The 1,153,433-nt window shown below is 42.8% G+C and overlaps 5 protein-coding genes across 6 annotated transcripts; 4 read left to right on the top strand and 1 right to left on the bottom strand.

The window, feature by feature from the left end:
- The first annotated feature begins 212,307 nt into the window (after window positions 1–212,307).
- LPCAT1 (lysophosphatidylcholine acyltransferase 1) lies at window positions 212,308–356,269 on the top strand. Its single transcript, XM_063451852.1, has 14 exons — window positions 212,308–213,189; window positions 284,469–284,611; window positions 309,738–309,952; window positions 316,134–316,246; window positions 321,085–321,145; window positions 326,100–326,158; window positions 330,111–330,145; window positions 332,563–332,617; window positions 333,382–333,464; window positions 342,580–342,705; window positions 344,307–344,460; window positions 350,448–350,546; window positions 352,847–352,988; window positions 355,103–356,269. The coding sequence occupies exons 1-14, from the start codon at window positions 213,058–213,060 to the stop codon at window positions 355,288–355,290; spliced, it is 1,605 nt and encodes a 534-aa protein (XP_063307922.1). The 5' UTR covers window positions 212,308–213,057; the 3' UTR covers window positions 355,291–356,269.
- A 7,003-nt stretch (window positions 356,270–363,272) lies between these two features.
- On the top strand, window positions 363,273–757,505 carry OTULINL (OTU deubiquitinase with linear linkage specificity like). 2 transcript variants are annotated; one of them, XM_063451850.1, is made up of 9 exons: window positions 363,273–363,286; window positions 695,966–696,209; window positions 748,194–748,335; window positions 748,427–748,464; window positions 748,556–748,644; window positions 749,706–749,855; window positions 749,938–750,066; window positions 753,981–754,250; window positions 756,882–757,505. In XM_063451850.1, the coding sequence occupies exons 2-9, from the start codon at window positions 696,107–696,109 to the stop codon at window positions 757,059–757,061; spliced, it is 1,101 nt and encodes a 366-aa protein (XP_063307920.1). In that variant the 5' UTR covers window positions 363,273–363,286; window positions 695,966–696,106; the 3' UTR covers window positions 757,062–757,505. The 2 variants fall into 2 exon arrangements, with proteins under 2 accessions (XP_063307920.1, XP_063307921.1); XM_063451851.1 differs by lacking the exons at window positions 363,273–363,286; window positions 695,966–696,209 and adding an exon at window positions 744,234–744,318.
- Window positions 431,005–593,544, top strand: SLC6A3 (solute carrier family 6 member 3). The gene is made up of 15 exons (XM_063450566.1): window positions 431,005–431,209; window positions 459,822–460,168; window positions 474,569–474,700; window positions 509,379–509,616; window positions 536,962–537,100; window positions 537,940–538,074; window positions 540,715–540,818; window positions 560,709–560,833; window positions 563,443–563,555; window positions 565,775–565,903; window positions 568,307–568,406; window positions 573,239–573,339; window positions 578,601–578,768; window positions 579,429–579,500; window positions 592,780–593,544. Exons 2-15 carry the CDS (start codon window positions 459,883–459,885, stop codon window positions 592,801–592,803), a joined length of 1,866 nt encoding a protein of 621 aa, XP_063306636.1. The 5' UTR covers window positions 431,005–431,209; window positions 459,822–459,882; the 3' UTR covers window positions 592,804–593,544.
- Window positions 757,506–842,139: 84,634 nt separating the features above from the next.
- On the top strand, window positions 842,140–915,503 carry OTULIN (OTU deubiquitinase with linear linkage specificity). The gene is made up of 9 exons (XM_063450565.1): window positions 842,140–842,228; window positions 848,626–848,802; window positions 855,774–856,049; window positions 879,775–879,860; window positions 885,717–885,814; window positions 889,189–889,332; window positions 911,603–911,722; window positions 913,514–913,783; window positions 915,248–915,503. Exons 1-9 carry the CDS (start codon window positions 842,185–842,187, stop codon window positions 915,437–915,439), a joined length of 1,407 nt encoding a protein of 468 aa, XP_063306635.1. The 5' UTR covers window positions 842,140–842,184; the 3' UTR covers window positions 915,440–915,503.
- A 58,920-nt stretch (window positions 915,504–974,423) lies between these two features.
- ANKH (ANKH inorganic pyrophosphate transport regulator) lies at window positions 974,424–1,128,732 on the bottom strand. The gene is made up of 12 exons (XM_063451849.1): window positions 1,128,241–1,128,732; window positions 1,054,857–1,055,073; window positions 1,046,970–1,047,088; window positions 1,033,583–1,033,666; window positions 1,024,490–1,024,660; window positions 1,018,334–1,018,468; window positions 1,012,263–1,012,355; window positions 1,006,293–1,006,388; window positions 984,128–984,257; window positions 982,819–982,942; window positions 978,410–978,509; window positions 974,424–975,421 (listed from the first exon to the last, which is right to left on the bottom strand). Exons 1-12 carry the CDS (start codon window positions 1,128,334–1,128,336, stop codon window positions 975,308–975,310), a joined length of 1,479 nt encoding a protein of 492 aa, XP_063307919.1. The 5' UTR covers window positions 1,128,337–1,128,732; the 3' UTR covers window positions 974,424–975,307.
- Between the last annotated feature and the right edge of the window lie 24,701 nt (window positions 1,128,733–1,153,433).

Here is a 1,153,433-nt window from a genome sequence, read left to right as displayed (position 1 = left end):
CTGCACTTCTGTCACTGATGATGCTGAGGGCTGAAGGAGGAGGAGCATGTCTACCATGCTCCCTCGCGGTTCCCACAATCCCCAGCACAGTATACTGTATCAGTATGCTGTGCTGGGGATTGTGGGAACCGCAAGGGAGCATGGTAGACAGTGACAGAAGTGCCGCTGGACCGGCAAAGCTGCCACACGGCCCGGCGGCTCCAGTCTGGAACGCGGCCGGCCCCCCAGACTTCTCTAGGTAAATGGGGGGGGGGGGGAGAATAAAACAGAAAGGGGAATAGATACAGGGGAAGGAGGGAGAAAGAGGAGGAATAGAGAGATGGTGGAGGGAGGAGAAAGAGACAGAGGGGAAGAGAGATGTGGAGGAGGAAGAGACACAGGGAAGGGGGGAGAAAGAGACAGAGGGGAAAAGAGATTTTGAGGAGGGAGAGACACAGGGAAAGGGGGGAGAAAGATACAGAGGGGAAAAGAGATTTGGAGGAGGGAGAGACACAGGGAAAGGGGGGAGAAAGAGACAGAGAGGAAGAGAGATGTGGAGGAGGGAGAGACACAGGGCAAGGGGGGAGAAAGAGACAGAGGGGAAGAGAGAGACAAAGAGGGAGAAATGAGAGAGACACACAAGGGGAGGGGGAGAAAGAGGTAGAGGGGGAAGAGAGAGAATGAGAAGGAGAAGGGAGACATTGACACAGAGGAGCAGTGAGGGGGAGAAAGAAACATTCAGAGGGGCTGGAGATAAAAAAAGAGACACACATAGGGGCTGTATATATCACTGGTGGATAGGGGGGGGGCAACGGGACAATTCCCCCCAACCACGAAGCTTTCCCCTGCCAGCCGATCTCCCTCCACGTTCCGCAGGCACCGTGCGGGCAGCCGACAGGGGAGGGAGGAACAGAGGACCCGGGAGCTCAACCTGCAGCTCCCCTGGGTCCTTCTCGCGCAAGCACAGAGCGTTGCCGCAGTTACCACGGCAATGCTCCGGCTCTCACGAGGGTGAACTCTAGACCTGGAGCTACGGGCTAAAGTTCACTCTCACCACTGCGACCACCAGGGATTCCTGGTGGTCGCAGTAGTGAGAGTGAACTCTAGCCCCATACACACACTGCCCCCACACACACACCATACACATTCACACACTGCCCCCCCATACACACATTGCCCCACACACGCTACACATTCACACACTACACCCCCCCACACCCACACACTGAACCTCTCACACACATTGCACACCTCACACATTGCACCACTGCTCCTATACCCTACTACAGCCCCATATCCCAGCAGACTCCAGGTAAGTTGTCAAACTGTACTTAAACGGTTTGACTACTTACTCTGGGAGGGGGTCCCGGCACTCCTGGCACCATAACCACTACACAGAGGAGTAGTGGTTATTGTGCATGGAATATTTCTTTAAATAATCTACAATTGTCCCTCCCGGGATCAGGCTCTGGATCCGCCACTGGTATATGACATGTATATTAATGTGTGTATATATATAATTATGCCTATTATATTTACACATATATTAATGTACATTTATATAAGCATAATACACAGAGAAATGTCATTAATATGTACCATATGTAATGAGCAGATATTGTCCCAGTCTTGTTGCTAGGTGCATACTCCAGCACAATAACATATTTAAAATGAAGAGCGCACCCACAGGACTTCAAAATATTTTTTTTTTACAGTTGTGCCCTACATACATTCACCATTTCAGTCCCATTACCAAGCTTTCCTTAATATGTCAAGGTAGTTGGACTGACACATTGATTACATGCAAAGGCACGTCTGCTTAAAATAAATCTGCACTTTTGTTTTATTTTGAAGCCTATGAGTGCGCTTTTTACGTTGGAGCAATTTTAAATTTTAAGTTATCTGTTCTAACTGTGTATCTGCACACTATGCTGGCGCAACGCATTATGGGGCTGGTAAATATTTTTTTTCCAGGGCTGCTTTTAATTCCCAGTCCGGCCGTGCATGGGAGTTGTAGTTCAGCAACATCTGGAGGGCCGGAGTTTGGGAAAGCATGTCTTAAAACAACCCTGGATATTTAAATATGCATAGAGATTTGGGAGAGTGCGTCTGTAACTCTTTTCTTTCTTTTTTTTTGTATGTATTGGGGCTGATCTGTGCTATGGTCGTTGCTGCCACCCAGGAGTAGTGGGAGTCTGAGCGCGGGACTTATTTTTGTGTATTTGTATATCTTAAAATAGTTTGTTAAAGATACAGTTCTTATGAACTGAAGCCTTTGCAAAACCTTCCCTTTCTTTACCAGAAGACTTCTGGGAAATAGCCAATCAAAAGGGCTCACTATGTGCAGGGGAGCTAACAGAAGCAGGATCCTCCCCCCATGGCTGTTTGATTGACAGCTAGGGGATGTTTTATTAATTACTTCACAAAGATAAATTATGTATTCAATATAAAATATAGACATTTACTCACTTGTTCACCATTCCAGCGCCGCCGTCATCTGCGCTCCTCCCTCTCTTCTTTGATTTGTCCTGCTTGGAACGCATCCTCAAGCAGGGAACAACTTGTTAGTGACATTGGCATTCGGGCTTCATTGCCAGTGTGATAGCCTCGGAACAGAGTCACGTCACTCCGTTCCTATATTCCCTAACCAGCACAAGAAGCACAATATGTCCTCACTCCTGTGCTTTCCTATGTCGATCAATGCCTTGGCACACTAGGAGAAAAAATAGGGTTTTCTTCTTATCTATACGTTTGCTAGCAGTATTGCAAGCACAATATATATAGCCTCTTCTGCTCCATCTAACGAGCATACGGCGGGTAGGGCATGACAGATGCCCTTTTTATGTAGCAGTCTTAATGCCTAGATGCTGTCCTTATAGGCTGACACATGCAACCAATATGCTATTCGTGTCTCACAACTCCAAACACCACTGCGTCTCCTCATATAGAAGTATAATAATGTTTCTCTATCAGGAGAATCCTGTTGGAGCAGAGCAGAGCAGTGATTGCTGTGCATGTGGCTGAGCAGCAGGCACAGTAAAACTATTTAAGGATGTAATTTTTAATAAGTGGGGTAATAACCTATTGATTCAAGGAGATATCTGACTGCCATTCTGGGGTCAGGATGGAATTTTTTTCTAGTTTTTTGCAAAATTGGAAACACTTTAAACTGAGTTGTTTTGCCTTCTTTTGAATCAACAGCAAAAACATATGTGAGAATGGAAAGATGGATATATGTGGGCTACACTGGATGTAAGCTCCCTATATGTTATGGACAACACCTTGGGCGGGCATAGAAGCTGTGAAAAATAATTTAATTTAATTAGAGGTAAGGACCTCACTTAAAATGTGTGTGATTTTTTTTAATACAATCTATCAATTTTATTCTGACTCACAATTTTTTTTTGTTTTTAACTGAGAATGTTTTCTTTAGGTCAAGGGCACCGCCATGGGCACCAAGTTATGCAAATATTTTTATTGATTATTGGGAACGTATGCACATTTGAATTGACTTTTATTATATATACACATATGTAAATTAACTATATAACTGTTATTGCAGCACTGGGTGTATTGCATATTTTATAAGTAAGATTTATTGGTCACATTCCCTCATTCCTGACATTTTCTTTATTATTTGCATATATATATTATGGGACTTATGAAGTGGATTACCAATAGGTATTCCAGGCCATATACTGTATTTCTTGCACATTTCAGCAGGTGGAGATTTGTTTAAGAGCTGTTGGAACGCATGTGCGTTCCAGGAACATCAATTGAACTGGGATCCAGGAAATGATGATGGGGCATGTGCGTTTCTGTTCCAAGATGACGGTGGATAGGCGTAATGAAGGTGGTGCATACGTGCATTCCAAAGAGAACACAGATCTGGAACTCCTAATAAGGAAAAGATTTCTGTCACTTGACGTCAGAACTTAATTACAGATGATACCATCACAGTGGATTGGCTGAAGGTGATCCACCAACGGAACAAGAGACCTATAAAGGGCATATGTGAAAATTTGATTTGCAATATTGGGACAGTAAACATTGATATTTAACTTTCCCCTGAGGAAGTCTTGTCTCCAAGACGATCGCGTATGGCCATTACTCTGTCACAGTGCCTCATCGGCACCTCAGTAAGACCGCACCAGATCGGTGCGTTCACACTATTGCAGTGCCTGATTGGCACCATGATGTGACCGCATCTGATCGGTGCTGTCATACTAAAGGAGGAAGAGGTTACCTTGCCTCCAGAGCCTCTCCCTCCGTGCAGTTTGTAACTCAGTGGCCGGGTCCAGCATTGGGAAGGACGCAGGTCACTGCAAGGCAGCATTATATAATAAGCCGCCCACAATGACGTCAATAGTGACGTGAACGTGCTTGCGGCGTCTTGTTTTCACCATGCACGCACGTTCTGGGGTCATGGGACCCAAATCAGCCAATAGCAGGGTTTACTGGGTTATTTAAACCCAAACCTGCAGCTCTTCAGTGCCCATGAATATATCAGTAACCAGGTTTTTTTTAACCCTTTCAGTGCCGCGCGAGGGACATCTTTCAAAGGGCACCTTAGAAACCTATACTGCCAGGAAAACGGCTTTGTTTTCCTGGCTCTATAGAATCCCTTTAATATCCGGACTGCAAGGAAGCGATTACTGTTGTCTGAACCTGAAGTAGATGCAGACCGCGTGCTTCTTGCTGTGACCATGTCTTACCTATAGCAGCCCTGCGGCTAAAAGCCCCCCAAAAATTAGTGGAAGGGACAGATTTCTGGCTGCAGTGATTTTACAAACCACGTGAGTTATTACCCACAGTGTGCAGGTACACAGTAACAGCTTGCTATTGTGTTTAGATTGTCTCTTTAAAAGGTATTCTTTTAATTTAATTTTATTTTTGCGTGCATGGAGGATAACAAACAGCTTACCTCGCCACAACAGCGTTTGGAAGCCGAAACATGACACAGTTATTATACAGTTATGGCTTTGAAACAGTGCACAATTTTTTAAAGGAAAACAAGCTTATACATTGTGAGGCAATATAGGAACAGTATAATAGTAAAGACATGTAAGTTGCCGATTTTTTATGCTAAAAGTATGTAAAAGTAAACATGCTGAGCCTATGCTAGTCTTAGTCTAATGTTGGTACCGATCCCGCTGGGTATGGAGTCGAGATAGGGTAAGCTAAAATAAAGGGACAACACAGGTAGCCTACAGCTCTGCCCATATCACAGGAACTTTAAATGGTAAAAGGCAAAAACAGGTGCCGAGTGGTTTCCATGCAGAGAGAAAGCAGACTGTAATATAAGTATGGTAGATCTAGTGCTAGCTTATGCCCACGCATTGAATACAAAAGATTTGCTGGTATCACATTATGCCAGAGCTGTAAAAAAATTGAAAGCTTAATAAAACATGAACATTTTAGTGGGGCACATCATTACATCAGTAGTTTGCATTTTGTAGGTTAGATGAAAGCACAGAGCCCCTGAGGTGCACTTAGATGATACCAGGTAGATTGATGCACGATTATAGTAAACTATGGGCTAGACATTGCTTTTCATGCTAAACACGCTAAACATGGGCGGCTTGGGGTAGAGCCTAACATTTCTTAGGGTGAGGCTAGAAATGGCGGTATGCCGTGTAACATTCTGCCTTTTTATGGTAGTTGAACCGACATATAGTAAACAGCTGAATCAAGGCAGTTAAGGCGTGTGTTATAAAAATCAGAGACCTACCAGGCTTGTTATTGCCCTTTCAACCGCTAGAAAAACAAAAAATAAGAACAAAAGAAAAACAGATGAGTTCTATTCTAAACATGAAGTCCCAGGTGCCATGTGGGTCATAATGTATAATAAGTGTGGGACACCTGTAGTCTGTCCGCCGCAGGCCCTCAGCCCACGCCAGTTCTCGAGGCCCGCCGTCCAGCAGCAAGAAATTGCTCGGCAGTGTGTCGTGACCAGTAGTTCTGGAAGAGCAATAAGTTCAGTTGTAAGGGTCTCAGCGGTAGGGCTTCTCGTCCATCAGGATATGCTCTCTTCCCTCTGAGCCGAGAGAGGGACCTCCGTCTGCTTCTCCCGCGTGTGGTAGCGCCGTGCTTGGTAAAGGTATTTAAAGCCGCTGAGGGAGATGCCGTACGTGCTTGTCGGTAAGTCCCATTCTGATTCTGTCGGGTGTGAGTATTGGCGCCTATTAACTGTGGCGTTATCACCCTCCATGTGAGTCTCCGCTTTATGTTCCGCCTAAGGGCTGTTTTGGGGGTGCGAGGGAGAGTCCGGCCTATTTGACGCCGGGTTGCTGGGCGGATCCATGCCGCCACTTCTTTAATCGCCACCTTGAAAGCTTGTCTTCGGGCATAAAGTCGAGTCCACAGGTTGGCATAGAGCTTGTCATAAAGCTCCTCCGTGTTCTCGGGCGGAAGGTGGAGCGTGCGGTTCATCACAGGCCGTGTCTTTCCCTCTTGTCTGAGTGGCAGGGCTGAGGTGTGCTCATCCGCCATTTTGGAGGCCCCTACCCCCTTGCTGCTGGTGAGGGCCGCAGGCTTGTTCGGAGAGTGCCGGGTGCTGGGTTCTCCGACTGGCGGGGACCGGGATGTCCCCCACCGGTCCAAAGGGGGGGGGAGGTATCGTTTCCAGCTTACTCATGTATGAGTGCGTCTGGCGGGAAAGCGGCCGCCTTTCTCCGCCTCCTCCTTCAGTAGGCCTCAATCCGCTGATGCGGTATCCGATTGTCCCTGACATCGTATTCAGCGTCTCCGGGTTCGGGTCAGCTGCCCCGGTCCAGTGAGCCCACTTACAGGAGGGTGAGCGCACTGTATCTCGATTTTTTTATGCTTTTCAAGCTGATTTTCCAGGAGCTGTTGCAGAGCACGTCTGCTCTGCTCGCTGGTGAAGCTCCGCCCCCTTATTTTTGCATATTTTTAATTCTTTATCTAAATAGCCCATTACAACAGGGTAACTTTCAGCTTGAAGTGTCCCTTTAATGACATTAGAGGAGTTTATGATTACAGAACAAAACAATACTCCACAATAACTACCTGGAAGGAAGCTTGAAAGGCTTAATCCATTATTTCAGCTGTTTTTTGAAGCCGAACTCTTTGCAGACGTATTATTTAGGTAAGTCACTGACATTTCCAGAAATATTTATTTAGAGCAGAGAAGCTGATATATAATGAGCTAGGGTTTGGATGTTTGCCAATTAAACTTACAATGAATTGCAATTAACTTCTGTCTGGCGTCTTATAGCCAGTCCTGGTGCAATTCTCAGAGAAAAAGAATGGATGAGTAATATATTGAAGACAAACTGTGGAATTTTTTTTTTTTTTTTTTACCAAATCCCTTGATACTAATTTTCAGAAGGGATGATGTTCAGCAAAATTTCAGATAAGCAGTGAGTCACCTAACAATCTGCACTGTGCATGCTCTGCAATATCCTGTATGTCACTCGTATGGGTTGTTGAATGGGTACTCTAAGCACCATAACAGCTGCCTTTTATTATAGTGGTTATGGTACCATAGTGCCCTCAGTGGTTCTCTGTGGAGAAGCACTTGACTGGATGATCTCATATAAAAGAGGAGTGGTAATACCAGGACACGGCTGGACAAAAGGTGAGTATAAATAAGTATTAAACCCCTTAAGGACACATGACATGTGTGACATGTCATGATTCCCTTTTATTCCAGAAGTTTGGTCCTTAAGGGGTTAAAGGAACACTCTAAGCACCAAAACAACTTTGGCTTAATGAAGTGTTGTTGGCATATATATCATGACCCTGCAGTCTCTCTGCTCAATTATCTTCTATTTGGGAGTTAAAGCACTTTGTTTATGCATGTCAAAACGGACCTGACGCTAACTCCTTAGAAGTGCTAGACTGATATAAGTCAGGATATCTGCAAGAAGGGACTGAATAAACATAAAGAGGCCGAGGTGAAGGATAGCAGAAGTACACAGAAATTAGGAACAAGCCTTGCTCAGGATAATGTAGTGCAAGAATAGTCAGGCAAGCCAAAGTCAATCAACAAGTTAAGTATTGACATAAACACACTCGGGTAAACAGAAACCATGACAGGGCAAGGAAACAAGAAGTTCCAGGAAGTATCTATACCCTATACTGGGTTGTGATTGATTACAGAGGGCCATGATGTCACAAGTGTGTACGCATCAGCAAAAGCACCACATGCAAGTCTGACTGTAAGTATCTTTAATTAATACTTTATCTCCTCCTTTGTTTGAGCCTATAGCAGCCTTATGTGTGTGATTTACCTTAGACGTTATCGCCTGCTTTGTTGAACTTTAACTGTGTAACACTGTGCAATACAAATAAAAGCTTATTTTTCATGAAGGCTATGTGAGTCACAGATAGGGGAGCTGTGGCAAAAAGTGAGACTGCAGGTGTATGATCTATACATCTTAACTGCTTCATGAACTAACCTTGTTTTGGCTCTTTGATTTAGATTTAGACATTTCGCTTTCTATGAGAAACCTGAATCTAAAAGGCACTGGGAACACGCTAATGTTTTAAATACCTACCCAAGATTTAAAGTTTAAAGTCCTGAGTTTTCACTTGCCAGTGGCTATGATCAATTGTAAAATTAAGTGAAAGGTAGAGCCTTGCATATATGTATTTATAATATTAGTGTTTCTTTAATAGAGGTGCTGCTGGAGTCTGAAAATACTGACATTTATATATAATAAAAGTATGGTTCAGCCCACATACAAAGAAAAGTTTAAGTATGTTTAAACAATATTTCAAGGCTATTGATTCATCAACACAATACTGGGATTTAGTCGTATGGCCACATTGTATAGCCCACCACTACTTACTAAGTACGTAATTACACTACTTACAAATGTGTCATCTATGACATTCAATCGTATAAGTATTTCTTAGTAGCAAACACAGAGAAACAAATTGGTTCTATATCTGAAAATGTCAAATATTTGAGCAATGGTCCTGTGAAGAACCTCTTGTATTAAAATATGTGAATAGATCTTTTGGAGTGTCCGGACTCAAGGGCAGCAACCTGGGAGCAGAAGAACAAATGTGACACACTCAAGACTATTTATTTCACAATCTATCTTACAATATTTGTCTCATTCTTTAAAGAGTCATGCAATTTGATGGGTTTTTTTCAGGGGTTCTGTGCACCTTAGAGTAGATGTACAGGGCTGCTTTGTATAAGTGCATACCATCCTCTGCAGTGTGTGGTTTGTGTTTGATTATTCAGATACATTGCTGATTCTGCATAGGCAGGTACTTGTGTTACATCCTTTTTTTAATTCATCAGTCATTTTTTATTTTCTGTCCGATTGTTTTTGTAGTTTAAGAAACATCTAGGGGGTGCTGGTGTTAATAATATTTCACAATCTACTCTACACATCTTATTGATGTTTCTCTACGGGCTTTGAGAGGCCATGATAGTGTGACTATTATCAATACTGCTCTCCACAAAACTCCTTTTTAAATAATTTAATCTGTAGACTTCTTAAAATGTGGACATTACGTAATTCATTCAGAGATACATAATACATTTCCATGAAGGAGACCTGTGTATCTCTGCTTCAATGGTGTCTACCATTTTTTTTGTCTTGTGTGATAAAAGTGAGTACAATTAACAACCTTTAAACACATTGACTAAAGAGGGAAGAATGAATAATCTATTTACAATCATGTACAATAACAATATTGCCATTTACGATGTTGGTTGGTAATGGTATACTTCATAGGTTTGGGTAGGGTTGTTTTTGTTTACTGCCAATAATACCTCGATTCAGTAAGCTTTCCAAATGAGTCAGTGCTATTCGACAAACTTACCAAAAATTTCCATAGATGTTGGTGACTTCTGTGGATAGCTTATTTGGAAAATGTAACCAAAATCATTCAGAATTCTTTAAGGTAATTTGGAAGCTTCAGTTCAGATGTAAAATGGCATTTTTTTCTTTATTTCTTAATTTTCATCTTTCAGCTATTTAGTAGAATATATATATATATATATATATATATATATGATAGCTAGTCACTGCTGCGCACCAACCACATGTGATGGTGCTGCAGCTGTGGCTAACTACCCAAAGTACTAGGAAGAGACTCCAGGGATCTCAAGGGTCCTAACCCCAGGGTTTATATAGAGAAGAACAAAATGTGCTTGTCACAAAAGCTAAAACATTTGTGACTCGCTGTGTTTCCTGGAAATATTAAGTAGTCTAATAACGATGAATATTAACTATATAAATACTGAAATATCCCTATAAGGTGAGGGTTAAAAAAATAAAATAAATACCAAATTGCTCCAATATGCCTGAATAGTATATAGATATTATGGAAATAGTGTTAGATATCCACTCTGAGCTTTATTGTGTCTGGCTCATTAGATATCCACAACACTGACCAAATTAATTCTAATATACTAACAAAAAACGAAAATAAAATAATATTAATTGCTATTCCTGATATTACAAAAGACACTCCATATTGAAATGCCTATCCAAACTTATCAAATTGTCAAAAAGATCCTCTATTTGAGAGGTCTATAAATTTGCTACATGTAATCACAATTAGTTGTGGATAGTTTAATTATCTTTCATCCAGTAAATCACCTCAGAGAAAAATGAAAAAAATAATCAATAAAGATACAAACTATATATAATATAGTTGTCCCTCTAGAGATGCAACTGGAATCGATTAAAAAATATTCCTCATAGAAACCATGATGCTTAGAGTGCTCAATGGTATATCTATGGACAGATTATTAGAGTATAGAGCTGTCAGAGAGTTAAGATGAAGGAAAATAGAGGGTATAGTTAGAGGCGTATACTTCATATAAATCTTGCAGTGAAAATAATTATCAATACATCCCTTCCTATGTCCATCTAGACAGTAATGGAGCAAACTAAATAGAATATTATAAATAACTAAAAAAAAATCCCATGTGAGACAGGTCTAATACCATGCCGTGCCAAGTATTAAGTGCCCATCAAATAAAAGAAGGAACGCCTGACGCGCGTTTGGTGCTGTAAGAAAAGCACCTTTTGACGAAGGTGCTTTTCTTACATAAGACCTGCCTCACAAGTTTTTTTTTTTTGTTATTTATAATATTCTATTTAGTTTGCTCCATTACACGGACAGAGTGCAGGGGTCTGAAAAAGACATTATGAGATTGCAAGAACAAAAGATTGAGCTACAAGAAACCTTACAGCAAGTATGGTCTCAGCAAAGGGCTATGACTGCACAATTAACAGCTCTAGAGGAAAGGCAAAGGCGCACCAACATAAAAATACGGGGCATCCCTGTAGAAACCTCGCAAGCCGAACTCCCACACTATGCCATGCGTCTGATAGCCACAATCGTACCTCCAGCCACAGCAAACAAACTAGCCACAATAGAGATATACCGCCTACCAACATCAGCAAGAGCCCCACCAAATACCGCCCGGGATTTAATACTCAAATGTCCAATGCTCCAGGACAAAATACCGATCATGTCAGCCCTTAAAGGTAAAACACCACTGGAGTTCAAGGGCGCCACCCTGAATTTCTTCCAGGACCTCACAAAAGCCACACTCACCTGGCGCAAAGCTTTCCTCCCACTCGCCAGTGACCTGAGATCAGCGGGCATCACTTACAGATGGGGGTCTAACAGTTCCTTGATATTAAACCAAAACGGAACCCAACACATACTCACCACGATAGAGGATGCACCCAAGCTACTGGAGGCCCTGGGCCTGGTGACCCTGGCTATTCCAAACCCACCCCAGAGCCCTATCACGGACAACTGGAACCAGAACATGGACGGAAGGCAGCCTCTGGGGACCAATCCGCCGCAAGACACCTGAACCCTCCGGCAGCCACAAGCCACGGATGCAGGCACAACCCCTCAAAGACCCAGAACTGCTAAAATTTCTTGCTAACATAGTATATCGTTTGGCTTACTTGATGCCTCTTTCTAAATATTAGTTTTCTTTTATTTTACTCTTTTTTCTCCTTTTCTTTCACGTTTTTTTCTCACTAGAACGCATAAATGCCTAAGCCCACACGCCACTACCTATATAGCAAAACCCACCCCGGCACACGCCACACACACAGGGAACAGCAAGTCCACTTAAAACTACACATGGCTAAGTACACACTCTCCTATTCCCCCCCCCCCCCCCCCCAACCCCCTCGCAACTCCCATGGTTAGGAGATAACATGCTTAAGGTAAAGGGTACACTCAACATCACCACATATCTTGACTCCATAACCGATCAGCTTCTCATCTCCTCCTCAACACCCTAGCTAATAGAGAAACACCCTTAATGTAACACAACTCATGCAACTCAGGCAGAGATGCTCAGCATGCTAGATAGCCTATGGAAAGCCCTCACTGACACTTACATACCTGCTAATCACCATGTCTTTAACACCAAGCTTGAGACTCACATCACAAATCCACACATAAGGCACATAAACACCGCTTGTATCCAACCAGCTTAAAAACCTATAAAAAAGTGATTTTCTTTTTAAAAATGCCATGCAACCAATCGACTAAATATGTCTCTCATCTTATCAGTGTGCAAGCATAATCTTGTTACCTCATGCATGCATAAAATAAAGAATTAAAAAAAAATGTAGCTGTACGGATTTAATGTGTTGTGGAATAATGAATGAATCTTTTGCAATTGAGACAGGTAGGAAAAAAACCCAAAGAAAATAGTTACTTGTGCAAATCCAAAATCCCTATGCATATTTAAATAACTGGAGGTTTTTAGTATCACTCCGGTGGACATTTAAGTGTCACCTGCCACGTCAATGAAAACCTCTTAAGTGAGTCCAACTCTAACAATTCACTTTGCTTCTTTGAGCTTCTGCTAAACAATCTCCAAAGAGACAGAAAGGGGTATTTTTCTAAACCCCTACATACTTTTTAACCTGTAACAATTAAGGTTAAACTATCACTTAAAATAAAGAAAATATCCCTATACAAAATTTGGAATGGTTTGCTATTCAGTAGGTTTCATGTACCACTTCCTTCTGTGTTTTACAGAGGTTTTAACAATAGATTTGTTTCCCATGACTCACTAAATTTTATCAGCTCTTTCAGTTTCATGGAAAAAAAAAACATAACTAAACATAACATAACATAACATAACTTCCTTTTAGAATTGGTTTTTATTTGTTTATTTTAATGCATTAATCATACAGAGTTAATAAAATAAAATTTATTTGCACTATTTTTTCTGACACAGTTAACCTTTTCAATGCAAGTCCTTAGTGCATCTCTTACCAATACTAATCAACCCTTTCCCTCATAGTCAGTGGAGGCTTGGCTACATTTAGCCTTGAGGAGCAAATACAGACAAATAGTCAAATTCGGGCTGCAAAAATGTCTCCTCACATTTCATTCTCTTTCTTAATTTTTCATCAAATAGTAGGCATGTGCATGGAAAATTTTTTCGTTTCGGTTCGGCATTCCGAAATTCGGGACTTCAGCAACTTCAGGACTTCGGAACGTCTCTTCCCACGGTATTAGGGAGATATCTACCAAAAGGCTGAAAGACCTAAATTGGTCTTTCAGCCAAATTTACTAATACTAAGTAAAAAATTTGTAAATTAGTCAATTGTGCCCCAACTCGCTATACCGCGAGTAGGGGCATGTCTATTAAACAGTGAGCTGCCAGTGGCTGCTCACTGTTAAAAAAAAAAAAAATTAAATTAAAAACTGAGTCCCCCCTCCCGAGCCCCCACCTTTTAAACTAAAGGGGAGACTATTGCCCCCCCGGACCCCAACCCTGAGCGGCGGGTGGGGGCGCTAAAGCAAAATAATGGGGGGGGGCTATTCTCCTCCCCCCCCAGCCCCCACCCCTGAGCGGTGGGTGGGGGCCCTAAATTAGAAAGGGGAGGACCTAATGTCCTCGCCCCTGGCCCCCACCCCTGAGCAGTGGATGAGGGCCCTAAAATACTAATTGGGGGGGACCTAATGTCCTCCGCCCTGGCCCCCACTCCTGAGCGGTGGGTGGGGGCCCTAAATTAGAATGAGGGGGGAGGACCTAATGTCCTCCCCCCTGGCCCCCACCCATGAGTGGTGGGTGGGGGCCCTAAAATACTAATTGGGGGGACCTAATGTCCTCCCCCCTGAGCGGTGGGTGGGGGCCCCAAATTACTAATGTCCTCCCCCCTGGCCCCCACCCCTGAGCGGTGGGTGGGGGCCCCTAAAATACTAATTAGGGGGGGACCTTATGTCCTCCCCCTGGCCCCCACCCCTGAGGTGGGTGCCCTAAAATACTAATTAGGGGGGACCTAATGTCCTCCCCCCTGGCCCCCACCCCTGAGTGGTGGGTGGGGGCCCCTAAAATACTAATTAGGGGGGACCTTATGACCTCCCCCTGGCCCCCACCCCTGAGGTGGGTGCCCTAAAATACTAATTAGGGGAGACCTAATGTCCTCCCCCCTGGCTCCCACCCCTGAGCAGTGGGTGGGGGCCCTAAAATACTAATTATGGGGGGGACCTAATGTCCTCCCCCCTGGCCCCCACCCCTGAGCGGTGGGTGGGGGCCCTAAATAAAAAAAATAACCCCCCTTCCCCCAGGTGACTAGGGGTCCCCAAACCCCTAGTCACCCCCCTCCCCAAAAAAATTAACCCCTACCTACCCCCTTCACCCTAAAAATAATGAGGGGGCACAATTTAACTAAGTACCTGAAAAAAAACCAACAAAAAACTTACCATTTGATGTTTTCTTTCTTCTAAAATCTTCTTTTTTCACACCCAAAAAAGGCCAAATAAAAAGCCATAATAACCGACGCACTTAAAAAAATAAAAATAAACGAGCGCAAAAAAAGCCAATCCTTCTTCACCCGGCGAGGGCTCCACGCAGACTGAGCTCTGCAGGGCGGGGGAAGGCTTATAAAGCCTTGCCCCGCCCTGCAATTAGACTCAGAGCACTCTGATTGGTGTGTTTAATCCATCCAATCAGAGTGCTCTGACAGGTAAATGAAGAGACTGACAGGTAAGTCTCTACATTTACCTGTCACAGCACTCTGATTGGTTGGTTTGAAATCCACCAATCAGTGTGCTCTGTGTCATTTTACACAGCGTGGGAAAGTTCTTTGGAATTTTCCCACGCTGTGTAATTTGACTCATAACTCTCTGATTGGTTACTTAATTTCAAACCAACCAGACAGGTAAATGTAGGAACTTACCTGTCAGTCTATTTATTTACCTGTCAGAGCACTCTGATTGGAATGCTTAAACCCACCAATCAGAGTGCTCTGAGCCTAATTGCAGGGCGGGGGAAGGCTTTATAAGCCTTCCCCTGCCCTGCAGAGCTCAGTCTGCGCGGACCCCTCGCCGGGTGAAGAAGTATTTTTTTTTTTTTTTTTTTTTTGTGCGTCGGTTATTATGGCTTTTTATTTGGCCTTTTTTGGGGCTGAAAAAAGAAGATTTTAGAAGAAAGAAAACATCAAATGGTAGGTTTTATTTATTTTATTTCAGGTACTTAGTTAAATGATCCCCCCTCATTATTTGTAGGGTGAGGGGGGTAGTCAGGGGTGGGGGCCAGGACGGTGGACATTAGGTGTCCCCCCTAATTAGTATTTTAGGGCCCCCACCCACCGCTCAGGGGTGGGTGCCAGGAGGGAGGACTTTAGGTCCTCTCCCCTCATTCTAATTTAGGGCCCCCACCCACCGCTCAGGGGTGGGGGCCAGGGGGAGGACATTAGGTCCCCCCAATTAGTATTTTAGTTCCCCCTCCCACCGCTCAGGGTTGGGGGCTAGGGGGGAGAACATTAGGTCCCCCCAATTAGTATTTAGGGCCCCCACCCACCGCTCAGGGGGGTGGACATTAGGTCCCCCCCAATTAGTATTGAGGGCCCCCACCCACCGCTCAGAGGTGGGGGCCAGGGGGAGGACATTAGGTCCCCCCGTTACTTTACTTTAGGGCCCCCACCCACCGTTCAGGGGTGGGGGCGGAGTGGGGGGCAATAGGTCCCCCCTTCAGGTTAGGAGGGGTAGGGGGGACTTTTTTTTACAGTGAGCAGCCACAGGCTGCTCACTGTTTAATAGACATGCCCCTACTCGCGGTATAGCGAGTAGGGGCATAATTTACTAATAGTAAGTAATCTTTAATTAGTATTAGTAAATTTGGCTGAAAGACTAATTCAGGTCTTTCAGCCTTTTAGTAGATAGCTCCCTAATACCGTGGGAATTAGGAAGTTATATACTTATTCATTCCTGTCATTACACTGACTGGCCAAGCAACTTAATTTTATGTGAATGTATGTTACTTGATTGTTGTAAGTGTTGCAAATGCTTACAGCTGAATTCTGGCTATGTTTGTATACTTTTTATTTAAAATAGTATACAGTGTAACATTCTTCTTCTTCCACTGGGTAAGTATATTAGTAGTATTTAGGCAATACTGTGCTTCGGAACTTCGGCACTTCGGAACTCCGACAACATCGGAACTTCGGCACTTCGACACTTCGGAAATTCGGTAATTTCGGAACTTCGGGACCTCGGTAATTTGGCACTTCGGCTATTCGGTAGTACCCGAATGTCCGAATTGCCCGAAATTCGTCTGAATTCATATTCGGCCCGAAACTAATTGCAGATGTCTATCAAATAGTTTGTTCTCTTTTAAACTACCAAACTTGACCGACCGCTACCACTTTATCCCTGGAACTATTTTGGGCGGGAGCCTTGTGTGCGGTCGGTCAAACTATGACTTCCATGAAAATCCCAAACTCCTGAACCAATCTGGGTGATTTTTGGATATGTTGGTCACCCAGACTGGGGCTATCAGGGCATATCTTTTGTGGGGGGTTCATGTAGTTTAACCCCTTAAGGACCAAACTTCTGGAATAAAAGGGAATCATGACATGTCACACATGTCATGTGTCCTTCAGGGGTTAAAGGTACTTTGGAGTGTCTGTGAAATATGTGTTTTTTGTGCCTGGAGATAATTGAGTTTTGTACAGTTCCTGACTTAATTATTTCCCAGGCATAGGGGAGGGATTATCCTGTTTAGCGTGGAGTGTCATGGGCGTGCATGTCTGTGTTCAGAAATGTATAAAAGCAGGCCATCTGGCCATATTAAAACATTCCAACTTGTACTTCCAGAACTATGTGTCGTCTGGTTACTGGGCGGGGAAAGGGCTAATCTCTAATCACTGTTCCAGTGTGGAGGATTAAACAGGGAAACTCCTTGTAAGGAGTAGAGCTCCCAGGACTAAGTGTAATCCAGTGCCTCTGAGTGGATAAAGCGAGTTCCCCATTCGGCTCCAGGAGGGAGCGGTTCCAGGACCCCATTCAAGCCAGGGCGACTGTGGGCAGAAGTGCTGCGATTTGTCCCCTGTTCAAGCCTGGAAGCGATCCTTGGCAGGGGTACAGGGAGGTCCGTTACAAACAGTGTTTGTATCTGTCTTTGTATATGCACGTGTGTCAGTGTTTGTGTCTGTGTTTCAGTGTATCAAGATGTGTATTAGTGCTTGCTTCTGTGTGTCTGTGTATCTGCATGTGTCAGTATTTGCTTAGGTCTGTTTGTGTATCTGCATGTGTGTCAGTGTTTGCATCTGTGTGTTTGTATATCAGCATGTGTGTTAGTGTTTGTATCTGCGTGTCTGTTAATCTACAGCAGTGTTTGTATGTGTGTCTGTGTATCTGCATGTGTATCAGTGTGTGTATCTTTGTATCTATATGTGTGTCATTGTTTGGTTCTGTGTATCTGCCTGTGTGTCAGTGCTTGTATCTGTATGTGTCAGTGTTAGTATCTGTGCACCATTATGTGTGTTTTTGTCTGTCTAAAAGCAAGAGATGCAGTGGAAGGTAGATATACTTGCCTGAAGTTGTCCACCATGGGTTCCAGCATCTCCTTTCTTCAGCTCCTCCTGCTTTATAGACCTCAAGATGCATCAGTGCTCAAGTCTTGATGGATGTGTACATTGACAAAACTTGGCGACAGAAGCAAAGCAGAATGAACCATAAGATGCCCTTAGGTTAAATAGAGGCCCCAGAACCACGAGTTTGTTTAGCCATCAATGCAGAGCATGAAGAGTGTGCAACTGTTAGGCTGCCCATGGCCCTGTGGGATCTTAGTCTTTCTCTGTTTGGAAACTCCAAATGTTGTTGTTTTGCCAACTTGAGGTATTATCGGAAGATATATCTTTTGATATCTTTTTACTGTGTAAAGGTTTCTATGAAATTCCACTACAGTCAATGTGAGTATTGCACAAGGATTTTATCTTTAAAAATATTCAAATGTATGCTTTGGTAACAAAGCCTCCTTAACACTGACTTAGAATCTTTCAATTTGTAAAGCTGGGGATCTATCTTTTGTTCACTCCTGTTGTCAGGCAGAGATCATATATTGTTTCATTCTTCCAGCTAGAGGAGTCACGTATACTAGTGAAGTGAAAGTTTGCAAGCTCTCTTGGCCTATGCTTGTTTGTCCCTCATTTTGTTTCTGGAAGAAAACTAAAGCAAATAATAAATAAAGAAAGAAAACAGTGCAGCTCTGCAATCTAAGAGTTGAGGTGGTTTTATGTTTTCTTTCTAATAAATGTACAATATCAGGGTTTGGCCAATACCTGAAACATACAGACGTTTGTTGTATGTAACAAGATAACTAGATATTATATTTAAATATTGTACATTGTGTCTACATATATTCAGCCACTATAAATAATCTTCTGTACTGGTAGCTTTGTAGTATGGAACCAGTAATCTAAAACAGCCTTGAAGAATGAAGGCAGGAAAAACAAGTGGATAATGTTACCTTGTTTTTAAAATGCATGACATTGCTGAAATAGGGGATCTTGCAGAATGTACAGTATCTACTTACAATAGTTACAACACACACCAATGTGAACTTTCTGTCCTGCATTTACACACCTGATGGCTTTTTCCCAATGCTCCGACAGTCTAAATTCTAGGATGTTAGGTTTCTTAAATTCAGATAAATTCACTGTATATAATACGCAGGATTTAACAATTCTATGACTATCACAAAACTGAATAAATAAATAAAAAGTCAAGAATTAAAATAAATAGTTAATAAAGACGTGGAGATCCTGAGTATCCTTGAGAGTATAAGCAAAATGGAGCCATCGGTGGCCATCTTCCCTTTCCTTATTTTACATGCACAGTACTTAATCAAATGTTTAAAACACTCTTCTCCACTCAAAGCATGACTGGTGGGGTTTTGCCCCCATGTTACCATAAACATCACTGTAGCCAGTCTACATTGCCAGACTTCGTTTTTTCATGGTCATTTGCAAAGGTGTTGCCTATGAAGGAAAAAAATGTATTATTCAGTAGTTTATTAAAGGAACAATTTAGCATTAGGAATATAAAACAGTATTCCTAACCTTATAGTGTACCTTTTCCTATGTCTTTAGGTCCTTTCCACCATCCATAATTGAAGGATTAAAAACCCTTTTTACACGTAACTGTTTCCAGTGGCAAGGTCCCTCACTGTTGGATCGGTCTACTCCTCCCAGCGACATCATGCCAATCAATGCATACCAATAGGGATTTTGAAAATGTTGGACATCCTCAAGCAAAGTGTGAGGTCATCCAACTTCGTATCATGGAGTTAAACTCTAGAAGACAACCAGTAGAGATTGTCTTAACCCTGCAATATAAACATTACAGTTGGTCTGAAACCGCAATATTTTACATTGCAGGTGTAAGCGGACAGAGGCACTCCACCCAGATGTTTCACTTAAATGAAGTGGTCTTGTTGTCTATATTGTCCCTTTTAAATGTATAATTTATTTCCAGGAGAAAATCCTGCCCGAAATGTGATGTTAAATTTAATTAAATCTGAATTTTAGACATATAGATTTTTTGGATTTGTGCCAACTAGCGCAACAAAAGGGAGTAGTTGGCAAGGAATAGGTACATTTAGCATTCTCAAGTTTCTCTGGACATTTCTATAAGTTTTCATTATTTTGGTTTTGTAAGGATTTGAGTATTTGTTTTGACAATAAAATGTGTTCTGATTCTTAAAGACTCACTATTAGGTTGATCTTAGAGGCTCTCAGATGGATCTGGAAGTAATCTACTAATTACTGTTCTTTAAGCATTTGTTATGCAAGAGTAAATATAATAGTAGTTGCCCCTGTGCAGATAACAGGCAGATAACAATCCTACAACCTGTGTAAACCAGACAGACAATCTTATCTGCGGCTCAGTTTTGCTGAAAGCTTATTCTGCAATCTGACACACCATTCCTCTTTCATTATTAACTTACCTCTCAAGCAGTACGCTGAGAAATGAGAATCATTCTAAAGAATAAATATTTTTTAATCCATATAATATGAATATATACACACATATATATTTTTTAAATTAATTTTTTCATGAAAAAAACCCCCAAAACATATACACTCTATGAATTCTTTGTTTTTACATATCAGGACAATCATCTGTTCTTTAGCAGGTCTTAAAATTAGGTAAATACAACCTCAGATGAACAACAACACATGACATATTAAATCATACATGCAGGAGTGTACCTAGAGCATCTGGCACTCAGGTCGGTTTCCTATTTTTGGCACCTTCCCCTCCTTCTCACCAACTTAAAATTTTAAAAATACCCACAATTTTTAAAATGTATTTAGCACTGAGCAGTGTTTGTGTGTTTGAATGTAAGCATGTTTTTGTATGGAGTATCAGGGTTGTCACTAGTGGGGGACAGAGGGGGCCATTGCCCCCCCTCCCGCCCCCTAAATCATGCAGTGCCCCCCCCTTATGCCCCCCAATTGAAATTAAAGCTGGGAGCACAGAGTCTCCCTACACAAACTGCAGCAGCAGTGCACAGAGGTGGGTGGTCCGTATGGGTCCCTACCTCCATTTTTGTTTGCAGAATTCCCATTTGCAGCCAAAGAGGGCACTGTGCTGGGAGGAACTTCCTCCTGAGTCACAGATAGCAGTGCAGTGGAGAGACAGGAAGAGGAAGCTCAGCTCTGCACAGCGTGAGGGGGAATGAGGCATCCAGGCAGCTGCTGGTAAGTGTGAGTCTGTGTGTGTGGGGGGGGGGAGAGGGGGTCAGTCTGTGTGTGTGTGGATCAGTCTGTGTGTGTGTGTGTGGATCAGTCTGTGTATGTGTGGTTAGTCTGTGTATGTGTGGCGGGGTCAGTCTGTGTATGTGGGGATCAGTCTGTGTGTGGGGGTGGGAGTTTCAAGATGTTTGTGGGTCAGTCTGTGTTGGGGGGTGAGTCTGTGTGGGGGGGTCAGCCTGTGTGTGTGTATGGGTTATTTTGTGTGTAGGGGGTCAGTCTATGTATGTGTATGGGTCAGTCTGTGTGTGGGGAGAGGGCTCGTCTCATGACCTCCCCTGTACCCAATGGATAGGCAGCCTTCACAATCAATAAGTTTAAACAAAAAAGTGGGTGAGGTATAAAATCCCAACCACAAACAATGCCGCAACACCAAGTTTTGTAGTATCGTTGGTATCAGGTAGATTCTTAGTGCATAGATAGGAATCCTGAGATCATATGATTAATGGGGTTTAGATCCTGGTGCTGGACTTTTCCCAATCATAGAAAATATCTCACAATATAAATACAATAGTTCGAATATAGGGTTGAGCCCCTATAGTCCATAGAAACAATTAAATGGAAAGGATGAAAAAAGTGCACATTTATTGGTATAAAAAAAAAAAAGACATAAACAAAAGGCATTAGATTGTCATGGCAGCCCTCATAGGTACTCGAGGGTTCAAGCAGGCATAATATATTATACAGATGATATGTTGTCTCCAAAAATAGCATAGATATCCAAGCAAAAGAAACAAGCTTTGCAAAAATAGGACAGATAAATGAGAGGAATAGCAAATTGTCGCAATACCTGCTACTGCCAGACAAGAGAGACTGATACCAGAGAAACAGACGGAAGCCAAGCACAGAGAAGTGGACACAGGTTTCTTCAGGAAGGAAGAGATTCTTTATTCGATTCACCGACCGGGGCTCAGAGGGACTAATGTCACCAAAAAACAGCAAAGTCTGAGCCCAGAACTGACTGGGTAAATGCATGATATAGACATATAGCTCCTCCTATAGTTAACTCTACCCACATATACTCTTTACCCAATCAGCTGAACAAAGCCTAACTTCCCTTACCTGTTAAACCACATGGCTCACCCAGAACAATGGAGGAGGGGAAGTGTTTTCAGTTTCTGCATTCCTGCACTTGCTCAGTACACTGTTGATTGTATCTTAGCTACGTGTAACTGACTAACTGATACACCAACATACACATATGCCACGTGGAAATCTCGGCCTACTAAATTTAATTTCTACCAAGCTTCCACCACAAGACCACCCACACTACTACCCGAAAAACAAGTAATGCAAGTACCCTGGATGCATTTCACACCTCCTTGGTGCTTTCTCAACACACCACTGATTGTGACAAAACCACCATGGATCTGATTGTGCCACCCCCACCCTGCAAGGTAAGATCAAGGAAAGGGTAATTTTTTTTTTGTTGTTAAACTCCTATTAAAATACCCCCCTGAACACAGAACACCCTCACAGACAGTGAACCCCCCACATACTATACACTCCCACCCACACAGAGTACACTTTTGCATACACACACAGTGCACCCCTCACACACTTCATCCCACACATCATCTCTTCCGTCACAATCGCCCCCACACATACTTCACCCCATTACACAGCGAATCTTTTATATATATATATATATATATATATATATATATATATATATATGTATATAAAAAAATTCTTGCACTCCAACTCAATGTTAAAGACCCGGTGCTCAGATAAAATATCAAAATAGAAAATCCAAAAAATACCATCACTCTGGGAGTTTTCAAGTCTTCAGTTTAATGTTACATCCATGTCAACGTTTCAGCTCCTCTCCGGAGTTTTCTTTCATCAAGACAGGTACATTATACATTGGCCAAATTAAGCTTTATATAGGACAATAAATGAGAGAACTCACTGGATCAGCTGCTTCCGATCTTGCTGATGGATCGGCGTGTGTCAGACTCTCGTGCACATGCGCAGAGCCACAAGGTCAGAGGGCAGGTTCAGAGCCAATCATAGTGCTCCGGTTTCATCACATAACCATAGACACCAATAGCGCCCTTCAGTCAATGGCTAGTACTCCGTGTACGGAAGCCGTTGGGAGAATATCTAAGAAAGGAACCACCTGTCAGGAATAACTAATGCCCAACACGCAGAACTTAAGTAAAAATTAAGGAAAACCCAAAGACGTATTACCAGGTCTTAAAATGGCCGGATTTAACGTAAAAAAGGAAAAACCACAAGTCAGGCTGCGGACAAGAACACAGAAATCATGGAAACAATGAACAAGCCAAGGGTTGAGGAATATAGAGGTCAGGAGCCAAGCCAAAGGTCAAGGAGTACAGAGATCAGATAGTCAGAAGGAAAGCCAAGGTCAAAATACACAAGAATCAATACCAGAAACGCGCTCTCAGATAACCAGAATGGAAATCACGACAGGGCACAGAGAAATGGATAAAAAAGGTATATATAGCCTAAGGTGCTCCCTGATTGGCTACAGAGAAGCATGTGATAGTGAACATTCCAAATGGAATGGCACTCTAAGGGTTAATCACAAACCCTTAAAAGGATCTAATCTGCAGCGCCAGGCGTCTCTAATGATTGCAGACAGGGGCCGCTGTGTGAGTTCTTGTCAGAGGCTTGAGGTGAGTGATGGGCAGAATCCCGATACCACGTGGGAATGCTGCCAAAACGAGATGCGCCTGCCAGGTCCCAGTCCATTCCCGGGCATGAGCGGACCCGGCGGGCGATGTGACACCACCCACCTCATAACGTAGGCTCTGCTGCGTCTCCATAGCGACCGGGATGCGCTGGTCAGTCCACAACTTGCTGGGACAGCTGATCAGTAAAGCAACAAAGTAAATGCAAAGACATTTAATCTCTGAAAGTGGAAAAGTTGCTATACACTACATATACACCCCCAACATATTCATATAATGATAAAGTGAACCCAAAAATGGTATACAAATAAAAGTAAAGTGATAAAGTGATAAGTGCTATTCATTTAAAATACAAATTGAGAAAGAAAAATATATCATCTAAATGTCAAGAACGTTCGGGGATCCTACACGCAGAATGCAAATACTAGTAATGTATACCGGACCTTAGGATGACCGGACTAACACTACACACACAAAGAATAGTCAAATAGCGAGTCGAGGTCAGGAGTACCAAAAAGCAAGATCAACTATAATGCAATAGCTGAGGTCAAAGGAACACAGGATGAGGAATAGTCAAAAGTCAGAATACAAGAATACCAATACGAAATATCAAAAAGGATATGTGGAAAACATTGGGGATGCGAAAGGAGTGAGGGTTGACCCGTCTAAACACCTTATATGGACCAATGAATCTCGGTGCAAATTTCATAGACGGGACTTTAAGGCGAATATGTTTAATACTCAACCAGACCTTATCACCCAGGTAATATACAGGGGCATCAAGTCTACGTCTATCTGAATGCTTTTTATCAAGAGATGATTTATGAGTCAGCAATTGTTGAACTTGCTCTCAGACTTTCTTTAGGTCCTCAACATGTTGATCCACCATCGGCAATCTCCGTGAAGGAAATGCCGATGGAAGGACCACAGAGTGAAAACCATAATTTAAGAAGAAGGGGCTTTGTTGAGTAGCATCAGAAATCGCATTATTTAGAGCAAACTCAGCCAAAGGAAGCAAGCCAACCCAATCATCTTGGTGAGCAGAGACAAAACAACGTAAATATTGTCCTACTCTCTGATTAGACCTTTCTGCTGCCCTGTTAGTTTGAGGATGATAAGTGGACGAGAATCTGTCCACTACTGTTAGAATTACTGTCATTCTCTCATAGGCAATTCAACTATGAAATCCATGGCAATGCTTGCCCAAGGTTTATTGGGTATGTTGATAGGTTGCAGTAACCCACAAGGGAGAGTATGAGACAGTTTGGTTCTGTTACATATGCAGCAAGCGTAAACATAATCCATGAAGTCTTTACACATAGTCGACCACCAGTATTCCTTCTAAATCAAATTGAAGGTTTTGCGTTTACCTAAGTGACCTGTGATTTTACGATCATGGAAACAAAACAATAACTCTTTCTGGTGTTTAGGAGGAACGTATATCTTCCCCTCAGGAATATTCTTAGGAGCTAGGTTTTGTTTGGAATAAATGTCCGAAGCCAATGGAGACTGTATATATATTTTAGTATTAGCAATAATACTTTGCTGAGGGCATGCAAGAGGCTCGAACTGTCTGGACAATGAATCAGCCTTGGAGTTTTTTGACCCAGGTCTATATGTCAGCATATAGTTGAACATGGTCAAGAAAAGAGACCAACGAGCTTGTCTGGAAGACAGATGTTTGGCCTCTCCAATATAGGAGAGGTTCTTGTGTTCTGTAAGTATAGTTATTGGAGTTGGAGCACCTTCTAAAAGATGGCGCCATTCCTTCAATGCCAAAATAATAGCAAGGCGTTCCCTATCTTCAATTTCATACCTCCTTTCAGTGTCAGATAGTTTTTTGGAAAAAAATGCCCAGGGATGGAAAGGCTGGTCAGGTTCTTTACGCTGAGGCAACACTGCTCCTATACCAGTCTCTGATGCATCAACTTCTAACAGAAATGGAATACTAAGATCAGGGTGGACTTGTATTGGGGCGGAAAAATCTGACCTTTTGAGATCTTCAAATGCCTGAAGAGCTTCATCAAACATTTTTTGGGATTTTTACCTTTTCTAGTCAGATTCGTTATAGGTGCTACTATGGACAAAAACCCCTTGATGAATCGTCGATAGTAGTTCGAGAAACCAATAAATCTTTGAACTGCTTTAAGACCATTAGGTTGTGGCGATTTGAGTGTGGAGTCCAACTTACTGGGGTCCACAGCAAATCCTGTCTCCGAGATTACATAACCTAGAAAACTAATTTCAGTTTGGTCAAAAAGACATATCTCTGACAAAAAAAATTGATTATGTTGTAAAAGTCGAATAGGGGATTCGAGTGGCTTGAAAGATGCCATGGAAAAACGTATTGATTCTTCCTTAAAGAAACTGTTTGTCTCCTCAGCATCTCAATCCACTGCATGTACTTCAGTGGCAAAGCCACAGAAATATTGGCTGGAAGAATTAGAAAAGATTTATGCGGGTGAATCCAAGGAAGATCCAGTCAAGTTATTACAAAATATCAAAATGGCATCTGACTTCCTAGTTGATTCCTCTTCAGAAAGTCTGAAGATCTTGGCTAAGACTATGGGGTTTATATACGGGGGCAAGAAGAGCAGTATGGTTAAGAAGCTGGTCAACTGATTCAGCATCCAAAAATTCTCTATGTGACATTCCATTTGAACCAGGCAGACATTTTGGTTCTAAACTAGATGATCTTTTGAAACAAATAAAGGATGGTAAGAAGGCTTTACCTGAAGATAACAGGAAGCAGCATTGGAACAAAACAGAGTGTTCAAAAAGATTCTGGTAATTGTTTCAGCAGATTTAAGGGGAAAAGGTGTCAATGTCATCCCTTATTTAGACGACTGGCTTTTAATTGCAGACTCACAAAAAAATCATGATTGGTTGATAAATTTTGTAAAGTCGGAATTAGTCTGTCACAGTTCTCACCGCAACCAGGGCCGGCCTTAGGGGTGTGCGAGCTGTGCGGCCGCACAGGGCGCCATGGAGCAGGGGGCGCCGTGCGGCCGCACAGCCGATTTAAAAAAAAAATATTTTTTTTTTTTAAATTTGCAGCGGGGGCGGAGCTTACCGTGCGGCGGGGGCGGAGCTAAAAGCGCCGGAAAACTGCTGCAGGGGAAGCAGGAAGGAGTCCCTGCTTCCCCACCAAACAGTCACCAGGAGCTGCACTGCCTCCACAATTAACTCCACAGGTAACTGTGTGATTGTCAGGTGAGTGTGACTCTCTGCCTATGTGTATGACTGTCTGCCTGTGTGTGTGTGTGTTACTGTCTGTGTGTGTGTGTATGACTGTCTGCCTCTGTGTGTCTGTGTGTATGACTGTCTGCCTCTGTGTGTTTGACTGTCTGCCTCTGTGTGTATGACTATCTGCCTGTGTGTGTCTGTGTGTGTGTGTATGACTGTCTGCGTGTGTGTATGTATAACTGTCTGCCTCTGTGTGTATTACTGTCTGCCTCTGTGTGTTTGTCTGTGTGTATTACTGTCTGCCTCTGTGTGTGTGACTGTATATGACTGCCTCTGTGTGTATGACTGCCTCTGTGTGTATGACTGTCTGCCTCTGTGTGTATGACTGTCTGCCTCTGTGTGTATGACTGTCTGCCTGTGTGTGTCTGTGTGTGTCTGTGTGTATGACTGTCTGCCTCTGTGTGTATGACTGTGTGTGTGTCTGTGTGTATTACTGTCTGCCTCTGTGTGTGTCTGTGTGTATTACTGTCTGTGTGTATGACTGACTGTCTGCCTGTGTGTGTCTGTGTGTGTCTGTGTGTATGACTGTCTGCCTTTGTGTGTCTGTGTGTGTGTGTGTATATGACTGTCTGCCTGTGTGTGTGTGTATGACTGTCTGCTTGTGTGTGTGTGGATGTCTTCCTGTGTGTGTATGGCCGTCTGACTCTGTGTGTGTGTGTGTGTGTGTGTCACATACAACCAATACACGCATATCACACACTGTTGATATACTCATTACAAATATCACACATAGCATACATATCACACACAGTCATCACACGTACTATTACATACACAGACAACACAAACATAACAGCATACATGGATGACGGGGGGGGGGGCGCTGTGAAGATTTTTCGCACAGGGCGTCTAAATGCCTAAGGCCGGCCCTGACCGCAACATCCAGACTGCTAGACGAGGTGGCCCCAGAAGTGCCCAATAAAGGATTTTGCGGTCCTGGGTCTGCTTTTTCTCCTCTGAGCCACCATACAGCTCAAGTAATAGCCTGAAGTTTGGATCTTGCCTTGTATCCAGCACTGGGGGTTGGAATTTACCTGAGACTGCTCCTGTCACTCATGGTTCACCTGTGGCTGATCACTGATTAGACAGGTATGAGACACTGCCTCTCCCTGAGGGCAGTGTCAGTTCATTGACTCTGGTTCTCGTATTGCTGTTTTGTGTTCCAGTGTTCTCCTGTTGATTCCTGACCATGGCTTGTTATTTTGTGTATCCTGACCTCTGGCATCCTCTGACCTCGGCTCTCTACTCGTTTATCCTGATTTCTGGCAGCCACTGACCTTTGGCTTACCCACGACGATTCTCCTGTTTATGTCCATATCTGTACTGCTGTCAGGATCGGGACAGGGATCCAACACGCAGAGTACAAACAGGTACAGGATACGTATACCGGACCTTAGAATGGCCGGACTAACGTACGGAGAATATAGAGAATGGTCAGAGACAAGCCGAGGTCGAGGGAACGAGAGGACAGGTAAGCGAGGAACAAGCCGGGTCAAGGATAACAGAGGTAAACAGAGTAAGTCAAACAAGCCGGGTCGGAACCAAAGGGATAACTGAAAATACCAGAGCACTGTGTGACTAGGCAGGCTAGAACCACGACAGGGCAATGAGCAAATGAGAGAAGCACTGTTAAATACCCTGGCTCAGAAGGGTAGACACGCCTCCGACGAGTCCTGATTAGTCTCCAAACAATTGAGTGACAGGTCGTTCCGGGTTGGCGTCATGACGTCGACTTCCGGACGTCATGCTACAAAAGGAAGTGACTCCCTCGCGGCCGGCGTTTATGTGACCGGGTGGACCGCGAGGAACATGGGAAACAGACCGTCCGGATGGATAGACGTCTAAGTCTCTACCTCTCCCAGAGGTAGAGACTTCAGGTACCCTGACAGTACCCCCCCTCTCAGATACGCCCACCGGGCGGAATGAACCGGGACGAGATGGGAAGCGGAAGTGAAACGCCCTGCGGAGACGAGGAGCATGAACATCCTCTTGAGGCACCCAACTCCTCTCCTCAGGACCATATCCCTTCCAATCGACCAGATATTGTACTCTCCCCCGGGAGATTCGAGAATCGATGATAGCGTTAACCTTATACTCCTCCTGACCCTCCACCTGAACAGGGCGAGGGGAGGAGACCGTGGAGGAAAATCTGTTACAGACTAGTGGTTTCAGCAATGAAACATGAAATGAGTTAGGGATGCGGAAGGCAGATGGAAGAGCTGGACGATACGCAACTGGGTTAATTCGAGTCAGCACCCTGTAAGGTCCAATATAACGAGGAGCGAACTTCATGGAAGGCACTTTTAAACGAATGTTTCTTGTACTCAACATACTCTATCACCTGGAACAAACACCGGAGCCGCCCTTCTACGTTTATCAGCGTGTTTCTTAACCAGCATAGAATTGTGCAGAAGAATTTGTCGAGTCTGATCCTACAACTTCCTCAAATTGGCAACATGAACATCAACCGACGGTAACCCTTGGGAAGGAGAAGCCGAGGGAAGAATAGATGGATGAAAGCCATAATTCATGAAGAAGGGGCTTGAATGAGTAGAATCACAAACGAGATTGTTGTGTGCAAACTCCCCCCAAGGAATAAAACCAACCCAATCGTCCTGGTGTTCAGAAACAAAACAACGTAAATATTGTTCAATCTTTTGGTTGGTGCGTTCAGCAGCTCCGTTAGACTGAGGATGATAGGCAGAAGAGAAATTCAATTTGATACCCAGTTGAGAGCAGAAGGACCTCCAAAAACGGGAAACAAATTGGGAACCTCTGTCAGACACAATTTGGGAGGGTATCCCATGTAAACGAAAAATCTCCCTTGCGAATATCTCTGCCAATTCGGGGGAAGACGGGAGTTTAGGCAGAGGAACGAAGTGAGCCATCTTGGTGACTCTGTCAACCACGGTGAGGATAACAGTCTGTTTTTTAGAGATAGGTAAATCGACAATGAAGTCCATAGCTAAACAGGAGCATGGCTTCTCTGGAACCTCTAAGGGATGCAGAAATCCACATGGGAGCGTATGAGGTTGCTTAGTCTTAGTACAGACCTCACACGTACCGATGAAATCCTTAACATCCTTACGTAAAGCAGGCCACCAGAAATCTTTGGAGATTAAAGCATACGTCTTGCGATTGCCAGGATGCCCAGCTACCTTGCTGTTGTGGAAACACCGTAACACTTCCAGTTGGAGAGCAGGAGGAACGAAGTGTCTATCCCCAGGAGTCTGTTTAGGAGCTAGATGTTGTAACTTCATGATCTCAGCAAGCAACGGAGAATGAATCCTGAGATTCGTGTTAGCGATGATATTACATTTAGGAACTATCGAGGAAAGAACTGGCTCAGCTATAGTGGACGGTTCATATTGGCGAGATAAAGCATCGGCTTTAGAGTTCTTAGAACCAGGTCTATAAGTAAGCACATAATTGAAGTGAGTCAGGAATAAGGACCAACGAGCTTGCCTGGCGGCTAGGCGCTTAGCCTCCCCAATATAGGACAAGTTCTTGCGTCCGTTAGAATCGTAACAGGATGTAAGGTCCCTTCTAATAAATGTCTCCACTCCTTTAGAGCCATAATGACCGCTAACAGTTCCCTGTCACCGATGTCATATCTGCTTTCTGGGCCAGATAGTTTCTTAGAGAAAAAAACACAACGGTTTGTCCACCCCTAACCTTTGTGACAGAACAGCACCTACTCCCGTCTCAGAGGCATCGACCTCGAGTAGGAACGGCAGAGTCGTATCAGGATGGACTAAAATTGGGGCAGAAGCAAAAAGTTCCTTGAGAGTCTTGAAAGCAACAAGGGCCTCAGTAGACCAGGTCTTAGTATCAGCCCCTTGTTTGGTCATATTGGTAATAGGCGCAATAATAGAAGAGTATCCCTTAATAAAGCGCCTATAATAATTAGAGAAACCAATAAACCTCTGAATCGCCTTGAGTCCCTTAGGCAATGGCCAATCTAAAATAGACTGGAGTTTGTCGGGATCCATCTTAAAGCCTTCCCCAGAAATCACGTAACCAAGAAAGTCTATCTGAGACTGGTCAAAACTGCATTTCTCCAATTTACAGTATAAGCCATGTTGCAGAAGTTTGTGCAATACCTTTCTGACTTGTCTGTGGTGGGTCTCAATCTCCCTAGAGTGTATAAGTATGTCATCCAGGTATACAATAACACAATCATGTTGAAAATCCCTAAGAACTTCATTAATCAAATCCTGAAATACTGCCGGAGCATTACAAAGACCAAATGGCATAACCGTGTATTCATAGTGACCATAACGGGTATTGAACGCTGTCATCCACTCGTGTCCATGCTGGATTCTCACCAAGTTATACGCCCCTCTGAGATCTAACTTGGTGAAAATTTTAGAGCCCTTTAAACTATCAAACAGCTCGGTAATCAAAGGAATCGGATAGGCATTTCTGATGGTTATCTTATTCAAACCTCGGTAATCAATACAAGGTCTCAGAGTACCATCCTTCTTTTTAACGAAAAAAAAAACAGCCCCGGCGGGAGAAGAGGATCTCCTAATGAATCCTTTTTCTAGATTCTCACGAATATATTCCTCTAGAACTGAGTTCTCTTGAGTGGATAGAGGATATACATTGCCCCTCGGAGGCATAGTACCAGGTAGAAGCTTAATTTTACAATCAAATGACCTGTGTGGAGGTAAGGTATCAGCATTCTTCTTGTCGAATACTGCTTTTAAGTCCTGGTAGAGAGACGGTATCTGTGGAGTGGATGAGTGGAAGTACCTGGTGTGTTTATTACAGCCAATGGAGAAACCCTGCGTAAACACCTCTCCTGGCAGCCCTGACCCCATGAGAGTATCTCCCCTAACTCCTAATCGATAATAGGGTTATGTCTTTTTAACCAAGGGTACCCCAGGACTATGGGGACAGAAGGAGACAAAATGAGCATAAGTGATAACTTTTCCTCGTGTAAGATACCAACAGTTAAGTTAACGGGTATGGTCTCACGGAAGATAACAGGCTCAAGTAAAGGTCTACCATCTATGGCCTCAACGGCCAAGGGTGTCTCCCTTAACTGGGATGGGATAGTGTGTTTAGTAGCAAAGGTTTGGTCGATAAAATTCTCAGCAGCTCCGGAATCTATCAAAGCCATAGTCTTTAGTACTCCCTTCTCCCAAGTTAAAGAAACTGGTAGCAGAAGCCTGTGATCTTTATAATTATGAGTAGAGGACAAAATAGAAACACCCAAGGCCTGTCCTCTAGAGAAACTTGGGTGCGAGCGTTTCCCGAGCGATTAGGACAATTCAGGCGTAAGTGACCTCTGACTCCACAATACATGCATAATCCCTCTCTTTTCCTGTACTGTCTCTCTTCTTCTGAGAGGCGAGTATTGCCTATCTGCATAGGTTCAGGAAACAGTGAGGTAGTGGAATCAGGACTTTGAAATGCGGGAGCTAATTTAAAGGAAGGTCTAAGGTTCCTCTCTCGAGTGTTTTGTCTCTCTCTTAAACGCTCATCAATACGAGAAATGAACGAAATTAAATCCTCCAAATTTTCAGGGAGTTCTCTAGTAGCAACCTCATCAAGGATTACGTCTGATAGCCCGTTCAAAAATACATCTATATAAGCCTGCTCATTCCACTTAACTTCTGACGCCAGAGACCTGAACTCTAGTGCATAATCCACAAGTGTTAGGTTCTCCTGTCTCAGGCGCAACAGTAATCTGGCTGCATTGACCTTTCTACCAGGGGGGTCAAAAGTTCTTCTAAAGGCAGCTAAAAAGGCATTATAATTATATACTAACGGGTTATCGTTCTCCCATAGTGGGTTGGCCCATCTCAGAGCTTTCTCAATGAGTAAGGTGATAATAAATCCAACCTTTGCCCTATCTGTAGGATAGGAACGAGGTTGCAATTCAAAGTGGATACTAATCTGGTTTAAAAAACCACGACACTTCTCAGGTGAACCACCATAACGTACTGGTGGGGTAATGCGGGAGGAGGCACCTACAGTGGCTACCTCTAGGCCAGAACTTACAGGGGAGATAGAAGTAGTACGTGTCTCCTCTGGTGGATTATTGGCACGAGATAATAACGCCTGTAGCGCTAGGGCCATTTGATCCATTCTGTGTTCCATGGCTTCGAGCCTAGGATCAGAGGGGCCAAGCTGACTGTTTGTACTTGCAGGATCCATTGACCCTGTCGTAATGTCAGGATCGGGACAGGGATCCAACACGCAGAGTACAAACAGGTACAGGATACGTATACCGGACCTTAGAATGGCGGACTAACGTACGGAGAATATAGAGAATGGTCAGAGACAAGCCGAGGTCGAGGGAACGAGAGGACAGGTAAGCGAGGAACAAGCCGGGTCAAGGATAACAGAGGTAAACAGAGTAAGTCAAACAAGCCGGGTCGGAACCAAAGGGATAACTGAAAATACCAGAGCACTGTGTGACTAGGCAGGCTAGAACCACGACAGGGCAATGAGCAAATGAGAGAAGCACTGTTAAATACCCTGGCTCAGAAGGGTAGACACGCCTCCGACGAGTCCTGATTAGTCTCCAAACAATTGAGTGACAGGTCGTTCCGGATTGGCGTCATGACGTCGACTTCCGGACGTCATGCTACAAAAGGAAGTGACTCCCTCGCGGCCGGCGTTTATGTGACCGGGTGGACCGCGAGGAACATGGGAAACAGACCGTCCGGATGGATAGACGTCTAAGTCTCTACCTCTCCCAGAGGTAGAGACTTCAGGTACCCTGACAACTGCGACTTGGAGCATCATCCTGCACAGACTCACAGGCCAGGTGAGTTCTTACCTGTTTACCTTGGCCTGTGTTTAATTGCAAGGGTGAGTATATATCTGCGCTACAGACTCCCAACTAAGGTAAGCCGTGACACAATGAACTGACCATCATGGAGTCCGCAAAGATGTGCACACTACTTTCCCAGCAAGTGTCCAGCCTGACCCAGACTGTTTCAGAGCTGCAGCGAGAAGTTCTATTTCTTAAAGGCACACTACGCCCAGCCCCGGAACCTGCTTTTCCAGAACCCTATGTCATAATGCCTGACAGGTTCGATGGTTCCCGTTCCTCTTTCTAGATGTTCAAGATGGATTGTGAGCTCCTGTTTGCCTTAAAACCTAAAACCTACGCCACCGACTTTGTCACGGTCCATTCTGCTATTAATTTACTTTCTGGACGGATTAAGGAGAGGGCATACCAGAAGCTGCAGGAGAAAAGCACTGTCTTGGACAGCTGGGAGTCGTTCATGACTGCAATGGCCTCTCAGTGCGTTACCTCCAGGAAAGCTACTCCCAAGCCTGCTCCATGTACCCGCAGATCTCTGTTAGAAAAAAGGACTGTTGCTGACTGTTGCAGCGTGAACCCACCTTTAGGGACCTGCCTTGTCACTCTCATGGTACTCAAGCAAGCCGTGAAACTCCAGTGGACGGGGAGGAACCCATGGAGTTCGGATTTACCCGAACTAGGCTGTTGTCTAAGGAGAGAGACCGTAGGAAAGGGTGTGGCCTATGTTTCTACTGTGGAGAAAGAGGGCACTTTATCTCCCTCTGCCCTACTCGCCCACCTCTGCCTAAAACTGTTCAAGTAGGTACTGTCTGTACCCGTCCTGTCATCCAGGCAACACAGACTGGAATCTGCCACGGTTGCTGTCTAGCCTGTCCTCGTTCTGTGACACAAAAGGGAAACCAGAGCACGGTAATCAACACAGCCAGTACTCCTGAGAAAGTCCCTCCTCCAGCTCCAGAAACGTCTATACCTTTACCCAAAGAAACACCTGTTCAAGCAAGCACCATCACCACTTCCTGCCTTGCCAAAGAAGTTCTTTCACCTGACTGCACATATGCTTCTAATCAGTGGCGTACACATGACCCATGGGGCCCCGGTGCGAAAATTCATCCGTGGGCCCCCCCCCCCTCGCGCTTACTCTGCGCGGGCCGGGACAGCAACACAAGGCGGCGGGCACCTGGTCGCAGGGGTTGCGACCGCGGTATGTACGCCACTGCATGCAGATGCACACACACTTAAAGGACCACTACAGACACCCAGATCACATCAGCTCAATTAAGTGGTCTGGGTGTCAGGTCCCTCTAGTTTTAACCCTGCAGCTGAAAGCATTGCAGTTTCAGAGAAACTGTTATGTTTCACTGAGGGTTAATCCAGCCTCTAGTGGCTGTCTCACTGTCAGCCGCTAGAGGCGCTTCCGCCATTTTAAGACACTGAACGTCCATAGGAAAGCATTGAGTAATGCTTTCCTATGGGCGGTTTGAATGCGTGCGCGGCTCTTGCCGTGCATGCGCATTCGGAGCTGAGAGGCGGAGGGATCCCCAGCGCCATGGGAGTCCGGCGCTGGTGAAAGGTAAGTGCTGAAGACACACACACACACACTCTCACGAACAAATGCATACACACTAGCTAACAGACACACACATTTACTGACAAAGACACACTCAGCGGCAGACATACATACACACTCACTTACAAAACATACACTCTCACTGACAAACACACACTCACTAACAGACATCAAACAGACTCACTAACACACACACACAAACACACTCAGTAACAGACACACACAGTAACACACTCACTGACACTCACTAGCACATACTCTAACACAAACACTCACACTAACACACACACACACACACTAACGCTCACACACTAACACACACACACACTAACACACACACACACTAACACACTAACACTTACTCACTCACTCACTCACACACACACTAACACTCACTCACACACACACTAACACTCTAACACTCACACACACACTAACACTCACACACACTTACACTTACACATGTTTTTTTTTTTTTTTTAATCCCCCCAGCCTCCTTACCTTTGGAGTGCTGAGGGGATTCCCTGGGGTCCAGTGGTGCTGCTGGGCTCCTGGGGGGGGCGGTCACCCGGTGGGCAGGCAGGCTGGCGGGCGCGCGAGGGAGCACTCTCCCCTGAGTGCTTCCTCTTCAGCTCCCTCGCGCGCCGCGTACTGATACCGGCGCCGGAAGATGACGTCATCTTCCGGCTCCGGTATCAGTGCGGTGCGCGAGGGAGCTGAAGAGGAAGCACTCAGGGGAGAGTGCTCCCTCGCGCACCAGCCGGCCGCCGGGTGTAAGCAGGGCCAGCCTCGGGGGGCCCGGAGGTGGCCGGCTCCTGGGCCCCCCAGGAGAAGAGGCTGGCGGAGAGCGTACATACCGGGTCGCAGGGGCGGCCGGGCCCCCTGGTGGGCCGGGCCCGGTCGCAGCCGCGACCCCTGCGACCCTGGTATGTACGCCACTGCTTCTAATAGCACTGTTGTATGTAAACAGGATCTTGAGGTGTTCGAGAAAGCATTGCAAGCTGTGAATGCCTCCCCCGTGAGATCTACTAAAGCAATGGCTACTGTGTGTGCTGTGTTTCCCAAAAATCTGGAAGAAGGCCGTACATATGGCATGGATGCCTATGGGAGAACGTACCTCCTACCAGAGAATGTTTGTTTGTTTTTGACCTTTCACAGGAAGAGGGTGAATCAAACCTCTTCAAAGAACCTGTTCATGCCCAGAGGTTGTTCTTGAAGGGGGGGTACTGTCACGGTTCTCACCGCAACATCCAGACTGCGTTGCCCCAGAAGTGCCCAATAAGGGATTTGAAACCTGGGTACTTTGCGGTCCTGGGCCTGCTGTTTCTCCTCTGAGCCACCATACAGCTCAAGTAATAGCATGAAGTTTGGATCTTGCTTTGTATCCAGCACTGGGGGTTGGAATTTACCTGAGACTGCTCCTGTCACTCATGGTTAACCTGTGGCTGATCACTGATTAGACAGGTATGAGACACTGCCTCTCCCTGAGGGCAGTGTCAGTTCATTGACTCTGGTTCTCGTATTGCTGTTTTGTGTTCCAGTGTTCTCCTGTTGATTCCTGACCTTTGCTTGTTATTTCATGTATCCTGACCTCTGGCATCCTTTGACCTTGGCTCTCTACTCGTTTATCCTGATTTCTGGCACCCACTGACCTTTGGATTACCCACGACGATTCTCCTGTTTATGTCCATATCTGTACTGTGACTTGGAGCATCATCCTGCACAGCCCCGTGCACAGACTCACAGGCCAGGTGAGTTCTTACCTGATCACCTTGGCCTGTGTTTAATTGCAAGGGTGAGCATATATCTGCGCTACAGACTCCCAACTAAGGTAAGCCGTGACATAGTCCAGTCCAAAGAATTCAGTTCCCTGGTCTGATTATAGACAGTCTGTATGAAGATCTTTCTTCCAGATAGCTATGGCTATTCAAAACCTCAGAGAAGCAATGAGTTTGCTGGGTCTTTTCACAGCCTCTATCCCAGCAGTCAATTGGGAAAAGGCCAGAATGAGACCTCTTCAAATAAACATTTTAAGCTTCTGGAACAGGCAAACGTACAGCTTGGACATGCCTATGAAACTCAACAGTCAGGCACTGAAGAGTTTTTTTTCCTCTGGTGGACCTCATCCCATTTCCTGCAATAAGGCCTTTCTTTCCAAATGAAGTCGTTAAATTTTAATGACAGACGTCTCAGGTCTCAGCTGGGGGGGCTCATTTGGGAGAAAAGAAGAAACAAGGAATTTGGTGAGTGAAAGATTTAAGAAGTTCATCGAACTACAAAGAACTGAAGGCTGTCTGGTTGGCTCTCGTTGCCTTTCAGAACCAGATCCAGAATCAGCATCTCCAGATCAGGTCACACAGTTCTGCAACAGTAGGGTATATAAACAAACAAGGAGGAACAAGGTCAACTGGTTTGGAAAATCTTTGTTCCAGAATCATGCTGTGGTCAGTTTCACCTTCTGTCAATTCCAGTGGTTCACATAAAAGGAGAATTCAACGTTCTGGCAGATGCTCTAAGTCAGGGGTCCTCAAACTACGGCTCGCGCGCCGGATCCGTCCCACCAGGGTCCTGAACCTGGCCCAAGCACTCAGGGCCACCCGATGGGCCCTATATCTTCAGGGGCCCGGTCAGCGCTGTGGCTGTGCAATTGGGTGACCGGGATCCTTTAAAAAAATAAATAAATAAATAAATTGCAGCCGCAAAGTAGTGACTGGCCATCACTTCCTCCCAGCACTACGTTGCGGCTGCAATTTTAAAAAAACATTTTTTTTTAAAGCTTCCCAGCTTCCTCCGCGCGGGAAGGAAGAGAGACAGGCCGCGGGAGCCACTCCGACTTCCATTAGCCACAGCCACTCTCCTGCAAAAAAAAGTAAGCAAAATTAGCTATGTGTGTATGTATGTATGTCACTATGTGTCTGTATGTCTGTGTGTATATATGTGTGTATGTATTTCAGAATGTATGTGTGTGTGTGTGTGTGTGTGTGTGTGTGTGTGTATATATATGTATGTATGTATGTATGTAAAGATGAAGTGCACACTCAGTATTGGAAATTAATAATAAAAACCACCACTGGTGTGCATGTGGAGCGCTTACAAATTTGTTGACTCACCCATATGGATTAACATACATATGTATGGAAAACGTGACTCATAGCGATATATCTGAAACAAATGTAAATGCAAGAAATAGTGCAGATAACGTTTTCTTTTTTTTTTTTTTTTAATTCTTTATTTTTGAGTGCATGGTTAGACAAGACAGCTCGCTCTGCCACAATAGCGTTAGTGAGCATAGATATTTCACATTGATGTTACATTTATGGCATTTGAACAGTGCACAATTTTTTTTTTGAAAAGCATGAACAGAGCATAGTTTACTATCGGTTACGCAGTACAGTTACATTTACTCGCTTAATCGTGCTTGTTGTGAAGAGTATGCATGCTAAATAAATAAAATCAGAGCTTGCAAAATAACATCTTAAAACATAAACTGAGAGCGCTGATTTTACAAGTACAAAAAATGTTCCACCCAGTTACGCTGGCATCTTAGCTTAATATGCAGACCTCAATTTATTAACCATGTGTAAACATATCGATAGGCGTCTGACATTGCATTTAAGGATTGACATGTATAGTATGGTGCGATTAGTGCTTAATCCAGTGGGTTACAGGATGCCAGGCACGGCGGCCATCTTAACAGCTAGGTGCACATCTTTAACAGGGTGGTGTGGTGTATGTGTGACCCAGGGGCAAGCTAAACCTCGTGGTCAGGGAGGCAGATGTGTATGTGCCTTTAAGAAGGTCCCCCTATCATATATTGCCCGTAAACTGTGAGCTAAGCTAAGCAAAGACATGGTACAAAATACAGCTAGTTAGGTTACTCTGGTATAACAAATAGCGTCCGTGGCAATGATCTGCTTGTTGCTGCAGTAGCCAAGTTGAAGCAGGTATGGGAGTGTGTTATCCTGTGGTGTCCAGCTTCATGGAGCTCTGTGCTGGCTGTTATCCCACCCTGATTTAATAGCATTGTCCATCGCTTCCATGTGTTCCTCTGGTGAGGTGACGGTAGGGTAGTGTAGCCGGACTGATGCTTGTTTCTCCGCTGTGCTGATGCCCTCTAAGGGTGTTGTGCGGTCCTGCTGTAAACCGGCTGTCTCTGTGCTTTGCGGCTTTTTCTGTGCTGGTGAGAGAGTGGTGTTCGGCTCTTCGTAGGGGAGACCTGCTTGTGCAGATAACGTTTTCAATAAGTGCATTGAGGGAAAATTCTATATGGTCTCACTCACATGTAGCAGAGCCCTATAGGATAGGCTCAGATCTCAATGGCCTGCGTGTGCTTATGGTGACACAGTACCCAATCGGTCCTCTAGGCGTCTGGAGATCCTTATGCATACATGAGAGAGAGAGAGAAAACAAGGGGAAGAGGAGAACCCCTAGTGCGGTCAATCCCAATGTACAATGTCAAATAGTGCAGAAAAAGTGGCTTCTCACCTGATGTGGAGCCCTATACCTGGCTCCTGGTGTGCAGGTGTCTGTGCCTTTAAGGGGGCAACTACCCTTCTTTAAGCAGCAACAATGGAAGATGGATTCCAAATATAATACAAAATTTATTAAATAAAGTAGTAAAAACTTACAAATAAAGTATGAACAAAATTGTGAGAAATTATAAAATGTGGAATCTTCAATCATCCAGCCGAAACATGTTTCACTGTACCCAGACAGCTTTTTCAATCGGTAATAGAGTTGCTGCTGTTGCTTGTTTAAATACTTTGTACTTCCTCCTGTGTGGTCCTTCAAACTTCTGGTGAATAGGAGTGTGCTCTTTAAGGAGAAATGCTGATTATTATTGAGTAGATCTCTATTGTATCAGCAGCTTATGTTCAATGATGATGTCAATATTAAAATATATATATATAAAAATATATAAATATATAGTAGGTTCCTAGTTGGTCTCCCATACAAGTACTAACCAGGCCTGAGCCTGGATGGCTTCTGAAATCTGACAAGATCAGGCATTTTCAGACTGGTATGGCCATTGAATAAATTTTTAAAATGTATGAAACATACTAATAAAAAATAATTTAAGTTAAAAAATGACATAACTCAAAATCATCATTGAGACCATTAGGCTGCATGGTATTCAGGTTAAAAATCCATTGCATCTCCCTTTGGCCTAATTTTTTTATAAAATCTATATTGAAAAAGCAGCTTAAATGCACAGGATGTGCAATTTTTGCAGCAGAGTTTTTTCACAGAAGGCTTACAAGCTGATGGCTCAGAGTCAGAGAAGTCAGGTTCTTCCTCTCCAGCAGAGCTCAATGTTTCATCATCACTATCAAACAGTCCTCTGGAGAGATTTCTGTAACTTGATGCAAATGAAATCAATTCTTCACGAAGAACAGGGCCATCAATTTCAGGAACAGCTGTAGAAATGACATCAAACTTTATTTTTTCAGGAGAAGACAGTATTTCCTCAAACCGGTTTGGGTCAAAACATGCAATCTGCATGTAAAGTTTGCCATGAGTGGCAAACCTGGTTCTCATACTTTCCAAAATTGTATCACAGATGACATTGTAGCATGAAACTTCAAAGCTGTGTTGTGGATTTGCAGGAACTACACATCTTGTTGATCGATGTTCTGTGAAAGATTTACTGATGGCAATGTCCTCTGCAGCTAGTTTTTCATTCAGGTGATCAATGAAAGTTGTTGCAGATCCACAGACTCCTGAAAAGTCTCTTGAAATTTTTGATAAACGGTTTGTAGCATCCTCAACCATTCGCCATGCCTGCATAATGTCAAGGGCTGGTGACTGCAAGTAATCTGACACGGGAGTAGTAATGTCAAAAATCCTTATAAATGTAAAAGCGTCCAGGATGGTTTCAAATTTACATAGGTTTTCATTTAGTTTTAGAGCCTCATGACGAACAGAATTTCTAAAATCAGATGAACTACTGACATGCTTCAGAACAAGGATGAGGTCAGAATATAATTCCTCAGAGTGGTTTTCATATGTTCCGCAAAGTTTTCGAAGGGCTCTGGCTTTGCTTGACCACCTGGTAGTACCAATTTTGTCAAGTCTTTTCAGTTTTGCACTTCCAGTCTTGGCTTTCAGCTGGTCTTCCCAAATTTGTATCCTTTTGTAGGACTCCGAGAAAAAGGTGGACAAGTTACCAAGAAGTCCAAACAAACTCACTGCTGGAACACATACACTGCTTGCATCACATATAACAAGATTTAGGACATGAGCATAGCACCAAGTATGAATGTGACTAGGACGCACTTCTGTCATCAATGCTTGCAATCCTGTATATGTGCCACTCATGTTAGCAGCTCCATCAAATGAATCACCAATACACTGCTCCAAATTCAGTCCAATGTCAGACAAAGAATCTCTTAGCAAATCATGTAAGCCCTTGCTGCTTGAGTCCTCAACATTCAGAAGGCGGACCAATCGCTCTTTAGCTTTATCTTCCACAACATATCGCACAACAATGGCACATTGTTCATGTGCAGAGACATCTTGAGTAGAATCCATTTGTACCGAAAACATCCCCGCATTGTTAACTTCCTTAACAATGTCTTCTTTTATCATATCTCCAATGATTGTGAATAATTTAGTTATAGAGGACTTGCTCAGAAAAGTTACAAATTTTCCTCGCCCTTTTTGAGATGGGTCACGGTTTTTGGCCACTTTCGTTACTTTTACCAAATGGTCTTTTAGGACTGGGCTATATTCCGCAAGGAGTTTCACCGCCTCCAAAAAATGTCCTCGATTTTCAAGACGGTCATCATCAAAGACATCAGCTACAGACTCTGAATGGCTGCTTCTGTATGGCAATGCTTGGATTCCAATAAAAAAAACAACATCAATGATGTTGCTTAGAACAGTACGGCGCTGAAGCACCTGGTTGTGCCTCATAGAAAGCTGGTCAACTGAAAGTTTGTGCTTGATCGATTTGCCTTTAATATTGATCATATAGGCTTCGCTAGCAAGTTTATGGCACTGGGACTGCTCATGTTCGGTGAGTCTTGTTGTAATATGTCTCCAGTCATTACAACCCTGAATCCAATGAGTATGATGATATTTTTCTGCACAATACATAAGGCAAATTGAACAGTGCAGGGTCTTCTTTTTGCCATTGTAAGTAACCCATTTTCTATTAATATTTGATCCTTGTATACCTTTTCTGAAGTAAACAAGGTTTTCATTGAATGGGATGTCCTGAGTAGGTTGTTTAGGATGAAATTCCCAGAACATTTCCATGGAGATTCCAACCTTTCTCAAATCATGGGAATGAAGAAAGAAATCTTCTGGGGACGGTGATTTTTCCAATAGAGGAGACAATGCAGTCTCCTTCCTGGGCATTTTTATAGGAGGTTCTCTCTCTTTGGTCTCTTCAGCTAAAACACATACATTAGATGTTTCAGAAACAGAAGTTTCAGTCTCCACTGGCATTCCACTTGCTACATCCTGCTCTGGATCCGTTTTCTTTTGAAAAAAATTGTGGATTTTGCTGGTTGAGGCTTCAATTTTCTTCTGTTCCTCTTTCTTTTCCTTTCTCTTCATTGCACCACTTTTGTGTTTATAACCTTCCGATGAAGACATTGTAGTGCTGAAAATGATGACAACCTGCGTATGTAATGTATCATAGGGATTAGACATGAGTCTCATCAATCATTTGTTGGTGAAAATGAATTGCCAAACACATTTTAAAAGAAATGTTTAACCCCTTAAGGACACATGACATGTGTGACATGTCATGATTCCCTTTTATTCCAGAAGTTTGGTCCTTAAGGGGATAATGGTTGAACTCAATGACACATTTGTGGGTTTTTTAAACCTTGATTACAATAATGTATTCATTGGTGCATGAACAGTTTCCAAACACACCTGGACAATGTAAAAGCAGAGTACACTGTACCTACCACTCATCACTGAGAAAAGGTCTTGTGAGAAAAGGTCTCATTCCTGGTGAAGAGAGCTTACAAGACCCATCACATAAGTACACTATGTGTAGCAAGAGCAGAAATGTTAGTTTCATTCAAATTTAACCAAATATGATTATGCAAAAATGTACCAATACCACAAACAGAGGGCCAGGCTACATGCACCAGTAGGTGTCAAATCTCAGTGCAGCGAGTCTTCCTTTAAAAAAAAAAAAAGAAGTAGCACTAGATAATAAACTTCAATCCTGACAAAGCCAATGCACATTCACACAAAGTGGACTGACAGATAAAATGGATAGAGCCAATATTAGAACACTGATTGACAGGATGCCAAGATGGAGGTGCTCAGTCAGTACCATCGTAGAGGATAAAATAAATAGGAAATACACAATTCTGTACTGTGCTTGAACTTTTAAGGACACCGTACATGCACGAGTCCCTTTTGCATTAATTTCCATCCCATATGGGGTAAAACTGAATTTAGCCCAATCTTAAGAGGCCATACAATGTTAATGAAAACCAACACTATATGAAAAATGTACGCTATTATGGGAAATATGTCCACCATACCCCAAATATAGCACTGCACATTTTGCATCAGAAACCTACTCCAAGCCATCAACCATGTGCAAAGCAAAGTGCCATTTTAAGTTTTAATGCTCTGGATATTATCCCATTAAAGGACCACTCTAGGCACCCAGACCACTTCAGCTTAATGAAGTGGTCTGGGTGCCAGGTCCTTCTAGGGTTAACCCATTTTTTCATAAACATAGCAGTTTCAGAGAAACTGCTATGTTTGTGAATGGGTTAAGCCTTCCCCTATTTCCTCTAGTGGCTGTCTCATTGACAGCTGCTAGAGGCGCTTGCGTGATTCTCACTGTGAAAATCACAGTGAGAGCCCGCAAGCGTCCATAGGAAAGCATTATGAATGCTTTCCTATGTGACCGGCTGAATGCGCGCGCAGCTCTTGCCGCGCATGCGCATTCAGCCGATGGGGAGGAGAAGAGGAGGATCGGAGGAGGAGAGCTCTCCGTCCACCGCTGGAAAAAGTTAAGTTTTTACCCTCAGGGCACTCTAGTGCCAGGAAAACGAGTATGTTTTCCTGGCACTAGAGTGGTCCTTTAAATAAAACACTGACAGAATGATTTACTAAAGTAAGATTTCAAAGTTAAATGGACACAAAAGGCACCCAGGCCACTTCAGCTCATTGAAGTGGTGTGGGTACAGTGTCCCTTTTGCACATTGAGCTGCAACGTTCTAGAGAAACTGCAATGTTTACGTTCCAGCAATAAGTCAGCCTCTAGTGGCTGGCAGCCACCTGAGGGCTTCCTGGATTAAAACAGACCTTTGGTCCGGTATCTGATGCTGGACGTCCTCACGCTCTGCATGATGACCACCAGGGTCCGATTTTTCCCGATAGGAAAGCATTGTGATCCAATGCATGCGCGGCATTTCCAACGCATTAGCGCCTGCTTGTTGTGGGACGTCGAAGGGGGCAAAGCATCAACCCACTGCAGAGGGATATTGGCGCAGGGATCAGTTAAAGGATCACTATACTGTCAGGAAAATAAACTCGTCAGCTCCCAAGTGGGGCAGAATGCGCAGCAAGAGCACGATTTTCACATCCAGTGTCGCAGAAGCGTCTCTAGCAGCTGTCAGGAAGACAGCCACTAGAGGCTGGATTAACCCTGCAATGTAAACATAGCAGTTTCTCTGAAACTGCTATGTTTACATTTGATGGCTTAAACCCTGGGGGATCTGGCACCCAGACCACTTCATTGAGCTGAAGTGGTCTGGGTGATTATAGTGTCCCTTTAAGTAAATAAAGGGTTTATTTTGTATGCATTGATGCAGACTAGCATCCGGCCGAATAGAATATAGGTTTACTGGAGTTCAGACGAATGAGTTATAAAAATATATATATTTAATATATTCAAAAAATAATAATTTTTAGAACATACATACACACATACACACATTATATATATATATATATATATATATATACATACATACACACACACACACATTATTTAAAAAAGGGTGCCCAAAAGGTAGATACCGAGATGTTTTTAAACTACAGCTTCTACAATGCTTTGCCATTCAAGGCATGCAAAGCATCATGGGAGTTGTAGTTCTACAACATCTGGGTATCTACCTTTTGGGCACCCCTGCTATAAACTATACAAAATCCAGTACACTCACCCAGAAGCTTAAAAATTTTTAAAAATATAATTGTTTTTTAAAAAACAAAAGAATGAAGCAAAAATAGAGGTACTCTAGCTACAGTATACGATCATCTGCATCAGCTTGTCACAAAGTCAATGTGTCCCATAATGTAAGCTCATTTAAGAGACTGCAGATTCCAGGTTTCATATATATGTGCTCCGTGAATGTTATAGGTGATTTTATATTTTTTTTATTTTATATTTTTCTAACAAAAGTTACTGTAATGCATGGCTTGATAAATTTGTTTGGAATCTAGGAGTCAACTAAAAAGTTAGGAGCCAGTCTTTTTTAAACGAAGAAAGCTTCATTTTGAACATGAAAAACACAATTCTTAAGGGGACGCTATAGTCATCAGAACCACTGGAGCATGTCCTTGCAGGATTTTTAATGTAAAGACTACCTTTTCAGAGAAAAGACCGTGTTTACATTGCTGTCTTGGGACACCTCTTGTGGCAGTCACTCACGCTTAGTTTCAGCCTCTGCATGGAGGCGCTGAATGTTCCCAATAGAGATGCATTGATGCTGATTGGCGCAGAACAGCCTTTTCTGCACATGCGCAATATCCTCCTAAAGCCTATGGGAAAGCATTGACTTAAAGATTGATTATATCCGCCATAGAGGAAGGACCAGCCATAGGGTCGGGACCAGCTGCGGCAAAACAGGTAAAGCGTAGGAAAAAAGGTGAGTAAAAACACATTTCCCATGTGATCGGAGCGGGCAGGTACCTAAACAGACACAGAGACAGACAGGCACACACACACACACAGACACACAGTTTGAGAAACTCACATATGAACATTTACATTTTCTTTTATGTCCACCCAGCCTCCATATCTTTGGGAGAGCTGAGTGGATCTTTCACTGTGGTCCAGAGGGGCTGCTGTCTAATCTTCCTTCCTTTCCTCTGAGCTCCCTTGCACGATCTCTGTAGTGATGCCGGGGCTAGAATGATGTCATATTCCAGCTCCTGGAATCACTAAACAGTGCAAGGGAGCAGTGAGGAACTGCAGGAGGATTACTGCTCCCTCGCGCATTGCCTCCCACGCAACCCCAGGCAAGCGGCCGGCCCCCTCTCATGCTACCCCATGCGGGTGGACGGTTCCCGCGGGCTAGCAGCCTTCACTAAAGGGCTGCCAGGATAAGATTTCTAGTCGCCATGGCGACCTGGGATTTGTCGAGCCCTGCTCTAATAGATAAATACATTAAGTGTATAAATGCACTGAAGCACAGAGAAGCTCCCCTAAGGAGATTCTTATCCCTGAAATTCCTCGATCCCACAACAATGGACAAACAGCAGGAAGTGAAGTAGACTGATCTACAGGGACCTGGAGAGGGGTATATCTAACAGAGACCCTCTCAGTGTCCTTTAGAGAGTGTGTTAGAAAGAATCTTCTCCAGGCCCCATTAGAGACTACAATGGAGTCTAATGGAGCCTGGAGGGGGGTCTCTCCAACACTCTGGTTCCTATTCACAATATAGCAACACAACATAGCTCGCTGATACCTAGGCCAAGTTGGCTCCTCTTACCTCAATTACGGTTGCTGGTTGGCAGTCTGTGGGCTTGCTGGCTCCGGCTGGCAGGCTGTGGGCTTGCTGGCTCCGGCTGGCAGGCTGTGGGCTTGCTGGCTCCGGCTGGCAGGCTGTGGGCTTGCTGGCTTTGGCTGGCAGGCTGTGGGCTTGCTGGCTTTGGCTGGCAGGCTGTGGGCTTGCTGGCTGTAGGCCTGTGGCTTGCTGGCAGGCTGTGGGCTTGCTATAGGCCTGTGGTCGGCTGTGGGCCGGCTGGCTGGCGGCCTGTAGTTTCCGGCTGCTGGGCTGTGGGTGCCTGTGGCTGGCTGCTGGCCTGTGGCCAGCTGCTGGCCTGTGGGCGGCTGCTGGCCTGTGGGCGGCTGCTGGCCTGTGGGCTGGCTGTGGCCGGGCTGCTGACCTATGGGCGGCTGCTGGCCTGTGGGTCGGCTGGCTGGCCTGTGGGTCGGCTGGCTGGCCTGTGGGCCGGCTGGCTGGCCTGTGGGCCGGCTGGCTTGTGGTGGCCGGCTGGCGGCCTGTGGGTGCCTGTGGCCGGCTGCTGGGTTGTGGCTGGCTGCTGGCCTGTGGGCGGCTGTGGCCGACCTGTAGCCGGCTGCTGGCCTGTGGGCCGGTGGCCTGTGGTGGCTGGCTGCTGGCCTGTGGGCTGACCTGTGGCCGACTACTGGCCTGGCCTGTGGCTGAGTCCTGGGGCTGGCTGGCCTGTGGCTGGGTCCTGGGGCTGGCTGGCCTGTGGCTGGGGCTGGCTGGCCTGGGGCCTGTGGCTGGCTGGCCTGGGGCCTGTGGCTGGCTGGCCTGCCTGTGGGCGGCTGCTGGCCTGTGGCCGGCTAGCCTAGGGCTGGCTGGCCTGGGGCCGGCTGGCTGGCTAGTTGGCCTGGGGCCTGTGGCTGGCTGGCTAGTTGGCCTGGGGCCTGTGGCTGGCTGGCCGGCTAGTTGGCCTGGGGTCTGGGGCTGGCTGGCTAGTTGGCTTGGGGCCTGTGGCCAGCTAGCCTGGGGCCGCTGGCTGGCTTGGGGCCTGTGGCCGGCTAGCCTGGGGCCGCTGGCTGGCCTGGGGCCTGTGGCTGGCTGGCCTGGGGCTTGCTGGCTGGCCTGGGGCTTGCTGGCTGGCCTGGGGGTCTGTGGCTGGCCTGGGGGGGTCTGTGGCTGGCCTGGGGGTCTGTGGCTGGCCTGGGGCCTGGGGGTCTGTGGCTGGCCACGGGCCCTGTGGCTGGCCTGGGGCCCTGTGGCTGGCCTGGGGGCCTGTGGCTGGCCTGGGGGTCTGTGGCTGGCCTGGGGGTCTGTGGCTGGCCTGGGGCCTGGGGCCATGTGGCTTGCCTGGCCTGGGGGTCTGTGGCTGGCCTGGGGCCCTGTGGCTGGCCTGGGGCCCTGTGGCTGGCCTGGCCTGGGGGTCTGTGGCTGGCCTGGGGCCCTGTGGCTGGCCTGGGGCCCTGTGGCTGGCCTGGGGCCTGGGGGTATGTGGCTGGCCTGGGGCCCTGTGGGTATGTGGCTGGCCTGGGGCCCTGTGGCTGGCCTGGGGGTCTGTGGCTGGCCTGGGGCCCTGTGGCTGGCCTGGGGGTCTGTGGCTGGCCTGGGGGCCTGGGGCTGGCCTGGGGCCTGGGGCCCTGTGGCTGGCCTGGGGGTCTGTGGCTGGCCTGGGGCCCTGTGGCTGGCCTGGGGCCCTGTGGCTGGCCTGGCCTGGGGGTCTGTGGCTGGCCTGGGGCCCTGTGGCTGGCCTGGGGCCCTGTGGTTGGCCTGGGGCCCTGTGTCTGGCCTGGGGCCTGGGGGTATGTGGCTGGCCTGGGGCCCTGTGGGTATGTGGCTGGCCTGGGGCCCTGTGGCTGGCCTGGGGCCCTGTGGCTGGCCTGGGGGTCTGTGACTGGCCTGGGGCCTGGGGGTCTGTGGCTGGCCTGGGGCCTGGGGGTCTGTGGCTGGCCTGGGGCCTGGGGCCCTGTGGCTGGCCTGGGGCCCTGTGGCTGGCCTGGTAGTCTGTGGCTGGCCTGGGGCCCTGTGGCTGGCCTGGGGCCTGGGGGTATGTGGCTGGCCTGGGGCCCTGTGGGTATGTGGCTGGCCTGGGGCCCTGTGGGTATGTGGCTGGCCTGGGGGTATGTGACTGGCCTGGGGCCCTGTGGCTGGCCTGGGGGTCTGTGGCTGGCCTGGGGCCTGGGGGTCTGTGGCTGGCCTGGGGCCTGGGGGTCTGTGGCTGGCCTGGGGCCTGGGGGTCTGTGGCTGGCCTGGGGCCCTGTGGCTGGCCTGGGGCCTGGGGGTCTGTGGCTGGCCTGGGGCCCTGTGGCTGGCCTGGTGGTCTGTGGCTGGCCTGGGGCCCTGTGGCTGGCCTGGGGCCTGGGGGTATGTGGCTGGCCTGGGGCCCTGTGGGTATGTGGCTGGCCTGGGGGTATGTGACTGGCCTGGGGCCCTGTGGCTGGCCTGGGGCCCTGTGGCTGGCCTGGGGCCCTGTGGCTGGCCTGGGGCCTGGGGGTCTGTGGCTGGCCTGGGGCCCTGTGGCTGGCCTGGGGCCCTGTGGCTGGCCTGGGGCCCTGTGGCTGGCCTGGGGCCTGGGGGTATGTGGCTGGCTTGGGGCCCTGTGGGTATGTGGCTGGCCTGGGGCCCTGTGGCTGGCCTGGGGCCTGGGAGTATGTGACTGGCTTGGGGCCTGGGGGTATGTGGCTGACCTGGCTTTATTTTGCTGGTTGCTGGGGCCGACCCCAGTTTTTTTCTTCCTTTTATGTAGTGCGCGGAAGGATACCGCACACTTAAAATCCTTCCGCACACTTATGGATTCCGGTCCCGTGCAGGCGGCGCCCGTCGACGTCATCGCGTCACGTAGTGACGTCGACGCGCCTCCGCGCACAGGACCGGGCCCCTCCTCCTCCTCCTCCTCCTCCTAATGCAGATAAGTTATTACTGCGCCGGGCCCGGGCCCCGATCTCCCCGATCTCCACACTGAATAAGTTTGTAGCCGTGCACATTATGTGCACGGCTGCGGCGGGCCCCCCTCCCGACCGGGCCCTCGGACCACGTCCGAAGTGCCCGACCGGTCAGTCCGCCCCTGATTCCTAATGTGTTCCTGTACTCTAGTATGCAACTTTCTTTTAGTGCGTCCTACATATACAAGTCCACATGGGTGTCAGGATCGGGACAGGGATCCAACACGCAGAGTACAGACAGTAGAAAGGTACGTATACCGGACCTTAGAATGGCCGGACTAACGTACGGAGATAGAGAGAATGGTCAAAGGCAAGCCGAGGTCGAGGGAACGAGAAGACGGGTAAGCGAGGAGCAAGCCGAGTCAAAGGGTAACAGAGATAAGCAGAGTAATACAAACAAGCCGGGTCGGAACCAAAAGGATAACTGGAATACAAGAGCACTGAGTGACTAGACAGGCTAGAACCACGAAAGGGCAATGAGCAAATGGAAGAAGCACTGTTAAATACCCTGGCTCAGGAGAGTAGACACGCCTCCGACGAGTCCTGATTAGTTTCCAGACAATTGAGTGACAGGTCGGTCCGGGTTGGCGTCATGACGTCGACTGCTGGGCGTCATGTTACAAAAGGAAGTGGATCCCTAGCGGCCGGCGTGTAAATGACCGGAAGGACCGCGAGGGACGGAGGAAACAGCCCTTCTGGACGGATAAACTTCTAAGTCTCTACCTCTCTCAAAGGTAGAGACTTCAGGTACCCTGACAGTACCCCCCCTCTCAGATGCGCCCACCGGGCGGAAGGAACCGGGACGAGATGGGAAGCGGAGGCGAGGGGCATGAACATCCTCTTGAGGTACCCAACTCCTCTCTTCAGGACCATATCCTTTCCAGTCGACCAGATATTGTACTCTCCCCCGGGAGATTCGAGAATCGATGATAGAGTTGACCTCATACTCCTCCTGAACCTCCACCTGAACAGAGCGAGGAGAGGATACCGTGGAGGAAAATCTGTTGCAGACTAGCGGTTTCAGCAATGAAACATGAAAGGAGTTAGGGATGCGTAAGGCAGATGGGAGAGCTAGACGATACGCAACTGGGTTAATTCGAGTCAGAACCCTGTAAGGTCCAATATAACGAGGAGCGAACTTCATGGAAGGCACTTTTAAACGAATGTTTCTAGTACTCAACCATACTCTATCGCCTGGAACAAAAACCGGAGCCGACCTTCTACGTTTATCAGCGTGTTTCTTAACCAGCATAGAATTGTGCAGAAGAATTTGTCGAGTCTGATCCTACAACTTCCTCAAATTGGCAACATGAACATCAACCGACGGTACCCCTTGGGAAGGAGAAACCGAGGGAAGAATGGATGGATGAAAGCCATAATTCATGAAGAAGGGGCTTGAATGAGTAGAATCACAAACGAGATTGTTGTGCGCGAACTCCGCCCAAGGAATCAAACCGACCCAATCGTCCTGGTGTTCGGAAACAAAACAATATTGTTCAATCTTTTGGTTGGTGCGTTCAGCAGCTCCGTTAGACTGAGGATGATAGGCGGAAGAGAAATTCAATTTGATACCCAGTTGAGAACAGAAGGATCTCCAAAAACGAGAAACAAATTGGGAACCTCTGTCAGATACAATTTGGGAGGGTATCCCATGTAAACGAAAAATCTCCCTTGCGAATATCTCTGCCAACTCGGGAGAAGACGGAAGTTTAGGCAGAGGAACGAAGTGAGCCATCTTAGTGAATCTGTCAACCACGGTGAGGATAACAGTCTGTTTTTTAGATATAGGTAAATCGACAATAAAGTCCATAGCCAAACAGGACCATGGCTTTTCTGGAACCTCTAAGGGATGCAGAAATCCACATGGAAGCGTATGAGGTTGCTTGGTCTTAGTACAAACCTCACACGCACTGATGAAATCTTTAATATCCCTACGTAAAGCAGGCCACCAGAAGTCTTTAGAGATCAAAGCGCACGTCTTGCGAATGCCAGGATGTCCAGCCACCTTGCTGTTGTGGAAACATTGTAACAGTTCCAGTTGAAGAGCAGGGGGAACGAAATGTCGACCCCCGGGAGTCTGTTTAGGGGCTAGATGTTGCAGCTTTAAGATCTCAGCAAGTAACGGAGAGTGAATCCTGAGATTCGTGTTAGCGATAATATTGCATTTCGGAACTATAGAGGAAAGAACAGGTTCAGATACAGTAGAAGGTTCATATTGGCGAGACAAAGCATCGGCTTTAGAGTTCTTAGAACCAGGTCTATAAGTAAGCACATAATTGAAGTGGGTCAGGAACAAGGACCAACGAGCTTGTCTGGCGGACAGTCGCTTAGCCTCCCCAATAGTTCTTGTGATCCGTTAAAATGGTAACAGGATGTAAGGTCCCCTCCAATAAATGTCTCCACTCTTTTAAAGCCATAATGACCGCTAATAATTCCCTGTCACCGATGTCATATCTGCTCTCAGGCCCAGACAGTTTCTTGGAAAAAAAACCACAAGGGTGTAGTGGTTTGTCCACCCCTAACCTTTGTGACAGAATAGCACCTACGCCTGTCTCAGAGGCATCGACCTCGAGTAGGAACGGCAGAGTCGTATCAGGATGGACTAAAATTGGAGCAGAAGCAAAAAGTTCCTTGAGAGTCTTGAAAGCAACGAGAGCTTCAGTAGACCAAGTCTTAGTGTCAGCCCCCTGTCTGGTCATATTGGTAATAGGCGCGATAATAGAAGAGTATCCCTTAATGAAGCGCCTATAATAATTGGAGAAACCAATAAACCTCTGAATAGCCTTGAGTCCCTTAGGCAATGGCCAATCTAAAATAGACTGGAGTTTGTCGGGATCCATCTTAAAGCCTTCCCCAGAAATCACGTAACCAAGAAAGTCTATCTGAGACTGGTCAAAACTAAATTTCTCCAATTTGCAGTATAACCCATGTTGAAGAAGTTTGTGTAATACCTTTCTGACTTGTCTGTGGTGGGTCTCAATCTCTCTAGAGTGTATAAGTATGTCGTCCAGGTACACAATAACACAATCATGTTGAAATTCCCTAAGAACTTCATTAATCAAATCCTGAAATACTGCCGGTGCGTTACAAAGACCAAAAGGCATGACCGTGTATTCATAATGCCCATAACGGGTATTGAACGCTGTCATCCACTCGTGTCCTTGCTGGATTCTCACCAAGTTATATGCCCCTCTGAGATCCAACTTGGTGAAAATTTTAGAGCCCTTTAGGCGATCAAACAGCTCGGTAATCAAGGGGATCGGATAGGCATTTCTGATGGTTATTTTATTCAAACCTCGGTAATCAATGCAAGGTCTTAGGGAACCATCCTTCTTTTTAACAAAAAAAAAAACAGCCCCGGCAGGAGAAGAAGATCTCCTAATGAATCCTTTGTCTAGATTCTCCCGAATATATTCCTCTAGAACTGAATTCTCTTTGGTGGATAGAGGATATGCATTGCCCCTCGGAGGCATGGTACCAGGTAGTAGATTAATTTTACAATCAAAAGTCCTGTGTGGAGGTAGAGTATCAGCATTCCTTTTGTCGAATACTGCTTTTAAATCCAGGTACAGAGGCGGTATCCGTATATCTGTAGACTGGGTAGAACTACCTGGTGTGTTAATTACACCCAATGGAGAAACCCTCCGTAAACACTTCTCCTGGCAACCGTGGCCCCATGAGAGTATCTCCCCTAACACCCAATCAATAATAGGGTTATGTCTCTTTAACCATGGGTAACCCAGGACTATGGGAACAGAAGGGGACGAAATAAGCATAAGCGATAAGTTTTCCTCGTGTAAGATACCAACAGTTAAGTTAACGGGTATGGTTTCACGAAAGATAACAGGCTCAAGTAAAGGTCTACCATCTATGGCCTCAACGGCCAAGGGTGTATCCCTTAACTGGGATGGGATAGTGTGTTTAGTAGCAGAGGCCTGGTCGATAAAATTCTCAGCAGCTCCGGAATCTATCAAAGCCATGGTCTTTAGTACTCCCTTCTCCCAAGTTAAAGAAACTGGTAGCAGAAGCCTGTGATCTTTATAATTATGAGTAGAGGACAAAATAGAAACACCCAAGGCCTGTCCTCTAAAGAAACTTAGGTGCGGGCGTTTCCCGAGCGATTAGGACAATTCAGGCGTAAGTGACCTCTGACTCCACAATACATACGCAATCCCTCCCTTCTCCTGTACTGTCTTTCCTCTTCTGAGAGGCGAGTATTGCCTATCTGCATAGGTTCAGGAAACAGTGAGGTAGTGGAATCAGGACTTTGAAATGCGGGAGCTAATTTAAAGGAAGGTCTAAAGTTCCTCTCTCGAGTGTTCTGTCTCTCTCTTAAACGCTCATCAATACGAGAAATGAACGAAATTAAATCCTCCAAATTTTCAGGGAGCTCTCTAGTAGCAACCTCGTCAAGGATTACATCTGATAGCCCGTTCAAAAATACATCTATATAAGCCTGCTCATTCCACTTAACTTCTGCCGCCAAAGACCTGAACTCTAGTGCATAATCCACAAGTGTTCGGTTCTCTTGTCTCAGGCGCAAAAGTAATCTAGCTGCATTGGCCTTTCTACCAGGAGGGTCGAAAGTTCTTCTAAAGGCAGCTACAAAGGCATTATAATTATATACTAACGGGTTATCATTCTCCCATAATGGGTTGGCCCATCTCAGAGCCCTCTCAATGAGTAAGGTGATAATAAATCCAACCTTCGCCCTATCTGTAGGATAGGAGCGAGGTTGTAATTCAAAGTGGATACTGATCTGGTTTAAAAAACCACGACACTTCTCAGGTGAACCACCATAACGTACTGGTGGGGTAATACGGGAAGAGGCACCTACAGTGACTACCTCTAGGCCTGAACTCACAGGGGAAATAGAAGTAGTACGCGTCTCCTCTGGTGGGTTATTAGCACGAGATAATAACGCCTGTAGTGCTAGGGCCATCTGATCCATTCTGTGTTCCATGGCTTCAAACCTAGGATCGGAAGGACCAAGCTGACTGTTTGTACTTGCAGGATCCATTGGCCCTGTCGTAATGTCAGGATCGGGACAGGGATCCAACACGCAGAGTACAGACAGTAGAAAGGTACGTATACCGGACCTTAGAATGTCCGGACTAATGTACGGAGATAGAGAGAATGGTCAAAGGCAAGCCGAGGTCGAGGGAACGAGAAGACAGGTAAGCGAGGAACAAGCCGAGTCAAAGGGTAACAGAGATAAGCAGAGTAATACAAACAAGCCGGGTCGGAACCAAAAGGATAACTGGAATACAAGAGCACTGAGTGACTAGACAGGCTAGAACCACGACAGGGCAATGAGCAAATGGAAGAAGCACTGTTAAATACCCTGGCTCAGGAGAGTAGACACGCCTCCGACGAGTCCTGATTAGTTTCCAGACAATTGAGTGACAGGTCGGTCCGGGTTGGCGTCATGACGTCGACTGCTGGGCGTCGTGTTACAAAAGGAAGTGGATCCCTCGCGGCCGGCGTGTAAATGACCGGAAGGACCGCGAGGGACGGAGGAAACAGCCCTTCTGGACGGATAAACTTCTAAGTCTCTACCTCTCTCAAAGGTAGAGACTTCAGGTACCCTGACAATGGGCATATCAAGAGATAAATAACTCTCGTGGACTGACAAGTAATTAGCTCGTTGATCTTAAACATAACTTTTTTATTTTGAGGGTGTGAGAATTATTTTACTAGTCTTTTCTTACTTTTTGAGTTCTTGCACGCGCCACAGTATCCACAACCATAAAACCCTTTTGTTTCGTTGAAGAAGGCCCTATTACTTCTTTTTGGGGGTATATGGTTAGATGTTAAGGTGTTTCTTAAATTCTTTACTCCTCTATATACAATCTTAGGCTTCTCCGGAAGAATACTATTAAGGAGGGGGTCATTTCTTAAAATTGGCCAATATTTAGAGACTATTTATCTAAATTCTTTACTTTTACAGTTAAAGTCACATATAAGTCCTATTGTTTGTGGTTCTCTTTATTTTTAGTGTTGTATTTAATTAGATATTTTCTGTCCTTTATTTTGACTTCTTCAAGGGCTTTCCCCAACAATGTCTCGTTATATCCCTTCTCTCTAAAATCTTTCATAATTTTGTGGGATTGTTCCTGGAATTTGCATTCCTCCATGCAATTCCTCCTTATCCTGAGCAATTGCGCTTTGGGTGCATTCAGCAACCATGGGGAGAAATGACAGCTATTCTCCCCAATGTAGCTGTTAACATCCACCGGTTTGAATAAAGTACATGTCTTGAAACCGGCATCCTCAACATAGATTTGTAGGTCCAGAAATTCCACTAGAATCTTGCTATAATTCGAGACTAATTTAATTCCCCAATCGTTGTTATTCAGATGGTCCAAAAAAGATATCAGGGATGTCTCATCCCCTTGCCAAATGAAAAATATGTTGTCTATGTAACGGCGATAGGCAACGAGGTTCGCGCTCCAACTACCATCTTGGTAAATGAATTCTTGTTCCCACAAAGCCATGAATAAATTCGCATAGCTTGGCGCAAACCTTGTGCCCATCGCCGTTCCACATATCTGTACGTAGAAAAGATCGTTAAACCAAAAATAATTATTATTCAGTATCCATCTGATATTTTTAACTAAAAAATCAATTTGTCCACTTGGAAATGTTCCTGACTGCTGTAAAAAATATTCTGTCGCTTGACACCCTTTACCGTGAGAAATAATGGTGTACAGCGAACTAACGTCAGCTGTCACCAAAAAACTATTTTCCTTCCACTTGTGATCTGTTAAAACTTGGAGGATATTGGAGGTATCCTTCAGGTAACTAGGACATTTGGTAACCACTGGTTGGAGACACCTATCTACGTACTGGGATAGTCTGCTGGAAATTGACCCAATCCCAGATACAATAGGTCTCCCTGGAGGTTTTATCCTATCTTTGTGGATTTGGGGAGGTGGTAAAAGACCGGTATTATAGGTTGTGTCATGTTTAGAAATGCATACTCTTTCTCATTTAGAATGTTCCGTTATTTTTCCCTCCTCTATGAGAGTGGCATATGTTGTTTTTATATCGCTAGTTGGATCTTTCGTCAAGATTCTATATGTCTTGTCTTCTCCTAAGAGTCTAAGGGCTTCTTTTACATAGTCTTCGCTGTCCAAAACTATAGACTATACACCCACCCTTATCTGCTGGTTTAATTACCAATGAATCGTCCTGCCTTAATTCCTTCAATGCCTGTCTTTCCCCATAATTAAGGTTTAATTGTTTTTGATTTGGTTTTTTAATCTTTTCTATATCCTTCATCACCATCTTTTCAAAGGTTGACATCTCTTCTGAGATACAAAACCTAGGGTAGAATGAAGATTTTGCTTTAAGTTCAGTGTGCACAGCCTCCGACCTTTCTATGGGTTCTTCTGGCCTAGTGATTGGATTTTTTAGGAAGATTTTTTTCAAACACATTTTCCTTTTGAATCTGTTCAGATCTACATAGATACTGAACTTGTCATGTGCTTTAGTGGGCGCAAATTTAAGTCCCTTCTCAAGTAGATTTATTTGGGGATTAGTAAGCGTTTTTGATGATAAATTAAAAATCCCTTTTCCCTTTATTCTCTGACTTTTTTTGTAAAAGAATTCCTCCTAGTTCCCCGTCCTCTATACTCCGTCCTCTTTTTTCTGGGGTTCCCCAGCCTAGTCTGCTGTCCTTGTACCTGCCTTTCATGTGATCTCCACAAAAATCCTCCTCTTTGTGTTGAGTGTTGAGGGCATTAAATCTGTTGTAAGTAGGGATTTTTTTCCTTTCATCCCAATCAATTCTACTATTTATCCCCCTTGGTATTCTTTCTACCGGATGCTGATCGCTCCTACTAGTCTGTATTTTCCTCCTTACCACTGGTTCTGGTGATCTTGTAATCTCCCTAGAGTGCCTGTCTGGTGTCCCTTTTGTATCCCTAGATACATTTCCATACCTCGTGGGGATCTGTTCTCTACGTGTGGGTATTCCCACTGGTTTTGGTGATCTTTTTTTTTTTTTTGTGATGCGGCACGTGACGCTTTGGGTCACGAGACTTGCCCCGAGACTGGAGCATTCTCATTACTAGCACAGTACAGCTGTTCATGAAAAAGGACGCCAGCGGATTGAAGGGAGGGAAGTTTGAAGGACCACACAGGAGGAAGTACAAAGTATTTAAACAAGCAACAGCAGCAACTCTATTACCGATTGAAAAAGCTGTCTGGGTACAGTGTGTCACCATAAGCACACGCAGGCCATTGAGATCTGAGCCTATCCTATAGGGCTCTGCTACATGTGAGTGAGACCATATAGAATATTCCCTCAATGCACTTATTGAAAACGTTATCTGCACTATTTCTTGCATTTACATTTGTTTCAGATATATCGCTATGAGTCACGTTTTCCATACATATGTATGTTAACCCATATGGGTGAGTCAACAAATTTGTAAGCGCTCCACATGCACACCACTGGTGGTTTTTATTTTTAATTTCCAATACTGAGTGTGCACTTCATCTTTTTTTCACTAATCTATAGGGTAGAGAGTCCCTATTTGTGTGGTAGCTGCTATCATTCTATTCAATTATTAACAGAAAGCGCCTTGAAAACACACAAATTCTTATTTATATGTATGTTTGTGTCTGTCTGTGTATGTATGTCAGTGTGTGTGTGTGTGTGTGTGTGTGTGTATTTATGTCCTTATGCGTGTGTGTGCAGTGTGCATAGGAATTTGTTCATATTTTTTTTATAGTCCGGCCCCCAACAGTGTCTGAGGGACCGTGAACTGGCCCCCTGTTTAAAAAGTTTGAGGACCCCTGCTCTAAGTAGTCAACATTTAAAACAAGCAGATTGGTCCCTTTCTTCCCAGATCTTCAGTCAAATAAAGAAATTTGGTTATCCAGAAATAGACCTTAGGTCATAGACTACCTTTCTATTCCATGGAAGTTCAGCCTAGCCTATGTGTTTCCTTCTATTTCACTTATTCCCAGGTGTCACGGCGAGGGTGCATAATTTATTATTACACTATGAAATATTATCCTTTAATGTAATTTGTGTAGTAAATGGACACAAATTACAGAGATGGTATTGTTGAGGTCAAAAGGGGTTACATCTTTTGAAGCCGGGACCCCCACAGATGACAGAAGGGGTAATGTGAATGGCATAGCAATGTGAAAAGGATTCAATGTGAAGTAATCAAGGCTCTGCAAGGTGTGAGGTTCTACACTTGGAAAAAGTCTGAATGTCTCTTCATCCATGTACCTTGTAAAGGATAGTTCAATCATCTGATATGGTAATGGGATTAGTTTCATGAAGATCCTTTTGTTCCAGTATTTTATCCAAGAGAAACATTAATACTTACCCACAGTTTAATAATTAAGCCTAATTTTTATTATATTTGGAATGGGACAATCCCAATCTCTTAATTAAGCCTAAACATGAGTTGCACAACTTAAACCGTGTGGCAGGAATTGTGATGTCTGTCCTATTGGATCGTGGGTGGGGCGTGCAACACGTCTATGGAATGGGAAAATAATAACAAATTCATAGAGGCAATTATTATTTCTGTGGCAAGTACAGTAGAGGAGATAAAACCAAAAGTTTACATTTGGCTTGTCGTTTTCTGGAACAAAGGAGGTAGTCACTTAGTATCTATTACCAAGACTATTACCAAGACTTGGTAATTCACAGGGTAGATCTCTAATGATCCTGAAGGGTGCTAGTGTACTTGCTTGGGGCCAAGATCTAATTTTGAGTGAGTCACCATCTTTCCTTGCCAGAGACACACTGGACAGAATTTATAATTTGAAAACCTAAGTGAGTAATTAGGACATCTGTATTTTATCCTTTTTGTTTTTATCTGTTGTTGGTATAAATAATTTGTTTATCATATATTGTTATATGCACTGTGACTATTTTTTGCTCATAATAAACATTAATTTATTAAGTTCTGCCTTTGTCTGGTTAAGAATCACGTTACCTGAAGAGACTAACTAGTATTTTTGCAATTCTTTAAATATTGTGCTAAGTAATATTTGGTGGGTTTTGTTATTGATTTACCTGGGGGGCCAAGGCACCCCATTTATGAATTGTCTTGTTGGTGGCAGCGTTAAAATAGTAATAGTTATATTATTATGTTTAAGTGTGGGTGGTGTTAAAAGGGGGATTTTGTCATTATTTACGGTCTAGTGCAGACAAATAGTGAACTTTAACCCTTTCACCACCACAATTACGTCACGCACACTCTTGGAGTAGGGTGCGTTCGTGACACCAGGATTCTACAGAAGATCAGGATAGAAAGGGTAAGAATGATCATAATCCTCCCTTGGTGGCCGAGAAGAAGTTGGTTCTCAGTTGTCCTAAATATACCCGGATCAACCTTTTGGAAACTTCCCCTGTCAGTAGACATACTGGAACACTCCATGGTATCACTTCCGACTCTGAAGAAATTCAAATTGACGGCCTGGTTTCTGAATACCAGATATTAAAGAGAACTGGTTTGTCTCCTGAACTTATTAAGATTTTGATGGCTGCTTAAAAAGAATCTACTTCCAAGATTTATTCCAGAATATGGAGGAAGTTTTGTTGGTTGTGCATTAAGGTCAAAGTAAATCCTGTAACCACTCCCATTCCAAACTTCCTTAGTTTCCTTCAGATGGGCTTTGCGAAAGGATTGAAACCAGCCACGCTCAAGGTCCAACTTTCAGCTATCAGTTTCTTTTCGTTCAGATGTTTGGCTTCGATATTCTTTTTTTTTCAAGGTGCTGTCTCGATTGGTTCCTACCATCAGGGAAACTTTTCCTCCATGGGATCTTAATTTGGGTTTATCAGCTCTCTGCGAACCTCAATTTGAACCTCTAGAAAAGTCTTTTCTGAAGGTTTTATTGTTCAAGACTTTGCTTTTGGTGGCTATTGCCTCAGCTAAAAGATTGGGAGAACTTCAAGCTCTTAATTCAAATTTTCATTTTTTTAGTTTTCTATCAGGACAAAGTGGTGTTAAAGCTGGATCCTTCTTTTATTCCCAAGGTTTGTTCTTCCTCTACCATCCATCAAGAAATAATTTTACCTACTTTTTGCCAACAGTCTTCTAATGCATTAGAAGTCAAATTCCACTGCCTGGACGTTAAGAGATCTCTGCTGCAGTACCTGGGAAGTAAAAGTCCTTTAGGTAACCTAACAGACTTTTTGTCTTGTTTCATGGTCCTAGAAAAGGTTTGATGGCTTCAAAAGGCTCTCTGGTCAGATGGTTAAAAGAGTGCATTTGTTTGGCTTATTCCACATCCAACGTTTCTGCGCCTATCTCCATTAAAGCTCATTCTACCAGAGCTATGTGCACATCTTGGGCCCTGCGGGCTTCAGCTATGCCTTCTCAAATTTGTTCTGAAGCCACGTGGTCATCTCTTCACACGTTTGCTAAACATTACAAATTAGACATACTGGTCTCGGAAGACACAACTTTTGGGCGCAAGGTGTTACAAGCAGTTATGAAATTAGTCCCCAAAAATGTGAACGGTGAGAGCACTCAATTACACTTTACCCTTATAACACACGTAAAAAGCTCTCTTGCAGACCTATAGACAAGAATAAAAGATATATAGGGTAATAACGTAGCAGCTCAATAATTATAAAATCAGCTGATGGAAAAACTCACATGGTCATGAGCCACTTTTAGAAGCTGGCTCAGACTAACAGCTTATCAACCCAGCATTAGTTCTCTCTGGCTCCAAGCTTGTCCCCTTATGTGGTCCTTTATCGTCTCAGTTATTCCAGGATGCAATGAATGGTGAAACAAATAGATTTATTAACACACTAAGGGTAGCTTGACATAAATGGATTAAAAATACACAAATATTAAAAAGTCCTCTGGACATTAACTCAACGCGTTTCGGGACATAGCCTTTCTCAAGAGTTCGGTTATCTTCTTCACTGTTCATTTAAATGCCGTCTTTTGGCGCTCTTTTTTTTCCGTCCGTCTTCAGTTACTTCCTGGTTCCGGTTTCCGGTCGCATCACACCGTGTCCCCGGCATATGACGTCACGATGTTCTCTTCACGTCCACGTCGTGACGTAGATCCTAGGGGCGGGACCTACTGTCACTCGGGCTTCAGCCCAAATTCAAAATGGATTTTCAAGAGTCCAAAATAGGGCAAGATAGTACCATGTAAATACAGTGCATAATATATGGCAAAATAGAGCAAAAATAATACCATAAAAAGGCAGCGTATAATATTGTCATCCTAAAAGCGAAAACCTTTTTGTATATTAAACACTCTATTACACCATATAAAAGCTAAGTTTAAAATACAGAAATCAAACATATTTGCTGAGGAGAGAAATGAAACATCAATTAGTGTTCATTTTAAACATTTAGAGCCAATTTACATCAAATACAATAAAATAGATTTGAGATCAACCCAGAAATCTAAAATATGAATGTATGTAAAATACATATAGAAAAAAATATATATATTAAAATCTAAAAAAATATATATCTATTAATTGATATTAATTATATAATATTTAAATATATAAAAAATGTACATAAAACTAATATAAAAAATGAATATAATTGTTTTATATATATATAAGAAAGGGAAAGAACATTTATATTGGTATATACTTTAATAAATAACTAGGAATTATAGATATGGGGTAATCTCAAAATCTACGTTCAAACACTGTGGCACTAAAGTGTCCATATTAAAAATCCACATCATCTCGGTTCTATTGAGTACATTTTCCTTATCTCCCCCTCTCCAATGTATGTCGACCTTCTCTATTGCTACAAAATCTAAATCCCTAGGATCACTATTATGATGCTCTAAAAAATGTTTGGAAACACTGTGGTTTATAAATTGACGATTAATGTTATAAATGTGCTCCCACATGGGCAAGTTAACATATAAATGACATTCTGGCTATTACATGTTATAAGGGAATTAATGTCATATTCTTTCTTAGTGGTGTTAGATTTAAATCGGGAAATCTTTTTACTCTTGCCTTTTCTCAATTTACAGCCTTTACACTCCCCGCAATAGTAAAAGCCTTTTTGTTGTTTAAAAAAAAATGTTTCCTCTTTCTTATCAACATCTAAAAAACTTTTTGTTAAAACTTGCTTTAGATTCCTAGCCCCCCTAAAAATATTTTCGTTTTTTCTTTAATAAAATCAGTCAATTTATCATCTGTTTTTAAAATATGCCAGTTTCTATTAATAATTTTCCTCAAATTCTTATTATGAGTGCTAAAATCAAAGATCAGGGGTACTTCTTCATCCTTATTCTGAATCAAATTTTTATTTTTGTATTGTTAAAGTGATTTCCTATCAATCTTTTCAACCTCCTTAAATGTTTTCTCTAGGGAAGTTCTCTTATAACCCTTTTCTTCAAATTGTTTCATTAGACTTTCCGCCTGCTGTACGAACTCTTTATTTTCATTACAGTTCCTTCTAACTCTCAGCATCTGTGCCTTTGGAATATTTTGCAGCCACGGCTTAAAAAGGCAACTTTCACAATCAATGAAACTATTGACATCAACAGCTTTGAAGTATGTCTTGCTTTTAACTTTCTGATCCTCTATGTAAATTGTTAAGTCAAGAAAAACATTTTTTCGGCTGCTGATGTCATGTGTGAGGGTAATGTTCCACTCATTTTTATTCAGATTGCTAAAAAGTGTTTTAAGGGATTCCTCACTGCCTTTCCATATTAAGAACACATCATCAATATAGCGTCTATAGAGGACCAGATTTGCCCCAATCTCTCCATCCCCATAAATGAAAGACTCCTCCCAATAGGACATAAATAGATTGGCGTAATTTAGGGCAAATCTGGTCCCCATAGCCGTACCCTTGATCTGTAAATAGAATCTATTCTCGAACCCAAAAAAATTATTGGTGAGTATTATATTGATCCCTTCAATAATAAATTCTATTTGGGTATTGGACAAATCACTAAAACGCTTAAGGAAATATGTGGCAGCTTCACAGCCTTTACCATGATCTATATTAGTATAAAGGCTACTAACATCTGCAGTAGCCATTATATAATTTTCTTCCCATGGTAAATCTTCCAAGATATTTAAAAGACTTATGGTATCTTTGAGGTATGCTTTGCATTTTTTAACTGGATCTTGTAAAAACTCGTCTATATACTTGGAAAGTGGAGCTAAAAGGGACCCTATCCCCGAGACTATGGGTCTTCCTGGTGGTTTCTCTACATCCTTGTGAACTTTTGGGAATACATAAAATACAGGGATTTTTGGAAATTTCACATTCAAGAACTCTTTTGTATTTAGAATCCTGTCCTCCAACCCTTTATTTAAAAAGGCCTGGTATAACTCTGTAATATCTTTAAGGGGATTCTTTTTCAGCTCTTGATAAGTGCTTGGATCTTTCAATTGTCTATACATTTCTTCTATATAACTCTCTTTTTCCCAAATAATTACACCACCTCCCTTATCCGCGGGTTTGACCACTATACTTTTATCTTTCTGTAAATCTTTGAGGGCCTCCCTTTCCTCTTTGTAAGATTATTTTGATATCTATTTAAGGGTTTAATTCTTTTAATTTCCTTTAAACACGATCTTTCAAACATTTTGATAGAATCAGTTTTAAAATTAAACGGATAAAAAGATGATTTGTTTTTTAAAAAGGTATGTTTAAAATCATCTTCCACTTTATCAATATTTTTCAGGGGCATGGTACTAAAAAAGTTTTTAAGACATAATTTTCTCGTAAATCTATTAAGATCAATAAAAGTTCCAAATGTGTCAGCCGCACAACTTGGTGCTAACTTAAACCCTTTATTTAAAATCCGGGTATGTGAATGAGTTAAAACTTTCTTAGATAGATTAAAAATTCTAAAACCCCCTTCTTTCTCTTTGTGCTCCATCTTCTCCAACTCTTCTCTTCCCTCTTTCTTTTCTCCTCCTTGGTGTTGTCTAGTTCCCCCTCTTCTAATTCTCTGCTTCTCTTCACGGGGGGTATACAGTCTCCCTTTTCTCTCCATCTGTCTTTGTATACCTTGGCCTAAAAAAGACTCACCATTATCCAAATTCCTCAATCTATTGAACCTGTTCGAGAGGTGGACTTTCGGGGTTCTAAATTCATAATCCTCATTTTTCCTATCCTTCCTATACCCCTTCTTATATTTTACTTCTGTCCATTCTCTTTCCTCTGGTTTGCTCATTCTCTCTCGATTTCTATATTGAAATTGGTAGCTTGGTCTAATTTCTTCATATTTTTTTCTTTTTTCTTTTATAAAGGGCTCTTTTCTCTTATTATCCTCCTTCCTCTTTTTACATTTAAATCTCTTTCAGTTTGTCTTATCGGATTTCTCGTTTTGGGAGGTCTAATATTCCCTGTTTTATAATCCTCCTGATCTCTTTTAAGCTTTCTTTTTTTGATTTTGATTACTGATATTTCAATATCATTAATTTTCTTAATCATGATTTTAGTAATATTCTCAAATTCATCTAAACCAAAAAAAAGGTTCTAGTTGATCCTGGATTTTTTTAATTTTTTCATCCAGTTCGCGTAGGTTCAAAGTCCTACGGTCAATAATAATCCTCATCATATGAAATGAAAAGGAATCAAGGGCCCCATCCCAGATTCCCATAACAATCTCATTATCAAACGTGGGTAATTTCTCAAATCTTAAACCTCTAGGGGTAATTTGAAGAGAAATATATTTCTCTAAAGTAAAAATTTCCCACTTCATCTTCATTTCCTTAATCATAAGTTTTTCCAATTCTTTACATATTGTATCTAAATCATTATTAATGAGGATATTCTCATTAACTTTGTCTTCATTTTCCATATCAAATTTCAATTCCAAATTATTGTGCCATTTGCTCCTAATTTGGAAGATAGACATGATACCTCTAAACTAATAACCTTAAAAAGTGACAGAAATAACAGAAGTGAATATAAAAAGATTAAGGTTAAAAAGTTTAAAACTGGGGGGCGTGTCCAGCTTCCGGTGCATCTAGTCGCATGGCTTAGGAGCTCCGACGGTAACTCGACCTGATAAGCTACAATCAAGCAATATTTCATACAAGTTTAAGAGGAAACTTGTGTCTATACTGTACCTAAGTTTAAGAGGAAACCTAGCCTATACATCTCAGACAAAAAAGAGCTGCGAAATGTCACCTTCCAAGCAACTAAAACTACAGGACTCGATAAAATCGAAAAAGAAAGACCGCCGCAAAACAAACCAAGATGGCGACGATGACTTAGACAATATATCAGACGGCCTCTCCGATCAAGACTCTCCTGTCACGGAAAGAAGCCTCCATAAGAAGCTACAGGACCTAAGAGCCACGATAAAAGCTGACTTTCAGCACATAGATGGCGATCTAAGGAGAGAAATAGCAAGTGTGGGCGAACGAACCAGTCATCTCGAAAACAAGGCGGCAGAACTATGCACTGCCCATAATGAAGTGGTGGACAAACTTCAGAACCTAGCAGAAGAAAATAGTACCTTAAAACTCAAATTGGCTGATTTGGAGGACAGATCGAGGAGGCAAAACATCCGTTTCAGGGGGATCCCAGAGGATGTCTCTCAAGATGTTCTTCCAACCTACATTTTGTCCATATGCAGATCTTTAGTCCCTGGCCTGCCCGACTCTGCTTGGGCCTATGACAGGATGCACAGACTCCCAAGACCGGCCCGGCTGACTAGCGACACCCCCAGGGACGTGATTGTTAAATTCCACTATTATTCCCACAAAGAGTCCTTGCTGTCAGCTGCTAGGAAAACCCCAGCACTTCCAGATCCGCACACTAAAATCGCTCTGTTCGCAGATCTATCAGCGACCACCATGTTAAGGCGTAAAGAATTTATCACCATTACTAAAACCCTGCGAAATAACAACGTGTCCTACAAATGGGGCTATCCGACCAAACTGATCGTATGGCGTCAAGGCACGACACGAGTAATAGCTGAGCCTGCAGAAGGTATGAAATAGTTGTCCGAATGGGGTCTTTGGCATAACACCAGTGATCAGCAAGAAGTCTCTACTGATGCCTCCCCGAGGAAAATCCCAGCAGAGTGGCAAATGGCTGGTACGCAGAATAAGAAGAAATAGACTTTCACAAGCATTCCTTGTCTTAACCGAGTTGGCGGTATGGGTATGAACTCTTGCAGCTGCTCTGCGATATGTGTCTTAGTTTTCATGCAAACCTGTGACCAGGGTCTAGGGCAAGCTTTTCTTATGCTATCAGTACAGTCAGGTCTAATCCCTCTTACGGCATATACACTGTATGTTGTGACCGGGGATTCTTCCCGACACTTTTACACCGATGGTTTATATTTTTGCCTATAAGAGTTTGGTCCTAGCGGTCATTATTAGTCCAGGTGATCGGCGGGTTCACCTTCAAGGTATACAGCCACATATAAGTACACCGTATATTATAGCTCATGAGATAGTTATATCTACATTGAGTACCTGCATAGAAATGTTTTTTACATTCTTACCTGTAATGGCCGCAATTATGGTACCACGTGAAGTTAGGTCATAGGGCATACGCATCATTCCTTAGTCAATAGTAACGACTGTTTAACAAATGGCCCCCTTTTAGATTGACAGATCCCCCATATGATAGTGATAAGCAAAAATCAGATGCCACGCTGATATATCCCAGCTCATAACATCACAGATAATGCGGCACAACCACATAGTGGGTCGCTGTCTTTACTTAATTTGCCTTTTCATCACTTATCAACTAGTAGGCATCAAGTAAGCGTTACTTTAATTTAATTTATTTACAATTTTCTACTACATGTCGCCATGGAGCCAGGACACAGCTGACTAAACAGATTAAAGGCTAAATCTAAGGCCACTCTCCTAAAATGTCAATGGTGGTTAGATTACTCACTGGTCTTTGAATAGGAAACAGTTTACATTCCTATGTTTTTGCTCTTCTAATTTTGATATATTGTTTTTCTCTTTATATGCATCCTTACAATTATCTGTACTTATGTTAACAAACGTCAGGACGATAGGAGTTTCCTTCTCCCCCCCTATATCAGGTCACCTCTAGAGATCACTACCGAGGGGGTCTTTAAATGACCGCTTTTCGTCTCCTCAAAGAAGGAGATAGATGTATATACTTACGTTTTTTGTTTTCCCCTACTTCCTCCCCTTTCTCCATAGATTTCTATCTGATTCTGTTTACTGTACTCAACCACACGGTAATGAAAAATGTCATTCAAGATAGATTACTTCTAACAATCCTAAACTTCACTGGTATAGGGGACAAAATCCTTGCGCAGGGCTGTAGACAACCAATATGGTTATATCAGAGGTCACTCTCTTGTTTGACCTTGCAAAGCCACTTTACAAGCTTCACGACACATTGTATCCATGACTCATTATGCAATGAAAATGTTTTCCCTTAATGTCAAAGGTAAATAGCCCTTACAAGAGGCAACAAATATTGAAAGATATGCACGCATCTAACGCGGCAATAGTTTGCCTACAAGAGACCCATTTTTCCAAAATAAATCCACCCACACTACGATCATCAAGATACCTAATAGGGTACCATGCATATGCACCTAATAAAACTAAAGGAGTCGCCATATTTTTCCACTCAGACTGGATATTTACTTTGCACAACAAATATGTAGACCAAACTGGCAGGTTGATGATCCTTGTAGGCGAATTAAATGGCATACTGATAACAGTTGCCTCCCTATATGCGCCAAATGCAGCCCAATTTTCTTTTTTGAATAAAGCTATTAAAACAATACTACGAATACGACAAGGCCATGTGATAATATGTGGAGATTATAACTGCACCTTAGATCCATTATTGGACGTGCAACGCTTACACAATAAACCACCAAATAAAATCTCCATGCATACAAGCAAACTTTTTTCCCAACTCATACATTCGCATGACCTATATGACTCTTGGAGAATTCTATATCCCACAGCAAAGGACTTTACCTACTTTTCACAAGTCCACACAACATTCACACGTATAGACCTCTGTTTAATGGATAAATCTACATTACTACATTTAATTAGTCAAACCATAGAACAAAGAACATGGTCTGACCATGTCCCAATTGTGACCATCATTGCAGTTCCGTATCCTACGAAAGGCCGGGGAAAATGGAGATTAAATGAATCCATTCTAGACTGCCCTAAGAACCACAAGAAAATAGCTTTAGCTCTAAACGAATATTTTATTCTCAACTCGACTGAGGACACTTCAATTGAAACGCAGTGGATCGCCCATAAGGCGGTTATAAGAGGGGATTTTATTAAATTAGGTTCAACCATTAAAAAACAATTTAGCAAGACACATACTACACTAACTCAAAAATTAGCGACATTAGAAATATTAAATAAATCATCCCCTTCTAAGTCTCTATCCAAACAAATAGCAGATGCCCAAGAAGCCCTTCAGCAATTAAACACGCAAGAATTTACCAAAAATGTACAAAAGCTTCATCAACGATATTACCATATGGGCAATAAAGCAGGCAAATTACTAGCAAACAAATTAAAATCTAAATACATCCAGACAAAAATCCCTTACCTAACTTCCAAATCTTACACAAAAATCTACAACCCTAACGACATAGTAGACGAACTATCTTATTACTATGAGGATTTATGCAATCTAAAAACACACGGGGACACACATACTCCCACTCAGGTAGAAGTGGGGAACTATCTATCAAATATCGATCTTCCATAAGTTACGACACAACAAAATGATCACTTAAATGCTCCGTTTACAGAAGATGAAGTTACAGAAACAATCCAAGCTCTTCCCAGGCACAAAGCTCCAGGCCCAGACTGGCTATCAAATTATTATTATATCAAAATGGTGGCAGTCCTTAACCCCTTCAGGACGGAATCAATAGTGCACGTTCTGATCAAAACAAAACGTAAACAAAAACTGGAATTTGCGCTATATGTCTGTTCAACCGTAATTCACCGCTGTCACATTAAGTGCACCCACACTTATTATATATCATTTTGTTCAGGAGAAACAGGGCTTTAATTTATCAATAACTATTCATATATGGAACATAATTTATTATGAATAAAATTTACAAAAATGTGAGAAAATAAGATTTATTTTTTTTTAAATTTGTATTTCCGTCTGCCATTTTAGCTCTGAATGTCATAATACTGTTAGGTTGTACTGCACAAAAATGCACATATTTGTAATCAGGGATGTCTCACGAGTACAACAGTAGCCCCCATTAACAGGTTTTATGGTGTTTTGGAAAGTTACAGGGTCAAATATAGAACGTTCCATTTTTAAATTGAAATTTGACAGATTAGTAATGTTACCTTTGAGACGGTGTGGTAGCCCAGGAATGAGAATTACCCCCATAATGGCACACCATTTGAAAATGTAGACAAGCCAAGGGATTGAAAGTGGGGTATATTTAGTCTTTTTTTGTAGCCACTTAGTCACAAACACTGGCCGAAGTTAGCGTTCATATTTGTTTTTGTGTGAAAAAAGCAAAAAACGAATATTTGTCCAGTGTTTGTGACTAAGTGGCTACTAAGAAAGACTGGACATACCCCACTTGCAATACCTCGGGTTGTCTACTTTTGCCAATGGTATGCCATCATGGGGGTAATTCTCATTCCTGGGATACCATACGCTCTCAAAGGCAACATAACTAATCTGGCAAATTTCAATGTGAAAAAAATGAAATGCAAGCCTTATATGTGACTCTCTAACTTTCCAAAACACCATAAAACCTGTACATGGGGGGTACTGTTATTCTCGGGAGACTTCACTGAACACAAATATTAGTGTTTTAAAACAGTAAAACATATTACAACAATAATATAGTCCATAAAAGTGCCGTTCGTTTGTAAAAAAAAATGCAAAAAACGTCACTTTTACTTAAAATATCACCGTTGTAATACAATTTACCAGTTTGAAACACTAATATTTGAGTTTAGCGAAGTCTCCCGAGTAAAACAGTACCCCCTATGTACAGGTTTTATGGTGTCTTGGAGAGTTACAGGGTCAAATATAGTGCTTGCAAATTAAATTATCTGCACTTTCTCCCTGTGTTGTCAGGCATGTCAATCAAATTTTAATTAATCAAATCACATAATTATGTTAAAAGATTACTTAAATATACATGTAGAATTTTAATATATATACATATATATGTATTTAAATTCTACGTGTATACTAATGTAATCTTTTATGTAATTATATGTATTTATCTATATATATATTTGCGGTTATTTGTTTTTTATATATAGATAGATAGATATAGAATGTCATTCTAAGTGTACAAAAAAGAAGAAAGGAAGCTTATTGCAAGCACTCAATGGTCAGGGGATAACCCTCAAGGGACTACCAAGGTAGTAAGGAACAAAACAGAAAGAAATGAGTGCCCTAAATCATTAATACATAACTTTTAATAGTATGTTAAAAGGTGGTAAGCCCACCAACGTAAATAAATGCTAATCAAAACTTGTTATAGTTCTGGTAGGAGACTTTGTCCAGAATGATAGAGTGTCCTAAATGTAGTGGTCTCAACAGAAACATTTATAACAACAATTTCAGCGTGAGGGGGGGTAAAGAAACCCAGACCTGTAGACCCCCACCACGTCAGAAATACAAACTGCTTTTAAATAAAGTAAAAAGAGAGGACCTGTACCGAGGTAAATAATGTCTATGGAGTATGCGGTAGTTGTACCGATAATTAGATATGAGTGAGCTCCCCCATATCTGCAGGCATACCCATATGTAAGAAAAATCACGGTGTATAGATCACAAGGACCATAGTTGGTAATGAAATGGTGCACAGAGTCAATAACCCTCAATCAATGCATAAATTCAATAACACCTGAGTCTGTACAAAAAATCGATGGAACCTAAGTCTTATAGAGAGGTCCTGTTCTAAAGTTTTCAGTGTCCTCTCATAAATCGCTATGTGCAAAAAAAGCAGTGATTTTGCACGTAAAATGTGAAAACCGGACGTCTCATGAATATGAGGTGTCGGGTGTTTCACTTCACCATATAGTTAACGCCTATATAGGTAATGAGCAATCTACATACTTAATGGGTGTAAGTACATGGGCACTACCGGGGGTGGGGGATCTCATGAATAAAGATCACTAAAATACCCACAATATAATTTAGCCCTACTACGTAGTGTAACATAGATACTGATAAAGTATACATCCATATGTCTCATAGAAATCCTATATAGCCTTAAACATATATGCACAGGTACCGCAATCACATATGTACCCCAGATCCATACTGCTATAATAAGCCAGTGGAGGGCTTCATACTTAGCAGGGAGGAACACACTGAAAAATATATATAAAGATAGAAATGCGAGGCGGCCAACATATAGTATAAGAGAACGGTGTATACTGCTGGAACATAGCAGTGAGACCGGAGCCGCTCGTCCTGGTTCCTCCTAGTGAAAGTTGAAGTCCACTCGAGATCCACTATGCTACTGATGCCATGATGGGAGAGATGTGGTAATGTAGCTGGATCAGCGAGAGACCCCTGACGCGCGCGTTTCGCCCGCAGCTCATCAGAGGGGAGCCGATGTGCGGGAACTGAGCCGGTATTTGAAGGTAAGTGATGCCTTTTCATTGGAGGAAAGACTGGAGGCGTGTCGGCCGTAACCGGCCTATCCTCATTATGTAAGGGTATGATGTCACGGCATACCGGTGTCAGGTGAGTTAACCCCTTGAGGGGTCCGAATAGAGAGCTTCAACGTGGATATAGAGCACTTCTATCCTCACATAGGGAGGATTATTATCGTGGCCGTAGAACAGTGTAACTAATGTAGCAGATATAAGCTACTGGATATGTACAAGAGAGTGAGTTAACCCCAAAAGGGAGTCCGAATGGAAAACTTCAATGTGGGTATAGATCACTTATGTCCTCATACGGGGAGGATTATAACCGTGGCCGTAGAAGAGTGTAACTAATGTAGCAGATATATGCTACTAGATATTTTACAAGTGAATAAGTTGGAAAGCAAATGGAAAGCTTCAACGTGGATATAGAGCACTTACATCCACTCTCAGGGAGGATTATTGCCATGGCCGTAGAATAATGTAACTAGTGTAGCAGATATGCAATATTGGATACGAACAAGTAAATGATAGGTTATATTTCATACAGGGCAGGCTGGTAATGATATCTAACCACCGATGGGGAAACGGCACCTTCACGTATGGGCTATAAACAAAGGGGGGACAATCACCATCATGATCCATTGGGGCACTATCCACAACTAATGATAGTGGTGCGATGGATATCACTCAGGTAAAGTGAAATATGCCATGTTCCACACAGGTATAGATAGTGGATACCGGGGTGGGTCACCCAAAGCTTGTTTTGGATGATACATGGAAGTCAAATAATAATAGTAATTAGTTTCTAGGGTGCCACACTCATAATTGAGAACAGATTACACTTAATGGTGAGGATTGATGGAAAATATTGATGTACTTGGTTCATGATACTCAAATATCAATAACAGAAGATAGCTGCTCAAAAATTAGAACGAATAATATGCTAGAGAATGATGATGATTATAAACATGGAACATACATAATAATAAGGATTCTAAGTGTATTTTGTTACCAATATATATATATATATATATTAATAACAAAATACAGTTAGAATGAAATTACATATGAATATATCATTTATATAAAATTGTTTCAATATTTTATTTATTTATTTTATTATTTTATTTATTTATTGTTTTAATTATACGTATATATATATATTATATATATGTAGATCTATTATATATATAATATATATACATATTATATATATGTAACGTCATTCTAAGTGTATTTTAATACTAATATATACTTATATTAATATTAAAATACACTTTGTATGACGTTACATATATATATATATAATATGTATATATTATATATATATATAATATATATACATAGTATATATATATAAAAATACTTTTAATTTATTTTTACACATGTTTAATTTTATTTTTTTAATCTTCCTACCAGCAGGGGGACTGTCTGATATTTCAGACAGCCCCCCTGCTTGCAGATCCACAGCCAGCTATAGAGGGCCATGTGATCGCTCTTTGAGAGCGATCACATGGCCCCCGGGGGCCTCATTTGCCGTGGGAGGCTGTCAGGCAGCCCTCCAGAAGAGGATTGTGGCGGAGGTGAGTACCTCCTGGCTCCTGGGGCAGAAAGCCGTTACGGCGTTCCATGCCGCCGCAACGGCTTTAAAGCCCATTTAAAGCGCGACGGCATGGAACGCCGTAACGGCGTTAAGGGGTTAAGTACAAGCATTAAGAGTTCAATAGAAAGTTTCAATCAACAAATTCTGAGATGAGCCCGAGGGCATAGCCAATAAATCAAGAATTGGCCAACTTGCAACAAATTAATGCATATTAAATTCAGGACACAGGTAACACAACTAACCATATTAAGGGTAATATAAGATCTGTTCTAGGGCAAAGTTCTAAAGTGAAACAATTAGAAGGAACATAACACTGGTTACTACGGCAACTGCTAAAGTGTAGAACTTTGGTTCTTTTCTTTTTTTAAACACAAACCCCTGATCATTTAATATGTTTTGTACTGTTGTCATTTATTTTTAGTGCAAATAGACTCATGCCTAGCCCAAAGGAATTACCCCCACTGTACAGTATTTGTGTATATGTGAGGTGGACTTCAAACAGTATAAATTATTTATTTTTGATTGTATAAGGTAAATGACATCTAATTGAAAGTGGAACCAGTTATTTTTTTTTTCATGCAGGCTGTGTCAATCATAGCCAGGGGAGGTGTGACAAGGGCTGCATAAACACAAACAAAGTGATTTAACTCCTAAATGGCAGTGAATCAAGCAGTGAAACCTGAGAGACATGATCTATACACTAAAACTGCTTCATTAAGCTAAAGTTGTTTAGGAGACTATAGTGTTCCTTTAACAAATAAAATAATGATCAGGAAATAGCAGGACATTTAAGAGCCCTGTAATTCAATTTATCTAGGCCTATGAGCCATATTTCTGAAGAATTCAGAGAGTTTGTTTTAAGAAACATTATATTGTTTCATTGTTAAGTGCTTTAATTTTAGCTGTTTATTCTAATTGGTAAGACTTGATGAACTGATATGGTATTGGACAACATGGTTGATTATTTTCATGACTTACAAGAAGTAGTGCAGTTCACTCATTTTAAGGGTAAATTTGTGTGCACCTTGATATTCATTCTTTCAAAGATGTTAAGATGTAAAATGTTCAAAATGCATTTGCAGCTAAATTTATTCTCAATTAAAATATAAACATCTTGGTATTAAATAAGTTACTTTCAGGGAAATGTTTCTGCCTCGGGGTGCATATGATTACAGCACAGCCCTCCCCCTGCAAGTCACAACATGTAGCAGGGCAGAGCTGACTGCAGTAGAGGATCTTCTGTATCACTGGGAGCAACAAACAGCTTCCTGTTAGACCGGTTAGAGGATACAGAATATCCTCTACTGAGGGCCACTCTACCATACTGCATGGAGGGAGGTGAGCACGCACAGAAGGGGGGGAGGGGGAAAGAGACCAAAAAGGGACCAGAAGAGGGGAGAGACACACAAAAGAGGCTGTGGGGAGACAAAGAGACACACGGAGTGGAATGAGAGAAAGAGATACAAAGGGGCTGGGAGGAGGATAGAGACAAACAGAGGGGAGAAAGAGGCAAAGGAGCTGAGGGGGAGTTACACAGAGGAGCTGGGGAATGGGAAAAAGAGACAAACACAATAAACGGTTGTAAGATACACACAAAAGGGTCTGGGGAGAAAAAGACACACATAAAGGGCTAAGGGGATAAAGAGATACACGGGGAAGGGGAGCAGAGACACACAGTGGGTCTGGGGAGGAGAAAAAGACACACACATGGGCTAGGGATGGGAGAAGGAGACACACTAAGGGGTTTATTGTTATTGCATCTTTCACAACCTGGAGTTATTTGTAAAAATGCCATGCTCATATCCATTCCTGAGGCAACATGGTACATGCACTGCAAACCACTCTAATACATATGCATTCTTTCCAAACACAGTGTAGAAATAAGAGATGTTGGTGCATCTCTTAAGAGCCCATTGTGTCAGGTGCTGACAATTATGATGGGCCTCATTACAGAATCGTATTGACAAAAACAACTAAAACAGTTATACCTGTTATAAGTGTCATGTATCTGGTGGAAGTGGTGCTGGAGGGCAGGGCCGCCATCAGGGGGTGACAACCATGACGATTGTCACGGGCCCGGCAGTCCCGGGCCCCACTTTCCCTCCCTGCACACATAGATAGCGATATGCAGCCGCGGCCCCCCGGCTCCCTGTTACCACAGAGGGGGCCCAGGCAGCACACAGCCTCTTCTCGTCTCTGCTAATAACTCTTGCGAGACCCGGTTGCCATGGCAACGCTCCGCGGGTCTCGCGAGAGTTATTGGAGGAGAGAAAAGAAGAGGCTGTGTGCTGCCTGGGCCCCCTCTGCAGTAACAGGGAAGCCAGGGGGCCCCACCATGCCACCGGACCACCAGGGATGGAATCTCCCCCCTCCCTAGACACAGGTAAGCAGGGAGGGGGGGAGAAACAATTTAATTAAATTTAATTTAAAAATAAATAAATATATATGTTAAAATGCCCCCCTCACCCTCACCCCAGATTGCACATTTACACACACACACTGCATACACTGACACAACACACACACACACACTACATACACTGACACAACACACACACTGCATACACTGACACAACACACACACTGCATACACTGACACAACACACACACACACACTATATACACTAACACAACACACACACACTACATACACTAACACAACACACACACACTACATACACTGACACAACACACACACACACTACATACACTGACACAACACACACACACTACATACACTGACACAACACACACACTGCACACACTGACACAACACACACACACACACTACATACACTGACACAACACACACACTGCATACACTGACACAACACACACACACACACTACATACACTGACACAACACACACACTGCATATACTGACACAACACACACACACACTATATACACTAACACAACACACACACACTACATACACTAACACACACACACACTGCATACACTGGCACAACACACACACACACTACATACACTTACACAACACACACACACTACATACACTAACACAACACACATACTATATACACTGACACAACACACACACACACTACATACACTTACACAACACACACACACACTACATACACTAACACAACACACATACTATATACACTGACACAACACACACACACACTACATACACTAACACAACACACACACTACATACACTGACACAACACACACTACATACACTGACACAACACACACTCTGCATACACTAACACAACACACACTCTGCATACACTGACACAACACACACCCTGCATACACTGACACAACACACACTCTGCATACACTAACACAACACACACTCTGCATACACTGACACAACACACACTGCATACACTAACACAGCACACACACTGCATACACTAACACACCACACACTCTACATACACTGACACAACACATACACTCTGCATACACCGACACAACACACACTGCATACACTAACACAACACACACTCTGCATACACTGACACAACACACACTGCATACACTAATACAACACACACTGCATACACTAACACACACGCTGCATACATTAACACAACATACATACTGCATACACTAACACAACACACACACTGCATACACTAATACAACACACACACACTGCATACACTAACACACACAGTGCATACACTAATACACTAATACAATACACAGACTGCATTCACTAATATAACATGCACTCTGCATACACTACACACTAACACACTCACTGCATCCGCTATACTGACATACACTTTGCATTCACTACACATTAACACACTTTGCATTCACTACACTAACACACACTCTGCATCCGCTACACACTAACACACTCTCTGCATTCACTACACATTAGCACTCTGCATTCACTACACTAACACACACTCTGCATCCGCTACACACTAACACACACTCTGCATACACTGACACAACACACACTGCATACACTAACACAGCACACACACTGCATACACTAACACACCACACACTCTACATACACTGACACAACACATACACTCTGCATACACCGACACAACACACACTGCATGCACTAACACAACACACACTCTGCATACACTGACACAACACACACTGCATACACTAATACAACACACACTGCATACACTAACACACACGCTGCATACATTAACACAACATACATACTGCATACACTAACACAACACACACACTGCATACACTAATACAACACACACACACTGCATACACTAACACACACAGTGCATACACTAATACACTAATACAATACACAGACTGCATTCACTAATATAACATGCACTCTGCATACACTACACACTAACACACTCACTGCATCCGCTATACTGACACACACTTTGCATTCACTACACATTAACACACTTTGCATTCACTACACTAACACACACTCTGCATCCGCTACACACTAACACACTCTCTGCATTCACTACACATTAGCACTCTGCATTCACTACACTAATACACACTCTGCATCCGCTACACACTAACACACTCTCTGCATTCACTACACATTAACACTCTGCATTCACTACACTAACACACTTTCTGCATTCACTACACATTAACACACTCTCTGCATTCACTACACATTAACACACACTCTGCATTCACTACAAATTTACACACACACTACATTCATTACACTGACACACTCTGCATTCACTACACCCTAACACACACTCTGCATTTATTACACACTAACACACATTCTGCATTCACTAAACTATGCACACACTCTGCATTCACTACACTAACATACACTCTGCATCAACTGTACACACAGCATCCACTACACAAACATCCTGTATTCAAAGTACACACACTACATCCACCACAAATTGAAACACTCTGCATTCACTATACACAGACACTGCATCTAATACACACACTACATCCACTACAGATACTGCATCCACTAAACACATTTCATCTAGTACATACAAACACTACATCCACTACCCAAACACACACTACATCACTGTACACACACTACATCCACTACTCAAACACTCTCTGCATTCACTACACATTAACACTCTGCATTCACTATACACAGACACTGTGTCTAATACACACACTACATCCACTACAGACACTGCATCCACTAAACACATTTCATCTAGTACATACAAACACTACATCCACTACACAAACATACACTACATCACTGTACACACACTACATCCACTACTCAAACACACTCTGCGTTCACTATACACACTGCATCCGCTACACAAACACACACTCTGCATTCACTGCACAAACAGTATCTAATACAAACAAACACTACATCCATTACACACATTCTAATTCACTTCCACTATACACACCACATTCAGTCCCGCATCATTGTCAGCGGACTAGGTAGGGCGTGGGCGGGCCCAGGAGGGAGGGGGGGTGCCCAGACCTTGTGCTTTGTCAGGGGCCCCAAAATTTCTGATGGCAGCCCTGCTGGAGGGAAACTCACAGAATATAGCACATACCCTATGCATGGGCGTCCACAGGAATTTTTCGAGGGGCAGGGCATAATTGTAATGACATCCCTGCTTGGCCCCTTTTTGACAGTGTCATGAAGGGGAGGGGCATAGTCATTATCACATAAAGCAAGGGTGACCAGATTTTGGAAATAAAAAACCAGGACACCCATTGGGGTGGGGCAGGATACCTAAATAGCGTTTTCACAACTATGGTCTCAGGAATACATGTTTGTATTCCTGAAACTATAGTGTTCCTTTAGCAAATGAAAGAAACATTCTGGTTACCATAACAACTTAATCTAAATGAAAATGCTATGATGCCAGGAGTCACCTGGGAGCTCTCTTTCCTTTAAGGGGTTAAACCACTCTCACATGGTTTAAACCCAAAGGCTTCCTCCTGCTACAGATCTCCAGGTTGCTCAGTGGTATTCAGCTTCTGAAACGGAGTGTCAGAAAGTGCCGATTGACGTCAGTCATGGGTGCAGCTGATTGGCTAGAGTGGTCAGCTGATGCTCTAAGCCAATCGCTAGTTCCCGGTTCATAAAAATGTTTTACTTTTTTATGAATGGGGACAGGGACGTATTAGCCGTGAGGCAAACAAGGCATTTGCCTTGGGCGGCATTTTCCAGGGGGCGGCAAAAAAAGCCGCCCCAAACGCCCAGGGCAAATGTCTTGTTAGCCTTGCGGCTAACTGACATGCCGGATGGGCTGGCTGCTAGGCGCGGGCGGGCGGCGCTGGCAAGGAAGCACTTTCCCCTGAGCTCTCTACTCAGCTCCCTCGCGCGCCGCCCGCAGAGTGAGGCTGGGAGCCGGAATATGACATCATATTCTGGCTCCGCCTCCCAGCCTCACTCTGCAGGCGGCGTGCGAGGGAGCTGAGCAGAGAGCTCAGGGGAAAGTGCTCCCTCGCCAGTGCCGCCCGCCCGTGCCTAGCAGCCAGCCCAGCAGCCCGACCGGCAGCCCCAGAGAGAGGGAGAGGAGGCTGGGTGGGGTTAAATAAATAAAATAAAAAAGTGAGTGTTAATGTGAGTGAGTGTGTTTGTCTGCTAGTGTGTGTGTGTCTGTCTGTCAGTGTGTGCCTGTCTGTTAGTGTGTGCGTCTGTTAGTGAGTGTGAATGTGTTTGCCTGTTAGTGAGTGAGTGTCTGTTAGTGAGTATGTGTTTCTGTCAGTGAATGTGTGTGTGTATTTAGGATGCTGGGCAGGGGGGGGCGCCTGAGTTTTGTCCTGCCTAGGGCAGAACAAAACCAGGATACACAACTGAATGGGGATCTAGTGATTGGCTTAGAGTGTCAGCTGACCAATCTACGGCACCGTACCAGCGGCACTCTGTGCTTCCTGACACTTAGTAAATAAAAGTGAACACATTAACACTGATATTTTTTTTTACCCAGGATGTGGTGTCCAGAATGAAGTGAACGGATCACTTCACTTGTCCTTCCTGCTCCAATCTTCTTTTCTTCTCCTTCATTTGGCACAGTCTTCTTTTTATTCTGACACTGTCTTCTCTTCTTCTTGGCTCCTTCTGTTCCTTTACCTTTCAGCTTCTTTTGCGCCCTTCTGCTCCTTTCTCTTTCTGATCCCTTTCTGCTACTTTTGCTCCCTTCTGCTCCTTATGACCCTTCCTGTTCCTTGCTGACCCTTCATGCTACTTGCAGACCCTTCCTGCTCATTTCTGATCCTTTCTGTTCCTTCTCGTACTTTACCTTTGTGCTCCTTCTGCACCTTCCAGCTCCTTGCTGACCCTTTCTGCTCCTTGCTGCCCTTTCCAGCTCCTTGCTGACCCTTTCTGCACCCTCTCCTACTTTACCTTTGTGCTCCTTCTGCACCTTCCAGCTCCTTGCTGACCCTTTCTGCTCCTTGCTGCCCTTTCCAGCTCCTTGCTGACCCTTTCTGCACCTTCTCCTACTTTACCTTTGTGCTCCTTCTGTCCCTTTCTGCTCCTTGCTGCCCCTTCCTGCTCCTTGCTGCCCCTTTCTGCTCCTTCTCCTACTTTACCTTTGTGCAACTTCTGATCCTTCTCCTACTTTACTTTTGTGCAACTTCTGATTCCTTTCTCCTAGAGAAAAGGCAGTGTTTACATTGCCCCCAGGGAAACCTCCAAGTGGCCACTCCTCATATGGCCGCAGGCAGCAGTGCCGTTTAGTATCTTCATGCTCTGCATGGAGACGCTGAATTTTCCTCATAGAGATGCATTGAGTAAAATGCGGGGCCAGCGCCAGCAGACCCACACGGCGCTGGAAATAAGGTAAGTTTTATTAACTTTTAAGGGGGCTAAGGGCGGGGCAAGCCACCTAAATGATGGGTTTTGCACTATAGGGTCAGGAATACATGTTTGTGTTCCTGACCCTATAATGTTCCTTTAATGTCCCTTTCTGCTCATTTCTGCTCCTTCTCCTTTCTGCTCCTTCTTCTACTTACTTTCCTGCTCCTTTCTGACCCTGCCCTAAGCTGCTTCCAATGCCTCACTTACCTGATCTGTAGGCTGCCCCCATCCCTCACTTATCTGATCTGTAGTCTGCCCCATCCCTCACTTACCTGATCTGTAAGCTGCTCTCCCATGCCTCACTTACCTGATCTATAGGCTGCCCCCCCATGCCTTACTTAGCTGATCTGTAGGCTGCCCCCCATCCCTCACTTACCTGATCTGTAGTCTGCCCCACACCCTCACTTACCTGATCTGTATGCTGCCCCCACCCCATCCCTCACTTACCCGATCTGTAGGCTGTCTCCCCCCATACCTTACTTACCTGATCTGTAGGCTGCTCCCCCATCCCTCACTTACCTGATCTATAGGCTGTCTCTGCAGTCTGGGAGTTGCTGGCTGCACCCTGTGCTGCTCCCTTGTGGATTCAGTCAGGAGAGAGAAACAGGGATAAGATGTAGCTTCCTATCCCTGTCTCTCCACACACAGCGTCACCTACTGGCCGGCGCGGTATTGCAGTGTATTATCAATCTAAAAATAAAAATATCGGCACAAGCTGAAATATCCAAGGGGGCCAAGTGCCCCCACTTGCCACCCCCTGCGGATGCCCATGGCCCTATGCTAATCTCTCGCTTTGATCTTTCAAGTTAATCCATACCCCTAACAGCAGTGTCCAGTGCATCAGGATTTCGATGGGCAGGGTAAAAGGGTGAGCCATTGATGTGAATCACGTAACCAGAATCGCCCAAAGGGACAAACATGCCCAAAAGGGGGCGTGTCTGCATAAAGAATTAGAAGGTCAGCCTGACATGAATGCATGTTAGGCTCCCTGACAATCATGCTGGATGACCAACCAGGGGCATACTGTGCAGATGTGCTAGCTCTACGCTAGCATGATGTGCTAGCTCTACGCTTTCTAAGGACTGTCCCCTAGCACTTGCCACTCCTCTCCTAGCCTTCTTACTAGCAGGCAGAAACCCATGTTATACAGTCTGGGACAGATACAAAGTGTATGTAGTGAGTATAGAAGAAAGGGAACATGCCACAGTGTTAGAGAGACTGAAGCAGCAAGAGCATTTGCATAGTACGCAGTCAGCTTTACCTTAACTAATTTCATTGTCAGCCAGTCCACACCAGTTTTGTTCCCCTACATCTCTCTTACGTTTCTATAATTTTTTAATTTTTTTTTTAAATCAATGGGCCTATTTCATAGGCATGGGCCTGGAGCTGCATCTCTATCAATCCCCATGTTAATCCGGCCCTCACTAAAACCCTATTATAACCTTCACCGACTACAGACACTATTAACCGCTATATTCACTACAGCCTCTTATACCCCCTGCAATCACTTCAGTCCCATTACCGCCTGCACCCACTACAGCCTCTATTACCCCCTATAGGCCCTATCTCCCATTTCCCCCTCTAGAGCCTATATTACTCTCTATCTCCCCTGCTCCCACTACAGCACCTATTACCTCCTATAGCCCCTATTTCCCCTTCACTCACTACAAGCCTTATTACCCTCTATCTCCCCTACCCCCATTTGAGCCTATATTACCTTATACCTACCCTATTACCCCCTATAACCTCTATCTTCCTTGTACCCACTATAGTGCTTATTGCCCATGTATCACTCAACAGTTTATATTTCCCCCTATAGCCCCTATCTCGCCTGCACCTACCAGAGTCCCCATTATCCCCTGCAAGCATTACAGCTCCTATTACCCCATGCATCCACTACAGCCCCGATTACCCAATGAACCTACGGCAGCCCTTTGTCCCCTATGCTCACTACAGCCCCCTGCTACCACTACAGACCTGCTACCACTACTACTGTGATTTGGTGGTGGAAATTATTAGAGCCCCCATATGTATTGTTACTAGGGTCACATCTGGAACCTCAGCTTGCAGATAGAAAATACAGATTGAGTACAGGTAGAAAGCCTTAGCACACACAATGTACTGATTTGGATTGTAAACCAGAATGTGAAATCAGCAGGCAGTGTAGCCTAACTATCTCGTAAGCAGCTTTCTCAAATAGCTTTGCGGATGAGAACCAATTCAGTTGATGTCATAAGTAACTTAAAGAGCTTCTTATCACAGCCACTCATACCACTGATAATATGCTCTTGGGTGTAAGTGATCTTGCTAGAGAGCAAACAGAAATGTTTAGCTGCTATCAGCAGTTCAGTTTACTTTGGCTGCTATCATATGATAAAACAAAAGTGTCTGATAACTAGTGCTGCTGTGGATAAAAGATTTGAGTGTCATTTCTTATATGTGACTTTCCTATGTTGACAAATAGCCATTGCTTTGACTGATCTTTTAGTCCGTTGCAAACAGTTACTCATATTCAGAATGCGTCAAATATTAAAGTTTGAAGCTTTAATAAATGTTTTGAAGTGAAAGGTCTTGTTTTGTAATTTTACAGAGGTGAGCTGAGCAATGCACTTACAAGCATTGAAGAGCAGAGAATTCTAAATTGAATTGCAACATTTGGGCTAAATTTGCCAAATTGCACTATAGTTGATTAGAAGAGTTTTTAGTTGTTTTTTTCCTCATCTGAGCTTTCAAATATTTGTTCTGTGTGTATGAACATGACTGCTGTCTAGATGACTGTACCACCCACCCGGTGCCCCCCTTTCCCAATGCCAGCCAACACCTCTGCTAACGAGCCTGCACCATGTGCAGCCCGGTAAGCCTGCAACAGGGCCACCAACGATTCCTGGGAAACATCCATCACTCTCAAAAATTCAGGAACAGGTAAGTAGAAAATTCTGAAGAATAATATCTCTCTTTTTTTTTTTTTTTTTTTTTTTTTTAAGGGGTCAGCAAAGAAAGGCAGATGAAAGTCTGAAAGTCTGAAAGTCAGGATCCCTGCACTTCCAAGAGCTGACTGGTAAGTCCCCTCCCCTAACTGTCCTTATAACTGTCTTCCATCTTAGCAACTATGTATCCATATATCCCCCTCCCATCTCCTCTTCCTTTAAGACTCCTTATCCTAGCCGCAGTCATGTCCCCCCTTCCTTGTCAGTCCAGGGAGGTGTCTTTCCTTTGACTCCAAACTTTCTTGTGAGGTTCCCTGCTGATGCATGATCCATGGCAGCACACAGGTGTGTCTTGGGTTTCAGACTAAAACCAGTAATAGGTATTTTTATTATTATTATTATTATTATTATTATTGGTATTTATATAGGGCCAGCATATTCCGCTTTACGATATTATCAGAGGCGGAGATTTAACAATAAATGAGCCATTTATAAAAACTTACAGGAACAATAGGTTAAAGAGGACCCTGCTCAAACGTGCTTACAGTCTAGAGGAGGTGGTTTATAAAACACAATAGGACAGGATATTGTAATCAAACAAGGTAGGAGTGAAGCAGAACTGGAGGAGGGAGTGGAGTTCTGCACTTTAGGAAAGAGCAAGGGACAGGTATGTAAGGTAGAGGTTACTCTGGGAGGCCATCAGCTTTCCGAAGAGGTGGGGATTGAGGTACTTCTTAAACAATTGAAGGTTAGAGAAGAGTCTGATGGTGGTAGCCAGGCTTTTCCTAAGGAAATGAGCCACTTGCAAGGAGTTCTGCAAGCGCGGGTTGGCCATATGTGTGCAGAGCAGAGAGACTGAGAAGGGGCATACTTATATATCAATGAAAAGATATAGGAGGAGCTAGAGTTGTTCGGTGCTTTATAGGTGTGGATTAGTACTTTGGAATGACTCCTATAGGATACAGGAAGCCAATGTAAGGACTGACAGATGGGAGACGTGTGAGAGGAGCGGCAGGAGAGGAAAATCAGTCAGACTGTAGCGGGGCTGGGAAGACCAATTGGGAGACAGTTGCAATAGTACATGCGAGAGATTACTAGAGCTTGGACAAGCTCCATAGTAGCATCCTGGGTAAGAAAGAGGCGTATGTTTTTAAGGTGGAATCGGCAGGATTTGACAACAGACTGACTCAAACAAGAGGAGAGAGATCTGATAAGGTGAGACTGGACAGGATCAAGCGGGCAATTGGTGGGGCGAGAGGAAAAGAGAAGCGCAGCCACCTTATGTTCAGTAGTCTTGGAGAAGGTCTGAAGGGTAGCAAAGGCATGATTCAGGTGTGGTTGAGAAAGATAGGGGCAAGGTGAAGACAGAGAATTCTTTCCTTAGCTGTTCAATGTTGTCGGTAAAGTAGCATGCAAAGCTATCAACTGTAAGTTTAGTTTGGGGGGTTGCCACAGCAGGTCAAAGAAGAGAGTTAAAGGTATCAAAGAGATGCCTGGGATTGCAAGAGCATGAGCTAATGAGAGATGAAAAGTATGACTGTTTGGCAAGGCAATGGACTGCGTTGTATGAACGCAAGATTAATTTGTAGTAGAAGAAGTCTGACTGGGTGCGAGACTTCCTTCAGCAACATTCAGCATCTCTGCAGGTAGCATGTTGATTTAATATGCCATGGTTGGGGCGTATCCTCCTCGATGTCCATTATCCTCCTCGATGTCCATGTTCAGAGCGGGGCTGCAGCATCCAGGGCAGAGGTGAGGTTAGTGTTATATGAAGAGATGACCAGTGAGGGACAGGAGAAAGTAGGGATGGATAATAGTTGGGAATCAATATCGGCTGACAGCTGCTGGAAGTCAATAGAATTAAGGTATTTGAATACAATCTAAATAAATCCCTTCTCTGGATTGCTTTTTTTTTTCTCTATAAGTCTGTGTTTCTGGCAGTGGTGTCACTAGGAGGGGGCAGAGGGGGCCATGGCCCCCCTACATTATGCAGTGTCCCCCCTTGTGCCCCCCCCCCCCCCCAATTCAAGTTAAAGTCGGGAGCTCTGCGTCTCCCTTCTCACGCTGCAGCAGCACTGTAACTGGTGGACTTTTCCTGCCTGCGACCAGAGGGGGCGCTGTGTGCTGGGAGGACTTCCTCCAGGATCACAGAGAGCAGCGCAGGGGAGAGACAGGGAGAGGAAGATCAGCTCTGCACAGAGGCATCCAGGCAGCGGCTGGTAAGTGTTACTCAGTCTGTGGGGGGAGGGGGGGAGTGGGTCAGTCTGTGTGTGTATGGATCAGTCTGTGTGTAGGGGGTGGTCAGTCTGTGTGTATGGATCAGTCTGTGTATGTATGGATCAGTCTGTGTGTGTATGGATCAGTCTTGTGTGTAGGGGGGGGGCAGTCTGTGTGTATATGGGTCAGTCTGTGTGTATGGATCAGTCTGTGTGTAGGGGGGTCAGTCTGTGTGTGTATGGGTCAGTCTGTGTATGGATCAGTCTGTGTGTAGGGGGGGGCGTCAGTCTGTGTGTGTATGGATCAGTCTGTGTATGTATGGGTCAGTCTGTGTGTAGGGGGTGGTCAGTCTGTGTGTATGGATCAGTCTGTGTATGTATGGATGAGTCTGTGTGTGTATGGATCAGTCTGTGTGTAGGGGGGGTCAGTCTGTGTGTGTATGGATCAGTCTGTGTATGTATGGGTCAGTCTGTGTATGTATGGGTCAGTATGTGTGTGTATGGATCAGTCTGTGTGTGTATGGATCAGTCTGTGTGTGTATTGTCAGGACCCCGCGGGCGGCTGCAAGGGGAGGCTGCAGTCCGCTCGCGGCACTCACCCTCCAGCCGTCCACGGTCCCCTTCCTGCCAGGTGTTCGGCGGGCGGCATCCTCCCAGCCACGGGTGCCGTCCGCGTCTTCTTCCGGGTCCCCCAGTGGCAGCATGCATGACGCTGCACGCTGGGAGACCGGCCAATTTGTTACACGCCGGGGTCAGTCACCTGACCCGGCGTTAAAGGCACAGTGCCTCAATCACAGTGGGAGGTTTAGATATCTCCCACGTGTGATTGTTAATTCTGATTGGAAATTAGCCAATCAGAATTAACCTTCTGGTTTATATACTTACCTTTCCTGTTCCTCCCTGCCCTGTTGTGGTCTTTGCTTTATAGTATTGATGCTGAACGTGTGATTTCTGGTTACGTACTCTCTGGCTTGTTATACTGACTTTGTGACTTTCTCCTACCCTTTGACCTCGGCTTGTTTCTCGTTATTCTGTTTTCTGGTTCCCCTTACTCGGCTTGTCTCCTGACTATTCTGTGTGTGCTTAGCCCGGCCACTCTAAGGACCGGTACTGCACACTTTCTGTGTGAGTGTCTGTGTGTATGTTAGCGTGTTGGGTTCCCCGAATCGTGACATTACAACAGGGCCATAATGGAACCTGCTGACATACCACAGCTCCTAGTTAATCAGGAGGCTAGAATGGATGGCTTGGACCACCGTATGGATCAGTTTGCTCAAGCTTTGCAAACCATACTGGCTCGCACTGCACACTTGCAGCCTGCCGTTCAGGAGGTTGCTGCTGCTGTGTCCGAGCCCATTCCCACTCCGGCACCCGTTCCTGCCCATGTAGTGCATATGACGCCGCCACAGCGCTACAGCGGTGACCCGGCATTGTGTCGTGGTTTCCTCAACCAAATTGACATCCATTTGGTGATGAATCCACGTTCCTATCCCACTGACAGATCTAAAATAGCCTTTTTGATAAACCACTTGTCAGGGAGAGCTTTAGCATGGGCTAATCCCATGTGGGAGAATGCTTCCCCAATGTCCTTTGCAGACTTTTTGACCGCTTTCAAACGCACATTTGATCAACCCGGCAGGGTTGCTTCTGCTGGCAAAGCTCTGCTTAGGGTCCGACAGGTTAACAGATCTGTAGCGGATTACACTATCGAATTCCGCACTCTAGCAGCTGAGGTGGTTTGGAATAATGATGCCCTCGTTACAGCCTTTCAGGAGGGTTTGGCCGCTTACATCCTGGACGAAATAGCCTCCAGGGAATTGCCTGTCCTTCTGGATGATCTTATAGATTATATCATCCGTATTGATAATCGTATTAGAGAGAGACGTAGTCAGAGGCGTATGTATACTCAGATGTTACCTGCTTTACCCAGTACTGCGTTACTGGCATTACCCCCTTCTAGCCAACCTCCCCCTGAAACCTTGCAATTGGGTGTTACTGGGTTAATTGAGGTAGAAAAATCATACCGAAGAAGGGAAGGGTTATGCCTTTACTGTGGGAAAAGGGGACATCTTCTAAGAACCTGCCCTGAATTGCGGGGAAAACTGCAGCACCCAAGGCCTATAGAGGGGTCGGCCTCGGGTGTTATGTCGTTTACCCCTCACGTCCCCATTACTAGACCGTTTATTACGGTTACCCTTTTTGTTGGTAATACTACCGTGATTACCAAAGCCTTGATAGATTCAGGGGCTGCTGACAATCTTATGGATGAGAGTTTTGCTAAAACCGCATCTTTGACTCTGATCCAAAAGGTCACTCCCTTGGCTGTGGAGGCCATAGATGGTAGACCACTGGAGAAACCTCTGGTGACCCATGAGACCAAAGAACTGGTTATGTCTGTGGGTGCCTTGCACAAGGAAAGATTGTCCTTTCAAATAATCAACTCCCCTACAGCCTCTGTCGTTTTGGGCTTCCCCTGGTTGGTTAAACACAATCCGATGATTGATTGGGGTTGTTTGGAGATTCTCTCCTGGGGGAAATCTTGTCAAAGGGAATGTATGACTCGTGTTTGTCCTGTTGGCTTGCTTAATGTACCCACAGCCAAACCACTTTCTGTTAATGTTCCTCCTGTGTATGCGGACCTAGCTATGGTGTTTGAAAAAAGGGAGGCAGATAAACTACCCCCGCACCGTGAATATGATTGTGCCATAAACCTCTTACCTGGTACTATGCCACCTAGGGGTAAGGTATACCCTCTTTCTGAAAAAGAGAACCAGGTAATGGAGGAGTACATAAAGGAAGCCTTAAGTAAAGGTTTTATCAGAAGGTCCTCCTCTCCTGCTGGGGCTGGTTTCTTTTTTGTTGCCAAAAAGGAGGGTGACCTACGGCCTTGTATAGACTACAGGGGCCTGAACAATATAACGATTAAAAATGCCTACCCTATTCCCCTCATCACGGAGTTATTTGACCGGGTCAAAGGTTCTAAATACTTCACTAAATTAGACCTCAGGGGGGCTTATAACCTTGTTCGTATAAAGGAGAATGATGAGTGGAAAACAGCATTCAATACACGTAGCGGACATTACGAGTATCTAGTCATGCCTTTTGGACTGTGTAATGCTCCCGCTGTGTTTCAGGACCTCATAAACGATGTCCTCAGGGATCTATTGCATGTCTGTGCCGTGGTGTACCTTGACGACATCCTTGTATATTCCCCTGATTTGCAGACACATCATAATCATGTTAGGATGGTGCTGAAAAGGTTATTACAGAACGGACTTTATTGTAAATTAGAAAAATGTTTGTTCGATCAGACCTCGGTGCAATTTCTAGGATATATAATTTCCGAACAGGGTTTCAGTATGGATCCTGCTAAGTTAGAAGCCATACTATCCTGGCCGCTTCCCCAAGGTCTTAAGGCTATCCAGCGTTTTATAGGATTTGCCAACTATTACAGGAAATTTATAAGAAACTTTTCACCACTTATCTCCCCTATAACGAAGCTGACTAAGAAAGGTCTACACCCTAGGGTATGGACTCCTGAAGCCCTTAAGGCCTTCGAAACTCTCAAGAAGGCATTTGCCTCTGCTCCAGTACTACGCCACCCTGATCCTTCCCTTCCCTTTGTTATGGAAGTGGACGCTTCTGAATCAGGCGTGGGAGCAGTACTGTCACAGAGATCATCGTATGACGAACCCCTCCATCCCTGTTGCTACTTTTCAAAAAGGTTATCTGATCCAGAAAAGAATTACGATGTTGGGAACAGGGAACTATTAGCTATTGTGTTAGCTTTTAAGGAATGGAGGTACTTATTAGAGGGTTCTAGACTCAAAGTTATGGTTATAACAGATCATAAGAACCTCTCCTATATAGCTGATGCTAGAAGGTTGTCCGCCCGGCAGGCTAGATGGTCTCTATTTCTTTCACGCTTCCAATACGTGATTACCTATAGACCTGGTTGCCGTAATGCCAAAGCTGACGCTATCTCTCGACAGTATGAACCTCTAGAATCTGTTAACTCGACCCCTGAACCTATTGTACCTGCGTCTCAGATAATAGCTGCTACCCGTTTGGTTGTTTCGTCTCTTGTTCTTGATAATATTAAGACATACCAAACTCAAGCACCCCCTGAGACGCCTGTTGGCAGACTATACGTTAAAGTGAATGACAGAAAGAAGTTATTAACTTTATTTCACACCGCCAAAACTGCTGGTCATCCAGGGGTTACCAAGACTTATAAGGGCCTCCTTCAACAGTTCTGGTGGCCTTCACTCAAGCGAGACGTGGTGGATTTTGTGCAGGCTTGTCGGGTCTGTACGCAGTGTAAGTCCCCTAATGTGAGACCCCAGGGTCTCCTGATGCCTCTATCGATACCCAATAAACCATGGACCCACTTATCCATGGATTTTATTGTAGACCTTCCTCCTTCCGATGGTCAGACAGTGATATTAACTGTGACGGATAGGTTCTCTAAAATGGCGCACTTTATTCCGCTTAAGAAACTGCCTTCTGCGATTCAGCTTGCTCAGGTGTTTGCCAAGGAAGTGTTCCGCTTGCATGGGGTACCTGAGAATATTGTATCTGACAGGGGTCCTCAATTTGTCTCTCGGTTTTGGAGGGGTTTTTGTGCCGAGATGGGGGTCTCCTTGTCGTTTACTTCCTCCTATCACCCGCAATCTAATGGTGCAGCCGAACGTGCTAATCAGTCTGTGGAATTGTATTTGCGCTGCTTCACTAATGCGCACCAGGATGACTGGTCTCGCCTCCTTCCGTGGGCTGAATTTGCCAGGAATACGGTGTCTCATTCGTCTACTGGCTTAAGTCCTTTTGAGGTTGCTTATGGGTTTCGGCCTTCCGTCCTTCCCGGTGCGTTCTCCGACAAGGGAATGCCCGCTTTGGACCAGCACCTCGCCTCTTTGCGGAAGATGTGGGATCAGGTCCATGTTGCGCTGTCCCGTTCAGCGGCTGCTCAGAAGAAGTTTGCTGATCGCCATAGGGGTGCGGCCCCTTCCTATGTTCCGGGTGATAGGGTATGGTTGTCCTCTAGGAACCTCCGCCTCAAGGTTCCCTCGATGAAGTTCGCTCCCAGGTTCCTTGGTCCCTACAAGGTGTTACGTAGGGTTAACCCCGTTTCCTACTCCCTGGACTTGCCCTCTTCCATGCGCATTCCGAACACGTTTCACGTTTCGCTTTTGAAGCCCTTGCTTTGCAACCGGTTCTCTCGTCCCCTCGGGCGGCCTGTTTCCCCTCGCGCTGTCCCCAGTGATGTGTACGAAGTGGCTGCCCTTCTCGACTCTCGTGTTTCTAGGGGTCGGCTGCAATATCTGGTGGATTGGAAGGGGTACGGCCCTGAGGTCCGATCTTGGGTTTCGTGCTCTGATCTGCACGCTCCCTCTTTGATCCGCTCCTTTCATGCCCGGTTTCCTTTGAAGCCTTCTGCTTCCCGCCCTCTGGGCGGTCTTCGAGGGGGGGGTAATGTCAGGACCCCGCGGGCGGCTGCAAGGGGAGGCTGCAGTCCGCTCGCGGCACTCACCCTCCAGCCGTCCACGGTCCCCTTCCTGCCAGGTGTTCGGCGGGCGGCATCCTCCCAGCCACGGGTGCCGTCCGCGTCTTCTTCCGGGTCCCCCAGTGGCAGCATGCATGACGCTGCACGCTGGGAGACCGGCCAATTTGTTACACGCCGGGGTCAGTCACCTGACCCGGCGTTAAAGGCACAGTGCCTCAATCACAGTGGGAGGTTTAGATATCTCCCACGTGTGATTGTTAATTCTGATTGGAAATTAGCCAATCAGAATTAACCTTCTGGTTTATATACTTACCTTTCCTGTTCCTCCCTGCCCTGTTGTGGTCTTTGCTTTATAGTATTGATGCTGAACGTGTGATTTCTGGTTACGTACTCTCTGGCTTGTTATACTGACTTTGTGACTTTCTCCTACCCTTTGACCTCGGCTTGTTTCTCGTTATTCTGTTTTCTGGTTCCCCTTACTCGGCTTGTCTCCTGACTATTCTGTGTGTGCTTAGCCCGGCCACTCTAAGGACCGGTACTGCACACTTTCTGTGTGAGTGTCTGTGTGTATGTTAGCGTGTTGGGTTCCCCGAATCGTGACATGTATGGATCAGTCTGTGTGTGTATGGATCAGTCTGTGTATGTATGGATCAGTCTGTGTATGTATGGATCAGTCTGTGTATGTATGGGTCAGTCTGTGTGTGGGGGGGTCAGTCTGTGTGTGTGGGGGGCAGTCTGTGAGTGTATGGGTCAGCCAGTGAGTGTATGGGTGTGGGAGGGGGGGCAGTCTGTGTATGTATGGGTCAGTCTGTGATTGTATAGGTCAGTCTGTGTATGGGTGTGGGGCGTCAGTCTGTGTATGTATGGGTTAGTCTGTGTAAGTGAGCAGTCTGTGTGTGCGGGGCAGAGTGTGTGTGTATGGGTCTACCTGTGTATGGGTATGTCTGTGTATGTGTATGGGGATGTCTGTGTATGTGTATGGGTATGTCTGTGGGTTTGTATGGGTCAGTCTATGTAAGTGCTTGAGCTCCAAGAGACAGAACTCTCATCTTGTGAACCCCCTGTATCCGATGGATAGGCAGCCTTCTCAACCACCATGGATCTGATTGTGACACCCTCTCCCTGCAAGGTAAGATGAGGGAAAGGGGAATACAGTATTCTTTTTTTTTTTGTAAACAATTATTAAAGTAAAAATTGTAAAGCTGTTCAATATCCCACTCGCTACACCCCCTGAACACAGTACACCCTCACAGACAGTGAAACCCCCCACATACAGTACACTCCCACCAACACAGAGTACACCTTTGCATACACACACAGTGCACACATCATCTCTTCACGCACATACCTTTACCCCCACAAACACATGCATACATACATACATGCTTTACCCCATTACACACCATTTCTCAAATATATATATTAATTAAAGGACCACTATAGGCACCCAGACAACTTCACCACTTCATCTCAATGAAGTGGTCTGGGTGCCAGGTCACTCTAGTGTTAACCCTGCAACTGTAAACATAGCAGTTTCAGAGAAACTGCTATGTTTACACTAGGGTTAATCCAGCCTCTAGTGGCTGTCTTACAGAAGACGCTGACGTCCATAGAAAAGCATTGAGAAATGCTTTCCTATGGGCGGACATGGACATGCGCATTTGGCGCTGAAATGGGCAGAAGGAGGAGAGTTCCCAGCGCCGAGGGAGCCCGGCGCTGGAGAAAGGTAAGTGTTCCCCTTCAGCCCAGCGGGAGTGGGACCCTGAGGGTGGGGGGGACCTAAACACCCTATATTGCCAGGAAAACTACAACTCCTTAATAAGCACACAGTGCAACCCCAATACACATATACTCACAGTGCAGCCCCTAAATGCACATGCACACACTTTACAGGCCCTTCCAGCACACACACACACATATTTTCTCATACAATCACAATTTTATATTTTTGTTTCAATTTAAATCCACCCAGCCTTTGGGAGAGCTGAGTGGATCTTTCCCTGGCGTCCAGTGTGTCTACTCCCAGTCTTCCTGCAGTTTCTCTCTGCTCCTCTGCGCGCTCTCTGAAGTGATGCTGGGGGCGGAGGGACGTCATGTTACTAAACAGCGCACAAGGGAGCAGAGAGGAACTTCAGGAAGGTTACTGCTCCCTCACGCACCATCTCCATGCTCCCTGCGGCAGCCGGCTCTAATGTTTCCTGCGCGGCTTAGCAAAGGGCTGACAAATGCCAGGCGCCAGGGTGAAATGTCTAGTCGTCATGGCGACCTGGCGCCTGGAATTTGTCAAGCCCTCTGTGTGTGTATGCATGTGCCCCCCTTATTTTGTCCCTGGCCCCTTATGTGCCCCCCCTAAGTATGAATCCTGGAGACGCCACTGGTTTCTGGCTATAATACACTCACAGGATTATTCACTAAAGTGAGATTTGTCCAGGGAATTTCAAATTTAAGGTCAAAATGTCTGAAGCTATGCTTCTAGTTCAGCAATTTAGGGTTTAAATTTGAAATTCACTTTTAATTCCTGACAATTCTTATTTAATTGAATATCCCTGGTAGAGGAAACATCAAGAATATCTTTGTATATGTCAACTGATCCAGGTATCTGTTATATCATAATCACATAGCCTGCACAACAGCTGGGAGTCAATATAATGGCATTTAAATGAGTACGTGTAGTATTCTTTTTTTAAATTCTTTATTTTTGTAGTGCAGATAAGAAAAGAACATACAGCTTGTCATGCCACGTGTAGTATTTAATACTAAAGTTGAATAATTACTATATAATTAAGTAATCTAGTGTGCTCTGTATATTATGAATCATAAATCCTGGAATACAGGCACACCTCTTAAATGGAAATGGTGATCTCTCAAGGAACAGGTTTTGTTACAACTCTTCAAAAGAGTACAGGACATTGTTAAAGATTTCACTATTATATCATTAATCATTATAAAATTATTGGACATTTTGGGTCACTTTCTTAAACATTTATCTAGTAAACAATATATGTAATTATTTTGTGTATTTTTGAATTAGATTTTTTATCATCCCGGACCGGCACCTGGCTACTGAGGCGAATTTTGCCGATAAAGCAGGCAAACAAGAGCGTACAAAAGCGGTCAATCACACCCAAAACCGACTAGTAGCCGGGTACTGACCCTAAAGCCAAGGTGAAACATGGGAGGCGGCAGAAAATTGAAGCACAACGCGGCGGTGGCCCCAGTCTTCCGCGGCTGTGGTGAGTGTGACTAGCCACATGGCGATGGCGTCCCAGACTCCGATTCTGAATCTGAGACCAGCGATCACAGTCGCTTTCAAGACCAAGCACTGCTTACTCAAAGGGACCTACAGAGCCTACTCAAGGAAATTAAAACGAACATGGCCACAGAATTTACCAAACACCTGGCCCCAATAAGGGAAGGAATTGCCAACCTGAATAAGAGGACCTCTGAAATGGAGGCCAAGATGGTGCAGATTACATCAGCCACCTCCTCTCAAGTGCAAGCAATACCTTAAGGACCTTAAGGACCAGGTCAGAGCACTTGAAGATGCACAGGAGGACCTCAACAACCACTCCAGAAGAAATAATATCAGAATCAGGGGGCTCCCTGAATATGTGACCATAGAGGCCCTAACCCCCACATTCCCAGAAACACTCTGTGGTTTACTCCAAGAAGCACCACCGGCAAAATTGCTTATGGACCCTACCGTAAACACCACCATGCCCAGATATGTCATAGTGCAGATGCATTATTTCCACGTCAAGGAGGCAATAATGAGGGCGGCAAGGGACACACCGCTACAAATTGACGGCCACCAGATCCAGTTCTTCCAGGACCAGGCCCCAAGTTGGACACCCAGACAGAGGGTGCCTGCCGCACATTCCCGGGCCCCCTCCCCTCTAGGCGGGGTCTGGGGATGTGGGACGGGGCGTTGCGCCGACTCCTGGGCTCCCCGACCTTACCGCAGAGTTTGACATCACAACCGGACATGCTTGCACGCGAGACTCTGACAGACTGTCAGTTACCGTTATTTACCCCTTTCACCCCACCAGAACCTAAGAGAGGAGCTGCCAGGCAGACATCCCCAATTCCTACTGGCCCAACGGATAAGCCCAATAGTCCACTTACTCCTACCTCCACCGCATCAGCCAGAACCCCCGGGGCCCCCCGCGTCCCAGCCCTAGAACCTCCACTACCGCCACAGCAACTACCCATTTGGTCCACATATAGGGGGCCTCACAATGACCCCCACCACCCAAAATGCCCCTTACCCTTAAATGCGTGTTGATTAACGCCAGGAGACTCAATTCCCCTACCAAAAGGCACACCCTACTGAGATGGGCCCACAAATGCAACACGGACATTATCCTAGTACAAGAGACCCATTTTACAGCTAATAGAGCGTTCCCCCTCACAAACAGGTACTACAACCGCAGTTTCCTGGCCAACTCACCGGACACAAAAACAAAAGGAGTAGCCGTTCTATTACAAACATCTTGCCCCCTGACAGAGATAACATGCACCACAGACAGGGCCGGACTGGGGATACAAAGCAGCCCTGAAAAAAATCTATGCCAGCCCCATAAGTCACTGCGCCATGTATTGTCACATGTAATACGTACGGCTATGTGTTGCCACCCTAGATGATTGAGTAATATATAAACACATTATATATATATATATATATATATATATATATATATATATATGTTATAGATTACTCAGTCATCTGGGGTGGCAAGACATGCATACATATACGCCTTACATATTATTGATATATATTTATTTTTCTAATATGGTGGGTAGGGGGACTGTAAGGTGTTTAGGAGTTCTGTATAGTGGATAGTGTAGCTGTAGGGGGACTGTGAGTGGGAAGGGGAGCTGTAAGGTGGGTAGGGGGACTGTGAGTAGGTAGGAGTTCTGTATGATGGGTAGGGGTTCTGTAAGGTGGGTAGGGGGACTGTAAGGTGGGCTGTGAGGTTGGTAGGGAGCTGTGAGGTGGGTAGGGGGCCTGTAAGGTGGGTAGGGGGCTTGTGGGGTGGGTAAGGGGGCCTGTGAGGTGGGTAAGGGGGCCTGTGAGGTGGGTAGAGGGCCTGTGGCTTGTGGGGTGGGTAAGGAGGCCTGTGAGGTGGGTAAGGGGGCTTAAAGGGGGTTGTGAGGTGAGTAGGGGGGCTGTAAGGTGGGTAGGGGGACTGTGAGTAGGTAGGAGTTCTGTATGATGGGTAGGGGTTCTGTAAGGTGGGTAGGGGGACTGTAAGGTGGGCTGTGAGGTTGGTAGGGGGCTGTGAGGTGGGTAGGGGGTCTGTAAGGTGGGTAGGGGGCTTGTGGGGTGGGTAAGGGGGCCTGTGAGGTGGGTAAGGGGGCTGTGAGGTGGGTAGGGGCCTGTGAGGTGGGTAGGGGGGCTCTAAGGGGGCCTGTGAGGTGGGTAAGGGGGCTTGTGGGGTGGATAAGGGGGCCTTTGAGGTGGGTAAGGGGGCCTGTAAGGTGGGTAGGGGGCCTGTGGCTTGTGGGGTGGGTAAGGAGGCCTGTGAGGTGGGTAAGGGGGCTTAAAGGGGGTTGTGAGGTGAGTAGGGGGGCTGTAAGGTGGGTAGGGGGACTGTGAGTAGGTAGGAGTTCTGTATGATGGGTAGGGGTTCTGTAAGGTGGGTAGGGGGACTGTAAGGTGGGCTGTGAGGTGGGTAGGGGGTCTGTAAGGTGGGTAGGGGGCTTGTGGGGTGGGTAAGGGGGCCTGTGAGGTGGGTAAGGGGGCTGTGAGGTGGGTAGGGGCCTGTGAGGTGGGTAGGGGGCTCTAAGGGGCCTGTGAGGTGGGTAAGGGGGCCTGTGAGGTCGGTAAGGGGGCTGTGAGGTTGTTAAGGGGCCTGTGAGGTGGGTAAGGGGGCTGTGAGGTGGGTAGGGGGCCTGTGAGGTGGGTAGGGGCCTGTGAGGTGGGTAGGGGGGCTCTAAGGGGGCCTGTGAGGTGGGTAAGGGGGCTGTGAGGTTGGTAGGGGGCCTGTGAGGTGGGTAAGGGGGCTGTAAGGTGGGTAGAAGGCCTGTAAGGAGGGTAAGGGGGCTGTAAGGTGGGTAAGGGGGCTGTAAGGTGGGTAAGGGGGCTGTGAGGTGGGTAAGGGGGCCTGTAAGGTGGGTAAGGGGGCTGTGAGGTGGGTAGGGGCCTGTGAGGTGGGTAGGGGCCTGTGAGGTGGGTAGGGAGGCTCTAAGGGGGCCTGTGAGGTGGGTAAGGGGGCTGTGAGGTGGGTAAGGGGCCTGTGAGGTGGGTAAGGAGCCTGTGAGGTGGGTAGGGGGGCTCTAAGGGGGCCTGTGAGGTGGGTAAGGGGGCCTGTGAGGTGGGTAGGGGGGCTCTAAGGGGGCCTGTGAGGTGGGTAAGGGGGCTGTGAGGTGGGTAAGGGGCCTGTGAGGTGGGTAAGGAGCCTGTGAGGTGGGTAGGGGGGCTCTAAGGGGGCCTGTGAGGTGGGTAAGGGGGCCTGTGAGATGGGTAAGGGGGCTGTAAGGTGGGTAGGGGGCCTGTAAGGTGGGTAGGGGGCCTGTGAGGTGGGTAGGGGGCCTGTGAGGTGGGTAGGGGCCTGTGAGGTGGGTAAGGGGCCTGTGAGGTGGCCTGTGAGGTGGGTAGGGGCCTGTGAGGTGGCCTGTGAGGTGGGTAAGGGGCCTGTGAGGTGGCATGTGAGGTGGGTAAGGGGCCTGTGAGGTGGGTAAGGGGCAGTAAGGGGGTTGTGAGGTGGCTAGGGGAAGCTGTTAAAAGGTAAATATAGATTACTTTCCTGCTGGTCCGGTGAGCAGCTTTCCAGCATCATCAATGTGCGTGGGGGCGGGGCTTTCGTGCGGGGGCGGAGCTTTCGGGCAGGGGGCGTGGCTTTTGGGGGCAGGGCATGCCTGCAAAATTGATTTTCCCTGTGCAGGGAGACTGACAGGTCTCTCTGCAGTCTGCCCGGCCCCAGCTTGCTGCGGCCCACCGGGAAATTTCCCGGTATCCGGTGGGCCAGTCCGGCCCTGACCACAGATCCGCAGGGCCTTTTCATTACGGTGACCGGAAATATAGGCGCAACCCAATATGCATTTAGCTCATTATATGCACCAACCTCACCGGAACCCGACTTCTGGCTCCAATACACGACACACTTACAGTCGTATGCAAACATACCAATCATTATTGGTGAGATTGCAATGCTGTACAAACCCCAGCAATAGATAGACAAACCAGACAACAAAACCGCACCCAGCCCACTAGAAACTACACCCTATTCGCTCGCTTCTTAAAAACCCCAAATCTATTAGATGTCTGGAGAGCCCAACATCCCTCCACAAGAGACTTTACATTTTACTCCCACAAACACGCATCATACTCACGCATAGATCACTTCCTGATCTCCCCGAGATTACTCCCTCAAATAGCCAACACAAACATTGGCACGATCTCCTGGTCGGACAACGCCGACATCACCATGAGCATACCCCATCTCAGGCGACATTGGACGGGGAAACTCAATCCACTACTCCTATACGACAACTAATAACGGCCAAAATAGCCAAAAACTACTCAAAGACTACTTTGACTTGAACAATAACTCTGAGAGTTCCCCGCTATCCATATGGGCGGCCCACAAGGCAGTCATTAGGGGCCACCTGATTAGCCTGGTGATGGCAAAAAAGCACCAACGACAACAGCAGCTCACAAACGCCCTAACGGAACTCCATCGCCTAGAAACAAAACACAAACGACACCCACAACATTCCACTCTGACCCGACTAAATGCCATCAGAGGACAGGTAAAACAACTTACACAGGCTGACACAGCGAAAGCCCTGATGTGGCTCAAACAAAAATGCTATGAGAAAGGCAACAAGGCGGACTCGATGCTGGCACGCCGCCTCAAACATAGAATAGACTCTAAAAGAATACACAAAACACATCAGGACAACTTAGCAACGTCCCTAACAGAATAGGGGAAACATTCCAAAGCTATTTCACAGCCATGTATAACATTCCAAAGCTATTCCCCCCCTCAATAACGGAGGACCACTCGCGTCGAGCAGCCATTGATGACTTCCTAAACAAACTGAATCTCCCCACCATACCCCATGCAACCAAACCTGCCATAGCGGCGGAGGTAACAACAGAAGAAATGGTAGAGGCCCTCAAAACCTTCAAGCCTAACAAGAGCCCCGGCCTAGACGGGTACACGGCCATATACTATAAAGAATTTAGTCAACTGCTACTGCCACACCTCACACAAGTCTTTAATGCCTTGAGACATAAAATTGTGATAATGTATATTTGTGATATAAGTAGGAATTACATTTTGAGATGTTAGATATAAATTAATAAAATAAAGAACGAGAGTCAGGGATAGCGTCTGTCTCCACGGGCACAAGTCTGGTGTGGGAGATGTGGTGGGCTAGCCACTGCGGGACACCCGCGGAGTGAAACGTTCGAGGCTTGTGGAGACAAGATGAGCATGTTAGCCTTTTATTATTTTTCTCTAGGGAAAGCATAGGGCCAGTTAATAGTTGTTGTACATGGGCTATTTGCAGCCTCCATTGCATTTCTACCTAGTCTTGATTTCTGATGTATCCTCCATTGCTACATCACCTGTCTGCTCCCTTACCTGCCCACCCCCGCTTACTCCTTCCACCGATCCCTCCCCTTCATCTACAGTCCTCTACTTTCTCCTACTACTCCTCCCTCTACTCCACCTTCTCCTCTCTCCTCCTACTTCTCCTCTTCTCCTCCTCCTACTCCTCCCTCTACTCCACCTTCTCCTTCCTCTACTCCACCTTCTCCTCCTCCTATTCCTTCTTCCTGCTCTTACTCCTCCCTCCTCTTCCTACTCCTCCCTCTACTCCACTTTCTCCTACTACTCCTCCCTCTACTCCACCTTCTCCTCTCTCCTCCTACTTCTCCTCTTCTCCTCCTCCTACTCCTCCCTCTACTCCACCTTCTCCTCCTCCTACTCCTTCTTCCTGCTCTTACTCCTCCCTCCTCTTCCTACTCCTCCCTCTACTCCACTTTCTTCTCCTAGTCCTCCCTCTACTCCACCTTCTCCTCTCTCCTCCTACTTCTCCTCTACTCCGCCTCCTACTCCTCCCTCTACTCCACCTTCTCCTCTTTCCTCCTACTTCTCCTCTACTCCTCCTACTCCTTCCTCCTGCTCTTACTCCTCCCTCCTCTTCCTACTCCTCCCTCTATTTCTCCTCTCTCCTCCTACTCCTCCCTCTACTCCACCTTCTCCTCCTCCTACTCCACCTTTTTCCCCTCTCACTCTATCCACTACTCATTCTTCCATCTCCCCACTACCATATCTATATCCTTTATATGCTTCCTCCCTTCTTATTCCTTACCAATTTCCTCCGCTCATAGACAACTCTGCCTCTACCTGACAACATTATATTTTGAAGAAAAGTTGCTCTGGCCACTCTTCCGCCACTTCCCAGGGGGGAATACCACACTAATGAAGAATTGATTATTCTAACAAAAAATTATTCAGACTGGTGGAGGTGCACTTCATCATGAAAGAACTGTTTTGGGCACTCTCAAGGAAATAGTGCGGTCCTGACCCAGATCAGGACCGCACTATTTCCTTGAGAGTGCCCAAAACAGTTCTTTCATGATGAAGTGCACCTCCACCAGTCTGAATAATTTTTTGTTAGAATAAGTAAGACACCTGTAAGGGAGGTGGCTGTCCCTCATGTTTTTTTTCTTCACTAAGTCCCCAGAAATCTCATGAAAGGAACCTAACTCATTAGAACAAAACATGAACAATCAATTCACAACTCTCTACAGAGGGGGGTCAGCAAGAGAACTGTAAATAGAAAGACAAATACCCCCCCAATCTCACACAGAAATAGGTGAGGAAACCTCTTCTACTGCTCCTCATGGTTGTTTTGAACAGATGAAAGAAGAAACAAGACACCTTTCAACAGAGCATGCAGTAGCTTTACCAGATCCTGACTCCACTCTGTTTGCGGATAAAGAGGAAAGGTACCATACTGGATTTGCTGTTGCTACAGAAGATCAGGTACGTCAAGCATCTTCACTTTCCTCACCCACATCTGCTCGAGACGCTGAATTGACAGCCTTCTCAGTGGCATACAAAATGCCTGAAGGAAGACATGCCAATACCTACACTGACTCAAGATATGCCCTGGGTGCAGCACATTATTTTGGATCAATCTGGAAGATAAGAAGCACCACTCAGCTGACTAAAAGCTGCCAACCAAGCCACAAGTGCACCAAGGGAAGTGGACAGAATGGTGTCCGCTAAAGAAACTTCTATACTCACCATGTAGATCCTACCTACAGATCTCAAGCTTCTGAAAGAATGACAAGCAGCTGCTGACCCTGAAGAAATACAAAGCTGGAAAAACAGAAAGGGGCAACCCTTGAAGACGGGCTGTACTCCAACACTCTCAAGCTCTGTTTACCCAAAAACATGTACTGGGCAGTGAGTCCATGGAACTTTATACCTATCCAAGACCCTCATGAACTCTTTGATCTCTAAATACTCTAAAGCACCTAGAATTACTCCTCTAATCATCAGTCACTGCCGATCCTGTGTTATTTGTGCCAAGGACAGCTCAGGCAGAAGAGGAGGAGAATCCTAAGCACCTAGCTAACTCTCACTATCCCTTTCAAGAATCCAGGTGACAAAGAGCTACTGGGTCAAATATACACTAGTTATAATAGACATTTTGTCAAGATGGCCAGAAGCCTAGCCGGTCATCAATGTGGCAACCAAGACCATATACCCAATGGTGCATTGTGAAAGTTGCAGAGATCACTCAGTGGATTCATTGTTCCAGATTCAAGACTCTCTCTCTCTGCAACATGAGAAGTAACATTTGTTGATTTTGACATACTTTTGACTCTAAAGAAAAAATGACTTGTTAAAAAAATAAAAAGATACCAACAAGTAGGTGTTTGATGGCCATAATAATGCCTGACCACCTGCCATCGATGGAAAGCCGAGGACCCCAAAAGGAGACCTCGTGAAGCTAAAGAAATCCAAACGCCAAGCTTCCTCAGGATTATTTGCCCATCCTGAGTTTGTGGTGATATTAATATTGACTAAATGATCCGAGTCCACCTACGCTGATGTAGCGTGGGACAGGTTTAATACTACAATGCATAAGCAAATGTGCCCTAGCCAAGGTTATTATGTCCATACACATAATACATGACAAGGTACTCTTGACACACCACATTCATGCTTCAGAACACAAAGAGGAGCACCCCTCTAAAGGGGAAGTTTGACACATATATATATTGATGCCATAGGTGTGCCAAGGGGGGTACCAGATGATTTTGCAGTAAAAGGAAAGTTTGAGTCCATTTTTCCCAACCGTCACTGCTAATAATAATATTTTGATTCGCATTTATTATATCTATTGCAACCAATAACGTTTACCTGTCACCATGACTTGTTGTGCCTATACTCCAGATAACACAGGTCCATATGGTAATGTAAGCTTGTCTATTTATGATGTCCCTCTGAAGAACTAAGAAGACTTTAAGAACCATTACTTCATAGGGTTTTGTGCCTTTGGGCTAACCTGTCTTCTGAAACTAACCAATAAAGTTTATCTTTTAGAATTTAACATTTCATAGGGGGGACTGATGTAGAATTATTAAAAATCTTTATTGAACTTGTATTGAATTATTGTACTAACTCCATTTTGTCCTCATTACCTGACAGATCCTCCATCTTAAACTACATTACATGACAGAATTTCCCAGCAACAATTAATACAATGAACAGAGACTGTATTTTCTATAAAGACATAGCTGACTCCGGAATTATTGAATCTCCTGTAACATGCAACAAAGTATAACCAAGGCCAGAGCCAAGGCCATGAGAACACTGTACTAATGAAATGTTCTATTCATAAAAGAACCTTGCACCTGATCATGAGACTGACATCACTAACTACGTAAAATGACGCCCAAGCCCCCCTTTCCACCGAGTAAACCTCATGCTGGGAAAGATGGCGCCTGAGCCTTCTGTCCACACCCGTGTCCAGAACAATACCACCTCCCGGTGGGAGGACACCTAGCTAGTCACTCAAATCCCTGAGCCAATTAATAATATTGATGGGTGGACACTGATATAGTCACATAACATTTAATCCAATTAATGATGTTTATTTGTTATTATCTGATATTCAATGATGATGTCATTTTGCCTTTAAAAAGGTCTGCATAACCGTTTTCCAGGGAGATGCCATTAAATTTTCTGAAGTGCTTTTAACCTGAACTCCATGTGTCAGTGTGAACTTACTTCTGCGTATACGCAATTTAATCATCTCAGATTTGGACAGGAACAGATAGACATTTAAACGTATTTGTTTATTTCTAAATTAATCTACATCACTATAAAGAATTTAGTCAACTGCTACTGCCACACCTCACACAAGTCTTTAATGCCTTGCTCAAAGGAGACACACTGCCGACAGACATGGTCACCGCACACATCTGAAACCAAACAAGGACCACTCGCAACCCGAACATTACAGACCTATACCCCTCCTCAATGTGGACCTTAAATTACTCACCAAAATAATGTCCAATAGATTAAACCCACACCTAGAACGGATAATCCACCCAGACCAGGTAGGCTTTATCCCCAACAGACAAGCCTCAGATAATACCCGCCGAAGTATAGACCTGATATGGGTAGCACAATATAGACGAATCCAAATGGCGGTAATTTCGCTTGATGCCGAAAAGGCGTTTGACTTCCTACTATGGCCATTTCTCTACCACACCCCAGCACGATATGGAATTCCCGAGGGCCTTCATATCCTTCCTACAGGCCATTTATCAGAACTCACAAGGGGCACTCCTTCTCACCAACATAACTCCATCACGCTTCCCAATCGCCAACGGCACGCGGCAGGATGTCCCTTCTCGCCCCTACTATTTGCGGTTTCACTCGAACCACTGCTGCAAGCGATGCGCGATAGCCCAGAGATAGAGGGAATACAAATACGAGGAGAAACCTTCAAAGTCACAGCATATGCAGACGACATTCTGCTAACACTCACAAACCCCGAAACGTCCATAGAAGCCACGCTAACTTTAATACAGAACTACTCCATACTGAGCGCATATAAGCTAAACATAACAAAGTCGGAACTCCTACCCGTTAACATAGACAGACCACGGCTGGAACACCTACAAAACCTATTCCCATTCCGCACCTGCCCCACATCCATCACATACCTAGGCATCCTCTGCCTAATTTTTTGAAAGTATTTAGAAAATTGGGCAGACTAGATGGGCCGAATGATTCTTATCTGCCGTCACATTCTATGTTTCTATGTATGGTTCTCCTACAAAAAGCACACAAGGACCTAATGCAGTGGCACTCACTGGGGATATCATGGCTGGGTAGAGTCACGTCAATTAAAATGAATCTCTTACCCAGATATCTCTACATATTTCAGACCCTACCCATACCACTCCTCAAAGCTCTTTAAGGGGCAGTGGACTCCATTGTCTGGAAAGGACACAAACCCAGAGTGCAGAAGGCCACACTCTATGTCCCCAAACAAGCTGGAGGTCTAGGTCTCCCTAACTTCATACACTATCTCACAGCGACACACCTTGCCGAAATACAGCAATGGCATCTACCACCCAACTGGGACACCTGTACTCTAACCACACAATCATAGCCTACAATGACATACCAGACAGCAATACCCTCACTACATTCGATCACTTCAGATACATACAACTCAGAAGCTTTGCATCAAGCAGGCAGGCACAGCCCCACTAACACAATTCGAACTAGACTGTATGGAACACCCAATACGAAGGAGACAAATCTCGGACCTGTTCTCCACCTTGGCGACTCACCCAACACAAGTTACACTCCCATATATAAAGGCTTGGGAAAAAGACCTGGGCCCTCCCGACGACCCCACTGACTGGTCGGAAATCTGGGAAGCAACAGCCTCCATATCTATTTGCCTGACACAAAAAGAACAGGCCTACAAAATGCTATTTTGGTGATACTTAACGCCCCAACGACTGGCCACTATGCAAATAGCCGCAACCAATCTTTGTTAGAAAGGATGCCCCAAACTACAGCCCTTATGGCACAGCATCACAGCACTAATTGCTAGATTGCTCAATAAGCCATGCCCTATGGATCCATGGATGCTACTGCTGTCCAAACCCCTAGACTCCTTCACCAGAGCAGAGAACAAGTTAATTGCAAGGATAGCACTGGCAACACGCAGGGCAATTACGGAGTTATGGACCACACTGCACATTCCCTCACACACCATCATCGCACATAAGATACAGGACTGCACTAACATGGACAGCCTCACAGCCCAGATACATGAAACTGCCAAACACTTCCATAAGACTTGGGACCCATGGCTCAACGGAGATACCACACTGTCTTGGTAGATGGCATCCGCCATAAAGCCGCTTAAGAAGACTCAACCCTAGAACCCTTCATCAATATAGCACGGACCGGAATGATGTTACTCGGGCAAAACACACCCACTCTCACCACTTAACCATCACCCCTCACCCCTCTACAAACGAATCTCCCCTTGAGCCCCTCAGTTAACTCCTCCCCCACCCCATGCAGATCTCACATGCACCCGACGACAGACCCAAAACCCAACGCGTGCCACCCGCAGCTTGACAATCGAGAAACGGAATAAGTAAGGCCTAAGCTACTATAGTTCCTGGACACCACACAACCCCCAACAAGGACAATCAATTGGCAGTGCAGACACAGCATAGTCTCTTGGACTTCCAAGGATGAGGTCTACAGCCCCATTCGAACACCCACGCGAAAAGGGGCAATCACATCCCAACAACACCAATAACTCAGGTTAGCATGCACCCAACACTACCTCTGCCAACAACTGCCCGGGCAGTCCTGACCTACACAAAGCAAACAATTCATAGAGAGGGACGACGTAGCTGGCCCTACTATAAACTTAGAAGCCGGGTCTCAATACTCAGGGAGCAAATGTACAAGTTGGAATAGTCGTGTTCGACTGCAATGCTGATGATGTGACTCTGCATTACCCCTTACATAACCTTCTTTATTGAGAAATTGTAATGAAACTGACAGCTGTCTATTGTCTACTACTGAACGCTGATCGGATTAAAATAACGAATACTAAAAAAGATTGCAAACAAGGTGATGTAATGTGTATGTTGAATAGATGAAGCCAATGATTTGTTGTGGGAATATCCATAAAAGTATATTGTTTTTTCTTGTTTATTACAAAATGATGTGATACAAATCCTGTTTCCCTCCCAGACAGCACTTTTCTTTTTCTGTACCCCATTTTGTACTTGAAAAACTTTCAATAAAATCTGAATTGCAAAAAAATAAAAAAATTATTATTCACTGCTGAAAGGCTCTCTTCATCATCCTAGTACCATCTGTGCAGCACACGCATGTCTAATGATTTTTTCCTGCTCTGCTGCCCAGGGACAGTTCTGTAGTGTCCCCAGATGCAGGACTCCAGGAAACTAACAGGGTTATTCACTAAAGTGAGAATGTATATTCAATGTGAATTTTAAATTAAAGGTCAAAATGCTGAACTGAAAACATTTACATTTTTTAAATAATCAATGCTTTCACTTCAGCTACTCTGTCCTTAAAATTAGAATTCACTTAGAATTCTCACTTTAGTAAATAACCCTGAGTATCAGGATGGTGGGACAGGACCCCTACCCCTAAATCGTGACTTTTCCTCCAGAAGCAGGACATTTGAGCCATATTTATCAAAAAAACTTTATCAAAAAAACTGAAAGTTTGTTTTAGGAAACATTCTATTGTTTCATTGTTATTTTCTTTAATTTTAGCTGTCTATTCTAATAGGTAAGAATTGATGAATTTACATGGTATTGGACAACATAGTTATGGTGTTTCTTCATGACTTACATGAAGTAGTGCAGCTCACTCAATTCAAGGGCAAATATGCGTGCACCTTGACATCCATTCTTTCAAATAATGTTTGAGATTCATAGATGGTTATTCATTAAAGGGAGAATTCAAAATGGATTTAAAGTTTAAAGAATTACTCCAACCTCCATGACCACTTCTGCTTTTAGTTGGTTGCAGGAATCTGTAAGTGCAGCATTTCTGCTTTAAAACACTACACATACAGAGATATTTTCAGTTTTCCTGTACAGATGACGTAGGCAGCTCTATTCCTGGCTGCCTTATGTTAATTATGTGCAAATATTACATATGTCATCAGGGCAAACTGTGTAATGAGCTTCTACCCTTGCAAAGAAAGCACACACCTTGATATCCCATTTCTCTCTTATGTGTAAAACTAGAAGCCTCTAAATTGGTGCAGACCACGCACACCATTTTGTTTTGATTGACAGTCAGGGGATGTTCCTTAAAGGGACACTATAGTCACCTGAACAACTTTAGCTTAATGAAGCAGTTTTGGTGTATAGAACATGCCCCTGCAGCCTCACTGCTCAATCCTCTGCCATTTAGGAGTTAAATCCCTTTGTTTATGAACCCTAGTCACACCTCCCTGCATGTGACTTGCACAGCCTTCCATAAACACTTCCTGTAAAGAGAGCCCTATTTAGGCTTTCTTTATTGCAAGTTCTGTTTAATTAAGATTTTCTTATCCCCTGCTATGTTAATAGCTTGCTAGACCCTGCAAGAGCCTCCTGTATGTGATTAAAGTTCAATTTAGAGATTGAGATACAATTATTTAAGGTAAATTACATCTGTTTGAAAGTGAAACCAGTTTTTTTTTTCATGCAGGTTCTGTCAATCATAGCCATGGGAGGTGTGGCTAGGGCTGCATAAACAGAAACAACGTGATTTAACTCCTAAATGACAGTGAATTGAGTAGTGAAATTGCAGAGGAATGATATATACACTAAAACTGCTTTATTTAGCTAAAGTAATTTAGGTGACTATAGTGTTCCTTTAATTTATTTATAAAAGTTTACATTTCTCATTGAAATTGGCACTTTTATTAACCAGTCTTCAAGTAGGATACTCCTCATCCACAAAGCACCTCAGCGAGCTTAATTGCTTTTGGGGTGCTTTAAGGACATTGCGTTTTTTGCCAGTTCAGTTACACTAAAATTACATTATGAGGTTTATTCACTAAAAGTAAGAATGTAAAGATAATTTAAAATTTTGCAAATATTTTTTTATTCTGCCATAGTTACTCCTTTTCTGTTAATTTGCATATATACATATTATATATAATTTTTAAAAGAAGAAATATGGATTTCTTTTGATACCCATTGATAACACAATATTGAATAGGAATAAAACATTGAAAAATAAAAGCACACATTTTTCTCAGTTTTACATTGAATCATTTCTACACACTAAGAGCTAATAATCAAAACTAACTCAAAATAGATTCACTAATGAGTCCTGATAAAATGCCTAATATGTCAAGGATTTTAAAACATTTTTAGAAGTTATAAAACAAATAGCGCAAGAAGTTATTTATGGTTTTAAAGCTAAAACTTTGCAAAATTTTGCATGCTGAGATTACAACTTTTATAGTCTCAAAATCCCAAACCACTGCCTACCACTGCCCAACCCATTCAACAATACTGGAATCAAAACTTTTTGTCTAACTGATCCTGGTTTTAGTTTCCTTCTCTCATTTATGTATCTAAAAAAAAAAGATTTGTCCCCATTTTTACTGACTGGGCTATTTTCTCATCTGTGTGTGCTTTGGAAGCCCTTATAACTTGCTTAGCCTCTTTCTGCCTAATCTTATAGATATGTCTATTTTCCTCACTCTGTTTTTTTATTTTTATTTTTTATAATTACTAAATGCTAACGTTTAGTTTTTTTACTATTTTGGGCACTTCTGCAGAGTACCGCAGTTGTTTCTACATTTTTCTGCTCTTACTAACAAGCCTAATGGAATTAGTGCAACTTTTAAATAATCCCATTTCTCTTCGACTCAATTTAAACTGCTCCAGTCTGGTAATGACTCTTTTACACATGTTCTAATTTTATAAAATGCTGCTTTTATAAAATGCTGCTTCCAAAAATATTGCGCACATCCGACCCTATTTAACACCTGATATGGCAAAGGTGCTTGTCCATGCTGCTGTCCTCTCTTGACTACTGTAATCCACTTCTAGTGGTCTTACATGTTCCCAACTTGCCCCGTTACAGTGTATAATGAATGCGTCAGCGAGGCTCATTTTCCTGTCCGCCCGCACCTCCCACGCCTCCCCCATTGTCAGTCCTTATATTGGCTTCCAGTAAGATACAGGACTCAATTTGAGAACCTGAAACTTGCCTATAAATCTCTACACAATGCTGCTCTGACCTACTTATCCTCACTAAGTCCCATCTAGGCCCCTGAGCCTATGTTCGTACTCCTACCTCTGATGCTCACCTTAAAGACTTCTCTAGGGCTGCACCATTCCGATGGAACGCCCTTCCCCTCTCTGTTAGACTTTCACCCAATCTCCACTCCTTAAAAAAATCTTTTAAAACTTACTTCTTTAGGAAAGCATACCAATTAAACTGTGAACAAGTTTCCCTCCCCGCACCCTGTGTGTTCAACTCTGGTTACAAATACTTGTCTGTTAGTCCACCCTTGTTGGAACTTGTTGGCTCTTTATAAATAATAATAATAATGATAAAAGTCTGTTTTTCTAAAATCTAAAACTTTTGTTTTTGTGTGGTGTGACTCAGTCACTGTTCTTATTTTAAACCACACTGACTGATGATCACTGGATCCTAAACATTCACCTACCTTAATATCTGATACCAAATTTACATTTGTTAACACTAAATGTAGTATGGCCTCCTTACGGGTTGGCTCCTCAACGACTTGTTTTAGGTATAAACCCAGTAGGGAGTTTAGTATATGTTGACTCCTGGCACAAGCAGCTATTTTGATTTTACAGTTCACATCAGGAAGATTAAAGTCACCCATGATGATAACTTCCCCCTTTAATGACATTTTAGCTATTTCTTCAACAAGTAGATTATCTAATTTTTCTATTTGTCCAGGGGGCCTGTAAATCGCCCCTACACGTGTTAATGCAATATTACCAAATTCTAGCGTAACCCAAACTGACTCTTTGCTCACTAACTTGTATTAGGTTAGATTGTATACTATCCTTCACATACATAAGTGTTAAGGGAACACTCTAAGCAACAATCCACTACCGCATGCTGCCCATATATTAACGCTTTTAGAATAGAAACAGGTTTATCTGTAAACATAAAAACTGTAGTGAAGTGTAGCATTCAGAGGAATGACTTTTCCTGTGTACGTTAAGCAATATCTAATAGTGTCAGGGTACCTGTAGTCTCTACCTCTGATAAGAGGAGAGACTTAGACGTTTTTCCTTCCAGAAGGGCTGTTTCCCCCGTTCCTCGCGGTTCCCTCGGTCGTTTACACGCCGGCCGCGAGGGATCCACGTCCTTTTATGACGCGACGCTCAGTAGCCGACGTCATGACGCCAATCCAGCTCGACCTGTCAGTCAAGTCCTGAACACTAATCAGGACTCGTCGGGGGTGTGATTACCTCCTAGAACCGGGGTATTTAATAGAGCTTCCCGCATTTGCTCATTGCCCTGTCGTGGTTCTAGCCTGTCTAGTCACTCAGTGCTCTTGTATTCGATTTGTCTCTTTGGTTCTGACCCGGCTTGTTTGTATTACCCTGCTTATTTCTGTTATCCTTTGACCCGGCTTGTCTCTCGCTTACCTGTCTTCTCGTTCCCTCGACCTCGGCTTGTCTCTGACCATTCTCTACTTAGTCCTTACATTAGTCCGGCCATTCTAAGGTCCGGTATACGTACCTACTACTCTTTGTACTCTGCGTGTTGGATCCCTGTCCCGATCCTGACATTACGACAGGGCCAATGGATCCTGCAGGTACAAACAGTCAGCTTGGTCCTTCCGATCCTAGGTTTGACGCCATGGAACACAGAATGGACCAGATGACCCTAGCGCTACAGGCGTTATTATCTCGTCCTAATAATCCACCAGAGGAGATGCGTAATACTTCTATCTCTCCTGTGAGTTCAGGTCTAGAGGTAGCCACTGTAGGTGCCTCTTCCCGTATTACCCCACCTGTACGTTATGGTGGTTCTCCTGAGAAGTGTCGAGGTTTTTTAAACCAAATCAGTATCCACTTCGAATTACAACCCCGCTCCTATCCTACAGATAGGGCGAAGGTTGGATTTATTATCACCTTACTCGTTGAGAAGGCTCTGAGATGGGCCAATCCGTTGTGGGAAAATGATAATCCGTTAGTATATAATTATAATGCCTTTGTAGCTGCTTTTAGAAGAACTTTTGACCCTCCTGGTAGAAAGGTCAATGCAGCTAGATTACTGTTGCGCCTTAGACAAGATAACCGAACACTTGTGGATTATGCACTAGAGTTCAGGTCCTTGGCGGCAGAAGTTAAGTGGAAGGAACAGGCTTATATAGACGTATTTTTAAACGGATTATCAGATGTAATACTTGATGAGGTTGCTACTAGAGAGCTTCCTGAGAATTTGGAGGATTTAATTTCTTTTATTTCTCGCATTGATGAACGCTTAAGAGAGAGGCAGAACACTCGAGATAGAACCTGTAGACCTTCCTTTAAACTAGCCCCCTCATTTCAAAGTCCTGAAACCAAAACATCACCTTTTCCAGAACCTATGCAGATAGGCAATACTCGCCTCTCAGAAGAGGAGAGACAGTACAGGAGAAGGGAGGGGTTGTGTATGTACTGTGGAGTCAGAGGTCACTTACGCCTAAATTGTCCTAATCGCTCGGGAAACGCTCGCACCTAAGTTTCTCTAGAGGACAGGCCTTGGGTGTTTCTATTTTGTCCTCTACTCATAATTATAAAGATCACAGGCTTCTGCTACCCGTTTCTTTAACTTGGGAGAGGGGAGTGCTTAAAACTGTGGCATTGATAGATTCCGGAGCTGCTGAGAGCTTTATCGACCAAGTTTTTGTTACTAAACACACTATTCCATCTCAGTTAAGGGAGACGCCCTTGGCCGTTGAGGCCATAGATGGTAGACCTTTAGCTGAGCCTGTTATTTTTCGTGAAACCATACCCGTTAACTTAACTGTTGGTATCTTACACGAGGAAGACATATCTCTATTACTCATTTCATCTCCTTCTGTTCCCATAGTCCTGGGGTATTCTTGGTTAAAGAGACATAACCCTATTATTGATTGGGAATTAGGGGAAATAGTCTCATGGGGTCAGAGTTGTCAGGAGAGGTGTTTACGGAAAGTGTCACCGCTTTGCATAGTTAACACACCAACTAATTCTACCGACTCTACAGATGTACAAATACCGCCACTGTACCTGGATTTAAAGGCGGTATTTGACAAAAAGAAGGCCGATACTTTACCTCCACACAGGCCCTTTGATTGTAAGATTAATCTACTTCCTGGTACTATGCCTCCCAGGGGCAATGTATACCCTTTGTCTACTAAAGAGAACTTAGTCCTAGAGGAGTATATTCGAGAAAACCTAGACAAAAGATTCATTAGGAGATCATCCTCCCCTGCCAGGGCTGGGTTTTTTTTTGTTAAAAAGAAGGATGGCACGCTGAGACCTTGCATTGACTACCGAGGTTTGAACAAAATAACCATTAGAAATGCCTACCCGATTCCTTTGATTACCGAGCTCTTTGATCGTTTAAAGGGTTCCAAGATTTTCACCAAGTTAGATCTCAGAGGGGCATATAACTTGGTGAGAATTCAGCAGGGCCACGAGTGGATGACGGCGTTCAACACTCGATATGGGCACTATGAATATACAGTAATGCCTTTTGGTCTCTGCAATGCACCGGCAGTATTTCAGGACTTGATCAATGAAGTTCTTAGGGAATTTCAACATGACTGTGTTATTGTATACCTGGATGATATACTTATACATTCTAGGGAGATTGAGACTCACCACAGACAAGTCAGAAGGGTTTTGCGCAAACTCCTTCAACATGGCTTGTACTGCAAATTGGAGAAATGTAGCTTTGATCAATCCCAGACAAACTTTCTTGGTTATGTGATTTCTGGGGAAGGGTTTAAGATGGATCCGGATAAACTCCAGTCCATTTTAGATTGGCCCTTACCTAAGGGTCTCAAGGCCATTCAGAGGTTTATTGGATTCTCCAATTATTATAGGCGCTTCATTAAGGGATACTCTTCAATTATTGCGCCTATCACCAATATGACCAGACAGGGGGCTGACACTAAGAATTGGTCTACTGAAGCGCTTCTTGCTTTCAAAACTCTCAAGGAACTTTTTGCTTCTGCACCAATTTTAGTTCACCCTGATACTACTCTGCCTTTCCTACTCGAAGTAGACGCCTCAGAGACGGGTATAGGTGCTATCCTGTCCCAAAGGTTAGGTGTGGATAAACCATTACATCCATGTGTTTTTTTTTCCAAAAAACTATCAGGTCCGGAGAGCAGATATGACATTGGTGACAGGGAACTACTAGCGGTTATCATGGCTTTAAAGGAATGGAGACATTTATTGGAAGGGACCTTACATCCTGTTACTATTTTGACGGACCACAAGAACTTGTCCTATATTGGGGAGGCCAAGCGATTGTCCTCCAGGCAAGCTCGTTGGTCTTTATTCCTCACTCATTTCAATTATGTACTCACTTATAGACCTGGTTCTAAGAATTCTAAAGCCGATGCTTTGTCTCGCCAATATGAACCTTCTACTGTATCTGAGCCGGTTTTGTCTTCTATAGTACCCAAGTGCAATATTATCGCCAACATAAGTCTCAAAATTCATTCTCCGCTGCTTGCCCAGATCATGAAGTTGCAACATCTGGCACCTAGACAGACTCCTGTGGCAAGACACTTCGTTCCTCCTGAACTCCAACTGGAGCTCTTACAGTGTTTTCACGAAAGTTAAGTGGCTGGGCATCCTGGCATTAGCAAGACATATTCCTTGATCTCTAAAGATTTCTGGTGGCCTTCTTTACGGAAGGATATTAAGGATTTCATCGGAGCGTGTGAGGTCTGTACTAAGACTAAGCAACCTCATACTCTTCCATGTGGTCTGTTACATCCCTTGGGCATTCCAGAGAGACCATGGTCCTGTTTAGCTATGGACTTTATTGTGGATTTGCCTATTTCTAAAAGACAGACTGTTATTCTCACGGTGGTTGATAGGTTTACTAAGATGGCTCATTTCGTGCCTTTACCTAAACTTCCGACTTCTCCTGAATTGGCGGAAATATTCGCGAGAGAAATTTTTCGCTTACATGGGATACCTTCCGAAATTATTTCTGATAGAGGTTCCCAATTTGTTTCACGTTTCTGGAGATCCTTCTGTTCTCAACTAGGCATCAAATTGAATTTTTCTTCTGCCTATCACCCTCAGTCTAATGGAGCTGCTGAACGTACCAATCAAAAGATTGAACAATATTTGCGTTGTTTTGTTTCCGAACATCAGGACGATTGGGTCGGTTTGATTCCTTGGGCAGAGTTCGCACACAATAATCTTGTTTGTGATTCTACTCGTTCTAGCCCCTTTTTCATGAATTATGGCTTTCATCCTTCCATTCTTCCTTCGGTCTCTCCTTCCCAAGGGGTACCGTCGGTTGATGTTCATGTTGCCAATCTGAGGAAGTTGTGGGATCAGACTCGACAAATTCTCCTACATAATTCCATGTTGTTCAAGAAACACGCTGATAAGCGCAGAAGGGCGGCTCCAGTTTTTGTTCCTGGTGATAGGGTATGGTTGAGTACAAAAAACATTTGTTTAAAGGTTCCTTCTATGAAATTCGCTCCTCGTTACATTGGTCCTTACAGGATCCTGACTCGTATTAACCCGGTTGCGTATCGCCTAGCACTTCCATCTGCCTTACGCATCCCTAACTCCTTTCATGTTTCCTTGCTGAAACCGCTAATTTGCAACAGATTTTCCTCTACTGTTTCCTCTCCTCGCCCTGTTCAGGTTGAGGGTCAGGAGGAATACGAGATCAACTCCATCATCGATTCTCGAGTCTCTCGGGGGAGGCTACAGTATCTTGTCGACTGGAAGGGATATGGTCCTGAAGAGAGGACTTGGGTACCTCAGGAGGATGTACATGCTCCTCGTCACCGCAGGGCTTTTCACTCCCGCTTTCCATCTCGTCCCGGTTACTTCCGCCCGGTGGGCGTTTCTGAGAGGGGGGGTACTGTCAGGGTACCTGTAGTCTCTACCTCTGATAAGAGGAGAGACTTAGACGTTTTTCCTTCCAGAAGGGCTGTTTCCCCCGTTCCTCGCGGTTCCCTCGGTCGTTTACACGCCGGCCGCGAGGGATCCACATCCTTTTATGACGCGACGCTCAGTAGCCGACGTCATGACGCCAATCCAGCTCGACCTGTCAGTCAAGTCCTGAACACTAATCAGGACTCGTCGGGGGTGTGATTACCTCCTAGAACCGGGGTATTTAATAGAGCTTCCCGCATTTGCTCATTGCCCTGTCGTGGTTCTAGCCTGTCTAGTCACTCAGTGCTCTTGTATTCGATTTGTCTCTTTGGTTCTGACCCGGCTTGTTTGTATTACCCTGCTTATTTCTGTTATCCTTTGACCCGGCTTGTCTCTCGCTTACCTGTCTTCTAGTTCCCTCGACCTCGGCTTGTCTCTGACCATTCTCTACTTAGTCCTTACGTTAGTCCGGCCATTCTAAGGTCCGGTATACGTACCTACTACTCTTTGTACTCTGCGTGTTGGATCCCTGTCCCGATCCTGACAAATAGGTAACTAAGAATTAATTTTGATTGGTCATCCTTCAAAGTGTCACATCTCAGTAATTCGAACAGGGGATGGTACAGATATGCAGTGAAGCTAACATATTGGCCATCGTTTGCACAAGACGTCCCACAACTGAAAGAAAGAGATTGTGTTGAAACAGTTCAGAAGCATTAGTATGGAAATTAGAGCCAACAAACACCTTATAAATAAATAATTCCATTAATGCGTCCACTTAGCTTAGAATACAAGATCCACAGTTGTATTAATCATGCTGAAGGCGATCTCCATTCTATATCTTCCCTGATATAGAGTTTTACTGTAACAGCAATATTTCTCTATGACTGTAAGAGATTAAACCATTAATCAAAGTGAATGACTCAGATGTGCTATAAATCTGTACCCTAAAGGTGGCAGATGCTTAAGACCAGTTACTTATTATTTCACAATCAAAATCAGCATGATATTTTAACCCCTTAGTGACCAGACCATAAAATTTTCTTACCGTTAAGGACCAAGGCTCTTTTTACATTTATGCGGTGTGTGTGCTTAGCTGTAATTTGCCTCTTACTCATTTACTGTACCCACACATATTATATACCGTTTTTCTCGCCATTAAATGGTCTTTCTAAAGATACCATTATTTTCATCAAATCATATAATTTACTATAAAATGTATTTTAAATTGGATGAAAAAATGTAAAAAAAAAACACCAGTTTTTCGAACTATGACCCCCAAAATCTGTTACGCATCTACAATTGCCCAAAACACCCGTGCTAAATTATTTCTAAATTTTGTCCTGAGTTTAGAAATACCCAATGTTAACATGGTCTTAGCTTTTTTTGTAAAGTTATAGGGCTATAAGTACAAGTAGCTATTTCCAAACCAATTTTTTTACAAAATTAACGCAAGGTACATTGTAACACTGACATTTTCCTCACTCTGTTTTTTTATTTTTTTTTATTCATAATTACTAAATGCTAACTTTTAGTTTTTTACTATTTTGGGCACTTCTGCAGAGTACCCCAGTGGTTTCTTAATTTTTCTGCTTTTACTGACAAAACGGAATTAGTGCAACTTTTAAATAATCCCATTTCTCTTCGACTCCATTTAAACTGCTCCAGTCTGGTAATGACTCCTTTACGCATGTTCTAATTTTATAAAATGCCACTTCCATCTCACTTTGGAAGTCACTTTTAGGAATCCCTGAATAATACTTCACATGTATATATATTTTTTTTAAAGAAGACAACCTAGGGTGGTGCTAGTGAGAACTTTAAGGGTTACTGCCAAAGAACACCCCAATATGTGTTCAGCAATATCTCCTGAGTACAGTAATCGGTGTGTCAAGTTCTCTGGGGGCTAAAATACCTTATTTGGAGGGTGCACATTCCAGCTTTCCAACTTGGAATTTTCTCAGCTGGTCATCATGCACCCATGTCCTATTTGGGACATTTTTGAAGCCGGACAATATAATTTACCCCCATCAAATCATATATTTCTGAAAAGTAGACACCCTAGGGTATTTCAAATGATGGTATTTTAACACTTTCCATGCACTAATTCTACCACCAGTCTCTGTCAAACTTTTGGGTAGTAATTTTTCTGTGTTATTTTTCTCTCACATTGTACTTTAGGCATGGATTTTTAGCTCCTGTTATGTGTTACTGACAAAGAAACCCCCATATGTGTTCAGCAACATCTCCTGAGTACAGTGATATCACCTATGCATAGGTTTGTTGGGTTGTTTGGGGGGTGCAATGCCAAATGTCTGACATAGGTTTTTTAAATTTGACATATCTTCTTTGCCTATCTTCTTTTGGGGGGGGGGGCTTTTTAGATATTTTTATTATTATTATTATTTTATTATTTATATAGCGCCAACAAATTCCGTAGCGCTGAACAATGGGTGGGCTTGTAGTCGCGCATCTTCCGATCACGCTCCAGTGAGGGAATTAAGGACGGCATGTTGTCCTTGTAACAGGGATCCAGCAGGGTGGCCACCCAGTAATCAGCACAAGTTAGAATGTGGGCAACTCAGCAGTCATTGCGCAGGCACTGCAGCATGTAGTTGCTCATGTGTGCCAGGCTGCCCAGAGCGCAAGGACAAGCTGTCCTCTGTGGGAGGTGTATCGTCTGTGTCCTGTGTATCCCCCCAGCCATGCTCCAGTGATGCCCATGAGCTGCGTTGGGTGCCACCCTGCTGTGAACACGTTCCTCATCCTCATCATCCTCCTCCTCATCTTCCAGAACTGTGCCCTGGCTGGACAATTGTGTACCTGGCTTATGCTGGTGCAGAAACCCACCCTCCAAACCACTTGTGAATGACTGGCCTGATAACCATGGAAATTAACCCTCTTCCTCCTCCTCTTCCTCCTGTGCTACATCCTCTTCCATCATCGCCCGAAGCGTTTTTTCAAGGAGACATAGAAGCGGGATAGTAAGGCTGAGAACGGCGTCATCGGCACCTGCAAAATGGCACACAGGTCTCGCATGGAGACCCACTCATTGGTGGTGAAGTGGTGCTGTTCCGCAGAGCGACTGATCGGTGCGTGCAGCATCTGAAACTCCACTATCGCCTGCTGCTGCTCGCACAGTCTCTCTAGCATGTGCAAGGTGGAGTTCCACCTTGTGGGCACGTCGCACATGAGGCGGTGAGCGGGTAGGCCGAAGTTACGCTGCAGCACAGACAGGCGAGCAGCAGCAGGGTGAGAACGCCGAAAGCGCGCACAGACGGCCCTCACTTTCTGCAGCAGCTCTGATATATCTGGGTAGTTTTTCAGGAATTTCTGCACCACCAAATTCAGCACATGCGCCAGGCAAGGGATGTGCATCAAACCGGCTAGGCCCAGAGCTGCTACGAGATTTCGCCCATTATCGCACACCACCAGGCCAGGCTTGAGGCTCAGTGGCAATAACCACTCATCGGTCTGTTGTTCCATGCCCGTCCACAGCTCCTGTGCGGTGTGGGGTTTTCCCCCCAAACATATGAGTTTTAAAACAGCCTGCTGTCGTTTCCCCCTGGCTGTGCTGAAGTTTGTGGTGAAGGTGTTACGCTGCCTGGATGAGGTGGTAGTAGAGGAGGAGGAAGCGGAGTAGGAGGAGGAGGCAACAGGAGGCAAAGAGAAATGCCCTGCAATACTCGGTGGCGGAAGGACATGCGCCAAACTGCTATCCGCCTCAGGCCCAACTGCCACAACATTTGCCCAATGTGCAGTTAGGGAGATATAGCGTCCCTGCCCGTGCTTACTGGTCCACGTATCTGTGGTTATGTGGACCTTGCCACAGATGGAGTTGCACAGTGCACACCTGATTCTGTCCGCCAATTGGTTGTGCAGGGAAGGGATGGCTCGCCTGGAAAAGTAGTGGCGGCTGGGAACCACGTACTGTGGGACAGCCACCGCCATCAGGTTTTTAAAACTGTCCATCTCCACCAGACGGAATGACAGCATTTCAAAGGCCAGGAATTTTGAAATGCCAGGGATCGCGGGTGGCTAAGGGGATACTTCCTCTTTCTCTCCAGTGTTTGGGAGATGGACAGCTGAACGCTTCCATGGGACAGTGTGGAGATGCTTGGGGACGGTGGCGGACGTGGTGACGTTGCTGCCACATCCTCTGTTTGCAGTGTGGCAGGTGCCACTGTGACTCCAGAGGTGGAGGAAGAGGCCGAGACAGCAGCAGAAGAGGAAGCAGGAATAGCCTGAGACCTTTCTTGGTTTTTGAGGTGCTTACTCCACTGCAGCTCGTGCTTTGCATGTAGATGCCTGGTCATGCAGGTTGTGCTCAGGTTTAGCACGTTTATGCCTCGCATCAGGCTCTGATTGCACAGCGTGCAAACCACTCGTGTCTTGTCGTCAGCACATCTTGTCGCCAGGGAACTCCTTGGAGCTGGCTTTGGTGTGCTCGGTCCCTTGGTGCAGTGGGCAGTAGCAGGCATACCATCTAGGGGACGGCCACTCCGCTTTTGCACCCTGCTCCCTCTTATGCTGTGCTGGTGCCTCTGTGCGACCACCACCTCTTCCTCCAAACTGCACACGTCACTCGCATGACCTTTATTCCATCTAGGACCTCATCATCCTCCACATCATCTTCCACCCATTCCTCAACCCTGCCCTCCTTGCTGGTCTGCACACTGCAAAAAGCCACAGTAGTTGGCACCTGTGTTTCGTCATCATCAGAGATGTGCTGCGGTGGTCCTTGCATGTCCACATCCTGACACATAAGTGGTTGTGCATCAGTGCACTCAATCTCTTCCACTTCTGAGGCAGGGCTAGGTGGATGGCCCATGGAAACCCCGCCAGCAGAGTCAGCAAAAAACATAAGAGACTGCTGCATGACATGTGGCTCAGACTGCTTGGCTGATTTGCAAGGGGGTGAGGTGAAAGACAGATGGTCATGGGCTGCAGGTACCAACTCTGAGCTTTCAGCAGGGGACCGGGTGGGAGACAATGTGCAGGAACTGAAGGCTCTGTCAGCCATCCAATCTACTATCGTCTGTGCTTGTTCTGGCCTCACCATTCGTAGAGCGGCATTCGGGCCTACCAAATAACGCTGAAGGTTCTGTTGCGTACTCGCACATGAGGAAGGTGTTTCACTTGTGCGTGTAGCTGGCACAGATCGACCACGTCCTCTCCTTGCAACATGAGCTTAGTTATGTCGTGAACACAAAATTTTCGGTTCGCGAACGGCGGACGCGAACTTCCGCAAACATTCGCGAACCGGCGAACCGGGCAAACCGCCATTGACTTCAATGGGCAGGCGAATTTTAAAACCCACAGGGACTCTTTCTGGCCACAAAAGTGATGGAAAAGTTGTTTCAAGGGGACTAACACCTGAACTGTGGCATGCCGGAGGGGGATCCATGGCAAAACTCCCATGGAAAATTGCACAGTTGATGCAGAGTCTGGTTTTAATCCATAAAGGGCATAAATCCTAACATTCCTAAATCACAATGGATATGGATTGACACCTGACATATGACATATTGACACCTTGACATATGGATTCACACCTGTCCTCAGAGACCCTGATACACACTGACACAGAGCAGAATAGGGACTGTTCCCCCTACATAGGGTAACTTGGCAGATATGGATTGACACCTGTCCTCAGAGACCATGATACACACTGACACAGAGCAGAATAGAGACTGTTCCCCCTACATAGGGTCACTTGGCAGATATGGATTGACACCTGTCCTCAGAGCCCCTGATACACACTGACACAGAGCAGAATAGGGACTGTTCCCCCTACATAGGGTCACTTGGCAGATATGGATTGACACCTGTCCTCAGAGATCATGATACACACTGACACAGAGCAGAATAGAGACTGTTCCCCCTACAAAGGGTCACTTGGCAGATATGGATTGACACCTGTCCTCAGAGCCCAGGGCCGGCGCCACCTGTAAGGCGACCTAGGCAGCCGCCTAGGGCGTAACTTATCAGGGGCGCCGGATCCCTGTCCCCGGTGCGCCTCCTCATGCTGCGCCGCCTGAGCGCTTTAACAAGCCCCAGGCGGCGCAGCACTGCTGCATGGAGGGCGGCCGGGTTTCAGTGACCGGCAGGAGGGAAGCGCAGAGCGCTCCCTCCTGCCGGTCTCTCCATGTAGCGTGGCCGGGCGGCGCGGAACCAGGGACAGGAACCTTTGTTTCCTGTACCCGGCCGCCGGCGGACTGAAGGGAAGCGCTCACTGAGTGAGCACTTCCTGTCAGTCCGCCGGCGGCCGGGTACAGGAAACAGAGGTTCCTGTCCCTGGTTCCGCGCCGCCCGGCCACACTACATGGGCAGGAGGGGAGGGTAAGGACCATTATGGGAGGGGGGGTGGGGGGGAATAACGGACCACTATGGGAGGGGGGGAATAACGGACCACTATGGGAGGGGGGGGGTGGGGGGGAATAACGGACCACTATGGGAAGGGGGAATAACGGACCACTAGGGGAGTGGAGGGGGGGGAATAACGGACCACTAGGGGAGGGAGGGAGAGGGGGGGGATAAGGACCACTGGGGGTGGGTAAGGACGGGGGGGGGGAATAAGGACCATGAGGGGGGGAAAGGACCACTAGGGGAGGGGAGGGAGGTAAGGACCACTGGGGGTGGGTAAGGACCAGGGGGGGGGCTAAGGACCAGGGGGCAGGGGGGTAAGGTCCACTGGGGGGGTAAGGACCATGAGGGGGGGAAAGGACCACTAGGGGAGGGGAGGGAGGATAAGGACCACTAGGGGAGGGAGGGAGAGGGGGGATAAGGACCACTGGGGGTGGGTAAGGACCGGGGGGGGTAAGGACCAGGGGAGGGGATAAGGACCATGAGGGGGGGAAAGGACCACTAGGGGAGGGGAGGGAGGTAAGGACCACTGGGGGTGGGTAAGGACCAGGGGGGGGGGCTAAGGACCAGGGGGGTAAGGACCACTGGGGGGAGGGGGGGTAAGGACCATGAGGGGGGAAAGGACCACTAGGGGAGGGGAGGGAGGATAAGGGCCACTAGGGGAGGGAGGGAGAGGGGGGATAAGGACCAGGGGGGGTAAGGACCACTGGGGGGTAAGGATCATGAGGGGGGGTAAGGACCACTAGGGGAGGGGAGGGAGGATAAGGACCACTAGGGGAGGGAGGGAGAGGGGGGATAAGGACCACTAGGGGAGGGAGGGGGTGGATAAGGACCATTGGGGTGGGTAAGGACCACTGGGGGGGGTAAGGACCATGAGGGGGCGGTAAGGACCACTAGCGGAGGGGAGGGAGGATAAGGACCACTAGGGGAGGGAGGGAGAGGGGGGGATAAGGACCACTAGGGGAGGGAGGGGGGTGGATAAGGACCCCTGGGGGTGGGTAAGGACCAGGGGGGTAAGAACCACTGGGGGGGGTAAGGACCACTAGGGGAGGGGAGAGTAAGGACCACTAGAGGAGGGGGAGGAAGGACCACTAGGGGAGGGGAGGGAGGGTAAGGACTACTACGGGAGGAGAGGAGGGAGGAAGGACCACTAGGGGAGGGGAGGGTAAGGACCACTAGGGGAGGGGTGAGTCAGGACCACTGGGGGAGGGGGGTGAAGGAACACAGGGGGAACGGGGGTGGGAAGGTAAGGACCACTGAGGGAGGAGGAGGGGAGGTCCACTAGGTGTTTGGGAGAGGGAGGACCACTAAGGGGGGGAAGGACCACCAAAGGGGGGTAAGGAGGGAGGACTACTAAGGAGAGGGAAGGAGGGTAAGGACCACTAAGGGGGGGGGATTACCACTAAGGGGGTGGTGGGAGTAGGGGAAGGGGTTTGAGAGAGGGAGGACCACTAAGGGGTTTGGGAGAGGGAGGACCACTAAGGGGGGGAGAGGGGAGTGAGAAGACCACCAAGGGGGGACTGCAGAGGGACAGGGGGCCAAGGGAGAGCACTAAGTGACACACACACACACACAGAAACATACAATGCATTCCTACTCACACACAATACATCCCTTACGTTCTCTTACATAATTAATGCACCCCTTACAGACACACACTGCATTCAATTACATACACAGAAACAAACCTTGCACCCCTTACAGAGCAGAATAGGGACTGCTCCCCCTACATAGGGTCACTTGGCAGATATGGATTGAGAAGACCACCAAGGGGGGACTGCAGAGGGACAGGGGGCCAAGGGAGAGCACTAAGTGACACACACACACACACAGAAACATACAATGCATTCCTACTCACACACAATACATCCCTTACGTTCTCTTACATAATTAATGCACCCCTTACAGACACACACTGCATTCAATTACATACACAGAAACAAACCTTGCACCCCTTACACACACACACAGAAACATACAATACATTCCTTACACGCAAACACACACTACATCCCATATAAACACACTACATCCCTTACACAAATTGCACACATAAAAAATCCCCAACTCATGGATGGGCCATATAGGTGGATTTATGGGTGGGCATTGTAGGCGTATGCCCCCTGGGGGCCCAGACCTTGAGCTGTGTAAGGGGCCCTAAAAAATGGAGCTTCTTCCTGTTCGTTAATTGTTGTGAGCACTGTTAAAAACAGTCTCCAGAGAGCCTCTTCTACACCAGACCTGTGGAGCCAGACTGAGCCCATCATCAGCCTCTTGTCCTCATCTGGTGGTAAGTAGGCAATCCAATATATTATTAGTGGCACTAATCTCTAATTTACCTCACATTAAATGGATACTATAGTCACCAGAAGCACTACAGCATAATGTAGTGGTTCTGGTGTCTATAGCCTGTGCCTGTAGGCTTTTTAATGTAAACACACTGTCCTTTCAGATAAAAGACACTTTGTGAAGACTGGCGTTGGCCCATATGGCAGAGCATATGGGCGGGGCATTGTGATGTCACATGGTGGGCAGGACATATGGGGGGGCGGCAAAATTGTTTTTGCCTAGGGCGGCAAAAATCCTTGCACCGGCCCTGTCAGAGCCCCTGATACACACTGACACAAAGCAGAATAGGGACTGTTCCCCCTACATAGGGTCACTTGGCAGATATGGATTGACACCTGTCCTCAGAGCCCCTGATACACACTGACACAGAGCAGAATAGGGACTGTTCCCCCTACATAGGGTCACTTGGCAGGTATGGATTGACACCTATCCTAAGGATCCCTGATACACACTGACACAGAGCAGAATAGGGACTGTTCCCCCTACATAGGGTCACTTGGCAGATATGGATTGACACCTGTCCTCAGAGACCATGATACACACTGACACAGAACAGAATAGAGACTGTTCCCCCTACATAGGGTCACTTGACAGATATGGATTGACACCTGTCCTCAGAGACCATGATACACACTGACACAGAGCAGAATAGAGACTGTTCCCCTACATAGGGTCACTTGGCAGATATGGATTGACACCTGTCCTCAGAGATCATGATACCCACTGACACAGCAGAATAGAGACTGTTCCCCTACATAGGGTCACTTGGCAGATATGGATTGACACCTGTCCTCAGAGCCCCTGATACACACTGACACAGAGCAGAATAGGGCTGTTCCCCCTACATAGGGTCACTTGGCAGGTATGGATTGACACCTATCCTAAGGATCCCTGATACACACTGACACAGAGCAGAATAGGGACTGCTCCCCCTACATAGGGTCACTTGGCAGATATGGATTGACACCTGTCCTCAGAGACCTAATTGTGTAATAATGGTAATACTATTACCTAATACCTATTATATAATATTGGCAGGGGCAAGGAAATTCCCTCTAAATAGATGGGTATAGGCAGAGAGTATGGAGACCGGAGTGATAAAGTGTCAATAAGGTGATATAAAGTTAAATGTATCACAGACACACAGCCACCCTTTCTCTTAGCTAGTTTCCAGAAATGCTGGATAGGTAGAAGGGCCATAAAGACTCAGAGAGGTCTATGAAGAATCCTCTAAACTAGCCCTAATCTCCTTAAACACCTTCAAGGGTGTTCTAAGCTAAAGCTCAATCTAAACGTTTAGATGACTGCCTGATTTCCCATCACAGATGCTGGCTAGGAATAACAGTGTGCAAGACAAAGAGTGGGTCTAAGTGCCCATAGTGCAGTAAAGTGTCCCTAGTGAAGTGAAAAAGAGAATAACGAGCTGGCGCCCAAGAGAATAACGAGCTGGCACGCCCTATCAGGGGACGTGTATATGGCATCGATTTTAGGAACCGGGAGATGGAAAAAGATGCTTGGTCGGTCCTCCTACTTCAAATTTGGGGCACTGCGCGTGCAATCTAATGTGCCACCAGATAGGAGTGGTGTGTTAAGTAGTACTATTCCTATCAGTTTTTGGTTTTTTTTGTATTCTTTATTTTTGTTGTGCAGAGTTTAAACATGTGGGTTTGCACTGCCACAACAGCTGGTGCAACCAGGTTTGTATTCACATTTAATCACATGGCATTATAGAAAAACATTGCACTGTTTTTTGTTTTTTAAACAGGAAAATGAACAGGATAATATCTTAAGTTTCATAGAAAGCAAAGAGAAACAATAGCTTGGCTCACAGATGGGCTCCACCTAGTAGTCACAATGATAGTAACTGTCAGGCTAGGACTATACATTACAGAGTTGGGCTAATCATTCCTATCCCCGAATCTGACTACACAAGGTTATGTCAGGAGTATAGTTGTAGATGTGCTACGGTAGGTGAAAGCAAGATAACTGAAAATTAATATAACAGGCTAGTTCCACATGTCTAGGCAGGAAATCACGTTTACTATGAATTAAAGAGGCTAGCTAGGCATGTGGGTAAAGTCTCAGTAAAGTGTCGCTATACGCAGTAGTGTTGCATGAGTGAGGAGTCACAGATCTGGGTCACTGTCATAGGTCTGCAGTACGAAGGAGAGTAACTAAATGCTAAACACATAAATGAAGGAAAAGTAAAATCACGTCATACATCAGTTAACTAATCGTGTATAGGAAGAAACACAGCAAGTTTTCAGTGCCACACCAGTGAGGGACAGCCTTTTTCAACTTTAGCTATAGCATAGAGAGCATATTATTAGGTTTGCCTCAGTAACAATTGCAAGCATAGGATAACGTTCTATGGCTTCAGTTCAGTTATACCTGGTTAGGTAGACAAGTTGGGCCCAGCATCTATCCTTTCTGTGTAGAATTAAGACTGGGTAGTCAGCATTTAACATTACTAGAGTAGCTATGGAGTACCGGCCCATTTAGATCTGGTGAACTGCCCGTCCCGCCGTTAAGTGCTAGTTTGCAGTTTGGGGAAGACATTAGAAAACATAGATGTGGTTCTGGTTGACTTAGGTTACATGCTAAGGAAATAAACATTCTAGGAATACGTGGGTTAACCATGTCTGTGACACTATAAGTATATATAGCAGGCCGAGCAGAGAGAAGAATAATGCATAAATAAATGGTATGATAGAAAAACAGAAAGAAAAATCAAGGCTCAATCGGGTCTGCTGCCCATAAGCGGATCTGAGGGCTCGCTTATACAGTAGATTAAGTTCATTTTTGACACATTCATAGCTGTTAGGTACAATTGTCGCATTATGACTTAAGCTGGTCTGGTAGCACTACAGGTACCGAGGGTATACTATGCTAGGTATTTAAACAGGCTAATGTGGTTAGGATCTGTAATATTAGAGCGTAAGTAAGGTACATAAGCCTCTGTCTAACACATGTGATACTCTCACACGGCAGAGATATGCCGAGTTGACCACAAGCTGAGCCAAGAAATACTGTGTGCGCTGCGGTAGGATTAGGGCGCAAAACAAAAGTAAAGCTAGAAAGCATACATGAGAGCAATGGTTAATAAACCTAGCTGGTTGTCTAAGCATACATATAACGAGGACATTGGTCTACCACAATGATGCCCACCGGCAGAACCCTCGTTACGCTGCATAGTCTTGTTAAGTCCTGCTCCCCCCTTCAGCGAACACAGCAGGAAAGGTCGGTTGCCAAGAAAATTATAGAATATAGAGGTTTTAGCGGCATTTTTTACATTTATGGCTGGCAGATTGATCAGTCCCGCAATCAGCGTAAACCTGTCACTCCATGCTCGGGTATATTCCAACTGGAACTTGAGGCAAGTTCTTAATCAAATGTTCTATGGGGTGCGGGTGTGTGTCCGCTGTCGCCTCCTGAGCTGACCCCAGGGCACAGGAGTAGTTTCAGCATCATCCAATAACCGTGGTTGGCAGCTGTGATGCAGTCGCTTGGTCATCCTGTAGTCCGCTCAGGCTCGAGGAAAGTTGTAGCTGTGTGCTCCGGTCGGAGAGGTGCCCAGAGGCACCTGCGGCTCTGCTGAAGGTGGCGGTGTTGCGTGGCCCGTGGCGGACCCCACTCAAGCCCCAGGCCTTTTGGTAGATCCGCATCTGTGTGCCACAGACTCAGGTATGCAGTGCAGCCGGGTCTTCCCCTTTATGGGCGCTGCGGAGGGCTCCGATGGTTAAACGCCGCCAGCAGCGCGTGGTCCTCTGGCGTCGTGGGCGATGCTGTGGGGGTATACCCCATTTGGCCTTCGGCCCAGGTAGGCAGGGAGCCTGGGTGGCGTGCGCTCCAGGTTGGAGTCTGCCCGAGCGGGGCCCGCTCGGCCCTTTCTCCTCGGCCTCCCACACCTCCCGCACATACCCTGGCAACTGCAGTGCCATGCGCTGCTCCAGTCTCTCCCAGAAGTGCTGGAAGGCCTCATCTATGCGTCGGAGAGAGCGCTCAATCATATCTTCACCAGGGTCTGCATGTGTAGGCGCCATTTGTGGTGTGGCCTGTGTGCGAGGCCCGTCTTGCGTCGAGTCCGATTCTTCACGCAAACTGAAAGTGTAGGCGAGAACTCGTTGCTTGTCGGTGGGGACCGGGATAACCCCCGCCGGTCCACAGGGGACGGGACGGGTATCCCTGCTGGAAAGCTTATCTCTTTGCCGCGGCGGGAGAGCGGCCGTCTCCCCAACCCCGGCCATGCTTGTAGGCCGCAGAGGTCGCTTGGGTGATTTCGGCTCGAGGGTATCAGTAAGAAGGGCTTGCTTTTCCCCTGCCTCCAGCAGATGGCATCAGATCAGTAGTAGCTTGGTGTGAGTTTTAAATCGATAAATGCCGCCGCCAGGAGCAGGAGCTCTGGTATCGTGCGGCTGCTCTGCTTCAAGGTCAGGCCCCGCCCCCCTATTCCTATCAGTTTAATCCCTGTTATGTGCCTTTTTTTTGGTTTGGTTTTTGAAGCCACAGTGCAACACCAGAGGGCCGAAAAATTAGGCATATACACATGCCTGAAAAACTAGGTATTGTTGCAGCCGCTGCTGTAGCAGCGGCCATAAAAATTGATGTTTGTTTCCCAGGCAGAAAGTGCCCTAAAACATTGCGGCTTGAACCCTAGTTGGTGGCGGATAAGTCACGCAAGTCAACCGGCATTCAGAGCTAAAATACAGCAGCGTGTGGACTATTTTTAGCCCAAAGCAGCTCATCTCACCAGGCCTTTTTTAGTCGAATATATCGCCCACTGTCAGTCCCTTCGGGATCCATCCCTCATTCATCTTAATAAAGGTGAGGTAATCTAGACTTTTTTGACCTAGGCGACTTCTCTTCTCAGTGACAATACCTCCTGCTGCACTGAAGGTCCTTTCTGACAGGACACTTGAAGCGGGGCAGGCCAGAAGTTCTATCGCAAATTGGGATAGCTCAGGCCACAGGTCAAGCCTGCACACCCAGTAGTCAAGGGGTTCATCGCTCCTCAGAGTGTCGATATCTGCAGTTAAGGCGAGGTAGTCTGCTACCTGTCGGTCGAGTCGTTCTCTGAGGGTGGATCCCGAAGGGCTGTGGCGATGCGTAGGACTTAAAAAGCTCCGCATGTCCTCCATCAACAACACGTCTTTCAAGCGTCCTGTCCTTGCCGGCGTGGTCGTGGGAGGAGGAGGATGACTTTTACCTCTTCCCCTGTTAGATTCCCGTTGTGCTGTAACATCACCCTTATACGCTGTGTAAAGCATACTTTTTAATTTATTTTGCAAATGCTGCATCCTTTCCGACTTGTTGTAATTTGGTAACGTTTCCGCCACTTTCTGCTTATACCGGGGGTCTAGTAGCGTGGACACCCAGTACAGGTCGTTCTCTTTCAGCCTTTTTATACGAGGGTCCCTCAACAGGCACGACAGCATGAAAGACCCCATTTGCACAAGGTTGGATGCCGAGCTACTCATTTCCCTTTCCTCCTCCTCAGTGATCTCAATGAAGGTATGTTCTTCCACCCAGTCATGTACAACACCACGGGTACCAGATAGGTGACAACGAGCACCCTGGGATGCCTGTTGTGGTTGGTCTTCCTCCTCCTCCTGAAAGCCACATTCCTCCTCTGACTCCTCTTCCTCACAATCCTCTTCCAGCGTTGCCGCAGGTCCAGCAAGCAATGCTGATAAGGCTGTTTCTGGTGGTGATGGTGACCACAACTCTTCCTCTTCACGCTCATCTACGGCCTGATCCAGCACTCTTCGCAGGGCACGCTCCAGGAAGAAAACAAATGGTATGATGTCGCTGATGGTGCCTTCGGTTCGACTGACTAGGTTTGTCACCTCCTCAAAAGGACGCATGAGCCTACAGGCATTGCGCATGAGCGTCCAGTAACGTGGCAAAAAAATTCCCAGCTCCCCCGAGGCTGTCCTAGCACCCCGGTCATACAAATATTCATTAACGGCTTTTTCTTGTTGGAGCAGGCAGTCGAACATTAGGAGTGTTGAATTCCAACGTGTCGGGCTGTCGCAAATCAAGCGCCTCACTGGCATGTTGTTTCGCCGCTGGATATCTGCAAAGTGTGCCATGGCCGTGTAGGAACGCCTGAAATGGCCACACACCTTCCTGGCCTGCTTCAGGACGTCCTGTAAGCCTGTGTACTTATGCACAAAGCGTTGTACGATCAGATTACACACATGTGCCTTGCACGGCACATGTGTCAACTTGCCCAACTTCAATGCCGCCAACAAATTTGTTCCGTTGTCACAAACCACTTTGCCGATATCCAGTTGCTGCGGAGTCAGCCCCCTATCCACCTGTGCGTTCAGGGCGGACAGGAGTGCTTGTCCGGTGTGACTCTCTGCTTTCAAGCAAGTCAAACCCAAGAAGGCGTGATACTGCCGTATCCGGGATGTGGAATAGTACCTGGGGAGCTGGGGGTGTGCCGTTGATGTGGAGCAAGACGCAGCAGCAGAAGAGGACTCAGCCGAGGAGGTTATGGAAGAGGATGGAGTAGGAGGAGTAGAGGAGGTGGCAGCAGGCCTGCCTGCAAGTCGTGGCGGTGTCACCAACTCCTCTGCAGAGCCACGCATTCCATGCTTGGCAGCCGTCAGCAGGTTTACCCAATGCGCAGTGTAGGTGATATACCTGCCCAGACCATGCTTTGCAGACCAGGTATCAGTGGTCAGATGGACCCTTGCCCCAACACTGTGTGCCAGACATGCCATTACTTCCTTTTGCACAATCGAGTACAGGTTGGGGATTGCCTTTTGTGAAAAGAAATTTCGTCCGGGTACCTTCCACTGCGGTGTCCCAATAGCCACAAATTTTTTGAACGCCTCAGACTCCACCAGCTTGTATGGTAAAAGCTGGCGGGCTAATAGTTCAGACAAGCCAGCTGTCAGACGCTGGGCAAGGGGGTGACTTTCTGACATTGGCTTCTTACGCTCAAACATGTCCTTGACAGACACCTGACTGTGGGCAGATGAGCAGGAACTGCTCAAGGTGAGAGACGGAGTGGCGGATGGTTGAGAGGGGGCAAGGAGGACAGCAGTGGTTGACGTGGCTGAAGATGCTGGACCAGGAGGAGGATGGCGGCTTTGAGTTTGTGTGCTGCTAGTACTCATGTGTTGATCCCATAGGCGTTTGTGATGTGCGATCATGTGCCTACGCAAAGCAGTTGTACCTAGGTGGGTGTTGGACTTCCCACGACTCAGTTTCTTTTGGCACAGGTTGCAAATGGCATCGCTGTTGTCAGAGGCAGACACACAAAAAAAATGCCACACTGCTGAGCTCTGCAATGACGGCATTCTGGTGGTGGACACAGCATGCGTTGATTGGCGTGCTGTCGGGCTGACCCCGGTTGCCGATGCATGCTGTCTGACTGTGCCACTAGCTCCTTGCGATGACCTCCCCCTGCTTCCAACTCGTCTCCTCCTCCTCCTCTCTGTCTCCCCATCTGAACTTTCGCCCTGTTCTTCTTCTTGCCGAGCGGGCACCCAGGTGACATCCATGGACGCATCGTCATCATCAACCGCTTCACTTGTATTTGACAACTCAGCAAAGGAAGCAGCAGCGGGTACAACATCATCATCACACCATACGTCCATGTGTGTAATGCTGCCTGCCTGAGATATATCCCTGTTATCTACATCCTCTGGCAATAATGGTTGCGCATCACTCATTTCTTCAAACGTATGTGTAAATAACTCCTCTGACATACCAAGTGAAGCGGCTGTGGTGCTAGTGTTGGTGGTGGCGGCAGGCGGGTGAGTGGTATCTTGAGAGGTGCCCGAAGCTAAGCTGGAGGAGGATGGTGCGTCAAGGTTCCGAGCGGAAGCTGTAGAAGATTGGGTGTCCTGTGTTAGCCAGTCAACTATGTCCTCAGAACTTTTCAAGTTCAGGGTACGTGGCCTCTGAAAACTGGCCATTATTCTAGGGCAAAAGGGAATCACAGCACCACGACCACGATGGCCCCTGCGGGGTGGCCTGCCTCTGCCCGTCATTTTTTTTTGGATTAGTGGTACTATGCGTGCAAGCTACTGTGCGACCAGATATGAGTGGCACTGTGCAGTGGCAGAAGTTGGCAGAGTACACGCTGTAGGCCTGACACACCCGCTTGAAGACAACTAACTGCTATTCAATCTATAACAGTGAAAAACATTTTTTGTTTTTAAATCAACGCTATTGTGACACCAGATATGAGTGGCAATGTGCACTTGCAGAGGTTGGCAGAGTACACGCTGAAGTACACGCTTTAACAGCTGAGCTCTAAGTTAGCTCTGGGCCATGTGAGTGTGGATTACTTACCACTACTTATCCACCCACTATACTCGACATACTACACTATTATTGTTTTTATGTTTTATGCTTTCTTTGAGGTCAATTGGTCAATTGGTTATCAACTTGTTCCTTGGTGGGGACCATACCACCTATGCCATTAAGACAAGAGCAAGTTCTGCTCTAGCAAATGTGAGTACGATATTTTATTATTTATTCACATATTTTACCCATACGCACTACACTATTTGGAGTTCTCTTATCTTTTCATATATCACCCATCTGAGATTGTGAACACACCTACATATCCTTAGACGGGGATTGTTCCGTCCAGGCGTGTTAACAGCTGAGCTCTAAGTTAGCTCTGGGCCATGTGAGTGTGGATTACTTACCACTACTTATCCACCCACCATACTCGACATACTACACTATTATTGTTTTTATGTTTTATGTTTTCTTTGAGGTCAATTGTATAAGAAGACTATTTACTACTACCTTTGTGTACGTATATTTACATATATTTTTACGTATTTATATATTGAGGGCGCGGTTTCCTTCCCTTTCTTTCTCACATTTATTCACTACAAGGTTGGGGTTCCTTGTATTGGTTACTGCTGCCATGTCATCCTACAATATATAGTGAGCGCCTAATCCACCAAAGCCTACACGCTGAAGGCCTGACACCCAGACGCTTGCAGACAACTAACTGCTATTAGCTTACAGTGAAAAACGTTTTTTTATTTTTAAAGGCACGCTATAGTGACACCAGATATGAGTGGCAAAGTACACTCTCAGAGGTTGGCAGAGTACATGCTGAAGGCCTGACACCCAGACGCTTGCAGACAACTAACTGCTATTCAATCTAATACAGTGAAAAAAAATGTTTTTGTTTTTAAATGCAAGCTTAAGCTATTGTGACACCAGATATGAGTGGTGGCAATGGGCAAGTGGGCACAGTATCCACTGTGAGCCTGACACAGCAGCTGGCAGGCAGGCAACTGCAATTACATTACACAGAAAAAAAAAAGGCAGACTGATGTTCTAGCCCTAAAAAGGGCTTTTTGGGGTGCTGTCCTTACAGCAGAGATCAGATGAGTCCTTTAGGACTGTAGTGGACACTGAATAGCCTAGCCTAGCTATCAATTTCCCTATCAAATGAGCAGCAGCTACACTTTCCCTCCTCTATCTAAGAATGCAGCTTCAGAATGAATCTAAAATGGATGCTGTACAGGAGGTGGGAGGGTCTGGAAGGGAGGGTCTGCTGCTAATTTGCTGGAATGTGTCTGCTGACCGTGAGGCACAGGGTCAAAGTTTACTCAATGATGACGAATAGGGGGAATAGGACGCTTCTATTTGACTCTCAGATATGAAGCGCAGGCCCCAAATTTACTATTTAGCAGTTTAGCACCAAAACAATTAAAATTTTTACAACTGCGCTGTAAGTGCAGTATTTGACACTTATATTTGACTCACAGATATGAAGAGCACGCCCCAAATTTACTATTTAGCAGATTAGCACCCAGAAAATAAGAATGTTTACAATTGCGCTGTAACCGCACTATTTGACGCTTCTATTTGACTCTCAGATATAAAGTGCAGGGCCCAAATTTACTATTTAGCAGATTAGCACCCAGAAAATAAGAATGTTTACAACTGCGCTGTAACCGCACAATTTGACGCTTCTATTTGACTCTCAGATATGAAGTGCAGGCCCCAAATTTACTATTTAGCAGATTAGCACCCAGAAAATAAGGATGTTTCAAACTGCGCTGTAAGCACAATATTTGCCGCTTCTATTTGACTCTCAGATATGAAGAGCATGCACCCAGAAAATAAGAATGTTTACAATTGCGCTGTAATCGCAGTATTTGACGCTTCTATTCGACTCTCAGATATGAAGAGCACGCCCCAAATTTACTATTTAGCAGATTAGCACCCAGAAAATTAGAATGTTTCAAACTGCGCTGTAAGCACAGTATTTGACACTTCTATTTAACTCTCAGATATGAAGAGCACGCCCCAAACTTACTATTTAGCAGATTAGCATCCAGAAAATAAGAATGTTTACTATTGCACTGTAACCGCACAATTTGACGCTTCTTTTTGACTCTCAGATATGAAGAGCATGCCCCAAATTTACAATTTAGCAGTTTAGCACCCAGAAAATAAGAATGTTTCAAACTGCGCTGTAAGCGCAGTATTTGACGCTTCTATTTGACTCTCAGATATGAAGTGCACACCCCAAATGTACTATTTAGCACCAAAACAAATTGACTTTTTAAAACTCCGATGTAACCACAGTATTTGACGCTTCTATTTGACTCTCAGATATGAAGTGCACCCCACTAATGTACTAGTTTGAATTCTTTCCTAATCTGTACCTGAAAGCGGCAACATCCTCTCCCTACACTAATAAGAGCTCATGTGACGTGCGGCGCTACGTGACTCCAGCTTATATATAGAGGCTGGGTCACATGCTGCACTGGCCAATCACAGCCATGCCATTAGTAGGCATGGCTGTGATGGCTTCTAAGGGCACATGAGTCAAACGCTTGTTGATTGGCTGCCCTGCAGCCTTTCAAAACGTGCCATTAAATTGCCGAACACCGAACTCCAACCCGAACATACAGTGATATGTCCTGGTTCGGGTCCGGAATCCAAAAAACGTAATGTTCGGTACCAACCCGAACTTTACAGTCCGGGTTCGCTCAACTCTAATTAAAGGTAATCCACAATACTTTAGCATTGGAATGCGTAGGTATAGTCTAATATAGTATTTAACCATACTTGATTCTGCACATTTACTTTTATTGGGACGTTATTTCACTTTAATATGGTTTAGCTCTATTCATAAGTGTCACTCCAAATTCTTTGGTTCCCAAAGGAAACATTTGCTTTATTGGTTCATATACAGGGTTAGGCCGTTAATTTGGAGGACATATTTAGAAGGACCTTACTCTATTTAATTTTTTTGCCTCCATGATATAAGTATATCACACTGTGTGGTGGTGTTTTTCATTGCGCACCTTGTACTTTGTACCTATTTTCCACAAAACCACAATCATTGAGCATAAATCATTTCTTCAATATTTTATGATACAAAATACTTGTTATCTAAAAAGTAACAACATTGGACATATGCCAGTAGTTCCTATGTGAATCCACCAATATTGTGGCTATTAACTCTTATGACTGAAATTTATGCTCAATGATTGGGGTTTTGTGTTGTAGGAAGCATGTCTATTAGGGTTTTTTTTTTACCATTGACATATGTGTATACACCCTGTTCCAAATTATTATTCAAATGATATTTTTCTCATTTACCTAAATAATTGATGTAAATAACAGTCAGCATAGTTCTCATGTTACTAACTATTAAGAGTACAATTCAAATTTTATTGAACAAACCTCCTAATGATAACAGTATTTTTTTTAAACATAAAAAACTTTCAATGCACTGTTCCAAATTATTACGCACAGTAAGTTTCAAAACACTTTATAGGTTGTAAAGAACTGAAAATTGTCATTTTTTGTGTTTGCAGCATATGAAAGCAAAAGCTATTTCAATCAGACTTATAACAACATTTTAACTTTTTAAACATTTTAACAGGTCACGTTACATTTTAACATAGGACCCCTTATTTGATAGCAGCTTCACAAGTCTTGCATCCATTGAACTTGTGAGTTTTTGGACAGTTTATGCTTAAATTTGTTTGCAAGATGTCATAATAGCCTCCCAGAGCTGCTGTTTGGATGTAAACTGCCTCCCACCCTCATAGATCTTTTGCTTGAGGATGCTCCAAAGGTTCTCAATAGGATTGAGGTCAGGGGAGGATGGAGGCCACACTATGACTTTATCTCCTTTTATCCCCATAGCAGCCATTGATGCAGAGGTATTCTTTGCAGCATGAGATGGTTGTCATGCATGAAGATGATTTTATTATGGAAAGCATAGTTCATCCTTCTGTACCAGGGAATAAAGTGGTCAATCAGAAACACCACATACTTTGCAGAGGTCATCTTTACACCTTCGGGGACCCTAAAGGGGCCGACCAGCTCTCTTCCCATGATTCCGGCCCAAAACATGACTCCACCACCGCCTTGCTGACATCGCAGCCTTGTTGGAATAAGGTGGCCGTCCACCAACCATCCACTATGCCATCCATCTGGACCATCCAGGGTTGCACGGCACTCATCAGTGAACAGGACTGTTTGAAAATTAGTCTTCATGTATTTTTCTGCCGTTTCTGCTTGTGAGCATTGGTTAGTGGTGGCCGAATAGAAGGTTTATGCACAGTTGCAAGATTCTGGAGGACTCTACACCTTGATGTCTGTGTGATTCCAGAAGCACCAGCAGCTTCAAATATCTGTTTGCTGCTATTTGATGGTATTTTAGCAGCTGCTCTCGATCCGATGCATGGATCTGGCAGAAATCTTCCTCAATGTGCCTTTATCTGCACAAACCTGTCTGTGCTCTGAATCAGCCACAAATCTCTTTATAGTGCGATGATCACGCTTATGTTTTCGTGAAATATCTAATGTTTTCATACCTCGTCCAAGGCATTGAACTATTTCACTCTTTTCGGCAGCAGAGAGATCCTTTTTCTTCCCCATATTGCATGAAAATGGTGCTCTGCTTAATAATGTGGAATACCCTCCTTTAGTAGTTTTTCCTTAAATTGGGCTCACCTGGCAATCTAATTATCACAGGTGTCTGAGATTGTTTTCAGTGATCAAAAGAGCCCTGAGACACAATGCTATCCATGAGTTAACCCTTTCAGGACCGCGGACGGTTCAGGACCGTCAGCGGTAAAACGTGCGTTTGGACCGCTGACGGTCCTGAACCGTCATAGCGGAAAACGGGCTGCAGGAAGCGATCAAAGATCGCTCTTGCCAGTACAATGCTGTAACTATCTGCCAGACATCCCAGGCAGATAGTAACAGCCAATTACGGTGTGTGAGCGATCCGCGATCGCTCACAATTGGCTGCTGTCAAAGTGGGTGTTACAAACACTCACTTTGACAGTGATCTCTGCCCCTCTCTCCTCTGTAGCGTTTTGTGAGGCGAGAGAGACAGAGATCGTGATAGTTTGTTGCAGCAGAGTGTTCCAGAGAGTTGTAAAAAGTATCAGCAGTGAATTAAAAATCCATTTTAACCCCTTCCCTGCCAGATCTGTTTCAGCAGTGCATTTGTACTGTCTGTCTTTTTTTTTTGCCCTTACAGGGTTAAATTTGTTTTAAAAATATTTGTCTTAGTCTGTCTTAGTCTGTCTTAGTCTGTTTTAGTCTGTCTTAGTCTGTCTTAGTCTGTCGTAGTCTGTCGTAGTCTGTCTTAGTCTGTCGTAGTCTGTCTTAGTCTGTCGTAGTCAGTCAGTTTCCTTCCCCCAAATCTCCATTAGATTTTTGTGACAGGAGTTAGTTTAGGGATTGCTGTTTAGTCTGTTTTAGTAAAAAAAAAAAAAAAAAAAGTTTAAAAAAAAATTTGTGTGTTTGTAATTTGTTTTAGTCGTGTGTAAAACATGCAGCGTATGTATAACTTGCAGGAGGCATATGCCTTCTTGGCGTCAGACTCTGACGCCACTGACACTGCGTCAGATTTTGACCCAGGTCAGTTTTCTGACATGTCTAGTCAAGACGACATGTCATCTGTGTGTGAGCCGGCTGAAGAAAGAAGCTGTGCTTCCTCTGCTATGCCAAATGTGGAGGAGGACTGGGTACCTCCACAGTTAGCCGAGCCCAACGTCCCCCCTTTTAGTGCCAACGCAGGCATTAATGTTAATGTGGATGGCTTCTCCCCAATGCAGTATGTAGAACTATTTTTAGGGGATACCATCTGGGAGGAGATTGCTTCCCAGACTAACTTGTATGCTACCCAATTTATTGACAACAATCCAGGTAGCTATACAGCCAGGGAGCATGACTGGCATCCCACAGATGTCCCAGAGCTTAAAAAATTCTGGGCTCTTACAATGCTCATGGGGATTATAAAAAAGCCATCGATTCGCTCATACTGGAGCACCAACCCAATAATGTCGAGTCCAGTATTCTCCCAAACCATGCCTAGAGCCAGATACGAGTTACTGCTGAGATTTTTACATTTCAGTGACAATACCCTCTGTCACCCTAGAGATCACCCCCAATACGATAGGCTTTATAAAATACGCCCACTGCTAGACCATTTTCAGGACAAATTTTCTGATGTTTATACCCCCCAACAAAATTTATCCATAGATGAATCTCTAATGAAATACAAAGGGAGATTAGGGTTCAGACAATACATCCCCTCAAAGCGCTCTAGGTATGGCATTAAACTGTACAAACTGTGTGAGAGCGAAAGCGGATACACATTTGCCTTTCGTGTATATGAGGGGAAAGATGGTCAACTGGACCCTCCTGACTGTCCTGACTCCCTGGGGACAAGTGGGAAACTTGTATGGGACCTACTAAACCCCTTGTTTAATAAAGGTTACCACCTTTATGTGGATAATTTTTATAGTAGTGTCCGTCTATTTAAAACACTTTATGCTTTACAGACACTGGCCTGCGGCACTGCCAGAAAAAATTCCAAAGACTTTCCACGATCTCTCATAGATGCAAAATTAAAAAAAGGCGAATGTAAAGCACTTCGGAAAGCTGAGGTGCTTGCACTAAAATTTAGGGACAGGAAGGATGTCCACATGCTCACCACCATCCATGACGAACGCATGTCCGACGTCTCTGTCCGGGGCAGAGTAGAGTCCAAACCGGTTTGCATCAGGGCGTATAATAAGTACATGGGTGGTGTTGATTTGGCTGATCAGCTGATGCAGCCGTATCTTATTTTATGAAAAACCAAAGCATGGTATAAAAAGGTGGCTATCTATCTGATGCAAATAGCAACCCACAACTCATTTTTACTTTTTAAAAAAAATAATCCAGGGAAAATCACCTTTCTCCAATTTCAATTGAAAATAATTTCTTTAACAATTTATGGAGATGGACAAGTTCCAACAACGGTGCAAGCTGAGTCCAGACATTTTATTTTTAAGTTACCGCCAACTGCTAGAAAAAAAAAAACCCAGAAACGTTGCCGGGTCTGTTTTAAAAACGGGAAAAGGACAGACACCCCTTTTCACTGTCCTGATTGTCCTTCGAAACCAGGACTCTGTGTAGGAACATGTTTCAAGCTGTACCACACAGAACAGTTGTAAGAAGTGTTCCTGAATTTTTATTTTATTTTCTGTTTCTTTGGAAAGCAGCCATTTTTTTGTTAGTCAGTTTCCTTCCCCCAAATCTCCATTTAGATTCTATTTGCAGGAGTCAGTTTAAAGATTGCTGCTAAATGTACATTTGCTACCTGCACATTTGGCCTAACAAGTTTTCTGGCAGTAACACATAACCAGCTGTCCAAAACCAGATGACGTGTGCATAAAAACCAGAATAAAGAAAATACCACTACACTTTCTTTGGGGGGCAAAATGGTTGGGGGAAAGAAGTCAAAACACCCCATCCTCTATAACATTTGATGTCTACTTTATAAAAATATATACTATACATATTGGCATGATGGTAACATTAACTGGGGGGTACAAAAATATGTCAAACTGAAGATAGACCAAGCATACCTATATATCAAGTTGAAAAACTGACATGTACAAGTTCTGATTGTTGCCTTTTGGCCCCCAAACAACCCGGCAACCATATACATGGGGGGTATCATTGTACTCAAGAGATGTTGCTGAACATATTGGGCAGTGTTTGGCAGTGACACATAACAGGATCTGTTAATTCATGCCTAAAGTACAATGTGTGTGACAAAGAAACAAAAAAAGATTACTATCCAAAAGTTTGACAAAGGCTGGTGGTAGAATTCAGTGCATGAAAAGTGTTAAAATACCACAATTTAAAATGCCCTGGGTTGTCTACTTTTCAAAAATATATGGTTTGATGGGGGTAAAATACATTGGCTCAAATGGGACATGGGCGCAGGTTGATTACATGTCAAAATTCCAAGTTGGGAAACTGATAAGCGCACCTGCCAAACGTGGCCTTTTAGCCCCCAAAGAACCCGACAAGCCTATGCATGGGTGGTATCACTGTATTCAGGAGATCTTGCTGAACACATATTGGGGTGTTGTTTGGCAGTGACACATAACAGGATCTGATAATTCATGCCTAAAGTACAAGGTGTGTGAAAAAAACTGAAAAAAATTTACTAACTCAATGTTTGACAAAGCCTGCTGGTAGAATTAGTGCATGGAAAGTGTAAAAATTCCACCATGTGAAATACCCTAGGGTGTCTACTTTTCAAAAATATATGGTTTGATGGGGGTAAAATACATTGGCCGGCTTCAAAAATGTCCCAAATAGGACATGCATGCAGGTTGACTACATGTCAAAATTCCGAGCTGGGAAACTGATATGCGCACCTGCAAAATGTGGCCTTTTAGCCCCCAAACAACCCAAAACAACTATACATGGGGGGTATCCCTGTACTCGGGAGATGTTACTGAACACATATTGGGGTGTTGTTTGGCAGTGACACATAACAGAATCTGTTAATTCATGCCTAAAGTACAATGTGTGTGAAAAAAACTGAAAAAAAATTACTAACTCAATGTTTGACAAAGCCTGGTGGTAGAATTAGTGCATGGGAAGTGTAAAAATTCCACCATGTGAAATACCCTAGGGTGTCTACTTTTCAAAAATATATGGTTTGATGGGGGTAAAATACATTGGCCGGCTTCAAAAATGTCCCAAATAGGACATGCATGCAGGTTGACTACATGTCAAAATTCCGAGCTGGGAAACTGATATGCGCACCTGCAAAATGTGGCCTTTTAGCCCCCAAACAACCCAAAACACCTATACATGGGGGGTATCCCTGTACTCGGGAGATGTTACTGAACACATATTGGGGTGTTGTTTGGCAGTGACACATAACAGGATCTGTTAATTCATGCCTAAAGTACAATGTGTGTGAAAAAAACAGAAAGAAAATTACTAACTCAATGTTTGACAAAGCCTGGTGGTAGAATTAGTGCATGGAAAGTGTAAAAATTCCACCATGTGAAATACCCTAGGGTGTCTACTTTTCAAAAATATATGGGTTGATGGGGGTAAAATACATTGGCCGGCTTCAAAAATGTCCCAAATAGGACATGCATGCAGGTTGACTACATGTCAAAATTCCGAGCTGGGAAACTGATATGCACACCTGCAAAATGTGGCCTTTTAGCCCCCAAACAACCCAAAACACCTATACATGGGGGGTATCCCTGTACTCGGGAGATGTTGCTGAACACATATTGGGGTGTTGTTTGGCAGTGACACATAACAGGATCTGTTAATTCATGCCTAAAGTACAATGTGTGTGAAAAAAAACAGAAAAAAAAATACTAACTCAATGTTTGACAAAGCCTGGTGGTAGAATTAGTGCATGGAAAGTGTAAAAATTCCACCATGTGAAATACCCTAGGGTGTCTACTTTTCAAAAATATATGGTTTGATGGGGGTAAAATACATTGGCCGGCTTCAAAAATGTCCCAAATAGGACATGCATGCAGGTTGACTACATGTCAAAATTCCGAGCTGGGAAACTGATTTGCGCACCTGCAAAATGTGGCCTTTTAGCCCCCAAACAACCCAAAACACCTATACATGGGGGGTATCCCTGTACTCGGGAGATGTTGCTGAACACATATTGGGGTGTTGTTTGGCAGTGACACATAACAGGATCTGTTAATTCATGCCTAAAGTACAATGTGTGTGAAAAAAACAGAAAAAAAATTACTAACTCAATGTTTGACAAAGCCTGGTGGTAGAATTAGTGCATGGAAAGTGTAAAAATTCCACCATGTGAAATACCCTAGGGTGTCTACTTTTCAAAAATATATGGTTTGATGGGGGTAAAATACATTGGCCGGCTTCAAAAATGTCCCAAATAGGACATGCATGCAGGTTGACTACATGTCAAAATTCCGAGCTGGGAAACTGATTTGCGCACCTGCAAAATGTGGCCTTTTAGCCCCCAAACAACCCAAAACACCTATACATGGGGGGTATCCCTGTACTCGGGAGATGTTGCTGAACACATATTGGGGTGTTGTTTGGCAGTGACACATAACAGGATCTGTTAATTCATGCCTAAAGTACAATGTGTGTGAAAAAAACAGAAAAATAAATTACTAACTCAATGTTTGACAAAGCCTGGCGGTAGAATTAGTGCATGGAAAGTGTAAAAATTCCACCATGTGAAATACCCTAGGGTGTCTACTTTTCAAAAATATATGGTTTGATGGGGGTAAAATACATTGGCCGGCTTCAAAAATGTCCCAAATAGGACATGCATGCAGGTTGACTACATGTCAAAATTCCAAGCTGGGAAACTGATAAGCGCACCTGCAAAATGTGGCCTTTTAGCCCCCAAGCAACCCAAAAGACCTATACATGGGGGGTATCCCTGTACTCGGGAGATGTTGTTGAACACATATTGGGGTGTTGTTTGGTAGTGACACCTAACAAAATCTGTGAATTTATACCTGAATTGCAATTTATGTGAAAAAAATAAAAAAAATAAACTACCTATGCAAAGTTTGACAAAGGTTTATGGTAAAATGGCTGCATAGAAAGTATCAAAATATTCTTAGATGAATACCCTGGGTTATCTAGTTTAAGAAAAATATATACATGTGGGGTGTTTTTTGGAGATTTATGACATAACAGTGTTACAATGTCACTATTGATACATTTGAAAAATGTAAATTTTGAAACCGCAATTTCCTACTTGTACTTATAGCCCTATAACTTGCAAATAAAAGCAAAAAAACACGTAAACATTGGGTGTTTTTAAACTAAGGACAAAATGTTTAATCTATTTAGCAGTTTGTTTCATTCGATTTTGTAGATCAGTAAAATATTTTTTAAGTAGAAGTCAAAAAACACGTTTTTTTGGTTTTTTTTCACCATATTTTACTATTTTTTTAAAAGTAAATGATATGAAATGATACAAATAATGGTATGTAAAGAAAGCCCTTCTTGTCCTGAAAAAAACAATATATAACTTGTATGGGAACAGTAAATGAGAGAGCGGAAAATTACAGCTAAACACAAACACCACAAAAGTGTTAAAATAGCTCTGGTCCTTAACGTACAAACATCGCAAAAACAGTCCGGTCCTGAAGGGGTTAAACTGAAAAACAAAATATTTAATCTTTGTGACACTTAAATAGAATTTGCATAACAATTTGGAACAGGGTGTATGTACTTGCATGCTATAACTGACTTTTTGTTTGTGTGTGTTCTATGTATATGTGTTATATCCCAATTACAAAGTATACTAGAATATAATTTACCCTTGCTAATTTGCAGATTTTGGTTATTCAGATATTAAATACTTGTTAACATTTTACAATGTTTGGTATATATTGGAGGCAATTTTTTTTTTAGGGCGACCTCGATACCAGTACCATTAGAGACAGGAGAGTGCCAACGCGTGCACACGCACACACACACACAAACAGATTTAAAATAGACTTAAACCGCAAAAGTTGAGAAATTATTTTTTATTATTTTATTATATTACCTCTATTTTGTTACTATAATCTCTCTACGTGTATTTTATTGTGTTAATATAGCAGGTACTTATAAGTAAAATATACAAATGTAGAGTGTGCTATCCATGAACTTGTAGTCAAGCATTCGTAACACTTTCATAAAAAGTACTAAGAAAGATATACCATGAGCTAATAAACTAAATGAGAATGTGATGACTGAGACAAAATGACTGAGACAAAATTAAATTAAAATTGAAAATGAAATTGATGGCATCACAGAGAATATGTGGGGTGTATGTGAGGAATTTCGGAAATAAGATGGCAGTGGCGTACACACACTCCATGGGGCCCCGGTGCGAAACTGATCCGTGGGCCCCCCCCCCCTACCGTGAACCTCTACCCCTGACTGTGGGCCCCTCCCCCCGACACATACATACAGACACAAACACATACACACACCCCCAACAAACACATACATACATACACACATGCAGACACATACAGAGACACACACGCAGACACATACATACAGAGACACACACAGACACATACAGAGACACAGACACACACATACATACACACAGACAGAGACACAGACACACATACATACACAGACATACAGATACACACATACAGAAACAGACACACACACAGAGACACAGACACACAATCATACACACATACAGAGACAAAGACACAAACATACATACACAGACATACATACAGATACACACACATACAGAGACAAAGACACAGACATACTGATCCGTGGGCCCCCCCCCTACCGTGAACCTCTCCCCCCTGACTGTGGGCCCCTCCCCCCCGACACATACATACAGACACAAACACATACACACACCCCCGACAAACACATACATACATACACACATGCAGACACATACAGAGACACACACGCAGACACATACATACAGAGACACACACAGACACATACAGAGACACAGACACACACATACATACACACAGACAGAGACACAGACACACATACATACACAGACATACATACAGATACACACACATACAGAGACAAAGACACAGGCATACACACAGAGACACAGACACACACATACATACACACACACAGAGAGACACAGACATACATATGGATACACACACACACACACACAGAGAGACACAGACATACATACAGATACACACACACATACACAGACATACACACCGATACAGACACAGACATACACACATACAGAGACACAGACACAGACATACATACACACAGACACAGACATACATACACACAGACACAGACATACATACACACACACATACAGAGACACAGACATACACACATACAGAGACACATACATACATACACACATACAGAGACACAGACATACTGTAGCAGTACTTACCCTCTCCAGGGGGCGGCCGGGGTCCTCTCTTCTCGCCGCGTGCGGTCCTGCTCCTGCACGAGCCGTGCGCGGCTCATCCAACGACGAGATCAGTCGGGCGGGCAGTGACTGCGAGAAGCGGTCACGTGTCCCGCCTGACACTAAGAGCGTGTCGCGCGTCTCGGGCGCGCTCTTAAAGGGACAGTGGGAGACAAAATTAGAATCAGTCTCCCATTGGCCCCTGTCATGCCACGTTCCCCATAAACTCACGTTTTGGGGGCGTGGATATGACAGGGGCCAATCAAAGTGAACATTAGGGTATTTATACTCACCTGTTTCCTTTGCACCTTGCCCTATCGTGGTTTCTGTCCAGTTCCCTTTAGTGCTTGTATCGTTCAGTTGGTTTTTTGGTGCTTGACCTTGGCTTTGTTCCTGACTCCGCTCTCTCTTTATCCTTGCTTGTTTATCCGCTGGTTTGTCTTCTGTGTACCAGTCCTCGGCTTGTTCTACTTTACGCTGTCTCTCCGTTCCCTTGACCTCGGCTTGTTCTGGACTCTGTCTTTTCTTGTACTCGTCTAGTCCGGCCATTCTAAGGTCCGGTAAGACGAATCCTGGTTTCTTGTCTCTTGACTGTCTGGACTATTCCTGCGTGTTGGGGTATATTACCGTGACATTACAATAGGGCCATGGACCCCGCAGGTTTAGGACAACAGATGGCCACTCATGAGGCTAGATTCGCAGAACAGGATCACCGTATGGATCAAATGGCTCAAGCCATCCAGACACTGTTATCCAGATCAGCTCCGGTACCTGTACCTGCGCCTCCTGTAACCCCTGTACCAGACACAGCTAATATGCCTAATGCTTCAGCACATCTAACCCCGCCACCTAGGTATGGAGGGGACGCTAAGACATGTAGGGGATTCCTTAATCAAGTGGAATTCCACTTTGAAATGTACCCACGTTCATTTCCCACTGATAGATCTAAGGTGGGTTTTCTTATGCACCAGCTTACGGATAAGGCACTTGAATGGGCAAATCCTATTTGGGAGGCTAATGGACCTATGGTACACGATTTCAATAGCTTCCTCACAGCGTTTCGTAGAACATTTGACACGACTAAAAGGTCAAAAAATGCCGCCAGGGCGTTAATGAGAATTAAGCAAGGATCTAAATCTGTAGCCGATTATGCTATTCAGTTCCGTACCCTTGCCTCACAGGTAGATTGGACTAACAATGGGCTTACTACTGCGTTTATGGAAGGTCTGTCTGAAACTATGTTGGATGAGGTAGCAGCTAAGGACCTCCCTGTACCCCTAGAGGACCTTATTGACTATCTCATCGATATAGATAACAGGATCCGTGACAGGTTATATACCAGGTCCAGAAATAGACGCTTTGTCCCCGTTAACTCACCTAGAGCTGAGACTCCCGAGGGATCTAAAGGGTCAGAGGAGGAACCTATGCAGTTAGGGGTTGCCAAACTTTATAGGAGAAAGGAGGGACTTTGTCTTTATTGTGGTAGGAGGGGCCATATGAGACAAGAATGTCCCGTGCGTCCGTGAAACTATCGCACCTAAGACCGTATAGAGGACTGGCCTTGGGTGTGACATCAGAGTCCTCACATTTGCCTCTTAATAAATTGCTTCTCCCTGTTTCCCTGCACCTTGGTAGTAACTACATAGCAGGGAATATACTAGCCCTGGTTGATTCCGGAGCGGCCGAAAACTTTATAGATTCCAGTTTTGTCAAGGAGAATAACATACCCACTAGAGAGAAGGAGACACCCTTGGCCGTTGAGGCCATAGATGGTAGACCATTATGCTCTCCAGTTATCACACATGAAACTGTACCACTACATATGTCTACAGGGGTGTTACACTCTGAAACCATTCGGTTTCAGATCATTACTTCTCCTTCCTCTCACCTCGTGTTAGGGTATCCTTGGTTGCGTACTCATAATCCCACTATTGATTGGGAGTCAGGACAAATAGTTTCTTGGAGTGATGCTTGCCAAGAGTCTTGTATTGTTAAAATCACCCCTTTGAATTCTACTAATATTTCTCCCGTGCCTACGGTCATACCCCCTCAGTACTTGTCTCTTAAATCTGTTTTTGATAAAAGGGAGGCTGAAAAGTTGCCACCTCACAGGCCTTACGACTGTGCTATTAATTTACTACCTGGTACTATGCCTCCCAAAGGGAGAATATATCCTTTATCTCCTCAGGAGAATCTGGTTATGGAGGAATATATTAAGGAATCTTTAGAAAAGGGATTTATAAGAAGATCCTCTTCCCCGGCAGGGGCTGGGTTCTTCTTTGTATCTAAGAAAGATGGCGAATTAAGGCCTTGTATTGACTATAGGGGCCTAAATAAAATCACCGTCAAAAATGCGTACCCCATACCTTTGATCACGGAACTATTTGATAGGCTTAAACATGCCACGGTTTTTACTAAATTGGACCTTAGGGGTGCTTACAATCTCATACGTATCAAAAAGGATCACGAATGGAAGACCGCATTCAATACCAGGAGTGGTCACTACGAATATACTGTGATGCCTTTTGGCCTTTGTAACGCCCCAGCAGTTTTTCAAGAATTTATTAATGATGTCCTACGTCAATATATACATACATTCGTAATAGTATACTTGGACGACATATTAATTTATTCTACTGATTTACAGACTCATCACATGCATGTTAAATTAGTGTTGAGAACTCTTCTTGTTAACGGTCTCTATTGCAAACTCAAAAAATGTTCATTTGATCAATCAGAAGTCCAATTCTTGGGTTATATAATCTCTGCCAAGGGGTTTCGTATGGATCCCAAGAAACTTTCTGCCATTATGAAATGGCCTCTACCTCAGGGTTTGAAAGCCATTCAGCGTTTTCTGGGGTTCTCAAATTATTATAGGCGTTTTATTAAAGGGTTTTCTGCCATTGTAGCACCTATAACCAGAATGACCAAGAAGGATGGTAATACTCATGTCTGGAAACCAGAAGCACTTGAGGCCTTTGAATTCCTGAAGGCTTCATTTGCATCTGACCCTATTTTACAGCATCCTGTCCCTTCACTACCCTTTATTCTTGAAGTTGATGCTTCTGAGATTGGGGTAGGTGCTATCTTGTCTCAAAGAGATTCACCTGAAAAGCCGTTACACCCTTGTGGCTTCTTTTCCAGACAGATGTCCAAAGCAGAGAAGAATTATGATGTAGGCAATCGTGAACTCCTTGCTATCATTTTGGCGCTCAAGGAATGGAGACATCTACTAGAAGGTACTAGGGATCCCATCCTCATTTTAACGGATCACAAAAACCTCTCCTACCTTAGTGAAGCAAAAAGATTGTCTTCTAGGCAGGCCAGGTGGTCTCTGTTTTTGTCTCGTTTTAATTACATAATCACATACAGACCAGGTGATCGTAATACTAAAGCCGACGCTCTGTCCAGACAATTCGAGACTACTGACAAACTAGAAATTGATGTTACCCCTGTCATTCCTCCCGACAGAATAATAGCTACTACTGTTCTTTCTATTTCTTCTTCCCTCTTACAAGCTATACAGGCTAAACAAAACATGGCTCCTGGGGAGAGGCCTGCTGATAAACTGTTCGTTGATATACCCGAGAGACGAGACATTATGTCATTATATCATGACACTAGAACTGCTGGACACCCTGGTATTTCTAAAACGTTCTCAGCAGTTTCTAGATATTTCTGGTGGGCTTCCTTACGCAAGGACGTCACCGATTACGTTAATGCCTGTACTACTTGTGCCAGTATGAAGTCCTCCCACAGAGTTCCTTGTGGGTTGTTGCATCCATTGCCCATACCCGAGAGGCCGTGGTCAATCTATCCATGGATTTTATTGTTGAATTACCTCCTTCGAATGGTAAAACTGTCATCCTGATGATTGTGGATCGTTTTTCTAAGATGGCTCATTTTGTGTCTCTTGTCAAATTGCCATCATCCAAGGAACTTGCCTCTATCTTTGCCAGGGAGGTGTTTCGGTTGCATGGTATTCCCACTTCGATCGTGTCCGATAGGGGTAGCCAGTTTATCTCCAGATTCTGGAAAACGTTTTGTTCAGAGATGGGTATCTCCCTCTCGTTTTCTTCCGCTTACCACCGCCAGTCTAATGGAGCTGCTGAACGTGCCAACCAATCTCTAGAGCAGTATCTTCGTTGTTTCGTGTCCCACCATCAGAACAATTGGGCTGACCTTCTTCCTTGGGCTGAGTTTGCTCGTAATAATGCTGCTCATGAATCCTCCGGTAACAGCCCTTTTTACGTTGTTTATGGCCGGCATCCCGTGGTTCTTCCAGCTGCATTCTCCTTACAGGGCATGCCAGCTCTGGATGAACATTTGGCTGGTTTACGTAATACTTGGGAGCAGGTTCAGTGTTCTTTGGTGGCTTCCGCTGCTCGCCAGAAGGTTCAGGCAGACAAGCATCGCAGGGCGCCTCCATCCTATGCTGTGGGGGACCGGGTTTGGCTTTCTACTCGCAATATTCGTCTTCATGTGCCTTCTATGAAGTTGGCTCCTCGTTTTATTGGTCCTTTTCGTATCTTGCATGTGGTTAATCCTGTCTCGTATGCCTTGGATCTTCCTAGGAATCTACGCATTCCTAACGTGTTTCATACCTCCTTGTTAAAACCCCTCCTGTGCAACCGTTATACTCGGCATGTCCCTCCTCCCCCTCCGGTTTCTGTGGAGGGCCATGAGGAATTTGAAGTGGCTGCTATACTTGACTCTCGTTTTCTTCGGGGTCGCCTCCAATATCTGGTACATTGGAAGGGCTATGGGCAGGGGCGGGCTGGGCCGGGGGGCAGGGAGGCAATTGCCCCCCAGGCCGCCCGAAATTATTTTAGGACCGGCCGCGGCGGGCCGGCCCTTTAAATGCTGCAGCCGCCGAGCGCTCTGTAAAGAGCGCTCGGCGGCTGCAGCTGCTTTTCCCTCCCTCCCCTCCCCTGTAGGTGGCCGAGCTGCACTCCGGTCCGCGGTCCCGGCCGGAGTGATGGGAAGGTGCACACTGAGTGTGCACTTCCTGTCAGTCCGGCCGGGTACAGGAAACAGAAACTCCTGTTCCGCGCGGAACAGGAGTTTCTGTTTCCTGTACCCGGCCGGACTGACAGGAAGGTGCACACTGAGCACCTTCCTATCACTCCAGCCGGGACCGCGGACCGGAGTGCAGCTCGGCCACCTACAGGGGAGGGGGTAAAAAGAACGGGGGAGGGGGGAGAGTAAAAAGAGGGGAGGGGGGAGAGTAAGAAGAGGGGAGGGGGGGAGAGTAAGAAGAGGGGAGGGGGGGAGAGTAAGAAGAGGGGAGGGGGGGAGAGTAAGAAGAGGGGAGGGGGGGAGAGTAAGAAGAGGGGAGGGGGGGGAGAGTAAGAAGAGGGGAGGGGGGGAGAGTAAGAAGAGGGGAGGGAGGGGGGGAGAGTAAGAGGGGAGGGAGGGGGGGAGTAAGAAGAGGGGAGGGGAAGAGTAAGAAGAGGGGAGGGGGGGAGAGTAAAAAGAGGGGGGGAGAGTAAAAAGAGGGGGGGAGAGTAAGAAGAGGGGAGGGGGGAGAGTAAGAAGAGGGGAGGGGGGAGAGTAAAAAGAGGGGAGGGGGGAGAAAAAAAAGAGGGGAGGGGGGAGAGTAAAAAGAGGGGGGGGGAGAGTAAAAAGAGGGGAGGGGGAGAGTAAAAAGAGGGGAGGTGGGGAGAGTAAGAAGAGGGGCGGGGGGGGAGAGTAAGAAGAGGGGAGGGGGGAGAGTAAGAAGAAGGGGAGGGGGGAGAGTAAGAAGAAGGGGGAAGTAAGAAGGAGGGGAGATAAGAAAAAGAGGGGGGTAAGAAGAAGAAGGGGGGAGTAAGAACAAGAGTGGGGAGTAATTAGAAGAAGGGGGTAAGAAGAAGAGGGGGGTAAGAAGAAGAAGGGGGAGTAAGAAGAAGAAGGGGGAGTAAGAAGAAGAGGGGGGAGTAAGAAGAAGAGGGAGGGGTAAGAAGAAGGGGGTAAGAAGAAGAATGGGGTAAGAAGAAGAAGGAGGGGGTAAGAAGAAGAAGAGGGGGTAAGAAGAAGTAGGAGGGTTAAGAAGAAGGGGGGAGTAATACGAAGAAGGGTTAAGAAGAACAAGGGGGGAAGTAATACGAAGAAGGGTTAAGAAGAACAAGGGGGGGAGTAAGAAGAACACAGGGAGGAGGGGGGTAAGAAGAACACAGGGAGGAGGGGGTAAGAAGAACACAGGGGGGTGAGAACACACAGAGGGAGGAGTGAGAAGAACACAGGGAGGGTGGAGGGGGGATGAGAAGAGCACATGGAGGGTGGGTGAGTGTGAGAAGAGACCGCTAGGGGAGGGTGGGGGAGAGGAGAGACCACTAAGGGGCAGGGGAGAGCTCTAAGGGACAGAAGGGATAGCTCTATAGGACAGGGGGCAAGACAGGGAGCTCTTTAACACTACGCGCACACACACACACACACACAATGCATCCCTATACATACACAGAAACACACAATGCACCCCTATACATACACAGAAACACACAATGCATCCCTATACATACACAGAAACAGAACATGCTTCACTTACACACAGAGAAACACACAATGCATCCATTACACACACACACACACAATGCAAACCTTACACACAAAGACAATGCATCATTTGCACACATACACAGAAACATACAATGCAAACCCTTACACACACATGCAAACACACACACTGTTTTTCTTACATACACACAGAAACACAATGCATCTCTTACACTCAATGCACACACATACAGACACACACCTTGCATCCCTTATTCATACAAACACAGATTCACACAATGCATCCCTTATACACAAATACACACTGCTTCCACTACACACAAACACACTGCATCACCTGCACAAACTGGTATCCCTATACACTACATACCATAAGCACACATATTAGATAACACATAACACATCCCCTACACACTCCACTCCCCGTGAGCGAGCTCATGGGTGGGTGGAACATATAAGTGGACTTATGAGTGGGCCTTATGGGCATACTCACCGTCAGGCACTGGGGCCCAGACCTTGAGCTGTGTAAGAGGCCCCCAAAAAATGGAGCTGCTTCCAATTCTCCCAGAACGTTGAATTTTGTGACCACAGTTGCAAACAGCCTCCAGAGGTCCTGTTCTACACCAGACCAGTGGAGCCAAACTGCAGCCCATCATCATCCTCATCTAATTGTAAGTAGGCAATCTAGTATATTATTAGTGACACTAATCTATAATTTACCTCACATTAAAGGGACACTATAGCTTAATGAAGTGGTTCTGGTGTCTATAGCTGGTCCCTGCAGGCTTTTTAATGTAAACACACACTGTGTGCAGCACTGGCGTTAGTTCATATGGCAGATCATATGGGTGGGGCATTGTGATGTCACATGGGGGGGGCGGCAAATTTATATTTTGTCTAGGGTGGCAAAAATCCTTGCACCGGCTCTGATCCTGGGCAGGTGCACCAGTCTACTGGTGACCCACAGGAGGGGAGTGCACTGATTGCACTGCACTCTCCTCCTGCCCAGACCCGTCTTGACCGCAGTGCAAGTGCCCTCTGCCCCTAATTTACAGTGGCTCACACTCACAACAAGCAGTGCCTAGAGCCCTTTGCGGAGACGGAAACAAAGAGGTTCTGCGGCAGCTGGCTGTCCTGCAAGCATTACATTAAACAGCTGTTCCCCATGCAGCCACAGGTGGCATTGTGCTGGGAGACTGTGATTACTCTTCACTTCCTCCCAGCCTACAGAGCAGCGCATGGGGGAGAGAGGAGGAGGCATGATTTAATCTTGAATAAATCCTCTAAGCAAACCTTTATAAATTTGGGGGGATCAGCTCTGTTTCCACAGTTTATTGGTGTTTACTCTCATCTCTGTATTAATATTGAGGGATGTCTAAGTAGTAACATCAGTGTGTGTCAGCAGGGCCAGCCGTTAGGGTGGGCAAGCTGTGCGGTCACGCAGGGTGCCATGACAACAGAGGCGCCCGGCGGCCAACACAGCTCACAAGTTGGGTACACCAGCATATTTAATTTAAACGATTCGCTGGTGGTCCACTGGTGCGCACCAGCAGTAGGTGCAGTCAGATCAAATCCTCTCCCTCATGGTTCCGGCGCTCAGTTAGTGAGTCAGAGCACAGGCTCAGAGATTCTCAGCCTGTGCTCTGACAACATTGAAAGTCAGATCCGTGAAGGAGCGGGTATGGCAAAGAGCTACTGATTAGCATAACATCAATATCCGTTATAAAACCAGAAAAAGGTGGGCATGGATGGTGAACTGATTTGGTGGCGCAATGGGCCACTTGACTGGTTTTGCCCCCCAGGCCTAAGGCTGCCAGCCCTCCCCTGGCTATGGGTCTGAGGAACGCAGTTGGATTTCCGCTGGCGCTGTTCACGCTCCTCGCCTTGTGCGTTCTTTCCACGCTCGCTTTCCTGCCAGGCCTGCTCCTCCCCGCCCGGTGGACGTGTCTTCAGGGGGGGGTACTGTAGCAGTACTTACCCTCTCCAGGGGCCGGCCGGGGTCCTCTCTTCTCGCCGCGCGCGGTCCTGCTCCTGCACGAGCCGCGCGCGGCTCATCCAATGACGAGATCAGTCGGGCGGGCAGTGACCGCGAGAAGCGGTCACGTGTCCCGCCTGATACTAAGAGCGCGCCGCGCGTCTCGGGCGCGCTCTTAAAGGGACAGTGGGAGACAAAATTAGAATCAGTCTCCCATTGGCCCCTGTCATGCCACGTTCCCCATACACTCACGTTTTGGGGGCGTGGATATGACAGGGGCCAATCAAAGTGAACATTAGGGTATTTATACTCACCTGTTTCCTTTGCACCTTGCCCTATCGTGGTTTCTGTCCAGTTCCCTTTAGTGCTTGTATCGTTCAGTTGGTTTTTTGGTGCTTGACCTTGGCTTTGTTCCTGACTCCGCTCTCTCTTTATCCTTGCTTGTTTATCCGCTGGTTTGTCTTCTGTGTACCAGTCCTCGGCTTGTTCTACTTTACGCTGTCTCTCCGTTCCCTTGACCTCGGCTTGTTCTGGACTCTGTCTTTTCTTGTACTCGTCTAGTCCGGCCATTCTAAGGTCCGGTAAGACGAATCCTGGTTTCTTGTCTCTTGACTGTCTGGACTATTCCTGCGTGTTGGGGTATATTACCGTGACACATACACACATACAGAGACACAGACATACATACACACATACAGAGACACAGACATACATACAGAGACACAAATACACTAAATGTTTCCTACCATGTGTGGGTCCAGTGGTGGCTCAGTCTGATGGGAGTCAGAGTTCCCACTCTGACTCCCTCCTCCTTTCTGTTTCCTCCGCGCAGGCTCTCAGTATGCTGGGAGGAGTGACGTGCGGTCACTTCCTCCCAGCGTGTGATGATCTCATCACAGGGGGCCCGGTTGAGCACTTAAAGCGCTCAGCGCAGACCGGGCCCCCTTAAAATCCATGTCCATCGGGTGGCCCTGACAGCATGGGCCACCCGATGGACCCCTTGACATGCGGCCCCGGCGGTTTGCCGCACGGGCCGGGGCCGCAAAGTGTGGCAGCTGCTACCCGGTCGCGGGGGAGTGCCGGGCCCGGTCGCAGCTGCGACCCCTGCGACCGCGGTACGTACGCCACTATAAGATGGTTAGGAGGTGATTAGAAATGGCAATGCTTTGTGCACTTACATCTGATAAATAAGGCATCTGAGAACTCACAAGTACAGCCAAAACCAAACATGACAGAAAATGAACAAAAAAACTCAAAATTCTGAGTTGAGCAATTTGGTACTTGCGTTTACGTAATGACTGTATTGGCAGCTCCCAGTATTTATAACATACGCAGTTTCAAAGACAAGAAGATGATAATTCATCATTAACATGAATATATTTAGTTAACATTATCATTACTAAATTATCATTACATGTTAGGAATGACTTACATAGTCACGTAGAATTTAATATGATGAGTTGACAAAATGGGTTTTAGTTATAGAAATTACCTTTATCCAGTCATTTGTTACAACAAAATGGCATATCCTTATGTATGTCGACAGACAGGAAAATGGACATATATTCTGATAGATTGATGTGATAGTAAAATAATAAATTAATGCATAAACAAATAAACTTTAGACAAATAATATTCTGTAATACAAGCAATACGTCTATGAGGTTACTGACCCTACTGGTAGGTTACTGACCCTACTAATTGACGTGGTTATGGTGTAAAATCCTTGAGGGGTGTGACGAACCGCTGACACTCCGACCAAGTACCTCCGCCAATTGATGCTCCTAGTGCTTGCCGAGGACTTCAAGCCCTCCACGAGACACCATAAGCACTGCAGACTCCACTTCCAGCAATGCAGCTGCGCCGGGGTCTCGCCGTCCTCCACCCACCCTGCACCTAAGGGTAGACCTCTCCTATTCCAGAGAGCTTAGCAGGAACAAGCTCTTACAAGAGCTTATACTCAGTGGAGTATTGTGATTATAGCAATCCCCAAGAGTGTAGTTATCCCATCCATCAAACATGAGCCAAGGCTTCAAGAAGGGGCAGGGCTGCCATCAGGGGTTGAAAACCATGACGGTTGTCACAGGCCCGGCCGCCCGAAGGGGCCCGGCCGCCCGGGCCCCACGTGTAGCAGCGGAAGGGGCCCGCACGCTGTTGGGGTCTATAGGGTGGCCCACATACTTAGGGCCACCTGATGGGCCCTATAGCTTCAGGGCCCCGGTCAGCGCTGCGGCCGTGCAATAGCGCGACCGGGCCACTTTGAAAAAAATTGCAGCCGCAAGTACTGCTGGGAAGAAGTGGCCGTCACTTCCTCCCAGCTCCCTCCACGCCGCGCGGGAGGGAAGAAAATCAGGCCACGGGAGCCACGCCGACTCCCATCAGCCACAGCCTTCCACCTGCAAAAAAAAGGTAAGCAAAATTAGCTGTATTTGTGTATGTTAGTATGTATCTATGTATGTATGTCAGTATGTCTGTATGTATGTCAGTATGTATGTGTGTGTATGTATATGTGTGTATGTATGTGTGTATGTCAGTATGTATCTATTCATGTGTGTCAGTATGTCAATATGTATGTATGTATGTGTGTCAGTATGTATGTGTGTCAGTATGTATGTATTTCAGTATGCATGTACGTATGTATGTGTGCATGTATGTCAGTATGTATGCAATTATGAATGTATGTCTGTGTATGTATGTATGTGTGTATGGATGTCAGTGTCTGTATGTCTGTCTGTATGAATGTATGTCTGTCAGTATGTCTGTATGTATATATATGTATGTATGCCAGTATGAATGAATGTGTGTCTGTGTATGTCCTCATGCATGTGTGTCTGTATGTATGTTAGTATGTGTCTACCTGTGTGTCTGTATATGTGTGTATGTCTCAGTATGTGTGTGTCAGTATGTATGCCTATATGCGTGTATGCCTGTTTCAGTATGTGTGTCTGTTAGTATGTATCTGTGTGTGTGTGTGTGTATGTGTGTGTGTGTGTGTGTAGCTGTGTCCTTTTGTATCAGTGTGTGTTTTTGTGTCTGTGTGTGTATTCCTGTGGGCGGGATTTGGAGACGGACCCTGTGGGTGGGATTGGAGGGGCCCAGACCCTGAGCTGAGTTAGGGGCCCCAAAATTTCTGGTGGCGGCCCTGAGAAGGGGTCAACAGTTCTGTTTATTGGAAGCCAGCACTCACAATTTATACAATTCCTCAGGCCAGAGGCACACCCCTTGGGCCTGATGGAACACAGGCACACAAACCAATCAGAACAATACTACAATGTCCGACACTCCCACATACAGCACACAAGCCCTCCCCTCTGCCTGTGATACAATTAACTAAGACAATGGGCTAACTCAATTAACTCTAAACAGAAAAAACATAAATGTTTACAAACCCCAAAAAGTACCCCAAAATACAACACATCACCTGATAGCCCTGATCTGGGTGAACAAAAAATCCAAAAATCACCCAGATTGGTTCAGAGGTTCAGGAATTTCCTGGAAGTCTTATTATTGCCCCACCATGCACATGGTCCCATGCCAAAAACAGTTCCATACACTCAACGGCAAAACACTGCTGGACAATTTAAGATGGCCGCCGCCACATGTTGAATCTGTTCCAGTTGAAAGTCCAAGGGGCAGAAACAGTGCCTTTAAAATCCAATATGCCCAAATAGTGTTTGTTTTTTTTAATTCTTTATTTTTGTTGTGCTTTGTATGGTGCACAACTCACCATAAGACATGTCATCAACAGTGCAATCATGGTCAAGGCATCTTAACAAAACATATCCATTATACAGCACATTTTATAATATAAGTGATAATCACACTTGATCAGTCCAGAAGGGGTAATTAGCCGTCTTCAAAGGGTGCTTAAAACTAAGGGTCCTCTGAGTTATTGGGGAGAGGAGGGGTGGCGCTGGTGGCGGCTATGACATATCTGTTAAGATACTATCTGCTTACTCGTTCCCAGTCCGCTGTCATTAACAATTATTTGTTTTAAGGTTAAAATTAAAAGTGGTCGCTAGCAGCCTGTGTCACGCAGTGTTAGCCAATTGGAGGAGTTGCACGCCGTGTTAAGCTCAGTAGATGGGTGGGTGTGTGGGGGGAGGGGGTATACCGCTTGTCGAAACTAGTGTAGCTACAGCTGACGGAGCCATTACTAAATAAAATTGTGAGAACCATGAAACAATAAAACAATATGAAACAGTAAAACAATATTTAGTGTCCATGTTAACACTCAGAGAGAGTGAGGTAGGCTCGTGTGGAGCCTGTATGTTGGGATGGACACGTTGCTGCGTATGTCCTCTTCACGGTGGTGGGTCGCGGGATCCACTTGCGGTCACTCCCGGGACAAACGGAGTAATCCGGTCGACTGACCAAGTGGGTCGCTGCGTCGGAGGAAAGGCGCTCTCGGGCAGTCCCAGTTCCCGTGGGAAACGATTAGACTCAGTGTTTTTAAAGGGCAATATATCCCATGGGCTTTTGTCACAAGGGGCTTCTCTCTTATCTGTCAAACTCTTTTTTAGTGGTTTTATAACCTCTGGGGCAATCCTTCTGCCCCCAAAAAAGTTTGCCCCCCTCCCCAGCTGAAGCTCAGAGGATGCAAAAATTAACTACTGTCTTACTTAAAATGATACTGCAGCTTTGAAAGGTCCAAAGCCTCATCCATCCCTCCAACAAGAAGGCCATTTATTTTACTCAGCTCTACCCACCCCTCCTCCCGCCCACTCTGGTTCCTAACTATATAGCAGGCACCGCCAGCTGTTTGGAACCACAGCCAATCACCTCCTCATTCCCTTTACATGCTATCAGCTGCTGCAGTGATACCTATAACTCTCTATGCCATCACATACAAATTCCTCTGCTACCTCTTGTCTCATCTCCCCATTTTAACCTTTAGATTGTAAACTCACGGGCAGGGTCCTCTACCTGTTGTATTGGTCTGTTCTTATTGTGTTTGTCTTTATCCCAATTGTACAGTGTTGCAGAATTTGTTGGCGCTTTATAAATGCCAGTAATAAATAAATAAATAAATAGGATGGAAGAGTCATCACCTATCAGGCTATGGCATGGGAAAGAATAGCGAACTATGAAAGAGATATTCCTAACAGCAAAAGGGTGAGGAGTTAAACATCAGGTGGGTTGACTGTAGGTTAGGGCACAAAGCTAAAGGGGAATAGGGGTGCTAAAAGGTCCCCCCATAATTTTTACCTATGTGTATTGGGTGAGGGGTTGAAATTTCGAACTGGTGGGCATCATCCTCCCAACTTGATAACCTAAGCTATGGGATAAGGACAATTGGGTAAGAGACCTCCACCATACTATAGTCCAGGAGGTTGGGTTGGAAGGGGGTGAGGGAGAGTAGCTGCTCCCTTACTGCAACTTTAAGCTTCTCATCAATCTACTAAGAGGCAGAGGGAGACCACTTGACTGGTATATATCTGGCACCAGGACAGGGGCAGGTCATTCATCTTGAAACTTGTTTTTTTAAATCTAAAAAAAATTTGATCTAGAAAAATGCATTTGTCCAAATGCTCAGGCTTATCTGCTACAGCTTAAAATAAGATCTATTATAGTGTCAAACATTTTCACTTAATTATAATACCAAAATAATTCTGCTGTATATATTATTCTTTACCAGGCATAAGTCTGTGTGCTCCAACATGTATTTCTATAATAATCGAGTTTTCATTTGTCACAGTAGGAATGAAAATGGAAAGATTGTATTTAACATAGATCAAATTTGAAACTGCACATTTCAATAGTTTCTCACGTATAATAATGCAATTAGTTCAGTCTCACCATACATAATGTTCACCCAGAATAAATCCTGTGGAATCAGCAGTTCTTGAGAGGTAACTTCAGTTTAAATAAATTTACTGCAGCAGAAATCTTGCAATGCTACCTCGCAAGGAATGTGCAACAGTTGACACAGAAATAAATGAATGGTTGGATGGATGCATGGGGAAGCATTAGGGGCCTACTGCGCATGCTTGAGAATCACCAGGCTGCACCAATCAGTATCTCCTAACAGAGATGCATTATCCAAAATTATCTTTCTGGGGGACGTTTGAGGATGCCGAATGTTGGTTCTTGAAAGATTCCAGGACCATAATAGTTAGCACCTTTAGTGCCTGTCTGAGATGTATTGGCTTCATAAACACTGTGTGCTGTAGTGGTTATGGTGCTTAGACTGCCTCATTTAAGTGCCTCGTTTAAGTACCGCATTTAAATTTCAGTAAGGTTCTTGAGCCCATAATTCAAAATTCTCATTTATGTATTATTTCAAAAGTAGCCTAGAGGTAAAGAATTGGTAAATTTAATCCTCATAGGGTTAAGATTACACTGAACCCCAAAGTTTCTGGTGGCTGCTCTGGATAGGCCTGTTTTACTATAGTGCAATATAAGATTATAACTGGTGATATCAGCAGTAGAAAAAATAATATTGTCAATACAATCAGTAAATCTACTTCACTATTTGTTGTATGTTTGCATTTGCTGTTTTGAATATCAAATGCAATAAAATAACAAAACTAGTCCCTCAAGCACAAGTAACATTTGGAAATGTAATTATTTATTGAAATGCAATCAGTTAGCAATGGCTGCTAAAGAATCAGATTTAATAATTCTTATGTTCTAAAAAATGACTGTAGAAGAAACACTTAATTGATACAGTCAGAGACAAATGCATTTCTAAAATTGGATATTTTATGTGTCATTTAAATACAATTTGTAAAAGCTTGTGGGTTATCATATCAGGCTGGAATAATCACTGTAGTATTAGTGATTATAATGAAAAGTTCCTACATCGAAATATGTAATCAAATTTGTATAGAATGGACATATTTTGATCTCGTTAACAATTCATCTGTTAAAGGACCACTCTAGGCACCCAGGCCACTTCAGCTTAAAGGGACACTATAGTCACCTGAACAACTTTAGCTTAATGAAGCAGTTTTGGTGTATAGAACATGCCCCTGCAGCCTCACTGCTCAATCCTCTGCCATTTAGGAGTTAAATCCCTTTGTTTATGAACCCTAGTCACACCTCCCTGCATGTGACTTGCACAGCCTTCCATAAACACTTCCTGTAAAGAGAGCCCTATTTAGGCTTTCTGTATTAATTAAGATTTTCTTATCCCCTGCTATGTTAGTAGCTTGCTAGACCCTGCAAGAGCCTCCTGTATGTGATTAAAGTTCAATTTAGAAATAGAGATACAATTATTTAAGGTAAATTACATCTGTTTGAAAGTGAAACCAGTTTTTTTTTTCATGCAGGCTCTGTCAATCATAGCCAAGGGAGGTGTGGCTAGGGCTGCATAAACATGTGATTTAAATCCTAAATGATAGTGAATTGGGCAGTGAAATTGCAGGGAAATGATCTATACACTAAAACTGCTTATTTAGCTAAAGTAATTTAGGTGACTATAGTGTTCCTTTAATATGCACAACATACTGGGGTTTGTTTGTTTAAAGGGAAACTATAGTGCCAGGGAAACAAAGTTGTTTTTATGCCACTATAGTTCCATTTAGTGCACGCTTATCTGGTGGCCCCCACCCGCTGTTGCAAGGAATTCATTCATTTGTGTAGTCCGAAGTTTGTTGGTAGAGCATACATGCGTAAAACATTCCTGGTCAACTGCCCCCTTTTTATAAGTGGATTTTATACAGCAATGCTGTATGGAATTGTTAGCTATGACTAATAAGTGTCACCCTCATCGTTGGATTTAACTCATCTCTTCCATCAAGTATACACCCCAAAAAATTAATTAAAATTAATTAAATAAAATTAAAAACAAAAAGGAAAATATGTTGCAGAAATACCCTTTATTACTGTTTAATGTTTCTAATAATGCCATGTTGGGCACTAGTTCATAGGTCCCCCACCCTTTACTTTAAAGGAAAACATTTTAAAATAAAGATTACAATTCCTTTGAAACCAGCACTGGGCAAGGTTTTTCCACACCCCCTACCACCAGGGCTGCCATCAGAAATTTTGGGGCCCCTGACAAAGTTCAAGGTCTGGGCCCCCAGAGCCCACTCACAAGTCCGCCCACAGGGCCGTCCTTGAATCTGCCCACAAGGATGCTGTATGTGTGTAGAGTGAATGCAGAGTCTCTGTGTGTGTGTAGTCAATGCACAGTGTGTGTTTAGTGGATGCAGTGTGTGTAAAGTGGCCAAATGTAGTTCTGAATCTGTTGTAAGTCCCAGAATGCATTGCTAGCTGGAGATCTACAATTTGCAGGGCTGTGTTTAGCACTCAGCAGTGTATGTGTGTTTGAATATAAACATGGTATTGAATGGAGCATGTGTGTATTTGAATGTTGGTGTTTGAATGCAAGCGTGCATTTGTCTGTAGTGTATACAGACACACACACATACAGATACACACCCTGACATACATGCAAATACACAGACACACAGTTACACATATTGGCACATAGTTACACACACATATACACTCAGGTTCACACTGACACAGATACATAGACATACACACATATACACAGACACATTCAGGTGCAAACTGACACAGACACATACACACACTGATATACATACATGCACACACATAGGAGATACAGGCACATGCATTGACATACATGAAAATATACAGACACGGTTACACACACACACACACAGATACAGACACACAGATACACGCACACAGAGATACACACTCAGGTGCAATCTGGCACCCATATATACACAGATACACACATACACACACTAACACTCTGATACATACACACACACACTGACATACATGTAAATATACAGACACACTGAAAGATACAGACACACACACTCAGGTGCACATTGACACAGATACATACAGACACACAAACAGATACAAGTAAAAACTAAATATAAATAAAATATATGTGTAAAAATGTAGAGAAACAATAATAAAGTAATCAATTCTATGGGCAGATTAACACCAAATAAACACAGCTTTAGTTTAGAATCTCAGAAAACAAAGAAAGCGTGAGCGCTCCAGCTATATATAATAAATATGTATATATATATATATATATATATATATATATATAAATTATGTATTGCACTAATTAACACACTTTAAAAAATAAATGCAAACGACCGAAAATGGGCCATGTACATAATAAAATATAAGACAGGCTATGCAAGATAAAAACGTACACAACATGGACAGGCAGCGCCAAATAGAAAAGATATACATTACAACAAAGTTACCAAAACAAATTAATAATCTGTTTAACCCCTTAAGGACTGAGCCAAATGTACACGTTGTGATCAAAACAAAACGTAAACAAAAAAATTTAATTTGCGCTATATGTCTGTTCACACCTATTATATATAATTTTATTCAGGGGAAACGGGGCTTTCATTTAACATCAAATATTTAGGTATAAAACACAATTTAATATTAATAAAATATTGAAAAATTGGGAAAAAATAAGATTTGTTTTTTAAATGTTTAGTTCTACGTGACATTCTAACTGTGACTGTCATAAAACTGTTTGCTTATACAGCAATAAAATACACATATTTGTGTTCAGCGATGTCTCACGTGTAAAACAGTACCCCCTATATAGGTTTTATGGTGTTTTGGAAAGTTACAGGGTCAAATATAGCATGTTACACTTTTCAGTTTTTTCACATTGAAATTTGCCAGATTGGTTACATTGCCTTTGAGACTGTATGGTAGCCCAGAATGAGAATTACCCCATGATGGCATACCATTTGCAATAGTAGACAACCCAAGGTATTGCAAATGGGGTATGTCCAGTCTTTTTTAGTAGCCACTTGGTCACAAACACTAACCAAAGTTAACGTTAATATTTCTTTGTGTGTGAAAAATGCAAAGAACTAATTTGAATGCCAATTTTGGCCAGTGTTTGTGACTAAGTGGCTACTAAAAAAGACTGAACATACTCCATTTGCAATACCTTGGGTTGTCTACTTTTGCAAATGGTATGCCATCATGGGGGTAATTCTTGTTCCTGGGCTACCATACGGTCTCAAAGGCAACATAACCAATCTGGCGAATTTCAATGTGAAAAAACTGAAACACAAGCCTTATATTTGACTCTAACTTTTGAAAACACCATAAAACCTGTACATGAGGGGTACTGTTATACTCAGGAGACTTTGCTGAACATAAATATTTGTGTTTCAAAACAGTAAAAAGTATTCGAGCAATAATATCGTCAGTGTAAGTGCCGTTTATGTGTGAAAAATTCAAAAAACGTCAATTTTACTGACGATATACGGTTTTAAAACACAAATATGTGTGTTCAGCGATGTCTCCCGAGTAAAACAGTACCACTCATGTACAGGTTTTATGGTGTCATGGAAAGTTATAGGATTAAATATAGTGCTAGAAAATTTAATTCCCTATACTTTCGGCCTCGGTTGTCAGGCAGGTCCCGCAAATTGTAATTAATAAAATGACCTAATTATGGTAAATTATTATATAAATATATATGTAAAATTATTATATAAATATATATGTAAAATTATATAAATATATATATATATATACATATATATATATATAATTTTTTTAATTATTTTTATTTATATATAGGTATACATATAGTAATATATATATATATATATATATATATATATATACACACATACTTATGTATATAGATATATATATTATTTCGTTCTACGTGTATTTTGATATCAATATATATATCAAAATACAGTTAGAACGAAATTACACATTTATATATTTTAATTATTTATTTTTATTATTTTTATTTTTTAACGTATTTACATATTTTTTATTATATATAAATATATATATATAATTATATATATATATATATATATATATATTTAATCAATATCCTTCTACATGTATTTTGATATTAATATATATACCGTATATACTCGAGTATAAGCCGAGTTTTTCAGCCCATTTTTTGGGCTGAAAAACCCCAACTCGGCTTATACTCGAGTCAAGGTCTGTATTATGGCAATTTGCATTGCCATAATACAGACTGGGGGAGAGGGGGGCTGGCAGAGCTGTAACTTACCTGTTCTGCAGCTCCTGTCAGCTCTCTCCTCCTCTGCGCCGTCCGTTCAGCACCTCGGTCAGCTCCCAGTGTAAATCTCGCGAGAGCCGCGGCTCTCGCGAGACTTACAGTGTAAGCTGACAGAAGAGCAGAACGGACGGCGCAGAGGAGGAGAGAGCTGACAGGAGCTGTAGGACAGGTAAGTTACAGCTCTGCCAGCCCCCCTCTCCCCCCCACTGAACTGCCACTGGACCACCAGGGAAGGAGAGCCCCCCTCCCTGCCATATATCAAGCAGGGAGGGGGGACGAAAAAAAAAAAATATAAATAAAATAAGAAATAATAATAAAAAAATAATAATAATAAAAAAAAAATTAATAATAACAAAAAAGGGGTATAAGGACCACTATGGGAGGGGGGGTATAAGGACCACTATGGGAGGGAGGGGGTGGGTTAAGGACCACTATGGGAGGGAGGGGGGTATAAGGACCGCTATGGGAGGGAGGGGGGTATAAGGACCACTATGGGAGGGAGGGGGGGGGATAAGGACCACTATGGGAGGGAGGGGGGTATAAGGACCACTATGGGAGGGGGGGTATAAGGACCACTATGGGAGGGAGGGGGTGGGTTAAGGACCACTATGGGAGGGAGGGGGGTATAAGGACCGCTATGGGAGGGAGGGGGGGTATAAGGACCACTATGGGAGGGGGGGGGATAAGGACCACTATGGGAGGGAGGGGGGGATAAGGACCACTATGGGAGGGAGGGGGGTATAAGGACCACTATGGGAGGGAGGGGGGGGATAAGGACCACTATAGGAGGGAGGGGGGGGGATAAGGACCACTATGGGAGGGAGGGGGGGATAAGGACCACTATTGGAGGGAGGGGGGGATAAGGACCACTATGGGAGGGGTGGGGGAAGTAAGGACCACTAGGGGAGGGGTGAGTCAGGACCACTGGGGGGGGGTGAAGGAACACGGGGGTGGGGAGGTAAGGACCACTGAGGGAGGAGGAGGGGAAGTCAGGACATATGGGGGGGGGAGGGGGCGGCAAAAAATTTTTTGCCTACGGCGGCAAATATCCTTGCACCGGCCCTGCACACACTGCATTCACACACTGCATTCATACACACACACACTGCATTCATGCACACACACACTGCACGCATACACACACTGCACTCATACACACACACATATGCACACACTGCATTCATTATACACACACTGTAAATAAATATTCAATTAATATATTTTTTTTAGGATCTAATTTTATTTAGAAATTTACCAGTAGCTGCTGCATTTCCCACCCTAGTCTTATACTCGAGTCAATAAGTTTTCCCAGTTTTTTGGGATAAAATTAGGGGCCTCGGCTTATATTCGGGTCGGCTTATACTCGAGTATATACGGTATATATATATATATATATATATATATATATATATTTATATATATATTAATATATAAATACACTTTGTGTATGTGTAAAGTTGTGTGTGTGTGTATATATATATATATATATATATATATATATATATACTTAGATCGTATATATAATATATATGATCTAAGTATATTTTATTTGTAACTGTAATTTTTTTTTTTTAACTAATATTTTTTTTTTTTTATTACAGGAGAGGGGGCAGAGACAGTGTCAGCCAGTGATTTCACATGATCTGTGCACTCATGAGTATGTTTTCCTGGCACTATAGTGGTCCTTTAAGCTACAGGAAAGGCTAACGTGCTATAAAACACATGTAATAATAATCCAGTACACCTTAATTTCAAATTAGCAATCTTTTTTAGCGTTACCTCAAGTAGCATGACCTTTTGGTGCATCTTCTGACCACTTGACCACTTCAGCTGCACATACAGTGTTAAGCAGTTTGCTACCAGAGTTGTAACTCCACATTTGGAAGAATCATTAGCATCATTAGACAGCATCCTGGTTGCCTAATGTTAAATAAGTGCATATTTAACATCTGTTGTTAGAACGCACAGCATGCTGGGGACAGACAACCAATGGTTGCAGCAACCCCATGATGTCGCTCAAGTCCTCCCCTCAGCCCGTCGTCCCGGACGCCCCTTGCCCAGTTATGATGAGAAGTGACATCAATAGATGTATATCAAACTGCTAGAAAGACTTTGCCTTGTCATGGGACCTCCTGTAAGTTTATTCTTTATTTCTATTTGTTTTCTTAATTACACTTTAAGTTTGGCATAAGCATGACACTTCAACCATGTTTTGGTCTTTATGCCAGTACTGGGTTTAAACATCGTCATCTTTATGGGCATCTAAAGAAAGGATCACTATTTCAATCTGAGAGAGCATCAAACCAATTATTAATTTTTATAATCCATATTGCAGGTCTGAGGTGATATCTACTACTATATACAATTAATCACTGTAAATTTAAACATGCAGCATTATTTATATGTTATGTAGAATGGTGCTGAAAAGGTTTTAAAAATGTATTCCCATTTTATTATTATTCCCGCTTATTCCCGTGGTATAAGCATGGGCATCCACAGGGAGGGGGCACGGGGGGGGGGGGGGGGCATTTTTCAACTTGTTCTGCTAATTTTCGTGTGAGATTGAAAATACAGTGCAATACCGGCGCCGGCCAGTAGGTGTATATGGAGAGAGACAGGGATAGGAAGCTACAGCTTAAGCCCTGCTTCTCTCTGACTGAATCCGCAAGGGAGCAACACATGCAGCCAGAAGAGAGCATTCAGATCAGGTAAGTGAGGCATATGGGGGGGGGGGGGGGCAGAGATAGCCTAGAGATCAGGGAAGTGAGGCATATGGGGGAGGGGGCGGAGATAGCCTAGAGATCAGTGAAGTGAGGCATATGGGAGTGGGGGGCAGAGATAGCCTAGAGATCAGTGAAGTGAGGCATATGGGAGTGGGGGGCAGAGATAGCCTAGAGATCAGTGAAGTGAGGCATATGGGGGGGGGCAGAGATAGCCTAGAGATCAGTGAAGTGAGGCATATGGGGGGGGGGCAGAGATAGCCTAGAGATCAGTGAAGTGAGGCATATGGGGGGGCAGAGATAACCTAGAGATCAGTGAAGTGAGACATATGGGGGATGGGGAGTGGGGGGGGCAGAGATAGCCTACAGATCAGTGAAGTGAGGCATATGCGGGGAGGCAGAGATGTGATCACTTGTGCCATTACAAAGAGAACCTATACCTATACCATTTCTTATCAGACTAATCCCACCCATAAGGGCAGTCTAAAACCGAAATGCCAGTAACTACTCTTTGCATCAAAAGGTACAGCAACCAGTTGATTTGTTTCTGCTCTTCCTATGTGAAAAGGGCATCCAGACATTGACCCCTTGCTTGAGGAATATCGACTATACCTCACTGAACCTTCCTGCTAGCTTGATTTTGACCATTCCAATATGTGTATACATAAACTAGGTCTGCTAATAGGTATGAGATGTACAGGCAAATTAGTCACAACTCTACATTACCTAAAAACTATTTTTCGCACTGTTTGTGTCTGTTTCTTGTTTGTGTCAGGTGCCTATCTGAAGACACAAACAATGGACTTAATTTTTATATAATCATGGAGGATGTGCTCTCATCAGTGTTTATTTTGGATAATATTTTGAGAGCCTGTAGTATCTGGTTACAAGCTTTGGAGGGAGCCATTTTAATCCCCAATTCCACATAGAATCTGTGAGGGAAGGAAATGTGGAATTTTGAAAGTAACTGATGGTATGATCATTTTATGTTATAGATGGCGGATGTAAATGTCTACGTGACAAGTAAAAAATATTTAAAGGGACACTATAGTCACCAGTGCAACTACATGTATTCCTGACCCTATAGTGTTAACACAACCATCTAGCCCCCCATGGCCCCTCATGCCTCCATAAATATAGTAAAAATCTTACTGTATTCAAGCCAGAAGCTGTAAATCTGCATGCTGTTAGACTCAGGAAAAACAAGCAGTCTGCTGACATGTGATAGCCTCATCCAATCACAGTGCTTCCCCATAAGATTGGCTGAGACTGACAAGGAGGCAGATCAGGGGCAGAGCCAGCATGATTCAAACCCAGCCCTGGCCAATCAGCAACTCCTTATAGAGATGAATTGAATCAATGAATCTCTATGAGGAAAGTTCAGTGTCTGTATGCAGTGGGAGGAGATACTGAATCACAGGATGCTCGTGCACAGCAGATCTGAGTGGATGGAGGCATATTATCAACTCTGAGTGACTGCAACTGGAGGTGTTCCTAGCTTTCAATGTAAACACTGTGTTTTCTCAGAAAATACAGTGTTTACATGAGAAAGGCTGCAGGGAGCTATAGTTCTCACCTGAACAACCTCATTAAGCTGAAGTTGTTCAGGTGACTATAGTGTCCCTTTAAGAGAGAATATGAGCTCTTACAGGGGAGTAATAAGATGTAGTTGTGGCCTGCAAGAACAATCCAGTAACAGGAAGTAGGTAGGCAGACAGGCAAGAGAAAAACAAGAGAATATTATATACTATATACTATCTCCTTATTCATGGAACCATGTCGGATTCTCACCATATGTGTGTATTGTATCAGCAAAAAGCAAACTTACTAGATGTTAAACATTATTATAGTCTGTTAAAGAAAGAAAAAAGTTATATGTTGACATTTAGTTTTAGGTAAACATTAACTTGGAGAAACACCTGAAAGTTATAAAGCCATATGTACTTTTTAAAGGAAACTAACTATTTTTAAAAACATATGCTTTAACATGATCTGCATGCACTTGACCTCAAAAAGTATTGAATACAAAGCTCAACGGCTCTTTCTAACGAAAAATCACACATGAAGATTCACTTACAATACCGCACTCAAACCTCTTTAGCTCGCCACTTCATAACTATAGTGTTCCTTTAATATTTTTGAATATTTTATAAGATGGGTTCAGTATAGATAGGAAAAAGGGGAGGGGTACATATATTATTATTTATAAGAATAAACAGTAACATACAGTATCTTTCACTTTTTATTCCAAATATGTTTACTTCTGACAAACACTGACATGGATCACTTCATACATGACCAAAATTGGTATATATTATGGAACAGTGCATTCTGTTTCTTGTGTTTTTTATAGCAATTTTTCATCACTGTACTGCAAAATGTATTGCGGTTTGTCATTCTGTGTCATGACTGATGCTTTCTCTCAGCATGCTTTTATATTGCTCCATGTACATGCTGCCACAAATTACCTTCATCCCGTCGTTGCTCCAGTGGCAATCTTGAGTCGCGGCCGCCCAAGAGATGGGCCACTATTTTCAAACTTAGATTGCGTCACGTCTCCTAGGCAATGGTAGACGCTTGGGAGATGTGTGCGATCGTTCCGTGCCGCAGGACTCACTTGCAGACGCGGCTGAAACCTATGAAGTACAACTAATACATTCTATAGCAACACCGGTAACAGACAGCACCATACACCAATAGGGTGTTATTGAGACTAATCAAAATGGTGTGTTCACTTCAGATATCTTCAACTCAGGAGCTTTGCCTCCACACCAATCATCAAACAAGCGGGCATAGCCCCATTTACACGATTTGAACGCGACTGTATGGAACATCCAACGAGAAAGGGACAAATCTCAGACCTATACGTTACCATAGCAACACACCCTACACAAATGACGCTCCTCTACATTAAGGCATGGGAAAATGACTTGGGCCCACTGGACGACCCCACAGACTGGTCCGGCATCTGGGAGGCAACGGCCACCGCATCTATATGCATCACCCATAAGGAACAAGCATATAAGATGCTGTTCCAATGGTACCTGACACCCCAAAGACTAGCCATAATGCGCACAACCTCATCCAACCTATGTTGGAAGGGATGCGGAGACCTAGGCACCTTCCTCCATTGCTGGTGGACAAGCTCCAAAACTAAAACGCCTATGGCACAGCATCACAGCATTGATCACCAGACTGCTAGACAAACCATGCCTGATGGACCCATGGCTTCTATTACTGTCCAAACCCCTAGACACCTACACCAGACAAGAGAACAAACTAATCGCAAGGATAACACTCACCACACGCAGAGCAATTGCCGAAAAATGGGCAACGCCACACATCCCCTCACAAACCATCATTACACAGAAGATACAGAATTGCGCAAACATGGACAGCCTCATGGCCCAAATACATGAAACATGTAAAACCTGGGACCCATGGCTTACTGGAGACACCTCCCTACCCTGGTAGAGCGCACTCACCACGCAAACCACCTCAGTGGCCTTATTTCCTAAAATAGTGCCCCAATAGGCATAAACCATACATTCACAATGTGACAAACCCACAGCAACCTTTTCCTACTCGGTCCCAGCCCGCTACCCAGCGTCGGGGGGGGGGGGGGGGGGCCGGGGGAACGGCCGGTGCACGCTTATCCTACCTACATCCCAAACAAAACCATGGCCACTACTGTTACAACAGATATGAGTTGCACTGGTGTGACACTGTGCCATGGCAGGCCCTGAAACGCACACGTGTGAAGGAAACTGACTGCTATTATTTCACAGTCAAATTTCTATTTTTTTTTATTAATGTACACTACTGTTACACCAGATATGAGTTGCATTGGTGTGACACTGTGCCCTGGCAGGCCCTGAAACGCACACGTGTGAAGGAAACTGACTGCTATTATATCACAGTCAAAAAAGTTTTTGTTTTTTTTAAATGCAAGCTATTGTGACACCAGATATGAGTGGTGGCACTGGGCAAGTGGGCACAGTATACGCTGTGAGCCTGACACACACACTGGCAGGCAGGCAACTGCAATTAGATTACACAGGGAAAAAAAAGCAGACTGATGTTCTAGCCCTAAAAAGGGCTTTTTGGGGTGCTGTCCTTACAGCAGAGATCAGATGAGTCCTTCAGAACTGTAGTGGACACTGCATACACTAGCCTAGCTATTGATTTCCCTATTAAATCAGCAGCAGCTACACTGTCCCTCCTCTCACTAAGAATGCAGCTTCGTGTGAGCTCCCTCAATATCTCACTTTACGCAGCTATCAACAAGCGAATTTCACCCCAGAAGGGGATGACCCAGCAATGTTGCTCCTACCTGACCGACTCAACATGCTTAATAGCGGTCAGCAACTCGACAGAGTCTTACTTACCTCCGCATGGCAAGTGTGCGCACCTCCTGGTGCTCACCGGGCGGGAGAGGCGGCCGATCTCCCGATCCTGGGATGCCCAGGAGCAGCTACTTCCCAGCAGGAGCTTTCTTATCCCCCCCCTCGGACCAGTGGGGGTTATCCTGGTCCACACCTGAGAGGATGTCTGGAGCTATTGGACGCACAGAGCACAGCCGCCCAGGCTGACATACTCATCTGTGACTCTCCCAATATGGCAGCAGCCGCGTGTCCTCCTGGTACCAGAAAAGCATGGCAGGATATTGAGTCTAAGCTGGACAGACTCTTTAATCAATTTTGGAAGCAAATAACAAGCAGGAAGCCCCAACAAGCTCCACCACAGCCCCAACAAGCTCCACCACAGCTAAGCGAAGCAGTCCCCATTAAAATCCACCAACGCAAAAGGCGTCGAAGACGGGACCAGATGCACAAACAGAAATGCAGAGCCTGCCCCACGTCAAGCACTCGCCTCCACCTTAAGCCACCACAATCACGCACCGAACGTGAAGCACCACCGGGACAGATCCGACCACCCAACAAAACAAGCTTCCACCACCTCAAGCTGCGAACCCGGCACTCAGCTAGAGACTTGCCTTTGTTGTTCCAGGTATCAGGGACTCCGAGGGTCTGCACCTGGCGCCCAGAAGGGATCGGATGAGCACAAGCAGTAAACAGCAGTCTGCCAAGCATGTCCCACTATAGTCGATCCTCCACACTATGCCTTTGATCACATGAACTGCTCTCTGCACATTAACTAATCGTAAAGTAGGAAGCGTTTAAACATGTCATTATTTCACATCTTAAAGAGTTTATTGTCGTAGTTCCTTACATGCCTTTACCTTAACCGTTCATGTATTATGTTATTCAATAGTCTCATCTAATGGGGCGACTCACACTTGATTTGTAACTAGTGGTGGAGCTGCTGATATAAATACACAGTTGATAACGTGCAAGCTACACCCTAAACATGACAGCCATCTTTCACAACAATGTACTGCTATATACTCATACCCTCAGTGCAACTAGCCATGATATACGCACGTTCAACCTTGCATGCTCAAATATAACACACTTCTGTTTAAAAAAAAAAAAAAAAAAAAAAAGAATGCAGCTTCAGAATTAATCTAAATTGTATGCTGTCTAGGAGGTGGGAGGGTCTGGGAGGGATGGTCTGCTGCTGATTGGCTGGAAAGTGTCTGCAGACTGTGAGGTACAGGGTCAAAGTTTACTCAATGATGACGAATAGGGGGCGGACCAACATCGCATTCCGTGGCGAACGCGAGCAAGCTATGTTCGCCAGCGAACTGTTCGGGACATCTCTATTAATTTACTATAAAAGAAAAATGTATAAAATATGATGAAACATTTTTAAATAACACACTTTTTCCAACTTTGACCCCCAAAATCTGTTACATATCTAGAACCGCCAAAAAACACCCATGCTAAATAGTTTCTAAATTTTGTCCTCAGTTTAGAAATACGCAATGTTAACATGTTCTTGGATTTTTTGGGGAAAGTTATAGGGCTATAAGTACAAGTGGGACATTGCTGTTTCAAAATATATATTTTTAAAATATACCAATAGTGACATTGTAACACTGTTATCTGTCATAAATCTCTGAATCACACCTTACATGTACATATATATATTTTTTTTTTTTATAAATTCTTTATTGTGAAAGATTTTGTTGTTTGGGGTTGGGGTATAGAAAAGAAAACTTGGGGATGCATAATTAGTACATGTTTCACAGAGCAGGTATGTTTTAACATGACAATTTATCAAGCTTAACAGTTTTACATGTCTGTAACAGTTTGTTTCATACATTATTTGCAGTGGTTGTTCTTGTTGTTCAAAATACAATACAATTGTTTATAGAGTTAGTTTTTGGGCATTTGTTCATTGGCCCAGTGTTACAGATGTGTTTCGTATCGTCTTTTCCTTGTCTAATGGTTGGGGTGGGGTACAAAAAGAAAAGAAGGGGGGGGGATTGGATATCCTAATATTTTGTCCTTTTGTCTTTGCTCTGATGTCGTATCCTCTTACTGATTTGTGGGTCAGGTTTGTCTGGCATCTGGTGTGTGTGTGAGTTTGTGGGGGATTAGCTTAGGCAATTAGGTTGTAGCACTTCTCTGTAGTGTCTGTGGGTTTTGGAGGGATTGGGTTGGGGGGTGTGAGTCTGATGTTTGCTTATCGTTGCGTCTGTGGTGGGTTTTTGTAGCCTTTTGGAAGGTTGTGCGTGTAGTCGTATGTGGTGACGGTTGATCGTGTGTGTTGGTTCTTGTTGGAGTTTCGTTTCGAGGTGTTTTGAGGTGTCATTGTGTGTCCTGTGGGATGGGTCTTTTTGTGTTGATCTTCCCTGGTTAGTGGGAGGGTGTTTGTTGTGTAGTGGTCCTCCTCGTGAGTCCACTTTCTCTTCCTTTCTTATGTGTGGGCTCGGTGTGAGTGCGCCCTTGGTTAATGTCTTTGCGGTTTCGGGTGTAGGTCTTTATCAATTAAGCGCTCTCCGTAGAGGGGTTTTGTGGGTTTTGTGAGTGGTGGGTTAGGTTGTGTTTTGAAGGTGGTGGTGGGTGTGTGTTTATCGCCAGCGGGTGGGGATTGTTCCCTTCTTATTTCTTATGGCAGGGTTGGGAATTCATAGAACCAGGGGTCCCAGATCTTGTTGTGGTGTTTTGTAGTGTCATGGATTAAAGCGGACATTTCGTCCATTTTTATAGTGTCTTTGATTTTCCGCTTAATTGTGTCCATTGTTGGGGTATCTGGGCTACCCCATTTTTCTGCGATTGCTCTTCTGGTGGCCAGAGCTATTTTGGCGATGAGTTTGTTTTGGGCCCGTGGTGTGTCTGCCAGGGGTTTGGACAGGAGCCATATCCATGGGTCCAGCGGGATGTTAGTGTGCAAGATCTGTGAAACCATAGTAGCAATTTGGTGCCATAGTTGCGCTGTGTGGGGGCATTCCCACCACATGTGAAGGTATGTTCCCTTCTGTCCGCAGCCCTTCCAGCATGAGTCGTTGTCTGACCTGCCCATCTGCTTGAGTCTTAAGGGGGTGAGGTACCATCTCATGAGGGTCTTGTAAGCCTGCTCTTTATGGTTAACGCAAATTGAGATGGTAGCTATAGCTTCCCAAATGTCGGCCCAGTCTGATGGGTCTTCTGCCGGGCCTAAGTCCCTCTCCCAAGCCGACACGTACGTGAGTGCTCCGTCTTTGGTGTGTTGTATTATGTGTGAGTATATCTCTGAGATTTGGCCTTTACGTGCTGGGGTTTGTAGGCATTGTTTTTCAAAGAGTGTCTGCTTTCTGGTCCCTCCCTGAGTTATTGTCGGGGTTTCTAGAAAGCTTTTTATTTGTATGTGGCGAAACATGTCGAAGGTGCGAAAAGGAGTGTTTTGTGGAAGTTCTGCGAATGGAATCGGGCGGCCGTCTTTGTAAAAGTGTTGTAGTCTCGTGAGGTCATTATCTTCGAAGCGGGTAAAGTCTTTGGGCGTCATGCCCGGTGGGAATTGAGTGTTCCGGAGTATGGGGGTTAGCGGGGAAATTTGGGTTGTCAGGCCATGTTTGTGTACGATTTTATCCCATACCTTAATAGTGTTTAGGATTGCGGGTGATGTTTGAGGGAGGGGGGGTCTCGCTGGTTTGGGCAGCCATATATACATTGAGGGGAAATCATTGCCAAAAATATTGTGTTCCAGGTCGACCCATCTCTTTGCCCCTGGTGGAACGTGCCAGTTCTGTGCTTGTGCCAGCTGTGCAGCCTGATAATAATGAGTGAGGTGCGGGAGGCCCAGACCTCCTTGTTTGTTGGGTACATATAGGGTCTGTCTTTTTATTCTAGCGCGTCTGTTGGCCCATATAAATTTATCGATCTTTGACTGCAGCTGTTTGAAGTCTGTGGGGCGTATTGGGATCGGAAGAGTTTGGAATAGGTATAAAAGTCGCGGTAGGGCGTTCATCTTGACAGACGCCAACCGTCCTAGCCAGGATATCGGCATGTCTTGCCATCTATCTATGTCGCGGGTGATGTTTTGAATTGTAGGTGTGTAGTTCAGGTCATAGCAAAGGGAAAGGTCTGCCGGGATGGTTATACCCAGGTATTTAATGTGATTGAGAGTAAGGTCGAATGGATATATGTTGTGTATAGCTGTTTTAGTGGTGGGGTCTATGTGTATTGGTAGTACCTCCATTTTGTTAATGTTGAGTTTATATCCCGAGACCTTGGCGTAGGCATGCAGGGCGTCTAAGAGTGGTGGTAGGGATGTGACTCGTTCTGTAATTGTTAGGAGCAGGTCGTCTGCGTACGCCGCCGTTTTGTATTCTTCCCCTCGTATCGTCATTCCTTTTATGTCCCTATGAAGTCTGAGGATTTGTAGGAGTGGTTCTAGGGACAGAGCGAAAAGTACTGGGGAAAGTGGGCATCCCTGGCGAGTACCGTTATGGATTGTGAAGGTTGGAGGGCGTGTGAGTGGGAGGAGGAGGTGTGCTTGTGGTGAGGCATAAAGCACGTGCAGGGCATTCATGAATTTTTGTGGGAGTCCAAATTTTTCTAGTGTGGCGAATAGGAAGGGCCATAGGAGCCTATCAAATGCCTTTTCGGCGTCTAGTGATAGGAGGAGGGCTGGGGTGTGTGTCTTGTGGGCTGACCAGATGAGGTTGTATGTTCGTCTCGTGTTGTCACTTGCCTGTCGTGTCGGTATGAAGCCCACTTGATCTGGGTTTATTAGTGTGGTTAGGTTGGGGCTTAGGCGGTCTGCTAGGATTTTGGTGAATATCTTAATATCCACATTTAGGAGTGAGATTGGTCGGTAATGTCCAGGGTCGAGATTAGTTTTGTTGGGTTTAGGTAGGAGGCATATATTCGCCTGTAGCATTTCATTCGGTAGATGGTCTCCCTGTAGTATGGTGTTATATAATGTGCACAGGTGTGGTATCAGATTGGGTGCGAATGTCTTGTAATATAGCCCAGTGAACCCATCTGGACCTGGGCTTTTGTTGGGCTTTAGCTCTTTTATCGTTCTTGCGAGTTCTTCTGGTGTTATGGGGTTGGCTAGGGTCTGTGCCGCTTCTGTTGTTAGGGAGGGTAGTGGTATTTGGGCTAGGTATTGGTCTATTAGTGTTTTGGTCAGCGTTGGGTGATGTCGTGTTTCAGGGGTGTGGTCATATAGGGTTCTGAAGTATTCTTGAAAGACTCTGGCGATTCTGTCTGGGTCCTCTGTGGTGTCCCCATTTGAAGTTGTTATTTTATGTATTTGTTTGTGTTCGTTTCTTTTTTTGAGTCTGCGGGCGAGTAGTGTGTCGGCTTTGTTAGCTTTGTCGTAGTATAATTGTTTTGTCCAGAGTGTCGCTTTGGCCGAGTCTTTCGCCATGTGTTCTTTTATCTCTGTCTGGCATTTTTTAATTTGTTCGTTGAGTTCTTGTGTTGGGTCTATTTTGTGTTTGGCCTCCAGGGTTCGTAGGGTCTGTAATGTTTGTTCGAGATGGGCTACCTGCTTTTTTTTGTGTATTGTTGCTTGGTTAATTAAGGCTCCTCTGATTACGGCTTTGTGTGCCGCCCATAGATTACCTTCGGAGCTTGCTGTGCCTTTGTTGATTTGGAAGTATTCCGTTATGGCTTTGTCAATAGTTTGTCTGATTTGTGGATTGTGTAGGAGGAGTGGGTTTAGGCGCCACGTCCAGGGTCTCGCCGTTCCGGGTAGGTTGAGCGTTAGTGTTATGTCTGCATGATCAGACCATGTGATGGGGCCTATTGCTGTGTTTTTGATCATGGGTGCTAGTGATGGTGATGCGAGAAAGAGGTCTATGCGGGAGTGTGATTGGTGTGGGTGCGAAAAAAAGGTGTAGTCTAGAGCTGTGGGGTGTTGAGCTCTCCATGTGTCTATGAGGCGTGTGCGTGAAATGAATGCTGAGAGTAGTTTATCTGCGTTCGCTGTTGGTGGTCTATTTTGTCTGCAGGTTTGTGAGCGGCGTCGGTCTACCATTGGTGATGGGGTGGCGTTGAAGTCGCCACCGATTATGGAGTGGTGAGAGGGAAAGAGGGCTAGGTGAGCCTGTATTGTGTGCCAGAATGCGTTGGTTGGGGCGTTTGGCGCGTATAGGGTGGTGAACGCATAGGATTGTGTGCCTATCTTCCCTGCAACTGTGAGGTATCGGCCTTGAGGGTCCGCTACAGTCTTCTGTATACAGAGGGGGCAGGATTTTCTTAGCACTATGGCTACCCCGTTATGTTTCTCTTGCGGAGAGCTGGCAAAGTGGTTAACTTTGTAGTGTCGGCTCAGGAGGGGGAACTGTTTGGCTCGAGTGTAGTGCGTTTCCTGCAGTAGGAGTACGTCGGCTTTGGTTCTATTTGCCCATCTCATAAGTTGGTGTCTCTTAGAGGGGTTGTTTAGACCTTTGCAGTTGATTGATAGGCAGGTCAGAGTGGCTGGCATGCTGGTTGGTGCTGCAATAGACCTTAGCGTGTGGGTTATCTGTCCGCGGGGGGTTGTTTTGGGTTGTGGTGTGTGGGTTGTGGATGGGGGGGGTTAGGGTGGGGTGTGGGTGAGAAGCGCTGTTTTGGGGGAGTGTTTGTGTGGGGTTAGGAAGGTTGAACCAATGGGGTGGGTGGGGGAAGGCGTTGGGTGGGGCCTGGTCTTACCAGTCAGTTGCCAGGCGTCGAGTGGGCGGTGTGGGTCGGTGTTGTTGGTGTTTGAGTTTTGTGTATGTGGATTTGTTGTTGCCTGTATGTTTTGGTGTGTGTCAAGTGTAGATAGTTGTGTTTGGTTGTTAGAGTTTGTGGGGAGGAAGGTAGTGTGACCGTGTGTCTCCTTCCCCTCTTCCCCGGGCACGAGGTGTCATCTCCACGGGTACGGTGTGTTTGTGGCGGGTTGTATGATTATGTGCTGTGTTGGTGCCGGGTAGTCTTCCGGGTTGTTTGTATGGTAGGGTTCTGGAGTTATGCTTTTTGTGTGTGTGTTTTTGTCCTGTCTGGGGTGGGGTCTTTGTTGAGTCGGCGTATAAGTTCTGGGATTTACGTTTATGGTGGTTATAAACGTTTGTTGCTATCCTCATGGTGGTGGAACTCTCGTGTGGGTGGTCGTGCTATGGCTGTCGGGTGTGTGTGCAGTCGGGTGCGATTTGGTGTGTTCGTAGTTATGGCCTGTAGGCTTTGCTGACTAACCTGTCTGTGACTATTTTTCATTGTAAGTCCCAGTTTGCATGCTGGTGTGCTGTCTTCAGGGTGTCAGGTTTTCATGAAGCAATGGTGTAGCATTGGTAACATAACTTTAACGAGAGTAAACATAAACATAAACAACATGTCATCGAAACTTTTAAACATCACATATATAGTAGGTTCTTAGCATCCTAGCATCATGTGTTCAGGGTGGGTGTTTAGGTCCTGTGTAGGCTGTGGCGGGGTGGACAGTCCCTACTGCCCGGTTCCCGGGTTCCCCTTTTTTTGTGGGGGTCATCAACCTGTTACAGTTTGGGTGTTTGTCGTGCAGCTGCACTTTAGAAATGCCTGTTACCCCTTAGAAATCTAGCAAGTGGGTGCTTCGTGTCAGGTGTCGGGGGTTAACCCCCTGTTGGTTCGTGGGGTTTGTATGCTGCCCTGCGTTTCTCCGGGGTGGTGCCCTTCTCCCCCCGGCACCCCCTTGCTATAGAGCTCCCTGTAGTGTCTTACGTATTGGTTTGAGTGTGATCATTATGAGCAGTAATATAGACCTTTGTGTATAGTGGTCCCACATTGGGGTATGACAGTATTTCTCTGGTGTGTTGTCCTGCGTTTTGCCGGGGTGGTGTCCACCCTTTTTCGGCACCCCTTGCCTTAAGTGTACCTGGTAGTGGCAACTGTATGGGTTTGATTGCGTCAGTCGCAATTATTAACCTGAGCATTGATAAATATTAGCCCGGTATTGGGGTATAGCTGTATATTAACTGGTAAGCCATCTAGTGTGTTGTCTGGGTGTTGCCCGCCTCCCTCCGGCATCCATTGCCTTGAGTATACCCTGTGGTGGCAACCGTATTGATTCATTGGTGTCAGTTGGAGTTCTTAGTATAAACCTTGTTGAACAGTATGCCAGGGTTGGTGTATAGCAATATTGTACCGGCATGTTACCCCTCATTTAGTTGGGGTGGTACCATCTTCTCCCCGTTACCCCCCCTGCCTTAAGTATACCCTGTGGTGGCAATCTTACTGGCTCGGTTGTGTCAGAAGTGGGCCTGAGCATAAACATAACTATATGTGAACATTAAACCTTAACCCCATATTGGGGTATAACAGCATGTTATAACAGTGATACTACCGATCTTGGAGTTATTAATGGAGTCCTTGTGCCCGGTCCTTGGCGTGGGTGCCTGGGCTCAGGTAGGATAAAATGATGGAGTCCTATGCGCACCAAGCGCTGTTGTTCAGGTGTCCTTTTGTGGATGATCTTGCGAGGCCGATGAGGCGTTCTTCTTTGACTGTGTGCGCGCCATGTTTACGCGGGAATCAGTTCGTCGGTTTCGGCTTTCGTTTGCGGTAATTCGGGTGTCTGTCGTCGGGTATCGTAGTTGTAATCCCAGATGTGTCGCGAAGTCCCGCATGTCGGAGACTTGGTGGAGGGAGTAAGTTTGATCCCCTTTTTTTACCGTGATTCGAAAGGGGTGCCCCCACGTGTATCGCCAGCCGGCTTCCAGTAGGGCCGTAGTGAGGGGCTTAAGATCCCGGCGTTTTCTTAGTGTTGAAGGGGCCAAGTCCTGGTAAAATTGGAGCTGTTGTCCCTGGTAAGTTGGTGGGTGATCTCTCGCTGCTTTCATAAGCTGTTCCTTCACCGGGAAATGTAGCAATTTGACGATGATGTCCCTTGGTGTGTTTGAGTTAGGGAGTGGGGGCCTCAATGCCCTGTGGGCTCTTTCGATGTAGATGTCTGGCCCTGGGGTGTCCGGTAGTAAGGACTGGAATATTGCTGTGATGGTGGGGAGTATGGCCTCCGGCAGGACAGATTCCGCCAGGCCTCTGATGCGTATATTTTGCCTGCGAGATCTGTTATTTAGATCCTCCATTCCGTCTTCTAGAAAAAGGATTCTGTCTTTCAGCATCCCTATGTCTTTGCTGTGATCTAGCACCTGGGTTTGTGTTTCTTTAAGCGCTCTTTCTGTGTCGCCGGTGCGTGAGGCCAGTGCCTCTATGTCGCCTTTGAGGCCTGCAATTTGTTTTTCGAGAGCTGCTGTGGTGTAGGCTTTGATGTCTGCCGACGTTTCTTTCAGCATTAGCCGCAGGTCCTCTTTGGTGAGGGGTGTCGAGTGGGTGCTCTCGTGTTCGCTCTCTTCAGAGTCTGAACCGGAGTTTCCCTGGCTCTGGGCCCAAGATGGCTGCCTGTCTTCCTTTGCCCGGAACATCGTGGCCACGGATGGTGTCGAATCCTTTTTCTTTTTTGCTCCCCCCATGAGGGTAAGTGTTATCTTTGGTTGTGGGTAGTTTGGCACCTGTTTAGCACTTTTGTGGAGGCTGATGGATGCGGATTTCGTGCCCGGGGTGAGAGAGCTGAGGGAACACACGTCCTACTCCATTGACAGTTAGGCTCCGCCCCCCCGTACATATTTTTTTTTAACGTAAACAACCCAGGTTATTTAATATGGCGTATGCTTTTTTAGTAGCCGCTTAGTCACAAACACTGGCCAAAATTAGCATTTATATTTGTTTGTGTGTTAAAAATGCAAAAACTATTATGAATGCAAAATTTGGCCTGTGCTTGTGACTAAGTGGCTATTAAAAAAGACCGAACATGAGGGCGGAGCCTGATCACCGAGCTGTATGGACGTGGTTGAGGCGAGCTCCGGTTCGACGGGCAGAAAAAACTGTGAAATCGGCGGATAAATAGCCCTAAAACACACCGGGGTACACCACCCATGCCGGGGGTGCCCAGGTGAATCGAGGGACACCTCTCTGGAGCCCGTCGGAGCCAGGGGCGCAAAACGCCAAGTGCGGCCTACTGGAGTTGGAGCCGGGGAGAGGCGGCCGCTCTCCCCGACACAAGACCCCTCAAGCGACCTCATTGATCTCCTACCCCCCCCCCCCTTTGGACCGGCAGGGGTAATCCCGGTCCCCACTGGCTACACGGACCAGGACTGCTGGTGGGCCTCACAATTACACAGCCCGCAGGAGCACAAGACCATCAAGGCATAACCAAAATGGCCTCCAAGCAAGGGACAAAATCGAAAAACACGAGCACCCAGTCACCTACACATCCCCTGATGGCTCTGGACTGGCTTTGTAAGAGCTTCTGGGCGACGCTATGTGAGCGAGGAATGACCTACCACCAGGTGGTGAAAGCGGTAGTCTCCTGGATCAGACCCGTTACCCGACGCCGCCCCTATGTGCACCCACCTCGGGCATCCAGGACGGCCGTCCGGCGATGCAGACGCCAATGATCGACAAGGTGGGAAACGGCACCATGCCAGTTGAACGCGTGCACTCGCTCCCACCTACAAAGGAGCATGTGCACCAAGCCAAGCCTACCTGCTAGCAACTCATCAGACACAAGAACCTCTGACCAGAGCGGCACGAAGCAACCTCTCAGGGATCACGCTGCACAACCGCAAGAGGCCGCACAGGAGAAAGCCTCGCTGAATGCCACTAGAGCGGGAATCAAGCCCAAGGACTCCATAGACGGGGCCAGCTGTGCCGGCAATCGAGACATTCCCACACTGGGCATAGGCTGAAGTGCCTTTCACCCTGCCCCACAGCTCACACACCTCGAACTGATCCATGTGGGCGCATCCCCCAGCTGCTACAAGATAAAGCCAGGACACCCTGATATCTAGTCGGGTTTGTAGCCCAAGTATCACTGAACTTTATCTATGGCTGGGGGTGACTTTTTGCCAATGTTATGGTTTACTATGCAGTTGACTTTAAACACTTCTCACACACTAGCGCAAGAGTTAGACATAAAAGCAGACACTAAGCTAACCTAAGCAACTAGCTTACAGTATCACAGCAGTTCCTTTCCATTGATTATAATATTATCTTTTAGTTCATAATCGTTGCCAGTGGTTTCACAATCTGTTGTATCTTGCTCTCTTTAACAATATAAAACGTGCACTCTTTCATGTCACACTATGGACACACATTTAGCATACATTGCACTGCACAGCCTTCTTTATATTAGGATTGTACATTTCAGGTTTTCCTTCTTTGTCACTCCTCTGAATACTCCTACCTGACGTGTGCATCTTGTTAAATCATTTAAACTAAACGAGAACCTAAGCTGTCGAAATATTGATCTCATTAATCTAAAAATGTGCCTGACTAACGAATGCCACAACTTGTACTGCACATGTCTACCAATTTGTCCTGATGTCGCTGTTGTGGCGCACCAAGGCTTTTTGTTACTTTTGTGCACATTTGCAATACCTTGGGTTGTCTTCTTTTGCAAATGGTATGCCATCATGGGGGTAATTCTCTTTCCTGGGCTACCATACGCTTTCAAAGACAACATAACCAATCAGGCAAATTTCAATGTGAAAAAACTGAAAATCAAGCCTTTAGCCTTATATTTGACCCCGTAACTTTCAAAAACACTATAAAAAACACTATAAAACCTGTACATGGGGGGTACTGTTATACTCGGGAGACGTCACTGAACACAAATAATAGTGTTTCAAAACAGTAAAACGTATCACAACAATGATATCATTAGTGAAAGTGCTGTTTGTGTGAGAAAAATGCAAACAACTTTCACTGACAATATCATCGCTGTGATAGGTTTAATTGTTTTGAAAAACTCATATATGTGTTCAGCAAAGTCTCCTGACTATAACAATACCCCCCATGTACACGTTTTATGGTGTTTTGGAAAGTTACAGGGTCAAGATAGGGCTTGCCCATTTCAGTTTGCCAGATTGGTTTGCTGGGTTTATGTTGCCTTTTGAGACCATATGGTAGCCCAGGAGTGTGAATTAACCCCATTAAGGCATACTATTTGCAAATGTAGACAACCCAGGGTATTCAAAATGAAGTATGTCCAGTCTTTTGTAGTAGCCACTTAGTCACGAACGCTGGCCAAAGTTAGCGTTTTTATTACTTTTTTTGCATTTTTTTAAAAACAAAAACTGCACTTTTACTGGTGATATCATCATCATGATAAGTGTTACTGTTTTGAAAAACTCGTATTTGTGTTCAGTGAAGTCTCCTGAGTATAACAATACCCCCCATGTAAAGGTTTTATGGTGTTTTGGAAAGTTACAGGGTTAAATATAGGGCTTGCCAATTAAATTCGCTGGACTGTCTGCCTGGGTTGTCAGGCAGGTCCCTCAAATGATAATTAATAAAATCAAATAATTATGTAAAACTAATAGTTAAATATATATGTAGAATGTGTGTGTGTATGTGTGTATATATATATATATATATATATATATATATTTAGATATATATTTATATAAATAACTTTTTTATATTATATATGTATATATATATATATATATATATATATATTAAAATATATATATATATATATACACGCACACACTTTTATTTCCTATATATGTATAATGTATGTATGTATGTATGTGTATTTATCTCAAAGTACACTTATAATGCAATCATATATATGCATTATATATTAAAAAATGCTTTAATTATTTTATAATTTATTATACATATATAATATATGTATAATATATTTTATTTTATTATTATTATTTTTACACATTTTAGCTGCCTGGGGGACTGCCTGACAGCTCAGACAGTCCCCCTGCTGGCAGCTCCATAGACTCCTATTGCAGCTATGTGATCATGGTGATCACATGGCCCTGGAGTGCCGAAGAGGTTGGAGCTGCTGCAGGTGGACTGCTGGAGTCTCGGACAGTCCTCCCTGACCGGGATCGCTGTGGATCGCTGGTCCAGGTAAGTCCAGGACTACTATTTGCCTGGTACGTTTGAGGTCAGGAAGTAGTTAAAATAGGCAGTGAAAGCCATGTTTTGTGTGTGATGACACAAACTGTGTAAAGTAGTGAAGGATTTAGATAGATTGTGGGGACGGAGCAGTCAATTGGCAGATGAACTTTAATGTAGAGAAATGCCTTGGGGTAAAGAATGCACAAGCAACTTACACCCTAAATGGTAGTGAATTATGGATAACAATACATGAGAAGGATTTGGAATTGTTATAGACAACAAACTAGGCAACAATATGCAATGACAATCGGCAGTTGCTAAGGCCGGTAAGATATTCTGTATAAATTCCTTCTAGAGATGAAAATATAATTTTGCCTTTTTAAAGATCGCACCTTGAATATCCTGTGTAATTTTGGGCACCTCTTCTAAAGAAGGATATTATGGCACTAGAAAAAGTGCAGAGTCGGGCTACAAAATTAATAAAATGAATGGAGCATTTTAGTTATGAAGAAAGGTTAAATAATTTAAATCTCTTTAGTTTGGAAAAACAACACCTCAGAGGTAATATGATAGCATTATACAAATATATTTAGGGCCAACACAAACCATTGTCTGAACATCAATTCATAAATAGGACTATACATTGGACACCTGGACACGCAATTAGACTGGAAGAAAGGAGATGCAGTCTAAGGCAAATGGCAAATCCATAAGAATATGGATTTCTCTGCCTGAATAGATAGTTTTATCAGAGTTTGTATAGATGGTTAAACAGCAATTGGATAAATACTTGCAAAAATTTAATATTCATGGATATAATGTTTAATTAGTGGGGTAGTAGCTTCATGATCGCAGGTGATATCTGATTGCCATTCTGGGGTCAAGAAGGGTTCTTTTCCTAGTTTGTTGCAAAATTGGAAGTACATCAAACTGTTTTTTTTTTTTTTTGCCTTCTTTCGGGTCGACAGCAAGGACAGATATGAGAAGGCTGAACTTAATAGATGCAAGTCTCTTTTCAGTTATGTAACAATGTAACATATTGCCAGACACACTGAACAACTAGATGGCTCTATTTTCTCATTCTTAGAGAGCTAAGAGGATTTGACACAACATTGCATCCTCAAATGTGATGCAAGTCCAAAAGGAGCCATAAAGTGCCGCTTTCTTACAGCACTTTAAAAGCATTACAATTAGAAGAGATATCTTTATCTCTCCAACCATATAGTTGCATAGAGTTGTAGTGGCTAGAAAGGTCAATTAGGAAAGTTTTATGGACCCCTGGCTGAAGGGAAGTCAGCAGCTCTCCTGCTTATCTGAGCCCCTATCAGGTGTATGGCCTGGACCCACTAATGGTGGCCCTGCATTTGTATTTCGACAACATTAGTGGCTACATGCCTTAGCTGACATGTTGAGAAAATTAACTTCATCCTTATATGATAGAGTGAAGGCCGAGACACTGAGGCCTTGGAAACTCCCTGTTTTTGTTCATGTATTAATTATCGTGGCCCTGCTGAAACAAACTTTACAGTTCATTAAGTAGCCACAGTTTACAATATCCTGTTGTTTTGAATAAATATCACATAACCAGCACAGCACTATAAGCAATCAATGAATACATCTAACTTACATAGTTTTGTTGTATCATATGTTGTATAGATCACAGGAAATCTGAAAGACAATCATTTCTGTGTTAAAGAAATTCATGTTCAGCATTTGTTTTCCTTGAAAAATGTTACTGTTAATTACACTATAAACAGGTGATTGTTTTACACGTATGCTGATTACAATGAAAAGACATACCTTTAGATTGCGCAATTATTTTTGGTTTGTTATCAAGCATGGTCAGAGTTCCTACATCCAGTTGAATCACCCTCCAGTGTATTTACATCCATTCACTATAGCCATGTGTTGGGTTGTGCTCGGGTCGAAAAACACCCGGGTTGTGAGCCCTAAGCAAAAATTTGGTGACCCCTTTCAAAACACATTCACAGTAACTTGCAGCCATATACAGATACATACACAAACATAGACTGGCAGACACACACAAACATGCACAAGCGCACACAGGCACTGACACATATACAGAGACTGATACAGACAAATGCACACAGACAGACACACACAGATAGGTACACATATGCACAAACAGACAGAGAGAGGTTAACACAAGCGCACTAAGAGAAAGACATACATGTTAATACATCCACACACAGCCAGGCATAAACAAGCACATACACACAGGCATACAGCACACCATATTAATACCACTGTACCTTAGAGATTGTGTAAATATAGTGGATGGGGAAGACAAGCTGCCACACAATGTTTTAGAACCAGCGGCTGCAAACCTCCTGTAGGAACAGCAGGATGCAAGCCACTGTTTTGTTGCCACACTCCAGTCACCTTTCGTTACTGCTGCCCATGGTCAGGATGCTCTTGCTCTATTTTTCTTGACTGCACCCGGTCTCCTAAGTAAGTTTCAGCTGTGAGCAGCTCAGTGATTGAGGTACATCGGGAATATGACACTTTACCATGTTCCCTGTTCATCTCAATCACTGTGCTGCTTCCACTCTTGGGTGAATCCTAGACTCACCAAGGAGACTGTGAGTGGACAGGAAAAGCAGATATAGTAAAGGACACAAAGAACTGGGGCTACAGGTCCCCATATTTGGGACTCAAGCCCTCCTAGTGATAACCCTGGCTCCATTTGACACCTGCTTTTTCGTCATACCTCCTAATCACACGTTAGGCTGATTGTTTCTCCGAGTGTAGGTACTGCTACAGGAAAGTGCTGCATGTGGCAGGATTACCGGTATATATGCTAAAATTGGATCCATTTAAGCCCATATTTGCTTTCCTGCTGTTCAGTCTGTCACGCTGTTGTACTGTCAGGGTTGCTTTGCTGTTTTAACCCCTTAAGGACTGAGCCAAATGTACACGTTGTGAACAAAACAAAACGTAAACAAAACCTGGCATTTGCGCTATATGTCGGTCCAACCATAATTCACCTCTTTCATATTAAATGCACCTACCCTTATTATATATAATTTTATTCAGGGGAAACAGGGCTTTCATTTAATATCAAATATTTAGCTATGAAACATCATTTAATATGAAAAAAATGGGAGAAAATAAGAATTTTTTTAATTTTTTTTGTTCTACATGACATTTTAACTGTCAATGTCATAATACTGTTTGCTTTTACTGCAATAAAATACACATATTTGTATTCAGCAAAGTCTTACGTGTAAAACAGTACCCCCTATGTACAGGTTTTATGGTGTTTTGGGAAGTTACAGGGTCAAATATAGCACGTTACATTTGAAATTGAAATTTGCCAGATTGGTTACGTTGCCTTTGAGACTGTATAGTAGCCCAGGAATAAAATTTACACCCATAATGGCATACCATTTGCAATAGTAGACAACCCAAGGTATTGCAAATGGGGTATGTCCAGTCTTTTTTAGCAGCCATTTGGTCACAAACACTGGCCAAAGTTAGCATTAGTATTTGTTTGTGTGTGAAAAATGCAAAAAAACGGCAATTTTGGCCAGTGTTTGTGACTAAGTGGCTACTAAAAAGGACTGGACATACCCCATTTGCAATACCTTGGGTTATCTATTATTGCAAATGGTATGCCATCATAGGGTTAATTTCATTCTTGGGCTACCATAGGGTCTCAAAGGTAACGTAACCAATCTGGCGAATTTTAATGTGAAAAAAATGAAACACAAGCTTTATATTTGACGCCAGGCCCGGACTGGCCATCGGGCACACCGGGCAAATGCCCGGTGGGCCGCGATAGCTGTGGGGCCGAGGCCGGCAGAGGAGATCACAGGATCTCCCCTGCCAGCCCCTGCAGGGCCAGCGCTACCCGAGCGCCAGCCCTGCTGTCTGCCTCCATGGGCCAGTGGGGAGATCAAAGATCTCCCTCACCGGCCCACAGGCACTCAGATGCGGCCGCTTGGAGAGGGAGGGAGGGAGGAGAAGACCCGGCGAGCTCTATCCAGCAGCTCCGCCGGGTCCTCTCGCGGGAGCGCTCAGATCTGCAGGCTAGAGTTCACTCTCACCACTGGACCACCAGGGAAGGAAGCACCCTCAATGGCAGCATGCCCCTCCTCATGGTAGAACGGACTCCCCCTTCCCTGGATAAAGGTAAGAAGGGGGGGGGGTTGTTTAACTTTTTATTTTATTTTATTAATAAAAAAATATATTTTAATTTAAATAAAAAAATACACTCACACAAACAGCATCCAGACACACACAGCACCCAGACACACACACAGCACCCAGACACACACACAGCACCCCCAGACACACACAGCACCCCCAGACACACACACAGCACCCCCAGACACACACACAGCATCCCCAGACACACACACAGCGCATCCAGACACACAGCGCATCCAGACACACAGCGCATCCAGACACACAGCGCATCCCCAGACACACAGCGCACCCAAACACACACAGCGCACCCCCAGACACACAGCACAGCACCCAAACACACACAGCACACCATCACTCACACACCACACCCTCACTCACACAGCACCCTCAGACAGACAGCACCCTCAGACAGACAGCACCCTCAGACAGACAGCACCCTCGCTCACACACACACAGCACACACACACACATATATATATATATATATATATATATATATATGAAACATGGGGGATGGTTGCACTCACCTGAACATGCTTAAATGGGGTGCTGCTGGGGGCCATATTATACAATAAACAATACACAAGATCCAGCGCACTCTCCTATCTACTAAACAGCAACTTCAATGCTGACAGATTTTATTAGTTTTTAAAAAAGTTTTTTTTAAAACACCTAATCTAGGCAAAAAATAATAATGGGGATTTAGTTACATTATATGATCATACATTGCAAACGTCAATGTACCCCTGCCAAAGATGGGGTACATTGACGTTGTGGCAGGCTTATGCAATGTATGATCATATAATGTAACTAAATCCCCATTATTATTTTTTCCTAGATTAAACTTTTTTAAAAACTAATAAAATCTGTCAACATTGAAGTTGCTGTTTAGTAGATAGGAGAGTGCGCTGGATCTTGTGTATTGTTTAATATATATATATATATATATATATATATATATATATATATATAAACTAAAATAATCTTGCACTCCTCCTATGGAAATGTTAAGTGCCCGGTGCTTGTCAGCCCAAATGTAGAAAATATATCCAAGATAGCACTCCTATCTTGGATATATTTTCCAAGAGTGCTATCTTGGATATATTTTCTATATATATAAAATAACCCTCATTGAGTTAACAGACAAAGAAAATTAGAAACCTAGAATGTGACGGCAGATAAAAACACCCTCACACACAGCACCCCTTTTACATACACACACACTGTGCCCCTCAAACATACAATACGTCCAAATATAATATACACACTACAGCACCCCTCACACTGCACCACTACACACATTACGCTCCAGATACACGCTAGATCCCTTACCCTATATGCACTCTTAATCCCCTACACACACACACACACACAATCTCCTATACACACTCTAGGTCCTTTACGCAGTAGATCTCCTACACACACACACATTGCACCACCTACACACACACTACATTCCTTGTCAGCAAACACATACAACATTCTCTAAACACACCCTCTCTACAACCCCTACACACACTACGTCACCTATACACACACACACTACAGCCCGTATGCACACACTCGCTACATCCCCTATAACACTATGCCCCCTATACACACACTCTCTACAGCCCCTAGCCACACATTACACCACAAACACAAATTAAATTGGTCTATTTACACAATACCACACCACACTCTACACACACGCAATCCCACAAGCAGGCTCCAAACATATGCACCATGCACTTTCCTGGCCCTTTTGTCCTCTGGTATCCCACTTGTGGAGACACCAGAGCCAATTTAAAAGCAAACACAGCACAAGCATGTTATTAAATTTGCTTGCGCTGCACAGAACAAATTCAGGGCCTTTTTCTAATGCCAGAGCTCTTCAGTGGGGCTCTGCGCATTGAACCAACATGCTCACTTTGAGAGGGGGCGTGCTTGTCATTAGTGATGACAAAACACACCCTCTCTGGCCCCGCCCCCTTCTTAGGGGGCCGCTCTGATTGAAAAATGCCCGGGCCTAATTTTTTTCCCAGTCCGGCCCTGTTTGACGCTGTAACTTTTGAAAACACCATAAAACCTGTACATGAGGGGTACTGTTGTACTCGGGAGACTTCGCTGAACACAAATATTTGTGTTTCAAAACAGTAAAAAGTATCACAGCAATAATATCGTCCGTGTAAGTGGTGTTTGTGCGTGAAAAATGCAAAAAACTTCACTTTTACTGGCGATATCATCGTTGTTATACATTTTACTGTTTTAAAACACTAATATTTGGGGGCGGAGCTTGAACGCTGAAGTGAACGGACGCATACTAAGAGAGCTCCGAGCTGAAACAGGGGAAAACGCTTGAAATTCCCCCCCCCTTACCACCCCAACTATCAGGCAATCACCCCAAAATCCTTATGGGGAGAAAGGGGAAGAAAACGATACCGCACAAGCCCATATCAGGACTAACGATAGGAGACTTATGGAGGCAGACACGTGGAGCCTCCGAAGCAAACATGGCGGCTCAGCACGGTGGGTGCTCGGACTTTTCCGAGGATATGTCCGACGAGGAGGAGAGGGGACAACCCCCCAATCCACCACAAAAGGCACAACAATGCGGTAGAGGGACAGATACAGAGCCGATCACCATAGCGATCATGAAGGCACTAATGGCGGACCTGAAACGCAGCTTCCACGAGGAGGTCGCGGCGCTCCGCGCTGACCTGAAAGGCCTGACAGGCCGCATCTCCAAACTGGAGAGCTCCTCACAATCACAGGCACAGAGTGTCGCTACTATACAACACTCTGTACAAGCCCTGGAACTGCAGACCCGGCAATATGAACACCGCCTCGCGGCGCTTGAGGACGCTAGGCGGGCCTCCAACATTAAAATCAGGGGAGTCCGAGAGGATATCACTGAGGCCGAACTGCCTAAATTAACGGAGCGCATGATACAAGAAATATTACCGCGAAGTCAGAACTCAACAATCACCCCAGAAAGGGTCTTCAGAGTCCCTAAATCCACAAACGCTCCAACCGCGGCCTCGAGAGATGTCATTGTGACCCTCCGAAATGGCGGACACAAGGCGGCGATCCTGACTGCCCTCCGAGGCAGGACCCCCTTCCGCTTCGAAAACATGGTCCTCTCTCTATTCCCAGACCTGTCCAGTGGCACCCTCGCCTGGCTTAAATCGCTGCGGCCACTTACCTTAATCCTGTGTGCCCGCAAGATCGACTACTGATGGCGAGCCCCCAGGACACTGGTGGTCCAAAGGGGATCAAACCTGCACAGCATTCAGGACATCCGGGACGCCCCGGCCTTCCTCCGGCTCCTGGACCTACCACAAGACCTGCTGTCCCCAGCTAGTGAGGCCACCAAGGACAGCAACAGCTCCCCTAACCGCACCCACACCTGGGACCCAGATCGGACCACCCCATTCATCCCCCAAAGCTCCACGCCGGATGCCTATTCAGCAATCACGACATAAAGGCAGAGAGACACTCACCTGTCGGAGGCACGGCACAGCCACCTGGTTTCGGTAGGGACACAGCACATAACCTGCGACCCAGTGTCACCCGGAAAACTGCAGGAGTGCCCTGCAATAGGACCGACATGACTGGCCACCGGCCACATGATAGCATACACCGAGGACCCCCCGACACCAACAAAGACCCTATCACTCCCAGGCAACCCTGTGTCCCTGCCCCAGCTGTGCCAAGGGATCAAACTCAAGACGGATACACTGAGACTATTTTTCTTTCTTTTTATTATTCTTATTATTTTCTATTTTTTCAATTTTTCTGCTTGGCATCCAGAGACTCACCTGATAAGGCTTATATGTCTGGAACGTTTGTATGCGCAGCAAGACGTAGACCTTACATACCTTCTCTCTCTAGTTGTTTTACCTACCAAGCATATATTGCCTCATAACGAACGAAGGCATACCGGCAGCTATAATAATTTCCTCAGTACAAATTTAAACTAATCTATAGATGTTATTAAGTTTTAATGTTCTCCAGACAAAACCGTGATGTTTAACCTCTCACTTTAAAATTATTTTAAAATGTTCTTAACTCTTTAAACGCAACAGTACTAACCGTAAGCCTGTCTAGCTCAGTTAACCCAAAACAAACAAATGACAATATGCGGCTAGATCCTTCCATGTTTTAGCCTCTTCTAACATGTGTGCTTAAACCTGCCAACCACTTCAGTTACTTCTCTTTCATTTTAAAAATTGTGCATAGTCTCTCACAACATGCAACTGTAGTTCTATGTGTCTAACATTTAGTAACCGCTGCTGTGGCACTACTAAACTATATGTTATCTATGCTATTATCATAACCTGTTCCCGTGAAGCCTGTTTCTTATTCTAGTTATGATCAGTATGGACATAACTCTATGTCAAGCGTTCATAACCCAAAAAATGTGCAAAGTTTTTCCACTGCCTAATTAATGCAAATCTATGTTTGACTTCGCAAGCCCCAGCTGTTGTGGCAGGGCATGCTATATGTTTTCTTCCATGCACAAATAAAATAAAGAATTTAAAAAAAAAATTAAAAAAAACACTAATATTTGTGTTCAGCGAAGTCTCCCGAGTAAAACAGTACCCCACATGTACAGGTTTTATGATGTCTTGGAAAGTTATAGGGTTAAATATGGTGCTAGCAAATTAAATTCCCTATACTTTCGGCATGGGTTGTCAGGCAGGTCCCGCTAATTGTAATTAATTAAGATACCTAATTATGTAAAAATATTACATAAATATATATGTAGAATTAATATATGTATATATATACACGTATGTGTATATATATATGTATATATATATATATTTTTTTTTGAATATTTTTATTTATATATAGGTATATATATAGTGATATATACGTATATAATTATGTATATAGATATATATATTATTTCGTTCTACGTGTATTTTGATATAAATATATATATTAATATCACAATACAGTTAGAACGAAATAACACACATCTATATATTTTTAATTAGTTATTTTTAATTATTCTTTTTATTTATTCTTTAACGTATTTACATTTTTTTTATATATTATATATAAATATATATATAACAATAATTTTATATATATATATATATATATATATATATATTTTAATCAGTATCAGTCTACATGTAATTTGATATTAATATATATAATTATATATATATTAATAGTAAAATGCACCTAGACAGTGTATATGTGTATATAAATACTTAGAGAACATATATATAATATATATATATGCTCTAAGTATATTATTTTTTTTTACACTTATTTTAACATTATTTGATTTGATTTTTTCAGCCAGCAGGGGGACTACCTGTCATTACAGGCAGTCCCCCTGCTGGCAATGCAGCAGCCAGCTAACCCGGCCATGTGATTGTGAGGTCCTCGCAAGGACCTCACTCTCACATGGCCGGGGGGCTGCAGGAGGCAGGATCTTCCGCGGGGGACTCCCTGGGAGTCCCCCCAATCGCGATCGCCGGCGTGGGATTGCTGGCGACCGGGTAAGTAAAAAAAACGGAGGGCGTACTATTATGCCCTGCGGCGTTTAGAGCCGCTTAGAATAGGTCGTAATAGTACGCCCTCCGGTTTTAAGGGGTTAAACAGCAAAACTTCCTTTTTCTGTGTATGAGTTTTCAGCTGATTTTTTTTCAATTTGACAATTTTTATTGTGTCTTTAACCACATCCAACAGGGTACAGAAGAGAAAGGGACTTCATTCAAGGACATGGTATACACATCTGTGATCTTACAATAAGTAATTGTTTTTGTGTTTTGTGGGGGGGGGGGGGGGGATAGGGGAGGTTGCATCACAATAAGACAGTCAAACAAACATATCGACATTGAACAGCTCAACACAAGTCAACACTATACCCATATAGCTGCGATTACAGATCGACCCATCAACACACTGGTGTACTTCAATACAACTAGGCCTCGTACATTGCTTGTTTAAGAACCTTCATGAAGGGGGGGGGGGAGACACATCTTTATAGGACCGTTAGGTAGGTACAGCATTTGTTGCATTACCAGATCTCCATTTGTGCCAGAGCTCCCAAGTTCTCCGGTAGTTTTCAGCTGATTTTAACGATCAACTCCTTCATTAATGTTGCCACGGTTACTCACCTAATTGTTAGTAACCAGCCCTGGTGCTAATCAGTGCAGCCTAATTAAGCAGCAATTCCCAGTACCTCCTTGCTCTTGCGTGGTTTCCTGTTTCCCAGAATACTCCCTGTTTCCTGTGAATTCCTGGTTACTGACTTCTGGCCTTGTTCCTGACTTCGCTGCTCTCCGTTGTCCTGATTCCGGCTCATCTGACTACCCGTTTTGGTGCCTGACCCCTGCTTGCCTCCTGGACTTTGCTTTTGGTTTATTTCATTTTTGCTATTTATTAATAAAGGTGTTTTGCATCTACGTTCTGTCTCTGTCTAGTTCCTGGTCCTTAACATTTTGCAAGGGCCGTGAATACAGATGGTACAAGCAATCCACCTATACCTAACCTATTTACTCGGTGGGACCAGCAGAACCACCGTTTGGACCAGTGTGCACATGCACTGCAGGCCCTACTGATTCGTACTGCACATCTGGATCCAGCATCCGGCCAGTAATCCAGATAGCACTCTCAGGTCTTTGTAAAAATAAAACTTCGCTTTTAGTTGGCTTGCTATAAAAAATCAACATTTTAGTTTGTACACACAATCTTTGATCAGTTGAAAAAAAGAATAAAAAATAGGATGAATGAAGTAAAAGGGTGCTTTTTAAATAAATAAAAAATTACTTTTTTTGGTGCAAAAAACAGTCACTTTTCACGCTTAAAAACGTGATACAATGGGGCGGGGCCTGGCAGCCAAGATGGCTGGACGCGTTTGCTCTTAGCTCCGGCGACAGCGGGCATAATCTCTGACCCACCCGGGTCTACCTACGCTGGAAACGAGCAGCCTGACACCGGGTGTTGCCTGGCACTCGACAAGACGCCGAACGATACCTGAATCATCCCGATCGCCCAGCGGGAACCGGAGCCCGGCGACGTGATCTGGTCTGCAGCATGGCAAGTGGAATGACCGGGGGAGGGAGGGCCGCTCTCTCTCGGTCGCAACACGCTCACACTCTGGCAAGGGCTCCTGCAACTCCCCCCCCCTTTGGACTGGTGGGGGTTATCCCGGTCCCCACCAGCCCCCAACCCACAGCTCAGCAGGCTGACGGACCTCTCCATAAACGAAACGACACGGCCGGATGGCCTCACAAAATGGCGCCCGAGCGACAGCAATCAGCATGCCCACAGACCCTACTCCAGGGCACTAACCCTGTGGACCACCTTATGGCACGGCTTGACAGGCTCTTCCAGAGGTTCTGGGAACGCCTGGAAAGCCGCAACAGGCACAAGCAGACCCAACACGGGACAATGGCACAAGAAGTCAGTAGGGGAAAGGAGGGGGGGCCACCACGTGGTAAGCCGCACAGAACAGTCTACACAGACCGTGCCAAAAACCTTCCCAGGCCGAAGGCCACAAGGAGTAAGCCTCCAAGGTACCTACCGCATCGCCGGAAGCTTGACCGCCGCTGGCGGCGACGTAACACCCAGGCTTCACGCAGCGCCCGACGAAGGGGAGACCCGGCCTCACTGAGACACCGAGTCTGCGGACCGCAGGTACAGGCCTTCACTCCGACCTGGGGCTGGATGGCGGCCCACACAAGCCCGCACCACTCTACTCCCCAACGGACTACCCCAGCCCACGCAGCAGCCTTCCCCAGCAGAGGGATCGGCTAATCGAGATCCCGCTGCCCCAAAGCCACACTGCAGGCTGAGAATCTCTGGGGACAAGACCGGAATGGCCCATGACTATGCAACACGAACCCCCCCTATCTGGCATAAGCGTCCCACTGGACTTACTGCATAGCTATCTGCACGATAATGAACCCTGATACCGCTGGACTCGCTGCTGTGACTCTTTAATGGACATGCCTTGTTTCGTAAGGGTTTGAATCGCTCACACTGTTCATACTAGAATGCCTAATATATGTTAAGCTTGGCAAACGCTCCAATCACTGACCCTCACATTCCTGGAGTGCGCTCAGTGTGTTAAACAATGATAAAAATGTGTTTTTTTTTTTTTGCTTAGCCTAGCAATAAGGTTAAGCTGTCGCTAAAGAATGTTAGCTACACTACTACATGACTTGCCAGTTACTTATGTTTTGATCCCACATGGACCGTCCGTGGTTCTCACTGCACATTAAACCCCTTGTTTAGCCAACTTCAGTCTGGTCCTGTCGGCCTAGCATCTCTTTAGCCTGTTACTACTTGATAGGGTCGCTGCGAGCTGCCCGGGCGTGGGAACACAACACGGGCTGGTTGGATGACTATGTACCTCATCCATGCACTGTTAACATATAGTCTAGAAGAACGGGGCTGACTAACTACCTAACACACTAATTCCACACTAACTGTGAGGTCATGAGAATAGCATACTCTAAGCCCTGATGTACCCACACTACAGTTAAACATGCATCCCAAGTTAACACGAGACATCACTATACTAGAAAGGTACTGCTTTAACACTATCGCTGTATTATTCCCTTGATATAGACTCGCAACAAAAATTTAAAAAATGAGGCATCACTATCCTGGAAATGTAATATAATTTTGCCACATGATGTATCAATCCTATGCTGTTAAATACTCGTACATTTCCCTTGCTTTTCTTCTGTACCCCACCTTATATGCCTTTAATAAAGAAAGATTGACAAAAAAAAACAAAAAACGTGATACAATAAAATTAAACAAGGTGAATTGCGCACACAAATAACTCTGGTTCACCTTGCACATATAATCTCTTTGGTAACCAGTATAGTGGAATTCCTTTATCCTATATCAGATAAATAAAAAGCAAATACACATATTGTAATCTGTATATAATATGTATGAATTTATGGAAATAGTCTGTAAACTCACACTTTTCAGAGCCAATTAAAAGTAGGATCAGAACTTATAGCACATTTCATCTCATCAAGGAGATATTAGATAGAACTTTCAGCGGTCACACTCCTCAGGAACTCAGGAACTTAGTACTGCTATCAAGAACTCCAGAGTCAAAAGTGAACGTATTTTAAAAAGTAAATATTTATTAACAATATGTTAAAAAACAACAAATGTAGCACTAGCACAACGCGTTTCAACCTATACTAGGTATTCCTCAGGTGCAGGTAACATTTAAAATGAGCAAACATAGCTTTATATATCATATAGATAATTATTAAACATTAACACATGTATGTAATAAGCTTGGTAAACCCAACCACTTCCAAATATGGTCCGGACCGGATATCAACCGCCATCCCCAATATGGCGGTGTATCCAGTCTTGGGCATCATTCTTATCCCAACCCAATATGTCCATTCGGCTTTCCTTTCACGCATGTGCTGAAACGTCATATCCGGTGATGTACTTCCAGTATTCGCGTCTCACTCTCTCTGATGGTGCGTCACTTCCTGTGACGTCTTTCTGGAAGTTTGTATGTCATATGGCTGGGCTGGTGAAGATATTTGTCAGTCTGTTGCACCATTTTGAAAAGAGCACCAAAGCCCATAGTTCGTATTAAATAAACAATTTGAAATGCAATGAAAAATAAAAAGCAAATAATAAACGGCAGTGACGTTTCTTTCATACATTCAGGTGTAGAGATAAAAAAAGATACATTGGATTTGATAAGAGGCATAAACATATTTATAACAATATATACATTAAAAAATATATTTTTTTAAAATACTTAAATATATATTTAAGAAGACAATATTTAAAGTGGAGGTGAATTCATCAAAGAGGAGGATAAAAATAATATCATCAAAAATAAAATATAAAAAATATTTTTAAAATATATTAATTAAAAAAAAATTAAAACGATCTTATAAGATGCCATTGATTTCAAAATCTATATTGAGACGCATGGGGGTTAGGGTTCATATCTCAAAAATCCACCTTGCTTCCTGGGTACTCAATTTTGTTGCAAAATCTCCTCCCCTCCAATGTAAATTCACCAAACATTTAAGTGTTTTGGGATCTGATCCACGATTTTCTAAAAAATGTTTCAACACACTGTGGCAATGAACCCTTTTCTAATGTTTCTGATATGCTCGCTAATCCTGATTTTAATAGGTCTTGAAGTTTTGCCTATCTGGTCTCGGGCATCATTCTTATCCCACCCCAATATGTCCGTTCGGCTTTCCTTTCACGCATGTGCCGATACGTCATATCCGGTGATGTACTTCCAGTATTCGCGTCTGATGGTGCGTCACTTCCTGTGACGTCTTTCCGGAAGTTCGTATGTCATACGGCTGGGCTGGTGAAGATATTTGTCAGTCTGTTGCTCCATTTTGGAAAAGGGCACCAAAGCCCATAGTTCGTATTAAATAAACAATTTGAAATGCAATGAAAAATAAAAAGCAAATAATAAACGGTAGTACTCAATTTAGCAAAATCTCCTCCCCTCCAATGTAAATTCACCAAAAATTCAAGTGTTTTGGGATCTGATCCATGATTTTCTAAAAAAAATGTTTCAACACACTGTGGTAATGAACTCTTTTCTAATGTTTCTGATATGCTCGCTAATCCTGATTTTAATAGGTCTTGAAGTTTTGCATATATATTGGTAGCTGCATATACATTTTAATAAATAAATTACATTGCTTGAATGACAAGTAATAAGGGATTCTATTTTATATTCTTTTTTTGTCGCAAATTAACTGAATTTAGTTACGTTTTTACAAACACAGAAAATAGGTGAAATGGCGCTATACAAATATGTACATAAAATCCCAGTGCGTCAAACAAACCAACCCGTGTTTTTGTCACCAAAAAACACTTACATGTACAGAATTGGATAAAAAGAAAGGAGGTTTTGCGCACACAATGGACGTATAGTGAATTCTGAAAGATAAACAACTTTCATAGGGCAATATATAAAATCCCAATAATAATAAAAAGAGTAATATGAAGCACTCACACTTTAGAGAGCCATATAAGTCGGCTCTCTACTTTGAAGACCCATAAAGTATTTCCAGTAAAGTGCTCTTGTACAGATTGGTCCCACCATCAGATTTCGTCTGGATATAATCAGGAACCAGGATAAGGTGAAAGTAAAATACTTTATTCACAATAAAAGATAAAAAAAAAACAAAAAAAACAACTAGCACAGAATTATTTTGTTTCAGATCCTTAATGGCTTGTCTTTCTTTAAAGGTTAAATTCTGTTTATATTTATTAAGAGGTTTTATCTTGTACAAATCTTCCAAACATGCTTTTTCAAACACCCTCATGCTTTGTGTTTTTAAAAACTGAGGATAAAAAGTGATTTTTTTCTTAAAATTAGTGTGTTGTATTGTAGTGTCCTCCTCATTATGATCTTCCACTACTTCCTGTTTCTCTTTAAAAAAAAATGTAAGACATAATTTCCTGGTAAAACGGTTAATATCAATAAAAGCTTTGAAAGTGTGAGTGCTTCATATTACTCTTTGTTACATTTTTGTTAGATATATTTGTATTTTTACATGCGTTACACATACCACAGTGCAAGAAACCATTTTGCTTTTGTGTCCAACTTGTTAGAAAATTATTAGGGATCTCTCCGTCTAAAAATCTTTTTGTTTAAAATCTTTTTCGCCCAAAAACTCTTTGATTTCATCTTCTCGTTTCAAAATGTGCCAATTTTTGTTTACAATCTTCTTAATAATACAATCATTGCTTGAATAATTAAAAATGAGTGGGATTTGGTTTTGTGCCTTTTCTGTCTTTCTTTTCGTATATTGTAAGAGGGGAGATCTGTCTAAAAGTGCAATTTCATTGATATTTTGATCAAGGACTTTATTATCATATTCCCTGTCTGTAAATTGTTCTTTTAAAGTGTCTGATTGTCAGAGAAAGTCATGTTGATTAGAGCAGTTTGCTCTAATCAATTAATGCATTAATGCTTGTGTTACTCACACTCTGGGTTAGACGAATCCCCCAATCATTTGTATTTAAAAAGTTTAAACATTTTTTTTTATAAAAGACTAGATCCCTTCCAAATAATAAAAATGTCATCATTATATCTTCTGTATAGGTATATAAGTTGTGTCCTTGATAGATAAAATTATTTTCCCAATACGCCATAAAAAGATTGGCATAACTTAGTGGGAACCTGGTTCCCTTTGCTGTTCCTCTGATTTGCATAAAAAAATCTCCCTCAAACCAAATTCCACCAAAGCCGTGCTCTATGTGTGTACACCACCTAACAAAGTGAATCACGATGTGAAAACTACTATTAGATCTTTGTTGGCAAAGACCTAATGCGCAAGTGCTCTGTGCTGCTATTAGATTTGTGTGATCACTGCATATCTGATCACTGAATGTAAAAAGAATGTAACAGACATAATAATCAAGTGTGTTCATGTTTATAGGTGTGCCACCACCAAAATGTCATGATTTATATATATATACATTAAAAGATGTATAATCCAAATTTACATTATATATCGATGTGCACTATGGAAATTATGACTCTTATAGGTGTCTTTTAAAGGCAGCTAGTTAAAGTGACAGTGCTTCAATGTACGAGGTAATGTGTTAAAGTGACAGTGCACAGAAAAAAGATAAACCAAAAATGTTCAGATAGTGCAAAAAAGTGCATAAGCTACAAACCAAAATAGTGCAAAAGTAGGTCAATATATTGTTGACCAAAAACAGGCCAACAGTATATATTTTACAGTACACTGATGCATTTTCCCACCATTTGATTCATAGATCAACTGACAAAGTGTAACCAATAGAGGCAAAAAAAGGAAGAGCTGTAAAAAAAATCTACAATTAATATTATGGATTAATTCTGGTGTATTCTGGTAATTCTGGTGTATTCTGGTTTTGTGCTGCCCTAGGCCTGACTAAACTCGGACATCCCCCACCCCCTTAATCACATACAGGAGGCTCTTGCAAGGTCTTGCAAGCTATTAACATAGCAGGGGATACGGAAATCTTAATTAAACAGAACTTGCAATAAAGAAAGCCTAAATAGGGCTCTCTTTACAGGAAGTGTTTATGGAAGGCTGTGCAAGTCACATGCAGGGAGGTGTGACTAGGGTTAATAAACAAAGGGATGTAACTCCTAAATGGCAGAAGATTGAGCAGTGAAGCTGCAGGGGCATGTTATATACACCAAAACTGCTTCATTAAGCTAAAGTTGTTCAGGTGACTATAGGGTCCCTTTAATTACAATTTGTGGGACCTGCCTGACAACCCAGGCCGAAAGTCCAGGGAATTTAATTTGCTAGCACTATATTTAACCCTGTAACAAGATACCATAAAACCTGTACATGGGGGGTACTGTTTTACTCGGAAGACTTCGCTGAACATAAATATTAGTGTTTTAAAACAGTAAAATGTATAAATGTATTAGAACGATGATATTGTCAGTGAAAGAGACATTTTTTGCATTTTTCACACACAAATGGCACTTACACGGACGATATAATTGTTGTGATACGTTTTACTGTTTTGAAACACTAATATTTGTGTTCACTGAAGTTTCCTGAGTATAACAGTACCCCTCATGTGCAGGTTTTATGGTGTTTTCAAAAGTTACAGAGTCAAATATAAGGCTTGCGTTTCAGTTTTTTCACATTGATATTCGCCAGATTGGCTACGTTGCCGTTGAGACCGTACGGTCAGGGCCGGCCTTAGGGGTGTGCGAGCTGTGCGGTCGCACAGGGCGCCATGGCAACAGGGGCGCCCTGGCAGCCGACACAATTCAATGTCTGCAGCTTTCATGGGCTGGCTGGGGAGATCAGATCTCCCCAGCCAGCCCACAGAATTTAACTAAGCAGTACTTACTGCATGGTAAGCAGGCAGGCAGCAGGGACCCACACTCACTCATTCAATGCTGACCGAGCAGCACTTCCACTCCCTGTACTCAGTGTGACACCTTAGCCCCGCCCCCTCCTCACACAGAACAAGCAGTGTGGGAAGCAGGGAGAAGTCTGCTGTGAAGGCAGGGACAGACAGCAGGCACAGCATGGTAAGACCAAAGGGACAGGAGGTGGAGTAAGAGAAAAATGGACAAGTGGGGTTAGAAGGATAAACCTTTCTAGGAGTGTGGGAGAGAAAAAAAAGAGGTTTGTTAGAGGGAGAGAGGTGAAGTTTATGGAAGAGGGAGAAGCCTAATATGGGGTAGTTTGTGCAATATTCTTGTATGTGAAGGACTCAAGTCAATGTGCATCAGAGAGTGTGCATACTGTCAGTGAATGTCCAGGTTAATGTAGTGTGTGTGTATTTTTTTTTTTTTTTTTTAATGGGCAGATGCTCAATGCACATGTCTGCTTTTACAAAAGAACTACATATTGCAAGTCTAAGGTGTTTTGAACAAGAACTTACAAACTAGCACCAGCACCTACATTGCCCTGCTTTGGGAAGTGTCCCAAAGCAGGGTAAATCAATCTAGATCTGCAGCTATTGCAAACAGATTTCACACATCCACAAAGAAAACATGCACAAAGAATTGCATGCACATATTTTCCTTTGGGGGTACATCTACTAAATTGTTAGAAACAATAAACGGCCAGTTCCTTTAATGGGACACTATAGTCAGCAGAACAACTACAGCTTTAATGTAGTTGTTCTGGTGAGTATAATCATTTACTTCAGGCATTTTCATGCAAACACTGCCATTTACATTGCCCCCTAGGGACACCTCCAAGTGGCCACTGGAGGTGCTTCCTGGGGCAGTGCTGCACTGTAGGCAGCACTGCCGTTTAGTGACGCTGACATTTTCTAATAGAGATGCATTGAGTCAATGCATCTCTATGAGGAGGTACAGATTGGCCAAAACTGCGTTTGGCCCCACCTCTTTGCCAACTTTAGCCAATCCAGTGCTTTCCCTGGGAAAGTTGCAAATTTGCACTATTCTAAAAACTTTTTATGACCAGGAAGGGGCGCGGTGAAGTTTTTTCGCACAGGGCGCCTAAAGCCCTAAGGCCGGCACTGCGTACGGTAGCCCAAGAATGAAAATTACCCCCACGATGGCATACCATTTGCAATAGAAGACAACCCAAGGTATTGCAAATGGGGTATGTCCAGTCTTTTTTAGTAGCCACTTGGTCACAAACACTGGCCAAAATTGGCGTTCAAATTTGTTTTTTGCATTTTTCACACACAAACAAATATTAACACTAACTTTGGCCAGTGTTTGTGACCAAGTGGCTACTAAAAAAGACTTGACATTCCCCATTTGCAATATGGGGGTTACAAATGGTATGCCATCATGGGGGTAATTCACATTCCTGGGCTACCATACGGTCTCAATCGCAACGTAACCAATCTGGCGAATTTCAATGTGAAAAAATTGAAAAATTTAACATGCTATATATTTGACCCTGTAACTTCCCAAAACATCATAAAACCTGTACATAGGGGGTACTGTTTTACACGTGAGACATCGCTGAATACAAATATGTGTATTTTATTGCAGTAAAAGCAAACAGTATTATGACATATACAGTTTGAATATCACGTAGAACTAAAAAAATAATTAAATTCTTATTTTCTCCCATTTTTTTTTATATTTTATTCATATTAACCCCTTCAGGACGGAGTCAATAGTGCACGTTCTGATCAATACAAAACGTAAACAAAAACGATATGTCTGTTCACCCGTAGTTCCCCTCTTTCATATTATATGCACCCACACTTATTATATATCATTATGTTCAGGGGAAACAGGGCTTTAATTTATCATTAACTATTCATATATGGAACATAATAGGTTATGAATAAAATTAAAAAAAATGTGAGAAAATAAGATTTTAGCTGTGAATGTCATAATACTGTTTGACATTGTTTGACATTGCCAATGTCATAATACTGTTTGACAATAATGTGGTTTTACTGCACAAAAATGCACATATTTGTAATCAGCGTTGTCTCACGAGTACAAAAGTACCCCCCATGAACAGGTTTTATGGTGTTTTGGAAAGTTACAGGGTCAAATATAGAACGTTCCATTTTCAAATAGAAATTTGCCAGATTGGTAATGTTACCTTTGAGACGGTATGGTAGCCCAGCAATGAGAATTACCCCCATAATGGCATACCGTTTGAAAAAGTAGACAACCAAAGGTATTGAAAGTGGGGTATGTTTAGTCTTTTTTAGTAGCCACTTAGTCACAAACACTGGCCAAAGTTAGCGTTCATATTTGTTTTTGTGTTAAAAAAGCAAAAAACGAATATTTGGCCAGTGTTTGTGACTAAATGGCTACTAAGAAAGACTGGACATACCGCACTTGCAATACCTTGGGTTGTCTACTTTTGCAAATGCTATGCCATCATGGGGGTAATTCTCATTCCTGGGCTACCATACGCTCTCAAAGGCAACATAACCAATCTGGCAAATTTCAATGTCAAAAAAATGAAATGCAAGCCTTATATGTGACTCTCTAACTTTCCAAAACACCATGAAACCTGTACATGGGGGGTACTGTTATTCTCGGGAGACTTCACTAAACATAAATATTAGTGTTTTAAAACAGTAAAACATATTACAACAATAATATAGTCCATAAAAGTGCAGTTCGTTTGTAAAAAATGCAAAAAACTTCACTTTTACTTAAAATATCATCGTTGTAATACAATTTACCAGTTTGAAACACTAATATTTGAGTTCAGCGAAGTCTCCCGAGTAAAACAGTACCCCCCATGTACAAGTTTTATGGTGTCTTGGAGAGTTACAGGGTCAAATATAGTGCTTGCGAATTAAATTCTCTGCACTTTCTCCCTGTGTTGTCAGGTATGTCAATCAAATGTTAATTAATCAAATCACCTAATTATGTTAAAAGATTACTTAAATATACACATAGAATTTTAAAATATATGCATTTATAGGTATTTAAATTCTACGTGTATACTAATGTAATCTTTTATGTAATTATATGTATTTATCTATATATATATATTTGCGGTTATTTGCATTTTATATATAGATAGATAGATATATATAGAATGTCATTCTAAGTGTATTTTGTTACCAATATATATATATTAATAACAAAATACAGTTAGAATTAAATTACATATGTATATATAATTTATATTGAATTTTGTTTCAATATTTTATTTATTAATTTTATTATTTTATTTATTATTGTAATTATACGCAGGGGCGGACTGACCGGTCGGGCACTTCGGACATGGTCCGAGGGCCCGGCCGGGAGGGGGACACGCCATCAGGGGGCCCGGCTGCCCCTTTAAATGCTGCAGCCGCCTGAGCGCTCTCTTAAGAGCGCTCAGGCGGCTGCAGCTTCTCACCTCACCTCCCCTCCCCTGTAGCGTGGCCGAGCTGCACTCCGGTCCGCGGTGCCCGGCCGGAGTGATAGGAAGGTGCACACTGAGTGTGCACCTTCCTGTCAGTCCGGCCGGGTACAGGAAACAGAAACTCCTGTTCCGCGCGGAACAGAAGTTTCTGTTTCCTGTACCCGACCGGACTGACAGGAAGGTGCACAGTGTGCACCTTCCTATGACTCCGGCCGGGCACCGCGGACCGGAGTGCAGCTCGGCCACGCTACAGGGGAGGGGGTAAAAAGAGAGGGGGGGGTTAAAAGAGAGAGAGGGGGGTTAAAAGAGAGAGGGGGGTTAAAAGAGAGAGGGGGGGTTAAAAGAGAGAGGGAGGGGGGTTAAAAGAGAGAGGGAGGGAGAGTTAAAAGAGAGGGGGGGTTAAAAGAGGGGGGTTAAAAGAGAGAGGGAGGGGGGTTAAAAGAGAGAGGGGGGGTTAAAAGAGAGGGGGTAAAAGAGAGAGGGGGTTAAAAGAGAGGGGGGTTAAAAGAGGGGGGTTAAAAGAGGGGGGTTAAAAGAGAGGGGGGTTAAAAGAGATAGGGGGTAAAAAGAGAGGGGGGTAAAAAGAGAGAGGGAGGGGGGTAAGAGGAGGGGGGGGAAGAAGAGAGGGGGGTAAGAAGAGAGAGGGAGGGGGGTAAGAGAAGGGAGGGGGGTAAGAAGAGAGAGAGGGGGGTAAGAAGAGAGGGGGGGGAGGGGGGGGAGTAAGAAGAGGGGGAGGGGGGAGTAAAAGAGGAAGGGGGGAGAAAGAAGAGGGGGAGGGGGGAGTAAGAAGGGGGGGAGGGAAGAGTAAGAAGAGGGAAGAGGGGGTAGTAAGAAGAGAGGGAGGGGGGAGTAAGAAGAGAGGGAGGGGGAGTAAGAAGAGGGGGAGGGGGGAGTAAGAAGAGGGGGAGAGTAAGAAGGGGGGTAAGAAGAGAGTGGGAGTAAGAAGAGGGGGAGGGGGGTAAGAAGAGGGTGAGGGGGGGTAAGAAGAGGGGGAGAGGGGAGTAAGAGGAGGGCAATTGCCCCCTTCCCTGTCCGCAGGCACCGTGCGGGCAGCCGGCAGGGGAGGGAGGAAGAGAGGACCCGGGAGCTCAGCCTGCAGCTCCTCTGGGTCCTTCTTGCGCGAGCACAGATTCTTGCCGCGGTTACCACGGCAACGTTACGGCTCTTGCGAGAGTAAACTCTAGCCCTGGAGCTACGGGCTAGAGTTCACTCTCAACACTGTGACCACCAGGTATTCCTGGTGGTCGCAGTGGTGAGAGTGAACTCTAGCCCAATAAACACACTGCCCCCACACACCATACACATTCACACACTGCCCCCCATACACACACACTGCCCCCACACAGACCATACACATTTACACACATTGCCTCACACACACACACATACACTGCCCACCCATACACACACAGCCCCCCATACTAACATTGCACCACTGCTCCTATACCCTACTACAGCCTCATATCCCAGCAGACCCCAGGTAAGTTGTCAAACTGTTCTTAAATGGTTTGACTACTTACTCTAGGAGGGGGGCCCGGCCCTCCTGGCACCATAACGACTACATAGAGCAGTAGTGGTTATTGTGCATGGATTATTTCTTTAAATAATCTACGAGTGCCCCAGTAGCCAGCAAGCCAGCCAGCCCACAGGCCGGCCAGCCAGCCAGCCAGCCCACAGGCCGGCCAGCCAGCCAGCCCACAGGCTGGCCAGCCAGCCCACAGGCTGGCCAGTAGCCAGCCAGCCAGCCCACAGGCCACCAGTTAGGCTTAAAGCCAGCAAACCCACAGCCTGCCAACCGCAGCCAGCAAACCACAGCCTGCCAGCCAGCAAGCCACAGCCAGCAAGCCACAGACTGCCAGCCGCAGCCAGCAAGCCAACAGCCTGCCAGCCGCAGCCAGCAAGCCCACAGCCTGCCGGCAGTAGCCAGCAAGCCCACAGCCTGCCAGCAAGCCCACAGCCTGCCAGCCGCAGCCAGTAAGCCCACAGCCTTCCAGCAAGCCCACAGACTGCCAGCCAGCAACAGTAATTAAGGTAAGAGGAGCCAACTTGGCCTAGGTATCACCGAGCTATGTTGTGTTGCTATATTGTGAATAGGAACCAGAGTGTTGGAGAGACCCCCCTCCAGGCCCCATTAGACTCCATTGTAGTCTCTAATGGGACCTGGAGGAAATTCTTTCTAACACACTCTCTAAAGGACACTGAGATAGCCTCTGCTAGAATGCTCCCACCCTCCATGGCCCATTAGCCCTCAATTGTAGTCTCTACTGTGGCCTGGAGGCGACTGTTTCCAGCAGGGACACTGAGATGGCCTCTGTTAGAAAGACCCCCTTCCAAGCCTATTAGACTCCATTGTAGTCTCTAATAGGGCCTGGAGGGTATTCTTTCTAACACACTCTCTAAAGGACACTGAGATAGCCTCTGCTAGAAAGACCCCCCTCCATGGCCCATTAGCCCTCAATTGTAGTCTCTACTGGGGCTTTGAAGGGATTATTGCACTTTTGTTCCTTGTGTCTAAAGATTGTGTAGGGTGTGGCTGGAGGCGGTGCATGGAGGCGGGACATGGGTGGCGCTTGCTGCGGAGTATGGGTGGGGCCTGTAAGGGGGCCCTTGATTTATTTTGCCCGGGGGCCCTAAGGGTTCTCAGTCCGCCCCTGATTATACGTATATATATATATATAAAATATATATATATATGTAGATCTATTATATATATAATATATATACATATTATATATATGTAACGTCATTCTAAGTGTATTTTAATACTGATATATGTACTTATATTAGTATTAAAATACACTATGTATGACGTTAAATATATATTATATATATATATTATATACGTATATATATGTATATATATTATACATATATTATATATATATATATAAATATATTTATTTTATTTTATAACCTGTCTAATATTTTTTTTTACACTACCTACCAGCAGGGGGACTGTCTAATATTTTAGACAGTCCCCCTGCTGGCAGATCCATAGCCAGCTATAGGGGGCCATGTGATCGCTCTTTGAGAGCGATCACATGGCCCCCGTGGGTCTGATTTGCCGTGGGGGGGCTGCCTGGGCTGTCAGGCAGTCCTCCCGAAGCGGAGCGCCAGGTAGGTGAGTATCCCGGGCGCTCCAGGGCTCAAAGCCGTTACGGCGTTCCATGCCGCCGCAACGGCTTTAAAGCCCACTAAATGCGGGACGGCATGGGACGCCGTAACGGCGTTAACGGGTTAAATTATATTTCATACCTAAATATTTGATGCTAAATGAAAGCCCTGTTTCCCCTGAATAAAATGATATATAATAAGTGTGGGTGCACATAATATGAACGATGCGAATTACGCCTGAACAGACATAGCGCAAATTCAAGTTTTTGTTTACGTTTTGTTTTGATCACAACGTGTACATTTGGCTCAGTCCTTAAGGGGTTAAACTTCCAGGTGGGGGAATTGGGGTGGACTATGTCCCCCCCCCCCCCTTATTTCTCAGGAGCCAACCCATGGGATGTGGCCTTTTCTAGAGACTGGTCAGCAATGTGTTCAGTTGATATGTTCCCACCTTCCTAGTGGCAGATTGTGGCATATGGAACTAAAATAATCCATTATAGTAATATGGGTTCTTATTATAGGATTATTATAGGATTTTTTTTTTTATTATATATTTTTAAAACTTTTTTAATGTAGTTGGCTGGCCAGCTATCACATAATTAACTCTTGTGCTGCCGAGGGTTTTTAAAGGGACACTCCACTGCTGGTCCCCTCTCCCTCCCACCCCCCATCCCATGTTGCTGAAGAGGTTACAAACCCTTCAGTGACTCACCTGTCTCCAGTGCCGATGTCCCTCGGCGCTGGGTCAAGGTCCACCCACACTCCTCTCCTGCCGAAGTCATCTGGCAGGGGAGACCTATTGAGCATGCGCGGCCGGCGGCAGACCTAATGCGCAGGCCCGGCAATGCCGCGCTCTAGACCTCCCCATAGGAAAGCATTGAATAATGCTTTCCTATGGGGATTTTAGCGACACTGGAGGTCCTCACATAGCGTGAGGACGTCCAGCGACGTTATAACACACTTTTATAACGTAGACAGCCACTAGAAGTGGTCTTAACCCTTCAAGGTAAATATTGCAGTTTATGAAAACTGCAATATTTACAGTTGCAGGGTTAAGGGTAGTGGGAGTTGGCATCCAGACCACTCCAATGGGCAGAAGTGGTCTGGGTGCCTGGAGTGTCCCTTTAAGTATTTGTCTAATGGCTACTAGTGCTACCTGCAGGCAAATAGTTTGGCTCTTTTTAAATCTGAATTTTCCAAGCCTTGATTTTCTGCATATGGCCCGGATGATTTTAGCCATCTGGTGACTATTGAAGCAACTGAAATCCAGCCCTGTTTGGGTCCTGAATTACAACGTCTGGCCATTGGTTAATTCCATCAACAATGTCCACAATTTGCTGGTCGAATGGCCCCGTATGCAGTGGGATGGTTTTTCCCCATTCGGACTTTAATGAATAGCCCTGTATATAAATATTGCAATATTGTGTTTGTTAATAGTGAGTGACTGCATTTAGAGTAAAATACTACATTGATCAGATACTCCTTTTTGTAAAGCCTTTTTCCTTAGGAGCATGGGTTTGTTTGTTTTTTTGCTCATTTTTCCATTTCAGGTCTCCAGATTTTCCACTGGACTCTTAGATTCTGGAAACCGGTTTTTGTCTTTTGCCTCCACCCCCAACATGCGTCTCCGCCCTCCCTTTCTCTCTCTTACTAGCAGCTACCGGAGGAAGCGAGCATAGGGGAGAAGTGAGAGAGGGAAAAAAGGGGGAGGGCTATCTGTGATGGTAAGAGCATCATCTAACAGTTTCCTCCTGGTCAACCCTTTGAGCACCGACACCAGCTGAGTTGAGCAGACGGTGCGGAGACAGGCAGGACATCCCCAGACATTGCCTCCTCCTCCTGCATTCTGGAACCTCTAGAGACGTGTCCTGTGCTGCTGAGAGCTTCAGATCCCCTGAGATACCCAGATCCTCCTCCTGCTTCCCCCCCCCCACCTCCGTATGTGTGTTACTCCTTCCCTAGAGCAGATCTCATTTTTCTAATCGCTACTAAGTATTCACTCCCCTCTACCCTATAGCTACATCTCCAGTCTGGATTATTGTTTCTCTCTGCAGCCCCCCCCCCCTCAACCAAGGAGGAACACGAAGAAAGGGGGGCATCTTCATTGCCTCCAGAAAGCCTTAGGATTTTTACAGCTTCATCATCATTTCCACCACCCCTCCCTTCCAAATAGCCTAACATCCACATCCCCTTTTCGGGCTATTTGGTGAACTTCTGTAACCCCAGTCGCTGCCTATTTGTCTCCTAATTTGCAAACACTGCTTGGGTTTTACTTGGATTTTGGATTTTTTTCCCCCTCTCCCTTCATTGATTGACTGCTGCATTTTTTTTTAACTCCCCCTCCCCCTTAGCCCTTGTTGTCCACCTCTCTCTGCCTTGCACCTACATTGAGTACCATGAGGCTGATGAACAGGCGCTTTGGCCCCCCGGATTTGGGAGCGGGAACTGGCCAGGAGCAGGAGCTAGCACGGCCGGTCAGGAACCCCTTTGTGCATGACCTGCGCTTCACCCCACTGCAGAAAGCCAAAGTAGGTCCTCTGTGTGTGTCTGTGTGCCTGCAAAACCAACATGGAGCTCTAGCTCTCCTGGAACTGTCTGCTGCTCATCAGCACATCACAACTGCATGGGCAAAGTAGTCTGTGCTGACACTTGACAAGTAGCACTCATTAGCTGCTAGCCATACTCTGTGCAGACTGACTTCACTCATCCCCAGCCCTCATATCTCCCTGCTTTCATTCTTTTATTCTGGGGCCTCCTGGGTCTATATCTCTTCCATGTTTACATCTGAGAGAGGGAACTAGATGGACCTTACTTGCTCCCCATATCCGGTTATTGGTTTGTCTTACTACCTCCATGTATTGATAGAACTGTGTATTGAAGTGACATAACATTGATCTCTACAAAAGCATGTGGAACTGAGATGGCTTCAGCTGCTGTAGAACCTCATTGGACATGTCAGCAATGTTGGGTATGATGTGAAGAAGGATGCTTTGTCCCCATTCACGAGAAGGCATTGAGCAATGTTTTCCATGCATTCATTCACGCACATCTTTGGCACACAAAAAGCCTTTTCCTGGTGGCCCAAATAATTTGCACATCACACAAGCTAGGGAAAAGCACAGCTATAGCAGCCAATTAATTTCACAGCTTCATGCGCTAAAATGACCCTTTCAGTAACTCCTTTATGATAAGCGTTAGAAAAAACCCCACATATTCGTCCAAGGCCTGACATCTTGTTAACCCAGAAGGGGTTAAGAACCAATTACTTCACAGCATTAAACAGGAAACATGCTTTTCAAAGTCTTATATAATCTTACGGCAACAGTTTGACTAGAATGTCATTCACCTTTTTTCCTTCCCTCTGTAGATTCATGTTCAGAGCCTAGGGTAGAACACGGGTCTCACTGTAACATAATTTTATTTGTCTCATTAAAACATGTGACACTCCAGCTGGTGGGCCCCAGCATCTGTTGCTGTCCTCTCAGCAGACATCCTCTCTAATTGCTGAGCTATGTTCCCCCTGAATCATCCCTCCTTTCTGTGTAGTCACCACCATTCATTACATAGAATAGCAGGGTTACACATTAAAGATAGGATTGTTGTGAATTTCACATTTTAGGCCACAATAGATGAACTGAAACCACAGCTGACTTGGAGGGGTTTTACAATTTGGCTTTTGAGGCCTAAAATGTTAAAGCCACTTTGAACTTATGAGATTTCACACTGGGGGGTTTCCTATTTGTGTGCCTACCATCCCCCACATCTGTAGCCCAAATTCCAGCTAGTCTCTCAGATGTGACATTTAACTACCATGCACCTCAGATGTCTCTCATGATGCCTTAAGAGTGACTGAGCTTTGTGGGAGATGCTGTTCAAAATAGCTTGAGGTGTTGGAAGTTATTGATCTCTGGCCCAGATAACTAAAGGAAACACCACCTTAAAACTATTCATCAAGAAGTGAAAGGATTTTTTTTTTAATGAAGTATATGTAAAAGAATGAGGAAAAACTGGTCCCTGCCGCAGGGAAGAGCATAGTTTGTCAGTTTTCAAACACTATCAGACCCTAGATGCCTGTATATGGCTGTAGGATCCGGTCCTATACTAATGTTTGCACACGTGATTTAATAAGTGTCTACACAATGTTATGAGAACTTACAGCATTGCATTAATATCTGAACACAAGCATATAATAGTAAAATAATTTTAACAATATTTCTCGCAGCATAATACATTAAAGGATTACTCCTAGCACCATGACCACTTCAGTGATTTGAAGTGGCCATGGTTTTTGTATGTGTAGCATTTTGCTTTAAAATGCTGCACATACAGAGATTACCCCCTTTGCTGCCAGAGTTGTAGTCTCACCTCATGCGGCATCATGGAACTATCGGTCAAATGATGCTTTCTGCCAAGGAATGGCTGGCTGGATCGACTTATGGTTTCTGCAGTTCAGCAGAAGCGGAAGTCTTCACTGACCACATGAGGACCATTGTCGCCTGTCGGGGACATAGGTGAAACCATTTATCCTCCTTTTTATGTAAGGTTTGACGAGTTCCTTTCACTTTAAAGGATCACTATAGTGTCAGGGAAAACAAAGCTGGTTTCCTGACACTAAAGTGCTCTGAGTGTACCCCCACCCTCAGGGTCCCCCTCCCGTGGTGCTGAAGGGGTTAAAACCCCTTCAGCAGCTTACCTTATTCCAGCGCCGGGCTCCCTCGGCGCTGGTGACCTCTCCTTCCCGTCCGACGTCAGCGGAGCCGAATGCGCATTCGCGGCAAGTGCCACGCGCGCATTCAAAGTGTCCATAGGAAAGCATTTCTCAATGCTTTCCTATGGACGCTCTGCGCGATGGAGGCATAATAGGCCTCCAGCGTCGCAGATGCGCCTCTAGTGGCTGTCCGGAAGACAGCCACTAGAGGCTGGATTAACCCCAAATGTAAACATAGCAGTTTCTCTGAAACTGCTATGTTTGCATCTGAAGGGTTAAAACCTGAGGGACCTGGCACCCAGACCACTTCATTAAGCTGAAGTGGTCTGGTTGACTATAGTGTCCCTTTAATTGTCTTTTATACTCTCTGTGCAGTAAAATACCATACAATATTCTAGGATACAATACTTGCCTTCAATCACTTGTTGCAGAACAAACTGGTATTACTAATATGAAATCTACAAAATTGTGAATGCGTTGAAGTGCACTGGTATTCCTGCACACTGTGAATGATATATTTCAATATTCAATGGATATGAGTTACATTAAAACCATTAATGTGTCGATAGGAACTGTTTGCACGTTATGGATCTCTTGCTTCAGGGGACTAATCTGTTAAATTAGATTTTGGTAAACACACAGACTTAATCAGTTAAGATTTATAAATGCCTCCATTCAAACAAAGTTTCAATGGATTTGGGTTTCATTCATTAAACTGTTAGTTGATTATAGTTGACTACCAATGTATGAAATGTAGCCACCAATAGCAGAGTTTAAATCAAACGTGGTTTAGCTTGATTATTTTGGTCTGTATTTTGCAATTTAGTTGTCACCTCTAACTGTTTAGTTATTAGGCCCAGGTTTGTAGGATACCATTGTTATATATTATGTAACTATAAGGGAAGAGATATTGGCACAGCTGGTAGTGTTCAGTTATGTAATGTTATTATTTATATGTAATGCAGCCATGCAAGGCAGCAGGCTTCAATTATTGTGGCTTATTGTGATGAGTAAAAAATAAAATACAATTAACACAAAAGTATTCCGACCAGACACTGAAACAGATGTAAATGCTTAGTGTGAATGTGCATTAAGAGTTTTTAAGAAGATTCGGGACTATGAAATGCGGTAGAATGATGGATGATCAAAATAAAGCTGCTGTAAAACTTGAATGAAGTGTTGTCAACCTTTAGGCTGCCAAAGCATCATGGGACTTGTAGTTTTACAACTGATGTGTTGTGTAAGCAATCCCTGTCTCAGGAATTATAATAACCTCATCAAAACCCATTTCTTTTATATGGTCATTTTATTAATTTAAAAGGTGTGGGTGTGTGTGTATATATACTCACACACACTTCTTTTTAGTTTTGTATCATTTTACAGAGCATAAAGGTGTGCGCACCCTAAGTACCAGGATTTAGGTACCAAATTGTGCCCTGCTATTCTCCTGAGTTTTTTTTTAACCTAGGCAGTGGAATGTTTTGTGAGTATTTCTGTGAAAAGTGTTGGAAATTCCAAGATGAAGATCCCAGCAGAGAAGGCTTATAAACACAAATAATGATTAGAGAATTACAACAAGGCTTAGATTTATGGCTGTCTCTACAGCCATAAAGCTTCAGATTAAATAGACTACACACTTCTCTTCTAATTCTGTGTTCCCAGTTAACATGTGAGGTTACTGTACTATCGATGGCCGCAATCAAGACTTCACATAGACAGGCGTCACTGGACATATCCTGGAGGAGGCTTTGCTGTAGTGTTTTAACTAGTTTAGGGCAGTTAAATGTTGGACATTTACATTACTAAAACTTGGAAGAACTGGTCCATTTACTTAATGCCACCAAGCCTTGGTGAAATTTGAGGTCTTGTTGGACTGTCTTAACTGTAAGCAGAGTGTTCTTTTCAGTGTATGCTTAATTATTTTTCCTCAAGATATACCGCTGATCCATCGGGCCTAAAATATCCAGTTTTTTGTTTCATTGCTCTGTAGGACAGAATCACAAAACGTCTGTAGCTTATTTATATTATATTAAGCATATTCTGCTTTCGGGTCAGTAGTGGTGTACATTCTTTTGCTGGCATGGAAACCTTCTGCATTTAGTACACGCCTACTGTGCTCAGTGCCTGTTGCCACCAAGTCTTGCTGCAGGGCACGAGTGTTTTTCACAACCTGCCAGCTCAGAAATCTGGTTGCAGCCACTGACAGCTTCCTTTTTCTGCCCCATGCAGGTAATGTAATCACTGTTCCTTCAACTTTGACTTGCGAACTATGCTTCCAACGGTGTCTCTAGAAACATTCAAAGCCTTCGCTATCTTTTTGTATCCTGTTCCAGGTTTGTGAAGGGCGATCTCTTTTCTTACAGGAACGCTATGGTCATGTACACAAACATGTATTCCTGACCCTACAGTGTTACCAACATCATCTAGCCAAACCGCAATATAGTACAATTTTACCTTTGTTCCAGTCTGCTGGACCCAACACTATAGTGTCCCTTTAATTAAACTTTTACTTTCTCTAAGGAGCTGAAGCATGATTCCAATTTTTTTTTTGTAATTTTTTTTTTTTTTAATTGCTTTTAAAAGGAACTTGCACAGCTTGGGAGCATGGCATCTCTTGATGAGGCTACATTATATGCAGCATTCGCTGTCCATTACAATGTTTCAATTGTTTAGACCAGTGGTTCCCAAACTTCTTAGGTTGAAGGCACCTGTAATATTTCAGTATTTTTCCAAGGCACCCCAAGTGAAAATTTCAAAGTTGTATATCTGTACAGCGCTGCGGCATTTATTGGCGCTACAGTGTAATGTACAGTGTTGGTGTTTGAAGAGGTGCTTGTATATAGTTACTGTGTGTTTTAATGCAGGGGTGTGTCTGAATGTTCACTTTTAAATGCAGATGTACATTTGTGTTTTGTTTGAAGGGGTGTGTTTGTATGTAATATTTGTGTTTGATTGCAGAAGTGTGCTTGTATGTTGTGTTGGTGTTTGACTGCTTGGATGTATGCACATACACACATATTCATGCACAGAAATACACCGACACATACACACAAATTAATATAGACTCCCACACGTACACACACAAACATTGATACATGCCCACACCATAACACACATCCACAGATTTGCGCAGACAGAGAAGCACACGGACATATATTATACAAACACACATGGAGAAAGGTAAGATATTTTTTTTTTTGACAATCTTTATTTATTGGATTTTTCAAAAGATAATGTAACATTAGTCAGTCAGGTAAAGTATATTTAGTCTGAATGAACAACATTGCGCAAACAAGTTTATGCTCCTGCCACTACATAGACCCGTCTGTAGGTTCTTTCTGTTGGACCCTCTAACTGTTGAGGCTAGAGCCTGCGGTTACATAGCGCTCTTACAAAACTAGGTCGGAATCCCGGGTCTTTGCGGCGATAGCCGCCTCGGACTCTAACTGATTTAGACTGCGATTCTAGCTGTCCGTGTTTGGTACGCTGTCACTGGGATGCTCTTCTAGCTTCTTTTGTAGCCTTAGAGGGTTACCCCTTAGGTGCACTGTGCTATTTGGAGTGCTGTATTTACGGTTGGACCCGATTTATTTGACTCCCAGTTTGGATCTATCGTCCTAAGGTGTACCTTCCCCACTGCGGTGCTAAGTGACGTGCTGGTCGTATGGGAGGTTGCCTGTGCATCTCAGATTCGTGCAACTGCAGGTGCGGTGTTCGGGGTTATTTGCATGAGCTTTGGGGTCTTACTATTTACCGGGTGTCGAGTGAGCCTGTGTCTCAAACCTGTCTCTGTGCTACCAGCTGATAAAGGTAAGATTTTAACCCCTTCCTCCCCCTAGAGCCCGGCGGGAGGGGGTCCATGAGGGTGGGGGGGGACACCTATTAACACTATTGTGCCAGGAAAACGAGTTTGTTTTACTGGCAGTATAGTGGTCCTTTAAGTGCCAGTAGGGTGGCTTGGAGTCCTGCTGCTGGTGGGAGAGAGGGGTCTGGAGCTCCTTTCCCTTTACGCTGTAGCTGTCTCCTCCCGCGCTGCCTTCCTGCTGGATGCTGGGAGGGAGTGACAGGCTTTAACTTCCTCCCAGCCAACCGACATCACAGACAGCTTAAAGGACTGCAGCACCCTGTTCAGTAGTAATGTAGCCACGGGGAAACATTGCGCGGCACACAGTTTGTGAACCGCTGGTTTAGACGACTACTGCCTTACATTTTAATTAGAATTGGTCTAACCCTTTTGTAAAACTGTAACTCAAGGCCATGTTTGAAACTGTTACGGGGCACTATCTTGAGAACCATAAGGTAGGTTGGCGGTTCTTAAATATATTTTGTTTTCCTCTTTTTGGTAAATATTTCTACCTTTTATAATGGGCACCTTCATTTTAACCTTTGCTAATGGAAGTTGAGGTCCTGCTGCAAGCAAACAAACAAACTATCTTTTATTGTTGATCCTAGAATAGTTAAAATGTGCCAGGGGCTCTAAAATGGGAATCCCTAAAAGGGTCTATATGGGGGATAATCTCCCTTCCCCAGCTCCCCCCTTACCATTTTGTGTATGTGTGAGTGTGGTGTTCTTATTTTAATGGACAATTGCTCTATTCATTTTTTTTTTTTAATGTAATAACCATTTTGTCTGTTTATATCGGCTGTGCTGCTTGTCTGTCATTTCCTCTTTTGACCATAGTTCGCTTTAGTTTGGTATCTGAGATCCAATCAGTGAGAGGTAATGTATTTTTTGGAGAAGCTGGTGATGTCATTGGCTCTGTGCAATTTACTAGCATCTAGAAGCTCCTGCCTGCACTCCTCTATGGCAGATTCATGGCCCCTCCTTTTTAATAAAGTGGAGGTGGAGGCTTAACTTCGGTACTGAGTTCTCCTCTGCTAATCTCCACCTCAAGTAGAAATAACGTCCAGAATTCGTTATGTAATCAATGCCATTTACAGTACAATTAGCAAATTGGAATGCTGGACATAATTATGACTGAGATAAGTATTATCCGCATAATGCTGGTCAGATAAGCGTATGTTGTGTTGGTGCAAATAGTGCCTCTTTTAATCTAATGACCCAGTACACAAGGCAAGGAATTGAGGTAAAACGTAAGTGAAAACCAACAAAACATAAGATTGACTTTTAATATGAAATGGACAAGCTGTGTACTGTAAAACAAAATTTGTATCCATTTGACCCTCATATAGCCATAATGGCTGCTCAAGTTATGTAGTGTTTTTTTTTTAATTCAATCTTAGAGCTTGAATAATGGGACATTGTGTTGTTTGGTCTACTTGTGGTTGTACATAGAAGTTTCTATAACTTTAGTTTTAAAACTGATATGTTAAGAATATATGTAAAAAAATTAAAGCACAAATCACAGAACATCTTTGAAGCTTTTAAGCAAGCAAAGATTAATTTTGACAGTGGCTTCTTAGTTTTCACATGCTCACCACCTATCTTCAGTTAGAGGCAGTTATACTTACTATCTACTTTGCGCTGTGTGTGTGTATATAAAATATATATATTTAATATCATTTTTTTAACTATGTGAAATAAATTGTATTGACTTATTCCTACATCTTTGCATCATAATTACCCTTGCAACACTTATTATGATTATTATTATTATTATTATTATTAGACAAGTATGTTTTTTTTTTTTTTTAAATTCTTTATTTTTGTTGTGCATAGCGTAAACAATCCTGTTTGCACTGCCACAGTAGCTGGTGCAAGCAAGTAGGTAAACATACATTAACATAGGAATGGCATTGAAATACATAGCACAGTTTTTTGTTTTTATAATCAAGATAGGAAACATGTTAACGATAGACATATAGGCTTGAAATGCCATGACAGCTGTGGCAGTCATAGTATGAACATACATCAATATACTTTGTCATGTCATATGATGAAATCGCTCATTTTATAGGTATGAGAAAGCAAGCTTAACTGTGGGCTTGAGCGTTAGATCTGAGTGATTACGAGTGTAACGAAGAGTAACGTATTGCTTGAAGCATGGTATATGCTAGGTAGGAGCTAAGCATTGTTAAGAGAAAAATAGTATAACAAGCTCGGATTAACACTGGATATATTATGCCAATGGCCTTCGGCAGCAGCTATACATGCTTGACCAAATGGGGCTCCCTGCGTTACAACTGTAGCTGGCTGTGGTGTAGAAAAATTACTCAAGTCACGTGGGTAAGAAATTAAAGCAAAGTAGGATAATGGAGCGTAAAAAATTGCTCTGTGTGCCAGCTTGGCCAGCTGTGGTAAGTATCAGGCTAGGCTGGCTAATTATAATGCTGTTATGTGCGGCCTAGCATGGAGGGAGGCCTATGGCCGAGACAGACTCTGTTGTCTATTAACCAATGCCCATTTGTGGCTGTACCTAGTCCTGGCCTGTAGAGTGCTGCGAACTCCCATGGATCTTAAAAACATGCATGTACTTCTACAATCATGTACTTTTTTCGCGTGTACCATTTTACTCTATTTTTATATGTGCCAATGTATTAATATTACTACTCTGTAGGGTTACTTTATTATTGGAACAATTGGAATACTTTGTTTTATCCATAGTATGTCAAATCATGCTTACATTATTTTAATTGATACTCTGAATTGTAATATCATTATCTCTGACTTCAATTGATGTTTGTTAATTTGTACCATGAATACCACGCAAAAAAGAAAAGAAAAAAAAAAATATACTCATATTCATCCGTACCACAAGGAGTTAATACACAACCGCAGAGATTTGGCTGGCTATTTAAACACAGAGACTCCGTACAGATGTCAGCCTCTGATGAAGTGAGTCTGACCTCACGAAACTAGTAAGGACCTATTCGGCATCTGCCGACAAAATTACCGAGTTGTAGTGGCAATATTTATAGAGCTGCGCAGCTACGCAGCTCAGGGTCAGTCAGCCGTGGGTTAATAGCCTCTCCCCCTACAGTGTTGCCTATGGCTAATTCTGTGTTTTTGGACAGCGCCTTAGATAAACAATATCAATATCGTGTGCCATGTGTTCTGCCCAGAGAGAAATGTGGGGGATTGGTAAGTGGGATCTGCGGGTAGGAACGGCTCTGCGTCCTGGACTACCCCGTTAATACTAAAACATTCAAACAAGAAAATAATAAAGTGACGTAACCAAAAAGTCAATGCACTTCGGTCTGACAGTGTCCACTATCTTGCGGTAAGTGTGCAATTGCAATGCCCTTTGTGAGTGAGGGGGTCACCGTGCAGGGGTAGTAGTCCCATAGAGTCTCGTTATGTGCATCTAGCAGTCAGCGTTCCGAGTGATCATCTCTCCGGTCCGTGGCATGCAGGTCAGGTCTTCCCGCCATAGTGCACAGCGGTCGGCCAGTAGGCGGAAGGGGCGAGATGGAAGTCTTGTATAGTCCTGCGGGTCGGTATACCTGAATATGGTGAGCGGGTAATTGTATAGTGACCAACTCGTCCCGCCCATATAGAAGTGCGAACTATAACGGCAAAACTGGAGAACGGTAGTAAAACAGCGTTATGTCTTGCAGGTGCACCCTACAAGAGAGCTCAGGCAGGGGCCACTGTCTGTGTAGCGCGAACCGTGTCTCTGGGGACAAAGGTCTCTGCGGTAGCCGGGTTCCACTCGTGAGATCTGGGCGCAGTGCGGGGTTGCTGTAGCGAGTCCTGTGGGAGGCCCAATGCGACTAGATGAGACTTCGCCTCCTGTAGGTCTGCAATGAGGTAGGTATGTGCACCCTGGGTCACCTGAAGCTTATGCGTAGAGCGCCATTGGTATTTTACTGTATGTGCGCGGAGCAAGGCGGTGAAAGGCCTTAAAGTTGCGCGCCAGGCCGCAGTCCCTCTGGAGAGATCAGCAAAGAGCGAGAGAGACATGTCTTCGAAGGCTAGCTGCGTGTGACCTCTGGCAGCGGCCATTACCGCCATCTTGTCCTGTCGTTTTTGAAATTTTACTATTAAGTCCCTGGGTGCCGCCTGAGGTGCCGTGGGTGGCTTTGGGATCCTGAACACCCCGTCCAGTACAACCCCCTTGGCCTGCTTCGGCGGGAGTAGATTGTTAATCAGACGCCGCAGAAAGTGGGGGAGTTCGGACTCAGGGACTGTCTCCGCTACCCCTCTGACCTTTATGTTTTGGGCTCGGCGCGAGTCTTCCAGCGTCGCCAGATTCCATTCCAGCCTCAGGTGCGTTAGGTGTAGCGTTTTCACCTCCTGTTGGAGCGTGGATACATGTCTCGATTGGGTGCGACAGTCCTGTTCCACGGCACTCATGCGGTGAGTTAGGCCCTGAATGTCTCTTTTCATTTCGGCCATATCCACCTGAATGTTTCTGCGGAGCTCCGCCAACAGCTCCCTCATTTCAGCTTTAGTGACCGGGGTATCGTCTGGTTTCACCTGAGGTTGTGTCGGGCCAAGCAATGCAGGCGGGCATGCCTCCTCAGGCTCTGAGAGTCCTTCGTCAGAGTCGGCGAAGTCGTCCATGTAGGCATCCAAATCGGGCCGTGGCGTGCCACGTGCTCGCTGCCACAGATCCCCTATGCTGGTGCCCGGCCGGGGCAAGTCGGTTTTCGGTTTTTTGTTTTTCCTGCCCATTGGTGGGTCTTCTACTACGGCAGGTCAACGTTTGTAGCTGTTTTGTGGGGTAAATTAGTCGAGTTTTGCTCAATTTGCTGTCTTGTATCTCGGAGCTCTCCTGAGATGCGACCAGTCAGTTCGGCTGTTGGCTCCGCCCCCCAGACAAGTATATGTTTTGAGGTGTAACAGGATTACACTATTTGTATTTTTTTCTTTTTACATGTTCATAGGATCTTCATGACAAGTATCTGAGTCATCTACATAAGTATTGTGATTTGTATTGCGCTCCACTTTTTACATTTATTTTGACTATTTTGGGTTGTGCTGGAGCTTTTGTTCCCTTGGGTGTAGGTACTAAAATGTGTAGCAGCATATCTATATTTTCTGTACTTTTTTGTTTTGAAAAATATTACCATTTTCATTCAAGTGTTTTTTCCCATTTTTAAAAATATATTTTTGAATGCCTTTTTAGTGCTTTTATTACCTTTGGAAATGTTAGTGAAACTGATACATAATGTACTTTTTGCATTGTTTTAAAGAGCTACTTTAAGCACCAAAACAATGTTGGCTTAATGAAGCAGTTGTATGTGTAGATCATGCCCCTGTAGTCTCATTACTCTTGGTCATATTACCTGCCATTCAGGAGTTAAATCACTTTGTATATGCACCCTTAGTCATACCTCTCCTGGCTGTCACTCACACAGCCTACATGAAAATACATTTAATTTTCAACGAGATGTGACATACACATATGAGGCTTATGCTATAACAAGCTATTAACAGAGCAGGATGTAAAACATTTTAAATTAAACGGCATGTGCAATAAAGGAAGCTTAAATATTAGATCTCTGTTTACAGGAAATGTGTAGGTCACATGCAGAGAAGGTGTGACTAGAGCTTTATAAGTAAAGTGATTTAACTCCTAAATGGCAGAGAATTGGACAGGAAGACTGCACGTAAATTATCTATACACCAAAACCATTCCATTAACCCCTTAAGGACACATGACATGTGTGACATGTCATGATTCCCTTTTATTCCAGAAGTTTGGTCCTTAAGGGGTTAAGATTAAAGTTGTTTTGGTGCTTGTAGTGTCAGAATATTAGTTTAATGCTGTAGTAAATCACTCTACTCAATCACTTCTGCATCAACCGTAAAAATTATTTTGATATTGCTTCTAAAATAAATGATCATAGACATAGTTTTAATAGTCACTGTTAGAAACGCCCCCCTCCCCCTCCCTTTTTATATTTAGTTTATTTTTCATAGAAATGTTATAACTTTTTGATATTCAATGTGTCTACCATTTTCCTGAATGGAACATGAAATAGAAACCAAAAGCTAAGGATTTATATTTGCCTCTTTTTTAGATAAGATCCCACAGTAGTTCTCTCCAAGAACATGGGTTCATGAAGTGTAAATCATTTGGCGCATCTGGTTGCCATAGCAATCTTATTATATACTGTAATTGAGGTATAAAAATACTCCTATAAATAAACACAAGTTCGTGAATGTGTTCTCTAAGAATGGCTGAATTAGATTAGCAACTGGTGAAATAAAAATCTGCTTATTTCCCTGCTTTGAGGTTTCAAAACAATCTTTACTAAGAGTATGAATAACCATTCAATATTCAATAAGGTAATTTACGTCGTGTTTTTTTTTTTTGTTTTTTTTTCCAACAGTATTTGATTCCAAACTTAAAGATTGTAGTTTATAGATGAGCCTTGTATGTGCAACATGTCCAAAAGGTTGAGATGGCCGAAAATGACATGTCACCATGTTCTAAATGTAAAATTGTTTTAAAGTACAAGTTCATACCCAAAAGCACTTCAGCTTGCTTAAGTGCTTTATGGGTGAGCAGTATCCTAGTTTAACCACAATTTATATGGTTTTTCTATGAGAAAGCAGCACTTTTTTATAAATTAACTTAAATGGACACTATAGTCAGCTCAATGAAGTGGTCTGGGAGCCAGGTCCATTTGGGTTAACCCAGAGAAACTGCTATGTTTACAATTGGGGTTAAGCCAGCCTCTAGTGGCTGTCTTCCGGACAGCCACTAGAGGCGCATCTGCGACACTGGAGGCATATTATGCATCCATCACACAGAGCGTCCATAGGAAAGCATTGAGAAATGCTTTCCTATGGACACGTTGAATGAGCGCGCGGCACTGCCGGGCATGCGCATCACTGCCGTGCATGCGCATTCTGCTCCGCTGATGTCAGACGGGGAGGAGAGGTAAGGGAGCCCGGCTGTGGAATAGAGGGAGTAACTGAAGAGGGTTTTAACCCCTTTAGCACCACGGGAGTGGGACCCTGAGGGTGGGGGCACCCTCAGGGTACTATAGTGTCAGGAAAACCGATTTTGTTTTCCTGACACTATAGTGATCCTTTAAGAACACCTCCCTGGCTGTCAAACAGCCCAGGAGCAGGAGGCTGTAGCCTCCTTCTGTTAGCTCCCCCTGAGCTAAAGGAAGTGGCAGGCACTCTCTACTTCTCTCTACTTGAGCATGCCTGTTTCTTCCCACACAGACCTCAGACCAGCTCCTCCAGACGCCAGACATGTGCACGTAGACCCCAATTCTGTGTGTGTGCGTGTGTGTGTAATTTTTATTTTATTTTGCTCATTTGGGCAGTGGAGTGTTTATTTTTTTTAAAGGGTTACTCCAACCATCATGACCACTTCTGCTTATTGAAGTAGTCATTGTAGTATAAGTATGGATGTGCCGTATTTTTTATTTATTTTTTCTCCTCCCTCTCTCCTTCCCATTCCCTCCTCCCTGTACGTGCTCCAAGCTTGCACATGTGCTCTGTGCCAGTTAATTCCTCACATTAACCCCTTAAGGACCAAACTTCTGGAATAAAAGGGAATCATGACATGTCACACATGTCATGTGTCCTTAAGGGGTTAAAGGCATCTCATAAATAAACCTTTGATTGGACCTCCTTCATGGCGTCAGATGGGATCCGCCAAGCAGTGCTGGGATGTTTGCCTGGCATGGGATTGCGGTGAGTTAAAACCTAATTGGGGGACCCTACATAATAATGCCAGTAGGGTTGGAGAAACAGTTTAAATCATGACTTGGGGCACTCTGCTTAGCTTCTGTTATGTGTATGCAGTACATTATACTTAAAGGATCACTATAGGCACCCAGACCACTTCAGCTCAACTTCTAGCCCCTCTTATATCTCCTCACAGATCCATAGGTATGTCCCTTCTCGGTCTCTCCGCTCTGCCCGTGACCACCTCCTGTCCGTTGTCCGCACTCGTACGGCCAACTCGCGCTTGCAGGACTTCTCACGGGCGGCTCCCTTCCTATGGAATAGCCTGCCTACCGCCATCAGACTCTCCCCTAGTCTTTCATCTTTTAAGAAGTGCCTTAAAACTTTAGGAAAGCTTATGGCCTCCAAGACTAACCCTTACCTCACATACCTGTCTCTTGCCCTCTCCTAAAGGGCAGCCCACCTTATTTGATTGTAAATTCCTGTCCTAATGTGTTTTACACCCCACCTCCTATAGAATGTAAGCTCGTTTGAGCAGTGTCCTCTTCAACCTATTGTTCCTGTAAGTTTATTTGTAATTGTCCTATTTATAGTTAAATTCCCCTCTCATAATATTGTAAAGCGCTACGGAATCTGTTGGCGCTATATAAATGGCAATAATAAATAAATAAATAAATAAATAAGTGGTCTGTGTGCCAGGTCCCCCTAGTTTTTACTCTGCGGCTGAAAACATAGCAGTATCAGAGAAACTGTTTACACTACAGCGTTAATCCAGCCTCTAGTGGCTGTCTACCTAGTAGCCACTAGAGGCCGCTTCCGCGATTCTGTCTGAAAATCGCATTGAACTTGCGCAGCGTGAGTTCAGATCCCCATAGGAAAGCATTGAGTAATGGTTTCCTAAGGGCGGTTTCAATGCACACAACGCTCTGGCCGCACATGCGCATTCGGAGCGGACGTCGGCAGGGGGAGGAGAGGTCACCAGCGCCGAAGGAGCCCAACACTGGATTAAGGCAAGTGGCTGGAGGGGTTGTAACCCCTTCAGCCCAGCGGGAGGGGGACCACAAGGGAGGGGGCGGGGACACACACCTAATAACAGTATGGTGCCAGGAAAACGAGTTCCCTCTCCTGGCACTCCTTTAATAGAAACTGAAACGTTAAAAAAAAAATTAAGTATAATATTTGGTTGAACTCATGATGAGTGTCATATCTCAAAGGTGTTGAATTGTAAAAAGTAAAAAAAAAAAAAAAAAAAAAACCTTGTCCAGGGACTAAATAGTTTGCCTAATCTAATTTTCCGTTGTGCTAATACAATTTTTTAAATTGTTTTTTTTTTTTTTTTTTTTTATATCAAAACCATATTTAAAGAAGGTCTTTATTGATAGTAATTTAGGATACTGAGGCAAGCTCATGAGGTCATTTATATCCATTGACCTGCTTGGTTACAGAAAAGGCAGTCTTACTGTAGTGCCTAGAGCGCCCCTTTTAAAAAGCGCTTTAATAAATATTTTTTTTGTTTTTAAATTTTTTATTTTTGTTGCGCATAGAGTGAACAGGTTAAGCTTGTATCGCCACAACAGCGAGGCAAACAGTGCAGTTTCATACATGAGGTAACAGTGATATGGCTGTGAAGGTACATGCACAAATGTTGTATTTTACGTGTACTTCAAGTTATACAGTTAAAGGACCACTCTAGTGCCAGGAAAGCATACTCGTTTTCCTGGCACTAGAGTGCCCTGAGGGTGCACCCACCCTCAGGGACCCCCTCCCGCCCGGCTCTGGAAAGGGGTAAAAACTTACCTTTTTCCAGCGCTGGGCGGAGAGATCTCCTCCTACTCTCCTCCTCCGATCCTCCTCTTCTCCTCCCCGTCGGCTGAATGCGCACGCGCGGCAAGAGCTGCGCGCGCATTCAGCCGGTCACATAGGAAAGCATTCACAATGCTTTCCTATGGACGCTGGCGTGCTCTCACTGTGAAAATCACAGTGAGAAGCACGCAAGCGCCTCTAGCGGCTGTCAATGAGACAGCCACTAGAGGACATAGGGGGAAGGCTTAACCCATTCATAAACATAGCAGTTTCTCTGAAACTGCTATGTTTATGAAAAAATGGGTTAACCCTAGAAGGACCTGGCACCCAGACCACCTCATTAAGCTGAAGTGGTCTGGGTGCCTAGAGTGGTCCTTTAAGTCTAGACTAGACAACAAGTTGCGTGAAACAATACTAGAGCGCCATACGTTTAAAAGTAGACAGTTGTTATAGAGATAGTTACGCTAGTTGTTAGATGCAAGATATGAGTTACGGTCAGGTTATACATTTTAGCGTTAAAGTTAGTCATGTCGGCAGGTTCGTCATATGATGAGCATAAGAGTATTGACCCCCTCTGATCCCCATTGTTTGGGTCTTTAATACATAGTTATGCAATGTGTGTAAGGAACATAGTGTGAGGTGGGGTAAGGATGTAGTTTGTGTGTATGGAATATAGTGAGGTGTGGGAAAGGGATGTAGTGTGTGTGCGTAGGTTATGTAGTGTGCGTTGGGAACATGGTGTGGTGCAGGATAGGGATGTAGTGTGTAGGGAACACAGTGTGGTGTGAGAGAGGGATGTAGTGTGTAGGGAACACGGTGTGGTGTGGGATAGGGATGTAGCGTGTAGGTTATGTAAGGAACATGATGTGGTGTGGGATAGGGATGTAGTGTGTGTGTGAAAAAACATGGTGTTGTGTAGAGTGTGTAGGGAACATTGTGTAGTGTGGGATGAGTGTGTGTAGGGAACATGGTGTGGGATAGGGATATAGTGTGTAGATTATGCAGTGTCTATGGAACGTGGTGTGGGATAAGGATATAGTGTGTAGGTTATGCAGTGTCTAGGGAACGTGGTGTGGGATAGGGATATTGTGTGTAGGGAACGTGGTGTGGGATAGGGAAATAGTGTGTAGATTATGCAGTGTGTGTGTGTGTGTGTGTAGGGAACGTGGTGTGGGATAGGGATATAGTTTGTAGATTATGCAGTGTGTGTAGGGAACGTGGTGCGGGATAGGGATATAGTATGTAGATTATGAAGTGTGTGTGTGTGTGTAGGGAACGTGGGATAGGGATATAGTGTGTAGATTATGCAGGGTGTGTGTAGGGAACATGGTGTGGGATAGGGATATAGTATGTAGATTATGCAGTGTGTGTAGGGAACGTGGTGCAGGATAGGGATATAGTGTGTAGAGTATGCAGTGTGTGTGTGTGTAGTGAACTTGGTTTGGGATAGGGATGTAGTGTGTAGATTATGCAGTGTGGGATAGGGATGTAGTGTGTAGATAATGCAGTGTGTGTAGGGAACGTGGTGTGGGATAGGGATATAGTGTGTGTGTGTGTGTAGGGAACGTGGTGTGGGATAGGGATATAGTGTGTAGATTATGCTGTGTGTGTGTGTGTAGGGAACGTGGTGCGGGATAGGGATTTAGTGTGTAGATTATGCTGTGTGTGTGTAGGGAACGTGGGCTAGGGATATAGTGTGTAGATTATGCAGGGTGTGTGTGTGTGTGTAGGGAACATGGTGCGGGATAGGGATATAGTGTGTAGGGAACGTGGTGCGGGATAGGGATATAGTGTGTAGAGTATGCAGTGTGTGTGTGTGTAGTGAACTTGGTTTGGGATAGGGAAATAGTGTGTAGATTATGCAGTGTGTGTGTGTGTGTAGGGAACGTGGTGTGGGATAGGGATATAGTTTGTAGATTATGCAGTGTGTGTAGGGAACGTGGTGCGGGATAGGGATATATTATGTAGATTATGCAGTGTGTGTGTGTAGGGAACGTGCTGCGGGATAGGAATATATTATGTAGATTATGCAGTGTGTGTGTAGGGAACGTGGTGCGGGATAGGGATATAGTGTGTAGATTATGCAGAGTGTGTGTGTAGGGAACGTGGGATAGGGATATAGTGTGTAGATTATGCAGGGTGTGTGTGTGTGTAGGGAACATGGTGTGGGATAGGGATATAGTATGTAGATTATGCAGTGTGAGTAGGGAACGTGGTGCGGCATAGGGATATAGTGTGTAGAGTATGCAGTGTGTGTGTGTGTGTAGTGAACTTGGTTTGGGATAGGGATGTAGTGTGTAGATTATGCAGTGTGTGTGTGTAGGGAACTTTGTGTGGGACAGGGATGTAGTGTGTAGATAATGCAGTGTGTGTAGGGAACGTGGTGTGGGATAGGGATATAGTGTGTGTGTGTGTGTGTGTGTGGAACGTGGTGTGGGATAGGGATATAGTGTGTAGATTATGCAGTGTGTGTGTGTGTAGGGAACGTGGTGCGGGATAGGGATTTAGTGTGTAGATTATGCTGTGTGTGTGTGTGTGTGTAGGGAACGTGGGATAGGGATATAGTGTGTAGATTATGCAGGGTGTGTGTGGGATAGGGATATAGTGTGTAGGGAACGTGGTGCGGGATAGGGATATAGTATGTAGATTATGCAGTGTGTGTAGCGAACGTGGTGCGGGATAGGGATATAGTGTGTAGAGTATGCAGTGTGTGTAGTGAACTTGGTTTGGGATAGGGATGTAGTGTGTAGATTATGCAGTGTGTAAGGAACGTGGTGCGGGATAGGGATATAGTGTGTAGATTATGCTGTGTGTGTGTGTGTGTAGGGAACTTCGTGTGGGATAGGGATGTAGTGTGTAGATAATGCAGTGTGGGATAGGGATATAGTGTGTAGATTATGCAGTGTGTGTTTGTAACGTGGTGTGGGATAGGGATATAGTGTGTAGATTATGCAGTGTGTGTGTGTAGGGAACGTGGTGCGGGATAGGGATTTAGTGTGTAGATTATGCTGTGTGTGTGTGTGTGTGTGTGTAGGGAACGTGGGCTAGGGATATAGTGTGTAGATTATGCAGTGTGTGTGTGTGTAGGGAACATGGTGTGGGATAGGGATATAGTGTGTAGGGAACGTGGTGCGGGATAGGGATATAGTATGTAGATTATGCAGTGTGTGTAGGGAACGTGGTGCGGGATAGGGATATAGTATGTAGATTATGCAGTGTGTGTGTGTAAGGAACGTGGTGCGGGATATTTTTTTTATATAACTTGAATCAGTGGGGGGGAAAACAATGCCATAAATAGATACATATTTCTGAGGCAAGAGAGAGTTTTCCATGTATTAACCTTTTGGGTGGGGGATACCTTTGTTCATTAGTTTCCCTCACTGGTCAAAGGGAATAGCCTAGCAGGCCCATTCTGCATAGAACCCTGCACAATTTTTATAGCTGCCAAACTCTGTGAAATGTTTGTTTTGTTGTTAGTAGCTATGCTGCACACTCTACAATTCATTTTTATAGCTGCAGCTCTATGATACAATTGTTCTTTTTAGGGTTGAGGTAAAATGCAAGGAGAAGGGTGTGATGGGGTGTGGTTAGGTGTAGCAACTGGTTGTGAGTAACGTTTAAGGCCTGGCTTGTTATCATGCAATTGAGTATGTTTAGCAGCCATCATTTACACATTTATTTATTTAACTGCTTGTGGTATTGTTTGTATGCAAACACAACTGATTATCAGCAAAAAGTAAACTACACACTTTTTTTTTAGTTTTTATGTATAAGTTCTGACCATCTTCTTAACCCCTTCCCGCCACTAGACGAAAATGCTTGTCCTAGTGTTAAGGACACATGACGAAAAATATCCGTCGTTTACTAAAGTTAACCCCAGATGGTGGCTGGGGTTAACGCTCGTCTGGTCTGCCTCGGTATCCTAGGCAGACCGGGTGCATCTGATCGCGCTGTCCCTGCAGCTGTAATCGCTCTGACAGGCTGGTCCGCCTCCCTGCTCGTCCGCTTTCAGTGTGAGAGGTCAGTGCTTATGATATTCTCCCTGTGAAACGTTCCAAAAAGTAATAGCAATCCGATCGGGAACAATCTGCACGTTTTGGTATATTTTTGTCTATGTAGTGTAAAAACTGTGGGAGGAGTTAGGGTGGCAAATTTGGCTATAATAATATATATGTGAGATAACAGTAAGTGGTCTTGCTATGCAAGAACACTTAATAATAATATATATGTGAGATAACATTAAGTGGTCTTGCTATGCAAGAACACTTAATAATAATATATATGTGAGATAACATTAAGTGGTCTTGCTATGCAAGAACACTTAATTAAGGTTAGTATTCCCAGGATAAGCACCTCAGCCCTGGGTTGTGAACAGGTCCTAGTATAAGATCCTAGATTTTGTAGCATCCTGTGATAGCAATGTGAGTTTAAATGTTACTTGTAGAGGGTATGCTGAGCAAATGTAACTTGACGATGCTTTATGTACAGGTGTGGGTATGCTTTAACACTGACAAAATGCAGGCTGAACATGTCATATCTAAATAAACTATTTGCTGCGAATTACATTGCTGAATCAAGAGAATTGCATGAGCGAGTAGTACATTGTATATAGTAAAGGTGTAAAACTGAGCCAGTTAAAGCACACTGCCTGCTACATTTTTCCTGAATGATCGAAGAAATTACAATACTGTAAAATAAGAGGCTTCTCAAAACATATTACAACTTTAAGTTTTTTGAATCTCATTTTTTTTTTTAAACACGCTTAGAGTTCGATAATGGGTGGTCTGCTGGGGATATGCCCCAGAGAGAGCGAACAAATTGGAGTCATGTAAAATGAGGGTAATACCGCTGGGTGATAGTGGGTTGATATGCACAGATGGCTCTAGTCCTCGGGACTGACAGTTTGTGAGTTATTCTTTATTCGGCCCACGCCAGTCAAGTAAAGTCCCGGCGCCCCTAGATAATCAGATAATGTTCATTTTGTTTGGGCCTGGACAGTCCCATGTTGTCTTGGTTTTTGTGCGTTTGGCTTCCGCCATTATGCCCTGCTTTGGTGCTGCAGGCTTGCTGCGTGGGTTCGTCGCTTGTCTCCTGGGTAGCTGGGCTTTCTCCCAGGGTTGGATCGTGATAACCCCCACTGATCCGGGGGGGGGGGGGGAGGGAGGGAGTGCCATGCATCCCGGGCTGCTTGCGAGAGGACGGGGAAGGCGGCCGTCTCTCCCCGGTTCCCGCGCCCACAGGTTGCGTTCATGCATCTTTGGACTCCGTGCACCGTTTTTCTCGAGTGAGGTATCCGGGTGTTCGGTGGGGCACACGGAGTCCAGGTAGGATAGTCTCGTGTGGGTGAGCGCTGTTTTCCCCGATTATTTAGTGGTTTTTCAGTTTTAGTTGCAGGAGCTCTGCAACCATGCGTGAAGCCAGGGAGCTGGTCAGGCTCAGCCCCCTACTTTTTTATTTATTTTTTTTAATCCTCAGGGGTTACATGTATTTCATTTAAATATATTAAAATTATATTTTAGCTAGTTGGGGTGAGTGGAAGTTAGTGGGGAATTTGGTGTTAGGCTAGCTAGGTGTTAACGTAAAAAAAAAGCTTTAAAAAGTAAAAAAAACACCCCATTTACCCAGTCCTAATAAAAATTAACCCCTTCCCTGCCAGTTGATCACTTACAGTGATCAAAATACATACCACATTATTACACGTGATCTGATTTAAAAAAAAAAATACAAATTATGTAACCCCTGAGGGTAAACTTCTATTTTATTTTTTTAACCCTCGGGTTCAATTTATTTAATTGGTTTAAGTATTTTAAATTGAAATTTTCTAGCTGGGGGGGAATTAACTGTTAGTGCTAGTTAGGGGTTAACAGTAAAAGCATAAGTGTAAAAAAAAAAAAAAATACATAAAAAAATGCTCATTACCAATATACCTGGAACAAACTAGCGAAAAAATTATCCCACGCTAAGGTTCAAAATATACCTTTTGAAATACCCCAGGGTGTATTCTTTCAAAAATGGTATGCGTTTGTGGGGTAGTTTGAATAACAAACCAGCTAAACTACTCCAAAATGGAACATGGATACAACATGAACCTTCAAAGTTAGAAAAAAGCTGAATGGCTGCCTCTCAAATGTGCCCCTTCAATATCCACATATACCTGAAGGCATTGCTGAGCATCATATGAAGTGTAATAATGCCATAGCACACACAAGGTTTGCAAAAGGTGTCTACTTTATCAAATGGAAGCCCTTTGGTTATTTAACAGTCAAACTGCTATACTACCCCAAAATGCGACATCAGTCCATCAAATCCATCTACGAAAATTCTAACTATAGAAACTGAAATAGCCTTGTCTCTTATTTGGCATACAATGGGGGGGTATTGTTATACTCAGCAGATGAAGCTGAACACAATATGGGGTTCAGTGCAGGAATAGCCCACACCAGCTTTACGAAATACACATTACAAAAACCTTGTTCTAGGTGTATATGCCAAAATAGAGAAAAAACACAATTTTACTCCAATATTTAGCAGAGATTGGCGATGAAATGGCTACGTAAAAAGTGTCAATATAAAGTGTCAAGGAGAAAAAAAAAAAATTTTTATATATATATATATATTTTTGTTTTTTTTTACTTAAAAAGAGGAAAAGAGAACTTTGTACACAACCCCCAAGCTCTCGCCCTCTACTCCCCCCCCCCCCCCCCCACCTACCCCACATCCTTCTTACCTCTGGCATGGAAGGAGAGGACGTATCACTGCAATCCCTGGTGGTCTAGTGGTTTCGTGTGCTATTTAGCCTGCAGCTTCTCTTGCTACAGGGTGACTTAACGATTTTCTGCCTGCGAGCACAGCGCTGTGAGGGTTGCCATGGTAACGCACAGCAACGCTCTGACCTGCATGCTTGCGGGCTGGTATGATTTTTCGGCCTTATACGGCCCATGGGCCAGACGTTCCCCACCCTTGCCTCAAGGGTTTAATTATATATATCATCTATAATAAAGTGATATTGCTTAAAGTCATGTTACGGAGTACAGCAAGACAATATTTATCATTTTATAAAAAGCAGTATTTGTTTAATTCTGCTACCTAGCCTTGGTCCTAAGTTTACACATTATTTTTGGGGTCGCCCTGTCTGGTGAATATAGGCCTAAACCGATGTAACGCCTCTACATTTTATGGGGCTCGACTTTACAACAGCATATACGGTACATTTAGATGGAGGCAGCCCAAAGCAAGGTCATGTTGTCATGCAGTTGCATATTGCCAACAACAAAAAAAAGGTTACCCCAGTTTAACCTCCCTAGAAATTAGGACAACGGAAAAGATCTTTCATTGGGTGGTAACACTACAATCACAGTTATTGGCAAACATATATTCACATTGTTAATTAATACTACTCTTTATGCCACTGGCCTCAACTTTTATTTTTTGTTAGTGAGTTGGTAATGTGGGTTAAACAAACCTGCAGGGCTGATGCCGTGCAGGAAATATTGATTGCTTGTTACATCCTCCACATGCCTTTTTAAGTGGAGGATAATAAACCGGAATTTAGTTTTTTGTTGTAGATTTATTCTCTTCCTGTTTTAGGATAGGAGGAAATATTGCATACTTACTTATTGTTTTTTGTGTGTGTATTTGTCCTCCCCCAACCCACCTCAGGATGCTAAGACACAAAAAAAGTTTAGAAATCTAATTGGTAGGTCTATGTGTTCAACTAACTCACACAGGGGCTAAAGCAGCATTTATTGCCAAACATTACTGACCTAGGATAAAGGGAAACTCCCAGTGCCAGGAAAACCATACGTTTTGATTGTGTTGTATGATAGTTTGAGTTTGAGGTGGCAAAAAGAAGCAAAGCCCAACAAGGATGTCATGATGAAAGGTTGTAAGATGTTGTGTTCCGACAGGAATCTTTTAAATAAAATGAAGGCCCTGTCGTAAGTTTTCCGGGTATTGGTAGACAGTGCTAATTGGGACAATGTCCTGCTATGTTGCATGATAGCATCTAGTCCATTACTAGATGGTGGAATAGTGGAGTGGTCGTGGCTGTGTATTTGGACACATAGTTTTAGCATGTGCCCTGAAACATTTTGAACATATATGCAATAACGGACATCCACTGTAATTACATGCTCCGACATTGAAATTATTACATATCTTGGACTTGCCCAGAAACTTGATAGGCCGTCCCAGTTTGTCTTTGGGTAGGTTCGTTCGCAGTGGTTGGACAGAAATTAGCCGTATGAGCCATGGAGGAGCAGTATGCACAAGCTGGCGTTCTTAGACCTGCAAAGTGCCTGCAGAAAATGACCGTATCAATCTTGCTCCAGTTGGACATTGTTCCGTACTGGGAGAAAGCGACAGACACTTTGGCAGAAAAGGATCTATGGTAATCATAGAAAGCTGACCCACCATATTTGTTGCCCAGGTCCACCAGCTTGTGCATATACAAGTCAAACTCCTCACGTCTGTTGGGATATACAGCACAGATAACATCACGATAAATGCCAAATGCCAACACAAATTCAGGGATAGTCAGTTTTCTATTTAATCGGGCATCCCTAGATTTGACCACCACAGAAATATCGTCATAAGCGTATGTCTTATGTTCCACAACATCCTGGGAGGCAATCAGCAGTGAAGCCAAGTTGATATCTTTACCTTCCAAGATATCTTTTTTGAGGTGCTCAGGTATCATATGGGCAGGGTAAACCTCTTGATCATCCGAGGTGATGGCTGGAGAAACTGATTGCAACTCGACCAGTACTGCAGGGGTTGCAGCGGCCGATCCAGCCATGGTAAGGGCTGTAGTGACCGATTCAAGTTTCTCCAGCCTAGACTTGACCTTGCTCATGGATGCCATGTATATCTCCTGGGTTAGACTGGCTAGTCCCTTCCCCAACGTCTATGTTATCGGTTGAGGCTTTCCTTGCTGTTGCAGGAAATGGGATTTGACGTCTCCTGAGTTCGTTGGTTATGCGAGGGATTGTCCATGACCTGAAAGATGCTGAACTAGCCACCTCTCCTCTCCTCCCTGTGATGGGGTGTTTGCTCTAGCCGGAGTGCCCGGTAGGGAGAAATCCTCTACCCCTTCTTGAGACATACTAAATGACAAAATATTTGGTTAGTGTATGAAAACCCAGGGGTGATACTGGCAGGCTAACTAGGCCTTAAAGGCGAATAATTAATCTAGTTTTGTGACAGGTGAGGCCCTGCTAGTTGCCAAGTGGCTATGAGAGGCTCTGTCTAGGAGTTGGTGCGAGGGGTTATTGAGGCCACCCATCGTAGTGGCAGGAATCGTAGGCCTCTCGGTGATAGTAAAAGAAAACAGGGGGAGGGAGTGACAGGTGAGGCCCTCTCTATAATATGCGAGGCGGCTAACTCACGTGTGGCCCGATGGCGTTTGCCTCAGAAACATTGAGGCGGGGTGTTGGCCTCGCTGACCACTAAACGATAGGCAGAGATGCCAAAAAGGGAGGTACCTATTTGGGCTTATACCCCTAACTTGCCAGTACTCTATGGCCTAGGAGAATGAAACGTATGTGAACTACAACGTGAGCAGGCTTACGTACCTGGTAGTATGTATAAAGTTTTGAGATTCGACAGGTATGAAAACCTGGATAAACCTAAAAGGGTAGAAAACAAAATGTGATAGAGTGAGAATGGATCATGTGAGACCTGTGTAATCTGTATAGGCTGGGATTAGGGCTTCTACCAGTATGTGTGGGAGGTGTAAAAGTCTATGAGTATGATAGTGACATGACTGCCCATGCTTGGTGACAAGCGTTACGCTGAGTCTGATACCTAGCAGCAGGGGATTTGGCTGTGTAATGTGTGTGTATATATGGAAGGTGATCAGATGATATGCATGTCACTAAACTGATCTGGGAAATGCAAGGGACTTTTAATGTGAAATGACAATATGCAGAAAATGTTGCTGTAACGTGACGTATGAATGGTTGAACCAAAACGTGTGATTCAAACCCGAAAGTCTTGTGAGACATATATGACCATGTTCTTGAATACTCGTGTTACGTTGTCTGAGTATGTCAAGAAAAGGCCTGAGTTTGTAAATGCCATCTAAAAACGTGATGTACATGGTTGTAAGTAAAAGCATGATTACCAACCTTAGAAATAAGCCATAATCGTAGGCTAACCATTACATGAAATCTATAATTTATTAAATTAAAATCACTATGATCTAAACCAATACATGGGAGACAATTTTAACCAGATAGGAACTTAGTATCATATGCATAAGTATGGCAAGTATATCTGATTTATACGAATTAATGACAGTACCTAAAATAGGTAAAACCGAATTTGCTTAAATATACAACAGAAACAGAGTTTGCCCTATAACAGATGTGAAATGAATGTGTGCATAACTGAGCAAACTGACGAACGCATACTTAGAATGAATAGAAAGAAAACCAGTGAAATCGTCAAAATTTGACCGACCTAGATGAGAGGTATGTAACAGCCGAAACGGAAGGCAGCATGAATGAGAGCTTCGGTACAATGAAGCGACAATGAAATGAGACGAAATGGTGTTTAGAAACATACCGAAAGGATTATGGCACGGACAAGTGATACCGAAATGAGAAATTAACATATGCAATTGCGGCCTGGCCGTAAAGCCGTAAAGTGAGGACCTGTTTGAGAACGGAATGCCGTGGGACTAAACCAGGCATCGGACTTACGATTTTGAAGTCCCTGGGATGTTATCTACGATGAAGACCGGAGCCACGACGGGCGGAAAACCTTGAAGAGGATTCCTGGACACAGCTACACGTGGAGATATCGTGGGTTTCTGAAAAACCAAGATGGCACCGTACGAGAACCGGAAGTGGATCCTCATGCAGCGCTGACCTCGAACGGTATGGAGCCAGGTAAGGGGTGTCCCTTAAGTAGGGAAGAGATGTGTCATACGCCCCTCCCACAATTACAGGCCAAAAGGCCTTAATACATATACATGTATATATACATACGTGTGTTTCTGTGTATATAAATTCTACATTTATATAATTTACATTATTAGGTAATTTTATGAATTACAATTTGCAGGACCTGCCTGACAACCCTTTTGCAGCAATTACTGCCTCAATGTGGCTTGGCATGGAATTTATCAGCCTATGGCACTGCTGAGGTATTATGGAAGACCAGGATGCTTCAATAGCTGCCTTCAGCTCTTCTGCATTGTTTGGTCTCATGTCTCTCATCTTTCTCTTGGCAATGCCCCATGGATTCTCTATGGGGTTCAGGTCAGGTGAGTATGCTGGCCAATCAAGCACAGTAATCCCACGGTCATTGAACCAGGCTTTGGTGCTTTTGGCAGTGTGGGCAGGTGTCAAGTCCTGCTGGAAAATGAAGTCTGCATCCCCATAAAGCTTGTCTGCAGAAGGAAGCATTAAGTGCTCCAAAATCTCCTGGTATACGACTGCGTTGACCTTGGATTAAATGAAGCACAGTGGACCAACACCAGCAGATGACGTGGCTCCCCAAATCAACACAGACTGTGGAAACTTCACACTGGACTTCAAGCATCTGCAAGTGTGTGCCTCTCCATTCTTCCTCCAGACTCTGGGTCCTTGGCTTCCAAATAAGATGCAAAAGTTGCTCTCATCAGAAATGAGGACTTTGGACCACTGAGCAACAGACCAGGTCTGTTTTTCTTTAGCCCAGGTAAGACGCTTCTGACGTTGTTTGTTGTTCAGGAGCGGCTTGACAAAAGGAATACGACATCTGAAGCCCATGTCCAGGATCCGTCTGTGTGTGGTGGCTCTTGATGCACTGACTCCAACCTCAGTCCACTCCTTGTGAAAGTCCCCAACACATTTGAATGGCCTTTTCCTGACAATCCTCTCCAGGCTGCGGTCATCCCTCCTGCTTGTGCACCTTTTTCTTCCACACTTTTCCCTTCCACATAACTTTCTATTAATGTGCTTTGATACAGCACTTTGGGAACATCCAACTTCCTTCACAATTACCTTTTGAGGCTTTCCCTCTTTATGGAGGGTGTCAATGATGGTTTTCTGCACAACTCTGGTCAGCAGTCTTCCCCATGATTGTGATTCCTACTGAACCAGACTGAGAGGCCATTTAAAGGCTCAGAAACCCTTTGCAGGTGTTATGGCTTACTTAGCTGATTAGAGTGGGACACTGTGAGCCTAGAATATTGTACCTTTTCACAATATTCAAATTTATTGAGATTGTGGATTTGGGGTTTTCATGAGCTGTAAGCCAAAATCATCGCACTTACGACAAATCACGGCTAGAACTATCTTGCTTTGCATGTAATGCGTCTATCTCATATATTTCCCCTTTTACGATACATTGCTGAAATAAATGAACTTTTGCATGATATTCTAATTTTGCGAGTATCACCTGTAATGTATTCAGCGAAGTCTCCCGAGTAGAACTGTACCCCTCATGTACAGGTTTTATGGGGGTTTCAAAAGTTATAGTCAAATATAAGACTTGTGGTTGTTTTTTTCACATTGAAATTCACCAGATTGGTTACCTTTGATACCGTATTGTAGCCCAGGAATGAAAATTACGGCATACCATTTGCAAAAGTAGACAACCTAAGGTATTGCAAATGGGGTATGTCCAGTTGTTCACAACGTGTACATTTGGCTCAGGCCTTAAGGGGTTAACAAATGGTTTCTGCATTGATACACAGTTAGTGCTTATAGTCTTTCTTGATATTCTGATATTGACCTTGACCTGTATTTGACTTCATTTATTTCTGGAATCCTGACCTGGCTTGTTATTTAGTTTATCCGTATTTCTATAATCCTGACCTATTACTGACTTTGTCTTTATCTTTCTTACGTTAAGTCTGGCAACTCTAAGGCCAGGTAATATGTGTATTTAATATTTTCATTTTGTTTCGTTCATCAAGGTTTTGATCAGATAGTGAGAAGTACTACATACAGTTCTACATTAACAGAATTGTAGTCGAACATTGCAGTTAGGTATACGTGTTGCGTTCGTAGTGGATATGATTGATTGTACTTCTATATTGTAAATTAACAGTTTTTCTCTATACTGTTATTTACTGTTTCATGGTCAACATCAATCATGCATAGCATGGGTAGGTTTGTTCTAATAACATTTGTATCCCATCTGGGATTGTACAGGGGGGAATGAAGAGAGGGGTACCATACATGTTTATGAAGAAACAATAATAATAATATTATAATATCTAATGACAAGTCAGAACTAGCTGATGCATTGAGTCATAGCCATGTACTGGAAAGGGTAGGTAATCTTGTCTCTAATGTACCAGCTTGACACGGTGCGGGGGAGGGGGTGCGAAGGTAGAGAGGCGGTATTTGGTATTTCTCTTTTAATGCTTTAGGAATTGTGCCCAGGGTTTCCATGTTGCTGTTTAAAGGGTGTATTTGTTGGAGCGGCAGTCTTCCAGCTCCTCCATGAACCTGATCGAGTCTGCTTTCTGGAATAAGTCCCTGATGGAAGGGCTGCTTGTTTTTTTCCAATTAATTGGGACAAGGGCATTGGCTGCTGTTATTAGGTGATTAATTAGGATCCATTAAGGCTTCGGGATGGGGCTAGGATGTAGTAGGAAAAATAGCATAGTGGGGGTGTAAGAAATCTGCATACCTGTAACTGAGCGTATCAAAGTTACTATGCTTTTCCAGTACGCTTGTATTGCTGAACATGACCACCAAATATAGCTACGGGTGCTCCCCTGTTGATTACACCTCCAGCATATATCTGGTGTGGACGGAAAGAAAGCATTTAGTTTGGCTGGAGAGTAATGCCATCTGGAAATGCTTTTGAACGTGCTTTCTCTGACATTTGTGCTGATGGAGGAACACCAGTCGTGTGATGATATAGTGATGCTCAATTCCTGTTGCCATGTAGTTTTTATGTGGGTGTAACGAATTCATCTGCTTATGGTAATGTGTTTAATGGTATTTACCGTCCTGACAGGAATAGTTGTGCCCATCTACAGCCTTGCGCCCGGATGCCTGATAAACCTAGCATGTCTATGCCGCTGCGGATCTATGCCACTTTATAGCCCCATGACCGCCCACATTGAGGATGACGTCGGCCTATGCGTGACATTACATGCACATGCATTTTGGGGTCAAAGGCTGATTACAGCCAATCCGAATAACAGGAGGGTTATTTAAATATATTTTTACATTCTCTCATTGCCCTGTCGTGGTTTCATCCTGATGGTAATCAGAGAGTGTGTTCCTGATCTTGATTGTTTTGGTATTTGACTTTGGCTTTGTCTCATTGTTGTGTTTGATTCTCTATCACTGACCTTGGCAAGTATTCTGACTATTCTTGGATACATTAAGTCCGGCCATTCTAATTTCCGGTTAGACGTTCTCCTTAGTCCTAGGTGTGATACAATTCTGTGTGCGGGATCAATTTGTAATCCTGTCAGTGGGCAGCTGATTGTTGTAGGTGCTAAGCAGGAGTTTGTAGAAAGTGAAGAGGTGTTTAGCTTTGAGTGATTGGGAGGTACAGTATGATTCATAGGGGTTAGTGGACGTATTGGTTGGTGGTTCGAAAGTGGGAGAGTTGAGTGTAGTGAAATTATTGTATGTTCGTGGGGTGGTCTGTTTGGGTAATGTTGGATAGGGAGATGGGTCTCTCATTCTCTAGTACAGAGCGTAACATAAGGTAGTTGGTTTCTCATAGTGGAGGGAATGATTGGATAAAGCGCTTTCCCGACCCTGGTGGGAATTGAGTGTTGTGCAATAGTGGATATAAGGGTGATGGGTGTGGGGAGATTTTCATTGCTCGTCTGATTCGCGTCCAAACGCGTAGTGTAGGAAGTGGATTGCAGGTAAGAGAGCAGGTCCTGATTGTAGCCATGGGATAAAGTGGAGAGGGTCATGGAACATTGTGCTTTCTACATATGTCCATTGTTTGGTCTGTGGTGTGGCTGTCTAGTTGTAGATTCTGGCTAAAATGATTGCTTTGTAGTAGAGATGTCCCGAACAGTTCGCTGGCGAATAGTTCCTGGCGAACATTGCTTGTTCGCCACGGCGGGCGAACATACGCGATGTTCGGTCCGCCCCCTATTCCATATCATTGAGTAAACTTTGACAACCCCACCCGCTGCTCGGGAGTGGGGGCGGGGGGAGGGTTGTCAAAGTTTACTCAATGATTTGGGGGGGACCTACTGTCCTCCCCCCGGCCCCCACCCCTGAGCGGTGGGTGGGGGCCCTAAAAAAAACAATAGGGGGGAACTTCTGGCCCCCAACCCTGAGCGGCAGGTGGGGGCCCTAAATACTAATAAGGGTCCCCCCCCCTGGCCCCCACTCCTGAGCGGCGGGTGGTGGCCTTAAATACTAAGGGGGGGGCATAAGTCCTCCCCCTGGCCCCCACCCCTGAGCGGCGGGTGGTGGCCTTAAATACTAAGGGGGGGGCATAATGTCCTCCCCCCTGGCCCCCACCCCTGAGCGGCGGGTGGGGGCCCTATATATTAAAAAGGGGGGGAACCTAAGGTCCTCCCCCCTGGCCCCCACCCCTGAGCGGCGGGTGGGGGCCCTAAAAAAAAAATGTGTCCCCCCCCCCCCCCAAAAAAAAAATTAACCCCCTACCTACCCCCCTCACCCTAAAAATAATGAGGGGGGGGACCTTTAACTAAGTACCTGTAAAAAAAAAACAAAAAAACGTAACATTCGATGTTTTCTTTCTTTTAAATCTTCTTTTTTCAGCTCCAAAAAAGGCCAAATAAAAAACCATAACGACGCAATTTAAAAAAAAAAATAAACGAGCGCCAAAAAAATAATCCATGTTCACCCGGCGAGGGGTCCTTGCAGACGAAGCTTATAAAGCCTTGCCCCGCCCTGCAATTAGGCTCAGAGCACTCTGATTGGTGGGTTTAAGCCATCCAATCAGAGTGCTCTGTGTAATTTTACACAGCATGGGAAAGTTCTTTGGAATTTTCCCACGCTGTGTAATTTGACTCCTAACTCTGATTAGTTACTTAATCCACCAATCAGAGAGTTATGAGTCAAATTACACAGCGTGGGAAAATTCCAAAGAACTTTCCCACGCTGTGTAAAATGACACAGAGCACTCTGGTGGATTTCAAACCAACCAATCAGAATGTTGTGACAGGTAAATGTAGAGACTTACCTGTCAGTCTCTTCATTTACCTGTCAGAGCACTCTGATTGGATGGCTTAAACCCACCAATCAGAGTGCTCTGAGCCTAATTGCAGGGCGGGGCAAGGATTTATAAGCCCTTCCCCCACCCTGCAGAGCTCAGTCTGCGCGGAGCCCTCGCCGGGTGAACATGGATTATTTTTTTGCCCCCCCCCCCCCCCCCCTTTTTTTAATTGCGTCGGTTATTATGTTTTTTTTTATTTGCCCTTTTTTGTGGCTGAAAAATGATTTAGATGAAAATCTTTTTTTTTTTTTATTTATTTTTTTTTTTTTTTACAGGTACTTAGTTAAAAGTCCCCCCTCATTATTTTTAGGGTGAGGTAGGTAGGGGGTTAATTTTTTTTTTGGGGGGGGGGGGGGGGTTGACTAGGGGTTTGGGGACCCCTAGTCACCTGGGGGGAACATTTTTTTTTGGGCCCCCACCCGCAGCTCAGGGGTGGGGGCCAGGAGGGAGGACCTTAGGTCTCCCCCCCTTTTTAGTATTTAGGGCCCCCACCTGCCGCTCAGGGGTGGGGGCCTAGGGGGAGGACAGTAGGTCCCCCCTCTCATTATTTTTATGGCCCCCACGCACCGCGCAGGGGTGGGGGTGGGGGGGAGGACAGTAGGTCCCCCCCCTCATTATCTTTATGGCCCCCACCCGCCGCCCAGGGGTGGGGGCCGGACAGTAGGTCCTCCCCCCCCATTGTAATTTATGGCCCCCACCCGCCGCCCAGGGGTAGGGGCCCGGACAGTAGGTCCTCCCCCCCCATTGTCATTTATGGCCCCACCCGCCGCCCAGGGTTTGAGGCCGGGGGGGGAGGACAGTAGGTCCTCCCCTCATTATCTTTATGGCCCCCACCCACCGCTTAAGGGTGTGGGCCGGGGGGAGGGCAGTAGGTCCCCTCCCCCATTGTAATTTATGGCCCCCACCCGTCGCACAGGGGTGGGAGCCAATAGGTTTTTTTTGTGTGTTTTTTTTTTTTTTTTACAGTGAGCAGCCACTGGCTGCTCACTGCTTACTAGACATGCCCCTACTCACGGTATAGCGAGTAAGGGCAGAATTTACTAATACTAAGTAATCTTTACTTCGTATTAGTAAATGTGGCTGAAAGACCAATTTAGGAGTTTTGCATGCCACAGTCCAGGTGTTAGTCCCCTTGAAACAACTTGTGGGTTTTAAAATTCGCCTGCCTATTGAAGTCTATGGCGGTTCGCGGCTTCGCGAACATTTGCCGAAATTCGCGTTAGCCGTTCGCAGACCGAAAATTGTATATTCGCGACATCACTACTTTGTAGTGCATTTCAATATGTGGGAGGCCTAAACCACCTAGATTCCTCTGTTTGGTTAGGGTTGAATGGGAGATTCTAGGATGTGTATTAGCCCATATAAAATTGTTAAAGTTGTTTTAATTTAGAGAAAAATTAGGGGGGTATTTTGATTGGAAGGGCTTGTAGCTTATAAAGCAGTTTTGGGAGCGTTTTCATTTTGAGTATGTTAATCCTACAGAGCCAACTGAAGTGGGGAACGCAGGGATTTTAAATTCTTGGTTTCGGACATTAAAACCATGGATGTAAGGGTGATCTCTAATACCCTGTAGGAAGGGTTCTATGATCCGTATAAAAAGTAGGAGGGATAGGGAACAACAACCCTGTCACGTGCCGTTCCTGATGTCTACTAATGTGGATAATTGCCCTTTTATCTTGAGTTTGGTAGTTGGGTTAGAGTAGATTGCCCTAATCCAATTGGGGCCAATCCCCAGAGCTCCGAGGGTGGCGAATAGCAGAGTCCAGTCTACTCTGTCGAGCGCCTTCTCTGCGTTGACCGAGAGCAGCAGGCTCAGCTTGGAACCGTGTTGGGAGAGGTACATGAAGTTCAACAGTTTGGTCATTTTAAACATGACCTCTTGGCCTGGGATGAAACCAGACTGGTTGGCATGTATTAGGGTGGTGAGTAATGGTTGTAGGCGGTTGGCTAGGATTTTGGTAAAGATTTATTTGGTCTAGATTAATTAACGAAACCGGGCGGTAGTTACCGCAGTTGGTCGCGTCTTTCCCTGGTTTGGGTAATAAAGTGATCTGGGCTTCTAGAAAAGCTTGTGACATTTTTTGATATGAATGTGTTTTGTCTGGAGTGTTTCGGAGGATAGCAATCTGCCACATTTTGCTTCCCGTGAGTAATAGGAGTGTCTAGTCAGTAGTAGTTTCTTTTTAGTTTGGGTAGTGAGCAGTTGTTGCAGTTCTGTCCTCTTCTCAATGAGCTGTTTGTATGTGTGCAAAGACCCATCTTGGCTATGCGTGTTTTCTAGGTCACTGATTTCCTGCGTGAGTGAGCCTACTCGTTGTTTTCTCCCCTCTTTAAGTGTGGATGTCTTAGCAATGAGTTCCCCTCTCACGACACATTTGTGTTCTTCCCATGTGATGGTCGGGGATGTGGTAGGTGAGGGGTTTTCCCTGAAATAGTTTTGGTGGGTAGTGTGGACATGTGTCATGACGTTGGTGTTGTTTAGTAGGAGGTCATTGAGTTTCTATTGAAACGATCTTAGTGGGAGGGAAGGAATTTGAACGGCAAGAGACAGGGGCGCGTGATCTGACCAGGTAATTGGTCCATAGGAGCAGTCACTAAATGCAAAAGGTTATGAGGGAGGAAACACATGTCTAATCTAGAGTACGTTTGGGAGGTCATGGAGAAGAAAGAATAATCCATAGATTGAGGGTTTAAAGTTCTCCAAAAGTCAAATAACCTTGACTGGTCCAACAGTCGAGTGACCTGTCTGCGTGAGGTTGTTTGGTATTGTGTGGAGTGTGACATGGGCAGCATCTAGTGATATGTTGAGGTCCCCCCCCTAGTATCAGAATGCCTTCTATGAATGATTCAATCGTGTGAAGGCATTTCTTAAGGGTTTTACCTTGGTGTCTGTTTGGGAGATATAGGTTGGCAAATGTAACCATGTGTTGGCCAGGTTGTACGTTGACCAATTAGTCTGCCACCATTATCTGAATTGTGTTCTTTGTATGTGAAGGGGGTATGTGATGAAATTAGTTTGGCTACTCCACGATCTTTAGCTCAATCGTAGTTGCTAAAAAAAACTATGGGGTATTTACGGTTCTTGAGGGTGGGAGTGATACCTTTTTTTGAAAAGTGGGGTTTCTTGTAGGAAAGCCACATCTGTTTTAAGCTTGTGAAGTTCCCGTAAAATTAAAGGGATCCTATAGTGCAAGGAAAACAAACCTGTTTTCCTTGCGCTATAGGCTCCTGGGGTGCCCCCCTACCTCGAAGTCGTCCTCCTGCGGTGCTCAAGGTGTTAAAAACCCCTTCAGCCACTTACCTGAATCCAACGCCGGTCAGCCTCTGCCTACGCTCCTCTGACGTTGGCAGGGGGGGGCCTAACGCGCATGCACGGGAATGGTCGCGCGCACATTAGACCTCCCCATAGGAAAGCATTGTTCAGTGCTTTTCTGTGGTGAAAATCTGATGCAGGGTAGGAGAAAAATGGCCTCCAGCAAGTAACTCTGTGGCATCTGTCTTGGAAGGGCCAAAATGTAGATGGCCTGGTATCTTATATCATGGTGTCACATTAGTTAATATTTGCAGATACATCAGATAATCCCTGAGGGGGATGGTGGCAGGGGGCAGGGGGCAAGTATGGGGGGGAAGGAAGGAGGGTGGGATGAGGGATATAACCTTGATATAGGTTGGGTGAACCTTAAGACAGATAGGTCTGCAGGTCACCGTCCGTAATGAGCAGCTGCCATGAGGTGTCTGTTAGCTGTCATCCATTTTTTACACTCAGTCCCGCTTGAGGAAATTCCGCAGTGACATAGCAGTGGGTGTTCTTAAGGCCTGTTCTTCATCTGTGTTGTTAGAAATGGGCAAAAACTGTGGAGTAGCATTTGTAGATCTACAAAAAGGAGCATTAGTTCTGAGCAGGGTCTTATGATGGTGATCTCTGATTCTTAGGTGTCTGCTAGGCCATCTAGGCCTCTGTGGTAGTTGCACTGTGAAGGGTGTGTGCATAGGGCCGAACCAATCAGGTACATTCGTTTCTGAGAGATTCCGGGTCCGCAGGAATGGGAGTACATCTGCATGTGATTGTATGGAATGCACAGTACTTGTTGTATGAGACCTTTAAACCCTTAAGGACCAAACTTCTGGAATAAAAGGGAATCATGACATGTCACACATGTCATGTGTCCTTAAGGGGTTAATGCCAGTGGGAATCTCCACCTGTTCTTCAGGTTCCATGCGCGGATTTGGTCTATGACTGGCCTTAAGATTCGTCGCTCCTGCAACGTTAGCCAGGAGAGGTCCGGGTATATGTTGATAGGAGCTGCACGATACGGAAGAAGATGCGCTGAATGCTTAAGGGCCTCTAGAATCTCCTCTTTGCAGGTAAAATAGTGTAGTTTGCATATGATGTCTCTGGCCCCGTCATCACGTGAGCTCCTCGGTTTTAATTCTCTGTGGGCTCTATCAAAGAGAATAGGAGTGTCAGTCGGTTCGCCCCTTACCAGGTGGAAGAGTTATTGTAGGACGAGGTAAAGGTTTTCTTGTTCTGACTCAGGGAGGTAGGGTATTTGTAAGTTGTTTTGAAGGCCTCTGTTGTCATTGTCGTCGAGGGATCTTTGTCTTGCTGAGAGGAATGTATTATGATCTTCCACTGAGTCCTGTAGGAAGTGCATTTGAGTGTGCAGTGTGTCTGTCATCTTCAAGCGCTGTTACCCTGTCGCTCACCTGGTGTATGTCAGAACTAATGGCGTCCATTTTAGTTTAGAAGGATGCTTCCAATTTACCAAGTTTGTTGGCAAGTCCTGCTTTGATGGCTGGTTGCGGAGGATAGCTCTCAGCTCAGTTTCTGCCGGCGGGTTGGAGCCCCCTGGACTGGATGGTGGGGAGCTGGAATGAGGCGAGTCAGGCGCCATGTTGGTGCCTACCTTGGCATGCTGGTGTTCTGTTGAGTCACAGAAATATTTAGTTAGGGCGCCTGGTTTCCCCGCTTGAGGTCTTGCCCGATGTTTGTTGAGCGGCTGTGGATATTTTGGGGTGACCCATTGTAGCTTTTTAGCCCGATGTGGATGGATTTGTGTCTTGGTCAGCGGGAACTAGATTAGAACATGTCCATTCAGCTCTGTGGTTGGCTCTGCCCTCCCCCGTAATATGTGTATTTAATACCTCTATTTGTTGGATTCTCCATGTCCTGTAAGTTGGGGTATGACCCCATGAAACACCTTTAGCAGGAATAACTTGAAGTAATCATTTTCTGTATGACTTAATCAGTCCCTCACATCGTTATTGAGGACTTTTGGACCACTCTTCTTTACAAAGTTGCTTTAGTTCTGGCCTATTGCAACACATTGATTTTCTTTTTCAGCCATTCTGTTTTAGTGTAGCTGTTGTGCTTGGGATCACTGCCCTGCTGCATGACCCAATTTCGATCAAGCTGTATCTGTCAGACAGATGGCCTGATTTGTCTCTAGAATACTTTGGTATACAACAGAGTCGACTCTGACTACAAGGTTTCCAGGTCCCTTGGCTGTAAGACAAACCCAAATCAACCCTCCACCACCGTCCTTGACAGTTATTATGAGTTGTTTGACCAAAACACTGTCTTGTCTGTCCAAAGGGCATTGTTACAGAAGTCTTGTGATTTGACGATATGCAACTGTTCCTAACAAACCATACTTATTCAGAACTTTAGCATGCTAACTGAGACCTGTAGTCTGAGATGTAAAAACACAGAATTCAAAGAGGGTATAACTTTTTTCTTTTTTTCCTCTCCCCAGGACTGTCTGTCTTTTGAGATATATCAGAAAAAATGGTTTAAATTGCTTATACTGTACCCTCACATATGAGCAAGTCACCTGAAGAAGCAGAGTGTTAACTTATCCTGTATCAGTCTGGCAGCTGGACTAGTAGCATTTTTGTCTTATCACAAGGCCTTTGTCAAGTTTCACAAAAGCCTTGTGATAATGCTGAACGTTGCTTCTTATAGGACCTCAGTTTGTGCTTTCACATACCATGGTCAGCATGACCATCAACTTTTAATTAATTGAGGGACCCCTTCTAAAACCATTTTGCAGTCCCCCGGCACACATGCACATAGACACAATCTCCGACACATACACACAGGGGGATACACTCCTGATACAACCAGCCATAGATGCATCTCACAGATACATTCTCCATGACACATACGCACTCCCAAACAGAGATTTGCAGACAGCTGCACACAAAGATCCACACACAGATATACACTTCTAATCACCCATCCCTAGACATTCACGCACCAAAATCATTGTAAATCTTTTCAGCTAACCTTCTATTACCATACATGTTGCGTACTGGATAGCGGCTTTGCTGGGTTCTTTTGGGAGTGGGCTGCTTTGTGTGGCAGGAGAAAGTGACATGTATTGGCATCCTCCCACTCTTGCCACGTGAGGTAGCAGCCTTGACCAAGCTGATCCAGTCTATGGGAAGATATTTCTATCTGAAAGCAACTTAAATAGCTGGAGGTAGCGACACATGGTCTAAATGAATGCATAGCAATAAAAACGTAAAGGAAAATTAGACCTTATTATTATGTAACTGCATGGCTGGTACATGCAGGGGGAAAACACTGACATATTTTGTACCTTTACATGCACTTCTAGCTCCATTGCTCTCTATGAGTACACTGAACAGAGCTTGAATTTTAATACTGTGACTGCAATAAACCGTTTATAAAAAAAAAAAAAAAAACTGCATTGTGTGTGTGTGTGTGTGTATATTTTTTTTTCTTCTTCCCATCCTTGGTTCAGAGCTTGCCTTTCTAAATCAAACACACAAAAAGGAAATGTATTCCAAGTAAAGCCTTGATTGTGATTTGTAAGTGCTTACTATCCATAACAATGTAAATATATAATCTGCTCACCATAACATTGAAAGGAAATTCCAAGTTACATTCCTTTATAAAAGGAAACCATTGAAATGATCAAGTTTACTTAAAGGAGCACTATAGTGCCAGGAAAACAAACTCATCTTCCTGGCACTAGAGGGTCATTAGGTCCCCACCACCCTCAGGACCCCCCTCCCGCTGGGCTGAAGGGGTTAAGAGCCCACGCATTCAAACCGCCCATAGGAAAGCATTACTTTCCTATGGACGTTCAGCATCTTCTCACTGTGATTTTCACAGTGAGAATCACGGAAGCGCCACTAGAGGCTGAATTAACCCTCAGTGAAACATAGCAGTTTCTCTGAAACTGTTATGTTTTCAGCTGCAGGGTTAAAACTAGAGGGACCTGGCACCCAGACTACTTCATTTAGCTGAAGTGGCCTGGGTGCCTATAGTGGTCCTTTAAAGACTGAGGCGATTGTCCATCTTCTGAACTACTCTTGAGTTTGTGCTGTGTGTAATGTAGCTGTTTCTCTTTAAGTGTATCAATTCATAGTATATGCTGTTTAAAGGACAGAAAGAACATTCTTTTAATGACGTGTATACCTAACCGCATTAAGTGTTAATAAAATTAGACAAAGGATAACGTCTATTATATTTTTTTCATTTTTGCATATAATTTACACATCAAGAGCTGTAGGTGTAGTGTACATTTTGTCTTGTTGTTCGTACGTGTCCCATTCGTATGATACATTAATCTTTTGCGCTGACTGAGGGCTACTATTTAGGATGTAGCAATATTTTTTGGCAACAACACTCTTAAAGGATAGGACAAAGGAAAAAATGTGAAAACTTAGGTAGAGGAGAGACGGAGCTGGAGAGTGGAGGGAACATCTGGGCTGGGGATTAAGGGTTGTATGTAGCGCTTGTCACAGCAAGGGTGCATAATTTATTATTACACTATGGAATATTATCATTTTAATGTAATTTGTATAGTAAATGGCACAAATTACAGAGATCGTATTGTTGAGGTCAAAAGGGGTTACATATTTGGAAGCTGGGACCCCCACAGAGGTCCGATGACAGAACGGGTAGTATGAATGGCATAGCAATGTTTTACTTGTCTTTTCTCCCTCACAGTGCTGGTCTCCTCCATGAAGCTCCACCACTTTGGCTGAGATCATCCTATTGATAATCTCAGTCAATCCAGTGCTTTACCATAGGAAAGTATTAAAAGGCTAGTGCGCATGTGTGGCAAAATAATGACTCCGCAAATCAGTCTATCTCTGAGTTTTACGGTTTGCCATTCTACAGAATATGACAGCCACTGAAATGGCAGTGTTTTCAACTGCAGGATTAAAACAGGTGGGGCATGGCACCCAGACCACTTCATTGAGCTGAAGTGACCTGCGTGCCCATGTGCTCTTTTAAGGGATTAAAATAAGACATATGCTTTGTTACTGCAATCTTTTATTTATTTTGCCTTGTCTGTGTTTATTTTTGGCGTGGTAAATGAATAATATAAATACTTATATGCAAAAATAGTAATAACACCACATTTAAAAAAAAAACTGGTACCATTAATTAAAAGATTAACTGATTTAGCAATACACATTTAGCATTACTTCAGATACTGGCAGCTAAACAATATGTTTGCAAGATGAAAGGGTAATCTAGTGAGTAGGGGGTGGGGGAGACATCAGTATGGATTCAGTCCCAGAGTTCCTTTGCCCTCTTTTCTGCTGATGCCATAATGAGGGGATTGGTGCTTACCATGCTACAGCAGATCAGTAAGCTAGATTGTACTCTTTTGAGATCGGTTAAACTCTGTAAACGTAAATGTAACTTGACCGTATTAGGTATCATTGAAATAAGCAAAGTGGACACCACAAACGTTGGGGCTTTATCTGGAGTCTGGCATATAGTTCTGTTCTCGACTATTGCAGTTGTCATGTTATCAGATCCCAATATGGCTTCTGTTTTTTTTCCAGCACCCTGTTCCCCGCCTGGAGGACAATCAATTAAATGTCCTCTTCAAACACACCCATTGCAGAAATAATCTGAGATCATCTCTGCCAAAATACTGCAAGCAACTGGTCTAGATTTTCTAGCATAGAGAGTTTGGATGGTGTAGCTGCAGGAATCCAGTGGTCCTCCATTTTTCACCTTTACGTCCTATGGTAATCCTTGTAGATGCTTCTCCTGCTAAGGGCAATATTGCAAAGCTTAATGGGACCAGGGTAACCAACACTGGTAGGAGTAAGGGGGCGGCAGAATGTACCAAAGCAAACACATGTGAAGAACACCTTATTGGAATATAGTCTCACTATCCATCACAGTCTATCTGCTGGATCACAACTCTTAAGCGTAACAACATCAGCATACTGCATCAGATGTGGGGATGTTCCTCACAGGGATTTTTCACGAGGGATGTTCCTCACGGGGATTTTTCACGAGGGATGTTCCTCACGGGGATTTTTCACGAGGGATGTTCCTCACAGGGATTTTTCACGAGGGATGTTCCTCACGGGGATTTTTCACGAGGGATGTTCCTCACGGGGATTTTTCACGAGGGATGTTCCTCACAGGGATTTTTCACGAGGGATGTTCCTCACGGGGATTTTTCACGAGGGATGTTCCTCACGGGGATTTTTCACGAGGGATGTTCCTCACGGGGATTTTTCACGAGGGATGTTCCTCACGGGGATTTTTCACGAGGGATGTTCCTCACGGGGATTTTTCACGAGGGATGTTCCTCACTGGGATTTTTCACGAGGGATGTTCCTCACGGGGATTTTTCACGAGGGATGTTGCTCACGGGGATTTTTCACGAGGGATGTTGCTCACGGGGATTTTTCACGAGGGATGTTCCTCACGGGGATTTTTCACGAGGGATGTTCCTCACGGGGATTTTTCACGAGGGATGTTCCTCACGGGGATTTTTCACGAGGGATGTTCCTCACGGGGATTTTTCACGAGGGATGTTCCTCACGGGGATTTTTCACGAGGGATGTTCCTCACGGGGATTTTTCACGAGGGATGTTCCTCACGGGGATTTTTCACGAGGGATGTTCCTCACGGGGATTTTTCACGAGGGATGTTCCTCACGGGGATTTTTCACGAGGGATGTTCCTCACGGGGATGTTTCACGAGGGATGTTCCTCACGGGGATGTTTCACGAGGGATGTTCCTCATGGGGATGTTTCACGAGGGATGTTCCTCATGGGGATGTTTCACGAGGGATGTTCCTCATGGGGATGTTTCACGAGGGATGTTCCTCATGGGGATTTTTCACGAGGGATGTTCCTCATGGGGATTTTTCACGAGGGATGTTCCTCACGGGGATTTTTCACGAGGGATGTTCCTCACGGGGATTTTTCACGAGGGATGTTCCTCACAGGAATATTTTGTTAAATATTTAATGTTCTTGTTTTTTTACAACATGCTTGCTAGTGCCATTGCCTTTTGATTACTTTTCATTTAAATTTGCTGTAAAGGATTTTATTGGACACGTAAAAATGAAGAAACTTACCATTATGCCATAATGTTCTTCGTTGGTTTTCTATATTGATTCCTTATGAAAATGTGCTTCTGCAGAGAGATGGAGAGACGTATTTGAAAAGTACAGACCCAGTATAAATACCTTAGCAGGCAATCTTCAGTCAAAGGAAGCTCTATCTCTTTAAAAATATAATGTTTGAGGATATAGCACATTTTCAAACAAGGCTTATGGACTCTCTACATCAAAACTTTAATTCTTTTATTTACAAGAAATTACACGGATGTGTATTTAACCCGTTCACGCCGTTACGGCGGGCTATGCCGTCCCGGCGTTAATGGGCTTAAACGCCTTCACGGCATTTAAGCCCATCCACTTGTCCCCGATCCCTCCCAAACTGCAGATCACGGTGGGGGGACCTGCCTGGCAACCCAGGCAGGTCCCCTATGGCCAATCCGTGGTGATCTGCAGTTTGTCATCGCAGTGAGAGACAGTCACTGCGATCACTGTTACAATGTGTCAGCCAATGATTTTAAATCACTGGCTGACACATTCCCTGCCCCTCACCTCACTTCGATCTGAGAGAGTGAGGCAGAGAGATGGTTGCTGGAGAGCCCTGTAGGAAAGAGAATTGTAAAAAAATAAAGAAAAAGTGTGTAAAAAAAAAAAAATGTAACCCTTCCAGTGCTGGTCACAGCATTTAACACTGTGAATCAGCCTGTTTAGGGATTTTAGTACATTTGTACTATTAATTTTTTACATTTTTTTTTTTGGGGGGGGGGGAGGGGTCGAAAAAATTTGTTAACTTTCTTTTGACAGCCGCAGCAATCCAAATCTCCCTTAACCCTTTCCCCACTGCTGTGATCACTGTACTGTACAGTTTTTTTGATTAATTATTGAGTAGTCCCCCCCCCCCCCCTAGAATGGCACGTCGCTACTCGACCGAGGAGGCGTACGCCATTCTGGCAGGCAGTGATAGTGACAATCTGCAAGATAGTGACACTATCACTTCCTCTGACATTGAGGCTATGACTGACTCCTGTAGTGATGGTGCCCCACCACCACCAACAAGACGACGCTCAGCAAGCCCAATGCCAGATGGAGACTTGGTGCCCCCAAACCTGACGGCCCCAGATATTCACCCATTTACGGCGACCCCTGGCATCACTGTTATGGTTGATGCTTGGGAGCCCTTAAAATATTTTGATTTGTTCATGTCAGAGGAAGTATTTCAGTTATTGGTTGAGCAAACCTATTTATTTTCCAACCAATATCTGACTGCGAATCCGGGGTCACATTACAATTGGCGTAATATGTGGCACCCCACGGATCTCGCAGAAATGCGCAAATTTTGGGCCCTAACTCTAGTTATGGGCATTGTTAAAAAGCCGAGTATCAGGTCCTACTGGTACAAGCACCCCATCCTGGCGACCCCTCTTTTCCCTGGGGTTATGAAGAGGGATTGCTATGAGCAGCTGCTGCGTTTCCTCTACTTCAACAACACATTGTGCCCTCCAAGAAACGACCCATTGTTTGACAGGCTTTACAAAATTCGGCCCCTAATTGAACTCCTGTCAGACAAATTCTCCCAAAATTATGTCCCTGAAGAAAATATTTGTTTAGATGAGTCCTTAATGAAATTTAAGGGTAGATTACTTTTTAAACCGTATATCCCTTCTAAACGATCCCGATACGGTGTAAAATTTTATAAACTGTGTGAATCAAAATCTGGATATACATGGGCGTTTCTTATTTATCAGGGGAAGGATAGCCATCTTGACCCACCAGGATGCCCTGATTCTGTGGGTACATGTGGAAAGATCGTTTGGGACCTAATCCTTCCCTTGTTAAATAAGGGATACAGGCTATAGTTGACAACTATTACACAAGCATAGAGATATTTAAAAGACCGTAGCCTGTGGCACAGTGCGTAAGAATTGTAGAGGTTTCCCCCAAACCCTGGCAAGAGGTAGAGGCTCCCTTTCAGCGCTCCGCCAGGATGAGTTGCTTGCCCTTCGCTTCACCGATAGGAAAGATATGTACATGTTGTCTACAATGCACAACGAAACTTCAGTGCCAGTGTCTGTGAGAGGTGGAACTGAGCAGCTGGAGAAGCCGAAGTGCATTGTAGACTACCGCAAGTTTATGGGGGGAGTAGACTTGGCTGATCAGTGCACACAGCCCTATCTGGTGAACCGGAAGAGTAGGACCTGGTACAAGAAAATTGCAATCTACATAACCCAGATTGCAATTTTCAATGCCTATGTGCTTTATTAAAAGGAAGCCATAGGTAGACCATGCCCATTTCTAAAGTTTATGGTCCAAATTTTGTCTCAAATTATATTTGCCCAGACCCCAAATCCTAACCCTCCTTTGGAATCAGAAGATGTCCGACTTTTCAGCAAACATTTCCCTTCCCGAATGCCCCCCACACCCTGTAAAAGGTCACCCCAACGAAAATGCTGTGTTTGCTGGAAAAGAGGAGTCGGAAAGGACTCCAGTTATTATTGCCCCTCCTGTCCATACTGCAGTGGTTCAGTATACGCACTCTCTAGATACTTCATAAATCTAACTGCAAACATTCAGTGACATGCCATAGGTGTCGGTTGCATGAGCAGATGCCTGATTCCATCAGCTGATGGTAGAGCTGAAGGAAAAACAAGCGCAAGATGAACTACGCTCCACCTTTTGTTTTATTTTGCATAAATATATGCATGCATTTTAATAGTCCTGCAGGACGGAATCCATTTTATAGTAGTGAATATTTCAAGTTTTCAGGTATGACCCAATCCAGTAATTCACTTCACCTGTTATTAAAGAATTGGATTGTCTTAGTCAGTATTTCTGAATCTCCTAGACACTCCTTGTATCTTTGTGTGTAAAAGAAAATGAAATGTATGTAGCAAAGTCATGTGTTTTGTACCGTTTTTCCACTTCACAGTATTTACAATCCGTATCTACTTTGCACAAGACAAAAGCTCTTATCTGTCTTAATGCACTGTGCTGAACATTAGTAGTGAATGATAAACTCCATTTTTTCCTTGGATCTCGGTCTCATGTTGACATGCTCTAAAGTTTTTTTTTTTTTTTTTTTTATATAGGATGGTTGCCATGCATATGGCTTTGTATTCTGTTGCTGTAATGTGCTTTTGGATAGTAATCCATCAAACAATGAATTTCAGTTAACTGAAAGAAACATAATGTTTCTGTAGGCCCTACTGTTTGGAATGCATTTAGAACTCCAAATTTATTTTAGTTGTTTGTGCTTTTTGCATTTTTTTTTATAGCAGTTGAGCAGTTCCACAGCCTTTCTTTAGGACGGTTAATCTCAAAAATCTATCAATGTGTTATTTTGTTAATGATTCACTATAATAGGAGGTATATAACTTTAAATATGCTGATGTATGTTGCATTTAGTGTCATTTTACTAGTTACTGAATAACTTAAGGATGTCCATTGCTGGAACTGGGATCTATGCCCAAATCAGGTTTTGGGAATAAGGCGTGTCATGCCTTAACCTAAATAGTAAATCCATTTTCCTGGTTCTTACACAGTTTAGAGCGGAAATTGAGAAAATATTAGAATGTTTAATCTGTGACATGATATAGAGTGTTTGCTATACAGCCATCCTGGAATCGCCTATAGTTTTTAGGACAATCTCGGGTACTCGGCTGCATGGGGATATAAATAGAGCAATGTCTTTACCTTCTAGTCATCACTAGTTGATATTTAATCCAACCAACTGGCACACCACCTTCTCAAAGCCTTGCTTAATCATACATGTCCCATTTGGACTGATCTCCTCTTGACATGAAAATATTTCTAGGAGTACAGTACTTGCATAGAGTCAGATGTTTACAACAATTGAGTCATCACATGGACTAGAGCCATTCATTCTGGAACTCACTAGGTATGTTTATATATAAAGGCTTTTCTGCAGCATTCAACACTAACCTCTTTTAACAATCCCCCTTTTATAATGTTACTTCAGCGTCTGCATTCAACTAAGATCATTGAAAGTGAACCTTCAAAGTAAAACATAAAAGAACTTCACCATAAAAAAACAAAACATAAACTATTTAAGCTTTGATTAAAAAAAAAAAAAAAAAAAAAAAAAAGGCTGAAGTGAAAACATTTATGGAAAATACATTAACTCCATTATAGTTGTCAGACATGAAAAGGGGGTTGGCATTGTAGCTTCATGAACGTGGTTTTCTTTACTATTTACTTGTGCTTATATTCCTTTAGCCCCTTAAGGACTGAGCCAAATGTACATGTTGTAATCCAAACAAAAAGTAAATAAAATCTGGAATTTAACTAGGTCTGTTGTTATTATTGCCATTTTATATAGTGCCAACAGATTCAGTAGCGCTTTACAATATTATGAGAGGGGTGATGTAACTATAAATAGGACAATTACAAGAAAACTTAGAGGAACAATAGGTTGAAGAGGACCCTGCTCAAACAAGCTTACAGTCTATAGGAGGTGGGGTATAAAACACATTAGGACAGGAAATCACAATCAAATATGGTGGGAGTGTAGCAGAGCTGGAGGAGAGAGTAAACTGCTGTCCTATAGGAGAGAGCAAGCGACAGGTGTGTAAGGTAGTGGTTACTCTGGGAGGCCATAAGCTTTCCTAAAGAGATGGGTTTTAAGGCTTTTTTTTAAAGGATTGAAGACTAGGGGAGAGGGTTAGGCAGGCTATTCCATAGGAAGGGAGCCGCCAGCAAGAAGTCCTGCAAGTGCAAGTTTGCTGTACGGGTGTGAGCAGTGGTCCGGAGGTGGTAATGGGCAGAGCGGAGGGAACGAGGAGGGGCATACTTATGGATCTGTGAAGAGATATGAGGGGCTATAATTGTTCAGTGCTTTATATGTATGGGTTATCACTTTGAATTGACTCCAATAGGATACAGGAAGCCAATATAAGGACTGACAGAGGGGTGAAGTGTGCGAGCACTGACTAGAGAGAAATATCAGTCTGGCGGCAGCATTCATTACAGACTTGCGGGGTGATTCGGCTTTTGTGAAGACCAATCGGGAGAGCATGGTAGCATCTTTTGTAGGAAAGGGGCGGATGTGAGCTATGTTTTCAAGTTGGAATCTACAGGATTTAGAAACCTTGTGGATGTGAGGCTCAAAGGTGAGGCCAGAGTCAAGTATGATGCCAAGACAGCGTGCTTGCAAGCATGGACTTATGTGGATACCACTGACTTGAAGGGAGAGAGAGAGAGGAGGATCAGTATTAGGAGGAGGAAAGACAAGGAGCTCGGTTTTGGAGAGATTGAGTTTCAGAAAGCAGGAGGACATCCAGTCACAGATGGAAGAAAGGCAAGCAGTGACACGTTGCAGGGCGGCAGGGGAGAGGTCTAGGGAGGAGAGATATAGCTGGGTGTCATCAGCGTACAGGTGGTAGTGGAATCCAAAAGAGGCAATACGTTTGCCAAGAGAGGCAGTATAAAGCGAAAATAGAAGGGGACCAAGGACAGGGCCTTGGGGAACTCCAACCGAGGGAAGGAGGTATCCTTGGAAAAGGAGACCCTGAATGAGCGTTGGGAGAGATAAGAGGAAAACAATGAGAGGACAGAGACAGAGCGATTGAAGAGTTTGAAGGAGGAGAGCGTGATCAACAGTGTCAAAGGCAGCAGAGAAGTCGAGGAGAATTAATTTGGAGTAGTGGCCTTTGGATTTAGCTGCGATTAGGTCATTAGTAACTTTGATAAGAGCAGTCTCAGAGTGGAGAGGGCAGAAGCCAGACTGAAGAGGGTCAAGGAGAGAGTTGGAATTGAGGATGTGAGAAACATGGATAAAGATCAGTCTTTCCAGAAGCTTTGAGGAAAAAGTGAGCCAGGGATATGGGATAATGGTTAGAAAGGGAGGATGGGTCAAGAGATTTTTTTTTTTTTTTTTTTATATTTTTTCCAGGATAGGTACTACAGTGGCATGTTTAAGGTCAGCAGGGACAACACCAGAAGAGAGAGCAGTTGAAGATGTGTTAGGGAAGGCACAAGACAAGGAGAAAGAGATCTGATGAGGTGAGATGGGACAGGATCGAGCAGGCAAGTGGTGGGGCGAGAGGAAAGGAGAAGCACAGCCACCTCTTGTTCAGTAGCTGGGGAGAAAGTCTGAAGGGTAGGAAAGTCATGATCTACGTGTGGTTGAGAGAGAGAGAGAACGCCAGGGTGAGGAGAATTCTTTCCTTAACTGTTCAATTAAAGGTGTCAAAGAGATGCCTGGGATTGCGGGGGCATGAACTAATGAGAGAGGAAAAGTATGACTGTTTGGTGAGGGCAAGGGCTGCGCTGTATGAAGACAATATGAATCTATAATGGAGAGTCTGCCTAGGTGCGGGACTTCCTCCAGGAGCATTCAGCACAACGGGAGCAACTCTGCAGATAGCGTGTTGATTTAGTATGCCAAGGTTGGGGACATTTCCTCCTTGAGGTGCATGTTTGGATCGGGGCTGCAGCATTCAAGGCAGAGGTGAGGGTAGTGTTATATGTGAAGATGGCCAGTGAGGGACAGGAGAAGGAAGGGATGGATTTCCGTTGTGAATAAATTTCAGCTGACAGCTGCTGGAGGTCAATAGAATTAAGGTTCATCCTGAGTTGAGGGGGGATAGGCTAAAGGATGTTGGGTGAGGGGGTAATCGAGAGCAAGCTGTTCAACCGTAATTCGACTCTTTCATATTAAGTGCACCACACATTATATATATATATATATATATATATATATATATATATATATATATATATATATATATATATATATATATTTAATTTTTTTTTTTTTCTATTCAGGGGAACCAGGGCTTTCATTTAACATCAAATATTTAGGTATGAAACATAATTTAATATGAATAAAATATAAAAAAAAAATGGGACAGAATAAGGATTATTATTTTTTTACTTCTACATGACACTTCAGGGTGGGGAGAGATCAGAGGGGGTTGGTCTGGCAGTCTATTGCCCACTCTATGAAATTCCTTGTGTCCAGCTCTGGTGATGGCTATCTAGATGTTTTATGGTCTAGGCCTGGTGCAAGATGACAATAAATGTCATCCCAAGGTTTAAAAAAAAAAAAAAAAAAAACTTAACATAGATAAACACACATCAAACAAGAACTCATGCTTTTGGCATGACATAACCCATTCAGCCCAGTGGGAGGGGGGCCCTGAGGGTGGGGGCACCCTTATGGCACTATAGTGTCAGGAAAACCGCTGTTTTCCTGACACTATAGTGATCCTTTAACTGTGAATGTCATAATACTGTTTGCTTTTACTGCAATAAAATACACACATTTGTATTCATTGATGTCTCACGTGTAAAACAGTACCCCCTATGTACAGTTTTTATGGTATTTTGGGAAGTTACAGGGTCAAATATAGCATGTTACATTTTTCTTTTTTTTTTTCACATTGAATTTCGCGAGATTGGTTACGTTGCCTTTGAGACCGTATGGTAGCCCAGGAATGAGAATTACCCCCATGATGGCATACCATTTGCAATAGTAGACAATCCAAGTTATTGCAAATTGGGTATGTCCAGTCTTTTTTAGTAGCCTCTTGGTGACAAACACTGGCCAAAGTTAGTATTAATATTTGTTTGTGTATGCAAAAAACTAATTTGAACGCCAATTTGAGCCAGTGTTTGTGACTAAGTGGCTACTAAAAAAGATTGGGCATACCCCATTTGCAATACCTTTGAAACTGAAGTATTTTTCAAGAGGTCTTCATATTATTCTCGCATTGTGTCTCCACAAATTAATACATAATGCAGAAAATTGATGCCATGTAAATTGTGGTATTTTCTGTTTCAGTAAATTGCATTTTCTTACATCAGATACAGCACTATTGAAAGCACGATACTTTGATTAAGATCATAATAAACAAATTGTATACAAAGTGTAACTCCACTTTAGACAGAACTGTATTATTACAGGCTTTTTTTAATGCTAATTAATGTGACCTGGCCTTTTCTGCCGAACAAAAGTAGTGCTTTCACGAATATGTGGATATGTTGCAAATAAAGCACGTCACCAGCACCACTGTAAGTTTGTTTGATTTTAAAACTTCAGTTTAACTTGCTATATTACATGAATAAAGTTAATTAACCATCCATACATATACCTTGTATAATGTTTTGAGATTGTTACAGTATGTACAGCTACCGGCACAGTGATAGATTTGTGTTTGCAAAAGACAGTGATAGATTTGTGTTTGCTTATTTGCCTTTTGTAAGCTTTGACTTTCTGGCAAGTAGCTATTCATAGAATGCACCAGCATAAACCAGTGAAAATCCCTGCTCAGTACTAATGTGCTAAAAAACATTGACACAGATTGTATGGGATGTAATGTTTCTTCCAAATTCCTCCCTGTTCTGTACTCTACTTTAAATGTTTGTATAAAGGGTCACGCTAATCACCATAACTACTGCAGCTCATTGTACACTCTGTTCCTCTGGACAATACAAAGTTGATTTTGAGCAGTTTGACAAAACCATGCAACATCTTATGTCTAAAGCCAACCTCACTACTGCACCTAAAGAGTAGTAGTCCACCCCAGTACTCTCAGCCAATAATTTTTGAACAAAGTCAATTTGATATTTGTTAGGGGCGTACAGGTTAACAATTGTGATGGGGATAGGGTTGAGCAATCCGACATCCACCAATAATCTTCCATCTGTGGAGCTGTACTGTTTTTCACATTGGAAGATCCAATCTTATTCTCCCAAGGCGCCAGGCCCTGACGTGTTCACCAACCTCTATTACACAAGATTTGCCCCCTCACCTGACCGCAATGTTCAATAACTTTATGGAATCTGGTACAATGCCCCTGAAATGCTTGAAGCAAATATATTCACAATCCCCAAGCTCGTTAAAACATCCACGGCCTGTGCAAATTTCAGACAGATTTCTCTGTTGAATGCAGATGCTAAACTATTCGCCAAGGTCAACCAAATCAAACCCTTGCTCCCCATGTTGGTTTAGAGAGAGCAAACTGGTTTTGTCCTGGGGCTCCTAGACATTATGAAACAGAATGGGTTATCAGGTCTTCTCCTTGCTTTTGACCGTCTTCATTGGGGAGATATGTCTGCAGTTCTCCAAAAATATGGTTTCCCCTCAGGCCTTATTAGAGCCATCCTCGCCCTCTATACGGCCCCCTCTGCCAAATTACTGAACTGCTTCCTTTCAAAGAAACTTTACCTTACTAATGGCACACGTCAGGGGTGCCCCCTGTGGCAAACTCCCATTTTTACCAGAGTGTGCCACAAGCTCCTGGAGAAGCCTGTTTGCCAGCCTCCTGCCCAGAGACTATGGGCACTGCAGGGAAACTGGTCTCACTCCCCAGCGGCAGTGTATCTTACAGGGATTGGAGACAATCGGTCTCACTCCCCAGCAGAGTGTGTTACAGGGAGGGGAGACAACCGGTCTCACTCCCCAGCGGCAGTATGCATCACAGGGAGAGGAGCGTATCGTCCTTCCTCACCAGCGGAAGAGTTTACTATTGGGAGAGGAGACGGTCGGTCTCTCTCCCCAGCGGCAGTGTGTGTTACAGGGAGTGGAGACAACTGGTCTCACTCCCCAGCAGCAGTGTATTCTACAGGGAGTGGAGACAACTGGTCTCACTCCCCAGCAGCAGTGTATTCTACAGGGAGTGGAGACAACTGGTCTCACTCCCCAGCAGCAGTGTATTCTACAGGGAGTGGAGACAACTGGTCTCACTCCCCAGCAGCAGTGTATTCTACAGGGAGTGGAGACAACTGGTCTCACTCCCCAGCAGCAGTGTATTCTACAGGGAGTGGAGACAACTGGTCTCACTCCCCAGCAGCAGTGTATCCTACAGGGAGTGGAGACAACTGGTCTCACTCCCCAGCAGCAGTGTATCCTACAGGGAGTGGAGACAACTGGTCTCACTTCCTAGCGGCAGTGTATATTCCAGGGAGAGAAGGGTGTCATCATTCCTCCTCCATGGCAGAGTGTATTATTGGGAGTGGAGACGGTCGGTGTCTCTCCCCAGCGGCATAGTGTGTTACAGGGAGTGGAGACAACTGGTTTCACTCCCCAGCAGCAGTGTATTCTACAGGGAGTGGAGACAACTGGTCTCACTCCCTAGCGGCAGTGTATATTCCAGGTAGAGAAGGGTGTCATCATTCCTCCTCCATGGCAGAGTGTATTATTGGGAGTGGAGACGGTCGGTGTCTCTCCCCAGCGGCATAGTGTGTTACAGGGAGTGGAGACAACTGGTTTCACTCCCCAGCAGCAGTGTATTCTACAGGGAGTGGAGACAACTGGTCTCACTCCCTAGCGGCAGTGTATATTCCAGGTAGAGAAGGGTGTCATCATTCCTCCTCCATGGCAGAGTGTATTATTGGGAGTGGAGACGGTCGGTGTCTCTCCCCAGCGGCATAGTGTGTTACAGGGAGTGGAGACAACTGGTCTCACTCCCCAGCGGCAGTGTATCCTATAGGGAGTGGAGAAAATTGGTCCCACTCACCAACAGCAGTGTGCAGTACAGGAAGCGGAGTGTGTTGTCACTCCTCAGTGGCCAAGTGTATTATTGAGAGAGGAGATGGGCAGACCCTCTCCCCTGTGAAGGTGTGTGTTACAGGGAGTGAAGACAGTCTCCCTCCCCAGCAGCCGCCAGAGATACCTTTGGAGGAGACGGCTGGTTCCCCTCCCCAGCAGCTGGGGCTCTCATCCAGGGACAAGCCCCCTAGCATGGATGTTGGTGAGGTCAGCCTACCCAGATCCCTAACTGCCCATTCCCAATCATGGTGCAGGAGAAGGAACTACGGCCTCTACTGACCTTCCAGCAGCAGAGCTGGCATCAGGGCAGAGCACAGCTGGCTTCTGCCCTACCTACCCATTTGTTCTGGGGCCTGACGACCCACCAACCAACCCAGCTGAACCGCTGGCTACGTGACAGGGCGCCGCTGGCCTCTGCCTAACCGGCACAGATGATGGAAACTGCCCCCGCCATCGTCAGCGACAACTTTTTTCAACCAGGAGGGAGTGCATCCAGGTTGTTTCCCCCCAGGACACTGGATCTACAAATGGGCACTTGTGGCTGGAGGCTGTCTGGACAACTAGGCCTTTTGGGAAAGGCCACCAGACTATTACTGACCCAGACCCATTGGAGGTCTGGATAGTCTCCCTGGGAGGGGGAAGATATGTGGCAAACTACTACTGCTAGATCTATCCACTCCAGAACGCAAGTGGGTGGCCTAGGAGTCCCCGACATGGAAATACTACATAGTGACACTGTGGCTCTCTCTGGAGAACTCCCGCATATCACCTGGCTCACTATTGAAGCTGATTTGGGTAGACCCCACTAACAGACCAAACCTCTCTGAACGTTTACCTATGACAAAATTCTCCTTAGATTTTTTTTGGTATTCCAGGGCATCCAGACTACTTGACACTAGCCATCATTTCTTATTGGCTCCTATACAAGTGTTCTAATTCTACACTCCTGACTTCCCACTATATATATGGATATCGCTGGGCATTAAATCCATTGCACACCTGTTTAACGATTCTGGTCTCCAAGAGTTCCCAGAATTACAAACAAATGACCAACTCCCAGGTGGGGAATTGTTTCATAACCTAAGAGTCAAATATCTAGTTCAAAATGTGGGAGTGCGGCCTCCAACTGTCACCAAGCTATCCGGCTTTGGCAGAATGTGTGGGGGTAAGGGGACCCCCTTGAAACCTCTGGCTACAGGATGATCCAAGACCTCACAGCATCTATCAAACTCTTACATGGTAAAATGGGAGGAGGAGCTCCAACAACAGTTCACACTGACCCAATGGCATAGAGCCATCACGCATACTCAACTGGCCACACCCTGCATAGACCATTTGAAAACGACATACAAGATGTGGATGAGAGCGTACCTCACAAACTTACCACGAAATGTCTCAAAAACTTTGGAGATGCGGTGTCCAGACTGGCACTTTATGCCACATGTTCTGGTTTTGTAAAGAGTTAAAACACCCTTTGGAAACTAATTAGAGTAATGATCCTCTCTACAGCCGATATACAACTTCCCCTACAACCTGAAATCTACCTCATACCTTTCCGCATAGCAAAACACGCTGTTATAATCCAAATACTGATCGCAGCCAAAGGCACAATTGAACAATACTGGACAAACCGGTACACTCCTCCGCTGCAGGTTGTGATAGACAAGCTAGGCAAAACCAGGACCTGTGAAGAAATGACCCACAAAATGAGAGACACCAACCATATTTATAACTTGGTGTGGAGCTAAACTACAGCCCAGCTGTTACTTCACTGTACAGCGGGTGGGCCGCCTCGGTCCATGACCGATTTGCCCGAGTGCTCAGTCCGCCCCGAAGCCTATAATCCATTCGTTGCCTGTTTTTGTCATTGAACTTACCCTGCTTAATTGTATCTTTTTCCTTGTCAGTCTTTTTAGTTACTTTTTCTCTACCTCTCCTTTCTCTGTGTTACTTTATGTTAATGGAAAAACATATGATTTGCACTTCGCCCAGCGATGTCATGTGCAGGTCTTTATATTTCCTGGTGAACTTCAACAATGATGCATTTACCTGTGTGAAATGTTTATCAATACTGTCTTTTAGGTAAACGTTTGCACCCTATTACTATTGTTCACCCAATTACTGAGACATGTATGTTACTGCAAATGAAGCAAATCAACAAAAAATATTCAATGGGAAAAAAAAAAGTTTGTCATGAAATGAAAATGTCAGTGTGAATATATGTGTGTTTGTGTATATTTGTGTGGGAAACCTTGTGTGTGTGCCTGTCTACAAATGCATTCCTCTGTTTATTTGGTTATCTAAGAATGTGCATCTGTTTGGTTGTGTCTGGGAGAGTGCATCCATGTGTGCGTCTAGGAGTTTGTATCTGGGTGCGTGTCTAATGTGTTCTGGAGCCCTGTAAAATGGTGTTTTGTACCTTCAGTTTACAAATAAAAATAATGATCCATAGTTAGTGCCCATGCATTTCTCCTTTAAAAAAAAAAAAAAAAAAAAATTTAAAAAACCCCCAACAAACTAGCATTGAACTCTCCCTTTAGCCAATGTTTGTGTAACAAACAAAACTGACACCGCCCCCCCCCTTTTTTTTTCTTTTTTTTCCCTTCTCAGTTTTGTCATTTGTCTGTAACACTTTCGCCAAGCCTAGTGACTTCTCTAATTTTTAGACCAGGTTTCTGTGTGGGAAAGCTTGTGAAGAGGCAGTAAGAGGAAGATAAGGTGTACAATATTGCTACTTGAAAAAGAAAGTTTCAGGGCTGCACGCTGTTGGTCTTAGCTATATACTTTTTGACAAGTTGGTTGTGTTTTCGATTTATGGGAAACATTTTCTTTTTAGCTTGTTTGTTAAGAAGGTAATTTTTCTAATATTGATCATTTAGGGGAGCAATACCTTACTTTCACACTTCATCAAATTTTTATAGACTTTATTTTGCAAGGATCCCCCTTAAGACAGGCTCTGTTTGATCAAATTGAGACTTTCTTTAATTTGTTTGATACTCATCCTTTTACCGAACCCTGATAAATATATTTTTTGTTACGTAGTTATTTTAAATAATGTGAAATACAATTGTGTGGGCCTACTTAAATACATTTTTATTAAGACCTTTCTTGTGGTACATTTAAAGGACCACTCTAGGCACCCAGACCACTTCAGCTTAATGAAGTGGTCTGGGTGCCAGATCCATCTAGGGTTAACCCTGCCTGCTGTAAACATAGCTGTTTCAGAGAAACTGCTATGTTTACATATGGGTTAATCCAGCCTCTAGTGGCTGCCTCATTGATAGCTGCTAGAGGTGCTTCTCAATGTGAAAATCACAGTGAGAAGACGCTGCCATCCATAGGAAAGCATTGAGAATGCTTTCCTATGGACTGACTGAATGTGTAGCCGATGACGTCCGAAGGAGTAGGAGATCCCCAGCGCTGGAGAAAGGTAAGAGTTTAACCCCTTCCTCCCCCTTCAGCCCAGCGGGAGGGGGGCAATGAGGGTGGGGGGGACCTAGTAACACTATAGTACCAGGAAAACGAGTTGGTTTTCCTGGCACTATAGTGGTCCTTTAAAGGTCAATAGACCTAAGACCAAAGGGCCGCATTTGAATATCTCTGTCCACAAATAGGTGCACACCCACAATGAACGTGGAGCCCAGCATCCAAAAAGGGTGGATTTACCTACTAACACTTTCCAAAAGGCTACTCAAAAAGTTTAAAGGGACACTATAGTCACCAGAACAACTACAGTTTATTGAATTTGTTCTGGTGAGTAGAATCATTACCGTCAGGCTTTTTGCTGTAAACACGGTCTTTTCAAAGAAAATGCAGTGTTTACATTACAGCCTAGTGATAACTTCACTGGCCACTCCTCAGATGGCTGTTAGAGATCCTTCCTGGGTCATAGCTGCCTAAAGTGCATCCAAACATGCAGTATCTCCTCCCTCTGCATGCAGACACTGAACTTTCCTCATAGAGATTTATTGATTCAATTCATAGAAACATAGAATGTGACGGCAGATAAGAACCATTCGGCCCATCTAGTCTGCCCAATTTTTAAAAATACTTTCATTATCTTATAGTTAGGATAGCCTTATGCATATCCCATGCATGCTTAAACTCCTTTACTGTGTTAATCTCTACCACTTCAGCTGGAAGACTATTCCATGCATCCACTACCCTCTCGGTAAAGTAATATTATTTTGAAACCTTTGTCCCTCTAATTTGACTGTCCTATTTTTGTGGTAGTTTTTCTTCTTTTAAATATAGTCTCCTCCTTTACTGTGTTGATTCCCTTTATGTATTTAAATGTTTCTATCATATCCCCCCGTCTCGTCTTTCCTACAAGCTATACATGTTAAGATCCTTTAACCTTTCCTTGTAAGTTGTATCCTGCAATCCATGAACCAGTTTAAGTAGCCCTTCTCTGAACTCTCTCTAAAGTATCAATATCCTTCTGGAGATATGGTCTCCAGTACTGCGTACAATACTCCAAGTGAGGTCTCACCAGTGTTCTGTGCAATAGCATGAGCACTTCCCTCTTTTTACTGCTAATACCTCTCCCTATACAACCAAGCATTCTGCTAGCATTTCCTGCTGCTCTATTACATTGTCTGCCTACCTTTAATTCATCTCTATGAGGAGATGCTGATTGGCCAGGGCTGTGTTTGAATCATGCTGGCTCTGCCCCTGATCTGCCTTTTTGTCAGTGTCAGCCAGCACTGTGTTGGTGTGTTGTTTTTTTTTTTTTAGGCAAACCGCATGCATATCTACAGCTTCAGGATTCAACACAGTAAGATGTTGCTATATTTATGGAGGCATGAGGGGCCCAGGGGGGCTAGATGGTGGTTTTAACACTATAGGGTCAGGAATACATGTTTGTGTTCCTGACCCTATAGTGATCCTTTAAGTACAAAATGTATCTTTTATTGCATATGATTTTTTTTTTTTTTTTAATGGGAATACTTGGCATATACTCTGAGTGCAAACATGATCAAAATGTCCCCCAAAGATCAGCTGTGCCTAACCTGTCTTGCTGCATGTGACCGTGTGTTTTTTTTTTTTTTTTTTTTTTTTTTAATGCTTAACCATTAATTTCACTCTAGGCACAACAAAGCCACACATAGAAAATCAGGTAGAGAAATAATATAAATGTTTTAAATTTTGTATTCTTCCATGTATGCTTTCTTGAAGTTCTACATTTTTATTTTTAATTTTTTTTTTTTTTTACACACCTCACAAATGTTTGATAAATGTCGAGAAAAACAAATCTTAATTTCCTTGTAGAAGGTAAAAAAAAAAAATGTTCCAGTGGTTATGGTGCTTAGAGTAACACTTTAGACTGGCTTAAAATTTGAAGTTCTAAGCTGCTAGCCAGGCTTTAAAAGTTACCCGCCACTAAAAACCATAACTCGCTAGGGATAAATATTCTCTTGCCAATGGCTAGTGGAGAGTGAACATTTTAAGCCCTGCTTTCGAGTGTTCCTTTTAACTCTATGGTGAAAGACGCATATATTGGTTAAGTAGCCCCAACTTTAGTTAAATAACAAGCTTTTTTCTTTTCTTTTCTTTTTTTTTTATTATGCGGTCAGTCATTTGCCAGTTCTTGTTTTGCGGCTACTGCGAACCTTGCAAGCAGAGGCGTAACTAGAAACCACAGGGCACCGGTGCGAAAATTTCCCTGGAGTCCCCACCTATAATTCTACCCCCCCCCCCACACACACACATCCCGGCCCTCCCACACATCCCGGCCCCCCCACACATGCACACAGAGGCATGCATACATACACACACACACACACACACACACACACACACACACACACACACATTAGTCACCCTCTTGTTTCCTACCTTTTAGGTGCAGGAAGGGGGCCTTTCCTGGGGTCCTGTGGCTGAGGCTGATGGGAGTTAGAGTTCCCACTCTGACTCCCTCCTCTCTTCAACAATGATGCATTTACCTGTGTGAAATAATGTTTATCAGTGCTGTCTTTTAGGTAACTGTGCCAAAGTTTGCACCACATTACTATTGTTCACCCAATTATTGAGACATGTATGTTACTGCAAATATAGCAAATCAACAAAAAATATTCAATGGGAATAATTGTTGGCAGGAAGTGACCGGGGCAGTCACTTCCTCCCTGCTCAGTTTGACACTATCACAGGCGCCCCGGTCGCGCTGTTAAAGCACCGCAGCGCTAACCAGGTCCCCTGGAAATTAATTTCCATTGGGTGGCACTTACAGCATGGGCCACCCGATGGGCCCTTTAACACGCGGCCCCGGCGGTTCTACCGCGTGGCCGTCCGCAACACATGATGGTGGTCACCCGGTTGCAAGGGTCCACAGGGCGGCTGGGCCTCCTGGAGTGGTGGGACCATCGCAGCTGCGACCCCTGCGACCACTGTGACCACGGTAGTTCCGCCACTGCTTGCAAGTAACTTGAAATTGAGATTCTACCAATCTCTGAATTTGTGCTTTTAGACCAAATATAACATAGTACAGATTAACTGGAGAATAGGCTGTTTATATTGAATGGATACTTGTTACAAGTTTCTTCTTGGCAAATAGCCTTTTTTTCAGTACTTTAAATATGTATGTTTGAATACTAAAGATAAAGTAAGTTACTTTAAAATGTATTTATGTGTGTGATTTGTTTTCTTTGTTTTTGGTTTAATGAACCAACATATTAAGATTCTTCTGTATTCCAATAGCTAAGGATTGACTGGAAAGGTCCCAAATATTCTGGGTGATTTGCATGAACATAATGGGTAAATAAATCTGTGATTTTATGCCAACAACACTGCCTTCTGTTAGTTACCCAAGAAGCGACAAAAAGACTCATTAGGACTTGTTTAATCATTTTGTTCAGCTCATGCATTACATTTAATTTTGTGGTTGACAATTTTATTATTTTTACATTTTAATATAAAAAACAAAAGGCATTGTAAGCACTATAGATGGCTAGCAATAATAAACAGTGAGTGCTGGGCTAAGGTGTCCTATCACAGCTGCGTTCAGCTGAATCAGCAATTCCATTCATCTGATCTGATGAATAAAATTCCTGCTGAGCAACACGTCCCTTAATTGGGTGAAAGTATCAGCTTACTGCTTGCAAACAATGACCATGCCCATTGCTGGTATGACTTTATTTCGCTAGATAGAAGTGTGTAATCTCTGCTTCAGCCAATCAGCGGTGCCTCTACCCGGCAGCACTACACGCTTCCTGATACCGAAATTTCAGAAACCCGGAGGAGGAGTGAACATAGCTTCTGGAGGCAACTTTGGGGTTAAACTGTTATTAAATGATTCAACCCCTTGAAGTAAGGGTACCTCCAGGGGCCTCCTGGCAAAATCACCGCTTCATTTAGATGAGGTTGGTTTGGTGACCTGAGGGTTACTTGAAGTAATTTGCTCAAAAGTTGTTTAAGAACACTCCAAACATCTAAAGCACTAAATTGTTTCCTCTTTTTCTCATTTTACAAAAAGTAAATTTTCCAATAGAAATTTGCACTTTTATAAATTATAATTGCATTCTTTCTTTTTGTTTTAATGCATTACCTTGGATCACCCCAAGTTAAAAGGGTAATCCAGACGTGGAGCCTGTGCTCACTGTGTATCCGCTACACCTCACTGACGAGGCCCAAAGAAGGCCGTAACGATCATCTGGGGTTGCTGTATCTCTCGTGCAGACGGAGCTTGCTAGCATTTTGGTTAAGATATGTTCTCTCTGTAATGGCACACGTGAGCAAAATTATTTTGAGACCTGAGCGGGGATTTACCAAAGGGCAAGCTTTTGAGTCTTTCAAATAGCTCACTCTGTCCGTTCTGAGAGTTCTTTCTTTCTTCATTCTTTCTTTTTACTTTTATAAATTGACCTTGTTACATCTGCTGGTTGTCAGACAACCAGTCCTGTTGCTTCCCTGTAGTATCGCTCCATGGAGCTAAACTTAAGAGGCAGGAAATTGCCCTGAGCACCTGCATTGTAAATCTTCTTGTCAATGAACTGCAGTGGGAAGTCTTTTGATTCGACAGCCATAGAAAGTCTGGTCTGGGTAAGAAGGGGAGGGTTTGCAAACACTGCAGATCTGCATGTTTTGCAAGATGCATATCAAAATCAAATTTTATCAAGCTGAGTGAAATTGCATAAGATCTTTCAATTAAATTCTTACACATTCTTTCAAAAAGATTTTATCTTTGACAGATCTGCTTTAACAGTGAATGGAGAGATGGCTCCAGGAGACGTTGGAGCACTATAACCAATTTGATGAGATGAAATGGTTATGGATAGTACTTACATTGTCTCTTTTAATATTTGTATATGTATTTAAAGCTTATTTAATCCACATGTTTTATGGGAGACAATGAAATTATTGTCATTGTTGTGTACGTGCTATTACTGTGTTGGTAACAAGCTTTTGAAATGAAGACTGCTGATGTAATACATAAAATGCTGTTCTTTGACTTTGAACTTTTAGCGGAAACCCATCATCACGCCAAGCTTAAGTGATTTTAAGAGATACAGTTTTAAGAAACATTGTGTCTAGAGTATTACCTTTTCACTTACCTGCAGTAAACCAAATTATTTTAATCAAACCAAGCTAAAGAAGGATTAATTGTAATTGATGTTCTGATAGACACTACAGACCAGATTGTGCAGCCGCATCCTACAGACAGCCCCTCTAAGTTCTGTGGCTTCAAATTCTTTGAGAAGACAGAGATTTTCTTTTTCTCTCCATTATTAAATGCATTTTAAAGTAATGCATTAAAATATATAAAATGTCAAGTTGGCACTGTTTTTTTTTTTTTTTTCGTGTTTAAGTGTTATAAATATTGCATTGTTGTTTTATCTCCTGTGCTCCTTTTCCATTCAGCATCTGTAAATAAAAAAGGATAAAGTACCTCTGCATCCAAATCAGAATGGAAGGTGAAACTGAGCTGTGATGAGGGATTGTCTCACCAGTGGATTAGAGTGCAATTGTAGCTTCTCTATAAGAAGCATAGGATTCACGAAGAGTACCCGCGGAGTGCAATTTTGTCCGTTTGCAGAAGTGCTGAGTTGTATTAAAATATTAAGTGACAGGGAGGTGACACTGTGAACCCCTAAAGCACTTTAGCAAGCTGGAGTGCTTTAGGGGTTTGTAGTGTTAATTTAATAGTCAGGATTTTTATTCCATTGATATATAGGTCAAAAATCCAGATCACTGTCTTAATTAGTGAATTTAGTTATTGCTATAAAGACTTATTGCTTAAAGGGACACTATAGTCACCCCTTACATTTAATCTCATTGAAGTTGTTTGGGTGCAGTGTCCCTGTCTCATTTAGTTCTGTAATGTAAATCATTGCAGTTTTTGAGAAACTTGAATTATTACCTTGCAGGACTAAGACTGCCTCCATTAGCTGTCAGTCAGACAGCCGCTAGAGGCACTTCTTGGATGTTAGCGGACTCTAGGTACCCCAAATAATGCTGGACGTTCTCTGCATAAGGACATCCAGCGTCCGTGAAATCCCCAGAGAAAAGCATTGAAGCAGTGCTTTTGTTAAGAGGAGGCCTAATACACTTGTGTTGCTCACCCTTCTTGCGCATTAGATCCCCCCCCGTCGGATGGCAAAGCACCTACCCAGCACCAAGGGACATTGGTGCTGGAAACAGGTAAGTGACTAAAGGGTTTTATTAACCCTTTAGCTGCTGGGGGGGGGGGGGGAGGGAGGGGAGGGAGGGGAGAAGACCGAGGGAAGGGAAGACCAGAGGGCACTATAGTGTTATGAATACAGATTTGTATTCTAACACTATTGTATTCCTGTAAAGTTGAAGTTCAATATGTTACGTTTTGTGTTTTTGTCATTTGTTTTATCTCAACCTTAAGGTGTGTGTGTGTGTGTGTGTAATAAACTCTCACTCCAGCAGACTCATTCACTTACTAAATGGCAGTGGGATACATTGACGTTGTGGCACACTTATGTAATGTATGATCATATACTGTCACTAAACACCCCATTTTTTCCCCCTAGGTTAGTTTTTTTTTTTTTAAATGTTACATTCTGTGAAATAGCTTTTTAGGGAATGAGTGTGCTGGATCTTGTATGTTGTATGAAGTGACCCTAGCAGCACCCTATAATGTATTAATGTTCAGGAGAGTGCAGCCTCTTGATTTTATATTCAAGTATTCTGCTGTAATAATTCTGCTGTGCAGTTTTTCTATATGTAGATACAAAGATAAAATATATTGTGTTGTGTGAATTACTCAGTCTTGCATTCTCAGTGCATCATAGAGAAAATGGCATGTGGAAAAGGGAAAAAAATAGCTGAAACTTTAGAATGAAAATCAGATTTGGGAATAATGAGGCTGCGTGTGCCAGCTGTTCTTCAAAGGGATATTTTTGTTTCCAATAACTACAGCTCTGACAAGTGTTCACATTTGATTATGTGTATTCACATTATTCATCAAAGGCTGGCAATTACTCTCTTGCTGTTCTATAAAAAAAAAAAAAAAAAAAAAAATCTGCCTGTGCGACTTTGGTGTGTGTATATATTATATATTTTTTGTGTTTACATTTCCTGTAAAGTGTAATCCAATTGGAGAACATTATAAATCAGAATTTTGCAACATTGTCTTTACATCTGTACGGCACATATGACTTCCATGATGCTTTGCCTTTCTAAAGGCTGACAACATTTTGAGAGGGATCTTCCCAACGCAACCCTAATCATATGGCTTTCCTGTGTGTAAAACTGTGCTAAATGAAATACTGGCTATGTAGAATTTCAACAATGGCTACATAATGTCTCAAAATTGAATAATAACATCATTTAATGGTTGCAGAGATATATAAAGCTGCCAGTGCAAAATAAGCAGGGTATCCTATACTAGCAAAGGGTCTTTAACCCCTTAAGGACACACGACATGTGTGACATGTCATAATTCCCTTTTATTCCAGAAGTTTGGTCCTTAAGGGGTTAAAGGGATCCTATAGTGCCAGGAAAACAAAAATTTTCCTGGCACTATAGGCTCTTGGAGTGCCCTCCTCCCGCGGCGCTGAAGGGGTTAAAACTTGCCTTAATCCAGCGACCGGGCTCTCTCAGTGCTGGTGACCTCTCCTCCCCCACTTACGTCAGCTCCCGAGTGGAGGCGAAAGCGCATGTGCGGCCATTACTCAATGCTTTCCTATGGGGATCTTTTTTGACGCTGGAGGTCCGTGAAGATGTCCAGCCTCAAAATGCGATTTACTCAGTGTAAATCGTGCAAACGTTTCTAGTTTCTCAGGGAGACAGCCACTAGAGGCTGTATTAACCCTGCAATGTAAACATGTTTTCAGCTGCAGGGTTAAAACTAGGGGGACCTGGCACCCAAACCACTTCATTAAGCTGAAGTGGTTTGAGTGCCTATAGTGGTCCTTTAAGACTGTTATTCTTAATTGTGAATGTGACTCTTGAGTTAATCAAACAATCCTGAGTCTGCTGACCATTGATTTATTTGAATATATCTAGATAGATATTTGTTCTCGAGACTGCCAAATCATGACGGTAATGAAGTATTTATGGCAATGGTCCAAACCAGTAGAGAATTTCTCCAAAGCCAGAGGACTAACTTACAATGTCACAACTATTTTTGTCATATATACAAGATCAACTGAAAACAATTCTGATCAGCAAATATATTTTATAGTTGCAGGTTCTTCTGTGTTTTTGTAGGACTGTCCCCCTCCCACACCCACATTAATATGTCAGACAGGTAGAACACTGGAGAAATGTCTTTATAGATTAAAATGTTGTCTTTTTTCCTCCCATTTAGTTTAACTGATGGACTGGAAAAACAAGTTTGACATTTGTGACAATTTTAAACCTTTAATGTTCCTCCCTATTCTATGTTTTAAAAAGGTAAAATATTTACAAAGCTATAGAATGGTTCTTCATAGAGTTCATTTTGCTTTGTATGTTGCTACTCACTATAATGACCAAGATTGGATTTTACCTGTGATTGTTTTGGTTTAAGTAGTTTTTTCTCATAGTCCCCCTGGACTGACATATGATGTTTAAGGACATTGTTGCTTGTTTTATTGTGCTCTGCCATTGTCCCTTTTTTCCCATTATTTGTAATATATTCTTTTTGCATACATTGTTTACTGCAGGGGTCCTCAAACTTTTTAAACAGGGGGCCAGTTCACTGTCCCTCAGACACGGTTGGGGGCTGGACTATAGTTTGGAGAAAAAAAAATTGAATGAATTCCTATACATACTGAACCAGACACAGACCTATACAGACACACACACATATTAACATACATACAGACACAAACACGCATAAGGACATACATACAGACACCGACCTACTGACACACACACACACACACACACACAGCTAATTTTATTTATTTTTTGCAGGGCTGTGGCTGATGGGAGTCAGCGTGGCTCTTCCGTCCTCACGGCCTGTCTTTCTTCCCTCCTGCGCGGAGGAAGTGACTGTCTGTCACTTCCTCCAAGCACTACTTTGTGGCTTTAATTTTTTAAAGGGTCCAGTTGCGCTATTGCACGGTCGCAGCGCTGACCAGGCCCCTGAAGATATTGGGCCCATTGGGTGGCCCTAAATGCTTGGGCCAAGTTCAGGACCCTGGCAGACCGGATCCGGCCCATGGGCTATAGTTTGAGGACCCCTGGTTTAATGCTGTTTTTAACTTGGAAACGGTTTAAATAGATGGAAAGATGGCACCTGGAGACTCCATAACCACTTCAACAAAATAAAGCATTTATATTGCCTTCAGTGTCCCTTTAAAGGGATTCTACATGGCGATACGTCTTTGTTGTATTGTTGAAGGCTTACACAGTTCGAGATCAATAACTTGTGATGTATTCAAATGTGAATACATGTAAAGATAAATAAGTGCAATAGACACCACACTACCTACTGTTATGTGTGTGTGTGTGTGTGTGTGTATATGTATATATATTTAATAACTGCTTATTGCAATATATTTAAAAGTTAACCCATAAGAGTCCACTCTTTATCTTAGTGAATTTTGACTATAAATTTTTTAGTGTGCCACTTTATACTAATTCTCTGTTTAAGTGTAATTATTGTATTCCTAGTTATCGTAATGTCTGCAGCAACCAAGAATTGATTGAAATATTTAATTATTTAGTCTGATCTTCTATTCAGATTGACATCACATGCACTTTTACCCACTCACATGTTTTTCGCACAGCCACAAGCAATCACTCTCACTTAAACTAAAGCTTGTCTAGCAGTCTTGTGCTTGTACTAGCAGTCTTGTGCATCATTTTAAAACGTATTTTTGTGTGTGTGTGTCGCCAAATAAAGATGTTATTCCCATTATTTTCGGTGGTAGCTGAGCAATATTTCAACTTGAAATAATTGAACCAGGAAATGAATGTGTACTTGTAGCAGACAACTGGAGATGGATGAACAGGGAAATACCAATGCAAGGAGGACAAAATAATGTTTAGAGTGTCCTTGCCCAGCAGACTTTAACACTATGTATAGTGCTGCCATTCTAAACATAGTTTTTGTTAAAAAAATAAAATAAAATGTAATGGCTTAAACAAAATGTCTCATGCATCCAATTAAGAAAGACTTAAACAAAGGGAGTTATGGATGAAGGGATGTTATGGATTGAGCTTGCCATGCTAGAGTATTCTTGGTATTCTAAACTATGAGGTTTTCAGCAGATTGTCTAACATGAGATGCACTAAAGCATGTGCAATATACAGATATACACAAAGTTAGAGAATGTAAGTGCAAGGCTATAGCCATAGGCATCTCAGAATGCTGACCCAGCTATGTGTTGACAGTGAGCATTGCATTTACAGAGTGTGCTTTGATGTATTTTGAAATGTATGCTTTGAAATGTGGGCTAATGTTTCTTGTAAGTTTGCTAGGTAACACTTTTTGGGGGATTATTAACAGACATTTTTTAAATGTTTGTAAAAGCCACTTAACTTTCACATTTTCAATTAGCTGTGCTTTATCTCGCATGCTAATCACAATTCATATGCTTGGTTTAACTGTGTTGGACTGCAAGTTAATTATTTATGTTTGGTCTAATATTGAGCATTTAAGTTTCAGTCCATTCAGCAAAACCGCCTATGTTCCTTGCAGGAGTTATGGAGTAAAGAGGGTTCAGCCCTTGCCTCCCTTAAAAGCTGTGCTCTTACACTTTTATACATTAACGTTGTTACACACAGTTCTGATACTTCCTGGTTTGGTTAGCTCAGTGTAGCTAAACTCAAGAGGCAGTAATCAAGAGAACTATAATGTTTGCAAGCTCTTTTTTGACCCCCACCCATGAAAAAACACACAAATTAAGATTTATTTTCATCGAGGGTATAGGCTTGTTTAATGGTTTATTATTGGGTATATATCTACTTAACAGTTTTTCTTTTATTTGAGCAGTAGAGTGTCCTTTTAACAAGGGAATTGTGCTAAAATGTTTTGACTACCACGAGATGCACTTGTAGTTATGGTGTGTAATGGATCCTATTAGCTCTGTAGTACCGATCCTTGCAGCGTCTCCTGAATTCCCAGCAGAATAATAACGAAGTAGTGATTACAGCTCCCAATTCCCCCAGACATGAGTCGAGACTTCATGAAGGGGTAAAACTATCTGGTTTATTGATGGCCAAACTCAGCCCTTTTATGATGGTCTCCCAGCAAGGGAACTCCCCCTGGTGGACCTTGTGGAAAACTGTGATAAATTATACAGAACCAATCTGTTTACAGTACAATTATTAAACACACCCACAGTAACAGTGCAACCCCTCCTCTCTATCCTGGAGATAATTAACTTAAGTGGTTGGATAGAGAAAAAAAAAGAGAAAAAAATTTCCTTTTTACATTTTAACAAAACTATTAAAATCCATAACTTATATTTCGCCGAACGTAGTCTCCATGTTCCACATACCCCCAGATAGCTTGGATCTGAGCGCACAATATAGACTAATAGCGCTCAGATCCCACAAACACAGTTCTCAATATCGTCGAGTAAAGTTTTTAGTTCACCGGTTGTTTGGGAAATTGAATCCGAAAAGAGTTCCATAACTGCAGCTACGTGGGGTCGGTCTATCTCATATAGTAGGAAAGTCCCGAATGGTAAATTGTTCGGGAGTTATTAACCGAATGAACGGGAACTTGGTACGCGTCAGTGGTTTGCGGCTGAATAAGTGTCCGAAAACAGTTCCAGAGGATCGACGACCATCTACCGCTGAGCGTTTGACGACTTTAAAATGGGGACTGCCACGTGTTCGGCAAACGAACGCGGACCCACCAAGCTTTTCATCAATTACCTTGCGGTAATGAGCTGCACACGACCTCGGTGGGAGGTCGGGTGGTTCGGTAGTTTGTTCGGTTCTTTTAAAACTACACGAAATAGCCAGACACACGAATAATTAGACAAAATGCTGTTTCACTGAGTCTGTTCAAACAGGGATTTCGTTACATGGTGCTTGGAGAGTGCAATTTAATAAATTAACCAATTTATATTTAACATTAAATACCTCTCTGTGGTTGTGATATGCCACAGAGACTTTCTGTGGTAATCTTGCATTCTGCCTTTTGAACGATCTATGATCTGAAATATTCAGCCAATTTGAGATTATAGCTATCTTTGTGACAGACAACCTAGTTCTACAGGTGTCACTTAACTAACTTTACAAACCCTAAGTGGGTGAAAACATGTTTACTTTAATGAAATCAGGGTTTAGCATGTTTGTATGACAACTAGCCAAGTTAAATATAGTTGAATTGATCATGATTTAACCAGATTTATTTATTTAATTAATTTTTTTTAAGTATTTGTGTCCAAATATGTTCTAAAATACTTATGAAACACTTATAAAAATAAAAAAAATTAATGTTCTTGCGTATTATTTTATACTAAAGATACACAAATGTGATCAAGATCAGAGCTGTGTGAGCAAAGAAAAATAAACACAATGCCAGACCAATTCACTGCCCCAATAAAACCCTCCATATAGTAAATGGGATGTGTGTGCCAAACAGTGAATAAGGTGTGCGTAAAAAGTCCACAACTGCTATTAGTTTACAGTACAGTTCACCTACTCCCGTGTGAATGTAACTGTGAATGGGGGACAGACAATTTATCTGTTCTTTCTCCACTGAACATATGTTACTGCTGTAAGATCAAACCCCATAGACCAGCATGACAGCCTTCTATACTGGTACTTGTCAGGCAGAGGTCTGTCTGGCTGTAGACACACACTTTGTTAGTTGTACAGCTATATAGCTTTGAAAATCACATCTTTTATTTATTTTGTTTCCTTTTAACAAAGGAGTTCTATAATACAATTTCAGAAGGTTACACTTTAGAAGTGCATGCACATGGGGCTGATGTTACCCCCCTTTCATATGGGACATGCCCTCAGTGCTCACTACGTCACTCGTAATAAGAATAGAGTTCTCATTGTCCGATCTCCCAAATTCCAAACTCCAAGTTTTGGAATAAATGCATAGAGTGAGTTGATCTATGCTAAACACCAGACAACTATATGGATAATTCATTCACAGTAAGAACTCCAGTACAGCACAGATAAACATTGGATTCACATTATAAAAAAATTCACAAACCATGTTTTGCAGCACAAGTTTGATTACCTTTTGCCCATGGGAAATGTATTAAAGTAAAAAAATAAATAAAATAATTGTACGTTCAGACTCTATTAGTTATGCAGCTTGAATACATCTTAAGAGCATTCCTTAGTGTGGAAAGCCCTAGAGGACAAAAACACATCTCCTTAACCCCTTCACTTCAAAGCACCTCAAATACATTCTAGTTTTAGGTCATTGAAAGTAATTGTGTAACATTTTAAAGGAACAGTATAAGTACCTTAACCATTAGAGCACGCTGTAGTGGTTATGGTGTCAGGTGTGCCCTGATTCCCTGCCCCCTTTGTGATTCTTACCTAGGGGTCCTCCAAGCACTGTTATGCACCTCCTCTCTGCAGGAATATGCCTTTGAGGTAAGGCCAGCAGTGCAGGGCTGGACTCACTGGTTGAGAGCAATCAGTAGATGCTTTCGGCCAGTGAGCTAGCTTTGCACTGCCGGCTTTAGCTCCGGAGAGCAAACAAAAGCTCCTAAGCCTATTAAATAGGTCTCTGCAGTTAACTTGATTTTTTTTACCAGACAAAGGACTGAACGTAATAAAGGAATATGTATTAGGAACAAAAAGTCACGTTGGATACATAAAAATGGTTAACAAATTATTTACACGAATAGTTGAAATTAAAAGGAAAAGAACAGAAAACATTTACGTACTTTTCTTGGTACAGTAATTGTATCTTTTGTTCCCGGTGGAGTTCCAGTAGGGAAAATTTCAATTCCACTCTAAATTGGGTTTTGACTCCCACTAAGCATATGGTTCATTTACATTTCATGGACCATTTCATGGCCCTTAAGGATGTAAAAGGCAGAGGGTTGCCGTGACTGTAGGAATTCTATGTTAATGGCACCATAACAATTACAGTGCATTGTAATGGTTATGGTGCTTGGAGTGTGTGTTTTTTTGTTTTGTTTGTTTGTTTCTTTAAGGCCATTACAACATTAATAAAAGTTCTTGATGGTATTCTAATCATCCAGTTTGCTCACTGTGTGACTGATGGTAAAAATTGTTTGACTGTGCTTGGTTAAATCCCTATGAATTTTTCTTCTCTGTGGAGATAGTACACAAAGATTATAAAAGATAAAGGACGTTTTCACCTAATGACATTCATCTTATACAGAATAGAAAGTGGTAAGAAAATCACTGGCACCCATTGCAAAGCAGAAACATAACCCTTTCTGTAGAACATCACATTAGATATTCTTTAAAATAAAGTCTCTCTAATGAGTCCTAGAAGAATGAAACAGCACACACTGGTGAAGTTTCATGCCTCCGCGCTGTCATCCAGTCTGTGATTTAAAAGTGGTTTTATCCTTTCAACAATGTAATGTAAATAGTAGCAAAAGATGAAACATGTTCATATATTCCCTTTGCTTGCTCCTGCACTGTATGAGCGCATCAGATAAGCACTTTGAGCCAATGAGTGCGGTCATGTACTGGTTTTGCTTTGCTGAACAGTCTTCTGGCTTCTCTTCCAGTAGAAGACTGGATAGTGCCTGCTGTAGTAGTTATGGTGCCATAATGCCTTGATGCACTCAGTATAATACTTCAAACCGTTTAATAACTTGCCAGTGACTCCCTGGATCAAGCTCCACATCCGGTCTACTGGAAGTGAAGCTGGATGTCTTTGGTCAGCTATTTTCTGAGATTGCTCCGCTAATGAGCACTGTCCGTTTTTTTTAGCTTCACAAAGCCAACTGGTTTCTCCTAACAGAAGACTGGACGCATGGTATGCAGCCATGGGCACCCGGTGGTAACTTGTCAAACAGTGCTAAAACTGTTTGACTTATTACATATGTTGGCACCAGGGCACTCCTGGCACCATAACAACTACAGCATACTGTTGTTGTGCTTGGAGCGTTATTTTAAGACTTATAGATGACCTATTGAAAAGGGTATTTTCTAGTTCTGTGAGAAATTAGGGTTCATAATTTCCATTTTACAAATGTTGTCTAATATTCGCTTTGAATGGGGAAATATCAAGCAGAACTTCTCCTGTTATTACTTCAGTCCATGATGATACGTTACACAAGTGGTCAATCTGAACAATCCTGATTCATTTGTTTTGTTTTATTTTTCCTTTATAGATTGCTATCATGACACTGACTCTTTTCCCCATCCGCCTCTTCTTTGCCGCCTTCATGATGCTTCTGGCCTGGCCTTTCGCCTTTGTTGCTGTAATGGGTCGTACAGAGAAAGACCTTGAAATGCCGATGACCTGGTGGAACAGGTGAGGAACGGGTGGGGGTTTTGTTATGTTATTCAAGACAGGAAATTAAAACACATGCATTCCAGAAAAAACTGTTTTGTTGGTAAAGAGAAATTGGAGGAGTGGGGTGGGGCCACATGCACTCCTTCAGTAACCAGTTTGACTTGACTGGCGTTGGCATTTCATTATTGAACTTAAAGGGTTACTCAAAGCACCATGAACATTACAATGTGTTGAAGTAGTCATGGTGCCTGGAGTCTGTATGTGCAATGTCTTGCTATGAAGTGCTGCTCATACAGAGTTACTCCAGAGGTGTAACTCCAGCAGTAGATCAAACTGGGAAGGTGGTGATTGCATGCACACAGTGGTTAAAAAGCCTCACAGAATTTGCTCCCTGGTCTAGAGCCAACTTTTAACTGGCTCTTTTTAATTGTGAGTGTTCTAAGTTAGCTCACCATTCTCATTTGTGTTTACATACTATACCATGATATTTTTAGCTTTCATATTCTATAAATTTCAATTACCATTACCACCTGTAAAGGTTTTTTTTTTTTTCTCCCAACCACTGTGTGCAATCACCTTGTTTCCTGTTTGATCGATCTATGTAGGTATTAAGTGACATTTAACTCGGGGGATTTTATTGGCTGCACTGGGTTTTCATTACAGCGCCATCGATCCTTAAAAGTTGGATCATCATTATGTAGCTTAGAAGAAAATGGCTTATTTGGCTTATTAATGTCAATTCTGAGCATATTTCTGGTTACAGAAACACATTCATTGGCTGAGGGTGTTAAGCTGACCCTCATCCAATGGATGAGTGGTAGGTTTGGCATCCAACTTCAGAATCTGCTGCAGTGTTGGCCAGGCTGGGACTCGCGAGCCATTGTAAAGAGCACAAGTGTACTCCTAATAACATAACCACTACAAAAGTTATTTCCACTGTACTACTGTATTGGTTAAGATGAGGAGTAACCAGGGTGGATTTGATTTAAATCAAACTGATTTAAATCACTAGTCAGTAAGGCTTGATTTAAATCATAGTTTTCTACATAAAGATTAAGTCTTGCTGGTATAACTTTAATTTGCAAGTAGATGAAGATTTTTAGAAAAACAACTTTTCATATTAGTTTTTTTTATCCCCAGTTTAATAGGTTAATCATTCATATTTGGACAACTTTTCTGTTGTACTTAGGAAGGAGAAAAATAATCATTACCTTAATAATAAATAGATTTATTCAACTGCAACAACAACATTACAGCATATGTTATTTGCTTAAACAAACAGCCATGTTTGTTAACTAATTTGGCTAAACAAAATATATATATTTTAAGAAACTTAGACTGTCAACCCAGCCTACACATGAAAAACTTAAATACTGCCCTCTGTAGATCATTCGTCATATTCATCTTCTTCTTTGTTCATAATCTGGATAAGAAAAAACCGGCTTTCCTGCTATATCGGATCCCAAACGATTTCTCAATTTAGAATGAATGAGTCCAAAGGAAGAGAATATTCTTTCAACGCCTGCAGAAGAAGCTAATGCTGTTAAAAGTGAAATCATTACTTGAACAGTCTCTAAATCCAAGTGCTTAAGTGACGTCCACCAGTTCACTGGTGTGACTTTCTTTAAAATATCTTCAGCAAACCTATATTTCTTGAATGGTTCCTCCTTAGCTTTGAAGTTTATTCTAGTTGGCATTACAGATGGATGATTGCTGGATACCCATGTCATAGCTAACTCCTCTTCCTCAGCACTTAAGTTTTGACCCTGGTACTGGATATTGACAATATTTGCAAAAAAATGAGCTGGAGACAGTACTTGTCCCATTTGTTTTTTTTTTTTTAATGCTTGTAATTTAATTCGGTCCATGTGTAGTTCTGTTTTTAAGTGTTCACTCAGTTCCTTCCAAATTTCAACAGCATCAGCAATAAAACAGCTATTTTTTTGAATTTTGCTTAACCCATTAAGGCCACATGACGTGTGACATGTCATGATTCCCTTTTGTTCCAGAAGTTTGGGCCTTAAGGGGTTAAAGCGTCAGAGATGGGTTTCAGGATGCTCACCATATGTTCAACATTTCTCTTGAGCCCAATGTTGAGGATTTTGGCCGTGACAGTGCCACCTATTTTATCTCGATTTTGTTCACAATCTGTCATCAAAATAGGCCAGTTCTTGATATACTGCTCAAAACAGCCCACCACAGAGTTCCATCTAACATCTTGTGGGAGCGTTAGCTTGGTTCCACCCATCCTTTTCAGAGCTGCTGCAGCAAAATGATTGTTACGGAAGTATTTAGCAATTTCAACAACATTAGTCTTTATTTCTGGAACACTTTAGTCTTTGGCTAAGAGGTGCAGCAACGCATGTACGTTCTGTTACGTTTATATGCACTACAAAAATAAAGAATTAAAAAAAAAAAATGCCACGCAGAACTAAAATATATATATATATTTTTTTTTTTTAAATATTAATTTCTCACACTTTTTTTTTTTAGATTTTATTCATAATGAATTATGTTTCATATATGAAAAGTTCATGTGAAATGAAAGCTTAATTTCTCCTGAACAAAATTATATATAATAAGTGTGGGTGCACTTAATATGAAAAAGGTGAATTACAGTTGAACAGACATATAGCGCAAATTCCGTTTTTTGTTTAAGTTTTGTTTTAAACACAACATGTACAACTGGCTCAGTCCTTAAGGGGTTAACCTTAAGGGCGTACTAATATGCCCTTTTCTAAGCGGCTTTAAACGCTGCAGGGTGCAATAGTACGCCCTCCGGTTTTTCTTACTTACCCAGTCGCCGGCGATTGCGGTTGGGGAGACTCACCTGGGATCCCAGGGAGTCCCCCGCGGCGGATCCTGCCTCCTCCCCCCCCCCCCCCCTGGCCCTGTGAGAGTGAGGTCCTTGAGGTCCTTGCTGCAATGCCAGTAAATTACTGCCTGTAATGAGTTAGTCCCCCTGCTGGTTGGAAATATATATATATATAAACAGCACTTACACGGACGATATTATTGGTGTGATACTTTTTACTATTTTGAAACCCAAATATTTGTGTTCAGCGAAGTATCCCGAGTACAACCGTACCCCTCATGTACAGGTTTTATGGTGTTTTCAAAAGTTACAGCGTCAAATATAAGTCTTGCGTTTCATTTTTTTTCACATTAAAATTCGCCAGATTGGTTACGTTGCCTTTGAGACCCTATGGTAGCCCAAGAAGTAAAATTACCCCTATGATTGCATACCATTTGAAATGGTAGACAACCCAAGGTATTGCAAATGGGGTATGTCCAGTCTTTTTTAGTAGCCACTTAGTCACAAACACTGGCCAAAATTGGCATTTTTTGCATTTTTCACACACAAACAAATACTAACGCTAACTTTGGCCAGTGTTTGTGACCAAGTGGCTACTAAAAAAGACTGGACATACCCCATTTGCAATACTTTGGGTTGTCTACTATTGCAAATGGTATGCCATTATGGGTGTAAATTTCATCCCTGGGCTTCTACACAGTCTCAAAGGCAACGTAACCAATCTGTCGAATTTCAAATGTAACGTGCTATATTTGACCCTGTATCACTGAGCTCCATTGGGAAGTCTGTGATTGAACAGCCACCGAAAGTCTTGGCTGGGGAAGACTAGGCTAGGACTGCTTAAAGAGTCAGCAGACAAGAGATCTTCAACTTTTGCACGTTTTTGTTTTAGATATTTGCACAATGAAAAATATCTAATTTAATGAATATTTAAATGCATGCATGTTATCATAGTGTTTATATCTATGAAACAGTGATTTTATTTGTTCTACTTTTGGGTAGTGGACATGAACATGGACACACAACCTCAAATAAATCATACAAAATATCTTTATAATGATCCCCAAACACTGTGAACTGTTTTTATGGTTTTCTTTCTTTCCCCCATTTTCATGCTTCATAATTTCATCTTTCCTCTCTGCTCACTTGATTTGTTTTCAGTACCATTTTTGTTCCTCTCAATCACTTTAGTAACTATTGCCCTTTCTGCAATTGTTCTCATTGAGTTTTCAAATCAAGGAGGTCAACTAATTAAGACGTACAAAGAGAGGGAGCAACAAGAGCATTGGATACACACTTGCATAAGATAAAACTACTTGTAATTCCTTGCAAGGATTATGGCAGAAAATCCACAAATCTCTCCAGCTAGCAAATGAATGCCCATTGTACCCCCAAAGCTGGTGCACCAATAACACACCAACTGCAGATCAGATCTTCATCTGGACTAATTGCAGGATCTCCCCCGGGTGTTTCTTAATTTATATCCAATATTGCTAAGTCACACTAACAAAGAGCCATTCACTCATGAAATATGTAATTTTTCTGTCCGCCTTTGAGACAGAATAAAGATGGGCATTGTTCCATAAACACAGACTCCAGCTGGTTTCACCTGCTTTCCTCTCTGCCAGCTGTGTTGCTAATGAAAGAGCACTGTGCACAGGTTACTGTAATGATACCAGGCTTTCAAGCACGGACACAACATTATTTTGTGTGCAGTATCTACTAAATCAAAATGTGGTGGCTGCGTGAGACCAGGTAACTTGACAACTGTTGGTCTAATTCCTCAGGGGCCAAAGATGGCAGCCAAGAACATGTCAATGTCAAAAAGAAATCAAGTTATAGCCTTTCTTCTGGTTGTACTTTATATTGCAGTGCTTTTAAATGTCCATTTATAACTCTCAATATTTTATATTTTCACAGTTGTTTTTGGCAAGTCTGGTGTCCAAAGAGAAATGTCTATTCTAAAATGTATATATAATGGACAGTCTGCTTGGTTAAACAAGCACACACTAGTCTCGCTATCGTAGATGTACTCTTAAAATGGCTGGTTTTTGTTTTTGTTTTTGTTTTTGAACTGGCTACATATTTATTTGTCCCCCATGCTATATATTTATTTGTCCCCCTGGCTATATATTTATTTTGTAAAAATAATAAAGTAGGGCTAATTTATAGTCATTAAGTTAATAAACTTGACCAAGGGTGGAGATTCTGCTGAGTTCCACTTATTTTGTCAAGTCTGCATGCAAAAGTACATAGATGTGAAGAAGGTAGTATCAAAACAGGCAAATACAGCTTAGTGTCCAGTGAATCCAAAATAGGACCTCATGGAAGGACAATAAATACAGACCCAGGGAGAGAGAAAATAAAATAAAGATAGATGGATATATATATTTAATTTTTTGTTAATAAGATTGGGGAAAGATGTACATATTGGGGGTTAATAAAGATTTGTATTTTTTTTAAATGGGGATACAACTGACAGAGCTGCTTTAACGCCTTAACCCCTTAAGACCGCAGCTAAATGTACAAGTTGTGATCCAAAAAAAATGTAAACAAACCACAGAATTTGACTATATGACTGTTCAACAATAATTTACCTCTTTCATATTAAATGCACCCACACTTATTGTATATAATTTTATTCAGGGGAAACAGGGCTTTCATTTAACATCAAATATTTAGGCATGGAACATAACTTAATATGAATAAAATATAAAAAAAAAATGAGAGAAAATAAGATTTTTTTTTTTTAAATTTTCTTAGTTCTATGTGACATTCTAACTGTGAATGTCATAATACTGTTTGCTTTTACTGCAATAAAATACACATATTTGTATTCACCGATGTCTCACGTGTAAAACAGTACCCCCTACGTACAGGTTTTATGGTGTTTTGGGAAGTTACAGGGTCAAACATAACATGTTACACTTTTCAGTTTTTTCACATTGAAATTCGCCAGATTGGTTACGTTGCCTTTGAGACTGTATGGTAGCCCAGGAATGAGAATTACCCCCATGATGGCATACCATTTGCAAAAATAGACAACCCAAGGTATTGCAAATGGTTTCACTATCTGAGCGCCGGCCCTGCTGTTTTCAATGAGGGGCCGGTGAGGAGATCAAAGATCTCCCTCAGGGCCGGTGAGGAGATCAAAGATCTCCCTCACCGGCCCACTTGGAGAGACATGCGGCTGGGGAAGTAGGGAGAGGACCCGGCGGAGCTCTAACTTGCAGCTCAGCCGGGTTCCTCTCGCGAGATTCGGCGCGTTGCCATGGCAACAGCAGGATCTCGTGAGAGTGAACTCTAGCCACGCTGGCAAGAGTTCACTCACCGCTGGACCACCAGGGATAGTGCCTGAACCCCCCTATCAGATACACCATGCCGGATCTCCCCCCCTCCTAGGCTAAAGGTAAGAAGGTAGGGGGGGGGGGACATAATGCCTACTTTTTTTATTTTACCCCCAAACACTCAATCCCTTCTAAAATTCACACATAGCACTCTCACACCCATCACCCTCAGCACTCTCACACACACATCATCCACCGCACTATCACCCTCAGCACTATCACACTCAGCACTATCACAAAACACATCATACACAGCACTCTTACACATCATCCACAGTACTATCACACTCGGCACTCACACACATCACCCTCAGTACTCTCACATACATCGCACTCACACACACCTCACACTCACCACTATCACAAAACACATCATACACAGCACTCTCACACACATCATACACAGCACCCTCACACACGTCACACACAGCATCCATCATACACACATACTGCACCCCTCACATACACACACGACCTCCCCAACACACTGCACCACACACATACACAATACTTCCAAACATGTGTGTGTGTATGTGTGTATGTATGTATGTATATATATATATATATATATATATATATATACACACACACACACTACATTCCTGACATACACACTAGATTCATTGTAAGCAAACACATACTACACCCCTAAACACACACTCTCTACAAACACTACATCACCTATACACACACACACACACTATAGCCTGTATGCACACACTTGCTACATCCCCTATACACACATTCTCTACAGCCCCATGCCACATATGCATTACATTACACCACAAACACATGACTAAAACCGACCTTATTACACAATACCACACCACAATCAGCTCACTCTATACACACACACAATCCCACAAGCAGGATCCAAACACATGCACAATACTCTTTCCTGGCATTTTTGTCTCCTGGTATCCTATTATAGAGACACCAGAGACAAGTTGCAAGGAAACACAGTGCAAGCGTTATTAAATTTGCTTGCGCTGTGCAGAACAAGTAGAGGGCTTTTTTCTCATGCTAGAGCTCTTTAGCAGAGCTCTGCGCATGGTCTGCCCTGGCCTGCACTTTGAGAGGGGGCGTGTTTGTCGTTGGTGATGACAAAACACACCTTCTCTGCCCCGCCCCCTTCTTAGTGGGCCGCTGTGATAAAAAAATGCCCGGGCCGAATTTTTATCCCAGTCCGGCCCTGGGCCCCAATATAAATATGCTGCAAGTAAACCGCCTACAGCCACCTCACACCTAATCTAAAATCACTGTATTAAAGTGACAGTGGTCTTGGTGCATGGTTGCAGTCCCTTTATTCCAACAATGCAAAACATGTGATTGGTACACATTTGCTGTGTCCTCAGTGCTCATATGAGAAGCATATGATTGAAAAATCAACATGGTTGGTTGCTGTAGAGGACACTGCCCCAGTGCTGCATTACATGTAAGTTTTAATATCTACTTTAAAGGTTTTTGTTTGTATCTTTTTATTTAATACTGGACAAACCCCATTTTGAATACCATTTTACAAATGGTATGCCATGATGGGGTTAATTTTCATTCCAGGGCTACTATACGGTCTTAAAGGCAACATAGGCCCAGCAAACCAATCTGGCAAATTTTAATGTGCAAACATGGAAAAGGGGAAAGCCCTACATTTGACCCCTGTAAGTTTGCAAAAACCCATAAAACCTGTACATTGGGGGCACTGTTGTACTCAGGAGATGTTGCTGAACACATATTGGGGTGTTCCTGGTCAGTAGCACATAACAGGAACCGAGAATCCATGCCTAAAGTACAATGTGAGAGAAAAATAACACAAATAAATGACTACCCACAAGTTTGAAAAAGACTGGTGAGATAATTAGTGCATGGAAAGTGTTAAAATACCACCATTTAATATACCCTAGGGTGTCTACTTTTCAAAAATATGGTTTGATGGGGGTAGATTACATTGGCCGGCTTCAAAAATGTCCCAAATAGGACATGGGTGCATGATGACCAGATGTGAAAATTCCAAGTTGGAAAACTGGAAAGCGCACCCTCCAAATAAGGTCTTTTAGCCCCCAGAGAACCCGACACACCTATACATGGGGGGTATCACTGTACTCAGGAGATGTTGCTGAACACATATCGAGGTGTTCTTTGGCAGTAACTCTTAAAGTTCTCTGTACATGTATTCTTAAATTGCTTTGTGTGTCAAAGAAAACTCAAATTATTATTTTTTTTAATTTGGCATAGATTGGTGGTAAAATGGTTGCATGAAACAATTCAAAATACCCCAGGTATAAGGTTGTCTTCTTTTAAAAAATATATACATGTGAAGGGTTATTCAGGGATTCCTGACAGATATCAGTGTTACAATGTAACTTGCGCTAATTTTGAAAACAAAAATGGTTTGGAAATAGCGAAGTGCTACTTGTACTTATAGCCCTAAAACTTTCCAAAAAAAACTAAGAACATGTTAACATTGGGCATTTCTAAACGAAGGACAACATTTAGAAACTATTTTTTTTTCAAATTATGCAATTTATCCAATCCAGAGTCTTACATCACCATGGTAGTGGGAACCACAACGCTGTGATAGTCAGAAACCTCCATATAGAGAGACTTGCTCTCTGTATACGGCTTCCTCATGCTACTGCTGGACTTTGGATGGAGAAGGGGAGAGAGGGCTGTTGCAGCTTCATGTCTTTAAATCTGCATTCACTAAAAATGTTGAAAGGATGTGACATGGCATCACATCCTCCTGCGCTCTCAGAGAGTTCATTATGGGATCCTGTGGGAGCTGCAAGGAAAACCTGAGGAACAGCCACCCTCCCTCCCAGAGTGGAAGCAAAACAAAGGGTGGCTGACAGGAAAATGTACTGATGGATGCCAGCTTCCCTCCCAGAGAAGAAGGTAACTGGAGTGTGGTCGACAGTTGGATGGGGAGAGGAGGGAGTGTGCTGAGAGCTTGGCAGCAGCCTTCAGACAGTCTCTCAGTATACTGATTTCTAAGCGCCATCACCATGCAAAGCTGCACTTCACATTGTAAAGTAATGGAGCAGGAAAGCAGCATGTGCCAAGAGACACTGTGGCTGATGGCTGCAGCAGCTCTCCCAGCGATCATTACTATACCACCAACATAAGTGTGTGTGTGTGTGTGTGTGTGTATTGGAGTGTTTATTTTGGTGCATGCATCAGTGTTCATATGTTTGTGCTGCAATTATTATTATAGTTATATAGCACCAACAAATTCCATAGCGCTCTGCAATGGGCAATGAGAGGGATATGGTGTGGGCAACATCATGGCAATGTGACAACATACATTATACTATTATTTATTTATGTTGTCACATTGCCATGATGTTGCCCACACCATATCCCTCTCATTGCCCATTTACAGCACTGTTTCCTTATCCATTATTTTTATTTTTGAATTAATTATTTATCAAGTCATGATCAAGTACTGTATATACTAGAGCAGGGGTAGGCAACCTACGGCACTAGTGCCACGCACGGCACTCGAGGTGTCTTTGCACGGCACTCAAGGCTGCTAGAGCCAAACAGGCTCTTTCCTATCAGGAGTCCCAGTAAAACTTAAGATATCTGCTAATACGAAAAGGTGGTGAAGGACAATCCTCAATTTATGCATTGCGGCACGTAGAGGAAGTGATCTCAGATCACTTCCTCCCAGCACTTGTGAATAGGAATCCACACTGTAGCAGAGCAGCCTGCAGCTGCTGTTGCAGCTCCTATACTTGAGCTATACCTGGCCGGCCCGGTCCCCACTGGAACCTAGTGAAGCCACCCACACTACTAGATATACACAGAAATGCAGAATAACCCTCCCCTCAAACAAATAATACGAACAGCCCACACACAAACATACACACAATCTGCACAAACTCAACACCACTGACAAGCCACATACATGCACACAACCCCACATGCAGCCTATCAACATGCAATACTCCAAACAGCCCCTCACAGACAAACACAATGTGACATATCCATCCACACACAATTCCACAAGCAACCCCACGTACATAGCCCACATTCATATGTATCATACACGATACCATAAACTACTCCTGAACATATACAATATAATAGCTCATATACGCACAAATACAACGATACAAAGCAACTACAGTAAAAATAACACAAGCAGAATACGGTAGCATACACACCTCAATTTTAAAAAATAGGATCGGCATGCTACGGGACATCACAATCCTATATCAGCACAGTGCTGCTAAAAGGTTGCCTACCCCTGTACTAGAGTATAAAATGGGTTTTTCGGCACATTTACTCGTCTTATACTCGAGTCAATGTCTGTATTATGGCAACTTACATTGCCATAATACAGACCAGGACCGCAGGGCTCATTACAAGCCCGGCGGGCCTATTGGGGTCTGGCCGCGAGCTCTTACTTAACTTTACATACTTTCAAACGTGTATATATACTACAGAAACCCTCACATACACACACTGCAACCTTAAACACATTACATTCTAGACACACACTAAATCCCTTACCTAACTCTGGATCATGTACACACATACACACACTAGCTCCTTATATACACTCTAAATCCTCTATACACACACTCACTAGATCTCCTATACACACACACACACACACACACCATCCCTGAAATACACACTCTGGATTCCCTATGCGCACACACTCTCCCTACAACCCCTACACACACTAAATCACCTATGCACAAACTCACTACTGCACCTAGACACACATACATTACATTACACAACAAACACGACAGAAACCAACCTATTTACACAATACCACACCACAACCAGCTCACTCTATAGACCTGCAATCCTTCAAGCAGGCTCCAAATACACGCACAATACTCTTAACTGGTATTTTTGTCTCCTGGTATAGCATTTATGAAAACAGAGACCGGTTTGAAGCAAACACAGCACAAGCATGTTATTAAATTTGCTTGCACTGTGCAGAACAAATACAGGTCCTTTTTCTCATGCTAGAGCTCTTCAGCAGAGCTCTGCGCATGGTTTGCCCTAGAAGAGCATTGAACCAACTTTCTCACTTTGAGAGGGGACGATGTCAAAACACACCAAGTTTTTTTCCCAGTCCGGCCCTGCTTGCCAGTGTACTCTGGTACACTTCCGATGACACAAAAAAGTGACCTCAGCCATCCCAAACATGTCACTGTAGACTAGAGGAACACACATTTATACATACATAGATATATATTCCTAACGTTAAAGAGTTCCATTAACAGGCCAGCATCTCAGCCATTCCTTGCAAATATATACAAGCACAGCATTTGCCAAGATGTTGAATATTTTTCTATATAGTCTCATTTTAATGCTGGTGAACAGGCTTCACTAGATATATTTGCAATTACCGCTCTTCTCGTTGTCACCATTTAGTAAATGAAGCTCAGTAGCTTATTCCTCCGACAGATTACGCAAACATACTGTTCATCAGTTGCCCATGAGAATTTTTTTTTTGAAAATTTTCAAATAGCAAAGCAATTTTAAAGTTTCCGCCTGACTGCTTTTTGTGATTTCTAAAAACCATGCAGTCTGCTCAGCAAGATTCCTGCATGTTGATTAATGACTGAAAGTAAACAAAGCTTTCACCTTGGCAGGTCAGTGGGATTTTCTGAGAATCTCAACAGTATGTTTACTGTGGCAGAGAAACTGCCCAAAGTGTGGGGAAACCATTAATATTTCACCTGCTGCTTATGGTCGGGCCTGGTTAGACGGTTTAGTTTGTCCCTCTGTTACATATTAGAGCCCCCTCTTGCCGCTCATGAGTGGGAGTTGGAGTTGGGGGGACAAAGGCATGTATATGTATATTTCGGAGCCCACTCTGGCTGCCCATTAATGGAATGTGGGGAGCACAGGGGTCTCACATGCTGATTGTGAGTGGGAGGAGGGCAGTCCCCTAATCCTGAGATCGAGCCCCCACCCAATGACCATGGAAAGCAACACTGACAGGTCCAATAGTATTTTACAGCATCTCCATGGTATGTGGACTTTGTTTCAGTTATAGTAAGCAGCCACTGGTGGGGACATAAAGGATGTTTTTAAACCAATGGTAGAGTACTTCTATGTCTGTGAGTGAGACGGACTGGCTGAAGATGTGGATAAAAGAGAGTTGGGGGAAAGCTACTCTAACACCTTTGTTAGTTGTATGTTATGTTCAATTTAAACTGAGAGGTTTTTTTTATTGGAGCATTTACATTAAGCCATTGCAAGCCTAGAGGGTCCATGTTACACTTGACAAAAGGTGAATTTCTTCTCACCAGGTCTAAACTACAGGTCTACTAATGAAATTTTGAGCACAGAGTTATATATTAAAACTGTCAAATAAAACATTACTTCTAGACTGGTGCAGCTCTAGACTTTGTGAGGCCTTAGGTGGAACTCAAACATGAGGCCCCCACTAACAGTCAAAGTGAAAAAAATAGGGGTTGGATTGTGTGTGTATAAGGAGCTGTAGTTATATTGAAGAGCGGGCTTGCACCGCTGAATACAGAGAGCTAGTTATGGCATAATTTGCAAACAAAATTAATTTGCAATAAGCAAATATAATGTGCAATTATGCTAATCGTTTATACACGATTGTGGGGTATGGATGCATATCCTGGCAGTTGTGCATACATAAGTGTCGTTGTGAATGGATTATTGGGGAAAAAGCTTTTAAAAAATAATTCACCAAATAATAGTTACAGATAAGAAAACCGTCTCATAGACTTTTTCCCCACATATTCTATAATCCCTTATATGTATTGTTTCACTTTAACTTTGGATTGCCCATACCACTCTTACATTGCAGCCATAGACACAGAGCTACTAATACATGCACTCTCTGTTATTGTGTGTGTGTGTGTGTGTGTGTGTGTGTGTGTATATATGTATATATAGAAGGCGTATGCCTGAAATTGTGGGAGGGATTTTATGGCTATTTAAACCCAGCAAATCCCCTTACTCACCTGTCTGCGACGATTTCGGAAATTCCCTCCTACCACACCCTCTTCATATATCATTATACCTGGGTGGGCCCTCTTTTGCAGGCCTAACCTCACGTCGGTTTCGGCACACCTCAACCGACTCTCATATATTAAAATTACACACCGTTTAATGTGCGCCCCTTCCATAATCCCGTACACAAATATATATATGTGTGTGTGTGTGTATATAATTAATATATATATATATGTGTGTATGTGTATATAATTAATATATATATATGTGTGTGTGTATATAATTAATATATATATATATATATATATATATATATATATATATATATATATATATATATATATAGTGTGTGTATGTGTATATAATTAATATATATATGTGTATATAATTAATAAATATATATATATATATATATATATATATATATATATATATATATATATATATATATAGTGTGTGTACGTGCTCGGAATTTAATAGGTTATAATTGTATAAGAAGATACATAGTTGGTTGAGGTGTGCCGAAACCAACAAACAAGTAGGCCTGTAATAAAAGAGGGCAAAAGAAACACACTTTATTGCTGGTTGTTGTAGTTCTTTTTCCGGTCGTGGTATATAAGTATTGTAAATTGAGGATTTCCAGCGGCCCAGTCTCTTGATGATGTGGACTGGTGTGTTTGAGCTAGATGCTGATGATGCAGCGCCTATACGGAAGGAGTGACCGGAGAAGGAAGTCGGGTTGTAGCCTAACCTTGACAGCAGAGTTCTGACATGAGGCGTGAACTTGGCTGTGGTGAGCGGGTGCCCTTGGAGTAATAAAAGTGGGGTGTGTGGTGAGATTCTAGGAAAGTGTTGAGCACTTTGACTGGGCACCAGGCATGCCCGGTAGGGAAGAGAGGAATAGTAGTGGGATGATTGGTGTGGTTTGTCTTAGTAAAAAGTAATGAAAGGACATAGTGGTCATCTACTTTTTTTTAAGTGAGACCGCTTTAGACTTGAAGTGGTATCTACCTGGCGTACAACAGTAAACTCCCTAGGTCTTATAAAGCCATAGAAAATGATAAAAGTGGCGGCCTTGATAACAGAGTTTGTATGATCGAAAGGGGATTTGTCTAGTAGGTCGCTGAGTAGTCTAAAGATAGGTCCATCGATGGGCAGTCTGCCAGTTGCGGGGGGACTGTTACTTTATGAATACCTTTAAGAATGTTCTTAATTGAGTATGATGCTAGGAAAGTTGGTGAGAACGTGGTGTTGTACCCCTGCGAAGTAAAGCTTAACGGTGTTGTAAGATAAGGTGTAGGTGACAGAAGGAGGCAAAAGCCACCATGGTTTTTATAGAGAAATCTCCTTGTAAGTGAAACTCAGCAGCGAACTTGTTGAAAATGGTCAGTGCCCTAGCGTAAGCGGTAGTGGTGTTGGGTGAGAGTGCGTAGTGCTTGAGTGTGGCATAGTAGCTCGGTCAGTCCATTAGTAACTTGTGAAAAGGTGGTATCCTGGATGGTAGGTGGTGGGCAGTAGGGAGTGCCTGGAAGAACACCTGAAATGGAGAGTGGGGAAGAGAGTCAGCAGCTGTGTTACGAATACCAGGAATTTGTTCGCAGACAAGGTGAAACTGAGCGGTTGCTGCTAGCCAAGTCAGTTTGCGTACCAACCTCCTGTTGGTTACAGAGGAGGCCCCCTTTGTTTATAATTTCGCAGGCTGTTGAATTGTCAGAGCAGCATTTGACTGCCTTGTCGGTCCAAAGATGACCCCATGTATGAGCAGCCACCACGGTGGGGTAAATCTCTAACAAGGAGGAAATTTCTCTAAAGGCCGGCAAGGCATTCATTTCAGTGGGCCAATTATCCCTAAACCAGTGGTTGCCAAAAATAGCCGCAAACCAGTGTGTGCTGCTGCGTCTGTGTAAATTGTAGGGGAAAGCTCTGATAGCGGGGTTATGAACAGGGAATCTGGGCAGGCGTCTGGCACCCCATGGAGTAGACACTGTAGCCTAGAGACTAATGATCTGCCCTGTGGAATGATCCGCATCGCAAAGTTAAGGGACCCCAATAAGGACTGGAGTCCCTTTCTGGTGCACGTATCACTTCGCAGGAACAAACTGATTTAGTCTCTAATGCGAGTCAATTTCTCTTGTGGTAACTGGCTTGAAATGACTGTGTCAAAATGATGCCGAAAAAGACTAGCTTTGTGGAGGGCCTGAGTGTTTTGCTTGGTGACAGGGGCACCCCTAGGGAAGTGAAGAGGGCTGTAGTGCTGTAAATGCGTCTAGGTGAGTGGGAGCCGGGTTCTACCAACAAAAAAAATCATATAAATAGTGAATCACAGACGGACACCTGACTATGTTGAGGAGCAGCCAGCAGAGTGTTTCCGCGACTATGTCAAAAAGCTTAGGGCTACTCCTAGACCCAAAAGTGAGCCGGGTAGAAAAATAGTACATATCCCGCCATTTAACACTGTGCAAGTGCCATAGTGAGGGGTGAATGGGTAAAAGCTTGAAGGCATTAGCCATGCCTTGCTGCCTGCTAAGATGATGGCTTGCATAGCGTCGTCAATTTTGGCGTTTTCTAATGAAAACTCCTGGGCGGGTTTGAAAGAGTTTATGCTGGGGATGTGCGAAGAATGAGGTGACGAGAGGTCAATTATCAATATTTATCTATCAGAGTATTTGTGCACAGCTACCCTGATGGGGTTTGTACACCAGGATGAGAAAGGGAATACTGCGAATGGGCCAACTCGGCAGGTTAGGTATTACCAGGGGAGGACCTGAAGGGCCTGGTAGGTCACCTGGGGTGGCAATGGCTGATTCCACCTTTAACCGTCTATTATTCAGTGTCTGGAGGTTGGTCAGTATGACTGTCAAGGTTTCCTGCGTAGCTTCGGAGGTGCAGGTAGAGGGCCCTTGTGAGCTAGAGCCAGGCCTAGGGTCGCTGGCCTGGGCTGTCAATAGTCTATACAGCTCTGCCTTTCTGGCAATGGCTGGAAAGGGATGCCCCTGAATCTTAGCTCTGCTGCAATTTTTGGGATAGTCCATGATCTCAGGGACGAGGGGGTAAGGGATACTTCTGGGGACCCAGGCCTGGCTGGCATGCTGGGTACTTCATCCAATGGTAGGTCATCGATGGGAATAGATTCTTGTGACATTTTGCAAAAAGGAATAATGAATTAATATGGTAGGGGGTGGGAAGGAAGAACAAGACCTTTGCAGAACTGGCTTGCTGACTGATTAACTACCCTACTGTGATAAAGTGAAGGCAGAGAGGCCTATAACATTTAACCCCAGGGGGAGTATGTGTTGTAGGCAACACAAACCAAAGTTTAGTTACGGCCCCTGGGATGGAGCATTTGGAGAGCAGGGTGGGCCAATGCTCCACTCCTCAGTTTGCATACAACTGGGAGAAATAAGGCCCAGGCCAGAGTTTTGAACGGTCTCCAACCCACTGCTCAGCTGCAGATAATCAGCTACAGCAGTGGGAAAAAAACCCTTCCTGCTAGGCAGGAAAAGGGGATTGCTGTCTTCCTCCCTGAAAGCAGGTAGAAGAGACTCTGTTCTCTCCTGTGAGAGAGACAAGAGTCAAGGCTGGCTTGGAGCACTGGGAGTGCCAAATGAAAGCAGTTAAAGGGACACTCCAGGCACCCAGACCACTTCTGCTCATTGGAGTGATCTGGGTGCCAACTCCCACTACTCCTAACCCTGCAAGTGTAATTATTGCAGTTTTTTATAAACTGCAATAATTACCTTGCAGGGTTAACTCCACCTCTAGTGGCTGTCTATTAGACAGCCACTAGAGGGAACTTCCTGCTCTATAGCACAGGAAACCTGTGCTAGTGCGTCGCTGGACGTCCTCACGCTGTGTGAGGACCTCCAGCGTCGCTCATTTCCCCATAGGAAAGCATTGAAATTATTTTTCAATGCTTTCCTATGGGGAGACGTAATGCACATGCGCGGCATTGCCGCGCATGCGCATTAGGTCTCCTCGGCCGATGGGCTGTATCAGTCTCGCCCACCGGCCGACTGAAGAACAGGGAGAAGCGTCGCGGAGGAGGAGACAGTGGCGAGGGACATCGCCGCTGCCTCAGGTAAGTGACTGAAGGGGTTTTCACCCCTTCAGTAACCGGGGATTGGTGGGTGGGAGGGATAGGGACCCTCCAGCGCCAGGAAAACGGATAGTTTTCCTGGCACTGGAGTTTCCCTTTAAGGATGGCTTGGAGCACTGGGAGTGCAGGAAGAGAGCAGTCAAGGTGACTGAGCGCTGGAGTGCAGAGTGTTGTATCTAATAAGGTTGGTGAAACCTATGGTACGTTATTGTTTAACCCTTGATAGAGAGGGACAACTGAAAGTCAGTCGGCGCTCAGACGAGCTAGGTTTTTGTTTAAAGGGAAACCGGTTACATTATTATTTCTTTAGTTGTGTTGCCGTGGATTTATCAATACAATGCCTGAATTTAAGTTATTTTAAATGACTGTGCATGTTTGTAACAAAGAGGGCCGTGCTAACTACAAACAAGGATCACCATACATACATATATACACACACACACACATTCTGCATGCAGAGTGTGTATATGTGTGCATGTATTAGTATGTTTGTGTCTATGGCTGCAATGTGAGGGTGGTATGGGCAATGCCAAGGTAAAGTGACACCGAATAAGGGAGGGTGAGTGTGACATGGTTGGAGGAGAATATGACAGGGCTAATGGAGGCGTTAATGTGACATTGTGAACGTGGCATTGTTGAGGGTTGTATCACAGGGTTGGGGTGAAAGTGGCATGGTTGATGGAGGGAGTGTGACAGAACAAGGGGAGGTAAGTAACAGAATTAACCCCTTTAGGACACATGACGGAAATATTTCGTCATGATTCCCTTTTTTTTCTGAAGTTGTGTCCTTAAGGGGTTAAAGGGACAGGATGAGTGTGGCATGATAGGGGAGGTAAGTATCATAGGGTTGGGGTGAGTGTGACATGGTTGGAGGAGGGAGAGTGACGGGGCAGTGAGCGACAGGATTAAGGGGGGGGTTAATGTGACAGGGTGAGTGACAGGATTGGGGATGAGTGTGGCAAGATTGGAGGGGTTAATGTGGTTTAGAGTGGCAGGGTAATATATGATAAGTCTGATAATTCGAAAGAAGGTGAGTGTAACAGGATTTAGGGGGGTTAAATGTGATGGGATGAGTGTGGCAGAGCGAGTTTTGGTGTGGTTGAAGGGTGCCAGAGGGGGTGACGGGGAGGGAGTGATGTGGTGGGAAGGAGGGGGGGGGGGTGTCGTGGTGTGGGGAGGCTGTTCCTTCAAATTCCCTTTATTTTTAAAATAATTTCCTTGGTGGCCCGCCGGGTGCAGAGATGCAGACCACGTGGTAAGTCTTGCGAGATCTCGCCCGGTGGAGCTTCAGACTGGCAGCAATGGGCTCTCCTGGCGCAGACTTTATAGAGGACAAGCCGCCGGGCCCCCTCCCAGTGTCGGGCCCTCGGTCATGCCCGAAGGTGATAAAGGTGGCTGCCTAAATCGCCTAATCAGAGAGCCGCCACTGCTTCTAGATAAATACCCGGACATACATTTGCGGTAGTGAAGTAGCATACAACCACAGATTGGGCACCCTCCTAGAGCTGGTTGGAGAAGGTAGGAACTTAAATGGCGTGCAAGATATACAACATCCTCATTTATTTGTAAAGGTGAAAGTATAGCTTCCTATTTTAATATCTATATGAAGGGTAGCAGGATAATAACTGCAAAACCCTGCATTTATAAACTGCATGAAATGCGACATGGACCTCCTTGCATTATAACCTATGCAACAAGCATAACTTATAATTGGAGTGTCCTTTTAAAAGTGTACACAATTTGGTAAATCAATGGAGACAGACCTACTACTTAGAATAATTAGAGATACTATATAATCTCCAATATGTCTAGTACTTTCAAAAGAATGAAAGAGTAAATGTAAAAAAAAAAATCAACAACAAAAAAAATCATTGTTTTGCAATGGAACGGTCACTTCTCTCAAAACAATACTTCTATGTTCCCTATTAAACATTTACTGTCCAGAGTGCTGTGGAGGTAACTATGCATATGAAAGAAAAATCTGTGGCTCTGCAGCACTATTCTTTTTAGGGATGGGCATTTGTACAAAAATGCTGTTCAGCCACATGCACATACCTATGAGTCTATTCATCACTGGGGGTTGATGGTATACTCTGACTATGCATTAAATATATTGAATATTCTATCATTAATTTCACACCTTTACAGTCAGACATGAGTGCAGCAGACAAGTTATTGCATGTAGAACAAGCAAATCTCTCCTTCCTGTATGCTGCTCACACATTATAGCAGTCTATACAAAAAACATTTGGAAATGATTAATACAACACTGTCATGCCGTACTTTTTCCCCAATCACTTTCTCTTCTCTTTCTTTCCTCATGCCGTTTTTTTTTTCTTTTTTATAACCTATTTCTAGCTAAAAACATAAGACAAAGTAGGGACTTTTCTTAGACCCTGAGCGACAGCTGTCACCAGGGACTGCTACATGAAATTGACTCTGTTATCGTCCATAGACCTCAATGATGTACTCTTGTGCATGCGCGAGAGTACAGCAGTGATGTCTGCTCCTGGCACTGAAGCAGATCTGCCGAAGGAGGATGGCGGAGTCCATAAGGGACAGGTTCAGGTAAGTAAAACTCCCCGTTCAGTGCCACCTCCCTCTTAATGCCACCAGACCCCCAGCGGCGATGTCACCATCGGGGTTCTTTGCAAATTATGCAGAGTCCTCAGACTGTGACTGTGACAGTGACACTTTAATCCTATGTATACATTGTATGAACTGAGAAGAAAGCAATATAATTGACTGTTTTGAGGACTAGATGCCGGAATCCTACTTAAAGGGAAACCATACTCTCCAAAACAACTGTAGCTTAAAGGAACACTATAGGGCCAGGAACACAAACCTGTATTCCTGTCCCTATAGTGTTAAAGCCACCATTTATGTTGCTTGCCCCCCTTAGAAACGATTAAAACATGCTGCAAAAACAGAATATGAGAACTCCGAGAACAGACAAAAGCTTAGAGAAAGTCAGTAGCTTGCCCTTCAGTAAATCCCCGCTCAGGTCTCTAAATATCCTCCCCCATGTAACCCCTTCACTCCCTGCCCTCCCCACACTGGAACCCCTTAACTCCCTGCCCTCCCCACACTGTAACCCCTTCACTCCCTGCCCTCCCCACACTGTAACCCCTTCACTCCCTGCCCCCTCCCCATACTGTAACCCCTTCACTCCCTGCCCTCCCCAATGTAGCCCCTGCCCTCCCCGCCCATGTAACCCCTTCACTCCCGGCCCCCCTCCCCACACTGTAGCCTTTTCTCCCCCTGGCCCCCACACTGTAGCCTTTTCTCCCCTGGCCCCCACACTGTAGCCTTTTCTCCCCCTGGCCCCCACACTGTAGCCTTTTCTCCCCCTGGCCCCCACACTGTAGCCTTTTCTCCCCCTGCCCCCCACACTGTAGCCTTTTCTCCCCCTGCCCCCCACACTGTAGCCTTTTCTCCCCCTGCCCCCCACACTGTAGCCTTTTCTCCCCCTGCCCCCCACACTGTAGCCTTTTCTCCCCCTGCCCCCCACACTGTAGCCTTTTCTCCCCTGCCCCCCACACTGTAGCCTTTTCTCCCCTTGCCCCCACCACTGTAGCCTTTTCTCCCCCTGCCCCCCACACTGTAGCCTTTTCTCCCCCTGCCCCCCCACACTGTAACCCTTTCCCCCCCCCCGCCCACCCCTTCTCCCCCAGCCCGCCAACTGTAACCCTTTCTCCTGCCGCCCACTGTAACCCTTTCTCACTTTGCCCTCACACTGTTACCAGCACACACTCCCTCCCACACTGTCACCCTCACCTCTCCCACACACTCACACTCACCTCCTGTCTCTGCGTCTATGTGTATCTGTGTGTCCTTTTGAGTCAGTGTGTGTATTTGTCTGTCAGTGTGTATCTGTGTACATGAGTGTCTGTTTATGTGTGTGTATATGTGTATACACTTCACACATACTCCATACAAAAAACATGCTTACATTCAAACACACACACACACACACACACACACTGCATCCACTACACACGTACTGCAAACGCAAACATTACATACAAACACAGCCCGGCATTAAGACACTAAAACTATCTACAAACACCCCTTCATTCAAACACCAACACTCAAAAAGCACACCTGCATTTCAAGTCCGACACTACATACAAACACCCATGCATTCAGACGCACACATTACAAACAAGTACACCACTACATTCCAATGGCAACAGTACATACAAATACACCCATACATGCACACATATACTTAATACAAAAACATGCTTACATTCAAAAGCTCAACCACTGCTCACAAATATAACCCTTCAATGATAAGAATATGGTAGATCCCCATCTGGTATAGCATTGTTGAAGTTCTCCGACATATGGAGATCTACCTTTTGGCCACACTTGCACTAGAGGGGGGCCCAGAAAACATATTTGCACCAGAGCACTCTCTACTTTAGTTCCACCACCGGGATAATCAATGTGAGGTGCCTGGATGAAAGAGCAGGACACAGCACTTCTGATTCTGAGAGTAAGCAGTTGTATGTCTCTAAAACTGATTGTCATGATTTGCAAAGTTTCTGCCTCTAAAACTGCCATGATATCCCAGAATTATGCCTCTAAAACTGCCATGTTATGCCAATTGTATGCATCTAAAACTGATTGCTATAGTGTGCCAATTTTATGCATCTAAAGCTGACATAATGTTCCAATTGTATGCCTGTAAAGCTGATTGCCACGGTGTGCCAATTGAATGCATCTAAAGCGGATAGTGTGCCAATTGTATGCCTCTAAAGTGGTTTGCCATGGTGTGCCAGTTTTATACCTCTGAAAGTAATTGTCATGGTGTGCCAATTATGTGCATCTAAAGCGGATTGCTATGGTGTGCCATTTGTATGCCTCTAAAGCTGATTGTCATGGTGTTCACTTTTTAAGATATGCATTAAAAGCAAGTGGGTCTCGAAAAATTACCATTTTGAAAAGTGGGTCTCTGCCCATAAAAGTTTGGGAAGCCCTGATCTAGAGTGTTCCTGGGGTAACTTTTTTGGGAAAATGTATTTAATAACATTTGAGATTGTGATTCAAAGTCCTGAGTAAGAGAGCAGTTCCTTCGAAGACAGAGGAACTGACTTTTGGGTATGCCATGAAGCCAAGGTTTATAGTGGCAACTGAACATGTCAATCATGTGTTCAGGTCTTTGTGTTTATTGTATTGTTCTGAATAAAAATATCTAAATCTAAAAAAATAATGAGAGAATGACTGTATTCCCAGGTTAAAATAATACCACTGTTGTTCCGATTTAAATATTGTAAAAACTGGTTAAGAGAATATTCAGTACCATCCCAAATAAAAAACAAATCTATGTATCTAAAATATGTGACCAGGTTTGCCTGCCAATCATGCCCACCCAGAATGGCTTGAGACGCCCATTCTGCCATAAAGAGGTTGGCACACCAGCCTCCACTGAAAGTACGGTATGTCAAAAGCAGAGATTTTACTCTTACTTAGTAACACCAAATCATGCCAGCAATGAGTGGCTGCGATAGCCTGAAATAGTAATGGACACTGTCAATGACATCCATCACTATTGTGGAAACACAGAGGGGGATACGGTGCGGTGGCTGAAGATCCTTATTAAATGTTAAAATCTTTGCAGCATTTACCGTTGAATGGAATGATGATGCCAGCGGCTCCAGGTAGTTATGGGTTATGCATCAATTCAAATAAGGTAGTGTGTCAGGTGATTTAAAGAATGATTGGGTAGTAACTCCTAGTAGGGATCGACCGATATTGATTTTTTTTAGAGCCGGTACCGATAATCGGGGGGGGGGGGGGGGGGGAAGGAAGGAGGAAAAGTGTACAGACACCCCAATTTAAAAGAAGCAACCCATTAATCCTAAAAATCATGAACCTTTGTTTAGTTATTTATTACACTAGGGCAGCGTTTCCCAATTGGTGTGTTCTGCGGAATCCTAATTGGGGCTCCACCAATATTTTTCAAAATAAAATGCCCGTGGGCGGCGAGTGAGCAGTGATCTCCCTGCTCAGCTACCTCACGCGCTCAGCAGTGATGCTGGAGCTGGAATATGATGTCACTTCGACATCACTAAGAGGCATGAGAGGGAGCTGAGCAGGGAGATTACTGGTCCCTCGCCGCCAGCCACTCAGCAGCCTCCCTGAACACCAGGGACTCCATACCAGCCACCCAGCATCCCCACTGAACCCCAGGGACCGCTCGCCAGCAGCCCCACTGGACCCCAGGGACTCCATGTCAGCACTCCTAAAGGTAGGCGGGCTGGGTGGTGTAAAATGTAAAAATAAAAAAATTGTACGTGTGTCTGTTAGGGAGTTTGTGTGTCTGTCAAAGAGTATATGTGTGTTTGTCAGTGAGAGTGAATGTGTGAGTGTATGTATGTGTTTGTATGTGTGTCTGTAAAAGAATGTGTGTGTCCGTGAGTGTATGTGTGTCTGTCAAAGAGTATATGTGTGTATGTACCAGTGTGTATCTGTGGTGTAAGTGTGTTTATATGTCACTGTGTGTATCTGAGTGTGTGTGTATTTGTGAGTCAAGAGGTGTGTGTATCTGTGTGTCAGTGTTTGTGTGCCACTATGTGCCTGTGTGTGTGTGTGTATCTGTGTGTCAGATACATATTTGCACACACACACAGATACACACACCGGCGCATACAACACACAGATATACACACCTTGACACACAGATACAGATACACACTGTGTGTCAATGTGTGTCTGTGTGCCATGATCTCCCAGTGTATGTGTATCTGTGTGTCAGATTCATACACACTGGCACATACAAACACAGATGCATACATACACACACATACACACTGTGTGTCAGATTATATTTATATATATATATATATATATATATATATATATATATATATATATATATATAAATTAATTGGGAACCCCTGCACTAGGGGCATTAGGGTGAATTAACTATCTCCTCCTCATTCTTAGACTAATGTCTGGATAAATGTTGCATTTGTGCTGTTAGGGATACAGTTCCACTTATTACAGGTGTCTATAACTTTGTGACAACTGTTACAATTTCTCTTGTGTGGCAGAAATTGACAGCTAGATCCTACAGGTTCCATATACTTTTTGGGTTATGTTGATTTAGATGAGTTATGCATCAAACTTTGCTTCGTTGAGATAAACTTGATTTAATAATTATTCATCAGCCAATGATCATGCTGAAATTCACCTTTAGGTAAGTAGTTTATAGGTTACACTGGCCAAAATCACTACCAAGTAGGTTTAACGTAGGTATGCCTGAAAATTGTTTTCCTCCACTTGTAACAAGGACAAATATTGAAGCTGCTTACCCCCAAATGACATGCTACACCGATGCAGACTTAAGTTATGGGTTATAGCACCCTTTAACTCCTTTACTTGTATACTACTTTTTAATTTGCGTACTGGCGGTAAATAGTTTTTTTTTCTCAACTATAGTTGCTAGCAATATGTCAGGAACAGAACAGCAGCAAATAGCTGTGAAATAGTTATATACTGGCTACAAAACAAAAGCCGAAATATTGGTAAATACAGCTAACACCATTCACTCTGAATAATGTGTGTGCACAAGTGGTGTGGAGAGATGCATACTGCAAAACCTTGTAGGTCACTGTTTTTGATTTTTAAGATCCATAAAGGTATTGTATTTTTGTTTCTTCAATTCATGTGCCATTTATACATGTTGACAACACAAAAAGCTATTCTATTGGTGTAGGGATTTATTTTTAAATTTTATTTGTAGTGATATGGCTAAACAACTAACTAGTTGTGTAACTGATGGGGCCCACCTCAATGCTTAAAGTCTTTATGGATTTCTTTTTTTATTATTATTCTTTATTTATGGTTCATTTTATGCAGTTCGGTAGTATGGATTTCTTTAATTTAATAATTGCTATTTTTTTTTTTTTATTTTAGGTTTCTGGACATAGCTTTAAAAGTAATCATGAGGACGATGTGGTTTGCTGGGGGCTTTCATTGGGTGACAGTGAAAGGCCAGCAGGCTTTGCCAGCAGAAGCTCCAATACTGACCCTGGCTCCACACTCTTCGTATTTTGATGCCATTCCAGTAACCATGACAATGGCTTCTATTGTAATGAAGGCTGAAAGCAAGGACATTCCTGTGTGGGGAAGTAAGTAAAGATCCTAAACTTAATTTGTATGAAACCTTTACCTTCTGTGTGTGTGTGTGTGTGTGTGTGTGTGTGTGTGTGTGTGTGTGTGTGTGTGTGTGTGTGTGTGTGTGTGTGTGTATATATATATATATTAGTATTATACACTGCTCAAAATAAAGGGACCACAAAAATAACATCCTAGATCTGAATGAATGAAATATTCTTCTGAAATACTTTGTTCTTTACATAGTTGAATGTGCTGACAACAAAATCACACAAAAATTAAAAAATGGAAATCAAATTTTTCAACCCACGGAGGTCTGTATTTAAAGTCACACTCAAAATTAAAGTGGAAAAACACACTACAGGCTAATCCAACTTTGATGTAATGTCCTTAAAACAAGTCAAAATGAGGCTCAGTAGTGTTTGTGGCCTCCACGTACCTGTATGACCTCCCTACAACGCCTGTGCATGCTCCTGATGAGGTGGCGGATGGTCTCCTGAGGGATCTCCTCCCAGACCCGGACTAAAGCATCTGCTAACTCCTGGACAGTCTGTGGTGCAACGTGACATTGGTGGATGGAGCGAGACATGATGTGCTCAATTGGATTCAGGTCTGGGGAACGGGCGGGCCAGTCCATAGCATCAATGCCTTCGTCTTGCAGGAACTGCTAACACACTCCCACATGATGTCTAGCATTGTCTTGCATTAGGAGGAACCCAGGGCCAACTGCACCAGCATATGGTCTCACAAGGGGTCTGAGGATCTCATCTCTGTACCTAATGGCAGTCAGGCTACCTCTGGCGAGCACATGGAGGGCTGTGCGGGCCCCCAAAGAAATGCCACCCCACACCATTACTGACCCACTGCCAAACCGGTCATGCTGGAGGATGTTGTAGGCAGCAGAACGTTCTCCACTGCGTCTCCAGACTCTGCCACGTCTGTCACATGTGCTCAGTGTGAATCTGCTTTCATCTGTGAAGAGCACAGGGCGTCAGTGGCGAATTTACCAATCTTGGTGTTTTTGGCAAATGCCAAACGTCCTGCACAGTGTTGGGCTGTAAGCACAACCCCCACCTGTGGATGTCGGGCCCTCATACCACCCTCATGGAGTCTGTTTCTGACCGTTTGAGCAGATACATGCACATTTGTGGCCTGCTGGAGGTCATTTTGCAGGGTTCTGGCAGTGCTCCTCCTGTTCCTCCTTGCACAAAGGCGGAGGTAGCGGTCATGCTGCTGGGTCGTTGCCCTCCTACAGCCTTCTTCACATCTCCTTATGTACTGGACTCTCTCCTGATAGCACCTCCATGCTCTGGACACTACGCTGACAGACACAGCAAACCTTCTTGCCACAGCTCGCATTGATGTGCCATCCTGGATGAGCTGCACTACCTGAGCCACTTGTGTGGGTTGTAGACTCCGTCTCATGCTACCACTAGAGTGAAAGCACCGCCAGCATTCAAAAGTGACCAAAACATCAGCCAGGCAGCATAGGAACTGAGAAGTGGTCTGTGGTCACCACCTGCAGAACCACTCCTTTATTGGGGGTGTCTTGCTAATTGCCTATAATTTCCACCTGTTGTCTATCCTATTTGCACAACAGCATGTGGAATTGATTGTCACTCAGTGTTGCTTCCTAAGTGGACAGTTTGATTTCACAGAAGTGTGATTGACTTGGAGTTACATTGTGTTGTTTAAGTGTTCCCTTTAGTTTTTTTGAGCAGTGTATATAGTAAGTATTGTTAGTAGCACTCACGGTCTTTTATAAAATCCGGTCTTTATTGGATAATATAAGAATCAACGTTTCAGTCCTATACAAGGACTTTCATCAGGATCAATATAAATGAAATAATGCAATATAACCATATATATACACACATACAAATAAAGGGAAATTGGACTCACCCCAGATGCAGTGCATAATCACAGTGTGTGTGTCTATATGTATATATGTGTGTGTGTATATACATACACATACACACAAACAATTTGTGTATAGTTAATACGTTGCTAAACAGAAATACACACACCAGTGAAGCCATAAGACTTGCTTTTCCCTCAGAAATCTCACTTTAACAGTGCTCTCCTTACTGCAAGGGATTCTGGGTATGAGTATGCATCAACAAAGAACCATTTTTTTAATATATAATTCTTTGCAGCATGAGATGGTTGTCATGCATGAAGATGATTTTATTACGGAAAGCATAGTTCTTCCTTCTGTACCAGGGAAGAAAGTGGTCAGTCAGGAACTCCACATACTTTGCAGAGGTCATCTTTACACCTTCGGGGACCCTAAAGGGGCCGACCAGCTCTCTTCACATGATTCCGGCCCAAAACATGACTCCACCACCGCCTTGCCGACGTTGCAGCCTTGTTGGAACAGGGTTGCCGTCCACCAACCATCCACTACTCCATCCATCTGGACCATCCAGAGTTGCACGGCACTCATCAGTGAACAGGACTGTTTGAAAATTAGTCTTCATGTATTTTTCTGCCCAATGCAGCTGTTTCTGCTTGTGAGCATTGGTTAGTGGTGGCCAAATAGAAGGTTTATATACAGTTGCAAGACTCTGGAGGACTATACACCTTGATGTCCGTGGGACTCCAGAGGCACCAGCAGCTTCAAATATCTGTATGCTGCTATGTAATGGTATTTTAGCAGCTGCTCTCTTGATCCGATGCGTGGATCTGGCAGAAATCCTCCTCAATATGCCTTTATCTGCACAAACCCGTCTGTGCTCTGAATCAGCCACACATCTCTTAATAGTGTGATGATCACGCTTAAGTTTTTGTGAAATATCTAATGTTTTCATACCTCGTCCAAGGCATTGAACTATTTCACTCTTTTTGGCAGCAGAGAGATCCTTTTTCTTCCCCATATTGCATGAAAATGGTGCTCTGCTTAATAATGTGGAACACCCTCCTTTAGTAGTTTTTCTTTAAATTGGGCTCACCTGGCAATCTAATTATCACAGGTGTCCGAGATTGTTTTCAGTGATCAAAAAAGCCCTAAAACACAATGCCATCCATGAGTTAAACTGAAAAACAAAATCTTTAATCTTTGTGACACTTAAATAGAATATGCATAATAATTTGAAACAGGGTGTATATGCCATATTAAGAGCTGGGGCAGGTGCGTGGCTAGGCAAAACGGACATCTCAAACGCCTTCAAGCTCTTACCTATACACCCATCCCTATGGCACGGGCACGGCAATAAGTGGGGGGGGGGGGGGGGAATACTACTTTGCCACATGACTGACATTCGGATCAAAAAGCAGTCCGACACTGTTTGACGTATTTGCAGACACACTAGGTTGGCTCCCTCTCAACATATGCGATTGTCCATCCGTGATCCACTATCTGGACGACTTTCTCACAATAGAAGCCCCACACACAACACCCACCAGCAGTAACAAAACAAGGGCACTTTTTGCTACACTAGTGGTACCACTCTCTCAGGAGAAGACAGTAGGGCTTACCACCAATTTGGTTTTCCTAGGAATCCAGCTAGATTCTGTAGCGCTACATGCTAGCTTCCCGCGGGAGAAAGTCGTCAGGATCACACAATCGGTGGATTCTTTTCTTTTTTTTCTTTTTTTTTTTTTTTAAGGGAAACAAGTGTGCAAAAACTGAACTGCAGTCTTTACTAGGTACACTAAACTTTGCAATTAGGATAATACCTCAAGGCAGAGCATTCATATCAAGGCTCTTGAGTCTTCTCCCCCAACTGACAAATGACATCCGCACCATAACATTAGATGAACACGCCATAGCCGATCTCCGCATGTGGCTAAGGTTTCTGTCCCACTGGAACGGTGAAGCGATGTTCATACTCCCGCTATCTGGACAGACACCGCAGCACATACCAGGTTTGCCGCTATTTACAACAATGCCTGGTCTAGAGACAAGTGGCCACTGGAGACTTCAAATCTGCCCTCATTTCATATGACTTCAGCTTTGTTTGAAATATACCCCATAGTTGCGGCCGCCAGAGTCTGGGGGCACCTATGGGAAGGTAAAGCAGTAAAATGCTTTACAGATAAAGCTGCAAGCGACATTCTAAACAAAGGCAGATCCTCCTCCCTAGTAATAATTAGGCTAGTCAGATGTCTCACCTGGCTCGCAGCCACTTTACACTTACATGTCACATGCTTCCACATACCAGGACACACTAACATTGCAGCTGACGCCCTGTCTCGCTCTCAATTCCAGAGATTCTTCGAGGCCAACAAAACGCCAGTGCCAACCCCCTCATTCTAAGACCTAATCCTGGACTGACCCGCTTAATGGCGCACAGCAGGTTCCTGGCTAACGCTGCCCTTTCAGTCAACACCTCCAAATCATACAATAGAGCCTTTGCAGTCTATAACAAATTTACCTCGGAATATCAAGTTGCAGATGTTCATTCTCTGGATACTATAGTAGCATTTATATCCTTTTGCCACCTTCACTTAAAACTCTCCTTAAACACCATAAAACTCTACATCACTGGTATACACCATATATTAAGTGCCTATCCCAGCACCAAACCATTCATGTCCTCCTACCCAGTGAGGAATATACTCCGAGGCATACAGCGTCTAGACAAGCCCACTACAACTAAAAGACAACCTATAGACGGTCCCAAATTCCAGGCACTATCCGACCGATTAGACACCAATCCTTTCGAACCAAATACCAATCAAAACTGCAGTTTACCTGGCATTTTATGGGTTCTTACGACCCAACGAATTTACCACTGACATCAGATCCTCAAAAAAATGATCTGAAAGTATCAGACCTTAACAAACGTTCAGACCATTACGTTCTCACCATCAGTCACACTAAAACCAACCAATCAGGACCACCTACAGAAATAAATTACTATCCCACGGCCAACAAATGGTGCCCAGTGGTAATAATAGACCAGTATGTAGCATCACTCTTTGATACAAATCCTAACAAGGCCCTATTCACAATATAGGGCAAACTACTTACCATAGCCAAGTTCATTTCATACATCAGAACTCTCTTAACTAGGCTGGGTCTTAACCCCAATGCCTTTACAGGACACTCGTTCAGAATAGGGGCAGCCTCCGCAGCCTCAAGACAAAGCATTCCAGCTCACATCATTAAAAGATTAGGATGATGGAAATCCTCAGTGTATTCCACATACATACCACAACCAGAGCTAGAACTAAGACAAGCATTTAAGAATCTTGCCATGTAAAGATGTATAATAAAGTGAATTTCACGCAAACGTTTTGCCCTCTTTCATTACAGGCCTACCCGATACATCTGTTTCGGCACACCACAACCGACTTCCTCAAATGTCTAAACTGTTATAACTATGGCCTTTTGTCCCCGACTACAAATTGGAAGGCGGAGCCTAAAGTTATGGGAGGGGTTACCCGGCTATATAAGCACAGGCCCCCTACTCGATGCCTCCGGGTTCATCCCTCCCACCACTCCCCTAAATATTTATATACATACCATTACATTACATACCATTACCAGGTAATGGCACACCACAACCGACTTGCTCAAATGTCTAACCTGTTATAAGTACAGCTTTTTGTCCCTGACTACAAATATATATATATATATATATATATATATATATATATATATATATATATATATATATATATATTTATATATATTTATATATATTTCCAATGTATCACAGCACTTACCCTTAAGTTTTTTTGCCTTGGTGCTACCAGCGTATAAAATAAATAAATAATGAATAGAAAGGTGCACTCACAGGTCTTCTTCCAAGTGTGAAGTTTATTCTGTTATTTCAAGATTGTCCCAACGTTTCGACCCTTAAGGGTCTTTTTCAAGGTCCTCCCGTGGGACCTTGAAAAAGAGCCGTAGGGGTCGAAATGTTGGGACAATCTTGAAATAACAGAATAAACTTCACACTTGGAAGAAGACCTGTGAGTGCACCTTTCTATTCATTATAGATATAGATATATATATATCTCTATATCCAACAAATTCCACAGCACTGTACAATAGGTGGGCTAACAGACAAGTATTTGCACAAAGACAAGTTGGACACTCAGGAACAGAGAGGGTGTTGAGAGCCTTGTTCAAACAAGCTTACATTCAAAATGATAAATTCAAATTCTTTCTGGAAGGACACTAGTTAACATTCTTTTCCAAGTGTTTCCCACCCTTCCTGATATTGTTTGTGCTTTTTTTTTCTTTAGCATTAATCAACTTCATCCGACCAGTGTTTGTATCCCGCTCAGACCAGGATTCTCGAAAGAAAACTGTAGAAGAGATCAGAAGACGGGCTCATTCCAATGGTAAATGGCCTCAGGTAACCAACACAACATCCAAATCAAAACTTTTGATTTTATTTTCCCTTTTGTGAATTCTACAGAAATAGTTATTGCATCTATGAATTTGTTAAATTTTTCCAGTTCCATACCTATGTCACACCTATTTTGACCTTCTAAACGGCTTCCAAACTTCTCCTAAATGACTTAAAGGACCACTCTAGTGCCAGGAAAACATACTCGTTTTCCTGGCACTAGAGTGCCCTGAGGGTGCCCCCACCCTCAGGGACCCACTCCCGCCGGGCTCTGGGGGGAGGAAGGGGTTAAACTTACCTCTTTCTCCAGCGCCGGTCGGGGAGCTCTACTCCTCCTCCTCTTCTTCCTCGCGACGTCATCGGCTGAATGCGCATGCGCGGCAGGAGCCGTGCTCGCATTCAGCCGGTCGCATAGGAAAGCATTCATAATGCTTTCCTATGGACGCTTGCGTGCTCTCACTGTGATTTTCACAGTGAGAAGCACGCAAGCGCCTCTAGCGGCTGTCAGTGAGACAGCCACTAGAGGCTCTGGAGGCTGGCTTAACCCTCAGAATAAACATAGCAGTTTCTCTGAAACTGCTATGTTTATAAAAAAAAAAGGGTAAAAGCTAGCTGGACCTGGCACCCAGACCACTTCATTAAGCTGAAGTGGTCTGGGTGCCTAGAGTGGTCCTTTAAGCTGAGCAAGCTATATTCATATTCGACTTGCTGAGTGTGCTTTCCCGTTCTGAATATGCACAAAATGAGGCATGATTATTTATTTGTGGGTTATTAATGTTTCACTGGAAGACAGTGGTTTTCTGACTGTTAAGGGTCCCTTAGGATATCAAAAGAATCCACTATCTATAAGGTGATACACGCATACGGTAGATTAGCCAGTTGGCTTACATTGAAGCTAGACAAACATTTCACATCTTGCAGAGGTGCTCTGGTTGAAAAAAAATTCATGTTGTAAACCTTATGACAACTATCACAATCACATTCCTATACAATCAAGTTAAACCCTCTCATGCTAAAACTAGCCATGCCACCTCTACCAGGTAGCCACTGCATTTATGCACTATACAAATCACATTTAGACTGTAATAGGTACTTCATGTAGCTATGACAAAGTTTCAGCCACTCAATAGAATCATTGTCAAGTGTTTGTGTGCCCGGACTCCTTACTTTCTGGAGACTCAACACACCACTGCTATACACTCAGCACGAGTGTATAGCAGCAGTAAAGCAATTTGACATAAGAGCAATCCCATATTTCTGTGAATTGAATTGGCACAAATAAAAGCATCTGGAAGTCTGGTTGTGTGTTACATATGTAAATATGCATAAAGAATATCTATCCTGAAAGTCTTGATTGAGCACCCTTTATTTGGTAAATGATAATCCAAGAATTGCTACGGAGAACTATATAATATGGAATTATGTGCTCAGGTACTTTGTGTTTTTGGTAATCTTAAAAAAAAAAAAAAAAAAAAAATCATAGTAAATAATCACATAGGTTTAGCCTTAAAGGAACACTATAGTCACCTAAACAACTTTAATGAAGCCGTTTTAGTGTATAGATCATGCCTCTCAGATTGTACTGCTCAATTCACTTCCATTTAGGAGTTAAATCACTTTGTGTTTATGCAGCCCTTGCCACACCTCCCCTTGCTATGATTGACAGAGCCTGCATGAAAAAAAAACGGTTTTCACTTTCAATTCAGATGTAATTTACCTTAAACAATGTTATCTCTTGCTCTGTAAATTTAAGTTTAATCACATACAGGAGGCTCTTGAAGGGTCTAGCTAGCTATAAACATAGAAGGGGATAAGAAAATCTAAATTAAACAGAACTTGCAATAAAGAAAGGATAAACTTTAGATGACTCTTTACAGGAAGTGTTTAGGAAGTCACATGCAGGGAGGTGTGACTAGGGTCAATAAACAAAGTGATTTGACTCCTAAATGGCAGATAATTTAGCATGGAGACTGCAGGGGCATGATCTATACACCAAAACTGTTTCATTAAGCTAAAGTTGTTTTGGTGACTATCGTGTCCTTTTAATTCAATGTAATAGAATTGTTCGAATACATGACCTCAATAAAACTAAAAATGGCACTTGTCATGCCCCAAACAACTTATGCTCATTAGATTGAGCATGAGATTTCATCTATACATTGTGCTAGCAGAATTCTGTATTGGCACAAGTGAGCTAAAGCCTGTATGAGATGTAAGTCGGGACGCGCTGAAGGGCTAGTTGAACTGGGGTTCATTCTCACTTTTTTCATAAACTGTGTTTTTTTGGGGGGGGATGGGGGGGTTCTACATTTATTGTGGATGTGTAGATGCCGTACCTGCAGGAATCGGGAAGTGTTTGAAATAGTTGAGTCCGTTATAGGTCTGCAATTGTGATTTTTCAAAACTGTTTTGAGCTTTGAGTTGTTCTCCTGCCCACAAAGTCGCATGTGCTAATGCTTATTGATTTCATAGAGGGAAAATCACCAGTGCATCATTTATGCACTATTTAACTAGGAGCAAAAGTGGGTGTATTTTGGGTGTGTTACTATAGAAAATTTATTAAAAGATGTAATTTTATTTATATAATGTGCATGTTAGCTAGAAATAACCCATTTAATATTTTAAAATACACGTGTTAATATTCATAGTTTCCAACAGTTTGAAACTTACCTAGGTCACTGGGGTTCCACTGTTTCTACATTTGCATTGGTTTAATTTATTTTGGTATTGTTCAGAAATGAACCACTCAGGCACTTTTGTCTCTTTAATAACAGTCCTTTGTTTTGCAGATTTTAAAGGATCACTATAGGGTCAGGGACACAAACATGTATTGCTGACCTTATAGTGTTAAAATCACCATCTAGCCCCCCTGGGCCCCTCATGCCTCCATAAATATAGGAAATATAGCAATATCTTACTGTATTCAAGCCTGAAGCTATAACTCTGCATGCTGTATGTCTCAGAAAAACGAGCTGTCTGCTGACATCATCAGAAGTGGTAGCCTGATCCAATCACAGTGCTTCCCCATAGGATTGGCTGAGACTGGCAAACAGGCAGATCAGGGGCAGAGCCAGCATGATTCAAACACATCCCTGGCCAATCAGCATCTCCTCATAGAGATGAATTGAATCAATGAATCTCTGAGGAAACTTCAGTGTCTGAATGCAGAGGGAGGAGATACTGAATGTTTGGATGCATTTTAGGCAGCTATGACCCAGGAAGAATCGCTTACAGCCATCTGAGGAGTGGCCAGTAAAGTTATCACTAGGCTGTAATGTAAACACTGCATTTTCTCTGAAAAGACCGTGTTTACAGCAAAAAGCCTGAAGGTAATGATTCTACTCACCAGAACAAATTTAATAAGCTGTAGTTCTTCTGGTGATTATAGTGTCCCTTTAAAGTCTCTAATATTTTTATAGTTGATAGAATCGTAATGCTGTACGAAACTATACTTTCTGAAGCTTAATTAGCAGTATATTTTCCTTGGTTGCTAACACAATCTACTGCAAACATCCATCTAATGACATGTTGGTTACAGATAATAGTTGGAATTTCTCTTGGGTATTCTTCTAAGTCAAGTACTGTTTCATATTTTAAACAGAATAGCTCTTATAAGTAATCCAGTGTATAATCAACACAGCTAAAAGCCTTGTGTTGTCAACTGAAACGTTCAGTTTCTTGTTTAACAGTTCTGTTCATGGGTCAGCGTTGATCATGCAACAGTGTTTACAGTTCCTGCTTCCTATTATTGCATGCACTATGTATTTGAGCTTTTCTTTGTCCGTATTTATCAAATAAGCAGTGCTTTATTATAGTGATACGATTTCTATATACAAGTGGTACATCGGTTTACAAATTTAATGCGTTCTCCAGTACTTTTCTTATTGCAAAAAATTTGTAAACCGAAATGTGGTCTCCCATAGGAATGCATTGAAAACCAATAAATCCGTTCCGGAGGTCAGAAAAAAGTCAGAATGAGCTGGCATGGAAACCAACCCACAATGCAGAACACACAGTAAAAGGCATGCAAATGACAAAGCTCAGCTCCCTACCTTTCCACTGCTTGAGAAATGCACCAGGAATGTGCCAAAACCGCTGCAAAAAGATTCCAGTATGGCTTCAAAACTCGATGCAGAAATCGCTCCAACAGCTCCACACTCGACGCCACGTGCTAGCCACAGACCCCAGCATGCACGGGGCCGGCGCTGTAAGCTCTGCATGAGGACCTACAGCATCAGATTTTCCCCATAGGGTTGGAGGGGGCAGAGCTTTGACCCAGCGCCGAGGGACATGTAGTGTATAAATAGCATCATTAATTCTCAGGATAAGATTATAATTATGCTTCTTTTTAAATCGCTGGTAAGACCACACTTTGAAAATGCTGTGCAATTTTGGGCACCTGTTCTAAAGAAGAATACTATGGTTTTAGAATAAGTGCAGAGGCAGGCTACAAAATGAATAAAAATAATGTAGCATTTTAGTTATCATCCTGCATCCTGCAATACCTCTCCTGATGGATGGGCCCCCGAGTGATCGCTCCCCAGAAGCAATCCCTTCCAGGTTGCTCCACATGGTGCCCAACAGTGTAGCAAAGCATCGGAAGTCATGAGTGCTGAGTGCCTCTAGGGGTCGAGTGGAAACCTGTACATATAGTAAAAACTGAATATAATGTGTGGTTACAGTAAATGAGTAAGAGGAAAATTACAGCTAAACACAAACACTGCAGAAATGTAAAAACAGCCCTGGTCATTAAGGGGTTAAACATAACTTTATCTTTCACGCTACGTTCATGCTGTCTCAAAACACAGACTTTAACTAAGCAAAACCTATTTATTTTATTTTAGGTGATGATTTTCCCAGAAGGAACATGTACCAACCGATCCTGTCTTATTACCTTCAAACCTGGTAGGATCATAAATAAATGGCATGTAACGTTTGTGGCTAGATGTGATGTGTGACTGGTGTCCGTTTCTTTTGCAGATCTTCCTAACCGAGGGCACAAAAGCACTGTTTAACTTGTGCCAATAATTACATCTGTTGTTATTGTGTACTCTGCAATCCAAAACTGTCTCTAAGTGTTTCTGGTATTTACAGTACATTATAACATGGTTTACTCAATGTATGAACTGTATGAAGAGTCCATTAAAGCTCTTGTTTGCACATATGGATGCCCTTTGAGAGGGTTTTTAGATTTTACTTCTTTCCTTTTGTACTGAATTTCTATAGTAAACAATTGAAGCTGACATACTAGACCTGACCGCACTTGGCCTGTTTACCTGGAGGTGATCCCATTTATTATGTTCGCCAGGGTATTTATGGGTTATATATAAATCTATTTATCTATCGAGATATAAATATAGGTATCCGACATACCAGAGATAAAGTAAGGTGACTGCTTTTTCTTTTGTAACTCTTCGATTATGATAAACTATAAAATAGAAAATGTAGAACTTTAATAGGCACGCCTTTTGTCATACTTTGTTAAAGGATGTCTACTCTACTTCCTGCTCTGGTTGGTGACTTTTTGAAATTATAATATTTTCCACATTTTGTGGATATACCTGCCCCTCTATTGCTATAGATTTAGATGTAAAATGATTATTATACATGCAAAATATTAGGCTAGGCCCACCCTTTTCCTTTGTCAATCACTGCTTTTATGAATCTGGTGATAAAAATAAACTAGGATTTTACTGTTAATCATGTTTTGTATTACATGATTTATTTATTTTTAATTTAATTTATTATTTTTTAAACTCAAAGTTAGGATTCTACAATAATTTCTTGGGACTGTTTAAACCACTTTGCATTTTACTGAAACCGTATTTGCATACTTGCTAATTCTTTAACTGGTTTCACAGCAAATTGAAAAAAAAATAGCAAAATTCAGGCTAAAGTAGCCAAGCTTTGCCTATTGCTTAATGAAGATTTTGTTTTTCCAAATTGGCTGTTGTGACCTAATTGTTTTTCAATAAGATGTTTTGGTTCACTGTTTAGTTAATAAACCATGTCTCTTTTAAAAAAAAAACAAAAAAAAAACATAAGTAACGTAGGTGGTTTAAGATTCCTTTTCCTTATTTAGGATGATAGAGGTAAAATGTAACTCTGGTGGCTCTAAAGATACATTTTACAGTAAAATGTTAAAACTGGCTATATCTGCTAAGGTGCTACACTGATCCTTTATAGAAAATAACCTAACCAAAGTCCATAACTTAAAGGGTTACTCCAACCCTTATAGGAGAATGGTGTAAAATGCACTATTGGGCCCTATGGAGAAGGTCTCCCCCTCCAAACCTTTAAAATACGTTTTACTTCCTTTTAATCCAGTGCCATGTGAAGCTTCCGGTGCTGACTTCTGTGCCCTCTCGATGTCACAGGGGCCGCTTGCAGACCAATCATAGGTTTAGAAGAAATTACTAATATCCCCTGTATGAGAAATATTCCTAACAGAGGTGGTCAGTATGAGTGGGCATGAACTCTAGAAACATGACTCAGATAAATTCCTCTTGGGTACTAATAAGTAGATAGGTTGATAAAAGGTGAGTGCAACATATAACACTTAACGAGGAAGTGAACACTTGATAGTGGAGGATAGGTGTATAAATTATCCAATTGGTAAACCAGCAGGCTTTTTGTGTTTCCTAAAATGTATTGCCCATAAATGATCCTATCCATGTAATATTAAAATAGTGGTAGTATTTTGGTCGGTAGCTTAGAGTCTCTCAATTGTCCAGTGTAAAGGAGTACATTGGTTTGAAAAAATTGATTCCCAAGTAACTTATGGTCTAATAAGTCCTAGAGATAATAGTCTAATTTCAAACTGTGGTGCCTTAGGGTTCATAGGGGAGAGTACAACTAAGCTGTTGACTGGCCAAAATCCACATCAGGGGGTGTGCTGTTAGAATCCTGAAAAATTGAATCAGCGGTTGAAAATGGAGCAGCATATAACTCCAAATACTTTGGGCAAACAAATGATAAAGTATATCCACATACATTCGACTAAATACAGCAGTGGTATAGGATAAATCAACTTATCCAGATCCCCCAAAAAAGCAATTCTGATTAGGATGTCTAAAGAGCTATTGTTCTCATAAGGTAACTGGGTTTGTAACCTCCTCCAGTGAGCTGTGCATACATACTGCTTTCCCCATGTATGCGTCTAAATATCGGCAGCTTAGTGGTAATCTCCCAAATTAACCCTAGAACACCATGGTTTGAAATTAGACTATTATCTCTAGGATTTATTAGACCATAAGTTACTTGGGAATCTATTTTTTCAAACCAATGTACTCCTTTACACTGGACAATTGAGAGACTCTAAGCTACCGACTGAAATACAACCACTATTTTAATATTAAATGGATAGGATTATTTATGGGCAATACATTTTAGGCAACACAAATAAAGCCTGCTGGTTTACCAATTGGATAATTTATACACCTATCCTCCACTATCAAGTGTTGACTTCCTCGTTAAAGGAACACTATAGCATTATGAATACAAATATGTATTCCTAACGTTATAGAGCCCTAGTCACAGTTTTCTGCTGCGAATAAATGGTTAACCATTTATTTGCTTACCTTAATCCATCGATGTCAGCTTCCGAGTGGAGCAGAATGCGCATGCGCGGCCAAGGCCGCACGCTTTCAAACCCACCCATAGGAAAGCATTACTTAATGCTTTCCTAGGGGGATCTTTTTTGACGCTGGACTCAGACCGCCACTAGAGCCGGTATTAACCCTGCTATGTTTTCAGCTGCAGGGTTAAAACTAGGGGGACCTGGCACCCAAACCACTTCACTGAGCTAAAGTGGTCTGGGTGTCTATAGTGGTCCTTTAAGTGTATATGTTGCACTCACCTTTTATCAGCCTATCTACTTATTAGTACCCAAGAGGAATTTCTCTGAGGAGAAAATTCCTTATTTTCTTTACTCAATCATAGGTTTCTCATAGAGAAGAATGTATGATTAGTCTGTTTCACTGGCCTAGAGCACAGGCTGGGAGGGGAGGGAAAGCTCACTTTAAAAATAAAAATAAAAAAAATTGCTAAGGCAATGGAGGAAGCCAGGCAGGAGCACAATGTAGGTGGAAAGGAGGGAGGGGATTGCAGTCTTCTCCTTTTAGGCATTTTGCCTGCAAGAGGAAAATTTTCACTTGTCAGAAGCGTGCAGTGTGCGCTGATGACAAATTCATTTTATGCACAGAATTTACATGTGGTAAATGATGCAACTAGCCCCATCACACAACTACAAATATCTCCGTATGTGCAATGTTTTAAGTTGACTCCTACCTACCACCACTGAAGTGGTCATAGTGGTTATTATTTATTATTATTATTATTGCCATTTATATTGCGCCAACAGATTCCGTAGCGCTTTACAATATTTTGAGAGGGGGGGATGTAACAATAAATAAGACAATTACAAGAAAACTTACAGGAATAATAGGTTGAAGAGGACCCTGCTCAAATGAGCTTACAGTCTATAGGAGGTGGGCTATTAGAAACATTAGGATAGGAAATATCAAGTAGGAGTGAAGCAGAGCTGGAGGAGAGAGCAAAGCACTATCCCATAGGAGAGCAAGAGACAGGTATGTAAGGGAGAGATTACTCTGGGAGGCCATACGCTTTCCTGAAGAGATGGGATTTAAGGCCCTTCTTAAATGATTGAAGACTAGGGGAGAGTCTGATGGCAGTAGGCAAGTTATTCCATAGGAGAGGAGCCGCCCGTGAGAGGTCCTGCAAGCGTGAGTTGGCCGTACGGGTGCGAGCAGCGGTTGAATCACGTGGTTGAATCACGTCCACATATAATGTCCAAATCAAGTTAAAATTTTGACTATAAATATACATAGACATCTAGCAAGAGGTTACCAATACTGTATCATTATAAAAAGCAACTCTGTAGATGCTGTAACAAACATGCTGCACATCCTAGAACTGTTTAAAAATAAACAAGAAAATTCATATCTCTTCTATTTGGAATATATATGCCAATGAGTCAGACAAAGGAAATCGTATATTCTCATCTGTCAGGATGAATCCTAGATTATATTATCCAAGTCCTTTCCTCTATGCTTGGAACTCCTTGATCGCTGGCACCATGGCAAGAGACAGGTGTTTGCAGCAACAAATTCATTATGGTACACTTCCTTGTACATTCCAAAGGGCTGACAGGTAAGTATCTGTGTAGCACCTTAGCAGATATACCCTGCTTTAACATTTATTTTAGCATTCCTTCTTCATTATTTTTTCTTTTATTTTCTGTATGTTTTATATATTTTGTAGTATTCTTTGCAAATAAAGGTACACTAAAGGCACCAAGGTAACTTCCTCTGAGTAAAGTGGTCTCGGTGCAGTGCCCATGACCATTTAGCAATCTGAAACATTTGCTTTTAGTAGATAAAGCAATGTTTTGATAGCAGGGATAAACACACCAGTCTGACAGCCACGAGAGCGTGCTTCCGAGGCAACTCTATTATGTTATGTTCAACGTCGAACGTCATCAAATATTGATCATATGGAAGTATTGGTTTTAAATTTTTCCTTATCAGAAGCAATCGACTAAGCACACTGTTAATCCAATCCAATGCTTCTCATTAAGAAGCGCTTGTGTGGCAAGAAGCCAAGGTAGCAATGCCTACAGGGAGGAGGAGAATACTATATTGTAAGGAATACATGTTTGTATTCTTAATGCTATAGGGTTCCTTTAATAAAGGTTGCCTTGATTGATGAGACATTTCTGTTGTTCTGTGTTTGAAATACTTGTTTCAGATCACAGAAATTCTACTGTGTTACTATAAAATTCTTGATATTGGTTATCCTAAAGAAAGTACACAATTTAAAATGAATCCTTTCTTTTCAGGAGCTTTTATTCCTGGTGTGCCAGTTCAGCCGGTTGTCTTGAGATATCCCAACAAAATGGTATGAAATCTTTCTTTCCTAACTATTTTATCCACCCACATGTGTTGCAGAGCGGTTTGCTGCTCCAGATTGTATTACTGATATTCCAGAAACATGTTTTGGAAACTCCCAAATAGTCCAGGAGATGAAGTGCTTTCTTTTGTATATTTCCATAATGTGTTATACCTCCTTTTCTGTCTTTAAGGGACACTCCACTGCCTAAATGCAAAATAAATAAAAACACAGTTTAGTATATATACCCCAATTTATAACATGCATGCTTTTACTTGTGCATTTTTTCGTTAGGGTTATGTCTGAAAGCCTCTTGTAAAACCTGCATTTTTCTTGTCAGCTGCCTTTGCAAGCCCTCCTCATCTAACCCTGTCCAAACTTTCTAAGGCTGTCCAAACACAGACTTCCCAATGCATCTCAGTGACAAGTCTTTGCAAGGCAGGTACTCTGGGCAATTGCTACCTGTTGAGTTTAGCTCCACTGAGCTAACCAAACCAGAAAGGAATTTATAACCATGTAATTTTCTATTGAAATCTGCACTTTTTGCAAAATGAAAAAGAGGACACTCATCACACACAAAGCTTTTCAGCAAGCTAAAGTGCTTTAGGAGTTTGGAGTGTCATTTGAAAACATGACCCTGTTAGAGGAACTTTGGAAGAATATTTTTTGCCTATAAAAATGTTTCTGGTAGTACCTTTAATAACCTTTATGCGTGTAGATCTGTTACGAAGAATGCTGCTTTCCACTTGATTAATATGTATATTCAGTTTGTGTTTACGATGTCTTTTTATTTTTTATTTTTTCCTTTGCTGGGAATCTGTAAAGAGATGGTCTGAAATAAAATTCCCTATCCTGATGTAATACTCTAGCATTTTATATAGCGCCAACATATTATCCACAGTACTTTACCATTATATAAAGAGTATATTTGAGAGGTGAAGAAGGCCTAAAGCAGCTTACATTATTAGAATTGAGGCAGGCAGACAAATATCATTAGGTGTCTTGTTAGGTTGTTATGTCTCTCATAGCCTCTGCTGGTTATTCGTTATTGGATGTACATTTTTGGGGAAGATATAAAACTATAAACTTTAATATTACAATTTGAAATATGTCTGATAGGTCAATTATTAAGCACCTGGATTAGGGTAAAAAAAAATAATTTTTAATTTTATGTTAACTAAGAAATTAATCAATGCATGGTATACTGTGTACGTATGTTGTATAAAAATTGTAAGGCACACACATCACATGCATATTGTTCTGTATAGATGTGTTTGGATTTATGAATGTGCCATCTGGGTGGGTTGCTGTCCATCAAATCCCATCTGTCTCAGAGTTGCTATTTGGGATAACATTAAAAAAAAAGAAGAAGAATTTGCTGTGGGAAAAGCATGAAATCCCCTGACTGTAATGTGTCTTGTTTACTAAAGCAATAGCTGTAAAGAGCAAACTAGGGCCTATCCCTGGAGCCGTGCACACACAGTTTACCAAGGCAGCGATACAATAGCTGCCAGACTGTGGGTTGTTAACTCATTGATTTCTAGTCTGTTGATAGCAATCTTGATCTATATTACTTTCACATAGCTTCAGTGCAACCACCTTATATTAAATAGGATGCATGTTTAAGTGGTTTAAGTAATGAACCTTGAATACAAATTCAATAAATCATGAAAAGGATGCTAAATCCATCTCAAACCCAACACCTGTCCAACATCAAAGACACACACTCCAGGTAGCAACACAACTTTTGAGCATTTATGTTTTTGACTTAAATCATTTACTTTATATTTTTTTTTACCTGCATGCTCAACTCTAGTTACTTTTTTATAAAGGCCTTCGTAGAAAGGTGATAACTAAACTCCTGCATTGAGAAAATCTCTTAGACTGTACCCACAAAGATTTAGAATCTGCTAGGCACTCTTTCACTTTCCCACCTCCCCCCACCCCCCAAAAAAATATCTGCCGTTATTTTAGTTTTAATAACTCCTACTGCACATACCCACAATTTAAATGCTTTAAATGATCAGTCACTACAGCTGTGACCTGAGCCACTCCTGTTGTAGCTAGTTAAAAAGTTGTGAAGCTTCAAACTGCAGGACTGGGGCTGTGACTCTGAAGACTGATCTGATTCTGATTTTAAATCTGTTTTCATTCTGTTTCAATCTTTAATAATTGTTGCTTATGTTAACCATGTCAGCTTCTTCTTGGCTCCATATCACCACTATATATAAACAAAATAAATTGTCAGCGCTATACTTGAAAACCTAATTTAGGTGATCAGGAATAAGGAATCTCTCAGTATTCTGATGCTTTAACCCTGTGTACACTGCCATCACATCCTGCCTGGAGTGCCTGTTTAAAAGATAACTATTGTTAAATTCATATTTGGGTGGAGGGGGGGAGGGTGGGGGTTGGATATTTAATTTTAAAATATTCTGCAAGGCAAAGTTTTAAAGGTCATACAAATGTTTTATTTCTTCTGAATAAATGACCAAAAATTTAAGAAATGCACATCATTTAAGCTCTCTAAATATCCAGTTTATTTCAAAAAGCATTGTTAATGGGGGATGAAAGCCATGCAGCAACCTAATGTGTTCTGTCTACAGACAACCTTACTCATATGCATGAGTTGTATTCCTTCCTCCTTCCTTTAGTAGTGACATCACCGGAAATAAGTTACAGTGAAACTAGGTTAGGCAGTATGCTGCTACCTGTTTAATTTACTTACATCCTTACATACACTGGTTATGTATGCTCTGATTGTAAGATATCAATGTGAGCATTTTATCAGTTATTCCCAATATAACTTTAGATTTCTTTGTGCAAATGGCATCTCTTTTAGCGTATTAGTGTGTATTTCACTGCATTACATTGAGCAAGTTATAAGAATCCTTTGTTTTCACAGAGTTTAAAACGTGCACACACATCCTGTTCTTTACTACATTTGGTTCCAGGATATAATGCATTGCTGCATTCTGCTACAATGTTTAAACAGGCTTCCAATCTCACCAGGCGTTCTCTTCTTAATTATAGAATTCACAACGTGATTTTCTTATTGCCCTTTGCAATGTCTAAACTAAAATGTCATTGTGGAGGGATTTTAGTATTTGGTATGTTTGTCTTGCACGTTTAATAGCCGTCACAGAAAACAAAATTGACCCACATATTATATATATATATATATATATATATATATATATATATATATATATATATACACACACACACACACACATTATAAGCTATTTACCTAAAGGTATTTTCCCCCCTATTATGTATCCATTTAACTGACAGTCTCTGCTAAATAGTAGTAGTCAAATGCAGTGGGGGTTTTCAGAATTTTAGCATACACACATATAACGTTTTATTTTTATTTATATATATATATATAAATATAAACCTGATGTGTGCTTCTATTGTACAAAACCTCATATTGTGTTGAGCTGCATCTTCCAAGTTAAACGATTCCCCCAGTGTATAACTTTGCCACTATCTATTGAAGCTATAGCGCCATTTAAGAGATATCTCTTGATTTCAGTGAAACTCCCAACACAGTCAAAATGAGTATTTCTTAAAGGCCAAAGTAAAACTATGTATGTAATACGCACAAAACTATATATTGTCTTCCTTTGGCCTTTTATAGGATATTAAGGAGGGCTTTAAATTGTTGGCATTGTAGTTGCCCTGGCAAGTTGGGAATGAGTGCAGCTTCTGAACATAAGTAAATATGTAGCTGTACTTTTTGAGTTAAATGCCAATTCTGTTTTGAAATGCCAAGAACAGGTGTCATAGTAGTAATTTCTTCTACCCCTTGAAACTACCTTAAAACCTCATAACTTAAGACATTGTGAATCAATCTTAAACATGTTTGAAGATTCTTTAATGGAACACAGCTGTATTTGTTTGCTTCAAAATAATGACCATAATGCAAAATAACCCTATTTATTTCTATTGTTCCCAGGACACAATAACTTGGACATGGCAGGGCCCTGGAGCGTAAGTTTACATACTGTATAATCTTGTTAACAAGATTCTACAAAACTAGATCGTTCCTCTGTATGTTATTGTTGTGAGTGGTAAATTGAGGTGCACATGGGACACACTTCAGTAGACTTTATTTATTGATTTACGAATCATACGTTTTGTTTTTTTTCTCTTCTCACTATTGGAAAACTTTTCCAAGAGAACATGACATAGAATCTTTTTTTTTTTTTTTTTTTTTTTTTTTTTTTTTACCAACAGACGCCAATAGATGCGTCATTTCCAGTATTAGAATGGTTAGAATACAAATCTGTTTTGCTTTGGTTTTTTTCTTAACCCCTTAAGGACACATGACATGTGTGACATGTCATGATTCCCTTTTATTCCATTAGTTTGGTCCTTAAGGGGTTAAACATTTGTTTTTCTACTATAAACTCTAGCGAGCAGCACTGAACTGTCCCAAGTTTACTACAGTAATAGGGAAATCTGTAGGTACAGTAACAATACAACTATTTTCACACCATAAATCTAGATTCAACCTAGGACACTTAAAGACTGTAACCTGATACACCCAGATTCCGTAGACACCATAGACTTTGATCCAGCGCCATCTGTTGGTTAGAGCTGGTTTGTTTACAGTGACTCTGATTTGCATATGTTGTGAAGTTCAGGCAGAATGCTCTGGGATATGGTTTTTATGTTTCCCTGACTCTTCTCTGTGTGACCGTTATATATTTTATTACCTTTTGCTGTTGACTGTTTGTTTTCTGCAATTTCTTGAGTTATTCTCAATAAGTTACATGTAGCCTTGTTAAAGGGTAGTCTCAGTGTAATAATAAAAAAATAAGTTATTTTGTTTTAAGTGTGTTCCTTACCAGGAGCTCAGTGGCTGACGAAGGTCCTGTTTTCTGGCTGCACTGCTTCCTGGTATTTGGGATCAGCTACAGAGCCCTATAGGCAAAGATTTATAGGGAAATTGTCTTGGCCTACCTCCACTCCCCTGCTGTAATCTCAAAGAGGTGGGTGTTATACTTCTGTAACACCAACCTTAAGTCTGCTCCTACTCTGCTCTCTGTTAATTTGCCCGGCTTGGGGACATTGCTCAAGCAGGGAAAACCTCATCCAGGATACCAACACGCTGGCTTTGTTGCCGGCGTCTGGACGAATTGATGTCACTCTGTTCCTATACTCCCTAGCCAGTGCTATCATTGCCTGTCCAATATGTTCCCATAGGAAATCCAATCCGCATCTAGTCATACTATTCAGTGAATCAATGCATCTCTATAGGGCAGAGCATGGATATTCTGAACGGAGGTTCTGCACACTGTGCAGCACTGAGATAGGAAGCATCTCTAGTGGCGGTCTGAGTCATGAACCTACAGGTGTTACTAGGCAACGTTTCTCTAAAAAGGCAGAGTTTACAGTGCTTAGCCTACAGTGACAAGCTATAGACACCGGAACCACTACATTGAAATGCAGTGGTTCTGGTGACTATAGTGACCCTTTAAGCCAAGCATGTCAAACTCGTGACCAAGCGAGCCGCGAGTACATGCTTGGTGTTAAAGCAGAGTAGGCAACTGCTTTCCCCACATTGCAGGTGCCTACTCTGCTAAACCTTACCCGGCTGGGGAGGAGGTCCAGCGAAGGAGCTCAGTGGTCCTGCTCCTCACTGCTCCCTCGCGCGCACCGTCTGTAGTGAAGCCGAGCGCCAGAATATGACGTCCTATTCTGGCACCACTAAACAATGTGAGGGAGCAGATAAAAGATCCCTACTGGACCCCAGGGAGAGGCCCCACATCAGCTCCAAAAGGTAGGGAGCAATAAAGAAAGTGTGTGTGTTTGTGTTTCTCTGAAACTGCTATGTTTACATCTGAAGGGTTAAAACCTGGGGGACCTGGCACCCAGACCACTTCATTGAGCTGAAGTGGTCTTGGTGACTATAGTGGTCCTTTAGCATGCTTCTGCTTATTCTGTGTGTACATTATTACTTAAGCAACTACAGCAGGATTGTCTTACTAGTCATCTGTTTTATGAAATCACAGGCTGCATTGTAAGGGTCCTTAAGGAAAAAAACAAAACCATAAATATACTTGTAAATAATATTCTACACACAGATGGCTAAGTTACCCTGAGAGAATAGTAGGATGATTGGAAAGTAGAGCAATTACCATAGAAACCAATGAAATGGTCCTACTGGTTCACTTTGTTTCCTTGGTGATTGTTTCACTTTTAGAACTTTGTCCTACTTTTCCTTCAGTGGTGCGTCTATAATTCTCGACCACTAATGTTCTGTTTAGTTCTAGTCGATTATTGCAAGAATAAGAAAAATAAGTTTGTTTCTGCAGTTCAGTTGCCATTTAAGAATGCTAAAGTGCAATGTTGTGATTTATGCATTTACTTTTAAAATGTGATCTATTTATTTTTTTCTTTAGGCTGGAAATACTTTGGCTCTCTTTATGCCAGTTTCACAACTTTGTGGAAATTGAGGTAAGATTTATTTTCTCTTTATTTCTTTCCCATAAATATAGCCAAATTATGCTTAAAGGAGCACTATAAGGTTAGGAACATAAACGTGTATTCTTGACTGTATAGTGTTAAAATAACTATGTAGCCTCCCTGCCTACCGTAAAGCTAGTAAGTAAAAGAAAAAATAAATTATTTAAAGTGCCATGCAGGTACACTGGTGCTGGCTTCGCCCCATGTCCACCTTCTTGGCTGACATAAATTGATCTCTGCAATCACAATGCTTTCCCATAGGAAATTGTGCAGTACTGACCCAGGATTCTAGTGGCTCTCTGAGTGGTCACTGGTGATATCCCTAGGCTGTAATGCAAACCCTGCCTTTTCTCTGAAAAAGCCTGCAGGGACAGGCTATACACTCCAGAAAAACTACATTAAGCTGTAGTTGTTCTGGTGACTATAGTGTCCCTATAAACGAAGAGCAATGCACATATTTAAATCCTTTTTTTTTTTTCTTGTTTCCTTTGCACTGCAATAGGTACATATGTTTGAGAACCACAGTTTCAGCCATGATCTGCACCTGAATTAGGCGGTTTCAGCTGGCTTTTTACCAGATCGAACTATTTAGTAAATAGGCCTCAACGGATAGTTATTATATTCAACTGTAATATTCCTTCATGCAACAATTGGTGTCCTTATAGTTCTGCCTTGATAGCCATCCCATTATGTTCCTGCAATAACATTATCGATGCTCTTCTGTCACATGTTTGAAAATTGTGTTCTTGTTGCAGTTTCTTCCAATCTATACTCCATCTGAAGAAGAAAAGCGAAACCCAGCATTGTATGCAAACAACGTAAGACGTGTAATGGCCAAGTATGTATTGAGAACATTTTAGCTACCTTAAGCTCATTTATTCTCTACTTTTTCAGTACAGTGGGATCTAGGCATGTAATATATAAATATAATCTGTTTGGTTTACAAAAAGTTGTTGTTCTCATGTAAGATGTTTGGAGTAACAGACTTTTTTCTCTAAACCTCTCAGAGAGCTAGAAAAAATCTTTATAATCGCCACAATAGATTGATTATAAATCATACTCCCATCTTAGTACAAAATATAGGTTATACTTTACATAGAAGAGAATGTACATTTAAATAGTGTGGCTGAGCAATCGTGCTCAGCCGTGCTGATTGACCCTGTCCCAGGGATGATGGAGACCCCCACAGTCAGGTCTCCTCGCATTCTACTGTGCCCATCTGCTCAGCACCAATCACAGTGTATAGGAGCTACAGAATGAGAGGGAATATTAATATGGAGTGTTTTGTACTAGTGGGACATGTGTGATTTGTGAATATCCCCAAAATATATATATATATATTTTTTTTTTTAAACTCACAAACACATTTTATATTTTGGCCAAGGTTTGTGTTAAAATGGTTTAATGAAAACTGTAAAAATGCTTTTCGGGGGATCTGAGAGATGTATTTTCTAAATATATATACTTTTATGTAGCAGTTTTGGATTGTATAACTACTATAAAAGTAAATTAAGCATGCCACATTTTGCAGAGTTATAGCTTCAAAACCGTAATTTATTCCTTGCAGTATATGTTTTATGACTTCTTCATATTAATTGAAATTCTAGACCAGTGATGGCAAACCTTTTTAAGCCCGAGTGCCCAAACCGCAATACATGCCAACTTTTTTTTTTCCCTCAAAGTGCTAACACGACAATTAAACCTGAATACTGATGTTGAGGTTTAGAAAAAAACAACTTGTACAGTTGTCCGAACTAATTAACATCTTATGTTTTAAAAGAAGAACACAACAGAGAGTTCAATGATACAAATTTTAAATAATGATATAAATAAATAAAATTAAGCTTATATTTATTAGTATCTCCAACAAATGCAATACATACACACAGACTGCTGAACACATTCACACACCGACACACACACACACACACACACAGTCTGCTGGATACACACGCGCGCGCGCACACACACAGTGCATTAAGGGGTGCAGGGTATGTGTTTGTGTGTGAGGGGTGTGGAGTGCTGTGTGTGTGAGGGGTGTGGAGTGCTGTGGGTGTGGAGTGCTGTGGGTGTGGAGTGCTGTGGGTGTGGAGTGCTGTGGGTGTGGAGTGCTGTGGGTGTGGAGTGCTGTGGGTGTGGAGTGCTGTGGGTGTGGAGTGCTGTGGGTGTGGAGTGCTGTGGGTGTGGAGTGCTGTGGGTGTGGAGTGCTGTGGGTGTGGAGTGCTGTGGGTGTGGAGTGCTGTGGGTGTGAGGGGTGTGGGTGTGAGGGGTGTGGAGTGCTGTGTGTGTGAGGGGTGTGGAGTGCTGTGTGTGTGTGAGGGGTGTGGAGTGCTGTGTGTGTGTGAGGGGTGTGGAGTGCTGTGTGTGTGTGTGTGTGAGGGGTGTGGAGTGCTGTGTGTGTGTGTGTGTGAGGGGTGTGGAGTGCTGTGTGTGTGTGTGTGAGGGGTGTGGAGTGCTGTGTGTGTGTGTGTGAGGGGTGTGGAGTGCTGTGTGTGTGTGTGAGGGGTGTGTGTGAGGGGTGTGGAGTGCTGTGTGTGTGTGTGAGGGGTGTGGAGTGCTGTGTGTGTGTGTGTGAGGGGTGTGGAGTGCTGTGTGTGTGTGTGTGAGGGGTGTGGAGTGCTGTGTGTGTGTGTGTGAGGGGTGTGGAGTGCTGTGTGTGTGTGTGTGAGGGGTGTGGAGTGCTGTGTGTGTGAGGGGTGTGGAGTGCTGTGTGTGTGTGTGTGAGGGGTGTGGAGTGCTGTGTGTGTGTGTGTGAGGGGTGTGGAGTGCTGTGTGTGTGTGTGTGAGGGGTGTGGAGTGCTGTGTGTGTGTGTGTGAGGGGTGTGGAGTGCTGTGTGTGTGTGTGTGAGGGGTGTGGAGTGCTGTGTGTGTGTGTGTGAGGGGTGTGGAGTGCTGTGTGTGTGTGTGTGAGGGGTGTGGAGTGCTGTGTGTGTGTGTGAGGGGTGTGTGTGAGGGGTGTGGAGTGCTGTGTGTGTGTGTGAGGGGTGTGGAGTGCTGTGTGTGTGTGTGTGTGAGGGGTGTGGAGTGCTGTGTGTGTGTGTGTGAGGGGTGTGGAGTGCTGTGTGTGTGTGTGTGAGGGGTGTGGAGTGCTGTGTGTGTGTGTGTGTGAGGGGTGTGGAGTGCTGTGTGTGTGTGTGTGTGAGGGGTGTGGAGTGCTGTGTGTGTGTGTGTGAGGGGTGTGGAGTGCTGTGTGTGTGTGTGTGAGGGGTGTGGAGTGCTGTGTGTGTGTGTGTGAGGGGTGTGGAGTGCTGTGTGTGTGTGTGTGAGGGGTGTGGAGTGCTGTGTGTGTGTGTGTGAGGGGTGTGGAGTGCTGTGTGTGTGTGTGTGTGAGGGGTGTGGAGTGCTGTGTGTGTGTGTGTGTGAGGGGTGTGGAGTGCTGTGTGTGTGTGTGTGTGAGGGGTGTGGAGTGCTGTGTGTGTGTGTGAGGGGTGTGGAGTGCTGTGTGTGTGTGTGAGGGGTGTGGAGTGCTGTGTGTGTGTGTGAGGGGTGTGGAGTGCTGTGTGTGTGTGTGAGGGGTGTGGAGTGCTGTGTGTGTGTGTGTGAGGGGTGTGGAGTGCTGTGTGTGTGTGTGTGAGGGGTGTGGAGTGCTGTGTGTGTGTGTGTGAGGGGTGTGGAGTGCTGTGTGTGTGTGTGTGAGGGGTGTGGAGTGCTGTGTGTGTGTGTGTGTGAGGGGTGTGGAGTGCTGTGTGTGTGTGTGTGTGTGTGAGGGGTGTGGAGTGCTGTGTGTGTGTGTGTGTGAGGGGTGTGGAGTGCTGTGTGTGTGTGTGTGTGAGGGGTGTGGAGTGCTGTGTGTGTGTGTGTGTGAGGGGTGTGGAGTGCTGTGTGTGTGTGTGTGTGAGGGGTGTGGAGTGCTGTGTGTGTGTGTGTGTGAGGGGTGTGGAGTGCTGTGTGTGTGTGTGTGTGAGGGGTGTGGAGTGCTGTGTGTGTGTGTGTGTGAGGGGTGTGGAGTGCTGTGTGTGTGTGTGTGTGAGGGGTGTGGAGTGCTGTGTGTGTGTGTGTGTGAGGGGTGTGGAGTGCTGTGTGTGTGTGTGAGGGGTGTGGAGTGCTGTGTGTGTGTGTGAGGGGTGTGGAGTGCTGTGTGTGTGTGTGAGGGGTGTGGAGTGCTGTGTGTGTGTGAGAGGGGTGTGGAGTGCTGTGTGTGTGTAGGGGTGTGGAGTGTGGAGTGCTGTGTGTGTGTAGGGGTGTGGAGTGCTGTGTGTGTGTGTGTGTGTGAGGGGTGTGGAGTGCTGTGTGTGTGTGTGTGAGGGGTGTGGAGTGCTGTGTGTGTGTGGGGTGTGGAGTGCTGTGTGTGTGTGTGAGGGGTGTGGAGTGCTGTGTGTGTGAGGGGTGTGGAGTGCTGTGTGTGTGAGGGGTGTGGAGTGCTGTGTGTGTGAGGGGTGTGGAGTGCTGTGTGTGTGTGTGTGTGTGTGGGGTGTGGAGTGCTGTGTGTGTGTGTGTGTGTGTGTGTGTGGGGTGTGGAGTGCTGTGTGTGTGTGTGTGTGTGAGGGGTGTGGAGTGCTGTGTGTGTGTGTGTGTGTGTGTGAGGGGTGTGGAGTACTGTGTGTGTGTGTGTGGGGTGTGGAGTGCTGTGTGTGTGTGTGTGAGGGGTGTGGAGTGCTGTGTGTGTGTGTGTGTGTGTGTGAGGGGTGTGGAGTGCTGTGTGAGGGGTGTGGAGTGCTGTGTGTGTGAGGGGTGTGGAGTGCTGTGTGTGTGTGAGGGGTGTGGAGTGCTGTGTGTGTGTGTGAGGGGTGTGGAGTGCTGTGTGTGTGTGAGGGGTGTGGAGTGCTGTGTGTGTGTGTGAGGGGTGCGGAGTGCTGTGTGTGTGTGTGAGGGGTGCGGAGTGCTGTGTGTGTGTGTGTGTGTGTGAGGGGTGTGGAGTGCTGTGTGTGTGTGTGTGTGAGGGGTGTGGAGTGCTGTGTGTGTGTGTGAGGGGTGTGGAGTGCTGTGTGTGTGTAGGGGTGTGGAGTGTGGAGTGCTGTGTGTGTGAGGGGTGTGGAGTGCTGTGTGTGTGTGAGGGGTGTGGAGTGCTGTGTGTGTGTGTGTGAGGGGTGTGGAGTGCTGTGTGTGTGTGGGGTGTGGAGTGCTGTGTGTGTGTGTGAGGGGTGTGGAGTGCTGTGTGTGTGAGGGGTGTGGAGTGCTGTGTGTGTGAGGGGTGTGGAGTGCTGTGTGTGTGAGGGGTGTGGAGTGCTGTGTGTGTGTGTGTGAGGGGTGTGGAGTGCTGTGTGTGTGTGTGTGTGTGTGTGTGTGTGTGGGGTGTGGAGTGCTGTGTGTGTGTGTGTGTGAGGGGTGTGGAGTGCTGTGTGTGTGTGTGTGTGTGTGTGTGTGAGGGGTGTGGAGTACTGTGTGTGTGAGGGGTGTGGAGTGCTGTGTGTGTGTGTGTGTGTGTGTGAGGGGTGTGGAGTGCTGTGTGAGGGGTGTGGAGTGCTGTGTGAGGGGTGTGGAGTGCTGTGTGTGTGAGGGGTGTGGAGTGCTGTGTGTGTGTGAGGGGTGTGGAGTGCTGTGTGTGTGTGTGAGGGGTGTGGAGTGCTGTGTGTGTGTGAGGGGTGTGGAGTGCTGTGTGAGGGGTGTGGAGTGCTGTGTGTGTGAGGGGTGTGGAGTGCTGTGTGTGTGTGAGGGGTGTGGAGTGCTGTGTGTGTGTGTGAGGGGTGTGGAGTGCTGTGTGTGTGTGAGGGGTGTGGAGTGCTGTGTGTGTGTGAGGGGTGCGGAGTGCTGTGTGTGTGTGTGAGGGGTGTGGAGTGCTGTGTGTGTGTGTGAGGGGTGCGGAGTGCTGTGTGTGTGTGTGTGAGGGGTGTGGAGTGCTGTGTGTGTGTGTGGGGTGTGGAGTGCTGTGTGTGTGTGAGGGGTGTGGAGTGCTGTGTGTGTGTGAGGGGTGTGGAGTGCTGTGTGTGTGAGGGGTGTGGAGTGCTGTGTGTGTGTGTGTGTGTGTGAGGGGTGTGGAGTGCTGTGTGTGTGAGGGGTGTGGAGTGCTGTGTGTGTGTGTGAGGGGTGTGGAGTGCTGTGTGTGTGTGAGGGGTGTGGAGTGCTGTGTGTGTGTGTGTGTGTGTGTGTGTGTGAGGGGTGTGGAGTGCTGTGTGTGTGTGTGTGTGTGTGTGTGTGAGGGGTGTGGAGTGCTGTGTGTGTGTGTGTGTGAGGGGTGTGGAGTGCTGTGTGTGTGTGTGTGTGTGTGTGTGTGTGAGGGGTGTGGAGTGCTGTGTGTGTGTGTGTGTGTGTGAGGGGTGTGGAGTGCTGTGTGTGTGTGTGTGAGGGGTGTGGAGTGGTGTGGAGTGCTGTGTGTGTGTGAGGGGTGTGGAGTGCTGTGTGTGTGTGTGTGAGAGGGGTGTGGAGTGCTGTGTGTGTGTGTGTGTGAGAGGGGTGTGGAGTGCTGTGTGTGTGTGTGTGTGTGAGGGGTGTGGAGTGCTGTGTGTGTGTGTGTGGGGTGTGGAGTGCTGTGTGTGTGTGTGAGGGGTGTGGAGTGCTGTGTGTGTGTGAGGGGTGTGGAGTGCTGTGTGTGTGTGAGGGGTGTGGAGTGCTGTGTGTGTGTGTGGGGTGTGGAGTGCTGTGTGGGGTGTGGAGTGCTGTGTGTGTGTGTGGGGTGTGGAGTGCTGTGTGTGTGTGTGTGTGTGAGGGGTGTGGAGTGCTGTGTGTGTGTGTGTGTGTGAGGGGTGTGGAGTGCTGTGTGTGTGTGTGTGTGAGGGGTGTGGAGTGCTGTGTGTGTGTGTGTGTGTGAGGGGTGTGGAGTGCTGTGTGTGTGTGTGGGGTGTGGAGTGCTGTGTGTGTGTGTGGGGTGTGGAGTGCTGTGTGTGTGTGTGTGTGAGGGGTGTGGAGTGCTGTGTGTGTGTGAGGGGTGTGGAGTGCTGTGTGTGTGTGTGGGGTGTGGAGTGCTGTGTGTGTGTGTGTGGGGTGTGGAGTGCTGTGTGTGTGGGGTGTGGAGTGCTGTGTGTGTGTGTGTGTGTGGGGTGTGGAGTGCTGTGTGTGTGTGTGGGGTGTGGAGTGCTGTGTGTGTGTGTGTGTGTGGGGTGTGGAGTGCTGTGTGTGTGTGTGGGGTGTGGAGTGCTGTGTGTGTGTGGGGTGTGGAGTGCTGTGTGTGTGTGTGTGTGAGGGGTGTGGAGTGCTGTGTGTGTGTGTGTGTGAGGGGTGTGGAGTGCTGTGTGTGTGAGGGGTGTGGAGTGCTGTGTGTGTGTGTGTGAGGGGTGTGGAGTGCTGTGTGTGTGTGTGTGTGTGAGGGGTGTGGAGTGCTGTGTGTGTGTGTGTGTGTGAGGGGTGTGGAGTAGTGTGTGTGTGTGTGTGTGTGTGGGGTGTGGAGTGCTGTGTGTGTGTGTGTGTGTGTGAGGGGTGTGGAGTGCTGTGTGTGTGTGAGGGGTGTGGAGTGCTGTGTGTGTGTGAGGGGTGTGGAGTGCTGTGTGTGTGTGAGGGGTGTGGAGTGCTGTGTGTGTGTGAGGGGTGTGGAGTGCTGTGTGTGTGTGAGGGGTGTGGAGTGCTGTGTGTGTGTGAGGGGTGTGGAGTGCTGTGTGTGTGTGAGGGGTGCGGAGTGCTGTGTGTGTGTGTGAGGGGTGCGGAGTGCTGTGTGTGTGTGTGTGAGGGGTGCGGAGTGCTGTGTGTGTGTGTGTGAGGGGTGCGGAGTGCTGTGTGTGTGTGTGTGGGGTGTGGAGTGCTGTGTGTGTGTGTGAGGGGTGTGGAGTGCTGTGTGTGTGTGTGAGGGGTGTGGAGTGCTGTGTGAGGGGTGGGGAGTGGAGTGCTGTGTGAGGGGTGGGGAGTGCTGTGTGAGGGGTGGGGAGTGCTGTGTGAGGGGTGGGGAGTGCTGTGTGAGGGGTGTGGAGTGCTGTGAGGGGTGTGGAGTGCTGTGTGTGTGTGTGTGTGTGAGGGGTGTGGAGTGCTGTGTGTGTGTGTGGGGTGTGGAGTGCTGTGTGTGTGTGTGTGTGAGGGGTGTGGAGTGCTGTGTGTGTGTGTGAGGGGTGTGGAGTGCTGTGTGTGAGGGGTGTGGAGTGCTGTGTGTGTGTGAGGGGCGTGGAGTGCTGTGTGTGTGTGTGAGGGGCGTGGAGTGCTGTGTGTGTGTGAGGGGCGTGGAGTGCTGTGTGTGTGTGTGAGGGGTGTGGAGTGCTGTGTGTGTGTGTGAGGGGTGTGGAGTGCTGTGTGTGTGTGTGAGGGGCGTGGAGTGCTGTGTGTGTGTGAGGGGCGTGGAGTGCTGTGTGTGTGAGGGGCGTGGACTGCTGTGTGTGTGTGTGTGTGTGTGTGTGTGTGTGTGAGGGGCGTGGAGTGCTGTGTGTGTGTGTGTGTGAGGGGCGTGGAGTGCTGTGTGTGTGTGTGGGGCGTGAAGTGCTGTGTGTGTGTGTGTGTGTGAGGGGCGTGGAGTTGTGTGTGTGTGTGTTTGTGAGGGGCGTGGAGTGCTGTGTGTGTGTGTGCGCGTGAGGGGCGTGGAGTGCTGTGTGTGTGCGCGCGTGAGGGGCGTGGAGTGCTGTGTGTGCGCGTGAGGGGCGTGGAGTGCTGTGTGTGCGCGTGAGGGGCGTGGAGTGCTGTGTGTGAGGGGTGCGGGGAGCGCTGTGTGTGAGGGGTGTGTAGGCGGGGGTATTTAATCTGTATCCCCCCCTCCCTTCTTCTTACTTTTGGTAAAGGGGGGGGCGGGGGGAGACACAGCCATCCCTGGTGGTCCGGTGCTGGTAAGTATCTGGGAAGCAGCGATGCTGTGTGGAGTGTTGCCATGGTAATGCGCAGCATTACTCTAGGGAGGACAGGAGAGCTGCTTCCTAGATCCCTCCCCCTGCTTCTGGGTCCTCTCAACAGAAAGGAGCGTAGGCACATGCCATTTTGGGCAGGCAGGTGCCTACTCTGCATTGCTGCAGACAGACAGCAACCCCTCTCTAATCTGTATAAATCTCTGTATTTCCTCATGATTTGGAATGCAGATTGTAAATCACCCTAGAATTTCAGGTCGTTAAAGTACAAAGAACCTATAATTCTAAACGAAAGGTGAATTCAGTAGTCGAGGGTTAAGAAAATCAAAGTTTTCGGAGTACAAATTTTAGAAACTTATTGTAAATGTACAATGTGTTATTTCTCTTTCAGTATTACCGTTTGTAATATAGAGGGATAGATAACTTTTTTTTTATTTTATTTTTTTATTATAACAATGGTTTGCAATACGTACTTAAACCAGCAGGTGGAGCCCAAAGATCATCCATATTTACAATAAAACAACTACAGGTCATATCCACTTGGCCAGTTTTACTTGACTATAGTTTGTCTAAATGGGACTCATACACTTTCAAAAACAGAAATCCATAGGCTTTCACGGTGTGGTGCCAATATTTATGAGGGATCATATACTTCTAAAAACAATCAAAATTGCATCTTTTTATTTTTCCACCCAGTTTATTTTTTTTAAATCTAATATTGCACCTTTTTTTTTTTTTTTTTAAGTATGCATAACAGCGTGTGTGTGTATATATTTAAAGTATGCATAACAGCGTGTGTATATATATATGTGTGTGTGTATATATATAATTAGAATGACCGCACTCCAACGACTTGATAATAGTAAAAATAAAATATAACTTTTATTCTATATCATTTCAAAATATTGACGTTTCAGCACCAATACATGGGCTTTCATTAGGATGGCAAGCAGATTGCTATCCTGACGAAAGCCCATGTATTGGGGCTGAAACGTCGATATTTTTTAATGATATAGAATAAGTTAGATTTTATTTTTACTATTATAAAGTCCTTGGAGTACGGTCATTCTCATTTGTTTCTGTATTTTGTGCCTGACCAGCACCGGGCAATTACTTTCTAATCCAGTAGTGCAAGCATCACGGTTTTTGTGTGTAGGTGGATATGTGTGTGTGTGTGTGTGTGTGTGTATGTATGTATGTATATTGTGCAATTTTACTATTCACTATTTTATCTTAGAAATGTGCTTATCATGTGTTCTATCATGATACTTTTAAAATCGGATATACACAGTGAACACTACTGTAATTTGTATTTTGTTCTTAAAGGGCCCTAGGTGTATCTGTCACAGACTATACTTTCGAAGACTGCCAGCTTGCCTTGGCTGAAGGTCAACTTCGCCTCCCTTCAGATACTTCCTTGCTGGAATTTGCACGCCTTGTACGGAGTCTTGGGTAAGTAAAGATTTATCTAGATGACTTTTGCAAAATACAAAGTTGCTCAGTTTATTTCTCATTTTATGGGGCATTCCATTTTCATGTGTACTGGTTACCTTATTCATTATGCTAGCAACTACACAGAAATGTTGATGTTCCAAATGTTGCCTTTGGTACCTGGGGCGCGTCCTATTTATTTTTTCCTGGCACTACAGTGGTCCTTTAACTATGGCAAGAGTTTGGCAAAAGAATTTATTTTTGCAAAATAAATAAGTGTTTTTGTGTGTGTTTTTTTTTTTTTTTTTTTTTACAGTGCAGTTTGATTTAATGACATTAGGGGAAAAATACTAAACTATTTATAGAAAATTGAGTCATTTTAAAATTCCAGAATATCTAGACATCAAGGTATCCACAACTCTTTCTTTGTTATGAGGTTAAGTATAACCTTACTAGGAGTGGGGGTTCCCTTGTGGCTCCTTACTCTTGTCAGGGGAAATAGTAGGGAACCATGATTATGACTCTATAGTGTTTAATTTTGGCCTCTAACAACCAGCATGTTGTAGTCATCTGTGTGTCTGCTGACTAAGTATATCTATGGTTTAATGCAGGGTACGAAGTAAAGCATTGTATAGCGGGCCCAATATATTTCCAATCCCCAATGAATCGAAGTCCACAGTACTTGATGCTCACGGTAGAATAAGAAAAGTTAGAATAACACTTAATTGATGCTAATTAAAAATAAATATAAATGCATATTATATATTAGATTTTCTTATTGTAAAATAGGCTTACTTAAAGGACCACTATAGTGCCAGGAAAACAAACTAGTTTTCCTGGTTCTATAGGGTCTTTGGGTCCCCCTCCCACTGGGCTCTAGGTTGAGGAAGGGGTTAAATTCTTACCTTTCTCCAGCTCCGCGCTGGGGACTCTCCTTCCTCTTCTGACGTCATCTGCCGAATGCGCATGCGAGGCAAGAGCCGCGCGCGCATTCAATCCGTCCATAGGAAAGCATTTCTCAATGATTTCCTATGGACGCTGGCATCTTTTCACTGTGAAAATCACAGTGAGAAACGCACAAGCACCTCTAGCGGCTGTCAATGAGACAGCCACCAGAGGGTCAGGCTGAGACGCCCTGCCCTTGATGCTCTGTGCCTCCCATTACATACATAATACATTCTTTATATGCAACCACAAAATGGGTGGGTAAGTGTACATTCTCATTACAGTGTCACTACTACTGATATAGTATTCTTGTTGACCGTTCTAATCTGAATACGTCATTCCTATATTTTGTGCACACTAGAAAATAGAACAAAGCTAGTAAGAGTATTATCATCTATTCATGTCACTCAATATCACCCATGCCAAGTGTGAAATGCTTCCCAAACATAACATATTCTACAGCCATACCAGTAAAACATGTGCATGATTTAGAAGCAGTCAATATACCAAGAGTGTGTTTGCCTTGGAAACATCTGTCATTGAAATGTGCTTTGATTTGGTACAGGTTGGCAACCATGTATCTATAACATATGTGCGTGAATTTACCTAAGTAGCTGTTTTAACATTTTATGTTTTGATATAGTTTGAGATTCTCAAATTATTTGTCCTCTTTACAGTCCAAAACCAAAAAAACTGGAAAAAGAGCTTGACAAATTCTCAGAAAGTGCCAAGCAAAGAAAAGGCGAAAAAATCAACCTGAATGAGTTTGCTGCGTACCTAAATGTTCCAGTTACAGATAAATTAGAAGATCTCTTTGCCTTATTTGATGAAGTAGGTATTATTTAATATAAGACCTCATTTTGATCATTCAAAAACTGTTTGATCATGTTGGGTTTACTTTTGCAAGGGGCCATTAAATAAGTGTGATTTCAACGCTAATACTATTCAGTGTTAAAGAATGTGTTTGTCTATAAATAAACTACTCCGAAGTCCGAATTTAACAATAAGCTGCTGTGTTAAGATGTATGATCGCCCAACATAGAATGTGATGGCAGATAAGAACCATTCGGCCCATCTAGTCTGCCCAATTTTCTAAATACTTTCATTAGTACTAAATACTTTTATTAGTTAACAAAGTGATGAATTAAAAAATGCTGTCATAAAGTACAGAATAGAAGAAAATATTAACCCCTTCAGGGCTGCCGACCGGTGACGGTCCTGAACCGTACTAACTGTCCAATTTACTTACCCGATCGGTGTTGCTCCCGTTGTGGGGAGACTGCCTGCAGCCCAGACAGTCTCCCCGCGGTGGATTAGGACCCCTGCGGCCATGTGATTGCTCAATAGAGCGATCACATGGTCACAATAGGTGTCCATGTGTCTGCCTGCAGGGGGGATGTCTGTGCTGACAGGCAGTCTCCCTGCAACTGTAAATCATAAAAAAAAAAATTAAAGTTAATGTTAATAAAAAAAAAAAATTATGTGTGTGTATGTATGTGTGTATATATAATGTCATACGAAGTATTTTTATATTAATATGTACATATATTAATATAAAAATACACTTTAAATTACACACGTGTCTATATATATATATATAATACATATAATAACTATATATTGTATATAAATATTATAAAATACAAATAATTAATTTAAATTAAATAAAAACGTAAAAATAATAAAAATTTAAAAACAATATCTATTTGAAGTTTTATTCGAACTGTATTTTGATAGTAATATATATATATTTATATCAAAATACACTTAGAATGAAATTGCATATATCTCTATGTATATATAAATAACTAAAATAATACGAAGTATACATATGTCCATATACAAAATTACATAAATAATTATATAAATATACACATAGACTTCAAATATATAAATATGCATATGTATTAAAATTCTACGTGCGTATTTATGTAATATTTTTACATAATTAAGTAATTTTATTGATTGCAATTTGAGAGACCTGCCTGCCAACCCAGGCTGAAAGTCCAGAGAATTTAATTTGCTAGCACTATATTTTACCCTGTAACTTTCTATGACACACTAAAACCTGTACATGAGGGGTACTTTTATATCCGGGAGACTTCGCTGAACACAAATATTAGTGTTTCAAAACAGTAAAACCTATCACAGCGATGATATTGTCAGTGAAAGTGACTTTTTTTTTGCATTTTTTTACACACAAACAGCACTTTAACTGATGATTGTTGTGATACGTTTTCCTGTTTTGAAACACTAATAATTGTGTTCAGCAAAGTCTCCCGAGTATAACCGTAGCCCCCATGTACAGGTTTTATAGCGTTTTTGAAAGTTACAGGGTCAAATATATGGGTCAAATATGTTTACATTGAAAAAGGCCAGGTTGGTTATGTTGCCTTTGAGAGCTTATGGTAACCCAGGAATGAGAATTACCCGCATGATGGCATACCATTTGCAAAAGAAGACAACCCAAAGTATTGCAAATGGGGTATGTCCAGTCTTTTTTAGTAGCCAACTTAGTCACAAACACTGGCCAAAATTAGTGTTCAATTTAGTTTTTTAGTTTTTTCACACACAAACAAATATGAATGCTAACTTTGGCCAGTGTTTTCGACTAAGTGGCTACTAAAAAAGACTGGACATACCCCATATTGAATACCCTGGGTTGTCTACTTTAAAAAAAATATGTACATGTGTGGTGTTATTCAGAGATTTATGACAGATAATAGTGTTACAATGTCACTATTGATAAATTTAAAAAATGTATGTTTTGAAACCGCAATATCCTACTTGTACCTATAGCCCTATAACATGCAAAATAAAAGCATGTAAAAACTGGGTATTTTTAAACTCAGGGCAAAATTTTGAATCTATTTAGCAGTTTTTTTCATTTGCTTTTGTAGATTAAAAGATTGTAGAGTAAAAGATTTTTCAAGTAAAAGTAAAAAAAACATGTATTTTTTTAAATTTTTCAGCATATTTTTTTTTTATTTTTATTAAATTACATGAGATTATATAACTAATTGTATGTAAAGAAAGCCCCTTTTGTCCTGAAAAAAACAATATATAATTTGTATGGGAACAGTAAATGAGAGAGTGGAAAATTACAGCTAAACACAAGCACCACAAAAGTGTAAAAAGAGGCCTGGTCGCAAATGTACAACATCGCAAAAACAGTACAGTCCTTAAGGGGTTAAATGTCATTAATATGGAAACAAAAAATAAAATGTAACAAACAACTGTGTCTTTAGCAGTTTTGTTAATTAATACTAGCTGACAGATTTAATTTTGCTGTGAAAAAGTATTGGCCTCTCCCTCTATATATAGAGATCCATGTGAGTGTGAATCTGTTTGTGACCGTAGAATTTCCACAAACCCTTAGTAATAGTCCACTTTCAAAAATAAAATGTGCTCTCTGGTGAAACTGAATTAAGCTGTAAATGGTTTCAAATTTCTCTATTTAGCTATGTGTACACTTGAGAAGGAACAAGGTAATTTACAAGGATGGTCTAAAAGCTATGAAAAGTTATTCAACATGTTAAGGACCATCTGTTATAGTATAATCGCAATCATTGAACGTTTTGATATGCTGTGAACATAGTATCGAACATGGTATCCCATGATGTATGTTACTGACAACAATGTCAGGGAGCTAGCAGAAATGTAACCTAAACCTAAGCTTTCTCACTTTCCTTTTCTGTTTTTATACATTTTTGTGCAGTTTCCCCAGTTAATAATTGTAAGTTTAAGTTGGAATTAAATGTAATACTAGTGTCTTTAAAAGTGGATCCTATATTCTAAGTCTCTTAGTATCGGGGGAAAAAATGCTTTACATTTTCCTCCAATTGTAGATTTCACAATTATGTTTCTCTAAGGTTGGTATAGGAAACTCTACCTAAGAAACGTCTATCCTAGGGCAGATAAACCTTAGCCATGTTAATTTCTGATGCAGAGGGAGCCATCCAACATTTCCTACCTGGACCACCTGTTTGAGTGGGATCCATATGATATAAAAATGATTTAGGTTCTCTCTGTAATGGTACCATGCCCCAGTTAGTTCAGAAATAATGCCTCCACCAATAAAACTCATCTCTGCTCTGATTTAGTCAGCATGAACCTTAACCTATGAATATATAGGTCTAGGCCTCATTGAATAATCTGGAAGGAGGAATTGCTCTTCCGGGTTTCTTGAGATCTGGACATCCCAAAGCCCTGGATTTACCAGATACAGTTCATAGAACAAGTTGGGTATCCTAAAGTGGACCTGCAGACAACTTACAAGATTCCCCTAATAGGAGACTTGGTGACCCTTGTAGTCCCTTAATATTCCTGGGGCGTAATTGGGAATCGGCCATATGTTGCCCTGGACTTGTGACAACTGCCAATTTATTGGGAAACCTGATGATTTGAGGAAATACCTCTCCCGTCCTTGGGAAGCCTGATGATTTGGGGAAAGACCCCTCCCATCTTTCTTTTTTCATCTGTAGCTGAATAACATTATTATTTTTTTGTATTGTTCCTCAATGAAATACTACCTTATGTGAACACACACGTTTTCTTTCTTTAATGTATGGCCCAGTCATGGTTGGTAATACCCATGCATGCACTGCTCTCCTGTATTGGCAATTACTAAGCATCTGGTCTGTTGCAGAAAGTTATTGTGGAATGAAATGTAGAATCCTTTATGATAAATTTATTTAATATATACCTACCGATATTTTTAGTAATCTCATTTAAAGGGATATGCATCACTTTGAGACAACAGTCCCATTCAAAATGCGTATACACCAGTACCCTTTAAACTCTAAACCTATTGTCTTTTGTCTCGAGCAAAATACCGTATATACTCGAGTATAAGCCGAGTTTTTCAGCCCATTTTTTGGGCTGAAAAACCCCAACTCGGCTTATACTCGAGTCACTGTCTGTATTATGGCAATTTGCATTGCCATAATACAGACCGGGGGAGAGGGGTGCTGGCAGAGCTGTAACTTACCTGTTCTGCAGCTCCTGTCAGCTCTCTCCTCCTCCGCGCCGTCCGTTCAGCACCTCGGTCAGCTCCCAGTGTAAGTCTCGCGAGAGCCGCGGCTCTCGCGAGACTTACAGTGTGAGCTGATAGAAGGAGCTGCACGGACGGCGCGGAGGAGGAGAGAGCTGACAGGAGCTGCAGAACAGGTAAGTTACAGCTCTGCCAGCACCCCTCTCCCCCCCACTGAACTGCCACTGGACCACCAGGGAAGGAGCCCCCCTCCCTGCCATATATCAAGCAGGGAGGGGGGACGAAAAAAAATAAATATATAAATAAAATTAAAAAAAATAATAATAAAAAAAAAAATTAATAACAAAAAAAAGGGGGATAAGGACCACTATGGGAGGGAGGGGGGGTATAAGGACCACTATGGGAGGGGGTGGGATAAGGACCACTATGGGAGGGGGTGGGATAAGGACCACTATGGGAGGGGGGTATAAGGACCACTATGGGAGGGAGGGGGGTATAAGGACCACTATGGGAGGGAGGGGGGGGGGTATATGGACCACTATGGGAGGGATGGGGGGGGATAAGGAACATTATGGGAGGGAGAAGGGGGATAAGGGCCACTATGAGAGGGAGGGGGTGGGATAAGGACCACTATGGGAGGGGAGGGGGAAGTAAGGACCACTAGGGGAGGGGAGGGTAAGGACCACTAGGGGAGGGGAGGGTAAGGACCACTAGGGGAGGGGTGAGTCAGGACCACTGGGGGGGGGGGTGAAGGAACACGGGGGTGGGGAGGTAAGGACCACTGAGGGAGGAGGAGGGGAAGTCAGGACATATGGGGGGGGAGGGGGCGGCAAAAATTTTTTTGCCTACGGCGGCAAATATCCTTGCACCGGCCCTGCACACACTGCATTCACACACTGCATTCATACACACACACTGCATTCATGCACACACACGCTGCACTCATACACACGCTGCACTCATACACACGCTGCACTCATACACACGCTGCACTCATACACACGCTGCACTCATACACACACGCTGCACTCATACACACACGCTGCACTCATACACACACGCTGCATTCATTATACACACACTGTAAATAAATATTCAATTAATATATTTTTTTTAGGATCTAATTTTATTTAGAAATTTACCAGTAGCTGCTGCATTTCCCACCCTAGTCTTATACTCGAGTCAATAAGTTTTCCCAGTTTTTTTGGATAAAATTAGGGGCCTCGGCTTATATTCGGGTCGGCTTATACTAGAGTATATACGGTAGTTCAAGTTGGATGAGACAGTTGCCTTAATCTGCAGGCTGGAAAAAGCAGATAAATAGGTTTTTTTTATGTTTACTTTTTCTTTCTTATGCTTTCCACACCCACTTCAGGAAGTACACTAATCTAACCAATCCGTGTCCTATCCCTAGGAATGCTGAAAAGGGGAATTGAGCATGCCTGGCAGATTTAAACTTGTGCAGTTGGAAGATCTTTTCAGCTTGCAACATCCTGACCGGGAGAGTAGAGAGAGAGTCTGATCAGTGTGATTCATGCAGATCAGGCTCCGGTGTCAGGTTTCTCTTCATCTTTCTATCACATCATTTCCCATTTGCTGATTTAAAAAAAATATCTTGTGCAAGGTATTTAATATAGTTGCTCATAGTTTTTAACATAAAATTCAAGCATTGTGTATTCATATATCTCGCAAAACAGTTGTTAATGAGATGAGATAAATATTGCTTTCGGTCTTTACAAGTCATTTTATAATTATTATTTTTTTTTTTTATTCGGAATGTCCTTGCTGATGACCATTTTTTTCAGTTGTCTGTCTTGTGTTACAGAATGAAGAAGGTGCCATTGACTTACGGGAATATGTTGTTGCCCTGTCTGTTGTGTGCAGACCTTCCAAGACATTAGACACCATTCAGCTGGCTTTCAAGGTAAGCACAATCTAAGTTTTATAGATATACATTTTATTGGTTACCGAATTAGTTTGCTCTTTAGAGTGTGTGAAAGTGTTCTGCAGAATAACCACAATTTGTATTAATTTTTATATATAAATATAGTTATTTTTTTCCACCTAAATAACAAAAGCTACTTTTACAAATAAATGTGTAACGATACTGGGGTGGATTTTAGTTTTAAGGAATACTCTGTATATAGCAAGAAAAAGAAAAGACCTGTCCCTGAAAAAAAAAAAAAGAAAAAAAAATATATATATATATATATAAATATATATATATATATATATATATATATATATAATAGTTAAAAATATATACTTTATTGAACAAAAAAGACTCACATATACTTTGCAAAGCAATCCCTAACAGTAGCTACCTAACTCAATATAGCGAGTTAATAATAGCAGTAAAGCTTAATATATCACACACTACTGCTATCTACTGCTACTATCAGCACTCAAGCTCGAAATAGGAGCTAACCAGGCTGCCTGATAGTGATAGGATTAATAATACGTGCAGATAAAAGATCAAAAAACTGCAAGCTAGCTACTCTTATTCACTTAAATGACAGGAAGTGAAGTTTGTCAATACCAGTAACCCATATATATAATAAATAGCAGTAAAGCTACTAATCCTGGAGAAAGAGAATAAGGTAGATAGAATAGCGCCTTCGTGGGCCCATGTTATAGCAAACCTAAACCTCCTTTCCACACTTCTTTGCTATAACAGGTGCCCACGAAGGCACTATTCTATCTACCTTATTCTCTTTCTCCAGGATTAGTAGCTTTACTGCTATTTATTATATATATGGGTTACTGGTATTGACAAACTTCAGTTCCCGTCATTTAAGTGAATAAGAGTAGCTAGCTTGCAGTTTTTTATCTTTTATCTGCACGTATTATTAATCCTATCACTATCAGGCAGCCTGGTAAGCTCCTATTTCTAGCTTGAGTGCTGATAGTAGCAGTAGATAGCCGTAGTGTGTGTGATATTAAGTTTCCTGGCAATTAGTAGGTGATTCCTAGAGATGAATCTTGTGGCTGATTACCTTTAGGTAAACTGTTTGAGCATAGTATCGGATACATTTCTGATACACTGTTGCATCGATATTTATTTTGCAAAGTAGTTACTTTTTAAGGTGGTATATCGATACTTTGTGCCATTTATTCTCTCTTTATATACCTGATAATTATATACTGCGTTCCAGCTGATCTTATGATTAAAGCTATTTAGCTAGATATTGATGTACATATCTAAGTAAGCCAGCTCAGTTTATTCAATTTATTTGTTCACTTTTGTGTGTCATATCTCACTTCCCTTTACCTTTATTTGTGTTCCTTACGTAGACTACTGTTATTGACTCGCTATATTGAGTTAGGTAGCTACTGTTAGGGTTTGCAAAGTATATGTGAGTCTTTTTTGTTCAATAAAGTATATATTTTTAACTGTTATTTCCTTTATATATATATATATATATATATATATATATATATATATATATATATATATATATATATATATATATAATTAATTTCAGGGACAGATCTTCTTTTTCTTTTTCTTGCTATCAATTCTATTAGGGTTACCCCCTGTTCTGTTCCCTTGGACTTTTTTGGCCAACTATTCTTTATTTATCTAATACTCTGTATATCTTCAAAATTTTGCGAAAAAAAGTATGTTTTTCAATCCTTTTGGGGATGGAGAGCTACCGATGGGCTGAGAGAATAATCTGACACTCTCCGCACGTCAGGAGCTTCCAGTCCAAGGTTTCCTGATTCATGCCTTGGACAGTAAAGGAAATAGCTTGGCAGAGTGATTGGGTGCCTGGATCAAGACTTTGGGATTAAACCATTAACAGTGTTACGCTTGGAGCCTCCTCACACAGGGCCAGATTTTCCTATAGGATAACTATGCTTCAGCCTAGGGCCTCAAGATCAAGAGGGGCCTACATTCAAATTGTTAGCAAAATTAAAATTACACTATTCTAAAAACAGTGAACACTAAAACACTGAACTGAACATAAGGAGAAATTCTACGCATATGATATGACCAGTGGCGTACTGCGGGGGGGGGGGGGGGGTTTAATAAGTCAATCACTTGTATTTGGATTTATAACAGCTTAAATGAATGTGTACATAGATTTACAGAATAACAAGTTTTTTAACTTTGTATATTTAGTTTATAACATATTTTCTGTTAAAAAATACATGTTATATTTGCAGACACAAGTGCAAATAATCTGGAATAAAATGCTTTGTTTGTTTGTTTTGTTACAGATGTACCAGTCAGAAAACAGTAAGACCATAGTAGAAGAGGACTTGGCTGTAATATTGAAGACAGCACTGGGAGTTTCAGAACTTAATGTGACAGATCTTTTTAGAGCAATAGACGAGGAAGAGAAGGGTAAAATCACATATGGTAAGTATAAACAACATTCACTTTAATAGTATTTTTTTTTTCTTGCAAAATTATATCTAATCTTACATCATTGTTGCTGCATAGATTGATTTATAGTGCACTTTATAAAATGGATACATTTTGCCACCCTCATTATGTATATTTTCATTCTATGGGCATAAAGAAGGGCCCCTCACACACATTAGACATAATTCCAGAGGGGGGAAGAGAAATGTGCAGTTTAAAATATTTACTACTATCTGATGTGTGGTGTCTCATTAGTGCGTCTCACAAGGAAGTGGAACATCTGTTCCAACTTCTAATCACCTCACATTCAAATGGACACAGCCTTCCATTATCACCTTAGTTCTAAGAAGGTAGGAGAGAAAGCATTTGTGTACGTGACTGGGAGTGGAAGAATGTGATATGAGCATAATTAGCAAAAGAAAAAAGCTTGGATAGACATGACTGGGCAGAAAGAGGATTTTGGAAGGAGCTAGGTGCAATAAGATTGGCATGGGATTAACAAGCATTGATGCTTATCATCAGTGGTGTACACACAATACATGGGGCCCTGGTGCGAAACTGATCCGTGCCCTCCCCCCCCTCTCCGCCCGACACATACTTACAGACATACATAGAGGCATACAGACACACACAGAAAGATACACACAGACACATACAGTCTGTGTGTGTGTGTGTGCGCGTTCTGTATGCATGTCTTTTGGGTATGTGTCTGTGTATGTATGTGTCTGTATGATACAGACACAGATGCATACAAAATGTTTAAGTCGCACTCCTGTTTCCTACCTTTTGCAGGAGGGTGACTTCCCTGGGGTCCAGTGTGGGCTCAGCCTCCTCCTTCCTCCCGGGCGGCTCTCTGATAGCTGGGAGGAGTGACGTGCAGTCACTTCCTCCCAGCTATGTCTGACATCATCACAGGGGTCCCGGTGCTGACTGTGCCCCCTGACAATCCATCTCCATCGGGTGGCCCTGACAGCATGGGCCACCCGACGGACCACTTGGACGGCGGCAAACCGCGCGAACTGGGGCCGCAAAAGATGGTGGTGGGTACCCGGTCACAGGGGTCCGCAGTGCGGCCGAGCCCCCTGGAGTGACGGGCCAGGTCGCAGCTGCGACCGCGGTATGTACGCCAGTGCTTATCATGAACAGGGAAGGTAGAAAAGAGCGGTAGGTGCATGATTAGAAAGGGGAGAAACACCATGGGCATGAGTAGAGGGATATGGGTTTTGGCACATGAACTTTGAGAAGAATGATTGTGGGGAGTTATGTATAGGCATGAGTTAGCCGGTAATCTGGAGAGAAATATGTATGGTAGTGATTTGTGGGGACTTTGTTGCTTGTGCATTGATACTTTCCTTTCACTTCTCTGTAGATTTTATGTCAGAGTAAGTAAGATATAAATTGGGGGTGAAGTCAGTGCAAAGTGTGCTTTGTGTGGTTGTGGCTTTACTAGGTGGCCATTTTTGGATGGAGCTAGGATAGCACCATTTGCACTATGTCTTGGCCCTGCCCTGGTTACAACAACATGTTATCCTAGAATATAAAATGTTTACCAACATAAATTATACGAGTTTTCCTTAACGTCGCTTACATTTTACTCTTGCTGGTGTCCAACTGCATTTTAAATACTTTTTGCAAACTGTGATCTCGTTTTCGACAACAACTAAGTTATTATCTGGTCAGCCAGTTACTATCTGTCTGAACGTATGTATGCGCAAATAAAGTAGAAATATTTCATTAATTTTAAATCGTACTCTTGATTTTGTACATATTACAATAATAGAACTTGCACTTCAAGTTCACTTCACTTCAAGAAATATCACAAAACTGTTTGTATTTAATGGATGGGTGGGATTCCCTTTCTGGCCTAGTCTTTGACATGAGCATACCTGGATTGTGCTAACGAGTTGATTGATTAATTATGGTGTTAAAAATAATTGTAAAATATTCTTTTTAAAGTTTTCTCTTTTCTTCTGGTTTCTATGCTTGCTTGTTCAGCAGCAGAATATAAGTGTATATGCCTGTGTGTATGTTTATTGGTGTGTCAAAATGTTTAAACTTGCCAAAAGGTTAAATAAAATATATATACTTTTTTTTTTCTTTTTTTTAAGATGACTTTGATAGGTTTGCAGAAGGGAATCCACACTTTGCTGAAGACTACCTCTACCTGGATCAGACAGATTTAGAAACCTGTCTGGATAGTCCTTCTGCTACAGCTTCTAATGGATTTTGTACAGATTTCACACCAGAGGACATGGAGGAATTACAGACCCATCCTGCAGAAAAGAAACTGAACTAATCCGAAATCTACATCTTCCTCTCCTGGCGAGGGGTGGGTGTCCTTAGTATCTCCTTATGAGGTTTGAACATAGCTGTAACCACCTACACATAACTGTTTATGTATATAACTTTGTGAAGATTTACAGGTTTCTTTCCGCTTTCATGTATTCTTTTGTATAATTTTAAGGTGTTTGGAAAGCAAAGATAACAAGTGTTCTTTACCTGTTGTATGCTGTGAAATAAACAACTGGCATAAAAAAAAAAAACAACACAAAACAACTTTGCAATATTGACTGATTTTATGGCGAGTGCATAACCTTCTCTTCCCGGGCTCTGTCATTATCAACTGAAGGTCACAAGATCAGCCAAAACCTCAGTATACTGCAAATGACACCTTCAGATAGTCCGTGAAATACAGAAAACCAAGTTTATGATTTAGAAAAGGTATTTTGTAAGTTTATTTTTTCTACTTATGCCTATTTGAGAGATCTTATCTGATTTGCAGGTATTTGATTACTGTATGGCACCTTTTGGCTTTTGTTGTTGATGTACAGAACCTAAATTTGTGGTTTTCAAAAAATATGTACTCCATTATCTCTGTATTTTTTTCCTTTCTGTTATGTGCTGTACAGAGTGTGCATGTAACAGCTGCTGTACCCAATTAGTTGTGTTTTAGTGCACTTTGGTGAATTTAGTTTTAGAGAGCAGGTTTTATTTTTTTGTGTTTATTAATTTGCAAAATAACTATTTTTAGGGGACATGTTTGTCAAACATGTTTAGTTTTCCTTTAAATGATGACCTAACTAATGTAGTATTACAGACAGGGCAACCCTTGTCAAGAAGTGATATTTTTTTTTCTTTTGTACATGGTTTTAAATGATTTTGATATACGTATTGAAAGATGAATTAGTTTTGTTTGGTAACTGGTTTGCTGGTCTCCCATTACCACAAAGCATTTCTGGTTGATTGTTTTGTTTTTTTTCCCATAAATGTTTTGCTTCCTTTCTTGTGTATGTATGTATGTATGTATGTATGTGTGTGTGTATATATATATATATATGTATAAAATATATATATATATATATATATATATATATATATATATATATAAAAATTTCCTCATCTACTTTGTATCACCACCTGTACTGAATAACAAAACTGTCATTGAATTTTAAACCTGTCACATTTATGAAAGATGTCTGTAATTATCGCATGACCAAAAATTCAAGCTTGCATCATAACTATTGGCTACAGGTTTTACCTTTTTTTATTTTATTTTATTACTTTTTTTTTTTCTCCCTTTTTTATGTTCAAAATATATAAATTTAATTGTTTTAAATTGTATTTTCATCCAACGGAAAATGGCAGAAATGCAACTTTTTTTTCTTTCATTTTGTTCACGAGCTGCACTTTTTTCTTTAGTATGATAAGGCAAAAATAATGTTCTCCTGTATCATAACTGGCATAATCTAGTAAATGATGTACTGATATCTGTATTTGATTTGCTAAATACTACTTTCTGGATGTCTTTACATCAAGATGTTAATGAAGAAATGTTTGAACAAATTCTCAGGTCGATCACATGTACAGATAAAATAGTGTGTCCGTGTGTAAATTCACTTCCCCATTAACAATGTTTATTTGTAAATTTAACAACATAATGCCCCTGTTCCCTCCTTCATTAACACTTAGTAATGCTTGACATCTCCCTTTATGATGCATTAATAAAATACCTAATAAGGGAAACTGTCTACAAAGAAATAAAATTGTTTTATTAGAGGCCTCAATGCATCTAAGGGATTGAACACAATTTTAAATGTTTTAGATAGAATCTGTACCAAAACAAGAGTTCTGTCAGCTGTTTGACTCATTCCAGGGGAAACCTTTTGGTAAAGACTCTAATTTATTTTCAACCTGGGACCACATTTGTCACAAAGAACTGGTTGTTTGGTTTTGTATACACACAAAAAAATAACGTTGCCTCTGTTTGATGGGTCTTTTGATGTCTCTTTGACCCCTAACAAATAGAACATTCATTAGTTATGGCATATTTAAGCCCAGTTTAGAGGCTCAAAACTATTGTAACTGTTCCTGTTTGTTTTTGGATGAGTGACTGAGGACCTGGATTGGGGGCAACAGTATAAAATATATAATAAAAAAAAAAATCTACAAGAAGGTAAAGGCATCCTACTATATTTCTAATATCTTTCTAATTTTAGCTTCTTGTATGTACCAGCATTGCATTCAGAGAGAGATTGTGTGTGTGTGTGTGTACACATATGTGCGTGTGTATGTATAAACAGTACCTTCTACAAAAGCACAAAGCATTGTAGAAGAGTATCTTGACCCTCTTCACCTATTTAAGGAAAGTACAGATTCTTATTGGTCACCAATTCCAGCACTGACACATTTATTTACATACCCATGTAAAAATATTTGATAGGATGTATAATATACACACGCATATATACGACTTGGATAATTGCATTGTCTGTTACATTGTTTTGTTAGAGGTCTCCCAAACTTTTTGGTATTAAAAGTTAGTGTGTTATTTGGGTACTATGAATTTATTAGAATTAATTTACACACTGTAGTTCAATCTTAATGGAAAAATAAAATGACTATACTATTTACAATACCTGTGTCTCCTTTTATTCCACTGTGTAATAATCTGTTATATTCAGAGTTTTTGCCAAAATGATGAGATCATGTCTTAGTGACTCAAACAAATGATAAAATGTTCTAAAGGGAATTGCCTGTGCAGTCATGCCTGGGTCTTAAAACAAGCCAAACTGGGTGCTACTAAGCCTACTAACCGCAGCGAACCGGGTGTTACACCAACGGTTTACCGACTATACACCCCCACAACACAATGGGGAAACAGGCCAAGAAGAACAAAGCCGCTTCAGGTTCCCGAAATATCGGTGAATATATGCAGGGAGGCTTCCAACGCATGGCGCCCAAGATGGCGGACCAACAAACAGGGATCTCGTCGTCCGATGAGGAACCCTCTCTGGATGCACTAGATAAGATCACCCCAGCCGGGGGCCTGCACAACGAATCCTCCAATGAGGAGAACAACATCCCAGCTACAAAGGGAGATATAAAAACACTGCTCAGGGACATCCGCAAGATGTTCCAGGCAGATTTAGCAATACTGTGAGAAGACATACTCACGCTCACTGGGCGTATTAAAGCCACAGAGGAGACATCCACACACCTTAAGGCTGAGCAGGCCTCACTTGCTGCAGAACAGAACAAACTAACAGACTCCCAAGCCACCATGACACAAAAACTGTCTGAATGTGAAGATCGCAGTCGCAGCAAAAATATTAAGATCAGAGGCATCCCTACCACGGTGGAGAGGACAGAACTGCCACAATTCATGAGACACTTACTGCAGCATATACTTCCCCACAAGCAAGCTAGAAGCATCCTGGTGGACAACATATACAGAACCAGCAGGCAGGGCAGACTGCCCCAGCAAACACACAGCGACATCATAGTACAACTCGTCATACAGCTGGATAAAGTGGCAATCATGTCGGCAGTCAGGGAAACACCCTCCCTGTCCTTCGAACAACATACTCTGACATTCTATAACGATCTCTCCAGGACTACCATGCTATGGAGACAAACAATGCGCCAGGTCACCAGCGTCCTACAACAGAAGATCCGTACCGCTGGGGCACACCACGCTCCCTACAGGTCACCTTAGAGGGAACAGTCCACAAGCTACACTCGCCAGCAGAGGGCCAACGGTTCCTAACCCAGCGGGGCATTGCTACACAGGCGGCACCAGGGAGAGGCAGCCCATGGAGACAACAATGGAATGTGGACAACATCACCCCTTCCAACGCGAAAAGGTAAACCACAGAGACTGTCATTACTAAGCCTCTTTGAGGCACTGGACACTCTACCAAGTTGTGCACCCTCCCTAGCCAGGGCCAGACTGAACACAACACAGGCTAGCCTTCCTTGAGCTACTCCCCTTCCCTTAAACTTGTACTAGCGCATAGATAATGTCACCAACCAAGAATAACCATGTGCCAGACAGTAACCCTGCTGGCAGCGATACCTGAGCGCCCACCTCACGAGAACGCAGGCCACTTTAAGCCCCACCACACGCCACATACACCTTGGAGTCTTGTTACCAGGGCTCGAGTCCTGCAGGAACGTGTGGGAACGGCGTTCCTGCAGTTTTTTTACAGCAGGAACACCGTTCCCATTGCTCCTGCAGGAACAGGAACCCTCGTGTTCCCCCTGTTATGGGGTCCAGTGGGGCTAAAGCCCGGCGGGCGGCTGTAGTGCCTGATACACGCGGTGAGGGAGCTGCTGGTCTGTCTCCTCTGCTCCCTCGTGCGCTGTCTGCGGAAGCCAGAATATGACATCATATTCCGGCTCCCGGCATTAATAGACAGCCCGCGAGGGAGCAGAGGAGACAGACCAGCAGCTCCCTCGCCGTGTGTATCAGGCACCACAGCCGCCCGCTGGGCTTTAGCCCCACTGGACCCCAGGGACAAGTCCACGCCAGCAGTCCAGGTAGGGTGGCTGGGTGGACATTTGTTAAGCATTTTGTAAAAATTTATGTTTGTGAGTGTGAGTCTGAGAGTGTGTGTCTGTGAGTGTGTTTGTGTGTGTGTGTGTGTCTTTGTCTGTGATTATGTATCTTTGTTTGTGAGAGTGTGTGTGTCTGTGATTGTGAGCTTATGTGTGTTTGTCTGTGAGTGTGTGTGTGGCTGGAAGTGTGTGTGTTTGTCTGTGAGTGTGAGCTTATGTGTGTGTGGCTGTTAGTGTGTTTGTCTGTGAGTGTGTATGTCTGGAAGTGTGTGTATGTGTCTTTGTCTATGAGTGTTTGTTTTTCTGTGAGTGTATTTGTCTGTGTGTCTGTCTGTGAGTGAGTATTTGTGTGTGAGCCTGTCAGAGTGTGTGCGCATGAATGTCATCACTATGTGTGTGTGCCTGCGCGCGTGCGTGCGTCTATGCATACAAGTGTATCTTTGGGGGGGGGGGGACTTTGGGTGAGTTCCCACACTTTTCCCCCCAGGACTTGACCCCTGCTTGTAACCGACCTCCTTACACACTAACCCAAAGCACCAGTAAACACCAGCACCCACCCCAACAAGCCCTATATGTTGAATGCTTGCTTTGTGCAGCCACTAGACAACCTCCCGAGGCACTCACCACAGTCCCGGAGAGACAGGCACTAACACGACACAGTACATATGAAAAACCCAGCCCACATACAATTCAGTAAATATGTTATCTGTGTTGATATATAGCTATCTATGTATGTTATGCTTACTTATTTACCTTAAAACAAAAAGTGGATGAAATGTATACCGTACCTCATATGATATGAGCAAATCCACAAACAAAATAAAGAATAAAAAAAATAAAAAAAGCCAAACTGAATTTATTAATGGTATGTAAAGTTCAGTAAAATTACAAAACAGGTGTTATTCTGGGGCAAAATGCTTAATAAGTTGCAAACACCATGGAAACAAACCGCATGCCTCCCAACATTTAGCACACCCACAATACCACCTGTTTAACTTGGATAAATCTTTCAATACATTTAATACTCAAAAAACTGTTTTATGTTGTAGCATATGTTCAGTAAATAAAAAGGAACTTCATACAATATCCTAAACTATTTCGACTCTGTTTTAAAACTGCTAAAACAAGGTTCTTATCCATTTTAAATATGATGAATAAAATAAGTTTTACTTATAATTATAAGTGCAAATATTGCATAACCTACAAAAGTACCAGCGACACCAATCTTAAAATCTCTGCTTTTAAATTAAAACACTACTCTAAAAAAATACAATATTAATATTACATGTAGTACAAAAACATGTAATATACATTTTAGAATGTCCATGCGGACTGCAAGATGTCTGTATGACCACTAGGCTTAAGGTCAGGATTGCAGAAACATTGCAAAATGTTTTTTAAATCACTGTTTCCAAGCACTTTTTAATTCGCAATAAGAACCCAAGTTTCCAAAAAATGTATGGTATAGAAAAACGTATCCGCCCTTGGCGAGGTGGCAACATTTCCAAATATTCTAGGTAAAAAAAGAAATGGGCTGGATTTTTAAATTGAACACTTGAATACCTGAAACGTGGATGCAGATTTTGATCTGTGCAATTTTTTACAAAAATTTAATTTTTTTTAAAAAAGATGTATTTCTTGTTTTTATCTTTTTGTCATACATTTTTAAATGTAATTTATCTTTATATGCAGTACAATGTATATATCAACTTTTCCATTTTTCTCTCCCCTCCTTTTACTACATTTCCCATCAGTCTTTTCTGTGTATCTTCCTACTATGCTCTCTTTATATGGAATTTCCCCCCTTCAAGCTAAATCTCCCTGCATGCCCCTTTAATCTCCTCCATCTTGGAGAGATTGATACTCATTTTAAAGGGACCTATACCATATTATTTACTCTATATTTTATAATTAAAATAACTTTTGTTTTCATACTTTTTACGTAGTACCTGTATGTTTAACCATGGATTAACTGTTTCTGTATGTTTTTATCCTAATTTGGTCTTTTAGCCAGTTACCGGATATACTCGAGTATAAGACGAGTTTTTCAGCACATTTTTTGTGCTGAAAACCCACCACTTGTCTTATACTCGAGTGAGTGTCTGTATTATGGCAACTTGCATTGCCATAATACAGACCAGGACCGCCTGGCTCATTACAAGCCCGGCGGTCCTGTTGGGGGCTGGCAGAGAGCTGTAACTTACCTTTCCTGCAGCTCCTGTCAGCTCCCTTCTCTCTCCTCCGGTCCGGTCAGCTCCACTGTAAGTCTTGCGAGAGCCGCGAGAGACTGTGAGACTTACAGTGGGAGCTGACCGGACCGGAGGTGAGAGACGGGAGCTGACAGGAGCTGCAGGAAAAGTAAGTAAGAGCTCTCTGCCAGCCCCTCACCCCCCCCCCCCCCACTGCACAGCCCATCCACTGGACCACCAGGGAATGAGAGCCCTGGGAGGGGGGACGAAAAAATCTAAATAAATAAAAATGTAAATAATAATAAAATTCAAATAAAATAATATAAAAAATATATAATATTAAAATAATATAAAAAATAATAAAAAAAAATGCCCACCCCCCACCAAGGCTCTGCATCACACACACACACTGCATTATATACACACACTGCCTTCATACTTGTACACACACACACACTTCATTCATTATATACACACACTGTAAATAAATATTCAATTAATATAATTTTTGGGGGATATCATTTTATTTAGAAATTTACCAGTAGCTGCTGCATTTCCCACCCTAGTCTTATACTCGAGTCAATAAGTTTTCCCAGTTTTTTGGGGGGTAAATTTAGGGGTCTCGACTAATTTCGGGTTGACTTATAATCGAGTATATACGGTAATTCATTTTACTGGTCACATGACTCTGACATCACACAACCATTTTTTTTTGTTTGAAATGCTATATAACCAGAATAGTCCTTGTGTCTTTAAAAAACTTTTTTGAGAAAGCATGTGATTTTATTTTTTTTATAACGTATTCTTTATTGTTTTCAAATAGTATGGGGATACAGAAGGGGAGGGGGGTCAAAAAGGTTTTGTTCAATATGGTACACTTAACATCATTGCATTGCATAGTTTACATACGTAGGGTTTCGACCTATTACACATATCTTGTAGTGTGTTTTAACTGTTCGTGTCGAACGAGGGTGCGTATGGCAAGTTACTCTTAGGGGGATGATGTCGAACTAGTATTTGCTCCCATTATGTGTTAGTGTGCTGTTTGCCCGTCGACTAGGTCTCATTGATAGAGGTATGTCAGATCCATTTATACGGTGATTTCACTTGTTTCAAGTTCAGTGGAATTCGTGTTGTTCCATGTCTAAATGATCTGGTTCCTGGAAGATACCTGTATGTGGTATCTCTCTCGCAACTTATACGTATGTTGTTGTGTAGGGGTCAAGTGCGTGGTATCATGTCCCTTTTCAAGGCTCGTAGTTGAGGGTTGAGGGAAGGGGAAGGGAGAATAAGGGTAGAGAACCTGGTGAGGATATTGGTCGTGGCTCTGGTGGAGTCTGTCTTTGTCGGGGTCGTCTGAGGGTTGGGATTTTTGTCTAGGGTCAGTTGTAAGCGTGGGGTGTGATGGTGTAACGTATGAGTGGTGAGCAGGCTCTCCTGCTCTTAGTGGCAGAGGTTGCGTGAGTTCTGACTTATGTTAGCCTCTCTTCGCATTAGGCTAAGTGGGTTGTGGAGTGGCTCCTGTTTGCTAAGTAGGTGCGCCTCATCTCGTCAATGGTTGGGCTCAGTTTCCCAATTTTCAGTTGGTTCCACATGTGGAGTTCATAGTCCACTGTTGTTGACATCAAAGTTGTAATTTCCTGGATTGAGGGAAGAGAGGTCTTCCAGTTTCTAGCTATTAGAGTGGAGACTGTGCTTAATATGAGATATATCATTTTTTTTGCTGGTTTGGGGATGGTATCAGGGAGTGATCATAAGAGGATTGTTTTTGGGTCGTGAGGCAGGGTACATTCTGTAGTTTTTTGGATCATACTTTCCGTTGTTTTCCAGTTCGTTTACAGTGTTGCAGGTCCACCACACATGTAACATTGTGCCTCTATGCGCGTTGCTTGTTTCGGGGTATATGACGTGTAAACGGGAGGGTACCATGTACCACCTGTATAGCAGTTTGCGTGCTGTTTCGAGGTGGGCCGCGCAGGAGGACTGACCCTCGTGCGCCGTGAAGATTTTCTTCCATTCTCGTGGGGAAATTATTTCTTGGAGGTCTTCCTGCCAGTCGTTCATGAATTTCCATGTGTCTTCTGTTTTGGGGTTTGCTAGGCTGTAATAGTAGGTGGATAGCACTTTATAGAGGTGATATATATGTGTGATGCCTCTTCCTTCCCATTTTTGGTGCGGGAATGTGCCATTACAGTGATGCAGAGTTTTGATTGGGGCCGCTAGTGCCCATGGGTGAGCTGAGCATAACTTTTCCCTGCAGTTGTCCCATGTGGATAGTAAGAGTTTGGTGGAGGGCAACATATCCATGGATCTTAGTCTTGCGTGTTTGGGAGTCCACAGGGTGGAAGATAGGTCTTTGTTGGTGCAGAACTGGTTTTCCATTTCTACCCATTGTGGAGGTTGTTTCGTTGTGTGTGCGTTAATGACACTTGTGAGCAGGGGTGCGTAGTAGTATAATTTTAGGTTAGGAAATCCCATTCCACCTTGTTTTATGTGTCTGAAGAGCAGGGCTTTAGGGACTCTGGGGTGTTTTCCACTCCAGCAGAAATGTAGGAGGATTGCTTGCAGACTCATCAAGTAGCTCTGCGGGATCTTGATTTGCAGGGACCGGAAAAGATACAGTATTTTGGGAAGTATTGTCATTTTGATGGCAGCTATCTTTCCGATCCATGATAGGAATAAGTTTTTCCAATTATGTAGTTGTTTTTCAATTTCCCTTAGCAGTTTTGTATAGTTCGCTGTGAAGAGGTCAGTGGGTTTGTTGGTTATTCTGATGCCTAAGAACGTTAGATGATCAACTCTCCAGTCATATGCGTGGGCCGATTTCAGGACGTTTTCAGTGGCTCTGGGTACATTGATGCACATCGCTTGTGTCTTGGTGATGTTAAGTTTGTAGTAGGATTGTTCACTGTATGTGTGTAATTCTTTGTGTAATGATGGGAGAGAAATGAGTGGTTGGGTGAGTGAGTAGTATGTCGTCCGCGAATAGATTGAGTTTGTACTCCTGTTGGCCAAATGGTACTCCATGTATGTTGTTATTTTTGCGGACGGCTATTGCCAGGGGTTCTAGAGCTAGGACGTATAGGAGGGGAGACAGAGGGCATCCTTGGCTGGTGCCGTTGGTTATCGGGAAGGGTTGAGAGCAGAACCCTGAAGTCAGAACTGTCGCTGTGGGGTTGCTGTATAGGGCATGTATGACAGACAGAAAGGGTGGTGGAAAGCCGTAGAGGGTCAGGGCTTCGTGCAGGAAGTGCCAGCATGATGCTCTCTAGTTTAGTCCGTTTTAGGAGGTGTTGTATATCAAGGACCTTTCTGGTGTTTTCTGGGCCCTGTCTGCCTGCCACAAAACCTACTTGGTCTGTATGGATAAGGGAGGGTAGTTTTGTTTTAAGATGGTCGGCATGAATTTTTGCGTAAAGCTTAGCATCTGCATTAAGCAGTGAGATTGGCCTGTAGTTTTGGCATATAGTTGGGGGCTTTCCTGGTTTGGGTATTGTGATTACATGAGCTGACAAAAATTCAGTGGGGAAAGAGCTCTGTTTAGTTGCTTCATTAAAAAATTGGGTGAGAGGAGGGGCTAGTTCATGTTTGAATGCTTTGTAATATGTGTTGGTGTACCCATCTGGGCCTGGTGCTTTACCTCTGGGCATTGCATCTATATGGCGAAGCACTTCTTCTGCGGTAATTGGGGCAATGAGTTGTGCTGCTTGGTGTGCATTAATAGTGGGGAGTGCGAGTTCGTTGAGGTAATTCCTTATGGATGTCGGTGTAGGTCGGGGCGAGTTTGGGTCGTCTTTCAGGTTGTATAGAGAGCTGTAGTAGCGGGCAAATTCATTACATATCTGTGCGGTCTGCATTACTTTGTGTCCGGAGTGTGTGTTTAGGAATTGTGTTCTTGTTTGTCCCTAAGTCTTAGCGCTAATAGTTTCGTAGCCTTGTTGCCCATCGAGTAGGATGAGGCCTCAAGTTTTTTTTAACGCTGCAGTTGCCTTGCGGAGATGTATGTCGTTGATTTCATTTTGTGTGCTTTGTATTTGCTGTTGGAGTGTCTTTGTGGGGTTTGCCTGATTCGTTCTATGTAGGTCTTGAACCCTTTTGAGGAGTGTGAGCAATGTGGTATTGGTAATTTTTTTAATTTATGCCGCTCTGCCTATCAGGATACCTCGGATGACTGCCTTGTGGGCTAGCCACAGAGTGGTGGGAGTTGGGCCAGTAAGGCTATTGGTTGTGGAGTACGAGTCATTTCGCTCTTCACTTTTTCTAGGAAGGAGGGTTCGTTGAGGAGGTGTTCGTTCAGTCTCCAAGGGCTACGGTTTTTGAATTGGTATGAATCTGCGAGTACTAATGACACTGGGTTATGGTCCGATATCGTGGATGTTTCTATGTCGCATGTCCTTATCTGCTGCAGATGCACGTTGCGTAGTAGAAACCCGTCTATTCGGGAGTAGGTATTGTGAACTTGGGAGTAATGGGTATATTCGTTATCGTTAGGGTGTAGGGTTCTCCAGACATCATAGAGTCCGTGTGCTGACTAAAGCTTGTTTATGGAATTGCAGTATTTGTGTAGTGTTTTTCTGCGTTTTGCTGAGTGTCGGGCTGTAGAGTCCGCATTAGGGTCTAGGATGTGGTTAAAATCACCGCAGATGACCGTGGTGCCCGTTTGGAGCTTCTCTACCTTGTCTAGTAGGTAGGCCAAGTAGGTCCTCTGGTTGTCGTTCGGGGAGTAAGAGTTAACTATCGTATATGTGGAGTTGTTCAAGGTGCATATTAAAATGATACATATACCCTTCGGGTCTGAGTCGATGGAGATTAGGTCAAAGGCTAGAGTGTGGTTCAGCAGAATCGTCACTCCTTTGCTTTTGTTCGGAGCGGTAGCGTGATACTGGTGTGGGAAGTTTTTAAATCCTAGAATGGGGTTAGAGTCCTGTTTAAAGTGGGTCTCTTGCAAGCAGACAATTTCTGCGTGCGTGTTGTTGAGTTCTTTGAGGAGGGTATGTCGCTTGGTGGGCGAATTCAGTCCCCGGACGTTGTGGGTAATTATCTTCATTTTTCGTGGGTGTTGTATGTTGTGTATGTGTCTACTATCTGTCGGTTGTATGGTGTGGATGCTTGTCGTAGTGGTAGGGGGGGTGGCGGTTTAGTCCTGTTGGGTAGGGGGGCCTGTCTGTGTGTCTGGTGCGGATGTCTGTGTGGGTCAGTCAGAGGGTATCTGTGGTGTGGCGGGTGGTGATTGCAACCAGGTGTACAATATAACTTTCAGAACACAATAAAACAAATTAAGAAAATTAAAAAATCAAGCAATAATCAAAGAAAGAATATTACAATGGTGATTTTAGAGGTATGTGCCTTAACTATGGCACTTCCTAAGTGGGGGTGTTGTGGTCGGGTCGGGGCGAGCAGAGGTCGCTGCCGGCCCAACATGAATCGGGTGCACCCCGCCCATATATATTGATAACATACTGTGGTTGGATCGATCAGCATCTTTATGGGCAGTAGAGAGCCTGTTTTGTAGCGGCAGAGGCCGTGACCTTAGGGGTCGGTAGCCGGTGGTAAGTGCTCTGTGTAAGTAGGGAATGGTTTTAGGCAAGGCCCTATGAGTTTCCGCACTTAATGCCACTCCCGTCCCAAGAGGAGGATTTCAGGGGCACATTATAAGGGTACTAGTAAGCATATATCAGAGCATTATCATCATATTATAACCTAATGTATAACAGGTAAGTAACAGAGTGAACATGTTTAGAACTTATTGTACCTCGCTGCACGTGCTCATTCGTCTCTTGGAGATGTGCGTCTCGTCTTCTGAGGGCGCCATTCTTCGGGTAGAGGTTTACCGGGGTTCTTGGGGTTCGGCTGCATATTCCGGGTCATGCCCCATTGTTGCAGGAGGTCCATTCCTTCTGCTGGTGTAGTTGCCGAGATGAGTTTTCCTCCTTTCGAAATGAGCAGCTTGGTTGGGTAACCCCAGCGGTAAGGTACATGATGGTGTCTCAGCGTGTCTGCTATGGCCTTAAAGGACCGCCTGCGGCGTAGTGTCTCCGCTGATAAGTCCATGAACATGAGGATATCCTTGAATTGAGTGGGTAAGTCTCTTTTGGTACGGTGTGCCCGTAGTATTTGATCTTTGACGTGATAGTAGTGGAGTCTCATGAGGACGTCTCTCGGAGTGGTAGGAGGCAGGTGTTGTGGCTTGGGAAGTCTATGGATGCGATCCAGTAGGAACATTTCTGCGGGGATATCCGGAAGTAAAGCTTGGAAGAACTCCACGGCGTAGGATTTTGCGGCGCAATATCTTCAGGTACTCCCCTCAACCGTGCATTATTGCAGCATGACCTGTCTTCTGCGTCAGCAAGTTTGGTCTCTTGTCTATAAAGCTGTTCCTCAATTTTGCTAAGGCGTATGTCAGTATCGTTTTGTGCTCCTGTGAGGCTTTCCACATTACCCTCCAGGTGGGAGGCCCATGCTTCCAGATCCCTGAGGCCTTTCCTCATGTCATTTAGGGCTTCTGTGACAGTAGTTTGCATTTTGGTAACTGCTGCATCAAGCATGGATTGTAAGAGACTCTGGGTCAGGGGACTATCATCTTGTCTACTCACTGTATAGTCGCGCTCAGTATCGTAGTCCTGGTCGGCGCCATCTTGGGCCTGTGGATCGGCGGCTTTATGCTCTGGCGTTCTGGCCGCAAAGAAGGCTGATTTTTCTTTTGCCTCTGTTTTTTTGTCCGGTGTTGGGACATCGCTCCAGCGTTTTGGGTCGATGATTTCACCTGGAAAAACGTGTTTTAGCCGCGTTGTGGAGCCCGTGATAGTGGAACTCTCTTAATGTGCGTCCATCTTGCTCGATGTCCGGCCACGCCCCCAGAGAAAGCATGTGATTTTAAAGTGTATTTTATGTAATAAAGAGTATACTTTTTATCTTCTTTGGACCCTCCTAACTGCTTTTAGAAGATTTTTTCCAAGAGGACTCCAGAAATATCCTTGGTGGGGATTACACCACCTATACTGTTTGGACTGAGCTAAAACATTTTTGCTCTCCTTTTGAGAGTACCACTTTTTTTTTTTTTTTAATATATATATTAGTGAGCACTATTGTTTGTTTTTATATTCCTTTCATACTACATCTGCATTGTTGAGCTATTGTTATTAAAACTGAAATAGTTGTGTGTGTGTGTGAGTATGAATTCTATAAGCTGGGCATTAATTGCACAAATCATATTTGTGTGTTTTCTGGGACAAGAGAAATTTAATGCAGGCCTCAATCCCATCCTTATGTGGGATTAAAACACCACGGGAAAGGCTTCTACCATGCAAAGAAAAGGAAAACAAAACAAGAATCCCTCTGATACTTACATACAAACCAACCCTAGAAGGAGTGTGTAAAATTATTAAAGGACCACTATAGTCACCCAGACCACTTCAGCTCAATGAAGTGGTCTGGGTGCCAGGTCCCCCAGGTTTTAACCCTGCAGCTATAAACAGCAGTTTCATAGCATACCTGGGGTATGGGTCGGAATCTCTATGAATGCTTGTTTGCGCATTAATTCTTGAATTTCCTTAGATACAAGGGAGAGTATCTTGATAGGAAAAAACAATCTCTCTGGGAGGGGAGATTTGGACCGGGTGTGACACAACATTTTTTGCAATAACCTGTCACAGCTTGAAGGATCCAAGCATCTGATGTCAGGTGAGAGAAATGTATGAGTCTGCCCCCCACAACCCAAAGGGAAGAAAGGGGAGAATAGACACTTACCATAAGGTCGTCGTCCAGAAGGAGCTCCTTGAATGCCTCTAGTGACCCAGGGTCTGCCTCTTTGTGAGAAGACTGCTGGTGCTTTTCTTTACTCCTGAAAGCCAGCTCGTCCCGAATAGAAACCTCGGTTCTGTCTGTATGAACCTCTTTATACGGCTGGACAGATTGCTCCTTCCTATTCTGGCCCCAGCAAAAAAAAAAAATTGTTTAAAAATGTTGAGCATGTTGCTTTGAGCTTTATTCAAAGCCGCGAAGGTATGCACAAAAGACCTCAATTCCTTCACAGAGGAGTCACCAAATAAGATCCCTTAAGCCTGGGCACCTGGCTCATTAATAGCTAGAATAACTAGCTTTGGCTCAATTTTTAGCAAGATCGACTTGCGGCACTCTGTAGCAAGCACTGTGTTTACGTTGCCCACTAGGCAAATAAATATTTGGATCCAACCACAAATGGTATCCAGATCCCGGTCATCTTCGACTGCATCAAAGATTTTCGCCACAGGGCCCAAAATGTCCAAGAACTTGTCCTGACAGTTAGTTGGAGAAAAATCTAGACCCTTTCTAGGATTCCACCCAGCTTTCCTTAGTAATTGGGCAATTTTAGGGTCACCAATAGGCGTTCTACACGCATCATCTGGGACAGTGGGGCGAGGGCATTCTGCCCGTAATTTATTCCGTGTAGCCTTAGGGCTTACAGACTCTGGAGGCGATGTATTTCGCCACAGGTTCAGAAGGGCACCATTCCGCTGAAAGCAGGTGTCTCGGCTCGTCTGGATCAAATAGGGGCAAGCCCCAAGGATCCAAGATTCTGGAATAGTCACCAGACCCCTACACACTTTTACCTGGCCCCCGGACATTGTAGCGGGGATAGTGCTGGGAGAGGAGGCGGATGCCTCTCTTATCGCACCTTCAGAGTCTGGTTCGGACTGATCGTCCGAGGCGTCCATTAGACTCGTCAATTTCCTCTTCAATGTCGCTGAGATCTGACTCAGACAAATCAAGCTTGGCTCTTGCCCGCTTTCATAATTTGGCCGATTTTTGCCTGGCTAGTGGCTCTTTTGCACGGTGGTAGTTTTGCGACATCTGTGACAGCAGGTAGACTGTCAGTCAATTTAGTTTTGAGGGAATGTTTGGTCTTGGCCGTAGCTTTATGGCCTTGAGACACTGGAGTAAATGCAGTCGAAATAAGTCTGCAGCGCTGACTGATGGGCCTGGGTAATAGTATGCAACAGAGAAGCCGACAGCGCCCATGGCAGAAACCATAGCCAGCGTAATGGATACGAAGCAAGCATGTTCGACATGCGGCCCAGGGCAGGAGTGGCCTACCGGGAAATTTCACAGTAGGCCACCAGCCCTGGGGCCGCTTCGTGCTGTAGATCTCCCGCAGGCCGCGGCCAATTGAGTGCTGCATCGTATGGAGTCCTATCCGGTGGCTGCACAGCGGCTCTATAGTGTACAGAGTGGCTGGCTGCATGCCGCGGTCCTTGCGAGCCGTCCATGTCAATGCCAGCAGGGGGAGTGCCTGTAATGACAGGTACTCCCCCTGCTGCCTGGAAATAAAATAAGATAAGTTAAAACAGTGTAAAAATATGATTATATATACTTAAATCATATATATATATTTATTATATATATGATCTAAGTATATGTATATACACATAAATATACATACACTGCCTACGTGTATTTTAATATTAATATCAAAATACACGTACAATGATATTGATTAAATATATATAATTTTCATTATATATATATTTATATATAATAAAAAATAAATAGATAAAAAATATATAAACATGCGTCATTTCGTTCTAACTGTATTTTAAAATTAATATATATATATAGATATCAAAATACATGTAGAACGAAATAATATATATATATATCTATATACATAAGTATATACGTATATATCACTATATATATATATATATATAATAATTCTACGTATATATTTATGTAATAATTTTACATAATTAGGTCATTTTATTAATTACAATTTGCAGGACCTGCCTGACAACCCAGGCCAAAAGTTCAGGGAATTAAATTTTCTAGCACTATATTTAACCCTGTAACTTTCCAAGACACCATAAAACCTGTACATGGGGGGTACTGTTTTACTCGGAAGACTTCGCTGAACACAAATATTAGTGTTTCAAAACAGTAAAATATATCACAACGACGATATCGTCAGTGACAGTGACATTTTTTGCATTTTTCACACACAAATGGCACTTACACTGATGATATAATTGTTGATACGTTTTACTGTTTTGAAACACTAATATTTGTGTTCAGCGAAGTCTCCTGAGTATAACAGTACCCCTCATGTACAGGTTTTATGGTGTTTTCAAAAGTTACAGAGTCAATAATTTTTTCACATTAAAATTCGCCAGGTTGCCTTTGAGACCGTATGGTAGCCCAGGAATGAAAATTAGCCCCATGATGGCATACCATTTGCTATAGTAGACAACCCAGGGTATTGCAAATAGGGTATGTTCAGTTTTTTTTAGTAGCCACTTAGTCACAAACACTGGCCAAAATTTGCGTTCAAATTAGTTTTTTGCATTTTCAAATATTAACACTAACTTTGGCCAGTGTTTGTGACCAAGTGGCTACTAAAAAGACTAGACATACTCCATTTGCAATACCTTGGGTTGTCTACTTTTGCAAATGGTATACCATCATGGGGGTAATTCTTATTCCTGGGCTACCATATGGTCTCAAAGGCAACGTAACCAATCTGGCGAATTTCAATGTGAAAAAACTGAAATATGTAACACGCTATATTTGACCCTGTAACTTCCCAAAACACCATAAAACCTGTACATAGGGGGTACTGTTTTACACGTGAGACATCGCTGAATACTGTGTATTGTGTATTGTATTGCAGTAAAAGCAAACCGTATTTTGACATTTACGTTGCCTTGGTTACGTTGCCTTTGCCTATGGTAGCCCAGGAATGGGAATTAACCCCATGATGGCATACCATTTGCAAAAGTAGACAACCCAAGGTATTGCAAATGGGTTATGTCCAGTCTTTTTTAGTAGCCACTTGGTCACAAACACTGGCCAGAGTTAGTGTTAATATTTGTGTGTGAAAAAATGCAAAAAACTAATTTGAATGCCAATTTTGGCCACTGTAATGTGGCTACTAAAAAATACTGGACATACCCCATTTGCAATACCTTGGGTTGTCTACTATTGCAAATGGTATGCCATCATGGGGGTAATTTTCATTCCTGGGCTACCATACGGTCTCAAAGGCAACGTAACCAATCTGGCGAATTTCAATGTGAAAAAAACTGAAACGCAAGCCTTATATTTGACTCTGTAACTTTTGAAAGCACCATAAAACCTGTACATGAGGGGTACTGTCAGTGGTGTATCCTGGATTTGTGCTGCCCTAGACAGGACAAAACTCAGGTGCCCCCCCGCGCCACCCTCACCCAACCCTTCCCCCCGCCCCGCCTTTTAAATACACACACACACACATTCACTGACAGATACGCATACACTAGCTAACAAAAACACACACTCACAGGCAAACACACTCACACTTACAGACACAAACTCACTCACTAGCAGACACACACACTCACTAACAGACACTCACACTAACAGGCAAACACACACTGACACACACTAAAAGAGACACTCACTAGCAGACACACACTCACACTAACAGGCAAACACACACACTAACACACTCACTAACAGACACACACACTCACACTAACATTAACACATTTTTTTTTTATTTAACCTCCCCCCCAGCCTCCTTACCTTTGGGAATGCTGGGGGGGTGGGGGTGTTCTCTATCTCCCTGGGGTCTAGTGGGGCTGCTGGGCTGGTTGCTGGGCGGGCAGCTGGCGAGGGAGCACTTCCTCTGAGCTGTCTGCTCAGCTCCCTCGCGCGCCGCACAGTGAGGCTGGGAGACGGAAGATGACGTCATATTCCGGCTCCTAGCCTCACCCTGCGGCGCGCGAGGGAACTGAGCAGACAGCTCAGAGGAAGTGCTCCCTCGCCACCTGCCAGCCCAGCATGTCTGTTTGCCGCAAGGCTAACAAGGCATTTACCCTGGGCATTTGGGGGCGCGTTTTTTGCCGCCCCCTGGAAAATGCCGCCCAAGGCAAATGCCTTGTTTGCCTCGCGGCTAAAACGTCCCTGGGTACTGTTATACTCGGGAGACTTTGCTGAACACAAATATTAGTGTTTCAAAACAGTAAAACGTATCATATCAATTATATTTTTTGTGTAAGTGCCATTTGTGCGTGAAAAATGCATAAAATGTCACTTTCACTGACGATATCATCGTACATTTACATACATTTACTGTTTTGAAACACTAATATTTGTGTTCAGTGGAGTCTTCTGAGTAAAACAGTACACACACCCCCATGTAAAGGTTTTATGGTGTCTTGGAAAGTTACAGGGTTAAATATAGTGCTAGCAAATTAAATTCCCTGAACTTTTGGCCTGGGTTGTCAGGCAGGTGCCTCAAATTGTAATTAATAAAATGACCTAATTATGTAAAATTATTACATAAATATATACGTAGAATTATTTTACATAGATATATATATATATAAATATATGTATAATGTTTGTGTGTGTATATATATATATGTAATTTTTTTCAATTATTTTAATTGATATATAGGTATATATATATAAAGTGATATATACTTATGTATATAGATATATTATTTTGTTCTACATGTATTTTTAATCTATATATATATATATATATATATATAATATATATAGATTTTAAAATTCAGTTAGAATGAATTTACACGTATATATATTTATTTTTTATTATTTTTGTAATTTTATTTTGTAACATATTTACATATTTATTTTATTTTATATTATATATATATATATATATATATATATATATATATATATATATAATGATATTTATATATATATATATATATATATATATATAAAATGATATTTATATATATATATATAAGCAATATCATTCTACGTGTATTTTGATATTAATATATATCACTCCCCCTGCTGGCACTGCCTTGGACGGCTATGCTGTCCATGTGATCGTGACGTCCTCACAAGGACCTCGCGATTACATGGCCCAGGGGAGCCGAAGAAGAAGGAGGGGGGGCTCACTGGGCTGCCAGATGAGTCCCCACACCGCGATTGCCGGCGTGGGATCGCCAGCGACCGGGTAAGTACATAGGATGGCGGAGATGTGCTATGCTGCCCCCCGGCATTTAGAGGCGGGCCCCCCAAGGACGGCATAGCATGCCCGCCGTCCTTAAGGGGTTAAACTTTATGAGATTAATCAGTATTGCTTCAGACCTGAGGAAGAGTGGGAAACTCGTGAAAGCTTGTCTTTTTAAATATTGTTAGTCCAATTAAAAAAAAAGTATCATTAAATACTGCAATACACAGGTATTTTGGCACGCGCTCAAAAGATTGCATACCCTTGGAGAATTGGTAATAAATATATGTACCATTTTTAAAGAAAATATGAGTGAGCAGGCAAAAAACATCTTTTATTTCTAATGGGATTCATATTAAACTGTAAGTTATAACAGAATAACACAATCATAAAACAAAACATGGCAACAAAGAAAAAAAATTAAATGTTCAAAAGTCTGCATACCCTTAGTTCTTAATACTGTTTATTACCCTCTTTAGCATTAATGACAGCGTGCAGTATTTTGTAATAATTGTCTATGAGACCCCTAATTCTTGCAGGTGGTATAGCTGCCCATTTGCCTTGGCAAAATGCCTCCAGGTCATGCAAAGTCTTTGGTCATCTTGCATGAACCGCACGTTTGAGATCTCTGCAGAGTGGCTCGATGATATTAAGGGCAGGAGACTGCTATGGCTATTCCAAAACCTTAACCTTTTTCTGCTGTAACCATTGGAGAGTCAACTTGGCCTTGTGCTTAGGGTCATTGTCATGGTGGAAAGTCCAAGAACGTCCCATGCGCAGCCTTCATGCTGAAGAATGCAAATTGTCTGATAGTATTTTCTGATAACATGCTGCATTCATCTGGCTATAAATTTTCACAAGATTCCCCGTGCCTTTAGAGCTCACTTCCCCCCCCCCTGCCCCGCCCCCCACTCCAAAACACCAGTGACCTACCACCATGTTGCACAATGGGGGATGGTATTCTTTTCACTATAGGTCTTGTTGACCCATGTCAAAACATAGCACTCATGGTTGTGATCATAAAGCTATATTTTGGTCTTGCCACTCCAAATTACAGTGTGCCAGAAGCTGTGAGGCGTGTTAAGGTGTTGTCGGGCATTTTGTAAACTGGCCTTTTTTGTGGCATTGGCACAGTAAAGTGTTTTGTTTTTTTTAAAGTATCTTTTTCTTTGTGTCCTGAACAATTCTTCTGGCATATGTGGCTGAAATCCTTCCTGGTCTACCTTGCCATGGCTTGGTATCAAGAGATCCCCACATTTTCCACTTCTTAATAAGTGACTGAACAGTACTGACTGGCATTTTCAAGGCTTTGAATATATTTTTATATCCTTTTCCATCTTTATAAAGTTACATTACCTTGTTACGCAGGTCTTTTGACAGTTATTTTCTGCTCCACATGGCTCAGTATATAGCCCGCTCAGTGCATCCACATGAGAGCTAAGAAACTCATTAACTTTTTATACATAGACACTAATTGCAATTTTAAAAAGCCACAGGTGTGGGAAATTAACCTTTAATTGCCATTTTAACCCGTGTGTGTCTGTAACAAGGCCAAACATTCAAGGGTATGTAAACTTTTGATCAGGGCCAATTGGGTATTTTCTTTTTTTATGATTTAATAAGGAGCCAAACAACTATGTGATAATAAATGGCGTCATATGATCACTATCCTTCACTAAAACTCCTTCACTAAAAGACTTATTTTTTTTTTTTGCATGATCAGTCATATATGCCAGGGTATACAAACTTTTGAGCACAACTGTGTGTATGTATATGTATATGTATATGTGTGTGTATATATATATATATATATATATACACACACACACATACACACACAGTTGTGCTCAAAAGTTTGTATACCCTGGCATATATGACTGATCATGCAAAAAAAAAGTCTTTTAGTGAAGGATAGTGAAGGAGTTTTAGTGAAGGATAGTGATCATATGACGCCATTTATTATCACATAGTTGTTTGGCTCCTTTTTAAATAAATATATATATATATATATATATAGTAAGGGGGCAAAGTGTTTTTTGATCCCCTGCTGATTTTGAATGTTTGCCAACTGTCGAAGAAATTATCAGTCTATAATTTTAATGGTAGGTGTATTTTAACAGTAGGAGACAGAACTAGAAAAGCTACAATTCCTGGGGAAATTGTGTGAAGTGTTCTTGCCTCCACCAGTAGTCTACAATTGGAGTAGGCGGAGTAACTGTTATTATTTATTTATATAGCACATTTAATTGCAACGTTGTTGCCCAAAGTGCTTCACAGTTACATTAAAACATACATTTATGACAATAATACAGGGGGGGACCAGAAAGCAGACGCACTTTAAAAAACAATGCCTACAAGCCCCAGCACGCAAAGGCCAAATCTCAGAGATATACTCACACATAATACAACACACTAAAGACGGAGCACTCACATACGTGTCGGCTTGGGAGAGGGACATAGGCCCGGCAGAAGACCCATCAGACTGGGCCGATATTTGGGAAGCTATAGCTACCATCTCAATTTGCGTTAACCATAAAGAACAAGCTTATAAGACGCTCATGAGGTGGTACCTTACCCCCTTAAAACTCAAGCAGATGGGCAGGTCAGACAACGACTCATGCTGGAAGGGCTGCGGACAGAAGGGAACGTACCTTCACATGTGGTGGGAATACCCCCACACAGCACAACTATGGCACCAAATTGCTACTATGGTTTCACAGGTCTTACACACTAACATCCCGCTGGACCCATGGATATGGCTCCTGTCCAAACCTTTAGCAGACACTCCACGGGCCCAAAATAAACTCATCGCCAAAATAGCTCTGGCCACTAGAAGAGCAATTGCAGAAAAATGGGGAAGCCCGGATATCCCAGTAATGGACACAATTAAGCGGAAAATCAAAGACACTATAAAAATGGACGAAATGTCCGCTCTAATCCACGACACAACAAAACAGTTCAACAAGATCTGGGATCCCTGGTTCTATGAATTCCCAACCCTGCCATAAGAAACAAGATGGGGACAAACCCCACACGCTGGCACAACATACACACCGCCAGACAAGGGCCACCCCATAACACAACCCTCAAAACACAACCTAACCCACCACTCACAAAGCTCACAAACCCCCCCTACGGAGAGTGACTAATTGATAAAGACCTACACCCGAAACCACAAAAACAATAACCAGGGGCGCACTCACCCCGAGTCCACACACACAAAAGGAAGAGAAGGTGAACTCACGAAGAGGACCACTCAGTGCACACAACAAACACCCACCCACTAACCAGGGGAGATCAGGACAAAAAGGCTCATCCCAAAGGACACACAACGATACCACAAAACACCCTGAATCGAAACTCCAACAAGCGCCAACACCCACACACACGACCAACCGTTACCATAGACGATTACACACACAACCTTCCAAAAGGCTACACAAATCCACCACCGACGCAGAGACAAACAAACAAACATCAGACACACACCCCCCAACCCAAACCCTCTCAAACCCACGGACACTAAAGAGAAGTGCTACAACCTAACAACCTAAACTAATCCCCCACAAATTCACACACAACAGATACCAGACAAACCTGACCTACAAGCCAGTAAGAGGATACGACATCAGAGCAAAGACAAAAGGGCAAAATATCAGGATATCCTATCCCCTCCCCCTTTTTTCTTTCTGTACCCCACCCCAACCAATAGACAAAGAAAAGACGATACGGAACACAATTGTAACACTGGGCAAACGAACACATAAAACAAACGCCCAAAAAGAACTCTGTAACCAGCTGTATTGTATTTCGAACAACAAGAACAACCAATGCAAATGTTGTGTGAAACAAACCGTAATTGTCTACCTCCTCTTTTTTTCTCTTCTGTACCCCTATCCCCAAAAACTGAACTTTCTATAAATAAAGAATTTATAAAAAAAAAAAACATACATTTATAAAAACATTAGCAGGTGTACAAAAGGCTCTGTCTATGACATCACTTGCTGCTCCAGCCTGGCGGTTGCCATCTTCAAACGGTCGTATTTTAAAAACTATAAATCCTACAGCGAAGAGCTTTATATTGTGAGAATCACAAGACCCAGCCCTACATTATGATGTACATAGTATGTCTCTGAAATATTAAAAATGAAGGCACAGTCTCAGTTTAGAAATTGCCCTTCAAATTTGAGCTGGCTACAGTGGAGTTTCAATGAATGTCAATGGATGGCGTGAGTTGCAAACAAATGATCATATTGTGAAAACTATCAGGACTATGGCTTAGCCGTGGACATTTTTAGTGGCAGCAGGGATAGCTGAACATTTTGATATAAGATTTGTGTAGGTGGGCTTGAAAATGAGGGAGTGGTGGCAGTTTAGAAATCATGTCCTGATTTTTCAGCTTTTGCCAGCTCCCACTGTAGTTTTGAACATTTTGCCATTCATTCCTATGGGACCGTTTTCGCCACAAGAACGACGATATTCCGTGAACCATTCGGCGAAACGTTCCACAAAGTAACAGCAACCCAATCAGGAACAATCCGCACGTTTCGGTATATTTCTATGTAGTGTAAAAACTGTGGGAGGAGTTAGGGTGGCAGATTTAGCTATAATAAGAATAATAATAATATATATGTGAGATAACATCAGGTGGTCTTGCTATGCAAGAACACTTAATAACAAAAAAATAAAAATCCAGAAAAAAAGCATGTCAAAAAAGTTATAAATTAATTTGCATGTCAATGAGTGAAATAAGTATTTGAACCCTTCGACTTAGTACTTGGTGGCAAAACCCTTGTTGGCAATCACAGAGGTCAGACGTTTCTTTGGCCACCAGGTTTTCACACATCTCTCCAAGTCATTAAGGTTTTGAGGCTGACATTTGGCAACTCGAACCTTCAGCTCCCTCCACAGATTTTCTACGGGATTAAGGTCTGGAGACTGGCTAGGCCTCTCTAGGACCTTAATGTGCTTCCTCTTGAGCCACTCCATTGTTGGCTTTGGATGTGTGTTTTGGGTCATTGTCATGCTGGAATACACATACACGGCCCATTTTCAATGCCCTGGCTGAGGGAAGGAGGTTCTCACCCAAGATTTGACGGTACATGGCCCTGTCCAACGTCCCTTTGATACGGTGCAGTTGTCTTGTCCCCTTAGCAGAAAAACACCCCCAAAGCATAATGTTTCCACATCCATGTTTGACGGTGGGGATGGTGTTCTTGGGGTCATAGCCAGCATTCCTCCTCCTCCAAACACAGCGCGTTGAGTTGATACCAAAGAGCTTGATTTTGGTCTCATCTGACCACAACACTTTCACCCACTTCTGCTCTGAATCATTCAGATGTTCATTGGCAAACTTCAGACAGACCTGTACATGTGCTTTCTTGAGCAGGGGCCTGCAGGATTTCAGTCCTTCACGGCGTACTATTTTACCAATTGTTTTCTTGGTGACTATGGTCCCAGCTGTCTTGAGATCATTAACAAGATCCTCCCATGTAGTTCTGGGATGATTCCTCACCATTCTCATGATCATTGAAACTCCATGAGGTGAGATCTTGCACGGAGCACCAGACCGAGGGATACTGACCGTTATTTTCTGTTTCTTTCATTTGCAAAAATCGCACCAACTGTTGTCACCTTCTCACCAAGCTGCTTGGTGATGGTCTTGTAACCCATTCCGGTCTTGTGTAGGTCTACAAACTTGTCCCTGACATCCTTGGACAGCTCTTTGGTCTTGGTGGAGAGTTTGGAATCTGACTGATTGATTGGTTGCTTCTGTGGACAGGTGTCTTTTATACAGGTAACGCGCTGAGATTAGGAGCACTCCCTTTAAGAGAGTGCTCCTAATCTCAGCTCGTTACCCATATAAAAAATACCTGGGAGCCAGAAATCTTGCTGATTGTATAGGGGATCAAATATCTATTTCACTCATTGACATGCAAATCAATTGATTTTTTTGTTTTGTTATTCTGTCTCTCACTGTTAAAATACACCTACCATTAAAATTATAGACTGATCATTTCTTTGTCAGTGGACAAGCGTTCAAAATCAGCAGGGGATCAAATACTTTTTTTCAATCTCTGTATATATAAAATATATATATATATAAATAAATATAGAAAAAATACCGGCACTCTGGGCTTTCCAAAAATCGTTCTTTTATTTTCTGTCAATCCAGACAGGGTATATTTTTTGACAGTTGGAGTGCAGGAGTTCTAATTTTCAATATATAAATATATATATATATATATATATATATATATATTTGGTGTTGGAGATATATTAGGGCACTTTACAGTAAACTCAGCAGTAGCAGGTAAAATGTGTAACTTTATAAATCCCTGTACCATTCAACCACCGCGAATATGCTTGGGAAAAAAACAGCAGTGGATATAATAAATGGTAACCAAGATGACCACTATATTGATAGGAATGTAAGCAGATTCCTAATGCTACAGTGTTCTACTTCTTATTTAGATTCAGGGCCCCCAAAAATCTAATTTAAAAAAAGTTTTACCTGTCCTTATTCCTGCGCCGAGCCCAACCTCACCTCTGACATAAACCTGCAGATTGTCTCATCTTAGCCTTCTCTTCCAATACAATGCTTCTCATAGCAAAGCATTGTAAACAAGAAGTGCATGCATGGTGAGCACATGACTTAGCCAATCAAATGCTTCTCAGAGGGAGGCAATTAATCCAGCTTTTGATGACAATTGACATTGAACATCACATAACAAGTAGAATGTATGGCAATTTTTACTTTAGTGAATAACCTTGTAAAAATTACAGGTTTTCAGTTGCCCATGAAGGTAGCCATGCAATGGTGGACATTTGCCAAAGTTGTGAGGGGAAGTGGAGATATTTCCTTCAATTTATTAAAGTGTCACTTTTCTTCTTTGTATATTGCTACTGTGTTTTTATGTTTCAATGTGTATTTCCCACAATGTAAGAATCCTGTGTGAATATTCAGCATATTTTCTGCCTTGCTTTATAAGCTAAAATAAGTTTTATAAAAGAAACTCCGAAAAGATTTTAAAGCTCAAAAGAAATAATAAAATCAGGAAGTCACATAAGAAATAAATACTGCAAAAGATCACCAGAAATTCACTCTAGAAAACAAAAAAGAATCCCAGAAATGGAAAAAATTGATCACCAATAAGTTTTATTTGGAGATTTGACTTAGATTATTGCTTGGTCTGTGGAAATGGTCAATCTTGCTAAAAAAATATGTTCACACGTTTGTGAATGCTTTAGACTGCCTTGATAAAAGAAACCGCCTAGGAACCATTTTTATGGAAGTCCGTTAGTGTCAATGTCTGTATGTAACAGTGCCAAATGTGGATATATCCTTCAAGTATTTAATTAAATGCCATCCTCCACACATCTTCCATCACATATAAGAAATGCTTAACAATTTTATAAAGTTCTGAATAACTTTTTTTATGTTTTAAACTGCTGCTCTTTATGGTCTACAAAAAGAGAAAAGGACAAAATGGAGTCCCATATGGCAGGCCAATTATCAAGCTGGCACCACCAAAACTTTTTTCCTAAATATCTAAATAAGGCAAGGGGAAGCACTGAATATAACAAAAGTTGCTAAATAGAAATTTGGCCTTCTGTGTATGACCTTCCAGACGGGCCCTCTCAAAACATATCTGTTTACATAAATAAACTTTGTGCATACAGGGAGGATGCAAGAATATGTAAATTGTGAAAATCCAAACATTTGACCAAAAATGGTCAAAGGTTCTAAAATTGGGCAAATCTTATTCTAATAAAGATGCATATATAGATAACCCTGTTTTCAAAGTGGTTAAGTCTTAGGGCCACACACCTGGGGCAAGCTCTGTTACAGAGGTGTTTAAGAGAAAAGGGATAAGTAACAGCTGGAAGAAGTATTGCATAGTATAAGGCAGGGGTCCTCAAACTCCGGCCCCCCAGATTTGCTGAACTACAACTCTCATAATTCTTTGAATTACATAGATAGCTAGAGAATCATCGGAGTTGTAGTTCAGCAACATCTGGGGGGCCGGAGTTTGAGGACCCTTGGTATAAGGTATTACACCATATGTACACATTTGGAAATTTATAAAATCCTATATTACTATTTCACATATTGTGTATTATAAGATACAATAATTTACACATTTGTTTTAAGACATTTGGAAAATCTGCACGAGAAATATAATGTGCCATATTCACTTGGTTTTTTTTTATGGAAAGAATGTACAGTATATGCCAGTTTTCAACACCAACTTGAGCAGTTCAAAAACACAGTGTGAAATTACAAAAGCTAGAGCACATAAACAGGACATCCTGTCCTGTGCTGTTTCTATATAAAATCATACATTTTTTCATGCATTTTGTTAGTTGAATTATTTTGGCTTTAATCCTATTATTAACCCAGCACAATAAAGGTTTACTGGTTATTGCATATCCCTGGTTTAGGAGACCCTGAATATAGTAAAAAATAAACGGTTTTACTTCTTAATTGGAATCCACCCATTCACTACCTCCCTGAACAATTGTGAAGCTCCTGTTTGTTTGGATCTTCTGTTGGCTGAGCTAAATCCTGCGGTGCATGGCCAACTGATTAGTTTACGTTTAGTCAATGAGCTAAACTCTGCATAACCTGCCAGAATCCAGATGAGTGCAAACTCCTAGAAAACTGTTCAACTACTTACCTTGAAGTTGGTGTGTGTGGCACTCCTGGCACCATAACCACTACATAAGTGCTGTAGTGGTTATGGTGCTTGGAGTGTTTCTCTAGATTTGCAAGTTAAAACCCTGCACCCAAAACATTACCCTCACACTATGCTATTTAAATAAATATACAGTGCATTAAAGTGTCACTGTTGCAAATTATGTAAATTATTTCCCTCTTAACAGTTCAGGAAACTTGGTGCTTTTAAGAAAAGGTGCAAAAACAGATCTGATTTTTTTTTCAGGACACCACGTGTGTCTCCAACCTAGGTCAGTGCTGCCCCTAGCAATGTACCTTGATTAAGCAAACATATACAAACTGTTAATTTACATGTCAGCTTAGTGCCCCAGCTCCACCCTGTGATGGGTAGGCATGTTGGGTGCACTGTTGAATGTTCATTATGTTTTCATGGGTGCTAGTTATTGCCAATAACCATTCAAATATCAACATTCTGGAATGCTTCTAAATTGTTCAGTTTATAATACCATGTTTAAAAAAATAATATATATATTTTTGTCTTTGTTGTAATTTTTGTGAACCCAGAGCTAAACATGAGTTGTATTTATATAAAATAATACACTGCTTCTATATATATATATATATATTTTTTTTTGTCAATCTTTCTTTTATTGAAGACATTGAAAATGGGGTATAAAAGAGAAATCGAGGGAAACGTGCGCATGGGTTACAATATAGGATTCAAACAGACAACACCATGAGTAGGTTATACTTCCAAGATAACTGTGCCTCCTGTTTTTTTTTGTTTTTTTTTTAAATTATACACGGTAAAATAAGTTTTGCCATTAGGCTGCTGTTGTAAATACCGATTATGGATCTGGGAATCAGATTAGAAACATATAGAATCGTTCAGGCATAAAGTTAAATGAGGAACAGGATGAGAAAGGGGAACAACAAAGTTCTCTACATAACAGATAAGATACTAAGCACCATATGACATCTCTGAGTAATTATGAGTCTCTTTTTATCTCGAGATGAGTAAATCCAATGAATATGTCGCAGTAGTAATGTAGGGGGTAATATTTAAGGGAGGTAGCCAGCAGTGTAGGTACCATAAGGTAAGTTAATCAAATAGTTACAATTTAACCTTAGCTATCGGAGATAGTTAAGTAGCCGGAGATAACATGGGGTCGGGGTGAGAGAAAATGGAAAGAAAAGGGGCACTCACTCCTGCGCCCTACAATCGAGTAATGAAGGTTGTCTAGACACTCAAAGAATGTGCGCTAAAACTATACCTTGTGTTAAGTTATAGGTTAGTTTGGGGTGCCCCTGTAGGCCTCAACAGTTTTAGGAAGAGCTAGAGAGAAGGGTTGAGCATCTATGGCGGTACAGCTGTAGGTCTGAGTTGCGAGTGTGGGTGTGCACCGCATTCGTCCGAGTACACGTGCAATTTGCGTGTATTCAGCCTATACCATGTGGGGGCTTATATGTAACTCGTCTGGGTGGCTCTTCTATGGTGTCGTTATTTATCGAGAGCTATCGATCTGGGGGAGCCATAGGTCTAAGTGTCACGAGTCTTGCAGTGGTCACGGGTATTCCAGGGTCCTCTCGTTACAGTCCTCTTCGGTCTTTCGTGGGTGTGCTGCTTCCCTGTTATGTGTTGTGCGAGGGCCTCGATCATGTTTGTGTCGCTGTCTTTGGGATACGTCGTTAGGGTTAGGGGGTTTCTGTATCTTCATGTTCCCCGTGCGCTGTCCATCTACCCTCAAACCCATGGTTGGACTAAACTGGACTATACTGGTTTCCCTGGTAATATGTAGGGAGAAGTACAGGGTGTCACTGGTGCTGGGTACTCGGGTGGCCTGGCAGCAACCCACATCGCCCAAGCCGTTTACAGCGAGCGCTAGGCTTCGTCAGTGCGGTAGGTCTGGAGGAGTGAAAGCAAGTAGAGTGGGACGAGCGGGGGTTCAGGGAGAAAAAGAGAAAAGGGGCGGGGGGTGGAGTAGGAGTGCCAAGGGGCATGAGTGAGGGGTGGTCGAGAACAACATGGACATCTCGGGGCATCCCCATCCTAGGTGCAAGTCCTCTCTGCGCCCCTCCATACTGCCTTTCCATGGGGCGCCCAAAGTCTTCCGAAGCCCTCAAATGACCTAGTCAGCCCCCTCTCCCATAGTGAGTGCGGTATCGGGCGTTGGTTGTGTGTTGGCAGTGCGGCTTTCAGTGATGAACATGAGCCATGGGGTCCAGGTCTGAAGGTACCGTTCTGTGGTGTTCCGAAGGGAGGCCGTGAGTTGTTCCATGCCATGGATCTCCTCCACTTTGTCCATCCATTGAACAAGGGTGGGTACCCGGGTGGACCGCCATCGTACCGGGATAAGGAGTTTGGCCGCATTTAGGAGGTGTCTTGTCAGTGATTTTTTATAACGTGAAAGGGATAGGGGTGTGTGGTGAAGGAGCATCTGTAGCGGTTGAAAGGGGAGCTCTACATCCAGGATGTCCCTAATCTTCGCATGGACTTGCCGCCAGTACGCGGTTATCTTCTCGCACGACCACCAAATATGCAAGTCAGTGCCTGCCGCCTTGCCGCATCTCCAGCAGACCTCGGAGACTTCGGGCATCATACTGTGTAGCCGTACCGGAGTCCTATACCAGCCGGTCAGTAGTTTATAATTAAGCTCTTGATGTTTTGAGCTCAAGGCGCTTTGGTGGGACAGAATGTGGATTTTCGTCCACTGGGGCTCCGAGAGTGTGACGCCCGTGGCCTCTTCCCAGCGTGTCATGTGTTTCATGGGTTCCCCGATGGATATCTCCAAATTCCTTAAGGTATCCCACCGGGAAACCATCTGGGCCCGGGGCTTTGTTCGTTTTGGCACCCTTCAACGCTGATTGGAGTTCTTCCAGTGTTATGGGGGTATCCAGTTCCTCTGCCAGCTTGCTGCTTAAAGAATTCGTAACGTGTTGCTGGAGGTATGCCTCTATCCCAGCGTCCCTGCGGCGGGTGGCGTCTGTGGAACGGTCTATGGGCAGGTTATAGAGCTCGTCGTAGAATCCGCGAAATGCGCCAATTATTTTGTCTGGGAGCTGTGAGGTCGTCTGATCTCTCGTCTTGATCTTCGTGATTTGGCACATTCGGCGCCTCTTTTGAAGCATCCGGGCGAGGAGGCGGCCACATTTGTTGGAATACTCGTAGAAGAAACGGTGGGATTTACGGATGGTGTACTGTAGCTTCCCGTGTAGGATATCTCGTAAGGACTTCCTGGCATCCAGAAGGGTTCTATAGGCATCGTCCGTCTGGGTGGTCTTGTGGTCATTTTCCAGTTGTGTGATCTGTGCAGTCAGGTCCTTTATATGCTGTTTCTGTGTCCTGTTCCGGTGTGTGCATATTTTAATGAGCAGTCCCCGTATAACGCACTTATGCGTTTCCCAGATCGAGAGTGCCGGGATGTCCAGGGTTTCATTATCTTCGAAGAAATTGGTGATCGCCGTACGGATGTCCGCAACAGTAGGCACGTCGGAGAGGATGGATTCATTCATGCGCCACTGGCGGTCCGTCGGGCGGTACAGGGGGGATCGGATTCGTACTGACACCGGTGAGTGGTCAGACCATCCCATGGGGTGTATGTCCGCCGAGAGAAGCATGGGCAGAAGCTCACGGGCCAAGAACACGTAGTCCAGTCTGCTGTATCGTTTGTGGACTGTGGAGTAGTAGGTAAAATCTGCGTCGCAGGGGTGAAGCGCCCTCCAGGCATCCACAAGGCCAGCGTCCCGCAGCCCATCTCTGATGAGTCGCAGTCCTTGTGGTGAGTACGAACTCGCGCCTCTGGATGTGTCTGATCTTGGTTCCAGGGCGACATTCAAGTCCCCGGCCATGATTAGAAAGCCCTCACGGAACCTCTCCAGCTTGGTCAGCGTCCGTCTGAGGAATTTGTGTTGTCGTTGGTTTGGCGCATAAACGCAGGCAAAGGTGTATGTGCATTCCGCTATAGTGCCTTTGATGAAGAGGAAGTGTCCCATTGGATCCGGCATAGTCTCCATGCAGACGAACGGGACTGTGCGGGCCATCAAGATCGCCACTCCCGCTCTTTTCGCCATTGGATGATTCGCAAAGTAGCCCAGTGGGAATCGTGAGTCACATAACGACGGGCTCCTATCCCCCAGGAAATGGGTCTCCTGAATGAACGCTATTGACACCTTCTCGCAAGAGATGCGACCTCCGCTCCGGTGTATTGAGGCCCCTGGCGTTATTTGACCAGATGTGGAGGGGCGCAGGAGCAAATCCCGTTCCCATGGTCTCGAGGGGGAGAGAGGTGGGAGGGGGAGGGAGGGGGAGGGAGGGGGTTGTGGGGGAGATAGCGGGTAAGAAAGCAGGAGAGAAGAAAATAACCTAGTGAGGACCCTTCTGGGGTCCCCAGTGACTCGACACTGAGGTGGGTGAATCTCGCGGTCCACTCCTAGGGAGCGGACCACCGTCCCCTTCCAATTATGGGTGTGGTGTCTATCACGGGGCGCTAGTCCAAGCGAGCACCAGCACAGTGTCTAGCCTGGGTGACTGGGGCACGATGTAGCACGCGTGCCAAGCACTACGATTCTTGTATGAGGGAGAGCGGGTTTGTCAACTCGCGTCAGTCAAAACCCTCTGAGGGCGTTGGTTGGGTGTGTGAGACAAAAAACCCTATCTGTCGTCTGCCCCCCTGGCCGGGGGCGTAAAGTTAGGTCGGTGGGCGAAATGGGTGTCGAGCTCAGTCAGTCAGTTCGGGAACCGTCCGCGGCCACTCATGTCTGGCTGGGGGGGGGAGCAGTCCTCCCCACCTGGGGTCACTAATGTATAAGGGGAATATACCCGTCTGCCTGGGGTCAGGGTGCGATTATGGTCTCAGCAACATTTGGCCCTCCCTAGGTGCCTGGTGAGTAGAGGGGGGCTTGTCATGGTCGGTTACAGGTGTATTGCGTTCACTTCTCTGTGGGCCTACGGTAGCTCAGCTCAGTATGGGCAGGGTCGGGGCAACTGCCCTGGGTGTGGAACCCTAGCCGGGCGTGAAGTATGATACCTGTCAGAGCTTTTAGGCCCTCCCACTCTCGGGTAGTCGGGTCCGAATCCCCCGTTCCTCCCTCACCCGGAATGTAGGAGTGCATGTTAGCCAGGCCAGTGTCCCTCCCCCCGGGTACTATCTGTGGACATATTCAGACCCAGGCTCTCAGATCCCTGCCCCAAGTCCCCACCGTCACCCTCCCGAATCACCCCCACTGAGCCCCTGTCAGAGCAGATCACCGACTACGACATATTATGCATACAGATAGGCAAATCATTAGGGAAGGTACCGGGAGACATCACACACTGAAATACAAGGCGTAAGTGCCGGAGAGAAGTCCCAATATAGTAGCCCCCTTCTGAGGTAAAGAGACCCACAAGCCCTGCCAGGACCCCCCTCCCCACCTAAGTGTCCAGCATAGATCAATGATGTGACGTGATCCAGTGTATGGTCCCACCCTGAGTGAAGGCCTTAGTCTCTGGTTATGCAGCTCTCCAGGGTATCGTTAAGTCACTTGGGGGCCGCCGTTCTCGTGCGCCCGCCACATATCCGTTGGCTAAGCCAAGTATCCCTCGGCCCATGATCCCCCCTCCCCAAGTGTCTCAGGTATTTACCCCAGGACCCCATTCACCAGTCTGAAAATGTGGACCCCAGTAAAGTCAGACAACTCACCAGTCCCCAGCCGACTAGAGCAGCATCGTCCTATTCTTCCGGGCCGTCCGGCCCGCCTCTCCTGCGTGGCGCGACTGGCCTACCAGGAGCCGCTTCGGCAGTCTGCGGCGGCAGTAGTGGATCTCTTCGTGAGGCAACAGCTTCATCTAGAATCCAGTTGCATATTCGCGTTGGTGCTAGTCCCAGCGTCCTCTGGAACCTTGGGAGGTCTTCAGGCCAGCGGGCTGAGATCAAGGCGTTCCCATGCTTCGCCTGCAGGCTGAATGGAAAACCCCAGCGGTATGGGATTCCCTTGTCTCTCAGGGCACTGGTGACCGGCCTCAGGGCCCGCCTCGCATCTAGGGTCAATCCAGACAGATCTTGGTACAGCGATACAGCCGCTCCTCGGAACTGTATGGAGGGTAGGCCACGGGCCGCAGCCATGATCCTGTCTCTGAGGCCTGGGGCGGTTATGCAGCAGATCACGTCCCTGGGGCTGCCGTCCTGCCTCATCGGCCCCAGGGCCCTGTGGGCGCATTCTATGGAGATCGTAGCAGGTGATTCAGCCCCGAGGAGCTGAATCACCTGCTACGGGAGTGGGCCGTCCTCCAGTTCAGGCAGGCCGCGGACGTGAATATTATTGCGCCTCCTTCTGTTCTCCAAATCCTCTACTTGTCTCCTTAGGGTGAGAAGCATATTACCCTGTCTGGTGACTGCCACTTCTGTCGCTCTGTGTTGGTCGTCACAGCCTCTCGCCACCGTCTCAATTTCATCCACTCTCTGCTCCAGAGTGGACAGATCTGTGCGCAGGCCTGCCAGCTCTTCTCTCAGTGCTGCCCTGAGTTCCTGTACTATGGGGCCTGTGTCATCATAAGTGAGCATCCTCGAGGAGATCCGAGAGAGCTCCGCTTTAATTTGTGCCATGTCTCCTGTCTGATTGGATTCCGACTGTGAGTCCCCGGTCATCTCTGAGTCCGGGGACCCGGGCGCCATCTTGTCCACATGGCGGGTGCGCGGAGGTCTTACGAGGTGGCGACAAAGTCGTCCATCGGGCCGGTATAACGGTGTGGGGAACTAGCCGCCGCAGTTCCCGAAGGTAGGGGCTTCTTTGTCCGCACCATCGTGTCTCGTTGCTGTGCGATGATAGCTAATTTAATCGGCCAGGGGTGCAGAGCTCTCGTCCTAAGCGTCCTGCACCATGCTCGTCCAGGCCACGCCCCCCCATACTGCTTCAATATATTGACATAACATTAGAGCATTAGCAGCTAGAACAGCTGTTTTTAAATCTCAACAAAATAATCTTCTTTCCCAGGCATGTTATTTTTTTTTCCATTCTATGAAGTTACTTCCATTTTTAAAATAATTCTTTAGATAAATGAACTGCAGTATACCTAAGGGGACTCAATTATTTTTTATAGTGTGGATTGTAAGCATTGTAGCAGATTCATAGCAGTATGCTATAAACTAAGCTATATTTCCCATGGTGCGGGTACAATTCCTGAGGATAATCATTAGGGTATAATAGAATAAGACCTGCACAACTGAATCATTAGGTAAAGATAGAATAGGACTTGCAAAACTGTGGTACATACAGGGCCGGCACGACCACTAGGCAGCCACCTAGGGTGCGCCGCCCCCAGGGGAGCAGTATACGGGTGAATGGCAGGAGGGAAGCGCTGTTGCATGTAGCATGCTCCAGCCACGAACTGCGGTAGCGGAGCCTATGTATCACCTACCTCTTCTAACAGGAAGTGCTCGCATGGAGCGCCGAACAGCTTTCTTCCAGACCTGGCAAAGGTTACAGGAGCTCCTCTACCATGGTCTGCAGCTCTGCCTCACTACACAGGAAGGAGGTGAGCTGGCAGGCGGAGTAGGAAAAAACATAAAGGGATTGGACGGTAGAAGAGATCATAACACATTGTCAGGATCGGGACAGGGATCCAACACGCAGAGTACAAACAGTAGCCAGATACGTATACCGGACCTTAGAATGGCCGGACTAACGTAAGTAGTACAGTATAGAATGGTCAAAGACAAGCCGAGGTCGAGGGTAACAGAAGACAGGTAAGCGAGAGACAAGCCGAATCAAGGGTAACAGAGATAAGCAGAGTAAGGTAAACAAGCCGGGTCAAAACCAAAAGGGATAATAGAATACACAAGCACTGAGTGACTAGAACAAGCTAGAACCACGACAGGGCAATAAGCTAATAAAAGAAGCTCTGTTAAATACCCTGTTCAGAGCAGTAACCACGCCTCCGAGGCGTCCTGATTGGTCCTGCAGCAATTGACTGACAGGTCGTTCCGGGGGAGTGTCCTGATGACTACTTCCTGCCTAGATGCTGTAAAAGGCAGTCACTCCCTCGCGGCCGGCCTAGCATGACCGGATAGATCGCGGGGAAGGGAGCCATCAGACCGTCTGGATGGAGGAACAGCTAAGTCTCTACCTCTTTCGGAGGTAGAGACCACAGGTACCCTGACAGTACCCCCCTCTCAGATACGCCCACCGGGCGGAATGAACCGGGACGAGATGGGAAGCGAGAGTGATACGCCCTGCAGAGACGGGGAGCATGAACATCCTCCTGAGGTACCCAACTCCTCTCCTCAGGACCATATCCCTTCCAATCAACCAGATATTGTACTCTCCCCCGGGAGATTCGAGAATCAATAATAGAGTTAACCTCATACTCCTCCTGACCCTCCACCTGAACGGAGCGAGGAGGGGCTATTGTGGAGGAAAATCTGTTACATATGAGTGGTTTCAGCAATGAAACGTGAAACGAGTTCGGGATGCGTAAGGTATTAGGAAGAGCTAAACGATACGCAACTGGATTGATACGGGTCAGCACCCTGTAGGGTCCAATATAACGAGGAGCGAACTTCATGGAGGGCACTTTTAAACGGATGTTCCTCGTGCTCAGCCATACCCTATCACCAGGAACAAAGACCGGAGCCGCCCTTCTACGTTTATCAGCGTGTTTCTTGACCAACCTAGAGTTGTGCACAAGGATTTGTCGAGTTTGATCCCACAACTTCCTCAAATTGGCAACATGAACATCAACCGACGGTACCCCCTGGGAAGGAGAATCCGAAGGAAGAATAGACGGATGAAAACCATAATTCATGAAGAATGGGCTTGAATGAGTAGAATCGCAAACGAGATTGTTGTGTGCAAACTCCGCCCAAGGAATCAAACCGACCCAATCATCCTGGTGTTCAGAAACAAAGCATCGTAAATATTGTTCAATTTTCTGGTTGGTACGTTCAGCAGCTCCGTTAGACTGAGGATGATAGGCAGAAGAAAAGTTTAATTTAATACCAAGTTGAGAGCAGAAGGACCTCCAAAAGCGGGAAACAAATTGTGAGCCTCTGTCCGATACAATTTGAGAGGGTATCCCATGTAGGCAAAAAATCTCCTTAGCGAATATCTCTGCCAATTCGGGAGAAGACGGGAGTTTAGGCAGGGGAATGAAGTGTGCCATCTTAGTAAACCTGTCAACCACGGTGAGGATAACAGTCTGTCTTTTAGAGATAGGTAGATCGACAATAAAGTCCATGGCCAAACAGGACCATGGTTTTTCTGGAACCTCCAAGGGTTGCAGGAATCCACATGGAAGCGTATGGGGTTGTTTGGTTTTAGTACAAACTTCACATGCAGCGATGAACTCCTCAATATCCCTCCGTAAAGCAGGCCACCAGAAGTCCTTAGAGATCAACGCGTAAGTTTTGCGAATACCAGGATGTCCCGCCATCTTGCTATTATGTAAACACTGCAAAAGTTCCAGTTGAAGAGCAGGAGGAACGAAATGACGGCCCGCAGGAGTCTGTTTAGGTGCTAGATGTTGCAACTTAATGATCTCGGCCAATAATGGAGAATGAATCCTGAGATTCGTATTAGCAATGATATTGCATTTCGGAACTATAGAAGAAAGAACTGGTTCAGGTACAGTAGAAGGTTCATATTGGCGAGATAATGCATCGGCTTTAGAGTTTTTAGAACCAGGTCTGTAAGTCAGTACATAATTGAAGTGAGTCAGGAATAAGGACCAACGAGCTTGTCTAGAGGATAAGCGCTTAGCCTCCCCAATATAGGACAAGTTTTTGTGGTCCGTCAAAATCGTAATAGGGTGTAGGGTCCCCTCCAACAAATGTCTCCACTCCTTTAAGGCTTTAATGACTGCTAACAGTTCCCTTTCCCCGATGTCATATCTGCTCTCAGGCCCAGAAAATTTCTTAGAGAAGAAACCACAAGGGTGTAACGGTTTATCCACCCCTAACCTTTGAGACAGAACAGCCCCAACTGCTGTCTCAGAGGCATCGACCTCGAGCAAGAAAGGCAGAGTCGTATCAGGATGGACTAGAATGGGAGCCGAGGCAAAAAGTTCCTTGAGAGTCTTGAAAGCACCCAGAGCTTCCTTAGACCAGAACTTAGTATCAGCCCCTTGTTTGGTCATATTGGTAATAGGCGCAATGATAGAGGAGTATCCTTTAATGAAGCGCCTATAGTAGTTGGAAAAACCAATAAACCTTTGGATAGCCTTGAGTCCTTTGGGCAAGGGCCAGTCTAAAATAGATTGAAGTTTTACAGGATCCATTTTAAAACCTTCCCCAGAAATCACGTATCCAAGAAAGTCTACCTGAGACTGATCAAAACTGCACTTCTCCAATTTTCAATATAGACCATGTTGCAGCAGCTTGTGTAATACCTTTCTGACCTGTCTATGGTGAGTCTCAATCTCCTTAGAGTGTATTAGTATGTCGTCCAGGTAAACAATAACACAATCATGCTGAAACTCCCTAAGTACCTCATTAATCAAATCTTGAAATACTGCAGGAGCATTGCATAGTCCAAATGGCATAACAGTGTATTCGTAATGGCCATACCGGGTATTGAATGCCGTCATCCACTCGTGACCTTGCTGGATTCTCACCAAATTGTAAGCCCCTCTGAGATCTAACTTGGTGAAGATTTTGGAGCCCTTAAGACGATCAAATAACTCGGTAATCAGTGGGATAGGATAGGCATTTCTGACAGTTATTTTATTCAAGCCTCGGTAATCGATACAAGGTCTCAGCGTGCCATCCTTCTTCTTAATGAAAAAGAACCCAGCCCCGGCCGGAGAAGAAGACCTCCTGATGAATCCCTTTTCTAAATTCTCCCGAATATACTCCTCTAGAACCGAGTTTTCCTGAACAGACAAAGGATATACATGGCCCCTCGGAGGCATAGTGCCGGGTAGAAGCTTAATCTTACAGTCAAATGACCTGTGTGGAGGCAAAGAATCGGCATTCTTCTTGTCAAACACTGCCCTTAAGTCTAGGTAAAGGTCTGGTATTTGTCTTTCTGTGGACTGAGTAGGATTCTCCGGTATGTTAATATTAGCTAATGGAGAAACCTTGCACAAACACCGATCCTGGCAGCCCTGGCCCCACGAGAGTATCTCTCCTAACTCCCAATCGATAATAGGGTTATGTTTTTTCAACCATGGGTACCCCAGAACTATGGGAACGGAAGGAGACGAAATGAGCATAAGAGATAAATTCTCCACGTGTAGGATACCAACATTTAAATTAATGGGTATGGTCTCACGAAAGATAACAGGGTCTAGTAGTGGTCTACCATCTATGGCCTCAACGGCCAAAGGTGTCTCCCTTAGCTGGGATGGGAAATTGTTCTTACTAGCAAAGGCTTGGTCGATAAAATTCTCAGCAGCACCGGAATCTATCAATGCCATAGCCCTTACTACTTCCTTCCCCCAAGTTAAGGAAACTGGTAGCAGAAGCCTGTGATCTTTATAATCAGGAGTAGAGGACAAAATAGAAACACCCAAGGCCTGTCCTCTAGAGAGACTTAGGTGCGAGCGTTTCCCGGGCGGTTAGAACAGTTCGAGAGTAAATGACCCTTGGCTCCACAATACATACACAAACCCTCTCTTCTCCTGTGCTGTCTTTCCTCCTCAGAGAGGCGGGTATACCCTATCTGCATAGGTTCAGTAAGCAAAGATATCGTGGAGTCAGGACTTGGAACAGCGGGAGCTAACCTAAAAGAAGGTCTCTGGTTCCTCTCTCGAGTGTTCTGTCTCTCTCTTAGACGTTCATCTATACGAGAGATGAACGAAATTAAATCCTCTAAATTCTCAGGGAGTTCTCTGGTAGCAACCTCATCAAGGATTACATCAGATAGGCCATTCAAAAATACATCCATATACGCCTGCTCATTCCACTTGATTTCTGCCGCCAGAGACCTGAACTCTAGTGCATAATCCACCAGTGTTTGGTTCTCCTGTCTCAGGCGCAACAGTAATCTGGCTGCATTAACCTTTCTACCTGGAGGGTCAAATGTTCTTCTAAAAGCAGCTACAAATGCGTTATAGTTATAAACTAATGGATTATCGTTCTCCCATAGTGGGTTGGCCCATCTCAGAGCTTTCTCAATGAGTAGGGTGATAATAAATCCTAGATAAACAGTTACTACCCTGTCTTTACCAACTGCCCTCAAAGCTGGATTCAAGAGGGCAGGGGAGACAAGGGAGTGTGGTCAGGAGGTGGTGCCAGTTCCCACCGAAGGGCTTGTACCCAATAGATTAATGAGCAAAAAATTAGCAAAGAAAAAGGAAAAATCCCCTAAGGGGTATTCCTATGCTGGCAATAAAGTAACAATGACACCTAAAGTAACAATAATAATTGTCTACATGTCCTAGGGAGTATGGCTTAGATGTTACAGGGAAGAAAAGAAATCAAAAATTCAAAATTATATAATGATCATAAGGGAACAGGAGTATAACGTCAAGGTGATGCCCTTAGAGAATCAGAATTATATAATAGTGATAATAAGAGAGCAAGGGTATTGCCTCAATATAGTGTCCTTGTTATACTGGTAATAGTGATAAATCTTTATTGAATCTTAATAAATAACAGAGAGACACAAGCTTTTCCCTATATCCATATATAGCTGTAGGCAGAGGGTACAGAGGACCCAGTAATTGTTTGTTTGAGAGGAGAGAAAAATTTACTCTCTATCTCAGTATGACCAACAATCCTATAATCCCCAGAGTGAGTTATTGCCAAGTGCTGGGCTAGTAGAGGAATGTAGGAGTGAAAATGAAAATAATAAAAATTATTGTATAAATTTCCTACTTGAAAAAACCTCTATGCTAGTCCCTAGTCTCCTGAAAACACCTTCGAGGGTGTTCTAATCTCAGTCTAAATCTGGGTATCTGAAGGAACCAACTGCCTGATCAGCTTAAGCTTACTCGCTAGGATGAGCACAAAAAATAATAAAGAAAGGGTCTAAAAACCCATAGTGCAAATAAATCTAATTAAGTGCATTAAGTGCATAAGTGCAGAGTGAAAGAAATAACGACGAGCTTATCGCCCGACGAGCGTTTCGGTGTGTAGGAACACCTTCGTCAGGGGCTGAGCAACTGTCCTAGCGAAAAGCCGGGACTTTTAAATGCCCGCTAACCAATCGGGTCCAGGATTCCCCCCCTCGTCATCAGTGACGTGTGCGGAATCTACCCGCGTCACGTATGACGTACCTATCACGTGGTACGGGGTGGCAGCGAAGGAGGAGTCATTGGGAGAAAACGTCATATGATTGACGGATTGTAGTCTCCATAGACTGGCCAAATGAGTTGTAACGAATCCCTTGGGCAGCTCTTTGCCATTTTAAAGGATTGCTGCATTCTAATGTCAATAAGAAATCTATGGATGCATATTAGTAAAGCTAGATAAGCCTCCTTCCAGGGTGGATTTTCCCCTCCTATGTTTGATTAAATATTGAATCAGGGAAACGTTTGTACAGTATTGTTATGACAGTATATGAGGGTTGTTCTATCATGTCATATTTCACCCTTATTAAAGACACTTTCAAAGTTATACACTGTGTAAGAGTATTCAGTCTAAAGCCTTTTTAAAGGGAATTTCTGCATAAAGTATGCTCTAGTGAATACTCTTAATATGTAGCTAAGTGTATAATTAAGGAGAAGTAATTTATCTATATGTAGTAGAAATGGGGGCTAATATACTTATTATATATTCATATACTGTATACACTGTCAATTGTAACGTGGTATGGGTGGGAGGATGGTTAGCTTTGTTTGAATAGGCGGACAGATGCTCTATTAGTGATAGAAAAGTGCTTCATGTGGAAATAAAAAAGATGAATACTATTTACAAGTGTCAAGCTATATATGGATATAGGGAAAAGCTTGTGTCTCTCTGTTATTTATTAAGATTCAATAAAGATTTATCACTATTACCAGTATAACAAGGACACTATATTGAGGCAATACCCTTGCTTTCTTATTATCACTATTATATAATTCTGATTCTCTAAGGGCATCACCTTGACGTTATACTCCTGTTCCCTTATGATCATTATATAATTTTGAATTTTTGATTTCTTTTCTTCCCTGTAACATCTAAGCCATACTCCCTAGGACATGTAGACAATTATTATTGTTACTTTAGGTGTCATTGTTACTTTATTGCCAGCATAGGAATACCCCTTAGGGGATTTTTCCTTTTTCTTTGCTAATTTTTTGATAATAAATCCTACTTTTGCCCTATCTGTAGGATAAGAGCGAGGTTGCAATTCAAAGTGGATACTAATTTGGTTTAAAAAACCACGACACTTCTCAGGAGCCCCACCATAGCGTACTGGGGGGGTAATGTGAGAAGAAGCACCCACTGTGGCTACCTCTAGACCTGAACCGACAGGAGAAACAGGGGTATTACGTATCTCCTCTGGTGGGTTATTGGCACAAGCTAATAGAGCCTGTAGCGCAAGCGCCATCTGATCCATTCTGTGATCCATGGCTTCAAACCTAGGATCAGGAGCAGCCAGCTGACTGTTTGTACTTGCAGGATCCATTGGCCCTGTCGTAATGTCAGGATCGGGACAGGGATCCAACACGCAGAGTACAAACAGTAGCCAGATACGTATACCGGACCTTAGAATGGCCGGACTAACGTAAGTAGTACAGTATAGAATGGTCAAAGACAAGCCGAGGTCGAGGGTAACAGAAGACAGGTAAGCGAGAGACAAGCCGAATCAAGGGTAACAGAGATAAGCAGAGTAAGGTAAACAAGCCGGGTCAAAACCAAAAGGGATAATAGAATACACAAGCACTGAGTGACTAGAACAAGCTAGAACCACGACAGGGCAATGAGCTAATGAAAGAAGCTCTGTTAAATACCCTGTTCAGAGCAGTAACCACGCCTCCGAGGCGTCCTGATTGGTCCTGCAGCAATTGACTGACAGGTCGTTCCGGGGGAGTGTCCTGATGACTACTTCCTGCCTAGATGCTGTAAAAGGCAGTCACTCCCTCGCGGCCGGCCTAGCATGACCGGATAGACCGCGGGGAAGGGAGCCATCAGACCGTCTGGATGGAGGAACAGCTAAGTCTCTACCTCTTTCGGAGGTAGAGACCACAGGTACCCTGACACACATAAAAAATAGATGAGAGGCCATAAAGGGACAACACGGCGAGAGACCACAAAGAAGTTAATGTTTAACCCTTAGACTACGCGAGTACATTATGTTAAATATGATAAATTAAGTCATCTCCATTTTTTTGCTTAGTGAATACAAAACTTCCTTCAATACACTGACACATACAATAGGACAGTACATTACATTATAATAGATTGTAACTAAATAATAAAATGCCCATAAAATGCAAGTGCTGACAATATACTGATACCGGAGAAACTGACGGAAGCCAAGCACAGAGAAGTGGACACAGGTTTCTTCAGGAAGGAAGAGATTCTTTATTCGATTCACCGACCGGGGATCAGAGGGACTAATGTCACCAAAATACAACAAGATCTGAGCCCAGAACTGACTGTGTAAATGCATAATATAGACATATAGCTCCTCCTATAGTTAACTCTACCCACATATACTCTTTACCCAATCAGCTGAACAAAGCCTAACTTCCCTTACCTGTTAGACCACATGGCTCACCCAGAACAATGGAGGAGGGGAAGTGTTTTCAGTTTCTGCATTCCTGCACTTGCTCAATACAGTGTTGATTGTATCTTAGCTATGTGTCAGAGGCTGCTCTCTAATTAGGCGATTTAGGCGGCCGCCTAAGGCCTCGCGCTTGCTGGGGCCTCGCGGCCGCCTAAATCACCTTAGGGCAGATTGAACTGTCGGGTCCTCGGTCTATGACCGAGGACCCGACAGTGAGAGGGGGCCCGGCGGCTTGCCCAGTATGCCGCCGGGTGGCCCCTCCACATGGTCTGCCCACAGGGAGAGCCAGCCTCTGATCTGCAGCTCCGCCGAGTGCAGAGCTGCAGATCACTTACTGTGGTTCTCGCAAGCACACAGAGCATTGCCGCGGGTTACCACGGCAACGATCTTATAGGCGCTCGCGAGAACAAGGTCTGCAGCTCTCGCTGAGCTGCAGATTGAAAAGTCATCCCACCGGACCACCAGGGACTGCTGCCACTGGACCACCAGGGAATTATATTTTACAAATAAGGTATTTAATTGTGTGGAGGCTTGTCACAGCCTCCACACACACTGCCCTCCCACCCCACTGTCCTGCCCCAAAACTGCCCTCTCCCCCCAACTGCCCTAAAACTGCCCTCCCACCCCTCACTGCACTGCCCCCAAACTGCCCTCCCACCCCTCACTGCACTGCCCCCAAACTGCCCCCCCACCCCCACTGCCCCAGAACTGCCCTCCCACCCCCACTACCTTGCCCCCCACCCCCACTGCCCCAGAACTGCCCTCCCACCCCTCACTGCCCTGCCCCAAAACTACCCCCACCCCCACTGCCCAGAACTGCCCTCCCACCCCTCACTGCCCTGCCCCAAAACTGCCCTCCCACCCCTCACTGCCCTGCCCCAAAACTGCCCCCCCACCCCCACTGCCCCAGAACTGCCCTCCCACCCCCACTACACTGCCCCAAAAAGGCCCCCCCTGCCCCAGGACTGCCCTCCCACCCCCACCCCCCACTGCCCCAAAACTGCCCCCCCACCCCCACTGCCTCAGAACTGCCCTCCCACCCCCACTGCCCTGTCCCCAACACTGCCCTCCCACTGCCCCAAAACTGCCATCCCACCCCCACTAAGCCAAAACTGCCCTCCCACCCCCACTGCCCCAACATTTCCCTCTCACCCCCATTGCCCCAAATCTGCCCTCCCACCCCCACTGCCCTAAAACTTCCCTCCCACCCCACTGCCCTGTCCCCAACACTGCCCTCCCACCCACCCACACTGCCCCAACACTGCCCTCCCACCCACCCACACTGCCCCAACACTGCCCTCCCACCCACACTGCCCCAAAACTGCCCTACCACCCCTACTGCCCTGTCCCCAACACTGCCCTCCCACCCCCACTGCCCTGCCCCCAAAATGCCCCCCCACCCCCACTGCACCAAAACTGCCCCCCCACCCCCACTGCACCAAAACTGCCCTCCCACCCCCACTGCCACAACACTGCCCTCCCAGCCCCCACTGCCCTGCCCAAACACTGACCTCCCACCCCCACTGCCCCAACACTGCCCTGCCCCAACACTGCCTTCCCACCCACACTGCCACAACACTGCCCTCCCACCCCCACACTGCCCTGCCAGTCATATACCCTACCCCCCACACTGCCCTGCCAGTCATATACCCTACCCCCCACACTGCCCTGCCCACCCCATACACTGCACCCACATTGCCCTGCCACCCACATTGCCTGCCCCCGACACTGCCCTGCCCACCACATACACTGCACCTACATTTCCCTGTCAGCCACATACCCTGCCCCATATACATTTCCACCACATGCACTGACCACTACATGCACTGACCACTACATGCACTGACCCCCACATACACTGACCACCACTTACACTGCCCCCACACTGATGACCACCACATACACTGCACCCCACACTGACAAACACACTGACAACCACATACCCTACCCCCAACACTGACCACAGCATACACTGCCCCCCACACTGATGACCACACTGATGACCACACTGACAACCACATACACTGCCCCCCACACTGACGATCACACTGACCACCACATACACTGCCCCCCACACTGACCACCACACTGCCCCCCACACTGACCACCACAGAAACTGTCCCCCACATTGACCACCACATACCCTGACCCCCCACACTGCACCCCACATACCCTGACACCCCACATACCCTGACCCCCACACTGCACCCCACATACCCTGACCCCCACACTGACCACCACATACCCTGCCCCCCACACTGTCTCCCACACATTCTGCCTCCTCCACTGACTCAATCACTCTCACACACCCTGCACCCCACACTTTCTCTCACACAAATTGCCCCCCACTGTCACAAAAACTGCCCCCACACTGTCACACACCCTGCTCCCCCACACTGTCTTCCACACACTTTGCCACCCACACGGTCACTCACCCTTCCCCCCCCTACACTGTCGTACACACTGCCCCCTCATGCTGTCGCACACCCTGGCCTCTCTACACTGTGTCCCACACACCTTGCCCTCCCACACTGTCACACACCTTGCCCTCCCACACTGTCACACACCCTTCCCCCCCTACACTGTCACACACCCTTCCCCCCCTACACTGTTGTACACACTGCCCCCTCATCTGTCGCACACCCTGGCCTCTCTACACTGTGTCCCACACACCTTGCCCTCCCACACTGTCGCACACCCTGCTCCCCCACGCTGTCGCACGCCCTGCTCCCCCACGCTGTCGCACGCCCTGCTCCCCCACGCTGTCGCACGCCCTGCTCCCCCACGCTGTCGCACGCCCTGCTCCCCCACGCTGTCGCACGCCCTGCTCCCCCACGCTGTCGCACGCCCTGCTCCCCCACGCTGTCGCACGCCCTGCTCCCCCACGCTGTGGCACACCCTGCTCCCCCACGCTGTGGCACACCCTGCTCCCCCACGCTGTGGCACACCCTGCTCCCCCACGCTGTGGCACACCCTGCTCCCCCACGCTGTGGCACACCCTGCTCCCCCACGCTGTGGCACACCCTGCTCCCCCACGCTGTGGCACACCCTGCTCCCCCACGCTGTGGCACACCCTGCTCCCCCACGCTGTGGCACACCCTGCTCCCCCACGCTGTGGCACACCCTGCTCCCCCACGCTGTGGCACACCCTGCTCCCCCTACACTGTCGTACACACTGCCCCCCCTACACTGTCGTACACACTGCCCCCCCTACACTGTCGTACACACTGCCCCCCCTACACTGTCGTACACACTGCCCCCTCATCCCACGCACCTTGCCCTACCACACTGTCACACACCCTGTCCCCCCACACTGTCACACACTGTCACCATCCTCCACACTGCCACCCCACACTGTCATCTTCCTCCTCACTGTCACATTCCTCTACACTGCTCCCTCACCCTGTTACCCTTTCACACACTTGCACCCATATTGTCAGACCCCAACACTGTCACCATACATACAGTCACTCCTTCCACACACTGCCCCTGCACACACTGTCACCCTTTTCAACACTGCCTCCCACACTCTCACCTACCCACCGTCCCAATTCCACACACATACAGCCACACCCACACTGTCACCCCCACATGCTGTCATGCCCCCTACACCCAGCCTCGCTCACATTAACCTCTCCTAATCTTGTTGCTCTCACCCTCTCCATCCATACCACAATTACCTGCTCTCGCTATTCCACACTCACCCTATCACATTAACTTCTCCTATCCTGTCACTCATCCTGCCTAGACATGCCACACTCACCCTGTCACATAACCCTCCCTCATCCTGTCACTCTCACTTCCCCTTGCCCTGGTACGCTTTCTCCTTCAACCGTGCCATACTCACCCCAACAGTGAATACAGAGAGTAAATATCTGTATCCAGTGCTGCAAGCCTGTCGTTCAATATAACAACAGCTTATTATACACACGATATGTTTTTTAAAGGGAAACTCCAGTGCCAGGAAAACGATCTGTTTTCCTGGCACTGGAGGGTCCCTCTCCCTCCCAACCCCCAATCCCCGGTTACTGAAGGGGTGAAAACCCCTTCAGTGACTTACCTGAGGTAGCGGCGATGTCCCTCGTCGCTGTCTCCGCCTCCGCGACGCTCCTCCTCTTCATTGCGTCGGCCGGTGGGCGAGACTGATCTCGCCCACCGGCCGAGGGGACAGGTGGGCGAGATCAGTCTCGCCCACCGCGCATGCGGCAATGCCGCGCATGCGCATTACCTCTCCCCATAGGAAAGCATTGAAAAATCATTTCAATGCTTTCCTACAGGGTTTTGAGCGACGCTGGAGGTCCTCACACTAGAACCCAGGAAGTGACCTCTAGTGGCTGTCTAATAGACAGCCACTAGAGGTGGAGTTAACCCTGCAATGTAATTATTGCAGTTTATAAAAAACTGCAATAATTACACTTGCAGGGTTAAGAGTAGTGGGAGTTGGCACCCAGACCACTCCAATGAGCAGAAGTGGTCTGGGTGCCTAGAGTGTCCCTTTAACTATGTGTTTAAGTGGGGGCCTCTTGTTTGAGTTTCGCCTAAGGCCTCATAAAGTCTAGAGCCGCCACTGCTATGTGTAACTGACTAACTGATACACCAACATTTACACATATGCCACATGGCAATCTTGTCCTAGTACATTTATTTTTACTGAGATTCCACCACATTCCCCCCTTTGATGCTTCTGATATTTCACAATTCCAGATGCATCACTTAACCATCGTTTGCTTACACCTCAGGTTGCCATGAATCAGAACAGACCTCGTAAGCATCTTAGCATCATTACAAATTCCTTCAGCACTCCTCATTCTGAATATATTCTCTCTGGGCTAAGGGTTCATACTTGCAAACAGCCATTACATGCGCAGCTGGTTTCCTTTCTGTCGTGCTCTCTATGACACTCTGTATGGACCTAATTACCAATGGAACCAAACATGGTAGAAAGAGACACACTATAATCAACATGACTCCTCCTACCAATGTCTTGATCCCTCCAAGCTGCTCGTACCTACTTCCAAACCAACTACTAGAATTGTACCCGTTCCAGGCTTAAGTCGGTACATGCGTCAGTTTAGCCATGTGGTTTGTGAGATCAGCCACTGCCTGCCCTTCATCATCTATGTGCAGACAACAGTTGCTGAGATTGAACTTTCCACATACACCTCCTTCTATTTGCACTGGAAGTGAATGGAGGACTTTATCAACAGCCCAACTGGTTTACCTGGTAAGAAGGCTATGTGCTTTACAGAGGAATCCATAATTGCCTAATGGTAGAATGAGGCTTGAATCCCTGTATTAGAATACAATAACACTTCATGGGCATACAGTTTGGCTGTTAACCAGTTCCCTCACATATTACATCCCTCCTATTGGCAATGAAGCGCGCTAAGGTAGCCAGTGCCACTCATTATCTTCCCAGCTACCTACATTCAAGGATGCTAGCTTCTTTTTATGATTCACATCATAAACTTTAACTCCCAAGGTCTCTCCTGTTTCAATTGGCAACAAGAAGAAGGATGGTTTGAGCATACCTAATACACATGCCCCTTCCCAGTCCTGTGGTAACTCCGAATAGGCTTTCTTACCACAGATCCAGTACAAATTTGCTGGGGCTCTCCAACTAGATGTAGCAGATAGGTCAAACCACACATCCTTTAAATTGGTATAACTTGCAAACGGGTTAGGTGGTTCTGAGACATTTGAAGCCGACCACCAGGTTGTATTCTTTGTAGTATCATCATAAGCTTTTTGCCCTAGACAAGTCAATTCTCCTACAGATGTATTAAACATTATTCTTTTCCTTGCTATGCAAACATAACCTATAATGGAGGTCTTTAATCGCTACTCAGATTTACCTCTAACACTCACTTGATAATCAGTTTGAGAAGATATTAACTGTTCAACTGTCTCAGAACCGGAATACATTACCTCCTTTGCTTCCCATGGCCATTGGTCTCCCATGTTAGTACCTCTACACACATAGCAGTTGGTTACATTAAGACTACCATCAATGTTTTCGGCTAGATCTATAAATACGTTTTTCGCATTATGGGGGATCTTATTTTCCACACTCATCTCTTCATAAAAAGAATGAAAAACCTGATGAGTTTGGGATGCTACGGTATCGGTCTCTATCCCTATAAATAATATTGTCCCAGGATCTAAACCCGTCCCATATATTTAGAACCCAAATAAGTTACCGAACCTATCTAAAAATTGTTCAGGATTATTTATGAGTATATGGACTGGGTTACATTCCATAGACTTACAATACGGTTTGGTAGGCAACTTAGTAACAATCATATCCTTATCTGCTGTCTGTCCCCAAGTTGCCCACCCCACACAAGACCAATATGGGCAATAATTATAATCCTTATCTGGGCATTTTGGACTTACATACTTGTTTTTACTACTGGGACAAATATATTTATCGTTAGACCCATACGTTCTCTCCCACTTAAGATCCCCGCATACATTCCACGGTTTTCTACCACTTGATATCGCCTTACATGCATCAAATAGCAGAACACCTGAAGAATGTACGGTTTCTAATACTGTTGTATTTATTAGGGTCCCCTGTGAGTCTCCATTCCGGAGGGTCAACCAAATTGTACGGGGTTGATACTCCGGATTGAAGCACTTAGGTTCTCCTACTCCTAAATGGCATACACTATATTCTATACCTAGGTATCTACACCTAGACACATATCCCTTACACTCATATTGTGAATGCCAAATTAGGGTCTGGGAAATATGATTACCTGTTATAGTAGTCTTAATGCAAATCTCACAGTGTCGGTACCTCTACCTTCCTGAATATAAAAAGACACAAAAATACATATTATCAAAAACACTTCTTTCGACGTCTTCATCCTCAGTCTTCGTCCGTGCGATGGCACCTCAGCTTCCAGGATGTAAGGGCTGCAAGGAATGGAGTTCTGCTCTTCTTCACAGAGGTCCCTTCGAGACACCCTGGCTATGACACGTGGGTGAGTGGTCAGGCTTTATTATGGCCGTCAAAACACTCACGTACTAATCTCTTTAAATACAATTGTAATCCCAATATCTCCTCGTCACTCCGACTGAGTCGTGCGCTTTAACCGGATTTTGCAGGGATTCTCTGGATCTGGTAGCTTGTCAGGAATCTGCCGCTGGTTTTTTTACCCTAGAGCAGGGGTAGGCAACCTTCGGCTCTACAGATGTTTTGGACTACATCTCCCATAATGCTTTTACAGCCATATTGCTGGCAAAGCATCAAGGGAGATGTAGTCCACAACATCTTTAGAGCCGAAGGTTGCCTACCCCTGCCCTAGAGTGATGAATCCACGGAGTCACTTCTACAACCTTTACAACTGTTGAGGTAGATAAAAGAACAACATAGGGACCTCTCCACTTGGAACCTAATGGAACAGTGTTCCATTCTTTTATCCACACTTGATCCCCTGGATGGTAAGAATGAACAGGTGGATAAATATTCACAGCTAATCTATCTTGTACCCATTTCTGTACCTCCTCCATAGTTTTACCCAACTCTACAACCTGCTGCCGGGTAATTCCTTCTCCCAACTGACTCAAATCCCCCCTTAAGTTACCAAGTATGGAAGGTGGATGCCCATACATAATTTTTCAGCAGTACCCCAGAAACAAAAGAAAGCATCTTTGAGGTCTAGGAAGGTATAGTAGGTTGCCCCACCTGGTATTAAAGCAAGCAGATTATAGGGGATGGGTACCACTGGGTGTATATTGACTACTGCATTATTAACTGCGTTTAGATCTTGTACAGGATGATACTCATCTGATCCCGGCTTCTGAACAGGTAATAATGGAGTGTTCCAAGGGGAGGTACAGAATTTTAGGATGTCATACTTTACACACTTATCCACATAGGTTTGTATATTTTCCTTAGCCCTGTATAATATTTGGTACTAACTAAGGCTAACAGGATACGCTCCAAGCTTTGATTCAATGTGTATTGGTGGAATATTGCGAGCAAGTCCTGGAGGATTATTCTCTGTCCATATTCTTGAAATGTCAAATAAGGATTCATCACTCTTAGGGTCTGTATTTGTTATTATAGAGTAGAAGTGCCATTCTTCTTCCCTTTGCACCGATACTGATATTATGCCTGGTGATCTATTAAACTTCAGAGACGTTGATCCGTTGGGTTTAAAAGTTATCTGGGCTTGAAGCTTTGATAATAGATCTCGTCCTAGAAGCTGAACTGGACACTCCAGCATTTATAGGAACTGGTGCTTAACAAAATGGCCTCCTAGAATACAAGTATGACTCCTGAGAATTGGTCTAGCAGCGCTTTTCCCAGTAGCTCCTATCATAGTTATAGTCTTCCTGAAGGAGGAGCAACTAGGTTAGTTACCACAGAGTACTCAGCACCAGTGTCAATCATGAAAGAGCTCCTCTTTCCCTCTATTGATACATCGACCATAGGATGCACTCGGCTAAAGGGGGATGGAGCCCAGTCGGTATCAATAGTCTTCCATGACAGTGCCAGCCAGACCGACAAAATCTCTATCTTCTCTATCCCTTAATCTCTGGGTAGGGGAATAGTATCTACTTCCCTGAACACCTCCTCTGTTACTACTGTCATTCCCTCCAAGACGTTCTCTATAGCCACCTCTGTAACCATCTCGTAACCTTCTCTCTTGTCTTATCTATAACTTGCTTTATATTCCCTCTGTGGGCAGTCACTTTTCCAATATCCTTCCTCTCTACAATACGCACAGTGATTCCTACTTCCTCCCTTACTCAGCCTATTCTCAACTCCTCTATTCACCTCCCTTCCCTGTCTCTCTACACTTATGATTGCTACAGCTAGCATATCTGCCTTCATCCTCATTTTACGTTCTTCCTCCTCCTTTGTTTCAATATCCCTGTTCATATACACCTGACTTGCAATTTCCATTAACTGTGATATGGACATTCCTACAAATCCCTTTAACTTTAGCAATTTTCTTTTGATATCACCTTAGGTCTGGCTGACAAATGCTGAGTTGTTCATTCGAGAGTTCTCAGGGGCCTCTGGATTAAAAGGAGTATATAATCTATATGACTCCAGCAATCTCTCATAGAAAGCACAAGGTGACTCGTCAGCTTTCGTAAAGGAATTATGGGTCTTCCAATTAAACAGATCAGTCATGGTGTACGGGACATAAACAAATACAGGGTCTGCCAACTGTAATTGACCATTAATATCAATGTGTGGGGGACCAGGGGTAAGCTGCAGTGGCATTTGTAAATGTCAAAATTGGAGGGCACCAGTCGTTTGTCAGATTAGGGTGGGACTTAGATAGGGTTGTTTAGTCATAGGTTCCGGTTGGGGAGTGGTGAGGTAGGTGGAAATGGATAAATTAATTTTACTGGTCAGTAACTCGGTTAACAAAATGTTTCGGACAGGGCTAGGAGGAGCCTGACCAGTAACCAAAAATGGTAACAGTGTATTCCAGCATCCTATACCATTGACCATTTCATCCAGTTGTATTTCAAAACTAATTTACTGTTACTAAAGGCACACAAGGCTCAGTAATTATAGTGTTATGTCAGTGGTTATGGTGTTTTCAGTGGTTATGGTATTATCAGTGGTTATGGTGTTTTCAGTGATTATGGTATTATCAGTGGTTATGGTGTTTCCAGTGATTATGGTATTGTCAGTGGTTATGGTGTTTTCAGTGGTTACGGTATTTTCAGTGGTTATGGTGTTTTCAGTGGTTATGGTGTTTTCAGTGGTTATGGTATTTTCAGTGATTATGGTATTGTCAGTGGTTATGGTGTTTTCAGTGATATGGTATTGTCAGTGGTTATGGTGTTTTCAGTGATTATGGTATTGTCAGTGGTTATTGTGTTTTCAGTGGTTATGGTATTTTCAGTGGTTATGGTATTTTCAGTGGTTATGGTGTTTTCAGTGGTTATGGTGTTTTCAGTGATTATGGTATCGTCAGTGGTTATGGTGTTTTCAGTGGTTATGGTATTGTCGGTGGTTATGGTGTTTTCAGTGATTATGGTATTGTCAGTGGTTATGGTGTTTTCAGTGGTTATGGTATTTTCAGTGGTTATGGTGTTTTCAGTGCTTATGGTGTTTTCAGTGATTATGGTATTGTCAGTGGTTATGGTGTTTTCAGTGATTATGGTATTGTCGTGGTTATGGTGTTTTCAGTGATTATGGTATTGTCAGTGGTTATGGTGTTTTCAGTGGTTATGGTATTTTCAGTGGTTATGGTGTTTTCAGTGGTTATGGTATTATCAGTGGTTATGGTATTATCAGTGGTTATGGTGTTGTGTAATTGCTGAGAATTATCTGATTCAGTGGATTCAGTTACTGTTAAGAATTCTCCTCACAATTTTGAATGCTAATAATAAAACTGAATACAAAGAACCAGTTGGGGGGGTAGGTAGGCACAGAAATAGGAGGGGACAGGCATCTGAGAGCCAGAGACAATTAGAGCACAGGTGGACATACCAGCTGCACCAGTTCTTGCTAAAGAATTTAGTTGAGGGATGGTCAGATGGGTCAGATTCCATTGGGGATGGACAAACCAGCTTTGGTAACCATCTAGTAACACAAACTGTTTCAACAGTCAAAACATGGAAACCGGTCATAGAATTCAAGCATAACAGATGCCACATGTACACGCTGCACAGGGCCGGATTAAGAGCCCAGTGGGCCTGGTGCTGACAATTATGATGGGCCTAATTACAGAATCTTATCGACCAAAAACACTAAAAGAGTCATACCTCCCAAGCATCATGTATCTGATGGAGATGGTGTTTGAGGGAAACTCAAAGGATGCAGCTATAAGAAAACACATACTCTATGCTAATCTCTTTATCTAATTTATGCTTTCATCTTTTAAGTAAATCCATACTGTGGCGAAACCAACCTCGTCACTGGGCATTGGAGAAGCCTGTTTGCCAGCCTCCTGCCTGACTATGGCCCCTGGGAGATTTGGCCTTAAAATACAGTATTTGGGCATATTGTATTTTATTATGCTGCTGCTGGCCCTTTAAGAACCATCTGGGGACATACTGTGACTTTTGGGAAGGAACAATGCCCCTTTAAGACTCTGTCCCCTGTCCCCCTAATATACTTTGTTTGTGCCCTTTTCCCACTTGGTTCAGTAAATGTGGCTTACTGAACCAAGTACCACACAGGCAGACCACCCAGAAGTGGAAGTGTGCAGGCAATTTACCTCCCAGGCTGGAAGCCTGCTGTAGGTAAATTGCTGACTGCTGGGGGGCCGCCGTTCGCACAAATGAACACGTGGCGGCGCCATCTTTTGTTCATTCAAATGCGGTCAGCGGTGTGTGGAGCCAAATTCATGGAACTGAAATCGGTTACACAGTTCCACGAACACCGCTGACCCTTACCTTCTCCTACACTGAATTTTCAGCTGCAGAGACGAATGCATGTTCGAATGGAACTTAGTCATTTTTTCAGTGTGAAATTGACCGACCGCACAGCCCAAATCTATGGAACTGTTTTGGGTATGAAAATGTGCTTGCGGTCGGTCATAAAAGGACTTCCAGCTAACTTTTTAACCCCTGGATGGAATTGGCTGAATTTTGTTTATAATTAAAGTGTGCTGAGTTTGAATATGTAATTTATAAAGATTGAATGTATATTTTTAAAGTTATAGTACATGTGTAAAAACTGTATTTCTCTGCCTGTGATAATTACATTAACCCATTGTGTTCTGTAATTATATCACAGGCAGAGGGGAGGATTTTGTGTGGGAGTGTCTGTGGGTATTGTACGTATGGATTGGTTGTTCTGCAAAACCCTGTGGGCGTTACTATGTTTGTAGAATTGGCATAAAAGCAGAGTGTTTGATTAAAAGTTCAGTTCTACTTCACCCTCAATTTGGAGTGCCGTCTCTTATTGGGGGAATCTGCTACAAGGGATTGCTATGCTTGTCATACTCACTTGCTAAATCACTACTAAGCTCTTGTAAGAGCTTGTTCCTGCCTTGCTCTCTGGAGGAGTCTACGGTGGTTATGGTGTCGGCTGGAGTAATTGGAGCCCTCAGGAAGCGCTAGGAGCATCCATCAACGGAGGTACCCACTCTGGGTGCCAGGTGATCCATTACACATACCAACAGCAGTTTCCAGTGAAGCAGGAAGCCAATGGGCGGGGTAAAAGAGTATGCCACTGATGCGAATCACATGACCAGAACTGCCAAAAGGGGCGAACATGCCCAAAAACGGGGTATGTCTGTCCAAAGAATTGGAAGGCCAGCCTGGCATCAGTGTCCCTATGCATCACAGTGTCAGTTTCCCCATGTCGCCCTGTCCCCTAGTGTCTTTGTCCCCATGTCTATGTGTCCCATGTCACTAGGATACTAGGAGACACAGATACATGAGGACACAGAGACACTGAGAGACATGGGGGCAGTGAGACACTTGGGCAGACTGGGAGACATGAGGGCACTTGTGGATACAGACATGGGGACACTGAGAGACATGGGGACACAGACATTTGGGGACACTGGGAGAAATGGGGACACAGACATGTGGACGTAGACATTGGGTGACATGGGGACACAGACACTGGGAGACATGGGGACACTAGGGACACTGGCTGGTAGACATAGGGACACTGGGAGACATGGGGACACAGACACTGGCTGGGAGACATGGGGACACAGACATATGGGAGACATGGAGACACTGTGTCCCTATTGTCTCTGTGTCCCAATGTGTCTACCTATGTCTCACAGCATCCCCATGTGTCTCAGTGTCCCCATGTCTCACAGTGTCCCCTAGTGTCTCAGTGTCCCCACGTCTCCCAGTGTCCCCTAGTGTCTCGTGTCACCATGTGTCCCCTAGTGTCTCAGTGTCTCCATGTCTCCCTGATGCCTTTCCCCTCATCCCTCACTTCCCTGAGCTGTAGGCTGTCTCTGCAGGCTGGGAGCTGCTGTCTGAACTCTCTGTGCTGTGTAGCTGCTCCCCCGCGGATCAGTGAGTAGAGAGAGGCAGGGATATGCTGTACCTTCCTATCCCTGCCTCTCTCCATACACAGTGACCCCTACTGGCCGGTGCTGGTATTGCAGAGTGATCTCCGTTTATACTGAGAAAAATATTTGCATTAGTATTGCCGGTATTACTGCAATACCATCACGGCCAGGCAGCCTCAAATACAGGCTGTGCCTTAAAATACCAGTCAGGTGGAAAACCTAAGAGTAGTGTGTAAAAAAAAAAAAAGTTCTTTTTTTTTTTATTTTTATTTTTTTTAAATGGGCCTATTCCATGGGCCTGGGCCTGGAGCTGCAGCTCCATCAGCCCCTATGTTAATCCGGCCCTGACGCTGCACTAGATTTAAATCAAGACAGATTACCACAGAGGCCATTCTCTACTACATAAGATAGTCAGGTGATTCGGAGCCAATTTAACCCCAAAATCACACACATTATATCTCTTTTTAAAGTTATTTAGCATACATTCTAAGGGATTATTAATTTTTGAATTCTGGCGCATCCATACTTAGCAACGGAGCGTCTAATTCAAAGAAACACAACAAACACACCTCCAACAGTCACACTCGTTTCCCTGGCAACAGCACCATGTGGCACAGTTACTAGGTCAAACTCCTACAACAAAACATACAGGGAATTCCCGTACACACACAGCTGTTACACCAGTCACTAAGTAACTAATACTGTGCCCTTTGGTGAAACTATACAGTCACCCACGCTATAATTCCCTATATCTGAATTACTCGTCTATAACACACCCCAGTAACATCGTCTTTACAAACAGTAGTTATAGTACGGTTAGCATTGGTTAGAGTACAATTTAAAGTCACAGTTCAATTAGTAGTGGTTATGGTGTTAAACATACAACATAAACGACAGTTATTAGTAGTTATTTACAATATCAGTAGTTATTATACATGGTTATGGTACCGTGCGCTATAATACAGTTACACACTATTCACACTCTCGCTAGACGGCAGAGCTCACGCTATCTAGCAAGATATACACGCTACTACAACAATCTTTAACACATTTAAAATTCCCAACTAATCTATTGGCCAGTACCTTGATGGACTACCTAAAACAATTTACATCCGTTTTGGTTAGCCACGCTGCCCAAACACCACATATAGCGAACTAGAGGGCGGAATTTACACAGAACCCTCTTAGTCTATATACGCTATCAAAAATCTAGTGGGTTCCAAATTTACACGCCTTCCCACTTAGCCAAGATAGGTTGAGATCTAGCGGACCGAATTTACACAGACGCCGCTTAGTCTCCCGGTCCCTCCGACCTAGCGAACGTAATATTGTCAGGATCGGGACAGGGATCCAACACGCAGAGTACAAAGAGTAGCAGATACGTATACCGGACCTTAGAATGGCCGGACTTAACGTAATACTACGTATAGAATGGTCAGGGACAAGCCGAGGTCGAGGGAACGAGAAGACAGGTAAGCGAGAGACAAGCCGGGTCAAGGATAACAGAGAAGACAGGTAAGTAATAACAAAGCCGGGTCAGAACCAAAAGACAAGAGAAAACAGGAGCACTGTGTGACTAGGCTGGCTAGAACCACGACAGGGCAATGAGCAAATGCTGAGAGCTCCCTTAAATACCCTGGTTCTAGAGACTAATCACGCCTCCGCCGAGACCTGATTCGTGTCCGGGATTTGACTGACAGGTCGGGCAAGAATAGCGTCATGACGTCGACTATTGAGCGTCACGTTACAAAAAGGCATAGCTCTCTCGCGGCCGGCGTTTACATGCGCGAGGGGACCGCGAGGAATGGGAGAATCATGCCGTCTGGATGGAAAAACGTCTAAGTCTCTACCCGTCTCAAGGGTAGAGACTACAGGTACCCTGACAGTACCCCCCCTCTCAGAAACGCCCACCGGGCGGAAGGAACCGGGACGAGATGGAAAGCGGGAATGAAAAGCCCTGCGAAGACGAGGAGCATGGACATCCTCCTGTGGTACCCAGGTCCTCTCTTCTGGACCATATCCCTTCCAGTCAACCAGGTATTGGATTTTCCCCCGGGAGATTCGAGAATTGATGATGGAGTTGATTTCGTACTCCTCCTGACCCTCAACCTGAACAGAGTGAGGAGAGGAGACCTTGGAGGAGAATCTGTTACAGATCAGGGGTTTTAGCAAGGAAACATGAAAGGAATTAGGAATACGTAAGGCAGAGGGAAGCGCTAGGCGATACGCAACAGGGTTAATTCGATTCAGAATCCTATAGGGTCCAATGTAGCGAGGAGCGAATTTCATAGACGGTACTTTCAAACGAATGTTTCTAGTACTCAACCATACCCTATCACCAGGTACAAAAGTAGGAGCCGGCCTTCTGCGTTTGTCAGCGTGTTTTTTATACAGTATAGAATTATGTAGGAGAATTTGTCGAGTCTGATCCCACAACTTCTTCAGATTGGCAACATGAGTATCAACCGACGGTACCCCCTGGGAAGAAGTAACCGAGGGAAGAATGGAAGGATGAAAACCATAATTCAAGAAAAAGGGGCTAGAGCGAGTTGAATCGCAAACAAGATTATTGTGTGCGAACTCTGCCCAAGGAATCAGACCGACCCAATCGTCCTGGTGTTCAGAAACAAAACAACGCAGATATTGTTCAATCTTTTGATTGGTACGTTCAGCGGCTCCGTTAGACTGAGGGTGATAAGCAGAAGAAAAATTCAATTTAATGCCTAGTTGAGAACAGAATGATCTCCAGAAACGTGAAACAAACTGGGAACCTCTATCTGAAGTAATCTTGGAAGGTATCCCATGTAAGCGAAAGATCTCTTTAGCAAAAATCTCCGCTAATTCAGGTGAAGTCGGAAGTTTAGGTAAAGGCACGAAATGAGCCATCTTGGTAAACCTATCCACCACAGTGAGAATAACAGTGTGCTTCTTCGAAACAGGCAAATCCACAATAAAATCCATCGCCAAACAGGATCAAGGTTTTTCTGGAACTTCCAGGGGATGTAAGAGACCACAAGGAAGCGAATGAGGTAGTTTAGTCTTAGTACAGACCTCACAGGCTCCGATAAAATCCTTAATATCCTTCCGTAAAGAAGGCCACCAGAAATCCTTAGAGATCAAGGAATATGTTTTGCGAACGCCCGGATGACCAGCCACCTTACTCTCGTGAAGACACTGTAAGAGCTCCAGTTGGAGTTCAGGAGGAACAAAGTGTCTAGACGCAGGAGTCAGTCTAGGTGCCAGATGCTGCAAGCTCCTGATCTGATCAAGAAGCGGAGAATGGATTTTGAGAGTTGTGTTAGCGATAATATTACACTTAGGTACTATAGAGGATAAAACCGGCTCAGATATGGCAGAAGGTTCATATTGGCGAGACAAGGCATCAGCTTTAGAATTCTTAGAACCAGGCCTATACGTGAGTATGTAATTGAAGTGAGTGAGGAATATAGACCAACGGGCCTGTCTCGATGATAATCGTTTAGCCTCCCCAATATAGGATAAGTTTTTATGATCCGTCAAAATGGTAACAGGATGCAAAGTCCCCTCCAATAGATGTCTCCACTCCTTTAAAGCCATGATAACCGCTAGGAGTTCCCTGTCACCAATGTCATATCTGCTCTCAGTGCCCGATAATTTTTTGGAAAAATACCCACATGGATGTAATGGTTTATCCACACCCAACCTTTGGGACAGGACGGCACCTATACCCGTCTCAGAAGCGTCAACTTCGAGTAGGAAAGGCAGAGTAGTATCAGGGTGAACTAAAATTGGTGCGGAAGCAAACAGCTCCTTGAGAGTCTTAAAAGCCAGAAGTGCTTCAGTAGACCAATTCTTAGTGTCAGCCCCTTGTCTGGTCATATTGGTAAAAGGAGCAATAATAGAGGAGTAACCCTTAATGAAACGTCTGTAATAATTAGAGAAACCAATAAATCTCTGAATGGCCTTGAGACCCTTAGGTAAAGGCCAATCTAAAATGGATTGGAGTTTCTCCGGATCCATTTCAAACCCCTCTCCAGAAATTACGTAACCAAGGAAGTTAGTCTGGGATTGGTCAAAGCTACATTTCTCTAATTTGCAGTACAAGCCATGTTGAAGAAGTTTGTGCAAAACCCTTCTGACCTGTCCGTGGTGAGTCTCAATATCCCTGGAATGTATAAGTATATCATCGAGATATACAATAACACAGTCATGCTGAAACTCCCTAAGAACTTCATTAATTAGATCCTGAAATACCGCCGGGGCATTACAGAGACCAAAAGGCATTACTGTATACTCATAGTGCCCATAAAGAGTATTGAACGCAGTCTTCCACTCGTGTCCCTGCTGAATTCTCACCAAGTTATAAGCACCTCTGAGGTCCAACTTAGTGAAAATCTTGGAACCCTTTAATCGATCAAAAAGCTCGGTGATCAAGGGGATCGGATAGGCATTTCTAATGGTTATCTTGTTCAAACCTCGGTAGTCAATGCAAGGTCTTAAAGAACCATCCTTCTTTTTAACAAAAAAAAATCCAGCCCCAGCAGGGGAAGAGGATCTCCTAATGAACCCTTTGTCTAGGTTTTCACGAATATACTCCTCTAAGACTAAGTTCTCATTCGTAGACAAAGGGTATACATGACCCCTGGGAGGCATAGTACCAGGAAGTAAATTAATTTTGCAATCAAAAGGCCTGTGTGGTGGTAAGGTATCAGCCTTTCTTTTGTCAAATACCGCCTTTAAATCTAAATACAAGGACGGTATCTGTACTTTAGTAGAGTCGGTAGAGTTATTAAGTGTGTTAACAGTACAAAGGGGTGACACTCTCTTTAAACATCTCTCTTGACAACCCTGACCCCACGAGACTATTTCCCCAGATTTCCAATCTATAATGGGGTTATGTCTCTTCAGCCAGGAGTATCCCAGGACTATGGGAACAGAAGGAGATGAAATGAGCAGTAGAGATATCTCCTCCTTGTGTAGAATACCAGTAGTTAAGTTAAGAAGTGTGGTTTCCCGGAAAATCACAGGCTCAACTAAAGGTCTACCATCTATGGCCTCAACAGCCAAGGGTGTCCTCCTTAACTGGGATGGGATAGCGTGTTTGGTGAGAAAAACTTGGTCGATAAAGCTCTCAGCAGCTCCGGAGTCTATCAATGCCATAGTCTCTAAAGTTCCCCTCTCCCAAGTTAAAGAGACGGGTAATAGAAGCCTGTGTTCTTTGTAGTTATGAGTAGAGGACAAAATAGAAACACCCAAGGCCTGTCCTCTAGAGAAACTTAGGTGCAAGCGTTTCCCGGGCGATTGGGACAATTCAAACGTAAGTGACCTCTGAGTCCACAATACATACACAGTCCCTCCCTTCTCCTGTACTGTCTCTCCTCCTCTGAGAGACGAGTATGGCCTATCTGCATAGGTTCAGGAAACCGTGGAGTTTTGGTTTCAGGGCTTTGAAATGATGGAGCTAGTCTAAAGGAAGGTCTACCGGTTCTATCTCGAGTGTTCTGCCTCTCTCTTAGACGTTCGTCAATGTGAGAGATAAAGGAAATTAAGTCCTCCAAATTCTCGGGAAGCTCTCTCGTCGCTACCTCGTCAAGTATTACATCAGATAATCCGTTTAAAAATACGTCTATATAAGCCTGTTCATTCCACTTAACCTCTGCCGCCAAAGACCTGAACTCTAGTGCGTAATCCACAAGTGTTCGGTTCTCTTGTCTAAGGCGCAACAGTGATCTAGCTGCATTGACCTTTCTGCCAGGGGGGTCAAAAGTTCTTTTAAAAGCAGCTACAAAGGCATTATAGTTATAGACTAATGGATTATCATTCTCCCACAACGGATTAGCCCATCTCAGAGCCTTCTCAATGAGTAAGGTGATAATAAATCCCACCTTTGCCCTATCAGTAGGGTAGGAACGGGGTTGTAGCTCGAAATGGATACTGATCTGGTTCAAAAAGCCACGACACCTTTCAGGAGAACCAGCATAACGTACAGGTGGGGTAACTCGGGAAGAAGCACCTACAGTGGCTACCTCTAGCCCTGAACTCACAGGAGGAATAGAAGTATTACGCATCTCCTCAGGTGGATTAATAGGACGTGATAGTAACGCCTGTAGTGCTAGTGCCATCTGATCCATTCTATGCTCCATGGCGTCAAACCTAGGATCCGGAGAACCAAGCTGACAGTTTGTACCTGCAGGATCCATTGGCCCTGTCGTAATGTCAGGATCGGGACAGGGATCCAACACGCAGAGCACAAAGAGTAGCAGATACGTATACCGGACCTTAGAATGGCCGGACTTAACGTAATACTACGTATAGAATGGTCAGGGACAAGCCGAGGTCGAGGGAACGAGAAGACAGGTAAGCGAGAGACAAGCCGGGTCAAGGATAACAGAGAAGACAGGTAAGTAATAACAAAGCCGGGTCAGAACCAAAAGACAAGAGAAAACAGGAGCACTGTGTGACTAGGCTGGCTAGAACCACGACAGGGCAATGAGCAAATGCTGAGAGCTCCCTTAAATACCCTGGTTCTAGAGACTAATCACGCCTCCGCCGAGACCTGATTCGTGTCCGGGATTTGACTGACAGGTCGGGCAAGAATAGCGTCATGACGTCGACTATTGAGCGTCACGTTACAAAAAGGCATAGCTCTCTCGCGGCCGGCGTTTACATGCGCGAGGGGACCGCGAGGAACGGGAGAATCATGCCGTCTGGATGGAAAAACGTCTAAGTCTCTACCCGTCTCAAGGGTAGAGACTACAGGTACCCTGACAAATATACACCCTAGAACGCTAGTCTAGACAAGACACCGGTGTCCGGCTAGGGCTATTTACACCAGAACCCCGCCTGACTCCAAACCAAAATTAAACGGGCTTACTAAAGGGCGTTTAATTGAGCGGTGCACCTTCGCTCCTTCCCATCCACTGGAGGGGGCAGATTCCATACACAAATAACCCCTTATGGGCCTACCGCACAATAGGTATCCAATACCCCTAGTGGGTCCACCGTCTAAAACAGTAGTCGTCTTACCTCCTCGTTCCTGAACCTGGGTTCACACTCATCGACGGGGGCACCCCAGCACTTACTACGTAGAGGCCGATGATCTCCTGGACAACAGACCAGTGGCGCTGAGACTAAAGGAGGTCCACGCAGAAGTTCAGGGGTGCAGCCGTAGGGAGCGTGGGCAAAGATAGACCGTCTCACGCCTCTGCTTCTCAGCTACCGTTGAACGATGAGCTTCCCGGCCAATGCACCAAATGATACCGGAGAAACTGACGGAAGCCAAGCACAGAGAAGTGGACACAGGTTTCTTCAGGAAGGAAGAGATTCTTTTTTTTTTATTATGACGAACAGGTGAGTACAGAAACACACATAGTCATACACCACAACAGTGTATATACGGTAAGTCAGTTCGTAAATTAACATCAAAAGTAAGCATTATTATCTTCTGATCATCTGATATGCAGCAAGCGTCATATAGCTGTTAAACAACCAATAATGCGTAGGCAATATGAGCAAAGTAAACAATCGAACGAATATAGATAGATGCATCTTTAAAAGCTAAAACAGTTCCAGTAACATCAATAACCACTCAATTAAAGCTAAACAATGGGATATCTCAGGGCCCCCGTTCCGTGGCCCCTCCAGGTGACCCGGTATATAAATCTAATAGCCGAGAGAGTAGGTAGTAGCTATAGTCACAGTCATGGTTAGATGCGACATATATGGCTGAGGGACCCTGCGCAATCCCAAGTGGGAGTGGTGTCGAAGACATGTAGGTATTTATTGATGAGCTAAGTACATTGTGTAGCAGGTGAGATTGTGAGTTCCAAGCACATACAATGCACCACTAAGGGTGTCACCCCCAAATCCGCGTCCTAATCTGGGGTCCCCTGGAGGTGAAACCTCCAGTAGTCACCCGTGTTACAGGAGTGGTTTGGGTGCGTCTGTCTACTTCAGCAGTCCGTCAGTCAGACGCCTGATGAGGTGCCTTGGAGTGTCGCAGGGCGTATGTTATATTCCCTTCCTCTCGTCGGTCTAGTGTGTCATACTGTGGAGTCATTGCTCAGTTCGGTCAGTTCCCTAGTCGTCCCTGTAGTCAGTTTTTGGTGATGGCACTGGAGCGCCTCCCTGGGATCTACTGCATAGTTCGCCTATAGCTCACGCATCCTCACAGTCGGGTACCCCCGATCCGGCCTCCCCGGGCCAGTCCGAGCCGCCGCCACTGTGTCCCAGAAATAGGTCGCGTGGGGATGAGTAGAAACCTTGTATGTTGTTGAAAGGAGAAAGAGGGGGGGGGGGGGTGGGGGTGGGGAGGAAGATGTGAGGGGGGGGGGGAGGGTGTTGGGTTTAGATGTGGCACCATACGTCAGCGCACGCCCGGGCACTCCAGGACCGTGTAAAATGGTGTGTTTCATGGTCTCCCTGCTCCCGGTCGTGAGAGGTATACATACCACGGGGTCCAGGTATCGACATGTTTGGTGCTTCTTCCTAGCAGTTCTGCATATCGCGCCTCGGCCGTGTGTATGTCCTCTACCCTCTGAAGCCAGTCCGTCACAGTCGGTGGTTGTGTTTGCTTCCATTTAGCGGGTATGGATGCTTTGGCCGCATTTAGTAGGTGTCGAACTATCGATCTCTTGTATTGGGCTATTGAGCTTTCGGTGTGATGGAGTAGGGCCATTTCTATGGTGAAGTCAGGTAGATCTCCCAGGATGATCCTCATCTCCCGTTGTATGTCCTCCCAAAACGGCTTAATCCGTGCGCATTCCCACCAGATGTGTCTTATTTTGCCTGTGTGGGTTTCGCATCTCCAACATGTGTCTGAAGATCCCGGGAATATTCTATGTAGTAGGGATGGAGTCCTGTACCAGTGGGAAAGCAGCTTGAAGTTGACCTCCTGGTAGTTGGTACTGATGGAGCTCTTGTGCTGCAAAATCAATATCTGTTCCCATTGTGTGTCAGTAAACGTCCTATCCGTCAGCTCTTCCCATCTTCTCTTGAACGCCGTGTTCCTTGAGCGTTCTCCCGTTATTAGCTGTTGATAGATGACTGAGACACTGCCATCGGCAGCTGAGCCGGTCATGCAGGAGCGTTCAAACCACGTTTGTTCCCTATGTACCGCTACCCTGTTGGGGAGGTTGTAGTAAAAATGTCGTAGTTGCGCATAGTGAAATCTATGCATTAGTGTCGGATGTGGTATTCCACTCCATTCCCGAAGGTTCCGTATTCCTGCATTACTGAGGACCTTTGATATCGGGACAAAGTCTCCATTTCCTTCTATTGGCCAGGAAGAACGGGGAAGTCCTCCGCCTATTTCCAAATTGTAGGTGATTGGTATCAGGGGGCTCGGCTGTGGGGAGATACGTTGGTTTCGTCTCAGGTGAGACCATGTCTTCAACGTTTGAGCGACGGGTGATTCAGCGCCCAGCATTGACGTTACGTCCGCCGAGGTATGCCACGTGAGTCTGTGGAGGGCTTTGTTTATGCCTTCTCTATTCAACGCCACCCACAATTTGGTGTCAGGTGCCACATGCCAGTCCCTGATCCGCTGCAGTACCGTGGCATGAAAGTATTTGCGAATATCTGGCAAAGCCAGGCCTCCCCAATTCTTGGGTAGGCATAACTTGTCAAAGCTGAGTCGAGCCCTTTCTCCCTTCCAGACGTATTGTATCACCGCTGACTTAAGAGATGTAAAAAATCCTGTCGGGATGTGCCAGGGGATGGTGTGAAAATAGTAAAGTAGCCGCGGGAGAATGTTCATCTTTATTACCGATATACGTCCCTGCCAGGAGATGTGGTCGTAGTTCCAGCTTTTGAGGTCGTTTAGTATTGTGCGCAAAAGGGGGATGTAATTCTTGGCATACATTTCTTTCGGGTTCCTGGGTATCCAGATTCCCAGGTATCGCATCTGGTCCTGGCACCAATGAAAGGGGTACTCACGTTGAATTCGCTCTCCTACGTTCGTCGGGGTCGAGACATCTAATATTTCGCATTTAGTTAGATTGAGCTTCAGTCCCGATAACCGGCCATACGCATCGAATTCTCGCATCAAGGCCGGCAGGGAATCAGCTGGGTCGTTCACGAAGAAGAGCATGTCGTCTGCGTATGCAGCTACCTTATGTTCCTGGGTCCCATGCCGAAACCCTCTGATCTCTGGGGTATGCCTCACCCTATCCAAGAACGGTTCCAGCAAGATGGCAAACAAGAGTGGCGATAATGGGCAACCCTGTCGCGTGCCGTTGTGGATGGTGAAGGTGTCCGTAAGCGTGCCATTCACCCGTACTTTAGCGCAGGGGTCTGTATAGAGCGCTTCTATCCAAGCCATCATCCCTCGTCCTAGTCCCACTTTTTGTAGTGTCGCCATCATGAAGCTCCAGTTTACCCGGTCAAAAGCCTTTTCGGCATCCGTTGAGAGCATTAGTAGGCCCGGTTTCTCCCTAAGGGCTAATGCTTGTATGGAAAACGCCCGGAGCGTGCAATCTCTAGCTTCCCGTCCCGGAACGAAACCCGTTTGGTCCGGGTGTATCAAGCGTGGTACATACTGTTGTAGTCTGGTGGCAATGATCTTGGTGAAGAGTTTCACATCCGCGTTGAGAAGCGAGATTGGCCGGTAACTGCTGCAGTTTTCTGGGTTTTTGCCAGGTTTAGGAATTACCGTGATGGTGGCTGCCAACGTCTCCTGACGAAATGTGTCCCCCTGCTGGAGTCGATTGAGGGCTGCCATTAGATGTGGCGCGAGAATGTCCCTGAATGACTTGTAATATCCCGCTGAGAATCCGTCCGGTCCCGGAGCTTTCCCTCTCTTCGCTGCCTTAATCGCCGCCTGTACCTCTTCCGTGGTGATCGGGGCCTCCAGTAGTTCCGCTTCTTCTGGTGTTAGAGCGTCAGGTTGGAAACCTTGTAGGTAACGCCATGTTGCGTCTTGTAGGTCCGCTCCGTGGGCGTCGGGGAGTGATGGTGTGGAATTGTATAATTGTCTGTAGTAGTTACAGAATTCAGTGGCAATTGCTTCCGGGAATTGAGTAAGTGTGCCATCAGTCTTCCGGAGTTCATGGACCTGCGCCCTCGCTTGTTGGGGCCGGATCATGCGGGCCAGGAGTCTCCCACCCTTGTTCGCGTGGATGTAGAAGAAGGCCTTGGATCGTTGTGTCACCCTATGGTGTTTGCTGGCAACCAGGTCCGCCAGTTGTCGGCGAGCATCCAAAAGTGGGCGATAGTGTTCTTCGAGTTGTGATCGTTTGTGTTGTGCTTCCAGTCGGGAGATCTGGTCGGTGAGCTCCAACATACGTCGCTGCGATTCCCTCTTCTTACGGGAAGCAATCCTAATGAGGTGACCTCGAAGTACACTCTTATGTGCCTCCCATAGCGTCACTTTTGATACCTCTTCCGTGTCGTTTTCCCTGAAGTAATTAGTGAGGTGTTCTGTCAGGTCAGCCAGCACACCTGGGTCCGATAGGAGCGACTCATTTAGTCTCCACTCCGTCTTGGTGGGCCTGAACAGCGGGAAGTCTAGCTTCACGGACACTGCACTGTGGTCCGACCACGGTGTAGGCGCGATCATTGCCGACTGTAGGTGTTGAAGGCCTTCTTGTTGGATAAGAACATAATCAATGCGAGAGTATCTCCTATGTATGGCTGAGTAGTGCGTAAAATCTCGGGTTGTTGGATGAATGGTCCGCCACGCATCCACCAATCTCGAGTCCCGCATGGTCTTCTTGATGGCCCTAATCGCGGTTTGTGGGATACTACTGTGTCCTGTCGAGGAGTCCAGCAACGGATCAAGTGGTGCGTTAAAATCCCCCCCTATGATGAGAGAGCCTTCCGTGAATGCTGCCAGTTGGCGGAATGTTTTGCACAAGAACATCGCCTGTTTTGCGTTTGGCGCATAGATAGAGGCAAAGGTGTATGTCTTCCCCGTAATCGTGCCTTTGATAAAGAGAAACCTACCGTTGGGGTCTGTCTTTTGGTCCAGCAAAGTGAAGGCAAGATTAGCGGCCAACAGTATCGCAACTCCTACCTTGCGGGCTTCGGGATGAGTGCTGTGGTAGTTGATTGGGTAATCTCTGTCTTTCAGTCTATGGGTATCCGAGGATTTGAGATGCGTTTCTTGTAACATTGCTACCGAGATCCGTTTGCGATGAAGTTCTCGTAGGAGGTGTGCGCGCTTCTCAGGTGAGTTAAGGCCTCGGCAGTTCTGCGTGAGGACATGTAGAGGCGCTGCTGTGTACGCCATGAGGAGAGTGCGGGCGAAGTCGCTGGTGTCTCCGCAGTCGTGTTCAGGTGTTCTGGGTCCAGTGGCCCTCGCGCACGCTAACTGCCGGTGGGGGGGGGGGGGGGGGATGGATGGGGAGGAAGGATACAAGTGCAGTTAAAGAAGAGGAAAGGTAGAACCTTCGTAAGTTACAAGTCCCACGAGTTGGGGGCGGCTCGGCCCACTCCCAGTTCAGCCCGTCCCAGGAGGCCCCTGGTGTGAGTGCTCAGTGTTATGATGTCAATAAGAATTAGAAATTATCCCCTCAACACGAGGGTGTCCTGTGTAGCTGGGTGGATTACAAGACCGTACCGTTCCCTAGCAAGCTAGGGCAGCCACGGTGTTGGGGCCCCCAGTAATGTGGTCTACACAGGTGTATGTCGGGGTGGCGGAGAGGCCGAAGAAGTCCAGTGTCACTGTCCGGTCGGTAGTAGAGGCACAGTGTCCAGTGGTGTAGTAGTGTGTGTACTCTCAGAGGAGTGTCCGTGTCCCACGTGTTCCTAATTTGAATTCAATGGCTAATACTTGTGAAAATATCGATTAGTACGGTCACGTAGTATGGGGGTATGGGTCAACAACTGTAGGGATAGACGGTGCGAGTGGCTGCTGGTCCTACCCTATGTCGGGGCGGGTAGCCCATTGCTGTCTTAAGGTAGTTCGGATTGTGGGTCGTGTCTGGCCGGGCCGGCCGCGCAGGGAGTTCGATCTGAGTCTCCCCGTCTCCCACAGCGGGCTCCGTCCCCGGTCCCCTATTCCGGGGACAGGAAGCGGAGCCGGCCGTCCGCGGGGGAGGGGGGGGGAGGTGCCAGGTGGCATGGGTATGTGTGCGTTTGTCCGCCATGGGTGAACGTCTCAATTGGTTCCTATCGTACAGTGCAAGGAACAAACAATGCTACATAGTAAACATATGACATCACACCTTAGTATTATTCAGAAACCGACCGCCCCCCCTCCCAGCCTGACCCCCCCGCACCCCCCCAACCCTAGAAATCTGGTGCTACTAGCGTATTCATAGGTGTAGTCCCAGTTAAGCTCACTGCGTGACCCCTATCCCCTTCGTAGCCCTAGGGCTCTATAGCATCTCCGCCATTCTCCCACCCATAAAGCTATCCCACCCATTATAGCCCGGCATATCAGTATCAACGAAATAAGATCTACATACACATAGAAATCCCCCATTCGTTCCCCACCTCCCTCTATCCGTCCCTCTTATAGTGCTTTAGGCAGTGGTAAGTTATTAATATGACCAGACCAAATCATTTTTGTAGCATCAGTAAAACCACAATATATCAAGTGCTTGAGCGTCCCGTGAGTAACCAACAGTCTCATGAAGCGACCCAGTTCGTGTTCCGCGTGCACAAGTGGGGCATGCCTTGCAAGAGTCCCACCCCGCGGGCAAGCTAGGTGGTGCATCCCATCCCCCTCAGGCCCCCCTCCCAAGCAACTCAGAGCAGCCTCCCTTCCCCAGGGGCGTGCTAGGAATGTGTGGCAACACCCGGCCATGCGTAAGTCTCCATATATGTGCACGTGTATACAGCATTTCAACAGTCCCGTGTAGCGACATAGTTTGTGTCCTACGTGCATATGTGGGATATTCCCTGCAAGTACCCCAACCCACGGGTAGGCCAAGCGGTGCGTCCCCCCCCCGTCAGGCCCCCCTCCCCAATCAACTTGGGGTAGCCTTCCTTACCCAAGGGCGTGTTAGGAGAGTGTTGTAACACCCGGTCATGGATAAGACCCCTTACATGTGTATGCGTAAACAGTACTTATCTGGCATCTGATGTACACGGGATGGCGTTGTCATCTGTGGTTGTCAGCGGGCCGTGGTATGTTGGTGTGTCCTGGTCGGTCTTCCTTGCTTGGTGGATATAAGTGGGGAGCAGAACTTTATTCCTCCGGGTCCGTGGGCATCAGTTGCCTGCGGGCCTGCGGGCGCCTAGGTGTGACGTCTCGTCGTCTTCGCTGCAAGTTCGGGGTGTGGATACCCTGCCTCTGGTCTAGTGGCCCCAGGATCCAGTCGGTGACTTCTGTAGGCGGGAGGTTGAGGCGCTGTAGGAACCTGGGCACCTCTTCTGGCCAGCGTAGCGGGAACCAGTCGTCATGGTGTCTGGCCAATAGCATAAAGGGGAAACCCCATTTGTATGGGGTCCCCCTATCTCTGAGTAGCGCTGTGATGGGTCTCAGGGCCCTACGAGCCTCAAGCGTGAGGGGAGATAGGTCCTGATAAAGGGCAACTTCTGCGCCATTGAAACGCCAGGTGGGCCTTGCGCGGGCTTTGTTCATTATTTTCTCCTTCAGCTTATAGGAGTGTAGGCAACATATAATGTCTCTCGGTGTGTTATCAGACGTGCGTGCTCTGTTAGCCCTATGCGCCCTGTCAAACGTTATGGAGTCTGGCGCTTCTGGGCCCAGTATGTCGCGGAACAGCGTCTGTAGTGTTGCTTCCACGGCCTCCGCCCCTTCGGGTTCTGGTAGGCCGCGGACCCGAATGTTTGATCTGCGGCCCCTGTTATCAAGATCTTCAGTTTGGCGTCTCAGGTGTAGAAGAATATTGCCTTGTCTATGTATAGCCAGATTTGAAGCCTCAACCCTCTCCCCAACAGCCTGCACTGAAGCCTCAGCTGCCTGTATCCTGGAGGCCTGTGTGGAGATTTCGGCCTTAATTGAGTTTACCTCTGTGCGGATCGCCGTGTGTAGGTTCTCAGATAGGGTCTGCATGTCAGATTTGGTGACCATTGCTGCTGCCAGGGCTTTAATTGCCTTTATGTCTGCACTGATCTCCGCCAGCGTGGGTGCAGCCGTCTCCGGTATTGGTGAGCAGGCCGGGGAGTCGGCCATGCTTGCGCCCGCAGCCTCGTGGTACTCGGCGGGTGCCGGGGCCAGATATCCATCCATGGGACCCGTGTGTGTGGCAGTCGCTGGATGCCTGGGTGTTTGGGAGCCGTCAGGGCGTTTAGTGCGCCCCATTTTCGTGCCGTGCTGATGGGTAAGCCTGCTTTCAGGAAGAGATTCTTTATTCGATTCACCGACCGGGGCTCAGAGGGACTAATGTCACCAAAATACAACAAGATCTGAGCCCAGAACTGACTGTGTAAATGCATAATATAGACATATAGCTCCTCCTATAGTTAACTCTACCCACATATACTCTTTACCCAATCAGCTGAACAAAGCCTAACTTCCCTTACCTGTTAGACCACATGGCTCACCCAGAACAATGGAGGAGGGGAAGTGTTTTCAGTTTCTGCATTCCTGCACTTGCTCAATACAGTGTTGATTGTATCTTAGCTACGTGTAACTGACTAACTGATACACCAACATTTACACATATGCCACATGGCAATCTTGTCCTAGTAAATTTATTTTTACTGAGATTCCACCACAATACAACTGATTACCTTTTGTAAAAAAAAAACCTCTTGCTGCATGCTTTGCAATTTCTATGCCAATTTACATTATCATGTGTAACTTAATATATAGGCAATCCACAGCTATTTAGGCTTTAAACCATACATTTTCAGCCTTTACTATCAAATTCACCTGTACCTGAGACTATTATTGTGCTTTCTATCAAACGAATTCTGTAATTAGGCCCATTATAATCATCAGCATTTGGCCCTATAGGCTCTTAATCCATTACTGTAGGAGCACCCTCTGCCTTTCTCAATGTTACTGTGTAGCAGACAGATTTACCAACATTAACTCCACCCACTACAGAATCCACTTTGTGTGACATCCTCCCAAACCCTTGTATACTAGGAATGTATTTGCATACCAAGTGACAAAGCAGGTTCCCATAGCTGTGCCCATATAACCATGATGGTATTTTTCTCCATTGCGGAAAAAACATAAATTGAACTTATATAAGAAAAAACATTAAACTCCTCTCCTAAAGTGTTAGTATAAAGGTAGGATACAATGTCATTCAGGGAAGAAGGTTGCACTGTGACAATAGACCCTTCGATGACCAGTAAGTAAGACCTCTGCTGCATGGTTGCACATTGTGACAATTACACAGCCAGCAGGTGCAGCAGTTCAGTGCTTACCTCTGCCTCATAAATGAGCTTAAATGACCCCTATGGAGATTCTCTCTATTCATTTTCTCGAATTGTATACTAGAGACCAGTGGCGTACTAAGGGGGGGGCGGGGGGGCGGCCCGCCCCGGGTGCCACTGACTAGGGGGGTGCCATGACGTCCAGTGTCATGTGTCACCCCCCATCATTACGCTGCGGCGGCTGCGCACAGCCGCAGCACCTTTGCGCCCGGCTTGGACTTAATTCAAGGAGAAGGGGGAGGAGTGTTGCGGGCCGCGATGTTGCGCAACATGATGACGTTGTGCGCAGCGCCGTCAGCCCGCCTTCACGGATATTCAGGCGGTCAAGGCATCATCAAAATGTGAGTAGTCATTTTATGTGATGGGGCTAAATTAATTAAAGGGGGGGGTGGATAATGGATTAATTAAAGAAGGGGAGGGAGGTTTAATTAAAGGGGTGAGGATTAATTATGGGGGGGTGTATTAATTAATTAAGGGGGGTGTATTAATTAATGGGGGTGAGTATTAATTAAGGGGGTGTGGATTAATTAAGGGGGAGTGAGGATTAATTAAGGGGGGGTGTATTAATTAATGGGGGTGAGTATTAATTAAGGGGGTGTATTAAGGGGGTGTGGATTAATTAAGGGGGTGTGAGGATTAATTAAGGGGGTGTATTAATTAAGGGGTGTGTGGATTAATTAAGGGGGTGTATTAATTAAGGGGGGAGTGAGGATTAATTAAGGGGGGTGTATTAATTAATGGGGGTGAGTATTAATTAAGGGGGTGTATTAAGGGGGTGTGGATTAATTAAGGGGGGCGTGATGATTAATTAAGGGGGTGTGGATTAATTAAGGGGGGTGTGGATTAATTAAAGGGGGCTGTGGATTAAAGAATTAAAGGGGGAGGTTTAAATAATGGGGGTGCAGGTTTTTTTTTATTAAGGGGGTTGCAGTATTCTATTTATTAAGGGAGGATGTGCACTGCAGATTTTTGTTTTTTGTTAAGGGGGTGTGCAGGGTTTTTATAAGGGGTGTGTGCAGGTTTTTTGTTATTAAGAGGGGTTGTGCACCTTTTTGTTTTTTATTAAGGGGGTGTGCAGGGTTTTTTATTAAGGGGGGTGCAGGATTTTTATGTGTAGGGAGTGAATGAAATTTATGTGATTGGGGTGCAGGGTTTTTATGTGTAGGGAGTGTATGACATTTATGTGATCGGGGTGCAGGGTTTTTATATGAAGGGCGAGACAAGGGGCTTTGTAGAAAGGGGCAGGGCAGGAGTTTTCTAGAAGGTTCTCACCAGCCCCTTTCTACAAAAGCACTGGTCTTCCCCCTTCTACAAAACTGGCGCATTTTACAAATTTTACAAGCAGTTTACAAATGTGTGCAATAAATATTATTGAAAACATTGAAAAAAATGTGGTGTTTTCTTACATTTTTATTATGGAGGGGGGGGGGGGGTGCCACACTCAGGGTCCGCCCCGGGTGCCAAATGCTCTAGGTACGCCCCTGCTAGAGACATTCCTTTCATGCCTTTGGGGTATCATTTGAGACAGATCTGAGAGCAGAGGCAGCTATGAGTAAAATAAAGGGAAACATGGAAAGATCAGACTGCCCCTGTTGTTTAATTACAATCATCATACTCAGTCAGTATCAAGGTTGGTTGGAGTTCAAATTCACTAATTATTTAGGGACAGGCTAAGGGGACCTCTGGAAAAAAGCTTTTATTGGACAATGCTTTAATCAAGCCCAGTGAGTTGTTCACAACTTGTAGAGTCAGTCCAGCAAAACATGGCTGTCTATCATTGTCCCATATATCCCAGAGCTTCAGAGCAAATGACTCACAGTAGCATGCAGTGCGCATCACCAGAGCTCCGCAGCAATAACTATAACTGTGTTAGAGGTGGTGAGAGACCAGGAAAGCTGTGGGAAATGGAAGGTGGGGGCACAGAGTCATTCTTGGGTTATTTTCACATATATTGTTAATGGTGCTAGGGTGGAGGATTATTGCCATGATGGGGAGCTGGGCTTACCATGGCATTAAAAAAAAGTCCCTAAAGGATAAACATGGATTGACAGTTTCATGCATAAGAAAATGGCATATTCGTGAAAACGAACAGAGCTGTTTTTACACATAATCCTATATTTCCCACAAATTCGAGGACATTTAAAGGAGCATCATCAGGATTCACATTATAACCAGAAACAAATATGTTTATGACAGGAAAACATTTAGTAATACACAGAAAACACACATATATCTATATATACAAAACAAACACAAACACACATAGCATTCATTTGCAATGAGAAGTCAGTCTATTGAAATGTATAATTAGGACCCTATAAACTGGAGCCCATTGGTCATTGACTATTGTAGGGTGGGGAGGATCTGTGTGTGTCACTGTGCAGCACTCAGGCTGGCCAGAGGCTGGTGTTAGTGTGTTTGGGCTGGATGAGGGAGGGTGTCATGCTCAGTCACTGCACCTGCCTATGATACAAGTTCAGAGAGGGAGCTGACCGTGTCCTCAGCGCTGAGTCTGCTTCCTGACCACAGCAGGGACTTTAGGAGACTTTGAACTATCAGCAGCTCCTACAGGACATCAGAGGAGCAGGCTGTGGGTATCAGCATTCAGTCTTACAACTCCCTCAATATCACTGTATTATGGGGAAAATGTTTAGAAACTAAATAGACATTTTTGCATCAAGGTAAGCAAATAGATTCTGTGTTTTTAAAATGATTTTGTTATTTTATATTGCTGTTATATGCAGATTATATATATTAGTTTCTGTAATAAAACGGTGTGCAGTGCATCCGATTTTTGTAAAGGCAATATATATATATATATATATATATATATATATATATATAAATTTTATATTTAGTAAACAAATCTTACGGTCATTATGAAACAGATTAATTCAACTAATTTAACCGTCAACCACGCGAATTACAAAAAAAAATATTTCTTTCAACTTTGAATGAAACTGGGATTCGAATAATAATATGTTCATGAAGTAAATTGTTGTATATTGTAAATATATATAGTTGATTTCTACTGAACGAATTCTAGTCCCTTTTATTAGATCTGTACCGGACAGACTATGTCACTGGTTAAGAGTGATAGGAGTGACAGTGTACTGTAAGAACTCACTTATATTTAGTTTCTAATATTTATCCTAATGTTACATCCTTATATAAAAATAGTATTAGTAACCCACACTGTCTATGTTTCTAATATTTATCCTAATATTACATCCTTGTATAAAAATAGTATTAGTAACCTACACTGTCTATGTTTCTAATATTTATCCTAATATTACATCCTTATATAAAAATAGTATTAGTAACCCACACTGTCTATGTTTCTAATATTTATCCTAATATTACATCCTTATATAAAAATAGTATTAGTAACCTACACTGTCTATGTTTCTAATATTTATCCTAATATTACATCCTTATATAAAAATAGTATTAGTAACCCACACTGTCTATGTTTCTAATATTTATCCTAATGTTACATCCTTACATAAAAATAGTATTAGTAACCCACACTGTCTATGTTTCTAAAATGTATCCTAATATTACATCCTTATATAAAAATAGTATTCGTAACCCACACTGTCCTTACCCAGAGCACATTCATAAATCTATTACTTTTATCCCGAAACTGTGATAATCAGTCAAGCGGACAACGTTTCCGTTAGTATGGGACATTATCAGAGCGGCTTTTGTATGACTTAGGAGCAAAGCATTCACTAATTGTGACGTTTTGTATTGTGGAATAAGATAGCGAACATTATTTTTGTAGAATCGCCTCTATTCCATTTGAGACACACACACACACCTGAAGTTATGTCACACTCACAAGGCATTGCACTGGGGGTATAGGTCAGCATTAGTGTATGTTAGTAGTCTCTCTGTGGCTTTATCATGGCTGAATTCTGCACTCTGTAAATCTTGTTTCTTACTCAGTGCAAAACAACTAATGACAGCTATAGAGAGCACGTTTTAACCTTCTGATTGATTTATAAAATGCCAGCCTGGCATTTACTGTGTTTTCTTCGCAATAACAAAACGAAAATATGTCGTTTTGTTCAGAGAAAACAAACAGAAAATGAACTATGGCCATTTTTATGTGATATAGTAATTTTCCCTCTTCCAAACGCGGAAAACCCCCCAACCAGATTAACATGCAATGCCAGCAGAGCACTCTTGCGATTGCAACTCCCAACATGCAGCGCGGTTTGTAGTCCAACACAGTTGGTGTGCCAGTAATTCCCTATAACTGTCCATTCATAGCTTGCACTGAAATCCTTAGACATGTCTCTATTTAATAACTCATTGTGAGAAAGACAAGGAGTTCAATTAACCCTCAGTCCCTATATAGCATATTACAGTCAGGCATTGCATTGTGAGGTGTTGTATGCACATGATGGATATAAACATTCTGTTAAAAATACAACTTTTCAAATAATTAACTATTCTACTACTCCTCAACCTATAGGACTAAACATAATTGGGTGGATATTATTTTATCATTATTATTACTATTATTATTATTATTTATAGTACAGTTTGCTATGGGCATAATAACACTATTAACATATGCCTTTTTCTGCAGAGCTATACAAAGATTATATCTTACAAACATTTTGTGACATTTTTCGGTAATTATGCACTGATTATATGCTAAATGTCATATATATGGTTCCTATAGTTATGTGAGTATGTCGCTATAAACACACTTATCACTGTTAGCAATTTCAGATTGTTATAATTGTTAATGGATTGTATTGGAATACTGCATATTGAGTAATTCACTAAGTAGGTCAATTTTATTTTACTGCCTTAAAGCGCCTCTAAAGTGGAAGGTCTGGGCACAGAAAGAAATTGTTCAGAGAAGTGAACTGGTCAAAACCAAACCAAAAACTACAAATAATATACAAAATTTATAAAAGACAATCTTTAATTTTTGCTAACATGTAAACCCCATCAGTGGCAAAAATATTTCAGGAATATTATATTTTGTTGTCTAGAGATTTTTCATGATTTCTCACAAATTAAATAAAATCTAAAATATTATGAAATTGCCTTAGAATGTGACAAAACATGTTAAACAGCAGTTGATTATGTATATTTAATATATACATTTAGTGTTAAAACAAAGACATATATTTGGAAGCCTTATACTGTTGTGTGTGAAGTACAAGGAATAATTGCAGTAGGTTTTAACATTATATATTGCTTGTCTCATGCATTTACAATCTCGGTTAAAACCTAGGTTTAAAAATATAATTTCTGGATTGTCATAGATCTATCTTGTTTTTTAATATATCTATTTTTGTAAATACTATTACCAAAAAAGTACATTCTCATCACACAATAAGAAACATTTTAGCAAATTGTTCCCTGATTATTAACCATTTATCAACATTATTAACCGTTTGATAACCTACCTCTTAAAGTTTTGTGTACTAGGTGAATTCACTGCAAATAAATGATGATGATATTCAATTGTGCATTCTTATAACCTATCTTATAACCTATAGCCCTCTTCAACCTATCGTTTCTGTAAGTTTTCTTGTTATTGTCCTATTTATAGTCAAATCCCCCTCTAATAATATTGTAAAGCGCTACGGAATCTGTTGGCGCTATATAAATGATAATAATAATAATATCTTGCAGTGTTAAATGGTAGCAAGTTTAGAAATGCTTTTTATAGGATAATACATGCTAACACCCTAATATTGATATGTTATTATTTACTTGATTCTTACTCTAGTACTTCATACAATTAAGCATATCACTGTTTTGCCATAAGCATAAAACAAGTATTTTAATATTAAATTCATATATTGTACGTCAGAAAATAGATGCATATTAAGAAGCAATCATTTGAAGTTATATTCCAGGTGTAGGCAACCTTCTGCACTCCAGGTGTTGTAGACTACATCTCCCATAATTCTCTTACGGACATAATGCTGGCATAAAAAGCATCAGTGGAGATGCAGTCTAAGACATGGAGTGCTGAATATTGCCTAACCCTGGTCTCTTCTTTAAACGGTGAGTTGTGGTCATATGTGAACTGATGTGCAAAGCTAAGCTAATGCCAACATTTCCTGTAGTTCAATTTTATTAAATTCTAGCTTTATTAGCCTACATTTTGCAAGTCAGATTTGAAAACACCAGAGCTTTTCCTGGCTAAGAATGAAAGTCCAAAGTCTCTTAGAAGCACGTTTCCACTAAACCCTAACTTCCTAGCCCTGTACTTAAAGGACCACTATAGTGCCAGAAAAACAAACTCATTTTCCTGGTACTATGCAGTCCTTAGGCCCCCCCACCCTCCTGGCCCCCCCCGCTCGGCTGAAAGCCCCCTTCAGCCACTTACCTTTCTCCAGCGCCAGGCTCCCTCGGCGCTGGGGAATTCTCCTTCTCCTGCCAACGTCAGCGCCGAATGCGCATGCGCAGCAAGAGCCACGCACGCATTCAAACCACCCATAGGAAAGCATTACTCAATGCTTTCCTATGGTCGGCAGCGTCTTCTCACTGTGATTTTCATTGAGCTGAAGTGGTCTGGGTGCTTATAATGGTCCTTTAATGCTAAAGACTACCCTTACAGTAACCTATTCTATATCCCTAACCTTACCTTTGGCACTCCAAATGTTCTGGACTGCATCTCCCATAACACTCTTACAGTCATAATACTGGCAAAGCATCAGGGGAGATGTGGTCCACAACATCAGGAATGCAGAAGGTTGACTACTTCTACCTAACCTCTCTTACTATCCCCCAACCCTAAACTCACCATAAACTCCCTCCTAACTCACATTTTATCCGTGTCTCCTAACCAAACCCTCCCCTATTCTGTCTGCTAGCCATAACTTTACCGAAGCAGCATCTTTTTGAAAAGTGATATTGCAAATGGCGGCAGAATGCTGCTGCAGTCTAACAAATTTATTTTGTTGGCAAATGTATACGTATATCTCTTTTTAAGTAAAACAATTAAATTTTTACAGACCTGCATGGAAAATAGCAAATACTGTACAATCTATTATAGTATAATATATAGTATTATAGTATATAGTAAAATCTCTTTTGTTTTCATTTAGCAACGTCTTTTTACTTGGAAGATTGCTTTATTTTTTAAGTTATATGTGTAAGCAGCATTGATAAAACAACTGGTGGCATAAAATGTAAACAAAAATCATTAACAGTTATACAAAGAAGCAGCAATCAAGGGAGGAAGGAGAACAAGTGCTAAGGGACGAGAATGAGGATATAGTTAGAGCTAATGGACTAGTGATGACAAAGTAGGAAGAGATAGATTAGTGACAAAGAATTAGAAAGATCTGTTCAAGGGGAAACAACAGGAAGTTTGGGGATGAAGAATGTAGTAAACAAGGCACTGGTGAAATCGTAGATGGAGAAAAGAAGATAAAATAGCATAGAGAGGAGAAGAGGGGAAGATGAGGTGATAATAAGTGAATAATTCTGAAATGAAATATGTTAACGGACATGGATAAACATGTATGTTTCAAGTAAAGAATTGAGAGCCTTTCTGGGATATGAGAAATGACAATGAAAACAATGTCAAAGGTATTGCAATTGAGTGGAAATGTAAAGAATATTAGAATAGTATTGTGGAGCAGAAATTGAAACATAGAGGGTCGGTATTGACTCTTTGGGTAAAGGCAGGTGATGGTACCAAATGACGGTAAAATAATTGGAAGAGTTAAATTTAGTGAAATTGAGAAAATGTCTGTTAACTATAGGTGACCTGAAAGATAATAGATGAACAGCACACGTCATCTGGAGTAGGGGTAAGGATGTTGACATCATAGACCCTGCTCTAGACTCATGGACCCACCAACAAACGCTACGCTAGTGATGATCCTGCAGAAAGCATGGTCTCTATTGCTAGACAAGGCCACTACTCCCATCTGGAGCTCTAGTTGGATTAGCAATGTACTGTTATTAGTAGGCATCCGGTAGGAGACAGATCCAACATAACAAGGAAAGCTACAATACTCTTGTTGACAAGAAGACCACCTACAATGCAGACCAAATGCAGTCTTTGTCCTGTGAAAGATCCAAGAATCCAAATGCTTGATGTTATGAAAATCAGATGACTCCCTGTGAAAAATGTGTTTTTTTTAAATCTTCCCTTAAAAGGACAGTGAAAAAAGGTACCTTTCACCTCTTTGGAGTTTCCACCATTGAATAAAATATTAATAAATCCCCTATAAATTGTGCTAACGTTTTTTATGAGATGCTCTTTTTACAAATATTTTTTTACATTTTAATAACGATTTAGCAAATTACATCATAATCTAGTTCAGATAAAGAAAAGCCAGGGCAAGCATTTTAATTGAAGATGAGAAATATAAACATTGTTTAATTTCTTCACTTCTATGTATGCATTCTCTAGCTGACTGCCAGGTGCAAACCACAGGGCATGCAGCAATGATTGGCAGGGAGCAAAGATGGAGGTACCCAGCTTCAGAATAAGGACGTGTGGGTTTCTTTATCTGATTTTATTTTTACTCCATACACATACATAGCTGTTAAACATAGGGATAAGTATACATAATCTTAAAAATGACAGTTTGTAGTTGGACATATGCATGTGCCCTGGACTTTTTCAGAAGACAGAACACAGATTTTTAGGATCATTGGAAACTATACATTCATTAAAAAAAGAGAAAACTATTTTATACAATAGTGAGACCAATGTACCAACCAAATTCTTAAATGGTACCTTTCATGACTTTGTCTTACATTATAGAGAATCAATTTTATCTATACATTGTGCAAGCAGAAGTTTTGGCAAATTTTTTAATTTCTCTAAAATCAGAGGTTTAATCATTTCTTCCCCCCCCCCCCCCTCCTGTCAGTCAATTCGGTCTGTGCTGATTGACATAGAGCTGTGCTCTGAATTTTTGTTATCAGGGTATCCCTCCTCTGGGTGCCTCTCTTGTGTGCCCTCCATCTAAGGGAAGACAAGGGGAAGTAAGGGTAAAGAGTACATTCTCTCTGTAAAAGCAGCATGGAGATAAAGCGCCAGAATTTATTATGCAGCAGGTTTGGGCAGTCAATCTGAGAATGGAGAGAGTGATAAAGAACAGATACATGTTATTTACATACCACAAAGCCAACATAAAGTATTGGTGACTTTAAACCTGTGGTTCCCAGACAGGGGTATGCATTGCAATAGAGGTGTCTCTTGCAGCAAGTGTGACACCCATGGAAAACATGACTGATGTTCTCAGCAGGAGACAGTGTAAATAAATGAAAATATGAGATTTTAATAGTAGTAAAGAAATAAACATTTAATTATATAACACAAGTCAAGCCAGATGGTTAGAAAACGGCAAACCTATATCTGTCATGGTAGGTTTACTTTATGGAGCAAAATGGGCACGGTCCTAGACCCCAGCTCTTACCAGTTAGAGTGTGCCTAATAGTACGTGTAAGACTGTGAACAGGACCTTGATGCAGTCTTCTTTGTAAAACCAGCCAGTATTCCTCAGCCAAACTGTACATTGTCACATCAATCTTTGAGATGAGAAACTACTTTTTTGCCTTAAAAACTACATTGCTATATAGACTTTCTCAATGCCAGTATCACTGGAAATGCTTGTTATTTTTGAGTAGCTGCCATTTAAGTAGTAGATTGGGTATCTCTGGTCCATTTAAATGAATGTCCTCATCACAAAATTCAAATGAATTACCCGCGGCTCACCGTACCCCACTCCCTGCTTCCACTACCATCACCGGAGAGCTGAAAGTTCGAAAGCAGGTACCTCCATTAGCTCTACCGGGCTAAGCCTTCCAATTTAACTAGTATCAGCTGACACATACTGCAATCATCAATCTGTTTCATGGCCCCTCATGTGATTTTAAGCAGTAGTATATAAATTGTTTACATAGCCCATTTTGTTAGTACTCCTCTATAATTATATAAGCTCCTGATAACAGAGGACTATTAAACCCGGAGATTAAGGAAAGAAAGGAAAGAACATGGCAAAGGTAGACAGTGCTTATTCGCTGCTGTTGGGGAACAGACACACAATGTAAGTCAATATGTATTATAAGAAGAAAAATACGTGGTGTGTAAATTGACCAGTAGAAATATTTGATGGAGTTTGAAAACTTCAGAACAAGATGATACAAAGACACATTTCTATTCAAACCATTTTTTTTTTTGGAATTGAGGTGACAGGGATGTCCTACATTCCTACTGTATGTACGGTATACAGTTATAGTTTCTTTGCCACACGCATATAAAGTATTAATGTTTTCATATGGCAAACACAAATTTAATAAAAATCAAATACAAAAAGAGAGAGAAAAACATGGCAAATTGCTATAATTTCTTCCTTGGTTTATGGGTAAAACAAATATATCCTACAGAAGGACCTCCCGACACTTTGTCTGTCAGTTTCCTCTTCATAAGCATTTGCAAGGGGTGTTTCAGTTGTTCTCAGGCACATTTTAATAATTTGATGATTTGTTCCCCTGTTAGTCATGTAGTATTATTAATTATAAAGTGTCAATAAATAATGCAGCCCTCTACAATGGGTAGACTAACAGACAGTTATTTGCAACAATATGAGTTGGACGCACAGGAACAGAAGGTGTTGAGGGCCCTACTCAAACGATTCTACATTCTAATGGGAGTTGGGTAAAGTGACACAAAAGACAAGTACCTACCATACTTTATATGAATATGTATTGCTTAATATCTGATTGAAGATACGGATTTTTACATTTTACTGTATCTTTAAATTTTAATAGTTCACCGTAGAGGTATCCTGGAGACCCCCGATTGTAAGTAGTCAAGCTATTTTACAACAGTTCGATTTCTTACCTGATGCCCATCAAGTGTCTCCGTTCCCTTTTCATCATTAGTTGAGGCAGGGAGCGGCGCCCAGTGGACCCCAGGCAAAAAGTCTAACTATTCAAAAATAGTTTGACTACTTACAATCAGAAGGGACAAGTGTAGCTGTGGTGGCTATGTTGCTTGAATGTTCTGTTAAAGGGAAACTATTCTTTTTTTATATTAAATATATTTATTGCTTCCTTGTGAACCTGCCCCCTCCCCCCACACCTTTTAAGTTTAAAAAAAAATGAATAAAATAAATAAAAGTTTACTTACCTTGTTTCCAATGCTGAGACTCAGTCCTTGCAGCCACTGACTGCCTCACATCTTGTAATCTTGCCTGCTGACCCTTCTTTGATTTCTCATCCAAACCAAAGCTCACAGTGAAGAATTGGGGCTGACAAGTGCTACAATCTTCCAATTGAATGTTTCTTATTGAGTAGTACTGAATCCAATGCTTCTCTATGAGAAAAAGGAACGTCTAACGTCAAAGAAGTCATACTCGGTTCTGAACACAGAATGCCAATCAATTTGCTGTCAGGGAGGCAGGCACTACAGATGGGTTTAGCCCTGCAATGTAAACTTTGCTGTGTCTTCAAAACAATGTTTTACATATCAGGATCAAAACGACAGAGCACAGGACCAAAATAGCAGAGCTTAGCCGCCAGAGCATTTTATCGAAGAACTGAGTTTTCTTTTAACCCCTTAAGGACACATGACATGTGTGACATGTCATGATTCCCTTTTATTCCAGAAGTTTGGTCCTTAAGGCGTTAAATAACCTCTTTTTACTAGTTAAAATGTAGCTGGTAGAAATCTCTTAAAAATCAACAGCATCCTGCATCGCACACAGCCTCCGACTAGTGGGTCGGCTTCAGTGACTCCTACGGAATCCACAGATGCCCTTCTTTTCTACCCCGGGCAGAAAAACCCGAAAACGAGGCCCCAAGGCCTACCTCACGCGCGGACAGCCGACAGAGCTCGCCTGGGGACTCGACCCGCGGTACACGCCGGAATACTACGCCCAGACAGAGGCAAGTACAAGGGGGCGAAGGTCACAAAAGCAACCTGCACCCAACCCTAGAACGCAGCGAGACATCAGCCAAATGCTGCAATCCCCTGCCACATCACTTAATCAGATGCCCCGTGGGCCCTCGCCAACCTCCTCAATGGAGGGAGAGCACACTGACATTTCCCCCTCCATCACTCACCCACCAGAGGCAAGGCTGAGGGCGGGAGACCCCCCGGACACACTCCTTTCCAAAACTGACTCCCTGCGGGCTCTGCCGAGGGTAGGGGACCACACACCGGCCTCCAAAAGTGATATCCAGGAAATGCTACAGCCTGCAGAAAAACCTAAAACAAATGTGGGAAGATGACCTCGCAGTACTCACTACAGAGGTGCAGTCAGTAACAGCACGCACACAAGCCACTGAATCAGGCCTGGCAGACCTGAAACAGGACCTCCAAACACTGGGGGGGACAGTGCTGAGCCTAAAAGCAACACAAACCTCGATGGCCAGACAACTTAATATTTTGGACGACAGAGGCAGGAGGAAAAACGTAAAAATACGGGGGGGTCCCAGAGAATATCCCACTAGAAGAGCTGCCCCATTTCATCAGGTGCCTAGTGGCAACAGTCCTACCATCCAAAGGGGCCAGACAATTTATGTTTGATGGCATATACAGGATAGCAAAGTCACCCCGGGCTCCAGAGTCAGCGTCACGAGACATCATTCTGCGCTGCTGCACCATGACTGATAAACTGGGAATAATGGCGGCATTTCAAGGGAAGACCCCCTACACATTCGAGACTTGATAACTCTCCTTATTTCAGGACCTAAGCAGGGAAACACTCCTTTGGCGTAAAACGCTGAAACCAATCACAGCCACCCTTCAAGAAGCAGGCCTCACCTACAGGTGGGCGACACCGAAGACCCTGTGGGTAACTAAAGAGGGAAAACACTACAAAGTCTCGGATCCAGCAGAGGGACCGGCGCTACTAGCAACATTGGGGCTAAAGAAACAAGGCATGAACGCAACCTCAAGCCTCGAGCGGAGACCAACAGGAAACAGAGCAGTAACAGAACCCAGAGGACCACACGAAGCCATGACCTGACTCAAGAACATCTCCCATCAACCCCGGTTGAGGGACACTGAGACTTTTCAAGATCTACAGTTTGCTCCATTACATTAGATAAACTGTCCTACCCACAACCGTTACAAGAGCACACGCACTCCGTAGCTCTATTCCCCCCCTCCTCCCCCCCCCATCCCCAGGGTCACAGGGGAACTACATACAAAGGGGCCTACACACGACCTTAACGACGTCACTCAGGCAGCGACCCACCTTACCTATGACATAGCTATATAGGACTGACGGACCACCATTATACACCCCGTCATTGACGCCCATAGACGCACCATAGCAGTCACTTTCTGAGATGGGACCTGAGCCATGCAACTAGACCACACGCAAATAGTCATGACCTAGCGAGCCACCACGCAGCGTATACCTATTAGGGAATACCATAGACACACACAAATAGTCTAGCGACTCACAGGGAGCTTATCCTAGAACTTCCTCCAAACAGAGGACATCGACGAAATCCGAATCTAAAGCCCCTAGACATGACATCCACTACCAGGTACCACAAACCAGGCAACGTTGGTGGTGACGGCAACTAAACAGTGATGAACTCACACCCACTTACACATGACCACATACCGCTACAACCCAACAGCCCTCTTAAAGCAAAAAATGTGCATAATGTTTCTTGCTGTTGTCTTTTTGTACCAAGTTTACAATGTCGATACTTTACTTTACTATATCCGTTACAGCACCTGTTTGTGTAATTTTCACATTATGCGCTGAAAATAAAGAATTAAAAAAAAAAAAAAAAAAATGTAGCTGGTATATTTAAATAATATATATATATATATATATATATATATACACATGTACATGAAAATTGTCAAAAACTAAATTAACGTTGGGGCTAGGCCGTGACTTGAATGGAGTTAGACGCATAAAGGACTAGCTCCGTCAGACTGAGCAAATAATAGCCTGATTCTACAGCTTATGAAAAGATGAAAAACAGTTACTACATCTGCTGAGAAATGGAGACAAACTATGGCGAGCAAATAATCCAGAAAACAGAGACAAAAGACCGCAAGACTGCAGATTTCGGCCTCATCACCGCTGAGCTCGCAGAATCAAGATGGCACAGTTACGGCGTGCTCCCCGGCCTTAGAATCAGAGGCAAGTGATGTCACCTCTGTATCCCATCTGATGGGGATATTAAGCTCCTGCTGGCAGACCTTAAGCAGACCTTGAGAGCTGACTTTTAAAAATTAGCTTCAGAAATTAAGAGAGATGTGCAGGCCATTGGGGACCGCACGGCCCACTTAGAGGACCAAATGGAGGAGGTCATTGAGGCACATAACACCCTGGCGGACACCTACACCATGTTCCAGACTTGGATACAGCAGCTGGAGACAAAGGTGGTGGACCTCGAGGATAGAACCCGCAGGAACAACATCCGTCTGCGTGGCATATCTGAGGACGTCAAGCAGCCCGAGCTGAGAGAATATGTCACTCAACTTTTCTGCTCCTTACTACTGGAGGCATCAGATCAGGATCTGCAACTGGACAGAATCCACAGGTTGATGAAACCAGGAAATCTACCAGCGGCAGTTTCAAGGGAAACCATTGTACGGGTACACTTCTACACCATTAAGGTGTAATGATGTGCGCTGCTCTGTTCTATGTCTGGACTTGGCTTCTGGTATCCAGTACTCCTTTTACTATTCTTGTTTAGTATTTCTTGGTTTTTGGTTTTCTATTCTGTGTCTGGTTTTCCTTATTGCTGAGTTTCTGGGTTCATTCTTATATTCCGTCCCTGGATTTCCCAGTCTCTTGGTTTCATTTAAATGTTTGGTTTTTTGCCACACCCGTTGTTTTCCATTTTCCCTTTGGTTCCAGAGTTCCTGCAGGCAGCTGCTCAAGTCTTCTGCCCTTTCTTGCAGGTAAGTACTATTGGTCTAGTATGGTTCTTTTAGTGAACATTAGGCAGTGTAGGACCTGCCGAATATAGGGTACATTGGCGTTGTGGCAGGCTTATGCAATGTATGATCATATAGTGTAACTAAATCCCCATACTTTTCTCATTAGTGCTTAGTTATGCTTCCTCTTGTTTTGCCTAATATATCTTGTCTTGTTTTAGTTTGTATACCCAGTCCATGTACAGTCCTGTCCAGTCTTACCCATGTTATGTTCATGTTTTCCACATGTCTTGTGTATATGTTCTGGGTTTAAGCTTTCTATCCTTCTCTGGTTCTGGGTTCTACTAGTTTTTTCTTGTTTGGTGTCTATTCTAGCTTTTTCTTGTTTCTAGTACTGGATACATCTCAGCATATGTCTGCTCTGGCTTCCACTAAGCTGCTACAGGGTCTTGGTTTGTGGCTGCACAAACGCTGGTGCGCAACACCAGGGGGCGTGCGGTCATCCTGCTCAAGACCCTGCTATTCTATTTCCACACTGTGACTCCTACTCGGATCATTAGGCATATTGGGTCCCGGTCCACGCACCGCCGCCCGGACAGTGTCTGGGTCCCGGTCACCGGACCGCCACCATGACAGTATGGCCATAGGCACTTGGAGTTCGTGGAGTGGACTTTGCAGCTTTCCTGTTCTGCCCTGTCTGTGTCCTGCCTGGATTATCAGCATACAAGAGCTCCTATATCTGACCAGTCTGCTGGAGATGACTTCCTCATTCTTGTTGAGTCTGTCTGATTCCTGTCTTGGAGGGGGTTGATCTGCTAAGCAGTCGTTGGTCTCTGCAGGTGTCATCTTGTGATGCTTTGTTCCTGGTTCTGATTCCGGTTTTGTGGCAGTGCTTCTGTTCTGGCGTGACCTTCATTTCGCTGCTGGTGGTTCCTATGCAGGAGGCCTTTCCGGTGGGGGATCCATGCCTCCGAGGAAGTCTAGAGGACTTCGTTGCAGGATCCGCTCAACATTTCTGGTCGCTGTTTGGAGCGTCCAGAGTCCGCTCCTTAAGAGGGGCGTTATGTAATGATGTGCGCTGCTCTGTTCTATGTCTGGACTTGGCTTCTGGTATCCAGTACTCCTTTTACTATTCTTGTTTAGTATTTCTTGGTTTTTGGTTTTCTATTCTGTGTCTGGTTTTCCTTATTGCTAGGTTTCTGGGTTCATTCTTATATTCCGTCCCTGGATTTCCCAGTCTCTTGGTTTCATTTAAATGTTTGGTTTTTTGCCACACCCGTTGTTTTCCATTTTCCCTTTGGTTCCAGAGTTCCTGCAGGCAGCTGCTCAAGTCTTCTGCCCTTTCTTGCAGGTAAGTACTATTGGTCTAGTATGGTTCTTTTAGTGAACATTAGGCAGTGTAGGACCTGCCGAATATGGGGTACATTGGCGTTGTGGCAGGCTTATGCAATGTATGATCATATAGTGTAACTAAATCCCCATACTTTTCTCATTAGTGCTTAGTTATGCTTCCTCTTGTTTTGCCTAATATATCTTGTCTTGTTTTAGTTTGTATACCCAGTCCATGTACAGTCCTGTCCAGTCTTACCCATGTTATGTTCATGTTTTCCTCATGTCTTGTGTATATGTTCTGGGTTTAAGCTTTCTATCCTTCTCTGGTTCTGGGTTCTACTAGTTTTGTCTTGTTTTCTTGTTTGGTGTCTATCCTAGCTTTTTCTTGTTTCTAGTACTGGATACATCTCAGCATATGTCTGCTCTGGCTTCCACTAAGCTGCTACAGGGTCTTGGTTTGTGGCCGCACAAACGCTGGTGCGGTCACCCTGCTCCAGACCCTGCTATTCTACTTCCACACTGTGACTCCTACTCGGATCATCAGGCATATTGGGTCCCGGTCCACACCCGCCGCCCGGACAGTGTCTGGGTCCCGGTCACCGGACCGCCACCATGACATAAGGAGAGACTCATAATGGCAGTTCAGGATAACTACAGCCTGGGAGAGTGTTTCAAAGGAGTCCAGCTGTATACTGACCTATCACCAGGGACAATGGCTCAGAGGAAAGCTTTCGGCCCTATTACTAAAGCACTCAGAAAGGCATCCATACCCTTCAAGTGGGGCTTCCCAACTCACCTGATAGCATGGAGGAATGGAGCAGAGAAGGTGTTTCTTAGCCCAGAGGAAGGGAAGAGCGGCCTGGCGCACTGGAACATTCCCCTACCACAGACGGATTCATCAACTGGGGCTCCACCTGCCCAAACATCCCGAGTGGCTGGAGATTGGCACCGAATGTGAAAAGCGTATCATAGACACTTAAGTTGCTTCCTTTAGAGTAAGTAGGTCAAACATTGCAGCGCCGCATGCGGCCCACAATGGACATCTTTGCGGCACGGTGAGCCGCGAGTGCATGCTTAGTGTTAAAGCAGAGTAGGCACCTGCTTTCTCCACCTTGCAGGTGCCTACTCTGCTAAAAGTTACCCAGCTGGGGAGGAGAGGATCCTGGCGGCAGCAGGGGAGCTCAGCCTTCCTGCTCCCTCACGCGCACAGTCTGTAGTGATGCTGGACGCCGGAATATGATGTCATTCTGGCACCCAGCATCACTAAACAGCACGCAAGGGAGCAGTGAAGAGCAGGAAGGAGATCTCCAGATAGAAGAGGGCCCACACCAGCTTACAAAGGTAGGGAGCAATAAATGAAATTATGTGTAAATGTGTGTGTCTGTCTGTGTGTGTCAGCAAGTGAGTGTCTGTGAGTGTCTGTCAGTAAGTGTGTGTCTGTCTGTGTGTGTGTGTGTGTCAGTGAATGTCTGTGTGTGTCTCGGTCTGTGTCTGTCAGTGAATGTGTGTGTGTCACGGAGTGTGTGTGTGTATTGGTCAGTGTTGCATTGACTGTGACTAGACAGTGGAGTACCTGGAGGTGCATGGAGGCACGCAACGCCATGTCACATTCCGACATGATATCGACGTGCTCCACCTTCACAGGGTTTCAAGAAGTAGCGGGAGGATCAGATTTGGCACAGGGTGCTGACGGTGCCATTTTGAGGCCGGACTCCGGAGTTGCATACTGGCAGGGGCAATGTGAGTGGAGTCTACTTGTTGGCTAGAGGGGGTACTGGGATTTAGTACAGGGGGATGCTGTTTTTTTTTTATACTGTACTCTTCAAAATAAACCTACGTTTCTATGAATATTTAAGGATTTTTTTTTTGGAGGCCCACATAAACTTAAACCTTGATTATGTGGCCCATGCTATACTTTAAATTTGACATGCTTGATTTAGAGCGAGAGAATGTGTTACGGTTTGCAGGTTAGCATGAGTTTTGAGGTGGGGGGAGCTATTGCCCCATAAAAGGTAGTATAGAGGGTTCAATCTGTGGGGGTGCCCAGTGGCATCGCCCAGATCACTCTGATGAATGGACAGATAACTCTTGCCCGGCTCTGCGCAAGCCTCATCTAAGTTACACCACAGTTGTGCAGCACAAAAATAAATTAATAAATAAACAATAATAAAAGAAAAAGGAAAGAAAAACAATAATATATATATATATATATTTTTTTTTTAAAACAAAACAGGATAAGTTTCAAAATAGGTGTTAAGGTGACTTTATTTGTTAGGTATATTGCCATGCTTATGCTGATATTGTTAAAATGCATATGTGCCCAGACGAAAACTGCAGAAATTGAAGTAATCTGTATAATTTGCATAGCCATAACGCATAATGTGTGTTCTCTTTATCTATAAGCAACTGTAACTACATCCTGTCTTAGAGAACTGGTAAAGGACAGTCCCACATGACATGACAAATACACAAGATGGTACTTTCCATCACATCCACCCCCCAATGGCCCAGTCCAGGTCAAAGTGATGTATGCGGTATGTGCAACTTCTACTACTTGCCTATCATGTGTCCATCACATGACCATCAGGCAACTGTATATAAGTTTCTCTGTTTGTTTCACTTCTAGGTTTTTCTATCTATTTTCTTTTCTATGTTTTCTTCTGAGCGAACCACTGTGCTTGCACTCGGGATGGCTTAAAGCACCGATGTATGTTGTGGAGAGGGAAGGGAGGAGGGCGAGGGACTGATACCCCAGACCTCAATATCCCTGGTTTGGCATCTATTGGTTAGCAAGAAAGCTAGTGATACCATGAAAGTCCACAGATCTGTATTCAGATGTAATGGATAGCTAATTAGGATACATGTGATACAATGGTGTTGACATTTCTATCACTGAATACTAAGGGACTCACTCCCCAAATAAAAGGAGGCTAGCACTCTTGGAAGTGAAAAAGGCAAAAAGCCCAAATCGCATTTTTTCAGGAATCCCATTTTCAATGGGGTAAGAGGCCTAAATTAAATTCTCCCCTATACCCATTAAATTTTCACTCTTGCTTCTCTAAGAAGAAGTATTGATTCTTATTGGTAAAGATGCGGCGTTCGAACAGGTGAAAAAACATACAGACAAACAAGGAAGATATTAAATTTTTCAATGCCTGCTGAATAATGCCCCAATGCACTTTAATCTATACAGCCCTAATACAGAACAATAAACTTTTCTTAAAAAATATTTTTCACAAACTGGACAAGTGGAGACTGGGGGAAGTTGTGGTAGGAGGAGACACAAATTTCATATTAGACACTGAACTCCATACATTCTCATCAGCCACGATGACAGCCTCTACTGTGGCTGGCAGGCAGGCTGGCAGACGGCTACAAGACATCTTAATCAAATCCTCCTGAACAGAATTTCATAGACCCATGGAGAGTGACACGCCCTCAAGAAAAAGACTTTACATTTCACTCATTGGCACACAACTCGTACTCCTGAATAGACCGATTTTTAATACCCACCTCCCTGATCAGCAACATAGTCCACACAACTGTAGGTCTTATAACGTGGTTGGACCATGCTCTGATTGTACTCCACCTAAATGAACAATTTCCTGCTAAGGAGAGGGGAACCTGGCGTCTTAATGAGAATCTGCTACTGACCCCAGATATTGGAGGACCTCCGTAAAGAACTGGTTTCTTACTTTGAAATCAATTCCCACCCGGACACGTTGATAGAAGCTACATGGCTAGCCCACAAGGCATATATAAGGGGAGTATTGATTAAACACGCTAGTAGAGTTAAAGCAGCATGTCTGGCCAAATATTTAAACATCACTAACCGCCTCACGAAATTGAATACATTCAATAAACAAACACCCTCAGAGACACATCTTCAGGATTATAAAGAACTAAGAACGCAATTACAAGAACTTGAGGTGGCGAAAACCAATTTTTTCTTAAGACGACTTAAAGCGAAATTTCATGCACAGGGCATCAGTGCAGGGAAATTATTAGCATCTAGACTTAAAAAACGGAGTCTAGCAACTAAAATAGCATGTATCCTTAACCCATTGGGTCAAAAAATTGTAAATCCCGATAGGATAGTACAGGAATTTGCTCAATTTTACCATAAACTATACAATCTCAAGGAAGATGGCCTGACATCCCAACCTACACAAAGACAGATAGATGAGTTCCTAGGAAAAGTCCAGCTGCAATCTCTGCCCACTGAAAAGATCCCCGATCTGATTAAGCCGATCTCAGGGGAGGAAGTTATTCACCTGATTAAACTATTACCTAATGTGAAATCGCCAGGGCCAGATGGTCTCTCCTCCATCTACTACAAAACTTTTGAAAATGTCATTACCCCCCACCTAGTCTCTGTATTTAACCTAGATTTTATACAGGGCAAGTTACCAGGCGAAATGCTGCACGCCCACATTTACACATTGCCTAAACTGGGTAAAAGGCCTGCTGTGTGTGCTAACTTCCGTCTGATATCCCTATTAAATATAGATACCAAACTCTACGCTAAAATCCTTGTGACCAGACTCAAAAACTTGCTCCCCAATCTGATTCATTATAACCTATCAGGCTTTATCCGGGGCAGACAGGGCTTGGATAATTCTAGACTTCTTCTGAATGTCCTGGAGGATATCAATACCAACAAAGTGGGGGATCTGTTGCTGGCATTGGACACAGAAAAAGCCTTGGATAGGCTCAATTGGCTATATATGAAATCTGCTTTAGAAAAATGTAGCTTCCCTTCTTCGTTCATAACGGCGATCATGGCTCTATATATCTCCCCAGAAGCTAGCGTTACCAATGCAGGATTTATATCCCCTCCCTTCCCAATCATGAACGGAAAGAGACAGGGGTGCCCTCTGTCCCCTCTGCTTTTTATCCTCTGCTTAGAACCTCTAGCTCAGGCCATCAGGCAAAACCCAAACATTCATGGAGTCACTGTCAAAGAACACGAATATAAATTATTGATGTTCGCTGACGACATATTGTTAACACAACCGAACATATCGCTTTCAAATCTCATGCCTGTCCTGGAAAATTTCAGCTCTTGCCGATTAATATTCCTCAGAAAAGAATAGAGGCATTGCGAAAGGCTTTTAACTTTGATTAGAGGAAGGAGTCGGTAACCTATTTGGGAGTGCGAGTTGCCAAATCGGTACATTCCCTATACAAATTAAATCATGTGCCAATTCTAGAGACAATTTGCAGGGATCTGAACTCATGGAAAGGCACAATGCTCTCGTGGACAGGGCAAATCAATGCTATGAAAATGATGGCCTTGCAAAATCTACTCTATCAATTCCGAATGTTACCTATAGATATCCCACTGGCTTTTTGTAAAAAGGCTCAATCCATAATCAATAGCTTTATTTGGGAGAACAAGAGAGCAAGAATAGCAAAACATACCCTATACAGACCTTTCAACATGGGAGGAATGGGTGTACCTCATGTGGCAACCCATAGATTAGTGGCCCTGTTGTCCCGCGAGGTAAATCTTCATGCAGATAAAGGGCAATTACTTTGGGTTGACATGGAACGCACACAATGGTCTAATGATACCCTCCTGGATTATATGTGCCCCCCCCCCATCCAAGTGAGGAAAGGCACATACCCTTTTTCACACCACGGAAATGACCATCTTCATTTAGGATAAGTTTTGAGCCATCCAACCTAATCCTCTCATGTTCCATAGACTGGCTCCATTACAAACACTGTCCACAGTTCTTCTATGGCTCCCAGGAACTTCATGGGGAGAGGAAGGCATAACTAAAATTTCCCAGCTCCTTACGGGCAATGGGGTCACTCCTTTTGCAGAGTTACAACAGATGTACAACCTATCCCCTAAATATACCTTTCCTTACCTCCAAATTAAGCGTGTATTACTAGCTTACGTAGATAGAGCTACTGAGAGCATGGGTGGGCACAAAGGAAAGAAATGCGATCCTCTCCAGACTTGTTGGAAAAAACCCCCAAAAAGACCCAAGTTACTCTGTGTGTTACAAGGCTCTTGGAAACCACCAAGATTCCCCATGTCTATCGTTTATGTCCCATTGGGAAAGCGAAAGTGGGAAGACTCTGAAGTCTCACAAATGGCTCGCTTTGGTCAGTGCATTGGTTGAACATACAGTGTGCTACTCTAATGTAGAGGCCTATAGAAAACTAATGTACCGATGGTACCTGACGCCAAATAGGCTCAATAAAATATACCCAAATACTCCTGATTGGTGCTGGAGATGCTGCACATATGGTGGGGATGTGACCTTATTCAACCGTTGTGGTTGGGTGTTAATAAGCTACTTAACAACGTTGGTATCATCCTTCCGGCCGAGTTTGAGTCCTGTCTGTGATGGGTATACAAAATGAAATAGAGTGGAAGCTTAGTATAGAATAGATCGTTAGGATAGTGAAGGGGTTAACCCTGATAATGGAATATGAGTAGAAAAGGAGAGAAATGCTAGGATAATTTTAAAACATAACTTTTAATAATAATAGAATAGATAAAAATAAAAAATAATTAGAAAGTGTAGACACAGAAAATGCTTACAAAAACCTAAACGTGTGATAAGGGAATTAGGAAGAGATAATATATAAAACTTAAAGAGTATTAAACCAATACACAATTTCCTTAGACAGAATGTCTGTTTGCTATGAATTCTAAGGTTTCATTAAATAGTGCGGTCTATGAGTTTGCAAGGGCTATGTAATGTAACTTATTAATGTTGCAATAATGTATATAATTGCTGTAACTGCATGAAGAGCATGGATACAACTTGTCCAAATCCAAGTATTTATTAGCAACAGTTATGTTGGTTTCCTGATCAAAAAGGTAAGCTCCACAGTAAATGTGTATCGCCTAAACCAGGGCTTCCCAAACTTTTTCAAAATGGTAATTTTTCGGGACCCACTTGCTTTTAATGCGTATTTTAAAAAGTGAACACCATGGCAAACCGCTTTAGAGGCATACAATTGGCAAACTATAGCAATCCGCTTTAGATGCATACAATTGGCACACCATGGCAATCCGCTTTAGATGCATACAATTGGCACACCGTGGAAATCCGCTTTAGATGCATACAATTGGCACACCATGGCAATTCGCTTTAGATGCATACAATTGGCATACCATTGCAATCAGCTTTAGATGCATAAAATTGGTACACCATGGCAATCAGCTTCAGAGGCATACAATTGGCACACCATGGCAATCCGCTTTAGAAGCATATAATTGGCAAACTATAGCAATCCGCTTTAGATGCATACAATTGGCACACCATGGCAATTTGCTTTAGATGCATACAATTGGCATACCATTGCAATCAGTTTTAGATGCATAAAATTGGTACATCATGGCAATCAGTTTTAGAGGCATACAATTGGAACATCATGACAGCTTTAAATACATAAACTTGGCACACCATGGCAATCAGCTTTAGATGCATAAACTTGGCATATCATGACAATCACTTTTAGATGCATAAACTTGGCACATCATGGCAATCAGTTTCAGAAGCATTCAATTGACACACCATTGAAAACAGTCAGATGCATAAAATTGGCACACCATGGCAATCAGCTTTAGATGCATAAACTTGGTATATCATTGCAATCACTTTTAGATGCATAAACTTGGCACATCATGCCAATCAGCTTCAGAAGCATTCAATTGGCACACCATGGCAAACAGTCAGATGCATAAAATTGGCACACCATGGCAATCAGCTTTAGATGCATAAAATTGGCATACCATGGCAGTTTTAGAGGCATAATTTTGATATATCATGGCAGTTTTAGACGCAGAAACTTTACACATCAAGGCAATCAGTTTTAGAGACATACAACTGCTTACTCACAGACTCGGAATCAGAAATGTTGTTGTCCTGCTCTTTCATCCAGGCACCTCACATTGATTATCCTAGTGGTGGAACTAATGTAGAGAGGACCGTGGTGCAAGTATGTTTTCTGGGCCCCCATCTAGTGAAAGTGTGGCCAAAAGGTAGATCTCCATCTGTCGGAGAACTTCAGCAATAATATGCCAGATGGAGATCTACCATTTGCACATCATTGCAGGGTTATATTTGTGAGCAGTGTTTGAATGTAAGCATGTTTTTGTATTAAGTATATGTGTGCATGTATGAGTGTATTTGTATGTACTGTTGCTATTGGAATGTAGTGGTGTACTTGTTTGTAATGTTTGCATCTGAATGCAGGGGTGTTTGTAAATGTAGTGTAGGACTTTAAATGCAGGTGTGCTTTTTGTGTGTAGTGTTGGTGTTTGAATGAAGGGGTGTTTGTAGATCATTTTAGTGTTTTAATGCAGGGGTGTGTTTGTATGTAATGTTTGCGTTTGATTGCAGTGTGTGCGTGTGCGTGTGTAGTGGATGGTGTGTGTGTATATTGTGTTTATAAAATATACATATACACAATGTGTTTCAATGTAAGCATGTTTTTTTGTATGGAGTATGTGTGCAGTGTATACACACACACACACACACAGACACACAAATACACAGCAATACACACAATGACAATTGGTTTCCCACACACAGATACACAGACACTCATGTACACAGATACACACAGACACACAAATACACACACACCCTGACACAAAAGGACACACAGAGACAGGAGGTGAGGGTGACAGTGTGGGAGGGAGTGTGTGTACTGGTAACAGTGTGGGGGGCAGGGGGAGAAAGGGTAACAGTGTGGGGGGCAGGGGGAGAAAGGGTAACAGTGTGGGGGGCAGGGGGAGAAAGGGTAACAGTGTGGGGGGCAGGGGGAGAAAGGGTAACAGTGTGGGGGGCAGGGGGAGAAAGGGTAACAGTGTGGGGGGCAGGGGGAGAAAGGGTAACAGTGTGGGGGGCAGGGGGAGAAAGGGTAACAGTGTGGGGGGCAGGGGGAGAAAGGGTAACAGTGTGGGGGGCAGGGGGAGAAAGGGTAACAGTGTGGGGGGCAGGGGGAGAAAGGGTAACAGTGTGGGGGGCAGGGGGAGAAAGGGTAACAGTGTGGGGGGCAGGGGGAGAAAGGGTTACAGTGGGCGGGCAGGGGGAGAAAGGGTTACAGTGGGCGGGCAGGGGGAGAAAGGGTTACAGTAGGCAGGCAGGGGGAGAAAGGGTTACAGTAGGCAGGCAGGGGGAGAAAGGGTTACAGTGTGGGGGGGGGCAGGGGGAGAAAAGGCGACAGTGGGGGGCAGGGGGAGAAAAGGTTACAGTGTGGGGAGAGGGGCAGGCAGAGAAGGCGTTACAGTGGGGGGAGGGGGGCAGGCAGAGAAGGGGTTGCAGTTGGGGGGAGGGTAGGCAGAGAAGGGGTTACGGGGGGGAGAGGGGCAGGCAGAGAAGGGGTTACAGTGGGGGGTGGAGGGCAGGCAGAGAAGTGGTTACAGGGGGAGGGGGGCAAACAGAAAAGGGGTTACATTGGGGGGGCAGGCAGAGATGGGGTTACAGTGGGGGGAGGGCAGGCAGAGAAGGGGTTACAGTGGGGGGGAGGAGGGCAGGCAGAGAAGGGGTTGCAGTGGGGGAGGGCAGGCAGAGAAGGGGTTACATTGGGGTGAGGGGCAGGCAGAGAAGGGGTTACATTGGAGGGGGGGGCAGAGGAGGGGTTACATTGGAGTGGGGGGGCAGAGAAGGGGTTACATTGGAGTGGGGGGGCAGAGAAGGGGTTACATTGGGGTAGGGGGCAGGCAGAGAAGGGGTTACATTGGGGTGGGGGGGGCAGGCAGAGAAGGGGTTACATTGGGGTGGGGGGCAGGCAGAGAAGGGGTTACATTGGAGTGGGGGGGCAGAGAAGGGGTTACATTGGAGTGGGGGGCAGAGAAGGGGTTACATTGGGGTGGGGGGCAGAGAAGGGGTTACATTGGAGTGGGGGGCAGAGAAGGGGTTACATTGGAGTGGTGGGGGGGGCAGAGAAGGGGTTACATTGGGGTGGGGGGCAGAGAAGGGGTTACATTGGAGTGGGGGGGCAGAGAAGGGGTTACATTGGAGTGGGGGGGGGGGCAGAGAAGGGGTTACATTGGAGTGGGGGGGGCAGAGAAGGGGTTACATTGGAGTGGGGGGCAGAGAAGGGGTTACATTGCTGTAGGGGGGGCAGGCAAAGAAGGGGTTACATTGGGGTGGGGGGCAGGCAGAGAAGGGGTTACATTGGGGTGGGGGGCAGGCAGAGAAGGGGTTACATTGGGGTGGGGGGCAGGCAGAGAAGGGGTTACATTGGAGTGGGGGGGCAGAGAAGGGGTTACATTGGAGTGGGGGGCAGAGAAGGGGTTACATTGGGGTGGGGGGCAGGCAGAGAAGGGGTTACATTGGGGTGGGGGGCAGGCAGAGAAGGGGTTACATTGGAGTGGGGGGGGGGGCAGAGAAGGGGTTACATTGGAGTGGGGGGGGCAGAGAAGGGGTTACATTGGAGTGGGGGGCAGAGAAGGGGTTACATTGCTGTAGGGGGGGCAGGCAAAGAAGGGGTTACATTGGGGTGGGGGGCAGGCAGAGAAGGGGTTACATTGGGGTGGGGGGCAGGCAGAGAAGGGGTTACATTGGGGTGGGGGGCAGGCAGAGAAGGGGTTACATTGGAGTGGGGGGGCAGAGAAGGGGTTACATTGGAGTGGGGGGCAAAGAAGGGGTTACATTGGGGTGGGGGGCAGGCAGAGAAGGGGTTACATTGGGGTGGGGGGCAGGCAGAGAAGGGGTTACATTGGGGTGGGGGGCAGGCAGAGAAGGGGTTACATTGGAGTGGGGGGGCAGAGAAGGGGTTACATTGGAGTGGGGGGCAGAGAAGGGGTTACATTGGAGTGGGGGGCAGAGAAGGGGTTACATTGGAGTGGGGGGCAGAGAAGGGGTTACATTGGAGTGGGGGGGCAGAGAAGGGGTTACATTGGAGTGGGGGGGCAGAGAAGGGGTTACATTGGAGTGGGGGGGCAGAGAAGGGGTTACATTGGAGTGGGGGGGCAGAGAAGGGGTTACATTGGAGTGGGGGGGCAGAGATGGGGTTACATTGGAGTGGGGGGGCAGAGAAGGGGTTACATTGGAGTGGGGGGGCAGAGAAGGGGTTACATTGGAGTGGGGGGGCAGAGAAGGGGTTACATTGGAGTGGGGGGGCAGAGAAGGGGTTACATTGGAGTGGGGGGGGTAGAGAAGGGGTTACATTGGGGTAGGGGGCAGGCAGAGAAGGGGTTACATTGGGGTGGGGGGCAGGCAGAGAGATGGGTTACATTGGAGTGGGGGGGCAGAGAAAGGGTTACATTGGAGTGGGGGGGCAGAGAAAGGGTTACATTGGAGTGGGGGGCAGAGAAGGGGTTACATTGGAGTGGGGGGGGCAGAGAAGGGGTTACATTGGAGTGGGGGGGGCAGAGAAGGGGTTACATTGGAGTGGGGGGGCAGAGAAGGGGTTACATTGGAGTGGGGGGGCAGAGAAGGGGTTACATTGGAGTGGGGGGGCAGAGAAGGGGTTACATTGGAGTGGGGGGCAGAGAAGGGGTTACATTGGAGTGGGGGGCAGAGAAGGGGTTACATTGGAGTGGGGGGCAGAGAAGGGGTTACATTGGAGTGGGGGGCAGAGAAGGGGTTACATTGGAGTGGGGGGCAGAGAAGGGGTTACATTGCTGTAGGGGGGGCAGGCAAAGAAGGGGTTACATTGGAGTGGGGGGGCAGAGAAGGGGTTACATTGGAGTGGGGGGGCAGAGAAGGGGTTACATTAGGGTGGGGGGCATTGTTTGGGCTCTGTGCCCTACCTTCATTAGACATCCCTGGTGGTCTAGTGTCTCCCTGGTGGTCTAGTGTCTCCCTGGTGGTCCAGTGTCTCCCTGGTGGTCCGGTGGGGTAACTCTCCTGTCTCGGCTCCGCCGGGTGCTGAGCTGCAGGCCGTGTAATAAAAGCCTCGCGAGCTCTGAGTGTTGCCATGGTAACGCTCTGGGAGCTCGCGAGACTCCTATCACACGGTCTGCAGCTCTGCACCCGGCGGAGCTGCAGACCGGAGCTGCTGGGCAGACTGACTGGAGGGAGCCCGGCGGCATACAGGGCAAGCCGCCGGGCTCCCTCCTGGTGTCAGTCTGCCTGACTAGCCGGCGGCCCTGGATGTGTGGGTCAGCGCGACCCACTGGGAATCGCCCTGCGACCCACCAGTGGGTCGCGACCCACACTTTGGGAACCGCTGGCCTAAACATTTATTACAGATTTTCCCACCAACTGGACAATGCCAGAGAAGGCGCTGGCCACACAAGTGATATTAGCAGCTAGAGCCTTTATCGCAATAAACTGGAAATCAGTTAACTGCCCCACTGAAGAAAATAGGAGGTATACAGTAGATGAAATGAATGTTCTCTCGATGTACCGTGTCCCCTGTGATGTAACCTTTAACACGCTTCTTGTTTTCTGTACCCTTCCATTCCTTCTGCTATTTAAAAATCAATAAATTCAATTAAAAAAAAAAAAAAACTAAATTAACCTTTACTGTTACATACCTTGATATCATTATTATTAACATTTAATAGCATGAATAGCATGTTGATGCTATGGAAGGTATGTATTGTGCATGTACTAGGATAACCAAGATAATGATATAGCTGAAATCTAATTAGAGGTTGCTGGTAGTACTTTACAGTCCAATTAGACTAAACTAAAACATATTTTTGCTAATGGAAATACTTCCCTTCAGGAACTCATCAGGCATTGCATGAGTAACAAAAATGCTTAATCAACAGGGTTTGGCATAATTAACCCAGTTTGTGTCTGTAGGTGAGATATTAACTAGGTACCCCTGCAACAAGATTATCATAACCTTTTTTTTTGTCTGGGCTGTTTTTATACATTTTAGTTCTAGTTGCAATTTATTTTAATTTACATAGTTTATTCTATATATTAATTCTGACCCTTCTATGTACGCAGTTGCAAAGTTCGCATACCACTTTGTTTGCCTGGATTATTTTGTGGATTAATTTTCAAATTAAAGAAATACCTGCACTCCTATGTACAATGCAATTCAAATTTCTCACCGTTGATAAAGCCCATTTGTGCTGAAACGTTATGTGATTTATCTGTCCTCTTTTGACTGATAAAATAAATATATTGTGCAATTTTTTTTATTATGCTATAAAATGTGATTTGCATTGTACAAAGGAGTGCGGGTGTTTCTTTGACATATGATTTCTATTAAGCCACGTAGGGACGTTCTATCAGTATTTGCATGCTGTACATTAATGTGTTACCCCTACATGCCATGCCTTAATTTAACTAATTTTCAAATTAAATAATATTTAGACAGTAGGTTGTGAACATTCTAAATTTTGTCATTAATTCATGCATCGGCTAAGAATCTCTCCTAATCAGCTATAAAAGAACACATTTTTAGGGGATAACTATAGCCTCTCTTGGCATAGTGTATATTTACACCATTAATGTGAGTATCTAAACACAACCTTCAGTCCACTGTTTAATTCAAGCATTGTTACACAGACTATTACTCAACATATATATTCTCTGTATTACTTTATACTTGAAAGTAAATAAAATATAAACTTTCAGAAAGGAACCACTCTGCTAATTACCCAATGGGGAGCTTGAAAATCTGTGGTTTCTTTAAGAGGTTTATATACCTATATCTCATGAAGGCCTCCCTTAATAAGCTTTCCAAATGATTCAATACTGTTATGAAAACATTCCAAGATAGGCATAGTGAAAACTAGAAATTCACATTGAATTAGAATAGGTAATGAAAAAACAGTGTATAGTAGAACTTGATTTCAAGGGAAATAAGGCTATTTGGATAGGCGCATATTTGAGAAGAGATTATATATTTAATTGTCAATAGTGAATGGCATCAATAACAATGCTAAAAAAACATCAAGATATTGCATTTTGATCTGGAAACATGATGATACAATTTATAGAATGAGTAACAGTCCAAGAAGCTGTCTATATGTTTATTATCTGATGAATTTTGATAAGTTCCACTGACATTACATGACTGAGGTAGTACAGCAATTGTGGCCCTTTACTCTGCTCTCTCTGCAAGAGTTTTCTACGTTGGGTTTACCTCATACTAGACAGAGATGCCCCCTGTCCCCGTATTGTTTGTTTTGGCACTAGAACCACTGGCAATTGCTCTTTGGGCTCACAAGGACATGTCTAGTATAACATTTAAGGATAGACCATATTTCCTAAACTTATTTGGGGTTCACACAAAATCCTTACCAGTCCTTCATGATTTACTTAATACATTTGGACCCCTATCCTTACTATGCTCTCAACACCCCCCAAAACCCAGGCATCACCTATTGCATTACAGGAGGAATAATGAATTATCTTAAAGCAAGATTATGCATATGACTAGAAAACACAGTTTGTTCAGAACCCACTCCTGTATGCCGAGGTCTGTGTTTATACAGGTCCATTAAAAGTGGAGGTTTAGGAGTCACAAATATCAAAGACTATCATTAAATCTTGTCTCCAGCTATACAACACAATATGGAAGTGGTTGTCAAAGAGGTCACACAGTGTGGAACATGGGAGGGGTTAGTACTGGAATCTAGACTCTCTAATTTGTGGGCCAAGAACCACTGGGTCATATGGGAGGACTAAATGGCTGGGAGGCTTAACGGTCCACATTCTGGATGCAATGCTGTTCCGTTGACCACTTTTGCAGGTTCTTCCCCTTCCCTTTCTCGCTCCCTTTATTTTATTTTATTCTCCCCTTCTGTTCTAGTTTCTTTTATATGTTCATATAGACTCAAGTGGCAAACTTTTTTTCTTTTTTTGTATGTGAAGTCAGCAGATGTTACAAAATGGGCCAATGATGTGTAAGAGCAAAGGAAAAAAGCAGAGTGATGTCAGTGTTTTAACCTCAAATGTAATATTGGACAATGCATGTTTCCTTTGCCTGTACTCCCTTTTGTACCCTAATAACTTAAAAGTTCAATCAAGAATTTAAAATAACAAATGATATATTGCATTATAAAATAAAATAATTAATTATTAATTAACAAATTATATACACATAAAAAATGTAAATAAATTAGATATTTATTTTAAATGTTAAAAAATGTTAAATCCCTGATAAGATTATCACTTTTAAATAACCATCTTATTTTTTTGTAGTTTTAAACTGGTTCGTTTACCTTTACACCACTGGGATCTTCCTTGAACTGTCAGACATCTAATGATCAAAAACAGACCGCCAGTAGCACAGATGTCCTCAGTGGTTGCTCCTGTTCAAGATTCCAATACTATGGGTCCCAAGGAGGTGGAACTCATTCTTGTTAAAGAGCAAAACGGGGTCCAATTCACTAATTCAGCATTGGTTAATCCATCTCAAACGAACACTCAGACTGAAGAAAGAGAGACATGGAACAAGAAGATAGATTTTCTCCTATCTGTTATTGGATTTGCAGTGGATTTAGCCAATGTTTGGAGATTTCCCTACCTTTGCTACAAAAATGGAGGAGGTGAGTAAACTGTAACTTTAAACAAATCATAATATCCATTGTTCTCAATCCTTTTTAAGTACTTGCTAGCTATATTTTCACACCAACAATACACCAAGCACTGAAAAATCTAAAAAGCAGAAATTCTGGCCTGAATTAGAAACCTCCAGACTGAAACAGCAACTGAGGAAAGAGCAGTTGGCATAGAATGTAGAATTGAAAAACAGGCAATGTTTTTGGTTCATGATAACGAACAACACAATGTTCAATGACCCCAAGAAGGAATTGTAATATGAAGTTTGCTCTAACTCTAACCCATAGCACTAACATCCACACCCTAACCATAACTACCTACTCCTAAATACTACACCCTAACCATAACCAAATATGACCTTGTTGACATTTTAAGTAGAAGCAATGTGCAATGCTCTATGTTAAGTAGCCAACATTTTGAGATTATCAACAAATTAAATCTTAGTTTTGAGTCATTGTTTCCGTTATATAGCAAACATAAAAAAGGGGAATGCGGGGCACACCCAAAACATGCATTTCTAAGTAATTGTGCTGTAGTATAGTCCAAATTATATACAAAATACAGATGAAAGAACAGCACACACACACATATACACAAAAAATACAGAATTGGATAAAAAGAAAGGAGGTTTTGCGCACACAATGGACGTATAGTAAATTCACTCTATGGAACGCATAAAGAATAAAAATACAGTTTAAAATTTTACAAAGCTACTGAAATTTGCCAGTCTTAGCAAACAAATAATGGGGGTTCAATTACACCATATGGCTATATTGTGTTAAGCCTACCACGACATCACAGTACCCCAATATTGGTGGGTCCTACACTAATTTTAACATGGGAGACTAACATGCTAACTGCAATACTTACTGCTTAAACTGCTGTCAGAGATTCTGCTCAATTTATGCTTTCCTTTGCTCGAATCGAAAGGGGTACTTATGGTGGAGGGCTGTGGTGTTCAGCCCAATAGGACTCTGGTCTGGATTCCAAATCTACATAGAAAAAAAGGGGGCAAACCTTGAGCATGCATGCCTTAAAAAACTAAATACATACAAAATACAGATTAAGTTACAGCACACACACACAAAATAAAATAGTTTTACATTTTACAAGGCTACTTAAAATCATCTATTTTAGCAAACAAATATGGAGGTTCAGTTACACCATGTATAATAAAACAAAGGATCCGCGCTAACAAAACCACAAAGGATAATATTAACAAGGCAGCACACCTAAGAAAATAGGGTTCCTTCACAAACCCTAAACAGTTATGTAAACAAAGAGTAAACTACAATAAAGGTTGCACCAATAAACTAGTATCTCTGGAAATATGAAGATGCATAATAAAATGGGATAAAAATAGAATAAAAAGTCCACAGTAACAGTCCAACCAAAAGGAAATAAAATACCACTTGTAGGGGAACAGCAGGATCTTGATAGATGTAAGCATCTATATGACCCAGAACCCCTTATAGATACTTACATCTATCAAGATCCTGCTGTGTGTCCCCTAGTGTCTCAATGTCCCCATGTCTCCCAGTGTCTCACAGCGTCCCCTAGTGTCTGTGTCACCATGTCTCTAGTGCCCCCTGATCTTCCAGTGTCCCCAGGTCTCTCAGTGTACCTAGTTTACCCAGTGTCCCCTAGTGTCTCCCAGTGTCCCCATGTTTCCCTGTGTCCCCTAGTGTCTCAGTGTCCCCATGTCTCCCTGCAGCCTTTACCCCATCCCTCACTTCCCTGAGCTGTAGTCTGTCTCTGCAGACTGGGAGCTGCTGTATGAACTCTCTGTGCTGTATAGCTGCTCCCCTGCGGATCAGTGAGTAGAGAGAGGCAGGGAGGGATATGCTGTATTTTCCTATCCCTGCCTCTCTCCATACACAGTGACCCCTACTGGCCGGTGCTGGTATTGGAGAGTAATCTCTGTTTATACATAGAACTATGCCAGCATTTGTATTGCCGGTTGTACTGCAATACTGGCACTGGCCAGGCAGCCTGAAAAACCATAAAATACCAGCAAGGTGGCAACCCTAAGGGTAATGTGTAAAAAAAACACAAAAAACAAGTAAAAAAAAAATACCAAGTAAGGCTAAGCAATGTGTCTCTAGGCTGTCCAGATACAGACCTAGGGATTTACAAGCATAGTATTTAGCTACACAGTACTCTAATAACCATATAGGTTCTGTCTAGTGACCAGTCTCCTAGCTACCTGTTCTGTTAATGCTATATACCTATTTTATTGTGTTTTTTTTCAGAGCCACCAGACTTGACCATGTATACTGATTATTAAAGTCTTTAGTCGGTAGCTACTCATGAGTTTTAGTAGTTAGCATTATAAGACTAGGATATCTAAGAGGTGAGCCAGTTTGGCTTGATTGCACTATAGAGACTCTACACTATAACATTATTTACTTTACTAATTCTACCACATATTAATCTCCTCTATTTTCCAGTATATACTCTACAAGTCTGGATTTCTTCCAAACTTATTTGAGTATTCTTCTTTCTTCTATTTGGAATAGGGGTTATGCCCCAGGACACCTCTGGAGTGTCCAGCTAGGTGTACCTCCACCAGTGAGACGGATCCTAACCTCTGGACCCTTCTACACGGGTGGACTTTCTTTCATTACTTTTATTTAGGGATGTGTTGGTGTTGTGGGCATGAGGTTCCCCCTTGCTGAGTGGGTGGTTGCGACTTTAGTCGCGTCGCGTCTGGGCCCGTCTGGGGTTATTTCGTTCGTCGGGTGTGTCGTGAGGGTGTTATCCCCGACAGATCGGGGGAGTTCGTGTAGTTCTATGAGTGTTTTCGTTCGGGGTACGGCTATCCCTTGTTGCGGTGGGTGTGGTAGAGTGGGTTCGGGCAGTGGTATAACTCAGCTTGTTAGGGAAGGGGGGGGAGTGTCGGGGGGGGGGGGAAGGGGAGGTTCTGTTCCTGTCATCTGTCGGTCATCTTCTGTCATCTGTAGTGTGTGTTGTGTTGTGGTGATCGTCAGAGTCGGTTCTGAGTTCTAGTTGGAATCCCTCCTTTGCTGTCTCTAGGATCCAGTGCGTCCATATGCTCATGTAGGTCGTAGTTGTATTATTAGCTCCTCTACTGTCCTGAGTTCCTCCATTTGGCTAAACCAGGTCAAGAGCAGGGGTGTCACGGTTTGTTTCCAGAATGGGGGAGCACTCGTTTGGCCACATTAAGTATTCTAATAGTCATGGACTTTTTGTACCTAGAGTGGGGGACTGTTGTGTGGTGCAGGAGCATCGCTGCCGCCGGTCATAGCGCAATCCCACCAAATGTGTTTCATAGTGCCTACTTCTCGTTCGCATCTCCAGCATAGCCCGGAGTGGTCTGGGTTTACGTGGTGGAGGAGATGTGGTGTCCTATACCAGTGTGTTAGCAGCTTATAAGCTGTTTCCTGTGTTTTACTGTGTGTGGAGCAATGGTGTGTGAGGTAGCAGATGGATTCCCATTCTGCCTCTGTAAGCGTGTTACCGAGGGCGGCCTCCCATTTTCCCATGAATTGGGGTGTCTCGGATGGGGTTTCTGATTGTAGCATGGAGTATAGGAAGGACACTCCATGTGGGAGTGGGTCCGGATGTGAGCTAACCACCTCTATTGTGGTCCGGTCTCTGAGTGCCGGTCCCTGTGGCAGGGAGTGGACAAAGTTGGTTAGTTGGGCGTATCGAAAGTGGTGCATGAAGGTCGGGGGTGTTTCCCCTAGCATATCTGTTAGCATTTTACATTTCCCTCCTTGAAGGATGTGGTGTAGGCGTGGGGATGTGTTTGAGGGCTCTTGGGTCTAGTCCTGGGGGAAAGTCCTCATTGAGCGTCAATGGTAGCAGGGGGAGGGGTATGGTGACATGTTCCCCTTCCTTGCGGCCCACCTCCACACTCTCAGGGTGTGTCTCGTATATATGGACATTTCGCCCCATTCGACCGTGTCTCGGCCCCAGGGAAGTCCTTCCATAGTTTGCGCACCCTGTCCTTAGACCATTCCATTACTCTCTGTAGGTGTGTGGCCATGTAGTACAGGTGGAAGTCTGGGAGGGCTAGTCCCCCTCTGTCTTTAGGTCGTGTTAATGTGGAGAATTTCACCCTAGGTCTCCCCCCGTTCCATACGTATCTAGTCATTTATTTTCTGAGTGAGTTAAAGAAGGTGCCTGGAATCTCGATGGGAATTGCCTGGAGGAGGTATAACAGGCGTGGGAGGAAGTTAATTTTTATGACCTGAACTCTCCCAAGCCACGAGATGTGCGGGTATGACCATTCCCTCAGATCTTTTTGGAACGTTTGTAGTATGTCGTCAAAATTGTCTCTAAACAGGTCTCTACTCTGATTGGTCAGCCAGATTCCTAAGTATCTAATTTTGTGTTCGGCCCATTGAAAGGGGAAGCTATGCCGTAGGGCGTCCGCGCGCGTGGTGGGGACGCTAACGTTAAGAATGTGTATGATTTACTGTAGTTCATTTTCAGGTTAGATATGTCTCCAAATATCCGCAGGTCTTTCTGGATGTTCGGAAGGGTGATTTCGGGGTTGGTCACCACAAAGAGAAGGTCATCCGCGTACGCTGCTACTTTGTGGTGTACTTGGCCTGTCGTTAGGCCGGTTATGTCTGGGTTGTGTCGGATGTGTGTGAGGAACGGTTCCAGGGCGAGAGCGAACAGGAGCGGGGATAGGGGGCACCCCTGTCTCGTGCCGTTGTGTATGGTAAAGGCGTTAGTTAACGCCCCATTGACCAACACCTGGGCTGTTGGTTCTCAGTATAGCGCCTCTATCCAATGTTGTATGTGAGGTCCCAGCCCCACGTGAGCTAGCGTTTCGAAGAGGTACACCCAGCATACTCTATCGAAGGCCTTCTCTGCGTCCGTGGACAGCAAGAGAAGGCCTCCGCCTGTGTTCCCACCTCCGTGCATGAGGGTGAGCGCCCTGATGGTGTTGTCGCGTGCCTCGCGTCCCGTCACAAATCCCACCTGGTCAGGGTGGACCAGGGACGGATAGGTTTTGTGAGACGCGTCGCCAGGATCTTGGCCAGTAGCTTAATGTCGCAATTAATAAGCAAAATTGGCCTTTAGTTCCCGCAGTGTTCCCTGTCTTTGCTGTCTTTGGGTATAATGGTGATGTGGGCTGTTAGGGCTTGTGTGGGGATGTGGTTCCCGTCTCTTATCGCGTTGAATGCTTCCTTCATGGGTGGGTATAGGTTCTCGGCATAGGTTTTATAGTATTTTGACGGTAGGCCGTCCGGCCCTGGGCTTTTGCCTGGTTTAGTGAATTTGACCGCCAGCGCTAGTTCCTCAATTGTGAAAGGTTCGTCGATTTGTTCTGTGATGTCTGCGTCTAGGGTCGGTATCGGGTGCTTTGTCAGGTATTCTCGGACCGAGGTACGGAGGTGTGCCTTCGCCAGTCCAGTTTTTGGTTGTGGGAGTGTGTATAGCTCTGTGTAGTAAGCGCAAATCGTTCTCATGATATCAGTCGGGAGACGGTGTAGGGTCTCCTGTTTATCTCTAATCTTGTCTATGTATGTGTGTTGTCTCTGTTTCTTCAGCATTGTGGCAAGGAGCTTGCCACTCTTGTTCCCATGCAGGGTGAAGAAGGCCTTATGTCTGAGTGTGTCCCTATGGTGTTTGGAGTGTAGTAGTGTTGCTAGGTCCCTCCTCAGTTGCAGGAGTCAGGCTTGGTGTGTGTGGTCTGGGTCTCGCTTGTTTTGTTCGTCCGTCTTGTGTATGTCGTCCAGGAGGCCTGCCAGTCGGGCTTCATTTTGTTTCTTTAGTCTCGCCCCCTGTTGTGTATATAGTGACCCCGTATCAAGCTTTTGTGTGCTTCCCACCGAATTGTCGGGGATGTCTGCACCGCAGTGTTGGTAGTTAGGTATTCCCTAATTTTCTCGCCTATGAGGGTCGTGACCTCAGGGTTGGAGAGTAGGTATTCGTTGAGTCTCCATTTCGGGGACGTGGGGCGAAAGAGCGGTGATTTAAGTTTAAGAGATACTGGGGCGTGATCTGACTACGTGGCTATACCGATTGTTATGTCGGTCACTAGTGGGAGGTCATAGTGTGTGGTGTATATGTGGTCTATTCAGGAGTATGAGTTGTGCGGGTGGGAGAAGAAGGTGAAGTCTCTGACGTCTGGGTGATGGGCTCTCCAGCAATCGACCAGGTGTTGGTTGCGGAGTAGGGATTTAATGCTCTGGAGTTGTTGGTTTGGGATATGGGAGGCGCCTGTTGAAGTGTCCCATGATGGGTCTATTGCAACATTAAAGTCCCCCCCCCAGTATGAGGGTCCCTTCCCTGAACTCCTGGAGTTTGCAAAGTGTCTGTTTAAGGAAGCGATAGTGCCGTGTGTTAGGGGCGTATATGGTTGCGAATGTGTACTGACGATCTGCAATCTTCCCCTTGAGGAAGAGATATCTGCCTTCGTCATCCGATAGGCATCCCCCCCTCCTGGAATGGCACCCTCTTATGGAAAAGTATTGCTGTCCCCCTAGCCTTTCCCCCTTGGAAGTCACTGTAGTATCATTGCATGTAGTGTTGGTTAGTCAATTTGGGTCTGGCCCCTTTCTTAAAGTGTGTTTCCTGTAACATGACTATGGAGGCCTTTTGTTTATGGAAGTCTCTCAGTGCTCCCGATCTCTTCTCCGGTTTGTTTAGACCTTTTGCGTTTATCGTAATAATATGCAGAGGGGCGGGGTCAGCGTCATGTCATCGGGTCAGTTCGCTATTAGTAGGTACTGTGTGGGTGTCTGTGTCTAAAGTCTCTGCGGTATGGGTGGTCTCAGGGTGTCCCATGTGTCGTAGTCAATGTGAGGTCAGGGCGTCAAAGGGTGAGGTGGGTTGGGTGGAGGGGTTAAGGTACCGTGGAAGTTGTGGAGGTTCCCTGAGACCTGCGGTGGTCGAGTCACGGTCTCATGACCGCTAGGTGTAGACGTCGGGGAGTCGCAATCCGCAACACCACCAGTGGTGCACGTGGGTAGCTCGCCGTCTAGGTGACGTCTCTCCTACTGGCCGTTGGTTGGGTGTCTCGGTATCGGTGTCTTAGCGGTATGTCGGGTCCCGTGTCATCCCTGTGTGGCTCCCAGGTGATGACTCAGTGGGAATGTGTTAATCTTCCCCGCCTCTGGGTGTGCTGGCTCGAGAGCCGGTAAGCGTGTTTCGTCTTTGTGTACAACATTTCCGATTGTAATAGTATAGAAAAGCATAAACAACAACATTAACATTTAGTTCCATTTCACAACAGGTGAAAACAATTAACTGACAGCTCAATCACATTGTAGGGCCGTACATATTCCGCCCCCTCCCTTATTTCCCCAGGTTCCCGCTGGCCAGCCTGTCTAGCATGTGAAATTGTGTCCCTCGTCCCTTCGAGTTGTGTACCCTATCCCTGTCTAGATGTGGGGGCACCCCTTAGTCGGGGTCAAGATGTAGGTGTGCGGTTTCCAGAGTCATTGGGCTCGCTATAGTCGTTCTGGGTGTGCCCACTTTAGTGGTCCCTTATGTGTCCATGCCTCCCTCCCCCTGTTCCAGGTAGTGTGTGGCTGCTCAATGGGTGGGTCTGGGTTGAGTGTCCCGGCTTTAGCTGCCTCCCCCTGTCTCCTTTTGTTCACCCGGTGCCCCCACCCCAGGTGTGCCCCGCCGGCGCCACCCCCCGCCTGCTCCCCTAGGTTCGTCACAGGGTGGGTGGATGTTGGCGGCCGGGCCCAGCCGGGGGGACGGGCTTCCCCTAGTTCCCTTTGTCACAAGAAGAGGATCAATTTATGCGTGACCCCCATTCCCCCCTGCACCCCCCTTGTGTTATTAGCAGTTCATAATCAGTCCAGTAGGCTACAGGGCTCCGCTGGGTCGGGCGCCTGTGCCTTTGGTGCGCCCCAATGTGCTTCTCTGCTATTGTGGCTAGACGTGTCTCCCCATGGGAGGTATACTTGCGATTCAGAGGGGTCAACTTGGTGCGTCCAGAGTCTCTGGTCTCATAGTTCGGGTAGGATAGTGTCTATCTAGGCCACAGGCGGTACCAGGTGGGTCCCTGGGATGGAAGGCAGGTAGTGCACGGTCCTTTACGTGTTTGTGCCCGTAGGGCGCGTGGTCTGCTGTCTCATTCTTCTGGGTCTGGTGGGCTGCTGCGTCTGGCGTTGTGCCTCGGGTGTGAGCGTGTAGAAGGTCATCGGATCCTGCCATGACAGTTGTATATGTGGTAGTTGTAGTTCCCTTACAATGTCCCTTAAATCTCCTTCGTTCTTCACTATGAAGGAGCCAGTGCTTGTGGTGATTTGTACTCCGGTGGGGAAGCTCCATCGATACCTGATCTTGTTGGTCTGTAGTATGCGTGTGAGAGGGCGCATGGCCCGGCGGTATGCTAGTGTCGCTGGAGATAAGTCCGGGTACAGCTGTATTTCAGCGCCATTGTGGAGGATTTGTCTTTTATCCCTGGCGCTCTTCAGAATGTCTTCATTCACTTGAAAGTGCATTAAGCAGCACACTACGTCCCTTGGAGGGGACTCCGGCGGGCCTCTGGGTCTGAGGGCCCTGTGTGCCCTAACGAATTCGATAGGTGTTGTGTTCGGCCTTTGTAGAAGGGAGTTGAAGATTTCTGTGAGGGTGTCACGTATTGGGGTGGTCTGGTCTAATTCCTCAGGTAGGCCTCAGATTCTGAGATTCTGCCACCTCCCCTGGTTGTCTAAATCCTCCAGGTGGAGGGCCATTTGGCGTAGCTGTACTTCTTGCCGCTGCATGATGCCCGCGGTGGCGTTTTGCGCCGATGTCACATGGTCGCAGTCTGCATCCAACTGTGCTAATTTGTGTTGGATCCCCTGCATATCCTCCCTCAGGGCATGGAGTTCCCCCGTAATAGATTTATGGAGGGCGGCATTTGCCTCTTTAAGGTCGGTTTTCGTGGGTAGGTTGATTAATAAGGATGCCCAGTCCGGCTGGGATGGGGGTAGGTCGGGTGTTTGTTGTACCTGTGAGAGTCAGGCCCGAGGCTTCAGAGTCGCTGGAGGCCTGATCTGCCTGGGCCATGAGGTACTGGCGCATGCCCGTCGCTTGTGACCCCCTCGGGGTGTTGGCGGCCGCTGCAGCTTATTTGTTTTGCCCATGTTGTGCGGTATGGGGCTGGTGAGGCGGGTAATGGTGTTGAACCTGCAGGGAGCTCCTGGTTCACGCCGCCACTCCGACCGGCGTCCAAGCCACGCCCCCTGTGCTGTCTGCCAGGCTGCTGCAGCTCCTTATCTTCCAGGTGTTCTCGTCAAACAATCTTTTAAATTACCATCAGCAAAATGAAGGATTTGCCCCCTAACTGATATTACTTTTCATACTGATCCTGTTATATTCATTATAATACTGTACATGTTCCAGCAGTGGTCAGAAGTGGTGACTTCTCTTTCATCTCGTTCTGGTATATTATTTGCCACTTTTTTTGTCCACTTCAAGCCTCCTAGATATTTCAAATTACCATCTTCTAATATCTCAGACATCTTCTTGGGTTTCTCTAACAGGTACTATATCATGGTCAGACCATGCTGATATGTTGACTCTGACTATTCTCCATTTAGAACAACCTTGGATGCAGAGACTCAACCTGCTTCCTTTACATAGTCATGCCATTACGGAACCTATTTCTAAAGATCTTACGGAGCATGTTACTATGAATACATCTTCAGCCTCTTCTCCCTCTATGTTGTAGGAATAAACCCTAATACAAGGACAATTTATTAAAGGGTTGCTTCAGTCATCATAACCACTACAGCCCTTTTTAGTGGTTATAATGTGAGGAGAATCCAAGCACAATTTCCCGGTAATGGGGCAAATCATTTTACAATGGTTTGCCGTCTTACCTGGTCCTGACAGGAGCAGAAGCTAGATTAAAGAGGGTCGAGAAGGGGGTTAAAGTTCCAGAATCTTTAAGGAGAAAGGGTGTAGATATACAAGATGGTAGTTAGATGGGAAAGATTGGTCAAGGGATACTTTTTTAAGATGAGAATTACCGTAGCATTTTTAAGAGGAGAGGAAAGGATGCCAGAAGTAAGAGGGTAGTTGAAGATATGCCTTAAGATGGCACAAGACAAGGGGAAGGAGCTGAGAATGTGAGATGGAATGGGGGACAAGTGGTGGGGCGAGAGGAAAAGAGAAGCACAGACACCTCCTATTCAGTAGCCTAGGAGAAGGCCTGAAGGTTAGGAGAGGTACAGTCCAAGGCAGGTTGAGAGAAAATTTGAAGGGAGAATTTTTTCCTTAACTGATTAAACTTGTTGAAAAGATTGCAAAGTTATCAGCTGTAAAGTCAGTATGGAGGTGGTCACAGCAGGGAGATTGTAAGAGTATGAGCTAATAAGAGAAGGAAAGTATGATTGTTTAGTGAGGAAGAGGGCTGTGCTGTACAAGTGTATGCAATTTTTTTTTATGGAGTCTGACAATATGTGAGACTTCCTCCAGCAGCATTAAGCTAAATGGGAGTATGTGTAGGTAGAGGGCTTACTTAGTGTGCCATGGTTGGAGGTGTGTCCACCTGGAGGTGTATGTTTTTAGTGTGACTGCTTTCTCCTGGTCAGATAAGGGCAGTATTGTACAAGGAAATAGCCAGAGAAAGAGAAATAGGGGTGAATGAAAGTTGAGAATCAGCTGACAGTTGCTGAAGGTTAAAGGGACACTATATGAACCCTAACCACTTCTTCTTATAGAATGGATGTATGTGATATTTGTGCCGTGTGTGGGGAGCAGGGGCTATGTAGTGGTAGATGGGGGAGCAGGGACAGTGTAGTGGTAGCTGGGGGAGTAGGGGGCACAGCGGTGGTATGTGGGGAGCAGAGAAAGTGTGGTGGTAGATGGGGGAGCAGGGACAGTGTAGTGGTAGGTGGAGGAGCAGAGGGCACAGTTATGGTAGGTGTGGGGAGCAGGTGTAGTGTAGTGGTAGATTGGGTAGCAGGGGCACAGTGGAGGGGCACAGTGGTGGTAAGTGGAGGAGCAGGGGGCACAGTGGAGGAGGATGCAGGGGTAGTGTGTTGCAGGGGTAGTGTGGGAACAGGGGTAGTGTAGTGGTGAGTGGGGGAGCAGAAGTAGTGTAGTGGTAGGTGGTGGAGCAGGCGTGGTGGAGCAGGGGGCACAGTGGAGGAGGGTGGGAGAGCAGGAGTAGTGTGGTGTAAGGTGGGGGAGCAGGGGCAGTGTAGTGGTAGGTGGGGAGCAGGGGGCACAGTGGGTAGGTGGGGGAGCAGCAGATGTGTAGTGGTAGGTGGGGGAGCAGGGGCACAGTTGGCAGGTGAGGGAGCAGGGGCACAGTGGGCAGGTGGGGGAGCGTGGGCACGTGTGGGAGCAGGGGCACAGTGATCAGGTGGGGGAGCAGGCACACAGTGGTAAGGTAGGTGAGCAGAAACTCCTTCCTGCTTCCCGTCACTTACCAGGCAGAGGTTCGGCGGAATTTAGCTTCGCCCTCACTTATAGACCTGAGAGGAGGATAATGAAATCCTCCAACCGGGTGCCACGCGGCCACGCTACACAGCGCAACCTGTATTGTATGAATGCAATGAGCATCTCTCACAGCTGTCACTCATAGCATGTGCGAGCTGTGTCGGCTGCATGGCGACCCCTACTGCCATGGCGCCCTGTGCGGCCACACAGCTCGCACACCCCTAGGGCCGGCCCTGGGTGCGCTGTCCCTGTCGCTTAATCCTGCAATCTAAAACATTGCAGTTTCAGATAAACTGCAAAGTTTATCTTGCAGGGTTAAGACTGCCTCCCATGGCTGTCTATCAGACTGCCACTAGAGGTGCTTCCTGCATTTACATAAACACTGGAAATCCTCCAGTGTCTCAAAATCCCCCATGGGAAAGTGTTGATTCTTTGATGCTTTCCTATTGGAAAGGCCTAATGTCCTATACGCACATTCGTATTAGGTTTCCCCTGGGAGCTGATGTTGGAGGAGGCGGAGCAAACCCAAAGGGTTTTGGTGCTGGAATTGGTGTTTAAAGGGTTTTTAACCCTTTGGGTGCCACGAGGGGTTAAGAAAACAAATATTGTTAGCTTTAGCGTCCTTCTAACTTTTTGGAGTATTGGGTCCTCCCACAAAAGGGTTAAAATAACCAATTTACTTACCTTACATCATACAGTGCGTTGGTCTTGCATGGTAACCTGCCTCCTTGGCTTCCTCAAGGGAACATTGGAAGACCAGTGGGAATGTGTGGCAAATCCAACATTGCACCAATCAAACAGAGCAGGATTTTTTGATTAAAAACTGAGTTTGACTTGGTTCACAACACATAATTGCCTTTAACCCCTTAAGGACCAAACTTCTGGAATAAAAAGGAATCATGACATGTCACACATGTCATGTGTCCTTAAGGGGTTAATGGCTCAGTGTGTGAAAATCTTTTTATTTTTTCGTAAAAGACAGAAGGGTAAGTAGGGACTACTATTCCTTATGTATAGCAAATTGTCAAACGTTGACAATGGGCAGAGCTTAAAGCAAGGTTCAGTTTCAGTTGCCAATCAGAATTACCCACAATTTATCAGCAAATCAATTCCACAGAATGGCAGATGTCATGGACAGCAAATACTAAAATGGCTGTGCCCAGGTATTGAGATCTGGTGCAAGAAAAAGAGATAATGCATATAAATAAAAGCAAGTGATCAGGAGAGGAATATTATCATTAAGCTATAGGAAAAAGAAAAGAAAAATATGACAGAGCCTCTTTAACCCCTTAGCGACCGAGGACGGTTCAGGACCGTCATCGGCATTTTTGCATTGCCGACCGATGACGGTCCTGAACCGCCCTAACGGTGCAATGTACTTACCCGATCGCTGTCGTTCCCCCGGCGGCGATCGGCGGTTCTCCCGGTGTGGGGAGACTGCCTGCAGCCCAGACAGTCTCCCCATGGCGGATTAGGGCCCCTGGGGCCATGTGATCGCTCAACAGGGCGATCACATGGCCACAATAGGTGTCCATGTGTCTGCCTGCAGGGGGACTGTCTGTGCTGACAGGCAGTCTCCCTGCTAGTGTAAAATCAGAAAAAATAAATAAAGGTACATGTTAATAAAAATACTTTCTATGACACCCTAAAACCTGTACATGGGGGGTACCGTTTTACTCGGGAGACTTCACTGAACACAAATATTAGTGATTCAAAACAGTAAAACCTATCACAGCGATTATATTGTCAGTGAAAGTGACTTTTTTCACATTTTTCACACACAAACAGCACTTTTACTGATGATATAATTGTTGTGATATGTTTTCCTGTTTTGAAACACTAATATTTGTGTTCAGGAAAGTCTCCCGAGTATAACAGTACCCCCCATGTACAGATTTTATAGCGTTTTTGAAAGCTACAGGGTCAAATATATGGGTCAAATATTTTTACATTGAAAATGGCCAGGTTGGTAGCCCAGGAATGAGAATTACCCCCATGATGGCATACCATTTGCAAAAGAAGACAACCCAAGGTATTGCAAATGGGGTATGTCCAGGCTTTTGTAGTAGCCACTTAGTCACAAACACTGGCCAAAATTAGCGTTCAATTTAGTTTTTTACTTTTTTCACACAGAAAACAAATATGAACGCTAACTTTGGCCAGTGTTTGCGACTAGGTGGCTACTTAAAAAGACTGGACATACCCTATATTGAATACCCTGGGTTGTCTACTATATATGTACATGTGTGGTGTTATTCAGAGACTTTTGACAGATAATAATGTTACAATGTCTCTATTGATAAATTTGAAAAAATTTATGTTTTGAAACCGCAATATCCTACTTGTACCTATAACCCTATAACTTGCAAAAAAAGCATGTAAACACTGGGTATTTTAAAACTCAGGACAAAATTTGGAATCTATTTAGCAGGTTTTTTTATTCGCTTTTGTAGATGAGTAAAAGATTTTTCAAGTAAAAAAAAATGTATTTTTTTAAATTTTTTATCATTTGTTTGTTTTTTTTAACTAAATTATATAATTATAGAGATTATATAAATAATGGTATGTAAAGAAAGCCTTTTTTGTCCTGAAAAAAACAATATATAATTTGTATAGGAACAGTAAATGAGAGAGCGGAAAATTACAGCTGAACACAAACACCACAAAAGTGTAAAAAGAGGCCTGGTCGCAAATGTACAACATCGCAAAAACAGTCCAGTCCTTAAGGGGTTAAATAAACATCCATATGGTTATTGATCAGGATCCTGATATATTGCTTATTCAAATCCCAAACAGAATGTAAACAGGCAATCTATGCATACATACAGTAAGTGCAGCTATACCACGTATCTACAATGTGCATGGCATTGCAGTTATATCACCCATTATGATCAAACGTGCTGTTTGTCAATCTGTTTGATTCACATATTCACAGATGCACACTGTGTTTTGCCCTATTTTTGGTGTTCACATTGAAACTAGAGTTTTAATATTCTATTATTCTCCTGCAGGTGCCTTTCTGGTTCCATACCTCTTTTTCATGGTTATTGCAGGGATGCCTCTTTTCTACATGGAACTAGCTTTAGGACAATTTAATAGAGAAGGAGCAGCTGGCGTTTGGAAAATATGTCCCATATTCAAAGGTAAATATGTCTCAACACAGCTTTGAAATGCATTAACATAGCAGCGCATATAGCAAATCTAAATGTAAACGATTATGTCTAAGAACAACCCTAGACATTTATTTCATTGCCTGTCATCACTTACAGGTAAGTAACATAAATGATGATAAATCAAAATGTTGGTAAATTAGCCTCACAGTCTATTTCCTGTGTATCCAAAAGCTATTTGGGCTTGCCAGGAGTTTTTATCTCAGTACTGCCTAGGAAAAGCCATGCAAAAACCCGATAGGAATGGCTAGAAGAATCCATATGTACTTTCTAGTTTATTTACAGAGGCTTGTTACATAATTCTCTACATAACGAATTATATAGGCTGTGTCAAACATTGGTGGCATCAGAGGAATATTTACTCATATTACCTCGCACTTTCAATTGCCTTGTGTCAGGGTACCTGAAGCCTCTACCTCCGAAAGAGGTAGAGACTTAGTAGTTTACACCTCCAGCAGGTCGGCTTCCTCCATCCCTCGTGGCTCTCCTAGACACTCTCACGCCGGCCGCGAGGGATCCGTCTCATTTTATGACGTCACGCACGCTGCCTGACGTCATGACGTCAGTCCGGACCGATCTGTCACTCAAGTGACTGGAAGCCACTCAGGACTCGTCGGAGGCGGGTATACTCACTGTAACCAGGGTATTTAAACCTGTTTCTCCCATTCACTCATTGCCCTGTCGTGGTTCTAGCCTGTCTAGTCACACAGTGCTCTGGCGATTTCAGTTATTCCTTTGGTTCCGACCCGGCTAGTTTGACTTACTCTGTTTCCCTCTGGTATCCTTGACCCGGCTTGTTCCTCGCTCACCTGTCCTCTCGTTCCCTCGACCTCGGCTTGTTTCTGACCATTCTCTTTACTCTCCGTACGTTAGTCCGGCCATTCTAAGGTCCGGTATACGTACCCTGTCCTGTTTGTACTTTGCGTGTTGGATCCCTGTCCCGATCCTGACACCTTGGCTCTCAAATGGCAAAAGCTTAAAGGGTTATGTTAAGTTTCATAACCATTGCCTGCAGCCTACTGTACTGGACTCCTGATGCAACAAGTAACTTGGCCTGGTTCCTTGGTAATAAGACAAAGCATTTTTAATGGTTTGCCCTCTTACCAGGCTCTCCACTGGAGTCCTAGGCTTCTGCAGAACTGTAAAAGCTGGAAGCCGCTCCAGTCGCTCCAGTCGCCATTGTCTGGCTGAAAGCATGAGCTGACCGCTCTCAGACAACGAATGGAACACAGTACATGAAAATACCTTACTGGAAAAAATCTCTAACTGAATGACTTTAAAAAAAATAATAATTTACACAATTTTTGCAAACTGATTCACTTCTGTTCATTCAATTATTGTTGTGATGATAATCATGTGATATATAAAATAACTTATTATCATTATGTATTATTGATTTAACTACTGCCACCTCCCCCCAATATTACATGTAATCCAACACTAGAACAGTCTTCTTGTAGCAGCTGCTTCTCCTTTAATTAAGTCTTCAGTTATGAATGCTAGACTTGTGCATGGAGTTTACAGATAATTGAATATTTTGATATCAGGACACCCATATATTGGTTTGGAAAAAATGAATCAGATTAAACCAAAGAAGGTCACAAAAAATGGGCCAAATGGTCCAAAAATGGGTCAATCAGTGTATTGCAAAATATTAGAATATTATATTTTGAAGTACACTGACAAAAGCATTTTCCTGCTATGAGATTGCTATACTAAGTGAGAAATAGTAACCAACATAGGGAAAAACAGTAATATATGTTTATATATTTATTAACCACCCCTTAAGACCGAGGCTCTTTTGAAATATGAAGCATTTGTGACCAAGGACATTTTTTCACTATGCATTCAATCTACCGCAATTTCAACATTTCATTGATCAAGGGACAGGGGTCCTGAAACGTCTGTACTTTGAATAAATTTGTACTGCACTAGTGGGCTAAATTTTGCTTGCTGTTGCGTCTACATCAGCTTATACACAATAGCTGCACTAGGTTAAACTATTTGGCCTTTTGGTATTGTGCTTTTCCACACTCCTAGATCATATTCTTGCATTACATTTGAACGACATATTCAAATATGGAGGGGAAAAAAAATCAACACATTTCCCCCCCCTTAATTTTACAATTAAAGGGTTGCTATAACGCTTTGGAGAGAGGTGACCTTTCCGGCGTAATATGCCCTATTAAGAAGATCCCCACTTTCAATTTAAAACCTATAAAAAAAGATTTTACTTGCCTTGAATCCAGTGCCGCGCAAAGCTTAAGCTACTGCCCTTCTACACCCCCTATTGACATCACTAAAGCCTCTAATTGGACCATTTTGACATCTCAGAATGCACACACGTTTGAAGATGGTGGGATGTAGTTTTTTTTTTTTTTTTACACGTATGTCAATGAGCAACAGAGGGAGCACCCATAGAGACTGATGGTGGGAGGTGAGAGCTATTTTCCCCTTGTAGGCTCTCTGCCTGCAAGGGGAATATTTGAACATATGTTGTCAGCGTGCTGTGTCCGCTGACAATGTCGGTAATGAATGCACAGAATTGGCATTAGACTTGCCTAAGTCCCGTGTGCCGGGTGTGCAAATAGCCCCCAGCACACAACTAGCTATAACTCGGTATTTGTAATGTTTCAAGATAAAGTGGTCATGGTGGTTGGAGTAACCTTTTAATAATTTCTACACAACACGGGCAACTAAACAAAATAGATGAATTACCGTTTTAAAACTAAAACGTTGCAAAATTTGGCATACTTAGGTTATGACTTATTATTTTAATAGTCAGAGAATTACAAACCACTGCACATGAGTATATATTTGCAGAAAGTATATCAGCCAGGCTAGTTAGTGTTTTGATTACATATATCTATATTTAAAACCACCTAATGTCACCAGTTAGTGCAGTGTGGTAACATAAATGAAATAAACATAGCTTTTATAAAACAATTCAGCTTCCCAGGGTTTCCTCCCAGCTCGCAGCAAATCACACTCCAGTATATTTAGTGTTTTGACACTTTTCTCTCCATTTAAAAAAAATATATATTTATTTTTGTTATGTAGTTATATGAACAAGAATGACAGCACGCAGGCTGTAAACATAGCTGAGTTTTCTACAGAGAAAAGGAACAATTACCAAGATAAAACCTATTGCTTGTAGGCCCTATATCGGGGTTGCTGGGGAAAGTGCTAAAACGTTAGCAGTGGAACTCTTAAAGTAACTTGCCATTAAGGATGGAAATCCTCTGTAGAGGTAGTCATGAGGAGTGCATTGCATTCTGAGCTAAAACATATTGAACTAAAAATTACACTTTTTATAAGAACATAGTAAGAGTATGCTCAAGCTTTTAGGTATTGGAGATATTGTGAGTAAATTCCGTATGCTGTAGCAGAGCCTGTCACCAGAGCACTCTTTTCGGGATTGTGAGGTACGCTTTGCTTTGTGCCTCTTGTCTAAGTTGGAGGTTCTTCAGGAATTTGCGCCTATTGTATTGGCCAAGAGGCTGACACCTACTTTTCTGGGCAACAATTGTAATGAGCAAAACCAGGTATTGTAGGTAGGAGGGGAGGGATGCATGGTGGGACAAACCCCCAATGCCAGCAGAAGGTGGTGGTTTTAATTTTGTATGTGTATATTAGGATACTCATCTGGAAAAGTGCTTTGCTATGAGAGAGTGAAATTAAAGGATAAACTATGCTTGAAACATAAAAATAAAACAAACTATAGAACTCATGCATTTAGGTGTAAATTAGTGGAGCCCTCAGGATAGAGCAGTGGATGCATGAGTGTCACTCATGGCGGTCGGTACAAATGGGCGAACTCTAGCTGGGTCCCATGCTGTCAGTTGTGGAGAGTGCACCAGTGGTGTTGGTTTCCCTCCGGTGGCGGGCAATCCCAGTAGCTGCAGGGTATTGGCCACTTCAGCAGCCTTGTGAACCCTCAGAGTCCCAGTAGTGCAGGTTATCAGAAGGCATCTAGGTGAACCCCACTTGTAGGGTATTAGTTTGGACGTTAAGGGTTGCAGGGACCTCCGCCAGTCCATTGTGGTCCTGGACAGATCTGGGTAGAATTGTAAGGTGTGTAAGAAATTATGACCCTCTTACAAGAATATTCTTTTAGGGAATGTGTGACAAATAAGACAAAAACACAAGTGTATAATAAAATGTATTGTTAATATTGATTTAGGATACTGTTACAGATTTTCGAAGGATATACACATTACACATTATAACCATATCTGGTACATAATCAAAACATACATAGACAAAGGGCAATACTTAAAAAATGAAAATCTTCTCCTTGCACCTTCATCTTTGGTAGTCTGGGACAGTCTCTCTCAGTTCACCATGGTACCACTGCTCGCTGCGCTGTCCTCCCCAAAAAAGACAAAGAGAGAAAGAGAGCCCAACCTCCTTGGCTGTTCTTTTAAAGAATGGTTCTTGCTGTCATTAACTACAAGTCACAGAATTTCTTTTCCCTCGCAAAAGTGGTTTATCCCGCCGTCTTTTCACAGAGAGTTCCATCTTTACACAAGTCCTTTTCTTTGATCTCTTCCCTCCAGTTACACTACAACACTCTGTAAAAAGTGACCAGTTAGGGTTGGTTTCTGGGTAGATTGGACAGGATGGCTTGGAAAAAACAAACTTCATGGTTACACCTAGATGTTAATTACTTTGATCTTCTGATCTCCTGATAACATGATCCCTGAAACCTTTATAGTAAAGATTTGTACCCTTTGTACCCATTGATGACAACCTCTTTTAAATGTAAATGGAATTCCATTGTGAAACCAGATAGCTTATTACACAAAATACCTTCACAAAGCATATGTCAATATATTAAAATGAAAAATATAATTTTAAAGGCATCCCATTTCTTACAGTGTGCTTATCAAAGCACACCTTACAAATCACTGACCTGAGAGCTTGCCTGTCCGAACCATTCTGGAATCTGATGATCACGACTCATGACAGTTTTAGAGGTGTTTGCTGGTGATGCTTGGAGTCGGAAACAGCCGTCCAGCAGCACAGCTCTAGTCTGCTTTGGTGGGAAGAGGCTTGAGAGCATTCTCCTGATGAGGTGAGGGATCTCTGCATCTGTAACTGTCGGCTAGGCCTCTGACCTTTACAATCTTCCACCTTGGAACACAAACACTAAATAGAATGTAATAAGCCAAAAAAATTATTATAATGAGGACAAATCCACCATAAGGACTTCTCTACAAAAGTTAGATTCAGGTGGATGAAATACATCCAGTCTGTAATGATTTATGAATATCAGAAGAGAGGACCAAATTGCTGCCCTGTAATTGTCCTCCACAGAAACTTCAGCCACTGAAGCCCAAAATGCAGCAATGCAATGTCGAGTGAGCCCTGATAGATACAGGAGGAACCCTGAGCCTTTGAAGCTGCTTCTCCTCTTCTGGTGCCCAGTGGAGAGCAAAAGGTTTTGTAGTTTCCTAAATTAATTTGTCCTTACTAAGTAAACTTTAAGGCATCTTTTAACAAAAAGCTTATTCCACTTTACCTCGTCAGGAGAAGCAGGATTTGGGAAGAAAGAAGGAAGAGAAATACCCTGTAAATTATAGAATGTTGGCACCAGTTTTGGAAGGAATTCTAGAGATGGACAGAGAATACCGGATCTTGTTATATCAAGGTTTCTCTGCTGAAAGGACATGGAGTTCAGCCGAAGCTATGGCAACTAAGAACTGTGTCTCTAATGTAAGTAGTAAGTCCTGGATCACATCAATAGGTTCAAAGGAAGCCTTCGTCAAAGCCTTGAGAACCCACAGTAAATCCCATGGTGGAGGCAGACGTTTAACTGGTGGTCTTCTACTAAGGATGGCTCTGAGGAATCTTGCTTACACTGGGTCCAATGCCTATCTGAAATAAATCAAGGCAGATAATGCTGCGATTTGGGCTTTCATGGAACTCTGGCTTGGCTTTGACTTTTATGCAACTTGTCTTGGAGGAAATCAAAGTTGTCTGTGAGTTGAGGAGATAGAAAATCTCTTTTATGAGATATTTAAAGATATTCCATATTCTATGGTAACAACCTAAATTGGCTAATTTCTTGCTTTGAAAAGTGTATATGCCACTGCAGAAGAAACACCAGAACAGAACAAGGAGTCCTTTTTTTTAAAAGCCAGGTCACAAGGGTCAGGTCTTGAGGAGAAGGATTAACTGTGTGCTTTTGAAGTAACATGGGAGGGAAGCATCCATGGCTCGTCCATTGTGCGTCTCATCAGTAGAGGGAACCAAGTCCTTCAGGGCAAGTCCTTCAGGGAGCTATCGCTATTATCACTATTATGGCTTTTGCGTTGCCCAACCCTCTGCCAGGCGGCCGCCCCCCGCCGTTGAGAGAAAGAAAGAGAGAGATAGTGGTAGAAAAGGTTAAGAGATTGAGTGCAATCAACTTGCACTGGAGTAGTTGACGAACCTGTCTGGTCTTATATCCCGCCAGACTTTGTCGGGGAATACGGTCCGGCCATTCAACGGCGCACGGCGCCCGTGAACCACTGTAGACCATTTAACTGTACCTTTTAACACTGCAGTGCATTTGACAACAAGTAAACAAACTTTTAAACCTGGGACACGTCGCGTGACGTGACCCTGACCTGTGACACAGCTAATTAGTCTGCAAACTAGAACTATGGAACCCCCTATTAGGGTACTCGTTGGACCCAGTGGACGAACAAATGCTCCCTCCCATCAGTAGATTACCCGCTGGTCTCCACGTGTTACCCCCTGGTTTTAGTAGTTTTAAGCAAACTATAGTAGAGCGTTTCTACTAAGATAAGAGATGTTTAGTGTGTGTGTGTGTGTGTAGTGTTACAATTGTTCTGGTTTTTTTTTTTGGTTTTTTTCCCTTTCTTTTTTTTTTGTGTGGAAATTTAATAAACTCCTTACCTGTGTTATTCTCCTTCCGATATTGTGTGTTGTGGGCCCTGGGTGTTACAGTTGCCATCAGGGAAAGAGTATGTACAGGGGGGTGGAGGGGCCCCCCACACCCCGCCAATCTAGGGTCAGGCAAGGGGGCTACGGTTGTTCCCCCCTTTGTTGTAGGCGGATATGCAGCTTTAGCAGAGGCTTTTGTGTAGTGGTCCGTTGTGCCATAGGGAGAGCCCTCGGAGATGGGCCGACCGCACCGTTCATGTTACATATGTGTTTGCGTGATTTCCATTCTTACGTATCCCCCCCCCAACCTTCTAATGGCATCCTACAGTACGCTGCTGTCCGCACTCATCCCCATGTCCATCTGAGGTACCGCTCTGGGGTCCACAGGTTACATGTCGCGTAAGCATTCCTTTACCTTAAACCTACCCCGGGCAAGATATTGGGGCGCTCCCAGCCCGGAGATCATCGGCCCAAGAATATGTACCACCCCCCGCCCCTCAAGGCCCACACCCCACAGAGACCTCCGTTGTAAGGATCCGCCACTCACTCCAACATGGGAGTCCCCCCTTTTTTTTTAATATTTTTTCTTTTTATCACTAAAGATTATTTTACTAACCACGAGGAGGGGAACATTGTGCCCGCCAAATGGAGCTTTACCGAGTAGGCCCTCCAGTGTATCCCGCTGCCACAACCCACACCCCACCTGTCTAATACCCCAGGGATTACAGATCTCCTTCTTCTCTACTACGTGCCCCCCGGCTCAAGCCCCCCCACCCAAACAGTCCCCCAAACCCCCCATCTCCCCCCACCCCACACACACTGTCAATAAACTTTATACGATACCCGATTCCCAGGCTCAGGCCTGGTGCCACTCGATGGGAAGCGGTTGTAGATCCTCCGCGGGAATCGATGCGTCAGGAAGGTCCCTTGGGGGCTCCAGGCCCAGGTCTCTGAGGAAGCGCCGCGGGACCCCTCCGACTGTGAGAGCATGGGTTCTGCCCTCCCGGAACGCCATCAGCCTGAAGGGGAACTCCCATGCATATCTGATCTCCGCTCTCCGTAGTGCCTCTGTGATCGGTTTCCATGTCCTCCGGCGTTGAAGTGTGCTGGGGGCCAGGTCTTGATAGAGTGCGATGTTCGTTCCTCCATAAGCGATGGGGCCGTCTCTGCCTTTCCGAAGGACTGCTTCTTTTGTTGGGTAATGCAGAAATTTTACTATGACATCCCTCGTATTGGCCCCCAGCAGCACCCCATTTAAGCATGTTTAGGTGAGTGCAGCCAGCCCCTTGTTTTCCCATATATATTTAGGAGTATAGCCAGCTCCTTGGTTTTGCACCCCTCCCTGTCACAGGTGCCTCATCTCAGGACCCTGTACTGCAGAGAACTCGAGATGGAAGGATTTCCCCCAAGTGAGTAGCTCATTTAGTAGACGGTGAGAGTAGGACCTGCCAAAGATGGGGTACATTGACGTTTGTGGCAGGCTTATGCAATATATGATCATATAGTGTAACTAAACCCCCATTATTGTTTGCCTAGATAAGGTGTTTTTAATAAAACTAGTCAAATCTGTCAGCATCAAAGTAGCTGTTTAGTTGATAAGCGAGTGCGCTGGATTTCTATTTTTATTATACATTATCCCCCCACAACCAGTAACCTGTGTTTATTATACATTATCCCTCCCATAGCCAGTAACCTGTGCATATTATACATTATCCCCCCCCATAGCCAGTAACCTGTGCATATTATACATTATCCCCCCCATAGCCAGTAACCTGTGCTTATTATATATTATCCCTCCCATAGCCAGTAATCTGTGTTTATTATACATTATCCTCCCATAGCCAGTAACCTGTGTTTATTATACATTATCCCTCCCATAGCCAGTAACCTGTGTTTATTATACATTATCCCCCCCATAGCCAGTAACCTGTGTTTATTATACATTATCCCCCCCCCCCCCCATAGCCAGTAACCTGTGTTTATTATACATTATCCCCCATAGTCATTTATCATTGGACCTAGGCAGCATGATGTCTTAGGCCGGCCCAGAGAGTGAGTGAGTGAGTGAATAATATAATATATATGTTCAGAAACATATTAGTAATATATGTAAATCGGGTTCATGCAAAGAGGGTGAAAAGGTATTAAAGAAAAACACTTATTGCATCAAATTTACAAAGCCAAACTTTTAAAAGCTTTCCTCATTTCTTTCTCGGGATGAGGAATATATCGGTTGTAGACTGAGGATTTCCATCTGCCCAATCTTTTAATAATATGCACTGGAGTGTCAGTGTTGAAGGAGACCGAAGCTGCCCCTATTCTAAATGAAAGACCCGAGACATGGATACAACCCAATCTTAGGAGTAGTGTTCTGATGTAGAAGATGAATTTAGCCGTAGTCAGAGGGATTCAGTGAGAGTAGTGGTGAAATGTGTGTGGCATGACTGAGTGTGGGTAAGTAAGAGTCAAGTATTTTAACTGGGCACTAGTTCTAGGTGGGATAAAGTGGTATAGCGGATGGATGAGTAGTTTGGTTCGTTTTAGAGGTTTGTAGAGAAAGTATATAGTGATCATGATTTTTAGCGATATCCAATATTTTTAAGTTGGTCCCAGTGCCACCACTCATATCTGGTGTCACAATAGCTTGCATTTAAAAAAAACAAAAACTTTTTTGACTGTAATATAATAGCAGTCAGTTTCCTTCACACGTGTGCGTTTCAGGGCCTGCCAGGGCACAGTGTCACACCAGTGCAACTCATATCTGGTGTAACAGTAGTGTACATTAAAAAAAAAAAATACAGGGGGCTTGTTGTCACCTTTCGGGACCCTTGGTGTTGTACGTGGCTGGGTGGAGGAAGAGACCTTCAATGACATCAGTGAGGACAAGGAACATGGCTAGCTTGGTATCCAACCTTGCGCAAATGGGGAGTTTGCGGTTGTGCAAATGGACTGTTTGCGGTTGTTTGCGGTGCGTTAAACGGGGAGTTTGATCTGTCACTGTGAAGCGGGCGTAACCCTTACACTACCTGATCGATACAACATCATACCTGATGTTTTAAAGCACATTATTCCAAACAATTTAGGAATGTTAGGTGATTTATGCCCTTTATGGATTAAAACCAGACTCTGCATCAACTATGTAAACGCGAACGGAAAATGTTATGTTTGCGACATCACTAAACTGCATCATACATTTTTTGCGGTGCTTTCAAAAGAGCATAATGCCTATTTAAGGATACTCTGTACAGATCGCATGAGCAATAGTAAAACTAAATAGAGGTAAGAGCCTCCTCAACAGCTCTCCATAGTGGGATTTGGGACCAAAAAATGGAAATAGGCTAAGCCTTCCCTGTTGCAGAATAAGTTAAGTGACATTTCAATTTCAATATCCCATGCTGCAGTTTCTGAAATATTAGTCCTGCCCTGGAAGGCTGTTTGCAAGATCCATCAGAGAAGGAGTGGCTGAATTCTTTCTGGAAAACCTATGTTAAAGGGACACTTTACTGCCCAAATACATAATATGTTTTGTAGATATAACCCAAATGAAAACTTGTATGTATTTAATTACGCATTTTTTTTGGAGTTATATCTAACAACACCTTGCCTTTGCAAGTCCTCCCTTTTAAACCCCGCCCAGACTTTCTGTGCCTGTCCAATCACAGACTTCCCAATGCAGCTGGATGAGAAATCTTTGCAGGGAAGGTGTCGGTGCAGCTGAAAAAATAGGACACACTTTTCACACACAAGGCTTTTTAGCAAACTAAAGTGCTTTAGGGGATTGGAACTTTAAACATTGGAAGGTGAGCCCAAAAAACACAATTTATAAAAATAAGTGACATTTTCATTCCTGTAGGTCCCCTGAGGACATGAAAAAAAGAGTAGGGAGACCTAAAAAAGGGAGCTTATATACTTAAAGGCACTTTAGTCACCAGATCAACTGCAGCTGAATGCATTTGTTCTGGTGAGTATAGTCAGTCCCTGCAGGCCTTTTCATGTAAAAACCTTTCTTTTCAGAGAAAAGACAGTGTTTACATTGCTCCCTAGGAACACCTCCAGTGGCACTCACTGAGACATCCACTAGAGCTGATTCCTGGGTAATTTCAGGGTTTCCATGCTCTGCATATATATATATATATATTAAAATCAAAATACACGTAGAATGATATTGATTAAATATATATATTTATATATAATATAAAATAAATAAATATGTAAATACATAAAATAAAATACAAAAATAAAAAATTAATATATATATATATATATATATATATATGTGTGTGTAATTTTATTCTAACTGTATTTCGATATATAAAAGAGAAAAAGTATTAGCGCTATTTGAGTAATATGTGCTTTTTAAATTTTATATACACCTAGTGTAAGTAGCTGCTATATCACCGTAATATCTTTTTAAATAGAAATGGTAAGAACAAGGAGATGTACCGGTGCAGCGCTTACCGTATATATACTAGAATATAAGCTGATGCCCCTAATTTTACCCCCCAAAAATGGGAAAACTTATTGACTCGAGTATAAGACTAGGGTGGGAAATGCAGCAGCTACTGGTAAATTTCTAAATAAAATTAGATCCTAAAAAAATTATATTAATTGAATATTTATTTACAGTGTGTGTATATAATGAATGCAGTGTGTATGAATGCAGTGTGTGTATGAATGCAGTGTGTGTATGAATGCAGTGTGTGTATGGGTGCAGTGTGTGTGTATGGGTGCAGTGTGTGTGTATGGGTGCAGTGTGTGTGTATGGGTGCAGTGTGTGTGTATGGGTGCAGTGTGTGTGTATGGGTGCAGTGTGTGTGTATGGGTGCAGTGTGTGTGTGTATGGGTGCAGTGTGTGTGTGTTTTGCAGAGCCTTGGTGGGGGGTGGGCATTTTTATTATTTTTTATTATTTTAAAATTTTTTGTTATATTATTTGTTTTTTAATTTTATTATTATTTTTAATAATTTTTTTAATTATTTTTTTCGTCCCCCCTCCCTGCTTGATACATGGCAGGGAGGGGGGCTCTCACTCCCTGGTGGTCCTGTGGCATTGGCAAGTGCAGCAGGGTGTCAGGAAGCACTTACCTCTCCTGCAGCTCCTGTCAGCTCCCTCCTCCTCCGCGCCGGTCCGTTCAGCTCCCTCTGCCAGCTCACAGTGTAAGTCTCGCAAGAGCCGCACTATGACCCCGCAGCTCTCACGAGACTTACACTGGGAGCTGACAGAGGTGCTGACCGGACCGGCGCGGAGGAGAAGGCAGCTGACAGGAGCTGCAGGAGAGGTAAGTAAACGCTCTCTGCAGCCCCCACAGCCCCATTGTCTGTATTATGGCAATGTAAATTGCCATAATACAGACATTGATTCGAGTATAAGTCGAGTTGGGTTTTTTCAGCACAATAAAATGTGCTGAAAAACTCGACGTATATACAGTATGTGAAAAGAAAAAAAGATATGAAATAAAATCAAATGACAAGGTATATACCTTAAATGCCAATGCTCTCTTTTTGTATTATTAACCCTTCTGTATATACCTTTAAACAAAACATAAAAATATACACAACATAGTGCAAACTGTATAACACAAGGGAAAAGAGTTAGAGTAAATGCCAAATGACAACTCACACTTTTCTGAGGTAACAGATTTAGCTCAGATTCTTGCATCTCAGGGTCCGTTATGGCGACCCCTTCCCTTCTTTGTTATCCAGTGGTCCAATCACTATATCCCAGGATCCTCACAGAGCTCCACTTCTCACACAGAATGTCAGGGATGGTGCCACAGCTACGCCAACCACACGGAATCTGCAGCAGCCTCGCAGGGGATCATCAGTTTAATTGATATGCTTTCTTGAAGAAGTGAGTTTTCAATGATTTTTTTGAATGAGTGGAGACTGGGTGAAATTCTTACAGAGAAGGGAAGGGAGTTCCACAGAAGAGGTGCAGCCCAGGAAAAGTCTTGGAGGCGAGCGTTAGAGGTGGGAGTACGGACAGAGGATATACGTTGGTCTTTGGTAGAGCATAGGGGCCTCGACAGGACATACTTGTGTATTAGGGAGGATAGGTAGGTTGGAGCAGCATTATGTAGGGACTTGTAAGCAAGCACCAGAATTTTTAATTGAGCCCTATATCTTAATGCCTACACTGCCTCCTTTACCGTTGAGTCTGGGAGTGTGGGAGAATTGTAGTCCACCGAAACATAAAGAAGCGGGAGTAGCGGTATCAGAGGGGGAATCTGAGCTATGTCCTGGTTTGCAGTAGGGAGCTTTTAAAACTCAACTTTGGAAAGAGAGAGGATAGGGTCAAAAAAGGCCTGCAATAAAACTATGGAATGGAGATGCACAGAGGAGGTGAGGATTGGTCAAGCAAGACCATTCGGGTGTGTATCAATAAAATAAGGGGGGAGGGGAGCAGAAATAACAGAGAAAGTCTTTAGAGATAAGCAGATAGTTGAATAACATTTAAGTTAACAAACCAACAATGATGAGTAGGGCAGGGAACAACTACCTTTGTTAATAAGCACATACACACACACATATTTTTTTTTTACATACACAAACATATACACTATATCCGCTGGTTTGAATACTAGCATATGATTGTTTTTAAAGTGGTTAAGGGCTACTCTCTTATTATAATTCAAATTGTGTTAATAATATTTATTCAATCCCTTAATCTTATTAATGTCCTGCATTACCATTTTCTCAAATGTTATCATTTCTTCAGAAATGCAGAATTTGGGGAAGAATTTAGATTTTTCTTTTAAATCTGTGTGAATATATTCAGACTGTCCTGTAGAGTCTATTGTTGACTCCACAGAATATTTCAAATAATACTTCTAATGATATCTATATATAAATAAAAATACTTTAAAAGATTATATACATACATATATACCGTATTTTTCGCTCCATAAGACGCACCTCACCATAAGACGCACCTAGTTTTTAGAGGAAGAAACCCAGAAAAAAAATATTCTGAACAAACTGTCCCATAGTGTTTCTTACTATGGGACAGTTTGTACAGAATATTTTTTTTCTCCCCTGTCCCATAGTGTCCCCCCCTCCCATAGTCTTCTCCTCTCTCCCATAGTCTTCACTCACCCCCTCCCCATAGTCTTCACCCACCCCCTCCCCATAGTCTTCACCCACCCCCTCCCCATAGTCTTTACCCACCCCCTCCCCATAGTCTTCATCCACCCCCTCCCCATAGACTTCATCCACCCCCTCCCCATAGACTTCATCCACCCCCTCCCCATAGACTTCATCCACCCCCTCCCCATAGACTTCATCCACCCCCTCCCCATAGACTTCATCCACCCCCTCCCCATAGACTTCATCCACCCCCTCCCCATAGACTTCATCCACCCCCTCCCCATAGACTTCATCCACCCCCTCCCCATAGACTTCATCCACCCCCTCCCCATAGACTTCATCCACCCCCTCCCCATAGACTTCATCCACCCCCTCCCCATAGACTTCATCCACCCCCTCCCCATAGACTTCATCCACCCCCTCCCCATAGACTTCATCCACCCCCTCCCCATAGACTTCATCCACCCCCTCCCCATAGACTTCATCCACCCCCTCCCCATAGACTTCATCCACCCCCTCCCCATAGACTTCATCCACCCCCTCCCCATAGACTTCATCCACCCCCTCCCCATAGACTTCATCCCCCCCCCTCCCCATAGACTTCATCCCCCCCCCTCCCCATAGACTTCATCCCCCCCCCTCCCCATAGACTTCATCCCCCCCCCTCCCCATAGACTTCATCCCCCCCCTCCCCATAGACTTCATCCCCCCCCCTCCCCATAGACTTCATCCCCCCCCTCCCCATAGACTTCATCCCCCCCCTCCCCATAGACTTCATCCCCCCCCTCCCCATAGACTTCATCCCCCCCCTCCCCATAGACTTCATCCCCCCCTTACTGTCCCCCTCCCCTTACTGTCCCCCTCCCCTTGTCCCATAATTACTTACCTGTCTTGTAGCGTTGGCCAGCAGCACAGGGCGCACCGCGGTAGTGGAACTTGAATTTCATGTTCCGGTTTCCGGCGGGACTGAAAGGAAGTGCGCACTCAGCTTGTGCACACTTCCTTTCAGTCCCGCCGGAAACCGGAACATGAAATTCAAGTTCCACTACCGCGGTGCGCCCTGTGCTGCCGGCCAACGCTGCAAGACAGGTAAGTAAAGCTTCATATTCGCTCCATAAGACGCACAGACATTTCCCCTCACTTTTGAGGGGAAAAAAAGTGCGTCTTATGGAGCGAAAAATACGGTATATATATACTCTCCAAAAGAAAGCCAACACTCAAGGACTTCAACATAAAATATGTAGGCTTTTAATCCAAGCAGTAAGTCAACGTTTCAGTTCACTACAGTGAACTTTCCTCAGGACATGTTCTGAGGAAAGTTCACTGTAGTAAACTGAAACATTGACTTACTGCTTGGATTAGAAGCCTACATATTTTATGTTGAAGTCCTTAAGTGCTGGCTTTCTTTTGGACAGTGTAAATTCGTGCAGCTGAGCACCGGGCCAATATATGAAGCAAAGCTGGAGTGCAAAACTTCTATCTAACTGTGTGTGTGTGTGTATATATATATATATATATATACACAAAATATTCTTGCACTCCAACCAATATCAGTTTATGGCCTGGTGCCCAGCAAAAAAATAATATATAATGAAGAAAAAATACCGGCACTCTAGGTCTTCCAATAGTTGTTATTTATTGTTCACTCCAATGTCAACGTTTCAGCCCTAGTCCAGGGCTTTCATCAGGACACACAAAAAGCATTTTATAAAATGACCAGCTTATATAGGGCTAAGTACCTCACTAAACGCCTACCTTACCAGCTGTCCACAATCGGGCATCACTTCCTGCTTCTCTGCGCATGTGTGTGACGTCAGGGATTCCCTCCTCGTCAATGCCCAGCTGAGCGCATCACATGACGCGGACACGTCACGTTGCCCCGGCAGCCGAAATAACATTGCGGCTAACAACGGAGCCATCGTGTTTACGTGTGCCGTTGGGGGAAAAATTACCCCTCCCGTCTATATTTCTTTCATCTCCGCTGGGATTTCAAGGAGAAGGGAAACCCGAAGTCCACTAGAAGAGTTCAAGCCGAAATTATTATGTCACAATATCACTATAGTCAATTAGATTCTAAATGTTATAAACAAGTTATTTGTATTCTAGATGTTTTTCTAGATGTTGGGCTACTAGATAGCACCTTTTCTATGCACCCACTATTTTGATAACTCTATTCCCTGGTGGAGGGAACATAGCTATATTTGGGATACTGCAGTGCAGATTTTTTGCATTGATTTTTTACTTTTTAAAGAAACAGTTACCACTTTTCATTTTTTGAATTTTAATGCATACCAATAAAGGAACATATTTTATATAAGAAGAAGTGGATAACCTTTTAGATTGTTTTCAGCAGAGAAATAGAGATTAAGAATTTTTCATTATATTTTGTTGTGGGGATCAATATGGAGGATTTCCTACAGGAATCAGGAGCGTGTGGACTACAAGCAACCACCCTCCAATTCTCAGCTGAGGAAGCTCAGGAGATATTATGGGATACGACCAGCCTATCTTTACCAACTACGACTACTCTTAAAGACGTATACTTCAAACTACTTAAGATGAAAAAGAAAGAAATAGACCTGGACCTACACGGATTGTTTTTATCCGACTACCACAGGGCAAAGCAGATACCAAGAGGATTTCGCGTCCACAACATACCCACCATTGGGAGATCCAAATCTAAAGTATGCAAAGCATGGACATCAGTGTTAAATAAGTGCTCTCTTGATTTAATGCTTATCACAATACAGGATGTTAAGGAAGACCTAACAGAAATCCGTTTAAAAATTCAACAGTTAGAAAGCGAACAAGCCGTCCTTTTGAATACACAAGAGGGGATGAGTTTACAGTTGAAATTAAGTGAAGAGATACTTAAATACAAGAATCAACTTATCAAATTCAAAAGACAAAAAATGGAGAGAGTACAACAAGATTATACGGAACACTATGTCTACAGATGGCTAACGGGAGAACATCAGAATCGCCCTAGAAGATTTAGGAAAAGAATACTTAGGCCACACATTGCGACGATAGATGTGACGTCTGGAGAATCGGCGTCAGAAGGTGAGGGCCACCGTCCACCACAACCAGCTCATTTTTTAGAGAAGGAGGGGCGAACAGATGTGATACAGCCCCAGGGAGTCTCCACCAGAAACAGAAACAGAAACGACAAAGAACTGTCACACGAAGAGGACAAAAGGGAAGGACCCACTGGACACAAAAAACCACCAGTGCGGAAATAATACCCATATTCAATTTATCGGACCGAACACTGAATCAGAAAGAAATTGATGTGCTCAATAAAGGACTCTCGTTTATCCCTACTAGAACTCCAAATAAGTTTGAGTGGCAAGTTGAACTTTTTAAGTTTGGCCGTACCCTGAGACTCAAGGATTACTTTAACAAGACCAACTTACAAAGTAAAGGTTCAGATACTCCTGTCAGTAGACATCAGTTCAAGAGATCCAGTCAGTTCGATCCGATCCCCAACCAACCAACTATCAAAACGTTTCTGTCTACGATTAAAAACGAAACAGAGAGCATTATGACTACACATAAGTCACAATACAGTAACTTTTCCAAAGAGCAACATGAAATCGTACGCAATTTAGCCACAGACCCCACTATCGTGATCCGCCCAGCGGATAAAGGCGGGGGTATTGTAATCATGAATTACAAGGATTACTCCCAAGAAATTCAACAACAATTAGGACAGCGGAATACTTATCTAAGGCTTGATGGTAATCCCACGACTAACATCACCCAGAAGATTGAAGATACTCTCTTAATGGGATTAAGAGCAGGATACATCGATATGGATCTATTTGAATACCTTCACAAAGAACATCCTCGGATTCCGATACTATACACGTTGCCAAAAATACATAAACACTCCACTAATCCACCAGGGAGACCAATTGTATCGGCAATCAATGGTATATTGGAACCTATTGCAAAATACTTGGACTACCTATTCAAATTACCGGTCACAGCCATCCCCACATGTCTTAAGGATACAAAAAGTCTGCTAAATGATTTAAATTCTATTACGGAATTCAACGGCCTTCTGATAACTATGGACGTCAACAGTCTTTATACGGTGATACCGCATGAGGAAGGTGTTGAGACAATGAGGGAATTGCTTACAACATCACCCTACTATCATGGACCTCCTGTAGAATTCATTATGGAACTCCTAACTTTGACATTAAGTAATAATTATTTCCGTTTTGAATCTCAATGGTTCCTTCAGATCTCCGGCACTTCTATGGGGGCCGCCATGGCCCCCATGTATGCTAATGCATACATGTACAGTTTTGAACAACGATATATCCTTACACAATTTAAAGAACAGATAGTGAAATACTACAGATATATCGATGATATCTTGATCTTATGGAAAGGAACCAGAGATGAAGCACAGTTGTTGGTTAAATATATCAACAATCTGTCCACCCCAATAAAAGTGACGTCACAAATTGAAAAAGAAGGCATACAATTCTTAGATGTCGAACTGATGATTGTTAACCACAAAGTGGAGTATAAACTATACACGAAGCCAACTGACCGTAACACTCTACTACATCATGAGAGTTTCCATCCGGAACCTCTCAAAAAATCGCTTCCCTTCTCTCAATTTTTACGTGTATGTCGAAATAATTCCCAGGATGACCAACGCGATGAACAATTGAAGACCATGCATTCAAAATTCACAACAAGAGGCTATAAACATCAAGACCTTGACAAAGCCTTACAGAAGGCCAAGTTACATCACAACAGGCAAACTATGAACTCTGGGTCAAAGGACAACAAAAGACTGGTTTTTCCAATGAAATTACATACAGCAAGCCAAGAGATTACAAAATCCATCAAACGTAATTGGAATATTTTGCGACAGGACCAAACACTACCAGAACAATTTCAACAACCACCTATGTTCTGTTTTAAGTGAAATAAAAACTTAAGAGACATATTGGTAAGAACAGATCCGGTCCACTGCTATAATCCAAGCACAACGAAGTTCAAGAACAATGGCTGCGTAAGATGCCTGGGGTGTGTGACCTGTGGCCACATTATTCCGGCCAAAACTTTTTCCCATCCACACACGGGCAAACTATATAAAATAGCCCATAGGATCCATTGTCGCACAGAATTTGTGATCTATAAGCTGACATGTCCATGTGGACTCGGCTATATAGGAAAAACTGAGACAGCTCTGTGCGAGAGAATTAGAGGCCACAGGTCAAGTATCCGTCTAGCCTACCGTGATGGCAAGACGGACAAACCTGTGGCCAGACATTTTCTTGAGAAACAACATCAACTCTCCACTTTAAGATGTCTGGCCATTGATCATGTCCCAGAGAGCGCTAGAGGGGGAGATAGAGCAAGACTCCTGTTACAGCGAGAAACGTACTGGACAGTGGAATTGGATACAGTGGCCCCAAGGGGGTTAAACGAAAAATGTTCGTTCACCCCATTCTTATGAATCTAAACTAATTCCCATAGTAACTCAATTTTTTCTTTTGGAAATACTCTATTTTTCTGCCCGTTATTTTAATGTAAATATACTTTTTAAAAAACAATTTTTTATAAAAAATATTCTGACATGATGCAATTATGCACTAGTTACCCACCTATAACGCTTACCTAGCTGGTTTTATACTCAATCGGATGTATTACGAGCATTGAACATGTGTAGCATTATAAAAGCCGAGAATTGTATTTTTTGTCACAATAACTACAGTTTATCCCTAGAATAAGACTTTTCTTTGTCTTAATTACTGTTTATGGTCATCACAGTTCCTGCTTATCTCGATGAGAAAAGCAGGGTACAAAGTGATTTGACAAGTGGTAACACTTTAGATATTATGTATACTGAAGCTTTTTTCACATAGGTCACGATACTATGTTACAGTATATGTAGCAACACTCCAGACAATGGATATAGCTAACAAACCCCTTCATATAGGACGGGGGATTATTATTCACAGTTTTTGATACACTCACTAACTCTAGTGGTTTCACCTCCACATCATGTGATTAATATTAGTTTTTGCTCTTTTTCATATTCAGCCATCACTTTTTAGATTTTGCCATTATTTCTTAGTAATTAGTACATGGGAGTATGCCCGTTAACTATTCTTATCTTATTATACATAGCACACAGAAGCTAATGGAGAATATAAGAACACAGTACAAAGGTCACGTTTTATTATTCACTGTTTCTTTAATTTATTCACTTGGATTGTACACTGTTTTGATGTTCACTTTATTGTAGAATACAAATAACTTGTTTATAACATTTAGAATCTAATTGACTATAGTGATATTGTGACATAATAATTTCGGCTTGAACTCTTCTAGTGGACTTCGGGTTTCCCTTCTCCTTGAAATCCCAGCGGAGATGACAGAAATATAGACGGGAGGGGTAATTTTTCCCCCAACGGCACACGTAAACACGATAGCTCCGTTGTTAGCCGCAATGTTATTTCGGCTGCCGGGGCAACGTGACGTGTCCGCGTCATGTGATGCGCTCAGCTGGGCATTGACGAGGAGGGAATCCCTGACGTCACACACATGCGCAGAGAAGCAGGAAGTGATGCCCGATTGTGGACAGCTGGTAAGGTAGGCGTTTAGTGAGGTACTTAGCCCTATATAAGCTGGTCATTTTATAAAATGCTTTTTGTGTGTCCTGATGAAAGCCCTGGACTAGGGCTGAAACGTTGACATTGGAGTGAACAATAAATAACAACTATTGGAAGACCTAGAGTGTCGGTATTTTTTCTTCATTATATATATATATATATATATATATATATATATATATATATATATATATATATATATATATATATATATATAAATTCTACGTATATATTTATGTAATATTTTTACATAATTGTCATTTTATTAATTACAATTTGCGGACCTGCCTGACAACCCAGACAGAAAGTCCAGGGAGTTTAATTTACTAGCACTATATTTAACCCTGTAACTTTCCAAGACACCATAAAACCTGTACATGGGGGGTACTGTTTTACTCGGAAGACTTCGCTGAAAACAAATATTAGTGTTTCAAAACAGTTAAAATGTATTACAACGATGATATCGTCAGTGAAAGTGACATTTTGAAAAATTTTCACACACAAATGGCACTTACACTGACAAAATCAATGTTGTGAAATGTTTTACTTTTTTGAAACACTAATATTTGTGTTCAGCGAAGTCTCCCGGGTATAAAAGTACCCCTCATGTACAGGTTTTATGGTGTTTTCAAAAGTTAGTCAAATATAAGGCTTGCATTTCAATAAAATACACATATTTGTATTCAGCGACATCTCACGTGTAAAACAGTACCCCCTATGTACAGGTTTTATGGTGTTTCGGGAAGTTACAGGGTCAAATATATCACGTTACAGTGTTTGTAACCAAGTGGCTACTAAAAAAGACTGGACATACTCCATTTGCAATATCTTGGGTTGTCTACTATTGCAAATGGTATGCCATCATGAGGGTAATTCTCATTCTTGGGCTACCACATGGTCTCATAGGCAACATAACTAATCTGGCAAATTTCAATGTAAAAAAACTGAAAAATGTAACATGCTATATTTGACCCTGTAACTTCCCAAAACACCTGTACATATGGGGTACTGTTTTACACGTGAGACATCGCTGTATACAAATATGTGTATTTTATTGCAGTAATATCAAATAGTATTATAACATTTCCAGTTAAAATGTCATGTAGAACTAAAAAATAAAAAAAATCTTATTTTCGCCTGTTTTTTTATATTTTATTCATATTAAATTATGTTTCATAGCTAAATATTTGATGTTAAATGAAAGCCCTGTTTATCCTGAATAATATTATATATAAGAAGTGTGGGTACACCTAATATGAAAGAGGGGAATCACGATTGAACAGACATATAGTCAAATGCCAGGTTTTGTTTTGTTTTGATCACAACGTGTACATTTGGCTTAGTCCTTAAGGGGTTAAAACACATCTGTAATTTATTGGATTAAAGTAAACATGTATTTAGGCAAATGGCATAAACCAGGACATACAAACAAACAAGGATACAATATCAGAAAGCGATACATAAGCCCAGGGCCGGACTGACCCACCGGGATACCGGGAAATTTCCCGGTGGGCCGTTGGCACCTGATGCCGGACAGACAGCTTACTCACCGGCGGCCGCAGGGGGGAGCTGGCTGTTCCGGCGGCCGCAGGGGGGAGCTGGCTGTTCCGGCGGCCGCAGGGGGGAGCTGGCTGTTCCGGCGGCCGCAGGGGGGAGCTGGCTGTTCCGGCGGCCGCAGGGGGGAGCTGGCTGTTCCGGCGGCCGCAGGGGGGAGCTGGCTGTTCCGGCGGCCGCAGGGGGGAGCTGGCTGTTCCGGCGGCCGCAGGGGGGAGCTGGCTGTTCCGGCGGCCGCAGGGGGGAGCTGGCTGTTCCGGCGGCCGCAGGGGGGAGCTGGCTGTTCAGGGGGGAGCTGGCTGTTCCGGCGGCCGCTGGGGGGAGCTGGCTGTTCAGGCGGCCGCTGGGGGGAGCTGGCTGTTCAGGCGGCCGCTGGGGGGAGCTGGCTGTTCAGGCGGCCGCTGGGGGGAGCTGGCTGTTCAGGCGGCCGCTGGGGGGAGCTGGCTGTTCAGGCGGCCGCTGGGGGGAGCTGGCTGTTCAGGCGGCCGCTGGGGGGAGCTGGCTGTTCAGGCGGCCGCTGGGGGGAGCTGGCTGTTCAGGCGGCCGCTGGGGGGAGCTGGCTGTTCAGGCGGCCGCTGGGGGGAGCTGGCTGTTCAGGCGGCCGCTGGGGGGAGCTGGCTGTTCAGGCGGCCGCTGGGGGGAGCTGGCTGTTCAGGCGGCCGCTGGGGGGAGCTGGCTGTTCAGGCGGCCGCTGGGGGGAGCTGGCTGTTCAGGCGGCCGCTGGGGGGAGCTGGCTGTTCAGGCGGCCGCTGGGGGGAGCTGGCTGTTCAGGCGGCCGCTGGGGGGAGCTGGCTGTTCAGGCGGCCGCTGGGGGGAGCTGGCTGTTCAGGCGGCCGCTGGGGGGAGCTGGCTGTTCAGGCGGCCGCTGGGGGGAGCTGGCTGTTCAGGCGGCCGCTGGGGGGAGCTGGCTGTTCAGGCGGCCGCTGGGGGGAGCTGGCTGTTCAGGCGGCCGCTGGGGGGAGCTGGCTGTTCCGGCTCTGCTCTGCCGCCCTCGCGCGCTACTTAACCAACAGGTAGCTATATTATGTGTCAGTGTGTGTTTGTGTCTGTGTCATGCTGTGTGTGTGTCTGTCTGTGTCATGGTGTGTGTCTGTCTGTGTCATGGTGGGTGTGTCTGTCTGTGTCATGGTGGGTGTGTCTGTCTGTGTCATGGTGGGTGTGTCTGTCTGTGTCATGGTGGGTGTGTCTGTCTGTGTCATGGTGGGTGTGTCTGTCTGTGTCATGGTGGGTGTGTCTGTCTGTGTCATGGTGGGTGTGTCTGTCTGTGTCATGGTGGGTGTGTCTGTCTGTGTCATGGTGGGTGTGTCTGTCTGTGTCATGGTGGGTGTGTCTGTCTGTGTCATGGTGGGTGTGTCTGTCTGTGTCATGGTGGGTGTGTCTGTCTGTGTCATGGTGGGTGTGTCTGTCTGTGTCATGGTGGGTGTGTCTGTCTGTGTCATGGTGGGTGTGTCTGTCTGTGTCATGGTGGGTGTGTCTGTCTGTGTCATGGTGGGTGTGTCTGTCTGTGTCATGGTGGGTGTGTCTGTCTGTGTCATGGTGGGTGTGTCTGTCTGTGTCATGGTGTGTGTGTCTGTCTGTGTCATGGTCTGTCTGTGTCATGGTGTGTGTGTCTGTCTGTGTCATGGTGTGTGTGTCTGTCTGTGTCATGGTGTGTGTGTCTGTCTGTGTCATGGTGTGTGTGTGTGTCTGTCTGTGTCATGGTGTGTGTGTGTGTCTGTCTGTGTCATGGTGTGTGTGTGTGTCTGTCTGTGTCATGGTGTGTGTGTCTGTCTGTGTCATGGTGTGTGTGTCTGTCTGTGTCATGGTGTGTGTGTCTGTCTGTGTCATGGTCTGTCTGTGTCATGGTCTGTCTGTGTCATGGTCTGTCTGTGTCATGGTCTGTCTGTGTCATGGTCTGTCTGTGTCATGGTCTGTCTGTGTCATGGTGTGTGGGTCTGTCTGTGTCATGGTGTGTGTGTCTGTCTGTGTCATGGTGTGTGTGTCTGTCTGTGTCATGGTCTGTCTGTGTCATGGTCTGTCTGTGTCATGGTCTGTCTGTGTCTGTCTGTGTCATGGTCTGTCTGTGTCTGTCTGTGTCATGGTCTGTCTGTGTCTGTCTGTGTCATGGTCTGTCTGTGTCTGTCTGTGTCATGGTGTGTGTGTCTGTCTGTGTCATGGTGTGTGTGTCTGTCTGTGTCATGGTCTGTCTGTGTCATGGTCTGTCTGTGTCATGGTCTGTCTGTGTCATGGTGTGTGTGTCTGTGTCATGGTGTGTGTGTCTGTCTGTGTCATGGTCTGTCTGTGTCATGGTCTGCCTGTGTCATGGTCTGCCTGTGTCATGGTCTGCCTGTGTCATGGTCTGCCTGTGTCATGGTCTGCCTGTGTCATGGTCTGCCTGTGTCATGGTCTGCCTGTGTCATGGTCTGCCTGTGTCATGGTCTGCCTGTCTGTCAAGGTGTGCGTGTGTGTCTGTCAAGGTGTGCGTGTGTGTCTGTCAAGGTGTGCGTGTGTGTCTGTCAAGGTGTGCGTGTGTGTCTGTCAAGGTGTGCGTGTGTGTCTGTCAAGGTGTGCGTGTGTGTCTGTCAAGGTGTGCGTGTGTGTCTGTCAAGGTGTGCGTGTGTGTCTGTCAAGGTGTGCGTGTGTGTCTGTCAAGGTGTGCGTGTGTGTCTGTCAAGGTGTGCGTGTGTGTCTGTCAAGGTGTGCGTGTGTGTCTGTCAAGAAGTGTGCGTGTGTGTCTGTCAAGACGTGTGCGTGTGTGTCTGTCAAGACGTGTGCGTGTGTGTCTGTCAAGACGTGTGCGTGTGTGTCTGTCAAGACGTGTGCGTGTGTGTCTGTCAAGACGTGTGCGTGTGTGTCTGTCAAGACGTGTGCGTGTGTGTCTGTCAAGGTGTGCGTGTGTGTCTGTCAAGGTGTGCGTGTGTGTCTGTCAAGGTGTGCGTGTGTGTCTGTCAAGGTGTGCGTGTGTGTCTGTCAAGGTGTGCGTGTGTGTCTGTCAAGACGTGCGTGTGTGTTTAAAAATAGTGTTTTTACTCACCTTTTTTTTTAACCACACCGTGCTGCGGGGCTGGCATAGATTTTTTCCAGGGCTGCTGTGTATCCCCAGTCCCACCCTACATAAGCCATCAACTAAATATGATATCCACATCAGAAAATGAAACAAAGAAAGAGAGTGAAGAGAGGCAAAAGGACGGGGAAGGGAAATGAAGAAAGGGAGCCTGGGCTATAAAGAAAACTAAACTCAATCGAAAATAAAGAAAACTAGACTTGATACATATTAAACATCAATGTGGTAGGGGCTATCAATCCACATGTCCCAGATCTTGCGTTAGGATCAGATTGAGCCACAAACTTGAGTGGTCATCCATTAAATTTGCTTCTCTAATTTTATGAATGACAAAACACCAGGTCATGTTATTAATGTTTCGTCAGCTCTCAGCCAGGGCCCTACATGCCACCAGCACATTTTTGCTTGTCAAGCTGTGTTCAAGAGATGTGAATGGATCTAGAGAGGAAGAAAATCTAAGGGAATGGATCCACCCCCTTGCAGATTATGGATAAGATGTCATAGTACCGAATCTGACCCCTTTGGGAATCCCCACCACATATGGAAAAAAGAGCCCCTACTCCCACAACCCCTCCAACAATCATCTGAAGAGGTGCCTTTATTTTTAAGTGAAAAACATGCTGCAACTGTGCCATAATCTATGGAGGGAGCATATGGAGTGCACATTTCAATGTATTTGGCTCACTTAGCAGTTAGCTTCAAACTCGTAAGTGTGTTGGCAGGAAACAGGGTGTGCACATAATCCATAAGTGAAGGAATAAGATAATTTTCATTACCTGTATACACTTTTCATCATTTAGAGGAGTCACGCAAGCATTTCACAGGGATTCATGCTCTTTTGAGATTAGAGATTAACTTTCTATAGTCAATTTAGACAATTATGAATACCAATCACAGGTTACCTCTTTTTACGGAGGACTGTGTAACAAGGTGCTTAGAAAGTGAGAAATGATTTACAGGCAGCTCTATACACTTGTGTGGAGATATCCTCAATTCCACTAAACAGATATGTAGATTATGGTGCGGTGTAAGTGACAAAGACCTATAAGTGGAGCGCTCAAACACATATATGGCTTACCAAACGTTATTCCGTTCAATAGTGCAGTATAAAGTACATGTCAAAAAATACAAGAAAAAAATACAAGATAGTGCAGATGGTATATAAAGTGGCAGTGCAATAATAGCAATGATATCGTAGTGAACTTGTACACTCACATTTTAAGGAGCCTGTATATGGAAACACTGGCTCCGTATTGCGGCTTGTGTGCTTATTATGGTAGCACCACCTGTAACGGATCACCTGGCACCCCGACTTGGTACCTCCGTTAATGGATGCTCCTAGTGCTTCCTGAGGACTCCAAGCTCTCTGGCAGACACCACAATCACCGAATCCGAGAAACCTTTAAATTCTCCCAAGCATATGAATGCTGTAGACCATTGAATAGGAACCATACGAATAGGCTTGTACTCCTAGCAGTCAACTGGAACAGCATACAATAAATCCTTCCCCCAATAATGAGACGACACATCACTTTGAGGGTAAAACAGGAACTCTGGACTGGCTCATCCAGCCTGGCTTTTATTTCCAACTCACACATACAGGCCACACCCAGGGGGAGGCATAAAAGAACCAATGACATAGATGTTACCTCCCACACATCCCCTCCCCTTAGTGTGACACATAATCCCATTATGCATACAGTGTAAAATATACTTTTACACAACTTCCATAACTTTAAAACCATACAACACATTCACATAAAAATACATATCCACAATCAATCCATCCAGGGGAACAACATATTAATAAATGGCATGAATCCGACCAGGGGTTCAAAAGTTACTAAAAGTATCTTTTGTTCCTTTCTGGCTGGCAGAAAAACATCCCCACAATGCACCCTGGTTTCCTCCCTTCTGCCCTGGAGTTAATTGGAGAAGTAATCCAATTACCCAGGACTAAAGGCAGACTCCATTAACCACATGGTTGCAAAACAACATAAAACACTTTAAAATACATAAAGTCACATTTACACATAACACACAGACATTTCACCTATCCCCAGATAGCTGGGATCTGCATGCACAAAACTACCGAATAGCGCGCAGATCCTACTCACACAGTACAATTGCCATGGAGCTAAAGTCTTTCCCATAGTCTTTCATTATATGAATAGGCTCCATGGTATGGCTATCTGGGGTATCACATTCCCATAAAGTCTGGTCCATAGTCCAAAGGCAAGAGGCGGGCAATCAGCCCCCTCCAAGGACACGTGGCGAGGTCGGTTTCGCCACACTTCTCCCCTTTACCCCCCAGACTAACAGGGTACTTGACCTCCTGCCGGTCAGTGCCCTTGTTAGTCCAGCAGCCCACCCACAAGACAGAAACAGCAGAGCAGCCCACCCACAATAAACAGTTACTACACCTGGGTGAGGGAGAATCTTGTCCAGGTTCAGGTGCCTCACCACGGCTGTGTGGGGGACTGGTAGGCTGCCTTGGTAGGTTGCTGAGGGGGCAGAGACCAGCGGTACTCTGTCCTGTTGCCAGCACTACCACGGGAGTAGTCTGGTTGAAGCCTGGTTGCTGGAGACCGACTGTCTCCCCTTTAAATACACCGCTCTGCTGCTGGAGACCGACTGTCTCCCCTTGAGTTACACCGCTCTGCTGCTGGAGACCGACTGTCTCCCCTTTGGCTAAACAGCCCTGTCGTGGGGGGGCAGGACCGACCGTCCCTACCCCCTGTGCTGGAAGTGCAGAGACCACTGTCCCATCTGCACAGGTGTGGGGCTTACAGTCTCCCCCTGGTACATTAAGCTGCCGCTGGGGAGAGGTGGTAACCAGCTCCTCTCCCATTAGAACACTCTGCCGCTGGGGAATGGAGACTGGGCTCTCTATTCCCTGTACATTAATGATCCGCCGCTGGGGAGAGGTGGTAACAATCTCCTCTCCCATACATACTTCCCGTCTCTGCGGAGGGAGACCGACTGTCTCTCCTCCCAGCACAGAGTCCTGCTGAGGGGGAATGGAGACTGGGCTCCCAATTCCCAACAAATCGCACTGCCGCTGGGGAGGGAGGACGGCCCCTTCAGCTCCCTGTAACTTGGGCGCAGAGACCACGGTCCCATCTGCGCTGGTGTGGGGCTTACTGTCTCCCCTTGGTGAGCTGCGCTGCCACTGGGGAGAGGGAATAACAAACTCCTCTCCCTTACACACCTTCAGCCGCTGGGGAGAGGGGATAACAGGCTCCTCTCCCTGCACCGTAGACTGCCGCTGGGGAGCAAGAACGGCACTTTCAGCTCCCTGTAACGCACACTGCCGCTGGGGATCTGGGCCGACTGCCCAGCATCCCTGTAGGGCCGGTAGAGAGACCGCAGTCCCATCTCCACCTGCCATCTGTGGGTCTTCCCAGGACCAATCCGTGAGGCCCCTCAACATTTGTGAGTAAGGGCCACCTGCTTCCCCACCTGGCAACTCTGGCTGCTGCTGGGGATCTGGGCCGGCTGCCCAGCATCCCGGTGGGCCCGGTGGAGAGACCTTGGTCCCATCTCTACCTGCCTGTTGTGGTTCCTCACAGGACCAGTCTATGAGGACCCCCACTTCGGGTTCCTCCCGCCGCCTCAGGGAAAGACGGCTAACCTCCTCGGATGCAGCCTCTACTCGGCTGCTGTAACGCTCCTGCTGCTGAGCATACTTCCTCTCTTTTGCCAACCGGAATTCTCGGTCCAGCCTTGTGTTTCGCTCAGCCATGACCTGGTTCCAGATCACCCGGCGTGTCTCCATGGGTATATCATCCCCATACTCGGCCACTCGCTGCCTCACCTCGGCCAGCCAATCATCTCCAGAGCCAGAACCTTCCATACTTGTCTGCTCCCAGGGGCGCTGCACGACTGCTAGCGTTGCCCTCAATTTGTAAATCCAAACAGTGTCTCTGAGCTGCTTTACCTCACACTAGGACGCCATCCCACCGCTGCCACCAATGTAACGGATCGCCTGGCACCCCGACTTGGTACCTCCGTTAATGGATGCTCCTAGTGCTTCCTGAGGACTCCAAGCTCTCTGGCAGACACCACAATCACCGAATCCGAGAAACCTTTAAATTCTCCCAAGCATATGAATGCTGTAGACCATTGAATAGGAACCATACGAATAGGCTTGTACTCCTAGCAGTCAACTGGAACAGCATACAATAAATCCTTCCCCCAATAATGAGACGACACATCACTTTGAGGGTAAAACAGGAACTCTGGACTGGCTCATCCAGCCTGGCTTTTATTTCCAACTCACACATACAGGCCACACCCAGGGGGAGGCATAAAAGAACCAATGACATAGATGTTACCTCCCACACATCCCCTCCCCTTAGTGTGACACATAATCCCATTATGCATACAGTGTAAAATATACTTTTACACAACTTCCATAACTTTAAAACCATACAACACATTCACATAAAAATACATATCCACAATCAATCCATCCAGGGGAACAACATATTAATAAATGGCATGAATCCGACCAGGGGTTCAAAAGTTACTAAAAGTATCTTTTGTTCCTTTCTGGCTGGCAGAAAAACATCCCCACAATGCACCCTGGTTTCCTCCCTTCTGCCCTGGAGTTAATTGGAGAAGTAATCCAATTACCCAGGACTAAAGGCAGACTCCATTAACCACATGGTTGCAAAACAACATAAAACACTTTAAAATACATAAAGTCACATTTACACATAACACACAGACATTTCACCTATCCCCAGATAGCTGGGATCTGCACGCACAAAACTACCGAATAGCGCGCAGATCCTACTCACACAGTACAATTGCCATGGAGCTAAAGTCTTTCCCATAGTCTTTCATTATATGAATAGGCTCCATGGTATGGCTATCTGGGGTATCACATTCCCATAAAGTCTGGTCCATAGTCCAAAGGCAAGAGGCGGGCAATCAGCCCCCTCCAAGGACACGTGGCGAGGTCGGTTTCGCCACACCACCCTTCTACTTCGGCTTGGAATAATTCTCAAAGACATAAAAGAGAATGGGCCAATGTGTAAATTTGGCAATGGAAGAACACAGGTATGAGTAAATAAATGTGGTGCTCACCTGGTCCTGAGCCTATGGGTCCCTGCTCTAGGTATATACATTTTGTACCAATTCAAATGGGGATGGCACTACCCCTATGAAGATTCCTTGAAGCTCCAAAAAAGGACTTGAGTAGAATTTAAAAAGTAACACATTTATTGAAAATAAAAACAAAATGAATGTCTTGTAAAAAAGTCCTCAATAAACTTCCTTTAAAATGGCCAATACGCGTTTCACTCTCAAAATAGAGCTTCTTCAGTCAGCTGCCATGCCTGAGACATTTCTCAAGTTCTATCTTGTGATCAGAGCTATCAAGAGGGTGCAGCCAGTTCTCAGGTAAGGGACCAAGTTGAGCATTGAAGCTCTGTGGAATGGTTTGGACCTCCTCTAGCACACAACATTACAGATATGTGACACAAGGGCTAATTGCCTGAGTGCTCTAACAGCTCCCTTATGGAAAATGGTACTTCCTGCTAGTGCTCAAAGGAAGCTAAGGTGAAGTTGCAGCACTGGAGAAGAATGCTTTTGCCAGACCCCAGGAAAGTTGTACTTGGCAAAATGTATGAAAACAGGAGTGAAGCTAGAAACTAACATATACCTTTATTTTTATAATACATGCAGGCAGAGACGGCTCTCTAATTAGGCGATTTAGGCGGCCGCCTAAGGCCTCGCGCTTGCTGGGGCCTCGCGGCCGCCTAAATCGCCTTAGGGCAGATTGAACTGTCTGGTCCTCGGTCTATGACCGAGGACCCGACAGTGAGAGGGGGCCCGGCGGCTTGCCCAGTATGCCGCCGGGTGGCCCCTCCACATGGTCTGCCCACAGGGAGAGCCAGCCTCTGATCTGCAGCTCCGCCGAGTGCAGAGCTGCAGATCACTTACTGTGGTTCTCGCAAGCACACAGAGCATTGCCGCGGGTTACCACGGCAACGCTCTTATAGGCGCTCGCAAGAACAAGGTCTGCAGCTCTCGCTGAGCTGCAGATTGAAAAGTCATCCCACTGGACCACCAGGGAATTCTATTTTACAAATAAGGTATTTAATTGTGTGGAGGCTTGTCACAGCCTCCACACACACTGCCCTCCCACCCCACTGTCCTGCCCCAAAACTGCCCTCTCCCCCCAACTGCCCTAAAACTGCCCTCCCACCCCTCACTGCACTGCCCCAAAACTGCCCTCCCACCCCTCACTGCACTGCCCCAAAACTGCCCTCCCACCCCTCACTGCACTGCCCCAAAACTGCCCCCCCACCCCCACTGCCCCAGAACTGCCCTCCCACCCCTCACTGCCCTGCCCCAAAACTACCCCCACCCCCACTGCCCCAGAACTGCCCTCCCATCCCTTACTGCCCTGCCCCCAAACTGCCCTCCCACCCCTCACTGCCCTGCCCCAAAACTGCCCCCCACCCCCACTGCCTCAGAACTGCCCTCCCACCCCCACTGCCCTGTCCCCAACACTGCCCTACCACTCCCACTGCCCCAAAACTGCCATCCCACCCCCACTAAGCCAAAACTGCCCTCCCACCCCCACTGCCCCAACATTTCCCTCTCACCCCCACTGCCCCAACATTTCCCTCTCACCCCCACTGCCCCAACATTTCCCTCTCACCCCCACTGACCCAAATCTGCCCTCCCACCCCCACTGCCCTAAAACTTCCCACCCACCCACCCACACTGCCCCAACACTGCCCTCCCACCCACCCACACTGCCCCAACACTGCCCTCCCATCCACACTGCCCTCCCACCCACACTGCCACAAAACTGCCCTACCACCCCTACTGCCCTGTCCCCAACACTGCCCTCCCACTGCCCTGCCCCCAAAATGCCCCCCCACCCCCACTGCACCAAAACTGCCCTCCCACCCCCACTGCCAAAACACTGCCCTCCCACCCCCACTGCCCTGTCCCCAACACTGCCCTCCCAGCCCCCACTGCCCTGCCCAAACACTGACCTCCCACCCCCACTGCCCCAACACTGCCCTGCCCCAACACTGCCCTCCCACCCCCACACTGCCCTGCCAGTCATATACCCTACCCCCCACACTGCCCTGCCAGTCATATACCCTACCCCCCACACTGCCCTGCCCACCCCATACACTGCACCCACATTGCCCTGCCACCCACATTGCCTGCCCCCGACACTGCCCTGCCCACCACATACACTGCACCTACATTTCCCTGTCAGCCACATACCCTGCCCCATATACATTTCCACCACATGCACTGACCACTACATGCACTGACCCCCACATACACTGACCACCACTTACACTGCCCCCACACTGATGACCACCACATACACTGACAAACACACTGACAACCACATACCCTACCCCCAACACTGATCACAGCATACACTGCCCCAGTGCCCCCCACACTGATGACCACACTGACAACCACATACACTGCCCCCCACACTGACGATCACACTGACCACCACATACACTGCCCCCCACACTGACAGTGTATGTGGTGGTCAGTGTGATCGTCAGTGTGGGGGGCAGTGTATGTGGTTGTCAGTGTGGTCATCAGTGTGGGGGGCAGTGTATGCTGTGATCAGTGTTGGGGGTAGGGTATGTGGTTGTCAGTGTGTTTGTCAGTGTGGGGTGTTTTTCTACAGTCACTCCTTCCACACACTGCCCCTGCACACACTGTCACCCTTTTCAACAATGCCTCCCACACTCTCACCTACCCACCGTCCCAATTCCACACACATACAGCCACACCCACACTGTCACCCCCACATGCTGTCATGCCCCCTACACCCAGCCTCGCTCACATTAACCTCTCCTAATCTTGTTGCTCTCACCCTCTCCAGCCATACCACAATTACCTGCTCTCGCTATTCCACACTCACCCTATCACATTAACTTCTCCTATCCTGTCACTCATCCTGCCTAGACATGCCACACTCACCCTGTCACATAACCCTCCCTCATCCTGTCACTCACTTCCCCTTGCCCTGGTACGCTTTCTCCTTCAACCGTGCCATACTCACCCCAACAGTGAATACAGAGAGTAAATCTCTGTATCCAGTGCTGCAAGCCTGTCGTTCAATATAACAACAGCTTATTATACACACGATATGTTTTTTAAAGGGAAACTCCAGTGCCAGGAAAACTATCCGTTTTCCTGGCACTGGAGGGTCCCTCTCCCTCCCACCCCCCAATCCCCGGTTACTGAAGGGGTGAAAACGATGTCCCTCGTCGCTGTCTCCGCCTCCGCGACGCTCCTCCTCTTCATTGCGTCGGCCGGTGGGCGAGACTGATCTCGCCCACCGGCCGAGGGGACAGGTGGGCGAGATCAGTCTCGCCCACCGCGCATGCGGCATTGCCGCGCATGCGCATTACCTCTCCCCATAGGAAAGCATTGAAAAATCATTTCAATGCTTTCCTACAGAGTTTTGAGCGACGCTGGAGGTCCTCACACTAGAACCCAGGAAGTGACCTCTAGTGGCTGTCTAATAGACAGCCACTAGAGGTGGAGTTAACCCTGCAATGTAATTATTGCAGTTTATAAAAAACTGCAATAATTACACTTGCAGGGTTAAGAGTAGTGGGAGTTGGCACCCAGACCACTCCAATGAGCAGAAGTGGTCTGGGTGCCTAGAGTGTCCCTTTAACTATGTGTTTTAGTGGGGGCCTCTTGTTTGAGTTTCGCCTAAGGCCTCATAAAGTCTAGAGCCGCCACTGCATGCAGGTATTTAGGTTATGTGTATGGCATACAGTCTGTTTGGGTGTCCCAGTATGTATCTATGTGTGTGTCTGAAAGTCTTTGTCTGTCGTTTTGTGTTTGTCTGGCAATGTATGTTTGTATCTGTCATGTCTGTGTGTGCCTGTGTGCATGTCTGACAGTGTAAGTGTCTGTGTGTATCTCTGTGTATTGTAATGAATATATTTGTGTGTCTGTGAGTATGTATCTGTGTGTCTGAAAACATGTGTCAAGGAGGGCCAAGTCAGTTGACCCAGTACAGGAAGCTTTTCTTTTGATTTGAAGGTATTGCACAACAGTAAATTTTGAGTACGCATCTATATCTATCTGTCTGTCTACCTGTCTATCTATCTGTGTGTTCTAATATCAAAATAACTTGAATATTTTAGTGTGCAATGATAAGAAGTATGCAAACAAAAAAACAAACAAACCTGTATTGTTATTGAAAATAAATAGTAAGCTTTCATTCTCTTATTAGCGGCTGTTGTATGGTTTGTTTAACTAAAATAAAAAATATGTATCCTGTGGTTGAAATCTCCATTTAAGAAAGGAAATACCAAATTTTTGTTTGAATTTTAATAAAATAGTAAAAGAAAATATATAAAATAAGTCCGTAAAACAAAGCTTTATTCTTTATTTTTCTTTTCCTAACAGGGGTTGGTTTTACCGTCATCTTGATCTCCCTATATGTCGGATTCTTTTACATTGTAATAATAGCCTGGGCTATTCATTACCTGTTCTCCTCATTCACTTCTGAGCTGCCTTGGATCCATTGTAACAACTCTTGGAATAGTCCCAACTGTTCAGAGATAAATTATAATATATTCAATGATCTAAACAGTTCATATGTCGGCGATCCTTACATGGCCACACCTGCTGCAGAATACTTTGAGTAAGTACATACAAAACATATGTTTTAATATGCATTGGAGTTATTTGTCTCACATTTCTGAGACATCTGACAGCTTTATCCAAAAATCTGGATATTATTTTATTACTCTGCAACAGAGTGCAACATTGCTGTGCCTGTCCCTATCTTTTAGCCACCTATTTCTCTCTAGTATCTGTCAGCACCCTGTCTCACAGTTGCTGTTCCATATACGGGTTTTACTGTGCTTTGTCAGTTGCTTTCCCCAAACCCACATAAACAGATACCTCCCAAGTGTCCCTATTAGGAGGGATAGTCCCTCTTTTCTGTCTCAACAACGATAATACTCTTATGTGTATCTTATAATACTATAATTGTACTCTTATAATTTTCAATAAACGTGTTTAGAAATCAGTCCGTGTTAATTAAATATTGTATTCTTGTTCCAATTTACATTTTAATTGCATGAACTGTTATTAGTAAGTCATCTACAAGTTCTCAGAACAGCCTGGCCCCTAGCCACACCGCCACTCACACCTTTACAATGATATTGTCCTCTTTTGTACTTTTGAAATGTTGGGTGTTATGTTCACACAGCTGTATAGTCCCACAATTCAGCTCACCCTACACAGTAGTGATGTACCGAACTGTTCGCTGGCGAATAGTTCCTGGCGAACATAGCCTGTTCGCGTTCGCCACGGCGGGCGAACACATGCGCGGTTCGATCCGCCCCCTATTCGTCATCAGTGAGTAAACTTTGACCCTGTGCCTCACGGTCTGCAGACACGTTCCAGCCAATCAGGAGCAGACCCTCCCTTCCAGACCCTCCCACCTCCTGTACAGCATCCATTTTAGATTCATTCTGAAGCTGCATTCTTAGATAGAGGAGGGAAAGTGTAGCTGCTGCTCATTTGATAGGGAAATTGATAGCTAGGCTAGGGTATTCAGTGTCCACTACAGTCCTGAAAGACTCATCTGATCTCTGCTGTAAGGACAGCACCCCAAAAAGGCCTTTTTAGGGCTAGAACATGTCTGCTTTTTTTTTTTTTTCTGTGTAATGTAATTGCAGTTGCCTGCCTGCCAGCTTCTGTGTCAGGCTCACAGAGGATACTGTGCCCACTTGCCCAGTGCCACAGAGCTTAAGCTTGCAGTTTTCACTGTAATAGATTGAATAGCAGTTAGTTGTCTGCAAGCGTCTGGGTGTCAGGCCTTCAGCGTGTACTCTGCCAACCTCTGCAAGTGCACTTTGCTCGTTATTCTTTTTCACTTCACTAGGGACACTTTACTGCACTATGGGCACTTAGACCCACTCTTTGTCTTGCACAGTGTTATTCCTAGCCAGCATCTGTGATGGGAAATCAGGCAGTCATCTAAACGTTTAGATTGAGCTTTAGCTTAGAACACCCTTGAAGGTGTTTAAGGAGGTTAGGGCTAGTTTAGAGGATTCTTCTTAGACCTCTCTGAGTCTTTATAGCCCTTCTACCTATCCAGCATTTCTGGAAACTGGCTGTGTGTCTGTGATGCATTTAACTTTATATCACCTTATTGACACTTTATCACTCCGGTCTCCATAATCTCTGCCTATACCCATCTATTTAGAGGGAATTTCCTTGCCCCTGAAAATATTAAATAATAGGTAATAGTATTACCATTATTACACAATTAGCCACTATAGGGGAATGAGTATAGTATCCCTTTATTTATAAATGATACAATAAAGACTTTTGTCCATTACTCAATTTACTTTAACAAAGGGTACTAACCACGGTATTAGGAAGCATTACTCTGCTTTCCCTTTCTCCCTCTATTATACACCTATGCTCACTAGGATTTGTAGGTATCACTTTATTATAGTTGTCTAACCTTTTCCTATGCCAGTTTTAGATCTCCTTCTTGGGAGATTTTTTCTTTTTTCAGTTTATTAGCATACTTTCCGGGACCCTTGGTGTTGTACGTGGCTGGGTGGACAAGGAACGGACATGGATAGCTTGGTATCCAACCTTGCGCAAATGGAGAGTTTGCGGTTGTGCAAATGGACTGTTTGCGGTTGTTTGCGGTGCGTTAAATGGGAGTTTGGTCTGTCACTGTGAAGCGGGCGTAACCCTTACACTACCTGATCGATACAACATCATACAGTAGGTCCCCCCCCTCATTATTTTTATGGCCCCCACCCATCGCTCACAGGTGGGGGCGGGCAGGAGGACAGTAGGACCTCCCCCCATTGTGATTTATGGCCCCCACCCACCGCGCAGGGGTGGGGGCCGGGAGGGAGGACAGTAGCCCCTTATCCTTATTTACTGAATATTCCCCATGTATAACAATGTTTGGCATTTAGTGAATATTCCCTATTCTGGGTCTCTGAGGACAGGTGTCAATCCATATCTGCCAAGTGGCCCTATGTAGGGGGAACAGTCCCTATTCTGCTCTGTCAGTGTGTATAAGGGGCTCTGAGGACAGGTGTCAATCCATATCTGCCAAGTGACCCTATGTAGGGGGAACAGTCTCTATTCTGCTCTGTGTCAGTGTGTATCATGGTCTCTGAGGACAGGTGTCAATCCATATCTGCCAAGTGACCATATGTAAGGGGGACAGTCTCTATTCTGCTCTGTGTCAGTGTGTATCATGGTCTCTGAGGACAGGTGTCAATCCATATCTGCCAAGTGACCATATGTAGAGGGAACAGTCCCTATTCTGCTCTGTGTCAGTGTGTATCAGGGTCCCTGAGGACAGGTGTCAATCCATATCTGCCAAGTGACCCTATGTAGGGGGAACAGTCCCTATTCTGCTCTGTGTCAGTGTGTATCAGGGTCTCTGAGTACAGGTGTCAATCCATATCTGCCAAGTGACCCTATGTAGGGGGAACTGTCCCTATTCTGCTCTGTGTCAGTGTGTATCAGGGATCCTTAGGATAGGTGTCAATCCATATCTGCCAAGTGACCCTATGTAGGGGGAACAGTCCCTATTCTTCTCTGTGTCAGTGTGTATCAGGGTCTCTGAGGACAGGTGTCAATCCATATCTGCCAAGTGACCCTATGTAGGGGGAACTGTCCCTATTCTGCTCTGTGTCAGTGTGTATCAGGGATCCTTAGGATAGGTGTCAATCCATATCTGCCAAGTGACCCTATGTAGGGGGAATAGTCCCTATTCTGTCCGGGTGTCAGTGTGTATCAGGGTCTCTGAGGACAGGTGTCAATCCATATCTGCCAAGTGACCCTATGTAGAGGGAACAGTCCCTATTCTGCTCTGTGTCAGTGTGTATCAGGGGCTCTGAGGACAGGTGTCAATCCATATGTCAAGGTGTCAATATGTCATATGTCAGGTGTCAATCCATATCCATTGTGATTTAGGAATATTAGGTGATTTATGCCCTTTATGGATTAAAACCAGACTCTGCATCAACTGTGTAATTTTCCATAGGAGTTTTGTCATGGATCCCCCTCCGGCATGCCACAGTCCAGGTGTTAGTCCCCTTTAAACAACTTTTCCGGGGCGTGGCCTGGATCTCACCGAGAGCAGTCGCATGCCTGCGGTGCTCCCGAGTAATAACGGCAATATATGCAGAATAACCGATCCACACGACGACAAACCGTCTACTACTCAGCCCCTACGTTCAGAGACGACATGGGGAAAAGAAACAAAAAATTAAAAACTCACCCTGAGGACGGATCCCGGAAAATAGGCGATCTTTTCCAAGCGAGGCCTAAACCCAAAATGGCTGCAACCCCAGAGCCACAAAGCTCATCCTCGGAAGAGGAATCAATGGATGCACCGGATCCCATACCGGAGGCTTCAGACCCCGTCCTGGGCCTGTCTCTGGGTGACCTGAGAGCTCCGGCCACCAAGGGAGACATCCTGAGCATACTGCAGAACCTGCGCACCCTGTTCCGCTCAGACATGGCGATTTTGCAGGAGGAAGTAACAACCGTCACAGGCAGAGTGAGGGTTGCCGAGGAGGGCATCGCCGATATGGCACAACGCCACCAAACAGAGGAGAAGCTAATACACCTCCAGTCCTCACACCATGCACTACAGGCCCGGCTTGACGGCCTAGACGATGCAAGACGCCGCCCCAACATCAAAATCAGAGGCATCGCCGACTCCATCGACGACAATGAATTGCCACATTTTATCCGACGCCTCCTAGCTGCCATACTCAACCCCAAGCAGGCGAAAACCGTGCAAGTGGAGGGCGTACACAGACTCTCCAAATCACCAAGAGCCCCAGTGGAGGCCTCACGCGATGTCCTTCTCCGCTTACAATCAACCCGGGACAAAATGGCGGTAATTGCAGCGCTCGGCAACCAGAGCCCCTACCGATTCGAGGACATGCAGCTTACTTTCCTGCAAGACCTATGCAGGGCTACCCTGAACTGGAGACGGTCCGTGCAACGAGTTACCACGACCCTCAGAGCGGCTGGAGTCGGGTACCGATGGGGCCCATTCACGTTAATAGTCACGAAGGGAACGACAACCTACCGACTGACATCACCAGAAGACTCGGGCTCTTTCCTCAGCAAACTGGGAATCCCAACACCAGACTCCACCAACCCGACTCCTAACTGCTCCTGGGACGTCCCCAACATAGTCCCATTTGTGCCGCGCTCTGCTGCTGACACAGGCTGAAGCACAGGGACATGCAAGATAAAGTCATCTGGTCCTGGGATCATCGGACTCTAAGAGACTATAAAACACTAGTATTATTCTAACACTCTTATCTTTTAATCTTGTTTTGTTTTATTTCCCTTGCATTTAGTGAGATAGTCATGTGTTAAACACAATAGTTAATTCAACCTGTACGCAGGACAGATTCCCATTCCCCATTACAGCTGCAGGCGGTACTCCCCCCCCCCCTCCCCCCCCCCCCTCCCCCCCCCCCCCCCCCCAACGAATACAAAAAGCGCAACCAATAGGCCTGAGACTGCACAACAGCTTGCCACTCTCCTCACATAACCATGAGGGAATGACAGTACACCCCACATAAGCCATCGATCAGTGCCCCATTAGACTTACCACTACAGCCGATGCCTATTCATACAGCTAGCAAACAGCGGCAGCCAGGGGTGCCAACCCACTCCTACCAAGGAGGTAAGCCATCATCTCACCCGGCCTAGGACCGTGCATACATTCTCTCCCCCCCATAACATCACACAAACACGGCTATTATCTCGGGCATAAACCCTAGGCCCGATCACCAACTGATGACAAGACACTAAATAGCATACAGAATACCTTTAACTATAATTGTTTCGTTTTGACACTGCATTTTTTTTTTTTAAAATTTGTATTTTTTTTTCTCACATTAAGTTTGTATTATATAATTTCACAATGCTCTTACAAGAAATGATTATGAAAAAAAATGTGCAAGCAATCCTCATGCCATGCTCATGGTACATTATGTTTCTGTATCCGCGCTTGAGACTGCTGTTGTGGCACTCTAAATAAAATAAAGAATTAAAAAAAAAAAAAAAAACTTTTCCATCACTATTGTGGCCAGAAAGAGTCCCTGTGGGTTTTAAAAAAATCGCCTGCCGATTGAAGTCAATGGCGGTTCGCCCGGTTCGCCTGTTTGCGAACGTTTGCGGAAGTTCGCGTCCGCCGTTCGCAAATCGAAAATTTTGTGTTCGCGACATCACTACCACAGTTATATTAATATTACTAGTTATAAAGTGCAAAAATGTATCACAATAATGTACAATGTATTTTCTGTCCACGGGTAATATTCTCCCATAGATGTATTGCCTCATAACCCAGAATTACTCTCTGGGATTACCTATTTTTCTCAGGGTAGTGAAAAGGGGTGATTTCAGGCAGACGGGTTTGCCTTTGCTATATGCACACGCAATAGGGGCTTCAGGTTACACTGAGATGTGTGAGTCACAGCTTTACTGCCAAATGTAACGCAGAACTGGCTGATGGTTTAACACACTGGTGTCCTGCTGGCCTATTTCTATTACTATACTCTAACAAGTGATGAGTAAGAGAAGACTGCTACTACTGATCGAAGCATATTAAAGGACCACTATAGTGCCAGGAAAACATACTAGTTTTCCTAGCACTATAGGGTCTCTAGGTCCCCCCACGCTCTGGGCCCCCCTCCCGACAGGCTCTAGGGGGCGGAAGGGGTTAAATCTTACCTGTTTTTCCCCGCCGGGCTCCCTCGGCGCGGGGAACTCTCCTCCTCCTTTTCGCCGTCATCGGCTGAATGCACATGCGCGGCAAGAGCAGTGCGCGCATTCAGCCAGTCCATAGGAAAGCATTCTCTATGCTTTCCTATGGACGCTGGAGTCTTCTCACTGTGAAAATCACAGTGAGAAGCGCGGAAGCGCCTCTAGCGGCTGTCAATGCGACAGCCACTAGAGGCTGGATTAACCCGTAGGTAAACATAGCAGTTTCTCTGTAAACAACTGCTTGTTTACAGCATAAAGGGTTAAACCTAGATGGACCTGGCACCCAGACTACTTCATTAAGCTCGGGTGGATGTGTTTTTTTCTACCATGTAATTAACATGTTAATTACATGTTACTTCTCTGGGAAGTTTACTCACTTAAGTAAACTTTATTTTGTTTTCTGTGATGATAATGTAGTACAGATTAATGTAGTACAGATTTTTTTAAATTCCCTTCCACATCTCTTGTCCACACCCAGACTTTCTCCATCCCCTTCTTAGCTCCGAGCCTGCACATGCTCTCTAATCTTGGGAGAATGCTAAAATCAAATGCCTCTCCATGTGAAGCATTTGAATGGACTTTACATGGCAAGCAGTGACTTTGGATGAGGGTGTGGAAACCAGTGAGGGGAGCTGTGTCATGTGTTGGATTCCAGTGAAGTTTTTTTTTTATATATATGTTTATAAGAAGGGACCTAATTGCTAATGCCCATTAGGGGACTGTAAATGAAAAATAAATATATATATATATATATATATATATATATATATATATATATATATATATATATATATATATATATATATATATATATACATACATGTATATATTTGGAGTAGCCATTTTACATATGTTATTATATGGGTCACCCTTCAGGGTACAAAATGATTACGTATGTGATTCTTAACAGTAATATTTCTCAAAACAGAATTATTAGAAATATTCTTAATTTCCTTAATTGCACTGAAAAGTAAAAGTAATCGTCACATAGCTAGAGAAAGATAAATATTTAAAAGGATGGACAAACAGATACATGGTTTGCAAGCATGGGCAGGCATATAGGTTGATCTATAGATAGACAGAAGAATAACATTATTTAGCAGATTAAAGCACAAGGTCATGTTGGTTCATGGTTCATGTAATTTATGAATTTTGTAATGCTCATTATCTTACAGAAAAGTTTTGGCCATGTTGCTGAAAAATATAGGAAGTACTTTATCTACTATTTACTGCATTGTGCTTATCAATACTAATCATCGTTTTATCTTGTCATGCATTCTTAGCCTTTGTTAAACTTTCAACTGTATATAAGACCTTCATATTTTTTTTATTACATTTAATAATTCATAGACTGTATAATTGAAAAGACTATATGTGTATTACAATATAACACTAGTAGAACAGTAAAGCAATGTACTTAAACATACATTTTTCTACCTTGAAAAATCGCAGAATTTCTCTGTTGAATTTAAAGGAACACTATAGTCACCTAAATTACTTTAGCTAAATAAAGCAGTTTTAGTGTATAGATCATTCCCCTGCAATTTCACTGCTCAATTCACTGTCATTTATGAGTTAACCCCTTAAGGACAGAGCTTCAGAAGCTTGTCTTTCACTTTATGACAACGGCGTTTTTTGCATTTTTTGCTGTTTGCGTTCAACTGCAATTTGCATTTTACTAATTTATTGCACCGACACATATTATATATCGTTTTTTAAAGGGACAGAAAGGGCTTTAATTTGATGTAACACACATATATATAAATGGTTATTTATTATAAAAAAATACATAAATATGCAAAAAAAAAAAATTTGTGTGTGTTTTTTTTACAGTTTTTGCAATAATAATGTGTTCATAATTAGTGCAGGTTAAGGAAAGTAATTAAAAATAAATTCATTTAGTTGTCCTGATTTACAGAATATATAATGTGTCTGGGATTTTCAGTTTTTTTTGGTAGTTACAGGTCACAAAGCACAAGGAGTAAAATAAACTTTTAATATGGAGCGATTTTAGAATTTGGTATGTTTGTCTTGTAAGCTTAATAGCCATAAAATAAAACAAAATTGTCACACAAAAGTATATATTTATAGAAAGAACATATCACAGGATATTTACCTATGGTTGTTTTGACACTTTCTACGTAGCCATTTCACCGCAAACCTCTGCTAAATATTGGAGTAAAATTGTGTTTTATTTAGTTTTTGGCACACAAACTTATAACAAAGAACTTCTCATGTGTATTTTGTAAAGTTGGTGTGTGCTATTCCTGTACAAAGTTTTATTTTGTGTTCAGTTACATCTGCTGAGTAAAATGACACCCCCATTGTATGTCTTTGGCACTATTTCATGAAGCTACAGTGCCATATATGAGACCTGTCCTTTTCAGTATTCACAGTAGAATTTTGAGAGACGGATTTAATGAGCCTATGCTTCCATTTGGGGTATTATACCAGTTTAACTGTTCAAAAAAAAACCCACAAAGGCCTACCATTTGTAAAAGTAGACACTCCAGGGTATCTCATAAGATGCATATTGTGCCTTAACATGCCCCCATTATTTCGCCAATAAATGCCAAAGTATGTGGTAAAGAATTTTGTGCATTTTTTACATATGGATTGCATTTTTGCTGGGTATTTTGTATTTTTAACATGTGCCACTAAGTTCAAACCCCCCAAATTATGTTCAGCTAAGTCTTCTGAGTAAAAGGACACCCCCATTGTATGTCTTTGGCACTATTTCGTGAAGCTACAGTGCCATATAGGAGACCTGTCCTTTTCAGTACTCACAGTAGAATTTTGAGAGACGGATTTAATGAGCCTATGCTTCCGGTTGGGCTATTATAACAGTTTGACTGTTCAAAAAAAACCCACAAAGGCCTACCATTTGTAAAAGTAGACACTCCAGGGTATCTCATAAGGTGCATATTGTGCCTTAACATGCCCCCATTATTTCACCAATAAATGCCAAAGTATGTGGTAAAAAAGAATTTTGTGCGTTTTTTACATATGGATTGCATTTTTGCTGGGCATTTTGTATTTTTAACATGTGCCACTAAGTTCAAACCCCCCAAATTATGTTCAGCTAAGTCTTCTGAGTAAAAGGACACCCCCATTGTATGTCTTTGGCACTATTTCGGGAAGCTAAAGTGCCATATAGGAGACCAAGCCATTTCAGTTTTTAACCGAACTTTGAATTTTGACGCTGGGCCTATGTGCAATTTCCAAGCATCTTAGCAGGTTTTAAATTCAAACTATCCCACAAAGGCCTACCATTTCTTAAAGTAGATACCCCAGGGTATTTCAAAAGGTATATTCTAAACCTTAGTGTAGGATAATTTTTTTGTTGGTTTGTACCAAGTCTAGTTGCAATTAGCATTTTTTCTGCCTTTTTGACACACACTTGGAGATGTTACTGTATATTTTGCTATCCTTATGTGTGCTACGGCAGTATAACACCTACCATGTTGCTCAGCTATGTCATCTTAGTGATACAATAACCCCATGTGTACCTTTTTCAGAGTTATGTGGATGTTGAAGGGGCACATTGGCGACCAAGTCATATCAGTTTTTACCGAACTTTGAATTTTGACGCTGGTCTATGTGCAATTTCCAAGCATCTTAGCAGGCTTTAAATTCAAACTACCCCACAAAGGCCTACCATTTCTTAAAGTAGATACCCCAGGGTATTTCAAAAGGTATATTCTAAACCTTGGTGTAGGATAATTTTTTTTGTTGGTTTGTACCAAGTCTAGTTGCAATTAGCATTGTTTCTGCCTTTTTGACACACACTTGGAGATGTTACTGTATATTTTGCTATCCTTATGTGTGATAAGGTAGTGTAACACCTAATATGTTGCTCAGCTATGTCATGTTAGTGCAACGATAACCCAATGTGTACCTTTCTCAGGGTTATGTGGATGTTGAAGGGGCACATTGGAGAAACACCACTTCCATATTTTTCAAAAGTGGATGCTGGGCCCAAGTCTCATTGTAGCAGCTCAGGACTGCAAATTGCCTCTCAAAGGCCACTTATATTTTTAAGTATAGGCAGCTCATCAATTCAAATTATGAACAAGTGCATACTACTTGCTGTGAAAAGGGGGAATAGTTGGGGTAAACTGCATCCCGGGCAAAGCTGTCATGGATTCCGAAACCAAAACACAGACAGACCACAAAGAGAGAGAACACAGAGAGAAACTTGTAATACCGGTCCTTAGAATGGCCGGGCTATACAAGCAGAGAATTGTCAAGGTACAAGCCGAGGTCAAAGGAGTAAAGAGAAACGGAACAACGATAGGACAAGCCGAGGTCAAGGATCAGAGAAGACAGGATAAGTGGGAGACAAAGCCAAGATTCGGTTACCAATCAGACAGATAACTAAAAAAAAATCACAACCCAAAACTGGTCTACTTATTCGGCTTGGGTGTGAAAAAATTTAAAACAGTGGCCAATGCATAGGCCGGGCTGAGAGGGGCAATCGGGGCAGTAATAGCTGGTCTCAACTCTTACGCCCCTCTTGTAACACACCCTGCACCTTTTCTGGGGGTTTTGTTTTTTAGGGGTTGGTGGAATCTTAAAGCAGAAGTGACCTGCCTCCATTCTTCTGCTAGGCTCCACTGATGGTCTCCTTGTGTGGCACTCAAGTAGCCCAGTAATGAGGTTAAACTGGAACGAAAGAAAGGATATATTCAGGCCAGCATTTGCCTTTTTGAAAATGACAAATGCATTGTGTATTGCCATCTGCATCAGGTATATGCCCACTTTTTTATACCATGCCCTGGTCTTACGCATGATCAAATACGGCTGCATCAGTTGATCGGACAGGTCAACGCCCCCCATATGCCGATTATATTGCCGTATGCAGACTGGCACTCGTTTGCATTCCTCTCTGCCACGAACTGCGACCCTCTGAGTGTTTTCACCATGAATGGTGGTTACGATGAAAACATCCTTTTTGTCCCTGTATTTGAGTGCCAGCAGTTCATTCTGGCAGAGAGCTGCTGTTTCCCCCCTTTTCATTTTTTTGTTTGCCAGAGCCTTTGGGAAACCTGTGCGAGTCTTTCGAATAGTGCCACGGTCTCGAAGCAGTATAACATTTGTAAGAGTGGGATGCTGTTATAAAAGTTATCGATGTACAGGTGATAACCGTAGTTAAGTAAGGGCATTATTAAGTCCCAGACAATTTTCCCACTTGTCCCTACTATATCTGGGCAACCTGGGGGATCAAGGTGGCTATCCCTTCCTTCGTATACACGGAAGGTGTATACGTAGCCACTGCCACTTTCACACAGCTTATACAATTTGATCCCATATCGGGATCTTTTGGATGGGATATATTGTTTAAATCCCAGTCTTCCCTTGAACTTCATCAGGGACTCATCAATGGAAATGTTTTTATTGGGGTATATATAGTGGCAAATTTATGGTTAAAGTGGGCAATTAAAGGGCGGATTTTATATAGAAGATCATACTGCGGATCACCTTTTGGGGGGCACTTGCTATTATCACTAAAGTGCATAAACCGCAGTATGTCTTCATATCTTTCCCTCGGCATTGTCTCGGCAAAAATGGGGGTATTGCAAATGGGATGTTTGGACCAATACATCCTAATTGCGGGCTTTTTAATTAACCCCATTAACATGGTCAGTGCCCAGAATTTTTTAAATTCTGGCACACTGGTTGGGTTCCATCTCTCTTTCCTGGAGATAAGAGAGTCTGGATTGCGTGCCAGATATTGCTCCGCATAGAGATTAGTCTGGGTGACTATCTCCCCAAAAATCTCATCCCCCAAGAACAGCTGCATAACATCCAGCGCACTATAGCCAGACAGGTCAGCCTGTATGCCAGGATTGGCTGTAAACACTGGGATGTCTGGGGAAAAATTATTAGGGGGTACCCAGTCATCTGCGTCATGTTCAGCATTAGGGGAATCGGCGATTTCCCCTGATGGTCCTGCAGTATTTGGCACATAGTCCCCTGCGTCCCCTGCGTCACTCTCTGAGGCAGTGTCTGTCGCCTCTGAGTCGGCCGCTAACAGGGCATAAGCCTCCTCTGCACTATACTTCCTGAACATTGTTAAATACAGTTAACAAAGCTAACAAAACTTTAACTAAATAATTTTATTTTTTTATTTTTTTTATTCCCTAATTCCCACTAAATTCCACCCACCCAAGTAACTAAATCATACACTAATAAAATCAAATAATAAAATTTAACCCCGCAGGGTTAAAAAAAAACCAAAAACTTAACCCTTGAAAGTAAAAAAAAAAAAATATCACAGTAAAGTACTGTGACCTGTATATTGATCACTGCTAGCAGTGATCAAACAGCAGGGAAAGGGTTAATTTTTTTTTTATACAGGGGAAAGGGATTGGGAACTTATTAAAACCTTTGACTATTCTTCTGGGACACAATGTTGCACCGATCCGTCTCTCTCCACTTCACAAACCCACACGAGGTGGAGGGAGGCGGATCAGATATCCCAGCAGTATTGTGATCCCTGTGACTGGCTGTCACAGCGATCACATGGGCTGGGATATCCGGATTTGCTGCTGCTGGTCTGCCCCTGACTCGGAGGGACCCAGCAACAGCATTAACCCCGCGATCGCCGGCACTGCGCGATCGCGGCGTTAATTTTAACGCGTGACGGATGAGGTCCGTCACTCGTCATTAACGCATTCCCCTGAGTGACGGACCTCGTCCGTCACTCGTCCTTAAGGGGTTAAATCACTGTTTCTGTTTATGCAGCCCTAGCCACACCTCCCCTGGCTATGATTGACAGAGCCTGCATGAAAAAAACAAACTGGTTTCACTTTCAAACAGATGTAATTTAACTTAACCCCTTAAGGACTGGACTGTTTTTGCGATGTTGTACATTTGCGACCAGGCCTCTTTTTACACTTTTGTGGTGTTTGTGTTTAGCTGTAATTTTCCGCTCTCTCATTTACTGTTTCTATACAAATTATATGTTTTTTTTCAGGACAAAAAAAGGCTTTCTTTACATACCATTATTTATATAATCTCATGTAATTTAATTTAAAAAAAATAAAAAAATATGATGAAAAAAATACATGTTTTTTGACTTTTACTTGAAAAATCTTTTACTCATCTACAAAAGCGAATAAAAAAAACTGCTAAATAGATTCGAAATTTTGTCCTGAGTTTTAAAATATCCAGTGTTTACATGCCTTTTTGCTTTTTTTGCAAGTTATAGGGCTATAGGTACAAGTAGGATATTGTGGTTTCAAAACATACATTTTTTCAAATTTATCAATAGTGACATTGTAACACTATTATCTGTCAAAATTCTCTGAATAACACCCGACATGTACATATTTTTTTTAAAGTAGACAACCCAGGGTATTCAATATGGGGTATGTCCAGTCTATTTTAGTAGCCACCTAGTCGCAAACACTGGCCAAAGTTAGCGTTCATATTTGTTTGTGTGTGAAAAAGTAAAAAACTAAATTGAACGCTAATTTTGGCCAGTGTTTGTGACTAAGTGGCTACTAAAAAAGACTGGACATACCCCATTTGCAATACCTTGGGTTGTCTTCTTTTGCAAATGGTATGCCATCATGGGCGTAATTCTCATTCCTGGGCTACCATACGCTCTCAAAGGCAACGTAACCAACCTGGCCATTTTCAATGTAAAAATATTTGACCCATATATTTGACCCTGTAACTTTCAAAAACGCTATAAAACCTGTACATGGGGGTACTGTTAAACTCGGGAGACTTTGCTGAACACAAATATTAGTGTTTCAAAACAGGAAAACGTATCACAACAATTATATCATCAGTAAAAGTGCTGTTTGTGTGTGAAAAATGTGAAAAAAGTCACTTTCACTGACAATATCATTGCTGTGATAGGTTTTACTGTTTGGAATCACTAATATTTGTGTTCAGCAAAGTCTCCCGAGTAAAACGGTACCCCCCATGTACAGGTTTTAGGGTGTCATAGAAAGTTACAGGGTAAAATACAGTGCTAGCAAATTAAATTCTCTGCAATTTCGGCAGGTCCCTCAAATTGCAATCAATAAAATAACTTAATTATGTAAAAAATATTACATAAATACGAACATAGAATTTAAATATATATGCACATTTATATATTTGAAGTCTATGTGTATATTTATATAATTATTTATGTAATTTTGTATTTAAACAAATGTATATTTCGTATTATTTTTATTTATTTATATATACATAGATATATATATACAATTTCATTCAAGTGTATTTTGATATAAATGTATATATTTTAATATCAAAATACAGTTAGAATAAAATTTCATATAGATATATAATTTTTTTAAAATGTTTTATTATTTAAAAAAAATTAATTTAATTTAATTTACTTATTATTTGTATTTTATAATAATATATATACAATATATATAGTTATTATATATATTATATATATATATATGTGTGTAATTTAATTATAAGTGTATTTTTATACATATTAATATAAAAATACACTTAGCATGACATTATATATATGATATATAGACATATATAATTATTTTTTTATTAACATTAATTTTATTTTATTTTTATGATTTTACAGTTGCAGGGAGACTGCCTGTCAGCACAAACAGTCCCCCTGCAGGCAGAAACATGGACACCTATTGTGACCATGTGGTCGCCCTGTTGAGCGATCACATGGCCCCAGGGGTCCTAATTCGCCATGGGGAGACTGTCTGGGCTGCAGGCAGTCTCCCCACACTGGGAGCACCGCCGATCGCCGCCGGGGGAACGACGGCGATCGGGTAAGTACATCTTAAAGTTAGGACGGTTCAGGACCGTCATCGTTCGGCAATGCAAAAATGCCGATGACGGTCCTGAACCGTCCTAAGTCCTTAAGGGGTTAAATAAGTGTATCTCAATCTCTAAATTTAACTTTAATCACATACAGGAGGCTCTTGCAGGGTCTAGCAAGCTATTAACATAGCAGGGGATAAGAAAATCTTAATTAAACAGAACTTGCAATAAGGAAAGCCTAAATAGGGCTCTCTTTACAGGAAGTGTTTATGGAAGGCTGTGCAAGTCACATGCAGGGAGGTGTGACTAGGGTTCATAAACAAAGGGATTTAACTCCTAAATGGCAGAGGATTGAGCAGTGAGGCTGCAGGGGCATGTTCTATACACCAAAACTGCTTTATTAAGCTAAAGTTGTTCAGGTGACTACAGTGTCCCTTTAAACTATTATAAAGAGTTATAGGACAATATAAGTAAATTAACAGGATAGACCCTCAGCTACAACTCTGGAAAGCAGAAGCATTATATGGATGATGAGGTGGTTGGATTGTGAGCTTATCAAAGTGACCATACGTTTGCCAAGCCTCCTTTACATGATCTTATAATTAAAGGGTTTCTCAAACCAGAAAACAGTGTTCTAAGAAAACACTAGTTTTGGCCAGAGTAACCCTTCCTATTTTGGCCCACTTACCACAAAAAAACAAAAAAATGAAATGTCTAAAACCCATTTCTGTCTCAATGTGGAGAAACGCCATTCTCTTCCATTGATGTCACTCCACCTCTCTGGAGGGTGCAGATGTCAGAGAGGTGAGTTAATGGAAAGGCATTGGTGGTAGGGAGCTGTGGCCGTGCCACCATGGGCTGTCTGTTCTTAGCATGCTATGCATCATTATGACAGATGCCAAAAAATGCAAAGAACTGACATTAATATATTAAATAGGTTTGGCATGTTAGTCACATACTTAGACATCAACGTAACAGGCACTATCCTTGGACCTCTTTTATTTTACAAACTGTGATCCATCTAACCCCTATGCCTCGACATATAATACAGCTCTAAATAGAGCACCACAAGAGGAGGGCAAATATAGATCCAAAATATGAGATATGACAGTACTTCGCAGGTGGGCTAGATCATTGACTGATTCAATGTGGCTCCCCCTAAATATTTTCAAAACAAATTGTTATACCATACATTATTATGATCTGCTGAATACTTACATCTATCTTCTCTCCGTACTCCCACCTCTGATGCTCGCCTTCAAGATTTCTCGAGGGCTGCACCGTTCCTGTGGAACTCGCTTCCCTCCTCCGTTAGATGTTCACCCAGTCTCCACTCCTTCAAAAAATCGTTAAAAACCCACTTCTTCATAAAAGCGTATCAATTAAACTGTTAATAGCTCCCAACTGATTCCTCTTCTGCAACTGTCACTAGTCTAATACTATCCTTACCTTTTTGTGTCATTTTACCCCACTCCCTCTAGCATGTAAGCTCATTGAGCAGGGCCCTCAACCCCTCTGTTCCTCTGTGTCCAACTTGTCTGGTTACAACTACATGTCTGTTCGTCCACCCATTGTAAAGCGCTGCGGAATTTGATGGTGCTCTATAAATATCATAATAATAATAATAAAAATAATTACAATTAATTTTAAATATATGAATTAATTGATATCTGTTAATAAATCACACAACCCTGTGTAGACAACATGCCTACTAGTTTGAAACAGACCTGGTATCTATTTTACAAAGTTTAAATGCCTGTCAAATATGTTGAACAGAAAAATGCCATTTGCATTGGCAGGTGAGAGCAAAATCTAAATTTTTACACTTGTTTGACAATCTGTTCTTATTACATATGTTAGCTGATAAACATCTTGGGTGTAATCTTTAACACCTTGTTTTCAAAGATATGGTCTCAAAGCTAACTCATGCTCAGTTATCAAAGCCAAACAGCTTATCATCAGCACCTCAAAAGGACTTTCTCCACCTCTCTAAATCAGACATAATAGCAAACATGAGGGAGCTACACATCAAAACCCAGTGACACTCGCAACATCTGTTTCAGCAAATAATTAGCACAACAAAAGCACATCTCTCTGCACATAATAGACCAGATGTCAGAAGAAGCTCCAATAGTTTGGACATAAGACTGATGCTGCCATTCCTACAAACATGTTTAGTGAACAAACCTAAAGCGGAGTCTGTGTTTACAAAATGAGTTGATAAGAGATCATAAATTAGTAGCAGAGTGATACAATAAAGCATGTTTATTCAATGCTCACCTCAACCTTACAACACATGTTGTTTTATAGTTGAGTGACTTTGCCACAATGCCACTAACTGGTCTGTATGTACAACAAAAAACATGCAGCCCCAACCTGACATCACTAGTTTTCCATCAGTATCAAGTAGTAGCAGGTGGAGAGGGAAGAGGAAACTCTTAGCTAGTCCCGACTTGCAACCTAAGAGATTTGCTATTTGAGATCCGGTGCAACCTAAGAGATTTTCTATTTGAGTAAAGATGTTCAGAGCATCAGCTCAGGAGTAGTTGTCATGAAACAAGCTATTCCTTCTAACAGCTGAGAGAACAGCCCCTCTTGAATGTAAGAAAGGCTTGACAGGTTGTGGTGGTAGGAGACTCGGGGAATTATGAGCAAACTGAAAAAAAAGGACCTCCAAAGTAGTATTTCCTGATATATAACCTGTTCCTTAGAAATGCAGGGAGTTTAATTCATGGCTAATGTCATGGTGTAGGAAAAATTATTTTGGCTTCTTAGAGCACAGGTCATACAATCTTTATAACTACGATGGATTGCACCTAAACGGAAGAGGGTCTGCTGTGCTGTGGGACAGGATGGCTAGAAGGTTGGATGATATTTTAGATTAGTGGAAGGGGGGTATGGACACAAAAATCTTCAAAATAGACAGTACAGAATGGAGATAGGCTTTAACTCCGCAAAGGGGGTGGAGATAGGGGAAGAACAAGATCAGAACAGTGCAGGTATGTAATAGTAATAAAAAATCACATAACGTACAAGACACTCATGATAATAATAAATACATGCTTACTAATGCAAGGAGCCTAAATAGAATGGGGAAACTAGAGGCAATAGTACGCACCAAGCAATGTGATATAATAGACATAATGGAAACACATGACTGGGCAGTTAACTTAAATGGTTACACATTATTTAGGAAGGATAGAAAAAAGGTAGCGGGGTATTTTTGTATATCAACCATAAGCTAAAACCAAATACTAAGAAAATTGAACATGAGGAGGAAAAAGCTTTGTGGGTAAATGTCTGCTGGGAAAAAATAAGGGATATCAATTACTAGTTGGAATATAAACCACTTCATGTTAAAATGGATTAGGAAGAACAGCTGTTAGAGCAAAAGTTGCACATCTGGGTAACACTTGAATTATTGGAGATTTAAATTACTCGGACATAAATTGGCACGGAGGACTAGTTCAGCAAGGGGAAGTATAGATCAGGGTGTTGTAGTGTATGTGGTCATTGGTGTTTCTCATAGTTCTGTTCTGGGACTGCTTCTATTTAACATACTTATAAATTAATATGAATTTAAATTTAAAGGTAAAATAGCAGAACTTTAAAATGTATCTAAATCAGCTATGCTTTCAGCTTGGCTACTCTGGCCCAGATTTGAAATTCACCTTTAATTCACCATGAATTCTCAATTTAGTGCACAACATTGCAAGACTTCTCTGTATAGCAAGCATGTCAAATTCAGTCTAGCACGGGCCAAATAAACAAGGTTTAAGTTTATGTGGGCCGCAAAAAAACGTAGGTTTATTTTGAAAAGTACAGTATATAAAAAAACAGCACCCCCCTCTACTAAACCACAGAACTCCCCTCTACTAAATCCCAGTTCCCCTCTCTACTAAGTCCCATCACCCCAGCCAACAAGCCGACTCCACTCACATTGGCGCTGCCAGTATGCAACTACGGAGTCTGGCCTCTGGTATACCCCAAATGGCGCCGTCCGCACCCTGTGCCAAAGTGAAACTTCACGCTACTTCTTGAAACCCTGTGAAGGTGGAGCACGTCAACGTCACGTTGGAATGTGATGTGGCTTTTGTGTGCCTCCGTGTAACTCCAGGTCCTCCACTGTCCAGCCGTGCCCATTGCAACACTGACACACACAGACACACTCACTGACAGACACACAGATACACACACACACACACACACACACACACAGGCACTTACTGACAGACACACACTCACTGACAGAAACAGACACTCACTGACAGACACACAGGCAGACACACTCACTGACACACACAGACAGACACACGCACACTCACTGACAGACACACACACTCACTGACACACACACACAGACACTCACTGACTGACAGACAGACATAGACACACTCATGCAGACAGACACACACTCACTCACTGACAGACACACACTCACTGACACACACACATTTAAACATTCTAGCACACACACACTGGTGTCCAGTGGGGATCTTCTATCTAGAGATCGCCTTCCTGCTCCTCACTGCTCCGTCATGCAGATTAGTGATGCCAGGTGCCGGAATATGACGTAATATTCCGGCACCTGGCATACAGATCGTGCGTGCGAGGGAGCAGTGAGGAGCAGTAAGACTGAGCTCCTCCAGGTAGATTTTAACAGAGTAGGCACCTGGAATGTGGGGAGAGCAGGTGCCTACTCTGCTTTAACACTAAACATGTACTCGGGGCTCACCGGGCCGCAAAGATGTCCATTGTGGGCAGCATGCGGCCCGTGGGCCGCGAGTTTGACATGCTTGCTCTATAGTATTGGAACAGTGGGATTGTAATTGCATTGTCATAGCTAATGGATCATCGAAGTCCCTACATAATGCTGCTCCAACCTACCTATCCTCCCTAATACACAAGTATGTCCTGTCGAGGCTCCTGCGCTCTGCCGAAGACTTACGTCTATCCTCTATCCGTACTCCCACATCTGATGCTCGCCTCCAAGACTTTTTCTGTGGAACTCCCTTCCCTTCTCCATTAGACTTTCACCCAGTCTCCACTCCTTCAAAAAATCTTTGAAAACACACTTCTTCAGGAAAGCATATAATTTGAACTGTTAGTGTTAGTGTGAACTGTTGCAACTGTCAAAAATAACCTCCCAAGTTCTCAGTGAATACTTTTCTAGTAACCTATTTCATTACCCCTACTTATACCCTTTGTGTCACTATACCCCACTCCCTCTAGCATGTAAGCTCATTGAGCAGGGCCCTCATTCCCTCTGTTCCTGTGCGTCCATTTGCCTGTTTACAATTCAAGGATTTTACAATTATCACTGGGACAGTGTCGGGGAGAGGCTGCGAATTGCAAAGGATCCTGCTAGGAGTTCTAAGCAATTTATATGGAGTCTGGATTCCGCTTCCGACCATCGTCCGCCTGTGGAGATATCTCCGCAGCGTGCACCCCAACCGTAAGAACTCGCGTCCGACTCTAGGACTACATCTGGGGCCGAGCCGAAGATGGCTCTGCCATTCTACGCCTCCATATGTAGGAGCCACCATTGGAGTTCTTTTTTCGCTTCTGTGTCTAGAGTCAGAGTATCCTCGTATGAGGCGCCGCCTCTGAGGTGTGATGCTTGTAAGCGCTGCAGGGCTCTGTAATGAAGGGGGCCCGGAAATATGGCCTGTATGGAGGCTGCTAGAAGCCCAATCACTCGGGCCAGGTGTTTGAGCGATATTTGCGGAGAGGTAAGAACTCGTCTTATCTCTTTCTTGATATTTCTCATCTTGGATGTTGGTAAATGCAATGTTTGCGTTTCTGAGTCCACCAAGAGTCCTAGGAACTCTATTTGTTGAGTGGGGACTAGGATGGACTTTTCCCAATTTATAATGAAGCCCAAATTCTGTAACAAGGTTGTGGTCCAACCGAGGTGAATATGGAGTAGTGATACTGACTGGGATAACAGCAGGATGTCGTCTAAGTATATGATTAGACGAATCCCCCAACTGCGTAGTAGCGATAACGGGCTTCATGAGCTTGGTGAAACACCAAGGTGCGGAAGAGAGCCCAAAGGGAAGGCAGCGGAACCGCCATTTCCTTCCCTGCCATGTGAATTGCAGAAAGTTTTGGTGCGCCTGCGCAATGGGTACTGTGAGGTAAGCGTCTCTTAGGTCGAGTTTGACCATCCAGTCCGCTGGCTGGAGCAAATCTCGTAGGCAATGGATGCCCTCCATCTTGAAGTGATGGTAGGTTACGTAGGTGTTTAAATGTTTGAGATTGATGACCGGGCGGGATCCGCCCCCTTTTTTGGGGACAATAAATAAGTTGCTCACAAAACCCGGGGTATACATTGGGATTTCTTGAATAGCACCTTTGAGTGCCAAATCTCGAACTTCCTCAGAGACGAGGGTCGTGTCTATTGGAGAAAAAGCAATCTCCCTGGGTGGGGAGAGTTGAGTAGGCAGGGATACAAAATCTATGAGATACCCTTGGACTGCCCTGAGGATCCACACATCTGACGTAATTAGAGCCCAGACGTGGGAAAAATGTGTGAGTCTGCCCCCTATCGCCACATGTGAAGAAAATTGAGAAAGGTAGCTTACCGTAAGGACATCTTCCAGAAGGAGCGCCTCGTGCACCTCTCGACACCCAAGGTCTGCCTCGTTGGGGGAAGAACGTCGGAGCGGACCTCTGGTCAGGAAAGGGGGTTCTCCCCATATAGGAGCCTCGGTTCGGGCGCGAGCCTCTATTGACTCTGCCGGACAGACGGCCCCAACAAAAACCTTTGGGTGGAACACCCTTTTTAGATTTGATTGTGCCTTGTCCAAGGCCGTGAATGTTGGGACATATGAGCCCAGGTCTTTCACAAAAGACTCTCCAAAAAGATACCCTTTTGCTTGGGCTCCTGGTTCAGTAATTGCCATATTTACGAGTTTGGGCTCTATTTTAATCAGTATAGATTTGCGACGCTCTGTAGCAAGAGCTGTATTGGCATTGCCTATGAGGCATATCACCCTCTGAATCCAACCTCTAATAGTGAGGCGGTCTAAGGCCTCGTCTTGCGCCAAGGATTCCTCCACGGCTTCAAAAATTTTGGTCGCTGGACCTAAGATATCCAAGACTTTGTCTTGGCAGTTATAGAGCGAAAAGTCTAAGCCTTTCTTAGGTTTCCAACCCGTTTTGCTCAGAAATTGTATGATTTTTGGATCGACTTGGGGTGTCTTACCGACCTCGTCTGGTACGGTTGGGCGTGGGCATTTGGCCCTCAGCTTATTTCGTGTTGCCTTATCCAAAGGCTTACGAATCTGTGAAGCAACATATTGCGCCACATGCTCAGCCGGTGACCATTCCGCAGAGCGGGGGTGACGTGAATCATCAGGCTCGAACAATGGTTCGCCCTGTGGGTCAAGGATGTTTCCCTGTTTGTTTAAATCAGAACTGGATGTGCCAGTGGTATCTATTTTATTGGAGGGATTAAACTCCTTATCCATTCCGTAGTCCGAATCTAAGTCGGACAAATCATTAGACTGATCTGAGTCTATGTTAGGGGCACTCTCCTCATCCGAACTGAGTTCTGACTCAGTGGACTCAGGTTGGGCTTTAGCCCACTTCCATTGCCTAGCCGCTTTTGCCCGGCTAGAGGCTCTTTTGCGTGGTGGATTAATATTCGCGCCATCTGTGACAGGTGTTTTTCTGTCCATCATTGGCTTGGAGTGCTTGATTTTTGCCGAGGCTTTGCGGCCGGGGCGTGGTGGGTGAGAAGTGGATGGTATCGCGACTGGCATGGCGGTCGGAGGGACCATTTGTTGGGCCTGCCTTAATGCTTGGGTAAATGATTTTTTTTTTTTTTTAAATTCTTTATTTTATTTGTGCGAAAAGTGACAACAAGCGTGCAAAGCCACAATAGCATCTGCAGGCATTTTTCAAAACATTTCAAGTGTGGCAGTTGAGACAGCACATTTTTTTTTATACATAACAAAAGGATAATGAGCTATTAAACACCATTAAGTTAAAGTTTAGCAAGCAAGGTTAAAACGTGTATTGGACGAGGCTAATATGTATACAGCTTTGCATCATTGGGAAAGACAGCTTATACGTTGAGAATGTTAGTGGCGTGTTATTAACGGTTGGCACTAGGCAATAAACGTTGGTTTTAATCACGGCTCACATTCTTTACGCTGAACTTTTGTTGTTGAACCATAGTAGAGCCACAGTTTTTAAAGGTTAACAGGGGTGACTTAGTGTAATTATATATTTCCGATTTAACTATTGGCACAGGAATAACCATCGCGATGACTAGGAGAGTGTAACACTTAAAAAGTATGAGGTTAGGCATATCTGAAATTTACATGTTATGTTTGTCTAGGGTTATTGTTGCAGGCAGAACTATATATAGTAGTCTAACTTTCCACTGCTGGCTATAAATCAGCAAATACCGTATATACTCGAGTATAAGCCGACCCGAATATAAGCCGAGGCCCCTAATTTTATCCCAAAAAACTGGGAAAACTTATTGACTCGAGTATAAGACTAGGGTGAGAAATGCAGCAGCTACTGGTAAATTCCTAAATAAAATTAGATCCTAAAAAAATTACATTAATTGAATATTTATTTACAGTTTGTGTATATAATGAGTGCAGTGTGTGTGTATGAGTGCAGTATGAGTGCAGTGTGTGTGAGTGAGTGTATGAGTGCAGTGTGTGTATGAGTGCAGTGTGTGTATATGAGTGCAGTGTGTGTAATGCAGAGCCTTGGTGGGGGGTGGGCATTTTTTATTATTTTTTAATGATTTTAATATTATATACACACATCTGCAATTTAGGTGCAAGAGGGTGACTCAGATTGATGGGAGTCTGACTCCCTTTTCTGACTCCCTGTATATAATGCAGTGTGTGTGCATTATATACACACACACTCTGTATATAATGCAGAGTGTGTGTGTGTGTATATGTATATGTATATGTGTATATATATATATATATATATATATATATATATATATATATATATATATATATATATATATATATATATATATATATATATATATATATATATATATATATATATAATGCACACACTGCATTATATACAGGGAGTCAGAAATTGGAGTCCGACTCCCATCAATCTGAGTCACCCTCTTGCACCTAAAATGCAGAGTGTGTGTGCATATAATGCAGAGTGTATGTGTATATAATGCACACACTCTACATTATATACACACACATCTGCATTTTAGGTGCAAGAGGGTGACTCAGATTGATGGGAGTCTGACTCCCTTTTCTGACTCCCTGTATTTAATACAGAGTGTGTGCATTAAATACACACACACTCTGCATTAAATACAGGGAGTTAGAAAAGGGAGTCAGACTCCCATCAATTGGGCATTATTATTATTTTTTTATTTTAAGATTTGAATACTTTTTTTAATCATTTTTTTTGTCCCCCCCTCCCTACTTCATACTTGGCCAGGGAGGGGGGCTGTCTAGGTGGAGGGGGGCTGTCTAGGTGGAGGGGGGCTGTCTAGGTGGAGGGGGGCTGTTCAGGGGTAGGGGGGGGGCTGTCCAGGTCTCGCGGTCTGCTCCCAGTGTAAATCTCGCGGCCCGCGTGTCTCGCGAGATTTACACTGGGAGCTTAACAGAGGAGCCGCGCGGACGTGCTGGGAGCTGACCGGAGCTGCTGTAAAGGTAAGTAACAGCTTCTCCGGCCCCCAACATGTCATGGTCTGTATTATGGCAATGTAAGTTGCCATAATACAGACCTAGACTCGAGTATAAGACGAGGGGGCTTTTTGAGCACAAAAATATGTGCCAAAAAACTCGTCTTATACTCGAGTATATACGGTATGTTTAAGACAGTTTTGCCATCACAGTTACAGTAGATTTTAGATTTTAGTAGGTAATTAAACATGGCATTGATATGCTTATGGTTAATAGTGAGCATGCCAGACTAATCAAACATATTATAAAATTGTTGCATGTTATATTCATAGAGGAACACATATTAATAATAGGTTGCCAGACATGCAGGCTAATTAACATGGGGATGGCCAGTAGCCGGCTGTCTAGGGACACAACCAGTGAGTGTGAGGAGACATAATGATATTATGTAAAGATTAGAAATAATTGCTTCAGTATGAGATGGCATATTGAAATCAAGCAGAAATTAAGAATAGTTGCGTCAAGCAAAACATTTGAGCAATACTTAATGTGAGAGTCCCGTGGAGTGTGTCCTTCTCAGTGTGAAATGTTCTAGAGGGGATTAATCCGAGAGAGTCCGTAGGGCAATATAACCGGGTGCACTGAGAGTCTGTGTTGATGCTTAGGAGCCGTCTCCGGTGCCTGGGGTAGGTGTCCAGGACCCAGTGTATAGAGACATCTGTGTTCAGCCGACGCCTGCTCTGCTGGGCCGCTGGCATTGTGTATGAGTCTCTTGGGTGCTGGGTGTACCTGTGCGGCAGGGTTGGTGCCCCCTCGGGGTTCTTCCTCCGATGGGTCGTGGCTGGGCTCTCTGTCTGCTCCGTCTGCTATTAAGCGATCTCGTTGTGTCCAGGACCGGTGCCACCTGGTGGTAAGTGGGTCGATCAGGCCTGGTGGACTCACTCTGCTTTGTGCGTGGGTGAATAGGTTGTGTTGGTGGTTCCTGGCCCTCTGGTCTCCTGCTTCTCCCCCGGCTGGAGGCCGTTTTGGGGGCTCGGAGTGGGTAGGGACATAGGTGGCGCCGGGTGGCCGGGCGTATCCATGCCGCCATTTCCCTCACGACCTGGTGAAGGTGCTGACTCTTGGTGCGGAGTTTCATCCGCAGGTTAGCATAGAGTCGGTCAAAGAACTCCAGAGTGCGAGCAGGCGGTGCGGTGAGGATTCTGTTTGTTGCCGGTCGCGTCTGCGCCGCCATCTTGCTCGGGCCCCCATCGGGTAAATGATTTTGATATAGAGGAAGACATAATGTCCATGGCAGATGCCAGGGCTTTAGAGACAGACTTGGACACAGTAGTGTCCATGATAGCCTGAATTTCCTCTGATGCTGGGAAATCCAATTCATCCCCAGAAACTACAGGGGGAAAACCCAAGGCCGCTTGAGGGTCAGCTTTTGTACCTGAGGGACCAGGTATATCATTAGGGGATTGCATAATTGCAATTGAAATGACAGGCAGAAATTTGTTAAATTACTTTAATACTAAGTTTAGAGCAGGGTTAAGTAACCCAGAAAACTACCAGATACACAATACTTGTAAAAGCAAGGCAAATACAATTACTCACAGGTATTATCAAATAATGGGGGGAGCAAGAGAAAGGGGGGACCGTCCGCCACTAATACTGGACACCAACTCCGATCATGGGACGGAGTGGGCGTTCCAGAGTTAAAGGGCGGGAAAAAAACGGAAGAAAATGGCCACCGCGACGATGGAAACCAAAAAGATGGCCGCCGCGGAAGAGAACGATTAAACCAGTAACCGCCGATCGCGGTACTATTAGTTACCCAGCGCAAGGGGAGAGAGAGGTGGTGTGCGGCTGAAAGCGCGGTCAGAATTAAATCCGACCGCGGCATACAGCCGGACCGAAGGATTCCCGCTGGGGCTTCCCTGATTGGGCGCGCATGCGCGGTCGGGTCAGATGCCCGCGAAAATAAAGCGGGTAATTGTGAAGTGACAACCAGGACCTGTAAAGTCCTGCAAATCAGGGCACCCAGACTAAAGGGTTAAGTCCTGAATAAAGGTGAAGTATTGAGAGATATAATTCAGTTAGTACCAATAAAGGTACAGGGTACTATTACAGATAATTAAATAGAGAAATATAGTAATAGCAAAAAACTATTACATACAATTAAAGTACAAATAGTAAATCAAATAGAATAAGCATTAGAGGATCCCACAGTTGGAGAACTGTGAGAGATCTACTTATCTGAGGGCAAGCAGCAAAGAAAGAGGAAATGGTCATCAACGCTCCGCCAGCTATATGGAAAGGATGACACTGATTGGATGATCATGTTGCTAGGCGGACATTGCCTATATGAAGGCAGACCTGTTTCTAATGTTTTTTTTTTAATAATGTTTCTTTGCTGCTGAGGGAAATAAAGAAAGAGTGCAGCATAATAGGAGCCTCCGGGTCTTTAATAAAATTACCTGTCTGTTAGTCCACCCATTGTACAGTGCTATGAAATTTTGCTGGCGCTATATAAAAAATAAAATAATATTAATAAATCGACAGCTGTATAATTATATATTGATAGATTGTAATGTGCCCCATAGTTTTAAATTCAATAAAATGTGATGTTTACATTTTGATTAATGTTAATATTTTGATACCGAACTACCATCTACTGTAATGTCTCTACATTTATATAAACTTGCACAAACCTGGAAAATCATTTAAGCAGTAATATTAGGTATTTGTAGTTTTTGCGAGGGTGTTCTCAAGTAAAAATATTAATTTTGTTAAATGATTATTTTTAGACGAGGTGTTTTACACCTTCATGAAAGTCAAGGAATCCATAATTTAGGATTGCCTCGTTGGAAACTGACATCCTGCCTTCTTGTTGTGATCGTGTTCCTCTATTTCAGTTTGTGGAAAGGAGTGAAAACTTCTGGCAAAGTAAGATTACCTTTAATGTACACAAATTATACTTTCTGTGGTTTGATTTTAAATAGCAGGATTAACATCCAAACTCCAGGAGAAGCTTTGTAAGGGCAAATACACTGAAATTGTAACATGCCTAGAGCTACTTATTCCCCGTCCGTTTGGCTCCAGTGTACCCGAACCTGTTAAGAAAGATCTGCTTATTGGTCCCCCAATGCTCCCACCAATCGAGGGTGAAAAAATATAACTAGTGTGTGTGTGTATGTGTGTATATATATGTATATATATATATATATATATATATATATATATATATAGTGAATAAGGGGTTAATAATCACATGTACACTTAATGAATGTTGGCTAATCTTGACCATGAAATGTTTTGTGACTGTATTGTCTAAATTATATGTAGACAACCAACCTGGAATTTCATGTATTTTGTGTGTTCTGTGCTATTGCCTTTCTGTCTGTGAGTACCATTGCATACCTCCCAAATCCGGCATCCTGAGAATCAATACGCCTATAGGAGGGAGGCAAAGAGGGTGGGTCAGTGAAGTGGTAAGTGCAGATCCACCCGAGTTAAAGGTAGATTCGCCTGTCGTAAATGCACGCCATACTGCCTGCCCATCATGCATGCCGTGCTGCCGGCTCACTAAGGTTAGACCCCGCAGGGTGCACTATTTCAGTGCATAAAAACGTACATGTTAAACCCTTCTGATTTTTTAAAATATGTTTGGTCTTGCTATATGATACTGTTTTCCAATGGTCAGTGGATTAGGCTGTGACCAAGTTACACTTTTTTAACATCGTCTGTTCATTGCTTACAGATTTCATTGATGTTTTTGTTTTCAGGTAGTGTGGATTACAGCCACCATGCCCTATTTTGTTCTAACAGCACTGCTTATTCGTGGCATTACTCTCCCTGGAGCTATTGATGGCATTAAAGCGTATCTAAGTGTAGACTTTCTTCGGCTCTGTGAGGCTTCGGTAAGCTTAATTATAGTCTTTAATGATTGAATTGGAAATGTTGTAAATGAAAATCAATTGTATAATATGACTATAATCAAGCTATTTTATACTTACACAATACACCATTACAGTCGCATTAGATGAAAATGCACATAGATTTAGGAAATAGAATGCCAATACATTATGTTTCTACTTTAATCACTTATTAATCCTTCTAAGATACCACCCTCTCTTTGTTTTAATGTATTCATTTATTATTTTTACCTTATTTAGATTATAGATGAAAGTGCTTATCTTAGTCTTACATTCAGAGACTCAAAGCCAGGGCCGGCCCAAGATATACTGCTGGGGTCCACAGGCACAGTGTTGCACCCTAACACCTCATCCCATGGCAATATATATGGAAGCTATCCTTTACTGTTGCTGTCCTGAGTTTATATATCCTTTCAACTTACTCCCTTGTTCATTTTCCATCCTTTTCCATTCAAAACTAAAGCACCATGACCACATCAATGATTTGAAATGGTCATGTTGCCAGAGTCTGTTTGTGCCGTGTTTTGGTATGAAATGCTGTACATACAGACTCAGAGTTTAACCCCTCTGCTGCAGGAGGTGTTGTAAAGTCACCTCTGACAGTTTCATTGGGGTTGCTATGAGACAGCCCTGACGTCTTGTTATGCTAATATCAGTTCTGTGCATATTGGATAGCTGTTGTCATAACACACAGCATGCTGGCAACAGGTGCTGAATGGTGGCACAGCCCCCTCCTTGCTGCCCCTGCCTCCCCTTCAGCCCTGCAGTTGGGTTAGTTACATCAGTGGAGGAGAATTGGGCTAAGCACAGAGGTGAGGTTTTTTTAAGCTTTATTTTATTTTTTGAAGGTTTGAGAGGCGTACCAGGATAGAAAAGTTTACTCGAATCAAAACCAATGTTTTCTTAAAATATTGTTTGTGGTTGAAGTAACCCTTTAATAACTGAGACATGCTATGTAGTATATATCACAATTTTCATGCCGAACACAGTTTTCCCAATTCTCTCCCCAGGGCCACCATTGGATGTGGCACTGGTTCACCAAACAGCATGCAGATCAAAGTGCAATTTACTTCCAATCAACCCACCATGACCTCCAAATCTTGTAATGGGGTACTGCTAATTGTTGTTGAATTATAAACAATACCAAATATTACAATTATAAAAAGATACCAGTGGTAATTGTACCATAATAGATATAAAATGAACATTTATATTCATGTAATTGACATAATGTAAAAGATCATTTCTATCCCCTGATTTTTTACATCTACACTGCTCTGATTTCTTTTCTCCCTTAGCTCTGTAGCATTTTGTGTTCCAACTCCAGCTTTGCCACAGCTTCATAATGAGATCTGGACTATGGAATATTTCTGTATGTGGAGCAAATTAATTACCAAATTATGCAAATATATATTTTCTTAAGCTAGAACAAACAATTTGCCCTTAGTTTGTGGTCATAACATGATTTCAATAAATGTTTTTTTTTCAAGACAAGAGTACTAAAGAAACTAAATGATTTGTTTTATTGTATTCAAATAAAATAGTCACAAAACACTCCCTAAAGTTTTAGCCCACCTGTGTCATAAATAAATCCCACCCACGTGAGAAGTCCAAAAGAGAAATGCCAGCAGACACCCTCCACAAAAGATATGAAGCAACTAATTGTGGCTTTCTTTAGGAATTATCATTGAGGTGCAGTTGATGCTACGTTATGCACATTTATCAAGAGATCCACCTCTGGATTACCATTTTTTTTTTTTTTTTTTACAGAGACCCTAGCCATATCCAGCATAAAACAGACTTCTGAAAACAGGCTAGTCTTATCAATGTGAAGATAAATGTGAAATATAGAGAAAAATATTGCAGTATACCAGTTTAATAAAATTATATGAGATACATCTGAATGCTTGTAGGACTTTGGTTTAAGTCTTATCCCTCAAGGACTACCAATGGTCCAGGTGTTTTCTGAGTCTCCATTGGAATTACATTTTAAAATATGATAATCCTGCACTTTTGGTGTCTGTTATATTGCCAAGAGTGGTTCTTCCAGTTTTAATGGTAACTGAACAAACTATTTCTTGAACTCAATTAAATTAGATTGTCTGGTCTGACATAGTATTGTTTTTTAATCTGTTGAATTGCTCCTCAGTACAACTGCTGTTTAATGGTAAACCTGCTTAAACAGGTATAATGTTTTCTTATTTAAGGTCATATTGGTGTTCACTTTACATTGACAGAATAATAATTTGATTATATCAAATTTGTCTTCAAAGATTCCTGACAGCTTAATAAATTGCATTTTACAAAACAAACGCAGCTATTGATCCCATTCTTTTAATTTACAATGAATCTGAACCAATATGTCGTTTTCCATAAGAAAGCATAGCAGTGGGGCTTAATTTGCCTCAGAGTGCTCACGACTTGATAACTCAAAGCAATAATCTGAGAAATAGGAATTGGACACATGCATACAACAGTAATTGGTGAAATTACCTTGTATTCAACAGTATCTTTCATCTTTATGCTGAATGAGTTTCCTGCAATTATCTCTAATAACAGCTCTTCCTTTTTTTCCCTTCCCCTCCCTCCATTCTTTGTATGCTGGGCCCCTCGTCTTGTTTAAAGGTTTGGATTGATGCCGCCACTCAGATCTGCTTTTCGCTTGGTGTGGGGTTTGGTGTGCTAATCGCATTTTCGAGTTACAATAAGTTTTCAAACAACTGCTATAGGTAAATACCAATCCAAGTATAACGTATAGTATGTATGCTTACCTTGCTTATAAAGACAGACAGACAGATAATCAAAATACTCCAATAGGATGTGAGCACTGAGATACTGGAGGCAGGCCCAAGAAAGCTGAAAATGTCAGAGTTGCTATACCCAAAGACTCCTTGCACTACAACCATTAAAATAAGCTGTAGATGCTTAGAGCATCCATTTGTACAAATATGTACCTATGCATCTGTTATGTTATAAATCATGCAATGTTTAGCAATATCAATATATAGAACGTGAAACAACCAAAATTTTAATCTAGTTGCTGCCTATACCAGTGTATGGGCTTGGTTGACGATAACTGCTTTTCTTACCACACTAGAGAGTAACATTCACATGTACTTATTGTCTGAGTATGTTTATATACAGTTTCATTGAATGTCCTACACCCCATGTTTGGGTATCTATAAATTTGTGATTGTATAGGAGAAAATGGAGTAGATGATAAAAGCTAACATCTGGTTGCACATTGATTGCAAATATGACACATCAAGAAGGAATAATATTAGGACTGTGAAAACGCCTTTTTAAAAACTGATATGTGTGTGTTATCAGCTACTTCTATACAGTATTACTTGATATAGACCACAAAAAAAAATGTATTTCTTTATAGGAGAAATGGATTTCCTGGGCTAGAGTATTTATGGAAATTTGTACCAGGGGAAACCTTTGTTCAAGTCTTTGTTTAAGTTGTTATACTATCCTACATAATATGAAGTTCATCGTGTGAATTTCAGGGAATTTAATCCCAGTATACATTATCTGAGCAGAGTGAATCCGGTATACAGCTGGGGCAGTAAGATATGGTAGTCACACTATACACAAAACATTGAGCTCTTACAGCAGTGGGTGAAGACATTAGTAGGAATAGGGTCAAGCATACTGCAAATTTAACTATTACAGAGATGTCTAAGTAAACACACTTTTTTAAGAGTAAGAAACAGGTTAGACAAGTGTATGTCAATGGATAAGCAATATAAAATAACATAAAATTCATGCTAAACTAACCGACAACATGATTAAGGATACAATGTAACATAATGCGTATCATTGAGTAAATGCCGCTTGTATACCGCTTGGACTGAAGTCACCAAAGTTAGGATAAATCGGAGGAGATCTGCAACTTAAAAAATAACAGGGCTCATTGTGCACATGGCAGCTCATAAAGAATAAATGACAGTCACTGTCAGTCAACTCCCTGACAGCACATATGTTGCACATATGTTGTATATATAGTCACCCTAGGTGAGGAGCACAGAGGTGCCAAGGTGAGGTACCACCCAGCCCCAGGCATGATCAAGAGCCAACACCTCAATGCCACAAACTCAGAGACTCCCAGAGTCCAAGTTTCTGTCTGTGAAAATGTGGAAGGCCATGTGGATCTTGTGTGGATGTTGTTGGTTGTGTCTTGCATTCCTGTGTTTGTGTGGCTGGTAAGTTGGGGTCGATCCCGGAGCAGCCCTCAGGCCAGGTAAGCATAAAGTAATAGTGACAATAGCTATCAAAGTCGAGTAGCCCGTGATTGGGCCCCAGACCTCTCTCCCTGATGCTTCCACTATCCCTCAAGTGGAAAAGTTTCTGAGGTAACTAGCTTTATGCACTATACCAGTGTAGCACATCAGCATTCAAAAACTGCCTCCATTTGAGCTATGGTTTGGCAATGAAGGCCAGTTAGATTGGCTTAGTGTAGTATCAAGCCCTGTGTTGCAGTATCAAATGCATCGTCATCTTGTAGGTCACAATTTCTCACCAGCAGAGTAGTGTTTGAGCAATTTGAGAGCAATTCATGTCCTGCATGATAACCCCCACCGGCCCAGGGAGGGGGGGGAGCGATATCCAAAGTACAGTGAAGTCATGGTAAAGGGAGAAACTGGCCGCGTCTCCCACCCAGGACCAGGGTGCAGGCCGCATGAAGCTTTCGTCCCCGTGAGGTACCTTCAAAATCCAGATGCTTTGGTCCAGGAGTTACCCAATCACACCCCTTGTGATAAGTGCCTGTTTCAGAATCAAGATTGCATCATTTCTGCCTTTTTGAGGTTCAAAATCTTAACTATGTTGAGGAGCTCGATCAACCTGCATCCTGCTCGACAGCGGTCAGGCCCTGCCCCTTCAACAAGATGATCGACTCCTAATTGCACACGAATGGAGTACTGAAAGTATGGAATGATTTTACTAGGTTTGGAAAAAAAATTCTATACATCTGGGGAACCCAGCTTGCATATAACGCTGCTACATTCTTGTTTACTTTAATGAATGAAACATGCAACAGAATTTCATAAGAACTATTGCCTAGTGCATTATTAGGGTAGGATAACTAGGTGTATATGAACTTTGTATAATGTTCGATGAACAATATCACACACAAATGTACTATGCTCTGGGAAGGAGGTGGGGCAAAACATTTTTTTTTACTCATGTTACTGTTATTAGCACCATTGAGAGCTCTCTAGAATAATAACTCAACAACACTACTTGCTCTGATTTGTGCTAATATATATATATATATATATATATATATATATATAGTGCAGCATGATTGTGCTAAGGTCAAAAACGATAGAAGTCCTTACAGTGCAAATACAAAAGAAAATACTGTTATGCATCACATGCACATCTCAAGCTGGACGTATTGGGCATTGAAACTGAAGAAATCCTGTTTCCATCATGTTTTTCTATCACAGACCTCCCATATTGATATACAAATAAGCACAGACGGGCATTGTGTTTCAGTCATCAAACTACATTTCTGATGATACTCTTAGCAATGTGCTCTGGTTTAAACTTTTTTTTTATTTTTATTTTTTAAATCCAAAGCATATGCTATGATTCAAAACACAGTCTTGTGGGTCTCATCAGCATGGCACCAGTCTGGAGGTTGCAATCTCTCTTGGGGCATATGGCAAGGTGCCAGAAAAGGTTCTGGTGAGGCCAAACACGATAAAACATCACAATCAATTGGAGCATGTAAATAGGCCATGTTCACCTCCATTTAACAAATAAATAGATTATAACCTTTAGCAACATGTCTGGCCTTATATGTTTCTGATCCATTTATTTTGTTCTTTATCATATACACCCATCGATATCCCCAACTGAAAGTTTACCTTCTGGTTAAGTGGTCAAAGTAAATATGTTGTTTTCTCTGAGTGAATCCATGTCCTCTTTCTTAACATAGCCAAAGTTGTGATTGTTGCAGGTTTATGGCATCTTTAAAGGTCTCTGACACATTAAACATCCTGTAAAAATAATCAATGTTTGTTAATACGTGGCCATTTTATAAAAAAAAAAAAAATCTAAAACATAGTCCAGCTAGCAAGTGTAACAGTCACCAGGGGAGCCCAGTTGCAGGAGATGGTACAGGAAGGAGGCAAAATCCAGAAGCGCAGTACAGATTAAGGGGAAATCCAAAGGCAGGGTCAGACGAGAAGCAGAAGTGAGGGCTGGCAGCGGAGTAACAAAGTCAGTAAAGCAGGCAGAGGTCAGAGTCCAGGAAATCAGTCAGTAGCAAAGCAGAGATCAGGCAGGAAACACCAAACAGGCAAAATGACCAGATGCTAGGTTTCAGGCAGGGCTGGCTTTTACAGCCTGCTAATTAGATGCAGCTGACCCTAATTGGAAAAGGGTTGCAGGCGGACTGCTCATTCCAGGCAAGGAAGCAGAAAAATGCAAACAGAAACTGAAGCCCCCTGGTGGATATCATGGCAGAGAAACTGATGAGATGCTGGAACTGTTAGTTCAAACCCAGCCAGGTCTCTTAAGGGGGCAGTTACACCTTGCAGACTGCAGGGTTTGGGCTGTGCCATGACAGAGCAACCTCCGGGCGCGAACAGACATGGGGTCAACTAGTCCAGTTCAGGTTCAGACAGGAAATCCAGGTCTGTATAGGCATTAGAATCATCAGAATCTGAGAGTGTTACAAGAGGAACATTTTGCAGGTTGTTATTCTTCGAGAAGGCTGTGGAGGCAAGGAGCGAGAAGGGGATGCAGCTCTGGCCTTAAGAGCCTGTTCAAAGATCTTGCCTGCGAACCACGGTTCCATTGGAGGTAATTACACAGTCTGGGGACAGATCCTGTGTTGGAGCAGGAATCTTTAGGGGAGACAAAAGCTGAGTATTGGAAGGTAGCCTCCTTTTGAGGCTCTGGAACAGGAGCAGGGTTAGCTGGGATCATGATGGTGCCATTGGTCTGGTTAGGTGGTCTTTTCAGTCCAGTAGCATGCAGAGTTTAATAAAAACGGGGTCATGATGGACTTGCTGGATGGTGATACAGAACCCCCACATGTTTAGGGCGAGGAGGACATATCGGGCAATAGTTGATATAGTGGCCTCCCTTGCCACAATAGAAGCAAAGGCCTTTGTCTCTCCTTCTGGCCTTTTCAGTTACTGTGAGCATGGTATTTAGTGCTCCAATCTGCATGGGTTCCTCTATGTCCATAGTGGGGATAGGGGTATAGGTCTCACAAGCAGGTTGGGAGCGTTGATCAGGCAGAGGGTTTGTTTCAAATCGCTCTTGTCTTCTTTCTCTGAACTGGAGATCCAGCTGGGTGGCTAGCACCATTAGTTTTTCCAGGGAGGTTGGAACTCCCACTCGTGACAGTTCATCCTTAAGGGTTTCACTTAATCCAAGGCATAATTGATCCACTAGGGCGGTTTAATTGAGTCCAGTCCAGCTGATGACAAGCCACGGAACTCTGTGATGTAATTTTCCACAAGACGGCTTTCTTGTTTAAGGGAACGGAGAGAAGTCCTGGCTGTGGAGACACGGAAGGGGTCCTCATACAAGGAGGTCAAGGCTGTAGCAAAGGATTCCCAGGTGTCCAGTACAGGGTTTTTGGCATACAGCTGTTGATGAGCACAGGTCTTGGGTTGCCTGGATAACAGGGTGATGACAGTTCTTACTTTAACAAAATCTGTGGCATAGGTACGGGGATTGTTGCTCCATTTGTCTCCTGAAACCATTCTGAACCCATAACTTGTTTCCTGCTACATTATTACGGTAGGTTAACTAAGTAAGTAAATAATAAATGTATTTAATAGCAGAGGAACAATATTACACAAACACTTGTACTACGCTTTGTTACGTTTATTCGAAAAAATGGGGTTACCTATATAATTTAGGGACCTGGGCTTTATTCAGGATTGTATTTCTATAGCTATAGTGTTCCTTTTTGCAGGGGGAGGGGAGCAGTGCCTTGAGGGAGCCGTTAGATTTAGGTCAGTATGACGAGAAGAGAGGACAACAAAGTAGGATATACCTTTGTTTAATATTGATTGAGGAAAAAAAAGGGAATACACTTAGAGTGTGTGGAGCAGATAATTAACGTCAATGGATGCGCCTGAGCAGTACAATAACCGCCTGTGGATATGAACTTGGTATCTTGGACCAGGTGGAGGTAGTCCAGGGATATAAAAAGAAAACAAGCACTGACACTAATATGGTATAGTATTTAGTTATAATGAATGTCAATGTTAATATATACAAATACACACTTGCATTTACTGCATCTTTTTGAAGGCTCCCAGTGAGTAGCATGGAATGGAATGTCTACTCTTCCACTCTTGTTTATATGTGCCTTTCCCACTCTTGGATCATGTAGTGTAGAAGCAATCCTCACTATAGTGTATATAGGATAAGACAAGAAATAAAATATTGTGCTCACTGTATATTAATATACATTAAACAGGAAATGAAAAAGGAAACAGGAAAATGACAGGAAATGAAAACACTGACGCATTTAACCTGGTCAACAGGTTTTTTTAAAGTATTTTCCTTTGAAAAAGCCTGTTGACTAGATAGAATGCGTTAGTGTGTTACTTCTGCTTAATTTTTATAATAGGTATTTATGTTATCTTTAAATTAACCTTTGGACCTTCCTGTTGTTATCCCGACATATGGACATCACATTCCTTGGTGGGGAACATACCACCTACGCCTTATGGATTGAGCAAAACAGGCTTTTTCAAAGGAAAATACTTTGAAAAAGACCATTGACTAGGTGAAACACGTTAGTGTGTATTATTTGATTTTAATATACAGATATACAGTTAGCACTATATTTTATTTCTCGTTTAAGCTAAATGCACCAAGGTGAGGATTGCTGCTACATACATTGAGTGGGAAAGACACATGAATCCAAGGGCGGGGATCATTTTACTTCACACTATTCACTAGAAGCCAGCAGAAGGCTCCAACAAAGTGTGCACTTATAAATATTAACTCCATTCAATATACCTAAAATACTACATCATATTAGTGGCATTGCTTGTGTTCTTTTTATATCACTGGACTTCCTTCCCCTGGACCAAGATACCAAGTTCATATCCATAGGTGGGGACTGTACCGCCCAGGCGTATCAATTGGAGCCAATTATCAGCTCCACACAATGTAAGCTCAATTCCCTTTTTTCTTTAATCAATATTAAACTGACTACATTATGTCCTACCTTGTTGTCCTCTCTTATCGTTCCATAATTACCTGAATGTGAGGACCCCTCAAGCCACTGCTCTCTCTGCAAACTAAAAAGTTAGAAAATATGTCAAAACACAAAAACCTATAAAAATAAACAGGGTATATAGGGGATAAATAATAATATAGGAGATAAATAAAAAAAATCTGTTCCAATTATTCTTTTTTAATCTTTCTTTTATCCCAAGAAAGGGAGGAGGAACTCTTTGTTGACTTTCTTTTTGTCTCTTGATTTTCTATTATGAGTAAATGCAAGTTGCAGCTCTTGATTAAAAAGATTCCAATGGACATGTCTACCCATTATCTGGATAATTTCTGGTACCTGTTGTCCTTTGAGCTTCATTTCCTCTTCTTGAAGTTACATTTTTTTGTTTCAAAAAAGAGAATATAAGAACTCTTATAACCTATACCATCTGCATGTCAGACGGATTCCATCTCATATAGTACATAAGTATTATGAGAGAGAGCAAAGCATACTACCAAATGTAATATATGGTATTCATTTTACACAAGTAAATCTTAGCACACGTTCAAGTTTCTCATCTTTCACACTATGATTTAATTATGCATTCTGACACAAGTAGTGATGTCGCAAACATAAAATTTTCGGTTCGCAAACGCGAACTTCCTCAAACTTTCGTGAACCGGCGAACCGCCATAGACTTCAATGGGCAGGCGAATTTTAAAACCCACAGGGACTCTTTCTGGCCACAATAGTGATGGAAAAGTTGTTTCAAGGGGACTAACACCTGGACTGTGGCATGCCTGAGAGGGGGATCCATGGCAAAACTCCCATGGAAAATTACACAGTTGATGCAGAGTCTGGTTTTAATCCATAAAGGGCATAAATCACCTAACATTCCTAAATCACAATGGATATGGATTGACACATGAGATATGACAAATTGACACCTTGACATATGGATTGACACCTGTCCTCAGAGACCCTGATACACACTGACACAGAGCAGAATAGGGACTGTTCCCCTTACATAGGGTCACTTGGCAGATATGGATTGACACCTATCCTAAGGATCCCTGATACACACTGACACAGAGCTGAATAGAGACTGTTCCCCCTACATAGGGTCACTTGGCAGATATGGATTGAAACCTGTCCTCAGGGACCCTGATACACACTGACACAGAGCAGAATAGGGACTGTTCCCCCTACATAGGGTCACTTGGCAGATATGGATTGACACCTGTCCCCAGGGACCCTGATACACACTGACACAGAGCAGAATAGGGACTGTTCCCCCTACATATAATCACTTGGCAGATATGGATTGACACCTGTCCTCAGGGACCCTGATACACACTGACCCAGAGCAGAATAGGGACTGTTCCCCCTACATAGGGTCACTTGGCAGATATGGATTGACACCTATCCTAAGAATCCCTGATACACACTGACACAGAGCAGAATATGGACTGTTCCCCCTACATAGGGTCACTTGGCAGATATGGATCGACACCTGTCCTCAGAGACCCTGATAGACACTGACACAGAGCAGAATAGGGACTGTTCCCCCTGCATAGGGTCACTTGGCAGATATGTATTGACACCTGTCCTCAGGGACCCTTATACACACTGACACAGAGCAGAATAGGGACTGTTTCCCCTACATAGGGTCACTTGGCAGATATAGATTGACACCTGTCCTCAGGGACCCTGATACACACTGACACAGAGCAGAATAGGGACTGTTCCCCCTAGCACCACGGTCACTTGGCAGATATGGATTGACACCTGTCGTCAGGGACCCTGATACACACTGACACAGAGCAGAATAGGGACTGTTCCCCCTACATAGGGTCACTTGGCAGATATGGATTGACACCTATCCTAAGGATCCCTGATACACACTGACACAGAGCAGAAAGGGACTGTTCCCCCTACATAGGGTCACTTGGCAGATATGGATTGACACCTGTCCTCAGGGACCCTGATACACTCTGACACAGAGCAGAATAGAGACTGTTCCCCCTACATAGGGTCACTTGGCAGATATGTATTGACACCTGTCCTCAGGGACCCTGATACACACTGACACAGAGCAGAATAGGTACTGTTCCCCCTGCATAGGGTCACTTGGCAGATATGGATTGACACCTGTCCTCAGGGACCCTGATACACACTGACACAGAGCAGAATAGGTACTGTTCCTCCTACATAGGGTCACTTGGCATATATGGATTGACACCTGTCCTCAGGGACCCTGATACACACTGACACAGAGCAGAATAGGGACTGTTCCCCCTACATAGGGTCACCATTTTTAGCCCAAGGCAGCTCATCTGATCAGGCCTTTTTTAGTCGAATGTATCGCCCACTGTCAGTCCCTTCGGGATCCATCCCTCATTCATCTTAATAAAGGTGAGGTAATCTAGACTTTTTTGACCCAGGCGACTTCTCTTCTCAGTGAGAATACCTCCTGCTGCACTGAAGGTCCTTTCTGACAGGACACTTGAAGCGAGGCAGGCCAGAAGTTCTATCGCAAATTGGGATAGCTCAGGCCACAGGTCAAGCCTGCACACCCAGTAGTCAAGGGGTTCATCGCTCCTCTGCAGTTAAGGCGAGGTAGTCTGCTACCTGTCGGTCGAGTCGTTCTCTGAGGGTGGATCCCGAAGGGCTGTGGCGATGCGTAGGACTTAAAAAGCTCTGCATGTCCTCCATCAACAACACGTCTTTAAAGCGTCCTGTCCTTGCCGGCGTGGTCGTGGGAGGAGGAGGATTACTTTCACCTCTTCCCCTGTTAGATTCCCGTTGTGCTTTGACATCACCCTTATACGCTGTGTAAAGCATACTTTTTAATTTATTTTGCAAATGCTGCATCCTTTCCGACTTGTTGTAATTTGGTAACATTTCAGGCACTTTCTGCTTATACCGGGGGTCTAGTAGCGTGGACACCCAGTACAGGTCGTTCTCCTTCAGCCTTTTTATACGAGGGTCCATCAACAGGCACGACAGCATGAAAGACCCAATTTGCACAATGTTGGATGCCGAGCTACTCATTTCCCATTCCTCCTCCTCAGTGATCTCAATGAAGGTATGTTCTTCCCCCCAGCCACGTACAACACCACGGGTACCAGATAGGTGACAACGAGCACCCTGGGATGCCTGTTGTGGTTGGTCTTCCTCCTCAAAGCCACATTCCTCCTCTGACTCCTCTTCCTCACAATCCTCTTCCAGCGTTGCCGCAAGTCCAGCAAGCAATGCTGATAAGGCTGTTTCTGGTGGTGATGGTGACCACAACTCTTCCTCTTCACGCTCATCTACGGCCTGATCCAGCACTCTTCGCAGGGCACGCTCCAGGAAGAAAACAAATGGTATGATGTCGCTGATGGTGCCTTCGGTGCGACTGAGTAGGTTTGTCACCTCCTCAAAAGGAAGCATGAGCCTACAGGCATTGCGCATGAGCGTCCAGTAACGTGGCAAAATATTCCCAGCTCCCCAGAAGCTGTCCTAGCACCACGGTCATACAAATATTCATTAACGGCTTTTTCTTGTTGGAGCAGGCGGTCGAACATTAGGAGTGTTGAATTCCAACGTGTCGGGCTGTCGCAAATCAAGCGCCTCACTGGCATGTTGTGAGCAGGCAAAACACATTTATTTTATTTCTTATGGGATTCATATTCAACTGTTGGTTATAACAGAATGGCACAATCAGAAAGCAAAACATGGTAACAAAGATAACAAATTAAATAACCTCTGTTCAAAAGTCTGCATACCCTTAGTTCTTAATGCTGTGTATTTCCCCCTTTAGCATGAATTACAGCATGCAGTCTTTTGTAATAGTTGTCTATGAGGTCCCCAATTCTTGCAGGAGGTATAGATGCCCATACGTCTTGGCAAAATGCCTCCAGGTCATGCAAAGTCTTTGGTCGTCTTACATAAACCGCATGTTTGAGATCTCCCCAGAGTGGCACGATAATATTAAGGTCAGGAGACTGTGATGGTCGCTCCAGAACCTTCACCTTTTTATGCTGTAACCACTGGAGGGTCAAATTGGCCTTCTGCTTATGGTCATTGTCATGCTGGAAAGTCCAAGAGCGTCCCATGCAAAGAATGTAAATTGTCTGCCGATATTTTCTGATACAATGCTGCATTCATCTTGCCATTAATTTTCACAAGGTTCCCGTGTCTTTAGAGCTCAGCCCCTCCCGCCTACCCCCCTAAAACATTAGTGAGCCACCACCATGCTTCACAGTGGGGGTGGTATTCTTTTCACTATAGGCCTGTTAACCACTCTCCAAACATAGCACTTATGGTTGTGACAATAAAGCTCTATTTTAGTCTTGTCACTCCAAATTACAGTGTGCCAGAAGCTGCGAAGCATGTCAAGGTGTTTTCGGGTATATTGTTAGCAGGCTTTTTTGTGGCATTGGTGCAGTAAAGGCATCTCCACCATGCAGCTCATTTTTGTTCAAGTATCATCGTATTGTGCTCCTTGAAACAAGCACAACGTCTTTTTCTAGAGCAGCCTGTATTTCTCATGAGGTTACCTGTGGGTTTTTCTTTGTATTTTGAGCTATTCTCTGGCAGTTGTGGCTAAAATCTTTCTTGGTCTACCTGAATTTGGCTTGGTATCAAGAGCTCCCCGAATTTTCCCTTTCTTAAGTGATCAAGTGATTGAACAGTACTGACTGGTATTTTCAAGGTTTTGGATATCTTTTTATATCCTCTTCTATCTTTATATTGTTCCTTTACCTTGTTACATATGTCTTTTGACAGTTCTTTTCTGCTCCCCATGGCCTAGTATCTAGCCTGCTCAGTGCATCCACGTGAGTGCTAAAAACTAATTTACTATTTATACACAGACACTAATTGCAATTTAAAAAGCCACAGGTCTGGGAAATTAAGATTTAATTACTATTTAACCTGTGTGTCACCTTGTGTGTCTGTAAGAAGGCCAAACATTTATGGGTATGTAAATTTTGATCAGGGCCATTATGTGATTTCTGTCATCATTATGATTTAAAAAGGAGCCAAACAACTATATGATAATTAATAAATTCATATGATCACAATCCTTCAATAAAATAGGTTTTGCGTGATATATGTCATATTTTCAAAAAAATAAATGCCAACATTTCTCCCAGGGTATGCAAACCTTTGAGCACAACTGTATCATGATTAGTCTTCATTATTTCTTCTTAACTGAAAATACTAAAAAGTAATGTTTGTAAAAATAAATACACAGGAACATGTTACTTTTAATATTTAATTTTATTAAACTATAAATTACAATTGAGCAAGTATTAATAGCTGTTTTAGTGAGAATTCAGGAGACTCTGTAGTGGTATGCTGTTTTAAACGGACATGTAGTAAATGGTACAATATCACCAGAGCTGCTATCATTACACTTGGGGCCCCTTGCAAACCCAATGGCAGGGCCTCTACCCATAGACACACACCCACTCTCTCAGACACAGAGATGCACACTCACACACACAAACACATGTTGGCAAACATTCCATATCCAGATATAAATTGCAAGACAGGGACACTTACAGTTACCAAACACAGACACACACACAGACAAAAACACACACTTACAGACATAGGGACACACACTATCCTGCTAGGGACACACAATATCAAACACACACATGCATAAACACACATGCAATCAGTTATTGGAATTTAAGTTTGTAGCAGATGGTACCAGGGCTGTCCTAAAAAACTGTAATATTATTGCAATTCGTGTGTTATTTCGGTTTCTATGGTTAAAATGTATGTGGGATTCGTATGATTGTTCGGTAGTTTCCATCCGTACTCCATACGAATGTAAACTACCGAACCAATAGACCACCACAGAGAGAAGTGTGTAACTTATTAATCGTTCACACTTCTCTAACCGCAGGTTAATCGGTACTTTAGTGCTGTATCTGGGTGGCCGCCGTTCGTTATACGAACACGTGGCGGCGGCCATCTTACGCACGAAAATCTTAGCGGCGTTTTGTTGTTGAGTGTCTGGAACTCAAATCGGACACTCGATTACCCGAACACCGCTGACACCTCAATGGCTCCCTAACTCCCGAACGGGAAGGCTAATCAGTCTTCCGTTCGTTAGTTTCAAAGTACCGAACAAGGGGATTCATACGAATCCAAGATTAATCGTGGATGGCAGTATTTGATGTGTATTTTACCTCCCGAATGAAGACCGACCGCAGGGCCAAAACCTATGGAATTATTTTCGGATACCACCTCGTGTGCGGTCAGTCAAATTACAACCTCCACCTAACTCCCGAACCCCTGGTCCGATCTGGGTGATTTTTGGATATGTTAGTCTCCCAGTTCAGGGCTACCAGGGGGTACCCCCAGGATTATTGTAACTGCTTGTTTTGGGGTACATTCAGAACTGGGGGGAAACTACAATATGTGTAATGGGTTTAAGTGTCATACTGAGGGGAGGAGATGTGTGGGAGGTAACGATTACACTATTGCATGGGAGAATGCTTTATAAGGAGACTGTGTGGATTAAAAGTTAGTTCTGCTCCTGATGCTGTGTGTCGTCCAGTCATTGGGATCTGTATGGGGATATTCGTGGATTACTTTATTTGCTTGAATTACTGCTTCATGGTGTTTTTACTACTTGTTCCTGAGCCTCACTGGGATCTATAGTGGAGTTAACCTGTGGAATATCAGGCCTCCGCTACAAAGTTGTTTTCAATCACCCTGCTCTTTGCCTACTTCTTCCACACTGCTTCCATAAAGTGCTCAGAGGAAGTGGTCAAACATCAATTCCTTTCAGTGCAGCCATGCCGGAGGTGTATAAGGACCCATACTCTCAGTATAGTGTTTTCAGGATCCCATGAAACCCGCAGAGCACAGCTAGCCTCCTTAACAGGGTACTGGCTGTACCACTGTTGGCTGCATGTCACTGTAGTTTTTGCACAGGATTATTTACTACTAGTGATGTCGCGAACATAAAATTTTCCGTTCGTGAATGGCGAACGTGAATTTTCGCAAATGTTCGCGAACGGGCGACCCGGGCGAACCGCCATAGACTTCAATGGGCAGGCAAATTTTAAAACCCACAGGGACTCTTTCTGGCCACAATAGTGATGGAAAAGTTGTTTCAAGGGGACTAACACCTGGACTGTGGCATGCCTGAGGGGGATCCATGGCAAAACTCCCATGGAAAATTACACAGTTGATGCAGAGTCTGGTTTTAATCCATAAAGGGCATAAATCACCTAACATTCCTAAATTGTTTGGAATAACGTGCTTTAAAACATCAGGTATGATGTTGTATCGATCAGGTAGTGTAAGAGTTACGCCCGCTTCACAGTGACAGACCAAACTCCCCGTTTAACGCACCGCAAACAACCGCAAACAGTCCATTTGCACAACCGCAAACTCCCCATTTGCACAAGGTTGGATACCAAGCTAGCCATGTCCCGTTCCTTGTCCTCACTGATGTCATTGAGGCCTCTTCCTCCACCCAGCCACGTACAACACCAAGGGTCCCCGAAAGGTGACAACAAGCCCCTTGGGACGCCTGCTGTGTTTGGTCTTCCACCTCCTCAAAGCCACCTTCCTCCTCTGACTCCTCTTCTTCAGACTCCTCTCTTTGCGTTGCCTCTCTCTGCATTATTATAAGGTGTGTTAAGTAGTACTATTCCTATCAGTTGGTCCTCCTACTTCAAATTTGGGGCACTGCGTGTGTAATCTAATGTGATAGGGTTGGTGTGTTAAGTAGTCCCCCTCATCAGGCCTTTATTAGTCGAATGTGTTGCCCACTGTCAGTCCCTTCGGGATCCATCCCTCATTCATCTTAATAAAGGGGTGGTAATCTAAACTTTTTTGACCTAGGCGACTTCTCTTCTCAGTGACAATACCTCCTGCTGCACTGAAGGTCCTTTCTGACAGGACACTTGAAGCGGGGCAGGGCAGAAGTTCTATTGCAAATTGGGATAGCTCAGGCCATAGGTCAAGCCTGCACACCCAGTAGTCAAGGGGTTCATCGCTCCTCAGAGTGTCGATATCTGCAGTTAAGGCGAGGTAGTCTGCTACCTGTCGGTCGAGTTGTTCTCTGAGGGTGGACCCCGAAGGGCTGTGGCGATGCGTAGGACTTAGAAAGCTCTGCATGTCCTCCATCAACAACACGTCTTTAAAGCGTCCTGTCCTTGCCAGAGTGGTCGTGGGAGGAGGAGGATTACCTTCACCTCTTCCCCTGTTAGATTCCCGTTGTGCTGTGACATCACCCTTATACGCTGTGTAAAGCATACTTTTAAATTTATTTTGGAACTGCTGCATCCTTTCTGACTTGCGGTAATTTGGTAACATTTCAGGCACTTTCTGTTTAAAACAGGGGTCTAGTAGCGTGGACACCCAGTACAGGTCGTTCTCCTTCAGCTTTTTTATACGAGGGTCCCTCAACAGGCACGACAGCATGAAAGACCCCATTTGCACAAGGTTGGATGCCGAGCTACTCATGTCCCGTTCCTCGTCCTTAGTGATCTCACTGAAGGTATTTTCTTCCCCCCAGCCACGTACAACACCACGGGTACCAGATAGATGACAACAAGCACCCTGGGATGCTTGTTGTGGTTGGTCTTCCTCCTCCTCCTCAAAGCCACATTCCTCCTCTGACTCCTCTTCCTCACAATCCTCTTCCAGCGTTGCCGCAGGTCCAGCAAGTGATGCTGATACGGCTGTTTCTGGTGGTGATGGTGACCACAACTCTTCCTCTTCCTCTTCACGCTCATCTACGGCCTGATCCAGCACCCTCCATGAAGAAAACAAATGGTATGATGTCGCTGATGGTGCCTTCGGTGCGACTGACTAGGTTTGTCACCTCCTTAAAAGGATGCATGAGCCTACAGGCATTGCGCATGAGGGTCTAGTAACGTGGCAAAAAAAATCCCAGCTCCGCAGAGGCTGACCTAGCACCCCGGTCATACAAATACTCGTTAACGGCTTTTTCTTGTTGGAGCAGGCGGTCAAACATTAGGAGTGTTGAATTCCAATGTGTCGGGCTGTCGCAAATCAAGCGCCTAACTGGCATGATGTTTCGCCGCTGGATATCTGAAAAGTGCGCCATGGCCGTGTAGGAACACCTGCAATGGCCACACACCTTCCTGGCCTGCTTCAGGACGTCCTGTAAGCCTGGGTACTTAAGCACAAAGCGTTGTACAATCCGATTACACACATGTGCCATGCATGGCACATGTGTCACCTTTCCCAAATTCAATGCCGCCAACAAATTTCTTCCGTTGTCACAAACCACTTGGCCAATCTCCAGTTGGTGTGGAATCAGCCACTGATCCACCTGTGCGTTCCGGGCAGACAGCAGTGCTGGTCCGGTGTGACTCTCTGCTTTCAGGCAAGTCAACCCCAAGACGGCGTGACACTGCCGTATCCGGGATGTGGAATAGTACCTGGTGAGCTGGGGGTGTGCCGTTGATGTGGAGCAAGACGCAGCAGCAGAAGAGGACTCAGCCGAGGAGGTTATGGAAGAGGATGGAGTAGGAGGATTAGAGGAGGTGGCAGCAGGCCTGCCTGCCAGTCGTGGCGGTGTCACCAACTCCTCTGCAGAGCCACGCATTCCATGCTTGGCAGCCATCAGCAGGTTTACCCAATGCGCAGTGTAGGTGATATACCTGCCCTGACCATGTTTGCAGACCAGGTATCAGTGGTCAGATGGACCCTTGCCCCAACACTGTGTGCCAGACATGCCATTACTTAATTTTGCACAATTGAGTACAGGTTGGGAATTGTCTTTTGTGCAAAGAAATTTTGGCCGGGTATCTTCCACTGCGGTGTCCCAATAGCTACACACTTTTTGAACGCCTCAGACTCCACCAGCTTGTATGGTAAAAGCTGGCAGGCTAAGAGTTCAGTCAAGCCAGCTGTCAGACGCCGGGCAAGGGGGTGACTTTGTGACATTGGCTTCTAAGGCTCAAACATGTCCTTGACAGACACCTGACTGTGGGCAGATGAGCAGGAACTGCTCAAGGCGAGAGACGGAGTGGCGGATGGTTGAGAGGGGGCAAGGAGGACAGCAGTGGTTGACGTGGCTGAAGATGCTGGACCAGGAGGAGGATAGCGGCTTTGAGTTTGTGTGCTGCTTGTACTCATGTGTTGATCCCATAGGCGTTTGTGATGTGCGATCATGTGCCTTCGCAAAGCAGTTGTACCTAGGTGGGTGTTGGACCTCCCACGACTCAGTTTCCTTTGGCACAGGTTGCAAATGGCATCGCTGTTGTCAGAGGCAGACACACACAAAAAAATGCCACACTGCTGAGCTCTGCAATGACGGCATTCTGGTGGTGGCAACAGCATGCGTTGATTGGCGTGCTGTCTGGCTGACCCCGGGTGCCGATGCATGCTGTCTGACTGTGCCACTAGCTCCTTGCGACAACCTCCCCCTGCTTCCAACTCGTCTCCTCCTCCTCCTCTCTGTCTCCCCATCTGAACTTTCCCCCGTTCTTCTTCTCTTCTAGCGGGCACCCACGTGACATCCACGGACGCATCGTCATCATCAACCGCTTCACTTGTATCTGACAACTCAACAAAGGAAGCAGCAGCGGGTACAACATCATCATCATCACACCGTACTTCCATGTGTGTAATGCTGCCTGACTGAGACATATCCCTGTTATCTACATCATCTGGCAATAATCATTGCGGATCACTCATTTCTACCAACTGATGTGTAAATAACTCCTCTGATATACCAAGTGAAGCGGCTGTGGTGCTAGTGTTGGTGGTGGCGGCAGGCGGGCGAGTGGTAACCTGAGAAGTGCCCGAAGCTAAGCTGGAGGAGGATGAGGATGGTGCGTCAAGGTTCCGAGTAGAAGATTGGGTGTCCTGTGTTAGCCAGTCAACTATGTCCTCAGAACTTTTCGAGTTCAGGGTATGTGGCCTCTGAACACTGGGCATTATTCTAGGGCCACCACGACCACGACGATCCCTGCGGGGGTGGCCTGCCTCTGCCTGTCATTTTTTTTTCGATTAGTGGTACTATGCGTGCAAGCTACTGTGACAACAGATATGAGTGGCACTGTGCACTGGCAGAAGTTGGCAGAGTAGACGCTGTAGGCCTGACACACACGCTTGCAGACAACTAACTGCTATTCAACCTATTACAGTCAAAATTGTATTTTTTTAAATGTACACTGCTGTTACACCAGATATGAGTTGCACTGCTGTGACACTGTGCCCTGGCAGGCCCTGAAACGCACACGTGTGAAGGAAACTGACTGCTATTATATTACAGTCCAAAAAGTTTTTTTGTTAAATGCAAGCTATTGTGACACCAGATATGAGTGGTGGCACTAGGGCAAGTGGGCACAGTATACGCTGTGAGCCTGACACACACGCTGGCAGACAACTAACTGCGATTCAATCTATTACAGTCAAAATTGTATTTTTTTTTCAAATGTACACTACTGTTAAACCAGATATGAGTTGCACTGGTGTGACACTGTGCCCTGGCAGGCCCTGAAATGCACACGTGTGAAGGAAACTGACTGCTATTATATTACAAAAAGTTTTTTTTTTGTTAAATGCAAGCTATTGTGACACCAGATATGAGTGGTGGCACTGGGCAAGTGGGCACAGTATACGCTGTGAGCCTGACACACGCTGGCAGGCAGGCAACTGCAATTAGATTACACAGGAAAAAAAAAAAGCAGACTGATGTTCTAGCCCTAAAAAGGGCTTTTTGGGGTGCTGTCCTTACAGCAGAGATCAGATGAGTCCTTCAGGACTGTAGTGGACACTGAATACACTAGCCTAGCTATCAATTTCCCTATTAAATCAGCAGCAGCACACTGTCCCTCCTCTCACTAAGAATGCAGCTTCAGAATTAATCTAAAATGGATGCTGCAGGAGGTGGGAGGGTCTGGGAGGAAGGGTTTGCTGCTGATTGGCTGGAATGTGTCTGCTGACTGTGAGGTACAGGGTCAAAGTTTCCTCAATGATCACGAATAGAGGCGGACCGAACATCGCATATGTTCGCCATCCGTGGCGAACGCGAACAAGCTATGTTCGCCAGGAACTATCCGCCAGCGAACCGTTCGGGACATCACTATTTACTACTAAATTGTAGAATATGATGAATGACAATATAAAATCTAAAATTGGCAATCTGTGACTATAACTGAGTTGGAGATTTTTTTTTATATCAACTCTGTGTGCCATAAATTTGCACCATATGTAAATTTTCAAAACAATACAATTTGAAATATATGGAATACTGCTAGGGTTATGCAGGTCTCTTTCAACTACTGAACCATGTACTCTAGACACCTTGTTTTAATATGCATTGTTTTTACACAGTATGCAATGAAACATTCCTGAATTCTGCACAAAAAAACATTGTTTTTACTAACGTGAGAACATTGAAGATTTACTCCAGGTTTACCAAGCACCATCACCATGTCATAATTTTGAAGTGGTCTGGTTGCTTGAAGTTTGTATGTATAGCATTTCACTGTGAAACATTGCACATACCAAAATATTTATTGATGCTAAAAGAGGTGTAACCCTACCCCCGGCAAAGTCATAAGTGCACAATTAGCCAGAACTAGGGTTCCAGACTAGCTAATGTAAATTCTGTGCATAGAAAGAGAGCTGATGCTCTCACTCAATGAATGATATGGGGGGTCTGAATGCAGCTACTGCAGCTCTCCTGAAGCTGGATATCGTCGAACCCGCTCCAGAGTAGATCAAGCAGCAGCAGGACCCATATAAGTGGGTAAAATGTAATAAAATGGTTTGCCCTATTACAAGGAAACAGCACCAGGGTACTCCTGGCATCATAACCACCACAGCAGGGATTCTTGGAGTAACCCTTTGACATATACATCCAGCAGTTTATAGTTAAAGGGACACTATAGTCACTAGAACAACTACAGCTTATTGTAGTTGTTCTGGTGAGTATAATTGCTCCCTTCAGGCATTTTCATGTAAACACTGCCTTTTAAAGAAAAGGCAGTGTTTACAATGCCCTTAGGGACACCTCCAAGTGGCCACTCCTCAGATGGCATTTGGCCCCGCCCCGTGACGATTTAAAAAATCGGCCGATTCGAAGATGTCACAAAGGGAGCGGAGTCAGTGCCGGCGGAACCAGTGCCGGCAGACCTGCGCAGCGCTGGAAATAAGGTGAGTTTTATACTTTTATAGGGGATAAGGGGGAGGCAATCCACCTAAATGGTGGGTTAAACACTATAGGGTCAGGAATACATGCTTGTGTTCCTGACCCTACAGTGATCCTTTAAATAAAGCTCTTTTTGAATTTTATATTTGACCTGACATCTCCGTTTCAGGACTATTGCATTATAAATGAGTCTGTATGTGCTTCATTGTGTGATTTCTTCTCTTTTTTTTTGTTTTGATTGTTTCTTATTTGTTTATACAGAGATGCCATCATTACTACTTCTGTTAACTCCCTGACAAGCTTTTTCTCAGGATTTGTGATATTCTCCTTCCTTGGATACATGGCTCAAAAACATAATGTCCCTATTGGTGATGTAGCAAAAGATGGTAAGTAATTGAACCTGAGAGCTGTACAATACAGCAAACAGAACAATGAATACATTAATAATGACTAAGCAACACACAGCATAACATGACTATGACAATACATTTCCCCGTGTGTTACCATTGAACTCTTGTCTCATCTTCGCCATAGTAATGCTTGTCATTTTGTGACAGTATATTTATACTCTGAGAAGCAGGGACTCTGTCCCTGCTTCTCACTTATCTTGGTATGGTTTTTTGCATTTTTTTTATATGTTTGGGTTTTGTTTATATATAAAGAGAAAAAGTGTATTTCAAAACCTGAAAAAATCAGGTAAAAAATACGAGGGCGGGTTACAGGGGTATAAACAGGGCTTAACCCTAAATACTACATAGAATACAAAATAAAGGAAATGAGGGAGAAAACTCTCCTAACCAGAGAGTAAATCCCTACATAACCAATACCCCAGTGGAGCAATATATACAAATCACATTAAAAATGTCTCATTGACACGGTGCAAACCACAAAAAAAATAATAAACAAGTTTAATAGGTAATTAGTAGAGGTAGCACCACTTGCCTAGGTACATTGGACTGATCAAGCAGTCAATATGGACAAAAAAACAGTTGGAGATATAGACTCCAGCCTCAAATTGCGTATACTAGATAGATACAGTGGGTCTTAGAAAGTAGTAATAGTGGCCATAGTATAATCAAACGTTAACAGCAAAAAACAGCCAACTGCATCATCAAATTTCTATAGAGAATGGGCCGGTGTGTATATCAAACTTTCCAAATAGGTGGAAAGAAACGTATAAAAAACAACAAAGTTCCCCTGGTGAAGCGTGATCCTAAGGTACAAACCAGGATCATACACCTAGGTATAGATTATACCAGTTCAAACTATCCCTAAAAAATGTCTCAAGCTGTAAGAAATCGAAAGGACAGGAAGAGATAATCATAAGTAAAAGCAAACTGCTTAGTGAGTAGCACGGATAGTCCAGCACAGCCCTTGGTCTACCCCTATTGTTATGAGCCCTTGAGAAAGGCGTAATTTTTCGCCGAAACGCGCGTTGGGCTATGGGTATTTAATTACTATTGTTACACATACTTTGCATCCTGCTCTTGGTAACTTTGTTACCACTATATGCTAAACAATAGCAGGGATTCCATTTATACTTTATTTATTTTTGCCAGCAGAATCCCTGCTACTCACTAAGCAGTTTGCTTTTACTTATGATTATCTATCTTGATTTCATCCTTTTGTTTCCAATATACTTACCTCTTCCTGTCCTTTCGATTTCTTAAAGCTTGAGACATTTTTTAGGGATAGTTTGAACTGGTATAATCTATACCTAGGTGTATGATCCTGGTTTGTACCTTAGGATCACGCTTCACCAGGGGAACTTTGTTGTTTTTTATACTTCGTGATTATTTAGCTTAGTTGAAATAAACTCAACAGGCAGCAATTGCTCAGAGCACCTGCCTTGCAAAGACTTCTCATTGAGCTGCATTGGGAAGTCTGTGATTGGACAGTCACAGAAAGTTTGGGCGTGGAAAAATGGGGAGGGCCTGCAAAAACTTTAGACAAGAGAACTGCAGCTTTTACAAGATGTTTTTAGCTATAACCCTAATGAAATAATGCATAACTAAATGTTAAATTTTTAAATGTTCAATGTCTTATTTTAGGGTATACCTACTAAACAGTAATGCTATCGTTTTATGTATTTGGGCAGTGGAGTGTCTCTTTAGGAGAGTTTTTATTAAAGAGAAAATCTGTGCCCATGTAAGACAACTTGTGATGTCTTAGTCATAAATAAATATATATATATATATATATATATATATTTATTTCAGAACACCATAGGTGTGATGGCATTCATTTTGAAATCAAACGTTCATTTATATTGCATGTGTGTTGTGATATAAGCAGTATATAACTCCATAAAACCCAAAGAAATTTGGCACTCGCAGAAATGTGAATGCTGTAATTATTCCATTTTCATAAACAATAACCTTCGAACCTCATACTGGAAGCAACTGATGCTGCAATATATAATTTCTTAATTTATTGTTATCCAAACACGTTGGACAACTTTGCTGTCCCTCTTGGGATCATCTGTTTGTGATACAGACTGCTTCCTGCCTGCAGATGCCTCTCTATTGCTTGTTGTCCTGTTATTATTCTACTTTCAGCAGTAGATTAAAATATTAAATTGAATGGCAAATCACTTTCAGCAAATCAGAAATTATATTTCTGCAATGCCAGTATTGCCCGGAATCCGAATAACTTCTTTACAAAGTCAGAAAGCAAAAATAGTGAACATTGATTACTTGTATTAGTCTAGGTTGCATAAATAGTTAGTGTTGCTGAGTATTTTCTTGGTTTGGATGTTTTCCTGTTTGGTCTAATGTGATTGATGTTGACAGTTATTTCACATTCTGGTCCACAATTATTTTTGAATAGATTATTGGTGGCTAAATGCAAACCAGTGTATCAAATATATAATCATTTATTGAATATACTACGTGGGATCAAGCTGTCCCAATAACACCAACAGGCCACCCTTTGACCAGATCATTATAATTTACATGACTGAATGATTTAAATGTTGTAATTTTTTTCTTTATAGGACCAGGTCTAATATTCATTATATATCCAGAAGCCATTGCAACGCTACCTCTTTCATCGGTTTGGGCTGTGATCTTCTTCATTATGCTTCTCACACTAGGAATCGACAGTGCAGTAAGTGAGATTGTTATAGTTAGGATGTATAATTATTAAGAAACTGTAAATCTGGTACCCTAGCGCGCCCCCTAGCCCTCACAACCCAGAAGGGAAATCCCCCTTCTCCCCATTTTTTTTGGTATTGTTAAATATGAATGATGTTTGAAAGGTTAACTTGTTCTTGTAATTAAGAAATAAATATATATATATATATATATATATATATATATATATATATATATATATATATATATATATATATATATATAAATAAACTGTAAATGGGTGCCCATACACATGGCTTATGTTGTAAGAGTTTTTAAAGAGCAAAAACAAACAAATAGGATGTACATTTAATAAACATGTCAGTGTAATTACCATGCAGAATTCTATGTATAGAAGCCGAGCAATGAAACAATAGGAACTGGTTCTTATCGTAACAGGATCTTACTTAAAGGATTACTCCAAGCACCATCACCACTAGAGCCCATTGTACCCTGGCCTCATTTCCCAGTAATGGGGAAAACCATTTTGCAATAATATGCCCTCTTTCCTGAATCCCCACCAGGGGGCTGTATGGCAGATAATGACATCTAGCTTCTGCAAAACTGGAGAAACCAGAAGTTAATAACACTGGCCATTCATTGACTGATTGCATTAGCTCAGAATTGACATTAGCCAGTTTGTAACTCTTGTTCTGGGATGGATAATAATGCTCCAAAGAAGCTGCTGAGAGTGGAGTTAACCCTTCTGCAGCAGAGTGGTTTAAACTCTGTATGTGCAGAATTTTTAAGTGACTTTAGGCATTATGATCACTTAAAATCACTAAAGTGGTCATGGTGCTTGGAGTAACCTTTTAAATAACAACAAAAATGGCACAAATAGTAAAACAAGAAAAAGAAAAAACAAAGATGAGCAGCACAAAGCTATGTAGGTAGTACTCACTAACCTATTTAAAATACAATGAAGATAATGTGACTTGGTGTTGTTATAAGACTGTAACATTATGCTGGCATTATAAACTAAACAGCAAAATGTAAAAAAAATACCTTCCAAATACATTCCAAATATAAATGAAAAAGCATCACATTGCAATTTTAAAAATGTTATAATTACAATGTCCATGTTTTAATAAATGTTGAAAAAATATTTCTCGGATTGATTTTCAGTTATGTTCGTTTTTTTATTTTAAGTTCCTCTCAGGTAACATAAAAGAAAGGGATACACTGAATTAAATGGACTCTATAGTCACCTGAACCACTACAGCCTAATGTAGTGGTTCTGGTGTCTATTACATGTCCCTGCAGGCTCTTTAATGTAAACACTGCATTTTCAGCCTAGGAACACCTCTAGAGGCAGTCACTCAGATGGCTACTTGAGGTGCCTCCTATCTCAGTTCTCCACACTGCTTAGCACCTATGCCCAGCGCCTCCATATTCTGCATGTTCCACATAGAGATGCATTGATTCAATAAATCTCTATGAGGAGATGCTGATTGGCACAATGTGGCGTTTTGCTGAGCATGCGCAATAGCTTCCCAAAAGAAAAGCATTGGATTGGCTGAGTTCATTAAGTTTGATGATCTCGCCCTTGGCGGCGGAATCAGCCACGTCAAGACTGGCACTGCGTGGGGGAAAAAAAGGTGAGTTTGAAGCATTTTTAAAGTGATCTTAGGGGAGCCGGGGATCCTAATTGTTAGTTTAACATTATAGTGTCAGGAATATACGTTTGTGTTTCTTACACTATAGTGTTCACAATGTGGTTGTCGACGCTTGTGTTTTTCCCTCAGTATCATTTCGGAAAAAAAATCCTTATCACCCCTGTGCTGTTCTTCGTTCTTGCCGTCTACCAATAAGTATGTTAACTAAACATGTTTTATTCTTCAATAGAACCATGTCCAGTTGAGTATGCTTCCAAATAACCACATAATAGAAAAAAATGTTAGTTTATACTGTAATTAGTGTGGGAGAAGGCTAGTTGCCTTCCACTTGTTCTTTTATTGGTACTGGGTTTTATCCAGCCTTCCTATTTGCATTTCTTTAAAGAGATTAAAGAAATTCTGACATCCAATTGTTCACTACACACACCGATAAGATTCAGTTACATTTATCAATGTAAATTAATGCAATACGTTTTACATGTTTAAACATTCTATTTAAAACAATAAAGTTCAATTTGAAAAATTCTGTTTGCTTTATATTTATCACTAAACCAAGTGTGCTTCTCTTTGATTACAGATGGGAGGAATGGAATCGGTCATCACTGGGCTTATTGATGAATTTAAATTTCTGCATAAACATCGGGAGCTCTTTACCCTTTTTATCGTTCTCTGCACATTCTTTATATCTCTTTCCTGTGTAACCAATGTATGTTGTTGCTTTCAAGACAGTTTTTGTAATATAACATTTTATACACTCCTTGAGTTAACAATGTGATATTCAATTTTCTGTTGTATATCAACTACATGAAATAGATTGCCAACTTGTCATCAAACATCCCATCTAAATTCAAGAACATTAATATGAGTTGGACATACAAGTACTTCTGGCTATGAACACATCTGTGTTACAATGTTCTATTGTTGCAAAGATTTGTTCATAGCTAGAAGAGCAAATCTGTAGGCAACAGCCAAATCCACTCATTATGAGAGTTGTTTGCATATTGTTGGCCATGTTGTGCATGTGTTAGCTATTTTACATATGATGTGTAATATTTGAAACGATTTCTAGTTAATATGGCTTTTCATGGATTGCTCCGGGGGCTGATGGTTAAAGGGATTCTATAGTGCCAGAAAAAAAAAGCGCCTTTTTTTCTGGCACTATAGAATCCTACAGTCCCCCTCCCCCCCTCCTGTGACGCTGAAGGGGTTAAAGCCCCTTCAGTCACTTGCCTGAATCCAGCGCCGATGTCCCTCAGTGCTGGGTCACGCTCGCATTAGGCCTCACTCGCATTAAGATTTCCTCATAGGACAGCATTATTCAGTTCAGAGCATAAGGATGTTCTGCGTCAGATAATGGACCATTTAACGGAAAGGTCCATTTCAATTCTGGTAGACAGCCACTAGAGGTGGAGTAAACCCTCAGAGGTAATTGTTGCAGTGTCTTAGAAACTGTAATAATTACCACTGTAAGGTTAAGGGACGTGGGACATTGCACCCAGAACACTTCAATGAGCTGGAGTGGTCTGGGTGCCTACAGTGTCCCTTTAAATATTTTATTAATGTGTATAAACCAAAACAGAGAAATCACTGAAGTAAACATTGAGATCGACAACTGAAATAGCTTATCCTTAAGTGGTCACTGCTCAGGTCTGAAGCTAGTTTCAGCTCACTTGTGCCATCACCTAAACCACTTGCAAATCAGACTGATTCCCACTAAATGGACAGTCCACATGCAAAATGCTGCTACATCCTCTCTGCACAAGAGGTGCAGCAACCACTGGTGGCTGATGACGTTTAATGGTGGAGGGGCTAGACTTACATTACTCCTGGAATGATCTCTGCCCACTTGACCTTGTGTTCTTACCATGGACTCAGTGAAACACCATGCCCAGCTCAAAACCTAAGGCCTCAAGATATGTGTATTTAGAAAGCAATAACCACTTTAACCCCTTAAGGACACATTACGTGTGTGACACGTCATGATTCCCTTTTATTCCAGAAGTTTGGTCCTTAAGGGGTTAAAGAGGCCTGGCATCGCACTATGATGCTGTATACTTTAACAGACATAGAAAACATAACAATGCTCAGGCATTTACTTTAGGGTGTACAGGAGCTAAATGCAATGCAAATCCAGTGTGTGACATCATAAATCGTGTTAGGTCAGATTAAAGCAGTTCTGTCACCAGAAGGGGTCTTTGCGTATATTGCAAAGATCCCCAATTGGGGTGCAGACGTCTTCAAGATTCTGCGGTTCATCCACTGATGTCTATGGATGATCCTGCAAGAATGTGGAAGCCTCCATAGACTGTCTCACAATTTGCAAGAATCATGCTCAGTCCAATAATCATTGCATGGATAGGGGAACTGACAAAACTTGATGGTGCAATCTCTCCATTTTTGTCAAATTTTGTGAACCTCATGCTTTACCATAAGGCAAAGTGGTCCCTAATTTATTTTATGATATCTTTGGAATTTTAATGGCAGCAACCCCAGGTAAACATTTTTACCTTGGTAAGTATCATCATTGAAGCATGGCTGGTAACCATCCACCTCTGTGTTATTGTTTTACCTTAGACTGTAAGAAATTGCAAAGAAGCCAAAACAGGAATTCACAAGAGAACGCAGAGATTGGTTGCTTCTGCTATAATTTCAGCCTCTCTCCATTTAGTGATATGTTGTAGGAGGAGCTGGAGAGACAGAATGCTGTTGGTCATATCTCATTAGTTCCACTTCCATCTTATCATTGAGAGAACTCTTATCAGGAGAGAACTGATTTATTTGTAATCTCTATATGGCACTAATATTATCTTGTCAACAATAATGCAAAACAAATTGGAATTCTTTGCACCCAGTTTACTCCAGGGATGTCTCTGGACATGCTTCGGCACATGTGTGCAGGCTTAAGTAGTATACCAAGACCCTCTATGATATAAAGAATCATGGGTTTTACTAGGCATCTGTACTTACTGTAGGAAGGTTTTATGGTAGCATTTTGGGACTCTGCATTCACAGAAAAAACGAGATAGATAGATAGTGTATATTATATATAAAGTGTATATTGTTTAACTTCATCAATAACTAACATGTGCTTCCTTCTTTGTATTTTTAGGGTGGAATATATGTTTTCACTTTGCTCGATCACTTTGCTGCTGGTACTTCTATTCTTTTTGGTGTTCTATTTGAAACAATAGGAATTGCCTGGTTTTATGGTATGAGTCTATTAAATTGACCTTATTCTATCTTTTTATAATTATGTCTGTCTGTCTGTCTATCATCTATCTCTCTCTCTCTGATCTCAATCTCATGGTTAAAGAAGATCTGTATTCAACATAAGAGTTTGAGTCCATACATACAATACGTGGGGTTCCCGCACAGATATAAAGAGACTATTTTAAAAATGACTAGTTCTTAACATGCAGTTAAAGGAACCTGGATTAAAATGTTGACTGCCACCTAACACCATCTAATATGTTACTTATTCTTTATTATTATTTTTTAAATAGCAGGTTGTTAATTAAATATAATAAAGTGTAAATTTTGTTACATCTACTTCTAAAGCTGAAGCCATCACTTCTAAATATACATCCAGTTAGATAGCAAAACAACAAAACACAACATGCAGATGATTTAACTGATACACTGAGAAGGACCTGGCTAGTAGATGAAACTTTTTTTCTCTATATTTCTAACATTAACCTGGCTTTACCCCAACCCACCCCCCACACGCAACACCATCCCAACTTCCATGATTGGTGCTGACAGCATGTGAATATTCATGTGGATACTTCTCTTTGTCATGAATTGTAAAGCTTATCAAATAGGGGTCAGTGAATTACAAAATACAGTACAAACAAATCTTTGAAAACTTGTTTGAGTCAGCTAAGATAATGAAACTCAAAGTCAAATCCACATTTCAGCAGGAAATTAACCCTGAGGCATAAGGCCAACCTCTGTTCTTAATATGCATGGGAATTTGAAGATTGTGACGCTAAAATGATTTAGAAAAACTGGAGCAATGTCCCATGAAAAATGATTAAAATATCCCTATCCCAGGGAAGAAATTGACAAAGTCACTGAAATTGCATATCAGTAATCAAGGCAATGTTTTTATCAATTGTTTTTGTTGATAGAATGTTAGATACCTTTGTACTTTTTAACCCAAATGTCATATCTCATGTGATTCTTCTTCAATCACTCCTTAGATAAATTTGAGCCAAAGGGAGGAAGATGTCCTAGTGTAAACTGGTGTCCTAAAATAACAGAAGAATGTTGAAAGGGAATGTAGAGAATATTTAGCTATGCATACTAATCTGCACATTATGTCAAATTCTGAACATAGTAACTGGATGCTGCAGAAAACAAGATGAACTGGACCAGAAAATATTTTTCTAGTCTTCTTAGATTACAGACTTTTAACCTTTTTTACTACTGTAAACATTATTGGCGTTCTGGTCTGTGAGCCAAGCTTAGTATATACACTATATTATTGTCCACTTTTTGCTGTTTGAGCTACTCGTGTTATCTTTACGTATCTACCAAGCTACGCTTTTTCTATGTTTGTAATGCTTGTGTTTATTGCTGAGGGACCACAGTAACTTTGTACATTAGCTGCACTAGTATGAAAAGTTCTTGTATATGTGGCACGGCAGTACATTTTTAAAATATTTTCAGCAAAATCATTCATGCAGCTTAAATACTCCATTGCAGTAAATGTTACTGGCATTCACTTCTGTGAGTTAGTCATGTTAAACAGCCCATTATTGCACAGGTTGGGAGGGGTTTCAAGAATAAATGCTCTTGTCATCTTCCAAAATGTTAATGCATGCTGAATAATGATCCCACCCACGTCTTTCCCTCTTTCATGCCCACATCTCAGGTTGGTTTTAGCACAGCATTTACAACTTTTATAATATACATACACATACATACACACACAATTAAAGGAACACTATAGTACATGTGTTCCTAACACTATACTGTTAAATGAACTGTTTTAGTTACCAGCCCCCACTCAGATCACATTAAAGGGTGATTTTACTCACCTTTTCAACCCTTGCTGTGCTGGTCTTGCCACAGCTGGCCCGACCTCTACGGTTAAGATCATCAATCTTAATGATCTCAGACGATCCAATGTTTTCCAATAGCAAAGAATTGGGAAGCTATTGGGCATGCACTGCACAATGTCACTTTGCACCAAACAGCATCTCATAAAAGATATGCATTGAATCAATGAGTCAATGCACCTCTATAGAGAATGTTCAGTGTCTCCAGCATCTATGTCTCCAGCATCAGTGTCTCCTGCATCTATGGTCAGTGTCACCAGGGCCGGCATTAGGGGTGTGCAAGCTGTTTTGCCGCACAGGGCGCCATGAGAGCATGGACGGCTAGGATTATAAAAAAAAAAAACAACAAAAAAAACCACAATATTGCAATTTTGCGGCGGGGGCGGAGCTTCCTGTGCGGCAGAGGCAGAGGTAAACTGACGTGGGTGGGGAGGGGGGGCTAAATGTGCGAGGTAACTGCTGCAGGGTAAGCAGGAAGGAGTCCCTGCATCCCCAACAACCAGTGTCCAGGAGCTGCACCGCCTCCACTCCTCCATCATGAACAGAGGTAACTATGTGTGATTGTCTGCCTGTGTGTATATGGCTGTCTGTGTGTTTGACTGTCTGCCTCTGTGTGTATGTGTGTATGACTGTCTGCCTGTGTGTGTATGTGTGTATGACTGTCTGCCTGTGTATGTCTGTGTGTTACTGTCTGCCTGTGTGTGTGTGTGTGTGTGTGTGTGTATGTGTGTGTGTGTGTGTGACTGTCTGCCTGTGTGTTTGTGTGTGACTGTCTGCCTGTGTGACTGTCTGCCTGTGTGACTGTCTGCCTGTGTGACTGTCTGCCTGTGTGTGTGTGTGTGTGTTTGTGTGTTTGTGTGGCTGTCTGCCTTTGTGTGTGTGGATGTCTTCCTGTGTGTGTATAGCTGCCTGCCTCTGTGTGTGTGGCTGTCTGCCTGTGTGTATGTGTGTGGCTGTCTGCCTGTGTGTGTGTGTGTGTGGCTGTCTGCCTGTGTGTGTGTGTGTGTGGCTGTCTGCCTGTGTGTGTGTGTGGCTGTGTGTGTGTGTGGCTGTCTGTGTGTGTGTGTGGCTGTCTCCATGCGTGTGTGTGACTGTCTGCATGTAAGTATGTGTGTGTAAGACTGTATGTGTGGCTGCGTGTGTGGGGCTGTCTGCCTGTGTGTGTGGTGGTCTGCCTGTAATTGTGTGTTAGTGTGATTATTTGCTTGTAACTGTGTATGTGTGTGTGTTACTGCCTATACCTGTGTGTTTCTGCCTGATTCTGTGTATGTGACTATCTGCCTGCAACTGTGTGCATGGGGTGGATTTGACAGTGTATATGTATAACTGTGTGCATCTGAGTGTGTGCACATAACTCTGCAAACATCTGACTGTGTGCACATAGCTTTGCAAAAATATTCACCTGCATTCACACATAGGCCTAAATTCATATTTTTATCTTAATTAAATACCCATCACACACAGCCAATAAACCCAGCGCAAATATCACATACAACCAATACATGCATAACACACACAGTTAATACAATACACATAGCATACATATCACACAAAGTCATCACACCTATCACATACACAGACAACACAAACATAACATCATATTAAAGTGAGATGTATTACAGTGGAACTCTGGTATATAAAATGCACATTACTCTGTGTTTTATAGTTAGGGAGCTCGGTGATACACTAATAGACACATTACTTAGAGTTGTATTGCTGTGTAGTGTATGATCTTGTCACAGAGCTCCACATTGCTTGAAGTTTTATTGTTGTGGAGCTCTGTGATAAATGGAGAAGTAGCGCATTACTACAATTTTTTATTCCAAAGAGGTCAAGGTAAATAGGTATAATCCAGAGCTCCAAAGCAAAACCACTCACAGTATTGTGACATACTTAGTCTGCTCCTCTGTAATGTAGGGGAGGCAGTCTGGCACTTCTGGCCTGCACTTCTGTTGGCTGCAGACTATAAGTAGCTGTCTTCCTAGCTCGGGATAATCAGAGCGCTGCCATAGATTACCAGAGGACAGTGCAAGTCCCCGAGCTTGCGAGATAGTTACGCATGGTCTGCACTCAGTGGAGGGGCAGACCAGATTCAGGTCAGCATTCCCCTCTCCCAACTAGGTAGCAACAGGAAAGGAGGAATGAATATTTGTTTTAAAATCATTATTTTTTAATAAATCCTTTATACAATCACTACACTCCTGTACACACACACTATACATAGATGATGGGGGGAGAGGATGGGGGGCACGGTGAAGATTTTTCGCACAGGGCACCTAAAGGCCTAAGGCCGGCCCTGAGTGTCACTGAACATAGATGCTGCACACTGTGCAGCACTGAGATATGAATCACCTCTAGTGGCCATCTGATTGAATACCACTAGAGGTGTTTCTCTGAAAAAGCAGCATTTACATTGAAAAGTATACCGGAACATGCAATAGACACCAGAACAACTACGTTCTGCATACTTATATGTAAGTATCCCTATTTAGGAGAGTAAATTCCTCTTTTGGGACCAAATCCCTAAGTCCTACTTTTCTATCTTAATGTCCCTCTTTTGTAGGAAGTATTCTAGGTGGGTCTAAATGTATGCCATAATTCCAAAACTATAATATTCACCATGACGTGTCTGTCATTGTGTTTAGAAATCTGTGTAATTTTCGGCCCAAATCTCTCTGTCCCACTTTTCTGTTATAATGCCCCTCTTTTCTAGGAGTTCCATATTGTTGGCGTGTCTAAGTGTATCAACAAGCAGCAATAATACTCACAGTACTATGTCTATGTTTAAACTACAATAAATGTGTTTAAAAACCACTCAAATGCATACTAGTTAAATAGTGTAAAAAGGATACAATTTTCTTGTTCTAAATTGCATCTTAGTTGCATAAATTGACTTCTAGAATGTTTCTAAACTGCCAATGGCCACACCCTCTCTCACATTCCAAAAATGTAATTTTAGTAAGATGTGTTTTCTTTAGGTGTTGGACGATTTAGTGATGACATTGAGGAAATGATTGGAAAAAGACCTGGCCTGTACTGGAGACTTTGCTGGAAGTTTGTTAGTCCTTGCTTTCTACTGGTAAGTAGACAAAGAAAAGATCAATATAAAATGTGTGTATGCTTCTTTGTAACTGGTGTAAGGATCCCTTAGTTTATGAAGGGCAGCAGTATAGTTTAAGAACAGTTGGGAACCGAGGACAGGACCTTGGGGAACATAAACAGAGAGGAGTTGGTGAGGAGAGAAGGTACCAGAAAAAAAAGAGGGCTGGGAGTGGTAGGAGGAGAATCAGGAAAGAGTCTCGTAGAATAGGGCTGTGAAGGATGAGAAGAAGTTGATGATGAACGGTGCCAGAAGCAGCAAAGAGGTCAAGGATAATAAGAAGGGAGTAGTGACCATTAGATTTTGCAGCAATTGAGTCATTGGATGTGGATGTACAGAATCCAGACTGACCAACTTCCTTTAATCTAACTCTCTGCCTAACCTACTTTAGTAAACAAATTTTCTCAAGGATTATAAGGCAAGTGGTAGTAGGGAGATAGGGTAAGAGCTGGATAGGAAGTTTTGGTTAAAGCTACACTATAGTCACCTGAACATCAAGTATAATCTTTCCCTGTAGGCATTTTCATCCAAACACTGTCTTTTCAGAGAAAAGTAAGTGTTTACATTACAACCATGCGATACAGGTTCTTCCTGAGGCAGTGCTGCACAGTGTGCAGCACTGCCATTCAGTATCTCCACCCTCTGCATAGAAACACGGAACTTTCCTCATAGGGATACATTGATTCAATGCATCTCTATGAGGTGGTACTAGTTGGCCAAGTCATCATTTGACCCCGTCCCCACGTTGATTTCAGACAATTCAAGCATTGGATTGGCTAAAAATCGTAAATTCTGATGATGTCACCAAGGAGATGGATCGGGGGCTGTTTTAACCTCTTTTTAGGGGGACTAAGGGTGGGGGTTTTAACACTATTAGGTCAGGAATATGATTGTGTTCCTGACCTTAGTGTTCCTTGGGTTGGGCCTTTTAGAATCGAGTTGCATACTTGAACAGTGCAGGAAATATGAGGTACTTCCTGATTATTTAGCTTAGTGGCAGGACATTGCTCAAAATACCTTTTCATTGAATTGATTTGGGAAGCCTGTGACTGGACAGTCACAGAAAGTTTGGGCTGTGCAAGAAGGAGAGGGCTTGCAAAAGCTGGAGAAAAGTTTGCAAGTTGTTTTTAAATATACCCCAAATGAAAATAAAGTCATAATTAAATGTATGCATGTTTTCATTGGGGGTATATTCACTAAACTTTTTTTTTTTTATTTGGGAACTAGTGTGTCCCTATAATGGTTAAATTTAATTTACAACTACAGAAGCGACACTCCAAACTTGGGACCGATTCTTTAGAGAACATTACCAAAAGACATACATATTCCCTGCAAATTCAGGCATTCCAAGCACTTATCCAAGGGTTTGACCACAAGTTATGGTACACACATAAGGTGAAGTATCTCTCCCAGCTGATGACAAACGGCCACATACTCGACTTCGGCTCCCTAAGAAACAAGTACAATCTCCCACAACGGGCTTTATTCTCATACCTACAACTACAATGCTGGGTAAGGAAACACGGCGATACGAGCATGACTCATACACAGTGATGTGACATGACAGGGGTAGAACAAATCTGCTTAGCCCCAAGCCACCCCAAAAAATGATATCGCTCCTGTATAAAGTAGCCCCAAAACACAAGACTACCGAGAAAATGGGTTTCATGAGGGCATGGGAAAAGGACCTCAACCATGACTTATTGAACGACGAATGGTCTAAGATATTAATGGCACACAAACACCTCACCCTATGCACATCATATATTGAAACAAGCAGGAAGGTAATGTACCGCTGGTACTTGGTCCCTACTAGACTACGCAACCTTGATCACACAAAATCAGGGAATTGCTGGAGGTGCTCAAAGGCACCAGGGTCCATGCTCCACATATGGTGGACTTGTCCGAACATTACAATCTTCTGGGAGGAAATCTCGGCCATCATAGAAGGCTCCACAGGCATTAAATTACCACATACACCAGAAACATACCTATTAATGGCGATGCCCCCTAAGATGCAAAAAACAGACACATATCTAGCATACCACATCACCATAGCATCACTGACATCTATCAGAAGATCTGATCTCAACAAGGCCACACCTAGCATATCCGAATGCCTCAAAACCATAGACACCACTAAGATGTATGAGACCACTGCGAGAAGGCTGAGAACTGTCAACCAATTATGGTCAATAGCATGGAAAAAATGGGAAGTGTGGTGATGGAAAGGGCCATGAGAGAGCCTAGATCCATAAACCCACGTCCACAAATCTGAACACATCATGTCCCATGGGCTTATTACCCACATACCCACCTAACAATGACTCCACTTACGTCTGATACAACTTGCTGAATAAAGAACCCCCTTTCAGTTATGGGCCACCTCCACCCCACTTCACTCCCCCATCCCCCCCCTCTCACTTGTCCACCCCCCCCCCCTTCTTAGTTACACTGCTTCATTTATGCATAATGGTTAACCGAGAGGGTACATGTCATGATCTATGATGCTAACCTAGTTGGTGCATGTAGCCATATTGCCGTTAAAATTAACAAGATGTAAGAAGAGCTACTTGAAAGTGATACCCTTGGTTACTGTACCAAACTCAATAAAATACTTTACAAAAGAAAAAATAATAATTTAATTTACATCTCAGGACTTGTGTACACATTTCATTCATAAATGTGCCAGGACTTTCTTGCATGAATAGAATATAGGTTGCAGGAAAGAGGACTCGATAGGTGAATTGTCCAACAGAGAATAACCAGGTCACTCGTTAGTTACTGCATTATCACTAATTACACCATTGTTAGCAGGTATTGTATTCTGCCCATTTCATCTTGGTGCACTGACCCAGTTAAAACCAAGCACACATCCTCTGTTCATTTTATTTCTTTGAAGTGATCATAATTAATTAATTTAAAAATAATGACCATTTGCAGATCTCTGGTGCACTTTTGATCAGGTAATGTGTTCTGCTCCTCTATCCCCTAAAGCCATTTGTCACACAAAATAAACCTTAGATCATGGTAACATCTATAATAGAACAACTCAACAAGAGATCTGGAACACTTTACATGTTCAACACAGCCCTTGCACGTTCATATTTATCAAATGATGATTCTTTATTCAAACCCAGTATATATCTTTTGTAAATTCTGCCATTTTATGAACATGTATTTCCTAGCTTAGTATTTTCCTATCATTATAATTGCATTTTATCTTTTTATTCTGCAATTGAATTCATAATTGATTCTTTTACAGCAATTACAAGAGAAGCCACTTTAGTATTGAGATGACAGATAAAGGTGTGCTAGAAAAACATCTGCTTGCATAACTGCTTAGTCATATCACGGAGTTCATACTCATAAGAAAAACAAATTTGCCAGTCATCGAAATCAACAGACAAAGGAAAGACAGTAATAGAAACAGATTGCTCGCAGACACTTTGACATTTGGACACATTAGCAACGTCACGTAGAGCTTTGACAAATGGCAGCATTATTATGGTATAAATAAGGTTTGCAAAAAAGCAAACTACAGATAATTCCAGCTTTCCCATGTATTTTATGAAATGCATAGAAACTTTCAAAGTCAAACAATTACTATTTTCTTAACTATTCAGAGGCATGTTGGAAGCTGGTAACCTAAGTAAGAATCATGCCCCACGTGTGGGGTGCTTTTAAAACACTTTAAAAGCAAAAACAAAAGAGTGGCCAGCTTTTCTAAAGAAATGGTATGCTGTATTAATCAGCAGATATCTTTAAAAATGTGTGCTTTATTTCTTCACTTAAAATGTGGTATTATTCAACATGGAGGAGCACTGAGTGATGTGCTAACGTCTTTAGTGCCTAAGCAGAACTTCTTCAGTGGCCTTTTACACAATAGCTATTAATAAAACATACAGAACATTGTGTTTACTAAAGTAAGCATAGATAAAGTCTCTCTTAGAATTCAAGATTCAGTCTACTTAGTGTTACAGGGTCCAGTTGAAGTCCCAAAGTATTATACATGGTAAATTAACACTCCACAGGTCTAAACACCTCCCCCCACCCAAAAGAAAAAAAAAACACAGTTTAGTAGACAATCCCCCAATAAATACATGCATGCATAGTTTCATGTATTTTTTTCATTGGGAGTATAGTCTAAAAGAGATTACAAAAGCTGCAGTTCTTATTACTGCAGCCTTTGTTAGCCCTCCCCTTCTTTCCTGGAAATAACCAAACAGAGGCTTGTCACTGAGGAGCCTCTGAAATGGTCTTTACTTGCACATACGCACCAGCTTGTGCACGTGCATGCACACCGTCGCGTGCACGTGTGCCGACCCGTGCACACATAGACAACGATACGTGTACACGTGCATGATTGTGTATGCGCGTTCACCCTGCCGCTTTGGCACTTGAGTCTGAGGAGCTGATCTAAAGGTCTGTGAGTGAGAGGCAAGCACACTCAAGTAGACCGTGCCTGCCACTTCCGTTAGCTCAGGGGAGCTAACAGAGGTAGGAAGGAATCCTCCCTGGTTGTTTGATTGACAGCCAGGGGGGAGTTCCCAAGTTAATTTATAAAAGTGCCGATTTCTATGAAAAATCAGCACTTTTATAAACTGGGGTTAAATGAGGGCACTCCTCACCCATAAAGCATTTCAGTAAGCTGAAGTGCTTTTGGGGTGTGGAGTGGTCCTTTAACAGTTGTTGAATAATAAATTCACAAAGTATGCTATGTTTTGATTTTGATCGTTTAGGTCTATATCTTCTTCTTAAGATGATCCGTAAGTTCATATTACGACTTACAGATCATCTTGAAGTCTGTTTTTGTATAAAGGCAGCAAAAAAAAAAAAAAAGAATACAAGAAAAAATATTGGTTTCACCTGTGTTCCCAGTTCAGGAGGAATTGGTGAGGAAAATAAAAGAAGATAGTTGTGTAGTATATTTTTCCATAAACCAATACCAATCAAGGTTTTTATAGAATGTATGCAGATCTCTTACAATGTAGGGGGAACAAATTGACTGAGAGGATTAGGCTGTCTCTTCAGAATTACTGTAAGAGTGAGGTATTGAGAAGTGATAATAAATCTATTTAGAATTTTAGATTAACATGTAAAATATCAATAGTACATTGCAAATGTGTGGTCAGAGAAAGTGAATCGAAGCCTAGGATGGCCACCTAGTTTGAGCGAAAGTACATTCATTTGAGAAATGTAGCTTTTGAATGTAACTTTGTCTTTATCTTTTCTTTCAGTTTGTTGTTGTTGTCAGTTTTGTAACATACAGGTCTCCAAAATATGGAAATTATACCTTCCCAGAATGGGCAAACATCATTGGTTGGCTAGTAGCCATTTCATCAATGGCTATGGTACCTATTTATGCTATTTATAAATTCTCAACTCTTCATGGATCCTTTCGAGAGGTATGTGTTTCACTGATACAAAACATATCTAGCTGAATATTATTTTAAGTGAATAGGAAAAAGTACATATTTATTGAATTATTTACATCTTTATAGAATGAGATGGATGGATAGATAGATAGATAGATAGATAGATAGGAATTTCTTCCTATTTTAGTAATGTATCGTTGCAATTTTTCATTTGAAGAACAAACAGCCACTCAGTTGCTGTTTCAACTCTATAGACTACATGCCCATGTTTTTTTTTTGTATGAAATTGAGATGTTTCCATAGTATGGGGAAGCTGATTACTCCTTTGCCTTCCCCCCTCCATCTGAATTTCCTACTGATGCAGGACTTTTCCCTCTCAAACCTTCCTTCTAGCTCTTTGTTCTAGTCTAAGTACACCTCCAGTGTCATCCTTATTCTTTTACTTTCCAAATGTATTTTACGTTCCCTTTACCCATCTCACTATTCACAATGACAGCACTGATAACTCCACCTCCTCTCCATAATTATTTTGGTTTCTTTTTTAAATCTCTCTGTGGGAAAAAAAATAGAACAGTAATATGAATCTGTATTCCCACTTGCCTATTTAAATAGCACTGATTTAGAACTGAGTTCATAAAATGCGTAACATTTCATTTTTATAAACTAATGTTCATGTATTCTACATTTCAGAAAATTGCATATGCGATAACACCTGAAAAAGATTATGAACTCATAGAAAGTGGCAAAGTGCGCCAATTTACTGTAAGTTTGCTATAAATACTGTGGTTTTAATAATTCACTAATTGCAATGAATTGGTGATATAGCTAATAGTTTAAATGCTGTGTCAATCTTTTGTGCTTGACTGTAAATGACAAACCCCATAAATTGGCGGAAAATACTGGCCACATAATAAATAGATTTTTCTAACTTGGATATTTTAAAACATTTTTCAATTCCCTGTGTCCTGTTTAATAAATACATTATTAGCCTTTCCCAACACCATTCTATTATTTTATGTACACGGTGGGCTGATTTATGGACTCATATGATGTCTTCAAAGTGATTTGCTTTTAAACTGACTAGCACGTCCACTGTGTGCTTATGTGTGTTTCTATACACAATCAATGGTTACTTTATTAAGAATCCTATTTGTTATTGCAAGTATATATTTAGTTTCAAACTTTTTTAATTGTCAAGATACACGCCAAAATTACTTTGTAAATTACAAGTTTGAGACTGTGTACTTTACATCTTGCATGACATTTTGTTTAAAACACATTTAGAAGAAGAATAAAAATTAAATAAACGCCAATATAACAACATTAAACCTAATACTAAAATAAACAAAATATGCTCTCCTTTATATTTTCTGGATATTTGAGCACAAAATTAACTCAATATAAGGGGCAACTATCTTGAGAATTCTTGTTCTGGGAAGCTGGTATTATTAGGCTATGGGATTTGGTACGCTATAACTCTGGTCAAATTCCAGTCTGTAAATTCAAAAATGGTTTTGATTTTGAATTGAGTAACTCTGTCTAATGTGTTAATATAGGGTTGCCAGGTAGGAAAGAATTTTGATTACTGAGGTTTCTACCTGGTCCATTTTAAATAGGAAGGAGATTTTTGTATGAAGTAATGATAGTCGAGGAGAGGGGGCAGCCATATCCAATGATGCAGTAAACATTCACGCACTGTGGCTAATATAATAAGAACATATGGGCTAATTCAGATACATGGCTTGAGTTTTCTGTTGTCACCCCCGATGTTGCTAGTAGTGGGATAATACAAAAAGATCTACCTAATAGTTATGTTATATAATTTTTAACCTGTTTCCAGAATGCCTCAATTCCAGCACATCCCTAAAAGTAATGGTAGAGGTCTGCTCCACCTGTTCCACATTTCATTAAAAATAAACAATAAAGATACTGGTCACTTTCAGGTGCATGGGCCCTGGCTCAGCCCCCATCCAAAATAATATAGAAATATAAAGAATGTCCTGCACAAACTTTTAAGTCCACAGATCCTCTATTCTCCCACATTTCAAACAGCTGGCCAAGTTCCTGTGTTCTAGGGAAAAACATTTGGGGTAGAGTAACATACTTGATGCACAAATTTCAAATGGATTTCTTGATAAGTAGCTGTTGTGAGCAGTTTACGCAGCTTGACGGTTGTTATGAGTTTTTCAAGGGTTAATGTTGGGAAACCTTGATTCTATAGTCGTGTAATCAAGGTTAGGTTTAATTTGTGAATAGAGTGAGCTAATTGAGTAGGATGAGGTGGTTGGTTGAGTGAGGTAAATGAGTAAATGATGAAAGGATAATCTATGGCTTGTTCCCAGTCTTTTGAGCTTAGGTGTGGAAGAATTGTGCCCATCAAGCTGTGAGTTTGTAAGTATTCAAAAAAGGGAAGATCGAGGTCAGGAAATTTCTGTTTAACTTGTTAAGGTGTAAGCATTGATTTTTGCTTTCATCCAGAAATTTATATTTGTTGGTATGACAATCTGCGGTGTTCTGAGAGCAGAATGGATTTTGGATCCTGGAAACACAGTTATGTAAGAAAGTTATAAATCTGGTGTATTGCCATTGGAGACTCAGGAGCTGTCTCACCAATTTCCAAGTTTTGATAGTGGATTCTGATTATGGGTTTTCCCATGCTTCATGTAGGAAAGAGGCATATGGGGGATGTAGTAGTTGGGATAGTTATACGTTAGAGCAGAAATGTGTGTAGCAGACTGAGTGCCGCTTTTTTCGGTTGTCCGTAGCTCCTTTGTTTGTTTCTAGAATGGATGATGTGTGGTCCCATTTTATACTACCAAACACCTACCACCCCTGGGTTGTTAACTTCAAAAGAGCAGTTGGCTCAAGTGCTTTCCCTGGGTGGTTGTATAACAGAACACACATGCTCTAGTGAATGGCAGACAATTTGTCTCCCGAACGCAGGCAGCGGTACATGATCATCAAACGTGTGGAACTCTCTTTGGCTACGCAATCCCGCAAACCCCGGGGAAAACTGTACCGCTGACCGTTCAGCTCCCAGACAAGTTAGGAGAATGCCATTTGGGAGAAAGGAACTACTGACTAGGGTAGCATTTGCTTCCTAAAAGCCAGGGGGAGCATTCATCTGTGTTCGCATAGTAACTCCCGAAGTGGGCCGACTGTTGCCTCCTTTCCTCTGGAACTGTTTTGGGCTACCACCTCGTGGCCGGCCAGTGAGAACTTTACCTGAATGGTGATTCCATTCTATAAAATGTTTTCAAACAAACGTTCAGAGGATCTGATTTAGCATTTACTCATCTGATCAATAGAGTAGTATTGGTAAGGCTTGTAGTGGATATAGAAGTCCCAGTATAACTGATTTCAGTACACTGGCTCTCCTTAAAAGATGCAAGTATACAGTTAAAATATGTATATGTGCTTGACACATTTAGTTATTGTTCAGTCAAACATTAAAATGGACAAAGTGTTTATTCTTAGGGATCTAGTGATATGATTGTTAATGCCAGATGTAGGGGAAATGCTGTGCATTATACACAGGGTAATTCCCTAACATCTGAATGGCTCCATACATAATGGAGCAAAGCCATTTGGCTGTGTATGGAGCTATTTAAACTGAAAAATCCAGACATTGTTCACTATTTAACCATGTCCAAATTTTATCAAAAATAGGCTCCAAACCAGCATGAATTGGGGTCTTTATGGGAAGTGGGCAGGAATGACTGCTCAGTCACTAGTTTATAATTACAGTGAGCAGCCATTCAAAAAGCAAGTGACTGATAATTATCACATGTGTACCCTGCTCAAAGCATTGTCAGCTGAAACATTATTTATAAAGTGCCAACAAATTCTGCAGCGCTGTACAATAGTATCTGCAACAAAACAAGTTAGACGCACAGGTACAGAGTGTGTTGAAGCCCTGCTCAAGCAAGCTTACATTGTAGAGGGAGTGGGGTAAAGTTGCACAAGAGGCAAGGGTACGATGCAGTTCATGTACGTGAAAAAGCTGGTAACTAGGATAGTTCAAAGTAAAGGGTTAGTTTATTGGATGGCACAGTTGCAGTAGAGGAAGCAGGGTGTGTTACCAAGGTGCTGGAGTAAAAGCTAATAACAGTTTAATTTATATGTTTTCGTAAAAAGGTGAGATTTTAAAGGAAAACTCCAGTGCCAGGAAAACAATCCGTTTTCCTGGCACTGGAGGTACCGTCTCCCTCCCACCCCCCAATCCCCGGTTACTGAAGGGGTAAAAAACCCTTCAGTCACTTACCTGAGGCAGCGACGAAGTCCCTCGACGCTGCCTCCTCCTCCGCGCCACTCCTCCTACTCTCTCCGTCGGCCGGTGGGCGAGACTGATTACGCCCACCGGCCGAGGAGTCCTAATGCGCATGCGCGGCAATGCTGCGCATGCACATTAGCGCTCCCCATAGGAAAGCATTGAAAAAGATTTTCAATGCTTTCCTATGAGGAAATGAGCGACGCTGGAGGTCCTATGTGTCAGGAAGTGACCTCTAGTGGCTGTCTAGTAGACAGCCACTAGAGGTGGAGTTAACCCTGCAAGGTAATTATTGCAGTTTTATAAAAAACTGCAATAATTACACTTGCAGGGTTAAGAGTAGTGGGAGTTGGCACCCAGACCACTCCAATGAGCAGTGGTCTGCAGGCCCGGACTGGCCATCGGGCACACCGGGCAAATGCCCGGTGGGCCGCGATGGCCGTGGGGAGGTCCCAGGACTTCCCCTGCCGGTTTATGCAGGGCCGGCACTATCCTAGCGCCGGCCCCGCTGTATTCCATGTCGGGCCGGTGGGGAGATCAAAGATCTCCCTCACCGGCCCACATGCTGTCCAATGCGGCCGCCGGCGGGGAGAGAGGGAGGGAGACAGCCTGCCCGGAGAGAGGACCCGGCGGAGCTCTAACTTGCAGCTCCGCCGGGTTCCTCTCGCGAGATCCGGAGCGTTGCCATGGCAACGACCGGATCTCGCGAGAGTGAGCTCTAGCCCGCAGGCTAGAGTTAACTCACCACGAGGACCACCAGGGAACACTGCCACTCTGCCTCCCAGTCCCAGGAACCAGTCCCCCCCTCCCAGGCTAAAGGTAAGAAGGGAGGGGGGGACATAATGCCTGTTATTTTATTTGTTTACCCCCCCTACACACAAAATCCATTCTAACATTTATACATCACTCACACCCATCACACTCAGCACTCTCACACTCAGCACTCTCACACTCAGCACTCTCACACTCAGCACTCTCACACTCAGCACTCTCACCCCCAGCACTCTCACCCCCAGCACTCTCACCCCCAGCACTCTCACCCCCAGCACTCTCACCCCCAGCACTCTCACCCCCAGCACTCTCACCCCCAGCACTCTCACCCCCAGCACTCTCACCCCCAGCACTCTCACCCCCAGCACTCTCACCCCCAGCACTCTCACCCCCAGCACTCTCACCCCCAGCACTCTCACCCCCAGCACTCTCACCCCCAGCACTCTCACCCCCAGCACTCTCACACCCAGCACTCTCACACCCAGCACTCTCACACCCAGCACTCTCACACCCAGCACTCTCACACCCATCACACTCAGCACTCTCACACCCATCACACTCAGCACTCTCACACCCATCACACTCAGCACTCTCACACCCATCACACTCAGCACTCTCACCCACATCACACACAGTACTCTTACACACATCACACTCAGCACTCTCACACACAGCACTATCACACTCAGCACTCTCACACCCATCATACACAGCACTCTCACACACATTACAAACAGCACTGTCACACACACCACATTCTTACACACATCACACACAGCATTCTCACACACACCACTTACCGCACCCTCACATACCACTTACCGCACCCTCACATACCACTTACCGCACCCTCACACACAGCACCCCTCACACACAGCATCCATCACGCACACATACTGCACCCCTCACATACACACAGAACCCCCCCAACACACTGCACCACACACATACACAATAGTTCCAAACACACACATATATATACATACACACACACACAGCACCCCTCACACATACTGCACCCCTAAACACATTACATTCCAGACACACACTAGATCCCTTACCCAACTCTGGATCATCTACACACATATAAACACTAGATCCCTATATACACTCTGAATCCGTTATAAACACACACTCACTAGATCTCCTACACATTCTGGGTCCTTCAAACACACACTAGACTCCTATACACATACACACACACACTACACTCTTAACATATACACTCTGAATCCCCTATACACACACACACACACACACACACACACACACACACACACACACACACACACTAGATTCCTTGTAAGCAAACACATATTACACCCCTAAACACACACTTTCTGCAAACACTACATCACCTATACACACACTCTATAGCCTGTTTGCACACATGCTACATCCCCTTTACATACATTCTCTACAGCCCCTAGCCACATATGCATCACATTACACCACAGACACAACATGTCTAAAACTAACCTTATTACACAATACCACACCACAATCAGCTCACTCTACACACACGCAATACCACAAGCAGACTCCAAACACATGCACAATACTTTTTGTCTCCTGGTATCCAGTTATAGAGACACGAGAGACAAGTTGCAAGGAAACACAGTGCAAGCATGTTGTTAAATTTGCTTGCGCTGTGCAGAACAAATACAGGTTTTTTTGTCTCATGCTAGAGCTCTTCAGCAGAGCTCTGCGCATGGTCTGCCCTGGAAGAGCATTGAACCAACATGCTCACTTTGAGAAGGGGGGTGCTTGTCATTAGTGATGACAAAACACACCTCCTCTGACCCGCCCCCTTCTTAGTGGGCCGCTGGGATAAAAAAATGCCCGGGCCGAATTTTTCTCCCAGTCCGGCCCTGGTGGTCTGGGTGCCTGGAGTGTCCCTTTAAGGATGATTTGAAGGAACTTAGACTGGGTGGAAGTCTAACGGAGCAAAGAAAATAAGTTTTGTAGGTATGGCGTTGCCCTAGAAAAGTTTTCAAGGTTGATGTCAGAGCTATGAGTACGAACAGAAATTAGATGCAAATTCAAAAGTGACTGAAAAATATTTCTTCATCTTCTGAGTTTTCAGTACATTAGTATAACTAGAACATATTTTGCTTTTACCAGAGTTTTGACTGCCCCAACCAGAATTGTTTTGTATTTTTTTTGTAGATGGTAAGTAAACTCACCAATTAGTATCTACACAGAACAGCAGATGAATTCTTTCATGACTTCAAAGGCGATCGGATTAGTCCACGGAACAACTTCTATTCATTTTTAGACTAGAATACCCATGTAAAATGGGAAGAATTAAGCATGCAGAGGAAGTAGCAAGCTTTGTATTGTTTGCCTGAAGAGTTTACAAATATATACAGATTCTTAAGTACTTCACATGTATTAAAATATTATAGTTAGTTCCTGACAAAAGCAAGTTTTAATACCTACTCTGCCCAGCTGTGAATTGCCCTTTCTTCTGAAGCTCTTCTAGTTATGGGAAAAAATATAGAGATCTTTCTTGTCCACCACTGTAAACATAAAGTGAAGGAACGTGCTTCACCACTTCATCTAGGGGTTTGAGCCCTTTAATTGTACAGCGGGACCTCGATTTACAAACGCCTCGGTTAACATAATTTTCAGTTTACAAATTAAAATCCATTGAAAATAATGCCTTGGTTTACAAAAAATGTTCGCAATACAAAGCAAGTTTCCCCAGGATGCATTGCACCTGGGAGGTTTATAGTGCCGCCCCCTGCATGCTGGAGACTGTGGGTAGCACGTGGCGTCGAGTGTGGAGGTGTTGGAGCGGCTTTTGCATTGAGTTTTGGAGCCATTCTGGAAATTGTTTTCAGTTGTTTTGGGATTTTTTGGTGCATTTCTCAAGCTGTGGAAAGGTAGGGAGCTGAGCTTTGTTGTTGCATGCCTTTTATTGTGTGTTCTGTGTTGTGGGTTGGTTTCCATGCCAGCTCATTTTGACATTTTTCTGACCTCCAGAATGGATTAATTGGTTTTCAATGCATTTCTATTGGAAACAGTGTTTCGGTTTACAAATGTTTCGCAATAAGAAACGTCCCGGAGAACGCATTAAATTCGTAAACCGAGGTCCCACTGTACATCCATAAAGAATCTGGTGTGGTGAAAATACCATAAAGTGATAATTCTAAAATAGAGTGAGTTAAAACGTCCCGCAGGGGCATCTATAAATCTAATCCAAGTATAGAATGCTCTAAAATAACAGGAAGTGAAGAGTAGAGATAAAAATAAGAAATACTAAAGAGAGAGAATAGTTACCGGTATATATAACAATATATAACTGTTAAAACTGAAGTATCAATGTTTCTCTCTGAGTGGGTGGGATTCAATTAATATCAATTGTGAACATTTGATCACACATTTAGGATGGTATGAAAGCAGGCATCTGTTAGTTTAAACAGTGGATTATAATGTATCAAATGTACTGGACACTATAAGAATAACTATTGCAAAAGTGTATAAAAAAGCCCTGTTAGGGGGGCGGAGCCTGGCTAGCGAGCGAGCAAGACGTGCTCAGCTCGAGCTCCCGCTGAACGGGAAATTTAACGCTGAAAATAAGGGCGCACATACCGGGAAAATCCACAAACAGGGGCTCAACAGATGGAGGAACCCAGTAGGCGCCCGCAGATACCGGTCTCATCTCCCGGAGTGCCCGGGACCCGAAACGGCAGAACGAGGCAAGTGAGAGAAGGGGAGTTGGGAAGGCGGCCGCTTCCCGCTCAACACTCCGAGCCACAAGCACGCACGGAACTTCCCCCCCCCCCCTTTGGACCGGTGGGGGACATCCCGGTCCCCGCCACACAGACCCAACCCGGTCACTGACCTGCTATTGCAAACGACGGTTCAAGCAGACGGACCAGAGGGGAAGGCCTTGAAAATGGGCGGCCAAAAGCGATGACTGCACTCGTGACATGCAGCAGCAGCATGTATCACATTACCCCACCCCTAAAGCGAGAGACTCTCTGGACATCATTTTTGATAAGTTTTGGGCCCAGCTACTGGCCCATATACGACCAGCTACGGTCATACCACTCCCTGACCCACCTAAAAAGCAAACCAGCAGCCCTGGGAAGACCGGGAAACCTCTGATGGGCGCAAAAAAACGCCAATCCACCGTAACCAAAATGAAGCGCCTGCCTGGACAGAGGGCAACGGGGGGACCAACCCGCAGGTACCGGCCACACAAACGGAGGGCTACAGAACCCACATGACGGCCCGTGCCAGATACACGCAAGGCCCGCCGCACCCGCTCGTCGGGAAAGACCCTGGACCCAAGTGGACCCCAGGCTCGTGGCCTGAAGGTACCAGCCCTCACACTGATCCAGGGCCGAGGAGGCGCCAGGCCTACGAAGGGCTGCAAGGCTGACCAGCTAAGCCTCTTCAACTGCTCCTACACCCAGCTGCGTATAGGGATCGGGTGATCGACCTGCAGGAGAGATGCAGCTGAATTGGCCTTACACACAGTGGGGCTGTAATGCTCAAACCATACCTGGACTCTCCTAAACACACTTGCGCTTTAAGTAACGTTTACCTTTTTGTTTATAACCGTTGCCAGGGGTTTTAAAATCTGACGTATTATGCATTATTTTACAATATAACACGTGCACTGATCTCCTGTCACAATCTGGACACACATATAGTATACCATGCACTGCATAGCCTTGTTTATATTTGAAATGCACATCTCAGGGTGTCCTTCTTTGTCACTCTTCTGCATACTCTTATCTGATCTGTACGTCCTGTTAACTCATCTAAACCAAACGAGAACATAAGCTGTCGAAATATCGATCCTATTACTTTAAATATGCAGCCGACAACATTGTTAAGCTGGAATGTACCTACATATTTAGATGTAATTACTTCTTATAACTAGTCTAGCAACGACAAGCGTAGATGGTTATTATTTTTATTTTTATTTTTGTGTGGGTTAGCGTGCTCCTACTGTTTGACCTAAACTTATGTGTCAGGGAATTATTGAACCTGCTTCTTTATCCTATACAAAGCTTACACACTTAAAAAGAGTGTATTATGTGCATGTAACCTTATCCTGTTCCTATTATACTAAAAAATGTGCACTGTCTAGCTATTACCCTACTTGTTATCTATGCCAAGAAGCTCAAGGAATGCCGTTGGGGTACCTAGAGCCAGTTGTAATCACTATATGCACTGCAAAAATAAAAAATTCAAAAAATAAATAAATAAATAAAAAAAGCCCTGTTAGGTATAGATGACATTCCAAGATGGTTAAATGTTTACCCTGAAAAAATAGTACAGATGGGGGTAATTCAAACCTACAGACCAATATCTGTGAATTCATGTATGGGATTACAGGGAGGGTGCATGCACCAGTGGATCCCTAAACTTGTCTAAAAATAAAAAAAGAGAATTCTAATTCCTACATATTTGACAACCGGCACATGTCCCCTCCATGTCCTAAGACCGAAGTTTGAAGTAAGCAAAAAGTTATAAGAGTAATAATATCCCAATACCCAAATAGTTTTAGAGAGACCGATTTACATGGATGAATAAACAAATGATATTGGAGTCACAGAGTGGGGGAGTAGTCTAGGTTAAATCGAGTCATGAGTAAAAAGACCCCCAACTAGGAAGATTCCAAAATCTGCACTCGATGCACGTTTCACTCTGCAGCATTCCTGATAAGTATTTCTTATTTTCAACTCTACTCTTCACTTCCTGTTATTTTAGAGCATTCTATACTTGGATTAGATTTATAGATCCACTTGTGGGATGTTTTAACTCACTCTATTAAAAGTTAAGTTTTAGAATTATCACTTTATAGTGTTTTAACCACACCAGATTCTTCTAGTTCTGGGCTTCAATCTTACATGAAATCCGAGCTGTCATATTGTTGTACACTAACAGAAAACCCTCCAACTTAACCCCTTCACTACCAGAATTAAAGACTATAAACTTTTACTTTCATGTAACTTGCAGAACAAATCTTAGTCCATAATGACTCACTAACAATCATATGTAATCAAGGAACGATAATCAGCCCGGTGGCATGCATTTCTTTGCCCGAAAACCACAAGTCACTTGTATAAAGGTTTATTCCAAGAAGCATGCCTGCTTCAGTGTTTTGAAATGCTTGGAGTCTGTATATACAGTGTTTTAGTTTGAAACGATACACATACAGTGCTAAGGATCATTGCTGCCAGAGCTGTACCTCCAGTGGTGTCATTAGCCCGTGTATTTGGATCAATTTGAAATTAAATAATTGTTAAAAATGTGAAAGTAACACCAGGAATGCAAATATGGAAATAAGTATTCCTAATTGTTGTAGGTGTCACCCTCACCTGCAAAGGTTAAAAAGGTAAGATTTACTAATCTTACATCCAGCAATGCGCTGATCTCAGTGATACCACTCCACTTCCCTGGGTGAAATCATCAAGACTAATGATTTCAGCCAATCAAATGCTTCCTCACAGGGAAGCATTGGGAGCCTAGTGCATATCCACGGCAAAATGCTACTCTGTGCCAATCAAATGCTCTCTATTAGAGTAATTTGATCTATAACCCAACTATAGCTGCAGAACCGGCTTTAGTGGCTGTCAGGAATACAGCCACTAGAAACCTGCTAACCCCGTGATGAAAACATCAGTTGCAGGGTTAATAAGAAAGGGGAATGGCACCCAGATCACTTCATTGAGAGGAAGAGATCTAAATGACTATAAAGTTCCTTTTAAGGAACACTCTGGTTACGATAGCAATTTAATCTAAATTAAAATGTTATGGTGTCTGGAGGCTCCCAGGCACTTTCTTACCTTAAGGGGTTAAACCATTCAAGAAACATACCTTTTTATGAATGGGGAGTTACTGATTGGCTTAGAGCGCCAGCTGACTACTCTATCCAATAAGCAACACCCACTGCCTGGCAGCCCTCTGTGCTTCCTGAAACTCAATTTAAGAAGCCGGATGACACCTCGAGAAACTGCAGGCAAGCAGCCGTTGGGGTTACACTGTTCAAGAACAGTGAAACCCTTTAAGTTATGAAAGTGCTAGTGGTTCCCATGGCACCATAACAACTTCCAATGGTTTCCAGAGTGTTCCTTTAACTTTGATAAAGATATCTAGTAGACGTGTATAGGTTTCCATTCTGCTAAAATTGAATGGCCACAAAAAATGCACATGTTTATATTGTTGCACTGGTAATATGTGAAGTAATTTATTTCAGGTTGGTTCACATTTTTTTCCAGATAACAGAGTTTTCACAATTGTAATTTGTCACTACTGTGATATTTGCATTCACATTTAAGCCTCTAATGAGCCAATGAAGCATACTAATGATAGGTTTAGCTGTGCAATTAAGAAAGCATTCTACTGCCGGCCACACATCTAATCAGCAGACTCACCCTATTATTGCCCTCAATTTAATGCCATGTTCAACAGCTTAAATAATTTCACACACAGAAAGCTTCTTTGGATATCATACTTAACAAATGTGCACTACAGAGAGTAAACAATTGTATGTGTTTGTATTTGGATATGTAAAATAATGTTATACTATAATATTGTTCTTTAAACTCTATATACATAGAAGTGTCAGAGCACTAAGTTATTTATATTATATTATCATTTATATAGGGCCAACTTGTACTGCAATGCTTTACAATTATAGAAATCTAAAAGGATTTGAGGTAGGCAGATATATACCGTTAGGTATCTTGCCCAAGAACACTTACTGGAAAGGTGGTTTGACCGAGTACGAGTTGCAAAACTAGGTTTCCAAATTCATCGTTGTCATGAAACATATTTATGAATTATTTTTGCACTGCCCTAGAAACATAATATGCAGTATTTTAGTTAAATTTTTCAAAAATATTTATTGTGACATTCAGTGGTGCTTACTTAAATCAAATATGGTGATTGTGGATTTATATTTATCCGTGTTTTAGGTTATACTTGCAATTACAAAAGGAAGGAATAACAGACATTTTAAAAATGGATTAACCTAATTTTATTTAATTAGCAATTGACAAATATTTAGTTGGTAACAGTGTAAATATATTATTGCAATAAATGAGGCAGGAAAATAATGTTTTGTTCAATCTGTTTTAGTGTCTGTTGCTGTTACGGCTGCTGATACAGAAATAAATAAATTTAAAAATCCTTGCATGCTATTTTCAGTTTGACTTTTAAAAAGCGGAAGAAAAAATTAATGTGGATTTCCCATAAAATCTTAAAGGGATCCCATAGCGTAAGGAATGCAAAATTGTATTCCTTACACTATAGAGACTTCTGGTCCACCTTTCCTTCCCCAATCCCCCCCACAGCCCCACCCCCTTTGCCGGCAGCTATGCTTCAATGCTTTCCAGTGGGGACTTTACTGATGCTGGATGTCCTCATGTCAAGCGTCAGCTAAGCGACCATAAGTTGGTAGGCACCAGGAAATGCTTCTAGTGGCTGTTTGATTGACAACCACTAGAGGTAGTCTTAGTCCTGCAATGTAATTATTGAAGTTTGTCAGAAGCTGCAATGACTTATACTGCAGGACTAAGTGGGTCTGGGACACTGTACCCAGATCACTTCAATGAAATGAAGTGGTCCGGGTGCCTATAGTGTTTCTTTCATTTTTGTATAAATGATTATTTCTCTAGCCTACAGAGAAATAAAAGCTAAACGGGAATGTTTTTCTCTCAGGGACTGCACCAAGCCATCAGATCTTGGCATAGTGCTTCTCTTGTTGGAATGCAAGGAGTGCCTCATTAACACTTTTGATAGAGTTGAGATATGTCACTTGTGTCTGCATTTGGGCACAGCCAACATCACCTAGGACCAATTTCTAGGCTACTTACCTATGAATATTTAAACGTGCATCAATGGCAACATATTAAGCAGGATCGTACAAAAATGTATTTTATGCCATAGCGCAAACATTGTGGCAAATGACGAAATTATACCTTTATTACAATTACTAAAGTTAAATGTTCTAAATTTCTGCTTTCTCTCCAGCTACACCACTGGCTGACTGTTTAAAAAGCAAGCAAACAGGATGAATTATATTAGTGACATGAAGTGAACAAACAAGAAGACAACAAAAACAATTGACATTTTATAATTGGATTAACTGGTTGATGGTATGATCTAATATATACCAGAAAAGACTTTCTTGACTAGAAAATTTGCACAGTATCTTTGGAAAACAGACATAGGTATTATGCTCATCGTGTTTTGGTGAACGTAGTATAATCTGTTATTTGGTGCAGTACTATAGTTTTATTGATCCAAGTGCCAATATTATGTAGGTAGATGAAGCTACGACCTATACGTGTCTGGTGAAGTCTGCTAATGAAGAATAAAAAAAAAAAGAATTATTCACTCAAAAGCACATGTGTATGTAAATATCAACTGAAATGTAACACACTGCATCAGAATTGTGCTTCTAGTTATGATTGATAGATGAAAAATAAATTCCATTCCATATTTTTAAAAAATATTTAGTGTGTTGTTTTCTAGCAATCTTATTTTGCTATTATAGAGATGTTACAGAATATGGTTGGGGGGTACTGGGATACAACTATAAATTATCTATCGACCTAAATGTCTCCCATTCTTTATCATCTGTTCTGTCTATGGTATTTTAAAAATATAGTTGAAAGTGATGAAACGTAAATACAAATGAGGATTTGTATGTTAGAGAAGCTGAGTAAGGAACTTTAAAATAAATATTTATATCTAGTATGTTATCTTTTTTTTATACATCATAGTAATGTACGATCTTAAGAAACTTGTCTTGGCGCAGAGATGTAGATATTCATCTCCAGGCAACCATTCTCATATAGCTGAAAATCAGTCCTTAACCCCTTAAGGACACATGACATGTCATAATTCCCTTTTATTCCAGAAGTTTGGTCCTTAAGGGGTTAAACAACTTGCTTTTTGGTAATTCAAGTCTCATAAATCTGTTTAATTCACTTTTTATTTTATCTGATTATTTTTTGTACATAGGTCTTCCTTATATTCAGTGGAAATAAACACATATTGCAACTAAAAAAAAATGGGCTCACATTTAAATGCTTTTTTTTGTGGCAAAATATAATTAAGCCTCAAATGTTTCAGGTAAACAGCCCCTTCCTCAAAGACCAATGCATGATGGCATTTTTAGGTATTAATCACTAAGGACAAGGGTGCATCCTGCAAATTTAATGGAGTTTTCCGTATGAACTTATGTGTTCACCTGTGCTAAGTGTTTGTTGTGTTAAAAGGGATCGATCAGTAATTATATAGCAGCAATGCTATCTACTCATATTTACCTCTCAAAAGTACTGTTAATATCTACTCTATCGCATGTCTATATTGTGCTTAGTTCTTCTTTAAGATGATAGTGCATTCTAAATTTTTGTCATTTTTTTTCATTAAAAAAAAATGCACATTTGGTATCGGTTTTGCAAGTAAAGATAATTACCAGGATCAAGTACACATTTAATAGGTAGCACCTCTAACTGGATTTTCTTTCCAACTTCATTTATTTAATAATCACACATAAAACATAAAAACTATATATGCTACATTAAACTATCATATTTTGCAACTTAGATTCAACAGATGTCAGGTTGCCACTAATGTGAATCTAAATCCCCTGTAATTCACATATTGTTCTTAGCTGAGTCCCATTTGATTTGTGTAGGCACTTGATTTCCGGTGCAGTATAATGTGCCTAAGACAATTGTTAAATTTTGCCAGTGAAAAATACATTTTGAATTGACTTTGGTAAGGTCTAAAGTGTATTCTGATGGGTCCAAGTTGGTGCCTAATACAATTTACAGAAAAAAAGTTTCCTTTAATTTGAAAATTACCACTTCCTAGGTGAAACATTGCATTAGTGCTTCTTACAGATAGTCAAATAACATTACTTATTTGATTACCTGAATCTTAGGGTATAACATGTGTGCAATTTTAGACATTTAAAAACTTGGAACACGTATTTGCCATTTGTTTGAAATGTTTTTTTTATTTTTACTTTGATGATGAGTACAGTGCAAAATAATAGCATGTGGTTGCCTACGCAGAGGCATATAAATCAGAGTGAGCGCCCAACAATACAATATAATTATGCATATATTTTGCAGGATTTTAAACATGTCTAACGCGTTAAAATGCTTATGACAAATAGTTATACTGTGCAGTTATGCGGCCTGTGAGGCTTTAAATGGTGCGTTGTACTAACATCGTATCTGAAGTCATACGAATTATTTCAATGCAGGCAGTAAACATTGTACTTTTGCTTTCACAAGGCTCAAGTAGTAGTTGTAGCAGGTCTATTAAAGTTAAGTCCTATACTATTTGTAATTATTTTAGTGTTATTAGAGGCAGTCGTTATGCAAGTAAGCATATGTATTCAAAGTTAGCCTACGCAGAGGCTTATTACGTTAGTGTATGACCAGTATTTGACATTTGGACTTTGAGAAAACACAGTCAGTTTTTAATGAATACAACTAGTGAAATCATCAGTTTATGAACCAAAATATTCTTAGTGTATACTTTTTTGAATGTTACAAATGATTTATTTTATGTGTTGATCCACTGAAAAATATCCTGGAATAATTTCTAGTGATACTGTGTCGCGCTGTGCAGCTCAAGTGAGGCTAGATTTGTGAGATAATGTGATTTGTTCTATACAGTGATAAGTTTATCTCATGCACAAATTAGAAATATACTTTTAAAAAATATATAGTATACCTCTTTTGAAAATTCAAAAATAGTGCCATTTTACTCCACAATGAATACTCTACAGAGAATACATTTTGACATTTTGAACTTGTGTATCGCTTGTAGTGTAAATAATATGATGTAGATTGACTTCCTTGCTAATAATAAAACACTATATAATTTTATATAAAGACAAATATAAAAGCATATATAAATAGTATATTGCAGTATAAACCATATTTTCTATTCTTTTCATATTTTAAATACTCTATTTTATGCTTAAATACAAGGAACAAAGACAAAAGTTATTGTTTCATCCGTGACAAAAAAGCGGTTAGTCTCAAGACAATATTATAAGTTGTTGTAACTGAAGCTACCATGTAAGAAATATAACCCATTATGTGACGTTCCATTACAAGTTTTCCTGTTTTAGTGATTATCATATTCATATAATTATGTGAAATGTGTATTGAACTACAACAGATATGTCTTGAAATATAATAGAACACAGCACGTAAATGCAAAACATGTTTGCCAGTAAAACTAAGTAAAATGAAATTGTGATCAATAGGGCAAGATTTTGTTTCACGTCAATATCCAACACACATATTTTTCTGACAATGTGAAGTGAGTTTGTGCGTTTGTGAGTTTGTAAGAAAACAATAAAATGTTTTTTCCTTCTCTGTAATTTCAATGTTAGTCTTTACACTACCTCGGTAGGAAATGTTCCAAATGATACACTAAGATCTGTGAAAAGTCTTTTTTACTTCCAATATTTTCTTTCTAACGTTAAACACTTAAGAAAACTATGTGCTTATATGAAGTGACAGAATCCATCCCAATGTGTAAAAACGCCATGCTAGTTTAAAGTACTGTGAATGTTTGCTTTTATTTTTTTGTTGTATTTTTCAGGGGAATCCAAGGATGTTGTACAAAATTGTAAAATAGATTCTTAAGTTGAAAATCTCTCAAGAATGTTTAGTGCCAATTGTTTCTGAATTTATTTTTCAAGTAGATTTGTCATTACATAATGCAATTCTTCTCTTAATTAGGTTTGTACGTTTGTTCTTCTGTGTCCCATATTCTAGTTATTGCTGCAAAATCTATTTTACCTTTTATCAGTCTTCACTATTTTTAACTTTAATGTTGGCTTAAGTTTAAGTTAGCACTAGGTCAATCAAACATTGAGCTGCACTTAATGAGGACAGAAAAAAAAGGGCTTAAATACGGCAAGTAGAGATGTCCCAAACAGTTCGCCAGGAACTGTTCGCCGGCGAACATAGCTTGTTTGCAGTCGCCGCGGCGGGCGAACATATGCGCTGTTCGGTCCACCCCCTATTCGTCATGGAAGTGGGAGGGTCTGGGAGTGAGGGTCTGCTGCTGATTGGCTGGAATGTGTCTGCTGACTGTGAGGTACAGGGTCAAAGTTTACTCAATGATGACGAATAGGGGGCGGACCGAACATCGCATATGTTCGCCCGCCGCGGCGACCGCAAACAAGCTATGTTCGCTGGCGAACAGTTCCTGGCGAACTGTTCGGGACATCTCTAACGGCAAGTTAAATAATTCAGAATGCATGACTGTTACCAAGAAATATTTACTGGGTGAAATGAACTTTATGTGAATGCGGTAATAATTTGTTGGGGCATATTAAAAAAAAGAAAAATTTAGAGAACAATTTTGTTAAGACAAATCTACATTTTCGTAAATCAAAGTTTCAGGTAAATGTTTGTTTCCCCTCTAAAAAGTATTTCTATTCAATGTTTGTAGTGCTCTAATGTAGTGTTAAAAAAAATAACACGGTTAACACCATGCCATTTAGATTTTAGGATTGTAAACTTATTTGAAACACAATGACACTACAACTCTACAGTGGTATGTAATGTGTAACAGTTATTCTGTACAAATAATTTCAAGACATAAGCTAACACTGTAAACACAAAACCACTGAACTGCTGACTGTTAACTTGTCGTGTGATAATAAATATATGTTACTCTAAAGAATTTTCTTGTGTTTCTTATACTTGTACCTAATATGTTTGTGTGTACATGTTATCTGTATAAAACAAAATATGTCCATATGATACAGGATATAATACATTAGCAAGAAGCAAGAAGTCCAGCAGTTACACATACATTATAGTATTCTGTTGAATGTATATGGAGTATGGTATGCAATATACATCGTAATTGTGTCCCAAAAGCTAAAATGATCCAGTAAATTATTTGAGCAAGATTACAAGTGTGAACACTGGCATGTCTGTAATTTGACTCTTACCTATCAAATATTAATAAGGTAACGGAGAGCAAAAAGGTTCTAAAATCTGGCAACAGTAGCAGAATACAAATCATTTATCAAATTCACCACAAAAATGAAACTTGTGTAAAAATCACAAAAAAGTTAAATAAACAGGAGGTTTGGCAGAGGGTGGGGATAAAATGGTTAAATAAAATGTGTCAGTGTTCTTCATTAAATACCCAGGGGGTGGTCTAATTTTTACAAAGATATACTTTTTATGAAGCATGTCTGGATTTGGTTATTACATTTATAGTCCTCAAATATAGAATTTTTAAAATGTTTAATTTAATTTATTCCTTGCAATATTCACCCTGTAACTTTCAAAAACTGATTAAAATCCAACACTACATTTTTTCTTTAGATTCAATAGTTGTGTAGAAATTATTATATTATTATTATATATTATTATATTATATATTATATATATATATATATATATATTATATATTATTATATTATATATTATATATTATTATATTATTATTATTATTTTAGGGTTTCCCATATTTTTAAAAATCTTTCACACCAAATTTATATATTTAAATAGGATATCAGAAGAAATAGCATCCTTTAAAAACTATTTATAATATCTGTGGGAAATTACAGTGGAATAAACACATAGGAAAAGTGTGTATTTCTTGTCATGCTTTTAAAATATGTAAGAACAGTGATTGATGTAAAATGGTTACAGATACAAATATGGAAAACATTTTATGGGCTCAAAGGGCAACCATGAAAAAAAAAAAATATATATATATATATATATACATTTTTCCATATTACCCACAATATGTCAATATTGGGAGAATGGCTGGCGCAACAAACCCACTCAATATACAACCATTATTTCTGGCTTACACACAACATATCATGTCAATCCATTTTTAAACGATTTGACGTCTTATCTGGGATCTATTGAGCACTGCTCCCCTCCTCCACTACTAATGCCAGAGCTGAAAGCTCCTAAACAGGAACTCCTGTTAGCTCTCCTGAGCTAAGCCTTGCAATGCATGGCATCGCATGGGAGAGTTAACAGAAGTTCTTTCTTACGAACTTCCGTTTCTACAACATTAGTAGTTGCAGCAAGGAGTATCATATGGAGGACTAAGAAGTCAAACCGTTCAAAATGGTTTGATTACTTACAATGGGAGGGTGTGCCAGGACACTCCAGTCACGATACACTATATAACAAGCTGTATTGTGTTATTGTGCCTTTAAAATTCCTTAATTTTTTTTAGATGCTCATGGTGCAGTGCTTTGTCATACTTTTGAAAGCTGTTCAGCAAAACATTTGTCTAAAAGTTGTTAGTTAATTAGTTACCTGACCATTAATCTGTACTGTACTTCCAAGTACTGGAAGAGTTGGACCTAAAAGGTCTGTTCAGCTGTTTTTTGTTTTTTTCTCCCATCAATTTAAAAATGAGGAGATGATTTACAAATGGAAAACCACCCAACTGGTTAAAAGTTGCTGATTTCAGTGATGTTTCTTTCCTTTTTTTTCTACCATGAAGGAAAATTAATGATGCTAGTTATATCTGGTTAGAACAAAAAAAAATGTATGCACTGTAACGGCACTCCCAGGCATAAAAGGGTGTTAAAAGCCGTTTAGTAGATCTTCCCTTCCAGAGACACAGGCACAGCTACTGTAGACACCAATACAGCGAACTGGAGAAGCATATGAATGCCGTAAACAGCTGAACCAGAACCATATGAATGCTGTAAACAGCCGAATAGGAAACACCATACGAATAGGTTTACACTCCTAGCAGTCAAACTGGAACAGCATACAATAAATCCCCCCAAGAACGAGATAAGGCTCCGTTTTGTGGGTCAAGCTGGAACAGACAGAGCTGTGGGTTTATTGTTCTTATATGCACATTAGTACCACCCACAGGGTTTTGGAAAACAACCTATAAACACATACAATACACTCAGACACTCCCACACAAAATCCTCCCCTCTGCCTGTGATACAATTACCTTTCACAATGGGTAATGCAATTATCACAGGCAGAGAAATACATTTTTTCCACATTATTCATAACTTTAAAAGTATGCATCACATTCACATAAATGCATTTTCAGAATCAGCATACTCCAAATATGAACATATGTCAAAAGCATCCACATTGGTCCATTGGTTCAAAAGATAGATCGAAGTCCTTTGTGACCAAAGGAAGCATGGCTTTTCTGCCCAAAACCTGTTCCACAGAGTTTTCTATCCTGGAGATAATTGGGAAGTAATCCAATTATCTCCAAGGACAGAGACAAAACTCCATTAAGCACATGGCAGTAAAAAGACAGTAAAATACAATAAAATACTCAAGGTTACATTTATTACATAAAATACAGACATGCAACATATCCCCAGATAGCTTAGGTCTGAGCACACATTATTACTGAATGGCTCTCAGACCACACACACATACATTTCAATTGCCATGAGCCAAAGTATTTCATTACACGACTAGGCTCCATGGCATAGCTATCTGGGTTAAATGAGTTCATTCAGTAAATCCGAGAATCTACCGAACGCCAGAGCAGAAATACATGAATAGACCTTTCTGCATAGGAAAATTAAGTAAATGCCGGTCCATAGTCAAAAGGCAGCAGGCAGGCAACCAGGCTCCTCCAATGCACAGTGGCGAGATTGGTCTCGTCATATGCACCACAAAAGACACATTTCCACCGGATGGAAGTTGGAAACATTCATATTAGAAAAAAAAAAAAATCAAGTATAAATAACTAATTTGGACAAGAGCTAGCAAATGTCTTTGTGAATCAGTTTCAGCTGGTTTCTTTGAAAGCTAGTTCTCATAGAATTAAATGCAAATTTTAGAAATTGTGGGTGGACATAAAGAGTGATTTATTGATTGGAAACATTTTCTAGCACTCTTAATGGGAAATGCATCACTTGACAATTACTTTTTTTAAACTAGCAAGCAAACATGCAAGAAAGCAAGAAAACTTTGAAATGTATGTAATTAAAGGAACTCTGTACTCACTATAATAACTTCATCTAGATCAGGGGTAGGCAACCTTCGGCTCTACAGATGTTTTGGACTACATCTCCCATAATGCTTTTACAGCCATATTGCTGGCATAGCATCAAGGGTGATGTAGTCCACAACATCTGTAGAGCCGAAGGTTGCCTACCCCTGATCTAGATGAAGTTGTTATAGTACCGACATTTGTTCCCCCTTCCAAAGTTGACCCAAAGCTCAATAGTTTATTAATTTGAAGGCTAGAAAGTCTGGCTTCAAGTCATGCCATTAACCCCTTAGGGACCAGGCCGTTTTTCAATTTTCTAACCGTTAAGGACCAGGGTTCTTTTTACATTTCTGCGGTGTTTGTGTTTAGCTGTAATTTCCCTCTTACTCATTTACTGTACCCACACATATTATATACGGTTTTTCTCGCCTTTAAATGGTGTTTCTAAAGATACTATTATTTTCATCATATCATATAATTTACTATAAAAAATTATAAAATATGATGAAAAAATCCAAAAAAAACACATTGTCTAACTTTGACCCCCAAAATCTGTTACGCATCTACAACCACCAAAAAACACCTTTGCTAAATAGTTTCTAAATTTTGTCATGAGTTTAGAAATGCCCAATGTTAACATGTTCTTAGCTTTTTTTTTGGAAAGTTATAGGGCTATAAGTACAAGTAGCACTTAGCTATTTCCAAACCATTTTTTTTTCAAAATTAACGCGTTATATTGTAACACTGATATCTGTCAGGAATACCTGAACAACCCTTCACATGCAGTAAAGGGGGGGGGGGATATTGCAGTGATGCCTCAACATCAAGGCATCGCTGCAATACCATTAGAGCTGCTGGAAGCGCTCATGACAGCTTCCAGCTCTCTAACTCCCCTCGGACATATCAGGTACGTCCGCAGTCCTTGAGGACCGTTTTTTTGTCGGACATACCTGATACATCCGAGGTCACTAAGGGGTTAAACCGTATAGCTGCGAGTGCCATGCACGTGCCTACGTTTCTCAGTACTCCTTTATGAGGAACATTGACATGGTGTGTCATTTAGGAGGCATGGCTTTAATATGTAATGCTAGGAGGAGGGTGCGGCAGTGCCAATGGAGACTCTGGAGCGCTGGAGAAAAGGTGACTTATTCCATTATTTATCAATTTCCAATTATAAACTTACTCTAAACTTGGTCAAATTGCATTATTGGGCATGCCTCTCAAATAGGGGAGATTCTTCAGTCTCCCCCTCCCTTTTACCCACCCATACAGGTTCACTACTGACAAAAACAGAGCATCATTGTGCAGCAGCAGGAAAGAGAAACTCTCTTATCCCTTGTCAGGATGTTGCAAGGTAAAGAGATTTTCCAACTGCACATGTTTAAATATGTCAGGCTTGCACAATGCACTTTTCCAGCATTCCTAGGGATGGGACACTTACTGGTTAGATCAGTGTCCTCCATGGAGTTGGTGCGGAAAGCATAAGGAATAATAAATATGAAAATAAAAAAACATATTTAACTGCTCGTTTACAGCTTGCAGGCTGAGCAACTATATCATTGAAAGCTAAAGCTTTTGATTGAGACAGTTGTCTCAAAGTGATGCATATCCCTTTAATTCGAACTGATGTATTGTCAATGAGCCTTTTGATACTGATGCATAATGATGATGTTTTCTCGATATCAAATTAAACAATGTCATGTGATAGACAGAAAATGGTCAGTGGAGTGCTTATTATTATACAGTTGCCCAGATTCTTATAGGCTAAAAGAGCCTATACAGGGCAGAAAAAAGTACTTAACTTATTAGTGTTCCAATTTGATAACCTTCTTTCTTTATACCTTTAACATAAATGAGACTTATATAGTGTAAAACCACTCCAACATATGTATAGTATATAGAATAATGGAACACTCACATATTCCAAAGCTATATGGACCTAGCTCTGAAAAATTACTTTATTAAAACATAAATATAAAAAACAATAAAAATATAAATACAAATACCAATATGTAAAATGTCATGTGATAGATGAATAGGACTAACTAAAAGGGCATTTTTAAGACCTTTTTTTTGCCCATTCCATAAAGTCGATAACCAGTGCTGCCACTAATGGTAGAGAATCCAAACACGCAAATCTATATCAGCTAAGAGAAACAGATAAGGGAAGATATTACCATTCTTAAGGGGTAACCAAGCCTAGGAAAAGCGATAACAGAATATCAGCAAGATTTGGGAAGTCAGTTAGGTCAGAGAACAAGTCCATAGTCAATAGTCAAATACCTGAAAATCAAGGCACAATACAAACACACTTGAGGCTACTACAATCCACAACAGAGATCAGATCTCGAGGTGGACTGAGAATTTATAGTCAATAGAGACCGGCCTCATTCGAGCGACACCAGAATGTACATGGGCACTGTCACTTGAATGATGCCCTGCTTTGAACACTGAATGCTAGTTATCCTGTGCACCATTTCTGGTGAACATGCTCCATCTGGTCATCTTGCCATGTTTCATTCCGGCATCATGATTTACATGAACCAAGTCTGGACTTTCTTATCCAAGCCCAGCATCATTCCAGCAACAGCATCAATGCACGATCTGGCATTGTTTAAGCATGATGGTATTAGATAAGCCCTGACAAGTGCATTCTCTTCATTTAAATGTGTTTGTATGACAGCCAGGCCATTGGAGAACAAATATATAATATGGGTCTCAACGTGCCATCTTTTTTTTTCTTCACTAGAAAAATATTGCTTACGAAACTTTGTTTCAAAGGGTATTTTACCTTTTCTATCAATTTTGTTTGAATCTGTTTGATTCAAAATGGAATAAAAGGAAGCAATGAAAATGTTTTTTTCTCAAGATTATATATTGCTGAACCGACAGCAATACACAAATATACAGAAACAGTATATGAAAAATAAAAGATATACACAGGGTTATCCACTAAAGTGAGAATTTAAGGTGAATTGAAAGTCAATTTCAAAAGTAAGGTCCAAATATTTTAAAAAGTCAGTTATGATTTCCATTCCGTTATTTTCGCCTTAAATTTAACCCCTTAAGGACCAAACTTCTGGAATAAAAGGGAATCATGACATGACACACATGTCATGTGTCCTTAAGGGGTTAAAGTTATCTTTGTATTCACTCTGAATTCTCACTTTACTGAATAACCCTGATTGTAAGTGTAACTGAGCTTCCTGTACCCCGGTTGGGTACCTCTGCCGACGGATGTTCCTAGTGCTCACCAGACACCATCAGCACCGCAGTCCCCACATCCAGCGTTACAGCTTGTCCTCTACCAACCCTGGACCTACAACAAGGTTCCAGTGGGTGAACCTCTCCTCCAAGAGAGAGTAGCAGGAACAAGCTCTTAAAAGAGTTTAGTGATTATAATCCATGGGGAGTATAGTGATATAGCAATCCCCAGGGTATATGCAGCCTTCCCCCCCACACACGAGGTGAGGCTCTATGTTGAGGGTAAAACAGCAACTCAGCAGATCAGAGGGTTTATTGAACAGCTTGGTCTTTTATACAGTTTTCCCCACTAGGTTACCACCCAGGTGGACCTGGTGGGACACAGGGACACAGGAACAACAAGCCAATAAAAACAGTTTTACATTCAGTCACCCCCACACAGTGTACACAATCCCTCCCCTCTGCCTGTGATATAATTAATGAAGACAATGGACTAACTCAATTAACTCTAAGCAGAAAAAACATACATTTTTACAAACCCCAAAAAGTACCCCAAAAAACAATTTATCCCCTGATAGCCCAGATCTGGGTGAACAATATATCCAAAAATCACCCAGATTGATTCAGGGGTTCAGGAATTTCCTGGAAGTCTTATTTTCGCCCCAATGCGCACATGGTCCCATGCCCAAAACAGTTCCATACACTCAACGACAAAACACTGCTGGACAATTTAAGATGGCCGCCACCACATGTTTGAATCTGTTCCAGTTAAAAGTCCAAGGGGCAGAAACAGTACTTTTGAACATGGGTTATCAAAGGGCCCATAGTCCCAGGGTAGGAGGCTGGCAAACTGGCCCCTCCAAAAAACTGTGGTGAGGTTACTTTAGTAATATAATTATTCTATAAATCACATATTAATGAGGTAGAGATAAATAATTATTTGAATTCAAATTAGAAAATAGAATTCTAAATAAAATACACAAAAAATAAAAACTAATGAACATTACTATCATTGTAAGAAAGCTACAAAGAAAAAAGAAGCGTATTCTACAACCAGACTACTGTTACTATCTGAGAAGAGTTACTACATAGAGGTTTATGTTTTTAAAAGATTTCTAGCTACTGTTAAAAGAAATAAAGAAAAATAGTGTACAATGTGGATCTACAGTCTGGAATAATATTAAATTTAAACAAAGGCTAGAAATCCCAACATGCAAACCTGAGGTCTATGAATAACATATACTCCTGGAAAAAAAGGATTACTGGTCTTTAAGTTGGCTCGGTTTAACACATGAAAGTATATGATAGCATAAAATACAGTCTACAAGAGGTAACAAATAAAAGTAAACAGTGACAGGCAGAGGGCAAGGAATATAGAAAATGAGAAGACCAGTAAACAGAGACAAAGTCAAGGATTCCAAAGGTTAGAGTAGTCAGAGATGAGAGCTGAGTAAAAAACACATATGCACTCTACAAGTCAAAACACACTCTCAGGTAACAGAGATCACAACAGGGCAAAAAACAGTGCTTGGATTATCCTAAGATTGGTGTTATTGTTCTAGGCTTTACTTTTGTGTTCAGCAGCCACATTAATCTGAGGTTGATAGGCTGAAGAAAAAGAGACGTCAATGGCCACCTCCTATCAGACACAATAACATCTGGTATGTCATCGAGTCAGTATATCTCTTTAATGTATATGTATGCAAGTACAGCAGAAGTAGGTAGCTTATGTAGAGGTATGAGGTTTGCAATTTTAGAAAACTGATCTACTACAACCAGTATCACAGCATGTCCCTTTAAAGGTGATAGATCCACAACAGTTATTAGACAACTGTGGCCAATGAACAAAAGGCACAGGAAGGGGTTGGAGCAGACCACACAATACTTCATGAGATCAACTTCCATGATAAAAAAACCTAGAAAGATTGGGTTGTGCCAAAACCAGAGCAGACGAAAAAGTAGCCCTGAATGTTTCAAATGCCTGTCTGACATTTCTAATGACCAAACAAGATAGTTGGCATTCTTTTCAGTCACGACAGTTAAGGGTGCTGTGATCTGTAAAAACCCCTTGAATAAACTGGTGTAATAGTTTACATACCCTGCAAAATGCTGAGCGGCCTTTAACCCTTGTGGCAAAGGCCATAGAATGACAGAAAACTTGTTAGCGTCCATTTTTAATCCAACTGCTTAAATGGCATAACCAAGGAAGTAGATTTGTGTCCTGTTAAACAAACACTTCTCTAACTTATGGAGTACATTTTCAATAAGTGTCTGCAATATAGTTCTGAAGTGTTTGCCGTTTGTTTGGAGGTCAGGGACTGTACCAGAATATATTCTAAGTAGACAATGGCCAAGGATTTCAAAACATCCATCAGTGGACATCATTGATCAAATCCTGGAAGACAGCAGGTACGTTGAATATTGTATAAAGCAAAAAGGTTGACTTTCCACACAGTGCAGCAGTCTCATCTTAACAGTGGCACATAAACTAAATTTGCTGTGCAAGGTGTTTGAAATGATTGTCAATGTAAAACTGACTCTCTGGTGGAGTAATGACACCATCACATAAAGACAAATATCAATGGTGACTCCAAATCTCAGAAATAAATATGAGGAACATCACATAAAGACAAATATCAATGGTGACTCCAACTCTCAGAAACACATAACACAGTGCCAGCTTCTTTAATAATGATAACATTTTTTCACCTCTTAAGTTATTAAAATAAATAAATATTCCGCTGGCACCAACACTGTGTGTCCTCCATATTGCAGCAAGAATTCAACATGTTTTGTATAAAAGAGTTATTGAATAAATGGAAATAACCCCTCATTGAAAGGGGTGTGTTCTCAAAATTGGGAATAACATCAGCCCTTAAAGGGAAGACCTTACCTAAAAAAAAAAGGTAAATTTAACAATTTAAAGTGACCATTATCTTAAAAAATGAATGCCTAAATCCCATGCATTCACTCACATGAATAGCCTAAGAATACGTGTACATACAAAGCCACACACAATACAATATGTATTAAAACAATATAAATATATATATATGTATATAATATACTAACATTTTCACAATATAAATCACTAATAGTAATAGGAGATTTCCCACTCCACATTATTCCCAAGGGGACTGTTTTTAATACTATTTCTTTCTGTGTTTGTGCAGTATCTATTAAGTATTTTTTCTCATCACTCACTTCACTTAAATGGAAGACTATAGAATGGCATTTGGACACTAATAATTAGGATTTCAAATCAATAAACATCTTTAAAGCTTTCACAATAGCTGGCTATGAAATAGCCTCTTACGATATGCCACATACAAAAATAATATTTTCAAATGAATTAATCTAACTATATCCACGTGATATAAAAATAGACTAAAACATATATATAAAATATTACAAATAATATATCTACATCAGTGCATATAAAATTGGTGTCAGAGGGGGTACACCTCTAACCGCTAATGTGTAAATCTCTGTGTGTGCAGCTTTTCAAAGTAAAATGCAGCACATACAGACTCCAGGCATAATGAAGTGGCAATGTTACTTAAGAGTAATGTGATGGAATTTTGGTGAATGTAAATTTAGTAGGCCAAGATTTCCATGTGGCATATGTGTATGTTGTGTCAGTTAGTTAGCTACACGTAGCTAGGATACTGTCATCAATGTACTGAGCATGTGCAGGAATGCAGGAACTGAAATTGCACTTATTTCCTTTGTCTTGGATGAGCCATGTGGTTTGACCAGATGTACAAGTCTATATTCTGCTCATTGATTGGTTAAAGGTATATGTGAGTGTAGCTATTAATGGGAGGAGTTATAGTGCTATATAAGGAATGTACTCCATGTGCTCTGGGCTTATACCTTTTGAACACAAGTTCAGTGTGAGACCCGATCGGTATGTTAATAAAGACTTCTTACTTCCTGAAGACCTGCATCCATCTCTCTGTGTTTGGCTTCTGCTAGTTTACTCGTTAACAGTAACACTTTAATTGCAGAGGGGCAAGCTCCACAGCAATAAATCTCACATATCTCACCAACGACATAGAGATTAATCTGTATGGAGTGACACTCTAGTCCTGCTCCAAGCAAATTTTTTTTTTAAATAAATACATTTACATACAGGTATCTGATGTGGCGTCTAGCTTGGCATCCTTGGGAGGAGCGTTTAACCGTTGTGTTACTGGTGGAAGGAGTTAGATATATCGAAAGGGGGTTGGAATGAGTTTAGTTTACTCCTTTCCACATTTTCTGTGCTGCACAATGGTGGCATGTTCAGTGACAAACTAGATCCCCAGGAACCAGAAGGGAGTTGTGTTTCATCGAGATTGAGGTAGGGTAAATGTTTATTTTCAAATATGTGGGCCTATGTTTTTCACTTCTGAGCTCTACATTGTGAGAATAATGTTACTAAAGGAGCAAGGTATCCTCCTCGGTAAATTATCTTCTACAAAATGTTGTGCCATTGAAAGCCCACTCTCCTGTGTGCTAATTATGCCCTTTATAAAATCAAATGTTTCTTCTTGCAAACCCCTAATTATAAGGGCTCTTTTTTTATTTATAGGGTTCTTATCCTTAAAAATGTCTCTAATGGCACAGCCCAGTGTTTCAAAAGGATCTTTGCACACAGTGGAATGTGTGTGCATATGTGCATGTAGTCCCTGCAGTGAGCAGTATTCCTGTGCTGCAATTAGATATCAAGGTGGGAGAAGTATGTGAAGCGTCATACAGGCTTAGAAGGAACGCTAGAGCTTCCGCCTAGGAGGAAGTGATCAACATCTAGTGGTCCCTAGGTAAGTTGTTAATCAGAGTACCAAAGCACTCCTAGCACCATAATCACTACAGTAGGCCATAGTAGTGTTGCTTTAATTATAATAATACTTTTAAAAAATTATCACGGTGGCAGCAATGGAGCTCTAAGGCAATATATATTTTTCAAGCAAACTGTATAAAATGTTTTCAACATGTATAATATTTCACAGAATTCAACAACCACAAACAAAGTCTTGTGTGAGTGGGTATATGAAACAATATGGTACCTTATTCATGAAGCGAAAATATTTAAAGTTGTTTTGGTGCTTAGAGTGTCCATTTAAGCTGATTCCTGTTTGTGTATTTTTGTACACAAACATATTAAACTATTAAAAAAAAAAAAATGTTTCGCAATTTTAAGCTATGTCTTTTTGAGCTATTGTAAATAAAGGAGTTCATTTGATGAATATATTACCTTTGCATTACAAGTCCCATTTAATATTTCGATAGGTTGTCTTTAAATTTTACATGGATTTTGGTAGAATGTACTGTTATGATTGTTTCCTATAATGTGTTTTGTTGCAATTTCGACTGGCACCTTTAAATATGTGTTGATGAAGCTAATTATAAAGATTTTTTTTTCTTTAGAACTTAAAAGGAAACCGCTTTCTTATATCAAGTGCAGAACCTTTCTGATTAACAGGAACAGCATCTTTTCAAACGCCAAGGCTTGATCCTCTTAAAATAAATAGTCTGCTAATCTCCTTTCTAAATTTATATTGTCAAGCTATCCCACACTTAAGGGGCAACCTCGCCTTGGTTATTAGTTGTAGATACATTTATTTTGAGTCTGGCAGAATAAAGAGAACGCCTTTGGCTTCAAATTCAAGTGATTATCTGATTTCATAAAAGGCAGCATGCCTGTGTAAACAATGTGGTGATAACACTTAAAGTGAAACACAATTGTTCATCTCTGCAAAATGGGAAGAGAAAGAAATTACTCTGTATATGATTCAAAATGCTATACAAATCAAGCAGTTGTAGAAAGCCAATGCTTAGCAATTACAATCTAATGGTAGGAATCTGTACCTGTCTGCTAACAATAACATTAAGTAGATCAATTTTTGTTTTGTTTTATAATTTACTATCTGGGAAAACGTAATTAAAGAAACACCTTAACACTGTTTATCTCCATAAAACATTTAATATAAATTAAATGTTCCTGCTTATGTTTGGGATGATTAAAACTAATTACAAAAAATAGATTTCTGTAACAAGGGGAATAATTACTGCGCTTTACAATGCATTTGGCTCAAACCCTGGTGCATGAGGTGAACTAATGTATTTAATTTATTGGGAGCAGGATCTAAATGCACCCCAGGAGGGAAGATATCTGGGACGCAGCTCCATTTGTGTTTCAGGACCAAATGTTCATAATGTTGATGAGATGATACACCACACCTGTAAACCTTTTTGGCATGGGTAGATCTCCAACAGATTTATGCTGGAGATCATATGCCATGTTCTTCCACATGTGGTGGGATTGTCCCATAGTGGTTCCTTTTCGGTGCAGTATCCAGCATTTATTGTCCCGAGCATTTAATAGACCCTTTGATCTTGACCCTTGATCCTTCTTACTTTCTAGACCCATTGATGGCCTCCCTGCTATATCCAAAAGCTTTTTAATTAAATAACCTTGGTGGCTCAAAGGGCTATAGAGTCTAAATGGTTTACAATCCGCATTACCTAGCATCCCAGAGGTTAAAGTCAATATAGTGGGCACTCCTCTTAAGGACAGACAAAATGTACTTGTGCATAATATGCTCCCATCTTTTGATGGGTAGGCTTGTGCTTTTTTTTTTTTCATTTTTATTGTTTATTAATACTAGAAATGTTGTGCAAGTGTTCTTACTGTATTTAGACCTTAATGGACTGTACTTTAAAGTTTTCAATAAAAAATAGATTTCTGCAATATGGTGCAGATGCGTTACTAATACTGGGAATGAGATCAGTTATAGTCTTACACACAGGCTTTGATTTAAAAAGCTTTCCAAATAATTCAAAACTGTTGGCAAAACTTTGCTAATGATTTATTTACAGCAGTCTTTTCTTGGCAAATTTCTTAAAATAGCATTTATAAAATAGCTTTTTTACTCACTTTTTATAAAGTGAAGACTAGTTCAAATTCTTGTAACAAGCATCAGTCCATTGTCTGCTAGTAGGGAATGCAACCCTTTATAGAGATTAAACCCCACGCAGACTGGTAATTCCTTTTTTATTAAATAGAGCACACAATAGAAGAAAATTTGTAACAGGGCAAAGCCCAAAAGTGCTAAGCAGGATGATCATATTTAATAATCAAGTCCTTCAGGACATGCTTCTTTCATCCCTAAGAAGCTGATGTCTGCTGGGGCTTAGTGGAATGTATGTTTATGTTAGTTAAGCTCATCGGCCTTTAAAATATTTAGGGAATGTATTATATAGATAGATAATAGTAAGTAATGTATTATATAGATAGATAATAGTAAGTAATGTATTATATAGATAGATAATAGTAGGGAATGTATTATATAGATAGATAATAGTAAGTAATGTATTATATAGATAGATAATAGTAGGGAATGTATTATATAGATAGATAATAGTAAGTAATGTATTATATAGATAGATAATAGTAGGGAATGTATTATATAGATAGATAATAGTAAGTAATGTATTATATAGATAGATAATAGGTACATGGCGGATTATTCTCAAGAATTAGCTGTTTCCTTATTTTGGAACATTTTAATTACTTTATCCATTAAACAATCCAAGGTGAGTACAATACTGCAACGTGGGGTTCCAGACATTAAGCATAACATTACAAATCACTGTAAGACTAGATATAACAGTTATGATAAGAACATTTTCCGAAAACCAATAACATGAATAAATGGATGTGTACAAATTGCAGTCATTATATTTATTCAATTTGCTGTTATCTACGCAAAGTGGAGTATTTACCGCATTCAGAATGCGCCTCCGATTTTCCAAAATGTGTAAATAATATTCAGTTTGGACCCAAAAATGAAATTTGGTTATTTAATAACAGTAACGCTCAAGGAAAAGAATGTTCATGTAATGTTTATTGGCCTATTTTAGATAGCACCCCATCCATTCTTTTCAGTAACAAGCAATCCAGTTTGGCATGGACGATGTGGAGTTATTAGCCACTGGTTGGAAAAAAAAGATACAATAATGAGAAAATCATTACATGAAAGGCATGAGAAGAATAAAACAATTTGAATTTAATTCTTCTAAAGCTAACTCGTGAAATTATTTAATGCTTTAAAATATCTGTTTTAAAACGTAAACTTGAAATGTTTACTGTGATTTCAGTGTGTCGTGTTATACAGAAAGCATCCATACCACGGCAGTGAAACTGTTGACTTCGCAAGTGTTTGTAGGCAAACTGCAGACCTCCCACGTACGTTACCTGCGTATGCAACCAGGTAGAAGAGATCAGTAAAGTGTTTGGGGGGAATTCACAGCAGACTTTTTTCCTTTGCATGTTTATAAAGTCTGTGATTTCTGGCATAGTTTTAACCCCTTAAGGACACATGACGTGTGTGACATGTCATGATTCCATTTTATTCCAGAAGTTTGGTCCTTAAGGGGTTAAAGGGGAAGTCCAGCACCAAATCCATGAAGTGTGTGATAGGGAATGTTGAGTCCTGCTTTAGAATACTCTCTCACCCTAACTATCAATGTGGAGGTTATTTTCTTTCAGGGCACAATTTCATATTAGGCAGAGTAGGCACCTGCCTACAGGTGCATGTCCACTAGGAGTGCTCTGTCTGTTAAAATCCACCTTCGTACCTCCTGTCCTGTGTCTGCTGGCGCCAGCACTTTGGAATCGCTGCATTCATGCTGAGAAGCCTGCTTTGTGCATAACCCAGTCCCCTCAGACTAAATACAAGGGGAAACTGGGCTTTCATTTCACATCACATATTTATATATGAAACATGATTTAATATGAATAAAATATAAAACAAAATGTAAGAAATTAAGAAACTTCATTATTTTAGTTCTGCATGGCATGTTAACTGTGACAAGCATAATACTTTTAGCTGTTACTGCAATAAAGTACATATTTGCATTCAGAGATGTCTCACGTGTAAAACAGTACCCAAATGTACAGGTTTTATGATGTTTTGGAAAGTTATAGCACATTACATTTTTCAGTTTATACACATTTAAATTTGCCAGACTGGTTATGTTGCCTTTGAGACCAAATGGTAGCCCAGGAATGAGAATTACCTCCATGATGGGATACCATTTTTAAAAGCAACTCTATGCTTTTACTGATGGATATCATCATCATCATTACAAGTTTTAGTGTTCTAAAACACTTGTATTTGTGTTTAACAAAGTCTCACAAGTACAACAGTGCCCCATTATTACATGTTTTATGGAGTTTTGGAAAGTTACAAGGACAAATATAGGACTTTCCCATTTCTGTCTGCCTGATTGGTTTGCTTGGCCCATGCTGCCTTTGAGACTGTATGGCAGCCCAGGAATGAGAATTACCCCCATCATGGCATACTATTCCTAAAAGTATACAACCCAGGGTATTCAGAATTGGTTAAGTCCGGTCTTTTGTAGTGGCAGGGTTAACTATAGGGCTTGTAAATTAAATTTGCTGGACTTTCTGCCTGGGTTGTCAGGCAGGTCCCTTGAATTACATAAAATTACTTAATTATGTAAAAATAGTAGATACATAAACACGTCAAATATATATATATATACACACACACATACATACATACATGCATACATACATACATAATACATAGTATTTACATAGTAAATAGATAATACATAGTAAATAGATTAATGCCAAAAATGCACTTATTATATTATATATGTATTATATATGCATAATATGATAATCAGGTGTTTTAATTAACTTGTAATATATTATACATGTATATTATATTATTTTAATGTTTTATTGTAAATTTATTTTAATTTTCAGGCATTAGGGGGACTGCCTGAACACTCAGGCAGTCTCATAGACTGCTTTACGGTCATGTGATCATGACGTCTGTCGCGATTACATGGACCTAGAGGCATGGGCGCCCGCAGGAATTTTTCCGGGGGGGGGGGGGGCATAATTGTAATGACATCCATGCTTGGTCCCTTTTTGACAGTGTCATGAAGGGGAGGAGTATAATCATTATCATATAAAGCCAGGGTGAATAGCATTTTCACAAATATGGTGTCAGGAATACATGTTTGTATTCCTGACACTATAGTGTTCCTTTAAGCAAATTAAAGGAACATTCTGGTCACCATAACAACTTCATCTAAATGAAAATGCTATGATGCCAGGAAGCAACTGGGTGCTCTCTTTCCTTTAAGGGGTTAAACCGCTGTCAAATGGTTTAACCCCAAAGGCTTCCTCCAGCTCCAGATTTCCAGGTCGCTCAGTGGTACCTGGCTTCTGAAACTGAGTGTCAGGAAGTGCAGATTGACGTCAGGCATGGGTGCTACAGATTGGCTAGAGTGGTCAGTTGACGCTCTAAGCCAATCGCTAGTTCCCGGTTCATAAAAATGTTTTACTTTTTTATGAATGGGGAGCTACTGATTAGCTTAGAGTGCCAGCTGACCACTCTAGCCAATCAGCGACACCCCTCCCCAGCGGCCCCTGACACTCAGTAAATACAAGTGAACACATTAACACTGATATTTTTTTACCTGGGGAGATGAGCAGGTCCAAAGTTTCCCTGCCAGGCCCAAGTATCAAAGCCTTATGATGTGGTGTCCAGAAAAAAGTGGAGGGTTCACTTCACTTGTCCTTCCTGCTCCAATCTCCTTTTCTTCTCCTTCATTTGACACAGTCTTCTTTTTCTTCTGACACTGTCTTCTCTCCTCCTTGGCTCCTTTACCTTTCTGCTACTTTCTGCTTATTGTGCTCCCCCTTCTGCTCCTGTCTCAGTCTGATCCCTTTCTGCTCCTTGCAGATCCTTTCTGCTCCTTCTCCTACTTTACCTTTGTGCTCCTTCTGTCCCTTTCTGCTCTTTGCAGACCCTTCCTACTCCTTGCTGCCCCTTGCAGACCCTTCCTGCTAATTTCTGTTCCTTCTCCTACTTCACATTTGTGCTCCTTCTGTCCCTTCCTGCTTCTTGCTGCCATTTTCAGCTCCTTGCTGACCCTTTCTGCTCCTTCTACTTTACCTTTGTGCTGCTTTACCTTCCAGCTCCTTGCTGACCCTTCCTGCTCCTTGCTGACCCTTCCTGCTCCTTGCAGACCCTTTGAGCTCCTTGCAGATCCTTCCTGCTCCTTGCTGCCCCTTCTTGCTCATTTGTGTTTCTTTGTGCTCCTTCTCCTACTTTACCTGTTGTGCTCCTTGCTGTCCCTTCCAGATCCTTATTGCCCATTTTGCCCCTCTCTGTCTCCCCCACCCCTTACTTACCTGATCTAAAGGCTTTCTCCCCCCATCTCTCACTTCCTTGATCTATAGGTTATCTCTGCCCCCCCCCCCCCCCCCCCATGCCTCACAAGCTGAAAAATGCGTTGCAGAGTTAAGAAACCTGGGACACTGCACCCAGACCACTTCAATGAGTTGAAGTGATATGAGTGGCTATAGTGTCCCTTTAAATATGACTATAATCAAATTATAATGTATTCCAAATAACATCTATCTGATCCTGCATTATCTATCATTTGTCAGTCTTAATGTTACATGCTCATGCTTGTTAAATCCTGTATAGGTAAGCACACAGGAATAAAGAGCCTAAACGCCATTAGGGCGGCATATTATGCCCTAACTATCGTTAGTCATATTTAAAGGGACACTATAGCAACTCATATCACTTCAACTCATTGAAGTGGTCTGGATGCAGTGTCCCAGGTTCCTTAAGTCTGCAACGCAAATTTTTGCAGTTTTTATGAAACTGCAATAATTAGTTTGGTGGGTTAACTACACCTTTAGTGAAAAGGGACTTCTGGGCTGTTAGGCGACTTTTGTTCACCTAACAGACGGTGGACGACCTCACACTTTGCATGGCGACGTCCAGCAGCACACAGAATCCCATACTAAAGCACTGTAGGCGGGGGAGGAGTGAAGGCTGACCGGAGCCATCCTGAGGGACATTGGCGCTGGACTAAGGTATGTGACAGACGGGTTTTAACCCCTTCTACACAAGAGGGGTAGTCTCCCTTAAAGGGCAAGTACTTGAACTGGAAGCATAGCAGAGAATTTTTCAGTTTGCCTTTTTTTCTTCTTACATTTGACATTCGCTTTTTTTTGCTTTTTTTTTTAAAAAAGGTTTCATTTTTATTTCAAGGTGAGATGGCATGTAGTTTTGCAATAATAAACATTTTGAAATAAACACATTGAAAATTGTACGGTTTTACATTTAAACAGCCTGGAATTGGTACATCAGTGCATACAGTTTAATTCACTTTGAGAGATGGTAAGTTGTCATAAGCGAAATACAGATCTTGCAGGGGTGTCAATGAACAGGATATCGGTGCGGTGCGAGGAAGTCCCTCTTGGTATGTCTGTTCAGAGGTACTCGTGATAGTGGTTTTGAGTGGTCAGGTTCGGTTAGCTATGTTTGTATTCCATCATTACATAAAGAATGCGAGTAGACCATCTGCAGTACTAGTCACCTCTGTTTGTGGATCTTACAGGTATAACAAAAATCCCTTTTGGGAGAAAAGGGCGTAGAAAGTCTAACTAGGGAGGGGAGGGGGGTATATGAGATGCTGCTCTGCTACATCATTTTCAGTTTTGCAGCCCATTGTGCAGGTGTCTTCATAATCATCGCCAACTACATCGTTGTTGGCTCAGGTGGGTTGGGTGTGGTATGCGGTATGTCTCCTTCTCTATGGCATGTTAGACGGTGGTTCCTAAGGAACCTTTTAAAGTAACCTCCTCCATCCATTTAGACCAGATTCGGGTTAGGGTTCCACTAATTGTGTGTGACTTACTTGTGTGTGACTGGTGCAGTGGTTGATTTCCATAGGGCGGCTATGCAGGTTTTTGCAGCTAATGTGATATGGACGATCAGAGCTGCTTCATATTGCTTAACCCTTTTGGTAGCATATGGAGCAGGTAGTACTCTGGTAGTAGCGGTAGGGTTTTTTTCAGTTTTGATTCTATCAGCCCTTGGATCTGCTTCCGGTAGGAGTTGAGTGCAGGGCAGTTCCAGAATATGTGGCTTAAGGTGCCTACGTGTAGGCTGCAGTGCCAGCACGTTTGCTGTGCCCCATGGTAAATGTGAGCTAAACTTTGGGGTGTAAAAAAACCATCTCATCCATATGTTGTAGGCTGCCTCCACATGGTCTAGGCAGCATGTGGCCTTTTTTTTTTACATTCACTTTTAATTCCCAACCAAGTCATTTTACCTCTGATTTGAAAAAAGACACCATGGACTATGACTGGACTATGAATTGGTAGTCATGTAAAAAAAGGGTCCACTAGCCTTTTAATGGATTCAATCCATTCCAGTTAATGACAAACTCATAGAAAGCCAGTAGAATGAGGATAAACAAGGACAATGGGCAACAATTATCGTTGGGACAAATTGCCACTTACAGTATGGATAGATTTTGCAGATTACTTAAAGACAGTCTTTATATTTAATTTTTTTGACACTTTATGCAGTTTCAATCTTTGCAATTAAATCCTATTAGGATATTCACAAATGGGGCTTTCCTTCAAAATAAACAACATTGTCAAGACACAGTTTTAAGTCTAAAAAGAATAAAAGCCATTTGACATAGATGAGAGACCTACGAACAGGATTATGTGGTGAACTGTATTGACATAGAGTTATAAAATCCAATAAGTTAAATTGAAATAGCTGTTTACTTGAAGGGGAAAAAAAAATCAATTTTGTTTGCCATGTCATGCTTTGCTATTGCTGTCAATTCACTTTGCCGTTCCTTTTGTTAGTTGGGCTTAAATTGCCTATAATTGCCTTGGTTTACACAGTGCGGTAATAACTGCTCTTGGTTCCTCAAATTATTTGGCTTAAAGTGTTGGATAATTGGGCCTTCCTGTCAGCTCAGCTGTGAACCAAACAGATATGGAAACAAAGATGTAAAATGCCCCCTTTAACAAATGTTATATAGCTCATAAAACTATGCAAATGTTAAGATTAGATAACAGAAATAGTAGCTAATATATGGTATTGGGCATTGCCTACACAATAAAAACATTAGAACCTTTCACAGTTCTCACAAGTTAACATCAAATTAAAGAGGATACAATTTCATGTCTATATTGTACTAGCAGAGCTCCTAATATTTGCAAATATATAAATGTGTTGACAATGGTATCACCATGTCGCCATCATGTGGTAGGTGCACCCTTCCTGCAGAGAGGTCTGTCAAGCAGGGCTAGTTGGGTAGGATGGGGGCTCGAGGTAGGTGCGCATAAAGGTGACTGTTACATTATTGTAACACCCACAGATGGTGGTGCTATTGAATCTGGAGCGGCTGGATATGGATTATGTTGGTGAATGTAGTAGGCAGCCATGTTATCATATGATTATCTGGTTAAAATAATCTTGACTACTAGAATTGAAGTGTAATGTAATACATACAGCATCTATCCTGACAAATAGCTTTCAGTTCGTTTGAAGCTGGACCCCTATGAGGTAAGACCTATGCTCTCAGGGTGTCCATCAAGTGGCCATCAGTCTTAACACAAAAAAAGTTCCAAAACACCAATCTGACTGACGTACAGTAAGGGGATGAACAAGTCATAGCTAGACAATAATAATGTAGGTCACTATCTAGCTTATCACACTACTAATTTCTAGTATGAATGTCTACATGAATTCTGTTTAAAGGAACACTCCAAGCACCATCACCAGTCAGAGCCTTCAGTAGTGTTTATGGTGCAAGGCTTGCCCTGGTGCCATCCAAGCATAATCATCTTAACATTTTTAGCAAGGTTGACAATTACCTGAGCGTGCCCTCGCAGCATGACGTTTTGTCAAGGAGAAAAATACAAATGCGCAGGTATTCATCAATCGAGTGCTGTCAGACAAGGGATGAATAACTTCTTCTATTCAACAAAACTGACTTCCTGCTTCTGCAGTTCTGAGAAGACCTGAAGCAGCGCTGACCAGAGATATATAATACTAAAACCAGAGAGGTCTAGTAATTGGATACAAGGTAAACCAAAGCTCAGGATCAGGAATGTAGCCAGTGGTGGTATACACGTAAAACAGGGCAAGACTAAGCTTACAGAGACACTATAGTCACCAGAACCACTACTTAATGTAGTAATTCTGGAGTGTATAGCCTGTCCCTGCAAGCTGAGCATTGTAAACACTGTTTGTTTTTTTCAGAGAAAAGGCAATGTTTACATTGATGCCTAGTAACAGCTCTAGTGGCAGACACTCAAGATGGCAACTAGAGGTGCTTACTTTCTCAGTGCTGCATAGTATGGAGCATCTACGTTCAGCGTCCACATGCTCTGCAGGCAGGCACAGAACGTTTCCCATAGAGATGCATTAGCTTCCAATCCTTTCCTAAGTGAAGCACTGGATCGACTGAGATCATTAAGATTGATGATTTCAGTCATGGAGCCATGGAGTGAAAACAGCTTTCCCATGTGATTGGAGCGGTGCCAGTCTCCTAAATTGTTAAACACTTTAGTGTCAAGGATACATTTGTATTCCTGACACTATACTGTTCCTTTAATATCATAAACGTAGCCAGGTTTGGTACACTTGAAAAAGAACAGCATTATCAATGCATTTGGCATTGAAATCATGAAAAGGCACTGGTCCAAAAATGACAGTTTTTTTTTTTATAGGGAAAGGCACTAAATATAGTGTGTGTAGCGCCTGTAGATAGTCTGTGTTTAGGGAATGTAGTGTGTGTGTTTGTGTACAAGGGATCTAGTGTTTGCATAGGGGATCTAAAGTATGTATGTCAGGAATGTAGTGTATATGTGTAGGTAGAGGATCGTGTTTAGGGGATATAGTGTGTGTATGGGGTGCAGTGTGTGTTTGTCTGGAATGTAGTGTGTGTAAGGAATGTAGTGTGTGTGTGGAATGTAGTGTGTTCTCTATTATACCCTGCACAACCCCCCTCCCTCCATTATACCCTGCACAGCCCCCCTCCCTCTATCATACCCTGCACAGCCCCCCTCCCTCCCTATATCTTGCACAGCACTCCCTGCCTCCATTATACCCTGCACAGCCCCCCTTCCCTCTATTATACCCTGCACAGCCCCCCTTCCCTCTATTATACCCTGCACAGCCCCCCTCCCTCTATTATACCCTGCACAGCCCCCCTCCCTCCATTATACCCTGCACAGCCCCCCTCCCTCTATTATACCCTGCACAGCCCCCCTCCCTCTATTATACGCTGCACAGCCTCCCTCCCTCCATTATACCCTGCACAGCCCCCCTCCCTCCCTCCCTATATCTTGCACAGCACTCTCTGCCTCCATAATACCCTGCACAGCCCTCCCTCCATTATACCCTGCACAGCCCTCCATCATACCCTGCACAGCTCCCCTTCCTCCATTATACCCTGCACAGCCCCTCTCTCCATGTACCCTGCACAGCCCCCACCTCCATGTACCCTGCACAGACCCTCTCCACGTACACTGCACAGCCCCCCTCCCTACCTTCCTCCATGTACCCTGCACATCCCCCCTCCCTTTCTCCATGAACCCGGCGCAGCCCCTCTCCCTTTCTCCATGTATCCTGCACAGCCCCCCTCTTATTCTCCATGTACCCTGCACAGACTCCCTCCCGCTCTCCATGTACACTGCACAGCCTCCCTTTCTCCATGTACCCTGCACAGCCCCCCATATTTTCTCCATGTACCTCGCACAGACCCTCTCCTATGCTCCATGTACCCTGCACAGACTCCCTCCTTCTCTCTATGTACTTGCACAGCCTCCCTTTCTCCATGTACCCTGCGCAGCCCCCCATATTTTCTCCATGTACCACGCACAGACCCTCTCCTATGCTCCATGTACCCTGCACAGACTCCCTCCTTCTCTCTATGTACACTGCACAGCCTCCCTTTCTCCATGTACCCTGCACAGATCCACTCCCTCCATGTATCCTGCACAGAACCCCTTACATCATGGGTGTCCAACCTTTTGGCTGAGCACAGAGGAAATGTCTTGGACCACACATAAAGCCTATAATATAATTAATTTATATAATAAAACTTAAAAAAAAAACATTTTATTTTTGTTTAGTAGACAACTCCCTCATTTGTTATTATATGGAATTTACATATTTAAGCATACCAAATTAGGGAGCTGTCTACTAAATACATACACAAGTATATGCATACGGACACATAACCACAGATATACATACACACACAATCACAGACCTATACACATAATCACAGACCTATACACAGTCACATCCGCACACATAATCACAGATATACACACAATCACATACATACAATCACATATCTATACACACAGTCACATACATACACACATAATTACAGACTCCCACACACACAATCAGACGCCCACACACATAGAATCACATACAGACCTATACGCACAATTCACACATAGTCAGACCCACGCATGCACACATAGTCACAGACCTATACGCACAATCACATACCTGCAAATACATAATCAGACACACACAAATAATCAGAGATATACACACACAATCACAGACCCACACACATAATCACTGACTTACACCTAAGCACAGACCCCCCCCACCACACATGCAAAATCACTGACAAATCATACACAAACAATTACATTTATCCCTGTGTCATGTAGTGTGTGTGCATAGGCGTGCGCACGGGATGTGCCGGGTGTGCCTGGGCACACCCTAATCCCCGCGGCACGCCTATGGATTGAGTCCTGCAGGAACAGAGTTCCTGCACTTTTTTTGTGCAGGAACACCATTCCTGCAGGCACTCAGCGCCCCCTTCCTCCCCCCATGCCCCCCCTGTCATGGATAGGGGGGGGGGCAAGAGGTTATGGAACAACCCCCCCCCCGGTCAGCTCTCTCCATATCAGCCGCGGCGAGGGAGCTGTGTGCTCTCTGACGTCATATTCCGGCTCCCAGCTACAGCAGACAGCCCGCGCGGCGAGAGGAAGCAGAGAGCACACAGCTCCCTCGCCGCGGCTGATATGGAGAGAGCCGCCCGACCCACTGGACCCCAGGGACAAGTCCACGCCAGCACTCCAGGTAGGGAGGCTGGGTGGACATTTTTTTAATAAAAAAATTAATAATTTGGGTGTGTGAATGTGTGTGTGTGTCTGTGACTGTGTGTGTCTGTGACTGTGTTTGTGTGTGTGTCTGTGTGTGTGTGTCTGTTTGTGTGTGTGTGTGTGTGTGTGTGTGTGTGTCTGTTTGTGTGTGTGTGTGTGTCTGTTTGTGTGTGTGTGTGTGTGTATGTGAATATGTGTGTGTGTGTGTCTGTGAATGTGTGTGTGTGAGTGTATGTGTGTATGTGTATCTGTGAATGTGTGTCTGTGAATGTGTGTCAGTGTATGTGAATATGTGTGTCTGTGAATGTGTGTGTCTATGAATGTATGAGTGTGTGTGTGTCTGTGAGTGTATGTGTGTGTGTTTGAGTATGCGTGTCAGTGTGTGTATATATATATATATATATATATATATATATATATATACACACACACACACACACATATACATACACACACTGGAGTGTATATTATTTTTTGGGGGGGTGGGAATCTTGGTTCCCACACTTTATTCCCCAGGACTTTATTCTCCCCTGTCGGCTCACGCAGAACCGGCGCTGAGTGTCGGCTCTGCTCTAAGCCTCCATGGGCCGGCGGGGAGATCAAAGATCTACCTCACCGGCCCACAGCAGCATGAAGGGAGGCAGGAGAGGACCCGGGGAGCTCTAGACAGCAGCTCCGCCAGGTTCCTCTGGCGAGATCTGAGCGTTGCCGCGGCAACGCTCAGATCTCATGAGAGTTAACTCTAGCCCCGCAGGCTAGAGTTCACTCTCCACTGGACCACCAGGGATGGCACATGGCAGCAAGGATCCCCCCTCCCTACATAAGGTAAGAAGGGAGGGGGGATATTTACTAATCTGCCCCCACCTCCACAATCTGTCCAAACATACAGCACACACACACACATATGGCACCCACACACAAAAAGCACCTACAGACATACAGCACTCTCACACAAACAGCACACACAGCACCCTCACACACACAGCACCCAAACAGCACCCACACACATACAGTACACACACAGCACCCTCACACACACAGTACACTAACCGCACCCTCACAAACACACACAGCACCTTTACAAACACACAACACCCTCACACACAGCACACTAACAACACCCTCGCAAACACACACACACAAACAGCACCCTCAGAAATACATGACACCCACACACATCACACAAACAGCACCCTCACACACACAGCACCATCACACACACATCACACAAACAGCACCCTCACACACACAGCACCCTCACACAGCACACTAACAGGACCCTAACACACACACACAAACACCCTCACACACAAACAGCACCCTCACACACACACACACACACAAACACCCTCACCCACATAGCACACTACCAGCACCCTCACACATACACACACACAGCAGCACCCTTACACACCACCCTCACACAGCACACTAACAGCACACACACACACACACACACAGCAGTGTATGTATATATGTGTGTGTGTATATATATATATATATATATATATATATACATATACATGCGGCGTGTGTTTGTGCTTTAGGGTGCACACCCTAATGCAATAGGCTGCGCACGCCTATGAGTGTGTGTGTGTGTATGTATACACACACACACATATACACACATACCCTCCCTGCACCCTGCACAGAAACCCTTCCTGCACGCTGCACAGTCTCCTTGCATCCTTCACATACCCTGTCCCCCACTGCACCCTACCCAGAACCCCTTCATCCCTGCACTCTGCACAGACTCCTGCACTCTACACAGACAGACCACTCCCTCCCTACACTCTGCAGAGACCCCTCCCTCCCTGCACATTGCACAGACCCCTCCCTCCCTGCACCCTGCACGGTCCCCTCCCTCCCTGCATCCTGCAGAGACCCCCTCCCTCCCTGCACCCTGCAAATACCCCCTCTCTCCCTGCACAGACCCCCTCCCTCACTACATACTGCACAGACCCACTCCTTGCACCCTTCACAGCCTTCATTTCTCCCTGAACTGTACTAAGTAGAGCCCCTGTACCCACACACATGACTGGGCAGCACGCATATAATATCTATGTATGAGGGCCTCACAAAGAAGGGGAAGGAGTAGTAGCCAAAAATAAAAAGGTTTGCACCAAGTTTGGGGCCCTTGATCTCCTATTGCCCGAGGGCCCTGTGAGTTGTCAGTCCGCCCCTGGTTGTTCGTTTATGCACTCCACTACCTGGAAGAGACCCTGCCAGGTGGCCTGAAGCTAGTCCTTTTAGTCAGCTTCAGAGCTAACACATTCTGTCCTATTTTCGCATACCACAGCCACGTCCTCTGTCCTCTCGAAGTAGGGTTTTAACATGTTCCCATGAAAGGATCGGTGTATAATTTCATCTGAATATTTCCCTACAATACAGGTAGTGTTGCTCATGCGCTCCACTACCCGGAAGGGACCCTGCTAGGCGGCCTGAAGCTAGTCCTTTTTAGTCAGCTTCAGAGCTAACTCCTTCTGTCCTATTTCTAGTACCCTATCTCGGGCACCCCTATCATACCACCTCTTTTGGCGTCGCTGGGCCGCCTGCAGACGGGTGTCAGGGAGGGCCCGCAGGCAATCCCTCAACTCCAGAATGTAGGGTACAATAGGGATCCCTCCCTCTCCTGTGTCACCCTCCCAGTGCTCCCGTATGATGTCTGGGGGTCCTCGTACTTTTCTCCCGTATAGGATTTAGAAGAGGGGAATCCTGCTGACTCTTGGGGCACTTTGCGGTTGGCAAACAGGAGATGGGGAAGGAACCTTTCCCAGTGCCAACAGGAGACTGTGAATGTCTTAGGCATCTGCTTGAGCGTGCCATTAAAACGTTCACAGAGTCTGTTCGTCTGGGGATGGTAGGGAGAGCTAAACAGGGGCTTTACTCCGCAACTCTGCCACAATTGCTGGGTCACAGTTGTCATAAATTGGGTCACTGGTCAGACAAAATCTAGGGCCTCTGCTACTGTGTTTGCCTCTATATTAGAAAGGGCCACTGCCTCTGGATACCGAGTAGCATAATCGACCACAGTAAGAATGTATTTGTTGCCCAAAGTGCTGGGTTTGCTGAGGGGACCTATCAAGTCTACCGCTACTCATGGGCGTAGGAACCCCAAAAAATCTGGGGGGGGATAGCATTTTTACTCGCCGGGTATATTCTTATTCCGTAAACTAGGAGTTGTTTACCCCATTGTACAGCGCTACGGAATTTGCAGTCGCTATATAAAATGATTAAATAATAACATTAAAGGGTCACTACAAGGAAGGGGTTTTACTTACCCGGATACAGCGCCGGGATCCTCCTGATTAGAACCACCCCTACCCTTCCCATGAATATTAGAACCACCCCTACCCCTTCCATGCACAAAAGAACCCCACCTACCCCTTACACGCATATTAACCTCCTACCCCTTCCATGCATATTAGTACCCCCCTAACCACTTCCATGCATATTAGTACCCCCTAACCCCTTCCATGCATATTAGAACCCACCCTACCTCTTCCATTCCTATTAGTACTCCCCTAACCCCTTCCAATAATTTTTCTACCTCCCCCCTCCTCCCATCCATATTAGTAGCCCCCCTTAATCCTTCCAATTATTTTTCTACCTACCTCAATCCCCTTATCCTTATTAGTAGCCCCCCTAACCCTTTCCAATTATTTTTCTGCCATGTTAACTAACGCCAGTGCTGGAGTGCCGCCGTGTTTATATTAAAAGGCCTGCAGGGACAGGCTATAGACACCAGAACCACTACATTAAGCTGCAGTGCTTCTGGGGACTATAGTGTTTCTTTAATGTGAGGTAAATTAGAGATTAGTGCCACGAATAATATGCTAGATTGCCTACTTACAACCAGATGAGGATGATGATGGGCTCTAGCTGCAGTCTGGCTCCACTGGTCTGGTGTAGAACAGGCTCTCTGGAGGCTGTTTGTAACTGTGGTCCCAAAAATCAATGTTCTGTGAGAACGGGAAGCAGCTCCATTTTTTGGGGGCCCTTTACACAGCTCAAGGTCTGGGTCCCAGGGTCCACCTTCACGTTCCACCAATGAGTTTGTTCACAGGGGGTGGAGTGTGTAGGGGATGTCCTGATATGTGTGTAAGGAATGCATTGTGTGAATCTGTGTTTGTATGTGTAAGGGCTGCAAGGTGTGATTCTGTGTATGTACGGGATGCAGTGTGTGGTAGTCTGTAAGGGGTGCATTGAGTGTGTGTACGGGGTGCATTGAGTGTGTGTAAGGAATGCATTGTGTGTTTCTGTGTGTGTAAGGATTGCATGATTGTGTGATTGTGTGTGTGCGCACGGGGTGCATTGAGTGTGTGTAAGGATGAATTGTGTGTTTCTGTGTGTGTAAGGGTGGCATGATTGTGTGATTGTGTGTGTGTGTGATGGATGTCAATCTCTCTCCCTCGTCACTCTCTTTCTCCCCCTCTCTCCCCCTCCCCCTCCCTGTTTCTTTCCCCCCCCCCCTCCCTGTTTCTTTCTCCCCCTCCCTGTTTCTTTCTCCCCCCTCCCTGATTCTTTCTCCCCCCTCCCTGTTTCTTTCTCCCCCCTCCCTGTTTCTTTCTTCCCCCCTCCCTGCTTCTTTCTCCCCCCTCCCTCTTTCTTTCTCCCCCCGCTCCCTGTTTCTTTCTCCCCCCGCTGTCTGTTTCTTTCTCCCCCCGCTGCCTGTTTCTTTCTCCCCCCTCCCTGTTTCTTTCTCCCCCCTGTTTCTTTATTTCCCCCCCTCCCTGTTACTTTATCCCCCCTCCCTGTTTCTTTATCCCCCCTCCCTCCCTGTTTCTTTATCCCCCCTCCCTCCCTGTTTCTTTATCCCCCCTCCCTCCCTGTTTCTTTATCCCCCCTCCCTGTTTCTTTATCCCCCTCCCTCCCTGTTTCTTTATCCCCCCTCCCTCCCTGTTTCTTTATCCCCCCTCCCTGTTTCTTTATCCCCCTCCCTCCCTCCCTCCCTGTTTCTTTATCCCCCCCCTCCCTCCCTGTTTCTTTATCCCCCCTCCCTGTTTCTTTATCCCCCCTCCCTCCCTGTTTCTTTATCCCCCCCTCCCTCCCTGTTTCTTTATCCCACCCTCCCTCCCTGTTTCTTTATCCCCCTCCCTCCCTGTTTCTTTATCCCCCCCTCCCTGTTTCATTACCCCCCCTCCATCCCTTTTTCTTTATCACCCCTCCCTCCCTGTTTCTTTATCCCCCCTCCCTCCCTGTTTCTTTATCCCCCCTCCCTCCCTGTTTCTTTATCCCCCCTCCATCCCTGTTTCTTTATCCCCCCTCCCTCCCTGTTTCTTTATCCCCCCCTCCCTGTTTCTTTATCCCCCCTCCCTGTTTCTTTATCCCCCCTCCCTGTTTCTTTATCCCCCCTCCCTCCCTGTTTCTTTACCCCCCTCTCCCTGTTTCTTTATCCCTCCCTCCCTGTTTCTTTATCCCTCCCTCCCTGTTTCTTTCTCCCCCCCCCTGTTTCTTTCTCCCCTCCCTCCCCGTTTCTTTCTTCCCCCCTCCCCTACCTGTGTTGTAGCGTGGCCGAGCTCTGTACTGTCCGCGGGTACAGGGAGCTTTTGTTTCCTGTACCCGGCGGACTAACAGGAAGTGCACACTCAGTGTTCACTTCCTTTTAGTCCGGCCGGGTACAGGAGACAGATGCTCCCTGTACCGGCGGACTATACAGGGCTCGGCCACGCTACATGTCAGCCCCTCTCCTCTGGCTGTGCCCGGGCGGTGCGCCCTCATGGACGCACCAGCCCGGGCAGAGCTGCAGCCGCCTGAGGCTCTCTGCAGAGCGCTCGGGCGGCTACAGCAAAAGGGGGGCCGGCGGAGCTGGGGGGGATTTCCCCATTACCTGTCCCCCCCGCATGATTTGCTGGGGGGGATGCATCCCCCCCATCCCCCCCGGTTCCTACGCCCATGCCGCTACTCAATGGAAAGGTTCCTCCATTATGGGCCATGGGTGTAACTTGGCCTTGGGGTGGTCACCCCTCTTTCCTGTCTTTTGGCAGACATCTCATGTCCTGTAGTAATTCTGCAGGTCCCGTGTGATCCCTGGTCAGAAGAAGGTTTGGGTTAACCGGTCTTTGGTTTTCCAGATACCCAGATGTCCTGCTAGGGAAATATCATGGCCAAGCTTAAGTAGCTCAGCCCGATATTTACAAGGCACTACCAGTTGTCATTTAGCCTCTTGTGTGCTCTGTTTCCCATGTGACCCTGTATAATAACCCATATTCCCACTCAAGTCTCTGTTCTATATCTCCCTTGGGGGACTCTGCCTTTTTTCTATACCCTTCCAGTGTTGGGTCGGCCCTTTGTTCCCTTTCAAAACCCTGAGGGGTATCCCAGTACAGGGTGGGTTTCTCGGATTGCATCGGCTCTTCCTTGCAGGCTTGCAGTCTTGAGTTCACCAATAACGTCTCCTCTGGTTAGGGAGTTGCGAACTGGGATGTCAGGCAGTGGTGCGGGGGGTGTGGACCGCACCAGGGTGGGCATCACGGATGGGTGACACCAGGGCCGGCGCGTTCTTTAGGGCGCACCGGCTCTGAGGGTATAGGATTCGATTGACCCGGCAGGAGGGAAGCAGTACAGGAGTTACAGGAGTCGGGCTTTATCAGTGAGCACTTCCTGTCAGTCCGGCCGGGTACATGAAACAGATGCTCCTGTACTGTGGACCGCGCCGCCTGGCCACGCTACACAGGGAGGTAGAAGGCACACAAGGGAAGGGGAGATAATACCAGGGGAGGTAGGGGGAGGGGAAATACTACCAGGGGAGGGGGGGGTGAGAGGAGATACTACCAGGGGAGGAAAGGGGGAGGGTAAATACTACCAGCGGACAGGGGGAGAGGGGAGATACAACCAGCAGAAGGGGGGAGATAAGGGGGATACTACCTGGGGGGAGAGGGGATCTACTAAAAGGGTAGTGGAGGGGGGATACTACCAGGTGAGTGGGGGGAGAGGGAAGATACCACCAGGGGAGGAGGGGAGAGGGGAGATACCACCAGGGGAGGGGGAGAGAGACCACCAGGGGAAGAGTGGGGAGAGAGACCACCAGGGGAGGGGGGGCACCTGCCACGAGCCTAGCCTCCATGCGCCGGAGTGCCCCCAGGTAGTCAAAAGGTATTTTGCAGGGTTTACTGTCAAAACTACAGAAAGGGAAAGATTACAAAGGGGAAACACATATTCTAGGAGGGCACATCCACATATATAAAACAAGGCAATTCACAGTTAGACAGCAGTCCCACCACAGTGACCAGATAGGAAACCACCTGGACTTCAAATCCACTTCTGGGGCGACGCTGTCTGGGTGTCATGGTACTCCAGGCTCAGGGCTCCCTCTCTGCTTCAGGGTTACTGAAGTCAAAGGATGCCAGAGGTCTCCTCTGCTCCAGGGTTTCCTTTGCTCCTCCTCTGCACCAGGAACGCTGTGCCCCAGAGTCCCACTGCTCCTTTTCTTTACCAAGCACCCCCTGTTTCTCATAAGCCCCAGGCTCCCCCTGCTCCATCTCTGCCCCTAGGTCCACCTGCTCATTTTCTGTACCAAGCTTCCCTTGTTTTTCCTCTGACCCAGCTCCCCTGCTCCTCTTCTGCCCCAGCCCCCCACCCTGCTTCTCCATGCTCCCCCAGATAGACATGCAGACATACACTGACACACCTGCAGATACACAGATACACTGACGCACATACAGATAAAGACACTGACATGCATGCGGTTGCAGAGACACATATACATACAGATACAGACACACAAAGACACAGATACAAACATAAAACAAAAACTGATACACATGCAGATACATAAATACAAAGATACAAACACTGACACATACAAATACAGACACACATATACAAACAGGGACACAGATACAGATAAACATATAGATACAGACAAATAGATACAAACACTAACACGCATGCAGAAGCACAGACTCACAGTTGCACAGACACACTGATACAAACACACAGTTGCACGGGCAGATGTACAAACAGATACACACATACAGATGTACAGAGATATACACTCACTGACATACATACAGATACACACACTAACACATACAGATGTACAGACACTGACATACATGCTAATACACAGACACACAGATGCAAACACTGACACACATACAGATGCAAACACTGACACACATACAGATACAGGCACACAGATATACATAATGACACTGACATGCATACAGATGTACAGACAGGCGCACACATGACGATACATAGACACATAGATGTAAACATTGGCACACATACAGTTGCACAGACACACTGATAGACACACACACACATGCAGATACACATATACAAATACTGGCACAGATGCACAGACTGACACATACAGGCATGCAGTCAGAAACACAGACTGACACACATACAGATGTACAGACACACTTATACACACACATGCAGATGCAAAAACTGACACACATGCAGATACAAAGACTGACACACATACAGATACAGGCACACAGATACACATACAGATGTACAGACAGATACACATGCAGATTTACAGACAGATACACATACAGAGGTTCAGACAGATAAACACACTGACACACATACAGATGTACAGACAGATACACACACAGACATATATACATATACACACCCTGACACACATATAGATGTACAGACAGACAGGGCCGGTGCAAGGATTTTTGACTACACAGATGAAGATGTATTTTGCCGCACCCCCCCCCCATCCCCACCCCACCCCCCCAAACAATGCATCTTCACCTCTGTGTCTCGTAGCCACCTTAGCCCCCCTTTTGAATTTCTTACCTACATTAGTGTTTCATATCCCCTCTCTAGAATGTCTTACCCCTGTGTACCTTATACCCCACTTTAGTGTGTCTCCTACAACCCCTCTTATGTATTTCCTACTTCCCCCAGCCCCTTTGTGTCTCTTTCTTCCCCTCAACCCCATCTCTCTTTCTTCCCGCCCCCAGCCCCTATCTATCTTTCTTTCTACCATATAGACATAGATACATGCAAAAATACATATACGCACAAATACACAAACAAACAGACAGACACACAACCATACAAGCACACAGACATAGGTTTTCAGGCACACAGTCACAAAGATATACAGACACAGAGTCATAAAAGGAACACAATCAAACAAACAAGGCCATACAATCTACACATACAGGTACACTGTCATACAAACACAAACATACATTCATACAGACACAGGCACACATAGAAATACAGACACAGACATAAAGAGACAGAGATAGGCATATAGAGACATACATACACAGTAATACAGAGACATATATACGCAGACAGTCATACAAAGACATACAGAGAAGGCATACAGAGACATACATACACAGACAGTATTACAGACTGTATGTCTGTCTGTATGTCTGTCTGTGTATAAGAATAAATATGGGGATTTGGTTCCACCATATGGCCATATGTTATTAAGCCCACCACTACTTTCAAAGTACCCCAATATTGGTGGGTCCTACGCTGAAATGTGAGGGACAAATTAAATAGTACTAGTGTTAAAAATAAAAGGTGTTAAATTAAATCCTGGTAATAGCATAGTGAGTATACAAAAATAAGTGATGAAAGCAATTAAAAACAGTGTTAAAACTAAACAATTAATGTGTTAGTGCTAAAATGAGTATACGTTGATCTACTACTGGCAGATGCTAAGTTTTTTCACAATATATTTCTTTGAAGTCCTTGGAGTGCTATCATTACTACATGTAAATATATATATATATATATATATATATATATATATAATATAAATTAACCCTCAGTGAGTTAACAGACAAAGACAATTAGAAACATAGAATGTGACAGCAGATAAGAACACCCTCACACACTCAGCCCCCCTCTTACTCACACACTGCACCCCTCACACACATGCTGCACCCTTCACACATACACACACCGCACCCAACACACCACCCCCCCCACACATACAATACATCCAAACATATCAAATATACACTCCTATACACACTCTGATCTAGATCTCCTAAACACAGATCTCCTAAACACAGATCTCCTAAACACAGGCTGCACCACCGACACACACTACATTCCTGACATACAAACTCTGGATCCCCTATGCACACATTACATTCCAAACACATACAACATTCTCTAAACACACACTCTCTACATCCCCTACACACACTACGTCACTTATACACACACACACACACTACAGCCCGTATGCACACACTCGCCACATCCCCTATATGCCCCCTATACACACACACACACTCTCTACAGCCCCTAGCCACACATATTACACCACAAACACAAATTAAATCAACGTATTTACACAATACCACACCACAATCAGCTCACTCTACACACATGTAATCCCCCAAGCAAGCTCCAAACAAATGCACCATACGCTTTCCTGGCCCTTTTGTCCTCTGGTATCCCTCTTATGGAGACACCAGAGACAAGTTAAAAGCAAACACAGCGCAAGCATGTTATTAAATTTGCTTGCGCTGTGCAGAACAAATACAGGGCCTTTTTCTCATGCTAGAGCTCTTCAGTGGGGCTCTGAGCATTAAGCCAACATGCTCACTTTGAGAGGGGGCGTGCTTGTCATTAGTCATGACAAAACACACCCATCTGGCCCGCCCCCTTCTCAGGGGGCTGCTGTGATTGAAAAATGCCTGAGACAATTTTTTTTCCCAGTTCGGCGCTGCAGAGGTGTGTTTGTATGTAGTGTTGACATTTTAATGCAGGGGTGTGTTTGTTTGTAGTGTTGACGTTTGCATGCAGTAGTGTGGTTATACACAATACACAAATATACTCAAACTGATACACATTCAGATACACACAAACACTGACAGACAAACAGATAAACACGCACTGACATACATACAGACACACTAACAGACATACAGATATATACACACAGTGACATATAGACACACAGATACACACTGACAGACATACAGATACACACACATACACACTAATAGACATACAGACACACACAGACAGGCATACAGACATACAGACAGAGGGAGCAGAGATATGACGTGTTCATATCCCCGCCCCCTCCACGCAGTCCTTGGCAATGCAGAGAATGGAAGGCAGGTTGAGTTGCTGGCGTTTGGCCACACTACGAGAAGTGACCACCAGGAGAGGAGGAGCGCTGTGCACTTTAGATGCAGGGTTGTGTCTGTATTTTAGGCAATTGTTGGGTACAACAATTTAGTCCAAAGAGTCAGCTTATAGGTAATATAGTGAGTAAGTTGGAAATAGTTCTCATACAATTAAGGTGTGGTCCCCAAGTTGCCTGGAAGCTCACGTTTGGGAGCGTTGGTTAGGGATGTTGGGAGACCCGTGCTGCTATAGTCCACCAATACCCTTATTTGATTGGAGTGTTCCATGAGCCTTGAATGGCCACTGGGACTGGGAGACGGTATGTTGCGGTTGTGGGATGGCCGCTCTTCTACCCCAGGCCATGATGAAGGGCAGCACCATTAGTTCACAGACTTGGTACCTTCGGGAGGCCGGGGCTTCCCTTTGTCGGGCGGCTCGGTAGGCCCGGATGCGATTACTATTTACTTCTATTCACTTTTATATTTATTTTTTATGTAAATATCTTTTCAATACATTTGTAAATTTTTATAATATTCCTGGACCATTCTGACTTGTCTTTGGAGCCTGCACATCTATCCTTGGTGTGGAACATACCAGCTGCTATATTGTAATTACAATACATTTTTACTAAAGGGAACTATAAATGAATAAAGTTCTCATAAAGACAAATTTTAACTTTTATTACATAACTGTAGGTTTCTATTGTGTCACCATCTCTTTTCTGCATATCTTCTGTGGTGGTTATGGAGCAAACTGTTTTGAGAAATTCCATTCCTTCTTCTGGTAAAATAATAGTAATGGTTTTTCCATTAAAATTAAATCAAATTTTAATTGGAAATCCCCACCAGCAGTAAAGGCATAAAACTCTCTGAGTCTCATTAAAGGGAAAGGAGATAAATCCTGAAATATTTTTAAATATTGAAATTCATTTGGCAGTTCATTACATTTTAAGGCTGTTAGAAATTCTTTCACGTGGCAGAAGTGAATTCACGTGGTTCGTTCACGTTCGGTAAAATGGAGTCTGGGATTTTGCGAATTCGAAAATTGTTTCGGTAGCTCAGAACTATGTCATCTTATTGAATTGGACATGGTGCCTGGAGTCCTCCGGCACTGTCCCTCTGTTCAGTGTTAAATTATTTGTAGAATACAGAATAGTATTGTATTCGAATTACGCCTTTAATGGGTACTGTTGTGTTTGGGTTGACATATAGTAACATATAAAGGAGTTTTTTGGTGGTGTCAAAACTGACAATCCTGACACTCCAAAAATACAGTTTACGCCATGTATTTAATAGTCTCCTATTATTTTTTGATTATCAGTAATCAATGAGGGAGCTTGCTAAAGGAAGTGGGACCTCGTATATATAGAGTCCACACTATTGTTAAAATATTTATAGGGGCAGAGGGCAAAATTCTGCATATTACTGCATCTAGAACCAAAGGAGTGCAGGGAAACGGCAGCAAAGGAGCTTGATGAAACATAACTGATGCTCAGAGCATGTGTTGTGATAGTGCTAAGAGTGTTTTTTTTTTTTAAACGTATTAAAATGCTATAAGCAATGTACTTGAACAGGAGAATACAAGAGTATTTTCCAGACATTATTGAATGCTGCATCTGTTGTCTGAAGCCAAATTATATGTGTACAAACAGAAGTGTTCATGAAGTCAATGAGTCTAATCCAGTAACATTGAACTGAAGCTTATTTTGTGTTCCTGCTTGTTGTGCTTTCTCTGATTACCTGTTTGACAATCTATGCTACATAATACAATGAAATTAGAGTAATACATTCAGGATCATGGTTGCAATTTGATATATACAGCCTTCCTTTCAGTTTTATCGATCATCTTACAATGTGTTACAAGACTGAGATTTAACACATTACACAACTTTCCTTTTAAATAACAGTTCAGTCTGTGACAGGTTAGAATACTGTTTGTACTATCTTTTATGTATGTTAATAATATGTATACATCTATTATTTACTGGGACACAGGGTTAATTACTAAAGTAAGAATTTAGGGCTAAAATAGCCAAACTGAATAAAGCATTGACTTGGAAAATGTTTACGCTTGGGCTATTTTGGCCTAAATGTTAAAATTCACTTTGAATTCTTGGCAGTTCTTGTCACGGCTCCCGGTGATTCTGTTGGCATGGTTGCACATAAAGTAAGCAACCACGCCGACAGAAACAATTCATACTTACGTTGCTTGCGGCAGACCACTGCCCGATCTCCCTCCAGTCCAGTCCCCAGCGGGTGCAACGCTCTTAGGAGAGCCGAGCGCTGCAGTTCGGATTTTTGTAGTAAACTTACCTTTGCCCACACCAAAAATGGTGCCAATGTGCGTACGACGTCACGTTATAAACGCGCACGCATGTTTTGGGGTCAGAGGTCGGAGACAGCCAATTACAACCAAAGGAGGGGTATTTAAACCCAAATTACCTTTCTGTCAGTGCCCTGTTTTGGTTTACCTTTGATGGTTATCCGAGAGTGTGTTCCTGATCGTGTATATCTGATTTTTTACTTTGGCTTCGATCTGACTTCCCTGATTTCTGGTACCCTTGACTTTTGGCTTTTCCTTATCGCTGTTCCTCATTCTGTGGCTGACCATTTGGGTACTTCCGAATGTCCGGATTGCCAAATTGCCGAGGTCCCAAAGTTCAGAAATTACCGAATTTCTGAAGTGTCGAAGTTCCGAAGTTGCTGAAGTTCCGAAGTGTCAAAGTGTCGAAGTGTCAAAGTGCCGAAGTTCCGAAGCACAGTATAAAAAAAAATTAAGTTCCACCCTCCCGAGCCCCTGGCCCCCACCCCTGAGCGGTGGGTGGGGGCCCTAATGTAAAATAATGGCAGGCCTATTGTCCTCCCCCCGGGCCCCCACCCATGAGCGGTGGGTGGGGGCCCTAAATCAGAATAAGGGGGGGAACCTAATGTCCTCCCCCCTGGCCCCCACCCCTGAGCGGTGGGTGGGGGCCTTAAATTATAATAAGGGGGGACCTAATGTCCTCCCCCTGGCCCCCACCCCTGAGCGGTGGGTGGGGGCCCAACAGTAAAATAAGGGTTGGGACCTAATGTCCTCCCCCCTGGCCCCCACCCCTGAGAAGTGGGTGGGGGCCCTAAATACTTACAAGGGGGACATTTCCTTTTTTTTGTTTATCCCACCCAATTACATCAGACATGCTGCACTATATACCTGTTGTCATGTTTAATTTTGTCTCATTACATATTTACCAATAACCAAGAATTTTTTTCAAGGATTTACTCAATCCTTTTTAGACATGTGCAATTCGTTTCGGTCCGAATATGAATTCGGACGAATTTCGGACAATTCGGACATTTGGGTACTTCCAAATGTCCGGATTGCCGAATTGCCGAGGTCCTAAAGTTCAGAAATTACCGAATTTCTGAAGTGTCGAAGTTCCGAAGTTGCTGAAGTTCCGGAGTGTCAAAGTGTCGAAGTGTCAAAGTGCCGAAGTTCCGAAGCACAGTATAAAAAAAAATTAAGTTCCACCCTCCCGAGCCCCTGGCCCCCACCCCTGAGCGGTGGGTGGGGGCCCTAATGTAAAATAATGGCGGGCCTATTGTCCTCCCCCCGGGCCCCCACCCATGAGCGGTGGGTGGGGGCCCTAAATCAGAATAAGGGGGGGAACCTAATGTCCTCCCCCCTGGCCCCCACCCCTGAGCGGTGGGTGGGGGCCTTAAATTATAATAAGGGGGGGACCTAATGTCCTCCCCCTGGCCCCCACCCCTGAGCGGTGGGTGGGGGCCCAACAGTAAAATAAGGGTTGGGACCTAATGTCCTCCCCCCTGGCCCCCACCCCTGAGAAGTGGGTGGGGGCCCTAAATACTTACAAGGGGGACACCTAATGTCCTCCCCCCGGCGGGTGGGGGCCCTAGATACTAGTAAGGGGGGACCTAATGTCCTCCCCCTGGCCCCCACCCCTGAGTGGCAGGTGGGGGCCCTAAATTGTAATAAGGGGGGGACCTAGTGTCCTCCCCCTGGCCCCCACCCCTCAGCGGCGGGTGGGGGCCCTAAATACTAATAAGGGGGGGACCTAAGGTGGATTGGTGGATTAAGTAACCAATCAGGGCCTGGGGGAGAACCTTAGGTCCCCCCCCTTATCAGTATTTAGGGCCCCCATCCGCCGCTGAGGGGTGGGGGCCAGGGGGAGGACACTAGGTCCCCCCCCCTTTATTACAATTTAGGGCCCCCACCAGCCGCTCAGGCGTGGGGGCCAGGGGGAAGGACATTAGGTCCCACCCTTATTAGTATTTAGGGCCCCCACCCGCCGCTCAGGGGTGTTGTGAAATATATTTATTTTTGGATTATGTGTTTTACTCTTCTGCTTTTGTTCTGAAAACGTTTTACAAGGGGCTTTAGGGAATCCTCTTTTTAGTAGGACTTTTCTCTTTTTGCATGGTCAGTTGACTAAGAGTATATGTGTTTCACATTTATTATTTATTTGATTTACTAATAAAGATTAATGGGAGATGCAAATTTTAATATATTTTCAATATTGTTATTCTTAGTGTCATTTTTAAAAAAGCACTAGAGATAATGTCTATGAACATCTATCTATTTTATAGGTGATAAAAATTGTTACGGAACAAGAAAAACTATTTCATGTTTATAAACAAAAACAAGCACTGACCTAAATTGGTCATATTGTGTGTTTGTGTAACTTCTAGTAAATATTGTTTAGTGGAGGAAGCTGGTTAGTCATTCTTATTTGATCAGATACCTTGTGAATAAGAACGTATGTGGTGTAATCCACAGAGAGAGCATGCATGGAATGTGAGCATGGTGTTGAATGATGCATTTCACATCAACGAAAATGTTGTGTCCTTATAGAAAGCAGAAATATTGTTAATGCAATTCTAAAGAAACCCCCTGCAAAGGATTGGAAATCAGTCTGGAGTATACAGAAATGTTCTAAGGCATTAGCAAAATATTAATAGTAAGTGCAAATAGGTTTATTGCATTCATTTTTTTCTGTAAATATTATTTTATTTTTTAATTTTTAATTTTAACATTTACTTTTTCAAGGCGGTATCAATAATTGACAGAAGGGGACACGTAGGTCATTGTAACTGGTCTCAGAGGACCCAATAACTGTGTATATAGCATATTAAAATTGGTTAACTCAAACTAATTCACACAGAACACGCAGGTCTCTTTTATCTCTTGGATTCGTGGGTATGCATGATTCGAGTCCTTAACTAATATCAACAAAATAAGGGTAATGCCAGGCTCCATTGATTTCACAGTAGCTAGGCCCCTAGAAGAAGGAAAAAAAGACACAAAACACACCACTATTTGCTCAGCACCTTTCATTTCTCAGGCAAGCCTTCTCTCCCCTCCTCGCCTATAGGTAAGGATCAATAACCCTAATTCACAGTGTCTGATGAAGTACCGATAACGCATGAAACACATCAATAATTATTTTCACTCTTACCTATGGATCGAGGCGTCCTATCTTCCTGATGGAGACGAGTCGGCAGTCCATTCAAGTTCAGGGACTCAGTAGTATTTCTTTTACAGGGAATTGCAAAGGTTTCATATTGCAATTCATTCTGTCACACAAACAGTTAAACAATTCCTCCTGCTATATTGGAATAAATGTTAGTATTTGAGTACACTGTTCAATATCCAGTTCATTTTGTAGTGCATTAGCTTCTGCCATTTATTACATTATTGTATGTATCTAAAATGCAATTTCGCTTTCTGCACGAAGAAAAAGAATGTTTACACATATGTAAGTCAGAACTGAATGCAATGCTCACATAACAGCTTCTACATCATGGTGACCTTCAGACTTATGAGTTCAGATATGTACTTTGCTTCCCTTGGGATCTTTTCTGGTATTTACATTTTAGAGCAATGTATTGCTTCCTTATCTAGCAACACTGGTACTGCTATTAATAAGCTTCAATTTATTTAACACTTTATTGCTTGCACTCAATAGCATAACACTGACACATTTAGTCAATGTCTGGTAAGGTAAATAACTTTTAAATTTACTGTAGAGGATATTAGACATTGCATACTTGACATTTGTCAGTTTTTTTAATTTTTCTTAATATTGACTCATATATGGTTGTCATAGCAAAGAGCATCTCCTATCTTCTATAACCAAGTTCAAGTTCACCCTGAAACCTGTAATCCCTACTCAACAAGATTTGAAGTGCATTGGTGAGAATACTACCTACCTATTGTAAATATATTTCTAATTTAAAAGCTTAGAGAACCTCTGACCAAATACCCATTACTCTCCACCCACATGACATAGAGAGGAGGAAATGGTACAGGTATGATTAAATTGGTAATTAGTCAATTGAATATTTGATATTACAGCATCACCACCCAGTTTAACCCCTTAAGGACCAAACTTCTGGAATAAAAGGGAATCATGGCATGTCACACATGTCGTGTGTCCTTAAGGGGTTAAATATAAGACAATACTCTGTTACTTTTTTTTCTCAAACAAAATTACTATATTTATGTAAGATTGTGGAAATTTTAGTATTGTAGCTGTGCTTTGTCTGACTTTTGTGCAGCACTGAAGATGTTAAATTAGTGTAAGCTTTCCTGTGCATATAAGTGAGTGTTTAAGGTATAAAATGTAGGATTTTTGGTGAATTTCTAAGGGTGCCTGCTGTAGTTACTTTTAAATGCGTAGTTTGTGTAATTTAGTAAATAAATCTCCAACTATCAAGGTTTTACCACTTTAGCCTAAATTTTGCAAATTGATTTTCAATTCACTACAATTTTGTGTTTAGTAAATAAACCCCAGGATGATTAGAACAGGTTATTATCAGGAATAACTTGCATTAAGGAAGGGTAATAAATGGTTCCATAAACGTGTGGTAGATGAGTCAAATATTCTAGGGAACACTTATTGATGGTATTAACCCCTGAAGACTTAACAAAACTGAAATGTAGCCATAAAGTGTATCCCAGAAGGGAACTAATCAGTAGCTGTAGATAAATACATATATTTGAAGAGTATAGATTATCTACCAGGTAAGTATTCTAAGATAAAAATAAAAAACAAAAAAGCTTTAATCAATATCAATTAAAAAGACACCAAATAGTTAAAGGTAGATACAGAACTCCATACTTGGAGTTAGTGCCTAAGTGGTGATAGTGTACAAATACACATCTAAAATTGCAATAACTGTTCTAGGACCCCTATGGATTGTCAATCAAGTGTTAAATGCTTAAATAATTTGAATACTATATTGTCACGCCTATATGAACAAAACTTTTGGTACCACAAAGGTTATCCTCCAAGGGATCTATAGTATAGTTTTGGAAGCACTTGGTGGTGCTTCTGGGTCTGTAAAGATAAAAGACCACTACCTTTTGCTACACAGTATGTAGCTCAAGTCGGCAGTGTAGTATCAAGATTAGCAGTTACCTTGTATCTGAAATAAATAGTCAACCATAGAAATTATAATGTTGCAAATGCTGCTATGTTTAGACACTATCAAAATAGCTATACTGATATGGTGACTATCTGCAAGGATAACATCTCCAATCACTAATATCATCCTTTATCTATTAGTGACCAGAGAAGGGGAGCGAGAGAAAGGGAGAAAAAAGGTATCAGGGTAGATAGCAGGAGGGTTGGAGCACACGATAACAGTGTAGAGAGAGAGGATTTCACAGATGTCTCTGGTGGCTTACCGATGGAAATTCTGTGGTGGCCATATACATCTGCTAAAAATATCTCTTAGCTGTTTGGCTACAAAGCCCTGTTCTGCTAATTAGGCATGTGCATGGGGAAAATATTCGGCTCGGTTCGGCATTCCGAAATTCGGGACTTCGTCAATTCAGGACTTCGGCAATTCGGCACTTCGACACTTCGGAAACTTCGGCACTTCGGCAACTTCGGCACTTCCGCACTTCGGAACTTAGACACTTCGGAACTTAGACACTTCGGCACTTCGGGACTTCTCTTGCAGCCGCTTGGTAGATAACTCCCTAATTCCCATGGTATTAGGGAGTTATCTACCAAAAGGCTGAAAGACCTAAATTGGTCTTTCAGCCAAATTTACTAATACTAAGTAAAAATTACTGGCTATGTTTGTATACTTTTTATTTAAATTTGTATACAATGTAACATTCTTCTTCTTTCAGTGGGTAAGTATATTAGTACTTAGGCAATACTTCGGAACTTCGGCACTTTGACACCTCGGAACTTCGGCAACTTCGGAACTTCAGCACTTCAGCAATTCGTCACTTCAGCACTACCACACTTCGGAAATTGGGTAATTTCGGCACTTCAGGACTTCGGCAATTCAGCTATTCGGACATTCGTAAGCACCAAAAACGAATTGCACATGTCTACTGCTAATATATATGTGTACGGTATCCCTTTGTGCCTTTGAGGACACTTAACTTTCATATCCCTCTATCTGACATCCTGACTACATACACAGTAGAGTTAGGAGCACACTCATCTGAAAAAATTAAAAGTGAACCATCATCACAAATAAATAAGGTGAAAAAAGTGAACCATAGTGAGAAACAAGTGATTTAAGATAAATGCGGTCAAGCTATAACAGCAACATCCTGCAATTAAGTAATCTGTAGTTGATCTTAATAAATCATAGGAAGCAGCCTCAGCCCCTGATGTGCGTGTTTCACCTGAGCTGGCTCATCAGAGGAGAACCTGCTGTAACAAACGTCAAATTTAAAAAGGGGAAGTTGGAACCTGATTGGTGGAAACTTCAAACGTATTTGCTGATGTTATTCGGTCCTATCTGTCCCCACCCACAAGGGAGAGAGGCTAGAGAGGATGAAAACTTAACCCCTTATAGTGGTATTTACAATATTAACTATTCTAACAACTATGTTGATGCTTGTATATGGGTAAAATTATTATAATTATAATAAATTTTAGCATATTGACATGCCTTAAAATGTTAATATGCTAAAATTTACTATAATTATAATAATTGACCTTATCCTATTTTATATTAAAACAAATAAGCCATTGTTTCTTATATTTATTTGAGTACACAACTGTATTTAACGTATAATGAAGTACTGTTCATTAAGTGACACCCCTTCTACATGCCTAATTGAGGATTGTGGTGCATGTTGCACTTTGTGAATTGCATTTTGTCTTTATGTTCACCAAAAATAAAGGATTAAAAGAAGTGTGGAAAATGGGCAGCTTTAATAGCTTTTAATTTGATTTATATACTGATAATATTGTATAGCGTAGGCATCTGCAGCATGTGCCGCATCACAAATGTTGTATCTTTTGGCCTTTAAATGTGTATTTTACAATGTTTTTTAATCGTTTCTGTTGACAGACATTTTTATGCAGGTCTTGACCGCAATTGTAATCTCAGTGACGGAAGACGGTATTGATTGGCTGTAACTCTGTGCCATTGTAGTTGGCTTGAGACAGGTGCCTGTAGGCCTTGCTTATTGTTCTACAGAGGGCTATTAACAAGTGCCTACTCATCCCTTGTGACATCTTCAGGAGAATTGACTTTGTCATAAGCTCTTATGTAGCCCCTACCAATTTGTGGATGTTCAAGTCTGAATAGCTTCTACTTCATGTCTCTGATGTCCACTTTATCCCTTCAGGAAGGAAGATCATTGCATTGTGATTGCTCCCCTTGTTCTGCTTTCATAACATGCAGTATGTAAAGGTATAAAGGAAAAAGGGTTACTTGCTACTCAAAAGTGCCTTCAAGACATGCTACATTATTAAAGGGCCTGGAATCTAAAATGTGTGGTTTATATAATATGTCCTTCAGTAAAGTTTTATAGCCCTAAAACTCAATTAATTCAGCTGCACTCTGGACCTTTTTCTTTTAGTCTGACATTTTTTTTTTTTTGTCCAGGCGGGAGCTCCTTAGATGCTCTCATTGTTTTCCTGTATTTTCTCTTAACATCTTCTTGACAAGGATAGAGGCATATTAATTTATGTGATTACCATACTGTCACATCTACTATTTTTGAGGAGTGAGCATTAGTGAGGCAAGCATTAAAAATAATGCAGTTTCACAACAAAGCCTTTGACTCACACCAAGACTCTAACCTCTTAATGACAGTAAAACCTTCCATGCTGTTCTTTACAGAGTAGGTTTTAGGTCTGTTAGGAAGGCATGAAACATCCTAGCATTTTAATATGAACAAGTTTGGATCTTGCCCCAGACTCACAGCTGAAATGCATGCGGCGCTTAAAGTGTGAACTGCATACAGTTTAATAGAGATTTAAGTCCCCATGGCTCTAACATGGTGTAAGCAGAGTTAAATCCTACCTTACAGTGCAGGGCCCAGATATCAATCGATATTTGAGACACCCTGTGTTAGCTGGGGGTCATACATAATGGCCATAGACTGACAGATGAGCTGTATACAGTCCACAATGTCAGCGCAGCATACATTCCTTTAAATCCTATTCATTCACTGCGGCTGAGTTTGCTCACTCTCAGCCACAGTGATTGTGAGCCTGCCAGCACTCAGTGGAAGACTGTCAGGGTCTTTTCAGTCCATGAGAGGGTCGCCCTGCAAGAGAAAATTATTATAACTGAGGGCACACTATAATTGATAATACATATATATATGAATCATGCAATAAGGTGCTCACTGTGAGTTGCTCAAAAGTAGGAGTTGAAAAACAGGAGTTTACTTGGAGAACTGCAGAATTGTGAACAGGGGTTGGTATTATTTGTTATTCAGTAAATCTGCTTAACTTAGAAGGGCTAAAAAGCAGGGTTTTTGTTTGTTTGTTTTTCCCATGTGCTGCCCCTGTGTTAATTAGGGGAGTGCCCCTAAATTTCACCCTATGTGGGTTTTTGTACCTATATAAACCCACAGCTAACTCACTGAAAGTTACTAAAAAAAAGTAATCTATTTTACGAGGAGTTGAAAACCAGGAATTTAAACCAACAAGGTAATTATTGCGTTACTTTTCTGTACTTATTGTTTTGGGTAACTGTGGAAATGGGTGTTGGCAAGATTCAAGGTTTGACTACACATTTTGTGCACATTTTATTACATGTATGCATGACTGGATGAATCTGTCCAGGGTCCATATTTTTGCGGCAGGTGTGAGCGAGTGGCTTTTCTGGAAATTCATATTGGAGATCTGGAGAAGCAAATTGCAACATTGAGACTGTAGCCCCTTGTAACAAAAGCACAGCTTAGTGGAAAGGGTCCTTGACAGGGCTAGGAGGCGGGCATAGGAGGAAGCTTTGTAGGGTTTAGTGGTTTTGATGGTGAGGGGCTGAGCTATATAAATAGGCAGCCATCTTAGAAAAATCACTTCTAACTTGCCTATCTGGCTGAGTTTGTCCCTCCATCCCTCCCAGGTATAGATGGCTGTGTTGTCCCATTCTGTCACAGCAGCGGGATAGGAAATAGGCTCTCCTTTTGATGGTTTTTGGAAATGCTTAATATGGTTCTTGGTCAGTTTGGTAGGCTTCGAGCTTGTCGGTGTCTCAGAACTTGGTGGGGTAAGGGCAGTGGCGGAACTACCGCGGTCGCCGGGGTCGCAGCTGCGACCAGGCCTGTCACTTCAGGGGGCCCAGCCACCACCTGCGACCGCAGGTCCCGCCAGCTGAGTAATCCATCCCGTGCGGTGTAACCGCCGGCGCCGCATTTAAGGGGCACATTGGGTGGCACATGCTGTTAGGGCCACCCGATGCTATATAATACCAGGGGGCCCGGTCAGCACTTTAACAGCGCGACCAAGCCCCCTCTGATGATGTCAGAGGCTGGGAGGAAGTGACTGCCCCGGCTACTTCCTCCCAGCAACCACTGGGAGCCGCGCAGGAGGAAGGAGAGGTAGTCAGAGTGGCAACTCTGACTCCCAACAGGATGAGCCACCACTGGACCCCAGGGAAAGGTATGTGTGTCTGTATGTGAGTGTATGTCTGTCTGTGTGTTTTGTATGTCTGTCTGTATGTTTGGCTGTGTGTATGTCTGTGTATGTCTGTCTGTATGTCTTGCTGTGTGTGTGTCTGTATGTGAGTGTATGTCTGTCTGTGTGTGTCTGTATGTGTGTGTGTGTATGTGTGTCTGTATGTGTGTGTCTGTCTATGTATGTCTGTCTGCATGTCTGTGTGTGTCTGTATGTGTGTGTATGTCTGTCTTTGTGTCTGTCTGTCTGTATGTGAGTGTGTGTGTCTGCATGTGTGTGTATATCTGTCTGTGTGTGTCTGTACATGAGTGTGTGTGTGTGTGTATGTCTGTCTCAGTGTCTGTATGTGAGTGTATGTCTGTATGTGTGTATGCATGTGTGTGTCTGTATGTGTGTGTATGTCTGCCTGTGTGTGTCTGTATGTCAATGTATGTCTGTCCGTATGTGCGTGTGTATATGTCTGTCTGTGTCTGTATGTGTGTGTGTGTTTGTCTGTGTGTCTGTAAAGGTGTGTGTGTGTGTCTGTCTGTCTGTGTATGTGTCTGTATGTATGTGTCTCTCTGTGTGTTTGTATGTATGTGTGTGTCTCGGTCCTTCATGTTGCTGACAGAGTGGATGGATTATTGGGAGGGGCTGGGGATCACCCCGCTGTCATGTTCCATATTCGTACCAATGACAAAGTCATAGGAAAATGGAGGGTCCTATAGAATGAGTTAAGGGAAATAGGAAGTAAACTAAAAAAAAGGACCACTGAAGAGTATTTTCAGAAATATTACCTGGGCCACGCCAGAAAGTGAGCAAAAGAAAAGAGAGAGGTTAATGCGTGGCCAAAGTTATGGTGTAGGAAGGAAGATGTACTGGGCTGGTGTTGCGCTTGGATACAATTGTTTTAGTCATGATGGATTGCACCTAAACGGAAGAGTGTATGCTGTGCTGGGGGACAGGATGGCTAAAAGATTGGAGGAGATTTTAAACTAGTGGAAAGGAGGGACACAGAAATCTACAAAATGGAGATAGGACAGAAAATATATAAATTTTAGCTCAGCTCAAGGGGGTGGAGATGGGGAGGGGCAAAATAAGAACAGAGGAGGTATGTGATAGCAATAAAAATTCACGTAAAGTACAAGTGATTCATGTTAATATTAAATATATGCTTACTAATGTAGGGAGTCTAAATAACAGAGTCAATAGCATACACCAAGCAATGTGACATAATAGGCATTATAAAAACATGGTGGAATGAGACACATGACTGGGCAGTTAACTTAAATAGGTACAAATTATTTAGGAAGGTTAGGAAAATACAGGAAAGGTGGTGGAGTATGTTTATATGTCAACCATTAATTAAAGCCAAATCTTAAGCAAGTGGAATGTAACAAGAAACACGTGGAAGCTTTATGGGTAGATTTCTGCTTGGGGCAGAATAAGTGAAATCAGTGAAATCAATTATTGGTTGTAGTATGTTTTACTGTCTTTTAACAAAGAGGTTGTCAGCACATGTTAACTGAAGGTGAGGAAGTTTGAGCTAATGAAGACATAATTGAAGGATTGTCGAATGAATGTGGGAGAGGTAAGTCCTGACATATGGTGTCTTTTGAAATATATTCAAAAAAGCAAACACCCATGAGGTACACGAAAACATGTAATTTTAAAAATGCCAATTTCAATAAGATTAGGGCAGCTTTACAACATATCGACTGCCATAAACTCTTTAGTGGAAAAAACCACTGAGGATAAATGGAATATATTCAAACAAATAATAGAAAGGTACACTTCTTAGTATGTACCATTGGGTAATAAATATAAAATAAACAACAATTATGGGTAAATATCTGCTTGGGGAAAAAGAAGGGAAACCAACTATTGGTTGGGATATGTTATAAACCACCTAATGTTCATATTGACGAGGAAGAACAGCTGTTTGAGCAAATTGAGAAAGCTGCAAATCTGGGTAACACTTTAAATTATTGGAGATTTTAATTACCTGGACATAAATTGGGACAGAGGGACTAGTAGCTCAGCAAAGGGAATTAGGTTTCTAAACTTGTTAAATGACACCTTCATGTCACAACTTGTACAAGTACCAACTAGAATGGACGCTTGTCTGGACCTGGTATTAACAAACAACGTTTTGACCAACATTCAAGTAGGTGAGCACTTGGGAACACTAGTGACTTGGGAGCACTAGTGATCACAATATAGTGTCCTTTGAAATAAATTCAAAAAAAACAAAAGCACATGGGGTATACTAAAACATATAATTTTAAAAAGGCCAATTTCAATAAGTTAAGGGCAGCTTTACAATATATTGACTGGCATAAACTCTCTAGTGAAAAGAACACTGAGGATAAATTGATCATCTTCCAACAAATTTTAGAAAGGTACATTTCTCAGTATGTACCATTGGGAAATAAATATAAAATAAACTAATTAAAAACAATGTGTCTTAGTAGGGAAGTAAAACAAGAGATTAAAAATAAGAAAAGGGCATTTAAAGCATTTAAATCGGACACATCAGATGCATCTTATAAAAGATATAAGAAAGCAAATAATGCGTGCAAAAAGGCAATTAGATTTGCTAAACTTCAAAATGAAAAAATGATAGCTAAAGAGAGCAAAACCAACCCGAAAGCGTTTTTTGAAGTACATAAATTCTAAAAAAAACTGAAATGAAAGTGTAGGTACACTAAAAACTGAAACGGAGGTGTTAGTTAATGAAGACCAGGAAAAGGCAGGAATTTTAAATAACTATTTCTCCTCCGTATATATTAAGGAAGAACCCATGGCAACAGATGTGCAAATGACTGCTACTAAAAACTTGCAGAATAATTGTAATTGGTTAACTCAAGACAAGGTGCTGCAGCAACTAAAGAAAGTTAATATAAACAAAGCTCCAGGGCCTGACGGTATCCATCCACGAGTACTTAAGGAACTAAGTGTAGAAATAAGTGAACCTCTGTTTTTAATCTTTCAAGATTCTTTTTTTTCAGGAAGTGTTCCAGAGGATTGGAGGAAGGCAGATGTGGTTCCTATATTCAAAAAGGGTTCAAAATCCTTGCCTGGAAATTATAGACCTGTGAGCTTAACTTCTGTGTCTGGGAAAATATTTGAAAGGTTATTAAGGGATAGTATTCAAGAATTCCTTGAGAAAAACATGGTTATCAGCAAAAACCAGCACGGTTTTATGAAGCACAGGTCATGTCAAACTAACTTGATTGCGTTCTACAAAGAAGTAAAAAGAAGTATAGATCAGGGTGTTGCAGTGGATGTCATCTATTTGGATTTTGCCAAGGCATTTTATACAGTTCCACACAATAGATTAGTTTTCAAACTCAAGGAAATCGGTCTAGATGAAAATGCTTGTTCTTGGGTAGAACATTGGCTTAAAAACAGAGTACAAAGAGTTGTTATTAATGGTACATTTTCAAGCTGGACAGAGGTGGCAAGTGGTGTCCCTCAGGGGTCTGTTCTGGGACCCCTTCTATGTAACATGTTTATAAATGATCTTGAAGACAGCATTGAAAGTCATGTTTCAGTGTTTGCAGATGAAACAAAACTCTGTAAAATAATACAATGTGAGCAAGATATTACTTTGCTGCAGAGGGATTTGGATAGACTGGGGGACTGGGCACTCAAATGTCAGATGAAATGTAATGTTGAAAAATGCAAAGTTATGCACTTCAGCGTAAAGAATACACAAGCAACGTATACCCTTAATGGAAGCGAATTAGGGATAACAACACATGAAAAGGACTTGGGAATTGTTATAGACAACACACTATGCAACAATGTGCAATGTCAATCAGCAGTGGCCAAGGCCAGTAAGGTATTGTCATGCATGAAAAAGGGCATTCATTCTCGGAACGAGAATATCATTTTGCCATAAAAAATTTTTTTATAAATCACTGGTAAGACCACATATTGAATATGCTGTGCAATTTTGGACACCTGTTCTAAAGAAGGATATTATGGCACTAGAAAAAGTGCAGAGGTGGGCTACAAAATTAATAAAAGGAATGGAACATATCAGCTATGAAGAAAGGTTAACAAATTTAAACCTATTTAGTTTAGAAAATCGTCGCCTGAGAGGGGATATGATAACATTATACAAATATATTCGGGGCCAATACAAACCATTGTGTTGTGTGGAAATCTATTCACAAACCGGACTTTACATAGGACATGAGGTCATGCATTTAGACTGAAAAAAGAAAAAAGATTTCGTCTAAGGCAAAGGAAAGGTTTTTCTACTGTAAGAACAATAAGGATGTGGAATTCTCTGCCTGAAGAAGTGGTTTTATCAGAGTCCATACAGATGTTCAAACAGCTACTAGATGCATACTTGCAAAAACAGAATATTCCAGGATATAATCTTTCAATTTAGGGTAATAACTGCTTGATCCAAGGATAAATGTGACTGCCATTCTGGGATCAAGAAGGATTTTTTTTCCTAGCTTGTTGCAAAATTGTGCTTCAAACTGGGTTTTTGCCTTCCTTTTGGATCAACAGCAAAAAACAAATGTGAGGAAGGCTGAACTTGATGGACGCAAGTCTCTTTTCAGCTATGTAACTATGTAACTATGTAACTATGAAAATCTAATATGGCTTAGTGGGAAAGTAAACCCAGAAATTAAAAATAAGAAATGGGAAGATTTACATCAGACACATCAGAGGCATCCAAAATCCAATAATGCATGCAAAAATGCAACTAGATTGGCTAAACTAGAAAATGAAAAAGGGATTGAAAAACAGCGCAAAATCAAACACCCAAAAAAATTTAATTACACGAATTCTAAAAAAATAAAAAGTGAAAGTGTATGTATACGGAAAAAAGAGATGTTAGAGGGTAACATTTAAATAAATAATTTTTCTCAGTATATATTAAGGATAAAAGTATGGCAAGAGATATGCAAATAATTGCTGCAAAAACCTGCAGAAAATTTGTGATTGTAGACAAGGTGCTGCAGCAACTAAACAAAGTTAATGTAAACAAAGTTCCAGGGCCTGATGGTATTCACTCACGAGTGCTTAAGGAACTAAGTGTGGAAACAAGTGAACCTCTGTTAATAATCTTTGAAGATTCTTTTCTTTTAGAAATTGTACTGGAGGATTGGAGGAAGGAAGATGTAGTTCCTATATTTAAAAAGAGTTTAAAACCTTTGCCTGGAAATGATAGACATGTAAGCTTTAATTATATGGCTGGGGAAGTATTTAACGGGTTAATAAAGGATACTATGCAGGAAATAATTGGGAAGAACATTATTAGCAAAAATCTGCATGGTTTTATAAAACATAGGTAATGTCAAACTAAAGTAATTGCATGCTACTAAGAAGTATGTAGAATTAAAGATCAGGGTGTTGCAGTGGATGAGATCTGCTTGGATTTTGCCAAGATGCTTAAAATGGTTCCACAAAATAGGTTAGTGTTCAAACTAAAAAAAAATGGTCTGGATGAAAATTCTCGTTCTTGGGTAGAACATTGGCTTAAAGATACAGAGTTGTCATTTATAGTAAATTGTCAAGCTGGATTAAAGTGGTAAGTGGTGTCTCTGGTTTCAGTTCTAGAACTGCTTCTATTTCACATATTTATAAATGATCAAATAAGCATTGAATGTCTTGTGTTAGTGTTTGCAAATGATACAAAACTCTGTAAAGTAATATAATGTGAGCAGGATATCAGTTTGCTTCAGAGGGATTTAGATAGATTGGGGTACGGGGCACTCAAATGGCAGAGGAAATTTAATGTAGAAAAAATGCACTTCACCCTGAGCGGTGGGTGGGGGCCCTAAACAAGAATAAGGGGGGGACCTATTGTCCTCACCCCTGGCCCCCACCCCTGAGCGGTGGGTGGGTGCCCTAAATACAAATTGGGGGGGACCTAATGTCCTCCCCCTGGCCCCCACCCCTGAGCGGTGGGTGGGGGCCCTAAACAAGAATAAGGGGGGGACCTATTGTCCTCCCCCTGGCCCCCACCCCTGAGCGGCGGGTGGGGGCCCTAAATACAAATGGGGGGGACCTAATGTCCTCCCCCTGGCCCCCACCCCTGAACGGTGGGTGGGGGCCCTAAATACAAATTGGGGGGGACCTATTGATCTCCCCCCTGGCCCCCACCCCTGAGCGGTGGGTGGGGGCCCTAAACAAGAATAAGGGGGGGACCTAATGTCCTCCCCCTGGCCCCCACCCCTGAGCGGTGTGTGGGGGCCCTAAATGAAAATTTAACCCCCTCCCACCCCAGGTGACTAGGGGTCCCCAAACCGCTAGTCACCCCCTCCCCCAAAAAATAAACTCCTACCTACCCCCCTCACCCTAAAAATAATGAGGGGGGACCATTTATCTAAGTACCTGTAAAAATAAAAATAAACTTACCATTCGATGTTTTCTTTCTTCTAAAATTTATTTTTTCAGCCCCAAAAAAGGTTAAATAAAAATCCATAATAACCGACACAATTAAAAAAAAAAAAAAACGAGCGCAAAAAAAAATAACCCATCTTCACCCTGCGAGGGCTCCGCGCAGACTGAGCTCTGCAGGGCGGGGGAAGGCTTTTTATTTGAAATTGTATACAGTGTAACATTATTCTTCTTTCACTGGGTAAGTATATTAGTACTTAGGCAATACTGTGCTTCGGTACTTCGGAACTACGGCACTTTGACACCTCGGAACTTCGGCAACTTCGGAACTTCTGCACTTCAGCACTTCGGTACTTCGGCACTACTACACTTCGGTAATTTCGGTAATTTCGGTAATTCGGGACTTCGGCATTTCGGCACTTCGGCAATTCAACTAGTCGGACATTCGGAAGCACCCGAATGTCCGAATTACCCGAAATTCGGCTGAATTTTAATTTGGACCGAAAAGAATTGCACATGTCTAGTAATTTTGCCTCTTTGTAAATCACTGGTAAGATGACACATTTTATATGCTGTGCAGAGGCAGGCTACAGACTAATTGATGGGAGTGGATCATTTTAGTTATGAAGAAAGGTTTACACATTCAAATCTGTTTAGTTTAGAAAAATGACACCTCAATATATGGGATGTGATAGCATTTTGCAAATATATTTGGGGTCAATACAAACCATTATCTGGAAATCTATTCATAAACAGGGCTATACATAGGACACAAGGTCAGGCATTTAGATTGAAAGAAAGGAGATTTAGTCTAAGGCAAAGGAAAGGTGTTTTTATTTTACAGTAAGAACAATCAGAAATTGGATTTCTCTGCCTGAAGCGGTAGTTTTATCAGAGTCTGTAGAGATGTCTAAACAGCAACTGGATGGATATTTGGAAAAATACAATATCTAGAGATATAATTTGTACATATATCCGGAAAATACTACATACCAATCAAAAGAGAAAACAATAATGGATGAGAGGAGAGAAACAAACATAAAAAACAAGCCACTGGCTGTGTACTGTTTAGTAAAAAAAATACTATAAAACATCTCTTATAGTATTATGGGGGTCATATGGACTTGTTCATATATTATTTTTACACCTTTGAATGTGAAAGCTGACTAGCAAGTACTTGCAGCACCAAGGTTTTTTGCTATTTGTCCGCTTGCTGCTAGTGCTGTTAATGGACAAATAGTACTTCTTATGATCGTCCGTTTGCAAAAAGCAAACAAAATGATAATTTGTGAAAATGCATCCTTCTGCATGCTTTTTGTCCTAGATGAGTTTAAAATGGATGCTTTCGACACATTCCTAATTCTTTACTTTGCGGGTTGGATGCAAAAAAGCATTGATTTTAAACCAGAATATAACATTCAAACACAAATAATCTGTGTCATTCAGGCAGGTTTATTGAATTCTGACGGTAGTATGAGAATTCTGGTTGGATTTCTGCATTTTCAACAAATTTTGTCCATTCAGAAAAAAATCTGGTGTTTAGTGAATATCCCATAGATGTATTTTTCCTGTTTTCTATATAAAAATTGCGAACCGTTGTACTCTAGTACACTCCAGTGGCTAAAATATGTATTGCTCTTGCAGAAATAATCACATTCAAGGTTATTCACTAAAAGTGGGGATTGTCAGTAATTCAAAGTAAATTTACAGTTTAAGGTGTAACATTTAAGGCCAAAGCAGCCAAAGTGGAAGCCTAAATGACTTGGAGATTGTTTGGGGGTTGAGCACTATGGGTTGAAATATGAAATTAAATTTGAATTCCCTCTAAAAAAAAAAAAAACATTTCTCATTTTAGTGAATAACCCTAATAATGTACCCATATGATATAATCAAGGGAAACTGTAAAGTAGGTTTGTTGATGTTTAGAAGAAGCTAAATGTTTAAATTGTTATTCATTATCATTTTTATGTATATTAAAAAGGTCTCGTCAATGCTTACTCTTAAATTTAGAACATTATGAAAACTCACATAATAGTCTAGGTTGAAAAGAAGACTATAGCCCATCAAACTCAACTTTGAAACTCATTCTTTAGAATAAAGGCAATCAGACTTCTCCTTCGATCACCACAGTTTCCTAATCTTTTATAATAAACTAGAACTCCTACATCTATAAAATGTTGAAGAAGGAATTTCATCACTTGGGATGTCTTTGGATTAGGCCTGGAAAGAACATTGAATTTTCAGCAAATAAAGAGCTTGAATTTTATTTTTTAGAAAGACATCTCAGGCAAATGGTTTAGACTGTGGTGTACAAACTTGGGGTGAAAGCCAGGGGGTAATATAGTAATGTACAAACTGAAGAGCCATGGTCCCATTACACACCACCTTGCTACCTATTTGCTCCCCTTGAAAATTCATTATTTATTCTTTCTTAAATATACTGCAGATATGGCGATATATTAAATATACAAAATATACTTGGTGGTCTGGTGGGTAGTTTAACAGGATCCCTGGTGGTCTGATTGTTGCAATGATAAGATAGGGAGTGCATGGTTTGCACCTCTTGCAAGTGCAGATCACTCCAAATCTCGTGTTTAGTATGAAGTCAAACAACATTTTTTGTTGGGTGGTGCCAACATGCAATTCTGTGTCATGTGCATGAGATCCTACGTACACCTCTGGTGCGAGACATTCTACGTACATCTCTAGTCCAAGGCATGAGGAATAAAAAGATTTTGGTTCACTTATTCATTAAGTTTAATTTAATGTATATAAAAATAATTTGTCTTGCTCCTCCTTACAATAAATGTCTTTCATGTGATGGGTGGCAACTTTTAGCCTGGAGGAAAAGTATAAAGTAAAACAGTTTGTTTGCACATGAAATTCACAGATCCAAAATCCAGGAAATATCCCTGTTGGCCAGTCTAGGTATGAACAGCGTCTAAGAAACACTCTAAATAAAGAAAAAAACATGCATGCATTTTTTAAGGAATCCTATTTTTCCCTTTGAACTTTAGTTTAATGTGTCCCCCCCGCCCCCTCTTTATATAAAAAAAGTTTAAAAATCACTGTTAAGCTTACCTGTAACCCAGCACTGGACTCCTAATTGCAGCCCCATCATCAAGCTTCAAAATGTTTGCTCAATCAAATTCTTCTAATAAATAATCATTGCATGCATAGACATTAAAGTTCAGAAAGTTGTAGACTTCAAATATAAAAATAGACTTCTAGGATAGACATCTTTCATGCCATTGTCATAGCCAACAAATGTTAGAAGATTCATCTGATTCATTGATTTTTTAGCTGTACCACTCACATTTAAGGGGCTTTGGGTTTTCAATTTTTTCCTGTTAATTTACAAAGTAATAAAACTGATATGTGCCAGACGAAAGGACATGTTACTGCATCTTTCTTTTGAACACAGGTCAACACATTTTCTTCCTCCCTGAAACCATCATCATTATTTACTAAAGTGTGAAATGTTGGGAATTCCAAATTAATTAAAAGTGAATTTCAAATTATATAACAAAATAGATGGGGAAAAAATCTTTAATTCAGCTTTATTTTCCTAACATTTGGAATTCACTCTGAACCCCTGACAATTATAACTTTAGTAAATAACTCTCTGTGCTTTTACTTATAATACATGAGATTCTTATAAACCTGTTCTAATAAATGTTTGTTTTTTAGTCTGCTTTGTACTAGAAATATGTCATTAGGTATTTAAAGTGATTCTGTCTACAAAAAAATTTGTCTCTACATAGTTCCCTATGTTTCGGAAACATTTTTTTATTTTTTCCTTTTTGCTGTAGTTTTCATAAAATGCATAGAGATTACTTTTCCTTATGTATAGCAGTCAAGCAGAGCCTAGCCATATTTACCCACAAACCATCAGTACAATCAATCCCACAGAGAGAAAAAAAAGGCAGACATCATAGGCAGAGGAGAACAAAATGGCTGCTCAAAGATACTGAGATCCATCATAAGGAAGTAAAATAAATAAATATAAATTAAGGCAGAGGGGTCAAAGTATAATCATTAAGATACAGGGGGCATAAGGACAGGGAAAAACAAATCATGAATCATGAGGGCTGCTTTAAGGAGCTTAACTTTCAAATATCATAGATTTCATAGAAAATATATTGAGTCAAACATGCTCAGTGAGACTGATTGGGAAACAAGTTGCATTAACCCCAGAATTAGGTTAAGTTTCTCTTTGGGGCTGCTAAAACACAACTTGGCTACATAGATATTTATTGCTACATAAACACACTATATACACATACACGTTATACATACAAACACATTAAAATTTATGTTTTATTTATCCACCTTACTGTTTAGTTACCATTTTACAGGTAGAGTGGTGATCCCCTGTGCACTGGGTCTTACAAATCTTATAGAATGGATGGTTCCTTCATTCCATGGACAAACTTACTTCCACTCCCCTTTTCTGTTGCAAGTACTTAAAAAAATCAGGTGCCCTCTTTTTCCACTTTTCTAATTTTCCCATTTTGCTCCTCTTTCACACTATGTACTTAATGCAGAGCTTATTGATTGGTGTGATGGTACATTATGTACAGACATCAAATATTGACAAATCTAGTGGACACAGTAATGCCTGTTCTAGTTGACAACCGTTAAACTACATCCCATACAATTGTTAAGATCTTATATTGCCAAGCTATTGAGGGGGCTTGTCTGTCATTTTCTTGTGTTTTGTTCAGTTTCTGTGTCTCTATGTTTTGATAAGAGAATTCATCAATACCAAAATTTAGAATTTAGAAAAAAATCTGGTTAAATGCTGTTCCTCAACTAATTATGGCTAATACAACCAGTTGGACCTTCACATTCTCATGTTCTCAAGCTGGTATTCAATAAAAGTGTTTCCCTTAAAAGATTTCCACTTTGAAATGAGAAGTTAAGGGAGTACTGCTGGCAACCACAATGAAAGCCACTACATGGTACTTGTTTCAACCCATTGAAAAACATAATTTAAAACCTACTAATACAGAATGTCTTCAATTCCTTAGGGTAACTATTAGCTGTATGCAATTATACCTATTAGTTATTAGTTATTTAATTATTTTTATTTTTGCCAAAAGTCTATGATTTTCAAACTTCTTTTTTTTTTTTTTTTTAAAGGAAATAAGATTAGTCACATAGCAACAATGCCCATGCTACACAATCCTGTATGCTTGTTGGTATTTTTCCAATTGCAAAATGAGTTTGTTTCCTCTTTCTTTATGGCTGAGATTTCTACTCAAAACTGTTTTTTCACTGTGACACTTTTAAATATTTTTAGTTCCTTTGTTAAGATGGTTTTGTTTTATAAACACATGGCTAAATAGATGGATATTGACCTTTCTACCATTTTTAAAGAGATACTCTAAGTATTAAAACAGACACACATCTTAATGTAGTGGTGGTGCATAGATGTGTACACTTTTCTCTGGCACTGTAAAATATTATCATTTCTGACACTTGTCAGATAACACATCTCCAGTGCATGTGTCATAGGTCCACAGGCTTTGCAATGAGAAGCACTGGACTGGCCCGAGATCATAAGGTGGATAAGGAAACACTGTGCCAAGAATGTGCCAAAAGAAGACTGTTCCAGTGCTGGATTACAAGTATTTTGTGCAGTTTTTAATTTTGAAAAGTGAGAGGTATAATCTTAAGTAATACAGGAACACTCGAAGGTTTAAAATAATATCTTTTTAAAATTAGAGTTTTTCTTTATAGATCTCAGACATCGATAAAGTAGAATTTCAAGTCTAAATACACTCTACAAAACAACCTTGGTAGTTTTATCACTTGTTTTATCACTTATCTTCTTTTTCTGTCAGTTAATTTCACATCTTAAAAAAAAGTGGCAATAAGAAACTGACACTCATAGAATTATTTAATTCTTTTTTTCGAAACATTTCCTGATAGTTGTGAATGTTCCATTTTGTTGCTCTGCTGGTTTGTAGACAGCAACCTGCTCTGCGTGGAGCAGCTCCCCTCTAGCCACGTGGGAAGGCTGGGAACCTGCAGGGGAAATATACTTACACTTTCTGTGACGGTGAATAGCTCCTTAACATTTGCCGTGCCAAGCAGCTGATCTCTGCACTCAAACGTTGGGACACTGTCCACTCCAAGGGTGCATCCTTAAATAGTTTTGATATTTATGATATCACGCCGCCTTTAAAGGGACCAAGTCATCTAGGTGACCCTATACTGTTTGGAGTCGCAGAGATGACTGGACCAATCCGAACACATATGAACCTATTTAAAGTCTGTTTAACCCCTTAAGGACCAAACTTCTGGAATAAAAGGGAATCATGACATGTCACACATGTCATGTGTCCCTAAGGGGTTAAATGCCCTTACTCATTGCCCTTTTGTGGTTTCTGTTTAGTTACGCGTTTAGTGCTTTAACGACTCTCTTGTGACTTCCTGCTATTGGCCTTGGCTTTAATTTCTGTTATCCTGACCTGGCTTGTTTTTTGTGTTTCCGTATTTCTTTATTCCTGACCTCGGCTTCTCCTGACTTTGATTCTATTTATTAATACGTTAAGTCCGGTCACTCTAAGGCCTAGTAATACAGTTTTTGGGCCCTTCTTTTGTGAGTATCCTCTTTCCTGTGTGTAAGGGTAACGACAACCGTGACAGATTGTTCTTTTCTCTTATAAATTATTTGTTTATTTCTGTTTGTTTCTTCATTAAAATTATTTTCTGTTACTTAGACCTAGTTTCATTTATACACCAAATATAGCAGAAACACCTATAGTGGAAAATAAACACTCAGTCAGGGTAAAATAATTGAATAGACGAATTACTCCAATACACTGGCAGCATGTAGATAAAAGACTCCTACTGGTACTCAAAATAGAGTATGCACACACCAAAACAGGTAATCTACAATTCAAAGGTATAAAAGAAAGACATAGGGCAATATTGTATTTAAAATGAGTGAAAATACATTTGATTGAAATTCACTCACAAACCCAGATTGATTACAGGCATATCAGTATTATGATAAGATATCCTTGTATCAGTATCAGGACATGTGAGAGGAAAGAAAAAAAATAATAGTGCAGAGTTTCTATAATGGTTCAAATCTTTAATACAAGTTACACTTACAGGATAAAAAAAAAGCACATCACAGTGTTTCACTTGGTGCAGCAAGACAGGAAAACCCCAGTAGTATCATGAATGTACAGGATGCAGTCCTTCTTAAAGCACAAAAGTGGTGTAAAAAAATAAAATATATACAAATATATAAATAAATAAAAAACTCAAACACACTAAAAGGCCCTACACGTTTTGTTCATTAAGCATGAACTTCTTCAAGGTTCAACAAGGCACAAGTTCCTTTCCTTGTGGTGATAAAATCCCAAAGAGTTTGTGGTTTGCTTTTTAAGACAGCCGGAAGACTAACGCGGGTTTCTGTCAGCCAATCCGCATGGAGAGCTCATCGTTTAGAGGCTTGCAGTTCAAGCCTCGTTTTCACTTCGCGTTCCATCCGTGATCTGTGATCTCATATTTACTTGTCGGTATGCGTTCCAACTTCAATGATGCATTCTACCCTCGCAATGGGTACATATGTCCATAGTGTCCATGATATAAAATACGAAAAAAAGCACAATGAAAAAAGGCACAACAAAAAAATGTTCAGTCCCTCTAAAATAAATTCTGTTAAAATAGTGTTGCCATCTGTATCTTAAATCCTGTTGGTGGTAGCACATCCAAGATCACGTGGGATAATTGTACAAAGAGTTTGAACATCACTGGTGACTAAAACATAATTTGGTTTCTTCTATCTATTTTAACTCTCGGGTCTCTTTGTGATTTCTTAAGCTGTTTGTCTGTTTAATCTGATTTTTGTATTTCTGTGTTCCTAACAACATGTCAGTTTTTGAATATAGAAATAATTTTAGCATCAATTTAAATATATTTAACAAAAATAATGTAAAAGAATATACTGATGCTATCCCCACCGAGAATCCCAAAGAGTTCTGAGGCCATCTTGGTACTCCTATAGAGCAGTGATGGCGAACCTTTTTGAGCCCGAGTGCCCAAACTGCAATACATGTCAACGTTTTTTTCCTCAAAGTGCCAACATGGCAATTAAACCAGAATACTGAGATTTAAGTTCAGAAAAAACAACTCGTACAGTTGTCCGAACTAGTTAACATCTTTTGTTTTAGAAGACACAACAGAGAGTTCAATTATACAAATTTTAAATAATGATATTAATAGATAAAATTAAGCATATATTTATTAGTATCTCCAACAAATGCAATGCATACACACACCTGAACACATTTACACACCAACTGCTTAATACATCCATACACAGACTGTTAATACACACACAGTCCATTAAATACACACACACACACACACACACAAACATACAGTCTGCTGAATACACACAGTCAGCTGAATACACACACACACACTGCTGAATACACACACATATACTGCATTGAGGGGTGCAGTGCATGTGTTTGTGTGTGAGAGGGGGTACCGGTGCTGTGTGGGGTGGGGGGGTAGGGGTGCTGTGTGTGTGTGTGTGGGGGGGTAGGGGTGCTGTGTGTGTTGGGGGGGTAGGGGTGCTTTGTGTCTGTGTGTGGGGGGGTAGGGGTGTGGTGTGTGTGTGTGAGGGTAGGAGTTCGGTGTGTGTGTGGGGGGGTAGGGGTGCAGTGTGTGTGTGGGGGAGTAGGGGTGCGGTGTGTGTGTGTGTGTGGGGCTAGAGGTGCGGTGTGTGTGTAGGGGTAGGGGTGCTATGTGTGTGTGTGGGGGTAGGGGTGCTGTGTGTGTGTGGGGGTAGGGGAGCTATGTGTGTGTGGGGGTAGGGATGCTGTGTGTTTGGGGGGTAGGGGTGCTGTGTGTGTGTGGGGGTAGGGGTGCTGTGTGTGTGTGGGGGGTAGGGGTGCTGTGTGTGGGGGTAGGGATGCTGTATTGGAGGTAAGGGGGCTGTGTTGGGGGTAGGGGTGTTGTGGGGGGGTAGGGGTGTTGGGGTGCTCTGTTGGGGGGGAGTAGGGGTGCTCTGTTGGGGGGGTGGGAAGGGGTGTTCTGTTGGGGGGGTAGGGGTGTTGTGTGTGGGGGGGCGTAGGGGTGCTGTGTGCGTGGAGGGGTAGAGGTGCTGTGTGTGGGGGTAGGGGTGTGTGGGGGTAGGGGTGTTGGGGGGTAGGGGTGTTGGAGGTAGGGGGGCTGTGTGTGGGGGAGTAGGGTTGCTCTGTTGGGGGGTGAGTAGGGGTGCTCTGTTGGGGGGTAGGGGTGCTTTGTTGGGGGGTGGGTAGGGGTGTTCTGTTGGGGTGGGTAGGGGTGCTGTGTGTGGGGGGTAGGGGTGCTCTTTGGGGGGGTAGGTGTGCTCTGTTGGGGGGTGGGTAGGGGTGTTCTGTTGGAGGGGTTTAAGATACAGTAAAAACATTTTTTTTAAAGCATACTGAATATCCCCCCCCCCCTTCATCTTACCTTTGGTGAAGGTGAGGGGGGGGAACACAGCCATCCCTGGTGGTCCGGTGGTGGTAAGTATCTAGTAACGCACGGCAACGCTCCACACAGCTCGCGGGAGGACAGGAGAGCTGCTTCCTCGATCCCTCCCCCCTGCTTCCAGTCCTGTCGACACGGAAGCAGAGTAGGCGCCTGCCGTTTCGGGCAGGCAGGTGCCTACTCTGCAGTGATGCCGAACCTGCCGACAGAGAGGACCCGGCGTGCCACCTGTGGCACGCGTGCCATAGGTTCGCTATCACTGCTATAGGGGATCCTATAGAGCAGTGATTCCCAAACCAGTCCTCAAGTACCCTCTACCATTCCAGGGTTTAGGGATTACCCTGCTGTGTCTAAAGTGTGTGCCAAACTCCCCTTTTCAAGTAAGTTTGCCATGAGTTCTTGGAGGGGACTACTTGCCAGCCTTTTACCCTGTGACTATGGCCCCTGCAATAGAACTGGTTAATAAACTTTAAACAGGCTCTGTTCGTGCAATTGGGACTATATGGTTCGTTTACCGAACAATCGCACGAACAGAGACCACCTTGGAGCTTGTTAACACCTATTAACAACTTGGAACGTTTCTCACCACAGTGTTCTAATTGTTCGTCTGGTTGGCTGCGATTCCTATGAACAACCACAAGGTGGCGGCCAACTTGTTCGCATAAACGCATGGAACAGAAATCTCTTGGAACTGAAATCGGATACAGAAACTCCTGAACACCGCTGAACTTCCATCATCGCCTGCATCGTTTCTATTCAGCATAGAGGAGCACTGATCGGTGAGATTATTCGTCTAGATGAAGGGAACAAGCTCCAGGGTAAGACTATTGACTCCGTTCGGTATTTTGTTTGTTTGTTTGTTTGTTTGGCGTACTGTTTTTTTTCCTTTCTAAACACAGCTTAGACACAACTGGGTAATCCCTAAATCCTGGACTGTTAGGGGGTACTTGACGACTGGGTTGGGAACCACTGCTGAAGAGGGTGGCCACGGTGGCCCTATTGGTACTTCTTATTAAAGCTACCTAAAACCCTATTTTTTTTAAATTGATTTTTCTGTTTTTTTTTTTTACTAAATGTCTTTTTAAAGTCACATTACCTACATTATTAACTCAGGTTCAATGTATCTTCATCTCTCTATTTTATTTTAAATGTTTTTATTTTATTCTACCCCTCTCCCCCCAAATTTAGAAATTGGGGTTTAATTAATGTCTCTTTATCTTAAAAGTAAGATCTATGTTACTTTAATTTATTTTATTTTTTATTTATTTTAAAAAAATTATAATTTTAAGCTAATTAATATTTTTACTGTTTATGTTAAATATTTTGGCTACTTAAACAGGACAGGTCCTTATCTCTGTAACACTTTGAGAAAGCCTATTGGTTTTATTTGTGTTTTACATTATATTATTGATTTTATTATTTTGTTTACTAATAAAATTAGTTTTTACTTTTTTTATTTTCCGAATTTTATCTCAGAAGATTATACCTGAAGAATCCCATACTTCAATTTCCTAGGTGGGAAAGATACCCCCTAAGCTATATAAGATTGAGAAAAACTTCACTTTGCTCTCCTTTTGTGAGTATACCTTCTTTTATTCTTTTTATTTCCTATTTATCCATATAGAGAGCGCTATTTTCTATTTTTATATTTCTCTGCTTGTGTACCTTTGCTGCTGAAATGCAACGCACTGAAAGAAAACATCCCCAGCAACTGGTAATTGCTGCCCACCGCTGACAGGCCTGAGGACATCTCCTAGCAGAGGACCAGGACCTATACCATCATATCCAAAGACGGGGATCATACCGTCCAAGTGAATACATCTGGAGCTGATTCTAAGCCTCAGATATTGCAAGTGTATTTCTTTATTTTCATCTAATATCACCAGCAATGAAAATACTGGACTAGATTCCATTTTATTGTCTTCTTATCATTTTATATCACCCTATACTCTATTGGATTTGAGTACATTACTGAAGGCTTCCCTTCATCACCTTTTCACACAATGCTACACAATGCTAGAAGCCCTAAATGGTGCTAATGACTAATATCTATCTATATTGCACACTTCACTGCCTCTAACTCCAGTGTCTCCATTGATTCCTTATCTTCTTCTCCACTCGTCTTCTAAAATATTCAGAATTGTATTTGTTTTCTTTTGCTGTTCTGGAAAACCATTTTGTACTCATTCAATACTCTTCATCCCTTTGCTCTCTACCCACCACTTCTGGCTATCAAAGCTATCTAGCTACCCCCATTTAAAATTTTAACCCTTTAGGGTGTAGCGTGTCCATATTAAAAACCCACTCCATCTCTTTTTGTCCTATTTTTTTGATAAGATCTCCGCCTCTCCAATGATTTTTTACTGCGGCAATACCCATGAAAGTAAGGTGTTTAGGGTCATTATTATGTTTACAGAAATGGGATGATACAGAATGGTTGATATAATTTTTTTCTATATTTCTGCAATGTTCAGCTATTCGTATCCTTAATGATCTTATGGTACGTCCAATATACTGGAGGCCACAAGGGCACTCCAGTAGATAAATAAAATTTTTGCTTTCACAGGTAATAATTTCTTTGATGGTGTATATTTTGCCAGTGTTATTTGATTTAAATGAGGTTCTTTGTTTTTCAGTAGGTTTCGTTTTCTTACAAGCTACGCAACTATTGCATTTAAAAAAACCTTTATTGAGAGATAAAAATTGATCATTATTGATACTTTGTTCAGTGTCTTTAGTGTAATTTTTTGTGAGGTGTCTTTTCAAATTCGGGGCACCTCTGAATATGATTTTTGGTCTTTCCGGAATAATATCTTTAAGAATCGAGTCCTCCTTTAGAAGGTGCCAATGTTTATTCATAATTTTTTTTAAATGTCTATTCTTGTCATTATAATCTAGTATTATAGGCAATGTCAGGCCCTTCTGTTGTGTTTTTTTCTTTGTGTATAAGGTCTTTTTGACTGATTGCAAGCGTTTGTTGTATGGTAGATTCTATTAATTTATCATTGTAACCTTTATTTAATAGGCTGTTTTTTATTTTATTTGCTTGTTCTATAAATATGGTATTATCCAAACAATTTCTTCTTAATCTGGTGATCTGGCTCTTTTGGATACTATTTAGCCAAACCTTGTTGTGACAGCTTTTTGTATCTATATAGTTGTTAACATGTACGTTTTTGAAGTGAGTTTTGGTATCAATAGTATTATCCTTAATATAAATATTGAGATCTAAGTATGTGATTTCACTATTACTAATCTCTGAGGTTAAAATTATGCCTTCTTGATTAGAATTTAAAAACTTTATAAAATCTTGTGCATCTGTAATAGAACTTTTCCAAACAAAATAAGATTGTCAATATATCTTGAATAGGACACCAGGTTCGCTGCCCAGCCATGTCCACTCCAGATGCATCTCTCCTCCCATTAAGCCTAGCTATTGGCATAGCTAGGCGCGAACCTGGTGACAATGGCTGTACCTCTATTTTGTAAATAAAAAGAGTCTTTGAACCAAAAATAGTTGTTGTTTAAAATCAGTTCTGTACCTTCAATTAAAACGTTATTTGATCCTGCATCATAAAGTCACCTTTTTCTAAAATCTTTTTGACCGGTTTGCACCCTTTATCATGTTGAATGATAGTGTACAGAGATTGTACGTCACAGGTGATGAGCAGAAAATCTGCTTGCCAAGTGATCTTTTCTAATTTTTTTAAAAGGTCTATAGTATCTTGACGGTAGGATTTGGTTTTGGTGACATAGGGCTGAAGTAAAATATCTATATATTCTGATAGATTCGAAAGTGAAGAACCAATACCAGAAACGATTGGTCGTCCTGGAGGTTTTGATGAAATTTTTATGGACTTTCGATAGAAAGTAGATAACCGGGATTTTTGGGTGTGCAATATTTATATACTGAAATTCTTTTTCATCCAAGACCCCAGTATTTAATCCTTTATCCTTTATCAAGATATAATTTAAGTTATATTTTAACATTAATTGTGGGGTTAGCAGAGAGTTTAGTATAGGTAATGTGGTCTTCTTCATATTGCTCTTTTGATAATATAACGAGGCCGCCGCCTTTGTCTGCAGGTTTAATAACAATTGTTTTGTCATTATATAAATCTTTAAGAATCTGTCTCTCATTTTTATTCAAATTAGCCTTATCTTTATACTTATTTATATTTTCTAGGGTTCTTATGTCTTTGCCTACCTTCTTTTCAAAGATATCTAGAGCACTAGACTTATAATATGCAGGATCGAACTTAGATTTATTTTTCAAGTTACTATTTACATATTTACTGACTGGAATATTGGAAGGAATATTACCAGTATTAGCCTGACTTTTATTGGTATTAGCAGCAAAGAATCTTTTCAGGGTGGCATTTCTAACAAATTTGCTAATGTCAATAAAAGTCATAAAAGAATTGTAGGGTTTGGTAGGAGCAAATTTAAGACCTTTTTAAAGGACATCTATTTCAGTTTTGTTTAGGTTCTTATTAGACAAGTTAAAAATGCCAGTCGGTGAATTGGTATGTGAATCTTCTAAAATCTTTCTGTTCTTCCTTTCTTGTTGTCTTCTGCCTGATCTGCGTCCTCTAAATCTCTTTTGCGGCTCTTTATTGGAGTAATATTCAGATGGTTGGTATGACGCTCTCTGTTGGAGGGAATTTCTAAAAAAGAAGTTTCATCAAATGGCTCGCAAAAAGACAGAGCATGATATCTATTCTTTGTGACTAGCTCATTAGGTGTATTTGGTTCCTGTTCTTCATGTCTTTTATGATTTCTTGAAGTTACATTTTCCCAAGAATACTGCCTTCCTTTGGTTTTGTACTGAGGAGAGGATGGTTCATATGTGAATCTGTGTGTTTTTGGTCTAACGACCAATGGTGAAGTACTTTGCTGGTTATAATGTTTCTCTTTGTGTTGTGTAACACTATGGCGGAGACAAGTGGTCAAACCTAGCACATGCACCCCATGACTGACAGCTAACCATCACTAGAGACCCAGAAAGCATTAAAGCCTGATGACAGTAGGAGACACGTCTCTATCCCTACACCATCTCTACTAAACCATTTCCCATAAGGGGTTTGTTATTTAACTGGTTGTTATGTTCACACCAATGCTTAGTTCTATCCCCATTTAGGACAAAGCATACTGAACTTAACCTGCAATGGCTCACTTTAAAATGTCTACTTTGAACCCAATAACTAGCCAACATGATGTGACCCTCTACACTTCCTACAAACCAGGCCAGTCACACGACTGACCACGCAGATTTATTACAACTGTATAAAATATAAAAACTCGACTCCCAGGTTAATTTTTCAGGACATTGCACTTAGATGTCTACAGCTATATTTTTGTCAAACCATTGTTACCGGAAATGTGTTCCTTAACCCCTTAAGACCGCAGGACGTTCTATGCCGTCCTTATTTAGATGGCTCTAAAATCCGCAGGGCGGCATAGAACGTCCTGCGGTCTTATGTACTTACCCGGTCGCCGGCGATCCCACGCCGGCGATCGCGGTATGGGGGACTTACCTGGGAGCCCAGGGAGTCCCCCTCCGTCCTCTTCGGCCCCCCAGGGCCATGTGATCGCAAGGTCCTTGCGAGGACCCCGCGATCACATGGACGGCATAGCCGTCCAAGGCAGTGCCAGCAGGGGGAGTGCCTGGAATGACAGGTACTCCCCCTGCTGTCTGAAATTCAAATAAAATCAGTTAACACAGTGTAAAAATAAGATTATATATACTTAGATCATATATATATTTATTATATATATGATCTAAGTATATATATACACATATACACATATACACATAAATATACATACACTGTCTACATGTATTTTAATATTAATATATACATAATTATATATATATATTAATATCAAAATACACGTACAATGATATTGATTAACTATATATATAATTTTTATTATATATATATTTATATATAATAAAAAATAAATAAATATATAAATACGTTAAAAAATAAAATAAAAAAAATAATACAAAATAAATAGATAAAAAATATATAAACATGCGAAATTTCGTTCTAACTGTATTTTAAAATTAATATATATATATTGATATCAAAATACATGTAGAACGAAATAATATATATATCTATATACATAAGTATATACGTATATATCACTAAATATATACCTATATATAAATAAAAATAATAAAAAAAATTATATACATATATATGCACACATATATATATATACACACCTATATATATAATAATTCTACGCATATATTTATGTAATAATTTTACATAATTAGGTCATTTTATTAATTACAATTAGCGGGACCTGCCTGACAACCCATGCTGAAACTATAGGGAATTTAATTTGCTAGCACTTTATTTAACCCTGTAACTTTCCAAGACACCATAAAACCTGTACATGGGGGGTACTGTTTTACTCGGAAGACTTCGCTGAACACAAATATTAGTGTTTCAAAACAGTAAAATATATTACAACGACGATATCGTCAGTGACAGTGAAATTTTTTGCATTTTTCACACACAAATGGCACTTACACTGACGATATAATTGTTGTGATACGTTTTACTGTTTTGAAACACTAATATTTTTTTTTTTTTTTTTTTTTTTTTTTTTTAAATTCTTTATTTTTCGTGTGCAGATGATGACAACAAGCAAGTAGAGCCACAACAGCATCCACAAGCATAGTTATTGCAGTTTACATTGTGGCAGTTTAGTCGGCACATTTTTGAATAAAGTTGACAGGCTAATAGAAACGCTTACATAACATGCTACAATAATTAATCCTTTAACAAAGCTAGTCACGTTTAAGGAGTGTTTAGAGAAAATTAACGTCATTCACTACTGAACGCTTTTGATTGAAAGAGTATTAACATAACGTATTTAAATCAATAAATGCGTAGCTAGCTTATAAACATATAATGATAGAGTTGAACATTTGCTTGGCTTATAAGGAAGAAGCACAATTTTATGAATAGTGTAGTGCAAGCTGAATGAAGGCTAAGTACGATTAATGTAGTGGGTCACGTTGAGGTCAGCGAGTAAAACATAATGCATATATTGGTACTTAAGTGTGAGAGAGTTCGCTTAGCTATGCAGGAGTAAACTCTGTGATCACCCTGGACAAGGGCTTAGTGTGGGTATGCAGTCTGGTGAAGTTATACAATGGGTTCAGGTGAATGGGTATGTCACATTTTGTGGTAGTTGTGCACTGCGTGCTACTGTCGGCTTGTAGAAGCTCAACGGTGTCAAGCTGTCCGTTAGTTAATCGTTGTGTGCCTAGAGTGGGTTGCATGTGTGTCCAGCAGGGAAAGATATCAGGTTTAAGATCCGCACGTCATGCCTGATCAGGTAGGGCAAACGGGGAGCCATTAAAGGTGACGTGTTGACTGCCTGTGGATTTAAAGGCACAGGCTTATTTAGGGCATTATCTGTTGCATGTGGGTTAATAGCAGAAGTAACGGCTAATTCAATGGGCAAAACAAATTTTAAACATTTTAGATGGACTGGGCTAATACATTTTGTGGTTAGATACAGTAGGCTTGTTACTCATTGGGCGTCAGGAGGGAGATTGCCTGGTGAAACAAAGTTTTATCTATAGTCCAGCACGTCTTTAAACTGCCATATGGCAATCAAATAAGATGTTGGGTACACATGTCTGCACAATTCGGACATGCGTGGGAGAAACATGCTGAGTATGTGCACTGGTTAGCTCCACACTTTTAAGTAAGGGGCAGGATAATGATAGTGATATACGGGCACAGTGTTTAGATTAACTTGGTAGGGAGCTAAGTAAGATATCATTACAATGTGCAGTGCTGGTCTGTTATTCAGGTGCATGTCTGCTGAGCACATGAGGATATTTAACCTTTACATAGCTGCGGAATATATAGGCATGCAATGGCTCGGGAGCAAAGCAAGGAAATAAAAAATAAAAAATAAAAAATAAAAAATAAATAAAAAAACAAACAAAAACCAACACTACTATGAATATGAATAAACAGCGCTCAGAAATTCGATGTTGGTTGCTAATCTCAAATCATAGATAAATATAGAACTATGTTCATCATACAGTGTCCCGGAATTGGGGCCGACATGGATGTAGTCCGCTTCTGGAGCAAACCCGATACCAGTACATTCCGTTGGCTGCAGCATGGGCGGTAAGTTGGGTCGTCACGACCATCCACAGAGATCTATTCCCAGAGAGAGAGTCTGTGTCCGGTTGGCTGGAACGAGTCGTGGTCTCTTGGTGGCCGCGTCGGGGTCCAGCAATGGGTGGGATAACAATCCGGTGGGTGATCTATTAGGTCCCAGAGATTTGGAGTTGCTCGATAGAGGATGGTGGTGGGGCCCAGTCTAGTCAGGTGGGGGCAACGTCGGAGAGAAGGTGAAGGTGCCTCAGTTCGGTTTATGTGGTAACTGCGGCGTATGTAACTGGTGTAAGGTTTCGGGGTACAAATGGGGCACTGCCCGCTGGATTCCAACTGTGGGTCGGTGTGGTGGAGGTTGCGGGGCCCGCCTGGAGGAGTGAGTCCCATGTGAGGCCCAGGGTCTGTAGTAGTTCCGCTGCGTCTAGCGGGTCATGGATCTTGTGGGTTATCTCTCCGCGCTGCACATGGAGTGAGTTGGGGGTCCGCCAGCGATATGGAATATTTTGCTGCTGAAGCGTAGTGGTGAGGGGTCGGAGTGACCTACGCCACGCCAAGGTGCCCCCTGACAGGTCTCCGTAGAAAGTCAGCTTCCTACTCTCGAATTGCAGGGGGGTCCTTCCCCGGAGGGCGGTAAGGACCGACGCTCTGTCCGCTCCGTTTCGAAAGGTAAGGATGGTGTCCCTTGTGGCTGAGGTAGGGGCTTTGGCCGATTTTGGGACCCTGAATATAGTTGTGGGCTCAATAGGTGCAGTAGTACCTGGAGGCAGTATGCTGGTCAGAAGGCGTTTGACCGTGCGCGGAACTTCTGTCTCCGGTAGCTCCTCTGGCAGCCCCCTGACCTTGATATTGAATCGCCTCTTCGCGTCTTCCTGGGCATCTAGGCGCCGTTCCAGCAGCGCATTCTTGCGGTGCAGTTCCCGCAGGTCACTTTGCAGGGTAGCGATGGTGCTCTTGTGTTCCTGAGAGGAGGCCTCTAGCACAGAGATGCGGCCTGTCAGACCTCGCAGTTCGCCCCGTAAGGCCGTGACATCCGTGAGGATATTGCTTTGCAGGTCTGCCAGGAGGGCCTTAAGCACCCCCGTGGTCACCAGGTCGGCATCAGGGTCTTTTCTCACGTTGCTGGAGGGTTGCTTTGGTTTCGGGTCTGAAGGTGGGAGGTATTCCTCCTCTGCTTCCTCAGAATAATCGTCCGAGAGGTCCATGCAGCCACCGTGGAGCGCCGCCATATTGGCTTCACTCGGGCCACATGCTCTCCTCCACATTTCCCCGATCGTGAGCCCTGGGGTTGTTACATCTGCCGCCTTCTTCTTATGCTTGCGTCCCATTTGGCTTGTGGGGTACTTGCTTACAAGGAGCGGTGGTGATCTTGGCGTTAATTAGGCGAGTTTTCTCCGATTTTGTCGCGGAGCTCCTGAGTAGTGCGTCCGATCACCTGAAACACTAATATTTGTGTTCAGCGAAGTCTCTTGAGTATAACAGTACCCCTCATGTACAGGTTTTATGGTGTTTTCAAAAGTTACAGAGTCAAATATAAGGTTTGCGTTTCAGTTTTTTCACATTAAAATTTGCCAGGTTGCCTTTGAGACCGTATGGTAGCCCAGGAATGAAAATTATCTCCATGATGGCATACCATTTGCAATAGTAGACAACCCAGGGTATTGCAAATAGGGTATGTTTTTTTTTTTTTTAGTAGCCACTTAGTCACAAACACTGGCTAAAATTTGCGTTCAAATTCGTTTTTTGCATTTTCAAATATTAACACTAACTTTGGCCAGTGTTTGTGACCAAGTGGCTACTAAAAAAGACTGGACATACTCCATTTGCAATACCTTGGGTTGTCTACTTTTGCAAATGGTATGCCATCATGGGGGTAATTCTTATTTCTGGGCTACCATATGGTCTCAAAGGCAACGTAACCAATCTGACGAATTTCAATGTGAAAAAACTGAAATATGTAACATGCTATATTTGACCCTGTAACTTCCCAAAACACCACTAAACTAAAAAAATAAAAAAAATCTTATTTTCTCTCATTTTTGTAATATTTTTTTCATATTAAATTATGTTCCATACCTAAATATTTGATGTTAAACGAAAGCCCTGTTTCCCCTGAATAAAATGATATATAATAAGTGTGGGTGCATTTAATATGAAAGAGGTGAATTACGGTTGGACAGACATGTAGCGCAAATGCCAGGTTTTGTTTACGTTTTTTTTGGATCACAACTTGTACATTTGGCTGCGGTCTTAAGGGGTTAAACTGTGGTGGAATCTCAGTAAAAATAAATTTAGTAGGCCGAGATTACCACGTGGCATGTGTACGTGCATATGCTGACGTATCGATCAGTTGGTTGCACGAGGCAAGATACGATCAGTAGTGTACGGAGCATGTGCAAGAATACAGGATGTAGTATTCCCCCTCCTCCATTGTGCTGGACAAGCCATGCGGTCAAGCAGGAAGTTAATTCTTATTTGTATTGATTGGTCAAGAGAATGTGCGGGTGGAGCTTAATATGGGAGGAGTTATGTGCCTATATAAGGAGCCTGCACTATTGTCCGGGGCTCAGAACTTGCTGTATTTTGGTGACGCTAGTCCCTCTGAGTCCCGATCGGTGATCCAATAAAGAATCTCTTCCTTCCTGAAGAAACCTGTGTCCATCTCTCTGTGCTTCGCTTCCGTCAGTTTCTCCGGTATCATTTGGTGCATTGGCCGGGAAGCTCATCGTCAACGGTAGCTGAGAGGCAGAGGCGTGAGACGGTCTATCTTTGCCCACGTTCTCTACGGCTGCACCCCTGAACTTCTGCGTGGACCTCCCTTCGTCTCGGCGCCACTGGTCTGTTGTCCAGGAGATCATCGGCCTCTACGTGAGAAGTGCTGGGGTGTCCCCGTCGATGAGTGTGAACTCAGGTTCAGGAACGAGGAGGTAAGACAACTGCTGTTTTAGACGGCAGGACCCACTAGGGGTATACCGATTGTGCGGTAGGCCCAAAGGGGTTTGAATCTGTGTATCTGCCCCCTCTGTCGGAGGGAAGGAGCGAAGGCGCACCGCTCGATCGAACGCTCTTTAGTCAGACCGTTTGATTCTGTTAGTCAGGCGGGGCTCTGGTGTAAATAGCCCTAGCCGGACACCGGTGTCTTGTCTAGACTAGCGTTCTAGGGTGTATATTTTGTTCGCTAGGTCGGAGGGACCGGGAGACTAAGCGGCGTCTGTGTAAATTCGGTTCGCTAGCTCTCATCCTATCTGGGCTAAGTGGGAAGGCGTGTAAATTTGGAACCCACTAGACTTTTGATAGTGCGACTAAGAGGCGTCTGTGTAAATTCGGTCCTCTAGCTCGCTATATATGGTGATTGGGCAGTGTGGCTAACCAAAACGTATGTAGATTGTTTTTAGGTAGTCCATTCAAGGTACTGGCCAATAGTTTAGTTGGGAATTGTAAATGTGATAAAGATTGTTTAGTAAAGTGTATATCTTGTTAGATAGCGCGAGCTCAGCCGTCTAGCGAGAGTGTTAATAGTGTGTTGCTGTATTATAGTGCACGGTACCATAACCCTGTATATTTACTGACACTGTATATAAGTACTAATCATTGTTGTCCATTGCATGTTTAACACCATAACCACTAATAATTGTATTGTGACCTTAACTTGTGCTTTGACCTATGCTAACCGTACTGTAACCGCTATTTGTAAAAGACGATGTTACTGGGGTGTGTTATAGACGGGTAATTCGTATATAGAGAATTATAGCGTGGGTGACTGTATAGTTACGCCAAAGGGCATAATATTGATTATCTAGTGACTGGTGTAACAGCTGTGTGTGTACGGGAATTCCCTGAGTGTTTATTGTTATTGTGTACGTTTCACTTGGTAACCGTACCACGTGGTGCTGTTGCCAGAGGAAACGGGTGTGACTGTTGAATAGTACGCGTGCATAGTATTCGTTGTCGACGACGTTCCATTGTTAAGTATGGGTGCGTCGCAGTCAACGATCCCGGATCCCTTAGGTTGTATGGTGAAGAATTTTAAAAAGGGATTCAAAACTTGTGATTTTGGGGTTAAAATGTCTCCTGTACGTTTGGTCACTTTGTGTACTAGGGAGTGGCCTACTTTGGTTGCGGCATGGCCGCCACGTGGCAGTTTGGATCCAACTCTGGTACAGCGCTTACACGTGGCTGTATCGGGTAGGCCTGAACTTTACGGCCAGTTTCCTTATATTGATTGTTGGAGACAGGCCGTAAATGACTCGCCAAAATGGCTCCAGACATGCCACGAGGAGCAGTGTCGCCTCATGGTAGCTAGGACTTGTTCGTCCACTAGGACTGGTGTTAGGCCCATTTTGGACACGCCCCCTGAGTCCGAGATCCCTTTGCCGCCCCCTTACTTTCCGTTAAGAAGAAGTGACGCAAATGCAGGAAGTCCTGCAACCCTCCCCTCATTACCCCCATCCACTTCCGCTTCCTCCTCCAGTACAGGATCCACCCCCCCTCGTACTAAATCTCCCCTTCCGGAATCAGAACCAACCCCCATTAAAAACGAATATCCTGATTTGGCGCCACTTCAGACTTCCGGTCAAGCTTCATCTAGCTCGGCTCGAAGTGTTTTATTTACAACCTTTTCCCAAAACCAAGCTCCCACATCCCCATACCCTATTTCTCCCCGACTGGAACCTATGACAGACGCCCCTCCACGTAGCCCCATACAGACCCGACAGTTGACCGGTGCCCAACAATTAAAACACTATCAGATGCCTCTTCGTCTGAATCCTGGGTCAGCCTATATCGATGCCGCAGGTCAAATGGCACATGCTGACCCAGTCTTTGTATATGTCCCATTCACGACAACCGATCTCTTAAATTGGAAGTCCCACAATTCCTCGTATACTGAGAAACCACAAGCTATGACTGATCTGTTCACCTCAATAGTACAGACACATAACCCGACATGGGCTGATTGCCAGCAGTTATTAATGACTTTATTCAACAATGAGGAAAGGACAAGAATTAATCAAGCAGCCATTAAAGCACTAGAGGATAAAGCCCGTACTTTAAACCAAGCCAATCCATCAGCATGGGTCGCAAAACATTATCCCAACACCGATCCTGATTGGAATGTAAATGGTGCTGATATGGTTCAACTCAGAGCCTATAGAGACGCTATAATTGCTGGCATGAAAGCCGGAGGAAAGAAAGCTATTAACATGTCGAAGACAGTTGAGGTGATTCAGAAAAGTGATGAAGCGCCCAGTGTCTTTTATGACCGATTATTGGAGGCATACCGCTTGTATACCCCCTTTAATCCGGAAGACGCAGACAATTCCCGAATGGTGAACTCCGCCTTTGTCAGCCAAGCTTACGGAGATATTAAGCGCAAGCTACAAAAGTTAGAAGGGTTTGCAGGTATGTCAATCACCCAACTAATGGAGGTAGCGAATAAGGTTTATATGAATAGGGAAACAGAAAGTAAGAAAGAGGAAGAGCGCAAGATGCGTAAAAAGGCTGATATGCTAGCGGTAGCGATCGCAGGCGTAGATAGACGGGGCCCAGATAGAGGCGATAGTAGATGGAATGAGGAACCTCTAAGTAGAAATCAGTGCGCATACTGTAGGGAAGAAGGGCATTGGAGAAATGAGTGTCCTCGAAGAGAACAGTGTGAGAGAGACAGACCTAGGACAGGTTACGGAAACTTTAGAGGCAGAGCGAGAGGTAGAGGAGGCCCCGGAGGGAGTAATGGTAATAGAGGGAGTAATGGGAACAGAGGAAGTGTTAGGGAAGACAGGTATATTCCAGCAGCGCAAAGGTCCCGCGATAGAGAAGGTAGGGACTTTGTAGGATTGGCTGACACGGTCATGGAGGACTATTGATACCGACCGGGCTCCATCCCCCTTGGTCGAGCGGAGCCTATGGTCGATGTATCAATAGGGGGAAAAAGGAGTGCGTTCATGATCGACACTGGTGCTGAACATTCAGTGGTGACTAATCTAGTTGCTCCTCCATCTGGAAGGACTATTACTGTGATAGGAGCAACTGGAAGAAGTGCTGAAAAACCGGTTCTTAAAAGTCGACTCTGTACATTGGGAGGCCACGTAGTAAAACATCAATTCCTTTATATGCCTGAATGTCCAGTCCAATTGCTGGGACGTGATATGCTATCAAAATTACAAGCGCAGATTACGTTCCTACCAAATGGAACAACATCCTTAAAGTTTAATGGACCTTCAGGTATCATGACATTATCCGTACCAAAGGAAGAAGAGTGGCGACTTTATACAGCGTTGACTAGCCAAAACTCTAGGAGTGATGAGACATTATTTAACATACCAGGAGTTTGGGCAGAGAACAACCCACCAGGACTGGCCCGCAATATTCCACCTATAAAAATTGAACTAAAACTTGGGGTTTATCCAGTGAGCCTAAGACAATATCACATCCCGCAGAAGGCTAAGAAGAACATCCAATCCTATCTGGATAAGTTCATACGGTATGGTATCCTAAAATTCTGTACTTCCCCCTGGAACACCCCATTGCTGCCTGTTCAAAAGCCCGGTACAGATGAGTATCGACCTGTGCAGGACTTGAGAGCAGTCAATGATGCGGTTGTTAGTATACATCCAGTTGTACCCAATCCATATAACCTGCATGCTTTAATTCCGGGCGGGGCTACCTACTTTACAGTCTTAGACCTCAAAGATGCCTTCTTTTGCCTCCGAATTGCCGCAGAAAGTCAATGTATTTTCGCTTTCCAATGGGAGAACGCTGTAACGGGCTCAAAACGCCAAATGACTTGGACAAGACTGCCCCAAGGGTTTAAAAATGCACCTACCCTATTTGGTTCAGCCCTAAGTCAAGATCTACTGGATTTCGAGTCAATCCCAGGAGAGTGTGTATTGTTACAATATGTAGATGACTTGTTGATAGCAGCAGTTACAAAAGAAATCTGTCAGCAAGCAACGCACGATCTACTACACATTCTCTGGAAGGCAGGATACAAGGTGTCTAGAAAGAAGGCTCAGTTGTGTTTGCCAACTGTCAAATATCTGGGATTCCATATCTCTGAAGGTCAAAGAATTATGGGGCCAGAGAGAAAAGAAGCTGTCTGCCAAATACCAATACCCAAGAATAGAAGACAAGTGCGAGAATTCTTGGGGGCAGCAGGCTTCTGTAGGATATGGATTCCCAGCTATGCGATACTGGCAAAACCTCTGTACGCAGCTATCAAAGGTACAGAGCACGACCCCTTCTTATGGACCCAAGAACAGCAAACGGCATTTGAAGATGTGAAGAAGGCTTTGATGAGTGCCCCAGCATTAGGTCTACCTGATCACACACGACCATTCTACTTATATGTACACGAGCAAAGAAGAATGGCTGTGGGAGTATTGACACAGTACTTGGGATCATGGCAAAGACCTGTTGCCTACATGTCTAAGCAATTGGATGCAGTGGCCAGCGGACTTCCACCTTGTCTAAGAGCCGTAGCTGCAGCCGCCCTGCTAGTAGCTGAAGCCGATAAACTCACTCTGGGTCAAGAACTTTATGTACGAGTCCCACATGCAGTACAGACGTTGTTGGATTACAAAGGAAATCATTGGTTTAGTAACAGCCGTATGACTAAGTATCAAGCAATGTTGTGTGAAAACCCCAGAGTGCATTTAGAGACTGTAAACACCTTAAATCCAGCTACCCTTTTGCCACAACCTACTGAAAGTCAACATGATTGTTTGGAAGTAATGGATGAAGTATTCTCAAGTAGACCAGATCTTCGTGATTTTCCCATCCAGAACCCCGATGTTCAATATTATACCGACGGCAGTAGTTATGTGAAAGAAGGGATCCGCTATGCAGGATATGCAGTGACAACAATAGACAAGGTGATAGAAGCTCGGCCACTGGCGAAAGGAACATCAGCACAAAAGGCAGAATTGATAGCACTGACACGAGCGTTACAATTGGCTGAAGGTTTAAGAGTGAACATCTACACGGACTCCAAATATGCGTTTTTAACCACTCATGCCCACGGAGCTTTGTATAAAGAAAGAGGACTACTGAATTCAGAAGGCAAAGAAATCAAATACGCAGCTGAAATCTTACAACTATTGGAAGCAGTGTGGGAACCGAAAGAAGTCGGTATCATACATTGTCGAGCGCATCTGAGAGGAGATGGTGATGTAACCAAGGGAAATCGGATGGCAGATAGTGCAGCCAAGCGTGCTGCTGAATCAGGAAGACAGGAGTATGTGGGGCATATAGCTGCTCTTATACCAACTCCACTGTCCCAATGGACTCCAGTTTATACAGCTCAAGAAGAGGAGTGGTTAAAGACTGAACCAGGAAAGTATTTGGAGAACAAGTGGTATCAGCTAGAAGATGGAAGAATAGTCATACCAGCATCACTAGCGGTAGAAATTGTCCAAAATTATCATAACGGGACACATTCTGGGAGAGACAGTACTGAAGAATCTCTCAGAAAACATTTCTACATACCAAGATTGTCCAACTTGACTCAGGCCATTGTACGAAGATGTGTAACGTGTGCTAAAAATAATGCAAGACAAGGACCAGTAAAGCCACCAGGAGTCCAGTTTATGGGGGGACCCCATGTCCGATCTACAAATAGACTTTACAGTGATGCCTAAATCGGGTGGACATCGTTACCTGCTGGTAATTGTGTGCACCTATTCAGGCTGGGTAGAAGCATGTCCTACTCGTACAGAGAAAGCAGGAGAAGTTGTGAGATTCCTGCTACGAGAAATAATACCCCGATATGGACTACCCTGTTCTATAGGATCGGACAATGGTCCAGCTTTTGTTCATCAGTGCCTACAACAACTGACTCATATGCTTGGTACAGGTATAGAAATGGGTACAAGATAGATTACCTGTGAATATTTATCCCCCAGTTCATAGTTATCATCCAGGAGATCAAGTGTGGATTAAAGAGTGGAATAATGTACCGTTAGGGCCCAAGTGGAGAGGTCCTTATGTTGTTCTTTTGTCTACCCCTACAGCGATAAAAGTAGCCGAAGTGACTCCGTGGATACATCACTCCAGGGTTAAACCAGCAGCAGTCGATTCTTGGCAAGTTACAGCAGATCCAGAGAATCCCTGCAAGATCCGGTTAAAACGCACTACTCAGTCGGAGTAACGAGGAACTATTGTGGATTACAAATTTTATTATTTTTGGGATTTGGTGCGTGAGTGAGAAGGCCATAATAAAGCCTGTCCGCCCACCGACGTATAGTTTATAAGCCAGGGAAAGTCTCGAAGGGACTCCTGTGAAGACGAGCAGAACTCCATTCCCTGCAGCCCTTACATCCTGGAAGCTGAGGTGCCTTCGCACGGACGAAGACTGAGGATGACGGCGAAAGATGTGTTTTTGATAGTGTTTATTTATGTGTGTTTTTATATTCAGGAAGGTAGAGGTACCGACACTCCTAGCTGTGAGGTATGCATTAAGACTACGAGAACAGGTAACCATATTTCCCAAACCCTAATTTGGCATTCACAATACGAGTGTAAAGGAGATGTATCGAGATGTAGATACCTAAATATAGATTATAGTGTGTGCCATTTAGGAGTAGGAGAACCTAAGTGCTTCAGTCCGGAGTATCAACCTCGTACAATTTGGTTGACTCTCAGGAATGGAGATCCTCAGGGGACCCTAATTAATAAAACGGTGTTAGAATCCGTACATTCTTCGGGTGTTCTGCTATTTGATGCGTGTAAAGCGATATCGAGTGGTAGAAAGCCGTGGAATGTATGTGGGGATCTTAGATGGGAGAGGACGTATGGGTCTAATGATAAATATATTGGTCCCAGTAGTAAAAATAAATATGTGAGTCCTAGATGCCCAAATAAAGACTATAACTTTTGCCCATATTGGTCTTGTGTGGGGTGGGCAACTTGGGGACAGACAGTAGACAAAGACATGATAGTGACTAAGTTGCCTACCAGCCCATATTGTAGGTCTATGGAATGTAATCCCATCCATATACTTATAAATAACCCCGATAAGTTCTTAGACAAATATGGCAATTTATTTGGGTTTCAAATATACGGGACGGGTTTAGATCCTGGGACAGTATTGTTTATAGGGATAGAGACTGATACGGTATCCTCCCAAACTCATCAAGTATACCATTCCTTTTATGAAGAGATGAGTATAGATAATAAGATCCCCCATAATGCTAAAAACCTGTTTATTGATTTAGCCGAAAGTATTGCCGGTAGTCTTAATGTTACCAACTGCTATGTGTGTGGAGGTACTAACATGGGAGACCAATGGCCTTGGGAAGCAAAGGAGGTAATGTCCGGTTCTGAGGCAGTTGACCAACTAATATCTACACAAGCCGATTATCATATGAGTGTTAGAGGTAAATCTGAGTGGAGATTAAAGACCTCCATCATAGGTTATGTTTGCATAGCAAGGAAAGGAATAATGTATAACACTTCTGTAGGAGAATTAACTTGTCTAGGGCAAAAAGCTTATGATGATGATACAAAGAATACAACTTGGTGGTCGGCTTCAAATGTCTCAGAACCATCTAACCCGTTTGCTAGATACGCCAATTTAAAGGATGTGTGGTTTGATTTATCCATCACATCTACCTGGAGAGCCCCAGCAAATTTGTACTGGATCTGTGGTAAGAAAGCCTATTCGGAGTTGCCACAGGACTGGGAAGGGGCATGTGTGTTGGGTATGCTCAAACCATCCTTCTTTTTGTTACCGATTGAAACAGGTGAGACTTTAGGTGTTAAAGTGTATGATGTGAATCATAGGAAGAAAAGGGGACCCATAGAGATAGGCGCCTGGGAAGATAATGAATGGCCTCCCCAGCGTATCATAGATTATTATGGGCCAGCCACGTGGGCTGAGGATGGTACCTTTGGTTATAGAACCCCTATTTATATGCTCAACCGTATTATAAGATTACAGGCGGTGGTTGAGATTATTACTAACGAGACATCACAAGCGCTCAATCTTCTAGCGAAGCATAACACCAGGATGAGGACAGCAGTCTACCAAAATAGATTAGCCTTGGATTACCTTTTGGCAGTAGAGGGAGGTGTATGTGGGAAGTTTAACCTGAGCAATTGCTGTCTTCAAATAGATGACGAAGGGCAAGCAATAGCTGAGCTTACTAGCCATATGGTTAAACTAGCGCATGTGCCTACTCAGGTATGGAAAGGGTATAATCCAAGTAGTTGGTTTGGTAGCTGGTATGAGTGGTTTGGAGGGCTTAAGGCAGTGGTAGGTGGAGTCCTACTGATTTTAATGTTGTGTCTACTCCTGCCGTGTCTTATACCCTTAGTAGTTAGGTCTGTGCAAAGCCTGATAGAAAATATAGCAGAGAGGAAGGCTGCTGCACAGATAATGGCGATATATAAGTATAAGGCTCTAGATCAGGGAGAACCAATGCAGGAAGATGAGTGTTAAAAGGTTCACATCATAAGATAAGTCTGGTCTGGTTCAAGGTAACTTGCGGTGTATGCAAACCAAGGTTAAGTGATGCCTCAAGTAATTGTGAAATATCAAGAGGCATCAAAGGGGGGAATGTGGTGGAATCTCGGTAAAAATAAATTTAGTAGGCCGAGATTACCACGTGGCATGTGTACGTGCATATGCTGACGTATCGATCAGTTGGTTGCACGAGGCAAGATACGATCAGTAGTGTACGGAGCATGTGCAAGAATACAGGATGTAGTATTCCCCCTCCTCCATTGTGCTGGACAAGCCATGCGGTCAAGCAGGAAGTTAATTCTTATTTGTATTGATTGGTCAAGAGAATGTGCGGGTGGAGCTTAATATGGGAGGAGTTATGTGCCTATATAAGGAGCCTGCACTATTGTCCGGGGCTCAGAACTTGCTGTATTTTGGTGACGCTAGTCCCTCTGAGTCCCGATCGGTGATCCAATAAAGAATCTCTTCCTTCCTGAAGAAACCTGTGTCCATCTCTCTGTGCTTCGCTTCCGTCAGTTTCTCCGGTATCAAAACTTGCTTTCTCGCACGTGAGTTGCGTATAAATAAAGAATTTAAAGAATTGGCTAATCCCTAAATGCAAAAAAAATACATGCTTACATTCAAACACACAAACACTACTCAGTGCTAAATACAAATCTGAAATGATGGGGAAATGGTCAACACCCCTTAACTCATCATTACTGATGACCTTCCTTTGTGTTCCCATCTCCCAAGAGTCCCTTCTAGGGCTTCCATAAGAAAGTTTGGGGCCCCTGACACAGTTCAAGTTCTGTGCCCTGGGGACCGCCCCCGAGTCCGCCCACAGGGCCACACAAGAGTCTGCCCACAGGGCCTGCCAGATTTACCAGATCTACCCACAAGGATTAAGTGTATGTGTGTACTGAATGTGGTGTGGGTATAGTAGACGTAGAATGTGTAAAGTGGATGAGTTGTGTGTGTCATGGATGCAGTGTGTATAGTAGACGCAGATTGTAATTTTATGTAATGTATCTAGTGTTTGTGCATATTAGATGCAGAGTGTGTGCTTGTGTAGTAGATGTAGTGTGTGTATAATGCATGCCTAGAGCATTTGGCACCCGGGGCGGGTCATATTTTTGTCATCCCCCCACCCACTTCAAAATGTAAAAACCTTCGCAATTTTTTTAAATGTGTTAGCACTGAGCAGTGTTTGTGTGTTTAAATGTTAGCATGTTTTTGTATGGAGTATGTTTGAGTAAATGTAGGGGTGTGTTTGTATTCAGTTTTGGAGTTTGAATGCAAGCATTAATTTGTGTGTAGTATGTTTTTTGAATGCAATGGTATGGTTACATATAATGGTGGGGTTTGAATGCATTGTTGACGTTGAAATGCAGGGGTGTATTTCTTTGTAATGTTGGCGAGATTCTGAGATGTATGCACATATACCCCCTTACACACATGCAGATACATATATACTCATGCAGCTTCATAGACACAGAGGTACACAGACACACACTGAAACATATGCAGAAACAGTGGCGACTGTTGGAACAATATATGAGTGGTAGGGGGTGGGAGAGAAGACACCACAGTCAAAACTGGGGGGGGGGGGCACTAAAACATTTCTCTAGGGGATGGGGTAATATGCTGCCACTGTGCATGCTGGCATCCAGCAACAAATTTGCATAGAATTCACAGTAGCCACCCAGATTTCTTGTTGTGGGCTGGCTGACACCTCTTAACTTCGATATTTGTTTATCAGACAACTCCCCTATTTGCTATCCTTATGTGGAATTGCCATATTTAAGGACACTAAATAAGGCAACTATATGCTAAACAGCACCCATATTTGGTATCTTTAAATATGGAAATCTCACATAAGGGCACCAATTTAGGAAATTATCTACTAAACAGCTAAAAGTTAAAAAATGTGAAAAGCCCTTTTTATTTTAATCTTTTAATTGTTTAGTAGATAACTCACTTATTTGTTATCCTTATGTGAAATTGCAATATTTAAGGACACCAAATAAGGGAGCTATCTACTAAACACATACACATTTATGTACACATACAATTACACAATGGATGTATGTTTGTGTGTGTGTGTATATATATTATTATATTAGTTAATATTTATATAATGCCAGCTTATTCCGCAGCACTTTACAATAAAAAATACGTGTGTATACGTGTGTATATATATATTTTTATTTTGTGTGTGTGTGGTTATGTGGGTGTATGATTGTGTGTGTGTGTGTGTATATATATATATATATATATATTTGTGGTCATGGCATAAGCCGTAGTATTATTTTCATAAGACAAACATAGAATGGAAATGTCAGTTGTGGAGTGCCGGAACTGACGAGGAAGTAGGCCTGAAATAAAAGAGGGCCTACCTTATAAAATGCTTATAAAAGCGGTGTGGTGGGTGGGACAATTCGCCAGACCTAACAGGTAATGAGGGAAGGGTTGGTGCTCCTTAAGAAGGGGAACCAAGCCCCTCACACAACTTCAGGCCACGCCTTCCATTTGTGGTCATGGAATAAGCCGTAGTATTATTTACATAAGACAAACATAGAATGGAAATGTCAGTTGTAGAGTGCCGGAACTGACGAGGAAGTAGGCCTGAAATAAAAGAGGGCAAAAAGAGATAACCATTTATTCGTTCTATAACCCAACAATACACATTACATATTCATAGTTTTGAATGCCAGGCGTACTTCTTGTACAGGCTGAGGGATGTATCTGGTGTATGCCGTGGATTTCCATCGGCCTAATATCTTAATAATGTGAGCCGGAATATTCTTTTTTGAAGCGGTAGTGGCGGCTCCTATCCTGAAAGAGTGTCCAGAATAGCTGGCCGGGTTCATACCTAACCGGATCAACAACATCCTAACATACATCATGAATTTGCTAGTAGTGAGCTTATTACCGTGCAAGGATAGGAGTGGTTGTGTCGGAGCCATATTACAGAAAGCAAGAAGAGTGTTGAAAACTTCCACCGAACACCATGTATTACTAGTGGGGTAATAGGGGATAATGACCGTCTGACCTTTGGCGCCAGTTTTGGTATGGTGTAGGGATAGTTGATAGTGATCTTGAACCTTTACCAGATCTGACCTTGTGATGAAGGTGGGTGAGTAAAAGCTAGTAGTGGTGAATTCTCTGGGCCGCAGAAAACCGTAAAACGCCAAATAGATGGCTGTTTTAATTACACGATTAGTATGGGCTTCGAATGGTGAGGTGTCTAGTAGATTTGATAGTGACTGAAATAATAGGTCGTGGATGGATAGTCTAGCTGGTGCGGGTATAGGAGTGGAGTCTTTGAAACCTTTAAGAATAGCCTTAACTTGGTAGGATGACAGAAAGCGTTGTCTGTTAGGCCAAGTAGTGAGTATGTGGTGTTGAATACCTGTGATATACAATTTAATGGTATTGTACGATAATGTTAGACGAAGGTGGCAAAAAGAAATGAAAGCAATAATGGTTTCCATGGAAAACTGGTCAGTGACATTAAAGTCCAACAATAATAATAATAATTGAAATTATAAAAAGCTCTGCCATATGGCTAGTGTTATCAGAAAGACCGAACTGTGAGAGTTGCTGCCCGTGACATAGCAGTTCTTTTAGTCCCAGACCATCTCCTGCCACTGTGGTACCGGAGTTGGTATTAGGGTAGCTGTTGGTAGAGCTTCCCGGAACTCCTGAAACCGAGACCGTGATAAGTGATCAGCTGCAATATTGAGAACCCCAGGCACATGAATGCAAGTCAAAAGAAAACTGTGTTTAGCGGCTAGCCATGTGAGAGTCCTCATGAACCGCATGATGGTCAGGGAAGAGAAACGTCCCTTATTTACAACATGGCATGTAGCCATGTTGTCCGAGAAGCAACTAACCGTATTCCCAGACCAGCCTGCTCCCCACTTAACGATTGGATAGAGCTCAAATAAGGCTGAAGTTTCTTTAAACCTGGGGATCTCAGCAATCTCCCCCGGCCATTTACCACACATCCATTCATTGCCCCAAATTGCGGCAAATCCTGAAGTGGCTGCGGCATCCGTCCAGACTAATACCGACTTCTCTGACCAAACCGGGATAAAAATGCTTTTCCCGTTCCAATTCAGCAAAAACTCCCTCCACATATGTAGGTCAGCGGTGGCATGTACGTCTAAGGTAATGCGGGATGTGTCAGATTGCAACATTGGAAACAGGCTAAGTAACCTGGAAATGAATGCTCTTCCCTGTGGAATAATTTTCATAGCGAAATTTAATGAACCCAACAGGGATTGCAATTCCTTCCTATTACATGAGCCTCCTCCCAAGTAAAGGTCGATGGCTGCCAGGATGCGTTCTATCTTCTCCCTGGGGAGGCTAGCCTGCATGTGCACAGAGTCCAGCACTTCCCCTAAGAAGTTGATGATCGTATCTGGACCTTCAGTCTTTGCAGGTGAAACAGAAACTCCTAATTGTGTAAACAGTCGTGTTATTGACTGGAGGCTAGTAGGAGGTGCTAAGTTACTTTCTATGGTCAGGAAATCGTCCAGGTAATGGATAACAGTGGGGCATTTACAAACGTTAAGCAGCATCCAGCACAACGTCTCAGCAAAAATATCAAAAATCCTGGGGCTGCTTTTTGAACCAAACGTGAGACGTGTGAAAAAGTAATATGAGCCTTGCCACTTAACCCCATGTAAATGCCATAGGGATGGTTGAATAGGGAGTAGTTTGAAAGCGTTCACAATATCTGTTTTACTTAGCCATGCCCCTACCCCAGCCGAGAGGATGGCTGTGACTGCATTATCTACCGTATATACTCGAGTATAAGCCGACCCGAATATAAGCCGAGGCCCCTAATTTTACCCCCCAAAAATGGGAAAACATATTGACTCGAGTATAAGACTAGGGTGGGAAATGCAGTAGCTACTGGTAAATTTCTAAATACAATTAGATCCTAAAAAATTTATATTAATTGAATATTTATTTACAGTGTGTGTATATAATGAATGCAGTGTGTGTATGAATGCAGTGTGTGTGTATGAGTGCAGTGTGTGTATATGATTGCAGCGTGTGTGTATGAGTGATGTGTGTGTATGTATATGAGTGCAGTGTGTGTATGAGTGCAGTGTGTGTGTATGAGTGCAGTGTGTGTATATGAGTGCAGTGTGTGTGTATATGAGTGCAGTGTGTGTATGAGTGCAGTGTGTGTGTGTGAATGCAGTGTGTGTGTGAATGCAGTGTGTGTATGAGTGCAGTGTGTGTGTGTGAATGCAGTGTGTGTGTGAATGCAGTGTGTGTATGAGTGCAGTGTGTGTGTGTGAATGCAGTGTGTGTGTGAATGCAGTGTGTGTATGAGTGCAGTGTGTGTATGAATGCAGTGTGTGTATGAGTGCAGTGTGTGTATGAGTGTGTAGCTGAGCCTTGGTGGGGGTTGGGCAATTTTATAATTGTAAAAAAAAAATTTATTCATTTTTTATTATGATTATTTCTTATTATTATTATTTTTATTTATTTTTTTAATTGAATTATTATTTTGTATTATTATTTTTTATTTAATTTAATTTTTTTTTCGTCCCCCCTCCCTGCTTGATACATGGCAGGGAGGGGGGCTCTCCTTCCCTGGTGGTCCAATGGCATTGGTAGTTCAGTGGGGGGGAAGGGGGGAGGCTGAGAGTTTACTTACCTCTCCTGCAGCTCCTGTCAGCTCCCTTCTCCTCCGCGGCGGTCCGGTCAGCATCTCTGTCAGCTCCCAGTGTAAGTCTCGCGAGAGCCGCACTATGACCCCCCGGCTCTCGCGAGACTTAGACTGGGAGCTGACAGAGGTGCTGAACGGACCGCCGCGGAGAAGAAGGGAGCTGACAGGAGCTGCAGGAGAGGTAAGTAAGAGCTCTGCAGCCCCCACAGCCCCCCTGTCTGTATTATGGCAATGCAAATTGCCATAATACAGACAATGACTCGAGTATAAGCCGAGTTGGGGTTTTTCAGCACAAAAAATTTGCTGAAAAACTCGGCTTATACTCGAGTATATACGGTATGTTGGCATATTGGAGGGAAAATTCTTCAGATGGTATTAGTGAATTTAGACTTGGGGTAGGAGATGCATGGGGGGCTGACAGGTCGAGAATTAGCCTTTGTTTATTTGAGGACTTATTAGTGACCAGTCCTATGGGATTAGTTCTCCAAACCGCGAACGGCGGGGAGTCAAAAGGGCCTAACAAGAAACCTTGGTCTATTTCCTTCTGTAGGAGTAGGTCAATAGTGTTGGGTGCTGCTAGGGCTGTCTGTAAGTTTTTACATTCCAGGGTCCCCGTAGGCATGTGAATAATACCCGTGTGAAACCCCATCGTGAACCCTGCCACCAAAAAGTCAACGAGATGTTGTGATGGGTGATCACATAAAAGCTCTTTCAGTAGGGAGACATGAAGAGACGATAAATACTGCTTAGGGAATAATTTATTGGGGCACATTGCCTTGGAGTGAGCCCTGAAACATATTGAGCAGACATGCAGAAGTCTGCAGGCACTGTAACCGCAAGTGCCGGTGTTGAAATTGTTACAGACCTGCGATTTACCCAAGAACACTATATCACGGTCTAGTTTATCTTTAAGCACCCTGCCAGATCTCCCTGTGGGTACCACATTAGTAGGTGAAAAAACAGCATTCACCTCTGGAGAATTAGGGCACAGGTTAGCCGGGTGGGAATTGGATGAGCAAATGGCAAAAGCTGGAGTTTTTAGGCCCGCAAAGTGCCGGCAAAAAAGCTCTGTATCAAGCACACCCCAATCAGCTTGAATATTGAACTATGATAGGGTGGCCGACGCCTTTGCGGAAAAAGCACGGTGGTAGTCGTAAAAAGACGTACCACCGTACTTGTGCCCCAAATCCACCAGCTTGTCGAGGTAAAGGTCCAATTCCTCCCTCCTATCCGGATATACAGAGCATAGCACATCCCTGTATATCCCGAAAGCCAGCACAAATTCTGGAATCGATAGCTTCTGATTCAACCTGGGATCTCTGGACTTCAATACCACCGACACATCCCCATATGCATAGGTCTTATTCTCAAGGACATCTTGTGAGGCTATCAGAAGTGATACCAGATTTATATCCTTTCCTTCCAAGATGTCATTTTTGGTTTTAGCAGGTACCATGTGTGCGGGGTTAATGATATGCGGGTCTTTTATACTAGTTGGTAAATTACCCGGTAGGGGGTCCAAACGCACAGAAGTGACCGGATTCCCTGCAGCAGCAGGCGACCTTTGCTGGCTATCTGCATCCATTTTGTCGAGTCTGTCCGTAATACGACCCAAAGAGGTCAGGACTGAGGACAAAACCGACTGCAGATCTGAAGACTGGTTTCCGCTGGACCCTTCCCCCACCCCAGCGTTATCAGTCTGTGTATTCAATAGTCTGTACAACTCTGCTTTTCTAGCCGTAGCAGGAAAAGGAATATTTCTCTTCCTTAATTCGGCCGTGATCCTGGGAATAGTCCATGCCCTGAGTGATGCAGGGCTCGCGTTGTCGTCACCCCTAGCCGGTGTACTGGCTATGGACACATCTTCCCTTCCTTCATGAACTTGTGACATGCTACAACATAAAATAATATGTTACCTGGGGTGCTACCAAACTGGCTATTGTTACTAATGCCAAGTGGCGAAGAATTACAAAGCAACGTGACAGGTGAGGCCCTGCTAGTAGCCAAGCGGCTTTGAGAGGCACTATCTATGATTTGGCTCGTGTGGGGTACGTGGCCATTGCCATTATGGTGGGGTGATGGCCTCTCCGTGACATGTAAAAGCATAAGACAGAATGGGAGTGACAAGTGAGGCCCTCCCTATGCAACCAAGCGAGGCGGCTAGCTATGAATGGGCCCGAGGGGATGCCGTACCTCCGAAATGAGGATGGATGTTGGCCTCGCGGGACCACTAATGTAAGGTGTAGAAGGCAGGAAAAACATACCTAGTGGGTCCTATTTTAGTATGCCAGTATATCTGTACAAAACCCGAAAGGGTAGGTAGGGAGGGAGAAATAGTCGAGAAAATGTGACGTACCTGATGAGCAAGTTGCCAGATAGTATGAAAAGGGTGTACAGGCGATCTGTAGTAACCTACAAGAGTAATTTAAGTTTGTATGGGTGAATATATATGACCCCTAAATCCCCTGCTATTCTGATACCTACCAGTAGTACTTCACTAGTAGGGAACTTTTGCAAGAAAGTATGACAACGTGACCCAGGCGATCTGTAGTAACCTACGAGAGTAACATTGAGTTTGTAAGTTAAAATATGTAGCCCTCAATCCCCTGCTATCCAGATACCTACCAATAATTATTCCAACAGTTAGGGGACTGGAACCAAAATACTCAAAAGTGCAAGGATGCCTATACCTAGTAATACAGAAAACACATATGAGGACTCAGGTCTTGCGTGCCCCTTGAGGTATAATTAATAGTGATTACTGGCCTATGTCGAGTGACAAAAGTTGGTGGAGTAGCAGAACACTGTGGAATTGCTGTAGAACACTGCAAACACAAGAGGTCCATAATCATTGACCGTTAAGCATGCTTGTGACAATATGTCCCGTATATATTGATACTCATATGGTGCACATAACATAGGTCTACCAATACCGTAATCATAACTAAAAAAAAAAAACAATTTATGCCGTGGTTATAACCCTTCTGACCACCAGGAGTTGTGGAAACAAACAAGAGAAAAATCAGTACTGAAACCAGCCACCAGAGGTCGCCCTAGTGCCTATCACAAGTTTACAATTGAATTTGAAAGGAGTTTCGGCAAACGAACGGTCATAAGATGACCAAATATGTAACGAATTGCCCTGCATGAAAACATAACGAATTGCCCCGCATGAATAAATTTTTAACATAGTTATATGCCGTATAAGTGCCGTAACCGAATGCCGGCATTCGTGTACATGTACTGAACTGCTACCGTGCTTGTAATCGTCGTACTAAGATGACGTCAAAGCGTCCGCGACTAAAATTGCAGCGGCCGTATACCTCACGATTAGCCGCAACGAAAACCCCGCGACCGCCCAGCCTATAGATGAAACCAGCCAGACGAAACCGGAGGAAAACAGGACACTGGAAGCTGACCACAGCGATGCAGGAATCAGAATGGCGACAATTCGCCAGACCTAACAGGTAATGAGGGAAGGGTTGGTGCTCCTTAACCCCTTAAGGACACATGACGTGTGTGACACGTCATGATTCCCTTTTATTCCAGAAGTTTGGTCCTTAAGGGGTTAAGAAGGGGAGCCAAGCCCCTCCCACAACTTCAGGCCACGCCTTCCATATATATATATATATATATATATATATATATAAAAACAAAAATAGTAATGCACTCCACCTTCCTTGATGTACTTGCCCGGTGCTTATCAGCAAACAGATACAGCCAAAAGTACAAGATAGCACTCCAGGGACTTCCAAGTTGAATGAATAAAACTTAGCTTTTATTAGCTCAAAATAAAAATCAACGTTTCAGTCTGTATCACAGACTTTCATCAGGATGACTGATATATATACACACACACACACACACAATCATACACCCACATAACCACAGACACACACACATACACACACACACACAATCACAACACACACACTTAACCACAGAGATGCACATACACAATCATCACATACAGTGCCTTGCAAAAGTATTCACCCCCTTGGCATTTTTCGTGTTTTGTTGCCTCACAACCTGGAATTAACATGGATTGTTTGAGGATTTGCATCATTTAATTTACAGAACATGCCCACAACTTTGAAGATTTCTTATTTTTATTTTTTTATTGTGAAGCAAACAAAATAACAGAAAAAGTAAATGTGCACAACTATTCACCCCCCTAAAGTCAATACTTTGTAGAGCCACCTTTTGCGGCAATCACAGCTCCAAGTCACTTTGGATAAGTCTCTATGAGTTTGCCACATCTTACCACTGGGATTTTTGCCCATTCCTCCTTGCAAAACTGCTCCAGCTGCTTCAGGTTGGATGGTTTGCGCTTGCGAACAGCAATCTTTAAGTCTGACCACAGATTTTCTATTGGATTGAAGTCTGGGCTTTGACTAGGCCATTCCAACAGATTTACATGTTTCCCCTTAAACCACTCAAGTGTTGCTTTAGCAGTGTGTTTGAGGTCATTGTCCTGCTGGAAGGTGAACCTCCATCCTAGCCTCAAATCACGCACAGAGTGGTACAGGTTTTTCTCAAGAATATCCCTGTACTTAGCACCATCCATCTTTCCCTCATCTCTGACCAGTTTCCCAGTCCCAGCTGCTGAAAAGATGATGTTCTTTGGGTGATGTGTTAGGTTTGCGCCAGACATAGTGTTTTCTTTGATGGCCGAAAAGTTCAAGTCTCATCAGACCAGAGCACCTTCCTCCATACATTTTGGGAGTCTCCGACATGCCTTTTTGCAAACTCAAAATGTGCCATTTTGTTTTTTGCTGAAAGTAATGGCTTTCTTCTGGCCACTCTGCCAGCGTCTCTACTGTGGAACTCTGCAACTCCTCCAGGGTTACCTTAGGTCTCTGTGCTGCCTCTCTGGCAGGTTTGCTGTTGTGCCATGGTCTTTCCATTTGGTTATGATAAATTTGATGGTGCTCCTGGGGATCATCAAAGATTTGTATATTTTTTTAAAATCTTACCCTGACTTGTACTTCTCAGCAACATTGTGCCTTACTTGGAGATTTCCTTGGTCTTCATGGCAGTGTTTGGTTAGTGGTGCCTCTTGCTTAGGTGTTGCAGCCTCTGGGGCCTTTCAAATAAGGTGTGTATATGTAATGACACATCATGTGACACTTAGATTGCACACAGGTGGACATCATTTCACTAATTATGTGATTTATGAAGGTAATTGGTTGCACCAGAGCTTTTTTTGGGCTTCATAACAAAGAGGATGAATACATACGCACATGCCAATTTTCTGTTTGCTATTTCTAAAAAATAGTTTTATGTATATATTTTTCTCATTTCACTTCACCAACTTAGACTGTTGTGTTCTGATCCATCATTTAAAATTCAGATTAATAAAACATTGAACTTAAGGCTGTAATGTAACAAAATAGGTAAAAAGTCAAGGAGGGTGAATACTTTTGCAAGGCACTGTAGCTCTCTGTCAGTCATTGTTATAAGCTCTTTGTAACTGACAGGGTTGTGTTTAGTCCTAGAACTCAGGTGCAGTAACAGCTCTCCCTTACAAGCATGATCCACAGAGATCCTAAGGCTGAGAACAGGATTCTGTTGGGTCAGTGATGACACAGGGGATTTAATAAAATAACAGAAAAATCCAAGGCAAAGGTATTCAAAGAAGGGTCAGGGAGAAATTGAAGTCAGACGGACGAGATGGCTGGGCAGGCAGCAATGAGAACAAATTTGGAGAAACATACACTAGGAGTTCTAAGGCAGGCAACAAAACAACCCATCAATGACTGAAAGGTGTGATCTGCTTATAAAGGAGTGGTTCAATCACATAACCTGGTCTCACCTGTGTGTGTGGGGAGGGGGGGTTACCTGAGGTCAATGTGACTGACTGTGGACCCCATTTTGGATGCATCATTGTCTTCATTCCACCCCTAAGCCACACCTCCTTCAACCTCTGACCTGCATTTTAAAAATTGGGCAGACTAGATGGGCCAAATGGTTCCTATCTGCCGTCACATTCTATGTTTCTGCAGACCAGTCTCCTCATGCAGCGGCTGCCATCTTGGAATGCTGAAACAATCACTCTGAGTTTCCTGGCTGTGAATCGAGGTTCAGAGGATGCAGACTGGGGTGCAGCAGCCACAGGCACAATAACTGCTGCAACATGACCTCCAGGGTGTTGTGGGCATCCTGGGACAGGTGAGTACCGTCGGCGAATGTTATAGACTGTAGAATAATAGAATTTCTTCTACTTGTTTATTAGGTGTCCTGATGTGCATGGACTGAAATGGATTGTGATGATATTTGCTAACTCTCAAAGTTGTATTCCTAACACTATAGTGATCTCTGGTCTCCCTCTCTCGCCACTAGAGGCTGTTTCTCTAAAACTGCAATGTTTTACATTGCAGAACTAAAGGGGACAGGGATTGTGCAACCAGACCACTTCAATGAGCTGAATAGGTCTGGGTGCCTATACTATTCCTTTAAATATACAATTAAAAGACAAAGATAAAGCACCGCGCTTACAGCAGCAGTAGCTTAGTATCCAACAGCTCAAAATACATAGTAAAACAAAGAGAAGGTTACCTGCGCTCTGGCCTAAATCCCTATGTACATTTAAACAAAATGGAGGCTCTTTAGTTTTATTCCAGTGGCCATTTGAATATAAGCTCACCTGCCATGTCAAGGTAGGTGAGCTATTTCAAGTTCCCCTCCTTGACACTGCTAGACCTCAGTGCCCCCACAACATATTTAATCCTTGTATTGGCTGCTAAATCACCGTAATTTTTTCAATAATTTTATATTCAATGTACCACTATATTGATGAATCCGGCAATTTCTGCCCACAGTGTGCAACACAATGTAAATCTCACCTCCAATTGTTGGCATGGTAATGAATGCTTGCCACAAGCAAAGACAATTTACTGAGCAAGCACGGCACTCGAAAATTGAGATGTGATCTCAAGAGACTACTGAGCAAACGTCCCATGGTTTTAAAGTGAAATAGATCAGAATAGAAGAAATGAAGAATACATTGGGACAATGGAAGAAAAAAATGAAACAACTGCAGAAATATATTTTTTAATACAATAATCCTTTCATCAAGTGTTGAAAGGACAGATTTTTTTTTCAGTTATACTACATGTGAAAGTAATTTGAAAAACTCATCCCTACCTAGTTTACGACAAGATCCTTAAAGGGTAGTTGTTCTCAGGGCCGTCTCTAATATGAATAGGACCCTGGGAAAAGCATTTTCTTGGGCCCCCTAGGCCCTGCCCCTCCCACCCACCCCCCCCCCCCCCCAATTATGCCCAACCCCCAATCACACTGACAGACCTTCTGACACATACACACACACAGACAGATATATTAAAACATTCGCAGATACATACTGATACACATACACTGACACACAAATATATACTTATATACATTCAGACATACTGACACACACATACACATACACTGACAGATATACTGAAACACACACAGACAGATGCATTGACACACACGGACATTCTGACACACACACAGAAATTCTGACACACACACAGACATTCTGACACACACACAGACATTCTGACACACACAGGCATACTAACATACACACCAACAGGCATGCTGACACACACACTGACATACACACACACAGACATACTGACATCTACACACACACTGACATACACACACACAAACATACTGACACACACACTGACATACACACACACAGACATACTGACATACACACACACAAACATACTGACATACACACACACACACAAACATACTGACATACACACAAACATACTGACACACACACAGACATACTGACATACACACAAACATACTGACACACACACACAGACATACTGACATACACACACACACTGCCACACATACACACAGACACACACACACACATAGACATACTGACACACACACACAGACATACTGACATACACACACAGACATACACACACAGACATACTGACATACACAGACATACTGACATACACACACAGACATACTGACACACACAAACATACTGACACACACAGACATACTACTGACACACACACATTTAGCCACCCTCCAGGTTCATACCTTTCCCTGGAGGGTGGTTTCCCTGGGGTCCAGTGGCAGGCTGAGGCAGATGGGAGTTCTCCTCTGGAACTCCCCTCCTCCTGCCTTTCTCTTCCCGCGCGGCTATTATCTCCGGTGGGAGGAAGTGATGCGCGGCACTCACTTCCTCCCAGCCGGTACAGGAAGGGGTCCGGTCGTGCTGTTTAAGCGTCACAGCGCCCGACCGGGCCCCTGCTCACACATGCTTACCGGGTGGCCCTTAGTGCATGGGCCACCCTGGGGGGATCCTTAGTTGGCGGGCCGGTGCGGCTCTGTGCAGCCGCACCGCCGGGTACATGGGGGCTGCTCAAATCGTGGGGCACACGGGGCAGCTGCTCTGGGGCCCCCCAGGAGCAACTGGGCCCGGGGCAGCTGCCCCGTTTGCCCCGCGCTAAAGACGGCCCTGGTTGTTCTGATGATTATAGTCAGTGTCTGCAGGCTTTTTGCTGTAAACATAGCCTTTTTAGAGAAAAAGCAGTGTTTACATTGCTTCCTAGGGATACCTCCAGTGACAGTCACTCAGACGGCCACCAGTGGTGCTTTCTGGGTCAGTGATACACTGAAATTCAGCATTTCCACGTTCAGCATTAAGTCGTTTAACTTTCTCCATAGAGATGCTTTGAATTAGTTCATTTTATAAGAAGATGCTGATTGGCCAATGTGGCATTTTGCCACACATGCACAATAGCACCCCAATGCTTTCCTGTGGAAAAGCACTGGAATGGCTGAGCTCATCAATTCTGAATATTTCAGCCAAGTAGGCGGAGTGGGGGCAGGGCTAGTGCTGGCAGACCTGTACGGCGCTGGAATAAAGGTAGGTTTTCTACTTATTTATGGTAGGCTGTGTTGCTAAACAGGGTTTTTAACACTATAGTGTCAGGTATACACATGTGTATCCACCCTATAGTGTTCCGTTAAGTTACATACATGAACCTTGTGTCAGACAGTGTTTGAAAACTCACAGGTTATATCTATGGTCTTTCATGCTTCTGTGCAGGGAGTGAAGCAGGGAAGATTACAGAGACTGCTTTCACTGTCTGACCCAAGATGCCTGTATTTGGCTTGAAGGATCTCGTTATACACTAAAGGTAGGAATGAGTTTTTTCTCGTTTTTTTTTTTTTTTTACATATATTTAAAAAAATAATTTTGAGGTGACAGCGGTCCTTTATTTATTAATGTTTGCGATGTAATTATTGTTGTTTTGTTGTTTGTTCTATAACTGTGACCAATTGGAGAGATTTACATCCATTGAAAATGCTTTTTACACAATGAAGGCTGTGCAACAGCTTCATGGTAAGGATAAGTACAACAATCTTTTTATGTTTTATGACTAACAGCTGGGACCTTGTGTAAAGTACCACCACATTTCACATCATGCTCAACCAACAACTGATGGTCTGAGCATCATGACAAGCCAACAGCTTGAATGTCACATGCTGTCATCTCTGCTTTTCTATTTTCCCATAACCTGCTAAACAATTGAAATAAGTTTACTTGTTTATCTCTGCTTAGTATATCTCTCCCAGAGAAAAGCGAACCCATTTGCAGCTTGAGCAGTCCTCCTAAGATGAACGCCAGAAATATGAATATGCAGTTCTTAATCAGCCCTCAGCTTCCTCCTTGCAGAGTACTATCTAAAACAAGTTGGGCACAGCTGGGGGCGTTACATTAACGGTAACCACCCATCGCTCAACGATTGGCTTTCAAAACAAAACAAAAGAAGGTAATTATTGAAGACAAAATAATTTAAAAGTAGGAAGTTCAGTCCCTGCCCGCTGAGCTGCATATCACAAGAGGAAAGCTCAGAAGTGTGGTTGAAAGCTGTCTGTAACATTCTACTTAGCAAGCAGAGTATTCTCAGGAGGGAGACACTGTGCAGACAGGTGCCGTGTCCATCATATTGTGCAGCCGAGGAAGAGGGCGGTGAATCATCCCAAGGAGTTCAGGGCCATGACTGTCCATAGTGAAATGGCCGTACGTCGTCAGCACAAACTCCCCAGCTTCTCAGAGCAGCAACCCCCTTGCCCTCCATCCCCAGGCATCACTGCAACAGGTGAGCTAACCTCAGACATACACTGCCATTTACACATAGCTCACTGCCTTTATACAGATATAAGATGACAATACTGTAGTGCAGCTAGGTTCCTGCCTTAGCTGAATCGCTTTACTTTACTGCTTGAAGATGTGCCTTAATATTGATATACACTTTATGAAACATTGTAACTTGATACATTGGGGAATATTTTTTAGAACGGTCAGGTTTTAGAAGTGGTGCAAGGTTGGGACTTTAATTGGATGTCCATGCTGTTTCCATGGTGACCGTCCCACTTTTAGAACTTTGTACCACTTTTAGAAGAGCATACGTTAACCCCTTAAGGACCAAACTTCTGGAATAAAAGGGAATCATGACATGTCACACATGTCATGTGTCCTTAAGGGGTTAATGGATGTCCCCCAGTATGTTCTGCTACTCCTTCATATTACTCATACTAGTGTGAGAGCTGTGCACCAGAAGGAAGAGCTGTAATAAAGGACACCCTCTCATTACGCTGACTGACATTTAACTCCTGCCTATGCTGACAGCTTATATTAAGGCCCTTCTGCTGATAGAGAGACAGACTTTTATACCTGTTGTACTTTAACAAAGTAAGCATACACACAGATTCCCCCTGGAATAATAAGGAAGGGGGAACATGACTGCTGCCCAAGATTGTGGGATGGATCAAGAAAGATACAAAGTTGCTAAGACTTGGGGTTTCTTAAGGAAGGGGAGAGGGAGGGGACTTACCAGTCGCAGGATCAGTTGAGGGCTCCTGACAGAGAGACAGACTTTTATACCTGTTGTACTTTACTAAAGTAAAATAATGCTGGGGCATACACACTGGTATGTTTATGTGTGAGCATTTATGCATTTAAAAATGTGGATATGTGCGTAGCTTTTTGACTACTAGACTATTGCAAGTGAAATACCGAAGTTAGTAATGTCGTACATGATCTACATATCTCAATTTGTGCCTTAGGGAAAGTCTAAGACATGCATCATGTTTCCGAATTTATTCAGCATTTCTGCACAAACCCTTAGCAATAAAGCACTGGTTTTGGTTTGTATGTACGATATACAGGAGGCAGTCAGCAACAGGTTTTTTATGTAAATGATTTATATATGGCATAAAGAAATATCAATGCACCAGAACCGAACAGTGGTGCAACAATGGTAGAGTGCTAAAGGAACATTCCAAGCACCATAACTATTACATTACTCTATAGTGGTTATGGTGCCAGGAGTGCTCTGACACCCCTCTATTGTTAGCAGTACGGGACTGGGAATAAAATCTGGCCTGGGTATGTTTTAATCACAGTGACCCAGTGGAAGGGGTGGGGCGAGAGAGGGGATATGTTGTGTCATCACCAATGACAATCACGTCCCCCTAATGTGTTGGTTTAATGCTCTTCCAGGGATTTGCCCTGCTGAAGAGCTCTCACATGACAAAATGCCCTGTGTTTGTTTTGTGCAGCGCATGTGAATTTAATAACATGTTTTTGCTGCGTTTGCTTGTGACCTGTCTCTGGTGTCTCCATGGGATTGTGTGTGTGTAGAGTGAACTGTTTGTGGTGTGGAGTTTTGTGGAGTTAGGTCGGTTTCAGTTGTGCTAGGTTTGTGGTGTTATATCTGTGGCTAGTGGCAGTAGCAGTATATAGGGGATGTAGAGAGGGTGTGTACACCCGGGCTCTTGTGTTTGTAGGGGCTGTAGTGAGTGTGTCTTTAGGCAGTGTAGTGTGTGTATTAGCATACAGGGGATCTAGTGTGTGTAGAGGATCCAGATTGTGTGTAGGGTATGTAGTATGTGTCAGAGATGTAGTGTGTGTAGGTTGTGCAATGTGTCTCTGTAGGGGATCTAGAGTTTGGATAAGGCATGTAGTGTCTATAGGGGATATAGTGTGTTTTTATAGGGGTGCAGTATGTGTGAGAGGTGAATGTGTTGAGGGATAGCAACAGTATTGTGTGGGAGGTGAGATAGGAGCAACCTAATATTTGTATATTTTTGTTTTCTTATTTTCATAAAAAAATATTTTCCTCCCTCCCTTCTTTTTTATTTTTTTATTAATTCTTTATTTTATTTGTGCGGGGAAAATCACATACAGCATACAATGCCACAACAGCTAGCTCATGCAGAGTGTCAGACATAGATTTGCAGTGTTAAGGCAGTAGAAAATACATAGCACATTTTTATGGAATAGTGTTGCGTGACAAAGAGTTATGTCCAATCTTATAATTGGTGAGAGTAATGAAAAGGATTAGCTAAAAACAAATAACTATAGGTTTCATTCTATGTCAAAATGGGTTAAACAGCAGATTATGCATGAGGGAAAAGCTTACATGTAAATTGATTATATTTTAAATGACAAGAGACAAACTAGTCAGATGGGTGGCTGAACAGGGTATACTTTGCTTATAAACTGACTATATATTTGTTTAGACTTGAGCAGTAAAAGACTGGCTGGGTCACTAATGTGGTGTAAGCAAGAATTAGGTAATAGTCCCCAGGAGGCTTCCACAAGGTCATAAACTAAACTAGTTAAGGGCAAATAAAATAGCGCTGGATAATATAAGAGACAATTAAAGTTAACTTGCATTGCTCTCCCTGTGATCGATGTGTGCAGGAGAAGCTGGTGGGGGTTCCCCCTTGCTCAGTCCGAGAGTTCACTCTGTCAGAGGAGCCCTACATTCCTGCAGCTTAGAGATGCATAGCGAGCCTCTGGATGCTGTCAGATGGAGCCGGTCTGCTTGTGGAGTCAGGAGCTGGCGTGGGGTGAGGTTTTTCAGGCCTCTGGACCCAGGAACTGACAGATAAGGTATGTCAGCTTGCCGGGTCAGGATTCTCCATGATGCTTGTGGTCCCTGGTGAAGTCTACCAAGAAGCCTCTGCCTCCCGTGTTGGGGCAGTGTGCGCCTCTTGGTTTGCCACCTTGCTAAAGCAGGAGTTGGGTGCTTTCCTTCCCTTCGCCACTTTGATGCCTGTTGTGCTGTCGGCATCTTGGGTTTCTGCTGTGGGCTTCGCTTTTGCCACCGAGGTATGTGGCCCTTTGGCTGCGGTTGTGGTTGCATTGCTCTCCTCCTCTCATTCTCCTGTCTTTGCTTGAGGTTGATTGATTTGGCGTGCTTGACTCTGACATTTGTGCCACAATGCGGGTGCCTCAGGCGCCATTGAGGTCGTTGCATGCTGTGAGTAGAGTTTCGGCGCCGTGGGCAATGCAGGGGACTCCGGAGTGGTTGAGTCAGAGGTGGTTCTGGTACAGCAGGTGAGGCATGTTGGGGGTCAGTGGGGAACCCCGCTGTCTCTCCTCGATGCGGAGCCAGAAGGCTGCGAACATAGCATCCAGCTGTGTATCGATCGAGTGTTCACAGTTTCAGTAGGTCTGTCTGTGACCCCCGCCATCTTTGGTGCTGCAAGCATCCATCGGCTTTGGAACCGCGAGTTGCAGGGATGTTCTCCTGAGACCGGGATGACCCCCACCGGTCCAAAGGGGGGGGGGAACGAGGGCCCAGTATCGAGAGTCCAGTCGTGAGTGACGTCAGAGGAGCGTCCGTCTCCTCCGCGCCGGCCATGCTTGTAGGCCGCATACGGTGCTCAGGTGAGTCTCGCTTCAGATGTGGCATGTTTGGTACCCGTTGGATCACCCGAGTGTCACCAGTGGCTTGGTGGCCCTTGTGTGTCGTGCACCCGCTGTAGTTTAAAGTTTTTTCGCTTTATTTGCCAGTAAAAGCAGGAGCTGTGTCTACAAGCATCCACTCAGCTCAGCGGTCAGGCCCCGCCCCCTCCCTCCCTTCTTACCAGGCAGGGAGTACATTGAAAACCTTGGTGGCACAGCGGTGGTGAGTGACTCTAGTCTGCAAATTCTCCAAATGGAGGCTGAGTGCACTCCTATCACAGGCTAGGGTTACCACTGGAACGCTCCGACATAGCACAATGCTGGAGCTCATTAGTTTCTTCTGTGTCCACATTAGTGTCTTCTGTGTCCACCCTCGCCTTTCCTTCAGTAAAGTGCTAGTGGGTTGGTAAGGGAGAAGGCACACAGCAAGGCCCTGCATTGGTTCTCAGGGAAGATTCGATGATTTAGACTGTTGGCCTCAGCCATTGCCATTATGGTCCACCGATGGCCAGACCAGGCGTAATTGTGAGTAATCAAACTGTTTTAAAATGGTTTGACTTCTGACCTTGTTTCCACCAGACACAACTTCCTGACTCTACTACAGCATCAGTGAAAGCCAGAAGCACTCTCCCCGAGCTTAGCCATGTTTGCAGGGCTTAGCTCAGGAGAGCTAACAAACTAATTATGAGATATGCTGCTTTTGGAAAATTAATTAGATATATCTCCAATGAAAAAAAAATAACAATAAACTGCACGCATGTTTTCCTTAGGGCTATATCTACAAATATTTGTGCAGTGGACTGTCTTTTTAAACCAGTGTTACTCAAACTTTTTACAGAGAAGTACCACTGCAGGTCTAAAAAGTAATTGTGAAAGTAATTTCCATTGATTTAAATTCCAAATAAAACGTAGACACTGATATTTAAGTTCATCCCATATTGGAGAACACACCTGCTTAGGTACTAAATAATATTTTTGAAAATAAATATTACATAATGTGAATATTGTGAATGTAAGGAGGAGTGTATGAACTATTAAACTGTAAATATAAAAGTCACAAATGATAATATGAAAATAGAATACATGCTTAATGGTTACACACAGATGACAGTGACAAATATTTGCACACTGACACACACACATTTGCACACAGATGACATTGATACACACACATTTACACACGGAGGATACTGACACAGACACAAGCTCACTGACAGACAAACTCTCACTAATTTGACACATACTGACATACACTCTCACTGATTTAACGAAGACTGAGAGACACATTCACTGACAGACACACACTCACTGGCAGACGCATACACATTCTCTTACACTCAGTCACAAATTATTATTTTTTTAAATTCCTTTTATTTATTTCCCACTGGACCCCAGGGAAAAGATCCACTCCAGCTCTCCCCTACCTTTGGGAGAGCTGGAGTGGATCCTTACCCTTGGGTTCAATGTGAATCTTTCCTGATTTCCAGTGTAGGGCTGTGCTGTCATCTTTATCCTCATCCAAACCTGCTCCCTCGCACGCTGTTTAGTGATGCCGGGGCCAGAGTGACATCATAACCCTGCATCACTGCATGGAGCGTGAAGAAGCGGTGATCTAAGATCATGAAGAATACAACTTCCTCTCCGCCTCCCTTATCCCACTGCCGGCCACCTCCTGGGGGGCACCAAGGTGGCCAGCTGGCCTCCTCTTGGCATACTCTCTGCTTGTGGTGCATGTACATCCTTAGTATCTAGATCTAGCAGTGTTTTAATTTTACATTTTTTATAATTTGGATTTGAATTAGTTGAATTTGGATTTTAATTAATTAATTAATTAATTGCTGAATAAAGTGATATAAAATGTGTCTGATTTGACGGTAATTAATATTTTAACCCATGAATTTAAATTTGAAATAGACCATTTATATGTGTACTTATGAAATACTTAGCATGTATGGTGCATAGACTTAGCAGATCTAGAGAATTGCAACAATGTATAGATGTGGTTATATTGTAATGCATGTAACAAGTTATGTGCATTTGGTACTTAGTATGTTTTTTTTTTTTTTTTTTTAATAGTACTTGTACTTGTACTTTTTTAATAGTAAAAGTTTGTTTTATATAACTCTTTAACTGCAAGATGGGTACTAATTACTAAGCTGTTATTTCAACTAACATAATATCACCAAAAGTTATTAGCTATTGGCTATGAATCTTGGTTAATATGTAGTTATATATGTTTTATATATGTGTTTGATGTATTTTACTTTAAGCATAATAGGTTAGGTAATAGGGGAGGTACTAATTAAGCGGCTATTTTCTAGATTATTAAATTGTTCGCTTTAGAGCACTTAAATAGCATGGAGGATTGGTGATAGTGCTGTTGCCCTGACGAAGTAGGCGCAGACCCACAAAATGATCACCACTCTATGCCTTAGGGAACCTTGTTGGATACAATAAACTCAGGAGAGGAGAGATATTTGAATTGATGGCATGCATGACGGCATCGTTTGCTGAAAGAAGTCGACATAGTGAACCCGGAGTGACTCTATATATACTTTATGTGTACTTGATTGTGCCACTGTGCAGGCACATTACGTCTAAGTACCCACCTACGAGTAGGAATGATTTTTATTGTATTATGCAGTTTGTTCAATAAATAACTACATTATGTAGGGTGTCCTGGCTGTGCTTTCTTTCCAGAAATACAAATTTCCATTTGATTGCTAAGTGGAGGATACCGTTTATTAGAGAAGCTGCATGGAACCCTGAACTATTTACAAACTAATTTTTTATTTTATCTTTATTGTATCTTACATAAATATCTATTTTTTTTAAAAAAAAATTGTTACTAGTAAGTGATCAAAAGACAATAGTTAATGATATGATAATTGAGGACTAGTGCAGCACGGTATAATCCTCTCTGTGTGAAATAGGGGCAAGTAGTCACAGTGGCAATATCCCAGGAAAGGGTACAGGGAAGCAGAGCCTTCTTGGTGTCCTCAAACTCTTATGGTGGTGAGTCAGAATGGAAAATACGAGTACAGAATATAGTGTAGTATATTCTATAGGTGGTGAGGTAAAATAGGAAAAATGCAATTTACAATTTTTTAGGAGCTGATGTTCAGCTCCAGATATATGCACCTGGGCGGTATGATCCCCGCCTGTGGATATGTCGCTCAGCTTGGTTCCTTGTACACAATAGTGGTAAAATAACTATTTAGGTACCCAACCCACTCTCTTTACAGTTACAATGTGATTTTACTCTTTTACTTTTTCCCATTCCATGCCGGTCTTGCCACGACTGGCCCCATAGCTGAGATCATAAAACTTGATAATCTCATCCAGTCCAATGCTTTCCCATTGCACAGCATTAGGTATGCATGCAAATGCTGTGCTGCACCAATCGGCATATTTTCATAGAGATTCAAAGTATCTCTAGGGGGAACATTTAGTGCATCCGTCTGAGTGACGGCCACTAGAGGTATAACTAGGAACGAATGTAAACACTGTCATATTTCTGAAAAGGCAGTTTTTACATTAAACTTATACACCAGAACAACAACATTAACCCCTTAAGGACGAGTGACGGACGAGGTCCGTCACTCAGGGGATTGCCTTAACGCCGAGTGACGGACCTTGTCCGTCACGCGGTAAAATTAACCCCAGATCGCCGCAATCGCGGCGATCGCGGGGTTAATGGTGCTCCGGTCTGCCTCTGTATTAGAGGCAGAACGGGAGCACTGGATCGGGCTGTCCCAGTACATGTGCCCGCTCTGACAGCATGTCAGAGCGAGCACATGTGCTCAGTATACTCACCTCCGCCTCCCTGCACTTCCGGGTTCAGTGTGAAGTGCAGGGAGAGGAATCAGTGCTGATCCTGCCCCCTGGTGTAAAAAAAATAAAGTTTATTTAAAATCCCACCCCCCTTTACCATTTTAATAAAAAAATTAACCCCTTCCCTGCCAATTGATCACTGACTACAGTGATCAATTGGCAGGGATTACATTTTACTATGATCTGATTTTTTTTTTTTAACTTTAACTTTTTTAACTTTTTAAAGCTTATTTTAAAACTTTTTTTAACGTTAACCCCTAGTTAGCCTAACACCAAATCCCCAATTCCCCACTAACTTCCACCCTCCCAAGCTAGCTAAATATATAATTTTAAAATACTTAAATTAATTAATAAAATAAATTTAACCCCTGAGAGTTAAAAAAGGAATTTACCCTCAGGGGTTAAATTTATTTTATTATTTAATTTCAGTATTTTAAAATTATATATTTAGCTAGCTTGGGAGGGTGGAAGTTAGTGGGGAATTGGGGATTTGGTGTTAGGCTAACTAGGGGTTAACGTTAAAAAAAAGTTTTAAAATAGGCTTTAAAAAGTTAAAAATTAGAGGGGCGGAGCCTGGCAGCCATGCCGAGCAGTCGCACACAACATGGGCTCCAAGGCAAAAAACTAAAAAACAACGAATTAAGCGAGACAAAGCCCTCGAATCCACGTTCACAACAGCCCAAACCTAAGGGGCTCACTGAAACTACATTGCCAGCCAAAAGTTCCGACTGCCAGCGACAGTCTCTGACCGGAGATCGACCCGAGGCCTACGGAGGGCAGCAGCAGGCGACACGAGGGAGGCGGCCGATCCCTCCGCAACTGCAGCCTACTTGGACTAAGGTCTCCCCGGAAGATTCTACCTCCCCCCCCCCTTTGCCGGCGGGGGATATCCCGGCAACCACAAGCGACGACCAAGCTACAGGGAACCACCCTGAGAAAAATATGGCGGACACCGCGAGCAACCACGCGGCCAGCACCAGACTACCCCCGTTAGCGGAAAGGATCGACCGCATACTGCAGGACTTCTGGGCCAAACTTGCCCGCCGAAAACTCGCCTCTGAGACGAGGCCACCCGCAAACCGCCCACAAGTCATGGCCCCGACACCAGAGGCCAAGCAGAGGAGGAAAGCGCCTCGGAAAATGCCACGACGCACAAAACCTACTGCGGCCAAGGTACGCCATCCTAGGTCACGGCCTAGGCAGGGGCAGCACTCCACGCATCACCCACACCATCGGGGAGCTGCTCCCAACCGGGGACACATATACTTTACGAAGAGAGGTTCTCTACTAAGCAGTGGCAGGCCCTCGGACTGGCAGAGTCGCCAAACCCGCAAATTCACTGCCCAACAGAGACTTACCACACCCAGAGATCGCGGATGGCCTCCTGCCTCCTTCAGAGGTCTGAACTGTGAGTACCGCAGCCGACCCCGACAAGCTGAACCGCGACACCAAGGCATCAAGAACCAGACACTGACACAGCTCATGGTCCTGAATAATGGACTATGCACATCTGTACTACAGAAGCCCACACGGGGAATCGGCTGACTCTGAGAGATGGATGCTGGCCAAGACAGGCCACCGACCAGGGGCTTTGACCACAGAATGCTGACCAGCGCTTCAACGGCAAAAAATATACATGTTTTGTTTTAGTTTAGGCTCGCTGCCCACCTACGCTACACACTTTTTCAATGTAATAACTTGCAGTAGACTAGCAACCTAATGCAGAGTACCTAGAACTAGCCTGTACCACACATTTGAATGCTAATATGTGCATACTCTGAGACGCCCAGTAGTTAAAAACACAGTTATCAGTGATCTCCTTCGGTAACTCTATCACTTGTGGTATTTGATGCACTCACGTTAGCAGTTTAAACTATGATATTGGTTGATATGTCTAGACATAGCTGCAGGCTTAAAACAGTCTATTTCTTGTAACTCTTGTATAACTTTGCAGTCATTTCTTTAGGATAGATAGTTAACGTTTGCAATGTGCTCTAACCGGTCAGATCTATTCTTATAAAGCATACAGCCTGTAATACTATTGCCTACCTTGGTAGGAATGTAAGCCTCCTGGGACATATCATGATCCTAAAATGCGTACTCATAGGCGGCCACTAAACCCTGCATGTTACACTTTTGTTTATTTTTTCTTTATTCTTTTTTTTCTTTTTGTTATCAATTAAATACTTCTCATTGCTGATACCTGCCCTCACACTGCCTAATGCTACTGCAATGCGGGTCATTACCAACAATCTAAACTTGTATGTTAACCTTCCGTATACCTCCTTTAACTTGTCTTAATGTACCCAACATACCCCGTTTTAGGTATGAAGCGTTTCATACGAGCAAAATTCATGGCATGTAAAGAGGGATAACGATATTGTCTGCTTCTCTTAGTTACCAGCATCCTTCTGTTTACTTATAGCAATAAGCAGCTACTGTCGAGCTATTTAACAATAACTACAGGATCAAGCTAACTGTTGTTCTCTGTTTTATTTTCTAACAAAAAAGTGCACAGTAATGCCAATATGCCCACTTTGTTAACCTCATTGTTTACTCCTAAGTTTGCTTTTGCTGTTGTGGCATAGCAAAAATGTATGTTACTCCTATGCACATCAAAAATAAAGAATTAAAAAAAAAAAAAAAAAAAAAAAAAAAAAAAAAAAAAAAAAGTTAAAAAAAGTTTTAATAACGTTTAAGTAAAAAAAACAAAAAAAACACCCCCCTTTACCCAGTCCAAATAAAAATTAACAGCTTCCCTGCCAGTCGATCACTGCCTACAGTGATCAAAACACAGATCACAGTATTATACTGTGATCTAATTTTTTTTAACCCCTGACGATTAACTTTTATTTATTTTTTAATCCTCAGGGGTTCAATTTATTTAATTAACTAATTTAAATATTGTATAATTAAATATTTTTTTCTAGGTGGGGTGGGTGGGAGTTATGGGAAATGGGGAATTTACGGTTAGTGCTGCTTACTGCTAGTTAGGGATTAACGGTAAAAAAAAAAGCTTGGAAAAATGTTAAATCTGTAAAAAAAAAAGTTTTAAGAAAGTTTAGGAAAGTTTAAAAAAATTAATAAGCAAAACAAAAGTTTAAAAAATAGTTTTAAAAAGTAAAAAAAAGTTAAAAAATACATTTAAAAATGCTCATTACCACTACACCTAGAACAAACTAGGGTGTATTCTTTAATAAATAGTATGTGTTTGTGGGGAAGTTTCAATAACCAACCATCTAAACTACTCCAAATTGGAACATGGACACAGCGTAAAACTTCAAAGTTAGAAAAAAACTGAATGGCTGCGTCTCAAATGTGCCCCTTCAACATCCACATATACCTGGCAAAGGTACATACGGGAGTATTGCTGTACTCAGACCACATAGCTGAGCAACATATGAAGTATTATACAGTCGTAGCACACATAAGGTTTGCAAAATATACTGTGCAAACTCACTTTGTGTGTCAAAAAGGCAGAAAAAACGCTTATTACCACTACACCTGGTACAAGCTAGCGGAAAAATTATCCCACGCTAAGGTTCAAAATATGCCTTTTGAAATACCCTGGGGTGTCTACTTTAAGAAATGGTAGGCTTTTGTGGGGTAGTTTGAATTTAAAACCTGCGAAGATGCTTGGAAATTGCACATAGGCCCAGCGTCAAAATTCAAAGTTCTGTAAAAACTGATATGGCTTGGTCTCCTATATGGCACTGTAGCTTCACAAAATAGTGCCAAAGACATTCATTGGGGATGTCTTTTTACTCAGAAGACTTAGCTGAGCATAATTTGGGGGTTTTGAACTTAGTGGCACATATGAAATATACAAAATGCCCAGCAAAAATGCAATCCGTATGTAAAAAAAATGCCCCAAATTATTTTTTACCACATACTTTGGCATATATTGGTGAAAAAATGGGGGCATGCTAAGGCACAATAATGCACCTTATGAGATACCCTGGAGTGTCTACTTTTACAAATGGTAGGCCTTTGTGGGTTTTTTTTGAACAGTCAAACTGTTATAATACCCCAAATGGAAGCATAGGCTCGTTAAATCCGTCTCTCAAAATTCTACTGTGAATACTGAAAAGGACAGGTCTCCTGTATGGCACTGTAGCTTCACGAAATAGTGTCATAGACATACAATGGGGGTGTACTTTTACTCAGAAGACTTAGCTGAGCATAATTTGGGGGGTTTGAACTTAGTGGCACATATGAAATATACAAAATGCCCAGCAAATATGCAATCCGTATGTAAAAAATTCACAAAATTATGTTTTACCACATACCTTGGCATGTAATGGTAAAAAAAATGGGGGCATGTTAAGGCACAATATGCACCTTATGAGATACCCTGGAGTGTCTACTTTTACAAATGGTAGGCCTTTGTGGGGTTTTTTGGAACAGTCAAACTGTTATAATACCCCAAATGGAAGCATAAGCTCATTAAATCCGTCTCTCAAAATTCTACTGTGAATACTGAAAAGGACAGGTCTCCTATATGGCACTGTAGCTTCACGAAATAGTGCCAAAGACATACAATGGGGGTACCGTTGTACTCAGCAGAAGTAACTGAACACATAATAAAACTTTGTACAGGAATAGCACACACCAACTTTACAAAATACACATGAAAAGTTCTTTGTTATAAGTTTGTGTGCGAAAACCCCCAAAAAACAAAATTTTACTCCAATATTTAGCAGAGGTTGGCGGTAAAATGGCTACGTAGAAAGTGTCAAAACAACCTTAGGTAAATAGCCTGTGGTGTCTACTTTATATAAATATATACTTTTGTGTGGCAATTTTGTTTTCTTTTATGGCTATTAAGCTTACAAGACAAACATACCAAAAAAACACTTTTCCTTTCTTTTGCATTTTTCTGTATTTTTTTTATCATAAATAAGTATATATATATATATATATATATATATATATATATATATATGTATATATGTATGTTACATCAAATTAAAGCCCTTTATGTCCTTTAAAAAACGGTATATAATATGCATCGGTGCAATAAATTAGTCAAATGCAAATTGCAGTTGAACGCAAACAGCAAAAAATGCAAAAAATGCCGTTGTCATTAAGTGAAAGACAAGCTTCTGAAGCTCTGTCCTTAAGGGGTTAAGCTGTAGTTGTTCTGGTGACTACAGTGTCCCTTTGAATGTAGAAAGTTTGTTTACATACCGAGTACCGAGTATTCTAACTGAACAAAGATGAACAATTCTGTAATTTCCCTGTGCACCCACAATTTGTCCAGGTTCATGAATTTTCAAATTCTGTTCCATTGGGGATGATTATACAATCTGAATTAATTATATAATCTTAATGAATAGTGCCTAAATGTCCCTAATTAGGAGGGAAATCCCTATTTTGGACCTACATCCCTCTAACTCACATTACTATCTTAGGGTCCCTCTTTTCTAGAAGCTCCATGTTGAGTGTATAGCAGAGCTCCGCATCAATAATACTCACTGCAATTATTATTATTATTATTATTGCCATTTATATAGCGCCAACAGATTCCGTAGCGCTTTACAATATTTTGAGAGGGGGGATGTAACAATAAATAAGACAATTACAAGAAAACTTACAGGAACAATAGGTTGAAGAGGACCCTGCTCAAATGAGCTTACAGTCTATAGGAGGTGGGGTATTAGAAACATTAGGATAGGAAATATCAAGTAGGAGTGAAGCAGAGCTGGAGGAGAGAGCAAAGCACTATCCCATAGGAGAGAGCAAGAGACAGGTATGTAAGGGAGAGATTACTCTGGGAGGCCATAAGCTTTCCTGAAGAGATGGGTTTTAAGGCCCTTCTTAAATGATTGAAGACTAGAGGAGAGTCTGATGGCAGTAGGCAAGTTATTCCATAGGAGAGGAGCCGCCCGTGAGAGGTCCTGCAAGCGCGAGTTGGCCGTACGGGTGCGAGCAGCGGTCAGGAGGTGGTCGCGGGCAGAGCGGAGGGTACGAGGAGGGGCATACCTCTGGATCAGTGAAGAGATATAAGAGGGGCTGGAATTGCTCAGTGCTTTAAATGTATGGGTTAGCACTTTGAATTGACTCCTATAGGATACAGGGAGCCAATGTAAGGACTGGCAGAGGGGCAATGTGTCTTTAACTACAACACCTGTAACCAGAAATCAGTCGGTGTAAATAATATATATTGTTCTTGTTCTAAATTGCATTTTAATGGCATTAGTAAGGCATCAAAAATTTCTCAGAACAGTGCCGCCCCTGGCAACACCCCCACTAACATCCCTAAAAGGAAAGTGTGCCTCTTTGTCTTATTGAAAATGTGGGAGGTATGAATTAGAATGCTTGGCAATTAACCCCTTAAGGACACATGACGTGTGTGACACGTCATTATTCCATTTTATTCCAGAAGTTTGGTCCTTAAGGGGTTAAACTGTGAACCTCTGTATTATGGGATCTGTTACTCCTCCAGAGAATGGTTGCTCCATGCGGAATCATAGCAAGGATTTCGATGTACGGGTCTAAGAAATCTATAATTCAGACTATCATGCACACCTAAGTATCGTAGAATGTTAGGAAAACATTTTCCATAATCACTTTATTACCTCAAATGCCTTGCATGTTTTTTTTTCTATGAATGGCCCCTAATTCCTTCTGATATCTCATTACAGTTCATGTGGACTCTTTTTTTCTCTCTTCTCCATAACAATATAATAGTTTTTCTATGACAAACTTTGACCCACTAACATTCCTAAATTAACACATTTTTGTGGGCTATGCTAAAGCCTACATTATGGTTTATATTCTGTGTTGGGACAAAGTGCGAGTTTTTCTGATGATATTTATATTAGTAAATTGTCAGACATTTTCTGATTGAAACCATCTTGTATTACAATTTACAGTTTAGCGATCGTGACTCCATCTTACTGGCAGAACATAAAATATATAGTTATTCACACAGAATGCATGCCAAGGTCATCACTCATAGGCCTAACCTATGTCACAGTACCTGTCATGAGGTTGACCCACTCCCTTCTGAATATTATAGGATGGCTGCACATGAAGTAAAATAGTACCAGGTGAACACCAAAGCATGATTGCACCTTCTGTCATTTAAGTGTTCCCTCTGCCATATTCGTTATTCCCCTCCCTGAGTTCATCATGCTCAGTTTGTCATTCCCCAAAGTCTCTCTTGTAGTCCCTAAAATTGAAAATATATAGACAACCATGTTGCCTTACCTTTTCACATATTCCTATGGCCACTTGCAGGTTGATTCAGGAATTAAATTATGCCTTGCTAACCCTTGGAAATCTGTTTTTTACATCTGGAAATGTTGTGGGTGGTGGGACTGTCATTAAAAAAAAATAAAAAATCCTGTGGAATATTATGGTTACTTTTCAGAAACATTTATTAGATATTTTTGGTGACGTCTGGAATTTAAACATTAATGTCAAAAACCACGCACCTGGAAACTAGGCGACACCCAGCCAAACCTTTTTCTTTAATTGTTTCTGTTCTCCTCGATTCCATTGTGTAATCTGCACTGAACTGGATTGTGATGTCACTTGCTGAATCTTTAAAGGACCACTCTAGGCACCCAGACCACTTCAGCTTAATGAAGTGGTCTGGGTGTCAGGTCCATCTAGGGTTAACTAATTGTTTTATAAACATAGCAGTTTCAGAGAAACTGCTATGTTTATCAATTAGTTAAGCCTTCCCCCTAATCCTCTAGTGGCTGTCTCACTGACAGCCGCTAGAGGCGCTTGCGTGATTCTCACTGTGAATATCACAGTGAGAGCACGCAAGCGTCCATAGGAAAGCATTATGAATGCTTTCTTATGTGACCGGCTGAATGCGCGCGCAGCTCTTGCCGCGCGTGCGCATTCAGCCGACGGGGAGGAACGGAGGCGGAGAGGAGGAGGAGAGCTCCCCGCCCAGCGCTGGAAAAAGGTAAGTTTTTACCCCTTTCCCCTTTCCAGAGCCGGGCGGGAGTGGGTCCCTGAGGGTGGGGGCACCCTCAGGGCACTCTAGTGCCAGGAAAACGAGTATGCTTTCCTGGCAATAGAGTGGTCCTTTAACATCCATTTTAAAATAAAACTGTAAACACACACACACACACACACTTTCCCTCTCCCTCTCCCTCCTTTAAGAGCTCTGTTCTTTGTGTTATTAAGGGATAAAGTTATGTAAAATAATACTGAATTCACCAAATGTATTCCTTATAAATAATGTCTATCAACTGCTGCATTAATCATACTCTAATTGAAGATATACAGCAAACTACAAAAAGCATGTTTTTTCCCTTTTATGTAGGGAATCCCCAATCCTGTGTTTAAATTCCACTAACCGTACAGATTCACATTATGGAGCAATAACTGGATTGTGCAACATTGGGTCAAATTATACAGTAGGTTTTGTCAGGGAAGCTATTTCACTGATTTTATCTAAAAAATGTACTGTTGTAGTGTGTGGGCGAGGAATGAGTCATTCTTTATCGGCCAGTGCTATAATCTCTAGCCGTACTTTGTCATTCTGTTGGTTTTATATCAGAGGCAACATTTGTAGATATTGCCACCCAGAATAAAATATTTATCCATCTTTGCTTAATGACTTCAAGAGCATATTTACTAAACAGCGAACTGTAATATAGATGAAAGCAGAACTCTAAAACATCAAGTGCTGACTATACCAATAGGGATTTTTTTTTCTTTTATTTTGTGTTTTGCAAATTGGTTTCCCACTCACACTGGTCACAGTTTAGCCAGCATGTACAAACCTGAGTGAACGCCACTGGTAAGACTTAGTGCGACTCACTAAAATGCATATATTTTAATAATCTACTGGTGGGCAATAAACTTATTTTTTGTCTTGTTTGATTTAACAATAATACAGGGTGTGCATTAGTTGGCACCGGGTGAGACTGATTTTGTATCCTAATGGCACCCAGCAGATAAAAGGTAAACTACCAGATGGTGTACAAAACACTACATTTTCAAATATAGTACAGTATAGCAAAATAACTTTACCTCCAAACAAATTATTATTCCTGGTCTGAATTTTATAGCCCAACACAATAGAATCAGGGGTGGATTAACATAGGGGCTAATGAAGCTGAGGGCCATTGATTAAAAAGTAGAATACTTTTTTTTACTACTTTTCACAAGCTCCTGCCGAGCGTCAACGGCTGTGGTATAGCCATCATTCACGCAGATGCAGTGCTGCGGCATCTTTAGCTGTTGGCACCAGCACCCACCACACTAAATGCATCTGATCCTTTTCATTTAGGACTGTACTGTGCTTGAGGAAGTTCCATGTGGGAGGGAGGGACCAAAAAGGCTGAAAGGAAGTAGATCAGTGCAGAACATGATCTGGTAGGCAGCAGGACCAACAGTGACAGGAGTGGGAGTTCTATATAAGCTGGTTCCAGTGCCCTCAATGCCTCCTCCAAGCTCCAACCAACCGAAAAATGACACAAGAGCCATGAGAAATGGCAACCAAAAGTATGAGGCAACCAACCATCAAGGTACTAATAAGTGTAACATGGCCAGCATGCAGTTAGCGGCAGTGAATGTATGTGTGCATCAGTGTACTTTTCTGTAGTAAGCTTGTGAGTGTTTTTGTGTTTCAGTGAGTTTGTGCATGTAGTGAACTTGTGTTTTTGTGTCAGTGAGCTTATTTGTAGTGAGCTTGCGTGTGTGCATAAGTGAGCTTGTCTGTAGTGAGTTTTTGTGTGACTGTGAAGTTGTATAGTGAAGCATGTTTTAATGAGTTGTTGCATGTGTCAGAGAGCTTGTGTGTACAAATGTAGCAGTCATCTTGAAGCACCAGGAGCCAGTGTCACTGCTGTACTCTTGCAGATGCATACGAGTAAAGCATGGAGGTTTATGGAGGATCCCGTGAGAATGGAGGATCCTCCATAGATGGAGCCAATTCCTTGCAGCCATCACTGGTGATGGTTGAGGATTGACACGTCTTGATGGTGGTAGCTCCGCTCAGTGTCAAGGGAAGAAAAAAGTAGTCCATACTTTGTCTTAGTATATCTTTTGACTGGGTTGGAATTTCACTGAAACTTTGACCAAAACAGTCAATATGAGAATTTCATTAAAGTGAAAATTCAAGATGAATATCAACTTTTAAAGGCAAATAGCTGAAATTAAAATATCCTCTCAGTCAGCTATACTATCAGTTTGGCTACTCTGGCCTTAAAGGAACAATACAATGTTAGGAATACAAATATGTGTTGTTTAGGTGACCGGTAAAATTAATTTTACTTACCTCATTAATCATTAATGTTGATGATCTCAGCGAATCCAATGCTTACCCAAAGGAAAGGATGTCTAGTGTGAATGTGCTGTGCAAAAGGCCTTGCTGCGTCAATCAGATGGTCTATCTTCAGCTACAGGATTAAAATGGGGGGCACATGGCACTAAAACAAAAATGAGTTGAATTGGTCTGGATGCCTATAGTTTTCTATTAAAATTGAAATTCACATTTAATTCTAACGTTTTAGTATACAACCCTGTTAGTTTTGTGTATTGAAAATATGTTTATATTCAGTCCTACAGGTTTCTGTATGTGGAGTATTAAATGATCATTTAGAGAGCACAAGAACACACATACAGATACACACACAATGACACACATGCAGAAACATAGACACTCAGATACACACATGAACACACATACAGATACATAGAAACTGTAACCGCGACTGGTTCCTTTATTTACCACTTTAACGTCTTAAAGGACAACTACAGGCAGCCAGACCACTTCAGCTTAATGAAGTGGTCTGGGTGCCAGGTCCAGCTAGGTTTAACCCTTTTTGCTGTAAACATAGCAGTTTCAGAGAAACTGCTATGTTTACATTAGGGTTAATCCAGCCTCTAGTGGCTGTCTCACTGACAGCCGCTAGAGGCGCTTCCGCGTTTCTCACTGTGATTTTCACAGTGAGAAGACGCCAGCGTCCAACGGAAAGCATCCCCCTTCAGCGCCACGGGAGTGGGACCCTGAGGGTGGGGCACCCTCAGGGCATTATAGTGCCAGGAAAACGAGTATGTTTTCCTGGCACTATAGTGGTCCTTTAAAGAACAGAACTTAGCTGGGCTAACCATACAGATATCTTAGCCATAATTTTATATAGTTAGTAAGAGATCCTCTATTTAAATAATTGAGAATTCAATATAAAATAAGGATTGTCTTGGAAGCAATAAAGTTTTGTCTTTTAGATATTTATTATATAAAAATATAAATATAGACATATAAAATCCATTACAATAACTTATAGCAGAGTTTATGAGATTAAACTAAATGCTTGCACATATCATTAATAGATTAACATACCCTCCTGAACATGTCATCATGTCAGCCTCTCTGTCATTTTAAGATGGAGCAGTGTCTGTCTCCAAATCTCTCATCTCTCTGTGTTAACATTTAAAAGGTACTCATATTTATACCTGAGGTGTCTTCATTTTTGGTTACCGTAGTTCATATATGAAAAAGTAACTTCTTGTACTTTTATTCATTTTAGAACCTCCCTTAACTTGGCAAAAATACAAGGCCATAACTAAAGGGTGTACACGTCATGGAAAATTCTCTGACTTAGGTCAAGATGGCATCTTAAAGTCTGAACATCTTTATCTATTTAGGGTTACCACAGTATATTATGAACTGAAAGAGTCGTAGCATAGCCTTGAAGCTTGTTTATGCATTATTGTTATTGTATTTCATCTGGGACAAAATGGCGTAAACATATTATGTACTGAAGGTAAGTAAGAGGTTATTGCTTAAAGAAACATGTATGAAAAACAATATGTTCCATTTCTAACACCTTGTCAGTTTGCAATATCTCTTAAAGACAAAGTACACAGTTTGAGAAAAACAATATTTGCATTTGCCCATAATAAAACACAGGGGTGCACTCTGACACAAATGCAGAGACAGAGACAGTCTAACACACATGCAGATACACCAACACAGAGATACATATACTGACACCCATGTAGATACACATACACACACACTAACACACAGAGACACACAGACACATGCAGATACAAACACACAGAATGACATTCAGATACACAGAATGACATACATACACAGGTATAGACTCGCAGATACATTGACACACAAAGACAGATACACAGGTGCACACAAATGCAGATACACAAACACATACTGACACATGTATAGATACACAGACACACAGATACACACACACACACACTGACATGCATGCAGATACACAGGAACACATATACACACAAGAACACACATATAGATACACACACAATGACACACATACACATACAGACACACACACACACACACACACACAATGACACACATGCAGAAACATAGACACTCAGATACACATGGACACACATACAGATACATAGAAACACAGGGGTACACATTGACAAAAATGCAACTACATAGACAGTCTAACACACATACAAATACACCAACGTAGAGATGCAAATACACAGACATGCACACTAACACGCAGAGACAGACACACAGAAAGACATTCAGATACACAGAATAACACTCATACAGATACAACACTGACACATATACAGATACACATACACACACAAATAAACAGGGGCACCTACCGATACACACAGATACAGACAGACAGACCCACATACAATATGTACATTTTAAGAAAACCTCTTGTTTTTTACCTTTTGGGTGCAGGCTGGTGGCTTCCCTGGGGACCGCGCCCCCTCCTCTGTGTCTATCCTGTGCGGCTCTGTGATAGCTATGAGACAGTGACTTCCCTGGCTCCTGCAATTACAGAAGTCCTGTTGTGCTGTTACAGGGCCCCTGAAGACACTTTGCCATTGGGTAGCCCTAAGTGCATGGCCCCCCTTAATATGCGGGTACCGGTGCAGCCATACCCGATGCACCAGCGATAGTACTGCGGCTGACAGGCAGTTTTTATTAAAATTAATTAAATAGGGAAATAATGTACTCCCCTCATCAGTTGATAAAGCTTACCATGTACTCTATTTATATTATACAGTTGCTGATGATCTGAATAAATAGATGGTAGCTATGTCAATAGCAAATTACCTACTCCATAAACTGCACTGGAAAAGCGATAGATTAATTTAAAACAACAATACATTACTGTCTAATATCTCTGTCATTGTACTGTCAGTTTTAATATTAACTTGCAGATAAACTTTCTATTTAGATATTGAGCATGAAAAACTCACTTTACTTTGTTTACACCAAAAAAATACTGCTCACATATCTCAGAACCCTCTCAGAGATAACTCACAGTTAACTCACATGTCTCCTACACATACAAGGTTACTCACTAAACTCCAACAATGTTTAAAAAATTACCCTGAGGGAAATAAATGAAGTGGCCAGGCTGGCTAAATAAACTCTATAGCGTTAGGGAATACAAACATTAATTCATGACAGTATAGTGTCTGTACAGTGTTTACATTCAGTCCTCCTAAACGAGTTAGAAGAAAGGGGGGAAAAAAGTGTTATCTTATCTTCATTCCAGCGCTGAGCTCTGAAACATTTTTCTTCAAAATATTAAAATATTAAAAATATATCAAATATAAAAAAAATACATGGATAAGCCTAATAATGCGGTTCCCCTCGTGAAGCTGGGATTCCACAGGACCATTGAATGCATCCTGTGGTATCTTGCACTAACATTAACCGCACAGGTGGGGGCCAAGTAGGGGCCTCCATAGATCAGATTTGTTATTCCAGCACATCCAACAGATGCTCAATTGGATTGAGATCTGGGAAATTTGGAGGCCAAGGCAACACCTTAGACGCTCTGTTATGTTGCTCAAACCATTCCTAACAGTCTTTTCAATGTGACAGTGTGCATCAGCCAGCTGAAAAAGGGCCACCTAAGAACACCATTGCCACGAAGGGGTGTACATTGTCTGCAACAACCACTAGGTAGGTGGTACATCAAAGTAACATCCACATGAATGCCAGGGCCCAAGGCTTCCCAACAGAGATGTCAGCTTCCTGCTGCCATCTCTTCCCAAAAACAAGCACGCACTTGGCTATTCACCTGATCTACAAACGTGATTCATCAGACCACCTTCCATGGCCTAGTTCTGACTCTCATGTTCCCATTGAATGCTCTTTTGGCGGTGGACAAACTATGATGCACTGTGTGTTCTGACACCTTTCTATCAAATTCAGAATTAAGCTTTTCAGCAATTTGGACTATGGTAGCTCTTCTGTGTGATTGGACCAGACAGGCTAGCCTTCGCTAACCATGTGCATCTATTAAACTTGGGCTCCCATAACTGGTTGTCTTTCCTTGCACCCCTTTTGTATGTAGGTACTATCCACTGTATACTGGAAACACCCCACAAGACTTGCAGTTTTGGAGATCCTCAGATTTGTTTGCTTGCCCATTTTTTACTGCTTCCAACACATGAATTTCAAGAACTGACTGTTCACTCGCTGCCTAATATAGCACACCCCTTGATAGGTGCCATTGTGACAATATAATCAATGTTATCAATGTTATCTGTCAGTGGTTTTAATGTGGTGGCTGATCAGTGTATATATAGAACCCCTTAAGGTGAGCCAGCACCTGGGACCTCCTGGCACCATAACAATTTTATGTTGATGAAGTTGTTATGGTGCCCATACTGCTCTTTTAATGTGCCATTAATATGCATTTGACATTCAGAAGAGTCATGATAGATGTTTTCCCTGTATCCAAATTATCCTAAGAGTTTCTCTGTGATGGTATGTGTTATTCCTTTTATCTTAATCAAGAAAGAATGAAAAGTCATAAATGCCTTGTTTTGTTTAATTTTGGTTATACCAAATATAATAATCTGATCCTTGAGAATCTGACAAAATACCTTTAAAGCCTACAAAGGTATTTCATGTGTTGGAAGGAAGATGTATTATTATAAAAGATGTCATATTTTTTACATTAAAAACAGTTCTACACAGAAATTGTCTCTTATGTTTGAGCATGCACAGGGTTTCAAGGAATTAAAGACAAATAGAAACATGGGTGTACAGAATAAAAGTTATAAAATAATTTTCTTGTGGGTGTGTATCATTGGCCAGCCACCAATTTTGTAGTATTTTATGTTTTCTTTTGTTCACTTTTCATTTATCACACCTTTGTGTTGGCAAATGTGCAGTTTTAAAGGTGTGGAAGCTTTGTACAATCATGTTGAATTATTAAGAAACACTAGATTAAAGACAAACAATGATGTTATTTAATGGTTGTATTACTTTTTCAATATTTTATTCAAAAAATGTATTGCAATATAATTGTTAGGAAGGTGAAATACAATCTATTTATAATTGTTATTATGCCTTTGTGTGTGTAAATATAAGAAGTGGGACATTCTTGGTCACCGGAGGTGCCAAACTTTGTTTTAAGTAATTTATTTTTTTCACTCTAATGATATGTATACATTTTGCTGCTTGTTGCTTCATACTTCCATTGCTCATGGTTTCTCTGTATATTGTCGCTCTGTCTGCATTATGTAGTGTCTAGTTCCATATCTACATCTGTAGATTCAAGCTTTGCCCAGTCTTGACTTATATCAACAGTATTGTTTTATATTTTATTGCATTAGAAATGTTTTACACAATATGCAATCTGAGTTGCAGAGTACCCATATCTATTTTTGAGAACATTGTGATCACTTGTGTCTATGTCTGTGTTGGACTTGTGTGAAACATACATTATTTACCAGAGGGGCTTACACATTTCTATTAAGAGAGTGAGAAAAAGCTAGAAGCAATTCACAAGTATAAGCAATAGTTTGTCACAAAAAAAGGATGCAAAACTGGATAATGTAATTAAAGAAATAGGCACACTTGGAAACAAGTCACTGTGGCAGATTAAAGGAGCACTATAGAGTCAAGAACACAAACATGCATTCCTGACCCTACAGTGTTAAAACAACCATCTAGCCCTCCTGGCCCCCTCTTGAAAGCCTGAAGGTAATGATTCTACTCACCAGAACAAATACAATAAGTTGTAGTTGATCTGGTGACTATAGTGTCCCTTTAAGTATAATTGTTATATTTAAGACCATAGTAAATATTTTGTCTAATTTGCAAAACAAAATGATGTCCTGGTGCAAAAAAAAACAATAGCTAACTCTTATATGCATCTTCCTTCTCAATGCTTTCCTAAGGAGAAGCATTGGATTGGCTGAAGTCATCAAGATTGATAATCTCAGCCAGGGAGGGACGGTGGCAGCATGGAGACCTGTGCTGCATAGGCTAAAAAGTTAAGTAAATTTAGTTTTGTAATGAACATAGGGTGGGGTGGGATGGGGTATTATAGCACTAATAGAAGACTCTAGCATTAGGAATACTTTTATATTTCTAATACCATAGTGTTCATTTAAACGCAGATTATTGTACCTTACTTTGGCATCAAAATGGTTAAGGATTAAATCAATTACGCTCACTGTAACGGAGCTCCCCGTACTCCGACCGAGTACCCTCCGTTGATGGACGCTTCCTAGCTTGCGCCGAGGACCACAAGCACCGCACCGGACACCACAACCACCGCAGACTCCGCAACCGCCGTAGCTTGACTGGAGTCTCGCCGTCTTCCTTCCACCCTGGATCAGCTTCTGTCCTCCAGGACCGTGTGGGAAAGACCTCTTCCTTCCACCCTGTATGAACCTCCAGCATCTAGGACTGTGTGGGGAAGACCTCTCCTCCAAGGAGAGCGTATCAGGAACAAGCTCTTAAAAGAGCTAAGTGATTCAAGCTCAGGGGAGTATGCAGAGCATAGCAATCCCCAGTGTGATTATAACAGCTCCCTCCAATAACGAGACAAGGCTACGTTTCGAGGGATCAAGAAGAACTTGTTTAATGGCAGGTACTCTGCTTTTATGCAGTGCTCCCCTGCAAGGGAGACACCCACAGGCAATTAGGCATTAACCAATCAGATATCGGTTACATCCAACAGATTCCCTCCCCTCTGCTTGGGAGATAATTGAGTTTCTTACTGTATCTACTCAATTATCTCCAAGCTAAAAACGTATACTTTTAATAAATTTTTATAACTTTCTCATTTTACATTGTACATGAATAAAACTTAAATTTTTATGAACAACACAACTTGTGGAACAACATATTCAAAATTCGTGAAAATCCGTTCAGTGGTTCCAGAAATATTAAGTCTCTTTTGACCGACAGTTCCATGGATTTGGACTGTGCGGTCGGTCTATTTTACACCGAGAAATTGACTAAGTCCCATTCAAACGAGCGTTCGAATCTTCGAACGGGACTTAGTCTCCAGCCGCGGTGTCGAAGTAGGTACGGGTCAGCGGTGTTCGTGCAATTGGGTAGACGCAAACCGTTCCATAGATTTGTCTGCACACACCGCTGACCGCGTTCGAATACGTTAAAATGGCCACCGCCACGTGTTCGTTTGTCGAATGGCGACCACTTCGATGACTTCGGCACTTCGACGACTTTGGCACTTCGACTGCATTCGAAGTGCCAGTTTAAAAGTTGTAAAACTGCTCCAAATTATTTAAAGGGCCAGGAACAGCATACAAAAATCCATTATGCCCAAATGTAATTCCTAAAGGGCAATACATTCCAGGGCCATAGTCGCAGGGCAGGAGGCTAGTGATCAGTCCTCTCCAATGCCCAGTGGCAAAGGGCAGTTTGTCACACTCACATTTATTCCAGCTCCGGGAAATCCACCTCAGTGCAGCATCGACCCTTCTTCTGGACATTTGTCCAATCAGATGCTTCTGATTAAGAAGCATTTGGGCACATCAACGATGCTTCTCATAAAGAAGCATTGAAACCAGTGCTTTCTAAAGAGAGGCCGTGTCCCTTTATGCACAAACTGCATTTAAAACCCATAGGAGGATTTATTTGAGGGTCTAACTAACTCTTTCTTTGAAAGTGGTTTTTTTTTTTTTCCTCTACCATTTTGTATTCCTAACTGGATTTACACTTTCTAATATCCTTAAAATGATCACCTGGTTTTCTTCCATTTCTTTCTACTGTTAGATCATTTTCTGCCTCTTTCCTTGCCCTCTTTACTTCATTTGCCTACATATTGATTCAGTATCCCAGGGGCTCCTTTTTCTCCAAATGCAATTCCTAATGATGAACAGTGAAACCAATATGATGCTGAAGATATTGTGCCACAACACAAAAAGCCTGTGGTCCAGTCACAAAAACAAATTGGCCACAAAGCATTATAGATTTTTTAATTTTTTTTTTGCTTTTCTTTCCTTATGCACTCTGTATTTTGAAGGTTATATTCCCGTATTTCCCTTTTATTTTTATTTTTTTAAATGTATTAGCTTTTCTTTTAACTTTTACTATCTGGAAACAGACATTTCCTTTTGCATTGCCCACGAACATTCTGTTTGCTCTACTGTGGTATGACATGTATAATGTGATTTTTTTTTTTTTTTTTTAAATAGCAAGGAAACACTTTTAAACAAATATACAAAACAAATAAAGGAAAACTTTGAAAAGTATGTAATAAACATTTATAAATGTACTATAGACTTGTTCAGGATGCATTGTTGGGTATGCTTCCCAGTTAGAGTTTGTTCAGCCTCCTCACCTCCCTCTTAGCCTCCGAAGACCAGTCCACTAATGACCGAAACAGGATAATAGTTGTGTAGGAGCAGCAAACTCCTCATTCTCTCGCAGTGACTAACAGTGGAGGGAGAGAGAAACTTGACCCTGGTTACTGCTCAGCATGAATCACAGTGTTCAGACTTCCTCTCTCCTGCCCCTATCAGGATGTTGCAAGGTGAAGAGATCTTCCAGCTGCACATGTGATTTTGTCAGCATACCCACTGCACCCTACAAAGATTCCTAGGGATAGGGCACTTATTGGTTCGATCAGTGTACTCACTGGAGTGGGTGTGGAAAGCATAAGAACAAAGAAGCAGGTAAATTAAGTAAATAGTCACTTGCTTTTCTTCAGCCTGCAGAGTGAGGAAACTGTCTCATTCAAAGCTAAAGCTTTTGAATGAGAGAGTTGTCTTAAAGTAATACATTACCCTTTAAGTGCTGCCAATTGTCACATTGACTGCAATACATAAGGAAAAGTAGTCCCTAATTTTCCTTATGTATTTTATGAAAACTAGAGTGCTTAGAAATAAAAATAAACAGAGATTTGGATACAGGGAGCCATATAGAAGCAGATGAGATAAAGTTTATTTTTGTCGAACAAGCCATTTTAACGCAGATATATTATTAAAGTCTGAAATCTATGTTTCTAATTCATATATAACTTCTGGGTAAATGGTCAATCCATCTATTTCTTTCCATGAACCGCAAACTAGTCATCAACATTAATGCTCCCTCCGTCCAGGAACCCACATTTCTTTAATGTTTATTGACTACTTGTTCTAGTTACAATGGAATCAGTATGTTTGCCATCATTATTCAATATAATACATGGAAGCAAAGTTGAGAAATAACAAAACTAGTTATTTGAATATATACTGTCAAAATGGCTAAAACGTAATATGCCATACCTCTTCAGCTTTCTATTACTAGCCAGGCTGTTACTTAAATATCGAAACACCTTGATTACACACAGTCACTAATCAGTGAATCAACTAAACGGGTCCAATTTGAAGTGGATTATAGTTCCATTTATACCATCTAGCCATTTTAACTTGTCACTGATTCATAAAATTCTGTTGGAGAAGAAAATAAGATAATTGTTTATTTTTTCTTATAAATTCTTTTATTTCTTTTTTGACAGAAAAAAAATACAATACAAAGACCAACAATACAACACAGATCAATTTACACCCTTACATAGTCACAACATTCAGAAACCTCAATAGACAGACACATGACTTATTACGCCCTTATCTGCGGGGAATGGGCCAGGAGAGAGATCTATCTGTGCTCAGGACTCTTGCTAATCAGGTAAGTACAGGTCAATATATTCTAGTTTAGATTAAGAGATAATTTCTAATTTATTAACCCAGCTTTGCCATAAATCCAATCTTTTTGTTTTAAATATTTTTATTGTTTTCACAATATAAATGCGGGTTTCAAGTATAATACGGTTGAAGCGGGTAGTCGCCTACGCAGAGGCGTGCATGTTAAGGTTTCAGTTAACATGGGGCAAGCATATTGCGGATTTGTCTGAATATCACGTAATCGCCTACACAGAGGCGTATGAGTCATTGTAGGCAAGTATTCACAAATATTGAGTTTACAGAAGCTTTGTGGAGTTGGACATCAAAAACAAGAACATGTTGTAATGAGCTAGTATAATAAAGGGAGCGCGTTACAAAACTATTGAACTATTAACTGTGTACACATTATAGGTACATGTATCGAACAGATTTGTGAAATAATAGAGCTAGAGATTGCCCACGCAGGGGTTTAAGCCTTGGTTGAGAACAGTATAAACATTCGGTTGCCTGCGTAGAGGTCCTTTTAACGTAACATTTTAATATACATTGTATTGAACATTACATTGCAAACGTGGTGTGTGTAGGGCGGGCCGGTGTCCGCATAACGGTCCGGTAAAATTCGCTTGAGCGGATTTGTCGGTTGTGGCCTGCGCAGAGACCTTTCAAATCCATTTCATAGTGTGCATCAGTTAGCATAATAGCATGTACAAACGTATATCTGTGGAGTGCTGGTGGGCCGTTAAAGTGTAAGCTGATATCTTAGGGCAGATCTATCATGTATCGGCACTTAGAAGCAGAACTATTTATTGGTTACTACATCAACTTTTGTTTTGCGTCTTAACCATCATAAGAGTAGCCTATGTCAGGTATCCAGTTCGTGTCATACGGTCGTCGCGCGTTCCAGGTGTGTGTTGTGTATCAGCTCCTAAATAGGCTTTGCGTTAGGGTATACTTCCTGAGGAGAGGTATAACGGTTAAGTGTTGCTGGCAAGGGGCATAATGGTGTGTGGTCTGGTCTGTAGCGACCCTCAGGGTGTTTCCCTGTGTACGTCCGTACCTATGGTAGTGTCGGGTGCAGTCCCTCTGTATGTTGCGTGTGGGAACGTATCTGTCGGGGTGAGTTAGCCCCCATTGTCGCCGTACTTCGTGGTATCCCTATGGTGGAGTACGTGTGTGTTGGATCATTTGTGTTGTATTCTCCGTTGCGTGTGCGTCTCATGTGTGGTGTACGTTGTATGGTTTTCATTCATTTCTGTGTCGGCTATGTCTCCCTGCTCTCTCTGGGTGGGATGTCTATCCTCATAGTTCTGTGTCGCGTATATCTGTTGTCTAATCCGCTATGGTCTAGTGCCGGAATATAGTGTTTCCTCTGTCGTGTGTGACGTCGCAGATGCGGCCTCTGTTGGTGTCTGGTGATGTGGGTTGGTCTGTTGGTGTAGTCTGAGCGTGTGTGGTTAGTGGTCTTTCGTGTCTGCGTAGATGTGTCTTGCTTGTCTGGTCGTGTGGTCTCCTGAGTGGTTTGTCTGGCGCTTTTGGTGTCTTAAGCCCTTGTATTTTCCTTACCCCGTCGTGTCCTTTTTGTCGTGGTCGACTTGTGTCCTGTGTGTCCCAATGGTGGGCTTGGTGCGGCGGTGGGCTAAGTGTGTGGTCCTGTGTGGTGTGACATCTGTTTCCCACCTGCGTGGGGGTTATACGTCTAGTCAGCCCTATATGCAGATGTGGTCTGGCAAGATGTTCTGAGTGTGGTGTGAGGGCGTCGTCGTGACTGTGGGTGTCGTGGCTGCCTCGGTCTGCTGTGGCGAGGTGGCGCCTGTGCGTGGGGTTGGGTATGGCGTGTCTGGTGTTCCATGGCCCTCCCCCTGTCCCCCGCCCGGCCTGCTGCGTCGCGCCGCCATCCGTCCGCCTCTTGTGTTTCTCCAGTTCTCTTCCTTCTGCCACCCGTTATGGTGTGGTTAAATGGCGTCTGAGGGAGTCTGACGTGGTTAGTCTTGTCCAGTGGAACCAGCGTGTGGTATGGCGGTCCCTGAGGTTCGGTGTTTCAGCTTTCATGTCCTCAAATGACCTTGTGGCCTCCACCTCCTCAATCCATCTCGATAGAGGGGGCGTGGTGGTCTGTTTCCAGAAGATGGGGATGGTCATCTTAGCGGCATTCAGGAGTCGGGGGATAATTGATCTCTTGTATGTGTGCGCTGCCATGGTGGTGTGGTGCAGGAGGAAGGCGGCTGGGGACTGTGGCAGGAGTTCTTCCGTGACCTCGTGTATTATTGTCCGAATTCTTTCCCAGAACGGTCTGATACGGGTGCACGACCACCAGATGTGGATAAACGTACCTGCTTCTTCCCCGCATCGCCAGCATATGTCTTGGAGTTCTGGGTTCCTGGCGTGGAGTGCCGTCGGTGTCAGGTACCATCTGGTAAAGATCTTGTACGAGTTTTCTTGGCATCGTGCCGAGCTCGGCGTCTTCTGTATCAGGGTGATGCTCTTGTTCCAGTCCGCATCCGTCATAATTTCTTCGAGGTCCTCCTCCCATTTTCTGATGCACGGTGGTGCGAGCAAGTATCTGCTCGTGGTTAAGAAAGTGTAGATTTGTGAGATGGCTCGTGGTGGGTCCTTGTCCTGCATGCAGAGAAGTTCAAATTGTGTTAAGTCTCTCAAAAGGGAGGGCTTTTGCGGAATGGATCTGGCATATTGAGCAATTTGCGTTTTCGCTAGGGCGTGGGCGAATGTGTGCGGCCTGTCCGGGTATAGTTCTCCCAGTGTCCGGATGCCGAATGGTCGGTGGAGAACATCCTTTATGCGCGGTATCGCGTTGTTTCCTACTGGGCCTGGTGCTGGGCCGTAGTCTCCGGCCGGGAAATCCGGGTTGCCTTTCAGGGGTAGGAGTGGGCCCGGGTCTGTAGTCAGATATTGTTTTGTGCCCTGCCCGTGCCATACTTGCATGGTTGCTGCCACGAATGGGTTGGTGATGTGTTTGTTCCTATATGCCGTCTTGGTGATCCATGGTAGGGTTCTGAGGTCACATCTGGTGATATCCGCTTCTAGTCGCGTCCACTGTTTGGTGCCGCTGGCCACCGACCAGCTGATGACCCTGGTGATGTGCGCCGCGTGGTAGTACTTTTCGAAGTCTGGGAGAGCCAGGCCCCCTTTAAGCTTGGGCAAGATCAGTTGGGTGTGTGCTATGCGTGGGGATTTACCCTTCCAGATAAAGGAGCGGATCTCCGTCTTGAGCGCAGAGAAAAACGTTTGTGGAACCTTGATCGGCACTGTTTGGAATATGAAGAGTAGTTTCGGTAGTAGCGTCATTTTCACCGCGTTCACTCTGCCCAGCCAGGATATGTAGTATGAACCCCATCTCTGCAGTTCCTCCGTCGCCTTTCTCAGTATCGGGAGATAATTATGGGTGTACAGATCCGTTGGGTTGGGTGTAAGCCATATCCCCAGGTATTTCATGCGTTGGTCACACCAGCGATATGAGTGTTGTCCCTGAATCATGCGCTTAAGCGTTTGGCTGGCGGTCAAATTTAATATCTCCGATTTCGTGTAATTGATTCTGAGGTTCGAGATGCTGCTATATAGGTCGAATTCTGCCTGTATTGCTCGTAGGGATAGTTCCGGGTCTGTGACCACGAATAGCATGTCATCCGCGTAGGCCAGAGTTTTGTGGTGTACGGTACCGACTGTCAGTCCCTGGATGTCTGCGTTGTGTCTAATCCTGCTTAGGAAGGGCTCCAGAGTCAGTGCAAAGAGTATGGGCGAGAGCGGGCAACCCTGCCTGGTTCCGTTGTGGATCTGAAACGGGTGCGCCATTGATTCGAATACGCGCCGTTGGGTCGGTGTATAGTGTCTGTACCCAGGTCATATAATTTGGCCCAATGCCGAGGAAGCGGAGTGTTTCAAACATCAGGTCCCAGTCCACCCTGTCGAACGCTTTCTCAGCGTCAGTGGACAGGAGTAGGGTTGGGGTCCTCTGCGTTTTCGCGTGCGCTATGAGGTTCAGGGCTCTGATGGTGTTGTCCCTCACCTCCCTGCCTGGTATGAAACCCGTTTGATCCGGGTGAATTACGGCTGGTAGTAGCGGTGCCAGGCGCATTGCCAGTATACTCGCCAGAAGTTTGAGGTCCGTATTCAGCACAGAAATCGGGCGGTAGCTCGGGCATAGTGTCCGGTCCTTGTCCTCCTTTGGGAGAAGGGTGATGTTCGCCGAGGTGAATTGGGTCGTTGGCGTGGCCCCAGCTTGGATCGAGTTCAGTGCTGCCAAGAGCTTTGGCGTTAGGTCCCCTGCAAAGGTTTTGTAATATTGGAGGGGTAGGCCGTCTGGTCCCGGTGCTCTGCCAGTTTTTGCTTTTTTTATGGCGTGCGCTAATTCCTCTTGGGTTATGGGGGTCTGCAGTGCTTCCTGGTCCACCTCATTTACTCCCGGTATATCCGCCGTGTCCAAGTATCTGCGGATGGCCTCTAGTTTCTGGGGCCTCGGTAGCTCCGGGGGGGTGGGGCGGAGACAGTATAAATCTTGATAGTACGCATGGAATGCAGCTGAAATCCGTTCCGGTAGGTGGTGGAGTTGTTGTTGTGCGTCTTTGATCTTTGGGATGTATAGGTGGTTCCTGCGTTGCTTCAGGAGGTTTGCTAACAGTCTCCCGCATTTGTCACCGTGTTCGTGTATCATATGTTTGTAGTGTTGGTATGAGCGTTGGATTGCGCGGTTCAGGTGTGCGGTGAGTTGGTTTCGTTTGGATAACAGTTCCCCGTAGATTGTCGCGTCCAGAGTGCGTTTGTGTCTGGCCTCCAGTGTCCCGATTTCTGTGCTGAGTTCTTGTATCGCCTGTATCGCCCTTTTCTTGCGTGTCGCACATATCCCGATGAGTCTGCCTCGAATGACTGTTTTGTGTGCTTCCCAACATGTCAGTGGGGTAACGTCATCGGTTTCGTTGTCTTCGAAGTACTCCTGGACGTGTTGTCGGATCTGGTCTACGATCGCGATGTCTGACAGTATGGATTCATTCAATCGCCACGACATTTGTCTGGGTTTGTGGAGTGGTGATTTTAGTTGTATGCGGATTGGACTGTGGTCCGACCAAGTCATCGGTAAGATTTCCGCGGTGTTGAGCAGGATTAGGTTGCGGTGAGGTACCAGGAAATAGTCCAGTCTTGTGTAGGTCGAGTGGGTCGTGGAGTAAAACGTATAGTCCCGGGCGGACGGGTGCAATGCTCGCCAGCAGTCCGCCAGCTGGTGGTGATGTAGGAGGCGGAGTGTGTTGGCATGTCTGTTGTGTGGTATATTTCCCTGCAAGGATGAGGAGTCTTGGTCTTGATGTAGTGCTAAGTTGAGATCCCCACCTATGATCAGGGTGCCTTCCGCGAATTTCATCAACGTATTCAATGTATTGCGTAGGAAGTGATATTGTTTCGTGTTCGGGGCGTATACATTAGCGAATGTATACGTTTGGTCTAAAATTGTGCCTTTCGTGAAGATGTATCTACCCTGCTTGCATCTCACAGTGGTGTGTTCCTCGTATGGGATTCGTCGGGAGAAGAGGATGCAGACACCCTGTGAGCGTCTGTTCGGGTTGTGGCTGAAATAACCTGTTGGGAAGTTGCGGTCTCTTAAGGCTGGTGCTCTTCCTTCTTGGAAGTGTGTTTCCTGGAGGAATGCTATCGATGCTCTGTAGTGTTTCAGGTCCCGTAGTAGTCTTGAGCGTTTCTCTCTGACATTCAGGCCACGGACATTATAAGAGACTATGTATAGGTCCTCTTTGGCGAAGCCGCCGGATCTCGGCGTCGGCATCATCCGGGCGGGGTCTAGGGGGCAGGGTGGGTTGACCGTGTGTGTGCGTGTGTGTGTGTTACTCGGTGCCTTCGGTTGTGCGTCTGGGCTCGGGGTGTGGTTGTATAGGTATTTGCTGTCTAATGAGTCTCTAGTGCGTGTGTATAGGTTATTGGACAAGCGTCCCGGTTGTGCGGCTTCTAGGCCACACCCAGTGGTGTGTCTGTGCCGGTGTCGGGAGTGGTTCGTCCCCTGCGAAGTGGGGACTTCTATGTCCTATGCCTGTGGGGGAGTCGGGCTACACGTCTGAGTGGGTTCGGACCGCCACTCAGCGTCTGCCGGTTCCGTGTAGGCGTGAATGTGGTAACGTGTACGATATGTGGTACGTAGTCACCTGTCTCCTTAGTGGCTGTGTGGTTGGTGCAGCCGTTCCGTCCTCTCTTTGGGGCGTATGTGGGTCAGTGTGCATGGAGCATGATAATTATAGCGTGTCATGGTTCTTTGTCGGTCTAGTGCCATGGGCTGTGGTGGTGTCGCTAGGCTCCCGTGTCTAGTCTCGGGCGGGGCCTCTGCTCGTGAGTTCCTGGTATGGTGCATGTGGGAGGGTTGTGACTGCGTGGCCAGTGGGGCGGGGTGTATTCCCGTCAGCGTGATCCGCATGTAGCGTCGTGTAGGCGGGTTTTCAGGGTGATGTGCCTGTATTGTGTGGGCCAGTGTTGGCATCAGTCCTCTCGTCAGTCATGTGGGCATGGGGGGAGCGGATGTCCTGTGTGTCTAGGAGTGGGTCCCCGTGTGTCCTACTCTCCCGGTTATGCAATATTGGTGCCCTCTCTATGTTACCGTGTCTCTGCCACCATAGTGACGTCGACGCTGCTGGTCGCGGCAAGGGCCGTTATACGGTTAAGCGAGTGTGTCGTGTATTGCATTGTGTGGCCCAAGTAGCGGGTTGGGTCTCTCAGTCCCCCCGTGGTCTTGTCGCTGGTATGTCACCATGGGGGCTGCCCCCCGGGTCCCCTCCTTTTCCTGGTGCCTGTGGTGGTGCCCCACGTTGTCCGTTGTAGGTCTCGTCTCGTCTCCACCCGCTGTCCACTTCTACCCTTGCCCTTTTCGTCTGTCGTCTAGTCGCCCGACCCCAGCCTTCCCCCCTCTTGTTTCATTTCCGCGTATCCTTTCCTCCCCCCTCCCTACCCCCCCCCCATTGCCTGACCCTCTCCCCCTCCCCCCATACCTCGCTCCCCCCTCCTTCCTCATTAGGAGATGTGAAGTAGTGATAGGGGGTGGGAGAGGGGTGCGAGCTTCAGAATACAGGTGGCAATCAGGGTGTACATAGGATACAGCTTCCGGTCTTCTGCGGGGTACATTGCTTAGTAACATTAACATATTTAGTGTGGAGCCTACGACAGACCGGGAGCTGCTAAGGGTACAAAACAGTGTAGATGGTCCGAAGTATGGTGGGCAGTAGTGGTAGGCCTAGGAGTCTAAACATTGGCTCGAGAGTATAGGCTGGCTTGGTGTTGCCTGAGGGTCACGTGTTATCCCGCCGTCTCGGGTATAGGACAATGACCCTCAGGGCCCCATCTAATGGCATATCTTAGTGGGGCTGGGTAAGTGAGCACCTGGCTCAGAACTGGGTGTGGTGGGAGCCTCTTTTTGCCCGTGGCTCAGACCTCTATTGGGTGACTGTCTGACCCCTGCCTCTGTCGGCATGCCCAGGTGTGTCTCTGCGTGTGGTTCCCTGTATGAATTCCCGTATCACCATTCCAGCAGTTCGCAGTTTCAGTGCGTCCGTCTGGCCTGAGCACTGCCGGTGTTGTCGCCGGGCCCCGTACCCCACCCCATATGTCCTGAGATAACCCCCCCCCCCCAGATCCGCTAGTGCGGGGTGGCTTACCGCCTCGTGAGTCACTTGCGTGAGGTAGTCCCCATGTGGCTTGGTGTGATGCATTCCAGTGTCCCCGTGCCCCCTTCCCCCACCCAAACTTGCGCCCATATGGCTGGTGACTGTGCATGTGTCTCCCCATGTATTACTCACGGTTTACCAGTTCCTCTTTGCTGTCAGCTAGTGCTAGAGGTCCCGTCGCTCCGAGTGACACTCAGTGTTCCTGCTCGCGCCGCGCCTGGGTTCCAGTCCCTGCGGTGTTGTTGCTGGGGCCTTTGGGGACCTTGGTCAGGTCTGCGTTGTAGTTGTGGTCCCTGCGGAGGCTGAAGAAAAGATCGTGCCAGCCAATTGGGCACCTGGAGCGGCGGGAGGCCCAGGGCGCGGAGGAAATTTGGGAGGTCTTCTGGTCTCCTCACCACTAGTTGGTCCGGGCCTTGCCTGGCTGAGATGGAGAATGGGTAGCCCCATCTGTATGGGATTCCAGCCTGTTGCAGGGCAGACGTTACTGGGCGTAGGGCTCTCCTGGCCTGTAGGGTGTACCGGGATAAATCTTGGTAAATTGATATGTTTTGGTTTTCAAAGCGGATGGTCCCCATGCGGCGGGCTGTGCGCAGTACGTCTTCCTTCAATTGGTAATTTTCCAGGCAGCATACTATGTCTCGGGGTTGTTCTTCCGGTGGTGGCATGGGCCGCAGTGCCCTGTGTGCCCTGACTATGCCCAGCCTGGGTAGTTGTTGGCCCCCCAGTACCTGGGTGAACAGTCTAGTCAGTACTTCTGGTATGCGTTCAGCCGGTCCCCCTTCTCTCATCCCCCGGATCCGCAGGTTCATCCTGCGGCCCCGGTTGTCCAGGTCATCAATCCACGTGGTGAGATTGGCAGTGTCTGCTTCTTGGTTGGCTACGGCAGAATTAGTCTGCTCCAGGTCCGTGCGGAGTGATCTGGACTCGGACTCAGCCACCGCCATGCGGGCTTCTACATGTGTCAGGTCGGCACGGAGCTGAGCAACCTCTTCCCTCACCACGCGGCCCAGGCGGTCGGAGAGGGCTTCAAAATCTGCTTTAGTGAGCAGGTTTGGGAGTATAGCCTTCCACTCACTCTCTTGTGGGGGCTGGGGTTCCGACTGGATTGACGGCACCGGTGACAGCCTGGCCGGCGTAGAGGGGAAGGAATCTAGGTCCTGGCTTGCGGCCTCCCCCTCCCGCTGCGGTGATCGGGTGCAACTTGCGGCCTGGAGGTAAGAGCGTATGGATTGCTCCCCCTCGCGTCCCGAGGGCCTCGGGGTGCCGTTGGGGTCTGTCTGCTTCTTTGTGCGACCCATTTCGATTGTGTGGACGGGCTGGGTGCGTGTGTGTATGCGGATTGAATGCGGGCGCCACGAGGAGCTCTTGTGTTAGGCGTCCATCTTCTTGGCCGCCAGACACGCCCCCAATCCAATCTTTTTGGGGAGTTCAGGTATGGTATACTTAAATCTCTTTCCATCTTCACCTGAAGATTGATTTGAGTTTTAATGTCATCCCACAATAATACTTGATTGGATTTCCAATTTCGTGCCAAAACAATTTTAAAAGCAATAAAGCAGTGAATTATAAAACATCTGACTGTATGTGGCATATTCGGCCAGTGCATATGCAACAAAACTACCTCCGGTTTCTTATCTAGAGCTTTTCCTGTTATGTCTTTTATAAAACTTATCAATCTCTCAATTGAGATCTGAATATTTGAGCAACTCCACCATATGTGGAGAAATGATCCATCCTCTTTGTCACATCTCCAACATCTGGAAGTAGCTCCTGGAAACATCTGAGATAGCTTACTAGGGACTAAATACCATCTGTAAATGACCTTATAATGGGTCTCTAATAGATTTAAACATTGGACCTGACTGCAAGTATTATTTATAGCTTTACACCAATCTTGGTAATCCAAAGAGCAATTTAGATCTTTTTCCCATTTATTCTTCTGAGGGAAGCTAGATACCTCCTTAATGTTTCTAATTACATCTATAGCTTTAGCTAGGACTTTAGGAACAATCTGATTTGAGAATATGAATTTTATCAGAGTGGGAGCTTTTCCAGACTCTCTGATAAGATGTTTCTGCAGAAAGTATTTAAACCTCAGGTAGTTAAACCTCTCTCGTTGGGAGAGTTGATACTTTTGCACAATAGAGTCAAAAGACATTATTTTACCTGAAGATAATATCTGTGACACTTTATTTATCCCCTGTGCTCTCCAGGCATATAGGGACAAATCTGTCATATTAGCTTCTACTATCCTCAGATTTGCCGTGTCCATAATTGCGTACCTAAGGTCTAATTTCTTTTTGATTTCCTCCCAAACAGGCAGCATTTGAGCCCATATCAAGTTATTATTAATATCAATCCCCATTTTATCCGCATTTTTTGTATTCCATATCAGACCCTCAGGATGTTTTAATCTCAGATCTTCCATTTCTATATTAAACCAACTTTCTTCTTTAGCTGTCCCCGTCTGGGATCTATATATATGAGTAATCACATTTGCCCAGTACATAACTCTTATATTGGGGAAGTTTAAGCCTCCCTCCTTAGTTTTCAAAGAAAGAATATTTCTGTTAATTCTATTTTTCTTACCCTTATTTATAAAGTTTTCTAGATTGCTTTGTAATAGCGTCAACCAGGTATCTGGAATCTTAAGTGGGATCATTTGAAATAAATAATTCCATTTGGGAATAATGTAAGAATTAATAACATTAATACGGCCCCACCAAGTGATTTGCATATTTCTCCATTCTTTAAGTAATAAATTTGTACTTTTTAATAACTTTAGGAAGTTTTCTTCCATCATTCTCTCTATATTCTTTGTGATGGATATACCTAGGCAATTGAATTTCTGCGATGCCCATGTGAATGCATATTTATTACTAATTGCTTCTCTTGATTTCTTATCCAGTTCAATACTCATCACTACTGTTTTTTCATTATTTAACTTATAGTTGGCTAATTGACTATACAGTCTAACTTCCTCCATCAAATAATTCAAGGACCTGATTGGATCAGTAATTGATAACAAGATATCGTCCGCATAGAGACTGATTTTAAATTCTTTATCCCTTATTCTATATCCTTTTATATCTTCGTTTTTCCTAATATTTTCTGCTAAAGGTTCTATTGAAAGAATATATAATAATGGCGAAAGTGGGCAGCCTTGTCGCACCCCATTATTTACTAATACCCAGTCTGAGCAAACGTTTGGGCCTACTATTCTAGTTGTAGGGTTTTTATATAAGGACATAATGCCTCTTAACATCCAGCCATCTATTCCATATGCTTTCAAAGATAATTCTAAAAACTTCCAGTTCAGCCTATCGAAAGCTTTTTCTGCATCGACTGCTAAAGTCATAAGAGGGATACGTTTTTTGTTAGCATTATCTATGATATCATTAATTCTTCTTGAGTTGGAGCCCACCCATCTCTCTGGTATAAAACCAATTTGGTCGTTATGGATTAATGCCCTTATAATACTCTTAAGACGGTCTGCTAAAATAGATGAGAATATTTTTCATCAGAATTGATTAATGATGTGGGGCGGTAGCTAGCCACGGCAGTTGGATCTTTTCCCTGTTTCAGGATGGGGAGCATATTTGCTCTTGTCATCTCTTCCGGAAAACTTCCTATTTGAACCGCGTTATTAAATGCTAGTGCCAGTTGTTTACTCAGGATAGATTTGAATGTATGGAAAAACAGATTGGAGAATCCATCTGGGCCGGGTGTTTTTAGTTTCTGGGTTTTCGATATAGCCGCGATAACCTCCGCCTCTGTAATCGGCTTATTGAGACTATCTTTCTGAGTCTGATCTATTTTTGATAAGTTTGTACTAGTCAGATACTGTTTAGCCTTTTCTATACAGACTTCGTCAGGGATATTATATAATATACTATAGTATTCTCTAAAGCAGTTACCAATATCGCTTGGATTTGTATAAGTTGTTTGATTATATATTATCTTAGATATCCGAGCGTTGGCGTACTGTTTCCTCAACTTGTTAGTTAACATCTTATCTGTTTTGTTCCCTCTACAGTAAAATCTCAGTTTTAATTTTTTTACATTATTTGCTATTTTAATGTTCAAGCACTGTGTAATGTTCTTTTGAACCTCTGTTATTCGTCTTCCTTTCTCTATTGTAGGGTCTGCTTTATTATCCTCGGTTAGTCTATATAATTCAATATACAGGTCTCCCAATCTTTTTTCTTTAATTTTAACTTCATGATTTAACTTTATAAGGTAACCTCTCATAACTGCTTTAAAAGAACACCAATTATTTAAGTTTGATGTATCCGATGGGTCGTTCTCCTTAAAGAAGCAGACTATCAGTCTCTCTAATTTAGACTTGCATTTTTTATTATGTAGCAGATAATTGTTTAATCTCCACGTTGTATTATTTCTAGCTATCAGGTTATCTTTTATTACAAATATATACATACTGTGATCAGACCATACATTTTCTACTATAATTATTTTTGCTAAATTATTCACCAGATTTAAATTGCCCCATATCATGTCAATTCTTGAGTATGTAAAATGAACTCTAGAAAGATGGGTGTAGTCTCTTTGTTCTGGATTTTGAAGCCGCCAGACGTCAAATAAATCAAATTTGTTTTTAGTATTAATCAGTGAGCTAGCATTTTTTATAATTGTTTTGTTCATAACGCTCCCTTTCAACAGTTTTTTGTCTTTTTGTGGGTCTAATATACAATTAAAGTCACCTGCAACTATATATATCCCTGTTTTAACTCGTTCTGCTTTGTTTAGTATTTTATTCAGTTGAGAAACTGGGGCTACATTGGGTAAATATATATTAACTATGGTATATTTAACTTCATTTATCAAGCATACCAAAATCATAAATCTTCCTTCTTTATCTAATTCTTGATAAAGTAACTCCCACTTAACCCTATCTGAGATTAGCATTGCAACTCCTCTTTTTTTTTTTCGCTTTCATAGAAGCATGTAAAATAATTGGGAGCTTCTTTCCACCCCATGTTAGTTTCTCATTTTGCCTCCAGTGGGTCTCTTGAACTAGGCAAATATCGATTTTTTTCTTTTATCATTTGATTTCTTAGCAGAGATCTTTTATACATCGTATTCAGGCCCTGAGCATTTACAGACATAAACTTAACCATATTTTAAACCTCTCCTTCTATTTTCCCACCTCCTGACTTTAAAGCCCCGCAGATAACACATAAATTTGACACACAACATTACAAAAATTTGGGACATCTTTTAGTCCCTCACCTAAACCTTTCTCACAAAGGACTAAACCTAACCTCTGTGGAAAGACCCCGTCTCGTGGGTATCCAATTACTCCGAGACTTATGCTTAATAAAAGCATCAGGCAGATCCATGGTCGGCATCCTAGGGCATTGACCAGGAGGAAACCAGCGAGAGAGAGGAAAGAAGAAGAGAGACAGGGGAAGAAAAAAAAATTAACCCTTGGTTATCCTTATTCAACAGTATAAATTTTCATGGATTTTCCTTATTTCTAATGCCTTTGTTCAGTATGCTAACTTCTACAAGCTTTTTCAGCCCAATATAATTCTAATAACTCTTTCTCTAATTAGAGACCTTTATCTATACTTCTTTGGTGATAGCTTTTTTTCCAGTTAATCTTTCAATATCCTTTTTATAATGTGTTAACCAGTACCAAAATATAAATACTCTTACGACCTTATACTAACTATTACTTCTCAATGTGATCATAGTGACTATTTCTTTGTGCTAATTTACACATTCTATTACAACCCATAAATTATAGTGACTATATTCTACTGGAGACAATTTTATATATTTCTTTAATAGACACCCATATTCAATTCTCCCTTCAATACTTTTTGTGTCGTAGCCTCCCATGACGCAATATAAACCCTCTCCCTTCTTTGTACACACTATTATCTCCTATCTTACTTATTGTGACTGTTTCTCTACTAGGAAGCTTTAACTCTATCTATAATGATTCCGGGTTTAGCCTAAATTATCCTACTGTAATAAACCCACTTGTGCCATAATATTAATTATTCATTCATCCTACTTCTCTCAAAACACTCCTAAGTGTTATTCTAACCTTCTATAGTTACTACTAATTACTGCTAATTCTTAGTTTATCCTTAAGTACCATTATCGTGTTATATTCACCCAAAAAAAAAAAAAAAAAAGCTTTCTTATCTTTAGGATTATATACATTGTAGACAAAACTTCTAGAATATTAACTGATAACCATAGTCCACTTCTGTCTTCCCGGATCTCAATATTTCTCCTGGTTATACCCCTTTACTTCGTATCCGGGAGGCAGAAGAGAAGAGAGAGAGAGAGAGAGAAAAAAAAAAAAAAAAAAAAAAAAAAACACAACATTATCATTAGTCCCTTAATTATTAGTTGGATCTTTTCCATTGTGAAAGCCCACACGATTTAGTCCAATCTTCTAGGTCTTTAGCAGAGGTAAATGGTCTCCATCTTTCTTCCCACCACACAATTATTTTAGATGGTTGTACCCATTTATACTCCATATTGTTTTGCTTCAATGGTTCTAGCGCTTGATAAAAGGTTTTTCTCCAACGTCGAGTTTGAATTGAGAGATCTTGAAATGTGGTAATACCTTTGAATTTCTCAGATAGATTATCTTTGTTTCTCAGCAGATTCAACACTTGTTGTTTGTATGTAAAAAAAACAGACAATAACATCTCTTGGGTGGTGGGACGGGACCTCCTTAGGTTTCCTTAATCTGTGCGTTCTTTCTATTATGGGACCTTGAGCTTCATTCTGAAAACCAGCTTCTTGAAAAAATAATATAATATAATATAATATTAATTAATACAATAATTAATAATAATATAATAATAAAATCTTTTAATTGATCTTGAGTTACAGATTCCGGTATGTTCCTGAATCGCACATTACACCTCCTTGACCTATCCTCCAAGTCTCTAATCTTCGAGTTAATTTGCTGTAGAGTGTCTTCTGTTTGGATATAATCTGTTTGCAGATTGTTAATTTGCTCTTCCAATGTGTTAATTTTTTCTAATGCGGAGCTTAGTTTTGTGTTCATTCTCTCCATCTCAATTTTAATTATATTCAGACTATTGGTGATCTGATTGGCTATAAGTGTCCCTTGCTCCTCCAGCTTGGTCACCAGAAAGTCTTGAGAGACATAATTCTTCTGTTCTGCATTATGAGTGCTTATTGTTTGTGTATTCTGGTCTTGATATATCGTGTCGCTATCTTTAGGGCCCAATTTTTCTCTGTTTGGTGAGAAAAACCCCGATAATCTCGTTGGCTGGGAGTCATCTTTTTTGTCTCTGGTTTTTATTTGTTTTTTAGACGCCATTTTGGAGCTCCTATCTATGTTTGAAAGGAAAAGTTCTCCTTTAAATAAGGCTACAATTTTAACCAGTGTCTTCAATTCTCTTGTGCAACACTATTAAACTTAATTATGCACTGATTATATCTTCAGGGTATTACTCTCCTGAAAAAACAGACAGACCCTTTGCTCCCAGTCTTAGCCCACCTCTTAAATGAGGCTACAGTTTTAACCATTCAGTTCTATTGAGCAACACTTCTGAACTTAATTATGCATATATGCATTAATTATATCTTCAGCATATTATACTCCTAACAAAACAGGCAGAACCTTCGGCTCCCAGACTTAGACCTCCTCTCAATAGACCTCTTAATAAAGCTTAATGTGCACTTATCTTTGAGCCGTAGGTTTAATCTCTCCTTTTCGATCCTGGTTTCTTTCCCCTTTCTCCTTTATGGTCGCTTGAGATTCCCTTTTAGACCTCTGGTTATAGATTATCTTCGAGGGATTTAAGCTGCCAAATCGATCTGGACTATCGATCTGGACTATCCGCATCCCGTCTCTCGGCGTCCGTCCTCAACTCCCCTCATCTCTCTCCACCATGCCCTCGTCTGCTCATCATAGATCCGCCTCTCGACGTGCGTTCGTGACGCGCTCACGTGATCACGTCATCACCGGGGGACAGCGCCACCTGAAGCACCCCCCATGAAAAAAAAAAAATTGGATGCTTTGTTCCCTTCTGGTTCAGATTACGGGTGACCCACTGTTTCTCACGTGAGAGAACCTAGATAACTTTAACTTGTGTGTTGCAAAAGATTTTACTAGAGCCAGGTAGATATAATTTGAAAGCAAACTGGTGCTCCTGATCTTTCTCTGAAAACTAGAAGTCACATGGCCACTATGCCCTGACACTGTCAATTGGTTCTTTGTTAAATGTTTTTAACTGGTTTGACATAAACTGGGAAGTGTCTGGCACAGCCCCTTACATTTTGTCCAAAATTAGACAATATTCATTGGTGTTTCACTTTGGCTGCTTAAAACAGATGCATGATGTGCATCTTCTCTCTTCTTCTGTACTCATTGTTGGGCTCTAGGTCAGTTTACCAGTTGCAGCACGATGATCAGCAGGTATGAGTTGGGCCGAGAAACAATCTATTTCCCAGCTGGCACTTGGTAGAATTGGAAGATACACAATGCCTTCTTTCCATAACTGGTATAACCTGTTGTGGCAGCAAACATTTTAGCATTTTATTTCCTCACATTAAATAATCAGCATAGTAAATAAGGTATAGTGTAAGCTTGTTGTCAAAAGGAAATTGTTTGCGGGACTTATCGGAGAAATAAATTGTAAAATGTGAATTATATAGTGAAGTGATATGACTAATGTTGCAAGTGGTCATTTTTCCTAAACTGTCACATTTAGGAGAAGGAGGCAAAAATTAAACAACCAAAGCGAAGTACCAATAGAGATAAAGTGTGGATGCAGTCAAGAATAGCAGACGGTCAGGTCAGGCAAGCACAGGTTCACAGGTAATAGGCAAAATGGGTCAGATACCGGAGAGCTAAATCAGGGCCTTCTTTAATATTGATTGGACCTTGTACATGGGCCACCTGGTGAGCCTCCTTTACGTGTGGGCTCCTGACTGCTCCAATAGACCCTTTAAAAAAAAAAAAAAAAAAATTGCGTGTAGTGGAGCCACGTGGCAGCTGTTTGGGCCCCCCAGGGGTAACTGGGCCCTGTTTGCCCCGCATTAAAGGTGGCTCTGAGCCAAATAGTGATAGGAGTCAGCACATGAGTGTTTAACATGAGAGCACAGAACAAGTGAGCAAAGTTGACACCGTCTATGTCAGTTACATAGGGGATAAGTGCACACCCCTTCCACGTCATTCTTGTCATTGGCCACAACCCCAGATCCAATTCTTTCTTCTGCCAATAGTGTGTGCCTAGGGAACCCAGGGTAAGTTGTAAATCTGCCCCCACCTCAGGCCATGAGGCTGGGCGGCCTCTCGAGTGGATTATAAATGAGGATTTTTGCTTTTGGATAGCAGAGCTCTAGACAGTATTAGATTACTAATAGTCAATAAAACAAAAGAAAACCATTGCTCTACAGTACCTACCATGTATAGGAAATTATACAATAAATACATTTTAGTGCAAAAAAACAGTTCACGAAATAAAAGTGGACTTCAACAAAAACACAGGACCATTGGGAATTCTGGTTTAATCTTAGTACACTTTACTTATGCTCACTTTGTATAGCATACAATTCACAGGCTTATTCAGTAAAGTGATAGTTCAAGATGAATTCAAAGTGAATTTCAAAATTAAGGTTGATATAACTGAGCTGGAAGCATTATCTAAGTTCTTTAGTTTTATTTTAGCTTTTCTAGTCTCAGCCCTATGCCTGGGGAGCCTAAAAACGGTAATAGCCAGCCTATTTCCTCATGGATGAGGTTTGCCCTGCTTTGGGGTGGTTAAATAATTCACTACCTAAATAGAGTATAAATGGTTTTTTTTCATGTATTTTGTAGAATGAAATCTATTCTAGACCATAGAGTCTCACTCATCCTCATTTATACTCTAGTTATGATTACCAGCCTGTAAAGAACTGAATGTATCTGTCAGAAGCAACTAATCACCAATGTAAGGAATGCAAGTTTGCAAAAAATATATAAACTCACCCCCTGCTTTCACACTGTAGGGGAAGTTTCAATGGATCATATTATTCCAACAGTCAGGGAAGGGGAGGACTCAATTAACATTTCACTGTTAGCATTACATTAGTATTCCAGAGGTTTCAATAGATGATTTAAATACTTTTATTTTAGAAGTATATGATTTAACTGTATACTGTATGTGAGCATTGCATACACTCTTTTTACATTCTGTTTCCATTTTTAGTAAGCTGTGCTGCTAATAATTCCTTTGGGGTCCCTACAAATATCTATAAGAAAGCAAGGTGTCTGACCATTTTCATTTATCTATCTTTGTCACATCTACTGCGAGAAAAATGCAATTTGTCTTTTACACTAACATTTCAGATCCGGTGTGAAATGTTACAAAATATACCATATGATGTCTAAAATGTCTAATTTCCCAGATATTTATATAAAGAAAGAATGAATGAAAAATACATATTGTGTGCAAATTAAAATTATATATTTATTTAATAATACTATTATATAATAATAGATTCAGGAGAAGTTCACATTGGTTAGGCTTGCATACAGCTATGTATGATCCTCTGACCTCCCAAGCAAGTCTCCTCCCTTGCGGAAAGGCTAGTTTTCAACCCGACCTGGTCAATTGTGTAATAGTTTATATTATCACATTATCATAAAGAATCTATTGCTGCATACATGATGGAAAGTTAATTTTTAGAGATCCTGATTTGTTATGATTTTCGTACTCCATTCCTTCCAATTGTCCCTATTTAGGAGGGAGAGTTCTTATTTCGGGCCCAAATCTCTTTGTCCCTCTTTTCTATCCAAATGATCCTATTTTGTAGAAACTCAGTATTTAAGATGTGTCTAAATTTATGCCAGATTTCTACAACTATGATAATCACAGTAATGTGTTTAGAAATCAGTCTGTGTTGCCTGAAATATTAGTAATTCACCTATACAATTTGTAAGAACAACTCTGTCCTAGGCCACACCTCCTATGTGTGAAAGTGTCCCTCTTTATCAATCTGAAATTTGGGAGGTATGCCATTCTGCAGACTTCCAACAAGGCAAGCTATTGATTTTTGGCTATATGATTATCTCACATATGCATGAAATATAGGGTCAAACCTCCTACACAATCAGGAGGAGATACAGCATGAGGAATTTTCTGAAAATCCCTTGGAAATTGGAATTTAAAAAAAATTAAAATTCAAAAAGACTTAAACAACTAAAATAACAAGTGTTACACATTAAAAAATAGTTTATTGGCATCACAAAATATAACATTTAATTACCCTTTTATTATGAAATTCACTAGACGAAACAGTGAATTAAAGAATATAGAAAGAACACAGTTTTTAGAGACTGCAGTATTCCAGTATTCCTCCTATTCCAGCCTCTGTGGTTGTCAGCAAGTCCCTAAAACAACAGGATAAGCAACAAAACCTGGAAGTCAGGATAACACAGCTGATATTTATTAATACAGAAATGTATTTATATAGTGAAAAAAAATCAACTTAAACAGTAAAATGGATATGCTGCAAAAATAAGCAACAATGATAATGGGGAGGGCGAAACGCGTCAACTTGAGGGCGTTCAATAGAGGGGAATGATCCAACACCTTCTTGGCAGAAAAAAGACCTGTCCAATATTTTTATGCCAAGTCTCCTATGCTTTTGTAATAGACTAGAAATACATGACACAATCACAAAAGGAGGACATTGGATGCAATCCAAATATGAGTAGATTCAGCTGATCCTTTCAGAGGGCCATAGGATTTTCCAAGAAAAGGCAAATAGACACAAAGGCAAAGAGAAACATGACTGCCTCAGAAACTCTTGTTGATATATAGAATCTCATCAATATTTTTTTGTGATCATATCATTATCACTTTAGCAAAGTCATAGAAGATTAACCAGTATGAAGGCACTTCCTTCAAAAAGCTTAGTAGGAGTTTTGAGATACTTTACCACTTGGCTTGCTAGGAAAGCACCACCAAGAGGCCCAATGCAAGAAATTTTTGTGCCCCCAACCCTCAGGTTATTCTGATTTAGGATGAAAAGAAAAAGGGCACAGAGAAAGGCACCTCATTCCACCAGTATATGTGCTTGGAGAATATAATTTTACAGAGCCTGTTTAAGCAATTATACATTTTATGTAACTATGTGCTTGTATAGTTTGAATGCATGTTTGCACATGTGTCCATGATATTGCATGTATGCATTTGTTTATATGATATATGTTTTAATGTATTCGTGTGTAGTGTCAAATGTTATAATTATAATTAGGGTTACAGTTAGGTTTAGTTTTAATATTTATTCATGTTTAGGGTTACAGTTAGTGTTTACGGGCAAGGTTTCATGTAGGGTTATTGTTTGAAATAGGGGTTTTCATTACCATAAGGGTAAGTGTTATAGTTAACATTAGGGTTATGATACAAATCCTAGTGGGTTTGCATCAGGGTTGACAATATTGTCACTTTTCTCATTTTTAAACATACAAACTGCAATATGTTGGTATATCATTTGACCCTGTATCTTTGTATAAAACAAGAATGAATCCCACAAATTTTAAATGAAAATGGTAAAAAAAAAAAAGGTCACCTCAATAAAACTCAAAATATGAAATACCCCATGGTGTTTACATTTGCATATAGTTGAGCACAATGTAAGTTTTATTATAGTAACACATATTACGTTTACAAAATACACTACTTAACTGCAGTATGCAGGTAAAAAAAGAAAAACACAAAGGTAAAATGTGAAAGAAATTGATGCTCAATAAGGCTTATAATAGAATCTGAACTGTTAAAATGCTCCAAAATTTGTTTAAAGTTGTGCGTTATGTTTTTTGTAAAAATAAATGTTATGACTTAGCACATGCTGGCTGTACATAATTTCCATAGTATAAAATGTATATTTGCACAATTATTTACATTCTTATATTTGCATGTTATAGTGTTTCCTTTTGCATGCTTTCCTTGTGTGTGTATCATGACATACTTTGAATTTGAAAAGAGAATACATAAAGGTGTTGGGAAGTTTGACCATTTCACTGGGGAGAGTGTTCTAACGTTAAAAACTATATAGAGAAGTAGCTGGAAGAAATGAAAATACCAAAGGAAAAGGTCAGAATCATAAACAAAGGTAATATATCTGTGGGTCTCGAGATATTTTTAAATGAGCAAACATTAGAAGCACAAGTCATTGTGTGTACAGTTTTAATTGAATAGAGGATTGAGCAGTGTGAAATATAAAGATATGTCTGTACAAATGCATTTACCTGTTGCTACATATTTAAAGTATTCTCCCTGCATTCAGACATATTCTTGCTTATCAAAATTGCAATGAGGTGAATTTACCATCACTTTGTAAAATTTAGGACTATATTCTCTAAGAGTGAATTGTTGAAAAATTAAGAACCAACCTGCATAATTTAGGCCACAGTGGCAGAGTTGGATAAAATCTGAATAAGTGTTTTTTTCCAACACGGTTATTATGGTGTACAGTTTGCTACTTGGTTCTACTACAAGTGGATAATTCACCAAACTCAGAATTGTAGCAAATTGTAATTGAAACAGCAAGATTCGGGCTAAGATAGTCAAGTAAATATAGTGACAGCTTGAACACAGTGTGCTACCTGTAGAGTGCATTGCTTCCAAAACACCCCAATAGACTGCAAGAAAGAAAATAGTCTCTGGTGCAGATAAAAATTAAATATAGTTCAATTGCCTAAATGTCTGCAGATTTAAGGCAATTACAAAATACTGTATTACCAATATCCAGATAAATAGTAAATGTGCATATATATATATATATATATATATATATAAGGGAAAGGGACATCAGATAACTAATATTATAGTGTAGTATATTTAATTGCACTCACAAATAGAAAGTACAGCTTAAAGCATTGTGCAGATGTGCTTTGGCCACAAAAAAAAAAAACATTCTCCAGTAGAGAACTCTGTATACCTTTCTCTTGGTTAACATCAGCAATCTCCTCAGAAAAGTCAGGTGGAAAATTGGTCCTGAAGTGTTGAGCAATATTACAATGAAGAGTACAACAATCCCAAAACCACATCAATTTGCTATAATTCAGGGTTAAGTGATTAAACTCCCCAAGGTTAAATTAGCTGAGGTTTATTTGTTGTTGTTTTTTTAGGAAACCTTATTGTTTCTGTTGACAAGTTACATTTAGTAGCCATTTGCATGTTTGCATTTATTATAACTATGTACATATTTTGTAAGCATTTTGTGCAATTAATTTGTGTGTACAGGTGGTTCCCGACTTTACGAACTAATTGGTTCCGAAGCCTAGTTCATAAAGTGAGAAGTAATATCCCATAGACACAATGTAATAAACACGGGTTCCGTTACTGAGCAACAAAATTTACCATGGAAAACCTAAATTATTCAGTACAAATACAAAATGAAAGCATAGCAAATACATTTATGTTGTAAGAACGTTGAAGGCATACCTACCATATTGAAATCTTCATCATTTTATCATCAATCATCATCCCCAATGAAGAGACATGCTGCACTTATTGAATGGGGGCACCTCTCTTAAGCCCTCCTACTTATTCAATTTCTTCTTTATCGACCTCCCCCTCTTCGTTATCACTTTTTTTTTCTTCTTTTATTTTTACAGCTCTTCAACTCTCTTTCTTTTTCCCTTTCTTGAGGCTCTTCAGCCCTTTTCCTGCTCTTCACTGATGCTGCCTTCCAAAACATGGTACAATGGCAAACACACGCATACTAACAGACAGCAATGTCAGACACACACAGACAAATCAAGTCAAATTTCTACTCAATAATACACAGTGCAATAATATTACAGGTGTGCCCATGAAAGCATAGTAAGACTACAGTACAGTCTAAAACAGTTTGTTAGACTTCCCTTTATCTTCATGAACTGTGTTCCTGATCATCTTCTCTCTTCTTGCCTACTCCTGGCCACAAATTAGTCTTCCTATTTGTACTCAAAAGCATGCTTCCCTGATCCGTGGATCGCTGACCTAAATTGGAGGTGAAACAAAATGGTGGCGCATTCAGGAAAAAGTTCATAAAGTGAGAAATGCCTGTAGTTGATATTATAGTATGAGAAACATATGGTTAGGAAAGTTAACTTCGTGACCACACACACATTACAATTGTTTAACCACATTTCAACTATATTGGGCTTGATTCAGCATTTTTCCTTCCTGGTGTATGAGCTAGGTGTTGTAATGCCACTTCCCTGCTTTTTAAAAACACAGTGTAACATGCCTAATCTCTTTACATAGAACTTGCATGGTGATTAAGCTTCCTAGCATTACTTACCCTGACTGGAACTGAGGTCTATTATTTCGTTTTTTTGTTGCTCTTTCTTATAAATACATATCTGCCAATGGTGGATATGTGTATGATTTATGTGTGACATCTCACTATCATTTCAGCACCAGAAAGCAGTGTTATGCTACTGTAACATGCTCATCAACCTAGGCTGGATTTACTGGTTAGGTGCCCGTATGCATAGAATTCTAAGGCACCCCAGTGTTACCCTCCCCACCAAAAACAAAGAAAAAAGAAAAGGCAGATAAAGTGACTTTAATAAATGTATTATCTGGACATTGCAGGCATAACTCCCTCCCCTCATCTCACTATGTATATCATTCTCCCTCACGATATATATCCATATTTATATTGAGATATATTGAATATATCTGTATGCATGGCATTATTCCTGATTGTATTGTGTTCGAATCTGTGGGTATATTGAGAGTATGCAGCTGTTTGAATACATGCTGGATCAAAGAGTTCAAAGACAATGTTAGAAGTGGTTAGGGTAAATGCATGTTTAAGGTTAGAGAGGTTAATTTCAGAGTTAAATTGATAATGATTTTAAAAGGATTAAAATCTTGAGAGGAGTTACAGCTGTGGTACAAAGTTTTCTATGAATATTGGGTTTAGGGTGAGATTGGGGTTGTATTTAGTATTAGGGTACATTGTATGTTTAGTTTGTTAAAGGAGTTACACCTAGAATTTAGGTAAAGTTTATTTTATTATTTTCTTGTTTAGCCTTTGAGTGCTTAAAGGGACAATATAGACATCCATACCACTTCATCTCAACAAAGTGGTCTGGGTCCCTCTCGCTTTAACCCTACAATATAAAACACTGCCATTCTGCAGAAACAATGTTTACATTGTAACGAAATACAATGACTCTAGTTGCTGTCATACTGACATATTGAAAGGTACTAGAGACACTTCTGCAGGAAAAGCTGAGTGTAAGCTGAGTCAGATGGTCTCCTAGATTGGTGCAGCACGATGATTTGCATGTGCACTAGCTTTCTGATGCTTCCCTAAGGGAAAGCATTGAATTGAATAAAATCATTAAGATTAATGAGGTGGAGCCAGCCATGGAGAAAAAAAGGTTAAAACAAAAAAAAAAAAAGTAAACTACCTTTGTAATCTTTTCACAGGGGGGTCACTTAAATGGAGTCTGTATTCCTAATGCTATAGTGTTCCTTTAACAAATAAAAGTTTTTTTTTAGGTTTTGGGACATTACATTTTGGTTATTAAAAAAGATGTTCAGGGAATGTGGAATAGAAAGGGTTATGTGCAAAGTACTCACTCTATAGCCCAGTTACCATGGGCTATAGTGGAAGTGCAGGAGCTGTTATACAGTGTGTATCACTCAGTGCTGCCCCTGCTCTTCCTGTAAGGTGTTTCCTGTGTGAGTTGCTGTTAATGGGCGGATAGGAAGAGGTCCCTTCCGTTTCCTGTCCAGTCTTGCACATAGACACTAGAGGAACTGTGAAAGCATTGAGTTTGCAGACTATATAAAAGTTCATGTAGCTCTGTTCCAAAAAGACACATTATAAGTTCTGAAAACGCTCCTCTATCTCCTCTAGAGCACATGTGTCGGTAGGCAGGTGCCTACTCTGCCTAATTGGAAATTTGGCCCCGTCGTCAACCCACTTACCCTTTTAGATTGATCAATTAATAACCAAAACATTTGTATGATTTCTTTTAGAGACCAACACAGACCAGAAGAAGCTGCCTTCTCTTCAAGCAAATATGAGCATGATGTGGAACGTAGTAACACAGTTCCTCGCTGTTGCTGTGGCTGTCTTGTTTATGATGTGGCAAACTGCCAAAGCCCTAATGTCAAAATGGTATGTAATCAGTTTGCATGATACATCTGTACAATTTCCATTTGCTTGGGTTTCACAATCCATTTCAGTAATTTCTAGGATGTCTTTGCAGGTGTTCTGTCTCATGCCAAGGGCTACTCCATATGAAAAGTGAGTATTTCGTGAGATTGTGTATTTTATAGTTTCCATTGCAAATGAAACATTTATAAAGAATCAAAAACTTTTTTCCATTTCTATTCAGGAAACCCCAGTGTAAATGGGGAAGTTGATGTCCTAGTTTATTCTAAAAAGTGGAAAGGGGAAGAACTCCATGTCAGGCAAATGAGGAAGGTAAACAGATTATTTATAATTGCCTTTTTGGAAGACAGAAATACCTAAAATCTGCATAGATATGTGCATTATACGTATAGCATATTGTCTTCTGCGCTGGAGTGATGAATGGGAACATTCTCTGGCTCGTAGTGTTTCATTTTGTGTTATGTTATATTTGATTAAATGAAGAAACCAACGGGCGTACAATTCAAATATGAGTTGGGCTTTTCACCTACTGTACTATTACCCTGCGTGACAGTTTAAATAAATGGAAATATTATGCATTAATGATTGATAAGGAGTACTTCTGACTTTTCATATTTGTTTAAAGCAGTACTGTCACCCCCAACCCCGCAAAATGAGTATTTCATAAAGATTAAATATTTATGAATTACTCATATTGACTGAGACAGAGTATCCAGGTTAATGGATATTATTACTGTTGGTACAATATCAAATGCATTCATCTTAACACTCACCACAGTCCAAGCAGGGACCAGACAAATATCGAGGCAAACTAAGAAAGACATGGGCTAGGTAGCAGACATGGGAGATGACTGATAAAAGACACAAAAGGAGGCTAGAAATATATAGAAATGGTGATGTAGCCCTCTGAGACACACAAGTAGGGGCTTTTAAAAGAGGGATCTGGGCTACTAGGTTTTTAAGGACATATCACTTATACAAATTGATGATCAATATATGGAAAGTGCTACACTGTAGTATGTACAAGTCAAATTCTTCAGGTAGTAGATCGGGTGATAAATCAATTAAATTTATGGCAACATGTATCTTCTATACACTACGCAACTACTTTATGTTCTGCTGATCAACATGATAAAATTACACCCCCCACAAATGGTTTATATGGCTACCCTCAGTGCAGTAGTATACTGTTTAGATACATGAGTACAGGTGAGGGCTATTGAAGGTCACAGAGATGGACGTCACAGAGATTAATTCAGTGGCACAAGGTGGAAGCACCAGTACAATGAGAAAAACAGACACCAACATTTGATTTCAGTAAGAAATGCATGAAATATTAGTATTAACGTAGTTATTAATTGATGTATTTTTAGGGTTATGAACAAATATACAACAAGCATCACATCAAATATCTGCGTCCTGTGAAAGATGACAATTATTCTCCATTTAGAGCTATATTGTTTCAAGTTTTCAGCCAAGGAATTCCTTTCCCTGGATGGATGAAAGAGAAAGATATCTTAAAGGTGAATCGTAAACGTTAAAATATGACTTAAAAACTCACATTTTGTAGATATTAATTGATTTCTATTGTCTTCTATTTTACAGCTTCCTGAAAAACTTCTCTATTCCCAAGGATGCAACTGGATTCAGCAGTTCAGCTTTGGACCTGAAAAATATGCAGGCCCAAAAGTATATGGAAAACTGCGCAAGTGCCTAGAGGTCTTCAAGAGTCAGGTGCAAAGTTATAATTACTAACTTACTATAATAATAATAAGTATGAAATCATGGTAGAAGGTGATACAGCTAGTACTTCTGAGTTTGGGGTTCAATAATCACAGAACTTTGCAGCCTAACTTGTACATATTGAAGTGGGGACAAACAAGTGCAGTTGATCCCCTAAACATTGGTTTGTTTTCAGCATTTAGAGTAGTATTCTCTGCTAACCCCAGTTAAGGGCTAAGTGAACTTTATACCAATTTTGCCCTAAATAAATAAGATAAAATATAACCTGTTAAATGAACTATAAACACTTGTCATATTAAATAACATTTCATACACAATGTGTGCATAGCCAAAAAGATGTGGAAATACTTTTTTTTTTTATGCATATGTTAAAAAATTGCAGAATTGCATTCACATCATACCACAACAAGGTATAGTTTAGAGGGCTGCCTTATAAGATGGCAGACCAGAAGTTCGCAACCTTACGCACTCCATATCTCATGGACTACATTTCATATAATGTTCTTACAGCCATAAAGCTTGCAAAACATCTGGAGTGCCAAAGATTGCCTACCCATGTCATGGAATAATCCTAAAAGTAACTGCCATCATATTTAACATTTGAGGAATGTTGGTTAAATGACTGACACTAGTATTTATGCAAATTAATCAATGATAATGATTCAATGTAACACCTCTGTAATACTTTGAATACTGCTATGTAGGTAGTCGGATAACCCATGAGGAAGAATTACTAACTGTAGTAGTACATGTTGACTTGCACAGGATCATTTTAACACAACAATATAGGTGCTAAATAATAAAAAATTATACATTAACTCAGAATAATAAATTATAAAACATTGACATTGCACAGCTGAAGAGCCCCAATCTCACTGTCATTTCTGTTCAAGGTGATTGTTACTCACCTTCAATAAACTAAGAAATTTTGGCTTCCAGGCCAACAAGGCCCATAATATTAGTCTTAGAGGAAAACAGCAACTGGATTCTTTAGATCCGTCTTTTAACATGGATGATATAGTTGTTTGACCTGTTGTAGGGAATATAAGATAAAATGTGTTCTTTTCCTTCTCCTGTGGAAACATAGGTAGATTTTTGCTATTAACAAATTATATATGCAGCTTTTTTGCTAAAGTCTTCATTGTAAGCACAGGTGTGTAACAAGAACAATGATAGTTGGTAAACATTTTCTCAAATTTTTTTCTATTAGCATTGATTAAATTTCTCTTCCTTTTGTGTACTGTGAAATGAAGTACTTTGTTAATTGGCATATATATTAACGAGACTGTTGTTGGTTTACTGCCTCAAGGGACAACTTGAATTATATTGTATACTTACTCAGATGTTTACTGCAGTGAGCCAAGATGACCTTCCCAACTCCTACTCCAACTATTAACAGTGATTTCTCTGCATATTGCAAAATACAACTAAAGCATTAATGAGACTGAAAACACAATTACAGTTAACACAGTAGTATATAACTCTGCCACAGAAAAAATTAGAAAAAATAAATCATTACAATGCATACAAATATGTAATTGTTAAAAATAGCTTCTGATCTAAGAACCATTTTTTATCCCTCTGTCAGGGCAAATATAAAGTAAATGTTACTCTAAATATTACTTTATATTTGTCTTAATATCCTTTTCTGAAATCCACAATTAAACTTTATTTAAATGACTGTAATATCAGAAAGAATTGATGTCAATGCAATATGAAATAGGATGGGAATTTCCTCATTCTGATACATATCTGATCACTATATTGTAAGATAATATTCCAGTATGTTCTTTTGTAAATTGCACTATTTTATGTAGTGAAACCACAAAGTATATTTGCATATCTTACTGTAACTGAACTGTAATTTTTAACTCTATTTGAACCAATTCGGGATGCCACCATCACAGCAATTACAATATCATCTCATAGCGTGCTTACCCCCAGTCTTGATAATCATAGCAGATGACACAATGGCACTAGAAAAGGAGCAGAGGTGGGCTACAAAATTAATAAAAGTAATGGAACATTTTAGTTATGAAGAAAGGTTAACAAATAAACCTCTTTGGTTTAGAAAACCGGCACCTAAGAGGGTATATGATAGCATTATACAAATATATTTGGGGCCAATAGAAACCATTGTCTCTAAAGCTGTTCATAGGACATAGCATTTAGACTGGAAGCAAGAAGATTTAGTCTAAGACGAAGGATAGAGTTTGTTACTGTAAAAACAATACAGATGTGGAATTCTCTGCATGAAGTGGTGGTTTAATCCAGGGGTGGATTCAGAACTAAATCTCAGGAGGGGCACTTGGAGATTACAGCGACAATCCTGGCACAATAACCAATACAACTCTCTGTAGTAGTTATGGTTTCAGAAGTGCCCTGGCACCCTCCCAGAGTAAGTAGTCAAACCGTTTAAAAACAGTTTGACAACTTACCTGGGTTCTACAAGGATAGGGGCTGTAGTAGGGGATAGGGCCTGTTGTAGGTGGTAGGGGCAGTAATGTGTGTGTGTGGGGGGGAAGGGGTAGGATATACAGGGATATCATTTTAAAATTGTTGGGGTAATAGCTTCTTCATCCAAGGACATATCTGACTGACATTCGGGGTTCAAGAAGGATTATTTTGTCTAGCTTGTTGCAAAATTGGAAAGCACTTCAAACTGTTTTTTTTTTTTTGTCTTTTTTTGGAATCCACAGCAACAAACTATATGAGAAAGGCTGAACATGATGGATGCAAGTGTCTTTTCAGCCTGTGTAACTATGTTACATACAGGCAGCTTTTACTATTAACATATACAAAAACAAAACAATAAAACAAGCTATAGATGGCGCTAAATAAATTAATTTTTCACCTTATAAAAACGTTTTGTATTAGCGGCACCTTATTAGTGTATTAGCACTCCAACACTCAATTCTAAAAAAATAAATATAAAGGGCGCTGTGCCTTTAAAGATTCTGCTAAAAAAAAAAATTCCTGTGTATTGCAATCAACCCCAGCAAGAAAAACAATTCAATGCAACAAAGTGCTTGTGCTCAGAATAAAACTATAGTTCCTCGTGCAGGAAACCAGTATTTTGTGCAATATTTCTGTGCAAAGACACGGCAAGATATATGTGCAAATATTGCACCATTCCACATTAAAGTGCATAAATATTAAAAGTGCATTATACGCTTTGTGTTAGTCAATACTTAAAACCAATGTGCAAGATACATTTGCTACTTCACTCACAAATTTTGTTCATAGAGAGTTGATTTACCACATGAAAAAAATACATAAAAAAGAAAATAATACAATATTGTAAACACAATTATATATAGTTAAAAAGAGGTAGATCATCACACTCACAAAGAGCAGGTAAAGAGACTGCTCAGACTATTTGCACTTTTTCACTGTATGTCAGTGCACCCAGGAATAACTTCCGTGATAGATTAGATGGACGGCCAAGAATAAAGATATAACAACCTTATTCCACTCAAATAAGAGTCCGATGTGGAGAAAAATCACTAATAATTGCACATTTGAACTGTGTATGACAAAGTATATTCCTTTCAGCTCCCTCATAATTTAATATTTTACTCTGGCCTTACTCATGAATGCTGTCAGCCAGTAATGACTTGTCTCGAGGGGCAGTTAAAGCAAGTTTAAAAAAAAAAAAAAAAAAATTTACAGCTATTTTAATATTTAATGTAAGTCCAAAACAATACAAGGTGGGGTTTCCAGAGAGGCAGTGTAGAGTCACATTCCATAGGTGGAGTTTGGTGCTCCACCATCTTCATACTTCACCAGCCGCCTTTGCTACCAACCCCAGTTAAAACAGATAACAACAGATTAGCCAATTATAGTCACTTCAACAAGATACATTTAAATAGAACTGGCTAATTACAGTGTTTCTATTTTTTCAGTGGATGGAAATGTCCAGTTGCAAAGATCAAAGTGAAAGACAAAAAATGTGTAAAACTATTTTCTCAGATGAAGCCAAGGAGAATACATTATATGAAGCAGTTAAATTCATAATGTTGTACCTGGTGATTGAAGCTTACGAAAATATGAAGCTGGAACAGGATATTCCAAGCTTTTATACATACCTGTTTTCCAGAGAATCATCAGCCGATCCCCTAAGTTTCATGATGAACCATCTAAATTCTGTGGGAGACACTACAGGATTAGAACAGGTATCATATCTCAGATGGTTTGTTAAAACCAGTGGCTGAGCTTTATCAAACATGCATGTTCCGGAAAATGGTGCAAAGTATTAAAAGAGGGGCACTCACAGTGGAAACCAGGGGGACCACAGGAGAATCAAACAATTGTCCACTTTGACATCCTTGCATCACTTTTCAGAACAAGTCCTTTGTTAAATCTCCACAAATAGGAGTGTGTAAAATGCTGTTGTATTCACTTTCACATTTGCAATGTCTAACCCCTTAAGGACACATGACATGTGTGACATGTCATGATTCCCTTTTATTCCAGAAGTTTGGTCCTGTTGGTCCTGTTGTTTTTTGGGGGTGTTTGGGTGCCTTTCCCCCACTTTTTATACAATCCATCAAAATAATTAGTCTTACCCACCCTTTTTATTCCTCTTACAAATTTGTTAATCCTTTTTCCTGATGAGCCAACAACTGATTACAATTACAAGATAACATGACAAAAGATCTATATATTCTATGGAAAATTCAAAATTTAAGGACTTTTAATTTAAGGACTTTTTCGGGCAATAATCATAAAGAAAAAAATTGCCGGCCTGTAATGAAAAATCCGCCATTCTGGCAGTGGTGGAAAATGTGTTGAAAAGAAATGGCTCATTTATTATTACCCATGCCGTTTGTCACGGTAGATTTTGCTGAGCTTCATGTTGCAAATGTCTAAATCTAATCGCAGTCACTGCATGTTTCATGAATCGCTGCGCAATCTAAAAGATCTTAAAGATGAGCTGTCATTTTTCATGATTTCAGTAATATTATGTTTTATTTAAATCTCGTATGTTTACCAAATATAAGTTTGTGAGGAATGAAAAAACTAAATTACAGGTAGATATCCACACAGATGAATTAATCTCTACCCTGGAATGGAGCAGTTCAATTTTTCCTCCCAGTCAGATGTTCTTACAAAAAGCAGCCTTTACTGATGCTCTCAGCCTATCACTAGTCGCTTATTGCAACTAACAGTGCGTACTATTGCTCGGAGTGGGCAGTTATACATAGGCATGCCTTCCTGTACTGTGTGTTGGCAGAGGAGGTGTCAGAAAGCATTGCAGCTGGGTGCCTAATGGGACAACTTTGAGGTGCAACCATTTACAAAATGGTTATAATACTATTAGATTGCGCTCATTGACTCCAGCCTTCAAAACATATCATCTGAGAGTTCCATTAACATACTTTCAAAAGAAAACAAAACAAAGCATTCTATAAAAAAAAGTTAATTCAAGTTATAGAAGATTTTCAGAATTTGAATAAATTGTATCGTTTCCAAACACTTTAAACTACATTAAAGGGAAACTATAGTGCCAGGAGAATAAAAATTATTCAATGCTTTCCTATGGGGATTCTGGTGCCGCTCAAAGTCCTCATGCATAGTGGTAAACAGCCACTAAAGGAGGAGTTAACCCTAGCAGGTAATTATTGCAGTTTATTAAAAACTGCAATAATTACATGCTCAGGGTTAAGCATGATGGGACACTGCACCCAGGCCACTTCAATGAGCGGAAGTGGTCTTGGCGCCTATAGTGTCCCTTTAACTGATGCTGCATTCAGTGTATGATGTGTAAACATACTCATACCCTTACTGGAAAAATTCCTTAAACACGCTAAAATCTATTTAAAAACAACAAACAACTGACATGCTTAAAATGATATACAAATATTACTGGATTTTCAGTCTACATGTTTCATGAGCTACACTTTATCAGTCAGCAATGGTTATTCACCTGTTTCCTAATTTGCAGGAAAACAACGACATTTGGCAGAAACTTAGTTTTCAAGGACCGTCGAACTGAACAAAAAAAAAATCTTACATTATCCAGCCATTTGAAAAATGCCCAAGTCCCCTTGTTTTTTTTCTAATGGGTACATAACCACATTGACAGTGTTTGGTTGTAATGCGAAGTATGTAGATCCCATGAAATGCTCATTTCAAATAGTTTGCTTGTTATGGGGATGAGAATATGTTTCATCTGACTAAGCCTGTTAATAAGCATTAAAGGACCACTAAAGTCACCCAGACTACTTCATCTCCAGTGGTCCTGTCATTTTAACAATACAATGCAAAACATTGCAGTTAGTAGAACTTCAATGTTTACACTGCATGATAAAACACACCTCTAGTGGCTGTCTTTCTGACAGCCACTAGAGGTGATTCCTCCTCCAGAACCGAGTGGAACTCCATCCTGGAATTAAATGCTGCTGATAGCAAGACATTTGTCCACGCATGCCTAATTCCAATTCATTGCTTTCCTATGACACCGCAGCTTAGATGCTGCAACAGAGGAGTCCTGATGCTGGGAAGGAGGTCATATTCATGCTTTAACTTAAATTTTACAGAGGAAAGGAGGGTGAACAGTGCTGACAAACTGAAAGAGAAGCTAGAGTCTCAAAATTATTATTTCTGGGACTATATGTTCCCTTTAATACATTTCATAGTGGGTTTTTTTTATCAGATAATATGTTTTGCCTAACCTTACTTAATGGCACAAAAATGACGTGGCAAGCAGTGGCACTTGGTCCTTTTATCCCCCAAAAAATGTGAAATATATATGTGAAAACAAAAGTAAACTATCTACTGATTTTTATATACCTTGTTTCTAGATTGAACTGTTTTTGCTTGGATATTCACTCGAAGTTAGAATAAAGGTGTTTCGACTGAGTAAAGTGAACACAGAAAACTTTGAAATCTTGTATCCTGACTCCTGTAAATGGGATTGGCATGAAATCTGTCTTGTGACTGAAGATGATCGACACTATAACATACCAGTCACCAGCAAATAAATGATCAAGGAGGAAAAAGCAAAAGACGTTTCTACAGCTCTAAAACTATAAATATAAAAGAATATTATAAAATATAAAGAACTGGAAAACACTGGAGTAACTGTTATTGTTATGTCTGCCACCTTACCCGTGGGCTGTACAGGACATAACATTAGCATTACACAATTGTATATACATACAATTGCAACATATTTCTAGACAGACATTTCTACACATATAGCCTGGATATTTCCCTTTATTTCTTACCAGACTACAAGGTACTAGAACTAGACTGGAGCTTTAATAATGCAAGCATCATGTGTCCTAAAGTGTTTCTACATAGACAACTAGCTAATATTACACTCAATGCTAGATATAGGGAAGCTATGCCTTAAAGGAACACTATAGTCACCTAAATTACTTTAGCTAAATAAAGCAGTTTTAGTGTATAGATCATTCCCCTGCAATTTCACTGCTCAATTCACTGTCATTTAGGAGTTAAATCACTTTGTTTCTGTTTTATGCAGCCCTAGCCACACCTCCCCTGGCTATGATTGACAGAGCCTGCATGAAAAAAAACTGGTTTCACTTTCAAACAAATATAATTTACCTTAAATAATTGTATCTCAATCTCTAAGTTGAACTTTAATCACATACAGGAGGCTCTTGCAGGGTCTAGCAATCTATTGACATAGCAGGGGATAAGAAAATCTTAATTAAACAGAACTTGCAATAAAGAAAGCCTAAATAGGGCTCTCTTTACAGGAAGGGTTTATGGAAGGCTGTGCAAGTCACATGCAGGGAGTTGTGACTAGGGTTCATAAACAAAGGGATTTAACTCCTAAATGGCAGAGGATTGAGCAGTGAGGTTGCAGGGGCATGTTCTATACACCAAAACTGCTTCATTAAGCTAAAGTTGTTCAGGTGACTATAGTGTCCCTTTAATATAACTCGCCGTCCTATAAAATAGTCCAAAATACATTTGAATGTGTTTGGAAATACTATTAGACTTACTCATTAAAGTGTATGTTTACATGCAGGTATTGGAAGGTATTTGGAAAAAAAAAGACAAGTAAACAAATATTACAGAATTGATGTTCATGCTCTCATATCGGTGGATTCAACATAAAAAAATTTCTGGCTCACTTGAAAAAAATGTGCAGATCAGAAATGAATGACTGGTATAATCAGGAACAATAAATGTGTATAAAAATGCACGTCTCATAATGCTATAAATGCATAGACTTACTTTATGTTAGCCATTTTAGTTGACCATATGCTTGGTCTGAGCTTAAAATGTTATGAAATAATTTTGCACAAATTTTACATGTGTGTTTTTAGGCAAATATAAATGTTTTAGCATTGTCATATGTAAAGACATATAAATATGTAAATATAAATGTACATAGATATGCATACTCGGGAACCTGCCAGATTTCACCCATACCACCCAGGTTTGACAAATGGGCCATGGGTGAAACAGATCAGCTATCAGCAGGGTAGTGGCATGAAGCTATCGCAGGAAACTCTCTTTACCTAACATTATACCCAACAGTCACTGTCCAGTTCTTACAGAAATCACTAAATCCTAAAGCTCAAATAGAGATTTCCTGTTAAAAATGTAACACGAAACAGTCTTGGATGCAAACATGAATCATCTGTCAACCTTAATTAATTGGCTATTGTTCTTTGTTAAATAAAAATACATTGCTTTCACAATAAAGAAAGCAGCAGAAAAGCTGCTAAATAAAGCACAGTGTTGTGTGATTGTCATGAAACAAAATCAGAAAAAGATGGTGTTTCAGATCTTTCTTTTTCTTGTTAAAATTATCTAAACTTCTGGTACACGTGGAGTGACTGTATTCTGGAGTGGTCACACTTTTCTGTGTTCTGTGCTACACACGAATTTCAAAGAGTCTTAATGCTATTTTCTTACACACTGATTCACAAGATGACTTTCAATGTAATGCAGAACACTATGAGGCAGAATGTATGCAAGCATGAAGCTCTACCATGTGAGGGATCCCAACATACAGAGGATTTACTCCTGCAGAAATCAAGGCCCAATATGGCGTCCACTCCTGCACCATAAGATATTTTTTTTATGAAAACATGGAGAATAATGCAGAATACTGCCAAGATTTAGTATTACCTCAATCAGTAGCAAATATAACAAAATGGCAAAATATGGAGACATACAGGATATATTTCTTATGTGGTATCTGACAACTTATATGATGAAACATAACATGATGTGGTGAAGGAGGGAATACATGCCTTGACAGACCAATTAAAAGTTCACAGTGGAAGACACAGTAGATTACTGTCATGGCAGTTGGCAAACATGTATACCTCCTCATCAATTACAAGCCTCACACTCTGCTCTGATATAGAGGCTAGATCATTGAGCCTCGTCGAAGAAAAAGTATTAAGAGGGATTGTGGAATTCATTCAGAATTACTCACCTTCGTGTTTTAGTCTAAACAAGCCAAATGCTTTTTAATTGATGGAGAATATTGGATCACTAAATCTCCTCGAACTTCAGCCACAGCAGCCAGAGATGTTTATCCATTACCAGAACATTGTGGATAGAACCCAATTCATGAACATGGCAAGAGAAAAAGCTCCATTGCTTTTTGAAACATTTCTATTATCCATTTTTTTCAGAATCTTAGCGTGTCTACTCTTCAATTATGACAATCCCTAAACTATATTCCTTAACAAGTCAGGGAATCCAGCCTTTTCTATCACTGGGGACTGCCAATTTCATTGTTTGTGGCGTAGAATGACACACAGTTTAAGCTAACCTCGACATCAGAAGCCAATACTTTCTTTCAAGCTCTTTGTTTGGCCACATGGGAACATCCCTTAGCTGAGTTGTCTGCCCATACCTAGAATATTCCCAGGGTGGTTTCCATTACCTTGACGTGTTATGTCTGTTAGTGTCTGTTAGCCGCAAGGCAAACAAGGCATTTGCCTTGGGCGGCATTTTCCAGGGGGCGGCATAAAAAGCCGCCCCCAAATGCCCAAGGCAAATGTCTTGTTAGCCTTGCGGCTAACAGACATGCTGGGCGGTCGGGCGGCGCTGGCGGGCGGCTGGCGAGGGAGCACTTTCTCTGAGCTGTCTGCTCAGCTCCCTCGCGCGCCGCAGAGTGAGGCTGGGATCCGGCTCCGCCTCCCAGCCTCATTATGCGGCGCGCGAGGGAGCTGAGCAGACAGCTCAGAGAAAGTGCTCCCTCGCCAGCCGCCCGCCAGTGCCGCCCGTCCAGCAGCCACTGGACCACCAGGGAGGAAGAGACAACCCCCCCCCCCCAGCAGTAAGGAGGCTGGGGGGGGTGTTTAAATAAATTTAAAAAAAGTGTTAATGTGGGTGAGTGTGTGTGTTAGTGTGTGTGTCTGTTAGTGTCTGTGTCTGTTAGTGTGTGTCTGTGTCTGTTAGTGTGTGTCTGTTAGTGTGTGTCTGTTAGTGTGTGTGTGTGTGTCTGATAGTGTGTGTTAGTGTTAGTGTGTTTGTCTGTTAGTGCGTGTGTGTCTGTTAGTGTGTGTCTTAGTGTGCGTGTCAGTGCGTGTGTCTGTTAGTGTGTGTCTGTTAGTGTGTGTGTGTGTGAGTGTGTGTTAGTGTGTGTGTGTGTGTGTGAGTGTGTGTCTGTGTCTGTTAGTGTGTTTCTGTTGGTGTGTGTGTCTGACTGTGTGTGTCTGACTGTGTGTGTCTGACTGTGAGTGTCTGACTGTGAGTGTGTGTGTTTGCCTGTGAGTGTGTGTGTCTGTTAGTGAGTGTGTTTGTCTGTTACTGAGTGTGAGTGTGTCTGTTAGTGTGTGTGTGTTTCTGTTAGCGAGTGTGTGTTTCTGTTAGCTAGTGTATGCGTATCTGTCAGTGAATGTGTGTGTGTATTTAGAATGCGGGGTGGGGGGAAAGGTTGGGTGGGGGTGGCGCGGGTGGGGGGCACCTGAGTTTTGTCCTGCCTAGGGCAGCACAAAACCAGGATACACCACTGCGTGTTATGCGATTTTAGGCCAGATATATTTGCATTTTCTTACACTTTAAAAGACAAGGGCAGTAGGAGGGTTTTCCAGTTTGTATTACTTCATGTATATCTTACGTTTCTTTATTTTATTTTGTTTTGTTGTCTTCTCTTCACCCATTCTCCCAGTCACTTGGTAAATGGACAAGGTCTAATAAGGCCTTGTTAACCATTTGCATTATACCTTGTCATATAATGCTTAAATTCATATAATCCATATGTATTTTAAGCACTTACGCCAGTAACATGAATTGTACCTATGTGATGTTATGAGAGTATATTTCACTATCTTTTTCCTTTACTGTAGGGCAATCCCATGTTTTCCTGCAGTAATCGCTGTATTTAAAATTTTAAAAAGTGACTGTGTCTTTGTCACAAACATGTTCTTTACTTGTATCAGACTCCTGCAATACTATGTACACTGTATTGTTCTCTGCCATTGAATAAAATTCAAATGAAGAAAACATTTTTATTTAAATTCTAATCTTTGGTCTCATATCCTCTAAAACAAAGCTAGTCCACATGAAACATAAGGTAATTAAGCATGACTTTGAGCAAGATTCAGAAAATACCTTCTGTGCTTCTCTCTTTAGATGCAGAGAAATATCGTTTTTATTTAAAAAAATGGCCGTACATTTCCCATCTTCTGGAATTTTTTTAAGTATTTCACCTTACTCTTCCATGCATTTATGCTGTATACAGATCTTAAATCCCAGATACTTGCCCCAGATGCTCATAGAAGCTCTTACGTACTTGGTAATCGTACAACAATTCTTAAATTAATTAAGATTTTGGTATATGTATAGGTTGATTGTGGAGTTGGAGAATATCCATATATTCCTTCCCTTTCCTATTTCTCTTTTTCCTTTTTTTTCTGTCCTGTCTTTCTATGCTCAAATAGTCCATTTTATGCTGCTTGATGCTGTTATTTCTGTAATGATTCCTTTGTATTGGGTGGCATCTATCTAAATAAGGACTTAAAAGGTTATTCATTAAGTGAAAATGATTGGGGATTCAACGTGAATTTCATATTTTAGACAAAAATGGAAGCATAGCTGACTAGGAGAATTTTTACAGTTGAACTATTTTGGCCTAAATTTAAAATGCAAATATAAATTAACATTTTGAAAAAACTTTAAATTCCCCCAAATTCTCACTTTTATAAATGTGGCGGAGCCTGCTCTAGTTCTCTGGACTAACTGGTGCAACACTCAAAAACATAACCCTAAACTAACCTGATCACGTCCCTGGCCTTTCTCCCCTCCAGGCCCTTATAGCAAAAAGCGCTAAATTTACATCCCTGTGATTACTCTAGAATCCACAAAAATAGAAAAAAATGAGGGCAGAGCAAACAATTGCAAATGTGCACACCAAGTGCTACAAAAAGATTTATTTACACAAAGTCATACCTGGGTACAAAAGGTACAAACATTTCGGGTTATGCCCTTTGTCAGTGCATGTCCTTACAAAAACAGAGTGCACTCACCATTAAATACATGATCCAAATAGACAGGACAGACCATAATTCCCAACACCTCCTTTGCATAATTAAGTAAAGCAGCCACTCCAGACATCCCTCCGCCATCTTGGACACTGGATCATATGACGCTCTGTCAGGTTGCTAGGAGATGAACAAAAACAAAACTAGTAGCAAACAGTCTGATTAAAGGACCACTCTAGGCACCCAGACCACTTCAGCTTAATGAAGTGGTCTGGGTGCCAGGTCCAGCTAGGGTTAACTAATTGTTTTATAAACATAGCAGTTTCAGAGAAACTGCTATGTTTATCAATTAGTTAAGCCTTCCCCCTAATTCTCTAGTGGCTGTCTCACTGACAGCCGCTAGAGGCGCTTGCGTGATTCTCACTGTGAAAATCACAGTGAGAGCACGCAAGCGTCCATAGGAAAGCATTACGAATGCTTTCCTATGTGACCGGCTGAATGCGCGCGCAGCTCTTGCCGCGCGTGCGCATTCAGCCGACGGGGAAGAACGGAGGCGGAGAGGAGGAGGAGAGCTCCCCGCCCAGCGCTGGAAAAAGGTAAGTTTTTACCCCTTTCCCCTTTCCAGAGCCGGGCGGGAGGGGGTCCCTGAGGGTGGGGGCACCCTCAGGGCACTCTAGTGCCAGGAAAACGAGTATGCTTTCCTGGCACTAGAGTGGTCCTTTAAGCTAGAAGCTAGGTATATAGGCCTATAAGGGCCAAAAAACATATACAGTGGGACCTCGGTTAACATAATTTTCGGTTTACAAATGAAAATCCATTGAAAATAATGCCTCGGTTTACACATTTTTTTTTCGCAATACAAAGCAAGTTTCCCCAGGATGCATTGCACCTGGGAGGTTTATAGTACCGCCCCTGCATGCTGGAGCCTGTGGGTAGCACGTGGCGTCGAATGTGGAGGTGTTGGAGCGGCTTTTGCATCAAGTTTTGGAGCCATTCTGGAAATTGTCTGCAGTTGTTTTGGGACTTTTTGGTGCATTTCTCAAGCTGTGGAAAGTTAGGGAGCGGAGCTTCGTCGTTTGCATGCCTTTTATTGCGTGTTCTGCATTGTGGGTTGGTTTCCATGCCAGCTCATTTTGACTTTTTTTCTTACCTCCAGAATGGATTAATTGGATTTCAATGTATTCCTATGGGAAACCGCGTTTTGGTTTACAAAGGTTTCGCAATAAGAAACGTCCCGGAGAACGCATTAAATTCATAAACCGAGGTCCCACTGTAGCACAAAACGTCTATTGGGTTGCATTGGGTTGTAAGCTGTGACTTTTCCCTATGTACTGTAGTAACTTGTCCGCCTTTTTCCTGTTTTGTATATAGAGTGTTAAGAGAAATGCTTAAAAGCATTGTATCCCATTTCAATATAAAAGAGGCGTTCTCGGATGAGAACAATTCACGTATTCTGGCACACTTCCACTACATACAAACTCACTGGATTAAAGATATACACAAGATGAATTCTTCAACTGACCTAAAGATCAGAATACGAATCCTAGAAGGAACCACTGATAATGGGAAACACTTATGTGTGTCTGTAAGGGGATAAATTAGGTATAAGCTGGCCGCAAAACAGGAGGAACAACAATGATGGAGGGTTATTGAAGTGGAATGTTTTTCAAAGAGGTGCACAGGTATAAAAGTAAAGTAATACTAATCATCAATGTAATCTGACTTTTCATTCTGCCAGTGGCGTCTCTAGGATTCATTTTTAGGGGGGGCACATGGTGGGCCAGGGACAAAAGTAGGGGGGCACATTTAACCCCTCCCCTGCGCCGCAGTTTTACCCCGCCCCTGCCGCATGTTAAGCCCCGCCCCCGACACAATGTGTTTTTTTGTTTTTTTTAATAATCCCTGGTGGAGGATTCATTATTTTCCACCAGGGATTATTAAAAAAAAACATTTCCCTTGATATAGTGCCATAGTTGCCAACATTTGAGAAATTGGGACATTCAGCGCTCCCTGTACAGTGCTGCTTTCTGTATAATACATGGCTGTGTGTATAATATCCTGGGACAGTCAGTGCTCCCTGTATAGTGTTGCTCTCTGTGTAATACATGGCTGTGTGTATAATATCCTGGGACAGTCGGTGCTCCCTGTATAGTGCTGCTCTCTGTAAATACAGATCTGTTTGTGTATAATATCCCAAGACAGAGAGCAGCACTATACAGGGAACAATGATTGTCCCAGGATATTATACAGACACAGACCTGTATTATACAGAGAACAGCACTATAGTATTATACAGATAGCTGAGCATATACCCCATGTCCCAATCTCTAGACTACAAGTACCTGTCAACAGCAGCTCCCAGATGCGTGTAACAGGGCTAAAGTGTGCGGCAGCTCACACAGATGATTCAGCGGTAAAGCGCACTCGCTGGCAGAGCCAAACTGGAAAGTAGCCCTGGAAAAAAATGTATGCCATTCCTACAGGTCAATATATATATATATATGTATATGTATATATATATATATATATATATAGTACAGTGAGCACACAAGCTCACTGACATGCGCAAATAGGCTCACTGACAGACAAAAAAACTCTCTGACTCGCACACAGGCTTACTACAGACAAACTCACTTGTATAAACACAAGGCTCACTACAAAGATGTTCAGGGACACACACATGCTCAATAAATAGAAGCTCACTGACACACACAAGCAGTACCATCTTAACAGTGTTAAGGGCCCCCGGGCAAAGCAGTGCACTGGGGCCCTTCCTACACAACAACTCACAGGAATAAAACATTTAATTATTGATAGACTGCTGAGTACATACACACAGTACACAAATACGAACACCGAGAAACTTCTGAATACACACACACACACAGACGTTGCTGAATGCACACAGACGTTGCTGAATGCACACAGGCTGATTTTTACACTTACACACAGACTGCTGAATCCAACACACACACAGCTGAGTCCATACACACACACATACAGACATACACACTGCTGAGTCCATACACACACAGACTGCTGAGTCCATATACACACAGACAGACACACAGACTGCTGAGTCCATACACACACACAGACTGCTGAGTCCATACACACACACACACACACACACAGACTGCTGAGTCCATACACACATACAGATTGCTGAGTCCATACACACAGACACACACTGCTGAGTCCATACACACACACACACACTGCTGAGTCCATACACACACACACAGATACACACACAGACTGCTGTGTCCACCCACACACACACAGACTGCTGAGGTCATACACACACATAGACTGCTGAGTCCATACACACACACACACACAAACACACAGACTGCTGAGTCCATACACACACACACACAGAGACTGCTGAGTCCATATACACACAGACTGCCGAGTCCATACTCCCACACAGTGGGCTGAGTCCATACACACACAGACTGCTGAGTCCATATACACACATACACACAGAGTGCTGAATCCATACACACACACACACACACACACACACACACACACACAGACTGCTGAGTCAATACAGACAGACACAGACTGCTGAGTCCATACACACACACACAGACACAGACTGCTGAGTCCATACACACACCGACTGCTGAGTCCATACACACACCGACTGCTGAGTCCATACACACACCGACTGCTGAGTCCATACACACACAGACTGCTGAGTCCATACACACACAGACTGCTGAGTCCATACACACACAGACTGCTGAGTCCATACACACACAGACTGCTGAGTCCATACACACACAGACTGCTGAGTCCATACACACACAGACTGCTGAGTCCATACACACACAGACTGCTGAGCAGAGGCGGCTCTAGACTTTATGAGGCCTTAGGCATAACTCAAACACGAGGCCCCACTAACAAAAAAGTGTCACATATACACATTGATGCACAGTACCTGTGTATGTGCCTGAGAGTGTGTCTGACAGAGAGTATCCTTGTGTGTGAGAATGTATGTCTCTGTGAGCATGTTTGTGTTTTTGTCTGAGACTGAAGTGTGTTGTGTGTATGGCGGGTGATGGTGTGAGGGGGTGATGGTGAGAGAGAGAGCGGGGTGATGGTGAGAGTGAGCGGGGGTGATGTGAGAAGGAGGGGGGGTGATGTGAGAAGGAGGGGGGGGGGTGATGTGAGAAGGAGGGGGGGGGTGATGTGAGAAGGAGGGGGGGGGTGATGTGAGAAGGAGGGGGGGTGATGTGAGAGTGGAGGAGGGGTGATGTGAGAGTGGAGGAGGGGTGATGTGAGAGTGGAGGGGGGTTGATGTGAGAGTGGAGGGGGATTGATGTGAGAGTGGAGGGGGGTTGATGTGAGAGTGGAGGGGGGTTGATGTGAGAGTGGAGGGGGGGTTGATGTGAGAGTGGAGGGGGGGTGATGTGAGAGTGGAGGGGGGTTGATGTGAGAGTGGAGGGGGGTTGATGTGAGAGTGGAGGGGGGTTGATGTGAGAGTGGAGGGGGGTTGATGTGAGAGTGGAGGGGGGGTTGATGTGAGAGTGGAGGGGGGTTGATGTGAGAGTGAGGGGGGTTGATGTGAGAGTGAGGGGGGGTGATGTGAGAGTGAGGGGGGTTGATGTGAGAGTGAGGGGGGGTGATGTGAGAGTGAGGGGGGTGATGTGAGAGTGTGGGGGGTGATGTGAGAATGAGGGGGGTGATGTGAGAGTGAGGGGGTGATGTGATGTGAGAAGCAGGGGGGTGATGTGAGAAGGAGGGGGGTTGATGCTGAGGGGGGTGAGGCTGAGGGGGTGAGGGGTGAGGCTGAGGGTGGTGAGGAGTGAGGCTGAGGAGGGTGGGGGGTGATGCTGAGGATGGTAAGGGGGTGATGCGGGTGGTTGGGGTGGGGGGGTGATGCTGAGGTGGTGATGCTGAGGGTGGTGAGGTGGTGATGCTGAGGGTGGTGAGGCTGAGGGTGGTGGGGGTGGTGAGGCTGAGGGTGCTGAGGCTTAGGGTGGTGGGGGGTGCTGAGGCTGAGGGTGGTGGGGGGTGCTGAGGCTGGTGGGGTGTTGAGGCTGAGGGTGGTGAGGGGGTGAGGCTGAGGGTGGTGGGGAGGGTGGTGGGGCTGAGGGTATTGGGGAGGGTGGGGAGGCTGAGGGTGGTGGGGGTGCTGAGGGTGGTGTGGGGTGCTGAGGCTGAGGATGGTGGGGAGGGTGGTGGAGCTGAGGGAGGGTATTGGGGAGGTAGGGGAGGCTGAGGTTATTGGGGAGGGTGCTGAGGCTGAGGGTGGTGGGGAGGGTGGTGGGGCTGAGGGAGGGTAGGGAGGCTGAGGTTATTGGGGAGGGTGGGGAGGCTGAGGGTGGTGCTGAGGCTGAGGGTAGTGGGGAGGGTGGTGGGGCAGGGGCTGAGGGTATTGGGGAGGGTGCGGAGGCTGAGGTTATTGGGGGTGGTGGGGGTGCTGAGGCTGAGGCTGGTGTGGGGTGCTGAGGGTGGTGGGGAGGCTGAGTCCATACATACAGACACACAAACTTCCTCACTAACAAACACACACATACACACACAAGCACATTAAGCCTACCTGTCCCTGGAGCCTGTTGCTGGGGGTCAGCCATCTTCTATCCTTTCCAGCAGCAGCATGGGCTGCTCCTTAACAGCGGGGGCGGGGCTTGTGTGCGGGAGACGGGGCTTCGTTTGGGGGCGGGGCCTGTGCCTGGGAGCCTGTCAGTGCTCCCTCCGGCCACAGACAGCCTCCTGCACAGTTCCAGCTGCTCTGCCCTGAATTCCATCGGGCTGTAACAGGCTGTTACAGCCCGAGGGAATTAATTTTAACACATGGCCAGCAGGTTGCTGGCATTTGGGGGGGGCACAAAGGGGGGCACAGCATGATGTAGGGGGGGCCATGGCCCCCTCTGGCCCCCCCCTAGCGACGCCACTGCATTCTGCTAATTTCCATGGTGATTGTCCCATTTTCCAAACCACTGCACTTTTATTAAATGCAGGGTACAGAAAAAGTGTGGTAATAAAGTGTTTTCTGATTGAAACGATTGATCTATAATGAGTTAATAGGTAATAGATAGAAATGACAGACAGATAGATGTACATATATGTATAAAATAATGAGAAATTTAAATTAGTATGTAAATAAAAACTAACTTTAAAACAGAATTACAATAAATATAAATACTGAAAAAATAATGAGAATTAGAACCAATAAGAAAACAAAAGAACATTATATGTATGACCCCCTATTAAACCAGCCAGATCCATAGTTTGCCCCACCAAACCTGCATTAACCACCACTATGTGGATGTGGGACAAGATTATTAGAAAATTCCATTTAATCAATTAACAATCCCCCCTCAGCCCAATACTGCAAAATATACTTTTTGTGTCAATCGTATTTTATTGATAAGTTTTCACAGGTAACAGTAACAGCACATTGCTCACAAGTCACACAGAAATGTATATTTAACATTTGGCACCAATGAAACAGCTTAACAGGTTTCGAAACATTATTAAAGAGCAAATTTCTAGGAAACATAGTTAGCTAAGTTGTCTTTGACATATTCACTTGACTACTTTCACCTGGGTTTGCCTGGTAACAATTGGATGCCTCCGAAATTGGAAGTACCCGTTCCCAATTCCCCATCTACTGGCAACGTATTTCCTGTATCCACACCTCGGGGGCATCCCCATATTACCCCAGTACCTATGTCGTAACAGGTCAGGAATGCTCGGTACCTGCGTGGGTACATCGTGAGGGACCAGTTTCCGTAGGCTATGTTGAAGTATTTGGACCAATGCGTCCCCCCGGAGAGTAAAGTAGGGAGTACGCAGCCCCTTGTGATTCCTCTCTCGGTGGGGTGCCTTTTCAGGGCTATCAGCTGTGTCTAATGGTCCGAAGTTGTCTGTGGGTTCGTGTCTAAGCGATAGCTAACTGTTGTGTCTATATCCGTATTGATTACTGTTCCGGTTGTGTAAGTCTACCCAATTTGGCATTATTCAGTTCTATGTCGTGCGGCCAGGTTTCGATTCTGATCCTTGAGTGTAATCGGGGGGGGTTACCTGTCTGTCTGTGTAATGTCTTGTCAGTTGGGAGCCAGATTCCTCTGGTGTCCTGTAGTGTAGAAAGTCCGTCAGGTTGAGGCTTGGTACAAGGGAAGTGGGGGGGGGAGAGCGGGGTAGGTACAAGAGGGGTAGGGGGGGGGGGGTCAGGAGCCCGGGTGAGGTCTCCTCATTCTAAGCAGTTACCTTGTCCCGTCTGTACGGGGTGTGTTCCGACCAGTCTACACAGCTCAGATAGCTACTCTGAGCTCCTTGCCTGTCTCGGAAATTTTACGCGATCCCCCTGGAGACAAAAAGCCTCCAGGGGTACCATTGCAGTGCGCACTTGTCCGAGCGTCCCTGCAGGGAGGCTGTCAGTATCTCCATATCATAGATGCTCTCCACCTTGTCCACCCATTGTCTGAATGAAGGTGCGGACTAGAGTTTCCAGTGCAGGGGAATCAATGCCTTTGCAGCATTTAACAGATGAATGGTGAGGGAGTGTTTATATTTCTGCGTGGGTGTGGGAGTGTGATGTAAAAGCATCGTCATAGGTTGTAAGGGAATGGTTTCTCCTGTAACTTCTCTTATTTTTGTGTTTATCATCTGCCAGTATGTCACTATGCGCGGGCAAGACCACCATATGTGTAGGTTCGTTCCCAGGGCCGTGCCACACCTCCAGCAGTCGCCCGCACCAGTTCCGCCGAAGTGCATGAGGGTATCCGGTGTTCGATACCATAGTGATAATAATTTGTATCCGGTCTCTTGAATCTTCGAGCTGATCAAGCATTTGTGGGTTAGGCGGACTATCTTGTCCCATTCTTGGTCTGAGAGTTGTGTGCCTGTTTCCCTTTCCCACTTGCTCTTGTATCCCAGCGGGCAGGTGTCCAGGACCCTTCTCAGGGATTCGTACATGCGCGATACCCCGTGGTCTATGTGACACCTCTTCGTGCATATCCTTTCAAAGTCCGTTAGTTGCCTATGAAGGTGGTCCCTACCGGCTAGGCTGGCGACATACGATTGCACCTGGTGGTAACGGAAATTGTCTAATTGTGTGGGTTGTGTGTTCCCCATCAGGTCAGGTAGTGGCCGGAGCTGTCCCCTCGAGCACCACTGATCCAGATATACCCAGTCCGCCTGTTGGAAGTTCCGGAGCGCCGCTGGGTGGAGTCCCCCAGCCAGGTTCGGGTTGCAGGCAATCGGGGTCAGCGGGCTCGGCGATGTAGTTAACTGATGGGTGTAGCGGACCTTGCACCAGACATTGAGCGTCGCGTCTATCATGGGGTTGCCTGTACGCAGCTCTGCGAACGTGGTGCCCCCCAGCCACAGTCTCGAGGGGATCTTACCCCCCGTTTGCTGTAGCTCCATAGCCACCCAACGTTTTGGGCTCGCGTTAACATGCCAGTCCGTGATCCTGTGCAGGTGTGTGGCTTTATAGTACGTGGATGCCGAAGGCAATCCCAGGCCCCCGGCTAGTTTGGGTCTCTCCATCGTTGACTTACGGACGCGCGATGGTCTATGGTTCCAGACGAACCCGCGGATAGCCGTATCTAGTGATTTGAAGAATGATTGTGGGATTAAGAGTGGCAGGGTGGCAAAGAGATACAGCAACCGTGGTAACACGTTCATCTTGATCGCATTAATTCGTCCGAACCAGGTGATGTAGTAGGCCGTCCAGCGTTGGAGATCCGATTGTATTTTCCGGAGGAGGGGCAGGAAATTTAGTTGGTAAGTTTGTGAAAGGTCTTTCGGCAGCCAGGTACCGAGGTACCGTATCTTCCCCGTGCACCACGAAAAGGAAAATTGGGTGCCGAGTCTTTGGGCATCGCCTTCGTTCTTCATTATCGGCATTGCTTCCGACTTGTCAAGGTTCAGCTTCAGGTTTGACACTTGACGGAAGCCATCGAAAGCCTTTAGTAGGTTGGGCACTGAGACCAGGGGTTGTTCCAAGAAGAACAACATATCATCGGCGTATGCCGCCACCCTATGTTCCTCCGTGCCCATGCGAACCCCCGTTATACCCCCGTCCCGCCTGACCGCCTCCAGGAAAGGTTCCAGGGTGAGGGCAAACAGGAGGGGGGACAGGGGACAGCCTTGTCGCGTCCCATTACATATCGGGAAAGATTGTGTGAGGGCTCCATTTATCCGTATCCGAGCAGTCGGTGTAGTGTACAGGGCCGAGATCCACGCGCGCATATATGTGCCAAAGCCCAGGTGACGCAGCGTTTCTTTCAGGTATACCCAATCCACTCGATCAAACGCCTTTTCGGCGTCCGTCGAGAGGAGGACGATGTCCCGTTTCCTGGCTTGTGCGCTATGGATTATGTTCAATGCCCGTATGGTGTCATCTCTGGCTTCCCTGCCTGGGATGAAGCCCACCTGATCCGGGTGGATCAGGTCCGGCAGCATCCGGGATATCCTCAGTGAGAGGGCCTTCGTGAACAATTTTAGATCTGCGTTTAGCAGTGAAATTGGCCTATAGCTGGCACATTTACTCGGGTCCTTCCCTTCCTTGGGGATCACCGTGACTATGGCCGCTAGGGTGTCAGTGGGGAACGCACCTCCATCCCGTAAGGCGTTTAGGCTCGCCAGAAGTCTCGGCAAGAGCTCTTCCCGGAATGTCCGTAGGTACGTCAGGGGGAAGCCGCCGGGGCCCGGCGCTCGGTGCGGTTTCGATTGTTTCATTGCGGCCGCTAATTCTTCCAGGGTGAGGGGGTTGTCAAGTTCCTCTGCGAGTTCCGGTGTAAGTTTACGGGTGACATGCTGAGCCAGGTAGTCCGTTACTCGTCGGTAATGGGTTTGTGCTGCGGCTCCTTGTTGGGTCTGGGACTGGTTGTACAGGTCCATATAATAGGTCCTGAAAGCGTCCAGAATGCCTTCAGGCATCCCTGTAGTTCGCCCATTTTGTGTACTGATCTTGTGTACGTGTTGGGATCTACGTTTCTCCTGGAGCATCTTTGCCAGGAGTTTACCACTTTTGTTGGAGTGCTCATAGAAGAACCTGGCGGATTTTCGCATGGTGTGCAGCAGGCCCTGGGAAAGGTGATTCGTGAGTGCCCTACGGGCTTCTGTGAGCCGTAAATGTATGTTGTCGTCTAGCGTGTGCTTGTGTGAGTTTTCTAGGTCGGCTATCTGTTTCGTGAGGTCAGTAAGTTCGCATGCCCTGTCTTTTCTGCGCTGCGTGCACACGGATATAAAGTGCCCTCGGACAACACACTTATGGGCTTCCCACAGTGTCAGTGGGGACATGTCCACTGTGTCGTTTTCCACAAAGTAGTTCGTGATAGTCTGTCGGGCAATGGTACAGGTCTCTAGATCGTCCAGCAGGGACTCATTGAGCCTCCACTGGCGTTCCACGGGTTTGAGCAGTGGGGATTTTATTCTCAACGAGACTGGTGCGTGGTCTGACTGGTGTATGAGTCCTATTTTGGCCTCTCGGAGAAGAGACAGGCTTTCCTGGGGCATGAATATGTAATCTATCCTGCTGTATTGTTTGTGCATCGGGGAATAGTAGGAAAAATCTTTGTCCTCAGGGTGCGCCACTCTCCAACAGTCCACTAACCCAGCTTTGGTCAGGGATCGTCAGATCGATCTAAGGCAGTGCGCCGGGACCGTGCTTGCGCCCCGAGAGGAGTCCATTCGTGGGTCAAGAGGGACATTAAGGTCCCCAGCCAGCACCAAGAGGCCTTCCCTGAACCTGTCTAGCTTGGTCAGTGTCCTGGCTATGAATGTGTGCTGTTTTCGATTGGGGCTATATATGCAAGCGAACGTGTGGGGAACATCTCTTATGGAGCCTTTAAGGAAGATATATCGACCCCCAGGATCAGTGAGTGTAGCCTTGTGTTGGAATTGTACAGTGTGGGCGAATAGGATTGCCACTCCCGCCTTCTTCACGTCTGGGTGGTTGGCAAAGTAACCCTGTGGAAAGCGCCTATTCTCCAGTTTTGGAGCGTCAATACCTCTGAAATGCGTCTCCTGCAGGAACGCTATGGACACTCTGTCAGCCCAAAGCCTGCGCAACAGTTGAGCACGTTTCTCAGGGAGATTAAGACCCCTAACATTGTGGGACCATAGTTTAACCCCTTAAGGACACATGACATGTCTGACACGTCATGATTCCATTTTATTCCAGAAGTTTGGTCCTTAAGGGGTTAAGCAGCGCCGGTTTAAAGGACTCCATAACCGTCCCGAGAGTGTCCCCCGCCCGGGCTCACTGGGGAATAATGGAGGGTGAGCCCCTTCGGGCTGAGTCAGGTATATTCGGGAAAGAGGAAAATTGGGGGGGAGAGGTGTAGGTCAGAGGTGTAGTCGACTGTCTGGGTTAGTCAAGTCAGTCGGGAAACAAAAAGCAACTTCGAACCTTGGTCAGGAATAGAATGTCGGGGGAACTATAGTAGAGCCCTCTCCAGACACAGACCAGTATTTACAGTGTAGGTCAGTTGCGTGGGGTGCGAGGGAGGCCACCTATGGTGTCAGTCGCCTTCTCTGGTAGGTGAAGTCATTAGCGGACTCCCTCAGCTCCCAACCCGCTGGGTGCATCCTCAGTTGGGTCAAAACCCGATATGTCTCCCTGTCCTAAGTATCGTGGGGTACCCATAGTGGTCCGAGTCACCCTCCCGGACCCATGAGTCGGTCGTGCTATGTGCTGAGAATGGGTAGAGACCTCCGTTTTCTTAGGCCTAGCCTGTTCAGTAGTGATCGGGGCCCCTGCAGTCCCTAACTCCATGTCTACATGGGCTAGAACACGTCCTGAGCCTCCCCGCTTCCTGGAGTGGGTACATAGCTTACAGTGTTAGGGGAGATCCCAGCGTCATACTGGGTAGCCAACTTGTGGGACTAGTAAACCAAAACAATATCAAAACCTGGTAAAACATGAACATAACATTCAATTACGCGAGCCTAAAATCTCTCCATCCCGCGTTATCTACGAGTTCCCCCGGATACGCAGTCGTTCCGCACCGCGTCCGACTCCGCACCCGCCAGAGCAGGGCCTACGGCCGGAGCCTAGTCGGCCGCACGTGCGTCTCGGGCGCGTGGCCAGGTCCCCCCTCCCCCCTTGCCCGCACCCCTCCCTCCCCCGGCCCCAACAGCGGCCCGCGGCCTTATCAAATCAGTCATATAGCAGTTAATGTCCGGGAGGTCTTCGGCCCCCGTACCCTTATCTCGTGGCCGGTGGAAGGCAGTGTCCAGCAAACACCCCGTCCCCTCGTGGGTGTTGGGTCCCTGGGCCGACAAGGCCGTCCTCCAGTGTCCATCCCGGACCCACCACCCAACCTATCGTATCCCCGACTGTGGGTTTGCAGGACCCCGTAATGGTCGCTTGCTAAACTGCCTCGGTATGCTTAGCCTCCCCTGTCCCGTACCCCTCCCCAAAACACTGATCCCCCATGAGTGGGGAAAACTTCAGGGATGACTCGGGGCCTTAGTCCCGGGGGGGGGGGGGAAACAGTACATACCCCTGGTGAACAGTCTCGGTGTCTCTGGGCCACTGCGTACCTTCCGATGCGATGGGAGGCGATGAGCGTTCCGCCGCTCGGGCATGTCGGGTCTAATGGCGTGCAGATTTTTCTTCAGTGGGGGTTCTGCGTCCCCGGGGCTCGACCTGGCCACCCCTGCGTTGGGGGATTCCAGGCAAGGCTCCCACTCTGAGCATGTCGGCCGGAGTTGTTGGGCCAGTAGGCCTAGCGGGTGGATAGTCCAAAATCCAGTTAGGTACAGGCATGTCCGGTAGGCCCAACGCGTGTAAGAAGCGTGGGACTTCAGTGGGCCATCTCAAGACGTGCCACTGGTTTCCAATTCTTGCTTGTAGACTGAACGGGTATCCCCATTTATATTGAATCATCTTCTCTTGTAGCGCATTTGTGATCGGTTTCAGTGCTCGCCGTGCATCTAGGGTAATGGCGGACAGATCTTGGTATAGCGCAATTGGCGATTCCATGTACCGGAGTGAGCGTTGCGTTCGGGCAGCCCTCATTATGGCCTCCTTTAATTGAAATGACCGGAGGCAGCAAATCAGGTCTCTCGGTTGGCCATCTCTGCGCGGGGCTCTGAGCGCCCTGTGTGCCCTCTCGAGTCCAAAGTCTAGTGGGGCTGCATCACCCATGATTTGGGCAAACAGCAGCTCCCGTGGTGATTCACCGTCAGATTCCGGCATGCCCCTGACGCGTATGTTGTTGCGTCTACCTCGATTATCGAGGCCCTCCACTTGGCGTCTCAAATCTAGTAAGATATTGCCCTGCCTTGTGGCTGCCAGCTCTGACGCCCGTTGATGCTGAGTGGCCTGTAGTCGATGTACCTCCAGATCGTCTACTCTCTGTTCCAGCACCGCTAGGTCTCGCCTCACAGCCGTGATTTCTTCACGCACGGCTGCTCGGAGCTCCGCAATGAGTTCCGCTTTATCCCCCCTCGTAAGCATGTTTGCCGCAATAGCCGCCATGTCCGCGGACAACTGGGTGAGAGTGTCTTTCTGGGGGTCTCTTGCAGGGGATCCCCGTGGGGATTCAGTGCGGCTGCTCATACCTGGGGACGCGGGCGCCATATTGTTTGGGCCTCGTGCGCCGGCCGGCGGTTGCGGGGTGGAGAGGTAATCGTCCATAGGTCCCGTCGAGTGTCCCGAGGAGGGTAATGTCGGGCCGGGAGTAGCCCATCTTTTAGTTTTCCCCATCAGCGTGGTTGTGAGGGTGTTTAACGCTTCGTTTTAGGGGCTTTAGCGGGTTAGGGCCTGGGAGCTCAGAAAGCGTGCGTCCTACTCCATCTGCAGCCAGGCCACGCCCCCCAAAATATACTTTTTAACCCAGGTATGACTTTGTGTGATTTTGTTCACTTTGAAGATAATGACCTCACAAGATACTTTCAATTATTTGCAAATCACTCCATTAAAGATCTTCCACAAGAAACCACTTTTACTGCATTAGATTATTGTAGGTATTTCCAAAATCCCAGCTGCTTAGAGTCTAGGTCCAAACGGTCAGCAGGCATGCCTATGTACACTGCCTTTGAGAGGGCAAATCTCAGTTTTCAATCTTTTTATAGTCTACAACCTTCCCTCTGGAGCACTTTCTTACATGTCAACTTGATCTAAAAGACTGGGAAGTATTATGGGAAGCTACAGCTTCTATCTACATTTGTGTCAACCACATAGAACAAGCCTATACCATCTTGTTGCGGTGGTTTCTTACCCCAATTAGATTGTTCTGAATGTGACATACAGGCTCAGATCTCTAATGGAAGCGATGTGGACAGGGAGGCACATACATTCACAAGTGATGTTCAGGCTCCTACACATAGACATCCCCATGGAGCCCTGGATATGGTTGTTAGTTAAACTCTATGAGGAACTTAGTTGTGCTCAAATTAATTGGTGGCAAAAATGACACTAGCACCAGGTATAGCAAAAAAAAATGGGGAAATCCCACATAGTAGAAATGATGCTACACAAAGTGAGGGATGCAGTGAAGATGGACAGGATTTCAGCCTTGGTCCACGACTCCACTAAAGTTTTCACAAAATCTGTGATTCATGGCTACAGGATCCTCAATATAATTTCTAAATCACATTACTCAGCTTTTTTCTTCATAAATACAAATCCAAGGGCTCTTATTAGCATTAATAAAAACTGATTATAGATGGCCTCTCTCGACCCCCTATTACTAGATCCTTGCTTCCACGCTGCTCATCCCTCTTTTACATCGGGCCCTCGCTTTGTTATTCTGAGGGGACAAAGATTCTTTTTTCTTCTTTTGTAGTTGTAGTTTGGTTTTGTTTCCTATAAAAGATTACACACCAGTTACTGACAAACCATTGAATCCAAGCTGAGCTGACAAGCGTACCACAAGCATCTATGGCACTCTCATTAGGGGCACAAGCTACCGTTGCATCGGGATGAGAAACTTGCTTTGGAGAGGGGGACCCCACCCTAACCTAATAGGTCTGCTAAGGAGAAGCAACTAGAATGTATGCATTCACTTTGTAACACTTACTATAACGAAAGTATTATGACGAATGTAAACGTTCTTCCATTTGTGGAATATGAAAAAAGTGTTGTAATCACTGGTTATCTGATTTCTTGTTACTATTAAGTAAAGGGCGATGTACAGGCCCAATGTTTTGTATGCCAATGAGAATATTGCACAGCTTGGACAATTATTGGCTAATACTGAGATCTCTGCTAGCTCACTTTTTTAATGTATTAATTATTTTCCCTTATCAGGGTTTCTATGCTGCTGTTTTGAGCAATAAAGGATGATAATGTATGATATGAACCTCCTGTCTTCAATAACATATATTTGGAATACTGAGTGTTTATAAGTGTTGCTGTTTTGGAGACATGCCCTCTCTCTCACCCATCACAAGCATAGATCTATAAAGCTATGTTCCCTTTTTTGTTAATATCAATCTTTTCCATGTGTCATGCTATCTCGTTATGACAGGCTTGCTGTTGCATGTGTGACTTCAGTAATCATTTTCCCACTTGTATGAAAGACAGCTGGCCGTAGATTTCAGAATAACGGTTGCATCAACTCAATCTCTAGGTTACTCTGCAAATCCCGAAGTCATTCTGTAAGTACTAATGAAATTGCTGCTTGTTTGTGCTGCTCTCTTGTTATAGTTTATAAATAATTGAAATTGTAACTGTAACTTGAAATATAGATGGCACTATATTTTTTTATCTTTGTAATGCAATAATATGATATAATCGTTCTTTCATTTCACCACCATAAAGATGAGAATTCGAAATTTGTGAATATGCTTCCAAATATCTATGTTCAGGGACAATATGTTATTTGATAATGTCTGAACTCTTTTACTTTGTACAGAAAATAATTATTTTTTTTAAGTCAATTATTAACAGACTCTGGATTGCACAAAATTTTAGTTTCATATGAGGAATTATAGAGACACCATAGGCACCCAGACCACTTCAGCTCATTGAAATGGTCTGGGTGCAGTGCCCAAGTCTCCCTTAGTCCTGCAATGTAAAACAATGCAGTTTTAGAGACACTGCAATGTTTTAACTGCAGTACTAAGACAGCCTCTAGTGGCTGTAAACCAGACACTGGAGACCCTTCTTGGATTTTACCGGATTCTAGGTTGTCTAACTGACACTGGATGTCCTCAAGCTCTGCAGGACATCCATTGTCCGTAAAATCCCCAAAGAAAAGCATTGATTTAATACTTTCATTTGGGGAGGCCTAATGCACTCAAATAAGATCCCCCATCAGATGATGTTGGAGGAGGCAGAGCACCAAGGGATCTCAGCACTGGAATTGGGTGAATAAAGGGTTTTTAACCTTTCATTGGCCATTGGGGTGGAGGGGATGAGAGGGAGTCGAGTATATTATAGAATCCCTTTAAGCTTCTAATTACTCAAATGAAAATCCCAGGTCAAATAAAGCAATTTCTCAGTATTTGGCAATCTATGGGAATATCAGGAGCTTAGTTAACACCCTCTGTATAAATTATGATTTAATAGAGCAGAAGAAAAATATAACTTTTGGATGAACATTCGGCTAAAAGAAGCCAATAATGTACAAAGCACAATCAATACCTAAAGGAACACTATAGGATCAGAACACAAATGTGTATTCCTGACCCTACAGTGTTAAAAAGACCATTTAGGTGGCTTGCTCCCCTTAAAAGGTAAGAAAACTTAACTTATTGTTAAAGCGCTTGATTATTACGCTGGCGCTGGCCCTGTCCATGATCCTCCTCCTTGGCTGATATCCTCAGAATTGATCATCTCAGCCAATCCGATGCTTTCCAATAGCTGATATTGTCAAGGAGACGTGGCCTGGGTGAGGCCAAACGCTGACCTGGCCAATCAGTATCTCCTCATAGAGATGCATTAAATCAATGCATCTCTATGGGGATAGTTCAGCTCCTCCATGCAGAGCGTGCCCCTGGAAGCACCTCTAGTGACCATCTGAGAAGTGGCCACTAGAGGTGTTCATAGGCTGTTATGTAAACACTACCTTTTCTTTGAAAATGCATTGTTTACAGCAAAAAACCTGCAAGCACTGACTATACTGACTATAGTGTCTTATTCATACCATATAAAAGCACATTTGTAAAAAGGCACTATATTTGAACATCTGCATTCGCATATTGTCAAGTCAAAACACACATATATATCAGAAACAACGTGCTAACTAGCTACAAGGGAGACATCACATCTACATCTTTCTAAGTTTAACCTATAGTATTGAAGGTGAAATAAACAAAATTACACTTAATACAAAAGTAAATAATAGATAATAGCTGTATTTTGTGACACTTTTCAATGGGCCTAAAATTCTGTTAGACCAATAAAAAAGGCTTCGCCAGATACTTTAGGCAATTAAGGTATCTAATATTTTATTGAGATTAACACAATGGGACTATACAAACGTAATAAACAAAAAAGAACCAAGGAAATGAGCCTAGAAAGAAAAGAAGGGGAGCGGTCAAGGATAGGGGTTTAGTGTAACACCCTCGTCCCGTACCTAACCCATAAAAAAAGGTCACCTAGACTGGAAAAGTAGGGGAGTAGGGGATAACCCTAAGGAATACAATAATTAGTAGAGAACCAAAGTTGTCACTTGAAGAAAAAATTACTACAAGGTTAAATTTTCAATCCACTCCACTAAGATCCTAAAGGAGAAAATAATAATAAATAACAAAAGAACTTTATTCACCTCAAAAATGTACTTACGCCGTCACCTTCTATCACGGCACGTAGAGGTAAAAATTTGAGGGATCTTTTATCACCAAGCCATTTTTCAAATGCCATCTCAATTGGTTATTTTAAGAAATATCTACCAATGAGTACTTTTAAGTGTGCACATTCATTAACAGACAATCAAAGATATTCTCCAACAGCAGTAATACGGAATATTTTCAATCTCGTTTTTTCTTTAATTGTCGCTCAATAGGTGTGGTGTATTTGCTCACATGTTCTTGCGGACTAAAATATGTGGGCAAAACTTTCCGCCCCTTTACGTGTAGGATACGCGAACATGTAGACTCTGTCAAGAGACCGTTAGAAACTCCTGTCTCTAGACATCTCCGAATTGACCATAACAACTCATCAGCAGTACTCCGATTCATGGGTCTGGAACTTATACCACAACCACCGCGTAAAGGTGGATAGGATACCAAACTAAGACAGAGATAGGCTTTCTGGATCTATCGCATCAAGACCTTATCTCCAAACGGTCTAAATGAAGGGTTTTCATACACTCTATTTACCTGACTATAACTCAAGATAGTCCTCACTGTTGATCTTTAAACATTAAGCTTACTATGTACATATATATATATATATATATATATATATACACACACACACACATCCCTAGGACTTTTAATAAAGTTCTTTATTATTTATTATTATTTTCTCCTTTAGGATCTTAGTGGAGTGGATTGAAAATTTAACCTTGTGGTCACTTTCTATTTAAGTGACACCTTTGGTTCTCTACTGTTTAATGTGCCTAGAAATCTGACTTATTTTTGACAGAGATTCTAGATTTGACAAGTTGAACCACCTATTCAGAAACAAAGATTGCAGGTTGGAAACAAACTTTTTTTTTTACTTATTAAATAGCACCATCTAGTGACAAATCCTAAGAAAGATACTTTTTTCCTGTAATGTTTTACATTGTTTCTGATCCTTGACACACTGGTAACTTCACAGTTGTTCATTATTTTAAACGCAGATTCATTTTGAAAGATACAACAGAGGTTTCCTTCATGGGGTGGGCTGCAGTACTGTAACATGGCTGTGTAATACAAAAGCAAATACAATCATACAAACTTGCTTTTGTATTACACAATTATGTTACAGTGCTGCAGTCCACCCCATATGTCCACCCCATATGTAATTAAAGCATTATTATATTATATTAATGAACGGTCTACGTGTTTCGTCTGCAAATCAGATTTTCTAGCCAGTCTTCATTGCTTCATTGCCGTACTGCAATCTCAGCACGACCTCTATCTTCAGGTTTACGGTTCCTGATACTGGACAGTTTTCAACGCAGCTACCTGAAGCAGGATCCCACGGGGTCATTGGTGTGCTCCCTTAGCCCGGTGTGCAGTGTGGCAAATAGGGTAAGTTACTATTGGAAGTCTCTGCGTAACACCCTCAGCCTATCTGCACTTCCCGGGCGGGGTTTTTGAGCTCCTTGTCCCGTTTTTCTTTTATTTTTATTTTTACTAACTTTTGCTCATTTTTACTCTATTGTATTTTCTGGCACTTATCAGCTCCAGCGGAGAGGCCCCTCACTGGAGCTAGATTTATGACTTTTTGGGGTAAACCCTATTTCTACTAGGTGCCTGTGTAAATTATTACATTTGTATAACCGGTTTGACATATTTATCTTTGCATCGTGTTGGAAGGCTAATTAGTGATACTCTAGCCTGCTATATTGTATCCGGCAGCTGTCAGGGATTTTATTTCTTCCTGGTTTTCACCTAGTTACTTTGTAATTTTTGTCTTGTGTTTTTTTTTCTCCTTTTAACTTTGTTTCCAATAAATAGGCACTATATGTATTGCCATATTTTTAAGCCTTAGAGTGTGTCCTTATGTTTGGTCTTGATAAACAGTGTCGTGGCTGAGATTCTAGTTAGCACGTTCATTGCTGAAGTGGTGGACATTATCATATTTATACTTATCTAGCTTTTTATTATTGGAGCGCTCACACTATTTTATTGTTGATCTTTCATCTTGTAATAGTTGCTTATATTAGTTGTGAAGCAGCCCACTTTTTTTCCTAGTGATATTGTGTTATTTGTATATATTAATTAATACCCTCCCTTTTTGAACCGTTCGTTTGTATTTATATTGGCCTTCTCCTACTTTACCTTTGTGCTCCTTGCTGTCCCTTCCAGCTCATTTCTGTTCCTTCTCCTTTCTGCTATTTCACTTACTTAACCTTCCTGCTCCTTGCCGACCCTTCCTGTAGGCTGTCTCCCCAAACCCTCACTTACCTGATCTATAGGCTGCCTCCCCCCGATCCCTCACTTACCTGATCTATAGGCTGCCTCTCCCCCATCCCTCACTTACCTAATGTGTAGGCTGTTTCCCCCCATCCCTCACTTCCCGGATCTATAGGCTGCCTCACTTCCCTGATCTATAGGCTGCCCCCCTATCTGTAGGTGTTTCCCCTCATCTCTAACTTACCTGATCTGTAGGTGGATTCCCCCATTTCTCACTTACCTGATCTGTATGCTGCACCCTCCCATCTCTCACTTACCTGATCTACAGACTTTCTCTCCCATCCCCCCTCCCTCACTTCCCGGATCTATAGACTGCCTCCCATGCCTCACTTCCCTGATCTATAGGCTGCCCCCCCTATGCCTCACTTCCCTAATTTATAAACTGCCCCCTCATGCCTCACTTCCATGATCTATAGGCTGCTCCCCACCCCCCATTACATTGCACTGTATTTTCAATCTCACATGAAAAATAGCAGAACAAGCTGAAAAATCCAGGGGGGGAGGGGGGTTAAGCTCCCTCCCTTACCACCCTCCCCTCCCCCGTTGCGGATGCCCATGACTGCTACACTCTCTTGGAGTAGAGGTCATCTCACTGGAAGCTGGATCCCTGACTTGGGTCCAGGATGGGCGGTTGACTGCGAGACCCCAGCCAAGCTGTAACGCTGGCCACGGGGACTGCAGTGGTTATGGTGTCAGGTGGAGTGCTTGGAAGTGCTCGGAGTTACTTGGAATCAGTGATTGGCGGAGGCACCCAGTCGGGGTGCCAGGTGGTCCGTCACACCTACCTTTTAAGTCACATTGCCCCACTCCCTCTAGCATGTAAGCTCATTGAGCAGGGCCCTCAATCCCTCTGTTCCTGTGTCCAACTCGTCTGATTATAAATACTTGTCTGTTAGTCCACCCATTATACAGCGCTATGGAACTTGTTGGCGCTTTATAAATAATCATAATAATAATAATAATAATAATTTACCGTATTAGTAAATAAGGATACATTCACAATCATGACCAAAATGATCTAGGAGGTCCTTGCGACAACCTCACAATCACATGGACGGCATAGCCGTCCATAGCAATGCCAGCAGAGGGAGTGCCTGTAATGACAGGTACTCCCCCTGCTGCCTGAAAAAGATAAAATAAAGTTAAAGTTAAAAATAAAATATACACTTAGATCATATATATTTATTATATATATGATCGGAGTATATATATACACATATACATACATACACATACACTGTCTAAGTGTATTTTAATAATATATATATTTATATATATTGTGACAGAGTCTATGGGAGGGTAATAGAAGGAAGGTATCTAGGACCCAGAATCCTCCATAGTCTATACTCATTCACCTGCCCAATTAGCAACTGCTGAGGCTATAATTAGCAGGTCTCAGAGCAGAAAGAGTCAGATATAATCTGACCTGCAGAGAGAGAGCAGGTCTGTGCAGAGCAGCATCTAAACAATGTGCTAAAGGTTGGTGAAACCAATGCTTATTTTTGATTTGGGTAGTTTATTACCCTGGTGAGTAAGGGACATTTCTTTATGTTTAGTTAGTGCTCAAATTTGAGCTAGGATTTATTTTGTAGATTTTCCTTTCTGTTGTGCTGCAATTTTTGACCAAACTAATTGATGTATGGATTTTTTTATTTTTTTTTAATTCTTTATTTTTCTGTGCATGAATAACATCTGCTTGTCAGCAATGCCACAACAGCATTTTCGACATTTTGAACATACAGATTGAACTGTTTTACAGCATTTAGATGAATCGTACACATTTTAAATGTTAATAAAGCAGGTTAATTACATGTTGGTTAGTCGCATTATTTATGAGTTACATCTTCGCTTGGTTACAGTAGTTTGAAGTTAACATTTCCGTTGCATGTCATCGCTTAGTGTCAAGCATTATTATAGGTATGCTTAGCTTGGCTTAAGTGAGGGATATGTGTTTCTTACAATATCAGCCTGTCTAAACAATACCCAGTAGTGAGTGTTACCCTCCAAGGTGTTGCTGATAAGTATTTTGTATGCAGTGTTATGTTTTTCTAAGTGTTGAACTGATATGTCAGGAAAGGTTACAAATGCAGGTATATAGATTGGCTTACTGACATAAAATGAAATAGAATAATAAGGCAACAAGCTTAGTCCTATGCATACTACCGCAAGGCATCACAGAGTGGATTAAACACATAAAGCATTGGTCTTGTAAGCCTCTGCAATGGCTGCTTCATTTCGTGCTCCATGTTGATAATTCTTAGTTGGTTCCTCTGCGGGCGGAATAAAAGTCTTTGTGAGGGGCCTAAACTGCGGGCCTCTGGGTGCCCCTGTCGGGTTGCGTCAACCGATGCCCATTTGGCTTGTCTTGCGTGGCAGGGTGAGTGCTACATCCCCGCTGCACCCTGGGCGGCATCGCTGTGCGCTTTGTGGTTTCCCACCTGTGGGGCTGTTCTCTGTCCGTCGAGGGTTGCTGGGGACGCTGTATGGCAGGCAGGTCGGGTGTGCTGGTTGGGCTCGGTGTGAGCGCCCACGTAGGTCCTGCTCTTCCCCTGTCTCCACCTTCCTCTCCTTCGTGTAGCAAGTGATTTGAGGCGTGCTGGCTTAGAGGTTTTTGCGGGAACCGCTGCATGTCATTCACAGGGTGGGCATTGGTCGGCCATCTTGGGATCCTATGTACGGACCTCTTTGCTCGGTGTGGCCGGGATGAATGTGGTATATTTTGCGGTGGCTGCTGCCCATGGATACCGGGGGGGGGGGAGCGGCAGACCGCCGGCCAGAGAACCGTGAGAGCGGCCGTCTCTCTCGGCTCAAGCTCGTAGGCCTCAGGCCTCGGCCGGGTTACTTTGGCGCCGCAGACGGTACTCTTGGGTATCCCCTGGGTCACGGTCGTCTTGGTGGTGCAGTGAGCACAGTTTCATGCCGGTTTCTCGGCTATGGCCCTCGGTTGGCTCCGGTTTTGCAGCTCAGAGGCCGGAGCTCAGACAAAGCGTGTCTGATCCGACCGGCGGTCAGGCCCCGCCCCCCGATGTATGGATTTTTGTGCACGCTATAAATAATCCACACCATTTTTGCACCAGAGACTGTTGTTCTATGCCTGTTACCCTAGAGGACTGTGCTGCTTTGCCCATAAAGGTCACAAGATGGTGGAGAATGCGGGCATTTAAAGCACATTTATATGGTCTGTGGGTACAGAGGCCTGCAGGTGTGGTGTGTGTGGTATTTACCAAGTGGCTGAAAGAAGAAAAAAAAACAACAAGCAAGATGGAAGAGTTAGTAAAAGCCTTGGTACAGGCTACTACTGTCAGGATCGGGACAGGGATCCAACACGCAGGGTACAAAGAGTGGAAAGGTACGTATACCGGGCCTTAGAATGGCCGGACTAACGTACCGAGAGTAATAGAGAATAGTCAGAGACAAGCCGAGGTCGGGGGAACGAGAAGACAGATAAGCGAGAGACAAGCCGGGTCAAGGGATAACAGAGAAGAGCAGGGTAGTACAACAAGCCGAGTCAAAACCAATAGAGCAAACTAGAATACCAGAGCACTGAGTGACTAGACAAGCTAGAACCACGACAGGGCAATGAGCTGAAGAGAGAAGTAAGCTTAAATACCCTGGCTCCGGATGGTAGACACGCCTCTGACAAGTACCGATTGGATATCGGACACTTGAGTGGCAGGTCGCTCGTGATAGCGTCATGACGTCACGTATTGAGCGTCCCGCTAGAAAAGGACGTGGATTCCTCGCGGTCGGTGTTTAAGTGACTGGATGAACCGCGAGGAACGAAGGAAACAGCTCGTTTGGATGGATAAACTACTAAGTCTCTACCTCTTTTAGAGGTAGAGACCTCAGGTACCCTGACAGTACCCCCCCTCTCAGATACGCCCACCGGGCGGAAGGAACCGGGATGAGATGGGAAGCGGAGGTGAAATGCTCTGCGAAGGCGAGAAGCATGAACGTCCTCCTGAGGTACCCAACTCCTCTCCTCAGTTGACCAGATATTGCAATTTTCCCCTTGAAATTCTGGAATCAATGATGGAGCTGACCTCGTACTCCTCCCGACCCTCCACCTGAACAGGACGAGGTGAGGAAACCTTAGAGGAGAATTTGTTGCAAATAAGAGGTTTCAACAAGGAGACATGAAAAGAGTTAGGAATGCGTAAGGCAGGTGGCAGAGCAAGGCGATACGCAACCGGGTTGATACGAGTGAGAACCCTGTAAGGACCTATGTAGCGAGGAGCAAATTTCATAGATGGAACTTTTAGGCGAATATTCTTAGTACTCAACCAGACCCTATCCCCAGGAACAAAGACAGGAGCCGCTCTTCTATGCTTGTCAGCGTGTTTCTTGAATAACGAGGAATTATGTAACAGAATTTGCCGAGTCTGATCCCATAATTTCTTCAGGTTGGCGACATGATCATCCACCGACGGTATCCCCTGAGAAGAGGAGACCGAAGGAAAAATTGAAGGATGAAAGCCATAGTTCATGAAGAAAGGGCTAGAGCGAGTTGAATCACAAACAAGGTTATTGTGTGCGAACTCCGCCCAAGGAATCAAACCGACCCAATCGTCCTGGTGTTCGGAAACAAAGCAACGTAGATACTGCTCGATCTTTTGATTGGTACGTTCAGCAGCTCCGTTAGACTGAGGGTGATAGGCAGAGGAGAAGTTCAACTTGATTCCCATTTGAGAACAAAAGGATCTCCAGAAACGTGAGACAAATTGAGAACCTCTATCAGAAAAAATCTCCGAAGGAATCCCATGTAGGCGAAAAACCTCTCTCGCAAAAATCTCTGCCAATTCAGGAGAAGTCGGAAGTTTAGGTAATGGCACGAAATGGGCCATCTTAGTAAATCTATCCACCACCGTGAGAATAACAGTCTGTCTCTTGGAAGCAGGCAAATCTACGATAAAGTCTATGGACAAACAGGACCAAGGTTTCTCAGGAATGTCCAAGGGGTGTAACAGACCACAAGGAGATGTATGAGGTTGTTTAGTCTTGGCACAAGTCTCACAAGCTGCGACGAACTCCTCAATATCTTTTCGTAGTGAAGACCACCAGAAATCCTTGGATATCAGAGAGTATGTCTTGCGAATACCAGGATGGCCAGCTACTTTACTTTCGTGAAAACATTGTAAGAGCTCCAGTTGGAGTTCAGGAGGGACAAAGTTTCTTCCCTCAGGAGTGTTTCCGGGTGCCAGATGTTGTGACTTCAAGATCTGGTCAAGTAGCGGAGAATGGATTTTGAGACTGGTATTAGCAATAATATTGCATTTGGGTACAATGGAGGACAAAAGTGGTTCAACTGTAGCAGAAGGCTCATATTGGCGAGATAGCGCATCGGCTTTAGAATTTTTTGACCCAGGTCTGTAAGTCAGAACGTAATTGAAATGGGTAAGAAATAACGACCAACGTGCCTGCCTGGAGGACAAACGCTTGGCCTCTCCGATATAAGACAAATTTTTGTGGTCCGTTAGAATGGTAACAGGATGTAATGTACCTTCCAATAAATGTCTCCACTCTTTCAAAGCCTTGATAACCGCTAGTAATTCTCTGTCACCAATGTCATATCTGCTCTCTGTACCAGACAATTTTTTAGAGAAAAATCCACATGGATGTAATGGTTTATCAACACCCAACCTTTGAGATAGGACAGCACCTAAACCAGTCTCTGATGCGTCTACCTCAAGTAGGAAAGGCAGGGAAGTGTCAGGGTGAACTAAAATTGGAGCGGAAGCGAAAAGCTCCTTGAGAGTTTTGAACGCAAGAAGAGCTTCAGTAGTCCAATTCTTAGTATCAGCCCCCTGTTTGGTCATATTGGTGATAGGCGCGATAATTGAAGAATAACCCTTAATAAAGCGCCTATAATAATTAGAAAAACCAATAAATCTCTGTACGGCTTTAAGACCTTTGGGTAAAGGCCACTCTAGAATGGACTGGAGCTTATCCGGATCCATCTTAAATCCCTCCCCAGAGATCACATAGCCGAGAAAGGTTACCTGGGTTTGATCAAAACTACATTTCTCCAACTTGCAGTACAAGCCATGCTGGAGAAGCTTGTGCAAAACCTTCCTGACTTGCTTGTGATGAGTCTCAATCTCACTAGAATGTATGAGTATATCATCTAGGTATACAATGACGCAATCTTGCTGAAATTCCCTAAGAACCTCATTTATCAGATCCTGGAATACAGCTGGTGCATTGCATAACCCAAAAGGCATAACTGTATATTCATAGTGGCCATATCGAGTATTGAATGCCGTCATCCACTCATGTCCCTGCTGGATTCTCACCAAGTTATATGCCCCTCTGAGATCTAACTTGGTGAAAATTGTAGAGCCCTTCAAACGATCGAAGAGTTCGGTGATCAAGGGAATCGGGTAGGCATTTTTAATGGTTATCTTATTTAGGCCTCGATAATCAATACAAGGTCTTAAAGAACCATCCTTCTTTTTAACAAAAAAAAATCCAGCCCCGGCAGGAGAGGAGGACCTCCTAATGAATCCTTTGTCTAAATTTTCGTGAATATACTCCTCTAGAACTGAGTTCTCTTTCGTAGATAACGGGTATACATGACCTCTGGGCGGCATGGTACCAGGGAGTAGGTTAATTTTGCAATCAAAGGACCTGTGTGGGGGTAAGGTATCGGCTTTCTTTTTGTCAAATACTGCCTTTAAATCTAGATACTGAGGCGGAATTTGTGTCTCTGTAGGATTGTCAGAGTTAGCCGAGGTGTTGGCTAAGCATAGAGGTGAGACCTTCCGCAAGCATTTCTCTTGACAATTCTGTCCCCATGAAACTATCTCCCCTGACTCCCAATTAATAATAGGGTTATGTCTCCTCAACCAGGAGTACCCCAGGACTATGGGAATAGACGGAGAAGAAATGAGCAGTAAGGATATGTCCTCTCTATGTAAGATGCCAACAGTTAAGTTAATCGGTATGGTCTCACGGAAAATAACAGGCTCAAGTAACGGTCTACCATCGATGGCCTCAACAGCCAGTGGTGTCTCTTTTAACTGGGATGGAATAGCATGCTTGGCAGCAAAACCCTGATCTATAAAGCTCTCAGCAGCTCCAGAATCGATTAGTGCCATAGTCTTTACTACTCCCTTTTCCCACTTTAAAGAAACGGGTAACAGAAGCCTGAGCTCTTTGTAGTTGTGAATAGAGGACAAAGTAGAAACACCCAAGGCCTGTCCTCTAGAGAAACTTAGGTGCGAGCGTTTTCCGAACGATTAGGACAATTTAGGCGTAAATGACCTCTGACTCCACAATACATACATAAACCCTCCCTTCTCCTGTACTGTCTCTCCCTCTCTGTGAGATGAGTACTGCCTATCTGCATAGGTTCAGAAATACGTAAGTCCTCGAACTCAGAATTTTGAAAGGTAGGCGCTAGTTTAAAGGAGGGTCTACGGGTCCTATCTCGAGTGTTCTGCCTCTCTCTTAGGCGTTCATCAATACGAGATATAAAAGAAATTAAATCCTCCAAATTCTCAGGGAGTTCTCTAGTAGCGACCTCGTCAAGAATTACATCTGATAACCCATTCAGAAACACATCTATATAAGCCTGTTCGTTCCACTTAACTTCTGCCGCCAAGGACCTGAACTCTAGTGCATAATCCACAAGTGTTCGATTGTCCTGTCTAAGGCGCAACAGTAATCTAGCTGCATTGACCTTTCTACCAGGAGGGTCAAAAGTTCTTCTAAACGCAGCTACAAAGGCATTATAATTATAGACTAGTGGATTATCATTCTCCCATAAAGGATTGGCCCATCTCAGAGCTTTCTCAATGAGTAAAGTAATAACAAATCCAACCTTCGCTCTATCTGTAGGATAAGAGCGGGGTTGTAATTCGAAATGGATGCTAATCTGGTTCAGAAAGCCACGACACTTCTCCGGTGACCCGCCATAGCGTACTGGTGGGGTAATACGGGAAGAAGCACCTACAGTGGCTACCTCTAGACCTGAGACTGCAGGAGAAATAGAAGGAGTACGTGTCTCCTCAGGTGGGTTACTAGCACGAGACAAAAGTGCCTGTAGTGCTAGAGCCATCTGATCCATCCTATGCTCCATGGCGTCAAACCTGGGATCAGGAGAACCAAGCTGACTGTTTGTACCTGCAGGATCCATTGGCCCTGTCGTAATGTCAGGATCGGGACAGGGATCCAACACGCAGGGTACAAAGAGTGGAAAGGTACGTATACCGGGCCTTAGAATGGCCGGACTAACGTACCGAGAGTAATAGAGAATAGTCAGAGACAAGCCGAGGTCGGGGGAACGAGAAGACAGATAAGCGAGAGACAAGCCGGGTCAAGGGATAACAGAGAAGAGCAGGGTAGTACAACAAGCCGAGTCAAAACCAATAGAGCAAACTAGAATACCAGAGCACTGAGTGACTAGACAAGCTAGAACCACGACAGGGCAATGAGCTGAAGAGAGAAGTAAGCTTAAATACCCTGGCTCCGGATGGTAGACACGCCTCTGACAAGTACCGATTGGATATCGGACACTTGAGTGGCAGGTCGCTCGTGATAGCGTCATGACGTCACGTATTGAGCGTCCCGCTAGAAAAGGACGTGGATTCCTCGCGGTCGGTGTTTAAGTGACTGGATGAACCGCGAGGAACGAAGGAAACAGCTCGTTTGGATGGATAAACTACTAAGTCTCTACCTCTTTTAGAGGTAGAGACCTCAGGTACCCTGACAACTACTACCCAGCAAGACACAAACCGTGTAACAGCGGCGCAGATCAGTAGCCTCATGGAGACACAGCGACAGGCTGTTGTGGTCCAACAGGAGACGAACCGCTTATTGGCAACACAAATAGACTGCATTATGGAAACTCAGCGGGAAGACAGAGACAGACTAACAAGTGCTTTGCAACAAACCATGCTGTCAAGTGTAACTACCTCTACTACGGATAGGGGGCGCCGGATTAGAGTTACTGACTTTTTACATAAAGTGAGTGAGGTTGATGACATGGAGGCTTACCTGACAACCTTTGAAAGGATTGCTACCCGAGAAGGATGGCCTCCAGGTCAGTGGGCAGGATTATTAGCCCCTTGCCTCAGTGGAGAATCACAAAAAGCGTATGATGATTTGCCTCTCAGCCAAGCACAAGACTATGACCGATTGAAAGCGGAAATACTAACACGGCTTGGAGTTACGCCTGCAGTGCGAGCCCAAAGATATAATGTTTGGGTTTATGATACCGAGAAACCTACTAGGTCACAAATGTATGACCTCTTGAGACTTGCCCAGAAGTGGCTACAGCCAGAAATCAACTCTGCTGCAGTAATCATTGAAAAGGTGGTTATGGATCACTTCCTCAGGAGTCTGCCGATAGCGCTACAGAAATGGGTCAGTCAAGCGGATCCAAAGGACCCTGAAGAAATGATGAACTTGACAGAGAGATACCGGTTTGCTAATGAAACTCAGAGTAAAGAACCTTACCTCAACGCCAAATTGCAAGGTAACAGGATACCTTCAAAGAAGTCTGGTGGGTTTAAAGAAAACGATGGCGAAAAAAGATTCTGTACAGACCCATAGACAGACTGACTACCTGGAAAATTGGGTACCCAGGTTCCCAACCCGGCCACAAGGCCAGACTGAGAAAGAGATAAAGTGTTATAGATGTCAGGAGATTGGACATATTGCACGTAACTGTCCACAGACTGATGAATCTATGGAATGTAATTTGGGGAGGGGGGAGAAACATGGTGCAATGTTGGTATACACAAAAATGTCTGCTTTAACAAGTACTGGTGGTATTAATCATGTCAAATCTGTAAATATGGAGGGGAGGAGTGTGCAAGCACTCTTAGATTCTGGGAGTGAGGTTTCATTGGTAAAGAGATCTTTACTTCAGAGTGAGCAAGTTGATAAAATTCACGTGTTGGATATAATATGCATACATGGTGACACCCACACGTATCCCACGGCCGAGGTGGAATTTGCTACCACGGTAGGGGTGATAAAACATAGAGTTGGGGTGGTACCATCATTGCCTTATGATGCTGTATTGGGGCGTGATTTTCCCCTCTTTCGGAAAATTTGGGAAGATACTGTAATAAAACAGGATAAACGTACAGAGGTAGAGGCAGAAACAGTGGGGTTAGAGAATGGTTTCCCTTTTTCTACGATTGATTTGGAGCAATATAGTGAAAATGATCCCACTGTCGTATGTTTGGGTGAGGAAGGGGAACACAATGAAAGTGATTCCTCCCAAGTAGACAATCTAAGGGAAGAGGTGGAGTTCCATCATCTAGGTATTAGCTCAGGAAATTTTAGGGCTGCCCAATGGGAGGATCAAACATTGGTAGCTGCCCATAACAATGTTCAGGTAGTGGAAGGTACTCCTGTTAACCCGGAAACCCAATTGTCCCTTCCCTATTTTGCAGAAAAAAATAATTTACTTTACCGAGTAGAGGAGGGGGGTTGAAGAGGTTGAGCAATTACTGGTACCTCAATCCCACAGAAACCTAGTCTTAAAACTAGCTCACAGCCATGTATTGGGGGGGCATCTTGGGATTGAAAAAAACAGGGAGAGAGTACTAAGAAGATTTTACTGGCCAGGAATTTACTCTGCTATAGAGCGATTTTGCAAGTCATGCCCAGAATGCCAAAGAAAGGCTCCATTCCAAACTTTCCGTAATCCCCTCATTCCTCTTCCCATTATAGAAGTCCCATTTGAAAGAATTGCTATGGACCTGGTTGGTCCTTTACTTAAATCCGCTAGGGGGCACCAATATATATTTGGTAGTACTAGATTATGCTACCCGGTATCCCGAAGCTATACCTTTAAGAAATACCTCAGCTAAAACCATTTCCAGAGAGTTAATGTTTATGTTCAGCCGGGTTGGACTACCTAGAGAAGTACTTACAGACCAAGGTACTCCTTTCATGTCACGAGTGATGAAAGAGCTATGTAACTTATTGAAGATTAGACAATTGAAAACTTCAGTGTATCACCCACAAACTGATGGGTTAGTGGAAAGATTTAATAAGACATTAAAAGCAATGCTCCGTAAGGTAATTGATAAAGATGGTAAGAATTGGGATCGTTTGGTCCCATAACTAATGTTTGCCATCAGAGAAGTCCCCCAAGCTTCCACAGGGTTCTCACCTTTTGAATTATTATATGGCAGACATCCTAGAGGTCTCCTTGATGTTGCGAAGGAAACATGGGAACAGGAACACACGCCTCATAGGAGTGTTATTGAACATGTGGCACAAATGCAGGATCGCATTGAGGCCATAATGCCAATTGTCAGGGAAAATATGGAGAGAGCTAAGGAAGCCCAGAAAGCTAGTTATAACAGGAATGCTAGACTTAGGGTCTTTCAACCTGGAGACAGGGTTATGGTACTAATCCCCACAGTAGAAAGTAAATTCCTGGCAAACTGGCATGGCCCATACGAGATCATTGAACGAGTCAATGAGGTTAATTATAAGGTGAGACAACCTGGTAGAAGAAAGCCCGAACAAATATACCACATAAATTTACTTAAACCCTGGACAGACAGAGAGGCCTTGATGGCCATGACAGATAAAGTTCCTCTGACCAAAGTAGACAAAGTACCAGAGATTAACATTGCTGACACTCTAGCACCTCATCAGAGAAATGAGGTCCGAGAGTTTGTTCTTAGAAATCGGGATGTGTTTGCTCCAGTACCCGGAAAGACTCATGTTATTAAACATGACATAATTACGGAACCTGGAAAAAGGGTTAACTTAAAACCCTATCGAATCCCAGAGGCCAGAAAAGAAGCCATCAAAGGAGAGGTCCAAAAGATGCTTGAGCTAGGGGTTATCGAGGAATCACAAAGTGAATGGAGTAATCCTATAGTGTTGGTACCCAAGCCAAATGGAGAAATCAGATTCTGTAATGATTTCAGAAAATTAAATGAGATATGAAAATTTTACGCTTATCCCATGCCTAGGGTTGATGACCTAATAGAGTGATTAGGACGGTCCAGATATCTGACTACATTAGATCTGACTAAAGGTTACTGGCAAGTTCCCTTAACGGAGCGGGCCAAAGAAAAAACTGCTTTTTCCACACCAGATGGTTTATTTCACTATAGAGTCTTACCTTTTGGGTTGCATGGTGCACCTGCCACCTTCCAAAGAATGATGGATAGAATCCTTAGGCCCCATAGTGAATACGCGGCTGCCTACCTTGACGATGTGGTTATACACAGTACAGATTGGGAAACACACCTTCCCCGAGTTCAGGCAGTAATAAAGTCTATACGAGATGCAGGTCTAACTGCCAATCCATCCAAATGTACGATAGGTTTGGAGGAGGCTAAGTATTTGGGCTACACTATTGGGAGGGGTCTCCTGAAACCACAGAAAAGTAAGGTAGATGCTATTGTGGATTGGCCACGTCCTGTGACAAAGAAACAAGTTCGGGCATTTCTGGGCTTAGTGGGCTACTACCGTAGATTCATACCTAACTTTGCTATGATCGCAAACCCGTTGACAGAACTAACTAAGGCAAAAGGCCCAGTTATGATCAAGTGGACTCCCGAGGTAGAGAAGGCATTTAATACCCTGAAGGAGGTTTTGTGTGCTGACCCAATTTTGGTTGCCCCTGACTTTACAAAAGAATTTGTGGAACAGACAGATGCGTCTGATGTGGGCCTAGGAGCAGTTCTTTCTCAGGTACACAGGGGAGAAGAACATCCCATTATGTACCTGAGCAAGAAGCTGAATCCCCATGAACAGAGATACTCAGTGGTTGAGAAAGAATGCTTGGCCATAAAATGGGCACTGGAAACACTTAAGTTTTATCTGTTGGGGAGAAGGTTCAAACTTGTCACAGATCATGCGCCATTGACGTGGATGAGACATAACAAGGAAACAAATGCCAGAGTAACTAGGTGGTTCCTTAGTCTTCAGCCATATAACTTCTCTATGGAGCATAGAGCTGGTAAAGACCAGGGGAATGCAGATGGTTTATACAGAGTCCATTGTTCGTTGTCAAAGGTCGCTACGACCGATGGGTCTAAGCTGGCGGGGGGGATATGTGACAGTCTATGGGAGGGTAATAGAAGGAAGGTATCTAGGACCCAGAATCCTCCATAGTCTATACTCATTCACCTGCCCAATTAGCAACTGCTGAGGCTTTAATTAGCAGGTCTCAGAGCAGAAAGAGTCAGATATAATCTGACCTGCAGAGAGAGAGCAGGTCTGTGCAGAGCAGCATCTAAACAATGTGCTAAAGGTTGGTGAAACCAATGCTTAGTTTTGATTTGGGTAGTTTATTACCCTGGTGAGTAAGGGACATTTCTTTATGTTTAGTTAGTGCTCAAATTTGAGCTAGGATTTATTTTGTAGATTTTCCTTTCTGTTGTGCTGCAGTTTTTGAACAAACTGATTGCTGTATGGATTTTTGTGCACGCTATAAATAAACCACACCATTTTTGCACCAGAGACTGTTGTTCTATGCCTGTTACCCTAGAGGACTGTGCTGCTTTGCCCATAAAGGTCACAATATATTAATATTAAAATACACGTACAATGATATTGATTACATTTTTCATTTTATATATATATATATACATATATATATACAAAAAATGAAATAGTCCATGCACTCTTGCTCAAAAAATAAATAGTATAAATGTTACTTGCCGGGTGCCACTTCCCATGGGGTTGTAGATAGAATCAAACCAGGAATAATTGGGTTGCACTCACGGTCTTGGATAAAAAGTTATAAATTTATTCCATAAATTGATGCAAAATCGACGTTTCGGTCCTCTCAGGGACCTTCCTCAGGATCAAATGACATACGTATGTCATTTGATCCTGAGGAAGGTCCCTGAGAGGACCGAAACGTCGATTTTGCATCAATTTATGGAATAAATTTATAACTTTTTATCCAAGACCGTGAGTGCAACCCAATTATTCCTGGTTTGATTACATATATATATATATATATATATATATATTTATATATAAAATAAATATGTAAATGCGTTAAAAAAAATATATATGTGTGTGTAAATTTATTCTAACTGTATTTTAAAATGAATATAGATATTGATATCAAAATACATGTAGAACAAAATAATATATATCTATACACCTAAGTATATATAGAAAGGCGTAGCCTGTAATTGTGGGAGGGGTTACCCGGCTATATAAGCTCAGGCCCCCTCCTAATCAGTACTGGTATAGCTGGGTTCATGCAGAACCTTTCACTTCCGGTTCAACTTACCTGGACATCGCTCCCACGTGGTCTGGCTTCCGACCAAGTTCTACCTGCCTCCTACTGTCCGTTTTCGGTGCCCTCCGGTCGGCATCCTTACCCGCTGGCAGGTCCTTCTACTTCATATGGCCAGACTGACTATGGCTTCAACTCCTATCCCGCTCAGCCACCATCGCGGCGTACCAGCGCCAGATTATACTTACCTGCTCCAGTGGTCCGTTTCCAGGGTCCCAGAATCGTGAGTCACCCATTCACACCACACTCAGCCAGACGCCTGGCGCCCGTTCGTGCACTCAGACTCAGTCACCCAACTTTCATTCATACTTACCTTGTCGTTCCATGCTCCGTTCGAGACCTCACTCCACGCATGCGCATTCACCACTCTGGCACTTACCCTCCAACGCTGATCGGCAAGCTGGTGATTAGTCAAACGATCAAGTTCATCCTAATCATACTTACCACACATGCGGCTGCTCACAACGACCCCTGGTGGCGAAAAATATTATGACATGAAAATGTTTTTTTTTTTTTTCCTCTCCACCTCTTCTTTCCCCACCTTAATTATTTAAACTGTTTATAGTACCTTATTTATGTTCATTACTGTTTGGTCACCATCTGTACCCCCATATATTCACGTTAAGGTGTAATTATACACTACTAATATGCTAACGGTAATATTACAATTCATACACGGCTATTACTCTTTTTCCACCTTGCTAAACTGGCTAATATTATCTATACCCTATACTAGGTATTTTCCCTAACATTACTTCTGCTAGCAGTCGCACTTGACTGCCTCAGTTCCTATACCCATTTAAGAAGTAGTCTGGTTCTCTTCAATCAGGAATAAAATATATTATAATAAAATAAATATATAAAACTTTTTAGGCGTTATTCTCTCACACCCCTACGTAAATCACTTACTCCATCACCCCTCCCCTCTCAGGTTTCGCAAATTTCTAAAACAATCCACTAAACTACTCTAGCAGACTCCTGCTTATCCCATAGCGTATGGCCTATTCCGTCCTTTATATGTTCTGAATATATGAGTAACCACTGCCTCCTGTACTCGCTCTCATTTCATTCCGGGCACCCTGACACCTTTTCAACTCTTCCCCAGAACCTTGGGGACTCATTGGACTCCCACTCCTAGTCCATTACAGCTATGTCAAGAGATCACCTCATCCCCTGTGTTATATAAGACTAGGAGGGTATAGAGGATAACTCTAGCTTTAGCCTCAGATAACCCCCCCCCCCCCCATACTAGCATTAAAGTACTACTCCTGACAGCACCACTGTTATCAATCCATCAGGTGAGATTACTCACAAAAAAACAAAAAACAAACAAAAAAAATAAAAAACATTATATTGGTAACCCCAACCAAGCAAACCCAGGCGTAACCAGCTATTTTAATATTCCAGATTCTCGAGTATCCTCTATTCTCCGTAGTGAACCCTTACGTTTCATTATTAGGTACGTCATCATTTGACACTTACTCGCTATATCCCAAATAAGTAGGGCTGTCAACTGGTAATGTATTGCCCCTAGCCTATCATAAGTTAAACTACTCCTTTGAGGCCAACATCCATCCTCATCGGAGGTATACGCCCCTCGGTCCAACGCATAGCTAGAGCCTCACTACAACCGCTGTCGGTTACCAGTTAGGGCCTCACCAGTCACACCCAATTACATTGTCTAGTTACAGTCACCGAGAGGCCAACAATCCTGCCACGTCATTCAAGTGGCCCCCGTCCACTCGGCCCTCCTCATAGATAGAGCCTCTCTCGCCACTTGGCACTAGCAGGGCTTCACCTTCCTTGCAGGACAGATAATTTTTCGCCTCTGGCCTAGCTAGTACCAGTTGACACAGGCACCTTTTTCTTCATTATTAAAGCCATATCTTTACTCGGCTTTCATCTAGTACGTCTCAAATTCCCAACCGAAAAGAAGTACTAGCTATACCCGAAACCCCACCTAGGCCTACCACCCCGGCCGGCCCAAGCACCCCTACCAAGAACTTGGAACCAGCCAGTCCGTACTCTCCCCGGTCATGGACTATCCCCAAGCTCGCAGCCCAATTACGTCGCATGGGGGTCCCGTTTCCAGCTACAGCCTTCTAGGCCGAACTATATCAAAATTTTCATTACCCACACATGCACCCCCCAGCCAGGAGTGGTCCAGCATTCCAAGAATTATAGATTCGTTCTATAGAGATCGAGGGCCTAATGTAGAAACATAGAAACATAGAATGTGACGGCAGATAAGAACCCATCTAGTCTGCCCAGTTTTCTAAATACTTTCATTAGTCCCCGGCCTTATCTTATAGTTAGGATAGCCTTATGCCTATCCCACGCATGCTTAAACTCCTTTACTGTGTTAACCTCTACCACTTCAGCTGGAAGGCTATTCCATGCATCCACTACCCTCTCCTGGCCTCTATCAACACGATCAGCATTAGGCTGGACAAGTTGGTATCCCCCAGACATCGTCAGTCACCTCACCCATACCAACCTCCACTTCGGCTTCCCTTCACCACGGTAACGTCACCCCCATAAACCCAAAGCCAAGCACATCCACTTACACCATCACGCCTGTACACTTTGTAACCCCGACCATACGTAACGATATTTTTGAAGGCAAGTACATAAACCTAGTATCATTGCTTATCGCTTCTCAGGACGTATTAGAGAACAAGGCCTATTGCTACGGTGATCTTTCGGTTGCGCTAAAAGCCAGAGACCCTAGACTCAACTGAAAGTTTACCATACCCGAGTTTGTTCTTGCCTTCGGCTGTTATCATTAAGTAGTGTGTAGCACTTCCCCGCACCGTAGGGAACAGTTGGATTTGTATATGCACAAGTTGGTGGACCTAGGGCACAAGTATGGTGGCTTATCCTTTTATGATTATCACTAATCTTTTTGGCTAGACAGCGGCATCCCTTACTCAGTTTATCACCATACCAACTGGAGTAAGCTGGACACAGAACTTTTTCTGCTGTCATTTCACCAGCCAACAGCCTCCGTCTTGTGACTTGTGCGCCTCCTTCTCACACTCCACCAACTTGTGCCCAGTCGATCCAAACCTTCCTACCAATAGTGGTGCTCCCTTTGGTTCCTCCACGGCACAACATAGAGGATTGAAAGACAGGTTGGGCAGACCCATAATATACCTTGGGAATGCTCAAATCTACAACAACTTTAAATCTGGAAGTTGTGGATTTAGCTCGTGCAGACTGCTACACATCTGCTCAATTTGTTTCAGGGCACACACACCTAAACTATGTGTCCAAAACATCACTGACCAAAGTTAACATCGACAACCTGGCATTTTACCTCCAGGCATACCTTTCCCATCTCCTAGTTGTCTTCCTGATCCAAGGCTTCTCCGACGGTTTCCCCACTAACCTCGTTACACTCCACACAGGGATTCATGTATGTCCCAACCTACTGTCAGCCCTCCTTGACCCTGTCACCTCAGCTTTGTTACTCATGGAAGAGTTACCAACGGGTTTATCTGGGGGCCCTTTCTCCAATCCTCCGTTTCCCAGCTGGCATCCCAACCCAATAGGTATAGCCACTGGAAAGTTCAACAATAAAAAAGGCTTATATACGAGTTGTTCGCTCCACGTTCTTTAGCTACCCCCAGCGTTAATTAATCACATCTGAATATATACCACAGTGAATGATGCCATTCAGGCCATTCCAAGGGCAGGGGTAGGAGCTTGGTTAGGGAAATATATATTTCTAACACTTTCTTGCTCCTACCCATTCACCTAGCCCTGTGACATATGCATGGTACAGGGTGGGAGAACATATATTATTTTGCGACTCGGTTAACTTTTGGTGCCAAAATCTGTCCGAAACTGTTTGATATACGTGCCGACACACCAGCTTGGCTACTTCTAATCATCACTCTTTGTCCCTCAGTTCTACATTATTGGGTTGACTTCCTTTCCATAGAACTACCTCAGTCCTGTCCAGTCAGTCTCCAGGAAACCCTGGCCCTACTTGCAGCACTGGGGGTACCACTGTCCCAAGAAAACACGATAGGCCCGACTACCATATCCTGACTTCCTAGGTATTCACCTAGACAATGTCACTTTACAGGCTAGTTACCAGGGGAGAAGGTGCGGCAAATCAGAGTTGGTGGAATATTTTCTGGCCAGGAACATGTGTACCAGGTCAGACCTACAATCCTTACTGGGCACGTTAAACTTCGCCATGAAAATTATTCCACAAGGCCGGACATTCATCTCTGGATTGTTGTGCTTCTCCCTCTGCTCATTACCGACAGCAGCTCCTCATCACTAGACGCCCACGCCAATGCAGATCTACACTGGTGGCTGCGGTTCCTATCTCATTAGAATGGGAAAGCCATGTTCCTTACACCCCCTAACCGATTCCTCCCCTGTCATATGGACTGATGCCGCAGCTCCCACAGGGTTTGCACCCATCTCTGGCAAGGACTGGTTTAGAGATTCTTGGACAATAGAGACCCTTGGTTTGCCTGCATTCAACACTACATCTGCCCTACTCACAATCTATACGATAGTTGCAGCCTCCAGAGCATGGGGGCACCTATGGCAGGGTAAAGCAATAAAATGCTTCTCCCATATCAAAGCAGCATGTGACATCATAAACAAGGGCAGAACTTCCTCACTCACTATTTTGAAACTAATACGTAGGATAACATGATCTTCTTCAGGATCCATCCTACAGCCGACACCAGACCGATCAGTACCCCCTCTTTCCTGGACTAGAGAGACTGCTGTCACACGGCAGATACCTAGCTGGTGCAGCCCTCTCTACTAACACATCCCGTACATACAATCGAGCATTCACCCTATATACCAAATTCACGACAGACTATCAGATAAGCGACACGCATTCACTAGACTCCATTATTGCATTTATCTCCTTTTTGCTACCTTAACTATCAGCTAGGTCCACCTACCTAAGTCTACTATTATCACACCGGTAATCAATGGTGCCCTGTCACATTATTTGACACATATCTTGCTACCCTGGCAGGTCTCGGTCCTAATACTCCACTACTTTCATTACATGGTAACCCCTTAATCACAACAATTCATACACTACATCAGAACTTTGTTCATCAGACTCAGTCTTGTCCCCACAGGATTTTCAGGACACCCATGTAGAATTGGAGCCGCTTCTGCGGCTTCAAGCCACAACATCCCGACTCATATTTAAGAGACTAGGGCGGTGGAAATCTACTGCATACGCCACTTACATTCCACAACCAGAACAAGATCTAAGATTGGCATTTAAAGGTCAAGCAATGTAACTCATGTTCAATACGTTATTTGGTTACACCAACCTTTTTGCCCTCTTTTATTACAGGCCTACCCCATACGTCGGTTCCGGCACATCACAACCGACTGTTATATTCTCATGTACTTATCTTATTATACGGCTTATGTCCCCGACTACAAATGTATATATCACTATACATATATATACCTATATATAAATAAAAATAATTTGTAAAATTTCTATGTATATATTTAGGAATAAATTTACATAATTAGGTCATTTTATTAATTACAATTTGAGGCACCTGCCTGACAACCCAGGCCAAAAGTCCAGAGAATTTAATTTGCTAGCACTATATTTAACCCTGTAACTTTCTAAGACACCATAAAACCTGTACATGGGGGGGGGGGGGGGGGTACTGTTTTACTCGGAAGACTTCACTGAATACAAATATTAGTGTTTCAGAACAGTAAAATGTATTACAACTATGATATCGTCAGTGAATTTTTTTTGCATTTTTCACTCACAAATGGCACTTACACGGATGATATAATTGTTGTGATATGTTTTACTGTTTTGAAACACTAATATTTGGTGTTTTCAAAAGTTACAGAGTCAAATATAATGCTTGCGTTTCAGTTTTTTCACATTGAAATTCGCCAGGTTGGTTATGTTGCCTTTGAGACCGTATGGTAGCCCAGGAATGAAAATTAGTGAGGTTCATGGACAGTGACTGACAGGGAAGAGGTTAACAGTGGATAGTAAGGCTGGTTGACATTTCTTTCAGAGACTAGAAATCATGAATATGTTGAAATTTGAGAGGGGGTGGCTAAGGAGGCTGGGTTACACTGCTTAAAACAGCAAAACATTTTACAGCACTGCAGGAAAACTACACGCAATTGAAAGAAAATAATCTAACCACAGGTATTTTAGATTATTAGCTTTCATTTAAGTTTAACTTGTTTAGCTGCCAGGAGTGTCCCTTTAACCCCTTAAGGACCAAGCTTCTGGAATAAAAGGGAATCATGACATGTCACACACGTCGTGTGTCCTTAAGGGGTTAAGTCCATAATATAGTGTTGTAAATCTTATAAAATTAAGTAACAGCGTATTGCTTAGATGATAGGGTAAAATACACAACAAAAAGAAGATTGATGGTTGGAGGACACCCAGTACATGTTCATTTTATTCACATACCATCAAAAAATGAGGATCAGTAAAACAATCAATACTTCCGAGCAGGATTTTTTGAGACACTTTCACTGCATCTAATGAGGGAGACAGGCCAGCAGTGATACTGTGTGTTTTACCCTTTCTGTGCATTTGTGGAAGGGGAAATAGTCTGTATCATTGATTCTAGCTTGAAACTAGGTTTAGCTTACTGCTGTATCTAGCTAGCTAGTTAGCTATTGCAAGTGGTACTTGAAACAACTTTGGAGAAGTAGATAAGAGATTTCCTGTGTCATTGATCATTGAAGCTAGGTTTAAGGTACTGCTGTATATACCTAGCTGGCAGCATAGTTACTGTATGGCACTTAAAACAACATTGAGTAGGAGAAGGAATATTGCCATTGTGTCATTGATCCTAGTTGGAAACTAGGCTCAAGGTACCCCTCTATCTTTATACCAAGCTAGCAGTTAGCGGCATTTAAAACAATTTTGAGTGGGAGATAGAAGATTGCCATTGTGTCATTCATCCTGGCATGAGACTAAATTACCAATTTACAGTTTTTAAAAGTTTTTTTTGGTGTTAACTGTTTGTTGAAAGAAAATCTTTTTGGGGAGTCTGTTGTTTAGTAAAAAGCAAAAAAAAAAAAGAACAAATTCAGTTGTAAATTGTCCGATTCTCTGATTTATTCATGCTAGTGTGAGACATGTTGTTAAGGTTATTGCAGTGTTTGGAATACTAACCACTGCCACTTCAGTTTCAGTTTGACTGATTTAGAAAAATTAAAATGTTTTATGCGTTTGTAGATAGAAAATCCTCGCGCTCAGTCCAGCGTGGGATAAGGTTTCTTAAAGTTAAACATAATAATGTAACAGTAAACAATCCACCAAGCACCAACCCATTTTTCACTACTAATACCTATTGTTGCTGAATAAAGTTGTGATAGTTTACTCAGTGAACAATTATTCATACCCCAAATGTATTGTAATACGAAAAACAAACCCAGCAAACCCGCCATGTACAGATAAAACTGTGAGAGGGTAGGGGTAGTGGTAGGCCAATGGGATTCCTGTTCCCAAATGCACCTTTAGCTGTAGTGTCATGAGTCTGCAAACCTCTTCCTCCGTGAGGACAGCTAACAACTCTGCCACTGCTGCCTCCAACACTACCACTGCTATTAGTAGTTTTCAGCCTCAGTATATCGGTATTAACAGCATCTCTATTACATGCAATTCAACACCCATGTGGCAATTGTTTTCTTGTGATTCTTTTCATGCTGAAACAACTTCCAATAAGTTACTAAGGGAGAGAACAGTAGAATCTACTCTGTGAGGGTCAGCTGAGCCACTCTTTAGTGAAGACATAGAGCAGAGTACCAAAGTGGTGGTGGGGATGACTCCCACCACTGCAGACATAGCACTTTTACCTCTGGCCCAGAAGCTACTCAACTATGATTATAATGCGCCAGAGGATTAGAAGAGGAGAGTATGGAGAGGAAATGCAGTAGCCAGGGCCGGTGCAAGAAATTCTGCCACCCTAGGCAAAGATCCATTTGGCGCCCCTTCTTGAGATTTCCATTGTGTCACAAGTGTATTCACTATATGCGAAAAGGAAGCATTCCACTGATTATTTTTTTCACATTTTAGTTGATATACCCACAAAGAAAATATGCTTTTTTCCTGCTTGTCCTCCAATCAGAGGCTTCTAATTGTGCATGATCCTTAATTGAGCGCATGCACTCTCGATCAGAGCTTTGCTATGCTTTCCATTGAGCTCTAGTTCAGCTCATTGAGAAAGGGAGAAGGCAGGTGCACGCTAGTACAGCACGCCTGCCTCTTCTGATAGCTCTGCTGAAGGAAGTGAAAGTAAATCTTCCTAGATGTGTGACAGACAGGGAGGTGTTTTTGCCCCAATTATAAAAGGTGTGATTTTCTTTTGAAATCAGCATTTTGAATTTTTTAAACTGTCAAGAAAATTACAAACTGCAGACATATAAAGAACTTCAGCAAGCTGAAATACTGTATGTGTGTGGAGTATTCCTCTCACTCTTAGTAAACCACCTATACATACACAAACACACAAACTGCCTTATACATATAAACACACATACACACACAGAAAGTGCCTTATACATACATGCACACAAACTGACGAATACATGCATACACCAACACATACAATCTACCTCGTACTCACACACACTTCCTAATACACAGTGGCAGCTCTAGACATTGTGAGGCAAAACTTAAATATGAGGCCCCCCACTAAAACCCAAAGAGACAAAATAATTAGGGGTTGCATTGTCTGTCTAAGGTGCTGTAGTTATATTGAAGGACGGGCTTGCAGCTAGTCTCTGTATTCATTGTTCAGAGGCTTGCAGTATTGCGGCTCCCTGTGCCGCTGTGATGTGGGCTCTCTGACTGAAGTTATGACATGATTTGCACACTTAATTTGCCATAAATAAATGCAATTAGCAAGTATGCTAATTGTTTATACACGACTGCAGGGTATGGTTACATAACCTGGCAGTCGTGTATAAGTAAGTGCCGATGTGTATATTTTTGAGTGTGTCTGGCATTGTCTACCTGTGCATGTGCCTGAAAGTGTGTGTAACAGAGAGTATCCTAGTTTTTAAATGTAGGTCTTTGTGAGCATGTGTCTGGGACTGTATATGTGTGTGGGGTAGCTGTTTGCGGTGTGTTGTGTTTGTGGGGGCTGCCTGTGACCTTTGTGCATTGTATTATGGCAAAGCTACGTTTCATGACTGTGTGTATATGATGAATGACTTCAGTTAGCGGCTGTGACTTGGTGAATAAAGGGGTAACTATGAGTGTGACAGGGTGAGGGGGAGGGTAAATGAGATAGATCGAGGGGAGGTGAGTGTGGCAAGGTTGGCGGTCGGGGACAGGATTGGATGGGGTTTATGTGGTAAGGTGAGTGTGGCAGGATGAAAGGGGTAAGTGGGACAGACTGATAAGAAGATGATTCTGACAGGATAGGGTGGTTAATGTGATCGGATAAGTGTGGAAAAGTGAGGGCGTGAGAGTTTGGTATGTTTGGAGTGGGTTAGATTTGGAGGGGTTAATGTGAGTGTGGCTGGGTGAAGGGGCTGAAAGTGTTTGGGATGTGACAGGGTTAGTGACAGGCTGTGACAGGGTTAGAGGAGCTGTGACAGGGTTAAGGGAGGCTCTGACTAGGTGGTGGGGGGCTGTGACAGTGAAGATGAGGGGCAGGGGGCCAGGGTAGAGAGGGGGCTGTGGCAGGGTACGGGGGGCTGTTGCAGGGTTAATGGGGGCTGTGACATGGTGGCGGGTGCTGGAAGAGGGTTAGAGGAGCTGTGACAGGGTTATGGGAGCTGTGACAAGGTGGGTGGGGGGCTGTGACAGAGTGAGGGGCTGGAGAGGGTAAGGGGAGCTTTGACAGGGTTAGGGGGGCTCTGACAGGGTTAGGGGGGGCTCTGACAGGGTTAGGGGGGGCTCTGACAGGGTTAGAGGGGGCTCTGACAGGGTTAGGGGGGGCTCTGACAGGGTAAGGGGGCAGTGACAGTGTAGAGGTGGCAGTGACAGGGTAGAGGGGGGGCTGTGACAGGGTAGAGGGGGGGCTGTGACAGGGTAGATGGGGGCTGTGACAGGGAAGGGGGGTAGTGACAGGGTATGGGGGCTGTGACAGGGTAGGAGGGTAGTCACAGGGAAGGGGGGTAGTCACAGGGAAGGGGGGTAGTGACAGGGTATGGGGGCTGTGGCAGGGTAGGGGGGTAGTGACAGGTTAAGGGGGGCTGTGGCATGGGTAGAGGGGCAGTGGCATGTGTAGGGGGGTCTGTGGCATGGGTGGGGGGTGTAAAGAAACTACCCTGTTTAGTTCAGTACTTTGGATTTTCCCTGTTCGTTAGTTAAAACTACGAACACCGACCACTCCCCTTGTTCATTAACTTCAAATAAAAATTGTGAATTAAGTGCTCTCGCTGTGTGGCCTCTGTTCGCATAACCGAACACCACATGCTGGAGAAAACGGCGGCCATTTTGTCGCACGTACCAAAGCAGTGGAACTTGGTCGTCGAGTGTCTGGAATTGGACACTCGACTTCCTGAACGCCGGTCAAACTTCGGAAAGCCTGCTTCTGTTCCCCAACTAGCCAGGAGGACGCTGTTCGGTAGGTTTGTTCCCAAGAACTAGGGGAACAAACGCTACCTATGAGCCAGAGGAACAGTTTGTGGATTTGTTCGGTTTTTAGAGTTCCCGAAAGAGATCGACTGCACAGCATGATTTCATGGAACTCTTTCTAGGCACGAATCTCGTGTGCAGTCGGTCAAATTATGACCAGACCGGGGCTATCAGGGGGTTTAAGGCACTTTTGTTAAAATACGTGTTTTTTTGTGTTTGGAGATAATTGAGTTTAGTACAATACTTGACTCAATTATCTCATAAGTAAAGGGGAAGGATTATTGTATTCTATGTGGGTGGTTCCTGGACCTGAGAGCCAATGTAACTACAGTATGTACTTTGTCCCTTTGCCCTCTCAGGTCCCTGTGCCTTCTCAGTGGGGAATGCCCCTTGAATATGTTATTGTAAATCCCGTTCCTGGGGACTTGCATAAAAAGCCACCCAGTTGGCCTGAATAAAACCATTCCTGTTGTACCCTTCATCTAGTTCAGGCTGATGTTTGGGTATATGACTGACTGCTGGGTAATACTTCTTGACAGCTGCATTCTAGCTAGAGAATATTCATCTGGATAGCAGTTCGGGAGGAACCGAATATGAATCTGATATACCAGCAATCATAACAGGGGGCTGTGGCATGGGTAGGGGGGCTAGTGACAGGGTAGATGGGGGCTGTGACAGAGTGTGAGGAGGGTCATAAATACCTTTTTTTTTCCCCATTAAAAATCCCCTGGTGGTCTAGTGTCTCACTCCCTGGTGGGCTGGCTCTTTCCATGGTGGTCCAGTGGGCTCGCTTCCTGGTCTGCAGCTCTGCTGGATGCAGAGCTGCAGACCACATGGTAAATCTCGTGAGATCTGGCCAGCAACGCTCTGAGTGGCTGAGATCGCCAGACACCTCAGTCTGCAGTTCACTCCCGGCGCAGCTTTAGACCGGGGGCTGGCTCTCCATCAGAGTAGACAGAATGAAGGGGCCTCACACCCGGCGGCACGTAGGGCCTTCGGTCCTGTGTAGACTGAAGACCCGATCAAAGACCCGACATGTGAGGCTGCTCTAAGGCAATTTTGGCAGCCACGAGGCCCAAGCCAGCGCGAGGCCTTAGGCGGCCGTCTAAATCGCCTAATTAGAGAGCCGCCTCTGCTAATACATACACTCACACACTGGAAAATACATACACACACTGCCTCACCCACACGAACACAAGCTGCTTTATCGATACATACAGAGGTATGGAATTTTTTTCCAAGGGACTAAAGTAGACCAATACACAAACACACTGACCCATACGAAAACACTGCACACTGACACACACTGACTAATACACAAACAAAGTACACATTGTCTGACACTCACACACAGCACAGATTACCAGCAGCAGCCTGTCCCATGCTCAACCTGGTCTTTACAGCGTGTTGGCCGCCGGGTATGACGTCATGCTAAATCCCATGGTGGCCATGAGTCCTGAGCATTGCAAGGAGTGGTTGGATGCTGCTGCTCCTCACACCTCCCTGTGAATTGCAGCCAGGTTCATTTACAGCATCCTGGTATGCCTGCTGGAGATACACTCAATGCCCGTATATACACCAATTCCCCCAAGGCAGCCCTAAAGAAATAAAATAAGATTACATATCTATAATACATACATATACCAACACACACACACTGCCTAAAACACATAATGTCTAACAGACACAGACACACACATTGACTAATACACACACAATGTCTGACAAACACACACTGCCTAATTTGCCTTATGGAAGTGCCGGCCCTGGCAGTAGCCCATCTGCTTTAGAATCACCTCATCCAATTGAGACAGCTTAGACATCTGCTACACCTGCTACCACCGGTACAACTATCTCACCCATTGTCAATGTTACTATGACCAACACCACCACAAGCACCACCAACACTACCACCAACACCACCATCATCAACATTTCCATCAGGATTAATCAACCAAGTGCTAGTGTACAGGTGAGTGTTGTGACAGTTTCCATTGCCACCAATGCAAATACACCTACATATTCAGCATACTCAAAGCATGAGAACTACTTCCTACTACCTTTCTTGTGAATGGGCACAACATTCGCTAACTTCCAATCTTCTGGGACTACTCCTGTTAACAATGATTGGTTAAATAAATCTGTTAATGGTTTTGCTAGTACACCACTAAACTCTTTTAATAACTTTGGGTGTATTCTATCAGGTCCCATTGACTTATTTGTCTTTAACTTGTCTAGACATGCCCCTACTCGTGGTATAGCGAGTAGGGGCAAAATAAAAATAATTCTTACTTAGTATTAGTACATTTGCCCTGGGAATTAGGGAGTTATCTACTAAGCGGCTGCAAGAGAAGTGCCGAAGTCCCGAAATTCCAAAATGCCGAAGTTTCGAAATTCTGAAGTACCGAAGTGGCCAAAGTTCCGATGTGTTGAAGTGCCAAATTGCCTAAGTCCCGAATTGCAAAAGTCCCGAATTTCTGAATGCCGAACCGAACATTTTCCCCATGCACATGCCTAGTAGGGAGGAGTCGGGCAACTATAGGCCAGTAAGCCTTACTTCAGTAGTGGGGAAAGTAATGGAAACTATGTTAAAGGATAGGATTGTTGAACATCTAAAAACACATGGATTTCAAGATCAAAGACAACATGGGTTTACTTCAGGGAGATCATGCCAAACTAATCTTATTGATTTTTTTGATTGGGTAACTAAAATAATAGATCAGGGTGGTGCAGTAGACATTGCTTACCTAGATTTCAGTAAGGCGTTTGACAATGTTGCACATAGAAGGCTTATCAATAAACTTCAATATTGTGAATGGGTAAGGCAGTGGGGATAAAACCTGATAAGAGAGAGAATACACAGATTGTTAAGAGAGAGGAATGAGCACAGTGATCAGACCTAACTGGAAACCATATGGCAAAATGTAGGCCAAAATAGCTGATCTAGGAGAATTCTCCAACTCCGCTACAGTCACTAAACGTTGCTATTCTGTTTTCAATTCACTGGAAATCAGAGTTTAGTGAATAAACCTCTGAGAGAATGTAGTTACATTCATGAGGGGGTGACAAAATGGATCTTTGCCTAGGGCGGTAGGAATCCTTGCACCGGCCCTGCTGCTACTGTATCTGATTCTATGCCCATGGATCAAAGTGGGCTCAGGTCAGAGCCTGGAGAAGCTGGAGGTGAGAGCATGTAACTAACAGTGGCAGAACAAACTCAATACCAACACTATAAACTCTGATCACAAACCACATGCAAGTATGTGAACATGATGTGACATAGTAAGCATTAGCACAAAGCTGGCAATGTCAGATCTCCACGCCTTTTACTCACAACAGTCCTTAATGAAAGGCGTGGAGGTAGTGGATATGTCACTTAAATACATAATCAAAGCTATTTTTAACATTTAATATCAATATTTCACAATTATCAAAGGTGGAGGCAATATCCATCTACTTCTATTTTTTTTTTTACTCCTGGAACTCTACCTATGTTGGCTATTTCTGTACACAGTGAGAAGCTGGAAACAGATTGAGCATGTCTCCTACAGCTGCACAACACTACATGAAGCCCACAATCACAGTGCAATATGTGAGTAAACACGTTACTTTATTGCAACATTTTGACAGGTATGTGGCCACATGAATATTGCACTTCATTATGTGAGATATCTTGAAGTACATTTTTATTTCAAATCATTAACTGCCAATCTCTACGATAGAAGATACGTTAGAATACTTATGCATATAAGGCGTTTATGTGGTCAGCAGATTTTACTTAACACAAATTGGCTTATTTATTTGTCTGCAATGATTCACACTCTGGGCATAAATCAGTGCATCGGCAGAATGCAATACAAACTATTATCACAAAATGCAGAATAAATTAGTGGCAAAAAGGCTTCATAATAAATGTTAAATGCCAGGAGTTTTCTATTTTTGATGGGAAAAAAGTATACTTTAAGAGAGTAGCCTGCATTGATAGTTGATGGACAGGTGGCATGGAACGGGACACATATCAATATCCAGTGATGTCTACTTTGGTTAGAACATTTTAATTTTCTGTGGCTTTTTTGCATTTTTTACATTTGTTAAACTTACAGCACCAGCATAACCAAATTTTAAAAACTGTTAATATAAACAATTACTAGTATGTGTATAGAGGCAACATATTCCACAACAGGTAAACAAGACAAATATGTAATACTAACAAAACATGATACATTCTAAAAAAATTGCATGATACAGCACTTAGTGTAAAGCTAGGCAACAAACACTTTACAGACTAAGTACCATTTAACTTTGTTAACAAGAGTCCAACATAACAATTTATAATATGTTGTGCAAAAATATTATGACATGTAGCTAGTGATCTCTCCAGCAGGTACAACCTCAAAGAGGGATACAAAATGTACAATATAACACTGTTAAGGGGACACTATAAGCACTTAGACCACTTCATCTCATGGGTGCACTGACCCTGTCCCCTTAACCTTCAGAGAAACTTCAATGTACAATACATTGCAAGGTTCAGACGGCCATTAGTGGCAGTCTACCAGGCAGCCACTAGAGGCACTTCCTGTAGTATCATAGAGTTTAACTGTGAAATATTGCAGGATGTCCTTACACTTTGCGTGAGGAAATCCAACATCTTGAAACCCCCACTAGGAAAGCATTGAGTCAATGCTTTCCTATAGGGAAGGCCTAATGTGCGCTCGCCACACATGTGCATTAGGTTCACCCTCAGTGCAGACCTCAGAATAGGCAGAGACAGAGCCAGTGTTTAACCCCTTAAGGACACATGACATGTGTGACATGTCATGATTCCCTTTTATTCCAGACGTTTGGTCCTTAAGGGGTTAAAGGGTTTTTAACCATTTAATTGCCATAGAGTAGGGGAGCTAGGTAGCAGAGGGACACTATAGTGTTAAAAATACACTATACTGTGCCTTTAAAAATGAATGAAATAAAAATGTATATGAGAGCTTCACTCACGTGGTGAAGAGGTTTTAGACTAGCTCTTTGTCATACAAGCAGAAGCGGTAGTGGTTTAAATCCCCACTTCATAGATTAAATTGGATTAAAATCCTGGATGAGATGCAGCTTCTATTGTTTCAACAACCAAATTGGATGCTGTGCAATATCCAGCAGCTCAATTGCACCAGAACCCTGCTGTGCAGAACTTCAGCGGACTCTGAAGCAAAAGAATGAAAAACCCTAATACAGGGAGTGCAGAATTATTAGGCAAATGAGTATTTTGACCACATCATCCTCTTTATGCATGTTGTCTTACTCCAAGCTGTATAGGCTCGAAAGCCTACTACCAATTAAGCATATTAGGTGATGTGCATCTCTGTAATGAGAAGGGGTGTGGTCTAATGACATCAACACCCTATATCAGGTGTGCATAATTATTAGGCAACTTCCTTTCCTTTGGCAAAATGGGTCAAAAGAAGGACTTGACAGGCTCAGAAAAGTCAAAAATAGTGAGATATCTTGCAGAGGGATGCAGCACTCTTAAAATTGTAAAGCTTCTGAAGCGTGATCATCGAACAATCAAGCGTTTCATTCAAAATAGTCAACAGGGTCGCAAGAAGCGTGTGGAAAAACCAAGGCGCAAAATAACTGCCCATGAACTGAGAAAAGTCAAGCGTGCAGCTGCCAAAATGCCACTTGCCACCAGTTTGGCCATATTTCAGAGCTGCAACATCACTGGAGTGCCCAAAAGCACAAGGTGTGCAATACTCAGAGACATGGCCAAGGTAAGAAAGGCTGAAAGACGACCACCACTGAACAAGACACACAAGCTGAAACGTCAAGACTATGCCAAGAAATATCTCAAGACTGATTTTTCTAAGGTTTTATGGACTGATGAAATGAGAGTGAGTCTTGATGGGCCAGATGGATGGGCCCGTGGCTGGATTGGTAAAGGGCAGAGAGCTCCAGTCCGACTCAGACTGGTTTGGGCTGGTATCATCAAAGATGAGCTTGTGGGGCCTTTTCAGGTTGAGGATGGAGTCAAGCTCAACTCCCAGTCCTATTGCCAGTTTCTGGAAGACACCTTCTTCAAGCAGTGGTACAGGAAGAAGTCTGCATCCTTCAAGAAAAACATGATTTTCATGCAGGACAATGCTCCATCACACGCGTCCAAGTACTCCACAGCGTGGCTGGCAAGAAAGGGTATAAAAGAAGAAAATCTAATGACATGGCCTCCTTGTTCACCTGATCTGAACCCCATTGAGAACCTGTGGTCCATCATCAAATGTGAGATTTACAAGGAGGGAAAACAGTACACCTCTCTGAACAGTGTCTGGGAGGCTGTGGTTGCTTCTGCACGCAATGTTGATGGTGAACAGATCAAAACACTGACAGAATCCATGGATGGCAGGCTTTTGAGTGTCCTTGCAAAGAAAGGTGGCTATATTGGTCACTGATTTGTTTTTGTTATGTTTTTGAATGTCAGAAATGTATATTTGTGAATGTTGAGATGTTATATTGGTTTCACTGGTAAAAATAAATAATTGAAATGGGTATATATTTGTTTTTTGTTAAGTTGCCTAATAATTATGCACAGTAATAGTCACCTGCACACACAGATATCCCCCTAAAATAGCTAAAATTAAAAACAAACTAAAAACTACTTCCAAAAATATTCAGCTTTGATATTAATGAGTTTTTTGGGTTCATTGAGAACATGGTTGTTGTTCAATAATAAAATTAATCCTCAAAAATACAACTTGCCTAATAATTCTGCACTCCCTGTAGTATAACACTTCGGTTTATTAGTTGGTATATACTCACTTGCTGTATACTCACAATGTATTGAGCAAATAACCTTGCTCAAAGTATCACAGCTTTAGGTTGTTTCTGTCCTCACCAAGTGGACATAGCAAAAGAAGCTCAATATCCTCTTCACAGAAACAAAATTTCAACTCAAAAATGGAGATGAACGTACTTTTAAAACAGTAAATAATAGGTGAATACACCATAGATTTCATTAATGTGCCCAACGGTTTTATCCAAGTGTCGATAAAAAGAGCTGGCAGTGGAAATTTATATTTATATAGATTTGTGCTGTCTTTTTCACATTTAAAATAAAGCAAATTAAAAGTACTTCAAAATACACAGATAATTGCTCTAATTTCATTTATCTTTTCATCCAGGGATGTGGAATTTCTATCACCCGATGCCCAAGACATGCAGTTCTGGGCACTGGGAAGAATGTTTAAAAAAATATATTTTTTTTTAACCCCACCGCAGATAAGTGTCAGGGTTACCGTTTGATGGAGTGGGTGCCCAACAAGAATTGTATCTCTGGCAGGCGTATCAGGAAATCGTACCTGGGGCCGCCTGCAGATGGCAGGGAGGTGTGAGGAGCGGCAGCAGCAAACCACTTCTTACAATGCTCAGAACTAATGACTGCCGTGATTTACCATGACATTATATACCTGCGACCAACACACTGTAAAGGGCAGAGTCAGTGTGGCAGACTGTACATCCACTAAACATCAGCGGCTGGGTAATATGTGTTTTGTGTGTCAGAGAATGTGTAGTGTGTGTGTTTAGGTCAGTGTGTGTTAGTATGCAGTGTGTTTGTGTACGTGTCAGCGTGCAGTCTGTGTAATGGTCAGTGTATGTGTCAGTGTGCACAATCACATACAGTCAGCACACACATAACATACAGCAAGCGCACACACACATTACATGCAGCCAGTGCACACATAACATATAGCCAGCACATACAACACAAACACACATCACATACAGGCAGCACATTCACATCAAATACAGCTATCTCACATCACACACACACACACACAAAATTCCACACCCCTGTCATCATTCATATTTAACAGTGTACCTTTTTGTATCTCTTTATAATATATATCTCAGGTTGGCTCTGCAGGCAGGGTCTGTTCAAGGTTTATTGGCTACACAGACGCAAGATGCATTTTGACGCTATACAGACACAAGATGCATCGCCCTCCCCCCGATCTGCCCCAAAAAATGCATCTTTACCTGTGTGTCCCTTAATCCTCCTCTTGAATTTCTTACCCCCTTTTGTGTTTCTTATCCTCTCTTTTGAATGTCTTACCACCTTTAGTATATCTTATGCCCAATTTTTCAGTTTCTGTGTCTTTTCACTCAGGCCATATGTGTGTCTCTTTCTGCCCTTCCCATCCCCTCAGTGTGCTTTTTCCACCCTCCAGCCCCTTTTGTGTATCTATATCTCCCCTTCTAGATCTCTTTTTCCCCTTCATCCCCGTGTGTGTGTCTATTTCCTCCCCCCTCCCCCACCCAGACTCTCTGTGTGTCTTTTTACCCCAGCTCATTGTCTCTTTCTCACCCCAGCCTTTCTGTGTCTATTTTTTCTCTTCAAGCCCTTCTGGGTGTCTGCCCTCCCCTCCCCTCCCCTCCCCCATGTCTGTTTCTTTTGCCCTTTATCCAGCCCCTGTCTGTCTCTTTTGCCCTTTCCATAACCCTCTATGTGTCTCTTCCTCCCAGCACATTGTCTCTTTCTCCCTCAGTATATCTGTGTCTCTTTGTGTGTCCCCAGCCACTCTGTGTTGCTTTATGTCTCTACAGCTCCTTTGTGTCTATTTGTGTCCCCCAGTATCTCTGTGTCTTTTTGTGTCAACTCAGCCCTCCTGTGTCTCTTTATGTCCCCCAGCCCCTCTGTGTCTCTGTGTGTGTCTCCCCACCTCCTTTGTGTCTCGTATCTCCTCAGCCCTTCTGTGTCTCTTTGTGTGTCCTGTAACCCTTCTGTGTCTTTTTGTGGCTCCCCAGCCGGTCTGTGTCTCTTTGTGTCTCCCCAGCCCCTCTGTGTCTCTTTATGTCTCCCCAGACCGTCTGTGTCTCCCAAGATCCTTTGTGTCTCTTTGTGTCGTTCCAGCCCCTCTGTGTCTCTTTGTGTGTGTCCCAGCCCCTCTGTGTCATTTTGTGCCTCCCCAGCCCTTAGGTGTCTCCCCAGCCAGGGCCGGATTAAGAGCACACTGGGCCTGGTGCTGACAATTATGATGGGCCTAATTACGGAATCTTATTGACCAAAAACAATAAAACAATCATACCTCCCAAGCGTCATGTATCTGATGGAGATGGTGCTGGAGGGAAACTCATAGGATGCAGCTATAAGAAAACACATACTCTATGCTAATCTCTCTCTAATTTATATCTTTCATCTTTCAATTAAATCCATAACCCTTAACAGCAGTGTCCAGTGAAGCAGGCAGTCAATGGGCAGGGTAAAAGGGTGGCCACTGGTGCGAATCACGTGACCAGACCTGCCAAAAGGTGAGGACATGCCCAAAAAGGGGGCATGTCTGTCCAAAGAATTTGAAGGACAGCCTGACATGAATGCATGTCAGGCTGCCCGCCAATCATGCAGGCTGTCCAACTAAGGGCATACTATGCAGGCAGCACCCTGAGCTTAACATAAATGCGTCTAATGATGCGCTCACTCAATGCTTTCTAAGGACTGTCCCCTAGCACTCGCTGGTCCACTTGTCTCCTTACCTTCTTACTAGCAGGCAGAAGTTCCTGGTATATAGTCTGAGACAGATAAAAGGTGTATGTAGTGAGTGTAGATGAATGGGGACATGCCACAGTGTTAGAGAGACCAATGTCTGCATTACCTAAACTAATTGTATTGTCAGCCAGTCCACACAAGTTTTGTTCCCACACATCCCTCTTAAGCTTCCAAACTTAAAGGGACACTATAGTCACCAGAACAACTACAGCTTATTGTATTTGTTCTGGTTAGTAGAATCATTCCATTCAGGCCTTTTGCAGTAAACACTGTCTTTTCAGAGAAAATAACTCCACTGGCCACTCCTTAGATGGCAGGTAGAGGTGCTTCCTGGGGCAGTACTGCCTAGTGTGCAGCACTGCCATTCAGTGTCTCCACCCTCGGCATGCAGACACTGAACTTTCCTCATAGAGATGCATTGATTAAATTTATCTTTATGTGGAGATGCTGATTGGCCAGGGCTATGACTTGTGCTGGCTCTGCCCCTGATCTGCCTAGTTGACAGTCTCAGACAATCCTATGGGGAAGTATTGTAATTTGCTCAGACCACCACTTCTGATGATGTCAGCAGACAGTCAGTTCAGAGGCAGAGCTAGCAGCTGCAGACTTGAATACAAGTTATATTTTACTATACTTAGGGAGGCAAGAAGGGGGCAGGGTGGTGGTTTTAACATAATTGGGTCAGAAATACATGATTGCGTTCCTGACCCTATAGTGCTACTTTAAGCAAGAGTATGTGAAGAGTAGTTAAGGTTGCCACCTTTCTTGGAACAAAATACCAGCCTTAATCCTTTGTATAATCACAAGGAGTGACATCAGAGAAAATTCTGTAAAATCACCAACAAACTACTCACAGTTTGATTCTGCTGTATAGATGGATTGCTCCCAGTGTCTCAGTCTCGCAAGTCTCTCAGTGTCCCTATGTATCACAGTGTCAGTTTCCCCATGTCGCCCAGTCCCCTAGTCTCCCAGTGTCTCAGTGTCCCAATTTCTCCCAGTTTCTCAGTGGGTCCCCATGTCACTAGGACACTGAGAGACATGGAGACACTGAGAGACCTGGGGACACTGAGAGACCCGGGGACACTGAGAGACCCGGGGACACTGGGAGACATGGGGACACAGACATTTAGGGAAACTGGGAGAAATGGGGACACAGACACTAGGGACACAGACACTGGGAGACATGGGGACATTGAAACATTTGGGGACACTAAGACACTAGGGACACAGAGACATGGGAACACAGACACTGGGAGACTATGGGACACTGGGAGACTATGGGACACTGGGAGACTAGGGGACACTGGCTGGGAGACAGACACTTGGGGACACTGGGAGACATGGGGACAGTTGTGGACTTAGACATGGTGACACTAGGCACACAGAGACATGGGACACAGACACTGGGAGACTTGGGGAAACTGAGACACTGGATGGGGGACACTGGGAGAAACAGCGTCCCCATGTGTCTCAGCATCCCCATGTGTCTCAGTGTCCCCAAGTGTCTCAGTGTTCCCAGGTCTCCCAGTGTCTGTGTCCCCATGTGTCTTAGTGTCTGTGTCCCCATGTGTCTCCTAGTGTCTCAGTGTCCCCATATGTTCCCTAGTGTCTCAGTGTCCACATGTGTCTCAGTGTCCACATGTGTCCCCTAGTGTCTCAGTGTCCCCATGTGTCCCTGCTGCCTTTCCCCCCCATCCCTCACTTATCTGAGCTGTAGAGCTGCTTTCTGGACTCTGTGCTGTGTTGCTGGTCCCCACGGATCAGTGAGTAGTACAGAGAGGCAGGGATATGCATGGACATAAAATACTAGACGCCGCATTGACTGCTACTTCCTATTAGCGCTGATGAGCTGCGGGGCCGCCATCTTGGATCGGTCACAGTGTGATCTGTAGCATAGACATATATAGAATATATATGTCTATGATCTGCAGAGCAAGGTCCTGAAAGTAAACATGGTTAGTCTTAAAATCCACCTGGAGGGTGTATAGATCCAGTAGCATGATGTTTAATCCTGGGATATTAAATAAAATTAACTGATATTTGCTGCTTTAAGACCTCTGTGGTTATTTACGTTATCAACTAAGTTTACTCAATACATTGAAATTATTTGAATTTCCAGATTGAAACTATGCGTTGCATTTGGATTTAGGTTTGCTAAAATTATAAGTTTAGTGAACTAACCCCACAATCTATCATCTTAATATACATGTTTTAAACTGGGACTGGATCTTTGCCTGATTTGTAATGTATTTACTTTTCACCTATTTTTAACTAATATGGATTTTGGAACAGTGCAAAATAAAATGTAGATATCTACAACTCTTTATTATTGTGAGCTCTGTCTTTTGCACTTTGAAGTCCGCATGGAGATAGCATAAAGAGAATAGGAGAAATCAAACAATCACATCACTATTTACTAAAGTGAGATTTGTCACTAAGGCAAAGTAAATTAAAAAAATTAGGGACAGAAGTCCTAATATATAGACATATAATACCACACCGGGTGCCCGCATTTCATGGCCCCCCGAGGTCAATGCGGCGTCTAGGTATTATATGTCTATGGGGATATGCTGTAACTTCCTATCCCTGCCTCTCTCCACACACAGTGACCCCTACTGGCCGGTGCTGGTATTGCAGAGTAATCTCCACTTATTCTGAGAAAAATACCTGCATTTGTATTGCCAGTATTACTGCAATACCGGCACGGCCAGGCAGTCTCAAATACCGGCTGTGCCAGTAAAATACCAGTCAGGTGGCAAACCTAAGAGTAGTGTGTGTGTAAAAAAAAAAAAAAAAAAAATAATTAAATTTTTTTTTTTTTTTTTTCAATGGGCCTATTCCATGGGCCTGGGCCTGGAGCTGCAGCTCCATCAGCCCCTATGTTAATCCGGCCCTGTCCCCAGCCCCTAGGTCTGTCTCTTTGTGTCTCTCCAGTCACTCTGTGTCTCTTTGTCTCTCCCTAACCACTCTGGATGTATTTCCCCTTTCTCTTCGTCATCCCCCTCTCCCACACCTGTGCCTGCTTACCTCCATCATATAGCATGGCCGAGCTGTGGACCGCGGTAGAGGAGCTTATGTTTCCCTCTACCCTAACTGACAGGAAGCAGTTCAGAACTCAGCCACCCTGCAATGGCTGACCGGCAGGAGGGGAGCGCTTTGTTGTGTGCTCTCCTCTTTCCAGTCACACGGATATCTGCTCCACACGGGCCTGTGCAACCTAAGGTGGCCTCCTGTGCTACCTTATTGTAGAGCTGGCCTTGCCTGCAGGAGAGGTCCCTCCTAACAACATTGGTACATTTAATATTATTTTGTCACAGCCTATTGTAATTTGTTGTTTAAAACATGATGGCAAGTGAGTTAATCTCAATATTTCAAAAAGTACATATCTGGGTTATACACCAAATATACCCCAGAATGCAATATTATGTTCAAATGTTATTTTTTTTTTATTTTTTATTTAGGACATAGTAACTGTCTGGTATAGAACAAATCAATGTCTGCTAAAAAAAAGTGACAAAGGAACGGTCTGTACTATAAATGTTTAGCTATTTTGACTCTGAAGTGCGTTCTGAATTTAACATTATATTGGTCAATTCTCAGGGAGTTCCTATATTATGTAGTATAATAAGTCTAACTGGATCTATAATTGCCTTGAAGTTTACTGAATTGAGTTTAGTGGATAAATGTGTATATAAGGGATTTTTTTTACACAAACTAATCATATACTGATTATTATAAGGATTTATTCAATAAAATAGGAATTATGGAATTGTCCAGGGGACTGCAAACAGAACATCAAAATAAGTAAGCTGGAAAATAGCAGAATTGATAATATTTTCCTATTTCCCAAATTTTTGTCTAAAATGTTAAATTCAGATGTTTAATTACAATGACTGATTTATCTAATAAACCCCACTGTGTTATTGCTCATGTTTGTACACTTATGGAGTCCACCACTAGATGGGCGATTGTAAATGTTTTCAACACTTTTACTATGGTTACGTCCAGATTTACAGTGACTTACTTGAGTTATTTAAATACTTTCTTTTGTGCCGTGATCTATGGTTTCGATAAAATGGCAGGCAGAGAACATAGAAAGTTAGTATTTACCAAATAACGATTTCCCCTTAGCATTTTAGTAGAGGTAATGCTTTCAAACTTTTAAAAAGAAGGTGCTCTTGTTCTAAGCTCATTATGTAAAACAATTGAGGTGAATTAGAATTTTGAGTAACGCTTGTGTAGCAAATAAAATGAATTACATTATTTACTAATGTTTTTTGTAAATTCTTTATTGTGATGTTCAAGTGAGTACTGTAACACATGCATATACCACGTCATCACACATGTGCTGAAAAACAAGTCGAACAATGGTATTAATAGTATTAACAATAGGCATTATCGTTTTTTGACAATCTCGCATGTGTCAAGCAGCGTAAAAGCTGTCAATCAATAGAATATAAACAAGTTTAGCAATTTTAGATGGATGCATGTTTCGTAGCAAGAGCAGTTTCAATAACAGTAACAATAACAGGTTGAATGCAAACAAGGAGTCGTTTCCGAACCCTATTCTAAGGGTCTTCTGGAGAGTTAAGCGTATAAATCTGACGGTATGAATTAAGGTTGTAGCTTCAGTATCAAAATTATGTGACATGTAGAGCAGAAGAGTGTTCGCGACCATCATTAGAGACCCCTGACCTACGGGTTATGAGGCTGAGGGTATGAAATGAAATTGGTCGCTTAGTAAGTTGGATCGTTATGGGGTCAAGAATTTGGGTAAGGAGTAGCCCCACGGGTCATGTGTGTGACAGATAGTAGCTTGTTTGTGTCTGCCTAATAGTGTAACCCGCTGGTCAGGTGTGTGTTGTGTCGCCCCACAATGTCACGTATCTGGTGTATTTACTAATGTTACTTGCTGCTTTGACTTCTGACCATACCCACTTACATGTTTTTCTGTTTTAAGTGCTAGGTTAGCTCAAATCTGTGAAGATATATTGAAAGCACTATATACTAGTTATATTGCCAGGAGTGCCCGTTAAAACTAGTCAAAATGTTTTAGAATTGTGTGACTCCTTACCTGGGATTCACTACTAGACCCTGCTCCCTACCTCATATACTTCTGACAGACAGCTGATGGTCGCCAGAGTGCTGTAGTGGTTAAAATGCTTGGAGTATTCCTTTAAGATAAAACTCAGTTCCCTTGCAGCAACGCTACTTTTATGACACATTTCTCAGCCAGTCCTACCCCCTGCCCAACTATTACACTACTGGCTCTGCTTGCAAGCAGAGTACATATCTTTAATTTCACCTACACACAGGGCCGGATTAAGAGCACAGTGGGCCTGGTGCTGACAATTATGATGGGCCTAATTACGTAATCTTATCAACCAAAAAACACTAAAACAGTCATACCTCCCAAGCGTCATGTATCTGATGGAGATGGTGCTGGAGGGAAACAAACACATACCCTATGCTAATTTCTCTCTAATTTATGCTTTCATCTTTCAAGTAAATCCATAACCCCTAGCAGCAGTGTCCAGTGAAGCAGGAAGTCAATGGGCGGGGTAAAAGGGTGGGCCACTGGCGCGAATCACGTGACAAGACCTGGTGAACATGCCTAAAAAGGGGGCATGTTTGTCCAAAGAATTGGAAGGTCAGTCTGGCATGAATTCATGTCAGGCTGCCTGCTAATCCTGCAGGCTGTCCAACTAAGGGCATACTATGCAAGCAGCACCTTGAGCTTGACATAAATGTGTCTAATGATGCGCTCACTCCATGCTTTCTAAGGACTGTCCCCAAGCACTTGCTGGTCCACTTGTCTCCTTACCTTCTTACTAGCAGGCAGAAGTTCCTGGTATATAGTCTGAGACAGAGAGAAGGTGTATGTAGTGAGTGTAGAAGAAAGGGGACATGCCACAGTGTTAGAGAGACCAACTAATTTTAATGTCAGCCAGTCCACACAAGTTTTGTTCCCATACATCCCTCTTAAGCTTCCAAACTTAAAGGGACACTATAGTCACCAGAACAACTACAGCTTATTGTATTTGTTCGGGTAAGTAGAATCATTCCATTCAGGATTTTTGCAGTAAACACTGTCTTTTCAGAGAAAATAACTCCACTGGCTGCTCCTTAGATGGCTGCTAGAGATGCTTCCTGGGGCAGTACTGCCTAGTGTGCAGCACTGCCATTCAGTGTTTCCACCCTCTGCATGCAGACACTAAACTTACCTCATAGAGATGCATTGATTCATTTTATCTTTATGAGGAGATGCTGATTGGCCAGGGCTTTGTTGGACTTGTGCTGGCTCTGCCCCTGATCTGCCTAGTTGACAGTCTCAGCCAATCCTATGGGGAAGTATTGTAATTTGCTCAGACCACCACTTCTGAGCCAGCAGCTGCAGACTTGAATACAAGTAATATTTTACTATATTTAGAGAGGCAAGAAGGGGCCAGGGTGGTGGTTTTAACATAATAGGGTCAGAAATACATGATTGTGTTCCTGACCCTATAGTGCTCCTTTAAGCAAGAGTATGTGAAGAGTAGTTAAGGTTGCCACCGTTCTTGGAAAAAAATACCAGCCTTAATCATTTGTATAATTAATTAGTTATGCGTGACATCACATGATGTAAATCACAAGGAGTGACATCAGAGAAAATCCAGTAAAATCACCAACAAACTACTCACAGTTTGATTCTGCTGTATAGATGGATTGCTCCCAGTGTCTCCCTGTCTCCCAGTGTCTCAGTCTCGCAAGTCACCCAGTGTTTCAGTGTCTCTATGTATCACAGTGTCAGTGTCCCCATGTTGCCCAGTCCCCTAGTCTCCCAGTGTCTGTGTCCCCATTTCTCCCAGTGTCCCAATGTCTCAGTGTGTCCCCATGTCACTAGGATACTGGGGACACAGAGACATGGGGACACTGAGAGACCCAGGGACACTGGGAGACATGGGGACACAGATATTTAGGGAAACTGGGAGAAACGGGGACACTCAGACAGTAGGGACACAGACACTGGGAGACATGGGGACACTGAAACATTTGGGGACACTAAGACATGGGAACACAGACACTGGGAGACTAGGGGACACTGGCTGGGAGACAGACACTTGTGGACACTGGGAGACATGGGGACAGTTGTGGACATAGACATGGGGACACTGGGACACCAGGCACACTGAGACACTAGGAACACAGACACTGGGAGACATGGGGACACTGAAACATTTGGGGACACTAAGACACTAGGGACACTAGGGGACACTGGGAGACTCGGGGACACTGGCTGGGAGACAGACACTTGGGGAGACATGGGGACATAGACATGGGGACACTGGGACATATAGGGACACTAGGCACACTGAGAGACATGGGACACTGGGAGACTTGGGGACAATGAGACAATAGGGACACTGGCTGGGGGACATGGGAACATAGTGTCTCCGTGTCCCAATGTCACTATGTCTCACAGCATCCCCATATGTCTCAGCATTCCCATGTGTCCCAGTGTCCCCATGTTTTCCAGTGTCCTCAAGTGTCTCAGTGTCCCCAGGTCTCCCAGTGTCTGTGTCCCCATGTGTCCTAGTGTCTCAGTGTCCCCATGTGTCCCCTAGGGTCTCAGTGTCCCCATGTTTTCCAGTGTCCCCAAGTGCCTCAGTGTTCCCAGGTCTCCCAGTGTCTGCGTCCTAGTGTCTCAGTGTCCCCTAGTGTCTGTGTCCCCATGTGTCTGTGTCCCCATGTGTCCCCTAATGTCTCAGTGTCCCCATGTGTCTCAGTGTCCCCATATGTCCCTGCTGCCTTTCCCCCCATTCCTCACTTACCTGAGCTGTAGAGCTGCTGTCTGGACTGTCTGGACCACAGATCAGTGAGTAGTAGAGAGGGGCAGGGATATGCTGTAACTTCCTATCCCTGCCTCTCTCCACACACAGTGGCCCCTACTGGCCGGTGCTGGTATTGCAGAGTAATCTCCATTTATTCTGAGAAAATTACCTGTATTTGTATTGCCAGTATTACTGCAATACCAGCACGGCCAGGCAGCCTCAAATACCGGCTGTGCCAGTAAAAAAAAAACAGTCAGGTGGTAAACCTAAGAGTAGTGTGTAAAAAAAAAAAAAAAAAAAAACTTTTTTTTTTTTTTTAAATGGGCCTATTCCATGGGCCTGGGCCTGGAGCTGCAGCTCCATCAGCCCCTATGTTAATCCGGCCCTGCCTACACACAACCTTCATTGTCAGCACATCAGGATTAGGATGGAGTGACATCTGTCACCAGTTTACCTGATTCGCTAGCAAAGTCCAAGAAGCCTGCACTGGCATAAGAATATGATGAAGGCAGGAGAACCCTCCTAAAGGACCACTTTGCAATTCTGCACAATATATAGATGCAAAGTGACGGTCTTTAGTTTCAATTCAAGTTTTGTGTACTATGACAGGTACAATTTAACCAGTTATTGAACTAACCCAAACTGGCCAAAACAGATAAAGGAAACTCCTATTTGTCATCTTTTGGTTAGTATCTTTATGTGAATCCAGCATTCCCTCTTGTAATATTCTTTTCCCATTTGCTAGTCCCCCTCCATCGGTCCCCCGTCCAACTGTGACTTCCTTTTTCATAGCCCTCATGTGGTACAAAGTCGAGTTTGTAATTCTCTGTATAGATTGTAACCTCTCCTCCAACTCTAGTTTTTACAGGCCAACTGGTGACTCACACTGCTCTCCAACTGCCCAGTCTGTGACACACATGCCACCTCTTAAGTTCCACACACCACTCTGAGAATTATTTTGTCCCCACGTCCAGTTTGTTACTCTCTTCCTTCAGTTTCTCTTTTCAACGCCATGGTGAGGGGGGTCTATTTCCAAACCTCAATCATCATGCAAATGGTTTTGATGTGAAATACTAGGTAGAAAAGGGATGTAAATAGTGGGTACGAGGGTAATATTTTGTTTTTTTTGTTCAGATACATTAGACTTTAATCTACAAAATAACAAAAGCAAGATAAAGGCAGATGTACAATGTGTACTATTAATGCTGCCCCAAGCTGGTATAAAAATAGGAGATGGATTTTCCTTTCCTATTGACCATCAAAGGGGATTTACCATTTGTCAAGGGGAAACTAGTATTTCTTGGCAAATGGTGTACGCATTGCTCAGGATAAGTGCTAGCACAGTGAAATCACACTGGGCTTTTGTCCTAATCCTAAACCGTTCGGCAGAGATGAGAACAGACAGCACAGACAGCCCAACAACAAAAAATCTGCTGTCGGATGGAAGTGAAGACGTGCAAGTCTGAAAAGTGAAGGTAAAATATGTACATTTATCCTGTTCTGGCTTCTTTATGTTTAATAGAGTTGGAAGCTCTTCAAGATGAGTTAAACAGAGGCAGGGTGCTTTTCAGCCATTATTTTCCTTATACAGATTATGTTCTTCAAATGTAGGATTACTCTATTTTTACTGTCCTAATTACCATGTTACGTGTATATTTTTATATTCTGAGATCATCCACATAATAAGATTTATTCTGCTTTAATCTTCGCATCACTATTAACCTTTGAATGTCACAGATTTTTTTTCCTGAGAGTAAAGATCTCAGTGGGTTACTGAGGAGGAAAAAGGGGGAAATTAGCCCAAACTAGACTGAGAGGGAAATTAAGATAATGCACTATGTTTATAAGTAGCACATTTCCAGAGTATGCATAAACTAAATGTAGTTTCTAGAATGAGAAGTATAAGTTAGTGCACATATGTAGCAATATTTGATTCTACTTGCATTGAGTGACATCCTCTGTATAGCACACTCACATGTTGATACAAGTCTGCTTCCGGAGGACCCCACTGCACCACTCATTCCAGAGAACCAGAAATCTCCAGCTTTTTTCCATGTAACTACCTCACTAAGCCTATTGGTCTACGCCTAATGCAGAATGGTTAACTGATGTCTTGTCTGGATGTGCATAGCATCACAAATCCTGTTTGTTATTCTTCCTAATTCCTTCCTAACTTCCTTCCTAAGCCACGGCAGTCTCTGCAGAGTTATCTGCCAATCTGGTTCTCTGTGAACCTCATGGGTGTACAATGTTTTCTAGCATTTTTTCTAGTATTTCTATGATGTAGCAACCCAGCTCGCACAGGCTACACCCTAGGAAAATTTGTGTTGACTTGCGAAAAAAAGAAATAAATAGCAAAATTCAGGTCAAGATAGCTGAGATTGACAATAGCTATAGTTACACAACACATTTAGCAAATTGTGATCACAATGAAATTAAATAAATGAATAGACCCAATTATCTTATCCCAAAGTGTTTTTTCCATTTTTCTCTTTATCCCTTTCTCTCACTCTTTATTATGAGCTGTTATTTACATTCTTTGTCTTGGCCTCTTTTTAAAAAATGTTTTATTCCTAAATCAAGATGGGGTTATATAATTTATCTATCCAGCAATTTTTTTTAACATCTCCCATAATGCTTAGCAGCAAAGTTAGTGTATGGATGCTATGCTTATGGCTGACAGGCTGTAATGGTTTCTACTGATTATCCTTGATCTAAATTGTATGCCTTTCATTCATTATCTGATATTTAATATAAAAGGAGAGCACACACTATATCAAAGCATACAGACACTGACATCCATACATACACACATTCATAATGACATGCAGACATACATACACTGACATTCATACACACATGGCATACATACAGACAGACATACAGACAGACATACAGACAGACAGACAGACAGGCCTTATATTTGACTCTGTAACTTATGAAAACACCATAAAACCTGTACATGAGGGGTACTGTTATACTCGGGAGACTTCGCTGAACACAAATATTAGTGTTTTTAAAAACAATAAAACGTATCACAACAATAATATGGTCCGTGGAAGTGCCATTTGTGTGTGAAAAATGCAAAAAATGTCACTTTCACTGACAATATCATCGTTGTAATACATTATACTGTTTTGAAACACTAATATTTGTGTTCAGTGAAGTCTACCGAGTAAAACAGTACCCGCCATGTACAGGTTTTATGGTGTGTTGGGAAGTTACAGGGTTAAATATAGTGCTAGCAAATTAAATTTCCTGGACTTTCAGTCTGGGTTGTCAGGCAGATCCCGCACATTATATACAAAACACAATGAGGGAACCGGCTGGTAGCCTAAATTGAGATAAATACAAAACGAATATAGTGTAATAAAGTTTTACAAAAATAACATTGCGCAATATGAAATGCACTCACAGGATCTTGGACAGTTCAGGCATATATGGTGCCTCCCCTGATGGTATGGGGGGCTGGGGGGGTTCCCCTGGACACTTCCCTGGATCTTTCCACCAAAAAGCAGGACTCCGGGTGTAGGTATGAAAAAGCGGCTTTAATTTTCAATAAAATATATATAAAAATGAATACAATAAAGGTCCTACGCGTTTCGTCCCTCTTGTAAAGTATGGGACTTCCTCAGGGACCAACAATATTAAAATTACAATTAGTACAATACAAAAAGGCTGCATTTTTGTATTGTACTAATTGTAATTTTAATATTGTTGGTCCCTGAGGAAGTCCCATACTTTACAAGAGGGACGAAACGCGTAGGACCTTTATTGTATTCATTTTTATATATATATTTTATTGAAAACTAAAGCCGCTTTTTCATACCTACACCCGGAGTCCTGCTTTTTGGTGGAAAGATCCAGGGAAGTGTCCAGGGGAACTCCCCCAGCCCCCCATACCATCAGGGGAGGCACCATATATGCCTGAACTGTCCAAGATCCTGTGAGTGCATTTCATATTGCGCAATTTTATTTTTGTAAAACTTTATTACACTATATTCGTTTTGTATTTATCTCAATTTAGGCTACCAGCCGGTTCCCTCGTTGTGTTTTGTATATACTGGTATTGAAGTTGATTGCTAGCTGGGAGCGATCTGAGGGAGGCTGTATTTCACCTACCACTGATAAGTATCATTGTATATAAGTGTGTGTATAAGGTGTATTTCTTTGTTGTATTGGTTTGCTAGATCCCGCACATTGTAATTAATAAAATAACCTAAATATGTAAAATTATTACATAAATATATATGTAGAATTATTATATATATATATATAATTATAATTTTTTTATATATAGGTATATATATATATATATAAAATTATTTCGTTCTACATGTATTTTGATATCAATATATATATATATATATAGATATTAATTTCAAAATACAGTTAGAACAAATTTACACACATATATATATATATATATATTTTTATGTATTTACATATTTATTATATATATATAAAATGGTAATTATATATATATTTAATCATTATCATTCTACGTGTATTTTGATATTAATATATATATATATATATTATTAAAATACACTTCGCTACACCTTGTTTAAATAGCAGTCAACACTGGCGTGCCGACTATGGGAGGTCGTTAGACTTTCAGGGACACACTGGGGACTTGCCTGCTGCCTTCTCAACGCGTCCATACAATCCCTGCGGACATTATATTGCTTACTATATGCTAACATGTTTAATTTGGTAGGCTTATTGTATGCAAGCATGTTTCCTTTGGTAGGCTATTCCTAGTGGTCTCTGCCAGACACGTAAGCCATGCGATGTCCACTTTGCACAGTTGCCCAGCATTTAGTACCCAGCTACTGAAACACCAGTTGACTTCCTTCCCCTAGGCGATGTCTGTCACCATGTCTAACCGGCCTGTATTGTATTGTCCTAGCAAATACTCTGAGAGTCAGTGTAGCTCCTACATGGTTAGCCAACTACTGCGATGTGCCATGCCCAGCTATGTTGCCTTTCATGGTCCTAGATGTACCGCCTAATCCTGTGATACGGGCTTGCCCCCCCTACCAGGCTCCGCTAAATCCAGCCTGTATAACCCAGCGTGAATATTAACCTATAGTACTCATATATGCCTATCTAACCTGACAACACTATGTTTCTCAAAACACAAAAAGCCTGTGTATGAATTGTATGTTTAATCTTCACATGTCGACCTCCAATAGGCACTTCTCATAATAGCAACCTGACCTAGACATGTTTGTTTAACCTGTTCACCGTATACTTCAAATATGTGCAGAATTATCGCTTGCCAGATTCCACTGTTTGTATTACTACGCTTAACGCTGTTGCCGTGGCACTGCAAGTTAAAATGTATTAACACAATTAAAAAATGAGGCATCATCACTCAGGAAATGTAATATTTCAAAGCTATCGATGTACTAACCCTTTATTGTAAACCGTTTTTACATTTCCCTCTCTTTGCTTTTGTACCCCATCTAATATGCTTCAATAAAAGAAAGATTGACAAAAAAAAATACACTTAGACAGTGTAAGTGTATTTATGTGTATGTATCTGTGTGTGTCTGTGTATATATATATACATAATAAATATATATATGATCTAAGTATATATATATATATATTAATTTTAAACTGTCTCTTTTTTTTTTTTTTTACAGGCAGCAGGTAGAGTACCTGTCATTACAGGCACTCCCCCTGATGGCACTGACATGGACGGTGTGACGAGACCAATCTCGCCACTGTGCATTGGAGGAGCCTGGTTGCCCGCCTGTTGCCTCTGGACTATGGCCCTGGGAGATTGGGCCCTTTAAAACATTATTCGGCCATACCAGAGTGTATGTCACTCATTCTGGCCCTTTAAATACTGTTGGGGAAGGTTTGGCACTTTTTATATGGCACTTCGGATGCAGCCGAAGTGGCCGCCATGCGACAAAGGAACACGTGGTGGTGGCGGCCATTTTCATTTAGTCGAACGCAGTCAGCGGTGTATGCTAAAGAATCTGTGGAACTAAAATCGGCTACGCAAATACTCGAACACCGCTGACCCTTACCGTCGCCTCCACTTCGACACTTCGGTTAAAGTCGAAGTACGTTCGAGAATTCGAACAGCCTGTTGCAATGTGCCATTTGCACGAACGGACCTGTTCGTGCCTTCGAAGGGGACTTAGCCATTTTTCTTCAGGAAATTGACCGACCGCACAGCCCAAATCTATGGAACTGTTTTGGGCAGGAAAATGTGCTTGCGGTCGGTCATAAAGGACTTCCATCTATCTTTTTATCCACTGGAGGGATTGGTATGATTTTTGAAAGTGTTTATGTTTAAAGTATGCTGAATTCAAATATGTAATTTATGGAGATTGGATGTATGGTTTTAAAGTTACAGGCTATGTGTAAAAACTGTATTGTTACTGTCTGTGATAATTATGTTAAACCATTGTGTAACATAATTATATCACAGGCAGAGGGGAGGCTTTTGTGTGTAATTGCTGGGAGTGTCTTCTGTAATGTACGTGTATGATTGGTTATTTTGTAACACCCTGTGGGTGGTCCTACCTAAGGGAAACTGTCATAAAAGAAGGTTCTTTTGGTGCCAATAAACTTTTCACTGCTTGACCCTCAACACGGAGCTTTGTCTCGTTCTTGGGGGGATTTACTGTATGCTGTTAGAAACTGATTGCCAGGAGTGTAAGCCGCTTGGGTGCTTTTCCTGTTCAGCTGCTAGCAGCTATTCGTGAGGTTCCAGTTCGGGAGTTTGGAGTGCTACTTGGTATCCTGTTCGGGAGTTTGGGGTTCTGCAGTAGCTGTGCCTGTGTCTCTGGAATAGGAAGATCTACTAAACGGCGGTTTAACCCTTTTATGTCTGGGGGTACCGTTACAGACGGCTATGCCGTCCATGTGATCGCGAGGTCCTTGCAAGAACCTCGCAATAACATGGCGCAGGGGGGCCGGAACGAACGGAGGGGGACTCTACAGGTAAGTAGAAAGGACGGTGGGGAAGTGCTATGCCACCCCCCGGCGTTTAGAGCCGGGTCCCCAAGGACGGCATAACACGCCCGCCGTCCTTAAGGGGTTAAATTAAATTTGTGTTTCCACTCCAACCCTCACTCATGAGCATTGGGTGCTCTGATTATAAGAACTTAATGTCCTCCTCAGTCCACATTTAGTATCCAAATTCACAAAAATTGAGGCCAAGTGTAAATTTTTAATCATTAGATGACCATCGACCCACCCTTTTTCCCCAAGTTTGCAGACAAATCTTCAGTTGCAGCAAATATTTGAAATTAATTAGATGTAATTATTTTCCCCTCAATACCCAAGTGTTCGCATGCTACTTGAGGAGCCTTGTAAAATTTTAATTTAGAAAAAGGGACTCCTGAACTGTGTACTTTGTTTCAAATATTTAGAAAGACTTTGACTACCCCAATAGGACATAATGACAGATGATTGATGGCTCTTAACTGAACCAATCAACCTCTCCCCAGCTGATCAGTTTCCAATTTTCTTAATAAAAATTTTAAAGTTTCACCATAACAGTGTAGATGTAGAATATTATACCAGAATGGGAAGATTTTTTAACAGATATGAATTCAATGACCCTAAAAAAGAAAGCCAAAACAAAGGCAGTTGTAAAATGAAGAATCTCAAACAATCCTTGCAAATTTAACTCAATTTATCAACCAGATCAAGCAATAATTAAAAAGAAATAGGTCATCTACTGTCCAGAATAGGTTACTTTTTAACTCAAGCTCCTTTCAGCATCTGCTGAATGACAAACTCTTAAAAAACAGTTGTTTTACACAATACTTTCAGGGGAAAAAGAAATAGAAATTAATGAACTATTTAAAGAAAACCTTGATACTTATAACTGAATTGTATTAATGATAAATTGAATTGTGTCCTGTAAACTAGGTTCTGTAGCATCTTTTTCAAAATTCGCCATAAAAATATGGCACTCATCCCATGTCTTCAAATATACTCTCCATGTAATTGATGATAAAGATCAACTACATTGGCTTAACTGGGCTGAAGTTAACTCCCCGCTAACAGTGCAAGGGACCTGAAAGAATTAAAGCCAAAACAGGACAAAGAATGAGCAAAAAAAAAATTCATTTTCCAACTTACAGGTCTAGCTTTCACCCATAAGTTGTTTACCAGGCAAATTAAAACTAGTCTTCTTAATAAATTAATCACTGGGGTGGTTTTTGCTTAAAGGGAATTGATTACCCAAACAACCCCTAAATTGTCACAATGGAAAGTGATTCTTCTATTGGCTAATTCAGAACTCCAGACTTCCAAGGCAACAACTATTGGAAATAATTCTAAAAGAGTTATCATCTTGGTCCATCCCTTCTCAACCCATGTCTGAGGCCACCCAGCAGCTTCCCATTTACCTTGAAAGTAAATATCGAAATATTGTGAGTCAGCTGCATTAGTAAAGATAACCATTAAATTGCTCAATAATATATTCCAAGCCTGTATCCTCCTTGATCTGCCTGAATACACAAATATGATCAACGCTGAACCTGGACAGGTGCACGGAATAAGTGTGTTTCTGTCAGTCAGTGAGTGTGTGTGTGTATGTCTGTCAGTGAATGTGTGTGTGTCAGTAAGTGTAAGTGTGTGTGTGTGAGTGTATGTGTCTGTTGTTGAGTGTGTATCTGTCAGTATTTGTGTGTGTGTCAGTGAGTGTGTCTGTCAGTGTCTGTGTGTGTGTCTGTCAAGTGGCTGTCTGTCAGTGAATGTGTGTCTGTCAGTGAGTGTATCTGTCAGTGAGTGTGTGTGTCTGTCAGTGAGTGTGTATGTGTCTGTGGGTAATTGAGATGTGTGTGTCACTGAGAGACTACTTCCTGTCAGTATGGCCGGGTACAGGAAACTGAAGCTCCTGTACTGCCGTCTACTCCGCTTGGCCACGCTACAAGAGAGATAGGAGGCACATCAGGGAGTGGAGAGGACCACTAACTGGGAGGGGGGGAGAAAGAGGAACACTAAGGGACGAGAGGACACACTAAGGGACAGGGGGAAGGGGGCGACCACTAAAAGAGAGGGAAGAGGAACACTAAGGGTGGGTGGGTGGGTGGGACACTAAGAGGGATGGGGGGGCACTAAGAGATAGGTAAGGGGGGGAGGAACACTAAGGGACAGGGGAGGGAAGGGAAAGGACCTCTAAGGGATGGGGAGGAAAGGAAAAAAATACACTAAGGGGGGGGGCACTAAAAGAGAAGTAAGGGAGGGGAGAAGAACACTGAGGGGGAGAGGAACAGTAAGGGGGATGAGAAGGCACTAAGAGACAGGTAAGTAGGGAGAGGAACACTAATAGACAGGGGAAGGAGGGGAGAGGAACACTAAGGGACAGGAGGAGGATGGGGGGCACCAAGAGATAGATAAGGTGGAGAGAGGAACACTAAGGGGCAGGGAAGAAGACCACTAATGGACAGGAAGGAGAGGGGAGAGGACCACTAAGGGATGGGTAGGGAAGAGGAACACTAAGGGACAGGGAAGAGGAACACTAAGAGACAGGGGAGAGAAACACTAAGAGACAGGGGAGAGAAACACTAAGAGACAGGGGAGAGAAACACTAAGAGACAGGGGAGAGAAACACTAAGGGACAGGGGAGAGAAACACTAAGGGACAGGAGTAGGTTGGGGGCCACTAAGAGACAGGTAAGGGGGGAGAGGAACACTAAGGGACAGGAAAGGGGACCACTAATGGACAGGAAGGGGAGGAGAGAGGACCACTAAGGGACGAGGAGCGGAGAGGAAAACTAAGGGACAATAAGGAACACATGAAGGGGAGAGGACCATTAAGGGACATGGAGGCTAGGGGAGAGGAACACTAAATGGCATGGGGGGGGGGCCTGAGTGGGGAGAAAAACACACAGAGAGACATACGGGGTGAGAAAGACGCACAGAGGGGCTGGGGATGAAAGAGACGCACAGAAGGGCCTGGTGGTGGAAATACAAAGGGGATGGGGGTGAAAGAGACACATAGGGGCAGGAGAAGAGGAAAAAGAGACACAGAGGGGCTGGGGGGAGTTAGTCACACAGAGATACACAGGGGAAGTGTAAGACACACAATGGGGAAAAATAGGGGATAAGATACACTATAGGGGGTAAGACATTTGAAAACAGGGATAAGAAACAAAAGGCGGGTTAAGAGGCACACAGGTGAAGATGTTTTTTTTGTGTACCCAAAAATCCTTGCACCAGCCCTGGTGTATTGTATTGTGTGTGACTGTCTAGATATACATGGAGCAGTGTGTGTGTAATTGTGTGATTATGTATTTTTAGACTGCTGAGTGCTGGACTTCCTTGTTTTGTATCACATATCTGGAGATATGCTCTCCTCCTTGCCTTTTATATCATTCAAAAGAAATTGAATTCTGTGACTGGAGTGCAGTCCCTTTTATTTAGTATTGATGTGTTCAGTTTGTGATGGCATGTCTAGGCATCTATTCATGTGACTGTATTTATGTAGGGGGCATAAAAAGGGTTTAAAAGGGATTATGAAACACACAAGAAGTAACAGTGGGTTAAGAGATACGACTGTGAAAGTAAATGAAGCACACAATGTGGAAAGAAGGGATTAGGAGAGAAATTAATGAAGAATCAGGAAACATGCACAAGGGGTTGAGGAGATGTGAAGTAACACACAAATTTTTATTCTAATCTATTGGCATGGTGAGGACTAACCTATTCCAAAACAGCTGAAATGGAAAAAAAAATATCCAATTAAATTCTTTTCAGATCAGCTATATTGTCCAATATATATTGTTTAGGCTTAGATGTTGAAATACTTTTAGGTAGTGCAAGTGAAAGGGCCAGCAACGGGTGCTGTGAGGATTTTTCGCACAGGGCGCCTAAAGTCCTAAGGCCAGCTTTGTCTGTCAGTGTGTGTCTGCCAGTAAACGTTTTTAAATCAGTGAAAGTGTGTGTCTGTCATTGAGAGTGTATGTCAGGAAGTGTGTATGTGTTTGTCCGTCAGCATTTGTGTCCGTCAGTGAGTGTTTCAAATCATTGAGATTGTGTACCTGTCATTGAGAGTGTGTGTGTCAATTTGACTGTCTGAGTATGTTTCTGTCAGTGAGTGTCAAATTATTGAGTGTGTGTTTCTCAGTGAGAGTGTGTGACTGTCAGTGAGTGTGTGTCTAGATGGAGAGGTAGAGTCATTGCAAAGAGGAGGGGTTAGTAAGATGACCATGCCCAAATTGGGGGGCACCCAAAAAAATTCTGCACCCAGGCGTCTGTGACCCTAGGGTCATCCCTGAACTTGATGATGTTGATTTTTCAACCCAGCCAACGTGTGGTCGTATGCTGGAAAAGACACTGGCCATTGGCATTACCCTCGATGCAAAATGTATTTAGCCCAAAACAGACTGTAACCTCTTAACTGTAGTTTTATTAACACATAATAAATGGAAAACTTCCCGTTTCATTTTGCTGATCTTATCATCAGGTAAACGAAATTCCATTGTTTCAGTCAATGATGATTCCCAAAAATTGTAAGCAGGTAGTAGTCCATGCAATGTTTTTCCTGCCAGGAGGATGCCACAATGTAGAGCAATTTTATTTTACTATTGTTATACTAAAAATAAGTATACACATTTTAAAATGTCTTACCTGGGCATGTCCTTGGATCATAAAATTCCTTTTTTTTTTATAATTTGTGAAGTATATGTTTTGGTGCAGACAAAGGCCCTGATTTTATATTTTGGGTAAGGTTTTCAAATGATGTAATATATTTGTGAAATGTTGTATCCAAATGATTAAAATATCAAAAAAATCTATCATATATAAAAAAATATTTTTCAAATTTTTACTCATATGAAAAGCTTATGCAAAAATATTAACTCAAGGTCTTTGTTCTTAAATTTGGAGGCTCTCAATCAAGCTTCTTTTTTTTATCTCTTTCAGATCTGCATTGCTTCCTTTCAGTGATCAGCATATATGAGGTGGTAATCAAGTAACCAACTAAAATAAATGCATCTATAAAGCCGTATACACATATATGTATCATGGCTTTCCCATGGTCCCTCTGTTGCTGCAAGTGCTGTTTGTGTTTGCAGAAAGCATCTGGGAAAAGTTCACGATCAGACATTATGTTTTCCTGCTGTGGGAAAAGAAGGCACAAAACAGATAAATGGACAATGAATGATTCGTTTTTGAGAAGGCAAAAGGAAGACACTTCTGAAGAAATAGAACTTCCCAGGTATTATAGCTTTCAAGATTTGATCTTGTGACTACATTATAATTTATGATGAAAATGGTGAAAGCCAGGCCTGGACTAGCTTTGGGGAAAACCGGGCAAATGGCGATTGCTATGGGACAAGGCCGACAGGGGGTTTGCCATCATGGGCCAGTGGTGAGCTCAAAGATCTCCCTCACCGGAGGGATGCACTTAAATCCGCAGAGGAAAGTGGAGAGGACCTGGGGCTCTAGTCAGCAGCTCCGGGTTCAGAATGTTCCTCTCCCATGCTTGGAGCATTGCTGCTGTTACTACACACACTCTCTACAGGCCCTACAATACACACTACATCACTAATAATTTAAGATAGCATTAGAAACAGAACTACAACTCAAAACGTACCATAGGACTTTATTGTGTGTTTTGTTTTTTAACCAGAGAGTTATGCAAACCTTTGCAAAAATAAATATATATATATATATATATATATATATATATATATATTCATATTCAGGCATAACCCTCCCACACCAGTTAGAAATGGTCCAATAAGGGACACATAAATTTGGTCTGAAATGTTTTCATGTCATAAACCACAGTCAAGCAGAACTTTATGGGATAAGTAGTTTATCCCCAATGAACAGTTCCACACATCACATGGGATGAATGGATCTGCTACCCGCAGTACTTTTTCTCAATGAGAAGCTAGGTGCATCAGCTGATACACTCGCATTATCAGTTGCCGCTCAGCTAAACCTTCTTTACACTGCCCAGGTAGAGAGGTAATAAGCTGGGGTGCAGCGATGTCAGGAGCTTTAAATTTGAGGTTATACGGCAAAATGGATTAACCCCTGGAAGTAAAACGGCACCTGAGCACTCTTGCCCCATCACAACTCCAATTAGCTGAAGTTGTTATGGAAGTGGAACTATTCCTTTAATACAGCTGAAAATTATGGTTGATAGTTACATTGCTGTGTGGAATTACTCATTTGCATTCACCAGATGATACTTACCTACATGTCCATATCAAATAGCCTTAGTATTTACAGACAATTCTGAACACCAATGGTTAATTTAGCCTCCTTACATTACCTCAGTAAGAATTACATGTGACTATCAATCCCAATTTTTAAAAAAAAATATATAAAGAAAATAAATATGAAAATGCAGACCTAACACCATGGCTAATAAATAAAGAAAATTAAATAATTAACCATCTTTTCCCCCCCTGGTTTTTAACTACTGGGTAACTTCAACCATTTGGTTATAAAACACACAGTGTATAGAGTAAATTAGGCTTGGTGAAGGTATAGTCTAAATTTTAAAGACATGAGGTGAATATTTGCTTTACCTTTCTTTACTGAAACCTACCAACAGCAAACAAAGAGTTAAAATGGAAAAAAACAATCAATAACAAACAAAAAGTATGCATTAACCCCTTAAGGACAGAGCTTCAGAAGCATGTCTTTCACTTAATGACAACAGCATTTTTTGCTGTTTGCGTTCAACTGCAATTTGCATTTTACTACCCAATCTAGAGAAAATGAGACAGAGTCAAGGTCAAACACATGAACATCTGATAACGGATGGAAGGACACCAAGCAGAAAAGAAGAACAAACTTAGCGTAAAGTGGACAGAGAGAGAATAAATTATCCAAACCAGAAAGACAAAAACAAAAATGAAAAATCATGAAACAAAGAAACATCCCAAAAGCAGGACTTTGACAAAGGATAAGATAGACCTGACATATTCCAGCAATCATGGAAATCAACCAAGGCATCAATTGCATACAGTCCTGCAGGATTAAAGGTTCCCAGTTGGGTCCTGTAACAGCAACAGGTGAGATCGTAACAGGAGAGGATCAGCCACTGACACCTCCAGCAGTCCAGTTTCTAGGATTTCAGATATATTCTGCTCAGGCAGTTCTGCAACTCCCTGCTACAAAAATCAAAACCATCAAAAAGGACATCCAGAGATTGTTAGTCTCACCATTGGGTCATCCGGCAGGAGGGTTGGATCCTCGCAAGACATGTCGAGGAGGTCTGGGAACCAGGGTTGGCTCGGCCATAAGGAGAATCGTCACTTCTCATCTCCGTATTTGGTGAAGTACTCTTGCATTCATTGCGAATGGGGGGAAAGCGTAAGCCCCTTGTCTTGGCTAGTGTTGGGTGAAGGCGTCCACCGCCGTGCATTCCGGGTCTGGGAGCCAGCTGTAAAACATTGGTAGTTGATTCTTGCGTGAGGCAAACAGGTCGAGTAGGAGTGGACCTCTCCGGTTGTTCAGGAGTGCAAATATCTGAGGGTTTAATTGCCAGTCGCTGGCATCTCTCCAGTGTCGGGAGTACCAATAAACTGTCAGGTTCGACTCCCCCGGTAAATGTTCTGCCAATGCCATGATCATGATGCTGCACAACAGGCAATAATCAAAAATTTCCTTTGTTAACTCTGTCAGTGTTTGGGAGCGAGTACCTCCCAGATGATTGATGTAACGTACGGCAGAGATGTTGTCCATCTGAAGGAGAGTACAACAACTGGATTGCCCTTTTGCCAGGCTGCAGATGGCGAAGGATCCGGCCAATAATTTCAGGCAGTTGATGTGAATAGTGAGTTCCTGGGTTGTCGATGCTCCTCCTGTGGATGCGCCCCCACCGGTAGCACCCCATCCCCACCAGCTGGCGTACGACTCCAGAATGAAGTCCGGGTGGCTGCCAAAGATGGCTCGACCATTCCATGCTTGCATGCAATTGAGCCACCATTCGAGTTCTTGGCGAACCTTATCATCCTGGATAGGCATTAGGGCCATAGGCGCTGGGTGCTTATTGCGCCTGAGGGGCACCTTACCCTTGCTAGAGTCTCCCCTGCGTTGGGAGCGTTTAGGAGCCGGCTTGATAGGATCAGAGGCCACCGGGAACACTTTGGCCACAACCTTGTCCAGGGATGCGGCCACCACTGCATTAATCATAACCTGAAGGTCCATGGGATTCTGGGTATCTTCCATGTTAGGGTTATATGTATATATATACACACATATATACTGTTACTTTAATAACCAGGCACAGGTAATAAAGGTATAGGGACCGGTTTGGAGGGACGTGAACCAGACCAGGCGATTAAGCAGACTCTTATGATCACAGGGGCTCACCCAGGAAACCGGAATTGCAAATACAGATTCCGTTCAACAGCAGGTCGTACCTAAATGGGGGCCCCTTGCCAGAATACTAGGGTATACCTGACTGGCAGTCCCACTCCCCAGGGGTATTACACCAGCCTGACCAGGTCCCTGACAGCACAGCTGGACTGCAAACTCAAAAACACAGAGAGCCTCTTCGGGATGGGAGTAAAATGCACGACTAACAACACCAACAAGATGGCCGCCATGGGTCTCGCGAGAACCTGGGCTAAGATGGTGTATCGCGGGAAATCATATGAATGTAAAAGGGAATGTCGTTAGACACGAACAGAGAATTCCGCAAATGCTCCGTTCGCGTAAAACTACCGAATGCCATATGCAAATTGGAATACCCGCGAATGGAGAGTTCGTGCATAAGCCACCGAACGCTATGCACAGGAATAGGTCCGAACTGTAAACCCCCTAAATGCATGAAGCAGCAGTATTCCCTGCCCAAACGCACTGAAGTCAATGCGAATGGCGCGGGAAAAATGAGGAAAGTGGCGAACGTAGCCACTGGGGGGGGGGAGGGGGGGAGAACCCCAATCAGAGAAATAAACAGCCCCACTAGAGAGGTGGAGATAAAGGACATCCCCCAGCCACCCCCACAGGAAAGGAAAATAGTAATCACATACAATAAGTACAGTTTTAAAACAGAGCATAGAACAAGTACTCTGACCTGACTTGTAAATGGAGCAGCAAAGAAAGAGGAACTGCTCTGGATATGCTTTTACATAACACCGGTTTACATGGTTGACTAAATTAGGATCTATTCATCGATCTACTGTTTTTTGTTTACATGGTTGACTCTACGACTGTCGGCTACATCAAGAAAGAGGAGTTTGGAGGAGCCTGATGACTAGACATACTCTGTTATACATTTTGATTGGTTACACTTTTTACTTACTGTTAACTGTTTCTTAGATGCTGCGCATTTCAGTAAAGAATGATAAGCAAATATTCACCTCCTGTCTAAAATTTAGATTATTCGGTCACTAAGGTTAGAATAAACCCGAATTCATAGCAGGAAGATAATTTCCATAAATCTAAGGCAAGCCAAAACATTTATTTTATGAAGTTGCAGGAAGTTTACACTTAAAGGGAAACTCCAGTGCCAGAAAAACGATCCGTTTTTCTGGCACTGGAGGGTCCCTCTCCCTCCCACCCACCAATCCCCGGTTACTGAAGGGGTGAAAACCCCTTCAGTCACTTACCAGGGGCAGCGACAGGTCCCACGTCGCTGCTTCCTCCTCCCCCGCCGCTCCTCCTTCTGGTTACGTCGGCCGGTGGGCGAGACTGATCTCGCCCGCCGGCCGAGGAGACCTAATGCGCATGCGCGGCAATGCCGCGCATGCGCATTAGCGCACCCCATAGGAAAGCATTGAAAATGAATTTCAATGCTTCCCTATGGGGAATAGAGCGACGCTGGAGGTCCTCACACAGCGTGAGGACGTCCAGCGACGCTCTAGCACAGAAAACCTGTGCTATGAAGCAGGAAGTGTCCTCTAGTGGCTGTCTAATAGACAGCCACTAGGGGAGGACTTAACCCTGCAAGGTAAATATTGCAGTTTTAAAAAAACTGCAATAATTACACTTGCAGGGTTAAGGGTAGTGGGAGTTGGCACCCAGACCACTCCAATGAGCTGAAGTGGTCTGGGTGCCTGGAGTGTCCCTTTAACATGTCAGTCCCATTGCCTGTACAGAGTTTAATAAATCATTGAAACACCTACTAGGCAGTATGAGAAAGCATGGTTTTACCTGTTTAAAACCCAGTTGTAGAGGAATACTAAATAAGAAATAGAGATTAAATGTTTGCTCTGACTATATAACAAGCTCATGAACACCAAGTAAACTGCACATGTTAATACTGCACTCTGTAGACCACACACAATGAGCAGTATTATTCAGACTGTGTGGAATTATTCTATGATGGATAGAGGGAACGATGAAGTAGCCCAGATTCCCTGTATTCTACCTCCTAATACTCTACTAGTTCAATGTCAGCATAACGCAATCCCCCAGTGACGTATTTCCGGTACACTCTGACCTACGCGTTTTATAGATTGCTGTTGTTGAATAAATAAAGTTTTGAATGATTGAGCTGCCGGAGTGGATGCCGGGAATTGTAGTTCTCGCTGATGCTTCCGGCATTTGTCTGAACGTGTGCTTTGGATGGCGACAAGTCAGCTGATTGGCGATGCTGAGGGTGGACAGCGGTGAGTACAACAACCCTCAGCCTACACTGCGTTCAATAAGTACATCCTATGCCGGTATAGTCTGACTGAGTGCACTGTTACTTTAAATCTATCCTGTTTGCAGTCTGCATTGCACCTATTGCTGGCAGGATGTTGCACATTGTAATTATTGTTATTGCCAAATGGAAAGAGGAAAGTAAACTTGAAGTGTTAGAACTAATACGAGAAGCAGGTCTGCCCCTCACTAATATGTATGAATTAATAAATATCCCTGAACAGGAGAAGTTTTCTAGTTGGAGCCATATATTGAATAACAACGAAATATTGTACCGTTTCTTATATTGATATACTAATGCTGATAGCTAGTACCTGCATGTATAAAACATATTGTGTGCTATATTCTGCCAAGCTGGGTGCTGTAGTATCATAACTGCCAAATATTCCTATTCACCAACACCAAATGAGACAGGCACCATGCATTTCAAGTACCATGGTGGTTATGTTCAAAGTGTAATTTATCATGGACCTTCCATTGGTTTCCATGATGATTATTCTACATTTTGAACTTTGCAGTAGAATGTCATTTTACATAACCTCTCATGTTCACGTGATACCCATAGGAACAAACACAACTAACGCAAAGTTCTAAAAGTGAAACAATCATCGGGACATTCCATTGGTTTCCATGGAGATTATTCTATTTTTGGAAATGTGTGCTCTAGAATTAGTAATACACAACCCATCATGTTGACTTGATGCAGATAGGATCACACAGAAGTAATAGTTTCTATGTTTCAATGAGGTATATATCTTCATAATACATCTTTTAATCTTTACATGGGGTTTTGCCTGTAAAATGTTTAGATTATTGACATGTCTACTTGATGTTGACTGTGCATATTTATTTGAAAATGATAAAGGCTTTTGTAAAGGAAGTATATGAAATCATTCATCTGCTCAGACAAGTCTTTCACACCTACTTGCTATTGCTAGTCACTGGGCTTTGCCCAACCTTGCCTTAACACGTAAGTCTATTAAACTGCATACGCTTTTTAAATTTGTTATACCCTCCTCTATCCAACTTGCTTTGTAACCCCTTAAGGGCCAAACTTCTAGAATAAAAGGGAATCGTGACATGTCACACATGTCATGTGTCCTTAAGGGGTTAAACAAGTCATGGTATTAAGTAAATTGGCCTGGAGATGTACTTAGCTGCATCATGGAAAGGGTTACTAGGTGTAAGAGCTATTAACTTCCTTATTGGTATCAAAGAGGATGCACAGAACTGAAGTGCATTCAATCTGGAAACCACTGCTGAAAACAGAATAAGAATATGCCCAAAGATCATAAAGCACAGATTACTCTAATTTCACGAATCATGTTCCAATCCAACTGATGCAGGTAATTTGTTATTATTCTTAGGAGAAATTTCATAGCTTAATAAATAGCTAATAATCACTACAACGTAAGATGTACAAATACCCCGACATGTACCTAGTAGGCTAGACGTATGTGCTGGTAAAGGGTATTCTATAGGGATTATTTAGTAATGGTGGACGTTGAGCATCCATTTTCTATATTTGTAATAATTGAGTTAAAAAAATAAAGCATGCCTCGTCCTTGAATCTTGGGTCTATTATTTATAAGGAATTAGTAGCCAGTTACATGCACTCCTGCTCTATTGTATGAAACACTCACATCCAACATATAAGAAGCTTGGCACCTTTGCCTTGTTAATAACTTCAATTCTGTGCATCCTTTTTGACACTAATAAGGAAGTTAGTAGCTTACATCTAGTAACCCTCTCTAGATACAGCTAAGTACATTTCCAGCCCAGTTTGAAAAGTACCATGACATGCTTAGAGAAGAAACACATATTTAACAACCTCACCAATAATGTTAATCAGGACACTGTACATGACTTTAAGGGAACCTATAGTCCTGAAAATAACATCTATTTCGAGACTGTAGGTTTCATTCTGTCCACCCCTTTGCTGTGTAAAATTAAGTAAAATAAAGTTGACTTACTTCACTAGTGCCTCCAGCTCCTCCTTTCGGGTGGTCATGTCAGCATCCAAGCAGACATCACCTGTCTAATATCTGTAGGCTCTAAATACATTGTTGATAATTAAAGGGATACTCAAATACGAAATAAATAAAATCACTGCTTAGACCTCAAATCAAAACTTGCATGTATTTAATTATACATTTTTTACTCGAGGTTTTATCTAAAAACGGCTTGTAAAACCTGTAGATCTTTTCTGCGGTCTTTGCTAGCCCAGTCAGGGTCTATTCAGGGTCTCTTAACAAGCCTGCAGTCCAAAAACGACACAACTGAGTGCAACCATGCTCAGCCTTGGTGAATTTAAAGGGCTTTAATGAGCATTGACATCCAATGTTCAGTGTGGGGCCACTAAAAATGGCTCCAGCTCACAGATGGGAGCTTAGCTATTCATTGATACCTGGGTTTTTGTGTGTGAGCAGGGATTTAATCCTGCTCACACAGCAATCTCTTTCTAGGCATTTAAATGCCTATTTAACCCCTTAAGGACACATGACGTGTGTGACATGTCATGATTCCATTTTATTCCAGAAGTTTGGTCCTTAAGGGGTGCTGCTTGCAACCTTGACTTTCAATGTTGCATCAGTCAGTTTATTGATACCTGGCTTTTGTAGTGTGCACAGGGATTTAACCCTGCTCACACGGTGATCCTTTTACAGGCATTTAGTTTCCTATTTAAAGGAACACTATAGTCACCTAAATTACTTTAGCTAAATAAAGCAGTTTTAGTGTATAGATCATTCCCCTGCAATTTCACTGCTCAATTCACTGTCATTTAGGAGTTAAATCACTTTGTTTCTGTTTATGCAGCCCTAGCCACACCTCCCCTGGCTATGATTGACAGAGCCTGCATGAAAAAAAAAACTGGTTTCACTTTCAAACAGATGTAATTTACCTTAACCCCTTAAGACCGCAGGACGTACTATGCCGTCCTTATTTTGGTGGCTCTAAAAGCCGCAGGACGGCATAGTACGTCCTGCGATCTTATGTACTTACCCGGTCGCCGGCGATCCCACGCCGGCGATCGCGGTATGGGGGACTTACCTGGGAGCCCAGGGAGTCCCCCTGCGTCCTCTTCAGCCGCCCAGGGCCATGTGATCGCGAGGTCCTTGCGAGGACCCCGCGATCACATGGACGGCATAGCCGTCCAAGGCATTGCCAGCAGGGGGAGTGCCTGTAATGACAGGTACTCCCCCTGCTGTCTGAAAAAAAAATAAAAAATGTTAAAACAGTGTAAAAATAAATTATATATACTTAGATCATATATATATTTATTATATATATGATCTAAGTATATATATATATACACACATATACACACATACACATAAATATGCATACACTGTACGTGTATTTTAATATTAATATATACATAATTATATATATATATTAATATCAAAATACACGTACAATGATATTGATTAAATATATATATAATTTTCATTATATATATATTTATATATAATAAAAATAAATAAATATATAAATACGTTAAAAAAATAAATAAAAAAATAATAAAAAAATAATGAAAAAAAATAGATAAAAAATATATAAACATGCGTAATTTCGTTCTAACTGTATTTTAAAATTAATATATATATATATATATATTGATATCAAAATACATGTAGAACGAAATAATATATATATCTATATACATAAGTATATACGTATATATCACTATGTATATACCTATATATATATAAATAAAAATAATTAAAAAAAATTATATACATATATATACACACATATATATATACACACATATATATATAATAATTCTACGCATATATTTATGTAATCATTTTACATAATTAGGTCATTTTATTAATTACAATTTGCAGGACCTGCCTGCCAACCCAGGCCAAAAGTTCAGGGAATTACATTGTCTAGCACTATATTTAACTCTGTAACTTTCCAAGACACCATGAAACCTGTACATGGGGGGTACTGTTTTACTCGGAAGACTTCGCTGAACACAAATATTAGTGTTTCAAAACAGTAAAATATATTACAACGACGATATCGTCAGTGACAGTGACATTTTTTGCATTTTTCACACACAAATGGCACTTACACTGACGATATAATTGTTGTGATACGTTTTACTGTTTTGAAACACTAATATTTGTCGTCAGCGAAGTCTCCTGAGTATAACAGTACCCCTCATGTACAGGTTTTATGGTGTTTTCAAAAGTTACAGAGTCAAATATAAGGTTTGCGTTTCAGTTTTTTCACATTAAAATTCGCCAGGTTGCCTTTGAGACTGTATGGTAGCCCAGGAATGAAAATTATCCCCATGATGGCATACCATTTGCAATAGTAGACAACCCAGGGTATGTTCAGTTTTTTTAGTAGCCACTTAGTCACAAACACTGGCCAAAATTTGCGTTCAAATTAGTTTTTTGCATTTTCAAATATTAACACTAACTTTGGCCAGTGTTTGTGACCAAGTGGCTACTAAAAAAGACTGGACATACTCAATTTGCAATACCTTAGGTTGTCTACTTTTGCAAATGGTATGCCATCATGGGGGTAATTCTTATTTCTGGGCTACCATATGGTCTCAAAGGCAACGTAACCAATCTGGCGAATTTCAATGTAAAAAAACTGAAATATGTAACACGCTATATTTGACCCTGTAACTTCCCAAAACACCATAACACCTGTACATAGGGGGTACTGTTTTACACGCGAGACATCGCTGAATACAAATATGTGTATTGTATTGCAGTAAAAGCAAACAGTATTATGACATTCACAGTTAGAATGTCACGTAGAACTAAAAAAAATTAAAAAATTCTTATTTTCTCCCATTTTTTAAATATTTTTTTCATATTAAATTATGTTCCATACCTAAATATTTGATGTTAAACGAAAGCCCCGTTTCCCCTGAATAAAATGATATATAATAATGGGGGGTGCATTTAATATGAAAGAGGTGAATTATGGTTGGACAGACATATAGCGCAAATGCCAGGTTTTGTTTACGTTTTTTTGGATCACAACTTGTACATTTGGCTGCGGTCTTAAGGGGTTAAATAATTGTATCTCAATCTCTAAATTGAACTTTAATCACATACAGGAAGCTCTTGTAGGGTCTAGCAAGCTATTAACATAGCAGGGGATAAAAAAATCTTAATGTTCTATACACCAAAACTGCTTCATTAAGCTAAAGTTATTCAGGTGACTATAGTGTCCCTTTAAAGAGCTACTTGCAGGGCTTACTTTCAGCTCTCAGCTTATCTAAAAGTCTGGGTATACTAAAAATGGCCCCAGCAAACAGAGGGGATCACCATTGATACCTGGAACTCCCTGGCACGAGCACTGGTTATTTTGTAAGTAGTATACTGGTTCCTTGTCAATGGGGTAAACTGTCTCTATGGGTTCCTTGTTCTTTTATGAAGCAGGTTTTACAACATCTGGCTTCTGCAAATGTAGCCAACCGAAATATATATATATATATATATAGTGGCCCTATGGAATAGACAATGCTTGTTTAGATTGGGTTTATGGGTTGTATGCTAATCTCTATTTGATGGCACTTGTATAATGTCGATGTGATTTTAGGCTGGAAATTGGTATTAATGAAGAAGGATTGTATTCTTAAGTACTAGGGAATCATGGTATTAGGTATAGATTGAAAAAACTTACACTGGAAGTAAATTATTTTTATATATATAAATATAATTTTTATAAATTGCTGCTGCTTTTCTGTTCATAGGCCAACTGTGTTTCATTGCTCTTGTATGTACATGGTAAAGTGACAATAAAGTTGAATCTGGATCTGAACTGTTCAATTCCATTGATAAGTTAAATCACTGTTAAATCCACTGCCATTTAGGAGTTAAATCACTATTTATACAGCCATCGTCACGCTACCTGCATGTGACGTATTCAAGCTGCCTAGGCAATTCTTATAAAGAGAGATCTAATGTTTAAACTTCCTTTATTTTACTTTACAGTCTGTGTGCCTCCTGTGTGTTATTAAAGTTCAATTAACAGAGCAGGACACATTTGATTGAAAATGAAATTTTTTTTCATGCAGGCTGTGTGTCACAGCCAGGAGATGTGCGGGTAGGACTGTATAAACAGAAGCAAAAGTGATTTAATGCCTAAAGACAGTAGGGACATTATCTATACTAAAACAGCTTCATTAAGCCAAAGTGGTTTTGGTGCTTCGAGTGTCAATTTAACACTGCCATTAAGAAAAGTAGAAAGACCAGGTATAATAAAAGTGGTTAGGTAAATACAATTTGTAATATATATGCCCCACATTACTCCTGACCCTTAACCAAATTAGTGGCCAGTTCCAGTTCTGTTAATGCATAACTTTTTTTTTGGTTTCCATTACAGTTTCTGTAAACAAGATGAAGAAGCTCTGCCATTAAAAGAGGAACTATGTATTTCCCCTGAAAGCTGCCAACAGCTGGAGCCAGAGATCCTAAATTGTGCAGCAGAACTGTCATTGTACAACACACTGATCCACACAAGAGATGATGATGAGGAGGATGATATTTTTTTCGACAATAAGTGAGTGTTGACATTGTTAGAACAGTTAGGTGCACTACCAAATATTAAGCGGACACTCCACTGCCAAAATACAGATTAAATACAAATCACTATTTAGTAGATATACTCCATATGCAAACCTGCATGCTTGTAATTATGTATTTTTTTTTTCCATTGGGGGTTTATCTAAAACTACTTGGAAAACCTGAGATCTCTTGCCTGCTTCTTTTGCTTCTAACCCAGCCCAGACTTTCTGTTGCTGTCCAATCACAGACTTCCCAATGCAGCCAATGAGAAGTCTTTACAAAGCAGGTGCTCGGGGCAGTTGCTGCCTCTTGAACTAAACAAACCAGGAAGTATTAAAGGGACACTATAGTCACCTGAACAACTACAGCTTAATGTATTTGTTCAGGTGAGATCTATAGCTCCCTGCAGGCAATCTAATGTAAACACTGTATTTTCAGAGAAAATACAGTGTTTACATTGATTGATAGGAATACCTCCAGTGGCCGTCACTCAGACGGCCACCAGAGGGACTTCCTATCATGCAGGGCCCTAAAAAGGCCCTGTACACGTCAGACGTATTAAAATACGTCTGACGTGTTCAGGAGAGAGAAGGCACTGTGTGCGCGCCTTCTCTCTCCAGCCTGTCAGCAGAGGAGGGGGCGGGCAAAGACCGCGAGCTGAGCTGTCAGTCAGCTCAGCTTGCGGCCGCGCACACCGCGCGCATGCGCGGTAGTGCGCTCAGGACTTCAGAGGGCGGCATGAATGCCACCCTCTGAAGTATGTGCGCATGTGCGGCAAAGCCGCGCATGCGCACAAGGGAGCAATGACTCTATCAAATGGAAGCGTCTGATTGCTCCCTGCTCGCGCCCGCCTATTTCGTCATTTTGACGAAATAGGGGGCGCGGCTTCACGAGGCTCCCGGCACTGGAACCAGGTGAGTAATTTCGGCTGCCTGGAGAGTCCCTTTAAAATATAAAACACAAAAAGACATTAATAGGTGTAACGGACCGTTTCAGCAGACAAGGGGTTAAAATCCGTTTAGGCGATATGCCCCTTTCTGAGAGACAGGCACAGCTACTGCAGAACACCAAACTCCCGAACTGGATACAAAATAGCACTCCAAACTGGAACCTCACGAATAGCTGCTAGCAGACGAACAGGAAAAGCATACATCAGCTTACACTCCTAGCAATTAGTCTCCAACAGCATACAGTGAATCCCCCCCAAGAACGAGACAAGGCTCCGTGTTGAGGGTCAAGCAGTGGTCTGAGGTGCTGGCACACCCAGCCTGGTTTTTATTACGGTTGTGCACATACAGGACACACCCAGGGGGAGGCATAAAATAACCAATCAAGTAACAGTACAACCCACACATCCCCTCCCCTCAGATAAACAGTTAACATAATTATTACATACAGTAAAAATACAGTTTCCACACATACTCTGTAACTTTAAAACCATACATCACATTCACATAAAAATGCATATCCACAATCAATCCATTCAGGGGAACAACATATTAAAAAATGGCATGAATCAGACCAGGGGTTAAAAAGTTAGTAAAAGTATCTTTTGGTCTCTGGCTGGCAGCATGGCAAAATCTGGTTCACACAGGTTTTACAGAGGCCTTTATCCTGGAGACAATGGGGGGAAGTAATCCAATTATCCAGGGATAGAGGCAGACTCCATTGAGCACATGGTTACACAAAGACAGTAAAACACTTTAAAATACATAAAGTTACTTTTTATACATAACACACAGACATGTAACATATCCCCAGATAGCTGGGATCTGAACGCACAAAACTACCGAACAGCGCGCAGATCCTATTCACACAGTTCAATTGCCATGGAGCTAAAGTCTTTCCCATAGTCTTTCATTATATGAATAGGCTCCATGGCATAGCTATCTGGGGGTATCACCGCTCACACAGGGCAAGTACTGAATGGCCCCACTGTGTTTAACCCCTTGAGGACACATGACATGTGTGACATGTCATGATTACCTTTTATTCCAGAAGTTTGGCCCTTAAGGGGTTAAAGGGCCAGAATGAGTGACATGCACTCTGTTAGGGCCGAATACGTTTTTTAAAAGGGCCCAATCTCCCAGGGCCATAGTCCAAAGGCAGCAGGCGGGCAACCAGGCTCCTCCAATGCAATGTGGCGAGATTGGTCTCGTCACATCTCTCCCCCTTTCCAAAAAGACTAACAGGGTACCTGACCTCCTGCCGGTCAGTGCCCTTGTTAGTCCAGCAGCCCACCCACAAAGCAGAAAAAACAGTACAGCCCACCCACAATAAATGGTTACTACACCTGGGTAGAGGAGAAACTTGTCCATGTCCAGGTGCCTCACCACGGCTGTGTAGGGGACTGGTAGGCTGCCTTGGTGGGCTGCTGAGTGGGCAGAGACCAGCGGTACTCTGTCCTGGTGCCAGTACTACCACGGGAGTAGTCTGGTTGGAGCCTGGTTGCTGGAGACTGACGGTCTCCCCCCTTAGGTGCATAGCTCTGCTGCGGAATGGGAAGACCGGCTGTCTCCCCCTTGGATACACAGCTCTGTCGTGGGGAGATAGGACCGACCGTCCCTACCCCCTGTGTGGTGCGTGCAGAGACCACGGTCCCATCTGCACCGGTGGGGGGCTTACAGTCTCCCCCTGGTACATTAAGTTGTCGTTGGGGAGAGGGGGTAACAAGCTCCTCTCCCGATAGAACACTCTGCCGCTGGGGAATGGAGACTGAGCTCTCTATTCCCTGCCCATTAATGATCCGCCGCTGGGGAGAGGTGGTAACAAGCTCCTCTCCCAGACATACTTCCAGTCTTTGCGGAGGGAGACCGACTGTCTCTCCTCCTAATGCAGAGTTCTGCTGCTGGGGAAAGGAGACTGGGCTCTCTATTCCCTGCTGGATACTCTGCCGCTGGGGACTGGAGACTGAGCTCCCAATTCCCGGCACATCACACTGCCGCTGGGGAATGGAGACTGGGCTCCCAATTCCCAAAAAATCACGCTGCTGCTGGGGGGTAGGACCAACTACCTCTGCCCCCTGTAACTTAGCCTGCCGCTGGGGAATGGAGACTGGGCTCCCAATTCCCTGCAATTCACACTGCCACTGGGGAATGGAGACTGGGCTCCCAATTCCCAATAAATCACGCTGCTGCTGGGGGGTAGGACCAACTACCTCTGCCCCCTGTAACTTAGCCTGCCGCTGGGGAATGGAGACTGAGCTCCCAATTCCCGGCACATCACACTGCCGCTGGGGAATGGAGACTGGGCTCCCAATTCCCAATAAATCACGCTGCTGCTGGGGGGCAGGAACAACTACCTCTGCCCCCTGTAACTCAGCCTGCCGCTGGGGAGGGAGGACGCTGCTCTCCTCTCCCTGCATTTCACACTGCCTTCCCGGCATATCACTCTGCTGCTGGGGGGTAGGACCAACTACCTCTGCCCCCTGTAACTCTGCCTGCCGCTGGGGAATGGAGACTGGGCTCCCAATTCCCTGTAATTCACACTGCTGCTGGGGAATGGAGACTGGGCTCCCAATTCCCTGCAGAACCGTTGGAGAGACCTCGGTCCCATCTCTACCGGCTACCTGGGGTTCTTCCCAGTAAATCTCCACAATATCTTCCCAGCGGAATAGGTCTGGATCTGGGTCTGTCACCTTACTGTCCTGCTGAGCTTTCCCAATGGAGTGGAAGAGATCTCGGTAGTCCTGCTCCAGTTCCCACTCCAGGTTTGCTAGGTGAGCCAGGTCTTGCTCTACCTCATGGGGGTCATCCCACTCATGCCTAGCCTCCCTCTCATAGAAAATGTCCTGAAGTCTGGTTTGCGCAGGGCTCCCGAAGCCAGGCTCTGCAAAGGACTCCCATAACAAGCCAGGACCATCAAACTCCTCTCCCTCTGGCTTGTCATGTTCGGCTGTCCAGAGTATATACTGTGCCATATACCACCAGAGCGCCTGGTAGGCATCCTCCAGCCATAGCTCCTGCCATACCCGGTGCTCTAGTTCCTTCACCCATTCCTCCAGGGGCTGCTCTCCCAGAAAGGGCATCCGTAGGGCCACTTGCTTCTGCAACCGCTGCTCTTCACTGGGGAGACTCTCACCCCGCTGGTATTGTACATTATCCAGGGCCTGGTACCAGATGCCTTTCCTTAATGCATCACGGTCATCCATGTCACCCTCATCGTACTCCACTGCTGGTTCCATCCCGGTGCTGTCAGGGTCGCTGTACTCAGATATGCGTTGCCCTCAAATTGTAAATCCAAAGAAATGGTGTTCTGTAGCTGTCCTTCTGGCTGTAGGAACCATCCCACCGCTGCCACCAATTGTAACGGACCGTTTCAGCAGACAAGGAGTTAAAATCCGTTTAGGCGATATGCCCCTTTCTGAGAGACAGGCACAGCTACTGCAGAACACCAAACTCCCGAACTGGATACAAAATAGCACTCCAAACTGGAACCTCACGAATAGCTGCTAGCAGACGAACAGGAAAAGCATACATCAGCTTACACTCCTAGCAATCAGTCTCCAACAGCATACAGTGAATCCCCCCAAGAACGAGACAAGGCTCCGTGTTGAGGGTCAAGCAGTGGTCTGAGGTGCTGGCACACCCAGCCTGGTTTTTATTACGGTTGTGCACATACAGGACACACCCAGGGGGAGGCATAAAATAACCAATCAAGTAACAGTACAACCCACACATCCCCTCCCCTCAGATAAACAGTTAACATAATTATTACATACAGTAAAAATACAGTTTCCACACATACTCCTGTAACTTTAAAACCATACATCACATTCACATAAAAATACATATCCACAATCAATCCATTCAGGGGAACAACATATTAAAAAAAATGGCATGAATCAGACCAGGGGTTCAAAAGTTAGTAAAAGTATCTTTTGGTCCCTGGCTGGCAGCATGGCAAAATCTGGCTCACACAGGTTTTACAGAGGCCTCTATCCTGGAGACAATGGGGGGAAGTAATCCAATTATCCAGGGATAGAGGCAGACTCCATTGAGCACATGGTTACACAAAGACAGTAAAACACTTTAAAATACATAAAGTTACTTTTTATACATAACACACAGACATGTAACATATCCCCAGATAGCTGGGATCTGAACGCACAAAACTACTGAACAGTGCGCAGATCCTATTCACACAGTTCAATTGCCATGGAGCTAAAGTCTTTCCCATAGTCTTTCATTATATGAATAGGCTCTATGGCATAGCTATCTGGGGGTATCACCGCTCACACAGGGCAAGTACTGAATGGCCCCACTGTGTTTAAAGGGCCAGAATGAGTGACATGCACTCTGTTAGGGCCGAATACGTTTTTTAAAAGGGCCCAATCTCCCAGGGCCATAGTCCAAAGGCAGCAGGCGGGCAACCAGGCTCCTCCAATGCAATGTGGCGAGATTGGTCTCGTCACAATAGGGTTATTCATTAAAGTGCAAATTGTCTGGAATACACATTTATTTTCAAATTTATGGCCAACGTGGAAGCATAGCTGACTTTTTTTCCTAGTTCAGCTAGTTTTACTTACTAGAATGTTGCTATATTTGGATTTCTAACATTTCCTACTTAGTAAATAATCTCAGTAGTCTAATATTCTGAATGTAAATGGAGATCAGGTTCACTGTATTCCCCTAACACCAGATATTGTCGAAATGGATAATATTTAGTGAAAGTAGCTGGATTCCGATAACTGCAATTATCATATTTACATGTTCATTGTCTGGTTTAAAATCAATGCTTTTCATATTCACACCCTTTAAAAAGTATATAATTTTTGGAATATGTACAAAGCAACAATTTTAAACTGAATCGGGACCAAGTGTATTGAGTAGCACATTGCAAATTATTGTTCAATTACTTTTTGAAAGCAAATGATAGTACTTCAAATTATTTGCATTCTGCCAGCGCACATATTAAAAATGGGGGTCAGCCATCATATTACCATAAGGGTAGTTCTAAGCCTTCCTTATGTCCTACCTGCCAAGTTGCCAATAACACACCAAACTAAAAAACAATCTTGCCTACCCCCTCACTATAATAATAGTTAAGGGCGCTTATAAATCTACAAACCTGTAAGAGAAAAAAAAAATCTACTTTCTTCAGCTCCACAAAAGGCCAAATTAACACCATTAACTCGCAGCATAAAAAGAAAAAAAAATGCAAAAAGCCCTACAAAAATAACCCACAGAATGCGCTTTCAAGACTTTCCCATGCTTTGAAATCTCAGTAGAGTGCACATGGAGGCTGGGGGAGGGGGGGCTTTAGGTCCCCCTCCCTGGTTATTAAACCAATAGCCGCTGACTCTATTGTAGGTCCCACCACCCCCTTTTTATTGTACATGCTCCATCCCCATGTCTGCAAAATCCAGACCTAGTTATTGTGAACAATATCCAAATTTTTGCAGTCCGAATGGCCTCTTACAGCAAAAAAATGTTTTTGTTTTTTTTGGCCCATTATGGTGCAGGGCCATTAGGACTTAAATGGACCACCTTGACAGAAGTGAAAGTAAAAAAGCAAATCAGCAGAACATCTCTACTTATTAAACAGCTTCTATTGCATATAAAATGGATCAAATAAAAAATAGACATTTTAGAATTGGCAAAAATGCTTGAAAATCAACACAAAGGAGCATACTTCACACCCCACACCTGTAGTACCCTGGGAGCGCAACACAAACCAATCACTAGCCTGCAGAAATCTAGCTAGCCCCGGGTTTGTCCCCAAACATGATCAAAATAAAAAGGTGCTTGCCAAACGCATTTCACTGTATATCTTGACACTAACCCCAAATACTAAGGGAGTACTCGCTACTGCCAAATACTTGCAAACTAACAATCTCATGAAATGCTGAATGTAACTCTCATGTACAACTGAGCACAGAAAAATAAAGAATTTAATATTTTTTTAAAAAAATGCTTAAAAATAACTAATAGTGAAAATGTGTTGGGGTTTTTTGTTTTAATTTAGAGATGTAAATGTAGACCATTCTTCCAAGGATTTGAAGGTTTCAAACAGTGCAAGCAAAGAAGCACAGCCCCGGAGACCACATACAGATTTGACCGATGACAAACCTCTAAGTGAAATGGAACATGTAACTAGGGATTTTGTGACAGAAGAAATAAAGAATACATCTGACTTACTGCAAGTCCTTCCAGATAGCTCATCCACTATTAAACCAACTACAGAAGCTGATGGAAGAGAGAGTTCTGTTACAGAGATGGGGATTGATCCAACTCTGGATATGTGAGTAGTTTTGCATTTGCTTGTCAAAACGTATTCTTAAACCTGTCAACTGCTTTTTAAAGGGTCACTCCAGGTGATGAAAAACTATTTTTTTTTCCCATATATAGTCTTTATTTTGCCAACAGCATGAACAAGCATACATTACAGGACAGTGTTGGTTATATCAGGTTTACATGTCAGTGCGATATCAACAAAGTTGCCATTTGAACAGTACAATTTATACATCATGGAACAGTGAGTATATGCTCATTACATATAAACATCGGTTAACTGTTTGCTCCTGAACTAGTGTAGCCTCATACCTAGGTTCGGACTTTGTGCATTTGGTATTGTGTTGGCAGAACCTGGGGGGGGGACAGGAACATATGTGAGGGGAGGGAAGTTAAACTTGGAGTGGAGACTGAGAGTCCCCAGCCTTGCTACCCTGTGCCTGCACGGTCTAGTTAGCATTCTCGTAAGCACTCTTAGTCTTTCTTTGGGTGCTATAACATCAGTTAGACAGGTCTGGGTCGTGGTCGGTAATGCCCGAAGCATGGGGCGCTCTCCTAGTCATGGGAAATCATGGCCTGAGGTTCCAGCTTGCCCAGTCTTTTTCGTATCTATTTCCCCCATCCCAGATCCTGCTGGCCATGCGTTCATAGGAGCTTATAACATCCACTCTCTCTGTGAATGCCACTATGGTGGGTACTACTTTGCTTTTCCAGTTTTGGGCTATTAAAATTTTTGCCACCGTAAGTATGGTTATTAGTACTTTCTTGTGGGGGTGCAGTGAGAGCCCAGGTATCATATGTAATAGGTAATGTTCTGGTCTCAACTGAATCAGGAGGCCGGTAGTATTCACAATAAGGCCTTGTATCTGTTTCCAGAATGTTCCTAAAGCCTGACATTCCCAAAACATGTGTAGCATGGTACCCACTCCCCCCTCGCAGAGCCCAGAGGAACACGTGTAGATACGTGCTAGTTTGTGTGGTACTAGGTACCATCTCATGGCTATTTTGCAGTATGCCTCCCATAGCGAGAGGCCCTTGGAGGCATTTTTCGTGTTTGTCAATGCCTCATACCATTGTACCGATGTCAGTTGGTAGCCTAGCTCTCCATCCCATTGCGTCATATAGGATCTTACGTCACCTGCTTGACCTTCCAGAAGGGCATTGTAGCACATGGACAGGGGTTTCCCTAGCTTAGCGAGAGGACCTTAGCGAGTGGGTAGCAGGGGTAGGTCTTGGGGCATCTCGTTTGTTCTGCATGTATGGGGTAGCAAAATGTGTTTTGTTCTGAGATATAGGTACATGTCCCTCTGGGGTAGGGAAAACTTTCGCTGGAGATCAGGGAACGTTTGAATCCAGTAGGTCCTTTATTTTATATATGCCCCTGGCTATCCAGCTCGGCATGGGTAGGTCTGGGGAGAAAATGGTCATGGCTTCTAGCGGCGCTTCTCTGAAGAGCAGGTGCGGGTCCACAATCAGGTGGCTCCAAGTCCGCCATGAGCCCAGCAGGAAGCGGGAGCAGTGTGACAGGTACGCTCCCTCAGGCTTGGCGGGGGCATTGGACCACAATATGCGGGACGTGTTGTGTGGGTGTAGATAGGCATCTTCTAGTGTTAGCCACAGAGGCTTGTGAGAATTATTCTTGAGTCTCAGGATGTTTACGCCCTGTGCTAGAGTTGTGGCCCTATAGTACGTTTTGATATCCGGAAGGCCCAGGCCCCCCTTTGGTGAAGGGGAAGCCTAGGTTGCGCTGGGCTATTCTTGGGGGCTTTCGTTTCCAGACGTGAGCGTTAATAACTGATTGCATTAATTTGAGCAGTTTGTTGGGGAGTGGTATTCGGATCGTGCGAAAGAGGTATAAGATATGAGGCAGAGCCATCATTTTTATTGTATTAACCCGTCCCAACCAGGAGATCTCTAGGTTCTCCCATTTTTCCAGGGTTGTTCGCAATTTGTGTATGACAGGGTAGTGGTTCTCTTTAGGGATGGTTTGGATGGTTTTTGTCAGTTTGATCCCCAGATACGTGAGGGATGATTTGCGCCAGTCAAAGGTGTATTCGGAGGTTAGATGCGATTGTGTTTGGTGTGGCAGGTTGATCGGTAATGCCGGTAAGTTTTGGCGGTGTTGTTCTTATAGAAGGAAACCTCCCCGTACTCTCTGAGTAGTGCTAACAGTGCTGGGATAGAGCTGACGGGATGCGTTATGAACATGAGTATTTTATCGGCAAACAAAGCCAGCTTCTGTGTCCCACCCGTGGTTGACAGGCCCTGGATCTGTGTACTATCTTTTTTGAGTCGTGTTAGAGGTTCGAGGCATAGAATAAAGATAAGTGGTGATAATGGACAGCCCTGACATGTGCCATTATGTATAGTGAAGGGCGCTGACAAAAAGCCAGTGCTAAAGACCCTTGCCGACGGAAACTGATAGAGGGCCAGGATACTTGTCAGAAAGGCCTGTAGGAGACTCATTTTAGCCAGTGTTTGTGTCATATATCCCCAGTGCAAGCGGTCGAACGCCTTTTCGGCGTCCAACGCCAGCACCAGGCCCTGCTGAGAGGAGTGGTTTGCCCAGTCAATAAGATTTAGGAAGTGGCGGGTGTTGTCCCCCACCTGCCTGCCCGGCACAAACCCCGCCTGTTCAGCAGAGATGAGCGTGGGAAAGAGTGCTTTGATCCTTGTAGCCAGCATTTTGGCGTACAATTTAGTGTCCGAGTTGAGGAGCGATATTGGTCTCAGGTTGGCGCAGTGTGTGGGGGGTTTATTAGGTTTAGGCAGAGTGACAATAAAAGCTTCTAGCATTTCTCGGGGCATTTTGCCAGACTGCTTAATGTCGTTGAATAGTCTTAATAGGTGGGGGGCTAATTGGTCCGTGAACTTAATGTAATAATAATTCGAGAGGCCATCTGGGCCCGGAGATTTGCGATTGGGGAGCGATTTAATTGCTGCCCTTAGTTCTTCGTCAGTAAAGGGACTGGTTAGGTATGCGCAAAGGTCTTGGGATATACAGGGGAGGGTGACTTTGTTCAAAAAAGAGTCTATTCCTGCCTTAGAAGGTTGAGGAGTCCCTGGGTCTGTGTGTAGTTGGTAAAGTGCTGCGTAGTAGTCCGCTAAGGAGTTCACTATGTCCTGGGGGTTGTAGAGTTTGTCCCCATGCTTGGAAACAATGTAGGGGATCTTGGTTTGAAGGTATTTTTGTTTCAAGCGGCCAGCTAGAAGTTTGCCAGCTTTGTTCCCCAGCGTGTAGTGAGTTTGTTTCAGATATCGCATGTGTTTCTCTGTGGTTTGTAGTTGTAGGTCTCGCAGTTTGGTCCTGAGTGCTTGTAGGCATTTGTGAGTTTGCGTGGATGGGTTTGATTTATGGCCAGCCTCAGTGTCAGCTATGTCACGAGTGAGTTTGGTTTGCTCCGTACGCGCTGCTCTCTTGGTGTTTGCTCCCATCCTTATAAATTCCCCCCTCATAACTACCTTGTGGGCTACCCATTGTGTAGCGAGTGAGGTTTCGCAGTGTGCATGATTTGCAAAGTATGCGTCTAGTGTAGCGCGTATGTGCTCGAAGTGGTGAGGGGTCTCGTTGAGACGCCAGGCTCCTCTCTCTCTCGCCGGGTTTGGTATTTTCATTGTTATCAGCAGGGGGGCATGGTCGGACCATGTGATGGGGCCTATGTGCACTTCAATGGCATGTGGCAGAGTGCTTTTGTCTAAAAGGCATAGATCTATTCTGGAGTATGTCATGTGGACAGGGGAGTAAAATGTATAGTCTCTCGTGCTCGGAAAGAGGTTGCGCCATACATCGTAGTAATCCGAGGAGTTTAATAAATTCGCTAGGTGTTTGCCCATAGCCAATGATGGCTGTTTAGGGGGTCGGTTTTGGGTCCTCTACGTGTGGGTCAGGTGTGCAGTTAAAGTCTCCGCATACTATGGTGTGCCCTGACTGGTATTGACCTAATTTGCGGAACGCCCTAGTGAGGAAATCCTTCTGTGTGTCGTTTGGGGCGTACAGGGAGGCAATCGTCATTTGGAGGCCATTGAGGGAGCCTACCAATATGAGCAGCCTGCCATCTTTGCTGATGTATTGTTTGGTGGGTGTAAAAACCCAGTCCTTGTGAAAATAAATTGAGACCCCTTTTGATTTTGTGCTGGACATGGCATGGTAGGCCTGGGGGAAGGATTTGACCCTGAAGATTGGCGGTTTGCGTATGCTAAAGTGAGTCTCTTGTAGACCTACTATAGCCGCCTTAGATTTGGCCATTTCCTGGGTTGCCAGCCTGCGTTTGTGTGGGCTATTGAGACCCTTAACGTTCATGGAGAGAATTTTTAAAGTGTTATCCATTAGGTGCGGGTAGTAGCATGCTAAGTAGTGAGAAGCGTTTTTGGAGTGATGGTGGCATAGCTCGGCTCAGGGGGGATAGGGTAGGGAAAGTAGGGAGTAATACAGGGGATAACATTGACAACCATTTCTTAACTAAACTAAAGTATTTACAGGCTGGATGAGCCAGTCCAGAGTTCCTGTTTTACCCTCAAAGTGAAGTGTCGTCTCATTATTGGGGGAGGATTTATTGCATGCTGTTCCAGTTTGACTGCTAGGAGTGCAAACCTATTCGTATGGTTCCTATTCAACTGTCTACAGCATTCAGAGGCTTGAGAGGATTCATATGCTTCTCTGATTCGGTGATTGTGGTGTCTGCCAGAGTGCTTGGAGTCCTCAGGAAACGCTAGGAGCATCCTTTAACGGAGGTACTCAGTCGGGGTGCCAGGTGATCCGTTACATGTCCCCTTGGAGTTGTGAATTTAAATAGGCTGGTAAACTCCTGTCACAACTTCAGGCTTAACTGCCTTCTCCTCTATGGCTGATCTGGTACCCAGTCTCCTGTTGACATTACAAGAGTCTGAAAAGCTTCATTCAAATTGGGAATACACAAAACTAATTGCACTGTCAAAGAATGTTCTTTCAAATTGAGAATACCCACAATTAACTCCATTGTCATTGTAAATCTATTGGATAATACTATGGTATGCAGATTTCCTTAAAGATTCTCTAGTAAATTGTTCCATATTGTTGGTTTTTAAGTAAGATGTGTAACAAAAAAAAAAAAATACAATTTTGGATTGGCCACAATTGCCACTGCTTTTTGTAAACTGATTTGAAGAAGAACTTTTGAAATAGTCAGCAATAGCTGACTTGGGCCAATTCTTGGAGAAAAAGTTTCTGGAGCTTTTTCTCTCAGAACAGAACGTCTGCAAATGTCAGTTTAGACTTGAAACAAATAGACCTATTAATCCATAATTATTTTTTTCTTGGCACTATATGCTTATTAAGATTTTATCAAAGAAAAAGACAGTACGTCAGGTAAAGAAAATACAATAAAACAGGACATATATAACTCGATAGCGCAAAGCTCTACCCCAGGTATTAATGAACTCTGTAACTTTTTTTTTCTTCTCATTTCCTTCACAAAATATAAACCAGTGGCATCCCACTTAATGAAGGCATGCCTCCTTATCTGTAAATATTTTTGTTTGTTTGCTAGAATGTTTTTGGTTCACCAATGCATTCTTGGTAGATGAAAAATTGAAGGGGAATTGGTTTTGACAATCTGTATCAGCATTTCATAGATATGATTTGAAGTGATAGTCCATTATGGTATCCAGAACCCATGTCCTATTCAGTTTAGTTTTAAGTAAATTAGCCCAGGGCTTGAGAAATTTGTTTGGAATCTAGGAGCCAGCTAGAAAAAGTTAGGAGCCATTTATTTATTATTATTATTATTATTATTATTTTTTTTTTTTTTTTTTAAACCAGCGAAAAGATAGAGACACTATAGTCACCAAAACCACCACAGCTTAATGTAGTTGTTCTGGTGCCTATTGCCTGTCCCTGTAGCCTTTTCAATGTAAACGTTTACATTGCTGCCTAGTAACACCTCTAGTGACAGCCACTCAGATGGCCACTAGAAAATCCTGTGCCAGTGCTGTACAGTGTGCAGCTCCTTTGTTCAACCTCTCCACGCTCTGCATAGAGGTGCTGAATGTTATCCATAGAGAACATGCGCAATATCCTCCCAATGCTTTCTGTGCTTTCTGATAGGAAAACATTGGTATAGCTGAGACCTTAAAGATTGATTATCTCAGCCATGAAGGCAGGACAAGTCGTGTCGAAACAGGCACGGCGTGGGAAAGAAGGTGAGTAAAAACACCTCTCTCATGATCCAAGGGGTACAGGTACCTAAACAGACACAGAAAGACACACAGGTACCTAAACAGACACCGAAAGACACACAGACCCACACAAGCACTCTGACAGACACACACACACAAATTGACGTTTTCCACTTTAATTACCTTACCTTACCTTTGGGAGAGCGGAGTGGATGTTTCCCTGGGGTCCGGTGGGTCTGCTCTCATCCTGTGTGCGAGGGAGTAGTAATCAACTTGCAGTAGTGATGCCGGGGCCAGAATGACCTCATATTCCGGCTTCTGGCATCACTATACCGTGCAAGGGAACAGAGAGGAGATACAGGTAGATTACTGCTCCCACACGCGCTACCCCAGCCTGCTGCCTCCATGCTCTCCAGGGCGGCCGCCTCCACGCTGCTCAGGGTGACCAGCCAGCTCCAGACGAGAAGAGACCCTAACACAAATAGATAAAGACATCAAAATCTGGAAAGATAAAATAAGTGAATCCACTAATCCTGAGTTATATAGTCAAATAATGAGGGATCTAAAATCCAGAGTAGAAAAAATAGAAAAAGATGTGATTGAAGTAAAAAAAAGTAAATACTTGAGGGACAAAAATGACTATAAAACGGGTAACATCAATATCATAAACAAACAGAAATTGAGGTATAATAAAGAAATAATACCATATAAGAGATATGATGATCACTCACAGAAAACGAAATATATAGGAAAAAGAAAAAGTAGATCACCCTCTAGAAACAAAAGAAGCGAAAGAAATCGGTCACCCCCCAAAATAAAATATACAGACAAATATAGAGAACAAAGAACAAATATAGCACCCAATTGGAGATTAACTAGGGAACAGAATCAAAGAGATAGAAGAGAGGAGAAATGGTCGGAACCACAAAGACAGGAACAAACCTTCCCCAGATGGAGAGACCACAGGAGAAACTGTTCTCCTCCACCCAAATATACAAACTACAGAAGCTACAGCCAAGTAGTCAAGTTAGGCCCTCAAAAAACTGAGGAAACAAGAGGTGCGACATGGAAGAGAGATGAGAGGAGGAGAAGAGACGATAGATATTCTCCAGAGTTACATAGACATAGAATAGAGAGGATAGATGGAGAATACTCTGAACCAAGACAAGGAGACGCATCTATATCGACTCCTTTTCAGAAGGACCTAACAGCAGAGAGATCGAAACAACAACGCCAGATCAGGATTTGGGAACCTCCAGGCAAAAGACAGAGATCGGCAACAAAAGAAAGAGAGGAAGAAAAAGAAGAAGAGAGACATACGGAGAAGAGAGGAAAGAGATAAATTCAGAAGGAATCTTCAACCTAACGGGGAATGAGTTACCCGTAGGGGAAGTAGCAATTCTACAAAAAGGTTTGAAATTTGCACCTACCTCTGATCTAAATAAGTTCGATTTTTTTATAGATATCAATAAGTTTATTAGGAATCTGAGCCTAAAGAAATTTTTCCATAACAAAGAAGAGAGAGTGAATGATGAAGTACCATCAGAGTATATACACACAGAGCTGAAATTAAAATCAGATTTTTTTCCAAAGCATCTCATCTCAGATGAGATAAAAGCTTTCGAAATTATGGTAATGAAAGATATAAAGAAAATCAAACCATTAAATAGATACCAGCAAAATATGTCAGTTAAGGAGAGAGGAGAAATAAAAAAATTAAAACAGAACCAAGAAATTGTAATTAAACCGGCAGATAAAGGAGGGGGTATAGTGGTCATGCCGAATGACAAGTATTTACAAGAAGCGGAACGAATCCTTTCAGATCCAGGCACGTATAAAAAATTAGAGAATAATCCGATAGAGAACATAAAGAAAAAATTTGATGATTACATTGAAAAAGGTTTAGAAAAGGGTATTCTAACTATTAAGGAAGCCAAATACTTGTCAACTCCACATCCAAAGACACCAGTATATTACCATCTCCCAAAAATACATAAGAATAAGGAAAATCCACCGGGGAGACCTATCATATCTGGGATAGATTCTATCTCAGCCAAGGTGTCGGAGTACCTCGACCATCTGCTACAGCCTCTCGTGATAAAGAATCCGGCGTATCTGAAGGATACCATTCACATACTACAATTAATGGATGAGATGACCTGGAAAGAAGGGAATTTTTTGGTCACGTGTGACGTGACCTCACTTTATACTATTATACCGCACGAAAAAGGCCTTGAAGCAGTACAGTATTTTTTAAACAAACACAATTTTAAGGAGGAACAAATTTTATATATTTTAGAAGGTATTCACCTGATCTTAACCAATAACTTTTTCTGGTTCAATGAAACTTTTTACCTACAGGTTAGGGGAACGGCGATGGGCACCAAGTTCGCCCCCAGTTACGCAAACTTGTTCATGGCCTATTGGGAGGAGCAGTTTGTGTATCAGGGACACCCATGGGGGGCGGACTTGGTGTGCTACCGCCGCTTCATAGACGACATATTTTTCATTTGGACAGGCACAAATACAGATTTGAATGATTTTATTTTGTACCTAAACAACAACCAGTGGAACATCGTTTTAACAGCACAGATTAGCCAGAACACAATCAATTTTTTAGATTTAGAGATCAACATCAAAGATAATAGGATCATAACACAAAACCATTTCAAAGAAGTCGATGCGAATGGGTACATTGACAAAAGAAGTTGTCATTATGCCCCCTGGTTAACTAATGCCCCCAAGGGCCAGTTCTTGAGGATTAGGCGTAACTGCACTAATGACCATGATTATATAATACAAGCAAATATAATCAAAACACAGTTCATACAAAAAGGATATGAGGAAGGTAAACTCCAGACTGCATTAGAAGAAGTCCTAAGAATCCCTAGAATAAATACCTTGAAGTATAAGGATAAAGAAAAAAATGGAAAATGGAACGGCAACAACGTCCCATTCATATGCAGTTTTAACGGAAACAATAGAAAAATAAATAACATTATTAACAAACACTGGCATATCCTAAAAGACGATCCAATTTTAAAAAATATTTTATCAGATAAACCCAAAATAATTTATAGAGGGGCCAAGAACCTAAAAAGCACTTTAGTACAGAGTTGCAATAAAAAGAAAACACCCGTAAATAGTACTTTTTTAAACATGAATAAAGGGTTCTATGGCTGTGGACAATGCCTAGCATGCAGAAACACCAAAAGCAAGAAAAGACACATCACGGACATGGAACCTATCATTAATAAAAAATTTCAGATAAGAGACCATTTAACCTGCTACTCAAAGGGGGTAATTTACATATTAAAATGCCCATGTAACCTTGTGTATGTCGGCCGAACAATTCGAAATTTGAACACCAGAGTGGCAGAACACACAAGGAATATAAAAAATGGGGTAGAAACACATAGCGTCTCAAGTCATTTCAAAAGAGTTCATAATTCAAACCCAGACGGAATGTTTTTTAGTGCAATCAAATTGGTGAGGAAAGATTGGAGAGGGGGAGACTACACCAAAAAAATAGGAAGGGAAGAAATGAAATTAATTTACGATTTTAATACCATGGTCCCACATGGATTGAACAATGACTTTGAATTATGTCATTTTATGAGCTAATAGTCCCTTTCTATAGTGTTAAATGCTTTTTAGTCTTGGGAAGAAAAAAATTCTTACTGATTACATTAATTTCCCACCATTTTTAAAAAAATTCTGTATACCTTGTAGAGACATCCATAAACTGCCACTAACATGTTACCTTTTAAATCCATCTATATATGTGCTTATGGGATAAATGAGATTTTTTTGCATGTTTTAAACTATGTCCCCAATATAGGTTGTGTCTTTAAGAGGTGGAACGCATATGCGTTCCACCAGAAAAAGCCAACAAAGAGGAACACATAGAAACGAAACGCTGGAACGCATGTGCGTTCCATCGCAGTGAGGAATATGAAAGCGGATGCGCATTGAACCAAGCGCCGGAACGCACGTGCGCTCCACCGAAATGAGGAATCCGGAAATAGATACGCACGGTGGAACGCACGTTGCGTTCCACAAGATGAAACCCGGAACCCGGAAGTGGGAGAGGGAAAAAAAAGGCGCACAGAATCCGATCAGTGGAGGATATTTAAACAAGAAAGAGAGGAAAAGATCCACATAACAGCCAACTGAGGAAGCCTTTTGTAAGGCGAAACGCGTTTTGGACACTGTTACAGACTATTGAATCAAACCAGACCAATATTTGGAACTTATTTTTTATCTTTTGTTTTATATATATATATGTTTGATTTTATATTTGAAATTTTTATCTACAATAAAGCACCTTTTTTCTGGAACTCCTTTGGGATTTTGCATCTCTATTAGCAGCAAACTTAAAGGGAAAGCACAAAGCACCAAGCACCCTTAAAAGGAAACACCGATCCCCCAAAGAGAGAAAAAGGATTGGGACATCCTTGAATGGTCCAGAGGCGTATACCACCTGAGTCATATGAGGGTATGACTCCAGGCTTGTGAGTTACAATATTTCAGCTTATGCACTTTTAATGCCCATTTTTACAGTGTTGCACTATTGTCTGTATATTTTTGTTTTACAGAATACCGACTGTATCATATTCTTAGGAGCTCCACCTTTTTGTATGTATGTCCATTTTTCCCACATCCTGCGGCTTTAGCTAAAGGGCTTCAAATCCCAGGCGCAATTTCTAGTCGCCATGGCGACCTGGGATTTGTTGAGCCCTGAATTAGCCCTATGACAAAAGAAAAGTTTAAATAGTGTAAGAGGCTTAAAGGGACACTAGCCACCAAAACAATGTTATCTTAATAAGGTGGCTTGGGTGTAAAGATCAAGCCCCTGCAGTCTCACTGATTTAACTCCTAAATGGCAGAGAATTGAGCAGTGAGACTGCAGGGTCAAGATTTATAGACTAAAACTGCTTCATTAGGCTAACAATGTTTTGATGCCTATTGTGTCCTTTTAATCCAGTGCCCTATTTTTTTGTTTAATACCTTGTAGGGTAACTCTGATAACTTAAAGGAACACTCTAGGCACCCAGACCACTTCAGCTTAATGAGGTGGTCTGGGTGCCTGGTCCCTCTAGGATTAACCCTTTTTTTTTTTATAAACATAGCAGTTTCAGAGAAACTGCTATGTTTATACTGAGGGTTAATCCAGCCTCCAAAACCTCTAGTGGCTGTCTCATTGACAGCCGCTAGAGGCGCTTGCGTGCTTCTCACAGTGAGAAGACGCCATCGTGCATAGGATAGCATTGTAAATGCTTGCGTGCGCGGCTAGCCGATGACGTCGCGAGGAAGGAGGAGAGGAGGAGGAAAGCTCCCCGCCCGGTGCTTGAGAAAGGTAAGTGTTTAACCCCTTCCTCTCTCCAGAGCCTGGCGGGAAGGGGTCCCTGAGGGTGGGGGCACCCTCAGGGCACTATAGTGCCAGGAAAACGAGTATGTTTTCCTGGCACTATAGTGGTCCTTTAACCATCACTCTATCTATCTCCCATTGTCTGCAGCAGTTCTTTTGTGGATTGAACAAAGCATCTCCATTGCATATTACTGTAGAGTAGATGAAAGCAGACAAATGGGCCAAAAATTATACCCCTGGCATGATTAGCTACTTAAAACACAATATAGGAGGGAATAGTTAATATTACTGTTGTTTGTCCTGCTCACTGTGGGAATGTTCAGCTAAGATTGCCATGGTCTGGACTAACTGCAAAAGCTTTGAAGAAAAAGTTTAAAAAAAAAAAAAATACAATTGGACTAGAGTGTCACTTTAAGCCTACAATCTCAAAACTTTTGTCTTGACACAGATTATTTATTTTAGAAAATATTTTATCAGGAACGATACATTGAGATTTCTCTCATTTTCAAATGCTATTCAAGCATCTGTCCAATAGTTTGGACTCCTTCCCTGTTTTACTTAAAGGACCACTATAGGCACCCAGACCACTTCAGCTTAATGAAGTGGTCTGGGTGCCTGGTCCCTCTAGGATTAACCCTTTTTTCTATAAACATAGCAGTTTTAGATAAACTGCTATGTTTATATTTGGGTTAATCCAGCCTCTAGTGGCTGTCTCATTGACAGCCGCTAGAGGCGCTTGCGTGCTTCTCACTGTGAAAATCACAGTGCGACGACGCCAGCGTCCATAGGAAAGCATTGTAAATGCTTTCCTATGAGACTGGCTGGCTGAATGCGCGCGCGGCTCTTGCCGCGCGCGCATTCAGCCGGGGAGGAGGAGGAGAGCTCCCCACCCGGCGCTGGAGAAAGAGGTAAGTTTAACCCCTTCCTCTCCATCCAAGGCTGTCTTTGCCATGTAGCCATTTTATAATCTGCATTGTTCAAAATGTGCCACTATTTTACTACAGGAAAATAAACATAAATATGTTGCTTAAAATTCACTTCCATCTTTAAAATGTTGTCTTAAGGCTGAAAGGAACATTCTGTTAGTGAGGCTTGTCAAAGATTGTATTCTCCACTGTCATTCAGCTGTGAATGGAAACTGTGCGTTAATCCCCAAAACCGCTTGAAAAGCATTTGTGCATGCACATGCAGCTGGTTAGCAAGCATTGCAATCCAACCCAAAATGTTTGCTGTGAGCACGAGAAATCAATATAAATCAATATGTGATGATTAGAACTACACTACTTTTTTGCCTTATACCAGCAGTACACAAATGTGTAATCATCTTGCTGATGGACTGGTAGTCTTTCTAAAGACCAGAAACGTAAAATAGTAAATTCCACCCCCAGTATCCTCACCATATACCATACAGTCCTCAGTCTATTAAGTCCAGGTCATGCCTGTCCGATGTGCAGGGCAAGTTGATAACTAGATGTCCTCAGGTTGAAGGTGGGATGTATATAGGTTGCTGTTGGATGGTATTGTTTGGGTGCCATGAGATCTGGTTGGTGTCTTCAGGCCCTACCTACTAGGTGCTGGTAATACACTTTAAATGAAAGGTAATGGTGACAATCTATTGTAGCCAGCTTGAAAATCATGCTGTTTCAATTCCAGTAAAATGAAAATGCTGACAGAAGAGGCAGCAGGATAAAGGGGAGTCCAAGGCCCAGCTAGCACATAATTAAAAGTGGTGTATTCTGACTTTGTGCTGCCCTAGGCACGACTAAACTCGGGCACCACTTAATCTAAATTTATCCCACCCCTTGCTATCAAGATCACACCTCTTCATGTTTAAGATACACACACACACACACACACACACACACAGACTTTCCCTCACTGATACACATATACTGACAGACGCACAGTCATTGGCACACGCACACAGTTTCACCAACACACACTTTCATTGATGGACACATACTGAAACACACACTCACGGACAGGGCTCACACTCTGAGATAGACATACACTGACATACACCTCATTGATTTAACACTGTCTGACAAACAACATCACGGAAGGGTGCACAAGAGAGCAGAGCAGAAAAATTACAACTTCCTTGCCGCCCACTTCCATTCAGCACAGCCGTCTGCTTCATGGGGACCCTAAGGTGAGCAGCCAGCCAGCTCTTGGGGCCCCAATGACATAAGGTTAACAAAGCAGGGACATCCAAGCAGGCTTTATGGGGAGGTGTTTTTTGGAAAGTGCCGCCCAAGGCAAATGCCTTGTTAGCCTAGCAATAGATACAGCGCTGCTAGTAGACTCATGCACCAGCCAGAACTAGGTATAAATTCCATGTTAGAATAGGGTATATATGGGGTAACGCTGCTAATCCTATCTGACCACAGAATGAGTTACACCTGCCCCTGGCAGATAGAAGTGCTTTCTCTTAAAAGATGTCCTTTAAACTTAAAGGACATCTTTATATGTTTAAAATATGAAAAGTTAATGGTTTATTTGCGTTGCGTATGTCTAATCAGGTGTCCCCTAAAAGTTTTTGGGAGAAACCTGAAAAAAGTCTGATTACTTCTCACAAACCTAAAACCACTTCTAAAACTAGATATTTGTCTTGTGCTGGATGCACTATCCCCTTATCAGATGGCTGCAGAAACATGTATGCCAACCAATGCATGTCAAAGTAGACATTAGAATAAGCAAAGCGGCAGGAAATTAGTACTTTCTTGAATTGGTTTCAGTGCAACCTTCAGGAGATGTTTTCAGAAGTCAAAGCAGCTTCATTGCTGTCTGCTTGAATTTCAACTCCTTTAGCCAAGAGAAAAGGGAGAGGTCTTCTGAAATATCTTCAGGTGAATGTTCTGAGTTTCTATGTTCAACATCTAAAAAATCTAAAGTGTGTACCGTGGAAGAAATTCCCAGGTTCTAAAAAGAGCTATTAAAAGAAATGGAAGAACACTTGGGGGCTGAGCGAGATGATGTAGCGTGACGTGTTGCGAACGAGGGAGCTGAGGAAACGACCCGACTTGCCTGGTGTGCCACTTGGGGTGCCGCAAAAACGGAGATGCAGGGGGATGTAGGGAGCCTTCCTTACGCCGGATAAAGCCACAGCAGGCCAAATAGCACAAGGGAGCCAACCCTTGCGAACATACACAAAGTGAATATAAAACCAGGCCAACGGGAGAAAACAGGAAGTGGGAGCACACCTTCAAAAAATAAATGATAAAACATAATTGCGTACTAGAAGAGAAAGGTGAGGAGGAGGAGAAGTTGGGGAGCAAGAAACACAAGATAGAAAAGGTTACTACACTAAAAGAAAATATAGCACTAGCCTAAAGAGCGTATAACTTCCAGAAGAAAGAGTTAAACTAAAATATCAATACAAATTAAAATACAAATCGCTACAAAAAAGACACAAAACGGCAAGCACCTAAAAAAAGAGAAAAGGTCTGAAAATAAAACAGAAAAACACCTTTCCTTCTTTTCACCAAACCTATCAAGTAATAAAACAAACTTGAAGGAATCTCTTCTCTCTAATATCCAATCAGAGGAAGGCATAAATAAAGGACAAGTGGAAAAAATTCAAGTCATGAGAAGGAAGAAACGATATGACAACTTACTCAGATACTTAGATACACAATTTGTAAATCTGAGAGAAGAAATCCAAGCTAATACTCTAGACATAAAGAAAGAACTGTTGACTCTCAACCAGCGTTTTTTAAGGCATAGAAGAAAAATTAAATGGATTGGAACAAAAGGAAAAAGTCCACAAAGAAGAACATTTGGTGCTGGAAAAAAGATGGCTGACATGGAGAACAAACTGCAAACTGATAGACCTAGAGAACCGGTCAAGACGGAACAACTTAAGAATTAGAGGAATATCAGAACAAATAAATCAAAAAAAAATCTGGAATCATACATAGATGAATTCTTTAAGCATTTGGAGGTGGAATGGGACCCCAGAATTCCCATAATGGAAAGATGCCACAGAGTGAACAAACCCAAGGGCGTCCCAGAACTTCTTCCAAGAGACGTATTGATATGCTGCGCCTCCTCCAAAATTAAGTCTCAAATTCGGAGAGCCATAAGAAGTTATAAGTGCACAGAAGAATACGAAACACTGAAAATATTTCAGGATCTGTCATGGCCAACCAGACAAAAAAGGAAGACCTTCTCCAACGGTACACTAATTCTGAGACAGAACAATATTAATTATCGATGGGGATTCCCAACAAGAATTATCATATCTCACGAAGGGAAGACCATCACCATTAATTATGCAGAAGACCTAAAAAGCTGATTAAGCAAAAATAAAATTGTAAATGGCTCCAATCACTAGTCAACAAAGGGGGAGGTCTCCAATACTAGAGGGAAGAGAAAAGAAAAATGGCACTAGTGACTCAACCTTTTAACAAGGGGAAACAAAAAAAAAAAGAATCGCACATGAAATAAGAGAAATCACTTTTTATTTATTTTTTATACTATTTTTTTTAATAACACAAGGAGCAAAAGGGGATATTAGGGAGATATATAAAGTATAAATTAGAATCTAGGGGAAACAAAGAAATGAAAATAGAGAAATGTAGAATATTTTAGAAAATTGATTAAACAGGCACTTAACAAGATAAGTAACGCACAAAATGAAAGAAAATTATCTTCCTCTTATGTTTACACAAGAATGAAATGACATAATGTACACTAAAAATTATATGAATCAAAAGGACAGAAAACAAGGACAGGCTAAAATATCTAGGTATAACACTAACTTCAGATTTAAAAGACCTAGTAGAAGCCAACTTTTACCCTTACTAAGCCAAACTAACAAAAATTTAAAGGACTGGAAAGGTGTAGGCTTTTCCTGGTCGGGAAGGATCAATATCCTAAAAGCATATATTTTACCACAATGGCTGTACCTATGGAGAATGATCCCACTTAATTTCCCAGAAAACTGGTCATCTTTACTACACGTATCCTATTTTAAACGTGTATGGGGCGACAAGAAAGCAAGAGTAAAAATGAAAAATTTGGCTAGATCAAGGCAGGATGGCAGCTTGGGGTGCCTGGAAATTTTACAAGGCTAACAGACTTTTCCATATAATGCTTTCACAAAATATTGCTGCAATCCAAGAAACATGGTATAAAATGGAAAAAGCTAAAACCGGGATAGGAAATTTAACGTCATTATATTGGGTCCTAGACGTGAACAAAAAAATCCATCAAAGAGCCACATACTAAATCTCAGATACTCAAAGAATTAACGAGTTGGTGGGACAAATTCTCAAACAACATAGGTCTTAGAAATAGAATAATAGATGTGATCCCCTTTTCTAGTATTTCAGATATGTTAGACAACATAAAAATAGACACTTGTAAGACTGGGGAGATAAGGGCATTCAAAAATATACTGGTGGGACATATCAAATTATGGAGGAATTCAACATTCCCCCCCCAAGTACACTTTTAACTTTCTGCCAATTAAGGGCCTTTTAGCAGAATACCTCCTTCAAAACAAGCGGGAGAAAATTACAATCCTCAAACATCTACTCGAATTAAAAAACCTAATGGCAAAATGCGTTATATACAGATGGAGACACGATAGACCGATAGAACTTATTAATAAATGGGAAAAAGAACTACAAGTACATATAGAAGAAGAAGAGTTGATAAGCTCTCTAAATAAACTTAATAAACATTTACACTGCCTAAATCTTACGGAAACCCAATTTAAACTCTCAAACAGATGGATAAAAAGGTAGAGACTTCACGCAATGTTTTTTGGCATCATTATAGCTGGGGATTCAGTGACGAGCTCAAATAATTTGGCTTCAGGCACCTGGGGACTGTAGCTGTGGAATCTGTAAGAGGTTATTTTGCACTCCTCAACAAGGTTAAAGGGACACTATAGTCACCAGAACAATTACAGTTTATTGTAGTTGTTATAATCAATATAGTCAGTCCCTGCAAGCTTTTTAATGTAAACACAGTTTTTCCCTTCGTATAGTGGCAGTACTTACAAGTGGGATGTTCCTTAGGATTCTGGACAAGAAGCTCCCCCTTCTTTAGAATTTAAATGCTGTGCTCCGCCTGCTGCCTCCATATAAGCTGTAACTCAGAGACACTCACCAGTTCTTCTTGTCCCGGCAACGGGACGGACAGGTTCCCCCACAGTGCAGGTGGAGATTTGGTGCGTTCAGCACAGGTTGCTGACCGGGAGGTGAGTGCCCGATAGTTTCCCGGGCGGGAACTGAGCGGCAACAGTACTTCCGGGTTCGCGTTACGGAACGTGACCGGGTACTGTCTTTTGTGGTTTTTTCTGACGGAGTTCCCAGGCGGTTCTCCTTCATTGCTCATTACGCATGCGCACAGCGGTGGAACGCACGCCCGGGAGGCTTTGCGTTCCACCAAACACAGAATCACGCTACTGAGCATGCGCGAAACGGTGTTTGGCGCCAAATTTAAAATTTGGATACATGGCTGTGCAGGACCTTCCTGACCCCAAGGGTGGGTGTACAGTTCTGGTTCTCCGTGTCACCTGCCCTCCTACACGGATCTTAGGTGATTTAAGGTGAGGTTTAACTATTGAACTCTCCTTTTTTTTCACCTTTTGTTTTTATGCATGCTTCTAGAATAAGTCCTATGTCTCCAGATAAGACCGATATAGACAAGATGTCAACTTCTGTTCCAAACACCACAAGTAAATCTAAGCACTTATGTTGTCTGGAATGTGCGTTACCTCTACCTGACGGATGTCGCATAAATACATGCAATCAGTGCGCAACGGATCGGCTAGTAAAAGCCGAGCAGCCTGATATGGCATCCTTCCTGGGCTGGTTTCAGGAAAATTTGTCCCAGACATTTGAAGCTATTCGGGAGAAACTGCCCACACAGCGTAGGAGGAATAGATCTCCTTCTGTGTCTGACGTCTCTTCGCCTTCGGATATTTCCAGGGGTTTCCACCAGAAGAGCTGAAGAAATTTATTAAAGAAGTGACGACGGCGGTACAAGAAACTGAACCTACCAAGGGTAGGTTAAAGGTTTCCCAATGTCTCCTTAAATCTTGGATCTCCATCATAGAGTATGAAAAAATCCTGAAAGACGTACGTTCAAGTCAAGCTACAGTCTGGAGAAAAATGGGAAGATCTTCCTAAGTGGATGTTCAGATTGACCAGCTATCAAAGAAAACCACTATACCCATTGGCGAAGTCTCAGGGCTTAAAGTCCCAATGGACGAACGGGCCGAAACTTTGTGTAGTAGAATATTCCAGGCCGCAGGATATCAGTACAGAGCTGAATTTGCAGGTTCAGCGGTTCTCAGGGCTCAGAGCGTTTGGCTACAAGCCCTGGAAGATTCCATTATGGGAAATCTGATACAGATCCTTCCCATCTCTTGTTCCTACTGAAAGATGAGTTTTCTTTGTTTATCAGCGAGGATTATGGGTTTGTCGTCAGTAGCCAGAAGAGCTCTTTGGCTACGAACATGGACAGCTGACTCTGCGTCTAAGGCACCCTTATGTGCATTACCCTTTGAAAGGAACAAAAATTTTTTTTTATTTTTTTTTTTGGCACTCCTTTGGAAGACATTGTTAGACAGATGTCTGATACGAAGAAAGCCCTGCCTCTGGATTCAAGAACCCAGGGATATTAAAGTTTTCGGTACCAGGGTCAGAGGTCCTTTCGTTACCAGGGCGGTTTTGCAGGTTTCAAAAGCATGATGGCCTATGGCCATACCAGCCTGAAAATCCCTGATCTCGTCAGATCTCAGAAGCCATCCAGACTCGGGCCTGGTTAGTACTTGTATGGGAGACCAACTATGTACCTCAAATAAACAGCCAGTGGTCTTGACAGGAATCAACAGGCATGACAAAAGGGGAAGTTTTGACGCCATAAGATGGGAGGATGCCTTCGGTTCTTCACCCAAGACTAGGAAAGAGTGCTTCATAGGTGGATTACGAGAACCATTTCAGAAGGTTACAGAATAAAGTTTCATCGAAACCACGTCCATCCTTCCTACTGTCAAGCTATCCATCAAGAGTAAACAAATTCTCTTCTTCTTTAAGAAATGTGGTAGAGAGGTACCCAATCGTTGGGTATTTCAGGGAGTTTACTCACGCCTTTTTTTCTGGTTCAAATACCAGATGGAAACTAGTAAACACCTGCTTACCATGACAGAAGTTCCGTATGGAACGTATTTTGTCTTTTGACACACATTTTTACAAAGGGAAATTACATGGCAGAGTTGGTTTAAATATGCTTATCTCCATGTACCGGTTTCAGAATCTTCCCGGAAGTTCTCAGGTTTGCGGTTCTAGCAACACTGGCTTGTTGGTCTAGTGGTATGATTCTCGCTTCAGGTGCGAGAGGTCCCGGGTTCAAATCCGGAAGTGCCCAAGCATTCTTGTTTCAGGAAAGCGAAGGATTCTCCATTTACATTTAAACTCTTCCCTTTGGCCTGTCCTCAGCTCTTCGAGCTTTTACGGAAATCCTGGCATCCATAGCAGTGGTTTTACGTCTGAAAGGTATCTCGATTGTTCCATACCTGGACGTTTGGTTCCTGAAGGCCCAATAAAGACAACTGCTAAATCTTCATCTCACGATTACAATGAAGGTTTTAAGAGATCACGGTTGGATCCTGAACCTGGAAAAATCCAAGCTGACTGCGTCACGAAGTCTAGAGTTCTTGGGTCTTAGAGGAAATTCACAGTCCCTCTCTCTTTTTCTACCATTAGTGAAACAAATGAGGATTTTAAAAGCCGTATCAAAGCTGCATAAAAACCTAAGTTCAATCAGAGATGCTATGAGGTTCTAGGCCTCCTCGCTTCTGCAATCCCAGCAGTGGCCTGGGCAAAGGCAGAAGCAAAACCATTGCAATGGGACATCCTTTCCCAATGGACACGAAAACAGGAAGATCTAGACTCTCCCTTCCACCTATCCAAAAGGGTGAAAGAACTCCTGAACTGGTGGAAACACAGAAGCAAAATCTCAAAGGGCCTATCGTTTGCTCAGAAACAATGGTTTATGATATCCACATATGCCTCCCAGATGGGTTGGGGCGCCCATCTAGCTTCTCAGTTCCGTCAGGGTCTTGGAACGGAGTGGAGTCAGGCATTTCCTGAAGTTTCAGGGTTTTATGCGGTTTGGAAGGCACTGGTTTCCTTCCGTTCTGCCATCACAAATCAGGCAATGAGGATTCAGTCGGACGACGCCACTACAGTGGTTTTTTTCGCCAGGGTGGCACGAAGGTAAAAGCTCTTCAAGAGCTCTGCTACCTCATATGTCTTGGGCTCAAGCGAATCTTCTCGCTATATCAGCTACCCATGTCAGAGGGTCTCTAAAGTTAGTTCAGACGGCCTCAGCCGTAGACTTTGGTCTCAGGCAGACTGGGCACTGTCAAGCTAAATTTTTTGGCGCTGGGTTCACGCTTCGGCAGGCCGGAGATAGACCTGTTTGCCACAAGGAGATACAGGAAAGTTCAATGTTTTGCTTCTCTCCATTCAGGAGAGTACCCAGTTGTCCTAGACGGTCTATCGATACCTTGGACCTTCGACATGGCTTATGTTTTCCCTCCTGTCGCTCTTATACCACAGATTGTTCATAAGTAAGATGAAGAAGGCAAGTAATTGGCAGTCCTGCCCTTCTGGCCGAACAGGAGTTGGTTTTCGGAAGTGGAAAACTTGACAATCTCACGTTGGCATCTCCAGTCTCTTCTCAAATATTGGAGAATGTGACTCTCCCCGTGGAAACTCTGGATATTTTTCACCTGACTGCATGGTTGCTGCAAGGGTGATCCTTCAAGGCCATGGTCTCTCTGACCTTTATGTGATGTGTTGCTGTCTTCTGTCCGCTGGTCCGCTTCGTATATCTATTTCAGAGTTTTTGGATGAAGTTCAGAACCTGGTGTTCACTTCGAGGTTGGATCCGGCCAAAGCCTCTATCCCGGAAAGTCTTTCTTTTTTGCAAGATGGGTTTGAAGCCGGCCTGGGAGTTTTACGCTCAAAGGCCAGATTTCAGCTCTAAATCACTTCCTGGTTCGTGGCTTTGCCTCAAACCTGCTTTTTCTAAGATTTCTTAAGTCCATAAGGCTTAAGAGGCCTCCTAAGTAGTACCTTTCCCTACTTGGGATCTGTCTGGTGCTTCGAGCCCTTTGTGAACCACCATTTGAATATTTACTGGAGGTTCATATCAAGTTTCTTACCTTCAAGACGGTTTTCCGGGTGCCTATCGCCTCTGCTAGTTGAGTAGGTGTGATCCGAGCTCTCTCTTTCTCTCCGGAATTCACCTTTTTCATCGCGACTAGGTGGTCCTGCTCACCAAGCCTTCTTTTTTGCCTAAGGTTTTTTCTGGTGCTGCAATTACCATCCTATTGTCCTACCGGGGTTTTATCATTTTCCTACGTCGGATCTGGAAAGAATGTGACATCTCCTAGATGTTAGAAGATCCCTGAAAATCTGTCTTCAGATGACTCAGGGATTAGATCCTTAGATCTATGTGTATTCTTTCATGGCGCTAACAGGGGTTGTGCTGTCTCAGGACCCTCTTTGGCCTGATGGCTAACGTATACAATCAGGTTGGCTTATCAATCCAAAGGGATTCCCCTTAGTTTCCCTTTAAAGGCTCGTGCCTCTAGAGCTATGACGACCTCCTGGGCTGAAAGAGCAGCCGCCTCACCTGAAGACATCTGCAAAGCTGCTGCTTGGTCTTCCTTACATACTTTTATCAAGCATTGTAGGCTGGACGTATTCTCATCGTCTGAAGCTGCTTTGGGCGTAAGGTGCTACAAGCTGTGGCCTGCTGAGTTCCCACCCTTTGTTGTTTGCAGGGGTCTTGCTATATCCCACTTGTAAGTACTGCCACTATACGAAGGGAAAAACAGTAATTTTACTTACCGTAAATTCCTTTTTTCTTAGTATAGTGGCAGTACTGGCTTTCCCTCCGCTTTCAAATAGATAAAATTCTATGCATCATTCGGTCTCCGTTTTGGTTCTTTTGTATTACTGGTGAGTGTCTCTGAGTTACAGCTTATATGGAGGCAGCAGGCGGAGCACAGCATTTAAATTCTAAAGAAGGGGGAGCTTCTTGTCCAGAATCCTAAGGAACATCCCACTTGTAAGTACTGCCACTATACTAAGAAAAAAGGAATTCACGGTAAGTAAAATTACTGTTTTTTTTGTTTGTTTTTTTTCCAGAGAAAAGGCAGTGTTTACATTGCTGCCTAGGAACACCTCCAGTGGAAACTCCTCCAGCCGTTCAGTGTCTCCACGCTCCCCATAGAGATGCATTGATTAATGAGAAGATGATCATAGGCTAGAGCATCGTTTTCCCCCAACCTCCCTCCCCCAAGGCCCCTTCATTTTCCACCAACCTCCCTTCCATCCCCCAGTCTGCCTCTTTGGCTGAGAGCATCAGAATTGACAATGTCAGCCAAACCAATGCTTTCCTATGGTGATTGATGTTGTCAGCCAAGGGGCCGAATCAGGGATGGGGCATGCGCCCCCATGGAAATAAGGTTATTTTTCTTATTATTTAAGTGGGGCAAAGGTGGGGGAGGGGGGTGTTACAGGAACCGTTGCGATGTGTTGCGCCTGGCCGTCGCGATGTCAGGACGGGGTTGGAATGCCGTTGCCAATCACATGTCCCCTGGACATGCAGGACAGGCACAGTACTTCCCTTCCCACCACAGTGAGACTCAAAACACCGTGTAGGCGCCTTTTTTAAAAGGGGACAAGGAAAGGGCAAATTAATGTAATAAGAAAGGGAAAGAAGAAAAAGAAAAAAACAAATATTAATGAAAAATAAATAAAAAGTACTGCTAACCTAATATATTTTGTATTAAGCGCTCCACTTAAGGTGTATGTTTCACTTATACCACTTTGAAGTGATTGAAGCCCCAGACTTGCATGAGAATCTTGCTTAGTTTTGCAGACATTGAGGTTAAACCGTTGAGGTAAGGTGGTGCCTGAGATCTCCTCACACTTTAACAGCTTCAAGTACAAGGACCTAATAAAACGCCACAAAATAATCATTTTTGTGCCATGGCACAGAGATTAAAAAATTCTAGTTTTCACCGCCTGAAACATGACTAAAGTTTATGAATAAACCTATAAATTGTCTTTGGTATTCTTACATTTATGTGGAATGCTTTGGTTTGTAACAAGTACTTTAGTTACAGTTTAAATATATCTTTAAATCTTTTTTTTATATCTTTTTAAATCTGCAGTGAAGAAGATCTTTATCAAAGCATAGAAGAAATTGAAGAAGAAAAGACTAATAAAATCCCCATCATTTATGACAAGATCTCTAAAGGTACAACATGTTTTGTGCAATCGTTACTATTATTTATGTCTCTCAGTTAGATGGTTTAGAACAATTGTTCTTTGTTAATAGCTAGTTTATGAACTGATTGCAATATAGAATCCAAAGTGGGAGATAAGAGTGTTTATTCCCTCTCATGGATGGACAATCTGAGGACCTCGAACTAGGGTTGTCACTTTACCATTGTAAAAGATAATTCAAAATACCCAGTATACAAATATATATCTGAAACAGTGTCACCCTAATTTTATGACAATATGAGATGTGTGGGTTTTTCGAAATTTCATATTTTGTAAACCTTTTTTTTTTCCCTTCAGATTAGAGGCAGTGCTTATACCAATGGGATTTCATCTAGAGGGATAAAAAACAGGCAGGCAAAAACTTTTCAAGGACCTCCCCCAATTAACCTTTGGCCTTATAAATAGTTTCCTATCCAAGACATCCCCAGTTCTTTGCCTGCCTCCGGCAGGGGAGGATGTCAGGTCAGGTTTCTCCTTAGAAGTATGGTGAGAGGGCTGAGGCTTTGGAGGCTCTACTTCTTTCAAATACATTTTTCAGAGATCAGCCAGGGTTAACACTCCAGATGGCTGTAGCCCCCGGGTCGTATTATTTCCGTCTATACCGAGCCAGGTGCCGGGCAGACGATGGTGCGCTTTTTGGCACTGGCTGGGTAGTCCTGGCGGTGGAACACTCGTACAGGTTATGTTTATTTCCACCGTGGAATCGCGAAATGCAGGACATGCGTAATGTGATTTTAAAATTCAGGCGCCAATATCTGTTTTTTCTCTCCGGGGTCAAGATATTGGTTTCCAGGACTTAGAGAGGCTGTTTACCCAGCAGCAATTAACTGTTTGCCAGGTGCACTCAGAATTGGTTGCAAGTGTGTTCTCACCAACCTCCAACACACTCTGAGGACATTTAAGGTATGACTTTTTGCTTTATCTTAAATGACTCTAGCCTGAATAAGTTAATTATCTGTGTTGTAAGGTAGATAATGTTTCTAAGTAGGAGAGTTTTTAACTTCTCTTCTTTTAACCCCTTAAGGTCCAAACTTCTGGAATAAAAGGGGAATCATATGTCATACATGTCAGGTGTCCTTAAAGGGTTATGGATTATTACTAAAGTCTTCAATCTTATAGCGCTTTGCAGGGGTAAGCACTAAGTAGATTGGGTCCAAATAGATTTTCTTTGAGTAAATACTATAAAGGATATTAGCAGATATTTTTTACATTAGTCTATAGGGAAACTTTAAGTTTCCTTTCTGGTTAAAATTAGCTGCTGCTTGGTGATTAGTTATTGTGGGTTTCAATAATCACTAATTGCTGCAACAGGGTCAGCAATTAAAGTGAAGTGGTATACATTCACAAGAGCAGGACCCGTATGACTATTAGAGGATTATCCTCACTAGGTTATGCTTAGGAGGCTGATATTTAAAATCTGGTTAAATGAATTTCTGTTCCAGCAGATGGATTCTTTAAATGCCAGAATCCTAGCTACAGTATTTATTTGCTTAACCCCTTAAGGACCAAATTGCTGGAATAAAAGGGAATCTTGACATGTCAAACATGTCATAGGTCCTTATGGGGTTAAACATGCAGTAGGTTTTAGCAATAGACAAAGCTCTGTGCAATTAGCATTCTCTCCACCTCAACTAGTTTCACCTGATATCAGTTTCTACAAGGCAGTCTGTTTTTCAGCTGAGGCAGAACTTTTTCTGTGCTTCACTCCAGGGTTGCACATTTTATGTTTTTTTCTTCAATTTCAAGTTTAATAGGTTTCAGCTATATGACTGTTGGAATGGGAAATTCAAGTAAAGGCTTCCTAATTTTGGTTACTGCAGGGTTTGCAACAAACAGAATAGCTGCAAATGAATTACAAAACCTATCTGCTCTAGCCTCTGCTCCACAAATACGGCTAAGGAAAGCCTCTATCAGGTAAGGCTGTTGGTTGGAATTGCAATTTTAAGAATTACTTCTGATATTGATTCCAGCAGAGTTTGCATCAAACAGGTTTTGTAAATTCAGTTGCAGATATTCTGTCTGCTCTGGCCTCTGCTTCCCAAATGTGGCTAAGGAAAGCCTATAGCAGGTAAGGCTATTTGGTATTCCAAATTTAAAGTACTTCTTCTGCTATTGATTCCTGCAGAGCCTGCATCAAACAGGTTGTAGTACGGTTTGCAGATATTTGTTCTGTTCGAGCCTCTGTTTCCCAATTACGGCTGAGGAAAGCCTGGATAGAAACATAGAATGTGACGGCAGATGAGATCCATTCGGCCTATCTAGTCTGCCCAGTTTTCTAGATACTTTCATTAGTCTCTGGCTTTATCTTATAGTTAGGATAGCCTTATGCCTATCCCACGCATGCTTAAATTCCTTTACTGTGTTAATCAGGGGTATTGTCTTCTTCTGACTGGATATCTATGTACTCAGTCTCGCTTCCGCCTTTAAAGATGGTAACCTGTATGAACTAGTCTTCTTAAGAATTTATTTATTCCTCATGTTTCTGGGTTTGAAGAAAATTTCTAGTACGACTGCAAACCTATGGATCATGGTGTAGTCTACGACCATACCAGTCTGTATATGCCTGATTTGGTCAGATCTCAGTAGCCATACAGTCTTGGGCCTGGTTAGTACTTGTATGGGAGACTAACTAGGAACCTCAGGTGCCGTAAGTAAATTCCACCAGTTTCAATTTGTTCCCTGCAAATAGATACGATATGACTGAGTTGGTTTTCTGCATAGGTTTATCTGCATTTTTCAGTTTTTAAGAATATGCTTATGGCAATTGCCGCTTGAGATGCTCTCACTATGTAAAATTTTGCCATCCATAAATTTGTTGAAAGGGAATTTAGCTGAGATAATTTGTAAAATCTTATCCGACTACATAGGATTGAAGGCTAGCTGGATAGCTCTTTGCCTTTCAGATAAAGACCAGGTATTTTCTTATCCGGATCTGTTAAGATAGTTCCACATTCGTTAGCAATTATGTACATACAAGGTCATCTGTTTGAAAAATCTGGTTCCTTTATGCCCTTTTGTATATATTTCTTATTTAATTGTTTTTTTTTTTTTTTGGAGTATAAATGTTTTTATATATTCTAATTGGCCATTAGAATTTTAAAACTTAAAATCTCTTGATAAAATTTAGATTTTTTTATATTGGGCTATTGGTTCCTGCTCCATAGGTGTGTAGTCCTTAACTACACAACGCGCTGTTAGAGCCTATAAGAGTGGCTCCACACTTGTGAGTATATGACATATATTTTTCAAATTAATACGGATTTCAAACTATATTGCACCATATATATTTCTGCTTGAGCTCTAGCCACAGCGTGAGATACGTTTTTCGGATACAAGAAGGGGAAAGGTCGCCTTTACAGACCTGAAAGCGTATATCCCTGAGCTTGGCCGTAAGCTCAGTAATATGTGAGTGGTTCCTGATATAGAGTTACAATTGATGCGACTTTTACTTGCAGTTTTGCACTATGAGTATCTAATTTGTTTTTCAGAATTAATTGATCCAGTGAATTTTGTTTGGGAACGACAACTAAAGAGTTTGAATATATTTCAAATTGTATGTAGCGCTACACCTTTTGTTATGTTTATGAGTCTGTGAGTAGTGTATGAGGAAAGATTACACATGGTGATACAGCAGCTATTATAAAGTCTATCACAGTATATTTTGTGGAAATTAAGTTCAGATAAAGCGCCAGTATATTCTTATTTTCATTTTGTTCCTGGATTTGCTTGGATTAGTTTTTCTTAGATCTGTTCACTTATGCATTGAACTTCATATTCCTCTGTTTAGCGGTATCATTAAGTAGTCAACAGTTAATACCAAGCAGATGGGTTCAGACTCCTTAATCTTCACTCTTTCGATGGTAAGAATTTGATTTCCCAGTTATGGAACTGGGACTTCTAGATCAAACAGCATGAAGTGTTTCGTTGGACAAGCTTGGACAGAGCTGTATGCTTTGGTTTCCTTTTCTTTTTTGTGTCTTCCAGTCTAACCTATAGTTTCTTCCTGGTTCCCTATTCCCCAAGATCCTGTAGGATGAGAAAGGTGAGAATGATAGTCTTCCTCCCTTGGTGGCAAGTAGCTGTTTCACCATTCATCTAAAATGTTCCACAGGTATGTTTGGGGACCGTAACGGTTAATAGTCATCCTGGAATTCTCAAGGTTACCGCTTCTCAAAATTGTTGTAATTCAATCTGACTACCTGGTTTATGTATACCAGATACTGAAGGATAAGGTTGTGTCTCAGGATATTATTGACAAGTTCTTTTACTATAAATGGATCTTGTTCCAAAATGTATTCCAAGACGGAAGGTGTTGTTTTTTAAGATATTGGTCCTTAGAAAAACAGGAGTCCGCTTCAAAGTTTTCACTGGGCTTTGCGTATGGTTTAAAGCCAGAGCCCCTCAAGGTCGAAGTTCGGTTATCAGTTGATTTTCAGAGGTTGGTCTCCAGATCACCAGTATCTGCTAGGCTCTTTGTGGTTTGTTCCTGTCTTCAGGGGATCTTTTCCGCAAGGGATCTTCTTTTGGGGTTTGTTACTCTGCTGATTGGAGTCTTCAGTCTAGGTCTTTGGGGGTAGTTGCCCAAAGTATTAAAGGACTTCAAGTTTCTGTTTTCAGCAGGAGAAGTGGAGTTAAATGGGATTCGTTAATTTTTCTCTATCTTCCATCTAACACTGTTTTTCTAACTTTTCCCAACAGCGTTCTAGGGTCTTGGAAGTCTATTTCCACTGCCTGGGTGTTTAGTTTTCGTCTACGTTGCCTTAAATGTCTGCCTTCGTTAGAGTTTTCTCATCTAACACGTTTTGAAGCTCCTTCGATCAGTTTTGTTCAGATCGGTTGCCTGAGGTTTTCTGCGGTCGTTCTCTCGTTCTCATAACAGCCACGAGGTGTTTTCTTCACTCACTTTGGTCTGTTGTTCTTGGTAGATGCAACTTTGGTTGCAAATTTTTTTGCAGTAAGACTTGAGTCCCGCCCTAAGGGATTGCTTTAGTATATCCCATTGGTATAAGCACTGCCTCTAATCTGAAGGGAAAAACATAAATTTTACTTACCGTAAATTTCTTTTTCCTGAAGATTAGAGGCAGTGCTACTTCCCCCCCATATTTGTACATAGTCTGAGTAGTACGGTTGGTCGGCTTTTGTATTTTCTGGGGATGTCTTGGATAGGAAACTATTTATAAGGCCAAAGGTTAATTGGGGGAGGTCCTTGAAAAGTTTTTGCCTGCCTGTTTTTTATCCCTCTAGATGAAATCCCATTGGTATAAGCACTGACTCTAATCTTCAGGAAAAAGAAATTTACGGTAAGTAAAATTTATGTTTTTTCAAGTTGCTTGAGCAACTTCATCTATATTCTTCATGCCGGAAACTCCAGACTACTGCTTTCTGTAACATTTTGTACTTTAAAAGTGAGTGTTGAGCTATTTATTTAATATATTTCTAAATAGAATATGAAAATTGTCAAAATTAGCCCAACCCATGAATGACAGATACCCTATTTTGTATCAATCTCCTATCTAAAGACTCAAAACCAAAATTGCATTGAATTTATATTTTTTGGAAATCACATTAAATAAACTTCTAAGCAGTGAGTGGTGTATTCGGCTGTCATAAATATCATATAATATATATATAAAAAAATATAAATGGATGCAGACAGTTAAAGAACCATTTGGAAGTCCCAAAAACACATCTGTAAATATATATATATATATATATATATATATATATATATATATATATATATATATATATATATATATATATATATATATATATATATATATATATATATTTATGACATTTGTATTGAAGTATTTAACTTTTTCAGAGGATCGTAAAGTTGGAGTGGAACCGGAAATGGATATTGTGGAGTATTGCAGCAGAGAATGGAGGGGCAAAACCAATGCAGCCAAAGTAATGAAGAAGGTACATTGTGATAGAAACAAACCTAATTTTGCTGTACATAGTGTGATAAGCAAATCCAGTTGAGGTTTATTTTATTTATTTAAGTTACATAGTAATTGTAATAGCTATGGGTAAACATGCCACCAAAAATGTGATAAAACCCTTTATGACAGATGACCTGCTAGAATAGTATCCTTGTACTTTTGTGTTGCAGTTTTGGGTTCTGTAATTACTTTAAAAGTTGTAAGCTCAGTATGACAAAGTTTTAGCTTTAAAACCATATTTCACACCTTGCAATATTTGTTTTATAACTATAAAAATAGTTTAAATCCTAGACTCATTGGGCCTTCTAAAAGTGTGTGTGTGTGTGTATGTATGTATATATATATATAATTTTTTTTTTTTATTATTATTTTACACATGCAGGGAGACTGCCTGTCAGTGTTAGTTTTGGCGGCAAATTGCTATTTAATTTTAGTCATAGTCTTTTGACTAACAAGCCATTTTCAGTTTTAGTCATATTTTAGTCATTTGATTTATTTTAGCTTTAGTCTAGTTTTAGTCCACCAAATCTCAAAAATTTGAGACCTATTAGATACCTCCCTTGTGGTATTACATGATGGATAAGTATCTGCGTGTACTCTCAGCATTGAGGAAACCATTCATTCTGAATAAATCCCCAATTCCATTAGCTGAAATGTAGACCCAAACTTGCAAAAAACCTCCACCACGCTTCATTGTTGCCTGCAGACACTTCAGCCAACAAACTTCTTTCTGCTACATCCAAATATTTAATATTTTGACTTATCCATACAAAGCACCTATTGCCATTTTTCTGCACCCCAATTCCTGTGTGTTTGTGCATATTTGAGTTGCTTGTCCTTTTTACCATGTCGGAGTTACGGCTTTTTGGCTAACAGTTTTCTATGAAGACCACTTTTGAATAGACTTCTCTGGACAGTAGATAGGTGTTACAGGGTCCCATTGGTTTCTGCTAATTGTAAGTTGATGGTACCGCTTGAAATCTTCAGATTCTGTAGGAAAGAAAGCATGATGTGCCTTTCATCTGCTGCACAGACACCAACCACTGCGTCTACAGTACTCAACATTGCCAGTTTCTTGTTCTTCATTACAAGAGCTTAGGTATCACATCTGTAAACCCTTGTGTACTTTGAAATTGCTGATGCAGTATAACTACCGTGTCTTCCTGCTGTGCTCTTGCCATTGGGTATGACGTTTGACTTTAACCTGTCTTCAGCAACCTCTCTCGGTTAGCGGAATTTAACTCTTGCTCCCCCAGTTTAATTCCTCAATGACAGCTGTTTCTGTTTCACATAATGATCATTAGCACCAGTTTGGTATAATTGTTTAAATCTGCACCTGACTAATTGCCAAGAAAATCCCTGTCTTTGTGGAAGTGTAATTGGAAACAAATGTTGCTGTTTTGAAATCAAATAAGTATTTGGTATGACCACCCTTTGCAGATTTTTCTTTAATTCACCCACTTTGCAGTTTGTTAAAAATAAAGCAATATCCTAATACTTACTTTACAGCATTTTTAACACCTGCCTAATTTTAATTATGTTATTACGCGTCTTCTCATATGCGTTGTAACCAGTAAGACCATGGAATTGCCAGCGGTGAAGATTTTGGGATTCTATTCAAAACGTTTTAACACATGTGGCAAATAGGATATCTCCAAACTAAATACCCATGCTACATCCACAAATTCAAAAGAAAAATAACTGCTACACAAGTTCATTAGTCAATGGCTGAAAATTGGAGCGATCATATTGTTTACATGTCAGCGTTTTCATGAAGTTTTTTACTGCACCCCTGTCACTGCTTCCTCTGTTGCTGCTTACACCATGGTCTCCATAGCATAGATTAGTTTATTACATGCTTAGAGGGACACTGTAGGCAACCAGACCACTTCAGCTAATTGAAGTGGTCTGGGTGCAATGTCCCTATTGCACTTGGTGTAATTGCAGCACTAAGGCAGCCTCCAGTGGCTGTCTACCACTGGAGGCGCTTCTGGAATATTACCAGACTTTTGGTCCGCTACTGACACTGGGGATCCTCACGCTCTAAGAAAAGGCATTGTTTACATTTCTGCCTTGGGACACCTCTAATGGCAGTCACTCAGACGGTCAGTTGAGGGGATTTCTAGACACTGAACTTATGTTTAGCGTCTTCACAATCTGCATGGAGGCGCTGAATGTTTCCCATAGAGATGCATTGATTCAATTTATCTCTATGAAAAGATGCTGATTGGTGCAGCACAGCCTTTTGCTGCATATGCGCAATATCCTCCTATGGGAAAACATTGACCGTCACAGCATGGTAAAAAAGGTAAGTAAATTGAAAGGCACGGTGAGGAAAAAAAGGTGTTTAAAACACCTTTCCATTGTGATCAGAGGGGGCAGGTACCTAAACAGACACACTCACTGACAGACACACACACACATTTACAATGAAAGACACATTTTCTCATAAACTCACAAAAAACATTTTTATTTTAATTTCTTTAGGAGAGCTGAGTAAATCTTTCCCTGGCGTCCAGTGGGACTCCTCTGATCATCTTCCTGCAGTTCCTCTCTGCTACCCTGCGCGCTCTCTGTACTGATGCCCAGTCCGGAGTGACGTCATATTCTGGCACTGGGATCACTAAACTTTGCGAGGGAGCAGAGAGGAACTGCAGGAAGATTACTCCTCCAGGCTACCCCCGGCGTACGCCAGCCTCCCGCGCTGCCCCCGGCGTACGCCAGCCTCCCGCGCTGCCCCCGGCGTACGCCAGCCTCCCGCGCTGCCCCCGGCGTACGCCAGCCTCCCGCGCTGCCCCCGGCGTACGCCAGCCTCCCACGCTAAATGGCTACCAGATGCCATAACAAAATTTCTAGTTGCCTGAGATTTTTCGAGCCATGACTTAAAACACATGAAGATGGACATAAGATGAAACCAATACAATACTAAACACTTTCAAACATATAGCCATTGCAAATGGCTAGAAAGGAATGTAGTTAGGTCCTGCAAGGAATCTTCCCAGTGATAATACGCCTCTGTGTTTCAGGTCCTGATCCTTGGCACTAGTGCCAATAGTAATGCTGGTGTAAATTGTTCCCAATAGACAATTTTGTTGTTTTGTTTGTTGGTTCATTACAGTTTTTGGAGTAAACCGGTATGTCAGTGTAGCTAGAGGTGGTCACTATTATATTGTGTCTTCACTTAGTTATACATTACTATATATCTGAAAACAGCTCTGTCTTTTCCACAAGACGCTTCTGATTATAAGAAGAGTATTTTAACATGCTAGAATACTTGTTTAAAATGCTAAACTTGCTATCTGCAGTGTTTGTGTTTTTTTTTTATTAATTGTGTACTGTTTTACTATCCAGGGTTATGAGGAAGTGGCTCACCACTTCTGTTCCATTAGGCGAGTAAGAGGTGATAACTACTGTGCCTTAAGAGCTACATTGTTCCAAGTTCTTCGACAGACAACTGAACTTCCACCTTTCTTAAATGACGAAGATCTCACTCAAGTATGTATGGCCCATCTTAAATTCTCTAACCCGTGCTCTCATTCTTTTAGTGGCATAATATTTAAACTAAATGTAGTCCATGATGTGAGTCAAAGTACAGATGGTGTATAATGTTTTAAAAGAAAAAGTATACCTACTTTTTGTATTATGTTTTTCTAAATAATTGAAGGCTCTCTAGCTTTGGGTTGCCTTGGCAATAGAGCTGAAATAAAGTATATTTTGTTCCAGCTCATGTAGCATTTTGCCATTGTACAGTTAAAGAACAGATTGATATTGCTATGTTTTTAAAGCTAATTTCTTTTCAATAATTTAGTAACATTATGCCAAATTATATAGGTAACTAAACGTTCTAAATGCATTGTGGCTGTCTCGTTGTTAGCAAATAAATAACCCAGATTTTTTTTCTTTTGACGACTGTGTCTTTGTACCAATTATGCCATGTACAGCATGCATGTCAAACTCAAAGGCTAGCATGGGCCAAATAAACATGGTTTAAGTTTATGTGGGCCGCAAAAAAACAAATACTTTAGTTTTAATAGAAACGTAGGCCTTTTTAGGAAAGTAGAGAATAAAAAAAGTCGCCTAACTGATGCTGGATGTCCTCATGCTTGTAGAATTTCAACGTAAACAGAACAGCGGATTTATTTTAACCCCTTAACGCCGTTATGGCGTTCTATGCCGTCCCGCATTTAAAGGGCTTTTAAGCCGTTGCGGCGGCATAGAACGCCCTTACGGCTTTCAGCCCCTGGAGCCTCCAGCTACTTACCTCGGCTGCAATGCTCTTCTGGAGCGCTGCCTCACAGCCCAGGCAACCCTCCCCCGGCAAATGAGGCCCCCGGGGGCCATGTAATCGCTCTCAAAGAGCGATCACATGACCCCCTATAGCTGGCTGTGGATCTGCCAGCAGGGGGACTGTCTGAAATGTCAGACAGTTCCCCTGCTGGTGGGTAGTGTAAAACATGTTTTAAAATAAAATAAATGCATTTATATATAAGTATAATATATATATATATAGTAAAAATAGAAATCCAGCGCACTCACTTATCAACTAAACAGCTACTTTGATGCTGACAGATTTGACTAGTTTTATTAAAAACACCTAATCTAGGCAAAAAATAATGGGGGTTTAGTTACACTATATGATCATACATTGCATAAGCCTGCCACAAACGTCAATGTACCCCATCTTTGGCAGGTCCTACTCTCACTGCCAACTGTCTACTAAATAAGCTTCTCACTTGGGGAAATCCTTCCATCTCGAGTTCTCTGCAGTACAAGGATTAAATAGGGTCCTGAGATGAGACACCTGTGACATGGACGAGATGGAAGGATTTCCCCAAGTGAGTAGCTCATTTAGTAGACAGTTGGCAGTGAGAGTAGGACCTGCCAAAGATGGGGTACATTAACGTTTGTGGCAGGCTTATGCAATGTATGATCATATAGTGTAACTAAACCCCCATTATTTTTTGCCTAGATTAGGTGTTTTTAATAAAACTAGTCAAATCTGTCAGCATCAAAGTAGCTGTTTAGTTGATAAGTGAGTGCGCTGGATTTCTATTTTTACTGTACTTATTGGCCCCCAGCAGCACCCCATTTAAGCATGTTTAGGTGAGTGCAGCCAGTCCCTTGTGTTTTTTTTTTTAATTCTTTATTTTTGTTGAGGCATGTGATTATAGGGGTACAGAAAAAAGAGAGGGAGACGTTCAAGAGTTGCCCAGGATAGGGTCGTCATAACATATGGACAAAGTCTCCTATGATTATCAACCTCATTTTATATATAATAACATGCTATGGCTAAATACTGTTATCTCTCGCTTTAATACTGTTATCTCTCTCTTTAATACTGTTATCTCACGCTTTAATACGGTCATCTCTCGCTTTAATACGGTCATCTCTCGCTTTAATACGGTCATCTCTCGCTTTAATACGGTCATCTCTCGCTTTAATACGGTCATCTCTCGCTTTAATACGGTCATCTCTCGCTTTAATACGGTCATCTCTCGCTTTAATACGGTCATCTCTCGCTTTAATACGGTCATCTCTCGCTTTAATACGGTCATCTCTCGCTTTAATACGGTCATCTCTCGCTTTAATACGGTCATCTCTCGCTTTAATACGGTCATCTCTCGCTTTAATACGGTCATCTCTCGCTTTAATACGGTCATCTCTCGCTTTAATACGGTCATCTCTCGCTTTAATACGGTCATCTCTCGCTTTAATACGGTCATCTCTCGCTTTAATACGGTCATCTCTCGCTTTAATACGGTCATCTCTCGCTTTAATACGGTCATCTCTCGCTTTAATACGGTCATCTCTCGCTTTAATACGGTCATCTCTCGCTTTAATACGGTCATCTCTCGCTTTAATACGGTTGTCTCTCGCTTTAATACGGTTGTCTCTCGCTTTGATACTGTTGTCTCTCGCTTTGATACTGTTGTCTCTCGCTTTGATACTGTTGTCTCTCGCTTTAATACAGGTATCGCTAAATCTAAAAATATGGTTAGTAAGCTGTACATAAAATCACATCATGGGACTAAGGTCTGAGAGGCGTAGTAATCTAGTGTACATCACTAACTAGGTAAAACAGCACGAGTTAGTTACATGTTGGGAGATAATAAAAATAGAAATTAAAAATAATAAAATAGGTAGACTGTGTTATCTAAACATTTCTGCTTCATGTGAACGTTGCTTTGTAATATTTTGTTATACATAGGAGGAAGAAATATGAATAAAAAGGAAAATAGCAAATTAGACAAACTTTTTACGATTGTTATAGATTGAGGCTTAAAACAGTAGCACATTAGCAGTACAAGTATGCATATAGCCGAGTATTGTAAAATAATATGACCTGCTAAGGTGAGCATGCATAGAACCATTGGGTCTGCCTGTTAATGGAGTGTAACAACTGACTATTCCTGTCTTGCTGGTCGCTGCCACAGCTTAACCCGTTAACGCCGTTACGGCGTTCCATGCCGTCCCCATTATAATGGGCTTTAAAGCCGTTGCGGCGGCATGGAACGCCGTAACGGCTTTGAGCCCCAGGAGGTAAGTTATACTTACCTCCGCCGCGATCCTCTTCTGGGGGGCTGCCTGACAGCCCAGGCAGCCCTCCCACGGCAAATGAGGCCCCCGGGGGCCATGTGATCGCTCTCAAAGAGCGATCACATGGCCCCCTATAGCTGGCTATGGATCTGCCTGCAGGGGGACTGTCTAAAATATCAGACAGTCCCCCTGCTGGTAAGAAAGTATAAAAAAAGAAATTAAACATGTTAAAAAATAAATTGAAAATATTTTTATATATATATAATATGTATATATATTATATATATAATATATATACATATTATATATATGTAACGTCATACAAAGTGTATTTTAATACTAATATAAGTATATATATTAGCATTAAAATACACTTAGAATGATGTTACATATATATAATATGTATATATATTATATATATAATAGATGTACATATATATTATATATATATACGTATAATTAAAATAATAAATAAATAAAATAATAAAATAAATAAATAAAATATTGAAACAAAATTTAATATAAATTATATATTCATATGTAATTTCATTCTAACTGTATTTTGTTATTAATATATATATATTGGTAACAAAATACACTTAGAATGGCATTCTATATATATCTATCTATATATAAAATACAAATAAACGCAAATATATATATATATAGATAAATACATATAATTACATAAAAAATTACATTAGTATACACGTAGAATTTAAATACATATATATGTATATATATTAAAATTCTACATGTATATTTAAATAATCTTTTAACATAATTATGTGATTTGATTAATTAACATTTGATTGACATGCCTGACAACACAGGGAGAAAGTGCAGAGAATTTAATTTGCAAGCACTATATTTGACCCTGTAATACTCCACGACACCATAAAACCTGTACATAGGGGGTACTGTTTTACTCGGGAGACTTCGCTGAACTCAAATATTAGTGTTTCAAACTGGTAAATTGTATTACAACGATGATATTTTAAGTAAAAGTGAAGTTTTTTGCATTTTTTACAAACAAACGGCACTTTTATGGACTATATTATTGTTGTAATATGTTTTACTGTTTTAAAACACTAATATTTGTGTTTAGTGAAATCTCCCGAGAATAACAGTACCCCCCATGTACAGGTTTTATGGTGTTTTGGAAAGTTAGAGAGTCACATATAAGGCTTGCGTTTAATTTTTTTCACATTGAAATTTGCTAGATTGGTTATGTTGCCTTTGAGAGCGTATGGTAGCCCAGGAATGAGAATTACCCCCATGATGGCATACCATTTGCAAAAGTAGACAACCCGAGGTATTGCAAGTGGGGTATGTCCAGTCTTTCTTAGTAGCCACTTAGTCACAAACACTGGCCAAATATTAGTTTTTTGCTTTTTTCACACAAAAACAAATATGAACGCTAACTTTGGCCAGTGTTTGTGACTAAGTGGCTACTAACAAAGACTAAACATACCCCACTTTCAATACCTTGGCTTGTCTACTTTTTCAAATGGTATGCCATTATGGGGGTAATTCTCATTCCTGGGCTACCACACCGTCTCAAAGGTAACATTACTAATCTGGCAAATTTCAATTTGAAAATGGAACGTTCTATATTTGACCCTGTAACTTTCCAAAACAACATAAAACCTGTTAATGGGGGGTACTGTTGTACTCGTGAGACATCGCTGATTACAAATATGTGCATTTTGTTGCAGTAAAACCTAACAGTATTATGACATTTACAGCTAAAATGTGAGGCGGAACTACACATTTTTAAAAAATAAATAAATTTCTCACAGTTTTTTTTATTTTATTCATAATAAATTATATTCCATATATGAATAGTTAATGGTAAATTAAAGCCCTGCTTCTCCTGAACAAAATGATATATAATAAGTGTGGGTGCATATAATATGAAAGAGGGGAACTACGGGTGAACAGACATATAGCGCAAATTCCAGTTTTTGTTTACGTTTTGTTTTGATCAGAACGTGCACTATTGACTCAGTCCTGAAGGGGTTAAAGTGGCCCCAGGGTAGGCGGGCCGCAAATATGTTCACTGTGGGCCGCATGTTTGGTGTTGAGTATCTAGGGGGTATCAAAGCACTAAATATATTTTAAGAGAAAATATAGGCCTGCAGTAAATGCTTGAAGTGTGAATTTACACGCACAGATGTTTTCTTTATGGGACAGCCTTTAATGCATCCATTACCAATACAATAGAGAGACCCTCTTGGTAATGTGAAGAGTGTTTCTCTCTCTGAGTTTTGTAGAGGTTATATTATTAGTATTGATACCGGAGAAACTGACGGAAGCCAAGCACAGAGAGATGGACACAGGTTTCTTCAGGAAGGAAGAGATTCTTTATTGGATCACCGATCGGGACTCAGAGGGACTAATGTCACCAAAATACAGCAAGTTCTGAGCCCCGGACAATAGTGCAGGCTCCTTATATAGGCATATAACTCCTCCCATATTAAGCTCCACCCGCACATTCTCTTAACCAATCAACACAAATAAGAATTAACTTCCTGTTTGACCGCATGGCTTGTCCAGCACAATGGAGGAGGGGGAATACTATATCCTGTATTCTTGCACATGCTCCGTACACTACTGATCGTATCTTGCCTCGTGCAACCAACTGATCGATACGTCAGCATATGCACGTACACATGCCACGTGGTAATCTCGGCCTACTAAATTTATTTTTACCGAGATTCCACCACATTCCCCCCTTTGATGCCTCTTGATATTTTATAATTACTTGAGGCATCACATAACCTTAGTTTTGCTTACACCGCAAGTTACCTTGAACCAGACCAGACTTATCTTATGATGTGAATCTTTTAACACTCATCTTCCTGCATTGGTTCTCCCTGATCTAAAGCCTTATACTTATAAATCGCCATGATCTGTGCAGCAGCCTTCCTCTCTGCTATACTTCCTATCAGGCTTTGCACAGACCTAACTACTAAGGGTATAAGACACGGTAGGAGTAGACACAACAGTAAAATCAGTAGGACTCCACCTACCACTGCCTTAAGCCCTCCAAACCACTCATACCAGCTACCAAACCAACTACTTGGATTGTACCCTTTCCATACCTGAGTAGGCACATGCGCTAGTTTAACCATATGGCTAGTAAGCTCAGCTATTGCTTGCCCTTCGTCATCTATTTGAAGACAGCAATTGCTTAGGTTAAACTTCCCACATACACCTCCCTCTACTGCCAAAAGGTAATCCAAGGCTAATCTATTTTGGTAGACTGCTGTCCTCATCCTGGTATTATGTTTCACTAGGAGATTGAGCGCTTGTGATGTTTCATTAGTGATAATCTCAACCACCGCCTGTAACCTTATAATTCGGTTGAGCATATAAATAGGGGTTCTATAACCAAAGGTACCATCTTCTAGCTGATACCACTTGTTCTCCAAATACTTTCCCGGTTCAGTCTTTAACCACTCCTCTTCTTGAGCTGTATAAACTGGAGTCCATTGAGACAGTGGGGTTGGTATTAGAGCAGCTATATGCCCCACATACTCCTGTCTTCCTGATTCAGCAGCACGCTTGGCTGCACTATCTGCCATCCGATTTCCTTTGGTTACATCACCATCCCCTCTCAGATGCGCTCGACAATGTATGATACCGACTTCTTTCGGCTCCCACACTGCTTCCAATAGTTGTAGGATTTCAGCTGCGTATTTGATTTCTTTGCCTTCTGAATTCAGTAGTCCTCTTTCTTTATACAAAGCTCCGTGGGCATGAGTGGTTAAAAACGCATACTTAGAGTCCGTATAGATATTCACTCTTAAACCTTCAGCCAATTGTAACGCTCGTGTTAGTGCTATTAATTCTGCCTTTTGTGCTGATGTTCCTTTTGCCAGTGGCCGAGCTTCTATCACCTTGTCTATTGTTGTTACTGCATATCCTGCATAGCGGATCCCTTCTTTCACATAACTACTGCCGTCGGTGTAATATTGAACATCGGGGTTCTGGATGGGAAAATCACGAAGATCTGGTCTACTTGAGAATACTTCATCCATTACTTCCAAACAATCATGTTGACTTTCAGTAGGTTGTGGCAAAAGGGTAGCTGGATTTAAGGTGTTTACAGTCTCTAAATGCACTCTTGGGTTTTCACACAACATTGCTTGATACTTGGTCATACGGCTGTTACTAAACCAATGATTTCCTTTGTAATCCAACAACGTCTGTACTGCATGTGGGACTCGTACATAAAGTTCTTGACCCAGAGTGAGTTTATCGGCTTCAGCTACTAGCAGGGCGGCTGCAGCTACGGCTCTTAGACAAGGTGGAAGTCCGCTGGCCACTGCATCCAGTTGCTTAGACATGTAGGCAACAGGTCTTTGCCATGATCCCAAGTACTGTGTCAATACTCCCACAGCCATTCTTCTTTGCTCGTGTACATATAAGTAGAATGGTCGTGTGTGATCAGGTAGACCTAATGCTGGGGCACTCATCAAAGCCTTCTTCACATCTTCAAATGCCGTTTGCTGTTCTTGAGTCCATAAGAAGGGGTCGTGCTCTGTACCTTTGATAGCTGCGTACAGAGGTTTTGCTAGTATCGCATAGCTGGGAATCCATATCCTACAGAAGCCTGCTGCCCCCAAGAATTCTCGCACTTGTCTTCTATTCTTGGGTATTGGTATTTGGCAGACAGCTTCTTTTCTCTCTGGCCCCATAATCCTTTGACCTTCAGAGATATGGAATCCCAGATACTTGACAGTTGGCAAACACAACTGAGCCTTCTTTCTAGACACCTTGTATCCTGCCTTCCAGAGAATGTGCAGTAGATCGTGCGTTGCTTGCTGACAGATTTCTTTTGTAACTGCTGCTATCAACAAGTCATCTACGTATTGTAACAAGACACACTCTCCTGGGATGGACTCGAAATCCAGTAGATCTTGACTTAGAGCTGAACCAAATAGGGTAGGTGAATTTTTAAACCCTTGGGGCAGTCTTGTCCAAGTCATTTGGCGTTTTGAGCCCGTTACAGCGTTCTCCCATTGGAAAGCGAAAATACATTGACTTTCTGTGGCAATTCGGAGGCAAAAGAAGGCATCTTTGAGGTCTAAGACTGTGAAGTAAGTAGCCCCGCCCGGAATTAAAGCAAGCAGGTTATATGGATTGGGTACAACTGGATGTATACTAACAACCGCATCATTGACTGCTCTCAAGTCCTGCACAGGTCGATACTCATCTGTACCGGGCTTTTGAACAGGCAGCAATGGGGTGTTCCAGGGGGAAGTACAGAATTTTAGGATACCATACCGTATGAACTTATCCAGATAGGATTGAATGTTCTTCTTAGCCTTCTGCGGGATGTGGTATTGTCTTAGGCTTACTGGATAAACCCCAAGTTTTAGTTCAATTTTTATAGGTGGAATATTGCGGGCCAGTCCTGGTGGGTTGTTCTCTGCCCAAACTCCTGGTATGTTAAATAATGTCTCATCACTCCTAGGGTTTTGGCTAGTCAACACTGTATAAAGTCGCCACTCTTCTTCCTTTGGTACGGATAAAGTCATGATACCTGAAGGTCCATTAAACTTTAAGGATGTTGTTCCATTTGGTAGGAACGTAATCTGCGCTTGTAATTTTGACAGCATATCACGTCCCAGCAATTGGACTGGACATTCAGGCATATAAAGGAATTGATGTTTTACTACGTGGCCTCCCAATGTACAGAGTCGACTTTTAAGAACCGGTCTTTCAGCACTTCTTCCAGTTGCTCCTATCACAGTAATAGTCCTTCCAGATGGAGGAGCAACTAGATTAGTCACCACTGAATGTTCAGCACCAGTGTCGATCATGAACGCACTCCTTTTTCCCCCTATTGATACATCGACCATAGGCTCCGCTCGACCAAGGGGGATGGAGCCCGGTCGGTATCAATAGTCCTCCATGACCGTGTCAGCCAATCCTACAAAGTCCCTACCTTCTCTATCGCGGGACCTTTGCGCTGCTGGAATATACCTGTCTTCCCTAACACTTCCTCTGTTCCCATTACACCCTCTATAACCATTACTCCCTCCGGGGCCTCCTCTACCTCTCGCTCTGCCTCTAAAGTTTCCGTAGCCTGCCCTGGGTTGGTCTCTCTCGTACTGCTCTCTTTGCGGACATTCGTTCCTCCAATGCCCTTCTTCCTTGCAATACGCGCACTGATCCCTACTCAAAGGCTCCCTACTCCATCTATTATTGCCTCTATCTGGGCCCCGTTTATCTACGCCTGCGATCGCTACCGCTAGCATATCAGCCTTTTTACGCATCTTGCGCTCCTCCTCTTTCTTGCTTTCTGTTTCCCTATTCATATAAACCTTATTAGCTACCTCCATTAGTTGGGTGATGGACATACCTGCAAACCCTTCTAACTTTTGTAGCTTGCGCTTAATATCTCCGTAAGCTTGGCTGACAAAGGCGGAGTTCACCATTCGGGAATTGTCTGCGTCTTCCGGATTAAAGGGGGTATACAAGCGGTATGCCTCCAATAATCGGTCATAAAAGACACTGGGCGCTTCATCACTTTTCTGAATCACCTCAACTGTCTTCGACATGTTAATGGCTTTCTTTCCTCCTGCTTTCATGCCAGCAATTATAGCGTCTCTATAGGCTCTGAGTTGAACCATATCAGCACCATTTACGTTCCAATCGGGATCAGTGTTGGGATAATGTGTTGCGGCCCATGCTGATGGATTGGCTTGGTTTAAAGTACGGGCTTTATCTTCTAGTGCTTTTATGGCTGCTTGATTTATTCTTGTCCTTTCCTCATTGTTAAATAAAGTCATTAGTAACTGCTGGCAATCAGCCCATGTCGGGTTATGTGTCTGTACTATTGAGGTGAACAGATCAGTCATAGCTTGTGGTTTCTCAGTATACGAGGAATTATGGGTCTTCCAGTTTAAAAGATCGGTTGTAGTAAATGGGACATATACGAAGACTGGGTCAGCGTGTGCCATTTGACCTGCGGCATCGATATAGGCTGACCCGGGATTCAGACGAAGAGGCATCTGATAGTGCTTTAATTGTTGGGCACCAGTCAACTGTCGGGTCTGTATGGGGCTACGTGGAGGGGCGTCAGTCATGGGTTCCGGTCGGGGAGAAATAGGGTATGGGGATGTGGGAGCCTGGTTTTGGGAAAAGGTGGTAAATAAAACACTTCGAGCCGAGCTAGATGAAGCTTGACCGGAAGTCTGAAGTGGCGCCAAATCAGGATATTCGTTTCTAATGGGGGTGGGTTCTGGTTCCGGAAGGGGAGATTTAGTACGAGGGGGGGTGGATCCTGTACTGGAGGAGGAAGCGGAAGTGGATGGGGGTAATGAGGGGAGGGCTGCAGGACTTCCTGCGTTTGCGTCACTTCTTCTTAACGGAAAGTAAGGGGGCGGCAAAGGGATCTCGGACTCAGGGGGCGTGTCCAAAATGGGCCTAACACCAATCCTAGTGGACGAACAAGTCCTAGCTACCATGAGGCGACACTGCTCCTCGTGGCATGTCCGGAGCCATTTTGGCGAGTCTTTTACGGCCTGTCTCCAACAGTCAATATAAGGAAACTGGCCGTAAAGTTCAGGCCTACCTGATACAGCCACGTGTAAGCGCTGTACCAGAGTTAGATCCAAACTGCCACGTGGCGGCCATGCCGCAACCAAAGTAGGCCACTCCCTAGTGCACAAAGTAACTAAACGCACAGGAGACATCTTAACCCCAAAATCACAAGTTTTGAATCCCTTTTTAAAATTCTTCACCATACAACCTAAGGGATCCGGAATCGTTGACTGCGATGCACCCATACTTAACAATGGAACGTCGTCGACAACGAATACTATACACGCGTACTTTTTCAACAGTCACACCCGTTTCCTCTGGCAACAGCACCACGTGGTACGGTTACCAAGTGAAACGTACACAATAACAATAAACACTCAGGGAATTCCCGTACACACACAGCTGTTACACCAGTCACTAGATAATCAATATTATGCCCTTTGGCGTAACTATACAGTCACCCACGCTATAATTCTCTATATACGAATTACCCGTCTATAACACACCCCAGTAACATCGTCTTTTACAAATAGCGGTTACAGTACGGTTAGCATAGGTCAAAGCACAAGTTAAGGTCACAATACAATTATTAGTGGTTATGGTGTTAAACATGCAATGGACGACAATGATTAGTACTTATATACAGTGTCAGTAAATATACAGGGTTATGGTACCGTGCACTATAATACAGCAACACACTATTAACACTCTCGCTAGACGGCTGAGCTCGCGCTATCTAACAAGATATACACTTTACTAAACAATCGTTAACACATTTACAATTCCCAACTAAACTATTGGCCAGTACCTTGATGGACTACCTAAAACTATATACACCCGTTTTGGTTAGCCACACTGCCCAATCACCACATATATAGCGAGCTAGAGAACCGAATTTACACAGGCACCTCTTAGTCGCACTATCAAAAGTCTAGTGGGTTCCAAATTTACACGCCTTCCCACTTAGCCCAGATAGGATGAGAACTAGCGAACCGAATTTACACAGGCGCCGCTTAGTCTCCCGGTCTCTCCGACCTAGCGAACAAAATGTACACCCTAGAACGCTAGTCTAGACAAGACACCGGTGTCCGGCTAGGGCTATTTACACCAGGACCCCGCCTGACTAACCAAATCAAACGGTCTGACTAAAGAGCGTTCGATCGAGTGGTGCGCCTTCGCTCCTTCCCTCCGACAGAGGGGGCAGATACACAGATTCAAAACCCCTTTGGGCCTACCGCACAATCGGTATACCCCTAGTGGGTCCTGCCGTCTAAAACAGCAGTTGTCTTACCTCCTCGTTCCTGAACCTGAGTTCACACTCATCGACGGGGACACCCCAGCACTTCTCACGTAGAGGCCGATGATCTCCTGGACAACAGACCAGTGGCGCCGAGACGAAGGGAGGTCCACGCAGAAGTTCAGGGGTGCAGCCGTAGAGAACGTGGGCAAAGATAGACCGTCTCACGCCTCTGCCTCTCAGCTACCGTTGAACGATGAGCTTCCCGGCCAATGCACCAAATGATACCGGAGAAACTGACGGAAGCCAAGCACAGAGAGATGGACACAGGTTTCTTCAGGAAGGAAGAGATTCTTTATTGGATCACCGATCGGGACTCAGAGGGACTAATGTCACCAAAATACAGCAAGTTCTGAGCCCCGGACAATAGTGCAGGCTCCTTATATAGGCATATAACTCCTCCCATATTAAGCTCCACCCGCACATTCTCTTAACCAATCAACACAAATAAGAATTAACTTCCTGTTTGACCGCATGGCTTGTCCAGCACAATGGAGGAGGGGGAATACTATATCCTGTATTCTTGCACATGCTCCGTACACTACTGATCGTATCTTGCCTCGTGCAACCAACTGATCGATACGTCAGCATATGCACGTACACATGCCACGTGGTAATCTCGGCCTACTAAATTTATTTTTACCGAGATTCCACCACAGTATATGTTATGTTACTTCGAGCATCATAACCCTAGAATGTGAGTTTGTTTGAGCAGGGCCCTCTGCATTCTCTGCATTCTCTGTTTCTGTACTAACGCTCTCGGGCAATAAATTAATGACACACTGTGCATAGAATGTGCACAGTATTAACATTAGAGAGCCCGGAATGGTATTAAACGCTGGAAGTTTCATAGTAAAACGGGCCTGTAGAAGTGGTCATGCTGTTTGGAGTAACCCTTTTAAGAATGGGTATTGTAAACTAGTTAGTATGTAGTGAGCAGGTCACCTGCTTTAATTTGGGTTCATGTTGGGGAAACAAAAAAAAGGTTAACTAGTAGACTACATCCCCCATAAATATAAAAATAAATAATGTATGTAATTAAACATACTATGCTTGTTAAATTTGGAAATCAAAATATACGTTTGTATATTGTAATTTTAGAAGGAGAACTGCTATATGGAATTTTGAGACTTCTACAAACACTTTTGAGCATTGTGTAGTCCTAGGTTTAGAAGCTGTTCCAGAGTACCAAGAAATTCAGCTTTGTTGGATACCCTGGGTAAAAGAACCAGCAATAATGTAACTTTCCAGTCAGTCATGTACTGACACTACTAGATTTTGTAAAATGCTATGCTATAAACTGCACCCCTTTTCTCTCTAGGTCAAAGCACACTATCCTTTTAAATTATACTAACCTTTGTTTTGGCAGTGTCATGCTTGATACATGTCTGATGTTTAATTGCAACTTCCCCTTATTTTAATTTTAAAAATCCCACTGTTTGGCTCTTGCATCCCTGAGGTAGTTTTGTTTTGTAATCCATAACAGACTGCATAAAAACTAGCAGCACCAAGATCTACACAGGATTGTTTTTGATGTTTGTTTATTTTACCCTCATTGTCCACCGATAATACCTGCATACAGATGTCACGCTTCACATTCATTTTAACGTGTGGTTGAATTTGTGGCTAGCTTCCAAAAATGTAAGTTGGACTAAATGTGACTTGGAAACTTTATGCATGACTAGAATAGAATGTTCTGGACCAATCAATTGTTTTGTTCATTCACTTGAATAATTCCAAGCATTTAGCCCACATTATATTTCTTTTGTCTGTTTTGAATTCTTTGTATTTATTTTCTTTTTTGTTCTTTTTTTCATCTCAAGGAGAGTTGTGTATATATTTATATCCGTGCTCAGCGCAATCTCGTAAATGTCAAGGAATTATGATATAAATTGAAATTAAATGTGAAATACATTTTTAGTATTTAGTTATTTTGTGTCGACTGTATGGAGGCATTTTTATTGTTCTGCTTAGTTAACACTAGACATGTGCACACAAAAAAATCATTTCTGCTTGTCCGTTTGTTCAGAAATATATATTTTTTCCATTTCACATCATCTGAAATTCCTTCACGTATCTATTAGGTTCATCTGAGATGCGTAAAATAATTTTCTTAATTAAACAAATTTTATTCAACCATTAATCTCTTCAGAAATTAAATAATCCTGCTTGTAAAACAGGAAAAATGCAAAATGAAAGCAAAATATTACTTTTAGTGAAAGGCGATGAATATGCACTACAACAGATAAAATAACAATTATTTGCATAATAATGGAAACAATATTTTATTTTTATATATATATATTTGTAGTTTTATTATTACTATATTCTTCTTTATGCACTTATTTAAACTAAATTACTAGTACATAAAAAAATTACTAAAACTATTACTTCAAAGATAAACATTTGCAGTTCTTTTCATTTTATTGTAAAACATATCTGCATTCCCACTTTCTCTTTCCCCACCCAGCTGGCCTTTGTAGTCTTCAAGAACACTGTAGTTACTGAGCCCTTCCCATCCCCAAAATTTACCAAAGCATTCCTCCTTTACCTTAAAAATGTAGTTGTGAAAAATGTGATGGAGTGATTCATTAAAGTCATTTTAGACCCTTGTATCCCTAATGTCCAGTTCCTTAGTTTGAGAAGGAACTGTACGGACGTAGAGAAGTTTGACATCCAGGCCAGGATTTAAAAGGGCACATTTTTAAGGAAGGGATATATGATGAACAGTTTTTAAAATTAATCTGTCCAAGAAACAGAGAGCCTGGAATTGTTACAGTATAAAACAAAAAGAAATATGGAGGAAGAAATCAAAACCAAAGGATTTCCGCTTATTTTTAACTATAATGCAAAGCAAAAAGATTTATGTAAAATTATTAAGACAGAACGATGACATTTCAGAGTTTTAACAAACCCCAGATTTATTTTTAAGGGGGCAAAACATTTCAAACAATTTAACTACATGTTTTTACAGAAAGAAAAAAAAATATTTTAAAGGATTTTATTATTGTTAGAATTGTATGGGATGTAGATTAAATAGCAATAAGGATAGGAAGAAAATAAAAAAAATCAAATCATTTAGAATAGAAAGGGAAAATGAAATAGCTGTATCACTTGTAATACGAAAAATATTATCTATTTATTAGCATGCCCTGGGAGTTACCAATAAGTTGGAAAAACTTCAAGAGTATTAAAAACAATAATTAATTAAAGAACATATTGGAAATGAGCAGAAGAAGATTTTTTAATCACAATGTATACAAATATTTTTCTGAATGTCACAACAGGGAGTACAATTAACTTTCGTTTTTTCGTGGTATAGAACTGGTTAAAGACCATTGGAGGGGGGCCAGTAAAGAAATAAATTTAAGCAAAAGCGAGATTACGTTAATGTCCAACTTAGACACCATAACCCCCAATGGTCTGAAAGTAGAATTTAGGTTAATACCTTTTATCTAATACTCATTCCCTAGATAATACTCATGTATTACATGATAATACTCATGTATTAATGATTTCACTCTATCCTTCTCCCTTCCTCCCCCATTTTTTCCTACTCCTCCTTTTCCCTCCTAATTTTTTAGGTGGCAATTATACTATATTTATATTTGGAATATACCGGTAGTTATTGATGTTTTTATCCTTTTCCTTCAGGTGTTAAAATGTGTTTTAATGTTGTTATAAATAAATGAAAGTATTATAAAGAATTACCTAGTAGAAAAGAGCCCCCCCTTTGTATAATTATAATAACAATTTGTAGAAAATTACATTTTATGACTTGATTTGGACAAAATCGATTTCTGTGAGGACATTTACCACAATTAAAATGGCACTTACTGCGCCAACAAAGTGTAATAACGTCATCAACGGGATGACGTCAGACGTAATTTACTGGATGATGAAAATGACAAAACATGGGAAGCTGGGAACAATGGAGGAAGCACCAGGAATAAGAAAATGTGTGCGAAACAAGGCTCTCCTTCCCCGGTCAGCCAACCTCACTACCCATTGTTGACACCTTCCCTGTCAGCCAACCTCACTAGCCACTCTTAGCCCCTTTTCTGTTAGCCAACCTCCCTATCCACTGTTAACCCCTTCCCTGTCAGCCAGCCTCCCCACTCGCTGTTAACCCCTTCCCTGTCACCAACCTCACTACCCACTGTTAACCCCCTTCCCTGCCAAACCCTGTCAGACAACCTCCCTACCCATTGTTAATCCATTCCCCTCCAGTCACTGTTAATCAACCTCTCTAGATAGATAGATCGAGATATAGATAGATAGAGTTATAGAGCGATCAATATAGATCGAAAAAGAGAGATTGATAAAGAGAGCGATACAGATAGATAGATAAAGAGAGTGTGAGAGAAAGTGATAAGACAAAGCTCTATAGGCATTTGAGTTTCTGTCTCTATATTTATTTATAATAAACTATATGATACCTAATGTGGTGAGGAAGTGTGCGTGATGTGGTATGTTAGTTCTGATGTCTGCTGTATTTGTAGTGTAACTTAGATGGAGTACTTCTTAGGCAGGCATTGTGGGCATGTGTTGAGTAATGCAAATTGCATAACTAAGTTCTGGCACGGCTACATAGGCGTGTCATTACTGATTCTCATAGAGCAGATTTTCCCAACCCGAGTTAAGCGAAAACAAAATCGTTAATGGCGGCGGTGCAGCCGCTCGGCACAGTTTGGGAACCTGGTTGAAGGTCCATCAGGTGGCTCATGCACTCATGGCCACCCAATGGAAATGTGCCATGATGTGCCCTTTCCAATGTGCAGGAAAAGCTGGGAGGAAGTGAGAGAGATCCTCTAATTTCCTCCCAAATCAGAGTCTGCCGCGAGGGAGGGATTTCTGTGAAATGCTAGTGCCTGCTCCCACCCACCCACCCAAATATCTCAACCCTGCCTCTACAAGCATAACCCCGCCCCTTCCAGCATAATTCCAACACTTACAGGTGTAACTCTGCCTTTTCCGGCATAACTCCACCCCATATACATTAACCCCCTCTATAAGACCGCTTGGCACTATCTGCCCACTAACTCCCATCAACCCCAGCCAGCAGAAGACACACATACAGTTGCACCTACACACTGATACAAACACTGCAGACACACAGAAACACTGACACACATACATATACAGGCATACAGATGTACAAAAACACTGACACTCATACAGTTCCACAGACACACTGATACAAACACTGAAACACATACAGTGAGAGCTGGGGCAGAGGAGAAGGAGGAGGGTCCTTGGGAAGCCTGAGGCAGAGAAAAAGGGGAGATGGGGCATGGAAAAATGTCTAAATTTGATATAACAGCAACTATATTAATAAACATTTTGCAAATATGAGGGGTAGAATTTATGGAAATTGACTGCCAAGCGGTACTTTGATAGTCCAGCTGAAATACTGGAAGCAGGGAAAAAGCAAAGGGGGAAATTACATGAAAATCAGAGGAGGAAAAAAAAAATCTGATCATATTAAAGATTAATAAAGGTACTTATAAATGTCATTTTTGCACTATTAAGGGAAAAAGCATTTAGTGACAGTAAGTTTACTGTCGGTGGGGGGTGGGGGAGGGGGGTAGGATATACCTTTATTTATTTATTTATTTATACCTATACAGTTACTTTAAATTGGCCACATTTAGCCTGTAATGGTGCATTAAGTGGAATGCTTGGCTTAAGCAAAAATATATATATATATTTTCTGTTGGATAACATTTGCCAGATTTGCAGTTGCAGATCGGGAGTCTTTGAATTTTGCCAAATGTTATGCAGCTCTTTGATGTGGAGAAAAGTAGAAATATGCTACTCGTTGTCTCTTAATACAAATGTGGGACATTTTACCAATGAAAATATTCTTTTAAGCAAGCTCTGTCTTAGTGCTTTCTGTAAGTTTGCTTAGTGAAAAGGAGGTGAAGATCCTGGTTTATAGACTAAAGGGAAATGCGTCACTCGGAGACAACTGTCTCATTCAAAACTTTTAACTTTTCATGAGACAGTTGCTTTCCTCTGCAGGCTGATAAAAGCAGGTAAGTATGATTTTAATTTATTCCTATTTACCTGCTTCTTTCTTATGCTTAACACACCCACCTGGGGCGGAGGGGGGATTATTAGTCATTAGTGGACTTGTCTGAAACTGAAATGGGTAGGTAAGAGGGAGTGGAGAGGAAGCTCCTCTAGCTGAGAGGCATGTCCAACAATGAAAAAAAAAAAAAATTGGGGTTTTAAAGTTTTTGCTGGCTGGTTTAAAAAAAAAATGGTCAAGTGATGCTTGTCCCTTTAAGTATGTATATATACCATTGAAAATACAGTGTGCTGAGCAAATGCACACATAGCATCCTAGCACCATAACTTCTACAGCTATCTTTAATCTTTTGTGGTTATTGTGGCTTATTTACATTGTGAAAGCCTAATGTGTACTTCAGCAGTAAATAAAACAAAACAAAAAAAAAGGTTAGCTAAGCACTTTCTGCTTATCATTTCCTCCCCAAACCTGAACAAGCTAATGCAGATGTTCACTTTCAATGTTAACCTAGCTGCACCAGAAGGGTGCGGTTCCTCATTTATTTATTTTACCACTTAAAAGCACAGGTCAGCACCCAAACGCACATAGATGGTACATAGATGGTCCAACATGTCCTAGATTGTTAGCTAGTTAAGGTAGGTACCTCTTGTGTCTGTAAACGTTATTTGTGTCTTTTTGTTACATCCACATTGTATAAATTGTGTAAATGGCTGTGGAAACTACTTTGAGCCTGCAGGTATTAATTATGTGAAATACATGCTTTCAAGGACATTGTGGTGATTTCCAGAACCATCATATATTTTGAGTACCAGCTTCTAAAGGACGAATTTTTTTTTTCTAAAATTCTAAAACATTAGTAACCCTGCTTGATCACTCAAAGATCTTACAGGGAGAAGCTATGACTCATTTTGCAATTACATCATTTGGAGCTGTACAACTGAGGATTCTATGAATTTGGGTTTTCAATATTGTTGTACATTTTTCTTACAGTCTCAAAGGCAACGTAACCAATCTGGCAAATTTCAATGTGAAAAAACTGAAACATGTAACATGCTATAGTTGACCCTGTAACTTCCCAAAACACCACCATAAAACCTGTACATAGGGAGTACTGTGGTACTCGTGAGAGATCGCTGAATACAAATATGTGTATTTTATTGCAGTAAAAGCAAACAGTATTATGACATTCACAGTTAAAATGCCATGCAAAACAAAAACATAAAATTTCTCCCATTGTTTAATATTTTATTTATATTAAATTATGTTTCATAGCTAAATATTTGATGTTAAGTGAAAGCCCTATTTCTCCTGAATAAAATTATATATCATAAGTGTGTGTGCACTTAATATAAAAGAGGTGAATTACGGTTAGTAATAGACATAGTCAAATTCCAGGTTTTGTTTACGTTTTATTTTGATGAAAACTTGTACATTTGGCTCAGTCCTTAAGGGGTTAATCTATTTTGTAATATTATGGCGGTTGTCCGTTCCAATTCTGATGGAATGCTGAAAATCTAGAATGTAATGATCTCCCTACTTTGGTCCAAATCTGCTGAATTCTCTTCCATTTAGAATTTAAAAGGGAACTGTCATGTACCAGGACTTTTAATCTTATGTTTACTTATTCCTATAGTTAACAATTATGTGTTTGTGACATTTTAAAAATAGAATTACATGTTCTAACTAAATTGTGGGGGGTAAAGTGCCTCAACCAGCTGCATATCTGTTCCACCACAGCAGGTTTTTTTTTGTTTTTTTTTTTTACTCTCTTTGAAAGATAATAAGATTCAAAATCCTGAGATATTTACTGTATCCACTTGTTGAATCACAATCAGGCTGCTACATATGCAGGGTTATTTAACAAAGTTAGAAAGAAGTGTTGGGAATTTAAGGTGAATTATTAAGGGACACCAAGTAGTGTTTCTAGTGTCTATAGCCTGTCCCTGCAGGAGTTTTAATGTAGCGAAAAGGCAGTGTTTGCATTGCTGCATAGGGACTCCTTTAGTGTCAGTCACTCAGACGGACACTAGAGGTGCTTACTGGATCAGTGCTGTTGTTCATCTTCTCCACGCTCTGCATGGAGACGCTGAATGCTCCCCATAGAGATGCATTGATTAATTGCATCTCTATGAGCACATGCCGATTGATGCAACGCTGCATTTTGCTGTGCATGTGCAATAGCCTCAGGTTTGATCTCAACCATGGAGATGGTGCTGGAAGAAAGGTGAGTAAAATAGCTCTTCAAAGGGAGAATACCTAAATAGTGATTTCACCACTATACTGTCAGGAATAAATGTTTACATTCCTGACATTTTAGCCTTCCTTTAAATTTAAGGCCAAAGTAGTGGACCTGAAAACATAAGTGACTTTTGGGGAATTTTTCCAGTTCAGCTACTTTGGACATTTCCTGACATTTCTAACTTAAGTAAATAACCATGTTGGTGTGATAAACAATTGCGTTAAAGGGACACTGTAGGCACTCAGACCACTTCAGCTAATTGAAGTAGTCTGGGTGCTGTGACCCTTTTACACCTAGTGCTGCAATGTAAAACAGAGAACTGCAATGTTTACATTGTAGCTCTGTCTGCCCTCTGTGGCTGTCTACCAGACAGCCACTAGAGGGCTTCCGGAATCCAAATGGACTTTTGGTCCTTTATCTGAGGCTGGACGTCCTCACTGACCTCCAGCGTCAGATGCTTTCCTATGGGGAGGTCTAATGCGCGCATGGCCATTGCCGCGCATGCGCATTAAGTCTCTCCAAGGCTGACGTCGGCCGTGGGTGGAGCCTGACCCAGCGGCGAGGGATATTGGTGCTGGATTCAGGTAAGTGGCTGAAGGGGTTTTAACGTGGTTTGTTTTCCTGGCACTATAGGATCCCTTTAACTAGAATGTCCCAAGGGAACATCATTTTGAGAGGAATATTTATGTATGACTGTTACTGGATCTAGTTGTACGATTGACTTTCTCTGTGACTGCAATGGTGTTATTAACTCTGTTGAGTAATGTATATTTGAAGAAATGAAGAGTTACACTTGACTGTAGTCCTAGAGAAAAAAATGACAAAATGGGTTTCCTTGTTCTATTAAACTCTCCTTTACAAACTCTCAAGTGATTTAGTAAAAAAAAATAAAAAAAAAAATATCACAATGAATTTATGTAACCTTTTTTTTTATAAATAAATCTATGCATTTGAAACTAGTGCAATTATACTGGCATACCCCACTTTTAAGTACAAAATGGGACCAGAGCATGTATGTAAAACGAAAAACGTACTTAAAGTGAAGCAATGCCTTTTTTCTCTTCCCAATGCATGTACTGCATTGCAATAGTCATTTACAGGCATAGCTGATACTGCATCTGCAACTGCAGATTTCCAGTGATTTATTTAGTGATTTCCAGTGGGCTTTTATTAAGTTAAAACAAACAGTAAAAAAAAAAATCATTCTAGATTGTACCATTTATCTTTAATGTTTTACTCCTCTGACAACCTTAAACTGGGAGGGAAATTGAAATAAACCTGCCCACTGGGCCATTTTCTGTCAATACAGTGCCAATTTGTGTTTCTTAGCAGCTTAGTTGCACACTTTGCTTAGAAACACCTCTTCATCAATTTAAGCATTTATGGTTTAACTTTGAATCCTCAGAATTGTGGCTAATGCAGCTAAGCTACTAAGTCAGTTATAGAAAATGGCAGGGTAAACCCTTTCACTGGATGGTGTCGATTGCAGAATATGGACAATGTATGGGCAGAATTTTTTTTTTTATATATATATATATATATATATATATATATATATATATATATATATATATATATATATGTGTGTGTGTGTTAAGCTAGGAGAAGACCTAAATTTGAGATGATTAACCTGGGCCATGTCAGAAGGTGTGAAAAGTTCTTACCCCAAAGATACTGAACGGAGCTGCTCCGGGCCAGAATAGAATCTTCTATTTCCTGCTAACTCGCGGACAGAAGAGGCACGGGAATGTCGGTACTTGCGAGGCACCTTTACGTACAGTTGCGGGTATGTCTGTACTCGCGAGTGTACTTAAAGTGAGTGTATGTAAAGCAGGGTATGCCTGTATGGAAGTGTGATATGACTCTGCAAATGTAATGCGTGCTCTGAATGCATTGCAGTAACTATGCATTATCAATCTTGTACTGACTAAAGCTAGGAAAAAAAATTAAAAATTATTCTCACTTTTATCATACTGAAAACCACATTACCCTGGAGGTTAATTTTAGAGCTCTGCTCACTTGGAAAGCACATTTTATTAATTACAGCTCATTTTGTCGTAATATTCCAATTAATTTGTACTTTGTGTTTCCAACACAGTTGCCTGAAAATTATGTTGAGAAATATGACTGGATAAAGCAGTGGAGACTCTGGCACGCACATGAGAGCAAGAAAGTATGGATGCGACTAAAAGAATATTTAGAATTACTCAAAAAAAAGGTTAGTAAACATAATTTCCCTTTATTGGATTTACCGAGACTTAGTAAGAAGGATAAAATACATAAATTATTCAAATAAAGATCATATATTTTAAATAAAAGAATTGGTGTTCTACATGGTGCATCATCTCTGGTGGCACACTAATTTGGTTCCTTAAATATGACAGTCCTTTATAGGAATACCAAATTAGTGAGCCATTTACTATTATGTTAATTTTTTAGCTACATAATGAAGGTGATCTTTCATCTGTTAACTGGCATTGCCTTTGGTCATTGTGAAAAAAGGCTGCCAACTCCTGCAATTGGAACTGCATTCCCACACTTCTCACTGTTTATGATGCTTTTACAGTGATTTGGCAGAAGAAGGTGGGAACCAGGGCTTCTCTCAGGAAATCTGTAAACAAATGAAGTGGGCCTTACAAGAAGGTCCATATGGGAGATAACATGGTTGGGTTTGAACAGTGCTTAGAGCTAGAGCAAGACCTAAGGTAAGGTGTAGGAGAGATTGTAAGATTTTTAGCATTCTGGGGCTTAAAGCCAGGGTACGAAGTTTATGTGTAGAGTTTTTAGAGTTAAGTGTTCATTGGTTGAATTCTTGGCTAATGATTATAGATGGTACTTGGGGTTAAGAGATGTTAAAGGAGGGATTTAGAATTCGATTTTACAGTGGATATAGCCACACTTTTGTTCTGACCCTTAACACAGCCACACAGCCCACACAGAATCAGAACAATAGCAGTGAAAGAAATCTATTTTGTAGGCTATGACATAGCAGTGCAGTCTAGTGTACAATATTGTTAGAAATTTAATTAATTAGTTTGAAGTACAAATAAGAAATGCACAATTCTTTTTTTTTTTTTTTTTTTTTTTTGTAAATCTGTTTTATTAAGGTTTCGTGAGGTAAGAAGCAGTATTCATCAATGCAAACATTGTCATTAGTAAGGACTCGCAGGTCCTAATTGCTCATAACAGAATAAGGTCACTTACATAGTCAGTGTAGTGGTCATCGTACAGGGCTATACCGGACCTAAAGAGACCGGTATTTCAAACAAATGCATAACAGCAAACAGCACGTTGCATGATACAATACTACCCTTCTCCACCTGGCACCAATGTGTATAGACATAGGCCATCCCTTAGAGTATTATGTGTCGCGGGTGTATCCTGCGAACCACGGCGCTTTGTGTGGGGTATTTTAAGGGGTGTTACACTATGGTGGAGTCCAAACCAGACCGAATATAGCTAATTGTCAAGGAGCTCCATGTGGCTACTAGGCCTCACATTACATATAGATACGGGTCTGTGTGCGTTGCCAGTGAATACAAGGCCTTTCATCGGTCCGTCCACTCCAACTATCCCACCTTCTAAGGGTATGCGTATGTCCCTAGGTAGAAATGCACAATTCTCCAATAACTTTTAGTCAGCTATTGGCTTGTGCTTTTGTGCTCTTGCATTGGATTTTCACACTTAAGTAAAACAAACTTTTTTTTTTTTTTTTTTTTTTTACAATAACAAATAATATAGAACATTAAATATAAATGTTTAACAAATATAAAGTTGTATTCTGTCCACTGAACCTATGCAAAATATCTGTAAATAGATCTCTTGCCTTACATTCCACAGCAGTCTTTTTTGGTCAAATATAAAGCTTCCAAAAATAGATACTCGAGGATGCTTTTTGATATTTTTTTTATTTTTTTTCTTCGAATATGCAGAGTTGTGTTCTCTGAAGTAGAGTCATTGCTTTATTGTGCAGATTTACTCCATGATCTTTTTGTGTCCTATAATTTAGTGGGTTGAACTGAGTGAAATGAAGATCCCAGCAGAGAAACAGAAAGCGTGCGATGAGATCTTTAAAAATGAAGATGAAGAGTACTGTTTGTATGAAGCCGTGAAGTTTTTGATGTTGAAAACTGCTATTGATTTATATAATGCGAATGTGGAGGGTAGGGAAGTCCCTGTATTCTCCTGGCTGCTGTTTGCTCGCAATAATTCTAATGATCCTTGTGAATTTATGAAGAATCACTTAAATAAAGTGGGGCACACAGGAGGACTTGAGCAGGTGAGATAATCACAAATACAGGTGAAAATGTTATAGTACAAATGCATTCATAAATGTTAGCTCCCATTATTTGCCTGAAATTCCAGCTCAAGCGGTCTTTAAAGGGAATTTGTAGATCAGTTGCTAATGAGATGTTCTATTTCAGAGCTAAAATTTTATCTGCTATTAGAAGTTTAGCATCATTCCTCAAAAGATCAGACCGTTATATGAGAAGTCTGAAGTATTTTTTTTTATTATTTTTAGAAAGAAAACATATAAAATAAAACCGGTAACTATCCACTACACACTGATTCTTGAAGGTTCCCTAGCTGGTGGACAGGGCTCTGCCTACATCTCATAAAATCACAACATTCTGCTGAGATTCCTTTAGTTCATAGGGGTTCCTTTAAGAAGCCCTTTTGTATGTAATTATTAGTTTTAGTTTTAACTTAGTTTAGTGGTTCCATTGGCTTCTTTTTGAAGTGAGTAGGCCAGCATTTTTTAACTAGTGTTGGTATTGTTCTGGACTGCAATTTCTAAGCAAACAACCCCATGTAAGGAGCTTTTGAATCCAATCAGGTTTTAGTTCAGGATGATTAATCTAGTTTATTACCTCTGAATTATTTCTTCTGAATTGTCACAAATCACACATCTGTAATTCACTTTAAAACAATTCAGATCACTGGTTAATCTCTTCTCGTTTCTGTTGAGCACATACACAGACCGTACGTGAATGTGCTGAATATTCATGTATTGTTCAATGCTTTCTAATAAAATGCTTGCTAATTCTGACCATAATATTTAGCAACAACTCTTTGATACTACATGGGGAAGAGGAGGAACAGGAAAAGGCTTTGTTAAACTGGCATAATAAATTCCCCAAAGGGAAATTGTATTTATATCTTGTATGATTTTGGAAATGACTTGTCTTTATATTATCCTTATTTTGCACATATTCTGCGGCAATCGATTCTCACGCAGCATTCTCACGGTTTCTCTGTGTCGCTCTCTCAACCAGTGTATGCTCTAGACTGAAATAGCGGAAAATATTCAGAATACATTTTACAGAATATCCATATATTAGATGTTGGTATATCTATAACAAAGGGTCAAATGGTTTAACACGTGTAATATCTTAGTTATTGAATGTCAGAGTACTAAGTGTTGAGCAAGATGTCACAAGGGTGATGTCTCTGGTACGGAATATAAAGTGGTAATGTTAGGTGTTTTGGTATTTTGTCTAGAGACTTATTGATCTGTTATGACTTGTTTGCACTTTTAATGTAGTGTCTATAGTTCATAGCTTTCTCTGGCCATCACTTAAAGTGCATTATTGCATTTGTCAAAGCTTTGTTGCCTTTTCTTATGTATTTGTTTAATCAAGAATAATTCTTTGATTCAGTCTGTGAAAGAAAAGAAAACGTGCACCTGCAATACCATTTTAAAATTTTTTTTAATTTACAAATCTTGTTTTGTCTGCTACAGGTAGAAATGTTTTTGCTTGGATATGCGCTGCAGCACACCATTAAAGTGTATAGACTTTACAAATATGGAACAGATGAATTTGTCACACACTACCCAGATGATAAGCCAGATTGGCCTGCGGTGATTCTTATAACAGAAGATGATCGTCATTATAACGTGCCTACTGGGGAGTTTGAAGAAACAAGTTTATAAAGAACAGGCTATTTGTGTGTGGTGTTTTGTTTTTTAATAAAGCTAGTATTCCTGCCGTGGGTAAGTTATATTATTGATTTTGGACATTTTAAGTAGACCTTTTAATTTGTAAATTTCTGCACATTTGTGATGTGCACACTGCCTGCAGACAGTGGGTTTAGTAAAAAGGATTGTGTGAGCTAGCTATTGGGAAAAACATTTGGTTTACATTCCGAAATTCTATTTATTTATTTTTTTCGAAATACATTATCTGTAGAAAAAGATTTCCTCCTGTTTATATAATAATCCTTAAGTTATTTTAATTTTATTTTTTTTTAAATAAAATTGTAGACTTGTAAGGGACCCAAACAAAACCGCAAATAAAATAAATTCAGGATTGTGTAGATTTAAGCCAAATACATAAAGATAATCATTGCAACTGTCCAAAAGCAGTCCATCAACCATTAGAAGATACTCAGCTAAACATTGGAGATGCATATTATTTGTTTAAAGTCCTAAATTTAAACAGATGTACCAAACAAAATTAATTTAAAAAGTGATCTGTGAATGAGCTTAAAATACTTCTAGAAAATAGACAAGTTTGTATGAAAGATCAAGTGACCTTCAATGTCACCTGGACAATAGTCATCAAGGCACACATAACTATCCTCCTGTTGTTTTTTGTTGTTGTTTGTTTTAGGGCTGTGCAATATATTGCACATGTGATAAAATTGCATGAAACTGTGTTTTTTCTAACCCTAACCCTGCTCTGCCTCACCTGACACCGAAAACAGAAAGAAAGAAAGAAAAAAAAAAAAAAAAAAAAAAAAAAAAGGAGGGGTGGAGCTGCAGTTACCATTCTGTAGAGTGTACTACAGATTACTCTTGTTGTGCTACAAGTTGGTACACGAAAAAATACTTTTTAATGGGAACCTATAATCTTGTATATATATTTTTTTTTTTTAGGAAGTGTATTAAAAAAATTTAAGTTCAGTAGTACTCATTTCCAGCATTGCCACTGTTGCAGCCTCCCGCTCAACATTCAAAGACGGCAGCATGCCTGATGTCTGAGTACAGTGCATACATACCCTCCGCGGCGATACTGATTGGGGTGTCCCCCTGCAGCCAATCCAGCAATTATGGGCCATGTGATCGCAATGACATAGCAATGACATCACCAGATCAGCAGTACGCTGGACTGCATGGGTTGTTTTTCAGTCCCCCAAAGCTGCAAATAATAAAACAAAACAATATTGCATTATTTTTTCATTTAAAAAAAAAAAAAAAAATGTAATATATACATTATAAAAAAAATGTAATGTATCAGATTATTTCATTCTAAGGGTATTTTGATAACATACGAACATATTTACACACCATATATGAATAAAAATACACTAAGAATTAAAGTGTGTGTGTGTATGTATGTATGTATATATATATATATATATATATACACAATTTCATTCTTGGTGTATTTTGATATATCCGTGTACATCTGGGAGTGAGTTTGTCTGTCAATGTGTCAAATCAGTAAGTGTGTGTATATGTCAGTGTGTGTCAGTGAAAGTGCGTGTTGGTCTTAAACAGGAAGAGAGGCAGAGTTTCGTCATGCCTAGGGCAGCACAGATCCAAAATTCTCATTTCTTGGCTGCCACATGTTTAGAAAGGCAACATAGGCCCAGCAAACAATCTGCCAAATTTCAATTTCTAAAAACTTAAATGGACAAGCCCTATATTTGACCCTGTAACTTTCCAAAACCCCATAAAACCTGTACATGGGGGTACTGTTGTACTCGTGAGACATCACTGAGTACAAATGTTTTTATTTTATTGCAGTAAAAGCCAGCAGTGTTATCTATTTGCAGCTAAAATGCCATGCAGAACTGAAAACATAACATTTCTTATTAATATTACATTTTGTTTAAAGTATAAAAATTTGATGTGAAATGAAAGCCCTTTTACTCCTGACCAAAATGATATATAAAAAGTGTGGGTGCACTTAATATGAAAAAGGTAAATTATGGTTGAATAGACATATAGCTCAAGTGCTAGGACTTGTTTTGATCAGAAATTGTACCATTGCCTTCGTCCTTAACCCCTTAAGGACCAAACTTCTGTAATAAAAGGGAATCATGACATGTCACACATGTCATGTGTCCTTAAGGGGTTAAGGGGTTAATGAATTATTTGTAAATAAAAAATAAAAATATAGAGAGAAAGATTGTCCCTACCTTTAGTATATAAATGGATCCCTTAGCCACCATGGGTCGGACAGTGTTTGAAAACCATCTATTAGTCTCTATAGTCTTCCATGCTTCTAGGCTTCATTTAAATATCTGTTTCCTTTCAAAACTTGATGAAAGAATGACTCCATTAAAAGTTAGTTTTGGGGGCGGAGCCAAGCAGCCCAGACGTGTCCAGCGAGAGCTCCCGCGTCTGGGGACAAAAAACGGGGACTTCTACCCACAACTCGTGTCTGACAAACTGCAACCCACGACGACTGAAACCAGGAGAGGCTGCTGCATCGACGGGTGCTTCCCCCGAACTCCTGCACAGCCAAACTGACACGCCGAGGCTTGCGGCCTACCGCGAACTGAGCCACGGAGAGACGGCCGCTTTCCGGGCACAGGTACAGTGACTGCAGCCTCGCACACACACCTCCCCCCCCCCTCGGTCCAGTGGGGGTTATCCTGGACCATACAGAACCGCGGTAGAGAACCACTTGCACCAGCATCCAGCACGGCACTACAAACGCCTGCCTCGTGGCACATCCAAGATGGCGGCTGCACACTCACCGCATACTAGAAGCCTGCCTCTAAGCTACATGCCCAGTCACAGTAATGCCACAGACACCCTGCAACGCCTCGAGGAAATCTTCCTCCGGTTCTGGGAGAAACTGGACCAGCGCATACAGGCAGCCCAGATTGATTTACAAACCAAGACACGCGCCGGTGAGGTGGGGCACAAGCAGCGGGGAGCAAGGAGGGTGTCCTCGGGCACAGCGATTTCACAGCCAAACACCCCTACTCCACGTAGCCCACCTGGGCTGAAGGCCACCAGGGCTAAAGCCCGTAAGCATCTTCCACAGCAGCGGAGGTCCCAGCGCCGTAAACGGCAGCATACCACCAGACCCCCCAGCACTCCCACAAGAGGAGGAAACTCGGACTCTGGAAGTCACCGGGTTTGTGGCTCAGTGATGCAGGCCTGCTCACCAGCCTGGGGCTGGAGGATCGCCTCTTCCCGCACCTGCACAGCAGAGACCCTACACAGCCCACCAGCGTGTACCAGCGTTTTCCCTGAGGCCAACACCAACAGCAAGAGGCACACTCCTGCACTGGGCATAGGTTGGATAGCTGCACTTCATGCCAACTTCTACGCTCCACCAGCCCAGGGCATTGGTTAATCCTGGACTTTCCACAGTGGCCTGACAGGCCGAGAGGACTGTCTCACTCTAGACACCACAAATTAAGCTACATATGCCGATAAATAATGATGCACACCATGATATATATATATTTTTTTTCTTGTTTCTACACACTACCTATGGTCTCCTACCCTTCAATCACCTAAGGTGTTAACAATTTAAGCATGTACTACACTGTATTTCTGATGTATGAACCCCATCACTAGGCCATGCTTGTTTCCTGTTAATCACTGCTATCCACACTTGTAGCCAACCCTGACGCACACGATTAAAGCCTAGAAAAGCATAATACAGCATATGGGATACTTATAAGCAATGATTTAGCTTATGTTTAACGTAAAAATTAACATTCTTGGGTGATGTACTGTTGTGTTAACGTCTATTGTGAAACCAATGTTTTTCTCACCCATGTGTCACCAGACGCCTGACTAACATGACTTAGCGAGTTACCAATCCGGATCTTTTGATCCTTAGCTTGTATTTTCAAACTGGAGTTTAACTACAATATATATAAAAAAATGAGGCACTGAAAATCTGGAAATGTACTCTAACTTGGCGTATTGTTGTACCAACCCTATATTGTACATCGCTTAAACGTTTCCTCCGATTTCTCTTTTGTATCCCATACTATATGCCTTTTAATAAAAATAAGATTGACAAAAAAAAAAGTTAGTTTTGAGGTGACCGTTAGTCATGTATTCCTTCCTGCCCTGCTACCAGTACACCGTCAGAGGCGGTATTTAGCACTGGCAGCACAAGGGAACATGTGACAAGCGACAGCATTTGTCATGTCAAGTTGAAATTTATCAGAAGTTGTACACATGGCTTATCTTACATTGGTAGTAGAAAACTGGAGAGTGGGTTTAAATATTTAAATGTTACATGGATGTGTGTATATGTGTGTGTCAGTATGTCTGTCTTTGTATCTGTGTGTGTCAGTATGTCTGTCAGTGTATGTGCCTGTGTGTGTCAGAATGTCTGTCTGTCTGTGTGTGTCAGTATATGTGAATGTGTGTCAGTGCATGTGCCTGTATGTATATCCGCGTGTGTCTGTGTATGTGTCAGAATGTCTGCCAGTGTGTGTCAGTATGTCTCAGTGAATGAATGTGACTGTGTGTGACAGTATGTCTATCAGTGTATGTGCCTGTGCGTGTCAGTATATCTGTACATGTGCATGTGTGTGTGTGTCATTATGTCTATCGGTGTATGTTAGTATGTCTGTCAGTCTATGATGTGCCTGTGTGCATCAGTATGTCTGTCAGTGTTTATATTTGTGTGCGTCAGTATGTCTGTCAGTGTTTGCATCTGTGCATCAGTATGTCTATCATTGTATGTATTAGTGTATCAGTATGTCTGTCAATCTGTATGTTGTCAGTGTGTGTACCTGTCTGTATGAGCATCGGAGCACCAGCATTAAGAACAAATACACCCCTCCATTCAAACTTCACTCCAAATCAGCCTTAGGCACCACACAGGACACCAGGGAAGCAACCCTCCAGTAAAAGGTTGGAAACTGGAGTTTAAAAATGTCAGTATGGGGGGCGGGGCCTGGGAGCGAAACTGAACAGACGTCATCTCCATCGGCTCCCAACCTTGCTGCACCTAATCTGCGAATATCCCGAACATCATAACCCGCACAACTAATCTAAGCCCACTACGAGTACGGGGGAACCGTGTAGAACCGACCGATGCCTTTTTTCCAACAAGCAAAGACAGGAAAGGTGAAACGGTACAACCGGGCCTACCTCAAGTCCGCGAGTCACGGCCTGGAGTCTCTTCTAGACGGCATCGGGGCGTACTACCACCCAGCCTGGGAGGAGACAGAAACCTCAACAACTAAAGACCCCTCTGCAACCATGGGGCGCCACACGCAGAAACTGCAACCGGCCTTGGCGGCAGACCAGTCAAATATCGGGGAGATGTTGCAGAGACAAGCACCGTCCAAGATGGTCGCCACGGAGGCCTCCACCGCTCAGCCGCAGAGGGCACGCAAACCAACACACTCCCAGCCCATAGAGGCTCGGGGGACGACACCTGCGCTACAAAACAAGACCTGCAGCACTGGATGCAGGAGATACAATCCTTGCTGGCCGCGGACCTCAGAACCCTGAAAACAGAGGTACGCCAAACTACAGAGCGTGCAAACAGCCCACCAGGCACTAGCGACGCAGGTGGCCACCCAAGAGGACCGCCTGCGCCGCAATCACGTTAAACTCAGAGGGGTGCCGGTGGGAATCTCCCCAGAGGAGCTGCCTCACTTCACAAGAAGACTTCTGGCCACAATCCTGCCTTCAAACACAGCCCGCAAAATCTGGAGGGCATATTTCGCCTACCGGCTGGGAACAACTCCTCTTCAGCGGAGGCAAGAGACGTCATCCTGCGATGCGCCACTTCCCAAGACAAGGCAGCAATAATGTCAGCGGTGAGAGGCAAAACCCCTTTACCATTTGACGGCTCCCACCTGCTTTTCTTCCAGGGCTTGACCAGGGCAACACTACACTGGCGGAGATCGTTACAACACCTAACAGGCCACCTGTGGACTGCAGGCATACAATACAGATGGGGAATGCCGAGGGTCCTCCTAATCACACATAACGGGACTACTTACAGAGCCACATCAGAGGCGGACATCCTTGCAATCTCCACTCTCCTGGGACTCCCGGATACAACCCAGACACCTGCTCAGACAGGACTATCCCAGATGGGAGACCCGGCTACTACAAGACCATTTACCCCTCGCACCCCACGCAAGGACTCTGGGACCTGACTGCGACCGCATGTGAAATCATCCAACCCGGTCAAACCGGACCCAACTGTTACTACATACTGTTACACTTTACACGGCCTGGAATAACATCACAGCCAGACTTGGGGATAACCGCGCAGATCCACATTAACGTGGAGGAGCCCCACACTCACTCACTCACCCTTACCCCCCACTGGCCCCTTGGGGCATTCACAACCCTAGCAGCAGCCGAGACCTAGAATAAAGATCCTAACTCCTACTCCAGAGGGCACAAGACGGCAGGCTAGTACAAAATGGGAGACAAAATACCTCGCACGAAATCACCGACACCAACATACAATAAAAATTCTCTCTACAAATGTTGGACTTTTGTAGAGAGAATTTTTATTGTATTTATTTATTTCCATTTTGATTTATTTGTGTTAATAGTTTTATAATTTAATGACGGTATCCACCTTATTTTACATCCATTGGAGGAGGATGGCCGTGGATAACATCTGATGATATGCTTTTTATATCACTACAATTTCGTAAGTGCAATTTATTGTAGTGCAGGGTATATTTATCTACCATCTACACTTATTTGTGGCTTATTTCTCTCCTACATGTCCATACATCCATGTTGAGGATCCCTTATCATCTCTCCATTATTGAGATACGCCTACTATCAATTTATGTCTGTGAGTGCAACTTAATAATTGGTGATTTTATGTATACGGGCTATACTACTCTTGAGTTTTTTTATTTTTTCTGTTCTGTAGATCTTTTCTATTTATATTGTATTGCGAGGACTGGGAGGAGTCCTGTTTCTTCTACAGCCTAGAATTAATTAGGTATTTTTTATACCTTTTTGTGTGCTTGATCTGTTTTTAACTGGTGATTAGTGTGTGTTTTTTTATATCTAAATACAACCCTGCAAGCATGGAAAATTGGTAGAGTCCAGCTGTCAAATCATTGTTGGAGTTGTCCAACCTTGCAAGTGGGAGACCCAATAAAATTCTTGCACCAGGGCTATTTGTACTTTAGTTCCATCACTGCGGTGGGGTGAAGGGCGTGACTGCATGCCAGGGAGTGGGTCCTGGAGGCCCAAGCAAATGCTTGCCCAGGGTCCAGTCAATATTAAAGACAGTGTTCAAGAGCGGTATGTGGGATAAAGTGCAAAACAGTGGAGGCTAGCCACTCAGAATAGGGGATTACTCCCAAATCCCAGAAATACACAAATAGACAACTAGTAAAGTTAAAAACATATACCAGTGAGGGCGCCACAGTCACAAACGTTTGTATATAGTTACCATACGTATAATAGAGTTAAGCATGTATGGAGACAAAAGGAAATATATACATAGTGAAGTATTTAATAACACAGTAATAACAAATAAAACACAAAAATTACACTCACAAAAGTAATGGCACAAAAAGAAAATCAGAAGATTGTGCAGGAAAGCTTGTCAGCCACTGCTGGGCTAAGTCCCCATGTGTTAAAGTTCAGCCACAATGCCTCCGAATGTCTGTTAATCTCATCCAGTGGAATGAGAAAATAAATGACTCTGGCAAGGATAGGCTGTAGAGTAGAAATCTTTCCGGGGATATCTTTAGCGTTCTTCCGCTCGAAGCGTTTCGTCTGAAAGACTTTCTCAAGAGCTGTGCCTCTTCATCTGTTCCAGCTGTTTAAATATCAGTAAATCGCTCGGCTTTCATTAGCATGCGCACCACGGTGAACGTCCTCACGTATTCTAATGCGCATGCACGTATAACAAGCAAATAACTTTATTGTCAATCTACGCCGGGAGACACTATTCCGTTCAGGATCATGGGACCTCACGGAACTGAGTGTATTAGCGATCAAAAGAACAATTTTTGTACATTTACAATGACAATTAAAAACAGTTATAATATATTCTATACACTTTAATTATATATATTAAAAACTAAATATTTCATATATTAAGAACATTTGGGAAGAACGAAAATAGTGGTAATAAGATGGCAGATAAATATATGAATAACACACATAACAATCTAATCCCATAAACGAGCCTAGTGGTTGCATAAATAAAATGCACATCTGGATATACACATCAGTAAGTCTTATGTGACAATATAATTACCGGTAATATTGAAAAATAAACCATCAGTAGGAACTACTACAATGGGGGAAATGAGTATACTGGAGAGCATAGCAACAATTCCATTAAGTAAAAACCACAAATCCAATATAAAATCGGATATAAATCTAAAAAAGAAAAAAGCATAAGATAAAAAAGTCTCTACGGTAGAGTAAGAAAAAATATAAAAATTGAAAATTTAAATTAAAACTTTTAAAATTCCAAGCAAATGTTTATAAAAAGGCTACATTGTGATATAAAATTGGGTGAGAAAACAAGTACAGTGAATAAATGTAGATAAAAATTCAATCCATAAATACTAACAAATCTAAATCTACATTTAGACCCATAGGAGAGGTGGTTTTCAGTCTATAAATCCATTCTGTTTCTTTCATAGCTAAAGCCTTTTCTATATCTCCTCCTCTCCAATGGGGGGTTATTGCATCTATCCCTATACACATAAAAGTCTGGAAATCAAATTTGGTACAGCTAATACAATGTTTAGGAACGCTGTGTTTTAAATTCCATCTTTTGATGCTGTTAAAATGTTCTAAAAGCCTGATGTGTAGTTTTCTAACAGCGTGCCCCACGTACTGTGTTCCACACTTGCATTCAAGTAAATAAATAAAGTTTTTGGTCTGCTTAACTCGATTATACTTATGGTAACTGTACACACACGTTTGTGACTGTGGCGCCCTCACTGGTATATTTTTTTAACTATACTATTTATCTATCTGAATATTAAAGAAAGCCCTGCCCATACCCATGTCAGTTCACCTTTTTTTTTTTTTTTTTTTTTTTTTTATTGTTAGCCGTTTTTTTTTGTAGTGCATTTGAGGGAACAACGCGCATGGGGTACCCCGACGGCAATCCACATGCTTTTTCCAAACATGTATAAGAGTAAGGGTATGTTAGTACTTGCACAATGTTATAGTTAGTATGCGGTTTGTCAAGATCATTCACGATTTAGTATCTGTTAAGCGTAAAGTAGAGATATAACATGGGTGGGTCAGGGAGAATAGGCAAAACATTAATAGGCTTGCTTAGTTGAGTACTATGCTGGACAATACATGGCTGTAATTACTTATGTAATTGCTTTTCGGTTGCATGCTAAGTACAGTATGGTTGGTATTGTTAAACTAATATTTGGTTGGTTACATGCTAGCTAGACCATCAAGATTGTCAGGTAGACCTCCTGGGGTCGAGCCAACTGCTTTGGGGATACAGAGAGTAATAACATAAAAACAGACTTAACCGGCTAGTTCTCATAGGTGTGGTTGAGAACAGGAGTCCAGAAATGCGAGTGCGGGTGAGTTTTAGGTCAGAGAGTTCAGCTTGCTCCGCAGCATCTGGGATATTAGTGAGTTCTCAGCCGATTCCCAGCTTGGGGGGGGGGGGATTTCAGGGCTCTCCGTATTTGTGTACTCGCTGGTGGCATGTCGCTTGGGTGTATTCACCATATTGCGACCTGTGCTGTCGTTGTTGGGAGTTGCTTTCTCGGAGCTCCGTGGGAGTCGCTGCCCCTGTACCTTGGACCTTGTTCCGGGTTTTCGCTGCAGTCTTTCCCAGGCGCCTCAGGTGACCAGCTCCTTGGTGCTTTCCCGGCATCCGCCTTGTGTGTGGAGGGTCTCGTGGGACAGGCCTGCCACGTGGGGGTCTTGGTGTTGCGTTGGCACCTTGTGGGCAAATATGTAGCCCTAGATCTTCCAGGCAGGGCCGTACAGATGGTTGGTTGCCGTTAGGTGTGTTCCCCTTCTTTGCCCCCAACCGCCATTGTGAGCGTGTGTGTTGCAGGTTTGGCGGAATGTACACGAGCTTCGCCAGGGAGCCTGTTCGGTGCCTGCCAGTCTACTGGGTTTGAGGCTTGGCTGTGGTCGGTTCGCCTGTTTGCTGGGGCTGTAGCCTTGCCTCCGTATTTGACCAGAAGTTGGCAAAGTGAGAGTCCAGTCGGGCTAGGATATTGTCTATGTAGGCCTCGGCTGAGGTAGCAGCGACAGCTGTCGCCATTTTGCTCGCGTGGTGTTTTTCGATGCTGGGTATAGGAGGTAGTGGTGGGTGCCCTCCTGGGACCGGATGACCCCCGCCGGTATGAGGGGGGGGGGATTGGTCCGCTTGAGTACCTGTATTTTAGCGCACGGAGAGCGGCCGTCCCTCCGGCGCCTAGAGTGCTTGTAGGCCGCACTGGGTGTCAGCGTGGTTGCACTGATCCAATCGTCATCAGTTTTTGGTATCGATCTATTCGTCATGGTCTCTGCTATGCAGTTTGCAGTACTTTGCGGTGTAAACTGCTGACTGGCGTGATTTATGGAGAGTTTTGTCGCGTGGAGCCCAGGAGCTCATGAGGTATGCTGCCATTCAGCCCGCCAGTCAGGCTCCGCTCCCCCAGTTCACCTTTTTACTCCTAAATTTAGATTGCCACATTTCCCTGATATTTAACCCTCGCCCTGCCCATATTAGATTTTGCCAGCCTATGGACCCTCTCTATTCCCAAGTTAGATTTGCCAGCCTACTCAATATCTACCCTTTCCTATTTAGAATGACAGTTAACCCCCTTCCTCCCTCAAATAGTTGGCAGCATGCCTCTTCCAATTAACCCCTTCTTTCCCACAAAGATTTTTTTAATTGTTATTGTTAGCCACACACTATACAAGGGCCGTATGCCGTCTCTTAAAATGCTGGGCCTTTCATTTTTCTGTTCTCACTGCCTGGCAGACCTCTATTGACCTGACTGAGAGGGTCAGACTGGTAGCTCAGTAGAGCACTTGCCAGTGACACAGACAAACACAAAATGTAGTTTGGCATACCTCCCAACATTTCATATGGACAAAGAGAAACACTTTAATTTTTGGGGTGCTATGAGAGTGTGACCAGCAGCAGTTCTGAGAACTTTATGTGACCTATTAATAACGATTTATGCAACATAAAATGTGGCCAGGGACATGGCTATTCTGAGACATTTTATGTGTTTTTCTATGCAGTTTGAAAATATTTTTTTCTAAAACAATGTATTTTATTGTGGCGGCCTACTCGCAGGAAACCAAATGTCATGGCCAAGGACTCCCTTTCCCTCAGTGACTCAAAAAGCATAGTACTGTGTTTAAGCAGATTAAACTCAAACACTCGCTGAGACTTGCTTAAGTAGAAATGTTTTTTATTGGGAAAACGACACACTTTTATATCCAAGTCTTCAACAGGAGGTCCCCAGAAAAAAAATACATCTTGCAACATACCTGGTGCATAGATGTCCATGCCTGACCAGATAATTTAATTAGCGGACAGATACCTTGGGCCTATTGCCAATTTCACACAAAAAACTGCTCTGTCAAAAAAGCACTCGGATTGGAGGTGGCTTGCCCGAGTTAGCTGGAAGTAAAGTTTTGACCTGAGCTCAGCTGTTGTCTGATCCGGCACAGAGTTCCACAAAGGTGGGTGGGACGAAATTTTGCAACTATGTGAAAGACTACCTTGTAGATGTAGACTGTCAGAATTCTCACTCTCTCCCGGATTTTCCTCAGAAGTTTGAAAATGAATGGTGTTTGGATCTTGTAGTCATCAGTTTTGTCTCTGTACTCTTCAATTTGTCCACAATCATTTGAGGAAATCTGCCTTCATGTTGACTTCCCTCAGGAGGTAGTCTGCCAACAAAACTTCCAGATTCCTCTTAGCCCAGCCGATTAATGGGGTCAAAGTCCTTATCATTTCCGTCTGTAGATTACCTTCAATTACAAAATATTGCTCCACCATATTTTTAGGCAATATCCCTTGTATCTTTTTCCAATACCAGGATGTCATCCAGGTAATGGGAAATCTGTATTCCTTCTATCTGTGCTATGAGGATTGTCAATGTTTAAAAAAAAAAAAAAGAACCTTGGTGCTATGCTCAGGCCGAAGGGTATTCCTTGAAACTGCAGATATTGATTGTTCAGGCTAAACCTTAGGTACTTCTAATGTGGTTTTGCTATCTGGATATTGAAGTATGCATCCTTTATATAGATTTATAGGAGTTAATTAAGCTGACATATGAGCTGAACTGGAAAATGTTTTCCAATTGACTATACTTCCTGTCCAGCTGTGTTTGCATTGGATTTGAATTCAACAGTTCTTACTTTTGTAAATAATAAAATATATAAAAAAAAAAAAAACTGACAGATATATGCATTCCCGGACACACTCACAGATATCCATTTGCACATATAGATGCACACTGATGATTGCATTGGTTGTTTATATATTTTAATATAATATCTCAATTATTATGTGCATCAGCAAAATAATAGTTTAATAGAACATCAGACTTATTTAGATGCCATAGATTAAACATATTAGATCGATAACAGGTGCCAGTTTCATACTCTGCATTGTATCTCTTACTGTCACATGCACAATAATTCCTGCTCTCACCTTCACCATACCTCCTACTCTACCTGCACTACACTCCCAGCTGTAACATCTACCATACTTCCTGATATCATTGGCACATTGCCACTCATGCACCATAATTTCCTATATCCTCTGGACAGGGCCACCATCAGGGGGTGACAACCATGATGGTTGTCACGGGCCCGGCGGTCATGGAGGGCCAGGACTGCTTTGGCCGTCCTGGGCCCCATATTCGCCCTCTCTGCACATATATATAGCGATGATTGCTATATATATATATATATATATATATATATATATATATATATATATATATATATATATATATATATATATATATATATATATATAAATAAATAACTTTCCACGTGTCCCGCACTCACTGCTCCCGGTCTTGTTAATGCCTCGGTGCAAACTCCGACCATAAGTATATATAAGTTCTTGTTGAAGTGCACTCACAGGACTCAATAATATTTCTAATCATGCTGTTTATTCAAGCATCAAGTAATACAAAGAAGTGTCGACGTTTCAGTCCTTGCCGGACTTTTTTCAAGACCTTGAAATATTATTGAGACCTGTGAGTGCACTTCAACAAGAACATATATATATATATATATATATATATGTACAGCCGCGGGCCCCCGGCTCCCTGTACTTGCAGAGGGGGCCCAGCAGGAGCACATTACAGATCTTCCCTCTCTCTAATTCCCGCGAGACCCGCAGCCGTTAGAGAGGCACGCACGTCACGCTCGCGGGAGTTAGAGAGAGTTGTAATGTGCTCCTGCAGTCTGCTGGGCCCCCTCTGCAAGTACAGGAGTACAGGGATATATATATATATATACACACAGGGAGCCGGGGGGCTCCACCATGCCACCGGACCACCAGGGATGGAACCTCCCCCCACCATGAACCAGGTAAGAAACAGGGAAGGGGGAATAACCGTTATTAGATTTAATGTAGGGGGAGGGGAAAAAGCATACACTAGTAAACACACACACTCTGTATTCACTACACTGACACACACTGACCTGTACAACAGTCCACTCTGTCCCCTATAATATCACCCATTGCCCACTACAGTAAGCCCTCCTGCCCCTTACAATACAATTAAATCCTGCACATTTACAGAGATCAGTTTAACCATATTTCATGGATTCTCTCTCTCTCTCTCTCTCTTATGTTATGCTCAGCAGTGATCAACACACATAAAACATATACACAAGAAAGTGCATATCCGGTCATAGGACTGAAATCTGCCCTTCCTCCCCCCAAAAATGGATTATACTCTGGGACTCATTTACAGAACAGTCCTGTTGTGCCATATCCAATTTCACATGATTCTTGTGTATCATCCTTGAGGCACAAAGTGGCATATGAATAACAAAAATTCCAAGTGATAATGGCTCTTATTTCTTTTATCATAAATTAAAATGTAAGTTATATAGCAGCACCGATCAAAGTGCAATAGCTCATAAAATACACTACAATAACATAAAACAAAATAAAGGTGCACTGTAACTTTAAATATGTTTCATGAGTATTCCCACTCTCATAAAAGTGCACCATGCCTTTAAGGTGAAAAAAGGGTAGTGCAACACTGCACTACTGTTTCAATAAAGTGCATGAAATAAAAGTGCAAAACATTACCGGACCCCACATTTCCCTGTAAAGCGCATTAAATATATAATAAAGTGTAAACAGACTTAATTCAAGAGTGCATCACACATATAGTGCAAAAATAATTTCAACGTGCTTACAAAAAAAAAAAAAAAACAGGCAGCAGGTGAAGACTGCTCAGGCTATAGATGGTCCAAACAAATCAATTGATGAGTATCTCACAATAATCCACCAGGCAGCAGCTTTCCACTAATCTTTATGAATTAAAATAGGAAGAGGTTGAACATAACCCTCACTGGAAATCAAGTCCCCCACAGCTGGAGTGCTCTGAGCACTGTTCCATTCAATTGTTGACTCTGAACCTCGCAACTCCGATTATGGGAGGCAGGGAAATTATATCACATGCAGCATGATGACATCACTCAGAATGACATGTTTCACCAATCTAATCAACTTCCTCAAATCTTCCCTCTAACTGCTACCAATGGTATTTATGTCCATTCTATGGGCAGGACTCACCCAAAAAGTCCTTGTGATTCGCTATCACAGAAAACCTTCTTTTCCATGCGATTAAAACATATAGAACAAATGTCCATACATATTAGGGATATCAGAATGTGCATGCTTAAAGGAGAATCACTATTAATTGCATTTAAAAGATATATTGCACAGATAATCTAATAAGACAAATTAAAACACATATTAAAAATACTCATTAAGTATGCACAAACGTATATTAAAAATGTATTACAAATGCTCAAACATATTAAAACTGACACATTCTTGAGAAATACTAATTAAAAACTAATACAAAATATATAGCAGTATCCTAAAATACCTCCAATGACTCGATACCTCCAAAAATGCTCCAGAACTGCTAAGCGCTGTTGGAGAAAGTTTCACTGTGCGTCTGACTTTCTCCACTATAAATTTATGCTGCGCTCATACAGCTTGGCTCTTTCCTCTGCAAAAGTAAATTACTTCAATACCCTCATAACCACACTCTCCCGCGAACCCAAACGACTATTTCACACATTTAACTCTCTTCTTCGCCCTATTGTTCCTCCTAACTTGACGGAATCAGACTTCGCAACTCACTTCACTGACAAGATCTCTACAATCAGGGAAGAGATCTCTCATGTTTCTTCTTCCCCTTACAATACTTCCCCTAACCTCACTCACTCTGCTGTTCTATGTTCACTCGCACCCGTTACAGCGGAAGAGGTTTCTGTTCTGCTCCAGTCCTCCCGCCCCACCACCTGCTCCCTAGACCCAATTCCCACACATCTCATCCGTACTCTGTCTTCTTCTCTTTCTCTACCTCTCACTAAAATTCTCCATCTCTCTCTCTCTCCTCTGGCATATTTCCACGCAACTTGACCAAAACTGAAATTCTGGTCTTTCCTCCCTTCTCCCTCAAATGTTATTACTCCTGTGTCTGTCTGTTTCCCAGTCAACGGTGCTACCATCAGCTTCACCACGCAGGTTCGCTGCCTAGGTGTTCTTTGATTTCGACCTCTCCTTCAAGCCTCTTGTTCAGTCTATCGCCAAATCCTGTCGCTTCCATCTCAAAAACATTGTGCGCATCCGACCCTACTTAACGCCAGATGCGACTAAGGTGCTGGTCCATTCCACTGTCCTTTCTCGCCTTGACTACTGTAATCCGCTTCTCAGTGGTCTTATGTGCTCCCAACTTACGCCGTTACAGTCCATAATGAATGCGGCGACGAGCCTCATCTTCCTGTCCATCCGCACCACCCACTCCTCACCCTTCTGTCAGTCTCTACATTGGCTTCCTGTAAGATATATGGATCAATTGAAAATTCTGGTTGTTGCTTTCAAATCTCTGCATAATGCTGCTCCCACCTATCTATCCTCCCTAATACGCAAGAATGTACCGTCTAGGCCCTTGCGCTCTGCTGAAGACTTGCGTCTATCTTCTGTCCATACTCCCACCTCTGATGCTTGCCTTCAAGACTTCTCGGGGGCTGCACCGTTCTTGTGGAACTCACTTCCTTCCTCCATTAGATGCTCACCCAGTCTCCACTCCTTCAAAAAAAATCACCCACCCACTTCTTCAGAACAGTGTATCAATTAAACTATTAATAGCTCCCGACTGAGTCCTCTCTTGCAACTGTCATTAGTCTAATACTATCCTTACCTTTTGTGTAGCTTTACCCCACTCCCTTTAGCATGTAAGCTCATTGAGCAGGGCCCTCAACCCCTCTGTTCTCTGTGTGCCAACTTGTCTGGTTACATGTTTGTTCGTCCACTCACTGTAAAGTGCTGCAGAATTTGTTGGCGCAATATAAATAATAACATAATTAAATGCCCTGACTAAATAATACCTAACAAATAAGGATACAATAAAAATAAAAAGTTCATAAAATACCTGCACCTTGAAAGGAGGGAGATGGGAATAAGGAAAACATCAGATTACCTAATCTCCTGTAAATAAGCAAGAATACTTAAACGTTGTGTAATAAAATCATGAATGTAAAATTCAAAACAAAATGGAATAGCATTGCCCCTTCCAATCTAAAAAAAATAATAAAAAAAAAATGATTTTACTAATTTCAATCCATTGTATGTGAAACCTAAAGTGCTGTCACTTTTTTCAAATGTCAAATGCAAAAACATTCTTGTTAGATAGAATATATCTGTGTACAAAGTAAAAATCCACTTCAGAAATGGTATACATCCTACCTAGAACCCTCCAGTGAGTGCACAGTTAAGTGCTATATCTGTTCTCTTCAGGGAAGTGCAATTTGTCCATTTTCACTAAACACTGCCAAATCTTATAATTCATTAAGATTAAGAATGCTAATCAGGGTATAATTAGTTGCATAATAGTTTCTTTTATGTGATGTATTTATGACCACATCTCATAAATTCTGAAATAAGTGCAATAAAGCATAGCTTCCCCTTTTATATTTATAAAATATACTTCCAATCCAATATGAGAAATATCCAATATGAGACAAAATCTGTGACCTTAAGAGGCAATCACATTTTTATAGTGCTATTCGCAATACATTTACATGTTATCTAGAATATATATCTGTACATACTAAAAACCTTTCAGTGGAGGTGTATAGCATAACTAAAAACCTTCCAGTGTGTACTCAATTAAGTGTTATATCTGTTCTCATTGTGAATTTCAATGTGCAATTTCCTTATTTATATTAACCGCTACCAGTCCTCTACTGCAGAGTAACATTCTAAATGCCAGTTCATGTGGGTTTATTTGCCTAGACCAGTGATGGCGAACCTTTTTGAGCCCGAGTGCCCAAACCGCAATACATGCCAACTTTTTTTCCCTCAAAGTGCCAACATGGCAATTAAACCTGAATACTGAGGTTTACGTTTAGAAAAAACTACTCGTACAGTTAACAACTTTTGTTTTAAAAAGAAGAACACAACAGAGAGTTAAATTATAAAAAATTTAAATAATGATATAAATTAAGCTTATATTAGTATCTCCAACAAATGCAATACATACACACAGACTGCTGAACACATTCACACACCAACTGCTTAATACATACACACACCGAGACACAGACAGACTGCTAAATACACACACAGTCCGCTAAATACACGCACACTGCTGAGTACGCTGTCTGCTGAATACACGCACGCAGTCTGCTGAATACACACACACACACACTGCTGAATACATAAAGACTGCTGAACACACACACATATACTGCATTAAGGGGTGCAGTGTATGTGTCTGTGTGTAATGTTGTGTGTGGTGGGGTGGGGTGCTGTGTGTGTGGGGGGTGGGGTGCTGTGTGTGGGGGGTTGGGGTGCTTTGTGTGGGGGGTTGGGGTGCTGTGTGTGGGGGGGTAGGGTGCTGTGTGTGGGGGGGTAGGGTGCTGTGTGTGGGGGGGGTAGGGTGCTGTGTGTGGGGGGGTAGGGTGCTGTGTGTGGGGGGGTAGGGTGCTGTGTGTGGGGGGGGGGTAGGGTGCTGTGTGTGGGGGGGTAGGGTGCTGTGTGTGGGGGGGTAGGGTGCTGTGTGTGGGGGGGTAGGGTGCTGTGTGTGGGGGGGGTAGGGTGCTGTGTGTGGGGGGGGTAGGGTGCTGTGTGTGTGGGGGTAGGGTGCTGTGTGTGTTTGGGGGAAAGGGTGCTGTGTGTGGGGGGGAAAGGGTGCTGTGAGTGTGGGGGGCTAGGGGTGCTGTGAGTGTGGGGGGGCAGGGGTGCTGTGTAGGGGGGTAGGGGTGCTGTGTGTAGGGGGGTAGGGGTGCTGTGTGTAGGGGGATAGGGGTGCTGTGGGTGTGGGGGTAGGGGTGCTGTGGGTAGTGGGAGTAGGGGTGCTGGGGGTAGGGGTGCTGGGGGTAAGGGGGGTAGGGGTGCTGGGGGTAGGGGGAGTAAGGGTGCTGGGGGTAGGGGTGCTGTGGGTAAGGGGGGTGTGGGTAGTGGGAGTAGGGGTGCTGGGGGTAAGGGGAGTAGGGGTGCTGGGGGTAGGGGGAGTAAGGGTGCTGGGGGTAGGGGTGCTGTGGGTAAGGGGGGTGTGGGTAGTGGGAGTAGGGGTGCTGGGGGTAGGGGTGCTGGGGGTAAGGGGGGGTAGGGGTGCTGGGGGTAGGGGAGTAGGGGTGCTGTGGGTAGGGGTGCTGTGGGTAAGGGGGTAGGGGTGCTGAGGGTAGTGAGAGTAGGGGTGCTGGGGGTAGTGAGAGTAGGGGTGCTGGGGGTAGTGAGAGTAGGGGTGCTGGGGGTAGTGGGAGTAGGGGTGCTGGGGGTAGTGGGAGTAGGGGTGCTGGGGGTATGGGGAGTAGAAGGAGTAGGGGTGCTGGCAGTAGGGGTGCTGGGGGTAGGGGGAGTAGAAGGAGTAGGGGTGCTGGGAGTAGGGGTGCTGGTGGTAGGGGTGCTGTGGGTAGGGGGAGTAGGGGTGCTGTGGGTAAGGGGGTAGGTTATTAAATCAGTATCCCCCCCTTCCCTTCTTGTTACCTTTGGTGAAGGGGAGGGGGGAACACAGCCATCCCTGGTGGTCCGGTGGTGGTATGCAGGACAGGAGGACAGGTCCTGCAGCTCTCCTGTCCTCCCGCGCGATGCTGTGTGGAGCGTTACCATGGTAACGCGTGGCAACGCTCCACACAGCTCGCGGGAGGACAGGAGAGCTGCTTCGTCGATCCCTCCCCCCTGCTTCCGATCCTCCCGACACGGAAGCAGAGTAGGCGCCTGCCGTTTCGGGCAGGCAGGCGCCTACTCTGCAGTGATGGCAAAGCTATGGCCGCGTGCCCACAGAGAGGGCCCGGCGTGCCACCTGTGGCACGCGTGCCATAGGTTCGCCATCACTGGCCTAGACGATATGATTCTCATATATTGGTGTATGTAAAATAAGTGGGTGGAAACCAAAAGTGAAAATATAGTGTAGGTTAGCCACTGACCTCCCCAATCTAATAAAAAAAACAAAAAACAATATATGGTTCATAGAAAAATCTCTATCAAAGATTGTTTAATAACTTTATATGGAGCCATAAAAAAGCAGGAGTTTCACTTAGTATTATCTCAAGAGGGGAGAGGCATGGGGGTTTGGGTATTGGGTTCCCCAAATATTGTTAAAATACACAATTCAATAATGCTTGCCCACATTACAAAAAGGTTTTGTCGAGAACACAGTTTAGTGGACAGAGCCCAAGATGCAGGTAGATGCTGAAGTCAAAGAACCAAGTTTGCAGTACCAAAGGATTAGACGAAGAGATTAGTCGGGGAAGCCAAAGTTCAGGACAGGAGGCACAGGTTCAGAAGCGATGATACAGGCAAGGGTCAGGATCAGGATCAGGATCAGGATCAGGATGCAACAGGAGAGTCTCTGACGGTCTTTACACAATCAGGAGCCCAGTACAACTGAGCGTGTGTGTGCGACTTAAATAGGGAAAGTGAGTGGTCTTGTTGATTGAGGTTGATTGGAAAGAAAGGGGTATACTGTTTGCTTTGCAGTTAATAGGAGGAATAAAGGTTATATTATTTAATGAAGTTAAAATGTCATTTGATTTACACTCTAATTATTTAACTACCTAAGGATTAAACACTGTCCATAGAAAGAAGTAATAGATAAAAAAAAAAAAAAAAACTAATCAAAAAGAATAGAAGTAGTGTTTTCTGGAAAGAAAAAACTACTTCGTAAATTAACTTATGATATAATAGACAACCGGATACATTTACCTTGCTTGCTGGGAGGAAGAGTGTGAGTTTAATTTTGAGGAAAATAAATGATCTATAGCTATTCAATTAACAAAATCAGCAATACATAATAAAAATGTATAGCAGATCAAGGTTTTTTTGCACATATCTGGTGGAAGTGTAAACGGATTGAGAAGTCTTGGAATAAAATGTCTACCTTATTATCCATATTAGCAGGCACAACAGTACAGCCTAATATGGCGATAGCACTTTTTCGTATTGACTTAGAGACACGGCCAGTGAGAATTAGACATATTATAATTCATTCTTTACTGGCATTTAAACCCCAGTTAAAATTCATTTGAATTCTTGCAGCCGCTTAGTAGATAACTCCCTTATAGTCAACTTTACTAATACTAAGTAAAAATTACTTAGCATTAGTGAAAAAGGGAGACTGCCCCTACTCCCTATGCCGCGAGTAGGGGCATGTCTACTAAACAGTGAGCAGCCTGTGGCCAACCAATAAGAGTACTCTGAAAGGTAAATAGTGATTGGTTACCTGTAAGGCTCACTATTTACCTATCAGAGCACTCTTATTATCTGCGGAGCTCAGTTTGCGCGGTGCCTTCGCTGGGTAAAGATGCATTATTTATTTAGCGTCTGGATTTATTTGTTGTGCTCAGGTTTTTTTAATTTTTTTATTTTATAAGTTCCACGGGAATTATGGATTTTTATTTGGCCTTTTTTGGGGCTGAAAAAATAAGGTTTTAGAAAAATGAAAACATCAAATGGCATTTTTTTTTTTATTTACAGGTATTTAGTTTTATTGTTCCTCCCTCACTATTTTTTAGGGTGAGGGGTAGGTAGGGTTTTATTGTATTTTTTGGGGGTGGGGGGGTGACTAGGGACTTGGGGACCACTAGTCAGGCAGGTATTTTTACATTTATCCCCCACCCGTCACCTATGTTTGGGGGCCGGGGGGTGGGACAATAGGTCCTCCCCCATTGTCTTTTAGGGCCCCCACCTGCCGCTCATTGGTGGGGCCGGAGAGGAGGACAATGGGTCCCTCCCTCATTGTCATTTAGGGCCCCCACCTGGCGCTCATGGGTGGGGGCTGGGGCGGGACAATAGGTCCCCCCCCATTGTCTTTTAGTGCCCCTACCTGCCGCTTATGTGGGGGCTGGGGGGCATCCGGGGGGACCCTCCCATAGAGTGAGGGGGGATATGGGGGACCTATGAAGTGGCGGGGAGCACAGCCCCCTGCCACTTCTATTTTTACATATTACAAGGCGGGAGCTGCGAGATGGTAGCTCCCTCCTTGTAATAAACAGATCGAACGAGCAAACAAACCCCAACATTCGGTGCTTGTTTGTTTGTCTTACATTTTAGTGAGGAAATAATGAGTTGACGAAATTCCCGTCCGAATTTTTGACAATAACAAATGCCCAAGTGTTTAACTGGGCATGCACGGGAATTTTGCAGCACTATCTCGTGTAGGCAGATGACGCGTTCCCCAGGGCCTTCATCTGCCCACACAAAGATGGCAGCACCTAGGTCCGGGCACAAACAAAAGATTTTTTAAAATAGGTAATATGGGGGGCTTAAGAGGTATTTGGGCAAATGCGGTGACTAGGGGGGCAATTAGATGTAGTGGAGTCGGGAAGGGGGTTTAAAAAAAACAAAAATGGATGCAGCCATGACCGTGCAGCTTTAATGCTTAGGTGGAATCAGCAACAAGAAGCACCCTCCAGGATCCCTTCAGAGAACCGCTAGAACCGAGATTTCCGTGTCCACATCAAGAGCTGGATGCCAGACTAACCGTCTAGCATTTTTCTGGACTCCAGCATGGCTTCAGTTCATTATAATTTCCTGCTGCACAGGCTTCTCTGCTTGACAGATGTTAAATCTCCACCTCCTCCGGCGTGCACGCACTACATCGCCACATCTTCGTGAGACAATTCAGTTTTAATTTATTTTTTGTCGTCGGTTATTATGGATTTTTACTTGGACTTTTGTGGGGCTGAAGAATTGGAAGAAAGACCCACATGCCATTAAGGATTTTTTCTATTTAAATAGTTCTTCAAATTATTATTTCACTTGCAAAAAGCGAGTGATTTTACAATGTGCATCCTGCCAGATAGATTCAGTTTATCATCAGCTGCCATGTGGTCATTGGTAAATCGCTGAATCTTTGTTGTTGTAATTTCAGCTGGCTTTGTCTATCCTGGCTTTGTTTTAGGCCCCCTTCATTTCTTACCCTCTCTCCTAGTCCTGGGGTGTCCCTTTGCCTTGCCTTTATCCCTAAGAAAAACAGAGATCTGGTATTTGTCAAAAACATTGTATCCATGGAGGATTTACCGGTTTCCATGAATTTCCAATACCAATCAGTTATTGTGACCATGCCATAATTTATGCAGAAATCCACTTATTGCCAAAACATTCACAAACCGTTTCTTGTACCTATAAGTACACTTAAATACTCGATAGGAATGCAAGGTAAACCCAGCTTTACATAGAGGACCTTTTCCTAGTCAGATCAACATGCAGCAGTAACTGAACTCTCACAGGAAAACATATGTGTGGAAAAGACAGCATCTGCATTATCAATGTGGGAAATCCAGGGCATGGTGAGTGGACAATGTATGGGTTACTTGGATACAAGCTGCCAGTACAGGAAAGATAAATGGTAGGTCTGACCAGGGGAAAAATAGAAATCAATATTGTATGGACAAGCATGGGGTGGGAGGTAAGTGGTTGTATGGCAATTATTAATGTGAGAACTACCCAGTGTGTAGCAAAGGTGACCCTAATAAATACAGTTATATCAGAGGCATGGCTACACACATGAAAGGCAATCTACTGCATGAAGGCTTAATGTAGAGAACAGGGCCGTCTTTAACGCGGGGCAAACGGGGCAGCTGCCCTGGGCCCAATTACTTCTGGGGGCCCAAGGCAGCTACCCCGTGGGCCCCGCTTCCCTAAAAAAAAAATGTTTCCCGGCCGCTTTAGGCAGGTCCCGCACTGTAAAGGAGTCCCACCGGGTGGCTCATGCACTTAGGGCCACCCAGTGGGCTTGTACCAGCAGGGGCCTGGTCTGGCGCTGTGGCCCTTTAACAGCGCGACCGGACCCCTTGCTTTTCGGCAGCGCTGGGAGGAAGTGAGTGCCGAGCGTCACTTCCTCCCATAAAGAGCTGCTGCGTGGGAGAAGAAGGACCTGCACGGGAGGGAGGAGGAGGAGGCAGTGAGGATGGGGGTTCCTCACTCACATCATCCTCAGGCAGCACACTGGATCCCAGGGATGCCACCCTCCAGCAAAAGGTAGGAAACTGGAGGGTGGGCTTAAAATGTAAATTTTACATGTATGTCAGTTTGTCAGTCCATGTATCTGTGTGTGTCAGTATGTGTGTGTGTGTGTGTCAGTATGTCTGACAGTGTATGTGTGTGTGTATGTCAGTATGTCTGACAGTGTATGTATCTGTGTGTGTATCAGTAGGTCTGTGTGTGTCAGTATGTCTGTGTGTGTATGTCAGTATGTCTGACAGTGTATGTGCCCGTGTGTGTGTTAGTATGCCTTTTAGCGTGTATGTGTGTGTGTCAGCATGTCTGTCAGTGTATGTATCTGTGTGTCAGTATGTCTATCAGTGTATGTGTCTGTTTATGTCAGTATGTCTGCCAGTGTATGTGCCTGTGTGTCAGTATGTCTTCCAGTGTGTCTGTGTGTGTGTGTACCTGCTGTGTGTGTGTGTGTGTGTGTGTCAGGCACATACACTGATATACATACTGACACAGGCACACTGATAGACTTACTGACACACACAGGCACATACAATGACAAACATACTGACACACAGATACATACACTGACAGACATTCTGACACACACACATAGGCACATACACTGATAGACATACTGACACACACACGCACATTTACAGACATACTGACAAACAGGCACTTGTACTGATAGATATACTGACACACACACAGGCACATATATAGACATACTGACACACACACAGCCACATACGGTGATAGAGATACTGTGTGTGTGTTAGTATGTCTGTATATGTGCCTGTGTGTGTGTGTCAGTATGTCTATCAGTGTTTGTGCCTGTGTGTGTGTGTCAGTACATGCATCTGTGTGTCAGTATTTTTGTCATCGTATGTGCCTGTGTGACAGTTTGTGTCAGTGTGTGTGTCAGTATGTCTATCATTGTATGTATTTATGTGTGTCAGTCTGTCTGTGTATCTGTATGTGTCTGTTTGTTTATCTGTGTGGGTATCTGTATGTAGTCAGTGTGTGTATCTGCTTGTGTGTCAGCGTGTTTACCTGTGTGTCTGAGCACCAACAATAAATACAAATACACTCCTGCATTGAAAGTCAACACTTCATACAAACACACCTCTGTGTTAAATACAAAAAATTATATATAAACAAACCCCTACATTCAAAAACCAGCACTACACTTAAATGTACACTTGCATTCAAACTCTAACACCACATACAAACACATTCACACAAACATACTCCATACAAAAACATGCTTACATTCAAACACACAAACACAGTGCTAAATACAACCCTGCAAGCATGGGAAATTGGTAGAGCCCCAGCTGTCAACGCATTGTTGGAGTTGCACGACAGATAGGGTTCTTCCTTCTTTCCAACCTTGCAATTGGGAGTCCAAATGAAATTCTTTTCACCAGGGCTCTTTCTACTTTAGTTCGCCCACTGCGTTGGGGGTGGAGACGTGATTGCATGCCAGGGAGTGAGTCCAGGGGGCCCAAGCAAATGCTTGCCCAGGGCCCAATCAATATTAAAGACTGCCCTGGTAGAGAATGTGAAGAGCATTAGAGGTATGGGGAGAAACAAGGTTAAAATGGATATCACAGGGGTTAGTAGGAAAATGAATTGTTAAAATCTAAATTTAGTATGCTAGCTTTCTAAAGAACTTTAGAGGTGATTATTAGGTCCTCCTTTTTCAACTTTTATTAAAGTACTCATCACTGCAAATTTCTATTAGTCCAAATATATAAGATATTAAAATAAGCTGTAATACGTCATTATTAGTGATGTCCCGAACAGTTCGCCAGCGAACATAGTGTGTTCGCAGTCGCGAACACGCGCGATGTTCGGTCCGTCCCCTATTCGTCATGGAGGTGGAAGGGTCTGGGAGGGAGGGTCTGCTGCTGATTGGCTGGAATGTTTCTGCTGACTGTGAGGTACAGGGTCAAAGTTTATTCAATGATGACGAATATTGGGCGGACCGAACATCGCGCGTGTTCGCGACCACGAACACGCTATGTTCGCTGGCGAACGGTTCCTGGTGAACTGTTTGGGACATCACTATTCATTATTTTGCATCTATTTTACTGGACAAATATGGCAACTCAAATATCATGACTACATTTTATATAATAATGAACATGTATAGATTGGGAGCATGTCATCATGTGTGACAATGATATCAAAACCACCAATGCTAGTCTGAAAGATTAATAACGGTCGTGTAAGGGAGTCACATCCTAGGGGCTGAGGGAAAACAGACTGATGAGTTTCATTTTACAAAGCATTTAGACATAGCCTCAATGCCTGTCCTTGATGACATAAAAAATTCAGGTGGCCTAGTTTAGTTCAATAGTTAGATGTTGCTTGTTGCCCTGCAGTGTATTGTATGTAATTATACCATAATTTATTCTCTGACATATACTTGGCTTACATTACAAAAATAAGAGTATTCAAAAATTTTATCATATGATTTGATGAACCAGTCCCTGAACATGTCAGGAGTGATGACCAGATTTGCCTAAACTTGGTAGTCAGAGGTTTAAACCCATAAGGTATATTCATGTTCATTCATGCAACTAAATTATTGGAGAAGTTGACAATTTTCTTGCCATACTTAATAAAGAATAGTTTGAGAGCGTAACAACTCTGTGTGGTAGATAGACTTGTGCAGGGCAAAAAAAAAAATGAGTTACAGCTAGAGATGTCCCGAATAGTTCGTCAGCAAATAGTTCCTGGCGAACATAGCATGTTCGCGTTCGCCACGGCGGGCAAACATATGCGATGTTCGGTCCGCCCCCTATTCGTCATCATTGAGTAAACTTTGACCCTGTAACTCACAGTCAGCAGACACATTCCAGCCAATCAGCAGCAGACCCTCCCTCCCAGACCCTCCCACCTCCTGGACAGCATCCATTTTAGATTCATTCGGAAGCTGCATTCTTAGTGAGAGGAGGGACAGTGTAGCTGCTGCTGATTTAATAGGGAAATCGATAGCTAGGCTAGTGTATTCAGTGCTGAAGGACTCATCTGATCTCTGCTGTAAGGACAGCACCCCAAAAAGCCCTTTTTAGGGCTAGAACATCAGTCTTCTTTTTTTTTTCCCTGTGTAATCTAATTGCAGTTGCATGCCTGCCAGCGTGTGTGTCAGGCTCACAGCGTATACTGTGCCCACTTGCCCAGTGCCACCACTCATATCTGGTGTCACAATAGCTTGCATTTGAAAAAAAAACTAAACTTTTTTGACTGTAATATAATGGCAGTCAGTTTCCTTCACATGTGTGCATTTCAGGGCCTGCCAGGGCACAGCGTCACACCAGTGCAACTCATATCTGGTGTAACAGTAGTGTACATTAAAAAAAAAATAGAAATTTGACTGTGAAATAATACCAGTCAGTTTCCTTCACACGTGTGCGTTTCAGGGCCTGCCAGGGCACAGTGTCACACCAGTGCAACTCATATCTGGTGTAACAGTAGTGTACATTTAAAAAAAAAAAACTTTTTTGACTGTGAAATAATAGCAGTCAGTTTCCTTCACACGTGTGCGTTTCAGGGCCTGCCAGGGCACAGTGTCACACCAGTGCAACTCATATCTGGTGTAACAGTAGTGTACATTTTAAAAAAACAACACTTTTTTGACTGTGAAATAATAGCAGTCAGTTTCCGTCACGCATGTGCGTTTCAGGGCCTGCCAGGGCACAGACCATCTGACCACCTGGTCTGCAAAGCATGGTCAGGGCAGGTATATCACCTACACTGCGCATTGGGTAAACCTGCTGACGGCTGCCAAGCATGGAATGCGTGGCTCTGCAGAGGAGTTGGTGACACCACCACGACTTGCAGGCAGGCCTGCTGCCACCTCCTCTCCTCCTACTCCATCCTCTTCCATAACCTCCTCGGCTGAGTCCTCTTCTGCTGCTGCATCTTGCTCCACATCAACGGCACCCCCCCCAGCTCCCCAGGTACTATTCCACATCCCGGATACGGCAGTGTCACGCCGTCTTGGGGTTGACTTGTCTGAAAGCAGAGAGTCACACCGGACTAGCACTCCTGTTCGCCCTGAACGCACAGGTGGATCAGTGGCTGACTCCGCACCAACTGGAGATCGGCAAAGTGGTTTGTGACAACGGAAGAAATTTGTTGGCGGCATTGAATTTGGGCAAGTTGACACATGTGCCGTGCATGGCACATGTGTGTAATCTGATTGTACAACGCTTTGTGCATAAGTACCCAGGCTTACAGGACGTCCTGAAGCAGGCCAGGAAGGTGTGTGGCCATTTCAGGCGTTCCTACACGGCCAGGGCGCACTTTTCAGATATCCAGCGGTGAAACAACATGCCAGTGAGGCGCTTGATTTGTGACAGCCTGACACGTTGGAATTCAACACTCCTAATGTTCGACCGCCTGCTCCAACAAGAAAAAGCTGTTAACGACTATTTGTATGACCGGGGTGCTAGGACAGCCTCTGCGGAGCTGGGAATTTTTTTGCCACGTTACTGGACGCTCATGCGCAATGCCTGTAGGCTCATGCGTCCTTTTGAGGAGGTGACAAACCTAGTCAGTCGCACCAAAGGCACCATCAGCGACATCATACAATTTGTTTTCTTCCTGGAGCGTGCCCTGCGAAGAGTGCTGGATCAGGCCATAAATGAGCGTGAAGAGGAAGAGTTGTGGTCATCATCACCACCAGAAACAGCCTTATCAGCATCGCTGACAAGAAAAAGAAAAACCAAAGGTACAAAGTAATGTGAATCACCAAAGTGATAAAATAAATATAATACCAACTGGAAATATGTAGAAATATAAGAAGAGTGGTATCTGCAAAAAATATGAACAATACATAGGGTAATATTGTAAAGACCACTGAGAAATATGGGTGGTGGAGAACTCACAAAAGTAAGATGAATTGAGGCATATCTCCCTCTGTTATTAGGGAACTGGACAGTATGAGAAACCTCCAGCAATGAATCTCAATATAAGTTGATGACAAATCTTCTAATGCACTCCAAACAGAGAAAAGAAAATGGATAGTGCAGATTGTATTAAAAATAACAATTTTAGGGGGGCGGGGCCTGGCCACTGATCGAGCAAGACGTGTGCTACATGGGCTCCTGCGACCGACACCTTGCACAAGGCATAACACCCGAGCAGATAACTTGCCCGACCGCAGAGCAGGACCAAGCGTGTTCACGACATGCCGGTGATGCTGGGGATACCTCTTTCGAGCTTCTCCGCCACTGGAAACTCTGCCTCGAGGCTCTGCGGCCTACCAGCGACCGGGCAGGGGAGAGGCGGCCGCTCTCCTACTGCCTTGCCTGGCGGTATGACGATCACTCAAGGTTCCCCCCCCCCCCTATGGACCGGTGGGGGTCATCCCGGTCCCCACTGGCCAGCCTAGAGTACTCACGCTGCACCCAACAGACCGACTCCTGCCACATGGAGACTCCGGCTCACTCACCCAAGATGGCGGACGAGCTCCCTGAACAGGGATATGTGCTGCACGGGAAGGAGCTGATACTGCCAATCTCCACAGACGACATACAGCAACGCATAGATAAGGCATTCGAGAGATTCTGGCAGCAACTGGAAGCTAAAATGTTACCCTCACAGTCCAAGACTGAGAGACTTACATCGAAGACCAAGCAGAGGCGGGGGCCTCGGAGTGCCTGGCCTCCTTGCGGGGAAATTACACCAGCCCACCCTGTCACTAACCCACGGGAGCAAAAGGCCACAACGGCTACTACCGAAATACCCAAACTACGGCTTCAGAAACCAGGTACCCGTTTCAGACGCCGGGCAATCCGTGATCCTCGCGGCACTTGGAAGAAAATTGCATCAACCTCATCTGCGGCCCAGACCAGCGGAAACCAGCGACAGACTCCCAGACAGGCCGGAAAGAGCACAGAGGATACCCTGATGCACCTACCGGGGCCACACAACATAGAGACTCTCCCGCGATACTGAGCAGGGGCAAAGGCTACAGCAGAAGAACCCCACTGCAGCACTCTACAGGCCGGGACTATGTACAGCCCCAAATGGGCATTGGTTAGTCGCAAAAGCAGAGTCTGTCTCGGCCATAGGCCTCCCTCCATGCTAGGCCACACATAGCAACATTATATTTAGCTAGCCTAGCCTGATACTTACCACAGCTGGCCAAGCCGGCACACAGAGCAATTTTTACGCTCCATTGTCTTCTTTTGCTTTCATTTATTACCCACGTGACTTAATTTTCTTACACCACAGTTAGTTACAGTTGTAATGCAGGGAGCCCCATTTTGCCAAGCATATATAGCTGATGCCGAAGGCCAGTGGCATAACATATCCAGTGTTAATCCGAGCATGTTATTTTGTATATTTTTCTTAACACTACTTAGCTCCTACCTAGCATATACCATGCTTCAAGCAATACTTTACTCTTCTTTAAACTCGTATTCATCCAGATGTAATGTTCAAACCCACAGTTAAGCTTGATTTCTCATGACTATAAAATGAGCAATTTCCTCATATGACATGACAAAGTATCTTGATGTATGTTCACACTATGACTGTCACTGCTGTCATGGCACCTCAAGTCTATATGTCTATCGTCAACATGTTTCCTATCTTGATTATAAAAACAAAAAACTGTGCTATGTATTTCAATGCCATTCTTATGTTAATGTATGTTTACTTACTTGCTTGCACCAGCTATTGTGGCAGTGCAAACATGATTGTTCACGCTATGCACGAATAAAATAAAGAATTAAAAAAAAAAAAACAATTTTATTGCATATATTGCACTTACAGTGTATCAGAGTAAAAACAGCATGTCTCCACACTGGGTGGTATTCAAAAGCAGCAACTGGACCAATCAGGATACAAAATCAGGAACAGTAGTAGCAGCACCAAACAATATACAAATAAAAGTTCGGTTTAAAAACAAAATAAACGATTCCAACGCGTTTCGTCCTTCTCTGGACTTCCTCAGGGATGTGTAGTTGTGATGGGGATGGGAGTCCTCTTAAATATCCGTCTAATAATGCTTCAAATGATCGCCGGTGTTGGCGTGCGTTCCACTGTGGAACGCATGTTACTTCCGCATGACGTCACTTCCGGTTTGACGAGTATAACGAAAAAAACAGTTTCTATTGCAAATGACAACTCGGATAGCAGTAGTAATGATCACATAGAAACATGGAACCAATAGAGTTCCTATTTATCTACCAAAAAACCTTATATATAAATTTACAAATATGAACAAAGTGAATTATTGGACATTGAGCATATTTAGATGGTATATAGCTGTGTATACAGTATAATGTATAATACTGTCTATAATTAATTTGGGGTTCATCCAATGATAATGGATATGTATATTTGAGAAGAATAAAGATTTGAGAAAAAAGAAATTTTAATATAGAAATATAGAAAATAGAAAAAATGATTTTTTATTTGAAGATTTTAATATTTAAAGATATACAAATATTTAAAGGTGTATGTACTAGATGTTTAAAGGTATATATAATATAATCAGCTGTTAATCCTCATCAAATAAATTAGGATAGAAGTTTAGAAAAGTAGAAATTTCAATATGAAAAACAGTTAATATTTAAAGGTATATACAATTGGTATAGATCACCCAAAAATGCTCAAAATCTTACAAATTTGAATCATATGTTGTATGGCCTCATCCAATAGATAAGAAATATTTCTGTAATGAGAAACCACAATTAATCATCAAATATAGACAATATATAAATAGAACAATGATGAGGAACATGGGTAATGGGAATAAGAAAGAAAGAGAAGAAAGGGAATTCTAAACTACTAAGAATATTTTTTCTCAAATTAATCCTGCTAGATCTATTTCTTGGTTTAAACCAAATTTTAAAGTTTTCAAATTAAAGATCCATTGAGCCTCCTTGGTATTTAATAAAGTTTCAATATTGCATCCCCTCCAGTGTTTTTCTACTTTATCTATCCCAATAACTATCAATGTGTTCCATTGAAACTGAGGGCACTATGTTCTAATTTTTTATTCCTTATATTTTTGAAGTGTTCTAATAACCTTACATGTAGCTTTCTTATCGTTCGACCAATATATTGAGCTCCGCAACCGCATTGTAGTAAATAGACTACATGGGTAGTGGAGCATTGAATAAATTTGTTAATCTGATAAGGTTGTTGAGTGTAAGTTCCCAAAAATGTATCTGTGCTCTTTTTTTGAAAGAAGCATTTTCCACATTTGAAAAAGCCTTTTAGTATTTGGTTCGAAAAAAATTGTGTAGGTTGGGAGGAAATACTTTTGTTGATGGGAAGAATACTAGGAGCTAGTTTATTTTTTAGATTATCTGCTTTTTTGTAAATTATAGTCGGATTGTTTGGTAGAATATTATTAAGAAAAATATCTTTCTTTAAAATATGCCAGTGCCGATTAATGATATTTTTAATCTCACGGGCCTGAGAATGGTATCTAGTAATAAAAGCAAAATTGAATTTATTGGAATCTTCGTTCCTTTTATTTTTATTTCTGTTTGATGAAAGTAATTGATTGCGATCACTGTTAATTAGAGAAGATTCTGCGTCTTCAATCGTTTTCAAATCATATCCCTTTTCTATGTATCTTTGTTTGATAATTTTAGATTGAGTTTTGAAAGTTTCTATATCTGAACAGTTGCGTCTTAGTCGTGTTATTTGTCCCTTTGGCACATTTTTTAACCACATAGGATGATGCAGGCTAGTGTGGTCTATAGCAGTGTTACAGTCAGTGTTTTTAAAGTAAATTTTTGTTTGTAGAATGTTATTTTCTATATAAATTGTTAAATCTAGAAAATCTATCTGTGTAGAATGGCAAGTAGAAGTGAAAATAAGATTATAGTCATTATTATTGATATATGAAATGAAGCTGTCTAAACTGGCTTGATCACCGTCCCATATAATAAGGACGTCGTCTATGTAGCATCGCCATAGAACGAGCCCCCCCCCCCCAGCGTCTGACCCAAAGAAATACATCTGGATTCCCAATGGGAGACATATAGATTGGCGAAGCTGGGGGCGAACCTCGTCCCCATGGCGACACCACATAGCTGTAAGAAATACTGGTCATTAAACCAGAAAAAATTCTTGGCAAGAACGAAGAGCATGCATTTAATTCGAAAGTCAATCTGTTTTTTGGCAATAGAAGAGTGTTGTAGTAAACACTCCTCTACTGCCGATAGGCCTTTTTGGTGAGGGATACTGGTGTAAAGGGAAGACACATCTACTGAGGCTAAAATATAGCTAGATTTCCATGTTATAGATTGTAGATGATTTAATAAATGTTTGGTGACCTTGATGTATGAAGGAATCTTGGATACATATGGTTGTAGAAAAAAGTCTATATAGGCCGAGAGATTGCAAGAGAGTGAGTCAATACCCAGTGGCGTACTAAGGGGGAGCGGGGGGGGAAGGCGGCCCGCCCCGGGTGCCACTGACTAGGGGGGTGCCATGACGTCCAGTGTCATGTGTCACCCCCATTATTACGCTGCGGCGGCTGCGCACAGCCGCAGCACCTTTGCGGCCCGGCGGGACTTACTTCAAGGAGAAGGGGGAGGAGTGTTGCGGGCCGCGGCATGATGACGTCGTGCGCAGCGTCGTCAGCCCGCCTTCACGGATATTCAGCGGAAGGATCCAATATCCGGGCGGTGAGGCACCCAGTCGGTCAAGGCATCATCAAAATGTGAGTAGTCATTTTATGTGATGGGGCTAAATTAATTAAAGGGGGGGTGGATAATGGATTAATTCAATAATTAAAGGGGAGGGAGGTTTAATTAAAGGGGTGAGGATTAATTAAGGGGGTGTATTAAGGGGGGTGTATTAATTAAGGGGGGTGTATTAATTAAGGGGGGAGTGAGGATTAATTAAGGGGGTGTATTAAGGGGGGTGTGGATTAATTAAGGGGGGTGTATTAATTAAGGGGGAAGTGAGGATTAATTAAGGGGGTGTATTAAGGGGGGTGTGGATTAATTAAGGGGGGTGAGGATTAATTAAGGGGGGTGTATTAATTAAGGGGGTGTATTAATAAATGGGATTAATTAAGGGGGTGTATTAAGGGGGGTGTGGATTAATTAAGGGGGGTGTATTAATTAAGGGGGAGTGAGGATTAATTAAGGGGGTGTATTAAGGGGGGTGTATTAATTAAGGGGGAGTGAGGATTAATTAAGGGTGGGTGTATTTATTAAGGGGGGTGTGGATTTATTAAGGGGGTGTATTAATTAAGGGGGGTGTCGATTAATTAAGGGGGGTGTATTAATTAAGGGGGAGTGAGGATTAATTAAGGGGGTGTATTAATTAAGGGGGTGTGGATTAATTAAGGGGGGTGTATTAATTAAGGGGTGTGTGGATTAATTAAGGGGGGTGTATTAATTAAGGGGGTGTGGATTAATTAAGGGGGTGTATTAATTAAGGGGGAGTGAGGATTAATTAAGGGGGTGTATTAATTAAGGGGGTGTGGATTAATTAAAGGGGTGTTTTAATTAAGGGGTTGTATTAATTAAGGGGGAGTGAGGATTATTTAAGGGGGTGTATTAATTAAGGGGGTGTGGATTAATTAAGGGGGTGTATTAATTAAGGGGGGTGTGGATTAATTAAGGGGGTGTATTAATTAAGGGGAGTGAGGATTAATTAAAGGGGTGTATTAATTAAGGGGTGTTTTAATTAAGGGGGGTGTATTAATTAAGGGGGAGTGAGGATTAATTAAGGGGGGTGTATTTATTAAGGGGGTGTGGATTAATTAAGGGGGTGTATTAATTAAGGGGGAGTGAGGATTAATTAAGGGGGTGTATTAATTAAGGGGGAGTGAGGATTAATTAAGGGTATGTATTAATTAAGGGGATGTGGATTAATTAAGGGGGTGTATTAATTAAGGGGGATGTGGATTAATTAAGGGGGGTGTATTAATTAAGGGGGAGTGAGGATTAATTAAGGGGGTGTATTAATTAAGGGGGTGTGGATTAATTAAGGGGGGTGTATTAATTAAGGGGGGTGTATTAATTAAGGGGGAGTGAGGATTATTTAAGGGGTGTATTAATTAAGGGGGGTGTGGATTAATTAAAGGGGTGTATTAATTAATGGGGTGTGGATTAATTAAGGGGGTGTGGATTAATTAAGGGGGGTGTATTAATTAATTAAGGGGTGTGTGGATTAATTAAGGAGGGTGTATTAATTAAGGGGGGTGTATTAATTAAGGGGGTGTGGATTAATTAAGGGGGGTGTATTAATTAAGGGGGGTGGATTAATTAAGGGGGTGTATTAATTAAGAGGGAGTGAGGATTAATTAAGGGGGTGTATTAATTAAGGGGAGTGAGGATTAATTAAAGGGGTGTATTAATTAAGGGGTGTATTAATTAAGGGGGGTGTATTAATTAAGGGGGGTGTATTAATTAAGGGGGAGTGAGGATTAATTAAGGGGGGTGTATTTATTAAGGGGGGTGTGGATTAATTAAGGGGGTGTATTAATTAACGGGGGTGTGGATTAATTAAGGGGGTGTATTAAGGGGGGTGTGGATTAATTAAGGGGGTGATGATTAATTAAGGGGGGTGTATTAATTAAGGGGGGTGTATTAATAAATGGGGGTGAGTATTAATTAAGGGGGTGTATTAAGGGGGTGTGGATTAATTAAGGGGGGAGTGAGGATTAATTAAGGGGGTGAGAGGATTAATTAAGGGGTTGTATTAATTAAGGGGGGAGTGAGGATTAATTAAGGGGGGTGTATTAATTTAGGGGGGTGTATTAATTAAGGGGGTGAGGATTAATTAAGGGGGTGTATTAATTAAGGGGGAGTGAGGATTAATTAAGGGGTGTATTAATTAAGGGGGGAGTGAGGATTAATTAAGGGGGTGTATTAATTAAGGGGGAGTGAGGATTAATTATGGTGGGTATATTAATTAAGGGGTGTGTGGATTAATTGAGGGGGGTGTATTAATTAAGGGGGAGTGAGGATGAATTAAGGGGGTGGATTAATTAAGGGGGGTGTATTAATTAAGGGGGTGTGTATTAATTAAGGGGGAGTGAGGATTAATTAAGGGGGGTGTATTAATTTAGGGGGAGTGAGGATTAATTAAGGTGGGTATATTAATTAAGGGGGTAGTGAGGATTAATTAAGGGGGGTGTGGATTAATTAAGGGGGGTGTATTAATTATGAGGGGGTGTGTGGATTAATTAAGGGGGTGTATTAATTAAGAGGGAGTGAGGATTAATTAAGGGGGTGTATTAATTAAGGGGAGTGAGGATTAATTAAATGGGTGTATTAATTAAGGGGTGTATTAATTAAGGGGGGTGTATTAATTAAGGGGGAGTGAGGATTAATTAAGGGGGGTGTATTTATTAAGGGGGGTGTGGATTAATTAAGGGGGGTGTGGATTAATTAAGGGGGGTGTATTAATTAAGGGGATGTGGATTAATTAAGGGGGGTGTATTAATTAAGGGGGAGTGAGGATTAATTAAGGGGGTGTATTAATTAAGGGGGGTGTATTAATTAAGGGGTGTGTGGATTAATTAAGGGGGGTGTATTAATTAAGGGGGAGTGAGGATTAATTAAGGGGGTGTATTAATTAAGGGGGTGTGGATTAATTAAGGGGGGTGTATTAATTAAGGGGTGTGTGGATTAATTAAGGGGGTGTATTAATTAAGGGGGGCGTATTAATTAAGGGGGTGTATTAATTAAGGGGGTGTATTAATTAAGGGGGAGTGAGGATTAATTAAGGGGGTGTATTAATTAAGGGGGTGTGGATTAATTAAGGGGGGTGTTTTAATTAAGGGGTTGTATTAATTAAGGGGGAGTGAGGATTATTTAAGGGGGTGTATTAATTAAGGGTGTGTGGATTAATTAAGGGGGTGTATTAATTAAGGGGGGTGTGGATTAATTAAGGGGGTGTATGAATTAAGGGGAGTGAGGATTAATTAAGGGGGTGTATTAATTAAGGGGAGTGAGGAATAATTAAAGGGGTGTATTAATTAAGGGGTGTATTAATTAAGGGGGGTGTATTAATTAAGGGGGAGTGAGGATTAATTAAGGGGTGTGTGTATTAATTGAGGGGGTGTATTAATTAAGGGGGATGTGTATTAATTAAGGGGGTGTATTAATTAAGGGGGTGTATTAAGGGGTGTGTGGCTTAATTAAGGGGGGTGTGGATTAATTAAGGGGGGTGGATTAATTAAGGGGGGTGTGGATTAATTAAAGGGGGCTGTGGATTAAAGAATTAAAGGGGGAGGTTTAAATAATGGGGTGCAGGTTTTTTTTGATTAAGGGGGTTGCAGTATTTTATTTATTAAGGGAGGATGTGCACTGCAGATTTTTGTTTTTTGTTAAGGGGGTGTGCAGGGTTTTTTATTAAGGGGGTGTGCAGGGTTTTTATAAGGGGGTGTGCAGGTTTTTTGTTATTAAGAGGGGTTGTGCACGTTTTTGTTTTTTATTAAGGGGGTGTGCAGGGTTTTTTATTAAGGGGGGTGCAGGATTTTTATGTGTAGGGAGTGAATGAAATTTATGTGATCGGGGTGCAGGGTTTTTATGTGTAGGGAGTGTATGAAATTTATGTGATCGGGGTGCAGGGTTTTTATATGAAGGGCGAGACAAGGGGCTTTGTAGAAAGGAGCAGGGCAGGAGTTTTCTAGAAGGTTCTCACCAGCCCCTTTTTACAAAAGCACTGGTCTTCCCCCTTCTACAAAATTGGCACATTTTACAAATTTTACAAGCAGTTTACAAATTTGTGCAATAAATATTATTGAAAACATTGAAAAAACTGTGGGTGTTTTCTTACATTTTTATTATGGGGTGGGGGTGCCACACTCAGGGTCCGCCCCGGGTGCCAAATGCTCTAGGTACGCCCCTGTCAATACCGCTTATGATGGGACGACCTGGAGGATGTGAAATAGACTTATGTATCTTAGGTAAGAAGTAAAAGCATGCAATTTTGCAATGGGGATTATATAAGAAATTGTATTCCTCCTTAGTGATTATATAATTTTCTAATCCAGATTTTAGAAGGATGTCAAGTTCCTTAAGAAACAGTATAGTTGGATCTTTATCCAAACATTTATAAGTGACCTCATCGTTTAAAATTTTATAAGCTTCTTCCATGTAATAAGATTTAGACAAAACAACAACACCACCCCCTTTGTCTGCTTATTTGATAACTAACTCATGATTTATTTGTAATAATTGTAGTGCCTGTTTTTCAGCCTTGGTAATATTACATGGCAAATATTTGTGTTTTTTATGAGTTTTTTTCTATTAGTTTATCAAAATCCTCCTGAACGGATTCATTAAACACTTCTAAATATTTCCTGCGGTCTGACCATGGATAAAAATTGGATTTTAATTTTAAATTAGAGTGTTGTATAGACTCGTTAGAATCAGTCAAGATGTCTGAATCTCGTTGCAAATGTGAATGGTTAGTATTATTTATTTTTAAAGAATTTTCATATTTAACTCTTTCAAAAAATCTTTTTCTTGTTAACTTTTTTAGAAAATGTTGATTATCCAGAAACAACTGGATTGGATTAGGTTTATTAGAGGGGGCGAATTTTAGGCCTTTTTTAACAATGATAATTGGCTGTTATTTAAAGGGAAGAGGATTGTGAGGAAGAGGAATCAGAGGAGGAATGTGGCTTTGAGGAGGAGGAAGAAGACCAACCACAACAGGCATCCCAGGGTGCTCGTTGTCACCTATCTGGTACCCGTGGTGTTGTACGTGGCTGGGGGGAAGAACATACCTTCAGTGAGATCACGGAGGACGAGGAACGGGACATGAGTAGCTCGGCATCCAACCTTGTGCAAATTGGGTCTTTCATGCTGTCGTGCCTGTTGAGGGACCCTCGTATAAAAAGGCTGAAGGAGAACGACCTGTACTGGGTGTCCACGCTACTAGACCCCCGGTATAAGCAGAAAGTGCCTGAAATGTTACAGAATTACCGCAAATCGGAAAGGATGCAGCAGTTCCAAAATAAATTTAAAAAGTATGCTTTACACAGCGTATAAGGGTGATGTCACAGCACAATGGGAATCTAACAGGGGAAGAGGTGAAAGTAATCCTCCTCCTCCCACGACCACGCCGGCAAGGACAGGATGCTTTACAGACGTGTTGTTGATGGAGGACATGCAGAGCTTTTTAAGCCCTACGCATCGCCACAGCCCTTCGGGGTCCACCCTCAGAGAACAACTCGACCGACAGGTAGCAGACTACCTCGCCTTAACTGCAGATATCGACACTCTGAGGAGCGATGAACCCCTTGACTACTGGGTGTGCAGGCTTGACCTGTGGTCTGAGCTATCCCAATTTGCAGTAGAACTTCTGGCCTGCCCCCTTCAAGTGTCCTGTCAGAAAGGACCTTCAGTGCAGCAGGAGGTATTGTCACTGAGAAGAGAAGTCGCCTAGGTCAAAAAAGTCTAGATTACCTCACCTTTATTAAGATAAATGAGGGATGGATCCCGAAGGGACTGACAGTGGGCGATACATTCGACTAAAAAAGGCCTGATGAGGGGGACGTAACAGGGATTAAACTGATAAGAATAGTACTACTTAACACACCACTCCTATCTGGTGGCACATTTGATTGCACGCGCAGTGAGCCAAATTTGAAGTAGGAGGACCGACCAAGCATCTTTTTCCATCTCCTGGTTCCTAAAATCGATGCCATATACACGTCCCCTGATAGGGGACGTAACAGGGATTAAACTGATAAGAATAGTACTACTTAACACACCACTCCTATCTGGTGGCACATTAGATTGCACGCGCAGTGCCCCAAATTTGAAGTAGGAGGACTGACCAAGTATCTTTCTCCATCGCCCGGTTCCTAAAATCGATGCCATATACACGTCCCCTGATAGGGGACATAACAGGGATTAAACTGATAAGAATAGTACTACTTAACACACCTTATAATAACGCAGAGAGAGGCAACGCAGAGAGAGGCATCTGAAGAAGAGGAGTCAGAGGAAGGTGGCTTTGAGGAGGTGGAAGACCAAACACAGCAGGCGTCCCAGGGGGCTTGTTCTCACCTTTCGGGGACCCTTGGTGTTGTACGTGGCTGGGTGGAGGAAGAGACCTTCAATGACATCAGTAAGGACAAGGAACGGGACATGGCTAGCTTGGTATCCAACCTTGTGCAAATGGGGAGTTTGCGGTTGTGCAAATGGACTGTTTGCGGTTGTTTGCGGTGCGTTAAACGGGGAGTTTGGTCTGTCACTGTGAAGCGGGCGTAACCCTTACACTACCTGATTGATACAACATCATACCTGATGTTTTAAAGCACGTTATTCCAAACAATTTAGGAATGTTAGGTGATTTATGCCCTTTATGGATTAAAACCAGACTCTGCATCAACTATGTAATTTTCCATGGGAGTTTTGCCATGGATCCCCCTCCGGCATGCCACAGTCCAGGTGTTAGTCCCCTTGAAACAACTTTTCCATCACTATTGTGGCCAGAAAGAGTCCCTGTGGGTTTTAAAATTCGCCTGCCTATTGAAGTCTATGGCGGTTCGCCCGGTTCGCCCGCTCGCGAACATTTGCGGAAATTCGCGTTCGCCGTTTGCGAACGGAAAATTTTATGTTCGCAACATCTCTAGTTACAGCCAAACCACTTTGAAATGTTAAAATAAACAGGGCGGCAAATTACGGCCATATGACGGTTCAGCACGTCCAAATTTTGTTAATTAAAAAAGATTTGGGAAAATGAATCAGACGATTCATGTAAGTGGGCCAATCACTGTACTGAAAAGTATGCACATAATATAAATATATTCTATATATTTTGTGCTATATTTTGTGCATTTTCTGCCATGTGGTTCGCATGATTAAGTAAGAAAAAAAGAATAGAAGGAAAAAGGAAAAAAACAAAACAAAATCTATATTTATATATTTTTTAAATATATAATATTAAATGGTAGATTTTGTAGATTTTTTTTTTTTTTTTACTGCTCCTCCTATTTTCCCTCTATTGGTCATTTATTTTTAATCTGTAGATAAAATTAACATTCAGTGGCTGCCACAAGCCATGATCCCTTTGCCCATCAATCATCTCTTTTTTTTTTGGTGCCACGAGCAGGATTTCAAATCAATAATCAAAACGAAAATTCTTATTCACTGCACAATTTTTTTGTTTCGATCTTGTTACATTTTGGCTCAGAGTTTGGAATTCGTACGGTAACCTGGTCTGCGTAAAGTTGGACAAATTGCTGTTTGTAACTAAACAAATCTCCAAGTCGAGTGGTATGTGTTAATTATGTGTACGACTTGCTGTTGCAATGACTCTAGGAGCAATTTTATTAAATGCTTAGAGAAACAATTAAAGTTCCTCAACCATAACAACCCATGTTAGTGGTTGTGGTTCTATAAATGCCTTGGTACCTTCCCAGAGTAATATGTCAAACCATTTTAGAACAATTTCAAAAACGTATCTGGTAAGGTACCTCCAGTAAGCTATATAAGGCACTGCAGGACTGCACTCATTCCCTGAGAATGTCAGTTGAACATTCTGAGCCACTTAGCTCGGTCCTGGATTGGTCAGGCTTAGCTTAATAGCTTAATGAAGGCATCGGACTTCCCATACAGAGGACTCAATTAAGTTGGGAAACTGTTGTGAAAAATTATCCTAGGAGGGAACAAGGGTGTAGTGCTCTATAGTGATTATGGTGTTGTGATTAAGATCTGGATATGGCATATACGTTGTAGTTTCTAAAATATTTAGTGTAGTGTGTTTTAATGCATGCTTCATATTGCATTTCTGCAGTAACCCTTTGCAGTGCAGACTTTTTAAAACCAAAGCATTGGTTATTACCAAAAAGAACCAGTGACTAGGAATAGATTTTCACCAGTTTCCCTGGTTCTGGTCTGAAATTTTAGTTTCCTTTTATTATTTATCTTACACTGATTCCTCCTTGTTGTAAAAATAAGTTTTAATTGCCATAAAACACCTCTATTCCATTTTATTTTTAAAATAAATCTCATTCTGCGCACATGCCCTTTGTCATTTTTCACTTCTCACCTCAGACACAGTGGTAGCTGGTTAAGTTCAATGATGGTGGGGAGCTAGACTATAACTCTGGAATTTGACTCCACTGTCACCCAAAGACAGACCTAGAAGACAGGACAATAGGTAGACCTGTCTTATATGTCATAATCTGTTATATACAGACAGCATTCAAGATCTCGACTTATTTAGGTGTTCAGAAACTTTGCAGCTTCTCCAGCCATCAATGAAAGTGGGGTAAGAAACTGCAGAACTCTTCACAACAGACATGTGCACAAGGTGTCACAAGGGTGTAGGGGAAAGACCATTATTGCTTTTTGCCACAGGCTTTGCTATTGGCATACTCAATGCCATGCTGTGGCTGTCCATGCTTCTGGGGTTGGAGTTCTGGCATCAGTCTTTGTTGCATGTATGTGCTAAGACTGAGCTGTCACACATAGCAGCATCTATAGAGTTAGGGCACACTCCCCTTCCAGGGAAAAGCCATCCTTGCTCACAGGATACTCCTTAAAAAGCTCTAAATATGCTCTGCCCAGTGCTCAGTTATTCTTGGGCTATAATTATCTGATGAGATGTCCCTGTCTCTTTACCTGCTCCTGTACCTGTTCCTCCTTCCTGATTGTACCCTGCCCCTAGCATCATTGGATCTCCTCGCTTGGTTATGCTTATCCATTCATGAACATTTTGCTGGGGTGGGCTGGGACGGGGGGCAGGAAGGCAATTGCCCCCCAGGCAACCTTAAATCCAGGGCCATCCGCATCCAGGGCCACCCGCATCCAGCAAAAAAAATAAAAAATGTCCCCTCACATGGGCCCGTGGTGCTGGTATTACGGCTGCACCGGGGCCCACACACTTAGGGTGCCCACCCGTTGAGCATGTTTCAGCAGGAGCCCGGTCAGATGCTGTGGCCCTTTAACAGTGCGACCGGGCCCCATTATGGCAGCAAGGGAGGATGTAATGGCCGCGAGTCACTTCTTCCCACAGAGACGATAAGCAGTGCAGAACAGAGGCAGAGCCAGGAGGCAGTGTGAGAGCCAGCAAGTAGAGCCAGGCCCCAACTCCCATGCACCCTAGCCAGCACACTGGGCCCCAGGAAAGGTAACAGCAAAGGTAGGAAACTGGCTTTAAAAGTGTAAAGTGTGTGTGTGTGTGTGTGTGTGTATGAGTATGTCTGTGTATGTCAGTATGTCTCTGTGTGTGTGTCAGTATGTCTGTGTGTGTCAGTATGTCTGTGTGTCAGTATCTCTGTGTGTCCGTAAGTGTGTATGTCAGTATGTCTGTGTGTGTGTGCGTCAGTATGTCAGTATGTTTGTGTGTGTGCAAGTATGTCTCTGTGTGTGTGCGCCAGTTTGTCTGTGTGTGTGTGTGTGTCTGTCTGTCAGTGAGTGTGTGTGCGTGTGCGTGTCAGTGAGTGTGTGTTTGTTAGTGTGTGTCAAATCAGCAAGTGTGTGTTCCTGCCAGTGAGTATGTCTGTTTAGGTGACTGCCCTCACTTTCTATCACATAGGAAAGGTGATTTTACTCTCCTCTTGGTGCAATGGGCCACTTGACTGGATTCGCCCCCCCAGGCCTAAGGCTGCCAGCCCTCTCCTGTATCAGTTTGTCTGATCTCACTTTTCTCCTCTTGGGCACCTCCCAAGGATTTTGCTTACTATTTTATATTTATTTAAATCCCTGTGCTAAAACTCCTAGGATCCAGATCCTCCTAGAGATTGTGCTTGAAAGAGTGTGCTGTCTTGTTGATATTGAATTCCAGTCTCTCATTGGCATACCTGGTTAGTGACAGCTGGGTCTGCCCCACCTGACTGTGTACTCTGCCTCTCTTATCTCCCATCCTCTCAGTTGATCTTATCCCCCATAGGTGCCATCTCTCACCATTTACTTTCTCCCCCTACCATAGCTACATCTCCTTTGTGCTCTCTCTTATAGGTCTGTCCTGAGCTGTTGCTCTGTCCACATCCCTCCTCCCCCATTGTTATACACACATTGCTGTTTCGCCTCATTCCAAAGCTCTATTCTATTTATCCTTACGGTGTAGCTCTTAAGCATGTAACCTTCTAAAATATTGCTTAGCTCTACAAAAGCTTCAATTTTGTCAGACATTGAGTAGATTGTTAATAATTGTAAGATGTTACTAGGTCAAAAGATATAAACTGCATACCATACAGCCACTAGATGGCATACCCAATACACATTTAGTACGGGTTTGACATATTGTTACTTCTATTGTGGACCTAGACAAATATATCTTATCTACACTACCTCCAGTGGGATAACATTATACAGTCATAAGATACAAACTAAATATTAATTGAGTTGGGATAAAAATGTTCTGTCTTTGTTTTTTATCCTGTCTTTGTAAGAGAACAACAAACTGAAATTTTGATGTTTAAATGCATGTTCACTGACGTACTGGAGCGTTGGAAATGGGATAAATAAATCTAAAATGTAAAACAAAGATACAATTTGTGCTTCAGTGAGTGTCTCATTTAACCAAAACAAAGCAGCTTAAAAGAACATGTCAAGTACCATAACCACTACAGGGTGATGTAGTGGTTATGGTTTCAGGAGTGCACATTTGCCCTCCCCTCCACCCCCCTTATAAGTAGTCAAATCATTAAGTTACTATGGCAACACTCTCTCGTAACGCTGGAGCTCCTCGGAAATAGCAGCCAGAGAAAACACTAGGTGACCAGGATATCTCTCCTTCCTCGGTCAAAGGTAACAGAAGGGATGAGGAAATAAATGTTTTTTTTAATTTACTTGTACAAACCTAATTTATGGGTGTGTGTATATATATATATATATATATATAATGCCCGGCGGCAAATGCCCAGCACCTAGAAGCCCCTATCCTTCTACACAATAGATCACAACCTCTACACACACAACAGTCCTTATATATAAACAATAAAGCCCCGTATACAAACACACAAAACAACCCTATACAACCCTACAGTTCCTAGACGCACACACTTTACAGCCATTGGAAACACATACACACTACAGTCCCTAACCACACACAGTACACCACAAACAAACTGATTTACACCAGGGGAGGGCTGACAGCCTCTGGCCTGGGGGGGCGAATTCAATCAAGTGGCCCACTGCACCCAAATGAGAGTAAACACACCTTTCCTATGTTATTGAAAGGGGGGGCAGTCACCTAAACAGACACACTCACTGACAGGAACACACACACTTGCTGATTTGACACACACTAACAAACACACACTCACTGACAAGCACATGCACACACTCACTGACAGACACACCCTCACACACACACTGTTACAGGCATACTGACTCACACAGACAGACATGCTGACACACACACACATACAGGAATACTGGCTGACACACACACACACACATACTTGCGCACACACATAGACAGACATACTGGCACACACATAGACATACTGACACACACATACAGACAGACAGACATGCTGACACACACACATACTGACACACACACATACATACTGACACACACACACAGAGACATATTGACACACACACACACTTTACACTTTTAGAGCCAGTTTCCTACCTTTGCTGGTACCTTTTCTGGGGTCCAGTGTGCTGGCTATGGTGCATGGGAGTTGGGGTCTGGCTCTGCTTTCTGGCTCTCACACTGCCTCCTGGTTCTGCCTCTCTTCCTCGTGGCTCATCGTTTCTGTGGGAGGAAGTGATTTGCGGCCGTCACTTCCTCCCATGCTGCCGTAAAGGGGCTGGGTCGCACTGTTAAAGGGGCCCGACTGGGCCCCGACAGGTGGGCCCCCTAAGTGTGCGGGCCCCAGTGCAGCCGCAATACTAGCACTGCGGGCCCATGGGGGAAACATTTTTATTTACTTTTTGGAACGGATGCAGGATTTTTTGACGGATGCGGGCGGCCCTGGATTTAGGGCGGCCTGGGGGGCAATTGCTTCCCTGTCCCTCGTTCCAAATAATACACACACATGTATTCACCTGCAAACTCACTGCTTGTGCTGTGTGAAATACAGTGCATTGTTTTTATGCAAGAGTCTGTAGTGTGCATTGTTTTCATGCAAGAGCTCTTCCGCATGAGATGCTTTGGAGGGACAGCAAACTAACATGTTAACGACCCCTCTCTGTCCCTGCTCTACCTTTAAAAGCCAGGACAATATTTTTCCCAATACAACCCTGGCCTTAACTACTGCCGGTGGCGACCAGATGGACATCTTTTAGGGGCCCTGTTGGGCGCCGTGGCCTTTTAACAGCGCTGTGCTGTTATCTCTGTGTGTGTGTGTTATCTGCTTGTATATGTGTGTGTATTTCTGTGTGTCTGTATGTATATTTGTGTGTATGTGTTATCTTTGTGTCTGTCTATATATGTGTCTGTGTATTTGTGTGTCTGTATGTGTATCTGTGTGTTAATGTGTGCTCCTGTGTGCCTGTATCGGCATGTGTGTCAGTGTGTGTATCTGTGTGTCTGTATGTGTATTAGTGTGTCTGTATTGTATTAGTGAGTGTGTTGCATTTGTATGTGTGTTAGTGTGTGTATCTGCGTGTATACATGTGTGCATCAGTGTGTGTGTGTGAGTTTCATTGTTCGTATCTGTATTCGTGTCAGTGTGTGTATGTGTATTTGAATGTGTCAGTGTGTGCCTGTATATGTGTGTGTATCAGTGTGTGTGTGAGTGTGTGGCAGTCTATATGTATATGTGTATATATCTCAGCATTCAAACTCCAACACTACACACAAATGCACCCCTGCATTAACATGCCAACACTATGTACACACCCCTACATTCAAAGCCAACACTCTACACAAGTAAACTACTGCTTTCAAATGTAACAATGTACTGCAAGAGTACATAAAAACACACAAGACAACACTACACACAAATACACCACTCCATTCAGACCCACAAACTCCATACAAAAACATGCTTACATTCAAACATCCAAGCACTGCTCTATGCTGTGTAAATGGTAGATCCCCAGCTAGCAAAGCACTGTGGGAGTTGTACAACAGATTTAAATCTACCTTTTTGTCCATCCTTGCAAAAGGGGCCACAGGGCAGTCCTCACACCATCACCACTACAGCACTGTGTGTTATTTACTAACATAAAGTACAAGTAGGATCTGTGTAAACCTTTCCCATGTATGCACAATACAGTTTACTGCCCAAATAATCACAATGAGCAATGTGTAATCTAAATCCAATTTATATCACTGTGTCGAGGAACAGCAGATTTTCAATCTGAAAGCACAAGAGGGAAAATACTCCAGTTGGTTTCTCCTGGAACTCCACAGCATACAGTTAGTGTAACAAAAATAGGTGATTTATTGAGTGCAAATATAGCACAGTGCCGATAAAAATAGTGAGCCACCTCACCTCACTAGGTTTTTAATAAGTGTGTAGTAAAGTAGCACAGAACCATTTTCCCCAAGTGGGAGAATACTGGAAACGTCATAATTTAGTCTACTAAGTCAGGATCAGTCCTCCAATGGTTCGTCTTATTTCCCTATATCCTCATATGAACGGATTTGTAAACGTAATATCTTGAAAGCTATGTGGTGTTCCTTGAGGACTGAATAGCGAGACACTTCTGTAAACAATCTTCACATTTGCATGACCAATATTTTATATTTCGGGCATGATAATTCAAGTTACAAATTATTTAAATATCTCCCTGTGCCCTCTTCATAAGTTCTAGAGTACTAAATCTCTTAATGAAAACTCACAGAATATTTTTTTTGTATAATAAATATGAACAGAAAAAATATTCAGGGTACCATCAATTAATTAATGTATAGGGAAAAAGCATGTATAATTGCTTAAAGGACCATTAAATGCATCCAGATCACTTCAGCTAAATAAAATGGTTTGGGTGAAGTGGCCCTGTAGATTTTTTTTTTTTCAATTTGACAATATTTATTTGGTTTCAAATGTTAGAATGAAAGAAAAATGGCAGGAATTCAAGAGTAAGTTTAAATGCATCAGTACAGGTTATAGCGAATAACACATACATAATGTCATCATTTGGTCACATATAGACATTGAGAATCAAAGCAAGTAGATCTTTCAGAAGAATATCATTTATTCGTATTTTACAGACCCTTTATTGGTTATCTGCCTGTTGCGGACCTTTAATGTGTAAGTGTTCCTGTCAAAGTGCTGGAAAACCCTTGTGAGGCATAAGCTGGACTAATTATGAGGGAAGGGGGAAAACTAACTTAAAACTATAATGAAAAGAACAATCAGAATTTAGGCAGGAAGCAGTTTGTGTTATAGAGTAGAGAAGTTAGGTTGGGCTATTTGTTGGGTGGTTGCCCTAAAACACGTAATCTTTGCTTCTAGGTGCTTGGTCTATCTGAGTCGAATTCAGTTTGGGGTTTCAAGAGAGTACATTTCCTGTCCGTAATGTGTTAGTTATCCTTGTTGGTGACCTGGGGCAAGGATGTATTTTTAAATTATTATTATTATTTTTTATTTTATTTATCAGGAATACATTTTACACTATTCTCAAGTGTTCTACAGTGGTCTGTCCATATCTGCTCTGCCTTAATGAGCTGTAAGTTTGCTAGTTTTCATTTGTTTGTTTGCCATAAAGTCATATTCCCAATTGGTATTAATTTGTTGGAGTAGCACATCTCTGGTGGGTGCTGTTTTTTTTTTTCCATGCCCTGGCTAGCAGTGTTTTAGATCCAACTAATGCTTGAAAGAGAAGTTTTTGGTCTATCTCAGACTTCCTATCTGACCATATGAAGAGAAGACTCTGCATTTGTCGGTGGGCCACATGTGGGCAGAATCTTTTTTATCACGTCTCCCACCATTTTCCAATATTTTTCGATTACAGATTCTCTCCTATGAGAAGCATTTAATTGGATGTTAGTACAACACACTTGCCACTCACGTCCATCTCGTCCCCAATGATCTTCTATGAGGAGCATCAGATTGGATGAACTCCAAGTAAGCGACACCTCCACCATCACATTGTAGGACGTGGAGAGGGCAGCATCATCAAGGGAGTCTTGGCACTTTTTCTTTATAATTTTTTTTTTAATAACCTTTTAAAATTATTTTCAAAATGCATGGGGGCTAATAAGGGACTAGGGCACTACAACATTAGAAATACAGGTTTCTATTCCTAATGATATAGCGTGAGGGTATAAGGGTCAAATTCACAAATAAGGAGGTTCTCTGAACTCTAAGCAGAAGGCAAATTATTGAACTGTCCTTGAAATTGATCCTTAGGGTAAGGACTGTCGATCCCCTGTGCAGTTCAAAGGACATCCCCAGCACTTCAATGCATGCACAACAAGATATGGTATGTTCATGACATTAAAAACACCACACCTACACAACAGAACTGAACATTTAAATAGGCTGTGAACATTGGCCCCATGTTAGGACCCATCTTTCCATTTATACGTTCATATATAGTAAATGTGTGCTCTGAGCACCATAACCACTACAGCTCACTGTAGTAGTTATTCTGCAAAATCTGTCAAGCAGATTTTGAATGATTTGATTCAAACCAAGGGTCTTCATTGCTGATAAGACAGCATTATATGCCTCCCCAAGAACCCAAATTATTTTGGCCAGGACACCAATCCATTTTCAGTTGTACATTGAGACTAGACAGCTATATTCTGTTTCCCCTCATTTTCGCTGTGTCCATCGAACCCTTACTCCATCTGATCAGGAACCACCCAGACATCAAGGGCACCCCAGTGACGGGATCCCACTATACCGTTTCTGCATATATCCCACTAACTCTCACAGAATTAAAACTGTCACTCCTGCCATACATAGACTTACATACACTGTTTGCATCACTATCTGGCTATAAAGTAAACTTTTTTGAAGTCCTGTGCAATGCCATTTTGTATGGTGGTTCAGGGCTTGGTGCAGCTGCGAATCCACTTTGGTTTTAAAACACCTTCTCAGGTATATAGGGATTCAGCTTATGGCAGCTTATGTACAGTTTGGGCCTTACCAACTATAATTTATTGCTCCACACTCTTAAAGCAGACCTCTGTAAGTGGTACCACAGGTCAATTTCATAGATAGGGAGAGTGTACGCCATTAAAATGAATATTATACCAAGACTATTATTCATATTTCAGTCATTGCCTGTGAGGTTGAGGAAAAAAATAGTTAGATGGGATGCAGATTGATGGGTTTGTCTGGGAGGGACAAGCACCACAGGGTCACTATAAAAGTGTTGTATCACATTTGGCCCTTTGTGCTCCATTGCGCATCCTCTGTGGTGATGCTGGGAGCTGGAATATGATGTCACTCCGGCTCCGACATCACTACAAAGGGCACACAGAGAGGACATGGAAGATCCATTCCCCACTGGACCACAGGAAGAAAATCCCCACTGGACTCCCGGGGAAAGAACCACACCAGCTCTCCTAAAGGTAGGGAGGCCGGATGGGCGCTTAAAAGGTCAATTTATTGAGCTATTGATTCTCTACACTGCATCTAACCCCTGGGACATACTGCACCATTAGTTGTCATCTTTATCTATTTCAGTATACAGTGTACTACCTTTATAGTTTAGTGGCGCTACCTTTCCTTTATCTGTTTTTACCATTTATGTTATAAGGCCCATCAGGGAGCCCTATTTTTAGGTGTGCTGCCACCCTTTTATTTATTTTGATTATTGTGTGTTGTTTAGATAGAGAGCACTGATCTACTTTTTTGTATTGCATTGTCTTTCTGAATGGCCAACATTACAGTAATAAAGTTGTGTAAGTACTAGTACTACATTATTACGTAGTAATACTGTGATGTAGTGTTATAAACCATGAGTGAGAGGCTGCACTGTACCAATAACATATGTCAGGCTGGAGAAGTAGAAAATATATGCACAATAGCTAAAAAGTCCAAAGTAAAAAGTCTATCAGGGGGATAAATCCAAAGTGGAAACCTGTCCGCAGAGGATGGTGCAATCTTGATAGTAGGTGTATTCCTCAATGTACTATAAATAAATCCTTGAAGTTCATCTGAAATAGATAAAGATGGCAACAAATGATGCAGTATGTCCCAGGGGTTAGATACAGTGTATGGAATCTATATGGTCCTGCTCACATGTGATAGAGCTATCTACTAAGCTCTAGTGTTGATAGCACTACAATCCCCACTTGTAGTATACGTGAGGTCTATGTAGACTTGCTTGATATACTATATAAAAAATAAAATAAACGAGACAGCAATAGTGCTTAAAGTATAAAAACCAGAGGTGGGATAATAAAATAAGTGGTTACTCATATTTTATTGAGCAGGCTAACTGCTGAATGAATACAGCTTGAGTGGTATAATCCCTACCTAGGATTCTTGGGAATAATATCCTCACTGGAAAGATAAAAACTTCTGGTACCAGGTAAAAGGATGGTGATAATAGCAATAAGAGAGGTAAAATTAAAATATAAAAAAGTAAAATGGCTAACTCGCAAATAGAAAGTGGCCAAAATACCTTTACTAAAATATATACTGTTATATTAAAAACCACAACGCTTTTCGCCCTTAGGCTTTTTTAAGTGGAGATCAGATCCAGGTTTCCACTTTGGATTTATCCACCTCATAGACTTTTAACTTTGGACTTTTTAGCTATTGTGCATATATTTTCTACTTCTCCAGCTTGACATATGTTATAGGAGTATACTACCTTTATAGTTTAGTGGCGCTACCTTTCCTTTATCTGTTTTTACCATTTATGTTATAGGGCCTGTGAGGGAGCCCTATTTTTAGGTGTGCTGCCACCCTTTTATTTATTTTGATTATTGTGTGTTGTTTAGATAGAGAGTGCTGATCTACTTTTTTTGTATTGCATTGTCTTTCTGAATGGCCAACATTACCGTAATAAAGTTGTGTAACTACTAGTACTACATTATCATGTAGTAATACTGTGATGTAGTGTTATAAACCATGAGTGAGAGGCTGCACTGTACCAAAATTAACAAGCAACAATTTCATGTTTACATTCGCACAAACATTCATTGCATTAAAAATTTTGAATGAGGAAAAAAGTTTTGCACAAGAGAAAATTTCTGCGCACACCAAGTAAGAAAAAATAGAGGGAGCATTGGTCACAAATGGTTAAAATATGATCAGCCACCTTTCTTTGCTCCCATGTTGGTTAGGCATCAGGAGAGGTGCGAAACGCATCCAGAATTACTATAAGGTTTTCCTTTTTTGTATTATTGCATTTTTTGTATTTGGACTCTCCAGGTGAGACATAATCTGCATTAATTGACACGTGCGTGAAGAGTTTGGACTGCCTGTCACTTCTGAGGTCTGCACATATTTCTATGGCATATTTTTTGTTTTATTTTTACAAAAAAAGTATGCTCTTTCTATGATCTACCATGTGGGTTATTCTGAGATCCTTATGAGTGCAGACTGTTCGGCTGTTCGGCTGGTTTTGGTGATTTCTACATATGGGATTAATCCAGCACCAATATAAGGATCTGGGATATTTAAGTCATGTAAGTGTCCACATTGTCAGGGCCGGCCTTAGGGGTGTACGGCCGCACAGTTTGCACACCCCTGTGGCCGGCCAACACAGCTCATACATGGCCAGCCGGCCACAGCTTCCCCAACAACCAGTCTCCAGGAGCTGCACTGTCTCCACTCCTCCATAATGAACAGAGGTAACTATGTGTGATTGTCTGCCTGTGTGTGTCTATGTGACTGTGTCTGTGTGACTGCCTGTGTGTGTGTGTGTGTGTGTGAGAGACTGCCTGTGTGTGTGTGTGTGTGTGAGAGACTGCCTGTGTGTGTGTGTGTGTCTATGTGACTGCCTGCGTGTGTGTGTCTATGTGACTGCCTGTTTGTGACTGTCTGCTTGTGTGTGTGGCGGTCTGCCTCTGTGTGTGTGGATGTCTTCCTGTGTGTGTGTGGCTGTCTGCCTCTATGTGTGTGTGGCTGTCTGCCTCTGTGTGTGTTTGTGGCTGTCTGCCTCTGTGTGTGTTTGTGGCTGTTTGCCTGTGTGTGTGTGTGTGTGTGTGACTGTCTTCATGTAAGTATATGTATGTAATACTGTAAGTGTGGCTGTGTGTGGGGCTGTCTGCCTGTGTGTGGCTGTCTGCCTGTAATTGTGTGTGAGTGTGTTTATCTGTTTGTAACCGTGTATGTGTGTTACTGCCTGTACCTGTGTGTTTCTGCCTGATCCTGTGTATGAGACTATCTGCCTGCGACTGTGTGCATGTGGTGGATTTGAAAGTGTATATGCATAACTGTGTGCATCTGACTGTGGGACTGTGTGCACATAACTGTGTGTGCGCGTGCGTGACTGTCTGTCTGTGTGTATGTGGCTGTCTGCACTTCTGGCCTGTACTTCTGTTGGCTGCAGACCATAAGAAGCTGTCTTCCTAGCTTGGGATAATCAGAGCACTGCCGTAGTCCCTGAGCTTGCGAGACAGTTACGCGTGGTCTGTACCCAGTGGAGGGGCAGACCCGATTCAGATCAGCATGCCCCTCTTCCAACTAGGAACAACAGGAAAGGAGGAATTAATATTTGTTTTCATATCCTTCCTATTTAATAAATCCTCTATACAATGACTACACTCCTATACACACACACTACAAATTAATGATGGGGCGGGGTTTGGGGGCTGTGAAGATTTTACGCACAGGGCGCCTAAAGTCAGCCCTGCACGTTGTGTTACATATGCAATTTCCCTGTAGAAGTGGAATTGTAGCAACTAACTGAAGAAAGGTTTTTCCTGGAATTCAGCTTTTTTTATAACGGGCTTGTGGAAGGGGTTTATCCTCCCATACTGTCTCCTAGCATGCCTTTTGGGCTTAATTTCAGTGTTTTTAAGTCAGCATTCACTGGATGACACCATCAGCAATTCCAAGAGTCACTGGATGCTGACATCGACATGCAGGATTGCACGGCAAGTTTTGTACCATACTAAACTTCTTGGAGTCAGTGGGAGGTTCAGGAGGAGAGTATCAGGCCAGCTATAGTGTTCCTTTAATGGTATTTTCAAGAGTCAGTTTTAATACAGATATATGGGGAAATATAAATCTACTATAAACTTCTGATTATTTCAATATCTACACACTGTCTGACCAGTCAACAACTTTTAAAGACAGAGCTATGCCCATGAGATTCCCGAACTATTGCTAAACTGATGTCCAATGACTGTTTTTTTTAGAAATATTCTTTACTAAACCAGGGAGTAGTTCTACCCCCTTTATGTGAAGGAATATCAGCATGCTAGAGTAAGTTACTAATTTCATAGCTATATGTTGCCGTTAGTGGTTATGATTCCAGGAGTGCCATAGCCCCAGCTTCTTTTGCAAGTCTGCCCTCTAACTGTGTTCCACGGTGGGAGCTCCACAACAATGAAGCGCACAGTCATGAGCATTGTCTAGGAGTAAATCACAGGGCTCTACAGCAATAAAACAAGTAATGTATTTGAATATTTGACAGACCTCTCCCAACTATAAGATTTGGGTTCAAGTGAAGTGTGTATGAGTAACACAAAGACCCACAGAAATAAAACTTTCATTAATATATAGTATATATGAGTGTACAAGTATATATTCAAAGCTATAAAAAAACATTTCTATGCAGATTTCTGCCATAAAATAATGTAATAGTGCCTTTCCGAAGATCAACTCTGGATCCACCCCTGCTTAGGAAGTCCAAGACTACTCAATCTTCACTCCTATTTTTCTGTATATGTTGCTCAGGTCCAAGCCTGGGGTGCTATAACTGGATGTGAGAGGCCTGTCAATTAAACTGTGAATTATCAGAAATTGAGCTAGGAATTGCAAATTTTAGGTGAAAATATACCAAGTGGAAACAGATCGCAAACACTGGTATTTTCCAGCTTTGCCATTCAATAAAGAATATAGTGTTGTGAATAAACCTAATTTCCCAAAACAATTGAAGGATATCAGCCATACGAGTTAACCACAAATGTGACCATTTAAGAATTTTGTGTGCATACCTTTAATAATATATAAAATCCACAATTACATTATGCTATACATTTTAAAGATGTTTTCATTTTTTTTTCCCTTTTACAGAAAATTAATCTCACTCTCACCATCATATACTCACCACCCATTCTATGACTGTTGTGCAACACATATTAATGCACTTTTTTGTAATAACTTTTCAGAAGAATGTTCAGCCATAATCCCACATACATATTAAATATATTCACAAATATTCAAAAAATACTGTTGATTATATTTCTAGTCAAGTACCGAGAGAAAAAATATTATAAAAAAAAATATTCCATTTGTCATCTGTTTTGAGAAATGTATTCAGTTCTATATAACCAGAAGCATGTGATGCCATCCAAATATGAAGAGTTACACACATGACATATCGAACATCAACATGAAAAGGTGTGGCTAATGAACATGAGATGTGTATCATACATGTATTGTGTTTTTATACCACACACTTAACCGCTAAATTTTAAGTTCATAGCAGATAATTGAAAGGAAATGTTCATTGCAATAACAATATAAATCATTATTATACATTTGCATTATTTCTCTGAGTTTCTGAGTTAATTAAGTTTTTCCATTTAAATTTGAAATGTATACCATGTCTAAAAGTCATAATTACCTTGTTTAATAGCAACTACCCTTGGCAAGAATGGAGCTGGGACAAGAAGAGGGCACGTGTGAAAACCAGCAGTGACACAATTTGTGCAACTGGCATAATTCTCTTATGTGAAGGGTGCGTGTTATCCTAGTACGCCTGGCAGGGTGAGCAAGCAGGGCTGCCCACACACAGAATGCCACTGGTGCCTTTGAGTATGGGGTAAAATGCGTTGGGAATACTGCTTCATGAAGAAGCAGGACACCAGAGACAACACACAGGACAGTGGTCTCATATTTGCAACTGCTTCAAGAAAAAGGAATTCAAGTTACTTGTTGTTGATATATATATATATATATGAGAAACTTTCCACACCTTTAGAGAAATTCAAATAGTGCTGTTGCTTTTTAGTCAATGTGCAGAGTAGACACCAAACTGAGTTTTATCTGCTGTCACAATCATTTGTTTTCTATTTTAATTTCTGAACTTAGTTTGAAGAAGTCTGAGGAAAGTCATTTCCCATTGCACACTTCAAAACTCCATGGTTTGCTCAAATGTTAACAGCAGAAGCAAAAACCTCCCCAAATAGGGAATGTTATAATGCAGCATGTGGGTAGGAAGGCTTAAGGGGGTGGACTGGTGATGCATCCTGTGGAGTCAGTTGGAAAGTGAGTGGACTTGCCCACTGAAGAGGTAGGTCAGCCTGGCATAAATGAACGCCAGGTCACTGCCACTAACTTTGGACAGTTGCAGTAAAATGCACAGAGTGCTGTTACTTAGTGCACGTCTAATGAGGAGCAAACCCTATGCTTTCTGAGGAAAATTCTCTGGTGTCTGCTGCACGGGGAAAAAAAGGGGACAGTGGAATAGGAGTCAAAACTGGTATGTCCTGTATAGTTTGGGACCATGGGGAAGGAAGGTTACTACTAGAAAGACTTTTTTTATGTATAATGCCTTGCAATAGTATTCAGACCCTTGACCAATTTGCTTGCATGAAAACCATTGACCAATTTGCTTATATTGAACATTTGTACTGTGTGATACTTTGTCTGAAAAAAGTGATCAAGTAAATCAGATGGGAAAAGGATATTAAGTAATAGTAAAGTGTTTGGCAATCCCAGCTAGCACTATTGAAAAAAATGTAATTAATAAATACATTTTCTGGAAATGAGGGCTATATCACACCACCACAACACTGCCTGAAATAGTCGCACTCAAAAACTTTGCAACCAAGCAAGAAGACTGAGGGAAGCCAAAAAGGGCCATTAGTTACTGTAAAGCAGGTACAGAGGTCAGTGACTGAGAAACTTTGAAAGTGGCCTGTGAGGTATGCTGGAAAAAAAGATAAAAAAAAAAGATTTTAAAAAAAATGCTTGTCTGTAGTTTGTCATACAAAACATGAAATGGACACTAAGATAAGTGAAAAGGGTTTGCGGTCCGGTGAGACCTAAGGACTCTGACACATGTCATACCACACAGTGTGGTGCAAACAGAACTGCCTATACTTCATTAAACACTATTCCTACAGAACAGTTTAGAAGTGGCAGCAACATGTTGTGAGGAAGAAAGGAAGAAAGGATGGAGCAAAATATAGGGCAATGCTGCAGGAAAACCTATTTTAGTCTACTAAAACTTAAGAGAAAGTTCAAATTTCAGCAGTACAATAATCCCAAGCCAGTGAAAAGCAAATCAGCATAGTTAACTTTTTCTTTAAAATACATACCCAGATATACCTAATTTTAGCTTTAATCAGTACTCTCACAGCAGCGGAGGTTTGCAATAAATATATTATTTGGAAATCTGTGAGTATGTATCATTTGTAATCCAGAAAAAAAGTATTTTGCAGTGGTCTTTCCAGTTTTGCAAGGCAATGCAAATCTGATAATATAAGATTTTCTTTTGTATATGGACAGCGTACACTTTTTCAATAATAACAGTTTCTCTTTAATTTTGAGTGCCATCCCTAAATCACAAGAAAATTGAAACTCAAATACAGATTCTCAGCGACAGATTCAGGAACTCTATTTCCCAAAACAAAACAGACAGTTATCACAAATACAAATTGGATATAAACTCAAAGTGTCACTTATTAAATGTAATCACTGTTCTTTATTAAATTATATAACAACCATAACCAACCCCAGAGTCTCATATCAGAAATAATATATATAATGCAACAAAATCTAAGAGGAAATCGGGAAAAGTATGAAATGCAATCATATCATTTATTCATTTTTAAGGTAGTCTCATGCAGCTCTTCAAAGCTATACATTGAAATCAGTGATACAATTACATCTGGTTGGACTGTCTTCTCCATATATGTTCCTGTAATTGTGTACAACAATATCACGATGTGTGTACTCTGAAATATACGTTACATTTTATACAGCTATTACAAACTCCAGCTGGTATTTTTCTTGAAGTATTCCTATGGGTTAGGAGCATTCTGGCTTGCTTTTCTTATTTTTCCTACTTGTGACCAAAATTGTAAGTCCTATGGATATTTTGTTCCAACAGGTAAAGGACCAAGAAAGTAAGTAGCCTAAGTCAATAGCCACAGACAATCATTTTACCGTACATCTGGCCTGTGACTGATACACTTGCCTGGCTATTGTGCATTTTCATATACTATTACTATTTCTTCTAAAAATATTTACTTCATTTTACTATGACATCTTCACATGTACCGTTTTATGTTTTTGATATGAGACCCGAGGTAAATAATTAAATCTAATTAAGCAAATAATTTTTATTGACAAACTGTTGCCTGAGTGTAGAGCCTCTTTGTATCTGTGTGCCTATCGTTAGATTAATGTAACAGTCACGGTAACACAAAAATGACAAACATGCAAAATATGGTGTTATTGAAGTTGTGCAACAGTTTAAATAACTTATGGCACTAAATAAATAGTATGTAATATTGTAATATTGCAAGAATAGAGGTATACATCTGAAGTGGAAAACTGTTAGTGGGCTTAACTTAGTGAGTTAAAATTCTTGAGTGAAGAGGGAAAGGGATGCCAGATGTCCATTCCAAATTAGATATAAGATGCTGGCAAGAATGCATAATTAAAATTAAATTTGTCTGAAAGTTAAAAATTTTGCCTGAATACCTCTTGTATTTTCCAAATAGCCAAGCCTTTTTTCAGTGGTTTAGATAATACAGATTATACACCCACCCCCAGAGCTTGCAGCATTACCCAAGTTGCTGTAGAGGAGCCAATTGTGGTAGATAACTGGGGGGTGGGGAGAGTGATACCAATAGACTCGCTGCACCATTACAACTTCAATGAGCTGTAAGTTTATGGTTCGTAGCTTGCCCCCTGTAATCAATTGCTATTTTATCCCAGCAGCAATGGATTTGTTTACTTTGTGCATAGCAAATCTTGTCACCTGTTCCTTACTGCTCTTTACAAAGCTGCCATGACATTGGGATTTCCAGAAAATAGGAAAACTAAATTGAAGTCAAAATGGAAGCTCCAGGGAGATACAAATAGGTAGAGTCATTTTAATTACATTTAGAATATGGGAGCTGGCGCATAGAAAAATTAAAGTAAAGTACAGTTTGGTAATAATTTTGTTAGTCAAATAAAGATAAATAATATTTTTTTTTCTTTCTAAACATGAGTTCAAAGTTCAAGTTCAAAGTTCAAAAACAAGAAAAAAATGAAAATAACCAAATTACTAATTTTGTAAGTATTATCATCATCACATTATCACATATGTTGAATGCATACCTCAGAAAAAAATATTAAATCTTATTCCCCATTTTATTAATTTTTTGTTTTTGTATAAGGAAATGACCTCTATTGTACAAGTCAATAAAATCAGTAAGAAAATATAATTGTGACAAATGGAAAGTAATGCCAAACCTTTTAAAAATGCTGTTGAAATCTAAATGCTCTAGTTAAAAATTTTTACGGAAACACATTCTTATTTGACGTGTGGTATAAAAGCACGATTTTTCTGCTACACAGTGAGAATTGGTGGGAAAGACTAGACAATGGACCCTGTAGACCACTTGGTAAGTTGACGTTCCACTTCAGTGGGCACGTGATATCACACACGTGATCACAAAACGCTTAATTAAACAGACTATGTCCAATCCCAATATACAGTCCCAGTCTGGCCCAGTCCATTTGTAATCACTGTGTAATTGTACCTGTAGTTTCTTAAAATACATCCCTTTTGCACTGTAGAAGGATTCTTCATACACAATATTGTGATATGAGAAACATAGACTTAAAGTTCCGCTTTTCAACATCTGAAAAAATAAAGTTTCGGCTAACCAGGAACCTGTGTAGGATGGCTGCTTCATAATCAGTTGAGACGTAGAGTAGCACTTTGGTTGACAAATGGAGATTGTCCAATGAAGCTCAAAGTATGGAAAGGGGTAAATGTCTCTCTTTTGGGTTATTACCACCTATATGTCCATGGGAAGGGGAATTAATCACGTTATTTGTAAAAGCAAAAGCTTTCTTTTAGGCATCTCAAAGCATAAGCATACCCAGTATGCTAAGAACTCTGGAATCTTTTATACCCAAGTTTCCATACAGGTAAAAAATAAAATATATATATATATATATATATATATATAAAGAGGGATGGAGGGAGATTCTGACTGCATTGCAAATGACAATCAAATGTTCTTTCTTATTCTCCATCTTCTCTCATTTCAACTATGTCTGTTATCTCTTCATTACGAGGCAGGTCAGTCATTGCAGAGTCTTCTCCTTCCACAGCATTTTCAGTCTCATCCTTTTTTTTCTGCACATGGGAAAAGTCATTATTCACATTTTAAACAATACCAGATGATTGGAAAAAAATGACTGGGATCCCTAGACATTCTGTTGAATAACTTGGTTGTGTGGTCCACTTATTTCTGTACCAATCTCAGTCTGTGGACCACAAATTACTATGGGGAATTGCAATATTTAGGTTAAAATAAAAGATTCTGCCCAAATTGTCCAAATCAGACATACATTGCAACTTGGTAAATATATTTGTACATTAAAGCGGCACTGTCATGCCGAATCCCATTGTTTTTTAACCCCCCTCCCGCCTCCACTACATCCAATTGACCCCTTAGTCACCTCCAAATGCCCCGAAGCCCCCCAGATGACCTATTTATTAATCTGTATTTTCTGCCCCGATCTATATTCAGGGCGCCGCCATCTTTGTGTGGGTAGGTGAAGTCCCTGTGGGACACGTCATCTGCCCACACTAGATAGCCTGTGAGATTCCCGCACATGCCCATTGAAACACCTGGACATGCGAACGGGAATTTAATCTATTCATTCATTCATCAGACAGACGAATGAATGAATAGAAAAATCAGACGAACAAACAAACACTGTGTATCAGTGTTCGTTTGTTCGTTCAGTTTATTACAAGGAGGGAGCTACCGGCACGCAGCTCCCTCCTTGAAATATGTAAAGACAGAAGCGGCAGGGCTCCCCACCACTTCATAAGCCCCCCAGGTCCCCCCCCTCACTCTATGGGGGTCAATATGAGTAGGGGCTTGTCTACTAAACAGTGAGCAGCCTGTGGCTGCTCACTGTAAAATAAAATCCCTACTATCTGGCCCCCACCCCTGCGCGGCGGGTGGGTGATTGCTTTTTAGGGCCCCCACCCACCACTCAGGGGTGGGGGCCAAGGGGGGAGGACAGTAGGTCGCCCCCCACCATTCTTATATAGGGCCCCCACCCACCGCTCAGGGGTGGGGGCCGGGGGGGAGAACAGTAGGTCCCCCCCTTATTGTTTTTTAGGGCCCCCACCCACCGCGCAGGGGTGGGGGCCGGGTGGAGGGTGGACAATAGGTCCCCCCCATTGTGATTTATAGCCCCCATCACGCAGGGGTGGGGGCAGGACAGTAGGGGTGGGGCCAATAGGTTTTTTTTTTTTGTGTGTGTTTTTTTTACAGTGAGCAGCCACAGGCTGCTCACTGCTTACTAGACATGCCCCTACTCTCGGTATAGCGAGTAGGGGCATATTATTTACTAATACTAAGTAATCTTTACTTAGTATTAGTAAATTTGGCTGAAAGACCAATTTAGGTCTTTCAGCCTTTTAGTAGATAGCTCCCTAATACCGTGGGAATTAGGGAGTTATCTACTAAGCGGCTGCAAGATGCAGCCACCGCAATGAATAGGATCGGAGTTTCATTCATTCGAATGAAATTCCGATCCGAAAAAAGTTCCGAATTGCGTTCTAACACGAATGGAGAAACTGTTAGAACACAAATCGGCAGTTTTGCCGGCGTTCTGTCTAAGTGACAGGAAGCATCGTGGGAACAGGGAGGAAAGCTAAGGATCATGGGAAAATTGCTGTGACCACCGGAAACGAAGCACACTTTGCTCCTCCGCTGGTCACTGCTGGTCACTGCGTAGGAAACCTCCAGAAGAGAAATAGTCCCTACTTTTTCTTAAAGGGACACTATAGTCACCAGAACAACTTTAGCTTAATGAAGCAGTTTTGGTGTATAGAACATGCCCCTGCAGCCTCACTGCTCAATCCTCTGCCATTTAGGAGTTAAATCCCTTTGTTTATGAACCCTAGTCACACCTCCCTGCATGTGACCTGCACAGCTTTCCATAAACACTTCCTGTAAAGAGAGCCCAATTTAGGCTTTCTTTATTGCAAGTTCTGTTTAATTAAGATTTTATTATCCCCTGCTATGTTAATAGCTTGCTAGACCCTGCAAGAGCCTCCTGTAAGTTCAATTTAGAGATTGAGATACAATTATTTAAGGTAAATTACATCTGTTTGAAAGTGAAACCATTTTTTTTTTTTATGCAGGCTCTGTCAATCATAGCCAGGGGAGGTGTGGCTAGGGCTGCATAAACAGAAACAAAGTGATTTAACTCCTAAATGACAGTGAATTGAGCAGTGAAATTGCAGGGGAATGATCTATACACTAAAACTGCTTTATTTAGCTAAAGTAATTTAGGTGACTATAGTGTTCCTTTAAGTTTTAAAGAAAACTATAGCAGATAGGAAGAAAAGAAGAACAGATCCTGGGAGAAGGAGAGAAGAGGAATCGATTGGGGAAAGGTAAGTTCGGCATGACAGTGCCGCTTTAATAGACTGAAATAGTGTGCCTACTTATACGAACACAGTTAGAAGAAAACTATCACTGGAAATTAAACCATTGAATAAATCATTAACAAAACACCTATAACTAGGATTAACCTTTTTTCATGTGATTCTCAGTTTTGTTTTTTCTTTCAATGCATAGTAAAGATTTAGCAAGTGAAATCTCAATCAAATTCAGTCCTGGCACAGCCAGGGCACACAATGCAAATGAGGAGAACAGAAACTCCTCTTCCACTAACCACGTTCTTCATCAGAAAAGGGCAACATTTTTAATGGGAGTCAATATGTAAGTGCCCAGTTCTTGGATGCAGGTAAATTCAGCAGTGCATATAATTAAAAACTGTCCTGAAATTGTAATTTCATTTTATTTTTTATATCTCACAATATGGAATAAATAAACATCATACTAAAAAGCCTGTGAAGTGGCAGTTTCTCTTTAAATCATAAGGCATGGGCTGTTCTGCAGAGAAATCGATAATTTATGCGTATCTCTTTCCACTAAAAGGACAATGTGATGTGAATTTAAAGTTATTTATAATGGGGAAAAAAAACAATCACAGTTACATCGTAGCATCCTTTTATTTCACTTATCTATACTGCAATAGTAGTCTGACCACGGATATACCTAAAAATAAAAATAGTATAAGCTGTATTACTTACCTGCTTTCTGTATACATAGCAAGATGCAATAGCAACCATGGTTGATTCTCCCACAAAGCCTGCTAGAAGTGATCCTACTCCTAATGTGGCTCCGTGGACTCTGGATTCAAGAAAGAAAAAGTCATACCAGAATAAATGATCAAACCAGGGCATTATGTAAGTGCATCTACACTACAATATGTATATAAGTTTAATATTGAGCATTGCACATCATATATAACTATCATCATTTCACCAGTTCCTAATCTGTGCCAAGCGTTTACTGGCAATACATTTTTAATAAAAGAGAGTTAGCATGCCAGGAGAGTGTGATATTAAAAGGTATTCCTAACCCTATAGTTTCCCTCTGCCACTGTGCTTCCACCTCCCCTTCCACTGTGGCAATGCAAGGGTTAAAAACCCTTCAAAACACCCGATTCCCGAGGCACTGGCTTAGTCTCTATGCTTCCTCCAAAGTCATTGTGGGGAGGAACCTTGTGCCACTTGCGCATTGGGCCTTGAATCAATGCTTTGCTATGGTGTTTTGCAACACGCTCCATGAAACAGCAGGATGCACCTCTAGTGGCTGTCTGGTAGACAGTCAATAAAGGCAGTCTTAACCTTGCAATGAAAACATTACAGTTTCTCTAAAACAGAGGTAAAAGGACTGCACCCACTTCAATGAGATAAAGACAGTGTCCCTTTATCCATGCACGTTCTCCATTCTGACTGTAACAGAGCATACGATTGCACTGCACATTGCATGGACTTCCTGTTGGGTCTCAAAGGAAACAACAGAGACATATCCACAATTAGCCTCTGCTAAGTTTCCTAGAAGCAAAGCCTCTGCTAAGTTATCACATTTTTTTATGTCATTATATATTTACACTGTTACACTACTAGTATATGTCATTATATATTTACACTGTTCTATGACAATTTGCAAAGAATCTCATCAAGGCTCATGCTCGACTACATCTGTGCTGGTTTGGAATTTCATTGTGTTCATCGTGCATTCGTCATTTCATAACCATCCGTTAAATATGTATACATTGCGTGAACCTACTGAACCCATATCTGCCAATCATCTCAGCTACTTGGGTGTGAAGTTCAGAGTGTTTACAATAACTTTCCAAAGGAGCCCATGTGATATACCTATAGTGACAAGAACCCATTTATTTTAGCTATAAAGCTGGGCACAAAATATGACATGTAGCAAGTTAAAATGGACATATTGCTGACCAACCTTTCACCCATTAATTAATCCAAGATTAATTGCAATCAACTATCTTTAATGTTTGCTTCGGGACTTCCTTTCTTTTCTGCAGTTTATACTATAATCCAATGAGAAGTAAAAGAGGGGTGATTTTAATAGTAATATCATATACATTAACTAGAGATGTCCCAAACGGTTCGCTGGTGAATAGTTCCCAGCGAACATAGCTTGTTCGCGTTCGCCACGGATGGCGAACATATGCGATGTTCGGCCCGCCCCCTATTCATCATCATTGAGTAAACTTTGACCCTGTACCTCACAGTCAGCAGACACATTCCAGCCAATCAGCAGCAGACCCTCCCTCCCAGACCCTCCCACCTCCTGGAGAGCATCCATATTAGATTCATTCGGAAGCTGCATTCTTTTTTTTTTTTTTTAGACAGAAGTGTGTTATATTTGAGCATGCTAGGCTGAACGTGCGTATATCATGGCTAGTTGCACTGAGGGTACGAGTATATAGCAGTACATTGTTGTGAAATATGGCTGTCATGTTTAGGGTGTAGCTTGCACGTTATCAACTGTGTATTTATATCAGCAGCTCCACCACTAGTTATAAATCAAGTGTGAGTCGCCCCATGAGATGAGACTAGTGAATAACATAATACATGAACGGTTAAGGTAAAGGCATGTAAGGAACTACGACAATAAACTCTTTAGGAGGTGAAATAATGACATGTTTAAACGCTTGCTACTTTACGATTAGTTAATGTGCAGAGAGCAGTTCATGTGATCAAAGGCATGGTGTGGAGGATCGGCTATAGTGGGACATGCTTGGCAGGCTGCTGTTTACTGCTTGTGCTCATCCGATCCCTTCTGGGCGCCAGGTGCAAACCCTGGGAGTCCCTGATACCTGGAACAACAAAGGCAAGTCTCTGGCTGAGTGCCGGGTTCGCGGCTTGAGGTGGTGGAAGCTTGTTTTGTCGGGTGGTCGGATCTGTCCCGGTGGTGCTTCACATCCGGTGCGGGATTGTGGTGGCTTAAGGTGGAGGCGAGTGCTTGACGTGGGGCAGGCTCTGCATTTCTGTTTGTGCCTCCGCTCCCATCTTCGACGCCTTTTGCGTTGGTGGATTTTAATGGAGACTGCTTTGCTTAGCTGTGGTGGAGCTTGTTGGGGCTGTGGTGGAGCTTGTTGGGGCTTCCTGCTTGTTATTTGCTTCCAAAATTGATTAAAGAGTCTGTCCAGCTTAGACTCAATATCCTGCCATGCTTTGCTGGTACCAGGAGGACACGCGGTTGCCGCCATATTGGGAGAGTCGCAGATGAGTATGTCAGCCTGGGCGGCTGTGCTCTGTGCGTTCATTAGCTCCAGACAGCCTCTCAGGGGTGGACCGGGATAACCCCCACCGGTCCGGGAGGGGGAGCAACGGAGCTCCTGCCAGGAAGTAGCTGGTCCTGGGCATCCCAGGATCGGGAGATCGGCCGCCTCTCCCGCCCGGTGAGCACCAGGCCACACTTGCCACGCGGAGGTAAGTAAGACTCTGTCGAGTTGCTGACCGCTATTAAGCATGTCGGGTCGGTCAGGTAGGAGCAACATTGCTGGGTCATCCCCTTCTGGGGTGAAATTCGCTTGTTGATAGCTGCCTAAAGTGAGATATTGAGGGAGCTCACACGAAGTGCGTCTTTTCTCCATGACAGCTAGGCCCCGCCCCCCGGAAGCTGCATTCTTAGTGAGAGGAGGGACAGTGTAGCTGCTGCTGATTTAATAGGGAAATCGATAGCTAGGCTAGTGTATTCAGTGTCCACTACAGTCCTGAAGGACTCATCTGATCTCTGCTGTAAGGACAGCACCCCCAAAAGCCCTTTTTAGGGCTGGAACATCAGTCTGTGTAATCTAATTGCAGTTGCCTGCCTGCCTGCCAGCGTGTGTGTCAGGCTCACAGCGTATACTGTGCCCACTTGCCCAGTGCCACCACTCATATCTGGTGTCACAATAGCTTGCATTTAAAAAAAAATAAAAAAAATGTTTTGACTGTAATATAATAGCAGTCAGTTTCCTTCACACATGTGCGTTTCAGGGCCTTCCAGGGCACAGTGTCACACCAGTGCAACTCATATCTGGTGTAACAGTAGTGTACATTTAAAAAAAAAAAAAAAATACAGGGGGCTTGTTGTCACCTTTCGGGGACCCTTGGTGTTGTACGTGCCTGGGTGGAGGAAGAGACCTTCAATGACATCAGTGAGGACAAGGAACGGGACATGGCTGGCTTGGTATCCAACCTTGTGCAAATGGGGAGTTTGCGGTTGTGCAAATGGACTGTTTGCAGTTGTTTGCGGTGCGTTAAACAGGGAGTTTGGTCTGTCACTGTGAAGCGGGCGTAACCCTTACACTAGCTGATCGATACAACATCATACCTGATGTTTTAAAGCACGTTATTCCAAACAATTTAGGAATGTTAGGTGATTTATGCCCTTTATGGATTAAAACCAGACTCTGCATCAACTATGTAATTTTCCATGGGAGTTTTGCCATGGATCCCCCTCCGGCATGCCACAGTCCAGGTGTTAGTCCCCTTGAAACAATTTTTCCATCACTATTGTGGCCAGAAAGAGTCCCTGTGGGTTTTAAAATTCGCCTGCCTATTGAAGTCTATGGCGGTTCGCCCGTTCGCAAACATTTGCGTAGGTTCGCGTTCGCTGTTTGCGAACGGAAAATTTTATGTTCGCGACATCACTAATATTAACATGTTAAAATCACATGCAACAGAAGAGTTGTAATAACATGAGCACGTTTACTGGGGTTTGTTCTCTAACAGTGAATAATAATGAGAACAAAACCCAGCTTTGATCAGTTTGGCTATTTTAGACTGGATTTTGCAGTTTACTATTCAGTTCGTAGCTCAATTTACTTTTGGTAATTAGGGTTTAGTGAATAAACTATAAACTTTCCGAATTTTAGGATGCAAAATTACCATATGTAAATATATATATTTTTTATATTTTCACAATCATTATTAAGTTTTATATGTGTATGTATTTAAAACATACACATAAAATAATTGAAAATTGAGAAAAAAAAAATGCAAGTTCTTTTTAGTTTGCGTAATCAGGTATATATAAGCACATAAATAAACCTATAAATGTATGTGCTAGTTTGCAGTATGCTTTAAATAATAGATGTTTTTCCAATCATGCTTTTTTTAGAGAAGTAATTTACCCAAGGTAAGGCAAGACAATCAGGCTAGAGATGAGCACGATAATCCTTAAAACAGAGCTTGGCGCAAGAACAAATGTCTTCTTGAGTGTCATCAACCAGCCGGTTAAGTAGGCACGCACAGTAACTGGAAGTAAGAATATAATGATCACTTTGGCAGACAGAAATAAATAGTGCACATTGTCATGAAAAGTAATAAGCAATAGTGTCAAATGAACTCAATGCATGCATATCATATAGCCAGGACTGGAGCTACTTTAAAACTGAATGAGCCAATGTGGAGATCAGAAGATCTCCCTGACTGGCCCTGGACCCCTGTCTATTAAGAGGGATCTTGTGTTCTGCACCTTGGGTGGGAAAAGATTGCAGTGTGTTCAATATATACACGATATATGGAAGACACAAAGAGGCAGCAAACTGGATTTTTTCATAAAGTGGTAGAAAGTCTTGCACTGGTATTCCTGAAAAATCTAAAGCTATTTTGCAAATGAATAGCAACAGAAATATGACAATTCTATCAAATTACCAGATAGTTTAATTCATGTTTTTTTTCCTTATAAGAATGCATGCAGTTGCTATATAGGTTTCTTCTCTTATAGAAAGCTATGATACAGTATTTATAAACCAAGTCATAGTATGTTCACATCATGCACTGTATTGTAAGAGTAATATGGTCATATAGCAACATTTTAGTGGTATGATAGAAATTTGTGGCAGCCTTCCCAGACACTTTTCTTAAGATCTCTCACCCAGAAATATATACAAAAAACAAATAATGGGGAAATGGCTGAAATCTACAAAAAAATAAATCACGTTAGGATAACACTGTTTCATGCATTAATCCCCAGCATGAGATTGCATTTACAAGACACACATGAGGTCCTCAGTGTGCCTTACATGACCACGTTGGGTGGCAAAGTTGTCACTCCCACTGGATACTGGACTCCTTAATGTTTGGCACATTTGTCTGATTTAATAGGTGGCTTTTTATTGGTGTTGTTATATGGCATTCAAATTGTGAATAATATGTGATCTTTACAAAAAGAATGCAACATATTTATATTTATGTTATCCACTCTCAGAATTATTTTCAATCACAAGGTATTGTAGTTCAATATCACCCAAAACATTGACCTACAAAGGTTATTTACATGCAACATATTTATATTTATGTTATCCACTCTCAGAATTATTTTCAATCACAAGGTATTGTAGTTCAATATCACCCAAAACATTGACCTACAAAGGTTTGTACTATGAACGAACATTCTAGAAAATATAAGAAAATCTTGTAAGTAACTATTAATCATACCTGGCACTGGGAAAAATGAGAAGATTCTCAATGGAATCACACACAACTCTGCAAAAGCGAAATCTACACCGATAATGTCAACAAGGATCTTCTCCGATACATTTGGGGTCCAGAACATCAAAAAACATAGCTGTAGAGTAAAAAAAAAAATAATAATACCAATTTAATAATCTGGCACATAGACATTCAATAAGGAGAACTGGAGCATGGATATTTTCGGTTGGGTAAAAATAAATAAATAAATAAATACCGTATACTCTGATAAAACTGCTATATATGAACCGCATTAACGACCGATACAAGCAGCCCCTTAGCCGGGCATCAAACTCCTGGCCCCAGCAACAGTCCAAGCGATACTAGCAAACGCTTACAGTACACACCTAGCAGACTAGCAACAAGAAGTTACCTTCATGTGCCCTAGACTGGCTAGGTACACCAGCGACTAGACTACATTTTGTTTGTTGTTGTTTTTATTTATTTTTCACCAGCGCCCAGCAGTACATATTGACACACTAACTAACTACTTGGATTAAACTTTAAGTTAAATGTCAGGAACCCGCTTAAATGTGCTGACATGGCACTATGTATAGTCTCTGGGTAAAGCTAACACTTAAACGATGCTCTAACACCATGGCAGACCAAGCCTGTCTAAGTGGCGGACTCGTTGCTAAACACCTGTGTCTGGTTAACCTCCAAGGTATTATCTTTGTTTAACTTTGGGAATGTGAAATGAAGCCTATTTATATTTTTATGTTTATATTGCCTACATCAGTAACAAACCGTGCCGCTACTCTAAGGCCATGCCGATATAATTAGGTATAGACACCTACCTGCCATTAGCATGGAACCTAAGTTAGCGTATAGCACGACATATCCCAATCCTGCAGAACTGTATTTGCATGTACCTATAAACGTTGTAAACTTATCCTTAAACTTACACTTGGCCTACATTCACAAACTAACTCTTGACACAGCATAAGAATTTCATGACTAGATAGTAAAGCGGTGTTACATAGGGTTATGAAAATGTCTAACTCTTACCTATTGTTATGTTTTAACGAGAAAATTACTTCATAAATAACTTAAATTGCTGAGAACCATACAAGGACATGTCTGCCTAATCTGATCATAATACATTTAAAAATGTGCTGTTACCTTCATGCCATATTTGTGTCAAACTGTGTTATACCTGAGTTTTTATATGCCGTTGTGGCATTGTCAAATGTTCTGTTACCTCACGCACTATAGAAAAAAAAAAGAATAAAAAAAAAAAAAAAAGAAAGAAAATATTGATAGCGGTGATTTAATTCCATTTGTCGGGAACATAATGCCTGATAAATGGTCTCATTGCACTTGACAACTAAAAGTTGTTGATAAATGGTGCCAGCAATCCAATAGTTAACAACAAAGCCTATGGTGTTCAATACACACACATTTAAGTATAAGGTATATGTTTACTACCAGAATTTGACATTTTCACATCAAGGCTTGAGTAATAATGGGCTAATAATTTCGACCTCCTGATAGAGGTATTCAGTCTGAATTGTCCGTACTTGGAACCTTTTAATGAAAATGATGTTTATCACTTTAATAACACATTCTGAGTATCCCATTCAAGTTTTTGCTCCTCAAAACTGTAACAGAAACTATTTTACCCCTATAGTTTAACCTGTTCACTAAGCCTGTAGCACAATTTCTACCGCATCATTGACAAATATTCCTTTGTAACGTTTGCCATAACAGACCTAGACTTTGTTTAAATCAGTACCATTGAGTTAAAGAGCTAGGATACTTTGCTTAATAAGTCTAACCAAGTACTGTATATTTATGTGAGCAAATTAGTGAGCTAGGACATGGTGTTTCATGAGTTCAATCTGATACTGTATATTGATTTAAGAAATTCTTCACTATGTCTCTAGACTCAGCAGCCTTTCACCTGCTTCACAGGTCACTTATCTACACAATCAATATTTGGGGTGTCAGTTGCGTTATTTGTTTTTCGATTTGTTTTTCAAATGTGTTCTGTGGAAGTACACTGGTTTTATTTTATGTGGAAGCACACTGGTTTTATGTTCTATTGAAGCACACTGGTTTTATGTTTAATGTTCTATGGCAGTACACTGGATTTATGTTCTATGGAAGCACACTGGTTTCATGTTCTATGGAAGTACACAAGTTTAATGTTCTGTGGAAGCACACTGGTTTTATGTTCTATGGCAGTACACTGGATTTATGTTCTATGGAAGCACACTGGTTTCATGTTCTATGGAAGTACACAAGTTTAATGTTCTGTGGAAGCACACTGGTTTTATGTTCTATGTTCTATGAAAGCACACTGGTTTTATGTTTTATGGAAGCACACTGGTTTCATGTTCTATGGAAGCACACTGGTTTTATGTTCTATGTTCTATGGAAGCACACTGGTTTTATGTTCTATGGAAGCACACTGGTTTTATGTTCTATGTTCTATGGAAGCACACTGGTTTTATGTTTCATGGAAGCACACCGGTTTTATGTTCTATGGAAGCACACTGGTTTTATGTTCTATATTCTATGGAAGCACACTGGTTTTATGTTGTATGGAAGCACACTGGTTTTATGTTCTGTGAAAGCACACTGGTTTTATGTTCTATGGAAGCACACTGGTTTCATGTTCTATGGAAGTACACAAGTTTAATGTTCTGTGGAAGCACACTGGTTTTATGTTCTATGTTCTATGAAAGCACACTGGTTTTATGTTTTATGGAAGCACACTGGTTTCATGTTCTATGGAAGCACACTGGTTTTATGTTCTATGTTCTATGGAAGCACACTGGTTTTATGTTCTATGGAAGCACACTGGTTTTATGTTCTATGTTCTATGGAAGCACACTGGTTTTATGTTTCATGGAAGCACACCGGTTTTATGTTCTATGGAAGCACACTGGTTTTATGTTCTATGGAAGCACACTGGTTTTATGTTCTATATTCTATGGAAGCACACTGGTTTTATGTTGTATGGAAGCACACTGGTTTTATGTTCTGTGAAAGCACACTGGTTTTATGTTCTGTGGAAGCACACTGGTTTTATGTTCTATGTTCTATGAAAGCACACTGGTTTTATGTTTTATGGAAGCACACTGGTTTCATGTTCTATGGAAGCACACTGGTTTTATGTTCTATGTTCTATGGAAGCACACTGGTTTTATGTTCTATGGAAGCACACTGGTTTTATGTTCTATGTTCTATGGAAGCACACTGGTTTTATGTTTCATGGAAGCACACCGGTTTTATGTTCTATGGAAGCACACTGGTTTTATGTTCTATATTCTATGGAAGCACACTGGTTTTATGTTGTATGGAAGCACACTGGTTTTATGTTCTGTGAAAGCACACTGGTTTTATGTTCTGTGAAAGCACACTGGTTTATGTTCTATGGAAGCACACTGATTTTATGTTCTATGGAAGCACACTGGTTTTATGTTCTGTGGAAGCACACTGGTTTTAAGTAAATATATTTTTTATCAACAGATTCTCCTATATTTTGCAATTCCTTTTTATCGGTTTGTTTCTTTTGTACTTTTCCGTAAAGTCACTATGGTTATTCCGTGAGGCAGATCCATGAGGGTGGCACTCCGTACAGTGACAACAGAGGCATTTAGTCAAGATTGACTTTCTTTTATAATCTTGTATTTGGGCCTAAATTAAATCTTAGTGCCTGCCCCACCCTCACCCACGAGGTTAAGGGGGGGGGACTAATGAATGATTTATAATGCTGGGTACTGCCATTTATTTTATTAATAGCTCCGCATGCTGCTTATGGGTAGGGCTGGGGGGACATCAGGATACCCCCCTATGTTTTTTTATTTAATAGTTTCCCCATGCTGGTGACCTGTCTAACCTGTTCACCTCCATTATTACATTTTAAGCACCAACACAATGCCGATTGGTGTGGTGAATCTGTGCAAGGCCCCTCCCTTTATTTTATTAGAAACTGGGCAGCAATATCTACCCAGATGCTAGTAGTCAATACCTGTTTAGTAGACATGCCCCCACCCACGGCAAGTGGGGACATAAGTGAGTTATTTACTAATATAAAGGTCACACTGACCCCATAACAGGGTTGATAGAAAATTATAACAGACTGAGGAATCGTCATGTAATAGATGTGAAATGTGTTCAGTTCTTAGGTTTGATATTTTTTTCAGTTTTCCCCTGGTGTACTTTGTTAAGCTGTATGAGGATTTGCTGTTGTTTTACTATTTGTTACTTACACAAATGAGGTATAGTCACTGCCATGTATGCTATCTTTTATGCAATAAATCATCAATTTGAAGGGATAGTCTCCATTATAATTTTCTCGTGGCTTCAAGAGTGCATATGTCGTTTGCATCATTTTATTGCTGATGTTCCTACAGTTTCAAGTTTTTTTTCAAGCACCACTTTGCCTAATTCAGTCATCAAAGCCAAGCCTGATCATGTACATATAGTAGTTGAACACTTCATTTAGTATGTGTGAACAAAGTTCTAAAAGCCTCTGCAACAAAAAGACAGGACAAGGAAGAAACTCAATGCCTGCCAGACTTTGGATGAATAATGCCAGATTTAAATAAGGATCAGAGATCAGACTCAGCTAGTATTTTGGACATTGTGTGTATAAAGGCCCTAGTTAACTGCAGCCTAGTTTATATTCATTCTGTGTCTGGGTGCTGAATTGCTGGGTCATGGTACCTATCTGTAAATGGTTTTCAAATGTAGTTAGGACAAGTAACTAACTCACACTAGTGTTTAATTTAAAACTAATCAACACCACCTCTGCAAATGTTTGTGTTCAGAATTGAGTTTGTCACTGGAAAACTGAAAAAAAAAAAAAAAAAAAAAAAAATATATATATATATATATATATATATATATATATATACACAAAAAAATCACAAATATTGAAGTGGTTACAGTGCTTGGAGTCCCCTGAAGGCCATACCAACATTTTTAAACAGTTTAACGCTGAACATTGGCTGCTAGCTCAGCTCCCACTAGGATATGGCTTGGATGGAGATTACACTCCACCTTAGTTATACCAGTTCATTACCAGCAAAGGGTAGTTCTGAAACTCTCTGCCAATCACTGACACAGAGGAGCTGGTCTGCTGAGGCTGCCTGGGGACACTCATTCAGTATTTAACCATTCATAAACAATGAAAAGAGATAAAATACCAAGTGACTCAAGGCACTGATGTAGAATTATTAAAAATCTTTATTATACTTGTATTGAATTATTGTACTAACTCCATTTTAACCTCATACCTTGGCAAATCCTCCATTTTGTCCTCCTAACCTGACTTCTTCATTCCTCCATTTTGTCCTCATAACCTAACTTCTACATTTTAAAACTACATTACATGACAGAATTTCCCAGCACATCTAATACAATAGACAAAGACTATATTTTCTAAAGACATGATTAACTCAGGAACTGCTGACTTTCCCCTAACTTGCAACATAGTATAATTTGAAGGCCATGAGAACACAGTAGTAATGAAATGTTCTATTCATAAGAGACCTTGCACCTGGCCACGAGGCCTGAGATCACCGACCGTGTAAAATGACGCTCAAGACCCCCTTGTCCCCACCCGTGTCCAGAACAATCCCACCTCTTGGTGGGTGGGCACGGGACTAACCACTTAGTTTTTAAGCCAATTAATAATATTGATAGGTGGACACTAATCCCGACACTTAACAATTAATCCAATTAATGATGTTTATTTGCTGATATTCTAATAATCAATGATGACGCAAAATGCCTCTTAAAAGGGCCTGCGCACCCGTTTTTTAATCACTTGCCAATAAATTTTCTCGAAGTTATTTTAACCTGAACCCTGTGTGTCAGACTTAATTACTTCAGCGTATATACGCAATTCAATTTTATTAATTTGGACAGGAACAGATAGACATTTAAACATTTTGGTTTACTGCAAAAAGTACCATAACAACTTGGCGCCCAACGTGGGGCATCGGGCTATGTCCGGCCGGAGAGCCGTCCTAAGGAAGACGCGGTTGGACGGAGGAATCCAGGGGGAAGGAAAGGAGACTGATCACCTCCAGGTACACGGTAGAGACTTCTGCAGAGCCACCGGTATGTTCCGGCCCCTTTGATTGACCCGTCCACGTGTCTGTGACTGCTTCCCGGGAGGACATCAAAGACAGGTAATATCTTGCCCGGTGTCTCGTTACTCACTTATTTACCTGCATTTAGTCTATCTGTTGCCTGGGTGTGTTTGAACTATTTGCCTGTTTTCCTCTTTTTGAGATAAAGGGGGGTGAGCCTGCGGGGGTCTTGCCTGGGGTTCTCTGTTTTGCCTGTTTTCCTCTTTTTGAGATAAAGGGGGGTGAGCCTGCGGGGGTCTTGCCTGGGGTTCTCTGTTTTGCCTGTTTTCCTCTTTTTGAGATAAAGGGGGGTGAGCCTGCGGGGGTCTTGCCTGGGGTTCTCTGTTTTGACTGTTTGCTTGCTTACCCCTTTTGGGTTAAAGGGGGGTGGACCCGGGGGATTTGCCTGGAGTCCTGTTTGCCTGTTTTACTCCTTTTAGGGACCACGTGGCTGTGGTTGTAGGGAAAAAGGGGGGTTGACCTGTGGAGATTTGCCTGGGGGTCTTCTTTGCCTGTTTACCTCTTTTAGGAGCCTCGTGGCTGTGGCTGTATGGAAAAAGAGGCTAGTTGGGTCTGTGGAGATTGTGTAGATTCATAGTTTCCTGGGGATCCTTCTTTGTGTCACCTTGATAGCCTAGCTAGCTTCATTGTGCACGTAACTCTGCTTGCAGAGAGGTGGTACCCTCCAGCTTTGAGCGCTAGGCTGGAGCCATTCCAATTTTTATTTGTGGTGTGTGGATTCGGGCAGGCGTTGCTGTCTTCATCACCACGGGGTAGTGAGACTTATGAGTGGGTTTCATAGGGGCACTACGAGAGTGAGGTTAGAAGTGGCCACTTTCTGTGGGCTGCTGTAACGAGGGAGGCTAACGGATCTCGGACCGGTGTCAGTTGTTTTCCGTGGCCTTTGGTAGTGAGACTTAAGGAAGTCGTTCTCCGTGTGGAGACACTACGGGGTTGAGGGAGGTGACTTTGGAGTAAGCACACGAGTAAAGGAAAGGTTTACTGTTGTTTTTATTTGAACTGTGATGCATGCACTGTATTTCAATTGTATTATTGTTTTGTTTGTTTAATTAGGAGTCTCATGAACTCCTGTGTCTGTCTCTAAGGATTTTTCCTTGCCTTTTCCCTTTCCTACACTTCACTTTATTACTATTATACTATCCACTCCCATTTCTCTTGAAAGAGAAGTGATTGGTCACACACTTCTCACCTCGCTCCAATCCGTGTCTACCACCCCGGGTAGGCGGATTCAGTGACTAGTCTACGTTTTGGGAAGACGCACTTGAGGGGGGACCCACCCCTTCCCCGAGTGGCAGTCGAGCATTGTAGACGTTCTTGTTCCTTTTCCCTTGTCTATCCCTATATCTAGGACGCTGGTATAGGGGGGAGGGGGAATATGGGGCAGGAATTGGGCAAGCCCGGTAGGGGCTGGCTCGCATGTGATTTAGTTGAAGACAGAGAGGGAGAGGAAATGGTTAAAGGTGTTGAAAGAATTGCTAAAGTATGTAAAATTGCTGTGCCTTCATGTGGTAGATTACAACCAGAAAGCTGGCGTAGATTACTGACAGAGAAGAAAGGCAAGCTTACAGATAACGATTTATTAAAGACTGCTGAAGCATGGTACAGAGTAGCAAAGGCTATTCAGCAAGAAGGTTGGGTTGAGGAAGAAATAAATCACAAAGGTGTGAAATTGTTTGTGTATCATAAAAATTGTGTTGCTGGGGTATTTCCTCAGCCAGCGCCCCAAAATGGCGCCCAGGGGATGTCTATCCCCAAGGTTCAGTCAGCAATAGGTGATAGCCAGCTGACTATGTTCCCCACTCCCAATCCTCCCGATGCCCATCCCGTCACCTCCCCTGTCTGCCCGGTCCTGAATTCTGACGGATCTTTCTTTTCCCCTTTCCCACCTCTAACACTCCCATCATCCTCATCCATCCCTGCACTCCTTTCTGCGCCTAATCCTAACATTTCATCTGCCATTTCCTCTCTACACTCCCTCTCCGTTAACAACCCTACCCTCCCTTCTGTATCCACCCAACTAACTACCTCCTCCTCTCTTGCTCCGGCTCCTCCTTCTACACCCACCTCCACCAATCCTTCTTCGTCCTCCCCCATGCCCACTTCCGCCCCAGTCCAATACCCCACCTCTTTAAATGTAAATCCCCACCCTACTCTCCTGCCCTCCCCGGCCTGGCCCTACCCCTTCCCATATCCCATGGCCCTGCCCTATCCCGGCTACCCACAACCCCTTCCCCAAGCCACTCCCCAGGTTCCGGTCATGCCCAGTCCGGCACAGTCTGCCCCGGATGTGCCCACACCCAACATGGCCGCCACTTCTTCCCTTAATCCAAATGCAGCTTCCTTTCACGCCTCCAATATGGCAGCCCCCAGTTCAGCCCTGATGCCGGTACTTCCCGGTGATTATTTATCCCACGACTCCGACCCACAAGCCACCCCTGCATCTGGGACTCCCACCCATCCCCCGGTTCTGACACCTCAAGCGGGCCCCTCACGTAGAAGGGCCCAGATCGTAGAAATAGAGGAAGAGGATGACAGGGTATCCCAGGATTCATTAGAGGCCGTGGGAGCCTCAGCTCATCGTTCTATCGATGATCCCTTTGGCCACAAGGGTCGGGGAGAACGGGCCCCTCCTAAATATGTTGCCTTTAATCCTACCCAAGCTAGTGCTTTAATGAAATCACTCCCTGACCCAGAAAAACAGCCTATGCCTTTTTACCGAGGGATAGTTCAGATTCAAAAGACTTATTCCGCCGCATGGCGTGATTTACTGAGTATTTGTGCCATTAAAGCAGGGGATGCATATTGGCCCAGCATGGCCCGTCACCTCAGTACAGATCTGCTCTCCAGTGATACTGATTACCCCTCCGGAGTAACTTTTTGCAACCAATTAAGAGAATGGGCTAAGGACAAACTTGCTGATCAGGCTGCTGGCCTTACTGATGTCATACAAGATAAAGGAGAATCAGTGGAAAGGTTTCATGCAAGACTGTATCAAATGTTTACCGATTTAGGTTTTGATCTTACTGATAAGATCCATTCACAAATGCTGTCCGGTGCTTTTGTCCAAGGTGTTAAAGATTTCATACGCAAAGGAATCATTGCTGCACGCCCCGAATATAAGGTTGTTCCTTTGGACACTTTACTCCTGGTTGCTAGAGGGTTAGAATCTGCCCAAACCCCCAGAAGACCTAGTTCTGCTCCGCTCATGGTGTCCCGCACCACCCCCATTCCCAAAGGCACCAAACCAGAAGATGGTTATTGTTTCAATTGCAGAGCTAAAGGACATTTTAAAAGTGACTGCCCAGAACCTAAAAGAGAGCCAAGAAAGCCTTCCAGGCCAGCACCGGTCCCTAAGGCCGAGACCACGGTTCCTCTGGTTGAGGAACCTGATGATTAGGAAATTGGCAAGCCTGTGTCATTAACCCCTGTCATGGCAGTAACTACAGGGGACAGAGGGGGGCCACTTGCTACAGTGACTTTACCCATTGAGGGCCAACCAACCACATTTCTAGTTGACACAGGTGCAGCCCGTAGTGTTCTACGAGAACAAGACCTGCCAGACCCATCTTTTCTGTCCAATATTGATGTCTCTTGTGTTGGAGTGGATGGCCAGCCAAGACACAGCCCTTTAACAACTCCACTACGAGTTGGCTCTAGCCTGCTTGCTCGTTTTGTGGTATCCTCCACTTGCCCAATTAACCTGTTAGGCGCTGATGTCCTCTCACGCCTGCAGGCATCTATCACCTTCACTCCAGATGGACAAGTAGAAATGTCTACACCTCTATCTGATTCAGATACCTCAGCTTTATGCTCCATACCTCTGATGCTGCAGTTAGCAAAACCTGGGCAAGCAGCAGAGCAGAGGTCCAATTTCCCAGAAATATTAATGACCCAAGTGCCTGCTCACTTATGGTCCTCAGGCCCAGAGGACATAGGTCACCTAAATGTCCCACCTGTGGTGGTAAGGCTTATTCCAGGAGCTAAATTACCAAGAAAACCACAATATCCTTTAAAACCAGCTCAGTCTGAAGCCATTTCCATCCACATCAAGGCACTCTTGGAGAAGGGTGCTCTAGTGAAATGTAAATCAGAGTGTAATACTCCATTATTTCCTGTAAAGAAGAAAACTCCAAAAGGTGAGCCAGATAAGTACAGGATGGTCCAGGATCTCCGTGCAGTTAATGAAGCAACTGTCCTGGACACCCCTCTTGTACCAAACCCGCATACTCTGCTCTCTGGAGTTCCACCATCTGCAAAGTATTTCACTGTCATTGACCTGGCCAATGCCTTTTTCAGTGTTCCACTGGACCCATCCTGCCAATACCTGTTTGCTTTTACCCATGAAATGCAACAGTATACCTGGACTGTCATGCCCCAAGGGGCCCAAAATTCTCCAAGCCAATTTGCAAAAGCCATGTGTACCATCCTTGACCCATGGCAAGCAGAACACCCAGAAGTTGTTTTACTCCAGTATGTGGATGATTTACTGCTCTGCGGAGATGATATTCCCACTACTGAAAAGTGTTCACTTAGTCTCCTTTGCTATTTGGCAGAACAAGGATGCAAAGCTTCACTCCTCAAGCTACAGTTCTGTCAACCTTCAGTAATTTTCCTTGGTCACTGCCTATCTCAAGGTACCAGACATCTCACTCGGGACCGGGTGAGAGCAGTACTGGATATTCCACCTCCAAGGACTGCCAAATCTCTTCATGCCTTCTTAGGCCTCATCTCCTATTGCAGAGCATGGATTCCAGAAGCCTCTCTGCTTATGCAACCCCTCTATGATGCACTCAAATCAGATCCATTTGGCCTGACCAATGAAGCTCTGGACAATTTCCGCACCCTAAAACGTGCTATTGCATCTGCTCCTGCACTGGGCCTACCAGACTATTCAAAACCTTTCAAATTATTTGTCTCAGAAAGACAAGGCCATGCTACAGGAGTGCTCACCCAAACTAATGATTTAAGAGGCCGCCAGAGGCCCATTGGATATTTCTCATGCCAACTGGACATTGTGGCCAGAGGGACCCCTTCATGCCTTCGGGCTGTTTTTGCTGCAAGAGAACTCATTGAAAGAACCTCAGACCTGGTCCTTGGCCACCCTCTGATTGTTTTGGCCCCTCATGACATCTCTGCCATTATCAACCAAGTCCAGCTCAAGCACGTGTCTCCTGCCAGACACCTACGCCTCCAATGTCATCTTCTTCTGCCTGACAACATTTCCATTCAAAGATGTCAAATTCTTAATCCATCCACTCTTCTTCCACTCCCTGAGGGGGGTATCTACTATGGGTTTATCATGGATGAAACCTACATCTACCTTCTCTGTGGGTGCATCAAGAGAATGCATCCAAACCTAACATTTCATGAAGAAGATACACCTTTGTGTGAAGGCCCGGAGTACGCCTTCTGTACCACGTGGTACAAACCAAATATTACTCCTGAACCTTGCTATGAAGATGAGCTATACCACTGGACAAAGGTGGAGCTCACCGCTCAAGATTTCTATTGTGACTCTGAAGGCAATAGCATGGTTCTGATCCAACTACCTCAAGAACTTAACTACCTCTACCGCCACTGGGATACTGCTATCCCACATATTCCTGTCACCAAGTTGAAGACAAGGTCATGGAATGATCTTGGGCCCATGGCAAAGTTATGGGCCACCATGGATGAATCACAGCTACAGGAAAATGGTATTGTCAAATACCCAACAACTGACCTTCTGGAAGCATGGCCACGCCATTTCCTGGAAGAAGAATTTCAAGATCTGGTCATAGTGAATGATTATGATCCAGAAACACCCCATGACTGTTTTGAACAAATGAAGATGGAGACAGTGCACTTACCAACTGTGCATGAGAATCCATTACCAGATCCAGATTTTACTCTGTTTGTGGACGGATCAAGGTATGCTGATGAAGAAGGAAGATACCATACAGGATATGCCGTAACCACAACAGATGAAGTTATCAAATCATCACCTTTGCCACCAGCGATGTCTGCGCAAGAAGCTCAATTACAAGCCCTAACTTCAGCATGCAAAATTGCCGAAGGAAAACGCGCCAACATCTATACAGATTCAAGATATGCTCTGGGTGTGGCACATGACTTCGGCCTCATCTGGAAGACAAGAGGATTTCTTACCACTGCCGGTACACCAGTCAAACACAGCTCTGCAATCAAGGATCTAATGGACGCCCTCCTACTCCCCGAAGAGGTGGCCGTTTTGAAAGTAAAGGCACATGGGAAGTTGGATACAGATGAAGCAAAGGGCAACCATTTAGCTGATCAGGCTGCTAAGCAAGCAGCCAGAGATTTGCAGGAAGTGGATGAAGAAGTGTCCGGACAAGAAGAAGAAGTTCCTATTTTTGCTCTACAAACTCTTCCTACTGATTTAAGAATTCTGCGAGAACAGCAAGCTGCAATTACCCCTGAAGAAATCCAGAAATGGAAAAAGAAAGGAGCTGTCCTAAAGGATGGGGTATATTACAATAACTTCAAATTTTGCCTTCCAAAAAATTTATATCCAGCAGTTGTCCAATGGGCACATGGACCTGCACATTTTTCAAAAGACTTAATGGCCGCCCTCATACAGAAGTATTATGAAGCACCTGGAATCACAACATTGATCAACAGCTTCTGTAGGGCCTGTGTCATTTGTGCAAAATGCAATCCTGGAAAACCAATCAAGGTGCCTCCAAAACACCTGGCAAAACCCATGTACCCATTCCAGAGAATTCAAATTGACCATATACAAATGCCCAAGAGTGGGCCTCATGAATATGCACTAGTGATAGTGGATATGTTTTCAGGCTGGCTAGAAGCCTACCCAGTGGCCAATATCACTGCAAAAACAACAGCAAAACGTCTACTTACAGATATTGTATGTAGATTTGGACTTCCAGAAGTCATTGAAAGTGATCAGGGCCCAGCCTTTACAGCAACAGTGACTAAAGAAATTTGGACTGCTCTGGGGGTGACCCTAGCCTTTCACACCCCTTACCACCCGCAAAGTAGTGGTAAAGTAGAGCGCATGAACGGCACTCTAAAAGCCAGAATGTTAAAAATGTCACAAGAAACAAAGATGCCCTGGCCAGAAAGCCTGTCAATAGCTTTATTCAGCGTTAGGCACACACCTAGAGGGAAGCACTCATTATCCCCATATGAGATTCTATTTGGAACAGCACCCAGACTAGGTTGTTATTATCCGCAACAGTTACAGCTCCAATCAGATGTTTTAGTAGACTATGTAACTGAACTTGCAAGTGCCTTAAACAAAATCCATGCCCAAGTTTTTTCTTCAATTCCAGATCCCGCTTTGGATACAGGTACCCACAGCCTGCTTCCCGGAGATTGGGTTCTGGTCAAGAAATTTGTGCGGAAAAACACCCTGGAACCAAGATTTGACGGTCCATTCCAAGTTCTCCTGATCACCGCAACCTCCGTCAAAGTGGCCGGCAGGCCAAATTGGATCCACGCTTCCCATTGCAAGAAGTCTCCTGCCCCAGAGGAAGCAGATACCGCACAAGCATGTACCTCTGGTACACCCTCTTCTTCTCCTTAATTAGCCTAATAAAGGCCCAGCAAGTAGCCATCACCAAAGATGTTAGTGGGTACACCTTTTGGTATAATTCATCATGCACCCATGTGGCTACTTATACCTTTGATTATTGTGATATTGTAGAATGCCCGTTCCCTACATCACAAATTCAGAACATCTACAGAGATATTCCCCATTCAAAAGACCCATATGTTTGTGTAGTGGACAAACAATGGGGGCACAATTGTGACCATTGGGGGGCGGCGGGATGGAATGCCGGGCCTGCCTGGGGTTACAAGCCAAAAAGTGCCTTATCCAAAGTAGATGATCAAGGTAGATCCCTTCTCCAGAGAATGACTTTAAGAAAGCCTGGGGGAGGTACACCAATGAAACTAATTCTTAACATTGAGCATCCAAGTCCGACAGACGCAGACCAATATGTAATGGGAATGTATTGGAAAAAGGGTTCCTATAAAAAGTTAGGACATTTCTACCTTAAAGATATGTGCAACTCTTCTGAGTGGCAAGGGGCCACCCATATGGTCCCCAATCCATTAAAACCTCACATCCAGACCTTTCAAGATATGATGGCCATTGCTAATCCCACCTTTGAAGATACCATGGCCGCAGAAACAGGTTTTAATGATGTAAATTTATGGTTAGAATGGATGAAATATAATGCTAATAAGCATAATAAGACTGCATGCTATGTGTGTGGCGGTGCCCGGCCTCACCTGGGCACTGTGCCTTTAATCCTGCCAGTAGATATAGAAGCATGTGTTTTGAGCCTTTTTGCCTATCACTATGATTTTAACAGGTCCATATGTAAAGCATGGACAAAGGAGTATCCTCTCCTAACCCAGGATGTCAAACCCCCAGATGGTATTACAGTATATAAAGGTAATTACACTTGTTATGCTAATTATGATGGAATTGGCAGATTCTAAGGTAACTTCTCCAAGGGGTATTGTGCTACCTACAGAAATGTCTCCATGAACTTGTTGCAGTTTCACACTAGGTCATTGGGGGATATTTACTGGTTGTGTGGGGATTTACAGTTAAGATCCAGGATGGACAAGGAGTGGTGGGGGGAGTGTACTTTGGCTAAAGCCATTATGCCCATACACATCATCTCTGACACACACCTCATTACTCATGAGTCCAGACACACTAAGGTTAAGCGCGAAGCCCCAGTGAAGGGTAGTTTTGACCCTCATGTTTATATTGATGCCATTGGGGTGCCTAGGGGGGTGCCCAATGAATTTAAAGCAAGAGATGAAGTTGCTGCAGGATTTGAATCACTTTTTGCCATAGTTACCACAAACAAGAATTTAAATTGGATAAATTACATTTATTATAATCAACAGCGTTTTGTTAATTATACCAGAGATGCCCTCCAGGGATTGGCCGAACAGTTGCAGGCCACATCCCAAATGGCCTTCCAAAATAGAATGGCCTTAGATATGATCTTAGCCGAAAAAGGAGGGGTATGTAAAATTTTGCCCGACACCATGACATGTTGTACCTACATCCCAGAAAACACAGGCCCTAATGGTAAAGTTACATTAGCCATAGAGAAATTAAATGACCTGTCTGAAGAGTTAAAAAGGAATTCTGGGATAAAAGATCCCTGGGAAAGATGGTTTGGTTGGATGACAGGATGGCAAAAAGCTTTAATGCATATTGGTATGGCAATACTAATTTTTCTTTTTATCTTTGCTCTTCTCTTTTGTTGTATCCTCCCTTGTCTGAGAAAATCCCTCATGAAGACTGTTGACCAAGCGGCACCCACTTTCACACATCTCGAAAGTTGATGACCAAGATTTCCAAGATCTCAACTCACCCTGTTTACCGCTGCAAACTATCCCTTTTGTTGATAAAGTGCGAGAATTCTAGGAAGGGACCAGCTTAGGGACAGCATCTGTCAGTGAATGGTAAAGACCCCGTGTGGAGAAGTGGTGGGCAAGCCATCATGGGCCACCCATGGGAGTGAAGTGTTCGAGAGCCATGCTGACGATGAGTTAGCCTATTAGGGTCAGCTCTAGGGACAGACTTGCACTTTGCATTAACACCTAGCTAGCGGCCACGGGGTTTCTGTGCCTTTGGGTTAACACGTCTTCTGGTACTAACAAATAAAGTTTTATCTCTTAGAATCTAACATTTCATAGGGGGGACTGATGTAGAATTATTAAAAATCTTTATTATACTTGTATTGAATTATTGTACTAACTCCATTTTAACCTCATACCTTGACAAATCCTCCATTTTGTCCTCCTAACCTGACTTCTTCATTCCTCCATTTTGTCCTCATAACCTAACTTCTACATTTTAAAACTACATTACATGACAGAATTTCCCAGCACATCTAATACAATAGACAAAGACTATATTTTCTAAAGACATGATTAACTCAGGAACTGCTGACTTTCCCCTAACTTGCAACATAGTATAATTTGAAGGCCATGAGAACACAGTAGTAATGAAATGTTCTATTCATAAGAGACCTTGCACCTGGCCACGAGGCCTGAGATCACCGACCGTGTAAAATGACGCTCAAGACCCCCTTGTCCCCACCCGTGTCCAGAACAATCCCACCTCTTGGTGGGTGGGCACGGGACTAACCACTTAGTTTTTAAGCCAATTAATAATATTGATAGGTGGACACTAATCCCGACACTTAACAATTAATCCAATTAATGATGTTTATTTGCTGATATTCTAATAATCAATGATGACGCAAAATGCCTCTTAAAAGGGCCTGCGCGCCCGTTTTTTAATCACTTGCCAATAAATTTTCTCGAAGTTATTTTAACCTGAACCCTGTGTGTCAGACTTAATTACTTCAGCGTATATACGCAATTCAATTTTATTAATTTGGACAGGAACAGATAGACATTTAAACATTTTGGTTTACTGCAAAAAGTACCATAACAGCACTATAACTACTTCAGTGAGATTAAGGGGCTATAGTGTATTCCATTAACACTGCAGATATGTCATAAACTAGAACGGTAACATAATATCCAATTAAGGGAGGGGCGGGGCCTGACCGCTGAGCCTGGAGGACGCAGAAAAGCATAGCTCCTGCTCCACCGGGCAATAAACGCATGAATCAGCTGCAAACAGCGCCCAACCGATCCAAAAGGGTCACCTACCGTGAGGTGAACCCGCAGGGAACATAATGAAACCAAACAAGCGACCACTCCTGCAAAAATTACCGGCAAAGCGACTGCGGCCTACAAACCTGGACGGCACAGGGGAGACGGCCGCTCCCCGGCTGCACCCAGGCGAAAACGACTGGCGAAAGGGCCCACGTTCCCCCCCCTTTGGACCGGCGGGGGTTATCCCGGTCCCAACCGGACCCCTAGAGGCCCGGGGGCACCAGCACCGACCGAGACCCATCATACCCAAGATGGCGGCCGAAGGCGCAACGCCACGAGACGCAGCACAGGGACTCGATGTCCTCACACGGCTGGATGCCATATTCGAAGCGTTCTGGAGGAAGCTAGCGGAACGGCAAGCGGGAGCACACGCTCCGAGCCAGCACCTACCGAGGGCACGCTCCCGACCGCGAGATGCACCTCGTGGGGAGACGCGACCGAGAAGATGGCGTCGCCGACAGCGACTCCCAAGACAAGCATACCACCCCGAGCAACTATGACCACGGAAGACCAAGCCACCAATAAGTAAGCACACCTCCATACCGAGGTTCCAAACGAGAAACTTGGACTTGGCAATGAGAGACTCTCGGGACAATTGCTTAAAGCAGCAAGCCCATACACACGCCAGGCGCCCCTACTACAGCGCGGCAGACTCAAGCCTGCACTCTCCCACACACCACTGGCCCTTGGGGACGACGGGCCCACACACACGGAGGCATAAGCGGCCCAAGAGACTGCAGACCACCAGGCCCTCCACCAGAAGGGCTGCACCCCACCGACTAGAGACACTCACGCTCTTCCCTCCGTGCATCATCGGACCCAGCTCCAGCAAGATTCTGCCAACAGCAGCGACCCTCTATGCACCGCATGCAAGCTCCCATGACCTCGAGAGGTCGGGCATTGGATGAACTGCTACAGGGACTAACATTCGTAAGCTGCAGCTCAGCATAACCTTACTTTAGCATGTATACCTGTAGTACACCTCACATACGCTGAAGCTTCAAGCAGATAAGCAAACTATTTTAAATTTCAAGCGGTGTTGACGCTGCCTCCCCACTGTTTCATAGTATAGCATAATCAACTGTTCTTAGTTTGACTAGCATGTTCACTCTATACAAACTCGTGACTTACCCTCTTGTACTTAAAAATATAAAATTGTGCACTGTTCCTATATACCCCATTGTTACCTACGTTTTGAACCATGCAAGTGGATTGCCTTTGGGGCACCGCATGCCTGTATGTTATCTTGAAATGCACTGCAAAAAAAAAAAAAAAAATATCCAATTAAGGCTGACTGAGGTTGATCGTTGTATGCCCGGACCTTACTTTTCATTTGTCTACTTGATGGGAGTGACTCCGATCCGGTCTGTGAGACACCATAGGCAATATCTAAGTGATATTGATGTGTGCAATCGCTTATTTGTATTTCTAATAAATAATTATAGCAGCTGCATAAAAATGGTGTTGCTGAATATTTTCTAGTTTTTCCATTATTCAAAAACAATGTATTGTGGACATGTGCCTTCACAATGATACCTGTAAGCCAAAAAGGACATACTGAAAATATCATACTGTAAGACACCCAGTTGTGTGTCTGGACCTAAAAAAGTAATGATGATCCAGGCACTCAAGTTCAATACAGTGGGCAGATTTATTGGAGCAAAATCGAAACAACGTTTCGGCCCACAAGAGGGCCTTTGTCAAGCTTGACAAAGGCCCTGTTCTGGGCCAAAACATTGTTTCGATTTTGCTGCAATAAATCTGCCCACTGGATTGAACTTGAGTGAGGGACCATCATTACTTTTTTGCAAATCACATTGTGAGGATTGGCCAACCTCAGACCTGGTTGCACCCTGGGATCCAGGAGAGTGTGGTATCCATATTGGTAAATATATTGGACCTACCTGTTAACCTAACAGTTAAGAATTACTATCTCATATCTCCAAACATTTCAAATGGACAAAGAGGAATGTTTTCATTGCAGTAGTTTGTGACCGGGTACGTGGCTGTTCTAAAAAGTTTTGGATAAAAAACATTTATGCAACTAAAATGGAGACCAAAAATTTGGAGCGACTAAAAACGAGTGACATTAGGAAAGAAAAGAGGGACAGAGGTATGTAGATGCAAAATAGGGACTGTCCCTTCTAAATAGGGACACTTGGGGGGTATGCCATGTTTAATAAATGGTCCAGAGCTCACACAGGTTATTGTTTGACCTATAATGTGTTACGTGCAGTTTGTTTCCCTTTCCTGTCACATTCACCCTCACCTGACTCATTTCACTGTGACTGCGAGTAATAAAACAAAACAGAGGTTGTCCTGGTGCCTGGTCAATAGATGCTGACACCAACAGACCTTATCAGCAGTTCTTGTACAGTGATTCAGCAGACCTCCTCTACCTAGCAATACAGCGTGGGATTGACAGGGTGATGGTTTATGTTTAGTTTAGGGATTTCCAACCTGGCACTGGGTGATTACATATCACAAAATAACTATGGGATTTAGGCATGTTCTGTTCCTAAACTTGCATACTAATGTTAACAGTAAGCTAACACAAATATGATAAAGAACTAAAAATAAAATATAAAAAAGTAAACTGTATTTAAACAGGTATATTAAATACAAACATTGCTGTTAATGAATAATTAAAACTAGGTATTTCCCACAGGAATAATGTGACCTGCAAATTACAGCTAGAATTCGATGGCTAGCTGAGTATTTATGGTATTGAAATGAGAGTTAAAATAGCTGCATTAGCTTAATTGTGATGGTAACTTCAAGTACAGAGCTGCATGCACAGATGCACTCTGGGAATAAGAATATAATACTGAGCACATTATTCAGTAATGTTTGATTTCCTGTTATTTTAAAGAAATTCTAAAATTCCAGCAGGATTATAGTATTTGCAGTTAGGGTATGACCAGAGGCGACTGGTGGGAGTTTTAAAATAATGCCAGACTCCTCTCCTGGAATTTTAGTCTTCTAACTCTGTAGCCACCATCTTCTGACTTGTGGCATCTGTCCGCCTAACCTCATGTACTCAACCCCTAATGGTTGTCCTCATACAATACACAGAGGTGCATGCAACACTGAGTTACTCATACAATACTTAAAGGAACACTATAGGGTCAGGAACAAAAACATGTATTCCTGACCCTATAGTGTTAAAATCACTATCTTGAACTTGTATTCAAGACTGCAGCTGCTGGCTCTGCCCCTGATCTGCCTGCTTTGCTGACATCGAAAAGCATTAGGAAATAGGAAATAGGAAAGCATTGGACTGGCTAAGATTGACAAGGAGGCAGATCAGGGGCAGAGCCAGCACAAGCCAATAGCAGCCCTGGCCAATTAGCATCTCCTCATAGATATGCATTGAATCAATTCATGTCTACGAAAAAAGTTCAGTGTCTCCATGCAGAGGGTGGAGACACTGAATGCCCCAGGAAGCACCTCTAGCAGCAATCTGAGGAGTGGCCATGGAGGTATCCCTAGGCTGTAATGTAAACATTGCATTTTCTCTGAAAAGACAGTGTTCACAGCAAAAGGCCTGAATGATTCTACTCACCAGAACAAATTCAATAAGCTGTAGTTGTTCTGGTGACTATAGTGTCCATTTAAAGCTAAGTATGATTATATGAGTTGTCCCATATTCCTATGCATTTTTAAATATCTAGCGGTGTTTAGTATCGCTCCAACAATCCCCTTTGCTGATTTCAACCAAAAGGTAAAAAAGGATCCAAAACAGGGACTGTCTCTCCTAAAATGGGACCTGTGGTATTATCTGGTTTGCTTTGCATGGACTGTTTACTTTAAGTAAGACCACAATTAATCCAAATAGGTAAAGGGCAGCAAAACACAAAGTGTAAGCTTCCAGCATTCAGACTAAATGTTATTGTGTCAGGATCATTGATGTGAAACATAATCTAGTTTGCCATGGACAGCTTGGATGGATACTGTTACATCCAATGTGCAATGTTTAATCTCCACCTAACATAACATTTATCACTTATGCTGTGAAGCAGCATGGCTATCTATGGAGTGTTTACTTGTTTGTTTTTTAATACAACTCCCAAGGTGACAAGTATGCTTGCATGACGTTACCCGGAGCAAGAGGAGATAGATAAATACTAACATGTCTCTCCCTTGCACCTCCATCTTGCAAAATGAGTCCAGTGTCTCACAGATACAGTTGCTTGGATCAGAGTTACTAGAATTCTCTTGTGCCAAGTAGGGATTTACTGAGGACCTGCAATCCCACAGTATACTCCAACAATTTCTTCATGCACAGCAGAAAAGTAGTCAAAGTAACCCCTGGTTTGTTTTTGATTGCTTAAAAAATTCAACAAAATTCCAATGCATAAGTTTTTCATAAAGATTCTTTTAAAAATAACTCATACGTTATTTGTGATGCTCCGAATTTCCACTATTGTCTCATATGCAGTTGCATATATTTCACTTATCAAAGTACTCTTTAATAAAAATAAGGAGAGCAGAAATGTGTTCAGAGCATTAAATAGAGTTACAAAAATTGATACTTTGATGTTATCTGAGAAATCAAAACTACCGTTATGATTTAGATGAAGATTAGATGCATATTACAAATCAAGCTAATGGAGAAATTCAAATCATTATAAAGGGCCCCAGACTTCCTATCACTACTTCAGCTGTCAGACAACAAGATATGACACAACTACTTAATGACTAAATTTCTGGAAAGATACAGAACTATCAGAGCAGTGGGATCATTTCTACTAGCTTTACAACTAGTAATTCCCAGTCTCCATCCAATACTGTACATTCACACCACTTTGCAAAAAAGTTAGTCAATTAACATTCTCCTACAGAGCTTTGCAAATGGTTTATATAACCTTCCGACAGTCTCTGAAAACATCTTATTCAATCAAAGAGCAGTACCCGAATGTCCGAATTGCCCGAAATTCGTCCGAATACATATTCGGACCGAAACAAATTGCACATGTCTACAAACAAATAGTTTTCATAGAGTCATAAAAATAAGCATCCTGTTTTATATATTTTAATAGGCCTGTAAGATGAACCAAAGTAATTTGTTGTAATCTTGTTGCTATAATTGACAATTCTTAAATTTGTTTTTGTAATTTTTAAGTTGATAGCTAATTTAACTCCATGGAAAAGACTCAATGCTCTTAAAATGAGATTAGATTAGCACTTTTGTTCTTGTTAATTGGTTTATTCTATTTCAACACCTGGTCATCTTGTTTTCAGCCTGAAAGCAAACTTCAGCCCCAAAAAAAAAAAAAAAAAATATTATATGCGATATACTATATATTTTTACTTACCGTTAGAGACAATGCCATGCAAAAGAATGTGAAGTTCTTTATATGAGTTTTGGTGACTGGGCTGTTTGCGGTCACAACTTTATTGCTGGGGTTAGTCTGTGAAAGAGAGGAGACATTTTAGCTTTGATTATTCTGAAAGGCAACTTAACATTGTTTATGAATTTAGCAAGTTATACTTTCTGATGATTAGGATTGATACATTTTAAAGGGACACTGTAGGCAGTGGCGTACACATGACCCATGGGGCCCCGGTGCGAAAATTGATCCGTGGGCCCCCCCCCCTCGCGCTTACTCTGCGCGGGCCGGGGCAGCAACACATGGCGGCGGGCACCTGGTCGCAGGGGTTGCGACCGCGGTATGTACGCCACTGCATGCAGATGCGCACACACACTTAAAGGACCACTACAGACACCCAGATCACATCAGCTCAATGAAGTGGTCTGGGTGTCAGGTCCCTCTAGTTTTAACCCTGCAGCTGAAAGCATAGCAGTTTCAGAGAAACTGTTATGTTTCACTGAGGGTTAATCCAGCCTCTAGTGGCTGTCTCACTGACAGACGCTAGAGGCGCTTCCGCCATTTTAAGACACTGAACGTCCATAGGAAAGCATTGAGTAATGCTTTCCTATGGGCGGTTTGAATGCGTGCGCGGCTCTTGCCGTGCATGCGCATTCGGAGCTGAGAGGCGGAGGGATCCCCAGCGCCATGGGAGTCCGGCGCTGGAGAAAGGTAAGTGCTGAAGACACACACACACTCTCACGAACAAATGCATACACACATTTACTGATAAAGACACACTCACTAACAGACATACATACACACTCACTTACAAAACATACACTCTCACTGACAAACACACACTCACTAACAGACATCAAACAGACTCACTAACACACACACACACTCACACACACTCACACACACACACTTACACTCACACACACACACTTACACTCACACACACACACACTTACACTCACACACACACTTACACTCACACACACACTTACACTTACACTCACACACACACTTACACTTACACTCACACACACACTTACACTTACACTCCCACTTACACTTACACTCCCACTTACACTTACACTCCCACACACACTTACACTCACACACACTTTTTTTTTTTAAATCCCCCCAGCCTCCTTACCTTTTGGAGTGCTGAGGGGATTCCCTGGGGTCCAGTGGTGCTGCTGGGCTCCTGGGGGGGCCGGTCACCCGGCGGGCTGGCTGGTCCTGCGGGCGCGCGAGGGAGCACTCTCCCCTGAGTGCTTCCTCTTCAGCTCCCTCGCACGCCGCGTACTGATACCGGCGCCGGAAGATGACGTCATCTTCCGGCTCCGGTATCAGTGCGGTGCGCGAGGGAGCTGAAGAGGAAGCACTCAGGGGAGAGTGCTCCCTCGCGCACCAGCCGGCCGCCGGGTGTAAGCAGGGCCAGCCTCGGGGGGCCCGGAGGTGGCCGGCTCCTGGGCCCCCCAGGAGAAGAGGCTGGCCCAGAGCGTACATACCGGGTCGCAGGGGCGGCCGGGCCCCCTGGTGGGCCGGGCCCGGTCGCAGCCGCGACCCCTGCGACCCTGGTATGTACGCCACTGACTGTAGGCACCCAGACCACTTCAGCTCATTGAAATGGTCTGTGTGCAATGTCCCATGTCACTTAACCCTACAGTGGTAATATATTGCAGTTTCTCAGATAAATACATTGCAGGGTTAAGTCCTCCTTTAGTGGCTGTCTATAAGACAGCCACTAGAGGGACTTCCAGGGACTTAGACGACTTTTGGACATCTAAACGATGCTGGACGTCCTCACGCTATGCATGAGGACCTCCAGCGTCACCGGAATCCCCATAGTAGAGTATTGAATAATGGTTTCCTATGGGGATATCCTAATGTGAGCGCGGCCATTGCCGTGCATGCGCATTATGTCTCCCCCACCGGCTGACGTCATTGGGGGACCCTGACCCAGCGCCGAGGAACAGCGGCGCTGGATTCAGGTAAGTGACTAAAGGGGTTTTAACAGGCAGGGGGGCACTGTTGGATTCAATATGGCCAAGAAAATGACTTTGTTTTAATGGCACTAGAGAATCCCTTGAAATTACTAAGTGGACTGTTCTTCCCAGTGTGGACTAAGTGGTTTAAGTGTATTGAATACCGAAATTTTCCCTGTGCTCCAGGCTTATCTAGGAGGAGCTTCCCAAGGAGCACCTGTCATGGAGGAGAAGGAGAATGATGAAGGGACTAGGCCATATCCAGAGTGCAGAAGGATTCCATTTTAAGTTACATTACTCACTATAGCCTCAATGAAATATTTTTGTATAAACTTTTAAATACATTTTTCAACATATTAAAGTATCAAAAAATTTATCATATATAATTTTTCAACATATTAAAGTATCAAAAAATGTATCATATATAAAAAAATCACAATATTATAACATGTAAATAGTTTTTATAACATTAAACATAATACAAGTTTATCTTTAAGTTTATATTTAAATATGAAATTATTTGGAAAGCTTATCCAACAATTTTATATCAAGGCCTATGTGTGTAGAGCAAACTACAGCTCAATAGTGATGTCCCGAACCGTTCGCTGGCGAATAGTTCCCGGCAAACATAGCGTGTTCGTGTTCGCCATGGACGGCGAACATATGCGATGTTCGGTCCGCCCCCTTTTCGGCATCATTGAGTAAACTTTGACCCTGTACCTCACAGTCAGCAGACACATTCCAGCCAATCAGCAGCAGACCCTCCCTCCCAAACCCTCCCACCTCGTAGAGGGCATACAATTAAGATTAATTCTGAAGCTGCATTCATTTTTTTTATTATTATTTTTTTGTGTGTTTGTGTTTATTATACATTATCCCCCATAGCCAGTAACCTGTGCTTATTATACATTATCCCCCCATAGCCAGTAACCTGTGCTTATTATACATTATCTCCCCCATAGCCAGTAACCTGTGTTTATTATACATTATCCTCCCATAGCCAGTAACCTGTGTTTATTATACATTATCCTACCATAGCCAGTAACCTGTGTTTATTATACAATATCCCCCCACAACCAGTAACCTGTGTTTATTATACATTATCCCCCCACAACCAGTAACCTGTGTTTATTATACAGTATCCCCCCACAACCAGTAACCTGTGTTTATTATACATTATCCCCCCATAGCCAGTAACCTGTGTTTATTATACATTATCCTCCCCATAGTCCGTAACCTGCGTTTATTATACATTACCCCCCCCATAGCCAGTAACCTGTGTTTATTATACATTATCCCTCCATAGCCAGAAACCTGTGTTTATTATACATTATCCCCCCATAGCCAGAAACCTGTGTTTATTATACATTATCCCTCCCATAGCCAGTAACCTGTGTTTATTATACATTATCCCCCCATAGCCAGTAACCTGTGTTTATTATACATTATCCCCCCCATAGCCACTAACCTGTGTTTATTATACATTATCCCCCATAGCCAGTAACCTGTGTTTATTATACATTATCCCTCCCATAGCCAGTAACCTGTGTTTATTATACATTATCCCTCCCATAGCCAGTAACATGTGTTTATTATACATTATCCCCCCATAGCCAGTAACCAGGCTGTGTTTATTATACATTATCCCCCCATAGCCAGTAACCAGGCTGTGTTTATTATACATTATCCCTCCCATAGCCAGTAACCTGTGTTTATTATACATTATCCTCCCATAGCCAGTAACCTGTGTTTATTATACATTATCCCCCCCATAGCCAGTAACCTCTGTTTATTATACATTATCCCCCATAGTCATTTATCGTTGGACCTAGGCAGCATGATGTCTTAGGCCGGCCCAGAGAGTGAGTGAGTGAGTGAGTGAATAATATAATATATATGTTCAGAAACATATTAGTAATATATGTAAATTGGGTTTATGCAAAGAGGGTAAAAAAGGTATTAAAGAAAAACACACTTATTGATTCAAATTTACAAAGCCAAACTTTTAAAAGCTTTCCTCATTTCTTTCTCGGGATGAGGAATATATCGGTTGTAGACTGAGGATTTCCATCTGCCCAATCTTTTAATAATATGCACTGGAGTGTCAGTGTTGAAGGAGAACGAAGCTGCCACTATTCTAAATGAAAGACCCGAGACATGGATACAACCCAATCTTAGGAGTAGTGTTCTGATGTAGAAGATTAATTTAGCCGTAGTCAGAGGGATTCAGTGAGAGTAGTGGTGAAATGTGTGTGGCATGACTGAGTGTGGGTAAGTAAGAGTCAAGTATTTTAACTGGGCACTAGTTCTAGGTGGGATAAAGTGGTATAGCGGATGGATGAGTAGTTTGGTTCGTTTTAAAGGTTTGTAGAGAAAGTATATAGTGATCATGATTTTTAGCGATATCCAATATTTTTAAGGTGGTCCCAGTGCCACCACTCATATCTGGTGTCACAATAGCTTGCATTTAAAAAAAATAATAAAAATTTTTGACTAATATAATCGCAGTCAGTTTCCTTCACATGTGTGCGTTTCAGGGCCTGCCAGGGCACAGTGTCACACCAGTGCAACTCATATCAGTAGTGTACATTAAAAAAAAAAAATACAGGGGGCTTGTTGTCACCTTTCGGGGACCCTTGGTGTTGTACGTGACCGGGTGGAGGAAGAGACCTTCAATGACATCAGTGAGGATAAGGAACGGGACATGGCTAGCTTGGTATCCAACCTTGTGCAAATGGGGAGTTTGCGGTTGTGCAAATGGACTGTTTGCGGTTGTTTGCGGTGTGTTAAACGGGGAGTTTGGTCTGTCACTGTGAAGCGGGTGTAACCCTTAAACTACCTGATCGATACAACATCATACCTGATGTTTTAAAGCACGTTATTCCAAACAATTTAGGAATGTTAGATGATTTATGCCCTTTATGGATTAAAACCAGACTCTGCATGAACTGTGTAATTTTCCATGGGAGTTTTGCCATGGATCCCCCTCCGGCATGCCACAGTCCAGGTGTTAGTCCCCTTGAAACAACTTTTCCATCACTATTGTGGCCAGAAAGAGTCCCTGTGGGTTTTAAAATTCGCCTGCCTATTGAAGTCTATGGCGGTTCGCCGGGTTCGCGAACATTTGCGGAAGTTCGCGTTTGCGAACAGAAAATTTTATGTTTGCGACATCACTACAGCTCAACAAGGGCCTCAACATGTACCAACAGGTCGACTGTAGAGGTAGTGTAATTGGGAGGAAATTTCCTAAGAGAGCGTGGGACTATTTGTTTTCTTATTATTTTATGTTAATGTTTTATTATTTACAGATTACATTCAAAGGTTACTCCAGGCCTCAGAACCACTACAGTCCTCTGTAGTGGTTTTGATGTCATGAATACACCCTGGCCCCTCATTTCCCTGTAATGGGAGAAACCATTTTTCAATGGTTTGTCCACTTATCTGGGTTCTCTCTTATTGGCTGTGATGTCTATGATCCATCCAGCTTCTATGGGCAGCCATTCATTGTCTGAGAGCATCAGATGACTGCTTTCAGCCAATGAATGCATCTCTGTAGAAATACGCATAAAATTGACATTAAGCTCAATGATGCATAGCCAAATGCAGCACATACAGACTCCAAGCACCATGACCACTTCAAATCCCTGAATTGGTCACTGTGCTTGGATTAGCCCTTTGATACAGGCAGAATTTCATTTGCTATCTTGTTGCCTGTACTGTATGTGGGGAATTAATTGTCTCATTGTTCTGTTTTCCCTGAAAAGTATTATCTGTGCATTATGCCAATTAAGATGTTCCAGTCTCCCTGCTCTAGTACAAGTTACATTCACTCCTGTGAAACTGCAGTGTCAACGGAGACTGTCCATTCTGTGCCATCTTTACAATAGATGGGTATAAAATTGGTTACTTACTTACTCACACTTCCTGAGCCCCAGATATAAGAAATGCACATAAGAAAATTATTATCTTTTCTCACCTTGTCAAACGCAGGGTACACGGCTCTGAGTTCTGTAAGCCAGCCATACGGCATGTGCCCAACAGGGTATGTAGCAGTTAGGATTGCCACTGCCTGGAAGAAAAAGAGTTGGAAAATATAATATTTTAAACACTGAATCAAGCACAAACCGAGCTGTATATTGTATTACACAACATATAACATTCAACTCATTGTGCAGAAATCTTACTAGAGTTAATGCATTCATGTTCAGTTGTTAACAGTTTACATGTGATCGTGTGTGTTAGCAGTTTTCCTTTAATTTCTGTTTTAATCTACATGTTTTTTCCCCAAATCTCTTACACATAAAGTTTCTCTGGTCAACTAGCCCTTCAAACTAATGTTTTCCCAGTTTCTCCTTAGAATTAACCTTCTACAAAGCTCACCATTGACTGCTCATCACATTTCCTCTGAAGCTTAGACTTCTTGTTCCTTTTGATTTTGTAATATCCTTGCTTTCTATATACTTGATTAACTTCTCATATCTTCTATTCCCATCTTGACAGTTTCTGGACCTTTTTTCATAAAATATCATTTCTTGTTTCATCCCACAGCGTCTAATCTTTTTAAAACTTGCTCTTCACGTTTCTAATTATACTACCGAAACTCTAAATCACTCTAAATCTTTTAAATCTCAACAGACTAAAGACTAAAGGGAAGATTTTTTAATTGTATTATATGCTTCACATGCAGCTCCAAATTTTGGAAAAATTAACACTTTTATTTGCTTTTACCCACTGCATTTGAATTAAACTGGTATAATACAACTCGGGTAAAGGTAAAACATTAATAAAGTAAGAAACATTACAAAGATATTTGCTTTCTTTTTTATTGGGAAAAGTAAAGTTGCAAACGTATTTCATTAAAGCGGTTTAATTGATGCCATTTATTACAATAAATGCCTGCAAAAAAGCTGGAGCTTCCGAGATGGAGGTGAGCTTTAGGGTTGTGTCCTGACGGGTCACTGCTAGGGTTCTTGGCATCAGCCATCGATAGTCCACTTTTGCTTGTTGAAGTTGGGTGGTTACTGTACTTTTTCCATTGTAGTGTGTTCCATGTGATGTCCTGAAAAAAGGTGAGTCTGGAAGACTCAAAGTCCTTTGGGGTCGTGTCTGCGAGTATGCGACGTTTGTCTAGTATGGAGTGACAGCGGACAATTACATCACGCGTAGCTGTAGCTGGTGCTTGTTTTGCTTTGTTGATGCAGAAATGCGCATCGAATTCGACTTTCTTGGCCTGAGTGTGGGGCAGCAATATTGCCAATAGCCTCCGTAGACAGTGAGGTAGTTCGTTCGGATCTACAGAGTCAAGTATCCCCTGGATTTTTTTATGTTCCATTGTGTCTAGTTTAAGCTGGAGCACTGAGTTAGTGGCTTGCAGATGGTGCAGGGTACCCCCAAAGTTTTAATTTCTTGGTGAATGTACATGATATCCTTCTTTGTGACACTGCTTGTATCTCTGTGTGAGCCAGATTCATGCCAGCGTTAAACATCTGCTTAATTTCTCTGATTAGTTGCCTAGTATCTTGCTTTGTGACAGGTGCAAGGTCATCCCCTTCAGCCTGGAGCTCAGGAGGTGGCTGGGGATGATGAGAATTGTCCTGTCCTGCTAGGTTCAGCTCTGGGCTGATGGTGCTGGGTCGGCTGCCATTTTCTGACTCTGGGGCCATTGTAAAAGAGACCCTATGTCCCAGGTATCTTTGTCAGTGCCGGCTTGGGATTTTGGGGATTTTCTAACCATGTTGGTGTCAGCGAGCAGTGGCCCCTCAGGCATTAATTGGAGACCAAACGCTAGCTCCGTGCCCCCTTTCCGAGCGTTGCGGGAAGGCCTCCGCCAGCGGTGATGTAAGGTTGGCCCGAGTCTTGCAGTGGATTTTCCTGCCCTTTGGGGCATATAAAAAGGGCAGCAGTGTGCAGCCCTTGATGCCAGGGTGACAAGGCACTTGGTTTTATTAACTTGGAGCCTTACAAGGCTGTGGATGTCAGATGATTGTTCGTTTGCTTTTAGGACTTTCGTTTGCTTTTCATGACCTAGCTACCAGGGTAGCGTCCATGCAGTTCAGTTCAGTTTACACTTTAGTGAATAACCCTGAACTTTGTATTATTCATCAGAATTTTTAGGTACTTTTACTTATGTTCCCTTCTTACACTACATGCTCAGTATGTTTATTGCTCTTGTATAGTACTCTGTGCATGGCTAATTATTATTATTATTATTATTATTATTGCCATTTATATAGCGCCAACAGATTCCGTAGCGCTTTACAATATTTTGAGAGGGGGGGGATGTAACAATAAATAAGACAATTACAAGAAAACTTACAGGAATAATAGGTTGAAGAGGACCCTGCTCAAATGAGCTTACAGTCTATAGGAGGTGGGGTATTAGAAACATTAGGATAGGAAATATCAAGTAGGAGTGAAGCAGAGCTGGAGGAGAGAGCAAAGCACTATCCCATAGGGACAGGTATGTAAGGGAGAGATTACTCTGGGAGGCCATACGCTTTCCTGAAGAGATGGGATTTAAGGCCCTTCTTAAATGATTGAAGACTAGGGGAGAGTCTGATGGCAGTAGGCAAGTTATTCCATAGGAGAGGAGCCGCCCGTGAGAAGTCCTGCAAGCGTGAGTTGGCCGTACGGGTGCGAGCAGCGGTCAGGAGGTGGTCGCGGGCAGAGCGGAGGGTACGAGGAGGGGCATACCTCTGGATCAGTGAAGAGATATAAGAGGGGCTGGAATTGTTCAGTGCTTTAAATGTATGGGTTAGCACTTTGAATTGACTCCTATAGGATACAGGGAGCCAATGTAAGGACTGGCAGAGGGGCGAGGTGTGAGAGGACCGACTGGATAGGAAAATCAGTCTAGCTGCAGCATTCATTACAGACTGTAGCGGGGCAGTACGGCTTTTGGGGAGACCAATCAGGAGAGGGTTACAGTAATCCATGCGGGAAATTACTAGAGCATGGACAAGCTCCTTGGTAGCATCTTGCGTAAGAAAGGGGCGGATGCGGGCTATGTTTTTGAGTTGGAACCTACAGGACTTGGCAACAAACTGGATGTGAGACTCAAAGGTGAGACCAGAGTCAAGTATGACGCCAAGACAGCGCGCTTGTAGGGATGGACTTATGTGGATATCACTGACTTGAAGGGAGAGTGAGAGAGGAGGATCAGTATTAGGAGGAGGAAAGACAAGGAGTTCAGTTTTAGAGAGGTTAAGTTTGAGAAAGCGTGACGACATCCAGTCAGAGATGGAAGAGAGGCAAGCAGTGACACGTTGCAGGACGGCCGGGGAGAGGTCCGGTGAGGAGAGGTATATCTGAGTGTCATCAGCGTACAGGTGGTAGTTGAATCCAAAAGAGGCAATAAGTTTTCCAAGAGAGGCAGTATAAAGAGAAAATAGAAGGGGACCAAGGACAGAGCCTTGGGGAACTCCAACCGAGACAGGGCGAGGGGAGGAGGTATCCTTGGAAAAGGAGACACTAAATGAGCGTTGGGAGAGATAGGAGGAAAACCAAGAGAGGACAGAGTCACAGAGACCGAGTGATTGAAGAGTTTGAAGGAGGAGAGAATGATCAACTGTGTCAAAGGCAGCAGAGAGGTCAAGGAGAATTAATATGGAGTAGTGACCTTTGGATTTAGCGGAGATTAGGTCATTAGTCACTTTGATAAGAGCGGTCTCAGTAGAGTGGAGAGGGCGGAAGCCAGACTGAAGAGGGTCAAGGAGAGAGTTGGAATTAAGGAAGTGAGACACACGGGTAAAGACAAGTCTTTCCAAAAGCTTTGATGAGTAAGGGAGCAGGGATATGGGACGATAGTTCGAGGGGGAGGACGGGTCAAGAGATGTTTTTTTCAGGATAGGTATTACAGTGGCATGTTTAAGGTCAGCAGGAACAGTGCCAGAAGAGAGAGAGCAGTTAAAGATGTGTGTTAGGATAGGCACAAGACAAGGGGAGAGAGATCTGATGAGGTGAGATGGGACAGGATCAAGTGGGCAAGTGGTGGGGCCAGAGGAATGGAGAAGTGCAGCCACCTCTTGTTCAGTAGCTGGGGAGAAAGTCTGAAGGGTAGGGAAAGCATGATTTACGTGTGGTTGAGAAAGAGTTACTAGGTATGAAACAGGATTAAACAAAAATACAAATGATGTTTTAAAGAGGTCACGTGGAGTCTTAGTTATACAATAAGGTATTACTTCGATATCAGGCAACAAAAATGTGCTTGCTTCCTTGTGCACACAATTTGTCTGTTCAAACTCTGTGCAAAGTACTCTTTCCATTTAAACTAGAGTGATCAACAAAATAACAAACTGACCTAAATTGCACGCTCATTCACTTACTTTATAAGCCAACAGTAAAACGGCATAATGTCAGCGCAGTGCATGATGAAGAACTTTGTGAATTTTAACATAGGTCACTGTTAATAACAGCATTATATGGAGACATTTAAAGAGTTAAAACCAACATATAAAAATATGTAATCATAACAACTGCAAGAACAAGTATGATTATGTAACACACAATACCATTTAAACAGGCAAACCAAAAGCCATGTAAACACAGATCCCCTCAACAACTTTTCTTTTACAACTAAGACTCTACTTAGTAGACTAATCTGCGGGCAGATATTTTCTGCACAATAATTTGGTGGTGAGCTAGAACGATGAAATTTGTTGCTAGTCGAACTGTGAACGTTATTAAAAGCTAGGATAGTGTAACTACTGGCCTTTATCCTGGCCATCTTCTCATTGCAATTTATGATAAATAGTAAAGAATTGTAGTGCTGCCATTTGATACAATAATGTCTATTAATTCACCATCTGGACTCGTAGAATCAGGTTTCTCATGCTATTGTTGCATCAGTGATAGCTTTTAAAGAAATTATTTAAAAGTATATTCTGCAAACAGTAAGTGGTGACATTAAAAATAAGCTCAAGTATGCTCGAAGCTATTAAACTCCTGTGGAAGCTCTATGTTTAATCATGTAAAACATGTATAGGTTACATAATGTATGATCTATCCATTAAACAGAACATTCATAGCTTTGGTGTAATTAGAAAGGTTAAGAACCTACTGCTTTTACAGATAATATATATATATATATATATATATATATATATATATATATATATATATATATATATATATATATATATATATATATATATATATATATAGAGAGAGAGAGAGAGAGAGAGAGAGAGAGAGAGAGATTTATTTTGCTGCTATATGAAGTCCAGTTAAAAAATAAAATAAAAAAAGTGAATTAATATTTTCTATATTTGAAAGTTTATGGTAATAACACAAATGTGAATTATTTACTTCCAGAAAATACATTTGTATTTGGACAGCTAAACCGATAATCAATTCTAACCAGGGGAGATTTCAGCCCTCTTTAAAATGTAATTAGTTTTAAATATGTCCCTACCATTTCCCTATGGTATTGTAAGCCACAAGCCATTTGCACTCAGATAGTGGCATTTATATGAGAAATTCTATTTCAGGATTTTTGACAACTAACCTAATTTATAAGCAGTGCACATTTTGTAGCATTGCAATAAACAGTATTTATTAAAATGTAGGCTTTTGTTGTTTTGGTTTTTTTTTTTTGCTATGTCTTTGTGAATGAAGAAAGTGATTGGGACTTTCTGCTGCAATGGAAAGATTTTAAAATAAATTTGCAAAATGTAGGCTGCAAAAAAAGCTCACTGCAATGCAGCATTTAGTGCACAATCCCCATTACAGCGTAGTAACACTCCGCCACTGACCTTATACAGAGAGGGTGTCCCTAAAATGTTAACAAAATACATTTTAAAAAAAACATTGCATGGTGTCAGCTATGGGTCCAAGCACCAAGTGACACTTCTGAGCTCAGCCTTGCCAATCAACTAAAATAAATAAAGGAGATAATAGGGAGGTACTAATCTCACCATTTAACATACATTTTCCAAATAATCAAATATTTTTACAACAAAGTAAATCTCTTTATCCACCTGAACAACAACTTAGTGTTTCAGTTTGTCCTTAAATCAGTAAGGTTGATGCTCCAGATCACTAGCTCACCTCTGTCGCTGCTGCACTGCCACCTAGGTCCCGTGACACAAAGAGATTTACGATCGGCCTGCTGATCCGCTGAGTAGCCAATATGAGTGCTAAAGGCCACCAAAAACTCAGCATCTTTCTTATTGTAGCATCTCCCTGCAGAATGAAAGAGGAAAGCACTCCATTTAAAAATGAACAAATAGGTCAGGAGAACAGTAGCAGCTAAAGGATTTTTCTCGCTCTGTGTTTAGATGGCTCATCACATTTACGGTTTACACCAAAACAGATCATAAATGCAAAGGAAATGCAGTATAGAACAGTTTACATACAAGTACAGCTGTTGGGATAGGTTTATCCTTTCATCAAGTAAATGAGGATTAAATAGTGTAACATAATCATTATGTGAATTCCATAAACATTGTGATGATGAAAGTGTGCCATGGATCCCCTGCGCCTTCTGACAAGATCAGCTTGTTAACAGTGGCTGTTTTCAGTGACATCATGGCATTGTCAAGAGGAGCTTAAAAGACAACTGTCATGCACTTTTGAACATTTTAGTTTCCATTTCCTTTTATACATTGTGCTAGCGAAATCACTAGAAAATATATAGTCATGAAAAATTAAGTTTATTAGATTTTCTCAGTTTTTTTCATTCAGCAAATTTGCCCATAGCATAAAAGTAGGACCTGTAGGTCCTTAAAAATTAAACATACTTTTAACAGTGTAGCCACGCAGGGCTGCGGTGCTTAAGTCACGAAATCAAGCAATACAATCATGTGTTTTTTTTTGTTTTTTTTTAATTCTTTATTTTTCTCAGTGCAGAGTTAGGTACATACGGCAAAATTGGTGAATGACATAGCAAGTGTTATACATGTAAATCACAATATATGCAGCACTTTTTTTTTTTGGTAGTCAAAAAGATAACAAGAACGAGCAACAGTATTGTCTTGGAAAGCATATAACAGGACGTTCGATTTGGACTGACAATATGTACTATTAGACATGCATGTACAGTAGTAGCAAAGAGTTAAATAGCTTAACATGTGAGTTATTTCACAAAACAATCAATAGGCAAGTCATAGGCTAATGTAAGGGAAAGGCATTATTTGTGATATTGCTGTATGATTTGCTGAGAAGTTACTCGAAAGAGTGGACCACTGATGTTGAGACTGGACATTATGGTCCTGCATCTCAGTGTGTAGCTGATTTATGGGGTACAAAAATACTATTTATAACAATAATGATTTTCTAATACATACGAGAAGGGTGTAATGTGTAATGTGGCATCCGCTTGTGCAGGTGACTGTGTTGTGCAGGCTAATGATAGTGGCAGTTGTGGTAGACTTGGAAGTGGAAAACAGACGTGTGTGACCTTTGCCGTCATAATAATAACCGTGGTACAAATAATAAAAATAACACAAATATTGAATTGAGTTGAATTGGGGTAGCATAAAACTTAGATTGTGCTGATAAGCTCACTGCTTACAAGCAAGAGCTTGGTTAAGGAGTGAAAGTAATATTAAAGTAATATTCAGCGGTGAAATGTTAGCTAGCCCCTGTGATATGCATGCTGACTAAGCTTGATAGCTGACTATGCTGCACATTGTTTTTGCTGCCTCTTTTTAAAATAGCGTAAACAAGCGAGATAAACCTGTCTAGCTTAATCTGGTCATGTGGGTGTATGGTAGAGCAAGAGGAAGCTTCGCTAAACATGCGTTTTTAAACACGTTATAGAATCGCTGTGATGCTATGGTGCATTATCTATGACATAGAGACAGGGAGAGGAGAAAACATGTATCCCTGCATCGTTAGTCATAGTACATCTGTTATCTGTTTTAAGGTAAGGTCTCTGTCAGCGGGGTGCATCCAGTCTGTATGATTTGCAGTGTTTGTAGTTGTAGTGTTGCTTTACGGGGTGCCTGTGGGTGATAAGGGGTAGGGAAATTATGTAGTGGGGGTGTCGGTTTTAGGTGCGCCATGCTGTAGGCATTGTGTGGTGTGCGATATGACAGGGGCCCCGAACCCTAAGGGGGTTGAGGTGGGGGTGAGAGGGGGATATAGCAGCGCGTCCGACTTAAGGCTTTGAGTGGTGTGAGCTGCGTAAATGCTCTGTGGAGCTTAATGGTCCAGCCGACTCTTAGGTGTGGGTGAGAGGTGTCTGTTTCGTGGGGTGTGCGTCAAATACGTTACGAGTATACGAGTAAATTAACATTTCAAACAGTTCAAACGGTAACACAACTATTGTTAAAGAGGTTGGTGCTCTGTGGCACTGCGGGTTGTTGTAGTCATGTCTCTGTTTGGGTCAGCGAGTCGCTTCTTGGCACAAAAGGGGTCAGATGATTAGGGTCCCATGGTCGGGCAGCTGATGGTGTTTCTTCTCCATCCATAGCGGGTAGTCCCAGAGCCTGTAGGAGTTGTGGTGCGTCCGCAATGGACATGAGCTTATAGGCAGCTCCTTGGTGAGTCACAGTCAGAGTCCTTGGGGGTCCCCATCTATAGTTAAGGCCAGCGTCCCGCAAGCGGCCGGTGATCGGTCTGAGCGATTTGCGCCACTGCAGTGTGGACCTTGTAAGGTCTTGATAGAACGTGAGATGTGCATTCTCAAACAGGTATGGCGTTTTGTCGCGCACTGCGGCCATGATGCTTCGTTTATCTTGTAGAGAGGAACACCGGACTATTACATCACGGGATACATTAGGGGGTGCATTCGGGTGCTGTGGCAGCCTATATGCCCTGTCCATGGTCAGTTTCCTGGCTGTGTGTTGGGGTAGAATAGGGGCCAGCAGTCGCCTCAGGTAGTGTGGCAACTCTTCCAATGGGACCCCGTCGGGTATGCCCCTCACCTAGATGTGATGCCTCCTGCTTCTATCCTCCATGTCCGAAAAGCGTGCAGTTAAGTTTTGTTGTGAGGATCCAACGTTCCGGAGAGCGTCTTGCAGGTGAGACATGTTGCCGCGCAAATCCAAGATGTCCTCTTCAGAGGCGCGGACCCTGTCTGTTACCGCCTTAACCTCTTCCTTGAGTACAGCTGTGTCAGCAGCTAGCATTTGGTTAATGTCCAGCAGGAATTTTTGAATGTCTTGTTTGGTGGCCAGTTCTTGCCCCGCTAGTGGTGCTGATATAGCAGGAGTCCTGTCTGGGACCGTGAGCTGTGCTTGTGGGTCTGCCCGTACCTCTAGATTAGTTGAAGTGGAGGCCTTTGGGCCTTCCGCGTGCGCCATCTTGGGCTGTGATGTACACTGCAGCAGGGTTCCGATATCCCTTGTCTCCGTCACTGTGCCAGCGGGTGTCCTTTGGGAGCGGCGCCCCATGTTGAGTGTATCGCCCTGCTCGTTAGGTTGGTTGTGTTCCGCTGTGCTGCGGAGGTTTGTTGCTGGGGATCCCCTTAGGAGCGCTTCAATCTCGGACAGATTAGGCTGGTAGTAGGCCGGAGGTTTGTGTTTCACTTTCCTCGGCTTAGTAGCGTATATAAATGGCATCCGTCCGGGCTGGGAAGTCTCCTGGGTTATTAGCAGTGTGTCTCTCTCTTTGATGGTTGGCAATTGTCACAATCATGTGTTTTAACCATTAGTTTCATGAAAAATTACGTAGCAACAAAAAATAAACAAATAGTATTTGGTCAGGCAACGTGGTTGGATACGGTGGGTATTCCGAAGACCCACGTGTGAATGTGTATTGAACGGGGATCAGTCAGATGTGTTATAGTGTTGTGGCTCCCAATTCCTGATTCCTTCTAGTCAGGAATTGGGAGCCACATGCCCCCTATTGAGTGGATAGCTCCAGTGACCCTGCGGATTTCCATCTGGTTAGCTCCTTTGTATGTTCTATTTCCTATTCCCCCTTTCCGATCCTCCTTCTATGATATAACAGGTAAGAGCGGGGAGTAAAGGTGGGGTGGAGGCAGTCCTCAGCACCTTTGCACCAGCTACCCGAGTCCTCTATGTAAGTCAGGTTCTATTCCTGATTGTCGCTCTCCCAGTCTCCCATATCTTCTCCCTGTCACCTATATGTCAGCATGCTCTGAAAATCTGGGCAGTAGACCTCTAGTAACCAGTGTGTCCAGATGTCAGGTATGTTTGTGGGCAACCCTGTGCTGTAAACATCAGGTCTTCCAGTCCACGCAGTTCTTCCATTTTCTCAAACTAGGTCGTTAGTGGTGGGGGTGTGTCAGTCTTTCAATACAAAGGTAATATATGTTTTGCTGTGTTCAGTATCCTTACAGTTAAGGATTTTTTTTATATTTGGCTGTCAGTGTGGTGGTGCAGTGCAGGAGGTATGCTGTAGGTTTAATGGGGGGGAATGTCAGAGAACTTTTGTAACACCCTAATGATCATGCGCCAGTAGGGGATAACCTTTGGGCATTCCCACCATATATGCTGAAATGAGCCCACGCCGGTGTGGCATCACCAGCACCTGTCACTTAGGTCTGGGTTCATCTTCTGCAATATCTGCTGTGTTCTATACCACAAGGATAAAACCTTGTATGCCGTCTCTTGGGTCTTGCTCGCCAAAGCACAGTAGTGGGAAGGTGGCATATTTTGCCCCATTGTTGTTCCGTAAAAGTGTCACCCATCATCGCTTCCAATTTGCCCATGTATGGGGGAGGTGGGAGGTTTCTGCTGTGTAGGAACAGAGTGTATAAGTGGGAAATTGCGTGTATGAGTGGGGTCCTCATTATGAAGGGACTCCTGCAGCACGGCTGGTCACTTGACGTGGTCGTCGGTCCCTCTGGGTTAAGGCCGGTGGCCCTAGCGTATCAGGTAGGTAGAAATCCAAGGGGTCGGGCCACCCGATGTTCAGACAGGGGATGGATATAAGAGTCCATAAGTGAATAAAATCCACATGGGTCCCCCTTGTGTAGTCACTGACAGTCCAGACAGGAAAAGCCAGCGGTACCTTGTTCCCGCCGCCTGCAGAGCCCGGGTCAGGGGTCTGAGCAGCCTCCTGTATTGTAGCATAGCTGGGGAGAGGTCACGGTATAGTTGGAGTTTTGAGTACCTGTAGCACAGCACGTCTGTCTCTCTCGTGGCAGTGATGTTGGACTCTTTTTCAGCGAACACATCCAGGCAGAATATAACATTCCTGGGGGTCCCTTTGGGCGCAGAGCATGGTGGGCCCGTAGGTGAGGTAAGAACCCTATTCAGTAGGCCATTAAAACCCTCCTTCAGGATGGCCTAGAGGTGTGGGGGGGTTAGACTCAGTCTCGGGTAAACAGCAGAGTCTTAAGTTGTTCCGCCTCCCCCTGTTATCTAAATCCGCCACATGTAACGCCATACTTTGCAGGATGTCATCATGCCATGTCAAGGTGTCCCACGTGGCCACCACGTGGCCCATGCGGTATTCGAGGCCTTGGATGTGGTCCCTGAGGGCCTGAATATCCAGCCAGATAGAGGCCTGCAGGGTGCTGTTGGCGGCCCGCGCGTGGGCAGAGCTTGCAGGAGAATTCCCAAGTCCCGGTCATCCTAAGACTTGATAATATAATAAGGTCCTCCCCCAGCTCTGCAAGCCCTTCCAGTACCCACAGCGCTCCTCACATAGTGACATCACTCCGTTCCTTACACATTGAAGCAAGCACATCTAGGTCAGGGGGAGTGCCAGTAATTGGGAAAGCAGTGCAAGGCTTTCCCAAACAGAGATGGTGCCAAGAGGCATCTTTACGCCCACAAAGGTGGGCTCATGGCACCACTGAAAAGGTTCAAGTTAAGGTGAGCTCCATTGGAACAGATGAAATAAAAAGTGTATTATAGTGGCTATATTACATGTAATCTTAAACAATTCTGAGACTTTCTTTTAAGCAAACTTGGGGTCATTCTACATTTTGCAAAATGTTGTGCAGAAGAGTAAATATAATACACACGTATAGGACACAGCAAGCAGTACAGAAAACAATTAAAACAAAGTGCATGCATTGAGAAGCTGAACTGCATAGGAATTCCACACAGTTTTTATAAACAGTAACATCCAGAAACTGATTTTAAGAGCATCCAGAAACTGATTTTAAGAGCACGAAAAAAATACAATCAGCCCTTATTAGTCTGCCCTTATTTTATTTATTTTTTTTAGAGCAGATAAAACCAGGATAATCTCACTAGTAGGTTTAAGTAAAACTGTGGCTGCCAATGTGCATTTTGTCCTCCAGTAAAGCCATTTACTGTTTTACTGTAAATTCACACTTACCCCAAACTCTGGGCCACAGCTGTCTGGGATCTTGTCATGGATGTTTTTATAGTAGCCCAAGCACAGCGTGGTGCATCGTACAAGAGCCCCAATATACAAGGACAAGATCGGAATCAGAAGAGGTTCTCGGCATTCCAAGTGACTGTGTAGCAGAATGGCAACAAACACCACCTGAGAATAAAAAGAAGAAACTTGAATATTCATTAGCCAAACAACTCTGTGGAAGAGGAAAAAAATATATATACATATTATACATTTATATATATATATATATATATATATATATATATATATATATTTCAAATTTCAGGCCAAAACATATGCGGGAGGGGGGGGATTTTCCAACTGAGCAATAGAGGTATTTTACTTTTTTTTTATTTTTTTTATTTAAATTGTGTTTCCAATTCACTTAAATCAATGTTTAATGAATAAACCTAATTATGGTTTACCAAGGTCCGTGTGGGGGAAAGCAGGTTGGTAACTAGATTTTTGTCATTAGACTTGATTTAAATTATGATCCAAAAGACAGAGATTTTGTTGATGAAACAAGAAAAATGTTGCCTGAGGAGAAAACACATGTCAAAGGTTGAAGAGATGGGATGATAACATATTATGGATGAAAATTGAATACAGCTGAGTTATAGAAGTAACAGGTAGTATCTGTGTGGTGTGTGCAAACTTGAAACGTGGGGGCAGGAAAGGGGACAGATAAGCTCAATTTCGAACACATGTAGGGTCTTTAGCCAAAGAAATTTTTTGTTTTCAAATTGCTGAAGTTAAACACTGTAAAGGGACAATAAGTATTGGAAGGAACAACGGTTGTCATGAGGCCCTCAGTGGCCCTTTAAAAGAAACAAGAACAAAATATAATACACGAACAGAGGTACATAAGTAAAGATGGAGGAAAAGTAAAAATAATCTGTTCATAAGTAAAGATGGTTGAAAAGTAAATAAGCAAACAGGGGAATTGTATAGAAAAGGTTATTGTGATTAATGTAAGCCTTCTTATTATATGTTGTAATGATGTTGTTCATTATTCTGCATATTCTACAAAATATTGCTCTTTTGCACCAGTCTCAGTGATGGAGACTTCTCACATGCATGGCTTTTTATCATATCCAACAGAAAAAGTCTCACAAATACAGTGTGCATGTCCCGTGCATCATAATTATATTAATCAATAATGATACTATTCAATGCAGCATCAGAATAATGTACTTTACAGGTGAAAAGAGAATGATAGAATAACATAAGTGATTGTAATGTATAGATTGACAGTTTGTCATTTAAGGATTAAGGCAGAAAGAATCGATTTTTCACCACCAATCAATTCAGAGTGTAACCAAGACGCTATAACCTGCGATGTGAATATTAAGTACAAGCACATCATTTAAACAATATGTTTGTTTCTTGCAATTATTTCTTCAACTTAGATTATGCAGAGATAATTGACTTAGTGTTACATAATATTTCCTACACTGTGAAATAGATCCTTACATAACACGCTGAACTATTTTAAAACAGTTTAGTACCATTAGGCACACTTCAAACACCATGAGATCTCTTGCTACAATTAAAGTGCTGCAGTTTTTAAACACCAAGAGTTTTCTAACTCTTCAAATGTCATCAGTTAAAAAATTTAGCCCAAATAACTCTATCCTATATGCATCCTTGGGAAACAATGGAGCATTGCAGTGTCTTAAAAAATAATTGTAATAGGATTAAATTATATGGAATGATGGATTTTTGGCATTTGCTCTTTTCATCTATCTCCAATGCTTTAACCCTAATAATGGGATTGGCTGTTACACATCAATTCTCTATTAAATTGCATCTGTGGTACTGGATTGGCATGGGTACTCCAGATATGTGCACCAATTACCTGTGCAACAAAATTACATTGCTTTTGCTGGTTTTAACATGAAACAAGAAGTAGGGCAGAATAAAGGTAACTGAAAGAGCAGGCCAGCTGGAAGTTTGAAATACAAGAAAGAGGGCATTTTGAATTAGAATGACAGGTTAGAGTTTCTCTATGCTTTACATGCTATTATACAAGGAAGCTTCTGGACCTGTTATAGAATTTCCTGCTGTCACTATTCAAAACTCAACAAGTCTAATTGCACATTCTACACCAGCATTATTTTGCCAGATATGCCAAATGAGGTTTGGGCCTGGCTGCCCTATCTATCCTTTATCGATTTGTAGTAAAATGAAAACCCCTTTAACAAACATCAAATACGCAAGTGAGGGTGTTTTATGGCAACGTTTTATGTATTGTTTCATATATAATTGATTAAAATTAATAATTTTATGGCAGGACAGGAGGCTTCATATTTGCTTTACCTTCTTTACTGAAACCTCCAGCAGCAAAAAAACAGTTAACATAACTTTTCAAAACAACCAATCAGAACAAAGCAACAGTAGTATAAAACCCCTAAGCAGGCTCTTCCACTTCCTCTTTCTTTGCTGCTGCCTCCAGGTGAGCACGCACCAACTCAGAGTTGTCTCTGCTCTGGGTTGTTTTTTATCCTGCATGCTGCTTGCTTATTTGAACAGTCTGTTTACTCAGTCTATTTATTAGGTTTGTTTAGGCAGCTTAATTGCTGGATTTGTTTAGGCAGGTTTCTTGCTGAATTTATTTTAACAGTTTGTTTGCTGTGTTTTTCTAGGCAGTCTATTGTTGGGTTTATCTAGGCAGTCTATTGCTGTGTTTATCTAGGCAGTCTATTGCTGGGTTTATCTAGGCAGTCTATTGCTGTGTTTATCTAGGCAGTCTATTGCTGTGTTTATCTAGGCAGTCTATTGCTGTGTTTATCTAGGCAGTCTATTGCTGGGTTTATCTAGGCAGTCTATTGCTGGGTTTATCTAGGCAGTCTATTGCTGGGTTTATCTAGGCAGTCTATTGCTGTGTTTATCTAGGCAGTCTATTGCTGGGTTTATCTAGGCAGTCTATTGCTGGGTTTATCTAGGCAGTCTATTGCTGTGTTTATCTAGGCAGTCTATTGCTGTGTTTAGATAGGCAGTCTATTTCTGGGTTTAGATAGGCAGTCTATTTCTGGGTTTAGCTAGGCAGTTTATTCTGTGTTATTTCCTATACCACTTCATGCTATGTAGCTGCTGTATCTCTTCTTAACATCTGTTGCTGTATTTAGGCTATTTTTCTGATATATTCTGGATACTGCTCATTGATTTCTTGTTCTTCTGGGTTACTTTATGCAGTTTTTCTCACTCTGCTTTATGGATAATGGGTGTCCCTGCTTTGATGCTTTGGCTCTGCCTGTAATCTGCTTCCCCTCCACGGGTTCCCCTGCTGGGCTCTGTTGCCCATACCCTTTCTCCCTTATTCCCCACCTGCTCCCCCTGGCCGCTTGCTGAGCAGCTTTCTCAACCGTGGCAGTGCTGCGCAATCACCACGCGGTAGGCCGCGCTCGTTTTTTGCGGCCGTGGCAGCCATTTTGTTGGAGCCGCAGCGGCCATTTTTTGGAGCCGCATGGGCTCCGTGCGTTGCGAACAGCCCGGTCTCATCCACCGAGCTGCCCTGCTGCCTGCTGGCCATGTGGCCAGCCTCCTCTCTCCCTACTTACTGTGCCTGTCTCACATGCTGCATATGTAACATATCCTGGATAGCATGTTCTCTATCTTGGCAGTAGACTTGTCGTGTTTTTTTACTAATTACATGTGAATCTCAGATTTAAAGGGGCATGTTACTGCTCAAATAAAAATCATTGTTTAAAAAATCATTGTTTAACATGACTATGCCACATGTGATATATGCTAATCAAGTCTTTCTCTTAAGGTTCAGTCATTTCTCATAAAAATTAAATGGCCTGTTTTTCAGCACCTAGCTCCCCTGCCTAGGATTTGCTGCCCTGCCTGCAAGGGACTTAAATTTTTCCACTATACATACACTTCAAAAGTGTATCCTAATATAATACCTGAGTGGTCTGTAGATGTGAGTCAGCTTCTAGCTGTATGGACCCTTCTATCCCTCAGAGAGGCTAACCGGCTCCACATACAGCCCTGTTATTACTGGGGTTGACCCCCCCCTGTCCATATTTCTGGGGGTCTACCCGCTACTGGACCATAATAATAGGCTTGTGAAACCATTGTGGGCTGGATGACCCCCTCCCTCTGGCAACATGGCTACCAATGAGTACCCTGCTGGCTCTACGGTGTCCTGTAGGATTAATGCTGAGGGTGACCCCCTCCTGCTTCCTACACTAATGCTCCGGCAATGTCCTGTTATTATCATACCGAGGGGGAACCCCTCCTACAGTCTGCACTGCTGGACCTGCAGCATCCGGGTATACCCGTAAAAGAGGGTACCCCTCCCACTGATTGAGCTACTGTTCTTACGGTGCCCTGCTATACGCAGATACTGAGGGTGACCCCCTCCTGTGGACTATTCTGCTGGACCTACAGGGTCCCGTTATAACCATAATGAGGGTGACCCCCTCTCGCTGACTGCACTACTGGGTGTACAGACTTCTATGATACCACACTGAGGGTGACCCCCTCTTAACTACAGCTCTGCTGGATCTGCAATGCCCGGTTATGGTTATATGAGGGTGACCCCCTCCTGCCGTCTGCACTGCTGGACCGGCAATGTCTGGTTACTTTATTATACGGCTAACCACTACGGAACTACTGTACCTACAGTGTCCGATTATGTTCAGACTGAGGGTGACCCCCTCCCCTGCTGGCCTATACCGCATGGTATTCTTGTGCTTGTTGGGTGACCCCCTCTTGCACGCTGGGTGACCCCCAGCTAGCCGCACCAGGTATCACTCCGACAGTGTTACCTCTATGGCAGTTATGCAATCACGACTGAAGGACAAATCTCCCGTACCCAGAAGGTCACTTGGCTTGTTCTCATGCCGCCCCGCTGACCTCACTGCCAGAAAACATCGGTACCCTACAGGGGACACTCCACCGGCCATCCTAGACGCTACACCAAGCACCCCTGGTACGCGTTGGCTAACGGATGGATTCATCAAGAGGATCAGTCTTCATGACGGAGTCCGGAAAGGACCCTGCAAACACATGATACAGGGTTTGCACTCTCTGGGACTAACCACTGGATGTCGACAACGAGATGTTTCCTTAGGACAAACGGCGCGTTACAGTTTGGAAAGCGAAAAATACTAAATTCCCTTTGGGAATGGACCGATATGACAAAACGGCCCTTGTGCGAGCTGGACATCAAACTGAGGGATTTGGCATCCAAGTGCTGGGTCTGCTCTCTGCAGTTACCCTCATGTACAAATTGAGCCGACACGTCTCTATTCATAGGGTTCCCCTTAACTAGCCCCAGAGGTCTCTCGGACCGTGACCGGACTCAGGATCAAGGTTGCGGAACCTTGGACCGTTCCATGAGCAATACGCATGACCAAAAGAGGAGTCTTTTCCGACTCATTCCGAAGTTGCCATGCTGGGCGAAGGGTGCGGCGGAGTGGACTCCCGCCCCATCCCCACACTACATGCTCCCAATGCATATGTCGCCTGTGGACACTTTGAGACAGAGGGCACTCATCCCCTCAGAGAGCTGCTCGGCGTGGATGATTGGTTCTCTCCCTCAACTGGACATGAGAGAAACCCACATGGATTTTGCCATCAACATGGACATATTGAATCTGACTCACTCCCAGTCAACCCAGTTTCTGGTCTTTCATAAAATATTCGGTCCAGGCGGTGCTCCGCCTCCCGAGGACCAAGATGTCCGTCTTCAAGGAAAATGCCAGGCATATGCTCCGCAACCCGCGGGTCACACTTAGGGGCCCAACCCGGTCGATTGACCAGTTGTTATTCGCCATCGAGGCCATACCTCCAGGATCCGGTACTATCAGCCGCTCCAACATGACGCTTTCTCGGGTCTTCGGCCTGGTACGACCGAATCATGTGACCTTCGGACGAAGATCATCTAAAACTTAATTGATGACTCCGACATAGGGGGACCTGGCCTACCTAGGAGTTTCGGACCCCAACCAACTTCGGCCTGGACTCTGGAGTCAGAAGGAGGGACCTCTTCACGCCAACTGCATGGAACTACCTGCAGGTTTGTTCAACATTTACAGCTTTCCCAGGGGAAGTAGTACTGCTCGCTACCTTCCGGCGTGCACTTATCACTGATTGCCCACTTTGAACTGCAGTAGGATCGCTATCTATAGCGTCTGGACAAGTATTCGTCATTTGTGACAATGTCTGCGGGACGAGACACTCATGTGGTGGACGGCTTCACCCGACCATGGAGAGACCCCAATGATTGGTTGCCTGACCCTCCGGGGTCTCGAGTATTGGAATGATTAAATTCGGTGCGAACTGCCATACGGAGCGGTTCTCCAGCTGGCTGCCGGACCCTCAGCAAGGCGAGGGAGGCGTTTTCCAAGCTTGGTCTCCTTCGGGGCGTACGCATCCCGTTTACCTCCAGGATACTTCGGGCTTTGCTTCAGACCGAATTCCTGGGAGTGTCGTTTCGCCTGGCCACACCACTTCGGAGGAGTCCTCCGTGCTTTCCCCTTTTGCTGGAGTTTGCCATGGGAAGGCAATCTACGACTCCCTGTCTCTTCATGTCCTGTGTGGGATCCACAGGGGTAGCCTGCCATGACTGGTGTCTGGAGAGATGTTTGGGTCCCTATGGCTGTCCCCATTGTCTGGCTGAGTTGCCCTCTTAGGGTAGGATCGTATGGGGCCATTCACGTCCTATGTCAGCTAGAGGACGACTCATGTGCGTTTTCTCAAGATTCTGGCATTGGTAAGGATCTCTTGGTCTGCAGTCTACCAAGAGGAGTATACCTTAAAGGAGCCCTATCTCTCGCTATTCCTCAAGTCTGGTGGTATCGTGTGTTCTGTATTTCCTTGAGGAATGACCTGATGACAAGGACTTGCCTTGCGCCAGTTTTTCCGCTTACGGTTTTTCCCAGTACATCTTGTATTTCATGGCGTTCTGACGTCATGGTATCGACGTAGTGTCTTCTTTCTTCTTGCCGTTCAGTACATCGGTTTCTGCTCCACACATTCAATTTCTATTCGTCCTCTGTGTTGTACCCCTATTCTCCGGATAGGCCACGGCTCTGTTGACAGGTTGTACACGACCATGTAGATCCAGGATCTGGTTCTTTCATCCGTCTACTCATGGACAGCTGTTGATTTCTGTGTACGGCCATTTTGAACTGTTTCTGCATCTTCGCTCGCCCGTTGGATTTGGTGGATCCTCTCATTGGCTGACCTTGAGAGTTCCTCTGGGACACATTTGGTTCGGGGTGCTGTCACCTCAACAACTTTGGAAGCCGTTGGGTCCCTTCTGCATTTTCTCTACACCGCTGCTTGGTTTAGGGAATGGGTTTTTCCCATTCTCCTTTTATTTCAGTCCTCTATCTCATATTACTTCTGGTTCTACTATTTGGGCGTTAAAATTGCAAATATGAAGACTCCTGTCCTGCCATAAAATTAGGGATTATTCTAGCCTCGGTGAGGGAATAATCTAAATTTTATTAAACACAGGAGGCGAATATTTCCCCCCCTTTTTTACGTTCCCTCCCTGGATTTGGGTCTGATAATTAATTGGGGATATTGTTATGTTTTGTGAATGCATTGTTTTACATAATAAAGGTTATTTCTATTATTCGGTGATTGTCTGTGTGCATTTTTATTCATCATGTTTGTGTTGTAATTATGTTTTGTCAATGCCTTTTAGTTTAGGTACATACTAGATACTAGGTCTTCATAAGATCTGTAGACTTTGTTTATTCATCAGGTATTATGATGTGCAAGTGATATTGTATGGATATGACATCTTGCCTTGACAGTTTACTTTCACGATGTTTTACTTTTTCTTGCAGTGTAATCTGTTTTCTCTCTGGGCTTGACGATTGTTTCTCTGGATGTGTCTGCTACAAGGTGGATTCGTTGGTTTCCTTGCTCTCCTGCTCGACCTCATCAAAGAAAGAGGAAGTAGAAGAGCCTGCTTAGGGGTTTTATACTACTGTTGCTTTGTTCTGATTGGTTGTTTTGAAAAGTTCTGTTAACTGTTTCTTTGCTGCTGGAGGTTTCAGTAAAGAAGGTAAAGCAAATATTCGCCTCCTGTCTTTAATAAAATTTAGATTATTCCCTCACCGAGGCTAAAATAATCCCTAATTAATATTAATACCTTATTTACGCTCTCATAAAATGTCTTTATATGGTACGCAAATGAGTTTAACAAAGAATCACATTTTTGCCTCATTATTCCATTTTATACATGGATTCCTTGGAGTATGTGTCTGCTGTATACAACAGCTTAGAAACATAACTCAGGATGTTTTGTTGTTAATGCAGCTCGTCAGCATGAGGTTGGTTACTGACTTGCTATTCGGGCTTGGCGTTACTTGTGGAGCATACAACAAAAAAGTTATGGTGGGGACAAAAGTAATTAAAAACCTCTTCCATCTGAAGTCAGTGGATAGACAATACATTGTTAAACACATATCTGTGTTGACTTTTAATAAACTCAATGCTAAATGACCTCGCTCCCAGATAAAACTGGTGATAGCAATGCAGGCCTCCCAACCATCCTTATTTTGGCAGGAGAGTCCCTATTTCAGGGTCCTGTCTCACTGTCCTGACTTCCCTGGTGTAATGATTTTGGGTACACCAGGGAATTGTATGCAAAAAGCATAGCATGAGTGCTCTCTCCCTATGCACAGAACTCAGCATTATCTGCCTTTGTTGGGCTGGCCTGCTTCATTGGCAGGCATCTTGGTGTTTATTTGCACCAGGCTGCCCCTCCTTTGTGCTGGTCCACCCCCTTTGGGTGGTGCCAGTGATGCAGCTAACGTCACTGATCCGTCCCCCTTTTATTCCACTCATTTGTTTTCTACTTTATCTGAGATCGATGTTGAGGAGTATGCTGGTGAGCTGGATCCAAACACTGCACAAGACTGTATGTAAGTATAGCATTTCATATAGATTACTATGCATACCTACTGTATGTCCTTTTAGAGTCTATGGGATGTATTCACAGAATTGGCAAGGAAATATATATATATATATATATATATATATATATATATATATATTTGTTAATAAATTATTTGTGATTTATTAATTTATCCTTACCTGTGCTATGACGTCAGAGATGGAAGCACACCCAACCAGGAAGCTATATTTGTGCTTGAGTAAAATGCCAGCATGTGTCCATGCCTATAGGAAAGTGAAATAAAATAAAAAGTATATTAAAATTAAACTTTGATATACTCGTGTGACATGCAAGTGAGATTACTGCTTGATAGGACTAACATTAATTTGAAAATCCTTTAAGAATATGTTTACATCTTTCTGTGTATCTCTGTACATATAATCAACCGTTTGAGTAATCACATGACTGCTGACCACATAACACACTCAATAATCTAGTACCAGCCCAACCCCCTAACCCATAAATGACACACACTTACTGTGGCGAAACCAACTTCGCCACTGTGAACTGGAGAAGCCTGGTTGCCCGCCTGCTGCCTTTGGACTATGGACCAGACTTTATGGGAATGTGATACCCCAGATAGATATACCATGGAGCCTATTCATATAATGAAAGACTATGGGAAAGACTTTAGCTCCATGGCAATTGTACTGTGTGAATAGGATCTGCGCGCTATTCGGTAGTTTTGTGCGCTCAGATCCCAGCTATCTGGGGATATGTGAAATGTCTGTGTGTTATGGTTAAAAAGTAACTTTCTGTATTTTAAAGTGTTTTATGTCTTTCTGTAACCATGTGGTTAATGGAGTCTGTCTCTGTGCTGGAGATAATTAGATTACTTCTCCAGCACAGAGAAGGCTCTGTAAAAAACAGTCTGAGCTGGAAAGCTAGGGGTTTTAAAAGATACTTTACTAACTTTTGAACCCCTGGTCTGATCCATGCCATTTTTTTAATATGTTGTTCCCCTGAATGGATTGATTGTGGATATGTATTTTTATGTGAATGTGATGTATGGTTTTAGAGTTAGGAAAGTTGTGTAAAAGTATATTTTAAACTGTATGCATAATGGGATTATGTGTCACACTAAGGGGAGGGGATGTGTGGGAGGTAACATCTATGTCATTGGTTCTTTTATGCCTCCCCCTGGGTGTGGCCTGTATGTGTGAGTTGGAAATAAAAGCCAGGCTGGATGAGCCAGTCCTCAGTTCCTGTTTAACCCTCAAAATGAAGTGTCGTCTCGTTCTTGGGGGGAATTGGATTGTAAGCTGACTGCCAGGAGTGTAAGCGGATTGTATGCTTTTCTTGTTCAGCTGTTCCAGTTCGGAGTGTTATCTTGTATCCAGTTTGGGAGTTTGGTGTTCTGCAGTAGCTGTGCCTGTCTCTCAAAAAGGGGATTATCGCCTAAACGGATTTTATTCCCTTTTATGCTGAAACGGTCCGTTACAATTGGTGGCAAGCGGCGGGATCGTTCCTACAGCCAGAAGGACAGCTACAGGAAACACTATTTCCGTGGATTACAAATTGAGGGCAACGCTAGTACCCGTACAGCGACCCTATCTACAAAAGAATCAACTTCAGCAGAGCAAGCATGGCATATGACTACACTCAGGAGGAGTTTGACAGAGAGGTCAATGAGGTGCTGTCTGGCTATGGACCCAACCCCCCGGAGAGAGCCGTGCAGCTCGCCAGGAAACTAGTAGGAGAGTACCTGCAATCCCTAGTAGATTTGGCCAAAAAGGAATCCCAGGGAGCTGAAGGTGTCGTCCTTCCTCCCAGCGGCAGAGTAAGTCCCAGGGAGCGGAAGGCGCAGCCCTTCCTCCCCAGCGGCAGTGTGTACCCCAGGGAGCTGATGGTGTCGTCCGTCCTCCCCAGCGGCAGTGTGTGTCCCAGGGAGCAGAAGGTATCGTCCTTCTTCCCCAGCGGCAGTGTGTACCCCAGGGAGCTGAAGGTGCAGCCCTTCCTCCCCAGTGGCAGTGTGTACCCCAGGGAGCTGATGGTGTCGCCCGTCCTCCCCAGCGGCAGTGTGTACCCCAGGGAGCTGATGGTGCCGTCCTTCCTCCCCAGCGGCAGTGTGTACCCCAGGGAGCAGAAGGTACAGTCCTTCCTCCCCAGTGGCAGTGTGTACCCCAGGGAGCTGATGGTGTCGTCCGTCCTCCCCAGCGGCAGTGTGTGTCCCAGGGAGCAGAAGGTGCAGTCCTTCCTCCCCAGCGGCAGTGTGTACCGCAGGGAGCTGATGGTGTCGTCCGTCCTCCCCAGCGGCAGTGTGTGTCCCAGGGAGCAGAAGGTGCAGTCCTTCCTCACCAGCGGCAGTGTGTACCCCAGGGAGCAGAAGGTGTAGTCCTTCCTCCCTAGCGGCAGTGTGTACCCCAGGGAGCAGAAGGTGTAGTCCTTCCTCCGCAGCGGCAGTGTGTACCCCAGGGAGCAGAAGGTGTAGTCATTCCTCCCCAGTGGCAGTGTGTACCCCAGGGAGCTGATGGTGTCGTCTGTCCTCCCCAGCGAAAGTGTGTGTCCCAGGGAGCAGAAGGTGCAGTCCTTCCTCCCCAGCGGCAGTGTGTAACCCAGGGAGCTGATGATGTCGTCCGTCCTCCCCAGCGGCAGTGTGTGTCCCAGGGAGCAGAAGGTGCAGTCCTTCCTCCCCAGCGGCAGTGTGTAACCCAGGGAGCAGAAGGTGCCGTCCTTCCTCCCAAGCGGCAGTGTGTACCCCAGGGAGCTGATGGTGCCGTTCTTCCTCCCCAGCGGCAGTGTGTACCCCAGGGAGCTGATGGTGTCGTCCATCCTCCCCAGCAGCAGTGTGTCCTGCAGGGAGCAGAGACAGTCAGTCTCGCACCCCAGCAGCAGGACAAGAGAATGAAAGGGGAGACAGCTGGTCTCCCTTTCCACCAGCAGAGAGAGTGGCAGGGAGAGGAGCCTGCTAACCCCTCTCCCCAGCGGCAGTTCACCGTCCAAAGAGAGGAGCTTGTTACACCCTCTCTCCAACTGCAGCCTAACCCACCAAGGGGAGATGTTAAGCCCCACAACTGTGCAGATGGGACCGTAGTCTCTGCACTTACAGCACAAGGGGTAGGGACGGTCGGTCCTGTCCCCCAGCCACAGAGCGGTGTATCCAAAGGGGAGACAGTCGGTCTCTCCCTCCGGCAGCCGAGCTATGCACCTAAAGGGGAGACAGTCAGTCTCCAGCAACCAGGCTCCAACCAGACTACTCCCGTGGTAGTGCGGGCACCAGGACAGAGTACCGCTGGTCTCTGCCCCCTCAGCAACCCACCAAGGCAGCCTACCAGTCCCCCACACAGCCGTGGTAAGGCACCTGGACATGGACCAGATTCTCCCTTACCCAGGTGTAGTAACCGTTTATTGTGGGTGGGCTGTACTGCCGTTTCTGTTTTGTGGGTGGGCTGCTGGACTAACCAGGGCACTGACCGGCAGGAGGTCAGATACCCTGTTAGTCTAATTGGTAAAGGGGAGAATTGTGGCGAAACCAACTTCGCCACTGTGAACTGGAGAAGCCTGGTTGCCCGCCTGCTGCCTTTGGACTATGGACCAGACTTTATGGGAATGTGAAACCCCAGATAGATATACCATGGAGCCTATTCATATAATGAAAGACTATGGGAAAGACTTTAGCTCCATGGCAATTGTACTGTGTGAATAGGATCTGCGCGCTATTCGGTAGTTTTGTGCGCTCAGATCCCAGCTATCTGGGGATATGTGAAATGTCTGTGTGTTATGGTTAAAAAGTAACTTTCTGTATTTTAAAGTGTTTTATGTCTTTCTGTAACCATGTGGTTAATGGAGCCTGTCTCTGTGCTGGAGATAATTAGATTACTTCTCCAGCACAGAGAAGGCTCTGTAAAAAACAGTCTGAGCTGGAAAGCTAGGGGTTTTAAAAGATACTTTACTAACTTTTGAACCCCTGGTCTGATCCATGCCATTTTTTAATATGTTGTTCCCCTGAATGGATTGATTGTGGATATGTATTTTTATGTGAATGTGATGGTTTTAGAGTTAGGAAAGTTGTGTAAAAGTATATTTTAAACTGTATGCATAATGGGATTATGTGTCACACTAAGGGGAGGGGATGTGTGGGAGGTAACATCTATGTCATTGGTTCTTTTATGCCTCCCCCTGGGTGTGGCCTGTATGTGTGAGTTGGAAATAAAAGCCAGGCTGGATGAGCCAGTCCTCAGTTCCTGTTTAACCCTCAAAATGAAGTGTCGTCTCGTTCTTGGGGGGAATTGGATTGTAAGCTGACTGCCAGGAGTGTAAGCGGATTGTATGCTTTTCTTGTTCAGCTGTTCCAGTTCGGAGTGTTATCTTGTATCCAGTTTGGGAGTTTGGTGTTCTGCAGTAGCTGTGCCTGTCTCTCAAAAAGGGGATTATCGCCTAAACGGATTTTATTCCCTTTTATGCTGAAACGGTCCGTTACACTTACTTTTACCATTGTGGATAGTTTTATTGATTAACTATTGAACAGCAAATAAGGGAAATTACCAACAGACAGGTAACTTAATATATGCCAAGAACCTGATCAGTGATTTGCAGACTGTGACTCCTCAATTTTTACTCCTGGTTTAGTATATTTTATACAGAGAGCACTATTGTTGCATTATTATATTTTCACATATACCCTGCTTCTAAGACATCTGCTGATCAACACCTCCCATTGCTATTCCAGAAGTGGGGGATAAAATCCACTGCAAGCGCAATATACTAGAGCTGGTTTTAGCTCTATTCCATGTGAGTAGGCATTTTGGATTTCCTTTTACACAGCTTGATTTTACTCTGAACGTATTACACTATTGGAGCTGTGCTTCTCTTTTTTTTTTTTATATGTTCCTGGATTCGAACATCTGGATGGTACACTAACCTTAGGATATAAGCATACTCTATCAGGCCTATACGTACTATTGTTAATAAGACTTTATCTTGGACTTTTATTTTTATTATTGTACACACGGTGTATTACACCACAGGACTTTGTATATATTTTGCTCCACTCTTACTGTTTTATTCACCCTTACTTTATCCCTTACCCCTTGGCGCACCCTATTGTCTTGTATCTTTAACATTTCTGTGGGGTTTTAGGAGAGAATTAACTCTCCCTCCCTTCCCAACCAGCCTAGCTCAATAACTGTTAGCAGCACTTATTAACGCCCCTCCGAATTGTCCAGGGGTAATCATGTGTTAAATAAATAGATGACTGGGTAGTGTATCTGGTTTTCTTTTTATTTCATACCCAATGTATTTTATGTAAAATTAAAATGCTTAACCTCTGTATACTTGAAACTAAGTCATTACACAACTGAACATACACTTTGTGAATTTTTTGGACCTCTAAAAATCCTCTTTATAAAAGTACACACTGGGAGGAGGCGGAGCTAAGCACCTGAAGTGAACGGTCGCATGGCCACAGAGCTCCAGGACAAACAACTAAAAAGCGACATTTTCAGCACCAAAACCCGCATAAAAACACACCCAGGGACCACCCAGAGAACTAGGAGAGTCAGATGGGGTGGAAAACCAAGAAAGCAAAGCCCGACAGGCCCCGCCAGTGAATGGACATTGAGGAACTGTGGTGGCAGGCACACGAGGCAGGAGGCGCCAAGTTGGAGTCCTTGCATGGTGGATGCTCGAACTTCATGGAGGGGTCATCGGACGAAGATGGGGGAGACTCCATGCTGACCCCCTCACAGCCAAGGGGACCACCACACACAAAGGCCCCCACCCCAGTGACCATGGAAGCAATCAGAGATCTAATGGTGGCTCACCATAAGAAGATCTCAGCCGACGTGGCCCTAATCAGGGATGACATCAAAGGCATTACAGACAGGCTGAGAAAGGTGGAGGCCTCCTCTGACAGCCACACCAACCAGATCACGGATCTGCAGGCAGCGATCAAAGATCTGCAACAAAAAACCCTGCAGCAAGAAACCCTAATGGCCGCCGAAGAAGACCGGTACCGCCGAAATAATCTCAAGCTAAGAGGTGTCACGGACTCCATACCGGAGGCTGAACTACTGCATCTTAGCAGGTGACTCCTCACGGAACTACTGACACCAAGGGCGGCAAAAGCGATCACCCTGGAGGACCTGTTTCGGATAACACGACCGGCAAAAGCCACTCAAACTGTCACAGGGGACGTAATACAAAAATTCCAATCAGCCAGAGAAAAGAAGATGGTCCTAGAGGCTACAAAGGGACAGTTTTCCAACCCCTTTGAGGGGATGACCCTCTCCTTTTATACGGAGCTGGAACACTGGCGTGGCGGATATCCATGAGCACATTTACAGCCCTCCTGCGTCTCCATCAAATACAATACCGCTGGGGCCCGAACCGCACCCTCACCATCAGCAAAGGAGAAACCAAACACGCTGTCCACAACCCCCAATAGGCCGCAGAGATAATAAGGCTACTGAACATCCCTATTGACCCGAAGAATCAGGCAACGCACCTCGCAGGCCACACACACCAGCTGGGAAGGCACACCGTGGATTCCTCCGGAGTTTGTGACAAGGAAGCCGCCTACAGACCAATCCGCCACAGCCACCACATGAACAGGGCTGCGGACTTACCACTCACCCAACGCCAACACAGCCGTTGATAGAAATCAGCTGTACGCCGAGAGGAGCGGAGCTGGGGTTTTACCGGGTCGGGACTATGGTATCGGCTGCTGCCATGGCCGTGGACACTGAGCCCAATTTCTGCCTACACGAACATGCGGCTGGCTCCCCAGGGGGGGTAATATAATTTTTTAGCAACCTCTCTCCTGACGTTGATACCAAGGTTATACCATATTTTACCTTCATCACCACTATAATCTAGGAACCGCTAATCTAGTTCGAGCTCCAGCCTAGCATAGTATGCTGCACATTTTGTTAATATTAATATTAATATCTTTTGCCTCACTGCATAGCTCTACATGTACTCTATAGCGCCAGCATAACAATAGCCAAGCTCATTCACCCACACCCATTGAACCGACTACCGGACAGGGGTACACGCCACTCAGGGGAACCTAAGGGGACACTAACACACACACGGCAGACCACACATACTCAGAGCACACGTTGAACTTGGGGTTTGAAGGTAATCTCATGATTTTTGTTTAACCCATTGCCTGCTAATTTAACACGCTTAAGCTTGTACCAAAAGTTAAAGCCAGAGTGCACGTTGAGTTTATTGTTTGAATGTACTCTTATGATTTTGTGTAACTCAAAGCCAGCTAATTTAACATGATTAAGCTCGTACTTAAAATTAAAGCCAGAGCACTCGTTGAATTTATCGATAGAATATACTCTCATGATTTTGTGCAACTCAAAGCCAGATAACTTAGCATACTTTTTTTTTAAATTTTATTTTTGCATGCACAAGACTTATACATGGTTTAACATATGCATAGTTTGAGAGGGTAACAGGTTTTAACGGAGGTTCAATAGTGCATTTGATGAGTTTTGGCACAATTTTTGTTAAGTATAACACGTGTAAAATCCTAGGTAGGAGTTGGGTTCGTGTATGGGTTTAGTTTTGCAACTCGTCTGCGGGTGCGGTACCTAGGTCATGGGTCGGTGTCGGAGGCATGACCCTATAGGTGTTAGGAAGTAGTTGCGTGCAGGTGCGGTGTGGTGCTAGGGCCCATGTGGGTGTATTGGGTATCGTTTTGTTGGGCAGATTGTCTAGTGAGTAGTGCATGTGTCCATTTCTACGTTCTGTAGTGGTCTGGTGGTCTAGTTTCGTTGAAGACTACTCGTGAGTGGTGGTAGCCCTAACCTAGGGGCTGTCTGGGGGTAGGTTTTGGCTTAGGCTGCGGCTTGTGGTCTGGTAAAGCAGCAGCTAAGTCCTCAGGTGTGCAGTAAGCAGGTGGTAACATAAACATCAGAATTATATTGCATGGAAGGTGGGGAGAATACAGGTTGTATTAAACAAGGCATATGGGTATTGCCTTTGAGCGGGCAGGGGAAAGAGACCTCTCTTCCCCTGTCCGTCAGGTGGCTTTCGTGTCCATTCTCTGCCCTCTCGGCACAAACGTTTCCAAGGCATCCGGATTCCAGACGTGGGGAGTGTCCAGAGTGGGCAAGTTTTGTAGGCCCAGTTTTGCAAGAAGTGTAGGGGCCTCAGCCCCTGTGGAGAGTTTATGGGTGGTCACTTGGTGGGTGATGAGTAAGGAGCGAGGGTTCCCCCATCTGTATGGTATCCCTGCTGTGCGCAGGTGGCAGGTGAGTTCCGCAAGCGACTTTCTCCACTGGAGTGTGGCCTTGGATAGGTCCTGGTAGAAAGTCAGTTGGACCTTCTCGAAATCAAGCGGGGTCTTACCCCTGATTGCTCTCATGATGTGCCCCTTGTCTTGAGGTAGGACGCAGCGGATGATGACATCTCCGGCTAGCATTGTGGCGGCTCTTGGAGGCGTGGGTAGGCGGTAGATCCCTGCAAAGTTGAGTTTTTTTGTTACTGCAGGAGGGAGTAATGATTGTGTGAGTCGCCTCACGTAGTGCGGTAGATCTTTGCTCACCGAGGCCGGGATGCCTCTGATTTTTATATGGTTGCGCCTGTTTTTATCCTCCTGCGCCGCCAATTGTATTGACAAGAGTTGCTGGTCGTGTTGTAGTTGATGGAGCGAGTCTTGTATCGTAGAGATTTCTCCTTGTATTGTTTTTACTTGGTTTTCAGTGGTAGTCACTTTTTCTGTGATCTGTTGCATGCTTGATTTGAGCGCTGGTAAGTCTGCTGCCAGCAGGCACTGTATGTCCTGTAGCATAGTCTGCATCTGCTCCAGGTCTTGCTTGGTGGCTGGGTCTGCTGTTCCCTGTGGGGGTATAGTTTTGGTGGTTGTGGTCTGCGTGGGCTGTGGAGTTCTCTGTGTGTTTCCCTGAGTGGCCTGTGCTGGAGGGGTTTCTGTCTGTGGGGGGTCTGGGCCTTGGTCGGCCGCCATTTTGGCTGGGGTTTGTTTCTGTAGCAGTGCCCCTATATCAGGCTATGCTGTGGCAGTACGTTGGTGTGGTCTTTGTGATCTGCGCCCCATAACCTCGTGGATTTGGTCGGGGTACTGTGGATGTTCGGCACTTTTGTCTCCCAGGCTCTCTCCGCCCCACAAGTACTCCAGGCCGCGGTAGTTTGGCGTGTAGTAGGCCCGGATTTTCGTTTTGGGCTTTGCCTGCCTCGGATTGTACCGAAATGGCATCGGGCGATGCAGGATGGTCTCCCCCGGGTAATACATGTATTTATTTGCGTGGATGGCTTGTATTTTCGATGATGTTAGACGGATTCAGATTGTTTTGCATGGAGCTGCCAGAAATGGCGTCCGGCTCGTTCTGCCGCTAAGCCCCGCCCAACTTAGCATACTTAAGCTTGTACTCAAAGTTAAAGCCAGAGCACACGTGGAATTAATTGCCTGAATTTTATATCATGATTTTACCTAACTCAAATGCTGGCTAATTTAGCATGCTTAAGATTGTACTCAAGGTTAAAGCCAGAGCACACGTTGAATTTATTGTTTGAATGTACTCTCATGATTTTATGTAACTCAAAGCCAGCTAATTTAGCAAGCTTAAGCTCGTACTTAAAGCCAGAGCACACGTTTAATTAATAGTCTAAATTTAATATCACTATTTTGCCTAACTCAAATACCAGCTAATTTAGCCTGCATAAGCGTGTACTCCACGTTAAAGTTACGCTACCATAACGAACAGTTTTGTCTTTCATAATAATATTTTAAAATGTGCCGTCTCCTCTGAGCCACATGTGACCTTCTGTGCTATTCATACACTTACTAATGCTGTTGTGGCATCGTACGATGTTCTGTTATTCCTTGCACGCTCAAAATAAAGAATTTATAAAAAAAAAAAAAAGTACACATTGGGAGGTCTAATCACTCAGCAGTGTGTTGTAGTGATATGAAAAAAAAAATCACCAACTCACTTGAAAAGCTAAATTATCATGAAATTTTCAAGTTGGCTGTTTAGCAATTAAACCACATGCACTTTGAAGTCAAGCACTATTTGTGTATATACGCGAGATTAAAAAAAAATATTCTTATCAAGATTTCCTTATGAACAAGCTTAATCATAAATGTAATCTAATTCTGCTCATATTTTCTGGTACTTTTCTGTTAATCAACCATAGAGTGCCAAATAGTCCCTGCCTTTAAAAGGAACACTATAGTCACCAAAACAACTTTAGCTTAATGAAGCAGTTTTGGTGTATAGATCATGCCCCTGCAGCCTCACTGCTCAATTCTCTGCCATTTAGGAGTTAAATCCCTTTGTTTATGAACCCTAGTCACACCTCCCAGCATGTGGCTTGCACAGCCTTCCTAAACACTTCCTGTAAAGAGTCATTTAAAGTTTATCCTTTCTTTATTGCAAGTTCTGATTAATTTATATGTTCTTATCCTCTGCTATGTTAATAGCTTGCTAGACCATGCAAGGGCCTCCTGTATGTGATTAAAGTTCAATTTACAGAGCAGGAGATACAATTGTTTAACCCCTTAAGGACACATGACATGTGTGACATGTCATGATTCCCTTTTATTCCAGAAGTTTGGTCCTTAAGGGGTTAAGGTAAATTACATTTGATTGAAAGTGAAACCAGTTTTTTTCATGTAGGCTGTGTCAATCATAGCCAGGGGAGGTGTTGCAAGGGCTGCATAGACAGAAACAAAGTGATTTAAAGGGACACTCCAGGCACCCAGACCACTTCTGCCCCTTGGAGTGGTCTGGGTGCCAACTCCAACTACCCTTAACCCTGCAGCTGTAAATGTTGCAGTTTTCATAAACTGCAATAATTACATTGCAGGGTTAACTCCTCCTCTAGTGGCTGTCTACTAGACAGCCACTAGAGGGCACTTCCTGGTTTCTAGCACAGGTTTGGACCTCCAGCGTTGTGAGGACCTCCAGCGTCGCTCAATTCCCCATAGGAAAGCAATGCTTTCAATGCTTTCCTATGGAGAGGTCTAATGCGCGCACGATTGGTCGGAGCGTGGGCGGACCTGAAACCACCACCGAGGGACATCGGCGGGGGTCTCAGGTAAGTCACTGAAGGGGTTTTCACCCCTTCAGCAACATGGCATGGGTGGTGGGAAGGAGAGGGGACCTGCAGTGCCAGGAAAACGGTTTGTTTTCCTGGCACTGGAGTGTCCCTTTAACTCCCAAATGGCAGTTAATTGAGCAGTAAAACCTGAGAGGCATGATCTATACACTAAAACTGCTTCATTAAGCTAAAGTTGTGTAGGTGACTATAGTGTTCCTTTAAGTTTAACTACATAATAATATCATTGTTTTTTTAAGTGTGATAATTCAATTTCTTCCATTGCTTATAATAGTGCTCAATATAGTCTGCTGTCCTACAAATAAAACAAAAATCAATATAGAGAGGAAATGACCTTGTATTTTAATGCATGAAAATATTCAAAACAATTAAAGACATTTAAAATAAAAAAAGATCTTTACAGTTCCTGATGTTTTTGTGCTTGTACAGCGCAGCAATGAGTCCTGACCAAACCAAGAAGAAGATACACCAGTCATGAGCCTCTCATTCTGGTTTATGTGTTCTTTTTACTATCCATCAACAGTTCATGAGATATGAAGATTATCATCCAAGAGCAGTTTTATTTGTCTATTTAGTCAATCTGCCATGACTACACACAATATCTTGGTTACCTGCATCTGGTCTGGTGAATAAAAGGTGTTCCAAAATAACCACCCACCCCCACCAAAAAAAAAAAACCAAAACAGCTCCCAGTGCAGGTGTAGAAGAGATCGGTGATCTTCCGTCTCCTGAACACATGTGTTGTTTTGGAGGAGCTCTTGTGCTCCATCCTTGTCACGGTGGGTTCAGGAGGTAAAGGATACTCACAGATTTGAAGATCTGGAGGAAGAAACAGTGAAGGCTAAGGAACGTTACACACGCAGAAGGCACTATTAGCTGGAGTTTGTCTCCTCTCTGGGAGTTACTCTATACTAAAGTGTGAAGTGATCCACCATGTGTGGGTCCTGCCTGGGAATGATCTGTCCTTATGCTTTGTCATAAACCTCCTAGGTCTACTACTCTCCACTCCCACTCCCCCTCCCTCTCTATTTTCCACCATTCCTTTTCTTTCGTGTCTTTTTTTTCATTCCCTTCTTGCTTGATGTTCCAGTTACTTTAGACATCCATGCCACTTCCTCCCTCCTTTTTTTTTTGTCTTAATGGAGTCCCAGTGCATCTCAGGGGTTACTTAACCCTTTCTGGCGTCACTTTGTCTTGTTGTACCCGGACTCACTATGGGGCTACTATTTGCAAACATCACATATAATTATTCAGGTCCCCACTGTCCACCACTTGAGTTGTTTGCACTTCTGAGACTGGTAGGCAGGGGTGATCTTTTTATGCACAGCAGAGGGACTTATCTTACTCACTAAGAGCAACTTAGCTAGATTCCTTATTGGAAAATGTTTGACATACAATTGCTCTTGTTAATAATGTTTTTTTTTCCGATTTTTTTTTTTCTGTTCCGTTTGCCTCTCTTGGTGTGCATAAGCACAATTAACTTAATTCTTGTTGAGACATGTTTTCAGAGGTGTTACTGGGTTGGACTTTTGTTGTTTTCCGACTTGTTTAATTCTTTATATATGCCTGATATGTCAGACAATTCAGTTTGTTGTGAGATATCTGTTTACATACTGGTGTTCACTTTTTATTACTTGCTAATCTAATTTTCATTTTACGTAAAAGTGTCTTAACTGCTTAAAAATTCATATGCAAACAAACGAAAAAAACTAGGATGGCAGATTATACATGAGTAAGAGAAACCTGAAGATGCACTAAAATGGATTTAAGGATATATGCACTAGAAACAAAAACACAAACACAGTGGTTCTAATAATATATACTCATAATACCATTTATTGATTTTTCTTTAATATTCTAATTACTTTATTGCTATTTCCCAATTTAATTATGTACAATATAATTTTTTTTTAAATAAAATCCTTTCTGGTAATTTCTGCTGCACACAAGTGGTATTTTCCAAAAATGTTATCTAAATAGAACAACATTCTGATGGTTAATTACTTGGTCAAAAATAAATCACTAGACTTGCTCATTGCAGAAAAATTGGGTTCCTCTGAACCACTTCTTCAGAAACTATTATTTTTTTTACTCTAAATCAAGATTGAAAACAAGCATGTTTGTGCTTCCATTAAACTGTTTACACTCAATTTTGGCATGTGGCAGCTCGGGGTTGAAAATCAGAATTTCAGCCTGACCCCTGATTGGCCGGACTGCACTTTCAGCCTGAAACGAAACTCCATATCTAGAAATCACAGAAAAAAAAGCATTCTTTGCTCCTGTGCTATACAAAACAAACAAACACATATTGGTATTTGAGAACAGTTTGTACTTGACGTATATTCATTATAATTAATTTCATGACACAGATTGTAAGAAAACATTGATGACGTGTATTAAAGTAAAAAGTAGTATCAGAAAGTAGTATATTGAGCATGATGAGGGTTTATTGAGAAGAAAACATGAAACCACCCATAAACCTTTGTGACTTACCATAGCATCCATAAATGGAAACGCTGCAAGGTAAAGGAAGGCCTTTCGCGTTTTACTTCCAACGGATTCATCTACATGATGCAGCTTGTTTATTATATAGTACCCCAGTTCACTATATGCTGAAAAAGTAAAAGAGTAAATTAGATTATCCACCTGTCTGCTCAGCTAGTCATTATATAGCAGAGTGCACACATACATAAACAAGAGACACTTACATAGTGTTTCCATATCTTCCACCCATGGAAGGTATGTAAGTTGGACAAGCCGGAGGGGAGTTTACATCATGAGTTCGCCATAGGTCCAATTCATAAGGAGGGTTGTTATCATGCCATGCATGTACAGCAGACTGACAGGCAGGCATTCTGGACAGGGTCATTCAGGGCAGAATATACACAGAGCACTACGGAAGTACTAGGTTCATGTTCTTAATGACCTTATGATACTGAGCATAGCACAAACACATCTAATGATGCATTAGCGCTGTGCCAATTGGTAATAATTCTCTGGTGTCTCAAGATACAGGACACTAGGGAACACAATTTGGAATTCACAATGGGCCTACTAAACCTGGGACACTTAAAAGGCATGCACAAAATACATATATTATTTTTTCTTCATTTAAACAAGTAAGGAAAAGAAGTAAAGATGGTCTGCAGATGGAAAAGAAGAGATAAAAGAAATTGAAACGTATGATAGCCAGCAGTGGTGTATTAAGAGGGACAGTGGGAAAAATTGGAAAAATATGGAAAGGATATAAAAGAATTTATAAACTATTTACATTTTACTGTGGACATTACCCCAACACTGGTGGTAACAGGGTCGGCTCTATTTCAAATTAAAAGGAGGCAAACTATTACTGATATCTTTCTTAACACATTACTACAGAGTTAAGAATAAATTAACAATTTCCTTTATGGAATATTTGATATGACCTGTTAATTTTCATTTCACCTCATCAAATGTTAAAGAAACTGACAGGGAATTACACCCAGTCAATTCTGCAAATATATTAGCAAAAAAAAGGGGATGATCTGCTGAACCAATTACAAATAAAACAACATAGCGTATAACTGTGTATAAAGGCAAATTGTAAAAGTTGCATTCACAAATGGCCACTCACACGTTTACTGAAGTTTGCAAGCCTTGAATATTTTTCTTTTTCCAAATGGAAATTCCAAATCTTCTGTCTGGGTTAGAATCACCATAGATGTATTGGCATATATGTGCTCAAGAAAAAAGTATATATATAAAAAAATGAGATGCATATTCAGAGTAAAGTACAAAAAGAGTATTTAATAACTTACATCAAGATATAAAATCATCAGTGTAGTCCCTCTATGTCACCACCAGGGGTCCTACGCGTTTCATCCAACCAAATAGGACTTCCTCAGGGATTTGTGTGGTGTGTGATCAACAGGTACAAATGAACAAACAATAAACAATAAAAATCCCCTCCCTCCCCAGTCCTTATATATCCCTCAGTGTCCACATAATGAGTAGTCTCCTGCAGGTGTCTCTTCTCTATTTTCCGGGCTGATTTCACGATCTCCTCACATGCGCCGAGTGTTATGACGTCATCACGTCCGACGTCCGATGACGCGTGCGTTCCAGCATGCGTTCCTTTGCCGAAACCCGGAAGTTAGCCGAGAATTGCTGTCTTTCTGCTCCCTGCTCGATCTCAGTCAGGCATATATTTATAGTTAGTGGAAACAAGGAACAGGAGGAAGGGGTAGTAAATACTTCACTCTGCATCAAAGAAGTTCAATACGTAAAAATAATCAATTATCGTTATTCATTTTTTATTTTTTTTTTAATTCTTTATTTTTCCACACGATAGGTAAGGCGAGAAAAGTACAACTTGGAGGCTTGCGCAGAAGCCAATACACAAAAAATCAGTCTTGTAAACACAGTAACTGACAGTAGCCGACATCACAAGCCACTTCTTGAATTCTACACAACTCGCCCCCCATCGAGGATTTTGTGTTTCTTTAAAATTCTATGCTTAACACACGATAGGCATAGCAAGAGCAATACAACTGTGAGGCTTGCGCAGAAGCCAAAATGCAAAAGATCAGTTTCGTAAACACAAAATTTGACAGCAGCCCACTCGGCAAGCCTCGCTATAAATTCTACATCACTTGCCCCCCACCGAGGATTTTGTAATTTTATTCAGGCGATATATCTTATGTAGGAGCCCTAACTCTATCTATGCCAGAGTTAACTTTAGGCATCCTCAATTCTCCATCAGTATACTCACGCCTGTGTGAGGAAAAAATATAAACGAACACATAGACTGAGACAATGAGAAATAGAGAATGAAGAAGATGTGAAAAGTGAAGAAGTAAAAGAAGAAAAGAAGAAGAGATTAAGCGAGGAAGAGGGGAGAAAAAAGAAGAAGAGAAAGATGCGAGGAGTGGGAGGACGAGGGAGGGGGAGGCGAACGAGGTTAATGAGGTCCCCACCGACACTGGACCACGCGGCTCCAGATCCGACCTACACCAGATATCCATCCCAATTATCATTATTCTTCATACATCAATTGATACTATCTATATTGTAAAAATACATACATATAAATAAAAATAAATACAAAAAATATATATAAAAAAATATAAAATTTCTTTCAAGAGCACAAACATTCTTATAGTGAACAAAAGGTGCAATACCCAAATGTATATTGCATTCTTCCCATTGCTTTTTAGTACAAAAATATAGGCCATTTAAGTCGTTTTTGCAGAACCCATTTTAAAAGAAATACTTTCTCCACTCTATATAGTTGTAATGTTATAGGTCTATATTGGAAAATTATATTATATATTTATTTAATTTTCATATAGGGGGAAGGGGGGCGGTTTTTACAACCTACCTCCACAATTTCTTTCAACTTCAAGGCATGCCATTTACAAATTCCAAAAAATATACAATTTGCTTATTATGAGTCCCATTCTTTCAATTTATTAAGCCCCCAAAATTTCATTAATTTGGATCTATTAAATTCAAAATATATGTTAATTAATTTTTTTTTATGAATAGAGATAGAGATGTGAAGCACCCTCTTATTTAAAGGACACATCGCACATCTTAAGAATAATGGAAGACATCACTTGGAAACAGGATTTCATTTGGGTGACTATAGATGTCGCTTCATTGTATACAATCATTAAACATAATAAAGGTTTAAATGCAGTGGAATGGGTCATGGAGGAAGATGAAAATGTTTCAACGGATTTTCGTGAATTCATACTTAAGAGCATTAATTTTATTTTGAAGCATAATTACTTCTTCTTCGATGATTCGTTTTACCTCCAGATTACCGGGACAGCAATGGGGACCAGGTTCGCCCCAGCTATGCCAACATATACATGCGTGATTGGGAATCCAATCACGTATGGAGGGGGCATGGCTGGGCTGCGATCCTGGTCCTATGGAAGCGTTTTATCGATGATGTAATAATGATCTGGCAGGGCTCACGAGAAGAACTACAACTTTTCCTTAACTATATAAGTTTAAATGATTATGGATTAAAATTCACTTATGAGATAGATGTTAAAACAATTCATTTTTTAGATATATGTTTTTTTGTAGAAGATCAAGTCATTCAGTCTAAATGTTATTTCAAAAAAACAGAAGGAAATAGCTATATACATAGGAAAAGTTGCCATCAGGAAAAATGGTTGGAGTCTATTCCAAAGGGGCAACTTATGAGAGTAAGGCGAAATTGTTCGAAAGATCTAGATTACCAGGAACAGGCTAAACATCTGAAAAATAAATTTATAACGAAAAAATATGAACCAACATTATTGGAAAAGGAAATTGGAGAAATTGGAAGGCAAGATAGGAAGAAGTTAATGACATCTAAACCAAAAAAGGCAATTCAAAATAATTACCAATTTTCATTTGTCACACAATATAACACTAATCATTGGAGAATAAAAAAGATTCTAAATAGACATTGGGGTATTTTACGTAAAGATACAATATTGGGAAAAGCACTACCAGAAAAGGCACCAATTATTTTTAGAAAAACATAAAATCGAAAGAATGTATTGGCCCCAAGCTATGCGTTAAAGGTCCAGCGAAAAAAGAATGAAACACATATAAAGAGTTTCAACCCATGTAACTCATGTAAGGCCTGTAAGAATCAAAGATATATACAGAAAAAAGAATTTAACAGTACAATGACTAAAGAATTTTTTTTAAAGTGAAATCCAATATAAATTGTAATACCAAAAATGTAGTGTACATGTTACAATTATCCATGCGGGAAACAATATGTAGGAAGAATGTGCAGGAAATTAAAAGAAAGAATATTAGAACATCAGAATAACATCCGGAAAAAAAATCAACTAAACATATTGTTCCAATTCATTGTAACGGCTGCAGCAAGTTTAACTGGTCAGGTTTTTCCTTCATGGGCATTGAACATGTTGAACCCTATTGGAGAGGGGGCAATCTTGCCAAGAGACTCTCACAAAGAGAGACCTTTTGGATTAATAAATTAAAAACTTTGCAGCCCTATGGATTAAATTTGGACATAGATTTGTGGAGCTTTTTTGAAGATTAAAAAACCTTTTTTTAGTACCTTCTTCTCTATACTTCCTTTGTAAATATTGCATTTTTTCTATGGCTAATAAGACTATAATAGGATCTTTTATGTAGATCCAGGCTACTATCTCTATTCATAAATTTTTTTAATTAACATATATTTTGAATTCAATAGATCCAAATTAATGAAATTTTGGGGGCTTAATAAATTGAAAGAATGGAACTCATAATAAGCAAATTGTATATTTTTGGGAATTTGTAAATGGCATGCCTTGAAGTTGAAAGAAATTGTGGAGGTAGGTTGTAAAAAACGCCCCCCTTCCCCCTATATGAAAATTAAATAAATATATAATATAATTTTTCAATATAGACCTATAACATTACAACTATATAGAGTGAAGAAAGTATTTCTTTTGAAATGGATTCTGCAAAAATGACTTAAATGGTCTATATTTTTGTACTAAAAATCAATGGGAAGAATGCAATATACATTTGGGTATTGCACCTTTTGTTCACTATAAGAATGTTTGTGCTCTTGAAAGAAATTGTATATTTTTTATATATATTTTTTGTATTTATTTTTATTTATATGTATGTATTTTTATAATATAGATAGTATCAATAGATGTATGAAGAATAATGATAATTGATTATTTTTAAGTATTGAACTTCTTTGATGCAGAGTGAAGTATTTACTACCCCTTCCTCTTGTTCCTTGTTTCCACTAACTATAAATATATGCCTGACTGAGATCGAGCAAGGAGCAGAAAGACAGCAATTCTCGGCTAACTTCCGGGTTTTGGCAAAGGAACGCATGATGGAACACACGCGTCATCGGACATGATGACGTCATAACACTCGGCGCATGTGAGGAGATCGTGAAATCAGCCCGGAAAATAGAGAAGAGACACCTGCAGGAGACTACTCATTATGTGGACACTGAGGGATATATAAGGACTGGGGAGGGAGGGGAATTTTATTGTTTATTGTTTGTTCATTTGTACCTGTTGATCACACACCACACAAGTCCCTGAGGAAGTCCTATTTGGTTGGATGAAATGCGTAGGACCCCTGGTGTTGACATAGAGGGACTACACTGATGATTTTATATCTTGATGTAAGTTATTAAATACTCTTTTTGTACTTTACTCTGAATGTGCATCTCATTTTTTTTTTATATATACTTTTTTCTTGAGCACATATATGCCAATACATCTATGAAGATTCTAACCCAGACAGAAGATTTGGAATTTCCATTTTGAAAAAGAAAAATATTCAAGGCTTGCAAACTTCAGTGAAAGTGTGAGTGGCCATTTGTGAATGCAACTTTTACAATTTGCCTTTATACACAGTTATACACTATGTTGTTTTATTTGTGATTGGTTCAGCAGATCATCCCCTTTTTTTGCTTATACTGTGTGGAAGACAAGAGGAAGTCTTTTGGGATACTATTGGAAATCTTATCCTATACAGGAAAGTTTCTTTCTGCTGATATAAATTAAGCACTTATTACACTGTGGTGGGTGTACACACACATTGTTTCTTTTTGTACTTCTGCAAATATATTACTCAGGAGTGAGAGGGCTGAATGGCTTGAAGGTTACAAAATGCAGATCACAGTTCATTAAAGGACCACTATAGTGCCAGGAAAGCACTACAGTGCCCTGAGGGTGCCCCCACCCTCAGGGATCCCCTCCCGCCGGGCTGGATGGAGAGGAAGGGGTTAAACTTACCTCTTTCTCCAGCGCCGGGCGGGGAGCTCTCCTCCTCCTCTCCTCCTCGTCGGCTGAATGCGTATGCGCGGCAAGAGCTGCGCTCGCATTCAGCCAGTCTCATAGGAAAGCATTTACAATGCTTTTCTTTGGACGCTGGCGTCTTCTCACTGTGATTTTCACAGTGAGAAGCGCGGAAGCCCTCTAGTGGCTGTCAGTGAGACCGCCACTAGAGGCTGGATTACCCATTTATATATATTTCTCTGAAACTGCTATGTTTATTGAAAAAAGGGCTAACCCTAGCTGGACCAGGCACCCAGACTACTTCATTAAACTGAAGTGGTGTGGGTGCTTATAGTGGTCCTTTAAAGATCTACACAGTGACATTTTTTTGTTTTGTCTCCTTATTCTAGCACATTGGCGTAAAAATCAAGCAATGTATGCAAGTGTAGACTGACAGCTTTAATTTTAGGGGGACACTCTCAGCACCAAAACCACTTAAAATGACCGCAATTTCAGAGAAACAGTAAGGTTTACATTTTTAGACATTAAAGCAACACACTTAAAATACATACAGGGTTATTTACTAAGCTTTGAATTATTGGGAATTCAAAATACACTTCAATTTCTAAGCCAAAATAGCCAAACTGGAAAAATTAATCTTCAATTAAACTATATTATCTGTTCAACCATTTTAGTGTAAAATATTAAATTAAGTTTGAATTACCAATAATTCCCAACTTTACAAATAACCCTTCTAGAATAAAATCACAATAGCTATATTTTCAACTGGCCTTTTCTTGCATGAATTAAAATAACCATATCCTGCTTGGCAAAAATTACTACTTGCCCAACAAATGATAGGATGTATGTAGAAAAATATAATGCTCCCCCGTTTGCAATTTGAAATATGAAAGCAAGTGTCTTTATGTACTCTCTTAGCTATAATTTCCAATGTACTTGAACAAATCACTTTGTCACTTTGTCACTTTCTGCACACATATAGACTACTCTGTGTTAAAAGTACAGCTGTCAGGCCAATCATCTATACATTGTGTATGCCAGCAAATGTATAGGTGAAAGGTTATTTTGTTATACATTTTTCTTAACCTTTAAGAGTTCAAGACAGCCACACTGCCTCTTAGTGATGTGATGGTATCTCACATCACCAATAGTGAAAACCCACACTCATTTAAGTATTGTGGCTGCTATCAATCTCATCCAGTGTACCGTGTTGGATAAAAAGAGGGCATACTTCAGGTTAAGTATATATATTTTAATCTACACATTTTTTTTTTTTTAATTAATTTTGCCAGTACAATGTTTACTCTATACCTAAAGATAAACTTTTCATCCACATGATTTGTGGAGGATAGGTACACTTTAATAAGCTTATTGTGATTAAATAAATTAAGCCTGGGTGAAGTAGTATTATACCTTGCACTGTGTGATGGCATTATTGCAATATAAATTCAGGTTATTCACTTAACCTGTAAAAATATTTTCAACTCTGATACTTTTTCAACTCGTTCATTTTAGCCTAAAATGTGCAATTCAATAATGTATTTCACTCCCCTCCAGCCATTCATAATACACTTTTGTCATCAAAAATGGAAAGTCTTAGAAGTACCTATGAGTGTATGAAACACAGCAGCCACAATGCCAGCTACGACCATACACAGTACAGCCTTCGTCCTATCCCGCTTGCTGTTCACAAAGACTAGGCCTACGTTCTTAAAGTCGCTCATGGGACCCGTGAAAAACTTCATGAGGGAGTAAGCCAAACCGTAGCTGGCAAGCATCTCAATGGCATCTTCTTTGACCGCAGCAATTCCTCTATTTAATGCCTGAAAGGAAACACAATTACAGGTTTCAGTCAGATGTGATAAGGGAACATTTGACATCTTTTAAGCAGGAAAAATCCAATGCTATTACAAATATATCTTGGTCTTATAAATGGATATAAAAAAGTAATGCGAGAAAGAGGAAGCTTAAAGGGTACTCATATAGTGGTTAACCCAGAAATTAAAGAAGTTAGTGAAAGAGAAAAAGTGAGTGCCCTTAAAATGTAACTTTTATTAGTAATAGTAAAATTAGGGTCTGAATGTCCTAAATAGGAATACTATTCATAAATAGAAATGTGTACAAAGATATTTACAATCTATTAAACATAGGTTGTAAACCAATGTATTGGCTATCTCTGGTAAATGACCTATTTATGAAGAAATATGTAAATATTGGACCACTATAAAAATAATGGTCAAATTCCCAGGTTGAAATAGGTCATAATGGAAATCTAACTAAATAAACTAAAGTATATACAGAAAAATGAAAGTGATAGTTACACTAGAGTATATACCAGAAAGGTGGACATGATAATTACTGAGAGTGTATGATCGTAATGAAGTTCTGTTCAAAAGTTTCCAGAAACCTTTATCCAGTAATGCGTGCAAAACGAGGTTTTGCAATTCACATGAGCTATATACATTTGAATCACTGTATTGTAGCAGGTTTATTGTCTAGATACAAAGTAACATAGCTGCAGCATAAAAAAGGAAAGATCTTGTAACAAATCTCTAAATAGAGCTGAACAAGTAGTGTGCCTTGTGCCATGCGAAATTATCAATCCGCATGGACTATATACGGTATTGACTCTGTATTGTAGCAGGTATGTTTGTCAAAATACAGAGTATCCTAGCTGCAGCATACAAAAAAAGGGAATATGATAACAAGACTTTTTTTTTTTTTTTTTTTTTTATTCTTTATTTTTGGTGCAAATAGGATTAACAAACATTCCTGTGGTGCCACGACAGCAGACACAGGTGGAATACTGCTTACAAGGTCATGGCGATATACAGTTGCACATTTTTGTTATGAAATAGGATAACATGCTAGGAACACTTATTGTAATTCAAGAAACACTTATATGTAAAGTTAACGAGAATCATTGCTAAGAATATCATGTCGTTCTATACTGGAATGCATAACATCTAATAGGTGGGTTAGCGCAGTACTTAACCAAAGATCAAGAGGTGGCTTGCATTGTGTAGGTAAAACTCTAACGGCAGGCTATGTAATATGCATGTATGTGCGCTGTGTACAACCACTACATCGCGCTCAATAAATGAAATAGTCGCAGGATTAGCAAAGTGCATTGCGATAGTTATAGTGCCACATCAACAGCTACCAGTTATGAGAGCTACATCTACAGAAAACAATATCACAATTTTGGAAATACTATACACTTTTGACATAATAACATCAAGGCTGGTTGCAAACGTGACTTAGATATTTCTAGTTAGGCTTAGACTATTGGTTAGTTTAGGCACTGTATCCGATAGAAATTCCCAGAGGGAGGCTCCCCAGATAAATCAGGCTAAAGTCTCTCTATGAGATCAAAATAAAGGAAACATGCTAGTAAAGTAAAATTAAACAGTTGTTACTCAGTTCCCATGCTCAGTACTGAGGTTAGCCAATGCCTCTCTCAGGTGCCCCACTTTCCTGCCAAGTAAGTCCCTGTTGCTGGCCTTGTTGCCCCGCCGAGTAGGGTCCTGCATGCATGGTTTGGAGGGAATTGTAGGTACGATAAAACAGGCTTAACTGTGGATCAATAATGATAACAGGGAGCGGCTAGGTAAGTTTGGCAATTGCGGGTCTGTGTCCTCCGGTGTTAGGGGACTTGCAGCGCGGATAACAGAGCTGCGGAGGGTTGTTCTGCCACTTTCAGCCGATGCCCTTGCTGTGTGCTAGCCCAGGGCGTGGATGCGAGTTGAGGCTTAGGGAGTCCATATAGCCCTGTGATTTCTGTTGGTTGTCGCTGTGTCGGGGACTTGGGGTGATGCGGTGATCCCACAGGTGTGGTTGGTGCCGATTGGCTGCACCCTGCTTTTCCATGTGGGGCTCTGCTTCATTTGTTCTCCGGCGTGAGCGCAGCGATGTGTGTTCTGACTGGGGCCCACGGCTTAGTTCATGGGCTGGGGCGAGTCCCTTAGGCCTTCTCCGTGCCGGTGGGTGACGCTGTGATGCGTGGCCCTTTTGCCCGAGTGATCTGGGTACACGGGGTAAGCCTCTGCCGGAACGTTGTGTGCTGCGGCATCGACGTGTTGGGCAGACATGTTTGCGTTGGTGCCCTGCTCGGATGGTCTTTGGTGCTGGGCGATGCCTCAACCATCGAGCTGTTTGAGGCGGGTCGCTGGGTTGCGGTCGCTTCGAGGGAGCAGGAGGCCAGGCTGGTGGGGTTTGATTCAGCTTACGCTCCAGCTTCCTCCAGAATGCTTCGAAATGGAGGTTAAGTCGTGTAAGAATATCATGTTTGTCGAGTGAGCCGTCGGCACATGTCGGATCCGCCATTTCAGGTGGGCCTCCGGTTGCGGGCGACTTTCCATTTGTCCCGGTGTGCGATGCCATTTGTGGCTCCATCTGGCTCCAGGCAGGTAGCAGAGTGGCCCGCTGTGTGCCCTTTATCGTGGGCGACCAGTGGGTGTTCGATACTGCCGGTTGTGTCGCTCGTTTGAGTCGTTTTCTGCTCGTTTTGTGGAGATTGTGCTGGAGCTCATGGAAAACACGACTCTCCACCATGATGGTTAGGCCCCGCCCCCCATGATAACAAGACTTTTATCGTAGTGATCTGTGTGCCAAGCGATATGGGACGCTGCACAAACACTCTGATAGTTAGTGCACTATATATCAGAGCACTGCTGCAAAAAGCTTTTATGCATAATTAGTTAGCACAAATGAATAAATAACCGCTCAGGCTGTTGAAATAATGAAGCTGTTAATGTCACAAAAAGTCGGAGAAGAGGACAGAGAGTCTGATCCTCAATTGATATAATATTCTAGTGCTGCCTGAAGCATAAGCGGTTAAGCCAACTCGGGGTCGTGAAACAAAAAGAGTGTCCGATCTTAATGGAATGTTAAATGAAAGTGAAGTCTCAAGACCGCCGAGTTCCCCTGACGCGCGCGTTTCGCCCACAACTCAGAGGGGATATAAAATCGTTTATTTTCTGCAACTATTTTTGCATATGGATACATAGTGCTTGTGTGTACCATGCTTTAGTATATCTTGATCCAGTAAGATTAATTGTTTAGCTGTGTGGCTTTGCCTTTAAAGATATTTATACCTTATTTTGACCATTTTTACAGTTGTACATGAAATATTTAATAACATGTAAGGATTTCAATCACCAGTTTTTTTCTATTGGGCATAGCGAGTATTCAGCATAATTAGGGACATAAAAATAAAACACACAGTGACATATAGAGTGTAATGGTAGCTCATGTTTTTTTTCATGTATTTCTATAAGCCTCTACTATGGACAGTTTGACAATTCCAGGATGACCATCTCTATACTAAAAAACTGTTATCTGGTAATTCTAGCCTTATTTACTAAAGTTGTTTGATTTATGTAAAGAACATTTTGTGACTAAGTGTAAAACAGCGCATAACAAAACATATATAGAAACTGGACAGCTCTGTTTCACTATAGTCTAAATATCAACTATTTTTGTCTGTAATACAACACTGCAGTGCTCCAAACCCATACAGAAATAGATAATGAGGAATACACATTGTGCCTGCAGACATTTTCACTCGTACATAACTATAGATACATTAACATAAATGTTGCCCTCTTAGTAGGTGCAAGGAAGACTTTACTGTGTGTGCACAATATGATGATAACTGGTTTCCCCAAAATAAAAACAAAATAGAATATCCACGGCGGTAGGTCATTAGGTTCACATGGAAAAGGTTAAGACCCCACTTCAAAAAAGCAATAAAATGTGACGATTGATCCTTCCTTTTGGTTGTTTGACAGTTGTCACAAAGAGTGTTAGATTCCATGTAATAATAGTACTGAACCACAAAGAAAGGGAGACCTGTGTAAATTGTGTCAATTCTTGATACTGAATTAAAATGCATAAATAAATACATACTGCATTCACTTGCAATCATTCAATACATACTCAAAGTACGGGGGGAAATACACAACAATAATTCAACTCCTCCACCAGAATGCTCATATGACACTCATTTGTAATGTCACTTGATACTGCGAATTACATACTTGTTTAGAATTTGCATACAAGATGCTCACACAGAGAATGACATGTACAGTTGTCCTGGAGTGTCCTTGAGACCTCAGAAGGCATAGTATGCATTATATTCCACGCAGGACACTTCCTGCCTGAATGTCAGTATTGTACAATATACAGATTAAAGAACAGCGCACACATAAGAATAAAGTTTTAATGCCCAAATGCCCAGGCACAGAACACCCCCAGATCACCAGGAGCAGTACCCCCAATGTGAGTGCCCCCAGATGCATAGAACCCCTGATGGGATTGCCCGTCAGATGCCTAGGCACAGTACCTCCATTTTTGTTTCTACCAATTGTACATTGCAGAGTATTTAAAACATTAACTAGCAATGCATTCTTAAAAAAAAAAAAGAAAAAAATTTGATAGCTTGCTCTGCTGTTCCATAGGTGACAGTTGTTCATAAGTTAATTTTTTCAATAATAAAATTTATTTGTAGTTGCCAGAAATGTATGCTCCTCTGAGAGTCTGTTTTCTATTATGTTTAAAAAAAAAAAAAAAAAAATTTCTTTACCTGTTAAATTCATGGCGTTATCTGCAGATAAAACTACCGCAACAATAGACAAGCAGGAAAAGAGCTACAACTGCAGCTGCAATGGATGTACTGGTGTAATTAAAATAATTAAGCCCTAAACATGATGACTGCATAAAAGAAAATTACAGATTTAATTCTATGCCTGATGAGGATCTGTCACAGTCTGTACACAGATGTAGTATTTGATACTTGGATGATTTTCTCATGCTTTGTAACCAAGCGTGTCATCACACATAGCCGACTCTAAAAATGACACTCTAGGCACACTCTGGGCAACAACTCAATTTAAGTGCATTTGACATGTTTTGTCCTTGCATTCATTTTCTCCACATTGATTTTTTTTATATATTTTAAAGGTTTGCAGCTTTTTTTCTACAACTTTAGCCACACCTCCTCTTTTCACAAGGCAGCTGCCTAATTAGTAGTACTCTGGGTACATGCTCAGCTCAGCCAATATGAGATCAATGTGAGTGGAGCTGCTACAGGGCCATCTTTAATATTGATTGGGCCCTGGGCAAGCATTTGATGGGGCCCCCTAACCCCCACTCCCTGACATGCAATCACGCTCTCCACTTCCCAACGCAGTACCATTTCCCCATGCTTGCAGAGTTGTATTTAGCACTGAGCTGTATTTGTGTGTTTGAATGGAAGCATTTTTTTGTATGGAGTATATTTGTGTAAATGTAGGGGTGTTTGTACGTGGTGTTGGTGTTTGAATGCAAGCATGCATCTATGTGTAGTTGTTTTTTTGAATGCTGGGGTGTGTTTATATATATTTTTGGTGTTTAACACAAAGGTGTGTTTGTATGTATTGTTGACGTTTCAATGCAGCACAGTGTTTGTATGTAGTGTTGAAGTTTGAATGCAGGAGTGTACTTGTGTGTAGTGTTGGCGATTTGAATGATGAGATGTATGCACTCAGATTGCGTGCAAAATGTTCCAATCATAGGCCTCTCTATGAGAAGCATGAGATTGGACATTGCAACTTCCTTTGCGATATCAGACTGGAGAGGCAGAGCAGCGCTGGAAGCTTAGAACAGGCTAATAGTGGCAAAGGATTAGAGTAACCCTTTAATTTAATGAAGTGGTTTTGTTGTGTAGACCATGCCCTGCAGTATCACTTCTCAATATTCTTCTACTTAGGAGGTAAATCACACTTCTCCTGAAAACCTAATCCATTTTTTAGCCCTGTCTATTTTTTTATCTACCCTTATTGCACAGTCTGTTTTACCCCTTAAGGACCAAACTTCTGGAATAAAAGGGAATCATGACATGTCACACATGTCATGTGTCATTAAGGGGTTAATTCAGAATTTCACCTCATGCATGTGATTAACGTTCAATAAACGTAGCTGGAAAACTTCTCAAGTAAATACACTGAAATAACCAGGGGATGTGGTAATGGCTGCAAAAACAAACAAAAATGATTTAACAATGGTAGTACAACGCAGGGGGTACATCTCAAAGACAGAGAAGTTAAATAAATGGAGAGCTACTTTATATCTTTAGTGGGTGGTGCTCAAAAAAATGCTCTTGATGCAGGATAGGTGTGTGTATGGGGGGGCGGGTTAAGATCCATTCAATTACTCCCACAAACCCAGGCTAATAATGTTAGCCTTCGTACATATATCTGACAAGTATGGGCATTAACCCCTTTTATGGCATGGCTAATTTAATTATATCATGACAGCCCTTGCATGTCATTTCTCATGAGGGGGTTTGAAAATGGATGTCATCTTCAGCCTGAAATTCTCTTCAACGCGGTATTATTCAGAAAATTGCTGTCAAAATAGCGGTCTTGAATACATACATACATTTCAAGTATGTCCACTATAGTAAGGAGGTATTTGATTTAAAGCGATACCATTTAAGATACCATGATAAGATGTTATTTGTCATTTTATTGAACTTGACAGATCATTATATATGCAAGCCCCTCCTCCTAGCTTTAAAGCTGGTCGAGAATTATGGGAATATTTGAGGTGTCAAGGTTAGTTATTACTGTTTTAGATTTTGAGGACAGAGGTTTCTACCTTTCAGAGGTAGAGGTGTGCTCAGTTTTGACACACAAAGTGTTTATAGAGGATCCGGGGCTCTCATTTTTTTTAGTTAATTGTCCACATGTCTAATACCAAATTTTATATGAAAATATGGACTGAATTGATTGCATTAAAAACAAAATTAAGACCTACCTAAATAGGAAAAAAGTGGGGGGAAAACCCCAGAATTGCTTATGAATTCAGAAATATTTCTTTGCACAGTTCTACTGTGCTCAGCACTGCAACTCTTACAATTTCCAGCCAGGATCCCCTGTTGTTCTAGTACCAAGCATATCCACTATCTATGTGGCTTAGAGAGGGATACAGGTTTACAACACAGCGTACATATCTGTGAGTCACTCCTTAATGTGTTACACCATAATAAAAGGCACCAAATTGACACTGCAGTTCAAAAATGCAAGGTCACTACAATGGTAGGCATGCTATTGGTACAATAGCATTTGGCATTATTAAGTTGACATTTTAACATCTATGTTTTTTAAAGTGAATCCTTTACATGAAATGTTTGATAGAGTGAGAAGGTTTTAGAATTGCTATGGTAACATGATTACCCAGAAAGCTGGCTCAACATCAAAGAGAAACTTCTAGAAATGAAATTGGCACCTGCATGCATTATGACAGTGTTTACTTCCCGTGTTCACAAAAAAAAAAAAATCTATTCTGATTGTTTTTAGTAAGGAAAAGAATCTGTGAGAAGCAATGATGCAGTAGATGGCTCATAGCTGGAATTTTACAGTTATGGTACCAAAATCAGTACTAGTTTATTTAGGGAAAGTAAACGTATCAGATTTTCAGGTTAAGTATGTGAGGACATGCATTATTTTTTTTACTTTGCTGAAGCTGTTAATAGTGGTCATTTCCCTTTAAACACTTAGCAATTTTTTATTACTATCACATCTATAATAATCTTACCCCCAGATCAATTTTTTTTTGTGAATTGTGATTGCTTAGTTCCATATTATTACTATTTATAACCTAAAAATGATGTATTTTACAATAGTAGAGATAACAGGTCACGTAATCTGGTGTTAGAAATTGTTATTTCACACTACCGTTCAGTGGATTTTAGCAATCGCAGGGAAATTATGTTACTGAGGTCATGGGGAAAAACAAAACATTAGTAAACAGTTAAGTTTAAAAAAAAAAAAAAAAAGGATATTCTAAAAAAATCTGCACTATGGATCGTAATAATAATAATAATCATAACAATAATAATAATGATAACAACAACAATATTCAAACCTGTAACCATTAGAACATAAAACCGTACAGCTAGTTTAGCAGGATAGTCCAAACTTCAGGACTTTTCTGTCAGCTACCCAGGGAATTTCACTTTGAAGTGCAGGGGGGGGGGGGGGGGGGGTGCATTATTACACCTAAGTGCCGAGCAAAGAGCATTTAGTGCATTCAGCCCATGGGCAAAATGCTTTAATAGCGTTCTGCACAAGTGCAGCTAATTTGGGATTAGCCAGCACAATGGTCAGTCATCGTGCATTCACTCCAGGCTGACACGTACACTTTTCCGATAGGGCAAGCAAGAGCGCTTTAAAAAGAGCATAAGTTACATCTAGCACAACCGGTACTCTTCAAATAATACAGGGTTAACCTAAAAGATTATTCAACAAGCAGAGAATTATGTTATATTTTATTATTACAATGAACGACACATTTTAGGACAGAATGCAGTATTGGAAATGTGTTGTTAACCCTCTGTCACATTATATTGTTAAAAAAAGAAAAATATACGTATGGGATGGGGGGGGGGGGGAGGTTAGAGGGGGGTCAATATGTACTATATCAGTACAAAAGAGGTTTTTACCTCTCCATTGCCCCCACACCATGCATGGAGTGGAAACATAAAAGCAAACTAATGAACAACTGGTGGCTCATCAATGTAATAAAAAAAAAATAGCAACTGGGCAGTTATTGCTACACATTCATTTTTACATGGCTGTTTCAGATATAAATATTTTTTTAAACTTACATATTTAATTTTAATGGTTAATTTCACAGGCCTAGTGTGCTTTACTACTTCAAAGAGCCAAAATTTGTTTTTCTCCGGGCCTCTTGAATGCAGCACTACTCCACTTGTAGATCTTTGCCAGGTTTCTGGGTAACTTATAGAGACATGCCCTTATTTTGCCATGCCTTTATCATACTCAACAACGTCAAACTTTGAAGAGACTTCTAACACTGGCGAACCCTAACAAACCCTATCCCTAGATAACACAAACCCATAACATTTCCCTGCTCGGCAAATTGGCACTAGGCTGATGTTATGGAGCCAAATCACATAAATGACATGCCTTGGTTGTCAGCTGAGTCACACAATAACTGTGACATGCTCCCTGAGCCAATTTTCCTTTATTGTTGTATTACATCACTTGTGAGCCACACAGCAATAGTATAATAAATGCCAATCTCGGCATGCACTAGGCAGATTCGCTGCCTGACAAACAGCAGTCAGATGACAGGGATATACTCTGTAACAATATTGTTTGACTGGCTCATGACTGAGGCACCCAGCAATAACACAATATATTCTGCAACTGGAATGTAAGGGGACTTCCACTACCACCAATGATTTACAGTGTAAAATGACACCCAACTGTACTGGCATAGTGCCAAAGTCATCAGATGCCTAGCAGTACCCCAGGACAGTGGCGTACACACAACCCATGGGGCCCCGGTGCGAAAACTGATTTGTGTCCCCCCCCACGCGCGCGCTTACTCTGCGCGGGCTGGGGCCACAACACATGGCGGCGGGCACCTGGTCGCAGGGCTGCGACCCGTGCGACCGCGGTATGTACACCAGTGCATGCATAAACACATACACTTAAAGGACCACTACAGACACCGAGATCACATCAGCTCAATAAAGTGGTCTGGGTACCAGGTCTCTCTAGTTTTAACCCTGCAGCTGAAAACCTAGCAGTTTCAGAGAAACTTACAGTGAGAATAAATCACAGTGAGAAGACGCTGAACGTCCATAGGAAAGCATTGAGTAATGCTTTCCTATAGGCGGTTTGAATGCGCGCGTGGCTCTTGCCACGCTTGCGCATTCGGAGCTCAGAGGCGGATCGGGGCGGAGAGATCCCCAGCGCCAAGAGAGTCCAGCGCTGGAGAAAGGTAAGTGCTTAAGACACACATACACACTCTCATGAACAGACGCACACATTTACTGACAGACACACACTCAGTGACAGACATAGATACACACTCTCACTAACAGACGCACACAAACATACTCAGTAACAGACACACACACTAACACACACACTCTAACACATCCACACTCACTAACACACACACTAACATACACTCACACACTCACACACTAACACATGCTTTTTTTATTTAATCCCCTCAGCCTCCTTACCTGTGGGAGAGCTGAGGGGATTCCCTGGGGTCCAGTGGGGCTGCTGGCCCTGCTGTTACCCGGCGGGCAGGCAGGCTGGCGGACGCGCGAGGGAGCACTGTCCCCTGAGTGCTTCCTCTTCAGCTCCCTCGCGTGCCGCGTACTGATGCCGGAGCCGGAAGATGACGTCATCTTCCGGCTCCGGTTTCAGTGCGGTGCGCGAGGGAGCTGAAGAGGAAGCACTCAGGGGACAGTGCTCCCTCGCGCGTCCGCCAGCCTGCCTGCCCGCCGGGTAACATAAGGGCCAGCCTTGGGGGGCCCTGAGGTGGCCGGCTCCTGGGCCCCCCAGGAGAAGAGGCTGGCCCAGTGACATACATACCTGGGACGCAGGGCGGCCGGGCCCCCTGGTGGGCCGGGCCTCTGCGACCCCGGTATGTACGCCACTGCCCCAGGAGACTATTGCTGGATTTCCTAACTTGGGAGAAGTCCAGCAATAACGAAGTTTTACTGCAATTAAGGCTTATAAGTTGCAGTTCATTAACTGGATAAATGATAAGGCCATTGAGGGTAATACACCATCACAACAGGTTTTTTACGTGTGGTTTAGGACAAATTTGGTAAAACAAGATATACTGTGTACCCCGTTTCAGAAATGTCTAACATTAGTTCTACTTATAAAGTAGAGAAAGAATGCAAGTTTTAATAGGTACTGATGATATACATTGTGAGACCTTGTGAATATGTTAACGATAGGACACATAAAATAGCTGATATGCCATATGAACAGGCAGTATAGGGCACAAATGAAACAATTGATCAAATGCACTATAAAGTTGAGAATGTATCTCTTGAATCATATGAATGTTTTCCTACTAAGATTATCACAGTCATAGACTAATACCTAATGCTGACGGTTTGATTGCCACAGGTCACTTATTAAGGGGTGCAGTTTCAGTGATTTCTCAGCTTTCTCATATAAATGCTGTAAAATTTAACAGAATGAACAGAAACTTTAATGCTGTAAAAATGTATTTTGATATTGATAGACCATATGGTTAATTTATTATCTACTGCTATGTCTGATTTGAGAACTATAGATAAGGAGCTAAAAACAGTGATATTGCTAAATCAATTAACATCCATGAGATTAATGTTTAGTAATAATAAAGCTGACTGTAATTTGTTAAGCATGGATTTGGTTAGTTAATAATTTGGCTTAAACGAGAGACAGTCTAAAATACTGTTACTGGCATATAATGTAAGTGAAGTAAAACAAAAAAAACTAATTCAGAGAATTACTACAGGGATGGATTATCTACTATGAATTAATTATACCAAGATATACAACTAATTGGGAAGTAATAAATATTGGACATTTGATTCTGCAGGACATGTTTCTTTGATTAAAGTGCACCCTACTTTTAATTATATTTCATATTTATGTCACCAATGGTTACATGCGCATGCAGAAGATTGTACAGACCAATGACATTTGCTATGTACTCGTATAGCATTAAGATCGCTGTGTGGTATGCATGGGAATGGAACAGATTGTTGACACCAGAACCTGTAACATTGCCATATATTATGGTAGAATCATTGAGTAATGAATCGCATAGCATACTTAGTAGGGACACACAATGTGTACAATTCCATCTTCAAAACCTCTGTTAGTTACATAAATAAAACAAATTCTTGCTATGGGATGCAACTAACAATTTTCATTTAATCAAGAATATCTAAGGAAAAAGTTAAGTGTAAATATTCTGCACATTGAAATTAAGTTCCCAATTATGACAACCTTTCTGGTACAGTGAAACAATATGAAAATTAAAGGAATCCTATAGTGCCAGGAAAACAAACCCGTTTTCCTGGCACTATAGGCTCTTGGAGTGCCCCCCCTCCCTCGGCGCTGAAGGGATTAAAACCCCTTCAGCCACTTACCCTAATCCAGTGCCGGACTCCCTCGGCGCTGGTGACCTCTCCTTCCCCGCCGACGTCAGCTTCCGAGTGGAGCCGAACGTGCATTCAAACCCTCCTATAGGAAATGCTTTCTATGGGCGGGTTTGAATGTGCACGCGCCTCTGGCTCAATGCTTTCCTATGGGGATTTTATTTGATGCTGGACTCCGTGACGACATCCAGTGTCAAATAAGTGCAATTTACTCAGTGTGGCTGTCAGGGAGAAACTTCTCTGAAACTGCTATGTTTTCAGCTGCAGGGTTAAAACTAGGGGGACCTGAAGTGGTCTGGGTGCCTATAGTGGTTCTTTAATATAGGTTTTACCCATGAGATTATTTATGGTTTAAATAAAAGGATTAAAACAGTATTATTAAGAGCTGATTTACACGTCGGGAACACTCATACTTGGATAAAGTCTCTAGGTAAATCCTAAGGAGGAGTGTGGCCTTCCATTTATATATTAAAATTATATTAAAATTAGGAAGAAATCTTGGAAAATATAGCTAGTGGGTTATTTAGTGGAATAAGAGGTTTATTTGGACTTATAGGTTATACTAAGTAAATCAATATGTTTACTGTTGCTATCATAATGTATTGTTTTATTCACAGATTACTTGGAAAAATATACCGTGTAAAACTTGAAGATGGGAAAGATAGTGATTGAAGAAATTGATAAACAATATGCATACTTTTCTTAATTTTCCAACTGATTCCAACTAATGCATAACTAGGTTTGATATGATTGTATCATTTTATTTTATTTTTAATTTTTTTTAACACATATGGATTTGAAATAACAGGGAAGCAAAATTATTTAAAATAATAATAGCAATATCCTGTTAACATGATGTTATGAAAACGATTGATCCTGATTGTATTCTGATACAACACAATTTGCTATGTACTATACAAATGTTACTGCAATGGGTTATTGAGCAATAACTAAGGCCGGCGCTACCATCAGGCAAATAAGGCATTCACCTGGGGTGCTGGCGCCTGTTGGGGGCACACACCTAGAGGTTTCCTGGTGGGCTGCCCTGCTGCTGCTGTCTGGGGCTGGAATGCTGGGTGAGCGACTCCTTAGCCACCCCCCAGCGCAGTCATTTACCGTCTGGATTCCCTCTGCAGCCGATTACCTTCTCAGGGAGCGGGGTTTAATGTAACCCCAGCACCTGAGCAGAGCACTGTGTAACACACTGTGCTTCCTGCAGGCAGGTGAAGCCAGGACATGAGCTGGTATCCGGGCAGCCCCCTGCCTGTGAGCACCGGAAGATAGTAAAAATAAAGCAAGGTAGGCACACTCCAATAATTAATGCAGACTAAATCCAAAATTGAGCTAAGAATATGGTATTGGGTGCTCACTTTACATAAGGCTCTATCCCCAAAAGCCCAAATAAGTACAAATATAAATCAAGTAAGGAGCACTACCATAAATGTATACATACAAAACAAATCTTTATTAAATGGGTATACAGTAATTGAATATCTCATTAATTATGAAACAAAGAAACAATCATATATGCAAAGCAACAACCACAAAAACTCTGGAAATGCATAAACGTCAAATACGTAGTGCATGAATAGTGAACACCGGAAGCACAGTGAAGGGAGCAGAAAGCAGCTGGTGCACACAGTGCACGGCTCTCCTGCTCCCCCAGCAGAAAGAACAACTTCCTGCAGCCTGGACCCATCTCTTCTTCACAGCACCCAGGTATGGCATAACTGGAGGCTAAGGGGGATTGTTATTGTGCGCATGTTTGTAAATTGGTGTGTGTTAAAATAAATTGCTGTGTTTGTGTGTGTAAATAAAGTGTGACTTTTGAACGTTGTGTGAGTTTTTGTTTGAGTAACAGTGTGTTAGTGTGTAAGTTACAATGTGTGTTAGTGACTCTGGGTGTGTGTGTTAGTGAGAGTGCAAGTGACTGTGTATGTGTGTGTGTTTGTGTGTTAGTGAGAGTGTGGAAGTGATTCTGTGTGTGTGTTAGTGAGAGTGTGCAAGTGACTGTGTGCAGGGCCGCCATCAGAAATTTTGGGGCCCCTAACACAGCTCAAGGTCTGGGCCCCCCTTCAAGCCCACCCACAGGGCCCGCCTCAAAATCCCACCCACAGGAATACACACACACACTAACATATACAAATACTGAAACAGACATACACACATGCATAGGGAGATACTGACACACACACACACACACACATATACATGCAGACATACATACTGACAAACATACATATACATACACATACTGCATACTGATATATACATACATACACACACACTGGCATACATACACACACACACTGGCATACACACACAGGCATACACACACAGGCATACACACATACATACATACATACACTGGCATACATACACTGGCATACATACATACACTGGCATACACACATACATACACTGGCATACACACACTGGCATACACTGGCATACACACATACATACACTGGCACACTGGCATACACACATACATACACTGGCATACACCCATACATTCACTGGCACACTGGCATACACTGGCATACATACATACATACACTGGCATACATACATATATACACTGGCATACACACATACATACACTGGCACACTGGCATACAGGCATACATACACTGGCATACATACACACACCTCATTTCAGCCACCCTCCTCTCTTCCTTACCATTTCGTTGCAGGAGGGTGGCTGGGGATGATGTGCGTCGGCTGCCTCTCCTCGCGGCTTCTCTCTTCTCCTTCCCCCGCGCAGAGTAAACAGGGAGGAAGTGACCGGACGTCACACCCTCCCAGCAGCACTTGCTTTCCGGCTGCATTTTTTTTTTTTTTAAAGGGGCCCTTGGGCGTGTGGGCCCCGGTGCAGATGCACCAGCGGCAGTTAAGCTAATACACGTGGGGCCCGGGCGGCCGGGCCCCCCAGGGCCGCCGGGCCCGTGACAATTGTCACGGTTGTCATGCCCTGATGGCGGCCCTGACTGTGTGTGTGTGTTAGTGACAGTGTGCAAGTAACTCTGGGTGTATGTGTATTAGTGAGTGTGCAAGTGACACTGTTAGTGAGAGTTTGCAAGTGACTCTGGGTGTGTGTGTATTAGGGAGAGTGTGCAAGTGACACTGTATGTGGGAGAGTGTGCAAGTGACACTGTGTGTGTGTTAGTGAGAGTGCAAGTGACTCTGTGTATGTGTGTGTGTTTGTGAGTTAGTGAGAGTGTGGAAGAGATTCTGTGTGTGTGTGTGTGTGTGTGTGTGTGTGTTAGTGAGAGTGTGCAAGTGACTGTGTGTGTGTGTTAGTGAGAGTGTGCAAGTAACTCTAGGTGTATGTGTATTAGTGAGTGTGTGCAAGTGACACTGTTAGTGAGAGTTTGCAAGTGACTCTGGGTGTGTGTGTATTAGGGAGAGTGTGCAAGTGACACCGTTAGTGAGAGTGTGCAAGTGACCCTGGGTGTGTGTGTTAGGGAGAGTGTGCAAGTGACACTGTATGTGTCAGAGTGTGCAAGTGACACTGTGTTATATTAGCAAGAGTGTTTCAGTGACACTGTGTATGTCAGTGAGAGGGAGTGTAAGTGACACTGTATGTCAGTGAGAGAGTGTGTGTATTAGTGAGAGTGTGTAGGTGACACTTTGTATGTCAGTGAGAGTGTTTAGGTGACACTTTGTATGTCAGTGTGGGTGTGTGTGTGTCAGTGAGCGTGTGCAAGTGGCAATGTGTAGGTCAGTGAGAATGTGTACGTGTTAGAGTGTGTAAGTTAGAGTTAGAATGTGTAAGTGTGTATGCCAGTGAGACAGTGTGTGTATTAGTGAGATTGTGTAAGTGACACTGCAAAGGTAATAATTGCAATTTTTAAGAAACTGTAATAATTACGGTTTAGAGTTAACTCCTCTAGTGGCTATGCACCGGGATGTCCAGCATCACGCAAAACCTAGCGTCACGGAAATACCACTGCGAGTGTGGCCATTGAGGAGCGAACGCAGACCCAAGCCAGCACGAAAGACATAGGTGCTGGACCCAGGTAAGTGACAGGAGGGTGTTTAACCCCTTCTGCACCACGATTGGGGGGAGGGGTGCGCTTGACGGAGGGGTAAGCTATATTGTCAGGATAACAAGTTTGTTTTCCTGGCACTGTAGTTTCCCTTTAATGTCTACTCAGTGCATCTCTTTCCCTAAATGTCTCCTCACTGTAATTTAGAGTTTGGTGAATAAACCTCTGAGGAAATGTAGTTGCTTTCAAGATGGGGGCGTCAAAATGTATTGTTGCCTAGGGCGGCAAGAATCCTTGCACCGGTCCTGACAATAACCTACAATTTTATAGTGCCAGGAAAACAAACTCTTTTTCCTGGCACTATAGTTTCCCCTATGTCAAGGCCCACCCCCGTGGTGCAGAAGGGGTTAATAACCCCTTCTGTCACTTACCTGGGTCCAGGCAATAATTAACTCTTTAGGGTTAAGAGTTAACCGTGTCCCTTTATGTCTAACAATAAATGATTCTGCCCTTATGGGTTTATTATTATTATTATTTATTTTTCCTGCTAAAATATATATTATTTAGGAACTTCTATGATTGGATTAATAAAGATTCAAGTCTCTGATCAGGGGGCATTTGGGTATACAATGGTTATTTTGAGCTAGATTTGTATTACTTTCTGTATTTTTCCTTTTCATGTAAACTGAACACTTTCACACACTTGTTTAAATGGTGTATATAAACATGTGCAATTAGTTTAGTGAATACAAGGTCACTCAGCCTGGAGAATCTTCTCTGGGTGCCTGGGAATCAGAATCTCTTATCTGAATGAGTATGTTTTGTTTTCTTGTTAGTTTGAAATGTTGAACTCGTACTTGCATATGAAGGATAAAGTTGAATGTTACTTTAGTCCATCCAGTTGTGACTAGATCATTACGAGGTTTCAAAGAACGCCATATTTAATTTAGCCTAAATTAGCACAAGTTGATATATAAGATAAGTTAACATAATTAGCTACATATTAAAATGTATTAGCATTCATGAATTACTAGTCTACATAAGGTATTTTATCTATAAATAATTTGGAACAGATCGTATTCTTGATCTCTATGGCTAGATACTGAATCTACGATTTCCATTGATATGTTGTATTTTTTTTTTAAACTTTTTCTCACAACCAGTATACTTTATCACTCTGCTTTTTGGATTTGTAAATTTTGCATATTGTTTTTAATAAATATATGAAACTTATTTTATATACGTAATAACTGTTCTAATTTTTCTTACTGCCCTTTTTTGTAAATATTGTTATGAACTTGCTGATTCTTGTTTCATAACAGAATAGAATTTCCTACACACAAGACATTGTTTAATGTTTAATGCACCGGCATTAGTTTTTTTTGTAATAATTTCTTTCCAAGGCAATGTGTGGGGCAGGAAAGGTGAAGCAGTTACAGTATTACTCCATGAAACTTAGGCCTGTAAGGCTTTTGTGCAACATGTCTAATGATGAATCATGTGAAAGGTAGGCCCATAAACATCTGCACTGTTAAAATAGCCTGCAGTTGTCTGGATTCTTGTGATATTGTTGTCATACATATTTAGTAGTCAGAGCATTCAATTAACATGAGAACTGAATGTGGAATATTAACTGTAGGACAAGCTCTACAGGCATTGTCCTAACAATAAAAGTTATGGGGATGCTACTATAAGTAAGTTCCAAATCTAAAAGGTTTACTTGTTTCATGGACAAAGAGCAAAGAAAAACGAGGAGGGCCACCCAATAAAGGGAGTGTTAGTCATTTGTAAGGCCATGCCAGGCTTTCTGGTATCAATGGATAGAAACACTTGATACCGGAGAAACTGACGGAAGCCAAGCACAGAGAGATGGACACAGGTTTCTTCAGGAAGGAAGAGATTCTTTATTGGATCACCGATCGGGACTCAGAGGGACTAGCGTCACCAAAATACAGCAAAGTCTGAGTACTGAATACATAGAGTACATTCCTTATATAGCACTGTAGCTCCTCCCACAATTAACTACACCCACACATACCCTTAACCTATTTAATGAATAGAGTCTAAACTCATCCATCCGGTCTAACCACGTGGCTCATCTGATACAAAGGAGAGGGACGCGTAATTCCAGTTCTTACATTCCTGCACCTGGTCAGTACAGTGATGACAGTATCTTAGCTACGTGTAATTAACCAACTGATACTACAAACACATATACATACATATGCCTTGTGGCAATCTTAGCCTGCTAAACTTGTATTTTACTGGAATTACATCACATTCCCCCCTTTGATGCCTCTGATATTTCACAATTACTTGAGGCATCACTTAACCTTGGTTTGCATATACCTCAGGTTACCATGAACCAGACCAGACTTATCTTATGATGTGAATCTTCAACATTCATCTTCTTGCATTGGTTCTCCCTGATCTAGAGCCTTATACTTATATATCGCCATTATCTGTGCAGCAGCCTTCCTCTCTGCTATACTTCCTATCAGGCTTTGCACAGACCTAACTACTAAGGGTATAAGACACGGTAGGAGTAGACACAACAGTAAAATCAGTAGGACTCCACCTACCACTGCCTTAAGCCCTCCAAACCACTCATACCAGCTACCAAACCAACTACTTGGATTGTACCCTTTCCATACCTGAGTAGGCACATGCGCTAGTTTAACCATATGGCTAGTAAGCTCAGCTATTGCTTGCCCTTCGTCATCTATTTGAAGACAGCAATTACTTAGGTTAAACTTCCCACATACACCTCCCTCTACTGCCAAAAGGTAATCCAAGGCTAATCTATTTTGGTAGACTGCTGTCCTCATCCTGGTGTTATGCTTCGCTAGAAGATTGAGCGCTTGTGATGTCTCATTTGTGATAATCTCAACCACCGCCTGTAATCTTATAATACGGTTGAGCATATAAATAGGGGTTCTATAACCAAAGGTACCATCCTCAGCCCACGTGGCTGGCCCATAGTAATCTATAATACGCTGGGGAGGCCATTCATCATCTTCCCAGGCGCCTATCTCTATGGGTCCCCTTTTCTTCCTATGATTCACATCATACACTTTAACACCTAAAGTCTCACCTGTTTCAATCGGTAACAAGAAGAAGGATGGTTTGAGCATACCCAACACACATGCCCCTTCCCAGTCCTGTGGCAGCTCCGAATAGGCTTTCTTACCACAGATCCAGTACAAATTTGCTGGGGCTCTCCAAGTAGATGTGATGGATAGATCAAACCACACATCCTTTAAATTGGCATATCTAGCAAACGGGTTAGATGGTTCTGAGACATTTGAAGCCGACCACCAAGTTGTATTCTTTGTATCATCATCATAAGCTTTTTGCCCTAGACAAGTTAATTCTCCTACAGAAGTATTATACATTATTCCTTTCCTTGCTATGCAAACATAACCTATGATGGAGGTCTTTAATCTCCACTCAGATTTACCTCTAACACTCATATGATAATCGGCTTGTGTAGATATTAATTGGTCAACTGCCTCAGAACCGGACATTACCTCCTTTGCTTCCCAAGGCCATTGGTCTCCCATGTTAGTACCTCCACACACATAGCAGTTGGTAACATTAAGACTACCGGCAATACTTTCAGCTAAATCGATGAACAGGTTTTTAGCATTATGGGGGATCTTATTATCTATACTCATCTCTTCGTAAAAGGAATGGTATACTTGATGAGTCTGGGAGGATACCGTATCAGTCTCTATTCCTATAAACAATAATGTCCCAGGATCTAAACCCGTCCCGTATATTTGAAACCCAAATAAATTTCCATACTTATCTAAGAACTTGTTGGGGTTATTAATGAGTATATGGACTGGGTTGCATTCCATAGACTTACAATAAGGGCTAGTCGGCAACTTAGTCACTATCATGTCTTTGTCTACTGTCTGTCCCCAAGTTGCCCACCCCACACAAGACCAATATGGGCAAAAGTTATAATCTCTATTTGGGCATCTAGGACTTACATATTTATTTTTGCTACTGGGACAAATATATTTATCGTTAGACCCATACGTCCTCTCCCATCTAAGATCCCCACATACATTCCACGGCTTTCTACCACTCGATATCGCTTTACACGCATCAAATAGCAGAACACCCGAAGAATGTACGGATTCTAACACCGTTTTATTAATTAGGGTCCCCTGAGGATCTCCATTCCTGAGAGTCAACCAAATTGTACGAGGCTGATACTCCGGACTGAAGCACTTAGGTTCTCCTACTCCTAAATGGCACACACTATAATCTATATTTAAGTATCTACATCTCGATACATCTCCTTTACATTCGTATTGTGAATGCCAAATTAGGGTTTGGGAAATATGGTTACCTGTTCTCGTAGTCTTAATGCATACCTCACAGCTAGGAGTGTCGGTACCTCTACCTTCCTGAATATAAAAACACATATAAATAAACACTATCAAAAGCACATCTTTCGCCGTCATCCTCAGTCTTCGTCCGTGCGATGGCGCCTCAGCTTCCAGGATGTGAGGGGCTGCAGGGAATGGAGTTCTGCTCATCTTCACAGGTGTCCCTTCGAGACTTTCCTGGCTTATACACTATGTGATGGTAAGCGGACAGGCTTTATTATGGCCTTCTCACTCACACCTGTAACAATAAAATTTGTAATCCACAATAATTCCTCGTTACTCCGACTGAGTAGTGCGTTTTAACCGGATCTTGCAGGGATTCTCTGGATCTGCTGTAACTTGCCAAGAATCGACTGCTGCTGGTTTAACCCTGGAGTGATGTATCCACGGAGTCACTTCTGCTACTTTTATTGCTGTAGGGGTAGACAAAAGAACAACATAAGGACCTCTCCACTTGGGCCCTAACGGTACATTATTCCACTCTTTAATCCACACTTGATCTCCTGGATGATAACTATGAACAGGGGGATAAATATTCACAGGTAATCTATCTTGTACCCATTTCTGTACCTCCTCCATAGTCTTACCCAACTCTACAACCTGCTGCCGGGTAATTCCTTCTCCCAACTGACTCAAGTCCCCCCTTAAGTTACCAAGTACGGGAGGTGGTCGCCCATACATGATTTCAAAAGGAGAGAGGCCCATCCTTCTGGTAGGGGTACTGCGGATTCGCAATAAAGCTATGGGTAAGAGAACGTTCCACTTAAGTTGGGTTTCCTGACACATTTTAGCCAACTGGTTCTTTATAGTTCTATTCATTCTCTCTACCTTACCAGAACTCTGGGGTCTATATGCAGTATGAAGCCTCCACTTTATACCAAGCATATGAGTCAGTTGTTGTAGGCACTGGTGAACAAAAGCTGGACCATTGTCCGATCCTATAGAACAGGGTAGTCCATATCGGGGTATTATTTCTCGTAGCAGGAATCTCACAACTTCTCCTGCTTTCTCTGTACGAGTAGGACATGCTTCTACCCAGCCTGAATAGGTGCACACAATTACCAGCAGGTAACGATGTCCACCCGATTTAAGCATCACTGTAAAGTCTATTTGTAGATCGGACATGGGGAGTCCCCCCATAAACTGAACTCCTGGTGGCTTTACTGGTCCTTGTCTTGCATTATTCTTAGCACACGTTACACATCTGCGTACAATGGCCTGAGTCAAGTTGGACAATCTTGGTATGTAGAAATGTTTTCTAAGAGATTCTTCAGTACTGTCTCTCCCAGAATGTGTCCCGTTGTGATAATTTTGGACAATTTCTACCGCTAGCGATGCTGGTATAACTATTCTTCCATCTTCTAGCTGATACCACTTGTTCTCCAGATACTTTCCCGGTTCAGTCTTTAACCACTCCTCTTCTTGAGCTGTATAAACTGGAGTCCATTGGGACAGTGGAGTTGGTATAAGAGCAGCTATATGCCCTACATACTCCTGTCTTCCTGATTCAGCAGCACGCTTAGCTGCACTATCTGCCATCCGATTTCCCTTGGTTACATCACCATCTCCTCTCAGATGCGCTCGACAATGTATGATACCGACTTCTTTCGGCTCCCACACTGCTTCCAATAGTTGTAGGATTTCAGCTGCGTACTTGATTTCTTTGCCTTCTGAATTCAGTAGTCCTCTTTCTTTATACAAAGCTCCGTGGGCATGAGTGGTTAAAAACGCATACTTAGAGTCCGTATAGATATTTACTCTTAAACCTTCAGCCAATTGTAACGCTCGTGTTAGTGCTATTAATTCTGCCTTTTGTGCTGATGTTCCTTTCGCCAGTGGCCGAGCTTCTATCACCTTGTCTATTGTTGTCACTGCATATCCTGCATAGCGGATCCCTTCTTTCACATAACTACTGCCGTCGGTGTAATATTGAACATCGGGGTTCTGGATGGGAAAATCACGAAGATCTGGTCTACTTGAGAATACTTCATCCATTACTTCCAAACAATCATGTTGACTTTCAGTAGGTTGTGGCAAAAGGGTAGCTGGATTTAAGGTGTTTACAGTCTCTAAATGCACTCTTGGGTTTTCACACAACATTGCTTGATACTTGGTCATACGGCTATTACTAAACCAATGATTTCCTTTGTAATCCAACAACGTCTGTACTGCATGTGGGACTCGTACATAAAGTTCTTGACCCAGAGTGAGTTTATCGGCTTCAGCTACTAGCAGGGCGGCTGCAGCTACGGCTCTTAGACAAGGTGGAAGTCCGCTGGCCACTGCATCCAGTTGCTTAGACATGTAGGCAACAGGTCTTTGCCATGATCCCAAGTACTGTGTCAATACTCCCACAGCCATTCTTCTTTGCTCGTGTACATATAAGTAGAATGGTCGTGTGTGATCAGGTAGACCTAATGCTGGGGCACTCATCAAAGCCTTCTTCACATCTTCAAATGCCGTTTGCTGTTCTTGGGTCCATAAGAAGGGGTCGTGCTCTGTACCTTTGATAGCTGCGTACAGAGGTTTTGCTAGTATCGCATAACTGGGAATCCATATCCTACAGAAGCCTGCTGCCCCCAAGAATTCTCGCACTTGTCTTCTATTCTTGGGTATTGGTATTTGGCAGACAGCTTCTTTTCTCTCTGGCCCCATAATTCTTTGACCTTCAGAGATATGGAATCCTAGATACTTGACAGTTGGCAAACACAACTGAGCCTTCTTTCTAGACACCTTGTATCCTGCCTTCCAGAGAATGTGTAGTAGATCGTGCGTTGCTTGCTGACAGATTTCTTTTGTAACTGCTGCTATCAACAAGTCATCTACATATTGTAACAATACACACTCTCCTGGGATGGACTCGAAATCCAATAGATCTTGACTTAGGGCTGAACCAAATAGGGTAGGTGAATTTTTAAACCCTTGGGGCAGTCTTGTCCAAGTCATTTGGCGTTTTGAGCCCGTTACAGCGTTCTCCCATTGGAAAGCGAAAATACATTGACTTTCTGCGGCAATTCGGAGGCAAAAGAAGGCATCTTTGAGATCTAAGACTGTGAAGTAAGTAGCCCCGCCCGGAATTAAAGCAAGCAGGTTATATGGATTGGGTACAACTGGATGTATGCTAACAACCGCATCATTGACTGCTCTTAAGTCCTGCACAGGTCGATACTCATCTGTGCCGGGCTTTTGAACAGGCAGCAATGGGGTGTTCCAGGGGGAAGTACAGAATTTTAGGATACCATACCGTATGAACTTATCCAGATAGGATTGGATGTTCTTCTTAGCCTTCTGCGGAATGTGATATTGTCTTAGGCTCACTGGATAAACCCCATGTTTCAGTTCAATTTTTATTGGTGGAATATTGCGGGCCAGTCCTGGTGGGTTGTTCTCTGCCCAAACTCCTGGTATGTTAAACAATGTCTCATCACTCCTAGGGTTTTGGCTAGTCAACACTGTATAAAGTCGCCACTCTTCTTCCTTTGGTACGGATAAAGTCATAATACCTGAAGGTCCATTAAACTTTAAAGATGTTGTTCCATCTGGTAGGAACGTAATCTGCGCTTGTAATTTGGATAGCATATCACGTCCCAGCAATTGGACTGGACATTCAGGCATATAAAGGAATTGGTGTTTTACTACGTGGCCTCCCAATGTACAGAGTCGACTTTTAAGAACCGGTCTTTCAGCACTTCTTCCAGTTGCTCCTATCACAGTAATAGTCCTTCCAGATGGAGGAGCAACTAGATTAGTCACCACTGAATGTTCAGCACCAGTGTCGATCATGAACGCACTCCTTTTCCCCCCTATTGATACATCGACCATAGGCTCCGCTCGACCAAGGGGGATGGAGCCCGGTCGGTATCAATAGTCCTCCATGACCGTGTCAGCCAATCCTACAAAGTCCCTACCTTCTCTATCGCGAGACCTTTGCGCTGCTGGAATATACCTGTCTTCCCTAACACTTCCTCTGTTCCCATTACTCCCTCTATAACCATTACTCCCTCCGGGACCTCCTCTACCTCTCGCTCTGCCTCTAAAGTTTCCGTAGCCTGCCCTGGGTTGGTCTCTCTCGTACTGCTCTCTTTGCGGACATTCGTTCCTCCAATGCCCTTCTTCCTTGCAATACGCACACTGATCCCTACTCAAAGGCTCCCTACTCCATCTATTATTGCCTCTATCTGGGCCCCGTTTATCTACGCCTGCGATCGCTACCGCTAGCATATCAGCCTTTTTACGCATCTTGCGCTCCTCCTCTTTCTTGCTTTCTGTTTCCCTATTCATATAGACCTTATTAGCTACCTCCATTAGTTGGGAGATTGACATACCTGCAAACCCTTCTAACTTTTGTAGCTTGCGCTTAATATCTCCGTAAGCTTGGCTGACAAAGGCGGAGTTAACCATTCGGGAATTGTCTGCGTCTTCCGGATTAAAGGGGGTGTACAAGCGGTACGCCTCCAATAATCGGTCATAAAAGACACTGGGCGCTTCATCGCTTTTCTGGATCACCTCAACTGTCTTCGACATGTTAATGGCTTTCTTTCCTCCGGCTTTCATGCCAGCAATTATAGCGTCTCTATAGGCTCTGAGTTGAACCATATCAGCACCATTTACGTTCCAATCGGGATCAGTGTTGGGATAATGTGTTGCGGCCCATGCTGCTGGATTAGCTTGGTTCAAAGCACGGGCTCTATCCTCTAATGCTTTAATGGCTGCTTGATTTATTCTTGTCCTTTCCTCATTGTTAAATAAAGTCATTAATAACTGCTGGCAATCAGCCCATGTCGGATTATGTGTCTGTACTATTGAGGTGAACAGATCAGTCATGGCTTGTGGTTTCTCAGTATACGAGGAATTATGGGTCTTCCAGTTTAAAAGGTCGGTAGTGGTGAAAGGGACATATACGAAGACAGGGTCAGCGTGTGCCATTTGACCTGCGGCATCGATATAAGCTGACCCGGGATTTAAGCGAAGAGGCATCTGATAGTGCTTTAATTGTTGGGCACCAGTCAACTGTCGGGTTTGGATGGGGCTACGTAGGGAAGCGTCAGTCATGGGTTCCGGTCGGGGAGATATAGGGTATGGGGATGTGGGAGGTTGGTTTTGGGAAAAGGTAGTGAATAGAACACTTCGGGCCGAGCTAGATGAAGCTTGACCGGAAGTCTGAAGTGGCGCCAAATCAGGATATTCGTTTCTAATGGGGGTGGGTTCTGGTTCCGGAAGGGGAGATTTAGTACGAGGGGGGGTGGATCCTGTACTGGAGGAGGAAGCGGAAGTGGATGAGGGTAATGAGGGAAGGGTTACAGGACTTCCTGTATTTGCGTCACTTCCTCTTACCGGAAAGTAAGGGGGCGGCAAAGGGATCTCGGACTCAGGGGGCGTGTCCAAAATGGGCCTAACACCAGCCCTAGTGGACGAACAAGTCCTAGCTACCATGAGGCGACACTGTTCCTCGTGGCATGTCCGGAGCCATTTTGGCGAGTCATTTACGGCCTGTCTCCAACAATCAATATAAGGAAACTGGCCGTAAAGTTCAGGCCTACCTGATACAGCCACGTGTAAGCGCTGTACCAGAGTTGGATCCAAACTGCCACGTGGCGGCCATGCCGCAACCAAAGTAGGCCACTCCCTAGTGCACAAAGTGACCAAACGTACAGGGGACATCTTAACCCCAAAATCACAAACTTTGAATCCCTTTTTAAAATTCTTAACCATACATCCTAAGGGATCCGGAATCGTTGACTGCGACGCACCCATATTTAACAGTGGAACGTCGTCGACAACGATTACTATACACGCGTACTATTCAACAGTCACACCCGTTTCCTCTGGCAACAGCACCACGTGGTACGGTTACCAAGTGAAACGTACACAATAACAATAAACACTCAGGGAATTCCCGTACACACACAGCTGCTACACCAGTCACTATATAATCAATATTATGCCCTTTGGCGTAACTACACAGTCACCCACGCTATAATTCTCTATATACGAATTACCCGTCTATAACACACCCCAGTAACATCGTCTTTTACAAATAGCGGTTACAGTACGGTTAGCATAGGTCAAAGCACAAGTTAAGGTCACAATACAATTATTAGTGGTTATGGTGTTAAACATGCAATGGACGACAATGATTAGTACTTATTATATAATGTCAGTAAATATACAGGGTTATGGTACCGTGCACTATAATACAGCAACACACTATTAACACTCTCGCTAGACGGCTGAGCTCGCGCTATCTAACAAGATATACACTTTACTAAAACAATCGTTAACACATTTACAATTCCCAACTAAACTATTGGCCAGTACCTTGAATGGACTACCTAAAACTATATACACCCGTTTTGGTTAGCCACACTGCCCAATCACCACATATATAGCGAGCTAGAGAACCGAATTTACACAGACGCCTCTTAGTCGCACTATACAACGAGCTAGAGAACCGAATTTACACAGGCGCCTCTTAGTCGTACTATCAAAAGTCTAGTGGGTTCCAAATTTACACGCCTTCCCACTTAGCCCAGATAGGATGAGAACTAGCGAACCGAATTTACACAGGCGCCGCTTAGTCTCCCGGTCCCTCCGACCTAGCGAACGTAATATACACCCTAGAACGCTAGTCTAGACAAGACACCGGTGTCCGGCTAGGGCTATTTACACCAGGACCCCGCCTGACTAACCAAATCAAACGGTCTGACTAAAGAGCGTTCGATCGAGCGGTGCGCCTTCGCTCCTTCCCTCCGACAGAGGGGGCAGATACAGATTCAAAAACCCCTTTGGGCCTACCGCACAATCGGTATACCCCTAGCGGGTCCTGCCGTCTAAAACAGCAGTTATCTTACCTCCTCGTTCCTGAACCTGAGTTCACACTCATCGACGGGGACACCCCAGCACTTCTCACGTAGAGGCCGATGATCTCCTGGACAACAGACCAGTGGCGCCGAGACGAAGGGAGGTCCACGCAGAAGTTCAGGGGTGCAGCCGTAGAGAACGTGGGCAAAGATAGACCGTCTCACGCCTCTGCCTCTCAGCTACCGTTGAACGATGAGCTTCCCGGCCAATGCACCAAATGATACCGGAGAAACTGACGGAAGCCAAGCACAGAGAGATGGACACAGGTTTCTTCAGGAAGGAAGAGATTCTTTATTGGATCACCGATCGGGACTCAGAGGGACTAGCGTCACCAAAATACAGCAAAGTCTGAGTACTGAATACATAGAGTACATTCCTTATATAGCACTGTAGCTCCTCCCACAATTAACTACACCCACACATACCCTTAACCTATTTAATGAATAGAGTCTAAACTCATCCATCCGGTCTAACCACGTGGCTCATCTGATACAAAGGAGAGGGACGCGTAATTCCAGTTCTTACATTCCTGCACCTGGTCAGTACAGTGATGACAGTATCTTAGCTACGTGTAATTAACCAACTGATACTACAAACACATATACATACATATGCCTTGTGGCAATCTTAGCCTGCTAAACTTGTATTTTACTGGAATTACATCACACACTAAGGTTTGCCATGCTTCTTAAGCGCTTCAAGCCCGGACAGCACTGTGTGAGCCATAAGTGTGTCTTTTTATGCACTCACAATACTTTGATTGCTGACATTGTTCTAGTGTCTGCCAGGGAGCTAACTTGTGATGGTGAGAAAGGAATCTGAATTTTTGATAGTCCCACAAACCATGGACAGTTGGGAAGCATGAAACCAGAATGGCAGAAGCACATCGACCCTCTAAAACACTAACATATAGGACTTGTGGCACACATTCCTCTGCTGATTGAAAACAGCAGGAGTTGTGTTGGGCTTTTGGCACAAGTTCTTCTGCTGATTAAAAACAGCAGGTGGTGTGTTCGGACCTGTACACTTTTTGCCTGTTGTGGGGACGGGCCACTATATAAAAAACGAAACAAAATATTTTCGATGGAATTTTATATATATATTCTTGAAAAAGACCCTGAGGGGTCGAAACGTCGAATCACAGGACTTACATGTTGATGTAAACTACTTTTACTAATAAATTCACTATTAAGAAGACCTTCTGAGTGCTCCACTTTATTGCTGGATATATATATATATATATATATGCGATTACCGCTATATATACATACAGTTCTAGGCCCCGTTAACTTGTCCTGTGAAGAGAGGGGCAGAAGTATAATCTGCCCCCCTCCCCCCGAAGCTTCATGGCCTCTCCTCTTGCTAGCCATGTGAGTATTGCTGCAGGTTACCAATGGCGACGTGCCGCGTGGAGCATTGCAATGGTAGTGTAGGGGGTCCAGAAGTCTAAACTTCCCCTCCTGCAGCTTGATGTTCTCTCCTTTTGTGAAACATGTGGGGGTTGCCATGGCAACTCTCTGCGCAGCACTAATGCATGCCAGAACATTGCCATGGCAACTTGTGGCAATGCGCATGTGGATAGCGAGAGAAGAGGACATGAAGCTGCAGTAGGTGTAGATTAGTCTTCTGGGCCTCTCTTTACATGACAAACATGCTTTGCCACTGGACCACCAGGAAAATTTGTGTCCCCCTTCTTGACTACAGGTAAGAGGCAGAAGGGGGAATAAACATAATTACACATGAAAAAAAAAACTGTTCACACTACATGCACTACACAAACACTGGAACTGCATCTACTATACACACACATCTGCTACACACACTGCGTCCTCTACACACACTGCATAATGGATGTGCACGTGGTTTTGGTGAGGGATGGGGGCAGCAATTCATCCTAGGACTTGGGCAGCTGACCCTGCAATGGATCATAGTGAAAACTGACGGTGAAAACATACTAGGTAGATAGGTACAACAGGCTTTTTAAAAAGGTCTAATTATAAAAAATATCGACTTGCTTTGTATTTTTTAAATTTTAATGAAATGTTGAAGTAAAGTATAACTGACATGTTCAGTTAAAGAGAATAATTTGTATTGGAGGTGGTGCTGGCAATGAATAATGATGTGATGTGACATGTTGTTTTAAATGCATTCCTTTAACACATAGCTTGTCAGAAGCCATTGAGACATGGTTCCTAAAATTGTAACAGTTGACCCCAACATGTAAAGAGCTCTGCAGCAATGGAGATCCCTTACTTTTTTAAATTGATGACAGAAATAATGGATTAGAGAAAATATTTTAAAAAGACTTACCTAGTAATTTAAAAAAAAAAAAAAAATCCCCTGTAGGGACCATGAAGTGGCTGCATTCTCTTGCTTGGTAAGATTAGTAGCTCTGCAGTTTTTTTTTTTTTTAATAAACTTAAAGAAACACTATGGTGTCAGGAATACAAAAAAATAAGAAGTTAAAACTAACTTTTTAGGTCCCCAGACACTCTTGCATCGCATGCTAAAGGTGTATTTCCTCACGCTGCACATGTCTCGCCGTGGCTGGCTCTGTGCTAATCTCTCTAATTTATGCTTTCATCTTTCAAGTAAATCCATACCCCCCTAACAGCAGTGCCAGTGAAGCAGGAAGTCAATGGGCAGGGTAAAAGGATGGGTCACTGACACGAATCACGTGACCAGAACTGCCAAAAGGGGCGAACATGCCCAAAAATGGGGCATGTTTGTCCAAAGAATTGGAAGGTCAGCCTGGCATCAGTGTCCCTATGTATCAGTGTCAGTGTCCCCATGTCCCCTCGTCAGTGTCTGAGTGTCCCCATTTCTCCCAGTGTCCCCATGTCTGTATGTCCTGTGTCACTAGGATACTAGGGGACACAGTGAGACATGGGGACACAGAGACGTGGGGGCACTTGTGGATACAGACATGGGGACACTGGGAGACATGGGGACACAGACACTAGGGACACTGGCTGGGAGACATGGGGACACAGATACATGGGGGCACTTGTGGACATAGACATGGGGACACTGGGAGACGTGGAGACACAGACACTGGAAGACATGGGGACACTGACACTAGGGACACTGGGAAACAAGGGGAAACTGAGACACTAGGGACACTGGCTGGGAGACATGGGGACACTGAGACACTAGGGACACTGGCTGGGAGACATGGAGACACTGTGTCCCTAGTGTCTTCGTGTCCCAATGTGTATCCCAGCATCCCCATGTCTCTCACAGTCCCCATGTCTCTCAAGTGTCCCCAGCGCCTCAGTGTCCCTTAGTGTCTCAGTGCCCCCATGTCTCCCTGCTGCCTTTCCACTCACCCCTCACTTTCCTGAGCTGTAGTCTGTCTCTGCAGGCTAGGAGCTGCTTTCTGAACTCTCTGTGCTGTGTAGTTACTCCCCCGCAGATCAGTGAATAGAAAGAGGCAGGGAGTGATATGCTGTAACTTCCTATCCCTGCCTCTCTCCACACACAATGACCCCTACTGGCTGGTGCTGGTATTGCAGAGTGATCATGGCCAGGCAGCCTCAAATACCGGCTGTGCCGGTAAAATACTAGTCAGGTGGCAAACCTAAGAGTAGTGCGTGTAAAAAAAAAAAAAAAAAAATATTAATAATAAATAAATTTAAAAAGTGTAAAAAAAAACAAAACACTTTTTTCTTTTATGAGCCTATTCCATGGGCCTGGGCCTAGGCCTAGAGCTGCAGCTCCATCAGCCCCTATGTTAATCTGGCCCTGATCTCAGCCCATCCAAAGCTTTACTATTGGAAAGCATGGGGAGGCAATTGCGCATATGCGGCAAAACACCACGCCAATCAGCATCTCCTCATGAATCAATGCATCTCTATGGTGAGCATTCAGCGTCTCCATGCAGATTGTGGAGACACTGAACACCAGTGCTGCACACTGTGCATCACTGACATAGGAAGCACATCTAGTAGCGTCTGGGTGTCTGCCACTAGAGGTGTTACTAGGCAGTGAGAGTTGTTACTAGGTAGCAATGTAAACCATGCCTTTTCTCTGAAAAGGCAGTGTTCAAAAGAAGAGCCTGCATGGTTAGGTTAATGTAGTATAGAACTACTACATTAAGCTGTAGTGGTTATGGTGACTATAGTGTCACTTTAAGATGAAAACTGACAGTGAACAAATAAAGTATAAAGCTTCTTTACTGCTTTCATTTAAGACATTACAAGTGTCCCTATTTAGGAGGGACAGTCCACATTTAGGACACAATCCATGTTTCATTTTTCGGTTCTAATGTCCCTCTTTTCTAGGAGCTTCATATTGTTGGTGTGCCTGAGTGTATAAAAAAGCTCAGCAGCACTAATACTCTCAGTGATGTATATAAACTACAATAAATGTGTTAAGAAATAACTGTGTAAATAAGATACATTGTTTTATTCTAGTTTTTTTTTAAGTTGCATAGTTATCAGTAAAACACCTGAAATGTCTTGGCCCAGCCACAGCTAGCCTAGCCCCACTCCCACCCCTAAAATTAAGGTGTCCCGTTTTATCCATTTGAAATCTTGGAAGATATGCATTTGTAATTAATTTCAACAGAGGAAGACCACAAATAAATAACTTGCAACATAACCAGACCTAGGTCGTTGCTCAGAGTGTGGCATTAAAAGTTGCATCTACTAAGAATAAGATTGGCATCTAGTGGCTCCCAAATTCTATACTCATTTGTCAAGCTATTCTTTAGTGCTTTCTGCTACGTAGTATATTGAGAGTTAAAATTTTAATAGGTATGTTGAATTGACAAATATGTTATAAATGTGCATCACATGAGGTGTATGTGACTGACAAAAAAAGATCTCTCTCTTTAACTAGAAAAAAACAATGTATCAGATTCTTGAGAATAAGTTAGGTAAATACCTTTAAACCAGGACAGTTCTGACAAGTCACATTTTATGAAGTTGTTAATATATGCCAGAAAACAAGTCATGCATATTATGAACAGAAAAGATAAAAAACAGGAAAATAAACCAATTATGTACAGCTTATGTACAGTATGTTCTCGTAAACATATACACTCCTTTACATAACCTGGGCCTGTATAACATGACGCAGAACATGATTTATCTGTATACAAAGGGCATGTAATGATATATTGTATGGTCCTTTCAACAAATATCAAATTAAACTCCTCCCAAAATCAGCATCAATACCAAGTACAACACCAAACCCAAACATGTTCTATGAATCACATTATGACCCCAAATCTTTTTAACATATCCAGGGTATTAAACCTACATTTATAAACATACTCCACATCTGCTGTATTTATTAACCTCGAGCCATGCTATACTATCTCTGCCCAGGGATAACAATGCCCCCACCCCCCAGCAATGCCCCTTCACTTTTTCTTTTTTTTTTAAATTTGACCATTTTTATTTATTTATTTATTTTCTACATGTTTCTGTATTTGTGTATATTTTTTCACAATTCGACCCCTAGTGGGGGTGCGAGTATATATTTCAGGTTGGATACAAAAGGGAATGGGGGGCGGGGGGGGAGTAAAGTGGAACAATAAAACACTCTTATACATTGTCAAGTACTGTGGTCGGACATTGCATATTCCAAGGTAAAGATCTTACACATTTAAACTCTTCCACTCGTAGCCCCCATTCTCTCCACCCGGGAAGGCCTATTTCTCCTAGACTTCGTGTGTCGGCTATACTGTATAGCGTCTTTTCCCTGGTGGGTTACCCCTGTACTTTCCCTGCCTGATGTCTTAAAGGTACAACGGGGCTGGGGGGTGGTGGTTGTTGTCCGTGATCTGTCCAGTGGTTTGGGAAGTAGGGGTGGGGGGGAATGTGTTGAAAAGCACTAACCTGGGAGACATGCCTGTGGCTCTATCCATATAGTTCTCAGTACATTTGCCTCGTTGGAGACGATGTGTGGCTCACATTTGTGGTGTGCAGCCTGGTGGGTGTGGAGTTGTATTCCTGTTACTAGTTCGGTCCCTGTCTTAGTCTTACTACCATCTGGGAGAGGTCTGGCCGTCCGTGTTATTCTTACTCTGAGTATTGATTAGACTCTATGGTCCTGCTTCCCCCTTGGTTTGGCCTCTATGTACTCGTAGAGTAGTGGCCTCTGGGGTTGTGGTGCAGTTACCTATCACGTTTCGAGTTGGGTATGGGTCCCGAGGTGTGTAGCACTGGGTGTCAGGATCAGGGGCCTGGATCTTGGTTGTTTCTCGTACTATGCTTGAGGTATTGCCCCATCATTTTTTCAAATGGACAAAGAGGTACTCTTTAATGTTAGGGTTGTGAGGAGAGATGTGGACAGAGGTGGGGCTGTTCTGAGAAATTTTAGGTGACTTACTAATAACAATTTATGGGACTAAAATGGAATTTAGAATATTAGACATTAATCTAATGATGCACATGTGAATATGGGGCCACAATAAGCACTGTCTATTCTAGATAGGGACACTTGGGAGGCATGCAATAGATATAGATAGATTTAAATGTTTGTTGCATGCCCTAGTAATACTCTTTCCTTTGGTTGCAAAGCAAAAAAAGTAAAAAGTCATTTTACAGCTATGTCGCTTTACTGTTTGATTACCAGAAGAAAGATCTATTCTTGGTCAGGTGATTATCGCCTGCGGAATGATTGCTCAGTTAACGTGTTGTATTATGCAATGCTGGAATAAAGCTGCAGAGTTTATTGTACTATCTTCAATCTTGTACTGCTACAGCTCTACCTGCATCATGCTTGGGATTCCACGATAGAAGCTATGACTATGCATTCCAATCAGTCATTACTTGCCAGATGGGAATAAATATATTACTAGTCTCTTCACCTAAGAATGAATAATTTGTATAACTGATGTGTCAGCCCATCGCTGGATTTACCATTGAGAACTCTTTATGTGAGAAAGTGTTCAGCTATAGACAGAACACCACATGCAAAAAATACATTACAGGGGATAAGCACTTTGAAGGATCTCAACAAGAAACTAAGTAAAAATTTACAAATGAAAAAAAATCATTTTAAGAAAGAAAAAAACTGTCTGTCTTGTGGTGACACTAGCAAATTATGTAAATCAGTACACTGAAGGCCATGGCTACAGAGGGAAAACAGATTGTTTTTCAAGTGTTTTTTTTTTTTTTTATCGGAGGGGAAGCTTTACCAGACAGTAAGCAGAAGAAGAATTGTAGGATTGGGCCTTGACAATATCAACCGCTATAATATGAGATGAGATAAGGATGCACAACTCCTTTTTGTATTATTATTATTATTATTATTGGAATAGCGTACCTCAATAGCATTATTTAAAAAAAAACAAAAAACAACATAATTCCACAACTACATCACTTTCTTTCTGTCCCTCTATGTCAACTCACCCACTGCCATGCCACTGCTTGCTTACTATAATAAACTGCTCACACCTCCACATATGGGGTTAAAGAATAGATAGAAAATACATTAGAGCCATCTTCATAAATTAGACCTCACTATGAGCTTAGTGAGCCAAAATAATGTACACATCATGGAAAGATTTTTCAGTTCTTCCAAACAATATGTTAAAAATGTAAAAACTTCAGGGAGGCTGAAGCCCGAGATGTGTGGGTTTTTAGCCTCTAATCTCCACAATTGAAAATACACAGTAATAGCACTGGTGAGCACTCATATACTTTCAGGAGCCCATAAGAGTGTGAACATAATGATGCACTTGCACTGTATTTACTTGGAACAATTCGTTGGTGTCCCCAAAAAAAGGCTCCTTGTAATCCATTATATAGCAAATTAAAAATTTTGGTCAAGCACACCTTGTGATTTACAGCAATCATTCTTTATTGCAAATAGTGCATAGATAAAGACAATGTTTCTACCACTGAACTGGCCTTTGTGAAGTGATCAAATACAATGGTGACTGGAAGAGGAGTGTCCATCGAGTAGTCATATGGCGTTATCACCAGAGGAGTCAATATAGCTTTCCAGGTTATGTGATTATAGAGAAACAATCATGGATCAACCATAGAACATCTGTGTGTCAGTGTATCTATCTGTGTGTATGTGTATCAGCATACCTTCCAACTCCGGCATCTATAGAATCAAGACACCATAGGTCAAATGTGTCACTGTCTCCGTCCAAAGGAAGAGGTGCCACTCAAATTACTGGTCAGTCTGATGTAAGTGCACAACAGGCTGACTGACAATCACTGAGACAGACCCTCCGTGAGGTATTTGACTGCTCTCTGCAGGGTCCCAGTGCCCTGAACATAGTGCAAGCTAATCTAATGATGCACTCACACGATGTTTGCTGGGAACATTTAATTGGTGTTCCCAAAAGTGAGACCAGGGAACTAAGTCGGGACATTGGGACAGTTTTTGGGTCTGTCCTGCCAAAATCAGAATGGTTAAGAGGGCAGTATCAGTGTCAGTATGTGTGTATATCAGTGTGTATGTATATCTGTGTTAGTATGTGTATATATATCTGTGGGTGTCAGTGTGAATGTCCATATATGTCAGTACATGTGTGCGCAGATTGTCTGACAGTATCCATGTGTATGGCAATGCATCTGTGTCAGTATGCTTGTGTATCTATGTCAGTGTATGTGTATATAGCCATACATCCCAGCATGCTAAAAACAACACTACACACAACACTACACACCTGCATTCAAATGCCAACACTATGTACAAACACACCACTGCATTCAAATGGAAACAGTACATACATAAAAACACTCCTATTTTCACACACACATACTACACTGCAAATACAATTTTTCAAGGATGGGCAAAGCATTGTGGGAGTTGCACGATAATTGAGGATCTACCTTTTGTCACCACTGCGTTAGAGGAGTTCCCAAAATAATTTCTTGTACTAGGGTCCTCTCTACATTAGTAGAGTTTAATGTTATCAATGTCTATGATTATTTCATAAGCAATCCAATTTTGCAAAAGTTATGCATAATTTGCTGTTCATTAGTTACTTTAATTAGTGGGGAAGCATTTAACGTGGAGCTGCTGTTTAATATTATTTACGGTGACATGGCAGTTTCACTCAGTCTGGAAAGCTCTTTTTCAGAGTATGTAAACGGATACATAGTACATTCTTAGAGCCTTACAGTCTATACCAGTTTGACCTAGCAAAAACTGGAATGTATGGAATTCAGCTGTGAAAAATCAATAAAACATGTAAGGTTCATCTCATAGAACCATAAACCACTATTACTCCTCCATATGGGCTTATTCATTTGCACTTCTCAAACTAGCATGTTACAGGATGGAGAACATTTTTAAGAAAAAAGTACCTCGGTGTAATACCTATGAGAATCGATCACTTTACCTTTTTTTTTAATGACTGATAAAATGGTTTATTACTTGCAATCTCTGAAAAAAAATATTGTAATTGTGGTCCTTTTTGTGGATTAATCTACCGATGCAACAACAGAAGATTCCATCCTTGGTTTTTACCATATCTGCAACCAAGGCTAGATATGTATGTAGGAAGGGCAGCTGCCCCGGGCCCAATTACTCCTGGGGGGCCCAAAGCAGCTGCCCCTTGGGCCCCCTGCCTGTAACCAGGACTTAATAGCCCACTGGGATCCTGAGAAATTTCCCGGTTGGCTGCAACAGGTGACGTAATCAGGGGCCCCTGGCCCTTCAAGTGTGCTCCAGACCTGGCCCTCTCTTTTTGCCTGCTGGGAGGAAGTGATGTCAAACCACTTCCTCAAAAGTAGCAGAGTGCAGCTGGGGAGGAGAAGGCACAAATGGAGGAAGAAAAGGAGGAGGAGGCACACACCAAGGAGGAGGAGAGGGACTGAGATAGCAGGTTCCTCAGACTACTCTCCATGGGGTTTTGGAAAGTTACAGGGTGAACTATAGGACTTGCCCATTTCAGTTTTTACACTATAAATTTGCCAGATTTGTTTGCTGGGCCTATGTTGCCTTTGAGAGAGTATGTCAGCCTGGATAATTACTTTACCACCTTTCTAGCATATCATTTTCAAAAGTAGGCAACCCAGAGTATTCAAAAATGGTCTAGCCAAATAAAAGTATACCCACTAAAAGGGGCCTGCATTTGTGATAAACAAATGCAGGCCCCGTTTAGTGGTTATACCTTTATTTTTTCTTTCCCACACACATAAAATTTCATGTTCACAGGATATTTTATAATCCTGATGTGTGTTAGTGTAATAAAGCCTCAATATTGTTACTTAGCGTTTTCACCCATGTACAGGTTTTTTTCCAGTTTATTTGGTAAGCCACAGGGCCAAAATATTAGATGCCCTTTTCAAATTGTAAATTTGACAAAGTGATTTTATGGGTCTATGTCATCTGTGAGACAGTATAGAAGCCCGGGGAAAATAATTATCCCCATAAGGGAGTATCACACACTAGACTCCTTTCTTGTAGCAAACACAACACTTTCTCTGGGGTGACTTTTTACAGAGTGTGGGGGGACTGGGTAAGTAAAATATCAGACAAAAATGTCAACATAAAATCAATATAATAGAATTTGGGGAAAATTTGTCAGACAAGAGTTGGATAAGGGGACAACTTTTGTATAGCCTGTCAAAACAACAGGTAGTTTCTAGAGGGACACAATCAATAAAATGAAGGAATCACAACATTTGCATCCCATTTGCTCATAGAGATTCCTCTTCATAACCCCAGCGTTTGCTCATAGAGATCCCTCTTCATAACCCCTGGAAAAAGAGGGGTAGCCAGGATGGGGTGCTTGTGCTAATATGATCTGATACTTGACTTTTTGTTCACTTCTGTGACATCAGAGGAGTGCCACATATTTTTTACTGTAATGTGACCCTGTAATTGGCAGAAAGATACTGGTTGGCTAACAAGTTGGTTTGCTCAACCATCAGCTCAAATGTATCTTCTTACATCAAGAGACTAAAGTAGTTAATTGGCTCAAAAACATCTACTGGTACTGTAATGCCAAGTGTAGCTGTGAATTGGAATATTTCTGTGGCAGTCACGTTGGGGGTAAATAGATTCCCTGTGGCACTGTGGGGCTTCATAAGTGCCTTCATTTAGATCACTGGAGGACTTAGGAGTTCAATGTCAGAGGCTGTCAGAGTGTTATTGTCTGCAAGAGTGTCACTATCAGAGCCTGCCAGAATAGTGTATGCCCCCTCCAACGTATAATAGCATACCATTTTAGGGTATTATTTGAATTATTTAACTAAATGTCACTAAGGGGATGCATTCATTTATTTGCCTACCTGCTTAATATACACCACCCACCCTCACCCCCACCAATTTCCACTCATATCCACAACCAACCCAAAAATAAACATACATTTCATGATCACAGATGAAACAGCTGTGACCAGCACTTAGGGCAGAGGCTCTCAGCCTTCTCATTTACGTCTGCCACCGAGTCCCGGTGTCTCAGAGCGTTGCCGTGGTTTCCACGGCACCACTTGATTCCATATGGTGTCGGGACTCGCGGGAAGTGCTTTCAACCAGCAGAACCGCAGAGGTGAAGGCTGAGACCCACTAGAGTGCCAAGGGACCACCAGGGAATACAGTGCCACCGCACCGCCAGGGAATATGCTGCCGCCCCCTCCCTAGAAGCAGGTAAGAAACAGGGAGGGGGAAACACTTGAAAAGAAATATATTAAAATAAAATATAATTTTTTTTTAAATATGCTCCCCAGATCCTGCAACACTCAGCCCCAATCCTAGCCTACAAAGTCTCTCTTACACTATACCGCTCACAATCACACACACTGCACCCCTCGCACACTGTACGCCTCACAATCACACAAACACACTGCACCCCTCACAATCACACACACTGCACCCCTCACAATCACACACACTGCATCTCTCACAATCACACACTGCACACCTCACACACAGTACAACTCACAATCACACACACACACATTGCACCCATCACAATCACACACACTGCACCCCTCACAATCACACACACTGCAATACTTACACCTTGCAACCCTCACACACACACACAATGCACCCTACACACACACACACACTGCAGCCCTCACACACATACACTGCATCCCTCAAACATACACACAGCATCCCTCACTATACTACAACGCCTAACCACCCACTAGTGCCCCTATCCCCTACTACAGGCCCTATACTGGAAGACCCCAGGTAAGTTCTTAAACTGTTCTGAAATAGTTTTACTACTTACTCTGAGTGGGCATCATGGCACGTCTGGCACCATAACCACTACAGAGGGCTGTAGTTATTGTACCTGTACTGTTCACATACAGATTGGTGAAGATTGAGAGAAACAGACTCTGAAGGAGGTTAGAGAGTTAAAAAAACAAAAAAACACTCATATAAATACTCATATAAATATACCTCATTACACACATGCTGACACTGATTTCGAATACAGTATAACAGAAACAAGAATCCCTGCACACAGGTTCCGCCTGCAAATTCCTGCCTTCCGTACCAAAGGTGGACAACGCTGAATCCACCAGAATACTCACAGGAAGCAGAAGGACACAGGCAACACTCCAGGATCAAGAAGGTAAGTTTATTTCTGGAAACACCACCTCATAAAGTGCAAAGTTCAAATACACCTTTCACTCACACACACTCTGACACAGATTTTAGATACAACTCTCATTCACATGCTTACACTTCGCACACATACACTCATACTTTTACATATACACTAATCAAACATACTGCATCCACACACAGACAATCCATACAAAGCTATACCTGCATACACACACAGATGTTCCACACTAATATATACTGAGATTCATACCAACACTCCCCTGTGTTTACACACACAATTTCTCCACAAAAATTACACATTCAACACGAATACACCCTTACAGATCAACATTCCCTACAAATACACTCATGCATTCACAAATATCTGCTCTACTCACTTGTAGAACACCTGCATTTTATGGTCTCTGACGCTACAGAAATTATACTGTTGGATTTACACACAACATTATATCCACACAAACTCCTACATTGACAAAATTAATGGATATGAAATGACATACTAACAGTCACACACTAATGCTCTAAACAATAGCATTCATAGTGGCACTATATGCAAAAAAAAAAGCACATGCATCCCGTAGAGACAAAGCAAGAGTGTATTCACGCTAATCTTTTCAAAGTCATATACGAAAGAATACAAAAAGTGTTATTCATTAATGTAAAAATCGCCGGAAATTCAAAGTGAATTTCAAATGTAATGTCTAAATAATTTAAATTAACAAAACTGACTAAAGAACTGACTTAAAGATTTTAAAATTCACTATTCCCAGCAATTCTCACTTCAGAGCATAACCCTGACAGTGTTTAATTTAATACACAGCCCAGATGGCTGTTAGTCTGTCCCTGGTTCCTCTCTTTAGACCAGATGGGGTAATTCCTCTCTTCACTGCCGAGTCCATACAGACTATACAGCACAAGCCGCAGACATGCCTCACCTTTGATATGGCCATGGACTTGAACATTAGAAGATATGATAAGGTGTAGGAAGCCTAGTAAAGATAAAGAGGACTATCTCAAGACATTTTTGAGAAAAGCTCTAACAAAGTTCTTGAGAAAAGCTCTAACAAATATAGTGTCTAGACTTATTGCAGGGATACTGGGCTGCGGCAGAGGTCCCTATCATTGCAGTCTAGAATGTAGCTATTCAGTATGCTAAACAGGAAATTCCCACAATACGTCTCTTAACCTCATGGAAATTACAGCAGGAGATGCACCTCTCTAGATACAGGAGACACAGGGCATGCAGGAAACGCCTCTCTAGAAGGCACATTCCCATTGGCACATTCATCACAGCACATGGAGTCATCTGGTTTTTTGATTGCTTGTCTTTCCTTTTATTCCACTTAATATATGGTATTTTATTTTTTATTAAGCCCATACCATAACATAAAGACTGACAAAAAAAACCCAGCAAAAACATTTGTCTTAAAATACAGAAGCCAGAGAACATGCCTATTTAATTAAATTCTGTAGTTGGGGTATCAAATTTGCCTGATAAGCATAATATCCTTGCTTAATACCATTAAAATAAATCTTTCTGACATTCAAAGACAGGCCTGCGTATCTGCTTTATACAAAGATGGCATTGTGCACCATAAGCTCCAGCTACTCTAGCGAGTTCATATCAAATGCTGGGTATCAACCCTATCATTATAACATTACAGTTCTACATTCTCAAGACAGCATTCTGTGTATGAGCAGCCTCTTGTCTTCTGAATCAACAGATCCTTTATAATGAATTCTTCTGTTCAGTTTATAAAGAATGCATACACTGCAGAGGACTCCATTTCTGGGACAATGCCAACCAAGACCCAATACAAGTTCTGAGAGACCCTGTGCATATTTAATCTCCTAAGCACATATTTATCTGTCCCACTGCCAGACAGAAGGGAACTACTGATTGCTTTTATTAAGGGGATTTAATTTGCCTGTTTAACTTTGTTTCTTGAGTAATTTATTGAGGTCACTAAAAGACCAATCAATTTACTTTTAAAGTGTGACAGTCCAGCACTTCGTTATTGAATTGAATTATTTTTAGGAATAGGAAAAATGAGAACTTAGTGTACGTAAACCATGAAACTAAAGCATACATTGGGATATATTTGTTTATTTATTTATAAAATAATATTTTACCAGGATGGATATATAGAAGTCAGATGCTTCTCTTTTTGTTGTCTTAATTAATGTTTGCTCTTTTTATGTATTGTCTCAGTATTTATTAAGGAAGGAAGGTGTAAACTGCAGCCAGGAGAATAACCTGGAGTATAGACTTCTCTTCTTTGCGTTGTGATTGCAGAGGTCGGTGTTACTAGTCTGTAACCCCTAATCTCGGGAGGGGCACTGGTAGATTATTTTTAGAAACAATCCAGGCACAATAACCACAACAGCTCTCTGTAGTGGTTATGGTGCCAGCAGGATCTGCTGCACACAGTTATTGGAAAAGACAAGGGGGGGGGGCATGGGAGAGGGAGTGCTGGACGATTTTCTTCACATGGGAGAGGGAGTGCTGGACGATTTTCACATTGACCCCCCACTAGATATGCCACTGCCTCTAGTTATTCCTTGCTCCGCCTGTTTTCTTCATTGATTTGTCTTGCTTGTGGACAATTTCCCAAGCACGGAAAACCTCTACTATGACACAACATGTCGGCATCTGAGTGGAGTTTCTATGCTCCGTAGTCAGCACTAGCATCGGCTAAGGAGTGTCCATAGCAACCAGAGCGAGCAGAAGGACTGCCTACTTTTGCTCTCCCTTATCATTTATTTGGCATAGAGTCTATGCTGAAGAACTGACTGACAGCTGGGAGTAAAACATATTTTTAAATAGGCTTTTTCTCAAAATGTTTTCATTTGCTAGCAAAACTGCTAGCACAATTTACTAATTAAATTTGAAGCTCTTTCAAAAGACGACAAGTAGCTTTGCCCCAAACTGGTTCCCTTTAACTGAAATGAGCCCCATAACAATTTAATATATTCTTTATCATAGAGATCAATAATATTTCAATTTAAATATCCAATGGCAAATGTTTATCAACTTGGGTCCACAGCCCAGTGTTGCTGAAAGGTAAGAATGGCAAAGTGAGATCTCAGATCTTCCTAACTAGCCAAAATCTGTTTTTACCCAGCCTCCAAATGCACACTGAGTTGGCTAACTGGGGAATTTCTGAGTTTCCAGGTGGTCAAGTTTCTCCCTATTTGTGACAATAAATCACAATTCTGATAGCAGCACTCTAAATCGCAATTCGGTATATATATGCATGTGCAAGTGAACTAAAGAATCCACATTTTACTATAGGTTACTTAAAGTAATATATAAAGCTGAAGTTGCTACCTATTTTAATATATTGTAAATGGAAAAAAAAACCTATGTAAAAAGGTAGAAAGTAAAAGAAAATACCCATTGATGTATCTTTTACGTTCTTAAATTTATGGAAAATCCATAGGCTTCACTTCTTTGGAAGAGTTAAAATTGTTACTGGAAACATGGGAAACTTTTTTAATATTTTATACATTGCTTCAGTAAAAAAATAACATTATTGTTGTGTGCGCAAACATGGATGCTGTAGATGTAAGCTATAAATCCTTATAAAAACATGAAATGATATGCTTGAGACATGTCCTCTCTATTAGGTCATCCTGCTCCCTGGGAGAAAGGAGAAGCAACTCCGGATTTAAACAAGTTAGCAAGTCATTGCTAATGGAACTGACAAGCAAAAATATTTCAAAAAACCTCACATCACATTACATACATTTATAAAGATTGGAATGTGACACCTACTTTTTTTATATTTAAGACAAGTCCATTTTGTGACAAACTAAGAATAAGAATATTAATAAATAGTACATTAGTGGCATTTGTGAGCCTTGTGTATTCGGTTACAACTAAATGCACTTACCTAACATATTTAGGATCTCTTGAAAGAAACCCCCCCCCCCCCCCCCCCACCACCACCACCACCACATGTGCATAATAACAGTACATATGATGATGTTACTGCACACACATATAGCAACACAAGGACTATAGTCCCAGCCAATCAAACCCTGACTTTGCGTCCAGTCACCCTTAGGTAGGCAAAAGCCATGATATGCAGCTACCTGTAGGTATCAATATTTTCCACATAATGACTTGTCCCAAATTCCTCTGTGACCCCTTCAGGGCAGTAGGTACATGTGCCTTTTAAAACTTGTTCTCTTCGTTACAATCCTGTCTTTTCTCCTTTAGGAAAGATAACATCTCAGACATCACCTTCTTCTGGCCAGAGTGGAAGTCCATTCCAGGAATGCTGGGTTAGGCTGTGATAGTCCTCAGAACTGGTGTAGCCAGATTAATTCCATCAAGATAAGAACAGTTGTTTTGCAACTCAACCAAGTCTTGGCCATGAGCTAGACTTGGAAATTCAACTGAAGAGTTTTGTTATATATGTATTGTGACGAGAGCAATCTTGCCACATTGCATTGGAGAAGCCTGGCTGCCCGCCTGCTGCCTTTGGACTATGGCCCTGGGAGATTGAGCCCTTTAAAAACAGTATTCGGCCATACCAGAGTGTATGTCACTCATTCTGGCCCTTTAAATACAGTGGGGTCATTTGGTACTTGCCCTGTGTGAGCTGTGGTAACCCAGATAGCTATGCCATGGAGCCTATTCGTGTGATTAAAGACTTTGGCTCTATGGCGATTAAACTGTATTCGGTTGGTCTGAGTGCCATTCACCTAATAATGTGCACTCAGACCTGAGCTATCTGGGGATATGTGAAATGTCTGTGTGTTATGTGTAAAATGTGACTTTATGTATTTTAAAGTGTTTTATGTCGTTTTGCAACCATGTGGTTAATGGAGTCTGTCTCTAGTCCTGGATAATTGGATAACTTCTCCAATTATCTCCAGGGCAGAAGGGAGGAAACCAGGATGCATTGTGGGGATGTTTTTTTCTGCCAGCCAGGGGGAACAAAAGATACTTTTACTAACTTTTGAACCCCTGGTCTGATTCATGCCATTTTTTAATATGTTGTTCCCCTGAATGGATTGATTGAGGATATGTATTTTTATGTGAATGATGTATGGTTTTAAAGTTACAGAGTATGTGTGGAAACTGTATTTTTACTGTATGTATAATGGGATTATGTGTCACACTAAGGGGAGGGGATGTGTGGGTTGCACCCGTGATACTATTGGTTATTTTATGCCTCCCCCTGGGTGTGACCTGTATGTGTACTCATGTAATAAAAACCAGGCTGGGTGCCCCAGCACCTCAGACCACTGCTTGACCCTCAACACGGAGCCTTGTCTCATTCTTGGGGGGATTCACTGTATGCTGCTGGAGATTGATTGCTAGGAGTGTAAGCTGATGTCTGCTTTTCCTGTTCGTCTGCTAGCAGCTATTCGTGAGGTTCCAGTTTGGAGTGCTATTTTGTATCCAGTTCGGGAGTTTGGTGTTCTGCAGTAGCTGTGCCTGTCTCTCAGAAAGGGGCATATCGCCTAAACGGATTTTAACCTCTTGTCTGCTGAAATGGTCCGTTACAATTGGTGGCAGCGGTGGGATCGTTCCTACAGCCAGAAGGACAGCTACAGGAAACACCATTTCTTTGGATTTACAAGTGGGGGCAACGCATGTCCCAGTACAGCGACTCTAAAAGCAACAGAATGGAACCAGCAGTGTTATACGAGGAGGAGGACCTGGATCGCCGGGATGCATTAAGGAAAAGCATCTGGTACCAGGCCCTGGATGTACAATACCAGCGGGGTGAGAGTCTCCCCAGTGAAGAGCAGCAGTTGCAGAAGCAAGTGGCCCTGCGGATGCCCTTCCTGGGAGAGCAGCCCCTGGAGGAATGGGTGAAGGAATTGGAGCTCCGAGTATGGCAGGAGATTTGGCTGGAAGATGCCTACCAGGCACTCTGGTGGTATATGGCACAGTATATACCCTGGACAGCCGAGCATGACAAGCCAGAGGGAGAGGAGTTTGATGGTCCTGGCTTGTTATGGGAGTCCTTTGCAGAGACGGACTTCGGGAGCCCTGCGCAGACCAGACTTCAGGATATTTTCTACACAAGGGAGGCTAGGCATGACTGGGATGACCCCCATGAGGTAGGGCAAGACCTGCTTCACCTAGCAACCATGGAGTGGGAACTGGAGCAGGACTACCGAGATCTCTTCCACTCCATTGGGAAGGCTCAGCAGGACAGTAAAGTGACAGACCCAGATCCAGACCCATTCCGCTGGGAAGATATTGTGGAGATTTACTGGGAAGAACCCCAGGTGGCCGGTAGAGATGGGACCGAGGTCTCTCCACCGGTCCTGCAGGGAATTGGGAGCCCAGTCTCCATTCCCCAGCGGCAGGCTGAGTTACAGGGGGCAGAGGTAGTTGGTCCTACCCCCCAGCAGCAGCGTGATTTTTTGGGAATAGAGAGCCCAGTCTCCTTTCCCCAGCGGCAGAGTGTCCAGCAGGGAATAGAGAGCCCAGTCTCCTTTCCCCAGCAGAAGGACACTGTATTGGGAGAAGAGACAGTCGGTCTCCCTCCACAGAGGATGGAAGTATGTATGGGAGAGGAGCTTGCTACCACCTCTCCCCAGCGGCGGATCCGTAATGTGCAGGGAATAGAGAGCCCAGTCTCCTTTCCCCAGCGGCAGAGTGTTCTATTGGGAGAGGAGCCTGTTACCCCCTGTTACTCCCCAGCGGCAACTTAAGGTACCAGGGGGAGACTGTAAGCCCCCCACCGGTGCAGATGGGACCGTGGTCTCTGCACTTACCACACAGGGGGTAGGGATGGTCGGTCCTGCCCCCCCACGACAGGGCTGTTTAGCCAAAGGGGAGACAGTCGGTCTCCAGCAGCAGAGCTGTGTAACTAAAGGGGAGACAGTCGGTCTCCAGCAGCAGAGCAGTGCAGCTAAAGGGGAGACAGTCGGTCTCCAGCAACCAGGCTTCAACCAGACTACTCCCGTGGTAGTGCTGGCATCAGGGCAGAGTACCGCTGGTCTCTGCCCACTCAGCAACCCACCAAGGCAGCCTACCAGTCCCCCACACAGCCATGGTGAGGCACCTGGACATGGACACATTTCTCCCCTACCCAGGTGTAGTAACCAGTTATTGTGGGTGGGCTGTATTGCTGTTTCTGTTTTGTGGGTGGGCTGCTGGACTAACAAGGGCACTGACCGGCAGGAGGTCAGATACCCTGTTAGTCTGTTTGGAAAAGGGGAGAGATGTGACGAGAGCAATCTCGCCACATTGCATTGGAGAAGCCTGGCTGCCCGCCTGCTGCCTTTGGACTATGGCCCTGGGAGATTGGGCCCTTTAAAAAAAGTATTCGGCCATACCAGAGTGTATGTCACTCATTCTGGCCCTTTAAATACAGTGGGGTCATTTGGTACTTGCCCTGTGTGAGCTGTGATAACCCAGATAGCTATGCCATGGAGCCTATTCGTGTGATTAAAGACTTTGGCTCCATGGCGATTAAACTGTATTCGGTTGGTCTGAGTGCCATTCACCTAATAATGTGCACTCAGACCTGAGCTATCTGGGGATATGTGAAATGTCTGTGTGTTATGTGTAAAATGTGACTTTATGTATTTTAAAGTGTTTTATGTCGTTTTGCAACCATGTGGTTAATGGAGTCTGCCTCTAGTCCTGGATAATTGGATTACTTCCCCCCATTGTCTCCAGGATAGAGGGCCCTGTAAAACCATGCTTCCAGAAGGTCAAATGCACATTTGTACTAACTTTTGAACCCCTGGTCCAATTCGTATGATTTTTGAGTAAGTTGTTCCCCTGAATGGATTGATTGTGAATATGTATTTTTATGCGAATGTGATGTATATTTTGGGAGTTATGAATGTTGTGTAAAAACTGTATTTCCCCTACCTATGATAATTGTTTTTTCCTGTGTGTACAGATAATTAGTTTACAGGTAGAGGGGAGGGCTATGTGTGGGATGTAACTATTGTGTGATTGGTTAATGTACGTTACTGTGTGTGTCCCTCCCCTTCATGGGAGCACCTCATAAAAAGGGCTGCAAGCTAGCAGCCAGTGAGTTCTATTTTTACCCTCAACTTGAGTCCTGTCTCTTATTGGGGGAATCTGCTACAAGGGATTGCTATGCTAGGCATATTCCCTTGCTATAATCACTGAGCTCTTGTAAGAGCTTGTTCCTGCTTCGTTCTGAAGGGAGATAGCTGCAGCCTGCGGTGCTTATGGTGTCTGGTGGAGTGCTTGGAGTCCTCTGGAAGCGCTAGGAGCATCTTTCAACTGAGGTACCCAATCGGGGTGCCAGTGGATCCGTTACATGTATATTATTATTATATTTGTTATACATATATGTATACACGTTAATAAGTTAATAAGAGAGGCTTCCGTTTCATTCCCCCCCACCCCACCCCTGCTATCATCGAAGTTACGTATTGCTAAGGCTTCAGTGTTTTGTACAGCTTTACAGCTGCACTATAGATTTTAATATTGAAGATCACTGGTTCTTCATGGTTGGCTAAGTCATGTCATGCATTTCCTGGTCTCTACAGACAGCACAGATGATATAGTTTTACCCTATATTTAAAGTTTATTTTTTACTTGTTAGTGTTTTTTCCCCTCTATATTGACTATCATTATAAGGCCCCAACTGTAAGGCTCCATTCCTGTTTCACATTCATACCTTTAAGGTATGTATCACGTGAGCATTCTAAAACTGATATCTGCCTGTACCAACACATCATTTAAAATTAACAAGTAGCTGTGCTTATTCAAGGCATATAGATTTCCAGGTTGTTCCCCCGTCAAGAAGTCTTCACAAGGTTGAACCTCAAAAAGTACATGACACTTTTCCCCCTGTGTTAAGTGAACTATATTTTTGCTTCATTGAGAAAAAAATTGTCACAGTCCATGCACTAATAATAAACTTATTTGGTGGTAATCTGTTGTCTCCAACTATTATTGAATTGAATAAAGATACTTTGTATGCTCCTGCTTATGTAATGTGCGCAAATTCTTTTTGCAAATTCATATGTATGTGTAATAATATTTGAACAAATTCACCCTTCATTTAAGCTGAATGGGTGAGACCCAGGAGAGTGAGCTGGGGCTAGAGGAAGAGGCGTTCAGCAACAATTATTTGGAAATGCAATATAATAGTTGCAGGACCTGCAGCCAATCAAACAGGGTCGCAGGGGAGGAGACACTAGTGTAGTTACAGGTCACCGTAAAAGAAATAACAGATTATACTAAAATTAAACATGTTTTTCTGTATTGATAATATAGCAGAAGGAACCATGTATACTTGATAGTCTTCAGTTTTGGAAGCACCTGGCGTTCTGCACAGCAGCTGTTTAAGATCACAGAAAATAATCAATGCATATGATAATTGTGTGTGTGAATAAGACTGATGCCAAAATTACATTGGTACAATACTTAAACGATTCTGCATAAAAACAAGTTCAGTATGTGTTGATGAATAAATTATTATCCAAGTATTAATTTTAATGACTGACAGAGTTTCATTATTCTCTCATTTTGAATTGAAACACATAGTCAGGCCTGTGTTAGAATCACTGCTACCCTCAAACTTCTGGTAGATCAATTTATCCCTTTGAAAAACACTCCCCACTTTACTCTTAACTATTGACATCCAACACAGGCAAACCCATGTTCACAGATACACTTCGAATTGTAATGATGTAAACTTGCAAGATGGTTTGAGTGGTCTCACCTACTTTCTTACTATAAATGCACTATTATCTTTCGAATACATATCTCTTCTCCCAAAGCAATGGGTTGGCCTAGAGAAACATCTAAAAAAAAAACCAAAATTTAGCTTTAATCTTTATGGATTTCACAAAAGTCCTCTTAATGCTCATGTCCCTGAAACCTTAATGCGAAACTTCTCATAACTTTACAAAAATCGACTTTTGAATTTTTACCCATTACTCTTTCTTCCTTATTATCTTACTACATTTATATCCTTACCTACATATTTCTCCTGCCATCCCACCATATTTTGTAATCTTCTATCCTTCAACTATGAACATTACTTCAAATATTTATTCCTGCAAGTGTATCATTATATCATTGTAAATGTGCTCAATTAGAAAGAAATAGACAATTCTGGACCACTCGTACTATGGTAAAACACATTGTAGTGGGAATGGTTTGTGGAAGAAGTTAAAATGCAATTGCGGTTAATACTTGTATTAAACAGGGATACCAGTTATCCAAGCAGCCTGTTCCCAATAAACTCTAGCAACAATGGTGATTTTGGAATTGTGTTTTCTTTCTAGGAATCCAAATATTTCCTCTTAGACGTGAGAAAATGTAGTGGAGATAAGATGATGTGAGACAAAAATAAATAAACCAAACAACAGGCATCTTCCCCAGGAAGTTTCTTTCAACACATTGAAACACCGTCTATATTTGACAATTTGTTGTCAAATGTTGAAACTTGAGACACATTTTGGAGCCTGATAGGAGATGCATAACCAGGGCTCTTTACAGATACACACAATAGATACCAGCAGTAATATTCCAGAATTCATGGCTATTGGGATCGATCCAGGATATTGTTAGGCACACTTGTGAAATGGTGAATTTCATAAAAAATTGGGCTTTAGACGTAAACTTGAGCTTTTTTTGTTACTTGATTTGTCAGATTCCTGCCAAGACAAGCCTCTGATACAAAACCAATAGAAACACATGCCCCAGGCTGTTTTAACCTGTTTGTTTACTTCATGCTAAAAGAACCACCCAAAATCTTTCCAATTAATCTATATACTGTATTACAAACCCCGGAGACCTAAAATGTCTGACCTTAAATTAAGGATAAACAAGGTGCACAAAAGGAGATCTGTGTGGGAAGCGAAAGACTCATGGGGAATGAAGCAGCAGCAGACACCTTCATCTGTTCCTCCTAATGTGGAAGACATGATTAATCTCTGTGGTGTAGATCATGTGAAATTTGCTTTGGCACTGTTGTGGGTACTCCATTACAAATCATTCATCACTAGACTTGGAACAATTTATTCATGGGGTAATATACACTGGTAAAAACATTCATTTGATAAATGTTCCTATTTCAAATAGTTACCTATAGTACAATAGTAACCGGTGAGATATCATTAATTAATGGTGAAGTTATGTGTACCATATAAGAGCAGGTAGTTCTTTTTTTAAAGTTTGTAATAAAAGGGTGTGCTATATTGTTATAGCTTACTGGAAAGATCCAAAGCTCAATTTCAGGAGTGGCTGACAAATTATACTAGGATGGAGGGGAGGAAGAGAAAAAAACATTACCGGAGGCTCTTAAATATACACTGCCCATTACCAGTAGCTCTCAAATATATACTGAACATTACCAGAAACTCTGAGATATGCAATGTACATTGCAGTGGTTCTGAAACGGGGGGCATTGCTAAGTGTGAAAAATACTTGGGACTTGAGCTCTCCCTAAAGCCCAACCCCTAGCCCACTCACAAAATCCACCACTAGATACTTGCAAGATACACCTCTTGACTCGAGCCAGATGCACACAGTCACAGATACAAAAACATACATGCACTTGCAGATACATACACATAAATGCATGTATAAAGAAATAGATACATACATATGTACAAGTAAAGTGTACATACACAGATACATGTAAAATATAGCACACAATGAAAATGAAAATAGCGGTCTCATTTTATTCCTCCATGTGTCTCCCCGAGAAATAGAATATATCAGTCCTGCTCTCTACCTTTAGTCATGTTGTTGGTCTACAAAGTAGCACTCCCACACCGATGATCTTTTACTAAGGGAAAGACTTGATGGTGTAGGAGATGGCTGACAAAAACAACCCTTAGCATTTTATTCTACATACCCCTCAGTTTTATATGTCCCAATAAACAACCACTTTCACAGTCCATTTACACAATCCCTTTCCACAGCTCCCTTTGCAACTCTCATACATCTTCCTCAAACATCCACAGCTTCCCTGCCTCATGTACATTCCCCCTCATCAAACCCATACACAAATCTCCTTTCCAGCTCCCATAAACAAATCTCATTCACAGGCCCATACACAGCCCCATACACATTCCACCACCAAAGCCCCACCCCATGACCCAATGCAAATATCTACACCCACATGCAGACAACTTCACAGGGAGAGAACCACACTGAGATAGATACCCAGAATTATATATACACAACATGACTATAGTCATTTGATGGGGGTGATCATACATTCAGTCCCTGCTACTTTACAGACTGCTTTGGAGGAAAATTTGCCCTGGAGTTCCCACCCTGGATACACCAATGCTCTTAAATATACACTGCATATTGACATAGGCTCTGAAATATACACTGAACATTGCTGCATGCTCCAAAACATTTACCTTGCATTGCCAGAACTTCTAACATATATATTGCACATTGTTGGAGCTCTGAAATATATACTGCACATTGCTGGAGGCTTTAAACTAAACACAATGCTGGAGGCCCAGAAATAAGTGAACTGTGCATTGCTACTCCCTGTTTCATATTCCAAGTATGTTGTCCACTGCCTCATGTCGCCCACTGGTGCTTTTCCATGTCCAGTGCTTATCAGGGACATTCCCAATCCCTAATAATTTCCCCCAAACTCAACTCTTTTCCCTCTATTTCCTAATTTCCCATGTACAATCCCCTTTCTCATGTCACTTGTTCCTAGACTTGTGCATTCTGATAGCAAATAAATTGGGACTTTTGCCATCTCCACTTACCCATTAAGATGCACGTAATAGAGACATATCTCTGGTGTCCTCAGAAAAAGGAAACCTAAGAAAAAAAACAGCGATGAAGTGGCAGTTTTGCCAAATCCAGCACTGTTGGCACTTATGCAATACTCAATAATATGTACCCCGTAGATACAACTTTTATCAGCTGCTTTCTATCAACATAAGAGTGAATGAACTTGTTATCGCAAAGACCTGAGATACCCTATGTAGACTTTTATTTATTTTTTGGAGTTAGCACATGCAGCAAATATTGCCATGAATGTAAACTTTATTTGTGGGAAATTTCCACCATACAAAATTATTTGAAAGATACATTACTCTACAAGCTTAACTGATGAGTCAGTTTGGAATGACATGGAATAAATGCATAATATTAGAACATTTTCCATGGCCAGTATTTATAAACCATGTGGTTAAACTGCCCTCTGCATTTGACTAGAACGTTGATGTAATGTATTTTCAGACTATTTTAGAACGTTATATATCAAAGCATTAACACCTTATGCAATCTGCATAGGGTATGGTGGCAAGTGATCCTTTGCCATTATATCTATGCTTTCTTTGCTATAATTTCTACATCATGATAAATAAAAATAAACTCTCCTCTACAAAAATAAAATCTCAAATGCATCTTCACGTTTATTAAAAGCATATATAGTGTGAAATGTAGGGTTATGTAAAATTATTGGCAAAAGGTAAACAGAATTGAGAAAAGTAAAATGTAAATGCATTAACTAAAGCTTGTACTGTTGACATAATTACTAAAGGTTTTCAATACACACAAGGGAACTATAAAAGAGAGCTTTATTCTAGTGTACCGATTTTCTTTGTACAGCAGTTCTAATGCATGCTTTTAAAGTAACACTATAGCATTAGGAATACAATTCTGTATTCCTAACACTATAGTGCCTTACTATAACCGGGTAAGTGCTGCCAGGGTTAAAAAAAAGGTGATTTACTTACTTTTTTCCCCTCTCCGTTTAGCTCTGCCTCTATGGCTGAGATCATCAATGTTGATGATCTAAACTAATCCAATGCTTTCCCATCAAAAAGCATTGGAAGGCAGAACAGCAATGTATTTAACTGCAGGGTTTAAAGGTCGGGGCACATGGCACCCAGGCCACTTCACTGAGAAATGTTGTCCCCACACAGCAAGGGGGCACAAGGACATACACTGAAAATATGGATTTACTTTCACATATTTCACAGGCTGTATAGACAGGATATGTGTGCCAGTAACATGAACTTATTTTTTTATTTAGTGTGCACAAGTCTAGAGAATATGCATTGTGTGATGTACAACTCAGTCTAGAGACCCCCTTCTGCAAATTACAGATACAGCAAAAGAATAAGACACTTCTGTGAGTCCAATGCAATCAGCATTTATTATTGATTATAGACCACATGGTTATACCTGCTTCAGGTAGTTATGCTAAAAGGAAGGACATTAAACTGCCACCTATAACCTAATTGGAGTGTTTTTTTCTTCTTGCACTATTATTGCACAACGAGCCACCTGTAGACGGCACAATAATTCATTAAAATCAAGGCAGGCGTAATTATTGCCATTCGTATCCTTCAAACAGAATAACCACCTAGGCGCATTGTCTGGGTTTTGGTGCAATCCGTGTCCTGTCTACGTTTCATTGTATTCTGTTCTTCAAATTTAAGCAGGTATAAACCTGACCCCCTGTTTAATGATCTCATGAGTTATGTTGTACATTATTCTGAAATGCTATGTGTGCGCACCATTTACGCACATTATTCAAGACCTAAATAATGTGAATGAGTTCTCTTCGAGCTCTCTGAGAGAATATATTCTGTGCAGTTTTGAATATCTGCAGCAAAAACAAACTACTGGAATAAAGCTAATCTATAAATTGAAAAAAGCTTCATTGCAATGTCTACTAGTTTGCAGAGTTTTTTCATTCATGTATTTTCATGAATAAAATTGCCTGTGACTGCTTACGTACAGATGTTTTCCTGTGCCTTAGATGCCTGGAGATCTCCCTATTTTGAAAACAAATATATAGATTTCTTGACAACATACAATGCCTGTTTGTATAATTGGGTAAATGTCACAAAATTACAAATGAGGCAATATATCATAATTCTGACAACATCAGTATAAGATTAACTACAGCTACATTATGTACCATAAGTCTTTTAACCAGTTCCACAGTGATAAGAAAACAGATCAATTACAATTTAAAAGTACAAAATATAATTGACAGCTGAAACAATTATAATAATAATATAAGTTAAAAAAAAAAAAAAAGGGAAATTCTCTTTAACCCCTTAAGGACCAAACTTCTGGAATAAAAGGGAATCATGACGTGTCACACATGTCATGTGTCCTTAAGGGGTTAAATTCTTACTTTAGTGAATAATTCGTATAAACGTATTTTGGAATTAGGCTTAAATGGACAGTGTCCCACTTGTGTTTAATACATAGACTACATGAATGATATTCACAATTCTCCAAGTCTCAATTTCTATTCACTAATGAAAAGTGGGCAAGTGGAAATTCTACTTTGTAAAACGTATTTTTGGCTATTGCGAACTCTCATGCATAAGTACCCACTGTCTGTTATTTTTCCTCTCTGTTTTTTCTACAAGAATAATGAATTTAAAGTGCTCAAATAACCATGTTTCTTTTACAACAACAAGTACCTGCCAATTACAAACATGCTATAATGGAACAATTATATTCTGAAACTGGCCACCACAAATGAGTGATCCAGCCTTTTGTTAGGATCTAAGTGCTGAAAACACACATCATTTGGAGACATTCTTAGATATCAAACACAAAGCAGTCTTCGTGGGTATGTAGGATTTCACTACTCCATCTAGACTTTTAGGGCAAAAATGTTCTTTAGATTTTATGTCTGAGTGCATAAGAGTCACTGTTTCCAGCCCAGTAAGCAGATATTTGCAACCAGGGCACCATGATTCCTGTTGCAGTGCTTTATTTATACAAATAAACTGCAATTACAATGCATGGGTTACTACTGTTTTGTTCATTAAAACCTTTTTGATTTCATCAGAGTTCTTGGTATCCATTCAAGTTCTCTGCATCTACAAATTGTAACAGGCACAAGGCATATAAATTGTAAGCACCCCTAGCCGCACCACCATCCTCCCTTGGGGCAAGCTACACCTTTTTCATACGTTATATCATGAAGTGCTGTCCAACACCGCAATGTTCACAGAATCGCGGAAGCGCCTCCAGTGGTCGTCAGTGAGACAGCCACTGGAGGCTGGATTAACCCTCAGTGAAACATAGCAGTTTCTATGAAACTGCTATGTTTTCAGCTGCAGGGTTAAAACTAGAGCAACCTGGCACCCAGATCACTTCATTGCTCATTTAGCACTAGCACGGCTTAAAGGGACACTATGGTCACCAGAACAACTACCGCTTATTGTAGTTGTTTTGGTGTCTATAGCCTGTCCATGCAGGCTTTTTAATGTAAACACTGCCTTTTTTAGAGAGATTCAATGCATCTCTATGAGGAAATTCTAATTGCTAGGGTGTCGTTTGGCCCTGCCCTCGCCCCGCCTCCTTGGCTGAGATCAGAATTGACGATGTCAGCCAATCCAAAGCACTCCTATGGGAAATGTCATCCTGTAGATGAGATTGATGGGCTGATGCTCTCAAGTAATGTATACGTTGGAGGTCTTCACAGCCAGCAGGAGAAGACCAGCGGGAGCAAGGTAAAAGGGAAAAACAGTTGCAAAACAGTTTACCCTATTATCAGAGAATGGCACCATGATATTCCCCACATGATAACCACTACAGGTAATGCGTGCATCTTTTTCATTTTAGGTAAATATAGATATATATACATATACAATTCGTAGTGGTTTTGCACTCCAGCTTTCCTCCTTGTAATTGCCCCGTGCGCAGCTGCACGAAAATACAACTTCCAAAAGAAAGCCAGCACTCAAGGACTTGTATAAAAAATATGAAGGCTTTTAATCCAAATATTGAACATTTCAGTTCACTACAATGAACTTTCCTCAGGACATAAAATCATTTTATATCCTGAGGAAAGTTCATTGTAGTGAACTGAAACATTGACTGTTTGGATTAAAAGCCTTCATAGTTTTTATACAAGTCCTTGAGTACTGGCTTTCTTTTGGAAGTTGTATATTTCTGTTTTTTTTTTTTTTTTTTTCTTTAAAGCAATGTATTAAAAGGTAAGTTTCAGCTTGGAAATTTCCTTTAACAATCTATAACCATAACTAAAGGTTATCTTTACTTATTGTCTGGAACTGCAAAACAAAGTACATAATATTGTGTATCCAGTAAAAATGGTTTAAAAAAAAAAAAAAAAAAAAGAACATTCAGGCAGACAATGTATAAGCAAATAATATGTATTGCTTGTGCTATTTACGCATACATTGTCCGATTGATTTTTTAAAATCTTGGACCTTCTATTGCACTGATTAATCACTAACGAGAATGACTGGTTTTCATACTGCTGGAACGTTGTCATGGTTGGAGTACAGCTTTGGTTTTCTTTTTCACTTCATGTTAAGTCAACCCAGAGTCTGTCTGAGAAGAACAGTTGGCATTGGCTTTTGGGGAGAGTATTCTGAGCCTGTGTTACCCAACAACTAACAATGCAATATTCCAACATATAGTGTTAAAGCTCTCCAGCTTACATAGAACTATATAAAAATTGATATCAGTCAAACACTCCTTATAAAGAAATCAGCTTGAGACAATGTCCAATCCTCATGATTAGGACTAAAAAGAGATTAGCATTACTTTGACTAAAAGTAATACAGCCAATTCATGGTATCAAGCTGTACTCCCCAGTCTAACGTTTCCCATAGCAAAAAATAAAGGTAAAACTGCACGTCGATTGAACTAATTTGTATAAAATCTCTAGTAAAATGTATAGGAATCCCATAAAATAATTTCATTGTTACAAATGCATAAAAAGCATCAATCACAGCCGTGATTGCATACCTGCAAAACACTGTGTACACTTCCATGAATGTATGAATGTATAGTAGCTGTATGTAATACATTTGGGAATATAATTGTCTGACAGTTTAATGTATTTTGCCATTGTGCTAACATACAGACTTTTTTGTATGCTTTTTACATACATGTCTGCATTCTGTAAGCATAAAGTTTAGTTTCCAGGGTTAAAGTCAAAGAAACCGGAACTAAAGATACAACTTCCATGGGTATAGAAAAGAAGTAATCTATTTTTATATTTTAGTGTAACAACTACTGTAAGTTAAAAATATATATATATATTTGTCTTTCTAAGCAAAATTGTCATAACCTATTTAAAGGATTCCTAGACAAGCGATACTATATAACTATATAACTTTTTAGTCTTCCCTAACAATTGTCTATGTAAAATATTTATACTGAATATCCGTTTGTTCCTATTTAATGTCCTGGCAGTAATGAAACATTTAAAAAATATGTTTTTCCAGAAACAATTCAGTGAAGATTTTTTTTTCATAGTGTTTAGCTTCCACCACCACTTTATTGCATACCTTCTAACTTTCCCTATTTTGAAGGCAGGTGCCCTATTTTGGGCCCAAATCCTTCTCTCCCCGTTTTCTATCCTAATTTCCCTCTTTTTTTTTTTTAAATATAATTTTTATTTGTATTTTTCTCATTTGCATATAACCAAAAAAACAAAGCAGGGAATCGCAGGGCCCATGTTATCATAATGAACCATCAGAGAAATGTATCGGAAAATTTCTAAAACAGTAGGAAGTGGCCATCAGGCAAACCGGGGCAAATGTTCAGTGGGCCGCGATGGCCATGGGCTGAGGCCGACAGGGGAGATCAAGGGATCTCCCCCACAGGCCCCTTTAGGGCTGGTGCTGCCTGACCTCCGACCCATAGAGGGAGCTCTGTGCCATGGGGAGATCAAAGATCTCTCTCACCAGCCTGCAACTATAATTCTTCCACTGGACCACAAGGGAAAATCATTCCTCCCCAGCATCCTCTCCTGCCAAGGATCAAGGTAAGGAAGAGGGATGGGAGCATAAACTCCCAGCAGCCCCATACCCCACCCCCTCTCAACCTGGAGCCCCTGCCCCTCTCTCTCCCTGCAGCCCCATGACTCCTCTCACACCCTGCAGCCCCTGTCTCTCCCTCTCACCCAGCAGCCCCCACCCATACGAACGTATGCTAAAAACCATTTGCTTATCAAATGGTCACAGATTCAACATCAAAGCCACACACCTAATCAAATATAATTTTGACAAATATGAAATTTCAGAATGCATTTAAATATAAATGCAGGATAATTTCACAAAGTTGATTTAGCCCTTGATGACAACTGGTAAATCCAATAACAACCAAGTGATGATAGAATGTGAAGGTATTGAAAAGGCAGCAGGATTCCAGGGCAGAATATGTTAAACAGGCATGTAGTAGAAACGCTGCAAAACTAAAACGAGGCAAAGTAACATAAACATGGCTGGATTGTATATTGCCTTATGTGTTGCTCTTAATTCTAGCTGACCTGCTGCCATCTCAACCTGTAATTCATATCCGCATTTGTGAAAGCAGCTTTACACAAACACACACTAATAAAGGTACTCAGAAATCTATAAATAAACTTTGATCCCTGTTCCCTGGCAGTGAACTTTTCCTTTCAAAACGGAAGTTGCCTTGTTTGGTTAAAAGGACTATGTACCTGATACATTTACAATTACCCTGTTCTTTGCCAGAAAGCTTTTACTATCAGGAATAGGAAGCAATTAAGCGAAAATGACACACCTTTTATGGAACACTCCATGCACCATAACCACTACAGTCCGACAGTGCCCTAGCTAGCGTCCTTCCAAAAACTGTTGGTGGCCCCTATAAAGATTTGTTTTTTAGATTTTTGGGCATTTTCTATATATATATATATAAAAAGTCTGATTATCTACATTAAAAAAAATGCATCGTAATTCTATGAGATGTACAAAGAATGCAAAAAATTCTTGATGGTTTTGAATTTTGGGCCGGGGGGGGGGGGGGGGGGGGGGGGGGCAAGTACAAATTAGTAGCCTTTAGTGTGCTCCCAGATACCAGTGTGTGGAGAGTCCTTACATGGAGGATGCAATAAATGGATTTGATAAATTAAGTTTTTTGTGTTGCAAGGTGTGATATCAAATCTTCACAGCCTCTATTAGTATGGATTGTGCAGCATAACTGAGCAGTCACAGAGCTCCCTGCAGCCCAAGAGATACACACTGTTTGCTGAGGCTCATTTGACAGTCCAAGTGTATAGTGAGTTTCATCAGCACTGTCTAATTTCAGACTGTGGTCATTTATAAATAGATCAAAACCTGTACAACCTTAGATACTGCATGTCATTGGGAAATTATACAGGGCTAACAAAGACCCGTCACAATTTGTGCCTTCTGCGTTAATACTGCTGTAATGCCCCAACAGATATTTGATATGCTGAAGAATGGAGTGAGGCTGCAGCCCATATACCCTTGTCAGCCCTCCCATGCTAGCAGCCCAAGGGGGAACTGCCTCCTTGTCCCTCTCACAAGCCCTGCCATGTGTACATGCAAGTAAACAACAGTAATGAGTTTTTAGCATTTTTATAAACTGCAGTTATTTTGGTGTGGGGCAAACATCTTGGAAATCAATTGAATGCCTCCTCTGGCTGTTTCGCTTTTAGCCTACTGCATGGTTATCTCTCCTTATGAACCCCCCTGGATGTATGCACATTTTATTTGTGGTACGTTTTTTGCACATACTTGCAGCTTTTTGGAGAATATTTCAGAATAGAAATACATGAACCAGACCATATAATTGCTAGACAGCCTTTCTTGATATTTTCGAGTTCATCAGTGTAGGGTAGGAATGTTACTGGGCTGCACTAGTAAATCAAATCACATGCATTTTGGGCAAAGTTTAGAAACATCTTCTATATTCTCCATAACCATCTTCTCAAGCAAAGCTCTCTGCCTTGGCAAGAACACAAGTAATGAAAGCCACTTAATTGTAATCACACCAGAACAAACTTGTTCAAATATCATGCGTGAATAGGAAGCACTCATCAGGTAAACACTATATTCTGCCGGGAAGATTCAGCTTACATGCAACATAGTCTAGATCTATAATTAAAGAGATCGGCAAGAGAGCTTTGAACAAACGTTAATGGGGACATGTCTAGGGATTCAATATTGACCTGGTATTCATTACACTTGATACTAAAACCAATCCACATATTTTCACCTTTATCCACTAAATAAATCACTACAGTAATCATTGCATTTAACTAGGGATCGACCGATATTGATTTTTTAGAGCCGATACCGATACCGATATTCTGTGAACTTTTAGGCCGATAGCCGATATAATTTGCCGATATTCTGTACATTTACCATTTTGGAAAATAAAAACTATTTCTAAAGGTAAATGCACAAAATATACATGCCACGTGTAGTGGATGCAGTGTGCTTAGACAGGGGAGCTGTGTATGTTTGTGTAGTGTGTGTGTAGTGGATGTAGTGTTTGTGTAGTGTGTGTGTAGTGGATGCAGTGTGTGTGTGTGTGTAGTGGATGCAGTGTGTGTTTGTGGTGGATACAGTGTGTATTTGTCTAGTGCAGGGGTAGGCAACCTACGGCACTAGTGCCATGTACGGCACTCGAGGTGTCTTTTCACGGCACTCAAGGCTGCTAGAGCCAAACAGGCTCTTTCCTATCAGGAGTCCCAGTAAAACTTCAGATATCTGCTAATACGAAGAGGTGGTGAAGGACAATCCTCAATTTATGCATTGCAGCACGTAGAGGAAGTGATCTCAGATCACTTCCTCCCAGCACTTGTAAATGGGAATCCACACTGTAGCAGAACAGCCTGCAGCTGCTGTTGCAGCTCCTATACTTGAGCTATACCTGGCCGGCCCGGTCCCCACTGGAACATAGGGAAGCTACCCACACTGCTAGATATACACAGAAATGCAGAATAACCCTCCACTCATACAAATAATACTAACAGCCCACACACAAACATACACACAATCCCCACAAATGCAACACCACTAACAATCCACATGCAGCCTCTCACATGCAATACCCCATACAGCCCCCACACACTACCAACACACAATGTGACATATCCATCCACACAATTCCAGAAGCAGCCCTCATACACAGCCCACATTCATATGTATCATACATGATACCACAAACTACTCCTGAACATATACGATATAATGGCTCATATACGCACAAATACAATGATACAAAGCAATTACAGTAAAAATAGCACAAGCAGAATACGGCAGCATACACACCTCAATTTAAAAAAATAGGACCGGCACGCTACGGGACATCACAATCCTATATCGGCACAGTGCTGCTAAAAGGTTGCCTACCCCTGGTCTAGTGTGTGTAGTGGATGCAGTGTGTATTGTGTATTTGTCTAGTGTGTATATAATGAAAGCAGAGTGTTTGTGTAGTGTGTAGGTAGTGTGCGTAAAGTGAATGCAGTGTGTGTGTAAAGTGAATGCTGTATATACTAAATGCAAAGTGTGCGTGTTTGTGTAGTGTGTGTATATAAGGAATGCAGAGTGTGTGTATTTGTGTAGTGTGTGTATAGTGAATGTAGTGTGTTTATATAATGTATAGTGTATGTATATAATGCAGAGTGTGTGTGTAGTGTGCATTATATAAACACACTACACAAACACACAGTGAATTATATAAACACACTACACAAAGACACTGAATTATATAAACACACTACACAAACACACTGTGTATATAATGCAGTGTTTATATAATGCAGTGTTTGTATAGTGTGTGTATAATGCAGTGTGTTTGTATAATGTGTGTATATAATGCAGTGTGTGTTTGTATAGTGTGTGTGTATATAATGCAGTGTGTTTGTATAGTGTGTGTGTGTATATAATGCAGTGTGTTTGTATAGTGTGTGTGTGTGTCTAATGCAGTGTGTTTGTATAGTGTGTGTGTGTGTTTATAATGCAGTGTGTTTGTGTAGTGTGCATTATACACACACACTATACAAACACACACTGCATTATTATAAACACACACTATACAAACACACTACATTATTATACACACACTATACAAACACACTGAATTATATACACACACTATACAAACACACTGAATTATATACACAGTGTGTTTGTGTAGTGCATGTGTATAATAAGAGTGTATGTGTGAGGGGGCATTTTTTATTAAATTATTTTTTTTATTTTTATATTAATTTTTTTTAATATATATATATTTAATTATTATTATTAGTTTCTTGTTGTCCCCCTCCCTGCTTGTTGCCTTGCCAGGGAGGGGGGATATGTTAATCCCTGGTGGTCCAGTGGCATTGGCTTAGCTGTGGGAGGAGGGGCAGCAAGCGTTTACTCACCTCCCAGCAGCTCCTCCAGCTCCCATGTGTAAATCTCGCGAGACCCGCGGCCGTGAGAGCTGGCCGCGGGTCTCGCGAGATTTACACTGGGGAGCTGGAGGAGCTGCTGGGAGGTGAGTAAACGCTTGCTGCCCGCCCCCACCAGGACCGCCGGGCTTGTAATGAGCCTGGCGGTCCTGGGAGGTATTATCGGCAATATCGGTATCCCTATTGGCCGATACCGATATTGCCGAAAATACCGAATATCGGCCGATTATATCGGTAAAACCGATAATCGGTCGATCCCTACATTTAACTAATAGTGTTATTTTCAAAAATGTAGTTTATTAGGAATTCAAAGTAAATTAAACATTTTAAGCCAAAACAGCTAAACTTTCCAATTTGGAAATTTTGGTCTCACATTTTAAATCCCATTTGAATTCACTCTGAAATTTAGCAATTCACACTTTAGTAAATAAACACACAAATGATTAATTCCATAATGAAAAATGTTAGTGCAGCTTTGAAGGTTACATATCACATTGGTTAAAATGTGCCCCCAGGGGGCAGAGTGAGGGGTGACAGGGTGGCTGAGTGAGGGATGACAGGGGGCAGAATGAGGGGTGACAGGGTGGCTGAGTGAGGGATGACAGGGGGCAGAGTGAGGGTTTGAGGGTTGACAGGGGGCAGAGTGAGGGGGTGAGGATGTGACAGGGGGCTGAGTGGGGGGTGATAGGGGACAGAGTGAGGGGGTGATAGGGGACAGAGTGAGGGGGTGACGGGGGCTGAGTGAGGGGGTGACAGGGGGAAGAGTGAAAGGTGACAGAGGGCAGTATGAGGGAGTGACAGGATGCTGAGTAAGGAAGTGACGGGGCAGAGTGATGGGGGTGATAGGGGGAAGAGTGAGGAGGTGACAGGGGGCAAAATGAGGGAAGAAGGGGGTGACACTTTGGGCAGAGTGAGGGAAGGAGGGGGTGACAGGGGGCAAAGTGAGGGAAGGAGGGGGTGACAGGGGGCAAAGAGAAGGAGAGGTATTAGAAATACCTTTATTACCGTGGTGGTTCAGTGTCCTGGCTCCCTGGTGTCCTGCGGGCTGTCATTCTCCCTGATGGTCCTGTGGCCTTCCTATCCGGTCTGCAGCTTGGCCAGGTGTGAGTTGCAGACTGAGATAGGAGTCTCGCGATCTCCAGAAGTCCGAGCGTTGCCATGGTAACCGGTGGCAACGACCTGATTGGCTGGGGATCGCGAGACACGTCAGTCGGTAGCTCACACCCCACAGAGCTGCAGACTAAAGGCTGACTCTCAGGGCAGATTGGAGGGGCCTCGCACCCTCCCGATGTCGTGCCCTCGGTCATGAACCGAGGGCCCGTAAAGTCACCCTGCCCTAAGGCAATTTAGGCAGCCACGAGGCCCCAGCCAGCGTGAGGCCTTAGGCGGACGCTTAAATCGCCTAATTAGAGAGCTGCCTCTGCTAATATACATTGAATACATCACATATCACAAAAATGTCTCAGCATGAAGGCTTTCTATGCTCTCCATACATTGCCTAAACCAACTTGGGCCTTCTAGTGCTGGCTAGGGAGTATAGGAAATACTGCAAAGGATTCTGGGTGGGCATGTAGTAGCATCACTGCAATTTTGTGATTTCGGTGGGAAAAGCAAGTCTTATGGCTTAACTGGTGTGCAGATGTATGCTTAACAATGTATTGACTATCCACCGACTTTTCTCCACCATAACTTTCTTGGTTTGTGTTTCGAAAGATACATGGTGGTATTTAATGTACAATATAAAGATTGATTCACTTTTATTTCGGACCATCTCCACTTTGTAAGTGTTACTCTTTGTGTAACACCCATTGCCTGGCCAAAAGGACCATGTTGCCATTACACACATTATATAACAAATCATCTCAACTGAAAACTAATATAATACTTACATATATACAGTAGATTAAAATAATTGATCTACTGTGTTTATTATTTAATTGGGTTTCTATATTTTGTTTTGTAAAGGTCACATATCTGCTCATGTAGAAGTGTTGGGGGAAGGGTAGATATACTTTACTGAAGCTCTTGCTCCTCACACTTCCTTTCTGCAATTCACAGATTAAACTGTCAGGACCTTAATTAGTTTTACACTCACATGTGAAGGACTACAGGAGCCAATGTAAGACTCCAGGACCTTCCTTGGGTATTGCTGTACAAGTGAAAGACATCTACAGCGAATCACATGAGAAGATGTATTTCCTCCAGCCATCATAGCTAGGGATGGCTACTGGGCAAATGTGTAATTATGGTGTCTGCCAGCTGTGCCCAGGCAAACTCTAATATATTATTAGATTTCTAATACCCTGAGTGTTAGGGTTGGCTCATTAGCTCTCTGCATTTTGCAGAAATAAGATGTGTACATGATACAAAACAGTATCTAGCAGAAAGCTGAGTCACCCCTTTAGTGGAATATAAGTACACTAAGTTCTAACTCATGAGACGTGAAAACAGATTTGCCTACGGCCTAATTGTTGCAGTTGTCAGCTCATTTTGAAAAATACAAGTTAAAGTCATATTTTATTAAAAGATCAACTAGAACTCGATATGCAGAGCTCACATATTTTGTTTCAAGTCAAAAGTGCAAAAGTATGTAACCAGGCTACAGTTTGTGTGCTGTGACCACCTTGCCCTCCATTCCTGTAACCTGATAAGACACTGTATACAGCCAATGAGGAAGGTGGCAGCAGAGGCTAAGGGGAACAAGAAGGGGGACTGAGCTAGGCCTGAGCTGCACATGTCTGTAGATGTGCTCTCAGAATGAAAGGCGACTACAGGCACTCTGAGGAGGATCACCCTGTACCAAAGAGTTTTCCTGATCTGCAGAGATACTCTGTGTGAGAGCTGCAACTGCTGTTCCAGTATCTACTTAAAGAAAGTATTTTGCTAATTACCCAGCTGAGGAGTGCTGCATTGAAGACCGAGCAGTCTGGTAAACAAGATTTACCCTAAGTGATATGTGTAGTCTAATCCTTTCTGAGTGACTGGAATAAAGGAAAATAATATTTTTCTGGATCTGAGGCTTAATGAAGTTTGAGTAAGTTTTAGGGATGAAGTTTAGTTTGAGTAAGTTGTGCTCCAACATTGTGCTCCATCCATCTTGTGAGGCACAAGGTATGATTTACCAACGCTATTGGTGGGTGGGGTTTATATACTGAGCATATGCAGGCAGTGTTTGTGGCGCTGCAAAAACTACAGAGTTTATCAAAACTACAGAGTTTTATCAAAAGGACAGAGACATTACAGTAGCAGAGTTTATCATGTGATCTATTATTTTGTGCGGTTTATGTTTATTTACATTTGTGTGTTTATGGTAATCCAGTATATTATCTGCACTTATATATTTAAGTTACCCTCTGTGTTTGAGAGTGGTTATTCAGAGTGGGATTCCCAACTAATTAGTGGGGTGGGTTTCTTCGTATGCAAAATCACTGAGAGGAGGCACTGATGACATCAAGATGTTTCAATCTTCAGGTTTGGTGGAAACTCAGACTCTCTGTTAGCATCAAAGTTGAATGCAGCCACTGCATTCTTGCCTTCTTCCAAATGTATTTAAGGAAGGGATACAAGTATAACAAAGGTTATGAAGGTGTATTTTGAAATATGTTTATTTGTTAATGTATATAAGAATATTTTTAGCTAGATTTGAAATTAGAAATATTTTTTAATTAACTTTCCTTTCGGGCGTTAGTGGATATATCTGCTAAGTGCCCAGCAGTTGCCTACTTGTAAAAGCCTGAATGGTGAAACGCATTGGGATTCTTTTATTATTTGTTTTATATTAATATTATCAATAAAGCACTGAGATTCCTCTAGTTTTGAACCTGCTAGCCTTTATCTATTTTACTGTATCATTGTTCCTGGCATTACCTGAAGCACAACTTCCTGGACTACTACTTTCAAATCCTTGGTAGGGATTGTTCCACCCACTCTGCAAATACTGAGCAAATCCATTGCTCAGACAATTGTGAGTATATTTTCAATTCTCTCCATATATAATATTACACAGAGAGCATTATATATTGTCTCCTTTTTCTTATGTATGTGAACAAGTTTAGTGTATTAACTATATCCCTGGATGGGGTTTATACCACCTTATACCTGAACATTTGAGCTTTAATTCAAAGCTCTACACTTGTGAGTGAACAATTTATATTCTTTGGCACTATGTACACTACTGGATTTTGCTCTGTTATTTCATGTTCTACTGGGGCCTACAATGAACATGTCATTTCATGTTCTACTGGAGCTGACTGCCTACACCTATATCCTACCTACATGGTGATATTACTGGAACTTGTATGTAAGCTCCAAAAAATACTGCAAAATAATTCAGACTATTAGAAGATTTTCTGGACTTTTTGCTCTATTTCATTTTATATATTCTATAGTATCTACTTTTTGTTCCCTTTTTTATTTTAATTATTTGTTTTATTAGAGTTTTTTTTATATTGGCACAACCTGTTGTTTGTACAATTTGTTAATTTCTTGTTGAGGCTTAAGGGGGTCCCCAGTTTCAGTTTGCTGCCTTCCGTCTACCCGCACTAGAACTTCCAGCACTTTACCATTCTTTTGCTATTTTTATATTTTACAAATACTTCAATATAAGAACGGTATATACTGCAGCACTCCCACTAATTCATTCAGCACTCCCAGCACTTATTAAGGCCAATAACATATATTTCTGAAATCATGTCATGCGCTATCCAACTCTCTATATCTTCATCCTCGAATAGGATTATCAGTTTTTACACTATTATGCAATAGCAAAACACCTGAAACCACCAACACAAAAATTATATTTTTATTTCATTAAGCACATTAAGTGTCTACTTTTATTTAAACTACATATCTCCCCAGATCTGCAGTCCTAGAATTGGATCACATGTGAGAGGGTAGTTAAAGGGAGAGCTAATGACACAATTTTGTCATTGGCACCTTCAAAATGGGGCACACTTAAATAGAAAGAGGGTGGATGTGCCCGGAAAGGGGGCTGTCCGCCCACATTACTAGCAGGTTAGCCTGCCATTCATTTAAGCTAGCCCACTGTATCAGTGCATCCTTGTGCCCAGAGATTGTTGGAGCACAGTTCTGTGGTGTCCACAAAAGCAGCACAAAGGGAACTAAGTTGGGGTACAAGACCTACAAATCAGGACAATCCCCACAAAATCTGGGCTTTTGAGAGGCATGAAACTAACAAATTGTATACAAACATGGTAATTCACTAACATGGGTACTGTAGGGAATTCAAAGCAAATTATAAGTGAATTTCAATTCTCCAAGTCAGTTATGTTTCCAGTTTGACTACTTGCTATTGACAATTATCACTTAAAGGACCACTATAGGCACCCAGACTACTTCAGCTTAATGAAGTGGTCTGGGGGCCAGGTCCATCTAGGTTTAACCCTTTTTGCTGTAAACATAGCAGTTTCAGAGAAACTGCTATGTTTGCCTATGGGTTAATCCAGCCTTTAGTGACTGTCTCATTGACAGCCGCTAGAGGCGCTTCCGCACTTCTCACTGTGATTTTCACAGTGAGAAGACGCCAGCGTCTATTGGAAAACATTGAGAATGCTTTCCTATGAGACTGGCTGAGTGCGGGAGTGGCTCTTGCCGCGCATGCGCATTCAGCTGATGATGGAAGAAGAGGGAGGAGAGTTAAGGGATTAACCCCTTCCTCACCCTTCAGCCCGGCGGGAGTGGGACCCTGAGTGTGGGGGCACCCTCAGGGCACTATAGTGCCAGGAAAACAAGTTTGTTTTCCTGGCACTATAGTGGTCCTTTAAGTTAATAACCCTGAAAGCAACTTATAAAGGCATGGTTTTATATTTTTCATTTAAACAGAATTATGTCTCTCCCACACTTTGAAAATGCAACATTCATGGATATACAGCAGTTTATTCACTAATTAGACAACTGTGGTAAACTGGGAAATGGATTGCAAAATGTTGACTAAAATAACCAAGCTGTTACTATGAATGAGTTGGAAATTTTTTCCAAATCATCATGTTTTGCCTTAATATTGCAGTTTTATTTTTAGTTCACTACCTCACAGCTACATTTTATTTCAGAACACCAGCCCTTTACTTCCCTTTTAATTTTCAGTGTGTGGCTTCCTATTGGAGAAGATGATGTCACAGTCCTCCTACCCCATATCACTACTGACTGATTTTTAGAAGCAAATACCTAAAAACATCTTTCCGGGAACAAGACAATTCCCTTAAAATGGAGTTTAAAACTGGTGGGAAGACAGGTATACCCATTTTCCAGGTGCAGCACTCATTAACTTTATGGATATGATTTTAGACGCAATTAGAACCAGGAAGGATCAATAGTTCATTATCTCCTAAATGCTGTTACCATCACAGCCAGCATTCTATATAAAAGGGATATATCTGCTTGATTGCTCTATCCTTAACATTAAAGGGACACAACACAGAAGAAAAGCATGTGCTTCTTGCATAGTTTGTGGTTCAAGAAGACCCCATGTTCCAGTTTACTGGCATATATTTGCACTGATTTGCAAAGAAATTGCAGCAGCTACATTAATTCTTGACCCTTCCCCCAGATGTCAGAGAAGGTAGCTTTGAAGATCAATAAATAACACATTGGTAGATTATTGAAGTGTTCTATAATGCTATATGTTGGGGAGTGCCTATTCCTCTCCTATCTCACTCCAAATAACAAAGATTTGTTAATCAGTTTAGGTCGACATCACAGATAAAGGGAACAATTATTTTTACACAATCTGATTATTCAGTACTTGTATTAGATGTCAGGCTGCTCTTCTTATGTGGTTTAAAACTCATACAAAGAACATTATTACTTAAGTATAACCATGGTTTAACATTGTACCATTGATAATGATTGCAGATATTATGATGTTCATTACAGTATATGATAAAACACAAACCATTTTTTTAAAGTTCTGATATTCTCGTTTTAATGACAAGCTTTATGTCTGACAACCCATGAATTCAAATGTGAATTCAAAGTAAAATTCTACTACTCTAAGAATAATTACAAACTTGCCATCCCCAAAACACTAGCTTGGACTGGACACCTAAACAGAGGCAAGCCAATGGTGGGACCTTAATTCAGAAATGGCCAGAACTATTTATATAATGCCATTTTTTTAAATTAAAAAATATCCATACAAAATGTGGCCTCAAAGGCTTCTGACTGTCGATAAAAAAAAATAGTGGACTGCTGATTAAAAGAGAGCTGTGTTTTATGTTCCCGCCCTCTTAGCTACCTTTTCTCCTATCAAACACCTCCCCATTCCCAAGACACAGCTACAAAGCTGGATATCTGGGGATACCCTTAGAGGGGCATACCGGGCAGCAAGAAATAAATGCAATCAGTGCAACTCTCAATGTCCTGGAAGCACATTCCAACACCTAATTTACGCAAGACAACACATACATGGTGTATATTACACAATTTACAAGCCCTGTAACATTAACCCTGATCCTATTATTGTACACTCTCATTTACTTCCCAACAATTTGCCATGCCCACATGGGGGCACCCAAACAATCCTGCCCTTGAGTGTTATTGACCATTGGCTCTTGCTTGCTTCTAACTCATAATGTATGGATCCCTTATAGAAGTAAGTTGTCTCAACGCCATCTTTGTTCATCATGCAGTGGAAAGAATGGTCCTTCCCCTAACAATACTGTGGCCTCTTTAAGTCCACTCCCACATTAGAGTGCCAGGAAAATCCCCAATCCCCAACACTAAGTGACCATTTATAAATAAAAATAACAATATTTCCTCGCCTCCCTGCATTCCCATAATTAGGAGGGGTATGGGGTGCCTTCTATACATTCTTTACAATTTATCACATCCACTAATCTTCATCACCAATGCCCATGTAAATGTACATTAAAATACTCTTAATTTTAGCACAAAATATGCAAAATTACTATTTTGAAAAAAATCCCCATCTGTCTAAACTAGTAATGTGTATGCTTAAAATTGAATCTTCAGCTGTAATGAAGAAGGCCAGGGTGATTAGTTGGAACAGTAACTATCCTGAACTGACCCAATAAAATTATGGCAAAGTTATTTTCTTAAAAACATTGGAAAAGCTGGACTGTTGTGAATAGACCCATGTGTACGTCATCTTTTATTATTTAAAAATGGTCCAGGGATATCTTAACTATAGAAGAAGGTAGGAAATGTATTTATGTATGATGAGTAGGTGATTGCTTCCTCTTACATCATTACAGGTTCTACTATTACAGAGTCTACTGAAATAAAATGTTCTCAGATTCTAAGGATTACAGCTGAGGGGTGCATCTGGAATCATTGTTTTGATTTGCTATCTGAGATAATCTATAGTTGCCCCATTTATTTAGTGACCTGTTTGACCTTGAAATTTGATCAGAGTTACCAAAAAAAGACAGCAATCTTTTTAAAACAATACTCTGTTGTATGTGTCTCTTTCTCTTTTTCATAGACAACTGCTGACAAGCCTGCACAGCAACCAGGTAAGCACTGATATAATCATAGCCCAGTCATATGATATGTGCACAAACACATTCTTCCATCTAGGTACATACACGTGGAAATATGTATCATCATCAACTACATTTTCCAATAAAATAAATGTAACGAAGCTACAAAATATTCGCACATTATCCTTATGTTATCACCCTAGGACTTGTAATCAATGGCATGGACATAGTTTTAATGTGACCGTTGTATAGTAAAAGCCACAAGCAAAAATGGATAAAAAAAATAAATAAAATAATTGAATGTATAATTGTTCAACAAATTTAATAATGTATCAGTATGTTTAGTAACAGTGTGTAAGTTAAATAAGAGCCAAAACAGGTATCTCAGTCAAAGTTAAAAAAAAATATTGAAAATGCTGGCTGCATCTTAAACTTCTTAAGGGCAATGAGCTTGGCAAATTCCATTATATTATAATGTTTCGGTCATGTCATTGACCCTCAAGGGGTTAATCATTTCTGTACAGGAGCAGTCAAGGGCTGGTGCAATGTAGATATGTTAACTGCAACCAATGACATAAAGTGTTAAGTACTTAAAATATTCCTGATTGGGAGCATATTACAAACACATTAAATACTGAAAAAAAATCTATACTATAAGTACTACACCATAAAATTGAATGTATGTTTGAATAGGGGAAGCAAGTGTATTTCCTTTTAAGTGCTAATGTAAAAGTGGGTGTTTTTCACAATGTAGAATTGCATAATCATTCAGGGCAAAGAGTGCGTTTTTAATGGCTGTACAGAGCAGATTATACGGTTTGGCCTCAGTCATTGGCTTGGAACAAGAGAGAATTTCAATGATAACGATAGCACAAGGTCAGGGAAATAAAGCAACTGGCTTGTAAACATACTATGGTTTATTAGGGGAACACACGTTGTTCTGGAATAAAAGATCTATATCAGTAATGTATGTAATATAAATGGAAACACTCATTGTCTCTGACAGCTAACCTTCAACACTTACAGGCAGCCCAGCAGCATCTGTGATGTAAACATGGACCCAGGAGGGGTGGTCTTAGACCAATACTGAGACTATCCCTTCATCCTGGAACCATGACAAACCATCATTCTAAGTCATCATCTCATAGTAGCAGCAATATGGCAACCATAAACAATAGACGCTGATCTCCTTAGCAATGACTTCCTATGCTCGTCTTCTAGCAGGCTCTGCAGCTTCAGCACCAACACTAGCAGGTGCTCAGAGCAAGCACTGTAACAAATTCTTATTATGCATTGTGTATGGAAAGTACCCCCGACATTGATCCTTGAAAAATCCAGCAAAATCAGATATATAAATGAAATGTTACTAATTAAACTATATAAGAACGAAACTGGTAAACGTATAAAAATATCATACAGAGACAGGAAAGATTAAAATATACACATACTACACACATCTGGGGATGATATGATATCTGCATCTATAGGTACACATGAAACACACACATACATATATATATATACACACACACACATATACATATATATTATATATACATACACACACACACTTACAGACCAACTGCTAATAATAATTATATAAAGAAACAGGCATGTAGGTATTAGTTGTGGCATAGCTAGTAGCTTACCTGTTCCCCGAAATCAATGGCTATGTTGGTGATCCCCAGGGGGACCAAGAAGCGGATGAGGGGCCAATAAGGGGTAAGTGCTGGGAATTTCACCATGATAGCGTTGGCTGAGGGTGGCTGAGCTCACACACATGGGATAATACAGAGGCAGCGGCTAGCTCAGGCTGAGGCAGACCATGAAGAGCGAAACGTGAGAGGCTGGCAGCCTGCACCAGATAACGGGCCGCATGAGCATGTCTAGCAAGAAAAGCCAGAACCCAGGACCATCCCTGCCCTCCCACACAGCAATGATCTGCAGCCAGGGGGAGGAGGGACAGTCTCTGCTGACAGATTTCCCATCCCCAGTCCGACCACAGGAACCAGAGCGCAGCCACTCACAGGAGTCACAGTCTGGACAATAAAAAGGGGGGGAGGAAGGCGAGCACAGTGCTGAGTGTGAGTGTGAGCCCGGCCTCTAGCCTTGCACTGTCTGTGTGAAGCTGAGCTGCACTTCTCCCCCCATCCTCTGTGTGCGAATAGCAAAGGGCTCGCTCGCAGCTCAGTGGGCTGGGCTCGCTCGCAGCTCAGTGGAGACTCCTAGTGGCCTCATGAGTTGTGAACAAGAACACAAGCACTTCTGCCTTCTGGTGTCAAAACCGAGTGGCATCCCTGTGCTATTGGCAGGCGCCACCTGCTGCCCATATTTAGTATAATTTTACTGACCTTCATTACTCGGGTCTATTCTGTAAATATGTAAAGAAAAAGGAAAAAATGATAGAATTATTGAGTGAGGGTACGAGGGAATGTTGATTTAGTTTTAATAATACTAGAAATTATAATTATAGTAATATAAAAAAGCAAATAAATTGTACAAATATCATAGAAAATAATACATATCAGATATTTATTAAACACTGACAGGGCTATTCGTAGGTTCGACTGACCTGTACCGAATGAGTAAAAATCATTTGCTGCACTACAGGGCTATTCGGACTACAAAATCCAGGCATTGTTCCAGACTATCCATGAGTCTGAATTCGGTCATGATTTCAACCAGACCAAAAACTGCCAGCTGGCTGAAATATGGGCCCTAAGGCTAAAAATCAAGGCCCAGAATGGTGCAAAAAAAATAAAAAAAATTCTCTAGTGACTGTCTGGTAGACAGGCACTAGAGCAGGGGTGCCCAAAAGGTAGATTCCAGATGTTTTAAAACTACAGCTTCCATGATGCTTTGCCATTCTTAAGCATTCTAAAGGCATGTAAAGCATTTTGGGAGTTGTAGTTAAACAACATCTGGGGATCTACCTTTTGGGCATCCCTGTCTACCAAACAGTCACTAGACACATTTTTTTGTGTTGGACGTGGGGTTATTGTGGGTGGGGTTATTGTGGGTGGGAGGGGGGTATTAATGGAGTGGGGTTATTGTGGGAGGGGGGTATTAAAGGAGTGGGGTTATTGTGGGAGGGAGGGGGTATTAATGGAGTGGGGTTATTGTGGGAGGGAGGGGGTCTTAATGGAGTGGGGTTATTGTGGGAGGGAGGGGGTATTAATGGAGTGGGGTTATTGTGGGAGGGAGGGGTATTAATGGAGTGGGGTTATTGTGGGAGGGGGTTATTGTGGGTGGGAGGGGGTATTAATGGAGTGGGGTTATTGTGGGAGGGAGGGGTATTAATGGAGTGGAGTTATTGTTGGAGGGAGGGGGTATTAATGGAGTGGGGTTATTGTGGGAGGGAGGGGTATTAATGGAGTGGGGTTATTGTGGGAGGGAGGGGGTATTAATGGAGTGGGGTTATTGTGGGAGGGAGAGGGGTATTAATGGAGTGGGGTTATTGTGGGAGGGAGGGGGTATTAATGGAGTGGGGTTATTGTGGGAGGGAGGGGGTATTAATGGAGTGGGGTTATTGTGGGAGGGAGGGGGGTATTAATGGAGTGGGGTTATTGTGGGAGGGAGGGGGTATTAATGGAGTGGGGTTATTGTGGGAGCGAGGGATGGGGTATTGATGAAGTGAGTGGGGTGATGAACAGTGAGGGGGGAGTGATTGATCACTATTATCAATATTCCCCCTCACACTACCAATACCCCCTTCTTCACTTCATTGATGGAATGAGGGGTGGGGGGTGATGATGGTGTGAAGGAGGAGGTATTGATGGTGTGAGGAAGGGGGGTATTGATGGAGTGGGGTTATTGACGGAGTGAGGGAGGGGTGATGATGGTGTGAAGGAGGAGGTATTGATGGTGTGAGGGAGGGGGGTATTGATGGAGTGGGGGTATTGATGGAGGGGGGGTATTAATGGAGGGGGGTATTGATTGAGTAAGGGGGGGTAAAAATATGTAAGGGAAGGAGGGGGGTGATGGTAAGGGATTAAATACCTTGTATTAGCTGTATCTCGCAAGATCCCGTCAGAACGTTGCTGTGGGGACCTGTGGCGAGGCTCTGATTGGTCAGATCTCATGACACATGGTCTGCAGCTCTGCACGGTTGTCACGGGCCCGGCGGTCCTGGGGGGCCCAAACTGCTTTGGCAGTCCCGGGCCCCACATTCCCTCTCTGCACATATAGATATATCAATGATCGCTATATATATAGGTGCAGCTGCGGGCCCCCAGCAGACCGCATCTGTATGTTACAGCTCTTTGCTTAGAGTGAGCAAAGAGCTGTAACATACAGATGATGGCCCCCCTCTGCAAGTATATGAGCAGGGGGGGGGATACCATTTATTACATTTAATGTGGGGCGGGGGGGGGGGGGGAGTTAGCACCACATGCAAATGCATACACTAGTAAAACACACACTCTGCATTTATTACACTAACACACACACTCTGCATTCACTACACTAACACACACTCTGCATCCATTACACTGACACACACTCTGCATCCACTACACTGACACACACTCTGCATCCACTACACTGACACACACTCTGCATCCACTACACTGACACACACTCTGCATTCACTACACTAACACACACTCTGCATTCACTACACTGACACACACTCTGCATCCACTACACTGTCACACACTCTGCATTCACTACACTAACACACACACACACACACACACTCTGCATTCACTACACTGACACACACTCTGCATTCACTACACTAACACACACATACACACACTCTGCATTCATTACACTAACACACACTCTGCATTAACTACACTGACACACACTCTGCATTAACTATACACACAGTATCCACTACACAAACATCCTGCATTAACTGTACACACACTACATCCACCACACATTCAAACACTCTGCATTCACTATACACAGACACTGCGTCTAATACACTACATCCACTACAGACACTACATCCACTAAACACATTGCATCTCGTACACACACTACACCACTGTACACACACTACATCCACTACACAAACACACTCTGCATTCACTATACACACTGCATCCGCTACACAAACACACACTCTGCATTCACTGCAAAAACAGTATCTAATACACACAAACACTACATCCATTACACATATTTTAATTCACTTCCACTATACACACCACATTCAGTCCTACATCATTGTCAGCGGACTAGGTAGGAGTCCCTTGGGCGGGCTTGTGGGCGGGCCGGGGGGGGGGGGCAGACCTTGTGCTTTGTCAGGGGCCCCAAAATTTCTGATGGCAGCCCTGCTGCCATTGAAACTCTCTGGCCGGGCAGACTGGAGCGGCCCCGCAACCAGTGACAAACAGAGCAAGCTGCCGGCCCCCTTCTGGTGTCAGGTCCTCAGTCACTAACCAAGGGTCTGACATAATCTCCCCTATGGCGATGTAGGTGGCAGGGCCGGACTGGGAATTAAAAGCAGCCCTGGAAAAAAATTATTTACCAGCCCCATAATGCGTCACGCCAGCATAATGTGCAAATACAGCGTTAGAAAAGATAATTTAAGATTAAAAATTATTACTCCAATGTAAAAAAAAAAAAAGCACATATAGGCTTCAAAAAAACCAAGAGTGCAGATTTATTTTAAGCAGACGTGCCTTTGCATATAACCAATGTTTCAGTCCAACTACCATGATATATTAAGGAAAGCTTGGTCATGGGACTGAAATGGTAAATGTATGTAGCGCACAACTGTAAAAAATGACGGTATCTTGTTTAGTTTAAAGTCCTGTGGGTGCGCTCTTCACTTTAAATATGTTATTGTGCTGGAGTATGCACCTAGCAACAAGACTTGGCCAATATCTGCTCATTACATATGGTACATATCAATTACATTTCTCTGTGTATTACGTATATATATATATATATATATATATATATATATATGTACATTAATATATGTGTAAATATAATAGGCATAATTATATATATATATATATAAAACTAATACACACATTAATATACGATAGATAGATATAGATATATATATACACCCACACCAGTGGCGGATCCAGAGCCTGATCTCGGGAGGGGCACTTATAGATTTAAAGAAATAATCCATGCACAATAACCACTACTGCTCTGTGTAGTGGTTATGGTGCCAGGAGTGCCCGGACCCGCTCCCAGAGTAAGTAGTCAAACCGTTTAAGAACAGTTTGACAACTTACCTGGGGTCTGCTGGGATATGGGGCTGTAGTAGGGTATAGGAGCAGTGGTGCAATGTGTGAGGGGTGCAGTTTGTGTGAAAGGTTCAGTGTGTAGGGTGTGTGGGGCAATGTGTGTTTGGGTGCCTGTGTGTGTGTGTGGGGGGGCAATGTGTGTATGGGGGGGTCTAGGTGTGTGTATGGGGCTAGAGGTCGCAGTGGTGAGAGTGAACTCTAGCCCGTTGCTCCAGCGCTAGAGTTCACTCTCGCGAGAGCTGGAGCGTTGCCACTGTAACCGCTGCAACGCTCTGTACTCGCGCAAGAAGGACCCGGAGGAGCTGCAGGCTGAGCTCCCGGGTCCTCTCTTCCTCCCTCCCTTGCCGGCTGCCTGCATGGTGCCTCCAGAACAGGGAGGGAGACCTCTGATCTCCCCTCCGGTCTGTGAAGGCACATGGTGCTTGGACAGTGCCAGCCTGGGGGGGAAAGGGCAATTGCCCGTTGCCCCCCCTGGATCACACACACACATCTATGTTTCTTTCTCCCCCTCACTGCTCCTCTGTGTCCATGTCTCCCCTCTCCTTCCCAGTCACTCTCTTCCCCCTCTGCCTCTTTCGCCCCTCCCCTTGTGTATCTCTCTTCCCCTCTGTTTCTTTTTCCCCCTTTTCCCTGTCTCTCTCTCCCTCTCTAACATCTCTTTCTCCCCTTGTGTCTCACTCTCCCTCCCTCTCTGTCTCTCTCTATTCTCCCACTGTCTCTTTCTTCCCTATCTCTGTTTTATTCCCCCCCTCCCCTTGTGTCTCTATATTACAACCCTTGTGTCTCTATATTACCCCCCCTTGTGTCTCTATATTACACCCCCCCTTGTGCCCCTATATTCCCCCCCTTGTGCCCCTATATTACCCCCCCTTGTGCCCCTATATTACCCTACCCCCCTTGTGCCCCTATATTACCCCCCCTTGTGCCCCAATATTACCCCCCCTTGTGCCCCAATATTACCCCCTCCCCCCTTGTGCCCCAATATTACCCCCCTCCCCCTTGTGCCCCAATATTACCCCCCCTCCCCCTTGTGCCCCAATATTACCCCCCTCCCCCCTTGTGCCCCAATATTACCCCCTCCCCCTTGTGCCCCAATATTACCCCCCTCCCCCGTGTGCCCCAATATTACCCCCCCCGTGTGCCCCAATATTACCCCCCCTCCCCCCGTGTGCCCCAATATTACCCCCCCTCCCCCCTTGTGCCCCAATATTACCCCCCCTTGTGCGGTTCCTGTGCTGGGAATTGTGGGAACCGCGAGGGAGCATGGTACAGAGACATGCTCCTCCCTCCTCCTTCATGCTCCTCCGTCCTCAGCATTAGAAGTGCCGCCGGACCGGCGAGGCTGCCACCCGGCCCGACGGCACCAGCCTAGAAAGCGGCCGGCCCCCTCTGAGTGTGCCACCGGACCGGCCACCCGGTGGCACATACCTCTGCAGCCCCCAGGTGCCGCGGCCCACCGGGAAATTTCCCGGTATCCCGGTGGGCCAGTCCGGCCCTGGTAGGTGGCCGCGAGGCCCCAGGCAGCACGAGGCCTGAGGTGGCCGCCTAAAATGCCTAATTAGAGAGCTGTCTCTGACCACAGTCTAGCACCTGGTATTAAAACAGTGATTATATTAAAGCAGGAGTGCAAGGCAAGATTGAACTGTGTGTGTATATATATATATATATATATATATATATATATATATATATATATATATATATATATATATACACACATACACATTACATTGCACAAGGACTTATGGTCTGGCATGCATTTTTTTTCCAGGGCTGCTTTGAATTCCCAGTCCGGCCCTGCTAACAAGGTTGAAACAATCGTCTGGGGTTGCTTTATCTCTCGTGCAGAGAGAGCCGGCCTGTATTTTGGATCTGTTCTGCCCTTTTGGGTGATATCAGTCTGAGATGCATGGCCTGGTTCTCTCTGTAATGGCACAAGATGACCTAAAACCAGCTTGAGAACTATTGTCCGTTCTCAGCACTCTCTTGCGACTTGTTTTCTGCTCTGTTTGCATGTAGTTTCAAGTTTTGTAAGTATGATCATGATCTGTTCCTTAAGTTTGGAAGTTTTCCTCTTTTAAATATGTATAAATATATATTTTAGAGTATTAGATGACCTCTAATAACAGCTTTATGGGCATGAATTGTGGATCTATGACTTGTTTTGTGGATTACAGCAAGGCAAATGGGGTTATGGGTTCTTCAATATAGAATGTTATAGATGTATCTTTAAGTAAAGCTCTGCCCGATCCGCCCCTCCCCCTGCCCCGGCCCCCGCGATCACATGACCGGAATAGCCGGCTTATGCAGTGCCTGCAAGGGACCTGCCTATGCTCTCAGGCAGTCCCCCTAATGCCTGCAAAAAAGTGTTTAATGTTAATAAAAGTTAATAAACAGCACATATCTCCCTGAGGGTGTAGGGAGAGGTATACACGGAAACTGACTAAGGTATACACGGAAACTGACTAAGGACCAGGTGTGACCAAATGTGCGCAAGTTGCGGTCCTCCCTCAGAGGGCCCTGCCAGCTACCGGCATCATATAAAGCATGCAATAATACCCGCAATGGGAGATCCACTAGGCCCCTAAAAGGCCGGAGGGTGAGAAACGCGCTGCAGATTCCCTAACTCTAGGACAAAGAGACACCCATTGCACAGCATAACAATAGGTTAGAGGGCTTACGGCAGATGGAGGGCAAACACCTACGATGTTTATGTACCTGTACGATAGCTAAGTTTCAGATGTTATCGAATATTTCTTGTTTTTCTTTTCTTATAAAAAACAAAACTAAAGTTGACAAAGTGTAACTCGCAGTATCAGAGGGAGTTAAGGTAACTAACACATCAGTTTTGAGGGTGATGGTGAAGAATCTTAGGCTACCACCCACTGCATGACTATACAATATGTATGTTACTACACTCTGTATACACCGTGTATGTTAATTTTCGCTTGAGTTACGAAATGTATTCGATCTATGCATGTTATCTCTGTCAACATAAATAAAGAATAATAAAAAAAAAAGTTTAATAAAGTAAATAAAATTACTTGGATCATATATATACTTATATATGTATGATCTAAGTACTTTTATATGCACATACACATACATAAATCATTAATAAAAGTGTATTTTAATATTAAAATATATATATATATATATATACATATATATATATATATTTAAATATATATTAGTATTAAAATACACATAGAATGATGTTAATTATATATATATATATATATATATATATATATATAAAATAAAAATAATCAATAAATAAATTGAAAAAAATAAAAATAATACAATTAATTAAAAAAAAAATGTATGCCAGTTTTAATTTGTTCTTACTGTATTTTGATATTAATATACATATATATTAAATTCAAAATACATTCACAATGACATTAAAAATACATATACCGGTATGTATCTATCTATCTATAAATAAATAGAAATAATAAAAAAATTCTATATACATACATATATATATATAAATATATATACAAATGTAAAAAATAGTTAAAATTCATATCTTGTAATACCTTTTTTATTGGACTAACATAATTTTTTAATGACAAGCTTTCGGGAGAACCTCCCTTTCTCAAGTCTGAAGTATTTCTGAGCAAGATGGCACATAGAATTCAAAGTTGAGTTGTGATACAGGGGTTAAAGCGACATGAGTGTAGATGAGACACAGGTTTGTTAGAAAATAGACACCATTTTTGCAGAGGGTCATAAATATGGGGGGTACTGTTTTACTATGTTTTAAAAACAGTAAAACATATCACAACGATGATATTGTCAGTAAAAATGCAGTTTTTTTGCATTTTTCATAGACAAACGGTACTTCCACTGTCGATTTAATTGTTGTTATACATTTTACTATTTTGAAACACTAATATTTGTGTTCAGCGAAGTCTCCCGAGTATAACAGTACCCCCCATGTACAGGTTTTATGGTGTTTTCAAAAGTTACTGAGTCAAATATAAGGCTTGAGTTTCCTTTTTTTCACATTGAAATTTGCCCGATTGGTTATGATGCCTTTGAGACTGCATGGTAGCCCAGGAATGAGAATTACCCTCATGATGGCATACCATTTGCAAAAGTAGACAACCCAAGGTATTGCAAATGGGGTATGCCCAGTCTTTTTTAGTAGCCACTTAGTCACAAACACTGGCCAAAATTAGCGTTCAATTTAGTTTCTTGCATTTTTCACACACAAACAAATATGAACGCTAAATTTGGCCAGTGTTTGTGACTAAGTGGCCATCCACACACATAAACATAATCACACTCTGCTAACTCCATACTTAGATATCACATTCAACCAAGCCACAAATATAATCACACTCAGCCAGCCTCTGCACATTCACACTCAACAACCACACCCATCCCTCTCAAATGAGGCTTCTGATATAATTTCTTTTGCATGCGACTTTGTTTACATGGCACATCTTACAGATCAATTTCATAATTGTTTCCAATTGACCAGTGATGTTTACATTACTATTAACTGGCTTAGACTTTATGCCTATTAATGTCTGAACTGTGATAAAATAAATATGCAGAGTCATTTATTATGACAAGTCATCGAGTAGACAACAGTACAATCAGGACTCCACCAAGTTACAGTATAACGAATGCATTCAGCTTATTGGCAGCATATTATGTGGCTGCGATCTGCAGCCCAACAGGAAATCTTAGTATTTGACTTACAATCGTAACTGTCTGATTTAGTATTTCTTTGCTCTCCCCATCTCTCCTCCGTCTTTACCTTCTTTCAGACTTTCCAATGACCCAACCTTTCCTGTTTCTCCTCTTAACGTCCTACACAATTTCGTTTTGCTCTTTTGAGTCACCAACCCTGTTGCTGTTTTGCTTAGAAAAAAAAGGTGTTTTCCATCTGTCTGATCAAATAATACCGATCTTATCAGTTCGTCTGGTTTGACTTTGCCAGGCATCTAACAGTTTCCTCAAAACATATTTTTTTTAATTCGTGTGTAGAGTTTAACTGGATACTGCATAGAAAAGCCGAGAAAATCTTTCTGGTTCTCAAATAGTTAACATGCTTCTAATTAAGGATTTGACGAACCCTAGGAACCAGGCTCCTAGAAACATTCCTGCTGCTTCCTAACCTTTTGAAATATTTTATATATGTCTAAATGTCTAACTCCATTGCAGTTACTTGTAATTTTTGAAGCACATTAACATATCGCTACGGAATGTGATGGCGCTATATAAATAATAAAATAATAATAATAATATCCATCTGAGCCATACTTATTGTGTTGATCCTCTCCTAAACTATTTAAAACAACTACAGCTAGATGGTCATTTAATAAAGAGTATTATGTTATCACACAGCTTACAAAATTAGGAAGAGATATAACTGTAATAATATTTTTACTAAACATACTCCTTTTGAACTTCTATCACTTTAAATATCAAACCATGGAAAGTAGTAGGAATTAATAGACTGGGAGATCTGTTTAACTTAGACCAAATTATCCATTCCCAGAAATTGTGAGAATATTTAAATTACCTGCAAAAGAATTATTCAACTATTTTAGGATTCCAATTTTTTTTACGGTAAACTCTATATCGGATGCAAATGCATATGCAGCATATGGGATTATATTTTTGATATTCCATCGTAAAAAAAAACTTAGTTTCAAATATTTTAAGTATTCTTACTAATTCGAAAATAATTGATAAACCTAAAGCTTTTTAAAAATGGGAAATTGATTTGAATGTATCATTCTCAACTGAGTTATGGCATCAAACATGGAATAGGACTAGGAAAGCAGTACACTGTATCAACCTTCATGAACAGGTTTATAAGCTGGCATACAGATGGTACCTGGTGCCCACTCGTATAGCCAAATTGCAAAGAAACTCCAGTGATTATTGCTGGAGATGTAAACAAATAACGGTAACACAATTACATATTTGGTGGGAGTGCTCACACTTAGATAGATATAAAATTAAATATCAGAAATGATTACAAGTATACTTGACTTTCCCTACTCAATTACATCTAAGACCTTTCTCTTACATTTAGAATTTCCAGTTACAGATACATATGCTATATTTCTTATAATAAATATACTATTGGCATTTAAGATATGTCTAGCTAGATATTGGAAAACACAAACTGTTCTATCTTGACCGGAGATTAAAATCCAGCTTCGGAGAAATATTTCTATAACAGAGATGCATCAACTAAAATATTATATAACATGATCTGGTTTAAAGGGTTTGTAATATACACTCAATCTTCTTGCCTGCGAGAATCCTTAATACTCCAGAGACCTCCAAAAATGTGTTAGCTTGGGATCACCATACCCCTAAACACCAGAGACAATAAAATAAAAATAAGATGATTAAAAGGTTTTAGTGTAGTGAATGAATATATTGTTTGTCTTTTCCCCTTCTTTTTGTGTGTGTGTGTGTTTGATATAGAACGATAAACGATAAGATACAACAACGTTGATGTAATAAAACATTTCACTAAATGTGAATAGCCTAAAAGAAACGAAGAAAAAATAGAGAGGATCTACTTAAATATTTATTAAGTGTTGTTAAATAACTACATTTATCAAGATATTTGTATGTGTATCTTACAGTATATGAAGTTCATATACTTTTTTTTCCTTTTTCTGCTGTTGTCTTTTTTTTTTTTAATTCTTTATTTTTGCAGTGCTTAGGTTTAACACACACGCTTGTCTAGCCACAGTAGCTAGTCCAAGCACTGGTGGATCCGGGGGGGGGGGGGCAACGGGGCAATTGCCCCTCCCCCCCCCCCCCCCCGAGAATCCGAAGTTCTCCCTCTCCCCTGCCGGCTAATGCAGGGCTGGCGCTATCCAAGCGCCAGCCCTGCAATGTGCCTTCATGGACCGGAGGGGAGATAAGAGATCTCCCTCTCCGGTCTGCAGGCACTGTTTGCTGGCCACCGGCAGGGGAGGGAGAGAGAGAGGACCCGGGGGAGCTCAGTCTGCAGCTCCTCCAGGTCCTTCTCTCGCGAGCATGGAGCGTTGCCATGGCAACGCTCCGGATCTCGCGAGAGTTAACTCTAGCCCTGGAGACCGGGGCTAGAGTTCACTCTCACCACATGGACCACCAGGGATTCCCCCTCCGGACCACCAGGGATCGGGAAATATCCCCCCTCCTCCCTAAACAAAGGTAAGAAGGGAGGGGGGACATTATGTATATTTAAAAAAAAAATTAAAAAAAATAATTTTATAAAATAAAAAAAAAGCCCCACATCCTTAACACACACATACCCTACAAATACACACATACACTGCCCCCCACACACACATTGCCCCCCACATACATAGACTGCCCCCATACACACACACTGCCCCCATACACTGCCCCCATACACATACACTGCCCCCACATACATACACTGCCCCACATACATACACTGCCCCCATACACACACTGCCCCCATACACATACACTGCCCCATACACATACACTGCCCCAACATACATACACTGCCCCCATACACACACACTGCCCCCACATACATACACTGCCCCATACACACACATTGCTCCCACACACATACACTGCCCCATACACATTCACTGCCCCCATACACATACACTGTCCCCACATACATACACTGCCCCCATACACACACACTGCCCCCATACACATACACTGCCCCATACACATACACTGCCCCATACACATACACTGCCCCAACATACATACACTGCCCCCATACACACACACTGCCCCCACATACATACACTGCCCCCATACAGACATTGCCCACCATACACATACACTACTGATCCCACACACATACACTACCCACATTCACACACATACACTGCCCCCAATACACACACACACCCTACACACACATTGGACCCCCACACACATACACTGCCCCATACACACACACTTCCCCCCATGCACACATTGCCCCCCACTCACACTGCAACGCACACACACACACTGCCCCCCTAACACACACTGCTGTCCTCACGTACACACTGCAACTTTCACACACACACACACACACTGCTCACACAGTCCTTCTTACACAAACACACACACACTGCACCCCTGCACCTATGCCCTACTACAGCCCCATTTCCAAGCAGACCTCAGATAAATTGTCAAACTGTTCTTAAATGGTTTGACTACTTACTCTGGGAGGGGGTACTGGCACCATAACCACTACACTGAGCTGTAGTGGGTATTGTGCCTGTATTATTTCTCTAAATAATCTGCAAGTGCCCCTCCCGAGGTCAGGCTCTGTATCCGCCACGGAGTCCAAGCCAATGAAGTAATACATGGTTTACATTTTACAGTATCATGGCGTTCGTACATAGCACTTTTTTTTTGTTAGTTATAGAGCCTGGTTACACGGGAAATCTACTTGTCTCATCGTTTGGTCGTTTAGTAAACTGGTTAATCCTGTAACCTGTGGGTTAACATGCTAGGTAAACCTTGCTAAATCTTGCTTATAACATAAAGTAACGTTGCTGTACTAGTTAGACTTAGGGTTGTTATGCTGTGTCAATATAGGTAGAGCTTACAATGTGTATATACAAGGTGAGGGCACTAGATGATACTTGAAATGTAGCTGGCTGGCATCAGGCTTAGACAGGTAATATACAGTAATTCTATGCTAGACCAGACCAGTACCATGCAGGATAGTTATTGGCATGAGCAATTGCTTGTTTTACATATGGTACCTATCTGTGCTGTGAGTGTCCAAGGAATAAATCAACGCAAAGAAAGCATGTTAGGTAAAAGACACTCGCTGATAATCTCCACTGGGTTCTTCGACACATGTCACTCCGTTCCCCGGTTCCTGCTCCGTCGGGTTGCTGGACGTAGTGAGCTGTCTGGCTTGCTTAGTCACTCGGGCTTGTGGCTTCCCTACCTCCGACCTGGGTAAATAGTATGTCTGCTGGGCTTAAGATACACAGTAGAGTAGGTAGTTGAGTGACTCTGTAAGGCAGATTAATGTGCCTGCGAGTGCTTCAACTATGCCGTATGCTGTTGTTGGGCCATATAATCCCGTGTGATATGTGGCAGGATCTCTTTCCTCTCCCCGTATTGAGCTTGCATGCGATGGGGTGTTTGGTCAGCTGGGGGATGGGTGCTGGACGTGTATCTAATCAGTTCTCTCCCCGGTAGATGAGTAGCTGTTTAAGGCTTTGCCCGGTATGTAATTGGTGGCAGCCTGGGTCCGATGGACATGTGGGGTGCCGTGTCACCTGGCTTGAGGCTTGGGCAGGTGGAACCCGTAGTTGGTTTCTCGTGTTGCTGGGGCCGGGGAACCCGTAGTTGGTTTCTCCTGCGACCGTGTGGTGATGAGGCAGTGCGGCGGCCATTTTAGATTCAGGGCATGGGAGTGCACCCTGCAGGCCTCGGTGAAGATCGCCTCGGCTCCCTCCAGTGGGGACCAGGTTTTCCCCCCTCGGTCCAAGGGGGCAGGGGCCTGCGGGTTGTGTCATAGAGCCGTCGTGTGGCAGCCAGGTAAGTGGGCAGGGTGGCAGCCGTCCATCCCGCCTCTCCTACAAGAGGGCCGCAAGCTCCAAAGCCCTGTTGACCCATGGGGCCCCAAGGCTCCCGATCTCGGAGCCTGCTGTTGTGCCAACTTCTGCTCCAGCACAGTATTGTTTCCCTCTGGCTCGGATTAAGTCTGTAAACCCTGATTATCGGTCGAAAAAGGTCCATTTCTGCAGGAGCCTTTGCCCCATGCGACCGGTCAGCATGGCGGGCAGGCCCCGCCCCCCCTTTGCTGTTGTCTTTTAATGTATTTGTAATACAAAAAAAAATGTCAATAAAGATAAATATATAGAGAGAACATATCCATCTGGAAACAGGATTATAAAAATGTGACTTACTTTCTTTTACTATAAACATACCTGCCAAACGGTCCCACATTTGGTGGGGCAGTTCCAATTTGGAACTCATTTCCCACCATTTCTCATGTTCACTAGTCTCCCATGTAAGAACATTATTAGACCCAATCACACCGCACAGAGTGAACTCAGGTCAATGAGCCCGTGCAGAAGCGCGTTAGTGTGTTCTTCACATATGGACTCCTGAGTGGGGATGGCCAGAATGCATGTCATTTAGCCCGGAGTGCGAGCACAGTAGTCTGAATTGCCTACATTCTGGGCAGGTCTGGCCCTTTTTATTGAGGACTTCTCCTATCTCCTTGATGTCTGACCAACCACCTATTTGCATTGGCCTCTGTCAAATCATGTATGGTTGCTTTGTCTCTTACCTGTCTCTGTCATACACCTTCACTGCTTCTGGTCTGAGCTGGTATGGTAAACCAGAAATTCACACTTCCCACCAATTCATTCAAGTTTGGGAATGTTTATTGGGAAGCTGGAAGTAGTGAGAGCCCCCAAGAGAAGCAGATAGGCATCAAACCAATCATAAATTGCTTGAAAGTGCACTATCAGTTGGAAAGAGGGGATTCCTGACACCGTTACCCCTACAGCATAGTTTAAAGGGACAGTCAGCATACATTGTCAGTTAGTGGTGTAGTTTAGTTTCATCAATGACACTTGAATAAAAAATATGTAATGCTTGATTCTCTGTTTTTCTTTGATCGTGTAAATTTATTACATGTATAACATGGGTGTACATTAGTGTTACTGGCCAGAACTTCACATATATGAGAGGTGGCTAAATATGCAAGTCCTCCTATTTACAAATTGTCCTAATAAATAGCACCAAGCTAGAGGTTTGATTTCTAAATTACAAGTGTAACTGAGTTAATAAGTTTATACTTATATGAGTTACACTGCGTTTAGCAGCAACTAGTACATTCAAAGAAACATTCCAAGCACCTAAGTTGTAAGAAAGCATATCTAAACGAAGGGCTAAAGCATAGCAAACATGCTTTCTGCACACTGAGCTGTTTATGTTCCAAATAAAGGAATACATTTCATACCGATCTGATACCTGCATTTGATATTTGGATAAAGATAGACATTACAATACATTCTTTCCCTGAGGGTGGCTCTTGCCTTTTCTATGGGCAGATCTAAGTGCGTTTTGCAAAACATCACCCTGAATAATTTAACTATTTAGTATGCTTGTGTATCATCCTGGGCTTGCCAAGGGCAAAGACATCTTTCCCAGCGCACTCTGAGCTGTGTCAGACAAAGAGGTTCAAGATATTCCAGTTCTATATCTACAAAACTGGAAAGTCTAGTGAAAAAGTCAAAAATACAACTTGGAAAAAAAGTATGTACAACGTTTCCCATATTAGGAAAACTTTGTACATACTTTATTTATTTATAAAATATTTTACCAGGAAGGATACACTGATATCTCTCTCGTTTTCAAGTATGTCCTGGGTTCACAAATCATTGCATTGTAACATTAGAGTACAATAAAATAAAAAAACAATATTAATACACAATATATACAAAATTTAACATAGAACAGGTACGAAACATATAATCAACCATGACAGGTGCATTCTGTTATGAGATATGTAGAGAGGGATCTCCTAAATAATTTTAGGCTTGCCGCCAGCCGATTCTGGCCTTCAGGCCCCCGCACCCAACCGACACTGTTTTACCCAACGAGAGATTACAGGCAGCAGCCTTTCTCCAGAGGCTCGGATAGATGCCGTGGACCCTGCGGATGCGGACGTTCCCGCTTTGCTACAGGTAAGTACCCGTATTTCTCCGTTGTTACCATGCACCCGCTCTGCGGGCCATATTTCCCTTTCTTTCCAGAATTGGGCCGCCCTGTCTTCAGACACGTGGATCCTACAAACAGTACAGGGATATATCATAGACCTAGTGGGGACCCCCATTCAGACACAACCTCCTCGCCCCATCCACATGTCGTCTTCCGACCACTACCTCGTCAACGCGGAACTACGCGAGCTTCGGGACAAAGGGGCTATCCAGCCAGCCCACGACTGGGGAGGTTACTTCAGCAATATCTTCCTGGTTCGGAAAAAGACGAGAGAATACCATCCTGTCATCAATCTACGCGACCTCAACGCGTATGTGGTGTACCGCCACTTCAAGATGGAGAGCATCCACCTTCTGCGAGACCTCCTGCGAAGCAATGACTGGTTCACCAGGCTCAATCTAAAAGATGCATACCTGTCGGTCCCAGTGCATCCGGACTGTCGAACCTTCCTACGTTTCCTCTGGCACGACCGTCCTTGGCAATTCACCTGCCTCCCTTTCGGGCTCAGCTCGGCCCCATGGTGTTTCACCAAACTCCTGAAACCAGTAGTCGTGATCCAAGGGCATCCGATGCATCATCTACCTGGACGACTTTTTCCTCTTTTGCGCCGACGAACGCAGACTGCGTCAACACACATCTCGCAGTGACACTACTGGAATCTCTGGGCTTCGTGGTAAACCAACAGAAATCGGAATTGACCCCGTCCCAGACGATACAATTCCTGGGCTTCGAGATCGACTTGACAACATGCACTCTAAAGGCTACCAGCCTCAAAGATCTCATCTATTCGCAAGGAGATTCGCAGAGTTATCCGTCGCGACTCCATCCCACTACGCAACCTGGCCAGGATCGTAGGACTCCTCTCCGCCTCCATTCAAGCCATATTTCCGGGTCCCCTCCACTACAGAGCCATGCAACGCCTCAAGGCAAGATACCTACGCCGCAGGCCCACGTACGATCAACCTGTCCCGGTGATGGCGGAGGTTTGCAAGGAACTATCATGGTGGCTGGACAGCATGCAAGCCTGGAACGGCAGGGCCATATTCGGAGATACCCCAGACTTCATACTGGAGTCAGACGCCAGCTTGTGGGGCTGGGGTGCCACCAACGGAACCATCTCCACGGGGGGGAACATGGACGCCACAGGAGCTCTCCATGCTCATAAATTGCCTAGAACTCCTGGCGGGGTCTTTCGCGATCCGCAGCCTGGCCCGGGAAAGATCCAACTGCTGCATCCTCCTACGTCTCCGCAGTCCGGTATATCAATCCCCTGGGGGGCGCACACTCACGCCTGCTGTCGGACATCACGAGAGACATTTTTGACTATTGCCTACCCCGCAACATCGCACTTCAGGCCGAATACCTACCCGGAGAGGTCAACCTCACGGTCGACTGGTTCTCTCGCCACTGGAGGGACGTCAGCGACTGGAGGCTGAACACGAGAGTCTTCAGGGCCCTGGCGACCCGGAGGGATCCCTTTCACCTGGATCTGTTCGCTTCCCGCAACAATCACCAGACCCCGGAGTTCTTCAGCTGGTTCCCGGACCCGGAGAGCAAGGCGACGGACGCATTTCTCCAACAATGGCCGACGACCGGGGCCTACGCTTTTCCCACATTCGCCATGATTGCGAGAGCATTACACCAGATACGGACGCAACAGGTCACACTGGTTCTCATAACGCCCTTGTGGCAGAGCCAACCATGGTTCCCAGATCTCCTGGCCGCCTCTTGCAAGGACCCTCTACTCCTAACATCCTTTCCGGACCTGCTCACGGATCCCAAAGGGAATCTTCACCCACTTCTCTTGGAAGGCCGCCTACCCCTGGTGACTTGGACTCTTTCCGGGGTTCCTGGCAAGTCAGCGGACTATCGCAGGCTACTAGGGACCTCTTATGGGATTCCTGGGCCCCCGGAACTAGACGCTGTTACCTTTCAGCTTGGGCCTCCTGGTCTACTTGGTGCGTGGAACGGGACTCCGATCCATTTACAGCAACTATTCCCATGATTCTCAATTTTCTTTCATCCTTGTTTTCGTCGGGTCGCTCCTACCGTTCAGTTAACGTCGTTCACTCCGCGATTTCGGCGGCCCACACCCCCGTCGGGGACCTTCCGGTCGGCAAAGACCCTCTCGTCTGCCGCCTGCTCCGTGGTGTGCGGCTCCGCCGCCCTCCGGCCCCCAGGTACCCTCGCCTATGGGATGTTGGACTGGTTCTCCGTTTTTTCAGGGGTTGGCTTCCTAACGACCGTCTCTCCCTACGCCAATTATCAGCTAAGCGCGCCTTTCTTCTTTGTCTCGTGTCCTTTCGACGGGTATTGGACGTTCGAGCCTTCGACGTCGACGACTTTGAGGTTGCCCCTGAGGGGGTCACATTCCACATTTCCCGTCGCACTAAGTCGGGTTCGACTTCGGTCTTCTATCCCTTTTTCCCCAACGACCCGCAGCTCTGTGTCGTGTCCACCCTTCGCAGATACGTTTCGGTTACCTCCTCACTCCGTAACTCGGCGTCAGGTCAACTCCTAGTCTCCTATGTTCGCCCCCATGCTCCGGTCTCGGCCACCACGCTGGCCCAATGGATTCGCTGGATCCTCTCTCTCGCCGGTATAGACCCCGCTTTCGGTGCCCACTCCGTTCGCGGAGCGGCAGCTTCCTCAGCCTTCCTAGCGGGGGCTTACCTGTCAGACATTCTCCGAGCGGCGGATTGGTCTAGGGAATCTACTTTCTGTACCTTTTATTTTCGCACTCCCCCTTCTGCTGGGACATCTCTACTTCAGCGTTAAAATTGCAAAATAGGAAGCCTCCTGTCATGTTATAAAATTGAAGATTATGCTAGCTTTAGTGTACTAATAATCTTAATTTTAATAAGGACAGGAGGCGAGTATTTCCCCTCCCTTCTGTTCCCTGCCCTGACTCCTCAGGGGAGTAGATCTCAAGGTGACGGATGTTTCGTTTTGACTAGTTAGTGGTTTCTCCTTTTCTTTGGGGTGTATGCTGTTTCTATCCCGACTCTCATTCCAGAAACACTGTCTTATGCAGCCAGGTTTACGTTGTATCACATGCTTGCATATAAACATGTATTTAACTTTTACATTACGCACGCTAATTATGTATCTAATCATTTATGTTAACACACTCTGATAAGGCTCACCTGCGTGACCAGTTACGGTTCAGTACCTAACCTATTTCATACTCTCCTTTCAGTGTAATCCTCTTCAGGACCTCCACTGGATGTTGGTTCGGTTACCCTCACGACTCCGCTTGATGGGATAAAGACTTTGTTTCGTCTTGCCCCCAATCTCGTTTGCCAGGAGTCTCCTCAAGTTCTGCTCACCAGAGACCGTTGTTTGCAGTTTCGTTGGCTTTTCTGGTCGTTTCGAGCTCAGTCTGGACTTGGATGTCGCTTCAAGAAAGAGGAAGTGTACAGGCAGCATGACCCTTATATATACAGTGGGACCTCGGTTTACGAATTTAATGCGTTCTCCGGGACGTTTCGTATTGCGAAAAATTCGTAAACCGAAACACGGTTTCCCATAGGAATGCATTGAAAACCAATTAATGCGTTCCGGAGGTGAGAAAAAAGTCAAATAAAGTATTTTATCTGTTCAAAACTCTTTATAAAGTGCACTTTAAAGGCATAAATACTGTACAGGGACATGATTAATCAAGCAATAACATTTCAAACATCCAACTTTATGTTTTAAAACATCACACATCAACTTTTAAAACATGGCAGACTGTTGGTAACATGGTACAGTACACTTTAACTGTACATAAATCACACGTCAACAGGGAAAACATGGAAAATAGCAAAACAATTTCAACACTGTTTGGAAGATGAGGAGGACGAGGGCAATTGGGCAGCACTAACACAAGCAGGTTCTTCTTCATGTCTAGGCTGTTTTTGTAGGAACCTTTCCATTGTCTGCTGCCTCTGGCGCCTTTTAAGCATCCCTCGGAAAGGGGACATGATGTCTGTGTCAAAACTGCTCACAAGTCTGTGTGCTAGAGCCTTATCTGGGTGGTGCTGCTGTACAAAAGTCTGTAGGTTTACCCACATTTGGCATGCCTCCTTGACTTCCGTGGAAGAGAGCTGTTCCTCACTCATTTCCTCCTCCTCCTCAAATGCGATCTGCTCCTCCATCGACTCCTTCTGCAATTCCACCAGCTCCTCGGTGGTTAGGTCACGGTTGTGTTCCTCCACCAGCTCGTAGACATCCTCCTCAGTCACCTCCAGGCCCATGGTCCTCCCCAAGGAAACAATTTCCTCCAACACTGTTGACTCTGGTGCAGGTGCAGAAGCACTGGAGGCAGGTTTTACAACACAGTCTGTCCAAAGGTTGCGCCAGCAGAATTTAGGTTTGTCTGGCTGACCCCGGCCCAGGCAATGGTGATAATCTGCAGACAGCTCACACTGTCAAAATGCTCTCTCCAAAATTCATGGAGGGTGAGGCTTGAGCGATCTGTCATCTCAAAGCATCGCCGGAAAAGCTCCCTTGTGTAGAGTTTTTTAAAATTGGAGATGACCTGCTGGTCCATTGGCTGGAGTAGTGGGGTGGTGTTAGGCGGAAGGAACATGACCTTGATGAAATTAAAGTCCTTCAGCAAGTCTTCCTCGAGGCCTGGAGGATGGGCAGGAGCATTGTCCATGAGCAGCATGGCCTTGAGTGGCAGGTTATTGTCCACAAGGTACTTCTTCACAGCAGGACCAAAAACCGCATTGACCCACTTCACAAACAAGAGGCGTGTGACCCAAGCCTTTGGGTTAGACTGCCACAAAACGCTCAACTGCTCCTTGTTCACCTTGTGTTTCTTGAAGGCCCGTGGGTTCTCTGAATGGTAGACAAGCAGGGGCTTGATCTTAAGGCCCCCACTGGCGTTGGCGCAGAACAGGAGGGTAAGACGGTCCTTCATCGGCTTGTGGCCAGGCAATGAGGTCTCCTGTTCTGTGATGAAGGTACGCTTTGGCATCCTCTTCCAGAAGAGTCCAGTCTCGTCACAGTTGAAGACCTGCTGAGGAAGGTAGCCCTCTGAAACTATGACCTCCAGGAACTCCGTAGCAAATTCTTCAGCTGCAGCAACATCGGAACTTGCAGCCTCTCCATGCCTGACCACACTGTGGATGCCAGATCTGTTCTTGAACCTTTCGAACCACCCCCTGCTGGCCTTGAAGCCTTCTGCATCTGTTGACGTTCCTGGCTGTTGTTTGAGGAGGTCAGCGTGCAAGGCCTTGGCTTTTTCACAGATGATCGCCTTGGTCACTGTGTCCCCTGCACGCTGCTTCTGTTCATTCCAGAGCAGGAGCAACTTCTCGACCTCCTCCAGAACAGGTGGCCGTTGCTTGGAGACCCTGGTGACTCCCTTGGCTGCATCTCTCCCAGTAATCTTCTCTTTCATTTTTAGGATTGTACCGATTGTGGATGCACTCCTTCCATACTCTTTGGCAAGGTCAGTCAATCGCATTCCTCCTTCATGCTTCCTGATGATTTCCTTCTTGTCCTCAAGCAGATCATCTCCTTCTTCCTCTTCCCAGCTTCCGCTGTTTTCTTGGGTGCCATGACACCACCGTCCCTAAGTATGCAAAAAAAAAAAAAAAATGCTTTACACCCACATGAGCTGGCATGGAAAACAACCCCACAATGCAAAACACACAGTAAAAGGCATGCACAGCACATGAGCTGGCATGGAAACCACACTAAAAGGCATGCACAGCAGATGAGCTGTAACAGGCATGCACAGCACATGAGCTGTAACAGGCATGCACAGCACATGAGCTGTAACAGGCATGCACAGCACATGAGCTGTAACAGGCATGCACAGCACATGAGCTGTAACAGGCATGCACAGCACATGAGCTGTAACAGGCATGCACAGCACATGAGCTGTAACAGGCATGCACAGCACATGAGCTGTAACAGGCATGCACAGCACATGAGCTGTAACAGGCATGCACAGCACATGAGCTGTAACAGGCATGCACAGCACATGAGCTGTAACAGGCATGCACAGCACATGAGCTGTAACAGGCATGCACAGCACATGAGCTGTAACAGGCATGCACAGCACATGAGCTGTAACAGGCATGCACAGCACATGAGCTGTAACAGGCATGCACAGCACATGAGCTGTAACAGGCATGCACAGCACATGAGCTGTAACAGGCATGCACAGCACATGAGCTGGCACAGGCATGCACAGCACATGAGCTGGCATGGAAACCACAGTAAAAGCCATGCACAGCAGATGAGCTGTAACAGGCATGCACAGCACATGAGCTGGCATGGAAACCACAGTAAAAGCCATGCACAGCAGATGAGCTGTAACAGGCATGCACAAAACATGAGCTGGCATGGAAATCACCCCCAGAATGCAGAACACACAGTAAAAGGCATGCAAACAACCAAGCTCAGCTCCCTACCTTTCCACTTCTTGAGATGCACCAAAAAGGCTCCAAAACCTGCTGCAAAAGGCTCCAAAAGGCTCCAAAACCTGCTGCAAATGGCTCCAAAAGGCTCAACAACTTGCTGCAAATGGCTCCAAAAGGCTCAACAACTTGCTGCAAATGGCTCCAAAACCTCTCCAACACCTCCACACTACACACTCACGTGCTACCCACACTTCAGTATGCAGGGGGCGGAGCTATAAACTGGGACACTTGTTTCGTATTGCGAAAAAAAATCGTAAACCGAGGCATTTTTTTTTACGAATTTTCATTCGTAAACCGAATTTTTCGTTTACCGAGGCGTTCGTTAACCGAGGTTCCACTGTACTATGCTGCTCAGTGATTTAATGTTACTCTTTACGTTTTTCTTTACTGCTGTGGAGTTTAGTAAAGAGAGTTAATGCAAAATACTCGCCTCCTGTCCTTATTAAAATTAAGATTATTAGTACACTAAAGCTAGCATAATCTTCAATTTCATGGTTACCAAGTATAGTGTTCATCCTGTGGCAGCACCAGTGCATCAGTAGGCGCAATTATATATGTAGCTATGACAAAATATATTGTCTTACACTTTACACTTCTTTAATTTCAACTGGCTCTACTCGGGGACATTTGCCCAAGCAGGTCAGTCCTCTCCTGTGATGTCAACATTCTTCCTTTCTTCACAGTGTATTAGCATCAGAACATTGACATCTTGAAGTGGCAAACAAAATATGCAATAAATTACAATAAATCATGCTCATTTCCATTGGCCAGAAAGCCTAAATGGTCTTAATCATGTAGAAAACACTCTTAACAATGTCCTTATTATATACATACATGACAATATATTTTGACATGGTCAGAAAAAAATGGAAGTTCTCATGACCACAGGTGTTGCTTAGTAACTGTAAATGTCATGCACAAAACCAAAATATATATTTACAAAAACCCATTGACATTGTATGTATCAAATGTCATTTATCCTATGACTTGAACATGTAAACTGATCAAATGTATCTGTCAATGTCTATTCATCTATAAGTATATGAGTTCATTGTTAAATGTGTTTTATATGTGATTACAGGAACATGTGTCCTCCAATGTAAAAAATGTTCTTTTCATCTTACTTGTAGTCCTCCTGGTGTCGCTCCCCGTCTCCACTACTGCTCAGAGAGATCAAAAGCTCTCTTTACTAAGCTAGGTGCGGTGATGCAGGGCTTAGCACATTGCCTGAGAGCAATAAATTGACCCTCTCAGTAAATGAGCTAGACTGCACTGCAGAACTTAGCTCAGAAAAACTAAAGGAAACTCCTGAGCAGGTACTCCAGGCTCACAGTGGTCAGTAGTGAAAGCAAGGAGTTGTGCACGGTGGTCTCCAGGTACGAAATCAAACTGTTCTAAAACAGTTTGATTATTTTAAATTGGATGGGACAGCGCACTCCTGGCACCATAACCACTACAGCAACCTGTAGTGGCTGTGTTGTTTAGCGTCTTCCTTTAAGGTCAGTAAATTTGAACAAAATGTATTTCAGGGATCTCCTACCTTAGCAAGGCAGAGAGTTTCAAAGAAATAAAACAAATTCTGCCCTGTTTTGTGTTGCCCATTCTTTTTGCTACTGTCACTACAGAGTAGAATAAAGCACTAACTCTTGATTACATTGTTTTTAGCTGGCATCTGTCACTGTGTTCCTGTACTTATATACCCAGCACAAGACTTGCCTGCTAGAGGAGTAATCACAGCAACCATACATTTGTGTCTAACATGACAGCTATACTTTAAAATGAAGTATCCAACTGATAAAATCCATATGAATGGAAATTTCTCATTGAAATATGGTTATTTTAACAGAACTAAAGTATGTCTGGCTCTATATGTGTCAAACACCCAACTACAGTGATTTATTTATATTGCTCAGGTTAAATCAAGAATGATGTGTACTCTGGTGCTGGTATATGTCTTGTAAAATGACAAACTTACAGATTTCTATATGACAGACAAAAATAATAGCTGTAAATACTGAAGATTTGATTTTGGGCCGTGGTTTTGGCTAGTTGATGTAGTTTCTGGTTGTACTGTTAGTTCCACAGGAACTACTAGTCATGTAGACAGCTATCCAAACCACAAACGAGGAGGCAACGGTTTCTCCTTGTGGTTCAGACTAAGCAAATGGCCATTAAAACAAATTGAATAATTTAGCTGTAAGGAAAGGCAAACCCAGAGCCCAGCAAAACATTACACATAGATACCTACTCTAGGGTTATGCTGTGTGACAACCAGACAGGTTCAAAATGCTCACAGGACCGATAGGCAGTTTTAACATTCTTATATTTTCTAAGGGTATGTACAGCTAGGTCTGTAAGTAAGTAACGTTATTTGTTATTTTGGCTGTTTACCATAATAAATTCAAGTTACAGTTAAATAAGGATTATAGCCATACAGTGCAGTCTCTCAGCTTTAATTTGAGGGTATTCACATGACATATGCATAGTCGCCTTTCC

Source organism: Pelobates fuscus, chromosome 4 (assembly GCF_036172605.1).
Source record: "Pelobates fuscus isolate aPelFus1 chromosome 4, aPelFus1.pri, whole genome shotgun sequence".
Taxonomy (NCBI): Eukaryota; Metazoa; Chordata; class Amphibia; order Anura; family Pelobatidae; genus Pelobates; species Pelobates fuscus.
Note: the sequence above shows the minus strand (reverse complement) of the source record. Positions and strands in the feature narration are given on the sequence as shown.

Coding starts and splice junctions, on each gene's coding strand:
- LPCAT1 (XM_063451852.1), top strand. CDS start 213,058: ATGAGGCTGATGAACAGGCGCTTTGGCCCCCCGGATTTGGGAGCGGGA. Junction 213,190..284,468: donor CCCCACTGCAGAAAGCCAAA/GTAGGTCCTCTG, acceptor TTTCCTTTATAG/ATTGCTATCATGACACTGAC. Junction 332,618..333,381: donor ACAACTTTGTGGAAATTGAG/GTAAGATTTATT, acceptor TTCTTGTTGCAG/TTTCTTCCAATCTATACTCC.
- SLC6A3 (XM_063450566.1), top strand. CDS start 459,883: ATGATCAAAAACAGACCGCCAGTAGCACAGATGTCCTCAGTGGTTGCT. Junction 565,904..568,306: donor CTCTTTCCTGTGTAACCAAT/GTATGTTGTTGC, acceptor TTGTATTTTTAG/GGTGGAATATATGTTTTCAC. Junction 573,340..578,600: donor TTAGTCCTTGCTTTCTACTG/GTAAGTAGACAA, acceptor CTTTTCTTTCAG/TTTGTTGTTGTTGTCAGTTT.
- OTULINL (XM_063451850.1), top strand. CDS start 696,107: ATGACTGTCCATAGTGAAATGGCCGTACGTCGTCAGCACAAACTCCCC. Junction 750,067..753,980: donor TAGAGGTCTTCAAGAGTCAG/GTGCAAAGTTAT, acceptor CTATTTTTTCAG/TGGATGGAAATGTCCAGTTG. Junction 754,251..756,881: donor ACACTACAGGATTAGAACAG/GTATCATATCTC, acceptor CCTTGTTTCTAG/ATTGAACTGTTTTTGCTTGG.
- OTULIN (XM_063450565.1), top strand. CDS start 842,185: ATGGCGACAAGTCAGCTGATTGGCGATGCTGAGGGTGGACAGCG. Junction 911,723..913,513: donor TAGAATTACTCAAAAAAAAG/GTTAGTAAACAT, acceptor CCTATAATTTAG/TGGGTTGAACTGAGTGAAAT. Junction 913,784..915,247: donor ACACAGGAGGACTTGAGCAG/GTGAGATAATCA, acceptor TGTCTGCTACAG/GTAGAAATGTTTTTGCTTGG.
- ANKH (XM_063451849.1), bottom strand. CDS start 1,128,336: ATGGTGAAATTCCCAGCACTTACCCCTTATTGGCCCCTCATCCGCTTC. Junction 984,258..1,006,292: donor GCATGGCATTGTCTCTAACG/GTAAGTAAAAAT, acceptor TTTACTCTACAG/CTATGTTTTTTGATGTTCTG. Junction 978,510..982,818: donor ATTGTCTTGCCTTACCTTGG/GTAAATTACTTC, acceptor TCTTGAATCCAG/AGTCCACGGAGCCACATTAG.